The sequence below is a fragment of the Pan paniscus genome, chromosome 11, assembly GCF_029289425.2.
Source record: "Pan paniscus chromosome 11, NHGRI_mPanPan1-v2.0_pri, whole genome shotgun sequence".
NCBI classification, from domain to species: Eukaryota; Metazoa; Chordata; class Mammalia; order Primates; family Hominidae; genus Pan; species Pan paniscus.
The window spans coordinates 104232971-105091688 of record NC_073260.2 but is presented as its reverse complement, the minus strand read 5'-3'; the positions used below and the strand labels follow the sequence as shown (position 1 = coordinate 105091688).

Sequence of the window (858718 nt, the reverse complement as noted above, 5' to 3'; positions counted from 1 at the left end):
CTACTTTATAGGACTAATTGTTTGAATTGTATCTTTCTCTGTATGTTAAACCAGATTTAAAACTATTTTATAACCACAATATGTAATCAGAGCAATATAGTGTTTTCAGATATATACCTTGTTTTATACCTTATGTAGGTGTCCTACATAAGGGTGGCATGCCCACTGGCTGTGGTAAAATTTAATCCTCATTGCTTTGGGAGTGACTTAAGGCCTTTTGAAGTGGAGCTTTTGCACTTTATACTTTTTCTGTGAACTATGATAACTATATTTGATATTAAAGCTGTAAGTGGCATTTTCAGCAAATGAATATGTACATGTTTGTGTCTATTTCCAAAATGATTTCTGAACTATCTGCAGTGAAAATGTATCTGATGGATTGTAGAGCAAGGCACATTGCCTAAATTCATTTGTTAATGAATTGGGTACCATTGTTATTAAAAATGCGTAAAGTAATTGTTGTTCCTTGTTGGTTTCTTCTCAGAGCTGTGAAATTAACACATGAAAATATTTCCAGCATAAAATACCTAAGAACAGTTTATTTTTACTAAAACTTCTATAGTCATGTCATATAGATATAAATCTCAAATATAGGCCTGGTGCGGTGGCTCATGCCTGTAATCCCAGCACTTTGGGAGGGGAAGGTGGGTGGATCACCTGAGGTCAGGAGTTCGAGACCAACCTGGCCAAAATGGCGAAACCCCGTCTCTACTAAAAAAAATACAAAAATCAGCTGGGCATGGTAACTCGCACCTGTAGTCCCAGCTAGTCAGGAGGCTGAGGCAGGAGAATCACTTTCACCTGGGAGGCAGTGGTTGCAGGTTGCAGTGAGTCAAGATTGCACCAATGCCCTCCAGCCTGGGTGACAGAGCGAGACTCTGTCTCAAAAAAAAAAAAAAAAAAAAAAAAAAAACCAAAAATCTCAAATACAGAATACAGTTCATTTATGCTGGATTTCATCGAATCACTAGAAGGAAGATCATGTGACATTTTAAAATCATAAATTTAGCAGGAAAATTTTTACCTACTTCTTTTAATTTTCTGTGGCAGTTTTTTAAACTTAAAGGACTCACAGATCATCAGATTTAGAAGAATAGTCTGGGCACAGTGGCTCATGCCTGTAATCCTGGTACTTTGGGATGCTGAAGTCGGTGTATCGCTTGAGCTCAGGAGTTCAAAACCAGCCTGGGCAACATGGTAAAACCCTGTCTCTACCAAAATTACAAAAATTAGCCAGGTGTGGTGATACACACCTGTAGTCCCAGCTACGCAGGAGGCTGAGGTGGGAGGATTGCTTGAGCCTAGGAGGCAGAGGTTGCAGTGAGCGGAGATCGTGCGCTCCAGCCTGGGCCAAACAGTGAGACCATTTATCAAAAAGAAAAAAAAAAAAAAGAAAAACCGTAAGAGAAGAAAGACTGGATAAGCATTATCTGTATCATTACAGTGGGTTTTTAGACTTTTTTTTTTTTTTTTTCTGGCAGAGGTGAGGGGACAAGGAGTGGCCCCATAGTTCTTTGGCAATATAAAAGCTGTAGGAAAACGTCCATGTAGAGGTTGAGTATCTCTAATCCAAAAATAAAAAATCAGAAATTCTCCAAAACCTGAAACTTTTTGAGCACCTATATAACAATCAAAGGGAATATTCCTTGGAGCATTTTAGACTTCTGATTTTTGGATTAGGGATGCTGTATAATGCAAATATTCCAAAGTCTGATATCTGAAATCCAAGCATTTCTGGTTCCAGGCACTTTGGATAAGGGACATTCAATCAGTATATAATTTTCTGGGGGTTCAGACATCTCTAGTAGCCCATCCAGGTAAACAGCCTCTGCCCAACAGGAGACTAAGCAAGCACTCAAATCCTTTTGGTGCTGAAATTGGTTACTCAGTCTTCAGGACTGAACTTTTTTGAGGCTGTGGTCAGGGACAGTGGCTGAGGAAGTTGAGAGCTCTGCTTTTGGGGCACTGGCACGGGTGTGTGTGCCTCTCTCCCCGACAGTCTGGATTATTTGTTTCTTCTCTTGGGTGACCTCTTTTTCTGAGTCTGGCTGGGAGTTGATGCAGCCACCCCTGCTCCCTTTTCCAGATTGCCCTTTGAAGACCAGAGCTCAGGGGCTAGCCTCTCCCACTCTTTTCTTTAAAGGACTTTTCATTAAAAGACATTACATTGAAAGACTGTGTTAAAAGAACTATACTACAAAGGGCTGGAGTGGGCAGACCCAGGGTTCTGGCAAGTTACATCTTAGGGCTCCTCAGCAAACTGGGAACTTAGATATTTTTCCTTGCAGCCTCTTTCCTGGTTTACAGTTTCACAGTTCTTAAGATGGTGTTTGGGTTTGTCATACCATTCTGTCTACTTTTGTATAGTTGGATTTTTTCATAATAAGAACTTAAAAGATACGGTATTTGAGATTTTGTTCTCCACTGTCTCCAGAGCCGGTTCTCAGCCTCCTTTCCGGCCCCATTTTAAGAGGGCTGGCAGCCCCTCTCTCCCAGAACTTACCTTGTCTCAAGTGGCACTTCTGTCTCTAACTGTCTCCAGCCTGGCGACACCTAGTTTACCTGGGAAGTCTTCTCTTTGGGTGTTAACTCACAAAAAGGAAGAGATCACCCTCACCTGGGTTTTTATTTATTTTATGCTTCTCATTAAAACAAAACATTTGATTCAGCTGCTTTGGCAATTGAGAGCAGAGACCAAAGTGCTATTTTTAAGATGTAACAAATAACAGTAGTTTATTTTTTTATTCGGGCTAGTGATAGGAAAGTGGCTGAAGGTAAGGCCAGGAGCATGAAGTAATGGAAAACATACAGTGGCACTGATGATATTTGGGAGAGAGGGTTTCCTGTGAACAAAGAAAGCCATTAGCTACTGGGTGGGAGGGATGGAGACGCTGCTGGAGTAATACTGCCATCTTGTGGGTTTTTGAGGCATTGCTATGTGGCGCAAGCGAAGCCCTTCCCAGTTCCTAATCATCCCAGAGATCACCAATTGTCTCAAAACGCCAAGTTATGTAATCTCTTTCTGGGCCCAGGTATGTTTCCCTGGATTTTTCCAAGCATCTCTCTCCCTTCCTTTTCCTCTGCTCTCTTCCCTTAGAAATTCAGTTTTCACCCCCCACCCCGGGTGTTTTAGAGGTTGCCCAATATGATAAAGCAAATACTGTTGTTGGCTCTCGGTATTCGTGGTTCCAGGACCCCCCAACCCCTATACCAAAATCCCAGAGGCTCCAGTCTCATATATAAAATAGCATTGTATTTACATATTACCTATGCACGTCTTGTCGTGTGCTTTAAATCATCTCTGGATTACTTATAATACCTAATACAATGTATATGCTGTGTAAACAGTTGTTAAACAGCGTTGCTTTTTATTTGTATTATTATTTATTGTTGTGTTATGATTTTTTACTGTTTCTTTTTCCCTGAATATTTTCGATCCATGTTGAATAGGTGGATGTGGAACCTGAGATTACAAAGGTGCTGTATTTAAAACCAATTTAAGGTAGATGTGATTTAAAGGAAGTTTTGTGTTTTTGTTTGTTTATTAGATATGGGGTCTTGCTGTGTTGCCCAGGCTGGAATGTAGGGGCTATTTACAGGCTCCATAATGGCACACTACAGCATTGACATCCTGGCCTCAAGCGATCCTCCTGCCTCAGCCTCCTTATTAGCTGGGCCAAAAGGCACTAGCCACCGACCAGTCTGGAGGAAGTTTTTAATCCACTGGAGTGAAATTTAACTTTTGGGATTAATAGCTCAATTTACACAAGTCAAATGTCATTATAACTCAAATCTTTTTAAAGATGAATCTAATTTAAATCAACACTTAGCAAGTGTCTGTTTGGTATTACCTATTATGCTGCCTGCAGAGGGTTATAGGGATGGATGGAGCAGCTCAGATCTGGGGAGGGGAGAAGGCCACTGACTCTGCCAAATCCCCATAGTGGAGAGGAATCAACAGTGCTAGGGAGGCAGGAAGGAGAGAGTGGTGAGTTTTCACCAGGGAGGAGCGAGAATTCTAAGCTTTAACTGATAAACCATGAGCCACATATAATACGGAATTTCAGTCCAGTGAAATAATTGGTAGACTCCCTAGGAATATTATTGGTAGACTCCCTAGGAATTTTCTTACAAGCAAACCTTATTTGACAGCCCATCACATAAGTTATCTTTCACATAAATGGTCTCATTTACTCCTCTCAGCTATTTTGCGAGGCTGGCATTACCATTATTCCTGTTTTGGGTATGATTGGAAATGTATTTTGACCACTGCTATTGCAAGGATGTGAACCCAGGACTTTTGACTCTTAGGTTTAATTCTCTTTCCACAGAGGATTTATGGCAAATGAGTTAAAGGTTTTCATATAGGTGGGCACCAAATTGGAATTGTCAGTTTCAAAACTGTCCTATTAGTACAAATAATTGGGTAAAATACAGTTGGCCTTGCATATGCATGGGTTGTATATCTGTGAATTCAACCAGCCTTAGATAAAAAATAATTTAAAAATTCAGTGTTGAATATGTAGAAAGTATTTTTTTTACAGTTTTTAATTGTACCTTTATTCAACTTAGTTCATTAAAAATGTACTTGTTTTAAAGATCCTGCAAATAAAGTGACCACTCACTAATGTGGGCTATAGATCACCCCTCAGCATGTTATTTATTTTTTTAAAAAAGCAGTATTTCTTATAGGAATCTTACTGATCACACAGTAGTTACAATAATGTCAGATGTGATGTATACATTCTAAATGAGACAGGCTAGTTAAGAATTTACATAATGTAAAAATATACATATTAAAAGTTAGCCAAGTGGACAGATGCATGCAGTGGGGAGAGCAGGTGACAGGAACTGCTTTAATGATCAGTACAGGGCCCAGATGCAAGGAATCTGGGTTTCCCCTATTATAGTAAATAGCTTTCACTAATGTATACAGGAATTCCATACACATCTAAACACATGAGGGTAAGTTGTGACTTGCTACATGTACAGTCTAAAGTGGTGTAACTGTGATCTTCCTGTGATACTCCCAAGAAAACTAAATAGTGGACCCCATGCAGGTAGTGGGAAGCACTGGTCTTTTATCACAGGTTGAACCTGAGGAGGTTTAACTCCTGACATTAGTATTTGTAAAGAGTGTATGACTCCTTTTTCTATGTTTTCTCCACAACTGACATGCATTCAGTGTGGGGGAATTCTGATGGCTATTTGACCTATCAGTGATAACTGAACTACTATTAAAAATGTGGGAACCTTTTCAATAATATTGAGTTACACATTTAACATTAAAAAAAAACAAAAACAAAAACATGGATCATCCATAGCTTTAAGCCAGAAGGTAGAAGGGAGTGTGTCTGAATTTTAATACTTTTAGTTATACTATTCTGTGGTTTCTACCGCTGTTCTAAAGAATGACACTGGTACACTGCTTCTTTCCATACCAACACAGGCACTAGTTTGAACTCAGACAAAAGCTGAAACAGAAGAAGTGCCACTCTTTCTCCAGGGTCTTTTGAGAAACTGGATCAAAATTATAAATTACTCAAGTTTCCTTTTGAGTGGTATCTTTATGTGTGTAACTAGAGAACAAACCAAATAAGAAATGTCTACCCCTGCAAGAGTGTGGACTTTGGGTGTAGTTCTGTTAGGAGTCAGGAACCTCGAGCAGCAGTTTACAGTCAGGGCTGTTTTCTTACACACACCCCATTTACCCTGCGTTTGTGCCAACTATTACGGCAAATGCGTTTTGCAGGGATTATGCTTCACAGCTGAGGCCTACAGATCCTCTTAGGGAGATTTCTCTAGCTGAGTAGAAAACTTCTATCTGAAAAGGCGGTGGGTTCTGTGAACCTGAAGAGAAGACTCAAGGTCTCTCTGAAAGCCTTTAAATTACTGCTGGAATTGGAAGTTCCTATTAGTGAGAAAAGAGCATTAAAATAACTTGAAGGTCTATTTTATTGGCAACTTAGAATGCAAAGTATTTTATTTTTAAACTTTTAAAATTTGAAAACAAACTAGCCTATATTAAATAATATAGTTTCCAAAGCTGAACGTTCTCACTTGGAGCTCAGTTCTTCCGCTTGAAATACAAACACAACTTCTAACGCTCCCAGGTGGGAACACTACTGTTTGATGATCTATGATTAGATGAACTGATCGATCTCAGTTGGCAACATCCCTTTTTTCCCTTGGTAAGGGTTTAAAAAATTCTAGAATAGATGCATTTTTCTAGTTTTACACTGACAATTTCATCCCAAACGTCTCCTGGGAGGCATACACCATGTACAGGAATCCATTTTCATCCTTCTCACTCTCATACACCTCTGAGACTGGTGTGGAGACGCTCACCATGCTATGTCCGTTCACCACCAGGAGGAAGGCTTGATTAGCATTGAGCTGTAAGCGCCTTCTAATTATCTTGATGAGCTCACTCATGTTGACGTCTCGAACGTCAGGTACAAGGAACTTCGTTTTATCCAGGACAGGAAGCTGCTTCTCACCCTTGTATCGTTCTGTTATCACCGGGCTTCTGGCTGGATGCTGCTCTTGAATAAGTCGGACATCTACTCTTTGTTGGAAGGTGCGGCGCTGCTTGAAGGTCTTCTCCGCTGGCCTGGTGCGGGGATCCAGGCGGCGGCGGCGACGGCGCGAGGGTCCCCGCGGCTCCTGGGGGCGGCGCGGGCGGTAGAAGTATTTTTTCTTGTCATTCTGGAAGCAGTACAATGTAACAACTATTTACATAGCTTTTACATATAACTAATGTAGAGATGATTTAAAGTATAGGGGAGGGCTGGGAGCGGTGGCTGGCGCCTGTAATCTCAGCACTTTGGAAGGCTGAGGTGGGCGGATCACTTGAGGTCAAGAATTGGAGACCAGCTTGGCCAACATGGTGAAACCCCGTCTCTACTAAAAACACAAAAATTAGGCTGGCGTGGTGGTGCATGCCTGTACTTCCAGCTACTCGGGAGGCTGAGGCAGGATAATCGCTTGAACTCAGAAGGTGGAGGTTGCAATGAACCGAGATCGTGCCACTGCACTCCAGCCTGGGTGACAGAGCAAGGCTCTGTCTCAGAAAAAAAAAAAAAAAAAAAAAAAAGGCGGGGGGAGAATGTGTATAGGTTATATAGAAATACTGCATGATTTTATATCCTGGACTTGAGCATCCTCAGGTTTTTGTAAATGGCAGCTAGTAATCAAAACCATCTACTGCTTAACAGTCCTGGATGCTGGTACTGCCTGTGGCCATAGTGAGGAGTCACAAGCTATCTCTCTTTGCTCAGTGACAGGTCTGCAAGTCTCATTGTTTCCTGGTCATCTCTATTGGATGCCCATAGACAACTCACATTTGCCTTTACTTATACCTCTCTTAAATCTGGGCCTTGTCCACTTTCTCAGTGAGTGGTGTCACTTTACATTCAGTTGGCAGAGGCAGTCCCCACCTCCCTCAGTTGTCTATATCCAATCTATTTTGAGACAGGGTCTTGCTCTGTCACTTAGGCTGGGTGCAGTGGTGTAATCATAGTTCAAGGCAGCCTCCCTCTGCTGGGCTCAGGGGATCCCTCCTGCCTCAGCCTCCTGAGTCACTGAGACCACAGTCACGTGTCACCATGCCTGGCTAATTTTTAAATTTTGTCTCTTTATGTTGCCCAAGCTGGTCTCAAACTCCTTGGCTCAAGTGATCCTCCTGCCTTGGCCTCCCAAAGTGCTGGAATTATAGGTGTTAGCCACTGTGTCCAACCCATATCCAATCTATAAGTAAATAAATCCTGTTAATTCCACTTCTCCAATGTCTCAAATCCATCCATTTTTCCTTATCCTGGAGAAGGTGCCACCTTCTATTGCCCATCTGTCCTGCTGGAGCCACAGCTGTCTTTCTAGAGAGAAATCTGACAGTGTCCTTCCTGCTCAGGCCCCACCAGTTCCTTCCCATTGCTCTTAGAACAAAACAAACCTGATTGGAGACCCTGAGTGTGATCTGAAGTCTCCTCCACGATCTGGTCCCTGCCTTCCTTTCCAGTCTTTCTGGTTTTGAGCGTCTCCCCCTTGTCCCCTTCACTCGAGTCTCTCAGAGCTTTGTGTGTTCTTCCTGGTCTTTCACATGGCCTTTGGGCCTGTCTCCATGGCTGTGTAACAGATCACCTCAAAACTTAGTGGCTTGAAACATCAGAAATTTATTCTGTCACGGTTCAGGAGGCCAGAAGTCGAAAATCAAGGCGTGGGCGGGGTTGGCTCCTTTTGGAGGCTCTGAGCAAGAATCTGCTCCATGTCTCTCCTTCCACTGTCATGGGGCTTCTTCCTTGTGTCCCTGTGGCCTTGTGTCTAAGTTTCTCCTTTATCTTATAAAGACATCAGTCATTGAACTTAGGGCCCACCCTAATCCGGTATGACCTCATCTTAACTAATGACATCTGCAAAGACCCCATTGCCAAATAAGGTCACATACTGAGATTCTGGGTGAAGGTGAATTTTGGGCAAACGTTATTTGAACCACGCACTACACTGTCCTGTGCCAGGAATGTGGAATCCCCTCCCCACTTTTAGCTAAAACCGCCAGAATGGATTTAGCGTTGTGGAACCTCTAGACTCCTCCCGTGTGTGCACGCACCTTGCATGCACACATAGGTGCACACTGACAAGTGCTGGCACACACATGCCCAGGGCTTCCTCTTTCTCTCCCATGGTCCCTGGTGAAATTTCCTGTAATACCTTTTCATGCCCTCCCTCCGAGGCGGGGAGGGGTACCGCTACCTACAACCAGCTGTGGAAAATACCCCGAGAAGCAGTGAAGGGAGGCAGCACTAAGGAGGAGAGGGGTGTGGGCTGAGCTAGGAAAGAGGAGGTTTTAGGAAGCTGGCCTGGGGGTTCACTTGGAAGAAAACCTGTTCTCTTCCCAAATCTTAGGATGTCTGGTGGGATAAAGCCATCCAGTCTGGCCTCTCCCTACCCGCCCCGCCTGGCCACCTCATCTTTGTATTCCCAGAGAGAAACCCAGGGCCTGGGAGACTGAATCCAAGCATCAATTTATCAACCAATCAATCCGTAGAGCAGCGGTCTCCAACCTTTTTGACACCAGGGACCGGTTTCATGGAAGACACTTTTTTCCACAGACTGGAAAGGGCTGGGAGTGTGAGGTGGAGAATGGTTTCAGATGGTCCAAGCTCATTACATTTATTGTGCACTTTATTTCTATTATTATTACATTGTAACGTATAATGAAATAATTATTGTAAGAATAATAATAATTATTCCATTGTAATATATAATGAAATAATTACAACTCACCATAATGTAGAATCAGTGGGAGCCCTTAGCTTGTTTTCTTGCAACTAGGTGGTCCCATCTGGGTATGATGGGAGACAGTGACAGATCATCAGGCATTAGATTCTCATAAGGAACATGCAACCTAGATCCCTCCCATACGCAGTTTACAACAGGGTTCACACTCCTATGAGAATCGAATGCCACTGCTGATCTGACAGGAGGTGGAGCTCAGGCGGTCATGCTTGCCTTCGCCCCGGGGCTCACCTCCGTCTGTGCAGCCCGGTTCCTAAGAGGCCACAAAGGAGTACTGGTCTGCGGCCTGGGGTGTGGAGACCACTGCCTTAGAGCAAAAGAGTTTTGGGGTGTGGTGAGAATACCTTGCCCTGGTGAGGAAGGCTTCCTGGATTGGAATGCGGCGTCCAAACTGATACCTGACGGGCAGCGAGCACTAGGCCAGGGGAAAGGTCTCCAGGCTGCCAGACCGCTGGGCAGATGATGGCTCTTCTGTCCACGGCACCTGGTTGGATGTCAGGAGTACTGAGGAGTGTGCGTGTGAGCGTGTGAGTGTGTGTGTATTTTTGTGCAGAGCAAGCGTGAAGGAAGCCAGCAGGAGCCATACCCATGAGTTGAAAATATCAGAAAGGGGAGCTATGACCTGCAAGACACATTGTGATTGTGGTGTCTTGGCCATTGTCCATTGGGACCACAGGAAGGTCTGGGATGCACTTCTGCTTGGTCCTATGGCTGGCAGTTGGGAGATGCGGGCGTGGGGAGCGGAGCCCGGTGGGTGTAGTGTCTGGAGCGGGCTGGGAGCAGCTCGGCCTGGGTGTCCGAGGAGCGGGCGGGCGCTGCTCCGGGCGCCCACCAGGGGGCAGTGCTGCCGGGCGAGAGCGCGGTGGGCTGAAGGGCGCGGGGCTGCGGGGCGCGTGGCTGTGGGACTAGGGGCTGGCGGGCGCTGGGCGCAGGGCTGCGGCGGGGGCGGCCAGGGCGGCTTTTGCCTCCCACGCAGGCGGGAGAGAGTTCTTGCGAGCCTGCCTATACTCGCCGCCGGGGATGTTTCCAGGCGAGCGGACCGTGCTGACTCTGGGCCGCAGAAATGCGCCCCCAGAGGAAAGCTCTGCGCTTTGCGGGAGCTCTTTAAAGCCAAGGTTCCAGAGAATGGATTTACCCCAAAGCTGATAACGCTAACGCTTCTGCCACCCCAAGGCCGTGTTCATGCATATATCTATACGAGATTCCCTGAAAGTATGTATGTTTCGGGCCCACTGGGCTCTGCCTCTTGGTGACCCCACTCCAGGTTTCAGTTTGGTTGGCCCCTTGACGGTCTAGAACCCTAACCCCCAGATCCACCAGAGCTACTGAGAAACCGGGGCAAGCCTCCACAGAGACAAGCGACTTGGGGTATGTGTGGGTATATGGGTGTGGATGAGAGAGTGAGCGAGCGAAGGAGTTCAGCAGTATAGATGCCAGTAGCACCTACCCTTCCAGTGGTGACAACCTAAAGTGTCCCAAACATTGTCAAATGTCAGATATCTGGCGAGGAGAGCCGGGAGTTGTTCCTGGTTGAGAACCACTGATTTAGAGATTGTAGCTTTCCTTTTCCATTGCTGCTTATGGGTTAAGCCTCAAGTCTTTTCCAGAGGGGTTGTATTGTGACTTGTACAGGCTCTTCCCGGAGACTTCTACCCACCAAATTGAAAGGGTCACAGGCCGACTCCGGGGGTGAAGAGCCTGCGTTCAACCGAGGAAAGGGCCAGGGGCCTCCTTTCCTCCCGTGGCCTCGGCTGCAGCCTGCGAGCTGGGGAGAAAGTAGCTGCTGGCCTGGCCGGGGGTGCTGCGCTCTGCTCCCAGTTTCTCTCTTCCAACAGTTAGAACATGAAAGCTGGAAGAGATCCGAGAGGGTGTCTAGTTCAACACCTGCCCCTTCCCTTAAAGAAGTGTTTACGATGAGAACACTGACATTCAGAGCCCTGAAGCGTGTCTTCCAGGGCTACCTAGCTTTTATGAGGTAGAAGTAAGACCAGGCCCAGGTGTCCTGACTTCCAGCCTAGAGCTTTTACTGCTCCGTGGGCAGCCTCTCTGAGTCCCCTATTAAAATGCAGTCCCCCTGGAGGGCACACACCATAAACTAGATGAGTGGCTGCCTAATAAATGACCCTGAAACTTAGTGGCTTGAAACAAAAATAAATAGTCTCTCAGTTTCTCTGGGTCAGGAATTTGGGAGCAGCTTGGCTGGGCAGTTCTGCCTCAGAGTCTCTCATAACTTTCAGTGAGATGTTGGTCAGGGCTTTTGAGTATAGACTTTGGTCAAGAATCTTCTCTTGGCCGGGCACTATGGTTCACACCTGTAATCCCAGCACTTTGGGAGGCCATGGTAGGAGGATCACTTGAGGCCAGGAATTTGAGGCTAGCCTGGGCAACTTGGTGAGACCCTGTCTCTACAAAAAGTACAAAAATAAGCCGAGTGCGGTGGCATGTGCCTGTGGTCCCAGGTACTTGGAAGACTTGGGTGGGAGGATTGCTTGAGCCCAGGAGGCCAAGGCTGTAGTGAGCCATGATGGCACCACTGCAACTTCAGCTTGGGTGACAGAGTGAGACCCTGTCTCAAAACAAAACAAAACGAAAACCCACAAAAATCTTCTCTAAGCCTCAATTTTCTCATCTGTAAAATGGAGATAATAACAGAAGTTATTTCATAGGCTGTTATGAGGATTAAAAAAATAATTCTTTTGTGGCAGAGATTTTCAATTTCTTACTCTAATATCACTTCCTCTTTCTTCCTTTGAAATAGAAGCTCCAATATTTAGCTGGAAAGTTGGCTGCCTGGAATAAAAGTCTACATTTTTCATCTTTTTTTGTTTTCCAACCAGTTCTGTCTGAAGACATGTATAGAAGTGGTATATGGCACCTTTCAGGGAACTTTCTTTAAAAAACAGTATCTCCATTTGCTCCTTTTATTTGTTGCCCTCCTCTACTCTGCTTCCTGGAATGTGGATGTGATGGTTGGAGCTCTGGCTGCCAACTTGGAACACGAGGATGAGCATCACACCCCTGGGATGATGGAGTGATGGACTGGAAGGAGTTTGGGTTCCAGAAAGTTCTGTGGAATTGTCATACCAATCTTGCACTGCCTATGTGATAGAGAAATAAAATTAAAATTGTTTTTTTCGGCCGGACACAGTGTCTCATGCCTGTAATCCCAGCACTTTGGGAGGCCGAGGTGGGTGGATCACTGGAGGTCAGGAGTTCGAGGCCAGCCTGGCCAAAATGGCAAAACCCCATCTCTACTAAAAATACAAAAATATTAGCCGGGTGTAGTAACACACACCTTTAATCCCAGCTACTTCGGAGGCTGAGGCAGGAGAATCACTTGAACCCAGGAGGTGGAGGCTGCATTGAGCTGCACTCCAGCCTGGGAGACAGAGCAAGACACCATCTCAAAAAAAAAAAAAAAAAAAAAAAAAATTCCCCTCTTGTGTTTTAAAAAATTGCCCTCAAACATTCTGCTATCCAAGAGAAATAAACTTTTATCTTGGCCAAACAGGTATTTTGTGCTTTCTGGTTCATGCAACTGAACTGAACATCCTATATGCTTACAGTGTTAGCAAATGCCTGGTAGTCAGGAGGTGCTCAGTACCCTGGTAAGCATTTTGATTTCAAAGCTGGGGTCAAACCAGCCAACCAAATCTCATAACCTGGATGTGGGGAGAGTAAAGGGGACAGCCAGGACAGTGGAGAAAGAGCTCTGGGGTCAGGAGACCTGGGTCACAGTTGTAGCTCTCCTCTCTCCGCCTCAATTTAATTTTAATTTTATTTATTTATTTATTTTTGAGATAGAGTCACACTCTGTCACCCAGGTTGGAGTGCAGTGGTGCAATTATGACTCACTATAGCCTTAACCTCCCAGACTCAGGTGATATTCCAGCCTCAGCCTCCTGAGTAGCTGGGACTGTAGGCATAGGCTACCACACCCAGCAATTTTTAAAATTTTTTGTAAAAACAGGGTCTCATCGTGTTGTCCAGGTTGATCTCAAACTCCTGGGTTCAAGCCATCCTCCTGCCTTGGCCTCCCAAAGTGCTGGGATTACAGATGTAAGCCACCACGTCCAGCCTCCATTTTATTTTCTTTAATTGAAAGGGGCTAGAATAGCTCAGGAGTTTTCAAACTTTTTATGGCAGTAGGAATTGTTCTTCAAATGGAAACCAATATATAAAAAAGATTTAAGTAGAACTTTGGATCTATCTAATCCTTTTGGTTCCATCCCCCAGACTGCCTTGGGGTGATCCTCAAGGCTTTAAAAGGAGCATAATTTGAAAAACACAGAACAGACTGATTCTCCAAATTCTTTCCAGGAGCAACAGTCTATGACTTTAAGGGGCTGAGCTGAGCCGGAAAACATGGTCAGGTTTTCTAGAATGGCCATAATCTGGGGTAAGGGTGGTGTCAAGCTGCTTCGAGGTCCTGGGTTCCCATGAGGCCTCTGGCTCTAAGTGTGCTGACAAACCTGTGGCTTCATCTCACAGTGAAGAAAAGCACATTAATTCATAGTCAGGTGGCCTCAGGAGTCTTCCTTTTTGTAGTTCTAGGCTATATATCACATTGCATTAGCCAGAGGTCAGTAGACATCATCAAAAACAACAGGAACATGGGAAATTTCATTTTGCTGGTGCTACAGGATTGAAAATGTCAGCTCTCTCTGGCTACTTGGTGAAGGAATTATGCCACGGCTCAAGAGATGGGGATGAAAACCTTAGCTCATCATTTGAAAATTGTGCATTACAGACTTTGCTGTGAAATATAAGCATTGCTATAAAATGCAAACATCTTTGTCCCATTGTCATGGTCACTGTTCATCGTTGAGGTCAATAATAGTGTAATTACTGGGTTATGTGAGGACGGGATGAGGTAATACATGAACATTCAGTGATAGGTTATTGACTGTTTCTTCTTTAAATGCCAAGAGTTGGGTTCTGGTATTTTTCTTACTAAGTTGCAAGAACTTTTGGTAAGGAAGTGAGCCTTTTGAATATAGTATTTACTGCAAAATTTTCCCAGTTTCTTGTTTTTAAATTCTGGTTGTTATTATTATTGGTATTTAACACACAGATGTTGAAAGTTTTAAGTAGTCAAAACTGTTGACCTTTTCCTTAAGAACAGCAATTATCCGGGTGTGTGCCAGGTATCCAGGCATGAATGCCTCTGAAGTCCTTTTCAAGCATTGGCTTATTGAGTCCTCATAACAAGCCGAGGTAGGTACTACCACTGTGCCCATTTATGATCAAGGCAGTGGCCCTGGGTACATTCCCCACCTAGCACATCCCCCGATGCCACATGCCCATTGGTCACAGAGGCCGAAAGATACTAATATCCTTTAAGGAGAGGCAGCAAATGAACACACAAACGGGGACAGGTCTTGGGGCGAGGTGGGGACACAGAATCTCAGTGCTAGCCTCTGTAAAGTTTGAAACAGCCTTGCAGGGACTTCTGGTAAGCCAAACAGGGTGTGACATTCTGAGAACCACAGATAAGTTCTTTTACTTTCTTATACCCCATGGCCAGAAAAAACAGATAAGTTCTGAGGCCTACCTAGTGTGGAAGAAAAATAGGAAAGAAGTATTAACCAGAGCATTTCTTGATTCCAGACTCTCACTGCCTCAGCCTGGAGACCAGGATGGAACCCCCAAGTCCTTTCAAAGTCATCTGCAATGGAAACTCTCTTGCTTTTAGTTTTTCCCAGGACAGTCAGCCAACCAACCACTGGGTCTGGCAGGTTGTGCTGTGGAATAGAGACTGGAGCCCTGATTTGAGCTTGCAGAGGACTGGTCCTGCCATTTAACAGCTTTGTGAGTTTGGGCACATGAAATTGCTTTGTAAACTACAAAGGGCTGTGTGTAAAAGCCTAAGGTGCCATGAATATCAGACTGGTGACAAGTGACCACCTTCCTGATGTAGATACTGAGGAGCATTTTTTTTTCTTTTTTACCATGCTTTCATCTGCAGCATTGTTTGATGACTGCCCCAAACCCTCCAAGTCAAGCGAATACTTCTGAGCAGGCTGTAAAATCCATCATTGGGCCCCTTTTCTTCTTCCAAACCGTAGACCACCCACACTGAATACCTGCTTCCCTCTAGGCCTGGGCACTTCTGTTCCCTTTGCCCAGCATACCTTCATCCCTCCCCACATTTTCAACACTTGTACTTCTATTTTTCCCTTAGGACTTCATTCATGTATCACCTCCTCCAGGAAGCATTCCCTGATAACACCCTGGCCACATCCCTGGAGGCTGGTTTATATGCCCTTCCTCTGTTTCCATAGTGACTTCTATTTTCTACTTACCATGAGGCACATCACACTGTATCTGTCTTTACCACTGGATATGTCTTGTTTATTCTTCTATTTGCAACATTCTAGAATCCCTGAATATTTGACAACGTATGCTTTCCCTCTACCATATGGCATGAGTGAGAGCAGGGTTGGAACAATGGTGCGTGCCTGTACAGTGGTATGATTTAAGCTACTTGCTTGGCCTCTCTGTGTTTGCATAAATGGAAGATGAGACTAACGATAACTGAGACTTAATATGGTAGCTGTGAGGACTGTGAGAATCCACTGAGAACGGAGTGAACCGTGGTTGGTACAGAATAGTGGTAGGATTATGGAATTCAAAACGAGGCAGCTGTTGTTGTCATCAGTGTATGGCTGGCCTGGATCCATGATACTGATGTGACACCATTATTTATATTGTGGGTCAGATTCTTCCATTCTTGTGGGTAAGTTCCATGAGGGAAGGTCTTTGTTCTGCCTACAGCTGTATCTCTGTAGCTTAGAATAGTGCCTGGAACATAACGGGCACTTGGTAAATGCTGGTTGAATGAGTGAATGAATGAGGTACCAAGAGACCCCATGGGATGATTAATCTTGATGGCCAGTCCAGTGTCCCCTGGCGTCCAAGACGTCTTTTATGCCTTATAATCTGGCTAGTGTGTGTCTCCAAAGAGCCTTCATTTAGCCCAAACCAGAGGTTCCCAAACATTTTTACCAACTGTCTTCTTTATCATAAGTTTGAGGAAAAAGTTATTTCTCTTGAAGAGAAAGCAAGAAGGAAGAGAACGCCCTGTTTTAACCTCCAGTGCCAAACGCAGCCTGAAACACACACACCCACACAGCTCCTGTTTTTGGGAGAGAGGCATGGTAAAGTGGCATCTGGAAAAAACCCCAGTTCAAGCCAAATTTGTGTCAATCCCTTCTCTGTCAGCCTGTGCTTCCAAGCACAGTATACCAAGATGACAGTTCCACCCAGCTTTCTGCTTTTTCTTCTTTCCAAAGAGAACTTTGATTAAAAAAAATCTTAAGATGCCTGGAAAGAAATTTCTAGCCTACAGACCAGCATTGTCCATGATAACTTTCTGTGATGACGAAAATGCTCTATAATGTAATGTGTGCTGCCACTAGTTACTTGCGGCTGTTGAGCACTTGAAATGTGGCTGGTGTGCCTGAAGAGCTGAGTTTTCAATGTAATTTTAATTAATTTAATTTAGATAGCCACATATGATTAATGGCTACGGAGCTGGTTGGACGGGACAGTGATGTGTGGCTGAGAGGAGAGGGCTGCAAAGGGGGCCTCAGATAGGGGTCTGACCCTGGAAGTCTTCTCCTGGCTCTTTCTGGGGGACTGGAATCAAGAAAAGCCCAAGAGCCTCTCAGTGCTTTTTAACATAGGTGCCCCTTGATCAGCTTAGAATAAGAAATAAGGTCACATTCCTTTTAATGTTCAAACCACATGACTTACGATAAGGGCATCATGAGCCCTGATCATGCCTCACTCTCTTCTCTCACCCAGGGGGATCTCCCTCCTGGAAAATCTCACACACTCCCTCCCTGGGGGCTTCCTTGGTCCTGGGGGGGCAGTGTCATTACTCTCATCACCAGGAGAGAAAATCAGGAATTCTGGTTCTCGGCTGCTACTGCCACCTTGGTCACTAGGTGTCACCAGTGGTCCTGCAGCCCACCAAAAGGAAGGCGGCCACACCAGTTGGCAGGTCTGGGGACAAACCTGAAGGCTGCGGTGGAGGGAGAAGTTGGCTTCCTGAGGGGGTGAAACTGAGACTCACAACCGTACTAGAGGCACCAGATCAAGTGTCGTGGTGTGGGGGAACGTGGGCGATAGGGTTCTGGGACATTTGCCGTGTGACTGTGACCCGTGTGACCCGTTTTGGTCGTCTAAGGGAATAGTTTCTGCCTACATCCTGCTGAAAGAAGTGGCTTTTGGAATGCCTGCCCTCTTTCTCGATGGACCCCAGCAGGCAGCCCCCTTATGAAAGGGAATTGTTTGATGTCAGTGCTCATCCCAGAGCCTGAGTGCTTAATATTCCCCGTGGTCACCCACTTTTGAGGGAAAGTGGCTTCAAAGCAGGAGTGGTGACAGACCTGGGTCCTGGTCCCCGCACTGCTGCCCACTTCTGGTGTGACTCAACCTTCCATTCCCACCCCCAACTCCCGCCCAGCACCTGTACCAGAGACAAAATAAGACCTGCTACACATTTTTGTAACTTTTTGCTCTTGACACTAAAATAAGATTTTACTTTCCTGACAGCTCAGAGTACAGTAGGGGCTTAAATACTTGCTAGCTGACTGAATACTAGTTGGAGGGTTATTAATGTAGGTAGGGGAGAACTGCACTTTCTTTCCAAGTGAGATTCAATAATACGTATCTCGCCCCCAACTTCCTGGAGTCAAAAAGAGTATGGTTTCATTATAGCCTGGCCTCCAATCAGCTATGTAATTGGGTATGTCACTTAATCCTTCTGAGCCTCAGTCTCCTCATATACAAAATTAGGGTGAAATCTAACTTTCAGATGGGGTGATGGTTAGTTTTTTGTGTCAAATTGGCTGGATGATGGGGTTTCCAGATATTTGGTCAAACATTATTCTGATGTTTCTGTGAGGTAAGAGCATTTCTGGATGAGATTAAGGTTTAAATTAGTTAATATATATATTTTTTGAGTTGGAGTTTCACTGTTTTTGCCCAGGCTGGAGTGCAATGGCATGATCTCGGCTCACTGCAATCTCCGCCTCCCAGGTTCCAGCGATTCTCATCCTCCTGAGTAGCTGGGATTATAGGCGCCTGCCATCATGCCCAGCCAATTTTTGTATTTTTAATAGAGACAGGGTTTCACCATGTTGGCCAGGCTGGTCTTGAACTCCTGACCTCAGGTGATCCACCTGCCTCAGCCTCCCAAAGTGCTGGGGATACAGGGGTTAGCCACTGTGCCTGGCCATGGATTTTTTTTTTTTTTTTGAGACAGGGTCTCAATCTATTGCCCAGGCTAGAGTGCAATATGGTGATCATAGCTTGCTGCAGCCTTGAACTCCTGGGCTCAAGCAATCCTCCCACCTCAGCCTCCCAAGCAGTGGAGATTACAGGTGCATGCCACCATGCCTGGCTAACTTTTTTATTTTGTTTTTTTTTTAGAGTTGGGGTCTTGCTATGTTGCCCAGGCTGGTCTTGAGCTCCTGACCCCAAGTGATCCTCCTGCCTCGACCTCCCAAAGTGCTGGGATTACAGGTGTGGGCTACCATGCCCAAACTGGTAGACTTTAAGTAAAGTAGGCTCCCCTCCATAACGCGGGTAGGTCTCATCCAATCAGTGGAAGGCCAAAATAGAACAAAAGAAACTTTCTCCTACTTCTCTAGCAGATGGCTTCAGACTACATCTGCAACATCACCTCTTCCTGGTTCTACAGCAGATGGCCTTCAGGCTCAAACTGCAGTATCAGAGACTGGCTGGGTCTCCAGTCTACTGGCCTTGACTGGAACTGCAGCATAGACTCTTCTGGGTCTCTAGGCTGCCAGCCCACTCCACAGATTTTGGACTTGCCCATTCTCCATAATTGTGTGAGCCAATTCTTTCTAATAAATCTAATCTATTCTTTTCTTTTTTCTTTTCTTTTCTTTCCTCCCTCCCTCCCTTCCTTCCTTCCTTTCTCCCTTCCTCCCTTCCCTTCCTGTCTGTTTTGCTCTTGTTGCCCAGGCTGGAGTGCAATGGCATGATCTCAGTTCACTGCAACCTCTGCCTCCTGGGTTCAAGTGATTCTCCTGCCTCAGCCTCCTGAGTAGCTGGGATTACAGGTGCTCACCACCATGCCCAGCCATTTTTTTGTATTTTTAGTAGAGACAGGGCTTCACCATGTTTGTCAGGCTGGTCTTGAACTCCTGACCTCAGGTGATCCACCTGCCTTGGCCTCCCAAAGTGCTGGGATGACAGGCATGAGCCACCGTGCCCGGCCAGTAAATCTCTTTCTATATAGTCTCACGTTCTTTTGGTTCTGTTTCTCTGGAAAACCCTAATGCCGATGGCTATGGGGATTAACTAAAATTACGGTGTAAAAGCATCTGGTACAGTATCCAACCAGTACCAAAGTATCTAGTAGATGCCCAATAAGAGCTACTTTGCAACCCAGCTTCCCAGTTCTCTTGGTCAGTTATTAAATAGATTCCTCAGGACAGGAAGAATACTTCCCCTAGACCTGGAAATCCGTCGGCTAGTCTGCCAATGTTTGTCACTTTCAGTGGACCGCCGGGCTCTGTCACATTTTGTGATGCAAACATTTCCCAGGGTGCCTCTCTCCCTCACCTGGCTCTAGTCTCCTAGGCCTCAGAACAAGAAGGCATGTGCCTTTCTTTGTTCCCTGTTCACTAATTGCTTCTGGGTGGGTAAGAGTGGGAAGAAGAAGATAATTCCCTCCTCCTCCTCCTTATCAATAGTCTCCATTAAGCCACACATATATGTGGTATCTGAAAGGTGAGGGGGTGGGTTCATTATGCTTCTTCAGACACATAAGACCTCTTTTCAACTGAGTGCTTCTTACCAATTGATGGCAATCAGTAGAATTATTTTTAGCATATCTGAAACCTTTCTTTCTCCTAGTACACTTTTTTTTTTTTTTTTTTTTTTAACAGAAATGCATTGTCTTGAAGTTCTGGAGGACAGAAGTTCAAGATCAAGGTGTCAGCAGGCTTGGTTCCTTCTGAGGGCTGTGAGGAAGAATCTGTTCTATGCCTCCCTCCTGACATCAGGTGGTTTCCTGGCAATCATTGGTGTTCCTTGGGCTGTAGAAACATTACCCTGATCTCTGCCTTTATTTTCATATGATGTTCTTCTTGGGTGCATATCTGTATCCAAATTTCCCCCTTTTGTAAGGACACCAGTCATATTGGATTAGGGGTTCATCCTATTGTGGTATGACCACAGGTTAACTAATTACATCTGTAATGATCCTATTTCCAAATAAAGTCACATTCTGAAGTACAGTGGGTTAGGACGTAGCATATAAGTTGTAAGGAACCCAATGCAACCCCTAACAGGTGCTATTTTAGAATTCTCTTCAAGGGGTTAGTTCTTGAATCTTTCTTACATAATCCTAGTTATCTTCAGTATCTTTATTGTTATTAGGTAAAACAATGGGTTCCAGGCTCATCTTGCACATTTCTGTTCCAGGCTCTTCTTGCCCAGACCTGGACTCAGCCATTCCTCCAAGAAGCCCTGCTTGTGTTTATTTATTTATTTTTATAGTTTGGTGAGAAATTGTATTTCAAGACCATAATCTGGGCTCTAGGGCTGCTCACTGCTACCAGGTTGGCTCTTGTTTCTAGCTCTTTTCAGTGGACAGGTTTGAAAGTCATGTGAGGGGCTAAGAGTTTCTTTCTGTAAATGGTTCTTAATATACAAAGTTCGTTAGCCCTTGCTGACCTTAAAAGTTTCCCAGAATTGGCGGGGCATGATGGCTGATGCCTGTAATCCCAGCACTTTGGGAGGCTGAGACGAGTGGATCACCTGAGGTCAGGAGGTCGAGACTAGGCTGGCCAACATGGCGAAACACCCTCTCTACTAAAAATCCAAAAAATTAGCCAGGTATGGTGGTGGGTGCCTGTAATCCCAGCTACTTAGGAGGCTGAAGCAGGAGGATCACTTGAATCTGGGAAGGGGAGGTTGCAGTGAGCTGAGATTGCACCACTGTACTCCAGCCTGAGTGACAGAGCGAGACCCTGTCTAAAAAGTAAAAAATAAAAATAAATAAAAAATTAAAAAAAGTTTCCCAGAATTGTTCTCCGCAGGAGAGGGTGTCAGCTTTGCTGTCTGAGCCAAACTCTGGTTGAGTTGACGATGTTCTACTGACCTAAATCCTCCCATTGAAGCTTTCATTACAAATAGCACAATTTCTTCACCCCTGCTCCCCATGGCCGCATGGCTGCCACACAGGGCTCAAGTAGAGGCTGTCTCCCATTTCCAGGGGGTGAAGTTGTCTCTGGTGACAGCTCGAATGCCCCCGAGTCTGTTTATCACCTGTTCATGTACCCCTGGCCCACTATGTGCTGCCTACTCTGGCCCTGCCACGCTGTTCCCCCTCCCCTTCAGTGCTCCCCCAGCTCCTCTCCAGTTCCCACAGCCTGCAAGAGCCACAGTCCATCTCAGTCTTCTTGGATTACTTAGGCCTTCGTGTGTCTCGGTTCCCAAATCTGTGAAATGGAAGGAATCGTACCCACCTCATCAAGCTGGAAACTTAAATGAGTAACTACCGAGTATAAGGCTTAGCCCAGCCAGCCCTCATCAATTTGAGCTTTTATTTTTTATTTTATTTTATTTTATTTTATTTTTTGAGGTAGAGTCTTGCTCTGCCACCCAGGCTGGAGTGCAGTGGCATGATCTCAGCTCACTGCAACTTCTGCCTCCCGGGTTCCAGCGATTCTCCTGCCTCAGCCTCCCAAGTAGCTGGGGTTGTAGGTGTGTGCCACCACGGCCAGGTAATTTTTTATTATTAGTAGAGATGGGGTTTTACCATGTTGGCTAGGCTGGTCTCGATCTCCTGACCTCAGGTGATCCACCAGCTTCAGCCTCCCGAAGTGCTGGGATTACAGGCATGAGCCACTGCAACTGTAATTATATGCGTGAGCCACCGTGCCTGGCCTGAGTTTTTATTTTCAGTCTAGCCCAATAGTGCTCCATTCTAGCTGCATATTAGAAATACCTGGGGAGGTTTTCAAAGAAAACAGTGATGCTTAGTCCCTACCCTAGGAGATTCTGACTGAATTGGCCGGGCACTTCTTCCTTCATTCCCAAGTGACAGTGGTGCAAGGCGGTCGTGAGCGTGAGCACTCCCCTCAATGTTTGGGAGTGGTGAAGGGTGGTTAGGGTTTACCCCAGAATATTAGACATCTCTTTTCCCCACTATGGGAATTCCTCACAGTCCATCTTTCCCCTTAGGTAAGACCCTTCTCCCCGCTTTCCTTTGTTCTTGTTCCAAGGTCTGTTGGCCACTCTCAGTTGGCAGACAAATTACTATCACGTTCTCATTCAGAGATAGTTTATTTGCCTGCAATGTTTTCCTTCCCCACCATTTCCAGGGCATCTCCACCTTTCATACAGAAAATGGCCCATCGAAGTATTTTCCTAAACTAAAGAGAAGTCTTCTTCTTGTCTCTGATGATTTTTTTTTTTTTTTTTGAGATGGAGTCTCACTCTTGTTGCCCAGGCTGGAGTGCAATGACAGGATCTTGGCTCACCATAACCTCTGCCTCCTGGGTTCAAGCGATTCTCCTGCCTCAGCCTCCTGAGTAGCTGGGATTACAGGCATGTGCCACCACGCCCGGCTAATTTTGTATTTTTAGTAGAGATGGGGTTTCTCCATGTTGGTCAGGCTGGTCTCAAACTCCTGACCTCAGGTGATCCGCCCGCCTCGGCCTCCCAAAGTGCTGGGATTACAAGCATGAGCCACCGTGCCCGGCCTCTGAAGATGTTTTATGACAATAACCACAGTCCTTTTTTTGTATGCTTTTAATTTTAGAAATTAACGTAATTTATATAGGTGCAGACAATTCACAATTACAAAGATATCAAACCAACCTAAGTGCCCATCAACTGAGGAGTGGATAAAGAAAATGTGGTATATATATACCATGGGATACTACTCAGCCATTAAAAGAACAATATAATGTCTTTTGCAGCAACTTGAATGGAGCTGGAAGCCATTACTCTAAGTGAAATAACTCAGGAATGGAAAAACCAAATACCATATGTTCTCACTTACAAGGGGGAGCTAAGCTATGTGGACACAAGGGCAAACAGAGTGTTATATTGGACACTGGAGACTCAGGGGAAGGAACCGGGAGAGGGCTGTGGGTTAAAAAGTACATACTGGGTACAATGTACACTACTCGGGTGAGGAGTGCTGAAGTCTCAGGTTTCAGTGCACCAGTCACTTGAGGAGTGTACGTTGTACCCAACATGTAGATGAATTCTATACAATTCATCATGTAACAAAAAACCATTAGTACCCTGGTACTCCTAAAGTATAGAAAAAAAGGATTAAATAAATAAATAAATGGGTGCAGAGTTATAAACCATATGAATGTACCTTAATTTTAAAATTTCCTTTTGCTGAACATTTAACGTTTCTAATTTTTTGATATTAGAATTACTGTAATAATGAACACCTCTATGTACACATTTGTGTTCACATATCTGATTTTTTTCCAGTGTGTTGAATCATGGAAGTTAACTTTCTGGATTAAAGATTATGTGTATTGTTACGGCTTTTGAAATATATTGTTGCCAAATTGCCCTCCAGAAAAGTTGTACTGATTTACAGTTTTATCCTCTGTCATGGTATATCTTTCTTTGTGTATTTTTTCAACATTTTGCACATTTTTACAAGTTGTAAAATATATCACACATACAAAAGTTTATGTGACATATACATACATTTTAAAAGACTAAACAAAAATAAAAAACCACCATGTTCTCATATCTCAGCTGTAATGAACTAAAACATTACCAATATCTTTGAACCTGTCCAAGGGGTGACTGCCTCCTTCTGGTTTGTCCAGAACTGTCCTGGTTTTAGCACTGAACGTCGCAGGTCCTAGTTAACCATTTAGTCTCAGCCTGGACAGCTGATCACTGTACCCCTATGTGCTTCTCTCCAAATCTACCTCCTCCCTCCTCCAAGGGTATCCTGTATGGACCTCTAAATAATGTACTCTGAGGTTTTTCCTACATAAATGGAATCACATGATATGTTCCTTTTGTGAGTTGCTTCCAGCCAGCATTGTTTTTGAGCTTCATCCTATTGATATCTATAGCCGCAGTTCATATAGTTTTTCTGCTGACTGCCATCCATTTGATGAATACATCACCGTTTCTCCATCTTCTGTCAATAAACATTGCAGCTTTTGTTGCTGTGAGCTGCACAGCTCTGAACAGTCTTATCTGTCTCCTGGAGCAAAGGTCCAAGAGTTTCTCTAGGTTATTTTCCTAAGTGTTAAATTGCTAGAGGACTTACATAACCTCATCAGAAGTGCCAAATTGTTTTCTAAAGAAGTTGTGCCTATTTCCATCCACTAGCAGTGCATGAAAATAACTGTTTTCCACACCCTCATGAAGCAGCATCTGACTTTGAAACTTTAGCCATTGTGGTTGCTATGAAATGGTATTTCGTTGTGGGTTTAATTTACATCTTACTGATTACCAGAGAGATTGAACCTCTTTTCAGAGGTCGATTGGCAATTTCTGTTTCCTCTTCTGTGAAAGGCCTGCCTGCATTGTTTGCTCATTTTTCTATTGGGCCAGTTGTCTTTTTCTTACAGATTTGTGGGCCCACTATTTTTTGTTTTTATCAAGGTAAAATCAGGTTAAATTGGCTTTCAGAATCAGTCTGAAGGGATGAAAATTCAAAGGACTACATCTATTTAAGGGATGGACATATCAAAAGACAGAATGAACATGCTTGTTACACAGTCCCTTCTGCCTTCTTTATCTGCAGATGGCTAATATTTTATGCTTTAAGAAATAAAACCAACTAACATTATCTTCTGCTCCAGTGGTTCTCAGCAGCATCCACATCATCTGTAAACTCATTAAAATGAAAATTACTTGGCCCCACCAACAGCCTACTGAATTGGGAACTCTGAAAAGAAGACCCTGCAATCTGCTTCAACATCCCTGCAGTGATTTGGATGCATGCCAAGTTTGGGAGCCACTGTTCTACACTGTCTCCTTGTCCCACCTGGTGGATGGAGAACTGACCATGACCTACCATTCTACAGGTCATCATCACCCTTCCACCTACAAATAGACATTAGAAAGTGTTTTTTAAGAAAAGGACAGATATTTGGGGCCCCAAGAATGGGATTTTTGGTGGCCCAGCTCAGATTGCAGGGTATTCAGTTTATGGACTACTTATCCTGTCAACATTCTAATGTCAAAACTTGGACCTAACCAGACCATTCTCTCTGCCCGAAGGAGGCATTAAAAAGAAAAAGGCGAAAAGATGGGACGTCCTGCCTGCGTGGGGAGATGTTTTCAGGGATGGTGTCCATGTTGTTTTCTTCGGGTCTGTGGGTTGAGATAATTTCTCTGCTTTTGGTCCAGGAGAGCGTTCCTTGTCATCTCCCACTCTGGCGAGGCTGGGGCAGCTTCCTCTGAGGCTGTTCCCCAGTCAGGCACCACTGAGCCGGTGCCAGTAATGAGCAGTGACCAGAAGTCTGCTATTTGCTCCAGGGCCTGTGTCTTCAGCACTTAGGTTGCCCTTCTCTGGATTCCTTCTCTTTGAAACCACCCAGGATAGCTGCATCTCAGGTGACTCTCATGGCTCACTGAGGGGCGGAGTCAGCCACAATCTTTATTTTGTTTTATTATTATTTTTTTGAGACAAGATCTTGCTCTGTCACTCAGGCTAGAGTGCAGTGGTTTGATCATGGTTCACGTAGCCTTGAACTCCTGGGCTCAAGCAATCCTCCTGCCTTAGCCTCCCCAGTAGCTGGGACTATAGGAGTGTGCCACCACACCAGGCCAATTGTTTTTATGTTTTTACATTTTTTGGTAGAGACAGGGTCTCACACTGTCACCCAGGCTGGAGTGCAGTGGCATAATCAAACCTCACTGCAGCTTCAAACTCCTGGGCTCAAGCCATCCTCCCACCTCAGCCTCCCAACTGGCTGGGACTACAGTTACATAGCACCATGCCTGGCTATTTTTTTTTTTTTTTTTTTTTTTTTTTTTTTAGAGACGAGCATCTCGCAATGTTGCCCACGCTGGTCTTGAACTCCTGCCCTCAAGTGATCCTCCTGCTTTACCCTCCCAAAGGTCTGGAATTACAGGTATGAGCCACTGCACCCAGCCCACACTGTATTTTAAAGAGCCTTGATTGTGCCTGGTTAGCATCACTTCTAATACAGCTACATGAGTCTGTCTGGCTGCCAAGCTGAGAAACTCCTTGGATTTGCAGGAAAGTAACTTCAAGCATGCTGGCTGATGGGGAGGTCTTCCTCATCTGTGCACACGGAGGTGGGGTGGAGGGAATGAGTGGTGCTTACGGAGATGTGAAAGTCAGGAACTGTTTTGACACCTACTCTCAGCACTTTCTGGAGTCTCTTTTGAAACTTAAAATGACCCCTTTCTCTTAACTGTTTCCCGCACACACAGCAGCTCTCAACCTCAGCAGCCTTTCGTGTACCTCCCCCATGTCTCCAACTAGTTGGACCAGGAATTTACCCTGACCCAAGTTAGGCCTCTCGGCAACCCTGCCCCAGGAGTCTGGACTGAGGCAGCTGGCCTGGGTCAGCGTGGCAGCCTGCGTCAGTGGCCGTGTTTCTTGTCCTGGGGACTGGAGCAGTGGAGGGTATGTGGGATCTGTAGAGTGAGAAAAAACGAACAGCTGTTGGAGGAGCAGGGAGTCTTGACAACTTTCCAGCTCCTTCCTGAAGTCCAGCTCTATAATTATATTTTGGGTCCTGTGTGGAGAGATACTCCTGCACCATTTTAATACATTTCTGAAGATGCTAGATCAAACTGTATTCTGTTACTTAAAACCAAAAGAGGCCTAATGCACACAGGAGTAATCTCTAAGAAAAACTGTTGGGTAGAGTTAGATCTTATGAAGCGCTGCAACTGCAAAGCGGCTTCCCCACCACACCCCCTTTCTCCCCTGGAGGCTGCATCCACTGTGCTGAGTGGCCACGCCGTTTAATGCTGTGCCCATCAGCAGAGGGACCCAGCTACCACTTGATTTAGTAATGCATTTCCTTTCCTTACCACAGTAGCCCAACACATTTGAGGAAAAAGAATCATGAAAATTTTGTCTTTTCCACTCCCCCGACCCCCCGCCTTTGAAATCACCACCACAGCTGCTAACAGAAGCGTCTTTATGTAGAACGTGTTTTGCCCTTTTGGAGAAGACAAAGAATTATTAAAAGAGCAGACAGCTGCTTGTACTGGCAGGAGAATGAGAAGAGCTTGTCAGCACTCACTCTTCCACCCTTCCTCAGCTGAATCACCACCGTCTTCCTCTTTACCTCATTTTGCTCTCTCTTTGCCTGGTCCAGGAGCATAGAGGCCATCACCCTACCCTTTTGCCTCCAGCTCTGGGAAAACAGAACAGTCTAATCCCTCTTTCTCTGGTTAAACCTGCGTAAGTCTCAACTCTAATACTTTAAGCAAGTCTGACAGTTGATAAACTTCAGCTTGACTCATAATCATCCTGTCAATCTCTCTCTTTCACAAACATACAGATCACTCAATGTTCCAAGATTCATGTAAAAAGAAGTCTTTTGTTTTAATCACTGAGAACTTCCGGAGAAAAGAAGAAAGGTGAGTGTGAAAGTTTCTGGTTATTTTCCTGTATCTCTGGGAAAATCCATGGCAGCTTTGTATGCTGAATTTGCTAGTTACTAAATTGTGTGATTTTTTTTTTTTGAGACAGGGTCTTGCTTTGTCACCCAGGCTGGAGTGCAATGGTACGATCGCGGCTCACGGCAGCCTCAACCTCTCAAGCTCAAGTGATCCTCCTGCCTCAGCCTCCCAAAGTGCTGGGATTATAGGCATGAGCCACCACACCCAGCCTGAAGTATGTGATCTTGGGCAAGTTATTTAATATTTTTTAAGATTCCCTTTCTTCACTTGCAAACTGGGATAAAGAAAATGTCTATCTCATGGGAATGTTGTGAAGATTAAATGAGATAGGACAATGGGTCTCAAACTTGGTTGTACATTAGAATCACCATAGGAGTCTCGAAAGTCCAACTGCCAGGGAGCACCCAGACCAGTTAAAGCAAAATTTCTGGGTGTGGGAGCCAGCCATTAATATTTTTAAAATCTCTGTAGACCGTTCCAATGTTCAGCTATATATGAGAGACAGTGAGATGATACTAATAATAAGCACTCAATGAGTAATTGCAGCTTTTATTAATATAATTAAAAATCGAGTGAGAGTCTCCCAAATTTAATAGACTGCTGAAATTGAGGGCTTACAGGGACCCAGATTCATTTCTTCTTAAATTCATCTATCCAACAATGACTGAGCATTTACTATGTGCTAGGATCTGTGCCAGATTCCCCCTCTCCAGTTGATAGTAAAAATATCATATTGCCTTCAAGATGAAATTCAGGTTCTTTAGGATGACCTGTCCTCCCCATCCCTTCACACCCTATTGGCTGTCAGTGCTATGGCCCACATGCTGGTAAGTTCCAGCCGCTCTAAACTATAGTGTCATTTCAGGCCCTCCTGTCCCTGTGCCTGTCCTCATGCTCTTCCCTGTGTGTAAGATGTCCTTCCAACACATCTCCCCTGCTTTTCCACCTGGCCTCTCTCATAGGATAGAATTCCTGATATGGAACCTGAAGAAAAGATGGGTGCCACTATGATTTGAATGTATCCCCCAAGTTTCATGTGTTGGAAACTTAATTTCCAAAGTCATATGTCAATGGCATTTGGAGATGGGGCGTTTGGGGGGTAATTAGGGTTACAGAAGGTCATCAGGGTGGGACTCCCATGATGGGACTGTTGGCTTTATAAGAAGATGAAGAGAGACCTGAGCTGGCACGTTCTTGCCCTCTCGCCATGTGATGGCCTCTGCCACATTATAATGCAGTAAGAAGGCCTTCACCAGATGCAGCCCCTTGACCTTGGACTTCCCAGCCTCCAGAACTGTAAGAAATACATTTATTTTCTTTATAAATTACCCAGTCTGTGGTATTTTATTCTAGCAACAGAAAATGAACTAAGACAGATGCCCAGCACTGCCTGGCATTCTCCACCCATCCTCTCAGATGAATGAGCTGGCCACTGTCCTATCAGTCTCAAGATTCTTTGAGCATCCTGCAGTGGATGCATGATTAGTTCTCAGGGTCTTCTTTCTGTAGAAGGGCTGGGCAACTCTCTCTTTCTGTTTTCTGTCAGGCCTCACTCTGGTGGAAGACTGCTCATGCTCAGGCAGGCTTCCTTTCCTTTATCTTGCTTACCAGGCTCTAGTGTTCCAGGATCCTGTGGAGCTATTCCCCAGGGCCCCTCAAAGGGAGAGAACCCTTCCTCTTGAACCATTCACAGGAGCAGGGCAGCTCAGAGCCATTACTTGGAACAGCCGGAGAAGCTGGAGGCTGGATCTCCTGTGGCCACCGCATGAAATCCCATGAGGTTGGCAGCCTTGGGGGAATAACATGACTTTATGACCATGGATAATCCCTGAAGACTGTTCTGCTATCTCCAGAGGAGAAAGACCTCCAACAGCTCTGCACTGCAGCCACCTAATGGGTGAGGGGCTGTGATGGCTGCCACAGCTGTGGCAAATTCTGCTGAAGTAAAGACTTCCATTAGGAATCTTCTCACCGCTTCCTGGCTTTGAGCTGACCTCCAGAGTGGCCCTGCTGAGAAAGTTCTAGTCCTTTCTCTCCATCTCCAGCTCTGTCAGGAGGTGCCCCCAGTGTATAGATTTGCATGTCCTCTTACTGAACATTCAGAGCTCTTTCTGTAGGGGCTGGCTAGGAAGACCTTACTCAGTGTTCCCAGTAGACACCCACAATTCCACCCACCTGTAATTCTGGCACTTCCAACCCCAGGCCTGTGCCACTGGGTGAAGTCATCAACTTTTCAGGCAGGCACAGGATGATGCCTTCCTTCTGGCTTGGTGAGGGCATCCATCCTTCAAGATTCATATTCTATCATTGGCATTGGGGAAGGGGAAAGGAACTACTATTTGAATTGTTACATGTTATCTCACTTAAACTTTTGAAAAAAAATGTAGTGGATAATTAGCCCTGTCTTTCAAAAAAGGAAAGAGATGCTTCCCAAGATGACATGGTTGGAAGACCAGTTAGATCTTGCTGTGTTACAAACAATCCCCAAATTAGTGGCTTAAAACAACAAGCAGTTATTTAGCTCACAGTTTTAGAGCTTGTCTGGCTGTCAGCTGGATTGTTAGGAGTAGGGCACAACTGGCCCCATGATTGCTCTCATGCTCCTACAGGCTAGCCTGGGCTTGTTCACATGGCAGATTGGTAGGATTCCAAGAGGAAGAGTGGGCAGGTGCAAGGCCTCCTGATGCCTAGGCTTGGAACTGGCACTGCACCACGTCTACCATAATCTGTTGGCCAAAGCAAGTCATGAGGCCTGCCCAGATGCAAGGGAAGGTGAAATAGACTCCACCACTAGATGGAAAGACCTGCAAAGTCATATTGCAAAGGGGAGCACAGAGAGATAGGGGTGATAATTGGGTCTACTTTTGCAATCAACCACAGTTGTTAAGTGGCAGAAGTAGGATTTTATTTTTCAATGATGAAAATAGCATATACACATGAGAAAAATTCAAATGGTATATAAAAGGGAAAATGAGGATGAGAAAGTCTCATTTTTACTCTTGGGATAGGAAAACACATTCTAAGTCCTACTCTCCACATGTAAACACCATTAAGGGTTTTGTGTGTATTTTGATACAATTATTTTGTACATATACATAAATGGGGGTCCAATATATCCACGATGCTATAGCTTACTATTTTCACTTAACAATATAGCTAAGAGCTCTTTCCATAGCAGCACAAACAGAATTACTGCATTCCTTTAAATATCTATATAGCAGCCGACTGAATAAAGGTACCATGTTTTATGTAACTACTTTCCCTTCTGGTGGACACATAGGTTGTTTCCAGTTTTTGTTGTGACAAACAATGCCAGAGTGAACAACCTCTAATATTCTCTGTATACTTGTAGATTAGATTACTAGAAGTGGAATTTCTAGGTCCAACATCATATTCAATCCTTGATCTGATCCGTTCTCAGAGCATAAGCTCTTTCCAAGAGGGGTCTCTGGTTAACAAGTGTTTGTCTAGCTTTTTCTTCTTATTTATTTATTTTTTTTCAGACAGAGTCTTGCTCTTGTCACCCAGGCTGGAGTGCAGTGGCACGATCTCAGCTCACTGCAACCTCCGCCTCCTGGGTTCAAGTGATTCTACTGCCTCAGCACCCCAAGTAGCTGGGATTACAGGTGTCTGCCACCACACCTGGCTAATTTTTTAATTTTTAGTAGAGATGGGGTTTCACCATGTTGGCCAGGCTGATCTTGAACTCCTGACCTCAGGTGATCCACCCGCCTCGGCCTCCCAAAGTGCTGGGATTATAGGTGTGAGCCACCGTGCCCGGCCAAAAAAAATTTTTTTTTCGAGATGGCTATGTTTCCCAGGCTAGTCTTGAACTTCCAAGATCAAGCGATCCTCCTGCCTCAGCCTCCCAAGTAGCTGATATTACAGATGCAAGCCACTGTGCCTGTCTCCTGGAAGCTACGTTAGAAAATTCAACATAGCCATGGACCACTGTGCCTATATGCACACATGTGACACATGCATATGATCTCTCCAGACCTCTTCCTTCTTGGGCAGGTTTGGGAGTCTAGAGCCATGCATTATTAAACCCTTCCAAGAAGATCCAGATTAGTTGTCTTTTCTACTTCTTGCTTTACGAATATTTTTTTGAGATACGTACTACTTTATTACGGGCCAATGAGAAAAGAATCCTAGTAACAAATATTAACATACAGATGATGGGTTGCATCCAAGTGAAGCCCTAACGTATAAATGAGCAAGGATTTCATAAGCTGTGCAAATAGATATAAGCATAGGAGAATTAAATGAATCATCACACAGCAAATAATAGTATAGGCCTATTGTCACATTGAGGAGTTCTATTACATGAATTCCATCTTTGTACACAGCAACTTTAACAGTTCATGAACATTAAGTACAGTAGCAAATATGCAGTGAAGAAATTTCTTAAAACTGTATTTTTTTTTTTTTTTTGTCCAGGCGTGTAGCTCATGCCTGTAATCCCAGCATTTTGGGAGGCCTAGGCGGAAGGATTCCTTGAGCCCAGGAGTTTCAGACCAGCCTGGGCAACATAGGGAGACCCCATCTCTATAAAAAAAGAATTAGCCAGGCTTGGTCGTGCATGCCTGTGGTTCCAGCTACTTGGTGGGCTGAGGTGGGAGAATCGGTTGAGTCTGAGACGTCAGCTGCAATGAGCCATGATCATGCCACTGCACTCCAGCCTAGGTGACAGAATGAGACCCTGTCTCAGAAACAACAACAAAAACATATTTTTAAATCTTTAATATTATTTTTGCAGTTCTTCATGGATCTGATGCCTACATGCTATCTGCCTGGGTGCCACTGGAGCTCTGAATTTTACATACCAGGTTATGTATGGACTTAGCTCTATTATGAACAGCAGGTTGGTGAAATCAGAATCTGGAGGTGGCATGCAAGCACACCTAGATACCTCACTCTGTTTCTCACAGCCCTCACTTATGTCCCTGAGTAGATGAAGCCAATAATTCTGCAGAAGGGAACAAACAGCAGGAGGCCCATTTCTGTGATATGAGGATCCTGCACTTAGGGTTGTTCAGCGGATAGGTTACAAGGGTAGAGTTCCAGATAATGCAGTTTCATAAAAGTAATTACTTAATGGTTTGAGTTCTTTAGAGAAGTATAGGCATGTGCCTCAGACTTCAAAGCAGGAAGTACCCAGTCTCCCATCTGTTTCTTAATAACGCAGATACTGCTGTTGTGAAAAAGGCAGAGTTCTGGAATATTCCCACTGTTATAGCTCAAGGAAGAATGTATTTTCCTATGGTACACTGAGGAAGGATGAACTCAAAGGCTAATCATTGACTAGTCACATTAAAGTGTTCATTTCTTCTTAGTGCCCCTTTCAGACAGAAGTGCCTTGGATGAAAGTTAAGAGACCTGGGGCCTGATTCTTCAGCCCGAGCCAGTGAGCAGGACACAGCGAAGCACTTGTGCCCTCATCAGAAGAGTTTCATGCTGAATGAGCTCCGAGGAGTGCTAGAGGAATTGCCCTGTGATTGCCCACCAGCTTCCCCTTGTTCTGGAATCTGAGAGGAGGCAAGATAAGCCTCCCTGTAAAATCCTCACACCTGCTTAGAGTCTGCCCCATGCTGGCTATGCTGCCACTTTCCCCATCTTTCCCCCACACTAGACAACATTAATCCATGATGATAGCTATTCCAGCAGAGCCAGAATCTGGTTTCAGAGTCTTTTTCAAGATAGCTCTGTAGGCAGCCACTTTGGATCATCCAGTCAGCATGAGAGAGGAGACTTGTTTGCAGTCCTGCTTCTGAGTGAATTTGTCTAAAAGCAATTCTAAAATCAATGTCCAGAGAATAGGGTTAAGAGGACATTGGGGAGGGGAAGGGCAGAGTCAGGGCTACTGGAGAACATAGCTATTACTTAGGTGGGGCTGCCCCATGGCAGCCCAGGTATAATATGCCAGCCTTCAGATAGGCCTGGTGATCTCTTCCCATTGTATTTCCCCACTGTGTGTGTGTGTGTGTGTGTGTGTGTGTGTGTGTGTGTGTGTGACTGTGTATCCAAGACCCAAGATAACTGGCTGGAGCTGTGGGTTCAGTCTGCAACCATGGAGCAATAGGGATTCCCCTGATGGAGATCAAACTGATGTCCTTGATTGCCCTAGTGTGGTTTTCAACCGGCTAAGCTAGCTTGTGACCAGCAGAGAAAAATAAGGGCTCATTGTTCAAAGTGTGGTCCATGGCCAGCTTGTTGGCCTCCCTTGGGAATGTGTTAGAAATGCAGAATTTCAAGCCTCATTCCAGAGCTACTGAAACAGTGATTTACAGGCCAGGTGCGGTGGCTCACACCTGTAATTCCAGCACTTTGGGAGGCTGAGGTAGGAGGATTGCTTGAGGGCAGGAATATGAGACCAGCCTGGGAAACATTTCAAGATCCCATCTCTTAAAAAAAATAGCCAGGCATGGTGGTTGATATGGTTAGGCTTTATGTCCCCACCTAAATCTCATCTTGAATTATAATCCCCATAATCCCCACATGTCAAGGGAGAGAGCAGGTGGAGGTAATTGAATCATGGAGGCAGTTTCCCCCATGCTGTTCTCGTGCTAGTGAGTGAGTGCTCACAAGATCTGATGGTTTTATAAGGGGCTCTTCCCCCTTTGCTTGGCGTTTCTCCTTCCTGCCACGTTGTGAAGGTGGGTGCTTTGCTTTCCTTTTTGCCTTCCACCATGATTGTAAGTTTCCTGAGGCCTTCCCAGCCACGCTGAACTGTGAGTCAATTAAACCTCTTTCCTTTATAAATTACTCAGTCTTGGGCAGTTCTTCATAGCGGTATGAAAACGGACTAATACAGTGGTGCATGTCTGTAGTCTTAGCTGCTGGGGAAGCTGAGGTGGGAGGATTGCTTGAGCCTAAGAGATTGAGGCTGCAGTGAGCTCTGATTGCACTGCTGTACTCCAACCTGGGTGACGGAGCGAGATCCTGTCTCTTAAAAAAGAGATTCAAAATTTAAATCATTTTAACAAACCATGCAGGTGATTAATATGCACATGAAAGTTTGAGAAGTACTGGCTTAGAAAAGTCACCATGTAGCACAGTAACTTCAAACTGATTAGTATTTTAAGGGTCTACTATGTGCCCAGAAATGTGCTGGACTTTGGTAGATACGAATGAAGTATGTGACAGGTTCTGTCTCTGAAAGTAGCTTGGTGAGTGTAAAGGCACCATGCAGAGCACAGACTGGAAAGAGAACCCTGTTTTTGTGCTGATTTTTATTTTCCTTTTTCCTCTGCTGTTAATTATTTTATCCTTATAGTGATGACAAAAAAATTCCTTTAATTCTTATGTTGCCCTGCATTGCATAGGCCCTAATACCCAACTTTCAGAATTTCTCCCAATTCTCTTGGTGGCTTTGGAGGCTTGTCTCAGTCCTTTCACTCCTCATCCTCACCATCTGTTTCTCCACCACCTTTCTGCGGGCCCCAGGTTTGGACCAAGGCCTTGCTTTTGCAGAGCACACTGATAGGGCATTTTTCCACCTCAGCTATTGCTGATTTGCTTATTCTATTGAAAACGGCTCAGAATCTTAGGCAATTCATAAGGCTTGGAGTGGAATTGCAGAGTGGAACTTGCTTACTGATAAGAAGAGACAGTCTTATTCAATAGATCCTTAATTGGCGGGGCGGGGGTCCTTCACCTGTTCTGAGATCTGTTAAACAGCTCCTTGGGCTGGGTTTCCCGTCTATGAGCGTGCTGAATGGCCGAGACACAGATGCCAACTACGTTCACTAGATGACATACACTATTATCTGTTTTCTCCATCTTTGGCAGGTTTGCCACTCTGGACTACCATCTCGGGAGACTGCACTGCACTGCCCAGCACCAAGTAATGCAAGATCAGTTATTCCTACTACGTTCATTGCTGTGGGTCAGTTTCAATGGTGTAACTGTCTGATATGTCCTCTCAACATACAGAACAGCGATTAGGAGAAGCAAGACAGGGTGTCTCTAAAGTCTGTCAAGTGGGTAAAAGATGGGCTGCTGAAGTGGGTTCCATTTGCCTTCTCTGTCCTCTTTCAGACCATTAGCTGGTGGTATGGGGCACCTCACACTGCCATCCCTGGCTTCTGCCAGCTGCCAACATTCGGGAAGGCAGGATTCTTTAAATCTGAGTCTGTGGATTAATTGCATTTTCTTAGACACTGTTAAGAATCTGTCAGCATTTCCATTAAGAAAAGATTAATAAGATGACAAATTGCTAGCTCTATCAATGCTCTTGTGTGTTTTTTTCCCCCTGAGGATTGTTTTGGGTGAAGATTTCCACTCTTGTGGCATTGTTACACAAAACTATATGATCCTCCACTCTGCAATAGAATAGTCACTAACCCCATGTGACTACTTTAAAGTAATTTAAAATAAATGAAAGATTTAGTTTCTCAGTTACACCACATCTGCAACCTTCCTTTATTCCTTTCTTCTCCTTTGTGTGTGCTTTTTTTTTTTTTTTTGAGACAGGATCTTGCTCTGTCACTCAGGCTGGAGTACAGTGCATAGCTCAGTGCAGCTTCAAACTCCTATGCTCAGGTGATCCTCCTGCCTCAGCCTCCTGAGTAATGGGGACTACAGGAAGGCACCACCATACCTGGTGAATTTAAACTTTCTTTTCTTTTTTTTTTTTTTTTTTAGACAGGGTCTCACTCTCACTCTGTCAATCAGTCTGGAGTGCAGTGTTGTGATTTCGGCTCACTATAACCTCCGTCTCCCAGGCTCAAGTGATCCTCCCACCTCAGCCTCTCTAGTAGTTGGGACTGTGGGCATGCACCACCATGCCCAGCTAATGTATTTTTTTTTTTTTTTTTTTTTTTTTGGTATCTTGTAGAGATAGGTTTTCACCATGTTGCCCAGGCTGGTCTTGGATAACTGAGCTCAAGAGATCCGCCCATCTTGGCCTCCAAAAGTGCTGGGATTATAAGCATGAGACACCACACCTGGCCAATTTTTGTTTGTTTGTTTGTTTGTTTCAAGTTTTCACCATGTTGCCCAGGCTGGTCTCAAATCCCTGGCCTCAAGCAATTCTCTCACCTCAGTCTCCCAAACTGTTGGAATTACAGGTGTGAGCCACAGCACCTGGTCACCTGCAACATTTCAAGTGTTCAATAGTCAAGAGTGGCTAGTGGCTACAGACAAAGGACATTTCTATCACAGTTCTTTTAGACAGTGCTAAGAGTGGCCCAGTAGAATTTAGAAGAAAGACATGGTCTTCTTTGTCACATGGGCCTTAGTCCTAATCTCATTTCTTCTAAGTAGTGAGATGACTTTGGGCAAGTCATTTGACTTCCCTAAGGGCTCAGTTCCTGCGTCTGTTAATGGGGTACTTCTACTTGCATAACAGGGTCCTTCTGAGAGTTCTGGCATCAGTGCTCAATTGGCAATGACCTCCTTTGTCCTGCACCTCCTGCCAAACAACCTATTTCTCTTAATCCCTAGATCACCTGTATTACTAGGAGCTCATTTTGAGCTTGAAGGTCTGGCCAGGAGCAGAGGGAATCACCTTTCCCTCAATGGTAGAAAGGGGAATTTGTGATATCCTGAGATTCTAAGATTGTGACACCTGCCCAGGCAGGGAGGGGATAGGCTTTGCTTCTTCTGCACATCTTGCCTTTATCTCAACTCATTTCTTCTCTCAGTCACTGCCTGAAATGAATGAGTGTGTTGAAATGAGTAATATTTGGAGTTTCAAATGAATAATTGTTACTTAAATCATTAGTCCTCACATTTTAGTGGACATCAGAATCACCTGCAGGGCTTGTCAAAGCACGGATTTCTGGGCTCCACCCCCAGAGTTGCAGGGTCTGCAGGTCTGATGTGGGGCCTGGGAATTTGTGTATGCATTCCCAGGTGCTGCTACTCCTGGTGGCGGTCTGCAGTGTACCTGAGTCATGGAAGCTGGAGCATTTTTATAAGCAAAGATTAAATTGTATCTTTGCTTTACACAGGGGATACCCAGCACGTTCTTGAGGGCATGAGAATTCCTTATAACATTGTTATAATTGTGATTTCATTGTCAAAATAGAAAAGATTCACCCCGATTGTGGATTATAGATTATCTTTTTTTCCTTCATTTTTTTTTTTCTTTTTACAAACCCTCGTATCAAGAAGTGCTGACTTACAACAGAGGACGGCGAGGGAGCTGCTCTGCTACATACAAAATTCCCAGCCAGAAGCAGGTGGTCTACCAGTGATTTACCACCAGGTTCCCCACAAAACTGGCAGTGCATGAATGGCATAGATGACGGTCTCCAAGCCAACTGCAGCATGTAGATTTCAGTGCCTGCTTTTGCATTTGTATGTACAATCACATTATTACCAAGCAATTTCCAGAACTGGCAACATTTGACTTTTGACCTAGTGTTTCTCAAATTGTCTCTTCCCTTTCTTGTGATACCATGGCTGTAGCTGGACCCCTGGGCCTTCCCTATTCCTGCTCCTGTTTTGTTACTCCCAGGCTACTTGATGGGAAAGTGAGACATTTCATTTTCAGGGCATTTTTGGTGGGTGAGCGTCGTAATCTACGATTTTGCCTGTAGAGGGCAGCAGCACCAAGAACTTCTGGCTGCATTTTCAGTGTCAAGCGTCAGCCTGGTATCTCTCTGTTCCTTCCATCCCTCTTCTCACCTTGCCCTTTTTTTCTGGAAGTCACATCTAAAAAAGATATTTGCAAAGTATCCCGGTTGCCTCGGCAACTGGTGCTCAGGAAGGCGGCCTGGGGTGTAGCAGCGGTGTTGGCTGGACGCCCACCTGCTTTCAGCGTGGCTGAGGGGACTGCCCCCACCCCACAGCCTGGCCACCTGGCAATGCCCAGTGACTGTGGGAGGTGGCTGTCTGGGAAGCCTGTTCTCGCTGCCGACTTCTGGGGCTTTGCTCGCACATATCCTCTTTTGCTTTCTTGTCCCCAAAATGCCTCTTCCCAGAAAGAATCTGAGTCAGTCTCTCGTCATTAGATTAGTTCCTGCCAAACTACGACAGATGTCAAAGCAGCTGATAGGAAGATTATGATTCTCCCTTTCCCAACCCCAACAGAAAAAGCGGAGTAAAGAACCCGAGCGGAGAAGGTTGTCAGGCAAAGTTCCGATGAGGAGGGAAGATGGTTCTATTTTGGCAGCTCAGTAACCATATTCCCATTCCCTCTGCCCCATTCAACATGGAGATGCAGGAAGGAGTCCCCCTTAACTCCCTGTCTGAACAGCCCAGGATCTTTGGATTTAATGTTGCCTTAAAACAAGAACAGTTTCCTTTCTTTCAATAGACACCCCTTGACTTGGCCCACATGCTTGTGGATGTAATGGATTTTCTGAGGAGGATTTTTCCTGGTCTAGTGCTGTCTTTCCTGCATGAACTCACTCATACTCTCTCAGTTGCACACACGGGTTTCAATTTATCTTCTTTCTGTCAGACAGCACCTGTTCTGTCACAAGTGAGTGATAACTCCTGACAATTTCTTCTCCTGAGGCTCACAGGGAAGGAAGTTCTCTGAACCTCCTGGTTGAGGAGCCACTCTGCAGTGGTCTCAGGAGTTCATTTGGTTTGGAACCCTCCTAGTGTAATCCTACTCTTGTCCCGGAGTGAACCCTTTCTCCTTAAGGAGATGGCACAAGATCTTAGACACATCTTAGATCCAAGAGCCTAGACAAAATGGCTCAGTTCAGAAAAGACTCAAGTCATCAGGATGGTAAAGTGGGCTCAGGAAGTCCTGCAGCCACCTGGGCATCCTTTGTGGGGAAGAAGTCAGCAGTGGCCCCAGGAAAAAAAACTAGATCAAATCCAGGGGGTCAGGGCAGAAGTGGCCTGGCCTTGTGTTGTGCCAAACCCCTATTAACCTCAATAGGGAAGGCACTAGGTTCAGGAGGCTGAAGAAGAGACTCAGAGCCAGCAAAGGAGACATGGTGTTTTTTTTGGAGACGGAGTCTTTCTCTGTCACCCAGGCTGGAGTGCAGTGGTGTGGTCTTGGCTCACTGCAACCTCCGCCTCCTGGGTTCAAGCGATTCTCCTGCCTCAGTCTCCCAAGTAGCTGGGATTACAGGCACGTGCCACCGCACCCAGCTAATTTTTGTATTTTTAGTAGAGACAGGGTTTTACCATGCTGGCCAGGCTGGTCTTGAACTCCTGACCTCTGGTGATCCCTCCTGCCTTGGCCTCTCAAAGTACTGAGATTACAGGCATAAGCCACCACGCCCGGCCAATGTGGGGTTTTATTAGGGGCTCACATACAGGGGAGAGAGTCCAGTGGTGGTGTGCTGGACAAGATAGCCACCTTACAAACAGTCCAGTGGCAGCAGGCTGGGCAGGAAAACCGTAACTGCTTGCAAACAGTGTGCAGTTTAAGTAGCATTTTTCACCTAACACCCTCCCCTTAATGACCTCCACCTGGCAACCTTTGTTTAGCCCAAAACTCAGGGCCTCAATCCCTTGTATGGCCCGCGTTCCATGGGATGGGTGGGGGGCTCGGATGTTCATCATTGGTAAGGTATGAATCTCCAGGTTGGCCATGCCGGATTCCTTAGCTTGAAACACACATTCAGATGTGTCTGCCATACAGGGTCATTCTCAGGGTCTGCTTACGTTATTGCTATCAGGTGTGTTTACCCTCCATGCAGCATGTATCATGCAGCCTGTATCAGCCACAAGTGTCCAGGTGGGAGAGCAACTGGTGGGGGCGCTGTGGCAGCGGGCAGGAGGGAGGGAGGCTGACTGGTGTTGGAATGCCTGTGCCTCTCTGTTGACTGCCTTTTCCCTCCTGGGTTCTACTTCTCTGGTCTCTCACCCCAGGCATCCCCTAAGTCTTTCTTTCCCATCAGAACTTTCCTCCTTTCACACTGAGGTGCAAATGGTTGATAACAGTTGAGAGTGACAGTTCCTGAGAGCTTTCTCTGTACTACCGTTTTAAGATAATTGTTTATAATAGAAAATGTCAATCATGTAGAAACAGAATAGCATAATCGACTCCTGAGTAGCCATCATCCAGCCTCAACGATTAACTTACAGCCCACCTGGTTTCTTCCATATACCTAGATTACTTGGAAGCAAATCCAAGCCATTTCTTTTCAGTATGTGCAGAAGGCTCTCTTAAGTCCCAATGTGACCATGCCACAAGCTGGTGAATGACATGTGGTGGCAGGATAGGGTCCATGCTACTCCCTGGATTAGAACAGGTCCTTTGCCATCTGGTGCTGACGTCTCTCCACTTCCCAGGAGTCCCTACATTTTCAGCTATGCTCAATGTTGTTCTCCCAAACATCACATTTAAAAAATCCACCACTTAGAACTCCTGACCTCAGGTAATCCACCTGCCTCAGCCTCCCAAAATGCTGGGATTACAGGTGTGAGCCACCGTGCTTGGCCTGGTCTTGCCCTTACTTTCAATGGCAAAAACAGCAATTACTTTTGCATCAAGCTAACACTATTTTGTCTTCCTCTGTGGACAGTGAAGTGGTTGAGAACAGGGACTGAGACTTATGTTCCCTGATGCCACAGTGTTAAGCCCTGTATCTGGCACATCACAGGTGTTGAATCCCTGTTGTTGAATGCATGAATGAACACAGGGCATTCTGCACGATCACTTGGAGAAACTCGACATGAACTCCTTGTGCCAGTTACAATTTCCAGAGAGATCAGGGTGTTAGGCTAAATGGGATTCTTAATATTTTTTTCCATCCAACACTGCTGTGGGTTATGGACCACTCCCTGAGTGGAGGGCTGTCTATGGCTCTCACATGGGAGAACACACTGGAGGGGTTGGAGAGGGCAACTGGAGGTGGTGGGGGCTGGGTTTCACACAAGTAGTTTGAAAAAGCCTCCTATTGTTCCAGGTGCCCTTCAGGTACAGCCTGTTGGTTGAGAATCATTGAGCTGGAGAGATAAGGGGCTAGGGCAAAATTCTAGGCAATAGTCCAGAGATGGACAGGGAATTTGAGGATGCTGCGCACAGACACAGTCTTCCTTCCATCTCTCAAGCTCTTTTGAAGACCATCCCTGAATTAGACCAATGAGAATGAATGGCACTATTTTCCTCACAAAAAACGTGTTCTTTTTCTTCCCGCATGAAGTCTAGTGGAACTGATACTGAGATTGATTACACATTTGAGTGAGCTCCTGGGAAGAAACAGGGAAGTTAGAATGTTTACAACTTTCCCTGCCCTGATTCATTTCAAGGACATGGGTCATTAGCCTCTGCCAGCAGACAGAGATAGGTGTATAAATTCCGACCATTTTGTGATCAAATGTGGGCATAACGTTTTTTGATCCTTGAGGTGATTGTTATTATTTACTGGAAATTCCGTTATTAAATTCCAGCAGCAAAAGTCTTTCTCTTCTTTTCTCATAGTTCTCACTAATTAAAACCTGCTATTAGTCATGGTCTGGCTAGAACTTAACTACTGACCTAACCTAAGCCTTTTAAACAAAAAGCTTTTTATCACAGTTCTTCGGATACTCTGGCTTGTGAGTGGCAAATCCTCAACCCTGATACCCATGTGCATCACGGCTCGCTGTGAAAACACCCTTGTTAACATGTAAAACACCTCCAATGCATTTTGACTATTGCAGCAAAGACCATTCGCAAAATGAAAAAAACAGACCCTAATGTCCAGTTCTGTTGCTTCATAGTGTGACCTCAGAAAAGTAAAATGGCCTATTTAGTTCTCATTATCCTCACTGACAGGAGAGACTAGAACATGGCAGTTAGGTTTTCCTTTGCATGCCAATGTGACAGGCTGGTAGCAGTTTCTTGGAATGTTCTGCTGAGAAAGGATAGTGGGAAGTGGTGCTGTGTTTCATTGCTGATGGGATCCCATGGGTAAGGGATCATGAGTGGCAAGATTTACCAAGTGTTTATCAATTCCAGGTTTGCAATATCTTAGGCCTGTCCCTGTAGAGAGATACAGAGTGTGGTTAATGTTCTAGTTGGCCCTAAAGGCAAAATTGACCAGGCAGTAGTTCAGTATTTCAGTATGTTTTTTGTAGGTATAGATCACCACAGCCTCCAAAAGATGTGGGAATTCCAAGGTCTTTGGTGCACTTCAGAATTTTTAATGTCCTGGATGACCCTGCCTCTTAGACTGAAATACAGTCCTCCTTGGTATGTGCTTATTAACCAGGCCAGGCTATTAGATCCCCAGGTCACCTGGTATATTGCTGGATTAAGGTAGGTGGGGTGACCAAGACCAGTGGCATCCCAGGAAGCAATGGGTTTTCTGATGGATGTAGTATTATTAGAGTACTAAGACAATTAGGATATGTGTAATCTTTAAGCTTAGAAAGTATTCAGATAACCCAACAAAGAACTCATGTTAGAGGTTTTCTGAATCTTAGAGAGGTTATATAACTGTTCAAAGTCACATGAGGTGGGGAGGAGGGAGCTAACATATTTTAAGAACCTGTTATAAGCCAGGCACTTTATGGAGTTATAACTCAATCTTTCCAACAGCCCTGTGGGGGTAGTAATATAGTAATAGTATTACATAGGCAAGAAACTGGTGATTCAGAGTCATGGAATAACTTTCACATTGTTGCATAAGGAGAGACACAGAAAGTCAGTCTTCCCAACAGTCTGGATTCTCATCATAGTACACTTTGTGTCAAGACTTCTGTATATTTCCTAACTTCCCAGTTCATGAGAACCCCAGTAACTTGATATTTCTGACAACCAGGAAGTGTTACTAAAAAAGACCCATTCATGATAAAGATGTTTGTAAGCCAACTGTCAGTATAAATAATTGCTATGGGAATTTTGAAGATATTAAAATTGGAAAGGGTTTTTAAGCCATTTAGAAGTATTTTTTTATATTCAAGTAATTGACAAGCTAATCAAAACTTCTTTATTAACATCAGGTTTCCCAAGTACTTCTGTAGGTCACTTATTGCTCACCAACTTCAAGAAATATTTAAAAGCCATAAATAAGAGTTATGCTTTCTTTTAAAAGGCTAAGGACTATACAAGAGGTTAGTTTGGCTACCTAGACAAAGTAAAAATAAGGAAGAGTGGACTTGGTGCTTCCAAGTGAGTTGAGGATGATAGAAAACAATTAGACCTGCTCAATTTGCATTTCAGTTTGTCTCTCTGTCCAGAGAAGGGTTTGTGTCCTGAAGAAGATAAAACCAACATCAGTAACAGGGAACAAAGCCATTTGGGAAATAAGATGATAAAACTATATGGAAACAACTTAAGTGGTTGTAAGTCTCAAGACCTTGGGCAATGACCCGGAAGGGTTGTGAGACGAGAACTTTGTGTGTGAGAGCTCCAGACACCTGCGTGTTAACCCTCAGCGTACAGAGGAAAACAAAGACGAGCAAAACAACCACAGTCTTCAAGATGGAGAAAAACATTTCACGTGTATACTGAAGACCAGCTGGCTTGATGTTGGTTGAGGCCAAAATCTAGAGAACGTTATTAAAACAGGCTCCTTTTTTTAAAATTATACTTCAAGTTCTAGGGTACATGTGCAGAATGTGCAGGTTTTTTGCGTAAGTATATATGTGCCATGGTGGTTTGCTGCACCCATCAACCTGACATCTACATTAGGTATTTGTCCTAATACTATCCCTCCCCTAGCCCCCCACCCCTCCGACAGGCCCCAGTGTGTGATGTCTCCTCCCTGTGTCCATGTGTTCTCATTGTTCAACTCCCATTTATGAGAACATGTGGTGCTTTGTTTTCTGTTCCTGTGACAATTTGCTGAGAATGATGGTTTCCAGCTTCATCCATGTCCCTGCAAAGGACATGAACTCATACTTTTTTATGGCTGCATAGTATTCCATGGTATATATGTGCCACATTTTCTTAATCCAGTCTATTGTTGGTGGACATTTGGGTTGGGTCCAAGTCTTTGCTATTGTAAACAGTGCCACAATAAACAGATCTGTGCGTGTGTCTTTATAGTACAATGATTCATAATCCTTGGGTATATATCCAGTAATGGGATTGCTGGGTCAAATAGTATTTCTAGTTCTAGATCCTTGAGGAATTGCCATACTGTCTTCCACAATGGTTGAACTAATTTACACTCCCACCAACAGTGTAAAAGTGTTCCTCTTTCTCCACATCCTCTCCAGCATCTGTTGTTTCCTGACTTTTTAATGATTGCCATTCTAACTGGCGTGAGATTGTATCTCATTGTGGTTTTGATTTGCATTTCTGTAATGACCAGTGATGATGAGCTTTTTTCCCCCATATGTTTGTTGGCTGCATAAATGTCTTCTTTTGAGAAGTGTCTGTTCATATCCTTCACCCACTTTTTGATGGGGTGTTTTTTTTCTTGTAAATTTAAGTTCTTTGAAGATTCTGGATATTAGCCCTTTGTCAGATGGATAGATTGCAAAAATTTTCTCCCATTCTGTAGGTTGCCCGTTCACTCTGATGGTAGTTTCTTTTGCTGTGCAGAAGCTCTTGAGTTTAATTAGATCTCATTTGTCAATTTTGGCTTTTGTTGCCATTGCCTTTGATGTTTCAGTCATGAATTCTTTGCCCATGCCTGTGTCCTGAATGGTATTGCCTAGGTTTCCTTCTAGGATTTTTATGGTTTTAGGTCTTATGTTTAAGTCTTTAATCCATCTTGAGTTAATTTTTGTATAAGGTGTAAGGAAGGGATCCAGTTTCAGTTTTCTGCTTATGGCTAGCCAGTTTTCCCAACACCATTTATTAGATAGGGAATTGTTTCCCCATTTCTTGTTTTTGTCAGGTTTGTCAAAGATCAGATGGTTGTAGATGTGTGGTATTATTTCTGAGGCCTCTGTTCTGTTCCATTGGTCTATATATCTATTTTGGTACCAGTACCCTGCTGTTTTGGTTACTGTAGTCTTGTAGTATAGTTTGAAGTCAGGTAGCATAATGCCTCCAGCTTTGTTCTTTTTGCTTAGGATTGTCTTAGCTATGAGGGCTCTTTTTTGGTTGCATATGAAGTTTAAGGTACTTTTTCCAATTCTGTGAAGAAAGTCAGTGGTAGCTTGATGGGGATAGCATTGAATCTATAAATTACTCTGGAGAGTATAGCCATTTTTAGGATATTGATTCTTCCTATCCATTAGCATGGAATGTTTTTCCATTTATTTGTGTCCTCTCTTATTTCTTTGAGCACTGGTTTGTAGTTCTCCTTGAAGAGGTCCTTCACTTCCCTTGTAAGTTGTATTCCTAGGTATTTTATTCTCTTTGTTGCAATTGTGAATGGGATTTCACTCATGATTTGGCTATTTGTCTGTTATTGGTGTATATGAATGCTTGTGATTTTTGCACATTGATTTTGTATCCTGAGACTTTGCTGAAGTTGCTTATCAGCTTAAGGAGATTTTGGGCTGAGATGATGGGGTTTTCTAAATATACAATAATGTCATCTGCAAATGAGACAATTTGACTTCCTCTTTTCCTAGTTGAATACCCTTTATTTTTTTCTGTTGCCTGATTGCCCTGGCCAGAACTTCCAATATTATGTGAATAGAAGTGGTGAGAGAGGGCATCCTTGTCTTGTGCCAGTTTTCAAAGGGAATGCTTCCAGTTTTTGCCCATTCAGTATGATATTGGCTGTGGGTTTGTCATAAATACCTTTTAAGATATGTTCCATCAATACCTAGTTTGAGAGTTTTTAGCATGAAGACGTGTTGAATTTTGTTGAAGGCCTTTTCTGCATCTATTGAGATAATCATGTCATTTTTGTCATTGGTTCTGTTTATGTGATGGATTACATTTATTGATTTGTATATGTTGAACTAGCCTTGTATCCCAGGTATGAAGCCCACTTGATCATGGTGGATAAGCTTTTTGATGTGCTGATGGATTCGTTTTGCCGGTATTTTTTTGAGGGTTTTTGCGTCAATGTTCATCAGGGATATTGGCCTGAAATTTTCTTTTTTTGTTGTGTCTCTGCCAGGTTTTGGTATCAGGATGATGCTGGCCTGATAAAATGAGTTAGGGAGGATTCCCTCTTTTTCTATTGATTGGAATAGTTTCAGAAGGAATGGTACCAGCTCCTCTTTGTACCTCTGGTAGGATTAGGCTGTGAATCCATCTGCTCCTGGACTTTTTTTGGTTGGTAGGCTATTAATTATTGCCTCAATTTCAGAGCCTGTTATTGGTCTATTCAGGGATTTAACTTCTTTTTGATTTAGACTTGGGAGGGTGTATGTGTCCAGGAACTTATCAATTTCTTCTAGATTTTCTAGTTTATTTGCATAGAGGTGTTCATAGTATTCTCTGATGGTAGTTTGTATTTCTGTGGGATCAGTGGTGATCTCACCTTTATCATTTTTTTATTGCATCTATTTGATTCTTCTCTCTTTTCTTTGTCTGGCTAGTGTCTATCTAGTCTGTTGATCTTTTCAAAAAACCAGCTATTGGATTCATTGATTTTTTTTTTTTGAAGCATTTTTCATGTCTCTATCTCCTTTAGTTCTTCTCTGATCTTAGTTATTTCTTGTCTTCTGCTAGCTTTTGAATTTGTTTGCTCTTGCTTCTCTGGTTCTTTTAATTTTGATGTTAGGGTGTCGATTTTAGATCTTTCCTGCTTTCTCTTGTGGGTATTTAGTGCTATAAATTTCCCTCCATACACTGCTTTAAATGTGTCCTAGAGATTCTGGTACGTTGTATCTTTGTTCTCATAGGTTTCAAAGAATATCCATTTCTGCCTTCATTTTGTTATTTACCCAGTAGTCATTCAGGAGCAAGTTGTTCAGTTTCCAGGTAGTTGTGCAGTTTTGAGTGAGTTTCTCTTAATCCTGAGTTCTAATTTGATTGCACTGTGGTCTGAGAGACTGTTTGTTAAGATTTCTGTTCTTTTGCATTTACTGAGGAGTGTTTTACTTCCAATTATGTGGTCAATTTTAGAATAAGTGCAATGTGGTACTGAGAAGAATGTATATGCTTTTGATTTGGGGTGGAGAGTTCTGTAGATGTTTATTAGGTCTGCTTGGTCCAGAGCTGAGTTCAAGTCCTGGATATCCTTGTTAATTTTCTCTCTCGTTAATCTGTCTAATATCGACTCCCACTATTATTGTGTGGGTGTTTAAGTCTCTTTGTAGGTCTCTAAGAACTTGCTTGATGAACCTGGCTGCTCCTTGCTGGGTAAATATATATTTAGGATAGTTAGCTCTTCTTGTTGCATTGATCCCTTTACTATTATGTAATTCCCTTCTTTGTCTCTTTTGATGTTTGTTGGTTTAAAGTCTGTTTTATCAGAGACTAGGATTGCAACCCCTCCTCTGTTTTTGCTTTCCATTTGCTTGGTAAGTATTCCTCCATCCTTTTATTTTGAGCCTATGTGTGTCTTTGCACATGAGATGGCTCTCCTGAATGCAGCACACTACTGAGTCTTGACCTTTTATCCACTTGCCAGTCTGTGTCTTTTAATTGGGGCATTTAGCAGGTTTACATTTAAAGTTAATATTTTTATGTGTGAATTTGATCCTGCTATTAGGCTAGCTGGTTATTTTGCCTGTTAGTTGATGCAGTTTCTTTATAGTGTTGATGGTCTTTACAATTTGGTATGTTTTTGCAGTGGCTGGTTCCAGTTGTTCGTTTCCATGTTTAGTGCTTCCTTCAGGAGCTCTTGTAAGGCAGGCCTCGTGGTGACAAAATCTCTCAGCATTTGCTTGTCTGTAAAGGATTTTCTTTCTCCTTCACTTATGAAACTTAGTTTGCCTGGATATGAAATTCTGGGTTGAAAATTTTCTTTAAGAATGTTAAATATTAGCCACTCTTCTGCCTTGTAGGGTTTCTGCAGAGAGATCCGCTGTTAGTCTGATTGGCCTCCCTTTGTGGGTAACCTGACCTTTCTCTCTGGCTGCCCTTAACATTTTTTTTCTTCATTTCAACCTTGGTGAATCTGATGATTATGTATCTTGGGGTTGCTCTTCTCAGAGTGTCTTATTTCCCGAATTTGAATGTTGGCCAATCTTGCTAGGTTGGGGAAGTTGTCTTGGATAATATCCTGAAGAGTGTTTTCCAACTTGGTTCCATTCTCTCTGTCACTTTCAGGTACACCAATCAGAGGTAGATTTGGTCTTTTCACATAGTCCCATATTTCTTGGAGTCTTTGTTTGTTTCTTTTCACTCTTTTTTCTCTAACCTTGTCTTCTCACTTTATTTCATTGAGTTGATCTTCAATGTCTGATATGCTTTCTTCCACTTGAACAATTCGGCTTTTGTTACTACTGTATGCTTCATGAAGTTCTTGTGCTGTGTTTTTCAGCTCCAGGTCATTTATGTTCTTCTCTAAACTGGTTATTCTAGTTAGCAATTCGTCTAACCTTTTTTTAAGGTTCTTAGCTTCCTTGCGTTGAGTTAGAATATGCTCCTTTAGCTCGGAGGAGTTTGTTATTACCCACCTTCTGAAGCTTACTTCTGTCAGTTCATCAAACTAATTCTCCATCCGGTTTTGTTCCTTTGCTGGTGAGGAGTTGTGATCCTTTGGAGGAGAAGAGGCATTCTGGTTTTTGGAATTTTCAGCTTTTTGCACTGGTTTATTCCCATCTTCATGGATTTATCTACCTTTGGTCTTTGTAGTTGGTGACCTTCAGATGGGGTTCTGAGTGGACGTCCTTTTTGTTGATGTTGATACTATTCCCCTCTGTTGGTTAGTTTTCTTCCTAACAGTCAGGCCACTCTGCTGCAGGTCTGCTGGAGTTTGCTGGAGGTCCACTCCAGACGCTGTTTGCCTGGGTATCACTAGTGGAGGGTGCAGAACAGCAAAGATTGCTGCCTGTTCCTTCCTCTGGAAGTTTCCTCCCAGAGTGTCACCCACCAAATGCCAGCCAGAGTTCTCCTGTATGAGATGTCTGTCAGCCCCTACTGGGAAGAGTCTCCCAGTCAGGATACATGGGGGTCAGGGACCTGCTTGAGAGGCATTCTATCCCTTATCAGAGCTTGAATGCTGTGCTGGGAGGTCTGCTGCTCTCTTCAGAGCTGCCAGGCAGGGATGTTTAAGTCTGCTGAAGCTGTGCCTACAACCACCCCTTTCCATAGGTGCTCTGTCCCAGAGAAGTGGGGGTTTTATCTATAAGTCCCTGACTGGGGCTGCTGTCTTTTCTTCAGAGATGTCCTGCCCAGGGAAGAGGGAATCTAGAGAGGCAGTCTGGGCACAGGAGCCTTGCTGAGCTGTGGTGGGCTCTGCCCAGTTTGAAGTTCCCTGTGGCTTTGTTTACACTATGAGGATAAAACCACCTACTTGAGCCTCAGCAATGGTGGATGCCCCTCCCCACACCAAGCTCAAGTGTCCCAGGTCGAGCTCAGACTGCTGTGTTGGCCGTGAGAATTTCAGGCCAGTGGATCTTAGCTTGCTGGGCTTTGTGGGGGTGGGACCTGCTGAGCCAGACCACTTGATTCCCTGGCTTCAGCCCCCTTTCCAGTGGAGGGAATGGTTCTGTCTCTCTGGTGTTCCAGGTGCCATTTGCCACTGGGGTATGATAAGAAAACTTCTGTGGCTAGCTCGGTGTCTGCTCAAATGGCCGCCCAGTTTTGTGCTGGAAACCCAGGGCCCTGGTGGTGTAGGCGCTTGTGGGAATCTCCTGGTCTGTGGGTTGCAAAGACTGTGCGAAAAGTGCAGTATCTGGGCCGGAGTGCATAGTACAGTCCCTAATGGCTTCCCTTGGCTAGGAGAGGGAGTTCGCTGACCCTTTGTGCTTCCCAGGTGAGGCGATGCCCTACCCTGCTTCAGCTAGTCCTCCTTGGGTTGTACCCACTGTCCAACCAGTCCCAGTGTGATGAACTGGGCATCTCAGTTGGAAATGCAGAAATCACCCACCTTCTGTGTTGATCGTGCTGGGAGCTGCAGACCGGAGCTGTTCCTTTTCCAAAACAGGCTCTTAATTATCAGAACAAGAAGCGTTGATCACCCCAGCAGGCTTTGGGTTTTCCAAGAACACAGGCCAGAATTATCTCATACTCTTTTCTAGTACATTATACTTTGGTAATTATGTCTGGATTCTAGCAGTGAGAGTCTTAAAATAGCAAACACTTTAAAAATTATTATGGGCCAGATTTTATCCAAGCATCTTATATTATCTCATTTAATTATGTCATCCACATTTGAGGTAGATACTATTATTTTCATTTCATAGATGAGGAAATCAAGGCCCTGAGATTAAGACATCCTATGTAGGGCCCATATGTCATGTCCTGAGGTAATTCAGTATGAAGGGCCCATGTGTCATGTCCTGGGGTCGATTCTCCAAATGATAAGTAATGGTATTGTGACTCGGCATCAGTTATTGTATCCTGCCCGAGATGGTAAATCTGCCCGTTAGTTGGGTGACTTTTCAAAGCTTGGGAAAATGTTATAGAAATACAGAGATAATGAGGTAAATCAAATTTGTAGTATTAATACTTTGGTATGGTTTAGGAAGATGTTTTATGATCATTTGGATATTTTGTGTATATTTTAAGGGGTTAAGGAATCCAGCATATTGGATAATCTGATTGCAATTTGAAATGTGTAATTTTTATTAGACTCATGATACTAATTTTAAAGATGTCATAGATTTTTATTATGTTTGTAAATGGTATTGAAATGTTTATTATAACCCAGTTTACTAAATTTGGTTTCATTTATTACATTAATTGCTTAGAAATTGATTAAGTGCATAGAAAATTTTGTTTTCTAGGATTCTGTCAGGCTTTTGGAGTGCTTGAGAAAATCAGGTCTGTTAAATGTGTAAAATTTAAAATGCCTGAGGGAATTTAATTAACTAAATTTATAAATTGGATTATTTAAAATTTAATCTTTTATACTTAGTTAACTGAGGTAATCAAAGAAAAAGACACCATGAATTCTTATTTATTTATTTTTTAAGATGGAGTCTCACTCTGTTGCCCAGGCTGGAGTACAGTGGGACAATCTCAGCTCACTGCAACTGCCTCCCGGGTTCAAATGATTCTCCTGCCTCAGCCTCCAGTAGCTGGGACTACAGGTGCCCACCATGACACCCGGCTAGTTTTTGAATTTTTAGTAGAGATGGGGTTTCACCATGTTGGCCAGGCTGGTCTCCAACTCCTGAACTCAAGTAATTCCCCCGCCTCAGCCTCCCAAAGTGCTGGGATTACAGGCATGAGCCACCGTGCCCGGCCTGAATTCTTATTTTCATATTAAATATTAGATTTATAACAAGACTTTTAAGTTGAACTTCAAGGCTTAGGCAACACTAGTCCTTTGAATTTACACTTTCAATATATTTAATTGATTAAAATTCAATTTCTTTGGAGTAGTCCCTTGAGTGTACAATGTTCCCACAGATATTTAAAAGCTCAAATGATATTAGTAAGCACTCAATAAGTGGTAGTTACAGATGGTCCCTCACTCCTGATGATTCATTTATCTTAATGATTTTTGACTTTACAATGGTTCAGAAGCAACGCACTTTCAGTAGAACATCAATAAATTATATGAGATCTTCCACACTTTAGTATAAAATAGGTTTTGTGTTAGATGATTTTGCTCAACTGTAGGCTAGTGTAGGTGTTCTGAGCAACTTTAATGTAGACTAGGCTAAACTGTAATGTTCAGCAGATTAGGTGTGTTAAATGCATTTTTGACTTAATATTTGAACTTATAGGCTTATTAGGATGTACCTCATCATAAATTGAGGAGCATCTATATAATTAACAGTAACTCTTGTTTTCCCTGTTGTCCCCTTGAATCTCTGCAATTAAACTTCCATGACCACGTATGTATTTCTTGTGACCCTGAGGGTCCTGATTAGTCACAAGTAAGAATTACTCCAAACAAAACAATACTACTTTGAGTCAATAATTTTATTACTATTATTTTTCACACTGAGGAGACTTAGTTACATAAAGTGATATTCTATGAATTGATTATCAGAAGTAGAAGCACAAAGGTATGGACAGTGAAACAAGAAGAAACACCCTTTATCAGAATGAAGTCCATGTGACAGAAGTACATACTTCAGACAGCCTATGTACAAATAAATAGAGCTTCCTGTCTATGTACAGACATATTCACAGAGAATAAACTGACATAGTATCACCATGTATCTCATCATCCAGTGAAAATTACACATAATAAACACAACACATACAAAATGACAGAAGTAATTTGGAAGTGCATCCACTGGATTTTTGTAGGGGTGAGGATAGGGGTTACAATGCTCCTTTAAAACGGAGGCGAACAAAGGAAGCATGAGACCACATCTATCCTAAAAAAGATCCTTTACAAAAATGGCATTCTGATATTTTTAACATAACCTGTCTAAAAGACAGTTTATATGTTATAGAGCAAATGTCTATGTTGGCGTCAACGCTGACAACATTTTCTTTGTTTTAACCGTATCTGAAGAACAAAAGTATAATTTCTCTTGCTTTTAGTGCTAGCAGCAACTTCACTGAATCAGGAAGGTAGCTTTTGCTATTCTTAGTTTTGATGGCTTTTTAAGTATGTGGATTGCTTGAAGGTGGAAGCTGTTGCTTCCGGAGTTTTTTGACTTGAGCAGAAGAAATATCAAGGCTAGATGCAGGGCATATATGTGTACTTTGTGTTCAGGGTTCAATAGCGCAATTCAGTAACTGAGGCTCCCTCTTCCGAATAGAGTCTCAGCCCTTTGGAGAAACTCTTCAGACCACAAAACAGCCTCTAACAGAGGAATATCACTGGCCCTTGGTTCAGATACCCTTTCTTTAGGGCAATTTGGCCACTTAAGCATAAAATTGGTGGGGTTGTCCAGTTTAGTACCCATGTTTACTCTATATAGACAATTTAGGTACCCAGTTCTGGTGGATTTCTAGACTATTAAGTGCTTTTTAGTAATTACTTTTACTCAAATTACATAAAAGGGCTGGGTATGGTGGCTCATTCCTTTAATCCCAGCACTTTGGGAGGCCAAAGCAGGAGGATCTCTTGAGCCCAGGAGTTTGAGACCAGCCTGGGTAACATAGTGAGACTCCGTCTCTTAACAACAACAACAAAATTAGCCAGGCATGGTGGCATGTGCCTGAGGTCCCAGCTACTCAAGAGGCTGAAGTGGGAGGATCGCTTGACTCCAGGTGTTTGAGGCTACACTGAGCTATGATTGCACCACTGCACTCTAGCCTGGGTGACAGAGCAAGACCCTGTCTGTTAAAAAAAAATTATATAAAAATTTGTGATGAAGTTGAAACATTAAAGTTTTTAGTTGTGGGGACATCTTTATATATGTGTGTGTAAACAGTGTACCATAGTAGGTTAGAAATTGTGTATTTTAGCAGAGAGGAGGAAAATAACCACCAAAGCATTATGAAATCTGCTGCTTTACATGTCCTCCCAAGGAAGGTTAGTAATTTAGGCATAAGGAATTATTGATAAATTGTATACCTCTATTTGCCATTTTTATAAGGGAACTTCTTAGAACCATCCTATATTTATATAAAAGCTCAAACACATCCTACATTTCCCAGGTATATGTTTGCTAATTATCTATTTCATTCTCCATATGGGTGAACTTTGCTTTATATAACAAAATGGATTCCTGAAAAAAATCTACAATTTCAAAATAATTTCCATGTAGTATTAGAACTTGCTAAAGAAACTGTAATAAGCTATTTTGAAAACGAAGACTGCTTTTGTGAAATGAATAATTTCTTTGATTTTCAAACAGTTTTATTAAAGCACACATCTAAAATTTATAAGTAGATTAGGATTGCCTAGAACAATAATTGTAGTTAATAAAAAATAGAACAGATAAACTCCAATTTACAATAAACAATACAAAACAGGAATGACTCATAGACTGCTTATTGATTGACTATATTCAGAAGCCCTGAATATATGTATTATTGGTATTTTATGGCTTTAATTAAGACAGTTGTCTCTTATGAAGTACTATAAAGTGCAATATTAAAAAATTAAAAAACCCAAAAGGCATCCATTGTCCTTCAGTTTTATTCTGATAAGAATTGGGGATTTGTTTAATTAAATGGCAAGAAGTTATCTACCCTTAATTTATGCATGTAATTTCATCCTTAAAATAATTTTATTCAGGATTTCAGACTTTTTTTACTTTTCTGTTTTTTATGACATGATTTTAAAAATTAGTATTTTCTTTTGGTTAGCTGAGTATTTTGGAGAACTGTTAGTCTCCAAGGCCTTAGTTACTTACGGATCCATTATGAAGGAATATGCAACCCAATATGTAAGAATGCAGAAACAAATTCCCATCCTTTTGGTGAACCCTAGCCCATGAGATCAATCAGTAGCTTTACAAATCCTATCCAACCTACCACATGAAAGGATGTAAACACACTGCAGTACTGGTTAATAAGTGGAGATCCAACCATTTATCCCAGTTTCATATTTAAAATAAAAATATTGATTCCTCTTGATAAATTAGTGGGTAAGTACAGGCCCAGAGTTTTGGAGTAATCTAAAGTGGTGTCTCCCCAATTTTGAGTTCTTTGTGAGTCTGAGATTATGACCTAATGACCTTAAAAGCAGTTTGTGACCTTGACTTCACCAGAGCTTCATGGTCATGCTGCACCCAGTATAGTTCAACACTGTTCAGACAGTGATTATCATTAGTCATAAGGTTCCATCATTTAAGAACAATATAAAGAATTTAAAAAGGCTTAGTAGAGAGGAACTATAAAAATTATTAAGAGAGTTAAAGACTCAAATAAAAATCTAAAGATAATTTTAATTGAAAATAGGTAAAGAGTCACATAGCGGTAACTTCCAACTATGGGGCAAAGAGTGAAGAGTGCCCAGATGCAGTTACTTTTTGCCAAAAAAAAAAAAAAAAAAAAAAAAAAAAAAAAAAAAAAAGTTATTAAGTGGAGGGGTTTGGGTTAACTTGGAGGGAGGCTTTTCTTGATGCTGATGGTTGTTAATCATTGAGCTGGGTCACACCAGCATCTATGCTGGGATCTCCCCTGTAAGAGGACTGTCCTTTGGATTAGAGTGATAGGCTAGACAAACCCTCTTAATGGAATTAAATCTTTGGTGGAAGCCTATGCAAACTCCATGGCATTCTTTCAGACTTAGATATTTGTCTGTTTTTAAAGATTTTATTAGGTTTTCCAGTCTGTCAATGAATGATCTGGTAGAAGTGCTTTGGCTTAGATAATATGGTGCTCTACACAGTCCCTCACTGTTTGTACACTAATTTGAAAATAGTTGCCTAGCCTGTCGTAATTGCAGGGTCATTTTTGCCTCTCAAATGCTGCCTGACTTGTGGATTTGCTTGTCCTTTGTAGCTGCTTCTTACTCTTTCTTAAGAAATCTGTCCCTAGCCATATTAAGGGCCTCTGTGGAGTTTGGGTGGTTCTGAGCAAGGCTGGTGCCCCGTGTGTGAGGAAGGCATGCAAAATGCCAGTGTGTACATTAGCTGGGGGGAGTCAGTGTGGAAAACAGATTCCTTCCAGAGCAAACATGAGTGTGCCTGTGATTTCTACAGACGACTACATGCTCCGGGTGATTACATGCCACAACCTGCGCAGGTCCAAAGCTCCTGGTGAAAAAGGAATATTGCCATGGTGTAATCATAAGTAATAGAGTTGAGCTGGCTGTGAGTAGTTCCCTTATTGCTTGTTTGCTATATATTTAAAAAATATGAAGCTCTGAGATTAAAAATGAAACACAAAGACAGAGGCAGAGGCAGAGTCAGGGAGCTAACAGTAAATAGAAGGTGGAACAGGGCAGGGTTACTTTTCTTTCCCAAGGTCTTCCTGAGAAGATTATTTTTTAAAAAAATCTAAAACTGTATATGGGCTCTTGTAATTGGCTAAACATAGCCTGATATTTGTCACTGTTTTAAACTACATAGGGATATATTTCCACGTGACACTTGTTTTCTTGGAATCCTAGGAAATTAATATCTCCTTTCTTCCCCTTCCTTATTATTCTATTTTTTCTCCTACCCCTCTCTTAATGACAAGGCCTTACCTAATAATTGAAGACAATATTGTTGAGAGAGGTATAGGGGTTGAGGAGGTATCTTTTAAAAATATTAAGCCGGATCGTTAAGGAATATGTGGCTTAGCAAGAGTGAGCACTGACTTCTATGCATGCTTTCAGGAGACAGTAGTTTTCTCCAGAAATGACCCTGAGAACAGCTTCACTTTTTCTTCTGGAACACAGCTGCCACCTATAATAGGGCCACCTACTTACCAGAAAAACAGTCTGTCCAGGTGCAAGGAAGCATAGCATCCACATAATCTTGCGTGTGTGTGGGGGTGTGGGTGTGTGTTTGGTAGATGTGGGGAGGAAAGCACACTGCCATGTTCTGAAATGCTTGCCATCAGACCCATGTTAGATAGTCCAACGCAGTAATTTCTGCAGAGCATTTAATGCAACTTCCATCTTCTTCAGCTCTATCTGGCCAGCCACTCTACCAGGTGTCTTTTCTTTGGTCAACTTTTTGTTAAGGTGGTCTGGGGGTGGGCTCCCTTTGTAGCTCATCTCTTCTCTCACTGTTCCAGAGGCCTTTAAAAGCTATGTGCAGTGGTGGGGAGTTTGCCGACTCTCTCCCTGCCCAGGAATGGATGTACATTAACATTGTCAAATGTCTAATCAGCGAGGCAGCTGTGTTTTGCTGAAAGGGCTCCAAACCACCTGATTCATGTCTTCCCTATAAAATAAATTATGATGGCCCTTGTCAGGTGACACCTGTTAGAAGCCTTACAAAGCATTTTTCCTGAATATAAAACAGTCTCCGCCTCTTTTTATAATCTTCTGGGCAAGGCTTTAGGACATTCTGCTGCATCTGCTGAGGGTATAAACAACCCTATCCCTTAGTCCCTGCATATATCATTGCTCTGTCACTGCCTGACTCAGTTTAGGTCCTGGGAAGCTGCATAAACACCATCTGATCTTCAGCTTCAGTTCATCAGGATCTGGTCAGGTGCAGAGGGCAGCTGGAGATGGCATGGGCATTCTCAGATGCAATTTAGGAGTTTCTATTTGGGAATTGTCAGTTTGAGCCAAGCTGCTCTGCTGCCTTGGAAGTATGGGGGAGGGTAGGCGGTGACAGCAAGCAAGACCTGCTTGGTTTGCTGTGAATAAATGAAATCATTTGCGTGCAACTCATTTATTTTAGATTGATTAGTACAATGTTGGCTCTTGAATTGTTGATATCTTTTATACCCTGCTCCAGAGAAGCAAAGAGAGTATCTGCAGTCTAAATTTTTGCTTTGTATTTTCTGTTGTGTATTCTTTGCCTCTATATCAGCATTAGGGATATGGCTGACCGATTTCCTTAAGGCTATAAATTGATATTCTTAGGGTGGGAAAATATGGGTACATACGTGTATATTTGTAAATATATGTGCATGGAACAAACAACCTTATGAAATCAGGAAGAAATGTTCCCTTTGGTTTGTGTGCATGACTTTCCTTTTCCTTGACTTTGGCAAACTTGATGCTCCCTGCTTTAGAATCCTGAATGTGATAGGGTCAGAGGGTGATGACGTAAGTCATATTATATGTGTACATATAGATCTGGTATAAAGATATATATATATGTATATATTTATATATGTATATACACAGGCATGCAGGAAAGGAGTTAGAGATGACCTGTTTTGGAAACCATGGTGTGTGGAAAGTTCTTATGCCAATGATTTGAATGGTTTAAAGACCCATTGTTGAACTCTGTACACATCTCTCTGAATTTACCCTGGCTCAACACATAACCACTTACAGACACAGAAATGAAGGGAAAGCAAGGGCAGGCTGTGGAATCACTTGTGTCCCATCCAGTGAGGGAGCAGTGCTGTTGTAGGTCAGGCTCAGTGCACATGACTGATGTGGGAACGGGGCTTGGAAATTTTGTCTTCTCAAATGCAACTTCACAGGAAAGACCACAACACTTCCTGTGAAGTGGAGCTCCAAGACAAGCAAAGGGCACCATAGCTGCTTGGATCAGCCTTCACTGTAAGCTGGGAATAAATGGGAGGGAGTGAGGAGGCAGAGGGAGGATCAGGAATAAGAAGAGGGCGGCATCAGGTCTCCTTCAACTTCTGTTTTACATGGTCTGTTTGCAGTTGAGTCAGTCACCTATTTAAACCTTATTTCAAACAACACACCAGTCAATAATATAAAATTCACACAATAACCAACTTGGTTGCCCTTCAAGAAATACACAGGGAAAAAACAACTAGAGTTTTTAAACGTAAAGTTCACTTCCTCATTCTTTCACTCTCTAAGGAAGCAGGACAAATTCTTGCCCCAGTACAAAGTCCTGACCTTGATGAATGAGATTCATTCCCATTAGGTGGCAGGTTCCACTCAGCGCCTGTATTGGATGGTGTTTCAATGTCTTGGAAGGCATTGTCCCACATCTGAAGACCCCAATCTGCCGAGTTGGAGAGACTTGAAAGCCAGCCTCCGACTGGCAGCCATCTTGATTTCTTGTTTTCCCAGGGGGCCTCGGGTTTGAAGTGCTTTTTACTTCTGGGTGAAGAGGAATGATGGGCATTTCCTGTTATTGCCATGCTTTGTGGGGTGAGCTGAGGTTTTCTGGAAGGAATACTGAGCTTGATCTGGGGCTGTCAGGTTACCTTTCCTCTTATTCTGCTGTGAGTTCTGCATCCTGTCCTCTTATGTTAAGAGGTATGTGCTCACCACAAAATCATAGCAGGCGTCAATGACAGAATAGATGGGAGATAGGAACACATATGGTGAAATTTCCCATATGCCATATGTACCAACTTAGACGTAGGATGGGTACAGAATAATGAACCGTCCTTCATTCAATTTTTCAACTGATTTTAAGGAAAGCATGACTTGGAGAAAAGAAAAGTGCTCTACATAGTTTTCCATTGATTCAGTTTGCCTATTTTTTCCCCCTTGCTGGCTTTATTTTCTACTGACATAGATCTGAGAAAACACACTAGGTGTCATACAGAACTTGGGGGCGTGGAATATTTTAATTTCATGCATTCAATGTAATGTTGAGCAAAATCAAGAAATCAAATTGTTGGAGTGAATAGCTTGAAACCAGTATAAGGAAGCTGTCAAATACCGTGTACTCTAAAACTTAGACAGAATCCCAGATAAGGTCTTGATGGAAGAAGAGACATAGATGTTACAAGAACTTTAACCAAAGCCTGGTCCTGGTACCATTCGACCTGGCACTCAGAAACCTTCCTGGGGTGCACTGAGTGTGCAAATGCCTTTCCAAGCATCTCTAAGTTGCCTCAACCCAAGCAGTGCTGATCAGAGTTAAGTTAGTGCTATTGGGAATAATGATTTCTTCAGACACTAAAGCCCTTTATGACTACACTGGAAAACGTTTTAAAGAACTATGCCCTTACATCCCATTAGGTGGCAAGGCCCACTAAGCACCTTTACTGGATGACTTCTTATTACACATCTAGGCTCTCTTGGCAGCCCTTAGCATCAAAATATATCTACATGACAATCACAGCTAAACTTACCCCTCTTCTTTTGATGATAATGGGACATGCGCTGGAAAAATACAGGTTCAGTTTATATAGTCTTGCTGTCCTAGAAAAAGCACTAATTTGGTTTGTAGTCATATTTTCTACTTGCATGCTGGGACAATATAAGAACAAAACAAAACAACCCAACCCTGGTTACCTCCCCACTTCCCCAAACCAAGCCACCCAGCCTGGGTTTTTACCTCTTTCTGTCCTAAGTACCCTGAGTTTCTTGGTCAGGGTACTCTGGTGGAGGTGGGCAGATAGTCTCTCTGTTTGGCTTGTAGGAATGTTTTGGAAGGCTCAACTCAGGGCCCCTACAGACCTTCTCCACTAAGCCCTCCTCCCTGCAAGCTATTTCCCTAAACCATCTACCTTACTAGGCAGGATCACAGCAAGTCCAAGGTAGGCTGAAGGTCACAGCAATGCTACCTTTGTCTTGTTGGTTCCATTAGTTCACCTCTTGTACTTAAGAGGTAAAGCCCAGACTGCAAGTTGATGCCCCTCTTCAAATAAGTACTATAAATATACTAGAGCTATCCCTGAAAAGATGCATTTGTACTTTTATATATATCTGATTTTATATATATATATAATTTTTCTTTGTTTGTGTTTATTTACAGGTATGTACTAATCTATAGGTATGCAAGGAGAGGTATAGTACAGGAACAGGCAGGATTTGTGTGTTCATGTGCGTATATTTATAATATGGGTATTTATAGATATATATAGCCTGTGTCCTTGTTTGCATCGACTGTACCTCCGACCAGCGAGGTGTACTTGTCAGTGGTGAATAGGGAGAAGCCCTATATTGACGGTTCTCTTTGTCTTTTACATGAAGTCATTTCAGTAGGCAGGGTGGAAGCAGCCTGTGAAGTGAATGGGCCCAGTGTGAATCGATCTCTCCTCAAATTCACCAAGGAGGGACACTTGGCACCCAGGGCTGTGTGCCAGCTGCCTCTTCTCAAGAGGTCAAGGAGCCCAGAGCCCAGAGTGTGGAGGGACCATTCATGCTGCTGGTGCAAGATATGGCTTTTCCTGCTAGATGGAGACAGGGCATGTAAGAATTCTGTCTTCTAGGAGAACGCTCACCACCAGGAACACAAAGTAGAGGCCAAACATGATGAAGCCCAGGATTTTGTTCATTCGCCACTTGCAGAGGGCGATAGAGAGGATGACGAAGAGCAGCATGATGAAGAGAAGGACGATGGCACAGAAAAGGCCATTGCTGCTGACAGCCACTGGCTGGAATCTGTGAATGACGGTGTACAGGAGCCAGGGCAGTGGGAGCCTGTGCAGAAGTGAAGCAGGGCAGAGGGGAGTGGGAAGACAAGGGAGTAGTCAGACACATTGAAGAAGGCCAATATAACCTATTATTACCTTCTCAGGAACTCTAAACTGAAAAGGGTGTCTTGTTAGGTTCACTATGACTCGGGCATGGTTGGCCCAGGAAACCACTTTATAAGGAAATAAGACTTTAAAAACCTTTATGTCCTGACTGAATTCAGAACAGGGAGAACAGTTAGACAACATCAAAGACATGACTGCTGTGGGTGATTTCTACATTTGCGAATTTGATTGGAAATTATTTTGTTTCCTTCCTAGTTGAGATTAAAATGTTGCTTTCAGTCCTAAAGGTGAATTCCAGGATTTGCACAGGGTGAAGGGAGCAGGCAGGTGCAAAAAAGGCATAGAAATGAGTGGTGAAAATGAGGAAAAAGTTAAAAAATGGAGACAAAGAATAGCAATGACTTAATAGTCTAAAGGCAAGTGAAATTAAATGATGGTGGTTGGGGGCCACGATACAATATCACAGGCTGAAGTTTATTCTGGGAAAGATGTTGACAATTGTTTGATGAAAAATTGGTCTTTCTGAAAGATTTAAGGAAGGCAGTATCTTACATTTGTGATGTGTGTGTTTTTCTTAAAAAAAACTTTATTATATATTTTTATACCCGTTTTCTCCCTTTTCATTCACCTTTTAAAATATGAGGATCTCTTGTGTTTCCTATCCAGAGTGGTGATCCTGAAAGACCTCAGGAGAGCTAGTTTCCACTACACCACAAGCATTGACTAGAACTCTGGGAAAGGAAGATGGTTGGAAGTGCAAGGCTCAGGGAACATGGGCATTTCCAAGTGGCTGGTGATAGGCATCTGGCTCTACCCATCAGCCTAATGACAGCATGGTGGCTAAGGAGATACCTGCTTGGCTAGCTGAGCTTTCTGAATGACAAAAGCTAAGGGAGGTTCAGTTTTGGCCTAGACTCAGGGTGTGGGAAGAGGAGGTACTCTTTTGAAACATTACATTCTTCAAAGGAAGAGAGAAATGATGAGGGTGAAAGGGGCAGTGAGTTTACTCATCTGCCTCCTGTGCTGGAGAGACGGCATTGGAAGGCAGAGCCCGTGCATTGTGGATCTTTGAAATTCCAGGCCTGGCACATGCAGCCCCTAACTGGGTGCATATGTTAACCTGGGCCAAGCTGAAGTGATTGATGTGACTGCCTTGTGGGGATCAATACCGGCACTTTGCCCAGTAGAGTCTGGCCAGGAGGTGCTTCTTTCTGTGAACTTGTTGGGGAGGGGTTCCAAGCTTGGGAACAAGGGGTAATTCCAGTTCTTAGCAGGAGGGGGCAGCCTTGGCATCCTGGGGTCAGCAATGAAAAGTCAGAAAATGGAAGGGGAGGGCCTGAGAGTGGGGGTGATGCCAAACTGAGAGCCATTGACAGGGACTTGGCCTGGGAAACTCTTTTCCCATCCCTTGTGAAGAAAGACCAAAACCCATTTTATTCTTATTAAAACACACACACACACACACACACACACACACACACTCTCACACTTCTAGTGAAGTTGAGTTTAATAGCACTATAAATGGCTTGCAAAAACCTTTCGGGGGAAAATGACACTTTTCATGCCTTTTGGTCTATTAATTCTATTGTCAAGAATTAAGTATAAAAATAACTGAAAATGCAGATTAAACTTTACTCAGAAAATGATCATTTCAGTGTTATTTTGAATAATAAAAAGCTGAGTATCTCTAATAATCTCTAATAACAGGGAACTAGTTAAATAGTAAATAAGTAAATGTAATGTTATATAGCTGTTTAAAAATCACAAGCTTAGAATGCTACAGGAAAATAGCCATAATATAATTCTAAGCTAAAAATGAAAGATGCATACATACACACAAATAGCAATGTAATTTCAATCATGTGAAATACACAAGAATTTCAAAATGTTGGTGAGTTATTGATCTTTAAGCTTTATTTTTCTTTTCTTTATTTTTCTTTTCTTTTCTTTTTTTTTTTTGAGATGGAGTCTTGCTCTGTCGCCCAGGCTGGAGTGCAGTGGCGTGATCTTGGTTCACTGTAACCTCCACCTCCTGGGTTCAAGCGATTCTCCTGCCTCAGCTTCCCGAGTAGCTGGGACTGCAGGCGCACGCCACCATTCCTAGATAATTTTTGTATTTTCAGTAGAGACAGGTTTGCACCATCTGGGCCAGGATGGTCTCAATCTCTTGACCTTGTGATCTGCCCGCCTCAGCCTCCCAAAGTGCTGGGATTACAGGTGTGAGCCACTGCACCCTGGAGCCTTATTTTTATTTTCTAAATCTGTGAGTATATGTTAATTTTAGAAGCATAAAGAAAATGCTGGCAAAGCTATGAAGAAACTTTCACACTTAATATATTGCAATGACATCACTCAGTATATTGTCAAAAATGTTGTCAGCTGGTATAAATTCTTGGAAAAGAACTTTTTGGAAAAGAAATGTACAAGACATGTCAATACCCATTAAGATGTTCAAAATATTTAGTTCATTAATACTGCTTAAAGGAATTTATCCTAACAAATAATTAAAAGAGGAGGTTTATCTGCATAAAGATGTTGATCAAAACTCCCATAGCAGAAAATTTTTAATAATCCTATAAATGATAATGAAAAAGCCAATGAAAAACAAGAGGGAATATTTGAAGCCACAAAATGTTATGAGCTATGAGGAGTCTTAGAAAAATGGTTATGATTTACTAATTTATTCATAGATGCCTCTCTATGCCAGGCATAGATTGCTTTAAAATGGAAAAATAAAAGCCTTCCAAGTAGATAAAACTGAATATTTTACTAAGAAAACTTTGTGAAATATATGGAAGAGAACATACAACAAAGAAGTGTTGTTTCCGAGTAATAGGATTAGGAGTGATTTTTTTCTTTAAACTTCCTTGTGTGTGTGTGTGTGTGTGTGTGTATGTATACAACTTTAAGAATAATGAACAAAAAGCATTTTGTAATTCTTCATAATATACTATAGAGCATTACTATTATTTTTTACAAGAGATTGACCAAGAACTCTACCAGGAATATTTGGACCATGGAACTGAGAAACACTGTTTATAGTAGGTACAACTTCCTTTAAAACATACACCTTTTAAGGCATTCATTCATCCATCCATCCATCCCACAAACACTTGTCAAACAACTACCAGTGATAGCAATGTAGTAAGCTCTGATGAGTTCCTGCTCTTGGGATGCACAGTCTAGCAGGCAGATATACCAGGACAAGAGTAAGATGTACAGACAGTTTTTAGGGGCAAGAGCCTCCAAGTCAGGCCCAGGGGAATCAGAGAAATCAGGATTTAAGTTGTCACTAAAAGGGTAAGTCAGAGTTTGCCAGTCAGACAAGCATGGAGAGCTCTTCAGTGGGGGCTCACGTGTAGTTCAGACAGTGAATACTCACAGCAGAGTTTTATGCACAGAGAGTGCTACAATTGATAGCACAGACTCTTTGTTCAAATCCTAGCTACCTCATTTACTAGTGTGAACTCTGGGCCCTTCAGTATTTTTATCTGAATAATAGGGGTGATAATACATACTTCATAGGATTATTGTGTGGCTTAATTATTGTGTGGCTTAAATGGAGAAAAATGTACACACAGTGCACATGGTAGACACTGTATGAAAAACAATACGGTCATGGAAAGGTGGAAGACAGAACAATATTTAAGATATTCAGTGAGAAAGTAGGTGTTTTTAGTGAGGTTCCAAACTCAAGTGTTAGGAGCCCAGTACTCCTGGGAACATAAGGATAATGTCTTATATCTTATTCTCTCAGGGTACTGATGTTAAGTTTATTTGTCACACTATTTTTACTTTTGACAAGTTAAATAAAATGGTGGAGATCACAGCACCTCTCCCCAGTCTGATTCACTTTAGTGATTATTCATACTGAGAGCTCATGTTTGCTTCATTATAAGAACAGATCTCACCTTCTGGCTTTCAAAAAACCTAGAATATCTTCACCAGTACAGATAAACAAATGGCAATGCCAAGACTGTCAGTATTTTCCAAGGAAGGAAACAGGATATGTATGGTAGGCCTATGTTTTTCCCAATCTGCCTTAAAATCCAAATCTCACCTTAGGCTGGTGGGGACTTTAATTAAAATTAGAATGTGAACATTCTTATCATGAAGCTATCACGGTATCTCAGTTCCACTTGAATGTTGTTATATAAGTGAAATTCTAAAGTATTTCCTAAAATACCCATTCTGTATGTAGGTATGTGCTTCTGCTTGTCTAGGGATGACTTATTTTTCATTAAGTTCTCTGAAATGAGAAAAGGAGAAATAGAATTGGGGAAACGGAATGGTATTCTCAATCTTTACTCTGTATTGGTATTGGTTAGTCTTAGGTTCAGAGATCCTGGTCATGTCTTTCCAGCTTCTAAGAAGACAAAGACACTGGTGGAGCTGGTGCACACCTTTGTAGAACTATCTCTACTCACCCTACAGTGATGTCAAAAATGTTGCTTCCAACAGAGCTGGACACAGCCATGTCCCCTAACCCCTTCCGGGCCACTATGACACTGGTGATAAGATCAGGGATGGAGGTCCCAGCAGCCAAGATGGTCAGGCCCATAATCTCTTCACTGATGCCAATTGTCTCTCCAACCTAAATGTCAGGACAGGAATAAACATCTCAGTGTTTGAAGTTACAAAATCATAAAAACCACAAAAATTTCAATGCGACCTCCTTTTAATGCATTTCTATACTGTGCTATGCAAAGCGCTGAGATGATAAAGATGAATAAGCCACAGTCATTGCTAATAGAGTTTATGCTTTTAGGATATTCAGACCCAAGGCATCAGGAATGTTCACATGAAAATTAAACAGATAATCTCAAAAAAGAGCTCTAGAGGGCTAAAGTGTAGCCTTTATATGGTGCTTTCTAAGATTGAGTCAGGGAAGCTGCAGGATTAGAGGTAGAAAGGCCAATTGGCCATGGAATCCAGGGGGCAGCACCTGGCAGTGGCACCAAGTCCTGTGGAAGATTTGCCCTTCAACTTACTACCAAAACCAAGGACTGACACCCAGGGTCTCCATTTTCCTTTAGCATCTCCTAGTGTCTATAACCTATTCTGAAACACTTCAAGATGCTATAATTTCCACTGGAATCTCGATTCTGGGTGTTTTGGGTTTTGGTAACACATAGCAAAGCAACTGTGGAGAAGCAAAATCGAGAAAATCAGAGGACATGGATCCAAGATCTGGCTCTGGTATGTGTTAATTTCTTGACATTTTGCTTACTGTACCAATTGTACGTCATTGATCCTCACTTTCTCATACATAAACTGGGGATAATAATACCTACCTTACCAGGTACTTGTGAGGACTAAATGATAATTTGTGACAGACTCTTTGTGAATAGTACATTATTATTGAAAAGCAAGGGGAGGGTGGCTATTACTTTTTTTCTTTTTTTTTGGTCTTTTTCTTTGCCTTTTAAGACTGATGAGTTCTATTTCGGAAGGTTGGTCTAGCCTCAGGTGGAAGCTCCTCCATTCTCTTGAGCAATTTGTTTGTCTTCTTGGGACTTTTTAGAAAAACTCACTTATTTTCTTTAGAGATGGGTTCTTGCTCTGTTGCCCAGGCTAGAGTGCAGTGGCACAGCCACAGCTCACTGCGGCCTCAACCTCCTGGGCTCAAGCGATCTTCCAACCTTAGCCTTCAGAGTAGCTGGGACCACAGGTGAGCACTGCCACACCTGGCTAGTTTTTTTTAGAGATGGTTCTTACCATGTTGCCCAGGCTGGTCTTGAACTCTTGGCCTCGAGATCCTCCTGCCTTGGCCTCCCAAAGTTCTCGGATTACAGGTGTGAGCCACTGTGCCTGGCCTCTTGGGACTTTTAAAACCTATTCATGTTTTGCTGGACTTGGTGAAGTGTGGCTCTGAAAACCTTCAAGATAATGCTTTCCATCTGGTTTCCAACAGGTTACCTGATGATGTCCAGCATTTTTTGAAAAAATTTAAAGGGCCAAAATAGCATATAAGAATAAAGCCTTTTAGGGAATAGAATACACTCATTTCTAAATCCTTTTTAAAAAATTCTTATTTTTATAAGAAATAGTATGATTCCTACTAGCTTAAAAGCATATTTTTGTTTTGATGGTCATGCCTGCTCCAGAGCCTGGTGAGCTGAACTAGCTTACCCTGTCCTCATGGGACACAGAATCACTGCTCCCCATTAGTAAGTTCCATGTATGCAGGATCCTCACCTTGGTCACCACGATCTCCCTAGTTGACAGAACATACATAGCCTGGTACATGGCAGGCTCTTAATACTGATTTGCTGAGTAAGCAAATCAATCTGCATACCTAGGTGATTTCACTAGTATGTTTTTCTGCTGATTCTCCTAGAAAAAGTTCAATAAGACTTTTGCACAGGAGTGCCCTATTTGAGCAAAATATTCTCAAATTGTCAGTTTTTTGTTAGATTTGGAGTGAAGCATTGCCAAAGACTGAGAAGATGCTGACTAAACAACTGTTACTGTCGGCAAGTTCCAATCTATTTAAAACATTCTTAATAATTAAATTCTTGGAGGGAATTCTAAAGTAGTGACTGAAAAATTATTTGCCGGGCACAATGCCATGCACGGTAGTTCCAGCTACTCGGGGGTTGAGGCACGAGGATCACTTGAGCCTGGACATTCGAGACCAGACTGGGCAATATAGCAAGACCTTGTCCCCGAAATAAAAACAAAATAATTTGTATTTGGAGTTTGAATGCTACTATATACAGGAAAACATAGGAATTGAAGAGGAGAAAAATGGTGGTGTGGTTAAGAGCACTGGCTTGGGAGATGACAGTGCTGGGTACAAATCCTAGCTTGCCACTCCTAGTGCAAGTTAGACAACTTCCCTGAGTCTCAGTTTTTCCCATCTGTAAAATGAGGATAATATCCACTCAGAATTGTTGATGACTATATGTGAGATGCAAATCATACAGCACAGTGTCAGGTATAAAGCAAATGTTAAATAAAAATCTAGTTTTTTTTTTAACTTAATATGGTTTTTTTTGAGACGGAGTCTCGTTCTGTTGCCCAGGCTGGAGTGCAGTGGTGTGATCTCGGCTCACTGTAACATTTGCTTCCTGGGTTCAAGTGATTCTCCTGCCTCAGCCTCCCAAGTAGCTGGGATTACAGGCATCTGCCACCATGCCTGGCTAATTTTTGCATTTTTAGTAGAGATGGGGTTTCACCACGTTGGCCAGGCTGGTCTCGAACTCCTGACCTCAGGTAATCTGCCTGCCTTGGCCTCCCAAAGTGCTGGGATTGCAGGGGTGAGCCACGGCACCCAGCCAAAAAACCAGATTTTATAACTCAGACATTACTCCTTTCCCTCTCCAATTTATTAGACTGTCAGGTGTCTGGCAGCAGGAACAGAAGTGGGCTTACTGGGGCCAATTCACATCATGGAAAACTTCATGAGAATTTTCATTAGACATCAAACCCCTGGTGAATCTGTGTGGCTCTAGAAAGCCTTTTGTGGAAGAAGAACTAGTCTTCATAAGCTTGTTTTGAGTACATTTCACTCAAGTTAACTTTTGTCAAATCAGTAAAGATGATGGGCACATGGACGGGACAGTACTCTGAAAAATCAGGGAGCATCAGAGAGGCTTAGAGCTTTTAATAGAAAGAACATCAGCAGTCTTTTGGGGGAAATTCCTTCATTTTCAAAAAAAAAAAAAAAAGCAAATTAGGCCACTCAGAGGAGGCCAAACTCCATGCTGCTCCCAATATTTCGTGATGCAGTTCTGTGCCTTGGTTTAAGGAGGATCTGAAAGAATGCTATAGTGGCTAAATGAGACACAAGGTCTTAGTTGACTCTTAAAATTAATTTCTAATATTAGATGCAGGATTGACTTTAACTACAGGTTGTCATCACCCATTAAATTTATTAAAGTGCAAAAACAATAAGCAACAAGAACAACAAAAACAAAAGATAAAGGCAAAAAAAAAAAAAAAAAGCCAAGGGCAAATTATGTTAAAGCATTGTAGGTGAAGGGCATTTATTTTTTGCCAAACAGTAGCCAAATTATCGAGTAGCATTTATGATAAAAGTGTTGATAACAAAAGAGTTGAACACTATATAACTGCTATGGATTTGTTCAGCTGTCTGGGTGTTTTTAAAGAAGTATTTGTATAGGAGAAAAGAGAAACTTCTCTTCCATCATTGAAAAGTAAGGCTTCCATTTATGGCTTTCATTCGTCTTGGCTTTTTAAAATTATTATTGTTTCAGCCATTGAATTTGTGTTCCTTTTCTTTGAAAGAATGGAAAGAAAACAAGACTGGAATTAAGGTAATCATTAAAAAGAAAAAGATGGAACCCTGCATGATGTTTTATAAAACGGCAAAAAAGAAATATCTGGGAAACAACATATCCCAGCAAGTTAGAAAAACACCATTTTTTCTTTATTAGTACATGAAGAAATAGAAGATGATTATTAAGAAAAACTATTATATGTTATAAATGGCAAACAGTCCTTTCAGCCTGGATATCTGGAGGCTGAAAACCAGCCCACCTTCTGCTGTGATTTCTGCCAGGTGTTGGTAGCAAATGTCTCTCAATGAGTGTATAAAATAATGACTCCAAGGCACAGAGAACTTGCTTAGGAAGCCAATGATTTTTTGGAAATATCCAGGAAGAGTAATCTGAAGTCAAATGTCAGTAAAATAACTGTGATATGAATAATATAAAATATCATGTAGAAATAAGACAGTGTATCAGCCAACATTCTCTGTGGATTTTGCTAGTAACATGTATTCTTTTAAAAACCAAGGTATGCTTTACACAGGGTAAAACTCATTCACCTTTTTAAAAAGTGTACAGTTCTGCAAGTTTTTTTTTTCCTATTTCTTTACTTTTTTTTTTTTTTTTTTTTAAAGACAGGGTCTTACTCTGCCACCCATGCTGGAGTGCAGTGGTGTGATCTTGGCTCATTGCAGCCTTCACCTCCCAGGATCAAATGATCCTCCCCCCTCAACCTCCCGAGTAGCTGGGACTACAGGCGTGTGCTACCATGGCCAGCTAATTTTTTGTATTTTTGTAAAGACAGGGTTTTGCCATGTTGCCCAGGCTGATCTCGAACTCCTGGGGTCAAGGGATCTGCCTGCCTCAGCATCCCAAAGTGCTGGGACTACAGGCATGACCCACTGCAACCAGCCTGCAAGTTTTTACAAATGTATGCAGCCATGTTTCTCCACATCCTTATCAACACATGCTACTGTTTTTTTTTTTTATAGCCAACCTAGTGGTTGTGAAGTGATATCTTGTGATTAGTTTCAAACAAGTTTATTGAGATGTAATTTACATACCATAAAATTTAGCCATTTTAAAGTGTATAATTCAATGGTTTTTAATGTATTCAGAGTTGTGCAGCCTTCATAATTTAGGTTTTGAACTTATTCATCATCCCCAGAAGAAACCCATACCCACTGGCAGTCACTCCCCATTTTCCCCCAACCTCCCCAATCCTAGGCAACTATTAATATTAACCTATTCTATGTCTCTATAGATTTGCCTGTTCTGTATACTTCATATAAATGAAATCATATGATATGTGTCCTTTTGTGACTGGCTTTTTTCACTTAGCATAATATTTTCGAATTTCACTCATGTTGTAGCATGTATTGGTACTTCATTTCTTTGTACTGTGTAATATTCCATTGTATGGATATACCATATTTTGCTTATCCATTCATCAGTTGATGGACATTTGGGTTGTTTTCACTTTTTGGTAATTATGAATAATGCTACTTTGAACATTTGTTTACAAGTGTTTGTGGACGTATGTTTTCATTTCTCTTAAGTCTATTCCTAGGAGTGGAATTGCTAGATCATATGGTAACTCTATGTTTAATGTTTCGTGGAACTGCCGAACTATTTCCCAAAGTGGCTGCACTGTTTTACATTCCTATCAGCAGTATGTAAGGATTCTAATTTCTGTACATCCTCATCAACACTTGTTAGGTTCTGTCTTTTTGATTATACCCATCCTAGTGGGTGTAAAGTAGTATCTTGTTATGGTTTTGATTTACACTTCTTTAATTAATAATGATGTTGAGCATATTTTCTTGTGCTTTTTAGCCATCTGCGTATTTTCTTTGGTGAAATATCTGTTCAGATCTTTAAAATTAGGATACTTGAAGATGCTTGCCTTCCTATTATGGACCTTTAAGCTTGTATCTTGGATACAAGTGCTTTATCAGATATATATGATTTGCAAATATTTTCTTCCAGCCTGTGGTTTTCCTTTTTAATGGTGTTTCCTGAAGAGCAAAAGTTTTAATTTTGATGAAATCTAATTAATCAATTTTCTTGCTTTCATGGATCATGCTTTGGTATTGTATCAAAGAACTCTTTGCCTGGCTTATGGTCATACAGATTTTTTTTCTGTCCTCTAGAAGTTTGACAGCTTTACAAACTCTTACATTTAAAACTATGATGTGCTTTCAGTTAAATTTTATGTAAAGTATGAGGTAAGGATCTAAGTTTATTTATTTTGGCATATGGAAATCCAATTATTCCAGCATCATTTGTTGAAAAGTCTATTCACATGTTCTCAGTATATATTTCCTTATTTCAAATTGCTATATCTTATTTATGTTGCCAAGTATAATAATTTTAGGATTATATTAAAGGATACAAGTGGGAAGTTTGGAATTTATGTAGTTTATAATAGAGATTAAAAGTATGATTTTTGGAGTTGCAGAGTCCTGGGTTAAAATCTCAGTTCTACCTATGTGATTTTGGGTAATCTTACCAGCTTTAAGCTTAACTTCTTTATCTGTAAACTGTGGATAATAATAGTACCTGCTTCATAGGCTTTGAACCTATGTATAGGGTTACTGTTAAGATTATAAAGACAAAGGGATGTGAATTGTCGGGTGTGTAGGACATACTCAATTATCAATAGTTACCACTATTATCTTTGAAAATGTGAAACCCTTGAATCTTACTCTTCATTCATGTTTTTCAGTAATGATTACTGAGAGTGTATTCTTGTGATGGGCATTGTGACTCATATTGAGTTAAAAATAATAACAATACATCATCATTTATGTAAAGTGAAGCTCAAGGAAGAGGCTATTTTGTCGCCAGATGCTTTCCTAGAGCCAGTTTTAAACTGCTGGTGAGAACGTGAGGTGAGTGGCTGCTCAAGATAAAGTCAGTACTACTGAACCAGGCAAAATCTTGACATTGCTCTCAGGTCTGGGTTGTCCTGGTGTCTGTCAGGCTGCAGAGGCAAGAAGTAGTTAGACTTGCCTGCCTCCACATGGCTGTCCAGAGGCTATGCTGATTTAATTCCATGCTACAGCCAGAAGACTAGGGAAAGTTAAGTGGATAAATTCCTCTAGTCCTGGAATGCTAACTCGTCTGTGTCACACCCAATACTGTTGTGGCAGTTGCAGAAAGCAAACACAATGATTAAACACTTGACAATCAGGACTGGAGAAAAACCAGGCAGATGCATGTCACTGTCAAAATCTTACCTGGTGCGCCCACCAGACCATCAAGTAAGAGAATACTGCAATCCAGGTAATGGAGCCAAAGAACGTGATGGGAAAAAACTTCCTCGATGACTGAAAGACAACCAGGAAGCGTTGAGAATATCAGTGTTATCCATTGAGACTGATCTGGAAATCCAAAGCTAAAGCCACCATTGTAGCAATTTCTCTAGCATTTCCTGCATCTTAGTAGGATTGGCAATCAAAAGGCCCTACTCACTCCTGATCAAGCTGGGACAGTAAGATTCTCCCTTGGAGACGTGAAATTGATAGGAACTGAGTGATCACAGTGCTGGCTCCTGAGATGGAAATCTTGAAGAGAATGTCCGTTAGTTCCTGCTATTAGATGTTTAGATTCCCTCTGCTCTCTTGCCCTTTCTAAGGCCTGGTTTTTTGGCCTTTCCTTCAATATTAACACCATATTCTCCCTCCTCCTTTTTCTTTCTTTTGCTCCAGAGTTTGTCAGAATCAGTTTCTATTGCTGGCAAACCATGAAGCCTAACAATCCATATGCCAGGAAACCTATGGGATTAATTCCATTGAATAAGAAATGGGAAGGATCAGCAGGTTTAAAAATAGATGGACTCATCTTACAGTACCACAAATTATCAAGAAAGTCACACAGAAAAAGCCACCACCACAACTTTTATAGATTCTGGATGATGGCCATTCTCCAGGACACTGGAACCACACATGGACCAGAGTAGACAGAGGCAGAAGCGCCCAATTGTACTGATTTCCACTGAGATGGCAGATCAGACATTGCTCTCAAGAATGTTTTCTCTCCTGTTCACCACCCCAAAATATATTACGTTCAATTCTGCTTCTAGAAGTAGACTTTATGCTATCTCAGGCATAAAGAGTGAGCATTTTTAAAGTTTCCTAGAAATAGCCAAAAAATCAGACACTTGAAATGCAGTGTTTCTTACCCAGTCCCACTACAGAGAAACCTAGGCTTGCACTGTAGTGGTGTTCTTTTGATGTCCTTTGTTGAAAAATTGGGGTCCTTTAAAAACACACTCAGACAGCACAATGCTGTCAGAGAGCCTCTTGCCTATTATTGCCAAACACTTTATTTGAAAGCTTTCCACATTGAGAAACAATCCCACTTTTTGCTTTGATAATGCCATCCAATTTTATCTAGAGAAATGAATTTTAGAGTTGACTTGTATGAAAGTAATCTCAATTGTCCGAAAGGCTGACCTTGGGCAGTCACATAGAACACGTTCTGTCATGGCTTTTGAGAGCTCCATTAAGAGGAAAAGATAAACTCATACATGGTAATCTTTTGAATATCAATAATGATGAACACAGTCTCTATTGCTCCAAACCAGGCTTATGTTTTCTTTACTAATTTCAAGTTTTCAATATATATTTCTTATGATCATTTGCATGGTTCTGTTAAATTTTACCCCATACATTTCTTTAAATGATTGCTGTTTTGTGGGGCCGTTTGTTAGCTTGGATGGCTGGAAGACCAAGCAGGTTTGATTAAATTGGGGGAGGGCATCAGGCCACAGTGAGTAGCCAAAACCTTACCCTCAAATGCTTTTCCCTGCCCCCTTTCTTTCTTAGAAGAAAAATATTTTGGACAAGGACTCAGACCCCTCCTAGGGACCTAAGCGCTTTAATGGGTAATAGGGAAAAAAAAAAAAGGTAATCATTTTTTTAAAGTGGAGTTGGAGACCTTCGTTTTTTGTTGTTGTTGTTGTTGTTTTTTAAGATGGAGTCTCACTCGGTCACCCAGGCTGGAGTGCAGTGGCATGATCTTGGCTCACTGCAACCTCTGCCTCCTGGGTCAAGCAATTCTCCTGCCTCAGCCTCCTGAGTAGCTGGAATTACAGGCACCTGCCACCACACCCCACTAATTTTTTTGTATTTTTTAGTAGAGGCAGGGTTTCACCATGTTGGCCAGGCTGGTTTCAAAATCCTGACCTCAGATGATCTGCCTGCTTCAGCCTCCCAAAGTGCTAGGATTACAGGTGTAAGCCACCGCACCCAGCCATTAGATCTTCACTTATAAAAGCAGCTTTTTTTTTTTTTTTAAAGCTAGGAAATCAGCCGGATTCTGGAGACCGAATTCCCTGAGCCAGTGCTAAGAGATGAAGTTTTCCAAGGCATTTAGCTTATTAAAGTTCCCATCCTTTTCATCTGGTCACAGTCACTGTTTCAGGATCCTATGTGCAATGAGGGTTTCATCTTCCATGGCTGTGCTCTGTTACAGGAAAGAGAAGAACCCTCTTGCCACGTGGGGTCACGTGTGTGATTAGAGCCCCAACCAATGCTTGATTCTGGGCAATGTATGAGGACAATGAAAAGCTTTCTACATGCTTTAAGGTGTGGCATAAGTACTAGATGTCCTAGGAGAGTCATTTCATAGATTGCTCGTTTTCCCGGTTAGCTCATTTACTAAATGGATAATTATTATTTTAACTTTGTACCTCTGCCTGTTTATTCTTTGAGATAACTTCACAAGTTAGAATCAAATCATTTGAACATATTTCTCATCTGAAAAATATCATAACTGAGCTACAGAAAATTCCTAGCCAAAAGGTATAAAGCAAGGTATCAGAAAAGGAATTAAAGGAACTAAATTCAAATCAACATACTAGGGAAAACCTCTCTAAATCAATATTTGATGCTCATGATTCTTAATCAAGAAGCCAATTAGTAATTAATGGGCATCGAACCATACCTAATGTTGCATTAGGGGCTCAATGAAGAAGGCTAAAAATAAATTTTCTTTGTGAATTTTCAGTCTTCATCATAAGCTAGAGGTAGATAAAGTCTGAGAACTTACTCTGTACCCAGATCCTGAACTAGAGATAAAATTCAAACTAGGTCAGCCTGACTGTACCACACGTGCTCCCAATATCTAGATTATACTGACTCTTTCCTAAAGAAAAACAGGGCCAATAATGCTCAAAATATACCCCACCATATACATAATGATCATGATCATGATCATCATACCAGGCTCTGCTCTGAATGTCAGAAAATTAAAAAAAGCATCAGGGAAGTAGAAACTAGCATTCCAGCTGTATGGCCATCTGCCTCGCCCAACCTCCCATGTTGTTCCTGCTTTGGAAGTATCAACGTTTCATTCATCAGCAGTTGGGCTAAGTGTTTCCTAACTGTTGAACTACTTTACCATTTCCATTTTCACAACCCAGGTAATCACTTCTTTCATTTTTCTTGGACCATTCCCCTTACTTGGACAGCATGGTCTCATTCCAGACATCTCTGCCCAGTAGCAACTGTACAGTCATTTAGTTACCAGTGTCACTGGAAGGAAGAAAATAGCTCTTGGAGCCAAGGTCTAACATGACAATTTATGGTTATAGTAATGGCGGTTCATCCTGCCATCTGCTGGGATGGACCTCATACTAATTAGCAAATAAGCAAATTGCATCCATGTGCTGGCCATTTTGTTCCCATGTTGTGGTTTACTTACATAATTGACAGTGGATGCTCTCATTAGAAGCTTTTGGTACATCAGAGTGATATCGGCTTGGCTTGGAAAAAGATGCTGGACATTAGCTGGTTGTACAAATTAGCTATATCCTTACTGATTTAAATTCAACAAATATTCACTCAGCATCTACTCTGTGTAAGGTTCTGGGACATATATTTAACGAAGACCCCCCCACCCCCCAAATCCTACTAAAGATTTAAAGTGTGGTCTCTGGATTAATATGACTGGTATTGAAATCTCTGCTCACAAATTACCAGCAATGTGACCTGAGACAAATTATTTAATCTCTTTAAGCTTAGGTTTCTTCATCTGTAAAATGGGAGAAATAACATCTAGTTGTCTTGAGGACTTCATGTACATAAAATGTCTAGCAAAGTACCTCGCACATAAGTGCTCAGATAATTATATTTGTTATTAGACAATATAGTCATGCCCTTGTATTCATGAGGGTTCCACCACCCCTGAGGATACCAAAATCTGCAGATGCCCAAATCCATAATATGAAATGGTGGAGTATTTACATAGAACCTTTGTGAATCATCCCATATACTTTATTTATTTATTTGTTTGTTTGACAGAGTTTTGCTGTTGTTGCCCAGGCTGGAGTGCAATGGTGCAATCTTGGCTCACCATAACCTCCACCTTGTGGGTTCAAGCGTTTCTCCTACCTCAGCCTCCTGCGGTAGGGTTTACAGGCATGGGATTACAGGGATGTGCCACCATGCCCGGCTAATTTTTTGTATTTTTAGTAGAGACAGGGTTTCTCTATGTTGGTCAGGCTGGCCTCGAACTCCCAACCTCAGATGATCCTCCCGCCTCGGCTTCCCAAAGTGCTGGGACTACAGGTGTGAGATACCTCACCTGACTCCCATATACTTTAAATCAGCTCTAAATTATTTGAGGCCGAATAGAATGTAAATGCTATGTAAACAGTTGTTAAATTGTATTGTTTTTATCTGTATTTTTTACTGTTGTATTAAAATTTTTTTCCTGAATATTTTCAATCTGTGATTGTTTGAATGCAGAGCCTGCAGATATGAAGAGCCAACTGTATTCTCATTTTAGTTTTTAAGAGATAAAGAAACTGATAATTGGGGAAGTGAACATGACTGTGAAGACCTGGCCCAGAGTCTTGGCTTTGCGTCTTTCTAGCTGGGTGTGCTTGAATAAGTCACCAAACTTCTGTGGGTCTCAATTACTTTATCCTTGTTAGACCTTGCTTGGCACATAGTAGACACTGAATAGATACTTGATGAATCAATGAATAATAGAAATTGCAAACATCTAGCTGGGTTCTCAGGTTCCTTCCTAGTTCTAATGGGTCACGTTTTCATATCTCATTAGATGCATTCTTGTCTTGCAGGAGTATCTATCTTAGTCATGAGAGAAGATAACTTTTTTGGTCCTTAGTTTATTTTCAATTTTCATCAAAGACTTGGTCCTCATTGAAGTTTACATTTTAGTTCTTTTACTTTGGAAACAAAGCCATTAATAAAACTGTAAGTGTAAAGCCCATATTATGTGAGCTGAAATTATGCATGGTTCAACAAACACTGTCATACAATTGGCATATAAATGAAGCAGAAATAAAAGCTAGTGGGAGTACTATATACTCTGAAACTATAAGTATACATGAAAAAATCATGTTTTCCTTGTAATTACTGTCAAGGTTTGGTATGTTCATCTTCTTGGGCAATCAAAATCTACAGAAGACACAGAGCTGCCAGGCCCTAAGGAGGGGCAAATATGTATTAGTTAATTTTTCCCCTCTCTTTCCTCTCCGTATGTATTTTCTCAAGAGGTCCTTGTGGAAGCACATCAGTTCTATGGTGGACTGCAAAAATGGGCACAATACTTTGCTGCTCCTCTCATCAAGAGGTGAGGTCTATTTTTCCACTCTTCAAATCTGGGCTGGCCTTATGACTTGCTTTGACCAATAGAATGTATTGGAAGTGACAGTGTGCAAATTTCAAACTAGATCTCAAGAGGGCTTTGTAGCTTTCATACTTGCTGCTCTCGGCACTTTGCCATTATGTGACTAAGTCCAGGCTAGCCTGCTTTGAGATAAGAGAGTATGTGGAGCAGAGACAAGCTGTTCCAGCTGCAATAGCCCTGTACCAACCAGCTGCCAGCCATTAACTGAGCACCACTAAGACCAGCAGCTGAACTGTCCAGCTGAGCACAACCCAAATTGCCAATTCACAGAATTATGGGCTAAAAAATGTCTTGTATTAAGCCACTAGGTTGGGGTGGTATGTTACAAAGCAAAAGATAACTGATACAAGGTCAAATCTAACAAAAATCTTCTAACTAAGCATGATCACTTACTGGATTTATGTCAACTGGCATGGTTTCTTTCATTTGGCATATTGTATATGCAGAATACACCCATATGTCTTCCAAACCAATATGCTTTGTGAATAAACTGGGACCGTCCTGGGTAAACTGGGATGTAGGATCACTTTAAATGTGCAGTAGCTTTTTGATGGTTATCTCATGCTTTCCTTAATCACAGAATGTCATGGCTGGCAGGGAATCTAGAAACCTTCTGACCGTTTATTCACAGAGGGGAAAAAATTGGGTCCAGAGTTGAGAAGTGCTTTTCCTAATGTTGTACAGCTAATCAGCTGTTGGGGGAAAACCCATCACAGTCAATGTGGTAGAATGAAAATGATCTGGAGTCAGGGGACTTGGGTTCAAATCCAGCTTCTCTCACTAATATAGCTGTAAAGTCTTGCTCTGTGGTTATATGTGGCCATGCCTGGTTTCCTTTACTAGACTTACTTAGAGTGCCTTAACAATATAAATTGTACATTTTTTGTCTTTATATCTCTTTTTTTAAATACACTTTAAGTTCTTGGGTACATGTGCAGAATGTGCAGCTTTGTTACTTAGGTATACATGTGCCATGGTGGTTTGCTGCACCCATCAACCTGTCACCTACATTAGATATTTGTCCTAATGTTCTCCCTCCCCTAGCCCCCCACCCCTTGACAGGCTCCAGTGTGTGATGATCCCCTCCCCGGGTCCATGTTATCTCATTGTTCAACTCCCACTTATGAGTGAAAAAAATGCGGCGTTTAGTTTTCTGTTCTTGTGTTAGTTTGCTGACAATGATAGTTTCCAGCTTCATCCATGTCCCTGCAAAGGACATGAACTCATCCTTTTTTTTGGCTGCATAATACTCCATGGTGTATATGTGGCACATTTTCTTTATCCAGTCTATCACTGATGGACATTTGGGTTGGTTCCAAGTCTTTGCTATTGTGAATAATGCCGCAGTAAACATATGTGTACATGTGTCTTTATAGTAGAATGATTTATAATCCTTTGGGTATATACCCAGTAATGAGATTGCTGGGTCAAACGGTATTTCTAATTCTAGATCCTTGAGGAATTGCCACACTGTCTTCCACAATGGTTGAACGAACTTACACCCCCACCAACAGCGTAAAAGTGTTCCTGTTTCACCACATCCTCTCCAGCACCTGTTGTTTCCTGACTTTTTAATGATCACCATTCTAACTAGTATGAGATGGTATCTCATTGTGGTTTTGATTTGCATTTCTCTAATGACCAGTGATGATGAGCTTTTTTTTCATGTTTGCTGGCTGCATAAATGTCGTCTTTTGAGAAGTGTGTCTGTTCATATCCTTTGCCCACTTTTTGATGGGGTTGTTTTTTTCTTGTAAATTTAAGTTCTTTGAAGATTCTGGATATTAGCCCTTTGTCAGATGGATAGATTGCAAAATTTTTCTCCCATTCTGTAGGTTGCCTATTCACTCTAATGGTAGTTCCTTTTGCTGTGCAGAAGCTCTTTAGTTTAATGAGATCCCAGTTGCCAATTTTGGCTTTTGTTGCCATTGCTTTTGGTGTTTTAGACATGAAGTCTTTCCTAATGCCTATGTCCAGAATGGTATTGCCTAGGTTTTCTTCTAGGATTTTTATGGTTTTAGGTCTTACAGTGGAGTCTTTAATCCATCTTGAGTTAATTTTTGTGTAAGGTGTAAGGAAAGGGTCCAGTTTAAGTTTTCTGCATATGACTAGCCAATTTTCCCAGCACCATTGATTACATAGGGAATCCTTTCCCCATTTCTTGTTTTTGTCAGGTTTGTCAAATATTAGATGATTGTAGATGTGTGCTGTTATTTCTGAGGCGTCTGTTCTGTTCCATTGGTCTATATACCTGTTTTGGTACCAGTACCATGCTGTTTTGGTTACGGTAGCCTAGTTTGAAGTCAGGTAGTGTGATGCCTCCGGCTTTGTTCTTTGCTTAGGATTGCCTTGGCTATGCAGGCTCTTTTTTGGTTCCATATGAACTTTAAAGCAGTTTTTCCAATTCTGTGAAGAAAGTCAGTGGTAGCTTGATGGGGACAGCATTGAACCTATAAATTACTTTGGACAGTATGGCCATTTTCATGATATTGATTCTTCCTATCCATGAGCAGGCATGTTTTTCCATTTATTTGTGTCCTCTCTTATTTCCTTGAGCAGTGGTTTGCAGTTCTCCTTGAAGAGGTCCTTCACATCCCTTGTAAGTTTTATTCCTAGGCATTTTATTCTCTTTGTAGCAGTTGTGAATGAGAGTTCACTCATGATTTGGCTCTCTGTTTGTCTTTTATTGGTGTATATGAATGCTTGTGATTTTTTGCACATTGATATTGTATCCTGAGGTGCTGAAGTTGCTTATCAGCTTAAGGAGATTTTGGGCTGGGACAATAGAGTTTTCTAAATATACAATCATGTCATCTGCAAACAGAGACAATTTGACTTCCTCTTTTCCTAATTGAACACCCTTTGTTTCTTTCTCTTGCCTGATTGCCCTGGCCAGAACTTCCAATACTATATTGAATAGGAGTGATGAGAGAGGGCATCCTTGTCTTGTGCCAGTTTTCAAAGGGAATGCTTCCAGTTTTTGCCCATTCAGTACGCTATTGGCTATGGGTTTGCCATAAACAGCTCTTATTGAGATACGTTCAATCAATGCCTAGTTTATTGAGAATTTTTTAGGATGAAGGGTGTTGAATTTTTGTTGAAGGACTTTTCTGCATCTGTTGAAATAATCACGTGCTTTTTGTCATTGGTTCTGTGTATGTGACGGATTACATTTATTGATTTGCATATGTAGAACCAGCCTTGCATCCCAGGGATGAAGCCACCTTGATGGTGGTGCATAAGCTTTTTGATGTGCTGCTGGATTTGGTTTGCCAGTATTTTATTGGGGATTTTCGCATCGATGTTCATCAGGGATACTGGCCTGAAATTTTCTTTTTTTGTTGTGTCTCTGGCAGGTTTTGGTATCAGGATGATGCTGGCCTTGTAAAATGAGTTAGGGAGGATCCCCTCTTTTTCTATTGTTTGAAACAGTTTCAGAAGGAATGGTACCAGCTCCTCTTTGTACCTCTGGTAGAATTTGGCTGTGAATTCATCTGGTTCTGGACTTTGGTAGGCTATTAATTACTGCCTCAATTTCAGAAGTTGTTATTGGTCTATTCAGGGATTCAACTTCTTCCTGGTTTAGTCTTGGGAGGGTGTATGTGTCCAGGAATTTATCCATTTCTTCTAGATTTTCTAGTTTATTTGCATAGAGGTGTTTATAGTATTCTCTGATGGTAGTTTGTATTTCTGTGGGATCAGTGGTGATATCCCCTTTATCATTTTTTATTGCATCCATTTGATTCTTCTCTCTTTTCTTTATTAGTCTGGCTAGCAGTCTATCCATTTTTTGATCTTTTCAAGAAACCAGCTCCTGGATTCATTGATTTTTTTTTTTTGAAGGGTTTTTCATGTCTCTATCTCCTTCAGTTCTGCTCTGATCTTAGTTATTTCTTGTCTTCTGCTATCTTTTGAATTTGTTTGCTCTTGCTTCTCTAGTTCTTTTAATTTTGATGTTAGGGTGTCGATTTTAGATCTTTTCTGCTTTCTCTTGTGGGCATTTAGTGCTATAAATTTCCCTCTACACAGTGCTTTAAATGTGTCCCAGAGATTGTACGTTGTGTTGTTAGTTCTCATTGGTTTCAAAGAACATCTTTGTTTCTGCCTTCATTTCGTTTTTTACCCAGTAGTCATTCAGGAGCATGTTGTTCAATTTCCATGTAGTTGTGCAGTTTTGAGTGAGTTTCTTAATCCTGAGTTCTAATTTGATTGCACTGTGGTCTGAGAGACTGTTTGTTATGATTTCCATTCTTTTGCATTTGCTGAGGAGTGTTTTACTTCCAATTATGTGGTCCATTTTAGAATAAGTGCGATGAGGTGATGAGAATAATGTATATTCTTCTGATTTGGGGTAGAGAGTTCTGTAGATGTTTATTAGGTCTGCTTGGTCCAGAGCTGAGTTCAAGTCCTGGATATCCTTGCTAATTTTCTGTCTCATTGATCTGTCTAATATTGACAGTGGGGTATTAAATCTCCCACTATTATTGTGCGGGAGTGTAAGTCTCTTTGTGGATCTCTAAGAACTTGCCTTATGAACTTGGATGCTCTGGAATGGGGTGCATATATATTTAGGATAGTTGGCTCTTCTTGTTGCATTGATCCCTTTACCATTATGTAATGGCCTTCTTTCTCTTTTGATCTTTGTTGGTTTAAAGTCTGTTTTGTCAGAGACTAGGATTGCAACCCCTGCTTTTTTTTTTTTTTTTTTCCTGCTTTCCATTTGCTTGGTAAATCTTCCTCCATCCCTTTATTTTAAGCCTATGTTTGTCTTTGCATGTGAGGTGGGTCTCCTGAATACAGCACACTGATGGGTCTTGACGCTTATCCAATTTGCCAGTCTGTGTCTTTTAATTAGGGAATTTATCACATTTACATTTAAGGTTAATATTGTTATGTGTGAATTTGATTCTGTCATTATGATGCTAACTGGTTATTTTGCCTGTTAGTTGATGTTGTTTCTTTATAGTGTTGATGGTCTTTACAATTTGGTATGTTTTTACAGTGGCTGGTTCCAGTTGTTCCTCTCCATGTTTAGTGTTTCCTTCAGGAGCTCTTGTAAGGCAGGCCTGGTGGTGACAAAATCTCTCGGCATTTGCTTGTCTGTAAAGGAGTTTATTTCTCCTTCACTTATGAAACTGAGTTTGCCTGGATATGAAATTCTGGGTTGAGAATTCTTTTAAGAATGTTGAATATTGGCCCCCACTCTCTTCTAGCTTGTAAGGTTTCTGCAGAGAGATCTGCTGTTGGTCTGATGGGCTTCCCTTTGTGGGTAACCTGACCTTTCTCTCTGGCTGCCCTTAACAATTTTTCCATCATTTCAACTTTGGTGAATCTGATGATTATGTGTCTTGGGGTTGCTCTTCTCAAGGAGTATCTTTGTGGTGTTCTCTGTATTTCCTGAATTTGAATGTTGGCCTGTCTTGCTAGGTTGGGGAACTTCTCCTGGATGATATCCCGAAGAGTGTTTTCCAACTTGGTTCCATTCTCTCCATCACTTTCAGGTACACCAATCAGAGGTAGATTTGATCTTTTCACATAGTCCCATATTTCTTGGAGGCTTTGTTTGATCCCTTTCATCCTTTTTTCTCTAATCTTGTCTTCTCACTTCATTTCATTAAGTTGATCTTCACTTGCTGATACCCTTTCTTCTGCTTGATTGATTCAGCTATTTATAGTTGTGTATGCTTCACAGAATTCTCATGCTGTGTTTTTCAGCTCCATCAGGTCATTTATGTTCTTCTCGAAACTGGTTATTCCAGTTAGCAATTCGCGTAACCTTTTTTCAAGGTTCTTAGCTTCCTTGCATTGGGTTAGAACATGCTCCTTTAGCTCAGAGGAGTTTGTTATTACCCACTTTCTGAAGCTTACTTCTGTCGAGTCATCAAACTCATTCTCCATCCATTTTTGTTCCATTGCTGGTGAGGAGTTGTCATCCTTGAGAAGAGGTGTTCAGGTTTTTGGAATTTTCAGCCTTTTTGCGCGGGTTTCTCCCCATCTTAGTGAATTTATCTACCTTCGGTCTTTGTAGTCAGTGACCTTCGGATGGGGTCTCTGAGTAGATGTCCTATTCCTATTTTTTAGTTTTTTTTCTGTTTTTTTTTGTGACAGAGTCTCATTCTGTCGCTTACGCTGGAGTGCAGTGGTGCAATCATGGCTCACTGCAAGCTCCACCTCCTGGGTTCATGCCATTCTCCTGCCTCAGCCTCCCAAGTAGCTGGGACTACAGGCACCCACCACCATGCCTGGCTAATTTTTTGTGTTTTTACTAGAGACGGGTTTCACTGTGTTAGCCAGGATGGTCTCAATCTCCTGACCTTGTGATCTGCCCTCCTCGGCCTCCCAGAGTGCTGGGATTACAGGCGTGAGCCACTGCGCCTGGCCTAGTTTTCCTTCTAACAGGACCCTGTGCTGCAGGTCTGTTGGAGTTTGCTGGAGGTCCACTCCAGACCCTGTTTGCCTGGGTATCACCAGAGGAGGCTGCAGAACAGCAAAGACTGCTGTGTGTTCTTTCCTCTGGAACCTTTGTCTCATACGGGCACCTACCAGATGCCAGCCAGAGCTCTCCTGTATGAGGTAGGTCTGTTGGCCCCTACTGGGAGGTGTCTCCCAGTCAGTATACATGGGTGTCAGGGACCCACTTGAGGAGGCAGTCTGATCCTTAGCAGAGCTTGAATGTTGTGCTCTCTTCAGAGCCAGTAGGCAGGGACGTTTAAGTCTGCTGAAGCTGCACCTACAACCGCCCCTTCTGCCAGATGCTCTGTCCCAGGGAGATGGGGGTTTTATCTATATGTTTGGGGGTACTGCCTTTTTTTTTCAGTGATGCCCTTGCCAGACAGGAGGAATCTATAGAAGCAGTCTGGCCACAGAGGCCTTGCTGAGCTGCAGTGGGCTCCACCCAGTTTGAACTTCCCGGTGGCTTTGTTTACACTGTCAGGGTAAAACTGCCTACTTAAGCCTCAGCACTGGTTGACACCCCTTCCCCCACCAAGCTTGAGCATCCCAGGTTGACCTCAGACTGTTGTGCTGGCAGCAAGAACTTCAAGTTGTGGATCTTAGCTTGCTGGACTCCGTGGGGGTTGGACCCACCAAGCCAGACCACTTGGCTCCCTGCCTTCGGCCCCCTTTCCAGGGAAGTGAATGGTTCTGTCTCACTGGTGTTCTGGCACCACTGAGGTATGGGAAAAAAAAAAACAACAAAACTCCTGCAGCTAGCTCAGTGTCTGCCCGAATGGCTACCCAGTTTTGTGCTTGAAACCCAGGACACTGGTGACATAGGCACTGGAGGGAATCTTCTGGTCTGTGGGTTGCAAAGACTGTGGGAAAAGCACAGTGTCTGGGCCAGAGTGCACTGTTCCTCATGGCACAGTCCCTCACAGCTTCCCTTGGGTAGGGGAGAGAATTTCCTGACCCCTTGCACTTCCTGGGTGAGGTGACACCCCACACCCCACCTTAGCTGGAAATGTGGAAAAATCACCTGCCTTCTGTGGCGATCTCGCTGGGAGCTGCATACTGGAGCTGTTCCTATTTGGCCATCTTGCCAGCAATCCTGTCTTTATGTCTCTTAAGCACTGGCCAAGGCCCAGTGTTTGGCACATAATAGGTGCTCAATAAATATTTGTGAAGGAAGTTGAAAAAAACCAAAGTGTTCTTCATAAGAGTCTTATTTCTGCTTGGAATAGCACAGAGTACTCAGAACAACAAAAGAAATCCAGTCCATTCCAGGGCTAGCACTTGGGGGAGCAATGAAGTAAAGCCCTGCTGGCTACCCTGCCCATTCTGCAGGTGCTGGCTCTCAGAGGGGGACTGCACAGGGAGCAGTGGACTGGGGACAGCTCTGTTTTCTTGCTGTGTGCCTCCCCGGATTGTGGCATCAGCCAGAGCAGTTGTCATGACCCAGGTAACGACTGCCTTGATTGATTTTTGTTGGTTTTCCAAAAGTTACCAGTTAGGAAGTTGGGAGCTTTTGATCTTCCCTAACAGGTTCTTTGACGTTTCAACTAGGATTACCAAGAGGATAAACACTTTGCCAGCCCTTTCTCTGAGAGTTCCTCCCAATTCTGAGAGTCAAGGGCCTTGACTTACTGGCATCTTCCTCCCATTCCTGCACATCTTCCTGAGTGCCTCAATGGTTGTATGCAAACATCCTCTCATCAACCAATCTGCCCCCATCTTCTGGGGGCCACACCACATGAGGCCCCTTTTGGGAATTTAGAAAACTGTATCTGTCTCCCTGATTTTCCTCCCTAGGGCCACACAAAAGCATTGGACTAAACAGCAGAGCAAGAGAGAGAGAGAGAGACAGAGAGAGGAGAGACAATGCAAGCATATCTTAGAAATGTCAGTGTGGTGTGAGCCAAGAAAAATCAAACACATTCAGCTATTTGGTTGTGGGTTTTCAGGAAGCCAGGCCTTTGCGTAGTGCAGATGCTGTAAAATGGTATCTTGAATAAAGAAACTTAAATATTGCTTTAAGTGAGCCACACCTGTGTCATGCATCCTTTACCAGGAAACCTATACTGTAGGGAGTCCGTACAAGAAGTCCTTTCTTGTTGTCTACTTGACAAGACATGGCTCTCCACTAGGCTGCATTATTTAAGGGCCAAGGTAATGGGATGGGGCTTTTCTTCTGTCTTTTTCAAATGAAGGAGCTCTTGAAGACTTATGATAAATTATGCTGGAAGCTATCAAAATATTCTATTCCAAGTGCTTTTAGAAATGATTTTTTTTTAATGATTTTTTTTCCCTACTTTCTGGCATCACTAAATATGAAGCAAAGCTCAAGCCATGTGGTTACATAGACCTGGGTCTGGATCTCTCAGCCCTACCTTCTAGGAAATGACCAGGTATAAATTAGTTAACTTCTCTGTGCCTAAGTTTCTTTCTACTTATGCCAACAATATACATATTCCTACCCTAGATGTTTCCTGAAATTACATAATATAGTTTACTGTGGGCCAATAACTCAAGGCCTTGGGCTCTCAGGGTTGGGAAGGACTTTTAGAATAAAGGCTGGCAAAATGTTCATCCTCTTGCCAATCTGAGTTGAAAGATCAAGAAGGTATTAGACAAGATCAAAGTCTCCTGATTGGCAACTGCGGCAAACCAACAGGAATCAATCAAGGCAGTTGGTTATGACGACTGCCCTGGCTGATGCACATAACAAGAAAATGGAGCTGTCCACAATGCTCTCCTCCCTGTGCAGTCCCCCTTTGAGAGTCAGCCCCTGCAGCATGGCCAGGGTAGCCACTGGGGCTTCTCTCATTGCTCCCCTCAAGGGCCAGCCCTGGGATGGACTGTATTTCCGAGTATACCGTGTGCTGTTCCAAACAGAAATGAGACTCTCACGAGGAACATTTAGTGCAGAATCTGATGCATATTAGGTATACAGTTTTGTTGAATGAGTTTGTGTGTGTGATACTATACTAAGAAGTAGAGCTGTTTCTCCTCCTCTCTCATTAGTTCTTTCACCTCTGGGGCAATGGCCCAAGAACTCACTTCAACAACAGTGGGTGGGTGTATTCTCTTGATTTGGTCTATACTCAGGTTGTACTTTGCTGATGTTGTTGCGTTCGGAGCACCCAGTATGTGATAATGGTAGATAATAAAATCGATTAAAGTAATGATAGTAAACATAGTCGATTAAAGTAATGATAGTCACAAGAATTTTCAAGAAAATGAGTAATCTTCCTGCTTCAGACCTTCAGTTGCCCTTCTTACCTTCTCAGAGACAAACGCTGTGGTGGTTTTAAAACATGGTTGCAAATTCTTTGACACTCTTCCCAACAGGAGAGTGATATGCTATATGACACTGACGTATTCTAGGTAAACTTTTTGTTTCCTCCCCCTTTAATCAAGACACACTTACGACTGCTTTGGTCAATAGGGCATAGCAGAAGTGAATCTATGTAACTTCTGGGACTGAATCATCACAGACCATGCAGTTTCTGCCTTCTGTCACTGCAACATTCACTCTTGGAGTCCTGACTGACCTCTTATGTAAAACATTTCACTATCCTGAGGCCACCATGCTGTGAGGAAGCCCAAGTCACATGAAGAGGCCATGTTTAGGCATTCTAGTAGACAGTTCCAGCTGAGCCTAGCCTTTGAATCATTTCTGCCCAGGTGCCAGAAATGGCAAAGAAGCCTCCAGATGATGGTAGCCCCAAGATGGAGATACACATAACCCTTCAAGTCTTCCTACTTCAGGCCACAGACATAATGGAGCAGAGACAAGCCATCCACAATGTGCCCTATTCAAATTCCTGATCGACAGGATCCAAGAAAAGACTAAAATGATGGTTGTTTCACACCACTAAGTTTTGGGGTAGTTTGTTATGCAGATTTGATAACCAGAACAATCAGTGTGATTGTGTGTCTGCTCAGAGAAATTTGTATATTCTTAATGTCACTTTCTCTTTTTCCTTAAACTTAAAAATTTTTTTGTTACGTAATAATTGTACCTATTTATGGGGTATATGTGAGATTTTGATACAAGTGTACTTCCTTTTTCCTTTTAACACAAACTGAAGCAGACTATGCACCCTGTTATGTACCATACGTTTTACAAGGGAACTATTTTTAAAATGCTTTACTTACAGGTTTGCGAACGTCAGGTAAGGTAATCCAGAGAGGAAACACTATGGGCAAAACAATCAGAAATGTGACTTGCTTGCGGGTTTCAGAAGGCCAGGCAAGGCTGAGAGGCTGGTCCTCCTCCTCATCAGCAGTCTGTGGTAGAAAAAGAGGTAAAATTAAACAAACAAAAAAATTAAATGTACACAGGCACAACAGCAGGAGCACAGAACAAAGGGGAAGCTCCATGTCTTATCAGTTTTCTGGACTCGTTCCAGTAGCTTCATATGTGTGATTTTGAGGTTTGTAAGATAAACCTCATTTGTCACAGTCTGAGTCCTAGGAACAAATAATACATTGTCCAGCCATGAGCACTTAAGAATTTTCTTTTCTCTCCTTGAACGCTCTTCAGTTTCTCATGTTCATCAACTGATTATTCAACTGGAGTGGGCTACAACTACAATTCACGAGCTTCTTATAACAAACTATATCTGTGGAGGAAAAGACTTGATGACCACCATCTCCTCATCTTTCCTTTTCCTTGAAGACAGAGTCACAAGCTTCAGGCTCCTTGGGAAGGAGAGCACTGATAAAAAAATATTTCTTTTTCTCTTTTTTTTGGAACATTGATTTTCATCAGGCAAATGAAAGTAACCACAGAAACAATTCAGTAATACTACTAAGAGAGATTAACTTCCCACTGGCCTTGGAATAGCTAAGTGCATCGATTTTTGTGTAGTTGTGAGTTTTTTTCTTTCATTGATATTTTACGTATTTATGGGGTACATGTACTTTTTACATGCATTGAGTGTGTAATGATCAAGTCAGGGTATTTGGGGCCTCCATCACCTTGAGTGTTTATCATTTCTATGTGTGTTAACATTCCAAGCCCTCTCTTCTAGCTTTGGAATATATAGCGTGTTGTTGCTAGCTATGGTCACCCTAGTCTCCTAAGGAACATTAGAACTGATTTCTTCTATCTAACTGTAAGTTTGTACCCATTGACCGACCTCTCTTCATTTCTCCCTGTCACCCCCACACCCTTCTCAGGTTGTGAGTTGGTCACCTGCTTAACCACAGCTAAATTCTAAACCATTGTACTTGCAGCCAAAGACAACTTATGCAAACATATGTCTCATTCCTCAGAAACAGAAAATAGAAGTCAAGCAAGACAGTGAACCTGCACAGGGTGTCGGAGCCAGGGAACAAACTTCAGAGTCTCTGACTTTGGCAGCCAATGGCCAGCGTTTTATTTGTCAGCCACTGAAATCAGTAGCTTCTGAAGTCAGGGCTAGAAGAGATGGAGGGAGGGTCTGGGCCCAGCAGGGGGTGACCATTAGCCTGTCAGCTGAGCCCTCAATACTTCCAAAACAGCACTGTAGACATCATCAATCACTCCCTTCCCTGCTTGTTTGAAAATGAAAGTGCAGCAGTGGACCACGCATCAGATCTAAAAATATCAACAGGAACTTTTCCACTGATGCTTCCTTTTGAGACCATATAAATAACTTTAGAAAGATCCTACCCCTGGGGCTCTTGCTTCCAGCACCACACACTTTTCAAACAGTAACAGCGCCCCCCCTCCGGCACCTGTGTCCCTACAGAGGTGGCATGAGGGGCAGGCTCAGGTCAGCTGGCCTTAAGGAGAGGTCAGGGCTGGGTGAGAGGCCGGGCTCGCAGCAATGCTATGTCTTGTTTATTTATCTGGCAAACCTGAGGTACTGCAGAAAGTACGTATAGTGGTTTATACAATCTCTTCAACTCTCTCTAGGAGTTACAATTTGAGATAATAATTTAAAAAAGGGATGTGAAGCCATATTGAAAAGGGTTAGTAACAACAGGTTCTTCTGCTTTGGGTATATGTCCTTGGCAGTGGGTAAAAGAATTTGTAAACAGCAAATATGGTGCAATTAAAGGGATTAGGTATAATAATAAGGCAGCATCAGGAAGTTGGCATAGTTTATTTTGGTCCCCTGGATCCTTTTTAAATATACACCTCACACTCCCTATTTCTTTCTATGCAATTCACATATTATTCCATCCATTGCTTTCTTTCTTCCATCCTGAGGGCTCCCATCTTTGGTGGAAGCTTGGTGTGCTGGCTCTGGTCCCTCTTCTATGCTACCTCCGTCTCTTCCTTGTGGATATAGCAGGTGTAGAGAATATCATTCCCTATTGGGCTCACCAGCCTCCCAAGGTGTCAGCTAGCTACGTGAATAATCTTTGTGTCATGGGGCCAATGTGGATTAAGGAGACAGGTATATTTTCCTGTCTGTTCCCTCCCAGATACGATCCTTCTTGTTTAACCCAAATGAATGACTTTCCCCTTACCTCCTGGCAGATGCCCCAGAAATAGGCATGGGAGCCTTGGGGTATTGCGTCATTCTTAATAAATACCCCATCTCACATGAGACATGATTTTTTTTTCTAGCAGCGGGTCAGTCAGCTTCCCTGAAGACCCATCAAGCTGATGAGTTCATTAAGGCTCCTCCCCATTCTGGGATTGATGCCTCCCCCTAGCTCTGTTCATCACTACCATCCACAATCTAGCAACTTTTCTCTCGACTTCAAGCTAACCTTTTTCTGATAAAACACAAAAGCAACTCTTTATGAGTCATATCATTTTAATGACACCAACAGATGGTGACATTTCATCAATAACCCTTCTGCTTATAACCTACGGATTAGCTCCTTTCTCCATCTGCCAAAGTCACCAGGCAGGCATTGCCACTAGCAAATAGCAGAAAATAATAATTGTCTGTTTAGGTGTATAAGCTCTAAACACACTACTGTCCAATGCAAACAATTAACTATATTGAACAGCTTCCAAAGCTGCATTGGAGGTAGCTGTTGCTAGGGCAGAAATGGACTAGGAGAAGAGACTATGTCTCAGGCTGTGCCAACAGGGCTCTCCATGGAAACTTCACAGCCTCCTGGGGGCCAAGTCCTGCTACAGGGAAGTAGAGGAACCTAGAATCCTGGGGTGGATTTGAGAGGTACCCCAGGAGCAAGGCTGTTGGCATACATTAGGTGAAATTATCTTTGCCAAGTAAAGTCTCACTCTGGCTCAATGGGAGGCAGTTTGCAAGCTGGTTAGAGAAGTGGAAGAAAAAAATACTGTTCCAAGTTTGAGGCTTATTTTGTCTTTGTTCAAACTGGATGCTCCAGGGGAGAGGCCACTGAGGTTAGGGCAGTGATTTTCCAACTTTTCCTAGAGTTGTGGTATGCTGGCTTTGACCTTGTGACAACTCACCCTTACCTCCTAAAATTTCTGCAGAGTGTCCATAGAAAACAAAACAAAGCAAAATGGTCCAGAAAGGATTCAAATGGCTTTTGATATGAGGGCTTAAAATAGTTAGATATCTGCTGGGGTCTCTGTAGAAGCCTTAGAATTGTGTAAAGCTTTAGGGCCTTGTAATCTTTGATATGAAAAATCTGACACAAAAACATATGACTTTAAGTTCCCACATGGTGGGTGGTGGTGTGTTGGTTGTCAGAACTTAAAAGAGTCAGTGCAGCATGCTGGGCAGAGTAGGTGGTAGAGAATCAGGAATCCTGAGTTCCAGTGTCTGCTCAGGCTGTGATTCCTTGGGCAGTTACCACCAATACCTGCAAGCAGTCACTAAGCACCTACAGGTGCAAAGCACTGCATTTAATTCTAGGACTCCTGCTTTCGAGGAGTCTTGGATTTAAAAGGTGAGACAGAACAGAAGATTCCAAAGAATTACTGCAGTATTTATCCAGTTACAGGGCTGCTGGCAGGTTAACGTCGCAAGAGACTACTGCTTGTCTTCCCGTATCTATTCTGCCTATTATGGACTGAATTGTGTTCCCCCCAATCATGCCCCTTCCTTCTCCCCCACCCAAATTCATATGTTGAAGCTGCAACCCCCACCAGTGCCTCAGAATGTGACTTATTTGGAGATAGGATCTTCAAAGAGGTAATTAATTTAAAACAAGGCCACAAGTGTGGGTCCTAATCAAATCTACCTGGTGTCCTTATAGGAGAAGATTAGGACACCTAGAGAGACACTAGGGGTTCCTTTGCACAGAAGAAAGGCCACATGAAGATGGGGACACAGCAAGAAGGCAGCAGCGGCAAGCAAAGGAGAGAGGCCTCTGAGGAAACTAGCCCTGCCAAACACCTGCTGCTTGGACTTCTAGCGTCCAGAACTGTGGTAAAGTAGCTTTCAACAAAAAGTGATACAAATAAAAAGCAATACAGTGTAACAACTATTTACATAGCATTTACATTGCATTAGGCATTCTAAGCAATCTAGAGATGATTTAAAGGATATGGGAGGATATATATTTGTTATATGCAAATTCTACCCCATTTTATATCAGGGACTTGAGCATCCATGGAATTTGGTATCCTTGGGGATCTTGGAACCAGTCCCCCACGGATAGCAAGGGATGACAGTACTGCCTTTATGCTTTAACAAATAGAAATCTTGCTTTTACCTAGGCTTGGAATAAAGACTCTGGTTTTCAGCCTTCTCGGCAAGGTGTGGCAATGTGATCAAGTTCTGGCCAAAGGATGTATTGGAAGTGTCCTTCATACAACTTCCTGGATCTATCTTTAAAGGGTGCGGATGTACCCTTCCTCCTTCCTTCCTCTTTCTTGCTGGCTGGAGGGGACATTTTGCCACAGCAGAAGATAATCTTGGGCCATGGGGTGGAGGAACAATATATGAGGCTCTGAGTTTCTGACACCCATCAAGGGCCATTCGTGCCCTGGACTGCCTATACTGACTTGAGAGATAATCAGAAACTGATGACTGATTGCAATGCTTCCGGGACAAAGGCACCCACATGCTGTGACTTCATTTGCTGAGCAGCCTGGGATCGCTCTATGAATTACATAGGAAGCAGGAATCTGGTCTCTCTATAAGATATCTTATTAATGCAGGTCAGGGGGCCACTTGTTAACACTAGACTAAGTGTCAAAATGCAGGACTTAACACTGGTTTTCTTGCTGTTTATAGGAAATTCTGCCCAAGTCATGGACCCACTTCACATCACAATATGTTCTTTCTCACAGGGATAATCAAAAGAGCACTCTTAAAAAAAATTTATCTTATTCAAGCCATTGTTATTTTGGGTTTTTAGTTCTTTACAGTGCAAGTTTATCCTAACTGATCTAGTGTTCTCTTTATGAGGACTCAAGGGAGAAACAGCTCTCAAATCTCAGCACTAAGAAAAGTCAGACCTCTTCTGAGAAACTGAAAAATCTTAGAAATACTATGAGTCATGTAATCGATAAGATTCTTTCTTTGTTTTGTTCACTGGGGAGTTCAGAGCCAAATTTGTAACCTGTACCCAACAATGACAGTGGTGGATCTGTGCTCACCATGTTGCGGTCTTACTACTGTCATTTCTCATCCTGGGCTGTATTTTCTCAAAACCATTCATTTTATCCTTTTTCCTCAGATGTATTTTTGTAAGTAGCCTCGAATCTTGTGAAAAAAGGTGAGGCAGGCATAAATAATAAAAGTAACATTCTTTAGTGGTGTAATAGAAATTTTAGTGTAACTTTATCAGGTTGAAAAGACTTGAGAGCTGGGCTTGGTGGCTCACACCTGTAATCCCAGCACTTTGGGAGGCCAAGGCGGGTGGATCACTTGAGGTCAGGAGTTTGAGACCAGCTTGGCCAACATGGTGAAACCCCATCACTACTAAAAATACAAAAATTAGCTAGGTGTGATGACAGGTGCCTGTAATCCCAGCTACTCAGGAGGCTGAGGCAGGAGAATCACTTGAACCCGGGAGGCAGAGGTTGCAGTGAACTGAGATCTTGCCACTGCACTCTAGCCTGGCAACACAGACTCCATCTTGGGGAAAAAAAAGACTCGAGAAAGAGAATATAAATGTTATTCTAAGTGACAACTGGTAACAAATTGATAACTGCCTTCTAGGACTCTTATCAACACCGAACGTTGAAATCTGGAGGCTCGGCCGTCAGAACTCTTACACAGCACAGAAGAGGAGTTTCACGGGTCAGTCAGCATCTACTGGAAGGGTAAAATCAGCTTGCCTTTATTTTTATCTGGTAAATGGGAGGTACAGCAGTAGCTGCTCCAGATGCTCATAGCATCATGATAATCCATTTAGCTTCTTTGCATGTACATCTTACACTTTTTCCATTTGAATTTGGTACAGAAGTTTGCCCCCAAATAAACATCAGGTCTTCGGTGGAGAGGCCTGAGTTGGATTCACCAGTTCAGAGGTTGCCTCAGAAGCCAGAAAAATATTTCTTGGAGGCAACCCAGTTTCTTATTTTTTGTCTGTGAAGGGCACTGAGCAAGATTCCAGAGTGAAGGTGAGCCCACTTTAACACAATCTCTCCTATCAGAGAATTAAAGTGAAAACCCAGGAGGCATCTGAAAATAGGCCTAATTCAAGTTCAGTTTTATTGACTGGTAATAACATCTCATCACCAGTTCACAAGGAGCAATCTCGGAGGATCACCCAGGTTTGCCTAAATCCCAGTTGAGGCTTGATTCAGGCTGGGAGTGAAGCTCTTACATCTCTCTCCCGGCTCACTTCAACACTTAGGAGTGCCACCTCTTATCATTGGGAAGCCCGTTCAGTGTGGCATGATGCTGGGTCAAAATAGAATGTCAGCACTTACGTATTTTACATAAAAACATAATTCATTGACTTTAAAAACACTAGTGCCTCTCACTGCCTTCTAGGACCCACCAGACCTTAAACACTATGTTATTGCAAGGCAGAGCTCATTTGTCTCCTGGGATGTTTTAATGTGGGTTACCTTCCTGTACAAGAACTTCTTACTCAATTAATCATATGGACAATAATAGATCACAACAGACAAGCTGCAATCATAGATGTCTGCAGTCATTTAGGAGCTTTAGGCCCCAAGAAAAGGAGCTCCAGAATTTCAGAGTAGGAAAGGTCCTGTCCTTGAGACCAGCCCCCTCATTTGATGGGTAGGGAACCTGAGATGGAGTGACCTGCTGAACAAAAGTGACAGTGCCAGGCCAACCCTGAGTAACCCCTAAGTCCCAGCTTAAGGATCTTCCCCTATTCCACACTCCCCCCTTTCCTCAGTTCTAAAAATAGATATGAATGGGCTTTACATCCAGTTATACCAGGATTCTCAGCTTTGTTTTGTAATAAATTAAACCCATTAAAATAAAAGCTAGGTATAGCAAACATGAAGTGTAGGAGTTCAGTCAGGGTGGTGGGAACAATTGTAAGAGGAAATTACAGGAAAGAGAAGCAAACCTTCTTGGAAGGCCTGCGGGTGTTTTACAAAGCTTTGGGGAAGAATGAGCCAAAGGCGGTGGTTCTTATCCTGGGGCAGAGGGCGAGAAGTAGGTACAAAATAATACAAGGGAGTTTATCTGAATAGCTTGTTTACTCATGTCTCCAGAAACGTGACCTTTAATCATCCATGTGTAATTACCCTGTAGTGGTGTTGACTCAAAGCCTTTGTCATTAAATCTGTGCTGAATAAATGCTGGCAGGGCCAGCTAGTCAAGGCATGCAGCTGCCACAGCTCTGAGTGGCCCAGCCCCCTAGCTGCTCTTTCACTGAATATTGGTGTCTGAGTATGTTATTCATCCATCGTGCAGCCTGGGTCTGTGGGTCAGACCCCAGTAATGAAACATTTAATTGACTTTTTTTTTTTTATATATTTTCTTGAGCCTGAAACTAATTTCTAATGGTCTAAATGGCTCACATTTCTTTCTTACTTTTTTTTTTTTTTTTTTTTTGAGACAGGGTCTCACTCTGTCACCTAGACTAGAGTGCTAGAATGCAGTGGCATGATCTCAGCTCACTGTAGCCTCCATCTCCCTGGGCTCAAGCAATCCTCCCACTTTAGCCTCCCAAGTAGCTGAAACTACACATATGCACCACCATGGCTAATTTTTGTTTATTTTTTGTAGAGACAAGATTTCACTTAGTTGCCCAGGCTGACTCAAGTGATCCTCCTGCCTTGGCCTCCCAAAGTGTTGGGATTATGGGTGTGAGCTACTGTTCCAGGCCTTACATTTCTTTAAAAAGCTGATAAGAAACATCTGAATGTTGTATTCTTTTCCTTTTCTCAGAGTCATATAACATCCATGGCAGCATTGAAAGTGAAATGAAGGGCAGACCTGGGGGTGTGTGGAGAGTAGGGGCCACTGAGATGCCCTCTTCTCTCCTTTAGCTCACTGAGTAACATCTCCAAGTTCCTAGGTGCAAATTTAAAAATGAAGTGCAGGTGCTAAGTCACCAATGAACATCAGGACCTCAAATATAAGTTAGGAAGAAAGACTTGTCTTTTAGCATCTCTACCCAAGAAAAAGGTATAGAGATTTAGCTCAGTCTGATGTAGGGAGGAGGTGGCAACCAAGTGCACTATGGCCAAAGTGAGGGCTTGTGATTTTATGTGCACTTCATTGCTGATGTCACCCCTGATTCCCATAACTGTGGATAATCTTGGTCTGGCTACTTCTAAAATGGATATCTGGGGGACACTGCAGAAGATGGATTAAGCCCTTTATAACAATAAACTTTCCTGGGGCTAACTTTAGCAAGAACTGAAATAGGAGATAATTTTCAGACTTCAACATTCAGTGTTCAAAGGCCAACAGAGCCCCATGAGAAGAATATGCACAACAAAAACAGCATCATCTTTAAACAAGGAACTATCTGCTTCTCTTCCTACCTCCCTCCTCTTTCATTATTGGAGCATTGAAAATACTCTCTCTGACAAAGGTGGCATGTTTTATTTTTCCAATTAGGTTTCCTTGGAAACTGGTAAAAAGGTGTGTGCCTATATAGTGAGTGTGTGGGAGGCTCCTAGGAGAAGACATCTTGAGAGTGTCTTACCTAATTGCAGGGATGGTTGGAGAAGGGATCGAGAGACAAAGACCCACTTTTCATATGGTTTTCTACTAAATAGGAAGTCAAGCCCAAGGCTGTCTTAAATATCCATTCTTTTACAACATGGTTGTTATAAAATTAACTAGGATAATCCAGGAAGGCACTTACAAGAGTATTTGGCACATAGTGAACACTCAAACATTCAAACAAATGTTACTTATTTAAAGTAAATATTTAGAAAAATAATTTCTTCAAAGACATGTAGGAGAAAAAAAGCTTGACTAGGTGAATTATAACATTTCCAGCAATACGATTCTATAATTATTTGATTTGAAGGTGGAAAATGCAAAAATTTTGTACCTCCATCTATCCACTTATCCAATATTTATCAAGCATTCATTGACTTTAGTGATATCAATAATTTCTTATTCTCTCAGGCAATATGAATAAATAGAAAGCCTTTGTAAATAAGATGAAAGGGAAAATTTCACAGCACTAAGGAGAAAATACGATTTTATTCCAGTAGGCAAGCTTTAAGTAGACTTTCTATCAGAAACAAAGCTTCTAAGCAGGTGGCAAGACTCATAATATTGTGACATCTTAATTCTGTGTTTTGTGTAGAGCTGAAAACAATGGTAGAGTTGGAACTCTTGAAGGTAAAATTACCAAAAATGCATAGTCACACTTTGAAACAGGGAAATGCTCTGAAATCAACAACTATTTGCCAAATGAAAGGTGCCTCCCCAGAAACATTCCATAGAACACTCTCCATTTTGTAAGTTTAAATCACACTACACATTTCACAAAGGAAATACCTATAAACTCCCACCCAAAACAGTGGCTGGCTCAGAAATATAGTAAGTTATTCTCACCTCCATTGTTTCCTAAACATATTGCCTAATTAGTGGGATCAGCATACTAATGGCCTTCCTTATGTCAATGGACTACAAAAATAGAACATTATACTTGAAATTGAAATATGGGAGACTGACCCATAAAATTATTCACTACTGGGTTGTGGATCATTTTGGTCTCACCGACCCAAACACCTGACCTCACAATCTCTGAGTGACACATGGAAAATGAACTTTTGAGACCCTGAAACTGTAGTTTAGGACTTGCCAAACAAGGTGTGCTGTGAGTCACTTCCAAAGCAAACCCCGAGTTCAGGGATGGCTTTCCTAAGGGCTCTAAGGCTGAGGATAAGGCATCATTTGCTTTTCTTCTTTGAAAAGGTGTGAAAACAGGGAGAGTCTGGAAGAAGAAAAACTGTTAGACCATATGATAGAAACCAGAGAGCTGTATTCAGAAAAGTTCAGTTACTCAACTCTGATGTCAGTCCCTACTGACTGTTATAGACTGAAAGTTTATGAGCCACCCCCCGCCTCCCCAATTCATATGCCCAAACTCTACTCTCTACACTCCTCTGTATTCAGAGATGAGGCCTCTAATGAAGTGATTAAGGTTAAATGAGGTAATAAGGGTGGGGCCCTGATCCAATAGGATCATAAGATATACTAGAAGGCTCGTGCTCTCTCTCTGTCTCTATGTCCCCCTCTTTCCCCTCAGGGTGCACATGCACCAAGGGAAAGCCACGTGAAGACATAATGAGACAGCAGCCATCTGCAAACCAAAACGGAAGCCCTTACCAGAGACTGAATCTGCCAGAACCTTGATCTTGGACTTCCAACCCCTAGATCTGTGGCAAAATAAACTGTTGTTTAAGCCACCAAGTCTCTGGTATTTTTTTTCTGGCAGCCCCAGTAGGCTAACACAATGCCCATAAGGATGTTTATATTTTTCAAAGGTCTCATTTTTGAATAGATCTTTTTGCTTTGAAATAAATCATTGTGTTCACTTAGTTTATTTTTAAATTGTCCCTTTTTTCCACTCATTCTTTATTGAGCCATAGAAAGATCTCTTTGTTCTTTTAATTTCTCAATGTCTTTGCATTTGTGTGTGTGTGTGTGTGTGTGTGTGTATATATCTATATCTATATCTATATATATATATAATGAGACAGAGTCTTACTCTGTCACCCAGGTGGGAGTGCAGTGGCATGATCTTGGCTCACTGCAACCTCTGCCTCCCAGGTTTGAGGAATTCTCTTTCCTCAGCCTCCCGAGTAGCTGGGATTACAGGTGCCAGCCACCACACCTGGCTAATTTTTTTTTTTTTGTATTTTTAGTAGAGGTGGGTTTTCACCATGTTGGCCAGGCTGGTCTTGAACTCTTGACCTCAAGTGATCCACCCACCTTGGCTTCCCAAAGTGCTGGGATTACAGGCGTGAGCCACCACACCTGGCCTGTATTTGTATTTTTTAACCAACTAATTCTCTCTACTCTGTTCTTATCCTCTACTTTCCTATCACTTATCTCTTATCCATAAGATAAGTGAAAAAGAGGTAAGTTTACGTGTTTCTTTTTGGAAGGCAATGCCATCTGAAACATTTGTCTTGCCTTCTGTGTGAACATCCTAAACCAACAGAGCTAACAGTTAAGTGGAAAGCAGACTTTTTTTTTTTATTTTTTGAGATGGAGTCTTGCTCTGTTGCCCAGGCTGCAATGCAGTGGTGTGATCTCGGCTCACTGCAACCTCCGCCTCCTGGGTTCAAGGGATTTTCCTGCCTCAGCCTCCCGAGGAGCTGGGACTACAGGTGCGTGCCACCACACCTGGCTAATTTTTTGTATTTTTAGTAGAGATGGGATTTCACCCATCCAGGATGGTCTTGACCTCCTGACCTTGTGATCCACCTGCCTCGGCCTCCCAAAGTGCTGGGATTACAGGCGTGAGCCACTGCTCCTGGCCGAAAACAGACTTCTTAAAAATGATAAATCATTGCTTGCCTGGTGGTAGAAAATAGTATACTCCCTTTATAATACCATCATATGGTTTGTTTTATATATAGATGGAAAAAAATCAAGAATTTGGCACCCTAAACACAACATGAGAAGGTTTCACTCAGTAATGGCCTCCTGAAAACAACTTAATCTTCTTGGACAAGACTCTGAACTGACATCAAGGTTTCAAAATATTTTGCTGTGAGTGATGAAGCTGTCTGGACCTAACTTTTCCGAGAGGCCAAGAAACCATTCTGTAATCCTGCAAAATGGTTTCTGAAGAGTCTGGTGAAATGCAACTGTTTTCCCTCACTTTGCATTTTGCTCCAACGATTCTGAGGTGCAACTTATGGACGAGACTGATTTCTTTCTATATTGCTGTAGTAAATTGGTTTTTGTTGTTTTCATGGGCTTTGTAAATCTTGCTGATAAAATCCATAAGTGATTTGCTAACATAAAAGCTAACTGGAGAAACATAAAAAATAATTCAAAAATCATTTCATCTTATCAACTGGATTAAAATTAAAATTATTAGAAATACTAATGATAGTATTTCTTTCCAGAGTGGTAATGGATTTTTTTCCTTTTTATTAATAGCCCTTAATGTATCTTATGGGAGCAATTAATAGACATTCTTCAAACTCCTTCAGAAAGCCCAATGACAAGTGGCATTTTTAATAGCGAGATTCTCAGCGAATATATAATTCTTTGTCAATATTGAAATTAAGGCAGAAACTCTAGAGTCTGATCTGTATCTACTTCATCTTTTAAATGTGTTGAAAGGCCTCTGAGTGCATCTTAAGCAGTTGGTAAATATTTTTCAGGTCATCACATACAGGAACTGGACCCCAGTTTTTCCTAAAAAAATATGTAGGTACAGATGACAGAAAAAAAATCGCCTTCAGAAAATGGAACCCATGTGCCAAGGCCTGGTCAGTAAAAAATTTCCTAATTTTTGCTTGTTTTATAATTTGTCTTAGGTTTTCTCTGACACTAGTGGATTTCTTTTTTAAGGCAGTCATAGTTCTAATACTGTTCGGGCCTTGAAAAATCCAATCTAGGCTGGATTATGGTGGCTCACACTTGTAGTCCCAGCACTTTTGGAGCTCTGGGTAGAAGGATAGCTTGAGGCCAGGAGTTTGAGACCAGCCTGGGAAACACAGCAAGAACTATTTCTACAAAAGATTTTAAAAAATTAACTGGGCATGGTGGTTTGCACCTGTAGTCCTAGGTACTTGTGAAGCTGAGGTGGGAGGATCACTCAAGCCCAGAAGTTGGAGGCTGCAGTGAGCCATGACTGCACCACTGTACTCCAGCCTGGGTGATGGTGCAAGACCCCAACTCTAAAAAAATAAAAATAAACAGTCTGATGAAAAGTCTTTTGATATTCTTATTTCTTTCACTATTCAGCTTTGGCATCTCTCCCCCAGCACTGCTCTTGTGTTCTAGTGGTGTCAGATATAAATACACACACACCGCTTTTCACCAATGCCTATACTTCTTGGGTGGCAGAACCTCTTATTATACTTCACTGATGTTCCAGGAGATTGAAAAACCAGGGAAATGCAATTCTTGCCTATTTTTAAAGTTTGAAAATGTTGGACCTGACTGTTACCCCTTAATTATTTAGAAAGGCGACTTTCTCTTTGGAGGTTCCCAAACCCTGTATTAAACCTCACCACTGCTAAGAACTTAAATGTTTGCTTACTAAGGATAATATTTTAGGAAGAAAGACATCATATGAATTCAGGTACCGTATGCTTGGATAATCTTAGAAATCCCTATCAGAGCTAACATTTTTTGACCAACATTTATTACGAAATCTTCCAAAGAGGGTCTAAAATCATAGCTGCAACTTTAAACAACAATGACGATGCCAATCTGTAACAAAACTTCTGATTTTTATAATGACCTTCCTCCCTCCCTCCCTTACTTCCTTTTCCAACAATCTGTAACAAAACTGTTGGTTTTTATAATGACCCTTCCTTCCTTCCTTCCTTCCTTCCTTCCTTCCTTCCTTCCTTCCTCCCTCCCTCCCTCCCTCCCTTTCGATGGGGTCTCCTTTGTCACCTAGGCTGGAGTGCACTAGGGTGATCATGGCTCATTGCAGCCTCTGCCTCCTGGGCTCAAGTGATCCTCCCACCTCAGACTCCAAAGTAGCTAGAACCACAGGTGCACGCCACCATGCCCTGCTAATTTTTTGTATTTTTGGTAGAGAGTGTTTTGTGATGTTGCCCAGGCTAGTCTCAAACTCCTGAGCTCAAGTGATCCACCTGCCTCGGCCTCCCAAAACTGGGATTGATTACAGGTGTGAGCCACCATGCCTGGCCATGACATGTTTTTTAAAATCAAGCTCAGAGAACTAAATTTAATAGTAGGAAGATACTTTTGAGCATTTCTCTTTTTAAAAAGAGAAATTAAAAAACCACAGTCACTTCCATCATGTTTCCCCTACTCATTCTTCACTTAGTGACATAAAACTCAAACATTTTTATCAGCACCATGAGGCTTTATAAAAGCAGATCTTAAAAACTCCACTGAGTTTAGGTAAAGATAACAGTATGGAGAAATAAGTCAGAGCTGAATTCCTAAGAAGAGAAAGAGCTTAATATGGCAAGGTAATATTTGAATTGTAAAGTAAGAATAAAATCACTTGCATTTTACACATTCTCTATCTTCAGTCATCTGTTATCTACCTATCTATCTCTGTATCTATCTGTCTATCAATCAATCACATTCCTAGGAATGTCATTTTCTTATATAAATCTGTTTGCCCACAGGTGCATTTGGGAAGCTCTTAGCCAAAGCAGGGACAATTCTGATTTCCCTAAGGACAGAAGGAAATCTTAGAAGTGAAATGAAATAAAAACTGCAACACATAAAAAGCTGTCTCATGCTACATGAAAATGTAGGACACAGTTTTTAAAAGTTGAATTTTTAGATTTTAGAATCTAAGGAATTTGCAAGTCTCTCCCCCTTCTACCCTCATTGTGAGCATATTTAAATGGTTTTGATGTGTCACAGCAGCAGGGATTATGATGCAGCAGGCCCGCAGTTTTGCAGTGTATGTGGGCCAAGTGCAAATCACCCATCTAGACTGGCAAAATTGAAATGTAAGAAAATGCTGGGTTCTGGGTGGGAGAGCATATTGCCTTGAATTGTCTTTCAAACCTGGCTAAATTCTCAACATCACTGGAAGCATTCCCTTTGAAAACTGGCACAAGACAGGGATGCCCTCTCTCACCACTCCTATTCAACACAGTGCTGGAAGTTCTGGCCAGGGCAATCAGGCAGGAGAAAGAAATAAAGGTATTCAATTAGGAAAAGAGGAAGTCAAATTGTCCCTGTTTGCAGATGACATGATGATTGTATATTTAGAAAACCCCATTGTCTCACCCCAAAATCTCCTTAAGCTGATAAGCAACTTCAGCAAAGTCTCAGGATACAAAATCAATGTGCAAAAATCACAAGCATTCTTATACACCAATAACAGACAAACAGAGAGCCAAATCATGAGTGAACTCCCATTCACAATTGCTTCAAAGAGAATAAAATACCTAGGAATCCAACTTACAAGGGATAAGAAGGACCTCGGCAAGGAGAACTACAAACCACTGCTCAATGAAATAAAAGAGGATACAAACAAATGGAAGAACATTCCATGCTCATGGATAGGAAGAATCAATATTGTGAAAATGGCCATACTGCCCAAGGTAATTTATAGATTCAATGCCATCCCCATCAAGCTACCAATGAATGACTTTTTTCACAGAATTGGAAAAAACTAAAGTTCATATGGAACCAAAAAAGAGCCCACATTGCCAAGATAATCCTAAGCCAAAAGAACAAAGCTGGAGGCATCATGCTACCTGACTTCAAACTATACTACAAGGCTACAGTAACCAAAACAGCATGGTACTGGTACCAAAACAGAAATATAGACCAATGGAACAGAACAGAGCCCTCACTAATAATACCACACATCTATAACCATCTGATCTTTGACAAACATGACAAAAACAAGAAACGGGGAAAGGATTCTCTATTTAATAAATGGTGCTGGGAAAACTGGCTAGCTATATGTAGAAAGCTGAAACTGGATCCCTTCCTTACACATTATACAAAAATTAATTCAAGATGGATTAAAGACTTACATGTTAGACCTAAAACCATAAAAACCCTGGAAGAAAACCTAGGCAATACCATTCAGGACATAGGCATGGGGAAGGACTTCATGTCTAAAACACCAAAAGCAATGGCAACAGAAGTCAAAATTGACAAATGGAATCGAATTAAACTAAGGAGCTTCTGCACAGCAAAAGAAACTACCATCAGAGTGAACAGGCAACCTACAGAATGGGAGAAAATGTTTGCAATCTACTCATCTGACAAAGGGCTAATATCCAGAATCTACAATGAACTCAAACAAATTTACAAGAAAAAAACAACCCCATCAAAAAGTGGGCGAAGGATATGAACAGACACTTCTCAAAAGAAGACATTTATGCAGCCAAAAGACACATGAAAAAATGCTCATCATCACTGGCCATCAGAGAAATGCAAATCAAAACCACAGTGAGATACCATCTCACACCAGTTAGAATGGCAATCATTAAAAAGTCAGGAAACAACAGGTGCTGGAGAGGATGTGGAGAAATAGGAACACTTTTACACTGTTGGTGGGGGTGTAAACTAGTTCAACCATTGTGGAAGACAGTGTGGCGATTCCTCAAGGATCTAGAACTAGAAATACCATTTGACCCAGCCATCCCATTACTGGATATATGCCCAAAGGATTATAAATCATGCTGCTACAAAGACACATGCACACGTATGTTTATTGTGGCACTATTCACAATAGCAAAGACTTGAAACCAACCCAAATGTCCACCAACAATAGACTGGATTAAGAAAATGTGGCACATATACACCATGGAATACTATGCAGCCATAAAAAATGATGAGTTCATGTCCTTTGTAGGGACACGGATGAAGCTGGAAACCATCATTCTCAGCAAACTATTGCAAGAACAAAAAACCAAACACAGCATGTTCTCACTCATAGGTGGAAATTGAACAATGAGAACACTTGGACACAGGAACGGGAACATCACACACCGGGGCCTGTTGTGGGGTAGGGGAGGGGGGATGGAAAGCATTAGGAGATATATCTAATGTAAATGGCGAGTTAATGGGTGCAGCACACCAACATGGCACATGTATACATATGTAATAAACCTGCACGTTGTGCACATGTACCCTAGAACTTAAAGTATAATAAAAAAAAAATATATAAAAGAACTTAAAGTATAATAAAAAAAATAAACCTAGAAAAGAATCTGGAAAAAAAAAAGAAAATCTGCTTTTTGGAAACAAAAACCAAACACTTTGCCATCATACTAAAAAACGAGAAGTAAAAGTAAGGAATATTGGCCGGGCGCGGTGGCTCACGCCTGTAATCCCAGCACTTCGGGAGGCCGAGGTGGGTGGATCACCAGGTCAGGAGATCAAGACCTTCCTGGCTAACACAATGAAACCCTGTCTCTACTAAAAATACAAAAAATTAGCCGGGTGTGGTGGCGGGCGCCTGTAGTCCCAGCTACTTGGGAGGCTGAGGCAGGAGAATGGCGTGAACCCGGGAGGCGGAGCTTGCAGTGAGCCGAGATAGTGCCACTGCACTCCAGCCTGCGGACAGAGCAAGACTCCATCTCAAAAAAAAAAAAAAAAAAAAAAGTAAGGAATATGTTCTTATAATTTTATCTTTCCTTTTTAACACAGCAACTACAAACGTCATAATGTGATTAATTTATATACCATAAACCATACTAAGTAAATGCTAGTAAATTTTTAAAATAACCAAAAAAAAAAAAAAATTTGAGAAGGTTGATAAATTCTCAGTGGCATCCCAGATCAGATTTCTCAGTGTTGGAATCAACAACATTGGATCAGCAGTTATTGGGAAAAGCTAGTGATCGCTCAGCCATTTAAAAAGTCATATTATTTCTTGGTTCCACAGAATATACAAATGAAGCAAAAACTTCATTCCTCTGTGAGAGAGTATTTTAAAAATGCTCTCTATTGCCACGGTAAAGACTGTATGGCAGAAACCTCTCGGAGATGAGGTGACAATGTGAAATTAGTTCACTTGTAAATAGGGTTTTTAAAACAGCAGGTTAATTACACAAGGCAGGCTAAACTCTCAGGAGAATAACAGTGTGGTGTATGGGGCTCATAATTTCTGCTAATAAAGTCAGGATGCGCACCTCACTCTTCATGGAACTTGCTAAAAATACAACTCAAAAGGAAATAAAACTAACAAAATGAAAAGCCATTGAACCATGTCCATGAAACTGTGCTTCAGGTGGCCTGATCATCCCGCGTTCACATTTTCCTACTGACTCTGGAGGCCCAGCCCTAATTCACCCCATCACCCAGACTTTCCAGCCTGGAAACCTCAGCATCATCTGCAGCTTCCTTTTCTTGTTCACTTTCTATGACCAAGTCAATACCAAATCTTCCCAATTCTGGCTCAGAAAGGACTCTCAAATCCAGCCTTGCCATTCATACTGCAGCTCATACATGGTCTACCAATAGACGCCTTGCCGTCTGGGCTATTCAATAGCCATTAAAAATGTTACTAAGTACTGCTAATAATAGCATACACCTATGCAGTGCTTATAATGTGCAAAGAACGGTTCTAAGAGCATTTATCCTCACAACAGTGCTATGAGATAGAAACCATTATTATCCCTGTTTCACAGAGAGGGAAAATGGATAACAGGTTAAGTCACTTTTCCAGGGTCACACAGCTGGTAAGCAGCAGAGCTAGGATTTGAATTCAGGTGGTCCATCCTCAGAGTCTGTGTTATAGTGACCAAAGCACATTGCTCCTGTATTCATTTAACCCATTATTATTTTTAGTGTTGCATTTTTTTTGGAAAAGGTAATGCAATTGCCTGGTTCAACATTCAAAAGTTATAGAAGGGTGCATATTAAAAAGCTTCCTTTCCATCCCAGTTTCCTACCGCCCCGGCCCCTGTTCTGGAAGTAAGTAGCATGACTAGTTATTTGACAGCATTCCAAGCAAATGCTTATATGCTATTTCCCTTCTCCCCCTTTTTTCAGTGTACAAATATACTGGATACAATTTGGCATGTTGCCTTTTTCACTAAACAACATGTATTGGAGGTCATTCCATAGCAGTACATGAAGAGCTTCTCATTCCTTTTTTTTCCCTTTCTTTCTGTTTTTTAAGACAGATGGTTGAAACTAAGGATGGGCAAACTTTTTCTGTAAAGGGCCAGATAGTAAATATTTTAGGCTTTGAGGTCCATATGGTCTCTGTCACATATGCTGCTATTGCTTCCTGTTTAAAAAAAGCTTTAGAAATGTAAAAACCCATTCTTGTCTCATGGGTCGTACAGAAACAGGCTGCAGGCCAGATTTGGCCCGTGGACCACAGTGTGCCAATCCTGGAACCACAGGTTCTTACCTCACCTCCCTTTGTCTAGTAATTTTCTATTCTGATCCCTCTTGACCATTCTAAGAGAATTGTCTTTCTATAAAACAAATCTGACACTGCCACTGCTCCCTCTAAATCTTCTGCAGCTTCCCACTCCCAAGAGGAGGGTGAAGTCCAGACTGGTTGGCAGTGCGCACAATGTCCTTCATGATCCACATACTTCTCCTCCCCTCCACGTCTATCACACCAGTACGTGTCATCATCAGCTGTTTCCCTCAAGGCCTGCAACAACCTCTTTGCCCCACTATTGCCATAAACCCTCCTTCCCTCAAATGCAACCTCTAAGACACCGTGGCGCCAGGGATCTTTTACAAGTGCAAATCACATCTGCTAACTTCCAATGGCTTCTTGCTGCCCCAGACAGAAGTCAGCTACCCTATCATGATCTACAAGACCTACCAGCTCTGCTTGGCCCTCCTCTCTGACTTCATTGCTACCATGCTTCCTCCTTCCACTCCTCTCTCTCCAGCCATACTGATTTTTCTGTTTCTGAAACAAGCTAAGTTTATTTCTGCCTTTGTGGGTGCTGTTCCTTTGGCTGGCTCCTTCTTGAACTTCAGTCTCAGTTCAAATGCCATTTCCTTGGAGGCCTTCCCTCATCTCCCAACTCACAGGAGCCTCTCCATTTTCCTTCCATCCTATCACACTGCTTTGTTTTGTTCATGGCCTTTGGGGCCATGTATAATCACGTTGGGTTGTGTTTACATTCTCTGCTTTGCTAGAACACATGGGCATCTCCAGTGCCCAGTACATTGTCTGACACATATTAGGTAAACAATCAAAATTTTCTGATTAGATAAACAATGGAAGAAATTTGAGCCAACTTACCTTTTCTAGTGGATATCTCCTGACTCCTCACCTTGTATTTTAGGCTCCAGTTCTATCATCTTTCTCTCCAATCACTAAACATGACTTTCCCTCTTAAGGTTTTACACCTTTGCACATGTTGTCATTTTGGTTATTTCTTTATTCTTTGAGGGACAAACTCCTACTCACCCATCAACACCCAGCTTGAATGTTGCCTCTTCTATGGAGTTTTTACATCTCCTCTGTTTAGGACCAACTTCTTCCTTTGGCAGGCTCTCAGAGCACTTTGTATAGACCTCTAAGATCATACCAGGTCATAATTATTTACCTAACACAAACGTTCACTGATTATTTATACCCTGAATACTCCCCAAATATTAGATACATAAAACCATTTCACTTTACATACAATGAGCTCTTTCAAGGAAAGGACACCTCGAATGGTGTTTTAATGATAAATATGAATACATAATATCAATATCTAGCATCTAACTCTGTAATAAGGGCTTTATGTACATTATTTCATTTAACCCTTATGATAGCTGCAATGAAGCAAGTACTGTTGCTACCTGCACTTCACAGATGAGGCAACTAAATTAAAGCTCAGGGAAGCTAGGTAACTTGACCCTGGTGGATCCAGAATTCACTACCAGGCTGTCCTACAGTGGGCCATGGTGACCTACAGGCCCAGGTCACCTGATTGCTCCTGAGGTCCAGGTCATCTGATTGCAAGTGAAGACCTGATTGCTCTTGAACTCTGAGCCTAGCAGGGTGGTGCACAAATCTGTCCTGTTCCCCTTTGTGGAGACCTAGGGCCACAGCTCTGCTCAGAGAGGGGTCATCTGGGACTCTTTTGCTCCCCTGCAGCAAGGTCCTCCCTTGCAGGGGCACAGATGTCCCTCTGTCAGCCAGATGGAGAGGCATGGGGATGAGGCTGCCCTCTGCACACCTATGACTGTGCCATCCCCAAGGGCAGCCAGATGTCCTTGGGGCCTGCCTCCTGCTGCCACACGCTGCTTATCCATGTGGACATAAGCTGCTCTGCCAGCTCACTCTTGAGCTAATGCAAAGGGACCACAGGGCTCTGGGCAGGAAGGTAAGGAGCATAGAAGGCAGAGGAGACAAGGGCAGAAGGAGTGGCAGGCTCCTTATTCTTTCTGTTAAATGAAGAAACTTTCCTTAGGAAAGAAATATGTAATTTCTATCAGAGAATAAGGGTAACAGGCAACAATTAGCATTTTTTTTTTCTTAAGAAGTGGCTGCTAGGTTATATTGACTGTAGTCTGGTTTCTATTTGCAGGCACTGTATCACTTTTCAGCTCATTGGGGGAAGTTCTGTCTAGAGAGTGCTTTCAAACTTTAGGGTAGTGCTACTCCAAGTATGGTCCTTGGACCAGCAGCATCAGCATCACTGGGGAGCTCATTAGAACTGCAGACTCTAGGCCTCATGGCAGACCTGACAAATTCAGAATCTGAATTTTAATATGACCTCCCCAGAGAATTTGTAAGTACATTAAAGTTTGAGAAACAGTAAGCTAGGTAAAATGCAAGTTTTAAAATGCCTAATTAACATGCAAGTTTGGGGCTCCAGGTCTTAGAAATTCTGATTCGCCTGATCAGGATGAGATCCAGAAATCTAACAAGCACCAAAGGTGGTTCTGCCTACATTTTGAGCAACTGTGTTCTAGAGAGAGTGGTGGAAATTGTACAGTTGGATGGTCCTGAGATGAAATCTCAGCTCTACCATCTACAAACTAGGTAACCCCAATTAACTACTTCATCTCACTGAGCTTCAGTTTCCTCAACTATAAAATGGAGCTACTATCCGGGCGCAGTGGCTCACGCCTATAATCCCAGCACTTTGGGAGGCCAAGGCGAGTGGATCACCTGAGGTCAGAAGTTCGAGACCAGCCTGATCAACTGAAACCCCATCTCTACTAAAAATGCAAAAAAAAAAAATTAGCCGGGTGTGGTGGTGCGAGCTACTCAGGAGGCTGAGGCAGGAGAATTGCTTGAACCCAGGAGGTGGAGGTTGCAGTGAGCTGAGATTGAGTCACTGCACTCCAGGCTGGGTGACAGAGTGAGAGTCCGTCTCAAAAAAAAAAAAAAAAAAAAAAAAAAGGAGCTACTAATGCCTACACCTTCAGCTGTGAGGTTAAAGGTGATAACATATGTTGATATGGTTTGGCTCTGTGTCCCCACCCAAATCTCATCTCAAATTGTAATCCCCATATGTTGCGGGGAGGAGCCTGGTGGGAGGTGATTGAATCTGGGGGGCAGATTTCCCCTTTGCTATTCTCGTGATACTGAGTGGGTTCTCATGAGATCTGGCTGCTTGAAAGTGTATGGCACATCTCCATTCCCTCTTTTTCTTTCCTGCTCTGCCATGGTAAGACATGCTTGCTTCCCCTTCACCTTCTGCCATGATTATAAGTTTCCTGAGGCCTCTCAGTCATGCTTCCTGTTGAGCCTGTGGAACTATAAGTCAATTAAACCTCTTTTCTTCATAAGTTCTCTATAGCAGTGTGAAAATGGACTAATACATATGTAAAATGCCTAGTACCGAAGCTGTGGCAAATAGTAGGTGTTTGATAAATGTTAGGTTTTACAACTACTAGACTGAAAAGTTCAAGTGGTTGTGCCATTGAATAATGGGTTGGGCCAGAGAGTGTTAATTTCAACCACAGGGACAGAGAAAGCCAAAGGGGGCTCACTGAGTCTGATGGCTGTGGTTTCTCTATTACTTAACACTGACCTTAAAGACACAGAGAAAGGATTAAACTGCAGCAGGTATCAAGCTTTATCATACATTAAAAATCACCTTGGATGCTAATTAAAAATGCTAATTCCGATGTGCTGCTTCCCAGTGATCCTGTTTCACCACACCTGGTATACGGCCCAGGGATCTACGTTTTCGTCCCCAGGAGATACTGATGCATGAGTCCTTCAACCTCACCTGGAGAAACAGTGGCTTAGAGAATATTCATAAATGTAGAGGCTGCTGCATGTGGGACCCTGGGGTGGCACTAGGAAATACACACAAGGATGTATAAGGCCCTACCTGATTCCTGCCCAGCTGAGAGCTGGGGCTTCCAAGGAGAATATAGGGTCTGTGCCGCCACGCTAGGATATCAATTAAGAACAACAGCCCAGTAGAGCAATGGAGAAAAGCCATACCTGGGCTTCTGCACCTTCAATGTTGTGGGAGAGATTTCCATTTTGTACAGGTTCTGAAGCATCACTGGATGGTGTCATTTCAACATCTGTGCTGGTGCTGTTTGGAAGCTCAATTTTTTCTGTGATATAATTTAAACACACACACACAGAGAGAGAGAGAGAGAGGGAGAAAGCAAATGGAATCAATGGGGGTAAAGAGCAATATTGAAAAGAGCTTCCTAAAATGTTGGGCTAAAGCAGAGGATAGTGGTGTCCCAGGGGCGATAAGGCCCAGGGCTGATATTGAGCCAAGCGGGAAAGGATTTTTACCGTTCTTCCCCATGTCTTTCAGCATACGGCCTGCCCCCTTAATAGCGCCCTGGCTTCCTGCTCTGGCATGACACTTTACCTTGGGTGCCCTATCAGCTCCCATGATATGCCTTTCTTGAGCCTAGGCAAATTTACCAACTAGCTACTCAGGAAACATGAACATAGACATTTCAAAACCAAAACCACACGCAATCTACATACTATTGTTTACACCCTGGACTGTACCCTTCAGATATTTTCTTACAGTAATATCTTTTCTTTGATACTGTACTCTGGAAAGGATATTAGCTAGGGCTTCAGGGTCCTAGACTTTACCCTGCTTTGATCAGGCTGCTGTCTTAGGCTAGTTCCCTTCTTCCTCTGGGACTTGGGAATCTTATCTGTGAAATAAGAGAGTTCGACAGGTTGACCTCCAAGGGACATTATGTTTAGCTGTAATTCAGGCTCTGTGAGTGGAAACTCTTCCAGTGCCTAGGTGGCCATGGGCAGGGCAGCCTGGTGAATACAACTTAGCACACTCCACACCTGAGCATCCTATTGCAGGCAAGGCAAGGGGGAGCTCGACAAGTAATAGAGGCCAAAGGCTGTGTCATTCCTGAATCAGAGAGAACATTTAGCTAGAGTAAAGCCAGAGGGTCAGCAAGTGCAGATTTGACACTTGAAAAGTGACTCTAGGGTAATGGTTAAGCACTGGGGGTCTGTAACACTGGGAATCAGACAGGCCTGGCTTCATATTCTGGATCTGCAACTTGTGCTGTTTCACCCTTTGCAAGTGACTCAACCTCTCTGAAATTCAGCTTCTTCATCTGTAAAACTGGGGTGATGGTAACAATACTACTACTACTATTACTGTTGCTACTACTACCACTAACAACAACAATATGATCAAAGAGTATTTCTGTAAAGATTAAATAAGAAAATGCATATAAAACACTTAGCATAGTGCCTTGTACAGAGCAACCAAGAAGCATAAACTATTTGGATCCTTATTATAGTGCCTGCCTTTCACTAGAAGAATTTTTTTTTTTGTCATGACAAAGAGGAGTATCTCCAGGTGATCAGTGTTCCAGCACCACTGAGGTCTGCTGAACTTCATTGCGAGGGAAATTAAAAGGTTCCTATTGAAAGCACACACTCTGGCTGTTTTGGGTCAAATCATGGATTTTGGGATGCAATGAGGCTGTAGTATGCTGTCAGGGTTGCTGGGGGTATCAGAATGCTCATCATTATCAGATCCGAGCAGTATCAGCTGCTCATCAAACATAAGAATGTGCTTTTTTTTTCCTAGCAACTTCAGAGGGACTAGACATTTCCATCACTGGTGCTTAAGAAAATAATTTGAGAGTTACATAAAAATTGTGGAGTTTGAAGCAGCCAAATTTTGGAAATCATAGGGAAATATTTATGTTTATTTATGTATTTAGTTGTGGAATATAGACACATGAATAGATTTAAATATGGAAAACCATAGAAACTCAAATTTACTTTATCTTTCCAAGTTTTTAGTAGTGACAGCGATACGTATGTGATGTGCTGCATGTGGCTATGCCAGTTTATCTTAGTATGCTTGATTCAGTTATTTAAATAAAAAATCATGAAGAACCTTGGGTGAATAAAACTCTGTTTGGAGAATTCTATTGGCTGATGTGATAAAACCTTAGGATTTGCCTGCAATGGTCAAATTGACCCTAGCAACACAAAATACTGGGTAAAAGGGGAGTTAACATGTCCAAGAACAGAGATGAACAGATGAGCAGAGACTGCCTGCCAGGCATAATATCTAACCTGTGTGTGCACATCTTAGCTTATAAAGTGCTTTTACACAGCAGGCTGAAGGTTCATAATAAAAGAAAATATGAAAATAAATCTTGGACTTACTTTGAAAAGCATTAGCTAGTTACAAAGTCATTCAGAGACCCAATAACATTTTCTAGTTCAAAGTCATTGAGAGCCCCAATAACATTAGAAGAATCCTTGGCATTAAGTGTCCTACCTCCTTAAAAAAGATTAAATCCAAGTCTAAGGTTGCCCAGTCATTAGGAGGAGGAGGACTGGGACTGAGCCCAGGACTCTAATTCTTTTACTCCAAGCTACCTCATTCTATAAAAGACAAGTCAACATGTGAAGCAGAAAAAATAGCTTGTGTAGTTGAATCTAAACATCACAAACAAAACTCAACCTATGCGGTAGACTTTCATGGTGTAGCTTTACATTTTTATAGTACAAAACCAAAATATGCTTATTCTGAAAAACTTTATAGAAGCATAAAGTAGCAGAAAAAATATATATAACTCATAATCCCAGCTTTAGGAAGTAACTATTGTTAACATTTTAGCTGACTTCTTTCCAGTTTTTCTTTTTGTATCTAATTGCATCTTAACTGTTTCTCAGCCAAAAATTTTCCCTGAGGTAGAAGTTGGGATAACAGGAAAGGCAGAAACTCTTCTACGGAGTGTCAGTATTTTGAGAGCAATGCTGTTGAATTTTGTCTGCAGATAATTTTAGTTACTTGGGTAATAGCTTCGTTTATAGCATAGATCCAGATCAGGTTAAATTTAGTTTGAATTTAGAATAAGAGAGCTATATTATAGTTACAGACAAGAGAGAAGGAACATCATGTTCCATTTTAAAATAAGATGCCTGAATGTCACAATCTTGTCATACAGGAGCTCTGCAAAAGTCAGTGAAAAGAGACCTGGGGGCTGTTACTGCTGAATTCTTAAAAACGAGAGGCAGCATCATCTCAAAAGGACTCTGTCACTCAGTTCAGGAGTGACCAAGTGTGTGCCATAAGCAATATCACAGGTATAAAAATCTGGTTACCAGTCAAGACTTACAGAAAGGGGACTCTCACCTTTGATTAAACATTAAATGACATTGTGTACGTGTGCGTGTATGCGTGTGCATGTATCCTGTTTATGTGGAATCCCTGAAATACAGTGATTTTCTATTCTTGAATGGAGATGACTAGTTAAGAGATGGTTTTACTTCAGGTTCCTCAGAGAATAAATTTACTCTTCTTGGACTTCTAGAGTTACTGGTGACATACTGTGTCCATGCATACCCTGTACACACTAGGGCAAGAGGGACTCATTTCCTGTTGCACAGGGAAGGGCTGTGCTGCAGCGGTGTGTGTCTGCACTGAGTCAGGGGTGCCCACACTGGTCCTGACTCTCTGCTCCCCTCGCTTCCCCCAGGAAAGGTATGGGGTGGATGTTTCCCTGCACTCACCCACGTAGTTGGCAGCCCCATTCTGCCGCTCGTTCTCATCCACATGACATTTCTTCTTGGCGATCTTGTGGAGAATTGAAGCCTTTTCTCTGAACCTCCCTGAAGCAAAAGAAAGTGGCAGGAAGGAGACACAATGAGAAAGAAGAGAGTCTCAGGGCCAAGCAGGCATGTGGCCTCCTCAGTCACGCTGCACTAATAGCATGACCACTCCATTCTGTCCAACCCCAATGCACCAGGACCTTCCTGAAGGGTACTTTCTTGCCTTTGTAGATTTTACAGCCCGATTCTCTATTTGAGAATCTCTTCCCTCCCTTCCCAGTTGCTCACAAAATTAACAAAAGCACCAAGCAACACTAAAGCTTCCCTACTGCTGAGATCCAAAACAGGTCTAGAGAAACAGAGCTGCTCTGGAGGCATGGCCATTTCTCTGAAATTAAATGCTCATTCCAGACCAGATTTTGACAATGGGCTGGGAAGGAAAGCCAAGCCCAGGGGTCCTTTGATTTGACTTCCATTTTCAAACATTTACACTTTGAGTATCCCTAACTGAAAAAACCAAAATCTGAAATCTGAAACACTTCTGGTCCCAAGCGTTTCAGATAGGGGATACTCAACCTGTCTTATAATTAACATTGCTGTTTCTAAACGAGTAAGGAACATGCATCACAGCTTTCCAAATTAGCTGAGTCAGCTGCAATTAAGGCATCAAGAAGGCAACTGATTCCATTTGTGGATTTAGAGCAAGGAAGGATCAACTGAGTGCAGCAAGTAATGCTGGTGATGAGATGCTTTGGGAATGGTGCTGGACATGCATATTTATAGCAGCACAATTCACAGTTGCAAAGTGGTGGAACTAACCCAAATGGCCATCAATCAACGAGTGGATAAAGAAACTGTTATATATATATTATATATAGTTATATATATATAATATATATATAAAAATATTCCAACATATATATATGATGGAATACTATGCAGCCATAAAAAGGAATGAATTAACAGCATTTGCAGTGATCTGAATGAGATTGGAGACTATTATTCTAAGTGATGTAACTCAGGAATGGAAAATCAAACATCGTGTGTTCTCACTGATACGTGGGAGCTAAGCTATGAGGATGCAAAGGCATAAGAATAATACAATAGACTTTGGGGACTTGGGGGGAAGAGTGGGAGGGGGACGAGGGATAAAGGACTACAAATATGGTGCAGTGTACATATGGTTGATGGGTACACCAAAATCTCACAAATCACCACTAAAGAAATTACTCATGTAACCAAATACCACCTGTACCCCAATAACTTATGGAAACATAAAAAAAGTTACTAGAAAAATGCCATTCTCAAAGTAATCATTTTAAACAGCTGTAACACAAGTGCGATGTTTCATTTCTTCTTTATTATTGACATAATAAGTAAATGCATGCAATAAGCCAAAAAAAAAAAAAAAAAAAAAAAGCAAGCAAAAGTGCAGAGATTAGGGAAACAGCACATTCCTCTTCTTTTTATCCTTTATTTTCTTCCTTGGGAACATTCAAGGTATAAAAAAATTCTCATTTTAAACTGATTATTGCCTAGATTCAGATATAATGAGTATCTCAAAACACCACAACCTCTACAGTTTTCCCACGATGTATTTTTTTTCCGGCTGTGTTCTCTAGCAGCATATTAACAGGGGATCTCATTCTACTTTTTTATTTAGAACCAAACCAAACAAATATGTTTCTCCTGGAGAGCTTCTTTTCCTAGGATAAAGCATGGCAGATTGGCACCCACTGCCCACCTCCATGGTTTGGAATCATGGCGTGTGGTCATAGTGATGACTTGTGTGACTGGCTGGGAGTGACAGCACCTGTAAACTAGAGTCAGATCAATGGACTCCAATGGTGAAAATGACATGAGCTGTGACCCTTTCTGCTCACGGCTCCATTAGTCACAAGCCTGGTCTCTTTGCCACAACAAAGGCAATCTCTAGGCCATAAGTACCTTAGTCTAGGCAATGAATGTGCACCACTGAGTACACTCTCAAAAGAAGTAGGAAAGAAAATATTTCATGCAGAAAAGGAGGTTGGTGTGTGGCTTGGGCTTCCTAAGGAGTGAGAAAGAAGGATGAGGTGATAGGCACGACTCCATCCATGAGGAATGTTGAAGGTCAGCATTAGATTCACCACCCTGGAAGGTAGCTTGAATTTGGTTGTTTCTATTTAATTTCCAAGGGAAACTCTGGGAAGAAAAAGGGAAAAGAAATCCTGGAGACTAGGAAAAGGAGGTGGTAAAGAAGAACAAGAAAAGAAAGAAAAAAGAGAGAAAAAGAAATGCAAGGATGGAGGAGGCAGGCAGGGGCTATGATTGCCTGAAGGTTTTCCAGGCTGTGTGGATGCAAGATACTTTCCTGGCTGCCAAACCTAGTCTTATTTGAGGACTAGATAAACTGATAATAAGAGTGAGCTTGAGTACTCTGCAGTCCTCAGCCTAAAGAGGAGTTACTTTTTGCAGAAGACAACTCCAAAAGTCCCAAATCATCTGGTTTTCCACCCAGAAGAGGAAAAAAGGAGGTTCTGAAACTTTATTGGAGATGATGCTTCTTCTAATAAAACCATCCCATCATGGTCTCAGGGTTATTGTTTGAACTCAGAACATCCTGCCACTCTAAGAAATATAGATGATCAATATTTGCTATTGGAAAATTATCTGTAAGATAATAATAAAGCAGGAAAGCATTCAGAAGCGGCAACAAATAGGTCTGTGGAAATAAAACCTAAAATAACTCAACTCAAATAATGTCCTAAAATCATGAATCATGACACAGAAAATATTGGATAGAAACAAGCTAATGACATATCACTTGTGGTTACAAGAATCTTTTCAGAGTTTAGGTGTGTGCCAGAGAGAAATGATAATAAAAGGGACCCAAAAGCCTGGAAGGGGAGCCATGCCCTCTGCCAGGAAGCATCTTTCAGAATAGTGTTGGCCACTGGCACTCATGGGCTGGTTTTCCCCAAATCTCCAAGGAAAATCTAGGAGAACAGGGTAGGAGATAACCCTAGAATTGGAATTTTATAGGTTCTCAAATATCTTACAGGCCAGTGAGACTGCATGTTACTCTTTTCCCACTGCAGCAGCACCTCAGGTTTTCTGTGCTATTGAACAGTAAGAGGGATTAGCGTTATTTGTGTCCTCTTGCTGCCTTAGGGGCAGCAAGCCAAAGCAGCAAGGCTGCTTGGGAGCTGTCTTCTCCACAGACCTCTTCAACTTCTGCAACTCAACCTCCCTCCTAGATGATTCTTTGTCGCAACTCATATGACCTGGCAGCCATTCCACATCCTAAGTGCTGACAATGGCTGCTCCATAGGCTAGAAGGATTTTCCGTTAAAGATTAGTTTCTAGAAAGGCTGCAGTTGAGGGCCCACCTTCAGAATGTGGCACACATGTGTAATCCTTCAGGGTGGTGGGGCAGAGCCTGACAAACCAGATTCGCTGATTCCAGCCCACTGGATACGCCTGAGATCATCACAGGGCACCTTCTGAGAAATGCTGTGAGGATGAGGCTAACAGGATATATGTGAGCATGAAGGACCTGGGGCAGAAGCCAGCAGAGAACCTGTGATTTTTGAAGTGATCCTCTCTGCCTTGGGGTAGGAAGACATGGCATTTTCAGGATCTGTTCATTCCCAAGTCACAAACTGTGAAGAACAGCAAACAAGGTGTGTGTGTCGGGACAGCACAATTTCATGCTTAAATGGAGGTTAAATGGATGTGATTGAGAGGTAGGTAGATCTGAGTTCAAGCCCTAGCTCTCTCACTGTCTCTGCTGGGTGATTTGTGGTGAGTTTCTAAATATTTCTGTGCTTTAGTTTTCCCATCTGTTAAGTAGGGATTCTAGTGGTATTGGCTGATCTGTTAAGTAGGGATTCCAGTGGTATTGGTAGAGTTACTACTGACATACGATGTCCATACATGTCCTGTACTCACTTGGGGAAGAGGGGCTCATTTTCTGCCTGTCATCCAGGGAAGGGCTGAGCTGCAGGGGTCTTCTGTGAGAAAATATGTGTAAAGGGCTTATCACATTGTGTGGCATTGAAAGAACTCTGTAAGTAAGAGGAAAAAGAGAATCAAACAGAATCTAAGGGTGATGTAGTCCTGAGTTGCTGTAGGAGAATTGTTGCCATCCTCTCTTCTCTCAATCCACACAGGCCGAGCTGGAGAATCAGCCACATTCAGACCCAGGAGTTTAAGCATACAGGGCCTTGTTGGACTGGTGTTCAAGTTTCAGTGAATCCCCCAAAACTTGATTAGAAAAAGGATCATTTTAGATCTTTCTGCAATTGAGAAGGTCAAGGTGATAGAGCTGGCTTTCTGGGCTTAAAAGTTGATACCTCTGCAATCTTAAAATGGGGACATGATGATCAGCTTTCCCTCATCACCTGCAGGGCCAAAATTCAGACCAAGGGACTACTGCTGCAGCAAAATGGATTTGCTCAAAAGAACCTCATGAAGCACCAGGTTCTTAACCCCTCTCCACCTCAGGCCCAGAATAAGTAAGATGGAGCTAAGAAGAGCATCCAGCTAAAACAGACCTTGGAAGGTCCAATGGGTTAATACCCATTGCATGTTTCAATGGCCTCTGATAAACAGCAAGTGCTTAGGAACTGCTATTCAGAAAGGGTTGCTATTATTATGGAAGTAGATGACAGGAAATTCTTCTCCTAAATTACTGAAAAGAAGATTGATATTTAAAATAGAATTGATGCCTAGCACCTGCAGGTGCAGACCTTGGTGGTAAAGGGATTGCTCAGATATTTCAGGCACAGATTCCAAATTGCCATAAAGGGTGGCATAGAGGAACGAATCTAAGAAATGATTGTGTAACACTGTGCCTGCCAAAAAAGAATTATGATATTTTTGAGTACTTTTCAAGGTGAGAGAAGGAGTTATTTTTAACATGTTTCAAGGCAACTTTAAAAAACATACTCTCTTGTGGTCTAAACCCTTAAAGTGTTGTACTTTTACATAGCTACAGATATTTGTATAGTTAAAAATCTCAGAAATAGCAAACTGCTCAAATCGTGAGGCACCTACGTCAAAACCTAGTATATAATTTTAATATAGTTTAGCTTGGTCTGAAATTTGCAAAAGAGTACCAGCTGAGTGTCCTCAGAGGAGTGTATGTTGAGGGGGTGGTAGGGAAGTGCGGAAGTAAAAGATCCAAGCATAAGAGCCGAATGTGAATTTCGAAAAACAACCAGCAATCAAAATCCTTGACCAGATCATTCTGACATAAAACAGAAGCTTCATGCTGCATGGAAAAACAACGTTTGGAGGGTCTGTTCACTCAAAGGAAATGAATTTTGTTTCTCTTCTGCTGTTAATTAAAACAGCCCCTTGGAAATTCCCTCCCTCCCATCTTTCCCACCAAGTCTATAATAGGCAGGGTTACTGGGGTGGTGATCAGATTAACTTCCAGCTGCTACAGAACATTCTAAGCATCTGCAACACAGAAACAACGATGGGACAAAAGAGAGAAAAAGATTCAAAGAGAGTGGCCACACACACCTCGGTGAACAGACCATGGCTTGGGAGAAGAAAGGAAAAAATAACACAGGAGGAAAAACTAGAAATCAGCCTTTTAAAATCTATTTTTGTGTTTTCGGTTCTGCCTTTCTTGTCTCTTTCTTTGAAGTTTATGGCTTGGCAGGTAGCTTAAAAAGCAAAAGTGTGTCTGAACTTTCCTCCCATTTATTCCTTTCCTTTTTTTTCTGGAAGCAGAGACTTAAGTTAGGCAGAGACTTAAGTTAAGCCTTCATCACTCTCAGAAGGCTTGCAACAGAACTGGTGTGGCATCGTGAAGTTATCCTGGGCTCCCCTGTTTCTCTCACACCCCACATGCCATCTACCAGCAAATCTGGTGTCTCTATTTAAAAAATTTTTCAGAATCTGACCACTTCTTCCTTCCACCCCTTTCCCACTCCCCACTCCGCACGCCCACCCAACCAGCACCAAGTCACACAGGAATAATTCTGCTGGTCTGAGTCTCCCCCTTCTACCCTTCCCTCTCCGCCCCAGCCAGTCTCATCCCAGCATCTTTAGTGATCAGTAAAACAGAACATGGCACTTACTTCTCTGCAAAATCCTGCAGTGGGTCCCTAGGTCAAAGTGAAAGCCAAAGTCTTACTGATTCTGTCCAGTGAAACTCATCCTGACTGCCCTGATCTTGTACGCTACCCCTCTCCTCTCTCACTGCTCCAGCCACGCTGGTCTCTTTGCTGTTTCTTGAAAACGCTGTGCACAATCTCACCTCTGTGCCATGGCATTGTCTGGCCGCTCTACCTGGAGTATTCTTCCCCAAGAGGTCCACAGAGCTTGTTCAAATGTCACCTCATTGAGGCTTGTCTGAGCAGCCTATTGAAATCTATAGCTTCTCTCTCCAGCATTTCTTATCCCAGGTTTATTTTCTCTAAAGTAGTTATCACCGTCTAATATACTATATCATTATGACTATAGATTATTTGGTGCTTTCCACTGGCAGCAGACAAGCTTCAAAAGGGCAAGGTTTTTCACTGGTTTTGTTCACTGGTATATCTCCAGTATCAGATTGGGTGCAACAAATCCTTGTGTTCATGGTTTCTAGGCAAGTAGATGAGGTTATGACTCTGTGATGTGCTTCCTGTACGCCAATGACCCTCCAAGCCCACGGCCCCAGTGGAACTGAGTGTCTACCTATGGGGCCCCAGGAACTTTCTAGAGGTAAGTAGGAGAAAAATGGGGTGTACCAGGTGTTTATACTCCAGTGGTGGAAGGCAGGGGAGACACATCAGTTGTCCCCCTCTGCACATCTCCAAGGTCAATAAGGTGCATGTGCAAAGGAGCCCTTTCCACAGGACAGAAGGTTAGGTGAACATCATAAAGATCAGGGCAGGGAAAGCTGGGCCTTGGCTCCTCATTTTTTTTATTAAGCTGCCCCTCATTCATCAAGGCCTAACTCAATGTCCAACCTGAAGGTTTCTCTGCACACACCCCTCTTTTCGAAGTGGAAACCCAACATTCTCATGGCACTTTGTACATGTTACAGTCCTTATTCCAGCTTGCTGCCCACATGCCTGCTTTCCCCAGCAGAGAGCAGTCTTCTCTGGGAAAGGGATCTTCCCTCTGCCATCTTTAGTATCCCTCGACAAGTGTCCTATAATCATGCCTCACCCATCACAGGCCTACACTGTCTTATAGTGAAGCTCTCGCTATGATCAGCTCCTCTGGGAAGTCAAGCTTCCTTTCAAGTTAGTACAAGTCACAAACTAACACACAGCAAATAGTTTAAAAAAACAAAACAAAACAAAAAAACAAAACAAAACAAACAAACAAAAAACAAAAAACTGTGCTATGTACTGGGCTGTATTTGGTGAATAAGACAGATCTGGCTGGTTCCCTTGTAGAGTCCCTAGCCTGAAGTGAGGAAGAGACTTCAGATTTGTGCTCTGATGGATGGTGGAGGCCTTCTTACGAGGGTATGGAGGCCCAGAGAATAATAGTGAAAGTTCCTCCACACGAGATGCCACTTAGCAACTAGAAGAAACAAATCCTCTTTTATTCTACCAACTATCTTACTGGAACAGTTAATTTACCTAATACAGGCAGGCTTAATTTTTATTCTTAAAAGCAAAATTTTTTTATTATTATTATAAGTTTTAGGGTACATGTGCACATTGTGCAGGTTAGTTACATATGTATACATGTGCCATGAAAATTTTAAAGAAATTTTTATTTCTTAAAAATAATAATTTCATCTTAAACAAAACCACCAAAAACAGAATTTTATTTATTCCCAAATCTGTTTTTGAAGTACAACCTCTAAATTATTTTTTTCTAATTTTTGTGAAGCAAGATGCAAACTACTTATTACAGGGCTACACTGATATTAGTAAAAATTAAATTACTCTGTAATAAAGTATTTTGTAAAGTGTCTTTAGTAAATATTTTGTTAATGAACCACATAATAGAGATGATTAACAACATTTAATTATATTAGATTTACAGACACAATCATAGGAGTAGTTTCTGTAATTAATGAGAATATATACATAATTATACCTCAAGTGGTGACCAAACCCATTATACAATGAAATGAGGCAGCGGAATTTCCTTATTAAGAACTTTTTCTCCCCATTTATGTCTGCTTAGCATAAAAAAAGACTTTTTTTCCTCATTTCCTCTACACTTATTAATTGGAATTCTGAAAGTAACACCTGTCTTGTCTCTCTTACTTAGTATTCAATTATTTATTTACATAGTATAAATGTGTGCATATTTCTTTTATTCTGTGGGCCCATTATTTATTCAGTTAATTAAATTGTTCCAGTCTTGACCACTGGGATATTTTTCAGATTGGCTTCTGTGTTCAGTCAACAAGCTTCATCCTTTTCAAAGCATTTCTTTATTTTCTGGCATCACAAGATGTTTCAATATCATTTTGTATGTTTCCTGGTTCAGCACTTGGAAGTAATCAGTTCTCCAGAAGCACTGACTCCTTTTATTGGAAAATGGTATTTAGAAACCAAGATCTGAGAACTATGTGTGCTTATGGCTACTAAGATGTCATTGCTCCTAGCCTTTCTTAGTGGACAGAGCTAAGAAAGATATGCATGTATACTGAATCAGGCATATCTACATCTACATTTATCTCTGTAGCTATAGCTGTCTTTATCTGTTTATGACTTTTGGACTTTAATTGTAATAGAAGTAACTAACATGTTTTTCTAGCAGCTTTGCCCTCCAGTTCCATTTAAACATTTGCTTCATTTGAGAGCCATCCTGATGCGAAGGGTAAATGACAAATCCAATGCTGTCTTTTCATATGGTTACCCACGTGTGCCCATTCAGGCTTTCTTTAATAATGTTCTATAAGAATGACCTTTGTGGCCACCCATAAAGGATGGATCAGCCCAAATGTGAATTTGTTCTACCATCTTTCCTAGCAGGGTCACCTTATCGTTAGAAATATGAACGTGCTTTTGTAATTGGTCTCCCAGTTTTCAATTGCATCTCCTGCATCCTCCTGATTTACTCTTCACAAGGCTTGGAATTCTCCACACTTCTTATCTGTCTTATTTCTTTTTAAGAAACGTAAGGAATTTGTCTTATTCCTTTTCAAGACTCTGCTTTAGGCATCTCATCCTTTTGGAAGCCTTCCCTGAGTCCCTCTCCCCCATCATAGCACCTGATACCTATCCTATCACGGCACTTGTCATAGAGCCTCAAAAGAGTTTCACTGATGCTCTCCCCAACTAGCCTGTGGGGCTGTTAAGGATAAGGATGCTGTTCTCCATCTGTGCCCTCAATGCTCACTGCCTAGGCTGGTCCTCACAAGTGTTTGTGAGTATAGCAACATTAACACAAACAACAAAGAATATGACATTAGGGGCTGTGGGTGTGAGAAAGTGCTCAGATTTTTCGCTATATGAAATGATATTCTGTGCTTACCTTCCTTTTTAGGGGTACAGAAAGAAGAAAAGCCTAGAAACACATTGCGGGAAACCTGCCAGACTTTCTGCTTGATTAATGCTGTGGTTAAGTTTCCAAAGACTAATAGTGTTTATAATTAATGTTTATTTTAATACCCCCTCCATTTTTTTTTATAAAAAGATAATCTAATTGAGTTCAGATGTAATTGGCATTTTACAAACCAAAAAAACTCCCAGCAGGTATCAGACTGCAGAATATGATGTTTCAGGAAAAGGGCCAACTTACTGATCGTGGCCGTTTCTGACAGTGCTTGAGAACTGATGTTCTTTATCATTTTAGATCACCTGCTTCATTGTTTTAGGAACTTGATCTTTTGAACATTTCAGTCTCATATATACAGATACAAATGGCTCACACAAAGAAATTCTCAGAGGTTTGCCTTATTCTCAGATTTGGATTTCTGAGCCAGGTAGAGACTGCTAGACAGAAGCTTTAAATGTCTTCTTTTGTTCCCATCCCTGGAACTCTGGATGTCTAAGAGATAAACGAATGAAGAATCACTTTACTAAAAAGGCAGGCCACATATCCTAAGACCTGCCAGCATTTAACCCAACTACCTCCTAATGGACATAAAAATTCTCTTCAGAGTTATTTTGTCAAAGCCCATATTTTGGGTATGTGTCTCTGCAAGTGGGTTGTGACATTATTCATTTGGGGGGAGTTTTGATCTGATTTACTGTATCTGGAAAATAGTAGGTGCTCAAGAAATAGTGTTGAAAGATTATGATGACCTATATATAAAAAACAGAATCAAACAAAATAATTCTTTCTTTTGAGGAACCTATATATTACCCAATCATTTATTTTATTGTAAAGTGGAAGATTTTATATTTGGCTAACATGTATTCAGTAGTTGCCCCTATTTTGTGAACTTATAGCATGTATTGTCCCCTGGGTTTCATATGTCTATGAATTTTCACTTAATCTGAGTTCTTAGTTTATATTTTAACTTTAGTCCTCAACTTTACATTGTAATCTGGTACCTGTAAATCTCATTTGAAACGTGGGTTAGCAGCAGAAGCACTGGCACATGCTGAGAGTCCTTAACTAAAGGCTTAGAGGCCCATGACTAAAATGAGATGATTTGGTTTACTTCAGATCTAATCAAAAGAGAAACTTACCATGCCTAATTGAACATGCCAGCCTCCAAGTATAACAAATTCCCACTTCCCACCTTTTTTTTTAAAGAGCTTCATGGTTGAGGGGAATCATATTATTAATTTATAATAACAGATTCAAGTTTGACTGACGAAGGCAACTTAAATCTTCATCTCTAGAGATGTCAGTAACACACAAAAAGCATCATCCACAATTTGCCTTCTGCTGCCATTTAACACCTTCTACATATGCAATGTGACAAAATCTGCCTTTCTTTGCCAAGTCCAATCTTTCTGCTTTTACTGCTGACAGTTTAGATCATGAAAATAAGATGCAATGAAGTTTGAAAAGCTGGATGTATTCTAATTAGAAGAATTCCTTGGTCCTGGTTTTCACGAAGACTGTGGCTTTACCCACATAGCTGGTTTGGTCTTTCTAACAGACCTGATGCTGGTTGCTAGCTGGTTAGCCTGGTTATGCACACAGACTAGCCTGCTGTCTTCCTGAGATCCAGCCCCAGGGAGATGCTTATAAGAATACATCTCTGAAGCAGTAATGTGGCTAATACTGGTTCAATACAGTTTTTTTTCTTTTTTCTTTTTTTTTTTTCCAGATAAGGCCCAGCCTTACAGAGAACATCTATTCAAGTGCCCAGAAAAATCCTCTGGTTATGAAAGTTTGAACTGTGTGAGTTAAGCCATAAACTTGGGATGAATGAAAGATAGCACGATATTGGAAATGGTGTCTGTGCACAGTAGGGGCTCTCTGCTTTGATAACTGCAAGGTAGAAAGTCAACTTGCAGTGTGCTTCTCAGACTTTCTGTAGGGATAGCAATGATCTTGAGGTATGAAGGGCACACACTGCAGTGGAAATTGGAGATTCTGTGTAGGAAATCGGCCTTGTCATTTAATTTAGAGAGGTCAAATACCTCTACCATAACTGCACTCTGTATTTAACTCAACTCTGGTAAAAACTCAGGTTTCTAAAACAAGTAAATTAGAAGGTAGTTATATTACAAAGGCTTATGTGCTTTGTAATGAAGCCAATCTGAGTCTCTCTTCAAAGGACTTATTTAAATTTGCCATCTGAGGCCCCGCGTGGTGGCTCATGCCTGTAATCCTAGCACATTGGGAGGGTGAGTCAGGTGGATCACTGGAGGTCAGGGATTCAAGACGAGCCTGGTCAACACGGTGAAACCCCGTCTCTACTAAAAATACAAAAATTAGCCAAGCATGGTGGCGCCTGCCTGTAATCCCAGCTACCTGGGAGGCTGAGGCAGGAGAATCGCTGGAACCTGGGAGGCGGAGGTGGCAGTAAGCCAAGACTGCGCTACTGCACTCCAGCCTGGGTGACAGAGTGAGACTCTGTCTCCAAAAAAAAATTTGCTGTCTGAGGCTCTGCAATTCATTGTTAGTGTGAGCATAAATTGGTGCAATTGTTTTGGAGGGCAATTTGACAAATATCTTTCAAATTTTGAAATGTGTATACTCTTTGATCTGGCATTTCTATCTTCAGAAATTTATTTTATATGTATATGTCTTCTACTCAGTAGAATTTGCTCAATGGCCAAAGAGGATACTCATGTAGCATTGTTGTAATAACTAAATAAATCAACAAGAAATGAAAATATCCTAAATGTTCAACAGGGTACTGATTGAACCAACCGTGGAACAGCCATGCAGTGAAATACTAAGCAGTTGTTAAAATGAACGAAGAAAGTCTAAATGTGCTGATGTGGAAAGATCTCCAAGACGCAATTAATAACAAAAGCCAGGGTAGAAAAGAAACTGATAAAAGTGGTCATCTCTAGGGAATGGATGGAATCTGGGGTAGGAAAGAGATTCACTCTTATTGTCTTTCCTTATGTAGTGTTTGCTTTTTTACTTATGTGTGCATGTAATGTTTATATAACAAAAAATAGTTAAAATTAATCCATGATTTAAGATTTCTACTGTGGTAAACGTTTGGATTTGTAACCAAAAGGGAATATATATTTTTTCATCATTTTAAAGGTCTGTTTCACCTATGTAATACACATTAGGAACTATCTAATGTACTATTTGCTATATTTAACCATATTAATAAAGACTTTGGATATGAACTAGATCAAATAATATACAAGCCTTTTATTTCAGATGCTGTGACCTAGGAACCTACCTACCATAGTCTTGGTGGCAGCTTACTCAAAATGCAAGATCAAGTTTTCATAGGGTTTAAGTAGACTGCAGATCAATGTCTATCATTACACTTGATACAGAATCTTGAGCATTGCAAAAGAAGGGGCATCAAAGCATCCATTATCTGAACACTCTTTGGGTGGAGGCTTCCCTGGCTTCTCTAGACAAAGAGACTCACTCCCTTCTGAGGCAGGCCATTCCATCTTTGGATATGTCTGTAGGAGAGGCCTTCCTATGCTGGGCTGAACTCTCTTTCTCTGAATTGAGGAAGGCTGATGTGCTTTCCTGACCAGCTAGACTTAAGAGGGTCCCCAAAACTCCCCTCTCCTGGAAAGACAGACCCTACTTTACCATGGCAAACTGCCCATGGGACCAATTTGAAGAAAGAGGCTGTGGTAACAACTTCTAAAACATTTTCAAATTGTTTCCTAACTACATGCTACATCCTCGTTCACTTTAGCAGAGCTTCCACGTCATTCATCAACTTCCAGACCCTCATATCCAGATGGCCCTGAACGTCCCCAATCTGACTCAATCTCCCACTCCTGCCAACAGTAAATCTCCTAGATCCTTCACCTTTTTTTTCTGAAAATTCTCTTTGTCTTCTTGCTCCTACTGAAACTTGACTATTTCCTGAAGGCCCCTTTTCTCCTGCAGCCCTTGAAAAGTGGCAGCTGCCTGCTCCTCCAAACACCCTGCTCTCCATCCTGCCCTTCCTTATTACTTCTAGCCCACTTTTCCTCCCTCCTTGGGAGTACAAACCAATAACCACCCCTTCTACCCAAGCTGACTTCCTGGTCTCCCTCCATTCATTCCTGAAGATCGTAGAACCTAGCTTATTATTTTCCTCTCTGTCCTTACTTCTGTTCCCATCTGTGATGACTTTTCTTAGGTGAGCCCTGCAACACCTGGCTCCTTACCTTAGTGCCTTCACCTACTCACTCCCAGCTCCTTTTGTCCTCATTCACCCACTCCTGTGGTAAGCCTACACCTCATCACTAGCAATAACTGCACCACTTCCAAAACCCCAATTTGATATTAAGTTTTTGGCAAGTCAAAAAACCCCCAATTTGAAGCATCCCACTTTCTGTCCACCACTCACTTTTCTCTTTCTACTACAAGAAAGTAGTAGACATTCTTTGATGTTACTGGTCAATTCATTGATGCGGTCACCTTTTCACTGCCCTCCTTTAACGTGTTCTTCACTCGGCTCCAGAGACACCATTCTATCCTAGTTTTCTTCCCACCTTTGCTGGGCCTCCCCTTTTTTCCCAGACTCTAGACTTTGGAGTCCCCAGGGCTCAATTCTTGGCCTTCTCTTCTCTATCAATTAGCTAGGTATTATAGTCCAGTTCTGTAGCATTTAAATAACACGTATATTTTATGACCCCCAAATTTACATCTACAGCTCTGCCTGACCTCTATCCCATGCTCCATACTCCTACACCCACCACTTTCTCAACATCTCCATTTGGATGTCTCATAGGCATCTTAAATTTAACATGAGTGCTCAAGCTCCCTCTTATAGCTTGCTCTATTCTCAGTCTTCTCCACCAACACACAGTTATATGAAAGTGAGATGTCCCTGTTGAGAAGAGACTGCAAGTTGCCTATCCAATATCTATTCCATTTTCATTTCCTAATGACATAATGCCTAAATTATTGGGGACAGCAATTCATGCAGTTTAACAAACTACATTTCCAAATTGCCTTGAAACTAGGTAGTCATGTGACTGAGTTTTGAGCAAATTTTACTGAGAGGGTCTTCAGGGAAAGCTCCTTAAAAAGAAGACAAAATATCTAGAGAAAATCACTTTGACCCTTCCTCCTTCCAAGAATACAGACGTGATGGCCAGAGCTCAAGAGCCGCCATCTTGGACCATGAGGTGCCCTTGAGGTTACAAATCATATACTAGGGTGGTGGAGCAGAAGGATGGAAGGAGCCTGGGTCTTGAATTATTGTGGAGCTGCTAGAGCTGCCATGTCTTGTCTGCTACTCGAATTCTTACACTTGAGAGAAAAATAAACTTCCATCTTATTTAAGTCACTGTTAATTTGGATTTTCTGCTATATATAGCTAAAGCTATTTTGCCTGATGTATCAGTGTGTATGACACAATCTCATCCTTTCATGCAAGGATTACAATGTCCTATGAAGGTCACAGATAACAAGAAGGACTTATTTTAAAGTAACATTATTTAGTTGATATATCCTGGGCAATGAAAAACATTGCTGAATGGTATTCCAAAACTTAATTTCTCTTTGAAAATAATTAGACTATTTCACTGCAACTAAGAACATCAAATGATTGGCTAGACAATGTGACCTTAAGATACTTTTGTTTCTTTGAAATAATGGGGGTTTTCAAAACAGCCACATGCCTAATTTAGGACCCCATGATTCATGTAAGACATTATTAGTTTTTCAGCTTGGTAAAGGGGCAGTTGGTTGCCATGAAACAGTAAGCTTAATTTAATTATGGAAAAGGTCTTTATAATTTTTTTGCCCTTGATATCACAACTTTTCTACCATTTTCTCCCTTATACAAATGAACAAGGATTGACTTTTTAAATAGTGGTGAAATTATTTTTCTGGAAATGTCTTTGGTTAAATGGCAGAGAGTTTAGGACAATATAATGGAGACAGCTTTCCCCACATATTGCTTCACTGCAAGATATTAGTTGGGATATCTACCTACCTACCTACCTACCCACCTACCTACCTACCTACCTATCTACCTATCTACCTACATGTCTCTGTGAAACATTTACCTTTGAAGAGCAAAAATTACTAATTCTATATACTGCCATTGGTGGAAAGGTCTTTTCTCCTTTTAATCCATCTGTCCCATCACATAAACTTGCCTACTTTTGAACTAGCATTCTATATTATTATTCAGAATAATTTTAGGAAAAGAGCCACGTTCAATTTATTGAGAATTTTCTAGAGTAAGAATGGTATGAAATTTGGGTATCTGCAGATGAGAAATAAGCTATGCATTATTAACTTTAAAAGTTGGAGATTGCTCTTCCAAAAATATGCAGTATCACTGTATGAGAAGATAAGGTGACTGCTGCCTGTGTAGGGGTAGCTGAAGTTACCAAAAGACATTTTTGTCCCTAGAAACATCTTATTACAGGGGCAAAGTCCCTGGGAGGAGTAAAGCTCACTAATTTATCATGTCTAGCAAAATGTCTCATTCAGAGAAGGTGCTCAGTTATTATTAAGTGAATGTGTTAGTACAGGTGGCAGGTAAGACAGGTTGTCATCTTGGGACACATGAACATGGCAGTGGAGACATCGCCTGCCAGGCACAGTGCTGTGAGCTTTATGAATTCTGCCTGCCCTCACTTCCCAAGATAAGAAAGATGCCTTCCACTGGGCTGTTCCAGCACCTAGGGTCTACTCATCTCATGCCTGTGTCTCCCACAAGGTCATGAGTTCTTTAGGAGAACTGTGTTTAATCTCCTCCGCTCTGCCCCCAATCCAGCACCTGGTACATACTGGCTATTGATGAACAAATTCATGAAAGGATGAATAAAAAAGTAGATAAAATTTGGATTGGCTTGGGGTGGGGAGAGGAGGTTGGGTGTGGCCTTGGGAGCTGCTCCAGTGAGGTTCTAGAGCACCTTAGGGCTGAGGGAGACAGGGGAGGGGGAAAGGGCTCGGAGGGCAAGGAGAAACTTTTCAAACGTCATGATTTTGTCTTGCGTGTGAGAGTAAGTATATTGTTTTATTAAAATAACCTTTTCATGGCACAGTGTTCATGTAGAAAGAAATGCTTTCTTCAATAGCTCATTGTCGTCCACACCACGATGCCCTCATTCTTAGTCTATGGTATCCATCAAGCATTTCTTCCCACTCCCTATGCTGTAGCCAATTCCATCTGCCCCTGTTCCACTCCCCATCTTGTACAACAAGCTGCAGTGGAACCCAAAGGGCGGGGCTTTGGGGGGACACAGTGCTGAGTTCAGGGTCTGCATCACCACTTATCACCTCTGAGTCCCAGAACAAGTTAGTCTGCTTCTCTGAGTCTTAGTTTCCTCATCTAATAAAATAACTCTTTGAGCCTTGGTTTTCTCCTCTTCAATAAAATATACTTTTATGATCATTATGATAGATGATATAGAATATGTATAAGCCCACAGCACTGCACCCAGCAGTGGGAGACACCCAGTGAACGTTGGTGTGCATCTATCCCTTCATCCTTTTCTTAGCCTAGTAGTTCACCCTTCTTTCCTGATTTACCTCATATTTACTAATTCTTTAGGGCCCAGTTTAAAGATCACCTTCTCCACAAAATCTCCTCCCACACCTCACCCGCCCAACTTCCATGGAAAGCAATCTTTCCTCCCCTGTAGCCTGTCATCTTCTGAACACCTGTGGTACTTACCACTTTCTTCCTGGTGTCTCAGTGATTGCCGTGTGTTATTTTTTCCCCCCAGTCTGTAAATTCCATGGGGTCAAATTGCCCACCCTTTACTCTTATTTCCCCAAAGCACCTAGCAGAATAATTTGTACACAATAGGTGCTTAAAAATAATAAGCTGAATATATGTAGCACAATTCTCTATATTTAGAAATCATCTTTCAATTCTTTTTTGGATACAGGGTGGTATATATAATGCATCTTTCCATTTGGTCCACTTAGGGAAAAAACAAAACAAAACCAACCAACCAACCAACCAAACAAACAAAAAAATGACCCAGGCTTCATTGCAAGTCACTGACCTCACACAACATCCAGAGAATTCCCTGGAAACAGTTATAAATAAGGACTTGTCACATGGGCAATCACAACAAAGCCCTGCTCAAAAGCTAGTCACAATTCTAAAATTGTGCAAATGCTTAACTGGAAGGGGTATTTCTCAAAGGCTAGCTAGCTAGTCCACAGTTATTGCCCCAAACATCTTTGTCTTTATTATACTTCCTTAAATTGTACAACATGAAAGTGACATAAATCACATATATTATTCTTATTTTCCAGTGGGAGGGGAGAGGCCCTTGAGAGTTTGAAGAGGCCATGCCTGGCTTCTACCAGATCTGAGGTTACTGAGCTGGCTTTGAGCCTTTTAGATGGAGTACCAGAATTAGGTTTAAGCCAGACTTGGCTTGTCATGGAGGTACCTGTCAAAGGATGCAACTTTACGTGGCTGGATGGACAGCTGCTATTCCAAAATATTCTTTTTCTAGTACTTGAGAGGGATTGCTATGTATTTAGAAAATTTAAAAATCTTTCAGAGGTTCCTGTTCTAGGTGAAGGATTAACTTCAACCAGCGTTTCCACAAAGGTTCCATATCAGAAAGTCTGGGAAACACTGTCTACTCCATCCCTCTTTACAATTTATTATATGCTGCAGTACACAGCAGCATAATGAAAACTCTGAGAAGTCACGTGATAAAGAGACCTATTAAACTTAACTCAGAAGCTCTCCCACTTATTTATGGAATCAGCCTTGCCTTTTTGCTTTTTCTTTTTTTCCTTGTTGTTGAAAAATTCTTAGTGACATCCTATGAAACCAGCATTTCACTTTTAAAATGCTGCCTTTGCAGTTATTACCCATCACTGTAATGGGGATAAATTTTCAGCTAAGAATGGGACACAAAGGGATATGCATGAGGGGATGGGAAAATCAAGAGAAGGATAAAGTATGTTGAGGGTGACCCAGGGAGGGCCCCCAAACACAATTTGACAGTTTTGCTCAGGGCCAGCCATGGTTCTCATTTCATACATGATTTTGACTGTGTTTTCCTGCTTCCAAAGCCCGGTTGTTATCAAGTGATAGAATCAGATTGGAAGTAGAATTTGCATCTTCTTCTTATCTTAAATTGTCTGGTGTAGGGAGGAAAGAAAGGGAATACTTGGACAACATTTGCTCAGATGAATGTGAGAAGAGGAAGGAGAGGAGAAGGGGATGGCAGGGAAACAAAGGTACGTAGGAGGTAGGACATTAATGATAGAAGGTAATGGACAGGATGGAGGAAAGAGAGAAAGTAAAGGGCTTGACAGGTCAGGCGGATGCTAACAAACTCCTCCTCCTAAGCCAAGAATAAAATAATAACCGGGACAGGAGCCTTCCTTAAATGTACAAATAGCTCCGTCTATCCCCTCAGTAGCAGGTACTTATTCCTACATGTAGGGTTCTGCCACTGGACCTCTTGCTGCCCATGGGTCTGCATTTCCCCAAGCTGTTGGTAGGGCCCAGTGTGAGATCCTAGGAGTGGTCTGCTGCTTTAGAAAATATCGTGGTGGTTAATTTAAAGCACAGGGCTAGCAAAAGAGAAGGGCCCAGGTGTTGTGCAAAAGCCAGAGTGGAAGGGGCTGGGAAGGGGCTTCCTCTTGCCCAGGGTTGTCAGATGTTTCACTTCTTGCATGCAAAGCAACTAGGAGATCTTTGGCAAGCTAAGGCCGCTTAGAATATTAGAAGCTGAAAGCAAGATATGCAACACATTTGGGAGTTTCTCTCTCATGCTGAAGAATAAGATGAACTGATTCCTCTATGAGGGTACCTTTCAATTTCTTGTCAGTATCCATGTAAAAGTCATGTAAAAACCTTAAATGTTTTTCATAACTTACAAATATTATATATTATTAAAAAGTCGCAGCATGTATGGGATGAAATAGGGGTTAAGGCAATAGGACAGCTCCCTTTCCAAGAATTCAAAATCTTTACATTGCTGTTCCATGGCAAACCTACATCAGAAAAGAGATTCTTCCTGGGACAAGGCTATGTTCTGGGACAGTGCCTGGAATTCATTAATAAATACATCTTATATAAATCTCTACTCAGAGAAAATGGTTAAAATGATATGCCTATCCTCATGGAGTGGGAACCCTCATGTAGACAATGCTACTGGCTGGAATGGTGGACCCAGCCTCTCAGAGTAATGCTCCTATCTGAAACAACAGGGACTGCAGGGAGACAGGGCATGAGCCTACAGTCCTCCACATCAGAATCAGGTGTCTAGCTGGTTCTGGGTATACAAGTTACTTCAGATCTTTCATTCCTTTGCATAAATCAGAAAACCACCAGAACATACATCCCCCTCTGAAATAAAGGACATATTAGAAAATTATTGGATGAATGTTTCTATATGTTTTGTGAGCATGTGGGGGAAAGTACTGGCGCAGTGGGTATTTGTGTTTACATTACTGACACCATTTCTCTGAGTGTGTTACATAATTATGATGGTTTGAATTGTCTGAATGGAATAACATGATTACCCATGGTATTGCACGTCTCCAATTCCAAATAAACACAATGGCAAAAACTAGACAAAAATGCAGAAAGAATAGTAAGTCACACAATGTCACTGAAGTCATGCAGAGAGGAAAAAAAAGAATAAAAAATGGGCAAGCAACAGACACCATAAATGTAAAAAAGCCAATGCATACAATTCTAAAATCATTCTTACCTTCTTCAGTCATTGTGTCATAATATTTTAGTTTTCCATATGATCCAAGTTCTACAACATCACAGTAAAAGACACAAAGATAAGGAACGAGCTATAATGCAAGAACTTTGTTTTTACACATTTTTAATTAATCAGATTCAGAGTTATACTGTCAAATTTTGCAATCGTAACTATATGGAGATGTGCAAACATGGGCCATGTGGCAGACAGCTTTCACGGCCCATTTTCAGAAATCACTTTAAATATATTATGCTACCGGGGGTAGAGTGTGCCCTGCATTACAGAATAGGGCACAGTTATCTTAACATCCAATGAAACAGAGTATTTGGCAAAGATAACTTCACCCCAGGTCTATTGTAACCCTGTAATTTTTATAGAGGTGACACTCCGAGAGAAAGGGACTGAACAAGGACAACGTCCAGGCTCATGGAAGCTTGCAGACACTGTGATTCCTTGCCACAGAACAGCAGTTCAAGAAGTTTATTTCACAGCTTTTCTCCAACAGAACCATTTCCTAGAGAAAAAGGAAGGCTACCTAGGAAAATCTAACATGAAAAACCACGTTCTAAACTTCCCTTTCTCTTCTTATATTTTAGACAGACAAGACAGAGTGCTCTGGGAGGAAAAAGGAGGCATCTTCCCAGGGAAGACCACCAGCTCAGATAAGTGACAGGGCAGCCACAGCTCCAGGACTAAGGCATTGGTGGCTGCTGTGTAAACAGCAGGAGGCAGGGCAAGGACCATCAGCTCCCCCTCTGTGTACAGATCATCAATGGACTCCCCCTATAATGGAAACCCCTGGCAGAATGTGAGCTGTTTTGAGTGAGCTGTTTTGAGTGAGCTGGTGGGAGTGGCAGCTGCAGTTGAGGGGAGAGAAGGAGTGGGATACACCATTTCTGTTTTCTTCAGTTTTAAAATAGCAACTTTTATCCTTGTTTGTCTGAAAATTCTAGATTGTTTTAAGCAATTTTGTGAGCAGGTTAAAAATATATTTTCTGGTCATAACACCACTCTCCCAATAAACTTCAAGACATTAATTAGACTCAAGAGATAGTTCTGTAGGATTCTGCAGAATGCTCCCATGGCCCATTAACTGGGCCAGCTGCTGGGAATCCTCATATGAATAAACTTAAAATTGATGGGTTTTGTGTGCAAGATGAAGGATCTAGCTTAAAATGCAATAATAAATATTCGTGTATTTCATATTTGTATGATACATCATTTACACATTTTTTCATGTGCCTAGATTTCTATCTAAAATTGTTTTAATACGCCAGCACAAAATTATATCTTGGGGAGAAAAATCACATGTTTATGTTTCTACTAAGAGCTGCCTATTCTGGCTACATTACAAAAGATGCAGGTGCTTCAAAAAGAAATTGAATTTTGTATAAATAGAAAGAAAAATTTTTTCATGACTTCTGGGGATTGCCATCAGTGAAAAAAATATATACATACGTGTATATATATGTATATATATATTCTGGTATTTTAAGAACAGTATTATATATTTGACATTGCACAACTTCAGAATTCTTAAATGACCTAAATACCTTCATAAATATAAAACACATAAATATAAAACATATGTTCATAGTGGCTTCACACATAATATATGTGTTTGCATGTGTGAGTAATCTTGGAGTAGATTAACAAATCACATCAGCCAACTAACTGTTTTGTGACCTCTCTTCCTTTCCTGAGGTAAGCAGTGGAATAAGCAGCTGGCATTCTCTACCATTTGCTCAGCAAACAGAATATGAGTGGCTCTGTGTTTGCAAAGTTGGATGTAAACTATATTCTACACAGTGACAATACACCATTGCATTTTTATGGATCCATTTTTGTAGACGCAAACCTCTGTATGCACACACTTATTTTCACATATCAATCCCAACTGTCAAATATCTGCTTGTGGCAGATGATATTACTCCTCACCTCATCTCTTGCAGAATCAGGTATAAATAAATACATTCATATTGTTTAATTATCATTTTATTTGTACATAGTTGGAATTGGAACTGTTCATATCGGACAAAGCTCACACATTCTCGACAACGTGGCAATGTCTAGATCGCTTCTTAGCTGCTTCCTTGGATATGATGAATGAGACCGAAGAACAAGAACTAGGCAGAACATAACAAAAATGAGGCTAATGATGGTGGAAGAGAAGGAAGAAGAGTAGTGAAAAGCTGAATAACAGCAGGTGTTGTGGCAACTCAAGGCGCACTGAGGAAGCAGTGGAAGGGAATGGTATCTGCCCAAACAAAGAGAACCATGTTTACAGTTTACTGAAGAAAAGTCAGAAAAGAATGGAGATGGAAACCAGCCTGCTAGAATACGGTCTTTAGCACTAACAGCAACAGGATGGTGAGATGGTGAACTCAGCAGCAGCATCCTAAGGAGGATTGGGCAGCATCTCCAGGAGCCACAAGGCCCTCCTCCCTGAAGCAGGGACTCAGGAGGTGCAGAAAGAGAAATGACATGCGACTAGGACAAAAAGCATGCATGCATAAACCAGAGCTCATCATGCACTTGGCTGGGGTCCTACAGCCCATGATGCCTCCTGGAACGTACCCTTGCCCACTGTCTATTGACAGCCTGTGGCAAGACCTAGTCTTGCTGAGAGGACCCGGGAGGCACTCACCGGCATAGGAATGTGGCTTGCAACCAGCACACTCTCCATAATGAATAACTAAGGCACTTTGAACATAATTGGATTAGGATTCAAACTGGGGCTAATCCAAGGTTAGTTTTTTTGGGGATAGGAGGAAAGAAGTAAGGGAGTTCAAGAGTCTATTAGTTAACATTATCTAGCACTGTTCGCTGTATCAGTGAAGCAAGAGGCAGCTAGGATTGGAAGAGCCATACATCACCTGTGAATGTCATTCTGGGTACCACCTGGTGCCTCTTCTCTATAACATTTCTCTAAGAAGCCACACAGATGGAGAAGAAATTCCAGAACCCTGTGGTCGGTGTTTGAGATGAGCCTGTAATCCGATTGTAAATGCTGCCCATTACGAGAATCACACTTGCTTTCATGCCACCGTGGTGGAGCCCACGTTACTGAGATGTGATGATCCCATGACCAATTTTCTCCCTTATGTATATTACTACCCCTCTAATTCTGTATCACACTAGCCAAAAGAGTGACTTTTTGTTTTGTTTTAAACTTTACTTTGGGGAGGAATGAAAGTTGCCCATTAGATGTAACAACTCCCAATTGTCTCACAGGGACAGATCTCGATTATGGAAAATATGGTGAAAGTCCTGAAAGGTAGGTTACAATCACAGAGGGAGATCTGAATATAATTATGTAGGAATTATCATCCTCGAACAGTGAACAATAATGTGTGGTCATTACTGTGGATCATGCAGATGGTTCATAATGAAATGCCCAACCAAGTCCCCAGATTCTGCAACTTCTTATAAATTTGCCACTTCATTTTCAGCCTTGCTTCTCTGTGGTGTTGCTTAGCAATATCAGTGGTTACTGATTTCTGTCTTGTGAGGAGCTGACTCAGGCCATATTTCACCTTATTTTACATGCTCTGGATGATCAAGCAAGAAAAATGGGACCTAGATGTGCTTTTCTGCTGTTGTCCTTTTGAGGTGGGCTGGGGAGGGGGAGAGCGTAGGATAGAATATGCAGGTTTCTGAAAAGGATTTTTAAAGAAAAACAATAAGCAACCTAGACAAGAAAATCAACCCAAAACAATCTGCCTTTTATGAGTATTGTTTTGAGAAGTGAAGCCAGCTGGACTTCCTGGGTCTAGTGGGGACTTGGAGAACTTTTCTGTCTAGCAAGAGGATTGTAAAACGCACCAATCAGCACTCTGTAGCTCCATTGTAAAACGCACCAATCAGCACTCTGTAGCTAGCAAGGGGATTGTAAAACACACCAATCAGTGCTCTGTAGCCAGCAACGAGACTGTAAAATGCACCAATCAGTGCTCTGTAAAATTGCACCAATCAGTGCTCTGTAAAATTGCACCAATCAGTACTCTGTAAAATGCACCAATTAGTGCTCTGTAAAACACACCAATCAGTAGGGTCCTAAAAGTAGCCAGTTGCAGGGAGGATTGAAAAAAGGGCATTCTGATAGGGCAGAAATCGAACATGGGTGGGGACAAATAAGGGAATAAAAGCTGACCACCCCAGCCAGCAGCAGCAACCCACTTGGGTCCCCTTCCTTGCTGTGGAAGCTTTGTTCTTTTGCTTTTCACAATAAATCTTGCTGCTGCTCATTATTTGGGTCCATGCCATCTTTAAGAGCTATAACACTCACCACGAAGGTCCACGGCTCCATTCTGGAAGTCAGAGAGACCACGAACCCACCGGAAAGAACCAACTCTGGATACATTTTTACTGTGTAATTAAAAATCTCAATAACAATCTTAAGATAATTTTAAACACTGACACTGTTAGAATTTTTTTTTTCCTTTTTCACAAAGTCCAGGAGATAAGTGATGATATAGCATGAGGGTTGCATATATAGTTTGGAGCCTTACAGACCTTGACTTGACAACTGGGTCTGCCACTTGCTAGCCATGAGACCTTGGGCAAGTTACCTAATGTCTTTGAGACTTAGTTCTCACACTTATGCAAATGAGAAAAATACTAGTTGTATTCTAGAATTGTGGTGAGAATTACAGGTGCTTAACCTGTAACTGACAGATAATATTCACTAAATATACGGTAGGTATTATTATGACTTTAGTGCATCAGTTGGTTTTCCTTCAAATTAGGAAGCTCCCATACATAGTACTCTTCTGATCTTCAAAAATCAGAGTGAACTTTGGTATCAAGAGACCTTATCGTTATAATGCAGAACAAGGAGATCTTGTAGCACAGTGGAAATTTTGGAGTCAACAGATATGGTTTCTAATCCAGACTTTGCTTTTTATTACCAGTGTGACTTTGTAGTAAGATAGCCTTTCACAACCTTAGTTTCCTCATCTGTAAAATGGGGCTCATTCTAGTACGTCCCTCAATATGTTGTTGTAAGGAGCTTTGTGCTATGCCTGGAACATTGGAAGTGCTCAAGCTCATACATATAGAACCCATCATTCTATGATTGGGCCAAAATCTAGTAAGTGATGAGTTGTCCAGACTAAGATAATATGTCACAAGTGACCATCCAGGATTTGAACCTTGTTCTAACATCCTTTTCACAAGTTTATATTGGAGAAGCAGCAGGTAAAATGAGAATGACAAAAATAATGACCAATGATGTCATGCCAAAGGAAGTCTATGAATGTCATTTATATTCTTTTGTATAATCTAACATCAGGTACATTGAGACCTGATGTCAGTTACACTGGTATTATTTAAAGAATGTACAACTCAGAGAAAGAAATAACATAAAGACATTAGGTTTTGGTTTTTGAAAGGGAAGCTCAAAAGGGACTTCAGCTGTTCAGGAAAGTGGTATTGTCCAGTGGTTAAAAGAGTGTGTTCTGGGGTCCAACAATCCTGGGTTTGAACCCAGCTCCATCAGTTTCTACCTGTGTGGTCTTGGGTAAATCATTTAGCTACTCTAAACTTCAATGTCCTTATCTGTAATATGGTTATAATAAAAGTTCTTATCTTATAGGATTGATGTGGAAAATAAATAAGTTAATCTGTATAAAATGCTTAGCCCAGTGTCTGGCAGGCACATGGTAAATATTCAATAAATATTAGTTATTCCTGTTGTCACTATTATTGCCTCCCCATGCATCAATTCAGAGTTCGAGCTGAATATTCAACATTTTCTCTGGTCCCCTTTTCAGCTGTAGTTTGAAGGGAAAAAATAATATTAAAGATAGTGAAAAAATATGATTTGAATAGCAAAGAACATAGAATATCTGAAACCATCCATGCAACAGTTGGAATTCATTTCTAATTTCAGAAAATCTGTTTGAGCTCTTCTAATAGAGTATTTCTAAAATGTGTTCTTAATTTTTTGTGGGGGTAGGTGGATGGGGGGTTAGGAAACTAACATTTTCATTAATGACATCTATCATCTTGGGTACATTTTTGCTTGTCTATAAATTGAAAGATTACATTTACAAAATCAAGCAAAAGGTACTTTCTCATTAAATCCTATCAATTCTGGGCTGGGGGTTACAAACACATTTATTACCCACTCTTAGAAGTGGCAAAATATTCCATTATCTTCCTCTGCTTTTTTTAAAAAGGATTTATGAAGTGCTGTGTACAGATAGGCCTGTTGGTTTCTTTCATAGAAACAGGAGCTTGGTTATATTACATGTGACTAAGACCCACAGGGTGAGGGGAGGGAGGGGGGCACTAAGGTGATGCTGATGCTTCTGTAAGCCACACTCACAATCCAACCAGTCACAAAGTCTAATTCCACCCCTAAATATCTTCAATTCTGTCTTTTCTGCTCCATTTCCACTGCCCTGGCCTTAGTCTGAGGCTTTGCCTAGACTACTGCAATGGTCTTATTTGCAATCTTCTTCCCTAATCTTTCTTACCACCTGTCTACCCCCAGCACCTTTCACCTATCTTTCTCATCATTATCAAGGTAATCATTTCTAAACACAAAGTGAAAATATAACACCTCTCAATCCTGCACATACTGTGATTTTGCGTTGGAATTTTACTACGTCTCCTAATTTACTGAATCTTTCAGAACCCCGTTGAGGTTCCCTCCTCCATGCAGCATTCCTGAATGCCCCCATCTCTAACGTTAAGTCACTTTCCTCCTGTGTGTCTGTTCCAACTATACACTTTTGTTGTTGTGCTCATCTTATCAAATGTACCTTAACCTACTTGTTTTCTGCCCTTTAAGGCAAAGAGTCATTGTACGCATTTTGTTAATTTCAGCACCCAGCAGAGTAAAGGGGCACTCCGTATGCGTTCAACAAATGCTGCTAAGTTGAATTAAATATCTATTTAAAGTGCTCTGTTAATCTCCCTCACCTTTATTACCTTTGGTACTGACACCTATGATTCTTCCCATTTTAGTGTTCTAATTCCACAGCTTCAACTATTCTGGCTTATAGTGTCTCTATGGGGAGGAAGCCCCATGGGGTGGTCTTGACTCTTGGAATCCCCTTCATTGCTTCAGTGAAGTAGGAGGACTTACATCATGCAGAAGAGCCATCAGGAGAGTCCTCAGCACACAAAAGACAAAACAGCAGCACTGTCTTTAGAAAATGGCAATGGAAAATACCAGCGCACAGAATAGATGCTGCATGCTGGCTAGAGAACAACTTGGATATACTCCTGGATCCCATCTTGTGGCCTGGCTGGATTCAGTGGTTTTTGCTAGGCAAAGAGAATCAGTGCTAATTTATATCCAGCTATTGGGTCAGCAAAGCCGAGCTTCTACCCTCTGGTGCCTGAAAGCATCCAATAATATTAGAAAAATATCCAAGGGAGGAGAGGAAAACCGGTAAAATGAAAAACAAACAAACAACAACAAAAAAAACTCCAGCCATCCAAGAAGGGAAAAAGGCAAGAGATAAGAGAAATATGAGAGGGCAAGGGAATTTGAGAACACAATGAAATTAAGGGAAAAAGGACTGGAAGACATAAAATTAATGCCACTGATGTGACAGTAATTCAAGGTAAAAATCCTCCTTACAATGACATATTCTACACTATTGTCTGGCATGTTATTTTCCTGAATACTTGGTTCTTTACCACAATAGAAACAATCACTCCAAATTATGAATAATTTACAGGAATAAATTTAAAGTAGAATGTTCATACAATCCTTTAAATTCCATCTGTTGTAAGTATAAATCCATGTACCATTACTCCTATTAAATACTAGACTGTATAAGTGGGATTACATAAGTCAGTTTAAAATCCAGGATGCAAAGAAAGGGTGGAAGATTAAGATATCTTTCCCAAATAGTTATGCATCTTAGATTAAATAGCAAATGCCTGCCAGTAAACCAGAGATTTGGTTACGCAGGAGGAGCTAGGGCATGCCATTATCTTTTGACCCCCAAGTGACACCCAAAGGGTGGCCTAAGAATGTTTCACCAGAATTAAAAAATTAATAGAGAGAATAAATGCTCCTGTAGATTTTTTATCAATATATTGGAAAGATACATTTTTTAGTCTGCTGAACACCTATGGACCCCAGGTAGAATTTTTTTCAAGTCTGCTCAATAGCTATGAACCCAAATGAAATCTGGCCTTTTGGAAGGAAATGAGTTAAGTATCATGTGACATGATTTCCTTCTCATTGTACAAAGGACAGGAGAACTCTGTAAATACAGAGACTAAAATTATACAGCTTTGGGATAACTTTTGCTCAATGAGAAGCTGATGAATAGAAAATCGGTTCCCATGTTATCTTATAGATAGGTATACCAGGACCTGAAGATATGGCACATGGTAAATAGGCTTCTTTTTCAGGAAAGAAAATATAGAAAAGATAATTCGAGGTCTTATGATTGAACCACTGAAAGCTGTCTAAAATTTTGACGGCTGCAAGAAAAAACGAACAACTGACAGCAACTTATTTGGCAAATGCCTACAGAGAACTAATGATGTGGCAAGCACTGTTCTATGTGCCCTACAAATAGCATTCCATTGAATACAGTTAACAGCCCACGACAGATACCATTATCTTTCCTATTTTACAAAGGAGGAAGCTGAGTTACAGAGAAGTTAAGTAACTTGCCCAGGGGCACACAGCTAGTAAGAGGCAGAACTGGGGTTCAAACCAAGGTGGCTGGCTCCTCATTGTGTCTGCTCAGTAACTAATTCTGCTACTCCTCCCAAGAATCTGATGGGAAGAGGTCACCGTGCACACCCCAAGCAGGGTAGAGAGGGTTTTTCTAAATGGGCACATTGTGTGATGTCACCTTTGAACTCCTAGAATCAGGTCTTCATGGTGTAATCCTCACTAGCATTGACAAGATGGGGTTTAGCTCTCAGGTCAAGAAAATAGTTGTAACCTATTCCAGATAGGAAACCTTGCATGACCTGCTGCATCACCTATGGAAATGTGTTGCATGAAAAAAAAATCAATAACTGGATGAAAGGTTTTTTTTCAGAAATGGCAGAGGAGAATTTTCATCATAAATAATTTTCTAAAATGAGATTGATTTACTATGGAATTTAACTCCTGCCAATACTGGTTGTTATGGTCTCAGGGCCTTAGAGTAAAAAGCAAAGCTACATTCACTATTGGTGTTTTGGGCTTAAGTGCTGCCATCTGGGAGGTCAAAGAGAAGTAGCCACATAGGTTACTGCAACTGCATATCTAAAGGTCAGGTTCAACAACAGCACTTAAACTGGCATTCAGGGAGTTAACTAGTCTGGGGCAAGCACTGGCTAAAGTTCCCCCAGAGTCTTGTCTACAGTGGGGGCCTCTAAAGGAGAACATTCCCAATGGGGTTACCACTCATATGTCAGCTTGCAATGGAAATATGTTTCGTGAATGAATATATGAGAACACACACACACACGCACACACACACACTAAACAAGTCTGATATAGACCTGTAAACTATATAAGCAACAATGCTGCTTGACTCTTTACAAATGTGTATGTGCACGTGTGTATAACATAGCCTCCTTTGAGCCCGGGGACAACCTGTGAAGGACCGTTTGTTGTGGGTGAGAGAATTCTTTTCAATGGCTGAAGTAAAGAGGCAAGATTTGGTGGATCTGATAATGTGAGGTCAGGAGAGAAATGGATCCTGACAGCCAGTTGAGGATTGAGTTTACAATATGATCAGCATGTACACATGAGTGTTGTGGCCAGTGCAAATCCCAGATGGAAGAGTCAACTAGAAAATGTGTTCCCTAGTGTCAGAGAAAGTCATCTCATCACAGAATGCAAGTCATTCAACCTCATCCCGTGAAGTGAGGCCCTGCTACTTATTAAACACTCAGAGGTGTCTTTAGTGTAAATGCCTTTCATTTGGGAGAAAACACCTCTGGATGCTCTCATATCACAGATGATGTTTATATAACAATACACATTTCGAATAGGAAGTCTTTGGTAAATGAAAGTGCTTCTTCACCTTCAGTGACTGCCCCCATCCTTTGGTCCCCCAAGTAATTGCATCTGTGACAGCTGCTTTTTATCTCTGGGAACTCTGAGCCCTCCCTTCTGAAGGAGTTCCCTTCTGAGCATAAGTTCCAGAGGAGAAAGATGAAGCTCTAATTTTATGGATACTTCATTGTCCTTTTCCTTCTTCATGATATCTTTGAGCTCAAATGCCATCAAAATCATTTTTCTTTGGGCAGGGTGCAGTGGCTCACAGCTGTAATCCCAGCACATTGGGAGGAGGCCAAGGCAGGTGGATAACCTGAGGTCAGGAGTTCGAGACCAGCCTGGCCAACATGGCGAAACCCGTCTCTACTAAAAATACAAAAATTAGCCAGACATAGTGTTGCATGCCTGTAATCATAGCTACTTGAGAGGCTGAGGCAGGAGACTCGCTTGAACCTGGGAGATGGAGGTGGCAGTGAGCCAAGATCGTGCCACTGCATTCCAGCCTAGGTGATAGAGTGAGACTCTGTCTCAAAAAAAAAAAAAAAAAAAATCAACTTTTTGGCCACATACCTTGTGGCCTTCGCTTCAAAGCCAACCTTTTCATTGGAGAAAGAAAGAGAGAGGGAACTTTTCTCATACTCAAAAGCAGTTTATTTCAGTGAGACAATTCACATTCCCTTATGGCTCAAATAACATTAATTTATAATGTGTACAACACAAAGAGAGATTCAGTTTCAACCATGTTTCAAATTCAAATATGAGAATAATGCTCTACTATTCCCTAAAGAGAGGAGCTATTTAACTTGTCCTGTGTTTGCTCTATGAGAGGCATTAATGGCCTGTCCTCCTCTATCCAGGAATTGATACTACTGTCATATTAGTAGACCACGGCCAGTAGATTGGATTTTATTTTTCTCCAGTGAAGATTTTCACTCATTTGCCTATTCATTTACCAGGCGGAGGCTGCACGCAAACATCTTGGTAATATAAGCTGATCTAAAATTTAAGATAGAAAGATTACAAAACTGCTTTTGAGAGACACCTTCTCCACTTTTTGGATAAAAGGGGGCATGAAATGACTTTCTCTTGGGACCAAACAAAAATTTATGAAAGCTCATTTTGAAGCTTTTTTTTTTTTTTAAATAGAAGCTAAGAGAAATAAGCTCTGGTATTTGGTCAGACAAAAAGCAAACCCAGCAAGCAAGTGACAGTTTAATCTTAGTGTCAGCTTCAAGTTAACATTAAGTGTCTGTGTTAAAGACTTGGAAAGCCTTTACAGAACAGACAGATGTGTGAGCATGTGTGGCCATAGATAGAGTCCTGTGTGAGTGAAGTCTCCAGGCTCAGAAGTCAGACTTAGGAGCTGGGTGACTATGAGCAAGTCATGCCACCCCTTGGAACCGCAGTTTTCTCAGAGGTAAAACATGCATATGACTTCCCATAGCCACTGCTGAGAGAATTACATGAGATGACTTTCGGGTGTGTGGCACAGAGTGGGTACTACAAAAGTTCCACTTTCTTGTTTTCCTTCTCTACCATCTCTGAGGCCCTTAGTTTCCTGCACTGAAATCTCTCTCTCTCTCTCTCTCTCTCACACACACACACACACACACACACACACACACACATGCATAGACACTTGCACATCCCTAGCACCCCTCGACAGGAGAGACTGCTAGAGCGTTAGTTCAGTGGGCAAGGAGCTACATGCCTGCTCATCTCAAAGGAACCACGTTTTGGTTGGGACAATACATAGTTTGGGGTTTCCCTGAGCCAGCTGGTTCCTCTGCTCATCCAGGCTCCTTACCTCCTTCAAGAACCTGCTTTCAAAGCTCACTTTCTCCAGGAACACTTCCCTGAAGGCCCTTCCTCAGGGTTCACACAATGATATGGATTTCCTGAGGGTCTGGCAAGCCTTGCTTGCCTGCAGCCAGTGCTCACTGTGTCCAGCGCCGTGCCTGCTGTACATCCACCAGGGCGCTTGCCATGCCAGGAGGCCACTTACATGAATGTGCGCTCTCACTGCTTCAGGAATGAGGGCCATGTCCCTTCAGTTGGGGATTCAAATGCTCCAGGAAGCCCCTCTCCTGCCCCGCTTGGTGCCTCACCAAGAGCAGTTAGTGAATCTGGCCAGGGCAGTGGTGCTTATACCCTATGGCAGTGTGCCCCTCCAGGGCCACCTCAGAGGAGACCCCGGTGGCCTCTGATCCAGCCTCTTCACCAGCCTCCTGAATACTTCAGCCAGAACATCTAAAAGCTCCTCTTGATGATGCTTTTTTGTACTTCTTTGTTGAAAGTGTTGGACACTAGGACTGGGATTGAGTTGCATTTAGAGTTTAATTTGGAGAGAACTGACATCTTTATAACAGCATTTATTTAGATCTTTTATGTTCTTCAGAAATGATGATTGTGATGATTTTTGCCATAAGGTTCTTAAATATTTCTTTTGGGTTAATCTTTGGTATTTTATGGTTTTGTTGCATTTGTGAGTGGGGTCTTCATTGCTTTCATGTTTAAATAATCCTTTAGTTCACCAGTCCCCAGCGTTTTTGACACCAGGGATTGGCTTTTGTGGAAGACAATTTTTCCATGGGTGGGTGTGGGGTGAGTGGTGGGGATGGTTTCAGGATGAAACTGTTCCACTTCAGATCATCAGGCATTAGATTCTCATAAGGAGCCGCAACCTAGATCCTCACATGCACAGTTCACCATAGAGTTCACGCTCCTATGAGAACTGAATGCCTCCTCTGATCTGACAGGAGGTGGAGCTCAGGCGGTCATGCTCACCCACTGGCTGCTCACCTCCTGCTGTGTGGCCCAGTTCCTAATGGACCATGAACTGGTACCAGTGCATGGCCTGGGGGTTGGGGACCCCTGCTTTAGTTCGATTACAGGTGCATTAGGTGAGAATTATTCCTACTTCTATGTTTCTTAAGGTGTCTAGTGCACAAGTTTATTAAATATTGGTATTAGTAATACAACTGTTGTTACAATGAAAAAATGTAAATGAAAATTTGAATCTACACAAGGAAGGAGAAATTACTATAATTGTAGGAGAGTGTACAAGAGCCCACAGAAAATAAGTAAGAACCTTCATTTTTTTTGCAATTTCCATCTCAAACTCAACACCAAATTGAGGTGGATGTTATTTTACAGGTGTTTGATTTTGTAAAAGGAATGAATGGTTAAAACAATAAACATCTTAGCCTCTTGTTGCGATGATAATTCTCTGAACATATAAAATTAGGCCTGGGGAATGTAATAAAGGAAAGAACAGTGTATTAAAGAGAAGAAAATGAAAGGAAACGAGAGAAGAACAAAGCATTTGGATGGAAGAGAGGAACAAGGAGATGGAAGAACTCATCAGGAAGGTGTGAGGCAGACAGCGAACATTTCCCATTGCAGCAGTGACTCCAGGACTAGAGAGAGATATATTCCATTATGCAGCAAATACTGACCAAGCACCTACATAATAACATCATTGCTGTGCTGGTACTATACAATGGTGGCCAAACCAGATCTGATCACTCTTCATAGCTGCAAAAGAACCATCAAGTAAATAGAACTTTGTTGGTCACTACAACAGAGCCCTTTGACAGGGCATGGATTAAGAAAATCTACATGGCTAGAGACATATAGTTCCCTAGCAGAAAAATTATAAAGGCAAGTACTCATTCAATTCATTTAGCAAATATGTACTGGGGCCCACTTGTGCCAGACACTAGGGATAGAGCCAAGCCTGTCCTGAGTCCTGCTCTGTTGGAGGTATAAGGGTAGAGACAGGCAGCATACAACAAATACATACGTTCATGGGGACAAGTGTTAAGGAGAATGCAGAGCAGGGAGAGGGAGAGTGAGAACTCGGATTCACTTTCATTGTTTTGCTTCTGATATTTTCAAAAGGTTGATTGAGTAAGGCCTCTGATCAGGTGACATGTGAAGGTTGACTTGAAGGAGGGGAGACCAGGAGCCAACTGGATATCTAGAAAAAGGGGGAACATGTGTAAGGGCCCTGAGGCAGGAGTGTGCTTGGGATTTGGAAGGAGCTGCTAGGCAGTCAGAGAAGCAGAACAAGGGAAATGACATGTGAGAGAAAAGAGAGAAGGGTAGAGAAATGAGGAGACAGGAAGGAGGGGAGAGGAGGGGGCAAAGCAGGGGAGGAAGGGAGGAAGGTGAGAGACGGGCAGAGAGAGATGAGGGAGGGGAAGGAGGGGAAACGAGGGCAGAGAAGAGGGAAGGAGGGGTGAGAGAAGAGAAGAGAGGATAGGAGGAAGAGAGGAGGCGGGAGGGGAAAGGCGGAGGGAGGTAGAGTGGGAAGTCGCAGGGGGTCTGGGGCCGCTGTACGCTCTAGGGCTTTTGCTCTTGGTGAGATGGTTTTGAGCAGAGGTGGGGTGTGATCTGACTTACATTTTAGGGGATCCAGGATTCTTCTATGGACAAGTTTGGGGCATGCCTTTTCTGGGGAAAGATTCAGGGCCACTGTGAAATAAATTGGACTCATGGGTCAGCAGACAGCCCTTCAAAAAGAGGGAAAAGGGGAACTTCCATCTCTTCCCTATAAATTGAGAACTCAAGAAGACTGGACAAAGGTTACTAGGGATGGGAAGAAGAAGGTGAACACATTTGACTCTAACTGGGCTCTACTATGGAGTTACATAATGTGGTCCTGGGAAAATAGATTTCCCCAAATCGATCTCATCTGAGAAGCATGACACTTGTGAGGAACTGCTGATGAGAGGTGGGGGGAACAGAGAGTATTAAGCAGCAGGGCTGGCTCTGACAACCTGCATTAAAAAGCTGACTCTACTATCCTAGGACTGTGGCTTCAGGCAGGTAAGAAAACCACTTGGGGTCTCAGTTTCTTCATCTATAAAATGAGGATAACAGATTCTCTCTCATGGGCTTGCTGAGAGAATTGAGTGAGATAATGTTTGCAAAGCACAGTACCTGGTACCTAGTAAGTGCTCAAATGTGAAAACCAAACACTATTATTATCACTATTACTCTCTGGAGCAAGCAAGATTCTATACTGAGGTCCTTTTCTGTCCATTTCTTAATAACATTTAGCATTTAACTGGCACTTATTCTCTGCCAGGCCTTGTTGTAAGTGCTTTTCATATATTAGCTCACATACTCTTCATTTGTTTTAGTTTCCTTTTTTTCTAATTTAGAGACAGAGGTCTTGCTATGTTGCCCAGGCTGCTCTTGTACTCCTAAGCTCAAGTAATCGTTCTGCCTTAGCCTCCAGAGTAGCTGGGATTACAGGTGTGTGCCAACATGCCCAGTGTATATTAGCTCGCATACTATTAAAACAACCCTGTGAGGTAGGTATTATTACTCTCTTTCTACAAATGAGGAGGTTGAGGCACAGAGAGGGTAAACAAATCATCCAAGGTCACACAGCTAGTGAAGGACAGAGCTGGGACTGGAACCCATGGGGGTCTAGTTTCAGTCAATCCTCACTCTTATTAAATGCTGTACTAGACTACCTCTCTGCTCATTCACTGCTCATAGTTCTTTATCAAAGACAGGAAACAAGCTGGGTATGGTGGCTTGCACCTGTAGTCCCACCTACTCAGGAGGCTGAGGTGGGAGGATCACTTGAGCCCAGGATTTCAAGTCTAGCCTGGGCAACATACCAAGACCCTGTTTCTAAAAACAAACAAAAACAACTGATAAAAAACAATTTTCATCTTGAATCATGTACGGGATCTTCTGTGTTTGGTCTCCTACTACTCAGCAGATGGAGAGAATGGCTTTGGAACCAGATCAATGTCGGTAGAGATATAACATCCATCTGGGCAGGTCACCAAGCTGCTCTGGGCCTTGGTATTTATCCATGAAGTGGGGATGATGAGATATATAAGAGACAAGTGTTCAATAAGTGGAAGCTACAATTGCCAATAGTGATAATGCTACACTTTGTTCAGTAAAAATACTACCATATAGTAGATCCTCACTTTTTAACAACTTTGTTATCTCTTTGTTCAAGGTGGTAATTTTCACCCCTGAATTTCTACTAGTCATTTGCCTTGTGGTGACTGTGATTGATCACCAGAAAAGACTGTGGTATTCCTTTCTCTGAAGTCTTTGGGAGAAGATATATGCCTATATGCCTGCCAAACACGACCTGCCAGTTCCTGTCTAGAGATGGCAGCCTGGGCTGCAGAAGCTTTAGAAGCAGTTCAAGACCACACATTTTACAATTTTCACTTCTTTGAACTGAAACCATCAAGGCACAGGATGAGGAGGACATGAAGGTGGAGAGAGGAAGATATCACCATTTTTTCTCTATGCTCCTCTTTCCCCAAAAAGGTCAATCCTAAACATCTTTATCCCCAGCATTCTATTTTCTTCTCCTTGTCCCAAACCAGAGGAAGAGAGAGCTTTTAAAAAACCCTCTCTGGCAAAAGAGGTTCTTTAAGTCTTCCTAAGTAGAAGTGGTAGCAGTAGTAGTAGTAATAATAATATCAATAATAATAATAATAATAAAATCCATCCCTGGTCCAGGGATAGGTCAGAGCTCTTGTGATTTAAGCTGGTGTCTACACCAGGAGAACAAGGAATGCTGGGTTGGACATGGGGTTACACAAGGAGGCAGAGTAGCAGAAAAGAACTACAAACACAGACTGTGAGTCAGGCAGATACAGGTTCAAATTCTGGCTCTGCCATTTACTTCTTGTGTCACCTTGCCTTAGTGGGGCATAGAGCCATAGCCTCTTTACATGTCAGTGTCCTCTGAATGATGGAGTAGGGCTCATGGAAGGATTAAATGAGATGGTTTATATAAAGCACTCAGCATAGTGCCTGGCCTACAGAAAGTACTCTGCAAATGTTGGTTGGTGCTATCATTTTGAGACAAATGATAGGAGAAGATACTTCTCACTGCAAAAGTGCAACATCCAGCATCCTTGTTTTAGGTTCATGAAGATGTACCCCTGAGCAAATATAAAGGCTTGTTTAGAGAAAATGTTAAAATCAATATAGGACACTGAATTTATTAGAAAGATCAATTCAGATAGCCATCCTGTGATCTCAAAGACCAATAATTCTAGTTCCCCAAGGTTTTCTTATAAAAGAAAGAAAATATTTATTCCAACCATTCATCTGCCTTAAGCAGATTCCATCTTTTCATGAACAATGTCCTGTTCAGAGTTTTGTGTCCCTGAAAAGGCACTGTTCAGCTATGTTTGAACTAAACCTTCACCTAGTCAGGCCAACTTTGTCCCCCCTACATAATGTGGTCCATCCAGAGCACACCAAGGAACAATGAACAGTGGAACCAATAAACAATGTATGTCACTGAAACAGACTGGATCAGATCCAAGGTGGTTTCACCATGTTCTTTGGTATTCCTCCCTTTGAGAAGTGAAGTCTAATTTTGTCCCCATGAGTCTGGGCTGGACTTAGTGCCTGCCTGACTGATTGAATGCAGTACAACTGACATCCTGGGATTTCCCAGGCTAGGTCATATAAAGCCTTGCAGCTTCTGCTTGGTCTTCCTGGAAGGTTTGCTCTTGGAACCCTTAACTACCATATAAAACATGTTAGTCTATCCACATGGAAAGGTCCTGAGACCACAGGGGGAATCAGGGGACCCAGTTGAGCCCAGCTTTCCACTGTGCCTTCCTTTGTAGGTGTTAAGCTTGAGTAAGGTCCTTTCAGACCTTCTAACCTACCCATCTACCAGCTAAATACCATCAAATGACCTCCAATGATGCCACATGGAACAGAAAACTCACCCAGGTAATCCCTGCTCAAATTTTGAATCCACAAAATTATGAGTAATAAGATGGTGGCAGTTATAAGCCACTAAGTCTTGGGGTGCTTTGTTGCACATCAACAGATAATAAAACGCAAACATTGCTGGACTCTTGTGACTCAGGCTCAGAGCCGGAACCAACCACTAATGAAGGCTTTTGGCAAGGGCTCATTCACTGGATTTTGGAAGACAACAACACCTGAGTGGCACAGATGAGACAAAGGGGAATGTGTTTCTGTAGGCCATCTGTCCTAGATGCTGCTTTCAAATGAATTTGAATAGTTCCCTTTTGAACATACACCAAATGTCAGTAGTGCCAATGCACTACCCAGCCAGGTGAACACCAGTGACATGAACGAACTGTTCTTTAGTGCTACAAGGAAGCTACTGACTGCAGCGTTCATGCCATCAACTTGGTGATGTAACTAGCATGCTCTTTGTTGTTAGAAGGTGACAGTTTGGCACAAGGACATGTGAATTCAAGTGATTAGATGCAAACTAAGAGAGATGACTATTTCTGAGAGCTGTGGGTTAATTTTTTGGCTGTTCTCGGAATGGAAAATGTTTGTGAATTTTGGGGGAAAAATACCAGAGCAATCTGTTTTCTTGGCCGCCTGCTATGGAGCAATTTTAAAGCATTGAAGTGCTTTCCGTATTTTCTAATCACTCAAGTCCAGAGCTGATTATGGCTCTCAGCATCTCTCAGATTCACACCACTGTAGCCTCCCACATCTTTCAGGGAGAGGTTTCACCTTGAAAGCAGGTGCCCGGATTCAGGAGGCACATCTTGCTACAGCAGGAATACAGTTTAATTGTAGCACAGCTCCACAAGGGCCAGGCGTTTTGGAAAATCACTGATGGCCCAACTCTGAGACAACCTAGATTCACTTTCCCTTATCTCACAAAAACAAAACATAACCTCTTCTCCAAACAGAAAAAACAAAAACAAGCCCTACCAGAAACTGAATTCTTCCAAACAAAAACCAGGAACATTTAGATTATTGAGACCTGTGGGCAAGGACATGACCACATTCACAGGCGTGCACACACACACACACACAGTTGCATATGATTAAACATCTCTAGAAGGAGCTTCATGAAACTGGAAACTGTGGTTTCCTCTGTGGAGAATTGGGGAACTGGAGAAAATTAGAGGGTTGATGAAGGAAGAAGACATTTTTTTTCACCTTAATCTTTGGAATATTTTGAAGTTTTAAAAATCATATATTGTGTTACTTTTCAAAATAATGAAGTAGAATAATTCCAAACCTGCATATGGCAATTAAGATGTGCTAGGCTGTGTATTTAACGCTTTGTGTATATTCACATTTTAATCCTTACAATAACCCTATGATGCAGACATCATTATGTATTTTCCTGATTTTACAGATGAGGAAACTGAGATACGGAAAGATTAGGTGACTTGTCCGAGGTCACACAGCTAGTAAATGCAGAACTGGGATCTGGACCCAGAGTCTGGTTCGGGAGTCTGTCCTTTTAATTGCTACATAATACTGCCTTGCCCAAAATAAACATACTCAGGCCCTTTATCATACTTGAGTTGGAGTAGATAAAATTGTTCCTTTCTTCTCTCGCATGGTCAATATCAGGTCAATATCATGACTTTGAACAAGTTGCCTAATCTTCCTGAGACTTCGTCGCTAGTATGTACCAGGTATTCTTCTAGGCTTTGTGGATAACTAGTGAATAAAACAGAGTCCCTGGTCTCAAGAAACTTCCTGTATCCTGGCAGAAACAGGCAATAAATAAACAATCACAGAAACCATGATATAAGCAGTAAAGAAAAATTAAAGGTTCATTGGCAGATGAGGATTGGGAACCCTGATTTATGCTGAATGGTCAGGAAGTATTTACACAGAGTGCTGAAAAATGGGCAGGAGTAAAGCAGGGAAAAATGGAAGGGGGTGGGGGAAAGGAAAATATTATAGTGGAGAGAACAGCCTATGGAAAAACCTGGGGCAGGGAAGGGGTGTTTGTCTGAAGACAGAAAGGTCTGTGTGACTAAAACAGAGTGAAATTGAGTTTGGAGCAAGAGGCAGATCATGTAGACCAGCGGTCCCCAAGCTTTTTTGCACCAGACACTGGGTCTTGGGGAAGACAATTTTTCCATGGCCAGGTCAAGGAGGATGATTTGGGGATGAAACTGTTCCACCTCGGATCATCAGGCATTAAATTCGAATAAGGAGCACACAACCTAGATCTCTCTCATGCACAGTTCACAATAGGGTTCGGCCCCCTATGAGAATCTAATGCAAATGCTGATTTGAGAGGAGGTGGAGCTCAGGCGGTAATGCCTGCTGTCCTCCTGCTGGTACCAGTCCGTGGTCTGGGGGTTGGGGACCCCTGTCATAGACCATGATTTGGCTCACGTCCCACCCTCCAACTGCCATCTAACATGTTTGAATTGTGCATCCTATCAGCAAAATTTTTAAATGTATATAAATAGGTATCTATATTCATATCTATATCTATATTCCTATTATATATAGATACAAATACTAAAACATGAACAGAAACATTTTCAAAAATAGAAGCTAAGAAGAATGACAACGTAAATGATGAAGGTGCTGATATTTTCTCCTTGCTTCCCAAAGGATCATCTTGCATATCTCCTGATCTACCTCATCTTCACCCCAGGACTACAGCTCTAATCCAGAAAGCAGTATGGCCTGTTTTAAGTGAGATTCAAAGAAACAGAACCATGAGAACTCTCCTGACTTTGAGGGGGGCTCCTTTTGCACAAACTACTAGTTGTGCAAGGATTTCACAATTTTCCTAAGAGCCCTGGGAAGCCACTGAATGTTATAAGTAGAAATGACATAACCTGATTTACTTTTTAAGAAGATTACTTGGGCTGCTGCATGGAACATATGTCTAGGCAGTGGCAATGGAAGAACTGAAAGACCAGCTAGGAAGCTACTGCAGGAATGCAGGAATGCAGGCAAGCGATGGAGATGGTTTGGAATAAAGTGCTGCAGGAGGGAGAGCAGTAGATACATTTGAGATCCATGTTGGTGGTGCTATATTTTGTGAAAGGAGAATAATAATGTTAGCTATGAAGCATTATTGTGAAGCATAAGTTTACAGAGGTGAAAATGCTTTGTCAACTGTAAGGTGCCAAAGATAACTATTAATATTACTATAGATGATGAAACCAAATACTAGAGAGACCCTAACTTGCCCAAAGTCACACAACTGCTTAGTAGTTGGGAGGAAGGAGTTAAAGCAGTTGGCCTGCAATCTCTTTACTCCCTTCTCTGGGGGTATATCCCGGGGGAAAGAAAAGAAGGCTCATGACCAGGTCTAACATCCTTGTCAAATGGACCTCCGTGTAGATAGAGTAATGATATTTAGGATGTCCCTGGCTAAGAATTACCTCTAGTAAACAGATCCCAGGACCTGTGGAGGAAGGCTTCTTGGAGAATATCACATCAGCTATACACCTCTCTGTGGTATAACAGGAAGATGATTTGTGATTGAAATGCCCCATGCTCTGCAAGGAGAGGCGACCCTGTGTTCCTTACCTATTATTCTGAGTGAGGTGCATGTCCAGTGAAGGAAGATAGGTCCTTGGGAGCCACTCTTGGGTCACAGATTTTTCTTTACCTCATATGAACTTCTCGATTGCTTATATTCTTGAAATTATTTAGCAAAACCTTATATTGGGTAAGATCTCTGATTCATACAACATGATTCGACAATCAGATCCCCTGGCTTCATTCAGTGGCACGTATCTATTTCCTAGGCTGTATTAGCTCCTGTGTAACATTGAGCCCAATTATAAAGTCCAAGGATGAAGGGATAACATACTTGGTTATATTTGAACCCCTTACTAGTGACAAAACTAATATTTATTTGACACATCCGATATCTATCAACTTGAAAATAATTTTGGGGAATATTTATGCAGCTGAAGAAACACAATGTATTTGGCCTCATTGTGACTGAGTAATACTGGAAGTACACAATAATGGGTTGTTTGTGATGGTTCATGTGATTACACTGGGAAGTGAGCCAGGCTTTTTGGGTCTCCAATGACAGCTCCTAAGCAGTTCTCGAAGACAGGGCTTTTTAGATGCATAGATGCTCACCTCCCACCCTCCAATTGCCAAAGAATCAGTACACTCTCAACGTTCTGCCATGAACATCACTCCCCAAACCACTCATGGACCTCCTAAATCACAGAGTTCTTTTTCTCTCTTTTTTAAGGTGCACAATTTATCTTCACACACAATTTTGTTTTGAAACTTAGAAATGATGACAAAAGAGAACTGTTACTTCAGCTGGAAGGGAGGGAAACCTTTTTGTCCTCTCTGCTTCATAACAAACTATATTTATGCTGGAGGCATCAAAAGATAGAATCAGCACACGGACCTCACATCCTACTCCTGGTACAAAAAACACTGATGGTGAACTGAGCTGTTGCAGATAAAGCACGTCAAAGGGCCAGGGCTGCTTCTGGCGGAAGCTAAACAAGAGGAGGCTGGCAGGCGTGCATGATGACAGCACAAACATGTTTTATGCAGAGAAGCCTTTTGACATCCTTTTCCCCCCAAACAAGTTCCCAAACCAAAGCTTGATGTTTACCTTCGGCGAGTGGGTCAAGGGTGTGTATCATGAGTTGGAAGATGCTATTCCTCATGAGACTGTTGTGGAGGGAGGCAGAGCTTCCACCTCGCTGGAGACGCGGCTTAGCCTGAGCAGAGAAACCAAAGAGGTGGTTAGTCTCAGCAATGAAAGACAAGTGCATTATAGACAAGATCCTCACCTAGTCTGGTGGCCACTCATTTCTGTCGCATGATCACACAGTATTGAGCCAAAGATTTTCAAAGCACATTTCAAAGCCCCTGAGGGAATGGCTCTCTCACATTCTTTCCTACTAAATGAATGCATTGCTTCCCTTTTTAAAAAGAGCTTTGTAAATGCCAGACAATGTGTTATATGCTTCACATCCCTTCATTTATCTTATTTGCAAAATGAACCCTATGAACTAGATGCTATTATTTACTCTTGTTAGATAGATGAGGACATTTCATCTCAGACAAGTGAAATGAGGTGTCCAAGTCACACTGACAAGAAGTGGAGGCTGGAGGAATGGATCCCAGGTCTGCTTTTCTCAATGACTATTCTCTAAACCAGTGGGTGGTCTCTAACATTTTTGAAGTATGCATCCTATCAGTAAAATGTTTAAATGTATATAAATAGGCATCTATGCCCATATCTGCATAGATACACATACTAAAATACGAACATATAAAAACACTTTCAAAAATAGAAGTTAAGAAGAATAACACAGTAAATGACGAAGTGCTAATATTTTCTCCTTGCTTCCCAGAGTCTTGCACATCTCCTGGGCTACCTCATCTCTACCCTGGGACTACAGCTCTAATCCAGAAAGCAGCATAGCCTGTGTTAAGTGAGATTCAAGGAGCAGAAGCTCTTATCATGAAACCATGAGAACTCTCCCGACTTTGAGGGGGGCTCCTTTTGCACAAACTACTAGTTGTGATCCGTTGGCCAAATAAAAGGAACTGGTACGTGAGAAGGAAGAATGAGTATCTAGAGATAAGGTTACTGACAAACTCTTTTTCTTCTATCTTCAAAAGCAAACAACCTAAAAACTCCCAAACCCTCTGTATTTTGATGGGTTTTTATCCTGAATAGGAACTGCTGTCTCCCCGTGGTTGATTTTGTGTTGATCATCACAAGAGAAGACTCTCTGAGGCAGCCAAGCTTTATAGACAGACAGATTTAAGGAGTTGAAAGGTATCGTAATGTAAGGGAATTAATTTCTTATTGAACTTTCAGTGTAAAAGTTTGACAGGTAAATTTTCTGGGGCAGGTAAAAATAAAATACTATTCTCCACTATGTCTTTCAAACTTCTGCATAACAGGGTTTTCCAAAATATTCCATCATACTCCAGACCCACAAGGGGGCTTCCCCAAAAATGTCCCATAAGAGACCCCATGATCAAATACATATTTGATATATATTGGAAAGTGCTATATCCTAGACCAACTCACGTCAGGGTTTCAAACTACACATTAGACCACTAAGTCTAACACTAAAGAAATCTGTTTAACTTGATTAACTTGGGCAGTGTTTCCAAACGATTATCCATAGGATCTTATTTTGTAAAACACTTGTTAACAATCATGGTCCACACATTTGGAGACAAACATGAAACCCGTAGAAAGTATGAGTAAAATCTCACTATGAGATACCCGAAGAAATCCGGCTCTCTTAGTGTGATTTATTATAATATTCTATTGGAAATCACACTGCCAATTCAATAGGGTTGGAAAAGAATCAGTGGGGATTACTGGTGCCTCAATGGTGAACCAGATTATGGCTCCTTAATAGAAGAGATTGAGTCTGTATCCGTGTTCTGGTACTGGATCAGGTGTATTCTATGGGCTCTCAATGAATGTTATGTCTTTGCCCTGAGCATTACAGGAGGAAGGACAGGGTCATATGTATCTTTATTACTAACTCTTTTGGCCTTGAAAGTCTTAAACATTTTTTAATGCATTGTATTATTAGTTATAGAGGATTCAGATGATTAAGGTTCAAAACATTTTAGGAGCAAACTTAGGAGACCTGAATAAAATGGAAATGTAATCACTGTTTGATGGCTGAACACAAAAATTCTGAAGGTTGTTTCTTTACGATGCTGCAAAATCTGAAATGTGATGTGTTAATTAAATAGGAACTCGAAAACGTGTTTATCAATAATAACTCGTCATAACTATTATGGTCCTTATTCTGCGAAACTGGAAGAACTCTGGTGTGGAGATCTTCATTTGAAAAAGGTTACATCTAGAGAAGTACTGAAAGCATTCTTTTGTGTACTATATATACATTAAGTATATAGGTCTCATGTAGCATTTCTTTCTTTTGATGAGACCAAAAGAAATTTCCAATCAAAGTATGTGCATGCAGATACACAAAGAAAACAAATATTGAGCATTAGATCCCACACTACCCCCAAATATTAGTTCAACATCCCTTGGAATGCAATTTGGAAATATCTCACTCTTCCAGCTTCCACAAAAGTTCATACCAAATGGAAGAGAAAATTCAAACTTTTGAAACCTAGTCCCAGAAGGCATGTGTCCATGAATGCCAGAATTCAGTCATCACTAATTGTAGCACGGAGTAGAAGTACACATCAGGGGTTAGATTATTTAAGAATTCCAAGGGAGAGAGTAATGTGTTGAGCACACAAACCCGTCTCACTCCCACCCCTGCCCCACACTCTCCGCAGGCACACAAACAGGTACAGACAAAGCCACTGCTTCCTACCGGTAGAGTCGGTTCATCCTTGTCCCTGGCTGCAGATGGCTGCATAAGAGAAAAAGGCAAAGACAAAAGACAAAGAAATAAATAAATGAAGAATCACATATGGCATTTACATTTAATAACAAGCATCAGTATAGGGGAAGATTTCGTTCTTTCTGCTCCTGGGATGAGTTAAGCCAAAACAGGGGACTAAGGATGTATATTTTTAGCCAAAATATAATGGTTTATTTAGGTACATGATTCATTCTCCTGAAAGGTCAAAGTTGAATGGCCAACCCGAATGTCCAGCAATACAGAGCAGTTAAGTCAACTGTGGCCCAGCCATGCAGTGGAATACTATGTGATCATTAAAATGAATGAGGTAATTCACATGTTCTGACATAGAAAATATCTATTGATAACTGAAAAAATTAAACATTTATAAATATTTGTTTCATTTCATAAAGGAAAATAATTAATATTTTAGTGCATATAAAGAAAAAAATTCTGAAAGAATGATACCAAACTGTTATTAGTGGTTGTTACTGGGGGATGGGATTGCAAAGAAACGTCATTTTCTATATGTTTTGGGGGGAGTCAGCATTCATTGCTCCATGTATTATGAATAAAATAAAGCTCACAGAAGTTAGGCCACTGAATTAAAGACTAGGATCATCCCATATGGAAATCAGATAACCCATCTTTCCTTCTGTTCCCATCACCTCAAGTTTTCTATTCTAAAAAGAGAAGTCTCTGTCCAGTTGAGAAATGTGGATTAGAACACAAGGGCACATAAAGGCCTGGTAATCTGCTGGAAGCGAATGCAACTCAGACAAGGGGGCAGTGGAATTCTACCCACATGACCCACCTGGACAGCTTTTACTTCCTCAACTCAATGGGAACTCTCCTTCTTCGCCAGAACCGGGGACCACCCTGGGATCTTTCCAACGAGATACAGGTGCCTGGTGAATAGTTCCTCATACTTAGACAGCACTTTCGTCACTTCACCTCAACTACAGGTGCAGACAGCAAGAACAAACTGGAACCCTTCCCCTGTCTGGCCTTCTGGTCCTCCCCATTAGGGTCTAAACAGACGTCTGTCTTCAGGAATAATCACATACTTGGAGGAGAGTAGCCAGATGCAGAACAGTTTTAAAACCTTCATGTGCTCTAGGATTTCTGTTTTAGGGTCTACCACACCTACCATGTAAAAATATTAAGATGTCCCCACATCCCATCTAAAATATTCAATTACCTAAAATATACACTTTTGTGTAAAAAAAAATAGAAGGGATTCTTATAATTTTGAATTTCAAATTATTTGCTATGTGCCAATCATTTAAGTTAGGATTAGCATGCTCAAAATCTTGCAAAGTGAAAAAATCAAATCTACAATTTGTTTTCACATGTAATGGATTTTTAAGAAGGTGAAATTCAACACTTAATGAGGTTGATGTTAAATATTTTGTGGACATTCAATTAGACATTTAATGATTTTGATTTTTGTAGACACCTTTTTGGATTCTGGAGTCAATACCAATGTGTTTTTTCCCCCTTCTGGTTCCAAGCATTTTTATAGGCTCTTGAAGAACTTGCAAGTCTCAGACATAGACAGAAGGGTTCTGCGTTGGTGGTAATTTCTGAGCACAGCCTGTGGGCATCACTAAATTCGCCTTAACCCTTGGGTTGGGGGCTCTCTCTCAATGACTTCTCTAAAAACGCTAATAGGGAAATATCCTGATGCCCTAGTTCCCAAGAGCCTGCTTGCGGAACTGGAGTGGACAGGAAACTGTCCTTTGATTTCCCACTTTCCTCTGAACGGCACTGTATGATCCTGCTTCTCTCTGGCAGGTCCTCTCCTTTTCTTTCCTTCCACATCAGACAGCTCAACAAATGGCCTCACAGTCTACAGAGCAATCCCCTAGGGAAATTTTCCAGGGCAGCAAGCTCAGCCTTTAGACATACATTGAGATTAACCGTCAGAGCACGCCTGGTCAGTTAACAAATTTACACCTTGTGGCTAAATGGGAGACCAATAATTATGAGCTGGAATTGATACCACAGTGTTAACACAGAACATGAAGGAACAGGATGAAAGCGGGGAGAGAAAAAGGTGGGCTTTATAAGGGCAGAAACGTCACCAGCTGAGAGTTTGAATTTTAAAAAATATATCTAAATACATGATTTAAGGAAGGAAAAAAAAATCCAAACCTGTCTTTTGGTCTGAAAAGAAGAAAAAAATATCTACTCTATCGACTTCCTTTTTCTCTCACAGCAAGGAGGATCATAAAACATAATAAGTGGAAGGAAAATGCCTGTACATAGATTCTTCAGAGAAAAAACTGAGTGCAGAGACAGGCCTGAAATTCTCTATAAAATATCCCACTGTTGACATCATTCGTTTTCTTTCAAGTGTAATCTGCAGACATGAATATACATCAGGGTATAATATGTAAATTTAGGTATACACACAAATGGCAGCGGAGGCCATTAAAACACCCCTCTACTTTCCTTTTATGTAGCCCTGTTGCAAAAGAGATAAGAAGTGTGACACATGATGGTAATTGCCCATTTCCAGGGGTTCACCCACATCTACTGATAATTCGAAGTTCACCTGACTTAGCCTTGCTCTAATTGCATCCTGAAGCAGCCTCACAGTCCTGACAATATGCAGCTGATTACGTTACAAATTCAATTTTAAAGGGGTTTAATTACACAGGAAGTAACTAGTGAAGGTGACAAAGAAATGATTTTAATGTGTATAGCCAGTGGGTTTTGGGTTGGCCTAGTGTTGTGAATTTATTTTCAAGGCCATTAAATACATGGCAAGTTTATTCTAACCCATGGGATATTACAGAAGACAACTTCTTCAAAAGAAGACCAACATGACTCTAAGGATTAATCTTGGCATTCTTATGATGCATTTTGCTTTTTAACGCCCTTAATTTTAAACACACCAAAATACCACTCATTTGGGCTGTATTAATATGAAAGCCCAATTCCTGGTGGTCAGCATGCTATGGATTGGCTTAACAAATTCCTATAAATAAATAAATAAATAAATTTAATGAATACATTTATAAATAAATTTCCTATAGCTGTAGAAAAAGTCTGTTAAGCCAATCTATAGTACACACACAGCAATTCTTTGAGGATTGTTTAAAAGAATTCATAAACTACATCCTGAAGGTCTCAGATCAGGGCTTTGGTGTGCCAACGCAGACTCCCCTCACCATTTATGACAGCAAGACTTTGGCAGGCCATTGTCTACTTATGAGAAAATATTCTGTAATTCAAACCTTTATTCAATTAAACTGGCCCCCTTCTCAATGACTCAAATTAGTCATATGGTGATTGCACTTAAATTGAGCAACTGGAAGATGACTTTAATCTCTATTGTCCTTCCTGGTGGAAATCCCATTTCCTTTTTTTTCTTTTCTTTTTTTTTTTGAGATGGGGTTTCACTCTTGTCACCCAGGTTGGAGTGCAATGGCATGATCTCAGCTCACTGCAACCTCTGCCTCTCAGGTTCAAGCAATTCTCCTGCCTCAGCCTCCCGAGTAGCTGGGATTACAGGTGCCCGCCACCATGCCCAGCTAATTTTTGTATTCTTAGTAGAGACAGGGTTTTGCTATGTTGGCCAGGCTGGTCTCGGACTCCTGACCTCAGGTTATCCACCCACCTCAGCCTCCCAAAGTGCTGGGATTACAACTGTGAGCCACCGCGCCCTGCTGGAAATCCCATTTCTTTATAGGAATTTTGCTACTTATTTGATAGGTGTTTTGAAATTGTCCATTTATGCTTCCATCCCAGATAATAAAATGCATAGCCCATTTGGATAGCATTTTGATGCTATAAATCAGTCCCAAGTCCTTAAATCTTCTTTCTTCCTTTGATCCTTGAAAGCGAGAAATGATTTTGCTGACTATAAAGTGTAGTTTTGATGGATCTTTGTATATAGCCTTTCACCACATACAGGCCCCTAGTCCCACCTCACACACATAAAAAATTAGGCCAATACTGCAGTCCAGCTGCCTCAGGGCCACTCAGTAAGAGGATACTAACATGTTCATGGTTCACTCTGGTAATTATCTACTTACAAATCACATAATCAAATGGGTCACCATGAAGACTTCATAGGACAAAAGACAAGTGTGTAACTAAGGGATTTTTTTTTGGTCAATGACGTGGCATCAGATATAGAAGAACAATAAACAGTTCGTTGCTAAAGCTAAGTAACAGCTATAAACTTCCACCACTTTAATTTTCCACCAAGTCCTGCAAAATGGACCTAAAATGCATTATGCCAAGGACCTGGAAGCATTATAAAGTCTATAGAAATAAACATATTATTTTGTGAAAAATATAATCTGAAACAAATATGCCCATGATTAGAATATTAATCCAATATTCCAATGGACACGAATTTTAATGTCTTAGAATTCAGGAAGATTCGGTGAGGAATGATTTGAATGACTGATTTTCATTTAAAAAATTAACATGAAAGTATAAAATGATGTTTCCTTTTTCTTTCAATACACTACTGTAATAAATAAAAACATTCAAAATGTCTCTCCTTGTTAAAGATGAATAAACCTCAAAGCCTATTGGGAAGACTAGATACAAGGTGCAAAGTCCTCAAATCCGAAATATAAAAGGAAAAACACCCTACTACCTCTTAGTCAGATGGAAACTCATCTCTTTCTCCCTCCTTTTACTTTGTCTTAACATAGTCCCTAAAACATTAAGGGAGGGGAGATTAAATAAATTCCTAGAGAAAGAAATAAAAATTTATATTCAAATTACTTTGACTGGTTGCTGGTAATTATCTGACAATCATGGCCCTTCTGCAAAGAAGGAATCTCAGAGAACAATGAAGTGCTGAAGATGACAGCCCAGGGTGCAGGAGTACCCACTTTACAATCCGGTTTAAAGAAATACACTGGGATGGACAGAAGGGGTAGAAATGATCAAGTAAAAAGTGTGGTAATGAAAGCTCACATTTTGGAAGCAAAGCCTTTTGATGATTTGTTTGGATAATCTTCATGGTCATGAAATATTTGAGATAGTAGAAAAAATTTTTGAGAAGAATAGATATCTTCGCCAATATGGAAGGAGTAGAAGAGAAATTGTTTAGAGACAGTTAAAGAACAATTTGGAATATGGAATACTCAGTAAGGCAAGGGGGCCAGGGTGACTTCATTAAGCAGAATCTAAATGACAAGTTAAATCTACACAATTGTAATCAGAGTCTCCAAAATTTCTTGATCATATACCATTATCAGATAGAGCCTTGCTCTGTTGTTGCCCAGGCTGGAGTGCAGTGGTGCGACCATAGCTCCCTGCAACCTCAAACTCCTGGGCTCAAGCAATCCTCTTGCTTCAACCTCCCAAGTAGTTGGGTCTGTAAGAAAGCACTATGATGCCCAGATAATTACGAAAAAAAAATTCTTTTATAGAGGCCAGGGTCTTGCTATATTGCCCAGACTGGTCTCGAACTCCTAGTTTCAAGTGATCCTCCCACCTGAGCCTCCCAAAGTGCTGAGATTTTAGGTGTGAGCCACTGTTCCCAGCCTATCTACTTATGTATCTATGTGCTACTGGCAACCATTGTAAAAACACGGACTAATTTCTTCCCTCTTTTAAAAAAGATAACAAATAGTAGTCTTAATATTTTTTTCTGGCATTCCAAATAATTATCTTGTGCACTCCACTGGAACATTAGCACAAACTTTTAGAAATGAATTCTTTCAATGCCTCTCACAGAATTGATAAGCTATATGGAATGTATTAATATCTTTTACCCAACTCCTTCAGTTAGCCTCCCTAATACTGGAAGTTGTAAGATCCTTGAGGACAGGATTCACCTCTTTGCCTTCCATGGTCCTTAACTGTGGCTACTTAAAATGCAATTAAGAGGCCTGGGTGAGTGAGAGCACCCTGGCAGAACAGAACTGTGTGCTTCTGGGTCAGTTACCAGAGCTCCTCAGCTGCTTGTGTCACTGGCTAAATTAACAGTAATGGTGATTATTTAAGTCTACCTATTAATGTCTACCTATTAAATCAATTAAAGATTAATTAATCTTTCTTATTAAGTATGTACATAGAAGACAGTAATCCTCATCTTACAAATGGAGAAAGAGAGGCAAGAAGGGCCTCAGGCTATTTCTGTACTTAGGATACTAAGCACCAGTGTTAATTCACTTAATTTAGGAATTAACAACCCGACTACCCCTGCTATCTCTTGCCTTCCCCTGAAAAATCCAGATGTTCCTAATTTACTTTGTTGTACCATTTCAGCAATTCTCACAATTGCTAATGAATAATTTTGATATGCCAATCAAACACAATCTGCTAGTGGTGTTCTGGTATTAGTCACACGAATTTCCTTTGACTAGTAAAGAATGCAATATGCAATCATCTATTAAGTCCTGGTTGCCTTACTTCCTTTAAGGAACGGGTCTAAGACAGGAAGTATCCAACCTTTTGGCTTCCCTGAGCCACACTGGAAGAAGAACTATCTTAGGCCACACATAAAATACGCTAACACTAATGACAGCTGATGAACTAAAACAAACAAACAACTCATAATGTTTTAAGAAAGTTTAAGAATTTGTGTTGGGCTACATTCAAAGCTGTCCTGGGCCGCTTGTGCCCTGCGAGGTGCGGGTTGGGCAAGCTTGGAGGATGTGATTTTTTAAAAAGGTCTAACAAATGCTGGTGTGCAACAAACTACAGAATACTTTGTAGCAAATGAGGCAGATTTCAGTAATAATGTGTGCCAAGTGTTATATATATAATATCTCATCGAATCCTCACAATAATAGGTATTATAAACATATACTCCCCCTTTCAACACATGAGGACCCTGAAGCTGATGGAGTTGGACAATTTTTCCAAGGCCACATAGCCAGCAAGTGGCAGAGCTCAGATACGAACTCAGACAGTTGGGCTCCAGAGCCTTCCTAAGTGCTGGGGAAATGAGAAAGTGGCATTTTCCTTGCAGTGACCTGTGAGGAGGCTGCAGACAATACAACTTCAAATATAGTAAAAAATAGTTCACATACATTAAGAACTGTTATGAGCTCTGACTTCCAATGGAGTTGAGAAAATAGTGGCAAGTGATTGTTGTGAATTTAGAATGAAAGCTTTGATTTGTGTTTATTTTGTACAAAAAGCTAGTATTTGGGAGTAGAGAAAGTTACAGAGGCTATTTTGTCTCTTCCAGCATCATTATTTAGACTCACTTACTATTGTCATGATTTACTATTATTATTTCTGTCTCTTGAAGGTCATAGAGGCACTTTTTATGCCTTCAGAGCGGCATAGATTTAAGTAAAACTGCAAATGAGTTGCTCCATATATCAAGTTGACTTGTATTAAGGAGTTGATAGCTCAGCAGTAGGTGGGAAAAAAGGGGCCCCCTGGTGGTCCCAGTTATCACTGCGGTCATGAGACATTCTATATTTAGTTTATTTGGAAGTTCGGGTGGGCTCAGTCTTTGATTTATTTCTGACACTTCAAGGACTAGTGCTATTTCTTTGTTTCAGGGAAAGAACAAGCTCAAAAAATGAAAATAGTCACTCTTGGTGTTTAAAGCTTCAGTGGGAGAGTGTGAATGGCAAGTTTTGAATAAAGAAAATTCATTCATTTAACAGTAATTATTTGATAATATTTATCACACACTTATATATGGCCAAGGAGTCTTCTAGGTTCCTGGGATTTAGGTGTGGCCCAAACTGGCAAAAATATCTGTCCTTATGGAACCTGCATTTCAGAATAAATATGTTACATCATTAAATTAACTAGATAGAAAGGGTAGGTAGTCATTATTAGATCACTTAAAATTAAGTGTTACATTTAAGAATATACTTAAGAGGATTACCTGTGGCCTAATCATTACTTTTGTAGTCACATTTTTTCACACATTTATTAATTCTAGATTTAGCATCTCTTCTTGTTTGGAGAGAAGCTGGCAAAGACTATAAAAGTATAAAGAACAAGCTTGTGCCTATAAAATTATAAACAACACATACATTAATAGTAGAATTCATTGAGCAAAGGGCATTAGATATTTAAAATGCATTTTAAAACCGATATAATTGAAGATATAATTTAATTTTTGATAATATTAACGGTAACAAAATTTTTTTGCCAATCTTTTATTTTAAAAAAGATGAAATTTTTTAAAAAATAAGAAACTTTGAACCTCAAAGAGAACAAAACCCCACAATTTGAATGTAATATAGTGATTTTTATACATATAACTTTTCATATTTATAGTCTTCTAGCTACAAACAATGCAGCCTCATTAATATAGCAGATTAATTCTTCACCACGTTTTAACTTCTGATCTCAGAAATATCAACGGTACCATATCAGTACCTGATTCCAAAAGGACCCTGGCACAATTTCCATATAGGCAGAAAAATATAGATGCCAGATTTGCTGAATTTAGTTTTGGAATTTCCAGGAAGCAAAAACATCATATAAACCCAATTTAAATATTTAATAATATAAATGCAAATCTAAGTAAACTTGGGGAAAAATAAAGGGCACAAATATCAAGCATACAACACTTTCTGTTGAAAATGCACTGATAATGAGAACCAGGCTCACTCCTTGATCTGTTCTTCTTTCCCAAGAGAGGCCAAGAGGAAGCTAAACTCATTCATGTCACGAAGATGAGTTATAAAAGTGGGACGCAGCAAGTTCGTTTCAAGCACTGCCTGGCTACTTCCACATTCCATTTCCACTGTGTGTCCCCTCCTCCCCACTTCCTCCCTAGTTCATTCTTTTGTATTATTTGTCTCATCTCTCTCTTTTTCACTATTGAGCACCCTTCTGAGGGCAGAGACCATGTCTATTTCATTTGATATTATTCCACAGTACCTAGCATAGTGGTGCTCAATGCTCAGTAAATGCATGTTTAATAATAAATAAGTTAAATCAGATCCTATATATTTTTAATGAGCCCATATGCTCATCCATAATGAGGCTGAAGGTAAATAGCTTCTTCTTGGTCCAACACTGAATTGTGTCACTTTCCTCCTGGCATTTGATACTGCGAGTGACCCACTGCTTCTTGAATCAGTCTCCTCCCAGGTATCTGGCATGTGTGCTCTGACTAGGTCACTACTTCCTCATTCCTGTGGAAATGCAACAATATCAAACCTCCCTTCTTTGAACTCCTGTGTTAAAGACATCATTTCACAACGCTCCCGACTGCTTGTGTTTGCCATTTTGCCTGCTTTGTTGGACTTGTAAGCTTCTTGAGTGAGGGGGTCTTACATATTACACATCTTTATACTTCCAATTTTGCCCACTAGTGTGCTGCCACCCCACGGATGCTCTGCAAACATAGAAGTTTTGATTGCTGGCTATAAGCGGTGAGACTAGAGCTTTGAAAGGAAGGAGGATTCTCAAACATGCAGGAAACTCACCATGAGGCACAAAAGAATTGAGGTGACTGGGTCCAGTGTTGGGGCCTACAGTATGGTCAGCAGAAACTATTTGACTAATACAGAGTGGCATCATTAAAAAATTCTCTGGCTTCATCCCTGGGACCCTGTGCCCAGACACTGCTGTACGGGTCCTTTAACCTGAGAGAGCCAGTCTTTCTTTTGGTGGTCCAATTGGACCTGTACTACTAATGGCTGACGTGAGTGCAGTAGGGGTCCTCTGTTTTGGCTGGTGAAAGGGTTGAATGGAATAGGCCCACCATGCAGTGAAGTGGAGAACATGGCAGTAAGAAACCATTCCACTGGGTGTTGACCATGATACACCTGGCCATCCTGGAAAACAGAGTAGATGGTAAGGACTAGGAGTCCCATTAGTGGGGCTTGACATGAGGACAGTTACCTTCTCAATTGTCCCTGGGGCTGATGCAGTTTAGGGGAGAGTGAGTCAAATTAAGATTCAAACTTATCCTCAACATCTCAGCTCACTCCCTGCACCCCATCTGCCATCCTTTGCTGTCATAGGGAGTCCAGGCAAACTGTCATTTTATCTATGCCTACCTGGGATGTTACCATGTTATTCCCTCTTGCTCCATTTGCCAAATATCCTCCTTCACGGCATTTAAAAAATCACCCATTCATTCTTCATCACATGTTTAATGAGCATCTTATATGTGCTACATTTTTCTAGGTGCAGGGATAAAACAGTGACCAAAATAGCCCAAATCCTTGCTTTCACGGAGTGTATATTCTAGCCTAAATCTCACTTCCAAGACACATTCTTCCAATTAAGTGGCAACAGCAGCAGTTAATATATAAAATCCTTGCTGACCTTTATCGAGCACTAACTACAGTTGAAATACTGGGCTAAATGCTCATTCATAATCTTAGGTGGCAGGTATTATTAGGAAACATTTTTAATAACTTTTTATTTGGAAATAATTATAGATTCACAAGTAGTTGCAAAAAAATGTATAGGGTGGTCCCATGCACCCTTTACCCAACCTCCTCCAATGATAACATCTTGCACAACTATAGTACATCATTAAAACTAGGAAGTTGGCATTGGTACAATCTATGGAACTCATTCAGATTTCACCAGTTATATGTGCACCTATTTGTGTTGGTGCATAGTGTGTATGTAGTTCTATGCAGTTTAATTATATGTGTAGCTTCATGTAACCACCACTGCAATCAAGATAATTAACTATAACATCATCACAAGACTCCCTTGTGCTATCCCTTTATGTCTACACCCATTCCCACACCTGCCTGCTAATCCCTGGCAACCACTATTCTGTTATCAATTTCTACAATTTCATAAATGTTATATAAATGGAATAATGTCATATGTATACTTTTCAGGTTTGCTTTTTCCATTTAGGATAATTTCCTTAGGGTCTAAGTTATTGTATGTATCAACAATTTGTTCCTTTTTATTTAGTAATATTTCATGGTATGGATATACCACAGTTTAATGATCTGCATGTTGAAAGGCATTTGGATAGTTTACCATTTTGGGCTACTGTCACGAAAGCTGCTATGAACATTCATGTATGAGTTTCTGTGTCACTATGTTTCATTTATCTGGGATATATGCCCAAGAGTACAATTGCTGGATCATACAATAAGACCATGCTTTTGTTTTAAAAAACTGCCAAACTATTTTCCAGAGTGCTGTACCATTTTACATTCTTACCAGCAATGTGTGAGTGATGAAGTGTTTCTGCTTTCTAGTAGCAATTGATATTATCACCATTTTGAAATTTTATTCTTTCTAAAGGTGCCGTGATATCTCATTGTGGTATCATAGTTGTTTATTTTCATTTTTATTTTTGTAAAGACAGTGTCTCACTATGTTGCCCAGGCTGGTCTTGTACTCCTGGGCTCAAGTAATGCTCCCACCTGGGCCTCCCAAATCGCTGGGGTTACAGGCGATCAACTTTATTGCAGTATTAGCATGAATTTCTGTAATGGCTTATGATGTTGAACATCTTTTCGTGTGCTTATTTGCCATTTGTGTATCTCTTCAGTGAAATGTTTGTGCATATATTTTGCCATTTTCTAATTGGATTGTTTGTTTCCTTAATGTTATGTTTTATGGGTTCCTTGTATATTCTAGATACAAGTCCTTTGTTAGACATGTGGTCTGCAAATATTTTCCCCCTCTCTTTAGTGTGTACTTTCATTCTCTAAAAAATGGTTTCTGACAGAATAAAAGTTTTTAATTTTGATGAGGTTGAATTTTATCAAATTTTCCTTTTATGGATCAGTTTTAGGTAGCAAGTCTAAGAATTCCTTGCCTGGTGTTGGGAGCTGAATATTTTCTAGTTTTTTCCTAGATGTTTTATAATTTTATATCATGGTCCATTTTTTGCCTATGGCTTTTCCATTGCTATTATGCCCTATATTTATTTATCTGTACCTCAATGGATGCAAATATACCCATTTTAAAGATTGGGGTAAAAGGCTGAGTGAGGTTAACTAACTTGCCCACAGCAATACAGGTAGTATGGAAGGTACTGGGATTGAAATGCAGGCAATCTAACTTGAAACTGCAGCCTCTTTTTTTTTTTTTTTTTTTTTTTTTGAGACAGAGTTTTGCTCTTGTTGCCCAGGCTGGAGTGCAATGGTGCGATTTCAGCTCAATGCAACCTCCACCTCCCAGTTTCAAGCAATTCTCCTGCCTCAGCCTCCTGAGTAGCTGGGAATACAGGCATGCGCCACCATGCCCGGCTAATTTTGTATTTTTAGTAGAGATGGGGTTTCTCCATGTTGGTCAGGCTGGTCTCAAACTCCCGACCTCAGGTGATCCGCCCACCTCGGCCTCCCAAAGTGCTGGGATTATAGGCCTGAACCACTGCGCCCGGCCAAAACCACAGCCTCTTAATGACTTTACTTGCCTGCTCTAAGGCATATCTCTTTGCATTCCCCAAGTAAACATAAAACACACTGATTTCACCCTCTATGTGGGACAGAACAAAATGTATTCAGAAAGCAGAAGTCATCTAATCTTTATAGAACTTTTTAGGGAAACCTGGAGCTTTAATCATTATCATTGCTTTGAACAAAAAGTACATAATTTAAAAAATAAGTGATTATTTTCAATGTCATGCATCCCTCTAATCTTATTAAGACAAGAGTTATCTAATCTTATAAAGCATAAAATAAAAAAATAGAGACGAAATTGAGATCTACCATTAAGTAAGGTTACCACTCAATTTTTGCTGATGAAGTAGTAATGGATTGATGATGCTGGAGATTCACCCTTAAAATAAAAATTCTGGTTCCAGACAGTAGCTGTGGTTTCCTAGGACATATCTTATCTGTTATCTGTCAATAGAACAACGGAAATTGTGCACTACAGAAAACAGATGTAGCATCACATTCACAGAGATGGAAAAGATGTGCTCTGGAAGTCCTCACTGCGTTACTGTCAAATGAAGCCAGGAGGTACTGATATTATATATTACAGTCAGCACCAACTTCTTGGCCAAATGTTCAGCACTATTTTCATTGATGGAATTAAAAATCTGTTCTAGAATTGGGGGAAAAATGACATGAGAAATATCCCATCAAAAAGCTTTTTTTCCTAATTACTATTGGCTCTGAAATTTTGGCTTTAGCCATTAGAAACTTCTCAAGATGGTTCTGGTGGGCATTTTGTTTTGTAGCAGGTCCCATAGTACAAGCTTATTGCCCAGAGAGGATCTTAAATGCTGTTAATAATCATACAATACTGCATAATATTATCACCAGAAGTTTACTACTTACTAAATTATAGGAGCATTGGATATCTTTGGAAAGGATTTAATTAAATTACAACAAAAAATATCCTGGACCTATGGGAAAATGACACTTGCCAATGAAAGAAAACCCAGTCCCAAAGTGAAAGACCGTGCTTATATTGACATTTCTCTCAAAATAATGAGATTTCATTCTCCAAGTTCTTACAATAAAAAATTTCAAACATAGGAAAAGCTCAGAATAGCCAGAGTTCCACCATTAGATTCATTTTTAACATTTTCTATGTTGGCTTTATCAATATGTCTATATTAATAATTCTTTATGAGTAATTTTAAAGTAAACTGCAGATGCCACGACATCTTTGCCTTTAAACGTTTCATATGTTTATCTTCTCAGGATATGGACAGTCTTCTATATAGTCATAACAACCACATGTGTACATTTTGTATGTATGCAGTAGGTGACTTGTTGCCTTAGCAGGTTAACGTCTACTACTGGTGTTTATTTTTTGACATGGTTAATTTTCTTGGTGTTTACACTTTCGTCCCCATGGTTAGTTATTAAATATATGTAATACAAAGTATCTGTTTTATTTGTTAAGATCTCCTTCCTTCCCTACTTTGCAACCAACCCCTGAGGGCAAATCAACAAAAATCATTTAGCTCATTAAAAACAAAGTTGCTCTAGACAAAAGTACCCATTTGCTGACTGCTGTTTGGTATTGGCTTATTGGTAGACAATACTAACCACACAGACATTTATAAATACAAATACTATTTAGTGCTAGGTGTCCTTTTCTTTTCTTCTCTTCTTCTCTTCTTTTCTTTTCTTTCTTTCTTTCTTTCTTTCTTTCTTTCTTTCTCTCTCTCTCTCTCTTTCTTTCTTCTTCTCTTCTCTTTTCTTTTCTTTTTTGGAGAGGGCATCTCACTCTGTTACCCAGGCTGCAGTGCAGTGGTGTGATCTCGGCTCACTACAACCTCTGCCTCCTGAGTTCAAGCGATTATTCTCCTACCTCAGCCTCCTGAGTAGCTGGGATTACAGGCACCCACCAACTTGCCCAGCTAATTTTCGTATTTTTAGTAAAGACAAGGTTTCACCATGTTGGCCAGGCTGGTCTCGAACTCCTGACTTCAAGTGATCCAACTGCCTCACCTCCCAAAATGCTGAGATTACAGGTGTGAGCCACCACGCCTGGCCAGTACTAGGGTTTTTAATTTGGAAACTATAGTCTGAATTTAGGTGGGGGGACAGTTTGTGAAATTTCTGACACCGTCAAGTTTTGTGTGTATACAAACTTTTAGGAGGCAGGGGGAAGAGTGTCCATAACTTCCATCGGAGTCTTAAAAGTGTCCACGATCCTAAAAAGGTTAAGAATAATTGATTTAAGGCTTTCAAAATACCCTTTGGAAGCTGGAAAATACTATTTGGAATAATTATTTGGAATGTTATTTGGAAAAACTATTTGGAGTATCTTCCAGCATCCAAAGGGTATGTATCTTGAAAGCCTAAATAATATCCAAATAATACTAATAGCATTAGTATCAAATGCTAACTGACGGAAAGGAGGAATTCCAAAAGGACCCGTCTAGCCCATCCAATTGACAGCCTGGTGCCACTGAAATGGGTTCTGGCACAGGCAAAGGACAGAGCAGAAGGCAGCACAGAGCATTTTACTCACACTGACAAGTTCTCAATTAGTTCAACCTCTTCAGGAAAAAGATCTGAATGTCACTGCAGATGGTCCAACTCTATTCAGTGGGCAGAGACTGGGCAGGGTGCCGGAGGTCTGCCCTGGGCATCAGGCACCAATGATGCCCAACTGTGTTTGTTCTAACTGTTGCCCGACTGTGTTTTTTCTAACTGTTGCCCGACTGTGTTTGTTCTAACTATTGCCCCTCTGTAGGCTTTGGTAGTCTTGAGGGTGGTTTACATCTGTGATTGCATTCACCTTGAAAAAACACACAAGGGGGAAGCAGAAAAACCCAAAACAAATATGAAAAAGTCTCCTTTTTACCTGACTGGTCATTTTGGAAATGGGTGCACTTCCTTGTAAGTACCAAAGGAAATAAAGGCATGGAGAAGTAGTACCAGGCACAGTGCGTGGTGTTTTTAAGTAGTTGTTCCCTGGTTTTAGAATGATCAGTATCTCCTTAGCATCTTTGTTTCACAGCTGGAAGGAAGTGAAGCTCAAAGTGATGGAGCAACCGGATGGTGTAAAGACAGCGTTTACTCAGTGAGCAGGTCTGAGATTAGAACCTGTGTTGGTAAAATGCCATTTCCCATCACACCTTGTTGTTTTATAAATATGCGGTGGGAGAGGACAGGTGTGGAATACACAAATGCAAAAGAACAATCAACCAGTGAAGTCCACCTGTATTGGGGGGTAGTTTGCTTCCTGTGCTTTATTTTGTGCTAGCTTCTGTTGAAAAATGTACAGTGAGAGAGAAATCAATAGCACTTAGCATTCAAATTACTTGATTTACATGCATTATTCATTTAATATTTATAGCTCCATAAGCATTCTCAATCCATTTTACTGCTGGAGAAAGAGAGGCTCAGTAAGAAGAGTAAATAGCCCAAGGCCTCAGATGCAATACCTTGTAAAGTTGGGGGCCATACCCAGGGCTGTCTGGCTCTCATCCCTGCAGGCTTGAGGTTATAGGTCAGGTGAGATTGGAGAATTGTTAGCCTCTGGGTTACACAGACTTTCAGACCATTGGAGAGCACTGAGTTGGAGAAAAAGGTTATTTTCCTCCATTTGAGCCCTATTATAGTCAATGCACACATTCTTGACTAGTTTTACAGGAAATCAAATTTTAGTAAGTTGAATTTACCTTTATTGCCAATGGATATTCATTTGGCAGATGATTATAATACTTTCTTTTTACCTGCTCTCTCTATTGAATACAAAATCCACAACTAAGCATTTAAACATCCTGGGGAAGCTAAGGGAATTTCTATTTGTTTATTTTCTTGGTAATGGAACAGTTATTTCCCAATGAGTTAGACTGTGACATTTTTATTTCTAATATTAAATATTAAAAATAGAGTATAATTCAAAAGGGTAAAGCTATGGGATGACACTCAGAATAAGGGGAAATATTTTAAAGAGTCCTGACTCTACCAATGACTAGTTCTGTGGCCCTCACTAGTTACTGGAGGACTCTAAGCCTCAGTACCTACACATATTAAAATGTGGATGACAGCTATCTCAGAGGGTTGTTTAATCATCAGATTAAATAAGATGACATACGTAAAATTCCTGGATCCCTACAGGCACTCAATAAACAGATATAAGAAAATAAAATAAGAATCTCCAACTGGAGCAATTAGCTATCTAAACTTGGAGATGGCAGGTAGCCAGGTCAGAATTTCTACCTTTGAACAAATCCTGAATTGCTCTGAAGCTTAGGCCAAGAATTTCAGTTTATTTCAGTTTCACATAAATATGAAGAACAGAGCAAGTCAATCATTATCATCCCAGATGGGAACATAATCTGCTTCAATTTCTCCATGGTCTTATCAAATGATCGCTATTCTGCATTTGCAAGTGGTTTTTTTCCCCCAACACAAAAATTCTCTCCCACAGATCTTCATTCCCTTTCCTCCTCCATAATAACCTTGTTAAAAAGCACCACTTTATTATAGGTAATTGAGTGGATTTTCTAACTTTATTAGTTAATTGTGGTAGTTTGCAAAATGGCTGCAATTCTTCTCTTCCCTATAATGAAGTCCTTTTGCAATGGTGACTTTTCAGGTCCCTCTATCAGTAGGTGAAGTTTGTTTTCCTTCCCCTTGTTTTGGATTAATCTTGTGACGCTTTGGGCAACAGAATATGGTGGAAGTTCTCAGCTTAGTCCTCAAGAAGCCTTGCATGCCCGCAGATGGTCCTTATACCTCTGCCCAGCTGCCATTTGAACAAGCCTGGGGTGCCCAGCCAGCTGCCCCCCACCATGCCAGCCATCATCTGGTCAGAGGACAGAACTTACAACTAAACAGGGAGACAGATATTTTGGGGCTGTGTATGTGCATGGGACACGCCCAGGTGTTTTTCTCACCGATAATCTTGTATGGACATATGGGTCATATTGGTAATATCTGGATAACCTATTTCCATCTGTAATGATGACAGCATTTTGCCTTAGCAATTCTCAAGTCTCACATAGGGAAACTGAGACAGACACATCTCCTCTAATATAAAAGCTTGGCTAAGATGAGAGCCAATAGTTTATAAGCTCTGCTGAATTCATTTATTCACAATGTTATAGTCACAGAGGAAGCAAACCAACCTTTAAAACATAAGGCATAGTAGAGGGAGGAAAGACTAAGAGAAAGAAAACAGTTTTTTGCTAACTTGGAAAACCTACAAATATTTATTCTGTTAATCAAGCCCCAAACCATATGCCCTCTTAAAAATATGTTTGTGAATGGATTTCTAAGATCCTTCATGCTTCAGCATAGTAACTTGAGTTTATTAGATGAATGAAGAAATTAAAACTGCCTGGTTCTTTCAGTTGATAACCTAATAAATAAGGAAAATCTTTTTTCTCTGTTGAAATCACAAAATAAAATTATGATCATAACATATTTAAGCAGTCAAAAAGCATGATGTCTTATACAATTTTAATCTGCCTGGAACCTTTCCATGAAAGCATCATCAGTTTTATCTAAAAATGGCTCTCCTGCTGTTATTAAACCATGTGCCTTGCTGAGTACTCACTGCATAAAGAAGAGCAGATTCATTTGGAAAATAAGTTGAATCTTTATCTTTTCAGATATTAAAGTTGGGTGCCTTTCTCTCTGTACTGCTATAAAAAACACCTTCATATTACTTGGGTTTATTTTAAGTTGTTTAAACAATTTTGAAAGCATAAACTAATATTTATGTTTTCTGACCATAAAAGCTACACAAGTTGACTGGAAAGTATAGGCGTTGATACGGGGTTGGCAGAGCCAGGACAAGGATGAGATGAATGCCTCACTTTGTCTCCTGGACAAAATTTAAGGCAGTACCAAAAAACTCAGTATTATAGATAAATAACATAATGCAATATTTCAAAAAATAAATATTAGTGCAAAATAAAATCTACAATGAACAAAATGTCAAGATTTTAAGTAAAGACAGCTCTTACCTTGCACTTGAATCTTTCCTACTCATCTTACCCTAATCCTGGCCCTGGTTTCAATAAAACTTTATTTACAAGAATAAGCAGCTGGTTCATGAGCTGTAGTTTGCTAATTTGTTTCTTTAAATATTGCATTAAAATATTTATTTTGATGACCAAGATTTTGGGTACCCCCTTAAATTTTGTGCCTGAGTGCCAACCTCACCTTACCCTAATTCCAGCCCTGGGTGTTATCTTCTATTCTAAGTTCAAATGGTAAGCTAATGAAAGTTTTAAAGCAAATGACTGATAGGATTTGATTTAAGTTATACAAGTGGGCTTTGGTTGCTGTGTAGTTTGGCGGGAGATCAAAAGTGGGGACTGGGAGAATAGTTAGGAGGCTGATGCGTCAGTCTAGTGATTTTGCTCTGGTCCAGACCAAGTCACCAAAGACCATTCAGATGTAAAGATGGTGGCCACTTCCCTGTCTGCATATCTACGTGACATCTCAGCATTTGCCTTACTCCTGTTGATTCTCTCATGGTTGTCCCTCTACTTTACTGACTTCTCAGTCTTGGGAACTCTGCCCTCTTGTGTTCTCACACAATCCCTTGGCCTTAAATTCCATCAACAGAATCTCTAGTTCTGAATTTGTCTCCTCCAAACATGCATATCCAATTCCAATTGCCAACTCACCATTTCTATTGAATGTCTAGTGGGCGTAATAAACTTAACAAAACCAAAGTTCACTTTCAAAGATGTCTTTCTCTCTGTGCTGTTTGGATTAGTTCAATCACAAATTTAGATATTACAAAACATCTTCACATTTCTTGTTTATTTTAGGTTACTTAAACATTTTTTTTTTTTTTGAGATGGAGTCTCACTCAGTCGCCCAGGCTGGAGTACAGTGGTGTGATCTTGGCTCACTGCAACCTCCACCTCCTGGGTTCAAGTGATTCTCCTGCCTCAGTCTCCCAAGTAGCTGGGACCACAGGTGCGTGCCACCGTGCCCAGCTAATTTTTGTAGTTTTAGCAAAGACAGGGTTAAACATTTTTGAATACTTAACATATACGTGTTTAGGCTATAAAAGCAACACGTTTACTGGAAATTATGTCTATTCCCGAACCTGTTACTCTTCCAGCTATCTTCCAGTAGAGAATGGCACTACCATTCTATTCAGCTGTTCAAGCCAAAAAATTACTGCTTATTTCTTTTCTTCTCCTTTTCTCCCACATCCAATCCACCAGCAAATCCTGTCAATTTTGCCAAAATGTGCCTTCATTTTTTTAAATAAAATCAGCATCAACCTCAGTAGGCCTACTAAGGGTATAGCTTCCACACATTAGGGTAGAGTCTGACTCAGTGGAAGGAGCAGTCGTTGGGAGGGAGGGGAAGTGTGTGTGAGTAGGAGTGTTAAATTCCCAGGTCAGGGTATAGGGAGAGACTGGCTTGGCTTTGGGGAGGTGAAAGCTGCAGGGTGGAGAGAGCTGGAATATGCCTGGGCCTCTCCAGGTGGGACAGAGACTAGGAGATGTCCCAGCTTTTACGCTTACACACACATTCTCTCTCATCCTACCAGCTGGGTCTGCACAGCTGGACCTGGGACCAGAGGAGGAAATACTCCAGCAGATCTTAGTAGGTACAGCTAGTTAGTATTAGAGGGAGCAGAGTGATCTCAGTGAAGATGTGCCCAGTCATCAGTCTGGCAGGGGCCAGAGCAGACAGGGTTGGTGACAAAGCTCAGCTGGAGCTCAGCATGTATGAGTTTAGCATCCATGGCCTACACAGGGCTGACACCAGCTGGCAGTGTACAAAAATCACAGGGTCAATTTTCCAAGCTAAGCGTATACTGTATACTCCTCTGAGAACCAAGTTCACTAATGCAGAGGCCACTTAACGAGTAGTTATGCCTACAGGTCCTGCTTACATTGACCAAATAGAGTTTGTTTCATTGTTTGCTTTGTTGTTTAATTTGGCTTTGAGAATGGTTTATATGAGACAGTATTCTTTTTTTTTTTTTTTTTTTTTGAGACGGATCCTCGCTCTTTCGCCCAGTCTGGACTGCAGTGGCACTATCTCGGCTCACTGCAAGCTCCGCCTCCCGGGTTCAAGCCATTCTTCTGCCTCAGCCTCCCGAGTAGCTGGGACTACAGGCACCCGCCACTGTGCCCGGCTAATTTTTTGTATTTTTAGTAGAGACAGGGTTTCACCGTGTTAGCCAAGATGGTCTCGATCTCCTGACCTCGTGATCTGCCCGCCTTGGCTTCCCAAAGTGCTGGGATTACAGGCGTGAGCCACCGTGCCTGGCCAGTATTCTTTTTTTTTTTTTTTTTTAAACATATCTGAATGAATTCATCAATCATCTGCCTTATAAAAAATCAGTGGATTTATTCAGTGATAAAAACCAGTAAATTTTAATTTAGTAACTACTGATTTTGAATGCTTTTTGCATATCAAATGTAAGTTGTCATGACCCTGTTAATATGAATATTTTATCTAAATGTTACCCATTTAAAAATTATAAATATTTGTCTTACTCATACCTGCATTTTACTAAACTCATTATCTATAGTATAAAAATATTATGTATAATCTCTCTTTCCCACTGAACTATCTGCAGAGATCAAAGGACCCATTATTCAGGCCAGATGTTTTCATGTTTTTTTAAATTAATCTTGTTTGTATAAAGTATATTTAGCTTATTTTTTGACAAGTCCCTGATATTCCAGACTTAATGGGTACCACCACTAAATCTGAGATGGAAATTTACCTAAAATGGCAGCAAATTGAGCATAGATCCTTTGGGGTATATTTCTCTGTATGCAGGGTGTTTGCTATTGATGGGCCAGCAAGTGAGCCTAATCCAGACGTGTCAGATGATGGAGAAGGGCTTATTACCATAGACACTGTGTCCAGGATAACAGCCCCGAACTCTCTTCCATCCTTTGGAGTAGGCAGACTTGTCATGTCTGAGCTTTCTCTCTGTAACATATATTTACTCAAAATAACTATGAACATCTGTGTATGCCTCTCCAGTCTGCAAAGAACTTGTAATATATCTCTATTAACATGTTGCTTAGGACAGCAGTTGTCAACTTTAAATTTTTTTCTGCAAAACATGAGGGTGACATTGACATGTGTGACACTTGTGCATCGATGTACCCATCATGTGATGTGTTTAATCCACAGATTCAATAGAATTTTATATCTTTGCTTCCTTCCTACTTGAGGAAGCTTGTTGGAACTCAATTGAGTGGGACTGAAGGTATTGAGAGATCACTTTGAAACTTCTCTTATTTGTAAAAGTAAGTTGATGAAATTGGGCACTTGAGTCATTGTGAATAATAAACTGCATCTGACACATTTCACAACTAAAGACATTCCTGTTCACCTCAACATCTCAGTTGTGAACTTATAGCTTAGTGAGTAATAGCATCTCCCATTGAAAGGAAAAGATTTACATGTTGAGAATAAAGTGCAGTGTTAGAAATGCCAATAAAAGTAATGGCATGTGTGGTGGTAGGGAGAGGTGATGCCAGAATTGCTGATTTCTGCTCTCTTCTGGAAGCCAATAAATAAAGTTATTAGGACAGTCCAATTCATGTGAATGCAGGTAGAAGACTGGCTTCTGAGGGATGAGAACATCCAGCCTAAGTAGATATGTTTGTAATTTTTGAAGGTAACATTTATTGTTTACTAGTGCCTGGCAGGGTCTTTGTATTTTTACATAGATTGAATCATTATAGTAAACCTATGAGATCAGTTTTGTTTTCATCCCTATGTTACAGATGGGAAAAATGAGGGAAGTGAGAAAGGGCAATATTCAATCACTTGCCCAGTGCGTATGATTGTAAGTGAACAAGCTGAGATTTGAACTCAGGCAGTCTAGATTCAAGGTCTGTGCTCTAATTTATCGTGCTGCCCTCTATCTCCAATTCTAGCCTGTTTAAATTTAAATTACAGTCCTCACTGTTTTCCTCACTTGACCTTGGCTTATGTATATTTTCTCTATATTTTTATGTAAGCAATATGCTTGAAACAACAAGTTCATGTTTTTTTTTAAAAACATGACATTTTTCATGTTTTGCCTAATGAATACTTGTAAATATCAGAAAATAAATTCTTTATATAAAATATTTGTTATTATTAATGCTACTTTTTGCATTAAAAATTTTCTAGGTGAATGACTATATTAGTATTCTCATTCTGCGATTTCTGAAATCTAAAAGTGCATTTACTGGAATAGGGTCTTTTTCATGCATTAAGCATAAATTGGAATTTTCAGGCTAAATTTGAACAGGCATGAAACTATACAAGGAGAATCAGAAATATACAGTGCTTAAAGGTGAGAAAAAAACACTCTGTTCTTTCTATTTTGTATAGCTTTTTTTAGATGCTCCTCATGTCCACTGGTGAAAAGAATGGTTTAAGTATTCAAGCTCCACACTGCAAAGGTATGGACAGAGGGACAAGTTACTAAGGACATAAAAAATGCTTGGACATTGTAATACACCAGCTCCTAGAGATTACCTTAGCTCCAGTATGAATACAATCTATATTCGCATTCATTTGTAAAGACCAAGCTATCTGGAATTTCTGCCATTTTAGGAATATCTTGTATTGGTGGTTGATGATTGTAAAATTATTATCATCATTTTAGACTTAAAATTTATTTGCTCTGCATATAGTATGCTGCATAGTTACAACTAATATTCGGGGCTATGATTTTGCATATTTTAGTTTGTGAGTTTATGGCTGTAAGAGAAAAACAGGGACATATTTCATATGTTGTAGTAAATTCTTCACACAAACATGATGTGGTTTTTAAACATTGTGGCAAAAAAAATGTGTTTTAAAAACATAGTGGCAATGAAGGGTGTGGAAGAGATGGGGCTTAGGATAGGGGTGGGATGGGTGAGCACTTTCCAGGTGAGTTCCGGTGACAGTTCTCAGGCCAAGTACAGAGCGGCATGGGGGTGGGGACAGTGGAGGACATCCCAGCGGCCCAAGCACCCCATGGCTCTGGATACACCCCACACCGTAATCTTGGGCTTCTTATATTGATTCTGCAAGAAAGAAGACTTTGCACTGATGTTTGACTATGAATCACAACTACAAACTTTTCTAGTCTGCAAACAATTTCTAAAGCAGTTATTCTTGTCCAGTCCTCTATTTTTAAAGAAGAAGAAAAGGATCCCTAGAGAAGTGACTTTGAAATGCACACGGCACTGGACCTGGGTCAGATGATTCAATCAGTGTCTTGTTTCTGCGTCTTCCTACCTGTGTAATCTTGGGAAAGGCATTGGCCTTTCTGGCTACAGCTTCTCCACTGATAGCTTTGTGATCATCCTTTCTATGGATGCTAGGAAGATTAAATGGGACGACGCACATCAAATCACCATGGAAATGATGTACAGCTGTACAATTACTGCTTCAAAGCAACTTACTCTAGGCACACAGCTAATCAGAATGCAAGGAATTCTGGCCTCTTTGTGTAACTAATAGTCATATCAGTATGTTCTGGTGCCTATAAATCTTCTTAGATGCTTCTTTTCCTCACAAACTAAAATATAAGCCATTTCAGTTTCTTGCTTGTTTGTAGACTCCCCTCGAAGAAAATCTGAAGAGAAATTGTGCTTTTACCCAACAGATCATTTCCGTTCCCTGAAATTGCCCTTGCCACAAATTATCACAAAAACTGGTATCCTCCTCAGCAGCATGCAGGGGGCTGTCACTTCAGGGCTGACACACTTTCTCTCCTTCAGAGAGAAATTTCTCTAAAGCTCTGAATGCTGAATTCAAAATATCAGTGGTGTCAGGCCAGGTTTGCCTTTTAAAGAAAGGTCATTGCTGTAAGGGACAGATCTGTGTGCAGGCCTCAAATTGGGTGGGAATAGATTGACAGACATACTGATTCACCAGAAAGATTTTGATGGATAATAACAACCTTTCCTCTTTCAAGGGTGTGCTTAAGCAGATAGGAATAAGATATAAACAGAGTCTCCCTATTCTCTCTCTCTCCCTCTTCCCACAATATTATTTCCTTGGCATGTTTAGAGTGAAAATAAGTTTTTGTGGCTTTTACAGCCTTAAAAATATGGCTGCAACCAATTTTCCCAGGTATGTATTTCCCACTGCAATTCCTTCCCTCATCCCAGAACACATATATGTACACATGCACATACACTCACACACATGGAGGGAAAGGAATTATCAATTCTTTAGTTACATTACTTAACTGGAATACTATCTGTGGCCCATTCCCCTGTAGAAGTCTGCCAAATTTCCATCCATTCTTTAACTCTCACCATTTTCATGAATCATTCCAAGATTTTCCCAGATAAAATTAATTTCCTTTCTCTCTCTCCACACACACACACACACACACACACACACACACACACACACACACACAGAGTCTCCCTGTACTGTAGGAGGGTTCATAGCCTGCTTTGATTATCAATGTATTTTTATTTCTGTTTCCCTACTAGGTTGTGAACTCTTCCTTGACAAGGAGTCTCAGACATCTATGTATCCCCCATAGAAACTAAGCATTTATTAAAGGTGTTCACAGAAATATTTAGCTGTTACAACTCTTCAAAGCCACCCCTTTTTTTTAAATCTCAGAGAACTTAGAGATGGTCTGTATTAGGGTTTCCTATGTCTTCTTCACTGGAAATTTTGGACAAAGAGGACAAGACTACAAACAGGTCTCTAAAACTGAAGAAGTAAGAAGCACTGGGAAAGATGAGAAACATGTGGACATCCATGGCTATGTTTTCATGTGGCAGGTGTCCCTGACACAAGGTATAGCAGCAAGCATTGCCCAGAACATGGCTACTGGCTTAGCAATGCCATGGAGGGGATGCAGAAATGGGACATTAATGGCAATTTAAGGGCAGGACAACATGTACGTATACAGATACAAGAGAAGAACATTTCTGGATTTAGATGAAAGGGGAAAACAAACAAGATGTATTACCAGTAGGAAAGGATGAGTACCAAGTTAATCCATTAGATACCATTTATATTTCAATTGTTAATGCCAATCCCTTAAGTGAACATAGGTTCTCACCTCTATATAAATCATTAACTTCTATTAGTAGATGAAAAAATACTAGATTTCACAAGCAGCACAAAGAGAAGGCCTGCAATAAACAAGGTTATAGGGTATCTCGCTTGAGTTGGACAATATCTATTTTATAGTGAATATTCCAATAACGATTGTGAATCCTGAGTTTGAACTTCCTTCCTCTTCCTATTGGTGGTAGTGACAGGGAACATGTATGGAAGGCAAGAAAGAAAGATAAAAGATAAGATGAAGAGCCAACTAGCCAAGCCAAGACAGCCTTATTCACTAGTTCTCATAAATAAAAATGGTGCTAACATTAACTAAAGTGGCATAAACTATAGTAGGCAGTGGGCAATCATTAGTTTACGCAATAGACTAACAACTCATTAAGGTAGATATTATTATCTTCATTAGCCACATGGGGAATAGAGGTGCAGCAAGGTTAAACAACATGTTCTAAGGCCGTCCAATTAATCAGTGGTACTGCCACATCTGTCTGATTCTAATAAAAAAGGGAAATCTGCCAAATAGGAATAATACAGTTCAAAAAGTCAGATTAAATGAATTCAGATAGGTAGCAGGAGATTCAGTGAGGAAACTGAATTAAAAAACCCCTAAATCCCCTGAAATCTAAGCACCCAAAGGAGTTGGATGGCACTTATGGAGATACTTTTAAAACACAAGAGAAAAAGTTGAGGTAAGAAAAAGAATCAGTTTGGCTAAAACTAGAACCTACACCAACATAATAGAAAGCTAGGTAACAAGGCAACTAAACCAGGTCACTTAAGCAGAAGTGAAGAAAATAAAATTCACCTGTAGAAAGAAAGCCCAGAATAGAAGACTATTTTTAAATGGGAATTAGTTGGAATAGGATAAGCATTATTTAATTCTACTGGGCAGGAGGAACCGAGGTAAACACTGATTTACTGACAAGGAGGAACATCTAATTAAAGAGGACACTTTTAAGATTAAGAGGTTAGGGTTGGTTATTGGGTTTTATGTTTTTAAAACATTCTATAAAAGGGTCAATCTGTATTCAGTTTCACAGACTGAATCTGTATGCAGTTTCACACAGACCACCCACGTGTGTTGGCAGATCCAGAAAGCTAGAATAGGGAAGGAAATGACTCAAAGTTATTTAATAAAGCTGATTTCACTCAAACTGTCTTGGCCTAAAGATATTTATTCCAAAATGAGAGGGCTTAGTGAATTTTGTCATGGTTGATTAAAAACCAAAAAAAAAAAAAAAAAAACCCAGTAATTCTTTGGAAAACATGGGTGATGGGAAAAGTGGACATCATCTAGAAAAGTTCCAAGGTCAAGGATCAGTCAGACCAATTTAAAAACTAAAAGCAAATCAGTGTCAGATATTAGCCAACTTGTAAAAACAGCAAGTGTTCAGAGGTTTGGAACTATAGCTAAATAGCTTTGATAATCAGGGTATACAAAACTTTGTACCCTTGAGATGATGGAGTAGGCTCTTTGAATTTACTTTCATGATAATTGACGGGAAGTATTCAACTTTTTTTTTCCAGATAATATATGTTGATCTGTAGCTTGAATCGTTACACACAAAAATATGTTGGGTATTACAAAATTGAAAGAAAGATCGAAAATACTAGTGCACTTTTAAAAAGAAAGCACTAATGTTATACCATACTGCTTTTTAAGGCACTAGAACCATATGTTCATGATAGGGGTGGGGGTAGGGGGTTGGTGAGAATACTATGTTTAGACCTCAATGTGGATTTTCTTTCAGCATTTGAAAATCACTGCCAAAAATATGGTCTAGTATACACTGACATTTGGAGAGAGTACAACTGGATCAAAGGCTTCCTCAAACATAGGTTTCATTTGGTCACCAGTACTAGCATGTTCAAGCTTCTCTTTACAATCAAACATTTCTTAGGTCCACTTATTCCCAATGGCGTGTGGTTCAATGGTTCAACAAGGAAATATGGACAGTGGAAAGAAATAAGATTTAACTACTGGCACAGAAAGAACTTGTCCAATTAGCACAGTTTGCCAGGTGGTTATCTTGGATCTAACTCCAAGAATGACAGAATATAGGAGCTATCCCTCCAAATTAGGTCTGAATTCAGAGCAGTATGAATTTGTAGTAATCATCCAGTTGCTAGCTATTCTATTCAGCATGTCATGCTCACAGGCAAGTCTCATGGCCAAGGAGCAAAAGCTCTAAAAGCAGACCGCGGGGTTGAATTCTAACTCTGGCGGGGTACAACTGGTGACATAACATACAAGGTTTAGAGCAAACTGCTCTAAACCTTGATCCTCATAGGGAAAAAGGAATATGGGGTTTTACCTCGTAGGCTATTTTGAAGATGAAAGGAGATCATTCATATAGAGGGTCTTGGCACGTGGTAAATGCTCAATAAATGTAAGCTTTTATTGGCAGATTCTTTGGCAACAGACTCGAAAGCTGAAAATGTAAGAAACCAAAGATGTAATACTTCCAGAAGACAAAAGCATAATGGTACTAATTGGGTCTCAGGAGTCTATGTTGGCAGTAAAGGGGATGGATGCTGAAATCATCCTGTCCACTGGGTAAGAGAAACAGAGCCCAAAATGGATTTCTGCAGGTACCCAGCATGGGGACATTTAAGTGGGGATCACACAAAGACAAAGAAGAACAACCCAGTGAGTGACCATAGCTACCATTTTGCTGGGCCACTGGCCCATCATGTGCTTAGCCTGCAGTTGTGAACCAGCCCTGATAATCTCCCAGGCCCATCAGCCTCCCATCCCAGAGAAACAGCTTGGGTGTGATGATTAGGGAGCAGCCTGTGGCTATGAAAGGGAGCTAGAGCAAAGCTAACTGGCCAAATGGGAATTGAAGCTGTGACCTTGGCCTCATTAAAACAGTCAGCAATGTTCTTGAGTGGATCAATTTTTCACAGACAGCCAGGCCATCTGCAGAGAAAACAAAACATGGCACGCGGACACACACACACAAATAAAAATACAGAAACAAACAGCAACTAGGATTCACAACTGAAATAAAAATTAATTCACAGGCATTGTAAACATCAGCTTCTAGTGTGTGTGTGTGTGTGTGTGTGTGTGTGTGTGTGTGTGTTTGTGTGTGTATGCCAGCATCAAATAGCTGTCTATAAAGTCACTTCTGTTGGCAGGGTTGAAATGCTTCTGAAGTGGAGAAGTATGTCTTTAGCTTACATTTGAAGAGATCTCATAGTTAAGTGGTCAACTTGTATTGATAAGACATCTATATTCCTCACAGATAAATAATGTGCCACCTTATAAAATCTGAAAACTGAAAAATTAGTACCTTTTCAGAAACAAGCTCAGATGCAGACCTAATAGTATTAGGTAGCACAGATCTGAAGCCCCGATTACCTCATCTGCAGTTATCCTATGGTATGAAAGAAGCCCTCTAAGTAAAGCTACAACACCCTAAGTGGAAAGCACGTCAGCATTAATCACATCTAATTATAAAGATGCAAATACTTATAATAGTACTTATTAGGTACTACTCATTGTTTTAAGCATGTTACATATATTGCCTACTTCAATTCTCATAATAACCCAATGGTGAAGGTGATGTTATCATTCCTATTTTGTGTACAAATAAATGAAACAGAGAGAAATTAGACAACTCGCCCTAGGTCATATGGTGAATAGAATGAGGATTGAGACTCAGGCAGTCTAACTTTGAACCCATGTTCTTAACAGCACTTCACACTGTAGCCAGTGAGGCCTCCTGGGAAAAACATGACATTAGACAGCAAGGAAATATGGTTTGCTGCTAGGGAACCCCCCACCCCCGCCATCATCAATTTCTTTCTCTCTTTTCCCCGTTTTCTCCCTATAGTGTTAGTCTATGGGAAGCAAACTTTCACTACTTTTTAAAATTAGGTCAAAAGGCAAAACAAAAACATACCGCTGCCAGAAACCCTAGAGATAATATAACCAATGCCTTTATTTTGCGGATGAGGAGGTTTAGGGTCAAGCTAAGATTAGGATTGAGGGCCCTAAAAATTATTGGGATCATCAAACCCATGACAGTGCCTGCATTAGCAGCATCTACCTGCTCCTGATTCTTACAGGTTTCTCTATGACATGCGCCGCAGGCTTCAGCAGCTGCGCTCTTACAACTCAGTTTTCATTCCTAGTTTCATTCATCGACCACATGGGTTTCCTCCCCTGCAAATCTTGGTTCTTCTCTTCCATTTGGGCAGTCCTCTGTGAGTGAATTATTTCACAAGTAAATTGCTCGATTACAGGAGATACTCACACTACTTTGTTCCATAAAATTATACTAAGTGTTCTGCATAGAGAGGAATTTCAAATCTTTTTGAATCTTTATTGCTAAAGCTAATTGGTAGTACCTTATATTTAATCTGCATGTGATTAGAAGTTACTGACTACTATACTCTCACGTTTCATCAGTTTTCGAGGTAGGGTACTTCCTCTAGCTCCTGGCTTTTTGTTTGGTGAAGATAACATTTTAGAATTTGATATTACCATGGCAGGCTGAATACTGGTCTCCAAAGATGTCTGTGTCCTGTCCTAACCCCAGAAACCTGTGAATATGTTTGTTTATATGGCAAAAGGGACTTTGCAGATGTGATTAAGTTAAGGATCTTGAGATGGGGAAATTATTCTGGATTATCTGGTGGGGCCCAATGTAATCACAAGGGTCCTCATAAGAGGGAGGCAATGGAGTTAGAGAAAAAGGAGGTGTGACCATGAAACCAGAGGCTGGAGTGATGCACTTTGAAGACGGGGGAATGGGACGCACACCAAGGAATGCAGCTCAATCTCACTAGAAGATTGAAGAGGCAAAGAGACAAATAAATTCTCCTCTGCAGCTTCCAGAAACACACCCCAACCAACATCTTGATTTTAGGCTTCTGACACCCAGAATTTTAACATAATCAATATGTGTTGTTTTAAGCCACAAATTTGGTTGTAATTTATATTGGTAATAATAGGAATTTAATACAATCACCCTTGTTCAGATTCTCGTGCCTATTCAAAATTAGCATCCACGATATCAGCTTTTCCTCTTTGTAGTTTATCTCACCAGATTCAATGATCATTCATCCATTCAGTTCATTTAACCAATATTCGTGGAGCCCCTGCTATGTGCCAGGCACTGTGATTATGTGAGCAGAACGATGAGACAAACCTTCTCTTCCATCCTGTTTCAACCTTCTCTTCCATCCTGTTTCAATATCTGCCAAGGAAAAGGCAACCCTTCCCATAGGGCATCTTACTTGGCTTTGGTTTACCCACAGTGTTCCAACTTCAGACCTGAAAATGACTTATCATAAACTTGGCTCACCTCGGGCTGCCTCACTGCTCACCCCCCAAACTTGGACATGTACAACTAAGTTGTAAGCCTGTTTCCCTTGAGGACAGAGGCCTTTTACACTCAGGGCCAGTCTCAGATAACAAAGTACACAAGACTTGTCTTTGAAATCTTTCTCAACAGCATGGCCAGAAGTGTGTTCACACTCTCCTGTGTGCTGTAGCTCACTGACGTTCTGTTAGGACACTTAATCACGTGCCATCATTGACTATGATCACAGTAGTAAGACTGTCTTTTCCCTTCACAATCCTCTTGAGATTGGGGACTCATTCATATATGTGTCTTCTTTGGTGCCTGACTCATGATAGGTGCTCAAGAAGTGTGCTGAATGGATGCAACTATAAGCTAGTGCTCATCATGGATAAATATCCCTGTGTGTGAATGCATATCCTCATGATTTACCATTGCTGATCTTCATTCCAGTAGCTTTCTTCCCAGGTGAAAAGTTGATCTACTGAAGTTACCCAAATAGCTATGCTGACAAGCTTGATATAAAATATCAAATATCAGTAGAATCTTGAGCTTGGAGTTGAGTTTAGACTTTTATTCCAAGTCCTGACTTTAACGTTGTCATTCATCTATCATCTTTGTATACTTGGGCCCTGGCACAATGCCTGGCATATAGTAGTTGTACATGGTATGTTTGTGGAATAAACATTCCAATGTGACAGCTGATGCTTGAAATGCTGAAATCTCCCTTATACCCTGTATCCAGTCTCACCTGCTGGCCCTCAAAGTTGCAGCCTCAGAGCCAAGGTGTTTTGTGAGTGATTCTACATCTATGCCACACTATGTGTCTGACTTTTAAAAACTGCCTTATTAAGGCAAAATTTACATACGAGTCACTCATGTTTAGTGCACAATTTGATGAGTTCTGGCAAATGTCAAGGTCGTGTAACCACCACCACCACACTCACGATACAGAACATTTCCATCACTTCAAAGAAGTTTCTCCATGGCCCTTTGTAATCCCCAACCCATGACCCCAAGCAACCATTGATCCACTTTTGGTTATTACAGTGTTGCCTTTTCAAGACTTTCATATAGGATGGAAATCATACAGAATGTAGTGGAATCATATAGAATGTAGCCTTTGATATCCCGCTCTTCCACATGTTTCTGAGATGCATTTGTCCTGCTGCTTAAATAAGCATGAGTTTGTACTCTGTCTTGCCTGGACCTTTGGCTTCAGTGTGATCCTGATATTTGGCCTGGCTGCCTTGCCCTTCAGCACCTGTGTCCTCCCAGGAAGCTAAGGGTTCCTAAATCACGGCCTTTTCTCCTGTATGAGAGACCATGACCTTAGACCACCAGGAGAACATGGTTTTTTCCTCAATTGGTTAGTGGCACCACTTCTCTGCCCATTCGATTGCTCCATTGTGGAATCTGGAGGTTCTCCTCCATCTTCCCTCTCCCTTAGATATATTATCCATAAATTTCATTCTAGGTAAAGGAATGGGGCATGACAAATGATGGTATAACATGTTGTTCTAACATTTGTCCAGCAGGTCTGGGAATCTTGCATAATTCTTTGTGACCTCCTTGAGAGTAGCTGTCCTTTTTTTTCATTTACCTATGTATACCCTTTGAATCTGCCCCCAGTGTCTCCAACCCAGCTTATAATCCTAGTTCCATGATTGCAATGATGTCCAACTGCTTTGCTCAGTCCAGAGTTATTCCCTTTGGCCATTTAAATGCCTGGCACAGACTCTCCGTACTCACACGGCAATGCAAGCATCAGTGTTCACTGTGGAGACAAACAAAAGGGACCTAATAAACCATGTCTGCAACATGCATGTGAGTGATCATGCCCTCATTTTCTCAGGCCCAAGCTCAAAAAAGCCACTTTCCTTACAAATATTCATTGCATACAGCCTGTAACCTACTTATCACCTGTGACTCATATTAGTTTCTTGTAGACAGATAATGTAGACAAAACAAAACAATTTTTAGGTAATGCCAAAATAGTCCATTCACCTTGAAATTATAATTCTAGGCCTTACACTGTGTAACACTGTCTCAAATTCAGAAGTATGGAAAAATAAGTATCTATCACCACAGAGGGGAAAATTCTTCACAAAGCCCATCCACCTGTTGTTTTGGTAGTATGTGAGAAGTGAGCTCATGATTGAACATTCTTTGTAACCCGAGGTTTTTGGTGGCATTTCATCCAGCCTAAATAGCCTTGGACAGAAAACTAGAAGGTAACAAAACTACCACAAGCTGATCCATTTGCATTCTAAAGACGTAGACGTTGATAGGAAGGCAGGTAGATGACTTTCACACCATCTTCACAAGAGCAAAAAATATGTTCAAAAATGAGAGGCTAAATTAAGAAAGGTTAAATTATGCCTAATGGTCTCTATTTCCTAAGCAGGGAAGGGTGTAATGAGGACTCTTTGGAAAGTCTTCCATTAGAAATGGCACTTGAAGTGAACAGGTTTCAGTTATCTGTAAAATGTACTTATTTATAATTCTTATTCTGTGACAAGGCTGGATAAATAAGGTATCAGTGCACTAATTGGTGAAAAATTTTATTCACTACAGATTTACGGAGTTGTCTAGTGATGTGAATTCAGTCATATAAACTTCCTCTAAGAAACCACAAGAAGGCTGGTGGATAATGGGTTTCAACTCCCCTGCCACTTACAACTGGTGGGTGGAGGTTGCCTGAGTGCTGTGCTGAGAGCAATTTTGAGTTCTTATCTGGCTGGACTCAGTGGCAGAGGCTGCTGAGATTGACTGGTGATGTCTTCCACAGGTATGGGAGAAGGGCACCGTGGCTTGACAATCTCATGTTTAACATTCCAATCTAAAGGTGCCATACTTGATACTGAAAAATGATCACAGGTAGTCATTTGTTCTAACTGTCCCTGCAGAGCCTAAATCACTGTCTCCCGGTTGGATTTCTAAAGCCTCGTCTGCAATTATGACAAGTGGGCCCTTTCAGAATTATTTGTGCAAGACCTCAGACTGTCAGATTCAATACTGTGAACCAGAATGTGTTTCTCTCTAAACCAGGGAATGGATCATTTCCATAGAGAGAGCTTTTATTGAAGTCAAATTGCTATGTAAGACACTGCAATGAACAGAATAAAAAGTCTTTGTGGTTGTCAAGGCTACAACCAATATAAAAAAATGAAAATGGAAATACTAAAAACTAATACCTGGGAAATGTGGAGTGCTATGTGTGGTTAATTCTGTTAAAGTTAGATCAGTCTGACGTTATCCTCTATTTGCAGCTACTACAACCTATGTGACTCATTTTGGCCTTCAGAACTCTAGTATTATTTTCTCTTGTGTTTGGCCAGTCTAAAACCCTTTATTCTAATGTCTCACTTTCCATCCCAAGTCTCTCTTTATTCATTCAACTCTCTTATTATTTCTCGATCCCAAATACTCTCATGGAAATCCTTCTCCTCAAGTATTTACTTTCTTTAGTCTCTTTTCCAGATTCTCACTTCTCCTATTTGGAAAATTCCTATGTTTTTATCCCCCACCTTCAGAACACCACAGACAAGACTCATGCTGCTTCTGTGTTCTTTGTTCTTATCTCTCTGCATTTCCCTCCCAGTTCCTCCTCTTTTGAAATCTGATGTGGAGACATGGTTTCCCTTCACCTCCTTCTCTTTACTCTTCTCCTTCCTTGCAACTGTGGTAGTTGAAATGCGTCAGTTTCTCTTTTGCCTCCTGCTTCCCATCCCCAGCTTCTGTGTTCCGCATCCACCGTTACCTCTCACCTGCCAGGTGGAGCTGAACCCCTTCCATTGTGTCTGCCATCCCTACCCTCCCACCTCCTCAGGGATTCACTAGGGTGACACTCCCTCTGGTCCTTCAGAAGCTCCTGGGTACCTGCCTTCTGTCTGACGACAGTTTGTTGGCTGGTGGTTTTGGGTTTCTTCCCTCTGCAGTGGCTGAATTACTGCCCCCATCTCTGGCTTCTAAGAATTGCCTCTCAACTCCAGACTATAATCTCAACTCAATCTTAGAAGAACCTTTAAACAACTACTGAAGAAGAGTCCGTTTACATTCAGAACATGACAGATGCCCGGCTATGACCTGGAGAGTGGTGCACCTGTCGTGTATTGAGTGCTATGCTTTAGGTGGAAACTCAACCTGGCACTCCATCGTCCACCATTATTGTTTTAAGTCTTATTTCCTCTATGATCCTGTTTGTTGTCTTATTCCTTCTCCCACAATCTCATTTATACCCTCAGATCTACTCACAGTTCTCTGTGTATTCTTTTTTTCATGTTTTTATTTCTTATTCATTTTACCTTAACTTTTGGGATACATATGCAGAACGTGCAGGTTTGTTACATACATATGTGCCATGGTGGTTTGCTGCACCCATCAACCTGTCATCTAGGTTTTAAGCCCCGCATGCATTAGGTATTTGTCCTAATGCGTTCCCTCCCCTCGTTCCCACCCTCCCTGTGTATTCTTTGAACAGTTATACTTGTTTTGACTTTGCTTAGGCTGTTGATTTCCCTTATCCCTAATCTCCATAACCCCAAATCCTGCTTTTTCAAGGCTCAGCTCAAACACTACTCTTTCCACAAAATCCTCTCAGATGTCACACTGCAGAACCCTCAGTCTTTTACTTTCTTTCTTTCTTTTTTTGAAACAGCGTCTTGTGGTGTCATCCAGGCCTGGAGTGCAGTGGCACAATCCCAGCCCACTGCAGACTTGGACTCCTGGACAGAAGCAATTCTCCCACTTTAGCCTCCTGAGTAGCTAGGACTACAGGCATGCACCACCACACCCAGCTAATTAAAAAAAAAATTCTGTAGAGATGAGGTCTCACTATGTTGCCCAGGCTGGAGAACTTCTTATGAGTCTTAAAATGTCCCTGATTCCTGCTTGTAGTGAGAGTTATCTGTGTCCTGCTAGACTGTGAGGTCCCAAGGCCACAAACCATAGCATCCCCCAAACAATGTACATCAGGCACTGGATTGCTCCTACCTCCATTATGGAAATTACCTCAGCCTTTGCCCAAGCTGCCCTCTGGCCAGTAGAGGTCACAAGTATTAAATAACTTTCACTTGGGTTGATGACTCAAAATATCAGAACACATTGCTGGGAAAAATGTCTATTTATGTATTTGTATCCATTCACAAAGGTGATATCTCTACCCCTCACATTTACCATGTTGATAAGGTGGTGGTGGGGAAGCTGGCTCATGTGAAGATGATCAGAACCATAATAAAACAATAGCTAACATTTATTATTACTATGTCCTGAGCACCAAGTTAAAAAGCCTATGAGGCAGGCACTACTATTATCCCCAGTTTACAGCCAGGAAAACTGACACTCGGATAAGTTAACAGGTTAGGTTAATTGTTCTCTGTTTGCCCCTCCATATCCAATCTTCACTCTCTTCACTCTGCTGTATGCTCCAGGAGGCCAACATTTAGGTGTTGAATCAATGATCTCCTGCCCTGGGGCTTCCTATTGGACTCAATCAATGGGAGATACCAGTGGGAGACCCAGGAGACCAGAGGTTGGGAGGAGAGAGAGCTCGGAATACCGATTTTCTTAGCTCCCTTCTGTCTAGATGTAAAAGGCCAAGGGCTGGTTTCTCTCCCCAAGGCCACTGTCCAGCAGCCCGTTTCTACAGCCACAGGTATCAGAGGGTTCCAGTTTCCCTCTCACCCTTGAACCTTCACGCAACGAACGTACACAAGTGCTTTGTAGACCCTTGCTGGTTTCCTGGAACTCTACTGTTTACAAGTTGAATTGTGTCCTCTCAAAAAAGCTATGTTGAAATCCTAACCCCCAGTACTTTAGGATGCAATCTTATTTGGAAACAGGATTGTCGCAGATGTAATTAGTTAAGATAAGGGGTAGGGAGGTCCTAGTCCAATATGAGTCGAGTCCTTAGAAGAAGATGGTGGTGGAAGACAGAGAGACACACAGAGGGAATGAAGGCAGAGATTCCAATTATGCAGCTGTAAGCCACGGAATGCCCAAGATTCCTGGTGACCACCAGAAGCTAAGAAGAGGTGAGGAAGGATTGATTCCCTTACAGGTTTCAGAGGTAGCATCACCCTTCCAGCACCTTGATTTCAGGCTTCTAGGCTTCAGAACTGTAAGAAAATAAATTTCTGTTTTAAGCCGTTCAGTTTGTGGTACTTTGTTATGGCAGCCCTAAGGAACAAATACATTTACTTATATCTTTGGAAATAGTCCTTTCATTAAATTCTCTTCAATTATTTTTTTGAGTGTGCTGCATGTTTTCTGCTGGGTCCCTAACCTTCCTAAGGTGAAAAGGCTAGGAATTGAATTCAGGGCTGTGAAGGTAAAACTCAAATGCTTATCCTTTATAATAATACTAATAACAATCATGGGTAAAACTTACATAGTGCTTATATTAACTCCCTTAGTGCCATTTAACCTGATGACTAGGGCTGCAGACTGTATTTTTAACACTGATGACATGCCTGATTTTCAGACCAGGTGGGTCTGTGTTAACCGGCAGAGCTGTGATGAAAAGTGAGCTCTTAAGTGAGCTGATTTCCTGAAGAGGCACAGACACACTTGGAATGGTACAAGTGAAATCCAGGGCCCACAGGGGTCAGGATTTTAAATATGCTTGAGAGTTTCTCATGAATACCATCAGAAGAGCAGCTGGGCAAGAGCTCAGGTGCTGACCTCTATTACCATCAAAGCCTAAAACTACTGGACAGTACCCTCATTTTTAAGGTGAACAGGGAGAGACTTGCGAGGGGACCAAGGCTTTTTTGAATACAAATAGACTGGCCACTTGACAAGCTGGAATTCTTCCAGATGCAAAAGAAAGGGAAAGCAAACGGATGAAAGATGCGGGTCTGAACGTTTTCCTCTGCTGCACAGGATTTCTCTGCCTGTTGTCCCTTCCGGACCAGCTCAGTGCCTGTGTCTCTACATATCCCAGTTCCCGCCCTAGGGAAGCAGGTGGAGGAAGCTGCTGTCTGAGTAATGACTGCTCTAACATTTCTTTTAAGGATGACACTATTTTTAGAAGTGACTCATTCATATAAGCAGGTATGGGTGAAAGGGCGGGAGGCTCTAAGTGACAACTTAACTCTTATGTCTCAGTGCATTTATATTTATTCTTGTACTTTAATCCTTCTTTTAACGGGCACCACAGGTCAGTTGTGATTCAGGGCACCAATGAAAACAGACATTTCTCTGGAAATAATTTAAAGTGTTTTCCATCCAGATACTTCAGAAGGGAGAAAGTTCTCAAAATACAGGAAGGAGGGCAAGAAAGGGAAAATTGGGAAGGACTGCTGTCATTTTGAGGAGGGGGACAGGTGAGGGAGCAGCTAAGTAGAGAGAAGGACTGAGGAAATTCTACTTCAGATGTCTCCTGCTTTCCTATGCGGTAACAGGGAAAGCACTGTATTAGTAACTGGATGATTTAGAAGCCTTGGAGTGAAAGCAAATCATTCTGAAAAGGCTGCTTCCTGATTCGGAGACTCCATTTTTCCTCTTATGAAAGGAAAGTGTATTCTAGAACTTTTAGCACAACCAACACCCCCAGCTTTCAAACTTTGGACACTGGGCAAAGCACTTTATAGGTTATCTTATTTAACCCTCATGAAACTTTTATGAGACAGGTAGTGTTATGACCCCATTTTACAGACAAGGAAGCTGAGGCTTGGAGAGGTTTTGTAATTTTTTTAAGGCAACATACTAATAAATGGCTCATAACTCATGTCTGTCTGAGCTCGGACATCCAGTAATTCTGGCCCAGTGGGGTATGGCTAGTACACCAGAGCCTGCCAGCTAGTGTTGCTGCTACAAGAGCTAGTGTTTGAAATACTTACAGGCCTTGCATATAGGATTTATTGCTTTTTGCTCTTGTGAGAAACTTCACCTGTGTGAGTCTATGGGCTTGCTGGTTAAGAGAAACATGGTAAAAAATCTTGCCATTACCAGCACTTAGGCTTAAATAACCTTTTTTTTTGGTGATTCTTCCTCATTCAATACAAGTTAATTCACCCATGACTTATCTATTTTCATATTAATATATTTTTGCATATTTGTTATTTAACCGACACCTCTAATGACCAGTCCTTAACCACATTGTTGTTGTAGAGTATGAATCCCTAAATATCATTGACATCTCTGCATAAACTACTAGATAAAGTCCCCAGCATCATATCCATGCAGGGTCTTGCTTTATCATCTTTTGGATGGTTAAAGAAATGTCAGAATTTATTGTAAAATCATCACGTCCAGGGATATCCTTCTTCTAAGTATTTTAAAAGCAAGAATGAAAAATACGATGTTGGACCAATTCAGCTCAATATTTCTTGCTGCAGAATATCAATGTGGAGCATATCTTCCTTGAACACATTTACATTTACAGTTCCAAGAAGTCATTGGGTTAAGGAAGTCCAAATAAAGGGTGTGACAGGAATAATCAATCCTCTCATTTTTTTCAAAACTTTAATCATGGTTAGCATTTTAGTTTTCTCAAAGGCAGCCCTTGACAAAAAACCATCAAAAATGAAAGATTAGGGATCCCCCTGTTGTAATTTTCCATCGTTGCTGCCAATAATGGGCAAGTCTGTCTACTGACCCTTAGGAAGCCTATCAACCTATGTGAGTGTAGATTCCTGAAAATATGTTGTTTTATCAAAACACATCTGAGAGCTTTTCACCTGCTCCATCCAGACCACCTAAACAGACCTTGCACATTCCACCATATTCTCTTTCTTCTGGCAAATCCTTCACCTTTATGTGCACCTGAGCCTTACTCATTCTTTACAGTAGTGTTCAAGCTCCATGTCCTTCTCTGCTATTCCTGGCCAAGATCTTTTGATCTCTAGACAACTGCTGTCCAATAGAAATAAAATGTGAACTGCACATATCATTGTGAAAATTCTAGTAACCACATTATAAAAGTAATAAGAAACAGGTAAAATTAATTTTAAAGACATATTTAACATAATCGAATATAGCCACATTATTATTGTTTCAACATGTAATCAGTAGAAAAATTAGAAATGAGATATGAGATATTTACTTTTTTCAATATCAGCTTTCTGAAAACCAGACTGTATGTTAATACAACACATTTCAATTCAGACTAGACACATTTCAAGGGCTGAGTAGCCATGTGTATTGGATAGCGCAACACTGGACCGCATGTTCTGAGGAGGACAGGGTAGTTCCTGGCGCACAAGTGGACTCAAATACTTGTTGCTTTCAGCTCTTACTCCTACTCACATTTATCTCTGTTCTGTCAGTTTGAAATGATCACCATGCCCGGTGTTAGTTACCCTCCAAGGCACGCACACATCTCCTCAACTAATTTACAAGCCCTTGGACAGAGACGAAGGAGTGTGCTTTAATTTTCCGCAGAGTACACTGAGATGCTTGTAGTCCCTAAACCTGGAGTTCCATTGCAGGCCTCCTCATCTTGGTGCATGTTGTTACCTCTGCCTGGAATGTTCTTTCCCCTTCTCTTTTGAAAAGTAACACCTGTTTTCAAAAAGCACCCTGTCCCCTACCACCTCTCAATTTGATTTAATGCCCATTTTCTGAATATCTTTTATCAAAATTTATGTTATATACTCACAACTGCTCCTTGGTTTCATTCACTGCCCCATGAGCTGTTTTGTGTGTGCACGTGTGTGTATGTGTTATGTGTATATTCCATGTCTAACTGGTTTTAGATCACTAATACCAAATACTGTCCCTATAAAATGAATGCAGGAATGCTACATAGCATATGCTAAACAAAACGTCAGTTGATCTTTATAACTGTGAAAGAAAATAGGTTTCTGAGCTAAGATACGCTCTGCATTTATCACCTGCAAAATAGGTAAATGGCTAACTGCCCAACATACTGGCTCATTTCCTGGAATAGGAAAGGAAAAGACAGAACTTTAATTCTCCTGACACCCTGCAAGTGAGGTGCTGCTACCCACATTTTACAGATGAGGAAAAAGAGGCTCAGAGAGGTCAGGAGACTTGCTCAAGGCTGCACAGCTAGTGAGTGCCATGAGAGGAATAAGAGTCCATGTCTGTGTGTCCCTGAAGCTGATCTTTGTGCTGAGGTCCCAGTTCCCACAAAGTTCTAGAGCAGAAGCCTTCCAATAGCTTCAAATAAACCCTAGCTCAGGGGTAGTCTCTATACAGATCATGGGAGAGAGCACAATGCATAGCCACAGGTCTTTTCTGTTGCAGTCCCCCCACCAGCAGAGCCTGCCCCCTTCCGCAATCTGTCAAATGTGAACGGTAGTGACAGAAGATGCCTCCTGACTTGTCAACAGAATAGGCTCCTGGGGACCTGGGAATGGATCAGAACAGCAGTAAAGGCCCTGGGTCCACGTCCTGCAGGGGGTCAGGCTGTCAGAGAGCAGGGGTCAACTCCAGCTTTTGAGTGTGAGAAACTGCTTTACTGTGCCCTCCTGTTTCTGCAATGATGCTTTCTCCCTCATTAAGTGCGTCTGCCACTCTCTGTAATGGAGTCTGCCCAAACATTGCCTAATAGCACTGATTAAACTAAGCATGCATATGCCTGGCACCATGGTTGCTGCTATCACAGGAATCCCAGGGCTGCTGAGACCAACCGCAAGACACTGAAGCTGCTAGTAACAAGCCTGATGGCAGCAGGGCACCAGGGTGCAGATCTGAATTTGCAAAGAGGAATTGATTTCCCTTCCAATATCCCGTCTCTCCTTCTAATAAGCAGGTGGATGGACGAAAGCAAAAGAGATGGCAAGGCTGCTCTTAGCTGCACCTGCCATCCTGAGCACTGTGCTGCCTCGCCTTGAAATGGTCATGACCGTGTAGGGAACATGGATGGGTTTCCTCAATCAGTTTCTCTGCCAGCTTAGTCTGAAGTCACATCACGCATGGATTAACACCCTTGGATAAACCTAAAATCTGAGTTTGGATTTTGGTTTGTTTTGTGATAGTCTGTATATCCTGCTATAAAGACACTCAGCATGTAGGAGTCAGAATCAAAACATAAATTAGGAAGATTAGTTTTCTTTGTTTCACAACGGCTTTGATGCAGGGTTTCTTTAAATGGTAAGTTTCATTGGTGCATTTAGAATAGAAGTTAGCTTACAAATAAATTTTTAAAGAAAAAAGTCTGGCTGTAAAGCGGCTGCCATTTACAGCATGGTATCTGTGAGGCAGGCGCTGTGAGGAACACATGACACACATGAAGTCTGATGTTCACAGTAACCCTGAAAATTGGATATTAGCACTCCTGTTGTATAAATGAGAAATCCAAGGTTTGAAAGTGCAAAGTTATCAGGCAAATCTGGTGAAGCAGGTTGAATTGTGTCTCCCCAAAAGATATGTTGAAGTCCTAATCCACAGTACCTGTGAATATGACCTTATTTGGCACAGAGTCTTTGAAGATGTAATGAAGTTGAGATGAGGTCATACTGGATCTGGGTGGGCCTAAATCCAATGACTGGTGTCCTTATAAGGAGAGTGAGAAGAGAGATTTGACACAGAGGACAGACACACAGAGATGAAGGCCATATGATGATAGAGGCAGAGATTGGGGGTGATACAGCTGCAAGCCAAGGAATGCCATGGATTGCCAGCAACTCCCAGAAGCTAGGAAGAGGCAAGGAAGGGTCCCTAGAGCCTTCAGAGTGAGCATGGCTCTGCCAATACCTTGATGTCAGACTTCTAGCCTTCGGGAGTATGACAGAATAAATTTCTGTGGTTCTAAACTGCCCGTTTGTGGTAGTTTGTTTCAGCAGCCCTAGAAAACAAATACGCCTTGTAACACCAGGTTTGCTGATTCTAAGGATACCTCCTCTTCCTCATAGAATTTCAAGGCTGCCTGCTGTGTGGCTGTTGATACTGCAGGCCCTCACTCTTACCAGTAAGATCTGCCTGCTCTTGAGGAAAGCCGGTGAGAAGCAGTAGACAGGGGAATGACACCATCTATCTGAGGTGAGTTTTGCAAGGCATGGCCCTGGATAAAGGGGAATGCATGGGAGATTGTTTAGAAGTGTTGCTATTGTCCAAGGAAAAAGTAGGCGGTTTACGCTCACTGGTGGCAGTGGAGATGAGAAGAAACTGATGACTTTGAGAGGTGCTGAGAAGGCAGAACTGAAGACTGTTAGCACTTCAGATGTGGGGGCGAGAGTGAGGGGCTGGCAGCTGGGATGCTCAGGTTTCTGGCCTGGGTAACTGGGTGGGTGTTTATGCCATCGTGAGAAAGGAAGTTTATCATGATTGATCTAAACCTAATAGACTTCAATTGAAATGCATTGGTGGTAGAATTCTCTATGGAAACAGGCTTTAGAATCAGGCAAAAGTAGATATGTATTGCCTGTAATGCAACACACTAGCTAAGAGACGTCGGGTGAATCATTTAACCCCACAGGTTTCAGTTTCCTTATTTGTTGTTGTTGTTTGAGACAGGGTTTTGCTCTGTCACCCAGGCTGGAGTACAGTGGCATGGTCATGGCTCACTGCAGCCTGACCTCCTGAGCTCAAGCGATCTGCCCACCTCAGCCCTCAAGTAGCTGGTACGCGCCACCATGCCTGGTTAATTTGTGTGTGTGTGTATGCGTATGTACACAGTGCATTCACATATATATATATGTAGAGACAGGGTTTTTCCATGTTGCCCAGACTCCATGTGGTCCTGAACTCCTTGGCTGAAGCACCTCACCCACCTCAGCCTTCCAAAGTGCTGGGATTACAGGGGTATGCCACTGCACCCGGCCCGTGTTCTCATTCATTAGAAGTGAAGGTAATGATATGAGTTAGTATATGTAAAGAGCATATGGTATGCAAATAATCAGAGGTTAGCTTTTATAAAATATTTTATAAGTCATATGATGCTCTCCTCTGGAGCATTTCAATGATACATCTTACTCATTTTTATTATTGGCCAGGCACAGTGGCTCACATCTGTAATCCCAGCACTTTGAGAGGCCAAGGCAAGAGGATCGCTTGAGCCCAGGAGTTGAGATCAGCGTGGGCAACATGGGGAGACCTCATCTCCACAAAAAAATACAAAAATTAGCCAGGCATGGTGGCATGCACTTGTAGTACCAGCTACTCAAGAGGCTGAGGTGGAAGGATCACCTGAGCCTGGGAGGTTGAGGCTGCACTGAGTTGTGATTGCACCACTGCACTCCAGCCTGGGAAACAAAGTGAGACACTGTTTTAAAAAAATCATTATTTTAAAATAAAGTAGAGAGGATCTTGTTTTTATTTCCTCAATTGAATGTGGGAGAAGTGTAGGGAAACTGTGGAATATAGACACTAAGGATCAGTGCAAGCTCCCTTTAATATCTCAAGAAAATAAAAATAATTTTCTAGTTCTGTCTGTTTGTGCAACTATAAGGTATTTTTAGTGCAGAGTTTAAAAAATTTTAACTAAAAAGACAGTGTAAGTGAATGAAAGCCCAGCAGTGTAGAGAGTATATATTTCTTTATTCCAATAACTCATGGGAACAGCATGTACCGGTAACAAAATAGCACTTTCTCTTGACTAGCAGCTTTTTTTTCCCCTGTCTAAAGGGCTACTAAAACCATTATGTTTTTTTCAATGCAGGACATCTTGTCCTTTCCCTGAGGTTATAGTACTTGGTGCCTTTCATGATTTCAGATGGTAAACTGCTCCCTAAGTGGGACTCTGTTCTTTGTCTAAGACATTTTATCTTTTCTAAAGCACAGTGTTCCCACCATGACAAGTGCTATTTATGTGTACATTATCAGAGCTACACAAACAATAATTCTTACTTTTCTTGAAATATTTAAAACAAAACACTCAGTACAAATTAATAAAGATCAGGTACTTTTAATATTTGTATAACTGGGATCTGTTCTTTCGGCTAAGATACTCATAAATCTAGATGCCATTATTAAAAAGAAGTAACTCGATTTTCTTGACATTTAAAAACACAACCTCAATGATTTATCACATAAAAAGAGAAAATAAAACCTTGAGTTAAGGATCATAACGAAAGAAAGAAGTTGCTAAAATAATGACAGAGAGCTTGCCAAAGCCATGCCTTCTGCAACCTGGTTATTTCCCCTTGTATTTTCTTCAGGTGTCTCAAAATAAAAAGTATTCGAAACTGAATGCACTGTGATTTATCCTTTCTACCTTCCCACCCAGGTCCATCCTTTCTCCCACATTTCCTACCTTGGTTAATGATTCCATTGCCCAACCAGAGGCCTGATATTGTCCTGAACACTTTCATTCTTATTGCCCAGGTCTGACTGGTCATTGCATCCTGGTAGTTCTACCTCCCAATTACTGCTTCAGCTCCTTCCTTCTTTCCACCCCTATGTTTGCTCCCTGGACCAAGTGTTCTTGAACTTCCATAATAGCCCCTTAGAGGTCTTCTAGCCTCTAGTCTTGGAGCTCTCCCATTCATTCTCTACTTCAGTCCATGGGAGCTTTCTAAATTGCCCCATTCTTCCCCAGTGAAGCACTGGCCCCAAGACCTACAGACTGGAGGGTCAGCTCCCTGGAATGGCATGAGAAGCCCATCAGAATGATCTCTTCCTCCTGTGAAGCCTTATATTTAAGTACTCCTTGCCCCAGCCTGCACTTGGTATTCCAGCTGTTCCATGCTGTCTGCAGCCTATCAACAATACCGTGCTGCTCCTCTGCCTGGAAATGTTTTTCTCTGTCTTGTCACCCTAGAAAATTATTCTTAAACCCGCTGCTAGTTCTGATAGTTCTTCCTCTAGCAAGACTTCTGGGACTTTTCCTTCTCATCCACTGCCATCTCAGCAGCCCTTTTGTATCTTGACCTGCTTTCTATTCCTGTACATTTCTTACTGTATTTTTAATGTTTTAATTCCCACGTCTATCTCCTTGGCCACATTGGAAGCTCCTTGGATGTGGAGACTCTTTCTAAGTCATTGTTGCCTCCTCAGGCCCTAGTGTGGACACTCCAGATACCCAACAACTTTTGAAGTAAATTATGATCTCAGTTGTTCATTGCCAACAGTCTGTTACTCCTTATCTTCCACTACTCTACATCCCCCCAGTATATTTTATTTTGCAATCCCACCAGGCTTTTCTTATCTTTGTCTTATAGATGAGAACACTGAGGCTCAGAGCATGGAAGTCATTCCCAATATCACACTGCTAGTAAGCAACAGAGTCAGGATTCAACCCCAGAGCTGGGTGAAATTGCACAGCCCAGATGCTCCAGTGCTCCTCCCTGCTGCCTTCACAGAATATAAGCAGTAGATTGGGACCAATTTCCTCAAATCGCAAAACATTTCCGTACCTGCATGCCTATGCTCAATCTTTGTTCTCCTCTACCTGTAGAATTCCTACTTCCCCTTTAAGTTCTAGTTCAAATGCTGTTGACTGTTTGAAATACACATTTTTCTTTTTTGAGACAGGGTCTCCCTCTGCAGTGGCGCCATCCATCATTGCTCACTGCAGCCCTCAAACTCCCAGGCTCAAAGTATTCGCCTGCCTCTGACATTTTCTGTTTCTGTCAGCTTGAAATAATAGTTTCCTCTCCTGTGCATCCTACGATATCTTCACACACAGATACACAACCCTGAACCTTCTCTTTCATGGCCTCCACCATATTCTAGCTCATATGATAGTTATTCCTGCAAGAATTTCTTCTTTGTTAAACTGAAGTGCCTTTGGTGCAGAGATCAGGTCTTTTTCATTTTTCTGTGACCATAGCCCCTAATATAGTGTTATGTATATAAAAGTACATAGTACTATTCAGTACATAGTACTGAATGAATAAGTGAATGAGTGCTATATTTCATCAGCCTGTCTCTGTTGGAGAACAGAAGGTTTTATAAATATTCTTGCTCCCTCGGCACTTGGCCTGGTAATTTGAAGATAAGATCTGATCAGGTATTTGGCTAAATTGTATTTATATCTTATACGGTATAGTTATTCTTCATAGCTTGAAAGAAGAAGAGAATAAGAGGGAAAAGCATATGTAATTTGGGTCTTCAGGTCTGAGTCCTTGAACTCCAAAACCAGGAGAAGAAAAAGAGAAAGAGAGGCTCACCCTTGCTCTGGAGACTGTTCTCAACCAGGAGTGGAACACAGCTCCCTTGTGGTGCAGGAGGAAATGTGCGAGTGGGTTGGGTGGGGAGTGGTGGTGGGTTATGGGGAGAAGTGCTGGCATTCACATAAGTGGTCAGAACGCAGCAATACTAACGGCCCTAAAATGCACTGGGTAGTCTCACAAAACAGAGAACCGTGCTGTCCAAAATGCCAACAATGCAGATATTAGCTTTTTAAAATTGCTACCACGATAAATAACCACAAACTTAGAGACTTAAACAACACAAACTTATTACTTTAAACTCCTGTAGGTCAGAATCTTACATGGATCTCACTGAGCTAAAAGCAAAGTCTCTGCAGGGCTGATACTTGCCTTCAGGCTCTGGGGGAAAATCCATTTCCTTGCCTTTCCCAGCTTCTAGGGGTTACCCACATTTCTTGGCCTGTGGCCTCTGTCCTCTATCTTCAAAACCAGCAACAACAAGTTGAGACCTTTTTCCACAGAATCACTCCACTCTCCTCTTCTGCCTTAAGGACCCTTGTGATGATTAGACCCATCTGGATAATACAGGGTGCTCTGCCCATCTCAAGGTCAGCTGATTAGCAACCTTAATTTTATCTGCAATCTTAATTCCCTTTGCTATGTAACATAAAATATTCACAGGTTCCAATGATGAGGATGTGGACATCTTTCGGGGCCATCATTCTGTCTACCACAGTGCCCCCACATTGGAGAACATCCCACAATTATTGGTCCTTGGTGATTATCTTCTGTGTTAGATGGGTCTGCCTCAAGACAGGCATTCAGAGAATAGCCTGCATTTAGAGAGCTCTGAAATATATACCCCAGTAAAATCCTCAGCACTCTGTGAAATATCATTCCGTCTCACAAGTCCACAGCCTCCACACCCCTTCCCATCTCTTGTGGCACCAATGGAAGCCATCAGGAACATCAGATCTCAGTCTTGAGACCCCTTTTCAATTGTAGCTGTAGGTGGTAAGTACAAGTAAGAATGAGGGTCATGGGGAGACATGTTATCTCATCTAGCCTGGGTTATTCCTTATTAAGTTTTTTGACATCCTAGTTCCCAGTGCTGATATTGACAAAAGCTTCCAAATATAACTATAGAACAAAATATTTAAAGCTATTTATTATTAATGTAATCTTACAAAAATCAACTCTACAAAAACCACATAGTCTATCAACCTGGGAAGTGAAAAGAACTCATAATTTCCTATGCATGATTTTGTTCCTCAAATAATAATAACTATGATGGCTACCATTACAAAGTGCCAGGGATTTTATGCCTTGTTTTATTTATTCCTTATGACAATCCTATTTCGTTGCTATTATTATTCCCATTTTACAGATGGGGGAATTTAGGTACAGAGAGATTACATTATTTGTCCAAGAGCATATAGCAAATAAATGTAGTCAGAATTTGATCCTAGCTCTACCAGCCTCTAGAACATTCCCAGGCCCATAAATACAGGTTAGGATGAAGAGGCAGACATGGCCCAAACTCTTGTATGTCTCAGGGTAAGGATAATTGTTCCATGTGCCCCATAAGTTGCTGTCACTGCCTAGGTTACCAGGTGGTAGAGGAAGGCCTGCTTTATCTGTGCTCAATGAACCTTATGGCTTTCTAAGGAACATTTCTGATATCCCTGATAACAACTGTTAATCCAGCCACCAGTGCCAAGACCTCAAACTAATTAGCCTAAAAAGTCAGATTAGAATGGGGTTAATTCTGTGATCATTTACTATTTACAAGGAGGATTGATAATAAAGAGAAACTTAGATCTTTGTTTCAAAGAGCTTTCCTAAACAGCAGCATTTACTAATTACAGTGCTCAATAATTATTTGTTGAATACATCAATAAGTAGGGATAGCATTTAAAAATTAGATATATTAAAAAGCTTGGAAGGCTATAACCTCTTACATTAACAACAATCATCTCCGAGTGATAAAATAATAGGTAGTTTTTGTTTTCTTTTTTTATTTAAATAGGTTTTGGGGGGTGCAAGTGGTGTTTTGTTACATAAATAAGTTCTTTATATGGGATTTCTGTGATTTTGGTGCAGCCATCACCTGAGCAGTGTACAGTGTACTCAATGTGTAGTCTTGTAACCTTCATCCCCTCCTACACTTTCCCCCAAATCCCCAAAGTCCATTGTATCATTCTTATGCCTTTGCATCCTCATAGCTTAGCTCCCACTTATGAGTGAGAACATATGATGTTTGGTTTTCCATTCCTCAGTAACTTCACTTAGAATAATAGTCTTCAGTCCCATCCAGGTTGCTGCGAATGCCATTAATTCATTCCTTTTTATGGCTGAAGTCCTCACAGTTTAGCTCCCAAAATTAATGGACACAAATCAGTAGTTCTGCTATACACCAACAGTGACCAAGCTGAGAATCAAATCAAGAACTCAACTGCTTTTACAATAGCTGCAAAATAAATAAATAAATAAATAAACAAACAAACCTTAGGAATATACCTAACCAAGGAGGTGAAAGACCTCTGCAAGGAAAACTATGAAACACTGCTGAAGGAAATCATAGATGACACAAACAAATGGAAACACATCCCATGCTCATGGATGGGTAGAATCAATATTGTGAAAATGACCATGTTGCCAAAAGCAATCTACAAATTCAACGCAATTTCCATCCAAATACCACCATCATTCTTCACATATGATGTTTAGTCTTCCATTCCTGAGTTACTTCACTTAGAATAATAGTCTCCAATTCCATCCAGGTTGCTGCAAATGCCATTATTTCATTCCTTTTTATTGCTGAGTAGTATTCCATGGTGTGTGTGTGTGTGTGTGTGTGTGTATATATATATCATATATATACGACATGTGTACATATATCATATATATGTGTGTATATATATGTGTGTATATAAATCATATATATGATACATATATCACGATTTCTTTATTCATTTGTTGATTGATGGGCATTTGGGCTGGTTCCACATTTTTGCAATTGCAAATTGTGCTGCTATAAACATATATGTGGAAGTATCTCTCTTGTATGATGTCTTCTTTTCCTCTGGGTAGATACCCAGGAGTGAGACTGCTGTATTAAATGGTAGTTCTACTTTTAGTTCTCTAAGAAATCTTCACACTGTTTTCCATAGTGGTTGTACTAGTTTACATTTCCACTAGCAGTTTAAAAGAAGTAACTCAGGAATGGAAAACCAAACATCATATGTGAAGAATGATGGTGGTATTTGGATGGAAATCGCGTTTTGAATTTGTAGATTGCTTTTGGCAGCATGGTCATTTTCACAATATTGATTCTACTCATCCATGAGCATGGGACGCGTTTATTTGTTTGTGTCATCTATGATTTCTTTCAGCAGTGTTTCACAGTTTTCCTTGTAGAAGTCTTTTACCTCCTTGGTTAGGTATATTCCTCAGTATTTAATTATTATTATTTTTTGCAGCTATTGCAAAAGGGGTTGAGTTCTTGATTTGATTCTCAGCTTGGTCACTGTTGGTGTATAGCAGAACTACTGATTTGTGTACTTTAATTTTGTGTCCTGAGACTCTGCTGAATTCATTTATCAGTTCTAGGAGCTTGTTGGAGGAGTCTTGAGGGTTTTCTAGGTATATGATCATATCATTGGCAAACAGCAACAGTTCGAATTCCTCTTTACCAATTTGGATACCCTTTATTTCTTTCTCTTATCTGATTGCTCTGGCTAGGGCTTCCAGCACTATGTTGAATAGAAGTAGTTAGAGTGGGCATCCTTGTCTTGTTCTGATTCTTAGCAGGAATGCTTTCAACTTTTCCTCTTTCAGTATTAGGTTGGCTGTGGGTTTGTCATAGATGGCTTTTATTATCTTAAGATATGTCCCTTCTATGCCGATTTTGCTGAGGGTTTTAATCATAAATAAATGCTGGATTTTGTCAAATGCTTTTCCTGCATCTATTGAGATGAACATATGATTTTTGTTTTTAACTCTGTTATGTGGTGTGTCACATTTATTGACTTGCAGATGTTAAACCATCCCTGCATCCCTGGTATGAAACCCAATTGATTATGGTGGATTATTTTTTTGCTATGCTTTTGGGTTTGGTTAGCTAGTATTTTGTTAAGGATTTTTGCATCTATATTCATCAGGGATATTGGTCTGTAATTTTCTTTTTTTTGTTACGTCCCTTCCTGGCTTTGGTATTAGGGTGATACCGGCTTCACAGAATGATTTAGGAAGAATTCCCTCTTTCTCTATCTTGTGGAATAGTGTCAATAGGATTGGTACCAGTTCTTTGAATGTCTGATAGAATTGATGTCTACTGATGTCTTTGAATGTCTGATAGAATTCAGCTGTGAATCCTGGACTTTTTTTATTGGCAATTTCAAAATTACCATTTCAATCTCACTGTTTGTTATTGGTCTGGTTCAGAGTTTCTATTTCTTCCTGGTTTAATCTAGGAGGGTTGTATATTTCCAGGAATTTATCTATCTCCTCTAGGTTTTCTAGTTTATGCATGTAGAGGTATTCCTAGTAGCCTTGAATAATCTTTTGTCTTTCTGCGGTATCCGTTGTAATAGTTCCTGTTTTGTTTCTAATTGAGCTTATTTGGGTCTTCTCTCTTCTTTGTTAATCTTGCTAATGGTCTATCAATTTTATTTATCTTTTCAAAGAATCAGATTTTAGTTTCATTTATCTTTTGTATTTTCTTTGTTTCAATTTTATTTAGTTCTGCTCTGATTTCTGTTATTCCTTTTCTTCTGCAGGGTCTGGGTTTGGCTTGCTCTTGTTTCTCTAGTTCCTTTAGGTGTGAACTTACATTGTCTATTTGTGCGTTCAGACTTTTTGATGTAGGCATTTAAGGCTGTGAATTTTCCTTTTAGCACTGTCTTTGCTGTATCCCAGAGGTTTTGATAGGTTGTGTCACTATTATCATTCAGTTCAAAGAATTTTTTAATATCCATCTTGATTTCATTGTTGACCCAATGATCATTCAGGAGCAAGTTATTTAATCTCCATGTATTTGCATGGTTGTGAGGGCTGCTTTTGGAGTTGATTTCCAATTTTATTCCACTGTTGTCTGAGACAGTACTTGATAAAATTTCAACTTTCTTAAATTTATTGAGACTTGTTTTATGGCCTATCATATGGTCTATCTTGGAGAACGTTCCATGTGCTGGTCAATAGAATGTATATTCTGCAGTTGTTGGGTAGAATGTTCCGTAAATATCTGTTAAGTGCATTTGTTCCAGGGTATAGTTTAAATCCATTGTTTCTTTGTTGACCTTTTGCCTTGAAGACCTGTCTAGTTCTGTCAGAGGGGTATTGAAGTCCTCCAATATTAATTGTGTTGCCATGTATCTCATTTCTTAGGTCTAGTAGTAACAGCTTTATAAATTTGGAAACTCCAGTGTTAGGTGCATATATACTTAGAATTGTGATATTTTCCTGTTGGACAAGACCTTTTATCATTATATAATGTCCCTCTTTGTTTTTTTTTTAACTGCTATTGCTTCAAAGTTTGTTTTGTCCTGTATAAGAATAGCTACTCCTGTTTGCTTTTGGTGTCCATTTGTATGGAATATCTTCCACCGCTTTACTTTAAGTTTATGGTGAGTTCTTGTGTGTATATGTGTGTGTGTGTGTGTGTGTGTGTGTGTGTGTGTGAAACACAGTCTTGCTCTGTCCTTCAGGCTGGAGTGCAGTGGCACGATATCAGTTCACTGCAACCTCTGCCTCCCAGGTTCAAGTGATTCTCCTGCCTCACCCTCCAGAATAGCTGGGATTACAGGTGTGCATCACCATGCCCAGCTAATTTTTTGTGTTTTTAGTACAGATGGAGTTTCGCTATGTTGGTCAGGCTGGTCTTGAACTTCTGACCTCAAGTGATCCACCTGCTTTGGCCTCCCAAAATGCTGGGATTACAGGTATGAGCCACTGTGCCCAGACGTGAGTTCTTATGTGTTAGGTGAGTTTCCTGAAAACAGCAGATACTTGGCTGGGGAATTCTTATCCATTCTGCCATTCTGTATCTTTTAAGTGGAGTATTTAGGCTATTTATACTCAATGCTAGTATTGAGATGTGAGGTACTATTCTATTCATGTTATTTGATGCCTGAATATCTTGTTATTTATTTGTTTATTTATTGTATTTTTGTTTTAGAGGTTCTGTGAGATTTATGCTTTAAGGAGGTTCTATTTTGGTGTATTTCAAGGATTTGTTTCAAGATTTAGAGCTCCTTTCAGTAGTTCTTATAGTGCTGGCTTGGTAGTGGTGAGCTCTCTCAGCATTTGTCTGAAAAAAGACTGCAACTTTCCTTCACTTATGAAGCTTAGTTTCTCTAGATACAAAATTCTTGGCTGATAATTGTTCTAAGAAGGCTGAAGATAGGGCCCTGATCTCTTCTAGATTGTAGGGTTTCTGCTGAGAAATCTGTTGCTAATCTGATAGGTTTTCTTTTATAGGTTACCTGGTGCTTTCACCTCACAGCTCTTAAGATTCTTTCTTAAGTTTTGACTTTAGATAACTTGATGACAATGTGCCTAGGTGATCTTTTTGTGATAAAATTTCCCAGGTGTTCTTTGAGCTTCTTGTATTTAGATGTCTAAATCTCTAGCAAGGCCAGGGAAGTTTTCCTTGATTATCCCCTCAAATATGTTTTCCAAACTTTTAGATTTCTCTTCTCCTTCAGGAACACCAATTATTCCTAGGTTTGGTTAACATAATCCCAAACTTCTTGGAGGCTTTGTTCATTTTTTAAAAAAATTCTTTTTTGTCTTTGTTGAATTGGCTTAATTTGAAAACGTTGTCTTTGAGTTCTGAAGTTCTTAGTTTGTTCGACTCTATTACTGAGACTTTCCAGTGCATTTTGCATTTCTCTAAGTGTGTCCTTCCTTTCCAGAAGTTATGATTTTTAATGCTATTTCACTGAAGATTTTTCCCTTCCTATCTTGTATCTTTTTCAAAATTTCATTGAGTTGGACTTTATCTTTCTCTGCTGCCTCTTTGATTAACTTAATGATTGACCTTCTGAATTCTTTTTCTGGCAATTTAGGGATTTCTTCTTGGTTTGCATCCACTGCTGGTGAGCTAGTGTGATCTTTTGGGAGTGTTAAAGAACCTTGTTTTGTCATATTACCAGGGTTGTTTTTCTGGTTCCTTCTCATTTGAGTACACTATGTCAGAGGGAAGATCTGGGGCTCAAGGGCTGCTGTTCAGATTCTTTTGTCCCACAGGGTGCTCCCTTGATGTAGTGCTCTCTCCCTTCCCTTAGGGATGGGGCTTCCTGAGAGCTGAACTGCAGTGATTATTATTTCTCTAGCCACCCAGTGGAGCTACTGGGCTCTGGGCTGGTACTGGGGGTGTCTGCAAAGAGTCCTGTGATGTGAACTGTCTTCAGGTCTCAGCTTTAGATACCAGCACCTGCTCCAGTGGAGGTGGCAGGGGAGTGAAATGGACTCTGTGAGGGTCCTTAGTTGTAGTTTTGTTTATTGCACTAGTTTTGTGTTGGTTGGCCTCTTGCCAGGAGGTGGCAATTTCAAGACAGTGTCAGCTGCCGTAGTATAGGGAGGATCAGGTGGTGGGCAGGGCCCTAGAGCTGCCAAGAGATTGTGTCCTTTGTCTTCAGCTACCAGGGCAGGCAGAGAAAGACCATCAGGTGTGAGCATGGTTAGGTGTGTCTGAGCTCAGACTCTCTTTGGGTGCGGCTTGCTGTGGCTGTTGCAGAGGATGAGGGTATGGATCTCAGGCTAATGGAGTTATTTTCCCAGAAGGATTATGGCTGCCTCTGCTGTGTCATGAAGGTCGCCAGGGAAGTGGGGGAAAGCCGGCAGTTACAGGCCTCACCCAGCTCCTACACAATCCCAAAGACCAGTCTCGCTCCTACCGTGCCCCCACAAAAGCACCAAGTTTATTTTCAGCCAGCCGGCGAGCAGGGCTGGAAACCTACCCCAGGCTGAGAAAGCAAACAGGGTTTTCAGGTTTTGTGCCTCCCCGCCTGCTGTGGCTTCATGCTGTGTCTGCACTCCCTATTCACCCCCTCCCCTGACTTCTGTCCAGGAAACTTCATGTTTGGTCAAAATTGTTACAAAGTTCAGCTGGAAGTTTCCTTCTTCCTGTGGTCTTTTCCAGTTCCTCTGGCAGCCCTCCCCAAGAGTACTTTACTTTGTCTTACTCTCTGAGACAAACTAAGAAATGGCTTCCCTGGGGACCAAGAGCCCATAGGGCTCTTCCCACTGCTTCTTCTACCCCTGTATTTTGCTCAGCTCTCTAAAATTGTCTCAGCTCCAAGTAAGGTCAAATACTTCTCTTGTGATCTGGACCTTCAGGTTCCCCAGTGACGGTGTGTGTTCAGGGGTGGACGATCCCCCTTTCACACTTTCACACTTCAGGCACTCACAGTTTTTTGGCTGTCTACCGGGGCCTGCAGGAGCAATCTGCTTCCTTCAAAAGGTCTGTAGATTCTCTTGGCTTTCCTGGTATGTTCCTGCAGTAGTTCTTGGAGCACAAGTTCACAATGTGAGTCTCCACAAGCTGCTCTGTCCATCTGAGTGGGAGGTGCAATTTAGTCCTGCCTATTATCTGCCATTTTCCTCCCCATGCCGTTGCCAGAATCTTAACAGATAGACCTGGAAATCTGAAGAGCTGGGCTCTGTCCTGGCACTGCGGCAGCTGACTGTGTGCCTTTGTTTCCTTGTTTATCTAGATCTTCTATTTTTTTTCCCACAATGGAGGCACTTTTTTTCCACATGTGTATCTTATATGGTAGGAGAAGTTCTTAAAAAGAGTTTTTCATTAAAAATTAGGTAAGTAAGATAAAGACTAGGGGAAGCAAATAAATAAATAAACCCTTGATTAGTGGAGATGTTTACTATCTGGCAATCCCATTCCAGTTAAAATGTCACATCAAAAACGGATAAAATTTTGTCCACTATTGAGTTGCATATTAGGAAGGATAGATTTGGCTTTGGAAAGAAACTATTTTATTATTTAATAGTTAATTTCTTAACCTAAGAGAATTCTTTGTTAACATTTTTAACAATAAAAAAGTTTTTCATCAATGAGATACCATTTCACACCAGTCAGAATGGCTATTAATAAAAAGTTAAAAAATAACAGACACTGGTGAGGTTATGGGGAAAAATGAACACTTAAGCACTGTTGGTGGGAGTGTAAATTAGTTCAACCACTGTAGAAAATACTGTGGTGATTCCTCAAAGACCTAAAGACAGAAACATCATTCAATCTAGCAATCCCATTACTGGGTGTATACCCAAAGCAATATAAATCTTCTATTCTAAAGACACATGCACATGTATGTTCACTGCAGCACTATTCACAATAGCAAAGACATGGAATCAACCTAAATACCCACCTATGGTAGACTGGATAAAGAAAATGTAGTACGTATACACAATAGAATACTCTGCAGTCATAAAAAAGAATGAGATCTTGTCCTTTGCAGGGACATGGATGGAGCTAGAGGCCATTAGCCTCAGCAAACACAGGGACAGAAAACCAAATACCACATGTTCTCACTTATAAGTAGGAAACTAAATGATGAGAACACACGGACACAGGGAGGGGAACAACACACAATGGGGTCTATCAGAGGGTGGAGGGCAGAAGGAGGTAGAGTATTAGGAAAAATAACTAATAGGTACTAGGTTTAATACCTGGGTGATGAAATAATCTGCAAAACAAACCCCCATGACACAAGGTTTCCTGTATAACAAACGTGCATGTGTACCCCTGACCTTAAAAGTTAAAAAGTTTTTCATTAGAAAATTCAAATTAAACTGAATAAAACCTTCAATTCTCATGAATTTTGGCAATTTAAAATCAAATAAACATTCTGCATCATATTTTAAAAACTACACAAATACATTTATATATCTAAATATTGTATACAATATACAAAGTGGTATACATTACACATAACACACATTCTATATTATGTGATATCTATTATATATTACAGATTTGTATATAGTATAAATATCATTCTATATAAACATATACATTTATTGTATACTATATTAATATAAGCAAATACATATACAAACATATATAAGCAAACATAAGCATATAAAATATAAACACACACACACAAGCACACAAAACAATGACCAATGACAGAGCCAGGTTCCAGGCATCAGACGCCATGGAAGGAACAGAGGGCTTCAACCAGACAATCCTGGTCTTAAATCTTATCTCTGTCGCAGTAGCTTTGCAGATCTAGCTTAAGCAGATGACTCAACCCCTTTGAGTCTCTTTCCTCATCCCATCACTCAGGCTAATAACTGACTCCCAGGACTGTTATAAAGATTAAATGAGAAGATGTGGGTGGCAAGCCTAGCGCAGAGCAGGTGCTTAATAACGGAAGCCCTCCATGGCTGCTTTCCTTTGTTATTCTGACCCTAAATTCTGTGTTCTTTCCACCACACCACCCAACACGCTAGTTTGTGTAGCACACAGAACCTTATCCTACATCTATATCTGGTAAGAAGCTTTGCACCTCATTCTGCAGCTGCCTAACCTGCAGGAAGTTGCATCTCACTGGCATGCATCTGTAGACTTCAAGACTTTAAAACCTCCTTACCAACCTGGGCAAACCCATGAAATGATTAAAACAACCAAATAAAGCACTAGCCTTTTGATTTCTCTTTAACTTAGTGGTCTAGTGTAACCCTTTATTTTTCTATTTAAAAAACATTGCAGGTTCTATTTCTTGTCTTCGTTTCTTGAATTTTACTGTTCATCCAAAGAAAATCAGAAGCATTTACCATAGCATGTTGAGAAGACATCTGAAGATCTCCCTATAATTAATAAATACAGAGCCTTTGCCTTTTCAACTAATAGAAATTAGGTGAATCTGCTAAATAGTTCATACATGCTGGCATTTTTAGTTATGTTAAGATTTCACTCAAAGCTCCTCTACAAAATGTCTGGAATGAAGAGACTGCCTATCTGAGAGACAATAATGGGTTTCTTCTAAATAACTTCTCATTGTTCACAGAATTGATAAAAATCAACTATTAAATGATGCTGCAAATTTATAATCCTTCCTACCAACCAGAGAAACACCCTACCATAACATGCTAGGTGGGATAAAAAAAATCAATTGTGTAAAATGTGGAGTTGTGAATAGGAGGTTAATGAAAAATAATATATTTCAGTCAGTCTGTGCTGTCCCAAAAGACACGCAAGTGAAGAAAGTAAAACTTATACAACTGACTGAATGCCGAGCTGATGGAGTTGCAAATGATGACCGGATGTTCAGGTTCTAATCCTGCCCTGATACCCTCAAGATGAGAACATCGACTTTTCCATTGAGAAAAGGGACCTGGCAGGGGATTGAGGCAGTCACCCACCCTGTTATCCGAGTTTGCATTATTATAGGCCAGCTTGTGGCAGGTTTTTACAAGTTACAGTTTACAGAATACTTACCTATACATATCAAAGGGCAATAGTGTCTTTAGGTTTATTACATTATCAATATTGGTTATCTCTAAGGATGCATAAAGGTTTATTTCTATTACTGCCTTGCTCTTCTGCACCTTAGTTTCCTACCTATAAAATAGGGATAAAACACACCTTCCTTATAGGTTGTTGGAGGCCTGAATGAGATATTTGCCATGTGTCTTACACAGTACTGGGGATGCTGGACAATCATAATAAATCATGATGGTTAAGTTTCTGTGTCAACTTGATTGGGCTAAGGGATGCCCAGATAGCTGGTAAAACATTTCTGGGTGTGTCTGTAAAAGGGTTTCTGGAAAGGATTAGCATTTGACTCAGTAGACTGAGAAAAGATCACCCCCACCAATGTCGGGGGGCATCATGCAATCCATTGAGGGCCCAAATGGAATAAAAAGGTAGAGGAAGCGCAAATTTGCTCTTTCTGCTTAAACTGAGACATTTGTCTTCTCCTGCCATTGGTCACTGATGCTCCTGGTTCTTGGGCCTTCAGATCTGGAATGAATCACACCACTGACTTTCTTCGTTCTCCATCTTGCAGATGGCAAAACTGGGATCTCTCAGCTTCCACAATCACAATAGCTAATTTCCATAACAAATCTCCTCACATATACTGTGTGTGTGTGTATGTGTGTGTGTGTGTGTGTCTGTGTCTATGTGTGTATGTATTCTATTGGTTCTGTTTCTCTGGAGAACCCTAACCACATAAATGGTTGCCATTCTTATTACCACAGAAAGGAACCTTAACTGGTCATTGCAAATGCATCTAACATAAAGTAATTAGCTATTATGGGCTCTTCCAACTAAACATGAATTTGGCAGCACATACTAAGTACTTACTGTGTGCCAGACAATATTATTCCAGCACTGGGGCTACAAAGAGTTCACAGTCTACAGGGAAAGACACATACTGAGAAGTACTGAAAGTAGGCCGAGGTCCCTGTGTGTAGTGGAACCAATAGGAGAAGCATCCAACCCTAACAGAAGAGGTGTCCCTTCAGCTGAGTTCTGAAGGGTGATAGCTGTGGAGGAGAACTGGGCACTTCAGGTAGAACTCACAGTCTACGCAAAGGCATGGATGCAGAAAGTATCAGGGCACACAGAGAGAAGAGTGTGGCTCAGATGACCACAGCCAGGCAAACCCACTGCCCAAAGGCTGAGGTCAGGGATGAAAATGAAGGAAGCAGACCACAGGGAGGTTTGGGTCTGCCACAGCTCCTTCTCTACTGTTGACAAGGTTCAGCTGAAAATCCGAGTTTCTTTGTACAACTTTCGCTCGTTAAAATGGCTGTTAACAATAATGCTTTAACGCCACTTTCTTAAACATTATGAGAAATGCAGATAGTTCTATAACATATATATATATATATATATATATATTCATAGCTAACTTTATGAAAGTATATATTTCATTTTGGGGTCCCTTACCTCTACAGTCTTTCCCATGACTCAGATTTACTTATTTTAAGGCAAAGATTCATGGCTTCCAAACATTTGAAAACTCAATTTCACAATGTTGAGAAGTTCACAACTAGTGACAGTTATTTCTTTCTAATCAAGAAATGATCAGACGTTTATGCTGACTTTAAACTCAAAATATATACCAGGGTTGTGTGTGTGTGTGTGTGTGTGTGTGTGTGTGTGTGTGTCACAATGCACTCAGAATCTGACCACTTCTGGAGGCCTCTACTATTACCACCTGCCCGATAAGTGCAATAGCCTCTGACTTATTGGTCTCCCTGCCCTGTCTGCCTTCATCCCAGCTTGTTCTCAACACAGCTGCCAGAGTGACCCTGCACAAAATGTTGTCAGAATATATTTCTCCTCCACTGAAAGCTTTCCAAATGGCCCCCTATCTCAGAGCAGAAGTCAATGCCCTTATAGAGAGACTCCAGATCTACAACTACCTGCTTCCAATCTTACCTCTCTGACCTCATCTGCCTTGCTTATGTCTCTCCAGCTGGAGAGAAAGGTATCCATTATTCTCTCTGCAATGCTGTTTACACTAGCTATCTACATAGATCTCTTTTATCTCCCTCCCTTCCTTCAAGTCTTTGCTCAAATATCACCTTTCTCAGGAAGGCTTTCTCCGGTCCACCTTATTTAAAATTGCAACCTCTCTGCACCGCAGAACTCCCTATCTCTCTTCTCTCCTTCATGCTTTTCCATAGCCCTTCTCATCTACTAACATCCTATCTCATTTACTTATTTTGTTTATACTATGGCTCCCTCTTCCAGAATGTAATCTCCACAAGGGCAGGGAACATTGTCTCTTTTGTTCCCTGCTGTAATCCCTAGCCTAACCCAGTTGAGGTGTGGGGGCAGTGCAGAAAGCAAACCACCCACGGTCCTGTGGAGGAACTGGGTCTCCCTGGGATTTCCATGTCTCCATCTTCTTTGTCCCTGGTTCATACTGCTCAGCTAAAAAAGGTTTTGGAGGAAAAACATTCTTTATGCAGCACAATCCATAAAAATAAAGCAGTGGGCAATAATAGAGCCCACTAATAGAACATTAGCAGGCTTGGCTGTCATCTTTGTTCTTAGTTAACATGAGCATTTCAGAGACATATTGAGGATCTATAGATTAATGAGTGGCAAAATCATTTGCTTTCATTCTCTAGAGACTCATTCAGTTAACCTTTATCTAAGAAGCAGTATATTATATTCGCAGAATATTTGAGAGAGGTGTAACAAACACTAGTTTGCAGAAACAACTCCTTCATGTAACAGAAATAGGAACTGATTGATGGGTTCTGCCAGGGTGATTGATCGTCCTTTCTTCTGTCCAAATTTGCTAGCTTGATTTTACGTTGACATTTCTTATGCAGTTCTCTCTGCCATGGGTTAATGGGAACTGGGACCTAGAAAGCCTCTGAAACTCATTATCTTGCATCATGGATGTGCTTTATGTGAACATTTTTTCCAGAGCTAAGATTCTAATTATAACAATGCTCACCTGCAGTGATGAACATCCAGAAATGTTCCCTGGGCCAGGAGCAAGAGTCTCAATGTCTAAGGCAGCACATGTGAAATGACACTGAATGTTCGTTTTGGTGCTGATAGTAGATGGTTGCATACAGAATTACAATAACTGAGAACACAACCTGGGCCCTTCTGTAAGCCCAACAGGGAGAAACATTACCTTAAATTAAATTGCTAATGGATAGTAGCAGGAATAAAGATGCCAGCAATAGCAACCCTCACCTTTAGAGCTCTTTTCCCCTTCTGTAAATTTTAACTAAAATAGTAAAGGGGAAAAACTTCAACACCAAACCACAGAAGTGGAACATCTCAATCTCTGTGGCCATGGTATGCAGAAAACCCTGAGGAAAGGCCTGTTTCCATGGCAAAGTATAACCACTACATTATATAGTGTGACACAGCAATAATACAGGGAGCAGGAGAAACACAGCGTTAAGTAGAGGTGACCTCTAAATACACAAACGTACTGTAAGAAATATCCATAAGAAATATCATGGCATCTTTAATTTGGGATTAAACAGATGTATTTAGTTGATATTAAAATACATTCATCATGAAAACTAATTTGTCTTTATTCTAAGCAAGTGATGGAAGAGGTGGAAAATTTTTGAAGGTAGGCGCAAAGGGAAACCCCAGAAAAGTCATGACTTACATCCATTTTCCATTCTTTTTACTTCATGTATTGATTAGCTGTACTGTCTCAGAGTGAGATGGATTAAAAAACAAAACAAAACTGAAAGCAGCTGTTTCAAAAAAGGTTTAGAGTAAAAAAATACACATTATGAGTGCAGTAAAGCTAGGGACCCACCATGAAAATTCAGCTTCACAAATTTCATTCCTAGCATAATGCTGATGCAAAATTTCAGTGCAGGGCATTTGCCAAAGGGAGAGGAGGGAAAGGTTTACTATGAAATCCTTTGAAAGGACAGTACATTAACTACTGAACACTTACTGTATGCTAGACGCTGTAAGTGCGGCGAGGTAAAACTCTGAAAGCAAATCCCCCACAGGCAAGATGCAGTTTAGTGGGACAGAAGGATGAACCTGAACAATTACAAAACTGAGAGCAGGAAATACAGGTCTTTGCTCCTAGAGTGCTACTGAAGCAAAGGGAAAGGAACTATTGCTTCAGCATAGGTTTCTGGGAGATTACATGGATGTTGAGCGGTATCTTGAAAGATGGAGGAGCTCATTGTCTTTCTGGAAATGGAAGAGTCCAGAAAAGGTGATGGGCATTTGGTCTGACCACACCTAGCCATTGTGATCAGGTGATCTTCATTTCACATTCAGTGTCCTGCCTGGAAATTGTGCTCTGAACTTTTTTTTTTTTTTCAGTTTCCAAGAAACATAAATTTATTTTTTCATGAAATGTGTGTTCAACCAAACCTCACTAACACAACAATATTTAGTTCATTTTCCCACTTATTTTAAATGGAGGCTTTCAACCAGAGCTTCTGAATTAGCAAGGACCGCTATACCACGTGATGAAAATCTAGCTAAGCATAAGCAGAACTGAAATTTTATATAGCTAGAACAGCTTTCTTGTGCTGAGATGGGAGCATTTAAAAACATTATTTTTTTGAGGCGGGGAGGAAACACTTAAAAAAGCTGTTGGTGATTTCATGGTTACCAGTGCTGGGCCCAGGGGCTCCACACCTCTTTTTGTTTCTCTTACTTCCTGGCAGTTCCTCCCTGTGTCTGGTTTTTCACCATCTCCCCTCCTGGGGAGTAGCCCTTGGAACACTATGGTTACAAGCAAAAGAAACTTCCTGCTTAATTTGGAAAAGGTAATTTATTGTAAGGAATGGAGAACTCACTGGATTGAAAGAAAATCAAGAATTGGGTTTAAAAACAGTAGACACAGGGTGCTCTAGGGGGCCAGGCAGCAGGAACTCATGGGCAATCTTTTCAGGATGCCCCTGCAGGGCCAATAAGCTCCAACACTTTTTTACTGTTTTGTGACATTTCATTCAAATTTCTGAGGCCTGGGAAAGAGACAGACAGTCCTCCTTGGACCATGTGGTTTGTTCTAAAAGAGGCAAGAATCCCTTCCCCCAGTGGAAATCAGGCTGCTGCACTGAAGGACATCCTCTTTCCTCTTCAAGGAAGTTCTTCTTCTAGAACTAGGGTAACATCCTTAGAGCAAACTTCCATTCAGGACTCTTGATGATGCTCTTTTTGATCAACATGATCAAAACCAGTTTCTGTGATGATCAAAGAGAGATGGAGTGCTTTTCCTGAAGCATTCAGGACATGTGGCTGGGGAGAGCAGTACCTTAAAGACCCACACTACAAGTGAGCATAACAGCACCAAATAACTAAGGAAGGGGAAACCCCAGTCTATCTGACAGGCAAAGGTGACCCTTGAACATTTTAAGGGTTTCAGGGTAGTGAGTTTCATCTAGACTTGTTGATATCTGGAATTTGGGTCTTTCATTATGAAAGACAAATGGTGAAGAAAGTAGGTATATAAGAAACCTGGAAAACTCAACCCAGAAGATGACAAGATGGCAGCATTGCAGAGGTGAGTTCAAATCTGGTTCTTGGTTGGGTTAACAAATTCACTATGTTTTGAGGACAAGGATGCCTACTCTTACCACTCCTGTTCAACATGGTACTAATATTCCTAGCCAGAGCAAGCAGGCAAGAGAAAGAAATAAAAGGCATCCAAATAGGAAGACAGGAACTCAAACTATCTTTGTTTGCAGATGATATAATTCTACACCTGGAAAACAACACCCTCTCTCCAAAAGTTCCTATATCTGATAAATAACTCCAGCAAAGTTTCAGGATAAAAATTAATGTACAAAAATCACTAGCATTTCTGTATAAGTACTGCATGCTAACTGACTGCACCACTGGAGCATGCTAAAAATCACCAGCATTTCTAAACACCAACAATGTCTAAGCTGAGAGCCAAATCAACAACACAATCCCATTCATAATAGCCACAAAGGAAGAAAATACCTAGGAATACAGCTAACGAGAGAGGTGAAAAATCTCTACAATGAGAATTATAAAACATTGCTCAAAGAAATCATAGATGACACAAACAAATGGAAAAACATTCTATGCTCATTGATTGGAAGAATCAATATTGTTGAAATGGCCATACTGCCCAAAGCAATTTACAGATTTAATGCTATTCCTATCAAATTACCAATGACATTCTTCACAGAATTAGAAAAAGCTATCTTAAAAATTATATGGAACCAAAAAAGAGCTCGAATAGCCAAGGCAATCCTAAGTAAAAAGAACAAAGCTGGAGGCATCATGTTATCTAACTTCAAACTATACTACAAGGCTACAGTAACCAAAACAGAATGGTACTGATACAAAAACAAATATACCTATGGACACATAGACCTATGGAACACAATAGAGAACCCAGAAATAAAGCCACCCCCAAACCATCTGATATTCAACAAAGTCAACAAAAAACAAGCAATGGGGGAAAAGACTCCCTATTCAAAAAATGGTGCTTGGATAACTGGCTAGCCATATGCAGAAGATTGAAACTGCGTCCCTTCCTTACTCCATATACAAAAATCAACTAAAGATGAATTAAAGACAAATGTAAAACCAAAAACTATAAAAACTCTGGAAGATAATCTAGGAAATACTGTCTGGACATTGGACTTGGCAAAGATTTCATGATGAAGATGCCAAAAACAAATGCAACAAAAACAAAAATTGACAAATTGGACCTAATTAAACTAAAGAGTTTCTGCACAGCAAAACACAATGTCAACAGAGTAAACAGACAACCTACATAATGGGAAAAATATTCACAAACTAAGCATTCAACAAAGGTATAATATCCAGAATCTATAAGGAACTTAAATTAACAAGCAAAAAACAACCCCATTAAAAAGTGGGCAAAGGACATGAACAGACACTTTTCAAAAGAAGACATACACATGGCCAAGAAGCATATTAAAAAAATGCTCAACATCATTAATCATTAAAGAAATGCAAATCAAAACCACAGTGGGATACCATCTCAAGCCAGTCATAATGGCTATTATAAAAAGTAAAAAAGTAACATGCTGGTGAGGTTGCAGAGAGAAGGGAATGCTTAGACACTGTTGGTGGAAATGTTAATTAGTTCAGCCATTGTGGAAAGCAGTGAAGTGATTTTTGAAAGAACTTAAAACAGAAGTAACATTTGACCCAGCAATTCCAATACTGGCTATATACCTAAAGTAATATAAATCATTCTACCATAAAGACACATGTACATTGATATGGTTTACCTGTGTCCCCACCCAAATCTCATCTTGAGTTGTAGTTTCCATAACCTCCACGTCTCGTGGGAGGGAGCCTATGGGAGGTGATTTAATCATGGGGCGGTTACCTTCATGCTGTTCTCATGATAGTGAGTTCTCACAAGATCTAATGGTTTTATAAGGGGCTTTCCCCACTTTGCTCAGCACTTCTCCTTCCTGCTGTCATGTAAAGAAGGATATGTTTGCTTCCTCTTCCACCATGATTATAAGTTTTCCAAGGCCTCCCCAGCCATGCTGAACTGTGAGTCAATTAAACCTCTTTTCTTTATAAATTACCCAGCCTTGGGTATGTCTTTATTGGCAGCATGAGCATGAACTAATACACATGTGTATGTTCATTGCAACACTATTCACAACAGCAAAGACATGGAATAAACCTAAATGCCCTTCAACAGTAGGCTGGCTAAAGAAAATGTGATACATGTACACCATGGAATACTATGCAGCCATAAAAAAGAATGAGATAATGTCCTTTGCAGCAACATATATGGAGCTGGAGACCATAATCCTATGTGAACACGGGAACAGAAAACCAAATACCACATGTTCTCACATATAAGTTCAAGCTAAACATTCAGTACACATAGACACAAAGAAGGGAACAATAAACACGAGGGCCTACTTAAGGGTGGAGAATGAGAGGAGGGTGAGGATCAAAAAGCTACCTATTGGGTACTATGCTTATTACCTGGGTGACAACATAATCTGTACACCAAACCCCTGTGACACACAATTTATGTATCTAACAAATCTGCACATGTTCCCCTGAACCTAAAATAAAAATTAAAAAACAAAACAGAACAAGTTCACTGTGTTTGGGGTATGTAATGTATAAAATGGCATGTTACTCACCCCTTGTGTACATAGTCCTCAAGTTACTTAAAGTTTATGAGCCATTATGAAACTCTGTAGGAATTCATGTGATAGACTCGAAGGTGAAATCAATTAGGGAGCAAACAGACAAATTCCTTTGTCCATTTGGGTGGTCCCACATATCAGGCCATAGCTATGACGGAAAATGTTTCCTGACTTCCTCACACCGTTCACATTCCTCATTCTGAAACATTGTACCAATGTGTTCCACGCCATGTTTCTCAACTTCTTCTTGAGCTTCCAACTTTGGGATCATAGGACCACTTTCCTGTTTGGGGTTTTACCTTTACACTTGACTTTGGTACTTACTTGCTCTCGGGCTTTGACCTTTGCATTCCTCCTTGAGTCCAAATCAGATTCCTACCAGTTACTACTTTCAGCTGTCTTGATTAGCACCCCAAGTCATTAGGATTGGATTTGGACCCTATAATTTGAGTGACAAATGCTCCAATCAGGTGCTGTGACCCCTCAGGATCCAGGCAATGACAAAGGTGCTTGCGTTACTTAAATGTTAATTCAGACAAGGCAGTTCAGTGGGGAGTCATCCCTTTGCCCCATGTGTGTCTTCTAGTGTTTATGCATAAACACTCTGTACTTTCCAATAATTTATCTCTCTTCTTTTACCATTTCATTAAACTGCCAGGCAATATTTTTGTATGCTTTCGAAAAGCTCTGTGAAGGCTCCTCTCAGTGATGGGTGAAATGATTTCTAAAAATAACCTGCAAATCAATTTGTTCAGCTTGTAGCTTGTATAAATCTTGAAGTAAGGTGCTATTAAATGTGCAAAATAAAATATTTTAGTTTAGAATATGTTACTAATACCCTGTGAAAAGAGCCCTGGATTTAGAAAACAGGACTTGATAATCCTGGCTTTATGGATTACTGATTGTGTGGCTTTAGGCACATCATATAACTTCTCCAGAGCCTCAGTTTCTTTGATTGCAAAATGAGAGAATAACATCTCCCTCATTGTATTGTGGCAAAGTACAATGAGAAAACATGAAAATGGTGCCGATAGAAAGCTGGGTATCATTTGGTAGACTTACTACACATTTGTTAATCTTTGTTTGAACACAAAACCTAAAAGTGATTCCAAGTGGTCACTGGGGTATACGGAAAAGCTGTAGGAAAGTTTACTTTTTTAAAAGAGTTGCATAGAAGAAAAACAAATAAACAAACAAAGAAAAAGAAAAAAGCTGCATTTCAGTTAAGTTGATTAGAAAGAAAATTTCCTTAGAATGAGTTTTGTTTTTATCTTCATTTTAAAGACGCAAAGCAGAATGTGTTGCTGGTGAATAGCTTTCATTTAGGAAATGCACTAGGAGTGCATTTGCAGAAATTTTTGAATATTATTTTACTGATATAAGTTTCTTATGTGGCCCCAACATACATGTCTTTCCCTAAGCCAGAGGAATGCCTCTTATTTTGCATGTCCCTGGATGTCATGCTCAGAGATACCAGAATTTAAATTCTTTTAGTCTGTTACTTGAATAAATACATTCTCATAGTGTTAAGCTCAAATTGTTATTGAGTACATAATATATATTACCTCAGTCCAAATTTTACCCAAACATGAAACTTTAGATTCTATGAAACAGATTAATATACATTTATCAAAACTCTAAATTTATAATGAAAGTCCCTTTGCTGAGAGAAAAACCAGCATATTAAGCATTGCTTTAATCCCCAGCTATTTTCCTAGTTGTTTTACTTTTATTATTTCATCACATTTTCAATATGACAAATATCATCATTGCCATTTTACAGATAAGGTAACTGAGGCTGAGTGAAGTGAATTAAGTGGCCTAAGTTGTAAATGGTACAGCTTTCTTGGCTCCTTAGCCAGTGAGCTTCTCCACGGAGAAGTGTAGTGGTTACACCAGGACTCCCGAAGAAGGAAAAAAAGAGCAAATAAATCAGCCATTTATTCTACATTTCTGCTGTTTTGAGCTTTTCTCAAAAGGCCATATTCTTAGTTAACTCAATTTAGTCTCAATAAGATTGATACAGCTCCTATGATTTGATATTCTGACTAGTAAGGGGAGCTGCTGAAAGCATTTTGGATATTAAGGAATTATTGGGCACTTCTTTCAACATGTCTGAATAATGCTCAGAATATTCATTTTCCTACAGAGTACGGGAGTGTGATAGATGACGTCATGTTTATTACAGTTTGCAGGGAATAAATGCCACAGGCCCATTGACATGATGGGGAAAGGGCTTGTCAGTGTGGCACATCTAATAAAATCTTCATCATAAACAATGGCTTCCACTTCTGGCCATGTCCAATGTGTAAGGCCCTCACCTGGATCTGATATTTTCTCCTGCCCAGCACCTACCTCTCCTCTTTTTAAAATAGCATCTCAAGTGTCTTAGAGGCTCTCTCTGTTTGGGTTAATTTTAAGTGATACATAAAATTGACTGGGCCAAGGGATGCCCAGATAGCTGGTTAAACATTACTTCTGCGTGTGTCTGTAAGGGTGTTTCTGCAAGAGATTAGCAATGAATTGGCAGGCTGAGTAAAGCAGATAGCCCTCTCCAATGTGGGTATGCATCATCCAACCTACTGAGTGCCTGAACACAATAAAAAGGCAGAGGACAGAGCTGGAACCTTGATCTTCTACTGCCCTCAGTGCTCCAATTCTTAGGCTTTTCGAATTTCCAGACAGACACCAGCTTTTCTGGGTCTACAGCTTGTAGATGCCAGATCACGTGATTTCTCAGACTCCATAATTGTGTGAGCAATAACCTAATATCTTTTAGTAAATCTCTCTCTTTCTCTCTGTAGCTTTATACATGTAGCTTTATACAAACACACACACACACACGCATGCATACACACACACACTTCTCCTATTGGTTCTATTTCTCTGGAGAGCTCTGACTAATACACCCTTTCTCCTACTGTGGGTCCATTTGATTTAGTAGGGGATGGATCCCACCCTCGGCTTCATGAGGATGCCTGATTCAGGCTCATTCAGTAAGTATGCCCCACCTCTGGGCTGTAGGGCTTGCAGGGACTGGTAAGAGGCTGGGCACTTGACTCAAACTGGTGAAATGCTGAGATTGTTGGAGGAAGCACTGGAAACAGGAGTTGTCTTTCCTCTGGGGATGGTAAGCTGATGAGATGTAAGCTAAGATCTACTGGTGGCTTTCTTGTTTACTGTACAAGGAACCTGCCTGAGAATAGAACTAACTGACAGAAAAGCAGAGTTGAATGCAAAAGACACACAGAAAGAGGTAAAGGCCAAATGGTACTGCTTGAGGCCTCCTTAGATCTAGCCATTCTGAAGCTACTGGACAATTCAGTTTCATAAACTACTGTGGCTTTTCTCTTTTTTCCTTTTTGCATAAATGAACACAAGTGATTCCGTAGGCTTTTATATATTCAGTCTGGTTCCAAATCCTTTTCCTCTATAATTCACTAGATTACACCTGATGCTGAATAATGAATGTGCATAGTACACAGTGGATTTCGATAGAATGGAAAAGTGGATCAACTGGAGTAGTACAGCCACCACTAAGGGAGGTGTATTTTGTGTGTGTGTGTGTGTGTGTGTGTGTGTGTGTGTGTGTGTGTGTGTGTGTGACACAGAGAGAGACAGAGAGAGAATGTGTATTGGCAAAAGAAAAAGACAGTGTCACATTCAAACAACAGGTTCGTATGACAATTAGTTAAATAATGAAAACCTTTGAAGCTGCCCAAGATAATTTCAGGCCCCAGACGTCCAGCACAAGGTGTTCCACTCAATTTTAGTCCACTGGCAACACTGAAACATCCTCCTTTGAAGGTGTGAACAAGAAAGGATGAGAAGAGCCCTCACAAATATAGGATGCACCTGCATGTAAGGGAAACTTTGGAAGGGTCTTTAACTACCTCAAACAAAAAAGGAAGTTCAATAGACAAAGGCCTCCAAGGATTGAACAATGCACAGTGTAGCCACATGCCAGCCCCCTGATACTCACACTAGCGGGGCTCCCACAGGACAGGGCCAGGCTGTGAAATCTCCCATGGGCAGAAAAAAGATGTGAAGAGAAGAGGCTATCAGAAAATGAAGAAAAGGATCATAGGGAATCAATCTTTGGAAAAGCAGGGCTCAAGGTGACTGAAGACCACAGTGATGGTTGTGTTCATTTGCCCTCAGTCATCCATGCACTACCATCACAGTTTTGCCATAGCTGGGTTCTATCTCTGCGATTATTAACCTAGTACTTTAAGAGTACTTTAAAGGACTCACTTTTCTTTCACTTCCTCGTTGCTTCTAAGCAATAACTTTTGAGAAATGGGTTTATTTCTCTGGTTAAAAGTATAGAACCAGTTATATACTTTCCTAGTATATGTTAAAATAAGCATATAATCATTAAAAATGTACCACCTAAAATCTTTTCAAATGTCACAGTACTGGATTCCACTCATTGGGCAACATTAGTATATAGGACAAGGACTGGAGTTCAAGTCAAGACAAGGATGAGGATAAAAGTTGCTTCCCTTGAGATGCTGATATTGTCCAGGGATATCAGTTTCATCACTGCTTTCCTGAAAGCTCTACCCCTCCCCTCTGCTTAGGGCACTCCAATGCCTTTATACTACAAGGGAAGATTGTTTGCAAGCAAACACTGGAATTATAAAAATGAGTAAAACGGTCAAATGTGGATCTTTTAACAAGAGGTAAGTACATTATTGTTACCTCCTGTCTTCAGAAAGGGCTAAAGAATGACCAAGGAGTTCACTGCATTAACCTATCTGTAAAAGCAGTAGATACCAAATGTCATACTTATGTCATAGATGAATGGCAATTATGTATGCATAACTAAAAGTATAATTTAAAAAATTCTCTCAAGGCTTATCAGGAAACCACATTAAGCAGAACAAGTCATCTATCTTTAAAAGCCATGAACTATCTTGTCAAGTCACAAAACAGTTGCCACTTGAACTCTGGGAACAGACTTTCAAAGACAGATTCCTACAGGTTTTTTTCCATTAGAATTTTACAGACACTAATAATGACCTCACTAGATTTTCTTTTGATTCATGCTAGAAAAAATAGACTGTAATTTAGATATTGTTTGAAGACAGACTGTAATACCATATGACAAAATTGAAGCTACCTTATTAAAGTTTTTTTTATTCTTTAAATTTCATGTTTAGCTTCACTGTGGATAAAATATGCCAGCAGTAAAACATGAAACACGGCCTTCTCTTTGAATTGCAAAGAAAAGATGCTTTATCTATTTTGTGACTTCAGGTGAAGTAATGGTTTCTCATCCTTCCAATAATCACTCTTTATCCACTCAGCCTGCTTTATTTTTCTTCCTAGCACTTGTCACTATGCATCACATTCTTATTTGCTGTGTTTATTGTCTCCTTCCTCCACCAAATGTAAGCTCTATGAGGGCAGGGACTTTATATTAGTCATGTAGTCTCCCAGCACCTAGCAAAATGCTCAGTACATAGGAAGTGCTCGATAAAAATTTGTTAGACGAATGAATGTTGATTAATGACCAAACGTTTACAATTAGCAAATTGTCTCATTTTTCAAGCTTTACTCATCAGCTTCAGATCCAAAAAATACATACTTGTTAGCCATTTGACCTTAGGCAAGTCACTTAACCACATAACTTCTAACACGTTGTGTTTCTGTCTATAAAATGGGGACATTATTGACTGATAGGGCATTTGTGAGCATAAAATGAGGTAACATCCATGAAAGTGTTGGTTTGTCTATCTTTTATTTATTTACTTATTTATTTTTATTATTATTATTCTTTAAGTTCTAGGGTACATGTGCACAATGTGCAGGTTTGTTACATATGTATACATGTGCCATGTTGGTGTGCATATACCCAAAGGATTATAAATCATGCTGCTATAAAGTCACACGCACACGTATGTTTATTGTGGCACTATTCACAATAGCAAAGACTTGGAACCAACCCAAATATCCATCAATGGTTTGTCTATCTTTGTAACCAGGTCTCTGATCATTCATTTGTCTATATATGAATGCAGCCTGTTGGCAAAGGATTTGGTCCATGGTAGGTGCACCATGACTGTTTACCAGTTTATTAATTTTTAATTTTAATTTTGCTGCAGGAAGTAATGATTTCCTTTTCAGTTGTTGATGGCCCTGTCTAAAACCAAGGACAAGAAATCACTAGATGAAAGCATTGCCTTTATATACCTAAACTCTTACTCTTTATATATCTTCAATATAAAGAGATTTAAAAATGGTGTTTTTTCCAATCAAGTACATTTAGAGGACAAAAATAAGAAAAGGACATCGACAAGACTGATAAGCACTAAAGTCATCCTCCCTGTCCCTCCTAAAAGGTCAGTTTCATTTTGTTTTTAAGATGCTTCTCATGTACAGAAGACAGTGTTGGGAAAAGATGAGTTTGATTTTTATAAAGGTGATTCCCGAGGCACTCTTTATTTATTTATTTATTTATTTATTTATTTATTTATTTATTTAAAATAACTTCTTCCCTTTCTTCTTTCCTTTCTTTTTCTTTCTTTTTACCTGTCTTTGTTCATTAACTAGAATTAAATTAAGTTTTTGGTTATTTTCCACAAGCAAGATAAATATCTAAAAAACAGATAGGTTGGGGGAGGAAAAATGGTCAATAGAAACTTTCTTAGAAGATGAAAATGTATGTTAAATCCTCTTCAAATTATAATTTTCAAATTCTCACCGCTAAGACAAAATTAATTAGTTCAACTAAAACAGAGTTGCCAATTAAAACATGGTTAACTAGGATTCTCTAAAAAAAAAAAAAAAATCCCAAATCTTACACTGTTCATTCTAAATAAACATGCTTTTAAAGATTAGGAAAATAATTACCTATTTGCACAGGAAAATAATAAATGATGAAATCTCAACAGATAGGGTAAAGATATCATAATATTATCTTAGCAATTGGCTCAATCACTTCCCACTCAGTTTAAACGCTTCAATAAAAGGTATTTTATACAAGGAAAGTCCTAAATCAACGTTATTACAGATTACATTTATGTAAGTATTTGTTCTCTCACTAATGGAAGATTTCCTCTCTAATATTTTTTCTAAACAATTTGTTAACCGGAGAAGAGGAAAACAAAATATTTTTTTCTAATATTCTATCGAGGACTTATAATTTATTTTACTTTTATTCTCTGATAAAGAAAAGGCTACAGGGAAACTAGCAGGCGAAAGACTTTCTAAATGTAAATGCTGCCCAAAGAAAAAAAGAACTGTGATTAGATTATTACGCATAATATGCATCAAGGGTTAAAATTCATATACGGAGAAATGCATGTCAATTGCACATATTTTAAAATTCACTTTAGGAATTTATCATAAAGAGTTCAGATATGCACAAAGATAAACTTCAAAGGATAATCATGGCAATATTAGTTACAGAGGTAAAAGAATACAAATCCTTGTTTCCCACAGCATGCAGGCAAGTGAGACTACCCTATGGAGACAGGAGGCTGAGCATCTGCAGAATTTAAACTAGGAGGCTTGGACTCAGGGATACCAAACACAGCCAAGGGCAAGCATGGCATACAGAGTGAAAATGGAGGAACTGTGCAAATTGCTGTACTAGGCCCCTCATCAAGTTGATTTCCCTGTTTTTTTCTTTTTCCTCCGGCAAAGATGGGAGCTGGGGAGAAGCAAATGAACCCAGAGAGAAGGCCGTTGGGGATTTAAATTTGGGGCAAATAAAAAGGCCGGCCAGCCATATATTTATCCTAGAGCAGCAGTTCTAACTGGAATGGGGCGGGGGTGGGCTTCCCCAGGGGATAGAGACATTTTTGATTTCCATAACTGGAGGGGCATGGTGCTACTGGCATCTAGTGGGTAGAGGCTAGGGAAGCTGCTAAACATCCTATAATGCACAGAGCAACAAAACAGCCCTCACAACAATGAATTAACCAGCCCCAAATGTCAGGAGTGCCACTGTTAAGAAACCCTGTAATAGAGTGAAGCCCACAGTTCACACCTGTCCCACGCCTCCATTACTCACACAGGACTTCCAAAGGCTCTTTTGGGCTTTACCCTTAAATACGATTGGCTTGCCTTTTACCAGACACTTGAGGAAAGCTCTCACAATGAAAGTCAAGACAAAAACCCACAAACATCAACCAAACAACTGAATAAGAAAAAAAGTATTGGAGAAAACAGAAACCATTAAAAATCTTAAGAAGAAAAACTGTAATTGATACAACCCACTCTGAAATACAATTTGGCAATATCTAGCAAACTTGAAGCTAAACCCACCTGAAACCCAGCAATTCTGCTTGTAGGGATTTGTCTCAGAGAAATTCTTGTACATGTCACTAGGAGACATGCACAGATTATTCATAGCAGCATTGCTTGTTAGTAGCAAAAAAACAAAAAACAAAAAACCTAGAAAAAATCTAATCATTCACCGAAAGAGAATGGATAGATTGATTATAGACTATTCATATAATTGAATGCCAAAATCACTTAAAATGAATGACTTAGAGCTAAGTATCTCAATACAGATATACTTCATAAATATAATGTTGACTTAAGGAAAGCAAATTACAGGGGACCACATTCATTAAGATACTATACAAAGTTAACAAGCTTTGAATAAATACATGCAACAACTTTACTATATCTACTTTAAGGCAGGGGTCCCCAGCCCCTGGGCTGTGGACCAGTACCAGTCTGTGGCCTGTTAAGAACCAGGCTGCACAGCAGGAGGTGGGCAACGGGTGAGTGAGCATTACTGCCTGAGCTTTGTCTCCTGTCAGATCAGTGGTGGCATTAGAATCTCACAGGAGCAGGAACCCTATTGTGAACTGCGCATGTGAGGGATCTAGGTTGTGTATTCCTTATGAGAATCTAATGCCTGATGATCTGAGGTGGAACAGTTTCATAGCAAAACCATCCTCCCCACACCCCTAAGCCCCAACCTCTCTCTGTGGAAAAACTGTCTTCCACGAAACTGGTCCCTGGTGCCAAAAAGGTTGGGACCATTGCTTTAAGGATTCATACTCGTCTACCAAATCTATAAGGCAATACATTTTAGCTATCCTCAAGATGGGAAAAACAGGGAAATCAACTTGATGAGGGGCCTAGTACAGCCATTTGCACAGCTCCTCCATTTTCACTCTGTACGCCATGCTTGTCCTTGGCTGTGTTTGGTATCCCTGAGTCTGGGAGGTTGGCAGGAAGGAAAGTAACTGGGATGTGTATTCAGAGAACTTTGAGTATGTGATGTTTTATTTCTTAAGCTGCATTTTGGGTCTACTGGTGTTTGCTATATTATTCTATATCTTTTGTATGTTTTAAATTACATTAAATAAAACCTATTTTTAATATCATCAGAAAGATAAAAGAAAATATTTCATCCAGGAAAAAGTAATGTCTCATTCATGAAGCAGGAATTTATTTCCACAAACACAGTAGTTCTAAGAAAATCTAATGTGTAGTAAAGCTATTACATGCTTTAAAATATAAAATTAAAATGTATAGGCTTTCTTTAAAACATTTGTAATTTAATTTCAAATATATAATTTAAATTTAACCGTAATGGCATCATTTTAGAATTGAGCTTTTCTTTTCTAATAACAAGGTATATAAGGTAACTTTGTCATGTACCTGGTTTGAAAATGTTATAATAGATCCCAATACGTCACATGCCATGTCGAGCTATTTTCTTTTAAGTGTTCTTAATACTAAGCATTGGGGTAAATTTTTAATTGCTAAAAAGTGTAACTGATTATATTTGAAATATTTAGCAGTTATGATCCACAATAACAATTCTAGGAAATTAAAAAAATAACATGTTAGTCAATGTTTTAATTAATATATTAAGAACCTACACAAGTGATTGCATCAGTGGCTATTGAAATTGAAATAACGACTTCTGAAATTATTTTAAAAATATCTTTTTCTAAGAACATATGGACACATGGTGGGGAACAACACACACTGGGGCCTGCCGGGGGTGCAGCGGGAGGGAGAGCATCAGGAAGAATAGCTAGTGGATGCTGGACTTAATATTCAGGGGATGGGTTGATCTGTGCAGCAAATCACCATGGCACAAGCTTACCTACGAAACAAACCTGCACATTCGGCATATGTACCCCAGAATTTAAAATAAAAGTTGAAGAGAAAAAAATCTTTTCCTTGGCACTATTTTGTTCTAACCAGAGAACTAATTTAGGAATTGAGAAAAGCATAAAAAGTATCTGTTCTTTTTAATTGCATAAATAAGTGATACAAAAAAAGTTCTGAGTGAGTTCTATAAGTAAATATTTTAATTTCCTTACACTGGCTTAGCTAAAATTATCATTTTGTCATTTTAGAAATATTGTATTATTATACCAAGTAGTGAAACATTTAAAAATATACATTTAGCAGGTTAAAATAATCATGTTCATCTTTTAAAGAAAAAGATCCTCAAAGAAGACACAATTCATACTTTCCATTTTTCATTGACATCATTAAGTACTCATTTAAATTAGTTTTGGAAACTGAAATAACTTTACATTTTTTTGATATGGTGGCAAAGTTCACCTGAAAAAACAATTTCTAATTTAATCATTCCTTCATACATGGTATGTTCCCTCTAAAAGTGACAACTCTATACTTCTAATATATGTAAATATATATTAAGATCATGGCCAATAACAAAACAAAACAAAAATGAACAAAAATGTTTTAATATGGAAACATTTTTATGAAATTAAATTTCCCTGGCTAGTTATTGAAATTTATCTTATTTAAATGATTTAAGTTTATTCTAGCAAGTGCTTCTAAGGTGGAGATGCTAATATAGGTTGAGCATCCCTAATCTGAAAACCCAAAATCTGAAATGCTTCACACCTGACCTCATGTGACAGTTCTCAGTCAAATTGCAGCGAAAACTTTGTTTTATACAAAAAATTAACAAAAATATTGTATAAAATCACCTTCAGACTATGTGTATATGAAACATAAATAAACTTGATGTTGAGACTTGGGGTCTAATCCCCAAGACCTATCATTATATATGTATATGTAGATATTTCAAAGTCCAAACAAAAAAATCTGCAATCCAAAACACTTCTGGTTCCAAGCATTTTGGATAAGGGACAGTCAATCTGTATAGCTGTGTCTACAAAAATAAAATGGTAACCAAGAAGACCTCTAAAATTAGATTTGTAAAATCTCCTTCAGCTCTAATATTTCATTTACTCATCCCTTCATCTTTAATGACTTCAGTCATTCATTTGTTGACTCCTTTTAGAGACTTCCTTTGTGCCATGCAGTGTGCACTCTGGGGATATAAAGAGAAACAAAAGAAATTTGCTTTAGCTATAGTACATCAGTATGAAAGGTGGGAAGGGATCACAAATCCAAATATCAAATACACACAGAATTCACTCTCTGTATTGCAGAAGGAAAGGAATCCTGCCTAGGTGACATGGACCCACCCATAGAGACCTTTTGTATGGGAATTGTACCACTGCTCTAGCACTTTGCTCACAAAGTATGGCATATCACACTTCCATTCCTTTATAGTGGAAGACATGGAGGCACAGAGAGGTGAGAGAACTTGTCGAAAGTCACAGAGCAAGTTAGAAGGCCAAAATCAGAATATACGGTCTATTGTAATATTTTCAACAAATGTATTGAGAACTTCGCAAGTGTCTGGCTTAGAACCAGGAATGGGGACTACAAAGATGAATAAGATGGAATTCCTGCCTAGAGGTGCTTATGTTCTGGTGCTGGCAGTTCCCAGACTCGGGGGTTCTGGCAATTACTGTAACAGCTGACAGCCGATTGTCTTGGTATCTACTGCTGGGTCTCTGAGTACTGTGTTAGCATATGAACAAACGTGGAACTGCATGGGGACAAGAACGGCTGGCAAAGTAAACATGGGGAAACATATTCAGTGTGGCTGTAATCTGTAAAATGCAAATTCAAAGAATTTGTTTCTACCTATCCATCTTGCAAAAGTCTTAAAAACACTCAAAATGGAGAAATTGGCCCTCTCATCCACTGCTGTTGGAAATAAAAATTTTGTGTTTAGATACCAAAGTTGCAGCATTATGTACAAGCTTATAACCAGGAACAATTATGTTCAACAGTAAGTGAATAATGTTTCACTAAATTACGGTTACATTCATGCAATATTATGATACATGAGGCAGTTTCTTAACATTACTTAATGACCTAGGAAAATATTCATCATCCAATGTTAATTAGAAAACCAGCATATTAAACTATATATGACATGCATTTTCTAAAAATACTTTTCTAAAAATACAGTATGGATGCATATCTGTATCATAAACACTGGAAAGAAATGTATCAAATTAATACTTGTGATTATTTCTGGGGGATGGTATTACAGATGATTTTTATTTTTCTCCTTTGTATGTTTTCCAAATTTTCTGCAAGGAGATTCCATTATTTAATAATTTAGAAAAAATAAAAGTAAGTCTTAAATTTTTTTTTCTGACTAGATGATTCTCTGAAATAAACTAACTGCTCCTGACTGGTTTCAGGACACCAATGACTCAGCCCCTTCTGGTTAGGACACACGGGTGCACTAGAGAGGTCCTGAGACCTGAGCTCCATGACCCAGATTTGTTTTGCTGCTTACTGGCTGTGTCTTTCTGGGCAAAAGAGTCCCGAGCCTCTGTAATTGTATTTGTAAAATGTGGCAATTGATGTCTGCCTCACAGATGAAGTTTAAAGACAGTATAAGAAAAATGCTTTGAAAAGTACTATATAAATACAAGCTATGTCTCACCTGAGACATAGATAAGACAGAGTACACACTCAAATCCCAAATGACCAACTTCTTGGTTTTATGACATCACTTAAATGACAGAACCTCTTTGAGCCTTAGCCTCACAATTTGTCAAGTAGAGATATTACTGGCTTCTTCAGAAGGTGGATGTGAACTAAACACCTTTTGCAGGACTCAGTAAATGTTAGCTTTCTTCCTTTCTTAGGCTTTGTCTTTCCCCACTCCACTCTTACTCTGAAACAAGGATTTAAAAAAATGCTCTGGCATCAGCACTTTCTATTCTAATTTTAAAGCATATTATTTACTTTGATTTTTTTGATATGTTAAAAATGTATGGATTCTTTTTCCTTTCTCCACCCTTTTACGGTTTGGACAAATAGCAAACACAAAGTAAGCAGAACTTGGGAAAATCAATGTGAGGACTGTGGACAAATTTTATGGGGTCATTTGAGCCTGAAGTTTTCCTCAGAAAGCTCTGAAACTCTAAGCACTTTCCTTTAGGGCAGGCAGAGTAGGAAGGGTAAGAACGTCCTTGCTTTGGTAGGCTGAAATTATTTCAGCAATTAGATCTCCCTAGATTCTGGATTTATCTAAATATACCTGTGACATTCTGTAAATGTGCAGAACTCAGAATTTCTCAGGCCTGGTTTCTGTAGTGTCAACTGACAACCACATGCCTTAAAATTTTGTTTCCTTTAATTAACCTTCTCCATTTTCAAATCAATTTTCTCACTTCCTCATGGTGTTACTGCTATTCTAAGGAATGCAGACCTAAGGGATCAACATTTCAAGACTCCAAAGGTTCGTATGCCAAGCCTGGAACTTCGTACACAAATAGATATCCAAGAATACTCGCTGTTCATTCTGTACACCCAAACTTAAAAATTCAAGAGCTAAGATTAAAGTATCAGAGGATTGAGTCCTAATTTACTATTTGAAATCTGGTCTACCTTGTATAAGAATCTTTTCTTGTGGGAATGTTGAAGATTTTTGAGAAAGAGAACAACCCACTGAAGGTCCTCCCTGTTTAGGGAAGATTAACCTGTTAGGTGCTAGTAGATTGATTGAAGGGGATGATCTGCATGTACCATGACTATGAAGACAGATTAAAAAGGAAGAGGCAGATAAAAGACATATTGTAGCGGAATCCGCTAGTGCCCAGTCCATTTTTCCAGAGTCTTAGCACTTCACTGTGTTCTGGCTGATTTCTAACTGCCAGCGTCTACCCACCTTTAGTTGAGTGCTAAGGAATTCATACCCCCATGCCAAGCAGCATTCAGTCAATGACCGGTAGGAGTTGATACATAAACAGTCCAGCTACCCTGCACTTTGGGTGGAAGAACTCTGAGCTGTGTTGTATTAGTTTCCTACTGTTGCTGTAAAAAAATTACCAAAAACTAAAGAGGCCTAAGGAAACATGAATTTATTACTGAACAGTTCTGGAGGCCGTAAGTTTGAAATAGATCTTATTGGGCTAAAATAAAGATGCAGGTTTGAAGATAGTACACTATTGCTTTGAAGGATGCTGACCAATCTTCTGGTACAAGTAGACCCAAGCTGTGGCCAGCTTATTCTTTGAAGGAGCCTTCTTGAACTCCTCTTCTCTTTATAATCAAAACCAAGACAGGAGAATGTGCTGGTGAAAATTCCTCCACACTATGCTGAAATCAATCATATCAGGCCTCATCTTAATCCCACTTAATTTAACTTAATCCTGCCATTTGATTTAATCCATCTAATTTAATCCCACTTTGGCACAATCCGAATCTAGAATACTTGAGTCAAATCATCTAATACTCCAAGACTAGCAGTAGCCTACCCTGGATGGAAAACGATAACAAAGTTACAAGGTACATAGAGTCAGAATCTCTTGTTTTTCATTCTGGCTATAAAAAAACCACATGATCTTAGACTAATCACTTAATCTCTCTCTGACCGATTTCATTTCTTCATGTAAAGACAGAATTAATAAAACTCCTTTTTTGAGAGATTTCAGAGTTAAATGGAAAACTGTGAACTTGCTTTGAGTTCTAATACAATAGCACTAATCATGATGATTTGAAGGACAGTAAACCTTTTGTTTTTCCCATGAATGCAGGTTTTAGTCAAATGCCAGCATTCTCTGTACACTTGGTGCTCCTAAAATGTTTATTGTTTTTCATAATGAAGAATAATGTCTTATGCAAAGCAATCTATTCACAAACCTTCTCCCAGTTGGAACTGATATATGTTGAGCCATCTCAGTTATTCTGATAAAGCCCCTCACTACATTTGTATCTAACTTCATCACAAACAAATTATCTCGATACACTTTGGGGTTCTGCAAGATTTAACAACAGATGGTGACTTGTCGCATAACAGAAAACTTGACTTTTTGCTCTATTTTAAATTACATTTGAGTATTTTTTATTGAGAATCTATTAAATCTAGGGCTCCCAGAACTAGTCTTCCAGTAGCTTACATAATAATAGCTACAATAACAACTGATGTCTGCATCTTGCATTATAGTTGGCAGTGGCTTCCTATAGTTAGATGTTGCCCAAACTTCAGTCATTTTTATAACATCAGCATGATATTTTGCCATATTTTCTTAATTTACGTGGTACTAACTACCAAGTGTTTTATCTTGAGTTACCTTTTAATATTTAAATGTTTATTTAAAAAGTGAACTTCATATCACTACCATACCTAGAAAACAAATATTGCTTGCCATAAATAGAAAATAAATAAATTCATTGATTTAGCCATTCCATAAAGTATACATATAGCAAAACATCATGTTGTGCACCATAAATATATACATTTATATTTGCAAATAAAAAATAATAATTTTTAAAAAGAAAGTAAATAAATGCAATGCAATGAAAACAAAACAATATTGTTCAGTTCCTGCCTATACTGTTGTTGGGTAAAAGTTCCTGAGCTTGAGATACATTCTTTTGTGTTTGTGTGTGTAAGTGTGTGTACTAGAGAGAAAAAGAGAGAGAGATACTCGCATATCTTATATCAAATGTAGAGACAAGCTCTACATTGAGACTTTTGGTGAATTATTTACATTTTTGGAAATGACATGATGGATTAGAATCTTAGTAAGCAGTGCAGATACTGTATCCATTTTACAGATGATAAAGCTAGGGCTCAGAGAGATTACATGACTTATTCCTTCAATACTCAGTAAATGGCAGAGCTGGGCTTCAAACACGAGCCCTTTCATTACAAATCCTGTGCTTTCTCTATTGCACTCAAACCTTCTTGGAGTGAGAGGGGTTGCAGAGGGCTTAGATGAAGCACACTGAAGATCCATTTCCTCTGTCATTTACAATCCAGTCAAGGAGATGAGAGGGACCAAAGTCATATATTTAAGTTGTATCAAGAGAAAGTAGAAAAGTATGTTTTGAGATAATTGGCCCAAAGAATAATGGTGAAAATATTTAGCAAGTGAGCCCACTGTAAGTTGGACTATTAGGGAAGACTTTCTGGAAGAAGCAAGATTAAAACTCTTGTGTTGAAGGGTGGATAAAATTAGATGAATTGAAGATAGAGGTGAAACCATTTCAAGTGATAACAGTGCTTTGATCAGAATAATAAAAAATATCAAAGCTCTGTCTTGGTTCACTGCAGATAGGGGAAAATGCACATATATGACAGGAAGTACTATGGCTACATTTTATAGTCTTATGTGCTATGAAGTATGTAATCATAGCACATAAGAATGAATCAATATTTTGTAATCCTTAAAAATAAATTATTTCCCTCAAAATATGTATGATTCAGCAAACTATCTATAGGACTTTTTCTCCTAAGGAAATAATGATGGATATATGCTAATATTTGTAAGAATGTGTCTCATCCTAGCAGGGCAATTGGAAATAACTCCAGTGTTTGATCATATGGGGCTTAGTTACATAAAATTAACTGCATCAATACTGGGGACCCTGTGCAATCTCCAAAAAAGATTTCAACCTTTGCTACTAAAATGTAGTCTGTGGACTAATATTTTCACCTATACCTGGAACTTGTTAAGATTCAGTTTCTGATGCAGTAGGTCTGGGGGAGCGCCTGAGATTTTGCATTTCCAACAAGTTCTCCAGTGATTCGCACATGCATTAACATTTGAGAAGCAGAGGCGCATGATTAATGACATGGAAAGATATTTGCAATTAAATGAAATAGGCTGATTTCATAATTAGTTCCATATGATACTATATTGGTAAATTTTAAAAAATATGCATACATTCACACATAAGAGAAGGAAATAGGGAAAGAGAGAGAGTGTGTGTGTGTGTATGTGCACGACAGACAGATGGGAAGAATATATATTAAAATACCAACAGTGGTGGAATTACTGGAAATTATTAAAATTTTTTTCCTGTGTTTGTGTATTTGCATCTATTATGAACATGCCTCTTCCAAAATATAAATAATAAAACTATATTTTCAATTCCTTTTCTGTTTTCAGAATTTTACTGAGTTCTTTCTGGAAAAATAAACAGGAACCAAGAGGCTGAACTGGAAGAAAACAACTCACAGGGATTTAATCAATGTAACAAGAAACTGTCAGAAGAGAGAAAGACTTAAAAGATAAGAATTTTCCACTAAGTGTGAAGGAGGTCTGTGCAACCTTCATGTCCCTAGTGCTCTTGGAATTTATTTTAAAAACCAAACTTTTTTTTTTTTTTTTTTTAAAGTAAGGCTATAAAGCTCCAGGAGCATAGACACTTTCAAAACTGCCAACTGGGAAAGTACTTTCAGGATGAAACAGATTGGTTTCCCTTAACAAGTATTTCTAGTGGTATTACTCTGAGTTCTGGTTGGGAATATTCCAGCAATGTCACTTAGAAGTTGAAAGAGGACCCAGCTGCTTTGTCAGAATGATTCTTTGCCTGCCTTCTCCCTTGGAAAATTTACCTTAATCTTTATTCATTTCTGTGACTTGTCCCCATTTGGGTGATCCCTTTGTTCTCAGCATATGATGGTAAGAAAAGGATTCAGATTCCAGCTTCACTATTTCTTTGCTGCTGGGATATTTAGGCAATGGAAGTAAGTTAAGATGATTAAATGACATAATGCAAATAATGATTAAATGACATAATGCAAATAAGACATTTATTATAAAGGAAATACTTAAAAAGTTGACTGATTGGGAACTGGCATTGTGGCGTGACTATGAGGATTCTCTGGGGAAAGATTAACTGGTCCCAAACAGAACTGAAGAAGAAGCTGTTCAACCACCTGTGGGTATTGAACTGGGAGTGGCATCTGAGGCACTGGGTGGTTGGGGCTGTGATAGACCAGGGGCTGATCATGCAGCACCACCTCAAGAAGTGGGCATCCAGTGCATGTACCAACATTACTCTGTCCAGGAAGAAGCACAGAAAACTTCTCCAGCAGATCCAGCTTGCCCAGAAAGAGAAGGCAGCCATGGAAGTGGAAGCCCCCCAAAACTAGCCAGGACTAGTGAGCCACAGCACAGAAGGCAAAAGAGGACAAAAGCCCCCTACGATGTAGAAATGAAGGACCTTTGAACATCTTTATTTCTGCCTTCATTTCGTTATGTACACAGTAATCATTCAGGAGCAGGTTGTTCAGTTTCCATGTAGTTGAGCGGTTTTAAGTGAGTTTCTTAATCCTGAGTTCTAGTTTGATTGCCCTGTGGTCTGAGAGACAGTTTGTTATAATTTCTGCTCTTTTACATTTGCTGAGGAGAGCTTTACTTCCAACTATGTGGTCAATTTTGGAATAGGTGTGGTGTGGTACTGAAAAAAATGTATATTCTGTTGATTTGGGGTGGAGAGTTCTGTAGATGTCTATTAGGTCAGCTTGGTGCAGAGCTGAGTTCAATTCCTGGGTATCCTTGTTAACTTTCTGTCTCGTTGATCTGTCTAATGTTGACAATGGGGTGTTAAAGTCTCCCATTATTATTGTATGGGAGTCCAAGTCTCTTTGTAGGACACTAAGGACTTGCTTTCTGAATCTGGGTGCTCCTGTATTGGGTGCATATATATTTAGGATAGTTAGCTCTTCTTGTTGAATTGATCCCTTTACCATTCTGTAATGGCCTTCTGTCTCTTTTGATCTTTGTTGGTTTAAAGTCTGTTTTATCAGAGACTAGGATTGCAAACCCTGCCTTTTTTTGTTTTCCATTTGCTTGGTACATCTTCCTCCATCCCTTTATTTTGAGCCTATGTGTGTCTCTGCATGTGAGATGGGTTTCCTGAATACAGCACACTGATGGGTCTTGACTCTTTATCCAATTTGCCAAGGAGAACAAAGACACAACATACCAGAACCTCTGGGACACATTCAAAGCAGTGTGTAGAGGGAAATTTATAGCACTAAATGCCCACAGGAGAAAGCAGGACAGATCCAAAATTGACACCCTAACATCACAATTAAAAGAACTAGAAAAGCAAGAGCAAACACATTCAAAAGCTAGCGGAAGGCAAGAAATAACTAAAATCAGAGCAGAACTGAAGGAAATAGAGACACAAAAAATCCTTCAAAAAATTAATGAATCCAGGAGCTGCTTTTTTGAAAGGATCAACAAAATTGATAGACTGCTAGCAAGACTAATAAAGAAGAAAAGAGAGAAGAATCAAATAGACGCAATAAAAAATGACAAAGGGGATATCACCACCGATCCCACAGAAATACAAACTACCATCAGAGAATACTACAAACACCTCTCCGCAAATAAACTAGAAAATCTAGGAGAAACGGATAAATTCCTCGACACATACACCCTCCCAAGACTAAACCAGGAAGAAGTTGAATCTCTGAATAGACCAATAACAGGCTCTGAAATTGTGGCAATAATCAATAGCTTACGAACCAAAAAAAGTCCAGGACCAGATGGATTCACAGCCGAATTCGACCAGAGGTACAAGGAGGAGCTGGTACCATTCCTTCTGAAACTATTCCAATCAATAGAAAAAGAGGGAATCCTCCCTAATTCATTTTATGAGGCCAGCATCATCCTGATACCAAAGCCTGGCAGAGACACAACCAAAAAAGAGAATTTTAGAAAAGTATCCTTGACGAACATTGATGCAAAAATCCTCAATAAAATACTGGCAAACCAAATCCAGCAGCACATCAAAAAGCTTATCCACCATGATCAAGTGGGCTTCATCCCTGGGATGCAAGACTGCTTCAACATACGAAAATCAATAAATGTAATCCAGCATATAAACAGAACCAAAGACAAAAACCACATGATTATCTCAATAGATGCAGAAAAGGCCTTTGACAAAATTCAACAACCTTCATGCTTAAAACTCTCAATAAATTAGGTATTGATGGGATGTATCTCAAAATAATAAGAGCTATCTATGACAAACCCACAGCCAATATCACACTGAATGGGCAAAAACTGGAAGCATTCCCTTTGAAAACTGGCACAAGACAGGGATGCCCTCTCGCACCACTCCTATTCAACATGCTGTTGAAAGTTCTGGCCAGGGTAATTAGGCAGGAGAAGGAAATAAAGGGTATTCAATTAGGAAAAGAGGAAGTCAAATTATCCCTGTTTGCAGATGACATGATTGTGTATCTATAAAACCCCATCGTCTCAGCCCTAAATCTCCTTAAGCTGATAAGCAAATTCAGCAAAGTCACAGGATACAAAATTGATGTGCAAAAATCACAAGCATTCTTATATACCAATAACAGACAAACAAAGAGCCAAATCATGAGTGAACTCCCATTCACAATTGCTTCAAAGAGAATAAAATACCTAGGAATCCAACTTATAGGGGACGTGAAGGACCTCTTCAAGGAGAAATACAAACCACTGCTCAATGAAATAAAAGAGGATACAAACAAATGGAAGAACATTCCATGCTCATGGGTAGGAAGAATCAATATCGTGAAAATGGCCATACTGCCCAAGGTAATTTATAGATTCAATGCCATCCCCATCAAGCTACCAATGACTTTCTTCACAGAATTGGAAAAAACTACTTTAAAGTTCATATGGAACCAAAAAAAGAGCCCACATCACCAAGTCAACCCCAAGTCAAAAGAACAAAGCCAGAGGCATCACGCTACCTGACTTCAAACTATACTGCAACGCTACAGTAACCAAAACAGCATGGTACTGGTACCAAAACAGAGATATAGATTAATGGAACAGAACAGAGCCCTTAGAAATAATGCTGCATATCTACAACCATCTGATTTTTGACAAACCTGACAAAAACAAGCAATGGGGAAAGGATTCCCTATTTAATAAATGGTGCTGGGAAAACTGGCTAGCCATATGGAGAAAGCTGAAACTGGATCCCTTCCTTACATCTTATACAAAAATTAATTAAAGATGGATAAAAGACTTACATGTTAGACCTAAAACCATAAAAACCCTAGAAGAAAACCTAGGCAATACCATTCAGGACATAGGCATGGGCAAGGACTGCATGTCTAAAACACCAAAAGCAATGGCAACAAAAGCCAAAATTGACAAATGGGATCTCATTAAACTAAAGAGCTTCTGCACAGCAAAAGAAACTACCATCAGAGTGAATGGCAACCTACAAAATGGGAGAAAATTTTCGCAACCTACTCATCTGACAAAGGGCTAATATCCAGAATCTACAATGAACTCAAACAAATTTACAAGAAAAAAACAAACAACCCATCAAAAAGGGGGCTAAGGATATGAACAGACACTTCTCAAAAGAAGACATTTACGCAGGCAAAAAACACATGAAAAAATGCTCATCATCACTGGCCATCAGAGAAATGCAAATCAAAATCACAATGAGATACCATCTCACACAAGTTAGAATGGCGATCATTAAAAAGTCAGGAAACAACAGGTGCTGGGAGGATGTGGAGAAATAGGAACACTTTTACACTGTTGGTGGGATTGTAAACTAGTTCAACTACTGTGGAAGTCAGTGTGGCGATTCCTGGGGGATCTAGAACTAGAAATACCATTTGACCCAGCCATCCCATTACTGGGTATATACCCAAAGGATTATAAATCATGCTGCTATAAAGACACATGCACATGTATGTTTATCGTGGCACTATTCACAATAGCAAAGACGTGGAACCAACCCAAATGTCCAACAACGATAGACTGGATTAAGAAAATGTGGCACATATACACCATGGAATACTATGGAGCCATAAAAAATGAAGAGTTCATGTCCTTTGTAGGGACATGGATGAAACTGGAAACCATCATTCTCAGCAAACTATTGCAAGGACAAAAAACCAAACACCACATGTTCTCACTCATAGGTGGGAATCGAACAATGAGAACACATGGACACAGGAAGGGGAACATCACACTCTGGGGACTGTTGTGGTGTCGGGGGAGGGGGGAGGGATAGCATTAGGAGATATACCTAATGTAAATGACGAGTTAATGGGTGCAGCACACCATCATGGCACATGTATACATATGTAACAAACCTGCACATTATGCACATGTACCCTAAAACTTAAAGTATAATAATAATAAAATAAAATAAAAAAAGAAATGAAGGACCTTGAAGATGAGAGCTAAACCTCTTCCTCTAGAAGATTCTCAACTGGATCCAGAAGGACTCAGTGGTTGTTTCAGAGGACTTTGGCAAAAGCAGTGCCCCTTTTCACTCACCAGATTTCCTCCTCCCTAATCCTCCTGTGGAAGGATGCCTTTGGGAGGGAAGAGGGTACAGAAGAAAGATTGGAGAGGGGCCTCTTTACAAGTCAACTCCATTTGTAATAAAGCTCTAGCACTCCGAAAAAAATTTTTTGACTGATTAATTCATCATTCAACAACTGTGTACCATGTGACCATCATCTGCCCCTATGGGTAGAGGATGCAAATTATCCCAGACATGTTTCCTTACCTCAAGATGCTTTCAGGTAAGGGGACATAACCAAGGAAAACACAATTACCCTGCAGTGTCACAAGTGCCATGACAAGGAGAGGGCCCGGTATCACAGGGGCAAATAAGAGGAGTACTAGCCCTATCAGGGGGGTGGTGGTGGTAAAGAAGTCTTCCTTACTGAAGTGACATCTACATTGAGATATGACGGACCAGTAGGTCTCGGCCAGGAATAGCTGAGAAGTTCCAGACAGTGGGAATAACACATTTACAGGTTCAAATATGAGAAAGAACACAAATGTTCAGGTGCTCAACAAACTAAAAGTGCTAGGATATGAGTCTGGGGAGGAAGGTGGGGCAGTAGAAAGAAGGAAAATGATATGAGGGATCTGTAGAGCCTGGTCATGAATGGGCCTTGTCAGCCATGCGGAGGAAGTTTCACTTCATCCAAAAGGCTGTGGGAAAGATCAGGGTCAAATGTGGTCTCATGGGGGTTTTAGGCAGATCGCTCTGGCCACAGGTCGAGAAAGACTAGAGACAAGCCAGGAGGACTGCAAATCAGCCAGCTAGGAGGGTGCTGCAGGAACACAGGGACAAATGATCCTACCCTCAAGCCAGTGAAATGGATGACTATACATGAAATGAGATTGGTGATTAACTGGAAGTTGGGAGATGATGGAACAGACTCAGAGAATGTACTTAATAAATGCCTATTTTCTTTTCTTCTCCATAGAGATCTATTGGCCACTTCAGGCCAAGGAAAGATTAACCCAGTAGTAGCAGAAAAAATATTTTCTAGAAGCAAAATAACTGTGTGCTTAGCAGTTCTGTAAGTAAGGTCTGGGAATTCTTGAGGGTCACTGCATTTCTATTTGAGGGGTCTCTGAGGTCAAAACTATTTTCATAACAATTCTAAGATGCTGTTTGCCTTTTTTGCTTTTCTTCTTTCACAAACATGCAGTGGATTCTTCCAGAGGCTACATGATGTGTGATAATGCAAGTGCTCTGACGGCTAAAGTTGTATGTGCTTGGATTTTCTTGAGCTTTGAATTTGTCCCAGTTTTAATTTCAAATATAGTAAATACAGAAAGATACAGTCCTCATAACAAAAGCTCTTTGGGGTCCTCAATAATTCTTAAGAGTGTAAAAGAAACCTGAAGCCACAAAATTTGACAACCTATGCCATAAACATTTAAAGAACATTTTAAAGGCATCCACCAAAAGCTTAAAAAAATTATGAGTGAGGATAAACTCTACTGATTGAGGAGCCTAATTCTTATCTTAGTTTTGTTGTCCTTTCAAATCTGAGCCATTGCTGGCTTAATATAAAGATAATGCCTAGGATTTCATTTCTAGAAGAACACATCCAACTAACGAAATCAAAGCACATGCCATACAATGCACTAAGTAGAAATATGAAATCCATGTCCGCAATTCTGAATATACTTTGTTCTTTAAACTTATTTTTAAAGTTGGAAAACAGAGTCACTGAGTAATACTCATATCTTAGAACAAAATCTCTGTTGTGTAGGCAGAAAAGCAAAATAGAAGCGATAGTGTGGGCAAGTGGAAAATAACACAGTGAGGAGAAATGATACAAACTAGACTCAGAACCAGAGCTCTAAATGCAAGTTGCCAACCCAAAAGGACTTCAGGATCCCCTATGAACCATTATTTCAAAAAACAAGGGCAGTTGACTAGCCAATCAAGCATAAATCTGGTAGTCATCCACACATCATTTGGAGAGGCCTGGAGACAATGGAGGATAGTTTTCTGTGCCCCTGAACAATACCAAAGTGGCTGCCCTTCCAAGATGTCAGTAGGTGTCTCAGCACAAAAAGTCTGGGGAAGGTCAGGATAAGAGCAATACAGAAAATGGCTCCAGAGACTGAGGTCAGTCAGTTCCACGTTTAGGACGAGGATTCCATATGGCTATTAGGAATGTGATGTGGCTAGTACACTGGAGGAACTGAATGCTTAATTTTATTTCATTTTCCCTAATATAAATTCAAAGAGCCATGAGTCTAGTAATGACCACACTCGAGAACTCTATTCCAGAACTTTAGTGAAATGATCTTTGCAACCTGTGGAGAGCCAACTATAAGATCTCCCATCACGGTGCAAGATGGGTTTGAATGTACTTTTCAGGTAAACACATATGTGAAATCCTTGTCTCCCACCAAAACCCATTCAGCTTCCTAGGACATCTGCCAGCAAAGCCAGCTAGTTCTCCTTGGGGAGTTTGGAATAGGATCTTAGTAAAGAGGGAAGCAGAGCAGACAAATGAGAGGCAGGAGTCTTGCCTGTTACCCTATGTGACCTGGCCCTGAGCTATCTTCCAAATTCTTTTCCTGATCTGTAGCTGCTTGTCACTGTGCTCCAGCGACACACACCCTCTAGTTCTTCCTAGAATATACCAAGCAAGTTCCCATCTCATGGCCTGTTGTGTTTATTTACTTTCTTCTTATCCTGGAATGCTCTTTCTCTGGATCACGGTTTCTTAACTTCAGTGCTAGTGACATTTTAAGCTGGATAATTCTTTGCTACAGGGACCTGCCCTCTGCAGCATAGGGTGTTTAGCAGCATCCTTGTTCTCTATCCACCAGATGCCAGTACCATACTTACCCCAGTTGTGACAATTAAAAACTTCTCCAGACACCAAATGTCCCTGGAGAGGCAAAGTCACCCTGGTTGAGAATCACTGCCCTAGATATCTGCATGATTCACTTTCTCACTTAATTTAGTTCTGTACTCAGATGTCACCTCCAGGGAATCTTTTTCAAAACCCTACACCTCTCTGTCCCCTTCCTCTGTTTTATTTTTCTTCCCAGTATTTATCACTAGCTAACATCATATCAGATACTTCTTTGTTTCTTGTTTCTTTGCCTGCTTTATTTACTGCTGTATCGTAGCACCTAGTATCTAGTTGATTGGTAGATACTTTATAAATATTTATTGAATGAATGAAGGAAGGAAGTACCTGTGCCATTTGTAAAGTCAAAAGAGAGACAGGAAGTTTGCATTCTGGGAGAATGGACACATGTCACAAGCAGAAAAGCTTTAAGTCAATTTAGCTATTAAAATCTGTATTGGTTGTTATATAACAATGATAAGGCTTTAGCACATTTTCTAATAATGGGCATACTTTTACTGACCTCTAAAATTATGCTTTGAACGCGAAAATAAATTATAATTTTAAATGTATTTGTCAACCACTTTTATGAATAGTATGCAATTTTGAGACCTAAAATTGCGGTCATTTCATATCATCAAGAATCTATGTTCTTACCTGATTTTAACATTGATGTCTATTTGCCTTTGAGCAAAAGACATTTTGATAATGAGAAGAAGTCCTGATGAAAGGCCTGCATTTTCCTTCATAGTTATAAATTGAAAATGTGTTTCCAAGAGGTTTTTATTAGCATTACTGCATGTAAGCCTATCAATTCAGTAACTCCAGCCCTAGGAAATTTAATCATGTGCTGAAGTTCTTACTTACTGGTAAGATTGAGATTTTTTTTCCCCCGATGATTTGTTATAATCTTTCTGAATTCCTCAAGAATACTAGATGAATTTATAAGATGCTGACTTTCTTCTGGAAGAACTGTAAATATTCAAAAGAAATTACAAGCACCAAGTAAATTGCACATTTTGGAGACTAAGCGAAGAATATCACCAAACTGTTGGTAGATGGTCAGAGTATTCTCCTACAACCTGGATCTAGCCAATTATTAAATGAAGTTCCATAATACCTCAGTTCCTAAAAATCTCCAGGGACTAAGAACTTCTGAATATATTAACTAGAATTATTAAAAGTTAAGTAAATCTACTTTCACATTTTCAAGGTTTTTACTGATGAAAGTCTTTCTACAACAACACACACTGCTATCCTTTTTAATAATAGAAAATCTGGAACTCTGCGTGTGTGTGTGACCTATGGCCACCCTTTTGTGAAGCTGTGCATATGCACAAACAAGGGTGGGTGCAAGTCTCAGAATTAGGACCCCAAAGGTGGCCCTACAAGTTGATTCCTCTTCCAGATGGGGTGCAGCACTCGCAGAACCATAAAGGCAGCATCCCAAGCCTGCCTTGTAAAAAAACTGACTGCTGAATCAAAAACCAAGAGCAGCCCTTCCCTTTCAGGGTTATCTTGATTCTTTAAAATAAAACAAAATAAAATAAATCACCATCTTTACTTCTGTTTCTAGAGTCTCGTCAACTTTTCAGTAGTCCTCTAAACCTTGTTTGTGATTTGTACAGTCAGCCATTTTGGCAACCCACATCACTTACCTTTTCCCTTCACTATTTGAATGGAGGAGAAGCATTCCTTATGAGTCATTTGAGTATTAAAAAATTTTTTTTGTGTATATCTATTTAAGATATACAACATGATGTTATGAAATACATATATAGAGTAAAATGGTCATTACAGTGAAACAAATTAAGATATCTATCATGTCACAGTTATCCATTTTTCCCCTCTGTGGCAAGAGCAGCTACAATCTACTCATTTAGCAAGTATCCTGAATACAGTATGCTATTATTAACTATAGTCTTTATGTTGTACATTAGATCTTTAGACATGTTTGCCCTACATATCTGCTACTTTGTAGAGTAGAGGATTAACAGTGGTTCTCAGGGGTGGGGTGGAGAGGAAGCAAATGGAGAGATGTAAGTCAAATGATACAAAGTAATCCAAGAATTTATGTGAGAAGAAGTGGGAAAAGTCTATTTCTAAGGTGCCTCAACCTTTCCCCCTAACTCCATCCTTACCACCACCACCACCAAACACTGTAATAATAATAATAATCAGGAAATTAACACTTCTAGACACCTGATGCCAGACTACATTGTTTTTGAAGTATTTCCCAATGTCAAGCTTTGAACAGAATTATAGATACCTACAAAATACATTCTCATGAACAAGTTTGAGTGTTTTGTATAGTATTTGCAAGGAATATCAGAGTCCTCTTGTATTTTCTTTTATAATATTTTGCTTTCTGAAAAATATCTCAGTTGATACATTGACAGGCAGAAAGATGATCAAAGATATTAACCCTGCCCCTTCAAGATTAGAGTCATAATTGCCTAGCTGGAGAGAGACCGAGTATCCTCAAGTAGGACTCAGGTTTGAAATAATATTTCCCTGAAGGTACAAAAAAATGATGGAACCCCTCGGGAAGTATTCCACATCCATCTGTGTATTAGCTTGTTCTTTGGAATCAACATTATGGCTCCTCAGATACCTCTGTGCTAAGGATTTTTTCTGAAAGTCGAAAGTTTTATTTTTCTACAAGACCACTCCCTGTAGGCACAGTCAACCTGTCCTCATTGTGTTTGAACCCAGGTACAGTCCACAAATAAGCTGGCAAATGTGACCAAGGCACACCATTACATGCTCCTCAGAGGGCTGGAGGGTACTTATAAATGCATTCTCTTGAAGAAAGAAGCAATTGGCAATTTTTATACAGCTGCATTATATGTTGATTATGTACAAAGCCTAAAACCAGGCAAAGTACCTAGCAGAAAATACCCATGCATTATTCAACTAATACAAATCTGTTGTTTTTCTAATTTGCTCTTCCAAACATGTCTTTTCAAGTTGTTTTGAGTTGCAGTTGTTTTGAAGTGGGGGAGAAGAAAAGTATTCTCTCTTTTCAGGGACAAAAACTCAAATAAAAGAGGTACCCCCATTCAGCTAATCATAGCAGCTTTAACAATATATGGGCAAAATATACAACTTACAAAATTAGAGGCTTTATGAAGAGCCTCCCTTTATAACCAAGTTATTTTAGAACAGAGAAAGATAAATAATCTACTTATCAGGCTAGGTTTTCCAGGCTTTCCCATTCCAAGTCACTCTATGTTTTCTTTCCTTCTTTTTCTATTTCTCCCTTTTGCCTTTCCTAATCCATATCGCAAGATACCATGTGCAACACGCTCACCCCTATTTAACTGCACCTGTTCACAGTATTCTACAGTCAAAAGCTCTACTTTTGCAGCAACTTTTTATTGATGAATGCATTTTATCCTGATTACATGACAATGATGATGGCTTATTCATTATTTCATTCAGCATACTTATTGTGGGCTTACTATGTGCCAGGAAATGTGTGGGTCCCAATGATAGATAGAACAGGGTTCCTAGCTTCATGGAGCTCCTATTCACTGGTTAACTACATGTATGAAGGCTTTCAGTAAATTTTGTTTGCAGTGACATTCTCCTGTGATCCCAGGGGAGATCTGATTTATCCTCACATCAAATATGACTCTCCTGAACAACACGGTGGTGTTCTTTTAGGGCTGATGTCTTATATTTGCCTTTAGGCCAATCATATCTTGAGAGACTGCTGAGACCTAGAATAGCTTTTTGATAAGCCCCTTTGCCTACCTCCCCTATCTGACCCTTTCTTTCTTACAGGCTCTTGGTGTTTACAGTTTATAGCCACTATCATCACCCCCATCCCCATAGTCTCTTTTCCTTTCCTATTCTTCTGTTGTTTGCCACATGTTTTCTGCTTTTTTTATCTTTCTTTTGTCTTGGCCATATCTGAATGCTTTCAGTCTGGTCCATCAATGGCACTACTATAATCTCTGAGTTTCCAGGTCTTCTTAGTTACTATTGTTATTTTTGTATGCTCAAAGGCTGGGTAAAATATTCTTTACAACACACATTCATTGGTTCCACCACTGCTCCTTTCTCCCCCATCAAACATAGTTCAGTGCTATTCCAGATGTTTGAAGCTGTTTGTGATCTGATATCTGAGTTCTGGATAATGAACTACTGCAGCTCGCTTTGCCAGAGACAGTGAGAGTTCTTCTCGACATATGAGGTGGACTCACAATATTTGATAGGATGTAGAGGCAGAATTAGAAGGTAACAGTTAATGACTAGCATCCTGGAAAACAGGCCAAAGGGCTCCAAGTTTTGCAGTGTATTTCTATGCAAACTTGAGCATATTGTGCTGGTTCACTGATTCTCAAGTTTTCAGAAAAGAAAATGGGAATGTTAGATCACCAAGAGAGATACACTAAGGTTCCACAGGAAGAAGATGCCTCACAAGTAGCCCAGTACACTCCAGTTTATTTTGAAATGGTGATGGAATAAAATGGTTAGGTAAGTTTAGTTCTTTGATTAACTGAGAATTACCATATGCACTATAGATGAATTTCTAATTTTTAAATAATCAGGATAAAATGCATTTATCAATAAAAAGTTGCTGCCAAAGTGGTTGCCTCAGAGGTCACTAAGAACATAACAACCAAAAAATCCTATTGATTTGTCTTTTTAAAAGAGTTATAGAAAAATGGAAGTCTATACAAAGCCATCTACATTCTAATGTTAAACTACTCAACAATAAAGTTACATAGCATCCTGTTCACTTGTTCTGGGCCTAATCTATTGCTTGAGATTCTAAATTTTGTAGCTGACTTTTAAATTGTTTTCTTAGTTGTTTTGTACACCTTCTCCTCTTTTTGCTATGACTAAAATCATCTGAAGCCTCTTGCAGTGATTATACTGGAGTAGGCTTTTCCATTAAAGGGTCATCAAATAATTAGTTCTTCAGTGACCCCACTAAATGAAAATTCCACTAAAAACTTTAGTTACAAGAAGAAAATCCTACATGTGTTAAGATCTAATCAGATTGGGATGTCTAAAGACAAAAATAATGGCTAGATGATTTAAAACTTTTTTTTTTTTTTTAAGACGGAGTCTCGCTCTGTCGCCCAGGCTGGAGTGCAGTGGCGCGATCTCAGCTCACTGCAACCTCCACCTCCCAGGTTCAAGCGATTCTCCTGCCTCAGCCTCCTGACTAGCTGGGATTACAGGCACATGCTGCCACACCCAGCTAATTTTTGTATTTTTAGTAGAGATGGGATTTCTCCCTGTTGGTAAGGCTGGTGTCGAACTGCTGACCTTGTGATCTGCCTGCCATGGCCTCCCAAAGTGCTGGGATTACAGGCTTAAGCTACCATGCCTGGCTGATTTAACACTTTTTTTTTTTTTTTTTTTTTTAGACAGGGTCTGGCTCTGTCACCAAGGCTGGAGTGCAGTGGTGCAATCTCAGCTCACTGTAACCTCTGCCTCCCAGGCTCCAGCCATTGTCCCACCTCAGCCTCCTGAGTAGCTGAGACTACAGGTGTGCACCACCATGCCTGGCTATTTTTTTTTTTTTTTGTAATTTTTGTAGAGACAGGGTTTCACCATGTTGCCCAGGCTGGTCTCGAAATCCTGAGCTCAAGCAATTGGCCCGCCTTGGCCTCACATAGTGTGGAGATTACAGGCATGAGCCACTGCGCCCAGCCAATTTAACACTCTTATAGCATCACATGTTACTTTGACTGACACCTGTGGTTCTTACTGGCAGCCAGGCTTATGGTCACTGCATCAGGGACACTGAATGACTAGACCTCGACATGAATCTCATACATGTTCAAATGCTTACATAAAGTTTCCTGTGGGAAGGCTTTCTTTTAGTTCATTGAAAGATGACCCATTTTCAGTCCTCTTCAACTTCTGGAACTTTAAAGTGTGGTGTCAACTTATTTCCCTCATGACTCTCTCTGAATTTATGCTGGTTTCTTGCCTTTTGAGATTTTAGAGCTGGTCTGTGAAAGTGGGACACATTTCCCTTGACACATTTCAAACTATTTGAGAAAGAAGAATCCATGTGCAATAAGCTGTCACACTGAATATTAGAAGAAAGCAGTCAAGTCCTTTGTAAAAGGAGTCTCAGTCACCTCTCTTCTACCTCTACTTCATATAATACCACAAATTGCAAGGCTCCTGAGGAATCTTCCTTCTGGTATAAACTGCTAAAACTTTATTGCTTGAAGAAGTTTTCTGGGGCATAGCTTGCTAGCCTGGTGCTCATAGTCACAAGACATTCTTTTCCTTGGTTACTAGCATTGAGCTTTGGGTAGGGGCATCTCATTATTCCTCCGGGGACTTATTACAACACTCTTGTCACCAAATTAGTAGATAAGAAAGTGTGGCTAAGATGTTAAAACCTTGAAGATAATTTGCTACCTGGTTGTAATTTCTTTAGCACTATTATTCTTGTTCTTGTCTGACCTGGACTACTCCACATCATGTTTTGCTTTATCTGAGTTCTTTACAACACTCTCAGAGAGGAGTTCTGCCTTTAACCATATTGCTTCCTAGACTTTTGTTGTACAGAGTGAGAGCTGAGGCTGAGAAATGAGAGGAACTGGACTGCTTGAGAGTTTGCACTTAAAACCTCCATTAACGATAGAGGAGAAAGGGCCCAGAAAGTTGAGATGCAGAGCAGAGAAAGAAAGAACTAGCCTGGGTTGCACTTAGGAATTTATGGAAAGTTTCATTTTTAAAATTAAGGTCAAATCTTGAGTACTTACAAGAATATCAGCAAGTTCACTGATGAAATAAAAGGAATTTCAAACTAGACAAACTTCATATAACTACCTAGATGTCTGAGAAGGTTTTTATCTCATGTTTTTATTTATCCTTTTGAATCATGCTCTCTTTGGGTTTCCATTAGTTGCACATAATAGAATTGATCACACCTAGAAACTGTGTTCATCAATGCACACACAAAATATATACATACATTGTTATGTGATTGCAAGCAAACCACAGTAGCTTTCATGGTCTCAGTCTTCAACTGAGGTAACTCTGAAGTCCTTCCAAATCCCACTGAAACTCTATGATATGATTCACATAATGAAATTTCTACAGAGGCTGGGAAGTGACATAAATGAATGAACTAGGCTGGAGATAAACCGGAAAGGCTATGTTGCTAGTACTATTAGGTTGGTGCACAAGTAATCGTGGTTTTCACCATTAAAAGTAAGTACCAACCTAATATGACCAAGAAATGTAGGTAACCCTTTCTTTGCTATATTGCCTTTATTCTATTAAAAATTTAAATTTGTAATTTATTATTATTTTTAATTTCAACGTGTACCTCCACTATCTAAAATAAAAGTTGAAAATATTACATCTTAAGAACTCCTGGGTGTGCCCCACAAAACCCAACCACACTGATCTGGGGCTTTGGGGACATCACTTTGACTTATTCTTAGAATCTACAATAGTTTACCAGACACTGTGAAAGAGCTGCAGAAGATGGTACACAAACTGTTCAACAATGGCGTGAAGAAGAAAGTGCTGAGACACCATGGTCTGAAAATTCAAGGTGGAATTTCACAGTGAACACACGGATTATGAGCCCTGAATGAATTCCTAACTGGTCCCTGAGCGTTGTTAAACTGTGGAACTGCTAGAAGAAAGCTGCAGCTGTCCATGGTGCTTATGAATTTTCCTCAATGCTGGAGTCTTGGAGTCTGTCGTATGGAAATACTTTACACTGAACATATTGTACATTAACAATTACAATGACAACCCCCCCCCAAAAAAAATCACCTTGATGTGGCTCAAGAGGATTCAATGTATTTCTGACTCATCTCAATAACAAACACTTAAATAGAAACTCATATTCTTGATTTTCTTTTTGTAGTTCTAAAACAATTTGTGTATCTGTGGAATGGTGTGTGTGTGTGTGTGTGTGTGTGTGTGTGTGTGTTGTATCTCTAAAAGCTTCTACCAGCATCACATATTTCCTTGATGTTAATATTTTCATGATTTGATTGTCTACATTCCCAAAGTATAGTGCTTGACACAAGTGACTGTTTAGGTACCAGCAATTCTGCTGTGGAGTGTGTACAGGAATATCAGTTTCTGATCCTTCTTCCCATAAGTTTAACTCCATGGTAACAATTATCCTTTATAAATTTAAGAAAAATCACTGTTGTTCAAAGTAATGGGATTTAAAATTCCTCAGAATAAACTAAAAAGAAAGAAAGAAGTTGAAAAATCACATCTAATCCCCAAAATTTCCAACTCTGAAAATCCCGCTTTAAAAATACAACTCACCTGGTTTATTTTAAAATGAAACATCAATTCTGTATACTCATAGAGACCCAGAGAAAAATGATTTCAGCTGGATTTCAGTTACAGTAACCCTTTCCATCATAAATATTCTAAAATGCTGACCCTCTGTTGATACTAGCTAGAGGAATTTTTGTGTGTATTTGAAATTACTTATTATTTTGGAGCTAGTGCTTTAATTTGACTGGTGCACCAACAACAAAAGAAGAGAAGACAGAAATATGTGTTCCAATATAACTAAACATTAAAGTCTTCTTTCCTTTTTCACAATGAAGTTTTAAAAGCTTTAACCATGAGATGATAAATCTGATAAAATCAGGGTAATTAATAAAGAAATTAAATAATAAATGAAAAGAAATCTTAAAAGCATTAAAATAGGAGGCTCTTTAAAGTGTCATTTAATCCCCATCATTTCAGGTGCTTTATGTGTCTTCATCACATCATTCCTATGACTTTCTAATGAAACAGTTCTACTGTCCTCCTAAATTAATCATTCCAACACGTAACAGCCTTCATTTTGAGAATAGTTTCATCCTATTTAATCTTTGCCATATAAACTTTATTTCCTTTTTGAGCCTTTATGTTTGTGTATTGATAAAGAAAACAGTCATTATTCTTCACATAACTGAAAAGTCACTAAATTAGTGAGGTTCATTGCTTTTTTTCAGATAAACAGATCTCATATTTTCAAACTCTCTTTGTCTGTCTTTTACTCTCCATCTTCTAATATAAGGTTATTTTGCATAATACTTTTCCAAATTCCTCATACCCCATTGGTTAGGCAATCCCTCCTGAGAGGGGAAAGCATCCTAGAGACTACCTGTCAGATGCTATTATAGTTTTTGTACATGTTACTTCCATGGTCTTGCTCAAATCCAAATGGAAATTAAAGAGAAGAGTATTTAAGTAGTTCTATGTATAGTGGGAAGTGGGTGCTAATAGATTTCCTTAGGTGAAAAAACCTGGATTTCAGAATGCTGAAACAGAGGAAATCAGATACCATCTTCAAGAGTGTTCTTTTGGAAAGTTTATGGGATTATCAATTCTCTTGAAGTAATAAAAATATAACTCTTCATAGCTGTTAACTGAGCTGAACTGAGAATGCTAGGTTCAACATATATTTTGGTATCACTTTAAAATAAAAATATTAAGACTTCCTATATAATAACAAATAAAAATCCTGTCTCCTTTGGCACTATTACATCTTTGACAGAAAAGCTGAAAATAGTTGATTAATATTTGGTTTGTAGTTCTGATGGTATACCTAAAAAGTGCAGGATAATTCAAGATAATCTTTAAAGGAATCATGGGGTATTTATCGAAAAGAACCAGTTAATAATGTTACAAAATGCCCATTAGGCACAGGCATGTGAATTAGGTTCTCTGGGAAGTTAAGAAATAGGATATTAAAAAAAAACACCAGGATATTCAATCCCTATCTTCAAGTTACTAACTCTTAACTTGAAGAGCCTATGCAACAGAAATTCCAGTGTCAGCATCATATGACAAAACAAAAAAGAAGATGACCCCCAAACAATCTTAGCACATATGTATTGTTGACTTTGGCTGGGAAGGACAGGCAGAAGGAGAAATGTCAAAGAGTTTCTAGAGCATTTGGAGGTGCTAGACTCAGGTAAAGCTCGTATGGAAAGATAGATTTTGACTGATGTTGTGAAAGGCTATTTTCTTGTCCTAATAGAATATGGAAGGTCACCTCTGAAAGTAATGAAATTCTTTCTGCACTGCAATAAGATTGTTCAATTTTTAATTCAAGGAAAATCCCAAAGCAAACGGCACATAAAATATTGGGGCTTGGGGGTGGTAGTGATAAAATTATCATCAAAATTTAAAGACCTGTCAATCTAAGCATGCGCATGGATCCATTTTAAAATAAATTATATTGTTTTTAAATGACAGATGCCATTTTTATCATGCACATCCCTGCAATTTAATTTACAATAAATCTCCAAATAGCTTAAGACAATTATTTTAGGTAGTGCTTTATCTATCAGTCATGTCATTTGCTTTCTTATTCTATTTTTGTTGCATAGATGTGAAGGAGTTTTAATGTATTTCATATTTCTGCTAACAATAAAGAAAAATAAGATGCACCAAAAAAGAATGAGCCCACAGAACATCTGGTACTCTCCCTCATTTAAAAAAATATTTAATACAGGTGTTTCTATTCCAACCATTCTATCATATTCCATTTAATTTACAGTCAAGGTTCCCCACCAAACCGTCTTAAGCCATAAGCTGTGTCTTTCATCATCTCATAATGACTTTAACATAGACTCTGTGAAATAAGCAATTTTTGCCATATGACTTTAGGATCGAGTATAACACTAGAAGGGACTCCAAGAAATATCGGGGCTATTACCTTGTGTCCCAGTATAGTGGAATCAGATATGGACATGTTATTTACTGTCTTATTCATAGAATTCTTCTTGAAATCTAATTTCAGGAGAATTTCTAGTAATAATTAATAATAGAAGTCCAGGGCCAGAAGCAAAGAGAGAAAAAAAATTATAGCAAAATTTGCAACTCAAAAAGTTTTTTTCTACATCATGCTTCAGGACAGCAGTTAACAAAAAAAGCTTAATTGGACAAACATTTTTTGAGAGTCTACTAGATACTGAGTGCTGTATAAGGTATGTCTCTGTTGATGTGAGCATTTTGCCATACTATTTTTTATTAAAATTTACATTTGTTGGAATGCATTTAACTATTTATATGCATTTAACTATTTATATGCCTTTAATTTATAACCTAACTCATGATATAATCTGATTTGTGGTACACTCATAATAATGTCAACACCATTATAATTTTTGCCATAATCTCATAATTTAATTTCCTATATAGTGATATCAATACTGACACATTTGTTCCACCTGGGACAGAATGTTAATGCTTTTGGAGAAGAATTTAAGAGCAAGTCCTTCTGGAAGACTTCTTTTTTGGATAATTCAGAACTACAAAGTTTGGTGGATACAGAATCATGATTAATCTCACACTTGGTTAAGTGCATAGCTGATGTTGCTCAACCAGACTTAATAAGGAATGCTAAGAAGAGAATGATGCTTCTACACAGCAGCATGTGATAACAGCTGTTTTCCAAACATGACACAATAAGAGCAAGTCATTATCTTTGAGAAAGGTGATGCCTTCAAAGATTTAAATTCAATAAATATTTGAAAGACAACTTTGCACAATTTTGATTTGTAAAAGATTAACTGGGGAAATGTCTAAACAACTTGACATGCCTTTTGCCTTTTTTGGAGTGTGGGTAGAGGTTGGGAGGAGACCCTGCTAAAAGCTAACATTATTAATACAAGGTCTGATATTTTACTTCCTTTTCAGTAAAATAATGCCAAGTGTCTTTATGACATTTGTAAATGGAGAACATTCAGCTTATGCCCAATCTAATTACCTCCAGATGCTTTTAATTCCAATATACCCACATTATGAAGTTCAGGAAAAATTCATTCTTAGTTTAAAAAGGGAAATAAAAAATATTTAAAATCTTTCAATTTCTGGTTTATGCACAAATTTTGACATATTTAGAAATTCAAACCTCCTTGAAACCAATAAGGTGTATTTCAAACACAAACACCAGTTAGATTAGATACCATTAAAGGGAGACTAATAAGCAAACTACAGTTAAATCCAAAATCCTATACAACCTCAAGCGCCAGTCAAATCTCACCTCTTCCTTGTAGCCTCCCCAACACTCCTTGCCAGAGGAGCTCACGTGCTTCAAAACCTTTCCAGCGCTGGTCTGCACCATCCAAAACCTCTGTCTTATACTGTAGTTATATTTATTCAGTACTGTACATGCCAGTGGGGTAATTTTGTACCCCTAGAGGCATTTTGCAATGTCTTGGGACATATTTGATTGTCCCAACTGGAGAGTGCGTGTGCTACCAGCATCTAGAAGGTGGAGACCAGAGATACCGCTAAAGATCCACAGTGCTCAGGTAATTCCCCCACAACAAAGAAATGGTGCTCGGGCTGAGAAACCCTGATTATATCCTGCACACTGTACATCTGGTAAGTGGTTAATTTTATATTGCACGTTATAATTACATATAACTCAATCAGTTGTTTTCTCAGTAGCTAAAAGAGTGAATGCCAATCCAAATGTGCCTCCTCCAGAATAAGTAAGTAGTTTAGGTAAGAATTTGGCTCAACATTTTATTTTTATTCTATTTTGGCTTAGGATGAAATGCATACAAACTCTGTTGAATGTTTTGATAAAAACTTTCAGAGTTGGAGGTAAACTGTCTTCATAATAAGCTATTTTCCTAGGGCTTCATTATATACACCACAGCATTTTTTTACAGCATTTTATTTTATATGCACATTTATTTTTGCCACTTTAAAGGAAATATGTGCAAGAATATAATGAGATGGTATATGAATAAAGATTGCAGTATTAAAAATACATATAAAGGCCACCATGACTGCAATTTTTCATGAGTGAGAATTTGGTGAGAATAGTTTACATGCTCTCCTCAATGTTTCTAAAGACACAACACTGAATGGAAGTAATATGGACCCACAGATCAGCACTCAATGATGTAGCATACCTTAGAACAGCTTTTTCCTTACTCCCAGGATACACAGCTGCTGCCCATATTCCCCTCCGGGGTACAGTTATGTCAGACTTGAAAGAAAAACCCAATTCCTGCTCTGCCCTGGTCCTTTTATATCCAGACGTATAGAGCATTGGGGAAAAAAAGTATGCTTTCAGTATACAGGCTTCTTATTAACAAGGAATCTTTATAAACACTGTGACCTCCTGATTCCTGAAGCAAACTCAGCTCTAGCGAGGCCACATCCTCACTAAAGAATGAAAGCGGAGTCAAGGCCTATGAGCCCTGATCAAGATTTCTGCCTGCAGCTTTATAGTTCCTCAAAAACCAGTCTCCCTGGAGTCACCTCTTTGCGCACAAACATTTCACACAGAACACTGCGTAGGATTACACTTTCTCTCAATAGGTAGTCGTCTTGCTGCAGTAATAACATTCTAATTGCCTGGAAAGGAATATAACTTCAAGAGTATATGCAACCAAAAGGTAAAAGTAAAAGACAAAATCAGGTTCTATAAACTCTAGTTCTATATTTTCGTGTGTGCGAATGCGTATAAGCTTGTGTTATTCTCATTTATGTTGATTTTGTTTGTTCATCTTGTTTTATTTTAATAAGAAAGCAAATAAAATTGCAGTGTGGTTCCAAAGAGCAATCAGAAAGCACAGCACTCCCTGCACAACAGGAAAAGGAACAGAAGAGAAAGTTGTGATTGGCTCCTGGAGACCTCAGCAACCTTCTCCAAACCGAACAGAGTATAAAATGTGATTTTGCTCTCTTCATAATGATTATCAAATTCCTGTTGGCTAATACAATTATTTGGCACTAAATATCCTCTACTTGTCATGCATATGACTCACTTAAAATCATTACAGGATGGCATTATTCACATATGGTTAACATAGCTAAATTCATTTGCAGTTTACCAACTGTTCTATAGAATATTTTTGCACCCTGTAGAAATGATCTATCCCAAGGCATATTCAACGTAATATATACAGCCTTTCTTTTCTTTTACACCAATGGAGGATTTTAGGCTGGCTTTAAAGGTCTAATGAATGCTCCTGGGTACATTTTGTTTTTTCCTTCATGTCAGAAAGATGGTATTTTATTTATCCCTAGGTAGTACATGTTAGATCATCATACTGTCAGAGACCTCTGTGAAGTCAATCCCAGATTTATTGCTTGTTCCCATTTCCTTCAAGCACCTACAACATTTGGGCTGAAACTTCATCATGATTAAAGAAGCAAAGATTGTATCACCTTATTTATCAGGAAAGAAAAGAAAGCAATTCTGTGTCTGTGGGCTCTACCATTCCTAGGTTCTTCTTATCAAGCAAATCTGCTGGCATTTAATGCTATGGCCTCAGTTTAAGTTGACATACATATTAGACATTTTTATGTGGATAAAACCAAAGAAGAGGGGGATCTGTATACAGTGATATTTTGATCATCACCCATGAAACAAAAAAAGAATATTTTAGATATAATCCAAATTTTTGAAAAGTGGCCTTAAATAACTTACATCACATTAAGCCTGTGATCATTTTGCATTAGAGTTTTAATTCTCCCCACTATCTTCCCTAACTCACTTTTCCCTATAGCATTTTGCACCTTCCTACACACTACATCATTTAGTTATTTATTTTGTACTGTCTTCCCTCCCCTACAAGAAGGGAAGCTCCAAGCAGGCAGGGATTTGGGCCAGTTTTGTTCCCTGCAGGAGCTCAGACACGTAGAACAATGACTAGCATGTGGCAGACACTTGTACCTGTTTGTTGGATGAATGAATATGACATCTTCCACTCTTTCTCCAATTATTTTTTAGGCATTCAAGTAATTTTGCTATAAATCCTTTTCCAGAAGAAAGAACTTTTTAAAATTAATTTATCCTAAGTGTGGAAAAGAAGACTCTGAAAAAATATCCTATAGTAATTTACCTTACATCCCTCTCAGCAAAGGTCTGATCAGTTTTACATTTATTTAAAAACATGGTTATTTACTTTTAGAAATCAGAAATTACAAATCGAGATCATTCCTATCTCTTTCTCAGAGGGGAAAGGGGCTACTTCCAGTCTTTGTGGTATATCCCTAAAAGTTCATAAAAGTGAAAGAAAGCAGGTTAACCCTGAGGACCTAAACAGCTCTGGGAGGTCAGTGTTATCAGTCCTTTTCAAATGAAACGGCTGAGGCTCACAGGCTTCCACTGCTTGCCAGGTAAGGAAGTGGGGACTGGGAGTGGGATTAGGTGTGTCGGCTGTGGAGGCCATGACCTTTCTGATCCGTAGTCAGACACATTATCCATGGCACAACTGGCCTTTACCCAAGGCTGTGCCCTTTCTAAGAGCGGCAGTTCCACTCCAGGACCAAGGCGTACAGTTCCTCTATCTCTTGGGTATTTAAGGTTTTCAGAAAGGCAGATGGTCTCACTTGAGTTGCTTCGTATGATTGGCATTTTTAATGAATTAGTGACAGAAAAAAAAAAAAAACTTGACTCACTCCCAGCTGGATAACTTCACAAATGCCAAGCTGAAAAGAATGATATCTCATAAATTCAGGCAAATGGGCATTAAGGGGACTAAGCTGGCTGTTCTTTTAATATACCGAGTATTAGTATTTTCCAGGGCTTCAGGTCGGTAATGTAGTTTCAGCTCAGGAGACTACACCTTTCATTAAAACTCTTTTATTCTTTCTGCTTTGCTATAATGAAAAAATCTTAACCTGTCACACCTGTAGTGATTATAGAAGGGTCTCGACTCTGGTGGGGAGAGAAGCTCAGAACAGGCATGTATAATTTTCAAAGACCACATAACTGCTTCAAAAAAAATGACAGCTGTCACCAACATTTTACATCCAAAAACAAGTTTAATTGTTCAGACTGGTGTTTTAGAAAGCTCCAGTTATTGGAAGGCTCCTCAATTTTTGTATAGCCAGAGACTCAAATAACTCTAGGCTAGAAGGTTTTATTTACTGATGAGAGAGGGCATATTCAATATCAGAAAATTGTCATTTTTATTTGTTTGCATTGAGGCTGAGACTAAAAAGCCAAGCAGCACACCAAAAGGAGAAAATTTACTGTATGCAAATTAAAAACTAAAATAATTGCCTGCCATGAAAAGAAAAGTGAAGCACAGGAGCCTCAGGTAGGCCATATTTGACTTACTCATCTTTAGAACAATCTTAATGCCCATCGTTTCACCTTCCACACAGTAAATAGTAAATGTCCGGTGCATGAATAAGAATAAGAGGAACTGAACAGACATTTCTCAAAATAAGATATACTAATGGCTAGCAAATATATGAAAAAATGCTCCACATCACTGATCAGGGAAACGCAGATCAAAACCACAAGGAAGTATCATTTCACCCCAGTTAGGATGGCTATTATCAAAAAGACAAAAAATAACAAATGCTGGTAGGGACTCTTATACACTGTTAGTGGGAATGTTAACCAGTACAGCCACTGTGGAAAATAGTATGGAGGTTCCTCCAAAAACTACAAATAGGACCACCGTATGATCCAGCAATCCCACTATTGGGCATTTATCCAAAGGAAAGGAAAGAAGTGTATTGAAGAGATATCTGCACTCCATATTTATTGCAGCACTATTCACAACAATGAAGATATGCACTAAACCTAGGTGTCCAATAACAGGTGAATGGATAAAGAAAATGTGTTTTACATACAAAATGGAATACTATTCAGCCATAAAAAGAATGGAATCCTGTCATTCACAGCAATGTGGATGGAACTTGAGGATAAGTGAAATAAGCCAGGAGCAGAAAGTTAAACAGCACATGTTCTCACGCATATGTAGAAGCTAAGAAAAAAAGGGGGTGATCTCATAGAAGTAAAAAGAAGAAAAGAGGATACAAGAGGCTGGATAGGGAAGGAGGAAGGGAGGGCTAGAGAGAGATTTATTAAAGGATATAAAATTACAGCTAGAGACCTGGAATAAGTTCTAGTGCTCTATCTCAACTACAGAATGCCTGTAGTTAAAAATATGTTAGATAGTTTCAAGTAGCTAGAAGAAGGATATTAGACATTACCAACACAAAAAAATAATACATGTTTCAGATGATGGATATGCTAATTACCCTGATCTGATTACTATACATTATTATATGGATCTAAACATCACTATGTACCCTATGAATATGTACCATTATCATTTGTCAATTGAAAACGTAAAATTAAAAAAAATAGAAAAGTACTGCCATTTAAATGAATGAATGCCAGCTCACTTTACACAAGGCTGCAGGGTACCCATAGCAGCACAGTTGTCTCCCTCACTTCCTTCAGGCCTCTGAAGAAGTGTCACCAAAGAGAAGGTACAGAATGCAGTGAGAACCATGACAATATTTCATTGCCTTTAATGTAGAATGAGTCTTTGGAAAATATTTGAATGTGAAAATTTATCTTGAAGGTAACTTGGCAATATGTATCAAGATCCGTAATGTGCAGGCTTTTGATATAGTAATTGCATTTATCCTACAGATAAATTACACAGTTATATTTGTAGGATAAATAATTATATAAATATATGATAATTATTTAATGTATATATTTATCTGTCCGTGTATATAGAGGTAGAATTACAAAGATGTTCAATGCTATATTTTTATGATTACAGAAAACAACCTAAATTGCCCACCAGTAGGCGAATAGTTAAATGACTTCACAATCTTAAGAATGCTAGGCCATTATTTCACAAAATGAGGTAAGTTTATGCATAGCAACATGAAAACATATCTAACTTATATATTAAATTTAAAAAGCTAGTTGTAGAATTTTATATCTAGTTTAAGAGTCATTGTTTTATTGTTTAGAATACACACATATGTATATTGACAATGGTTTTCATTCCTTTATTGCCTGAATTGCTAAAATATGAATATATTACTTTTGCATTAAAAATTTAAACATGCTTAAAATATTTTTCGATGCATATATTTTCTAAGCATAAATGACTACATTTAAAGTCACATTTAATAGTGTTTAAATCATCACTCCTACTCCTTTCTACACTTAAATCCTATAACTCTTAGGTTTTTTTTTTTTTACCTTTGATAATAAAACTTTTTGACAATGGAAAAAAACATATTCATGTTTCAAGCACCTGACCTACTTAAAACTGTCACACTTTTCAGTTCATTTTGCTTTATAGTCCATTTGTTCAAATGCTAAGTGATAATTGATTTGTCTTGAGTTCATCTTTCAAAATAAGCCAGCATAAAACAAACTAGTATAGAACATAAGGCAGCTGATAAATCAAGTTTAGCAATTCTTCTCATTTATATATTGTCTCGATATCAAGCCCCAAATAAACTTTAGAAGGTGGTCTAGCTGTTGGAAAAAATATGAATTTCAGAATTATGATTTATGTTTGAATCCTGTCTCTGTCATAAGCTACTAGTATAACTTATCTTCTCTGAGCTTCAGTTTCTCCATCTGTAAAATACATTTCTTGTGAGGATTATATATAATGCTATGGACTGAATGTTTGTGTACCAACCCCACCCACATTCAAATGTTGAAGCTCTAACCCCCAATGTAACTGTATTTGAAGATAGTATAAAGAAGTAATTAAAGTTAAATACAATCATAAGGGTGGGGCTTTGATCTAATATTTGTGTCCCTATAAAAAGAGACACTTAAGAACACTTGTTTCTCTCTCTCTCTCTCTGTGTGTGTGTGTGTGTGTGTGCATGTGTGCACGTGCACACAGACTATACAAGAAAACAGCAAGAAGTTGATCATCTATTGAGCTAGAAGAAACCAAATCAGTGGATACCTTGATCTTGCACTTACAGCCTCCAGTACTGTGAGAAATAGATATCTGCCGTTTAAGCCACCCAGTCTGTGGTATTTTGTTATAGCAGCCCAAGCTGACTAATATATGTAGCATAGGTAAAACATCAAATATAATACAAGTACAGGGTTGACACCAAATAAATGGTGACTGCAGGCTGCCCACACTTTGCGCAGCAACCTGTTAGCAGGACCTGACACATACTGGAACTGTGTTCTCACTTTGCCTGGCAGCGTAACCTATACATTGTGAGCCAGTTTGTCCAACCACTTGAGCAAATATTATCTCTTTGGTCTGTGAAATGAGTATGACAATATCTACCAGGGTTGTGAGGATTTGAAAACATGGAGGAGAAGCACTGAGATTGGGTTGGCACATGGCAGGTGCTCAAAAATGATACCTATTGCTGTGTTTTTTATGGATGTCCAATATAAGACCTTAAAGAACTCCTTGTTTTATTAAAAAAAATCTCTTCCTGGTGAACTTTTAGACAGAACTGCAAAAGGGCAGGTGCAGATATTTGTCCAGCTATGGTCAGCCCAGCCCCTGACCCCTAGTGGGCACATTACGTCTGCTGCCAAAACTTTCCAACTGGTTTAGCCCCCCTGGCTGGCATTTAAGAGGCAGAGGTTGTGGGATTAATTTCCACAGTCTGATTAGCTTTCAGAGAAAACTCTGACTTGTAGCTTGGAATGTCATAGTGGCCTGAGACCACCTCTTGAAAAAATACTAGCAATACTGGCTATTAAAGAGCATGAGAACCCCAACCCATGCAACTCCATCAGGGCTGGCAGTCTTTCTTATTTTTTTAAATTAATTAATTTATTTTTGATTGACAAATAATTGTGTATATTTATGGGGCACAGTGTGATGCTGTGATCTATGCATAAATTGTAGAAAGAGTCAATCAAGCTAAGGAACATATGCAATGTCTTAATGAGGCTTTGGCAACGTCAGTCATACATTAGTATATAATCCTAACATCGCAATCTGAGAGCTACCTCTCCCCCGTGTCTGTGCTGGTTCTCCCTCTGCAGCCACTTTGCCAATCACATTTCAAATGCAGAACCCAGGCCTGCCTGTCTGAGGGCAGACCATGAAACAGAGACACTGGCTGCCAGGGTCACTTTTGATTGCAGGGCCAGCTGCCCTCCCATCTGCCTGTCAGGCTGGAGAAAAGGCTGAGAATTGAAAATGTGAAAATAATGCAGCCCCAGTGTAAAAAAAAATCCAGATTTTTCAATTGCCATTCTGCGAGTAGAACCTAGGAATTAACCTGTGGCCTTTTTGTTTTATTGTTTCATAAATGAGTAATAGCTAGAGGGAGGTATCCCTTAGACCATTTCAGGCGCAATTGCTACAGAGAAGAAAATGATACTATGAAGTCACATAAGGATGACACATTTTAGAAGCCTTAAGATGTGACTTTTTTTTTTTTTAAACACGCTGGGCATGTGAGCTACTTTCTGGATGGTATCTTGGTCCAAGTTTCCAGAACTACTGCCCTTTGGTGCCTGAGTCTCAATGATGGGGAGAACAGGGCACTATAAATTCAGAGGCTCTGGATTTAGAATTTTCTTTGAACAATTTGGTATACCTGTTATTTGTGAATGCATTTCACATCATTTGTATATTGTCAGAACATTACTGACCTAAGGGTATCAGAATCAAAGCTCTTGATTTTCTTCAGCCCAGAATGCCTCACCAGCAAGATGATCTTCTTTCCCTTCTCTTACAATATCCCCTTCAGTCATCCAGCCCATTGCCTCCTCACACCTTTAAGTGAAACCAGGTCTGATTTCCAATGACAATCTGTGAAGGAAGCCTACAGAGAACACAGCTTGCTGCACCCAGCATGAAGACTAGCACAGCGCTCACACCTCGCTCAGCACCCAGGATTTGCACAGGTGTTCAGGAAGCACTGAATGAATGAAAAATCATGAATAGAGGAAATCTGCCCACTTAGTTATTTCTGGAGTGATCCTGGTATCCCTTCCAAGTTTTCTTGTTATAAAAATAATCTTACTTGTGGTTTGCAGAAGTTCTCCAATGTCCTCTGGACCCCTGATTTTCTCATTCTTAAGACTCAATGGTTGTCTCTGTTGGGCACCTCTGACCTACGTTTGTGGTTTAACATATATCTATTGAGTGCCTTCTCTGGGCCAAACCTTTGTGAACAAGGTAGAAGACTCCTGTACTTTTGAAGCTTATATTCTAATGCTAGAGATGGGCAAAAACAAATAAATACTCTTATTTCAGGTAATAAGTCCAGGAAGAAAAACAAAACAGAATAAGGGAATGGAAAAGAAAGGGATGGGGTGAGGTTACTTTAATTATGATGATAGAGGCAAGTCTCTCTGAGGAAGTAACATTTAAGCAGAGACTAAATAGAACAGTTTCAGCCATGCAGGGATGTAGTTAGAATTAAAATATGTGTAGCTGGTTTTCCCAGCACCATTTATTAAATAGGGAATCCTTTCCCCATTGCTTGATTTTCTCAGGTTTGTCAAAGATCAGATAGTTGTAGATATGTGGCATTACTTCTGAGGGCTCTGTTCTGTTCCATTGGTCTGTATGTCTGTTTTGGTACCAGTACCATGCTGTTTTGGTTACTGTAGCCTTGTAGTATAGTTTGAAGTCAGGTAGCGTGATGCCTCCAGCTTTGTTCTTTTGGCTTAGGATTGACTTGGCGATGCAGGCTCTTTTTTGGTTCCATATGAACTTTAAAGTAGTTTTTTCCAATTCTGTGAAGAAAGTCATTGGCAGCTTGATGGGGATGGCACTGAATCTATAAATTACCTTGAGCAGTATGGCCATTTTCACGATATTGATTCTTCCTACCCATGAGCATGGAATGTTCTTCCCTTTGTTTGTATCCTCTTTTATTTCAATGAGCAGTGGTTTGTAGTTCTCCTTGAAGAGGTCCTTCACATCCCTTGTAAGTTGGATTCCTAGGTATTTTATTCTCTTTGAAGCAATTGTGAATGGGAGTTCACTCATGATTTGGCTGTTTGTCTGTTATTGGTGTATAAGAATGCTTGTGATTTTTGCACATTGATTTTGTATCCCGAGACTTTGCTGAAGTTGCCTATCAGCTTAAGAAGATTTTGGGCTGAGACGATGGGGTTTTCTAGCCGTATGTAGAAAGCTGAAACTGGATCCCTTCCTTACACCTTATACAAAAATTAATTCAAGATGGATTAAAGACTTAAATGTTACACCTAAAACCATAAAATCCCTAGAAGAAAACCTAGGCAATACCATTCAGGACATAGGCATGGGCAAGGACTTCATGTCTAAAACACCAAAAGCAATGGCAACAAAAGCCAAAATTGACAAATGGGATCTAATTAAACTAAAGAGCTTCTGCACAGCAAAAGAAACTACCATCAGAGTGAACAGGCAACCTACAGAATGGGAGAAAATTTTTGCAATCTACTCATCTGACAAAGGGCTAATATCCAGAATCTACAATGAACTCAAACAAATTTACAAGAAAAAAACAACCCCATCAACAAGTGGGCAAAGTATATGAACAGACACTTCTCAAAAGAAGACATTTATGCAGCCAACAGACACATGAAAAGATGCTCATCATCACTGGCCATCAGAGAAATGCAAATCAAAACCACAATGAGATATCATCTCACACCAGTTAGAATGGCAATCATTAAAAAGTCAGGAAACAACAGGTACTGGAGAGGATGTGGAGAAATAGGAACACTTTTACACTGTTGGTGGGACTGTAAACTGGTTCAACCATTGTGGAAGTCAGTGTGGCGATTCATCAGGGATGTAGAACTAGAAATACCATTTGACCCAGCCATCCCATTACTGGGTATATACCCAAAGGATTATAAATCATGCTGCTGTAAAGACACATGCACATGTATGTTTATTGCGGCACTATTCACGATAGCAAAGACTTGGAGCCAACCCAAATGTCCAACAATGATAAGACTGGATTAAGAAAATGTGGCACATATACACCATGGAATACTATGCAGCCATAAAAAATGATGAGTTCATGTCCTTTGTAAGGACATGGATGAAGCTGGAAACCATCATTCTCAGCAAACTATTGCAAGGACATAAAACCAAACACCGCATGTTCTCATTCATAGGTGGGAATTGAACAATGAGAACACATGGACACAGGAAGGGGAACATCACACACTGGGGTCTGTTGTGGGGTGGGGAGAAGGGGGAGGATAGCATTAGGAGATATACCTAATGTAAATGACAAGTTAATGGGTGCAGCACAGCAACATGGCACATGTATACATATGTAACAAACCTGTACGTTGTGCACATGTACCCTAAAACTTAAAGTATAAAAAAAAAAGGATTAAAATATGTGATAACAGTAACGCAAACAGTGGGAGAGATTTAAGTGAAATTAAAATATTCTGAGATTCTTAGTACATGCTGTCTGGAAAGTGGTAAAAGTACTCATTTATATTGGGCTTTTGTAAGTTAAGCATGCATTATATGTTCTCTACAATTTTACTAAAAGAATAATAAAATAGGGACGGGAAACAAAATATAATAATAATACTTGATTAATCCAAAGAGTAGCAAAAAAAGGAGAGAAAAATAATATAGTCTCAGTAAGAGAAAACAGATGATGGATTTAAACCCCAAATATACCCAAAATTACATCAAATGCAAACTGATGAAATCTAATTAAATGATTATAAACAAAACAGTGCAATCAATACCCAATCACCTGCAGCTTATAAGAGATACATTTTGAATATAAGAGCATGAAAATGTTGCAAGGATAGAAAATTGTAGATAAACATTAACCAAAAGAAGTCTGGTTTAGCAATACTGAAATTAGACAAAGTAGACTTTAAAGCCATAAGAATTTCTAGAAATCAAGACCAGGCCAGGCATGATGCATCACGCCTGTAACGCCAGCACTTTGAGAGGCTGAAGTGGGAAGATCACTTGAGGCCAGGAGTTCAAGACTAGCCTGGGCAACATAGTGAGACCCTCGTCTCTAAAAATAAAAGTAAAAATAAAAATAAAACTAGCCAAGTGTGGTGGTGTGCACCTGCAATCTTAGCTACTCAGCAGGCTGAGGCAGGAGGATCCCTTGAGACCAGGAGTTTAAAATTATAGTAAGCTATGATCATGCCACTGTACTTCAGCCTGGGTGAACGAGTAAGATCCTGTCTTAAAAGAAATAATCTTATACCATGCAAGAGTTAACCCATCATGATGATGTAATAATTCTCAATTTATAATGTCTAATAACATAGCTTCAAAAAAGACAAAGCAAAAATTAACTGAACTAAATGGGAAACAGACAAATCTGCAAATATAGTGGGAAATTTTAATATACTTCTGCTAGAAATTGATAGAGCAAGCAAAAGAAATCAGTATTGAACAAATAATATTTGAAGAACATGATGGACAAGGACATCTGCTACCTTTTCCTCTTTGCAGCACTGCACTGAGAACTTTGCCAGACACATCTAGGCCCATTTGCGGGGACAGGGGCATGAAGACAGATAGAGGTCCACATTCTACATATCTGACTGTGTTAATTTAATAAATTTAAGAAGCTAAGAAAACTGTCAAAATATATTTTGTTCTCCTTCCTTGACAAATATATCTTCATGGTAACAAAATAAAATTATGATTATTGTTTATATATGACTGAAAATTAGCAAAATGTCAAAGATTCTTATATTTAATTATTATGAAACATGCATGGGTGTTCTGTTGATGGCCATGTGTGAATGATGGTGTCATAAAACAAAGGCATGAATAACCCACCACTATTACATATTTATTTTATAAAGTATTTCCCATGCCTTTATTTTAGCAAATTTATCTTGTTACAATAAGATATCCATATAATCGGTACACTAGTAACAGTAATGATTTAAAAGGTTAAAAAATAAAATGCAATTGCATTCAAAGTGTATACATTTTGATATATTTTTATAAAAAATAAACATCCAGAATATCAAAAAATTATTTTTTTCAGGTTTAAAAATGCTGTTTTTCTAAAATATTCAAGATTATACGTTAAAATTAAAGGCAAGATGCAAATAAATTACTGAGTTTCAAAATTTTAAATCAATATTAAGAAAATATGACATTTAAAATTTGGTTTTACAAAATTTAATGAATTTTATTAAATATTTTTATAAAAATGAAACTTTTTCAATTCTAACATGGAATGTCCTTCTATATGCTGATGAAAAGAATCACCATGAAGCTTCACAAATGTTAGGTCTGGAAGTAAATATATGAAAATTTAAGAATAACATAAATTGTTTCATACTGCAAAATATTGCTCAGATGGCATACACAATTACTCAAAAAATGTTGCTAATTTATGAATAACTTGCTGATCTTCAAAATTAAAAATCAGAATGCAAGATAAGTGAGGAAAAAAAGCTCAGACCTACTGGGAATCAATACTATACTTCATTATGCAAGGAATGTATGTAGTCATGCTATCTAGGAGGATAAATTTGTCAAGTTAATTTGTCTTTTACCTTAGTGCTTCTGTCACTACAGTCTTCTTTCATGGAAAAGCAGTGTTTGTCCCCACTATCAACATAAGCACAACTTATAAACTTTCATGGAATCTGGATGTTGTTATATTTTGTTTCAAAACTGTAGGGCAAGAGATACGGAGAAATGTTTTTCTGGAGTGGGGGCTGGATGATGTTAGGGTAAAAGTGGACATTTAGGGTAACAGATCCCAAGAGAGAGAGAACGCATGCATTCTTTAATAAATGTATTGTGGTCAGTGGGTGGATTTGTGATATGCTGGTCTAAAAGTGGTATCAGTTTTAACCAAAACAATCAAGCAAAAAAGAAAAAGAAATGAAAGGATTAGAAAGGCAGAAATAAAGCTGTCATAATATTCAGAAAATATGGCTGTATATATAGAAAAGTATCAGCATTATTTTCAAATAAACTATTTGAATTAATAACTAAATTCTATAGAATTTCATCATGTGAATATACCACAATTTATTTATTCATTCTACCATTGATGTACAATTAGGTTGTTTCCAACTCTTGGCTATTACAAGCAAATTTTCAGTAAATCAATTATATTTCCACATACAAGCCAAAAACAGAAAATGAAAAAATTAAAAAATATTTTATTTAAAATAACATAAAAATCATATATCTAGCCAGGCGTGGTGGCTCATGCCTGTGATCCCAGCACTTTGGGAGGCTGAGGCGGGCAGATCAAGAGGTCAGGAGTTCCAGACCAGCCTGACCAATATGGTGAAATCCCAGCTCTACTAATAATACAAAAATTAGCCAGGCATGGTGGTGCGCACCGGTAGTCCCAGCTACTCATGAGGCTGAGGCAGAAGAATCACTTGAACCAAGAAGGTGGAGGGTGCAGTGAGCCGAGATCGTGCCACTGCACTCCATCCGGGGTGACAGAGTGAGACTCTGTTCCCCCCCCAAAAAAATCATTTATCTAGGAATAAATCTAATCAAAAATGTGCATGACTGCTACAAAAAACTACATTATTTACAGAAAACAAAGAAGTCTAAATCAATGGAAAGATACAAAATGCTTATGAACAGAGATTCTATATTGTAAATCAGTCATTTCTACTCATTAAATTATAGGTGAATGCAATTCTACTCAAAATTCTATCAGGTAATTTGAAAGTTGACAAGCTAATTTAAAATTTATTTGAAAATTTAAAAGGCCAAAAAGAATCAAGAAAGTTCTGAAGAAGAACAGAACTCAGTAATGTATACCATCAGATATCTCAATCTTTATTACAATTAAAATAAGATGGTATTAGCAGAAGGACATACAAACAGAGAAACCAGAAACAAACTCATACTTATACCATCACCTGATTTATGACAAAGGTGAAACTGCAGTGCAGTGAGGAAATAATAATCTTTTCAATAAAAAAGTAGATCACTTGGATATTGATATGTGGGAAAAAAAGAATTTGACCCCTATCTTACGTCATAAACAAAGGTCAATTGTAGGTGGATTATAAAGCTAAATGTAAAAGGTTAATAATTTTAAAAAAGCTTCTATAACACAGGTGAGTATCTTTATGACATTGGGGTAGACAAAAATTTCTTAAACAAGACTAAATAAGCATTAACTATACAGAAAAAGTCTGATAAATTGGACTACGTTAAAACTAAGAACTTTATATTAACAAAGTCACCATTAAGAGAAAGAAAAGGCAAGTTAGACTGGGAGAAGATATCTGCAGTGTTTATGTCCAATATAATACCTATATCCAGAATATATAAAGAACTCCTACAAATCAATTACAGAATATATTCAAAGAGCCAACAATTAAGCATCAGAAAATGTGCTCATCAAGGGCAGGCAACTCAAAGTGACAATGGGGTACCATGACACGCTGACCAGACTGGTCAAAATGCAAAATACAGACAATGCCAAGTGATGGCAAGGATATAGAGCAATTCGAACTGGTGAAGGTAAAATAGTACAACCACTTTGAAAAATTCTTAGGCAGTATTTAATAAAGTTGAATATATACGTATCCTAAGACCCAGCAATTCCATTCATGGTATGTACCCAACAGAAATGCATACAAGTGTGTACCAAAAGACATGTATAACAATGTTCATAGCAGCATTATTTGTAATAGTCAAGAGCTGGAAATAAGCCAATTGTACATCAATGGTAGAATGGATGAATGAATTGTAGTGTATTCTTACAATGAAATACTATAGAGCAATAAAAATAAAACTATGGCTATATGCAACAACATGAATAAATCTTACCAACAACGTTAGATAAATGAAGCCAAACCCCAAAATGCACATATTCTATGAATCCACATATGCAAAGTTCACAATAGGTGACAGTGGCTACTCCTTCGGGAAGCAGTGAGGAAACAACTAAGAGAGTACTACAGAGGGGGCTCTGGGTGTCTGTAATTTCTATTTCCCAATCCAGGTGGGGTTTACATGAACATGTTACTTTGTGAAAATTCATTGAGCTGTAACTAAACATCTGGAATTATTTATGAAAGAAATTATATATAACTCAATGGGAAGCTGGGAGGATAGGGAGGAGGTATGGGGGGCTAAAGAAAACATGAGTGGCCAAATGCTTACAATTGTTATTGTTGGGTTACGGATACCTGGGTGTTTGTTTCACTATTCTTTCCATTTTGTGTATATTTGAAATTTTCCATTATAAAAAGGACCAAAAAAAAAAAAAAAAAAAAAAGAGAGAGAGAAAACTATTCACAGAGACCCACAACAGCCTCATCATAGTTTTTACTGGCTTCTCTCACTGAACCATTGAATCACAGTTTTATTGGCTTTATTTGAAGGTAAACATACACTGTGGAAATGGAATGTCATTTGAGGGCAAGCATTAAGATGTTGCTATCCTCTGTATGTCCTTCCTGGCACCTAGAATGCTGTCTCACCCTTCCTGGGCACTTAGAGGTTTGGTTTCTGCTGCTGCCATCAGCTAATCTTGCCTGAAAAATTGTGTGCTATTGATTCAGCTCTTGCCTCTTGACTCCAAACCCACTCTTCTATTTTCAGGCTTTGTGACACTTGAGAGGATATTTTGCAAACCATGCTCCTGATTTGCCAGTTGGCTTTCCGGTTCTGCCAAAAACGGGAGCTAGAGGGAAGTGGGAAGCCTGTAGGAAAAACAAGGAAGAGGTTTGCTTCTTCCTTTTTACTTCCTGTGCACTTCCTGTTTCCTGATTTTTTGGGATTCGTCCCAGAGGTTGCATTGCCTTCTCTTCACAGCAGGTGAATTCAATGGCGCAGTTTTTCCAACACTCACATAACAGCCTCAACACTCTCTGCTCCAAGTACCAGCTGAGCAGCTCCCTCCTCAAGTTCCCATGTTTTAATAATTCTAGCCTTTTCTCTTTGACCCTCCAGGCCTAGGAGTGGCAGCTGCTTCCTGCAGTTCTACCTCCCTGGGACCTGAAAGTTCTTTTACACTTTAGATAATTAACAACTTTCTACCTAGTTAACAATTCATGTTAAGCATGCTCTGTTGAAGATGTGAGTTCTGCCTCCAGAATGGGTCTTGACTGACACAACCTCCAAGAGTTATATACTCTGTCCTTGCTGCCTGTGTGATGACATACAATTTGTTGATTATTTTCTCTTATTGAGCATACATTTGTGTAAAAAATCAACAGCTTTTGCTTCTTATCCCCACCCCAGGTAAGCAGAACAGCAATTTCAATTATTTGAAAATTCAGCTATCTCAATTTATATTTTAAAATATGACTATTGAAAATTAAATAATTGAGTTTTGCTTTAATAATAATGTAGTTAGTATAGTATGCAATGGGACAATTTTTGACAAAGTATATCTGAGCATAAGCCACACATCTCTCACAGGTTCAAACTATTTCTCTTAAAGCTCTCCATTGTGAATGAAACTGATACAGCAATATTTGAAATTCAGAGGCCAAAAAGCCAAATTCTATCTCAGAAGCAATTGCCATAAAAGTGTTGATGTCATAAGCATATGAAAGCCACAAGGTAGCTGCTTAATTGAAAAGCAGATGAGAGGAAAGCTGCATTTTACATGAATAAATACTGCCAAAAACAAAGAGCACCCTGTTAAGAATTTAGGCAAAATGTGCTGTGGAAAGATGGACAGGTATTATCCCAAGGAAATAATACAGTAAATGACAATGAATTCACCTGGATTAGACTATTTCATATTAGCAGTCTGTTCTCAGTTGCCCATCCTTTCAGAAGGTGTGAAGACCAGAAATAAGACTCTCAATAGTAGATACAGAAGTTATCTTCTTAAACTGATAGATAATGCCCTAAGTTAGGAACTTCAGGAGAGAAAAGCCTATGTTTAAATTTTCCTGAGATCATGAGGTTCACATTCAATGAATCCCCCATACCTGTTCTTAAATTTTTTTTTAAGTATAGGAAGGTTGGAACCTTTCCTTAGTTTAAGTGTATAATAAGTGGCAAAAGAGGGATTAGACCCTGGTCTTCCGATTCAGGGCCTGGCCCTCCTTTCATGAAGGTTCTCTAGTTAGCATTAGAACATGCCTTCTTCAGGAACAAGGCCAACTAAAAAGCAACCTGTGAAAGAAATCAATGAACTATCCCCTACCTCCACATACATACACCTGTCCTCAGGAATGTCTCTCACAGGACATCTGGATCAACTGGACTCTAATGGGCCACAAACATACCTCTAATGTTGAGAAATTGTCACTACCTTTGGAATGGCTGAATGCTTCATGGAACCATCTTGTTTTGTTTGGAAGGAAACAATGGAGACTATTTACCAGCAGATAGAGATCCCAGAGGGAAATGGGAATTTCCAATTAAAAGTAGAGGATCCTTATGTTACTGTTTCAATGATGGGCTTAGGAAAATTTAAGTGTCTCTGATATTTCCCTAAGTATGAAAAAACTGTTATTTTGAAAAATGGAGGAATTGTGTGCTTAACAACTATCTTACAAGACAACAGCATGTAAAAATTAAAAAGTAAAAATTGGTTCCACTGTCTGCATCACATCAGCATTAAAAGACTGAGCTAAGAAAGTAGTTACGGCTGAGTTGGACAACTACAGCTGAGGTTATGTCATAGGGTTAGTCAGTTTATCACTTCTATTCATAGTGAACTTGATCATACACTGATGTGTAATCCACCTTATAAATTATAGAGAATTTTAATTAGCTGCTTTTTAAGGAAACAGTATTTGAAATACAGGTAGCACCAATTTTCTGCAATTCTTAAAGCAAAGATAAGTTACTGTACTATAAGCTTAAATTTGAAGAATGAATGTTCTTTCAGTGGCATTTCTGAAACTTTGCTATTGACCTAGGTTAGGGGACAGAATGGGTGTGCTGTCGGGGCTGGGCAGAGGAGCGTAGCCCAGAGCAGTTACTGCGCAGTACAATTTATTTGAAGCTGGCGTTATATTCAAAAAGAGAGAAAGATTTTGCATTCTATAATATGTTCTTGTTCACATAACATAAAATATTCTGAATTACTTGCTAAGTAAATTATTTAACTGCTGCCCTCCTTTAAAATATCTACCAATAAAATTAAGCTCAGGTCCTAGGGTTCTGTTTATCCTGAGGCACACTACTGCCTCTCCCAATTCAAAAAGCATGGACATTTAGACACAATTCTTGGCACTATAGATACTCTACAGAAGGATGGATCAACAGTATAAATGGACGGGTACCTGGTTTTGGTGGGGGTGCAGGTAAGGAGGATACTTTCTCACTTTATTAGCCCATGTATAAACTGTGGGGTTATGTTTATTTGATTGCTTAGTGGCTTAAAATGAAAAATAGCTTTGTGCCCTTAAGAGACCAAAACCCAGTCCTGATCATCAGCGCCACCACTCATGCTGCACAACATTGTTAGAGGGGACCCCCCACAGTATACCTCATCTCAAATGGGCTGGCAGAGATGCTCTGTGATGTTACAATACATCAATGACACCAAACTTTCTCTTATTTTCCCTAGGACCTATGCCCTCCTCTCTTAGGTTCAGAAGAGGGTCTTGTCCATATTACTGAGAGGATAAAGATCATCATCTTTAATTCCAAATACTGCTTCCTTGACTTCTGTGTTTTCTATTTTCTCCCTCACCATATCTAGGGATGGATGTTCCCATTTCTTCTTCAAGCCACCTCTCGCACTGTGCCCTTGATCCCATCTCCTTCTTCCTCTTTCTGGTCCTTGCTCATGTTATGATCACAACACTCCAGCATCTTCAGTTCTTCTCTATCCTCACACTGGGAGTTTGTATGTTTACCTTGTTAGATTTTGTGGTTGCAGACTCCTATGCTCGTAGAGGACTGGTGAGTCATCCAAAGAAGGGAAGGACCAGACAGGGGTTGTTTAACCCAAAGCATATGCCCCAAGGAAAGGGGACAGCCGCTACTTGGCTCCAACTGAAGTTGTCACATGGAAAGGAAGACCCCAAGTTGTATGATTTTCCAAAAGTAGATGGGAATCTGGATTTACATATGAAATCTGCTAAGTTTTAAATGTTGACTACAATTTTAAAAATTGAACACTGTGGCTTGTTTCACTGTGGATGAAACAAATACTTCATTAGCCCCAACTATAAGTTTCACCCATCCATCTAAACATTCATTTTACTCTGCTTCCCATTCAAATACCTTGTTACTTCACTCATAAACTTCCCAAACATCTAAGCCTGTAACTATTGGCTTCTTTTCCACATCCATGGTTCTCTCCTTATCCAATTTCAATATGTTTCCCACTCTTCTGAAAGTGTATTCTTGAAGGTCACTAGGAAGTTTCTAACTAGTTGATATGGTTTGGACATTGGTCATCCAAATCTCCTGTTGAAATGTGACCTAGCCTGTTGGAGGGGATCCTAGTGGGAGGAGCTGGATCACAGGGACAGATCCCTTATGAATGGCTTAGTGCCATCCCTTTGGTATTGAGTGAGTTCTTGCACTGAGTTCATGTGAGATCTGGTCATTTAAGATTGTGGCACCTGCTCCACCCCTCTTGCTCTGATGCACCTGCTCCCTTAGCCTTCTGCCATGGTTGAAAGATTCCTGAGGCCCTTCCCAGAAGCAGATGACGGTGCCATACTTCTTGTACAGCTTGCAGAACTGTGAGCCAATTAAACCTCTTCTCTTTGTAAATTACCCAGCCTCGGGTATTCCTTCATGCAATGCAAATAGACTAACACAGCACTGAATACTCTGGAATACTTGTGTGTATGTACATACCTCCATACATCCTTAAAACAATAGTTTCAAGGAGTGATTCCAAGAGAAGTAATATCAGCATTGTCTGGGGACCTGCTAGAACTGCAGAATTTCATGCCCCTTCCAAGACCTAATAAATCAGAAACTCTGGGGGTAGATTCAGCAATCTATGCGTTGATAAGCATCCAAGGCGATTGTGATGGCTGCAAGTTTCAGAACCACTGCCTTAAAATATACCTACCTGTGAGTGTACCTGTTGCCAGAGAGCAATTAGTCTATCCCTCTGAATTTTGCCCCACAGCTTCAATCCCTTTTCTACATGCTGGGAAAGACCTGCATTGATATAACACTTTTTATTAAATGTTTTTTCATATTTTATTACCTAACTCCTGTAAATAAGAACCTTACACAATAGGCAAAGCAAGTCAAAAAAGTTTATTATGCCCATCTAACCATCATATAAATGTGAAAGCAGCAATAAGAGATTAAGTGACTTTCTTAAAATTATAGTTAGGAAAGTGTCAGAGTTAATATCAATCTAGTTTCCTGACATATCATAGCCCTTTCTTTCTGTGTTTTAGAAATACTATTTTTTCTACTTGTAAGAGTCTAATACATTAGTTGAAGACATGCTGGAAAATACAGAAAAGACTACAGAAGAAAGTAAAAAATCATCCAGAATTCTACCACTGACATCATGCATTTCCCTCCAATCTGTTTTTTTTTTTCTTTTTTTTTTTTTAAATGCACAAGTGCATGTGAGTGCAGATGCAATCCTCTTTCAATTAAAGGACACAACACTGTCAGGAGGTAAGCGGCGCTCTTGTTCTCAGTGCCTATGACAACTTTCCGATGGGACCATAAATAAGAAATTTAAATAATTATTTTATTTATCTTTTGTTCATCAGAGCTCTACGTAATTCCAAAAGCAGATGCAAAATCTAAGTGAAATGAAATCAGCATTGCTGACTTTTATTATAGCCATGACATACAGGAAAAATTGCTAATTCCTTATGAAAATATTCAATATCTCTATGCTCTTAGGGGTGCCTGAGGCAACTCCTAGTGCAGATAGCATGTGGAGTCTCATGGTGACTAACCGTAATTGAATTCAATAAAAAACTCCATTATCATAATAGTCTAGGGTGTCAATAAAATTGATACTTCTATAATAGGAAAAAATATAAAATATACCCAAGGGCATACAATGGGAAGCTTTGAATTATTATTTATTGACCCAGAGAATTATTTTTCCCTGATTCTGGCATTATTCTGAAATCCAGTATTTCTGTCCTCACTTGTTTATCTCCCTTTAAAAAGCTAAGGTCAAAAAGTCTAAAGAAAATTCATGGGCAGGCCAAACTAAGTGCTATTTCTGACAAATAACATTTATTTGGTGCACTCGTAGGTGCTTATTTTTAGCCACACTTGTTTATCTTGTTGATTTATGAGACAGCTAGCAAGAACCTTTGCAAAAGTGTTTTGAGTTCCTTTTGGGGGTTCTTATAGGAGTCCCTAACCTGCTAGATCTGTATTTCAGAATGTAATTCCAACAATGAAATCAACAATTTTATTTCAGAGCAATACAAAGGAAAAAAGCCAACTAACAAGAACAATCCCAGTTGTTGAGTGTCTACTGTGGGCCAGTACTATGCTGGTACTCTCCAAATCATTAGAGTATAACCTCTTTTTAAAATTACAAAATATTTTAAACACTCAAAATGGCATACAGAATGATATAATAACCAACAATCAATCTACTACCTGATTTATTCAAATTTTAATATTTTTAATATTCACACTTACTTGAAAGAAGTAAAATACTCCAGATACATGTCAAGCCCTCTTTGTTCCCTCTTCATTCCACTTCTCTCTCTCCCTTTCCTCACCATCCTGAGTTTGATATTTATCATTCCCATGTACTTTTTATGCCTATACTTTCTCTCTCTCCCATTATATACATATACAGGTATGTGTACGTGTTTAAAACATTTCTATAAAAGGTTTCATAAAATACGCACACAATTTGCTTGTTTTTGCTGTGTTACATTATGCAAGTCCTTATACATATACTTAATCTCTTTAGGCCTCAATCTCTTCATCTGTAAAAGAGGGATAATAATCCTACCTAGAAGAGGACTAACTAATACTGATAAAGTGCTCAGCACAGTGGCTAGCATTAATCAGCATTTAATAGAAGTTAGTCATACACATATTATTATCTGACATACCACTTTGCCTTTCAAGAGATTAGCCAAAGGAAATTCTTCTTGTCTTACCTGGAAATTAACTGTTACTATGAGTGTCTTCTCTAACTCATATATTTCTACCTGCTCCATGTGACACAGGACAGATCAAATGCAAATGTATCACCATAGACTGCTGGAACACACTTGTGATGGCACAGACATGTACACACACACACCACACACACGAAGGCTAACCATGTGACAGGAACTGACTGGAGCTGCTCTGGGTCAATCCATTTCACCCATACATATCAGTGAGGTGTTTTGATTATTTTCATTTTATATATGAGGAAACTGAGGCACAAAGAGGTTAATAAACTGCCAGAGATCACAAAGTTAGCAAATACTATCATGACAAGATGCTCTATGCAAGCAGTCCTGCTCCTGAGTGTATGCTAAGGGCTGACACTCAGTTGCCTCTTGACTCTTAGCCTATACAGATTTTCCCATTTGCTGGTTCTGCAAAATTCGTAAGTTCACTAAAGAGATATGTAATAGTGAATATCATGTGTGTTCCCAGGTTATTTATTGAATTATTTACCAAAAGCAAATATCCAAAGCCATTTGTTCTGGACAGGGGCTCACACTCAGCTCAGCTAAAGCAGATATAAAGATACTATGCAGGAGAGTAGATCTGTGATTTCAGTTGCCTGAGTACTCCTATTAATACAAGAAAAAATTCCCATTCCACTCATGCAAGCCAGCAGGCACATTTTCCTCTTTACCATGAGACTTGTTTCTTTATACTCAACAAGATGACAAAACATTAATCCCTTCCCCCTGAAAAGTATAACACAAGACGTTTTAGACTGGCCTCCATTGATGTAGTGGGGTAAGTGGTGGAAGAAATTGTTGAGTCACCATTGTGAGCACGTTTAATTAAAGATCTGTGAGTCACAGCTGGGCAGTAAGATTGTGCAGAATGAATGCCTGCACAATCTTAGGTGGGTTAATGTTAAAATTATGATCTTTGTGGTTTAACCTGATAATAAATTTCCAGCAATATTGGTCAGTCCCTTCATCTAGGCAGCCTAGGCCCAGATGTTTTTATTGTTCCTTTTTTGATTTGTTTGTTTGTTTGTTGGTTGGTTGATTGGTTTTAACAACACAGCTAAAGACATCCTCCCGGCTTCCTGATAGCACTGGCCTCACCAGAAGTGATAAAGCATTCCTAGAAACGGAAGGAAGGATGAATCACAAAGTACAGTTCAGCCACAGAGGAGGGTGATAAGCAACCCTTCTTTGTTTCAAATGGAGACAGCTCAGGAGGAAGTTGGTTTGTGTTAAATTAGAAACAACAAGAGCCTCCTCCTCTCTGGAACAGGTTGCTGTACCAGATTGTGTAAGCTCCTTCTCTCTAGAGACCTTGAAGTACAGGATAAGACACATTTGATAAGCACAACCAACTTCCAAAGTTATTTCCAGATGCCATCATAAGCCCCTGAGGTTCTCATGAATCAGCAAAATTGCTTTGGGCATTCTAGATACCGACCCAAGTTACCTCTCTTTTTTGCTCTCAGCTCAGGTTGCTTAGGTGAGAAAGGTTAAAATAGACAACAAAAAGATACACAATCCATATCTCTTGAATCCTCAGCAAAACACAGGCATTCAATTCTTTTTAAATGAGATAAAAGAACAGCATACATTTCATTTATTTTGGCTTGTCTTCCTGTTAGAATACTATTAAACCAACCAGAATCTTTTTTGACCATATTTTTATATTTGGTTGGATGTCCATTTTTTAAAAAGGTATTTGTGTGTATGTTCAAAGGATAAAACAAAGACCACCAGAGATTAAAAAGAAAACGACACAAAACTGAGTTTATTGCCTGTGGGATAAGGGAGAACCAGAGCTCAGCCACATCATCCAAGAAATGAGTTTAGCTGGTCTCTTCCTATGCTAAAGACAAAAGGGACTGCTTATTTCTTACTAGAAGAGATTCTAGGCATTAAAAGAAATGTTCAACGTAGATTAAATTTAGGGGTAGCCATATTTAGCAAATAAAAATTCAAGATGCTCAGCTAAATTTGCATTGCAGATAAACAATGAATCATTTTTAGTATGTCCCAAATATTGCATGGGATAAACTTACGCTAAAAAATGACTCCTTGTATAATGAAAAACAAAACTTACCTAGCATCTCATATTTTATCTGGCAACTCGAATTAGTGGGACTCAGTGGGGTTTGGGGTCATGCAGCAGCAGCTAGTCCATATGCTCACAACTGGGACTTGCTAACATTTTCCTTTAACAGTGTAAAGTAAATGTCACACTGCAGTGCATTCTGCTAAAGGGACCATAAACCAAATTCTCCCACCTGGGATCACCCGTTGTGATCAAGTCCAGTGGAATATACCAAATTGGAGAGCAAAGCACATGCCTGCTAGACCCTCCAGGAACTCAAGCCAAGGTCAGAGGAACTGCAGTTGCCCATGCTTCCCAGACCAGGAGAATCAGTTGCTGGACACTGCCGGAGTACACTAGTGTCAGAAGGTGGTTCAAAGAAGTCTTTGAAGACAACTTCAGTTTTTAGCTTGTAAAGCTGACTGGAGGATAATGTTTTAACTGAGGTCCAGAATACAGGAAGATTCACTGGGAATACCAGAAAGGCCCAGGGGCCACTGCAATCTCTTTCTGTCCTCCCCAGTTGCCTAATGAACACTTCTATTTAAGCATCCTCTGCTTGGATATCCTACAGTTCTTAAACTCAACATGCTCAACACTCAATTCACCCTCTTCCTCTCCAAACCCATTTGTCCTCCCATAATTCCCAACTCAACTACAGATAGCATGCGAAGACTCTAACAGCCCCAGGCTAGAAGTCTCCAAGTCATCTCCAGATGCCACTGCCCCCTCATACTGCAACTAATCAAATGCCAATTCCTTTTGATATTATGTCTCCTTTAGTTCAAGTCATCATTGTCTCTGATCTCAACAACAGCAAAAGGGTCTGAACTGAGCTCTGCCCCCGTCCAGCCATTTTCCCTTTTGGTGTACTCATTTCAACGATATCTTTATAAAATGCAATTTTGAGAATGTTTCTCTATTTCTAAAGTACCTCAGCAGCTTTTCATGCCTAGAGGATAAAACCCAAATGCCTCCGGGGAGACACAAAGGTCCTTCAAGGTCTGGCTTTGGTCTGTTTCCAGCTTCTCGACCATCACTTTCCCCCAACAACAGATGGTGCCAAGCTACCGGCCAGGTTTCTGCCATCTGATGCTCTTCCACATCAAGATGACTTTGCACAGACAGTTCCTGTACCTGGAATGTCCTCTGCCTACTCTGCTTTTGTCTGGCAAACTCACTGAAGACCCTGCTCTAGTGTTAGACCGGCTTCTGGTAAGCCGGCTTCCTTCTTGACTGAAGATTTAGCTGCACCCCCTAGTTTGTATACCCATAGCATTCTGTGCCCGCCTTCACTATGGGGCTTACAGTTTTATGCTGAGTGTATTCGGTAACATGTTTGTCTTCCTCGTAGGATTATGAACCTGGGGGAGGGAATATGCCTTATTTGCTTTGAACCCCTATGACTTCACTCAGCGCTGACGGTAATAATTATAGCAGTAAAAGTTATTGTAGCCAACACTATGTGCTGGACATTTTTCTGGGGGCTCTTTATCCATCTTAACTTGTTAATCCTCACAACAACCCTAGGAGGCCAGAGCTACTATCATGTCCATATGACAGAGAAAGAAAGCAAGGCAAAGATGTGAAAGGCGGCCAAAGTACTATATAGTTAGTAAACTGGTGGTTTCCAAATCAGCTACAAAGTAGAAGCACCTGAGAATATTTTTTCAAAATTTAAAAGTCTTGAGTGGGTTCCAGCCCACTGGAGAACCACTGAAGCTGAATTTTTGGTGGGCTGGGACCTGGAGGATCCTATTAAACTTTCCCAGGTGATTTTACTGTGCAGCCAGCCTTGAGAACCACTGATCTCAAGTTCCTAAGAAACTTCAGCCAATGCTGGGGGGAAAGGAGAGAAACCAAATCATTTTTTGGGGTAAAAAGGGATGCAGACATGGGGAGTAGAGAGTTCCATAGCTCTGCAGCCATGGCCCCAAGTGTCCCACCAACCATGAGCAGAGTACCAGGCTCACCTGATATGCCAATCTGCCCTTCCTGAACATTACGGATAGGACCATGGCTCTTTCTTTAGCAAATATATGTCTGGAGGATCAGACGTAGGAAGGGTGGTGGAGCTGGCTCCTTTCTAACTTGGCAGTGCACCTTACCAAGAGATAGAAGAAGACTTGGCTGAATTAGGCATTTCTGAGCACAGGCATTATAATTCTGCCTAATCTTCAAAGACAGAATGAACTTGTCCTGCTCCTTTCTATGTACCAGCTGCTTCTCTGCAAAGAAATCATTCATTCCTTCCCTCAAATTAGAATGTACAATGTGGTAGCCACTTTCCACGTAGTCAAAAGGTTGTCAAACGGCAGAATTAGACCTTAAAATGTTCATTTGATGAGTGCTTGTGACATGTTTGCTTATGTGTCATCAGTGCTAGATGCTTTCCAGGGAAGAAATAAGAACGGAAACTAGAGAGAAGAGGTGCAGAAAGAATGAGGACTTGATCCAGGATGGAGCTAGGAAGAACAGGGATTTTTCTTGGTAGATAGAAATATACAGTAACTCACCCTAGGAAAGGGTGAGTTACTGCAGATTTCATCAGCAGTAGTCAAACATGGGGCAACAATGTGGGCTTATGAGGTGATGGACAGATCAATTCCGACTCGAACACCAAGGGGTTATGGCAGAATCCGAATGAGAAAAAAATGAAGATTCCCTATGACTGGAGAAAAGAGGCTGTATCTTCAAGGGTTAAGTCTGTCAAAGCGATCATCATGGCAGATAAGGATGCCATTTAACACAGACCATGCAGTCACGCAATCCTGGGGAGCTGGACCCTGGCCCAGCCCCTTGGGAGCGCCATCACGCTTGGAAAACTCCTTAAACTCACCGAGCCTCAGTTTCCTCCTATATAAATAGACTTAATAAAAAACCTACCTCATATGGTTGTGGGGATGAAGAAATAAAGAATCTGCATTAACAATAACAGCTAACACTGAGAGAAAGAGAGAGAGAGAGAGAGGGAGAATGAATCTATGTGTACTCAATTCATTATAACCTCACAACAATCTTAGACACTAGGTACTATTCCCATGCCCATACTACAGATGAGGAAACTCAGGAACAGAGAAATTGAGTGACTTCCCCAAAGTGGTATAGATAATAAGTGGCCAAGCCAGATTCTGACCCAAGGCAATCTAGCACCACCTGCAATACTAGGCTCCTACTGCAATACTATGCTCAAAATTCTCTATATGGATTAGCAGACAAAATGAGGACAAATAGCAGATGCAAGAAAAATGCAAGGGCCAGAATCTCTAAGGATTTCAAAGGAGGTCCCTGATCCCTCAGGTGCCAGGAGTAAGATTTAGACCTAGATCCACATTTTATCATATTCCGTCCTTTTCTTTGCATACTCTAGCTGGATGGGCCTTGAATGAGGACACAAAAGGCACCGTTTGAAGTCTCCAGACCACTGCTGGCTCCTCCAACTCAGCAGGGAGGGAGGACAGGAGCCTGCAGCAGAATCATTTCTCATTTAACCACCTCTCTCAACCAGTGCTCCACCAGGCAGCGCATCTGATTTCTCAGATTCCTCAGTCCCAGCATTTGTGAAACTGGATTTTATCTGTGTTGACAATCAATAAAGCTTTTAAGAATAGAGATAGCTCTTGTTCTGGAGAGTTCTAAGTGCTGGTGAGCAGATCTAAGAATGCAGAAAAATATTAATGACCCTCAACTATTAACATTCCCAAATAGTTTGTTCATTTTCATACAGTTGGGTGCTTATTAGTCAGACTGGCACAAAACTAATCTTTATTTTTAAACCACCATCTTCCTTTAGTGTTGCATTCATTTCTATTTTTTAAGAAATGAATTAAATTTCATTACTGTGAGCAGTAGTATCTGAATCTCCAAGTTTCATGTACCCTTAGGCACTTCCTTGCTTTAATATTTTCTCATTTTTTCCACCAAGCACACTGTTTGCCTACTTGGCCACCTCTTTAGAATAAGTTATATTCCTTTAAAACTACCATCCCACCAAAGGTATGTACTAGTGAGAAAAGCAAGCCAAGGACCAGATGGGCATCCTGTGTCATCTGGATATGTATCGGACAGGGAGAGCACAGCAGTTCCTTCAGATTTCTCTCTGTCACATAAAGTGGCAGGGGATGAGACCCACAAGCACTTTCTGGCTCCAAAAATTGGCATCTGGCAGCATCTCCTTCCACCTGCATCAAACTCCAAGCTTCTTTTAGAGAACCAAGCAGTATTTTTAGCAGCAAAGGTATGAAAATGACTGATTAAATTACATATTTGAACATGGATACAAAAAAGCACACTTAAAAAGAATTTTAAAAACTCCTATCCTTTCCACAACATTAACAATTTAAACTACACTATGAAGGTAAAAAAGCTTACTACTCAGCTTTCACCAAGGTAAGCCACTGAATGAATTCCTCAGAGATTCTGTCAAAGGAGCCGCATCCTCAGTGGCAGGGTAGAAGAAAGGATCCGCCTGCAGCCACAGGCCCTGCCCCACTCATTGCCTCCCCAGGACTACACTCCACTCTTCTAAGAGCCAGTCTTTTCCTGAAGCCACCCGTCTATCCTCCTTCCCCAAAGCATGAAGAGCGTAGGACTTGGAGCATGACAATCTCATGACAGCCTGGCCAGCCCTATTTCTCACTGTGTGAACTTAAGCACTTCAACTGAACCTTTGAGCCTTGAATTCTTCAATGACAGGGGGACTGGTGCCCAGTGTCTATTCCACTTTCCTTCTAGCATGCCTTCCTGATCTGCAGAGGCTTGGAAATCTGACAGTACAGATGCCCTTGCAGCTGGGTGCAGGGTTTATTTAGGTTCAGCCAATCAGACACTCTCAAGCTGGATTTAGAAGGTGAAAGTCAGGTTAGAGGCTGTGTTTCTGCTCTTTCTCCTGGAAATCATGGGAGGATTTTTTTTTTTTTTTTAAATGACCTGTGGTGTTTTGTAACTAGGATCCTAAGCACTGAATGGCAGGGCCCTGGTGGTGGTATGTGCCAAAATGCAACTCCAAGCTTCTTTTAGAGAACCAAAACTGTGCCAAAATGCACAGTTCCAGTGGCAGCATCCCGATTCCTCTCCTTCTCGACAGGCAGAAGCAGCTCTCTTCAGGCAGACCAGTTTTACAGTGAGGTCCGAGACATAGCACACTGAGACCTAGCCTGCTCCACAGGCCTTTCAATGATTTTGTAAGCATCCAATTCCTACATTAAAACCTGATCTCTCTTTAAAATAATAAGATGGTTTCTATTTTCTGCAACCGAGCCTAGACTGATATACCTCTCTAACCTTCTGAGCAGGTGTAAAGACTGAAAGATGAAAGGCAGGCAACAGAGCACAGCAGTTAAGAACATAAGCTCTGAGCTCAGATGGCCTGGGCTTAAATCCTGGTCCCGTCTCTAGCTTGATTTGCAACCAGGGGCAAGTTCCTTAATCTCCAGTTTTTACATGATGGGGATATTACAGGATTACATAAGATAATACATGTAGAATCCTTGCCAAGTACTTGGTCCCTAGTAGGAATTCAATACATGTTAGTTTTTACTTGTCCTAAGTTCTCATAGGACCCTCTGTACACTTCTATTATTGCAGTTATCCCATTGATCAATTCTCTGTGAGCACAAACCCAGAGGACTGTTTATCACATATAAGTAAAAAGTAGAGCAGCCCAAATTCTAATCCACGTGACTTGGGAGCAACCTTGAAGAACTGAAAAAAATAATTGAAACTTATTAAGTGAAAACATAATTGTATCTACCGTACTGTGTTACGGAAATAGTGTGAAACAGGTGGCTGGGTGTGGAAGTATGACAAAGAGGGGAAATTACAGCAAGAGTTGGCCAGGCCTGTCCAATGGTGCTGAAGGATAGAGGAAATCTTGGCTGGGCAAATGCTCCATTTTCCTCAGTAAGGTCATCCCTGCTGTGGGTCAGAGTCTATCAAGCTATTTTAGCAAAGCAACACTTCTTAAGTCCACTACGATGCCATAATCTGGCTCCTTAGTTTGTTATCTGTAGAGAGCCAATGTGCTAGTCAGAACAGTCAACTTGACAGTTTAATTCCTAATCGTAAATAGATTGTGAACTGGTTATTATAATTTTACTCACCTACAGTCAGATACGGCACTGATTTTAGCTTTCCATTTGGTTTTAGCGATGTAGCTCTCATTGTATTACAATGGGCTGTAATAGGATTTGTATTAATATATAGCAGTCATAATGAGCTTGGTTCACATAAGTCCACCTAGGAGAGACAATCCCTTTGCAGTGAGCTATCATGATCAGGTTTATGATTCCACTGGGCTGAGGGCCAGGTTCCTGACCATGGCAAATTCACCAAGTTACCTGCTACCTGCTAACTGCTTCGAGTGCCCTGTGTGTCCAGCAATAACCTTCAAATTTGAGCACTGAAACTGTATACAATGATCTGCTTTCATGTCTGTGAAATGACCATTCCTAAATCAGATTTTACCTCCAAATACCCAGCCAGGCACATACATAGTTGATATATAATAAATATTTGATGAATGAATCCATAAACAAATGGATGTGCCCTTCTGCAGAGGAGTTTTAAAAAAACTATAGAAATGGCAAGAAAGAAAATAAATCCAAAGGGACTCTGAGAAGAAGAGAATCATAGGCTTAAATATTTTGTGGTGATTCTTTGCAAATATTCAAAGCTTAGCTATTGATATTCTAACATTTTTGGACAGCTTTTTATATAATGCTGTTATCATGAGTGTATTAATTTTCTATTGCTGCTCTAACACATTACCACAAAATTTGATGCTGACAACAAATTTACGTATTATCCTACAGTTTCTGTTGTCAGAAGTCCAGGCCCAGCATGGCCCAGCTGGGTTCTCTGCTTGGGCAGTCATGTTATTATGTGACAATTAATTCACCTTTGAGAAGCACTACTGATTATCCTAAAGTTCCAGATTATTCTGGAGCTAAAAACCAGATTTTGTCTGGCTCCATTTCAGACCAGGCTCTTTGAAAGAAACCTTGACTTAAGTCTGTTCACTTCAATCGGAAAAAGATGATGTTTCTCTAGTCTTTCTCTAGCAAATGCTCAAGTTTAGGGAAGTGTTTTAGGGAGAGAAAACGTGACATCAGAAATGTATAAAACTAGAGCTTGATATTCACACTTCTTTTACTGAAGCTTTTTTTTTTTTTTTTTTTTTTAGAGACATGGTCTGACTCTGTTGCCCAGGCTGCAGTAAGTGGCACCATCATTACTCACTGTAGCCTCAAACTCCTGGGCTCAGGCAATCTTCCTGACTCAGCCTCCAAAAGCATTAGGGTTACAGGTGGGAGGCATTGTGGCCAGCCTGAAACTTTTTAAAAACAGAAATGCCTTCCTCAAAATTCTGGAGTCAATTCATTCAATTTACCAACTCACAATTGAAACAACTGACTAATCAGATGATAACAGGTTGTAAATTCCTTGAAGGCAAGACTGCGTTTCATTTGTCTCTGTACCCCGAGAACTGAGCGTGGGGATTGTTGTGTATTTAACATACTTTATGTTTAATAAATATGAGACCTTTGGATGAAACTAAACATGGCAGCAAAATACATGGCTGTATAAAAACACTTGTCAGTAGCTGAAAAATTTCACTGATTCATAAAGTTAGTTGCAAAGAAGAAAAAAAACTGTAAAGCAGTTTCTTTTGTTTCTTCTTTTCTTTCTCCTCCTCCTCCTTTGTCTTGTTTTAAATTATGTTCACCTAAAATTCTAGAAGGCTATTTTTTTCTTTGTTAGCAAATAGATGCAAAGCAGAAATAGTCCACTGATAATTAAAAATTAGCTTGAGGTAAGGGCCAGGCCCATAACTGAAATAAAGAAACATCTAAAATACCCCAATAAGCCAGTGGAATTTCCCAGTCTTTTAAAGTCACATAAAACCCAGTAGAGATCTTGAAAAAGATAAAGACATACTACTATCATTTATTTGTCTTCACCAAAATTCACGTTGAAATTTGATCTTCAGTGTGTGCTGAGGATGTTGGGAGGTGGGGTCTAGTGGGAGGTGTTTGGGTCATGGGGGATGGATCCCTTATGAATGGCTTAGTACTATACTCTTGGTAGTGAGTTCTCCCTCTGGCAAGACTGTATTATTACTCTTGAGAATAGATTAGTTCCCTCTAGAGTGGGTTGTTACAAAGCCAGAATGCTCCTTGGGTTTCTCCCTGCACATGTCCACTTCCCCTTTTACCTTCTTTTTCATGTTAGAACCCTGTATGAAAGCCCTCCCCAGAAGCCAGGGCCATGACCTTGAACTTCCCAGCCTGTAGAACCATGAGCTAAATAAACTTTTTTTCTTTATAAATTATCTAGTCTCAGGTATTATGTTATAGCAACACAAAACAGCCTAAGATACATACCAACAGAGAAAGTGAAGAGATTTGATCACTGCGTCTATGCTAGAATAATTTTTATATAAAACAGGAAAAACTTGTTTATAGAACATTAAAGAAAATAACCTACCTACCAATAGACATGGAGTCCTGTGTCTCCTGTGACCTACCAATAGACATGGAGTCCAGGCTTTTTGCCTGAACTAAGTCTGTGAAGAAGATAGACACAGGGAGTATCCATCAACCCCAGTTTCCCATCCCATCACTCTTTGTTTGTCCACATGAATAGGACCTCAGCCCTTCTCTGGAGCAGGAAAGGAGGAACAACCATAAATAACCTGTTTGTGGGATCAGAAAGTTTTCTAATTAGGACTATTCTACACGAATTCTGAACTTTCCTTATTTATTTTCAGTAGGTCTTTACTTAAACAAACAAAAAAGAACCCCTAAGAATTAGAATATAACATTATTTGGAAAACTCTCCTTGCTATAAAGGAACAAGAGATCATGGTTTCCTTCTTTTGAAAGAACCATAGGAGTAGTGTATATTTGAAAGGTTTTTCAACGGGATTGGCTTTTGTAAGTGTGAGGGTCCAAGACGAAAGAAGAAACTTATCAGGATTGGTTTGTTTTTAATGAAGGTAATTCCTTTTAAATAATGCTATATTCAGTAAGAAAGAAATCAAGACAGTCATTTCACTTCCTGCTTATCACTGCTGTCAGTAATTCCTGCTAATCAGAAAGTTGGAGCTAGAACACATTCTCTTGTTCTACTAAGGTAAAGTCGTCTGTTCTCCTTGATTCAATAGCTTACCCCATACTGCAATGCACCTTCCTTGTGTTTCTGGGATAGACTGCAAAAAGTGCTTGCCTAACTCTTTTGTGTCAAGATTGCACAGCAATCAGCATGCAGCCTATTGATTTATGTGAAGACACTCATCTTGCCAAGCAAAGAGAAATAAAGTACAATTAGCTTACTTTGTGATCCTGCTGTTTACAAAGAAGATCAAACAAAAGACACCTACAAACAGCCACTTAGATCTGGAATACAAAGCACGATGCTTCTATTTAGTTCCTGATTCTTACCATGTCTGCCATATGGTAGCAAGTTGGCATAACCTAAATACCAGAGAATCTTGTTTTGAATTTCTACAACCATATCTGGGTTTCTCAGTATTGGTGTCCAGCCCATCAACAGATGGTGCCCAGCATTTTACCCATTAAACACCATGATCTCCATAACCATTTAATAATGAGATTGGACCAGATAAGATCAAGGAATAGATTAATATTCTGCACAGATTCTGCCAGCTTTTCAACTGCAAAGTGAATTTATGGATTGAATCCTCTGAAATTATCCCATAAAAGCAGAACAATATTCTTTAGTCAGTTCACAAAACAGTGTTTGGAGGAAAATGGCAGCATTGCAGCCATATGGACACTTGCACTTGAATGATAAAATTTGACAATGTAAAAACAGATTACTTAAAATTAATTGCTGTATCTCTTTAAGTAAAGAATACTCTAGTTGACTTTGGTTTTGACATCAGTCATTTACTCAATAATTATTTACTGGGTATCTATTATTTGCCAGGCACTCTTTTAGGCATTAGGGATTCATGTGTGAATAAAACAGATTTCTGCCTGAATGAAACTTACAGTTCACTGACTTCTTTCTATGTTTCCACCATAAACCATATACTGGCATAACTAGGGCTCCTGAGAAAGTGAGTGAACCACCCTTGAGGCCCATCAAACTCCATATAAACACCCTGCTATATCCTTTTGTGAAAAAATAATGTGGCCTTTAAAAATAGGATAGATTAATGTTTATCATCCTGCTTCCTGGCTTCTCAAGCAGTACAGATTTTGGTAATTCAATCTGAGCCACATAACTTTATTTTGTTGAATGTTGGTGTGATCCACAGATGATTTTCAATATTCACCAAGGAATTTTTCAATCAAATTTTGGAAATCTGTTGCCTCCTATTTTATTGAGAAAATAGAAACAAAAAGACAGCTTCTCCAAGTCCCACCAAGACATTCATCCATTACCTGTAGCTGGGCAATCACTCGGCTCCCTCCTTACTATTAAAATGTGGGCACTTGTCAGGGCCTTTCCATTTGTGTGCAGGATCCCCTGCCCATTCCCCATCCATTCAAGGACAACGCACCAGTAATTCTCCCTCTCTTGAATTATCAAATCTTTCCTCTGCTGTGTAATTCCCATTACCACACAAATGTACTATAAATTTTCTTACTTTTATATTTTTTATTATACTTTAAATTCTGGGATACATGTGCAGAACGTGCAGGTTTGTTACATAGGTATACATGTGGCATGGTGGTTTGCTGCACCCATCAACCTGTCATCTACATTAGGTATTTCTCCTAATGCTATCCCTCCCCTTGTCCCTGACCCCCCGACAGGCTCCTGTGTGATGTTCCCCTCCCTATGCCCACATGTTCTCATTGTTCAACTCCCACTTATGAATGAGAACATGTGGTGTTTGGTTTTCTGTTCTGGTGTTAGTTTGCTGAAAATGATGGTTTCCAGCTTCATCTATGTCCCTGCAAAGGACATTAAGTCATTCTTTTTTATGGCTGCATAGTATTCCATGGTGTATATGTGCCACCTTTTTTTAAATCCAGCCTAACATTGATGGGCATTTGGGTTGGTTCCAAATGTTTGCTCTATCACAAGGACAGAAAACCAAACACCACATGTTCTCACTCATAGGTGGAAATTGAACAATGAGAACACTTGGACACAGGGTGGGGAACATCACACACCAGGGCCTGTTGCCGGGTGGGGGGAGGGTGGAGGGTTAGCATTAGGAGATACACCTCATGTAAAAGACAAGTTAAGGAGTGCATCACACCAACATGGCACATGTATACGTATGTAACAAATCTGCATGTTGTGCACAGGTACCTTTAACTTAAAGTATAATAAAAAATAAATTAAATTTAAAAAAAGTTTGCTATTGTGAATAGTGCTGCAGTAAACATGTGTGCATGTGTCTTTATAGTAGAATGATTTATAATCCTTGGGGTATGTACCCAGTAATTAGATTGCTGGGTCAAATGGTATTTCTGGTTCTAGATCCTTGAGGAATCACCAGACTATCTTCTACAATGGTTGAACTAATTTACACTCCCACCAACAGTGTAAAAACGTTCCTATTTCTCAACATCCTCTCTAGCATCTGTTGTTTCCTGACTTTTTAATGATCACCATTCTAAGTGGCGTGAGATGGCATCTCATTGTAGTTTTGATTTGCATTTCTGTAATGACCAGTGATGATGAGCTTTTTTTCATATGTTTGTTGGTTGCATAAATCTCATTTTTTAATTTTTAATTTAATTTTATTTTATTATTATACTTTAAGTTTTAGGGTACATGTGCACAATGTGCAGGTTTGTTACATATGTATACATGTGCCATGTTGGTGTGCTGCACCCATTAACTCCTCATTTAGCATTACGTATATCTCCTAATGCTGTCCCTCCCCCCTTCCTCCCATGCCACAACAGTCCCGTGTGTGATGCTCCCCTTCCTATGTCCACGTGTTCTCATTGTTCAATTCCCACCTATGAGTGAAAACATGCAGTGTTTCGTTTTTTGTCCTTGCGATAGTTTGCTGAGAATGATGGTTTCCAGCTTCATCCACGTCCCTACAAAGGACATGAACTCATCATTTTTTATGGCTGCATAGTATTCCATGGTGTATATGTGCCACATTTTCTTAATCCAGTCTATCATTGTTGGACATTTGGGTTGGTTCCACGTCTTTGCTGTTGTGAATAGTGCCGCAATAAACATACGTGTGCATGTGTCTTTATAGCAGCATGATTCATAATCCTTTGGGTATATACCCAGTAATGGGATGGCTGGGTCAAATGGTATTTCTAGTTCTAGATCCCTGAGGAATCGACACACTGACTTCCACAATGGTTGAACTAGTTTACAGTCCCACCAAGAGTGCAAAAGTGTTTGAGAAGTGTCTGTTCATATCCTTTGCCCACTTTTTGATGGGGTTGTTTTTTTCTTGTAAATTTGTTTAAGTTCCTTGTAGATTCTGGATATTAGCCCTTTGTCAGATTAATAGATGGCAAACATTTTCTCCCATTTTATAGGTTGCCTGTTCACACTGATGATAGTTTCTTTTGCTCTGCAGAAGCTCTTTAGGTTAATTAGATCCCATTTGTCTATTTTAGCTTTTGTTGCCATTACTTTTGGTGTTTTAGTCATGAAGTCTTTGCCCATGCCTATGTCCTGAATGGTATTGCCTAGGTTTTCTTCTAGGGTTTTTATGGTTTTAGGTCTTACATTTAAGTTAATTCATCTTGAGTTAATTTTTGTATAAAGTGTAAGGAAGGAGTCCAGTTTCAGCTTTCTGCATATGGCTAGCCAGTTTTCCCAACACCATTTATTAAATAGGGAATTCTTCCCCCATTGCTTGTTTTTGTCACATTTGTCAAAGATCAGATGGTTGTAGATGTGTGGTGTTATTTCTGAGGCCTCTATTCTGTTCCATTGGTCTATATATCTGTTTTGGTACCAGTACCAAGCTGTTTTGGTTACTGTGGCCTTGTAGTATAGTTTGAAGTCAGGTAGCTTGATGCCTCCAGCTTTGTTCTTTTTGCTTAGGATTGTCTTGGCGATATGGGCTTTTTTTTTTTTTTTTTGGTTCCATATGAAATTTAAAGTTGTTTTTTCTAATTCTGTGAAGAAAGTCAATGGTAGCTTGATGGGAATAGCATTGAATCTATAAATTACTTTGGGCAGTATGGCTGTTTTCATGATATCAATTCTTCCTATCCATGAGCACGGAATGTTTTTCCCATTTGTTTGAGTCCTCTCTTATTTCCTTGAGCAGTGGTTTATAGTTCTCCTTGAGGTGGTCCTTCACATCCCTTGTAAGTTGTATTCCTAGGTATTTTATTCTCTTTGTAGCAACTGTGAATGGGAGTTTGCTCATGATTTGGCTGTTTGTCTATTATTGGTGTATAGGAATGCTTCTGATTTTTGCATATTGATTTTGTATCCTGAGACTTTGCTGAAGTTGTTTATCAGCTTAAGGAGTTTTTGAGCTGAGACAATGGGGTTTTCTAAATATACAATCGTGTCATCTGCAAACAGAGATAATTTGACTTTCTCTTTTCCTATTTGAATACCCTTTGTTTCTTTCTCTTGCCTAATTGCCCTGGCCAGAACTTCCAATACTATGTTGAATAGGAGTGGTGAGAGAGGGCATCGTTGTCTTGTGCCAGTTTTCAAAGGGAATGCTTCCAGCTTTTGTCCATTCAGTATGATATTGGCTGTGAGTTTGTCATAAATAGCTCTTATTATTTTGAGATATGTTCCATGAATACCTTGTTTATGGAGTGAAGCATGAAGGGGTGTTGAATTTTATCAAAGGCCTTTTCTGCATCTGTTGAGATAATCATGTAGTTTTGTCACTGGTTCTGTTTATGTGATGGATTATGTTTATTGATTTGCATATGTTGAACCAGTCTTGCATCCCAGGGATGAAGCTGACTTGATCATGGTGGATAAGCTTTTTAATGTGCTGCTGGATTCGGTTTGCCAGCATTTTATTGAGGATTTTCACATTGATGTTCATCAGGGATACTGGCCTGAAATTTTCTTTTTTTGTTGTGTCTCTGCCAGGTTTTGGTATCAGGATGATGCTGGCCTCATAAAACGAGTTAGGGAGGACTTTCTCTTTTTCTATTGTTTGGAATAGTTTCAGAAGGAATGATACCAGCTCCTCTTTGTACCTCTGGTAGAATTTGGCTGTGAATCCATCTGGTCCCGGGCTTTTTTTGGTTGGCAGACTATTAATTATTGCCTCAATTTCAGAACTTGTTATTGGTCTACTCAGGGATTCGACTTCTTCCTGGTTTAGTCTTGGGAGGATATATGTGTCCAGGAATTTATCCATGTCTTCTAGATTTTCTATTTTATTTGCATAGAGGTGTTTATAGTATTCTTGGATGGTAGTTTGTATTTCTGTGGGATCAGTGGTGATCTCTCCTTTATCTTTTTTTTTTTTTTTTTTTTTTGAGACGGAGTCTCGCTCTGTCGCCCAGGCTGGAGTGCAGTGGCGCGATCTCGGCTCACTGCAAGCTCCACCTCCCGGGTTGACGCCATTCTCCTGCCTCAGCCTCCCGAGTAGCTGGGACTACAGGCGCCCGCTACCACACCCGGCTAATTTTTTGTATTTTTAGTAGAGACGGGGTTTCACCGTGTTAGCCAGGATGGTCTCGATCTCCTGACCTCGTGATCCGCCTGCCTCGGCCTCCCAAAGTGCTGGGATTACAGGCGTGAGCCACCGCGCCCAGCCTCCTTTATCATTTTTTATTGTGTCTATTTGATTCTTCTCTCTTTTCTTCTTTATTAGTCTGGCTAGCAGTCTATCTATTTTGTTAATCTTTTCAAAAAACCAGCTCCTGGATTCACTGATTTTTTTGAAGGTTTTTTTCTGTCTTTATCTTCTTCAGTTCTGCTCTGATCTTACTTCTACTGGCTTTTGAATTTGTTTACTCTTGCTTCTCTAGTTCTTTTAACTGTGATGTTAGAGTGTCAATTTTGGATCTTTCCCACTTTCTCCTGTGGGCATTTAGTGCTGTAAATTTCCCTCTAAACACTGCATTAGCTGTGTCCCAGAGATTCTGGTACATTGTGTCTTTGTTCTCATTGGTTTCAAAGAACTTATTTATTTCTGCCTTAATTTTGTTATTTACGCAGTAGTCATTCAGGAGCAAGTTATTCAATTTCCATGTAATTGTGTGGTTTTGAGTGAGTTTCTTTATCCTGAGTTCTATTTTGATTGCATTGTAGTCAGAGAGACTGTTATGATTTCCATTCTTTAGCATTTGCTGTGGAGTGTTTTACTTCCAATTATGTGGTTGATTTTAGAATAAGTGCTATGTGGTGCAGAGAAGAATGTGTATTCTGTTGATCTGGGGTGGAGAGTTCTGTAGATGTCTATTAGGTCCTCTTGGTCCATAGCTGAGATCAAGTCCTGAATATCTCTGTTAATTTTTTGTCTCATTGATCTCATATTCACAGTGGGGTGTTAAAGTCTCCCACTATTACTGTGTGGGAGTCTAAATCTCTTTGTATGTCTCTAATAACTTGCTTTATGAATCTGGGTGCTCCTGTGTTGGGTGCATATATATTTAGGACAGTTAGCTTTTCTTGTTGCATTGATCCCTTTACCATTATGTAATGACCTTCTTTGTCTTTTCTGATATTTGTTTGCATAAAGTCTGTTTTATCAGAGACTAGGATTGCAACTCCTGCTTTTTTTTTTTGCTTTGCATTTGCTTAGTAAATCTTCCTGCATCCCTTTATTTTGAGCCTATGTACGTATTTGCACATTAGATGGGTCTCCTGAATACAGAACACCAATGGGTCTTGACTCTTTATCCAATTTGCCAGTCTGTGAGTTTTAATTGGGGAATTTAGCCCGTTTACATTTAAGGTTAATATTGTTATGTGTGAATCTGATCCTGCCATTATGATGCTAACTGGTTATTTTGCCCATTAGTTGATGCAGTTTCTTCATAGTGCCGATGGTCTTTACATTTTGGTTTGTTTTTGCAGTGGCTGGTACCTGATTTTCCTTTCCATATTTACTGCTTCCTTCAGGAGCTCCTGTAAGGCAGGCCTGGTGGTGACAAAATCCCTCAGCGTTTGCTTGTCTGTAAAGGATTTTATTTCTCCTTCATGTATGAGGCTTAGTTTGGCTGGATATGAAATTCTGGGTTGAAAATTCTTTTCTTTAAGAATGTTGAATATTGGCCCCCACTGTCTTCTAGCTTGTAGGGTTTCTGCAGACAGAACTGCTGTTAGTCTGATGGCTTCCCTTTGTGGGGAAACCAACCTTTCTCTCTGGCTGACCTTAACATTTTTTCCTTCATTTCAATTTTGGTGAATCTGACATTTATGTGTTTTGGGGTTGCTCTTCTCGAGGAGTATCTTTGTGGTGTTCTCAGTATTTCCTGAATTTGAATGTTGGCCTGCCTTGCTAGGTTGGGGAAGTTCTCCTGGATAATATCCTGAAGTGTGTTTTCCAATTGGTTCCAATCTCCATGTCACTTTCCGGTATACCAATCAAATGTAGGTTTGTTTTTTTCACATAGTCCCATATTTCTTGGAGGCTTTGTTCATTCCTTTTCATTCTTTTTTCTCTAATCTTGTCTTCATGCTTTATTTCATTAAGTTGATCTTCAATCTCTGATATCCTTTCTTCCACTTGACCAGTTCGGCTATTGATACTTGAGTATGCTTCACAAAGTTCTTGTGCTGTGTTTTTCAGCTCAGTCAGGTCATTTATGTTCTTCTCTAAAGTGGTTATTCTAGTTAGTAATTCCTCTAACCTTTTATCAAGGTTCTTAGCTTCCTTGCATTGGGTTAGAATATGTTCCTTTAGCCTGGAGGAGTTTGTTATTACCCACTTTCTGAAGCTTACTTCTGTCAATTCGTCAAACTCATTCTCTGTCCAGTTTTTTCCCTTGCTGGTGAGGAGTTGTGATCCTTTGGAGGAGAAGAGGCATTCTGGGTTTTGGAATTTTTAGCCTACTTGCTCTGTTTTTTCCTCATGTTCAGGGATTTATCTACCTTTGGTCTTTGCTGTTGGTGACCTTCAGATGGAGTTTTTGCATGGTCATCCTTTTTATTGATGTTGATGCTATTGCTTTCTGTTTGTTAGTTTTCCTCCTAACAGACAGGCCCCTCTTCTGTAGATCTGCTGGAGTTTGCTGGGGATCCAATCCAGAACCTGTTTGCCTGCACCAGCAGAGGCTGCAGAACAGCAAAGATTGCTGCCTGCTCCTTCTGGAAGCTTCATCCCAGAGGGGCACCTGCCAGATGCCAGCCAGAGTTCTCCTGTATGAGTTGTCTGTTGACCCCTGCTGGGAGCTGTCTCCCCTTCAGAAGGCATGAGGGTCAGCGACCCACTTGAGGAGGCAGTCTGTCCCTTAGCAGAGCTCGAGTGCTGTGCTGGGAGATCTGCTGCTCTCTTCAGAGACGGCAGGCAGGGACGTTTAAGTCTGCTGAAGCTACGCCCACAGCCACTCCTTCCCCCAGGTGCTCTGCCCCAGGGAGATGGGAGTTTTATCTATAAGCCCCTGACTGAGGCTGCTACCTTTCTTTCAGTGATGCCCTGCCCAGAGAGGAGTAATATAGAGAGGCAGTCTGGCTACAGTGACTTTGCAGTGCTGTGGTGGGCTCCACCCAGTTAGAACTTCTCAGTGACTTTGTTTCCACTGTGAGGGAAAAAACGCCTACTGAAGCCTTAGTCATGGCAGGCACCCCTCCCCCGATCAAGCTCAAGTGTTCCAGGTCGACTTCAGACTGCTGTGCTGGTCGCGAGAATTTCAAGCCAGTGGATCTTAGCTTGCTGGGTTCCATGGGTGTGGGATCTGCTTAGCTAGACCGCTTGGCTCCCTGGCTTCAGCCCCCTTTTCAGGGGCATGAACGGTTTTGTCTCACTGGCATTCCAGGCACTACTGGGTTAAAAACAAAAAACAAAAAACAAAAAACTTCTGCAGCTAGCTCAGTGTCTGCCCAAATGGCCGTACAATTTTGTGCTTGAAACCCAGGGCCCTTGTGGTATAGGCAACTGAGGGAATCTCCTGGTCTGTGGGTTGTGAAGACCATGGGGAAAGGGTCGTATCTGGGCCAGATAGCACTGTTCCTCACAGCACAGTCCCTCATGGCTTCCTTTGGGTAGGGGAGGGAGTTCCCCAACCCCTTGTGCTTCCCAGGTAAGGCAATGCCCCACCCTGCTTCTGCTTACCCTCTGTGGGCTGCATGCACTGTCTAACCAGTCCCAGTGAGGTGAACTGGGTACCTCAGTTGGAAATACAGAAATCACCTGCCTTCTGTGTTGGTCTTGCTGGGAACTGCAGACCAGAGCTGTTTTTATTCAGCCAACTTGACCAGGAACTTATCTGTAAAATCTCTTACTTTTAAAAAGAAAAATCACTTGATCTCTGTTTTAGTTCATCTTTTGTTGGTTATAAAAGAATACTTGAAACTGGGTGATTTATAAAGGGAAAGAAGGAGGCTGCAAAGTCCAAGGTCTAGAGGCTGCACCTGCTAAGAGTCTTCTTGTTGGTGGGGACTGTCTGCAGAGTCCTGAGGCAGCATGGGGCATCGCATGGTGAACGGGCTAAGTGTGCTAGCTCAGGTCTTTCTTCTTCTTCTTATGAAGCCATCAGTTCCATTCCCACAATAACCCATTAATCCATTAATCCATGGGTAAATTAATTGATTAATGAAGACAGGGCCCTCAAGACCCAATCACCTCTTAAAGGCCCCACCTCTCAATACTGCCACATTGGCAATTAAGTTTCAACATGAGTTTTGGAGGAGACAAACATTTAAACCATAGCAACTCTATATTTTTCTTCCAGCTTCCATCCCCATTTGTTCATCCTCCCTTACAAATACCTCTAATTCACATTCTCTCACTTCTTGAACCCACTTGGCCAGGTTTTCACCCAAGCACTCCAAAGCTTCTCTTACCAAGTCGCCAATGACCTCTTCATTGCTAACCCCAATGTTCAATTCTCTGACCTCATCCTACTTGGTCACCAGTTTCTTTTCTTTGATATAGTAGCCTCCCCTTATCAGAGGAGGATATGTCCCAAGACCCCCAGTGGATGCATGAAACCTCAAATGGTACTGAACCCTCTCTATATTTTGTTTCTTAAATTTGATAACTGAGATGGCTACTAAGTGACTAATGGGTGGGTAGCATCTACAGTGTGGATACCCTAGACAATGGGATTATTCACATTCTGGGTGGGACAGAGAGCGACAGCACAAAATTTCATCATGCCACTTGGAATGGCAGCACTCAACTTAAACTCATGAATTGTTTATTTCAGGAATTTTCCATTTAACATTTTCAGACTGTGGTTGACTGTGGTTGACTGTGGGTAACTGAAACTGTGGAAAAGGAGGGACTACTATGCTTTCTTCATCTGGCTTCCCATTCTCCAGTCTTCTTCCTTCCTCAGTAGCTGCACCTCCCAGGCTCCCTTGCTGGTTTCTCCTTGTTTTCCTCATGCTTCAATGCTATGAATCCCAGGACTTAGGTCTTTGAGTTCTTCCCTGCTACACTCATTCCTGGGTGATTTTATTCCATCCCATGGCTTTACACATTATCTACACTCTCATGTCTGAACTTGTATTTCTAGTCTGAATTCCAGACTCATACCCAACTTCCTACTCAGCATCTCCATTTCAATGTTCAAGTTAACCATCTTAAACCCAAAATTGAACTCCTCTCTTTTCTACTTGAAACCCACTCCTCCTGAAGTCTTCCCCTTTTCCATTAAGTGCAATTCCATTCTTCTAGTTACACAGGACAAAAAATCTCAGTGTCACCCTCGATTTCTCTCTTTTTATCCTTCCCTCACCAAACCCATCAGCAAATGTCGTTAGCTCTACCTTCAAGATACGTCCAGCATTTGATCACTTCTCACTGCCTCTGCTGCCACCACCTGGGCCAGGCCACCACTGTTACCCACCTGATTCATGGCACCAGTGCCTGAACATGTGGGTCACTCTGCTCACACACTTGACCCTACAGCCTGTCTCAACACTTCCACTGTCTCTAACATGAGTCACAGTGAACATGAGTCAGACTTTGTCAGTATTTCTTTGGGTATTATCAACATTAATTACTATATTACTTTCATGCCCGCAGACACCATGAGGTAAAGTGTTGTGTTTTGACCCTACACTTACTGACCCCAGACAAATATATTTTTCTATGTTCTTATGGTTCTTCCGATGCTTACTGCCACTGACTGTGTTACCAATGTAATCAGCAGGGCTGCATCCTACGCTGTGCATTTGTGCACTACCCAGAGATGCATGGCTGAGTGGGGATCAGAGCCCATGTTCCACACTCCAAGCCATGAGTCCTGGTGGACACTGCATCTGTCCACCCGGAAAAGATGGCACCTTTCTTTTTGCACAAAATGCCTTTTGCTTAACACGTTCTACACCTACAGGTCTGTCTACACTTGTGTCTGTGGGGGGTTGCCTGTTCTATTTGGTCTGCTCAGTGCAGGGAGCCTTTTAAAATCTGCTTAAAGGCACTAAATAGGTCAGTAGCAGGCACTGTGCACACTGTGCACTTACTTTAGTTACTTTAGGTAACTTACTTACCTAAATAAAGTAAGTTAGGTTTCCAGGCTTATAAAGAAATTAGAAGAAGCAAATGCAGTCTATATTGTCCCATGTAGACTGCATTCGCTGCTTCTAATTTCTTTATGAGCCAGGAAACCTAACTTGCCTGATTTCTGTATATGACCAAAGTAAGCAGACTTTAATGCAGAGTCTCAAAAAGTTGCTGTATGACTAAGTGCCTGGAATTTAGAGCATTGATCTTCTGGCATCTATTTGGCTGTTCAAAAGTTCTCTTGGTTTTGGATCTTGGTTCTGTTCTGGACATCTAAGTAAGATACTTCTGGATTAACGGAAGTTTATGGGATTAAAATCATACCCAAATATAGTTTGCCAGAAAGTGCTTTATTAATCTCTCAAGATTAATAATATATGCATTTTTTTCAGGATAGTCACATTAGAGCAATCCTTTCTATAAAGACTATTTGAACTTTACACTAAATATGTGCTTGAAATCATTTTAATCTACTTGTCACAGTCTCTTCACGTCTGCAGTTTTGTTCTAGCATGGGCTCAGATAGTGATCCATTCCTATTACCTTACTAACTATCATACTATCCTACAAGACAAGAGAAAGGTCATCTGCTCCCACTTCCTGATGGAGAAAATTGGAAACAGATAAATGCATAGGTAACTTGTAAAATATTGGAGCATGTAGTGAGACAGTAGCACATAAAATATTTTGAGATAGGTTTATAGAAACTAAAACTTAACATTGATCATTTGGTGAGTCAGTAAGATCCTCAGAAAGATATTTATTTCCCAGGACTGATGAGGTTAAAGATAGAGAAGAGCAACTCATAGCACATTACAAATACTTAATATTTTTTTAAGATGGTAAAAAACAGCTCTTTAAATTTCTGTAACCCAACTCTTAGACTTCAATAATTTCATTAAGAGGCCCCTTGCTGATAATATTTTTTAAACAAGCTATTCAACTCCAGAAGATTCATCCTGTGATCCACATTTGCAAGAAACTGGACTGAGATGGTGGTACGGTATTCTAAGCAATGTTTTATTAAAAATAAATAACCAAAAGCAAGTATTGGGGCTGCCGAGAGAAGGAAGCATCATTCAGTAGTGGCATGTGGTAGAGATGCCAATCCAAGGTGATTATGCAATGAGCATAACTGCCAATAACACTTACTTGGGGCTTGTCTCCCAGTGAAACGGACATAGAGTTGGATTAATTTTTAGCCCAGTTTATGATTCTGCACCAGTGAGGCATGTGGTGTTATTTCCCAGGGCATTTAAATTCTTCCTCCTAAAGCACAACACTATCTTGTCCTGTTCTATTTATTTTCCTCAAGTGTGTGTGACTTGCAGAGCATTAACACGCCAAAACATATGTTTCCTAAGCCTGTTCTCCCATCTCACCTTCACTTAGACTTTCAAGGTCAGAGCTATTTGTGGCTATCCACTTAATTGGACTTAAAATAAAAGGCAGCAGAAAATAGTAGATTTGTAATGGCCCTTCATAGTAAGCATCAAAAGAGCAGCCTGGCTGCTCATCTGAATGCTATTTAAATAAATCTGCCTCTTATTATAAGTCAGGGCCACAAAACTCCATCCACCATGCCACCAGTTACTGTGTAGCTGACACAAGCTAGAAACGAGAGCGAGGATGTTTCCTGAGCGCCTTGGAAACCACTGGAGCTTTGAACCAATTGTGCATTTTTGTATAAAGCATGATCATGTGGTTAAGTTCTCTTTGCCCTCGGAATGTGCACATTAATCAGCTTTGTGCAATTACTGTCCATGCTAGACAAGGACAGAGTAGATCATTACTGCTATTGTTATTTTTTACCGTATATATGGAGCTTCATACAATTACAAAGTGCTGTTCAAGATGGATGCAAATGTTCCTAGGGCATGGAATGGGAGGAGTTACATATATTGGGGGATAGAAGGTGGATGGGCAAGTTTGGTCCATAACCAAGATGTATAAAGCTAAGGGCCCAGTACAGACAGCAAAACAGGCAAAGTTCACATCTTGGAGCAAAGGCCTGTGGCCTAACTGCTTTGCTGGTAGGGCTTCTGGGCAAGAAGTAGGGAAGATTTTTTGACGAGAAAGTCTTTTAGATAAGGCAGAGAAGAATCAGGAGCAGGCAAAGAAGGATGATGCAGCAACCAGATGACAGGCATCCTGGGTCCAATGTTCAAGTAGCTTTGCATTCCCAGGTTCTCTATAATCAGGAAGTCCTGGGCCCCAAACAACCCCTGAATCCTCCTCCAGTTCTTAGCTTCAGGGGAACAATCTTTTCCAAGGACGAGCTCAAAGGAAGAAACAGCTTTAGGGTTGATCCAAGGGTCTCAAATCACTCTAGATAAAAATGTGCTTAGAAAACAATATAGAACAGCTTGGTAGGGGTTCCCAGGCTAGGAGCTGCTGTATCTATGGAGCACATTTCTTAAAAGCTCACAGAATGGAGGAAAATATTTGCAAATCATATATCTGATAAGGGGCTTGTAACCAGAATAGATAAGGAACTCTGAAACTCAATAATAAGGCAAATAGCCCAATTTAAAAATGGACAAAGGACATGAGTAGACACTTCTCCAAAGAAGCTATACAAATGGCCAATAAGCCCAACGTTATCATTTATCAGGAAAATGCAAATCAAAATCATGAGGTATCACTTTACAATCACAAAGATGGGTATAATAAAAAAGATAATAACAAATGTCGGCAAAGATGTGGAGAAATCGGAACTCTCATCCACACAGGAAAGCAAAATGGTCCAGGGACTTTGGAAAAGAGTTGGCAGTTCCTCAAAATATTAAACATAGAGAACACATGACCCAGCAATTCTACTCATAAGCATATGCCAAAGAGAACTAAAAACATGTATTCACACAAACACTTGTAAGTAAATGTTCACTTCAGCATTATTCCTAATACCCAAAATGTGAAAACAATCTAAATTCATTCACCAACTGATGAATAAATAAAATGTGGTGTACCTATATAGTGCAATATTATTTGGACATAAAAAGGTTACAACATGGACGAACCTTAAAAACATTACGCTAAATGAAAGCAGCCAGTGCAAAAAGCCACATATTATATAAATTCATTTATGTGAAATGTCCAGAATAGGCAAATCTATACTGACAAAGTAGATTAGTGGCTACTGGGGGCTGGGCAGAGGGAGGAATTGGGAGAGACTATCAGTGTGTACAGGGTTTCTTTTTGGTGATTAAAATGTTCTAAAATTAGATAGTGATGATGGTTGTGTGACTCTGAATGTATATGCTAAAAAACACTGAATTATACAACTAGGGTGAATTCTATGGTAAATGAATTACATCTCAGAAAAGCTGTTATTAAAAAGTCAATAGAGAAACATTATACAAGGCTAGAAGGCAAAGAGAACTATTTTGGGCCACAGCTGGAATAAACTGGCTTTTAGAATTGAAATGCCTTACCTACCCTGATGCCCACACTTGCAACCTGAGGGGACAGGAGGGTTTCTAATGATTCCTCTTTCATAAGTAGGAAATTAGTCATTTGCTGCTTGAGTTTAATACATAAAACCCTACATTTTATGACTGATTCAGGCTCAGACTTTTTATCATGAACACTCATCATCACCATTATCAACTTCTTGAAGCATTAAGCGCCCTTTGGCCTTCTACCTATGACACCAAGCTAGGCACCAAATACTGCAAATGGGACCAGTTAGTTACTGAGTCAAGGGGAGTGATTCAATCCAAGACAGAAAACACAGATGCTGGCAAACCAACATCAGTCACAGGTATGACTAGATAGGTGCATGAATAGCTAAGATTAAATATTGATGATACACACAAGAGTGAACACATTTATAGGGTGGCAAGAAGAGGGCTCAAGAGAATTTCATGGTTGAGCAAGGTTTAGTTTCAGAGATAGGGAACTATTTCTCTCTTAATCCTCTGCAAGAATAAAAGGAAAGCAAGGTCAAGTCCAAACACTGAGGATTTGACTATTAGTTAGGGATTGGTTGGGGAACTGCAGATTCATATGGCTGCAAGGGAGACATCAAGAGAGAGGTCTAGGAAATGAAACCTAGGAAGTAGGCAAGGCCCTGAAATGGCAATAGGAAAACACTCTGCAGGGAAAGATAGGACTGAAGAAGAGTAGGCTTGTAGCACAGAGAAGGGACTCAGAGCAAAAGAGACCAGGAGAAGTGTATCTTTGGTGGGTTGGGGAGGAGGAGGGCAGAAACTGGATTCTGCTAAACACTTTTCCTGTTTAATCTCATCAAAAATTCATACCCTCCCTATAAGGAAAATTCTACTACTTTAAAAATTTATGGATAAGTAAACACAAGCCCAGAGAGGTTAAGTAATGTATCCAAGATCACACAGCTAGGAAGGTCTATCCAAAATAATCTCTGTCCTAGGCCTAAATAATAATTTCATTGTGTTAACCTTTAGCCATCATCGGCCATCTCGGAAAACTAACAGGTTCCTGGAATACACCAATATTCAATGTCTATTACGGGCCTGAAATAAGTGGTTCAGTATATATTTGGTTGCTATCAGGTGGTACGGAAAAAGAAAACCACCTCAGCCTATGTAAGTTGCTAGAACAACAGATGACAGTTTATAAGTGGGAAAAACGGTGCTTCAGGTTTTAGCTGAAGGTGGAACCTGTATTTCTACCTACACCCTGCTTGTCTGACTCAGTGTCCATCAAGCAGTAAAAGAGAAAGTTACTTACAGAGAAGCAGAAACTCATCTGGCCCTTTCCAAGAAGGTCCTGTAGATGGGTAAAGAAGCCCTCATTACTCCTCCAAAGGAAGCGATCCTCTTTAATTGGGTTTCTTAATTGGAAAGGCACTCTGAAGGAAATAAGTTCAGCGATTCATGACCTAACTATCTCTTCTGTTGGCCAACCCATAAGTACAAGCAAGTATACTTGTTTCTTTCCCATTAACAGAGAAACACAGAGTTATCAGAGCTGGCAGTATCTTGGAGATAAACTAGTCCTTTCATTTACAAAGAGAAGACGCTTGGGGCAAAGCGCCTGGCCCAGGGTTACGCAGCCAGTGTCTGGGATGAAAGGGACTTCTTTCCAGGCTTAGTCCTGCTGATGCAAAATTGTGACTGCACCCTTTAAAACTGTGAACACTACATTAAATATGGCCTGGTGCCCAGATCCTTTCCAAACCCACCAGTTTTTACCCATACAAGAACCATGTCTGCATCATTTGGTTTACAAATCCAATCCTTCATAAAAAGAAAACCCACCTAATCTAAATGCAGCTTCTTGTCTAGATTCTGCTTTTCTCTGATTTCATAACCTCTCTGCTTCACCCACATTTCTTTTCCACCTGATGACAAGCTCACTGGGAACCAAGAATGACTGGAGGCTCAGCAAGCATATCATGCTGTGATCTATGTCTTTTTTACTCTGCAATCGTTCTATCTCAGACCAAGAGAGCAATACATGGTTTGGTGAGTGTTGGCCTCAGGATTCTGCAGAAATCTGCATTGGTCAGAGTTAGCCAAATGGACATAGATGGTGTGTGTGCTTGGAGAGGAAGCATTGATGATGTGTGGATCTAGGTCTAAATGGCTGAAAGAGTCCCAGTCATGAAGATTAGCATGGATTTATATGTATTTAATGGTCCTTTTAGATCATGGCTCTGAAATGCTAAATAAATTAATTACTAAAAGGAAAAGCTGAGGGTAAGAAGCAAGGCCACCACCAGGCCAAAAGACACCTTTGCGGAATTAAGAAAAGGCACCCCTTCCTCTAGGCAGCCACAGTCCCACATCAGTGCATTCCGCTCATTCAGTAGAGTGATGTCTAGCTTCCTTCTCCTATTCTTCACCTTGATCAAACAGATGCCCTTGTAGAGTACACAACTAGTACAGCGTTGCAGGGCAGCCCTGCTGAAAGAAAGAAAGAAGGAGAAAAAAACATTCTTAACATAACTAAGGCCACAGCCCTTTGGTGGTCCATGAAATTATTTTAGAAAGTTGACACCAGTAATTTTAATAGAATGAAAAATTTACAAAATATAAAAGTCCCTTATGCTTAGATTTTATCTTTATATGGATATGTAAATATGCACATATGTATGTGTGCATGCATGTGCACACACATATTGGGTTGAGAGTAAAATATATTTACATGGGGCATGGTCAAAAACATTTGAAAGTCACTGATTTGACAGCTCACAATGTGAAAAGTGAATCTAATTTGGAGTCCTGCTTCATCTGTATTTTTAAGTGCCCAGGGAGAAGCACTCAGGTACAAGAGAACCAGCTTGCAGTTTGAAATCAGACAGGCTCAAGTTCAAATGCCGTTTAAATATCACTAAATTTGAACCTTAGGCCATCATTTATGTTTCCCAATCCTCAGATTCCTGATCTGCAGATGGAGGTGATAATATTTATTTCAGAGTGTTGATGTAGTAAGTACCTGGTATTAAGCACTGCCTACTTTTCAAATCCCTCTCTTCTCTTGACTTTGGAGAGACCTATAGAGACCAGCAGTCCAGGGACACACATGCAGCTGCCCAGGATAGTTTTCCTTGTCAGAAGCCACAAATGCTGAGGCGGTCTAGCGTCCTACAGTAAACCTTAAACGACTTTTCCCCATGCACGTTGTTCTTCCATCTGTCTGGAAGAGCTACCTCCCACAGCCCGCTTAAGCTAAAATTATTGCTTGGTCAAGTCAATTAAATCATTTGAGAGAAACTACTACATGTAAGTCAGTTAAGAAAAAGAGTTGGGTGATATGGGCATGGCTAGACTCTGGTCTTCTGTTTAGGGTGAATGTATTAGATTGCTGCTTTGGCCTGGTTAGAATATTCCACGTTGTAAATATTACAGCTCCTAAGGATAGAAATGACCAGCTAAAAATCTGTTAGGTCACTGAGGGTGAATCTCCCACATTCCAGATGTGGCAATAGGGTTCCTTGGAGGTACAGAATCCCCCTTAGGTTAAATGGCCAAGGAGCACATCCCAGTCCCTGAAAACTTCATTTCCCAAATCTTCGGTCATGAGGACTCCTCTTCAGAATAATTCTCCCATTAAAACGAAAACAAAAACAAAACCTGCAAAAACTTCCTGGCTCCATTTAGGTGTGGAAATGGGGAGAGAGAGGAGAGCTAAAGTTAGTGATTCTCAGCATATATTTGTAAGAGATCTTTGTGTGAGTCATCACAGCTAGCTTTAAAATTGACACAAAGGACACAGGAAACTGGCAATCTATAAAAGAAAAATGTCATTCTTCATAAACATATGTTTCAAAGCCCAGACTCCCAAATAAAGCAATGCACATTTAAAACAATTAATTAAAATGCTACGTTTCATCTATGAAATTGGAAAACATTAAAAATTATAATATTCAACACTACTAAGTATGTAGCAATGTGGCAGAAACTTTAAAAAGCTGATAAGCCTTGACCCAGAAATTCTGCTTCTACGAAATCAGAAATTCATGTGTAAAGCTATTTGTTGTAGTATTTTTTATAATGTTAAATATTGCAATAAATGGCAACATGAAAATGGCTTTCTATATTATGATAATACTAAACATTAAATAGCATTTTAGGAAAACATTTAATGATGGGGAAAAGGCTCCATAATAGGCCAAAAATTTGTAAAAACCTTAAAATTGTATATATTCAAATGGTAAATATAAAATTTTGTATGTCCAATATGTTCCTATTTAAATACATAGGTGTGTATATATATGTCTATGTACATATGCATGTGTATATGTATGTGTATATGAGAAGTTCAGAAGAATGCTATATGCAAAAATGTGCATAGTCATCTTTGGATGGTGCAATGAGAGAATATAAACTGTTCAAAATTTTCTTTTTTATATTTTGATGTGTTTTTAATACTCGTACAATGAATACATAATTTTGGTATCTGATAAATATATTATTTAAAAGGCAAACCTAAAATTTAAAGTGGCCTCATATAACTTCATGTTAGAATTGCTCCTCAGATTTGAATGACTAAAACTTGCTGTTTCTAGGATTTATTATTTTGATGAGAAACTTTACTATGATGGTCAGGCTGTATTAAACATTGAGAGAATGCCATTAAAATTTCATAACAGTGTCACTTGTTGTATGCATTATCTTTTGAGAAATCTACAGTCTGAAATTTCTGGCAATAGAATAACAAACCCTTCTTAATATATTACTCCCTAAAATGTTGGAATATTACACTTTAAATATATTTTTCAAATATCTAACTATTTTATTTAGTGAGGAATAAGGGATTCTTAGAACCTAGAACACTGACCAAATACAAGTCCAGAAATGTCTGTATTGCTTTGCCTTCAAGGTATTTGCCATTCCTTAGCAGCCTAAAGACTAGGTTTTTAGAAGTACAAACATGAGGCCTGATAGCGGGAAGGGAGTTCAGAGAACTTCTCTATCTGTAAGCTGAGACTCCTGAAGGGTTGACACTTTCAGTAAGCAAATAAGAAAAAAAAAAATCTACCTCGCAAAGGGAGATGGTAGGATGTGTCTATTTGAGTCTTGCTTTTTAGTGCTGCTGAAAGTTGAAGATGGGGAAGAAAGATGAATCTCCCTTAAGAATTTTTAAGCACAGGCTCGCTCATATGGGTTTGCAGTCTGAATTTACACTACCTGGGTAGTAAAAAAGTCAAACATGTAGCTTAGAATGGCCCCAGTTGGTAGTACTCCCAGACCTTTGACAGGAGAGCAATCCTCTCTGGAGGAATGTACTTAAAACCCAGGCCTCAATGGAGTTCCACAGGTAAAGTCCCAAGAAATATATGCTCAAAGTTTAAAAAAATTTCATGGTTAAGAATCAATAAAACAACAAAACTAGACCCACAAAGATATTGCCACAAAATTTATCAACAATGAAATATAAAATAAATATACTTAACATGTTTAGAGGAATAAAAGAGGCATTAAAAGTATGATGAAATTAGAAACAATGAAAAGCTACCTAACAGATTTGAAAAAGAGCCACATAAGACTTGTAGAAATGAATAATATAACTAAAATTAGAAAGTCAATAGATGAGCTTTAGAGCAGATTAGACTAAATTAAAGAGAAAATGAGACGCTAGAAGGTAGATATAAAGAAATGACAAGAATGAGGGTCACAGATAGAAAACCACGAACAGTGAAAACACGTGGAAGGTAAGATAGTACAAGATACGTCTAACTGGAATTCTAGAAGGCAGACTATAGGAAGATTGGGGTAGAGGCAAAATTGTTGGGAGGCACTAATACTCCAAATCAGGAAGCCTAATGAGTCACAAATAGAGGATACCTAAATGAGAAAATCACACCTGACATATCTTAAGGAAAATGCCAAACACTCAAAGCAAAAACCTTAAAAGTAGTAAAGGAAAAAAGATAAATTTCTTATAAAGGAGCAATGTTTACATGGATGGTAGTCTTTCAACAGCAAAAACGGAATTGAGAGACAGTGGAATATTATTATCGAAGTTGGACGAGAAAATAATTTTCTACTCACTACTTTTGTCCTATATTTCAAGAACAAAAGTGAAATACAACTCTAAGTAAATAAAAATCAGGTGTTTACTATTAACAGATTAAGAAACATCATGAATGTACATCAGGAGTAGAGGGAAAAAACTGTAGATAAAAGGTTTGGTATACAAGAAGGAATGAGGAGGGGAAAAACCAGTACATATGTGGATAAATCTAAAAATATTGATGGTAAAATGACAATGTCTAATTTATGAGGCTTAAAAAATGAAAGTTATACCTCAATAAAGCTGTTTACAAAACATCAAGGTAGGCGGGCGCGGTGGCTTACGCCTGTAATCCGAGCATTTTGGGAGGCCGAGGTGGGAGGATCATGAGGTCAGGAGATGGAGACCACCCTGGCTAACATGGTGAAACCCCGTCTTTAGTAAAAAAAAAGTACAGAAAAATTAGCTGGATGTCGTGGCGGGCGCCTGTAGTGCCCCTACTTGGGAGGCTGAGGCAGGAGAATGACGTGAACCCGGGAGGTGGAGCTTGCAAGTGAGCCGAGATCGCGCCACTGCACTCCAGCCACGGCGACAGAGCTAGACTCCGTCTCAAAACAAAAATCAAAAACCAAAAACAAACAAACGAACAAAAAACACATCAAGGTAGAGCTTAAATTCTAGACTTCGAATTATATACAATGGGTGAAGTGGTGACTGAGTAATTTTCTAAGGTACTTAGGTTGTTTAGCTGGAGCGTAAACATCTTAATTAACTTTATAGTATGTTAAGTTAAATACACAGGTTAAAATTTCTTTTTCTTTTTCTTTTTTTTTTTTTTGAGATGGAGTCTCACTCTGTCGCCCAGGCTGCAGTGCAGTGGCACGATCTTGGCTCACTGCAATCTCTGAAGCCCGGGTTCAAGCAATTCTTCTGCCTCAGCCTCCTGAGTAGCTGGGATTACAGGCGCCTGCCACTGCGCCCAGCTAATTTTTGTATCTTTAGTAGAGACGGGGTTTCACCATCTTGGCCAGGCTGGTTTTGAACTCCTGACCTTGTGATCCACCTGCCTCGGCCTCCCAAAGTGCTGGGATTACAGGTGTGAGCCACCGCGCCCGGCCACACAGGTTAAAATTTCTAAGGCAAGCATCAAGATAATAGAAATAGAGTGTAGGCTCACGCCTGTAATCCCAGCACTTGGGAGCTGAGGCAGGTGGATCACGAGGTCAGGAGATTGACACCACGGTGAAACCCCGTCTCTTCTAAAAATACAAAAAATTAGCCGGGCGCGGTGGCGGGCACCTGTAGTCTCGGCTACTCAGGAGGCTGAGGCAGGAGAATGGCGTGAACCCGGGAGACGGAGCCTGCAGTGAGCCGAGATCGCGCCACTGCACTCCAGCCTGGGCGACAAAGCGAGACTCCGTCTCAAAAAAAAAAAAAAAAAAAGAGTGTATACATTCCAAACTATTAAAGGGAAAAAGAGAGTTAGAAAAAAAATTCAAAAAAAGGCAAGAAAAAATTCTAAAAAGAAACAGAAAGGCCAAAATAAATAGAAAGTATACAATAACATGATGAAAAAGAATCCAAACGTTACAGTAATCATAGTCAATATAAACAAAGTAAACTTTCCGGTTAAAAGATAATGCTTGTGAAACTGAATTAAATAAAGTGCATGCATATTCTGGTTACTAGAGACTTACCTAAAACAAAAGAAGGTTGAAAATAAAAGGATGGAAAAACTAAACTTGCCAAAACCACACTCTGGATGCACTTGTGTCCCCAGTAGCCAGAGAATAGCTTAACATACGATCCCATTCTTTGCTAAAGTTAAGATACAAATTATCTAGTTCTAACAAAAAAGAGGGGAAGGGGACAAAAGGAGGGAAGAGGAGAGGAAAAGAAGGACAAAGAGAGGAATAGATGAAGTAGGGGAAGGTGGAAGGGAGAGATATGGTGACTCCAGTTCTCTAGGATTCACAAAGTTTAGGTCATCTGTTGCCAGGGGAAACCAGAATAGCAAGGGAAATGGCCAAGGGCAATTTGAACTGTGTGTATCAAAATCCACTTCTGGGTCTCTCAAAATGCCTAGTTCACTCTCTGAATCACAAGCAGTAACTGACGGGTTTACTTTTAGGATAAGTAGAGGGAAACAAAATAAGGAAAATATCACCATGCTGTATCCCTAGATAAACACACTACTTTCACAGTCAGTTAAGAATTTTAATGCCTAAGTTTTTTTCTTTTAAGAAAGACAGAGAATTAGTTTCCAAATCTATCAAGTAATACATCTTTTTATTTAATATAAGGACCATCTTACCTACTTTGAAGTTTGTATATTAATTTTACTAATTAATAAATTCTGTGTTTTAAGCAAAGTTGAGGCAACACATGTATACTTCTACAATTATTTATGGTTTAGTACTTTACAAGAACTACTTCACTTTATGAAGAATATTTATAATAATTTTGTTTTAATCCTGATTTTCCAAAGAACATTAATCACAATTTGAATTGCTAAAACCCTTTACAGCTTTTCAGAAACACACAAACTGAATAAAGCAAAGCACACCTAAATTACTAAGTAGTCTGGCCCTCCAACTATCCAGCTTTAAGCATCTTTATTTAGATTGTGCCCTTCATTAGAACCAGGCCAACTTGCTGTCAGATTACAGTGCCAAGTCTAAGACGAAGTTAAATACCATGGACAGCTGCTTTCTAGGCCAATGACAGCCTAGCACCATAACAGATCAACGGCCCCCAGCAGCCAGGGTAGGAGCATAGCAAAATGAGCCGAATGATCTGAAACTTAACTGCTTCACATCCTGCAGGATTCAAACTTATTCCTAACCAGCTATACAGACATTTTAAGAAGAGAGCCCCAAACATCTATAAATAAAAATACCCCAAAAGCAAAAGTCTCTGCTTAGAATGGATATTGCTAAGTCCCAGCCAATGAGCTACTCACTTTAAGCAAAATTCCAAATAATAAAATTTCAGGACGAAATAAAGACATTTTGAAGTTTCCTTGGAGTTAATGTTTGACCCATTTATATTCACTGTATGTGAACTAGAGCTTATGAATATTATAATACAGCAAATATTATATAACCCTAAGGGGTATGACGGACTGCTTAACTCAAGGATTCACTGGAGCAAGTTCAGTCTTCAAGGAATGTTTTATAACTCTTGAATCTAAAATAATTTATTCCAACTCATTTTTCACTTAAGAATGAAACATAAAAGGAAGGCATTAACACTCATTGAAAACAACCCACATTTTCCAAGGATCATGCTAGATGCTTAACATTCATTTCTTCATTTAATAATTTTACCAATCTTATGAAGTAGGTATCATTATTCTCATTTTCCAATTAGGAAACTGAGGCTCAGAGAGTTAAAATGACTTCTCTGAAATCACTGGGCTTATTACACAACCAGGCTAAAAACACTTTCCTTTTTGAGTTAAAGCCCCAGGGTCTCTTCACTATGTCATGATGGTATATAACTTTTTAAAAAGGGTAGTAGCATCACTAAAAGAAATAACAATAATAAAAATAAGAACCACACACAAGGTAGAGAAATTTAAATGAGATGAGAAACTGTTGCTTTAACTATGAAAAATAATGCCAGTTCACGTTTTTCCATGCTTCACAGTTACCCTATGATGTACATCATCAACAATGGAACCAAATTAAGATTTTCTATTTGTCTATGAAGCAAGTAGTTTCAAGGATATTCACTGCCTAGAGCCCAGCAGAGTTGACTTTTTTGCAAGAACCATTTGATGATTTGTATAAGAATATCTAAAATGTGATTCCTCTAACTTCCCAAACTCCTATGTCCCATAATTTTGCAAACAGGACAATGAAGTGACTTTGCATGAAAACATGCTTAGTATTTTGCTTCCTAAATTCTTGTACAGCACATTCCTCTCTAGGAAGACTCCACTGAAGGCCGCATTTGGCTTAAAGTCTTTTTTTCCTAGATGTTTTGGTGATGTCAGAAGCATTAATTTCTGTAAGAAAGGTAAGCTACACAGTCAGAATTCAACTCTGCAGCCAGGTGACTAGATGACCACACTCCAGGATTCATCCCCATTTCGGGATGAATCAAATTACATTAAAATCACATTCAGAGATGTGATAATGTTCAGTGCCTGGGGGGCAAACCTCCCTAAGTTTCTGCAATCAGGCATATGATAAAGGCTGTAATTACAGAAAAAATTCCAGCAATAATTCAAAAGTGAAATTGGCAAGTGATATTTCCTAAAGGAAATCACACATCCTTATGCACGTTCCACTTAAAAACGTGTGACTGTGCTCTGGCATTTTTTTGAGAAGTACAAAATAAGACATAGCTTTGTTTAGAAAAAAATCTCTACTTCCATTAGTTAACCAATGTCAAAAGAAACATTAACGACTAACTGGAATAAATTAAAGCTATTTGGTGCTAAATAGAAAACAATACAATGAACACATTTTGGGGGGAAATCAGAAACAGAAATAGTTATGAATATAACCTGCTTTCTTTTTTAATCAAGTAAATCTAGAATTCCCAAATTTTAGAACACACAATATTAAGTATAGCACAAAATTATGGATGCAAATAACAAGGGTTAAGGGATGACAACCTGAATTTCTGACCTTAAAATAATCATAAAAATGACATAACAGTCACCTAATTGAGTAGGTAAAGATCATTCCAGGGCTACTTTAATGAATGGTTTATAATTGACTAAATACAGTCTATAAACCTATATTTGGAAAGCTATTTCTAAAACGCATGAAAGCATCTTCCACTCCACTAAACCATCTTCCACCCCACTAAAATCAGAATACAAAATCCTTCCGCAATCCTACATACACCATTGGATTGCTCTGCAGATTCATTTTTCATAAATGTTGCCAATATAACATTCAGCCAAGTCTCTAAGTTAATGAAGTTCCACTAGGGTGTAAGAAAACAAGAAAGTACTGAGTTCTCAAAGAGACTTTTCAGCATTGATGCACCCAAGAAATTTATAAGACATCGAATCATTTCCTTGCCTCTAAAAAATAAGCATTTCCTTGACAATCGTTCAGTACTTTAATTGGAATAAACACAAGACTATCAATGTAAACCACCCAAACGGACTCGAGGAGAGCACTTGAGGGATCACCTTTTTGGCTGCTAAGTTAGAGTAGGGGAGAACTTCCAATGATGGTCCTATTTTATGCCCTGAAGGAGATGTACTCAGTTGTCACATCTGAATGGTTGTTTGCCGTATATTTTGCTAAATGATTTTTTGGTTTTACTATAGTTTCTAACAAACAAGCATACGAGAGAAATGTTAGAAAATATGTAGTACAAGTAGAAATATTACTAGTGTTTTATCCTGCACTTTGCTTCCATTTCATGGCTGCAATGAAAAGGATGGTCATCAAACTTGGCTATAAAAGAATTATGCAAATTTAACTATATTAATATCATTTTTCTTTTCTTTTTGAACAAAATCTTTCACCCCCTGCTCAAATATCTGTTTTTTGCATATATGAGAATTTTCCCAGATGCTGGCATGAAAAGTCTATGTAGGTATTTTGGCTTTCTGTTTAAAATCACATTCAGAGATGACATTCCACTGCTAGGATATAAATCAGAACTCCACTACAATACCACATACGATTGTATTGATGCCATTTGTCCACTATTTAAAAAAATAATTTACGTGTTTGCAGGAATTACTTCTAAGCTCTTTACCAATCTGCTTTCCACTCACCTAAGTGGTAGGATGGCCACGATTGTTATTAAAACTCCCTCAAATTCTACTCGAAAAATAGTTGAAGTCATGTTTATTATGGTGTGCAAAGTGGGTCATTGTGATGCAGAGGCAGATGGCAGGGCTGGCCAATGATTCTCTTTACAATGGATGCTGATCAGTTCCTGGTCAAGTGACCTAAGACATGATTGTGTCAATCAAGAAAAACAGCCATGACAACAATAATGACAAGCCCTGCTGGGCTAGGCTGCTGACTGGAAGGTACAGCTATGGTGACACAAACTTTCTTCCTCAGACATCTCTAAAGAGATGGTTCTTTCTTGGTAATTGCCATGTGTTCATTTAAAAAGAAAAGGCCTTGCAACTTTCTAGGCACATACACACTTTCCTATGAAAATTAAATTGTTCACAAAATCATTATGCCCACTTTCAGAAAATAAGAGACAAATAACTGCTGAATCGGCTTTGGGAGGCTTATGTAACCTATATTTACAAGTGTTTTACTCTGAAGCAAGTAGCTGAGGAACTTAGTAAACATCTGCAAGAATACCCCAAAATTATTTTTTCCACTGCTATGTTAGTCTAGCTATCACAGAACTGCAGAATCAATCTGCTATCCACAAGAGCCCCAAACACCATCACATCAAAAGAATTGCAGATCTCAAAAACATAATAATTCAGAACCGTAGTCAAGAAAAGCATTAAATAAAAATCCACCACCACCAACCTTTGCTTGGGCTTCTGGTGCTGTCACCTTGACGACCTTATTGCGGTTTATCATTTGCTTCACCCATTTTTCTACTTGGACGTTGAATTTCATGAAAACCACATAGCAAAAATAAGCTGTTAAGAGAAGCAAGCTTTCCCACCACATGATGACATTATCCAGGAAAAATATGATCAGCATGATCAAGTCAACAATGTAGAAAGACACATCTCGAAAGAGCGGCCACCATGTCAGGTTTAAGATTTCTCTAGAAAACAGAGCACACATGCCAATAACAAAGAGGATGTTGAATACTGCTGAACCTACAATTGTGCCTATGCCAACGTTGCTGTGAGCGATAAATACCCCTATGAGAGATGTGAAAAGTTCTGGGGCTGACCCTCCTGCAGCCATGAAGGTGGCTCCAGCCACATCATCAGAGATGCCCAGTTTTTCAGTGATGACAGTCAAAGAAGGAACAAAGAACTCATCACAGACAATGGCTAAGGCTATGAACATGTAGATCATTCCAATGACATGCAGAATGATCGCACCTTTTCTTCTCTCCTCAAGGGAAAAGATGTCTTTCGGGTAGTCTCCTTGGGCGTGATCTGTACTATTCTCAGACTCGCCTTCCTTAGAAAGAGGTGGCTGTGGAGTATAATCCAGAATCTTGTCATTTAAATCTAAGAGAGTTCTCTGATGGTAACCCTGTGCTACCCTAGGGCCACTTACAACACTGGCCTCTCCTGTGCTCTGTGTATCTGTCTCAGAAAAGGCACTGATTGAAAATGAGACAGTGCTAATGGCTACCAGACCCATGAAAAGGCCTAAGACTCGAATTAACTTCAGTTTTTTCTTGACATTATAATGTCTTCTGCAGCCAGACAGTGACTCATCCAAACACCATTTCTCTAGGGAAGTGATGGTGGTGCTTTGTTGCAGATCCATCCTGGGTCTTCTGGTGGATATGGTGATCTTCCAACTTTAGACTCAACCAGATGGTTCTTTCATACTTTTCCTTACTTTATAGTTAACGATGCTGGTGGGGCACTTTCACAATCAGGGATTCTTATGCTTCACAGGAAACTTTCATCATTTATGCTTAAATAAAAATAAAAACGAGAATAAGTAAATCATAAAATCACGTCTTTTTAATAAAGATCTTTGCAGATATGATAAAGTCCTGTCCTGCAGCTGTGCGATCTTGGGTAAGTTACTTAACTTCTCTGTGCCTCAGTTTCCTCATTTAAAATGGGGACAATTACAGTACCTACCACCCAGGATTGTTTTCAAGATGAGTAAAAACATATGTAGCACTTAGTATGGGATGTGGCACTTATGAAGATGTACAAACCCAAATAAATACTTTGGTAAATCCAATGTTAGGTGCAGAGAAGGCAGATGTAAGAATAAAAATTTTACAGGTGAAAATCTATCAGATTATCTCACCTTAAATCATGTAATAACCTTCCAGTGCTATAAAGGTACCTAGACTTCTTTCAGAACTGTCTAGGTACTTGGCAACTAACAATTATTCATTGTTTTCTTTTGGTCCAATTACATAATTCTCAGTTGTAGGCAACTTTTTCTGATTTAACCTATCATTTGGAAAGTGAGTGTTTCTTTAATTTAGTGATCTTTTTTCTGCACACATAATGATATCAGATCTTATTTTTCATAAAAAGTCTCTCCTTTATCAGATGCGGGAAAGTAGTCCTTTACAAATTTAAGTTTACCAAAAAAATTCTGGTGACATGCACAAGCTGCCTTCCCTAAACATCTAGACATTGTTTTCAGCTAAATATTTTTTTTTAAAAAACAACCTTTAGTCATATTTAAAATAGGCAGCTTAGTAAGTCAAACAACTCCCAATGCAGTGAAATAACAAGTAGGCTATTTCGAGAGACCACATGTGTATTTCATAAACAATACGCAAGTTGTAGCAATACCTCTGTCCACAAAATCTGCCCAAAATAGCCCCACCACTGACTTTAAATAGGTTAGATATCCAAAGCAGAGTTTTCTTTCGCTATCCCACGGAGGAGATGGATAAAATAGCCAGACTTGACAGCTGATATTCTGAAGAGTTCTCTTTTTAGTTTTTCTTTAAAAAGACTATTCTTTTCCATATCAACGATTTCATTTTGGAGGCAGTCGCTGAGATAATCTCAGGTGTAAAATAAGCTAATTAAACACACGCCACTTAAATACTGAGATTAGCTGGAGCTCAGGTTTTCAGAGCAAAGCAAGAGCACAAATCAACCCCGCTGAGTTGCTGCTACTCCTGAGATAACCCGACCCCATCACGGAGATTCCCAGCTGGCTGCGAACGTCAACGCTTAGCAGGAACGATTAAGCGATTCACAGCACTCAGGGGATTGTGTAAATGCCCGGTCCGGGCGACCAGCAGGGGCAGATTCAACTCCCCGGGCGCAAAGTCATCTCCAGCCCGATCCTCGCTCCCCCTGAAAACCCACCGCTGGTCTCCCCGGGAGCTGCCTCCGTAGGAGAATGTTCGCCCCCCGCCGCGCCCCAGCTTTGCCTTGCGTGGTCCCAAACTTTCCCTGGTGGATTAATAGGAAAATAAATCTAAAGGACAGACGCCCCACCTGTGAGCTTGGAGCTGGGTTGCATTTGGTGAGGCGCTTGGCCCGCATCCCCCTGAGTCGTTTGTAGGTGGCTGGGGAATGGAAGCGCCCCTCTGCGCGTCTCCCCCGACGGCAGGCCCTGCCCCACGCCCCCCATCCCAAGCCAAAAGCAAGGGTAGGAGAGGCGGGGGCTCCAAATCCACGCCCCGGAGCACAGAGAGTTGGCTAACTCCTAGCGGGGCCTGGGGCGCCCACATCCACGGCAGAGCCACCTGTGAGCCTGCAGAGCAGCAACGGGATGCGCGCAACCGGGATGCGGGGACGACCACCACAGCGGCTACAGCGGCAGGCGGGGCGCAGCCGCCCGCACTTACCAGGATAAGATGGGAGGACGCGCACACGGCGGGGCCCCCGAGCGCGGCCCGCCGCTCCAGTCCGCCGGCCCTCCGCCTACCCGCTCTGAGGCCCGGGCTCTGGCTCGCACTGGCTGCCGCTCTCGCCAGCCGGGCTGGGTTCGGGAGGAGACTGAGCCGCTGTGAGCCCGGCGCTCCGAGTCTGGCGCTGCCCGGCCCCCGCCGGCCCCTCCCTCTGGGCTGTGCGCTGTGCGCTGGGAGCGGGGCCGCAGCGCGCTCAGCTCCCGAGTCCTTTGCTCCACGCCTCCTGGGCGCAGAGGCGACGCTGGCAGCCGTCTCTTAGGAGATTTCTCCGCAGTGTGGACGGGGGTCAGGATTTGCAGGCGAGCAAGGGCGGAGAGGAGAAATCGTACAAGTCGGTGACGCGCCTAATTCACAAAGCCTGAAAGTGCTGTCAACTTTGGGGTCATCTTATGCTGGGCACCGCCTCTCCAATTATCTGCAAAAAGTGATAGCAGTCGCGCTTTTCTTTAGGAGGCGATATGATGTGTAATGGTGGAAAAGACGTTCAGTGAAAAGGCACGGAGGCCTGCAGGACAGGCTGTTGGGGTCCAGGGTTTCTTGAGTGTTGGATTTGGATGCTTGGGACACTGCAGGGGCTTCAGTCTTGCAGGGTGACCTTTCATTTCATGGGTGATGAAAGTGAGACCCAAAACCCCGTGTCATTTTGAATCACTGACAGGCTTCGGCTTTTGGCCTCGAGATTTCCAGCCCAGTGCTCCTTCCTGTCCTATCTGGAAAGCAAGATCCCCTTGACCACAAGAAATAGAATCAGGCTTGTTGGGGATGAGAGACTAGAATCTGGGCCAAAGAATGGAAGACGGTGGTAAGACAAATTGGTAGTGAGGGAACCCCTTTTACCCAACCCTGTGACCACCAGCAAAGCTGCCAAGAGGTACCCAACTCGTGAAGCTCTGAAAGCTTTTCGCACATTTTCCCCTCTCCTTACCCTCCATCCTTCTGTTCTCTCCCCTATCCAAGAGGGTTTCTTCATGCCCTCCTTACGATGGGGGTAATGGGTATATCCTGAGAGCTCATGACCTCTGACTTAGAGTACAGCTCTGTAGTCAGACCTCTGTGCCCACTCATCAATAAGTAAAGGGAAGCCTAGGGAACTTAGAAATATTTTTCTTCCCCCCACCCCCCAATCAAAGCCAGGCATTCAAGACTCAACTTTTTTTTTTTTCTTTCTCCTTTCGAGACTGAATCTTGCTATGTTGCCCAAGCTTGTCTTGAATTCCTGGGCTCTAGCCATCCTCCAGCCTCAGACTCCCAAGTGCTTGCAGACTATAGGTGCCTGACTGAATTTTTTTATCTTTAACTTTTAATTTAGAAAATTTCAAACATATACAAATGTAAGAAAGTATTATAATGAATCTCCATGGGGCCATAACCAGCTTGAACAATTATGAACTCATGGACAGTCATATTTCATCTATAACCCTTTTTCCTATGTCATCATTTTGAAGCAAATCCCAGAGCATCATATCATTTTATCTGTAAATATTTTCAGAAAGCAAGAAAACTATCAACTACCACTAGGGTTGTGTCAAGAAGGGGACAATTCAAATAGGCTGTCACTGACCAAAGACGGGCTAATTTGAGCATCAAAAAAAAAAAAAAAGATAATCGCAATTGTTTAAAACACATCAAACATGATTATATCTATTAATTGATAATATTTTAAAAACAACTGAACAGATTGATTGCTTGATGGTTCAGAGGGAACCAGCTCATAATTTTCAAAACTGTTTTAGGAAAAGGAAAACAATTGTGCATTTATTTTGCCTTTTCTATATAAATTGGACCTCTGGGTAACCAATTAGGCTTTATTTTTACCCTGCCTTTGTCTACTTTCCTAGTTTAACAATCCTATTCTTCCCTGAGGCAATAGGTGCCTCTGGCTACATGGGGTGCGGAGGGGAATATCACAATGTCTAGAAGAGTTTTTCTTATGTTATCTTCTAGAATTTTTATGGTTCCAGGTTTTTCCCCTACAGCTCAGAGATGACCCTGAGTCTTGATTCGGTGAGAAGAGGAATGAGATCCAGATGAAGACCTCATGAGTCCATAGATTGTATTGGCTGGGATTTGCACTTGGTTGCACATAATAAAAATTCATTCTTGGCGATTAAACCAAACAAGAATTTATTTTTCTCATGGTAAAAAGAAGTCTGAAAGCAGACTGCCCAGGGTTTATAAAATAGCTTCAAGATGCTATCTGGGAACCCAGATCCTTTGATCTGTCTTTCTTAATGTATGGCTTTATCCTCATGGCTACAAAATGGTTTATTCTTTTGCATTACATCTGTGTTCCAGGCAGGAAGAAGGGAAAGAGTGAAGGGTGAAAGGCAGAAGGCCTCCTTGCTAGGCTTTGTCTTTTTATTTAGGAAGGGATTCTGTCAATGCTTCACTTACATTTCACTGATCACGACTTGGTCACAAGACATAGCTGCAAGGGAGTGTAAACAGTATTTCAACTGAGCACATAGTCATCTTTTAGAAAATCAGGGCTCTCTTAGTAAGGGAGAAGGGGGAAATAAATGTTGTGGGAGTGACTACTCCCACACAGTTCCAAAGCATCTCAATGAGATCCATATTCCACTCAAGATTTGACAGTTGACCAAGAACTTGGCAATTAATTGCCACAACAGTTGAGAAGGCTACAACTTCCATCCTGGTAGTAATGGAGAAAAGCAGGGCCTGTCATTTGTCCAAGTCACACTATGTGGAAGCAGAGGAATTGAATAACAACTGTAGGTCTCCCAGATCCATAGACCTTATTGCCTAGTCATAAAGAAAGGGTAGCTTCAGGAGAAAATTTACTACCATCAAATGAGTTATTAAACAGTAGCATTTGCTAAGAGACTCAAGTAGATTAATCAATGGGTCTCTTTTTAGAAATTATTAAGGAGCTACTTCTTTATATTTGTAGATACTTGTGTAAGTATAAACATTAGTTGGCATCATATTTACCCTTCTATTAGCTGTAAGATTGGTTTTAACATATAGTTTATAGGAGTCATTGGTATTACCAATTAAGAACAATGGGCTCTTTTTGTTTTGAAGAGGAGGCTTTCAAAATTCAGTAATGAATTTTAAAAATCACTAGGTCATACCTAAGCTAATAAAGGATTTTTAATGTAAAACTGCCAAAGGGGTGCTAGTTAATAGTTTTGCTAAGCACCCAGATAATTTTCACATAGTTATCTAGGCTGGCATGATTTAAAATAGGTTAGGAATATCCCCTTGCCCCATCTGAAATAACATCCCCGGGGGGCCACAGTGTCTACAATTCCACCATTAGAAATTCATTGCTTTGGCTTTATATTTTATAATTTCAGGAATTTTTAAAGAAGCAAGTAGCTCTGGAGTCATAGTAATGATTAGCAATTTTTTATTGTTTTTGACTTGACATTCAGTCTCAAGGGAAAAAAATTCTAGTAAACTGTCATGAGCAGAAGGTGAAAGAGATGGTTGAGGGCCAGGTGTGGGTGTGGTGGCTCACGCCTTTAATCTCAGCACTTTAGGAGGCGGAGGTGGATCACCTGAGGTCAGGAGTTTGAGACCAACCTGGCCAACATGGTGAAACCCTGTCTCTACTAAAAATACAAAAAAAAAAAAAAAAATGCTGGGTGTGGTGGCAGGTGCCTGTAATCCCAGCTACTTGGGAGGTTGAGGTAGGAGAATCACTTGAACCTGGGAGGCGGAGGGTGCAGTGAGCCGAGACGGCGCCATTGTACTCCAGCCTGGGAAACAAGAACAAAACTCATCTCAATCTCATGAGTTTTATCACTATTATTATCCACAGATGAAGCAACTGAGGCTCAATGAGGTTAAATAGCTTGCCCAATATCAAACAGCTCCATTTGAATCCAATAATGTCTCCAAAGCCCGAGTTCTACTATTCCTCATAGTATATGATAGTCCCTGCCTAACTAAGAGTTAGTTGCATTTTTCCTGTTGAGATTATATACTTAGAACCTATAGATTTCTTCTACCAACAGCCCGTCAACAATCAAGGATAGTTGTCTACTTCCTAAGAGGATCTGCTTTGCTTATTTAAAAAAAATCACAGATATAAATATCAGAATATCCTGATGTTCTTTAAGAAATGTTCTCCTCAGGCCTCTCAACCTGGACTGATTTTGTTTGCCTTTGCATTTGGCTCATTTTTTGTCTGGTGGCTTTCCTTTTCAGTGCAATGAGAACCATAAAAGCAGAAAAAAATTTCTGTGGGATTGAGGGATGAAAGTGCAGGCTTCTTTGCTTTTGACGGAGATTTCTGCAACAGCACTTAAGGCCAACCCCTACATGATTGCTCCTTCTTCTTTTCTTATTCACTTACGAGGTAAGAAGTGATGAATGCTTATTATTTTTACATTAGGAACAGGAATTTTTCTGGCCTTAAATGCCCAGGAAGCCCTGAAATTAAGCTTCTCTTTGCAATACCAGCTCAGCTTCATTGCACCTGAGCACCAAGACAGGTTATAGTTATTATCCTAAGTGAATTAATGCAGGAACAGAAAACCAATACCACATGTTCTCACTTATAAGTGGGAACTAAAAATCAGGTACACATGGACACAAAGAAGGGAACAATAAACATGGAGGCCTACTTGAGGGGGAAGGGTGGGAGAAGGGTGAGGATTGCTGATTACCTGGGTGACAAAATTATCTGTACATCAAACCCCTGTGACATGCAATTACCAGTGTAACAAACCTGCATGTTTACCTCTGGAACCTACAAATAAAAGTTGGAAAGTTAAAAAACAAAGCCACAGTGTGAGTTCTCCAAGGGCAGAAGTGTGGTCTGTCCATTTCATCGAGAGACTTGGAGTCTCAACCCTTGGCTACTATTCCTACCAATGCCAGCAGGGACTTCCTGAGAGTCCCCCAGGGTGCTTCCTTGTCTCTCAGAGCCACACCAGTAAGGAAATAAGGATAAATAATACTGGTAAAGGAGGCATGCTGGAGAAGAGGGTACAAAGGCAGGACAGCCCACTTGGAAAGCAAGCAAGGAGCATTGCTCTTTATGACTCAAAAAAAAAAAAAAATTGTGCTCCTGCTGCCTTCTTTCTTAAGCTAGACTCTACCTATTTCTAGTTCAGAATCTCAACATAAAATAAAGCTTAACATACTGGGAAAGAGGAGCCATGTGCCTTGAGCCTCAAACATAGGACAAGCCAGAAGGAAGGTGCTGCTGTGTCTATGGTTTCTGAATACTGATCTAAAATACTTGTTTTATTCAATTCATAAAATTGAAAGGAATGTCACTATTTTCCCAGCTCGGTTGTGGAGAGGGGTCTCAAGTTGTTCAGCTGGAACAAAGCTTCCTCCATCTCCTCCATACAGTATGTACATATGTGGTGGGTGTAGTGGGCTGGGGGGTATCCCTCAGCATCCTGACACTGTGTGAGCAGGCACCCCCCACCACCCCCACCCCCGGCCCAATGCCAGGATTCAGGTAATAAGCCTGTTTGGGGTTCATGCCCACCATTCTCCAAATTGGCCTTTCTTATTAACAACACTGACAGTTCCTCTCCACTTGCCTCTCTTTTTGCTCATCTCTCAATTTGTTTGAAGCCAAGATAGGAAGACACGTGACATATATTGAACCTCTCAAATACTCCAAATTTATATTGAAAAACTGTAAATCTTTCTCCCTGAAACTTCTGCTTTCTGGTCTCTAGAAAGAACCATATTCAAAGGTTTCAGCTGTTTTGTTTTTTAAAGTTTTTTTTTCCAGGTACTTAGGACCATCTTTCAAAGTAATGGGGTCACTTTCCTGTCTGTTGATTTTTCTGATTTTGATGTTACCTGCTAAATTCTTATCAGGGAAGAGGTGGACTTCTTCCTCTCACAATATTCTCCCCCCTCCCTCTCTGAAGCCTCCATCTCACCATATTCCCTCTTCCATTCTTCCCATATAGTTATATTACCACTTGGAATACATTAATAGCCACCATTTACATCCTATAATTATGTAACTATGCGGCACTATTCACAATAGCAAAGACTTGGAACCAACCCAAATGTCCAACAACGATAGACTGGATTAAGCAAATGTGGCACATATACACCATGGAATAATATACAGCCATAAAAAATGATGAGTTCATGTCCTTTGTAGGGACATGGATGAAGCTGGAAACCATCATTCTCAGCAAACTATCGTAAGGACAAAAAACCAAACACTGCATGTTGTCACTCATAGGTGGGAATTGAACAATGAGAACACATGGACACAGGAAGGGGAACATCACACACCAGGGCCTGTTGTGGGGTGGGGGGAGGGGGTAGGGATAGAATTAGGAGATATACCTAATGTTAAATGACGAGTTAATGGGTGCAGCACACCAACGTGGCACATGTATACATATGTAACTAACCAGCATGTTGTGCACATGTACCCTAGAACTTAAAGTATTAAAAAAAAAAAAAAATCAGTTGAGCTGCATAGTATACTAATTCACCCCAAACTCTCTGATATAACTGTTCATTTCCCCTCACTGTTTTCAAACATGTCAGTTGAACTTCCTGTTTCTTGTTTCTTCCTTGGCAGCCCATGCCCAAGTTTTACATCTCCCACATGGTACTCATTCTAGGAATTTTCTGTTTCTCTTCTTTGTGTTAAAAACCCTGTGTCCTGAAGCCTCTTTCTTGTTTACTCCTTTGCTTTTTGCAGCACAGCCTCCAGTATCTTCCCCAGAATGGGGCACAGGAGGAAAATGTTTGAATCCTTGTGTGTTTTTGATGTCTTTATCCCACTCCCATACTCTATTTTCAAAGTATGGCTTTGTGAAAATCTAGGTTAGAAATCATCTTCCTTCCATATTTTTAAGGCAATCCTTTCTTCACTGTATTTGACATTTCATTATTTCTGTAGAGAAGTCTGCTGTCATTTGAATTCCTGGTCCTTTTTGATGGAATCTATTTTTTCTTTTGAGAAGATCTTTAAGTCTTTTTACTTGCAGTGTTCTATATCTTGATGATAATGTACCTTGGAGTGGATCTTTTCTCATTCATTATTCTCTGCCTAGAAACTCATAAATATCTGGGAAATTTGTTTTGTGTATATTTAAAAAATTTTTCTTCTCTCCATTTCTCTTTCCTTTTTGGAATCTCTATTATTTTGATATTTACCTTCCTTGCCTAGTCCTCTAATTAAGGCTTTATCTTTTCTCCATTTTCTATTCATCAACTTTGTCATTTAACCCTTCTCTTGGTAAAAAGTCCTCACATTTTTAACTTTTGAGAAGTTCTATCTTATTCTTTGCATATTTCTATTACAGTTTCCCATTTTTATTTCATAGGTCTAGTAGCTTATGTCTCTGAGATAATGTAAGTTTCATGAGGTATAAACTTTATTTGGTTTGTTCATTACTTTATGTTGAATGCCTAGAACAATGAGTGCCTACTGTAGTAGGTGTTCGATAAGTATCTTTGAATTAATGAGACTATTTACTGTAGCTTATTGTGTATTTTCTTCTGCTCCCTGAAGTTTCTGTTTCCCACAAGTTCCTTTTTACTATATTTGTTCTGGCCTGGTTTTCATATCACAGGCCTTTCTAAAATATCTGGTGATCTTTGGTGTCTGTTAATAATTACGAATCAGGCATTAAAATGCTAATGAAAGCTCTTGCTTGGATGCGACCTGCCAAGTAGAGGTCTTTACTGTAGAGTAATCAAGTGAGGATGCAACCATTTCACTGCCAGAAACACATGTCAGTATCTGTGCATAATTTCTCTTAGGCTGATCAGTTTCCCCAGGGCAGGTTCTCTAAGCTCTTCTCTGAAGTATTTGTGTTTGGCTGCCAGCAGTATGAGAGCTGAGCTTAAAAAGAGGCTAGGGGACTTTATTATTCACTTTATAGATTTTAAGGTAGCTTACCCTTATCTTCAGCTTTGCCTGATGTCCTAGAACAACTCTGGCTTAGCTTCTACAGAGAATCAACCTCCCCCTTTTTGCCAGCGTGGGAAGGGGCAGTCTCCTGGCCATAAAGGATGGGGAACGGTGTTTGCAGATATAATTGCACCTTTAAGATTTTCAGTCAAGCTTCTTATTTTCAGCCCCTTCTTGTGCCTCTGCTCTATTGGTTTTCTATTGTAGGCTGTAACAAATTACCACAACCTTTGTGTTTCCAAATAACATACATTTATTATCTTACAGTTCTTTAGGTCAGAGGTCTTGTATGGGCGAGTTCTTTCCTGGAGACTGTATCATGTTTATATAGAATTGGATCTTATTTTTTAATCTGAGATTAAATTTCACTTAATAAACTAGTTTATTCATTTTAGTTGCTTGAAGTATGTTTTATCTAAATTTGTCATCTCATATGATATTTATGTTTTTAATGTTTCATCATTTTCTTTCATTTGTTCTTTTATATAATAAATTACACTTGTATTTGCTGATTTGTCAATGTTAGTAGTATTGATTTGTTGCTAAAAACAAGGCCATTTATGAACTTAACATTCTTTCTTAAAATTCCTTTCCCAACTGTATAGAACAAAATAATTCCTACAGCCATAGTTAGCCTTAGTCCTTTACTGACTAAGTTGCATACTCCATCTGCTTCTTCCAAAATATGATTCTCTTACTTGTACAATTTTTATATTAATTCATACCTTGGTTAGCTTAATTGGTTGATTTAATTACCAAGTCATTTTTACAAAGAGGGCCTATGAGTGAGATCTTTAATGTTGATAAATCTTTCCATTGCTTTTATATATGAACAATAAGTTTGATCAAATCCTTTATAACACACACACACACACCCGGAAATTGCAGATACTGTTCCACTGACTCTGTCACCTGGTTTGCTAATGTAGAGAAACATGTATCCATAATTTTTTCACTTGCTTTATCTGCTCATATGCATGAAGTATTCTTATCTTTGAAGTTCTGTAACACAAATGGCAAGTCTCAGTGAAGATCTATAGCTATAGCTATTTATACCTCTCTCTACTTTTTCTCAAATAAGGTATGCCCTTTCTCTTTGAAACTTTACTTTATTTCTGGTTAAAAAATGTGACTTTTTTCTGTTTCTAGTTGTATCATCTTCTTCGGGAATAATTACAATTATGCACATATCCCCTTTCCATCCTCTGTAGAATCTCCTCCCTCATTTTCATCTTCTTGTTGTATTTCATTTCATTTTATTTCATGGGATTTTCAAAGAAAGCTACACTATTCTACTAACTCTTTTTAAAAATAGGTTTTATTCTCCTTCTTGCTGTTGCTAATGGTAGTTTTATTTCTACTGTTTCTATTTGTTTTCTTATATTCAATTTCTTTTTTCAACTCTTCTAACTCATGCTTTTTTCCCCTACTATCTCATTTCTCCAGTTTTATCTTTCATTCATTCTCTTAGCTTTTTTAATTTTATCTACTTAGAAAAAGCCCTTGTCACTTTTATTTCTGAGAGAAAATACTTTGCTGAAGTATTTGCCTGATAGACTTTTTCTGTTTCCTAAATTAATTCTTCTTCTGTATATTATTTATCTGCCTTCTGCATGTGATGTTTCTTTCAACTCCTGCCACGTTCTGTGTTTATCTATTTGGTAGAATCCATATTGTGTCCTTTACTCACTCATCTTTTACTGTGGTAAGTCCTCTACATGCCTGCAGTTAGCTCATGAAGTTGGAGAGGAATGGGAGGTAAGCAATGAAGTGGAGTCATTTGAAATACCTGTCAGCTTAAAATCAGCTTAAAACCACAGATAACATAAAACCTATAGATCCTCTGCATGAGCCAGATCTTGCCTTAACTTTTAGCCTCCTCTAACTGCAGTGAGAAAGCACATCTAGATGAGCTCACAGCATGGCTCGTAATGAAGGCTAATAGATTGCAGATGTTTTGTGTTTAATAATTTGGTGTTTATTTCTATTCAGTCCACTTTGGTCACCACTATAAATATGCTTAATACTCTCCCCTCTCTCCATCATACTCTGTTTTTTTAATTGGTATATTCGTTTCTTTGGGCTGCCTCAACAAATGACCACAATCTTGGTGACATCGAACAACAGAAATTTATTCCCTCACAGTTCTGGAGGCTAGGAATCTGAAATCAAGCATGGTTAAGGCTCCAGGGGAGAATCCTTCATTGTCTCTTTCTAGCTTCGGCAGCTCCCAGAAATTCTTGGCATTCCTGGATTTGTGGCTGCATCATTGCAGTCTCTGCCATCTTCTTCATATGGCTTTCTTTTCTGTGTATCTATCTCTCTCTATTCTCTTCTTATAAAGACACCAGTCATTGGATTTAGAGCCCACTCTAAATCTAGGATGATTTCTAAATTTGGAGTAGATCATGTTCTGAGGTTTCAGGTGGACATGAATGTGGAAGGCATTTTTCAACCCACTACTTGTGGAATAGAAGTCCAGGTCTGAGAAAATAATATGTTGTGCCCACATTCTGGCCCCTGTAGCCTTGCCAATCCATGATGAGAAAGTGAGGCCCCAAGGTATAGCCTTTCCTACTCTATTAGTCTATATCTTCACTTTTTGTTGTTGCAAGCAAGAAATTAGATTTCTCTTGCCTTATCACTTATTTTGAGGGAATATTATTGAGCTCTGGAACTTTATTACTTTTTAAAAAATTCTTTCAATTTGTCCAAATATCATTGTACTTTGCAAAAATTCTTTCTCACTGTTAGTTACAAATAGAGCCATTTCTTGGGTTAATTGTGTATGGAATTTTCTTCACTGTATGATTTTGTCTTATTGTTGATTTGGAGGCACTTTTATGAGGTGAGTGGGAAAAACATGTATTATACAGTACTACTACATTTACTGAAAGACTACCTTTTTTTTTCAAAAGGCTGCCTAATATTTTATCTCACATATGAATCATAATTTATTTAGCAATTCCCCTATTACCCTATTGTTGTTTTCCAGTTATAAATAATGATGTAATGGACATAATTATGCACATATCTCAGTGTGGAAAGATTCTCTTGTTTCCTTTGGAGTATGTTTCTTGCTACTGGGAACTATCTGGGAATTAATCTGTGTCTCTCTTTCATGAGTGGGATGGAGAGGATGAGTCTTCTCTGCTGATGTTCTCCCATAGATCACTCCACTTCTCTCAATAACCAGTGGTGAGTCTACCTTATATGTAATCCACAGGGAGGGCCAATGGGCCTCCAGCCTCATCTTGGCTAAAGTCCATAGCAAAAGTATTGTTACCAGGGGGTCCTTGCTCCCAGAGCTCCCAAGATGGTGGCCGGCTGCTTCCAAAATGGGGGTGGGCCACTTCCAAGATGGTGGCAAGCCTCGTGTTCTCTGACCTGGGGTTCTTGTCCTCAGGGATTCCAAGGAATGGAATCTTGGGCCATGCGGTGAGTGTTTTAGCTCTATTAGAAGCCCTGGGTCACGGAAGAGAACTGTGGAACCCAGTGACTAGTGTTCAGCTCGATTAGGATGAACCCAGGCACATAGCTGTGCAGGAACAATGGCAAGCCTTTAGCCCGACTGGGAGTGGCAGTGGGTGCCTCGCTGGTTCAGGAGCACAGCAGACACCCTGCTGGATCCCGAGGGATGGAAGTCAGCGGCAGGTCTGCAATGGCAGCAAACAGCAGTGGTGGACGGTGAGCAAAAGCTCAGCTCGAGCCATAACAAACACGGACCAGAAGAGTGTAGTTGCAAGATTTAATAGAGTGAAAACAGAGCTCCCATACAAAGGGAGGGGACCCAAAGAGGGTAGCCGTTGCCAGCTCACATTCCTGGGTTTATATCCTGATCATTGTCCCTCCCACTGTGCTCTCAGGCAATAGATGATTGGCTATTTCTTTACCTTCTGTTTTTGCCTAATTAGCATTTTAGTGAGCTCTCTTTACTATCTGACTGGTCAGGTGTGAGCTAAGTTGCAAGCCCTGTGTTTAAAGGTGGAAGTGGTCACCTTCCCAGCTAGGCTTAGGGATTTTTAGTCCGCCTAGGAAATCCAGCTAGTGCTGTCTCTCAGTATTAGGAAATAATCACTGTTTTTTTTCTTAAATACTTCAGGTTTTATTAGTTTTCTATAAACCAAGAACATATCAGACTGCAATAGAGGTCGTCCTTTATTAAAGATAATTCTCTTGCCCCTATAAGGAGAGGCCCATGTAGATCTAGAGCTGATAGTGGACAGGTTGTTTGCTAAAATATTGAAATACTTCTATACCACTTGGCACGTTATGTCATAGTAACATGATAAGCAGCTAAGTTGATTTATAATATAAACTTTAGAGTAAATTTATTAGGTGAAGTGAAATATTGTAGGATGTCTCAACAACCCCTGATATATGGGCCACCTGTCACAACATCTAAGAAATATTTGTAGCTCTATGACTGGTTGGCCAATGTCTAGTAAACAATGCAGATACATTGTGTATTCTTTATAAAACTCTGTATTTTGGGAGAAGCACCAGTTTATCTTCATCATGGAATTATAGTTCCTATTGCATCTGAATAGTTTGGTTTTTATTTGTCTTTCATAGCTACTGTGTTGTAAATCTTGTGTAAGTGTATATTATATTGTTTTAAAAATAAGGTCTTACAATATACTGAATACAAATACCCAGGATGAAGGAACAACGAAGTCTGGATATGTTTCTCAACATTTGTGTTAAATACAATGAATAAGAATTGTTTGGATCTGTGGTAACATGGAGAAGAAATGATATCACGATTATATTATTAAAAGGTAGAAATGTGAAATGCTTAAATATTTTATCTGATTAGGAATAATGATCTATTAAATCTCTTGGTTTAAACAAAGGAGACACAATCATTTATTAAAAACCATCAAGAATGGGCAAAATAATAAAAATGTTTAAAAGTTTTAAAAATCAAATTCTTGAAAAAGTAAATGAAATTGCGCGGAAGTCCAGAAAAATAATGGTCAGTTTTAGGCACGAATATTTAATAAAACGTCAGAAAAATAATAATGTTAATATGGACATGCTATGGTCTGAATGTGTGTGTCCCTCAAAACATATATATTGAAATGTAATTCCCAATGCAATAGTATTAAGAGATTGGGCCTTTAGGGGGTGATCAGGTCATGAGGATGGAGCCCTCATGAATGGGATTAGTGCTTTTATAAAATAAGTCCTGGGGAGCTTCTTTGCCTCTTCCACCATGTGAGGATGCAGAAAGAAGTTGCCACATGAAGCAGAGAGTGAGCCCTCACAAGACACTGAATCTGTTGACACCTTGATCTTGGACTTCTCAGACTCTAGAACTGTATGAAAAAAATTTCTATTCTTTATAAGCTACCCTGTTTATGGTATTTTTGTTATAGCAGCTTGAATGGACTGAGACAGGACACATTGTGATATATATGTGTAGTTCTGGCTTGTTAAGAAGATATGTACTGAAATGAGAATGCTTCTTTTGGAAAACATAAGACAGTAAAATTTTAATTATTATTGACAAAGCTTCATCTGCTCTATATAAACAAACATTTTCTTTAAATGAAAAATTCAATACTTTGAAGAGAGAGTTGAAAATTGCTCTTTTGTTTTTTAGTCTTGGGATGCTGACATATAAAAGATCTATAAAAGTATTTTGTTGATGGTGCTTGAGAAAAATTGATTTCAATGAAATATATTGACATAAAAACCTTACTGGACTTTACATAGTTGTACCATTGTAATGTTAGGGAGAAAGTCTGGAGTTTTAACTATAATTTTTTAAAAATCTGGATATTTTAATTTGGCACTGTTTAAGTAACCATATTCAATCGCTTATGATTAATGCCATAAAAATATAAAATAAATGTTTTCTCAGTAACTTTATATTTACTACTTTTCATCAAATAAACATCAGAGAGAATTACCCAATAATTCAGAAGAGATGAGAAATGAGATAATAAAAATTAGAGAAATATTTGCACCTCAGTTGTCAGCTTATGGTGCTAGAGTTGAAAAGCAGTTTGGAGATTATGCTATTGTTAGAAATTGTGAAAGGGCATAGTTAAATTATTTGAGAAACTAAAAAGAATTTGGAGCATTGGGGTTTCTAGTAATAAAATAACTTAATTGAGATATAATTCATATCCCATTAAATTCATCTTTTAAAAATATACATTTCTCTTGTTTTTAATGACGAAAAAATGGCCTTTAGTGAGGAAGAAATTTTATTTAGTGAAGAAGAAATGATATTGACAATAAACTAATCTGGTACATCTTCCTATGTTGTGGAAAAATAGTGAAGCATGAGTCCTCTAACATCGTTATTTTCAGTATTGTTTTGGCTATTCAGGGTCTCTTGCATTTACACATGAATTATAGAGCCAGCTTGTTAAAGTGGATAGCCTGTGAGAGAGTCAGCTGGGATTCTGATAGAAATTGTATTGAACTGGTAGATCAATTTGGAGAGAATTGCCATTTTAATATTAAGCCTTTCCATCCACAAACATGGAAATTACTTGTATTTATTTAGCTCCTCTTTAATTTCTTTCAAAAATGTTTTTTACCTCTTGAAAAAATTTTTAAATGAATATATACTATTTGTACATATTTATGGGGGTACTCTTTGTTAAATTTAATCTTAACTAATTTATTATTTTCAAAGTTATAAATGGAATTGCTTTCCTAATTTCAGTTTTCAATTTTCCATTGCTAGTATATAGAAATATAATTGACGTTTGTATATTATATCCTACAAACTTGCTGAACCTGTTTATTCATTCTAATAGCTTTTGGGGGAGTCCTTAGGATTTCCTATGTTCAAGATCCTGTCATTTGCAAATAGAGAGTTTAATTCTTCCTTTGTAATGAAGATGCTTTATTTTCATTTTCTAATTGCACTGGTTAGAACCTCAAGTACAACATTGAATCAAAGTGGTAAGAGCTGTCTTATTCCTGATCTCAGGGGGAAGGCATTCAATCTTCCACCATTAAGTATAGTGCTGGCTGTGCATATTTCATAGATGGTCTCATCAGGCTGAGGAAGCTCCCTTCTATTCTTAGTTTGTTGAGTGTTTTAATTTTTAATCATAAAATCATGTTAGATTTTATAAAATGCTTCTTCTGTATCAAAATGATCATGTAGCATTTCTCCTTTATTCTACTAATGTGGCATATTACATTAATTGACTTTCAGATGGTCGGAGATTTGATTTTAATAAATGATATTCTAACAGAAATGTCAGCACTTCCTTTAACTTTACAAGAAAGAAATGTTTTAATTATTAAAGCTGACATAATTTGACAAACCAGCATAGTGATTGAACACAGAATACTAACATATTATTCTTGACACTAGTCAGCACAACATGATATGTGGTATAATGGTGTCAATAATGGAATAATTTTACATAAGTACCCACGTACATTTCATGGAAAATATTGACACATTTTGACTTTGTCACTCATCATATTGACTTACCCTCTTTAGCTGTACATTTTGTAAGGATGCTTATGTTTTACATTGAGGTAGTTAGTATAATTGAACATGACAATACCATAAACAGACATTTCTTGTGCCATTTTTCTAGAGACTACTATCCAAGGCAACATAAATCCATTAATCAATACCTTAATGTTTGATTGTTTATCTAACAATAAATCTACCCAACAATGCTATTACGCAGAGCAACATTACTTCACCTTATTAAAAAATGCATTTTAGGAGATTCACTCAAAATGAACATACATATGGTTGATTCTGTTGGACTATGCTCTGTCAGGGCAAGTACGTTGTCAATGTGATGGCCCCAAACCTTTGAATAGTGCCTGACACATAGAAGGCTCTTAATAAACATTTGTTGCCTGAGTGAATGAATTCAATCCCTTGCTGTGAGCAGTCAAACATAGTGGGCGATCAAAACAAGAAATAAAAATTAGGTTACCCTGATTGGTTCTTTTTGAACCTATGCCTTCAAAGGCATCTAGGGAGTCAGGCTATGAGCTTGATACTTTTTTTTTTTTTTTCCACTGTTAGATTCTGGTTTTGTGTGGCCTAAACCTCAAACACTTTCATGGGTCTTTATTTAAAAAAAAAAAAAAAGCAAACTTACTTATAGGGCATTTATAGGGTTGGGCAAGTGTGGGTCCCTGAGGCTTAAGCTTTATTATCTTCAGAGTGAAATGTCACTATAGATTCATGCTTGTTGAATGAATGAATAAAGTCTGTTTTTCCTCCTAAAAATTAAAGCAAAACTTTTGTATTACCTCATTTTACTTTGACTTTGGCTCTTAAATTAGATAAAATTAGAATAGGCATAATATTAATCAAGTATTAGGATAACTCAGACTAAAAAGAGTTAATTTTATTTTAAAAATATAATTGTCTAGAAAAACTTTAGCAACAAGTGAAATCCTGAAATTTAAAGCTATATGGGGTAGAGTGGCATCAGCTAGGTGTGAAGACTGGGTAAACAGTGGAGTGCACCCGCAGATCAGGCATCGGGGGCTTAGCTTCTAGCCATTAACTAAATGTGTGATCTTGAGTATATCTTACAGAAATTCAGAAAATATGATTAGTTGTAGAGTTTATTTGAGTACAAAGCTTGAGGACATGCACTTGGGAAGCACAGATTTCAAAGAATGGAAATCAGTGCTTTGAAATATAAAGGTTTGGGGTCATTTATATAGACAGGTTTAGGGAAGCTTAAGAAAACATCACCATCTTTCTATATAAGGTTTACTGTGTGGTTACAATGAGTTTAGGATAGAATTGGTTGAGATAGTCTTTTTCTTTCAGTAAAGGTATATTTAACATTCCACAGTAAAGATATAACATTCATGAGATCTTCTGAGCTATCTGATCTAAGTTAGACAGAACAATATAGGAGAGAGTTAATCTATTAATATAACAAAGGTCAGTGATTAGAAGGGGAGAAGGTCTAGTCTCTGGTTTCTTCTAGTCATTTAAGAACAATGAGAAAGAGAGTTAATCCATAATCTAAGAAGCAGAAGTTGCAACTATGTGCCATGCGACTCACATCACAGTCACAGCTCTCTCACGACTTAAAGTGTTTTGGGGATTCTAACAACTTTTAGATTTTATTTATTTTCACAAGTAGGTCCCTCCTTTCTTTGCAGCTTCAGTTTTCTCACCTGCAAAATAAAGACTCCGTACTAGACAAACTGAGACTCCATCTGCTTTGAATTTTGATGCCTGTTTCTAAATAGATGGATTTGAAAACTCATTTCTGTAATCACAAAATCACATGTCAAAACAGACACTGAAAGAGAAAACATAGGGAGAAATGCTAATTTTACACTACATCTTATAGCTCATTTGAGATTTTCCTTTATGTTAAAAAAGAAATGAAAAGTGGACTTCATTTGAATTCTGTCCTTTTTTGGAAACAATCCTGCTGATCTGACTCTTGAACTTCATAACCCAAGTGGAGTTATTTATAATGCCAGTACTTTAAGTTAGTAAAGTGGTGCATCTTTATGGTAACAAGGAACAAAAGGAAGGTGATAGATTTGAAATTTATGTAAGAACTTGGCTTTTGCCATTTATCTGAACACGACATCATCTTCTAGCCTTTTCTGTTAGTACAGGAAGTTGTTTCCTAATTTGGTTATTCAATGTGATATTTTATTTTGCTTTCCTCACATCCTTTAGGGAGAACTGATATGTTAGAAGAAAAAGTACAACAATGGATTCTGTTAGAACAAATAAATGAGAAAGAAATTAGGTATATTTGGGAGAAAGGATAAAATGAATGGCTCAAGTAGGCTTGTAGCTGCAACCAAATCAAAATATAAAAGGGTTACTATGACTACAAAGGCAGTATATTTGAATAAAAATGGATATGAAAGTCTCTTTCACATGCTAATCGAAATTGGAGGAAGTCTGTCATTTCAAACTGCAGACAGTCTTTCTCCACCTCTTCTTCTACATTATGGCTTTTGGATTGAATCTGCTTTAAACGAAACTATTGCCCTGTGAAACTGAAAAGCACTTGGAGTTCCCTTGTGTAAGGGCTAGTTTACACCAGTTCTAGCACTGTGACTCTGATTCTTCATTTGTTCAGGGTCAGAGCCTCAGAACCCAGCCCACTCGTTTTTTGTTTGTTTGTTTGTTTTCTGACGAAGAAAAAGCACAATGATCCACCTGAAACATCTTATCTTTAAGGTATAAGTCATCCCTTCTAAATGGTTATTCCTTTCAGTTAATTCAGAGAAGACTTATAGAGCAAATTCTAAATGCAAGGCACTGTGGGGAAAGACAATTGTGGGGAAAGATAGATAATTTGGATTCTGCTCCCCGAGGACTCCCTACAGATGGGGAGTTACTGAGTAATCTTTTTGGGTTCTTTCTGGATCTTGCTTCAGGCACCTAAGAAATAGCCACTGTTCCTTGTAGTTAAATATAGATTGTGCTGGAAGGTGCCCGAAATAAAACCAGTATGGTAGTGTCAGCATTACCAGATGACACAGATGTACTTGAATTAACTGCAGTATTCTTTCTCATCTCTGATAAATTTTAAAAACATACATGGATTCTGCTTTTAAAAGGCATGTGAGTAATGAATTGGAACTTACTTTATGTCCCATGAAAGAAATGGGTGACATTTACATAGAGTATTTGACTGTAGAATTCTTTGCCCTGAGAACAACAGTTAACAAGTTTAAGAACAAGAGTTTTCTGATTCAGTGTGGGAAATTGTGAGAAAAATGCTCACCCGTCCAAACCCAAAGAATGGACTCAGAAGCACAAAGAACAGCAAAAAGTGAGACTTTTAATAGCGGTTTTGCAAGATCCGATGGATGTCTGGTAGGCAGGCACATCCAGGGCAGCTACAACAGGTAATTTATCGTCTAGCACACAAGTCCCTCCCCCAGTTCCTCATTGGTTGACCACTATGGGGTTACAGTCTTTCAGGACATCGCCTAAGTTTCATTATCCCCCTTATAAGGTTATACCCCTGTTCCATTCCCTGCTTAAGTTTTGATTTCCCAGTAATGAAACTTTCTTCCCTTTTATGGGCTGACCCCTCCTCTACATTCTGTTTGCTTATTATGACCTTCTAGGATCATGAGCCATGTGATTTGTTACATCCGCAGGCTGGCTGCCAGTGTTTAGATTTACCATGCCTTACAAATGGACCATTTAAAATGTTTTCTTACAGAAATGAACATTTCAAGATTATTTAATGCCTAGATCATAATAAAGACTTACTGAGGATGGGCCCCAATCTCCAAAGATTGCAGCATCTGAATCTTATTTCTGGTCCAGTCATAACCTCTGGTTACATATTTGCAAATAAATGAGTTAATGAGTATACCTTTGGCTTTTTTGTTTTTCTGTTGTTAACTTTTTAATTATGTACATGTATAACTTTAATTTTTTTTATACGTCCACAGGAGTCATCTGGGTGATGGAATGATAGGATAGTTTTGGTTTTCTTTCTAATATCTATATATTTTTTAAAATCCATCAACAGTGGACTTAGAAAAAGCAAAACGAAACAACAAAATCTGTTGGATTTTTAAAAAAATTACATAGGTACAGATTAAATGCTCTGAGATGCAACAGAGTAAAAATAAAGACGTTAACATGTTAAGGATTTACAAAACTAACGTACCTGGTGGAAGATTATTTTCTCAGTATACCAAATGATACAGGAGTTAAGAAGAAATTACGTAGGCAGATAGTGAGGGTATGGAAGCCCTCCGTAAGGATTTTTTTAATGAAAAGCAGCCCCAAATCATTTTCCTTTCTAACAACAGCAGCCTATAAAATCGAGCTGCAGACATAGATGCCTGCAGTTGTGCCAATCATGTTCAAGATGGCGGCTCTGTCTTCCCTTCTCTTTGTCAGCCACGTGTACAGTAAGGAGCAGACAGGATGGCAGGAGCCAAGGGGAAAGTTCATTTTCATAATAAGATTAGGGTGGGGCAGCCAGCCTTCCCCTGCACTATGTAAACGTCATAGCTGATCGAACCGATCTGTGAGCCCTATGTAAATCGGACACCACCTCCTCAAACCTGACTATAACTTCCGTTGCATCAGCCACCTGCTGGTCTTTCCTCTCGGAAGTTCCCTCTCTCTATAGAGAGAGCTGTTTTACTTTCTCTTTTCTTTTACCTATTAAACCTCCACTCCTAAACTACTCGTGTGTGTCCGTGTCCTAAATTTTCCTGGTGCCAGACAACAAACCCCGGGTATATACCCCAGACAACGCAGCCACTTCACAATGAAGAGTCTGTAGAATATTTCAGTTTGGGAAACTCCGATCTAGCTCTTGGGGCATAGAGGCCACACTGCTGGCTAGAACCATAGCAAGGAGCAAAGAGAAATTTAACTCAGAGAGTAAGTGGTATACTGAAGTCTAAAAGTGGGGAGAGGTGGTTCCAGGGATTAGTGAGGGTAGCTGGGACATCCCCAGCTCCCCGAGGAGCACCTGTGCTCATGCCAGGCACAGTCTCAGGAGAACAGATACCCCAGCCACTGGAAGTTTGGACATCCACAGCAGAGGGTCCTCAGTGCATGAGAGTGAGCTGCCAGGTGGAGCAGGTAAGGTTAATATTTGCAGGTATTTTATCTGTTAATAAAAAGTGTCTGTTTTTAGAGACTAGTCTTTTTAAAAGAAAAACCTGTGTAAATAGGAAATAACACAAGGTACTGTGATTAAGCCAAACAGTTCGAGACAAAATAGGAACTGTATCAAGAACATGAAGAACTGATCGGCTCTAATGGTCACTGGAGGAAATTGGTTCCCACAGTCCATCGGTGTTACACACTTCCATAACTATGTAAAAAGAGGGTACATCTATGTGTTCCAAGATGCTAACTTACTTTAATGTCTGAAGGAGGAAAGCTGATTCAGTTAATGCGTCTACTAAAGTAGCCAGTTATAAGGAAAACCATAATAAAATCCATAGCTCTTTTGTATACAACCGGTAACTTGTTAGAAAACAAAATGGACAATGACAGTTTATCATAATAATTTTAAAAACTATGTAATAACCAATATTGAGGATAATCTTAAAAAAATGTGTGAGGTCCAAAGAAAGAAATGTACAAAATTTGTAGCATAGTTGACTAGAAAAATAGGTATATAAAATATTAATCACATTTTTATTCTTTAAAATTTTAAAATAAAACATACTGGGAACGTTTCTAACGGAAATTTTTGAAAATAAAAATTCTTCTTATTCTCCCCACAAGCTCTTTCACTCCGCAGTGAACAATCTGCTATGTATCTTTCAAATAAGTTACGGACTGAATGCTCATTTGCCCCACAAAATTCATATGTTGAAATTGATGTTATTGAGGATGGGGATTTGGGAGGTAATTAGGACATGAGGGAGAACCCTCATGAATGAGATGAGTGCCTTTATAAGAAGAGGCTGAAGAGCTAGCTCCCTCTCTTTCTGCCATACAATGAGAAACTGACAGTCTGCAACCTAGAAGGGGACCCTCAACAGAGCCCAAACATACTGGCACACTGATCTCAGACTTCCAGCCCCTAGATTGTGAGAAATAAATTCTGCTGTTTAGAAGCTACCCAGTCTATGGTACTTTGTTATAGCACACCAAACTAAAACAAAATATTTGGAGTATTTATTTCAGTTATATTACTGAACTTAAATTTGCAATGGGTTCATTTACATATAATGTAATTACAGTTATATTTGATTTGATATATCAACTTGCTATTTGACTTACCTATTTTTCTATCTTTTTCTTTCTTTTCCTGCTTTCTTTGGAATTAATCAAATAATTTTTATTATTCCATTTACCTCAGCCTTCCAAAGTGTTGGGATTACAGGCATCAGCCACTGTGCCTAGCCTCTATTAACTTTTATTTTTACATTTATTTTTTACCATTTTTTCAGAGGTTAATTTCAGCATGCATCCTCAATTAATTTTAGTCAAATATGGATTATCTTTTACCACTTTTCTGATAACATTAAAACTTTAGATACTTTTAACTTAATTATCTCTGTGCTTTTATATTTTATTTCTATACATATTTTAAACCTTGCAAGACATTATTATTATCATTGCTTTGTATACTCAATATTTCATTTTTAAAATCTTTTTCATTGCTTTTCTTTACTGCCTGCATTTCTGTGTTTCAATCTGGAATACTTTTCTTTCTGGCTGAAAAACTTTCTTTGGTATTTCTCTTAGTGCAGGTTTGCTGATAAAAATTCTGTTTTGTTTATTTGAAAACATCTTTATTTTGCTTTCATTTTTGAAGAATAATTTCACTGGATATACAGTTTTAGACTAAATGTAATTTTCTTTAATTTCTTTCAATACACCATCTCATTATTGTCTGGCTTTCAGAAGTTCTGGTGAGAAATTACTTTCCATTTAATTGTTGTTATTGTTGTTGTATTTGAAGATAACATACTGTTTTTTCTTAGCTGCTCTGTGGAATGATTTCTATTTTTTCAAATCACTTTTGGAAATTCTTCAATCCTTCAAAATTTCTTCAATTTTCCCCCATATTCTTTTTTCTCTTCTTTTGGGAATCCAATTAAATTTATGTTAAACTTTTTATTATGTGTATTGTACATTCTTCTAAATTTTATATCCTGTTTTCTCTTAGTGCATCACTCTAGGTATTTCCCAGCAATCTATCTTCTACTTCACTAATGCTCTCTATTGCTATCTCTAATCTCTTGTTAAACCCATGATTTGAATTCTTACTTTCAGGTATTATGTTTTTTAGTCCTAGAACTTCCATTTGATTCTTTTTATGAATTCTAATTATATAATACATTTCTTTATCTTTTTGTCTGTTTTCTCTAACATATTAATCTTGCCATTTAAAAATCTTTGATAACTCCAATGTAAGAACCACCTGTAGTTCTATATCTGTTGTCTAATTTTTCTCTTAATTTTGTGGCATATGGTACTGTCTTTTGGAGTGTATAATAAATTTGACTGAATGCCAAATATTGTTTATTACTAGATAGCCTCCAGATAATTTTATCTCCTTCCAGAAAGTATTCACCATTTTTTTTGACAGAAAAAATTGGGTCTGATAATCTTATTCTGTTTAGCCACTTTAGTTTCAGTAAGTGTCTGCCTACTTCCGTTATTCTTTGCTCCTAAGGTGTATCCCTCCAGGGCTTTCAACGAAGAGCCTGATGTATTTTCTGGGCACCTGAAACGTCCTGAGTTCTAATCCTTGCCTCTTAGCTGAAAACTCTGTTCTGTTTTCCAGAGGCTTTCTACTTAGCTCCTTAGTCTCCTGCTCAGTTTAGTTTCAGAATTTGGTAAATGGTTAAAAGAGGAACCAGCCACATGTCAGGCTTAGTTCTCTGCCCCTGCCTTCCTCAGAGTTTTTGGCCCAGGATATTTCTAATTTTGATTTTCCAGTCCCATGACACAATCAAAATCTCTACTGGTTTCCCAGTTAGCAGCCCTCTGTTTGTGCAAAGCCTGGAATCTCAACCACCTCTTGCCCTGGCTCAGAATGGGCAAATACCCTCAGAGAGAAGCAGTTGCAAATGATCAGCTCAACTCACTTCTCCATCATCTTCCTCTTTTTTTTTTTTTTTTTTTTTTTTTTTTTGAGATGCAGTCTCACTCTGTCACCCAGGCTGGAATGCAGTGGCACGATCTCGGCTCACTGCAATCTCCACCTCCTGGGTTCAAGTGATTCTTGTGCCTCCCTGAGTAGCTGGGACTACAGGCGCACACCACCATGTCTGGCTAATTTTTGTGTTCTTTGGTAGAGAAGGGGTTTTGCCTTGTTGGCCAGGCTGGTCTCAAACTCCTGGCCTCAAATGATCCACTCACCTGAGCCTTCCAAAGTGCTGGGATTACAGGTATGAACCACCACATCCAGCCCATCTTCCTCTTTTCAAAATTTAATCCCTGTTGTGATCTGAATGTTTGCATCCCCTCAAAATTCATATGTTGAAACCAAATCATCAAAGTGATGATATTTGGAGGTGGGTGCCTTTGGGATGTGATTAGGTCAGGAAGGTGCAGACCCCATGAATGGGATTAGTGCCCTTATAAAGAGACCATAAAGAGCTAGCTAGTCCTTTCCACCATGTGAGGACATAGGGAGAATGCACCATTTCTATAAACCTGGAAATGGGCCCTCATCAGACAGTAAATCTCAGGCACCTTGATCTTGGACTTCCCAACCTCCAGAAGTGAGAAATAAATTTCTATTGTTTATTAGCTACCCAAGGTCATAGTACTTTGCTATAGGGGCCCAAATGAATTATGGCATTTCCTATAGTTCTAGTGGCTTTAGTAGCCCCTTAATGGCTTTAAACATATTTGTTGTTTGTTTTATATTTTTGTTTAGCTTTTCTAATGGTTCTTATTGGGAATATTGGTCTGCTGTAAGTTATTCATCATACCCACTGATATCTCATTGTCCAGACTCTATAATATGGTCGTATCTCACACTGAGAAAGATAATTATTTTTTATTTTGAATGACAATATGCCAAATAAAAATCAAGATTCTGTCCTCAGGAAAGAATGGGGAGCCTGGATGTTGGGGTAAGCAACTAGCACTCTGTTCCAAAGTGAGAGGTGGAAGCCAGTTATAGTCTCGTGGAAGGATAGGGAGTGGTTTTCACATATACTGGGGAAATGAGTTGCCAGAATCCACCTCTGACTTACGAGAGCTCATAAAACAATAATAACTTGGTTAACATTTGTTATCAAAATCATCCAACTCTCTATGTTCAGATCCATGCTTACCAAACAACCTTGAGGTAGTAATTGAGCTTTCCTTAGAGACTTGGAGAGAATGTGCTAATCCTCAGAAATGAATCTTCCAGTTCATTTGGCAGTTATATTTCTAAAGGTAAATAATCAAAACCAGTGTCTAGGGCCATAATCTGCATGATGAACCAGTCTTTTTTGGCTCACTTTGCCCTGGATAAAATGACAAAGTATAGTTTCTTGACCTACTAGAGCTTGATTGCTGCTGTGATTCTCTTATGAAAGTATTGTCAGCATTTAGACATTAGGAATCTCTTGCTAAATTTAGCAGCAGGTTCCTGTCTATGAAGTAAAAAATGAATCCTGTTTAGAAAAGAATCTTGAAAATGATGTCTCAGTTTCTAGCAGAAAGGTAAAAAATTTTATAAGAGTGATGAACACTGAAAAGATAATGTCTGAAAACAGTTTTCTCCTTATGTTAGGTTTGGAAATGTGGTCTTGAAATTTGGTGAAAATACAACTCACAGAGAATTCTAAAAGACTATCCCTCAGACTGATTGGTCTGCAATTTGGGATTTATGAAAAATGTTTGCTCTTTTTAAAGATAGAGGAGAATTATAGATTTTGGCTAATCAGAGAGAACTTCCCTATTAAGTTAATCACTACAAACCCTGGGCCCTAAGACACAGATGAGATTTAAATTCTGAGAGTAAGAGCTCTCTTGGTACCCAATTCAATTTTATGGGAATAATCAGATGATTAAGAGAAAAAAGTAGTGACTCAAGAGGTCCTTGGGATTCTCCTGCAAATTCTGAACAAGGCACTTAATTTTTCAAATTCTCATTTCTTCCTTTTCCAATCTGTTATGGAAGATAAAATCTGGCCTCTGAGGATACATTGCTTGTACTAATGAAATAATAACTGGAAAGATTTTGTGTTCATTGGATGGGTTCTGGGACAATTTCCCCAAAACCTGTTCCTTCCTAATTGTCAGCTCACTTAAAATTCAGCACTTTATTACTGTTTTTGCATCATTTTGAGTGCTCATATCCTTTTTTTCCTTTTAAAACCCCTTTTAAATATTTTTAGACACTAATCCATTTAGTTCTTAATCTTATAGGCTCAGATGTATGCCATGGAACCTATCCCTAGAAAAATGCGTTATGCACAAAACCACAAACTTTTGCCTGCAGTTTCAAAAGAGTCACCGGCTCTTAAATTAAAGGAGATATAACACATTTTAAATTCTTTCATATATATGGTTGTTGAGTTTTGAACACTTTGTTAACAGTTAGGCTCTTTTGTATCCCTAAGGATATATTCCTACTTCTGAATATTTTACTTTTCACCATTTCAAGTTCATAACATCACACTGGATTAGAAAACAAAGAAATATGTACAATAATTGTAGCCCATGTAATGGGTAATGGAGTATAAGTATTAATAATTCCAATAAATTCCATGTTGGGACAGGTGTGATTATCCATGTATTTTTTGCCCTTTTTTTTTTTTTTTTTTTTTTTTTTACCTTAATCAGAATGTGTTATTTCCTGATTGCTTTGATGGCTTTTCCCAGGCTTACCTGGTTTGTGACAACCGGCTGCTAAAATCAACAATCATGCTGATTTCTTTTAGTTTTTCACGAGTGTGCTTTCTTACTAGGAGTATTCTGTGCATGCTTTTCCTTCTGTCTTTCTTTCCTTCTTTGCATAGTTAAATCCTCCTCAGCCTCACCTAGTTGGCGAGTGGCTTTCCTCCACATGGTTATTCAGGGACTCAGGCTCTTTCTGTTTTGTTACTCCACTATCCCCTAGGATCTTAGAGTCCTCTACTTCAACCAGGGGAAAGAAAGATAAAGAAAGCATTCATTTATAATATCCTTGACCCAGAAGTGACACGCATTACCTCCAAACACATTCTGATGGTAAGAGCTACTCACATGGCTCTATCCAAGGTGCAAAGGTGTTTGAGAAATGGGACTCCTGAATGACGAGCCACTTCCTAGGGTCATCTCAACACCGTGGAAGGGGACACATTAATTTTTGGTGATAGCTACCTGTATTACGCCATGCTTGCATTGCTATAAGGAAACACCCAAGACTGGGTAATTTATAAGAAAAGAGATTTAATTGGCTCATAGTTCTGCAGGCTATATAGGAAGCATAGCACTGGCATCTGCTTCTTGTGAAGCCTCAGGAAGCTTACAATCATGGCAGAAGATGAAGGGGAGCAGGCATCTCACATGGCAGGAGCAGGAGCAAGAGAGGGCAAGGGAGGTGCCACATACTTTTAAACAACCAGATCTCGTGAGAACTCACTCACTATGGCAAGAACACCACCAAGAGGATGGCACTAAACCATTCATGAGAAACTCACTCCCATGATCCAATCACCTCCTACAAGGCCCTACCTCCAATACTGGGGATTACAATTCAACATGAAATTTGGGTGAGGACAAACCTACAAACTATATCACTACCTATCTCTGCCACTCCATGATGTACCACAGCATGTAGCATAGTAGCACTTAATAAGTATTCATAGAATGCATGAATGAAAAAGGAATGAATGCAATTGTTTGAAGTAGTTTGTGATTCGTATTATAACAATTTCACATCTGGTATACAGAATTTGGAGAAGCAGTAGCTTTATTAGGTTGTAGATGCCCAATTTACATACTATCAAAATAATCATCTGGAAGACACTGTGAGTTCTCGGTTTCATATATCAAAATGCACCAGGAGGGGCAACTTCACTCTTAAATCTCTGCTTCAGTCTGCCAGCTTGGATCATTCCACACATTTATCAAAAGAAATGGAAGAAGCAACTATAGGGAGTTATGCCTGAGACTCCTGCTTGAATTTTATCCTGCCCATTTCATACTGTATCATGAGTTAATTGCCCAAAAGAGGCAAAAGATAGTATAACATCAGAACAGAAAAAGAACCAATCAAAAGTGGGTGGAATTTGGGTTAACTGATCATTGAGCAAACCAACCTGTTCCCATTGGATGACTTTATGTATCTATATGCAATATATAAATTATATATTAAATTTTATGTGTATTCACTTAACATTTTATGTATATTCATTTTTTATATATTCATGTATATTAATTTTATAATGGCCATATGAAGTATTAGAGATATGGAATTAGGCATATATAGAACACATCAGGAAACTTTTTGCCTCTTCTACATTATAGCTAAGATTTGATTATAAAATATAGAGTTTGATTACGTGACAAGTGAAATTCTGCTTGCACCAAATCCCTAAATGTTAGCCTTATAATGTATCTTTTTATTTATTTATTTTTTAAGAGACAAATTCTTGCTCTGTTGCTCAGGCTGGAGTGCAGTGGTACAACCATAGCTCACTGCAGCCTCTCACTCCTGAGTTCAAGGGATCCTCCTGCCTCAGCCTGCTGAGTGAGTAGCTAGGACTACAGGTACACCCTACTACATCCAGCTAATTTTAAAATCTTTTATAGAGATGGAGTCTATGTTACCCAGGCTGGTCTTGAACTCTTGGCCTCAAGACATCCTCCCACCTCAAGTAATCCTCCCACTTTAGCCTCCCAAAGTGCTGGCTTTACAGGCATGAGCCACCACACTAGCCTATAACGTATCTTTAAATATGTACCTTTACTGAGGAGTTAATCTGATAAGATTAACAAGGACTACGAGATTTATTTATCTTCAATCTTTGGTGCAATACCTGGTGCATTTTAGAGTCTCCGGCCTTGTTTTCCACATTCTTGTAACATTCCTCCAGTTCATCCAGCTCTGTTTTTCACAAAGTCTCTAACTCCTACCTGCTACAAGGTGCTTCATGTTCTCACCAGTCTTCATTTGTGTGGCTAGCTAGGAGAGCCAGAGAAGCAGAGAATCTGTAAGCTGGAAAGGACTTCAACTTCAATGGGATAAATCTGCTCTTTGATCTGATGAATGAATTCAAAATAAAGAGTTAAGGACTTCACAGACTCTCACTGTTTGCTGACGATATGATTGTTTACCCTGAAAACCCTAAAGACTCCTCCAGAAAGCTCCTAGAATTGATAAAAGAATTCAGCAAAGTTTCTGGATACAAGATTAATGTACACAAATCAGTAGCTCTTCTATATACCAACAGCGACTAAGCAGAGAATCAAATCAATAACTCAACCCCTTTTATAGTAGTTGCAAAAAAATACTTAGAAATATACCTAACCAAGGAGTCGAAAGACCTCTACAAGGAAAACTACAAAACACTGCTGAAGGAAATCATAGATGACACAAACAAATGGAAACACATCCCATGCTCATGGACAGATGGAATCAACATTGTGAAAATGACCATACTGCCAAAAACAATCTACAAATTCAACACAGTCCCCATCAAAATACCACCATCATTCTTCACAGAATTAGAAAAAACAATTCTGAAATTCATATGGGAACAAAAAAGAACCTGCATAGCCAAAGCAAGACTAAGCAAAAAGAACAAATCTGGAGGCATCACACTACTTGATTTCAAACTATAGTATAAGGCCATAGTCACCAAAACAGCATGGTACTGGTATCAAAATAGGCACATAGACCAGTGGAATAGAACAGAGAATCCAGAAATAAACCCAGATACTTACAGCCAACTGATCTTTGACAAAGCAAACACAGACATAAAGTGGGGGAAAAGACACCCTTTTCAACAAATGGTGCTGGGATAATTGGCTAGCCACATGTAGGAGAATGAAACTAGATCCTCATCTCTCACCTTATACAAAAACCAACGCAAGATGGATTAAAGACTTAAACCTAAGACCTAAAACTATAAAAATTCTAGAAGATAACATTGGAAAAACCCTCCTAGACATTGGCTTAGGCAAGGATTTCATGACCAAGAACCCCAAAGCAAATGCAATAAAAGCAAAGATAATAGCTGGGACCTAATTAAACTAAAGAGCTTTTACACGGCAAAGGGAACAGTCAGTAGAGTAAACAGACAGCCCACAGAGTGGGACAAAATCTTCACAATCTATACATCTGACAAAGGACTAATACCAGAATCTATGACGAACTCAATCAGTAAGATCAAAATCAGTAAGAAAAAAACAATCCCATCAAAAAGTGGGCTAAGGACATGAATAGACAATTCTCAAAAGAAGATATACAAATGGCCAATAAACATATGAAAAAATTCTCAACATCACTAATGATCGGGGAACTGCAAATCAAAACCACAATGTGATACCACCTTACTCCTGCAAGAATGGCCATAATAAAAAAACCAACAGTAGATGTTGACATGGATGCAGTGAATAGGGAACATATCTACACTGCTCGTGGGAATGTAAACTAGTGCAGCCACTATGGAAAACAGTGTGGAGATTCCTCAAAGAACTAAAAGTAGAACTACCATTTGATCCAGCAATCCCACTGCTGGATATCTACCCAGAGGAAAAGAAGTCATTATTTGGAAAAGATACTTGCACACACATGTTTATAGCAGCACAATTCACAATTGTAAAATCGTGGAACCAACCCAAATGCCCATCAATCAATGAGTAGATAAAGAAACTGCAATATATATATATATATATATATATATATATATATATATATATACACACACACAATGGAATACTACACAGCCATAAAAAGGAGTGAATTAACAGCATTTGCAGTGACTTGGATGAGATTGGAGACTATTATTCTAAGTGAAGTAACTCAGGAATGGAAAACCAAATATCATATGTTCTCACTGATATGTGAAAGCTAAGCTGTGAGGACGCAAAGGCGTAAGAATGATACAGTGGACTTTGGGGGTTTGGGGGGAAGAGTGGGAGGGGGCAAGGGAGAAAGGACTACAAATATGGTGTAGTGTATACTGCTCAGGTGATGGGTGCACTAAAATCTCACAAATTACCACTAAAGAACTTACTCATGTAACCAAATACCACTTGTTTCCCAAAAACCTATGGAAATAAAAAGTTTTAAAAAATAAAAAATAAATAAATAAATAAAAATAAAGAGTTAGGGACTTCAGAAGTGATTTGTAATAGAAAAACTTTAATTAAAAAAATTACCAGGGTGATACATCTGACACAAGGTAATGGATTAATGGTAAAAGTAACTAAGGATTCTGTGTGTGTGTGTGTGTGTGTGTGTGTGTATTTGTGTGTATGTACATGTGTCTATGTGTCCGTGGGTGTGTACAGGGGATTACATTGCTGAGTAAAGTTTATGTGATCAGAAGAAGGCCTGGACCCTTCAAATCATGCTGGACTAGATTACCTTTGCTTACAAATCTACATGTTCTCAGCATATTGCCATCAAAGAGCTTAGCTGTAGCATTTATGTTTTCTGCAATATCAAGGAAGCAGACACATTTTAGACCCCAGCATCATATTTGCATAAAGGAGTTCTCCACTGAATAACCAAATTTTTTTCTAAGATGTTGTATTTTTGAAAAAATACTTTTATTTCAAAACCTCTGAATGGCTTTGGCTTGCTTTTGAAATAAAATGGTAACTTTTTTTAGTGGATAGTTTCTGAAGGATTGTTATGTAGGAGAGCTTTACATATAGGTGTGAAAACAGCCAATTTAACTGCCTACACTTCTGTATCCCCCAGAGTCATGCCTATTTGTACTGCACTGTGAGGATTCAGAAACAGAGAGAAAAAGCTGGTGCTAAATCTGAGGGGTAAAAATGGAATTGATTCCCAAAATGAAATTTGATCACATAGAATTTGTAATCTAGGTTCTGCATCTAGAATACAGAAATAAATGCACAGTGTCTTCATTTTGTTTAATTAACATATTAGTGATGATAGTACCTATTGCTGTGCATCTTATAGATTGTAAACGGATTTATTTTTTGACTTTCCACCTGGATTTGGAAGTACTCAAAAGAATCTATTAAGAATGTGATATCCCTGTGATCTTGAAAGATACAAATGAGAACAGGACTGGCTGAAAAACACTCAGAATGCTCTGTTTGATAACTGGGAGTAGAACTTCTGAAGTCTAATGATCCAGGCCAAGATTTAAATCTTAACTTTTTGTCAGCCTTCAGTGTTTTTAATCTAAGGAATAATTATCTTCCTGTATTTCTATTTCTTAGATCAGAATTTTTAAATGCCAACCTCATTAATTTTCTAATAAGATTTAAGTTGAAACAATGTACAATATTGTATATCCTAACTTTCTTACAAGGGGCAGGAAGCAAGGTTATGTGCATGGCCACGTGTTTGTAGATACATGTGTTGAAATAGGAAGTATCCTAGTATGTATTTAGATAAGAAAAACTTACATACTAGTGTTGACTTTGAAATTATAACATGTATACCTACATATTCTTTGTGTTTATTTTGAAGTTTTGAAAATATACAGGACTGTTAATAAAAAAAGAATGTGGTATCAATTTTATGAAAGCCCTCACCTGAGGATGCTGGGGACTTGATATAGTGTGCAAGACATTTAATGGTATGAGGCATCATCTATAGCAGTGGTTCCCAACATTTTAAAATACAAGGTACATTTTGAAACTAAGAAAAGCATCACCAGCTATTGTGTGCTGGAAGTTGTACTTTTTGCATCTATTGATTGAAGAATAACCTAGTGATAATGCCTATTCTTAGTAATGCTTTAAGTTGTATTTACATGTTATTAATAATGATAGAATCAGCATGTTTTTGTAGAAGTACAAGAACTATGTATGAGGGGAATGTTATCCATGCCAATCAGGCTTGGCCTGCATTTTAAACTTGTAGACCCTTTAACGGCTTGTCACCTATGGACCAGACAGTGCTGGCTTAGACTAAAAATATATAATTGATGATAGGAATCTTTTGAGTTGTTATGAAAATTATTTCTTGACAAAGTCCTGAGAGCTTTAAGTAAAACATTTCTTTCAGGGCCTGTGACTGATGCTGGTCTTATTCTCCCTACTGATGTCTCATCTTTTCTTGATGCAAAATCTGACCTAATCCCATGTGAATCTAAAGGTTTATCTTTGCTGGAATTATACTCTTCACCATGAAGTTGCAATTAGATTGGTGTTCTGTTGCACCAAAAAACTGGCTAGGGAAAATATCAGGCCTGATTAATTAACTAGGTAATGTGCTGAACTACAGCCCACTTTGCAATGTCTCTGAGACGATGTGATTGCATAGGCTAATGGAAAATAAGTTTATGGGCTCAGAATTTAAAAATAAGACTACTGTTTACAAGGACTTCATCATAGAATGTAAGGGAGTGCTCACTAGTCAGAGGAAAGGTATCATCATATCCTAGTTCCTTAACACATTAAAATGATAAGCTTACTTCCATTCATGCAAAACCACAGGCCCCTTCTCCAAAAAGCTGGAGAAGAGAGGCCTCCAGAGACTTGGATAAAGGCAGCCTCCTTCCTTCCTCTTCTCCTTCTCAGGAGTCAGAGCTGCACAGCTATCTAAAACTCACCCTTCCCACTCCTCCATCTTCCCCTCTTTAACAGGAATTTCCCCAGTAAAATCTTTTCCAATTCTAGTCCCTTCCGGGCATCTGCTTCTCCAAAGACCAGATCTGCCATACCACTTATTAGCTTGGTTGAGCTACTTAATCCTTGTAAGTATGGGCTATCTTAGCAGAACACAGGTAAGATAATAGTATTTAGATCCCCCTGTATCTTTTTTATTTTTACATAATTTCAGATTTACAGAAAAGTTGCAAGAATAGTGCAAAGAATTTATGAATACCCTCACCCAGGTTCCCTGTATTAACATTGTGTGTGTGTGTGTGTGTGTGTGTGTATTCACAAACACATAATTTTGAACCCTTTAAGAAAAAGTTATAGGCGTGATATTCCTTTACTTCTAAATATTTCAGCTTGTGTTTTCTAAAAGTAAAGAATTTTCTTACTTAATAATAATCACAGTATAATGCTTAATCAAAAATTAACATCAAGCTGGGCATGGTGGTGCATGCCTGTAATCCCAGCTACTCAGGAGGCTGAGGCAGGAAAATCGTTTGGACCAGGGAGTTGAAGGTTGCAGTGAGCTGAGATCGCACCACTGCACTCCAGCCTGGCAATAGAGCAAGACTCAGTCTCAAAAAACAAAACAAAACAAAACAAAACACATCAGACGAGATCAGGAGTGTTGAGAGTGGTATGCTGAGCCCATATAGCCAACACAGTCCTAAGCAAAACGAACAAAGCTAGAGGCATCTTGCTTCCTGACTTCAAACTATGCTACAAGGCTACAGTAACCAAAAGAGCATGGTACTGGTACCAAAACAGATGTATAGACCAATGGAACAGAACAGAGGCCTCAGAAATAACACCACACATCTACAACCATCTGATCTTTGACAAATGTGACAAAAACAAGCAATGGGGAAATGATTCCCTATTTAATAAATGGTGCTGGGAAACTGGCTAGCCATATGCAGAAAACGGAAACTGGACCCCTGCCTTACACCTTAAATAAAAATTAACTCAAGATGGATTACAGACTTAAATGTAAAATCTAAAACCATAAAAACCCTAGAAGAAAACCTAGACAGTAATATTCAGGACATAGGCACGGACAAGGACTTCATGTCTAAAACACCAAAAGCAATGGCAACAAAAGCCAAAATTGACAAATGGTGATCTAATTAAACTAAAGAGCTTCTGCAGAGCAAAAGAAACTATCATCAGAGTGAACAGGCAACCTACAGAATGGGAGAAAATTGTTGCAATCTATCCATCTGACAAAGGGCTAATATCCAGAATCTACAAGGAACTCAAACAAATTTACAAGAAAAAAAAACCCCATCAAAAAGTGGGTGAAGGATATGAACAAACACTTCTCAAAAGAAGACATTTATGCAGCCAACAAACATATGAAAAAAAGCTCATCATCACTGGTTATTAGAGAAATGCAAATCAAAACCACAATGAGATACCATCTCATGTCAGTTAGAATGGCAATCATTAAAAAGTCAGGAAACAACAGATGCTGGCAAGGCTGTGGAGAAATAGGAATGCTTTTACACTGTTGGTGGGAGTGTAAATTAGTTCAACCATTGTGGAAGACAGTGTGGCGATTCCTCAAGGATCTGGAACTAGAAATACCATTTGACCCAGCAATCCTATTACTGGGTATATACCCAAAGGTTTATAAATCATTCTGTTATAAAGACACATGTACGTGTATATTTATTGTGGCACTGTTCACAATAGCAAAGATTTGGAATCAACCCAAATGCCCATCAATGATAGACTGGATAAGGAAAATGTGGCACATATACACCATAGAACACTATGCAGCCATAAAAAAGGATGAGTTCATGTCCTTTGCAGGGACATGGATGAAGCTGGAACCATCATTTTCAGCAAACTAACACAGGAACAGAAAACCAAACACTGCATGTTCTCACTCATAAGTGGGAGTTGAACAATGAGAACACATGGACACAGGGAGGGGAACATCACACACCAGGCCTATCAGGGGGTGGGGACAAGGGGAAGTGAAGCATTAGGACAAATACCTAATGGCTGTGAGGCTTAAAACCTAGATGATGGATTGATAGGTGCAGCAGAACACCATGGCACATGTATACCTATGTAACATACCTGCATGTTCTGCACATGTACCCCAGAACTTAAAGTAAAATTTCAGAAAAAGTTAACATCAATTCATTTCTATTATCTAATAGCCATTGTTTTACCCATTGTCTCAATTATATCTTTTATAGCAATAGAAAGTCCAAGATCAGGCTCTAGAGTTTCCCTTTTATTTTGCCTGGAGTAATTCTATAAATAATTTAGTAAGTGCTCACTAAGTGCCAGGTGGGCACTGACAAGACTAAGGTGGGGAACAATGGGTCCCATTGAATGAGGAGCTTATATCTACTCTGGGGAAGTAGACACCTGACAACTAGTTTATGATTTAGGCTGTAGTGTGGTATGTGTGGAGATTCAATGGGGACTCATTCAATATGGGATATAGGGTCTAACTGAGCTTATATCTACTCTGGGGAAGTAGACACCTGATAACTAGTTTATGATTTAGGCTATAGTGTGATATGTGTGGAAATTCAATGGGGACTCATTCACTGTGGGATGTAGGGTCTAACTTCAGCATAGAAGGTAGAAATAGCCCAGTTGCAGTCTTACGTCCTGCCCCACAACAAATTCAGAGCAGCCAGATTGTGTCTCTTGCACTAGAACAGATTTTTTTTTTTTTTCAGTTAAGCAGCTGACGAAGTAATTATTTTGCTTGTAGGGATCATGTTGTCTAAAAAATAATATTTTTAAATACCAAAATCAATTTTATCTTGGTAAGAGGCTCACTCAGTAAGAGGCACATGGGAAAACTGAAACCCTTAAAAGTGATTCAGGCAGGTCCAATGACTCAAGATCTCTCTAGGCACATGCCTATTGCCCATTGAGGTGTGAATTACCTCCATGGGTTAAATTGTTGATGTAGTTTCCGTTAAATATAGAATATGACTCTGAATGACTATTCTCCTTGCTCAGAGGATGGAAAATGATTAAAACAAAATGCCTGCTCTGAATGCAATTAAACCAGGGAAAATAAGACCAGAACAAAAATGATCATAACGCAAAATATGACAGAAGTAGTTTCAGAAGAATGATGCATTGCAAAAAAAAAAAAAAAAGGCTCAGCAAAGACTTCATGGAAGAAGTGGCATTTAACATGTTCATTAAAAGAAGAAGAGATGTTTTCTGGATACAGTAGGGGAGTTACCTTCTGTTATGGTATTAGCATAGGTTAAGAAATAGAGACAGGAAAGCACTAGAGTGAATGGGATATCCAAGTGTAGGCAAGAGGGAGGAGTCCCATTCAGCAAGATCTTCTGGGACTTGAGGTATTTGTGAGAGAATAGAGAAAGGCAAGATTGTCTTACTTGATTCGTGCTGCCACAAAAAAATACTCAAGACTGGGTAATTTATAAACAACAGAAATTTATTTCTCACAGTTCTGGAGGCTAAAAAGTCCAAGATCAAGATGCTGGCACACCTGGTGGCTGGTGAGGGCCGTCTCTGCCTGCAAGTTGGCCCCTTGAAAACTACTTCTTCTGGAGGGGACAAACACTGTGTCCTCACATGAAGAAAGGATCCGAAGGAGTGAACTCATCCCCTCAAGCCTTTTAATAAGGCATTAATCTCATCCATAAGGGTAGAGCCCTCATGGGCCAATTACTTTCTAGAAGGTCCACATCTCAGTACTGTTGCATTAGGGATTTAGTTTCAACGTGATTTTTGGAGGGAATGCAAACACTCAAACCATAGCAAGGATGGAGAGAGATTCAGGGCAGATTGTGAAGCACCTTGGAATGTGGTCTCCAGTGAATCTCCTCCTGGTTCCATGTGTGAGTCCTGGGAGCAGTTTGTTTCCCTCCTAACTGTATCTTCTCCTTTTCCTGTGCTCCCTGCTTTTCTTGCTCTTTTCTCTTGATATATAGAGACCTTTTCAACAGAGTTCTTTGCCAGGTAGGACAGACTTTCCTACACTCTTGCTTCCCACACACTCAGCTCTAACCCACTTTGTTAAAATACAGAGACAAACTTTTTCATGTTTCTAAGTTGTCACAAAACCACCAGCATGAGGGACACTAACACACACATAAGGCTGAGAGGAGTCATGTGGGTCATGTGAGGAATAGGCCGTGCATCAGCTTTGGTCTGTCGTCTCCCAACAATGCATCTTGATGAGATAAGTATATGAAGCTCTGATTAGGTTCAATATTTTAGTCAAATGAGCTGTTTACCTCCACTCCCCAATGTGTCAGTGTAGACGCAAGATGACTTGGATGAATATGTTAGAAACTTTGAGTTTGCAGGGGTGCTTTCTTCCTGAGAATGGCAAATTAGGGCTGCTCTGAAAAGTTACCCTAGTTTTGTTTTCTTGTTAGGAACATTCAAATGAGCATGAAGAAAGAGCAAATACTTACCAGTGGTAATTTAAAAATGTATATATATATATAAAAAATTAGCTTTATTGCCATATTTCCTTGATTCTAAGATGTACATTTTCATATATTTTTACATTTCTGGAATGGGAGTAAGGCTACATGCATGTTTAATGTGGCATCTCTGTGTTTTCCTTCTGTTCTACCTCCCTCCCTCATTCTGCAAATCAAACAAACAAGTCAAAGCTCTCATTAAATTGCTGTCTTACAATCAAGGGAATAAGATGATATTTTCTAGTTCCTCACTCCTGTCCCCCAGAGACACCTTTTCTGCTTATTAGCTGGGTGAGAAGAAATCATCTACTTTAAAATGTCCTACTGAGGGTTAAGCATCCTTCCCAAGAGGATGCTACTAACTCTGGAATCACCCATATATAAGACATGTCTAGACTATTTCCATCAGCTGAGGCCCTTTCTTCTCCTGCAAATTGAGATTCATCTGAGTAATTCTCACATGTGCATGTCCTCTGCCATCCAACTGTCCTCCTCAGAGTCTTCATGACAGAAAGCAGCGAGGGATTAATTTTTAACAACCCAGCCTGGTTTTATGACGGTCAACATTATTATTTTTTAATGTACAAATAATCCTATGATGATTCCATTACAAGTAGAAGTGCAGGCACTTTGGTAGATTGGTATATTTATCCTTAACAAAACTAAATATGGATACAAAAATACAGTGAATGAAATCTGGTATTGAATAAGATCTAGTATTCAGTAGCACAACAGAGTGACCATCGTTTGCAATAATTTATTGTTTATTTTAAGATAACTAAAAGAATGGAATTGAAATGTTCCTAACACAAAGAAATGGTACATGATTAAGGTGATGGAAATCCCAATTATTCTGATTTGATGGTTACACATTGTGTGCCTGTATCAAAACATCACATGCACCCCATAAATAATAACTATTTATTACCCATACAACTATTATTTACCCATAATAATTCAAAATAAAAAATTAAGAATAAATAAACCAAAAGAACCTGAATATGAATTAAATATTTTTAAAAACAGGAAATGAGTTTCTGTTCTCAGTACTCTGTGAGTAAATTCATTAATGAGAGGGGCTCATATCTAGGTTCACATTGGGACTGGGCAAATCATATCCTGTTCCTGCCCTTACTCTCCCCACCCCCAACGACCTCGAGTTTCAAAACTGGATAAAATCTGGTGGCAGTGCACAGATTGGACAGCTGCAAGGAATTATAAAAAGTGAACAGGTGTCACAAAATAACACATTGCTTGAGGGGGTGGGTAAGTGGAGGGGAGGAGATGTTGGCAAGTCATTCAGCATCAGCTGCTTTGCTGAAGTTGTGTGTGGGATTAGCAGAGGGGAGGGTCTGCTTGCTGCTCAGGCCCAGAGAAGCCTTGGCTCCATCCCAACATCCTATTTGCAATCTAGGTGGGGCTATTTTAACAAGTTCAGCAAATCTCCCTCCAGATCCCTAATGGACACCCTGCAGCCCTCTCCTCTACTGCCTACTAATTCCCAGACTGACTGGCTTCCAGTCTCATACTTTTACCCACCTTTCCTTTTCATCTTTAACCCTTTGCTCGAACTCCTTTTGGTCTCTACACAAGAAATCTAACTTTCCTTATCAAATTCCCATCATGGACACAATACCTTCTTCATGTACCTGAAACTCAGGGGATATGAGGGTTTGCATAGCTCTTGTTTCTCTGTGTCACTTTTCTTGCTACCTCTGCCCTCTCTGTCAAGACTCTTTCTATGAAGTCCATAGGGTGCACTTGCAATGGCCATATGAAGGGGCACAGAGAACAGTTTGGAACACCGTGTGGTTGATATAGCTTCCCCCATTCAGAGGTGATAAGACCTAAGAGCACATTGGGTGGTTGAGAAGACTAAATGATTTGCTATTGAAGAGCATCTGACAGAGGACCTGGCATGTTGCAAGCACTCAATGAATGATTTGAAAGGCATTGACATGGTTTGGCCAATGCCTTTTAAGTAGAGAATGGAACCTAAAAAGCTCTTTAATTTTTCCCACCTTACTGCAGCTGTTAGAAAGCTCAGGAAATTTCTTTCTTTTTTCCCCTTAAAAAAAAACTATAAGCTGGGCATGGTGACTTGTGCCTGTAATATCAGCTATTCAGGAGGCTGTGGTGGGATGATCACTTGAGCCCAAGAGTTAGAGGCTGCAGTGAGCTATGATTGTACCACTGTTCCAGGCTGGATGACAGAATGAGACATTGCCTCTAAAATATAGATATATACTTAAAGTTTTATATATATATGTGTGTGTGTGTGTATGTATATATATACACATATATACATATATGTATATATACATATACATATCTATATATACATATATGTATATATACATATACATATCTATATATACATATATGTATATATACATATACATATCTATATATACATATATGTATATATATACATATACATATCTATATACATACACACACACACATATATATAACTTTTTTAAACTTCAATTCTTCTGGTGTAATTATTCATTTCCTTCCTTTCTCTTTTTATTAAAGTTTGAGATTTTATTTTATTTGGATTCTCCAGTTTCAATCTTTCTTTCTTTCTTTTTTGATATAAGAGGAAGAGTAAATAAATACAACCTGAAACAATATCAGCCTACTTGGCTCCCTTGGCCACCCAAGGGCAAGGGCAGATGGGTGATGAGGGAGCCAGTCCACGGTGGATGAGTTTTTCTTGTAGTTTTCCAGCAGAGTTCCCAGTTATCTCTCCAGGGCTGCCATGCAGGCCTTGAGGCCACTTTGAGTAGAGCCCACTGACGTCACCTATCTGAGATACTGGGTTTTATGGCTAAAAGAAATTGCTAGACACTTCGTTTTGTTTCACATATGTCAGGATATCCTTGCCCCAGGGAAAGTAAGTTCTTTCCAAAAACTCCTCAGGAATCTGGGGCCTTTTTAATCATATTTTTTACATTAACACATTTGATATATTTATTTGCCATGAGGCATTATGTCAGATTTTGACATGCATTAATTTGTTATCTCACCATACCACTGTGAGATAAGAATTAGTAGTAGCTACATTTTACAAATCAGGAAGCTGACTCTTAGAAAGGTTATATAACTTATCCCAAATGACACAGCTACGAGTTGGACCAACAATCATTCACTCAAAACCTCAATCCACAATAACACTGGTATATTTCAGGGTAGAATGAAATTGACTGAATCTTCCAGGAGTCTTCCATTCTATGAAACAGCAAGGCCACAAAAAGTTCATCTGAGCGGCTCTGCAGTGTGGCAGATCATCTAGACCCAGCAGACTCCAGACTCCTGCCTTTCCCTAACTGGACATTGCCGGGACTCTGAAGATTTCAGCATTGATGCATGAGCCAAAGAGCCAAGCAGAGGACACTGAATGAATGGCGTATGCCTGACTGTCTTAGTCTGTTAGTCCTGCTATAACAAAATACCTAAGACTGGGTAATTTATAAGCAATAGAAATATATTTCTCACAGTTCTGGGGGCTGGAAAGTTCCAGACCAAGGCATCAGCAGGGTTGATACCTATTTGGTGAAGGGTATTCTCTGCTTCCAAGAGGGTGCATTGTTGCGATATCCTCCAGAGGGGAGGAGCACTGTGTCCTCACTTGGTGGAAGGAAAGGAAAGGAAAGGCAAAAGAATGCCTCCTTTAACCTTGAACCCTTTTATAAGGGTACTAATCCCATTCATGGGGGTTCTGCCCTCATGACTTAATCATCTCCCAGAGGCCACATCTCTTGATACTATTGCATTGGGGATTAAGTTTCAACATGAGTTTTAGAGGGGACATCATCATTCCAAGCATAGCACTGACTGTAAGAAATTCTGGTCACTAGCTAGATTAAGTACCTTATGCGTTGTAGTCTGGCTGCCAGGGGAGAGTGCCCATTCAAGACCTTCTTGTGTTTTTCATCTCCTGAAAGTCTGTATGAAAATAAAGTCCACTGTTTTTTATAGCTCTTTTAAAATTCATCCACCACTCTCACTCTTTAACTATCCTTTCCACATGAAATACCTCCTTCCTGCTGGCAGATAAAATAAGGCCACTTATAAGCCATATTGAAACTTGAAGAAAAAAATAAGCATGCATTTTTAAAGCATGTCCCTAAATAAATTTGAAATCAAATCAGTTCAAACAACTGTAGTGCTACAAATATCATTAGATTCTCGATGACACTGCTTCATAGGTTTTTTATTTCCCCAACAGAATTTTTAAAATGATTTCTAATTAGGAAGACAACATTGTCTTTAAAATTATTCAGTGATTCAGAGACAAAGAATACAAAAGGACAAAGACTTCTGGTAGTGAGAAAAAAATCTCAAGCCTTCACCATGCCAAATATTTATTTTCCTTCTGAAACAATGTTATTGCTTTCCAAATAAAGAAACCATTTAGAGCCAAGATATGCCATTCAAATCATAATTGCATTTCCTTGCTAAACTTAGAATAGAAGAATGTATTCAATAAAAATATTAGTAACTCTAGAAGTAAACATTTTGCTCATGATACATATCAAATTAAAAATACTCTAGCATAATGAAAAAGATAGCATTGCTGATCCAGCATTAGTTGGACAATGTTTTTTGTCTGTTTGTTTTGTTGTTTGTTATGAAGTCTGTAGTAGTGCAATAGATTTAGATCACATCTTTGCCTGTCTGTACTCTCTCACCCAGGCATTTCCAGAGCCATGAAATGCCAAGGCATGGTCAGAGAGGCCAGTTTCAGAATAGTCAGAATCTAATTGCCTCAGAAAGAGAAGAAATCCCAGATTTTGGTCTGGTGAGCAGAGCATTCCAACTGTAACCCAAACACCAGTACCATTTAGAAGTTAAAGAAACCCACAATATATGTCTTCAAAGTAATTTGGCTGATTTTAAATGACTAACTACTTCAAGTTGTATCAGTGAATGTTATAGTTCTATATACAAACCTACTTAATTAACCTTGTTGTAAGCCAGATATGAGTCATTTAAACAAGTGATTAGTAACAGATTCTATCAAAATGATCAACCAAGTCATGTTGTGTAGACTAGAAATTTCAAAAGTAAGGTCAGGGATGAAAACAAGAGATGGGGAAATGATTCCCTATTTAATAAATAGTGCTGGGAGAACTGGCTAGCCATATGTAGAAAGCTGAAACTGGATCCCTTCCTTACACCTTATACAAAAATTAATTCAAGATGGATTAAAGACTTAAATGTTACACCTAAAATCATAAAAACCCTAGAAGAAAACCTAGGCAATACCATTCAGGTCATCGGCATGGGCGAGGACTTCATGTCTAAAACACCAAAAGCAATGGCAACCAAAGCCAAAATTGACAAATGGGATCTAATTAAACTAAAGAGCTTCTGCACAGAAAAGAAACTACCATCAGAGTGAACAGGCAACCTACAGAATGGGAGAAAATTTTTGCAATCTACTCATCTGACAAAGGGCTAATATCCAGAATCTACAATGAACTCAAACAAATTTACAAGAAAAAAACAAACAACCCCGTCAAAAAGTGAGCAAAGGATATGAACAGAAACTTCCCAAAAGAAGACATTTATGCAGCCAAAAGACACATGAAAAAATGCTCATCATCACTGGCCATCAGAAAAATGCAAATCAAAACCACAATGAGATACCATCTCACACCAGTTAGAATGGCGATCATTAAAAAGTTAGGAAACGACATTGGGAGCCAAGATGGCCGTATAGGAACAGCTCCAGTCTACAGCTCCCAGCACGAGCGATGCAGAAAATGGGTGATTTCTGCATTTCCAACTGAGGTACCGGGTTCATCTCACTAGGGAGTGCCGGACACTGGGTGCAGGACAGTGGGTGCAGTGCACTGTGTGTGAGCCAAAGCAGGGTGAGGCATCACCTCACACGGGACGTGCAAGGGGTCAGGGAATTCCCTTTCCTAGTAAAAGAAAGGGGTGACAGACGGCACTTGGAAAATTGGGTCACTCCCACCCTAATACTGTGCTTTTCCAACAGGCTTAACAAACAGCACACCAGGAGATTATATCCCGCACCTGGCTTGGAGGGTCCTACACCCATGGAGCCTCGCTCATTGCTAGCACAGCAGTCTGAGATCAAACTGCAAGGTGGCAGCGAGGCTGGGGGAGGGGCGCCCGCCATTGTGCAGGCTTGAGGAGGTAAACAAAGCAGCGGGGAAGCTTGAACTGGGTGGAGCCCACCACAGCTCAAGGAGGCCTGTCTGCCTCTGTAGGCTCCACCTCTGGGGGCACAGCACAGACAAACAAAAGACAGCAATAACCTCTGCAGACTTAAATGTCCCTGTGTGACAGCTTTGAAGAGAGTAGTGGTTCTCCCAGCATGCAGCTTGAGATCTGAGAATAGGCAGACTGCCTCCTCAAGTTGGTCCCTGACCCCCGAGTAGCCTAACTGGGGGGCACCCCCCACTAGGGGCGGACTGACACCTCACATGGCTGGGTACTCCTCTGAGACAAAACTTCCAGAGGAACAATCAGGCAGCAGCATTTGCGGTTCACCAGTATCCACTGTTCTGCAGCCACTGCTGCTGATACCCAGGCAAACAGGGTCTGGAGTGGACCGCCAGTAAACTCCAACAGACCTGCAGCTGAGGGTCCTGACTATTAGAAGGAAAACTAAAAAACAGAAAGGGCCTCCACCCCAAAAACCCATCTGTACGTCACCATCATCAAAGACCAAAGGCAGATAAAACCACAAAGATGGGGAAAAAACAGAGCAGAAAAACTGGAAACTCTAAAAATCAGAGCGCCTCTCCTCCTCCAAAGGAACGCAGCTCCTCAGTGCAATGGAACAAAGCTGGATGGAGAATGACTTTGATGAGCTGAGAGAAGAAGGCTTCAGAAGATCAAACTACTCTGAGCTAAAGGAGGAAGTTCGAACCAATGGCAAAGAAGTTAAAAACTTTGAAAAAAAATTGGACGAATGGATAACTAGAATAACCAACGCAGAGAAGTCCTTAAAGGACCTGATGGAGCTGAAAACCATGGCATGAGAACTACGTGACGAATGCACAAGCCTCAGTAACCGATGTGATCAACTGGAAGACAGGGTATCAGCGATGGAAGATGAAATGAATGAAATGAAGTGTGAAGAGAAGTTTAGAGAAAAAAGAATAAAAAGAAATGAACAAAGCCTCCAAGAAATATGGGACTATGTGAAAAGACCAAATCTATGTCTGATTGGTGTACCTGAAAGTGATGGGGAGAATGGAACCAAGCTGGAAAACACTCTGCAGGATATTATCCAGGAGAACTTCCCCAGTCTAGTAAGGCAGGCCAACATTCACATTCAGGAAATACAGAGAACGCCACAAAGATACTCCTCGAGAAGAGCAACTCCAAGACACATAATCGTCAGATTCACCAAAGTTGAAATGAAGGAAAAAATGTTAAGGGCAGCCAGAGAGAAAGGTCAGGTTACCCACAAACGGAAGCCCATCAGACTAACAGCGGATCTCTCGGCAGAAACTCTACAAGCCAGAAGAGAGTGGGGACCAATATTCAACATTCTTAAAGAAAAGAATTTTCAACCCAGAATTTCATATCCAGCCAAACTAAGCTTCATAAGTGAAGGAGAAATAAAATACTTTACAGACAAGCAAATGCTGAGAGATTTTGTCACCACCAGGCCTGCCCTAAAAGAGCTCCGGAAGGAAGCACTAAACATGGAAAGGAACAACCAGTACCAGCCACTGCAAAAACATGCCAAATTGTAAAGACCATCAAGGCTAGGAAGAAACTGCATCAACTAAGGAGCAAAATAACCAGCTAACATCATAATAACAGGATCAAATTCACACATAACAATACTAACCTTAAATGTAAATGGGCTAAATGCTCCAATTAAAAGGAAGAGACTGGCAAATTGGATAAAGAGTCAAGACACATCAGTGTGCTGTATTCAGGAAACCCATCACACATGCAGAGACACACATAGGCTCAAAATAAAGGGATGGAGGAATATCTACCAAGCAAATGGAAAACAAAAAAAGGCAGGGGTTCCCATCCTAGTCTTGGATAAAACAGACTTTAAACCAACAAAGATCAAAAGAGACAAAGAAGGCCATTACATAATGGTAAAGGGATCAATTCAACAAGAAGACCTAACTATCCTAAATATATATGCATCCAATACAGGAGCACCTAGATTCATAAAGCAAGTCCTTACTGACCTACAAAGAGACTTAGACTCCCACACGATAATAATGGGAGACTTTAATACCCCACTGTCAACATGAGACAGATCAACGAGACAGAAAGTTAACAAGGATATCCAATGATTCAACTCAGCTCTGCAACAAGCAGACCTAATAGACATCTACAGAACTCTCTACCCCAAATCAAGAGAATATACATTCTTTTCAGCACCACACTACACCTACTCCAAAATTGACCACATAGTTGGAAGTAAAGCACTCCTCAGCAAATGTGAAAGAACAGAAATTACAACAAACTGTCTCTTAGACAACAGTGCAATCAAACTAGAACTCAGGATTAAGAAACTCATTCAAAAACACTCAACTACATGGAAACTGAACAACCTGCTCCTGAATGACTACTGGGTACATAACAAAATGAAGGCAGAAATAAAGAAGTTCTTTGAAACCAGCGAGAACAAAGACACAACATACCAGAATCTCTGGGACACATTCAAAGCAGTGTGTAGAGGGAAATTTATAGCACTAAATGCCCACAAGAGAAAGCAGGAAAGATCTAAAATTGACACCCTAACATCACAATTAAAAGAACTAGAGAAGCAAGAGCAAACACATTCAAAAGCTAGCAGAAGGCAAGAAATAACTAAGATCAGAGCAGAACTGAAGGAAATAAGAGATATAAAAAACCCTTCAAAAAATCAATGAATCCAGGAGCTGGTTTTTTGAATAGATCAACAAAACTGATAGACCACTAGCAAGACTAATAAAGAAGAAAAGAGAGAAGAATTAAACAGACGCAATAAAAAATGACAAAGGGGATATCACCACCGATCCCACAGAAATACAAAAGACCATCAGAGAATACTACAAACACCTCTACGCAAATGAACTAGAAAATCTAGAAGAAATGGATAAATTCCTCAACACATACACCCTCCCAAGACTAAGCCAGGAAGAAGTTGAATCTCTGAATAGACCAATAACAGGCTCTGAAATTGAGGCAATAATTAATAGCTTACCAACCAAAAAAAGTCCAGGACCAGACAGATTCACAGCCGAATTCTACCAGAGGTACAAGGAGGAGCTGGTACCATTCCTTCTGAAACTATTCCAATCAACAGAAAAAGAGGGAATCCCCCCTAACTCATTTTATGAGGCCAGCATCATCCTGATACCAAAGCCTGGCAGAGACACAACCAAAAAAGAGAATTTTAGACCAAAATCCTTGATGAACATTGATGCAAAAATCCTCAATAAAATACTGGCAAACAGAATCCAGCAACACATCAAAAGGCTTATCCACCATGATCAAGTGGGCTTCATCCATGGGATGCAAGCCTGGTTCAACATATGAAAATCAATAAATGTAATTCAGCATATAAACAGAACCAAAGACAAAAACCACATGATTATCTCAATAGATGCAGAAAAGGCCTTGACAAAATTCAACAACCCTTCATGCTAAAAGCTCTCAAAAAATTAGGTACTGATGGGACGTATCTCAAAATAATAAGAGCTATCTATGACAAACCCACAGCCAATATCATACTGAATGGACATAAACTGGAAGCGTTCCCTTTGAAAACTGGCACAAGACAGGGATGCCTTCCCTCACCACTCCTATTCAACATAGTGTTGGAAGTTCTGGCCAGGGCAATCAGGCAGGAGAAGGAAATAAAGGGTATTCAATTAGGAAAAGAGGAAGTCAAATTGTCCCTGTTTGCAGATGACATGATTGTATATCTAGAAAACCCCATCGTCTCAGCCAAAAATCTCCTTAAGCTGATAAGCAACTTCAGCAAAGTCTCAGGATACAAAATCAATGTGCAAAAATCACAAGCATTCTTATACACCAATAACAGACAAACAGAGAGCCAAATCATGAGTGAACTCCCATTCACAATTGCTTCAAAGAGAATAAAATACCTAGGAATCCAACTTACAAGGGACGTGAAGGACCTCTTCAAGGAGAACTACAAACCACTGCTCAATGAAATAAAAGAGGTTACAAACAAATGGAAGAACATTCCATACTCATGGGTAGGAAGAATCAATATCGTGAAAATGGCCATACTGCCCAAGGTAATTTATAGATTCAATGCCATCCCCATCAAGCTACCAGTGACTTTCTTCACAGAATTGGAAAAAACTACTTTAAAGTTCATATGGAACCAAAAAAGAGCCCGCATCGCCAAGTCAATCCTAAGCCAAAAGAACAAAGCTGGAGGCATCACGCTACCTGACTTCAAACTATACTACAAGGCTGCAGTAACCAAAACAGCATGGAACTGGTACCAAAACAGAGATATAGACCAATGGAACAGAGCAGAGCCTTCAGAAATAATGCCACATATCTACAACTATCTGATCTTTGACAAACCTGACAAAAACAAGAAATGGGGAAAGGATTCCCTATTTAATAAATGGTTCTGGGAAAACTGGCTAGCCATATGGAGAAAGCTGAAACTGGATCCCTTCCTTACACCTTATACAAAAATTAATTCAAGATGGATTAAAGACTTAAATGTTACACCTAAAACCATAAAAACCCTAGAAGAAAACCTAGGCATTACCATTCAGGACATACGCATGGGCAAGGAGTTCATGTCTAAAACACCAAAAGCAATGGCAACAAAAGCCAAAATTGACAAATGGGATCTAATTCAACTAAAGAGCTTCTGCACAGCCAAAGAAACTACCATCAGAGTGAACAGGCAACCTACAGAATGGGAGAAAATTTTTGCAATCTGCTCATCTGACAAAGGGCTAATATCCAGAATCTAGAATGAACTCAAACAAATTTACAAGAAAAAAACAAACAACACCATCAAAAAGGGGGCGAAGTATATGAACAGACACTTCTCAAAAGAAGACATTTATGCAGCCAAAAAACACATGAAAAAATGTTCATCATCACTGGCCATCAGAGAAATGCAAATCAAAACCACAATGAGGTACCATCTCACACCAGTTAGAATGGCGATCATTAAAAAGTCAGGAAACAACAGGTGCTGGAGAGGATGTGGAGAAATAGGAACACTTTTACACTGTTGGTGTGACTGTAAACTAGTTTAACCATTGTGGAAGTCAGTGTGTCCATTTCCTTGTTGCTATTTCTGTTTCAGCAACATGCTCAGAGATAGGGATGATTCCTATTAGGTGTAATGGCAAAGTGCTTCTTCCATTCTTGCTGTACCCAGGGAATGCTGTTAGGTACTGTAGTCTGGATTATATTTTTCTTTTTTTTCCTGTTATTTCTCTATATAGAACCACCTGACACATTCTTTTGTGTAGTGGATTGATAATATAATTCATGTAGCAAATATATTCTAAAAACAGAGGAACAATAATTACAATCGTTTGAAGTAAAGGTCAAAATCTGGATTCATTTGAAACTGACGGAGGAAGATCATGAAATTTTGGGACTTTTTACAGTTAATGAAAGTGTTTCCTTCAGGCTCCAAAACACAGCTGAACTGTAGCAATAATTTCAAGAAATTATAGTAGTAATGAGCTGCATAATAATTTTTAGGTCAATGACAGACCACATAAATGAGAGTAGTCCCATAAGATTATAATGGAGCTGAAAAATTCACCTAGTGATGTCATAGCCATTGTGTTAATTGCCTACAGTATTAATTACAGTAGCATATACTGTACAGGTTTGTAACCCAGAAGCAATAGGCTATACCATATACCCTAGGTTTGTGGTAAGCTATATCATCCAGGTTTATGTGAGTACACTCTGTGTTGTTTGAACAATGATGAAATCACCTAAGGATGCATTTCTAAGAATGTATACCCATCATTAAGTGATGCATGACTGTGTATCATTTTCAGAATGGCAAAATAGAACTCAAAACATAACAAAATCATGGGAACTTAAAGGAGAATTGAATTTGTGACTCCAAGACCCTGCATAGATGGTTAATTGTAGTCATTCATAACTCATTTTTAACAGTATTCCTGTAGATAGACTTTCTTTAAAAGTAATGGAGGTAAACACTACTATTTCCCTAGGTAGCCTCTTTCAACAATTTACAATCCTTATAACTGCGACTCTTTCTAGAATTAAACCAGCACCCAGGCTTGAACAGCAGTAGTCATAATGAGAAATAACAGGATTAGAAAACCCACACTAAAAATGGAAAGAGGAACTACAGGCCTCTTAATTCCAAATGTTTGAGGAGAGACTTAATACTTCCCAATTTCCCTATTCAGCTATACAGGAGCTTTTCCTGGGCCCTTAGCTAATCTCTTTCATGACTTGATTTCTGGGGAATGACCTTGAATTTTTCTTCTGGTTTAATGAACAGATATTCATCAAATTGGGATTACAGATTGTTTTGTAACTTTATATTTATTTTGCATTTAAATTGTTATCCAGTTTTTCATTGAGGTAAAATTTACATAGGATGAAATGTATTTATTTTAAGTGTGTCATTCAATGAGTTTTGACAAGCGCATATTTCTGTGTGACCTCCACCCCAATCAAGCATACAACATTTCTATCACCCTAGAAGGTACCCTTGAGCTCCCTTCCCCTCTCTCTGATTTTTATCATCTTATGTTAGTTTTACCAGTTACAGAACTTTATAGAAAGGGAGTCATACAGCATTTACCTTTAAACTGGCTTCTTTTGCTCAACATTTTTTTAAAGAATTATCCATGTTGCTGTGTGTATCAGGAGTTAATTCCTTTTTATTGATGAGTAATTTTCCATTGTACATAAGGGAATATATATCAATTTTCCTGTTGATGAACAGCTGGATGGTTTATAGTTTTTTTTTTTTAATGAACCATAGACTTTTCAATCACCATTGGCTTAAATGAGCACAAAGAACATTTAAGTTTTCTACAACCACTCAATAAACACGTATTTATTAAGAGCTTACTCTGAGCCAGGCATTATTTTAAATGCTGAGGATGCAAAAATGAACAAAAAAGCATCTCTGTTTTTGTGGAGATTGTTTTCTGGAGAAGAGACTAAAAATAAGTAAGACAGATATAACATTATATGTCGATAAGTGTTATGGAGTAAAATAAGGCAGAGAAGGGGAATAGGGAGTGTGAGGTGTCCAGGGATGCCATCACTAAGGGGATGGCATTTGGGCAAAGACCTGAAGGAGATGAGGGGCAAGTCATCTGGATATCTGGGAAAGAAGCATCCTTGGTAAAAGAAGAGCAAGGTGAAACCCTTCAGGCAGACACATACCTGGTCTTTTCAATGTGCATAGGTGAAGTGCCCCTCAAAGGGATTGGTAGATGATGGGTTAGGGGAGGGCATAATGTGCTAGGTAGGATGACATGCCAGTTATCAATTTATTACCTCTCAGCTCTTAATTCAACTTTTTGGCCTGTTCTTTGAAATTGGATCTGTGCCCTTTAAATAGTTTTTCCTTGCCAGGTCACACTGAAGCTTTGTCAAGTGAGGACACTGAATAGGATTGGAATATTGGTAACAAGGAAGTGTGGGGAAGAGGTATATGGCTGGATCTCTCTGAATGGACACAGATTGCAGATATTTGTACCCAATATCAATGCTCATCAACAGGCATCCATTGCAGAGGAGACTCTTAATAATCAGGGGGACATAATTATTCATTCTGTGGATATCAGTAACACCAGCCACCCTTGTGCTTATTGGGCCCATGAATAAGGTGTCTATGGTGGCAGGGATGGAGGCTAAGCATGGGCTTAACAGCATGAACTTCTCCTTATGAAGAATTATCTGTCTAATATTACTGTTGAGTATCCAATCTGCCAAGAGCAGATACCAAGATGGAATCCTGGATATGCCACCATTCCCTGTGGGAACTGACCAGTCAGCTGGTGACAGGTTGATTACATTAGACATCTTCTATTATGGAAGTGGCAGAGATTCATCTTCCTAGGAAGCATATATATTCTAAATAAGAATTTACATTTCCTGCTCATAATGCTTCTGTCAGCACCACATCCAAGGACCCTCAGAATGCCCTATCCATCATCATGGATTTCTGTTCAGTATTGAGTCTGATCAATAAACTAATTGTCTACAAAAGAAATGCAGCACTGGGATCATAACTGTTGAATGAACTGGTCTTACTACATACTCCATGATCCAGAAGCAGCTAGCTTAACTGAAAGGTAGAATGGCTTACTGAAGACTCAGTTATGATGTAGTTAGGAGACAACACTTGAAAAGAATGGGCTCTATTATACAGGAAATAATTTATGCTTTGAATCAGAGGTTATTATATGTTGCTGTCCCCATGGCCAGAATACATGGGTCCAGAAATCAAGGTATGAAAGTAGGAATGGCTACTCTCACAATTCCAAGTAATATCTCACTCACAGAAATTCTGCTTCTTATCCTGGCAACTTTGAGCTATACTGGTTTAGAGACCTTAGTCTCCAAGGGGGGGATGTTCCCACCAATGAACACAATGGTTCCACTAAACTGAAATATGAAACTACAACTTAGAAATTTTGAGTGCTTTATGCTACTGAACCAATAGCTGTATTGTATATATTGTGCTTTTATCTATTCTACACAGTCCTTCTATCTGACAGTCCCCCTCTAAAATTTCTGATATCTCTCCTTTCTTCAAACACAGCTCAGATCACTAAGCTTCCACTAAGCTCCCAAGTTCCTGGGGATCTCTCCCTTCTATAATAAATGATTTTATACTTTATAATGTTTTTCCTAATGTTGGATTATCACTTAATTATTATGTTTTCAATGTTTAGATTTTATATCCCCCAGCTGATTGTAGGGTCATTTGAAGCAAGAACTGTGTCTTTGTACTTCTGTATATATCCCGTGGTGGTGTTTCTCAAGTGCTGGTGCCAGTCCATGAACAATGCTGTCATCTGTTTAGGGCAAAAGGGAAAAAATAAAGATATGTAGCCAGGTTTTTTTTAAAAAAGCTAATATGTTCTAGTTAGAAGAGTGTCCTTTGTCTTGAAATTGTGCCCTTCATACTTTAAAAAAAATAATTTTGGGCCAGGCGCGGTGGCTTGTGCCTTGTAATCCCAGCACTTTGGGAGGCCAAGGTGGGTGGATCACCCGAGGTCAGGAGTTCGAGACCAGCCTGGCCAACATGGTGAAATCATGTCTCTACTAAAAATACATACACACACACAAAGTAGCCAGGCGTGGTGGTGCACGCCTGTAACCCTAGCTACTCAGGAGGCTGAGGCCGGAGAATCGCTTCAACCTGGGTGGCGGAGGTTGCAGTGAGCCGAGATTTTGCCATTGTGCTGCAGCCTGGGCAACAAGAGTGAAACTCCATATAGAAAAATAATAATTTCAACTTTTATTTTAGATTCAGGGGGTCCATGTGCATATTTGTTGTGTGGGTATGTTGTGTGATGCTGAGGTTTGGCATGTGATTAATTCCATCACCCAGGTAGTAAGCACAGGGCCCAATATTTGCTTTTTCAACCCTTGTCTCCCATCCATCCCTCCCTATTCTATTAGTCCCCAGTATTTATTGTTGCCATCTTTATGTCCATGAGTCAATGTTTAGCTCTCACTTACAAGTGAGAGCATGTGATATTTGGTATTCTGTTCCTGCATTAATTTGCTTAGGATAATGGCCTCCAGCTGCATTCATGTTGCTGCAAAGGACATGATTTCATTCTATTTTATGGCTGTGAAGAATTCCATGGTGTATATGTATGACATTTTCTTTGTCCAATCCACTGTTGGTGGGCATCTAGGTTGAATCCATGTCTTTGCTATTGTGACTAGTTCTGCAGTGAACGTACGAGTGCATGTGTCTTTTTGGTAGAACAATTTATTGTCTTTTGGATATATACCCAGTAATGGGATTGCTGGGTCAAATGGTAGCTGTTTTTAGTTCTTTGAGAAATCTCCAAACTGTTTTCCACAGGGGCTTAATTAATTTACATTGCCACCAACAGTGTATAAATGTTCCCTTTTCTCCATAGCCTTGCCAGCATCTGTTGTTTTGTGACTTTTTAACGATAGCCATTCTGATTGGAGTGAGATGGTATCTCATTTGATTTGCCTTTCTCTAGTGATTAATGATGTTGAACATTTTTTTCATATGTTTGTTGGCTGCTTGGATGTCTTCTTTTGAGCAGTGTCTGTTCATGTCTTTTGCCTGCTTTTTAATGGGGTTGTTTTCTGCTTATTGAATTGTTCAAGTTCCTTATAGATTTGGGATATTAAACCTTTGTCAGATGCATAGTTTGCAGATATTTTTTCATTCTATAGGCTGTCTGTTTACTCATATGATAGTTTCTTTTGCTGTGCAGAAGCTCTTTAGTTTAATTAGGTTCCATTTGTCAATTTTTTTTTTTGTTGCAATTGCTTTTGGGGATTTAGTCATAAATTCTTTCCCAAGGCCAATGTCTGGAATGGTGTTTCTTAGGTTTTCTTCTGGGATTCTTATACTTTGACGTCTTACATTTAAATATTTAATCCATCTTGAGTTAATTTTTTTATATGGTGAAAGGCAGGGGTCAAGTTTCATTCTTCTGCGTAAGGCTAACCAGCTATTCCAGCACCATTTATTAAATAGAGTCATTTCCCTATTGCTTATTTTTGTTGACTTTGTTGAAGATCAGATGGCTGTAGGTGCACAGCTTTATTTCTGGGTTCTCTTTTCTGTTCCATTGGTCTATATGTCTGTTTTTGTACCAGTACCATGCTATTTTGGTTTCTGTAGCCTTAGTATAGTTTGAAGTTGGGTAATGTAATGCCTCTGGCTTTTTTTTTTTTTTTTCCTGAGGATTGCCTTGGCTATTCAGGCTCTTTTTTGGTTCCATATAAATTTTAGAATAGTGTTTTTTAATTCTGTGAAAAATGACATTGATATTTTGATAGGAATAGCATTGAATCTGTAGATTGCTTTGGGCAGTATGACCATCTTAACAATATTGATTCTTCCAATCCACGAGCATGGAACGTTTTTCCATGTTTTTGTCATCTATGATTTGTTTCAGCAGTCTTTTAAAATTCTCCTTGTAAAGATCTTTCACCTCCTTGGATAGATGCATTCCTAGGTATTTAATTTATTTTTGTGGCTATTATACATTGGATTGTATTCTTGATTTGGCTGTCAGCTTAAAAGTTATTGGTGTGTGGAAATGCTACTGATTTTTCTACATTAATTTTGTATCCTGACACTTTACCGAAGTTATTTATCAGTTCCAGGAGCCTTTCGGCAGAGTCTTTAGGGTTCTTTAGGTATAGAATCATGTAATCAGTGAAGAGAGATAGTTTGATTTCTTCTTTTCCTATTTGTATCCCTTTTTGCAGTCTACTGATTTTATTTATGCTTTCAAAGAGCCAACATTTGTTTCTTTGACTCTATTTATGGATTTGGGGGACTTGATTTCATTCAGCTCTGCTCTGACTTTGGTTATTTCTTTTCTTCTGCTAGGTTTGGGTTATGTTCTTATTTCTCTAGTTCCTTTAGGTGTGATGTCAGAACATTATTTTGGGATTTATTTAACTTTTTGAAGTAGATGTTTAGTGCTATAAGCTTTCCTCTTAACACTGCTTTTGTTGCATTCCAGAGATTTTGGTATGTTGTTTCTCTGGTTTCATTTATTTCGTATAATTTTTTATTTCTGCCTTAATTTTGCTGTTTATCCAAAAGTCATTCAGGAGCAAGTTGTTTAATTTCCATGTAACTGTGTGTTTTTAAGAGATCTTCTTGGTGTTCATTTCTATTTTTATTCCACTGTGGCCTGAGAATATGTTTGGTATGACTTCATTTTTTTTTCTGAGTTTATTGAGACCTGCTTTATGGCTGAGCATGTGGTCGATCTTGGAATATATTCTGGGTGCAGATGAGAAGAATGTATATTTTGTGTTTGATAGGTGGAGTATTCTGTAGATGTCTATTAGGTCCAATTGGTCAAGTGTCAAATTTAATTTCAGAATTTCTTTGTTAGTTTTCTGCCTTGATAATTTTTCTAACATTTTCAGCGGGGTGTTGAAGTCACCCACTATTATTGTGTGGCTGTCAAAATCTTTTTGTAGGTTTAGAAGTACTTATTTTATGAACCCGAGTATGCCAATGTTGGGTGCGCATATATTTGGATAGTTAAGTCTTCTTGTTAAATATAATCCTTTATTATTATGTAATGCCTTTCTTTATCCTTTTTTACTATTGCTGGTTTAAAGTCTGCTTTAACTGATACAATAATAAGGACACTTGTTCTTTTCGTTTTCCATTTGCAAGATAGACTTTCCTCCAAATCTTTACCCTGATCCTATGGGTGTAATTACATGTGAGGTGGGTCTCTTGAAGACAGCAGATGAATGGGTCTTATTTTTTAAATCTAACTTGACACTCTCTGCCTTTTAAGTGGGTTGTTTAGACCATTTACATTCAAAGTTAATATCGATATGTGAGGTTTTGATCCTATTACAAAGTTGTTAGCTGGTTGTTTCGTGTGGTTGCTTTATAGGGTATGTGGGCTATGTATTTAAGTGTGTTCAGCAATTTTTATTTATATTAAGTGTTGGAACAGAAATGCAGATCTGGGGCTGGGCACAGTAGCTCATGTCTGTAATCCCAGCACTTTGGGAGGCTGAGGCAGGAGGATTGCTCGAGCCCAGTAGTTCAGTAACAGCATGAGAAACATAGTGAGACCCCATCTCTGCAAAAATAAAAAAATGAGGCATGGTGGTGCATGCCTGTGGTCCCAGCTACTTGGGAGGCTGAGGTGGGAGGATCACTTGAACTTGGAATGTCGAGGCTGCAGTAAGCTGTGATCGTGCCATTGCTCTCCAGCCTGGGTGACAGAGCAAAATCCAGTCTCTTAAAAAAAATGCAGATCTGGCTTAGGTTCTGTTCATATAATTTTTAGGTAAAAACAGCTTCTCTAATTATTTGACATTATGTAATTATTATATGGGACTATTTATAGAGCGAAGTGTCTAATGCTATATAAATGCAAGTAAATATGTGGCATAAAAAGATAATCATTCAGAAGGTAACAAAGAGTATAAATTTCTGCATTTTTAATAAAACTTCTGTTTATTTGTTAATTTAATATTGCCCATTATTTAAATAGCCCTGAGGGAAGTTTCTCTTGAAATTTTATGTTGGGAAAAAAATTTATGTGTTCCAAAGAATAAATTGCATTATTTATCAGATAATGCAAACCATATAATTATAATGTTTCTCTTTTAGCCTTGGCTGCCAAGAAGTTCAGTGCTCAACAAAACTCTCAATTGCATTACCTATCTTCTTATTGGTTGCTGATATAAATCTCTTCCCCTCTCCTGGGTTATTATTCTCTTTTAAATTTTAAAGAATAGTGCTTACATATATGGGTTTTTAAGGTAATTTGTCTCAATTACTTATGGAAAGTAGGAAAAATAAAAATAATAAATGCATTACCAATAAGTAGAACTCCACACTGGAGAGAACACTGGGAGCTTACACAGAAGGCAAGCATAATATATATTTTGCTACCCCCATTGGAGGTAGTTTACCATCCTAATCCTTGTGATTTTGACTATTTTCATTTTTTCTTCAGACCAGTAAACATTGACCCAATTTGTACTTGTTTACCATCCTAATCCTTGTGATTTTGACTATTTTCATTTCTTTCTTCAGACCAGTAAACATTGACCCAATTTTCTCAGAACAAATAGACGGTGAGTTCATGGGACCCACAGTCATTGTTGGGTCATTTTATGTTTGGATAGACAAAGCTCTCAGCCTCGGATGGCTGCAGAGGTTCATCCCAGCTTTGAATCTTATTGTCAAGGGACTTCTCTTTTTCAACAGGAAGCTACTGTTCAAATTTGACAACCATCAGCAACTACCTTGTTACCACAATTCTTGTATGAGATCAGACTGTGTCATAATTTCTTGCCTTATTATTTTAACTATTCTGAACAAGTGGATTTTTCTGAATTTAAACATGTTAACTAGACAACACTAAACTTGTATAGCAGAGGGGTTTATTTTGTTTTTAGCTTTTACCAACCAAAAATAAGCATTGATTTCTGTTTTGTTTTGTTTTTTAATTTTTACCAACCAAGAGGAAGCACTGATAGAGGAAGAGGTTTAAATTGTAGATTTGCTGAAAATATTACGCTAAACATTGGGTGAGAAAATGAGTGGGTTCAAATTTTGGCTCTGTTATCTTTTAGCTGTGTTATTACCTGTACAAATTATTTATGTTCCTCTTGCTTCTGTTTCTTCATTTATAAAATTTATTATTGGTGTGGAGAATAAATGACATATATAGCAGTGTACGTAACATATTGCATATAAATGATATGTATAGTATATGTAAAGTATTGTGTGTAAATGATATATGGTATTGTATGTAAAGCACTTAGGATGGTCCTAGGCAAGAGTTAGCTATTATTAATATTTTAGAATTATAGAAATGTAATTATATATAATAAGCATTACAAGTGAATAATTTAAAAATTTGCTTCCTAAATATAAGTTAAATGTAATTTCACATAAAGGGTAGTAGGTGAGATAAAAAATGTAAAGACCTTCTAACCACAAAAGATTGTTCTTCATTATTTAAATGGTTTCACACTTCCTTGTGGTCAATGGAATTATATCCACTCATTTTTGTGTCACCTACTTGACCTGGGCATTTATTAAATAGAAGATGTTCAATAAATGTTGACCTGAAATAATCTGAATTCTAACCAGCTGCTATTCAAAGGCTACATTTATTGAGAGCCAAGGATGCCCCAGGCACTGGGGATACAAAGATAAATAAAACAGGGATTCTGCATTCAAGGGAAGCACACCCTAGAGTGGGAGGCAGACATGTAAAGAAACAACTGCATCCCCAGGGAAGTGGCGCAAGCGAGAAATGTGTAGAGGGCTGGGGGCAATGAGTGGGCAGAGACCCTGGGGAAGGGTGGCTGTCAGAGGAGGTTTTCCCAGTAGTGTGCCATTGCATCTTTACCTTCCCTCTGCTCTGTGTTTGGGGATTAGATAAAGTCAGTGAATGAGGCAAGAAAAAAACAAGCACATATAGGGCCAAATTACTCTTGAGAAAACTCTTAATTGCTCACTAAGAATACATAGAATAAATCCTATGAAGATACACGTCTGTACACATGTGAAATGTCTCTGATAATGTAAAGCATATAAGTAATATTTTACAGTATTTTAATTGTTAAAATTATTATTTTTCTGAGACACTATTGTTCAACTCAATTTAAAAGTGTAAATGATGAGCTTCTCCTGAAAATAGAAGATAGGGCCTATGTTTTAACAATATTGGCTAATGAAAGACATTGTACTACTATTACATTTATGACTCTAGTTTGTGAATGTTTCAATAGAGAAATAAAGCACACTGGGGAAAGAAAAGACATATCTAATTTTAAAAATGAAATGCATTATTGTAAAATAGTTATGAATGTGAGTGAAAATAAAATTTACTCACCAATGTGTAGGCTATAGCCTAGAAATGCGTCTATTTTTTATGCTGTAGACTTTCTGTCATGTGTCCAAGTAAACGTCTCTGTCCTTCTAAGTCTGGAATGTTATGACTCTGAGAAGACATAAATATAGCTGGCACCAACCTAAAATGCAAAGACCAAAACACTGAGATAATATTTTATCAAAAATCAAGGATATTTAAAGTGAATGTCTCTGTAATGAATTTAGATATAGAAAGTTCTTTAATGGTCGTTGTGAAATAAAAAGTAAAAAGAACTGATACATGTGAATAACATTTGAAAGGCAGTTACCACATTTCCAGCAGGCTATTTTTCCAGAAAAGGGGCCAGAAATCTAAATCATAAGAATAAAAACTGCTTTTTTTTTTTGTAGGATGAATGTTATACAGGGCTATGTTTCTGAGTAAAAGCCTGATGCTCAGTTCTTTATAAGAATGCTCTCCTGAAATTATATAAATGCCTGTACACTTATAAAGACCTTAAAATAATTAAAAATAAATTAAGCAGTCATCATAATAGTTAATAGTTTTAAATTACATTTAATATGATAAAGTAGCATACAGTATTATTCAATGCTCTCATCTTTATAATTTATAGGTTATACTGCAATAAATGTAAAGTTCAAAGAATTTTTCTAACTTATATTTTGAACATTTTCAAATGCAAGGAAAAGTTCAGGAGTAGAACATTTGAATTGTGTAGTCACCATCTAGATAACAAACTTTTTAAATGTGAAAAGCATATATATATGAGCAATGCTATCTCCTCATAAATATGCATACCTTTTATTTATAGCTTTATTGAGGTATAATTTACATATCATAAAATTTACCCTTTTAAAGTGTACAATTCAATGATTCTTGGCCATTCATAAAGTTGCTCAGTCATCATCAAAATCCAGTTTTAGCACATATCCATTATCCCCCAAAATTTTCTTGAGCAATTTTCAATCTTCCCTCCCATCCCAGCCTTAGGCAACTATGGATCTGTGCTTTGTTTTTATAAATTTGCATGATCTGGATATTTCATATAAATGGAATCATACAATTTGTAGTGTTTTGTATCTTGCTTCTTCCATTTAATGTAATATTAAGTTTTATCTATTAAAAACATAGCATGTGTCAATATTTCATTTATTATTGCTGAATAGTTTTCCATTATGTGGATATGTCACCTTATGTTTATCTAGTCACCAGCTGATGGATATTTAGATTGTTTCCAGTTTTTGGCTATTATGAACATTCCTGTACAAGTACTCATGTGGGCATATATATATATATATACATATATATATATATATATATATATTTTTTTTTTTTGAGATGGAGTCTCTTGTTGCTCAGGCTGGAGTGCAATGGCGTGATCTCGGCTCACCGCAATCTCTGTCTCCTGGGTTCAAGTAATTCTGCTGTGTCAGCCTCCCGAGTAGTTGGGATTGTAGGAGCCCACCACCATGCCAGGCTAGTTTTTGTATTTTTTAGTAGAGATGGGGTTTCACGATGTTGGCTAGATTGGTCCTGAACTCCTGACCTCAGGTAATCCACCTGCCTCGGCCTTCTAAAGTGCTGGGATTACAGGTGTGAGCTACTGCACCTGGCCCAGCATATATATGTATTTTAAATTTGAAGTTCCAAGGTACATGTGCAGGATGTGCAGGTTTATTACATAGGTAAATGTGTGCCATGGTGATTTGTTGCACCTGTCAACCCATCACCTAGGTATTACTAGTTATTTGTCCTGATGCTCTCCCATCCCCCACACACTGCTGACAGGCCCCAGTGTGTGTTGCTTCCCTCCCTGTGTCCCTGTGTTCTCATTGTTCAGCTCCCGCTTATAAGTGAGAACCTGTGGTGCTTGGTTTTCTGTTCCTGCATTAGTTTGCTGAGGATAATGGCTTCCACCTCCATCCATGTCCCTGCAAACGACATGATCTCATTGCTTTTTATGGCTGCATAGTATTCCGTGGTGTACATGTACCACATTTTTAAAAAATCCAGTTAATCCTTGATGGGCTTTTAGGTTGATTCCATGTCTTTGCTATTGTGAATAGTGTTGCAATGAACATACAAGTGCATGTATCTTTATAATAGAATTATTTATATTCCTTTGGGTATATACCCAGTAATGGAATTGCTGGGTCAAATGATATTTCTGGTTCTAAATCTTTGAGGAATCATCACAGTGTCTTCCACAGTGGTTGAACTAACTGACATTCCCACCAATGCTATAAAAGTGTTCCTGTTTCTCTGCAGCCTCACCAGCATCTGTGGTTTCTTGACTTTTTAATAATCACCATTCTGGCTGGCATAAGATGGTATCTCATTGTGGTTTTGATTTGCATTTCTCTAATGACCAGTGATGTTGACCTTTTTTTCATATGTTTCTTGCCACATAAATGTCTTCTTTTGAGAAGTGTCTATTCATGTTCTTTGCCCACTTTTTAATGGTGTTTTCTCTTTCTTGTAAATTTGTTTAAGTTCCTTGTAGATTCTGGATATCAGACCTCTGTCAGATGAATAGATTACAAAAATTTTCTCCCATTCTGTAGGTTCACTCTGATGATAGTTTCTTTTGCTGTGTAGAAACTCTTTAGTTTAATTAGATCCCATTTGTCAGTTTTTACTTTCATTGCAATTGCTTTGGACATTTTTGTCATGAAATCTTTGTCCATGCCTATTTCCTGAATGGCATTGCCTAGATTTTCTTCTAGGGTTTTTATACTTTTGGGTTTTATATTTATGTCTTTAATCCATCTTGAGTTATTTTTTACATAAGGTATAAGGAAGGGGTCCACTTTCAATTTTCTGCATACAGCTAGCCAGCTCTCCCAGAACCATTTATTAAATAGGAAATCCTTTCCCCATTGCTTGCTTTTGTCAGGTTTGTCGAATATCAGATGATTGTAGATGTGTGGTCTTATTTCTGAGTTTTCTATTCTATTCCATTGGTCTACATGTCTGTTTTTGTATCAGAACCATGCTGTTTTGGTTACTGTAGCCTGGTAGTACAGTGAGGTGAAGTAAAATGATGTCTCCAGCTTTGTTATTTTTGCTTAAGATTGTCTTGGCTATATGAGCTCTTTTTTGGTTCCATATGAATTTTAAAATAGTTTTTTTCTAATTCTGTGAAGAATGTCAATGGTACTTTAATGGAAATAGCATTTAATCTATAAATTTGGGCAGTACGGTCATTTTCATGATCTTGATTCTTCCTATCCATGAGCATGGAGCGTTTTTCCATGTGTTTGTGTCCTCTCTTATTTCCTTGAGCAATGGTTTGTAGTTCTCCTTGAAGAGGTCCTTCACTTCCCTTGTTAGATGTATTGCTGGGCATTTTATTCTCTTTGTAGCAATTGTGAATAAAAATTCATTAATAATTTGGCCCTCTACTTATCTGTTGTTGGTGTATAGGAATGCTTGTGATTTTTGGTTTTATATCTGAGAACTTGCTGAAGTTGTTTATCAGCTTAAGAAGCTTTTGGGCTGAGATGATGGGGTTTTCTAGATATAGGTCATGTCATCTGCAAACAGACTATTTGACTTTCTCTCTTCTTATTTGAATACCCTTTATTTCTTTCTCTTGCCTGATTGCCCTGGCCAGAACTTCCAATTCTATGTTGAATAGGAGTGGTGAGACAGAACGTTCTTATCTTGTGCTGGTTTTCAAGGGGAATGCTTCTAGCTTTTGCTCTTTCAGTATTACACTGGCTGTGGTTTTGTCAAAAATGGCTTTTATTCTTTTGAGGTATGTTCCTTCAATACCTAATTTATTGAGAGCTTTTAACATGAAGGGATGTTGAATTTTATCGAAGGACCTTTCTGCATCTATTGAGATAATCATGTGGATTTTGTCTTTAGTTATGTTTATGTGAAAAATTACATTTGTTTATTTGCATATGTTGAACCAGCCTTGCATCCCAGGAATGAAGCCAACTTGATCATGGTGGATAAGCTTTTTTTATGTGCTGGTGGATTTGATTTGCCAGTATTTTATAGAAGATTTTTGCACCGATGTTCATCAGGGGTATTGGCCTGAAGTGTTCTTTGTTGTACCTCTGCCAGGTTTTGGTATAGGATGATGCTGGCCTCATAAAATGAGTTACGGAGGAGTCTCTCCTTTTCAATTGTTTGGAATAGTTTCAGAGGAAATGGTATCAGCTCCTCTTTGTACTTCTTATAGAATTCAGCTGTAAATCCTTCTGGTCCTGGGCTTTTTCTTGTTGGTAGGCTATGTATTACTGCCTCAATTTCAGAACTCATTGGTTTATTCAGGCATTCAGCTTCTTTCTGTTTCAGTCTTGGGAGGGTGTATGTGTCCAGGAATTTATCCACTTCTATATTTTCTAGTTTATGTGCATAGAGGTGTTTATAGTATTCTCTGATGGTTGCTTGTATTTCTGTGGGGTCAGTGGTGATATCCTTATCATTTATTATTGTGTTGATTTGATTCTTCTCTCTTTTCTTTATTAGTTTAGCTAGCAGTCTATCTGTTTGATTAATTTTTTCAAAAAACAGGTTCCTGGATTTGTTGATTTTTTTGAAGGGTTTTTCATGTCTCTATCTCCTTCAGTTCTTCTCTGAGCTTAGTTATTTCTTGTCTTCCTCTAGCTTTAGAGTTTGTTAGTTCTTGGTTCTCTAGTTGTGATGTTAGGATGTCAATTTGAGATCTTTCTGGCTTTTTTTACATGAGCATTTGGTGCTATAAATTTTCATCTTAACACTGCTTTAGCTATGTCTCAGAGATTCTGGTACATTGTCTCTTTGCTCTCATTAGTTTCAAAGAACTTCTTGATTTCTGCCTTAATTTCACTATTTACCCAGGAGTCATTCAGGAGCAGATTGTTCAATTTCCATGTAGTTGTGTGGTTTTAAGTGAGTTTCTTAATCTTGAGTTCTAATTTTATTGTGCTGTGGTCAGAGAGACTGTTTGTTATGATTTTAGTTCTTTTGCATTTGCTGAGGAATGTTTTACTTCCAATTATGTGATCAATTTTAGAGTAAGTGCCATGTGGTGCTGAGAAAAATATATATTCTGTCATTTTTGAGTGGAGAGTTCTGTAGATGTCTATCAGGTCCACTTGATCCAGAGCTGAGCTCAAGTCCTGAATATCTTTGTTAATTTTTTGTCTTAATGATCTGTCTAATATTGACAGTGGGGTGTTAAAGTCTCCCACTATTATTGTGTGTGAGTCTGAGTCTCTTTGCAGGTCTCTAAGAACTTGTTTTATGAATCTGAGTGCTCCTGTATTGGTGTATATATATTTAGGATAATAAGCTCTTCTTGTTGAATTGAACCCTTTACCATTATGTAATGCCCTCCTTTGTCTTTTTTGATCTTTGTTGGTTTAAAGTCTGTTTTGTCAGAAACTAAGATCGTGGCCTCTGCTTTTTTCTGCTTTCCATTTGCTTGGCAAATTTCCCTCTATCTCTTTATTTTGAGCCTATGGGTGTCTTTGCACATAAGATGGGTCTCTTGAATACAGCGCACTGATGGGTCTTGACTCTTTATCCAGCTTGCCATTCTTTATCTTTTAATTGGGGAATTTAGCCCACTTATATTTAAGGTTAATATTTTTATGTGTGAATTTGATCCTGTCATCATAATGCTAGCTGGTTATTTTGCAGACTTGTTAATGTAGTTGCTTCATAGTGTCATTGGTCTGTGTACTTCAGTGTGTTTTGTGGTGGTTGATAATGGTTTTTCCTTTCCATATTTAGTGCTTCCTTCAGGAGCTCTTGCAAGGCAGGCCTGGTTATGACAAATTCCCTCAGCATTTGCTTGTCTGAAAAGGATTTTATTTCTCCTTCGCTTATGAAGCTTAGTTTGGCCAGATATGAAATTCTGGGTTGGAAATTCTTTTCTTCAAGAATGTTGAACGTTGGTCCCCAATCTCTTCTGGCTTGTAGGGTTTCTGCTGAGAGGTCTGCTGTTAGTCTGATGGGCTTCCTTTTGTAGGTGTCCTGCCTTTCTCTCTGGCTGCCCTTAACACTTTTTCCTTCATTTCAACCGTGGAGAATCTGATAATGTGTCTTGGGGTTGATCTTCTCATGGAGTATTTTACCGGGGTTCTCTGGAATTCCTGAATTTGAATGTTAGCCTGTCTTGCTGGGTTGGGGAAGTTCTCCTGGATAATATCTTGAAGTATGTTTTTAAACTTGGTTCCATTCTCCCTGTCTTTTTCAGGTACCCTGATCAGTCATAGGTTTGGTCTTTTTACATAATCTCATAGTTCTTGGAGGTTTTGTTTGTTCCTTTTCATTTTTTTTTCTCTAGTCTTGTTTGCCTGTTTTATTTCAGAAAGATAGTCAAGCTCTGAGATTCTTTCCTCTGTTTGGTCTATTTGGCTATCAATACTTGTGGTTGCATTGTGAAGTTCTTGTGTTGTGTTTTTCAGCTCCATCAGGTCATTTATGTTCCTCTCTAAACTGGTTATTCTGGTTGACAGCTCTTGTAATGTTTTATCGTGGTTCTTAGCTTCTTTGCATTGGGTTAAAACATATTCCTTTAGCTCAGTGAATTTCATTATTACCCACCTTCTGAAGCCTACTTCTGTCAGTTCATGCATCTTAACCTCAGCCCAGTTCTGTGCCTTTGTTGGAGAGGAGTTACAATCATTTGGAGAAGAAGAGGCACTCTGGCTTTTTCAGTTTTTAGCAATTTTGTGTTGATTTTTTTTCTCATCTTCATGAGCTTATCTACCTTTGAACTTTGAGGCTGCTGACCTTTGGATGGGGTTTTTGTGGGGTCCTTTTTGTTTATGTTGTTGTTGTTGCTGTTTATCTGTTTTTATTTTAACAGGTAAGACCCTCTTCCATAGGGTTTCTGTGGTTTTCTGAGGATCCACTCCAGACCCTATTCATCTGGGTCCCTCTTGCACTGGGAGGTGTCACCAGTGGAGGCTGCAGAATAGCAAAGATGACTGCTTGTTCCTTCTTCTGGGAGCTCTGTCCCAGAGGGGCACTGACCTGATGCTGGTGGAAATGCTCCTGTATAAGGTGTCTGGCAGTGCCTGTTGGAGGGTCCCACCCAGTCATAAGGCACTGGATCCAGGATCTGCTTAACAAAGCACTCTGGCTGTCCCATGGTGGATCAGTTGCGCTGCACTGCACTGGGGAGAAATCCCCCTCATCTGGACAAATCCCCCTTATCTGGACTGCTTGGCCTCTTCAGAGCCAGCAGGCAGGAAAGACTAAGTCCACTGAGCCACAGAGACCACCACCGCCATGTGGGCATATTTAAACATTTCTTTCAGGGTTGGGGAGTAAAATTGCTGGGTTGTATTTTAACTTTATTGTTAAACATGGATTTATTATCTTACAGTTGTGGAAGTAAAAAGTTGAAAAATCAATCTCACTGGGCTAATGTTAAGGTGGTGGCAGAACTAGTTTCTTCTGGAGGCTCTCAGGAGAGAATCTATTTCTCCGTCTAGAAGATGAAGCTGAAAATCTTCTAGAGTTTACTTATATTCCTTGGTTTGTGTCCACTTCTTTGCATCATTCCCAACTTTGGCTTCCATTATTACATCTCCTATTACTGACTTTGACCCTCCTAACTTTCTCTTCTAAGGACCCTGTGGTTACAGTGGGCCTAGCTAGGTAATCTAGGACAATCATCTTCCCATCCCCAAATCCTCAATTACATCTACAAAGTTATTTTTATCACGTTAAGTAACAAATCTCCAGGTTCTGCAGATTAGATATGAACATCTTTTGAGGGCCATTATTCAGTCTATCACAACAATATTCAGTCTTCCAATTCATAAACATAGGTTGCATTTGTATGTATTTAAATCTTCTTTAATTTTTCTCAGCAATATTTTTTAGTTTACAGATACAAATTATGCACATATTTGTTAAATGTATTCATAATTATTTTACTCTTTTTGAAGCTATTATAAATGGAAATGATTTATTAATTTAATTTTCAGATTGTTGCTAGTGTATGGAAATGCAATTGGGTTTTAAATATTGATTCTGTATCCTGAAACCTTGCTAAACTAACATTACTTCAGTAGGTTTTTTTTTTTTTTGGTGTGCAGATTTATCAGAATTTAGGATTTTCTAATTACAGACAGACTCATATCATCTGTGGATAAAGAGAGTACTATTTCGTCCTTTGCAGTCTGGGTACTGTTGCTATATTTTTCCTCATTTCACTACTTAGAACCTCCAGTATAACATTAAAATGGCCATACTGCTCAAAGGAATTTGCATATTCAATGCTATTCCTATCAAACTACTAATGACATTCTTCTGAGAATTAGAAAAAAATCTGTTTTAAAATTCATGCAGAACCAAAAAAGAGCCTGAATAGCCAAGGCAATCCTAAGCCAAAGGAACAAAGCTGGAGATATCATGTTACCTCACTTCCAACTATACTACAAGGCTACAATAATCAAAACAGCATGGTACTGATACAAAAACAGACACGTAGAACAATGGAACAGAATGGAGAGCCCAGAAATAATGCCACACACCCACAGCCATCTAATCTTTGACAAAGTAGACAAAAGCAAGCAGCGAGGAAAGGACTACATATTCAATAAATGGTGCTGGAATAATTGGCTAGCCATATGAAAGATATTGGAATTGGACTCCTTTCTTACACCATACACAAAAATTAACTCAAGAAAGATTAAAGACCTAAAAATAAAACTTAAAGCTCTAAAAACTCTGGAAGAAACCTAGGAAATACCATTGTAGACATAGGAATGGGCAAGATTTCATGACAAAGATGCCAAAAGCAATTGCAACAAAAACAAAATTGGCAAATGGAACCTAATTAAAGAGCTTCTTTACAGCAAAATAAACTGTCAACTGAATAAACAGACAACCTACAGAATGGGAGAAAATATCTTCAAAGTATGCATCTGATAAAGGTCTAATATCTCGAAGATTCATTTAAGGAACTTAAATGAATTTATAAGCAAAAATCAAACAGCCCCATTAAAGAGCAGGCAAAGGACATGAACAGATAATTTTCAAAGAAGACATACATGTGGCCAGGAAACCTATGAAAAATGGTCAACAGGACTAATTTTTAGTGAAATGCAAATCAAAACCACAATGAGAGACCAACTCACTAGTCAAAATCGGTATTATTAAAAAGTCAAAAAGTAGCAGATGCTGGCAAGATTGTGGAGAAAAAGGAATGCTTATGCACTGCTGGTGGGAATTAAAATTAGTTCAGCAATTGTGGATATCAGTGTGGCAATTCCTTAAAGAAATTAAAACAGAACTTCCATTTAACCCAGAAATTTCATTATTGGGTATATACACAAAGGAATATAAATCATTCTACCATAAAGACACATGCATACATGTTCATTGCAGCACTAGTCATAATAATAAAGACATGAAATCAACCTAGATGCCCACCAATGGTAGACTGGATAAAGAAAATGTGGTACATATATGCCATGGAATACTATGCAGCCATATAAAAGAATGAGATCATATTCTTTGCAGAAACATGGATGGAACTGGAGGCCATTATCTTAAGCAAAATAACACAGGAACAGAAAAATAAATACTGAATGTTCTCACTTTTAAGTAGGACCTAACAATGAGGACACATGGACACAAAGAGGGGAACAATAGACACTGGGGATTACTTGAGGGTGGATGATGGGAAAAGGGAGAAGATTAAAAAAACTACCTATTGAGCACTATGCTTATTACCTGGGGGACAAAATAATCTGTACATCAAACCCCCAAGACACGCAGTTTACCTATGCAACAAACGTGCCCGTGTATCCCTGAACCTAAAATAAATGTTAAAAATAAAAGATGAGGGGTAGAACAAGATGATAAAATAGAAGGCTCTGCCAATTCCCCTTGTCCCCTGCAAGCACACCAAATAAACAACTATCTACACGCACAATAAATCACCTTGTAAGAACCAAAAATCAGGTGAGCACTCACAATACCTGGTTTTAATTTCATATTACCAAAAGAGACACTGAAGAGGTACAAAAAACAGTCTGAAATCAAGGACATCACCCATTTCTCATCCCCTTGCAGTGGCAGCATGGTGAGGAGGGCATTTCTGTGCTCTGGGGAGTTTGAGAGCCAGCAACTGTAAGACATTAAACTTAGTGCTGCCCTTGTTATAGCAGGAAGCAAAACCAGACCAAACTCAGCTGATGCCCACATAAGGAGGGTGCATTTAAACCAGCACTAGCCAGAGAGGAATTGCTCATCCCAGCATCAGAACTTAAGTTCCTACAAGCCTTGACACCATGGGCTAAAGTGCTCTGGGTTATCAAATAAACTTAAAACATAGTCTAGGCCACAAAGACTACAACTCCTAGGCAGTCCTAGGACTGAACTGAGCCCAGAGACAATGGACTGGGGGAGCATGTGACCTACTGAGACACCAGCCAGGGTGGCTAAGGGAGTACTGACATCATCCCTCCCCTAACCCTAAGTTGCACAGCTCATGGCTCAAAAAGAGACCCCTTCCTTTGCTTGAGGAGAGGAGATGAAAGAGTGGGGAGGACTTTATTTTACATCTTGGATACCAGTTCAGCCACAGCAGGATAAGGCACCAGTCACAGTCATGAGACCCCCTTTCCAGGCCCTATCTCCCAGACATTTATAGACACACCCTAGACCAGAAGGGAACCTGCTGCCTTGAAGGCAAGAACCCAGTCCTGGCAGGATTAATCACCTAATTGAAGAGCTCTTGGCCTCTGACTAACCAGCAGTGATACTTAAGTACTATGTTGAGGGCCTTGGTAAGACACTGAGACTTGATGGGTTCAGGTGAGACTCAGCACATTCCCAGCTGTGTTGGCTATGGGTCAAGACTCTTTCTGCTTGAGAAAAGTGGAGGGGAAAGTAAATAAAACTTTATCTTGCACCTTAAGAACCAGCTCAGCTACAGGGCGATAGAACATCAAGTAGCCATTAGAGTTCCTGATTCCAGGACTTGGCTCTTACATGGAATTTTTGGACCTGCCCTGGGCCAGAGGGGAGCACAATCCCCGATGGGTGAGTCCTAGGCCAGGAGGCATTCATGACAAGCTAACTGAAGAGCCCTTGGGCCTTAAGAGAACATTGGCAGTTGTCTGGCAATATTCACCGTGGGCCCGAGGTGGCAGTGGCCTGAAGGTGAGACTTTTCTGCCTTTGGAAAGGGGAGAGAAGAGTGGGAAGAACCATGTCTTGTGGTTTGAGTGCCATCTCAGATGCAGTACAATAGAGTACCAGGTGGACTTCTAAGGTTTTTGACTCTAGCCTGGATGGCACCTCTGGACCCACCCAGGGCCTAGAGGAACTTGATGCCCTGAAGGGAAGGAGATAGGCCTGGCTGGCTTTGCCACCTCCTGATTATAGAGCCCCAGGGCTTTTAGCATACATAAGTGGTAGCCAGGGAGTGATTACAGCAGGGCTTGGGTAAGACCCAGTGCTGTGTTGGCTTTATGTGTGATCCAGTACACTCCTAGGGATGGTGGCTACAGGGGGTGCTTGTGTCACTCCACCCTCAGCTCCAGGTGGCTCAGAGCAGAAAAAGAGATTCCATTTGTTTGGGAAAAAGTAAGAGAAGAAAACAAAAGTCTCTGCCTGGTAATCCAAAGAATTCTTCCAGATCTTGTCTAAGACCATCAAGGCAGTACCTCTACAAGTCTGCAAGAACCACAGCACTACTGGGCTTGGGGTCCACCCTAAATCAGATACAGCTTACATCATAATGCCCAAGTCTTTTCAAATATCTAGAAAGCCTTCCCGAGAAGGATGGGCACAAAAAACCTAGACTGTAAAGACTACAATAAATACCTAACACTTTAATCCCCAGACACAGATGAACATCTACAAAGATGATCCAGGAAAACATGACCTCATTAGATGAACTAAATAATGCACCATGGATCAATCCCAGAGAAACAGAGATATGTCACCTTTCAGACAGATAACTCAAAATAGCTTTCTTGAGGAAACTCAAAGAAATTCAAGATAACACAGAGAAGGGATTCAGAATTCTATCAGATACACTTAACAAAGAAATTGAAATAATTAAAAGGAATCAAACAGAAATTCTGGAGTTGAAAAATGCAATTGGCATACTGAAGAATGCATCAGAGTCTTTTAATAGCAGAATTAAGCAGAAGAAAGAACTAGTGAACTTGTTGAAGACAGGCTATTTAAAAACACAGAGTCAGAGGAAACAAAAGAAAAAAAGAATAAAAACCAATGAAGCATGCCTACAGGATCTAGAGAATAGCTTCAAAAGGGCAAATTGAAGAGTTATTGGCCTTTGAGAGGAGGTAGAGAAAGAGACAAGGGTAGAAAGTTTATTCAAAGGGATAATAACAGAACTTCTCAAATCCAGAGAAAGATATCAGTATCCAAGTACAGGAAGGCAATAGAACACCAAGCAGATTTATCCCAAAGAAGACAATCTCAAGGCATTTAATAATCAAACTCCCAAAGGTCAAGGGTAAAGGATTCTAAAAACAACAAATGAAAATAAACAAATAACAAACAATGGAGTTCCAATATGTCTGGCAGCAGACTATTCAGTGGAAACCTTATAGGCTAGGAGAGAGTGGTATGACATATTTAAAATACTCAAAGAAAAGAACTTTTACCCTAGAATAGTATATCTGGAGAAATGACCCTTCAAAAATGGAGAAATAAAGACTTTCCCAGGCAAACAAAAGCTGAGGGATTTCATCAACACTAGACCTGTCCTACAAGAATGCTAAAACAGTACTTCAATCAGAAAGGAAAGGATGTTAGTGAGCAATAAGAAATCACCTGAAGGTACAAATCTCACTGGTAATCGTTAAGTACACAGAAAAACACAGAGTGTTATAACACTGCAACTGTGGTGTATAAACTACTCTTAAGTAGAAAGATGAAATGATGAACCAATAAAAATAATAACAACAACTTGTCAAGACATAGTACAATAAGAAGGTATAAACAGTAACAACAAAAAAATTAAAATGTGGAAGGGATGAAGTTTTGGGGTACAGTCTTCATTAGTTTTTTTGCTTGTTTGTTTGTGCAAACAGTGTTAAGTTGTTATCAGCTTAAAATAATGGGCTATCAGATAGTATTTGCAAGCCTCATGGTAACCTCAAACCAAAAAACATGCAATGGGTACCCAAAAAATAAAAAGCAAGAAATTAAATCATATCTCCAGAGAAAATCACCTCCACTGAAAGGAATATAGGAAGGAAACAAAGAAAGAAGGAAGAGAAGGCCACAAATCAACCAGAAAATAAATAACAATATGACAGGAGTAAGTCTTTACTACAAGAAACACACTTCACCTATAAAGACACACACTGACTGAAAATAAGGGGATGGAAAATGATATTCCATGCCATTGGAAGCCAAAAAAGAGCAGGAGTTGCTGTACTTATGCAAAATAGATTTCAAGACAAAAACTATAAGAGAGACAAGGTCACTATAGAATGGTAAAGGGGTCAATTCAGCAAGAATATTTAACAATTTTAAATATATATGCACCCAACACTGGAGCACCCAGATACATAAAATAAATATTATCACAGCTAAAGAAAGAGCTAGACCCCAATACGACAATAGCTGAAGACTTCAATACCCCACTTTCAGCATTGACAGATCTTCCAGACAGAAAATCAGCAAAGAAACATTAAACTTAATCTGTACTGTAGACCAAATGGATCTAATAGTTATTTACAGAACATTTTATCCAAGAACTGCAGGATGGATCATTCTCAGAGGGAGACCATATGTTAGGTCACAAATCAAGTCTCAAAACACTCACAAAATTGAAATCATATCAAGCATCCTCTGACCATAATGGAATAAAACTAGAAATCAGTAACCAGAGGAATTTTGGAAACTATACAAATACATGGAAATTAAATATTCTTCTGAATGACCAATGGGTAAATTAAAAAATTAAGAAGGAAATTGAATTTTTTTTAAACAAATGCTAACAGAAACACAACTTACCAAAATCTATGGAATATAGCAAAAGCGGAGCCATAAGGGAAGTTTATAGCTATAATTGCCTACATCAAAAAAGAAAAACTTCAAATAAACAACCTGATGGTGTATCTTAAAGAACTAGAAAAGGAAACCCAAAATTAGTAGAATAAAAGAAATAATAAAGCTCAGAGCAGAAATAATCGAAACAGAAATGAAGAAAATATAAAAGATCAACGAAACAAAAAGTTGTTTTTTTGAAAAGTTAAACAAAATTGACAGACTTTAGCCAGACTAACAAAAAAAGAGAGAAGATTCAAACAAATAAAACCAGAGATGAAAAAGACATTAAAACTGATACGACAGAAATTCAAAGGCTCATTAGTGGCTACTATGAGCAACTATATGCCAATAAACTGGAAAATCTAGAAAAAATGGACAAATTCCTGGACACATACAACTTACCAAGATTGAACCATGAAGAAATCCAAAACCTGAACAGACCAATAACAAGCAATGAGATTGAAGCCATGATAAAAAGTCTTCCAATAAAGAAAAGCCTGACTCAATGGTTTTACTGCTGAATTCTACCAATATTTAAAGAACTAATACCAATCCTAAAACTATTCCAAAAAACAGAGGAGGCAGAGGGAATACTTCAAACTCATTCTACAAGACCAATGTTACCCTGATACCCAAACAAGACAAAGAACCAGAAAAAAAAACAACAACAAAAAACAAAAAACAAACACTACAAGTCAATGTACCTGACGAATATTGATGCAAACACTCTCAATAGAATATTAGAAAAACAAATTCAAATTAAAAAGGTCATTTATCATGACCAAGTAGAATTTATCCCTGCAAAGCAAGGATGGTTCAACATATGCAAATCAATTAATGTGATACATGATATCAACAGAATGAAGGACAAAAACCATATGTTCATTTGATGAAAAGGCATTTGGTAAAATTCAACATCACTTCATGATAAAATCTCTCAAAAAACTGGGTATAGAAGGAACATACCTCAGCATAATAAAAGCTACATATGACAGATGAACAGCTAGTATCATATTGAATGGGGATAAACTGAAAGCCTTTCCTGTAAGATCTAGAACATGACAAGGATGCCCACTTTCATCATTGTTATTCAATATAGTACTGGAAGTCCTAGCTAGAGTGATCAGATAAGAGAAAGATATAAAGGATATCCAAATTGGAAAGGAAAACATCAAATTATCCTTGTTTGCAGATGATGTGATCTTATATTTGGAATAACCTAAAGACTCCACCACAAAATGCCTAGAATTGATAAATTTAATAAAGTTGCAGGATACAAAAATCAACATACAAAGGTCAGTAGTATGTCTATATGCCAACTGAACAAAGTGAAAAAGAAAATTTAAAAAGGTAGTCCCATTTACAGTAGCGACAAATGAATTAAATACGTAGGAATCAACTTAACCGAATGAATGAAAAATCTCTATAATGAAAACTATAAATCACTGAGGAAAAAAATTGAAGAGGACACCAGAAAATGGAAAGGTATTCCATGTTCATGCATTGGAACAATCACTATTTTTAAAATGTCCATACTATCCAAAGTAATCTACAGATACAATGCAATTTCTATAAAAATACCAATAACATTCTTCACAGAAATAGAAAAAGCAACCCTAAAAATCAATCCCAAATTTATATGGAACCACAAAAGACCCAGAATCGCCAAAGCTGTCCTAAGCAAAAAAGAAAAAACTGTAGGAATCCCAGTACTTGACTTCAAATTATGCTACAAAGATATGGTAATCAAAACAGCATTGTACTGGCATAAAAACAGACACACAATGGAACAGAATAGAGAACCCAGAAACAAATCTGCATACCTACAGTGAACTCCTTTTTCACAAAGGTGCCAAGAACATACACTGGGGAAAAGATAGTCTCTTGAATAAATGGTGCTGGGAAAACTGGATATCCATATACAGAAGAATAAAACAAGACCCCTATATCTTGCCATATACAAAAATCAAATAAAAATGGTTTAGACTTAAATCTAAGACCACAAACTGTGAAACTAGTACAGGGAAACATTGGGGAAATTCTCTAGGACTTCAGTCTGGGCAAACATTTTTTGAATAATACCCGATAAGCACAGGCAACCAAAGCAAAAATGAACTTATGGGATCATAGCAAGTTAAAAGCTTCTGCAAAGCAAAGGAAACAATAAACAAATTGAAGAGACAACCCACAGAATGGGAGACAATATTTGCAAACTAGCCATCTGACAAGGGAATAACGAGAATATGTCAGGAGTGCAAACAACTCTATTGGGGGGAAAAATCTAATAATCCAATTTAAAAATGGGCAAAAGATTAGAATGGACCTTTCTCAAAAGAATACAAACACATGGCAAACAGACATATGAAAAGGTGCTCAACATCAGTAAAAATCAGAGAAATGAAAATCAAAACTACAATGAGATGTCATCTCACCCAAGTTAAAATGGCTTATAGCCAAAAGACAGGCAATAACAAATCCTGGCAAGGATGTGGAGAAAAGGGAACCCTCATACACTGTTGGTGCGAATGTAAATTAGTACAGCCACTTTGGAGAACAGTTTGGAGATTCCTCAAAAAACTAAAAATAGAACTAGCACAAAATCCAGCAATACCACTGCTGAGTATATATCCCAAAGAAAGGAAATCAATATATTGAAGCTATATTTGCACTCCCATGTTTGTTGTAGCACTCTTCACCATAGTAAAGATTTGGAAAAAACCTAAGGGTCCATCAACAGATGACTGGATAAAGAGAATGTGGTATTTGTACACAATGGAGTATTATTCAGCCATAAAATATAGCGAGATTCAGTCATTTGCAACAACATGGATGAAAGTGGAGATCATTATGTTAGGTGAAATAAGCCAGGCACAAAAAGACAAACATCACGTTTTCACTTTTTTTTTTTTTTTTTTTTTGAGACGGAGTCTCGCTCTATCACCCAGGCTGGAGTGCAGTGGCGTGATCTTGGCTTACTGCAAGCTCTGCCTCCCAGGTTCATGCCATTCTCCAGCCTCAGCCTCCTAAGTAGCTGGGACTACAGGCGCCCGCCACCACGCCTGGCTAATTTTTGTATTTTTAGTAGAGACGGGGTCACTTGTTATTTGTAGTGTCTAAAAATCAAAACAATTGAACCCATGGATATAGAGAGTAGAAGGCTGATTATCAGAGGCTGGGAAGGGTACTGGGGGGGTTGGATGGGAGGTGGGGATGGTTAGTGGGTTAAAAAAATGAATAAATGAGTAAGTCCTAGTATTTGATAACACAACAGGGTGACCATGGTCAATAATAATAATTTAATTGTACATTTAAAAATAACTAAGAGTATAATTGGATTGTTTGTAACACAAAGGAAAAATTCTTGAGGGGATCTATAATATTCCATCTTTCATTATGTGACTATTATGCATTGCATGACTGTATCAAAAAAATCTCATATGCCCCATAAATATATACACCTGCTGTGTACCCATAAAAATTAAAAATTAGGAAAAAAGAAGTGGCAAGAGCTGGTATTCCATCATTTTTTCTTTAAGTAGCTTATAGAATTCATCAGTGAAACAATCTGAGCCTGGGATTTACTTTGTGGGAACATTTCAAAATTATGAATTCAATTTACTTAGTTGTTAGAGGATTATTCAGAATTCCCATTGCTTTTTGAATCGATTTCAGTAATTTGTGTCTTTCTAGGAATTTGTTCCTCTTATTTAAGTTGTCTAATTTGTTAGCATATAATTGTCATAATATTCCTTTTTAGTTTTTTTTTTCTCTTTCTAAGATTGCTAGTGCTGTCTCCTCTTTCATTCCTGATTTTGGTAATTTGGTCCTTCCTCTTATCTTGGTCAGACTACCTCAGTGTTTGTCAATGTTATTAATCATAAAAACAACTTTTAGGCCGGGCGCAGTGGCTTACGCCTGTAATCCCAGTACTTTGGGAGGACAAGGCAGGCAGATAACGAGGTCAAAAGATCCAGACCATCCTGGCTAACATGGTGAAACCCCGTCTCTACTAAAAATACAAAAATTAGCTGGGCGTGGTGTTGCACGCCTGTAGTCCCAGCTACTCCGGAGGCTGAGGCATGTGAATCGGTCGAACCCCGGGAGGCGGAGGTTGCAGTGAGCCAAGATTGCCCCACTGCACTCCAGCCTGGGCAACAGAGCAAGACTCTGTCTCAGAAGAACAAAAACAAAACAAACAAAAAAAAACTTTTGGTTTTGTTTTGTCTTTTGATTTTCTACTTCATTTATTTTTGTTCTATTACTTATCCTTTACTTCTGCTTGTTTTGGGTTTATTGTGCTCTTTATTTTACATTTTTAGGTTGAAACTTAAATTGTTGATTTGAGATCTTTCTTCCTTCTGACATAGGTGCTTAAAACAGTAACTTCTCTCTGATAGTTGCATTCACTAATTATACATTATAGTAAGCATTATGCAACCCATAAATTTTGAAAAAAATTGTTTTCATTAATTCAATGTATTTTTGAATTTTTTTCCTGTGATTTATTCTTTGATCTATTAGAGGCTTATTGTTTATTTTCAAATATTCTATTGTGAATCTAATTTAATTTCAACCAAGATTTGTGAACATACTTTTTATGATTTTGATATTTGTAAATGTATTGAGATTTGTTTTGTGGCCTAGCATATGGTTTCATATGGTTTATCCTGGAAAATCATCTTTGTGTGCTTGGAAAGAATTTGCCTTCTGCAGTCACAGGATGGAATATTCTATAAATGTTAGTTAGGTCAATTTGATTAATGATGTTGTGCAAGTCTTTTATGTCCTTGTTAAATTTCTGTCTAGCTGTTCTTTCCATTTTTGAGAATGGGATATTATTTTTGTCTATTTCTCTTTTCAGTTCTGCTCATTTTTTTAGTTAACGTATTTTGAATCTTTGTTGTTAGTCGTGTATATATTTATAATTGCTATATCTTCCTAGTCGTATTCATGCTGGGTTCATTATGAAATGACCCTGTTTGTCTCTAGCAATTGTTCTTTTTCTGAAGTCTGTATTTTCTTATACTAATTTAGCAACTCTAGCTCTCTTTTGGTTACTCTTTGTATGGTATATCATTTTCCATTGTTTTACTTTTAACCTATTTGCTTTTTTTAATGAAATATGTGTCACTTTCATTCAAAGTTGAATTTTCTTTTTAAAAAATCTAGTCTGATACTCTCTGCTTTTTGAGTGGGTGTTTAGTTCATGCACAATTAATGTAGTTATTTACGTGGGATTTTTTGTTGTTGTGGAGACATGGTCTCACTCTGTCACCCAGGCTGGAGTGCAGTGGCAGGAACACGGCTCACTGCAGCCTTGACCACCTGGGCTCAAGTGATCCTCTGGCCTCAGCCTCCCAAGTAGCTGGGACCAAAGGCATGTACCAACATTCCTGGCTAATTTTTTATTATTAGTGGAGATGAGGTCTCCCTTTGTTACCTAGGCTGATCTCAAACTCCTAGGCTCAAGCAGTTCTCCTGCCTCGGACTCCCAAGGTGCTAGGATTACAGGCTTGAGCTACTGCACCCAGTCTATTTATGGGACTTATGTCTGCTATTTGGCCTTGTCTTGTTTCATATCTTTTGGCCTCCACTATTTTTGACAATAATTCACCTCTTACTCATATTCTTGTTCTCTTGTACTTGAGCATTCGTTTTTCTCTTGCTCCTTTCAAGATTTTTTCTTTGTCCTTCAGTAGTCTGACTATGACTACAATAGTTTTTTGTCCTTCTGCTTTCCCTTCACTAACTTTTACGGGTTGCATAAATGTTTTTGGTGTAACATTTTAATTCCTTTGTTGATTTTTAAAAATTATAATTTCAAAGTTAATTTTTTAGTGGTTTCTGTACATAATACAATGTGTATCTTAATTTATCATAATCTATTTCAGAATGATACTGAGTCCTGATAATTAAAAAAGCTGTGTCCTTTTCCTCCCTCTTCCTTTGTGCTATCCTTGTCATATGTATGACAACTCTATATGTCATAAATCCAACAACAGTATAATTATTATAAAGTCATGTCTTCTTAAAAAGTTAAAAGAAAAATATCTTTGTGGATCTTTTGTATTTTCCCACATATTTATCATATTTAGTGCTTTTCATTTGTTTGTGTGCATTCAAGCTACTGTCTGGTGTCACTTCCTTTCAATCTGAAGGACTTCCTTTAATATTTATGTAAAGTAAGTCTCCTAGCAAGGAACTTGCTTAGTCTTTCTTCATCTAGGGATTTCTACACTTCATCCTTACTCTAGAAGGAGATAATTTTAAAAAATGAAATATAATCACATAATAACACTCTGTCTTGTAAAATTTACAATTCAGTCTTTTTTTAGTTTATTCATACTGTTCTGCGGCCACCACCCCTATCTAGTTTTAGAACATTTCACCATCTCACAAAAGAAACCCCGTACCCATTAGTAGTTATTCCTCATTTTTCCCTCCCCTTAGTTTCTGGAAGCTACCAGTCCACTTTCTTTCTCTGTGGATTTGCCTATTCTAGACATTTCATACAAATGGAATCATAGCCTTCTATAACTAGCTTCTTTTACTTAGCATAATGTTTTCAATGCTCATCCATGTTATAGCATGTAACCACAGTATTCCATTCTTTTGATGGCTGAACAATATTCTATTGTACAGATATACCACATCTTGTTTATTGATTCATTTGGGTTATTTCTACTTTTTAGCTATTATGAATAATGCTGCTATGAACATTTATGTACAAGTTTTTGTAGGGTTATATGTTTTCATTTCTCTTGGGTATATACTTAGGAGTAGTATTACTGAGTCATATGGTAATCCTGTGTTTAATCTTTTAGAGAACTGTCACACTGTTTTCCACAGTGGCTGTACCATTTTACTATCCCACTAGCAGTGTGTGTGGATTCTAGTTTCTAAACATTCTCACCAGTATTTGTTATTTTCCGTTTTGTGACTATAGCCATCCTATTAGGTATAAAGTTGTGTCTTGTAGTTTTCATTTATATTTACATCATGGATAATAATGTCGAGCATATTTTCCTGTATTTATTGGCCATTTGTATATCTACTTTGGAGAAATGTCTATTCAGATCCTTTGCCTATTTTTAAATTGGGTTATTTTTTCTTTTTATTGTTGAGTTGCAAGAGTTATTTATGTATTCTGGATACAAGTCCTTTATCACCTTAGATGATTTCCAAATATTTTTTCCCATTCTCTGGGTTGTCTTTTGACTTTCTTGATAACGTTCTTTGATGTACAAAACTTTTAATTTTAGTTTCTTTTTTTTCTGTTGTTTGTGCTTTTGCTGTCATATCTAAGAAACTAATCCAAGGTCAGAAAGACACCTGTGTTTTTTCCAAAGAGTTTTATAGTTTTGGCTTTTGAATGATAGTTTTGCTGAATATAAAATTTTTGGTTGGGAGTTCTTTTCTTTCCATTCTTTGAACATGTAATTCCACTGCCTTCTGACCTCCATTATTTCTGACAATAAGTTATCCATTATTCATATTGTTGTTGACTGAACATAATTCATTTTTTCTTGCTGCTTTCAAGATTTTTTCGTCTTTCAGTAATTTGACTATAAATTGTTTAGATGTGAATTCCTCTTATGTTGATGGTACTTTGGGTTTGTTTAGCTTTATCCAATTTGAAGAACAGAAAGATTGATGTTTTTCCACTGGTAGTTTTTTCTTTCTGTTCTTCAAATGGGATACATTCTATTGATATACCTTTAAATTCACTGTATCTTTCTGCTGCTATCTCAAATCTGCATTTGAATCCCCTCTGGTGAATTTGCCATTTCAGTTAATAATGTGTTTTTCAATTTCATAATATCCATTTTATTCATATTTGTATATGTGTGTGTGCATGTGTGTAGATACTATATATTGCATGAAACAATATACAAGATTAGTTGTTAATTGAACAAAGGCTAAAACTATGTATAGAAGATGTTTTACTTTGTGTAAAAATATGGTATTTTTATTATTATTTATCTATACTTGTATTTTCATAGAATGTTTTTGGAATAACAATAGTTTTTCTGGAAGGGGCAAGAGAATTTGGGATATTATCTGGAGAAAGTTACATTCTATTGTAAGCTCATTTTTACTGGTTATTTTTTAAAAACATATGCAAAATTTTCTTATTTGGTGGTAAAAACTACTTACAGTTAAAGAACATATTTAACAAACTTGCAATTTTTAAGATTTTTTTTCTGTGGTCTTCTTTGGTTTGGTCCTAGTACATAGTCCTGTGGTTGTTATATATCAGGATTCTCTTGGTGCATGGACCAATTAATTTTAGTAACTAGATGGGGCCCAAAGCTGGCATTTGACCAGGTGCACTAGGAGTCAGGTCCAATTGTGGAACCTGGTGGCTAGGATGGTATGGTCAAAAAGGATGCTAGAGAGCTCCAATATGTAGTAACAGGAAGGCAGGCAGTAACTATGGGAAATATAGGAACATGCATTGTTTACAGATTCAGGCAGTTACTCAGCTTTGGAGACTCCTGAGATCTCATTCCATAGACTGCTATCCAGGGAGGGGACTCAAAGCCTTGGAAGGAGATGGAGTTCTCAGTATTATGGTGATTATGCCTAATTCCTCACTTCAAATCATTCCGAAGGATAAAGGAGGAGTTCTCACTCTCACTAGGCAGGTGCCAGCACACAGATACACATTTCTAGTGATTGAGGTTGTTGTACCAGTGTATGCATGTGTTACCTTCTTTTCTATTTCCTGCTGTCTGTCTCAGGTCGTTTTCCTCACCTCTCCTCTCATTTTCTATCCTTCACTGTACCCACCTTGTCTCATACGGCTCTGAGAGGAGGTTGCTGATGTGTTTTTGTTTGTGATAACTCCCTGCTAAGGCCTTGATCCAGAACTCTGTGCTCCAATTCAGTTTTAACAGATGTAGACATTTGGGCAGTAGGGCCTAGTACAAGTAGTATAATATTAACCTGCTTCTTATATCTAATAATCCTTGTTGTATATGGCAGCTCTGTTGGAAACTTCAAGTGGAAGGGATGATTGACAATGCAGGATTTTGGCAGTCCTGGGTCTTCTTGTAAAAATATTCCCTTATACCATAGCAATTTCATAGCAAGTCTTAACAGGGGTCAGAGAAGAATCAAGTTTCCAGAGCCCCGGTAATAAAGTCAGTCCTGTAGTGCTGGAGATTAGCTCCTTAAATCCCTCACATCTAAATTCAAGATTGTTAAGAGATCTGAACTGGTTAAAGATGTTGGTTAATGGTTAGGTAAGAAGAAGAAGAATGATTCAGGACATTACAGAAATAAGCATAATCACTAAAAATCAAGTTGTTTGTCCCTCTGTGTTTGAACTCAGAAAGTCTGAAGAAGCAGTATGACTTTAGTGGGAAAGGATTATGAAATCAGGTTTGAATTTCTGCCATGCATTAAATAGTTGAATCCAAGTAAGGTGTCCCTTCCTCCCTTCCTCCCTCCCTCCCTTCCTTCCTTCGTCTTCCTCCTCTTTCTCTTTCTTCTTTTTCTTTCTTTTCTCTCCTTCTTTCTTTCTTCTTTTCTTTTCCTTTCTTTCCTTCCTTCTTTCTTTCTTTTTCTTTCTCTCTCTCCTTCCTTCTTTCTTTCTTTCTTTGTTTTTCTTTCTCTCTCTCCTTTCTTTCTTTCTCTTTCTTTCTTTTCTCTCTCTCTGTCTTTCTCTCCTTTCCTTTCCTTCCCTTTTCCTTTCCTTTCTCTTTCCTTTTTCTTTCCTTCTTTCTCTAGAGACAGGGTCTCATATTCAGAAGAGAAGCTTCACCTCCTAAAAGGAGGGATTAGATTCTACTATGTGTGAATTTTAGAGACAAAACTCAGTTTTATTATGAGAATTGGGAGCCTACCCATAGTAATGGTGGGGAAGGGGGATAAAGTATATTACACAGCTCTGAAGCTACAAAATGGTCTGACTGAACTCCATGTACTTGCCGAATGCCCCAAATCACCAAATCATCACGTCTCAATAGCCATCAAAATCCCAGTTTCTAAAAACAACACTTATTGGCTGCTTTAATGATAATTTGTGCAACTTGCTTCTCTAGATCAGCAATTCTTAAAAATTTTGAAGCCATAAATCCCTTTAAACAATGGCTGAAAACTACAGATTTCAATTTAAGGTAAAAATTCTGTAAACTCGTACATATGATATTGTTCTTTTTCTTTTCTTTTCTTTTCTTTTTTTTTTTTTTTTTGAGACAGAGTCTGGCTCTGTTGCCCAGGCTGGAGTGCAGTGGCATGATCTTGGCTCACTGCAACCTCTTTCTCCCAGGTTTAAGCAATTCTCTTGCCTCAGCCTCCTGAGTAGCTGGGATTACAGGCGTCAGCCACCACACCCAGCTAATTTTTGTTTTTTTAGTAGAAACGGGGTTTCGCCATGTTGGCCAGGCATATTTTTCAATCAATATAATTCATTGCTCTGGAAATTTATTTCCTCCACAAATACGGAATAGAGAAGTGTTGCCCAGAAAAGATAATATCTCCCATTCTTATTTTTCATCTAAATATAATTGAATACTTGCTAGAAAAGTCCAAAAATTCAAACAAAATTAAAAGTAGAATTTGATTCTGAAGGTTTATGGCAAGATAAGGAGGTTGTTGTTGGCCTGTACAGGAAATTGGAAATTGTATAATGATCTTGAATATGCAAATATGCATGCCTTTGACCCAAATACTTTTCAAATTTTCATGTCAATGTCTGAAAATGTTTAGAAAGGTCTGTGGCATCCACATCTCTCTTTGCCAGACAAGGACAGGCTTATTTCTAGATACTTGAGTTCCCTCAAGATTCTTCAGGTTGAATTTACACTACATCATTTCATTTGTCCTGATCTCTGAGGTCAGCTTTGTCTGCGTCTGAGTTATTGATGATATCTTAGCAATGGAATGAAGTCTTCTTTATCTGCATTTCCAAATTGTAAGCAAATAATTTGAGCAGAGGTATTGTTCTTCAATTTTTGTCTTTAAATTTCTGCCTACAATGAAACCTCTAAGGCTTTATTTATTCTCCTCAATTTACAGAAGCACTTCTAGCTTCAGAGAGTTAGCTTAGTTAATTTTGTTTTCTATGTCTAACTTTATCTTCCAGAATTACAAAAAAAAAAAAAAAAACTCAGCCAAAAGTTTTTGCCTTATTTATTTGTTTTTAACTAGCATTCATATGGTGACTTGATGCCTTCAATGGAAAGTTTACTCTTGCCTATGGGCAAAAGTATTACTGAGAAAACCAAATCATAAATGGATACCTTTGTGTCAGATTATACTGAACAAGCTTTCCTTTTCTCTCTCAAAGAACTGAAATTTCCTCCTGATGCTTCAATCAACTCTTTCAAGACTTGTCTTAAAAAATACCGGTGTACTTCTGCTTAGTAGATAACATTTTAATTTTGCTCTCATTTCTTCATAAAGTCATTTGAAAATGAGGTGGATGAAGCCCTGACTCTGATGAAATTGAGGACTTACTTTTAAGTAGATAATGACAAAACTTAGTTCAAGTTGGTTGGCAGAGTCTCTAACTGAAAAGCATACCGATGAGGACAGCAATGAGTCATTATGACATACGGAGCCTCTTTGTTCATCAAAGCATCAACCCAGATGTGTTACCAAGTCCTGCAAGGGCTCCATCTGTGAGCGGAATATCAAGATTATCCTTATGGGGAGGTTTTCTTGGCAAAGAAACTTGTCACCATTTTGAAGACAGTGAGGGCCTTTGAGATTTCAAAATAGGGCTCAAGAAAGAGGAATTCTTTTATGAAGTACAGGCCTGCACCCAGCAGCTGAAAATCAGTTGTGAACTACAGTGAGAAATATAGTGGTTGCATCCAGTTGCATATTGAAAGGAATGATGAACAGCTGCCAATTCTTCTACGAATGTGCTTAAAATATGAGAAGAATCTGGGGCTAGATCATGTCACTTGAATGACACACTGCTTCAGATTCCTTTCTCTGTTTCAAGTCATACATTCACTCAATCATTTCCAACGCACATGGATTAACCAAGGCTTCTCCAGTTGTGCATGGTAATGTGATAAGCAACCTTATCCAATACTTCAAAACAAAGTTTAATGTTTGGGAAAAATGCAAGATTTAGTAGAATACCAACACTTTCTCCAAAAATATCCTCTATCTAATATACTTGCAGCATGTCAAGTCTTCCTTTAGTATTGTTAGGGCCAACAGATTTGATTATTAAAGCCAAATCAAAGAGCATATTAATATTATGCTTCTTGAATATTTTTCAATTTAAACCAGACAACACCTAAACATAGAAAGATTTCTGTAATTGTGAATGTGGTTCAGTGGCCACAAGGGCATGTTCAATAGGTAATAATAAGACATCATTACATGAATTAAAATCCTGAGGATATACAACAGTATCCCATGCCATCTCACATTTACTTAGAATGAGATAATATCTCAACATATGGATTGACATTAAAATGTATGTTTATTGAAGGCGTGTGTGTGTGTGTGTGTGTGTGTGTGTACATGTGTGCCAATTGTGGTAATTCATAGAATTCTTGGAAACCATATATAAGGGGCTATGTGAAGACCCTCTGGCTGAATTCTTTACAGTCTTCTTCTGGTTAAGTCAGATCAGCAGTGTTCTTAACCCATTTTAAATTGGCTTTCCATAGAACTGCTTTTACTGAATGATGATGTCTCCAATTTATAGTGAAGATCATTGTAAGAAATAGTTTTATAAAGCTTGTTGCTATGTTAACTAATAGATATTATGAAAGATGTTTTTATTACATTACACAGCTTTCTCTGTCTCGCTCTCTGTCTCTCTCATAGCCATGGGAAAAGTTAATTTTTGTCTTATGGGACACCTTGAAACACAAAGTGAGTCATGTTTCCTTCCAGAAGGGTTGCTAGAAGATTTAGAACCATATTTGTGGTTCACCAAAAATATTGAGTCAATATTTTTGAAATCTTGATCTAAGTAAGTTCAAGCTGCTATTTTAAAGCTGCCAGCTGTTTTCTGCTTCATTTTTGAGAAGGACTATTTTCTTCATTAGGAGAAATATTTTCATTTGTCTTTTGCAAAGGTAAAGTCAAAAATTTTATTTCAGAATGGAAAACTTTGGACAATATGGGAGCTAAATTTCTCTCTATATTAATATGAACCTTTGCCTTTCTTTAGGGGACTCATGTCTGTGCAGATTATTATGCTGTTGTCTGAAAGAAGGGCCTGAGACTGAGGGTGAGGGAAAAGTGATGTTCTTCCCTTTTTATTGGGCCCCAGTGAGGGCTGGGTTTCTTGACTTCCAAAAGGGAGGGAAATCAGAGGAAGAACAATTCTTCTGTGGGAAGCAAGCTGGAGACTGCCATTAGACTGAGTTTGAGGAAAAGGAGAGACAGGCTGGGAAGAGAGAGACTATGGAGGTCCATAGTTTGTATATGAAAATGGTCAGTGCCTGTAGAATCTGTAGGCTAAACTGTGGAGTTTGGCTCCATAGTTTAGCCTACAGATTCTAGAGGCACTGACCATTTTCATAACCAATTTAAAATTTTCCTTTTCTTTGTGGCAACTTCTTTGTGATAGTTCCCTTACTTTTAGTAAAGTCATACACATTCCAGAAACCGACCTCAAGTGTGGAATTCCCTAATGTTTGGAGTGAAGGAGTATGGGAATGTAGTGGCAGTCAGGACAAAGCTGGATCTGAGATGGCCAGAAGTGACTTGCCCAAAGTAAGACAGCAAGCTGAGGAGGGAAGTAGCCCCCAAGATAGAACTGTGGCAGATGGAAGCTTTCTGCAGAGCTCCAGAAACACTCAGAGACAGGAACCTGGAGGAAGACTGGATTGCCTGTGGTCACCTGGAATGGATATTTGGATTCTTGCTTTGGATATTAAAGGGAACAGTGAAACACAAGGGCTGAAGTAACTGGGACTTCTAGGTTACAAGAGTGTACAACTTTGTGGCGTACACTTAATTTACACCTTCGACCCTGGTTCCATCTTATTTTCTCATCCTTATTTTTTCATTACTTATTCTTATAAATTTATGTATGTGCTTATTTAATTTTTTAAAGATGTGAGTCTATGAGGCTTGGGGGTAACACCAGAAAGGGAAGATATTTTTGGCCAGAACTCATGGCCACAAAGGCAGCAGACCTGTTACCACCCTGTGCTGAGGCATTTTGGGCTCGATAGATCCAGAGTGCTCCAGTCAAGGGACAACAACACCTACTGCTCTTACTTTTTTTTTGGAATGAGCACAAAAATGCTCTTATCAGCAAGAAGACTTCTTATTGCCAAGCTGCCAGAATTTAGGCGGCTGCAGTTTGCAGCAATCCTGGGAAAACAGCTCCATAACACCTGGAGACTTTGAGGCCAATAGGAAATTGAAGCCCTTGCTGCTAGGGGAAGGATTGGATGCAGGTTTCCTAGTAGGAGTAGGAGTGGGGCCAGTTCCATTGGGTAATCCAGGATGAGCACTTGGATTTTTAAAAAATTAATCCTGCTTATTACTCCATAACATCTTTAGAAATTATCTTAAGAAAGCAGAATATAAATAATTAAAAACAAAATAAGAAATAGCATAATGATCATGACAATCTCTTACATGGTTTAGATTCGTGTCCCCACCCAAATTTCATGTAGAATTGTAATTCCCACTGTTGGAGGTGGGGCCTGGTGGGAGGTGATTGGATCGTGGGGGTGGATTTCCCCCTTTGGTGCTGATAGAGTTCTTACCAGATCTGGTTGTTAAAAGTGTGTGGCACCTCCTCCTATCTCTCTCTTTCTCTTGCCCTGGCCATGTAAGACCTGCTTGTTTCCCCTTTGCCTTCTGCCATGATTGTAAGTTTCCTGAGGCCTCCCCAGCCATGCTTCCTGTACAGCCTGTGGAACTGGAAGTCAATTAAATCTCTTTTCTTTATAAATTACCCAGTTTCAGGTATTTCTCTATAGCAGTGCAAGAAGAAACTAATATAATCTCCTTCCCCTTCTCCCCCAGAAAACCCCCAATTATGCCACACATAGAATATTGTCTTCAAAATAATTCTCTCTAGAGCATGAAGACAACACTCCATTATTCAAAACATGTTGGCCTTCTCTTTGGAGACCACCTTCAAAACCATTTACCATCACAGGAAAAAAACTCCATCATTACCTTGTTGCAATTAGACATTCTGTCTCAGTCTGCTAATCTTTATTCCTCCTTGTCTTTTTTTCTGTTGAATGCATCCCCTCCCACCTCTGTCCCTTCCTCATCTTTTACACAAGCAGTAGTAATATCCCCAGAGAGGTCATGCTGAGGCTGCTACTTGCAAAGAGCTAGAGATGCTGAAACACAGGGCTGTGAGGCCAGACAGGCTGGGAGTCAAGGAAGCAATTTGCAGCAACCCCGAGAGGAGACTGATGGTGGTAAGTTAATTTGTATGCAATCTGCAAAGAGCTATTTTATAGCTGAGTGCTGTACGGGTGAATCATGGTAGGTTGGGATTGCTGTGGCAAGTCAAATTGCTTTGAATTTAGGAAAATCTATATAGAGCATCATATAAATGCCTGGTGTAGTCATTATTACCTATTTATTTTAAAGGAAACAGCAAGTTATTTTGGGTTACAATGGAACCTTGTTATAAAGACTTGAATGTTAAAATGTTCTTGGTTTTATATATCTGAATAGTAATTTTTTCATTTGCCTCATAGTAGTAATAGCAGTATCAGAAAATATTCTCCCCAAGCCAAAAATGCAACAACTGAAAAACATGGAAGAAAAAGCCAGTAGGGGGCACGCTGATTAGAACTAAATGCTCTTGAGTCAACTCTATCACTGTTCCCTCCTCCCCCTAAGAAGTAAGAGTTATTTCAAATATGAATTCAAAAGTCAGCATTTGGAATTTTTATTTTCTTGTTTGCTTAGAGGATATAAGTATTTGCAAAGTAGAATGAGTGAATTTTATAATAAAATTAGCAAGTAAATAATGTCTTTTATAATTACCTTGATCCCCTCATTTTTAAATATAAAAATGCCCTTTCTACAGTCCCTCTTAAACCTGGTTCTTAACATTTTCCTTGACTATCAAAAAAAGATATTCTGAAAGGTAGACTAAAACATGAAGAAGTAAAAAAATAACAAAATAAAATGACCTATAAGAGGAGTTCCTAGAGTCAAAATCTACTTATGTTTTGATTTATTTTTTCCACTGTTTTCCTGTGTATTTCCCTATGACTATTTAAAAGTGTAAGGCAGTATTATAATACAATTACTTTTTTAAAAGAGAATTTATGGCAATGTTGTGATGGCATGAGAGGTAGCATGATATGTGTTCTTCTTAGCCTGGACACAGCATTCCAATGCTTCCAAGAGTAAACTTACATTAACACATGGAGAACCAGGGAAGTAACTCGAGACTGGTTGGCATGCAACTTTTCATCATATAACTTTCAAAGTTATCATCTTGTTGGGCTGGTGTACATCACCACACACGGAGCATCCTTAGTGGATGAAGGGATTTAACCTTTCTTATGTCCACTTTTACATAATTACCATTGGCTTGGACTCTGACCCTTGGGCCAATATGTCATGGCCATGGAAGTGGGGCTGCTTTTTCTTAGCACATAGTACAGTCTCAGCATATGTGGAATTTAGGTTATAAAGTCAATGTGAAAATCTAGGTGAGAGAAGTTTATGTGACTTAGGATAGTAGCTACAGAACAGGTGAAAAAAGCAGTTGGATTCTTGGTATACTTAGAAGCCAAGCTAACATTATTTGCTAATGGGATGAGTGTGGGAAATGAAAGAAAGAGAGAAGTCAGGGATGGCTTGAGCAACTGGCATAGACAGGGGCCATTTACTGAAAGAGGCTATAGGAGGAAGAGTTTGGGGGGATTGGATATGTTAAGTTTGAAATTCATCTTAACGATCAAACCAAAGATTTTCATGTACAAATCTTGACTTCAAAGGAGTCGCAGGATGTAGAGGTATAATTTGGGGGTCATCAAGGAGGTGTGCTGTGTAGTGCTTAAAAGCACCTACTCTGGAGCCAGATTGCTTAGGTTCCAGTCTTGGCTCTTTTCTCTACTAGCTGTGACCCTGGGCAAATGATTTAACTTCTCTATGCCTCCCTTTTCCTTCTGAGTTGAGGATCATAATAGAAACAATCTTAGTGCTATTGTGAAGGATGATTAGTATATGTCATATACTTAGAACTAGGCACAAAGTAGGCATATCAACCATTTGTCCTATTATTATCACATAAGTATAGTTGATATTTAAAGCCATTATACTCAATGAGATCACTTGAGTCTAGCAGGAAACAGAGTTCAAAGACTGAGACCCGAGATCCTCCAATATTTAGATTGTAGGAGGAGGGGAAGAGACTAGAAGAGACTTAAGAGTGAATAGGATAAGAAGAAAGAGCAAATAGTGTCCCCAGAAGTCAACTGAAAATATCTAGAAGAAAGCAGAGATAAAAGTCTCATGTGCTGTTGACAGGTTAAATAAGATGAAGCCTGAGAACCATCTACTGACTTAGGCTACATAGAGATTTTAGGGGACCTTTGCAAGAGCTATTCTGATGGGAAAGTACGGCACAAAAAAAGACATAATATGTAAAGGATAGTGTTACTTGTATCTTTATACACTAGAATTCTGATTATTTTGGTAAGGAACCCCCACTATGACAGCGCCTTAGAGATTGAGACTGTCTGAGGGCACAGCAAATTCACAACCCTTATCTCACGTTAACTTAGGGGTACACACTTATTTAGTGGAATGTTAGGCAACATTGCCAGTACTCTTTTAGTAGTTATTTTTCTCATTTTATTTTTTGCTGTAGACAGAGTCAAATTTGCACATGTCAAATCATGTAATACCACTGTCTTATTACAAGCTAAGTCAACATTAGACATAAACAACTGCTAAGGGTGGTTTCCTCAAAATGGAATTTGGGAAGTGGTTGGCAAATTTGGTTTCATGGACTCAGGAGTATATTTGTCCCATCCCCTGCTTTCTTCATATAGTATTAAATAGTGAGCATTTCTGCATGTTATTAATTTTTTTCACAAATGTCATTTTTAATAACTTTAATAATTCAACCTATGCCTATTCCATAATTCATTTAACTATTCTTTTGCACATTGATGGTGTTTATAATTTTTAATTGTTTCAAACACCACCATATTAATCTGTCATACATTAATCTTTGCCATTCTCTCTATTTCCTTGGGGTAGAGGGTAGTTCTCAAAAATGGGATTAAAGCATGAATATTTTAAAGGCTGCTGTTAAATAGCTTTCTACAAATATTATACCAATACAAGATATGCCAACAGAGATAAAGTGCCCACCTCACCACACCCTGGCCAATACTGAACATGCATTTTCAAGTTGTGACAGTTTTTCTCCATGAATAAAGGTATCATACTGGTGTTTTAATTTTCAGTCCAAAGGTTAGCATCTTTATTTGCTTATTAAGCATTGTATTTTTTTCCTTCTGAAATTTTTATATTCCAGTTCTTTACCCTTTTTTGGTTTTCATTACTATGGTTCTATGTCATCTTGATATGTGTGGATCTCTTCCTTGTGACTGATAGCTCATAAAACTACTTTTCCCTCCACCCCCCCGCCCACTTTCCTTAGTTCCCTGAAAAGCAATAGGCACAAGAAATGGCATGGAAATCACAGTCCTGACTTTAGGCAAATGCTCAGTGCTGCCACTGTCAGCTTTAACTTTCTGGGGATTTGGTCCCTCTGCAAAAGCTTCCTGAGGATCTACAGGTTAAAAAAAAAAAAAAAATAGAAAATAGGTTTCCACCACCCAGTCATTTACTGGGCAAACACTTTCTAAAGATATATAAAACTCACCCCACAGGTTAGAGAATTTAGCTCAATGATTCAAATAAAAGCAAGCAGCAAGCAACATTTAAAAATGTCATCTTTTAATATCTCCTAAACTGAGCTGTGCCCTGCTGGGTGAAAAGGCTACTCCACCAAGCAGCCGATGCAGGATTCCTTTTAGAGCTCTCAGTGCCTAGCAATATGCAGGAAGACTGATGAAAATAATTGCACTGTAAGAGAATCTGACTAAACATTTTTTTAGCAGAAATCCCAAATACGGCATAATTTTATGGACGATAGCCTTCATGCTGTGTGTTAGATCTCTATTTATTATAAATATTTGATTAAACATTTGTGACTTAGAATATCAAATGATTAAAAATTAACTAATACAAGAGTTATAGCAACCAGGATTTTGTCTACTGCCTTAAGAACTGCTAGAACATTAATTAGGAATATCATGTTTGCACCAGGCAAATGTCTCTATTTCTTAGATATTGCGATGTGCCAATCTAAACCATTTTATCTGTCCCAATGGTGACTCATTGAAAAGATGATAAACTTCTAGTATCATAATTGGTATGTCTAGACTGAAATTACATACAGGTGCAATAAATGCTTTCCTAAATTGTGTACAAATCAGAGTCCTACAAATTTAATAGAGATAAGAAATTTGTATTGTAAGCAATTAAAATAAAAACTAGACTGTAGCATTTTGTAGGGCAAATAATTATTTCATAAGTAAAGAATCTATACCTAATTTATCTGCAAACCATGTGCACTTGCCCAAGTCATTTACCATTTTGGGGGCTCAGTCTCCTCATCTGTAAAATGATGTTTCTGTACATTGTTTTTTTTTTTGAGATGGAGTCTTGCTCTCTCGCCCAGGCTGAAGTGCAGTGGTGCTATCTCGGCTCACTGCAAGCTCCGCCTCCTGGGTTCACGCCATTCTCCTGCCTCAGCCTCCTGAGTAGCTGGGACTACAGGTGCCTGCCACCATGCATGGCTAATTTTTTGTATTTTTAGTAGAGACAGGGTTTCACTGTGTTAGCCAGGATGGTCTTGATCTCCTGACCTCGTGATCCGCCCACCTTGGCCTCCCAACTCTACACCGTTTTAGATGTATCTCTAAGGCTCCTCCGACTCTATCACTGTTCTAATATGTACCATATAGAGACAGAAATTGGCCTTATTAAAGATCTACCCTGTAAAAGGTGCTACTTATTCTGGAAAAAGTCATCTCAGGTCTCAGTCTTTGACCCTTATCTCCTGCTAGACTGAAGTGATCTCATTGAGTACAATGGCTTTAAATATCAACTATACTCATGTGATAATAATAGGACGAATGGTTGATATGCCTACTTTTTGTGCCTCATTCTAAATATATGACATATACTAATTATCCCTCACAACAGGGTCAATGCATCCAGTCTAGAAATTCATCTATAATGATCTTTTTACTTAGGATTTTATAACAATGTGTATTAGTTTATAATAGCTAAACCAAAACTATACAATTAATTTTTAAGAAATTCAGCGTTTATGAGCCCTATTCCTAAAGAAGTTTGTATCTTCCATCACATCCTACAAAATGCCTGCTAATTAATACTGCTGCTTGATGATTATTGGATGACAGCGTCTCATTCTGTGTACACTATCCTGGTTCTATATCTCGGTTTTGTGTTTTCACTCTTCTGAACACTGTTGTATAGTTGAAAAAGGAAACTATGAGCAAGTTCTCCTACTCTACACATTTTTAAATTTGAAAGTTTTTCATTGTGAAATCTGTATTAGCCAGACACTTAGTTTCAAGTGAATAAAGTGCAACTCTTATGCTTACGTATATACGTATATATATTCCTAAAATATATTCTTATATATAAACATATGGTTCCTGGCTTACAATGGTTCTATTTATGATTTTTTCAAATTTATAATGATGCAAAAGTGATATGCATTTAGTAAAAACCATGTTTTGAGTATCTATACAACCATTGTTTTCACTTTCAGTACAGTATTCAATAAATTACATGAGATGTTCAACACTTTAGTATAAAATAGGCTTTGTGTTAGATGATTTTGCCCAACTGTAGGCTAATGTAAGTACCCTGAGCATGTTTAAGGTAGGTTAGACTAAGCTATGATGTTCAGTGGGTTAGGGGTATTAAACACATTTTTGACTTAGGATTTTTTCAACTTACGATGGATTTATTGGGATATAACCACATGGTAAGTTGAGGAGCATGTGTATTCTTACAGAGTGGACAAGGTTGGATGGGACTGGCCATACAGGAGGACTGGAATTTTTTCAGGATGCTGTCTCTCAATTCCCATTCCTTCTGCATGTCAGCTTTATCCTTGTGAGTGTCTCCATATGGCAGTGTATGTGGCCATCAGTGTCTCTGGGGACATATCCGTATAGATCTTGGCAAGAAAAGAAAAAAGTTCCTCAAGAAGAACTCTCATTGGACCCGTTTAACTGCCATGCCCTTCCTGACCCATCACTGTGGCCAGATGCATGCTAACGTGTTTAGGTGGGGAGGCACTTCCATTATAGTAAGGAAGAACAGTTCTTCAAAGGAAGGGGAGCTATGCTATTACTGGAAGAAGGTAGGCAGGGGCCTGGGTAGAGAGAAACACTAGATGTTCACATGGAATCATGGTTGTTTCAGGTGGATGATGATGCTTTAATGTATAGAGAACTTACAACTTATAAAACATGTTCACATACAATGTCTGTTGGTCCTCACAGAAACTCTATGAAAGTTCGTTCTTATCCTCTCCCCATTTTATAGATGAGGAAACAAGCTCAGAGTTGTGCAGCTTGCATGTGGTGTAGTGGTAACTAAGCACTTAATTATGATTGAGGATAATTTTTTAAGACTTCTATTTTAGGTTCAGGGGTACATGTACAGGGTTTGTTATATAGGTAAACTGTGTGTCATGGGGGTTTGGTGTACAGATAATTTCATCACCCAGGTAGCATACTACCCGATAGGTATTATTTCTGTGCCTCTCCCTCCTCCCACCCTGTACTCTCAATTAGGCCCCAGTATGTATTATTCCCCTCTATCTACCCATGTGTTCTCATTGTTTCGGTTCCATTTATAAGTGAGATCATGTGGTACTTGGTTTTCTGCTCCTGTGTCACTTTGCTCAAGATGATGTCCTGCAGCCCATCCATGTTGCCGTAAAGGACACGATCTCATTCTTTTTTATGACTGCATAGTATTCTATGGTGTATTTGTACCACATTCTCTTCAGCCAGTCTACCATTGTTGGGCGTTTAGGTTGATTCCATGTCTTTACTATTGTGAATAGTGCTGCGAGGAACATATGTGTGCATGTGTCATTATGGTAAAATGATTTATATTCCTTTTGGTATAGACCTAATCATACGATTGCTGGGTCGATTGGTAATTCTGTTTTAAATTATTTGAGAAGTCGCCACACTGCTTTTCACAATGGCTGAACTAATTTACGCTCCCACCAGCAGTGTATAAGCATTCTCTTTTCTCTACAACCTCTCCAGCATCTATGATTTTTTGACTTTTTAATCATAGCCTTTCTGACTAGTGTGAGATGGTATTTCACTGTGGTTTTGATTTGCATTTCTCTAATGATTGAGCATTTTTTTATAGGCTTATTGGCTGTGGGTATGTCTTCTTTTGAAAAGTGTCTGTTCCACTTCTCAAAAGAAGACATTTATATGGCAAACAAACATATGAAAAAAAGCTCAACATCGCTGATCATCAGAGAAATGCAAATCAAAACCACAACGAGATACCATCTCATGCCAGCTAGAATGGCAATTATTAAAAAGTCAAGAAACAACAGATGCTGGTAAGGTTGTGGAGAAATAGGAACGCTTTTACACCATTGGTGGGAATGTAAATTAGTTCATTGTGGAAGACAGTGTGGTGATTCCTTAAAGATTTAGAACCAGAAATACCATTTGACCCAACAATCCCATTACTGGGTATATACCCAAAGGAATATAAATCATTCTATTATAAAGATGCATGCACATGTATGTTCATTGCAGCACTATTCACAATAGTAAAGACAGGGAATCAACCAAAATGCCAATCAATGATAGACTAGATGAATAAAATGTGGTACATATACACCATGGAATACTATGCAGCCATAAAAAGGAATGAGACCATGTCCTTTGCAGGGACATGGATAGAGCTGGCAGCCATTATACTCAGCAAACTAACGCAGGAACAGAAAACAAAACACCACATGTTCTCACTTATAAGTGGGAGCTGAATGACGAGAACACATGGACACAGGGAGGGAAACAACACACACTAGGGCCTGTAAGGGGGCAGGGGAAGGGAGAGCATCGGGAAAAATAGCTGATGCGTGCTGCGCTTAATACCTAGGTGATGAGTTGATAGGTGCAGCAAATCACTATGGCACACGTTTATCTATATAACAAACCTGCACATTCTGCACATGTACCCTGGAACTTAAAATTTTTTAAAAGTGTCTGTTCATGTCCTTTCCCCACTTTTTAATGGGGTTGCCTTTTGCTTGTAAATTTGCTTAAGTTCCTTGTAGATTCTGGATATTAGACCTTTGTTGGATGCATAATTTGCAGATATTTTCTCCCATTCTGTAGGTGTTCTGTTCACTCTGTTGATAGTGTCTTTTGCTGTACAGATGAATGGGCAATTCTCAAAAGAAGATATGCAAATGGCCAACAAACATATGAAAAAATGCTCAACATCACTAATGATCATGGAAATGCAAATCAAAACAACAATGCAATACCACTTTACTCCTGCAAGAATGGCTGTAATCAAAAAATCAAAAAATAATAGATGTTGGTATGGATGCAGTGAAAAGGGTACACTTCTAACACTGCTGTTGGAATGTAAACTAGTGCCACCACTATGGAAAACAGTGTGGAGATTCCTTAAAGAACTAAAAGTGGAACTACCATGTGATCCAGCAATCCCATTGCTGGGTATCTACCCAGAGGAAAAAAAGTCATTATACGAAAAAGATACTTATATATGGAACCAGCCCAAATGCCCATCAACAAATGAGTGGATAAAGAAATTATATATATATGATGGTACACCACTCAGCCATAAAAGGGAATGAATTAATGACTTTCACAACAACCTAGATGGAACTGGAGACTATTAAGTGAAGTAACTCAGGAATGGAAAACCAAACATTGCATGTTCTCACTCATAAGTGGGAGCTAAGGTATGAGGATGCAAATGGACTTTGGGGAGTTAGGGGAAAGTGGAATGAGGGACAAAAGCCTACAAATTGGGTTCAGTGTCTACTTCTCGTTGATGGGTACACCAAAATCTCACAAATAACCACTAAAGAACTTATCCATGTAACCAAATAGCACCTGTTTCCCCAAAACCTATGGAAATAATTGGTTTTTAAAAAGTATCCTTTCCAACCTTTTAGTGGGCTGTTCACGTAGTCACCCTGTAGACAAACAACATGCCTCCATTATGTTTTAATTTTTCTGGAAAATGTTTATATAATAGAATGATGTTTCTTTTAAGTCCATTCCTAAGTAGGTGCAAATGACTTGAATGATCTTCTCATAACTTTCCTTTCATTCCATTTTCCAAAATTTGCCCTTATTTCTTCTGCCTTTCTCTAATTTTCTGACCCTTTTGTTCATTGATAAAACCTAAAGTGATGAAGAGTATGCACCTAGCAACCCATTTTTTCTTCTCTTTTATTTATAATAAAACCCCCAACCTCATGTGTAATGTGACTTCCCTATTTAGAGTGATTAAATCTTAGTGGCACATTATTATCTGTGGGCTTTTAACTTCTGATTCTGCAGTGTTTCATTAAATATGCCATTTATTTGTAGGCCTAAGGGTATTCTGGAAGAGTAGAAATGCAAAGGACCTAATTCCGAGAAATTATGGTACTGATCTTGGTTTTACCACTTTCTAATGTATGATCCTAGGGGTGTCAGGGAAGCTGAACCACTCTAGGTGATAAAGTACAGAATCTGCTGCCTCAGTGTCTAGTCGTGGCCTGAAGTTGCTATAGATCAACTGAGAAGGCAGTTGGGAAGAAATGCCAAATGCCCTTTCACGTGAAGGGTAGAATGGGACAGGAAAACAAGGACAACTGGAACCCATGAGGACAATCTGGAATCCACAAGCACAAATTGGAACCTGGTCTGTTTCTCCCTGAATCTAACCCTGTGACACAGGTATCCTGACAACCTGGTAGCCTTCTCCTGGAGAATCTGGTGGAGCCACACACACCCCTGGCTCATGGGTCAGAGAAACTAGAGGAGGAGAGCCCTGGCCCCATACCATCAGTGTGAGCTAGCACAGCAGAGACACTGAATAAGCAGGTGCCTGGCACCCTGCATCAACCTTCAGAGCACCTTGGCTGCTGCTTCTCTTCTACCACCCAATCTCTGCACAAAGTTCTCCTGGGAACATCCCCAACCTGGATTTACACTGGGAAGGATATTCTGGGACTTGTAGCTTCAGCTTAGCTAAACAAACATGGTATAAAGCCAGTACACTGGGTGTGTCTATAATCCACCTGAACTCCATTTCCTCATCTGTAGTGCAAGTTTATTATAGGGGAAAAAGCATCCTTAGCATTTGGTTGGTGTTCCACAAATTGTAATTATTATTATTATTATATAGATGTAGCATACTCAGATTGACTTTCTTGATACTCATCACCTGAAAGGAAATACAAATTTAATCCTTAGTAGTTCCAAAACAGTCCATAGGCCTCCATTCATGCTTAGCAATCACCAAAACTTCCTCCTGAGAACACTTCTTCCCCTATTGTCTTTTCAGGGGTGAGGGATGGGGTCCCCATTGCTGCTTCCAAACCATTTTTCCTCGTTCCTCCTTCAACCCAGGATTCTTAAATTATGCCATTAACATTTTATCCCTTCTTGTTTCTATCTCTACCAACTTGCCACTCACACCGAATCATGAATCGATGGCCCTGGCATCTGTCTTACTGTCAGTTTTACCACGGTGGCTGTCAAAATCCTGGATGACTTCCACACCTATGTCAATGATTCATTCTACACTTTTAGTTTTTTCCTTTGCTCCACGTGGACCATTTACAGTTAGGGTTGTACTGTAGATGTTACTTCATCAATACCGGTTTTGAAATATCTATTTAAAGCATTGTTCTTTCTACCGACTATCTCTTATCTTCCTTTCTCAGTTATTCTGGTATTCCACCAAGCCTCATCAAATTGCATTTCTAATATTTTGATCCATACTTCTCTTTGCACACAGTTCATATCTTCACTTACCTTCTTACTTACTTAGTTTAGAGTTTATGGACCGCCAATATAACCTCTCCATTACAGACCCCAGTAAGTTGCACACCCGTCTCTTTCTCTATCATAATCGCCTTAAAAAATCCCAACCCAGTTTAAACCTAAATATCTGTTTACTCAATGCTGGCACCCAAGACAAATGCTGGAGAAAGAGTCAATAAGAGGGAAGCCACAGTCTTCTCATAACCTAATTTCAGAAGTGACATTGTATTGCTTATGCCATATTCTATTAGAAACAAGTCAATAGATGTAGTAAATGATGAAGGGAAGGAAATTGCACAAGGGCATGAGTACTAGGAAGGCAGGACCATTGGAGGCTATTTTAGAGGATGCCTACCATATCCAAGTTGCCAGTGATCCAAATCTCACCAATGTCAATGGGCAATTTTCTGCCCTCATCCTACTTGACTTCTCAATGTCATTTGATACAATTAATTACTTCCTTATTAAAATACAAGGTCTCTGGTTTTGTGTGTCAGCATATTTATTGGTTGGGTTTTTCTCACTGATGACTTCTTCTCCTTTACTGACCTCTAAATATTGAAATGTCTGAAGTCTCTTTCCTTGGTCCTCTTATCTTGATACCTACATTCTTGTGTGATCTCATTCCATCACACAGCTTTTTTAAAAATTAATTTACTGTTTTGATACAGGAGTCTCACTATGTTGCCAGGCTGGTCTTGAATTCCTGGACTCAAGCAATCCTCCCGCCTCAGCCTCCCAAGTAGCTGGGACTACAGGCACGCACCATCCCATAGCTTTTAATAGTATCTGTATTCTGACAAATCTCACATCTGTGGCTCCTCCAGTACCTTTCTCATTAGCTACAGAATCATCCATCCAATTGCTCACTCGACATTTTTTTCCACTTGGATGTCTGATAAGCATCTCAAACTTTGCTTATAGGAAAAAAGGACAATTGATTTCTCCCAAGCTTACCTTCTTCTCTGATCATCTCCTACCCTAATATCCCCCACTTGTTAAGTAAAACACCTTTGATTTCTCTTCTTTGCACGTACAATGCATCCAGTCCCTCTACAAGTCCTTTATTCTCTCCTTCCAAAATATGTGCTGAATCTTACCTGGTTGGCCCATCTCCATTACTGTAGCTGTCACCTGGACTACTAAAGTGGCCTCCTGTCTCTTCTGTTCTTCAGTCTTGTCCTGTTCACACCAGCCTCTGCAGAGGGAGCCACAGAAAATATTTTAGAGCATAGGTCAGAGCATGTCACTGTCCTGGTTAAAACCCTTCAAAGTCTTCCTATTGTAATGAGAATTAAATCTAGAATCTTCCTTCACTCTCTAATATAAAACAGATATATTAGTCTGTTTTGTGTTGCTATACAAGAAACTCTGAGACTGGGTAATTTATAAAGAAAGAGGTTTATGTGGCTCACAGTTCTGCATGGCACCAGCATCTGCTTCTGGTTAGAGCTTTAGGAAGCTTCCACTTGTGGTAGACGGTGAAGGGGGAGCAAGCATGTCACATTGTGAGAGAGGGAGGAAGAGGAGGCAGAGATGCAATGCTCTTTTAAATTACCAGCTCTCTGGGCTTGGCATAGTGACTCATGCCTGTAATCCCAGTGACTTGAGAGACTGAGGTGGGAAGATCGCTTGAGACCAAGAGTCCAAGGCTGCAGTGAGCTATGATCATGCCACTGCACTCCATCCTGGGTGACAGAGCGAGATCCTGTCTCTAAAAAAACCAATACAAATTAAAAATAAACAATCAGCTCTTGAGAGAGCTGAACTAAGAGAGCAAGAACTCACTCATTACCTTAGGATGGCACTAAGCCATGCATGAGAGATCAGCCCTCAAGACCCAAACACCTCCCATTAGGCCTCACCTCCAATATTGGGGATCAAATTTTAATATGAGATTAGGAGGGACAAACATCCAAACTATATAACCAGATAATAAATAAGCTGCCTTTTCCAAACTCATTTCTACATCTTCAACTCAGCTCACCTCTTCAGATTCAGTTCCCTCCCTTCCGTTTTTCTCTTCGTTTGTCACTCTATGCCAACATGGGCCTTCTTTTTGTCCCTCCCTTATGACTAACTAGTTCTACTTCAGGGTCTTTGCACTTGCTTTTTCTTCTGTTTAGAATGTTTTTCCCTATAATCTTTGAAGAGCTGCCTCTTTCTCATAGTTCACATTCTACTAAACAACCTGCTTTCTCAGTTACCTTCCCTGACCATCCCATGTAAAGTAGTGTCTGTCCCTTGCTCTCATCCCAAGGCTGTTCCTATCACATCCTATTTTTTTATTTTTATATAATATTTATCACTACACAAAATTACTTTATTTTAGTGTTTTGTGTCTGTTTTATCCCTCTCTCCCACCAGAAAATGAGCTTCTAGAGTTTGGTTCTTTGTCTCTCTTGTTCTTCACAATATTCTTCGTGCCTAGAGCAAAGCCCGATGCCTCAAAAGTGCTCTATAAATGTTTGCTGACTGCCTGCCTGATTCAACCAACAAATGTAATTGAATATCCACTGTCCACACATCCTCAAAACAGACCCTTAACTTTTACTGTTAAGAGTGACCTAAGGACTAGAGAAATCCACCTAAGTGATTACCAAGGGGCTAATATCCAGTTCGTTTCTAATGTTCATTATTATCCACTTAATTCACTGGATCAACTGTTGTTTCTTTTTCATGCCTAGAAAAATTTTTGGTTTGTTTTTGTATTTACGCGTGGAGGAACTGAAGCTTGGAGAACAAGAGTGAATTTTGGCCCAAGGTCACACAGATGGTAAGTGGCACATCAGGGGTTAGAACCCAGTCTGGCTGTCAATAAAACTGTACCCACCCAGGTGCTTCTCCAAGGGCTGAAAATCTGCCTCAGTTGTCTAACAGGCTGCCCAAGTCCCCTTAGATCATGAGAGGGACAAGTGACCAGGCAAAACAAGGGGGAGGTTTTGTTTCCTCTAGAGGGGAAGAAAACATGTAGCCCCTATCTAGAGAAAAATCCTCTCCATGGTTTCCCCAAACACATTCCACCAAAGAGAAATTCCTCTTTAATAATGTTCCCATTTTGCTCCCATTTTGGTCCAGCATGTAAGAAAGTCTCTATGAATGGTATTTTGAGTGGCGGGCAGAGAAGCAAGTAGGGCAGGGAGTATTATCTTAGGGTAGGATAACTTGAAAGTTATGAGATTGCTTTTACTATCATATTAGCTTCCCTGCCCATCATCAGAGTCAATTCTGCTAGCCTTGCTCTCTAGCAAGGAGCCTCTCCATCCCCCATCAATCCATGCATTTCTTTCCCAAGGCTGAACCATATCTGGAAAACAGCCATGTTCCATATAGTTCCTGGGAAGGCTAGGCCTCAACACCACACATCTTGGATCAGATCAGTACCTCCCTATTGGTGCAACTGTTGGGGAATAGGAGTTTTTATTCTATTAAAGTTTTGGAGACACTCATGGAGCAGGAATTTTGAATAGGCAGAAAACATTATTATAATAGTAGCTACTGTTAATACTACTGGATATCTGGCATTATTCCAGGTGAATTAAATGTATTTATTCTTATAGTTCAGTCCTTTCAACAATTATAAAAATATATGTTATTGTCCTCATTTTTATATAGGAGGAAACTGAGTCTCAGAGGGTTTAAGGTTGTATTTGCTGAAGGTGTCATTGTTGGTATTAGTTAGAATTAGCTTTGACTGCAAGTGACAGGAACGCAAGATTGGCTAAAACAAAATGTGAGTTGTATTTTCCTCTCTCACGCCACACAGGGTTGGGATCAGGCTTCCTAATTGTCAAACTGCACCTCATGTTTCTCTGCCATCCGCCACACAGGGGTTCTATCTGATGGTCCAAGATGGCTGCAGTGGGTCACCACCTACTCTCTAGTAGGAGGAAACAAAGGGAGAAGAGAATTTCCACTTCTCTTAAGGACACTTCTTGGAAGTGACAAACACTACTTCTACTTGCAACCATTGATCCGAGCTATATCTCAAAGACTTGCCCAGCTGCAAGAGAGACTGATAAACATAATCTATTCTGGGTGGCTACGTGTCCAGCTAAATTCAGGATTTATGTTTTTGAGGAAGAAGGGGAAAAGGGATGTTGAAAGACAATTAGCAGTCTGGCACAGAAGGGATGTGGACTCAGGGCTATGTGGTCCAGAGACTAGAACCTTTCCGTCATCTCACACTGCTTCTTGAGCACCTTGGCAGCCAAGGAGAGGAGGCAGAGTGCCAAAGATAGTTTTTCTGTGTGTCCTGAGGTGGCCTGAGGGCCTCTGAAAGTCAGCCTCTGAGACACATGCTATAGGCTATCTTAGATATTTCCTCGATTTTTTGCTCCCCCAGCATTTTGAATACGTTTATATATTCATCCATATGTTATCATTGTTTATTTTCAGTTTTCCTGAATCAAACATTGGCTAATTGGTAACGTTCATTACATGAATGACTGAATTGATGAAACGGCCAATTTTGTTCTTTTTTTTTTATCTCTAGCATAATGTCTAGCATTTTACAGGTATTCAACAAATATATGTTTATTGAATGGATGCCTGGAGAGCCAACAACTTTCCTAATTCAATTTTTTTTTCTAATTTTGAGTAAGCACAGCCTACTTTCTCAGCATATCCTTTTCTCTTCCAGGATGGGAGAAGAGAGAAAACAGAAAAGACAATAGAAAAAGAAAAAATGGGACAAGGTATATTTATTATACAATTTCTCTCATCCCTTACTTTCTTCTCTCCATTTATTTTTGATACCACAATCATGAATTTTTCTATCCAAATGGACTTCCATAATACTCTTTGAGGAATGGCCTAAGAATGCTACCTTCAAGCAGCCTGATGACCACCGAACTTAGAAATATTTGGAGAAGTTGCAACAAATTTTATTTGGTGAAAGCTTACATGATTTCTCTTTGTGACATTTTCTTCCCCGACAACCTAAATGAAATTGTATATTTCAAAGCTTTCAAGACAAAAGAAAAGTTTGAAAATCCCTTGCAAGTTAGTACTGGTAAATTCATAGTTATTTTAACTCTATAAAGAAGTAAACATCATCACATTCCTCATGAAAAACTCCAGCAAGAGCCACTGGCACGGTTTGAATATAAACAACCAGCACTAAATGACTTCATCAAGCTACAATCCCTGTGCTCAGCGATTTAGAGGAAATCAGCAGCTTAACCAAGGTTTATTTTGTTTTTTTTTTTCTTTTGCTGAGCAATTGGGGGCCAAAAATAAAACACTATTACATCAAACTGCAGACAAATAAAAATCTGAATACATTTGCTGTCTTCTCAGGGCCTTTCTGAACCTAATGCACACCGGAGAGCCCAAAGCTGTCAAGATGTTTCTTGCCATTAGGCACTGGGGGATATTGTCCAATAAGTCCTGCTGGCATTGTCAGTTCTGAGGGTAAAGTAGGGGAAAGTTCAGAAGGATGTAAATATTTTCTAATAGATGAAAATGATATCTAACACATTCCCCTGCCCTTTTCTTTCTTTCTTTCCTTTTTTTTTTTTTTTTTTTTTTTACAAACAGTAAGAAACACTTTATTATAACTTTACAATATATAAATAGCTTGGGTCAAATCTGTGCTTTCTGGCAGCCGGGCACCAAGTCTGCTCCCCTGCAGGCTCCTGCCTTCCTTCACATTGCACTGTTCATTGGGTGGCTCTGGCCTGGGGCCTGGTGGTCGAGGCTGGAGTCAAGGCGCTGGGCGGCCCAGTCCCACCCTCCATCTCCTCATGCGGTGGCCTGTGCCTGTCATCTGCTTGGGTTGCAGCTGGTGTGGAAGGACCGCTCCTCAGGGGTCAGGCCAGCAAAGAAGGGGTGCAGCAGGGCCTCGGCCAGTGTGATGCGCTGGGCAGGGTCAAATTCTAACATCCTCCTCATCAGGTCAAACAGCTGCACGTGCTCCAGGGAGTCTTGGAGCATGTAACTCTGCTCAGGGACACAAGGTGCCTCAGTGTGACGGCAGGGTCGTGGGAAGCCACAGCAGGTCCCCTTGCCTCTGGGACGCCTTGCTAGACTGGATCGAGGAGGCAGTGATGCCTCCTTGGAGGACTCTACTTCCGCCCTCCTGGACAATGAGCAGCTCCTTTCCTTTCATGCCTGTTTAACGTTTTGCTCGGAAGGCAAGATGAATTATCTGCATTAATTAGCAAGTTGAAAAACTTCTGGATTGCCAAGTGTGTTCCTGTGGGTGGTGGGAAACATGTAAATATGATGTACAGCAATCTGTTGAAAAGAGCCAATGTTTTTTACTTTGTGAGTACATATGAAATGTGAAACAGCTTAGTAAGGTATGTGGCACTGGTCTTTCCAGTTAAACAGATGAACATTTGTCTAACAACACTGGTGTACAGTGCTTGAGCTTTGAAATGCCAATTTGCTCAAGACACTAGGCATTGTTAAAACAACACTCTTTGGGAGACAAGTTAAATCATTATCATCTCCAGCATACATAACAGTTATTGAACACTAAACTAATTATTTCATTTAATTTTCACAGCAACCCTTGGAGGAAAGTACAACTGGTATCATCACCATCTAACAGACAACAAAAATGGAGCATTGGAGCAGTTAGGTAATTTGGCCCCAAACCACAAAGATACTAAATGGTAGAGTCAGGATTTGAACCAGGTCAGTCTGACTCTCAGAGCCAATATCCTTCACAGCATTATGGTGAAGACTTTGTCCATCTTCTTAACTGGATGGCATTACAGGAGTTACTTAGCTTTGCTGTGCCTCTATTTCTTTGTCTATAAAAGGGGAACAACATTAATTTTATATCATTGATTTGTGAGGATTAAATTATATACTGAATATAAAACATTCAGTAAAATGTCTTGTTATGCATGTCATGCTATGATTATTCTTTTAAAGTGTCTAATTCGAGAGTTGGGAAAAATCTAATTACCATCCACTTTTCTCATTTGGCGAGTAGGAGTTGGACTGAGTAAATGAAATTTATTGCCAACAGAGCTCACATTCATGGACCTACACTGATAGAACTTGGAGGAGTCCACATCAAGCCTTCTTCATAGTAATTGATGAAGAAATTGGGGTCCAAAGAGCCAAGTCGTCATTGGGACTGTAGACTGGGAAACCGGGCCTTGGTAGAACTCTTCAAAGTTGCTGATGTGCCTTTCCGTGTGAGTACAATGAACTCTTATCTACCTTTTTGCTTTCATTTTCTTGCTGGAATGTGTCCTTTGTAAACAGTGACCCTATATTGTTATCAGTCAAGTACATGTTAGTTCAACATTTTTTTTTTCATATTTATAAATGTGAAAAATAAAATTTTTATCTTCCCAAAACTTAAAAATCCCTTCCCTATGAAAGTTTACTTTTCTTTTTGACATGTATTAAAAGAAGCACAGCATACATAGAATCCTTTAAAAGCCAATTTGAGGAAGCAAACCCAGAGCAATCACAATTATAGATGTATATGTCAATATATTTAAATATTATTTAAAACAGTGTATTTTGTAAAGATATGTATTTTTACCTTGAAAGTCCATATAAAACAACAGTTCCAAGTTAGGATGGGCAACAAACATGTGTGCTCATTATATTTGATTTTTTAAAGTTTATTATTAAATAGAAAGGCTCTGATATTTGGGTCTATTATGTTCACAACACTTTAAATCATTCTCATTTTATCATCAATAACCCCATGAGGTAGGTATTATGATCTTCATTTTAAAATGAGGTAACTGAAGATGTTTGGTAATTTACTGAACATCCTATAGCTACAAGGGGCAAAAGGGCAAAACTGAGACTAAAATCCAAATCTTTATGATACCCAAAGCTCAAGATTTTTCCATTGTTCTAGGCTGCTTTGAACAGAATTATGCACTACAGTTTATTTTTACCACACGTGTTATTTCTCATCCCACTTTTCATTTTGCTGATTGTATCAGCCACAGTCCGGTCAGGGAAAGAGAATTACACATCTTGGAAATCATGACTACAGCAGAGGAATTGGATTTTATACAATTGTGGAAGAGTTGAGAAGTAAAGGCCTGGCTGGAGGAGGGAATCAGAGGGTCATAGAATAGTCTGTAGCCACCTTCCCTGAAGCACTAGTGCCTGGAGTGAATCAGAGATGGTGAGGGGATCTGAGAAGCCTAGCATGTCTAGCTGCCCCCTGGGATTGCAAAGAAGCAGCTTGTGGAAGGGTCTGTGGATGCTGGCACCTTGTGGAAGCTGCTGCCCCCACAGCTCCACAGCCAGGTATGTGTATCATGCTTAATAGGACAAAGGCCAAACTCAACCACTGGACAAAGAAGACTCCTCATGATCTCTTTTCTGTTGATTTTGCCTGCTTCATTCCATACCACTACCTTACCACATTTTTCTTCAGCAGTGCAAACTGTACTCATCTTACAGGTTTTGTGCGAGAATCCAATGAGATAAAGGATAGGCTTGGCGCGGTGGCTCATGCCTGTAATTCCAGCACTTTGGGAGGCCAAGGCGGGTGGAAAACGAGGTCAGGAGATTGAGACCATCCTGGCTAACATGGTGAAACTCTGTCTCTACTAAAAATACAAAAAATTAGCTGGGCGTGGTGGTGGGCACCTGTAGTCCCAGCTACTTGGGAGGCTAAGGCAGGAGAATGGCGTGAACCCAGGAGGTGGAGCTTGCCGTGAGCTGAGATCGTGCCACTGCACTCCAGCCTGAATGACAGAGCAAGACTCCATCTCAAAAAAAAAAAAAAAAAAAAAAAAGAATAGGACAATGTCTAGGACAATGCTGGGCACAAAACAGGTGACCAATTATTACTCAACTTCTAAGTTATAAACAAGAGAATCTACTTCAGCTGGTTGAAGCATATGATAAGTTTATTCCAGGTTATTAGGTGGCTCAGAGGAGGCCAAATCAGCTTGGTGAGCATATGAACAGAAACAATATCCAAACTATACTATGGGTCTGTCGTAGCAGCAAGCCTGCTGCAGCTACTGCTAGGCACAGACACCACAACAGGCACTGCTAATGCTGGTCCCTGACTCCAGAGTTGCCACCACTGTCATTCCCAGAAACCAGAGTCCTCTGTATCAGCCTCACATGAAAATAAGGTTCATGCTGCTGTGTTCTCACCCTGCTGTCTTCTAAGTCAAAGTCTCATGTATGTGTCTGACTGGTAAAGCCTAAGTCACACACCTATGCTCTTGCTGCAAGGGAGACTGGGAAAGTAAGAGAGAAAGGGGAAATTGCCCCCTTGGAAACTTGTCAAAGACTGATTCTCTGCAGGCTGCCTTTTAGAAAATGAGCTGCTCCTTTGCAACTGGATGGAAACTGGCTATAGCACAGGATTAAGGCACTCAATTCTGGCCAACATGAGTCTTGGATCCCAGGAGAAGGGATGGTACTTCCTGAGTCTTGAATGCTGATTGAGGTGCTGGGGCTCAAGCCAAAGTCTTGCTATGTTATACAACTATAATAGCAAGCCTTGGTCCTCAGCTTCTTCCTTATACCAGGAGAAGGCCAGTTACCCTCACATCATGAAAGCTTAGGGCAGTGATAATAGAGATGTTTATAAGATATAACAATGTCCCAAAGAGAGCCAATGTTCTACCATGTTGTATTAGTTCATTCTCATGCTGCTAATAAAGAAATATCCAAGACTGGGTAATTTATAAAGAAAGAGGTTTAATTGACTCGCAGTTCAGCATGGCTGGGGAGGCCTTAGGAAACTTACAATCATGGCAGAAGAGAAAGTAAATATGTCCTTCTTCACATCATGGCAGCAAGGAGAATAAGCAAAAGGGGGAAAAGCCCCTTATAAAACCATCAGAATTCACTCATTATCACAAGAACAGCATTAAGGTAACTGCCCCCATGATTCGATTACCTCCCACCAGGTCACTCTCACAACACATGGGGATTATGGGAACTATTAATCATCTTAATACAATTCAAGATGAGATGTGTGTGGGGACACAGCCAAACCATATCACATGTTATATGACTATTATACCCTGAACCTTCACTAGTTGAGGGGAGGGGCCATTGCTAATCACATAGTGCATAAAAGTACCACGGCCCAAGGTTGCAGTCTGTCTCTAGGAGTCTGCTGTCTGGCCCTGTTAAGCCTCTGTGCTCTGCCCTAGAATGCAATGGATTACAGGGCCCTGCACAACTGCTACTGCTTCTATCTTTATGAGCTCTATTTATTTATTCATTTAGCCAGTTCTGGTGTGTGTGATAAATGGCATTTTCACTTTTTACCCAAGAACAAGTAACTGGCTTCCACCTTTGGGATGTGAATCTTTCACTGTGGAAAATTACCCAAATATAGGAAAGATAGTAAAAAAAATACTGGGTTATCACAAAGCCTGACAGATATCTACTACTGCAAATAAATGTTAATTTATAATTAATTTCCCCTCCCTCTTCCCTACTCGCCTATTCTTGGTGGACTCCATTATCTTGGGGAGTTGATTTTGGCATTAGGCAGGCCTGAGTCCCAGTTCTTCTTCTACTAAAACCATCAGGCCTTGGGAAATTAACATTATCTCTTATGAGTCTCAGTTGCTCATTTGTGAAATAAGGCGTACTAGTAAGACTTATTTTAAAGGATAATTGTTATAATTAAATGAAATAAAGTATGCAAATAACTTACTACTATGTCAAGCACTTAAGAAACACCTAAGAAATGTAAGCAATTCTTACAGGAAGACTTCAAGGAAAGTAGTTCTACCATGATCTTTATTGTTTAGGGCTTGTCTGGTGATAGTCTACTCTATTCTCTTACTAACACTCACCCTAAAACCCAGTTCCACTGACAATTTTGGGAAATATGCTCTTCATCAATGGAAAAGTGAGGAGGAGAGAAAGGAATGGAAAAACACATAAGGCTCGTGGAAGTTCACGCCTATATATCACAGGTAGACAACAAACTCAATTTAAATCACAAAAGTGCAAAGCAGCATAGTGCAGAGCAAAAGTTGGCCTTGCGGTCACAATCCAATGCTGAATTTCAGCATTCTTTTTTCCTAGCTATGGGACCTTGACACTGGCACTTGAGACCCACTAATTTATTCATTTAGCCAGTCATGCAGGCAACAAACATTATTGATCACCTGTCATGTGCCAGATGTGAACTGGTGTGAATTATACAGAGAATTTTGTAAGGGAGACAGGCATGGTGGCAAATACTCATAATTCACTATGAAAGATGTGATAATAGAGATGTTTACAAGATATAATGATGGCACAAAGGGAGTTTAAGACTTCCTGGGTGTAGGGGAGGACTCAGGGGATGCTGTACACAGTAGGCAGCATTGCAACTGGGTTTCAAATACTGTTAACTAAAAAAATCATGAGATCTATAAATCTGGAGAAGAGACTTTATTTCTTATAAGGGTTACAGCCTGTAAATATGGTTCTCCTGCAGGCTGGGAAGTATAGCCTTTGGCAAAGACCAGAAGACAGATACTTCAAAGGAGGTCAAAGGAGGAGGGGTTGGGGCAGGAGCTTTATGATGAAATGGGTTTGGCTAATTATACATATTCAGCAGGTTACAAGAGGAACTATAAATATTCATGAAAGTGGTCCTAAAGCATGTGTATTCACTACACACACATGTAACATACGACCCATGTTCATTTTGTTGGTGGAGACTTAATATTGTAGTATCTACAATTAGGCACTAGATGTCAAAGGCTGAAGCTGGGACATGAAGATAACCAAGTGTGCAGACTCTATAAAACTGGCCAGAACTAGTCTGTGGTTGGTGTTCTTCTTAACAGGAGAAAGCTACTGAGATAAGTCTCTTATCTAGCCAAAGCTGTAGTTATGGCTTGTGGAACAGGTGGGGTGGGAGGGGGGACTGAGGTGGTGTTGGTCAGTTAGTCAGTAGGCAATGGTGGCAGTGAATTGAATGTGACTGAGCTGCAATTGTTTGAACATTGCTTACCTTGAGGCCCCGTGCTTGCTGGGCTGCCACAGAACAAGAAAAACCTTGTGGAAGTTAGAGCATAGTTCATTCTTTAAGGGTAGGGTGCAGGACTTAAGTAACCCTTGCCTGGCACAGCCTTAGGCCCTGTTTATAATTTGGTATTTTATTGTCACAAAGAGTCTGTTCCGGCTACTTTAACATTAATGCTGGTTGGTTGTGTCTAAACTGCAAAAAGGGAAGGGGTATAATGAGACGTGTCTAACCTCCTGTCCTGTCATGGCCAGGAATTCAGTTTTTAAGGCTTCCCTGGGTTCCCTCTGGCCAAGATGGTATGATGGTGTCCATTCAGTCAGTTGGGAGGCTTGGGATTTTATTTTTAGTTTACAAGACTGAGTAAGAATTTTCAAGGCAGGCAAACGGAAAAAGGACATTTTAGACAAGGAGAAAAGCCTTATGCCTACACCTTACAACAGATTAATCCTGCCCTGACAGAAATCAAAGGGCCTAGATAATCAGTAATCAGATTTTTTTTAATGGGTAAAGCTTTTAACAGCAGAAAACTCCTTATCCTCCTCCTCATCATGATCATCATAAACATCAATAACCGAAGCACCAGTAAGCAGTTAAGTTTAGGTCCACAGGATTAGCCCAGGCAGAGTGAGTGTTCTTTGTATTTAACAAAGGCTCATCCTGGAAGAGGATATTGAGTCATTTGCCTAAGTCTCTGGAATTTTCACACTTTTACTGCCAGTATCACATATCAATGAATATTATTCTGGAGACATCCAGAAAGAGCCATATTTTCAGAGTGAGAAGGCAGGAATAAGAGGTAATCACTATATTACAATTACATTAGAAAGGAAGAAATTGGTTACATGAACTATCATTTCTGAGATATAGTGTGAGTATGGTTACAGATATAACATATTTGACATAGTAAACCAATGTAGTTTTATTTCCTCCCTAAATCACGTTCCCTTGCAGTCTTTCAACTTCATGGCTAAGCTGTGAGGCTCATTACTCTAGGCGAAGTGAGGACAGATCCTACCTAGGAAAAAGAGTCACTGAGTATCAAAGTCTATAATAAGTCTTAAAAATCAGGCTTTTTTTTTTAATAAGCAGGTTTTTCAATTTCTTTAACTCCCATTATCAGATCGAGTGCCAGACCTTGTGAGACTCAATTATTCTGAGAGAGGGTCTTGGTTAGCTCGTAACAAAATACCACAGACTGGGTGGTTTTAGCAACAAACATTTATTTCTCCCAGTTGTAAAGGCTGGAAGTCTGAGATCAGGATGCCAGCCTCGTTGGGTTGTTGGTGAAGGCCCTCCTCCTAGTTCACAGACAGCTGCTTTCTCATTATAACCTCACATGGCAGAGAGAAACAGAGAGAGAGAGAGTGAGTGAGCTCTGGTCCCTTTTCCTCTTCTTATAAGGACACCAATCCCATCATGCGTGCTTCACATTCATCTAGATCTAATTATCTCCCAAAGGCTTACCTCCAAATACCACCACATTGGGGATTAAGGCTTTGGAATATTAATTCTGGGAAAACACAAACATGCAGTCCATAGTAGGGAGGCATAACTCAGGATATGGCAGAAAGGAAACAAAAGCCCATCCCTTCTCACTCAGGTAGGCTGCAGCAAGAAAAGAGACAGAGGTAGAGCTAGCATGAAGCACTTTATGATCCTCAGTTTTCCCTTCTTAAAGATTCCCTCTGATATGAAATCTCAGAAATATCCACAGAGCCATGAGAAAATGATGGGCATTAGAGATGGATGGAGTAAGCGTTAAGTCTGAAGGAGTCCTACACGAGACCTCTTTAAGATGGTCCAGTATATGGCAAAAAAGTGGTGGAAGGGAGCTTTAGAGGTCAGTATGAGGCTTCACTCTATGCTCCTATGCCTTGCTTAACATTCAGGTAACCCAGGTATTCTCCCATGTCCTTGTGAGTAGGTGCACAGAATGCCAGACCTATATAGAATCAAAAAGCCTCTCGTGCACAAAGATTTTGTAACTAAGGGAAGGTGGCTGAGACCATGGATGTTAGCAGTAAGGGCCAGTACATCACCTCAGCAGGTCTAATGGGACAAGTCATACCTCAGTGGTCAGCAGCCTAGAAGCTAAACAGCTCGGACATGTAGCAAAGACCTGCCAGGACCTGTATCCTCACTCCTTGAAGTATGTGCAAGGACCAGCAGCATCAGCATCACTGGATCTTGTTAGATATGAAGAATCTTGGGCACCATCCTGGAACTACTGAATCAGAATCTGCACTCTGACAAGATGAACATTTAATTCATGTCACATTTAAGTTTCAGAAGCAGTGATCTAGAAGAGATTGTATGGATCCAAGGCCTCTGCCTCTCTCCTCTAACCCATCATGAGATTATACACCAAAATCACCCTCTGTAGCCATGTGCTCTCTTAGAGAGAAGCAAAAGAGGGGAGAAAATGTGAAGACCAAGAATTATACAGAGACTCAGTTTTCTAACGACATCTGAATTTTTGAATTGGACCAAGTTTACTAGATTGGACAAAAACTGGTCCCTAGAGATTAATCAGAGGTGGAAAGTGAAACTACATTTTCTTTGCCCATTTGAAAATAGTAGGGTTAGACTATAAGGCCTGCCGTAAAATGATCGTTGCATTTGGGGGGAAAATAGAGACTACTTTCCTGGTTTTTGATGTTTTCATTACTCATGATTCTTCTCAGTCAGGTAAAAATGAATGCGGCATACATTGTATGGTTTCTCATTTGCTGTTTCATATTCCTCACCTATTTTATAGTCTCTTGGGCATTTACATTTTTTGACTCATTTCTTACTGAATGGATCCACACTTCTTTTTGCACAGTAGGAGACGCAGCTTAAAGCTGAGCTTTTTTGCTTTTTTCTGCCCTGGGATTTAGGCAAGTCTGGACATATCTACACAGCTGGTAGAGGAGGCTGGCAGGACTCTATTTACTTAAAGGAATAAAGACCCATTTAGTAAAGAATTAATCTTAAAGGAAGAGAGTGGAGGTAAAGGAAAAAGGAAAGGGATCACTGGGTCTCAAAGTATAATATATAGCAAGTCTTCAAAATTAGATTTTTTGTTGTTGTTGTAAAGGAGTTTCTAAGATTCTTTTACTCTCAATTAATAGATAAAGTACCAGGATTCTTAGGACTTATTGATGCTTAGAGAGGTATCATTCAGGATCTGACAGGGAGGAAACAAAAAGCCCAGCCCTTCCGGCTCAGTTGGTTCATGGACAATGAAAAAGAGTGGGGTCTCACTCAGACTGTCTCTTACTTCATCAAGGAAATGAGGGCCCATTAGGCATAACCTCCTTCAGCTCCCCGGTATTGTCCCTGTAAATAGCTATATTAATATTCATCCAGAGCAACTTTTCTCTTGTCTCAGAGGATGCAATGTTGTACATTTTGTCAAGTATTTCCCTTAACTCCATCGCTTCCCACCTCTTTTTTTTTTTTTCTTTTGAGACAGAGTTTTGCTTTTGTTGCCTAGGCTGGAGTGCAATGGTGTGATCTAGGCTCAACACAACCTCTGCTTCCTAGGTTCAAGCAACTCTCCTGCTTCAGCCTCCCGAGTAGCTGGGGTTAGATTACATGCATGCACTACCACACCCGGCTAATTTTGTATTTTTAGTACAGACAGGGTTTCTCCATGTTGGTCAGGCTGCTCACGAACTCCCGACCTCCGCCTCCCAAAGTGCTGGGATTACAGGTGTGAGCCACCGAGCCCAGCCCCCTTCCCATCTCTTTAGGGACCTCCTTTTTTCAGAGAGAAAAATCTTTTCCTCTGTCCTCTTAGGTTTAGTCCCTGAGGATCTGCAAATTAAACTAACAAAACACAGATTAACAGGAGGAAAGAACATAATTTGTATTAACACTTATGTGCACAAGAGGTCACAGAAAAGAAGTGAAACTCAAGAGAATTTAACATCCCACTGTCAACATTAGACAGATCAATGAGACAGAAAGTTAACAACAATATCCAGGAATTGAACTCAGCTCTGCACCAAGCGGACCTAATAGACATCTACAGAACTCTCCACCCCAAGTCAACAGAATATACATTCTTTTCAGCACCACACCACACCTATTCCAAAATTGACCACATACTTGAAAGTAAAGCACTCCTCAGCAAATGTAAAATAACAGAAATTATAACAAACTGTCTCTCAGACCACAGTGCAATCAAACTAGAACTCAGGATTAAGAAACTCACTCAAAAACGCTCAACTACGTGGAAACTGAACAACCTGCTCCTGAATGACTACTGGGTACATAACTAAATGAAGGCAGAAATAAAGATGTTCTTTGAAACCAACGAGAACAAAGACACAACATACCAGAATCTCTGGGACACATTCAAAGCAGTGTGTAGAGGGAAATTTGTAGCACTAAATGCCCACAAGAGAAAGCAGGAAAGATCTAAAATTGACACCCTAACATCACAATTAAAAGAACCAGAGAAGCAAGAGCAAACAAATTCAAAAGCTAGCAGAAGGCAAGAAATAACTAAGATCAGAGCAGAACTGAAGGAAATAGAGACACAAAAAACCCTTCGAAAAGTCAATGAATCCAGGAGCTGGTTTTTTGAAAAGATCAACAAAATTGATAGACCGCTGGCAAGACTAATAAAGAAGAAAAGAGAGAAGAATCAAATAGACGCAATAAAAAATGATAAAAGGGATATCACCACCGATCCCACAGAAATACAAACTACCATCAGAGAATACTATAAACACATCTATGCAAATAAACTAGAAAATCTAGAAGAAATGGATAAATTCCTCAACATATACCCTCCCAAGACTAAGCCAGGAAGAAGTTGAATCTCTGAATAGACCAATAACAGGCTCTGAAATTGAGGCAATAATTAATAGCTTACCAACCAAAAGAAGTCCAGGACCAGAGGAATTCACAGCCAAATTCTACCAGAGGTACAAGGAGGAGCTGGTACCATTCCTTCTGAAACTATTCCAATCAACAGAAAAAGAGGGAATCCTCCTTAACTCATTTTATGAGGCCAGCATCATCCTGATACCAAAGCCTGGCAGAGACACAACCAAAAAAGAGAATTTTAGACCAATATCCCTCATGAACATCGATGCAAAAATCCTCAATAAAATACTGGCAAACTGAATCCAGCAACACATCAAAAAGCTTATCCATCGTGATCAAGTGGGCTTCATCCCTGGGATGCAAGTCTGGTTCAACATATGAAAGTCAATAAACGTAATCCAGCATATAAACAGAACCAACGACAAAAACCATATGATTATCTCAATAGATGTAGAAAAGGCCTTTGACAAAATTCAGCAACGCTTCATGCTAAAAACACTCAATAAATTAGGTATCGATGGGACGTATCTCAAAATAAGAGCTATCTATGACAAACCCACAGCCAATGTCATACTGAATGGGTAAAAACTGGAGGCATTCCCTTTGAAAACTGGCACAAGACAGGGATGCCCTCTCTCACCACTCCTATTCAACATAGTGTTGGAAGTTCTAGCCAGGGCAATCAGGCAGGAGAAGGAAATAAAGGTTATTCAAGTAGGAAAAGAGGAAGTCAAATTGTCCCTGTTTGCAGATGACATGATTGTATATCTAGAAAACCCCATCGTCTCAGCCCAAAATCTACTTAAGCTGATAGGCAACTTCAGCAAAGTCTCAGGATACAAAATCAACGTGCAAAAATCACAAGCATTCGTATACACCAATAACAGACAAACAGAGAGCCAAATCATGAGTGAACTCTCATTCACAATTGCTTCAAAGAGAATAAAATACCTAGGAACGCAACTTACAAGGGATTTGAAGGACCTCTTCAAGGAAAACTACAAACCACTGCTCAATGAAATAAAAGAGGATACAAACAAATGGAAGAACATTCCATGCTCATGGGTAGGAAGAATCAATATCGTGAAAATGGCCATACTGCCCAAGGTAATTTATAGATTCAATGCCATCCCCATCAAGCTACCAATGACTTTCTTCACAGAATTGGAAAAAACTACTTTAAAGTTCATATGGGACCAAAAAAGTGCCCACATCACCAAGTCAATCCTAAGCCAAAAGAACAAAGCTGGAGGTATCACGTTACCTGACTTCAAACTGTACTACAAGGCTACAGTCACCAAAACAGCATGGTACTGGTACCAAAACAGAGATATAGACCAATGGAGCAGAAAAGAGCCCTCAGAAACAATGCTACATATCTACCACCATCTGATCTTTGACAAACCTGACAAAAACAAGCAATGGGGAAAGGATTCCCTATTTAATAAATGCTGCTGGGAAAACTGGCTAGCCATATGTAGAAAGCTGAAACTGGATCCCTTCCTTACACCTTATACAAAAATTAATTCTAGATGGATTAAAGACTTAAATGTTAGACCTAAAACCATAAAAACCCTAGAAGAAAACCTAGGCAATACCATTCAGGACATAGGCATGGGCAAGGACTTCATGTCTAAAACACCAAAAGCAATGGCAACAAAAGCCAAAATTGACAAATGGGATCTCATTAAACTAAAGAGCTTCTGCACAGCAAAAGAAACCACCATCAGAGTGAACAGACAACCTGCAGAATGGGAGAAAATTTTTGCAATCTACTCATCTGACAAAGGGCTAATATCCAGAATCTACAATGAACTCAAACAAATTTACAAGAAAAAAACAACCCCATCAAAAAGTGGGCAAAGGATATGAACAGACACTTCTCAAAAGAAGACATTTATGCAGCCAAAAAACACATGAAAAAATGCTTATCATCACTGGCCATCAGAGAAATGCAAACCAAGACCACACTGAGATACCATCTCACACCAGTTAGAATGGGGATCATTAAAAAGTCAGGAAACAACAGGTGCTGGAGAGGATGTGGACAAATAGGAACACTTTTACACTGTTGGTGGGACTGTAAACTAGTTCAACCATTGTGGAAGTCAGTGTGGCAATTCCTCAGGGATCTAGAACTAGAAATACCATGTGACCCAGCCATCCCATTACTTGGTATATACGCAAAGGATTATAAATCATGCTGCTATAAAGACACATGCACACATATGTTTAATGCGGCACTATTCACAATAGCAAAGACTTGGAACCAACCCAAATGTCCAACAACGATAGACTGGATTAAGAAAATGTGGCACATATATACCATGGAATACTATGCAGCCATAAAAAATGATGAGTTCATGTCCTTTGTAGGGGCACGGATGAAGCTGGAAACCATCATTCTCAGCCAACTATCACAAGGACAAAAAACCAAACACCGCATGTTCTCACTCATAGGTGGGAATTGAACAATGGAACACATGGACACAGGAAGGGGAACATCACACACAGGTGCCTATTGTGGGGGAGGGGGAGGGGAGAGGGATAGCATTAGGAGATATACCTAATGTAAATGATGAGTTAATGGGTGCAGCACACCAACATGGCACATGTATACATATGTAACAAACCTGCACATTGTGCACATGTACCCTAAAACTTCAAGTATAAAAAAAAAAAGAAGTGGTTAGACTTTAGGTTTATATACAATTTTAACAAGGGAAAAAGGTTTTGGGGTTTAAGGGACTATAAATTATGGAGAAATGACTAGGAATATATGAGGGAACTAATGAAAGAGGAATATTTTAGAAAGGTCTGTTTATGCAAACTCATCTCTATGTTGACTTTCTTTCTCTGGTGATTAGAGTCACTCTTTTCTTGGTGGCAGGGAGGGCATCTTCACAAAGGTAAATTTATGCCCTGATTTTAAGCACATGATACGAAGACAGAAAACCCTTCCTGCATCTGTTGATTTTCAATTGCTTTCAGCTCAAAAAAATGCCAGAGTGGTGTATATTGGGGTGGCATGTTCTAATACCCCTCACTATACAGAGCACAACCTCCCTTTGTTATGGCTTTATTCCTCCCACACTTGCTTCTTTCTCTCTTCCTGCAAACATGTTCAAATTTTTCTCATGTCAATGATCCTTCCACTGGCCCTTCCATATTCACTCAAAATAATATTTATTGAGTGCTTACCAAGGGCAAGCATTGTTCTAGATGCTAAGAGTATTGTGAGCAAATAATGCAGATGTAATCTCTGTCTTCCTGAAATGTATAGTCTAGCGTCACCATCCTCTCTAGCTACCATCCAATCTTATTTCCTCTTCATCTGAACCTCAGAGTAATCCATGCTGCCTGATCTTCCTCCTGTGATCTCTTCTTAAATTAGTGCCATCCTATCATCGAAGCCAAAAACCTAGGAGCTCATCCTAGTTTCATCCTGCTCCTTACCCTTCCTATCACCAAATCCAGCTGATATGATCTAAAAATTTTCACAATGATTCCCCTTCTCTCCATCTCTACTGCCTTGTTTCTATACTGGCCTTAATCATCTTTTGTTCATCAGTGGTTATTATAACTGGCCTTCCTGCCTCTAGTTTTAGCTCCATTAAATCCACCTTCCAGACAGAGGCTATAGAGTTCACCCTTATGCTTATAACCCCTCAAAAACATTCTCAATTTCCTATAGGATAAAGTGCAAGCTCCTCAGTGGAGCCTCATATTTTTGTCACTGCCTTCATCTCCAGCCTCACTAACTCCCTGTACTCTCTCTACTTGCAGGTCTCCACATATAGCATGCTTGGTATGTGTATGTACTTAACCTTGTAACTGCCTGGAACAACTTTTCTCAGGCCTTCTTGCCCACTGTCACCTCGCTATATCTACCTTCAGATGTTCCTAGATTTATTTTTCAAAGCTCTGCTTTTAGTTACATATAGTACTCTGAAAAGCCTTCCCAGAGAATCCTTCCTGGAGGGAAGAATTGTTGTTCTTCCTCTATGCGTCCATAGTAGCTTTTACGTTATTTTATAGCTCTCTGTTCTATCTTTCTCACTAGGCAGTGAGGTCCTTTTTTTTTTTCTTTTCTTTTCTTTTCTTTTTTATTTTATTATTATTATACTTTAAGTTTTAGGGTACATGTGCACAATGTGCAGGTTAGTTACATATGTATACATGTGCCATGCTGGTGTGCTGCACCCATTAACTTGTCATTTAGCATTAGGTGTATCTCCTAAAGCTATCCCTCCCCCCTCCTCCCACCCCACAACAGTCCCCAGAGTGTGATGTTCCCTTTCCTGTGTCCATGTGTTCTCATTGTTCAATTCCCACCTATGAGTGAGAACATGCGGTGTTTAGTTTTTTGTCCTTGCGATAGTTTACTGAGAATGATGATTTCCAATTTCATCCATGTCCCTACAAAGGACATGAACTCATCGTTTTTTATGGCTGCATAGTATTCCATGGTGTCTATGTGCCACATTTTCTTAATCCAGTCTATCATTGTTGGACATTTGGGTTGGTTCCAAGTCTTTGCTATTGTGAATAGTGCCGCAATAAACATACGTGTGCATGTGTCTTTATAGCAGCATGATTTATAGTCCTTTGGGTATATACCCAGTAATGGGATGCCTGGGTCAAATGGTATTTCTAGTTCTAGATCCCTGAGGAATTGCCACACTGTGGAAGTCAGTGAGGTCCTTTAAAAAAGTGATTGGCAGATGGTTGGTGCTGAACTGTTGTGGAATCAGGCATCAGATAAGCCTTGATCTGAGCCTTGATCTTCTTCCATGATTGAGTGAGATTCCCTGAGCTACTGATATGGCGTCCAGTCTCAACTGTGGTTTTATCCTAAGGTGTCACTGAATATCCAGCTTCTCTTCCTAGCAATGAGACATTAATGGCTCTATCTTAGCTTTCCACTCAGCCTGTCCTATGGTAGGAACTCCACTTGACCTGTGGTTATGGGAGACACATCTATGATGCACCATCGCTATCACTTGCCTAGATCTTATCCCAGCACACTGGGTTCTCTTTCCATTTAGACTAAAATCAGACATTTAAGGGTGAACTTGGGGGTTAAACAAACATATGTGGATACCTTTGAGAAACAGACCATCAGCATTACATGCCATTGAGCCTTTTAGTGTCTGAGACCTAAGGTTTTATTTGTTTACTCACCCAATCATTTTATATAAATGTATATTTATATTTTAAGCTTTCTTTTAAAGCCACTGCATAGCTTCACTATGACCAGATAATGAGGATTCTTGACAATGGGGTGTCATGGAGGTATTCAAACCCCCAGGGTGGGGACCGAGGCTAGCAGTTAGATGTTAGGCAAACTCTTCTGCTGAGACACATGCTTCCCCTACACAAACACAGATACAAATGTCAGAGCTGGAAAGGAGACCTTAGGGATCATCCTGGTGAGCTATCATTTTAGAGATGCAGATACTGAGCCTATTAAAATTTTAAGTCAGTGCCTTCAGATGTTATCCCATGGATAGTGATGGGTAGCATTTGAATGTCCTGGAAAAATGGTTACAAATAGTGTATGAATTCCCTGTTCCTATCCCATTGGCAGGGATTTAACTCAGGTATAGGTTGGAAATCATCGGTTTCAGTAATTTGTCAAGTTATTGGCTCACAGTCAGGATTAGAACATGGGTTCTCTGCTCTCTACAGTACAACAGATGGCCTTCCTCCATCTATCTAACCATAAACAATTCTATCTTTTTTCTACTGAATGTACGTGGGACCCTCACTCAGTCACACATTTCTTGCTATTCCTCCCAGATTTGTCCTATTCACAAATTGGATAAATAAATCATCTTAGTTTTCACATCGTTTATAAAATGTTCACAAAGACAAAACAACACTGGAACCTCTCAGCTCACGTTAGAACCTCCAGTGGTGGATACTATCCCATCAAGCTGCATCCCTTTGGGATTCTTCATTTGCCTAATTGATAATTTTTCCTTTTGAACTCAATCCAACCCTTATTTCTCTATTTTGTCCCAAAATGATGTTATGAAAGATGTCAAATGCCTAGTTGACATACAGAAACATTATATCCAACTTTTCCCTCAGCTTACAGGCTTGTGAAACTATCAACAAATCATTTGTAAGAATTTAAATGAACCTGATCTCCACTTATTAATATTCTCTTCTTCTTCAAAGCCTGTGACTCAGGTCTCCTGGTTTTCTTTGTATCTCTCTGACAATTACCTCTCTAATTCATTGGCTATTTCTCTATTTTTCTTAGCCCAGTTTCTATCACTTCTACATTCTCACATCATTTTACATACTCTTCCCAGGTCGTCTCATCTAAATTGAAGAATTCAACCACTATCTATTTGCTAATGACTCCAAGATCTATGACCAGTTTTTCCAAAATATAGGCCCCATATTCTCATCTACACCTGAATGTTTGGCTACAGGCTTATACCAGAGATACCAGTCATTTTTTTGTTTGCCAACATTCCCTTTTTAGAGAAGTGCCCACATCCCATAAAGAGTAGTCACATAAATCACTCTGACTTCATCCCTCAGGCCATAGCTGACTTGGCCAGAGTGGATATCTCATCCAAGCTAGTCCAGTCAGATTCCCTTGTGTGGGAATCAATCACCTCCATCTGTAAGGTGATATAGGGCTTGGAATTGTGTCCTGAGGATAAATAAGCAGAGAAAGCCAGTATACAGGGAGAATCCAGAGATTAGGGCAGACATGCAAAGGGAAGCAAAGCAAAGGACATCGTGATTTCAGAAAGATAGAGATGGAGTAGGTGGCTGCCTGAGAATTTTCCAGTGCCAGCAAGCCTATGCTTTATTGCTTTCATTGTATTTCATGAGATTAACCATCCTTTTTCAAATACAATTTGAAAACCTACTTTATGCCAGGAACTTTGCTAGGTATAAGAGAAATTTTGTTGAGTAAGGAAACCATGGTCTATGACTCCACAAATCTACATTTGAATGCCTTCTCACAGTAAATTCTTGTTTCCTTGCATTTACTTGAGTGTGTTTCTTGCATTCCATCAACCCATACTTAATTCTTTTTTTTCTTTTTTTTAAATTTTTGTTTTCCTGGGTAAGCACTTAATTCTTACTGTATCCCAAACCAACCTCGTCTTCCTCACTATGCCAGCTCCTTCTCCAAAAAACCTACAATCTTGATCAGCGGTGGGATGCCCAATCTTGATTAACTGGGTAGTATGCCCAGTTTTCAAAACCAGAAACCTCACAGTTACCCTTTGTTCCTCCTCTGCTTCACTACATATCTAGTCCGTTACCAAATACTTTGGGTTCTACCTCAAAATGCGCTTCCTTTCAGATCTTACTTTTTGTCCTTACTTTTATCTTGTCCAGGGTTAGATTCTTGACACCTGCCACTTGGGTGTTTCAACCACCTCCTGTCAGATCTAACTGTTGAATATCTCCCTGCACAGCTCATCCTCCATGATGTCATCAGACCTCTTCCTAGGATCCATACTGGATCTTGACACATGCCTCCTAAACATGTCCACTGGCTTTCCATTATCACAAAAATAAAACCCAGACACCTTATACAAAAGACCCTACTTGATCTGGTCCAAATTCCTCTCAATTGCTCTCTCCCACAGCTTGTATTCCAGTGATTTCCAGTCACTAAACATGTAGCATTTTCTGAGTTTGCGCATTTTTAATAATATACATTTCCTTCTGTCTAAAAAGGCTATCCTCAGGTCTTGGCCTGGCAAAGTCATCTTTTAAGACCAGCTCAAATATCATCTATTCTGAGCCAGGCAGAGGACATGTTCTCTTAAGGCATTCTGTTCACCCCTCTGGCATAATCTAGCCGAGAGTGACAAGAGATTACAATAATAATCCCTTATGACCTTGCCTTGCTGTTAACAAAGTTATCTCGTTTGAACCATATAATGACTCAGATGAGGCACGAAGGCATCCCATTTCATAGATGAGAAAATGGGCTCAAGACAACAAATATCCTCCCCAGAGTCATGTGGACAGGATGAGATCCAGATTTTGTAGCCAGAATCTGGCCACATAAAAGATCTGAGCTGAGGTGCTTCAGGAGTTCTGCACACATTTGATTTGTATTTTATTTTAAAACATGTATTTTAATAATTTAAATAATGATTGATATAAAATTCACCATTTTAGCCATTTTAAAGTGTGTAATCTAATAGTTTTTAGTATATTCACAATGTCGTACAACTGTTACCATTAAGTAACTCCAGAATATTCCCATCACTCCCAAAAGAAACCCTATACCTCCCAATCCCATCCTCTACCTGTCCTTGGCAACTACTTTTGTCACTGTGAATTTACCTATTTTGGATATTTCACATGAATGAAGTTATATAATATGTGACCCTTTTTTGTCTGGCTTCTTTCCTTAGCATAATGTTTTCAAGGCTCATATATGGTGTAGCATGTATCAGCGCTTCGTTCTTTTTTATTGCCTAATAATATTTCATCGCATGGATATACCACATTTTGTTTATCCATTCATCAATTGATAGACATTTGGGTTGTTTCCACTTTTTGGCTCTTGTGAATAATATTCCTATGAACATTCCTGTACAAGCTTTTGTGTGAACATATATTTTCAATTCTCTTGGGCATATACCTAGGTATAGAATTGTAGGGTCATACGGCAAATCTTTAACTTTTGAGGGATTGCCAAACTTTTTCCAGAGCGCTGCACCATTTAATAATATATTCCCACCAGCAATATATTAAAGGTTCCAATTTATCCATATCCTTACCAACAGTTGTTATTTTCTTGGCTTATTATGATGATGATGATAGTAGTTCTAGTAGGTATGAAGTAGCATCTCATTGTGGTTTCTTATTTGCCTTTTTCTAATTCCTAATGAGCATGTGTTCACATACTTATCAGCCATTTGCATATCTTCTTTGGAGAACTATCTATTCACATTCTTTGTCCATCTTTTAATTGGGTTATTTACCTTATTCTTGAGTTTTGTGAGGTTCTTTATATATTCTGGTCATATATGATACATTATTTCCACAAATTTTCTTATATTCTCTGGGTTATCTTTTCCCTTTTTTGATAGTTTCCTTTTATACATAAAAGGTTTTAATTTTAAGTCCAATTATTTATTTATTGTGCTTTTGATGTCATATTTTAAAAACTGTTGCCTAACCAAAGGTCACAAAGCTATATCACAGCTATATTTTCTTCTAAGAGTTTTACAGGTTTAGCACTTATATTTTGGTAAGCCTTAGATCCGTTAGAGATAATTTCTATGAATGGTGTGAGGTAGAGGTCCAAATCACTCTTTGCATGTGAATGTTCAGGTAACCTGGGATCATATATTGAAAAGACTATTCTTTCCTCATTTAGTGGTCTTGGAATCCTTGCAAAATATTCATTGACCATACATGTATGGTTTATTTCTGAACACTCAACTCTATTCCATTGGTATATATGTCTATACTTATGCCAGTACCATGTCGTTTTGATTACTACAGCTGTGTAGGAAGTTTTGAAACTGAGAAGTGCGAGTCCTCCAACTTTGTTCTTATTTACTTCAATAATTTAAAAGCATGTGTACATCTTCTTCTAAAAATTTTTTTAAAGTCCTATGTGCTTATTTTACACAACTTAAAAATTTACCTAAGAATTTAAGATAAAAATGAAGAGAGAAGCTTCACCAGATATTGTCAACTCACTGTCAACATTTTGAAGCATTTCCTTCCACTTTTACAAATGTGTCTGTATGTACATCTAAGTAAATAAATAATACACATTTTCATATTTATGGAAACTGAAATGCATAGTTTTATATCTGCTTTTTTCCACTTAGCATTATATTGGGAGCAATTTTCCAGATTATTAAATATTCCTGGAAAATGTCATTTTTACAGCTGCATTCTATTATATGGATGTATAATAGTCACTTCTCTAGAGCTGGACACGTAGGCTATTTCTAGTGTTTTCCTGGCATAAATGTTGATGTAATAAACTTGCTTATATGTCTTTTTGTGCATGTTTAATACCCTTCTTAGGATAGATGCTATAAGTAGAATCACTGGGTCAAAAATTTTAAGAATTTTAAGAATCTTGATTTTTATGGTTAAATTCTGTACCATTCCTAATGAGTTATATGAATTCCAAGTTCTTTATGTATAGGTGCAAATAACTTACCTGTTTTACGTGTAGCAAATTTTCTTCTCATTTTTTGTGCCTACATTTAATTTTGGTAATTAAATATTTTGACTTATGGAAGCTTCAGATTTTCCTTGAAATTATATCTTCTAAGTTTTTATTCTTATTTTAATTTTGTATTTTCTTTAACTGCTTTTAGATTGGAATGTCCTTATTCACAAAGGGACCACAGACATTTATCTCCCTCTACTTTCAGGTTTTGTTTTGTTTTGATCTCACATAGCCATCTGAAATTTATTTTAATGTTATTTCTTTAGGAAATATCTAATTTGATTCTTTCCTGAATTTTTAGCCATATTATTTTATTTGTTATGGTCTTAAAATTTATATTTGGTAGAACTGATCTTGAGTTTTCTTTTTGTGTGTTTTTTTTTTTTTTTTGGCATTTAGTCTGCACTTTTGCCTCCAGATAAATTTTATTAGCTCATTGTCAAATTTTTGAAAAATCTCACTGAGATTTGGATTGAGATGACATTAGACCTCTAAATTAATATGACATCTTTACAGTATTCATTTACCCATCCAGGAACATCATCAATCTCTCTATTTTTATGAATCACAGCCAGGTCTTGTGATTTTTTTTCATATGGATCATGCATATAAGCTTATCCCTCGGGTTTTCTGTGTGTCTTGTTAAAATCATGAATAGAAACCTTTTGTTGTTTTTGTTGCTTTTCTACTTAAAACGTATTCTAACAAATATTTAACAAATGTTTCAATTTGTATTTTTGTCTCATATCTATATCTTGATAGTTTTTCAGTAGATGCTTCGGAGTTTTAAGATTATGTGATATTATTTGCTTATAGTTATTATGTTGTCTCTTCATTTCCAGTAACTACAAATGTCGCTTTTCTTTTTCAAATATTAGTAGAATATTTAGAACTTTAACAACAGTATTATATAACAGTGTGGACAAAGGGAATACTTATTTTGTTCCTTTGGTAATGGCAATGCCTGTAGTGCTTGTTTTGCTATTAAGAGAATAACTACCTATTGGCTTAAGATAAATATTCTTCCTTGTATTAAGGAAGCATCCTTCTATTCCTGGTTTACTAAATTGTTTTTTAAATACAAAATTTGAGTTGAACTTTATTACAATCTTGTCATTATCCTTCGAAATAATCATATTTTTCTTCTTCTAACAACTGACATTATGTGTGTGTGTGTATACATACACATATATGTATTTCCTAATATAAACCATCTTTACATTCCTGGGAACTATTTTATTTGGTTGTAGTATAGCGTTTATTTAAGTTGGTGCTCAATTTTATTTGCTAGTATTTAGCACTTCTCATCGTTATATTATGAAAGACTGGCCTGGCATTTTTGTTGTTGTTTTGTGCTATTTGTGTCATCTTTTAATATTGTGGCTATTCTGCCTTTACCAAAAAAAAAAAAAAAAAAAAGGGAAAGTATTCTGTTGTCTTCTATGCTTTAAGAATGTGTGTGGTTTTTAGATTCATTCCGTGCAGGTTCCCCATCTTGCTCCCTAGCTCACATCCTCCACTCTCCTTTCCACATCTCTGATTTCCACCACTTCTCCCTCATGTCACTGTGTTGGAGCATGGAAGCTCTAAAGGTGAGATGCAGGCTGAGGTTGTCTGTCTGCTGCCACTGAAGAGTCTTGCGTGTGTTTCCCCAGACTCCAGGAGTGTATGCCATAAAAGGGTCCCAGTGAGAGTCATCTTAAAGGTATTCACCAAGAGAATCATATGAATCCAAGACCCACCCACATGTGGTCCAAGAAAAGCCCAAAGCCTGGGAGGCAGAGAGTCCACATGACCAGCCAGATGCTGCCTTGTCTGCCTCAGAGGAACTGCCCTTACCATGTCTAACAGGACGAACTTCTAGGAAACCACCAAACGCCTATAAAAAAGGGGGCCGACCACTGTGCAACCACCACATAGAAGGTACTGCTGCCAGATTACAATGTTCTGGGCAAGAAAGATAATTTGGGTCACAAGGTTTCTTCCTCTCTTCCCCAGGATCTGAAGATAGGAGGTGAGAAAATTTAAATTAAATGAAGGTTGGAGTTTTGATATCACACTGAATGGGATTTTAATTATTTAACAATTTCAGGAGAACTTTTATTACCAGAAAGTACCTAGAAAGCTATGGAACCTATCTGAGCTTGCTTCGGGGAAATGACTTCCGAGGAGAGTTAGAAGAGGTTGTGGTGGGAAAGAATAGTGCTGGCTGTGGCTTGCTCCCGGGGGGTTCAGCTTAGTAAGCAAACAGGCCCAGAGATGCACTTAGAGAACAATCACCACGGGTGATTCCATGCCTTCTTTCACACACAGTTATTTTTAGAATATTCGACTTTATTGTGCTTTCGGAGGTGATGGCAATGTACCAGTTAACCTCAATCTTGGACATTGTGATGTGCTTTTATTGCTACAGTCTCTAATTGAAATAAAATGGAAGAACAAGGAAAGCATTTAAAGAGAGCAAGAAAAATAGCTCACATGGGCTTTTGGCAAAAGAAAAAATATCTAGATACCAACATATACTTAGGACAAATTAAAAATACAATTACACATCAAAACATACAGTTTGTGGAAAAAACCTCTTTTTTTTCCAAAAAAGTCTGTATTAGTTTATTCTCACAGTGCTATGAAGAAATACCTGAGACTGGGTAATTTATAAAGAAAAGAGGTTTAATTGACTCACAGTTCTGCAGGGCTGGGGAGGCCTCAGGAAACCTTATAATCATGGCAGAAGGGGAAGCAAATATGTCCTTCTTCACATGATGGCAGCAGGGAGAAGTGCAGGGCAAAGGGGGGCGGAAAGCCCCTTATAAAACCATCATATCTCATGAAAACTCACTAGAACAGCATGCAGGTAACCGCCCCCATGATTCAATTACCTCCCACCGGGTCCCTGCCGTGACATGTTGGGATTATGGGAACTACAATTCAAGATGAGATGTGGGTGGGGACACAGCCAAACTATATCAGAGCCCAATATATTCAATATATTGGAAAAATTATAATGGAATGGAATGGAATGTGACACTTTTTACTTTGACCTGAGTATTTTCAATATCCTATTTATTTGTGTTATTACCTTTTAGATCAGAATCTAAAAATAATTTGGGGTCCTTGATATAGTCATGCAACATTTGATATATTTCCTTTTTTTGAAGTTTCTGCTAAGAAAATTTATCAAATTGATTCATTTAAGTGCAGGGGCATAGAAATAAATGATCTCCTCCATTACCCAGAATTGTTTAAAATCATTTGGTAGATTCTCAATATTTCTTGCAGATTGACTTTGTTTATTTGTTTGTTTTTGGTCAATGCAGTATGGCAGAATGAAACGGAGTTAGTTTTAGGACAATTTTCATAGTTGCCAATGATTAATTCATCAGTCGTGATTTTTCAAACTATTAAATACAAAGTCCATGTCTTAGACTGAGTCCCCCAGATGTAGACCCTGAGACAAGGATTTGAGTTTAAGCAGTTTATTAGGGAGGAGATCCCAGGAAGTACTGCCATGGAAGTGAGGAAGTGAAATGGGAGGGAAGCAAACCAGCATTGGGTACGCTGAGGGCCAACGTACCACTGTGGGCTACCTGCTGGGAACCTCTGGGAGCCTGAAAGGAGCCCACCTGCAGTGAGCTGGTATTTATCTGCCATCTCCCTGGGCATTGGTTGAGAGCTGTTAGGGCAGGGTTGAGTGTTAACTCTCTACACTTCCCACTAGCCTGTGTGTGACACATATCTACAACTAGAGAGTCCTGGGCAGTAAGGGACGACACAACAGTGAGTTCTAGGAATGAATGACCTATACAACCTACATGATGTGTATCGATCGGGAGCCGGATGTGAGAGACAGAAGACTGAGTGTAAAAAGCCAACCTGGGTTCAAACCAGATCTGCTCCTGTTTGTATGTGACCCTGAGCAAGTTATTTAATCTCTTGGCACTCAGTTCCCTCATCTATAAAATAAAGATAATCATATTACCTACCCTCATAGGGTTGGTGTGAGGATTGAGTCGATATAAGTAACAAGTTTAGAATAATGTTGACTCATGCCATATACTATTTATTCATAATTATTATGGGGAGGGGTGTTCCAAAGTAAATCATCAACCTGCCACCAACAGTGCACCTGTGGTAAACGGTTACCATTTACCTGTCTTCTCCACACCTTTATTTGATAAAATTTCATTTAATGACCTTTCTATAGTTTTACTATCTTCACTAAGAATTTAGAACTTACATGGCTGGGCATGGTGGCTCACGCCTGAAATCCCAGCACTTTGGGAGGCCGAGGTGGGCGGATCATGAGGTCAGGAGATCGAGACCATCCTGGCTAGCATGGTAAAACCCCGTCTCTACTAAAAATACAAAAAATTAGCCAGGCATCGTGGCGGGCGCCTGTAGTCCCAGCTACTCGGGAGGGACAGAATGGCGTGAACCCGGGAGGTGGAGCTTGCAGTGAGCCCAGATTGCACCACTGCACTGTCTCCAGCCTGGGCGACAGAGCGAGACTCCGTGTAAAAAAAAAAAAAAAAAAAAAAAAAAAAAAAATTTAGAACTTACCATGCCATGTGCAATATGCAATATTGAATAATCTCACTTTAATTGAAAAATAAACCTCATTTTTCATGCATACAGAGAAAAATATATTCATCATCATTTTGGGGGATCATTTAAATCCCTCACCCGAACGTATTTCGGTAAAGTTTAGCTGAGGGGGTCTTATATTTGCCTAGAGAGAACACAATGTCTAACCATGCATTTCCTCAGGGAACTCTATGGTACAAGGCCTCTTTTCACCTTGTAAAAAGAGACTCCAAGCCCTGCTGGCAATTCACAATACAAAAAGCATATCTTATTGATATGAAAGTTGAATTTAATGTGATAGGAGCAAATCACTTTTCAAAGTGGCCAAGAGAGGGGGAAAGGATTAAGAAGTCTCTATTGATGTAAGACAAATTAAAAGCAAAAATATAAGAAATGACGCTCCTTCCCAAGAATCCTATGAGTGGGTTTTTGTGGTCTTAAAATGTACCTTGATTCATCTACTTCTGTTCATGCATGTTTGCATGTACGTCCTTCTCCAAGCAGCTAGAGAAAATAAAGTTGGATGCATCAGCCTGTTCCCATTGTTTCAGGAGCAACCATCCAGTCTTTTAGATTCTAAAAGCCTAAAGATTCTGAAAGTGGAAAATTTATTGTTTCACTCAAAAATTCCATAAGCCATCTTCCTAAATATGAACTAGCTTCAGGGAATTCTATTTTTTCTGATAGTTTGTCAGTAAGTATTTGAGTCCATGATTTTCAGGGGAGCCAAGAGATCTCATACCAAATTGCAGGGAATTCCTATGATGTTTTTTAAAAGCAGCCATTTAGTGTTCTTCTCTGATTTGGAGACATGCAATAAAATCTTTTTATGCACCCTATTTATTTTCCTAGACATTTAGATTTTTTCATGCCCAGCATGCTCAATAATTCAAGCAGAGTTGAAAATGGCCAGGTTTTACCCTCCATGGGATTATCCTTGGGGACTGAGGGTTTAAAAGAATGACAGCTATGAAAAATCCCAGGCCTCCTCCCAGCTGTGCACATTGAACTGTCTCTACTGAAAGTAGTAACCTCTGCCTGCTTCACAGGAGGGATTGGCGAGCATCCTAACAGTCACTGTAAATCACAGCCCATCACACAGCTAACTCTAGAGCAATGGGGCCACCTAGACTCCAAATATGGAAGTGCTGAAAGGAAAAAAATCCCTTCTGGGATTCATTCCTAGAGGCTCCTTGAGATCTGGATATTGAGAGGGTAAAAGAGGAGCTTGTACATGTCTGAGTCTCAGGTGATCAGAGACAACTTGAATGCATGAGGATTTTTCTCCATAAAACACATTAGATATTAACTTTTAAATATTTATAAATATTTACATGAAATATCTTAAATATTAAAAATTATATTTTTATGAGTGTGTTGGCCTAAAGATGAATATATTCCTGTTATATATTAAATATTATATATTTATATATAAAAAACATTTAATTTAACCTACCAGTTTTTTAAAAAAATGTTAAAAGAAATAAAGACATTTAGACATTTTTCTGGGACCTTAAAAGTATTGTGGGCCCTCCACACTGTGCCTAGTAGATAAATCGGCATGGCTGGCACACACTAGGGAGGTCAGGGATTTATAAGGCCTAGAAGCCTTCCATCCTTTAGACTCTTAGAATGTTCTGAAAGATGTCCAAGGACACCCAAGGACTTACCATACTTTCCTGCATTTCACGAATTTCTTTCATATTTTAATGTTTCCTTTAATGCATCACATAATAGATGACACGTTTAACATTGAGGTGGTGGGACTCTGTTCCTTTAAAGTCTTCATTGAATTGATAATACTTTTAAAATATACAGTATCTTAGAATGGAGGAGGCATGGTATCCAGCCATGATGAGGAAAAGCAGCCACCCCTGCGCCCTGGGACCTTTCCTGACCTGGCTCTTTCCACTCCCTACCTACCCAGCCACACATCAAGAAGCAGTCCTTTGTCATTTATTAGCCCACCTTGGAAGCCACATTGCCGCAGTTCTGCTGTGCTCTTGGTTGAAGCAGTCACAAGCCCACCCCATTCATGGAGGAATGACAAATTCACATTGTTGAAGAACATATGAAATGGGGATATAGTTGTTGTCACCTTTGGAAAATGTGATCTGCCAAACATCCCCCAACAAAGACAAATAAATAGATAGTTGGATCATTTCTTTCTTTTTACTTTTTTTCTGTTTTGAGACAGAGTTGTTCTTGTTGCCCAGGCTGGAGTGCGATGGCACAATCTTGGCTCATTGCAACCTCCGCCTCCCAGGTTCAAGTGATTCTCCTGCCTCAGCCTCCCGAGTAGCTGGGATTACAGGTGTGCACCACCATGTCTGGCTAATTTTTGTATTTTTAGTAGAGACAGGGTTTCACCAGGCTGGTCTCGAACTCCTTACTTCAGGTGGTACACTTGCCTCGGCCTCCCAAAGTGCTGAGATTACAGAGAGTTGGATCATTTCTAAAGGGAAGTGGGTAGCAAGGGTGATGAACAAACAGAAATTACACTGTGTTCACTCCGTTATGCCACCGTCATGCCTGTGAGGAAGCAGAGCAGCTGGCTGTACAATTTCTTTAAGGAACATGGATATATACCCAGTTGGTTCAGGCAATGGGTGTTACTATCAAACTGTTTGCAGAGGAGTAAGGAAAACAAAAATGAGAGTAGCCAGGATGTCCTTCTCAGTCAGCTGAGATGTGACAGCTTGTTTAGGGTGGTTGTGCAATTTAAGATGTGTCATCCCCAGCCTCAGATATCAGTGTTTCTCTTTGCTAGAGCTCTACCATTATGGCTGCTTTTGGGGGAGTCCACCACCCCATTTCTCCTGCAGTTACCAGTTACCTTATTCCCTGCTTTCCCCCTTTTCTTGACTTATACCCCTTGTGGCTTCTAGAATGTCATCTTGGTCAGGTTTCCATTACTGATCTAGTCAGCTGTGTCCATCAGTGGGATCAGTGCTTCCAGATATCTACCCAGCAGAAGCCACTGAGGGTGTGGCTCCTCCTCAAGAGCCAATAAGGACCCCTTGAGGGTGTGACTCCTCCTTAAGAGCAAATAAGGATCCCATGTCTTATGGCTCAAAATAAATACCTTTCATTGCCTGCAGATGTTAATTTCCTAAGGTTAGGCCCAGGGTGAATAAAGGAGGAGAAAAGAAGACTGAATCTCTGAGGGTAAAACACAGGACAAAGTGAAATAACTTCTTCACCAAAGTAACCACCAAACTGCCTAGCATCTTCCTGCTCTCCTATCTCTGGGAGAGTCTATTGTTTGCCCCATAATTACTATCCTTCAGCTCAGTTGGCTCTTAATCATGCCTTTGAATGCAGCACAGACAGAATGAACCCAGCTTTTCTGACTGTTCTAGGCTCAGTACTCTTGAAAGTCAGGCTTCAAGTAGAGTCAATTCTAAGGGGTCTTTGGCCCCAGAGCAGTCAATGCATCAAAGTGGAATTTTCTATAGCACGCTTGGACCCTTGGCATCCAGCACCAAAGTAAAACACAGCTTGCCTTACATAAGGGAGCCTACATTATCATTCCCAGAATAACTAGTGACCCCACAGACCTGCACAGATGTGCTGTAGAACAAACAAACATCAGACCTTCTCTATAAGGACAGGTCTAGGCTGCACCTTTATCTATATCCAGTCAAAGATATATAGATTTATAGTGACCCAGAAAAGAATGCAGAGGAACCTGGAGAAAGCACCCTGCTGCTTAGGTCTACAAATTTTGTTCATCTCATATATATAGGCACAGACAAAAAGGAATGTTGACAGGCTGTATTTACTTGATCTTTTTGTCATCTCTTAGAATCTAATACATGTGAAAATTTTGGCATAGGCAAGCACAATTACTTGTGGTAGACATATATATTTCTGAAGCTGTAACTCCTTGTGTATATATGTTTTATTGTTTACACATTAGTTCTTGCTGCCAAAAAGCTCTACATTTTATAATTCAATCAGCCAACACCTGTACCAAGATTTGATCACTGGGAACTTCAAATATTTCGTATTTGAGAATGGGGAAAGAAAATCTGCAGAGAAAAAAATTGGCCAGAACCTGCGTCATGTATTTTTCACAGGAAAGCTAATTCTTAGAGGAGGATAAAAACCTGAGGTTCCCTGACTAGGGAGTGGAGTCTAGACAAGGGATCTGATGTGACAGGGTTCCTTCTCTATCCTCTTCAAAATGTAAGGAATGTTTGGCTTCTGGATTGTGTCAGAAAATAGAAGTAACAAATAGTCTTTATTCATAAAAAACTGGCTTTTCCTGACAGAGATTTTAATCGTGTGCTACACACGTGAATCCTTTTTAAAGAAATTGCTAGGGGCTGGGGAATTTCCAAGCCAACCTCCATTAACCTGCAGATTGAGCAAGACACACATCTGTTCTTTAATTGCACAGTATTTCGAATCAAAACAAACAAGCCCTTCCACAGAAAAGGGCCTGTTTTCCTGGTGATGGTTTTGGCTCGAGTTACCCTTTGTGTTGAGTATGTCTACTCTTCAGGCCATAAGGTAGCGATCTCACCAACACCCCCGTGTCACGATTCCCCTTAGTAGTCTGTGCTGCAGTCACTAAGCATGACCACTAGATGGCGAGAGAGGACTGAGTTGAAGTTATGGCGGCGGCTCCTTTCTCCCTGCAGGGTGGGAGGAACGCCTTGTCTCTTTTTCTTCCTGCCCCTTTGTTTGACTTCACCATTCTCTGTTTCCCTTTCTCTCCGCTGTAATTACGTGACTCACCTTTCATTCAGTACCTCCCTTCAAGGAAAGCCCTGTCTCCTGTCCTTGGGCTGGGATCACACAGAGCTCTTGGGATGACCCTGGCTCTCCCGCGCCAGCCGCTCTGCTGCCAAGTGCAAGCATTCGCTCCCAGATGCTTCGCCCAGTTCTTTGCAAATGTCATCCAATCAGTGTCCAGGTGTTCACGGCTCATCACTGGCTTACTGCTCTGGTCTACATAGCTTGGGACATTGCTGTTTATGCAGGTATTAAAAAAAAAAAAAGAAAAACAAAAGAAAGAAAGAACGGCAGCATCACAGAATGTGAATCAGAATATTAGTCTGTGGTACTGGGAGAGAAAAAGAAGATTCCCCAGAGAGGATGAAGACCAAACAGACTGCAGACCTGCCATCTCTCTACACTGCACTTGGATTGGCCATTGGCTGTATGCACCCGGGAAAAAAATTCAGAGGACCATGCTGTTGTGATAGCTGACCTAAAGAAGACATTCTGGAGAGCACATGAGTTTGATTTTTACAAATGACTTAATAATCTGGGGGACCAAGCCAGGGCTGCAGAGGCTGGAAGAGCCCCCGCCAGCGGTGAGCAGAGGAGGAGGAAACTCAGAGTCAGGGGTGGTAGGGGAACGGGGTTTCCCAGGCCTCTTTTCACAGCAATTAGAGGTCTGTGTTCTCCTTGAGGCAGGGGCGTAACTCCCACAAGTGTTAATGAGATTTAAAGAAGAGAAGGGGAGACTCCAGAGCTGCATTTCCAGTCGGGGCTTCCACAGCAGCAGAAGAGGACAGAGTTCTGCTGCTTCCAGCCGGACCTGGCAGAGTCATGGAAGCCTGGACCTTAGCATGTTGCCTTCATCAGCAATTCCACACTCCAGCCGGCATCGTGTGAAGAGTCCCCAACCTGGGGTCGCCTAGCCCCTTCTACGAACCTTGTGAAGAGAAGCTGCCTGTGCCTTGGGCTAGAAAGTTCTCTCACAGTCTATCCAGTGCTTAAGCTCGCCTGCCTAGGTTTACATCCCAGCTCTGCTGAGTTTCCAGCTAAGCCTAGTTTCCTCCTCCAAAAAATGGAGATAATAAATGGCACCTACTTCACTTGCGGATCTAATGAAAGTCAAGAGCTTAGCACAATGTTTGACCACATAAAGTACCTCTGAGTGATGATGATGATGAATTTGGGCCTAGAATTGACATCTTAGTCATATGAGGCAGAACCTAGTTCTAAGGCAACACACCTCAGTGCCATGATAGAAACATTTCATGATGAAAACCTAAGCAGTTGTGCAATGAAAATCCCTGTCATTTACAACAATTCCCCCACCCCCCACGTACTTGGGATAAATTAGAACCAGGATGGGCCAAGTTTCTCGTCTCGCCTCCTCTTTTCCTCAGTGGCAACCGTGTGATTTATGGCTCTGACGGGAGAGCCAACCAAACTCAGTTGTTTCAGCTGACTGTCCCCGTGAGTTTTCAGGTTGATGTGAAATCCAATGGGGTGTGAACTGAAACCCAAGATCTCCTGAAAGCCCCATGCACTAAGCTCAGTATGGGACCAAACCAAACCAAACCAAACCAAAGCTCCCTCCCTCTTGCCTGGCACTCCTGGAGCTCACAAAAAGCCTGCCACTTGTGAGCCTGTGTGCCTGGAAGGGTCTGCTGCACCTGGCTGGGGGCCCTGGGCCATTGTTTTCCTGGCAGCAGCAAGGAGGCAGGTCCTCTGCTCACTCCTGGAGCTGGCCCCATACCAGCGACCTCAGAAACCAGGCAGGCTTTTGTCCTGGGGTCTCCTAGGGGTTGGTTACACAGAGAGAGTGAGGCTTTGTTGGAAGACTCTCAGAGGCCTGGCCAGGTTTTCCTCTCACAGCCAAGAAGCAGGTTCTAGTTCTTTCCAAACCCTTGATACCTTCTAAACTGAAAAGCGGCTGCCCACTCAGAATTTGGGCTAGGGCATGGAGATGCTAAAAATCTTATCTTTTAAGAGGGAATTGTTACTGTCTCTCTGAAAAGACTGCAGGGTTTCTAGGAGATTCTGAAATGATGTATACAGCTAGAGTCTAAAAAGGTGGAAGGAGAGGTTTCCGGGTAGGGGGTTAAAAGTGTAAGCTCTGGAGGCAGGCAGACCTGGGAGCAAGTCCCAGCTCATACTCTTCATAGCTGAGTGACCTTGAGAAAGTCACTCAATCCCTCTGAGGTTCTCTTTGTTCTTTTGCTCCCTGCTTACTCTTCATCTTACCCTGTCTAGCCCAACGTTTTTGGTAGTTCATGTTCCAGTCAGAAGAAAAGACCAGTGAGAACTGGGATTTATAATAATTACAATCATCAAAATGAACTGAGTACAGTGCTCAGCAATTTATATCAATTTCATGTAATCCTGAGAACCCTTTTATAAGGTAGGCATTGCACTGATTCACATTTTACCAGTGAGGAAATAGAAGTTTAGGAAGGTTGCCAAAAACTTAGAATGACCTTTCTAAAATATGTCTGGTTCTATTAGTCTTTGGTTTAAAATCTTACCATGGATTTATCTTCAGGATAAAATAAAATTCTTTAACACAGAAAAAAAGGACCCTTCCGTGCTGTGAGCCTTCAGGATTCAGTGGTTAACCAGTATCATCTTTCTAACTTCCTGACCTGCAAGTCTCCCTCTGACCACACTGAGCTTTCACCCTTCCCTAGCTGACTGAGGTGTTCTTGCACCTCCAAGAATCTGCACACAATCTTTTCTTCTTCCTTCGTATCCTTCTGGATCTGGCTAACTCTGACTATCCTTCAAGACATGGTTGGGTATCCCTTTGTCTGGAGAATAACCTGTGTGCCCCCAAAGATGGGGATAAACACCATTTCTAGATGATCTGGTAGTTTCTGAGTCTGCTTCTAACAAGGTTAACTCCAAATTACTCAGCCCAAGACTGAAGGGAACTCCTTTCACTGCCTTTACCCTGGACTCTCGCCCGTGCAGCTCTCTGGCAGCAGGAAGTCCAAGATGCCCATGGACTCTTAGCAAGCCATTCACAGTCTTCATTTAGGGAATTTTAGTAGAGTCTGCTGAATTTGTCTTAAATAGGCTGACGACAATGATTTTTTAAAATGTATACAATCATGCACTGCATAACAACTTTTCAGTCCACAGATCAAATATATGATGGTGATCCCAGGACCTGAAAATATCCTATTGCCTGGTGACATTATAGCCATCAGCATGTGGTAGAGCAACACATTACTCACTTGTTTGCCAGTTGTAAAAAGGAATAGCACATACAATTACATACAGTACCTAATACTTGATAATAATAAATGACTATGTTACTGGTTTGTGTATTTACTGTACTACATTTTTCACAGTTATTTTAGGGTGTACTCCTATTTATTAAAAAAAATGTTAACTATAAAAAGCCTCAGGCAGGTTCTTCAGGAGGTGTTCCAGAAGAAGGCATTGTTATCATAGGAGGTGACAGCTCCACGCGTGTTATTTTCCCTGAAGAACTTCCAGTGGGACAAAATGTAGAGGTGGAAGACAATTATATTGATGCTCCTGACCCTGTGTAGGCTAATGTGCATGTTTCTGTCTTGGTTTCTAACAAAAAAGTCTAAAAAGCGAAAAATATTAAAAATTTTAAAAATAAAAAAGGCTATAGAATAATGATATAAAAATATTTTCGTATAGCTATACGATATATGTTTGTTTTAAGCTCAGTGTTATTACAAAAAGTCAAAATTTTAAAAATTACAGCGTTTATAAAGTAAAAAACTTTATAGTAACAAAGGTTAATTTATTATTGAAGAAAAATTGTTTATAAATTTAGTGTAGCCTAATTTTACAGTGTTTATAAAGTCTACAGTAGTATACAGTAATGTCCTAGATCTTCACATTTACTTATCCCTCACTCACCACCTCACCCAAAGCAACTTCCAGTCCTGCAAGCTCCATTAATGCCCCATACAGGTATACCATTTAAAAAATCTTCTATAGCATATATTTGCTCTAGCATTTTCACATTGAGATGTATTTAAATACACAAATATTTATTATTGTGTTACAATTGCCTGTAGTATTGAGAATAGTAACATGGTGTACAGATCTGTAGCCTAGCAGCAATAGGTTATACCATACAGCCTAGGTGTGTAGGTGGCTACACCATCTAAGTTCGTGTAACACAATGACAGAACCACCTAACCATGCATTTCTCAGAATGTGTCCCCATCATGAGGTGACCCATGATTGTACATCATATACTGCCCCTAGAGTCTTCTCAGTGGCCATCTGGCTCAGAAGTTTTCAACGTTTCTTAGGACAAGGACTGCTTTCGAATTTGTGGGAAGCAATGGATGCTGTTGGGGAGGGGGCTGCACATACAGACATATTTACTAAAGGTATTATAATTTCAGGAAGGTTCACAGATCCCCTGCAGACCACTCAGGAATTCTGTTAAGAATCCCTGATGAAGTCCAACTTTCTCATTTGTAGCTAGGAAACAGGGTGCCAGAGACTTGCTGTAATTGTCCACATTCAGATAGCTAGAGAGTGGTCAAGCTGGGATTTATATCCAAGTGTTCTGGTTCTTTTAGCCTGTGTTTATTTTAAAGATTAATAATGGGGGAAACTATTAATTTTACTGCATCCCACAATTGGTCAAGCATAGATTACTAATCCTTTGTACTTCCATATAGGATTGGCATTAGCAGAATTCATTGACACTAGCAATGACCAATAGTGATTGAAACCTTCAAGAAAAGACATTAAATAATCATGATTACCATAGAATGTTACTTAAAAGGGTAGGAAGCAAAACCTCATTAAACAAAAATTAAAAACACTTAAGAATGACAATATCAATAGCTAAAATCAACACCAACAGATACAAGACCATCCTTCCAGCCAAGTAAGACAATCAAAAGGTGTGGAAGGTCAGGTTGCAGTCCTGATCAGTCAGGCATTCAAACTGGGCCGATAATTATCAAAGTGGAAGTTCACAGAAAGAGTTATTATAATTGAGGAAGTAAAAAATCATGTAACTTCCACATTCAATACTATAATTTAAAAATAGATTTTTTTCACAATAACCATATACAAAATAATGTATTTAACACATAAAACCAACAAGAGAAAACCCACAATTCTTTCTGATCACACAAAAATCTATTTAGAATGTTAAAATTATTATTTTTTTCTCTATGCCTTTGTTGTTCTACTTAAAGTATACAAACATCATACTGACATAGATTACTTATTCACTTACCAAAAAGGAGATGTAGACAATAGAACATCTAAATTGACTGAAAAATCTACCAAGGCTTTTATATTTAAATCACAGGCAAAATGGTACATGTTATCTTCAAATTAGGGTGACTAAACATTTTGGTTTGCCCAGGACTGTCCCATATTTGGCATGGGAAGTCCCATGTCCAGAACACCCCTCAGTTCCAGGCCAAACAAGACAGCTGGTCACCCTACCTCAAACAACAGCACAAACAACCAGAATAATTATGTTCTTTAAACTCTCACCTTATATACAATTTATAAATAATAACAATGAATTCATTGAATAAAGAAATAAAATATTGAGTTGGCTATTTTACATTATAGACTGAACTGGGTTTTTAATTTAATTTAATTTATTATTATAATTATTTTTAGTTTTGAGTCTTACTTTTTCCTCCCATGTAGAAAGAGAATTAGTTTTGTTAATTTAAAAAATCATCCATTATGTATCAGCCATCATGGTCAACAGCTGAAATTTCTCATGTATTCGCACACCACAATACGGTCCCATTAAACATGAGCGTATTGAAACAAACAAATACTAGAATAAATTCATTCAGTAAAACTCTAAAAAATAGTACCGAACCATAGGAGAAAAAGGAAACCATTTAAATAGTCAAAGTTGTAAGAAAAATATTTTTGTTCTGAAATGGTCTTGGTTTCTTTTTCTTAGGTAAGAGTGTGTTGGGTAGAGATGAAAGCTTGGGAAGGATCGTTAAAATTCCGGTAGATATTTTTTAACTGCCACTAATTCACTGCCGAATAATGTTATACAAATTATGTAGCACAATGTTGTCTTACGTGGAGCTTCTTCAATATCATAGTGAAATTTAGCTGGTAGCAATATTATGAGCCTGAATTAATAATTTTAGGGGTCTGCTAATGAAGCAGCTGTAGCCAAAACAACCAAGGTGGGGAAATATCTATTAAAATGACATCTTGCATTCCTTTATGGTTTATGGAAGTTTTCAATGTATGCTATGATTATTTCCATTTTATTGTATGGGTGACTCACGGTTATGAGAATTTACCTAAGTTCACTTCGTGGGTATGTGGAAGAAGAGGGCTAGAACTCAGAACTTCTGACTTCTAGTCTGGTGCTGTCTTTAGTTTTCAACTCTTGCCACTGTGTTTCAGACTTTGCAGGCCACTGTGAGTCTGACACCTACAATACCCTCTCTTTGAAAAAATATACATGTGCATAGGTCCTTTCCTATCAGTTATAAGGCCTGGGACAAGCGTACAAAGGGAGAGCCATACACCTTATGCCACAGGTTTTTCCTCATCTCACCCCGTCCTACTCTGTCCATAATACTCTCAGATTCCCCCGTCATCACTGGTTTCACCCTTTTAAGCCCTTCAAAGGAACCTAAGGCTGGAAGGCCAAGTTCAAATATAGAATTCTTGGACTCCTTGGAATTTTTCTCTGCAAAGTGGTGGCCTTCTCATCCTTGGCCTTCCCAGCCCTGGGGCAGGAGGTGGGGGCTGCGGAGAGGATGGACTTGGGGAAGAGGCTTGAGCTCTTTAGGTAGAAAATTCCCAGGTTCTAGGAGCAGAACCATGGGCCAAAAAAGGAGGAAGCAGGCTTATAGTGGGCACTTTGCTTGGACCTCTGGAACATCATGTCCTGTAGAGAGGGGCACAGCCAGAGTAAGGCATGCTAAGGTACCCCTCTTGCCTGATCTAAAAGCAACGGTACTTGCACACATACTCAAACAATTCTATATACAACTTCTGGGATTCACAGGTGTCCTGTAGCTCTTCCATAGATCACAAGTTAAGAACTTCTGATATCATCACTTAAGAATAGCAGTAAATCCCACTTGTATTGCTCTTAATAAAGTATAAAATGCTTTCACACTCAAAAGCTCATAATCTCATTTATTTGATTCTTAGTTCCATTCATTCATTCATTCATTCACCCATTCAATTCATTCATCTACTTGTCAAAGAACGCGCCGGGGGTGGGCTATCAACTGTACAGGTAAAAACAGATCCTTTCAAAAGATTCCACAGTTACCACAGGACCCAGCAATACTACTCCTACATACATATTAAAAAGAAATAAAACACATGTCTGTTTAAACACTTGTACATGCATCTTCGTAGCAGCATTACTTATAATAGCCAAAAAGTAGAAACAACCCAAATGTTCATCAACTGATGAATGGATAATCGAAATGTGGTATATCCATACAATGCAATATTGTTTCACAATACAAAGGAATAAAGTCCTGGTGCATGCGACCATGGGAATAACCTGAAAACTTTATCCTAAGTGAAAGATGCCAGGCACAAAAGCCACATGTAGTATGATTCCATTTATGTGAGATTCCCCAAACAGGCAAATCCATAGAGGCAGAAAGTAGATTAATGGTATGCTAGGGGTATGCAGGAAAGGAATAATGGGGGCGTGACTGCTAATGAGCAGAGGGCTTTCTTTTTTGGGGTGATGAAAATGTTCTGGACTTAGCTGTGATGGCTACTCAACCTCCTAAGTATACTGAAAACCACTGAATAGTAAGTACACTTTAAAAGGGCGAATTTTATAGTATCTGAATTATACCTTAATTTTAAAACAGATTTTCAGAACAAACTAAAACAGATCTTGTTCTTGCTTTTATGACGCCTACAGCCTGGCTCTCTGCGAGGTCTCTGCACTTATTAGGTCAGTTTCCAAGACGGGTTGGCCGGGCCTCAAAGCAGGCCCATCATTTTATCCGTCCCCTTCCCAACAGGCCAGTGAAGGATTTGGCAGGAAGGAAACAGGTGGCTTCATGTCTCAGCGTCGGTTTTCCAAAGCGGCCTCCCTGGGCCGAGACACACGCCCTGCACCGGTGTGAGAGTGTATCCCGGACCCCCGCGCACCCCCGGGCTTCCGCGCACCACAAGGCCCCCAAGCAAATCCTGGCCCCCACTGCAGCTCCCAGGTCCCCGCGCACCCCCGTTCCGGCCCCCGTGCACCGTGGGCGCCCATGGCGGGGCTCCGGAGCCTCCTGCGCTGCCTGCCAGGCAGCGTGCACAGCAGAGGCCAAACAGGCAGCCGGCACCTCCTGCCTCATTTAAGTGGTAATTTCCTTTGGGGGTTTCATTCAAGTGCAGCCCTGGGAAAATCGCGGCGAAGAGCTTTCCGAGAGGAAACGTTCCCTACGCTTCCCGGAGAGTTGTAAAGCTCGGGAACTTTCTCTTTTGCTGGACGCCAACCTCTACAGAGTAATTAACGAACCGAGCGGGGCGTGGCGGGGAGGGCAAGCGTGGCGAGTCCGTTTCTGTCTTCTCCTCCAGGGAAAGGAGGAGCTGTGAGTGGTGGAAGAGAAAGATTTTAAACTGGAGTTTTGGAGGCGGGAGAGCTGGCAGGGGTCTCATGGCCTTGAGATATGGGCGTCTTGGCGCCTCTGGAACTTTGTTTTCCTCGTGGGAAAGGAGGAATCGATTTCTTTCTGTGGGGACCCACTACCACTTATTTTTATTTTTTTTATTTATTTATTTTATTTTATTTTATTTTTTGGTGCTGTTGTTGGTTCTCCCTTTAGTCACGGGGCAGGATGGGTGGAAAATATTTCTCAATATTGTGCCTGCGTTTGCATCACTTGGGTTGCTTGTGAAAAATAGATCCCCCAGCTTCCAGCCTGACCTACTATATTGGAAATCGGGATTGGGGGGTGGGGTGTGTGTGTTAAAGACAGGGGGGTTCTAGCATAAAAATGTATATTTTTTAACAACTTTGCTGGATGATTGTTAAGCATACTAAAGTTTAAGAGCCTCTGGTAGCCACAAAGTCCTTGCTGCTGAAGAGGATCTGAAAGAACCGAAACCAAACAACAAAACAAACAAACAAACAAACAAAACAAAAAAAAACCCAGCACTTAAGAGCAGCAGGGTTGGAAGGGACTGGGTAGATAATATAAACTAATGTCTTGTTTGAGAAAAATAAACAAAACAAAGCTGCCACCTGATTCCTCATTCAATCACCACCCTACTCATTCACCTGTCCTGGGGTGCAAGCTGAGTGGCTGCCTGATTAGCAGCCCTTGTGTGTGTCCTCAGGAGGAGGCTTCTTGTCTGTCCAAAGCGTGGCTGGTGCTGAATGGCATAGGAGGGTAGGTTCCTTGGCTGCCACTGACGTTGCCTTTACCAGAGCTGTCAGGAATGCTCTTCTGCCAGGTCCCCCACGTGTCTGATGTGTGTCCTAGTGTGAGGAACTCACAGGGAGGGGAACCACCAAGTTAAAACATGGTGAGGTGTTCACTGAGATAGACCTGTAAACCTCATCCCACTGACTAAAGTCAACCCAATCCATTACCCTGAGCCCTTGAAGCAACCTCCACATGAGAAGCAACAGGAGACGAGGAGAAAAAGCTTCTCTACAGGAAAGAAGGAAGATTTAATAAGTGCCTTAAAATATTTAGGAAGGACAAATTTTGAAACTTAAGGCTTTAATCACAAAGAGTTTTGAAAGAAATTCACTTGAGTATGAGGGTACATGTCTGCAACTTGTTCAAGCATCAGCTTAAGCTCAAATGTTAAATTTAACCATAAATGAGGCTGCCACCATAATAAACCTTAGAGCCCACCGTGATACCAGAGGCCTGCTTAGCCTGTATTACCATCCTTTATATTTTCCGGGACTCCTTAACTATTTACTTTCGTATTCATCATGAAGACTTGCTGACCTTATTCTTCTTGAATTTGTGTTGTTAGTTATCTTCGATTTATTACTATTATTATTATTTGAGACACAGTCTCCTTCTGTTCCCAGGCTGGAGTAGGGTGACATGATCAGGGCTCACTGCAGCCTTGACCTCCCAGGCTCAAGCCATCCTCCTTCTTCAGCCTCCAGAGTAGCTGTGACTACAAGTGTACACCACCATGCCTGGCTAATTTTTGTATTTTTTGTAGAAACGAGGATTCATCATGTTGCCCAGGCTGTTCTCAAACTCGCGTGCTCAAGCGAGCCACCTGCCTCAGCCTCCCAAAGTGCTAGGATTACAGGCACTCAGCCTCTTCACTTTGTAAAATGAGACAGCTTACAATAGTACAAACAATTAGAAAGCTGGAGTGGGAGCCTCTGATTAACAGGTTTATATATTATTTAAAGTTGCAATGGTATGAACTGTAGAAGAACTAAAAGTAATAATGCAAATATAAAACATTTGGAGGTGATGGAGGAAACTTAGATTAAATGAGCTAAATCCTCCCCTTTTCATATTAAGGTGTCTAGAGATATTATCTCAAGATGATAAATGGGGAAAAAGAGGTTAAGCCTCTTTTCTAGATTTATGGAGGTAACTGCTAAAAGAACCAAAAACAAACAGTTAAAAGAGGTTGAATCTGGGGAGTGGGATGGGGTGGAGGCAGAGAGGTAGAGGCTGCTGCTTTTCAGACCTTAAATTCTTCTGTCCTCACTCATATGTTCCCACACATATGTATTACTTTAGTGGATTTTTTTTAAGCAAAAACCAAAAAGTCAGGAGAAAGGAAAATATGGTAGGAACATAAAATTGAATCAAGAATTAGGCCTAAAAACACATACCGCATTGATTCACACATTTGCTGCAGCTGGGCCACACATTTGGCTCTGAGCTGTGCCAGAGCAATTATAGAGGGACCCCTGGTCAGTCCATGTATAATATCCACAAGATGAAAACAGACCAACTGGGAGAATTTTGGCTGCTCCTTGCTATTAAAATATCAGAATGAAATTTCTTCCAGGGGTCTTCCTAAAGAAGGCATGGAGAGATGATTAACATCCTCAATAATGTCTTTGAAATGTACAGAATAATGGTTTTCACGTTTTGTTTTTTCCCTTAGAATTCTCAACCCAGATTGCTGGTGTCACACTCAAGTGCAACTTAGATAAATAATTCCATGAGAACTCAGCTCCTTGCTTGATCTAGGGATAGATTTTGGAATATCTTGAAAGATACATGCAGTTTTGTACTAACAGAATTGTTACTTTTAACTTTAAAAATTTAAAATAGAATTTCTCTCAACTGAGCTATTGAAAATTATCAGCTGAAAATGAATTTAAAACTATACTTTCTAATGAACACCCGGATTACAGCTAATCAATGTTGTCTGTTGAAATAGATCTATGTATCCTAATAACTGAGACAGATATTTTGTTTATGATATTTGTGTCTATGCAAACGAAGTGCTATTATGAACACAACTATATTTTCATATACACATTTCCTGTGCTTCTCTCTGGATAGCAAAGCTGTGTTCTAATGCTGTCTTCAGGATGTATATGGTTGGGGACAGCCTTATAGGTGAAATGTTGTATTTCTGGTACTTCAGCAATTAGATAATATTGCACAGAAAGTCAAATATAATTTTTACACTAACAATTGTGGTTTGCTTATTACAAAAGCAATAAGTTTATTAAAAATGAAAATACATGAAAAGAAGAAAATAGAACAGTATAGAAACAGTACAGAATAGAAATAACAATATTGCATTTATTAATAGCATTAACTATGAGTCTTTTCTATACTGTATAGATTAAAAATGAAATAATATTTTATAGTACTCTTATAGACTGTGATTTCCTTTAATACCAGTGTCTGTCTTCCCATACCATTAGATATTCTTGCAGAAAATCTTTTTAAAAGTCTGTATAACCCATCATTTTGGTGTATATTTAGGTTATCTAGCCAGTTGCCCACTGTTGGACGTTCATTTCAAAAAACATGATATAGAAACTCAATATTAAAGGTTGAATTGATAGGTTCTTTAATATACTATTTCCCAAAAGAAAAATCTGAGAAAACTGAAAGATATTCTAAACTGGATAGACATTTTTTACAGCCCCATTTAACTTACATGGACAATAGTTTTAACTACCATTTGTCTTCCCAATACTGTGACACTTCCTTTCAGTTTGAAAGAGAAATTTCATGGTGATTAATAGAGGTATGGTTTATTAAAATGTTTAAATTAAAAAGTTGACTCTGGACTCTGAAATAGTCTCCTTCTGCTTCACATTTTTAATGTTATTAGTTAGGTAAGACACTAACACTCACCTAGACCTATAAGTCTCCAGGTCTCTTTTCCTATTTTAACACTTCAATGACTAGGAAATACGACTTCCTCTGTTGTTAACCCTCTAGTGATTCTTTAATTGCTCCATGGATCCTTGGTGTTTTGTAAACTGAGATGACTGAGATGTTTTATTGTTACAATTTAATAATGTATATAATTTCCAAGTTTCCAGAAAAAAAGTTGCTAGATAGAATTTTCTCATTTTAACATTTTTCTCCGCACATTTTACTTAAAACTTTGGCATCCGCTACAGCTTGTCTTTTTGAGACTATGTACAAAACAAAACAAACAAACAAAAAACAAAGAAATCAACAAAACCCAAAACTAAAAATATCTTACAAATAGGCAATAAACAAATGGTAATGGAGAATGGAAAAACTCATAAGGTATCTGTTGTTTAGTCCCACTAACTTTATTTTCATGTCCGTGACTATTATGGCAGATCACACAGATAAATATGTAGGTGATATCTGTCTTCTTCTAGTAGTCTTGTTTCTGGATTCTAGTTTACATAACAGAATGGAGGATATAAGCATATCCTGGTGTTCTGGAATGAGTATAGTGCCACCTAGCTGTTTGGCCCTCTAAACCTGAGAACAAAGCAGTTAGGTTTTGAGAAATGTGTCCTTAGGTGATTTCATCATTGTGTGAACATCATGGAGTATACTTATACAAACCTAGATGGTATAGCTACTTACACACCTAGGCTATATGGTATATAGCCTATTGCTCCTAGGCTACAAATCTGTACAGCATGCTACTGTAGGAATACTGTAGGCAATTGTAACACAATGATAAGTATTTGTGATTCTAAACATATTTAAACATAGAAAAGGTACAGTAGAAATATGGCAGAGAAGATTAAAAAATGGCACAGCTGTACAGGGCGCTTACCATGCCTGGAGCTTGCAGGACTGGAAGGTGCTCTGGGTGAGTCAGTGAGTGAGTAGTGAGTGAATGTGAAGGCCTAGGACATTACTGTAAACAATGGTAGACTTTATAAATACTGTCAACTTAGGCTACACTAAATTTGTAAAAAATAAAGTAATTGCACTATGATATTTCCACAGCTATACTATCACTAGGGGATGGGAATTTTTCAGCTTCGTTATAATCTTAGGGGCCCACTGTCCTACGAGTGGTCTGTTGTTGACCAAAATGTCATCATGCAGCACGTGACTATAATGCTGTAGGTAGAAATAAACTGCCAGCCCCTAGTGAATTACGGCTATGCTAAAATCATGACTTCTGCCAAATCCCTTCTCCAGAAATCCCTGGCACACTCAGATAAAATGCTCCAACTCACACAGTGTGTTTTGCAGTAGCACATGCTTCCAACAGTTTTTCTCCACCCCAGGCTTTAACAATAGCACTTCAACTGATTGAACACTTCTCTGTTCCAGCTATCTCACTTCTCACGACACCCTTGGGGGTTTGAGGGGATGCTCCCATTCCCATCGCATCCATGGGGAAGTGAAAGTGCAGAGTAAAAAACTCATCAAAGGCTGCAAAGCTGTAAGTGCCGCTTCTTGCATTGTTTTCCTTTAGGGTTTTTCTCTGGGACACTCCCAGCTCCTGTCTGAACACAGTAGTTAAGAGGCATCTGGTAGCTCTTGAATATGGGATTGTGGAACTAATAATCCAAACAGGGGAACAGAAGAGGCTTTTGCCGACTGTTCCATATAAGCCTTGCCACATGACTTTTGTATAGAATAGTCAGGGGGTACTTTTATAAACAAGGCTAGGTGAACATTTGAAGCCTTACTGTACTTCATACATTGGCCTAGAGGTGGGCTCCCTTCCTAGCACCTATTTACTCTGTGACCATAGGTAAACTGTATGTTCTTGTTGAGTGCCAACTTCCTCATGTAGAATTTTAGGGGTTGGACTAGATGAGTGCTCATGTCTCTCCCAAATTCAACCTTTTCTGACACTGTAACCCTCACCCCTACCCCCAACCCCAAAAGGCTTGTGGAATCTGTGTTTTCCTACTGTGCTTTCCACACGTGTCTCTGTGGGCTTACTATGTCAGCGAGTCTATAGATTCAGCTCTGAGGATTGCTGACAAAGGGCCATTTGTTGCACTCACACTCAAGGTGAGAAATTACGAAAAGGTGATTTTATATGGGATGGGCTTCTGGCCTACAATGCCTGCTCCCAAGGGTGCCCTCTCAATGCACAGTTCAAAGCACTGCTGAATGCACATGCTGATTTCAGTGTGGCTTTTTGTAAAGCCAAACGCCACTGACAACAAAATGGGAAAGGCTCTCTCATTTTTATTGTGTTCCTGGCCATTCCAAGAGTCATTTCCTTTCCTTTCAGGGAGATAAAGAGACATATATTATGTGGGCAGAAGATGCTGTGTTCTGGTCAATAACGCAGGCCACAGAGGTCAATGGCTTTAAGCCAAGCCTGGCTGAAAGCTGCCATAAATTTTCAAAGGTTGGGGGAGGAAGATTTAGAGACTGATGTACACTGGCTGTGAGGAGGAAAGACACTGGGCATAAATGGCCCTCTAAAAAGGAACAGAGTATCAGTCCCATAAAATTCTACAACAGTCTATATGGGGTCCCTGGAATGGGGAGAATTTTGCCCACCCAAGTTTTACTATGGAGTAGAGACAAATAAAAAAAGATCTGAAAATAAATCTCCAAGGCCAACATCCCTTGAGACTGAAACTTAAAGCCTTCTTCTCTGATTTTCCAATTCATCAGCATGTGTAGTGTTGATGAGCTGACTCCAAGCTTGATGGCACAGCCCTTTATGGGGTTCCATTTTGTCTGGTCTTAACTTGTTTCTCTGTCTTTCTCAAAGCCTACTTTAGTAATTGTGTCAATATAAAAACATCACATATTCAAACTCCACCTCCACCCACTACCAAAAAGCACCTGCTTTTGAAAGCCACCAGATTTATTTACCAGTTTTTGTAGAGGACTGGGAGTGTGTGTGTGTGTGTGTGTGTGAGAGAGAGAGAGAGAGAGAGAAAGAGAGAGTTGTAGAAACGAGGGTGGCTTCACCTCTTCTAAACACATGTGGGCTAAAATGCCCATCAATGTAGTATTTGTAATTCCACATTTACTAGAAGCACATGACAAATAACTTTTTAATAAAATTACTAGAGATATTGTAAATAACACGATATTGGATTATTAGATGAATATGTCTGCCAGACCGTTCTGTTTCCATTCCATTAAATGCATGATAAACACAAGAAAATACTATAAGGAATCAATACTAGGAAGTTTAATCCCACAAGGGATACTTTGTGGCCTGTGTATGTGCATGTATACATATGCATATTTATGTATACAATAAGGATTTCCCTCAAAAGATAAAATATGAAAATGTAGGGATTTTAAACAATGAATAATTACTTTAGGGACTTAAAAAATCTTACATTATGTTTTATTTACTACTCTTGACTCTTCACTTTGGTTGGCATTTTGCAAGCCTTCACATAGCCCTGAATAATTTTCCAAGCCTTATGCATATTTTATCTCATTTTGTCAACCCTCTGAGAAACTGAAACTCAGTAAGAGTAAATATCTTGTTTAGTAATTTTCAACAGCAGAGCTGGGGAAGAAATAATTCTAAACCCTGAGAATGCATTTATAAGTGACTGCATCCATGCTAAACACGTTGTGAACATTAACTTATGATTCTCCCAATAAGTCTCAAAGATTCAAGTACTAAAGATTCAAGTACTATTATCATTGCCATTTTACAGATGAGGAAACTGAAGTTCAGAGAGGGTGAATAACTTGTCCAAGGTCACATGGAGAGTCAGTGTCTGATTCAGGACTTATGTCCAGGTGATATCCAGGTCACATTTCCTCTAGGATGAATTTGAAAGGAAACTTCATTTCAAGTCGCAATCCAGGTGGTGGGTACATTTATACTAACTGCAGAAGAATATGGGAATTTCTTAGGGAAAGAAAAAGACAGCTTAACATGGTGAAACAGTGCATTGCGTTCTTAATTTAACCTAGCGAACACAATTGCCATCTCAGATGAGTATTTAGCAGCAAGAAGATATTTATAATCAGATCTTCAAAAGTATCCTAAGGCCACCATTTATGTCTACGTGGCACTGTGCCCAGGAAGATGTCATGTGCCTCACAAAGTCCCTACTTACTCTAGAAGAATTTAGTGTAAGAGAAAGTAAAGCACATTTTGCTGCCATAATGAAGGCAGGGAAGTCGTGGATGTTTATTGTGTAGCCTACAGGCGCCGATGAGCCAACAAAGACTTGAAGTTGTAAACAAAATTCACTGTCTCCTCCACTGGTTAGATCCAAAGAATGACCCCGAATGAACATTCTAGAGAAACCTAGAAATCTCTATCAGGGAGTGAAGTGATTAGAGCAAGAAATAGATCCTTTCAGAAGCTGAAGAAATTATTGTTGATCTGCATGAGGGTCTTAGAATATTAAAAAATAAGTGCTTAAATGCAATATTAACAATTTTGGTATATTTTAAATGATGACATTTACCTGATAATGCTTTTAATGCATACCTCTAAGTGCAGTGCCCTACAAATGTGCTACTCAGAGAATAATTACAGGACATATAAAAATATTAATTTATAGTATTCCATTGGGGGAATACTCCATTAATGGGACACTCATTTAAAGTTGAATGATGAATGACTTTTTTCACTGTATTAAAAAGAACAATTAAACCTGGGCTTTCATGTACTCACCCCTAATTACTTTCTACCCTGGAATAATTTTATTCCACTATTCTACTATTCTAGCTATCTTTCATAACCTGCTCCCTGGAGGGAAGTTGGAAGAGGAAGAACTATTTATTTTCATTATATTTCTTAGGTCCCTTTTCATTAGTTCTCTTTTTACTATAATTCAAGGCTTTTTTTTTTTATTGTTTTACAGTATATATACTGCTTTTGAGCCCTGCAACTGCCCAAAATGCACTATTAGTTGCTAGCAAGAATCATACTAAAAGGAAACTCAAGAATGCATTTGTGTCTCTTCTCTAAAATAATTAGGAGAGCACTTTGAAGCTAATGTTCTGCTAATCTATCTGTATTTCTGACCCAAGACACAGAATGGTATTATTTTCAACATTCTAAGTTTCATCAGTGTCTCAAATAAGAAAGATGCTACCTTTTATTTTTAAAAAGTTAAAGCTATTTAGCCTTTTCTCTTCACTAATACTTGAAAGCTACTCCAACTTATCTCTTCATTCATTCATCAAAAATGTGGTTAATATTCTACTCAATGTAAGACACTGAGTTAGAAGTTGGGAATAGAAAAATGATTTTTAAAATATCCCTGCTCTCAAGGAGCATAATTTGAACATATTTTTCTACCAATTTAAACATTAGATGATTCAAAGGAGGGATATAAGCAAATTAATGCAAGAACAGAAAACCAAATACTGTATGTTCTCACTTATAAGTGGAAGCTAAACATTGGGTAATCATGGACATAAAGACGGCAACAACAGATGCTGAGGACTACTAGGCAGGGGAGGGAGGGGAGGAATGGTTGAAAAACTAACGTTTGGGTACAATGCTCAGCACCTAGGTCCAACTCAACTTTAGAAAGCAAAGGTAAGTGAAAAGACCTTCTTTAAGTAATCAAAGCAGCTGAAATTTTTCCAGCAAAAAGTCTTAGTAGAAACAGTCTCAAAAATGGCAAAATCAAAGTTTAAAAGCCACTTACAATGCCAGCAAATGATTCAGAAGAATTCTGAGAGGTAGTATCAATTTATAGCCCAAACCTCAACATCATGCAATATACCCAGGTAACAAACCTGCACATATACCCCCTGAATCTAAAATAAAAGTAGTAGTAAAAAAAATAAAAAAAGGAAGGATGCAGGATGTGAAAAGAAATGAATTTGACTTATCAAAACAAGTACAACTAAGAAATAATGGTTTAATATAGGTTTGAAAGAAATTTTAGTTAATAATAGGATCCTCTTCTCATTGTCAGGAAGGTATTTCAAGATGTAAACGCCATTTTCCACCAGTCTTACCCCTTTGCAACATCCCATATGGGACAGTGCCTTTCTGAAGCTTCAGTATCCCTTTGTTCCTATTAAACCATGAGGCATGATGTTCATTCCAGTATAATGCGCATGCAGGTGCCAAGAGGCTGGAGGTGATTGGAACTTAGAAGCCTTTTGTCACTTAGATTTGCCTTCGTTAATCTGTTCATGATGTGTGTTTGTGTGAGACTGTATTTATTTGATAGTTACAGGAAAAAAAGGACCATTCTAAATTGCTGGACTTAAAAGAGTCAGATTTCTATTTGAAGAAAAAGGTGCCTAACTTCTGTTTGATTCACCCTGTATGTATCTTATCAGTAATCTCTCTCTAATCTGGATGAACTGGTCTCCACACATCTCTTTTGTGCATACAGAGTGGTCTTGATCAGTCACATCATACACATCTCATCTGCTTTTCTTTGAATTAAAGAATCCGGACAGCAAAATCAGAACACTAGCATGGTCACCACAGCATTGAGGTGTCATATACGATCATAAAAGACATTAAAATCCAGACTCGGCTGGGACAATTTTATTTGTGATTTTCCTGAATCAGGGACAAGATGCCTTTGTTTTATAAAGAAAATATGAGCAGGACCAGGCTCTTCTAGCACAAAAGCAGGTGGAGGAATATACACTCCCTCCTTAGCAGGGAAGGGGAGGGGAAAAGGAAGGAGGGAGGGAGGGGAGAGAGAGAACATAAAAGACTGAGCAGGGAAGGGCACAGCACGCCTGTGGAAATGGACTCCTTTCGTGTAAGAACAATTACCCAGTTCCTGCAGCTGTTCACTAGACTTAATGCCCCAATGCATTTTGCATTTATCTTTCTTTTCCCCTTTTCCATGTTCATTAATTTCCACAGTTGAAACCAGAAGTGAAAAGGGGTAATTCTCCCTTTGCTATTCAGGGTAGACCACAGCAATTACCTTTGCTTGTGGCATGCTTAGTAAATGCCAGACACTAAGTACCTTACCTATATCATCACATGGAATCCTCACGATACTCCTTTGAATTAAGAGTGACCACCCCTAATTTACAGATGAAGAATTGGAGACTCAAGGATCTCACAGCAAGAGGCAGAGCCAAGATCTCCCCAAAGCCCAAACTTTGAGTTCCCAATTCTCAACTAGCTGCTGATAATTAAAATGGAGGTTTCTTCCCATTACAGTGTGAATAAACTGGTTTTATCCATATATCCCTCAGGGACTTGGGCACCAAGGAAACTCTATCTTTTCCAAAGGAGGCTGCCAAGTTCCTATTCCACATCAGCTGTAGCTTTAGAAGTAGCCTGGCAGTTTAGGGATTGTCTGTGGTCTGGGAATCATCTCAAATAGAGAAGAATGTCACCCAAGGTCCCAATCAGTTTCAAAAGTAAAACTGCTAGGACTTTTAGAAATGTTCAAGTTTATTGTGGTCAATGGCAAAAACTGGTAAAATTTCTTTGCTCGCTACCCCCTGCCCCTTCTTAACCCTCGTTGAATGGTTCATAATTGGCCATGAGCAAAGTCGGCCATCCCTATCACTAAGTCCATCCCCCAGCTCACCCCCAAGGACTGCTGGTAAGTAAAACTCTTCAATAGTTAAGTGGAGCCCTAATTAATGAGTCTGATTCCTGCCTGACATGGGCACGTTTTTAACCTGGTAAACTCATTAAACCTCTGGTCTTCATTTAGCCATGGGTGACCAGAGTATCATAATTTCAACTAAGTGTGCTCAGTGATTTAATGGGCCTTGAGTTTCCCACATTCCCATAGTGTCCCATCTGAGGAGCTCAATCAGTATCGTTAGAAGTTTATTTAGTGCAAGGAGAGATCTCTGATCTGTCCTGAATTCAACTGAAGGCTTTAAAGACGAATGAAAGCAAACCGCTGGCTCCACAATTTCAAACGACCCATTTTGCCTTAACCGTAAATCAGCTAAGGAGTCTGAAATGCAGACAGTTTCCAGACAGACCAGGTCATCTCCTGAGTTAATGAGACAACCCGTGCTCAAGCACAGTGCCTGCCTTTACCAGCAGATGCCAGCGCTTCCTCTTCTCAGATAAGAAAGGGCCCAGGGATTTGGTCCCTACTCCACACATTGAGATTTTTAAAATAAAGGCAGATTAAAAGAAAGAAAACAACACACACACAAAACACAAAGATTGTTCTCTATCTGCTTTCATTCTCAGTTTCTGCCGTTAATCACATCAAAGAGAATTCTCAGAAAGAGCTGTTTTCTCATTGTTGTTACTGCTATGTTTGTGTGAATGTGTGGATGTCTAATAAATAGCTTTCTTCTAATGTAAAAAAATTTCAAAACTCAAACAAGCCAGGGCTAGTTTGGTTTCTAGGTTGTCATAAAACCCCTGTCAATAGCAAGCTCCCAGTAAGTGTTTTATAACAGTGACAGCTTTGCAAATACTGTAACATATGTAACTTGGACTGGGTCAATACATGGCAGGGAAATCAGACTGTGAGATGGTCGAGCTGTTCATTTTGGCTGTCTTTACAATCAATCAGCCAGACCAACTGAGCCTGCAGTGATACTCACTGATTATTGAGAAAGCTAAAACAAATGGATTGGCTGTGCTGTCTGCCAAGGCCCATTCAATAGCTACAACCTCTGTCTGGATACAGACAGGTGCCATCTTTTGAAAGCCAAAATTATTAGAAACAACTCTCAGGTTTATCCAAAAGTAGGCTGCACTGTGGCTGCCGGAAGGAAGGAAGGAAGGAAAGAAGGAAGGAAGGAAGGAAGAAGAAAGAAGGAAGGAAGGAAGGAAGAAGAAAGAAGGGAAGGAAGGAAGGAGGAAGAAAGGAAGGAAAGAAAGAAGGAAGGAAGGGAAAGAAAGAAAGGCAGGAAGGCAGGAAGGAAGGAAAGAAAAAAAAGAAAAGAAATTAGTTCGGCCGGGTGTGGTGGCTCACACCTGTAACCGCAGCACTTTGGGAGGCCGAGGTGGGCACATCATGAGGTCAAGAGATTGAGACCATCCTGGCTAACACGGTGAAACCCTGTCTCTACTAAAAATATAAAAGAATTAGCCGGGCATGGTGGCGGGCACCTGTAGTCTCAGCTACTCAGGAGGCTGAGGCAGGAGAATGGCGTGAACCTGGGAGGCAGAGCTTGCAGTGAGCTGAGATCGTGCCACTGCACTCCAGCTTGAGGGTCAGAGCGAGACTCTGTCTCAAAAAAAAAAAAAAAAAGAAAGGAAAGAAAGAAAGAAATTAGTTCAATGTATTTCAATACACTTTGTTGGATAGATTTTACAGAGCAACCCATTGGAGAAAGCCAAAGTTTATAGGCTTTGGTGCCAGGCCACAGCAATAATAATTTCTGTCTCACCCTAATTGCCTCTTTGTTTCTTCTTTGGTTATCTTTTGCTTTTGTGCTTAATTCAAAAGCTTGTAACAGAGCAATCATCTCAAACATATTTCCCAGCTGTCAAGATAAAATTCTTAAAAAGAAATCCAAGTTCCAGAAGTGGAATGTGGGACTCTTAAGCCCTTTCTTATAACCTGCACAAGTGACTGGATGTATTAAACTACCACAGTTCCTTGCAATATTCTTTACTTCCAGCCAACTCATCTGTGACTGCTGGAAGGATAAGTGTATTGTGTGAGTTGCCTAATCCAAATGTCTCTGAGTTGCTAGGTTTAGGCCAAGACGTTCCAATAAAAATGAAGGCAGGCTCCCAGTCTTTGCCTAAAGCTGATTCAAATCACATCTACTTAGAATGAATTATCTTCACAATATTTTCTTTGGGGACTTCTCTGGTTGTAATAAAGATAACAAACAAAAGCTGCTTATCAACATTTCCAGTTAGAGAAAAACGAAAATTTTAAGTAAAATAAATATATGTGAGAACAGTATTTCCAACTTCATTGAATTTCTTTAAGGATCTGGTAGAGATTGAAGAAGAGATTGACTGTTAAGAAAAACAGAGCTAACAAAAGGTGGGGTCTCAGAGATTTAAAATGTTTATTGTTTATTCATCCTAAACTACTAACTCTCTTTGGGGTATGCAAAAATTGACTCCCCACCTTCCATTTATTTATTTATTTAATTTTATTTTTGAGACGGAGTCTTACTCTGTTGCCTAGGCTGGAGTGCAGTGGTGCCATCTCAGCTCACTGCAACCTCTGCCCCCTGAGTTCAAGTGATTCTCCTGCCTCAGCCTCCTGAGAAGCTGGGATTACATGCACCTGCCACCATGCCTGGCTAATTTTTATATTTTTAGTAGAGACGCGGTTTCACCATGTTGGCCAGGATGGTCTTGAACTCCCGATCTCAGGTGATCCGCACACCTCGGCCTCCCAAAGTGCTGGGATTACAGGCATGAGCCACTGCGCCTGGCCCCCACCTTCCATTTAATCCAGTCTTTGGAGGAATCAAATTAAGGGGATGACAGTGGTGAAACAGTTTTTCCTAGATATGAAGGAACTCATGTGCAGGCCAGCAAAAGAAGATAGAGGGAAATGTATGTAATCATACTAACAAGAAATACATAACAAAATGTGATGAAATAGTCAAAGGCTTTCAAGCCTACTGTGTTGGAGACTGGTAGTTGCCTCACCAATCTATATTCTTCCATTTGAAAAAAAATCACTTAAGCAATAGAATCTCCTGAGTTTTACCTGAGTGGCTGTCCAGTGGAGACTGCATTTCCCAGCCTTCCTTGCAGCTAGGTGTGATCTCATGACTAAGTTTGGCTAGTGAGTAGTGTACAGAAGGGACATGTTCTCAAAAGGAAGCTGCTTGCTCTTCACTTTCTCTTTTCCCCTTCCCAAGGACTGGAACATAGACATGGTGGTGGTTCATTACTGACCATGTGGATTAGAACAACACCTAGTTGATGGTGAAAAGAAAGAAGACACTTGGATCATGGATCACCTTGTGGAATGACACTATCCCACAACCCTGGACTGCCTACCAGTTTGCATGTTTATGAAAGAGGTGGTTTCACGGAGTGCCTTGCTAATCGAGTGTGGTGTTTAGACCAGCAGCAGCACCCGGTAACTTATTAGAAATGCAGAATCCCAGACCCATCCACTGAATTGTATAATTCGCATTTAAAAAACATCTCCTGACAATTCATATACACATTGGAAGTTGACGAGCATGGGTATAGTGGTTAAAAGGATAGATTCTGGTGCCAGAGCCTGGGTTCAAATCCAAATCTGTGACTTAATTAGTTGTGTCTCTTTGGGCAAATTATTAAAATTCTGTGTGGCTCAGGTTTCTTTTCTGTAAATTAAGGATATTAATAATATCTTCCTTATAGGGTTGTTGTAAGAATTATATCAGGTAATATAAGTAAATATATAAAGCTATCAGTTGGTATAAAGCTATAGAAGAGTTTGCTATTATTTTTATTACAAAAAAACTTCTATCTTGTTTAAGCTATTTGGTCTCTGATAAAGCTGTCAGACTTATAGATTTATTATAAAATCTGTCCAGGGCCAGCAAGGTTTTTGCATAATAGAGAGACTTTGTAACCACAGGAAATCTGCAAACTAACATTTTAATAAATCCATCCACTGTTAAAATAATAGGTCTGGGTGAAGATTTGGAGAAGGGTAGAAATTGTGTCAAGTCTTATAACAACCATGTATCTTGGCACTTTCAGGATAACCTTTACAGTAACACGTATTCATATTCGATGAACATTTATTAAGCATATACTTATGTGTCAGGCATTTTCCTAGGTACTTGGGATGTATCAGTAAAGAAAACTGACAAAAATCACCCCCCTCATGAAGTTCATATTCTACTGCAAGTGTGGGAAGTGGTCTGGAGATGGGGAGTATCCATCAAGTTTAGATTTCATTATCAGGTTGTGGCTCAGACTATGTTTCCTAATGACTAGCTTGGAAAATTTAAATATCATAACAAAAGGAAGTGAAAAATAGATTGAAAGATCCCGGAGCCTATGATATTGTGGTTACTATAAAATCTGTCCAGGGCCAGAAAGGTTTTTGCAAAATGGAGAGACTTTGTGACCACAGAGAATTTAATCTGTATTCCAAAGCAAGTCAGAAGCACATCTGACATCAAAGTTTCTACCAACTGTAGAGCTGGGATGTTCTCCAGTTAAGTTCTCTGGATGATCTTACACATTGCTGAAGAGCAGGTAAGGGGCTCCTCCATCAGGCCTTTGATGAGTTCCCGCCAGGAAGTATCACTTCATCATTAAGAGGTTTGGCCATAATGGGAACTTACTTCATAGAACTTTTGGGGAAGTGTCCAAATCTTCCACCAATTTCTTTAAGATTGTATTGTTGTTTTTCTTAAGTTGTGTGTGTGTGTGTGTGTGTTTTAACATATTCTGGATATTTTTTTCAAACCTGTGACTTAGCTTCTCATTTTCTTAACAAAGTCTTTAGAAGAGGAAAAGTTTTTTATTTTTACAAAGTCCAACTTACCAATTGTTTCTTTTATGGCTTAGTGTTCGTATGTATATATGTTCTAAGAAATATTTGCTTAACCTAATGTCACAAAGGATATTTTCCCCCCTTTTTCTCTAGAATATTTACAGTTTTAGTTCTTATATTTAGGTCTATGGCACATTTTGAATTAATTTTTGTGTAATGTTTGAGGTAAGGTCAAGATTTATTTTTTTTTCTATATAGATATCCAGTGTCTGGTGCAGTTTGTTAAAAGACACTATCGTTTTTCCATTGAATTGCCTTGATACCTTTGTCAACCATCAATTGGCCATAAAAACATTTATGTCTGAAGTCTATTCTGTTCCACTGATTTTTATATTTATACTTAAAACAATATCACAGAATCTTGATTATTGTGGCTTTGTAAATCAAGAAATTAGGTAGTATAAATCCTCCAAACTTAGTCTTTCACAAAATTGTCATGATTATTCTCATTCCTTTACCATTTGATATAAATTTTAGAATTTTCTCATCAATTTCATCTCTTACAACCTCACAAGGATTTTAATTGGGGTTACAATGAATCTATGGATCAATTTAAGGAGAACTGACATTTTTAAAATGTTGAGTTTTCTAATCCATGAGCATGATTTATCTCCATTTATGTAGGTATTTAATTTCCTTTGGCAATGTTTTGTAGTTAAGTGTGCAAGTCTTGCAGAATTTTGTTAAGTTTATTCCCAAGTATTTTATTTTTGATGCTATTATAAATGGAGTTGCTTTTAAATCTTAATTTCTAAATTATTTATTGATGGTATATAGAAACAATTGATTTTTGTATATTGATGTTGTATCCTGTATCCTTACCCAATTCATTTGTTTTCAGTAGCTTTAGATTCCTTAAGCATTCTCTTCATACATAAATATGTTGTCTGCAAATAAAACAGTTTTACATTTTCTTTTCCAATATGCAAGGCTTTTATTTATTTCTCTTGCCTTATTGCACTGGTTATGACCTATAGTTCAAGTTTTGAGAGTGGATATCCTTCAATTTTTCTAGATCTTAGATATAAAGCATTGAGGCATTCACCACTGTGTATATTAGCTGTAGTTTTTTGTCACTATTGTCCGTCTGGTTTTATCTTGAAAGTGCCCTTAATCAGACTAGTAAATTCCATTTCATTCCCGATTTCCTCAGAGTTTTTATCATACCTGAGATATAACTTTGCCTAATGGCTTTTTTATCTCTAACAAGATAATCACATATTTTTGTTTCTTTCTTGTGACATATTATCTCATATACATTGTTGGGTTTCGTTGGCTAATATTTGCCAAGCATTTTTTTTTTTTTTTTTTTGCCAGTGTTCATGAGGTGCAATCGTCTGTAGTTTTCTTGTGTTTCTTTGTCTATATTCAGTACAAGGGTAATACTGGCTTTATAATATTAGTTGGGAAGTATTTTCTACACCTCTGTTTTCTGAAAGAATTTGTATAAGATTAGTATTAGTTCTTCCTTAAATGTTTGGTAAACTTTTACTCATGAAGCCATCTGGGTCTGGATTTTTAAAAATATATGTTTGATAAGGTTTATAATTACAAATTTATTTTTTAAAGTAGTATAAGGCTATTAACACTCTCTATTTCTTCTTGGGTCAGTTTTTGAAAGTTTTATTTTTCAAATACTGGATCAAATACTTGGATCATTTCATCCAAGTTGCCAATTTATTATTCATAACATTGCCTTATTATCCCTTTAATGTTATTTAGCATCTGTATCTTGTCCCCTCTTTCATTCTTGACATTGGTAATTTGTGTCTTCCCTGTTCTTTTAGATTGGTATGACTATAAGCTTAACAATTTCATTGATTTTTCCCAAAGAATATTTTTTCTGTTGTTTGTCCATTCTCTATTGTATTGATATTCCTTCTCCTGCACAGCTCTAAGTTAGTAAGTGAGAATTGATCTTAGAAGAACATGAAAACATACGGGAAACAAAACAGGGAAAAATATTAAACAACTACAGTTTTCAATGTGTTCATCTAGATACCATGGCAGATCTGAGAAACACACATGTAGTTCTCTGTGCTTAAGGATATTATTATCTAGTACTCTGCCTCTCAAACGTTTTCATAAAGTTATACCAAATGGCAGGAAAGATTGAATAAGTACTTTTCATGACATAGGGCAGATATTCTCAGACGTTTTTATGTTCATGGAAAACCTAGTGTCTCAGTTTTCTCAAGGCACCTCAGATCAAAAGAAACCTACGAAATTCCATTTATTAAGTAGATAGGTCCAAAATCATTTAATTTTTATTTCCTAATAACAAGTAGCCATTAAATAACAATACAAATATTTATATTCAATTCTTAAATAACCACAATTACTTATTAATGGGATATACACCTGTTAGGCACTGAACAACTTTTAAAACTTTGGACTCACATACTGCCTATTTGTTTTACATTTATTTTCATGCATTAGTTGCTTTTTTTCATGGCAACTGCTAAAAACCCAGCTTATCAAAGATATGATGTTATCAAAAGAAATGTAGTATAATCTAATATTGAAAATATTATCCTGAGCTAGTAGTTTTCACATTGTCCTATTGATATTGAATATCTCTACTTTTTCCTAAAAAAAATAAAGTATCCCATGATGCCCCATTAGTTCACCGTAGTTCCCTGAGGTGCCTCAGCACAGTTTGGGAACTATGGGTCTAGGGTAAAAAAGAAGAAAGCTCCTGAGATCCAAATTTCCTTGAAAGTTTAAATATGTTAAATCTTTAAGATTCATCTAAAGTTTTTCCTCTATTAAATGATACATTTGTATTTAAACATGATTTTACACTTTATAAATTTCCCTATATTTATTTTATGGATCCTTGTATTCCCTGAGATATCATAGCAGAGTCCTGGGGATACCTCTACTGCAACTTGAGAGAGAAGGATCTACCTATGGAAATAAGATAATGTATGCAGATGAGAGGTTAACCAAAAACCCAAGGCAACTCAAGTACTAACGCTGGATAAGGAGGAAGTAAGACAATGTAACCAAGTAATTTACAGTCTTAACCAGGATCTTTCTGAGACTGAAAGGGAGTGGTACCAATAGTAATTGGGAAAATAGACATAAACATAGGCTATCCCAGATAAACAGGGAGGCATGTTTCCCCAGGAAAGATTGGAAATCATTGATTTTGCAAATATAGTGGGACTATGCATGTATTAGCCAATAAAACATCTTCCACCAGATTTTTTTTTTTTAAATCTAGAGAGTCCATATTATATCCACCTCTAGTTCTAAGAATACTGAAACATTTCCCTCAAGATTGCAACCCCTTCTCTAGGGAAAATAGCATAACCAGGTCTTATTTTTCACACAATGCCTAACTCTGAGGAACATCTTTCAGTGAGGAAGCCTTCCCTACATTCTTCTGAGAGGTGCAGTGTTGTCGCCTCTTTACTGGAGAAGTTATCCTCTTCTGCCCACACCTATAAGAAGAGAATCTGGAACCAGTAACAACCAATAATCCTGTGGGTTAACAATTACCATTTAAATCAGCAAACTGACATCTAAGGAACTTAAAATTATGTATGTAGATGGTAATGCCATCTTTTCTTTTACAGGAAAAAGAGGAGGCTGCCATTTTTTTTTTAGTTTTTTAACTATATACTCAATTCTAATTCTGGTAAAAATTATTTTATTTCTCTACATTTTTGATTTAGCCACTTTAATCAATTCTAAGATACAAATATCTTTATATTATGCTCTTTCTGAAATTAGGATGTGTCCCACAATTAATGATATATCATAGTTTAATTGGATTAGGTAATTGTTTTCTGTGTGGTGGCACATAACATAATGATGTATCTTTATAAGTAATGGGGTCTTAGATTTAAAGAGATAAAGTTATTATTCCATAAGAGAAAGGTGATACCAGTCATGTTGGAGTGATGTAAAGATTCAACAAAAAAATTTTGTTTACAGGTAGTAAATATGGTAGAGTGAATAAAAAACTAGGATATGAGTAGAAATTCTCAGGTTTTTTTTTCTGTTTTCCTTTTTTATTGAGATGTTAGTAAGGGTTTTTGTTGCCAAAACAAGTGAGAGATACAAGCATAAAAGAAGACACAGATAAGTTGTCTTGATAATTTTAGACTCTAAGATCTCTCTATGGAAAGGTCAGCTACTTTTGTAGACAAGATACTATCCAAAATAAAAACAACAGGTATTTGAGGCAGTGTTCAAGACAATGACTGAATACATATGTAATATGTAAAAATAAAAATGTAGATTCCTATTTTCTTTCCTCAATAAGCTATGTGAGCATATAAAGGATGGGTCTGCTTTTGGGGAAAAATGCTTTTCTATAGAAAAATTGTAATTTCCTCCATCCTCTCCCAAAAAAGGTTTTAAGCCCTGAGATGAGCAAGGAAATCAATCAGGATAACACTAGTTTCACATGAACCTCAAGACTATAACTATAGTTACTATCTTCTTTTCTTAAAAAAAACTTTAGCTTCCTTTTATCTGTACCAAACCAGTACACTAAATTTTCTCCCTTACAAAATTTTCAACCAAGTTGGAATTAAATTAATGTCACTGTAAAATACAAGAAAGAATAGGTAAGCCCAGTGTTTGCTCTGTGTAATGCATAAAACAGAAGCATTTCTCCAACAGCACTAGCCCTAGAGGTACCACATTAAGAACTGGCTGCAGGACAAAGTGATCCCTTAGGTCTACTAACAAGGCAGGGAGAGGAGAGTCCAGTTTCAGCAAAGATGAGGATTCCCTGCTACGCTCTACGTTTAGCTTTTAGTTGTAGCCAGATCTCAAACAGATCCTAGGTCCCCCTAACTGACAAGGCCAGAACATAGTACCTTCACAGGGTCAAGAGGGCCAAAGTCGTCTAAACTAGTCAGTGAACATCTCTGCTCCATAATTTGTTAATGCTCACAATGATAGCACTACAGACATCAAGAAGCCTGGGTTTTGGAACAACTTACACATTTGTTATAGCAAAATATTTGTGTCCCCCTGACATTCCTGTGTTGAAACCTAATCACCAGTGTAATGGTACTTAGCAGCGGTGGCTTTTTGGTTGTGATTAGGTCATTGTATTAGTCTGTTTTCACGCTGATAAAGACATATCCGAGACTGGGAAGAAAAAGAGGTTTAATGGACTTACAATTCCACGTGACTGGGGAGGCCTCACAATTGTGATGGAAGGCAAGGAGGAGCAAGTGACATCTTACTGTATGGCAGCAGGCAAGAGAGAGAGCTTGTGAAGGGAAACTCCCATTTTTAAAACCATCAGATCTCATCAGACTTATTCACGATCATGAGAACAGCATGGGAAAGACCCGCCTCCATGATTCAATTACCTCCCACCAGATTCCTCCCATGACACATGGAAATTGTAGGAATTACAATTAGAGATGAGATTTGGGTGGAGACACAGCCAAACCATATCAGTCATGAAGGCATAGCCCTCATGAATGGGATTGGTGCTCTTATAAAATAGACCTCTCTCGTATCTTTTGTCATGTGAGGACACAGCAAAAAGACAGCTGTCTATACACCAGGAAGTAGGCCCTCACCAGACACTGCATCTGTGGAGGCTTGGTCTTGGACTTCCCAGCCTCCGGACTGTGAGAAATAAATTTCTGATGTTTATAAGCCATCCAGTCTACGGTATTTTGTTGTAACAGCCTGAACTGATTAAGACAACATCATTTACCTAATAAGCAGTGATAAACATTCTTGTCTAGAGTAAATGATACGAAATATAGTACATTACTGCTGAGGTTATTTAGTCTGACTTTAAATTAAAGCAGTACAAATGACTTCTTCCATACAATAAAGACAAACTTTGTACTCATGCTTCTCAAAGCCAGTTGTGTCTCTAGATCTAGCCTCAGTTTAACAATTTTTTAAAAAAATACCTTTCCTAGGTCAGTGCTAAGATGAAAAAGGAGTAGCGAGCAAAACACTCTCTATCCAGAATCCCTGTAATAGAGCTCTAGAATCCAGCAGGTATAAGCACATTCAAGTTTGAGATTGTGGTCTGTGGCAATCGTTTCTATCCTTCTATCTCTAGAATGTTCATCTTGGGTGGCTTGAAGGTTGCTGGATTCACAGCCATTCAGTTGGCCTGGATATAACCTGAGCATAGGTCAGTTCCACTGGAAAGGGCCACTGTGCTCCTTTGTAGCCCAGGTGACAAAGCCTCCTGAAGCAGACTCCTGAGGTGGGGGTGGAAGTATGGGAGTCTTTGTTCAAAACTGCTCCATTTATCTGATGAGTCTGTCTTTATCCCCATTTCTGAAACTGGACTTTGCTGGAATTTGGACCAGATAAGGCTGTAGAAGAACCAGAAGTGAACCAGTCTCGGTTTCCGCTTAGGGAAAGAGTCGGGGTGCTGCTTGGAGTGGACAGGGTCATTCAAGCGGCCTCTCTTTCTTCGTTATTTTTCCCCTGTGGAGTTTTGGTTTGTGGAATGCTTCTGTCACTCAAAGGTTCTTGATATCCTTGGTGGGAGGAACTTTGTGGGGTGTGTAGCCAGCATCACTCGGCCTTGTTTGTTGCTCAAAATACTGAATGCTGTCCTGTGTGTTTTGTAATAATTCATGATGACAATGGTAGCTCTATCCTTCACCACCAGGATCTCGTCCATACTGTCAGTGGCCATAGGATCATGGTAGGGGGGATACACAGTCCTCTCTTATTCCACCAAGGTACTGAAATAACTTGTTTCCAGGGAATGCTGCTCATGGCTAGGGAAGAGGAATCAATGTGTAGGGTCTTTGAGGGCATCCTCATAGCCTGGCAGTTACAGACTCGTGGGGAGGGATATCTTGCCTAGGGAACCCCTAGGCTTAAGAGCGGGCTCTCCTCGTTGTCTTGAAGCCACTGAAAAACTAGGATCCAGGTGATTTAGAGCTGAGTCCCTGCCACCACAGTGAAATGATGTGACAATTATGCTGACAGATACTAACGAGGAACACCACCCAGCTGTTGCAAATTAGCAAGGCTTCCCTGGTAAAGTCTACCCAGACGTCTGTTTCTTTGCCACCATGGGGATTACTGCAACCCAAGCTCCACAGTACAGACAGAGGCTTTATGGTGCAGTCAGGACCCAAGCCACGGTGTGCAAGGCACTATACTGTACTCCAGGCAGGTCTGAACCTCGGGTGCAGATCGGTGAGCACGGGCTGTGCAAGTCTAGGATTCCAGTGTTAACTTTCCTCTTTACTAGCTAAGTGACATTGAACAAGACACAATCTCTCTGAGGCTGTTTCTTTGTCTGAAAAATGATGATCAAATACCTGCTCTGTCTATTTCATGGGGTTCTTGGAACATCAAATAGTCTTTGTTCTCATTGGTTTTATGAATCATGGAGGCATGATATAAACGTGAAATAAAAGACAAGGCATGTAAAAATACTGTGTGAGATTTAAAGGGGCACACAAATGCAAAAATTACTGTTTGTGACTTTTTAATAAATACAAGGTAAAATATCATTTTTATATTCAATTAAATCCAACCATCATTTTTGAGGCCCTGCTTTAATACATGATTCTTTGGGATGTAGTGTTAAATTATCCACATGCACCCTAAGTCTGAACAATTTTTGTGTAGCAAGACCCCCATCCCCTGCCAAAAAAAGCAAAGCTATAGCAACCAGTGTTCTGGTGTTCTATGGCCTTTTTTCCCTAAGATCCACACTTTGCTTTTTGCTAACCCATCTCTCACTGTAAATGTGTACAGGAACAAAATGTGAGTACCGTAGATTAAGGCTAGAGATAATTGGCAGAACATAGGAGAAGAATCAGTGATGAGGGAGAAGGTGGGAGAGAAAAAGAGGGACCTGGGAATTGGAAAGAAGAAAAGACAATGTACAAATAAAATCAATCCTCCCAATTGTGGCATGCAGAGTGAAAGAACTAAGCTACAAACATGGATTCAATCAGATTCAATCAATCAGATGCCAGATGGACACGGCTTTAAAAAATGAGGCTATTATCACTGAAGTTCATTTGACAGAGCTTACGTGTAAGAGTCAAGCGATGATCACTCTTGTCTACAGTCATAAAATAAGATGCCACGGTGATTTATCACTTTACTCTTCTAATATAACCCAACCTTTAGGAGTGTCTATAAATTTGGTTCCTACCTTTTGAAAACTCTTACTGTATCACTGTAAATTAGCCCATTCCTTGGCACATACTAGGCATTTGATAAGTGTCTGGTGAATAAATGAACTGAAAGAATGCAGACCTAGTTATGTTATTTTATCTTTTCATGGTGTTGAAGGATTCAAAACTAGAAAATAACACTCCCCCTTTCACCCTCTTATTTCCTCAAACACAAGACTCTTATTTAAGATTCCTCTAGTCTATGCAGATAACTTAACAATTGCTGGTACTCACTGAATGATTACTGTGCTGGGTAGTGTGTTAAGAAGTTTACACGATCTCATTCAATCCTTGCAACAACAAGTGAGCATGTGATTATCCCACTTTAAAAATGGAGAAAGTAAAATTCAGGGAAGTTACCCTTAGAAAGGGAAAAAGTTTATACACCTAGTAAGTTGGGATAAGGGTAACCAATTGGATATGCTTTTCTTTAATAATTATATTTTCATAGAAAAGGCTCAAGGAAGCACACAAAGAATTACAACTACCCTTTTCTAAATTGCAAAGGCCTGCAGAAAGTGTGTCCGTTGAGGATAAGCTATTGGCAGTGACCTTGAGGACAGAAGGAGTGGCTAGAGCAGGAGCATTTCATTGTTTTTTGATGCCAACCAAAGTAAGAAATGCATTTTATATCCTAACACACACATACACACACACACTCACACATAACCACACATACGTATGTACATAACTGAAATAAAACTTTTACTGAGCAATGCTTACTGCCACTATGTGTGACGCATAATAATATTTTCCATTCTGTTCCCTTCCATTTACTTTTCTTTCCTTCTCTTCCCTTCCATTCTATTCTATTTTATTTCTTTAAATGCTGGTTGGGACCCACTTATAATTGACTTCACTGTGCATTCGTGGGTAATGAGCTGCAGTTTGGAAACCAATGAGGTGGAAGGCAATAAAAGTAGTAGGAGGAACATGGAATTTTGATTCACTTGTGAGACTGGAAACTTGGGCTGCTATTGTGTGGGCTAAAGCAAATAATAATTTCTTTGAACTTCAGTTTCTCACCCATAAAATGGGGATAATAATACATACCTCAAAGGGATGCTGAGAAGAGTGAGCGACAAACATACACACCTACTCTAGTACTTAGTGTGTCCCACAGATGTATGGTGACAGCAGTGTAATGAGGTGGTTAGGAATGCAGAATGCTGGGCCCTGTCACAAACTAGCTGTGTGATCTTAGGCAAATCACATAATTTCCAAGCTTTGGTTTACTCCTGTGTAAAAAATGAGGAAATAGTAGTATTTACTTCACAGGGTTGTCGTGAGCATTAAGTGTGATAACATATGTAAAGCTCTCAGCACAATGCCTGGTGTGTAGTAAGTGCTCAATAAATTATTGGCTATATCATCTATTCAACAAATATATCTATTATTATTGTCCAACTACTTAGAGCTACTCTGGAATGCCCTTGACTGGGTGACAATACATATTTTGATGGGACAAATTCAGGATTAGAGGTGTGTGTGTGTGTGTGTGTGTGTGTGTGTGTGTGTGAGAGAGAGAGAGAGAGAGAGAAGAAAGGAGAAAGAGAGAGAGAAGAAAGGAGAAAGAAGAAAGGAGAGACAGAAGAAAGGAGAGAGAGAGAGAGAAATAATACATGTGTAACAAACCTGCACGTTGTGCACATGTACCCTAAAACTTAAAGTATAATAATAATAAAAAAAATCAGAATTGCTCTATTTTACTCATTGGTATCTTCAAGAGGCCAAATCAAACTTGGCTGCAGCAAAGGAAATTATTTTTAGTAAAGAAAGGTTAGATCCAAAATTGGATTCCCTCTCTTTGTTTTTGACAGTATTTCCACAAAACCCAATCTTTGGAATGGGGTTAAAAGCCTTTTTTTTTTTTTTTTTCCAATAAGTAGACTTAACAAAAAAATGAATAAAGGAAAGAACTCTACATATTAAGTAGTGGAAAGTAAGTTTCATCCTTTGGAGGTTAGCTAAAGAACTCTATGGCATGGCCCCACACTCCCTAAAGCCTTCCTTCTTGCCACCTGTGCCAGGTAACCTCTAAGATGCCCCCAATACTTCCTGGTATTCATGCTCTGTGTAATACTATCTTCCTGTCAAGTGTGGATTGGACTAAGTAACTCATTTCTAACTAATAGGATAAAGTGGAAATGACAGTGTATGACTTAGAGACTATGTCATAAGAGGTAATATGGCTTCGCCTCTCTCTTCTGGAGCTTACTCTGAGGGAAGGTAGCCGCCATGTTGTGAGCAGCGCCATGGGAAGCCCATGTGATGAAAAACTAAAGCCTCCCACCAACAGTCAGGGAAGTGAACTTGGAAACTGATCCTCCAGCCTCTTCAAAAGAATGTAGTCCGAGCCAACAGATACCCTGAACCAGAACCACCCAGATAAACCACTCCTAGATTCTTGACTCTCAGAAACTATGAGATAATATATGTTGTTTTAAGCTGCTATGTTTGGGGATAATTGTTATACAGTAATAGATAGCTAATATATCACCCTTGAATCTTGCTTCCCACACCATCTGTGTTAGGTCAGTCAGTTAATGATTCATTTATTCTCTCATTCTTTCCATGAACTTCTATGGACTGCTCATTATGTGTTGGGCAGTGTGACTGTCTTCAAATCCTCACTTTAAGGAGTTGCTCTGTTCTGTTCCATTGATCTATATCTCTGTTTTTGTAGCAGTACCATGCTGTTTTTGTTACTGCAGCCTTGTAGTATAGTTTGAAGTCAGGTAGCATGATGCCTCCAGCTTTGTTCTTTTAGCTGAGGATTGACTTGGCGATGCAGGCTCTTTTTGGTTCCATATGAACTTTAAAGTAGTTTTTTCCAATTCTGTAAAGAAAGTCATTGGTAGCCTGATGGGGATGGCATTGAATCTATAAATTACCTTGGGCAGTATGGCCATTTTCACGATATTGATTCTTCCTACCCATGAGCATGGAATGTTCTTCCATTTGTTTGTATCCTCTTTTATTTCATTGAGCAGTGGTTTGTAGTTCTCCTTGAAGAGGTCCTTCATGTCCCTTGTAAGTTGGATTCCTAAGTATTTTATTCTCTTTGAAGCAATTGTGAATGGGAGTTCACTCATGATTTGGCTCTCTGTCTGTTATTGGTGTATAAGAATGTTTGTGATTTTTGTACATTGATTTTGAACCTGAGACTTTGCTGCAGTTGCTTATCAGCTTAAGGAGATTTTGGGCTGAGACTATGGCGTTTTCTAGATATGCAATCATGTTGTCTGCAAATAGGGACAATTTGACTTCCTCTTTTCCTAATTAAATACCCTTTATTTCCTTCTCCTGCCTAATTGCCCTGGCCAGAACTTCCAATACTATGTTGAATAGGAGTGGTGAGAGAGGGCATCCCTGTCTTGTGCCAGTTTTCAAAGGGAATGCTTCCAGTTTTTGCCCATTCAGTATGATATTGTCTGTGGGTTTGTCATAGATAGCTCTTATTATTTTGAGATACGTCCCACCAATATCTAAGCCCTCAGAAATAACGCCGCATATCTACGACTATCTGATCTTTGACAAACCTGACAAAAACAAGAAATGGGGAAAGGATTCCCTATTTAATAAATGGTGCTGGGAAAACTGGCTAGCCATATGGAGAAAGCTGAAACTGGATTCCTTCCATACACCTTATACAAAAATTAATTCTAGATGGATTAAAGACTTACATGTTAGACCTAAAACCATAAAAACCCTAGAAGAAAACCTAGGCAATACCATTCAGGACATAGGCATGGGCAAGGACTTCATGTCTAAAACACCAAAAGCAATGGCAACAAAAGCCAAAATTGACAAATGGGATCTCATTAAACTAAAGAGCTTCTGCACAGCAAAAGAAACTACCATCAGAGTGAACAGGCAATCTACAAAATGGGAGAAAATTTTCACAACCTACTCATCTGACAAAGGGCTAATATCCAGAATCTACAATGAACTCAAACAAATTTACAAGAAAAAAACAAACAACCCCATCAAAAAGTGGGCGAAGGATATGAACGGACACTTCTCAAAAGAAGACATTTATGCAGCCAAAAGACACATGAAAAAATGCTTGTCATCACTGGCCATCAGAGAAATGCAAATCAAAACCACAGTGAGATACCATCTCACACCAGTCAGAATGGCGATCATTAAAAAGTCAGGAAACAACAGGTGCTGGGAGGATGTGGAGAAATAGGAAGACTTTTACACTGTTGGTGGGACTGTAAACTAGTTCAACCATTGTGGAAGTCAGTGTGGTGATTCCTCGGGGATCTAGAACTAGAAATACCATTTGACCCAGCCATCCCATTACTGGGTATATACCCAAAGGACTATAAATCATGCTGCTATAAAGACACATGCACACGTATGTTTATAGCGGCACTATTCATAATAGAAAAGACTTGGAACCAATCCAAATGTCCAACAATGATAGACTGGATTAAGAAAATGTGGCACATAGACACCATGGAATACTATGCAGCCATAAAAAATGATGAGTTCATGTCCTTTGTAGGGACATGGATGAAATTGGAAATCATCATTCTCAGTAAACTATCGCAAGGACAAAAAACCAAACACCACATGTTCTCATTCATAGATGGGAATTGAACAATGAGACCACATGGACACAGGAAGGGGAACATCACACTCTGGGGACTGTTGTGGGGTGGGGGGAGGGGGGAGAGATAGCATTAGGAGATATACCTAATGCTAAATGACAAGTTAATGGGTGCAGCACACCAGCATGGCACATGTATACATATGTAACTAACCTGCACATTGTGCACGTGTACCCTAAAACTTAAAGTATAATAATAATAATAATAAAAGGAGTTGCAGTCTAGTGGTGGATATACAGTGGACAGACTATTACTGTTTAAAATGCTAGGTGCATACTAAGTGTCACTATGTGGTTTTGATAGAGGGCCTTCGGGACTCAGAGGAGGAACAAGGACTTCCTGCCTGGGCAAATGAAAGGATACAGAGAGGAGATGGCACTGGACCTAAGCCTTGATACCAAGGTATGATGGCTTTGCCATATGTCCACTTGGTTGGACTGAACTGCCTTCCCCAGAATTCCCTTTCTTCTATGTTTCTAGGTTGGGTGGGGCACAAGGGAGATTCCCACCCAAGGAGAAGGGAAGCAGTGGCCATTTCTTAGTGCACAGGTGTGTGGGGCTGCTAACTCACTTTGTTGGCGTGAAGCAGCAGCTGGCCTGCCATTGCTCTACCTTCCCCTGTGGTCTTCTGTAGCATGTCTGACTTCCAGGTCAAGTGTGTGTTTAGCTCTGGGATAAAGGGCTTCAGCTTCTGAAGGATACTCTCATCAGTAAGGTGAGAAGCAACGAGACGGGACACGGTCCTTTTTTGCTTGAGGTGCTAGCCTACTCCTGATTTTCTCTTCCTGTCTTCCCCATGGAGTTCAAGCTCCAGTCACATGTAGAGACAACAGCCTTATGGAGACTGCGTAACCAGCTCCCACGATCGTGTAGATCGTGTAAGCCAGTTCCCTGTGACACACAGGTGGAAATGACAAGAAAGAGCATTGGAGGCAGAGGGAATAACAGGAACACAGGAGTGGAAGAGAAAAGGTAGAAGTAATACCATAACCACTTGTATAACACCAGTAGTGACCAATCAGAATGAATCATTACCCCAGCACTGACCAATCAGAATGAAGGCAGACCGCAGCACTGGCCAATCAGAACAAATGCTTGCCACAGTGCTGAAGCAGGGTCCTGGATGGCCCGGCTGTGTCCCTTTTAGCTACTGAATTATAAGGTCTTACTGAGGAGAAGTCTGAGTGGGTCTTGTGGTGGTTAAAAGTATGGGAGTGGGGATCAGAGAAGCAACTATTTGCCAACTAGTACAGAAATGTTTTAATATTTCAACAACTTGCACTATCATACTGATGCATTCCAGCTAAATAGAAGCTCTGAGAAAATATGCGTGGTGTGTGTGATGCGTAGCAAGTTGTTTAATGTTGCTGGCTCGTGGTATGGCTGTAGTTTTAACCACCCGGTGACTCAATTCAGTGAAATTGATTTAACCTGTTTTGTCTTAAGTGGCCATAGTCAAAATAGCTATGAAAACAATTCCATGGCAAAATGCTATTTTATACCAATCACAGATGACCAAGACCCTATGCTTTCACTGAATGAGGGATCAGAAAGCAGGAATTTTAGCCAGTGTTCTGCTACTGTCACATTGTGACCTGGGAAAGTCATTTACCACGACCCAACCTGCAACCAGAAGGAATGGCCTTACTTGGGCTTTCCTCTGTGTAATTTTCTTGAGACTGGAATGATCCTCCATTCCTTAAAACTATGAGTAAAGACATATTTCACCCAAGAAACCTGCCCTACATCTCATTGGCTCGGCATGAAATTTTTAGCTTGTGGTAATTATTTTACATGAATTGATATTTTATTCCCTGTTCTCTTTAGGTAGCATCACAGGTGTGCAGCTTATTCCTCCTTTTGATTGGCTTGATCTCTCAACAGATGCATAATTTACTGGACATCCCTTTTATACTCTGTAATGTCCCCTGCTACCTAGAGCTCCGCATACAGCAGGTGCTTAATAAATACTTAAGCGTCCATATAGCATTTTGGTAAATGTTCCAGTTCCAAATAAAAATCAAACAGGATATTTTTGTGTATTTAAGGGTTTTGGATTGTGTCTAGCGTGGTATTTTCTCTACTTCCCTTCCAGTGGCATGAATAATTAATAATAGAGTTGGAACTCCGTGTGTGCATGCCCATAATAGTATTTGTGTGCATATAATAATGGTGTAAAACTTAACTCATTTTGCTTCAAATAAAAAGCCATTCCTGTTTAACAATTAGCGGCTATGAACACAAAGATCATTTTAGCATCTTAGAGCCAATAATTTCTTGTAGATAAGCTAAAGCTACCAAAAATTAATATTTATCATTAAGAAGAAATTCAAATCTTAAACAGAGAAAAATAATACAATCAACTCTAGACACTTAAATATTCTTGTCCTTGGAGAGTTAGGGCAGTTGGGCTTAATCTGCCACATTCTCACTAATAAAAATGTCACTATTGAACTCCCTGTTCTTTTGGAAAATGAGAAATACAAATTGAACATTCTATAGGGAAAAATCAATACAGGAAAGTGTTGGACTATGGTTTTAAAATAAGCTTCTAAACCCAAACAAAAAGTAGATATACAATTAACAGAGTAGTGGAATGCGAATGCAATTGCTGAGAGTATGAAATTTTGAATATGAACTCTTTCCTCTCAAGCAAATGAATTAGTAGAAGAAATTACTAAGAAAAAGCTGAATAGAGATGACTACAAAGAAATAAAAATTTTAAGCCTTTTGATATTACTGTGAGACCAATTTTTCTTCTTAAGCCTGGAAGAATTTCTGAAAAATTCTAAGGTAGGTGTTTGATCTTTTCTGCTTGACTTATTTTTTCTACTTAGCACATACACATTTATTTGAATTTGAAAATGTTTACTGCACCCATGTGTAAAAATTAACATATATATTTACCATGACCTTGTGATGTATACAAGGCAGAATGGAATGAGAATATTTCTTCTCCAGTCTATTTCTCTGGAATAAATCATAAATTGTTCCATTGTTATTAAACCATTTTTCAATAGTTCAGCTCCCAGCATTAGCATCAATAAATTCCTCTTCTAAATATAGAAAGCAAGTCACTATTTTCTTTAACTTTCATAACCTCATCCATTCCTTCAACTAGTTTTTCACTTACACATACTTGTACACATACTTGTATGTGTAAGTGAACAAACTGGTTTTTAATTCTTAGCAAACTGCTCATTCCCCAACAGATGAAGTGTCTCTTAATCTATGCCAGTGCTCTTTAGTCAGAATTGGTCTTCTGAGTCTATATTTTGCCCCCTATCACTTTGCTTTCATAAAGAGCATCACAGAAGCTTATTCATTAGCATTCAGAGTCAGTCTCTAATGTAGGGGTAGCTCTGATGCAATTTACATTTAGTTCTTTCCATGCTTCCAGTTCTTTACATCAAGCCCTCCTGTTAGCTCTGAGGATAAGTGAGCCAATTGGAAAAGGTTTTGAGCCCTTAGCAAATCTCATCATAAGATATATCCAAACACTGTAATCTGAATGCAATCTTCATTAAGAATTTCCACCACCTGCTTGCTGAAGCCACAGCACAGCTCCACTCATAATCACCATGCAGGGGGCAGCATTAGTTAATGTCATTAGACAAATGTTGCCATCTCCTTGTGCATGTTCATTAGCACCAGGTGGGAAAATACAGGCATGGAAATTTTGGGTTGATTCAGGCTTGGACATTATTTATTCAGCTAACTTTCTGAGCATCCTTGAAAAACCAAAAAGGTTGGATTTGAGATAACTTTTTTAAAAACATACTTCAGGGGCAGTGTCAGTGTTCAACTTCACTAATGAAAGTAGAGGGTTACTTTCCCAGAGGTATGGCATTGGGTAAGTTGATTACTCTCTTGGTTTCCCCATCTATAAAATAGGGAGGATAATTTTATCTACCTTATAGGGTTTGTATTCAGATTAAATGAGCTGATACAAATAAAGCACTTTGAACAGAGCCTGGTTTGTTTTCATCATCATAATCTTCATCATCATCTTTGTTATGCTAACTCTGCTTTCCATTGTTCATCTGAGCACACCAGGGAGCCCACAGGGACCCACATGGGCCACTGAGAGTAATTTGACTCTGAAACACAGCAGCTTTTGTTTTCTTTTCTTTTTTAACCTACATCCTTGGAGCACTTACTAAGTGCCAGTCACTATGCTAAACTGTTTGCAAACATTTTCTCATGCAAACCTCACAACAAGGCTAACAAGATAGATACAAAACTGTATTACAATTTCCATTTTATAGATGAGGAAATTGGAATTTGGAGAAGTTAATTTGCTTATAGAAATAAGGTCCACAGACTCTAAGAAGTGGATAGACTTATATTTCATATTAACTTTGTTTTAGGTGTTATATTGACCTCAAGACCAATTATGAAACAAATATTTAGAGCCGGAAAGCCTTTCCCATTCATGTAGTGCACATGTAGGAGTTAAGACTTAGAGAAGTTAAGGACTTCACCCAAGGTCACACAGCCAGCTGTGACTAGCTGGGATCAGAACATTTACAGAGGTCCTTGGCCCTCTAATGCTCTGCTTTTTCTCTATATATTATTTTACGTCATTAACAGATTTCTCCAAATGTGAAAATATTCAAACTGTGCATTCATCTCAAGGCATGAGTTTCTGCAGCAAGGAAATCATTTATATAAATGGAAAATTAATTGAAGGGAGAAAAGAAATACTTGGGATAGGTTTTTGAAATTTAAACACAATTGCTTAAGTAACATCTTAAAAGATGGCATTAAAGTCATACCCCAGAAGCCACAAATATGATAATAAAAGGTTTACAGTGCCTGTTTTACCAGACATTCTTCAATCCCATTTTCTTTCCAGTGTTTATAACTAGCACGGAACTGAGGCAATTAAGAACAGCTTTCTTTCAGCTTCTCTAAGGCTTCTTGTGTTTTAAACCTGAATTCCTGAGGCCAGGGAGGAAAAGGGAATTCCCTAACCTCTGCGTCCGCCACCTCCTTTGCCACACACACACACACACACACACACACACACACAATTCTTCCTCCCAGAATGAAGAATTTCCTTCATTCTTTTCCTTTTTCATCTCTTCTGTCTCACAGCCTCCACTCCCTCCCACAAAACCTAAACTTCAGAACTTGGCTCAGTGACATTCCCTCAAGATCAAAGTTAAATGATAATTTCCATAAAAACCAAAGTCATTTCAGTCTCACTGTCTCTCTGAAAGTCTGAGTCTCATGCCAATAAAGCACAAAAAAATTCCACACTCCCTTTCTCTTCAATATGAAAGTCCATGCTCCGTCTTCCTTTCTTCTGGTGTCTCTTTACTCCTCACACATTACTGCTTTTCTGCAGAGATGTCCACAGTAAGTTCCACCTTCTAATTTAAGATTTAGCTACTTTCAGTGCCTCTTTTTCTCTCCTGGATAGGCAATGCCTGTGAGGATTGAGGCTACAGTAGTAAGAAAAGAACCAAGAAGCAAGGCGGTAGAAAGTTGGAAGACAGAGAGAGGGAGCAGTGATGAAGAGGGGATTGTAGGAAATTCACATAATTATTTCAAATATTAAAGATCATAGAGCTTGTAAGTGACTTAGTTAAAATACTAACTCAAGGCTTTTTGACCTGAGTCAAACAAAATCCAATTGTTGAGAATATCATAACAAAAGGGATGAAGGCTGGTCCCAATAGGAGTTATGAGCTATCCTAGGGATTGCAACATAAAGTGTCTGTGCAAGAGTGTGAGTCAGTGACATAAATACGGGGAAGAGTGGGAGAGACTACAGGACATCATGATACCACCTTTACATATTTCTGTGGCCTTGCTTCACACATCTTCAGAAGGAATCCTCTACCTGACCTTATTCAGCACAAATAATGGGCCGAGAGCAACAGCAAGCAAGCTGGAGTCTGGACAAGGCCCCTTCCCTTCTCACTGCCCCATCACCCCTCCACGCATAACCACAGATATGACCAGGTAGCTCCTTTATTGCAAGGTGAATGAGGAGGTTCTGATTTTCCCCTGAAAGTAGAAGGGAACCCTTTCTGAAATCACTGATATTTTTCAGGAATCCTTCCACAAAGTCACTAATTGGAGAGTTAACTGATAGCAGGGGGAGTACATATTTCCCTTTGTCTAAGATGTCACCAAGTTTTATGTAAATTAAAATAATTGTCTCCCTCAAGAAATGGAAATAGTAATACTCCATTTAGTTGGGAAGTAACTTCAGAAAGAGAAAATACAGGTGTGTGAGTGTTTTTTCTTTTTCTTATTTGAAAGGAAAATATCAAATTCCTAACACAGAAAATCTCCCTGAGAGTCTGCCTCCAGTAGGAAAGCTCATTTTGCATTCTGCAAGTTTTATGAGAAAAGCATTAAGCTCTAATAAGCAGCAATTTTAGTATTATTCCTTGGATGTTAAGTTCATTTGTTGAGAATACAGTAATACCATGGGATGAAGACTGGTCCCCATAGAAGTTATAAACTATCTTAGGAATTATGACATGAAATGTTCATATATCAATTATAAAAAATGAATCTATTTTCTGTTGCTCCATTTTCATTTAGTAGGAGAAAAAAAGTATTCTACAGAGTCTGTTTAAACAAACAGAAAAATGAAATCCTAGAGTATATATTCAATAACACCTTGGCTTGATAGACAGCCCTGACTTGGAAATATGAATCAACAAGTGGTTTTTCTGATATGATTGGACAGAAATATAAGATAATGGAAGGTAGAACTAACATTTCATGATCATACTCCTATGTCCATTGTCACCTAACTTTGTAGTGCTATCCCACTCCTATTCTGGGCTCAGCCTTATGACCTGGGTTGGTCAATGGGATACTAACAAATGTGGTGCAAACAGAGATCTGAAAAGCACTTATGGGTTTCCACTTGTTCTTGTCCTCTACCATAGCCATAAGCATGTATTTACATTATCCTTCTGCTCACACAGAGTAGAGCAAAAGTCACCTCAGTCATCCTAGCTGAAACTATCCTAGGTCAGTCAACAACCAGCCAATCCCTGCACAAGACAAAAAGAATGTCTTAGCTGACCCAAGATCAGCAAAATCTCCTAGCATGCCTTCCAGATGCATGAGTAAAGAATGTTTATTGTTGTGTCATTTGTGGTGGTCTGTTATACAGCATGATTATAGTACTAGATAACTAATACAAAACCTACAGTGATGAAATGGTTTCTGGATATCAAAACATATTGTATATTGTGTTACATGTTATATGAAAGCTACAGTAGGGATATGTGTTAAGACAGACTGGTAGGCCTGTATGGCCAAGCCACTTCCAGGCAGGGGAAGAATTCTCACTTAAAAGAGATTATTCCTGGTACCAACCACTCAGGGAAAAGCAGTGTCTCTCCAAGTAGAAATTGAATCTGACAGTATGGACCATTGTCAATTGGATGATATGGCAGGGTCTCTCCTGGGCAGGAGCATTTGTCTAGCAGGATGTTTCTCTGAGAGGCCATTCAGAATGACTTCTGCTGTGTGGGGACTGACCAGGAGCTGAGCAGTGAAGGACCCAGGAGGTTCCATGTGATGACTTTGGTAATGATGATGATGATGATGACGATGGCTGACACCAACTGAGCAGGTTGCTTATTATGTCCCAGGTAATATACTCAGCCCTTGATGTATGTCAACTCATTTAATCTTCATAACAACCCTATAAGGCAGGCATTTTCTTTCCCTCATTTTACACTTCAGGAAACTGAAACCCAGAGCTAGAATATTAAGTGACCTTTGTCCTTTGACTAAGGACAAAATAACAATTAACAAGTAGAGCTAGATGGCCACAAATCTGGCTCAAGAACTCTATTCTAAAGAGCTTAGGGAACCAAACAACAAACAAGTTGAGTAAGGACGAGGACTTTATACTTTGTTAGCTGGGTTGCTGATGGTCCTAGTACTATGTTTCTGACACTGCATGGTCAGGAATTTTTCACCACTATGAGGCCAGTATCTTGGTGACAGTAGGAAGGGAATAGAAAGAGAGAGAGAGCTACGGTGGCAATGAGAGTGAGAGAGAGAGAAAGAAGGAAGAAAATCTTGATGAGAAGGTAAAGTTGGGGCATGAAGTCAAATGCCGTTAGTCAGGGGGCTTTACTTTGTTCCCAGTTTTCCCAGGAGACTGTCTACAGGTGCTAATTCCTTAGAGGTTCTGGGTTTAATTTTATTGAAGAGGTGGTACTTCCTTATGTTTTGTATGTGCCAGGCAGTTTTGTAAGCTTTTCACATACATTATGCATTGAATTCTAACTACAACCTTTCAAAGAAGAAAGGGACTTTTATCCTTAAAGATCAGTGCTATTCGAAGTGTGATTCCTGGATGTGTGGCAGGCTGTGAACTCTTTCTTTCCAGTCCACAGCGAGATGATACAGAAATTAAAAGTGGCTGTTTAGAAGCTTTTAGAGAGAAATTTTCTGCTTGTTGAATCTAATAATCTTAAAAAATGAGTGCATATCTTATATGTCTACATTTTCTATTTAATTTTCCTGGTAATTCATATATTTTACAAAAGTATTTTTCCTCAAATGGATTGGAAATTTAAGAAATATAATTTGGGAAGTACTATTCTATACCATGGAATTGAGGCTCAGAGAAACTGAGCAACCTTGCCAAAGTTTCTGTCATTACGAGAAGAGCAGCAGGACTCAAACTCAAGTCTTAATCTAATGCCCATCACATCATTTATTTTTATTGAAATTAATGTCCAACTTGACTCTACCTGCCCACACTTGCCTGTTTAAATAACGATGTTAAGCTCATCTTTTGGGGTGTGGGAAGAGGATGATGGGATCTTTCAACTGGTGATCAGCCAGGCCATCACAAAGTGTAGAAATAGGACTTTAAAAACCAAAGGGAAGCCAGGTGCAGTGGTGTGCGACTGTAGTCCCATCTACTCGGGAGCCTGAGGTGGGAGGATTGCCTGAACCCAGGCGTTTGAGGCCAGCCTGGGCAACACAATGAGAACCCCATTTCTAAAAACAAACAAAAACAAAATCAAAATGATGCTACCAGTGTTCTTGTGTAGCAGACACTGCAATGTGCAATGCCATGGCATTTATCCGGGACATGATTTATGCAGCATGACTTGGAAACAACAGTGAAACCTTTTCTCTTGCTCCTTCTGCAACTCCCTAAGGGAGAAAAATAGGAAACACATAAAATTCTCATTTAAGAAAAATTATTTAACAGACCCTACATCCAGTGAAGCAGTTCATTTTGTGGTTGGAAATTCAAAGGAATTTTCTTCTATCATCTGTTAAAATAAAATCATGCTGTGATTACAGCAAGGAGTAGTAGATAGACGTGGGCACTGGAGCAAGACACACTTAGATTTGGGTCCTGCCTTTACCATTTTCTTGCTATGTAATCTCGGCATCATGCTAATATTTCTGAATTTTGTCCTCATTTGTAAAATGTGAATAATCCATACCTCACAGGATTTGGGGATAATTTAATAAAGGTAACTCACATCAATTACTTTCATCAAATACAAAGTAGAAGGATAATTATACCAGATATCTCCAAACCAGATACATTTTACCCGCTTGTTTAAGATTCTTTCAAATGCTGTGGCTCTACAATTTCAAAATAATTAACTAAAAGGTTGTTTAAAATTGTTTAGTTATTTAGATAGTAGGTTTTTTTGAAGTACGGGATAAAATAAGGTTATTGGACTCAATTTTAAAAATTGACTAGCTAAATGTTTGCATGTTTTGTTTCCCTATAGAAAAAGTGTAATAAGTTAGGATGATATTCTGGTTTATCATATACTGAAACTTGTTTCATTAAATTTGTGATCTATTCACATTTATAGATTATTGATAATCTTATCTCATAAGGATGTTGGAGAGTCATAAGAGGAAGTCAAATTAGATTATGTAATAAATGGTTTCCGGTATATGATAAGCACTGAATAAATGTAGTTCCCCCTTATTCTACTTTACTTATAGGTGCTATAATTTCTAGGACAATGTCACTCTATAGAATTTAATTATATACAATTACTACTATTGTAGATTCCTACATTAAGACTTAACAGAATGAAATAATTTCTACTTGGAAGGTAGAAGTACAGTGATTTAACACTGCTATGAATTTGTCCTGAAACCCTATAGTGAAATTTCTCCAAATGAACAATAATAAAATATCTATGATAGACAATTTTTAAGGTCTGTACTCCAAGTAGTTTCTAAAGTGGCAGGGAGCCTTTGGCATTTCCTCAGTAATTGGTCCCTAAATTGTGTCAACAAGTGCTTATGTACTCTTTACAGTTTTGCCTGCTTTTGCCTTTAACCATTTCAATATTCTTTCCTAAGCAAAGCATAACCTATGCTTTAGAACATTAATTGATTTTTCCTTGCAACATCCTAGGGGGTCTGAAGACCAAAGCCTCTTTGAAGAGCTCATTTTAGGCAACATTGGAAACAATTTCAGAACGCCATATAGGATTAGTTAGAAAACCACTTGGAAACATTTGGTAACTTTAGTTCTACCATCATGCTGTCACTTAGGTTGAATCTACAGATTTTTGGATCCTTCTAGAGCATACGTATTAACCAGCTCACAGAGTTATTTAAGCACTAAATGAAATTAGGTCCGTAAAAGTACTTTCCAAACTATCAACAATATGCAAAGGCTGCAAAATGGTCAGATATTATTTCGTAGGATGCTTTTGCTTCCTCACAGTCCCGTCAGGGTTACAAGATGGCTGCCATGGCCAAATGTCACAAACTCATATGGCAGTGTCCTAAGCAGGAAGGATGGGAGGAAGGCTCCTTTTTATCAGGTAGGAAAATCTTTCCCAGAAGCCCCAACCCCAGCAGGTTTCCCATAAGTTTTTGTTGTCTAAAACTGGGTCACATGGTCATCCCTAAGGGAGGGTAATGGAATAACCAATCTCAGCCAAGTGGAAACGGGATCACCATGGTTAGTTTAGGCCAAAAGAACACAAAATGGTCTGATTTAAAGGTCTGTGATATTTAGGCTCCAGGTCTAAGAGCCTAGCTTAGCTTTTTTGGGCTCCCTTACTTCCTGTTCCATATAAATAATTTCATTTTAACACTCCCTAGACATACTGACTATATATTCTGATTTCCCCTCTTAAATATACTTATTTCCCCAAAGAAACTATGGCAATCTCAAAAAAATCCTCCAGTGTGCCTGAACTCTGCTACATGAATTCTTCCATGTTCATCCCTATACTTCTTGTCCATCTCGTGCAACATGGAATTGAAGGGAAATAATGAGATTTGGAATCAGATGGACCTGTGTCTGAGTTGTGGCTACATTGCGTCTTAGTTTGGTTAAGTCGTGGAACTTCTTTGCACTTCTATTTCCTCATCTGCAAAAGGAAGACAAAAATATTCAACTTACAGGGTTTAGTACAAGGATAGAAAGTGCCAGGCATATAGCAGGCATCCAAAACAGATGATTCATTTATGTTTATCTTTATTATTATGACACATATCCATTTCTGTGATTGCTCTATCTCTAAATCTGGTTCCAACTTTTCATTTGACTCATTTGGGTTGGAGACTTTTTTTTTCCCCATGTTCTGCTTTTGTTTTGTTTTGTGGCTTATCCTGGCTTTAACCCTGTATAGGTGGCCCTCCATATCTGTGGGCCTGCATCCTCAGATTCAACCAACTTCAGATTGAAAATATTTAGAAAAAAATAACAATATGACCATAAACATATGTGTTTTTTTTTTGGTTTTTTTTGTTTTTTTTTTTTTTGAGAGAGTATCTTGTTCTATCACCCAAATTGGAATGCACTGGTGTGAACATGACCTCCTGGGCTCAAGCGATCCTCCCGAGCAGCTGGAACCACAGGCCCGTGGCACCACACCCAGCTAATTTTTAAATTTTTAACTTTTTGCGGTAACAGAGTCTTGCCATGTTGCCCAGGCTGGTCTTGAACTTTTGGCCTCAAGCCATCTTCCTGCCTCAGCCTCCCAAAGTCCTGGGATTACAGGCATGAGCCACTAAGCCCAGTGCAAGTTAAAAAAAAATACAGTAAAACAATTATTGTTATAGCTTTCATATTGTATTAGGTATTGATATGGTTCGTCTCTGTATCCCCACCCAAATCTCATCTCGAATTGTAATCCCCATGTGTTGGAGGAGGGGCCTGGTGGGAGGTGATTGAATCATGGGGGCAGACATGCCCCTTGCTATTCTTATGATAGTGAATGAGTTCTCATGAGATCTGGTTGTTAGAAATTTTCTGAGTGTAGCACTTCCTGCTTCACTCTCTCTCTTCTGCTCCACTATGGTAGGACATGCTTACTTCCCCTCCACCTTCTACTATGACTGTAAATTTCCTGAGGCCTCCCAGTCATGTTTCCTGTCAAGACTGCAGAACTATGAGTCAACCAAACCTCTTTTCTTCATAAATTACCTAGACTTAGGTAGTTCTTTATAGCAGTGTGAAAACAGACTAATAATTATAAGTAATCTAGAAATGACTTATAGAGAAGGATATATGTACATTATATGCAAATAGTCCACCATTTTGTATAAGAAATTTGAGTGTCTACAGATTTTGGTATCTGCAGGGGTCCTGGAACAAATTCCCTGTGGATATCAAGGGACAACTGTACTCTTTCAGGACATGCTCATTGGTTCCAGTATTCTGCTATTTGTCTGTTGATTTCAATACAACTCTGAATGAAAGATGCTCAGATCCCTGAGTCCTAGTCTGGAAGATATAGCAACAATAAATGTTTGTGAAAATGAAAAAAGAAAATAAACATAGTGAACATATTTTAAAAAGTGTAATAAAGATCAGCAAAGTCCAACTACAGTCACAACAAAGGCTGGCCATGTCAGGAAAAAATATATGCAATATGTATTTTTTACACATAAAATACGTTTTTGTGACATCTTTGAACGTAGATTCAAACAAAACATTTCTATATTTGTGTGTGTGTGTGTGTGTGTGTGTGTGTAAGAGAGAGAGAAAGAGAGAATTATAAATTGCATCAGGCAAAATGGAAATTGGTGAATCTGGATAAAGGGTACATGTTAGCTCCTTGTACTGCTTTAGCAGCTATGTTGTACGTTTGAAATTACATAAAAATAAAAAGCGCTTAAAATGCACAGACATTTCAATGAAATACTCACAACTGAAGTGCGTATTGAATATATTAGAGTGGGTGGCTTGGGATGGTGGGAGTTGAGATAGAGATAAAGGAGAAAAATAATGAAATAAAACCAGAGTGGGGTCTTGAGATAGCTGATTGATGATGGTCGTGGAGCATGAGCTAGAGAGAATGATGGCCTTTTCTCTCTGCAGCAAGGTCAGAAGGGGATGATGAAGAGATAGGTACAAGTTCCTTGTATAGAGAATAGTCTGGACACTCTTCTGAAATATTAACTTGGGCGTGACTTGCTGAATCTTTCCCTTTCCCATGCGTGTCAGGCAGGTAGCTGGACTCTTGATATTTCCTGCTTCAGGGATTTTCATAGGGCAGAAAGCAGGAACAATTTGAAGGCAATTGTATCTCCTGTCTTTTGTAAAAGCCTAAACCAAATGATCTTCAGCTGAGGGGTGCATTTGAAGGTATTTAGAAAGAAGAGGGAGAGACTTCACCTAGAATAAAAAGGTCAGAGAAGGAAGGAGAAATCTAGGGCAGGTGGGCTCTGGACACAGAGCTCCCAGCCCCACCAAATAGTCGTATGCCCTAATTGGACCAGAAAAGACCATGTTTCTGGGACAATGGGTATCTTAAAGATAGTCAGGGTGGACAGATAAGTGATGGCTAGGGTTTTCTCCCTGATGTTCTGTGGCTGGGTAAGACACTTTCAGAGCCCTGAGGGGAGTCTTGGTAACTTACATTTCCTGCCGGGATAAATAGATGGGTGTTCAGACTTAGATTTAATTTGATTGCAGAGAACAAGAGATTTTCTATACTCTTGAATTTGTCAACTAAAAGTCCAACCTGCCTCAAACATGTGGTTCTATTTACAAAATAGCCATTTACAAAGCTGGTTTACAACCATATAACTGTTTGTAATACTCTGTATAATATTATGTTATCACCTGCATCATATGATCATTCGATACCATCTTTAGCAAAAGGACAGAGGGGCCACTTTTATCAGTTCCTCAAGAAGAGAGGCTTGGAAATGATAAATTCTTATGAACTATTGTTCAAAAATAACCCCTGGTTATCTTTAGCCTGCTCCAAATGCCCTTCCCTCGCCCCGCTTTTTTTTTTTAAAGAATGTGTCACTCCAGTAGATAGAGGAAATGTGAACCTAGTATAACTTCTACAGTCTTTAGAAAGCCCAGGGTAGGGGACAGGCAACAGAACAGGTAAAGGAATGGTGTTCAAGCAACTGACCAATGTCATGATTCCTAAGAAAAATTCAAGGAAAGAAAAGGGTATTTTTTTTTTCTTCAGAGTATTTAACAATTTTAGAAATATCAATTGACTCCCAACTTTCTTTACACAAACAAAAACTGAAGGAGGCAGATATCCATATCTAATTCTTAGGGGTAAGGCAGTGAAGAAAAAAGAAATTAATTCTATAAATTGGCAGAATTGAGGTGATTGAAGAGAAAACTTATATTCTTGCTAAATGAGCAGCTGGGTGGGAGGACAAGAAAGGAACAAAGCTAGAAAGGGTAGATGGAGGCAGAAAGGGGCAGATAAAGAGCTCTACTGAACAAAAAAGGCACATTTCTCTGCATGTTTAGGAAAAATGCCTATATCCTGGTGGAAGAAGACTTAAAGAAAAATCTGGTTTATAAAGTGTCAACAAAGGTTCAGACATGCTCGATGTGCTTGTGTTGGCATGTGTGTGCTCCGTCTTTTTTAAGTGGTAAATTAGATCTTTGTCTACAGGTAGGTGTGTGAAGAGCAGAGGAATAAAATAACGAGCCCAGTGAATGCAAGTAATGAAAACATCTCTTTCTGGCAGCTTTTCAGCGTTTTGAGCTTGAACCTGACATGACAGCCTGTCCTGGCTTACCTGGGATTGCTTAGAATAGTGCTTCTTAAACTTTCATGTGCATATACATCACTTGGAGTGATTAAAAATGCAGGTTCTGGTTCAGTGTGTCTGAGGTGGTGCCTGAGTTTCTTCATTTCCACTAATTTCCAGGTGATGCCAATGCCACTCCTCCTCAGACCACATTTTGAATAGCAAGGGACTGGAACACATCATCACAGGTTCATATATATATTCAGAGATGCACAGTATGTACATACACACATGGATTTGGATACAGTTATGGGTGCACAAAGTCATTTGTTCATTTGTTTAGACAAATTTTGAGTGTATTGTTTTAGGGTAGGTACTGTACACATATAGACATACACGCTTTTTAGGAGTGATCTTTGCAAATGGATTTTAAAAGCACAAACGATTTCTTTGCTTCCCCAAGGCATTCCATCATTCTCTAACATCGATCTCTACAAATGGCCTTGCTCTCTTACTCTTAGTTACTAGCTGACTTTAGGATGGGCAGCTGCTGTCTGACATTATTTATGTATGGGAGATGATCCCAATATCCTAAGGTAATCCTCTTCATTGCCTGATATTCTTAAAATTGCCATAAGACATAGAGATGAAAGCATGGGTATTGGAATCAGGAGGCCTGGGTTTAAATCTTGACTTTGTCACTCACAACGCAACTTTAACCTCCATGAGCTCCAGTTTCTGCATTTGCAATATGGTGATAATAAAGTTTCCCTCATGGGAATGGCTACTCACCAAATTCAACAAATATCTATTGTAGGTTGATTGCCTGCAAAGGACACAGAAATAGAGTTGATTCAATTTCTCAACTGAAGGAACTCACTGCCTAGCAGAGAAAACAAAGACAGAAGACGCATGTAAAGGAAATAGCACGAAGAAATGGCTAACTTACTTTGTGATGGGACTAAAGGCTTCCTGGAGGAAGTGACAGCTCAGTTGGGCTTTGAAGGATGGGAAGAGTTATATGGTGGAAAAGGAGAGAATTGAGTGATACTTTTCAAATTTAATCTGCATCTAAATCACTGAAATTGCAGATTCTGACTCAGCACCTGAGGTGGGGCATGTGATTCTGCATTTCTAACAAGCTCCAGTTAACGCTGATAGTGTTGGTCTCTGGATCCACACTTGAAGAAGCAAGCGGGGCATTTTAGGTTAAAGAAATACCAGCACAAAGGTGACAGTGAAAAGCCACATGGTAGGTTTGAAGAACAGCAGCAGCTCAAAATGGTTGCACCATCAAGTGCAGGGAAGGAAGTGACACTGGAAAGCTGGTAGAGTTAGAGCAAGTGAGAATTACATGAAAAGACAAAAGTAAGTCTTTCTGGCACATAGTGGACACTCAGAAATGGCTTATTTCCATCACCCATTTTACTCAAATTCCCACCAATTAGAAAGGAATAGAGAGAATGTTTAATATGAGACGGTAAGATATTTGATTTCTCACTTTCATTTGAGGCCTGAGTCTACTTAATTCATGAAAATTAAGTAGATAAAAAGACATCTAGATGGTCATCTTACCTGCCTCAGAGAAAGAAGGTGATTCCCAGGCTCAAACAGGATTAAGCAGAAACCACTTCACAGAGCCAAATATCCCATCAGGACAAAATTGTTGAGAGTTAAATGGGATAACATGTACACTCCTAGCATGTCATAAGTGCTTAACTAGTTTCTCCTACTTTGAGTGAAGGAAGCCTCTGTATATTACGACTTCAATCCATGGGACAGATAACTTGTATTCCCATCCCAAAATACTACTCCTAATCACTTCACATTATGAAAGTTTTATTAAGACTTTTATCTCCCCAAGAGGGTAACACTTGTTACTCTCAATCTCCCCTTTATAATGAATGCACCTTGAAGCAATAAAAAGATGCTGATGGAGTATGGAGATAGGACAAACCAATAAGAAAGATGTAAAACTTACAAATAAAGAATTTCTTATTTCTTCAGATTGTTTCACAATGCTAAGATACCTTTAAAAGCTTTAGAAAAATATGATGAGTCTTCCCCAAACAACTTCACATATATGTAGCTCACTGGCCCTGATTACATTAATTCATCATTCATTCTTTCAAAGAACATTTCATTGAGCACTTAGTATGTGTCAAGCATTGTTCTAGTCACTGAAATACTAAGCAGAACAAAATAGAATCTCTGACTCCAAGGTTCTACTAATAATATTGCAGGAACTCTCTATAGTATTTAATTTATTTTGTAAAAGAAACAAACAGACCTAAGCAAACACGGCAAAGCATAACAATGGTCAATTCTGTGTGTTGGTATGTGGAATATTTGCTCTAGCATTTTTGGTATTTTTTTTTTTGGAATCTCTCAAAACAGTAATTGTATTTTAAAAAATCCCCTGTATCAGTGAAGTATTTATACAATAAAGCTGCATAACAAACAATTCCCACATGCAATCATAGGTAGTTGATCTAGGCTTGGCTTTAAGGGATGACTCTGTTTCAAGCTGTGTCACTGGCTACACTTGGCTTCTCACTAAATTTGGCTTGGGTCTGCCCTATGTGTGTTTGTTCTGGTGCCCAGGCTGAAAGGACAGCAGTTACCCACGGGAAGTTCTTTACAAGGCAGTATGGCAATCCAACTGAACAGAACATTTTAAGTCTCTGCTTGCACGGTGTCTATTAATATACATTTGCCTACAACAATTCACTTATGTGATCAAGCCCAATGTCATGGGGAAGGAAAGTATACTCTCCCTACCCACTATGAGATTAACCAGTCAGATGGTCAAGCCCAACATCAGTGGAGGAGGGAGAACAGAAGGAGTAAGCGTGTCTTTAAAATGTCTATTATGCTCTCCAAACCAGTGGAAAAACCTGAGCTAAATATCTGAGAAGATTGCAATGAGTGAATAATGCAAAGGTGTGTTACTCTGGCTAGGGGGAGGAGAAGTGTCTGGGAAGACTTCATGGAGGAGGTGATACTTGAGGAAATGTTTTCCAGATATACAAGATGGGCAATGGGTTTCACGTAAAAGAAACAGAGTGTACAATGACACAGAGGCCCAAAAGAGCTTGATTCATACTGGAAACCAAAAGCAATTCCTTATGAATGGAAGTGTAAGTGTGTGCAAGGTGTGCATGTTTGTTGGCGGAGGAGAAATGAGGAGGTTGGTGGGTTTCTAAAACAGAGCAGAATAACCCATAAAGGCAAGCACAGTCAGTTCACAAAAGGCCTTGAACCTCATAAACAGGAGTTTAAATTTTATCCAGCAAAGACTTGGGGACAATTAAAAGATTTATAGCAGCAATGTGACTTGAGATGATTGATATTTTGGAAAAGCACTATGGCTATAAAAGGAAGAATAGACTGGAGGGCGATGAGTCAGGAAAGAAGAAAATTAGTTAAGATGTGATTAGACTGGCTTCACTGGCGAATTCTACCAGACATTTAAGGAAGAATTAATACCAATCATTCTCAAATGCGTCTGAAAAATAGAAGAGGAAACACTTCCTAACTTATTCTATGAGGCTGTATTACCCTAATACCAAAAGCCAGACAAAGACAATAAAAGAAGAAACCAATATCCCTTATGATTATAGAAGTGAAAATCCTGAACAAAATACAGACAGAAGAAATCTAAGAACGTGTAAAAGGCTTATATACTATGACAAAGTGAAATTTATTCCAGGAATGCAACAATCATCCAACATAAGAAAATCAACCAATTTAATACACCACATTAATAGAATAAGAGAATAAAACTCCATGATGTGGAAAAAAGATTTGACAAAATCCAACATTCTTTCATGAAAAAACACTCAGAAAACTGGAAATAGAAGAGAACTTCTTCAACATGATAAAGGACACTTATGAACAGCCACTGTTATCATCATACTCAATGGTGAAATATCAAAAGCTTGCCCCCTAAGATTAGGAACAAGACAAGGATGCCCACTTTTAGCATTGCTATTCAACATTGTACTGGAAGTTCTAGCCAGACAATTATGAAGAAAAATGAAATAAAAGACATCCAAACTGGAATGAAAGACATAAAACTATCTCTATTCACAGATGACATGTTCCTATTTATAGAAAATCCCAAAGGATTCACATACAGACACACAAAACCCCAATCCTACTAGAGCTACTAGACTTCAGCTAAGTTGCAGGATAAAATAACAACTAAAAAAAAATCAGCTGTGGCCGGGCACGGTGGCTCACACCTGTAATCCCAGCACTTTGGGAGGCCAAGGTGGGCGGATCATGAGGTCAAGAGATCGAGACCATCCTGGCCAACATGGTGAAACCCCGTCTCTACTAAAAATACAAAAATTACCCGGGCATGGTGGCATTCACCTGTAGTCCCAGCTGCTCGGGAGGCTGAGGCAGGAGAATTGCTTGAACCCAGGATGTGGAGGTTGTAAGTGAGCCAAGATCGCACCACTGTACTCCAGCCTGGCGACAGATTGAGACTCCATCTCAAAAGAAAAGAAAAAAAGTTTTATTTTTTTATCCATTGGAAATGATCAATCTGAAAAAGAAATTAAGAAAATAATTGCATTTACAATTGCATGCAATTGAATATAAACACCTAGAAATGAATCTAGAATATAAAAATGAATATAACACTAGAATTTTAAATCTAAGGAGTGAAAGACTTGTACACTGAAAACAACAAAACATTGCTGAAATAAATTAAAGAACAACATAAATGGAAAGACATTCCATGTTCATGAACTGGAAGATAATACAGATAGTCCCCAACTTACAATGTTTAGACTTATTGTTTTTTGACTTTATGATGGTGTGAAAGTTATACGCATTCAGTATGCTCCTCAACTTACAATGGGGTTATGTCCAGAGAAATCTGTAATAAGTTGAAAATATCATAAGTCAAAAATGTACTTCTGACTTACAACATTTTCAGGTTATGATGGGTTTATGAGAATGTAACCCTGTTGTAAGTTGCAGAGCATCTGTATTGCTAAGATGGAATACTACCCAAAGCAATCTACAAATTCAATACAATCTCTATCAAAATTCCAATGACTTTTTTTTTTCAGAAACAGAAAAGTTCATTCTCAAATTCACAGAGAATTGCAAGGGGCTCTAAATAGCTAGATTAATATTGAAAAAGAAGAATATTGGAGGACTCACACTTCCTGATTTCAAAGCTACAGTAATTAAAACAGCATGGTACTGGCATAAAAAGAACACACAGACCAGTGAAATAGAATTGGAAAGTCCAAAAATAAACCCAGGCCAGGGACGGTGGCTCACACCTGTAATTGCAGCACTTTGGGAGGCCAAGGTGTGTGGATCATCTGAGGTCAGGAGTTCAAGACCAGCCTGGCCAACATGGTGAAACCCCAGCTCTACTAAAAATATAAAATTAACCAGATGTGTTGGTACATGCCTGTAATCCCAGCTGCTCAGTAGGCTGAGGCAGGAGAATCTCTGGAACCCGGGAGGCAGAAGTTGCAGTGAGCTGAGATCATGCCACTACATGCCAGCCTGGGCAATGGAGTGAGGCTCTGTCTCAACAAATAAATAAATAAACCCAAATATTTATAGCCAATTGATTTTTTGATAAGGGTGCCAACATCATTCAATAGCAAAAGAACAGTCTTTTTAACAAATGGGCCTGGGACAACTGGATATCTACAGGCAAAATAGTAAAGTTGGACCCCTACCTCACACCCTCTGAAATATTTAAGGGGCAAGGCAAGAGGAGTATATGGGAACTTGTAATTTCTGTGAAATTTTTCTGTAAAACTAAAACTGCTCTAAAAAATAAGTATAATTTTAAAAATAAGACATCAACACGGTGAAACCCCATCTCTACTAAAAATACAAAAAAAAAAGACATCAATGCACACCACTAGGATAGTTCAAATTTTAAAAAGACTGACAATAACAAATATTGAGGATTTAGAGCATCTAAAAATCTTGTACATAAACAACTAAACCTGATGGGAAGTGAAAATATATGCTCACTTTGGAAAACAGTTTGGCAGTTTTTTAAAAAAGTTAAACATATATTTACCATATGATTCAGCAATTCCACTCTTGGGAATTTGTACAAGAGAAATAAAGACATATGTCCATAAAAAGGCCTATTATGAAATGTACATAGCAACTTCATTCACAAAAGCCAAACATTAGAAACAAAAGTCCATTGACAAGGGATTGGATAAACAAATTATTGTATAAACTTACAATGGAAATACTATTCGGAAATAAAAAGAAATGAATTACTGATACATACGACTTATATGAATCTCAAAAGTATTACAAATGAAACAGCCAGACACAAACACTATGTACTATATTATTTCATTTATATGAAATGCTAGAAAAAACAAAGCCATATTGACTTAAAGCAAATTAATTCTTGCCAGGGACCAGGGTCAGAGAGGTTACTGACTATTATAAAAGGCAAGGGAATGTTTAATGAGTAGTGAAAATATTCTAAATTATGGTTGTGGTGGTGGCTAAATGATTGTTATGCATTTGTCAAAATGTGTCAAATCTTACACAAAATTTGGTAAATGTTATTATATATGAAGTATACTTTAATAAAGATGATTTACAAAAGCATTATTAAAAAGTAAAAAGTGAACCAATGACTTAAACACAAGAGCTAAAACTATAAAACTCTTGGGAAAATAGGGGTAAATCTTCATAGCCTTGGATTTGGCAACAGGTTGTTGAATTTAACACCAAAAGCATGAGCAACACAAGAAAAAATTTAATAAATTGGATTTCATCAAAATTAAAAACTTTTTTGCATCAAATAATATTATTAAGAAAGTGAAAAGACAACTTATAGGATGGGAGAAAATATTTGTAAATCATATATCTGATAAGGGTCTAGTATCCAGAATATATAAAGAACCATTATAATTCAACAGTAACAACAAGAACAACAAAACTCAATTTAAAAATAGGCAAAGGACTTAAATAGAAATTTCCTCCCAAAAGATATACAAATGACCAATAAGCACATGAAAAGATGCTCAACATCATTAAGGGAATACAAGTAAAAACTACAGAGGGATACCACTTCACACCCACTAGGCTAGCTATAATCAAAAACTAGAAAATAAGTGTAGGTGAAAATGTGGAGAAATTGGAACCCTTGTACATTGCTGGTGGGAATAATGTACAAACCAATAATATATTGTTTGGTTGCTGTACAAAACTGGACGTTCCTCAAAAAGTTAAGTATAGGATGACCATAGGACCTAGCAATTCCATCTCTAGGTATGTAATCCTAAAAGAACTGCAAGCAAGTACTTAGCAAATACATGTACACTCATGTTAATAACAGCATTATTCACAACAACCAAAAGATGGAAAAAACCCAAATGTCCATCAGCAGATAAATGGATAAACAAATTGTGGTATATATATCCAATGTAATATTATTCAGCCACAAAAAGCAATGAGGTACTGATGTATGTTACAGTATGAAGGAGCCTAGAAAACACTACGTTATATGAAAGAAGCAAGACATGAAAGATTACATATTGTATGATTCCATTTATACAAATTATCTTGTAAATCTATAGAGACAGAAAGCAGATTGGTAGTTGCCCGAGGCTGGGGGAGGGGGAAACAGGAAGTAACTACTTAATGGGTATAGATTTACTTTTGGGGTGATAATGTGTTGGAATTAGATAGAGGTGGTGGTTGCACAATATTGTGATTGTACTAAATGCCATTGAAATGTTCAGTTTAAAATGGTTAATATTATGTCAATTTCAACTCAGTTAAGAAATAAAAAGGATACTGTTGGTGCTGATGAAAAATAATGAGCTTGAACTCAAGCAGAGGCCATGACAAAGGAGGAAAAGAAGCAGAACAGGAGAATGGTAATAGACAGTGGAGGGTGGAAGGGGGAGTAAAGGATGATGCTGAAACTCTTCGTGTGGAAGAGCTGATGCTCTGTTGATATAGATTGGAATGTGGAAGGAAGATGGGGTTTGGAGTGTGGGGGACAACGAGTTTAGTTGGGTCATGAGGGTTGGAGGTACCTGTGGAGGTGTGCGGGTAGAGAGGTCTCACTGTCGGGTGGACCTCTTTGCCACTGGAATATAATGGGAGAGAAGAGCTATAGGATACCTTGGCAGACAGACCTTATTAGTAAAATTCCCTTCTGAATAAAAATATTGATAAAACAAGAAATCACTAAATTCCTACCTTCCTATTACTGTGACACAAGTCCTTTTAGTAAATTAATTTTTGCCATTTTAAGTGATTAGTGAGGATTGAGGATTATATAATATTAAGGATTCATCTAGGAACATATAGCAAATCTATTCCAGAGCCAAAATCTGTCCAATGCTCACACTTTCACCATTCCTGCTTAAATGCCCCACTTACCAGGTTCCACTTCACCACTGACGGCAGCATTTGGCTGCTTGGTCTCCTGAGGAAATGTATCCATTTTCCAAAAAGTCTCCAATTCCAGATAATTAGCTGGAACAGGTATATTGGTATCTTAAAGCCAGAATGAAGTCATTGCTCTGAGCAAACTGTTAGCCTGATAATCCTGCATCACACATCAGTATTCTCTGTTTCTTTTGGCCACTTTTATTGCCTGTTTTCATCCAGTTACCACCCTTCCCCAAAGAAAACTGAAGCCACCAATCCTTACATAGAGGAAACATTTCCTTCGCTGTAGGAGCACTGAACCAGCGACACCCATCTCTAAATTGTTACCACTCCTCATCTTGTGTTCGTGCCCTATAAGCTTAAAGCTTGGAATTTATTAGAAATGTCAATTGCATTGAAAACAAAAACACTTTTGTAAAAGTATGCTAAAGGCATTCAAGAATTGAGGAAGAAATTATGACTGCTGTGGAAATAGTTCCTTATTCACATCTGGAAAACATTTGCTAGGAGCACAAGGAGGGATGGATGAACTGCAGGTATGCATAGGAATTTAGGGTTTTTTTCCTTTTTTCTTAAACTGCCTTCTCTCCTACCACCCCTTTGGCTCCTCCTTAGTCTTCCCAGACAAGCTACCTTGCAAATCTGCCCTTGCAAAAAGTTCTCCCATTCCAATTTAATTCCCTCTCCTCTTTTGTAGATGATTTTGAGCCACACAGCCCCAGATGGTCAGTCTGGGAACAGACACAGGCTTTTTCAAAGAGACAATACTGATTCCCTCTAGACCCACAATGACCTCTTTCTTCTAGCTCTTCTTACTCCAGTTCACAAGGCTTTTAATCCCCACTGAACACAACACTTCAATATGGGTCAGAGGATGGGCCACAACTCAAAATCAACTGTTCCAATCCAGGAAGTTTCGACTGGCACAATCAGCGTTCCATTAAGCAGGGTCTGGTGCCATTGTTTTTTACAAGGCTCTCACCAGCTGGCCTTGCTATGCTTGGCTAAGAATTAGACAAGGGAGGGAGGATCTGGCTTGAATAGGAAGAGAGACAAGGCTGGCTTTTAAAGGTGACACCCTAAGGACAAGCTTGAAGGGACAGGGAATAGGCAATGTCTCTCACAGAGGTGGTTCTGCTTTTGTGGAAGTACCAAGGCAGGCAGGAGAGAAACACGTTGACACACGCATATCAGGCTCTGAAACAAAACCAAGATCAGAAGAACACTGAATCCACTCATTCCAAATCACACACTCCCCTTTCACTCCAGATCTAAGGAAAACCTCCTAGGAGGACATAAAACATAAACATTTTGGTTAAAACTTTAATTTTCACCATAGGCTTGTGCCACGCAAAGATGCTCACAGACATTAGATTTTCTTTTGGGAAGCTAACTTTCTTAAGTGTGTGAAGTGTCATTTATCCAGCAGAAGAGAAATAAAAGATGTCCTACTTACAAATTCTGTGGTTTGCTGGCATACCAACATTGTAAAAATGTAAACAATGCTACATGAAAAATTTTATAAAAATATATTTTAATCATAGATGTTAATAATAAATATGTATTTACATTATTCCATGTGTGTTTGGTAAGTAGAGTTCATTAACCATAATAACTTTATATAAGGAGAGAATATTATAAATGGTTTTGATCATGAGCTCCAGAATCATTAGAACTCTGTCACTCACTAAGTACCTTGGAAGAGTCTCTTAGTCTCTATAAGCTTCATTTTTCTCATTTTTAAAATGAGAGGGAGGTGATAATACTACAATGAGAATGAGTCACTCTTAACATAAAAAATACTTAACATAATGCTGACACATCATAAGCACTTACTAAAAAACATGAGTGCGCTATTATTACTAATTTTTGATGATCATCATAAAGAATGTCAGTTATGACACCTAGTCCAGTCAGTCCTTTCAGATAAGAGTTTGTTAAAGTGGATGTGAATTCCATAGTGTTCTTAGGCTATGCTTTATACTAAGTGATCTGTCACTATTCCTGGTCCTCCCTGTTTCTTAGTCTTTGCTTCTTACCATGGTATCTTATAGTTCTTCCCTTGCTGCTTTTAATCTGATCCCTCTGTCAACTAAGAAGAACTTTCCCTCTCTCCCTTCTCTCGCAAAGGAACCTAGACAACTACATGGGTCAAGTCAGTAGATTTACATTTCCACCCAATTCCAAATAAGCATGCTAACCCTTCAAGATGTTCTTGTACAGAAAAGTGCATGGGCTTTGTAACGATAAGTTCTTTCAAGCTGCATAATGGTCTCTTGGAGTGAGGACATTTCCACTATAGAAGCAGATAATAGCACTATGCAGAGAGGGAATGGACAGCACAAAATCATAGAGACAGGTAAGTGCCTAGAATGTCAGAGAAAAGTTAGAATTTCCTGTGGCTAAAACATAGGTGGCTGGGAAAAGGCTGTGAAATGATGAGACTGGTGAGCTAGGGCTCAGTTCTTTAGAGTCATGTATAAGACTAAAAGAATGACTAAAATTATACACATTTTCAATATTTTAGGTATTGTGTTAAGTGTTCTGCCTGCATTATCTCATTTAATCATCACCATAATCCTGTAAAATTTGTAACATAATTATGCCCATTTTATAGATGAGGAAACTGGGGCTTAGGAGGATTAAATCAGTGTCTTAGGGCCTATACAAAACTATAGTAGTCTCCCCCTTATCCATGGTTTTGCTTTCCACGGTTTAGGTTACCCATGGTCACCTATGGTCAGAAGATATCAAATGAGGCTGGGCACGGTGGCTCATACCTCTAATCCCTGCACTTTGGGAGGCCAAGGTGGGTGGATCACGAGGTCAGGAGATTGAGACCATCCTGGCCAACATGGTGAAACCCCGTCTCTACTAAAATACAAAAAAATTAGCCGGGCATGGTGGCGGGCACCTGTAGTCCCACCTACTTGGGAGGCTGAGGCAGGGGAATCACTTGAACCTGGGAGGCAGAGGTTGCAGTGAGAAGAGATCACACCACTGCACTCCAGCCTGGCGACAGAGCAAGACTCCACCTAAAAAAACAAAAAAAACAAAAAAAAAGGAAAAGAAAAAGAAAATATCAAATGAAAAATTCCATAAACAATTCATATACCTTAAATTGCATGTCATTCTGAGTAGCATAATGAAATCTTATGCTGGCCCTCTCCATCCATCCTGCCCAGGACATAAGTCATCACTTTATCCAGTGGATCCACGTTGAATATGCTACCTGCTTATTGTTACCTAGTAGCTCTCTTGGTTATCAAAAAAAAAAAAAATAGTATCAATAGGGTTCAGTGCTGTATTAGGGTTCTCTAGAGGGACAGGACTAATAGGATATATATATATATATATATGTATTATATATACTATATGTGTATGTATATGTATGTATTATATATGTGTGTGTATACATATATACATACACACACACATATATACACACATACATACATACATACATATATGAAAAGGAGTTTATTAAGGAGTATTGACTCACAGGATCACAAGGTGAAGTCCCACAATAGGCCATCTGCAAGCTGAGGAGCAAGGAAGCCAGTCCAAGACCCAAAACCTCAAAAGTAAGGAAGCCGACACTGCAGCCTTCAGTCTGTGGCTGAAGGCCCAAGAGCCCCTAGCAAGCCACTGGTGTGAGTCCAAGAGTCCAAAAGCTGAAGAACTTGGAGTCTGATGTTCGAGGGCAGGAAGCATCCAGCATGGGAGAAAGACGAAGGCCAGAAGACTCAGCCAGTCTAGTCCTTCCATGTTCCTCTGCCTGCTTTTATCCTAGCTGCTGATTAGATGGTGCCTACCCAGATTGAAGGTGGGTCTGCCTCTCCCAGTCCACTGATTCAAATGTTAATCTCCTTTGGCAACACCTCACAGACACACCTGGGAACAATACTTTGCATCCTTCAATCCAATCAAGTTGACAATATTAACCATCACAAATACTATCCATGGTTTCAGGAATTCTCTGGGTGCCTTGAAACATATCTACCATACATAAGGCAGGACTACTGTATTTGGTTCCAAATGCTATGCTTATAACTACCATCCTGTACTGTCCTAAGAATTAGTCTGTGGTAATAATTTTCACTCATTGTATGGGCAATGGGGAGACAGGAGAGGTTTTAAGTGAAAAAGCAATATGATGAGATTTATTTTTCGGAAAATAAGTCAGTGGTTGATTATAGAGGAGAGAAACTGAAAGCAGGGAGAACAGTCCAGACATTCAAAATAGACATGAGCAAGACTTAAACTGAGTCTTGACAGTGGAGATGGAGAGGAGGGCAGAGACCCTAGAGACATTTCCCAGGTAAAAGCAACAGGACTTGGGGACTGGATGGATGAGGGAAAAGGAGAAGTAAAGTAAGTCACCCAAGTTTTTAGACTGCTGAATGAGTGAATGGTATGCTTCAACCATCTATGTTGGGGCAGCATGTCTTATTCTGTCCTCTAGGAAATAGAAATATTAATGTTATCACTTAAAAAGGGGCATGTTATCATACATGATTGGATTAAACAGCATTGTTTAATACAGGACTTGTCAACATCTTTAAAAGCTTTGTGTATTGAGAATCTCCAAGAGAACAACTCTGTATATACCGGGGGGATGTCCAATAGGCTTGGTCATATAGGTCTGAGGCTCAAGAGGAATACCTAGAGGTAGAGGGTTGGGGCTTATTTTCTTCAGCAGCAGATCTTTGATGACAGCATTTCTGTATTTTCCACCATGTCTGCTTGCTTGCTACGTGTTGCTTATTGAAGATATTTTTACAATTCTAAAACTGATGGCTATGCATCATGAGTTGAAAACGCAATGTGGATGACAACTAAAATATATCTACCTCTGGGTGAAACCAAATCATTTTATATACAAACAATTTACCATTCCATTCAAATTGGCTAGTCTTTGGAACCACTGAAATAAACTGTTCATTAACTGATTAAAAACATCTGAGATAAGATTTGATTAATTATTTTATGTGCTTCTGCAAGAATCTGGGGAATCTTGGACTTCACTGGAGCATAGGTTCAGATTAAATTCATCTCAGTTGACTGGGTACTTACTCATCTCATAGGAAAAAATCACTCATGCCACTGTTTGTAGCATCACATCAGTCCTCTGCACATTGGCAGAAATATGCTCCCAGCTGCACAAGTATGTGGTTTCTCTGATCATACAGTAAATGTACTTGTGACCTTAAATAACCCACAAGGGTGTGAATGTCAGAGCTGGGAATCCCTTCCTGGGAACCGCAGGACAATCTGTCGACCTATCATTTTTCATCAGTGTGGGGTAGATTAACTCTTGCTATCAAAGTCCTACCAAAACATCTAGTGCCACCATGGCTCAGTCAGTGGTAGCCAACAAACTGATGTCAGCCTTATTTTTTTCATTCTTATTCTACTCAAACCTTAACCCATAGAGAGAAGTGCTCTGTACGCTTTATAGATATTAACCTTCAACCCCATAAGGTAGCATCATAATTGACCCTATTTAGTAAATGAGGGAGATGAGGTACAGAAAGATGAATGCAGTTGCCCAAGATCACAGAGCCTCACATGGCAGAATGATTCTTTCCATCCACAGGGCATCTGGAAATGGATCATATTATAATACTTCCAGCAGAATTTCCCGAGCTTCGTTCACATACTGCATATCCACATGCTAGCTTTAATAGTATTTATTTACTGTATTTAAAAAATCAATACACTTTAAAAACTTTAGCTTTTGTCCAAAGAATAGAATATATAAACTCACAGAATTGATGTGGCAGTTAAATCTTTCCTCTAAACCACAAGAAAATGAGCTCATGGCTATTTAAAATTTTTGTCTTTCCTAAAATTTATTTTATAACCATCTATGGATGCTCACTTTTCCTCTGAGCAGCTTACACCATAAACTAGAAAGTTATTCATTCCGAACATTAAATATGTGCAGTCATTCAACACGGTTAACATTTATAGAGTACCTGCTACTATGTTCAGGGCAGCGTGCCACATTAATTCTTCATTCCACATCTCCTCCTCCATGAAGCTAAACCTGATAAGCAGAGCCCACACAGAGTTCTACCCCATCTTGGTCTGAGAGTGTGCAGGAGATAATTGAGCATTTCGTGGTCCTGTTCTATTCCCTAACTATGTCTTCTCTCCCAGGAAAATGTTAGTCCCTCGAGAATATTACCATTAAATCTCCCATTACCACTAGTAACAGAGCCTTGAACTTCATGCTAGTGATTGAAAACACAATCATTAATGCCCATGGTGAAAAAAGTCAGATCTAAAAACAGGAAGAGAAGGAGAAACACCCAGTTATTGAGACCCCACTATTGCTGAGCATCCTTCCATCATTATCTTACTCGTTTGTAATTAATCTTCACAGCAGCCGTGTGTACTAGGAAACTGAGGTAAAGATAGACCAAGTAGATTGCAGAAGTTCACATAGCTGGCAGGTGGCAGAGCTGGGATTAGAATGGTGATCTGCCTGGCTCCAGGTGAGCTGCTGTTTCCATTGCAACAGGCTGCTGCACCTGCTTCTAGTGGAAAAGAACACATTAAAGGGAGTGATGACAATCTCCTTCATCAGGGAAAGACACTGCAAAGTCTCATTATCTCAGCTGTCCTCTGCTGCCAATTGCTAAATTTTAAGGCAATAACAAACTGTGACCATTGGCAAAAAAATAAAAAAACTATGGAAAGACAGCCTTAGCATGAATAACCAGGGTAATTACCCATGCACACAATAAATTCTGTGGGCAAGAGTCTTGACCAAGCTCTCACCCTCCTTTCTGAGTCATACAAATTCCTGACTAGAACATTGCCAATTGGTTTATGTCCCAATGTGTTGGGCACCTGTGGGTCTAGCAGCTGCAATGTTTTTCACGTTTGCTCATTCACAGTAGTTTAACAAGTCATGCCCAAGAGGAATTGAGGACCAGGCTCTTGACTCTGTTGAAGCATCACTTACCACTCTCAGATTGAGAGCCAGGAGTTGGCATGCTATGAGGGAATGCCCAAGTTGGCAAGCAGAGTGGCTTCCCAAGGACCTCTGAGGGCCTCTGCATATGTGAGGATTGGACATGGGCTGCCATCTACTTCCCTGAAGATAGTGTGGCTTCATGCACCGGTCCTCAACAACTCTCTACAGCACCCTGAGCTCCTTCCTTTAGTCTGCCCTAGAACCAGCTTATGCTATTGAAGCCTTTGCACACTCTGCAGAGACATACTTCACTGAGAAGTCTCTTCCAATGTACCAATATACAGAGTGAGGGGGTGGGATCTGAGAAGTCTGTTTTCCAGAGAATGGAGATATCACTAATTAAAAATGACTAAAACAACACCCTTTACCTTAAAATGTCATGGACATTGAATTTCAGTAGGAGGAAATGCCATGGTGATTTAATTCGGCGGATGGTGAGGGGATTTAACCCCTGTGGTAGTTAATATCTCAGGCCTTTTTTTTTTTTCTCCATAGAAGGATAATTATTTCCCTTAAGTAGGAATATGATAGGGATTGAGGATTGAAATCTGGTACCTAAACTTGCAACAAATATTGGCTCCTTTTTTCCTCTTTCTTCTTTCACACGTACCTTTTAGACTTAAAAATCATATCTCAACTTAAAAATTAAAATATTAATCAATTCAACATTAAACTTTTCCCTCATGACTTCTATTTTAGAAATATGTTCATCCTTCAGTCTCTTTTATAACACACATGCCACAGAGGTAAAGAGAGCATGGAGGTTATGTGTGGGTGCCTTAGAATGTCCTGGCTCTGGGGAAGGAAAGAAAAACAGAAAGAGCTGAACTTTATTCCCAGAGTACACTCATCCTATGAGCCACAGGACTTAGGCTGCGATGGGGCCATGTGAGAATACCTGAGGACCAGGGTCTTTTTCATAAGAACACTAGATATTTTGAGCCAACTCCCTCCTACTAGCAAGGAGAGGTTAAGAATGATCATAACTAATGTTCAGTTAGGTACCAGACATTCTTTGAAGCATTTAACACATTTAAACTCTTTGACCTTCTTTACAGAATTATTATTCTGCTATAATCTTCACTGTAGACATGAGGAATTTGAGGCACAGAGCAGTTAGCTAGTTAGTTCAAGATCATCCAGTTGATAAGTGAGGGAGCCCATATGCAAATCTAGGCAGTGCACCCCAGCATCTAGCCCTCAATCACTCACCATTTCCTGATGTTCAACAGATGGGGCAGGCATCATGTGCTTAGTCAAGGCAGCCTGGCCTAGGCCCCTCTCCTCTTTAGAGATGAACACGCATACACACTGCTGAGCTAACTTCTTAGAGGCTATCTGGGGAGAAAGGTAGACTGGATTCTTTGGGTAAAGTAAAGGGAAGGTTGGAAGAGAACCACTACTTTCAACCTTTTTAGGAAGATGCATGCTTCAAGACAGGTGTTTCAGAGACATAGAGCTAGAAGAGTAAAATTAGCAAAGATGCTTGTAACTGTGCATGCATGAACTATGTAAGGAGCATGGGGTGTCAGATAGGGTAAAGTTGGGAAAGAAATATGGTGCTGTGAAGAAAAGGCTGGCTTCAGATTTCAGAGAATTTTCTTTGCATCAAAGAGTTTGATTTTACTGTTCAGGGTAATGCTTCACCAACTTTTCTATTCTGTTTTAGGAGAGTGATTGAATATTTTCATAAGTCCTGGGGCATGGTCAGAAGCCAGTGACTCCTGTGAAATTCCTCTGAAATACCATATTTAGTCTCAAATATTTGAGTCGATTATGTGTTCCACTCCGTAACATATTTATATTTGTTAATATATGAATACATCACATTCATCACTCTTGGCGTTAAAGAAGATCCATCAATGCCAGGTGCGGTGGCTTATGCCTATAATCCCACACTTTGGGAGGCTGAGGTGTGTGGATCACCTGAGGTCAGGAGTTCAAGACCAGCCTGGCCAACATGGTGAAATCCTGTCTCTACTAAACAAATACAAAACTAAGCCAGGCATGCTGGCAGGTGCCTGGAATCCCAGCTACTCAGGAGGTTGAGGGAGGAGAATCGCTTGAACCTGGGAGGTGGAGGTTGCAGTGAGCCGAGATGGTGCCACTGCACCACTCCAGCCTGGGTGACAAGAGTGAGACTCCGTCTCAAAAAAAAAAAAAAAAAAAAAAAAAAAAAAAGGAGATCCATCATGATTATCCTATGCCTTCACACCCTCCATAACGAGTAACACCTTACCCCAAGTGGTACGTTTCCATGGTTTGAGAATTGTAGCTCTAGTTATAAGGAGCCATTAGAAGGTATTAAACTAAGTAGCAACATTATTAGATTTGAATTTTAGAAAGCTCTCAGTGGTAAAAGCATGGAGAATGAAGTAAAGGAGAACAAGACAAAAGAGAGGGAGACAACGAGCTGGGAGACTGTCCATTATTGCAGGCAAAAGATGGTGAAAAAAAAAGGCAAAAAAAGCAAACAATTTGCCGAGCTCTTCAACTAGGCATGCTTCTTGAGAATAATCACGAGAGAGAGCACAGAGCATTTTCCTCAAGACAAGAAGATTTAGAACTTAGTCATCACAATTTTACTGTTTCTTCTTAATAATTTTTGGAATCTGGTCTTGGTGCTAGATTTGCAATAATCAGACTAGGTGTGAGTTTAGGGAACCAGCAAAGCAGGGGCACAGAAAGAAAGAGAAAGAGAGAAATTAGAATAAAGATAATTCCAGTACCCATTTAAGCTTTATGTCACCTCAAAAAGTAAGTTTACTTTACAGTTTGATACAACTTTGATTTTGACTTTCATATGGAAGTGGACGTACCATATTAGTTTAGGCCATGATACCTTTTACATTCTTAAGCTATTCCTTTGAGTGAGGAACTGAGGTCCCCATTTGTGAGCCCAAGAAGATCAGAGGAGGTGGTCAGGATCATTCAGCACACTCTCAGCAAGTGTCAGACTCACCCAACAACAGAAAGGGAAACCCCAGTCACAGATCCACTATTATAGACGGGGAGAGGTAAACAGAGAGAATTTACTGAGTGGTTAGAAATGATTCCACTGATGAAAAAACAGGCATACAACAGAAGCTAGGAGTGAGCAAGAGAAACTCCAGTCTTCAGAATTACACACAGATTCAGCTCTGTTGAGATCCTACTTGATGACATGGTTGGACTCAGGCAACACATTTTATTTGCCAATGAAACTGTATTTGGATAAATAGTTAATTTGCCTGTGTCCCTCACTGCAAAAGAGAAGCTCTTATTTCCTTCTCAGTTTGAATCAGAATTTTATCAATAGAAGATTCAGCATTAATTTTCTCTGGCTCTTTCCAATAGGCCCTCCTAGTTACTATCTCTTAGTTCATATCTGGCATCCTTATATTTTTGGGAAAAAAGCCAATACTATTAAGGATAAGCCATACAATAATAAAAATTATATTAATAATAATGCATCTCTCACTTTAGCACTTACTCTGTGCCGGAAGCTGTGGTAAGTAATTTACATTCATTGTCTCAATTGGTCTTCACAATGAAACAACAAAATCTGTAATTATCATTTTCTCCATTTTAGAGATGGGAGATTGAGATTTAGAGATGGCAGGGCTAGGATTCAAACCCTGGCAGATGAACTCTGAGTGTGCCCCTCTTCAGAAATGGGTCTTCCATTCAGACCCATTCAGGGGTTAACTCAGCCTGAACTCGCCCACACATACCCTGTTTTCAGCTCAACTTCCTTCTGGCAGCAGTACTTCCTGAAGCCTGTCAATGATTCACTTCCGGGTCACCTCTACCCTCTGTGAGCCTTGTGAGACATTTTAAATGCCAGAGCCACATTCATTCATTGTAGCTCCAGCATTTCTTTTCCTAGGGACATGCTATTTTCATTAGGATTAAAACAGCCCCCAGCAATAAATATTAAAAACCTGCCCAGTGAAAAGAGCAGCTTCCTCAGAAGCTTATGAGGATTAGAATTTTTAAGCAGGCCCCGCTTCCTATGACCACCCCTCTTCTCCATCCCTTTGTGTGCTCCCACATGGGTGTGCTTTCAGCATCAATCAGATTTGCTGTTTTGCTCAAATCCGTTCATACTAATTGTCTGCCCATATTGCTGTGTGCTCTGGACAGAATGGTCTGGGAGAAATAGAAACTCACTCCTTCTCCCACCCCTGGGGGGATTCAGATTTTGTGTGCTTGATCTTTGTTGGTGGCAAGATAAAAATGCTTGCTATACATAGCAGCTTTCCTCCTTCATGTTCAACGGCAGCCCTGATGATGGGGGACCTCAGCCATCCTATTTGTTCTAAAGCCACCCACAGAAGACTCAGACCAGCAGAAGCCAGAAATAAGCTAGCTGGGGCTGCAAGTCTCTTTGTGTGTGGTGATATAGCAGAGAGACTTGGGAAAGTCAATTATTTTCAGTATGAGTTTTGGTTCCACTGCTTCATGGTGTAAGATGGGGATCCCCAATTTGTTCATCTGTAAAATGAAGATGCTAATGCCTACCCACTGGGGCTATTGGGAGAATTAAAGACCTATATAAAGTGTTTAGTGCAAGACTTGGAGCAGGGAGCCACGGCTTTGCCTGTCACTCCTTCCCCTCTCTGGCTGGAAGCCTGAGTAGTAGGTGAGGCATTTATTATCCATGTTCATTAACATCCCCGAAGACTTGTGGTTCCTGTATTGAAAACCACATTGAGTGTTCCCAGTTAATTGGGTGTCCTTGGGCCTGAGTTTCTCTACACAAATATATGAGCTTGGGATTTTTAAAAAGTATACAGTAATTATATTCTTGGACAAATGGTACATTTTCTAGAAAAGCACAGAGAATTCTTTCAGCACTCAGGGCTAGGTAGGAATTGCTTGATGTATGGGTAGCAACTCATAGTAACTAATGATTTACAATAAATACTCCAACAAAGAAAAGTCTGAGTAAACTCTATATTTCATCCTCATGCCAATGAGCTACAAAAGGTTTGCATTTTAAATCAACTGGTGGTTGTACCCCAGAAGGATGTGGTCTAAATAGATTTGTGTGACAGGGTAATTACTCATCACGGAAAGGATCCCAGCTGTCATCATGGTTTCTCACTAAGCAGTCAGTGAGTAAGCAGTTATGGAATTACAGGGCTGACCTCCTGTGTCCTGCCTTACAGTCATCCTGAGCCAGAGTCACAGAGTTTCATCAGGGGGACCCAGGAGGCACAAAGCAGTCAACACCCATGGCTGAGAATCAAAGTCTAGAAGGGGCCTGTTTTCAACCTCTTCATCCGGGTCACTGGTGGCAATTTTGCCAAGTGACTAAAGAGCTAGACTAGGAGTTCCCCAGTTCAGGGTCTTAATGGCCTGAATGTTCAAGACAGTGTGGAGAGGTTCAGCGACTGCAGTCTTTGGGGTTACACAGACCTGTGCCGGAGCCTCAGTCTTTGGGGTTACACAGACCTGTACTGCTGCTCACTTTGTGATCGATCTGCAACTAAAAAACCACATTTCTCTGATTTACTATTTTTCTAGCTGTAAAATGGAGGTAACAATTCCTACTTTAAAAGATTTTAAACTAGTATGTATGGAAATGGTTGGCACTTAATGAACATTATTATTTCACCTTTTGAAGTACCATTAGGTGCCAGGAACTGTGCTAAGCATATTACATGGACTTTGCTCATAACAGCTCCCTATTTTATGGATAAGGAATTGGAGGAATCTTGCCCAAGTAGCTAGTATGCAGCTAGTTAGTAGCAGAGACAGAATTTGACCTAGGCAGGTTGGATCCAGACTGCCCTATAATCATCAGAGGGTGAAAACATACCTTCAACTGGAGTTTCAGAGACTTTTGTGCCAGTTCTTGATAAACACTGTATAGGTATAAACTCTATCTTCAAAAAGTTTATCCAGTCTCATTGGAGGACAAGGGAGAAACATCAGAACACAAATGGCCCTGAGAATAGACCACCTGGCAACAAACAATAACTGCTGTGGGAGCTCAGTGAAGATCAGGAACTCACGACACATGGATCTCTTCTCCCGCAGTCTCCATATCTGCCACATTTTTTTGCACTGGAGTTTCTTATGTGTCAGTGTTATATAATTTTAAGGCTCTGATTTTGAACTAAAGAATGGACCCCAGTTTTGCCTTAAGCATAAAGACAGGAAATATACATGCCCTAGAGACTAAGTTAACAGTAAAATGTGAGACTGTTCCTCCTCTATACACAAAGAAAACTTTCATGGGAAAAACAGGATCACTGTTGAGACAGAAAAGTTATGTATGAGAGGGTGTGGAGGACGGAAGGAGGCAGGAAGCATAACTTGGAATTATTGCTTTTTAAGCTTAGAAGGGTCATCTGACCCTAATGGATAGTAAGATGAATATTATCTTGGTATCCAAGAGCAAAGATCACGTTTTGAGGCCCTTTCTCTCCCCATCCATTGCTCTAACGGGCCCACCCTCACTTTAAAAATAAACAATCAAATGCAAAGGTGGCAGTTGCATTTTGTGGGCCACAAAGGAGAAAGTTAAAGCCTGGAGGATCAGCACTTCGTTTCTGATGGCAGAGCCTGCATTGTCCCTGCTGCACCAGACATCCTGTCCTCTTAGATCCAGCAATGAGTGGGCTGAGGATAGGAGGGAGTGTGCACCCACCTTCCTGCAAAGCTGCAGGTTTACCTGCGGAGAGTGCTCTGCATGCCTCACAACGCACCCTCTCACCCTCCTGGCACTCTGTTTTGGCTCAGGTCTGCATGGAGAGAAGGGAACTGTCCTGCGGAAGAAATCTGGAAGGGGGTTAAGCCTAGCAGGAAGGGGAAGAAGCCAAGGCAACCAATTAATTTTCCTTTGCTGCTTAAATCATTCTCGCCCAATCTGCTGAGCTGAGAATAAGCATAACTGTCCCCAAGGTGTCAAGGCCCTGCCTTTTTTGGGTAAATCACATGGGAATCAAAAATAGAACCACTGTGAAAAAAGGCATCTCAGTCCACCCTCCACTGGCAATGGCTGAGTTTGGTGGATATTCATCTCTATTCCATGTCATCCGCCAACTTTGAGGCCTGCTTGCCACATCACCAAAGAGGTTGCTAAGCATCTTCCTACCGAGTCTTTAAGATTTGTTACATGGATTTGGGCATTATACAGACATGTCTTTTATTTAGGATGCCTCTGGTTAAAGGTTGCCTCTCCCAAAGAAAAAAAGCTTCACAAAGCAACACCTACTTCGATCCAGCACTAAAATATTTAGTAGAGTGCTATCTCCCAAAATGTGTTTCTTGAAACATCAGTTCTGTGATATATTCCCAGAAAAATGTACTTCATGAAAAATATGTAAGTCCACATAAGAATACTAAAGGTAAGAATACTGTTTATGTGAGTTTAATACAGCATTTCTAAAATTTATTTATTGATAGAATTCTTTTGATTTTCAAAAGTTTGAGGCAGTCCTCAGGGCTGAGGACTAAAGCCCTGCTTTAGTGGAACATACTTAGGTAAATGCTGATGAATCCACAAGGATTGTTTTAGTACCACCACCTCTGGTGCAGAGACAAGCATTCTGCTTGTCACCACAAGATTTCAACATCGGAAGAGTAATAGTAATACCAATAGCACTACCATTTCACCCCAACTCTGTGTCTACGTAGGCTGTTCAGCCAGCACTGATGTACCAGTAGTTGAAAGGTGTCTCTGAGCAATGCACAAAAGGCTGCCATGTTAGAAAAATGATTAGCACTTTATTCTACCAAAAGGCTTACTGCAAGCTACAAACCTTTTTTTTTTTTTTCAGTAACAATTATTAGTTTGGTACCCTTTTGAAAAGATAATAGCATAACACCAGGAAAATCTACTCAGGGTATAATCAGGCATAAGCACAAAAGGAGTGTCACTGCACTTACTGTTAAAACAAACTCAGGTACCCTTATTAGACCCATTTTGTAGATGAGTAAACTGAAGATAACATACTTCAGTGTCCCACTGCTGGTACATCACAGAGTTAGGACTTGAACTCAGGCAATCATAGTTGAGAGCTCACTCTCTTAACCACAGATGGGACAGGTAAATGATGGAAACTCCAGACTGGTGCACTCACAGTGACTGTCACCAAGGAGGTCACAGAAGTTTCTGGTTTGTCTTCTTCCATATATAGAACAGCCAAACACTTCTGGATTTTTCCTCCCTCCTTGCCCACTGCCCATGTCTGGTGGTTTCAGGAGGGCACAACAGCAGGGCTGGCTGTATTGCACATAACAGGGTTTTTCTTAGCTGTAGCCTCCACACACATCCTCCACCTACCTGTAGGGCTGACTCTACGGATGTACAACCAATACATTCACAAATGGCCCCGTGTTTAGATGGCTCTGTGCTTGGTTTAATGGTCTGTTGTCAGCATCCTGAAATTCTTAATAACTTTTGAAAAGGGGGCCTGTACTAGGCCCCATAAATGAGAAATCTGGTTCTGCCTGCCTATTTGGCATTCATTTTGTTTGTTGAATTAGATATGGTGGTAAGGGAAGGATTTTGTGTAACAAATCTATATGAGAGGATTCCCCCAAAATGTATAAAGAATGGTCACTGCAGATAATATATGGCAACTAACCAAACACTTGAACACATAACACACTTATCATACAAAACTATGCCCATGACCACAGGCAAAATGATGCTTGTAAGACTCTAATCCAGCAATTAGCCACATAGCCACATATCCACAAGTCAGCCAAAATCCACTCTTGTTTTCTCTGTGGATATGGTGAGCATGCTATTGTCAGAGAGAAATGCACCACTGTAGGAGAAACTACTTCGTCTTATGAGATTTGATTTAGAAATTTCAAGCTATCAAAATGTTCCTACATTTTGGTACAGTAGTCCTACTTTGGGGAATTTAGACTCAGGAAATCCTTTTTTTTAAAGTATGAACCCTCGTATTCCTTGAGGTATTAGTAAGAAGACAAGAGAAAACCCCCCAAATGTTCAAAAACGGGGTATGGTTAAATAAATTATAGATTCCACTTGATAGAATGAATGTCAGGGGTTGGCATTTAAAGGGCCAGGCAGTAAATACGTTATGCTTGTGGGTCATAGGGTTTCTGTCACAACTACTAGCTCTGCTGTTAATAGCATGAAAGCAGCCATGGGCAATACAAAAATGAATGGATGTAGCTGTATTCCAATAAAACTTTATTTATAAAAACAGGTAGTGGACCAGATTTGACTGGCAAGAAGTAGCTTGCCAATGCTTAGTATTATCATTTAAATGATGATTATGAAGACTGCCTGAATGTGGGATGTTTAATGAAAAAAAAAACAGGATAAAAACTTGTGTGACCATAATGATTACAACTGCATATATGTATATGTCTATGTGTATAGAAAAATCTGGGGAAAAAACCTTACATATATGTAATTAGTTGGGCTAGAGTGCTAGGATTCTGGGTAATTTTCTTTTCTTTGCCCTGAGAGAGATTTTCTCAACCTTGATATTCTTTCACATACAGAATACTGACTATGTATAAAAAAGGTATAGACACAGACCCCTTCTAATGAGTACCAGCTAACAAGCACCTAATAGATGATAAGGGAGCATGGGCTGCACTCATGCAATCGCCATTTGCTTCATAACTTTTGCTTCCCAAATATTTAGCCTCCTACCTTTGGAGGTTTCCTTCCATTGGTCTAACACCAGACATGGGCAGGACATTTTTGTTGACCGGTGTTCAGCTGGGCCTATGACCACTCTGTTGGTCAGGCTTTTCCAGGGAAGCTGGGCATAAAACAGCAGCTGAGCACCTGCAGTGGGAAGAGTGGGGAAAGAGAAGTGACATTGTGACACTCTTTAAGAGGAAAAAGTATAGTCCTAACTATCTTATCATGAATCCATACAGTTAATAACAGAATGTAGGCTGCCATAAATTTGTGTATGAGACTACTTGCCTAAAGACTCTCATTTTGTTTTATTGAACAATGGGATGATCTCTATTAGTGGATTTCACCATATACAGATGTAGTAAAAGTCATTAATATATTTAAATTTGTTGAGCTGGAGTTTTACAAGGGATTTTTTCCTTGAGGAAATTGATTTGGTTTTGTATATGTGTTCATGGCAATATGATATATCTTGTCTCATTAAATTCAAAGAATGAAGGATTATAACAAAACAAAGTAGGCACTGCTTTTATGAAGCATGCCCAACAATGTGCTGTGAAGATGATGATTTTTTTTTTTCTTCCTTTGGGATTTCATAATTGAACCTGAGTTGATGTAAAGAGGAGATTTCTGAATGAGGAAAACTTGAAAACAATATCACTTTTTTTGAAAAAAAAGAAGCATCTGTTTTCTTTATCCTTGAAGTATCTGACACTAAATAAGAGATTTTCTCTTTATTGCTCCAGTCTATTGGTTATCACAATGAAATAATTTCCTAAACCATACCTTTGTTACTGGTTGTCAGCGAAATAGTTATGCTATGTCCAAATATGGGCATTAAAACTTAACATCAAATTCATAGAAAGGAGGGTGTCTAGAGAAAAGTGTCTTTAATTGTAATCTACATGCACCTGATAATCACCTCAAAAATTAATTAATAATTACCATTCACTTTATCCATAATTAATCACAAAGTCAAGCAAATTGGAAAGCCCTCTTTCATTTGAACAAATTGTTGGACTTGGGAAATTATCCCATAGCAAGACTGGGGCAAAGATGACTAACCTCCTGGCAATCCTAAAAGTGTTTAAGGAATCAAAATAATTAAAAAAACAAATTTTGAGGGCTTACTCTGTGTCTAATATTGTGCTGAGGACTTTACATATGTTAGCTTGTTTAATCTTCACAGTGGCCTAAGGAATAGACGCTGATATTGTACCCATTTTACAGATGAGGAAATACACAATAAAATTAAGTATCTTGCTTAAGATCACAAAGTTACTACATTGCTGAGCAAAGACTTGAACTCAAGTTTCTGAGACTCTAAAATTTCATTTTTTACCTAGTTCATTATACTGCCAAACCAAAGGGAAGGTTCTAAAGGATGAGGTGGGGTGGGGTGGGAGAAGGTATTTCTTAAGTGCATCAAGGGAGGGTTCTCCCAGGAAGTTCTATTAGATGTAAATGGAGAAAAATAATTTTACATTGTTTGCAGAACATGAAATTATGCTGAAACCAAAGGCCAGTGATTTAACCAGGTGCTAAAGAGAGCATGGAAATGGGAAAATCATGAATAGTCAAAAATAATCAAGAACTCCGAGATCCCATTCCCTACTCCATTAAAAAAAAAAAAGACAGAAAAGAAACAAGTTTATTTGTCATATGAAAATAACCCAAAGTGAGGGTAGGGCATAGGGTCAGCTGATAGCCAGCATATCAGTACCTCCTTTTAGGAAATTTGTATATATATTCTGTCATACCACATATATATGCTTATGTACACACAAACATAGTCACATATTAAAATACCCAATTTATCTGGCTTAATAAGAAACTACATGATATACATAGTAGAATACAATATATACACATAGTATGTTAATTAATCAAGAATATATTTTATATATACCTACTTTTCATATTTATATATTAATATGTAATTAAATTTAAAAATTAAGCAAATAAAAATGTATTCTAAATTTATCTACTTTCTATATTTCCATATTCATGTTATTAAATACTAATTTAATATGCAATTAAATGTATATTAATTGCTCAGAGTATTCATCAGAAACATGAAGGGTAGTGGGTGAGGGGAGGGGGGATGGTTAATGGGTACAAAATATAACTAGATAGAATGAATAAGATCTAGTATTTGATAGCACAACAAGATGACTACAGTCAAAAATAATTTATTGTACATTTTTAAATAACTAAGAGTATAATTGGATGTTTGTAACACAGAAAAGGATAAATGCTTGAGGGGATGAATAGCCATTTACCTGGCTGTGATTATTAAGCATTGCATGCCTGTATCAAAATATCTCATATACCCCATAAATATATAAAACTACTATGTACCCACAAAAATTAAAAAATGAAAATAAAAATATTCTGTTCAAAATTCATGACTTTAGACCTCATCAAGGCCTAGGGAATTCTCTGTCTCTCCATTACATGACACCAGACTACCATGCTCTTTGAAATCTAAAGTCTGAAATTTTAGGGGCAGTCTATATAGCATCAAGAAAAATCGTGTATGCCTTGGTACTACAAAGATCTGGAATTGACTCCCAACTGTGTGTTCCTGTGTAAGTTGCTTAAGTTTTGCAAGCCTAACTTTTTTTATTTATAAAATGGGTACACAGTGCTTGCCTTCATAAAAGCATTACTGTTAGTATAAAAGAAAATACATATCAAGGACCTATAATAAAAGTGAGTGCTCAGTAAGTAGAAATTATTTTTACTACATCACTGTTTGTGTAAACATCCTTGCTTTCTACTGTGGGTGTCGCTTTCTCTAGTAAAATCCCAACTCTTAATTAGCTGACTGTATCCTGCTAAGGACTGGTAAATCAGATGACAGCTGATAAAGTTTACTAGAATTATGCCCACAGTAAGAATAAATGGGCTCTGAGCAAATAAAAAACAGTTTTCACAAGATCAATTTTGACTGTTGAAAATCAGACTCCCTGCTGCAGTGCTCTGTTCTAGAATCTTGAAAAGAGATGTAATAGGTTTCATCTTCTGTGCCAACAGTGATCTCTTGGAAGTGGCTGCTGGTAATGCTGGGTTGAAAAGGATTCTGCACCTGAGTCCTACTTTAGGGTGAAAAGGTGCATTGATTAACTGGTAGTGTCTGCCTTGGCAAGGGAAGGGGGTGGGGTATTTTGTGTGACATATGCGCCCCATGTTTTCTAAGTCTAATCTAGGTTCTTAGGCTCTCCAAATCAGTTACCTTTATATAAATGGTGTATATATGTGTGAATATATATGTATATAAATTCATATACATAAATCCATATAGGTGTTTATAAATCCATTTATGAGTATATAAAGTAACTACTTTATTGAAAAATCTGAATGCAATGGAGATTTCAACATGAAACTATTTTATGTTTCACTAATCACTCTTCTCAACAGTTACATCAGAAGTCCCTTTGGGCATATTCCATTAGTTTCTGTTAAATTTAGTTATTTAAAATAGAATTAGTTCAGCACAGTTTTAAAGTCTAATCCCAAAACTATTATAAATCTCCTGTCCTCTTCTGCAGCACAAGCTTGATGTGTATTTTAAGAGACTTGCACAGGTGAGGGCAAGTGGGCTTCTCTTTTAATTCTTCTTACTCCTCTCTCTTTTTTTTTTTTTTTTGACAGAGCCTCACTCTGTTGCCCAGGCTGGAGTGAAGTGGCATGATCTCGGTTCACTGCAATACCCACCTCCTGGGTTCAAGCGATTCTCCTGCCTCAGTCCCCCGAGTAGCTGGGACTACAGGTGCGCACCACCATGCCCAGGTAATTTTTCTATTTTTAATGAGACGGGGTTTTGCCACATTGGCCAGGCTGGTCTTGAACTCCTGACCTCAAGTGATCCACCCACCTCAGCCTCCCAAAGTGCTGAGATTACAGGCTTAAGCCACTGCGCCTGGCCCCTCTTCCCTCTCTTAAGCCTGACTCTGGGCTATGTCCTCTCCCCACCCCTATCCACTTGTGGGTCTCTGTATCCTTTAGGAAGAGGAGCTGGGAGGGGAACAAGGGAGAGGATGAGGTGTCTCGCTGGCTGTCTACAGAGGTGTCTTTGGACTCACTCTGTCTTGGCCTGGCTCTGTCTGCCACCAGCCAACTCATCCACAATCCCAGGCTAGACTAAATAATAAAGGTGTTTCACCACCAAAGAACACCTGCAAAAGCCAGGAGAGGTGGCCTTCTCCTCAAATAAGCAAGCATCAGTGTAAGAATACAAACAATATGAAAAATTAGGGAATTATTGCGCCACCAAAAGAAACTAATAAAGCTCTGCTAATGGATGCAGAAGAAATGAAGATCTATAAAATGGCTGACAAATAATTCAGAATAATCCTCTTGAAGAAGTTCAGGGAACCATAAAAAAATATGGATACAAAATTAAGTAAAATTTGGAAAACAATTCATGAACAAAATGAGAAGTTAGACACTACATCAATAAAAAAATAAATTATAGAGATAAATACAAAAACTGAACTGAAAAATTGAATAGACATTTTCTTTTTTTTAATTATACTTTAAGTTCTAGGGTACATGTGCACAACATGCAGGTTTGTTACATATGTATACATGTGCCATGTTGGTGTGCTGCACCCATTAGCTCGTCATTTACATTAGGTATATCTCCTAACGCTATCCCTCCCCCCTCCCCCCACCCTATGACAAGCCCTGGTGTGTGATGTTCCCCTTCCTGTGCCCAAGTGTTCTCATTGTTCAATTCCCACCTATGAGTGAGAACATGTGGTGTTTGGTTTTTTGTCCTTGTGATAGTTTGCTGAGAATGATGGTTTCCAGCTTCATCCATGTCCCTACAAAGGACATGAACTCATCATTTTTTATGGCTGCATGGTATTCCATAGTGTATATGTGCCACATTTTCTTAATCCAGTCTATCATTGTTGGACATTTGGGTTGGTTCCAGGTCTTTGCTATTTTGAATAGTGCCACAATAAACATACGTGTGCATGTGTCTTTATAGCAGCATGATTTATAATCCTTTGGGTATATATCCAGTAATGGGATGGCTGGGTCAAATGGTATTTCTAGTTCTAGATCCTTGAGAAATTGCCACACTGTCTTCCACAATGGTTGGACTAGTTTACAGTCCCACCAACAGTGTAAAAGTGTTCCCATTTCTCCACATCCTCTCCAGCATCTGTTGTTTCCTGATTTTTTAATGATCACCATTCTAACTGGTGTGAGATGGTATCTCACTGTGGTTTTGATTTGCATTTCTCTGATGGCCAGTGATGATGAGCATTTTTTCATGTGTCTTTTGGCTGCATAAATGTCTTCTTTTGAGAAGTGTCTCAAAAGACATTTTCAACAGCAGACTTGATCTAGGAGAAGAAAAGATGAGGGTATTCGAACACAGGACACTTGAAATTATCCCTTAGAAAGAGAAAGATAAAGAAGAATGAAAAAGAACAAATAAGCGTACAGGAATTATGGGACACCATCAAGCAAACTAACATTTGTGTTATAGGAATTCCTGAAGGAGAGAGAAAAGGGCCTAGAAAGCATATTTAAGGAAATAATGGCTGAAAATTTCCCAATTTGAGGAAAGATAATAACATTTAGGTACAGGAAGCTCAGAGGTCACCAATCAAATTTAACCTAAAAAGAATTTTACCAAGACACATCATAAACAAATTACTGAAAAATCAAAGAAAAAGAATATCAAAAACAGCAAGAGAATTTAAGAACACATCAAAAGAATTATTTACTATGATCAAGAGGGATTTATCCCTGGAATTCAAAGATGGCTCAACATATGCAAACCAGCAAATGTGATATACCATATTAACAAAATGAAGGATAAAAATCATATGATCACCTCAATAGGTGCATAAAAACTGACAAAAGTCAACACCTTCTCATGATAAAAACTTTTAACAGATTAGGTATAGAGGGAATTTACTCAACATAAACAATAAAAGCCATATGTGACAAACCTATGGCTAACATCATTCTCAGTGGTGAAAAGTTGAAAGGTTTTCCTCTAAGATTAGGGACAAGGCAGAGATACCCACTGTATTAGTCCATTTTCATGCTGCTGATAAAGACATACCCGAGACTGGGCAATTTACAAAAGAAAGAGGTTTACTGGATTTACAGTTCCAGGTGGCTGGGGAGGCCTCACAATCAAGGCAGAAGGTGAAAGATACATCTCACGTGGCAGCAGACAAGAGACAAGAGCTTGTGCAGGGAAACTCCCCTTTTTAAACCATCAGATCTCGTGAGTCTTATTCACCATCATGAGAACAGCGCAGGAAAGACCTGCCCCTATGATTCAATTACCTCCCACTGGGTCCCTCCCGCAACATGTGGGAATTCAAAATGAAATGTGGGTGGGGACGCAGTCAAACCATATCATCCACTCTCACCACTTCTTTTCAACATAGTACAGAAAGTCCTAGCCAGAGGAATTAAACAAGAGAAACAATAAAAGGCAACATCATAGAAAAGAAAGAAGTAAAATTGTCTCTATTGGATGATGACATGATCTTATATATAAAAGATCCAAAGATCCCCCCATAAAACTATTGGAAACAAATTCAGTAAACAAATTCAGTAAAGTTGTAGGATACAAAATCAAGAGCATTTTTACATACCAATAATGAACTACTCAAAAAGGAAAGAAACAATAAATCATACATTTATTCTTTATACTTCATTTCCATTTACGATAGCAACAAAAAATTAAATACTTAGGTGTAAATTTAACCAAAGTGGTAAAAGACTTGTATGTTGAAAACTATAATCACTGATGACAGAACCTGAAAAAAAAAAACCACAAATAAATGGATAGATAGCCCATACTCACGGATTAGAAAAATTATTATTGTGAATATGTTCATACTATCCAAAGTGGTCTATAAGTTTAATATAATTTCCATTAAAATTCCAATGCCATTTTTCACAGAAATGGAAAAAACAATTCTAAATCCATTTGAAACCGCAAAAGACTCTGAATAGCCAAAACAGTGTTAAGCAAAAAGAACAAAGCTGAAGGCATTACACTCTCAGATTTCAAACATATTATAATGTGATTGTAATGAAGCCTGCATGGTAGTGGCATAAAAGCAGGCACATCTACCAATGAAACAGGACTTAAAAAAAAATAAGATAAAAACCCAGGCAATTATAGTCAACTAATTTTTGACAAAAAGTTTCCAAGGACACAAAATGGAGAAAGGATGGTCTCTTCAATAAATAGTGTTGGAAAAACCAAATACATACATTCATCAGAGTAAAATTAGAGCCTTATAGTCTACACTATACACAAAAATCAACTTAAGATAGATTAAAAACTTAAATATAGGACCTGAAGCTATGAAACTACTGGAAGAAAACATGAGGGAAATGCTTCATGACATTGGTCTGGGCAATGATATTTTGATAAGACTTCAAAAGCACAGGCAACAACGCAGAAATTGACAAACGAGATGGCATCAAACTAAAAAGCTTTTGCACAGTAAAGGAAACAATTAACAAAATGAACAGACAACTCACAGAACGGAAGAAAATAGTTGAATACCATAAGAAAACAGTTGAATACCATGTGTCTGACAAAAGGTTAATATCCAAAATATATAAGGAAATCAAACAACTGTGTAGTAAGAAAATAACCTGATTGAAAAATGGGCAAAGGAGCAGAATAGAAAATTTTCAAAAGAAAACATTCAAATGGCCAATAGGTAGATGAAAAAATGCTCAGTATCGCTAATCATAAGGGAATTGCAAATTAAAACCACAAGAAAATATCACCTCAAATCTGTTCAAATGGTGTTTATCAAAAAGATAAAAGATGGCTGGGCACAGTGGTTCATGCCTGTTATCCTAGCACTTTGGGAGGCAGAGGTGGGAGAATCACTTGAGCTCAGGAGTTGAGACCAGCCTCAGTAACAAAGTGAGACTCTGTCTCTATAAAAAATTTAAAAATTAGCAGGGTGTGGTGGTGCATGCCTATAGTCTCAGCTACTCAGAAGGCTGAAGCCAGAAGATCTCTAGATTCTGGGAGGTCAAGGCTGCAGTGAGCTATGATCATGCCACTGCATGCCAGCCTGGGTGACAGAGCAAGACCCTGTCTCAGCAGGGGAAAAAAAGAAAGATAACAAGTGTTGGAGTAGATGCAGAGAAAAGGGAATTCTTACGTGCTGTTGGTGGGAATTTAAGTACAGCCATTGTGAAAAGCAGTGTAGATAGTCCTCAAAAGCTAAAAATAGAACTACTGTATGACCCAGTAACCCCACTTCTGGGTATATACCCAGAGGAAATGAGATCAGTATGTTGAAGGGATGTCTGCACTCCCACGATTACTGCAGCATTATTCACGACAGTCCAAGATATGGAACAGATGAATGGATAAAGAAAAATGTGAGATAGATAGATAGATATATATATATATATATATACACACACACACACAATGGAATACTATTTAGCCTTAAAAAGAGGAAAAACTCTGTCACTTGCAACACCATGGATTAATTTGGCAAATATTATGGTAAGTGAAATAAGCAAGGCACAAAAGGACAAGTACTGCATGATCTCACTTGTATGTGGAATCTGATAAAGTTGAATTTATAGAAGTAGAGAGGAGAATAATGGTTACCAGAGGCTGGGGAGAGAGGCTGTAGAGAGGGAGGAAAAGTTGTTGTCCAAAGGGTACAAAGTTTCAGATAGACAGAAGGAATAGCTTTTGAGATCTACTGCGCAGTAGAGTGATTATAGTCAATAGCTATGTATTATATATTTCAAAATAACAGAGACTATTTCGAATGTCTCACCATAAGAAATGATACGTAAGTATGGTGATAGAAATGTTAATTAGTTTGATTTAATCATGCTACATTGTATACGTTTACCAAAAACATCACACTGTATCATATAAATGTATAGAATTATAGTTTGTCAATCAAAATATTGATAATATGTTTTAAAAAGAAATAAAAAAAAGAAATAAAAAGAATATGTAGTTGGGGTAGGGAGATTCTTGTCTCCCACTTTCACTGGGGAACCCTCAATCTCTAAATGATTCTCTTGTGTCCCATCTTCATGTATATAATACAGCTGTTGCTTCTACATATCTGGTGCTGGGCCTAACCTCAGCAGGTCAGAGCATCAGAAAGGAAAGATGTACATAAAGTGGAAGAGAGCACGGTTGAGCTGGAACCTGCATCAGCCTCACACTTCTGAATCTCCAGCTTCAAAGATGGGTAGCCTTGTAGATGCAGGTGCACTGTGTCAAGATGCTAAACATACATCTGACCCAGGAGTTAATTGAAGGAGGAAATATGATGAGAGTTAGAAGAGCTGTGAGCTGGATTGTTGAGTTATGTAAAATCAACTCAACATGCTTGAGCTGCTACAGCCTCTGACCTTCTGAGAGTAAATATGTCTGCTGCTTCACTTCCGCTTTCCAATTCTCATGCAAATGTCACTGTGGCCAACCCCATCCCTGACCATACAGAGAAGAAAATTCTGGAAAACACAGTTCTAACTTAGCTAGGTTGACTTAGTACAAAAATACTACAAGGCCTGACTTCTAACTCCAGTGATTCCCTCGTTCCCCACCCACTTTCTGTCTTCTCATACAGATTCAAAGGAGATAGGAAATGGGTGGTGGATAATGATAGCAGAGCTAACCTCTCAATAGTTCTGGATGGCATCTAGCCCAGTTATTAAGGATCTTTTTTAAATGTGGGCTTCTTGATTCTTCCTGTTCTCAGCTTTGGACTCAAGTCACCAATTCCAAGGCAATAGGAAATGTCCCACTTAACATCCCATTACATAAGACTGCATGTAAATGAATCTATTGAAAGAGAAGGGATCAGTACTAGATTATCCACGTACAGCTTTAGCTATTTAAGCATTTCCTTCTATTATTGCATGAACATGTTCACAAGCGTAATAACAAATTCTAAAGTGTACATCACAATTTTACTAATTCAGATCTATACCACAGATTGGAAAATATAGGCCAGTGCTTTTTGAACTATAAGAGGAATGTATAAATTGATACCAAGTAGATCATTGTTATCTTAGCTATATAATACTTCCCCTTCCAAAGAAACATATTTCTATGGGACCAAAATATTATTTTTTTAGCTTGATTGTACTGTATTATTACAGAACTCAGAGTCCTTTCATGAGATATTATTACTAGGAAAAACGTGAAAATGTAATAGATACTTTATTGATTTATACAAACAATACCAATTCTAAGGCTTCGATTAGGAAGACATCTACTCAGGATATAAATGTGGATGTATAATAAACTTATTTAAAAGTTTGTGAGGTCAAATTAACTGCATTGGTAAAATGTTCTATATTGACTCTTAAGTGATTTCCTGAGTATGTTTTGCTTATGATTTATGTTCCATTCACCCATATCCATTCACTACCAAAAAGGATTTGAGGTGACTGATTTTCTAGATTTAACCTAATTCTATGCATAATTCAAGATAAATAAACTGTGAACTATGTATGATTTATTTTACTCTTCAACTAAAGCTGTGTAAATATTTTCTCTGAGCACTGAATGTTTCTAAATCATGGAGAATATATTTAAATTCAGCGACTGATTTGTTGATAGCAAGTATAATGAAAACCTACAACTACACACACACACACAAACACATACACACAAATGTAGAAAAAGATAGGGGAGGATACACTCCCAGCTGTGAAAAGCAGTTCTCTGAAGAGGAGAGTGAAACCACAGAAGGCAGGAAGGAGGGGCATACTTGGGTATCAGGAGAGATAAAAGAGGGCTTCCACTTGTAATTTTTACAATGAATATAAACTGTATGAATATGCATTTAAGGAAACAAACACTATTTTAATTAAAAGATAACATAAGTTTTAATTTAAAAGGGCATAGTTGCTAAATAAAAATAAATTAATCCTACTTTTTATTTTAATTTATTTTAATTTTTTTGAGACAGAGTCTCACTCTGTGGTCCAGGCTGGAGTGCAGTGGCATGATCTTGGCTCACTGCAACCTCTGTCTCTTGACTTCAAGCAATTTGTGTGCCTCAGCCTCCTGAGTAGCTGGGATTACAGGTGTGCACTACCACTCCTAGCTAACTTTTGTATTTTTAGTAGAGACAGGGTTTCACCACGTTGCCCAGGCTGGTCTTGAACTCCTGGCCTCAAGTGATCCACCTGCCTCAGCCTCCCAAAGTGCTGGGATTGCAGGTGTGAGCCACCACGCCTGGCCCCAAAATAAATTATTCTAAACATAACACTGTATGCATATTAATAATGATTCTAAATTTTTCTATTTTTTGGCACAAAAATATCTTTATCATATATTATTAAGTTTAACAAAACAAGCACATTAGAAAGTATGTTTAGAGTGTGTATTAGTCAGGGTTCTCTAAAGGGACAGAACTAATAGGATAGATGTATATATGAAAGGGTGTTTATTAGGAGAATTGACTCATATGATCACAAGATGAAGTCCTGCAACAGGTAACCTGCAAGCTGAGGAGCAAGTAAGCCAGTGCGAGCCCCAAAACCTCAAAAGTAGGAAAACCAACAATGCAGCCTTCAGTCTGTGGCCAAATGCCCAAGAGCCCCTGGTAAATCACTGGTGTATGTCCAAGTGCTGATTGGACACTGCTGATGTTTGAAGGCAGGAAGCATCCAGCATGGGAGAAAGATGGAGGCCAGAAGACTCAGCAACTCTGCTCTTTCCATGACTGATTTCATGTTGGCAGCTGATTAGATGGTGCCCACCCAGATTTCCAGGTTGAGGGTGGGTCTGCCTCTCCCAATCCACTGACTCAAATGTTAATCTCCTTTGGCAACACCCTCACAGACATATCCAGGAACAATACTTTGCATCCTTTTCTTTTTTTACATGGAGTCTCGCTGTGTCACCCAGGCTGGAGTGCAGTGGCACGATCTCGGCTCACTGCAAACTCCACCTCCCGGGTTCATGCCATTCTCCTGCCTCAGCCTCCCAAGTAGCTGGGACTACAGGCGCCCGCCACCAGGCCCAGCTAATTTTTTTGTATTTTTAGTAGAGATGGAGTTTCACCATGTTAGCCAGGATGATCTTGATCTCCTGACCTTGTGATCTGCCGGCCTCGGCCTCCTAAAGTGCTGGGATTACAGGCATGAGCCACTGCGCCCGGCCTACTTTGCATCCTTAAATTCAATCAAGTTGACACTCAATATTAACCATCACAGAGTGATTGCAATTTTATAAAAATGTTATCTATCTCAATCTTTCTTCCTCTATCTGTCTATCAAGAGTGTATGTGTCTGTTTTTGCATGTGTGTAGAGGAATTGCCACGAGGATAATCTATACACTAAAACATTACAGTGATCATCTCTAGGTGGAGATTACAGGTGATCTTTCTCCACCTCCCATGCTGTTGCTTCTTCTCCTTCTCCTCCTCCACCTCTTCATTTTCCTTTTCCTCCATTTTCTCCTTCTTCTTCATGCTCACTTGTCTATATTTTCCTACCTTAAATATGTGTTACTTTTATAGCTTAAAAATTATAAACATAAAAAGTAAATTTCAGATAACAGTAACCATAATCATAATAGGGTTTTGAGAACCCACTACACACCAGGCACTATGTAAATTCAGTCAGTTCTTACCATCCCCTGATTGAGGTAGGTATTATTATTACTGTTTTATACGTGAAAAAAAAACCCATATCTTAAAAAGTAGGGTGGTATACCTATAATCCCAACACTTTGGGAGGCCAAGACTGGAGGATTGCTTGAGGTGAGGAGTTAAAGACAAGGCTGGGCAACATGGCGAAACCCTGTGTCTACAAAACATGCAAAAATTAGCCAGGCATGGTGGTGTGCACCTGTCAGCTCCTCAGGAGGCTGAGGTAGGAGGAGCATTTGAGCCCCAGAAACAGAAGTTGAGTGAGCTGAGATTATGCCACAACACTCCTAGCCTGGAACACAGAGGGAGACTCTGTCAAAGAAAGAAACAGAGAAAGAGAGAAAGAAAGAAAGAAAGAAAGAGAGAGAGAAAGACAGACAGAAAGAAAGAAAGAAAGGAAAAGAAAGAAGCAAAAGAAAGAAAGAAAGAAAGACAGACAGACAGACAGACAGACAGAAAGAAAGAAAGAAAGAAAGAAAGAAAGAAAGAAAGAAAGAAAGTGAGTGACTTGTTCAAGTTCATACAGCTAGAAAGATAAATGTTAGGTATAAGGAAAGGGTCCAGTTTCAGTTTTCTGCATATGGTTTGCCAGTTTTCCCAGCCCCATTTATTAAATAGGGAATCCTTTCCCCATTGCTTGTTTTTGTCAGGTTTGTCAAAGATTAGATGGTTGTAGATGTGTGGCGTTATTTCTGAGGCCTCTGTTCTGTCCCATTGGACTATATATCTGTTTTGGTACCATACAAAAACTAACTCAAGGTGGATAAAAGATTTAAATGTAAGGCCTAAAACCATAAAAACTCTAGAAGAAAACCTAGGCAATACTATTCAGGACATAGGCATGGGCAAAGACTTCACAACTAAAACACCAAAAGAAATGGCAACAAAAGCCAAAATTGACAAATGGGATCTAATTAAACTCAAGAGCTTCTGCACAGCAAAAGAAACTATCATCAGAGTGAACAGACAACCTACAGAATGGGAGAAAATTGTTGCAATCTATCCATCTGACAAAGGACTAATATCCAGAATCTACAATGAACTCAAACAAATTTACCAGAAAAAAAAAAAAAAAACCACCAAAAAGTGGGTAAAGCATAAGAACAGACACTTCTAAAGAGAAGACATTTATGCGGCCAACAAACATATGAAAAGAGGCTCATCATCACTGGTTATTAGAGAAATGCAAATCAAAACCACAATGAGATACCATCTCACACCAGTTAGAATGGCAATCATTAAAAAGTCAGGAAACAACAGATACTGGAGAGGATGTGGACCAATAGGAATGCTCTTACACTGTTGGTGGGAGTGGAAACTAGTTCAACCATTGTGGAAGACAGTGTGGCTATTCCTCAAGGATCTAGAACCAGAAATACCATTTGACCCAGCCATCCAATTACTGGGTATATACCCAAGAGATTATAAATCATTCTACTATAAAGACACATGCACAAATATGTTTATTGCAGCACTGTTCACAATAGCAAAGACTTGGAACCAACCCAAATGTCCATCAATGATAGACTGGATAAAGAAAATGTGGCACATATACACCATGGAATATTATGCAGCCCTAAAAAAGGATGAGTTCATGTCCTTTACAAGGACATGGATGAAGCTGGAAACTATCATTCTCAGCAAACTAACTGACGCAAGAACAGAAAACCAAACACTGCATGTTCTTACTCATAAGTGGGAGTGGAACAATGAGAACACATGGACACAGGGAGGGGAACATCACACACTGGGGCCTGTCAGCAGGTGGGGGGCTAGGGGAGGGATAGCATTTGGAGAAATACCTATTGTAGATGATGGGTTGATGGGTGTAGCAAACCACCATGGCAATTGTATACCTTTGTAACAAACATGCGTGTTCTGCACATGTATCCCAGAACTTAAAGTATAATAAATAAATAAACATAAAAAAGAAAGATAAATTTAAATCTATTGGCTTTCAAAGCTCAGGCTCTTTCCTCTACATCACTAAGTAGAGCCACCAACACTTTTACCTTTACTCCTTGAAATTTAGGAAAGTCAAAGGAAAACTTGGAAATCAAAGGTTTCATTATATTCAACATCATTTAAATAAGGATATATGAAAGAGTTCCCATGTGGCTCTTTTCTACTGGTCTTTATGTTTCATTTGTCCAATTGGAGAATTACGAATCAGAAGTTTACCCATCATATACACTCATATGCTTTTGAGATCACATACTGTATACATAGACATAATATATAAATGCACATGTATATTCATATAAATTATACATGTGTACACACATATCCAAATATAAAGATTAGTAAATGAAAAATTAACATCTTCACATTAAGTAACTGTTTTTGTACAAATAATAGAATAATTTTTATTTTTTAAAGTTACAAAAGGCAAGGAAGGTAAAACTGGAAGGTGAGTGTGGATACATGCATGTTAGCGTGTAGTATGTGTACAATCCATTTGTTCTTAAAAGGAGTGAGTTGTGCTAATTTTTCCTTCTTTATATATTAAGGTTTTTATGAAGAATTGTGGGACAGATTTATATATATATATTTATATATACACACATACATGTATATAATCATACATACATGTATATAATCTAAGGCAGCTGTTCCAATTGCTATTAATATTGGATTATTAATAATAATCCAAATAGATCCACAAAAGCCACAGCACCGGGAGAACGAGTTCTGGATTTTCTTGCCTTGGAATACTTTCCATGGGAAAAAGCCCATTAGGTCAAACAGATGAGGCAACGTAGGTTCAAGCAGAATCATCATGGCAGTACCAAAGACGTTTTCAAGCACACAGGTTCAGTATAATCTCCTCTATGGACAATTCTGCCCATTTGCCTTGTGCTGTCTTCCTTTGTCTGCTTTCCAACTCCCCCCCCCCGCCCCCAAACTTCAGCTCAGATTTCTCTCTATGTGTTGGGCTACACCTAATAATCATTTACTTATTTTACATCTAGTATTTTCAGTATATTATTAGCAGGAGAAGCCACTGGTCCCCAAGCAGCCGTCATCACCTCCTCCTACACCTTGCAGGTGCTGGACAGAGCAGCCCATGCCCAGCTCTTCAGTTTCTGCTGACTCTGCCTCAGTTGGTTAAACTCCTGCCATGATCCAGAATCACCTTATTCTAGTGAATACCCGAATGTTAACACCCGAATGTTAACAGTCTACACTCTTGCCTTACCTGTTTCTCCCAATGCCTCCCCTAAAATCCTGATTTAATTTACTCTATGTCTACTGCCTAAACCAGATACATTTTTCCTTCTTCAATGTTAACTACATTTAAGGTATCTTTTCTTATCAAAACCATCCAACACTCTAACTACTGCTTATGTCTTTCTGAAATGTCTTCTCTCTCCCTCTGGGTCTAAAATGAAATGCATCTTGTATCTTTTACATTTTCTTCTCTATACCACTCACGAAATCTGTTTCCACCATATACCACAAACAGGTAATTTATGAATGATAAAAATACCAAAAACTTATTCAATCCTTATCATATAATAGGTGTTTTAAAGCCAATTCATACATATTTATTTAAACCATATAACAATCCTTGGGGGGTAAGTACATTACTAACCAAAGTTGATAAATTGAAGGACTAAGGCACAGAACAATTACGCAACTTGCCCAAGCTTTTCATCCAGCAAGTAGTAGAGGCAGGATTTAAGCCAAGTCAATGAGTGTCACAGGCCATGTGCTCAGTAAGTGTACCCCCTCCCTGTTGCAATTCCTGTTGCTGAAGTCCATGCAGTGTTGTCCCTTGTCCACATGCTTATTGTCTCACCCACAATGGAATCATGATGACTAAGTTATATGACTAAAGAAAAGATCTCTGCTGCTTCTCTCTCACCAATTCCATTCTGGGTCCTTAGTGCAAGAACATGAGGGCAAAGAATATTGGTTGACTGTTATTAAAAAGAAGAACAGTCAAACAAACAACTGAATCCTTTGCTATTATCCTGCCTTGAATGGCATATGTTCCCTGGAACAACCATCTATTTGCTAATAAAAAATATCGCATTACAGATCTGATAAAAAAGCATGTATTGGAATATCTGCTATGTGGGAGGCATTATTCTATGCATGTTCACCACATTAATGTATTTGACTAAAGAAGATGAGCAGAGAGAGGTATGGCCATGAAGAAGGTGGGGATCTGGAGCCAATAGCAGACATAATATGGAAAAGGAATTAAATTTAAGTGGGAATAAATGCTTCAGTTACTAACATAAGAGAAAATGACACTGTGCATCTATTGCCATTTAGACACTGAGCAATCTGAAAAATTGGCCCACTCAGTCATAAAAAGCCACGACAGACTGACTCTGAAATCATATCCAACATATATTTTCATAATAGAGTGAGTGAGTACATGGAAATAAAATGTATGGTCCCAAGGTTTGAAATTATTCATTTGACCTGGTGTTACAGTGTTACAACAGAATGTAGTTAATAAGATCAATACACAGAGGATGGGCTTCCCATGCTTGATTTTAAAGAATATTTCATGTAAACTTCTCTGTATTTCCATGGAAACACAAAGGGAACTCCATAGTGCAGTGAGCAGGAGGTAATAGAGAAAAGAGAGAGAATTAGCAGGCTTGGTTACTGTTAATAATTACCTGGGTAGCAATTATTGCTTTTGGAAAGTGCACAATCTTTGTAGCTGTCACTCATCGGTGACCTCAGATTTCACTTAGTCTGGAAGCCAAAGGATTTAGTTCATTTCATTTGCATTCAGAAAGCCCCCCCACCTATAACCACCAATCCCAAGATATGTCAAAGTACCTTTTCTCAGATCTTGCTTAGAAAGAGCACTCATATGTGGGAGAAAAGGCACAATCTGTTTAGCCTTAAGGTACCAACTTTTTCATTTACCCAGCTCTTGGCTCCTAGTGATTTTGTTCAGAATTAGAGAAGAGTTAGCCAAATGCCCAGAGAAGCAGCTGTTCCTCTAAAACAAACTGGAAAGGAAAACAATCACTCCTCCTGCCCCCTACTAGAAGAAGGCAAATGGTTCCAAAACTGATGGTTTTAAGGATTGTCTACCACTCTACTTAGGAATATGTTTTCCAAAGAATTAAGGCCCTGTGGACATCCTAGAGTGAGGAACCTCTGTGCTATAAAGGAACATGGTGCTCAGGCATAAGAAAGAGTGAAAAGAAGATAGAGCTGGTTAATCTAGCCTTTAATTAGCTGCATTTCCACGGAAACGCTTTCCCATTTTCCCAGTTGTCTCTGTAAATCAATTTAGAGCTGCTTTGCTTAGGCTCCAGGCAGACAGAGTGGAATCACAGTCCTTCAAAGAGGTGTGAGTTTTTCTCATTTATCATCCTGGGGTGCTTGCTTCAAAGCCTAGTTGGAGGACTACTTAAAGGAAAACAAATCTAAACAAAACAGAACTGTGCCGTCTGGATTTGGTTGAAAATCTTGGGAATGTGCGGCAGAAAATTCCAAGCACAGACCTGGAAAGTGATTTGCAAGAGACCTCACAAAGGGCTTAGAAAAAATAAACAATCAGTGAACTCACATCCACAAACATACACACACACATAGGCAGGGGGACTGGAATAGAAATGTGAACTTTATTGGAAACCACATTTGGCACAGGAATTGGCCTTCCTGGCTTTGGCCTTCAGCAAGTAGGTTACTACCGAATTTTTGACAAGGCTTCCAAGCTTGACAGCCTTTCTACATTAATTGGTTCGCACTCAGCCCTGTAAATATTTAAGCTATCTGTGGCATTGGGAATGTGATAAGATTATGTGATTAGTTATGTGATTAGGATTAGTAGGTTCTCTGATAAGAAAGACTTAAAGTTTACAAATTTAGAAAGACTATGAAAATACGTGTGTGTGTGTTCACTTGTGTGTGTGTGTCCAGCTTTAAAGAAGATCAGGTCACACGTCACTGATTTTAGTTACTACAAAGTCGGGGTGAGGTGGGGTGGGGAGAATCTTTTAAGGCCATAGAAGAGGACTAGTCCCAAAGCATGAAGCATCTGAGCCTAAAGAGATTTTGGACTAGGATTTTCAAGTGTTTTTCAGTTTGTGGACATCTGTTGACTTACTGAGAAACACCTGAGGGGCAAAGAAAACCATTGTAATTCAGCCATCTGGTCATCTTCTTGTTCAAGCATCTGTCTTCTGTACCCTCTTCCCTAGACCACCAGGCCAGTGGTGTTCAAAGCTTTTTGATCTCAGCCTATTGTAAGAAATATATTTTACAATGCAACCCAGGATATTCACAATACTTCCATAGATATTATGGAAATAAATGTTCACGAACAATACTTAACCAAAGTTCACTTTGCTATTTTCTAGTCTATTCTATTCTATTTTCTTTAATGCTTGTCATGACTCACTAAATTAATTTTATGTCTCACTAATGAATTGTGTCCTGCTGTTTGAAAACACTACGCTAGAATGTATTAACCTTAGGGACAAGTAGTCTAATCACTCTGTATCTCAGCTCCTAACACTTGGTCACTCAGTAAGTATTTACTGAATAAATGAGTGGTAAATCAATAAATGAATAAGTTGAAGCTAATATTCTATATTCAGTATACAAAACAAGAATATTGACTAGCCTAGAAGTAATATTTAAGCTACAAATTAATCAGGAAAAATATAAAATAAAAAGTAAATATCACCCTTCAGGTGGTGGTTTTAGGTATTTGGGTGAACATTATTACCTGCTCCCTGGTAGTAATAATAATAATAGTTATGACCATAAGAATGATGATTGCCCACACTTATTAATCAGTTACCACGTACCAGCTATCTCTGTGCTAGGAGAGAAGCTATGAAGATGAATGCCACTAATTCCAGTTCTTAAAAAGGTTCTGCTATAGAACTCTTCCAAGTCATCTCCCAATGACCTGGAACGACCAAGTGACCTGGAATTTGAATTCCAGGTGAGATCGTAATCTTTGGCTGGTATAGAAAAGTGGAAATGACATCTATAAGAGAGGTGGAGATGAGAGTGACAACACCTGCTTGCCAACAGTTTTTATAGACATCTGCTCAGTGAACAGAGGAGTAGGGAGAGAGAAGAGAGGTAGAAGATGCATCACTGCTATTAAAGAATTGTTCAGGACAACTTCTCTTGCCCCTAATAAAAGACACTGTGCCATCCTGTGGAAACATCACCATGATAGTAAGGAATATTATGATATTGATTAAAAGCTTGTTCTCTAGTCAGAAGAACTTGTTTCAAATCCTAATCTGCTACTTCCTAACTAGGTGGCATTGGTCAAATTGCATATATTTTTCTTTACCTCAGCAATAGGATGGGGATTCTTTAAGATCTATTCTATCAGGCTGTTTTAAGACAGAGGTTAAAAATGCAACTGTCTACAGGGGCCTGATTATAATTAAATGAATTAAGATGGTAAAAAAAATAGGGAATGGTGCTGATTGTAGAAAACTGGATAGCACAGGCCCCATTTAAAGTCATTCAAATTTATCTTTTGAAAACACAGTTCCAGCCTACAGGCCAGATTTGTCTGCATGCCATCAGTCTGCAATTAAATAAGACAATGATCATAAAATGCTTCCCACAGTGCCTAGCACATAGTAAGCACTCTATAAATTGGAGCTATTATTAGCTATTATTTTATCACATTTAAAAAATCCCTAGGACCATTTGCAGATTCTCTTTAAGAGAGGAAATAAATGGCCTCAGAATTACTCCATTGCATGCCCCAGTTAATGGCATCATTAAAAATAAACAGGCCTTGAAGAACACACAATAGGGACAGGACAGCCTCTTCAATAAATGATGTTGGTAAAACTGGATGTCCACATGCAGAATAATGAAATTAGACTTATCTTATTCTTAACATATTAAAAAAATCTCAAAATGAATGAAAGACTTAAATGTAAGATCTGAAACTATGAAACTACTAGAAGAAAACATAGGGGAAAAGCTCCGTGACATTGGTCTGGGCAATGACTTTTTGGATAAGACCTAAAAGCACAGGCAACAAAAGCAAAAAATAGACAAATGGGATTATGTCAACCTAAAAAGCTTCTGCACAGCAAACAAACAATCAACAGAGGACACAATTTGCAGAATGACAGAAAATATTTGCAAACTATCCATCTGACAAAGGGTTGATGTCCCAGATATATAAGGAATTCAAACAACTATACAGTAGAAAAAAATAAGTTAAAAACATGCAAAATATCTGAATACAAATTTCTCAAAAGAAGACATACATATGGCCAACATGTATATTAAAAAAGTGCTCAAACATCACTAATCATCAGAGAAATGCAAATCAAAACCACAATGAGCTATTATCTCATCCCAGTTACAATGACTATTATCAAAAGGACAAAGATAGCATGGAGAAAAGAGAACCCTTGTACACTCTTGGTGGGAATGTAAATTAGTACAGCTGTTATGGAAAACAGTAGGGAAGTTTCCCCAATATTAAAAACAGAACTACCATATGATCCAGCAATCCCACTACTATGTATATATTTAAAGGAAATGCAATCACTATGTCAAAAAGATATCTACATTCCCATGTTTACTGCAGCATTATTCACAATAGCCAAAATATGAAATCAATCTTAGTGTCAATCAACAGATGAATGGATAAAGAAAATGTGGTCTATATACACAATGAAATACTATTTAACCACAAAAAGGAATGAAATCCTGCTGTTTGTGACAATATTGATGAACGTAGAGGACATTACGTTAAGTAAAATAAGCCAAATCCAGAAAGATAAATACTGCATGATCTCCCTCATGTGAAATCTAAAAAAGTTGATCTCATAGAAGTAGAGAGCAGAATGGTGGTTATTAGAGGCTGAGGTTTTTGAAGGGAAGGAGGGATGGGGAGGTGTTTGTCAAGGGATATATGAATTCAGTTAGACAGGAGGGATAAATTTTAAGATCTATTTCATAGCAAAGTGACTACAGATAATGACAATATATGGTATTCTTGAAAATATGCTCTCACCACAGAAATGATAACTATGTGAGGTAATATATTTGTTGATTGCTTTGATATAACCACTACTCAATGTATATATACTTCAAAACATAATGCTTTACATGATAAAAACATACAATGTCAATTTTTTTTTAAATGGACTTTAGGCCAATTCAGTGATACAATAAGTAAAGAAGCCTGCAGTTGGTTGTCGTTAAATAAGAGAATGTGAATGATCTCATGTTTAGGAAACCAGAACCATCCATGGTGTGCAGGGAAGCTGTGCAGGGGAGACCCCTGGAATACATTTTGGACTCTGATACCATTGTAATGATGAGTAGCAAAGCAGTTGCTTAAGGAAGCAAAAAAGAAGGGATTCCTGCCAGCTGGTATTCAATTCTACCTGCCCATCCCTTCCAAGGTAACATCACAGAAGGCTTTGGGGTTTGACAGACTTTGGGGTACAGCCCTCATTTCCCCCACCTGCAACACACAAGGGGATTTTACCAGTCTAAGCTTTGCTTGTCTCCTCTGTTACATTAAGGATGGTAATGCATTAGCACTGATGGTTCAGCCAGCACTCTGCTGCATAAGAGGGGTTCAATACTTTTAACCTTCCTTCCTCCTCATTTCCTGTGAATAGTTTTACATTGTTCAGGCTATTTATTTTTTGCTCGAACACCTCCTCAATTTCCATCTGTCTAAAAATGGGGGCAGGAAAGTGCCCAAAGTCTCATTAGTCCTGCCTGCTCTCACCCTGCCACTCCCTTCCCTAATTGACATCCATGGGTTCCAAAGGACCCAAATGGCTCCCCACCCTGCCCTCACTTCTTCCGCCTTCCACAGAAACGTGCCATTCTGCTCGGGCTTCTGCCCCCGCCTTGCAGAGCCCATCAGGCTTACTAGAAAGCTCCCCAAAGGGCAATAAAAATTTTTGTCAATCTCAGGCCCACCTGCGGCATCTCTTGAGTACACATCCCCCTGTCTGTCCTCCTCCTTTGATTCCGGGCTTTGTAAATCTTTTACCACATGTTGTCAAAAGCCTGGCAGATCCCCCAAATCCTTCCCTGATAACACTCATTCTCTTTAAACAACCTGGCAGTACTTCTAAGTGAGAAAAAGCCCTAAAATAAAATACACCGTGTTTAGTCTCTAAGGTCATTTCCTGGCTTTGTCCGGCCGTTTCTGTTTCCTCTAACTAATCACCAAGCGACAGTCCTGGATTTATTGTGGAGGCTACTTGAAAGTTTGGGTGAACCTCTCAAGCCAGACTACACACACCCTCCATCACCCTTCCTCCCACTTCCCAGCAATTTCTCACTCACTGTGATTTAGTGTAGGGGCTTGAGGTGCAACTGTGACCGCAGCTACATCTTCGTCACCAAAGCTATTTGGAAGGCAAAGGGGCCAAACCAGCATGGTCTACACAGCTGAGCACTGTGGTTATGATAGAGCTCATGAGTCCATGCCTGGCTGGGGGATAGCAGCCTTCCACGTCCCAGGCAGTAAGTGGCAGGAGAGCTGTGTGTCACCCTTGGCATGCTCATCATTAATTTCCAACTTTCAGTAGGTGCTCTTTAATAATGACACCTCATATTTTAAAAGGATTTTCATGGGCAAGGTGAATTGCTTTACTTCATTTACTATCACAACAACCATGTGAGGTAAGAACTCTTCATAAAGAATTTTTAGCGACACCACAGTTCCAACCTCAGTCCATCTGACTGCAGCATCCATGCTCTTATGGATCTCTGTTGGGCTGTGATATTCTCACCCAATAGTACTGATCCAAAGGTTGGATACTGCCTGATCTCAAGGGAAAACAATCATAGTCAAACACACCTACACTTGTGAAATGTCAGGCAGTTTTTGAGATACTACATAGATTATTGCATTTAACCTTCACAACAACCCAAGAAGTGGTTATGTTTATGAGTTCCATTTTACAAAGGTGGAAATGGGATTCCATGTTAGAAGCAGCATTTGAACTCAGGCAATATGAGCTTTAACCCTGATACTAGCTAGAGTTCCTGGGATATGGGTGAGAGTGTGTGTGTGTGTGTGTGTGTGTGTGTATGCATGTATGTGTGTGTGGTGGAGGAACCAGGTGAAACAAGCAGTTATATTATGGTGTGACAAGCCCCATGTTAGTGTTGCACAAAGGGTGCTGTGGCAGCATAGAAAATGGGCCTGTACTAAACTTGAGGGTTTTTTGAAATGGCATCACAAAATAGGTGACATTGGAGGTGAACTTTGATGGAGTAGAAAAGTTTACCGCATTAGAATGTTTAACAGGAGCTCTCTGGAGAGCACCTTTTAGACCTAGGGAGCAGCATATGCAAAGGCATACAGCACCACAGGCAGGACTGAGCCCTGCACTGGTTCCCCAGGACTGGAGGGAGGAGGCAGGGCATTGAGTGACTTGGCAATGGAGCAGAGGCCAGATGTGAAGATCCTTTTAAATTGTTCTATCACATTTGAAATTATTTCTGAAAGTTATGGGGAACCTTGAAGGGTTTCAGGAGAGCAGTTCTGTGATCACCTGGGTGTTTTAGATAAATCGCTACCTAAAGGGTATACTGAAGGGGAAGTCATATCTGAGGTCTGGAGAGAGCTGCTATGGTACAACCATGCAGAAAGGCAGTGTGAGAGTGCAATTGCACCACACAGAAAGGCTCCAAGTGCCATACTATGAGGAAGAAGGGGACTGACTGGCTGCACCAATATGGTGAGCCAGTCATCTGGTCACTCATCACATTTCCTGTACGCCTATGATCTTCCGGGACTATACTCACAACTTTCTGGACAAACGCCACCCTTTCTGGCTCCATGTCTTTCTCCACAACTGCAACATCACTTACAGACTTCTTAGTACGTGCCAGGTGCTGTTGTAAGAGTTCTGTAAATACTACCTCATTTAATTTGCTTATATAAGGCAGTTATGAAGTGAGTATAACCATAATCACAGTTTTACAGATAAGAAAACTATTAGTAACTATTTAGTGAAATGAGCCCTCTTAGGAAACTACCAGGAGAATGGAGAGAGATGAGGAAGTTGCAAATGTAGTATCCCTTAATATGTCATTCTATGTAGCTAAGTGATGACTCCACCCAATGCTCACCCCCACCCTACTCTCACCTCACATGGTCACTGGCACTTCCTACTGGAGGAAAGAAACCCTTTTGGTGAGGAAAAGATTTGCTAGACTGCTTCTTTATTCCTTGGCCCGTCCAAAGACATCATGTATGCTGTGATAATGCCACTCTGCTTTCAATATTTAGAATATATAGAGAGATATGGATATAGATATGTATACACACACATATATATTCACATACACACATATATGTATACACACACATATATATTCACATACACACATATATGTATACATACATATATATTCACATACACACATATATGTATACACACATATATATTCACATACACACATATATATGTATACACACACATATATATTCACATACACATACATATATGTGTAGGTGAAGAGAATTGCTTTACTTTGCACATACACACATACCCTGTGTGTGTGCGTTATTTCTCTACTTATAAAATGTGTGTGTGCGCATATATACATACACATATATAAAATATATTTCTCTTTTAAAGTGTGTGTGTGCCCATATATATGTACACACACTTTATATATATATATAATTTTTTTCTCTACTTATAAAGTGTGTGTGTGCATATGCGCACACACACACTTTAAAAGTAGAGAAAAATCTCATGGTGCATTGAAATGCTAAGAATTAAATTTTTATAAATTAAAGAGTAAGCCACCAATGAATGGATTATAAATAAGTTTAAATTTAGTGGACCATAATTGTGAGAGAAGGATGTACTTTTTAAAAAAAATCAAAAGATCACTAGGAATAACACCAATGTCTATCACACAGTTATGTGAGGGTTCACTGAGATGAGCTGTACAAGGTGCCACTACAAAACTTGTTACAGAACACAGCCTCCATATACATCATTCCATTCCCAGGTCCCCAGGGATAGAACTCCAGGCTGCTGGTCAGCCCCAGTCCTGACTCTAGGATTTTGGCACTTGTATCCAGACAACCTAGGACTCAGCTACAAGTCACCTCTGTTGCTGTAGGGGCGGTGGTGGGCTGGTAAATGTTTAACAACAGCACGAGAGAAAGAAAGAAAGAAACAGCCCAGATTTGTAGTGTGCACCAATTCTAATTGTGTAAATACTCCCATAATCACCGATATCAAGATATCAATATGATATCAGAGAACCTAGAGTTGAGAGGGACACAATCCAGATCTTATGAGTCAGTGTCTGCGTTTCAAGCTCGTGACTGCCCCAAGGGACTCTGACTATGCGTCTAGTCTGATGGGCTCCTATGTATTTCCTAAGGCCTGATTTATACCTTGAACAGCCTTCTATCTTATCAGGTTCTTCAGTTTTTGTTACCCTGGACCATTTTAACTGATTAAAGCTTTGGGTGGGAATTGAGGCCAGGAAATGCTCTTGTCTCTTTCAAATGGGAGATACTTCAATCTAAATTCCTTAATTCTCTCTGTTACAATGATTGCACGTCTTTTCACTGTTTAATTAACAGAGGAGAACTCTCTTGTATATTTGACCCACAGCAATTAAGCCACCAGCAAAGTTTGCAGGGAAAAGAAGGATGATGATTTAATTAGAGGTTAAATAATGAATTATTAATTATTGAATTGAATTAGTATTCATTAATTAGTTTGTAAAGTGCAATAATTACATCTTCTGTGTTTTAGTATGGGACTGTGTTTTATAATTATCTGCTAAATCAATTATGTAGCCATTAGCATTTTGCCTAAGGGTCGGGTTACCATTGTTTTTTGTTCTCTGCAGACTGTAGATGACAGAGAAGTACGGTAACTATGTTCCTTCACATAAATTGTATCCTGTTTACAGTAAAATCTTAGACAACTTAGGTCATTGAGTGCTCAGTTTTGCAGTTAATGTGGACAAGGAGATGAACAATTCTGCATTATTTATCGTAGAAAGCATTTTGCCCTTAGAGTTTCTTGCCATGAATGAGGTGGTGGCGGGACCTGGTTCTAGTAAGGAACAGGAAGGACCCAACCCAGGGAGGAGTGGGGTAAAGGTGAAGCAGGGTAGGGACAGGAGCAGGGATAGAAAAACACAGTGTATTGCAAGCTGACTTAACTATTCCTCATTCCCAGTGGCTGACCGAAAACTAGAAAATGGCAAGACGTAACTCCGATTTCCTTTTTTACAGCTGGTATGCTTTGCCTTTTGGGGTCAAAAATACCTTGGTGAATCAGATATTCAACACTGCACAAAAAGTTGAATATAATTTTAGAGTTCATGCGTCCCCTGAAGTTCATTCATGAACTCACAGATTTAGATTTTCGGGGTTTAGAAATCTGCATCTTAAATAAGCAGTTAAAGGAGGTTTTATGTGTCTGAGAAACATGACTGTGTGGCTTTCTAGGTTAAAAATCCCTCATACCTGGTGTTTTCAAAAAGACCTTGAGCAGCATAGTAATAGTGAAAGAATAACAGCATTAGATTCAGACAGACCTGGGACCAAATTCAAGCTTCTGTACTTAATTACTGAGCACGTCATTTAATTGTTCTAAGCCTCAATTCCTCCACCACAAATAAGTGGAGACTTGCAATGAAATACTTGATATGGTACCTAATAGGGATGTAATACCTAATATGCAGGACTGCTAGGAGAAATAAATGAAAAAATGAATTGGAAAATACTGGTCTTAAGAAATGTTTGTGACTCCCTTTTAATTTTTAGTAGACAGGTGGAGGGTAGAGAGTTGATAGAAATAATTTGTGACAATGGACAGGATTCTTATTACAGAGTGTGGAGAACTGAGTAATTGCTAAAGAAATGCATTATAATTTACTAAATCAAGGTTATGATGATATGCCCAGACAGCAGTATCTGATAATACATTAGCATGCTAAAAGAAACTCCCACCAGTGCCGTGACGGTTTAAGATTCCACAGCAACTCACAGAAGTTACCCTATGTGGTCTAAAAAGGGGAGGAACCCTTACTTGTGAGAATTCCCTGCCCCTTTCCTAGAAAACTCATGAATAATCCACCCTTTTTTAGCATATGATCAGGAAATAACCATTAAAAATAGCCTACCAGCAGCCCTTAGGGCTGTTCTGCCTAGGGAATAGCCACCCTTTTACTCCTTTAATAAACTTGTTTTCACTTTACTCTGTTGGCTCACTCTTGAATTCTTTCCTGCAAGAAGCCAAGAACTCATGTGGCCTCCTAGGCTGAACCTCAAAATTACCACATTAGCACTGTAGATATTTTTCCAAACTGGACTGTAACAGTGAGGACAAAGTTGACCAAAGAGAGAAAGTTAAAGATATGGAGGAAATTTTGCCAAAGATCTAAAAAGGATTGAAAATGCCTCAAAAGCACTGTCAGCTCTCACTGGCTATCCTTCCTGCTTGATTATCTACACGACCCCTTCCTTACAAAATAGTTTCAACCTGGATAAAATATTCTTTTTATTATAGAAATATTCTTCAGGTTTTATAGCAGAAGTTGATGTAAAAGCATAAGATTTGCTCTATGCAAATTGTCTTTGTAGAAATAAAAGATGCCTAAATTGATTTGGAACACCTCTCTGTGGTACTGCATTACTTTTGCCTTCATTTCATTCTTTCAGATATTTTACAAATGGATTCAGCTGCTGGGGAAAATGTACTTATTTTAAACACTCTGGCCTTTTAAGTTTTTTTTTTTTTTTTTTGAGACGGAGTCTCTCTCTGTCGCCCAGGCTGGAATGCAGTGGCGCGATCTCTGCTCACTGCAAGCTCCGCTCCCCCAACCCCGGGTTCACTCCATTCTGCTGCCTCAGCCTCCCGAGGAGCTGGGATTACAGTGGCTCGCCACTATGCCCCGCTAATTTTTTTTGTATTTTTAGTAGAGACGGGGTTTCACCATGTTAGCCAGGATGGTCTCGATCTCCTGAACTCGTGATCCGCCCGCCTTGGCCTCCCAAAGTGCTGGGATTACAGGCGTGAGCCACCGCGCCCGGCCTGCCTTTTAAGATTTAAGAACCAGTAGATACTGTTTAAAATGGAACTAGCACTGATTCCACAATTGTCGGTGAATGTTCAATAGGAAAAAAAGATTCCATTTTAAGGGAGCTTATATTACAAAATTACATTGGTGAACGTGCATGTTTGAAATTCATACTCCATTTCCTCTATAGGAATGTCACAAATGGTAAATTGTGACACTTCCCAGGTTTTCCCAAGAAAAAAATATAGTTAAAATGTGCTGTATAATTAAATGAAAAATATATATATACTAGAAAAAAGTACCATATTATTATACTTACAGAAATTGAGAAAAAAATAAGAGCAATGAATGTGGTAGAATTTTGAAGACTAGGGCTGAGTCCTAGTTCTAATTTTTACTGACATTAGGAAAACCATTTAAGGTCTCTGAACATCCACAACAGTTAGGTATGAAAACTCTTGATTTTATACCCGGAATGAAATAAGTTCTAAATAAGTTTGGTAAGTTAAGTGTGATGATTAAATAAGACAATACTTGTAAAGCACTATAGTGTCCATTATATAGGAAATGCTCAATAAATATTAGCTATCATTACCAGGATTAATCATTTTGAATTGTTGGAAACTTAATTAAGATGTATAAGTTTGCCAAGAATATGCCAGTTCCTGAAAAAAGTGGAGACTTGCAATGAAAAATGAAGCTGCAGAAGATTTTGAAACAGGCTGTGCATGGTGGCTCACACCTATAATCCCAGCATTTTGGGAGGCCAAGAAAGGAGGATTGCTTGAGCCCAGGAGTTCAACACCAATCTGGGCAACATAGTGAGACCTCATCTCTACAAAAAATAAAAAAGTTAGCTGGGTGTGGTGGTGCACATGTGTAGTCCCAGCTATTCGGGAGGCTGAGGCTGAAGTGGGAGGATCACTTGAGCTCAGGACGTCCAGGCTGCAGTGAGCCAGGATAGCGCTGCACTCCAACCTGGGTGACAGAGTGAGAACCTGTCTCAATAAATAAATAAATAAATTGAAATGGACATCTCTCTGAACCTTTGAAAGGTTTAAAAGTTGATGGTGCTAGGTTTTCTTCTCATCCAATTTCATGTCAAAACCACTGCCTTGCTGTTCCCTAGAAAGAAAGTTATCAATAGCAGAACAGTTATTCTTTGCCTGAAATGGCTAGGGGTATAATTTGGCTCAGATAGGAGTCCTAAGGAAGAATAAAAGGCAAGAGAAAGAGAGAATGAATGTGATTTATAAGATAATTGGAAAGGAAGAGAGAAAAAGAGAAAGGATATGGGGAGAGAATGAAATGTCTAAGAATTGAGTGATTCTCTCTGAGCAGAAGTTTTGAAAAGAAACCGAAGTAGATTCAAAGAGCTCTCCATACTACCTCCCAAGTGGCAATAACATTTTAGTTTTATTTGTTAATTCAGATTTTATTTTTATTATATATTTACAAATTTTAGTTGTATATATTTATGAGGCACAAAGTGATGCTATGATTTTTTAATATAATGTAGAATAATTAAATCAAGCTAATTAACCTATCCGTTACCTCAAATATTTGACACTTGTTGTAATGGGAACATTTGAGATTTATTCTCTTAGCAATATTGAAATGTACAGTACTCAGTTATTAGCTATAATTACCACATTGTGCAATAGAACTTAGAAAAAAAATCAAACTTATTCCTCTCGTCTAATTGAAGCTCCGTACCCTCTGATTATTATCTTCCCATTCCCCCCACTACCCAGTCTTCGGTAACTACCATTCTGTTCTCTGCTTCTATCAGTTCAATTGTTTTAGATTCCACATGTAAGTGAGAACATGCAGTATCTGACTTTCTGCGTCTGTCTTATTACACTTAGCAAAACATCCTCCAGTTTCATGCATGTTGTCACAAATGACAAAATTTCTTCCTTTTTAAAGGCTGAATAGAATTCCATTGTGTATATACAGTCATCTTTCAGTATCCCTGGGGGATCAGTTATAGGATGCCAGAGGATACCACAATGCAGGATGCTTGATTCCCTTATATTAAATGGTGTAGTATTTGCATATAACCTATGCACATACATATATATATGTGTATATATATATGTGTGTGTATATACATATGTATATATGTGTGTGTGTGCATATATATATATATATGTATGTATGTATGTATGTATGTATATACATGGAGTTTTGCTCTTGTTGCCCAGGCTGGAGTGCAATGGCGTGATCTCAGCTCACTGCAACCTCTGCCACCCAGGTTCAAGTGATTCTCCTGCCTCAGCCTCCCAAGTAGCTAGGATTACAGGTGCCCATCACCACATCCAGCTAATTTTTTTGTACTTTTAGTAGAAATGGAGTTTCCCCATGTTGGCCAGGCTGGTCTTGAACTCCTGACCCCAGGTTACCCGCCCACCTCGGCCTCCCAAAGTGCTGGGATTACAGGCTTGAGCCGCTGCACCTGGCCTATATTTTAAATCATCTCTAGATTACTTACATGCCCAACACAATGTAAAGACTATGTAAATATTGTTTGCACTTTATGGTTTAGCGAATAATGACAAGAGAGAAAAGTCTGTACATGTACAGACTCAACCATCCACTTTTTTTGCCTGAATGTTTTCGATTTGAAGTTGGTTGATTCCACAGATGCAGAACTCACAGATACTGAGGGCTGACTGTATATGACATTTGCTCTATTTATCTGTTGATGCACAATTAGGTTGATTGTATAACTCAGCTATTGTGAAGAGTGCTGCAATATATATGGGTGTACAGATATCTCCTTCACATTAATCCATAGGGTAAATACTCAGAAGTGAGATTACTGAATTGACAGTAACATTTTGGTGTGGTTCTAGGGCAAGGTTAAGTGAGTCAAATGTAAAACATGGTCCCATATAGACTATTTACAAGTCGGGCGCTTATGATTTGGGCAATGTCTAACACAGTGGTTCTCAACTATGGGGCATTTTTGCCTCCCAGGGAATATTTGGTAATGTCTGGAGACACTTTGGATTGTCTTGACTTTATGACTCGGAAAAAGGAAAAGACAAGGGATGGGTTGTGTAAATGGCCTCTAGTAGGTGGGGGCCAGGGATGCTGCAAAACATTCTACAAGGAAGAGCCCAGCTCTTCAACTAAGGGCCAGCCCCAAATGTCAAAAATGCCGAGGTTTAAAAATCCTGACCAAATGCAATATCAAAAAATTATTTTTAGGATGATTACAATATTATCACTTCAAAAGTCTTGATCAAAAACCATCAGAATTGGGAGGGTTTGGAGAAAATGAGCTTATTCTCCATTATCTGACAGTATAAATGTTGGATGTTTCAGGTTTTCAGCTCTTTGGCGTCATCTTAATTCCAAAGTATGGCAGACTGTTTTAAAATTGAATCTCCCAAAAATATTCCCATATAATTAGAGGCACTGACTCCAGAGTTAAGTTTCTTGCACTTGAATTCCACCTCTGCCATTTCCCAGCTGTGTAAGCTTGAACAAGTTAACCTCTAAGCTTCAATTTCTTTGTCTGTTAAGTGAAGATAATAAGACAGCCCTCACAAGAGATGAGAGATGAATGAGCTAACTAATAATAATAGCTATTGCCCTTGTCATTGTTTCAACTGTTTCCTCTCAGGTGACAGGGGTCTTTGGCCCAATACCCCAGTAAGGACCTTGATTACCTCCTAGGCTGGAATTATATATCCAGTGTTAGAGGTGGAAGGCCTAAGCCTGGAAGCCTGACTCAATGCAGTGCTCTCTGCAGGTCACCCTACGAATAAAAACTCAACACACTGCAGAAATGCTGAGTGTGAGGCACTTTTATTTGCAGTGCTTTCTCTTCTCCCATCCTCTCCCTTTCTACGATATTTTTTTTCAGCAGAGTCAGTAAAAGAACCAAAAAAAAAAAAAAAAAAAGGCTTTTCTTGCAAGATAAAATCAGGAATTAAACTAAAACTCACAGTCTCCTCATTTGCATTTTAAAAGTACTAGTTTCACAAATAATAAGCAAAAATAGATTGTTACAGATTGTTAGATTGCAGGCCTGATATTACAGTGGCACAGATAATAGAAGGAGTAAAACCACATGGAGGCACAGAATAATTTCTGCTGCTAAGGAGGCAGGAAAGATAAGTCGAGAAAGGTCTTAGAAAAAGAAAATCAAACTGAATTTATTTTTTAAGTTTCATAAAATTTTTTTAAAAGCAGGCTTAAAATGTGTTTTTTAAGTAAGAAAATGGACGCGTCTTAAATAGAAATGGAAATTCAACATAATATAAAATGTCACAGAAGTAATGGACTAAGAGAGAACAGATGTTAAAACTTAAATTAAAAAGGTGTGGGTGAAGGAGAAAAAGAAAGCAAGAGGAAAATATAGACAGAAGGGGGAAAGGAGGCGGCATGGTGTGGTGGAAAGACGCTAAGCCAGACGGGCTGGCCCTGAGTTTTAGCCCTGGTGTGTCTCTTCTGTGACCTTGACAAAATCTCAAACTTCTTTGTGCCTCAAATGACCCAAAGGGACTACCTGTGTTCTGCTATGTCTAGAGCCACCCTGGGCCTGTCCTGGTGTACTGCAGGGGAGTGGGGCAGATGAAGACGACCTGGAAGCTGGAATTGGGGATGCCAACTGGGATGCGGCAGCTGGCAGCAAGGCTGAGGGAAAGGTTGGGAGGGAAACCCAGTCCAGGGCAGGAGGAAATTTCTGGAAGGTGCAAGAACAATGGTGGACATTAGGGAGCAGAAGCTGTGATAACAATGTTATTCCCATGGGTGACCCAACTATATTGGGAAGAATTTAGGAGCAGGTGAGACAAGTAGGAAGGCAGGAGGTTGGCATTGTGGAAAACAGCAGCAAGTCCCCAGTTCCTGGGCTTAGGTTTGGGGACATGTTTCCACTCCCCAGGGGTGGCTCACTGTCAGGGCAACTTGGAGCCCACTGCTGGAAACTTGGAGGTACTGGGCACAGGGGAAGAAAATGGGGATTCAGTTGTAAGAATTGGAGAATGAGGTAGGAACCAAGTCACAGAAACAAGGATAAAAAGTCTCTCCCATATCAGGAAAGAGGCAGAGCTGGAACTGTAGGGAAGAGATAGCAAGGACCAAGGATACCAGATATGAGGATGCTGAGAAAGTTCTCTGTAGCTTTAATATTCCTTCATTTATTCATCCATTCACTCAGCTTAGGCAGAGGTCAAATGATGGGTTCTAAATGGTCAAGTCTCATCTTTTCCGTTTCCCAGCTCTGTGTCATTGGGTGAGTAACTAAACACTTCTAACTTTTGATTATAAAATAAGGTTGAAATTATTTCATAAATTGATTGTTGTGAAGTATGTAAACATGTACATGGCACAGTTCCAAGAACAAGGTATGTGCTCAACAAATTGAAGCTATCATGATTCATTCATTCAACATGTAACCAACACTTACCATCTTGAATCTAAGTCAAGAGAGATGGAATGATTTTTTGTTGTTGTTAGTGTTTAAAGATTTTGGTGCTATTAAAAATCTTGGTGCTATATTTTGTTGTAATAAATAGAACAAAAACAGGTATATGGGAGAAGTTTGAGAGACATTTTGCTCTAAGGAATGTGAAAAGCAGCCAGAGAAACTCATGCTAATGCTAATATGGTTCAGAATGATTCCAGCTTTAGGGTGGGAAGGAGGGCTGGTTAAGACGGAATAATGAATCAAATGGTGGTTATGCTGTTGCTAGGACTTCTGAGCTTACAGCAAGATGCCAGAGGGCCTTGCTGGCTCTATCCCAATATGCGTCACCCAGTTCTTTTCAACCCCCACCAAATGACCAAGGCAAAAATGCCTTCAAGTGCAGGAATCTGAGTTTCCATTGGCTCTACTTTTCCAAGATCCACTTCTAGACTTATTCTTTGTGGCTACATGGAAATATATGAATTAAGTTCTGAGGTTCTAAGTGGTTGCAGAACTAGCTGGAATTGCCCACAGTCATTCATCAGTGAAGATGCATCATGGCTATTTACAATTATTTTTCCTTCTGGAAAGCTGACCCAGGGAAGGGAAAGGACAGCACAGACCCAGAGCCTATACAAGCTGCTTTCCACATGTATTTTGTAGTTTTAATCCTCACAACAAGCCTAAGAGTTGAGCCGTTTGTCTACCTGTGGCAGACAAGGGTTAGAAGCTTAATAATTTTCTATGGGTCACACAACCTATATGAAGGGGAGACAGGACCTGTGCACAGATCTGTTTAATTCCTAACGTAATGCTTTTATTCTCTCCTAAAAAGGGCAGCTCTGCTAATTACAGGCTCTGAATTTTTTTTAGGACATCTACTTTCTTTTTAAGAAGCAATGTCTAAAAATAAAGCAGGTTAACCTGTGTGCTTGCATATGAGAATGAGAGAGAGAGAGAGAGTGCGTGCGTGCGCGCGCGTGCGCGCACAAGCATGCATGAGAAGAAGAGAGAGATAGGGAAGTATTTCTTCTTTCATGTACAAAGCAGCAGCCCCTCCTCTGTCTTTTTCATTCCAGTGTAATCTATGCACATGCAAAATAATTACTTCTTCCTGTAGGAAGTGTCAGTCCTCCAAGCAAAGAAGAAAAGGCTACAGCATATGTTACCGACACATGTTTTTGCTAGTCTTGTCTCTGTTCCGCCTGCTGTGGCAATCAGCTTTTGCAAATACTGTCACTTACCAAATACAAAAAGCATGTGCATGCCCAGCCAATGGCCTGGGATAAACACAGCCAGGCTTTCTGACTTGGAACATCCACCCAGGACAGGGGTTTTGTTTCAAAAGAACAAAACCAGCCTTGTATCATCAAAATCAGTGGTGGGGAGGGAGAGAGGGCAGTTACGATAGAGGAAAGACATGGACCCAACCCAACAAACTGCTTCAGGGTCTGCCTCATACATATGAAGGAAAATTGATAGTATTTGATAGGAGGTCTGCTCAATTCAGCCAAAGGAAAGATGGGCAGGGCTCAAAAACACTGCTGGAGAAGTGGGGATCTGGCCAAATGGCTAAGTAGCCAGTTGGGGGTCTAAGAAGCACATGCACAGAAGGGCTTTGAGCTCTGCCTCTTGGCAGGATGCCCACCCATCAAGTTCTTCCAGAGTGGGGAGTTGGCAATGCGCACTCCTAATCCCAGAAGCACTTGACAGGTAGGCTTGCTGCCGAGAGCCCCCCTTTCTGTCCCCTCAGGTGCCAGACTCTGCACTGTGGCCGCAGCAGCTACAAGCGCTACCATGAGACAAAGGAGAAGAGTCTGGCACCTGTGGTGGGGAGCCTGTCATCTTGTGGTGGGACATTTGCCTGGTACTTCCTGGCCTGGCAAATGTGCCAATGAGGGGAGCACTGTCCCTGGTGGGCAGACTGTGGCAGGAATTGGCTGGGGTCAAGAGGGCACAGCTCTGGAGATCTCCAACCTGCCGTGAGTCCAGCATTTTCCAGAAGGCAGCCTCTAAGTATATTTAAATAATAAGCAGGAAGAAATGGTGGACATTTGTGGTGTCTAGGGAAAGGAAAAGAACAACTTCACTTAAAGATACAGTCACAAGAGAGAAATCTGAACTGAGTGTACACCCCTGAGGAACTCTGGAATATCTGAGAAAGCATCAAGGATTTCATTTGCATAAGGACATCTGAGCCTTCTGGAAGAAATGTTATAGAGGACTTTTAGAGCTGACAGCTAGATTCTGCAATCCTAGATCTAAGATTTCTGAAGTAAGAATGAAAACCAAAGTTATCTAACCCTAGGGGACTGAGTCATGGGAGAAAGCACCCACCAAGGTAGGGGTGAGAGGACATGGCCTTCCTTCTGGGTCCTAGGCCTTATTGCTAAGGGACATGTTCATTTATCCTTCCAATATTCTCCTTTTCAGTAGCAGAGAATGCAGGAGTACCTCCTTTTATTGCGCTTTGCGTTACTGCACTTTGCATGTAGTGTGTTTTTTACAAATTGAAGGTTTGTGGCAACAATATCTATGTGCCATTTTTCCAACAGCATGTGCTCACTTCATGTCTCTGTGTCATGTTTTGATAATTCTTGCAATATTTCAAACTTTTTCATTATTATTTTATCTGTTGTGGTGATCTGTGACCAGTAATCTTTGATGTCACTATTTTAATTGCTTTGAGGCACCACAAGCCATGCCCACGTAAGATGGAAAACTTAATTGATAAATGTTATGTGTATTTTAATGGCTCCAATGACTAGCTTTTCCCCATTTCTCTCCTTCTCCTTGGGTCTCCCTATTTCCTAGACACAATATGGAAATTGGACCAATTAATAACCCTACAATGGCCTGTAGGTGTTCAGGTGAAAGAAAGAGTCACACATCTTTCACTTTAAATCAAAAGCCACAAATGATTAAGCTTAGTGAGGAAGGCATGTCGAAAGCTGAGACACGCCAAAACCTAGGGCTATTGCACCAGTTAGCAAAGGTATAAATGTAAAGGAAATGTTCTTGAAGGAAATTAAAAGTGCTACTCCAGTGAGCAAAAGAACGAAAAGAAAGTGAAACAAACTTATTACCTATATGGAGATATACAAAGAGATGAATGTTGTTTTCTTGCCTGCTAACACAACACCCATTCTGCAGCCCATGTGTCAAGCAGTAATTTTGACTTTCAAGTCTCATTATTTAGAAAGTACATTTTGTAAGGTGATAGCTGCCATAGATAGTGATTCCCTCTGATGGATCTGGACAAAGTATATTGAAAAGCTTCTGGAAAGGATTCACTATTCTGGATGCCATTAATGGCATTTGTGATTCATGTCAGGAGATCAAAACATCAACATTAATGGGAGTTTGGAAGAAGCTGATTCCAGCCCTCATAGATGACCTTGAGAGGTTTAAGACTTCAGTGAGAAAGTCACTGCAGATGTGGTGGGAATAGTAAGAGAACTTGAATTAGAAGTGAAACCTGAAGATGGCACCGAATGGCCACAATCTCATGACAAAACTTGAACAGATAAGGAATTGCTTCTTATGGAGGAGCAAAGAAAGTAGTTTATTGAGATGCAATATGCTTCTGATGAAGTTGCTGTGTTGAAATGATGAAGAGGATTTAGAATAAACTTAGTTGATAAAGCAGTGGCAGGGTTTTGAGAGGAATGACCGATTTTGAAAGAATTTCTACTGTGGGTAAAATGCTATCAAACAGTATCACATGCTACAGAAAAAAATCTTTCATAAAAGGAAAAATCAATCAATGCAGCAAATTTCATTGTTGTCTCATTTTAAGAAATTGCCAGAGCCATCCCAACCATCAGCAACCACTACCCTGGTCAGCAGCCATCAACGTCAAGACAAGACCCTCTACCAGCAAAAGATTATAACTCACTGAAGGTTTAGATGATCACTAGCACTTTTTTTTTAGCAGTAAAGTATTTTTTATTGTGTATATTTTGAAACACAATGCAAACTTTTTATACATAATGGTATTCCACACTTAATAGATTATAGTGTAAACGTAACTTTTATATGCACGACGAAACCAAAAAATGTTGGTGACTTGCTTTATTGTGATGGTCTGGAACCTGAACCTGAAATATCTCTGAGGTATTCCTGTATACGCTAAGCCTTAAAGCCTAAAGGTCTGCAATCACAAAAGACAGAACCTACCATTTCTGCTCTGAAAAGAGCAGTATTTGCGAGCACAGGATCCCCGAACTACCATGAACGCATGGGGAGGGCAGGGAGGATGTTTAGTTTCACTTAACATTGGGAGGCAGGGTTGTGCTCATGGCTGTGGAGTTACCGCTCATTCCATTCCTTTTGCTGGGTCAAGGAAACCAGGATATCTAGGTGGAAGATTCTGGACTTGGGTCCTCACTGGGTCCTTGGGACAATGCATATTTTATCTCATCTAATCAATTGGGGATAAAAATTATACAGTGACCCAGAAGATCATAAAAGAAAACTGATGTGGAGCTATAAAGCTCCAAAGAAATGCAAATAGTTATTTTCTGCTACAGTGTTAGAATTCTGATTATCCTATTTTTTTGTTTGTTTCTTTGTATATAGGCCCTAATGCTACCATGCACACAGTATCACTAAGTCATTAAGCTTCCATAATACTCAGTGAAGCAAAAATTACCCCCGACCACTCATACTTGGTTGTTTTTAGAGTGACTCAGCACAGGGTGAGCACATGACTTACACAGGTTACATCTTCAAGTGTTATGATTTATCTGGTATGTGGCTGTCAACAATACTGGGGACCATTTGAGAGCAGGAACCATCTTTTCTATTGCTGCCTGACTAGCTTCTAGCACAGTGTCTGGTATAAAGTTAGTGCTCAGTATATTTTTGTTGAATTAAATAAAATGTATCAATTTAGGTGCTTCAAACATTTCTATACATGGATCGTATAGATATACTATGCATTTGGCAAAAATTTATTGAGAACTTACTATATGCTAGACCCTGTGCCAGGCACTGTGTATACGATGTAAAAAGGATGCTTGCAGCCTAGTGGGGAAGACAGACCTCACCAAATGATCACACTAATAAACACAGAATTGCAAAAGAAGCACAGATTTCTCAGAGAGCATGTACAAAGCAGCTGATCTACTAGGTGGGGAGGTTCCCTAAGGAAATGATACTTCAGCTACGACTTGAAAAAAGAGTAAGAATTAATATGGTTAAGTAGAACACAAAAAAGGAACACATTATTATTATTATTATCATTATCATTATTATTTTTCAAGACAGAGTCTCGCACTGTCGCCCGGGCTGGAGTGCGGTGGCACAATCTTGGCTTACTGCAACCTCTGCCTCCCAGGTTCAAGTGACTCTCCTGCCTCAGCCTCCTGAGTAGCTAGGATTACAGGCGCCCGCCACCACGCCAGGCTAATTTTTTGTATTTTTAGTAGAGGCGGGGTTTCACTATGTTGGCCAGGCTGCTCTTGAATTCCTGACCTCGTGATCTGCCTGCCTCGGCCTCCCAAAGAGCTGGAATTACAGGGGTGAGCCACTGCACTGGGCCACATGTTATTAATACTATGTGCCACACACTGTTCTGCTGGCCGTCCGTGCATGCTTATATCATTCTCACAATGATCCTGTTTGGAACTACTATGAGTGTGCCTAATCATACGGTGAGAAAATCAAGGTGTGAGCGGTCAAGTATCTTGCCCAAGAGCCAGTGAGTGATGGGTTTGAACCTGGTAGGCTGCTTCTAGAGCCACGCTCCCCACATATGGAGAGAACAACTAGTGCAAAGGACCTGTGCCTTAGCAGGCAACAAAGAACAGGTCTACTCACCCCCAGGCTGGCCAGGCTCCTAGCTGCTCTCATATCAAAAGTCCCAACACTGACAGCTCTCCTTTCAGAAGAAGAATTCTGGTGAGTGTGGTGTCCTCATCTTGTTTCATCTGTAAGTTATCTTTCATGGTGCTAACACACACATGCTTGTGGAAGCCAAGGCACTGAGGCTGAATGGCCCAAAATAAAGACTAGTGCCCGCTGTGTGGGGTGGCCAGCAAATATCTCAACACAGAGGCTTGTCAGCATCCATCTTCATACCGTCTAATTGCTTCTGAAGTAAGTAAGGAAAGAAAAAGAAAGGGACAGGCAGACAGGCAGACCCAGAAGGTTTCTCTGTTGCATCTGGTGACTGTAACTCACAGAGTAAGGAAGCACTTAGGCAGACAATGCCCAACCTTCCTTCAGATTGGCAATGCCAAGGGCTTTTTTATGGGCCCTTAAAATTGGTTATCAAAGGAAATGCAAATTGAGTTCATCTTTGTCTTGAAGCCATATGTCCTCTGGGATAAAAACAACATTTTTTTCTATTGAGAATGCTATCCGGGATTTACTTGGTTACTACAGCTTGACTGTGCACAATGTGTTCGGGGGGCAGTAAAAGGAGAAAGTGAACACTCAGAGTTCAAGTGAACCTCTATAGTCTTCAGAATGAGAGAAAAACAGTTTGCAAGCTAAGAAGCAGAGATGGAAAGGAAACCGACTCTGTGGTGGGACACTGCCCACTTTTTCACAGTGGCCCTTACTCATCTCCCTTTATCCCCAGAGAATCTCATTAGCTATTTGATATTACTTATTGCCTTTCAATTTTTTAAGCAAAGTTTTTCTCTCCTCTTAAAACTGTTTTCTTCCTAGTGACCCTCCAGGTACTGCTTCTTTCTATCTACTTACTAATAAGATCCAGGATTCTTTTTTTTTTCCCTTTTCTAAATTCTTCTTTCCAGTGTCCAGATGGAACAACCAGGAAGACCACTTAGGGATCCCTTATTTTTACGGGACTACTATTCCTTTCCCTAATTATATAACTATCTAGCTCTTTGCACTAGAGTTTGGGAAGGAGCCGGGTTCAGCAATAGCCTATCAGGACCAGAGACTCAGAACAGCATCTGTCCAGCCTGAGGTTACAACAGGTTACAACAGGTGATGTTGACATGAAGGCCCAAGGGAACTGGCAACAGGACCTAGCATTTGAGAACACCAGCTTTGGAGTCAAGTTGCCTGGACCTAAATTCTAGTTCTGCCACTTTCTAGCTATGCAGACTGTTTGCTCAATCTTTCTAAACTTCAGTTACTAATAATAAAAAAGGGAGGGTTATAGGGTCTACTGCATAACATTCAATAAGATAATACTTATAAAGCATTTAGCACCATACCTGACAAAGGTCAGAGTCAGGTTAAATGTCAGCTATTTTCATTATTAAGATAAGGGGATGAAAAGCAGTATCTTAGTCAGTTTGGGGTGCTATAACAAAATACCAAAGACTGGGTGGCTTCTGTACAAAAGAAACTTATTTCTTATGTTTCTGAAGGCTGGAAAGTCCAAGATCTGCAATGCAAGATGGCCCTCCATGAGGAAGTGGGCCCTCACCAGACACTGAATCTTCACTGTGTCTGGTGAGAGCCCACTACCTCATGGAGGGCCGCCTTCTCATTGTAAATGTACATAGAGGAAATGGGGAGCTAGCCCTCTGGGGTCTCTTCAATAAAGAAACTAATCCCAACCACGAGGGCCCTTCCCTCATGACCTGATCACTTCTCCAAAGCCCCACCTCCTAATACCATCACCTTGGGGGTTAGGATTTTAACATGAGTTTTGGGGAGACACAAACATTCAGACCATAGCAGGATGAAGGTTAAAGTAGGTAGGTTTGTTTGTAATAGATAAATAATAGTTAGTAGTAGATAGATAATAGTAGTCATAGGCAGATAAAGTAGATAGGTTAGTAGTTAGGTTAAAGTTAATATGGGAAGCCAGTAGAAGCAGGGTCAGGATCACATGGCATATACACATATCCTATCCTATCTTGATTCTTTACAGCAGGGAAAACCCAGGATTGGGATGCAAGACAGCAGATTATTAATAACAGCTACCACTTATTGAGCATTACTACATGCCAGGAACAATGCTAAGTGTTTTAAATAACTTGTTTAAATACAGTCCCCTTAGTACTATGAGTGTCACTGTTACAACTCTGTAATGCTTAGCACACTGCCTAGCACATAGTAGGCATTTAGTAAATAGTTGTTGACATTAAAACATTTTGCAGCACTCCTAGTTTATCCCTTTTCAATATACATAATTTGCTTGATAAGTCAAATGAGAAGGCAATATTATTGGCACTTGACCTTTAACCACCTGAAGCACAGTAGAACATATGTATGTGATCAAATCTATTACTAGGATATTTCTACATTGGCAAAAACACTTTTCTACATTGGTCTAGACTGAAAGAAATCAGCCCAAGCCAATGATGTGTCAAATGGGATATTATTGAGAAAAATTGCTTCATGTTTTACAGGCTCACAAAGCTAGACTGAAAAATATTCTTCTTGGCAAATGTATAACAAAGTAATTAAAGGAGTCAACATTCAAAACAGGGAAGTGAAAATCTGAAACCGGCACTGAGACAAATAAAATAAAAGTATACCTTCAGCTGGGTGGGGAAATACCAATTCATTCAGCAGTCCTAAGAGGGAAAAATGGAATTCCATCAAGTAATTCCTCTTAGTACATTAAAAAAAATCTCAATATTTCCAGTGTGAAAAGATTTTATAAGTAGCAAAATCAAAGTTTAAAAAAAGTTTAAAAATCTTCCCAGAAAAATTTAGATCCAGGCCTTTCCCCACCCCCATCCTATTTTTAACTATTAGTATTTTTTTTCTTCTTTCCGCTTTTTTTCCTTTTTATTTATTTATGTATTTTTAATTTATTTTTATTTTTTATTATTATTGTACTTTAAGTTTTAGGATACATGTGCACAACGTGCAGGTTTGTTACATATGTATGCATGTGCCATGTTGGTGTGCTGCACCCATCAACTCGTTTTATCAGCAATCCAAAGTGTTGGGTGACTTTAGAGGACAAGTATCATTAAAGAGCAACTATATATGGAAAGGGCTTCCCTTGGCTTATCTAGCAACAGACAGGATATTAAGATGGGCAGCAAACTCTATTTTCTCTCAGAGAATGAGGAAGTAGCCCAAACAGGAAGGGGATTCTTTTCTATTTTGTAATGGTTATTGTACCAGAACCATCACATCAATCCATCAATGACTCTATGTTTGAACACCTATGAAAATGTCCATATAATTCATAGTGTAACACTCCACTGAGTGAGCGCATTAAGTTATTGCGTGACTCCAATGAACTTTTTTTTTCTTGGAGTATCTAGCTAGCTAAACTAAATAGTTTACTAAATAGTATACTAAACTAAATAGTTTAGTTATCATTTTTGGATGTGCATAGGAAGCCACAGTCACTATAGTAGGTGACACCCTACTTTAATTCACCTCTAAATACGAACACTGAGACACTCACACACAACTAATCACTCACATTGTTTCAGTCATGGTCAAACTAGAAAAAGCTACACTAAGTATTTACAAAAGAAAACATTTAATCCAGGTGACTGGTAACAAAGATGATATATATGTTAAGTATTAAGTTAAATATGTTAAGTATTAAGATAAAATAAAAATTTTATCTTAAGTATGATAAAATACTTAAGAAATCACATAGAAGGGACATAGAGGAAACCAAAAAGTTTAGCAACATCAGGAAGCTGTTGTCACCCATAAACTACAGGGATTAAGGTAAGTTTTGGCAGCAATCACTGGGTAGAAGCTAGAAACGCACTGCATCTGTTACAGAGGAAGTTAGCACAATGGAACAGACACGGCCACTCAGGAAGATGTGCCCACATACGGAGAAAAAAGGGGAAAACAACCTAGTTCTTCCTCCCCTCTGCCCATAATCTTGCTGGTGTGCCACATTGGTTAAACCTAGCAAGAAACTAGGACACAGGGAAATACAGCTTTCAGGTGTTAGTCACCCTATGGACTGGAGCAGAGCAGGAAAATGGTATGAAATATATCTGTTATCAACAAGCCAAGAACTGCTCCCCACCGCCCCACCAAACATACACACAGAGATAACTTGGTTTCAACATCAGAATTGTCACTCTCTGAATTTGAAGCTAACTGAATCAGTGTAAAATAAATGAAACCAACCAGCCTGGCCAACATGGTGAAACCCCGTCTCTACAAAAAAAAAAAAAAAATTTAGCCGGTCATGGTGGTGCATGCTTGTAATCCTAACTACTTGGGAGGCTGAAGCATGAGAATCGCTTGAACCTGGGAGGTGGAGGTTGCAGTGAGCCTAGATCGCACCACTGCACTCCAGCCTGGATGACAGAGGAAGACTGTGCCTCAAATAAATAAATAAAGCCATCCATTAGCAAGACAATTTAACTTTCCAAGTCTACTTGACTCTAAGAATCTATGATGTCTTTCAATATGGTGAAGGTTAGAAAACACAGAGGAATAGAGACCTCATGCTTATTATATGTTAGAATCAGTGTTTAATGCTTTTTGAACATCGTATTTTTATCCTCACATCAACTCCATAAGTTTATTACAGGGTTCAAGGTTATAAAGATGTATCAACTCTATTTGATAGGTGAAGAAACTCAATGACGTGAATACATTACCCAGCATAGTACAATAAGCAAATATTGGAGTCTGGTTTTACATAATGTTGGGTCTGACTTAAAATTTTCACTAACAACACAATCAGTGATGCAACTAATATAAAGCTGTAGCCTAATCAATTGCTTTGTGTTTTACTGTCTGTTGTAATGATGTCACGATTGGAAAAAGGCGAAGAACAACTTGAACTAAAAAATAATTAAAGGGTGATGATGACTTCCAAATTAACAGAAGAAAACTAGAAAAAAGGTTAAATAATCAAAATAAGGGAATAAAAGAAAAAATACGTAAAAGAAGAAACGTTAGAAGGTACATAGTGAGATGGTAGATCTAAGCCCAAATATATCACTAATTATATTAAGTGAACTAAACGTACCAGCTAAAAGACAAAGATTGTCAGACTAGATAAAAACACAAGATTCAACAATATTTTGTTAACAAGTAACACAATGAAAACAGGATATCATTTAAATATAAAAGAGTAGGAAAAGATATACCATGCTAACACTAATCAAAATAACAATATTAATATCAAGCAAAAAGTTTACTGAAAACAAAGAGGGTCACTTCATAATTATAATGCTTTAAATCATAGTAAAGATTTATTCAGACTAACTTTTGGTAGACCTAACATAAAATCTTTAGAATATATAAAGGAAAATTGACAGAAGTAAAGAAGAAACAGATAATAATCATGAAACTGGGACATTTTATATATCTCAGTATTTGATAGAACAGACAAAAAAAATCAGCATGGATAGACAAGATGTCAACAACATGATTAGCAAACTTGATATCATGGACATACAGAGAACAGTACTGCCAACAACTGCAATATGAGTATATTCTAGTCAAGCATACATTGAAATTTACTAAAAATTACCACATAGTGAGCCATAAATTAAGACAAAGGCATTCTCTATCTTTGTTACTGTGTTTCTGTGATGTTTTTTCTTTCTTTTTCTTTTTCTTTTTTTTTTTTTTTGGTGCTTGCTCCCAGCCCAACCTTCCATTTGCCTGTCTTGGTCTGTGTATATCATTTCAAAGATTTTCTGAAATGTATGGTGCTCCTTGGTGAGCTGTTAATTTTTAGGACTCGAACACTAGTGAGCTGGTTTCAAGCTCCAAGCATAGGAGGCAGGGCTTTCATTGTTCACAAGGACCCCTAACGTCACTGTCAATGGTCTTTTCTCTGGGCTGGTTTAGTCTTACTGAGAAGAATCCTTTAATCCCCCGTTTTCTCATATGTAAACTCTGGATAATAATTGTTTCTAGCTCGCAGGACAGTGTAAGCATTAATGAGATAATCCATATCAAGTGCTTAAAATAGTTCCCGGAACATTGAAACATTCAATATGTATTAGCTATTATTATTCAGAACATTCAACTACCCTCATGGTTTCAATATTGCTGATTAGATATGTTGATTATGCCCAAATTTATATATTTAATTGCTTCCTTAACATTTCCACTTGGATATAGCTCAGCCATCTCAAACTTAACCACTCTTCTCTCATCTCAGTAAACAGCATTGTCATGTTTGCACTTGCTGAAACCAGAATCCCAACTCCCCTTCTATGAGTTCATGGCCTTTCTCCCCCAACTAAGATGGAAGCTACTAGGTGGCAAAGACATTCTCTGTCATCTTCTCCTTAGGCGTTATGATCAGTGTGTCTCTGCACTGGCTGTAACTGAACCAGTGTATAAAATACAATGAGGCACTGAAATAAGGAACAATTGCACCAAATTAACACTGTAGTTGTAAAACTGTATTCTTTGAAGGTTCAATTTGTTTCTAACTCCTTGATCTTCTTCTGTTCCCATTTTTTCCATGGGTTTTCTTTTTCTTGCTTCAACCCATCTTCAGTTATTTTCAGATAGAGCCTCATTCTCTCCTCCATTTGGATTTTGCTTCATTTCATTTTATTTCCATTTCCTCATGAAATTGTTGGAGAGGACTCTACCTATTCTCCAATTGTCATGCCCTGACTGCTGTTTCCTGGGATCCTGGGCATCATAAGATATCCTTGGATTCTTCACAGCAGACTGTCAAATTTGGAAATGTAGACTCTTATTCAGATATTTGTGTTTTTTCTTTCAGACTGCACTGTTAGGCCTTTAGGACTTGATGTTGTTTATTCTTAGAGACTTCCTGGGGCATCAAAAACAGCTTAAAATAATTACTATGTGCGCACTGGCATATATGACATCCAATCGCCCTATGTTAAACTGAATTTCAATGAGTTTTCTGTAAATGAATCAGAAACATATGGATTTCATCCTCTCTATCTCCACTTTTTTAAAAGCAGGAACTCAGTATTTGGGTTTCATTGAATATAAAATATTTGAAACTGACTGAGATATGACAAATCAGGGAAGAGAGGCTTTCCTAATTTGATAGCCATCTTGTCTCTAATATTCTAGTTAGTAATGATGTGTTTGTTGATTTCTCGTCAACTTCACTTTCCTCTGCTTGCTTCTAAGTTTTCCTTCGTTATTCTAAATCCCTATTTATCCTTCTGCTTCATCCAGCCATCCTATAAATAATTATCTGTTGACCACTACTCTGCCTTTCCTGTGCTACCTCCCTGGAGGGCTATATAACCAGAGATTTCCAACACATTGGGAAAGTGCCACAATAGAGGGGCATAAAACAAGCTTTGAGGAGAGGGTAACTTTTTATCCATTTTGCATTTTCCTCCCTTTTGTTTGCCTTTCTTTTCATTCTCTTCACAAAGATGCTCTCTGTTTTAATTTATTTCCTTGCTCTGATCTTCATTTCTAGTCTTTTTTCTCCTTGCTACCATGAATGTTTGTGTCTTCCCCCAACCCTGAAAATTCATATGTTGAAACCAAAATCCCAATGTGATGGTATTTGGAGGTGGAGTCTTTGGGGATGATTAGGTCATGAGGGTGGAACCCTGATGAATGAGATTATGACCTTATAAAACAGACCCCAGAGTCCTCCCTTACTCCTTCCATTATGGAGTTTTACAGCAAAAAGATGTCTGTTTATGAACCAGGAGGCAGGCCTTCACCAAATAACAAATCTGCCAGGGCCTAGATCTTGGACTTTCCAGCCTCTAGAAATATGAGAAATAAATTTCTGTCGCTTAGAAGCCACCCCGTGTATGGTATTTTGTAATGGCTGCCCAAACATACCAAGACACTCCTGCGTTTTCTACAGCCACATTAGCTGCTTTCCAATTCCCCATTGTATCAATGTTTAGGTCCACCTGGCACTGCATGTGCATGAGCAGCTTAGTGCTTTCCTCTACTTCACTTTTATCCATTGTCCTGAATGGAATCCCCAGAGTCTGAGCCTTTTGCTGCTCTTAGTCTGTGTCAGTTTGATAGGGGTCTTTATTTAATTTTAATTTTAATTTCAATAGTCTTGGGGGAACAGGTGGTGTTTAGTTGCATGGAAAAGTTCTTTAATGGTGATTTCTGGTTTTCTTTTCTTTTTTCTTTTTCTTTTTTTTTTTTTTGAGATGGAGTCTCACTCTGTCATCCAGGCTGGAATGCAGTGGTGTGATCTTGGCTCACTGCAACCTCTGCCTCCTGGGTTCAAGTGATTCTCCTGTCTCAGCCTCCCAAGTAGCTGGGATTGCAGGCACCCGCCACCACACCTAGCTAATTTTTGTATGTTTAGTAGGACAGGGTTTCACCATGTTGGCCAGGCTGGTCTCAAACTCCCGACCTCAGGTGATCCACCTGCCTTGGTCTCCCAAAGTGCTGGAATTACAGGCGTGAGCCACTGCACCTGGTCGTTTAGTGGTGATTTCTGAGATTTTGGTGCACCCATCGCCCAAGCAGCATACACTGGTACCCAAAGTGTAGTTTTTTATACCTCACCCCCCTCCCATGCTTCCCTCCTGAGTTTTCAAAGTCCATTATATAATTCTTATGCCTTTGCATTCTCATGGCTTAGATCCCTCAGTTTAGAAGAGGTCTTGAGAGAGCAAAGCCACCTCCTAATAGGGTAAAGCTGTGTGAATGCATTGAAATCTCCAATTGCACTGCACAAAATATGTGGCCAAGACTAATACAACTCTAACATGGTGAGGAATTAGTATGAAGTGTTAAATTATGTAAGTAAATAGATACCCAGTAGATAGAACAGTCAGCCACTCTGATTAATGTTGTCTCCTCCACCTTCATAATTGCATTAAATTAGTAGTGATGCTTTCAATCATAAAAAACAAGTGAAGACATAATCCTTCAAATAGTTTTCCTTTAACTACTTTGGTGAATTAGTGTCATTCTGTTTACCTGTACCACATTTTGAAGCATTCTGCTAAAGACAATATAATTCTATCAGTAGTGAATATGACAAGCAAAAAAAGGAGATATTTGAGGGGCAGGAATGTATAGTTATGAGCATTCAGACAGGCTCGAGTGCTCATAAAGCTCCCTTCCATCCACCTACACATCCCCTTGCTGCGTCAAGACTTTTGCCATCCCAGAATGAACCAGTTAAATAAATAGCTACAGATCTAGTGCTCTCATGGGAGCACAAAAAAAGTCTTTACTTCTGCAAAATTTTTCATTAGGTAATTCACAAAATTAAAATTTAGGCAAAATTGAAGAAAAATACATGATATAAGGGAGAAATTATGTTTTATTTTAAACATTTTATCTAGTAATCATAAATATAGTGCTTAACTACTTGACAGGCACTGTCCAAATCATCTTATAAATATTAAGTAAGTATAATTTTCATGACAGCTGTTTAGTAGGGGGTGTAAATTTCATAACAACTCTTCAGTAGCTATTATCTGTAACTTTTAGATGAGAAAACTGAGCCACAGTAAGATTAAGTGATTTGCACATGGTCACACATTTTTAAGGGGTAGAATCAGGATTTGAACTTAGACATACCAGGCCAGGCGCGGTGGTTCATGCCTATAATCCTAGCACTTTGGGAGGCCAAGAACGGAGGATTGCCTGAGCTCAGGAGTTCAAGACCACCCTGGGCAACATGGTGAAACACCATCTCTACTAAAAATACAAATATTAGCCAGGTGTGATGGTGGGAGCCTGTAATCCCAGCTACTCAGGGAGGTTGAGGCAGGAGAATCGCTTGAACCCAGGATGCGGAGGATGCAGTGAGCCAAGACGGCACCACTGCACTCCAGCCTGGGTGACAGAGTGAGACTCTGTCTCCAAAATATAAAAAATGAAATAAAAAAATAAATAGACATACCAGCTCCAAAGCTCATGTTCTTACCGCTCCACTATACAGCTATGCTATGATAGAAATAGAAGATGTGTGGAGTATTTAAAAATTTAGAAATTGAAGTTTACCTACAAATTCTAATAAGAACCTAACATGTTCTAAAGACATCTGCCTCAAAAAGATCATATGTAAAATGGTAATAGTACCTATCACATGAGAAGTTGTGGGATTTAAATAAGCTTATATATTTAGCAAGGAGCCTGGCATTTGCTGATAGTATCCATTGTTCCCAAGAAACAAAAGGCAAATTGAGCACTGCGTGTGTGTACATGTATATATTCATGAATAAATTGGTGGATGGCTGTATAGAAGACTATTATAAATAAGAAAATCTATAAATGACTATATTTTTCAGATTCAAAGGGAGTGAAAACAAACTCCCCTATTGAGGTGAGGAAATCAAAGTCACATTGTTAGACAAGGATGTGGGATGGGAGATATCGTGACCATCTGCAAAATACAATCTACCACAAAAGGTTCTATTTCTAATCCTGTGAATGACCAACAAATGTTTGGATTAATAATCTGAAGTTCTTACAGTGTTGATCATCTTGAGTACACAGCTTTTCTTAATGAATTAATTACATAATAAGCACTAGAATTTTATTTTAGCTCCTCAGTATCAAAAAGTTTTCCTAACCTGTGTGAATTCCCTGTTGAATAACTCTCAGTGGAAATCAGATTCTAACCTTTCACTATTGCATCTGCTGGCAACCAAAGCAAGGGCATATGACCTGATCTCTGCCACTTCAACCCCCTTTTGGTCTCTGAAGCTTGATTGCATGGCATCAAGACCAATAGATAGGCAGATGTGGCCACAGGGCTGCAATCCAGCAATGTAATGTGAGGGAAAGTGATATATGCATCTCCATGCTCTTGAATGACACTAAAGAACAAAGGAGTTATATTTTTCTTTTGCCCCTCCTTTCACAAAATAAAAATTTTAAAAACCCCTCTCTTTACACCATTGCATTCTCTCAATCATTTTAAATTGTTTGGAGAGAGATATTTTCCTTAACTCTTCTTGGGTAATACTGGGAGAAATTCTGTCTCCCTAAAGCATTAATTTTATTTCAAACCCAGAGTGGAAAGTACAGACATAATTTTTTAAATCCCAAGTAATTTTTTGTTCACTTGATTGAACCCCAAGTGGGTATATGTGTGTGTGTGCATGTGCACATGCACACATCACCTATATATTCACAAATATTGGGCCAGAAGATTCATATTCTCAGTGAAATTCTCTCTGAACTACTCATGCTATCCCTATAACTATCATTTTTTTAAAAAAAGCTAAATTTGAGTGTGTGATGCTCATTATGTTATTAAATAATTCTTTCTAAATATTAGTAACCCATTCCCTAATCTTTTGATGTACCTGGCCAAGTATTTTGTTTTACTGATGTAAACTACGCACTTCTGACCTATCAATAAAGGAGCTTGTGTCTTCAACTCCTTTCTCCTGCAGTAGGGGTAGATTTATCATATTTACCTAGTCCTTCCTAACCAGACACCAGTTATTTGTGAGATGGCTGGTCAGAGTTGGAGCTGTGGCTAAAAAATGGAGAGAAAACTCCACTTGCTTACATGGAGATAAATAGAAACAAAATGTTCACATTTGTCCCATCAGCCTCATGAGCTATGGGATATTTGAAACCTATCAAGCCGTTGGATGGAGTACTTGTTCTCACCAAATACATTCATTCTTAATAATGAAAATTTACATATGTGCAATCTATTATTACTATTCAAGATGCAGAGGTTCCTCTTCTACTTGTAAGTAATAGTAATCCATCTCATTTGTTTAGTACGTTACACTTTTCAAAGCACATTCTAGTAACTTAAAACTGTGTGAGGTAGATATTATCTTCATTTTACAGGTGAGAAAACTGAGGCTCATAGAGAATATTTGACTTTTACAAGGTCAAGTTGTAAGTATCAGAACCATGATATGAAACTACATCATCTGACTGCAGTTCAGTAGGCTATCAAAACTATTCCCATGTTATTTTCCATTGGATTTTGTGGTCATCCTTCAGAAGCCCTTTCTTTGGTAAACAAACAAACAAACAAACAAAAAACTTTAAAATAAAGCCTAACAAAGGAGTGTCAACATTTAACATTGAACTCACTGGTCAGAAACTTCCTGGCTCACAACTAGAGATTTCTAAATGATGGAAAGAGGGCAGTTAACATGTTGTGATGTTCTTTCTTTCAGCCATAACTTTTCTTGTAGGTTTATAGTTATGGTTTGGCTGTGGAGTACAAAACCATAAAACTTAATTGAATAGAAGTCAGATCAAGGTCATTCAAGCTAGACATAATGTAAGTCACACAAATAAAGATGAACAAACAAATTTTTTAAAATTCATGACAAAGACCCCAGTGGAAAACATAACCCTAATTTATAAAATCTCCCCACTGTGAAGCATATTTTGTGTGACACACAGAGGAATAAACCCATAACTATTACTATTGGGAATGAAAACTATATCATAAAACTTATATCCGGAGGCTCAAAGTATGCTTCTGATACAAACCCATGCCCTTCATACACACACACACACACACACACACAGACACACACACACACAGACACACACACACAAATATTTGGGAAAGACTCAGATTTTTTCTACATTGGAGCATAAGTAACAATGACTCCCCCATGTAAAACCTCTTGCCAAGACGCATTAAATACAACAAATATATCAAATACAGGCTGCATGTAGAGACTCACGTCTGTAATCTTAGCACTTTGGAAGATCACTTGACCCAGGAGTTCAAGGCTGCAGTGAACTACGATTGAGTCACTATACTCTCTTCTGGGCGACAGGGTGAAACCCTGTCTCTAACAAAACACATACACATGCATACATGCATACGTATGTATGTACAGTTTTCCACCCTGATTTCCATTGTCTTGTAAGTTGAGTCCCCCTTTTATTCTGATAGAATAACATCCATCATTCAGTTTTGGAATGCTTCAAAATGCTATTTTGATACTGTGTTTTGCCCCCATGCTGTTGTAGTTGCACACTCTTCTCCCTATTTCTGAGTTAATCCTGTCCTACTGTGCAGTTAGTGAGTGCATTGACTGTAGATAAGTATTTAAGGCAAGACTATATAGTTAATATGAGAGGCTGAATAATGGCATCCTAAAGATGTCCACTTCCTAATCCCTGGAATTTGTAAATATCTTCCCTTAAAAGGTAAAAAGGGACTTTACAGATGTGATTAAGAATTCCAAGACGAGAAGATTATCCTGGATTATCCAGCTTGGCGAGTGTATTCACAAGGGTCCTCATAAGAGGGAAACAAGAGAACATTTAGAGAGAAGATCAGCAAGGATAAAGATAACTTGAATAATAGTATAAACCAGCTAGACTTAATAGACATACATAGAAAACTCCATTTAACAACAGCAGAATGTACATTCTTCTCATGTCTATATGGAATATTTTCCAGGATGGACCATATACTAAACCATAAAACAAGTCTCCATAGATTTTAAAAGATTGAAATCTTACAAAATATCTTTTCCAACCATAATGGAATAAAACAATTAGAAATCAATAACATAAGGAAAACTGGAAAATCCACAAATATGTAGAAATTAAACAACATACTCTTTAAATTGGGCAGAAAATAAATCACAAGGCAATTAGAAAATACTTTGAGATGAATGAAAATGAAAACATAGCATACCAAAACTTAGGAGATGCAGTAAACATAGTGCTCAGAGTTAAATTTATAACAAGCTGTAAATGCCTATATTAAAAAGAAGAAAGATCTCTTGCAAATTGAGAACCCTATTTTACACCTTAAAGAACTAGAAGAAGTTCAAACTAAAACCAAAGCTAGCAGAGGGAAGAAAAGAATGAAAATTAGAGCAGAGATAAGTGAAATGGAGACTAGAAAAACAATAGAGAAAATCAACAAAATCAAAAGTTGGTTGTTTGAAAAGATTAACAAGTTTGCCACACGATTAGGTAAGTTCACTAAGAAAAAAGGGAGAGAAGATGCAAATCACTAAAAGCAGAAATAAAGATGGAGACATGATTACTGACCTTACAGAAATAAAAAGGACTATAAGAGAACACTATGAACAACTGTAAATGAACAAGTTGGATAACCTAGATGAAATGGACAAATTCCTGAAAACATACAAATGATTAAAATTTGCTCTTGAAGAAATACAAAATCAGAACAGACTTATGACAAGTACAGAAACTGAATTAGTAAAAAAAAAAATCCACTTAACAAAAAAGAGCTCAGGACCAGATGGCTTTGCTGGTGAATTTTACCAAACATTTAAAGAAGAAAAACATCAATCCTTTTCAAACTCTCCCAAAAAATAGAAGAGAAGGGAACATTTTCTAACCCATTCCAAAAAGCCAGCTTTATTCCTGATACCAAAGTCAGACAGAGATATCACAGGAAAACTATAGTTCAATATTCCTCATAAACATAGATGCAAAAATCCTTAAAATATTAGCAAACCAAATTCAGAAACATATAAAAAGGATTATTATTAAGACCAAGTGGGATTTGCCCTAGGAATGTAAGATTGTCTTAATATATGAAAGTCAATTACTTTTATACACCGTTGTAAAGTAGTAAAAGACAAAACCCAAATGGCCATCTAGTAGAGGCAGAAAAAACATTCAACAAAACCCAACACTGATTCATGATGAAAATCTCTCAACAAACCAGGAATAGAAGGGAACTTTTCCAACTTGTTAAAGGGTGTCCATGAAAAATTTTTGGCTAACATACTTAATTGTGAAAGAAAACTGTGCCCCTAAGAAATTAAATACAACCAGATTAGAAAGAGAGAAGTAAAACTATATTTGTAGGTGATATGTAGAAATTCTTAGGGAACACACACACACAATGTGGAGCTACTATAACGATTTTAGTAAGGTCACAAGTTGCAAGATCAACATGCAAAACTTAATTGTATTTCTATAAACTTATAGCAAATAACCAGAAAGTAAATTAAAAAAAATTATTTCATTTACAAAAATGAAACAGAGTAAGATACTTAACTGTAAATTTAACAAAAGAAACTCAGGATTTGTATACTGAAAACCACAAAGCATTGCTAAAAGTAATTTAAAAATACATCCATAAATGGAAAGACATTCCATGTTTATGGATTATAAAACTCAAGGATTATAAAAATTGACAAGATAATTTTAATATTTAAATGGCAACGCAAAAGACCTAAAATAAAGCAATTTTGAAGAAAAACAAAGTATACTTACTATAAAGCTACAGTATCAAGACAGTGTGGTATTCATATAAAGATAGACCTATATGGATCAGTGGAACAGAAGTCTAGAAATATGTCTTATGTTTATGGTCAACTGATTTTTTTTTTTTGAGACAGTCTCACTCTGTTGCCCAGGCTGGAATGCAGTGGTGCACGATCTTGGCTCACCACAACCTCCGCCTCCTTGGTTCAAGTGATTGTCCTGCCTCAGCCTCCCAAGTAGCTGGAATTACAGGCATGTGCCACCATGCCCAGCTAATTTTTGTATTTTTTAGTAGAGATGGGGTTTCACCATTTTGGCCAGGCTGGTCTTGAGCTCCTGACCTCAAATGATCCACCTGCCTCAGCCTCCCAAAGTGCTAGGATTACAGGCATGAGCCACTGCACTCAGCCAGTCAGTTGATTTTTAACAAAAGTGCCAAGACAATTCAATGAGAAAAGGATAGTCTTTTCAATAGATGGTTGTGCTAGCACCACATACAAACTTTAATTCAAAATGGATCATCAATCTCAATGCAAGAATTAAAAGTATAAAACATCTGGAAGAAAATACAGGAGAAGATTTGAATGGCCTTTGGTTAGTCAAGGAGTTCTTAGGTTAAAACCAAAGCACAAGCCATTAAAAAAAAAATACCTGGTAAACTGGACTTTATAAAAATTAAGAGTGCTTCAGAAGACACCATTAAGGAAATGAAAGGGCAACCCACGGAGTGGATGAAAATATTTGCAATTCATATATCTGATAAAAGCCTTGTATCTAGGCTGAGCATGCTGGCTCACACCTGTAATCCCAGTGCTTTGGGAGGCTAAGGCAGGAGGATTGCTTGAGGCCAGGAGTTCAACACCAGCCTGGGAAACACAGCATCTCTCCAAAAAGAAAAAGAAAATACCCAGGCGTGGTGGCACATGCCTGTAGTCTTAGCTAATATGGGGGCTGAAGTGGGAGGATCACTTGAGCCCAAAAGTCCAAGGTAGCAGTGAGCTATGATTGTGCCACTGCACCTTAGCCTGCATGACAGAGAAAGACCTTCTCAAAACAATAAATAAAAATAAAAGACTCAGTAACCAAAACAGCATGGTACTGGTACCAAAACAGAGATATAGATCAATGGAACAGAACGGAGCCCTCAGAAATAATGCCACATATCTACAACTATCTGATCTTTGACAAACCTGAGAAAAACAAGCAACGGGGAAAGGATTCCCTATTTAATAAATGGTGCTGGGAAAACTGGCTAGCCATATGGAGAAAGCTGAAACTGGATCCCTTCCTTACACCTTATACAAAAATCAGTTCAAGATGGATTAAAGACTTAAACGTTAGACCTAAAACCATAAAAACCCTAGAAGAAAACCTAGGCATTACCATTCAGGACATAGGCATGGGCAAGGACTTCTTGTCTAAAACACCAAAAGCAATGGCAACAAAAGCCAAAATTGACAAATGGGATCTCATTAAACTAAAGAGCTTCTGCACAGCAAAAGAAACTACCATCAGAGTGAACAGGCAACCTACAAAATGGGAGAAAATTTTCACAACCTACTCATCTGACAAAGGGCTAATATCCAGAATCTACAATGAACTCAAACAAATTTACAAGAAAAAAACAAACAACCCCATCAACAAGTGGGTGAAGGAAATGAACAGACACTTCTCAAAAGAAGACATTTATGCAGCCAAAAAACACATGAAAAAATGCTCACCATCACTGGCCATCAGAGAAATGCAAATCAAAACCACAATGAGATACCATCTCACACCAGTTAGAATGGCAATCATTAAAATTTCAGGAAACAACAGGTGCTGGAGAGGATGTGGAGAAATAGGAACACTTTTACACTGTTGGTGGGATTGTAAACTAGTTCAGCCATTGTGGAAGTCAGTGTGGCGATTCCTCAGGGATCTAGAACTAGAAATACCATTTGACACAGCCATCCCATTACTGGGTATATACCCAAAGGACTATAAATCATGCTGCTATAAAGACACATGCACACGTATGTTTATTGTGGCACTATTCACAATAGCAAAGACTTGGAACCAACCCAAATGTCCAACAATGATAGACTGGATTAAGAAAATGTGGCACATATACACCATGGAATACTATGCAGCCATCAAAAATGATGAGTTCATGTCCTTTGTAGGGACATGGATGAAACTGGAAATCATCATTCTCAGTAAACTATCGCAAGAACAAAAAACCAAACACCGCATATTCTCACTCATAGGTGGGAATTGAACAATGAGAACACATGGACACAGGAAGGGGAACATCACACTCTGGGGACTGTTGTGGGGTGGGGGGAGGGGGGAGGGATGGCATTGGGAGATATACCTAATGTGAGATGACGAGTTAGTGGGTGCAGCGCACCAGCATGGCACATGTATACATATGTAACTAACCTGCACATTGTGCACATGTACCCTAAAACTTAAAGCATAATAATAAAAAAATAAAAATAAATAAAAGACTTGTATCTGGAATATATAAATAACTCATAAAGCTCAATAGTAGAAACACAACCCAATTAGAAAATGAGCAAAATAACATGTGAATGGCTAACAAGCACATTTAAAAGTGCTTGACATCATTAGTTATTAAGGAAACTAAAACTACAGGGAGTTACCAATGCATATCAACTAAAATGGTATGTGAAAAAATGGTATCCTTATCAATTACTTGTGGAAATGTAAAATGGTACATCCACTACCCAAAACAGCTTAGCAGTTTCTTAAAAAGTTACACGTAAACTTACCAAATAACCCAGCCATTCTACTCTTAAGAATCTACCTGAGAAATAAAAACATATGCATAAAGATTTGAACATAAGTATTCATAGCAGCATTACCATAATAGCCCCAAACTAGAAATAACCCAAGTGTCTAACAATCTGATAAATGAATAAATGTGGTATATCCATATAGTGGAATATTTGTCAGCAATTGAAAGGAATGCAAACACTGATACATGTTAAAATATGGATGGACCTCAAAAATATGGTAAATGAAAAAAAAAGTGAGATCCACAAGGATACATACTGTATGATTCCATTTATAGGAAATGCACAAAAATGCATATTTATAAAGACAGAGAGTAGATCAATGGTTGCTGGGGCTGGGAGTGTGTGAGTGGGTATTCATTGCAAACAGATTTGTGAGGAACTCAGGGAAAAGTTCTAAAATGGAAATGTTCTAAAATCAGATTGTGCTTGGGGTTTGCACATCTTTATAAATTTACTTAAAATTATTGAATTATAATTTACGGTAAATAAATTATTGCCCAACAAAGCTGTACATTTTTTATTTAAATTTTTAAGGGAAAAAAAAGCCAAGAAAAAAATTTAGATAAGGTTGTTATTTACACAGGCTACTGTGCTTACTTTTATTGTAGCACTTAATTATACTCTTCAAATCAGCTATTTCTCTGACTTTCCCACTGGAAATGTAAACAGGATCACAACGGATGGATTTGATAATTATCCTTTACTGCATTAGGTATTTAGATGGGGGCTACCTTTCTTGGCCAACTGACATCTCAAGCACCCAGTGCTGAAGCTGAAAGCAGAAATCAGGAAGAGCCAGGAGATTAAAGAGAATAAAAGGCATACAATATGCATATGAATCCATGAAGACATGTTTCATGGAACTGGTCAATGCATCCAAAGAGCCCAGTGTGAGAATCCCACTGGAATGACAGATGATGTGCCTGCCAGTCACCCTGGGGCAGGGAAGTGATACCAGCCTAGAGGAGAAGAGGAGGGACAGGCAGGTGAAAGTGAGTAGTGAGAACAAAATGTGAGCAAACAACCTTCATTACTGGCAATCCGTGTGATTCCAAAACTGGTATCCAACCGATGAGCTGCTGGAGACATGTGTTTGTATTCTCAAACCCCAAACGTTTGTTTCATGGTCCTAAAACAATGAATCCTACAGCTCACTATCACATTTCATAGCTCTGGGGAAAACCAGAAAAGGACAGATTGGTCAAGGGTTCAAAGAGGAAATGTCTTCTGCCAAACCGAGTGGCCCCACTTCCTCTCTGCGTAAGAGTGGGGTCTGAGATAGACCCTGCTTCCAGCAGTCTCCCAGACAAGACAAAGGGTCTCACTTGTGAATCAAAGTTCACTGCAACAGCACAACAGGCTGGGACAGGTTCCCATCTCATCCAGACTTTCCCCATAAAAGGCAGAGGACAGAGTAAAAATGCCAGTCCCAATATCCTGTAAATGCCTGTGGATTTTGATGTGGACTGGACAGAGGAATGGAGAGAGAAAGGGGAGGTGACCCTCACAGGAAGCTAACGTTTCTCAAGGGCCCACATGACAAGCACCATTAGGTACTTTTATTTAATACTTCCAGCAACACTGTGACATGGGCATTGTTATAACCTACATTGTTATACCTACAAGAAACTGGGGTTCAAAAATCTTTTTTGCCTGTAAAATAGCTAATATTATACATTATACCTATACACAGGTAAGAATCTAAGGCTTAAAATCTTAAGTGACCAGTGTTACACATTTGGTAAGTAGCAGATATGGGATTTAAATTCAGGTCCATATGAACCCTGAACCCCTGTTCCTTTTTATTACATATGCCACACTGTCCAATCATGTTTAAATAGTTTAAAAACATGTTCAGCCTTTTAGCTTAGGCTTTCTGATTTCTTGTTTCTGGATGATAATAAGCCAGCCAAAAGTCCTCCCGGGAATTCTTTTCTCCCCAAGGGCTGGAAGGATAAAAACACACCACTGTGCCCTTGAAGCTTCACTAACAATCACAACTATAAAGGCTGGAGTCAATGCTGAGAGGATATTATTAACAAATGGCTTTAGAAAACCTTCAGAGGGTTTGCAGCCACCCACATCATTTGTAAAATCTTAGGGAAGAAACCTGATCCAGTAAATGACTGGGAATAAAACAAACCCTAGTATCAGAAATATAAAGGGAGGAGGATCATTGCCTTTAGACAATTTGCTTTATTGTGAACAATAAAAATGTTCCAGTTGATTCAACAAAAAATAATAAAAAACAAGGCTATTTTTAAAAAGGCATTTATAGCACTGCGGTTTCATTTCCTTTGCCTTTAGATCTTCAGGCTCTCATTCTGAGCAGCAGATGCTGTCATATAAGGAAGACCACCTGCTTTCCAGGGCATCTCTGCAACAAATAGCTTTGAGGGAGAGAGAAGAAAGATCACAGGATGAAAAGGAAAGAATTAGAAAGGGGGGAAACGGGAAATTAAGAAGTTGGCTTAATGCACATCTTCTGAATTATTCAACTGCTAAAAAGCCGACAGATTTCTTTTGACACTTGACTGTCTCACTCTGTGTCTATATCCATATTCCGCTTTTTAAGGACCTACTTTAAGAGAATTCTGTCCATCTGCACAGCCCAGCTTTATGACATATTTATCTTTCTTTGCAAAATGGAAGCATAAAAAATTTATGGAACATGGGTATTAATTAAATGGTATTTTAGTTCAGGGAAGTTGCCCAGCTTAAAAAGGACTACTGGGAGTGAATCCTTTGTAAAGAAATATAGTTTTGGAAATAAAAATAGCCCACACTCACTCACTACCTCCCCTCAGCAAAATGACTTAAGCAGTGTTTCTGAGTCCCCAGGTTTCTAAAAGCTTGTTAAACTCTTATTTAAAGCAACAGGTAATGACTTGTTTCTGTTGAAGTGACCTCAAAGGCTAATTGTTTGGAGTGATCTAGGTCCCCACATGCAAGGAAAAGAAGACATTAAGGAAATCATTCACATAATTCCAACCCATTTAACACACTCACCTGAAACATATCAATAATAAAAGTGATAACAGGAAAATGTTTACAGTTTTGAAGTCTCAGGAAACAATTTGTTCTAGATGGTATTTTTTATATATCAAAGGTTTCTTTTTATTAAACAGATGTTATTTTAGATTTTAACAGGTTTTAAAATCTTTGTCAAATATATTATTCATTTCTTTGCCTTCTTAAACAGTGTTTACTTAGTTATAATGCATTCCATTAAACTTCCAAAAAAGGGTTTCAGAGAACTATTACATGATATTTTAAACATAATTTGAACTCTTCATGATGTCCCAGGATGCTTGCATCAAACACTAGTGACAGGATGGGGCTAAAATAAAGTAAGGCCCTTAGGACAATAAGAAGACTTGGTCTTCATATTCTGTGGTGACCATATCCTCCTGTGTTATTTTAATTCTATGTCTGATTTTTAAATTTTTTTCAACTTTTATTTTAGATACAGGGTGTACATGTGCAGGTTTCTTACATGGGTATGCTCCCAGGTAAGGAGCACAGTACCCAATAGGTAGGTTTTCTACTCACACTCTCTCTCCTTCTCCCATCTAGTAGTCCACAGTATCTATTGTTCCCATGTTTGTGTCCAGGTGTACTCAGTGTTTAGCTCCCACTTGTAAGTGAGAACATGCAGTATTTTGTTTTCTGTTCCTGCATTAATTCAGTCAGGTTTATGGCCTCCAGCTTTATCCATGCTGCTGCAAAGGACGTCATTACATTCTTTTTTATGGCTGCATAGAACTCCACAGTGTATATGTACCATATTTTCTTTATCCAATCCACCACTGATGGGCACCTAGGTTGATTCCATGTCTTTGCTATTGTGAATAGTGTGGCAATGAATATATGAGCATATGTGTCTGTTTGGTGTAACTATCTATTTTCCTTTGGGTATATACCCAGTAATGGGATTTCTGGGTCAAATGGTGGCTCTAAATTCTTTGAGAAATTTTCAAACTGCTTTCCACAGTGGCTGAACTAATTTACATTCCCACCAACAGTGCATAAGCATTCCTTTTTCTTTGCAACCTCACCAACATATGTTATTTTTTGACTCTTTTTTTTTTTTTTTTTTTTTTTTTGGAGACGGAGTCTCGCTCTGTCACCCAGGCTGGAGTGCAGTGGTGCAATCTTGGCTCACTGCAGCCTCCGCCTCCTGGGTTCAAGCAATTATCTGCCTCCATCTCCTGAGTAGCTGGGATTACAGGCACCCAACACCACGCCTGGCTAATTTTTTGTATTTTTAGTAGAGACGGGGTTTCACCATCTTGGCCAGGCTGATTGTGAACTCCTGACCTCGTAATCCACCTGCCTTGGCCTCCCAAAGTGCCGGGATTACAGGTGTGAGCCACCGCACCTAGCCTTCTTGACTTTTTAATAATAGCCATTCTGACTACAATTTTCACCCAATTATTGTACCTCTTTGAACCTCTTGGCTCTAAATCTGCCTTGTTGGGTTCACAGATCCTAACATATTATGATTGCTACCCAATCCTAATCAAGCCTCCACACTGAAAACCCTGCCTTAAACAAAACTCTAAAACTCTTGCCTCCTGAACAACTGGTAACATTCAAGCTAAGTCTCTCAATAAATGCTTTGGGGATACTTATATTGCCATAAATTAGAAATAAAGTGATTCAGTGGTATTCCCTGGGAGTTGCTCTTGCTTGGGGGTGCTGGATGATGTCTCCGTGGAAGTGTCATGACCCTAAAATACAGGGGATTTGTTTCAACTGTCTGCCCAAATTAGGGCTGAAAGGAGGTAGCAATGGCCATGCTCTTTCTCATACTAATATGGACAAGTTTTGAAAATGAACTGATCCTGCTGTCAGCCTGTTCATCTTCTCACGGCCCTACTCATTTTTCTGGTTTCAATTTTTCATGTTTATTCTGATGACTCCTAGTTCTTTATTTCCAGTTCACAGCTTTCACTGATGCATCAAACCTACAAATATAACAGCTGATTACACATCTCCATTGGATATCCCAAGAGTGCAAGAAACTCAAAATGTTCCAAACTATACTCATCCTCTTTTCACCTCCCAAAACTACTCTTGTTTTTCCTACTCCAGCAATGATCCCAACATACGTTTACTTTGATAAGCCTCTTATCCTTGACTTTTTCTTCTCCCTTATCCAAGCAACCACCAAAATGTTTGATTGAAAACATTACATTAAAATTATGTAAATTCAACTCTACACACTTTGCTGAACTTAGTAAGGGATGCTTTCATATGCACAGAATTACATCGTTTTATTAGCTTTTAAGAAATTTTTATCAAATGTAAATTTTCGCCTCCTATATTGATTTAAATTTTCCATAAAGTACTGCTTTAGTATCAATTGGTCTTTCAGTAATCTTCCCATGACAGCACTTATAAAATAATACCATATATAATTGGCTATTTAAAAAATATTTTTATTATAAACTATAAACATGCAAACAGAAAGTGTATAAACTTATATGTACAGTTTAACAAATTGTCCTAAAGCAAATACTTGTATAATTACAATGCAGGTCAACAAACAGAACATTGCTGGCACCCCAAAACCATCCAGGCATCCTTTAAAGATCACAATTCTCTTTCCCTCCGAAGGTAGCCACTATCCTGATATCTATGGAAATAATTAGTTTCTTTTATTTTCAGCACCTATGTATACATCCTTAAGTAATACAGTTCAGTTGCCTTATGATCTTCTTTTTACATTGTATAGAAATGGCACTATGCTGTTCGCATTATTTTGTTCCTGCTTTTTACTCAACATTATATTTGTAAGATTCATCCATATTATTTTATGTAACCAAAGTTTTCTTATAAATGACTGTTTACTTATCTGTCTCCTCAGTGGACTCTCAGTATCTATCATGTCCCTTCTATTCACCACTGTATTTCCACCACTTCCTAGTATGTGTTCAGAAAATATTTGTTGTAAAAACCAAAACCATCTGTATCTACACAACTTACTGTCTACATTAACATGACCTTATTATGCCACCGTCTTCATCAGTATGACTTTATTATTCCAGGAAAATCTTTGACTTTTTTTATTATTTATTATTTATTTCAGAAACTTCCTTTAAAAGCCCTTTAAATGAACATTAAATTGTCCAACTCTTTAATCAATGGCATCAAACAATTGAAACAACTTCTCATTCTCCGAGATTCTTTGAACCTCTTGGCTCTAAATCTGCCTTGCTGGGTGCACAATTCCTAACTTATTATGATTGTTACCCAATCCTAATCAAGCCTCCACACTGAAAAACCTGCCTTAAACAGGACTCTAAAACTCAATAAATGTCTCGATTTTGCTCTCTGTCTTCTGAGATGCACTAAGATTCTGTCAAGGTAGTGGCTGGCAATTGTACAAGTATTTGCTTTATCACCATTTATTACTCTTATCATTGTAAAAATAAGCTCAGCTTTGTCTCATAAACAGGTTGTTTCGATTATATTTTCAGGGAGCCATCATTGTTCATATGACTGAGTTTGTAAATGAACCAAAGAAACCGCAGGCAGCATATTCAGGTTAGAAAGGCGGTGTGCTTTGGCACAGCACAGCATTCCTGCTAACTGCTAAAGCATCTAGGACTTTGCACAGAATAACAGCAGAGGCAAAGTCTTCATGAAAATCAGTTTATAAAGGCATGCTACTTAAAGATTGTACTTTATGCAAGATCATTAGGATAACCTAAGAATAGACCCTCAGAACAAGGTAGGATTAATGCTCAAAAACCCTCTAAGGATTTACAAATAGACCTTCAGAACAAGATTGATTAGCCCAAACCTTATGCTTTCTAAGAAAAGGTAGAGAGAATACTCCCAGGGTGTCTGTACAAATATTTGTCATGGCCAGTGATATGGTTTGGATCTATGTTCCTGCCCAAATCTCATGTCAAATTGTAATACCCAGTGTTGGAGGTGGGGCCTGGTGGGAGGTGATTGGGTTATAGAGGTGGTTTATTATAGTTTAACACCATCCTCCTTGATGCTGTTGTTGTGATAGTGGGTTCTTGTGAGATGTTATTTAAAAGTGTGTAACACCTCCCCATTCTCTCTCTTCTTCCTCTTTGGCCATGTGAAGTATCTCACTCCCTCCTTGCCTTCCACCATGATTGGAAGCTTCCTGAGGCCACTCTAGAAGCAGAAGCTGCTATGCTTCCTGCACAGCCTTCAGAACTGTGGGCCAGTTAAGCTTCTTTTCTTTATAAATTACCCAGTCTCAGGTAGTTTTTTTTATAACAGTGTGGGATAGAATAATGGAGCCAGCAAGTCTGCCAAAGCCTTGAGCAGAAAGAACTGAGATATTGGAGTTCCATTCATTAGAAGAGGTAGGGGATTCAGGGTTTCCATTCATTTCCATCATTACTACCATGAACAATGCCTTACTCTTCTCTCAAAGAATTGTCTCATGATCAAAACAACAGTGCAATGGTGAGACTTTGAGCTCGGCATGGAGGAAATGTATTTTGCATGTGCAATGGATGTGACTCTTTGAAGACTTGAGGGTGACTGTGGTAGGATGAATAATGCCCCCCAACATGTGTCCATGTTCTAATCCTCAGAATTTATAAATGTTACATTATATGGTGTTTCAGGAAAAACTCTCTCAAACCATGTTTTTCCTCTGCTTATACCACCAGAACAATTATCAACACAGAAGACGACTAGAGGGGAAAACTGGGTGGTCTTGTGGAACCAAGCCCCCAACCTGTGGAATCCAACACTATCTCTGGATAGACAGTTTCAGAACTGAACTGTGGACACGCAGCTGGTGTCTACTGCAGTCGCAAATCTGGGCCTCCAGAACTTCTGACCAGTAGTCTTCAAGTTGGGGTTCCTACAACCTCCTCTTTGGGTTTAATTTGCTGGAGCGGCTCACAGAACTCAAGGAAACACTTACTTTGGCTGACTGATTTATCATGAAGGATATTTAAAAGCATACAAATAAACAAGGAGATGAAGAGATACAGACGGCAAGGTCTGGAAGGGTCCCAAGCACAGGAACTTCTGTCCTTGTGGACTTAGGGTGTGCCACCCTCCTGGCAGGTGGATGAGTTGTTCTTTACCTTTCTGCCAGCCTCCACGTGCTAAGCTCTCTGGAAGCTTCCCAAACCCTGTCCTTTAAGCCTTTCATGGAGACTTCATAGGTTATCTATGATTGAAGCATGGATAATGGTGTCAAAATGTGATTGGACAAGAAGTGTATGATGTAAACCCAGCAACGCCTATCTGTTTAGATCCTTCTTGGTCTCTCTGTGCAACATTCCTTCCTCCAGAGTATGGGGCAGGACCCTCTGTGCAATGAGGGTCTTATGACCCACAAGCAGATTAGAGTCTTGCCTTGAGTGGGTGAAAGGAGGACAAGAGAAGGTCAGAAAGATTTTGTTTCCTGAAGCCTGCTTCTGAGGCCTAAAGTACCCGAGGATTATAATAAAAGACTGTAACTCCCTGTTATGGGAGTTCTTATCTAGGAACTATGGACAAAACCATATATATGTATATGGTTATATAGCGATCTATATAATATATTGTGATCTGTATATAATATATAATCATAATATCACATATCAAAAGAGACTTTGCAGATATGATTAAGTCAGATATCTTGAGATGGGAAGATTATCCTAGATTATCTAGTTGGCATGATGTAATCGCAATGATCTTTTTAAGAGAGATGCAGGAGGAGTCAGAGTCAGAGGAGAGGGTAATGTAATGATATAAGTAGAGAGTAGAGTCTCACCCTTTGAAGACAGAGAAAGGAGCCATAAGCCAAGGAATACAAGAAGCTGAAGAAGGCAAGGAAACAGATTCTCCCCTCACAGCATTCAGAAGGAAGCAGACCTGCTAATACATTAACCTTAACCCACTGAATCTGATTTTGGACTTCAGACCTCCAGAACTGTAAGAGAATAAACATGTTTTGTTTTAAGCCACTAAGTTTGTGCTGATTTGTTATAGAGGTTACAGGAAAGTAACACAGAGACATCACACACAGCCCCACTCACTAGATTAAGATACATTATACACAGCCCCACTAACTAGATTAAGATACAATTTTTCTATGGTTGTATTACAAATGATCACAAATGCTATGACTGAAAACAATACATATTTATTATCTCAGTTTTTGTAGGTCAGGAATTCAGGCACAATTTAGCAGGGTCTGCTGTTCAGGTCTCATCAAGCTGTGATCAAGCTGTTGTCTGGGGCTGGAGTATCATCTGTGGCTTAGGATTCTCTTTTAAGCCATAGTTATTAGCAGATTGCATCTTCTTCAAGCTGTAGAAGTTATGGTGTTTTGGGGAGAGCGTCTCTGGCTTCTTTATCTTTGACCTCTAGATGCTCTGTTTAAAGGGCTCATCTGATTAAGTCAGACCCACTCAGAATAATATCTCTTTTAATTAATTCAAAAGTCAACTGGTTTGGGACCATAATTTCATCTTCAAAATCTTTTCACCTTTGCCGTGTAACATAACCTAATCACAGATATCCCATTCTATTCATAGATCCCACCAACACTTAAGGGGAGGGAATTATACTGGGTGTGTACATCAGGGGGTGGAAATATAGGGGACCATATCTTAGAGTTTTGCCTAAGTTTTGACATTTTGCCTAAAATGTCATTTATTATATGTAATGTACCATTTTAATGTTTTCAGAGATATTAATATGTGTATATTTAACTTCCACAGGTCTCGTTAAAACTCATTCACCATTTCCATTTTTTCCATAAAGTCTTAGGATCTTAAACTAAAATTCTCATCCTTCTAGAGTTTGCAGAAAATCTAATGGAGAAAATTATTTTTCTATATGCATATATGTATACATTGTGTATGTATATGTGCATAATACTAATACAAACTTCATATATGTGTGTATATTTGTGTGTGTATATGTGCGTGTATATATATATATATATACACACACATACATATATCCTTGTGGGGAGATATATATATATATATATATATGTATGTATATATACACACACATATCCTTGTGGAGAAAATTATTGTTCTGAAGATTAGGAATCTTAGAGAAAAACAAGTTGAGAAACTGAGCTACCCAGAATTATGAAAAAAGCAAGACAGTAGAAGCCTGGCATCAAAATCCAGGTCTCAAGAATTCTCATTTGAAGCTCTACCCACTGGTCCATCATATTATCAGTATTTGCTTCTCAGAAAACACATTATAACCTCTGTATTAGAATTCTGATTTATATGCCATTAATGCCAATAATTTCCAGCAGGAGACTGTGGTATGAGTCCTCACAAATGATAGTGTTTTTCCTTCACACCTCCAGGGAAGCTTTCATTTTCTAACATTATCAATTAAGCACTAATACTCTGTTCTCATTGCTTTGTGTGTGTGCCTAAGAAATTGACATGGCATCATTGCTCAATGCACACATACTGTTTATAAGGCTCACATCCTTGCCACTTAACCATGGAGTCCAACAATTTATTATCTGTTTCATTTAGGACAATTAATGGTATTGCTGGCAACCATTTTGCAGCTATAATTTGGCAGTTCTTATTAGGTCATGCCCAGTAGCCTCATGGAAATAATAGGAAGAGAAGAAGGCAGGAAGGAAGGAAGGAAAGAAGGAAGGAAGGAAGGAAGGAAGGGAGGGAGGGAGGGAGGGAGGGAGGGACGGACGGGAAGGGGGTGAGGGGGAGGGGAACAGCTTTTATTTTGTAGTTGCTTTATTCAGGTCTCTTTCTGGTAGAAGACACAGGTCAATATAGATCAAGCTGCTATTTAATATGCTGCCCCTATAGTGCTGGCAAGGATCTAGTAAGATTAGAATATTAAAATATTTTCTAACATTCTAAATTATAAATAATGCTTCCATTTTTCTATTATCATTTGCCTTCTCTTGGAAATCAGGTTTCCTACTGCAACAGACAAAACTCTAGGATATGAGCTACAGGGGCTATGGCTTGTAGTCCTAACTCTGCCTCTAATATGTTATGTGATTTTTGACAAGTTTCTCTGAACCTTGGTTTCTGCATGTAAGAAATAATGGAAATGTATAAGCTCCATTCAGCTCTAAAATTCTGATTTTCTGTTGAACTAAATCCAAATGAAATTCAGTATCTTTTTTATGTAATATTTTTTCATGTCACTACTTTGGCCTTACTACTTTTATTGCTTTTTAACAGCCTGGAAATAACTCATATTAACTGTTAACAGCAAAGTAGAAATGAAATTGGGAACAGGAATAATGATAAAACTGTCAGCCAGTGAGCAATTAGTATGTGCCTAACACCATGTTGAGTGCTTTACATATTTTATCTAATCCTTGGGACAACTCTCTGATAGGATTATTACCTCCATTTTACAGATGAGAAAATGGAGGCTTAGAATAACTGGATAACCTTGCAAAGTCATATTCCTAAGCTAGTTAGCAGCAAAGTTCAAATGTGAATCTGTGTCACTGGACTCCAAAGACTGTAATTTTAAGCATTAGGCTTTTACATCACCCCTAACTTGTGGATGGCCAATCAAGCCCAACATTGTTAGACTGTAGGGTGACCCAAAGGGGCAATGTGGACTGCAATTCACACCTCACACTTCCCTCCTTCACCCTTTTTATAGGCTATGAGTAGGAGATCAGATGGCTTGTAGGTGTGGGTTCACTCCCTTCTGCTTTTAAATTTTACACTCCCCAGGGTCTCTGTTTGTTAGCATTCTTCCATGGCTTGCTTGAACAATCAGGGGGGATACACTTGCACTACTTCATCCCCAAATATTCCCCTTTACTAGTAAACACTGCTGGAAAAAAATTGCCTACTTTCTACCACCACCCGCCACCCATTTTAAGAGAAATTGTTGTAAAATTAATACAGTCATCCCTCGGCATCCATGAGGAATTGGTTCCAGGACCTGTCTCAAATAGCAAAATTCATGGATACTCAAGTCCCTGATATAAAATGGTGTCGTATTTGCATATAACCTATGTACATCCTCCTGTATACTTTAAATCATCTCTAGATTACTTATAATAGCTAACACAATGCAAATGCCATGTAAATAGTTGTTACACTCTATTGTTTAGGGAATAATAACAAGAAAAAAGTCTGCATGCTTTCAGTACAGATGCAATCATTCTTTTTTTTTCTGAACATTTTTGAGCTGCATTTGGTGGGATTCACAGATGCGGAACCTATGGATACAGAGGGCCGGCTACATGACACATAAAAATTCAAGACTGAGCAAAAGAGTCAAAGCAAAAAGTTCCCTAGAATTTCACAGTTAGATGAGCATTAGAAATCATTTTTAGTTCCTAGATGATAAAAAACTAGAGAGAGCTACCTAGTTTATAAAAGTCACCCATCTACTCAATGTGATAGGAATGAGATTGGCACCCAGTTTCTTGACTCTCCTGGTGTGATGCTTTTCCTACTGCCAGGAAGTTCTGATTACAGAAGACAGACACATGAAGGGAGAACCCCTGTGACAATGGAGGCAGGGATGGAAGGAGGCCAATTGCAACTGCCAGCCAAGGGATGCCAAGGAGCACCAATAAACATCAGAAGCTGGGAAGAGGCAAGAAAGACTCCCCTTCGGGATTCAGAAAGAGTATGGTCTTGTGACACCTTGATGTAAGCCTCCAGAACAGTGAGAAAATAAATGTTGAACCAACTGCTTTGTGACACTTTGTTGTGGGAGCCCTAGGAAATGAATACAGAGAGCTAAAGGGAAGAGCAAGTTCCTGGGCTGGGGGATAGGGAGCCACAAAGGGGCAGGTGGAGAAAAGTACCAAAAAAAAGTAGTTAGATTGTTTCCGTATCTTGACTATTGTGAATATTGCTGCAATGCACATGGGGACACAGGCACATTGATAAGAAAATGTGATATATATATACATATCATATGTATATATATATCATATATATACCACATTTATATATATTTGTATATATAATATAATGAAATATTATTCAGCCTTAAAAAGGGGGTTCTACCATTTGCCACAACATGAATGGACATGGAAGGCCTTCAGCTAATGAAATAAACCAGACACAGAAAAAAAAATTGCATGATCTCACTTATATGTGAAATCTTTTTAAAAAAAGGTTCAAATAGAGAATAAAAAAGTGGTAATCAGGGGCAGAGAGTGTGGTGAGGAATAAATGGGGAGATGTAGGTCAGAGGATACAAAGTAGCAGATATGTAGGGTGAAGGAGTCTAGAGATCTAATATAGAACACGCAGACTACTTAATAAATTGTATTGTGTTAGGGATTTTTGTTAAATAGATTTCAGCTGCTCTTGCCAAAAAACAAAAAGTAACTATGTGAGATGATAGCTATGTTAATCTGCTTCATTATAGTAACTATGTTACTATCTACATGTATCATATATAACATTCCTTCATAAACCTCAAATATACATAATACAATTTATTTCTTAAATAAAAAAAATGTTTTAAAATAAAGTAGCTAGAATTCCAGAGGCACTTGTGTTCTACCTCACAGTCGGCGCTCTACAGTGTGGGGCCCCTTCTTTAGTCCCAAGAGAAGACCAGCTTTCAGATGAGCACCTGCTGCTACTGGCTGCCCCCAGCTTTCTGGGGAGCTATTAGATGGGGAGAAGCTCAGAAGTGCCTCTAGGGTCTCATACTAAACTTGACCAGAATTAATACCAAGGAGTTAATCATTCTTTGCACCTTAAGAATTTAGAAGAAGAAACCACTATTTACTTGAGAAAGCTCCCAAGAGCATGTGATAGTTGCAAGCTTGACAACTCTGATTCCCAAGTCATCCCTGGTAATCCTTTCTGGTTTTTTGATTGTTTATTTCTTCTCAGATAACCCGCAATAGTGAAAAAAAATAGGGTGACTTTTCTACCCATTTTATCTGTAAAACATCCCTTCCCAAGTGACAGGAAAATATATCATAGATGCAAACTAAATTAGAACTATATTAGAACTAGAGGTTAGGCTCCACTAAAGAGAATATGTAGGGAATGTGCAGATGCTGGTGAGGAGGGGCACAGGGTGGGCACAGGGCTGGCACAGCTCTGGGATGGGGTTGGGGGATACTTTCTGGTACTGGTTTACACTTGGTCTTTCAGTAGCACTTGAGAAAAAAATGCTTGATTAACCTATAGGCTGCCCCTTTTTCTTGGAAGAGCACCAACGCAGAGAATTCCCTGAGAGGCTTCAGTGCCAGACTGTGCACTCCATAGTTGCTGTAGGAAGTGGGAGCAACTCTGAGCAGAACCTCCTCATCAGCTTGTTTCTGTTGCTATTAAAGGACTGCCCAATTCTTCCAGCCTCCCCACTTCCCCACCCCCACTCCCCAACCCCCAACCAGAGCAGGTGCCAGAGAAGTTAACTAGAATGGCGGCATCAGCTGAGACTGCCCTACCCACTTCAGAGCCTGATTCAGTGGTCAGCATAGGTTTCTGGGGCTTTTGACCATCTCCCCACTGGCTGAAGTGAACTGTGAGCAGTACAAGAACAAGATGGTCATGTTTATCTTGTCTCCCTTCCACCCTTCCACAAACCAGAAATAGGCTTCAATAACTGTAGCTGTGTGAAAGCCACAACAATCCCATCCAGGCAGGCCATGACTGTGGAGAAGCTGCTTCCAGAACCATTCCACCCACCTCCATCTCCCTTCTGGCTACTCCTTCAGCTCTAAGCTGGGCAACCATCCTCTTTCTTATGCCTTCCAGTTTAGCTCTGACCTTTCAGAGCCGCCTCTCCAGGTTGCCATAACCTAAAGAATCTTTCCTCCAAAAGAATGCCTCCCTATCCCAATCCTCATCAAAAAGCATTCCCTATGGCAGCCCTCAATCAATACTTAGGAAGAAAAAGGGACATAGATAAATAGAAATGAAGAATTGTATGTGCTTTCTAATAAGCTTTGTATAATTATACTTCCTGGAATATTCATGTCTTAAAACACTAGTAACTTTTTGTAGTGGATTGAATGGTGACCTCTAAAAGAAATGTTCGTATGCTAACCCCTAGAACATGTGAATGTGACCTACTTAGAAAAAGAGTCTTTGCAGATATAATTAAGAACCTTGAGATAAGATCATCCTGATTATCCAGGTGGGCCCTAAATCCAATGATAATTGTCCTTACAGCAGCCAGAAGAAGGGAAAACACAGACACAGCAGCAGAGGTTGGAGTTATGCAGCCACCAGAAGCTGGAAGAGGCAAGGGGGGATGAGAGCCCTGCTAATACTTTGGTTTTGGACTTCCAGCCTTCAGAACTCTGAGAAAATAAAGTTATGTTGCTTTAAGCCACAAAATTTCTGGTAATTTGTTATGACACCCCTAGGAAAACATACTCTTGTTAAAGTTGCACAGCCATGCAACTACCTCTCTGAATGTAAACATACACAGTTTTTTGCGTTACTTTTCTTGCAATTTTCTGTGCAAATATAAACATACATATGCTTTGCTTTTCCTTTTATTTAATGCAAATGAAATACTATTTTGTTTTCCCACTTATTTTTTCCATTTAATATGTCATGGACATACTGCACATTGGCCACAAACATATTAACTCCTCCCTGTAACAGGACATTTAGTTTGTTTCTGTTATTTTGCAATTTTGAATAACGGAACAATGACAGCAGTATACATACATCTTCATGTACTTGGCAAGCACAGTATGTCTGTGGGATAAATTCTCAAAAATGGAACCTGTAGCAACTGTGAATGGGAGTTCACTCATGATTTGGCTCTCTGTTTGTCTGTTAGTGGTGTATAAGAATGCTTGTGATTTTTGCACATTGATTTTGTATCCTGAGACTTAGCTGAAGTTGCCTATCAGCTTAAGGAGATTTTGGGCTGAGACGATGGGGTTTTCTAGATATACAATCATGTCATCTGCAAGCAGGGACAAAGAGAATAAAATACCTAGGAATACAACTTACAAGGGACATGAAGGACCTCTTCAAGGAGAATTACAAACCACTGCTCAATGAAATAAAAGAGGATACAAACAAATGGAAGAACATTCCATGCTCATGGGTAGGAAGAATCAATATTGTGAAAATGGCCATACTGCCCAAGGTAATTTATAGATTCAATGCCATCCCCATCAAGCTACCAATGACTTTCTTCACAGAATTGGAAAAAACTACTTTAAAATTCATATGGAAAGAAAAATAAGCCTGCATTGCCAAGTCAATCCTAAGCCAAAAGAACAAAGCTGGAGGCATCATGCTACCTGACTTCAAACTATACTACAAGGCTAAAGTAACCAAAACAGCATGGTAGTGGTACCAAAACAGAGATATAGACCAATGGAACAGAACAGAGTGCTCAGAAATAATGCCGCATATCTGCAACTATCTGATCTTTGACAAACCTGACAAAAAGAAGAAATAGGGAAAGGATTCCTTATTTAATAAATGGTGCTGGGAAAACTGGCTAGCCATATGTGGAAAGCTGAAACTGGATCCCTTCCTTACACCTTATACAAAAATTAATTCAAGATGGATGAAAGACTTACATGTTAGACCTAAAACCATAAAAAACCTAGAAGAAAACCTAGGCAATACCATTCAGGACATAGGCATGGGCAAGGACTTCATGTCTAAAGCACCAAAAGCAATGGCAACAAAAGCCAAAATTGACAAATGGGATCTCATTAAACTAAAGAGCTTCTGCACAGCAAAAGAAACTACCATCAGAGTGAACAGGCAACCTACAAAATGGGAGAAAATTTTCACAACCTACTCATCTGACAAAGGGCTAATATCCAGAATCTACAATGAACTCAAACAAATTTACAAGAAAAAAACAAACAACCCCATCAAAAAGTCGGCGAAGTATATGAACAGACACTTCTCAAAAGAAGACATTTATGCAGCCAAAAGACACATGAAAAAATGCTCACCATCACTGGCCATCAGAGAAATGCAAATCAAAACCACAATGAGATAACATCTCACACCAGTTAGAACGGCGATCATTAAAAAGTCAGGAAACCACAGGTGCTGCAGAGGATATGGAGAAATAGGAACACTTTTACAATGTTGGTGGGACTGTAAACTAGTTCAACCATTGTGGAAGTCAGTGTGGCGATTCCTCAGGGATCTAGAACTGGAAATACCATTGGACCCAGCCATCCCATTACTGGGTATATACCCAAAGGATTATAAATCATGCTGCTATAAAGACACATGCACATGTATGTTTATTGCGGCACTATTCACAATAGCAAAGACTTGCAACCAACCCAAATGTCCAACAATGATAGAGTGGATTAAGAAAATGTGGCACATATACACGATGGAATACTATGCTGCCATAAAAAATGATGAGTTCATGTCCTTTGTAGGGACATGGATGAAGCTGGAAACCATCATTCTCAGCAAACTATCACAAAGACAAAAAACCAAACACCGCATGTTCTCACTCATAGGTGTGAATTGAACAATGAGAACACTTGGGCACAGGAAGGGGAAAATCAGACACTGGGGCCTGTTGAGGGGTGGGGGGAGGGGGGAGGGACAGCATTAGGAGATATACCTAAGGTTAAATGATGAGTTAATGGGTGCAGCACACCAGCATGGCACATGTATACATATGTAACAAACCTGCACATTGTGCACATGTACCCTAAAACTTCAAGTATAATAATAATAATAATAATAATAAAAGAAATGGAACCTGTAGGTCAAAGGGCATGTGTTACCTAATTCTCTTCCAAATGAATTGTTCCCAGTGTCACTGTCACAGGGTTTGAGAGGACCTCAACAGATGACAGCCACAATTTTAATCATTACTGGCCTATATTTTTCATATTCCTCAGATATCATTGGGTGGGGATGGAAAGAGAAATTTCTATGCCTGAATTTATAACCTAAACCCAACATAAATATTCTAATTAATGTTATTTCCCTAACCTAAGGGAAAATTTCCTCCTCAGATGGATTGTATTGTAGCTTTGTTCCCTCAGCCCTGATATGTACTACTGGGTTAATTCCAGCCATCCCTCATCACCTTTCAGGGGATTCTCACTCTAACCTGAAAAATATTTTGACTTTTGAAACCCTGGCTTGATGAGGTGAGTGAATTTCATGTGCTCCATCAATCTTATGCCAAATAAATTTGTCCATAGCATGAGGTAGCTTAAGTCTCTGTTCCAGTTGACTCAGATTTTATTTGGTGATTACTTGACATTAATTGACAACATTCCAGGAATTAAGAATACAAACTTGATACCCTCAACCAGAGTGCTTGTCTGAGCAGGCTACGGTATTTTTTTGGGATAACTCACCCTTATTAACCCCAATTTTGTATGCCTGTGCATTGTCTCAGTTGTGTGGGAGATCCAGGTCCTTATCTTCTTTGGCTAATTCCTCTTCAGGAAAATCACATGGAGAAAGTGTTTTGGAAGGATCCACATGACCCTCTTCTCCAAGTTTATTCAATGTCTATTTGCAGAGTTCTGTCAGTGATATTCAAGGTAGCGGATTTGCTGTTCTCCAAATCCACTATTCTCATCGCATCCTTGCCAGGAGCATGGTGGCCTGTGATCCCACCAGCCTCCCATGCTCTGAGGTGGTTTTCTCTCTGCATGGCTGCTCTGAGGCACCATCACCAGCTGGCTGCCTGTCAGCAGCATGAGATGTAAATGTTCTTGTGCCTCCAGCCCTCCTTTACCACTTCTTGACATTTTGCTGTAATCTGGAAAGGAAAGTGGAAGATGCTCTGTGCTTCCCACCTCTATTCCCCATGGTGGGGGAGCAAGAGAGGCAGAGATTGTAGCTTGGAATTGATTTCAAATTATTTCTAAAAACAAGAATTTTATATTATGTGCAATTTACCACAGGAAAAACAAAAACAAACAACAACAAAAATTAAGACCTGGAAGCACTCCATTATCTTCCTTTCAAAAAAGCTACCCAAATAAAGCATTTTTAATATAAACAGTGTCTCTCTCCTCTCTGAATTATTCTGTGTCTCAATAGAGAAACACACAGGCAATGTGCCTTTCCTTGGCATGAATGCCCTGATTTCCAGGGTGCTGATAAACCATTCAGTGTCATACTACAGTGCCGGGGACATTAAGCATATCTCCTTGTATGTCTCACTCAGGCAGCACATGATTCAGTGAGGAATTCAGAGCTTCCAAAACTTTTGTTTCAACCTCAACTTCCACTGTACCTTATGTGATTGGAGTACGTATACTCAGGGGAGAGACATGATGAACAAAAGTGCATTGCTAATACCTTTCATTCTTTTTAGCCTCTCAGCCTAGCTACTTGCTCTTTGGGGCTTCAGGGAGGACTGCCTGCATCTCCAGTTCCACCTTCCCAGCAGTTGCGCTGCACCTTACAACTGACCAAATGAGCAAATGGAAACAAAACAGTGGACACCATGCTTTTCATGTCATAGACCAGGTCTGAACAGGGACCTGAAAAAAGGTGGAAATAAGTGAGAGGTGAGGCAGAACGCCACAAACTGGCTGGGGGTCAAAGTTGGAAGCAAAAATAACCATGGTGAAGGATTTCAATCCCAACAATGTGGCCTCATTACCGTGCTTCTCACATGCTGTACTAGAGATGCATTAGCAGCGAATTGCCATTCAGTCAAGTCTGCCAGTGTCTGGAAATCATTTTAAATACCATTTAGTAGCATTTAGATTATTTTATGATAACACAGTACCCATTAAAAGGATTATTAAGCTCATATTTGCAGTGGCCAGAGAAAAAAATAAAACATCTCTTCGCAAGATGACTCCCACCATTGCCCCCTCAGCAATTATTCATTTAGGAGCCTCTCTGCCTACATTAGAGCCTGATATAAATTGGCATATGCTAATGCAGGGCTCTACTGTGGGTTTCTCCTTTAGGAGTTCAGGCTCTTATTACCTACCAATTGATGCACAGGATCCCAGACCCCGTTTCCTCTAGTTTGATGTCGCTGTTACACTGTTAGCTCTGAGCCAAAGTAATTTCTTTTCCTTTCCATATACCTATTGCTCCTTTGGTAATGGGTTTCCAGAGCAATATTGCAAATAATAACCCAATGGTCAGAGCTTGCTTGCTTGCCTCCAAAAATAATACCTCATTAGGCAGCAGATCTTGGCTTTTCACTGTGGAGCAGGAGATTTACAAAAAGCATCATTTCTCACGGCCCACAGAAGCCTGTAACTCACTTAAAGAAGATAGTGTTGCCAAGTTAAACCTGGTGAGCTTCTCAGCAGGTACCTGAAAGCTGAATAACTAACATTTTAATTACACAATCATGTTGTTAAAACAAATTTTCAAGTAGCATACTTCAAGTGTAGTGGTGTGCTACAGTTGATTTGTCCTGGCTAGGGAGAGCCAATGGTGTACATCTCTTCCCCACTCCAGGTTCAACGACCTGATGTGAGCTTGGGAGGCTGAAATTGGCCATAACAATTGGGAAACACTACAAATCAGAATTCCCCTCCTTTCTTCCTTTCTTCCTTCCTTCCTCTCCTTCCTTCCTCTCCTTTCCTTTCCTTTCCTTCCCTCCCTCCCTCTCCCACCCCTCTCCCACCCCTCTCCTTTTTTCTTTCACAGAACTTATTATTAAACATTCACCATATCCCACCACCTCAGTGGACTCTCCAGAGTGAGACAGTTCCCCAGACACCACTGGGTAACAAGACCTCATTCACTGCTGGAGGCTGACCATGAAAGTAGTCTGGCTGTTCCCTGGGTAGCACCAACTCTGACCCCAGGCTCATTATTTCTATGCAACTCATTCAGTTCAGTTTCTACACCTTCAGCTTCTCACATATTCCCCTAGATCACAACCAAGGGGCTTTAACAATGAAAGTACCATGAGCCTGATTATGCTCAGTTTTGAAAAAGAAAAAAAATTCTTCTTTTCAGGAATCTAGTTATGAAAGATATTAAGAGGTTGTGTGTACAGTTGAGGGTTTTGAGAGCTACAGGAGATTGGGAAAGGATTGCTTCTGTTATTACATCTGTAGTTTTTCTGCAAAAGACAGGGCAAGTCTCAAGGTCTGTTCTGTTTGTTTTGCTTTGAGACAGGGTCTCACTCTGTCACCTAGCCTGGAGTGCAGTGACATGATCACAGCTCACTGCAGCCTCAACCTCCTGGGCTCAAACAGTCCTCCCACCTCAGCCTCCAGAGTAGCTGGGACTACAGGAGAGCACCACTATGCCCAGCTAATTTTTAAAAATATTTTTGTAGACACAGTAACTCCCTATGTTGCCCAAGCTGGTCTCAAACTCCTGGGTTCAAGCAATCCTCCTGCCTCAGCCTCCCAAAATGCTGGGATTACAGGCATGAGCCACTGCAGCTGGCCTCAAGGTCTGTTTTGAATTATTTTAGCTTAAGGCTTTAATTATTAATGAATAAAAATTTCATTATGCAAACTCTTATCAGCACTTACATTCTAATATGAAGGATAAAGGTTTTGATGGGGGATGTAAGATCTAGAGGAAAGAGAGTCAAGAGAATGATGCTTCCAAATAGAAATGTTCTCAATTCTTCATTATTTCTAGGACTAGCCTAGACTATAATAGCGTTGTTTGACTAACATTTTAATTACATAAGCACGCTGTTCAAAATATTTAAGTAGCATGAAGAGTACAAAATGGAAAGTAAATTTTCTTTCTACTCATTCAGTTCACCATCTCACTGTTACAGCTAGTAAATGGCAAAATTTTATTGTATTAATATATGTTTCCAATTTACAATAGTGTATTTGAATGCTAACTATGCTATTGTATTTGATTATTAAATATTCAGTATGAGCCCATAATAGTTTCCAAAATTTTTTCAAATATGCTTTTGCTCAGACATACAGACATCAAACAATGCTCATTAGTATTAAAAACCTGACTTGTTCACTACATTAATTTTTTTTAAACCTGTGTTTTTACTGCTTTCCCTTTGAAATTTTTTTTCCCTCCAATTTAACCTGAATATAGTCGAGCAAATGCATGGAAAGTGAGAGTCCAGAGTTGATTTAACTTCTATTGGCAGGATTTTCTGCCCAGAAAGATCCATGCTCCCTGCAAATTGCACACTGCTTATCTCCCATGTCCTCCTTCATCAGAGCTCACTGGATGCATAAAACCAGATGACACTGTTGCTCCTCCCTCTCAGAGAAACTCTTTGTTAGAGTCAAGTCCATCAAAAATCTCCTAATATGTTCATAATGGCAGCCTTTGAACATCTCCTCTCCAGCAACACCAAGGACCCAGATTTGGTCCTTGATATTGCTGTTGTTCTGTATATTGTTGGTGTTCTCAAATAGCCCATCCTCCCCATTCTCCACTGTTTCATTTATTGGACCACATGGCCCATATTTCCAGTGCACCTTCTCAGGGCTGCTCACCCCCGTCTCCTGGGACCCTGAGGCTCGAGATTCATTGCATAGCACAGGACTCACCTTGAGCCCCCAGCCTCCAAACCCTAATGTGTTTGTGTTTGCCTATTATGGATTTCTGACTAAGGAGCAAAGGGTAGAATCCTGATCTTGTTATAGTGGCCTTTGCTGTGTCACTTCCTTAACCACTGGCCTCTGACAGTTCCCTTGTCAAGAGAAGTGGATGTGCCCAACCGAGTTTTTTGATAAACACTACTCTGGCTGTGGGGTCTCCCCTCACAGGTTTTGTTTTTATCGTCACAGTCTGAGTCTTGTCTCAGCCTCATGTATCTATTTCTAGGTCACTAACCTTTGCTCCTCTGTTGCCTCTTTTTGGTGTGCCTCTTAGTTTCTTGTACCACTTAGTTCCCAAAGCCTAGGAAATACTAAGCTATTTGAGAAAATTATTATGCTTTTCTTTTTGTTCCTGCCCGTGAGAACCTTCTCCCAGAGCATCTGGAGCAGCTGAAGAAGACACTCACTGGTGTTGCAGTTATATGCATGAGCCTTGTCTTGAGCCACACTTACAAGAGGTTATTTGAGTTTTTGACACACAGGCCCCTACACATATTCCCATCTATGCTCTTCCCTAGAATGATGTTGCAAGGAAATGACCACCTTCCTAAATAGAATACAACTCAGATACTTCAAAGGTGGCTGTGAAGATTATATTTTCCATGTGGAAATGGCAGCTGGACCATATATACCTGGCTCTTGCCTGAATTCTGTGCAGAGCTTTATCCTTTCTCCCCGCTCTTCCCCTCATGCTAGTCTGAGGATTGGAAGTTAGAGACAGACATTAGTTCATTCTGGTCCCAAATGTGGACATTAACTAATTAATTCATTAATAAATATTTATTGAGCACCTACTATATGCCAGACATTGTTCTAAACCCTGATGATACTGGGGAAGATTCTTGATCCTCTTCAGCTTTTCTATAGTACAGCTAAAACAAGAATGGAATGTTTACATAAGAATAGATATTAACAATAGGAACGTAAACAGAAGCCAAGAAATCTAAATGATATGGTTTTCAAGATACACTTGATCTCTGGGGCTCATATATCAGGCCTCATGTGAAATCTCAGCCTCAAAATTAGACTCACCACTCAAGAAATAATTTGTGTAAATCTGCTCTCAAAGTATAGATCCAACTGCTCAAATCTCAAAGAGAGATAATATTTCCTCTCTCTACCATGAAAGCCTGTCTTGTTCCACAGGAGGCAAAAATTATATAAAATTAACATCTATTATTTGGATGTTCTAGAGCTGGCCTTTCTTTTTTCCTACTTGATTTTAGCAAGATCAAAACAGATGTGTTGGAGGCTGACCAAGATGGCTGACTAGAAGCAGCTAGTGTGCACTGCTCTCATGGAGAGAAACGGAAGGAGTGAGTAAGTACAACACCTTCAACTGAAACATCCAGGTACATGCACTGGGATTCATCAAGAAAACAACCCAACCCACAGAGAATGGAGAAAAGCAAGGCAGGACGACCACCTTCCTGGGAGCAACATGGATCTAGAGGAGCCTCCCCTACCCAGGGAAGCGGTGAGTGAGTGAGCGATCCAGGGACCCATGCTTCTCCCACAGGTCTTTGCAACCCCAGGTCAGGAGATCCCCTCGTGAATCCACTCCACCAGGACCTTCAGTCTGACATGTAGAGATATGTAGAGTCTTGGAAGAGAGGCCTCTTAGGTTCACATGGAACCACAGGAGCTTTAGATACCTGGGCTTCCCAGGAAAAGCGGCTGCAACTCCAGCAAATCAGGAGGTTAGACCCCCATACATACTCCTAGGAAAGGGGCTGAATCCAGGGGCTGAGCAGCCACAGGCGGTAGGCCGCACTTCCATGGCATCTCACAGGATAAGATCCACTGGCTTAGAACTCTGGCCAGCCACAGGTAGCAGCTTTACCTCCGCCTGAGATGGAGCTCCCAGAGGGAGGGGCAGGCTGCCATCTTTGCTGTTTTGCAGCCTTAGCCGTTATTGCCTTTGGGCTCTAGAGAATCAGAGGCAACTAGGGACTGGAGCAGTCCTCCGACACAGTGCAGCAGCTCTAGGAAGACGTGGCCAGACTATTTTTTTATGTGGGTCCCAGATCCTATTTCTCTTCACTGGGAAGAATTTCCCGGCCTAGGTCTACAACCATCCCCACCAGGGTTTTCCAGTCAGCAGCAGTTCCAAACCTCCTGGGACTGTGTTCCCAAAGGGGAGAATGGGCCACCATCTTCGCTGTTTTGCATCCTTAGCTGTTGTTGCCTTTGGGCTTTGGAGAGTCCACAGTGACTGGAGGTTGGAGCAGACCCCCCATAGCAATAAAGCTACTCTACAAAAAAAGGGGGCAGACTGATTTTTTTATGCAGGTCTCTGATCCCATTCCTCCTCGTTGGGCAGGACCTCTGCATCAGGGTCCCCAGCCTCCCCCACTGGTGTGTTTGGGCCAGCAACAAGTCTGTAATTCCCTGGAACAGAGCTCCCAGAGGGAGAGGCAGGCTACCATCTTTGCTGTTTCACAGCCTTCACTGTTGATACCTTCAGGTACTGGAAAATCCAAGGTGACTAGGGACTGGAATAGACTCCCACCATATTGCAACGCCCTAAAGAAAAGTGGTCAGACTATTATGTGGGTCCCTGATCCCATAGCTTCTCACTGGGTGGGTTCCCCCAGCCTGGGTCTCCAGCCATCCCCTGCTGGGGCTATTGAGCTAGTAGCAGCTCTGCAACTCCCTGGGATAGAGCTCCCAGTGGGAGGGGTGTGTTGTCCTCTTTGCTGTTTCACAGCCCTTGCCCTTGCTGTCTCCAGGCTCTGGTGAGTCTGCAGGGACCAGAGACTGGTCTGGACCCCCAGCACAGAACACCCACCTCATGGAAAAGTTACCAGATTGTTCTCCATACAGGTCCTGGTCCCGGTTCCGGTCCACACTTCTCACTGGGGAGGGCTATCCAACCTGGGACTCCAGCACAACCACTCTGCCTCTGTCTGATCACCACAGAGGCAGACCAGCATTTCTCCAAGGAGGAAATCTTAGAGTCAAACCACAACCCCTGTGCCACTGCAATTGCAGTGCTACTGCCCTAACAGCTCTCAGCCTGGGGAAAGGATAAAAGGCACTACCCAGGCACCTCCAGCACACCATAGCCACCATACAAAGAGGAGTCCAGCCCCTCTTCCCTGGGAACCCCCACTCCCACTCTTCACCAGGCAGGGCCCCTAGCTCATGACCACAGAACAGTCACCCCACCCAGAGTGAACATGCCCATTAGTAGTGTCCCAGAGTTTCCCTGGGGAGAGGCTCCCAAAGGCATCTGACAGCCCCCCCGCCACCCCCTGCCCACCACTGCCACAGTAGCAGTTCTATCCCTGCTACCTTTGGCCTGAGGGATACACCTATGCTTACAGCACCCCACATTCACCAGAACTTACAGCACACCACAGCATACCACAGAACACCACAGCACAGAGAGACCAGTTTCTCCTCCTAGTGAGCCCTTGACCCCCTGCTCCCCAACAAGCGCAACCCCAAGCTCACACTGGTAGTGCAGCTACCCCTCTCCACTGGCTGAATACTCCCAGTAACTGCAGCTCCGTGTTTCTAAGACAGGGCCCAAGGAGGAACCAAAAGCCCCTCTGCCCCTTTCTCTGTGTTGGTGCTACCCAGCTATCTTCAGACTAAAAAAGGAGCAAAGGCCCTAAGTGCCTTATCCACACCTCCAACAAGCAGGAGCTGACCCAAGGAGAGGAAGCCACTCTGTCTCCCATGGCTCCTACCCACACTCCTGCTCATTATTACCAGGAAGGGAACCCCTGGCTTAGGCCCACAGCACAGAGCCCCCATCCAGGGCTGATTGTACTGAGTGATTGCTGACCTGAATCTCTCTGGGGTGGAGCCCCCAGGAGACAAGAAAAAACCCTTGGCCACAACCACTTCTAAGGTTCCTTTCTTTGCTGCTTCCAAGTTGGGGAGGGCACATAAGCCCTGAGATCACCCCAGAGCTGTCGTGGGTAGCCTGGGAGTGCCAAGTTGCGATCTACAGCCAGCACTCAAGTGGGAGAGGAGCCCACGCTTTCAGAGCATTGAGAGGGAGCACGATTGCAATTGGTGAAGAAATATAGGGGTATAGGGGAGCCCCACGCCTGAGCAAGAGTCTACCAACCGACCACTATAGCTAAGCGTCACCTACTGGATCACACCGTCAAACCAAAAGATTCAACAGCAAAATTACCTAACACCCCCACCCCCAACCCCCGCCATGAAACCAAAGACAAGGGAGCTACAAAGACCCTGCACAAATCCTTGGCCCTGTGAAAACATCAAGAAAAGAAGCCTACTGACTATAGTCAATCTATATTGCAGTTAAAGGAACACCCACATATAGAGATGAGAAAGAACTAACACAAGAACTCCAGCAACTCAAATGGCAAGAGCGTCTGATGTCCTCCAAACAACTGTACAAGTTCTCCAAAAAAGGTTTTTAACCAGGCTGTGTTGACTGAAATGACAGAAACAGAATTCAGAATATGGATAGGAATGAAGATCATCGAGATTCAGGAGAACAGCAAAACCCAATCCAAGGAAACAGAATCACAATAAATGATACAGGAGCTGACAGACAAAATAGACAGTATAAAACAGAACCTAACTGATCTGATAGAGATGAAAAACACACCACAAGAATTTCACAATACAATAGCAAATATTAATAGCAGGATAGACCAAGCTGAGGAAACAATCTGAGAAATTGAAGACTGGCTCTCTGAAATGACAGAAAAAAAAAAGAAAAAGAAAAAAAAAGAATAAGAAAGAATGAACAAAACCTCCGAGAAATATGGGATTACATAAAGAGGTCAAATCTATGAATCATTGGCATTGCTGAAAGGGATGATAAGAAAGCAAACAACTTGGAAAACATATTCTGAATGTCATTCATGAAAATTTCCCCAACCCCACTGGAGAGGCCAACAGTCAAATTCAGGAAATACAGGGAACCCCTTGCAAGATTCTATATAAGAAGATCATCCTCAAGTCATATAATCAGATTTTCCAAGGCCAAAATGAAAGAATATTAAAGGCAGCTAGAGAGAAAGGCCAAGTCACCTATAAAGGAAACCCCATCAGGCTACCAGACCACCTCTCAGCAGAAACCCTACAAGCCAGAAGAGACTGGGGACCTATATTCAAAATTCTTGAAGGAAAAAAAAAATCTTCAACCAAGAATTTTATATCTACTAAACTAAGCTTCCTCAGTGAAGGAGAAATAAGATCCTTTCAGACAAGGATAAGCAAATGTTGAGGGAGTTTGTTACCACCTGGCCTGCCTTATAAGAGATCTTGAAAAGAGCTCTAAATATGGAAAAGAAGGACCATTACTAGCCAGTACAAAAACACATGTAAGTTCACAGACCAGTGACATTATAAAGCAACCACACAATGAAGCCAGCATAATAAACAGCAAAGACATGGAATCAACCTAAATGACCATCAATGGCAGATTGGATAAAGAAAATATGGTACATATATACCATGGAATACTGTGCAGCCATTAGAAATAACAAGGTCATGTCCTTTGCAGGAACATGGATGGAGCTGGAGGACATTATCCTTAGCAAACTAACATGGGAACAGAAAACCGAATACCACCTGTTCTCATTTATAAGTAGGAGCTAAATGATGAGAACACATGGACACAAAGAGGGGAACAACAGACACTGGGGCCTACTTGAGAGTGAACAGTGGGAGGAGGGAGAAGATCAGAAAAAAATAACTATTGGTTACTAGGCTTAGTACCTGGTGATGAAATAATCTGTACAACAAACCCCCATGAGTTTACCTGTGTAACAAACCTGCACATATGCCTCTGAACCTAAAATAAAAGTTTAAAGAAAAAGATGTGTTAATTGATCATTTCTATTCTTTTTCTTTCAACTTGTATTCGTATGCTAGCTTTTATTTTAATATGTAATATAAGCTTGTCCAAACTGTGGTTCATGGGCTGCTTGAAGCCCAGGGTGGCTTTGAATGCAGCCCAACACAAATTCATAAACTTTCTTAAAACCTTATGGGATTTATGCATAGACTTTTTTATATTTTTTTAAGCTCATCAGCTATCATTAGTGTTAGTGTATTAGTGTTAGGGAAGCCAAAAGATTGGACACCTCTGCTACAATATATTTGGTTCATAAAGGTTTTAGACAATAGTTCCTTCCTTTTGCTTTTCTTATTCTGATTAAAAATATTGACAAAAATTGTTTATATTCAACGTGTACAATGTGATGATTTGATATATGGATACATTGTATGCTTATTACCAAAGTCATGTTAATTAACACATTCATCACCACCCATAGTTACCATTTGTGTGTGCAGGGCAGGGGGATGAGGACACAAAATTTGCTGTCTCATCAAATTTCTAGTAAACAATGCAGTGTTATTAATCATGGTCAGAATGCTATACATTAGATCCCCAGAACTTATTCATCTTAAAACTGAAAGTTGAACTCATAGAAGAAGAAAGTAGAATGATGGTTGCCAGGGACTGGGTGGTAAGGTGAATAAGGTGATATATGGCAAATAGTTTCTTTTTTATAGAATGAAATCATGGCCAACATAAATAACTGTCTTAGTTCTGTTTAATGATTTCTTATGTGAATTGTATTTATATAATATTTTGATTCTTACTTTATATTTTCAGGGTTTTTTTGTTTTGTTTTTTGTTTTTTTTAGACTGAGTTTCGCTCTCGTTGCCCAGACTGGAGCGCAGTGGCGCAATCTCGACTCACCACCACCTCCACCTCCCGGGTTCAAAAGATTCTCCTGTCTCAGCCTTCCTGAGTATCTGGGATTACAGGCATGTACCACCACACCTGGCTAATTTTGTATTTTTAGTACAGACGGGGTTTCTCCATGTCAGTCAGGCTGGTCTCGAACTCCTGACCTCAGATGATCCACCTGCCTCGGCCTCCCAAAGTGCTGGGATTATAGGCGTGAGCCACCACGCCCGGCCTATTTTCAGGTTTTTGAATACATTTAGTCTCCTTTTCTTTTTATCTTTTTTGAGTTACTCTTTTTTGTCTGTCTCTTTAAAATAGTATATACATGAGTTTGGAATTTGATTCTCATGAAATATTTGTCTTTTAATAGAGAAATACATTTACCAAAAATATGTAAGACTTCTTGGGTCATAAACTTTATCTCTCAAAATTTCTATTGCTCCATTATATTGTCACATTTATTATTATAGAGGTAACATGTTTTATTCCTTTGTAGAAAACTGTTGTTTTTCTGTTTGGATGCTTACAGAACAATGGTTCTAAAAGTGTGGTCCCTTGGGGATTGTTAATGGGTACAAAAAAGTAGTTAGAAAGAATAAGACCTAGTATTGCTAGCACAATAGGGTGACAATGGTGAGAAATAATTTAATTGTAAATTTTAAAATCATTAAAAGTGTATATGATTGTAACACAAAAGATAAATGCTTGAGTTGATGGATACCCGATTTACTCTGAAGTGATTATCATGCATTACCTGTTTGTATCTCATGTAGCCCATAAATATATACACCTACTATGTACTCACAGAAATTTGAAATTAAAATAAATTAAAAATTTAAAAATAAAAAAATAATGTGGTCCCTGAGAGTTTTCACGGAGTCTATGAGGCCAAACCATTTTCATAATACTAAGAGGTTATTTTCTTTTAAGGTGTTGATATTTGGACTGATAGTCCGAAGCAATGATGCCTTAACAAGAATCAAGACAGTGACATTAAATTATACTATATGTCATTATATATTCTATTTGACAAATGGGAAATACTCATAACGCACTTCTGCATCACATCACAGAAGAATGACTGTCTTGAGGAAAATCACATGGGCAACTGTTTGAGTTGCAAGCTAAACTAACCACATTTTTCTGGAAAACCCTTTTTTACTTGAAAGAACAACTAACAGATAAACTATGCTAAATTAAACAATTATTTGTCAGATGTTTTCTTTAAATGAACTAAATGAGCCTGTCACTACAACAAAAGGAACTGCGAGTATTTGTGGTCAATGATAAAATTTAAGCTCCCACGTGAAAAACAGAATTTTGGAAAACTATTAACCACCATGGTGAGCTTGTAAGCTTTTGAATAGTTAGACTTTTCTAATGAAGTTTGCAATGATATTAACAAGCGTGATTTTAAAAATTTGTGAAAATAGTATAGCAAAAAAGAAAAATCCCCGGTTACTGATGTACTAGATTTGTGTATGTCTTTTGAACAGTTCTAGTTTCACCTTACACAGAATAATCAGGAAAAGTGTAAAAATTCAAAAGTGAAATAAAAATTTTATCAGTTAAAAAAAAATTTGTATAACTAAATGTGTCAATATTTGGAAGATCTTAATTATTCAGGGAAACAATGTATTTCCAAATGACCAATGTATGATGTTAAAATATATAGGTAAAGATCTATTTGAAATGGTAAACCAGTGGATTTTACTGCAACTAAGTATGAAAAGTTATTTAATATTTCAGTTTTCATATTCTAATCAACCTTTCAAAGTTACCACTTTTCAAGTTTGGGTGTAGTAGTTTTAAAATATTAATAATTATCTGAAAAAGCTATCAAAAAGCTACCTTTACAACTACATATTTGTGTGATGACAGATTTTTAAATATACTTTAACCAAAAAATATTAAAACAAATTAAATGTAGTAGATATGACTTCCTGTTTTCCAAGCCAAACATTGAAGACATTTGCAAACTGGAAAAAAATCCAATTTTTGTTTTGGTTTGGAATAGTTTTTTCATTAAGGTATCCTATCTATGTTAACATGTAATGGACTTATTACTCAAATGAACACATATTTTCCTTAAATTCTCAAATTTAATTTCTAATATGGTAAACATGATAACCTATGTAAACAAAAGTTATTTGGAGCCTGTGATGGTTAATTTTATCCGTCAACTTGATTGGGCCACAGGGTGCCTAGATATTTGGTCAAACATTATTCTGGGTGTTTCTGTAAGTGTGTTTTGGGATGAGATTAATATTTAAATAAGTAAACTGAGTAAAGCAGATTGCCTTTTCTATTGTGGATGGGCCTCATCCTATCAGTTGAGCCTGAATAGAACTAAAAATCTGAACTTTCTCCATGTGAGAGAAAATTCCCCCTGACTGCTGGGACATTGGCTTTTTTTTCTGCTTTCAGATTCAAAGTGAAACATTGGCTCTTCTTGGTTGACCAGCTCACTGACTCACTCTGCAGACCTTAGGACATACCCACTTCCACAATTGTGTGAGCCAATTCCTTATTTTTATGTATCTATCTATGATATCTATATTAGTTCGTTTTCATGCTGTTAATAAAGATACCCAAGACTGGGTAATTTATTTAAAAAAAAGTTTTAATGGACTCACATTTCCATGTGGCTGGGGAGGCCTCACAAGCATGGTGGAAGGCGAAAGGCATGTCTTACATGGCAGCAGACAAAAGAGAATTGAGAATCGAGCAAAAGGGGAAACCCCTTATAAAATCATCAGCTCTTGTGAGACTTATTCACTATCACGAGAACAGTATGGGGGAAACCACCTCCATGATTCAATTATTTCCCACTGGGTCCCTTCCACAACATGTGGAATTATGGGAGCTACAATTCAAGATGAGATGTAGGTGGGAACACAGCCAAACCATATCTGTATCCATCCATTTATCCATCCATCCATCCATCCATCCATCCATCCATCCATCCATCCATCCATCCAACCGTCCGTCCATCCGTCCGTCCATCCTATTGATTCCTGTATGGAGAACCCTAAAACAGAATCCTTAGTAATTTTTAAGAGTATAATAGCATTGTGAGACCAAAAAGTTTGAAAACTGTTGTTATAGAGTATGCAACCTTGTATCATAGTATTACCAGGTATCACACAAAGTGAGTCTCTTTTTATTTACTTTAACTCAATGAGCCACCTTAATCTATAACTCATTCTTTCTCTCAGGAATATCTTCTTATAAGTATCACTGATTATTGATTTAGTCTCCTATAGGGACACCAATTGTCCACATGTTATTGACTCTCCATTCCCTGTTCTCCATGTCAGTTATCTTTCCTGTCATTGGTTTTTTCTTTTTACTTTTCTGTATGTTTCAATTCTGTTATACTAATCTTTCTTTATTTTACACATCTCTCATTGCAATTATTTCTATTGCCTTTTTATCTTGGCATTTTATCTCTGAATCTCTTTCTGTTTCATAAAGGCAATGGGTTCTACTTCTCTATTGCTCATTCCAAATAATTTCCTGGTTGTTTCTTCCGGATTTTACAAGAAAACATTATTTTAGAAAGATACTTTTCTTCTCAGTTTTTTCTTACATTGGAGTTTTATTTCTTTGGCTTGGATTGAATATTATTCTTTTTTTTAATGTTTCTCTTTGTTAATCCTTTAGTTGGGAAATTCTTTACAAATTTTTTTGTTATTGTTCTGTTGTTTTGTTTCGTTTTGTTTTCAGAAAGCACTGTGGTTTGGTGAGGTAATTTTGGCTCTGTCACTGCCTCTTGTGTGGTGATTCCTCTTTTTCCCAAATCTACACTTGCAAGGCAGAATGACATGCAATGAGTTCTAATCCAATTCCCAATGACTTTCACCTAGTTCAAACTTACTAAAGAAGTAACTTCTCTTTTCCCTACAACCTGATTTTCAGCCACTGTAAATCAATATAATACATGATAAACAATTCTTGGCTTACACCTATAATAAATATTCCTCCAATGTCCACCCTACACCCTATACTTGGGGATTACAGCTATGAGAATTAGCTCTGCCATCACCATGATTCCCTACCTGCCTCTTGCCCGGTTCATTTTGTTGGCCTCTATCTCTGTAGATATAATAGAATGATTGGGAGCAAAGCTGATGGACAGAGTACTCCAATTGCCCCATAATTCATCATACCTTGAGGTGAATTCTGAGTAACTTGTTTTTAATACCCTTCAACCTGCTTTATATTATAGTCTGCAAAGATGCACCACCAGACAATGGCATTGAGTTATCTAACAAATTTAGTCTTCAGTATTGATATGAGTCTTTCTCTTACTTCTATATCTTTAAAAATATTGTAGTTGGATGTTGGGAGTCAATGTAATGAAGACTAATAGACACTAATAGTCACTTTGAGATCTCTGGTGATATTAAACCAGTCTCTAAGTTATTATAACTCTGAACCCTATGACATGAGTTCTACTGAGAATACAAATCAAACTTCTTACAGGTTGGACTGGGTATCTGATTCTCCCTTTAAGGTCACTAAGACAGTCCCAATGTGGTTGCTGACCAAGTATAATAATGTCGAGATTGGATCAAGGGTTTCAGAATCTTAAATAATTTTTTTTTTTTTTTTTTTTTTTTTGAGACGGAGTCTTGTTCTGTCACCCAGGCTGGAGTGCAGTGGCGCGATCTCGGCTCACTGCAAGCTCCGCCTCCCGGGTTTACGCCATTCTCCTGCCTCAGACTCCCGAGTAGCTGGGACTACAGGCGCTCGACACCACGCCGGGCTAATTTTTTTGTATTTTTAGTAGAGATGGGGTTTCACCATGTTAGCCAGTATGGTCTCGATCTCCTGACCTCGTGATTCACCCGCCTCGGCCTCCCAAAGTGCTGGGATTACAGGCGTGAGCCACCGCGCCTGGCCCGAATCTTAAATAATCTTAAGAAGATGGTACCAGGTATAAAGTATATATAAAGTATAAAAGCTGGGGGAAAAGACTCAAGGGTCAAAGTAGAGAAGGTTACTTAGCTATTAGGTTCTGAAAATAATCAAAGGAACAGATATGACTAATAACTGACTAATAACACTCAAGGTCATTCATTTAACAACATTTATTCATAAATATTCATTGATATCAGACTATATTACTAGTGCTCAAGCCAAGGAAATGTAGAACTCAAACAGGAATCCATAATAAGATGAGTGGGGAGGTCTAGAACTTTTGTTAGAAATAAGGCTATGATGCCCAAACTCTTTTCAGGTGCTGGGTTTTTTGATTTCAAAGAAATAGAATCAAGATAGATACTAAGAAATACTTCTATGGCATTATATACTTCTTATCTTTCCATTTGATCTCCTTTCATTACCCTCTAGGCCCAAACCAAAGGAGCCATGTTGTCCTTTTGACCAAAGAGGAAACTGGCCTTATGCTCCAAACATAAGAAACTCAGCATTAGGCCTAAGAGACCTAAAGGCCTTTGGTCAGCTTCCCAAAGATACTAACTGGCCACTTGCCCTTTGTCCCTGAAGTGGAAGGAAACATTCAGACCCATCATATCCCTTTAACAAGCATGCCAGGTTATAAGCCTGTATGCAAGTGATTTCTGGAGAATCCATGTTTCACTTGTGACTGTCTCTTTGTAAAACACAGGACGAAGGGAAAGATATGGTTAAATCCAAGTCAAGCTCCTTTAGGGAAAAATCTCTCACAGTTTCTTTACTGGTACAATGAGTAACTCTGGTCTAGTATTTTCAGAGGTGTTCCTAGCTCATTCTCTTAGCTGTTCTGCCACTGATTTTAGACCCTGCTCTCCTTTCAAAGTATTGATTTAGGATATACACAACTTACTGAAAAGAAAGCCAGCAAAGGAATAAAAGCTTTAAAACACATCATTATGCAGATGGTAATGTATTTGCTGCCTCCACTGCCAAAAGAACAAAAAGATAAAGGTACATGTAGCAGCAGACAAATTTAGGTTAGTCACCGGAGGAAACTAGACATTACCCATCAAAGCATGATAATAACATGGCATAGGTTTCCCAAGGGAGATTGTATAGCTTCTTTAGTAGGCTTTTGAAAGAAATGGTTGACAATGATATTTCCTGAAACATGTTAATATAGTTCTATCCAGAGATAGGAGAAAGTACTTGATAATGTCCCCTGCCTATCCTTGCCATTTGACGATTACAAATCATATAACTGTAATAACTCATTCATCTGGAAAAGGGCACTTACTTTTATTTCCTTCTTCTTTAGGCAACAAAACCATTACCTTTTCTGAACTGAAATCTGCTCACAGGTTGCTTTTTGTTACTGACTTTTCTCTTTGTTCACCAGACTGATGAAAATGTGTATATCCTATACGTTCTTATAGTTATAATGAAATCCCTGAGCTCTTCCTTCAAAAACAATTTTTAACAAAAAAAAAAGTAGGTTCCAGGAGGATAAAAGGAAGACAAACTGTTCTGTGCTTGTGTTAAAGGCCAGGCTCTAAACACTTCCCAAAAATCCTTTTCAGGCTCCTTCCAGGGGATGACCAAACATCAACCCTACATAAAACAATCAGAGATTCAAGCTGTAGTTTTTCCTGCCTCCAAAGTAGACTAACAAGACTTAACTGCACTTCCTAGGTACCTCAATTCTATAACTTGTTCCATTTTATTTTGTAGAAAATAGCTGCAATACATAAGGCCTTGGTAATGGTAGAATGTCAATAAGGATTTTTTTTTCTCCAGCCCCCTTCTACTGAAATATGCCCAAATCCCACCACTCATGGGAATTTCACAAGTCTCTTTTAATAACCACTCACCCATGAGCATTTCATGAAGACTTTTTGTGTCATGCTGACTATTTTTATTACTCTCTCTTATTATGAGGCTTATATACTTTTCTTCTCCTATTCATCTTTTTTTTTTCTTTTTTAGACAGGGTCTCATTCTGTCACCCAGGCTGGAGTGCAGTGGTGCAATCGACAGCCTCGTCCTCCTGGGCTCAGGTGATCCTCCCACCTCAGCTTCCCTGCCATAGCTGGGATGGCAGGCGCATGCCACTTGGCTAACTTTGTGTGTGTGTGTGTGTGTGTGTGTGTGTGTGTGTGTGTGTGTTTTGTAGAGACAGGGTTTTGCCATGTCGCCCAGGCTGGTCTTGGACTTCTGGGCTCAAGCCATACACCCACCTTGGCCTTCCAGAGTGCTGGCATTACAAGCATAAGTCCCTATGCCTGGCCTCCTACTCACCTTTTAGTTCTCAGCTTAAATATCTCTTTCTCAGGCAAGACTTCCCAGATGTTCCATATTAGGTTAGATACACTTACTACACAACTATATACATCTGAACCCAGGTGCATTTCTCTTGCACATTTCTCATCATGAGTGCAGATATTTGTACAAGGTCTGCTTCTCATTAGACATTAAGTTCATGAAGATGGAAGGCTTTCATCAAGTTCACTACTCTATTTCCAGTATCTAACACAGTGTCTGACACTTAGTGTTCAACAAATGCTTTAAATTATGTAATTCATTAATAAATTTTGAATATTCCAATGCTACTACTGATACTTAAGAAAGTTAAAAATATTTATTTTTACTACAACAGATTCAAGTTTTCAGTCTGAATATTTCATTTCACAGTATTTATTTAAATTCCTTCTACACTGATTATTTTCTCTTTTTAAGGATAGCTTCTGGTTTTTTGTTTTGTTTTTTCCATCCCCCTACTACCTGACCCCCTGGCCCTTTTATCTTGGAAAGAAGCAAATTTCTTACAGACATTTTCTTCCTACAGGTATTGTGGTCTCTCCAGAAGCAGACTTAGAAACAAGTATAAATACACAGTGGTAACTTGTGCAAGTAGGCAAGGCTAACCTTCCTTGAAACTATGGTCTCATTTCCAGAATTTTGCGGAAACCCTGCCTTCACCCCCACATCTTTCTGGTGATGATAATTCCATTAGCAAGTGGGGTGCTGAATTTCACAATCAGAAATGTGGTTTTAAATATAAATCCTAGAAAGATAAATTGTAATTTTATTTAAATTTCATTTAAGGTCTCAATGACTTCTCATCTGCTTTTCTGTAAATATGTCTGAAGGTCGGCAACGACGCCCTGGGCAGGCAGAGCCAAGGCAGATGCTGGAGGAATAGAAGTGCCCCTGCATCAACATTTTGCTGAGAGTTGGACTTACTATTCAAGTGTAACCCTCAGAGCCTTTGTTCAGTACCTTGCTGTAGTGCAATAACATGAGAAGCTGCCGTGAAAAAGTGCTGGTACTTTCTATATAGTGTCTATTAGTGGAAACTGTTTGCCTTGGGGCAGATCTTTGTTTTCAGAAGACTTATTAAAACAGCCTCCTTAGTTAAGAAATATTAATATATAGACATTAATTGTTCTTGTAGAATAGTATGAGAGAACTTCTGTGGCTTCCTAAAGGCTGCCCCACCCATACCTCTTGGAAGACTAAACTCAGACATCTCTGGGGTGGGCAAATTTACAAACCAAGGAGGCCAAGGAGTTTCCTGGGAGGAAAAGGAATGGAGACCTGACGTTTCCCTTTGGGAAAGTAAGGACATTATAACTGCTGATGACTTGAAATGGTATCAACTCATGTCTGAAAAAAATGTTTTTTTTAAGGAAAAGAAAAAAGAAAGATACCAAGAACTGCCACTGAGGAACTTACCTTAAGGGAAGGGAGGGTACCAGTATAAAGAAGTGATCCCAATGGAAACTGTGCCCTTACCATTGAAAGCCTGCCTAAAGATTCACAAACACTGGAGCCTAGGCCTACAGTGACATGGGACAAACACGTCTGAGCTTAACAGTGGAGACAAAGATCTCTTTTTTCTCTTTCAGTGTTCCTAGGAGCCTCCTTTATACTGAAGGACAGGGACAGTATCATTCTGTGCAAGCTCTTGTGTTTACAATGAAACACCCTGTGGGAGCCACAAAAACAACATGATCAAACCTTGGGTACTCACCCATGGCCAGATCAGAGTCCCTAGTTCTCCCTATTTCTATAAAGAGTTGGAGCCTAAACCTATATTCTGTGGATTGAGTAAGCCCATGGAGAACTAAGGTTTCTGGGGTAAAAAGTGTCCTAAGAGAGAGACTAGATTTTCTACTAATCTAGGCAGAGATATGAGTAAAGAAAATGTGGCACATATACACCACAGAATACTATGCAGCCATAAAAAAAAAGTATGAGATCATGTCCTTTGCAGGGACATGGATGAAGCTGGAAACCATCATTCTCAGCAAATTAACACAGGAACAAAAAACCACACACTGCATGTTCCCACTCCTAAGTGGGAGTTGAACATTGAGAACACATAGACACAGGGAGGTGAACATCACACATTGGGGCCTGTGAGGGGGTGGGGGGGGAAGGGGACACACAGCATAAGGAGAAATACCTAATGTAGATGACGGGTTGATGGGTGCAGCAAACCACCATGGTACATGTAAACCTTTGAAACAAAACTGCACATTCTGCACATGTATCCCAGAACTTAAAGTATAATAATACTTTTTAAAATGCACTGCAAAAAAAAAGAGAGTTCAAAAAAAAAAAAAGAAAATATAAATAAGACTGGCAGCGAAGATGGCCGAATAGGAACAGCTCCGGTCTACAGCTCCCAGCGTGAGCAACACAGAAGACGGCTGATTTCTGCATTTCCATCTCAGGTACCAAGTTCATCTCACTAGGGAGTGCCAGACAGTGGGCGCAGGACAGTGGGTGCAGTGCACCATGCGTGAGCAGAAGCAGGGCGAGGCATTGCCTCACTCTGGAAGCTCAAGGGATCAGGGAGTTCCCTTTTCTAGTCAAAGAAAGGGGTGAGAGACGGCACCTGGAAAACTGGGTCACTCTCACCCTAATACTGCGCTTTTCCGATGGGCTTAAAAAACGGTGCACCAGGAGATTATATCCCACGCATGGCTTGGAGTGTCCTACACCCATGGAGTCTCGCTGATTGCTAGCAAAGCAGTCTGAGATCAAACTGCAAGGTGGCAGCCAGGGTGAGGGAGGGGCGCCCACCATTGCCCAGGCTTGCTTAGGTAAACAAAGCAGCTGGGAAGCTCAAACTGGGTGGAGCCCACCACAGCTCAAGGAGGCCTGCCTGCCTCTGTAGGCTCCACCTCTGGGGGCAGGGCACAGACAAACAAAAAGACAGCAGTAACCTCTGCAGACTTAAAAGTCCCTGTCTGACAGCTTTGAAGAGAGCATGGTTCTCCCAGCATGCAGCTGGAGATCTGAGAACAGGCAGACTGCCTCCTCAAGTGGATCCCTGACCACTGACCCCCGAGCAGCCTAACTGGAAGGCACCCCCCAGCAGGGGCAGACTGACACCTCACATGGCCAGGTACTCCTCTCAGACAAAACTTCCAGAGGAACGAGCAGACAACGGCATTCGTGGTTTATGAAAATCCACTGTTCTGCAGCCACCACTGCTGATTCCCAGGCAAACAGGGTCTGGAGTGGACCTCTAGCAAACTCCAACAGACCTGCAGCTGAGGGTCCTGTCTGTTAGAAGGAAAACTAACAAACAGAAAGGACATCCACACAAAAAACCCACCTGTATATCACCATCATCAAAGACCAAAAGTAGATAAAACCACAAAGATGGGGAAAAAACAGAACAGAAAAACTGGAAACTCTAAAAAGCAGAGCGCCTCTCCTCCTCCAAAGGAACACAGTTCCTCACCAGCAACAGAACACAGCTGGATGGAGAATGACTTTGACGAGTTGAGAGAAGAAGGCTTCAGACGATCAAACTACTCCGAGCTACAGGAGGACATTCAAACCAAAGGCAAAGAAGTTAAAAACTTTGAAAAAAATTTAGATGAATGTATAACTAGAATAACCAATACAGAGAAGTGCTTAAAGGAGCTGATGGAGCTGAAAGCCAAGGCTCAAGAACTACATGAAGAATGCAGAAGCCTCAGGAGCCGATGCGATCAACTGGAAGAAAGGGTATCAGTGATGGAAGATGAAATGAATGAAATGAAGTGAGAAGGGAAGTTTAGAGAAAAAATAATAAAAAGAAATGAACAAAGCCTCCAAGAAATATGGGACTATGTGAAAAGACCAAATCTACATCTGATTGGTGTACCTGAAAGTGATGGGGAGAATGGAACCAAGTTGGAAAACACTCTGCTAGATATTATCCAGGAGACCTTTCCCAATCTAGCAAGGCAGGCCAACATTCACATTCAGGAAATACAGAGAATGCCACAAAGATACTCCTCAAGAAGAGCAACTCCAAGACACATAATTGTCAGATTCACCAAAGTTGAAATGAAGGAAAAAATGTTAAGGGCAGTCAGAGAGAAAGGTCGGGTTACCCACAAAGGGAAGCCCATCAGACTAACAGTGGATGTCTCAGCAGAAACTCTACAAGCCAGAAGAGAGTGGGGGCCAATATTCAGCATTCTTAAAGAAAAGAACTTTCAACCCAGAATTTCATATCCAGCCAAACTAAGCTTCATAAGTGAAGGAGAAATAAAATCCTTTACAGACAAGCAAATGCTGAGAGATTTTGTCACCACCAGGCCTGCCCTAAAAGAGCTCCTGAAGGAAGCACTAAACATGGAAAGGAACAACCAGTACCAGCCACTGCAAAATCATGCCAAATTGTAAAGACCATCAAGGCTAGGAAGAAACTGCATCAACTAACGAGCAAAATAACCAGCTAACATCATAATGACAGGATCAAATTCACACATAACAATATTAACTTTAAATGTAAATGGACTAAATGCTCCAATTAAAAGACACACTGGCAAACTGGATAAAGAGTCAAGACCCACCAGTGTGCTGTATTCAGGAAACCTATCTCATGTGCAGAGACACACATAGGCTCAAAATAAAAGAACGGAGGAAGATCTACCAAGCAAATGGAAAACAAAAAAAGGTAGGGGTTGCAATCCTATTCTCTGATAAAACAGACTTTAAACCAACAAAGATCGAAAGAGACAAAGAAGGCCATTACATAATGGTGAAGGGATCAATTCCACAAGAAGAGCTGACTATCCTAAATATATATGCACCCAATACAGGAGCACCCAGATTCATAAAGCAAGTCCTGAGTTACCTACAAAGAGACTTAGACTCCCACACAATAATAATGGGAGACTTTAACACCCCACTATCAACATTAGACAGATCAACGAGACAGAAAGTTAACAAGGATACCCAGGAATTGAACTCAGCTCTGCACCAAGCAGACCTACTAGACATCTACAGAACTCCCCACCCCAAATCAACAGAATATACATTCTTTTTAGCACCACACCACACCTATTCCAAAACTGACCACATAGTTGGAAGTAAAGCTCTTCTCAGCAAATGTAAAAGAACAGAAATTATAACAAACTGTCTCTCAGACCACAGTGCAATCAAACTAGAACTCAGGATTAAGAAACTCATTCAAAACTGCTCAACTACATGGAAACTGAACAACCTGCTCCTGAATGGCTACTGGGTACATAATGAAATGAAGGCAGAAATAAAGATGTTCTTTGAAACCAACGAGAACAAAAACACAACATACCAGAATCTCTGGGACACATTCAAAGCAGTGTGTAGAGGGAAATTTACAGCACTAAATGCCCACAAGAGAAAGCAGGAAAGATCCAAAATTGACACCCTAACATCACAATTAAAAGAACTAAAAAGCAAGAGCAAACACATTCAAAAGCTAGCAGAAGGCAAGAAATAACTAAAATCAGAGCAGAACTGAAGGAAATAGAGACACAAAAAACCCTTCAAAAAATTAATGAATCCAGGAGCTGGTTTTTTGAAAGGATCAACAAAATTGATAGACCTCTAGCAAGACTAATAAAGAAGAAAGGAGAGAAGAATCAAATAGATGCAATAAAAAATGATAAAGGGAATATCACCACTGATCCCACAGAAATACAAACTACCATCAGAGAATACTACAAACACCTCTACGCAAATGAACTAGAAAATCTAGAAGAAATGGATAAATTCCTTGACACATACACCCTCCCAAGACTAAACCAGGAAGAAGTTGAATCTCTGAATAGACCAATAACAGGATCTGAAATTGTGGCAATAATCAATAGCTTACCAACCGAAAAGAGTCCAGGACCAGATGGATTCACAGCCGAATTCTACCAGAGGTACAAAGAGGAGCCGGTACCATTCCTTCTGAAACTATTCCAATCAATAGAAAAAGAGGGAATACTCCCTAACTCATTTGATGAGGCCAGCATCATCCTGATACCAAAGCCGGGCAGAGACACAACCAAAAAAGAGAATTTTAGACCAATATCCTTGATGAACATTGATGCAAAAATCCTCAATAAAATACTGGCAAACCGAATCCAGCAGGACATCAAAAAGCTTATCCACCATGATCAAGTGGGCTTCATCCCTGGGATGCAAGGCTGGTTCAATATATGCAAATCAATAAATGTAATCCAGCATGTAAACAGAACCAAAGACAAAAACCACATGATTATCTCAATAGATGCAGAACAGGCCTTTGACAAAATTCAACAACCCTTCATGCTAAAAACCCTCAATAAATTAGGTATTGATGGGACATATCTCAAAATAATAAGAGCTATCTATGACAAACCCACAGCCAATACCATACTGAATGGACAAAAACTGGAAGCATTCCCTTTGAAAACTGGCACAAGACAGGGATGCCCTCTCTCACCACTCCTATTCAACATAGTGTTGGAAGTTCTGGCCAGGGCAATTAGGCAGGAGAAGGAAATAAATGTTATTCAAGTAGGAAAAGAGGAAGTCAAATTGTCCCTGTTTGCAGACGACATGATTGTATATCTAGAAAACCCCATTGTCTCAGCCCAAAATCTCCTTAAGCTGATAAGCAACTTCAGCAAAGTCTCAGGATACAAAATCAATGTACAAAAATCACAAGGATTCTTATACACCAATAACAGACAAACAGAGAGCCATGAGTGAATTGCCATTCACAATTGCTTCAAAGAGAATAAAATACCTAGGAATCCAACTTACAAGGGATGTGAAGGACCTCTTCAAGGAGAACTACAAACCACTGCTCAGTGAAATAAAAGAGGATACAAACAAATGGAAGAACATTCCATGCTCATGGGTAGGAAGAATCAATATCGTGAAAATGGCCATACTGCCCAAGGTAATTTATAGATTCAATGCCATCCCCATCAAGCTACCAATGACTTTCTTCACAGAATTGGAAAAAACTACTTTAAAGTTCATATGGAACCAAAAAAGAGCCCACATTGCCAAGTCAATCCTAAGCCAAAAGAACAAAGCTGGAGGCATCATGCTACCTGACTTCAAACTATACTACAAGGCTACAGTCACCAAAACAGCATGGTACTGGTACCAAAACAGAGATATAGATCAATGGAACAGAACAGAGCCCTCAGAAATAATGCCACATATCTACAACTATCTGATCTTTGACAAACCTGAGAAAAAGAAGCAATGGGGAAAGGATTCCCTATTTAATAAATGGTGCTGGGAAAACTGGCTAGCCATATGGAGAAAGCTGAAACTGGATCCCTTCCTTACACCTTATACAAAAATTAATTCAAGATGGATTAAAGACTTACATGTTAGACCTAAAACCATAAAAACCCTAGAAGAAAACCTAGGCATTACCATTCAGGACATAGGCATGGGCAAGGACTTCATGTCTAAAACACCAAAAGCAATGGCAACAAAAGCCAAAATTGACAAATGGGATCTAATTAACCTAAAGAGCTTCAGCACAGCAAAAGAAACTACCATCAGAGTGAACAGGCAACCTACAAAATGGGAGAAAATTTTCACAACCTACTCATCTGACAAAGGGCTAATATCCACAATCTACAATGAACTCAAACAAATTTACAAGAAAAAAACAAACAACCCCATCAAAAAGTGGGCGAAGGACATGAACAGACACTTTGCAAAAGAAGACATTTATGCAGCCAAAAAACACATGAAAAAATGCTCACCATCACTGGCCATCAGAGAAATGCAAATCAAAACCACAATGAGATACCATCTCACACCAGTTAGAATGGTGATCATTAAAATTTCAGGAAACAACAGGTGCTGGAGAGGATGTGGAGAAATAGGAACACTTTTACACTGTTGGTGGGATTGTAAACTAGTTCAACCATTGTGGAAGTCAGTGTGGCGATTCCTCAGGGATCTAAAACTAGAAATACCATTTGACCCAGCCATCCCATTACTGGGTATATACCCAAAGGACTATAAATCATGCTGCTATAAAGACACATGCACACGTATGTTTATTGCGGCACTATTCACAATAGCAAAGACTTGGAACCAACCCAAATGTCCAACAGTGATAGACTGGATTACGAAAACTTGGCACATATACACCATGGAATACTATGCAGCCATAAAAAAATGATGAGTTCATGTCCTTTGTAGGGACATGGATGAAGTTGGAAATCATCATTCTCAGTAAACTATCTCAAGAACGAAAAACCAAACACCGCATATTCTCACTCATAGGTGGGAATTGAACGATGAGAACACATGGACACAGGAAGGGGAACATCACACTTTGGGGACTGTTGTGGGGTTGGGGGAGGGGGGAGGGATAGCATTAGGAGATATACCTAATGCTAAATGACGAGTTAATGGGTGCAGCACACCAGCATGGCACATGTATACATATGTAACTAACCTGCACATTGTGCACATGTTCCCTAAAGCTTAAAGTATAATAATAATAAAATTAAGGAAAAAGAAAACATAAATGAAAATAATTTTTAAAATATATAGTCATGTGCCATGTAAAAACATTTTAGTCAACAATAGAGCACATATACTGACAGTAGTCATATAAGATGATAATGCATATTTTAACTGTACCTTTTCCATGTTTAGATGTGTTTAGATATGCAAATGCTTACCACTGTGTTACAACTGCCTTCAATATTCACTACAGTAACATGTTGTACAGACTTGTAGCCCAGGAGTGACAGAGTATTCCATACAGCCTAGGTGTGTAATAGGCTATACTGTCATCTAGGTTTGGGTACGTATACTCTCTGATGTTCGCAGACAATGACAAAAAAGTCCCACATTTCTCAAAATTTATCCTTAAGTGATATATGACTATGTATGTAACCTCAAATCTAATGCAGACTAGTGAACGAGATTATGCAGAAAAAAATTAACATAGCAAGCCTGAGACTGCTACCCTCAGAAAGACCTGCTTGCAAGCTAAGCCCCTGGCTGGCATCTAGGGACTTGAATTTCAGGAATGTTTCCATGACCCTAACTGACAAGAGTCGTTCATTGTGCCTAAACTGCAAATGGCTTATGCCGAATACTTGCTTCCCTTCTGCAAGTCTCAAGCTTTAGTATATGCTAAGTAGAGAGTGTGTATGTGACCAGCCCCCAGTAAAAATCCTGGGTGCTGAGTTCCTAATGAACATCCCTTGGGAGATGACAGTTCACATGTGTCATCACAACTTGTTTCTGGAGGAATTAAGTGTATCCTGCGTGAACACTGGGAAACTTTTGGAAACTTGCTCCTGGTTTCCTCTGGAGTTTGCCCATAGACCTATTCCCTCTATTGATTTTGCTTTGGATCCCTTCATGGTCATAAATCATGGCCATGAGTACAACTACATGCTGAGTCCTGAGAGTCCTCCTAGGTAGTTACCAAACCCAAGGGCATTGTCTAGAGGAACCCAACACACAAGGAGAGCACACAAATAATACCAATCAAATTTCTTTCAGTCATATGGGATGCCACTTTTTCAACTTGATTCTGGAATTTTAGCTGGATATTTCCATTAACATTTTTCTTTAAAGATTTCCTCATGTTTATGCAGTTATTGTCTTCTTTTTACACAAAGAAACTGTGTTCTTTTTTCTTACATATATACAGGGTTATGTTAATTTTTTATCATATTAAAGCTTTCTATTTCAACGTCAAGTAATCTGAACTGCAGGGATTTTAGAAGAAATCTAGTACTACTCACCCATTTCATGAAGAACCTGAGCCCACAGCGGAAGAAATTTAAGGCTTCAACTGGCTTTAGAAATGAGCCCTCTGGATATGTGGGGTTTTGTAAACCATTTAAACCCTAAACATAAGGTCACCATATTATAGAATTTTTAGTTGCTATATTAAAGCAAGAAAATAATTGACATGTAGTATATTTTATAGCAGGAAATTTTGCTTTTGCTCTGAAGTTGACCCAATTGTGTTAGGAATTCAAGAAAATCTGTTGATATGTGCTATCATCAGTCTAAAAGCTTCTGTAAATAATCAAATCAACGCCATAATAAAATCTCACCCAAAGTAGTCCAACTTCTTTCACTAAATGCACTTTTTTTTCACTCTTACACTAACTTAAGTGATTATAACAATCAAAGGCTGACTCTGTGTACTTTAATCATATTACAGTTTTACCAGTCTCCTCTTCCTTTTCTTGGTCTCCAAACTACAGGAAGGCAAGTCTTCTATGCCACCCAGAGTCAGTAAAAGTGTGGCTAAAAAGTACCTATTGTTCCTATGTCTTCTCTTTGGTGAATTGTCTTGACTCTTATTGATATTAGAATTAAATTTTAAATTATTTTAAGGGAAGGAAAAAAATGTTGATCCAATGAAAATTCATTTTGCATCCAATCATTTGAAAAATTATAGTTTCATAGTGATCTTTCCTTCCTCTGGTTTTGAACAAGATTTACGAAAAACACAATACTATATTTCACCAGTTCTAAGACTGAAATATGTTTTTATCAAATTTTAACATCTGTCAAATGAAGATCCATTTTACAATCAATGGCATGTCATAGGTTTAATTGGCAGCACTTTTTTTCTTGGTAGTATGTTTAAAAAATAGCATCTTATAAATATACTTGATCATAAGGTGAAATATGGTAGATATGTTTAAAGCACCTGTGAATTCAAGTAAAATGTGCTGCTGGATATCTTCCTGTCACCCTTCTAGCTTCACTTTCCCTTTTCCATCTTGCTAGTAGCCCTGGGAAGCTGACTTATGGTGGATGGCATCAACCTGGTTCCCTTGCCCTACTGCATTTGGTTGGATTTGGCAAATGGGAGGCACCGGTAGGAGTGGGAGAGCAGGAAGAGGGTGACAGAGACATATATTCCTGTCCCTCACCCATTAGCTTCTACAGGGTCATGGAGGTTAGCCAGATCTCCCTACTGAATGCCCAGGCTTTGCTGTCAATCCAGCTATCCCTCTCCAGGTGTTAACTGTTCTCTCTCCTTGCCTCTTGAGATCTAGGGTTAGTGCCCTCTCCAGGTGTTATTAGCCTAGAGGCACTGCACCGTCTCATTGCTTTTCTAAACAATGTCTGCATATTTATAAATAAGCCCTTTATTAATCTCTTCTCAAATTTCCAATTTGAATATGCCATCTGTTTCTACCAGGGCCCTAACTGATACAAAAGTGCTTTAATCCTTTCTTCTCATGGAGCAGCAGCATCTATATCAGCTGAGAGCTTGTTAGAAATGTAGACTCCTGGGCCCCTCCTAGACCTACTGAGACAGAGTCTGCATCTTAATAGGTTCCCCCAAAGGACTGGGATGGACATTAAAGTTTGAAAAGCACTGGTTTAACACATCAGTAGATGTAATAAAATCTAGCATCAGAATGTTAATGGCTTATTAAGAGACTATTATCTGGTCCCCATTGTCCACTGGGGGATGCTTCTCCAGCCCTTCTTTCATTATTTCAACCAAAAAGATTTAAAAAAAAAAATCTAAAATGAAAATGTTCTTGTTTGGAAAAGTTGAAGAATCTTGTGTAAAGATTTGTTGATTTTCATCTTCAAAATAATTTCATTTTAAAATCAGTGCACATTTGGAAGAAACAGAGGAAAACCACGCTTCCAGATATAGTTTTGAATAATAACTAGGTCCACCTATGCCAAACACCATTAAGAAAATGAAAAAAAGTAGAGCTAACTGGACAAAAATCTTTGTCATATTGCATAAAATTATTGGTAATTGGAGCCTCATTTGTTAGCACTAAGCTATTCATATTGATTTTTCTATCTCTGCAAACTGGAAGTTTGGGACACAGAATGAAGAAATAATTGTAAACAAGATCTCTCTGCCTGAAGAAAAAAAAAGAACATTTCGTCAAAGTAACAACACAATCCTCGATAATTTTCGACACTTGTCTGGCTGCAGAAAGCAAGGCCGAATCTGCAGGAGGCTTTAAAACCCTGTGAATTTGCTGGTCTGTTTAAAACACTTCACACATTATTCAAAGGAAAAATCAGATGTGCTATGTATGCAGATAGACTTAAAGCCTTCCTTCCAGGTTAAAGAAATTTATGGGAATGCAGTTTCAGTTATTCATCCTCTTTACCATATAAGATTACCTCACTTTGCACCAGGTGTTCTTGAAAATAATCTGAAACTTCCCCATATTAAAGGAAAAATGTTTGATTTATAGCTTGGGTTTAAACCTATCATGAGGCATTCCATTCTGAGTGATCTCATATACTCAAAGCAATAATAACCCCAGGGTGTCAGTGTACGGGAAGCCCTGCCTAGATGGACATTCTGTAGGGTCTGTGTCAGCCCTTTTTCTCCCTGCTCAGATTTGCTGGGGAGTGTGGTTCCTGGGGACCCGAGAGGTGGCTTGTCTGAAGGTGAATCACCTAATTTTTAGTGTGTCAATCTTGAACAGCCCCCATGACTTCTACCCTCACCAGCCACCCCCCACCTCCCCTGCCCCACCACCATCTTTCTTTTATCTAGTTGGTAGAGTACAAGAAAACAAAGTTAGGTCTCCCATCTCTGAACGTCAGACTAACAATCATGTGGTGAGAGACACACGGTTAGGGCTGGAAAAAACAAAGACACAAGTGAAGCAAGTAATTCTGGTTCTCAAGTGAAGCAAGTAATTCTGGGTTCAACTTGTGGCTCTGTTACATTAGCTGTTTGGCTAATGTGACATGCCTGGCAGCCACCCTACCATGAGCTCCATCCTCAGAGTTTTGGGGCATAGAACCCTCTTTTGCAATGCAGTATCTCCATGTCTTTTTGCTGATCTTTGGCCAAGTCATCTGGGGCTCTCCCCCAGGACTGGTCAAGAAATCACTCCAGGTCTTTCAAACCCCATAGTTCTAGGGAACCAGGCAGCATGGCATGGTGATGAAGAACAGACTCTATGCCCGCACTCCCTGGAGCCAAATCCTGGCTGCACCATTTACCAGCTGTGAAAAGTGACTTCAATTCTCTGTGCCTCCATTTCCTCAATGGAAACAGAATTATTACTGTTCACAGGATTGTTTGAGCATTAAATGATTAATAGTGAAAAGCACATAAAATAGTGCTTGGCAAGTAAAAGAGAGCTATTTATATTTGTTATGATGATGATGATTATGTTCATTAAAAGTAGATTGCCAGATAAATATCTTGACATGCTGAAACTTAGCTTCACTAGTTTTTAACTGAAATGTCCACTTTTTAAATTTTGGTTAATATTTCTATAATTATTCTATATTGATTATAAAAATTTGTAAAATATGGCATTATTAACATTTTGGTATATTTGCTTTCAAGTCATTTTTTTTCTCTGAACACGTTGTGAAATGCATACTTATGTGTATCCATTATATTAAACAGCATATATATACTCTTGCCTTTTGCCTATTTTCAATTATTCTTCATAAATTATAATGCTTTGATGAATGGTCTTCTATATACATTTTTACGCACTGACTTCCTCTTTCAATCAAGATGGAGTAACTGCATTCAGATTCACATTTCCACATAAAACAACTAAAGCAATCAGAAAAAAATATAAAACAATAGTTTCAGCCACTGAACAACAGGCAGCTTGGGATAGCAATCCCTGAGAGAGGGGAAACAAATGAGGTGAACCCTATGATTGCCCCCACTTTTTGCCTGGAAAGTGATTCCAGACCACGTCGTAGGAAAAGAGAATCCAGATGGCAGCCAGTGGTTTTCCTGGTTTGAAGAGACAGGCTTGGGAGTTCTGAGAGGCTGAGGTTGATTGAGTCTGCATGGCAGTGTTAGAGAAGAGAGAGCTGAACAGAAAGAGTGGTCCAAAGATCTGCGCAGGAACCCCCATTTCCACTCCCAAATAGCACGTTTGTGTGAGGAAACTATCTGAGGTCAAGGAAAGAACCACCGCAAAGGGGACAGATGAAATAATTCATGCAGCTCACACAGGGCCAGGAAGAGTCTATGTTCCCTCTACCATGTGGAAAAACCTTATGACACCTAGGGTATCAGGAAGAGTGCTTATCAGGTAATCACCTCAGTTGTGGAGCTAAACTAGTCCTGTGCTAAAGGCTGCTGCGGTCCCAGCTAGTAAAGCCTAAAGCAAGATGTGAAAGGACAAACTGTTTCCAAGGAACTTCATGACATTACTGCTAATATTTTCTTATAAATGAAATAAAGAAAATACCCAAGAATAATGCAGTACACCATCCCAAAAGTTCCAAGGAGAAATATTTGGAAGAAGAGAAGCCTATCTTGTCATGGAGGAGGGGATATTCTGGCCCAATAATGTTAATTAATTCATTTATTCATTCATTCATAAAAATAATGAGTATCTACCATGTGCTATGAATCTCCACGCATTTTAACACCAACCAGTGGGGTCACGCCCTTCTCCACATTCCATTCAGAGAGCTAGTGCTCAGTCACTATTTGAGGAACCAGGATATGGCCCAATTCCAAAACACCCTCTGGCCAGCCTCTCTGTAAGATGCTGTAGGGACAAAAGAAACTTTCCTTCTACCCCTGAAAGCTTGAGAATTTGATTCTATAAAACAAACTGACAAAAGACGGACTGACAGGGGAAAAGACATACAAATTTATTAAAATGCAAGTGCACAGAAGTCACACAAAGTATGAAACTCAAAGAAAGGCCAGAAGGTTGAAACTTAAATACCCTTTTCATAGAGGAGAGGAAAATGGGGGTTGTGGGAAATTTTAGAGGAAGAATCAATTAATTTTAGGGGAAATTAATGGGCCCAAAGAACATACAATAGCCTGGGACAAAGTTCCTCTGGGCTCTGGGGAAAGTGGCAGCAAGTTATGGGAAGGTGAGGGGCAGAATTGCACTGCAAACAAAGGTTATCTTATCATGCAGATAAAGTGTCTCAGGTAATGTCCCTCAGGAGAATAGATGAAATTCTGCCCAGATTGGTAAAGGGAGAACTTTAGTTTCTTCTTTGGTGATGAATCTTCCCTTGTTAATGGAGATTTCGGGCAGGAGATTGAAGGCAATTGTGTTTCTTTTGGAAGAACTACCCTCAGTCAGATACGGAAACGTCAAAGAGAATTCTTTCCTGTGCTTGTGGGGAGAAACAAGGGAAACTTAGAAAGACCCTGATTCTGAGGCAGTTTCCAAGGCACCTCCAATTTCCTTTAATTCAAAGTACCCAGCAAGCCAAATCATCACACTTTAGGGTATTGTTTTCTGAGCCCCAACAATGCCTGTACAATGAACAGAAAGAAGAGTATCCAATGAACACGTCAAACTTGATTTCTTAAGATATGATCAAATTGTGTTTCCTTTGAAGGCTTGATTTATGCTAAGCCAACAAAAGGATCTGCTGGTGAAGAACACCCTGTTATGAAACTCACTGACACACTGTGTCCAAGGCAGAATACATTGAGAGCTCTGCTTTTCTCCTGTTCCTGGATCACACACTCAATAAATGGACTATCCGTAGTGTGTTGGATTTCTCCCATCTTCTTCTTTCCAAAATTGGCTATTAGATGGTTTCAATTTGAGACAATTTTAAGCAATGATTGCATCAGACTAGAATCTAATTGGGGCAAAGTAATTTTTGGCAAAATCCCAAGGCAAGAGATTTTTTTATCTGAGAAAATTATATACTAAGGCTGCCAACTCACAATGGAAATCTTAAGCAGCATTAAACACAATTCTGCCATTGTCCATTTCTATTAACTGTATTTGGTGAGAAGCCACACAGGACAGGGCAGAAGTTACTGGGAATTATTCTGAAGTTGTCTCAAGACTAAAAAGTAAGATATGTGCCATTTGAAAGAAACTTAATAATAGACTCTAGTCCATTTTCCTAATTCAGGAGCCCAGCATGCACCATGAGTCTGTTCAAACAGCTCTCACACCAGAATGCCATTCTCATAGCTCTAAATGTATCCAGACCTTTGACACTTCACTTATTCAAAAGCTTTTGCTGTCTGCTTAGGTCCTTATGGATCTTCCTCTTCTCTGAATGCCTGCAGATCTTAGAACCCTTAAGCACTTTATGAGGTGTGGTTTCAAAGAAAGCATTCATTGTTCTCTGGGCGTTCTGATAGAGGGTGCCCAGAAAACAAGACCAGGTCCTATGTTTCTCTTGAATTCATCACATCATCCATCATAACAATGGATTCAGTTCCATTCAGAGGCTAACTTTGCTCTTCGTAGTTCTCCAATGGGCTTTCATAGCATCCTGTGCTTAATTCTTTCTCAGCACCTACCATACTTTGCCGTCTTTTCAATGCTTCTCTCTTTCAATTACTAAATGAGAGTTCCTTTAGGCCTGAGATCATGTCTAGGATGTATTAATATTCCCAGAACATACTGCAAAGTAAAAATTCAATGCATACTTATGGAATGTGTATAAATGAGAGAATGGATGCATAAAGAAATGAATTCTAGAAGCTCAGTAACTACTTATTGATCAGTTCATTGACTCTGAGGCAAGAGAGCAGAAGAAGAGTTGTTTCTGCGCTTAATGAAAGTTGAAGATAATAGGTAACTTAGATCATCCAATTGTAATAAAGGAGAGAAATGAGAAACAAAAGCAGCCACAGTCAGGTTAAGCCCTGTTAATAATCAAACATAAGATCAGTCTTGCAAGCATACTAGCTTTCATCTTTTGAACAATTGTATGATCTTTCTACTCAACCCCCAGGAAATATACCTCTACTACTTTGGAAGGAAATCCAGTCTCTCACCTTCATTTCATCTGGCAGGATTAGGCTAGTAATGTATTTTGGCAGTGACTGACAGCCCCACCGACTACGCCATCATCATGCCCAGCCAAAGATAACATCTCCTTCCCTTGTAAGCAGGTGTGGTCAGACAACTAGGTTCTGGCCAGTGGGGTATTAGCAGAAGGAAGGTATATGACTTCTCAAAAAATTCCTCAAAATAAAGAAGTATGTTCTTTTCTTCCTTTCTTCCCTGTCCCAGAAGTTGCAATGTGGAGGAGGACAGAGCAACAGCATGGAAGGAGACTGTATCTCTGATATCAGGCTACATACTAGCCTCTTACATGAAAGAGATAATTCTGTCATTTTTTTCATTTCATGGTCTTTTGTAACAGCAGCCTAGCTATGTCTTTACTATGACAACAAGAAACCAGCTGCCACGTTTGTATGTAATAAACCTGCTAAGAGAGTACTGGAGAAAAGATGAGGAAGAAAATTCACCTTTTTAAAGTGTCTAATGTAAATGCTTTTAAAAGTGCCTTGTAGACAATAGGCAGTATGCTAAATGACAATCTAAGAAAGTACTTATTATGTTTGTCACTTTAAAAGTGAGGAAACTGAAACTCAGAGAAGTCAACTAGCTTGTACAAGGTCATATACCTAGTAAACGGTGCCAGGTCTGTTTGATTCCAAGGTCCATACTATTTCCCCTTTACAATAGCAATAATAGTAATTGCTAACATTTACTAAGGGCTTATTATGTGTCAAAACTTATGCTGAGCATTATACATGAATTACCTCATTTAATTCTCCTGAAAGTCTTTGAAATCAGTATACTATTACACTAATTTTACAGATGAAGAAAGAGGGCATCAGAGTTGTTATTAATATTACAAAAAACTCCCAAGGTTATTAAGCTAGTAAGAGGCAGTGTCATACTTTAAGCAGAGTCTGACTGACTCTAGGGCTCAAGTCTTACCACCTTCAGCTTAACTATGAGCACATCTTTATATTAAATTATTACTCCATTATAGAAGGAATGTCTAGTGCCCAATCTGCCTTAGGATAAAGAGTAAGTCAACCTTCTGAACCCAAGAGTTTAATATGCATATTGTGGCTCATAGGCGACTTATCTACCCCTGTGTAGAGCTGGTGAGAATCGAAAGAAAAAAGAAACTTTCTCTTTAATTATTTATTGCACAAGAACTACACAATAAGACCCAACTGCCACTACCAGTATGTACCTTGCTGTTATCAGCTGTTAATTTACCAACCCAGATCAATCAGTCATTGCATAGAAGTTGAAGGAAATTCATTATACATTTCTGAACAATTTAAGTTTAATTCTGCTGAAATTCTACCAAGAAACTAGAAACATTATGAAAGATGAATAAAAAAAGACATAAATGAATAAAGCTTCCAGGGGCCCCTGACTGATGCTTGAGAGATAACCAACAAGTTTTGTTGGACACTGTGGATTCACTTCTTATATTTAAAAAACTACTGATGCTGTTCTTAAGTATTTTTTTATTTTTTATTTTACAGCCTAGGTTTTACCAACAAAACCTTAGGTATTTATATCTACAATTCAACCTGGTATTTATTTCTGAAAAATCAGTTAAAAGTAAAAAAGAGGAAAAGAAGCATATGAAAATGAAAATCATTTTCAAAAGTGACCTATGTAACTCTAATAACACAACCTGATAAAGACATTAGAAGATCAAAAATGATAGGCTAATATCTCTCATGAACATAGATGCTGTGGTAAACAAGTATAGGGTAGTCTTGCCTCCTTGTGTTCATGCCCTGATCTCTTCTCCCCTCCCTTGAGGGCAGATGGGTACTGTGACTTGCTTCTAACCAGTAAAATATGTCAAAGGTGGTGAGATGTCACTCTCATGATTTCATCACATTATTTAAGACTATGTCTTGCTAGGAGACTCACTCCAGAGAAATGTCTTAGCTGGCTTTGAAGAAGTGGCCATGTTGGGAGGTCCACATGGCAAAGAAGTGAGAGTGGTTTTAAAGAAATGAACGCAGCCTTCAGACAACAGCCAGCAAGAAGCTAAGGCCCTCAATTGTACAACTGTAAGATAATTATACTAATAACCTAATCAAGCTTGGAAGCAGATCCTTGCTTAGTTTAGCCTTCCAATGAGAATATAGCATGGCCAACACCTGGACTGTAGCCTTGTGAGACTCTAAGCCTAGGATCCAGTTAGACTATGGCCAGCTCTTGACTCACAGAAACTGTGAGGTAACCCATGTTGCTTTAAATCACTACTTTTTTTGTAATTTGTTATGCCGATTATAAAATTTGAGTAAAAATATATTCTCAACAAAATTTAGAAAATCAAATCCATCGATATATAAAACAGGAATTCCAAAAATGCAAAGTTGGTACAACATTCAAAAATCCATCAGTTGTTTTCCACATTGGTAGAAAAAAAGGAGGTAAAGTCATAATCATCTCAATACCTGCAGGAAAAAAACACTTGACAAAATTTAATACTTCCATGGTAAACACTCTTACCAAACCTGGAAAAGAAGAGAACTCTCTCAATCAGATAAAGAGCAACCATAAAAAGCCTACAGCTAATATCCTAATGAATAGTGTAAGGCTGAATGCTTTCCCCAAAGATGGGAAACAAGACAAGAATGCCTGAGCTCATCTTTTCTGTTCAGCATTGTACAAGAGTTCCCATACAGTGAAATAAGGAAATCAAAAAAGTAACAGTCATAAAGATTAGAAAGGAAGAAGTAAAACTGTGTTTATTCAGAGACAACAAAATTGTTTACATAGAAAATCCTAAGGAATTGTATTAACTTTATATTTCTTCTGTGACAATTTTGACAAACTTAGAGGATCGGAACAACACAAATTTATTGCCTTCCAGTTTTGTAGGTTAGAAGTGTGACACAAGTCTCACTGGGCTGAGATCAAGAGCATCGGCAGGGCTGTGTTTCAATCTGTTCCCTTGACTACTCCAGCTTCTAGAAACCACCCACATTTTCCTTCATTTGTTACCCTCTTTCTTGATTTTTAACACCAGCAACATTGTATCTCTCTGATCATTCTTCACACACAAGTATTTTTTCTCATCTGTGGCTTGCCTTTTAGTTTTCCACTATTTTGAAAAATAGATCTAAACTTTGATTGGGTAAATGTATCAGATTTGTACTTTATGGTTAGAAATTTCCTATGCCCTATTAAGAAGCTTTGCCTCTATTCATAACAGCAAAGACATGGAATCAACCAAGATGCCCATAAATGGTGGCCTGGATAAAGAAAATGTGGTACATGTACACCATGGCATGCTACATAACCATAAAAAAGAATGAGATCATGTCCTTTGCAGCAACATGGTTGGAGCTGGAGGCCATTATCCTAAGTGAATTAATGCAGAAACAGAAAATCAAATACCACTTGTTCTCATAAGTGAGAGCTAAACATTGAGTATACATGGACACAAAGAAGGGAAAAATAGACACTAGGGCCTACTTGAAGGTGGAAGTTGGGAGAAGGGTGAGGACTGAAAAACTATCTATTGAGCACTATGCTGATTACCTGGGTGACAGAATTATCTGTATATCAAACCCCATGTAACATTTACCCATGTAACAAATCTGCATATCTACCCTCTGAACCTAAAATAAAAGTTGGGGAAAAAAAAGTAAGGAAAAGCAGCAGCTTTGCCTAACCCAAGGTTGCATAGCTTCTGGAGATTTTATAGACTTATGATCACTTTCAGATTTATTTCAAATTAATGTTTTGTATGGTGACAGGGATCAAGGTTGGTTATCCAATTGACCCAGATGCATTTATGAAAAATAATATCTTCTTTCATTGAATTTCCTTGGCATCTTTATTGCAAATCAATTGATTGTATATATATATAGGCCTATTTGCAAACTATACTCTATTTCCTTTATTTTTTTGCCTATTCTTTAACCAATATACATGCTTTAATTACTGAACTTTTATAAGTTTTGAAATTAGGTACTATGGCTCCTCCCCAACTTTGTTGTTCTTTCTCAGTCTTTTTTTCAAAATTGTTTCAGGCATACTAGATCCCTTGTATTTAGAATCACCTCCTAATTTCTATAGAGAAGCCTATTGGGATTTCAACTGAAATTGAATTGCATTTATAGGTCAATTTGGAAATAAATGGCATGTTAGCAATATGAAGTCTTCCAATCCATGAACGTTGTATAGCTGTCATTTACCTAGGTCTTCTTTATTTTTCCTCAGAAATATAATGTGGTTTTCAGTGTAACAATCTTATAAATTTTTGTTAGATTTATTTGATGCTATTATAAATGAAATTTTTAAAAATACCACCTTGCAAATATTTGTCCAGGGGTTGGAAAACTTTTTTTAAAGGCCAAAAAGTTTATGGGAAGATCATGTGCATAATGTTATTTAACAAATAGATTAAAGTTATATTTGATTTCCCATCTGCCAACAAAATTTGGCTAAGAACCTACTATATGCAAAGCTGTAGTTACCCAGGAATACAAATTTGATCACATATAAATGCTCTAGAGGATTTCTGAAGAAACGTGTTATAAGTGCTTACCAGGAATGTCCATTTTTTCCAGCAAATTTATAACTCAGTGGTTCTCAATCCTCATTGCACATTAGAAAGACATGCAGTGTTTTAAGAAAACACCGATATCCAGACCCTACTCAAAGCCACTCCTAAGCAGAAATTTGAAACTTCTCTCTAAAAAAGTTATTCCAAAATATTATGGTCCTTAACACATACATCTTGGACATGGTGCTGTTATTTTTCCTTCTTAAAAAAATATCCAGACCCCTTTTAATTATATTACTTTCATCCCTATACATCTAGAGCTTTACACATAGCATGCATTATACATAACTTCAAGGAATGAATGGAAGATTGCTTGCTAACAAAAACAAAAGGAAAAGAGAAATCTGCTAATGCAGCATTCCAAGACATCTCCTGCGAATGTGTTCATTGGACTGAGGGCATTTCACTGAGATGAGCTGGGGCCACCAACAAGACTGGATACATAATTTGCTGGGTTAAGTACAAAATGAAAATAAGGGTCTCTTGTTCACAAGTTACAAGAATTTCAAGACAGTGTTAGTAGAGCATTTAACCAAGCATGGAAACGTTCTAGGCATAAGGCCCTGTGCAAATGCACTGATTAGTTGTCTATTAAGCCCGCCCTTGTTTTGAGGACCAGAGTGCTCCCTATTCATCCGATAGTTCTGCACACTTGCTGACAATCAGGCATACAAGGGAAAGCAGTTGATTGCATTTCGATCCCAATGTGATGAATTTGTGTTGTTTGTTCATTTAAAACATTACCTTTTAGGCAGGGCATGGTGGCTCACGCCTGTAATCCCAGCACTTTGGGAGGCTGAGGTGGGCAGATCACTTGACGTCAGGAGTTTGAGAACAGCCTGGCCAACACGGTGAAACCCTGTCTCTACTAAAAATACAAAAAATTAGCTGGGTGTGGTGGTGGGCACCTGTAATCCCAGCTACTTGAAGCTGAGGCAGGAGAATTGCTTGAACCCAGGAAGCAGAGATTGCAGTGAGTTGAGATTGCACCACTGCACTCCAGCCTGGGTGACAGAGCTAGACTCTGTCTTGAAAAAACAAACAACAAACAACAACAAAAAAAACTCTACTTCTTAATTTTTGACTTATCCCCTCTTTTGACGCCTAGAGAAATCATTTGAAATTAAATCATCCTGTCTTCTTGCCCTTGTTTTGGATAAGCGCACATATTTTTAGTGTTGCAATTTTTCTTTTTTGACCAATTTCCATAAAACTTGAAAATCTAAAATGAGGACTTAAATCTCAGTTCAATTTTTACTGAGAGCCAGTCAATAAACGTCAATCCTGGAGATTTCAGCTCTTGTCTTAAAGACCAGCAACATCTACTGATCACCCACTAGATGCTTTGTTTTCGACTCATTCTATTCAGGATGCTATAACTAGACTAGATGGCTTATAATAGACTAGATGGCTTATAAATAACAGGAATTTATTTTTCACAGTTCTAGAGGCTAGGAGGTTCAAGATCAAGGCAGATTCAGTATCTAGTGAAGACCTCCTGTCTGGTCATAGATGGTACCTTCTAGCTGTGTCCTCACATAATGGAAACTATAAGCTAGCTCTGTGGGGTCCCTTTTATAAGGCAAAATCCCAATTATGAAAGCTTTACCTTCATGATATAATTACCTCCCAAAGGCCCCACTGCCTAATACTATCACCTTGAAGGTTAGGATTTCAACACATAATTTTTGGAGGGCATCAACATTCAGATCATAGTTTATTAATTTTTCTCCTCATAACAAAATGATGAAGGAAGAAATATTTTATCTACTTTTCAAATGACAAAGTGAAGATTCAGAAAGTTTAAATAACTTGTCCAAGTAGGAGGTACAGAACAGTAATCAAGATTATAAACTCAAAATCAGGCAGATCTAGCTTCAAATCTTATATTTGTACTTATATGAATGAGACTTTGAAAAAATACTGAACTTTTATCAATTACATTTTCTATAACTGTACAATAGAAAAAATAATGTCTGCCTCATAGGATTGTCATGTGGACTGAGCTAATATAAGCAAAGTGCCTAGAAAAATAAGATAAACAATTAACAGTGGTAATTATCATTAACGTCACACATCTAGTAAGTAACAATGCTTTAATTATTTCTCCTTCTCTAAAAATGGCATTGGTAAATTTTCCACTCTCTTGTTTTAGATAATTTCTGGATTAAAGAAAAATAGTAAGCATCAACTATCTTCAAGTTGAGCTTGAGGCTAGAACAAAAAACTATTACTGCAAATATTGAAGAAAATGCAAAGTATAGTGCTCACTAGCATTTTGAAAATACTATACCTAACTGTTCAAAACCTTGGCTTTTTCCCTATTCCTGATTATTAGGCTTAAAATACTAGGAATATCTTTATCTCATAGAATAGCATGAAAAGTTGTTTTGTGAATGCACTGAAATGAGTTAACAGCCTTTCCAATACTTTCTATTCATCCTTGATACAATGGTGGACACCTGGCATATGTAACTCCTTTTATAATTTCCTTCTCAATACATCTCCTGAGCATAACTATACGATTCCTCCCAATATATCCTGTCTTGGCAAACTGCCATGTATGTAATAGACAGGAGGATATGGTGTTTGATTATAGTAGGAAAGGGAGAAGGGCTTCACACTAGAATATTTTCAAGGTTCCCAAAAGCTTAAAAAAAAAAAAAAATCTGATTCTGTACCATAAACCTGTAGAGAAAATAGGCAAACATGTTATTTTTAAAAAAAAGAAGAAGAAAAAAGTTTTGGTATCTTTTTCATTACAAAAGCTTGCTCATTATAAAAATTTTGAATACAGGGAAATTTAATGAAACAAATTCAAGTTTCCACCGTCAAAGCCAACTGCATTTTGATGACTTTTCTTCAGATGCCATGTTGCTGCTCAGTTTCTGCCGACATCTTTCTGTCCCCTTTCTTCTTTCCTTTGTTACGTACCTAGTGCCTTCATGCTAACTTTCATTCATTCCCTCACCTACCCACTTCTCATGTGTTATGAACCAGTGTGGAAATCTGGTGTCCTATGCACTAGACTTTTCATAATCCTCTCACTCCATAAAAGTTTAATGTGCCCACAGTTCCCTCTCTTAGGTCTGTGGCCCTCTGCCTAAACTAATCTGGCAACACATCTGCTTATAGTCAGTAAGTATAATCAACAGAGGCTTTATTACTTTCAGAAGAGAAAACAGAGGGTAAGAATATTGGTTAGCCCAAGGGAAGATTCATTTATTGAAGATAAGACCATCAAATGCATAAAACAAACATATGCTGAACACAGCTGGAAGTAGCACCTTGTTATGGTAGAAAGAGCATGGACAAACAATAGGTCTAGATTCAAATCCAGATGCTCACTAACAGGCAACTACCTTAACTTCTCTGAGCCTCAGTGAAGTGGTAAAGCCAACTGCATAATCTTGCCATGAGGCTTTAATGAATAACAAGTACAAAATGCCCAGTTCATGAGAGTTCCTTTAAAAAGATTAGTACAAGGTGCTGTGAGATTTTTTTTTAAATGAATCAGATATGATTGTGTCCTCATGGAACTTACTATCTAGGAGAATAAATAATACATACATAAAAGTAATCATAATACTCAATTTTTAGAACTCTTATTATGACCTGGATATATGTATTCATTTTACAGATGAGGAAACTAAGGCTCAGAGAAGGAAAGTGACTTGACTAAGGTCACAAAAGTAGGAAATTGCAAAATTAGAATTTGAACCTTTATCTGCTCAACTGCACCTTGCATTAATATAACATAGGCACTTATTTTTAAACCTTTAAAAGTCTTATAGTCAGTAAATATACTCAACACAGGTACAGATTTAAAACTTCCTATACATATAAGACTATAAGACACCTATGCAGATTTTATAGTACAGGGTCAGGGGAAGGTGATGCCAGTACTCCCTTAGCTGCCCCAGCTGGTGTCTCAGTAGGTCATGTGTCCCCTCAGTCCACTGGGCCCAGTTCAGCACTAGGGACTCACCTATGAGTTGCAGTCCTTGTGGCCTAAACTATCTCTCAAAGTTTATTTGGGGCTCCAGAGCACTCTAGCCCATGGTGGTGAGGGTTGTGGAAACTCAAGTTCTGACTGTGGAAATTGGCAATTCCCCTCTGGCTAGGGCTGGTTTAAAAGCTCCCTCCATGGGTGTGTGTAAGCTGAGTTTGGTTTGGTTTTCCTTTCTGCTCTAGCAGGACAGTACTGAGTTCAATTACTCACAATTGCTGTGCTCTCCCTCTTTCCAGCATACAGAATTGCTCTCCACACCACTCTGCAGCTGCCAGAGGATCTGGGAGGGGAGGGCTGGTGCTGGCTAGTCAAGACTGTTTTTCCTGCCACTTCAGGGCATTATTCAGTGATATGAAGTCAAAACCAGGTACTGTGAGTGCTCACCTGATTTTTGGTTCTTACAAACGTGTTTTTTTTGTGTGTATAGATAGTTGTCAAATTGGTATCCTTGCAGGAGAGATGATCGGTGGAGTTTTCTATTCTACAATCTTGCTCTGCCCCAAAGTCCTCTGCCTGCATTTTTAATTTTTGCCAAGCTAGTATGTGTGAAAACATATCTTTCTTTGGTTTCAATTTGAAATATCTTGAGTAGTTTAAGCATTTATTTACATATTTATGAAAGTGTTCATAGTTCTTCTATGAAAACCTGATCATGCCTTTTACTCATTTTTCTACTAGGTTATTCAATGACTTACTGACTTTTAGATTTTTTTTTTCTAGATATTATACTTCTGTCAGTTAATTGCCCTTAAGCTTCCTACTTCCACTAGTTTATCCACGGCAATCAATCAGCAAGGTTAATTTTCTGTGGAAACATCACCATACATGCCTACATAATCATCCATAAATTCTTTTTAGAATTCAGCACATTAAATTTTAAAAATACATTTGAATACAATTGACACAATTGAACATATTTTTCTTTCATCCTTACCCCAAAGTTAGGGAAAGTGCCGGAAATGAGTGAGGCTTTAAGGATCAAAAGTTTTCAACAAAATCTTAGAAGAGGAATTTTGCTCATCCACCACTGATCTTTGTGTTTTCAGTTTGACAGTATAATTAAACACACATATATTTTATGTTCATGCATATCCTTAATTCCCTTAATTATACCAGTCCTGAATTGTAGGCAGGAACAGAATGTGTGGAGGAGAGGGGGAGAATGTAGTGCCAGAGGCAGGGAATTTTATTGGTGTTGCCTCTGTCTATAGGGTATATCATATTTTTAGGAAGAGGAGAAAAAATACATTCTGAACTGGTTTCAGTTACTTACATAACAGAGGGAATAGCCATGCCTAGAACAGCTTTCATGGATTTGTCAATTGACATAAATTAAAACCAGATCAAACTTCATTTCATCTCTTTTTTTCTATAGATTTTTCTTGCCTTCTCCCCCTTTTCTTTACCCCACCCTAACCCCTCTTCTCTTCATGTCTTTAAAAATATTTTTGCTTTGTCCACATTTTCTGTTGTATCCAGACACATTTTCCCAATGCTCTGGTTCCCTTTCTGCCTGAGGGAATGTTTCCTCTCTCCTTCATTCCTTCATTCTAATCCTCTCAATTATCTAAGCCTCTGCCCAGAATCCCCAGCAAACATTCTGAAAGAGGGAGGGGGCTTCATCTTGCTGATTGATTTTAATATTTTTTTGAAACCAGGAAACTTTAGTTTAACCTTTTCTTTTATGAAAACATCATTTTTATATTAAGGCAATTACTTACATGTTTTAGTTATTTTAACAACAATGGAGAGAATTCTTTAACTTCAGAAAAACTTCTAAGCACAAAAGCTTACCCAGCTCAGGAGGTGCAAAAATGGAAAAAATAAAGGATACTGTCTTCAATAAGACCTGGGTTTAAACCCCAGTTTCATCTCTTTCCAGGGATGGGACCTCTCTGTGAGTCTGTTTCCTTCTCTGTAAAACATTTAATGTGCAGGTATATTGCAGAGATTTTCAAGGAGATAACTTGAGGAAAGACTTAAGTCATTGTTCCAGTTAGGGTTCTAACTTAAGATCAAGGACACTTATGAGAAGGATAAGAGACAGACGGGAAGGTTAGGGAACAGTCATGGCAAGAAGCGCTAACCATGGTGCTCTGGAGGGCACGGAAGCAGCAACTAGACCAATGTCAGGCAGTAGGCATGAATAAATTACTAGCATTTTTAGTCTTGTGGCAGTTTCTTAACTAGAGGAGAGATGGTCACTCTATTAACACCCAATTTTTTTTCCCAATCAAATAGCTGATTTTCCAAAGAAAATGAAGAATTTTTTTTTAAGGGAAAGTGGGTGCAACACAGCCCAAAATCAACCAATGCCTACTACGTAGTAGCATTTCTACTATGTAGGAATGCCAATTCCATTCCTTAAGCCTTTTGGTTTTGCTTCATGTTCCTGGGCTTTAAAATGAAATCGTGTAATTTCAGATTGATTTCAGGGGTCCAAGGTCAGCTGCTTAAGTCTTTATGGTGAAAGAAAGGGTAGGAAAGGCAGATGGTTTGTGTGTTTTAGAAATAAATACATACTATAGTCCACCTAATTTTTCTTCTCTTCTCTGTCCATCATTTAATTTTTAGGATTCTGAATGGACTGGTGAGGGAAGAGATATCATCTTCAAATGTTGCCAGATGAGAGACACAGGCCCTGAGAGAAACATTAATCTAATATTTATTGTTGGATCTTATGTCTTAAAAGATGTTAAGATTCATGTAAATAGAGACTGTATATAAATCCTATTACTGTTACTGCTAATAATAATGCTAATAGCATCTAAGTAGATTTTGATCTCAAAACTAGAGTAATTATAATTTTAACTATTGGGCTGCATTACTCTAATGTGTTAAAACCATATTAATCAGAACAACATTCAAAAGAGAGCCCAGAATTTTCAAAGGTCTTTTTCCCCAGGATCTCAGAATATTTGTAGTGTGAAGTTAAGATTTTTTGCAGAATTAAGAATCCAGAAACAAATCCTACATTTACAGTCAACTGACTTTCAACAAAGGTACTAAGACCGCTCAATGGGGAAAGAATAATCTCTTCAATAAATGGTGCTTGGACAATCAGACATTTACATGCAAAAGAATGAAGTTTGACCCTTACCTCATACCACATACAAATTTAATTCAAAAATTAAGTGAAAAAGACATAAAACTCTTTGAAGAAAATATAGGGGTATATCTTCATGACTTTGGATTTAGCAAAGGACTCGTACATATGATGCCAAGAGCATGAGCAACAAAATTAAAAATATATAAAATGTACTTCAAAAGTAAAAACTTCTGTGCATCGATGGATACTATAAAGAAAATGAAAGACAAGTCACAGGATGGAGAAAATATTTTCCAATAATATCTCTCATAAGAGCCTAATATCTAGAATATATAAAGAACTCATAACTCAACAGCAAAAAAAACCAATCAATCCACTTTTGAAATGGGCAAAGGACATGAGTAGACATTTCTTCTGAGAGAAATGGCCATACAAGTGGTCAGCAAGCTCATGAAAATATGCTCAATATCATTAGTTATTAGGGAAGTGCAAATCAAAACTATAAATGAGACACTTCACACCCATGAGAATGGCTATAATTTTAAAAACACAGAAAAGTGAGTTGGTGAAGACAATATGGAGAAATTAGAATCCTCAAACATTGCTGGTGGAAATGTAAAATGGTGCAGCTGCTGCTGAAAACTGTTTGATACATTAAACATAGAATTACCATAGGACCCAGCAATTCCACCAGTAATTTACACGAAGAATTAAAAACAGAAGTTCAAACAAAAACTTGTACACGAATATTCACATAGCACTATTTACAATAGCCAAAAGATGGAAACAACCTAAATGACCACCAGCTGATGAACAGATAAACAAAATATGGTATATCCATATAATTGAATATTATTCACTCATAAAAAGGAATGAAGCACTGATACATGCTACAACATGGATGAACCTTGAAAAGATGCTAAGCAAAAGAAGCCAGGCAAAAAAAGACCACAAGTTTTGTGAATTGATTTATATGAAATATCCAAAATAGGCAAATCCATGGAGACAGGAAGTAGATTAATGACTGCCAAGGATTAGAGATGGGGAGGAGAATAAGAGACACTGCTTGAAGAGTGAAAGGCTTCCTTTGGTATTCAGGAAAATGTTCAGGAACTATGTAGAGGAAATGCTTGCACAGCATTGGGAATGTGCTAAATGTAACTAATGCTAAATTTTATATTATGTATAATTTACTACACACACACACACACACACACACACACACACACACACACAGAGGTTAAGATTTCCTAGAAGGTAGTTTTGGCCTGCAATTCTATTTCTTCTGATCTGAAGCTGCTATTTAGAGAGTCTTTCCCTTTGAATCTAAAACTTAATCCTCAACCACACACCTTTGTCATCTTTATGGCAACCCAGTTCTCCTGTGTATAATTATAAGACTAGCTAATAATTGTATGCCAGGAACATTTTATTTCTTAAATATGTGCATAACTCCAAGTATGTGGTGACCATTGTCTTAGACACTGAAGATACCACAGCGAATAAGACATAAATATCTACTCTCAAGAAAGTTAGCTCATTGAAAAGAGACAAGAAATAAATGAACGAAATAGGTAATTTCACAAGCTCTCGGTGTTATGAAAAAAATAAAATAGATGGCACGATGGAAAATAATAGGGAGAGAGAGGGATCTAGTTCAGCCTGGGTGGTCAAGGAAGGCCTCTCTGAGGTGACATGTGAGCTGAGATCTTGCATTCAGAAGGATCTCAGGGGAAGAGTCTTCCAGGCAAAGAACACCACACAAGCAAGAACCTAAGGCAGGAAAGGCTTTGGGTTGTTCAAAAAAGGCTAGATTAGCTGAAGCAGAATTAGGAAGGGTAGAGAATTTGTTGATTTAATGGGAAATGTAGGAAATGGGAAATGAATCAGAGCCTGTAAGGCCTGTAAGTTTATGAGGGAAGCCATTGCAGAGTTTTAAGCAAGGGAAAACATGATCTGATTATTATTTGAAAAACAGCACCACTCTGGCTGCTAAGTGAAGAATGTGTTGTAGGATGCAGAGCAGGAGACCAGTTAGAAGACTGTTGTGTTAGATTGCAGTTGCAAGGCAATGGTGGCCAGAGCTGTGTGGGAATGGTGAAGGTGGAAAAAATCATCCAAGACTCCTTACCCTTTCATGGCCCACTCCTGCTTTTTGGACATCACATAGGATACCCTGCCCAGACCCAGCCTCAGTAACCTGTCCCAGCATGACTTTCCTGCCCTTATCTCCTGCATGGGGGCTGGAGGGACAGCATTCACAAACCACAATGACGAAAATAATGAAGAACATTAGCCTGAGATTTCTTCTATTTTCAAGAATGTGGGCTCTGTAACAAATACCCAGATCCAGAAACTTCCTGTTTATAAAAGGGGGTCTAGCAGTTCAAAGCAGGGCTTGCTTTTCAAGGAAGCAATATGCGCCCTGTGCACACAAGGAGAGCAAAGACTCTTAGCCCTGTGGGAGGAGATCTCCAAAGGCCACAATATCATCTCCCCTCACAGTAGATTATTAATCCCATTGTCAATGTAAGCCCAGACAGGGCGCCCAGATTCCAGGCCCATCTGTGTTTCCCACTGTTCATGCTTGAGGACTAGCATGATGACTGGACAAGAGGCAGATGAAGTGGACACAGAATCCAAAATAGACAAATAATTTGAATGCAGGGATAAGCACACCTGTCAAGATATACCTTGGAAAACAAAACTCCTTCACACTTCAAATTCCTCAGGAAAGGCCCAAGGTCTTAAAGGAAGATGCCCCACACAGATTTCCTGTTTAAAGGAAAATATAGCTTTGTTGTAGCAAAAGTCAAAGGCCTAAGAAGTAAGATTCAGGAGCTTTCTTGTGATGAGGGAAAGCTGTGAGCCATAGGAGGCTTTTGAGTATTCTTATTCCTGTGGGTTAATAAATTGGAAAAGAAGAAAAGCTGAAAGCTGGAGAGCTGCTATAGATGACTGCAAAAGGTTCAGGGATGTGCTGGGCATATCAAACACAAGGGTCCCTCTAAATTTTCTTAATTTATAAGCAGATGACAAGGCAGCATATGCAGGCCATTGAGCAAAAGCAGCAATAATCTAAAAGGAATGAACACACAGGTTTAGTGTCATAAGAGAATAAAATTTATGGCCAGGTTAATCTGATGTATGTAGCTAATGGGGTGCATAATTGTGACTGTGCTTTGGGAATAATTAGGCATAAATGGTAAACAGTTTATGTAATTAAGTGTAATTGTTGTGCTACATAACTGAACACATTTTAGCTTTTTCTTTTCTCACTTTAAGTTTTCTAGTATCCATACTATTAATACTGTAAATGTGGCTATTTTTTTCTGATACTAACACTGAATTAGCATCCTCATGAGGCAAACCCAAACCAGTTAGCATTTGAATTTTCACAGTCTGTCCCTTCTACCTACTCCTGTCTTTAGATCTCCCTGTCTTCCAAGGACGGTCCTCCTTGGTTAGAACAGTTATTTGGGCTTCACCGCGCAGAAGCAGAAAGGGGAAAAGAAAAATCAGCACACCCATTGGAACCGAGAATTAGAGAAAAGTTTGCTGCAAGAGTTGCTGATGTGCTACATGAAAGAGTTAGATGATAGAGACAAAAGGAATTCCTTTAAATGTGTTACTGTGATCCACTATTGCATCAAGAAATGCAAGTAAAACCTTCAGGTTATTTTGAAATTTCTGTGGCTTGCTGGATTTTTGCTTTTTGAGTTTTTGGGGTTTTTTGGGGCCATGATACAGTTCAGAGACTAGACTACATGGGTCACATTATAAGTGTTTTAACCATTATCTCAAACACTGATAAAAATATCTTTTAAAGACCTCAAATCTCACTCCCCAATGGCGTGGATTCCACTTTCACTAATTCTCATGCTAGATCTCAGGACCCTGGACTACCCAATTCCACTCTGCCAGTCTGTCTGTCAATTTTTCACACCTGTGCAAAGTTTCATACACAGAAAGGATTATTTAAAGCTATTTGGTTAATCATAACTGCTAAAATTATAAATGCTAAAACTTAGGTTTTCTTATGTTTTTAGGTTCAATTTATAAATTTTGTTATTCTATTTTTTAAAATCTCAAAAAATAAAGCTTTTACTTTTAGTTTATAGTATGTTTAACTACAAATGTAGCAGGTTAGATCTTACTAAGTGGTATAACCTATTTAAAAATTAAATTAATTAAAATATCAGAAACATTTTGTGATGGTGTTTTGATTTGTCAGTGTGGCTAGGCTGCAGTCCCCCAGTTAATGAACCAAATTTCAATCTCAATGCAGCTATGAAGAGATTTGAATCCTTTTTCTGTTCACTTTAACTAAGGGAGAGATTATTCTGGGTGAGCCTGACTTAATCAGTTGGAAAGCCTAAAAAGTAGGGCAGAGGATGTTCCCTTCTAATGGCCTGCCTTACAGACCTCAGACTTGCTTAGCTCTTGCTTTCCAAAAGCCAATTCCTTGTAATAAATCATACATGCATGCATGCGCATGTGTATATACACACACACACACACACACATCTCCTACTGGATCTGCTTCTCAGATTAAGCTCTTGACTGATACACATTTACACATTTCAAATTTGGTATAACTGATTCTTTCACAAACATAAAATATCTGACAGGGCAAACTTACAAACAATATAAGCAAAATTTTTATAAATCTAATAGGATACATTTTAAACGTTAAAAAATCAGTTTTTCTTAAATATGCAACACTGCTTATAAAACTATATTCTCACTTTCAAATTAAACACAAATAATAATTAAGCATCGCAAATTACAATCACAAAGCTAATATGCAGTTTCTCTAAATTGTCAATTTTTCTCGATATTTCAAATGTCTAAAATAACAAACAAGAAAGATTAAGATAATTATTCTAATCTATCTTCTGAAAACACAAAAGTTTCATTTACTTCATTATTTCTCTATTTATTGGTATACATTGCCAAAGTTACTCAACATCCCTTACCCAACTCTTAAAAGCCATAAAACTGAATTTGAATCAGGGTAAGTGGTTTAATTCAGGAAAATAAAACAAACAACTGAACAGTAAGCTCAGCCTGCCTAAGACATAGTGAAGAGATTTTATTTCACAAGTGGGTCAGAAAAAGTTTTAAAAGACAAATACCTATGAGAAGTATGTGAATATGAATTCAGTTTAACTTAATAAGGTGAATTCTATTTGAATCTTTCCTGTTTTGACAGAGGGGAAACTTCCAAATAGCTGGAGGTGGCTGAGTTGAAAAGAAGGAGGTGTTAGTGAAAGAAAACAGGAGCAGACCATGGAGGACAAAGTTTAGGGAACTAACCCAACGATGTACACATAGATTCACAGCTTCATGAAAACTATGATATCGATGACAGCTGAAGCTGTGGATATGCACAGCCAGAAAGATACTCAAGAAAGCTTCCTATAGAAAAATTGGCAAAGCTTGCTGAGGCCACCTGAAAGGTCTACCATGATTTGAGAAGCAATGCTTCAGGTGGATGAACTGATTCTAAATACTGCCTATTACAAAGATAGATATATATCAAAGAAGAAATACATATAACAAAGTTAAGGATTTTTGTTGTTGTCATTTGTTTTAAACTTCTCAAGGAGGGTTTCCCTTAAAAAACAAAAACAACAATAACAAAAGAAATCTACTTCCAATGAGAAGGGAGGAAAGGAGACCTGGAGTCACAGAGGCCAGGGCAACTGGAGTCTGAAGGCCTCACAGCAACTTCCAGCAGAGTTGAGGCCACTGGGAGTCCAAGAAAGGAAACCGAAAGAGCCTTCAGGTTAAAGAGTCTAGTACAATTTTGCATAGTTTTAGAATAGGGATTTAGAGATTGGTAGGAATGAGAGCAACTGAAGATGTAAGAAAATTGGAGGCAAGAGAAAGAGGAAAATTTTGAAAAGTGTTATTAGAGTCCCATTAGTTTTCTTTGAAAAATTCTAATAAAGGCTGGAACTATATTTTAATTACTTTTGCTTGCTGGACTGTGTGTCTAACTGCACCTGGGCCACTAAACAGTCTAGAATTTATTCAGATCACATATATTCAAGTGATTCGCTAAATTCTGCTATGCAGAAATGGAAAAGTATACTTTTTGTTGCTTGCCAAAGTACAAATATCAACTACTTCTCCAGCAAAGCAAATCTGCTTTCCAAAAAGTCATCTTTTTTTCTTATATTCAGGGACAAAAAAAATCTATCCACCTTTTGTAGGTTTATGTATTTCTCAGGCACCACATTATGTGAGTTTCAAAGAAAATGTATAGTGCTGGTGGCAGGGTACATTTATTCAAAAATTTATTAAGCAGACATCTTTTTAGAAGCCTCCATGTGCCCAGCATTGTGCTGGGTTCTGAGATCAAGGGATAAGACTCAAATCCTTCAAGAAATTTGCAGCCTGGTGGAGAAGACTGAATTGATTCTCCCAATCCTTTTGGAAACTGATTTAGCAACAATTATTTTAAAATCAGACAAATTTAAATTCTAACCCAATAAATCTATTCCGAGAAATTCGACCTGACAAAATGATTTTTATTTTTTAAATTTAATTTTTAATTACAATTTAAAATTTTAATTTTTAATTAACTCAGTAATTAAAAGCCAGATGTCAGTTCCAATCGTGTTTCTGCCACTTATTAGACTATTACTTAGCTTATCGTGGCGTAAGTAATTGCAGCGAGCACTTAGCTATCTGCAATATGAAGATAACGATTCTAGCACACGAGGTCATTGTAAGTATTAACCGCGATAACATACATAGAGTTTATCACTGTGCCTGAGTTGTGGAAGATGCTTAATAAACAATCATGTCTCCCCTTAAGTGATAACCACAGAGGGGTTACAACTACACAGAAATCTATAAACATGTGAATGAGGCTGAAAAATTATGTGCTCGAACTAGTTTTGCTTATGTTTTTTTTTTAATTTTAATTTCTGAGAATGCATTTCTGTGGCTGAAACTTCAAGCTCCAGGCTCCAAAATATATTCATATATTTCGTGGAGTTGGACAATGTGTTTTTCCTTTTCCAAAGACAAGACACATTTTGAAACATAATAAAGAAAGAGCAAGGCTTTTTCTTGATTTCCACTCAAAATTGGTGTTGGACATTCAGCAGCACGACTTAGCCACTCATTTACTAGCCACTCAACAAACATTTACTGAAGATCTACTATGTGCCAGATACTAGGCTGGTGGCTGGGCATTGGGAGTGAAATGACAACTCCTCTTTGCATTTGAGGGGTCTATTTCTGGTATTTACTGACAAATCTATTATTATAGAACAAGTAAACCCCACGACAGAAGCCTGGAAGAGAGGCATCTCAATGATGCTGGTTAGTTACAGAGTGCTTCCTGGAGAACATAGTGCTTAAATTGAGTTTTAAAGGAGGAGAAGCAGTAGCTAGATAAAGCTAGAAAACATATCTCATTCAGTATTGATGATAACTAAGTTTAAAAGTTAGGGAACAGAGTGAACAGTCAAGTTTTCAGCCTATCTGCCAAAATGAGTACTAAGAGGATTCAAGAAAGAGGGAAACTGAGACAAAGGAGCTGAGAAGGAACATGCCCAGAAGAAAGAAAAGTATATGCAAAGGCAAATAAACAGGATAAGTGACCAAGGGCAACCCAAAAAAATCATTCCACACTTAACACTTAGATTGTACTCTCTGGAATTGTTCTTCAGATTAATTTAAACCATTTTTCACATTTACCAATTTTTCTCACAAGAAAGGAAGCCTTAATGTTGAAATTGCCCCAACATATTTACCACTTTGCCCCCATACTGAGTGAAAGATAGCCAAGGGAATCATAAAGTTTGCAATAAATTGACCACAAATTATTTTTTCAAGAAACAGGTCTCACTTAGGATTAATGATAACTGATCACAGCTTCTAAGGAATACATAACAATAGCAGTGATTCAGAAAAGTAACAAAACAGAGCATCCCCTAAAACACTTATTTTCTCAGCTGTCTTAGTTTGGCAGAAGATGGACTTCCTCAGAGTGACCAACAGCACAGTATTTTTACCCAAAATGTGTCTAAACACGTTTTCTCTTAATACCACCTTTTTAACCTTCTAACAAGGACTCTACACCGCATTAAAAGCAAGCAGTGGAGATGGGCAAATTGAGTATGACTAGCAAAAAGGGTGTGTTTATGCTAATTAAGAGAGATAATGCTCTCTGATGTATCAACATTATATTAAATGGAGGCACATCTCACACAAGGTTGGCATCTGAAGTTTGGATATGAGGCACATAGTAAGTATGGTCGAAAGTACTGTTGAACATCCCACAAGCCACCCACAAAGAGTCACATACATGTTTTGTGTTGAAAACCCTGTTCATTGATGTGTGTGCAAATGAATAATGCATACAGTAATAAAAGTCTATAATAAGAGGCACCTATGCAAATGAAATTTAAGGCATTTTCATGGTATTTAAAAGATCACTTGCATAGTTGAATTTAAAAACTTTAATATATGATGTGTCTCCACTGCTCAATACTTAATGCCAGCGGAGGAGTCTAGGATTTTTACAGGTCTAAGGAATATATTCTGGCAGAGAGAGCACTGAAGTTGAAATTGGAAGAGCTAGGTTCAAGCTCTGCTACTATGACTTATTGAAAAAGAGGGCTTACATCTCATGTCACATCAAATCTTTATAGTTTTTGTCCAAAATGTTAAGATAGTCTTGGAAATACTTGTGTCTGTATTTTGGCATGTGATATGTTGACATTGTGAACTAGATATGAGAGTAAAAGAGCCCTAGGCCACTGGGCCAGGAACTCATGGCTTCTATTCCTTTCTATGCTTAATAATAAAAATCAATCCAGGACCTTTTTATTTACCTTGGGTATCTTTACTAGTTCTCTTACTACACTGCTCAATAAATGTTTAGGCTATTTTTAGAGCTACAAACAGTAACAATATTTTTAAACAGAGTCAAGGAGGTTTCCCCCAATAGCCTCACATACTGAATGAAAAACAGCCACAGGAATCATAATGTTTGCAATAAATTGACCACAAATTATTTTTCAGAAAACATATCTCACTCAATATTGATGATAACTAAGTTTAAAAGTTAGAGAACAGAGTGAATAGTCAAGTTTTAAGCCTATCTGCCAAAATGAGTACTAAGACGATCCAAGAAAGAGGGAAACTGAGACAAAGAAGCTGAGAAGGAACATTATTCCATTGTCCACAGCCCTGAGAGTTAAGGAAGTTATACATGTGGTCATTGCCCAGGTCCACTATCTTTGGAACCCATCAGAACTTAGAAAACCAAGATAACTTTTTTTTAATCCTAACCTCTATACACTCTAATGGAGACAGCCCTTTGGATATGAATAGCTAAATTTGATTTTTCAAAGATGGTTGGTAAAACTAGGCTTCATTTAGGATTTCCCAGGTATCTAGGGAATATTTTCCAAATAATGCAAGCTCAATAAAACTGCCAAATGTGCTTTGTCATTTGATTTTTTTCAGATATGAGTAATTTAATCCATATGTTGCTCATTCATAAAAATCTCTACAATGCAGTTTAAGATTTTTAAGAGCCATTTGTTTTCCCAGGAGGTCCTGGAGCTTACTTATTACTTTTCTAGAAACTAGTTTTTAAATCAAATTTCAATACAGGTGACTCTCTTTTCCTTATGAAATCTGGATCCTGAAATTTTAGGTTACGTTTGAAAACAGATTCCAAAATGTTTTGCCTATTATTTTATTTGCAGACTATTTGTTCTGAGGTCAATTTTTGTGGGCATTTACCTCAGCTTTGTATGGAACTTAAAATCTTAGGAGTAAGCGATTCCTCCTCTATCCCAGGATCTCATGGAAAGATTCTAAATCTCCTTGCTCATGTAGGAGCTGTATTTTCTCAGGGAACTAAGGTTTCATTTATAAAATACCTTTTTCAGGGTTCTTATTGTTCTATTTCGCTAGAAGGTTAACTCACCTCATGCAGACAGGAGGTGACATGTCTGTGTCGGAAAGAAGAATCCTCCCCAGTAGATGAGGCTGAAGCTCCAACCTCAAGAAGTCATTTCGCTCCCAGGCGAAGGCCTCATTGATGATGCCAATTCAAAGTCTCTGCCTTTCTATTTTCCTTATTTCAACTTCATCTTCAAAAAGATAAAATCTGCCTCAAAAACAGCTTAGAAATCTGTTCTCACCCCCACTCCTCCCCGCCTCATGGTCACCCTCCACTTTCTTTGGTCTGAAACCAATTGTGTAAATTAATTCACTTCTACATTGCTAATTGCTACGGAAGCTGTGAACTCAGAGGCTGCAAATACATCTTTGTGGGTTTTTTTTGCCATTTTGAAAGTACAGCTAGTCTTTTAACTGCCTTGGGGAAACAACTCTACTACCCAAATGGAAAAGGCCTCTGAGAACTGTCTATTATGTAGTGATTAAATGCAGGGCCTCTGGAGGCCGACTGCCTGCATTAAAATCCCAGGGCTACCACTTACTCCCTTTGAGTCCTCAGGCAAGTCGCTTTAGTCCCTCTGTGCCTCAGTTTCCACACCCATAAAATGGGGATGGCAGCAATATATACCTAAAAAGACTATTGTGAGCAACGAATGAAATTAAGAGTTAGAACAAGGCCTAGCATAGTGTAAAGCATTAAAAACATGGCAGCTTTACCGGGCTCTCTCCCCTTTGACTAGCTCCCTCCTGGGCCAGCACACACTGTACAGAGAATTCCAAAGCACTTGATTCAAGATATAGACACTTTATGTGTGCCTTTGCCTGCCATCTATTCATTTATTCCACAAATATCTATGAAGCTATGTGCAAGATGCTGTGCTGTGTGCTGGGGTATTATTTTGTTCCCATAAAAATATAGACCCAAGATTCACTTTTATCAAATGATAACAAAGGAAACAATGCAGGAACCAATGCTCTCCTCTGCCCCTATCTGCCTCCTGTCTGAATCCACACACTAAGACTGGAGAAACAAATTTGTCCCAAAGGGTTCTCACACACCAGAGAACCATTAAATTAAAAAGCACTGATGCTTCTGGGAGGAAAAGACTGAAGGCTGTCAGCACTTTGCATTAACAGCTTCTATCCAGCAGGCCCACGCCCCTGACCCAGCTAAGGAGCCCCTTTTGCATGGAAACAGCCCATGCTGCTGAATGAGACTATGCGGTGCGTTCCCTTCCAGGTGCCGGGGGACTGATGCGTGCTGCTCATTAGTGGTAAATGGTAGCTACATGTGGAAATCCCAGCACATTGAAAAGAGAATACAACCCTAAGGAACCATAAATCACTTGCATTGATTCTAAAACTGACTGAGATGCGGCGAGAGAGTTGTTTGTTCAGAATTTAATTTGATTCATCAGCCATTGGACAGGCCTTTATTTGCTGTTAAACTGCTACATTTCCAGCTACTGAAGCTGACTCAGGTGTTCCCGAGTTTTTGTCTTTTGTCGGGGAGGGAGGCAGATCTGTACACAGAGAAAGTGGAATGCATTTTTGTTCAAACCCTGCTTCTGCCAGCGTTGAAAGCACTCGAGTGAAAGGTAAATCACACTGATCAAGTGACATGGTAGATTTGGGTGCCTGCTGCAATTGGTGTGCCATAGCTGGGCACAGCTGCAAGTTGGTTGTGTTTGGCATCTTCTGATGGTAAACTTTCTATTCTCTTGTGAAGACTCAGGCAGACTGGAAAGTATAGACCATAGTATTTACAGCTATTGGATGCAGTTCTTAAGCAGGCAAAAAAGAAAAACAAGACCCCCTTATTTCTGGCTCTCAGTTAATCAGCCATCTGAAACCCTGACCTCAGAATTTCTCACCTCCTGTTCTGCACCCCCTGAATTTCCCTTCCGTATTAGCTGCTCACTGTACTAAACTTAGCCTGAGCCATCCCATGATAATGGTCCATCTCCAGGCTCTTGATGTTATCCACCCACAACCCCCCACTTCTCTCAAAAGGATCCTGGTTTGGACAATACATTATGATTACTGTATTTATAATGTGTGAGTCTGCTGCTAACTTGCAAATATGTCTCCATTGCCTTAGAAACAAAAGTCCTGCCTTTCCAAAATTGAAAAATTCCAAACTCTTTCCTCTACCGCTCACCTGCTTTCCCTCACCTCCAATTCAACCACCACTCAAATCAATCTCCTTGTCTCGCCTCCTGAAAAACTGAGGCTACTAACCATGAGCTCCTTTATCATCTCTCCTCTCCTCCTCAGAAGATTTCTGTATCATCACTTATATTTTATGGCTTTGGGAGCAGCAAAACCAGGGTTCAAATGCCTGATCCGCCCACCATGTAGTGGCTGTGTAAGCTTGGGCAAGTTTCCATGTCTACAAATTGAAAACCACCATTTCTATGCCACAGAACAGCTGGTATAATTAAGAATGAATACAGCACTTGATGGGGCTCACCTGGTAAGAGATAGAGGCAAGACAGCTGTCTTTCCTCTATCTCTTCCATGTCTTAGCAGCTTCCCCTGCCTACGCTCGCTGTCTTATTTCTCTCTACTCTGTGTAGGGACTTGATCCTGCAGTTAGCCCCCCTTACTCCAAGACCATTTGTGGTCCTCTCATTGTTGTGGTTTTACCCTTAAAATTTATCAAGCCCCTAATTCTCCTATCCCAAATAATCCCTCTTGAGCTACAACTCTCTTGGCTTGGTCTCATATTTCACTTCTGAAATGATTGTGAAGAGTCTTCTGCTACCAGCTGACGGTATGTCACAGCCTAACATCTCCTTAATTAACTGTAATCTGGCTGATATTCTGATCATTCTATAATACTTGAGAAAGCCCTGCCTCATGATCTAGTATATCACCACCACACACCCTTTCTAAGACATCTCTTTGATACTTGAATCATGATGTTGCCCTTTCTAGAAACGACGCTACTGCAGGGTAGCGTCCTTATGCTCACTCAAGCCCTTCCATCACCCCAACCTCTCTTTCTGCACCTAATATGCTATAAAGATAAGATTAAAATAATTTTAAAAGGCGGGCCACGGTGGCTCACGCCTGTAATCCCAGCATTTGAGAGGCCAAGGCAGGTGAATCACTTGAGCTCAGGAGTTCAAGACCAGCCTCGCCAACATGGCAAAACCCCATCTCTACTCAAAACACAAAAATTAGCTCAGTGTAGTGGCAGGTGCGTATAATCCCAGCTAATTGGGAGGCTGAGGCAGGAGAACTATTGGAACCTGGGAGGCAGAGGTTGCAGTGGGCCAAAATTACACCACTGCACTCCAGCCTGGATGACAGAATGAGACTCTACTGAAATAATAATAATTATTATTATTTAAAGAGTTCGATGATGAAATAGGTGTAGAAGACTTTGCTTACTATTTCCCTTTTTAGAGATTCTTACTGTATGTTAACAGATTAAAGGCTCTTCGAAGAGTTCTGCAGGAAAGAATACTTACCTGCTCAATAATTACTGATTGATTAGTAACACCCATGAAGTACTTACTTTTATTAATATTTGACTTTTTATTGTAAAAATGTCTCTTCAAGTTGTTCCTAAGCTACTAGCAAATAAAATTTGTTACATATTTTTTGTTTGCCTCCCAAAGCCTGTTTTCAGACATGGACATAGTATTAATATATATCCATTATAAACCAGACTGCAAGGTCACTTAAATATTTTTGTTTTTTAAAAAATTAATTTACACTACATTTGTCTGAAATGAACAGGAAAGAAATGAACGATAAAGTTTCTACGACACAACTATTTTCTTTGGCTCTCTCAAATGCCTCATTTCTCCATGTCTTTTTTTATTTTTATTTTTATTTTGTTTTTATTTTTTTGACATGCAGTCTCACTCTGCAGCCTGGGATGAAGTGCAGTGGCACAATCTCAGCTCACTGCAGCCTCCACCCCTGGGTTCAAGAGATTCTCCTGCCTCAGCCTCCCAAGGAGCTGGGATGACAGGCACCTGCCACCAAGCCCAGCTAATTTTTGTATTTTTTGTAGAGACGGGGTTTCACCGTGTTGGTCAGGCTGGTCTCAAACTCCTGACCTCAAGTTATCCACCCACCTTGGCTTCCCAAAGTGCTGGGATTACAGGCATGAACCACCGTGCCCGGCCTCTCCATGTCTTATACGACCTGAAGAAGGAAGGAGGTCATCTGCTGGAGCCAGGGGCCATGTTCGCTCCATTCAATGCATGATCACATGTAAGCTTTACAACCCTGTGAAACAGATATGACTATACACATTTTTACCAATTCTAAACTGAGGCTCAGAGTCACCCATCAATGAAATGACAGAGTCTGCATTCAAATTTAGGTCTGCTGATTCTAAAAATCTGTGATTTTTGCACAAAATGGCAGCCTTTACCAATAGTGAGGTGAGTGGAAGTGACATGCAAATGCAGCAGGTGGGAAAAGAGAGTGCCCAAGAAGAGAAAACTATTTGTCCAGTGGCTGGAATGATGAGCCTTTGCCAAGAGCATTGTGAGGCAGAGAAATTATAGCTACCAGCTGCCAACTCCCAATCTTGGGCCATAGAGAAAAGAGGAGAAAAAGATACAGAAGAAAAGGAAGACTGAACAAAGAAACAAAAAGTAATATGCTCAAATTGCCTCAGTTGCTGCAAAGCTATTTGCCCTAGGGAAGAAAATAGACTGTTTTTCCTGCCTTGACTTAGTGCTGATCACCTGGTATCATGAAAATTCGACCAGACTATGCCAGGCAGTTTGTCTACTGCAAAAGATAACGAGAGAAAAAACTGTAAGCTTCCATTGGAGCCACAGACTGTGTTTTATACTTTTCTCCCATGTCTGTTTCCGCTTCCTAACAATTAAATACATGAGTGTTTATTGAATGCCATTTGAATGAATGAATGAAAATAGGTTTATGTCAGAGAGCTATTTAAATTCCCTACCACTCCTTAATTAGTTACTGCAGCCACAAAACCTTTGAGAAACAAGGCAGGTATACATTTATAAGTAAAATTATTTCCAAATTGGTATTCTGAAAAGAAGAAATATATTAACATTGCTTGTGGGTGGTTTAGTACATCCATCATCAAAATGTCAATATTTATACACATATGACTCTAATATTTTGATGGTGCATTATCATAACATCTAGAATTCACTCAACACTGCCGTGCGTTCCTGACCTCTACAGCAAATCAAACTATATCTTGTTGATCTATGTTGAGTGCAAGCTCCACTGATGGAAATAATCTCTTCCTCTACAAGACAGGGGTAAGGCTTCCTATATGTTACATGGTAAGTAAAAATCCAGTACAATGGGAAGCAAATGGCTTGGTGGCCACTCTTCACTAGACAATAGGAAGATAAGGACAGAAATAAAAGAAGAAACCCTTTGTTCTTGGTGCTTTTCACAGAGGATTCTTGGACCCTCTGTGAAAACCCATCTCTCTGAGGCTTTTTCTGTGAAATCACTGGCAGATAGGAACTTTTCAGCTAGCACATGTCAAAGCTTCTGCCAGGAATGTAAACTGTACAATAATTTTTTTATGTCTTTAGACACCTAAAACAGAAACCTTAAACACCCAAGTGTCAAAATAAGACAGATAACCCAATAAATTTGCTAGAGCAGGGACAGGGAAAACAAACACAGCCTTCTGTTATACGGATGTCTGTTAACTCGCTCCGACCACTAGCCTGAAACCTTAGCCTGCCACACGTCTTTCCTGTCGGGCTGTTTATTTAGACTCCCGTAAAGCCTCTCGGCACCCATTTTTAATTTTCAGCTTGCTTCTTGTCAGCTTTCTGAAAACATAGCAAGATCCACTGTTTAACAAAAACACACACAAATCAGAGGAGGAGGAGATGGATGGCAGAGGGTAGTGGGTGCAGGCATCCCCCAGTGCACTGTGGGGGGACCACATTCCTGGTCCCATTTGTTTGTAACGGAGGGCAAGGGTTGTCAATCGGGGTCATTCAATCTTGCATGCTTGGATTTAACTATACGGCTGTCCTCATAAGAAAGGTTTGCCTCGTTCGGTGCTATATTCTGCATTCATTCATAAAACACTCTGTAAATGCTCTTTGGAAATGTTAGTTAAAAAAAAAAAAAGAAAACTTCAGTGGTGCTAGTTCATTTCATTCTGATAGTTTTCTATTCTTGATTAGATGGCTTGAAGAGGCCTCAAGCAATAATCCTGTCCTTCCAAAGAAGGATAATAGACTTTTGAGTTTAAAGATGATCATCAGATATGTTATTTTCCTTAAATGCACCTGATAATCCACCGAGCAGCAACTACTTATCAAGTAATTGTTACAGGCAAAGTGCTGTAGTTACACCTGAGTAGAGAAAACATATTTTGTGAACCAAAAATTGGAATTCAGGATTTCATATGGAATAACTGTGGCAGATTCCAACTCAAGAGGCAGTCAGGGAGATGCAGTATAGGAGCCCCCAATACTGGAATTTATAGGCATTTTGATAACTTCAGCAGGGGCAATATTAAAGACTATTTAAAAGCGGGCTCCTTGCTCTGTGAAAGCAAGCCTTATGGTCTGCAAAAGTAAGGGTTATAGTGGGGGATATAACATGGGGGATATAACATTTTTTCATCTCTTCACTGTCTCTCCACTTTTACCCCCATGCATTTGGAAGCAATCTCTCAGTTTCCTAGAAGCCCATAGGATCAATTTATACTTTTTTAGTAGTCATCGATCTCAACAGTGAATAGTAATTTATTCTCGATTATAGTGATTTTCCTAAGAATGTAAGATTTTCAGGAACTGGTGGGCAAAGAAAGAAAAGAAAGGAATTCTTTTTTTAAAAAAAAAGTAAATTGCTCCTATGATTCCATCACATGTATGTGTGTGTGTGTGTGTGTGTGTGCACGTGTGCACACACACACATATATACAGGAAGAGGCAAAAGTCCCAGGTCACATCCAACATATACAATCCTACCCCTTCCTCAGGGATAACCACTGTTAACATATAAAAGCACTATTTTCCTGGATTTATTCTGTGCTTAAATTTGATATACAAGCACATATATGTATATGTGTATATGCATATATGTATACATCATATACAAATAGCCATACATACATGTATTTCTTTTTCACAAAGATGGGATTCTGCTATATATATAGATATAAAATTTGTTTTTATAATACAATTTGGTTTTATATTATCATTTTATTTTGTATATCTTGTCAAGTCAGTACATATTTTTCTATGCAGTCTTGCTAATGGTTGCATAGTATGGCATTAAATAATTATAATATCTTTTATTTACCCAGTCCCCCAACTGATGAACACATAGCTCATTGCCAATCTGGGGTATTACAAAAAGGCTGCAATTAACATTCTTGTGAATATATTTTTTCACTGATTTGTGTTACTATTTCTATAATGTAGAGTCCCAGAAATAGTGATCCAGAGAACTGGGACTTGCCTGAGTTATTAATACATCAAAAGAAAGAATGTAAGGTGGAGGGGCAAGGGATCATCAGCATCAGAAGCAGAGAGAGTCTGGAAGGCAAATGTTGGTAGGGTCTGTCTGAGTCGTGTTGAGAGAAAAGGAAGTCTGAGTCTCTGACATCAGGTGTCTTAGTTCCACCGGCAAAGTATCTCTCTGAGGGGAGCAAGTGCCACCATCTCTCTTAGGTGAGAATTTTAATTTTAGGTGATAATTAGATAATTTATTATTGCCTAATTCCTGTAACTTATTCTGATCCTGATTCTATGCTCACTAGGCAACATTATGAATACAATATGGTTTCCCCAAAGATCTAACTTGAGAAAGTTGAGTATAGGGGAAAATGTAGGCAGTAAACTCTCTGCCAGTCTGTGTAATGGGTTTCTGTAAATCCTCCGTGAGATATGGATCCTCTCAGTATAGTGGTAAAATTGGTTTTTAAACCTACAGGATAGCCACCCTGTGGGGCCTGCTGAAAGACACCCTGTCATCAATATGATCAACACCTCACCTCCATTCTGTATTTTCAATTCCAAATGCAGGTAACCCGTAAGCTTCTAGAAGGCAAGAGACATCCCTGATCTGGGTTTGTCATCCCCACAGCTGGGGGACAGTTGCAGAGTCGGCATCCATTGCCAAGTCAATTTCTCAATGTTCTTCACAATTCTCACCTCCACTCCCACTGCGACTCCACTAGTCAGGCTCTCATCTACAACATCAGTACTGCCCTCAGCTGACTCCACCGTCTCCACTCTTGCTCTCCTTGATAGCATGTGATGATAGTGTCCTATTATTTAAAGAATAACCTACAACCCCCTGTGAGCTGGCCCTAAGACCCAAGGTCTGGATCCATCATACCTTTGCAGTCCAATATCTTACTACACCTCTTCTCCCATCTCTGGGCCTCTGCTTATATTTTCCCTTCCATTCCCAATGACCTCTTCTTGAGAAATCCAAAATAGATTTGTAAAATAGAATACATAAATGTTTTGCTGAAGAGCAGGGGCTTCTGTCGTCAAGCAAAGGTTAATCTGGCTGGGTGACATGGGGAGGGACGGGGAGAGTTGTGGACTCACCAGTCAGGAGGACCTATCTGCCCCTACCCGACCCCATCCCCAGCTCTCCTTTTGAGTTATGGTGCCCACCAAAGAATAAGGTTCAAAGCTTGCATTGTTGCAAATCCATATTAATACTTTAATAGGCAGGAAAACTAGAAATTGTTAATGAATATAAAATGTTTATTATATAGAAATAAATTTTTGTTATTAAATATTGTTCTAATGTAAGGCAATTCAAGATCTGGACATTTTTCCCAGGAAGATGCTTATTTTACTATAATACATGGAACATTCAATGCTTTCCAAGTTTCAAGGATAAATTCTTGTCAAAAAGTTGTCCTGGTTTACTGTTTACCTTGCTGCTAAAGAACAGAGAAATGCCTGATCACGAACTCACCACAAATGAAGTACTGACTTGGGTTTGGATACCTTTCCTGGCATTCAGTATTGCCCGGAGAAAGGTTACAAAAAGATCCAGGGCAGCTCTCTCCTTTGAATCGGGGGCCCAGTCCTCTGAGATTTGAGATTGCCTCACCTCCAAAGTTAGGATCCCCAGGTCTGCTAGACATGTAAAAACGGTAAAAATTTCACAGGGGAATGAAAACCATGTGGTAATGTGTGAATATTGTATAATACCGTTTTGAGACAAAAATAAATGGGCAACATAATTATGCCTTGATTGGTTTTTCATGTCAAGGTCTTGATGTCTGAAAATTTCTGTTTCATATCTTATTTTAAAAGAAATAAAAATTGGGCCAAAGCTAGAGAAAAGAGCTATTCCTGAGTTTGGCAAGTGCCCAATGTAGATATGCCGTAAATTCTTGATCAAACAGACCCCAACTCATAGGCTTCAACCCTTAACCTGACTTTTTTTCAGTATTCCACTTTCAGAAGATATGTTTATTACAAGAAAAGAAGATCACATTGAGGATTCCCTTCTGAAATAAACTCACAAATTTCAGAGGATGGCCCGTGGTATCAACTCTACCTATCTTGGGAAGACAGCATCACAAAGGGGTGCAACTAACCAGGGGCAAAGAGAACTAGACCTAATCTCTTCCAAGGCTTGACTTCCTCATCCAAGTCAGTTAGTCTTTTTGAGTTTCAGTTTTCTTATTCATGAAATGTGGATAATAACACTTGCCTTCTCAGTCTCAGAGGAGGACTGGGAAAATTAAATGAGGTAATATATAGGAGAATGCTTTACCTCCACAATGCATTATTGTCATTGACATCACTTTCTATAATCAGTCTAAAGAATCTCCTGTGTTCTAGAGTCAGATGGGTACTATATGGGCAAGACAACTGTATATCCTAGCTTTTCCTGGGTGACCTGGATTTCAACAGTTCTGCCTGACTGTCCAGATAAGTATACTCTTCAAAGTGTGCATTTTTACATAGATTTGAAAGGGGAAAGGGTAGCCACTTAATTTTTAATGAGATATGTAAATATATATCATATAATTAGAAATCTACACACAATATTTTAATAATAATCACCTCCCTCTGAATGACATAGAATGGTCAATGATTAAAAAGTCTTTTATAAAATAAAACTAAGTGCAAAAAGAAAAAGGACGCAACATGAAACTATCTCAGGAAAGGAAAGGAACAATGAGCTATCAGAGGTGTCTGTTTCCAAGTAGGTAAAACTTACCCTTTGAAATTAGATAAAACGCCTCTGTACCTTTGACTATGGGCATGAAGTCAAAGGAGGCATTCCTCCAATCAGAGCTGGATGTGAGTTATGACTACTTTAAAAGAAAATGCCTTTCAAGGGAAGTCTTTGGCAGCTGTGTAGCTGGATTAGAAAGGAGTTAATTTAAGTGCGCAAATAAATGGAATCTATATACATGGGGATTAGAGAATGTCATTCTTGACATTTCAAAAGAATGGATTTTGACCTCAGTTGGAATATGCATGTGATGTGCCTCTCATTCCATCCCTAGCATTACTAACTGGTGTATTATTATTTCAACACTAAACAAAGAGAAATAGCACTTGTCCCTGGACCAACATGTTAGTTTAGAAGTCCCAGTCTCAACACAAGGAATATTTTGACAGTGGATGGAGCACATACCCCTTGAAAACCCCACATGGCATAGCTGGTAAGTCACCCAGAAAGCCAATTCTACTTAAATGCTTATGAAACATCTAAGGAGAAATTCAAAACATTTTTTAAAAATCACAGTTGTAAGTGAAATACTTCCAGCAGCAATAAGCTGGGAAAGTAGATGGCAAAACTCGGGGGGGTTTTCTTCAACTTGGAGAGCCAATCTTTCCTTCCTTTTTAATGAATGTATGAATGGATGTATTTTAACAGGAGGCAATGAGGGCTTATGTTTGTATCCAGGTTGATTATGAAACATTGAGCAGATTTGTATAACAAATCCACAAGGAGGTGAAAAGTCCTGGTGAGAAACTCATCTAGTCCAGCTTCCAACTGCAATATCCAATTCAGGCAAACTCCTGGTAACTCTAATGACTTTCCTCTCTAATCTCAGTCCAATTTGGCTGTTGGGATTCAGTTCTCATCACTCTTCCATCTATGGCTCAGGCACAACCACTGTAATAATGCACACCAACAATGAGGAGACTTTTTGTTTTTGTTTTGAATACATTAACCTGAATTTGATAAAGTTAGCAAATAGTAACTTCCATAGGGATGATTTTTTTTCAGGCAGCCATATTGAAATGATCCTAATTTTCCTTAGGGTCATGTCTAAGATCAGAGATTGGCAAACTTTTTCTGTAATGGGCTCAATGATAAATATTTAACTCTACAGACTATAAAGTTTCCATTGTGGCTTCTCAATTTTGCTACTACATCATGCAATCAGTTACAGGTAATATATAAACAAGTTAGAATGGCTGTGTTCTAATAAAATATTTTATGGACATATATTTGAATTTTATATAATTTTCATGTGTCAACAATATTACTTTCCTTTTGACTTTTTCCAACTATTTAAAAATGTAAAAAACACTCTTAGCTAGCAGACCATACAAAAATAGGCAGCAGGCCACATTTGGCCCATGGGCCAAAGTTTGCTGACCCATGTCTGAGAAACTCAGTAGGAAAAAATTGCCAAGGGACACTTTCAGGAGTCACTACAGAGGAGGTTAGCTATGGATACAGTCCCTTCCTCAAAGGTTAAAGGCCAGTCACGGGTGATAGTCATTAGTGCTGTCCACTGAATATTCTCTGTTCTTTCCCTAGGAACATGGTAGCATTGTCACTTCCCACACCCTTACAGTCACTGTGGCATGTGACTATAGGAGATGTGAATGGAAATGACATGTATTCCTCCCAGGTGAAAAATTAAAGAGTAAAGACATGATTTATCATATTCCCTTCTCTAGGTTATAGTACTTATGAATGGGCGAAGTACCCACAACTGACCTGCAGGTCATATAGCTTGAACAAGAAATAAGATTCTGTTGTGTTAAACCACTGAAATTTTGGGGTGATTTGTTCACAGGTTAGCCCAGCGTGTACTAAATGCAACTGGATTATTACAGACTATGGTCAGAGGATGCCTGTGGTTCCTTAAAATGAAATATTTATTCTTACATCAGCAAGAGACAGCCACTTGGCCAACTGAAAATAGGTTACCACATATATCATGGATTTATTGTTCTTCAATCTGTGACCTATCAAGAAAACTATATATAGTAGATAATTTGTAATGCTACTATTCAATGCATTAAATGCATTGAATAGGTTATAAGACAGGTAGTCTCATATTCTGCAGATGGAAAAGTAAACAGCTGGTATCTTTCTAGAAAGCTAATTTCCTATGCCCACCAAGGTCTTTTATAATTTTTCAAACTCTTTGACTACAAACTCTATTTCTAGGAATCTAGCCTAAAAATATAGTCAAGAATCCAGGCAAATATTTGTGAATAATGATATTCATTCTTGTCAAAATATCAAAAAATCCCTGGAAATAATTATATTCAGCTTTATGAGAAATAGTAAAAATTATGGCATATTCATATAATGAAAAAGTTATACAACTATTTAAAATTAAGTTTATAAAGAAATTTAATAATGAAAAATAAATTAAATATAGTATGATTTTTACCTATATTTACATGTAATATATAGAGAAAGAGACAAAGAGAAGAACTGGAATAAAACACACTGAAACATAAACAAATGGTTATTTTATTCCATTGACATTTTTATATTTTCCAAATTTTCTACAGGGAATATGTATTACTCTTACAGTCAAATAAAGCAATAAAAGTCATCCCAAACCAGCCAGCTTTAGACTTATCTCCTCAGAGCACCCCAAGTCTGTTTCTGCTTTCCATAAGCTATGAAATGCTCAAGAATCCTCTGTAGTGAAGAAACTCCCCACTTTCTAACATTTTTACTTAGAACCCCTAATTAAGTTATCAGCATAAAACCACCCCAAGAAAATGACTCATAGAAGTCCACATCAAAAAGAATGGGCCTTCCCCTCTTCCCAATGTTGGCATATATCAATTCAAAGCTTATTACTATTTAAATTACTTTATTATCATAATTCCTGTGAATGACTTGCTTTGGGAGGATTTTATAGATCTTTTAACCTACCCTTTCAGCCTTACCATCCCCACTATAATGCCGACTTCCATAACAACAGCAAATAATCTCAGTGGCTTCACACAATCAATCTTGTTCCCTTCACAGTCTGTTCAGGTATATGGTGCATGGCCTTCTGTTCCATGGTTACAGTATCTTGGCTTTTCTTTTATGGGACCACCATCTGTAAGGGCTTCCTCAGAGGGCTTTGCTAGATCCTCTGCATTCAGCTAGCCAAACAAGCCAGGCAAGAAAGTTAGGAGAAAAGGCATGCATCACTCTACCTTCATTCCATTTGCCAGAGAACAGTCACATGACCCCACTTAACCACAAGTGGGACTGAGGAATGTGGTCTTTCTGTATGTTCATAAATGGGAGGCAAGGGTGGGGAACGTCACCAGTCTCTGCCTTACCCACTATAGATAACTAAGAGTAGCTCTCAGCTCTCAATACTACATATTCTGGTTCACTTTCATCTTTTGCTAAAGGAACTCTCCCACTCAGTTAATCTTTCCCCTACTAGATTCCCCAAATTGGTTTTGAATCTCACCTCCAATAAGTTGTTTTAAATGCCCCAATCAAAAGAACTCATTCCTTTCTTTATGGACCTGTTGCATGAATTTCTATTATAACTATTCTCGGAGTCTGGGGCTTATATTAGTGGAAATTGTATGTTTTTCCTTCATCAAAGGTAAGCGACTGAACCAGGTATTATTCTTCACCATCTCCCATGGTATCCAGCCTTGGGTTTTCACATGCTAAGCACTCAGCAAATATTAATTCCCTTCCATTGCTTTTCCATCAACATTTGTGAAAGCTAACAGAACAAAAATACACCAGCCTAGTGTTTCACATAAATGCTGCCGGTTTTAGCTCTCCTTCTTAACAAATATTATATGAAGAGCATTTATAAGAAGGTCCAGAAGAATCATCCAAGAAGCATATGAGCTTTAAAACCTCTTTGGGGATTGATTTAAGAACCAAAGGATCTAGCATAAGGTTTCGTATTCCTCTGATAATCCTACGTATTTTGCAGACTTTAAAACTCTCTGTGGACTTTTCCTTTTCCTGGAAAATCCAAGTTCTTTAGTAAATCAACTTTTCAGCCCAGTGGGTATAAAAACAGACTGTGTAGTAAATGTGCTTTAGCTTTGCTGAGTTTGCAGGCAAATGGAAAGAAAAGCAAAGAAATAAAGTAAAAGTGAGACGTGTGAACTTTCCCCATCCATCTTAATGGAGTGCTAACCTTCTTGCCTCAAGGTGACTGTTTGAATTCTAGAACTATTAAACAACAAGCTGAAATCCAAACAATCAGTCTGGGAGTGAAATTGCCTTGAAAAAGGACAGCTGTGTCCAGTTTTGACTAGGATGCAGGCTTAAGAAACAAGTACACCCCAAATAAACTGATTTTGGCTGTCCTCTGTCAGCTTTAGACTCTGTAACCTCTCCTCCTTGCTCTGCCCTGAAATGTTCACTCCTTTTGAAAGCTGGATTGGGTGTAAAATGGGGCCTTGCTTTTAGGGATGGCATCTGAGAATGGGCACATTAAGTGAAAGGCACTATCTTTTGTCAAAGAGTGCCTCAAAACTCTTAGAATTTGGAGTGTTAGTGATTGTTGATTTTCACCATTTGGAGTAATTTGTACAGTGCCTAGTACTAGGGGTTGTACAGAGGAGAAAGGCAGAAAGAGGCTAGAGACCGACAAACAGAGCTTAAGTTAAAACATTTAAAAGCAACACATGCTTATATAGAAAATTTAGAAACCTCAGACAAAAAGAAATAATCAAAAATTACCCAAGTCCCTATATTCCAAAACAAAGCTGTTAACATTTTGATGTTTTGCTCTGTAACAATTTTTCTCTGCAAAGGGTTCAGAAGGAATTTTTGTTCTTCGGTTTGAAGCTATTGACCAGACCAGAACTGAGACTGTAGGAGAAACTGAATCCAAAAAGAGCAAACTCTAGGCCTAATTTCCAAAGCATCCTTCTTGATACTATCTTCATTTATAAAATAAAAGGACTGGAAACAAACAACTCCCTGCTGGGTCTGATGTTTGGTAATTGGGTAAAAGCATAAGAGAAAAAAGAACACCTGCTTTGAAGTCAAGTCAGACATGGACTTCATTTCCAACTTTAGGACTTACCACGTGTTTCACCTCAGGCAAATTCTTTAATTTCTCTGACCTAGGTACCTCATCTTTAAAATACAAATAATAATATGACTTCATAATTACAGTATTTTGAAAATGAAGGGACATCATCTTGAAGATAATAAACAATCAAATTTATAATTATTGTTCAATGATTACTATGGGCTCAGGAGGAGTTTTAGGGAGGCTTTCCTAATATGACACTTCTTCAGTTTCTCCTATAGTCTCAGTTCTGTCTGGTCAATAGCTTCAAACAAACGAACACAAATTCCTACTGAAACCTATGCAGAAAAAAGTATTGCAGGGCAAAACACCAAAATGTTAACTGCATTGTTTTGGAATATAGGGACTTGAGTAATTTTTGTTTATTTCTGTCTGCAGTTTCCAAATTTTCTATATAAGCATGTGTTGCTTTTAAATGTTTTAATAAATATTTTTGCTGGAAAAAAGAGTAAATATTCAACAGATACTGTGTGATGAGTAGGCTAATTATTAAGCAGCTCTTTGCAGATTGCTATTGCATAAATTGTGCAACTGTATACCCCAGATTTCATGGGAAAGTTCTAAATATGGATATTTTGTTCCATTGGTTCAACTTAGTCTAGTGTATATGGTTACTGTATACTGTTACTCTAGTTGTTTGATTTAGTCTGATGTATATGATTACTCTATAAATGAGATACAATAGCAAATTAGGGAAAACATACGTTATTCCACCTATCTAGTGGAATCATGAAAAAGACCTGTGTGTATACTAAAATAATAATAAAATCAAACTATGTGATGCCTGAGCAGAAAGCAAGCACAAATTGTAAGGTGACAAATGGGGAAGTCACACTGGGTACTGACAGCCTGGTGTGTTTAGACAGAGAACTCTTCTGGATTCAATGGAGCACTTCATGTTGATTGGTGGGACAGATGAAAAAGGAGGAGAGAATCTGGGGAAGGTTAAAATGCAAACTAGAAATGGCTAAACGGTTTTCACTAGATGTGAAAGAAATGCAGTGGAGATGGGATTTTAACAGGGTTTTGGAATTACAATAATTATAAAGAAATCCATGGGTCTTAGGCTTCCAAAAACGAAACGTGTGACTCTATAGGTATCAGTCAGGTAACATTACGTAAGGTGTGGTTATAACCATGTCAGATTCTTTGCCAACTCAGTGTTTTCTAAGGTTAAAAAAAAAAAAATTGGATACCCACTTAATAAAATGTATTGGGCTCCATGTAACAGAATATAAGATTAAAACTGACTTGAAAAATTGAAGCCCAGAGGTACAGTGATCTCCAGGTTGATGCACTAACTCAACAACCTCAGGGATCCAGACTTTCCAGATGTGTTTCCCCCTGCCATCCTCTGTGTGTCATGGCCCTCTGCATAACCCAAGATGGCTGTAGCCATTCGAAGCATCATATGCTCATACAACCCTGGTGGGAATGGGGCAGTTAAGGCCAGAGGGGCAAGGAAATTCTCCTCAAGCATCTCGCTATCAGGGAAAAAGAGATTTCCTGTAAGTTCCTTCAACAAATTTCTTCACTGATATTCCCAATATCAATGGTCATCATTGGGTCAAATGGCCATCCCCATCAAGGAAAGTAGGAAGGCAAGGGCTGTGTTTTCACTTTCCAACACAGGCTGTGGTCTCTGCCCACCTGGAAAAAAAAAAAAAAAACTAGGGTGGCAATTAGCTGTTATGTAGAGAATTAACAAGGAGCATCGTGAGTGTTATATTTCAAACAAATTAAAATGCATGCCTTCTTAGCCAACAGCGCTTAAAATAAAAGTACCTGTATTCCTCATACCACCTGTCCACCATCACCTTTACCCTTGCCTACACTCACGTATACACATAGAGAAAGCAAGGACTCCTAATATTGGACTGACTTTATTTTTTCTCTTTACTCTTCCCTTGGCTGAATTTATAGAACAAGATCATCTTACAATTACAGAAGAGATCATTTATTTTTTGCCTCTTAGGTATTTGTGGATTTTTCTGTTTGTTTCAGATGTAACTAAAGGAATTATAACAACAAAAAACAGAAGCCAAGAATATGTGGTTTTTGTGAATGTTTATGTTTTCCTGCAAAAATTGAAAGAAATATTTAATAAACATTTTAAAAATCATACAATAAATGATAACTATTGTATGTCCTTAGGCATGGAAAGAAAATTAAGCAAAATAGGAGTTACACAGATATAAAGGGCATAATTGAAGCAGCTTCTATTAACTCTTTCAGATGCCATCAACATAATTTTAAAAACCAAAGGTGAATACGTATTCATCATAGTTTAATTTTAAGTAAATAAAAATTGTTTCTGAATAGTATTTGAAATCAAAATTCACCTATCCTGAATGACTTCAAAGTAATTAAAAAGTAAAACTAAAAATGGATGACAAATTACTATCTGCTTTGTTTGGCTTTTCAATAAAAACTAAATGCAACACAAAATAATGACAGTAATTTAAAATTGTCATGCATTATAATAATTTATTTGTAATTAGAGTACTTCATCTTTTATAAAAGCCTATTACTCTACCTGTGTAGTGTATCCATCTGCACAAGTTTTTCTGAATTCCCTCAGGTAATTAGTTTCATGAAATATTGCTGGATGGCATATTCTCCCTCACCACTACTCCTGAGATTTTATAAAATACAAGCACTCTTACCACAGTGTTATGTTGAGAAATGTAATTAACAGAAAATATTGTATGATATTCATGTCAAACATTACTTGGGCAAAATACATACAGACTCTAAGTATTCCTAGATGACCTAATTAGGCAAAACAAATTTATCTCACAAATCTTGACACTATATTCCTTCTCTGGAGCAGATATTCAAGGCCTTGGGAAGCATTTGATTCCGGGTTTAACCTCCCAGCTGCCCAAGACCTTATACCATATCACACAGTGAATCTATGAAATGACCCAGAATAATTCCTTTCAGCTCCATTTCAGTAAAGTCCTCATCTCTCTAGTCTATTGGCCAGCCCCACCTTCCTGCTGGATCCTATTTGCAACATCTTTATTACTTGCCATTTTGGAAGTCACAAACTGTCTCAGATCTTTTATTCATCAACTCTTCACCCAAGGCACATATGTTGCTAAACTCTCTCCAGTAATTCAGAAAAGGGGAAACTTAATTTCCTTTTGTTAAACAGTGGCATCCTACTGTTGTCTTTGCCTTTCCTGTTTATACTGAATCCTAAACAAGCTTTTTCATCTACCAAATGTTCCACCAATGTCTAGAGTTTATCTGTGTATTAGAGTCTTGCACCCTTGCACTGTTCTCGTGCACTAAGTATAAAACAGCTATTTCCATTTAAAGGTAATTATTGCTGCAGTACTGCAACACATCAATTAACATTTTTCCAAGTCAATAGTACAAAGATCCAAGACAAAGGTAAAGGAAGGAGATCCTTCTGTTCACCAGACTCAAGTTGTAATTGGTTTTCCAATTAAGAGTGGTTATCATGAGAAATTATTGGTTCTAAGACTAGAACGTTTACTAAAGCCACAATAACTTTGAGCCAAAGCAATAAGACAAGGCAAAAACCATTTAAAAAAAGCAATTTATTATAATTTGTATATTAATTCATTTGTTGCACATCTAGTAAGTACTCACAACTTTGAAAAGTAAGTGGGGAAGACACAGAAGAAACACAAAACACAGTAAATTTGTTAAACCATAGGAGTGTTTTCTATTAAGGATAATTATGGCCACATGAATCAATCTCCCTACAAACTGGAGGATCAATAAGAGGGAATAAATAAACCACACATGACCCACACATTTAGCATCACCTGAAAAAAAAGCCACGAATTTCAAATTACCCACAAGAAATAACACTAACTGTAAAATTTCTACAGAGCTCCATTGGCACTATATTCTCAGAGAGTGGAATGAAAGACTCTGTCTTTGACAGACTTCATGAAAAACAGGGGAAGAGAACAGAACACATGGGTGAAACAGAAAAAGAAAACCACCCTCGGAAAGATAAAATTCAACATTAATTGCTAAAATACTGAGCACATATCTGGGACTTCATATTTCACAACTACACTTATAGGAAAGGGACTTTAAAGTGAGAGATACTGGAGGTTGCAACCAGTAACTCTCAAATACAGACAAATACAGAAAAACTGTACTTTCTGTTTCCACAAGAAACCTTGTTTCTGGTGGAGAATCAGACAAATACAGAAAATACAGTATTGGAGATGTGGCAGTGAAGAGAAAAAGAGAAATAAAAAGGAAAAATATGAAATTATTAATCCTACAGAAATTAGAGAAATAAAATATACTCACCCCTCTCCGTTTCCATCACCATTAGCATCATCTATTAGAGAAACTGTGCTTCGTGATACCAAGAAAGAGGGCACCCTTAAAACTAGAAATCCTGTCCACAAAATATCTATGAATCAAATCTAAAAAAGCAACCCAGTGCTATGCAAAGATCCTATAAGAAGAAAGTAAGCAAACAAAAACATGAGTTTCAGTTGAAAGTTCTCTCCCAATAAACCATACAGCAGAAGAAAACCATAACTAAACTCCAAAATAAATTAATATTCTTAAGCAACCATTTAGAGAAGTATCTTTTAATACATAGAATCAAAAATTTAAAAACTAAAAAATGGATATGGAAAGAAACAGGAAGAAATGCAATAAGAATGGCCGAACTCAGGAAAAAAAATGAATAAAAAGACAAAACCATCTCATAAATGAAGGATGAATTATAAGTTGCACAAGGAAGAATAGATTAAAATCAAAATTTAATAAGAGGTTACACAGGTCTGAATGTTTGTGTCCCTCCAATATTCACGCATTACAGTGTAACCTCCAAGTTTATGGTATGAAGAAGTGGAGGCTTTAGTAGGTGATTAGGTCAGGAGGGGTCCACCCCCATGATTCAGATTAGTGCTTTTATAAAAGGGCCTCAGCAAGCCTTTTTGCCCCTTCTACCCCTTATGCCATGTGAGGACACAAAGAAGGTGCCATTTATGAAGAACAGGGCCGTCATCAGACATCAAACTTGCAACTTCCCAGGATCTTGATCCTAGACTTCCCATCCAGAACAATGAGAAATACAATTCTGTTGTCTATAATTAATTACTCAGTCTATGGTATTTTATATTAGCAGCCTAAAAAGAATAAGACAGACATATTGAAAAAAGGTAGGGAAATAACTGAAAGAATAAAAAATGAGAAAAGAAGGAAGTAAAAGTGGTCAGAGAGAAAACAAGGCAAAGAAGGCTTGGTGCACTTATAATGGGAGTCTCTGAGAAAGGAAAAACAAAATTATGGAGCAGCTGTGCATATTTAAACTATAACTCAATAAAACTTTCCAAAAATAAAAGGATCCTGAATCTATGTTGAAAGGGCCCATTATATATCTGGGAAAACTGAATTAGAAATATTCTAATCAAGTCCTAGACTATCCTAGTAAAACTACTGTTTTAAAGACAAAGAAAAAATATCCTCAGAGATCTTCAGACAAAATGATCAAATTATCTGAGAGGGCAAAAATATTAGGCTTACTTACATTCGAGTTCTCAATAGCAACATAAAACAAAATATGGCCACTGAGAGATTGAATTTTCAAGAAATTTAAGGAAAGGAAGCACAAGTCAAGATTTATAGCAAGGCAAGCTTCACTTCAAGAATCGACTATATAAAAAAATCTTCAACGTGCAGTAATATGTGGAATATCATACACACGAGCCATTCCTGAAGAGTCTACTAGAGCAATATTTCTCAACTTTTTTCCCCCATTACTGCCCCTCTTAGGAGGCTTTTCAGACCTGCCTACACACACATCCCATCATGATGAAATTTTAATACCTTGCATATACAGTATCTCTTTATATGCTATGGTCTTTTGAAAGACTACACACCATTGTAACATCTAAGAATTTTTTACCCTTGGCCCCAGAAACCAAATTTCACCCCATGGATATATTACAGAATGAACATCTTTTAACCAATATATAAGTAGAAATTTATGGAGATGGACTGATGGAGCATATAACAGATTTGATTGCGGTAAATGATAGGGGTATGGGAGGAAGAGTAGTATGTGTGACAAAGCAGAAAGAATGTTCTTCCCCAAAAGTGAGAAAATGAGGAAGGAGAGAGAAAGGGAAAAGTCAAATAAGATGATTTATCCTTGTATAGGGAATAGGTAGATGTCAGCAAATAACATTTATTTAATATCAGCAGATCAGATAATAAAAGATTAAGTAAAAATGGTGACTAAAGACAATAAAAAGCACAACTAGATATAATGGTAACCACAAATGTAACAAAAATACAGGTAGTATTTGGTATTTTGTATTTGATAAATACCAAAATAAAGTTTAAAATATACAAAGAAGACATGCCATCTGAAGAAATAAGCACAGTAGATATAGCATAATATGCACAGAAATTATAACAATATGACAATTGATACAGAAATATCAGTAATAATAAGTGTGGATAGGCTTACCTTGCTTATTAAAAGAAAATATTTTCAAATGGGTTTTTAAAGCAAAATATAGCTCTATGCTGAATATAAGACTCACACCTAAAACAGTAATTCATAAAGGGCAAAAATAAAGAAGTGGCCAATGACTTACTAGATAATGGAAATCATAAGAAAGCTGAGGTTGCAATCTTAATATCAGATAACATAAAATTCAGACCAAAATGCATTTTTAAAGGAAGCAGAAAATACTTTATAGTGATAAAAGCTGCAATTGTCAATGAACATTTAACAGTTATAAATACCTGTGTCCCAAATGACACTGTAAACACCTATGTAAAGAATAATTACTCATACCTCAAGGAGAAACATAGAAAAACACATTAATAACCGAAGACTTTAACATACTACTCTCATACTGACCTGTCTTAGGTCAAGTGGACAAAAAATAAGTAAGGTTATAAAAACTCTAAAAAACATGATAGATATCATAAATGTATGTCAAGCATTACACACTTAGAATAGAAAATATATCTTCTTCTCAAGTACATATGCGGCATTCACAAAAATTGATATGGTAGTTTATAAAGTATCAATATGTTTTATATTGTACAAATATGAACACCAGTTAATTTTTTAACTATCAATTATTAATAAATCAAAAATACCATTTCATGTAAAAAATTATAAAATATTCTGTTAAACAACTTGTGAGTGAAAGGAAAAATCAGAAATTACAGAATTTCTGAAAAATAATGATGATAAAAACCTACATATTAGAATCTATGGGATACATTTAAATAACAGGTAAGAGGAAAAGTGATAACCTTAAACATCTTGAATAATACAAATGAAATGTTTTAAAAATAATTATAATTTCTAACTCAAAAGCCTAAAACAGAAAAAAAAGCCAAAAGAAAACACAAAAAAGATCAGAGCAGAAAATAAAGCATAAAGCAGAAAAACTGTAGATTAAGTTAATATATCAAAATACTAGTTCCTTAAAACAGAAGTCAATAAAATAAAAAAACTACCAAATAATTTAATTTAAAAAATGAGAAAACATAAATGTAGAAAATGACATGACTTGGAGGAATTACCTCTTGATACGGATAAAACTTCTTTAAAAAATTATGAAATACTGTTATATACACTTCTATACAATTAAATTTGAAAACTTAGATGGAATGCATAAATTCTTATGAAAATAAGCTTTGACAAAACTGACATTAAAAGAGATAAGAGGCTTTAAATGACAAATTTCTAGAGAAGATACCAAAATTATCAATGAGCTATCTCATCAAAATCACCAGGCTCAGGTGCTTTCATAGAGGAATTCTAATAGATCTTTAAAGATGAGATAATCCCAAAGCTATACAAATTGTTTTAGAGCACAGAAAATTAATTAAAAAATCTTTCTGAAGTAAGTGTAACATTGATACAGGAACCTGATTTTTAAAAATAGCACAAAAAAGAAAGTTACAGGCCAATATCACTGATGAATATTGATGAAAAATCCTAAATAATATATCAGCCAACAGATTCTAATACCTCATTAAGAAAATATAATCAAGTGAGGTTTATCTAAGGGATGAAAGGATGGTTCAATATGAGAAACTATATTAATATAATTCCCTATAATAAGTCTAAAAGACTTATTAGCTCCTTAAATCCTGAAAAAGTTTTTGACAAATTTGACACCCATTCCTAATAAAATCTCTCCAGAAAATAAGAATGATGCATATTTCTTCAGTTTGGATATTTAATTTGATTTCTTTGACATGAAAACATGAAGATACACACACACACACACACACACAAACATCATACCACACACATATCTATGTATCTACATATATATCTTACTTAATGAGGATATGCTACATTCCCAATGGGAGTTGGGAAAAAGCTAGAAAACCTACTATATTCACTACTGTTTAATATTTTACTGGAAATACTAGCTAATGTGATTACATACAACAAAATAATTAGATGCATAAGAATTGAAAGACAAATAAAAGTCTGTCTATATGCAGATGGATAACAGTATAAATGGTAAACTCTGGAGAATCAATGATAAAACAAATAATCCGACAAGATAGCAAGATATAAAATTAACCTATAAAATTCAGTAACTCAAACTTGGCATTGTGATGTGAACCTGTAGTCTCAGGTATTCCAGGGGCTGAGGCAGGAGTACTGCTTGAGCCAGAAGTTTGAGGCCAGTTTCATAGCTATGTTATTATGCAACATAGCAAGACGCCTCTTAAAAGAAAAACAAAATAGGCTTCATCTACACAAACATAGTTAGAAGATATAATTCAAAAGAGAAAACTTCATTTATATTAGCAACAAAAATAAAATGCCTAGGCATATATTTACCAAAAAAAGTTCTAAACTTGTATGAAGCAAATCATAAAATACTCTTGAAACACATACACCCTCCCAAGACTAAACCAGGAAGAAGTTGAATTTCTGAATAGACCAATAACAGGCTCTGAAATTGTGGCAATAATCAATAGCTTACCAACAAAAAAGAGTCCAGGACCAGATGGATTCACAGCTGAATTCTACCAGAGGTACAAGGAGGAACTGGTACCATTCCTTCTGAAACTATTCCAATCAATAGAAAAAGAGGGAATCCTCCCTAACTCATTTTATGAGGCCAGCATCATCCTGATACCAAAGCCGGGCAGAGACACAACCAAAAAAGAGAATTTTAGACCAATATCCTTGATGAACATTGATGCAAAAATCCTCAATAAAATACTGGCAAACCGAATCCAGCAGCACATCAAAAAGCTTATCCACCATGATCAAGTGGGCTTCATCCCTGGGATGCAAGACTGGTTCAATATACGCAAATCAATAAATGTAATCCAGCATATAATCAGAACCAAAGACAAAAACCACATGATTATCTCAATAGATGCAGAAAAGGCCTTTGATAAAATTTAACAACTCTTCATAATAAAAACTCTCAATAAATTAGGTATTGATGGGACGTATCTCAAAATAATAAGAGCTATCTATGACAAACCCACAGCCAATATCATACTGAATGGGCAAAAACTGGAAGCATTCCCTTTGAACTGGCACAAGACAGGGATGCCCTCTCTCACCACTCCTATTCAACATAGTGTTGGAAGTTCTGGCCAGGGCAATTAGGCAGGAGAAGGAAATAAAGGGTATTCAGTTAGGAAAAGAGGAAGTCAAATTGTCCCTGTTTGCAGATGACATGATTGTATATCTAGAAAACCCCATTGTCTCAGCCCAAAATCTCCTTAACCTGATAAGCAACTTCAGCAAAGTCTCAGGATACAAAATCAATGTGCAAAAATCACCAGCATTCTTATATAACAATAACAGACAAACAGAGAGCCAAATCATGAGTGAACTCCCATTCACAATTGCTTCAAAGAGAATTAAATACCTAGGAATCCAACTTACAAGGGACATGAAGGACCTCTTCAAGTAGAACTACAAACCACTGCTCAATGAAATAAAAGAGGATACAAACAAATGGAAGAACATTCCATGCTCATGGGTAGGAAGAATCAATATCGTGAAAGTGGTCATACTGCCCAAGGTAATTTACAGATTCAATGCCATCCCCATCAAGCTACCAATGACTTTCTTCACAGAATTGGAAAAAACTACTTTAAAGTTCATATGGAACCAAAAAAGAGCCTGCATCACCAAGTCAATCCTAAGCCAAAAGAACAAAGCTGGAGGCAACACGCTACCTGACTTCAAACTGTACTACAAGGCTACAGTCACCAAAACAGCATGGTACTGGTACCAAAACAGAGATATAGACCAATGGAACAGAACAGAGCCCACAGAAATAATGCCGCATATCTACAACTATCTGATCTTTGACAAACCTGAGAAAAACAAGCAATGGGGAAAGGATTCCCTATTTAATAAATGGTGCTGGGAAAACTGGCTAGCCATATGTAGAAAGCTGAAACTGGATCCCTTCCTTACACCTTATACAAAAATTAATTCAAGATGGATTACAGACTTAAACGTTAGACCTAAAACCATAAAAACCCTAGAAGAAAACCTAGGCATTACCATTCAGGACATAGGCATGGGCAAGGACTTCGTGTCTAAAATACCAAAAGCAATGGCAACAAAAGCCAAAATTGACAAATGGGATCTCATTAAACTAAAGAGCTTCTGCACAGCAAAAGAAACTACCATCAGAGTGAACAGGCAACCTACAAAATGGGAGAAAATTTTCGTAACCTACTCATCTGACAAAGGGCTAATATCCAGAATCTACAATGAACTCAAACAAATTTACAAGAAAAAAACAAACAACCCCATCGAAAAGTGGGTGAAGGACATGAACAGACACTTCTCAAAAGAAGACATTTATGCAGCCAAAAAAACACATGAAAAAATGCTCACCATCACTGGCCATCAGAGAAATGCAAATCAAAACCACAATGAGATACCATCTCACACCAGTCAGAATGGCAATCATTAAAAAGTCAGGAAACAACAGGTGCTGGAGAGGATGTGGAGAAATAGGAACACTTTTACACTGTTGGTGGGACTATAAACTAGTTCAACCATTGTGGAAGTCAGTGTGGTGATTCCTCGGGGATCTAGAACTAGAAATACCATTTGACCCAGCCATCCCATTACTGGGTATATACCCAAAGGACTATAAATCATGCTGCTATAAAGACACATGCACACGTATGTTTATTGTGGCACTATTCACAATAGCAAAGACTTGGAAGCAACCCAAATGTCCAACAATGATAGACTGGATTAAGAAAATGTGGCACATATACACCATGGAATACTATGCAGCCATAAAAAATGATGAGTTCATGTCCTTTGTAGGGACATGGATGAAATTGGAAATCATCATTCTCAGTAAACTATCGCAAGAACAAAAAACCAAACACCGCATATTCTCACTCATAGGTGGGAAGTGAACAATGAGAACACATGGACACGGGAAGGGGAACATCACGCTCTGGGGACTGTTGTGGGGTGGGGGAGGGGGGAGGGATAGCTTTAGGAGATATACCTAATGCTAAATGATGAGTTAATGGGTGCAGCACACCAGCATGGCACATGTATACATATGTAACTAACCTGCACATTGTGCACATGTACCCTAAAACTTAAAGTATAATAATAATTAAAAAAAGAAAGATATGAAAATAACACGGAAAAGCCTACTACCTTATTCTTCATAAGAATATCTCAACATCATCAGGATGTCAGTTCTCTTTGAACTAATTTATAAATTCAATTCAACCCCAATAAAAATCCTACAAATTTTTTTTTCCTGCAAACTAGACAAGTTGATTCTGAAGTTCATTTGGAAAAATAAACATGTAAAATAGCTAGGAAAAAAACTGAAAAGGAAGAGCTATGGGTTGAGCGATGAGCCCTACCAAATATTTAAAAGTACTAAAATGCCTCTATAATTAAAGGTGTGGTAATGGCACATGACTAGAAAGATCAATGAAATAGAACAGAAACAGAGCACTCTAATGTGGATATTTAGTATGTAATAAAGTGGTATCTCAAATGACTGAGGCAAACAGAGAAATAAATGATGTTAAGACATTTGGTTAGACATTTGAAAAAAGAAAAAAATACAACCATTGCCCCCACCACACACAAGAATAAACTCTAAATGTATCAGGGATCAATGTTTTTTTAAAAATTAAGTTGTGTAAGTACTATAACAAAACCTAATTAATGTGTCTATAACTTGGGTAAAGGAAAAAGGCTTTCTAAATGTGATTCAAAATCCAAGTGTGAGAATGAAAAGATTGATAAATTTGATCACATAAAAGTAAAAGGTTTTTGTATAAAAAATAAACACACCAGAAACAAAAACAAATGACAAATTGGTAGCAACATTTGCAATATATATCACAGAAAAAGAACTATTATCCCACATGTATAAAGAGCTTTTTTAAATTGGGCAAGGGGGATGGAAACATGAGACATCCTATAGGAAAATGGAAAAAAGACATGAGCAAAAAATTCACCAAAAACATGTAAAAATGACTTTAAACATATAAAAAAATTAAACTACATTTATTATAAGATTGACACAATTCAAATGACATAAATATGATTTATCACCCATCAGATTGGCAAAAATTCAAAAGTTGACTATAATCTGTTGGCAAAGCTCTGGGAAAACAAGCACACTCACATTGCTGGAAGGACCGCAAAATGATACAGCTTCTATAAAGGGGAATTTAGCAATATCCAACAAAATTACTATGTAGCAATCCCAACTCTATAAATCTATCTTGAAATTAAACTTTTAACAGTATGAAAATAAATATGCATATGATTATTCATTACAGCATTACTTGCAATGGCAAAACATTGGAAACTATCTAAGTGTCCAAAAATAGGAGGACCAAATATTTACGCATGTTCATATTCAGGTGGGTCTTAGGAGGTTGATTGAACAAACTAAAGCATATCAACAACATCTGTTATGCAACTGTAAAACATAAGGAGAAGATCTCTATAAATTGATAAAAATTATTTCCAGGATACCCTATTAGGTGAAAAAATAACAATGTACAGGAGTATATATGGTATGTTTCCTCTTATGTAAGAAAGAAAATGCAGACATCTGCTTATTTTTGCAAAAAGAAACACAGTAAGTTTAAGCCAGAAAATAGTACAATTGGTTACTTACAGAAGGTATGAAAGAACAGGGATAAAAGGAATAGTAGAGGGAGGATACTTCTCTGGATATACTTTTATGTATGGTTTTGACTTTTGAAATGTGTTAATGTCCTTCATATTAAAAAGGTAAAATTAAATCAGTAAGGATGGCAGTAGAAAAAGAAAAAACCCTAACACCAAATGCAAACAGAAACGTATAAACTCAACTGAATTTATTTTATGTTACCCGGGCTAGAACGCAGTGACACGATCATAGCTCACCGCAGCCTAACTGCCTGGGCTCAACCTATCCTTTCACCTCAGCCTCCTGAGTAGCTGGGAATACAGGCGCACACCACCACACCCAGCTCTTTTTTTATTTTTGTAGAGGCTGGTTTTGAACTCCTAGGCCCAAGCAATCTATAAACATCAGCCTCCCAAAGTGTTAATACTACAGGTGTGAGCCACTGCACCCTGCAATCCTACTGTATTTCAAATGAATGTTGTAACCACACTGAATGGGAAAAATAAAAGGATACATTTAATTAACTTTTGAACAAAAGACTTTGACTGTATACATTCTCAATCCAGGGGAAAAAAGAATGGCAAGCAAATCTTGAACTCTTTCATACATTTGTTTTAATAATGGTATGTCTGTGTAGCGATTCTGAAAAAAAATTTTGTGTCTTTTAGGTTTGAGAAAATAAGTAAATGTGTTTGTGTTGTTGGAAGCTGAAGTTCTTACTGTGGAGAAAGGAACATACAAATATGGAATGGGGGAAGGCAAGAAAGAATCCTGTGGTTTCAGCTGAAATTGGCAGCAGTTCAAATCTGTGATTTTACAAATAGATAGATAGATATAGGTAGGCAGATAAAGGCCTAGAAGCAATGACACACCAGTAGCAATGAGCACACCTAGCACCCAAATCTTGGTTTCTAAATACCGTTCCCCAGTAAAGGATCAGTGTTCCTTGGACAAATGATTGATTCCACTGCTAAAGCAGGCAAGGTATAAGGTGAGACTAGAACATCTTGTTGTGCCAATAAGTATGTGTAAGAAATGTTTCAATCATTAGTAAAACAACAGAGGTGAATTATAATACAAGATACTGGGTCTCACCTTTTCACGCAGGCTGGAGTGCAGTGGCATGATCATAGCTTACTGCAGTCTCAAACTTTTGGCCTCAAGCAATCCTCCCACCTCAACTTCCCAGGTATCTGGGATTACAGCCATGAGCCACCATGCCCAGCCCTATTTTTTTTTTTTTTTTTATCTGACTGCTGGCAGTTTTTAGGCTTTACCTCTCCCTCTTGCTGTTGTGTTGTACCTGTCAATAGCTGGAAAGAAAGCCTTGGCACTCTTTCCTTGTTTGACACTGATCGGGGTTTCAAACCACTGAAGTCCCATAGGATCATTATGCATGCAAACTACTCTCAAATGGTACAGAAAAAATGTATTCAAATATATGTATATGATGTGTGCATATATCTATCTACATATCTACCAATCTATACTTATGTATATCTATCTGACCTAGATAGATAGTTATAGAGGATTGAAAGAGAAAGATTACACAAATGTGGCAAAATGACTAAAAACTAGTCAATCTGATAAAGAGTATAATTGGACATCTCTGTATTATTCTTTCAGCTGTTCTCTAAGCTTAAATTTATTTCAAAATAAAAAGCTTAAAAAAGTATGGGATATGACACCAAGATAACAGGTAACAAAATAAAAAATAGATAAATACAACTTCATCAAATTATCAGTTTATCAAGATAGCGAAAAGATAACCTACAGAATGAAAGAAAATATTTAAAAATCATGTATCTGCTAATTAATATCTAGAATATATAAAGAACTCATTCAACTCAACAAAAAAGGAAGTAATCCAATTCAAAATGGGCAAAGGACTTGAAAAGATATTTTTCAAAAAAAGATACATAAATAGCCAACAAGCACATGAAAAGATGCTTAATATCATTCGTTATTAGGGAAATACAAATAAAACTGCATTGAGATAACACTTTACATCTACTGGGATGGCTAAACTAAAGAAGAAAATGTAAAATAACAAGTGTTGACAAGAATGTAGAGGAATTGAAGCCCTTGTGTATTGCTGGTGGGAATGTAAAATGATGCAGCCACTGTGGAGAACAATTTGGCAATTCCTCAAAAAGTTATAGAACTACCACATGACCCGGCAGTTTCACTCTCAGGTGTGTATCTCAAAACAATTGAAACCAGGGATTCAAACAGGAATTTTTTCACCAATGTTCATACCAGTACTATTCACAGTAGCCAAAGATGTAAACAACCCAATGTCCATCAATAGATGAATGCATAAACCAAGTGTGGTATATACACACAATGAAAAATTACTCAGTCATTAAAAGAAATGACATATTGATACATATTGCACAATAGGTGGGCATTGAAAATATAGTATAAGTGAAATCAGCCAGACAAAGAAGGACCCACTGTAAGATCACACTTACATGAAGTGACTAGAATAGGCAAATTCATAGATAGAGAAAGTAGAATTAGAGATAATCAGGGGCTGAGAAGGAAGTTAGTGTTTAATGAGTACAGAGTTTATGCTGGGATCATGAAAAAGTTTGGAGTACAGATTTAAGAGGATCATGACAGACAGGAGTAAGTGCTAGATTGCAGCTCCCACTCAGATGGACAGAGCAGCATGTGGAGCCTTGTATCATGAACTTTTGCTCCAGGACTACTGCAGGAATAAATCAGGAAAGTGAAGAGAACTCACAGATTCTCTGAAGGAAGTGGATTGCTCCTGCAGGACCCAGGAGACACCTCAAATACTAGCAGGTGTGGAATCCAGGGCTGAGAGATCTGCAGACAGTTCACATCACAGAACTTTGTGCAGACAACCCCCAGTGTTAGCCTGAAGCCTGGTAGACCTGCTGGGTGATTGGATCCAGAAGAGAGATAACAATCACTATAGCTTGGCTCCCAGGAAGCCACATCCCTAGGAAAATGGGGAGAGTACTACATCAAGGGAACACCCCATGAAACAAAAGAATCTGAACAACAGCCTTGAGCCCTAAACCTTCCCTGACATAGCCTATCCAATTGAGAAGAAACCAGAAAACCGACTCTGGTAATATGACAAAACAAGGTTCTTTGACACCCCCCCAAAAAATCACACTAGATCACCAGCAATGATTCCAAACCAAGAATAAATCCCTGATTTACCTGAAAAAGAATTCAGAAGATCAGTTATTAAGCAAAACAAGGAGGCACTAGAGAAAGGCAAAGCCAGTTTAAAGAAATCAAAAAAGTGATACAAGAAGTGAAGGGATAAATATACAATGAAATAGACAGCATAAGCAAAAACAATCAAAACTTCAGGAAACAATTGGCACACTTATAGAAATGCAAAATACTCTGGAAAATCTCAGCAATAGAATTGAACAGGCAGAAGAAAGAACTTCAGAGCTCAAAGACAAGATTTTCGAATTAACCCAATCCAACAAAGCCAAAAAAAAAAAGAATAAGAAGACATGAACAAAGCCTCCAAGAAGTCTGGGATTATGTTAAACAACAATACCTAAGTGTTTGATATAAAAATACTTCTAGGCATAAATGCTTAGTGCCACAAAGTGAAACCAGCACTCAGGCAAAAGTTGTCTCAGCAAGGCAATTTACTTCTGCAGAAGGGTACCACTCACATCAATTAAGATTGCAAGAGCACAGACAGCAAAGGAGACCAGGGGTTTTTTATCTCCTTAACACAATCCCTACCTCTGTGTCCCTCCCCCAAGGGCTGGGGTCAGACGCACAATCTGAGCTGAGCCGATTGGCTACTTGAAAATATTTTTCTAAATATGAAAGGCAAGGGGGACATGGGGTACAGTGGCAAAGCTTGTGAGATGTTCAGTTTTGGGGGAAAAATGGGTGCAGGTAACCAAGGGAACAGATGTGAATTATTGATTAGAGCTGATGGGAAGGGGGTAGGCTGTTTTACAGTAACTAGGGGCAAGGAGAAACAGGAAAGTTGAGTTTGAGAACAAAGGACAAGGAAGTTAGCAGACTAAATCTTTGAAGAGAAACTCAGAGAAATTCATTGTATCTCTCATAAGAATAATCAGTGTTCCTGAGGAAGAAGAAAAATCTAAAAGTTTATAAAACATATTTGGTGGAAGAATAGAGGAAAACTTCCCTGGCCTTGCTAGAGACCTAGTCATCCAAATACAAGAAGCTCAAAGAACACCCAGGAAATTCATGCACAAAAAGGTTACTGCCTAGGCACATTGTCATCGGGTTATCTAAAATTAAGAAGAGGAAAAGAATCTTAAGAGCTGTGAGACAAAAGCACCAGGTAACCTATAAAGGAAAACCTATCAGATTAACAGCAGATTTTTCAGCAGAAACCCTACAAACTAGAAGGGATTGGGGCCCTATCTTCAGCCTCCTTAAAGGAAACAATTATCAGCCAAGAATTTTGTGTCCAGCAAAACTAAGCCTCATAAATGAAGGAAAGATATACTTTTTTTCAGACAAACAAATGCTGAGAGAATTTGCCACTACCAAGCCAGCACTACAAGAACTGCTAAAAGGAGCTCCAAATCTTGAAACAAATCCTGGTAACACATCAAAACAGAAGCTCTTTAAGCATAAATCTCACAGGACCTATAAAAAATACAATTAAAAAAAACAAGGTATACAGGCAACAAATAGCATGATGAATAGAATAGTACCTCACATATAAATACTAAAGTTGAATGTAAATGGCCTAAATGCTCCACTTAAAAGGTACAGAATTGCAGAATGGATAAGAATTCACCAACCATCTGTCTACTACCTTCAAGAGACTCACCAAACACATAAGGACTCACATAAACTTAAGGCAAAGGGGTGGAAAAAGACATTCCATGCAAATGAACACCAAAAGCAAATGGGAGTAGCTATTCTTATATCAGATAAAACAAACTTTAAAGCAACAGCAGTTTAAAAAGACAAAGAAGGACATTATATAATGATAAAAGGCCTTATCCAACAGGAAACTATCAAAATCCTAACTATATAAGCACCTAACACTAGAGCTCCCAAATTTATAAAACAATTACTACTAGACCTAAGAAATGAGATAGCAACACAATGAAAGTGGGGGACTTCAATGCTCCACTGACAGCACTAGACAAGTCATCAAGACAGAAAGTCAACAAAGAAAAAATGGATTTAAACTATACCCTGGAATGAATGGACTTAACAAATATCTACAGAACATTCTACCCAACAACCACAGAATATACCTTCTATTCATCAATGCATGGAACTTCCTCCAAGATAGACCATATGATAGGCCACAATACAAGCCTCAATAAATTTAAGAAAATTGAAATTATATCAAGCACTCTCTCAGACCACAGTGGAATAAACTTGGAAATGAACTCCAAAAGGAGCCTTCAAAACCATGCAAATACATGGAAATTAAATAATCTGCTCCTGAATGATCACTGGGTCAACAATGAAATCAAAACAGAAATTAAAAAATTCTTCAAACTGGACAATGATAGTGACAAAACCTCTGGGATATAGCAAAGGCAGTGCTAAGAGGAAAGTTCATAGCCCTAAATGCCTACATCAAAAAGTCTGAAAGAGCACAGACAATCTTAGGTCACACCAGGAACTAGAGAAACAAGAACAAACCAAACGCAAATCCAGCAGAAGAAAGGAAATAACCAGTATCAGAGCCGAATTTAATGAAATTGAAACAAACAAAAACAATACAAAAGACAAATAAAACAAAAAGCTAGTTCTTTGAAAAGATAGATAAAATTGATAGAACATTAGCAAGAGTAACCAAGAAAAGAAGAGAGAAATCCAAATAAGCTCAATTAGAAATGAAACTGGAGATATTACAACTGACACCACAGAAATACAAAAGATCATTCAAGGCTACTATGAACATCTTTATGCACATAAACTCGAAAACCTAGAGGAGATGGATAAATTTCTGGAAAGATACAACCCTCCTAGCTTAAATCAGGAAGAATTAGATACCCTGAACAGCCCAATAACAAGCAGTGAGTTTAACATGAAATAAAAAAATTACCAGCAAAAAAGAGTCCAGGACCAGATGGACTCACAGATGAATTCTACCAGACATTCGAAGAAGAATTGGTACCAATCCTATTGACACTATTTCACAAGATAGACAAAGAGGGAATCCTTCCTAAATCATTCTATGAAGCCTGTATCACTTTAATACCAAAACCAGGAAAGACATAACTACAGACCAATATCTTAATGAACATATATACAAAAATCCTTAACAAAATACTAGCTAACTAAATCCAACAACGTATCAAAAGATAATCCACCACGATCAAGTGGGTTTCATACCAGGGTTGCAGAGATGGTTTAACATAAACAAGTCAATAAATGTGATGCACCACATAAAAAGAATTAAAAGCAAAAATCACATGATCATCTCAACAGATGCAGAAAAAACATTTGACAAAATCCAGCAACCCTTTATGATTAAAACTCTCAGTAAAATTGGCATACAAGGAACATACCTCAATTTAATAAAAGCCACCTGTGACAAACCCACAACCAACATAATACTGAACGGGGAAAAGCTGAAGGCATTCCCTCTGAGAACTGGAACAAGACAAAGATGCCCACTCTCACCACTTCTCTTCAACATAGTACTGGAAGTCCTAGCCAGAGCAATCAGACAAGAGAAAGAAATCAAGGGCATCCAAATTAGCAAAGATGAAGTCAAACTGTCACTGTTTGTTGATGATATGATTATATACCTAGAAAACCCTAAAGACTCCTCCAAAAAGCTCCTGGAACTGATAAAGAATTTAGTAAAGTTTCCAGATACAAAATTAATGTACACAAATCAGTAGTTCTCGTATACACCAACAGTGACCAAGCTGAGAATCAAATTAAGAACTCAACCCCTTTTATAGTAGCTGCAAAAATAAAAAATAAAAAATAAAAAATTAAAACCTTAGGAATATACCTAACCATGGAGGTAAAAGACTTCTACAAGGAAAACTACAAAACACTGCTGAAATAAATCATAGAATACACAAACAAATGGAAACATGTCCCATGCTCGTACATAGGTAGAATCAACACAGCGAAAATGAACATACTGTCAAAAGCAATCTATAAGTTCAATGCAATTCCCGTCAAAATACCACTATCATTCTTCACAGAACTAGAGAGAAACAATTCTAAAATTCATATGGAACCAAAAAAGAACCCACAAAGCCCAAGTAAGAATAAGCAAAAAGAACAAATCTGGAGGCATCACATTATGTAATTTCAAACTATACTAGAAAACCATAGTCACCAAAACAGCATGTTACTGGTATAAAAGTAGGCACATAGACCAATGTAACAGAATAGAGAACTCAGAAATAAACCGAAATACTTATAGCCAGCTCATCTTTGACAAAGCAACCAAATACATCAAGTGAGGAAAGGACATCCTATTCAACAAATGACGCTGGATAATTGGCAAGCCACATGTAGGAAAATGAAACTAGACCCTCATCTCTCACCTTATACAAAAATCAACTCAAGATGGATTAAGGACTTAAATCTAAGACCTAAAATTATAAAAATTCCAGAAGATAACGTCGGAAAAACCCTTCTAGACATTGGCTTAGGCAAGGATTTCATGACCAAGAACCGAAAAGCAAAAGCAATTAAAACAAAAAAAAGATAAATAGCTGGGACTTAATTAAACTAAAGAGCTTTTGCACAACAAAAGGAACAGTCAACCGAGTAAACAGACAACCCACAGAGTGGAAGAAAAACTTCACAATCTATACATCTGACAAAGGACTAATATCCAGAATCTACAGCAAACTTGAACAAATTAGCAAGAAAAAAAAACAATCCCATCAAAAAGTGGGCTAAGGACATGAATAGACATTTCCCAAAAGAAGATACACAAATGGCCAAAAAACATATGAAAAAAATGCTCAACATCACTAATGATCCAGGAAATACAAATGAAAACCACAACGCAATACCGCCTTATTCCTGCAAGAATGGCCATAAACAAAAATTTAAAAATAATAGATGTTGGTGTGGATGCTGTGAACAGGGAACACTTCTACATTGCTTGTGGGAGTGTAAACTAGTACAACCACTATGGAAAACAGTGTGGCAATTCCTTAAAGAACTAAAGGTAGAACTACTATTTGGTCCAGCAATCCCACTACTGGGTATCCACCTAGAGGAAAAGAAGTCATTGTAGGAAAAAGATACTTGCACACACATGCTTATAGCAGCACAATTCACAATTGCAAAAATGTGTAATCAAACCCAAATGCCCATCAACCAGTGAGTGGATAAAGAAGCTGATATATATATATTAGTTTCTGAAATATATATATATATATATAAATATATATATATATATATAAATATATATATATATATATAAATATATATATATATATATATATATATATATATGATGGACTACTACTCAGCCATAAAAAGGAATGAATTAATGGCATTTGCAGCAACCTGGATGATATTGGAGACTATTATTCTAAGTGAAGTAATTCAGGAATGGAAAATCAAACATTGTATATTCTCACGCGTAAGTGGGAGCTAAGCTATGAGGATGTGAAGACATAAGAATGACACATTGGATTTTGGGGACTCAGGGGGAAACGTGGGAAGGGGGTAGGGATAAAAAACTACAAATTGGGTGCAGTGTACACTGCTCAGATGATGTGTGCACCAAAATCTCACCAATCACCACTAAAGAACTCATTCATGTAATCAAACACCACCTATTCTCCAATAACCTGTGGGAAAAAAGAATTTAAGAAAAGAAAAAGTTTGAGGTATAGATAATGGTGATAGTTATACAACACAATGAATTACTTAATGCTACTGAATTATACACTTAAAAATAGTTAAAATGATAAATATTATGCTATGTATATTTTAGCATAGTTTTTAAAAAATCAAAAAAGAAATATATGTGGGAAAATTATTATATTACTTTAAATACAATGCAAGATACACTAAAAACCATCAAAGTGCTCTCTGTGGCTTGAATACAAAGAACCTGTCACACACTTTCTATAAAGCACACAAACAAATATTAAAACCTTAATATTTTAGGAGAAAGAAGACTCTTAGTTTTGAAATAATGATAGAATTTACAGTGTGATATTACTCTTTAGTGATAATCTAAGTAAACTGTAAGTTCCTTTAGATTGAAAATCATCAATTCACTTACCTTTGTATTCCAAGATCTGTTATTAGATAAATAACTGTATGATGGAAGGATGGAGGGATGAATTAACTAGACTGAAGGTTTAAGAAGCTTTGTGGGTTAGAGAAATACTAAGGTCTGAAAAAGCCAGAGAAGAGATCATGGAGAGGGTGTGAGCTGAGCTAGGAAGGACGTGGAGGATTTGGAAGGGCAAAAAGATAAAGTGAGGACCCGCTGAGAGAGAAATAGAGAGGCACTGACCAGTCTCATGCTTCCATGAAACCGTAACAACACTTGGGCTTTTTCGTTCGTTCTTACCTTAGAGGCACATGCTAAAAGCTAGGTTTTTCAGGTTTTCGGTCATGGTTCTAGGCTACGGTTCCATGAAGCTCAGATTTGTTAGGTGATCTTGAGGCTTAAAAATGAAATAGTGAGTGTTTTCTTCTATTTGCCCCAATTGAGCCATTTCTGAGTATAATATCTTCTGATTTAGTTCATTTTACTGGAAAAGGTCAAATGATTTATGATTTATAAAATTATAGCTGCGATTTCAGTTAGATGAATCAGATAGTAAATCATAACCACAGAAAAAGAATCAACAGCCTTGTAGATCAATCAGAGAATATTCTACCTGAAATTTCCAGTATAAAAAGAGAAGTCAACAAAGGTTTTGGAGAGTAATAAAAAACCTTTTTCAGAAATGTAGTCATTAAAATAACTTCCTATAATCACCCCCACCAGAAATAAACTCTGAAAGGGACTGGAAACAGCAATGGCTGGAAACACAGTGTACTATCTTGCCGATGAGAAGTGCCAACCATAGACACTGATGAAGATGCATAAGTTTTATTTCCAGGAATTCAGCCAGGGATATAAATGAGGAAGTCAGACATTGGTGACTATGGGTCTTAGGTCTACTTTGCTTATAAACATTGACTTTCACGTCTATTTTTCCCTTGCTAGTTTGAGAAAATATAAATGTATTGAAATGTAAAGATACTAAATACAAAAAGCAAGTTGAAAAATCTGCAAATAAGCCTATTAAATATATGCTTATGAATAAAAGCTTTAGAATTCTGAGAAATATGCACCAAACTTCTAACAGTTATCTAAAGTGTGAGGTGGGTGGGGAGGATGGAGAAGTGTGGAAAACTTCCTTACTATCTATTGTTCCTTATATGTTTTAATAGTAGCAATATTTATTAACACAGTTTTTACTATGCACTCTTCTTAGTCTTTGATTCACAGAAATGTCTATTTTAAATTATTAGCATGGTTATTTTGACCATAGGTCTCCATAGCAAATATTAGATTAGCTGACATTTATTTTTACTCATTTCTGTGAAGTTTTTTACTTTTACTTATTATCATTATTCTTGATATAGGCCATTTGTTAAATATCTGTGTGTCAATTTAAGTTCATATTTGTAATATGACTTTTTATTTAAACTTTCAAAAGTAAGAAAAAGGCCTTACCAGGCCAGATTTCCTGATTTCTGATTTTAAAAATGTTAATCCAAACCTGTTATTACCGTATTTACTTCGCCTTTTTTCCTGCCCCAACCTCTCTAGAAAGAAATATCCTTTTCCTTCCTCTAAATTATTTCTCCCCAGCAGTTACTTTGTCTTCTTTGTTGCAGCAGAAAAATACCTACTCTACAGGCTGAGGTCAGAGACACCAAAAGAGTACAAATGACCCTTTTTCTGAGCAGCAGGAATTTAGGTAGAGGTGTTGACCCCGTTAGATGATCTGATCAAGTCTTGAGAGGAAGTGAGTGGTATGTTTGGAACATATAGAGTCAGATGCAAGATTGGGGAACCAAAGTGTATCCTGGAGTAGCTATAAGTCCTTAACTGATCCTTTAGGCTATGGGTGAGCAAGAAATTAAATAAACAGATTCTAAAATATAAGTAGATTAAATAGATTCTAAAATATAAAGAAAACAAGCAAGACAAGAAAACTAGTATCTATTGAGAGTTGACTATACCACATACAGTATACTATTATACTATTTACACTATTATGTCAATTTTCACAATGACTTTGAAAGCAAGAAATAAGCATCTCTCTTTTGAAGATCAGGAAAACTGAGTCACTGAGAAATTACAGAGATTGCCGAGGGGACATGCTCAGTAAGTGGAGAGCCAAGATTTGAACCCCTATCTATCTGCCTCCTTACTTTTTTATACTATACAATAATACCTTAATTCAGTCAATATTCAACCTCACCATTCTAAGTAAATGACTGTATCACTTACAGCATCTGCTATTAACTATAGAGTCTGAATTGATAAGGTTCAGTTTGTTCCTTTAATATAAGTGTAAATATTTTCAGCCTTACAGGTACAGGTAAAAAGGTTAATGATCTGAACTGTTCAGAGTGAAACCATCTTCACAGTACTTCTTACAAACAAAATCACATTGGCTTTCCTAATCCAATTTCAGCAAGAGAAAATGTTTCTTAAAAGACAGTAAGTCATGGTAAGGTCCTATAACCTATCAGCTGTTACTGTCCTTTGCACCTCCTGTCCTCGGGTGCTAGACTGCTGTCTGCCTCCCCAGTGCAGTGTGCAAAGGGCTTTATTATTACCAGCTGAGAGCCAAGGCAGCTGAAGGGTACACTGTCACTACAGTTTGCTCCCCCACATGTCAACATATTCTGAAAGCTACTGACATCTGATTTTAACTCCTTGCTGCCTTCTGTTCCTCTGACTTTGACAGATTTTAATGAGACAAATGCTAGCTGTGGGTTTCCTTTTTCCACCTTCCCCTACCTCACCCCTCAGGAACTCACTTTTCTGCTGCCATCCTTTGTGAAACGGCAAACTAAATATGAAAAACTGCTGATAAGGAGGAACAGACTTATGCCCAGAGGATAAACTTAACAGAGCTCACCTAGCCTGGCTGGCATTGACCCCTGCCTCTACATTTTTAGTACATGTCTCATAAAAGAGAAACTGCCTGTGCTTCTAGGATTCTTTTATATAAGTGCCAGGAGATGTGTCAAGTACAACTTGCTTCTCCAGCATATTGATACATTTAGAGTTTTTAAAGAAAACTCAAGTGAGTCAGCAGGTATACTCTCAAGCCACATACCTAGGAGGATGCTCAGAATAACTACCCTTTACTGAGCACCATACTACTATGACTCCATAAGACCAGCTTGGGCTCAGAAAGACCTGTGTCCAAAATCACACTTCAATCACTTGGGGAATCTTCTTCAAAGAGTTTGAAAAATTCCCTTGCATATGGCAGACCTCCAGCTAGGTAAAGAGAATTACTGTGACCCCCTCTATCCCCTCATTTCCCACCAGGTTTTCTAATATCTCAATTTAGAAACTGAAGGTTGGGGGCAGCTGGAAGAGAAGACCGTAGAAATCTTGAGTAAGTGGAAGACGACTCTTGGGGCCCAAGGCGACTGTGCCTTGCTTGTCTGGAAAACAACCACTCAGGCATATTGCCCTTCAGTACAGAACCATGGGATGTCTTCAGGGCAAGGGTTCTGAGGTAGTGCACACCATACCCTATAGCTTGACCAAAGCACGCTAGAGAATGAGAAGTCCCACATGCCCCAATCAGAGAAAAAAAGGAATGAAATGTCCTGGTGTACGGACAGGTGGTCCAGAACATGAGATCATCATGACTGACGGCGGTGATAAAATATTCAAACATCAGCAGTTGCTGGTCCATGCCCAAAGGCCAGATGGGACCCATTTCATCACCAGCAGAGACTGGACAAGGACACAGAAGCTAGGGAGCCCTCCTCCTGGAACCACGATGTTGTTTTTGAAAGCTTCCCTCTGTGCACAGATGTCTTCCCAAAGAAAGGAAGAAGGAAAGGGAAGGGGAAGAAGTCTTCACAGACAGTGCTTTATCCCAAAGTGAATAGATTGAGACTGAGATAATAACATTTAAATTGACTAGAAAAAAATCAGCATAACAAAATGGAGTAGAATAGACTATATGCTCTAGGACAGACTGACGGTTAAGTGCAAAACTAAATTCAAATATAGAAAAAGAAAACAGTTACATTTTGAATTGCAGAGTGTGCTAGTATTACCTGATAAACATATTGCTTCTATTTCTCTCTAAATATTGCTAAAAATTATTGAACAGAACTGCACAAAAGGGAGTTTGGCATACTCATGACCAAAAATTTTTCCTACGATGACATTAAACCACAAATCAATATCCACTGGTTATATTGGTTCAACCAGCAACCAACACAGTATATTTACAGTCACCCATTGTGCTCCAGATGTCCCATGAGGACATCAGTAAAGATTTTGGCCATTGCCTGGCTAAAATCAACATACACAAAATCCAGATAGAGTGTGGTATAAGAAACAAGTGTAGGTTGTGGAGTTAGAAAATCTCTCTTTAAATTCCACAATTTACTAGGAAGATTGTAAAAATTTACTTAACTCCCCTATGATTTCTTTTTTTAAAAGTTTTCTTGTTTGTAAAGTGAGGGACAAATTCACTAATAACACCTGATTCAAGACTTGCTATTATGATCAGCTGAGGTTACATATTTTATAAATATTAATCACCATATAGATATTGGTTATTATCTCTTAATAAACGGATGTCTTATTTAAATCTCATTATTTTAAGAAAGAAATGGTGTGTTTGTTACCCGTCTTTGTAATAAACTCATGTTGACTTCCAGTGATCTCCATTTAATTTTTCAAGTACTTATAAACCATCCATTTTTAAAAATTCATCCAAAAATTTTTCCAAGGGAAGTTTCAGAAATCCTTTGTCTTTCCTACTACTTTTGAAAATAAGGACTTTTTGGCATGTCTCCAGTTCTTAATAATTCCATGGAGATTATTGGCATGGCTGAATGATCACATTTAGAATTATTTTAAGTTTCCAGATACATTAATAATTAGAGCCTAAAGACTTGGGCATAAGTTTCGCTATCTGGTTCACTCCTCAACTAACCTGTGCTTTTCCTACATCAAGGGAAACACACAAACCTCCAAGCCATGTAGGTTTGCTCCTCTTCAGTTTAAAGATAATATTCCTTAACACAGAAGAGAAGACAAATGGAAAGTTAAGAGCTTTGCTTTCTCTTAATTTTCTTGTAATAGCATAGCTTGCCACTAAAAGTGAGCTGTTTCTTCCCCATTTCTCTTGCTTGCCCTGAACTAAGCTTACAGTGGGCTCTGTCCTTTCTGACCCTGACACCTTCTTGAGAGCAGGGCTCCTCTTTGGCAGCTCTCTTTGGTCATGAGCCCCTCCTGCCACCTTCAGCACATGTTCATGTCAAAAAGAAATTGTCTTCAGAGACAGTCCATGCAGAAAAATTCTTGGCATTTGAGAGAAAACTCCAGGTACCAAATTGGAGCCCAGATTGTTAGGGATACTGACTAATAGCTTTGTAGTTAACTAGTCTCAAGTTCAAATCCTAGTTCTTACAATCTACAGCCGTACATCCTTGGGAAATAAAAATCTCTCTCTAAGCCTTAGTTTTCTCATCTGAAAAAAAAAAAAAGAAAAAATAATGCCTATATCATCAAATCATATAGGACTAAATGTGATGATGTATTTTAAAGTCCACCAGCACTGTCATCCTGCTCTGGCGGAAACATAAAGAAGCGTGGTAGATGACTTCAAACTATACTACAGGGTTACAGTCACCAAAACGGCATGGTACTGGTACCAAAACAGGGATATAGACCAATGGAACAGAACAGAGGCCTCAGAAAGAACACCACACATCTACAACCATCTGATCTTTGACAAACCTGACAAAAACAAGAAATGGGGAAAGGATTGCCTATTTAATAAATGGTGCTGGGAAAATTGGCTACCGTGTGTAGAAAGCTGACACTGGATCCCTTCCTTACACCTTATACAAAAATTGACTCAAGATGGATTAAAGACTTAAATGTAAGACCTAAAACCATAAAAATGCAAGAAGAAAACCTAGGCAACACCATTCAGGACATAGGCATGGGCAAAGACTTCATGACTAAAACACCAAAAGCAATGGCAACAAAAGCCAAAATTGACAAATGGGATCTAATTCAATTAAAGAGCTTCTGCACAGCAAAAGAAATTATCAGCAGAATGAATTGGCAACCTATAGAATGGGAGAAAAATTTTGCAATCTATCCATCTGACAAAGGGCTAATATCCAGAATCTACAATGAACTCAAACAAATTTACAAGAAAAAACCCCATTGAAAAGTGGGCAAAGGATATGAACAGACACTTATCAAAAGAAGACATTTATGTAGCCAACAGACATGAAAAAATGCTCATCATCACTGGTTATTACAGAAATGCAAATCAAAACCACAATGAGATACTATCTCACACCAGTCAGAATGGCAATCATTAAAAAGTCAGGAAACAACAGATGATGGAGAGGATGTGGTTAAATAGGAACGCTTTTACACTGTTGGTGGGAATGTAAATTAGTTCAACCATTGTGGAAAACAGTGACTCCTCAAGTGATTCCTCAAGGATCTAGAACTAGAAATACCATTTGACCCAGCCATCCCATTACTGGGTATATACCCAGAGGATTATAAATCATGCTACTATAAAGACACATGCACACCTATGTTTATTGTGGTACTATTCACAATAGCAAAGACTTGGAACCAACCTAAATGTCCATCAATGATAGACTGGATAAAGAAAATGTGGCACATATACACCATGGAATACTATGCAGCCATAAAAAATGATGAATTCATGTCCTTTGCAGGAACATGGATGAAGCTGGAAACCATCATTCTCAGCAAACTATCACAAGGACAGGAAACCAAACACTGCATGTTATCACCCATAAGTAGGAGTTGAACAATGAGAACACATGGACACAGGGAGGGGAACATCACACACCAGGGCCTGTCAGGGGCGGGGGTGCTGGCAGAGGGATAGCATTAGGAGAAATACCTAATGCAAATGACGAGTTGATGGGTGCAGCAAACCAACAGGCACATGTATACCTACGTAACAAACCTACACGTTGTGCATATGTACCCCAGAATTTAAAGTATGATAAAAAAAGAAGCATGGTAGAAAAGAAATGAATTCACATTCATGTATAAGTATAAAGGCAGAAAATAAAACTTCATGATAAGAACCAAAATGGTAACCATAGGTATACATTGGGCCACAATCTTTTTACTTGTCTGAATGTTCTAAGATTCCTTTAAGAGGCAACTATTCCTTTTAAAGTTGATTTGTAAAAAGAGTTTAATAGTTCAGTCCTCTCTGCAAAAAGATAAGGCAGGATTTTTTTTAACTCTCATGTTTTAAAAAGTCTCTTAGAAGAAACACTCCCTGGGGAGACCACAGTTTTGAACTGAACCTAAAATCTAGATCTACCTTAGTGGCTCGTACCTGGACTTGGGAAAAGGAATTCTATCTTCACGGGAGCATTTACTGAGCTCTGATTGTGTAATCATCCCAAAGATAGGTGTGGGGAGAACTAAGTATAATAGCTGCTTCCTGACCTCAGGGAGTGTTTGGCACAGCTGGAAAGAGAAGATTAACCATAATATAAGTAAGTGCCCTATTTTGTATTATGGATCATAAATATAAGAAAGAAGATCACAGAAGTTGTGATGACTGCAGAGTGAAGCAGGATGTCCTCAAAACTGCTTTCTACAGAAACACAGCCATGTTCCTTTGGAGAGTTGCTTACTGGCAACTAAACTATATTGCTTACTTGCATGTTGGAGGCTCTGAGAAGACAGCAGAAAAGGAACCTGCTTAACTTTGAATAACAATTATTTCCTAAACATACTTGACAACAGAAGCTCCTTTTTAGGGAATGCTTTTAGCAACTTGTAGAGTTGCCCAACCTCAGAGCTAATGCTAGCAAGAACAGATTCATGCAGGATATGCACTTGCTCTGGGCCTTGAAGAATGGGTAACTTTTAGATGAGCAGAGGATGGAAGAGGCTTCAGAGGATGGAATCATTTGGGGGATGAAAGCATAGACTCAAGACATATCTATGGTCAGGACTGATCTTGAGAGCTAGAGGTAGGCCTAGAGGGAGAGAGGGAAAGGGTCAAGTAGCCCCAGATTATAAGGTTCAGAAGAGTGTAGATCAATGGTTTTCAAAATGCAAACCTTGTATCACCTGCATCAGAATTTCACTGGTGCTAGTTAAAAAGTACTCAGCCCCATCAAACTCAAAAGCTTCTACATGGTGAAGAAAACAATCAACAGAGTGATTGAGAGAAATACAATTACAGAATGGGAGAAAATATTTGCAAACCATACATATGATAAGGGGTTAATACGCAAAATGTGTAAGGAACTCAAACTACTCAATGGTAAGAAAACAAATAACCCAATTTAAAAATGGGCAAAGAACCTGAATAGACAGTTCTCAAAAGGAGACATACAAATGCCCAACAGGTTCATGAAAAAATGCTCAGCCACATTAATTATCACGGAAATGGAAATTAAAACTACAATGAGATATTACCTCATACCTGTTTGAATGCCTATTGTCAAAAAAAGCAAAAGATAGGCTGGGTGCAGAGGCTCACGCCTGTTAATCCCAGCACTTTTGGAGGCTGAGGCGGGCAGACCACGAGATCAAGAGAAACGAGACCATCCTGGCCAACATGGTGAAACCCTGTCTCTACTAAAATTACAAAAATTAGCCGGTGTGCTGGTGGGCCCCTGTAATCCCAGCTACTCAGGAGGCTGAGGCAGGAGAATCACTTGAACTCAGGAGGTGGAGGTCTCAGTGAGCTGAGATCACGCCACTGCACTCCAGCCTGGCAACAGAGCGAGACTCCATCTCAAACAAACGAACAAAAACAACAACAACAAAACAAAACAAAAAACACAAAAGATAACAAGTGCTGGTGAGGTTGTGAAGGAAAGGAAGCCCTTGCATAGGCTGATGGGAATGTAAACTAGTACAACCATATGGAGAACAGTATGGAGGTTCCTCAAAAAATCAAAAATAGAACTACCATATGTGATCCAGCAATCTCACTGCTTGAGTATATATCCAAAGGAAATGAAATCAGTATGTCAAACAGATAACTACACTCTCATGTTCACTGCAGTGTTATTCATGATAGTTAAGACATGGAATCAACCTAGTGTCCATCACAGATGAATGGATTAAAAAAATGTGGCATATATACACATAAAATACTATTCAACCTAAGGAAATCTTGTCATTTGCAACAACATGGATATATCTGGAGGACATTATGCTAAGTGAAATAAGTCAGGCATGGAAAAACAAATACTCCATGATCTCACTTACATATGAAATCTAAAAAAGCTGAACTTATGCAAGCAGAGTAGAATGGTGGTTATCTGTGTTGAGCAGGGAGGGATGTTGGGGAGATGTTGGTCAAAGGATACAAAATTGTATTTAGAGAGGAGGAATAAGTTCAAGAGATCTATTATGCAACATGATGACTATAGTTAACCGTGTATCGTATTCTTAAAAATTACTAAGTGTTCTCACCACACAAAAAGTATGGGAGGTAATGCATATGTTAATTAGCTTGATTAGGACATTCCACAATGCATCCATATTTCAAAACATCATATTGTACACAATAAATATATACAATATTATTTGTTAATATAAATAAATTTTAAAAAAAGAAAAAACAGGCCAGGCATCGCGGCTCATGCCTGTAATCCCAGCACTTTGGGAGGCCGAGGTGGGCGGATCAAGAGGTCAGGAGATCTAGATCATCCTGGCTAACACGGTGAAACCCCGTCTCTACTAAAAATACAAAAAATTAGCTGGGCGTGGTTGTGGGCGCCTGTAGTCCCAGCTATTCGGGAGGCTGAGGCAGGAGAATGGCGTGAACCCGGGAAGCAGAGCTTGCAGTGAGCCGAGGTTGCGCCACTGCACTCCAGCCTGGGAGACAGAGAGAGACTCCATCTCAAAAAAAAAAAAGAAAAGAAAAGAAAAGAAAAAACATTACTCAGCCCCCAACCTCAGATCTACTGAAGGTGGTCCTGATAATTTGCATTTTAAAATAGCCCCCAAGGTGACTCAGGCACTCTAAAGTTTGTAGAGACTGGAAGCCAGGTAGGGAAGGGGGTAAAAAGCTAGATTTGATTGCAAAATGAAGCTTAATTGGAAAAGCAGACACCCCCACACTCAGGCATTTATTTATCTGAGATGTACTGAACTCCAGCTGTATGCCAGTCCCTCTCCAAGGTCTCAGTTTGCTTTGCTTTTGTGATTGGAAGAAAACTGGTTCCTGGCCTCTTGGGGCTTACACCAAGTGGTCAATTAAACTACATGTATTGTTTAGGAGCCTTGGAGTTCTGTCTTGGGTGCCATGATGAGGCTTCCTTAGCTCACTTTCTGAGGAGGGGGCCGGCCTTAAGAATAATGAGTCCACTGTGAGCACATAGCATAGTAGGGGGGACTCTTTAGGAGCTCCAATGGCCCCTGACCATTTGACCAGTCTTGAAAATTTGATGTCCACCTTGTTTCTGAGGCTCATCTCTACCTAGTGCCATATTCAAATAAGTAGATTTTTGCCCCAGTCGATTTCCCTGTGCCTCTATCCTGTTTAACCTGCTTATCTCTGAACACTTATCTCTGTAGTGTCTCTTCTGACCATTCTGACTGAGATATTCTAACCGGGGCCCTACTTACTGGCTGGCTTACCTCCCTGGTACGGACTCTCTCTTCACCATCTGTCTTCCTGGAGCCACATGGATGGCTACTCCCAGATTCTCAACCACTTTGCCTGGACCACCTCCCTACTCCAACACATTGAACTCATCCTTTGCCAGCTACCTACCTGAACTACAACCTACTTTTGCTGTTGATTCAGGTGATTTTGTAGAGTCAGCTTTATGGTTAAGCATTCCCAAGTTCAAATCCTAATTTTTACAATCTCCAACCGCACCTCCTTGGAAAATGAAAATATATCTTTAAGCCTTGGTTTTCTCATCCGAAAAAAAAAGAGGAAAAATAATGCCTATCTCCTCAAATTATATAGGATTAAATGTTATGATATATTTTAAAGTCCTAGTACAAAGCCTGGCACAGAGTAAGTATTTAATCAACGAGAGACATTCTTATTCATCTTGGGCATCTTTACCCTCCAGATTATAATTTTCCTTTAGCAATTACATCCATGCCTGTTTCTACAACTTCATTCTGACCTTTGGGCAGGGGTGTGGGTGGGAGTGGAGCATGGGGATCAAGTTCTGAGTCTTGTCCCTATGCACACTCTCCAAAAATGGCATCTCTATGAAGATTTTTTAAAGTAATATGCTGACTAGACTAGAAAAGGCATTTTGAGGGAAAGCTAGGCCTGGAGACAGTGCTCCCTGTCTCATGAGCCAGCAGAGCTGGTCCTATTCTCCCCCATCCCCATCCCATCCCATCCATGCACCCAGGCTTATTTCCAGTGGTGTCAGAACCTGGCTTGGCCCCTAGCACCACTCTATAATGGAACAGATCTTGGCTGACCTCAAATATGGCATTGTTTTGATATGCCCATAGGTTCTACATAAGACCTACTTTTTAAAAACAAAGTTTTTTTTTATCATTCACTTAATTACCCAGTAATTTGCCAATCAAAACTTGGTGGACATTTTTCAGAACAGATAGTAAAAGAGAGAATTCTCTGCCTTTATTTTCTCCTTTTCCTGACCCCCCATTGCTTACTCAACCAAGTCCAAACTTCTGAGCCTGGAGTACAAAGTCCTGAATGATCACACTCACTTTGCCTACCTCAACAGCCTCATCTCATGCCCTTCCTCTATTCTTCAGCTCTCAGCTGCAGTCATGCTTCAATTCTTGCAGTTCTAGAACTTCCTCTCTCCAAATCTCTTTGTTCATGCTGCTCTGTCTCCCTGCCTACTTTCTCTCCAGTTCTTTACCTGGAAAACTTTCAATCAAAGTTGAAGACTCTGTCCAGGGGTCACTTCCTCTAGGAGTCATTCCCTCTCCTTCTCCCATTCTTAGCTAGGTGCATTCCTTTGCACCCACGACATCTGAGCATCTTGTGGCAATGCACTTCTCAGACCACACCATAATTAATCATCTGTTTATGGTCAGTCTCCCCTAGACCCTTGCTACTCAAAGTGTTAGAAATGCAGAATCTCTATGCCCACCTCAGACCCACTGAATCAAAATTTTAATTTTATCAGGATCCCACATGATTCCTCCGCTCATGAAAATGTGGAAAGTCTGCTTTAACAGTTAGACTGTGCAGATCCTCAGGAGGTGGGACTGTCTTTCATCTCTGAAGCCCCAACAATAGCACAGTACTTGGCACATCATAGGGCTGAATTTGGCACCATGCCTGTGTCCTGATCCCCACCTGGCCTCTTGGATTGGTTTTCTATCCCTGTCAGAAGAGGATTAGAGTCAGAAGCTCTTTTCAAGGGAGGCCTTGTAGAATTTCTGCTACAAACAGTGTCCATGCGACAAGGTGCATCCCCAAATTAGAGAAAACTCTCCACTTCTCTTCCAGGGATCCAGTGCTGCTGGACAGTGGACCCCTGGTTTCTTTGGAGTTCCCATCTTGGGTGCCATCATGAGGTTTCCTTAGCTCACTTTCTGAGGAGTGGGCCAGCCTTAACAATAGGGAGTCTGCTGTGAACGAATGGGGTGGGTCAGGGGCACCCATTAGGAACTCCAAGTAACACCTTAGGGATCATTGCAGGAGCCTAAGGTCCTGCATGAGCAAATGAGAGCAAGAGTAGTGTGGTAGGCAGAATAATGGCTCCCCAGCTACATCCACATTCTAATTCTCAAAATCTGTGAGTGTTACTTTACATTTATGTATATGGTGAAAAGGACTTGAAAATTTTATTAAGGATTTTGAAATGGGGAGAATAGCCTGAAATGATCTTGGTGGGCTTGATGTAGTCACAATGGTCCTTACAAGAGGGAGGCAGAAGGGTCAGAGTCAGGTGAGTTGGGGAAATGACAACAGAAGCAGGAGCTAGGATGATGGGAGAAGAAGCCACGAGCTAAGGAATGAAGATGGCCTCTAGAAACTGGAAAAAGCAAGGAAACAGACGCTCCCTAGAGCTGCCTAAAGGAACGAGTCCTGCTGGCACATGGATTGTAGCCCAGTAAAACTGATGGTAGGCTTCCAGCCTCCAGAAATGTAACAGGAAAAATGTGTGCTGTTTTAAGCTACCAAATTTGTAGTAATTTGTTACAGCAGCATTGGGAAATTAATACAAGTAGGAAATCTGAGTTATTCATATTAATGTGAGTTCCTTTGTTTACACAAGCTGTTATAATATCTGGGTTACCCAAGCTAAACTCCCACAGTTCTAGACTGCCAGAAATTAGGGTGGCTTTTTTTTTTTTTCCAGTTTATTGGCTCTTAGAGAGTTCCAGGAAAAAACACGCTTCCTTGGGGATGTTGGTTGGGAAAAGCAAGAAGTTGGTTCGATCTCAATTTTCAAAAGATCCAGTGTTTTTTAAGCAGATTTACTACTCCACACAAGAATGCTCTCCCAAAGGCATTTCTAGCCTAAAACCCCAAGTAATTCTTAAGAGCCAGAGTTTCCAGAGAACAACAACGAAGTCGTCATCCTGTGTTGATAAATCAACTGCTGGGAGCTCTGGAGGCTTGGTGGGGAAAGCCAGTCATCATAACTGGGTAGTGAAAGTCCCTGGGGCCATCAATGCCGAAAACCAGTAGCTTCTATTAATAAATCAATACCTTCCCATAAGAACTTTATTTTTTTGTTATTGTTGGTTTATGGAAGAAATCTTAAAGAAAGAAAGTGTGGGGAGTGGGCAATGTCAGATCTGTCTAGACCATGAAATCCACCTGACATTATGATTCTTAAGGACCATTTGAGCTATCCCCTTTGAAAGATCTCATTAAAAGTGGAGCTCTCAACAGCTTTGAATTTCACATGGCATGAGCCTCCCTTTGGAGAGCTAACAATGGTCTAGATGCCAGAGAATCCCAAATGCTGAGCAGTTTCCTTGGTGTCCACAGCTAAAGCTACTTTCTCAAGGTCTCTGCAAATCGCATTACTTTAGCTACGGATTTCTGATTATGATCCCCCTGGAAGAGGTTTCTCCTAAGTTTCCAGCCCTAGAAACAAGTGGCAGTGACTGCACAATTCTGCCTCTGAAAGGGAATGCTCATCTTACCTGCCTGGAGCAGCATTCTCAGTCTAAGGGTGCTGGGAGGGGAGGGGAGATGGGCTATTCATTCAGACTCTAAGACAGCCAGAGTGGGACTGATCCAAGCATCCAGGAGGAATGACAGCTTAATTCCCGGCACCCCACTGGGAAGCCATGGCAGGGGTTAATTAATTTCCTCTCCAGCGGTTCCCTGGGAGAGTTTGCATTGGTTCATAGCTGTGTGAACCCACAACACTCCCTGCATGAAGCCTGGGAAAAGAGGCGAAATGAGCTTGTATGTGGTTGCTCTGCTGGTATCTTTGTTTCTCCATTTCTGGAGATAAGTCAGGTAACTCATTGACTATGCTTGGAAGGGACTATGCCAGGGCAGTCTTCAGGGAAACTGCAAAATAGCCTAGGTTTTCCTCTGGCTTGTCAAGACAATCCTTTTAGGGCCCATCCTCCTACCTCTCTCAGATCTTTGCCCTACCAAATTAATAAAGGTGAAACTTCAGATAATAATTAAAAAATTTTAATCATCTATTATGTTTTTCAATAAACATATAAATGTCTAACCTATGCCAGAAGCTGGTAAGAAGTGATGTAATAAGGGAAGTAACATTTACTAAGCATCTAATATACATCATATATTGTGCTCATTTATACTCATAACTCTCTGGAGAATATAGTCCTACTAGCCCCATTGTTTAGAGAAAAGTGAGGCTCAGAAAGGTTAAATAATTTCTCCCAGCATCATACAACTAGTAAGTTATGGATAAATCAAGAATTTGAACCTGGTCTGTTGGACTCCAAACCTGTGCTTTTTCTGTATTAGTCATGAGCTTGAAATCTGGAATTAAAAAATAAAAAATAAAAAAATCCCTAGATTTAAATTCTGGCTTTGCTGCTTAGCAATTGTATGACTTTGGGAAAATTATGTAAATTCTCTGAGTGTTTTCATCTTTAAAAAGGGATGACAAAAAATGGTACCTACTTCACAGGATTAATGAAGATGAGATAATGTTTATACATTGTTTAGTACAGTACTTGGTACATAATAAGTTCTCCAAAAGTGTTAACTGTACACAAATATTTTTCCATGCTCTTCTCAAGGAGCTTACTCTCTAACAGCAATTTCCACACTAACATTCCTCCCGTCTCTAAAACTTCAATATTTGTGAATTGACTTTGAAAGATTGTTTCCCCTGCAGCAAATATCTCAGATAAAGTGCTCTTTGAGTCACTTAGGGTCATAAAATTGGCCTAATCAAGGTGTAATCACCAAGTTTTCCGGACCTTTTTTTTTTTTTGCAGGACAGACAAGACCTTTGGATCTCTTACTTCCACTCATAAAAACATCTATTACTGCTTTTAGCTTATAAAATATCATTGATGATCTCCTTAGTAAGAATGTAGTTCATATACTTACTGTTTCTGCGGACATAAAAATATCTCAAAGGGTTTTGCACAATCACATGCAACTTCAAGATCCTGATACACTTTTTTCTATAAATAAGTTCATAAATGGTGCCTTCCCGTGCCAGCATGATTTATGGGACCATAATCCTCACCAGGGATAAGTACACTATAGGAGGTGAGTGCCTAAGACCAGAAGTGAGGTGTAACTGCACAGCTAGTCCAGAGAGCATTCCCACAGTATCTGGAGAAACTAAGAGAGTTTATTCCCTATGGCTAGGTAATTACATTCTCTGGCATATATCTAAAAAAAAATATCATATGGATCCACCCAGGGCCACCTAAGAGAATGTTCAGTGTGGACTCATTGTGGCAGTAGAGAATTCAGGGCAAACTAGATATCCATTAAGAGGGGAACAGAAGAGTAAAATGTGGTGGTAAGTGCCCTCTAAGGGATGCTATGCAGTGGGTAGATGAAATGAATTTGATTTAATTTTAGTTGTGTGGATAGATCATAAAAGAAATCTGAAGTGAAAAAAAGAGTGAGGTTTCCAGCACAAAACCAACTATACTTGAGGCAGCATGTCTTATTTTAGGAGGGTACACACATGTTTATGAACAGTTCAAACATATTAGAGGATCCTGGCATTGACCCATGAGGATAAGATGCTGTGCACAGAGGGATAACACGAACTCAACTTTCTGCAGCTTAGCTCCAACCAAACCAAAGCAAATAAGGGAGAGGTGCAGATCAATTGCAATAGGCATGTGGAGGAAAGTGTGAATATCCTAATTTTAGAAGATCAAACAAATTTTCATGGAAGTGTTGGAATTCTAGCTGCTAGAAGAGCAGGATTAGGTGGTTGAAGATGGGAAAGGTCTATGAAGTCAGAGGTAACTGCTTAAGCAAAGACTCTAAAAGAAGCCAGAAGTTAATCAGGAAAGGATGCAATGAGCATGGTAGACAGAGATTGGGATGAAGTAGGTGAGAAGGCCAAGAAGATGGACAAAGGCTGGGGCTGGGGAGGCCTGGAAAGTTGCACTAAAGACTATTTTGTAGGCAAGGGGCAGCCAGTGAATGTTTTAAATTGGGAAGATATATATATTTAAGAAAGATATTCTGAGAGCTGAGTTAAAGGTGGATGGGGAGAGAGATGACTACAGTCAGATACATCTTGTAGAGGAGGAATCATTAACATCAGAATCACATGGAGACTTGTTAGAAATGCAGATTCCTAGAGCCTAATTCAGTCCATTGTATCAGAAGGGATCCAGATAGAGCCCTGGAATCTATATTTTTAAACCAGCCTCCAGGTGGCACTTAGTTCAATTGGGATTAAGAACTATGTCATTATTAACCTCAGCTGCATATTATTATAGAATCAGTTGGGAAGACTGTTAAATTCCTGATACCGGGGCTGCTCATCAGACAAACTGCATTGAAATCTCTGGGCCTGGGGCCTGGGCATCAGCATTTTTTTGAAGCTCCTTGAGTAATTCCAACATGCAGCCAAGGTTGAGAGCCACTGCACTGCAAAGAGCCTTTCTTAGAAAACTCAAGAGCCAGCAAGACTTCCCCTCATTCTATCTTCATTTAATCTCCAGCTAATTTGATTCTCTACTTAATTAGATCAAAGCCTCAGGGTCTAAATCACTTATATTAAAAATATAAATTACCCAATCTTTTATTTGAAGAACCCCCCAGCACACAGTATACTGCTTTTCCATCCCTAGTCTTGGGCAATTGACATTGATTATCATAAAAGGGCTAAAGTCAGAATTAAATAAAAGTAGCAAGATCCCTGTTCTAGTTTCTTCTGGTGAAAAGAAACAATAACAGGTGGTAGAACAGTCCACATGCCTTGATATTGAGTATACCTTGAAATCATCTACATTCAAAATATTGGATGCATATATCAATTAAGGTGACAGGAATGGGTTTGAAATAAAGTACAAACTGGATTTGTAACCCTGAGTAGCATTAAGGCCCATAAATTATGCCTTGAAATTTTATTATTTATTAGTCAGTGAACAGACTTCTGTTTTAAAATGGTACCTGGCTAGAGTCTCCTGGGGTATTCTCCCAGCTTCCCTTTAAAATTTCTAAGAAGAAGAAGAAAAGCAAGAAAACTTGAAAGCTCACACCACCCAAAAGAAAGATTATCAACCCAGTACCAGAATCTGGGAAGACTTTCCCTTAAATAGAAATTATATATAATTTACTTTTAATATATGTAATGTATTTTAACACCCAACTGACATCCCCTAATGAAATGTAGTTGATCTTTTAATACATAAGCAAATGTCTATCAATATAGATTCTAAAATTAATACTGGATGCTGAAACTGATAAAAAGGATAGTTTAAAGATGATAAATATTTAGGATGTTGATTTTTAAAATATATAACCCAATAGAGAGACATACAAAAAATAACTGAATAATTAGAGACACTAAGTTCTTAAACAGAATATTCTGTGTATCTACTGAAAGTTATTTGTAAATTCAATGACTTATCTACAGAAGTCCCAAGAGGGTTTTTGTTTTGTTTTGTTTTTAAATATGGCAAAATGATCCTATCGGTTGAAAGAATAATCAAAGGGGCAATGCCAAGAAAATACTGACAAGGAAGACTTTCCCTATCAGACTTTGAGATTTATCAAAGAATTATAGTAATCAAATAGAAGTAGCACAGGAATAGAATCAATGGAATAGGATAGAGTGTGTGTAAATATGAAAATTTAACACATGGTTAAATGAGGTATTTCAAATTATCAGAGAAAGATTGAGCTGGGTTTTTTTTGGGAAAACAAAAGTAAGCACTCCTTCCATCTTTCCACTAAGTAGAACTCTGGACAAATCAAGGATTTAGATGCTCAAACATGATAAAATGTCTTTTAAGCATGTCATGAAAACCAGAAATCAAAGAATAAAGACCAATAAATCTGATTACCTATAAGTCTTAGACTTCTGTATGGAAGAAAGAAGAGAAAATACTGCCATAAACCAATATCTCTGGGCATCAGGTAAGGCACTATTCTTTAGAGACTCAAATCCATTTGACTGAAACCCGATTCCAGATCCTTTAGGTACTCTTCATCCCATCTCCAAGATTACTGTACACATTCAGAGGCTCACATGCTCATGGCCATTCCTCACCTTTCTCAAAAAATCCTTGTTCTAAATTAATTTATAGCTTGGTTACTTTTCTTTGATTTTCCTAAAATCTCATTCAAAATATTTATTTAACAGAGTTTATTGAAGGTTTAGAATGTGAAAAGAAATGCCAGCAATATCAAATTGAATATCAGGTAGCTTTATCCTAAGAACTCCTTTGTATAGCCCATTTGGAATATATTATTAACAATATTTTTCTGCAGGCTTTAGTTTCTTGCCATGTTGTCTATCCCTGTCTCTCACAGTATTTTTTTTCACATCCTCTCATTTCTCTACTTTTTCTAACTCTCCACATTTCTATTTGATTATTAAATGCAGAAAAATAGAGAACACCTGGATCAAGTAAAACAGCACCATTGACATTTTAGGAAACACACACAGACAGACATACACACGCATGCACACACACACTACATCTTTTCCCATCACAACCACTACTCCACTGCTAGAAATAAATAATATTCTAAGATTGCTAGTAACTACATTCGTGTTTTTCTTTATAGTTTTATTACCTAGGTATACATCCGTAAACCATGTAAGTTAGTTTCTTTTTGAACTTTTTATTGATGGAATATTGGATATGTTCTTTTTGTCTCAGTTTTCTTCCCCAGCTCATGTTGATAAGATTTGTCCATGCTGGAACATGTAATTTTAATGTATTCATGTTCGCAGCTGTATAGTTTTCATATTACAATTATTCATCTATTTTACTGTTGATGGCTATTTGCATTGTTTCCAGTTAGGGGAAATTATAAACAATGCTTCAATGTATATGACTGTATATATACCTTAATATAATAACTATTATTTATACACACATTTTTCTGTGTCCCTACACTAGGCATTTATAGTCCAATCAGTGATTTAGGAGAATTTCTGATATTCCACATCTTCAAAAACATTTCGCATCAGCAAACATCTAAGTGTGTTTTTACTGATGTTTTAATTTATATTTATCTGATTACTCATTAGATTTTAGGAAATTTTCGTGTATTTATTGGCCATTTGGATTTCTTCTTTTGTGAAGTGTCTGTCTAAATCTTTTGTCTGTTTTTTAAATTGGTTGTCTGCCTTTTTCTCTCAATTTGTAAGTTATTCATATATATACTCAATACTAATCCTTTATCAATTATATGTATTGCAAAAATCTCCTACTTTTCTCTTATTAGTGTGTCTTCCATTTAATGTTTTCCAGCCTGCCTATGAGTTTGGCTAGCCCTTTGCTTCACAGTTTCCTGATGAACTGCTCCCTCACTCTTTATCATCTAAGTGACTCCTCAAGATATTCTCTGAAGCAAAATTAATTTCCCACTTAAAATAGTCTCATGGCATACATTATAATAACAAAAAAACCTTACCCATTATACAAGATTAAAAGACAAAAAAAAATTTTTTAACTTAGTTCATATGATTGCTACTGTCCATGGTATACAAAAAAAGGTTATATAAAACCATAAGAAAAAGTCAGAGACAACTTAAAAATGGGCAAAAAACATGAACAGGCAAATAATAAAAGAAGAAATACCAAAGGTCAATAAACATACAATATCTGTTTAATAGCATTAAGCAAATATAATATAAATATAATTTGATATAAACGTTCATCTATGACAAAGCTTGACCAAACTCTATACTTATGATAGTGTGAAAAACAAGGGCTACCATGAACAGTTAATGGAAGTAATGCATTTGAACTTGCTGGAACACTATTTGACAATATGTATAAAAAATCAATGTAATCTTTGAATCTGAAATCCATCTTTTTACAGTTTACCTTAGGGAGATACCTGCCTAGCTGTGAAAAGAAATAAGTAGAAGGCTTTCACTGCAGCATTATTAATAGTAATGAAGTGAAGTGAAATGCCCAGCAGCCCCCAAGGCTGGTGACTGTCTCCACAGGACTGCACTTGCATTTTCTAACTAGTGAGTTTCAAAATAATGCCACATAGGCTGGATATTTTGCTTGCCCAACATATGTAATTGATTTTTTTAAATGTGAATTTATTGCCTTTATTTAAAAATCAGTGGATTCCACTTTAAAATCTGGATTTAGGACTTCTCCAGAAAAATCAGATTCAGTGGCTCTGAGCCATTTATATTTTCTCATAATAACAATCAGCTAGAATTAAATATAAACTCCCCTACAGTTTGCCATTTTCTTATGTCAGGCCTAGCTAATACACCACTTGAGTTTATAGTGCATAGGATAATAATTCATTACATTCTGCCAAGGAGGCCTGCAAAGGATTTGCATTTTCCCGCCTTTTAAAATAACTTTATTTTCCTAATTATAAAAGTAAATCAAGCTCACTGTGGAAAAGTTGAAAACATGAAAATGCATAAAAAAACAAATAATAGTAACATCATCCCCTCCTAAAAACAACACTTGTGGAATTGGTATATATATTCTTTCAATTCCTTTGTCCATGCATATATGCCTTGTATAAAGTAGAAATCATGCTTATATTCTGGTATTTTCTAGCATTATATAAACAAGGCATTGCATAATTTTCATTTTTAATGACTACATAACATTCCATTATATGGATGTAACATAATTTACACAGCCCTTCTTCTAATGTTGAACATTGGATTAGGTTGTCTCTGTTTTATGTGATGGGGGGATTGTTTTTGTTTTATTGCAGTAAATAGTAAATAATACTGGAATGAAGATCTCATACTATAGTTTAGAATTTCTATATTACTTGGATAAGAGATTTCTAGAAATGAAATTTCAGAATGAAAGTATATGAGCATTTTTAAGTTCCTTTATATAGAGAGGATTGCCAAATTGTTTTCTAAACTTAGTTGGATCAATGTATATTCTCACAATAGGAAAAGAGTCCCCTTCCTAAATGTATATGTTTTCCCATAGACATAAATAGTTTAGGGCCATTTTCACCATTGTAGTTTCTAAAGCCCATTTAATTCTGCTAATTGGGATGATGTATTTTCTCTCTCTCTCTTCTTTTTTTTTTTTTTTTTTTTTTTTTTTTGAGACTGGGTCTCACTCTGTTACCCAGGCTAGAATGTAGTGGCACAATCACAGCACACTGCAGCCTTGACCTCCCAGGCTAAGGTGATACTCCCAGCTCACCCTCCCGAGTAGCTGACACTACAGGCATGCACCACCATGCCCAGCTAATTTTTGTATTTTTTATAGAGACAGGGTTTTACCGTGTTGGCCAAGCTGGTCTTGAACTCCTGGCCTCAAGTGATCTGCCCACCTTGGCCTCCAAAAGTTCTGGGATTACAGGCATGAGCCGAGCCAGGCCATAATAGGGGTGATTTTTCATATCGACAATAACATTACCTTTGTCAGTGAGGACATAAACAAACAAAAAGCCAGATCATCAAACAAACACAAGCAGGATTGGTTCAAAGAGACCAATATCATTTCTCAGGTTAGACCAACAGTCACTCATGAATGTAAAGGTGAAAAATGAAAAGGTACCTGAAACACTAACCCTGACATCACTGTCCCTGCAAATCCTTATTGCACAAAGACGAGAGGGCTATCTCCCAAGAAAAAGATGCTGAAGATTTCCCTTCCCCTTGGCTGCATCAAACAGAGTAAAAGGTGGTTACAAAACACCCCACTTGTAAAGGCGGTCATTTCCAGATGTTGTAGCCCCAGGTACCAAGGCTCCACACCAGATGTGATCCCCAGGGATTGAGGGGGTGAGAGAGCTTGGAGCACACAGCTGCAGATGATGAGGTCATCAGCACAATTTGGGGAAAGGATGAGTTCACTCGGGAAAGGGGGAAAAAAGCATGTCACTTTTCTTTTTTCTTGTTTGAAGTCACTAAGCTTCAGGGTTCAGGAGTGAATTGTTGCTCTGACTTTATTCTTTGGAGGCGGGTGGCTGCCTGCCAGAGGCAGCTGCACACAGGTCATTTGCATTGCATGCAGTCTCTGGTTTTAGAGGGAAGCTCTTCCTTTCCTTAGATCATCTGCTTCTTTAGAGTCAGAGCCACTGCCTCACACAGACTGTATTCGCCCTTTAATCTTTTCCCTACCCCTCCCTTTCCCTGACTTACTCCGTGCAGTTTAACAAGCTTCCCAGACAGGTCCAGCAGGCTCATCCCAATAGCTTTGAAAGCCAGCTGGCGGACAAAGGAGGAATTATTTCATATACTCATGGCTGGGTGGGTGTTGGGGAGAGGCAATTTGTGGAACACATGGGGTCCCCTCGCATCTCTCTCTCACTCTCTCTCTCTCCCCACCCTCACCCCCTTCTCTCTCCCCAAGCCATCCACCCCGAGGTGCCAATACCTAGATACTTAGTAGCCTGGGTTTCGGCTGGGTCTGACCTTCTGAAGCACAGTTAAGATTGCTAAACTTCCAACTGGCTCTGGCAAACCTGGTTGTGCCATGAGAAATCAGTTTCTCAGAAAGAGGAGCAAATTCTCTTTTGTGTATGGGCACATTCTTGGAGTTTCACCAAGGTGATGCCGAGGCTAAAAGGGGTGTGGATCAGGCTGTCCAATGTGGGGAAACTTGCTTTTAGTTAAATGAGGCACCTCTTTTTTTTGGATGGTGCAGGAAAAATAGAAAAGAAACAGAAGGTAGACTAGGTAGCGGACAAGGATGTATGGACCTTTTTCTGCAGAGAAAAAGTTGTTTCTAACCAGCCTATTGCTTATTAACTAACAAGAATGTTTCAGGTGTCATTTTATTTTATTTTTTTTCTCTCTCCAGTTAGCGATGATTTCAGCCATTACTTTAGAAATGATACCAAATGGAGAGCAAGTGGTCCATTTCAACTTCATCTGTGAAACTCAGGCTGGATAGAGTCCAGTCTGAGTCTAGAAACCAATAAAAAGAACAATTAGAGAGGTGTATTAGTCACTGTTGAGCACCTATGTGCTGAGACAGGCACTGTATATTACTAAACCCAAAGATGTTCTTCCCATCCTCAGAGAGCCTAGCAATCAATAAAGCAGAGAGCGGCTTAATAATATCAGATGGACTTTGCTTCTTAACCATTGGCATCTGGGGGGTGTCCTAATTCTTATTACTAATGTTGCTATGAGGCATCTTGAGAGTGTTTTAAATTTTTAATCATTTTAGAGTGGGAGAATCTCTATCAACTAGAATTCAAATAGCAGGATTTTCAATATTTTTCAATTCACTTTGAGAATAAAGAAAAAAGGAGAAAAAAGTAACAATAGGTTTTTTAAAATAATGTTTCAAGAGCTATCACAATCTCCCAAGCATTCTGATATTCTGATAGCTGGGTTTCTTTCTTTTTTTTTTTTTTTTTTTTTTTTTTTGCTGACAGAATCTTGCTCTGTTGCCCAAGCTGGAGTGCAATGGCGTGATCTCAGCTCACTGCAACCTCTGCCTCCCAGGTTCAAGTGATTCACGTGCCTCAGCCTCCTGAGGAGCTGGGATTACAGGCACCCACCATTATGCCTGGCTAATTTTTTTTTTTTTTTTGTATTTTTATAGAGACAGGGTTTCACGATGTTGGCCAGGCTGGTCTTGAACTCCTGACCTCAGGTGATCCGCCCACCTTGGCCTCCCAAAGTGCTGGGACTACAGGCGTGAGCCACCGCGACCAGCTGATATCTGGTTTTCATAATGAATATAGTCAGATCCTTCAAATAAGAAACAAAAATACTTTTCCTTACCAACCATTTATACTAGACACCGGTTAACACTGACACATACCTTATTGTGTTTAATCTTCATAATAACCTTAAAAATATAGATATTATCTCCATTCCACAGAGTAGCCTCTGGCTCCACACATTTCAAATCTGGTTTCTCCTCCACTGCCCACATATTTCCAGTGCCAAACACTGCGGGAGACTTTCATGTGGAGATATTGGGAGTCAACTTCTGGCTCTGCCTCTTTCTGTGTACCTTGCCAGGTGGGTCAGCACACTGAGCTGTAGGCATGGACCAAGAAACCATTCCTATACTGATGGCCAGCAGTAAAGTAACTGCATATGGATGAGACTTTGATTCTCACAAATTTATCCCGCTAAACCCACACTAAATGTATCTCTAACTCAACTGCCTTGGATCACTCCAACCCCGTGTAACGGAAAGGGAAATCGAACAGAGGGAAAGTAGAAATAGAGAAAGCAGTCAACTCATTGGGCTTAAAACACCTTACTTTTATAAATTTTGCAACAAAAATACAAACATGGGGACACATTGCTAGCATCCTTCTTGGGGGTCTCAAAAGAGGCCTAGAAGCTTCAGCTTTATTAGCTTCATGGTAAATTGGCCTCTGCCCAGGGACGCTGCCATTGTCCAAAGCATTTGGCATTGACTTCAGAGCTTACTTCATGCATGTCTGAATAGCCTCATTGGTAGCTGTAAGGGTTGATTGGATTTTTGGAAGCAACCAAAGTCTTTTGGACTGTAGTGTTATGGTTCAGGTAATTGGTCAAGCTGTGGAGTCCTATTTGGAGGTCACATGTGTGGTAGTTTTGTTCTGTAGCTCATTATATTTGAGAACAGTTCTCTAAAACAGGGGTTTTACCCTGCAAATCACAAAATACAGCCCAGGATTATTCCAAGGTCCTTTAACAAAGAAGTGGCAGAGTCCAGTTTGCATCTCCCAGTACCCAAAGTCCAGACTGTAACTCAGCCAGTTGTCTGTCTCCTTCAAGTACACAGAGTGGGACACAGAGCTGGAATGTCTCTTGGCTGCATGCTCCAGACACTGGGGATTTGCTTATCCTCACAGCTAATAGCTATCATGAGCTCTGTCTTTGGGAAAGGGTTTTGTTTTGCCCCAAACTTCATCCCATGGCTTTAATCCCACTGCATTTGTCATCTTCAGCCTCACTGAATACAGAGAAAGGGAGGCTTCAACCAGCTTGCCAGGGAGGTAAATAGGTTTAAACTTCACCACAGATGGCCTCATCTCACGGTGCCAGATTTTTATCAACAACTGGTGTGGCTACTGACATGGCAAAAAACCATAGCTAGACCTGGCTCCTGTCCACTTCTGTGATAACAGAGACCAAGAGGGGATAGAAGAGACAGTAACAGCTCGACAATTTGAGATAGAGAAGGGAAAAGAAAGAAAGTGAGAGACTGAGGAAGAAAAGAGAGCTCTCATGTTACAAACTGGGAGAAGTGACTTAATAGAATAGGTATAGAAATGAAAGCATATTGAATTTGTCTGATTTACTTATTTAATGCCTGCCTCATTCCACAAAGAGTCCTTTTATTTTTATTTTTAATTAGCCCTTTTATTTTTAATTAGGGTTTTATCAAGATGGAAACAGTTTTTTAAAAATTCTCTGCTTTGAGTTTAGAGAGAGGAGAAAAGTAACATTTTTAAATTGTTCATTATTTTGAAATTTCATTCTGTCTCCCTGTGCAGTCAGCTGCCACTTTCCCACCATTTTCAACTTCTTTTCCTCAAAAACGTGGCAATTAGGGTGAGTATGTATTTGTCATTGCTGTACAGCCACACAGCAGCAGTTGACTGGAATAGTAAGAAAAATAGAGAGGGAATCACAGAAAAAAAGAAAGAAAAAAGGAAAAACATTACTTGGCCTGTAATCTTTGGGAAGTCGCCAGAATCTTTTTCTAGCCAGCCAATCCCATTTCATGGTGTGTGTGTATGTGTGTGTGTGTGTGTGTTCACACTCTAAACCTGGGTAAGCATGGAACACTCAGATGCCCACAAATTGCTGAGATATATGAAGCAGAAGAAGTGCTACTAGCGGCGGTCATGGTCCAAGTGATTATCAAAGCCCTCCTCTCCTGATCAGGTTTTGTGCAAAACACGCCAGAGAAAGAAAGGAAGGACTGAGGACTGCTTGTTTGGCATTTCTTTGTAGTCGGGGCCTTTTCTTCCCCTGAGGTGATTGTTGTTGTTAACCGAAGTTGTGTGAAACTCCTTCTGTGCAAAAACTGGAGCTTCCTCTTTGAAGCCAGAGTGTCTTTGTTCTTCACCTAACTTGGTGCCATTTTCGACAGGCGCATTTGTGTTGAAGTCTGGTTAATGCCTGCCACCCAGAATTCAGTGAGGCTGTTTGCCAGGTGTGAAAAAGCAGTTATGGCGGGGCCTGAGGGGATAGTTGTGGGTTTCAGGGAGTGGAGAGATGGGCAGGAGTTGCCTACAAATAGAAAGACAAAAGAAGACACTGTAAAAGTTGGCTTTGATTGGTGGCTTAGAGCTCACAGTTCTCCTTTGGGATTTAAATGCTCCAGAAAAGAATGTTCTGGGACTTGGAAGAAGAGGGGAGAAAGGCAAGTCGGATATATTGCTGGATTACAGAAAAAGAAAAGGAGAGAAGGGTAGAAGTTTACAAAATGTAATTATAATAAAACCTCTTAAACCCTGGCTTTGAAACCAGGAATGGGCTTAGTAGGTATTAACATAGAAAGCAGTAATTTCCAGAGTTTCCCCAAAACACTTAATTTTACTTTTTGAAGTTTATATTCAAAATTTTAATTTAGCAAACACTCAAATGTGTTAAATACTAAATTTTTAATGCATTGGAGTAAAGTAGATTTCCATCCCACCAGAGTTAGATTTCAAGGTTGGCAAATATTGCTTATTAGGAAAATTGGCTTGAATATCCTTAAATCCCCCATTAATTAACACACATCCCTGAATAATAATTCTTATCCACACTAAAGTTGGAGAACCACCGACTAAAAGGAAAAAAAAAAGACTGGGTTAGCATGTCATGATTTTCTTTAATAGCTTAGTTACCAAATCTAAGCTGTGAACAGGGCAAGAGTGGAAATCTCCAGCGTTTCTGCTTGGCAGTGGTTTTACTCCCCTCCCTTTCAGCATGAAGCTCCTATTACCTTAATACACACCATGATCTTTTTGTTGTGGTGGCAATTAAACTAGATAATGCAGTTCTTCTTATGGCAGGGAGTTGCCCTGAAAGTTAGCATGTGAATTTGCTCTTAATTCAGCTCCACGGTATACCAAAACATTAACTTGTTGGCTCAGCCCTACCATTAATTAGCAGGTGAACTCAGGCAAGCAGCTTAAGCTCTCAGGACTTGCACGTATCAGAGGACTAGATGACTTCTAAATTCTCTCCCTTACTAACAGTCCATGCTACTAATTCAAAACCTCTTCTTGGCCAGTTGCAGCGGCTCACACCTATAATCCTAGCACTTCGAGAGGCCAAGGCCAAAGGGTCGCTTGGGTCCAAGAGTTCAAGACCAGCCTGGGAAACATAGTGAGAGCCTGTCTCTTAAAAAAAAAAAGAAGAAGAAGAAAGAAGAAAGAAGCAGCAGCAGCAGCAGAAGAAGAAATTAGCTGGGTGTGGTGACATAAACTGGAAGAAAAAATACATCCCAACCCAAACTCTGTGGCAGCGGTACCTTTATTGTTCATGCTTGCTGGGTTCGCCTATGGTATATGCATATCAGCAGACCCATAATGTTGCATCCCTTCAAACAAATATTCTTTGAGTATTTATTCAACACGTATTTAGGGTAGATGGGTGAAACTCTTTTCCTAGTAACAAAAACTGTTTTCAGAAACAGAGTCACATTACTCTCCTTAACTGAATTATACTCAATATATTAATACAAAAGAAAATTCAACGAAATATATTAAAAACACATTCAGAGTTTAAAGATAAATGACTAAATATGTTAAATTCAGATGTAATGAACTCCTAAAAGCCAAAAATTATTGCTTATATATTTTGAACTATAAATGGGTAAAGTCATTGAATTGCATTAACTAGAGAAACACATATATAGTAACTGAGAAATAATAAAACCTTGCACAGTTGAATTGCTGAATGCCTGCTGGAAGAAAAGTCAGTAAAAGAATTCACAGCATTGCCACCTTCAAAGTAACTATATTGAATTAAAAATTTAGCTGGAAAAAGAGACTGCGTTGCCACGTCTTCTGCATAATTTTACTTTTGCCTTATAAACAGAAGAACCTACAAGCATGGCTATTTTGCTTGCATTTGTCCAGTATCAGAACCAACTAATCATCAAAGAAGATTATTTTTTATGTGAATGCTTGACAACACACACAAGTGGTGCTAAAATATGCAAAGTGTTGAATATTTCCTTAATCTATTGACTTATCCTGGACCAACTTTGCTGACATCGTACTGGTGTTGCAAAAGCAATGGGAGGTAAAGCTGCTGGCACCTTGGCATAAATCATGGCAGTAGCACCAAACCATGCCAGTAGTTACTGTATTCTGCATCACTACATACTTACAATGAAACAAATAAAAGCAAAAATTTGTTTCACTTAAGAATACACTTAATAATGCAATAAAAAGTATAACTTTTTTTTTTTTTGAGACAGAGTCTCATTCTGTCACCCAGGCTGGAATGCAGTGGCACAATCTTGGCTTACTGCAAGCTCCGTCTCCCAGGTTCACGCCATTCTCCTGCCTCAGCCTCCCGAGTAGCCTGGACTACAGGCACGCACCACCACACTCGGCTAATTTTTTTTCTATTTTTAGTAGAGACGGGGTTTCACCATGTTAGCCAGAATGGTCTCGATCTCCTAACCTCATGATCCACCTCCCTCGGCTCCCAAAGTGCTGGGATTGCAGGCGTGAGCCACTGCACCCAGCCAAAAGTACAATTTTTTTTAAACACGACCCTTCAGTTGAATTGCTGAATGCCTGCAGGATGAAAAGTCAGTAAAAGAATTCACAGCATTGCCACGTTCAAAATAACTTGTTGAATTCTTAATAAACACACTTTTTAAAAAACTGTATGAGAAAATGGGGAGTACACGCAAAGCATTTCTCCCTATTGAAGCATGATGGGTTTTTTTTCCTGGATGTCTTGAAGAAAAGTATCTGCATGATTGAATTGCAAGCTGAACTACTCAATCTTTTCATGGAATGCCATCTTTTATGTGAAAGAATGACTTACATAAAAACTAAGGTTAGGCCGGGCGCAATGGTTTACACCTGTAATCTCAGCACTTTGGGAGGCCGAGGCAGGCGGATTACAAGGTCAGGAGATCGAGACCATCCTGGTTAATACAGTGAAACACTGTCTCTACTAAAAATACAAAAAAAAATTAACCAGTCGTGGTGGCGGGCTCCTGTAGTCCTAGCTACTCAGGAGGCTGAGGCAGGAGATTGGTGTGAACCCAGGAGGCAGAGCTTGCAGTGAGCCAAGATCACACCACTGCACTCCAGGTTGGGTAACAGAGTGAGACTCCATCTAAAAAAACAAACAAACAAACAAACAAACAAAAAAACACCTCAAGTTATTCAGATTTAGGTATTTAGCAGATATTTTCTGGAAGATGACCGAAGTGAGACTGACATGTTAAAGAAAACAACTGACACTATTTGCTATCAGTTATGAAAGTTAAACTTTCAAGCACAAGCTAGAATTTTGGAAAACTCATCACCATGACCACGACAGCTTCTCAGTGCTTAAAGCCTCTTCTGATGAAGTTGACAATGATATTAATGAATTATCTGATTTTTATTGTTATTATATTTATACTGTATTTATATCATGATTTCATGTTTTATAATGAAATGCATCTGTGGTTCACTCGGTGAACCAATGTTTTCCAAATGACTAATACCTAATGTTACAAAATCATGTCTGGTTAATAAATCCATTCAGAGTATAAGATAGACCAATAAATTTTTATGTGACAGAGTATAAAAAGTTTATTGATTGGTTTTAGATTCCCCATTACAACTAACTTGTAAGAAACTACCACTTGTCAAGTTTTGGCATCATGTCAAAGAATACACACAATTATCTGAAAAGTCTATATTAAAATAATCTCCCCATTTTAACTACATAACTGTGTCAGGCTGGATTTTCTACATGTAGTTAAATCAAAAGAGCATATTACAGGAGAGTGAATGCATAAGCAGATATGAGAATTCAACACCTATTAAGCCAGACGTAGAGACTTGCGAAAATGTAAAACAATGGCACTATTCTCATGAATTTTTTGTGAAAGAAAAATAACGGTAAGATGCAGTAATTTTCCCAAAAAAAGTTACGTTAATACATAATTGGTTTATTATTATTATATTATTATTATTTTGAGATGGTGTCTCGCTCTGTCGCCCAGGCTGGAGTGCCGTGGCACAATCTCGGCTCACTGCAACCTCCGCGTCCCAGGTTCAAGTGATTTTCCTGCCTCAGACTCCTGAGTAGCTGGGATTACAGGCTTGCACCCAGCTAATTTTTGTATTTTTAGTAGAGACGGGGTTTCACCATGTTGGTCATGCTGGTCTCGAACTCCTGCCTCATGATCTGCTCGCCTCAGCCTCCCAAAGTGCTGGGATTACAGGCGTGAGCCACTTCGCCTGGCCGCTTTATTACTTTTAATTAATAAATCTTTTTTAAATTTCTGTTTTAAGTTCTAACATAACAAAAACTGATGATATATAACCCTCATTAAAAAAAAAACTAAGTTGGGGGGGCGGTTACGGATCTTCATAATATTCCAATGAATAAAGAAGTCCTAAGGCCAAAGTATTTGAGAACTGTTGACTTATGCCATTATGCCATTATACTTACTCCATATTTACCCCCCTCACATGATTAAACTCCTTGAGGGTAAACAGTGAATTTTCATTGAACCTGTAACCATCCTCAGTACCTAGTATTTAGTAAATACTGAGTAACATTCACTGAAGCAATAAATAGGAATGAATGAATGAATCTTTCAACTTTAATATCTGAAATTTTCTTTCATTCTACAATGCAGACTTTAGTATCTGAAATTTTCTTGCATTCTGAAACAGCCAAGAAAAATTCCAGCAATTACAATGACCAGGTTGTAGAGAAAAACATAAAGGAAAGAGCACAATTCTTTCACATGCCTTTTAAGCTTATCTATGGCTTACCCTTGTAGCCTCACGACCACTACTCCTTGCCTCATGCCTCATGATTCAGCAGCATCAGACTGCTACTAAATCACACTCTTGATCTTTGTCCTTAGTACTCAGAGTTCATTCACTCACACACTCTATACAGGTCTAATTCTGAACCTTTAAGATTCAAATTAGGCTAAGAAATGAGGCAACTCTATTCACTGTCTCCTGTAATACTCTATCCATATCTTTTTCATTGCACTGCAACAATTTGTCTATAATTATCTTTCTATATCTGTCTTCCTTTCTAGACTGTCTCACACCTTATTGTATCCTTAGTACTATGCATAGAGTCTGACACTTAATGGGTGCTTTAAATGTTAGACTGAACTGAAATGCTTTATATCCATGATGCTAAATCTGAGGTATAAGTCACCCAGGGCCATTCAACTTCATTCACTTTCATTCAACACTTACATGTGTCAGCCACTACAATGGGCATTGGGGATTACAGATATTTACGTCAGTGAGCTTATGGTCCAGTGGGGGAGAGGGGGATCTATAAATGGCAGAAAATAATAAACAAGCTACATGCACAAGTTTCTACAGAGTTTGTGTTTTTTTTTTACTTTAATAATTGAAGAGGAGAAGCACATTCCTTCAATATTTACAACACCTATGTCTAGCAAGACACTTATTCAAGACACAAACAGAACCTCTGCCTTCAATGGACTTAAAGACTTGTAAAGGAGACAGGCATTAAACAAATATCACACAAGTAAGTATATAAGTATAAATAGTCAGCAAGATTGGGAAGGAAAAATAGTGATACATCATTATCAGGGAAGGAAAAGGGATCAGAAATGGTGCCCCTTAGGAAATGTGTGCAGGCGGGTAGGCCACAGGGAAAATGCTGAGACAAGCATTCCAAGCAGGTTAATGTGGCTGGGGTAGAAGTCTTCACAGGAAAGCAGGCATTTGCCAGCTTTACCAGGCTTGAAAACTGGAGAGAGCAAGGGCTAGAGGAATGGGAGAGGGGCTCGCATAGCACGGCGAAGGCTGAAGCAGCCCAGAGCTAAGCTTAAGTGCTTCATTTTCCTCTTCTGATATGCAGAACCATGATTCCGGGTGGTCTGTATTCATTGCACATAAGCCTCTAAAGATAAATGGAGACTGTTTCCTCAAGTAACTACTGCTAAGAGAAAAGTTTTCTTCAGATGTATTTCTCCATCAGCGCTTTTCCCATAGGGCACCTAAAACCTTGATTTATCATAAATGTTTCACCCAGCATACACATACAGTAATACAAATGTGGCATATTTAAACGCACCCCTCAGAGAAATTTGCTGGCAGTGCTCATGACCCATAAATAAAGGAAAAAATAGCCCAGCTATGGTTGTTTCCAGAACGAGTAGATAGACCCCCATCTAGGCTACTGCCCAGAAGCTGAAACATAACTCAAGAGAGTCATGACCGTGTTACGGGAAAACCCGTTCTGGAGCTGGGACCTGCTCCTCCTTAATGGCTGGCTCCAGAAACAGGAGGAATATTAACAAAGCTCTGTAGATTTCTTCAGCTGGTTTGTTGGACATGGGGAGCGAGGAAGTGGATCTGGCCAGTCAGCAACGTGGGTCTAGTTGAGTGACTAAGGTGCAGTGCCTCAGTTCAAACTACGGCTCAACTGCTTACTAGCTCTGTGATCCCAGTTAACTTATTTACCCTGTCACTCATATGCCCTTTCTGTAAAATGGAGACATAAGTAGTATCTGTTTCATAGACTGCTGTGAGCATTAAATGTGATGATGTAACTCAAGGCTTAGCAAAGCATTCATTAAATGTCACCTATTACTATTATGATTGCTCACACCAGTCAATCAGCCAAGAGCATTTCCAGGTTTCAATCAGTCAGGCTTCAAGACCAGCTTAACTGACTGTTTTATTCCCATATGTAACTACTTGTTTAGCATGTTAAGGACACAGTTTCTGTAATGAATCACCCTGTTTTTAGTCTTCTTGCAGATAACATTCATTTTATGAAATTCTAGCCAAACAGCCATGGAAGAAAACTACTTGGTTTTTTATTTCCCTTCCTTATTGCTCATAACCTCTGTGTCCTGTAAAAATATTCTAAGAAAGCCCTCTCTATTAAAATCTGAAACACAGTGCTAAATAAGCTCTCTTCCCCGAATTTGCCAACTGCTTCCTTTACTACTCTGAACAGACACTGCAGTTTTGAGAATAGCAGTTCTCTCATCCTGTCACTCACCAACACCCCCAGACTGGGGGCTCTTAAATCCCCATTCAGACCTGAGAGCTTTCACAAGTCCTCATTTAACATCCAGCAACGCCTTGAAACCAAACGCCAGCCACACTCACCCTAACACTGGGTAAAGCATGAAGTAATCACAGACTTTGATATTTTTCCGACCACAAACCCCCTCAAAGTCAAATGTGTCCATGAAAGAAAAGTGGCTCTTTCTTACCTAATCCACAGTGGAACAGGAATCAATAGAAACCACATCAAGATTATGCTTGGTAAAAAATAAGAAAGACTTTCAAAAGTATACATTTGGTTTAAGCACGCCTGAAATATGAAATAACTAGAATAACACCATCCTTCTTGACCTTGATCATGAGGCCTTTCATAGGAATCTCTCAATACCTCAAGTGAAAGAAAGTAGTTAGAACCTTGAAACACTTTTTAAAACCTGCAGACAGCTTAATTGAAGGGGTCTTGTGAAGAGTTCATTGTCAGGGGTTTCTAGCAAGTGTTATTTCTTCCTGAATTCCACGAACCAAGTTCTCTGAAGTTTACATTCACACAGGATGAACAAGCCCACTGTGGTGGGCTTTAAAAGGGATAAAGGACCTGATGTGGTTTTCTTTGGGGGACAGGTTTAACACCCGCACCTACACACCCAGACCCAGCACCTGGCAGGATGGCAGAGAAGCAGATGGCCTCCCACAGTTACAGCTTAAACTAACATCATATACATTTAAAGCAAGTGCTGGTAACCAGAAAAGTAATTTCTGACAGTAAGCAAATGGCTCTTAAATAATAAAATAAAATCTGTCAGGTGGTAGAAAGCAGTGACAAAAGACAAACATTTGGATAAATAGCATTTAAAGAGAGAAGAAAAGATGGACAAAATCATCATGCAGAAGGCAGAAGGTTTTGTTTTTGTTTTTGTTTTTTTTTTGAGACAGATCTCGCTCTGTCCCCCAGGCTGGAGTGCAGTGGCGCGATCTCGGCTCACTGCAAGCTCCGCCTCCCGGGTTCACGCCCTTCTCCTGCCTCAGCCTCCCGAGTAGCGGGGACTACAGGCGCCCGCCACGACGCCCGGGTAATTTTTTGTATTTTTAGTAGAGATGGGGTTTCACCGTGGTCTCGATCTCCTGACCTCGTGATCCGCCCGCCTCAGCCTCCCAAAGTGCTGGGATTACAGGTGTGAGCCACCGCGCCCGGCCACAGAAGGTTCTTGTGCACTTGAACGGTGCCAAGGGATGGGGCTTGTAAGCAAGGAGAGGGGAGAGGAAGAGAAATTTGACATGTGATTATCATCACAATCACACTGCTGTTGCTGCCCGCTTCAGGTCTACCTTAGTCTGAACAGTCAATATAAACCTTTTGGATCTAGACTGTGTTCTGGAATAGGCAGAACTTTAGGTTTTAGAAGGACAAGACTGCCTTTGGCATTAGAAAGAAGAGGAAAAAAAGATCTTTTTATTATTGCCATTAAACATACATCAGATAAACAGCTGCTGGAGCTAATGGCAAAAAAAAAAAAAAGAGACAAAGTTTGAATAAGCATTTGCTATCCTGATTGGTGTTAGCACTAGTCTTTCCTATCTTCTGGAAAATATCTGTTTCTTTTTGTAATTATAAAAATAATACATGTTGGCCAGGCGCGGTGGCTCATGCCTGTAATCCTGGCACTTTGAGAGGCCAAGGCAGGTGAATCACCTGAGGTCAGGAGTTCAAGACCAGCCTCATCAACATGAAGAAAAGCCATCTCTACTAAAAATACAAAATTAGCTGGGCATGGTGGCACATGCCTGTAATCCCAGCTACTAGGGCAGCTGAGGCAGGAGAATTGCTTGAACCCAGGAGGCAGAGGTTGCCGTGAGCTGAGATCACACCATCGCACTCCAGCCTGGGCAAGAAGAGCGAGACTCCATCTCAAAAAATAATAATAACAATAATAATACATGTTAATTGCAAAACTTAGAGACTTGGAGTATTGAAATCAGCTAGACATGTATGTAAATCTATAGTAATTGTAATAAATATGGTTGCAAAAACAAAAACTGTCAAACATTATTCTTAAAAGATTAGAAATAAGGTGTAAAATAATAATTTTAGCAACAATAACAAGAATCTAGAACTAAACCCCCAATTTATATTTTCAAAAATTGTTAACGAGGAAAGGGAACATAAAAAATTATAAGGCTATTAAACTGTTTGTCTTAAGTAAGGAGTCTCAAAAGATTTGTGTTTGTGTTTGTTTTTTACTTTAATAATTAAAGAGGTATTGGTCAAAGAACAATTTTTTACTTAAAAAGAAATAAAATTAAGACAGAAAATGAACTTTCTAGAGCACTACAGAAGATAAAATCCAATAAATTATAGTTTATATGTGTGCGGGAGGGACTGGAAATAACAAGGAAACCTAAAGAAAATAATTAATATATCAGAAATAAAATCAAATATCGATAAATGGGTTGAACTTCCCTATTACAAAAGAATTCAAAATAAATTTTAAACATTCAGTGATTGTCTATGACAAGTGATAAAAAGACACAAAAATATTAAATGCATCTTCCCAAAATAGACATCAAAATATTAACATCAGTAAAAAGGAAAATTCAAGACAATAAGCACAAGACAAAAAGTATAATTTCACAATAAGTGGTTCAATTTATAACAAAGATGTGAGTTAAGAAATTTTATATACCAAAAACTACCTGCTTCCAAATATACAGAGGAAAAAAAAATTTTTAATCTGAGATGAAAGTGACAGAAATAAAATAGGATTGGGGCCAGGCGTGATGGCTCGTGCCTGTAATCCCAGCACTTTGGGAAGCCAAAGCGGACAGATCACTTGAGGTCAGGAGTTTGAGACCAGCCTGGCCAACATGGTAAAACCCCATCTCTACTAAAAATACAAAAATTAGCAGGGCGTGGTGGCACTCACCTGTAATCCCAGCTACTCGGGAGGCATATGTCCATCTATACTATGTATATATATGATAGAATTGGTAAATAAACCAGAACCCTCTCTGTTTTAGAAAGATCAGTAATGCCAGGGATAAATAAGGAAATAAGAGAGCTGAAAGATAACAATAAGTATGCGTGATTTACTAATTATCTATAGATGTATCTCTGAAACATTGTAGCCTATGTATAATATTTTTGGTTCCCATGAAACAATAACAAGTATGTATATAAAATTTGTGTAAATACACATATTTATAAAAATATATATGTATACCGAAATACAAATGTTTTCAAAAAACAGAAATTTTATCAATCTCATTGACCATACCGTTTAAAAAATTAATATCCTCAGCAATTCAGTGCAGGAACAGAAAACCAAATACCACATGTTCTCACTTATAAGTGGGAGTTGAAAATGTGAACACATAGACACAGGGACGGGAACAACACATGCTGGGGCCTGACGGAGGGTGTGTGTGGGTGGGGAGGGATAGCATCAGGAAAAATAGCTAATGCATACTGGGCTTAATATGTAGGTGATGGGTTGATAAGTGCAGCAAATCACCATGGCACACATTTACCTATGTAGCAAACCCTTACATCCTGTACTTGTATCCCAGAACTGAAAATAAAATAAAGTCAAAAGAAAATAAATTCCACCCATTTGGAAGTTTTAAAACACTCCTTTAAGCAACTTTTCATTTAACGGAAAAGTAAAAACTGGATTTATACATTATTTAGAAAGTAAATAACTATCACAACCTATAGGATGAAGTCAAATTACATCAGATAAAAATTTATATTCTTAAATGTTTTCATTATTAAGCAAGAAAAACAAAATATAATAAACATTAAGTTTAAGAAGCCAGAAAAGAAACAAAAATTTTTAAGAAAAACTGATACAAGGGATTAATGAGGATAACATAAAAGATTTACAAGCCTAAAAGGTAAAATCAATAAAAATGTATATTCACACATAAAATAATACTTTTGAAAGTTATTAGAATTTACCAACCTTCTCTGCTTAATCTGAAAAAGAAAATAAATATTTGGAAGAGAAGATATAGATAAACACAGCAATGGAGCTTTTTAAATTGAATAATACTCTGTACAATTTTGTGTTAATATAATAATAAAGTGAACAATATTCTCAAAAAAATAGATATTACCACAATTTGCTCAGGAACTTAAAAACTTATGTAAACTAATAACTAGAAAATAATTGGGAAAAGTTGCCAAAAATGGTAATAATATTTGTAGTGCCTATTATGTGTTCTGCTTTATACTAGGTGCTTTATCTATTATCCCTGACATACAACACTGTAAGATAGGTATTATGATCTATATCATTGTATCTCCATTTCACCCTGTGTTTCCCTTATTACATGCTCATGTAAGCGGCATCATGCAGTATTTGTTTTTCTGTGACTGACTTATTTCGCTTTTCATAATGTCTTCAAGGTCCATCCATATTGTCGTGAGTGGCAGAATTTTCTTTTTTAAGAGTTAAAAATATTTCCTTGTAGGTATATACCACAATTTATTAATTTATCTGTCAGTGAACATTTAAGGTGTTTCCACATCTTGACTACTATGAATAGTGCTTCAATGAACATAGTCAAATTCATAGAATCAAAGAGTGGCATCATGAGGCGATAGGAAGGTGGGGAGCTACTATTCAGTAGGCATAAAGTTTCAGTCTAGCAAAATGAATAAGCTGTGAAGATCTGCTGTACTACATTGCACCTATAGTCAACAATGTTTTGTGCACTTAAAATTTGTTGGCCAGGCACAGTGGCTCACATCTGTAGTCCCAGCACTTTGGGAGGCCAAGGCAGGCGGATCACAAGGTCAGTAGATCAAGACCATCCTGGCTAACACAGTGAAACCCCATCTCTGCTAAACAATAGAAAAAAAATTAGCTGGGCGTTGTGGTGGGCCCCTGTAGTCCCAGCTACTCGGGAGGCTGAAGCAGGAGAATGGCGTGAACCCAGGAGGCACAGCTTGCAGTGAGCCGAGATCATGCCACTGCACTCCAGCCTGGGCAACAGAGTGAGACTCTGTCTCAAAAAAATAAAAAATAAAAATAAAAAAATTGTTAAAAGGGTAAATCTCATGTTAAGTATTCTTATCACAACAAAATGATAATAAGTTTGTTACATTCTGCTGTTATCATTTGTCTTCCCTACTAAATTCCAAGCACTACAAGTACAGGGACTGTGTTCACCATAAGCATCCTCATATTCCTAGAACTGACATTCACATAAAGCATCTCACATAAATGTAACTCAATAAACAACTGATTGAAGGAATGAGAACACTGGGAGTAACCATAGTATAATATAACATAGAAAAATTACCGTACAGTCTCACTTATGTATATAGATACAAAAATCCTATCTAATGCAAATATCCCTGTACATCTAATCCTACCTAATGCATATATCTGTACATTCATTCAGGCTGCTATAACAAAATGCCATAGACTAGATGGCCTATAAACAACAAAAATTTATTTTTCACTGTTCTCAAGGCTGGGAAGTCCAAGATCAAGGCGTTGGCAGATGTAGTGTCTGGTGAGAGTCAGTTGCCTGGTTCATAGATGGTGCCTTCTCACTGTGTCCTCACATGGTGGAAGGGGATAGCTAGCTCTCTTGGGTCTCTTTTATAAGGACCCTACTCCCAATCATGAAAGCTCTGTCTGCCTCACCAAATCACACGCCAAAGGTCTCACATTCAAATACCATCACCTTGGAGGTTAGAATTTCAACGTATGAATTTTGTGGGGGACAAAAACATTCAGACCATAGTACTAAGAAACCTCATATTATCGAGAACTATGTTATAAAACAATTCTTTCAATGGGTAGAATGAGAAGACTCACAAGAACAAAGTTACCTTCCTGAAAAAAAAGTTTAATAATTTTTAATAGAAAAAAAAAGTCTAGCTATAGCAAACAAATACCCTGAACAAATGTAGCATTTGATTATGGTACGTGCTCAAGTAAAGCCTTTTCCTGTGTCTTCCAGCACTGTCACTAGCCCAGGACTTCTTATATACACTTACCAATGTTATCGCCTTTGCCAGACCATTTTTCCTTTTTTCTTGTACTATTTCTATCAGTAAGCTGATGACTTCAGCCGTCACCCTTGTAGTACAAGGCCATGGCTTTTGTCTGCCAGCACCTCCTCTGACCCTTTTTGGTAACAGATCCACCCCTGAAGTAGAGAACCCATGATGCAGGCTGGGCCTGTGAGATTACTCCTGGCTCCAGCCACTATGTTTGGTCCAAGGAGTGAGCACTAAGTGAAAATAAGTGAGTCCACCACCCAGAGAGAAAGCATGCAAGCGTCTCATGCTAGTTCCCAATCCTGAGGTCTTATTGTACAGCCATTAATTCAAGTCTGTGATGTTCCCAATAGCCTCTCAATAAATCCTTTTACTGTTGTTCAAATCAGCCTGGGTCTCCTTCTGTTACTTACAGCAGGGGAAACCCATTAATTAATAGATCTACTATTTTGTGATAAATCATAAAGCCATTCAAACCAAATAAGAGGGTTTTTTCTCCTTCTCTATTTCCCTTGCAATGTTAGTTCCTGATATCAGTGGTGCCTTGGGCTGTCAGTCTAATGCAAAATATGTTTCCTAAATAATGCACCAAGTTGTATCCCATTTGCCTCAGGAAAATGTGTGCTGCATTAGAGAAATACCAGCACTAGATGAAAAGGATGACCTGTCAGAGATTAAACTTAATTTTGGTTAATTTCTCTGTCTCCTCTTCCGAATGACAGTGAGAGGACATACATATTCTCCCTTGGAAAATGAATTTCTTCTAAAGCAGAAAATGGTTGGAGGGAGCTAGGAAATAGGCATATTTAAGATACTTGTGTTATACAAATCTAGGACCCCATTAGGTAATAAAGCTCTTACTGTCTTTATCAGAGAGGAGATAATTGTTAGATGTTTCTGTTAAAGTGTCAAAATAAAAAGGAGTATGATAGGTGATCTGGGGGCTTTCAAAAGACAATTCTGGTCTCAATCATGGGTTCTGACCCTCTTTTATTATCACTCCTGGGGCAGTGATGATATCCAGTGTCTCATTTGTGGTAGGTTAAATGGACAGATACTATCACTCTGTTCTTTGTTAGTATCAATGAACAGAAAGCTATCTCAATTTTTGAACAAATGTTTCTCAATGAATGTTTTTAAGCATTACATGTCTCATTTGTTGTAAAAAATATTTCTGGGAAAAATATACAAATATTTCAGTGTGCCTTAGTTGAGATTAATAGTTAGTAGTCACGATTGGTTGTTTCCATCTTTTTCCCAAGGCAGAGAGAGAAAAAATATAATTAAATGTGTCTTAAACTTATGGAGGGTTCAGGCATATAAGGGGAATTTGGAGAAGGTTTGTCCCAAAACACTCTTAAAAGCTGGTTAGAACTGAATCAAATGTATACATTTGCTCACCAAAAGTCAAGAAGAAAAATGTTCATGATACCCCCAAACAGAAACAATGCAATGCCCATCACCAATAGAATGAATAAATGGATTGTGGTATAGTCACACAGTGGAATACCATACAACAATAAGAATGAAAAATCTGTACCTACACTCAACATATGTCATACTCATAAATATAATGTGGAGTAAAAGAAGCCAGACATAGAAATTGCCAGCTGTATGATTCCATATATATAAAATTTAAAACCAGGCAAAACTGATCTATGCTGTTAGGATTCAGCTTAGCAGTTACCTTTGCAGGGGATGAGTAGTGATCAGAAAGAGTTTACAAGGAGGGTAGTGACACTTCTGGTGTCCAGGTGATGTTCATCATCTTAATGCAGGTACTGGCTACACTGATGTGTTCCCTTTGTATAATTGATCAGTCTGGAAACCTATCATTTGTGCTCTTCTCTGCATGTATGCAGCACTTTATTATAAGTTTTTTTAATTGACAGGAGGAATAATGAAGAACAAGCTGGTGCTGTGAGAAGGTTAGTCTTCCTAAAAAAGGTTGGGGGTCCCAACCTTTCTTATTTTATGGCACACACAGGCCATGATAAAATTTGAACACATCGGGGGGTAAACAAAGAGGTTGGTTAAAGCCTGAAACTGCACTAGAGACTCCATTTGTCATAACAGCGCTACCCAAGTCTCTCACTACACTACTGCTTTCCAGATTGCTTTTTCCTGGAGAATATCTGTTTCAAATTATTGTCCCCATGTGTTTTGGCTTCCTTTACTTCAATTTGAGTCACATCTGGCTATCTCCTGCCTATATTCCTGATCCCAGTTTGCTTTTGTATTGCTTTTCTATCTTCACTGGAGCTTTCAACACCTTTCACTTTTGCATCCTCCAAGCATTTCATTAAACCAGTTATATGCATTTTCCAATGAACTCAAAGAAAACAGTCAACTAGTCATTAGAAACCCCAGATTCATTTCTGGCTTTAAGCAAGTTATTTGCCTTCTTTGGGTATGATCTGTGGATTGGGGTAACCATTTTCTTAGCTTCCACAGAGGAGTGCCTGCAGAAAGGTAAAGACATACACATATGTTGAGCCTTGAGCTTCCAAAAGGTATAAAAGAGGAAATTCATTCTGAACTAGGACGGCACTTCAGGCTACCATCATCAGAACTTAGATCTCGAGATTCATCCACTTATTTGCTCCTGTTGGTTGTTACATCAAAATATTCATGGGTTCTGTCCCTCACATTTGTCTATCCAGTCATTTGAGTCTTTGATTTGACCTCTGTAAAAGAACTCTTGCTATGTTACTGGTCTATAATTAGACTTTTCTGTTCTAGCCTACAATCCTTTGGATTTCTAGTGCTCCATCCAACCAGTCTGGCTTCATAAAACACTTTCACCACCACCACAACCCACACACACGTGTGTGTGCTTGTGTCGGGATGTGTGTCCTTGTGTTGGGAGCACTAAAACCCACCCTGGAAGAGTCTCTACTCTATATCTAGAATGTTCTTAAGTGAGGGGTTTCTAAACTTGAATTTTATGAATGAGAAATTTATAACAGGGTAATTGTTGTAAGATTGTTCCTTGGAGTGCTAATGTCCTGTGAAGTTCTAGTTCTGATGTTGAATATGGTAGTCATTTATTCAAGTTCATACAGGACTGAGCCAAAGAAAGGTGCCCATATCTTTTAATGCCTAGTTATGTTAGTTTTCTCTGCTATGTAACAAATCACCACAAATTTAGCAGCTTCAATCACACATGTATTTATTATCTCAGTTTCTATAGGTCAGAAGACCAGACCAAGCTTAACTGGATTCTCCACTACCGAGTCTCATCAGCCTGCAATCCAGGTGTCTGCGAGGAATGCAGTCTCATTAGAGGCTCAGAGTCATTGGGAACCCAAGCAGAATGATTTTGTGTATGCAGCAATCCTATTGATGAAGTGCTGAGGGCTTAATTCACTTTAACAAAATCAGGGAGTCAGAGGATTGAGAAAGGACAAGAATTAGGGAAATATATGATCTCTGTCATTGTATGTGAGGGTGAGAGAAATAGGAAAGGAAGTAAATGTACAATCCCCTATTTTTGAGTTACTCAATGGAGTTGGGTGGCCCTCAGTCTTCCCATTAGTGGATGGTTTCAGAGAGAGACACTGTTAACACATGTGGCAGAGGCTGTGGAGAAGGCTGTGTATACTTGCTAGTGAGATGAGCTGAGGGAGGACTCACTCCTACCAGCAGGCAGATGCTGACAGTATAACACAGGCTTCCATTGAGATGTGGGAAGTGCACTAGAAGTCTGCAGCACAGAGATCTGTTCCCAATGCCAGTGCTGGAGTTGGACACTGACTTTAGAAGAAAGCAAAGAGTGAGACCTTCTGAGTAAATCACTTAGGGCTGAATTGTACTTCTACAGCCACTTTGGTATTGCTTCCTCAAGACTAGGCCAATCTTGGAGATTATAATAAAATGTCCTCGGTTGAATGGACCCATTCTGTGCCAAGTTTCTCCTAACTGGCAGGTTGCGCTTATGTTAAGCTATTCTTAATAGTGCCTTCGTTGGTAGATTATTAAACTTTAGGTGAATCAACAGTAGCTCTTCCTCAGGAAGATCAATGACCGTTGGCACAGGATAATTAACTCAGAACACTTGTATTTCCTGTTCTGCATCTGTGTGGACTTTGGACGGTAGCACATTTGGCAGGGCACATGAAGAAATATTGAGAGTCCAAGACTGAAAATTTACTAGACTTGCTCTTGGGTCCAGCTGTACCACAATTAGCCCTGTGATATTTGTTTGTCAATAAACAATTTCATAATTTCTTTCCATCTCAACTGTAAAATTAGTATTCATATTAAGAGTGATTAAGTGCTCTTCATATATCCAGCACTATACTATACACAATTCGAGCTTTGGAGAGTCTATCCTACCTACCATACAGGGTTGAAAATATCTAATGAGGTGGCTTCTATGCTTTGAGAAAGTGTAACATGCTATATAAGTGTAATTTATTATTCCTTTTACTGAAGAAATAGTTCAGTATTATTTACTAAAGAATAATTCCTTTTACATGCTGATTCCTATAGTTAATTTTTTTTTCTCCTCACAACATGATGGCTTCCAAGTATTTCTCACTGATTTACCATCCCAAGGAAATGTCTGGTTGTTTAGGTCAATGACTGCAAGCTATAACATTGTCACATAGAGAAATGGAAGTCATTCTTTCCTTCTTTGTCATTCTATCTTCCCAGACTCTGACTACTTTCGACCCTCATTAAAAGGGCTTGGTGGAAAAGTAATACCTTTGTTTCATCACCACCTCGGATGCACCCCCGTGCTGACTCCAAACAGCTCATGTTCACTAAAATTGAGCTTTCCTCTTATTCTCACATATTCAATCAGAGCTCCATATGGGTAAGCAGGAGATCCCAGATGGCCTGACCACTTCCTGGATCAGAAAGCTTCTCAGTATATAAAATAGAAATCTCTTTGATGATCCATGTATTTGTCAGGATTTGTTACACAACACATGTCCCAGGGAAGTCTCCTGTGATTTCCAGCACCTCTATTATAAACCCAGAAAGGCAGTTGGTTGGTTTGTTTGTTTATTTAGCTTTCACTTGGGCAGTTGGTTGCAGAGTTTCCTATTTCTTTTTCTTCTGCATGTCTCATCTCCTAACTTAGAACGCTGTCACGATGGCCTTACTTTTAAAAACACGTGAATGCTAAGATCCAGGATGGAGTGCTGATTCTCTACAGTTCTTCTTTGAGATATATTTCTCATCATTTTTTAGAGTTCCCCAACCCTCACCTACCTAAATGAAAAATATCAAGTCTAAAGAACTTTCACCTCTAAAGGAAATGACCAATACTCAATTAACCTAAGCAAAATTTATTCTTCTTTCTTAAAACATATGTATTCCTTTACCAAAAATGTGCTGAATTCTTACTATGTGTGACACTGTTCTAGGTGCTTAGCCTACAGAGTTTACAAAATAGGCAAAAAATTCTGATTCTTCTAAGCATTCTTATCCTTATCACCAGAGCTTATAGAGTGGTGAGGAAGAGAGACAGTGAACATAATCAGAAGCAGAATCAGAAGAAGAAGAAAACATTTTTTAAAGATATCATGCTAATTGCGATAAGTGCCATGGAGAAGATAAGAGTGACAGGGAGTGTCAGGGTGGGGGGTGCAATTTGAAATTGTAAACACTAATAATAGACTGTGGGAGACAAGTGTAGAAGCAGAAAGCTAATCGTGGCTTAGGATACAGTGACAGCAGTAAGAGTGATGAGAAGTGGCCATTTTCTGGGCTTATTTTTAAGTTAAAACCAACAGAACTGTTGGTAAGTTGAATTTGAGAAAAAGAAAAGAAAGTTACCATGAAAGAAACTAATTTAGGTGAAAAAAAATAAAACAAACAAACAAGACTTGTTTTGAATGATGAGGACAGAGGAGTTGTCAGATGTTAAGAGGAGAAGGTATGACATAATAAGTTAATGGTGAAAAGGGAAGGAGAAAAGAAAGATTTAAAACCATACTAAATGGTAGTTATCTAAAATTGAAAAAATGTAAGTTCTCAGATTGGAAGTGCATCCTCAAGTCTTGAACAAAATATATAAAAATAAATCCACAACTAGATACACTGTAACAAACCGGCAGAACATCAAAGAAAATGGAAGATGTTTAACGCTCTCAGAGAGCAGACTTTTCCTTAACTACAGTCGGTGCCAAAAATAACAGAATAATATCTTCAGTGCTGACAGGAAGTAACTGTCAACCTGCAATTTCATGTCCAGTCTTTCAACTGTATTGACAAAATAAAGGTATTTTCTACCCAGCAAAGACTTTGAGTATTTATTGCCCACAGACATTCAGGAAGGAAATTATTAAGATTTACCTCAATTAGAAGAAAAGTGAACCCAGAAAAAAGAAATGAAACAGTGAGAACAGAAAATGAATAAAAATAATTAAGTATTTTGAATTTTTGAAGATACAACAAAAGCTCTAAACAAAAAGCTGGAAGTGGGGGCATTGCTCATTGGTAGTAAAAGTAGGCTAAGATCTTGTTATATCTGGCAAGAAAATATAAATATTAAATAACGAAATAATGGTAGAAAATATATGGTTAAATATTTTGTTAAACATGTAAGAGTGACAACTAAAATAATAGGAAAATAATCTAGCTTATGAAACAGGAGGAAGGAGAAAAGAATGTAGAAACTGTATTGGTGTACCAGAAGAAAGGGAGTCAAAAAAAAATAAGCAAGAATAAAGAAGACCAATAGAAAACCTAAAATGAAAGGATAGAAATAAACTCAAATATAGCAGAAAACAATCAACGTAAGTATTTAAGCTTACCTAATAAAAAGCAAAGTTTAGTATTGACAGTGTTTTGTAGGCAATTAAAACTAGATTTTGTTTTGGTATCCCATCTGGTAATTTCTGTTTTAGAGAATAAAAGACAAGGCAAATATCCAACTAATTTTATATCAATGTTTGTATCACATTGATTCAAAACTAGACAAACTGTTAAAAGAAAAGGATATATTTACAAACAGACGCAAAATCTTAAATAAAGTACTAGCAAATGATCTGGCAGAGTGTAAAAACCAAACGAGGTTTATCTCAGGAATATAAGAATAGTTCAATAGAAGAAAATCTATGCCATACCCCTTAAGTACAGATTAAAGGAGATTAGTATATAATTATTTTAGTAGATGCAAAAAATGATGAAATGTGATATTTATCAAGATTTTTTAAAAATCACTGCCAACTAGAATTATAAATGATAAAGGAACTTCCTTAACACCGTAAAACTACAGCAAGCATTATCTTAATAAAGCATTTCACCTGCTGTGACAGCTTCACTTTAATACGGTAATGAAGTCCTAACTTATTAAATAAGAGAAAAAAAAACAGCATTAAACTTGGAAAGGCACAAGCAAACCTCTACTTATTTGTAGATGATATGATTATCTAGGAAATAAAAAAGAGTCTATACAAAGTTAAAATCAAAAAGAAAGTTTAAGGTTTATACAAAAATCAGTAGTGTTCCTACTGATTGTGGATTAGCAATAACCACATGGAAACGTAATAGACAAAAAAAGATGCCACTCTAAACATCAATAAAATGTAAAAGACACCTGGGGTAAATCTAAGAAAAGATATACTATAACTTTATGGAAGAAGCTTAAAAACAGCATTGAAGTACATAGAAAAACACCTTAATAAATGAACATAAATACCACATTCATTGATGGAAAGATCCAATATCATAAAGATATCATCTTTTCAAATTGATATATAAATTCATTTTCAGTAAAAGCCGGGCTCACACCTCTAATCTCAACACTTTGGGAGGCCAAGGTGGGAGGATCAATTGAGGCCAGTAGTTCAAGACCATCCTGGTCAACACAGCAACAACAACAGAAAAATCCCAACTGAAATTTCCATGTAATTTAAAAAGCTGATCCTAAAATGTTTGTGGAAGAAAACTGAGAAGAAGATCTTGAAGAACAAAATGAATAGTTTGGTGCTATCAAATATAATTTATCATAAAGCTTAGCAATAAAAGAGTATGCTATTGGTGCAGGTGAATAGACAAATAGATCAATGGACTAGGATACAAAGACCTAAAAACAGGCCAGTGTACATGGGAAAAATGGATATATAGTGGATGTGGCTTACAAATTGGTAAGGATAAGACAGATGATTATTTAATAAATGGTGCTAGAATAATTAGTTATTTAGGTGGAAAACAAAACAAAATTATGTACCTGTATTAGTCTGTTTTCACACTGCTATAAAGAGCTACCTGAGACAGTAATTTATAAAGAAAAGAAGCTTAATGGATTTACAGTTCTGCATGGCTGAGGAGGCCTCAGGAAACTTACAATCATGGTGGAAGGCGAAAGGGAAGCAAGTACCTTCTTCATGTGGAAACAGGAGAGAAAAAGTGAGAGAGTGAGGAGTGAACTGACAAACACTTTAAACCATCAGATCTCATGAGAACTCGCTCACTATAACAAAAACAGCATGAGGAAACTGCCCTCATGATCCAATCACCTCCAACCAGGTCCCTCCCTTGACACATGGGGATTACAATTCAAGATGAGATTTGGGTGGGGACACAGAGCCAAACAATACCTTTTCTATACCAAGAAAACCTCAGAGATGAGTAAAGCTCTAAATATGACAAACAAAAATTTAAAATGTTTAGAAGAAAATAAGGTAGAATGTCTTTACGTCTTCAAGCTAGATAAGGATTTCTTATCTAGTTGCGAAAAGGAAATCTCACTGAGCCACAAACACGATGAGTTGCCCAATTTGAATACTATCAGAGAAATTCAATTTACAACAGTAATAACACATCCAATCATAACCATAAGTTTGGCAAAAATTAAAGCCTGAAAACACTGACAAGTATTGAGATGGAAGTCATAAAACCAGAACTCTCATACAATACTGGCAGAAAAAATAGATTGATTAAACTGCTTTAGGAGCCATTTGGTTATATCTGCTATTGTAGAAGTTCATAGTCTAGCAAGTTGCCTTCAAGGTAAATCCTAGAATAGTGTTTTTAAAACTGCAGGTTAACAGATAATGCAATCAATTTAGGGGGAAAGGGAGAAGAGAAGAGGGGAGGGGAGGAAAAGGCAGAGAAGAAGAGGGAGGGAGGGATGGAGGGAGGGAAGAGAAAAAATACCAGAATGCATCACCAGTTGGAAGGTGTAGTCCATGCTGTTGGTGCCCTGCCCAGATCATTTTCGTGGGGCTAATGGATTCACCCCTAACTGCTGTATTAGCTGCTAACTGCTCACAGCTGCCCTCATTTCCACAGCTTGCTCTTGGCTGATGGGAGCTACTTCAACTAGAAATGTCTGGGAGCTTGCACTCTTCTCTTGACCCCACCAAGCAGCCAATGACTACAAATAAGAGGTATGAAAGTCGGGGGCCCCCTCCTCCACAATTTCCTGAGGGATCAAGCTGAGGCAAGACCTCAGAGGAAACCACATCTTTGCTTAGCTCTTTCCTCTATTCTGTCCTGCTCCTCTTTCTTCCTTACAGGTTTTCCCTAGCACAAGAAAGTCTGTCTCAGGCTTTGCTGCTAGGGAACCTGACCTAAGAAAGAAGGGTACATATTTTTAAGTGCTTGTGTATGTATATTGAGTTATAATGTAAAATGTATTTTTAGAAGTTTGAATGCTTCTGCTCTAGGGAGAATCTTTCAAACTTACACAAGGAAGCATGTATAACAATGCACATTGTTGTGGCAAAAATTCGGAAACAGTCTAAATGTCTATCAGTAGGAGCATGGATAGATGGGTATGGAAAGAATAAATCCTACTCTCATAACTACTTATGGGGAGGAGGAAGGGAATGAAAGTCAAAGGGGATATGCAGGAATTTTCACTTGTATCTAAAATATTGTCTTTATAATTTTTCTAAGAAATGTGAAAAAATTCGACTTTATTAAAGCTCGGAAGTGAGTGGGTACATTAATGTTATGATATCTTCTATACTATATCCATATATGTATATAATTTCATTTAAAGAAAGCAAGATGTGAGAGCTCTAAATCCTCACTCAAACCCATTCTGCTTATCTCCCTGATGCACTTCTGTGGAATACACATATATGAGGAAGTCATTTGTTTCCTCCTTTTTGATAATAAAAAATATGTAAGTTGTATTTCCTTTCATTGATCTTTATTCCAAAGATAGTCATGGAAGAACTATGTTAGATGTTAATAATAATAAACCATATGGGTCTTTATGGTTAGCTTGTGCTCTCAATGGCCATGGGTCTGAGGATATTGTTTCCCAGCATTTGTTCCTCTTGTTTACTCTCCCAAATCCTTTAGAAAGTGAGAAACCTAGTATGTACATACATAGGAAGGAGAGAAGAAGGGAGGAGAGAGAGAGGGAAGAATGAACAAAAGGAAAGTGAAAGTGAGGGAAGAAAGAAACGGGATCATACAGTTTGTCAATGAAAACCCTGAAACTGTGGAGATGGTTGTTCCTTTCAGTTCCTAAGGATGAATCAGAATCAACCACATTGGAGAAAGTTCCAGCAGCCAATTATATTCTAGTTGTGGGTTGTTTCTTTTTTTCTATTTGTTTTATGAATATGCAAGGAAATTGAGGAAAAGATAGTCTTCTTCCATCTCCCATTGCAGCTCCACACACCATAGTTCCATAAGAAAAGGCTTCCCATTTTTCTGTCAAAAGCATCCAAAAACCATGTATTTTCTTCCAGCTCATTTTGGCTTAAGGTGAAGCATATGGGAAATTTGCAGATCAAGTCCATCAGCCAGACATCAGTCTGTAATGATTTGTGGCCATGTACATATAAAGAGACCATAGTTGTCCATTAACTGCATACATATGGCATCTGGGAATGTAAACTCACAGCCTTTACCTTCAAAACCACATGCTACCCGGGGAGGTAAAACCGTGGTTCACAACATGTGGGTTGTGACCCTGAGTAGTCTGCCAACATTAGGCAGGTGGGCGGCCAGAGATGAATTGTGTGCCTACTGCAATTTCCTTTCTTTGGGGCTCCCTTGGGTGTATGTGTGCACATATTCTCTTGGCTATAATATAGACCTGACATGGAGCTGGAGCAATACCTGATGAAGACCTGAAACAATACACATTCATATTCCTGTCTCATCAACTAGTGGGCACATTCTTCCATCTGTCTTTATTTTAAATACATTACAGATATATGTTTACATATTGCATGGGCCTCTGCAACTTTTGTAATCTCTATCAATCATGAGTGTGTATTACAACCCCTACGGGGAAACCTGACTGTTTGCAAACAGAGATACATCCAGCCAGTGAAGTAGGCTCTGACTATCATTAGGGAAATAATTTAGGACTAAAGTATTTGTCCTGATTTGTGCTAACAGGGAGGAGCCTAACGGTAAGAACATACTTGAATAGCTGTCTTCCTTGTCCGTCCCAAATCCTTTCTAAGGGATTAATTGCATTGATCATTCTCTAAATCCAAACACTGGTGGTAACTTTATCTCAGTGTTAGTAACAAATCCCTTTTAGACTGTTTATGCTCTCGTTGGTTCTGAATGGCCTTGAAAGGTTGCCTTTTTGAAAACGGTCAGATTTTCCTATCTGCCATGACACACAGGGTCAATTGTTTTAAAATATGAATATGATATGTTGACTCTGCTGCTGGAGTCAATGAAATATTTTAACTATGGTTTGCCAATGAAAATCTTTGATTTGTTTATGGTTTCTTTGGTATGTGATGGTGTGTAACCTCACTTTTCTTCAGAGCCATGATCCTGTACTAACTTGGCAAGTGGTCCATACTTACTTGCATCATCTTTGTGGTGTTTTAATACCCAGTTGGCCTCAAGAATATTTAATGATAGCTCAACCATGTGAGTTGAAGGTCTCATGGAGAACTAAAAGCATAATCATACACATTTCTAAAGAAAAGGCTTACACATTTTCTGAAGAAAAGGCTCACACATTTCTAAAAAAAAAAAAAAAAGGCTAAGCAGAATGAAGATGACTGGAGCTGTGAGGCAACTACATTTCTGTAATGTACTATTAATATAACAAAAATAGTGTCTCTTCTGCCCTTCTATGCCCTGCTATCAGCGTGGCCTTGGGGTATTTCAGAACAGTCTAGGCAGCCAACTATGTTCAATAGCCACCTGAGCTCAGGCTTAAAGACTGAATCTCTAATGTTATTGCCTAAAGTTTTCCCATGTCTATTGGGATAATTGCCACCAACAAGGTCACACACACACATCTCCCAACAACTACCAGTAATATTCAGAGACTAGGTAGTCTGAAATACATATTTTTTTCCCAAAGGAAATGTAGTCACAGAAATTCTGCTCTATCCACAATAAAAAAAACCTGTTTCAGTTTAGCTTCTTGGAGGCCAAGTCTGGACTCTCTTCCCTCCAGAATAGAATCTTCATTTTCTCTTTGCAAAATCAAAGGCCCATTGAGGTCATTCTTCCATTAAAAACAGGTTCTATTTTTCCGCAAATCCTCACCCCTTATAAAACAAACACTAGAATGTCAGAAACTGAAAAAATCCTTCACTTGCATATTCCCAGTTTACTAAATTTCAAATATTATGTTTATAGAGCTTTTTTGTCACAGGATTTGAGAATGGAATTTGGAAATGCTTTGACCTAAATTTCCTCTTAGTAGAAGAGACTCTAGACAGTGGTTTCCAAGAATCAGGGCTCAAGGTCAAAGTCCTTGAACTTCCTTTTCTTCTCCTTTTCAAAACACAAGCTCTGTTCCAGCTCTCACTCAAAAGTACAGAGCACTCTGAGTTGGGGGTCACAGACTGTCAGCTCCCAGTTGCACTCACATACACACCCAGAGAAGGAACATTGATGATGGAGCATGAATTCTCAAGTAAGAGAGTTGGCACCCCAAGCTGTCTTTTAAAAAAGAATCCAAGCGGAACAAACATGAAGATGGAAAATGGGGAGGTGAAGTTGACTCCAAGTGGAAGGGAGTAGACTGGCTTGCATTGGACTAAGTTTCTTCAGAAGTTCTCTGCTATTGCCCTAAGAGAGAAGAAGGGTGAACGCCCCATTGTCTCTGATCCAGGAAGAGGTCAAGTCCTAGAAGAAAAGCAAAGATTGTGATGACCCTTAGGAGGGTATAACCAGTGTGGCACCCAGTCTCCAGCCTGTGCCTTCCTACTCCATGTGTAGCTCAAAGCATGTGGAAAAGGAAGGAGAGAGAAAAGCAGAAGAGGCCGGAGCTCCCAGCTGAGGAAGGAGAGCTAAGGCTGTTCACTCTGTAGAAGGGGCACAGACACTGGTAAATGGAGGGTGAAGCATGGTGGTGGCTGGAGGATGCAGATTCTTCTAGGAGTCCTAACGGCCACCAAGAAGGGTCAATCATCCCTGGCAATAAAGGCCTCTGGGGGAGGAAAGGGACTTAGTGATGCTGCAGAGGCTGGGAGCTGGGTGTGAGGTGTGACATAACTGTGTTATTTCTCTTTTGCTGCCTTGTAACCCCCAGAGTGCTGATTCCTGAGGGGAGTACATGCAATCCATTTTCTAATTCCACTTGTTTTTTCCATTCATCACAGCTCATCACATTCCTACAGCCTGATGGAGAGCTCATTTCCTCCTGAGAAGCAGTGTAGCTCAGTGAAGACAGGTTATGGAGTCTGATGCCCAAGGTTCAAATCCAGGCTCTGTTACTTAATAACAGTGTGACCTTGATCAAGTGCTTTGACCTGTCGTGCTCTGGTGTTCTTCTCTATATAAGGAAAGTATGGTATGAATATCTACCTCATCGGTTTTTGAAGAAGGAGTGAATAGGCTAATATATATAAAGAACTTACAACAGTGCCTGGTCTGTGTTAAACACCCAGTAGACAGTGAGTACAAGCTTTTACTTGTTAAAATTAGAGACTCTTGAGTAAAAAGAGCCTCATAAAAGACTATTTCATTTATACAACAGAGTGACAATGTGCCAGACACTAAGCAAGGGCCTGGGGATACAAAAAGTAACATTACTCAGTCCATACATTTGTCAACGTTTCCTTTAAGCTTCCCAGTCTCGGGTCCCTTATCACAGGCTCTCATTATACTATTACTTTTGCATCAAAGCATTTATCACAGTATATTCATTTATATTTTGTATGATTATTTTTCTATTTCTTTTTTTTAATTTTATTATTATTATACTTTAAGTTTTAGGGTACCTGTGCACAACGTGCAGGTTTGTTACATACGTGTACATGTGCCATGTTGGTGTGCTGCACCCATTAACTCGTCATTTAGCATTAGGTATATCTCCTAATGCCATCCCTCTCCCCTCCCCCAACCCCACAACAGTCCCTGGTGTGTGATGTTCCCCTTTCTGTGTCCATGTGTTCTCATTGTACAATTCGCACCTATGAGTGAGAACATGTGGTGTCTGGTTTTTTGTCCTTGCGATAGTTTGCTGGGAATGATGGTTTCCAGTTTCATCCATGTCCCTACAAAGGACATGAACTCATCCTTTTTTATGGCTGCATAGTATTCCATGGTGTATATGTGCCACATTTTCTTAATCCAGTCTATTGTTGTTGGACATTTAGGCTAGTTCCAAGTCTTTCCTATGGTGAATAGTGCCGCTATAAACATACGTGTGCATGTGTCTTTATAGCACCATGTTTTCTAATCCTTTGGGTATATACCCAGTAATGGGATGGCTGGGTCAAATGGTATTTCTAGTTCTAGATCCCTGAGGAATCGCCACACTGTCTTCCACAATGGTTGAACTAGTTTACAGTCCCACCAACAGTGTAAAAGTGTTCCTATTTCTCCACATCCTCTCCAGCACCTGTTGTTTCCTGACTTTTTAATGATTGCCATTCTGACTGGTGTGAGATGGTATCTCATTGTGGTTTTGATTTGCATTTCTCTGGTGGCCAGTGATGATGAGCATTTTTTCATGTGTCTTTTGGCTGCATAAATGTCTTCTTTTGAGTAGTGTCTGTTCATATCCTTCACCCAATTTTGATGGGGTTGTTTGTTTTTTTCTTGTAAATTTGTTTGAGTTCATTGTAGATTCTGGATATTAGCCCTTTGTCAGATGAGTAGATTGCAAAAATTTTCTCTCATTCTGTAGGTTCCCTGTTCACTCTGATGGTAGTTTCTTTTGCTGTGCAGAAGCTCTTTAGTTTAATTAGATCCCATTTGCCAATTTTGGCTTTTGTTGCCATTGCTTTTGGTGTTTTAGACATGAAGTCCTTGCCCATGCCTATGTCCTGAATGGTAATGCCTAGGTTTTCTTCTAGGGTTTTTATGGTTTTAGGTCTAACATGTAAGTCTTTTATCCATCTTGAATTAATTTTTGTATAAGGTGTAAGGAAGGGATCCAGTCTCAGCTTTCTCCGTATGGCTAGCCAGTTTTCCCAGCACCATTTATTAAATAGGGAATCCTTTCCCCATTGCTTGTTTTTGTCAGGTTTGTCAAAGATCAGATAGTTGTAGATATGCGGCATTATTTCTGAGGGCTCTGTTCTGTTCCATTGGTCTATATCTCTGTTTTGGTACCAGTATCATGTTGTTTTGGTTACTGTAGCCTTGTAGTATAGTTTGAAGTCAGGTAGCATGATGCCTCCAGCTTTGTTCTTTTGGCTTAGGATTGACTTGGCGATGCGGGCTCTTTTTTGGTCCCATATGAACTTTAAGGTAGTTTTTTCCACTTCTGTGAAGAAAGTCATTGGTAGCTTGATGGGGATGGCATTCAATCTATAAATTACCTTGGGCAGTATGGCCATTTTCACGATATTGATTCTTCCTACCCATGAGCATGGAATGTTCTTCCATTTGTTTGTATCCTCTTTTATTTCATTGAGCAGTGGTTTGTAGTTCTCCTTGAAGAGGTCCTTCACATCCCTTGTAAGTTGGATTCCTAGGTATTTTATTCTCTTTGAAGCAATTGTGAATGGGAGTTTACTCATGATTTGGCTGTCTGTTATTGGTATATAAGAATGCTTGTGATTTTTGCACATTGATTTTGTATCCTGAGACTTTGCTGAAGTTGCTTATCAGCTTGAGGAGATTTTGGACCGAGACGATGGGGTTTTCTAGATATAAAATCATGTCATCTGCAAACAGGGACAATTTGACTTCCTCTTTTCCTAATTGAATACCCTTTATTTCTTTCTCCTGCCTGATTGCCCTGGCCAGAACTTCCAAAACTATGTTGAATAGGAGTGGTGAGAGAGGGCATCCCTGTCTTGTGCCAGTTTTCAAAGGGAATGCTTCCAGTTTTTGCCCATTCAGTATGATATTGGCTGTGGGTTTGTCTTAGATAGCTCTTATTATTTTGAGATACGTCCCATCAATACCTAATTTATTGAGATTTTTTAGCATGAAGCATTGTTGAATTTTGTCCAGGGCCTTTTCTGCATCTATTGAGATAATCACATGGGTTTTGTCTTTGTTTCTGTTTATATGCTGGATTACATTTATTGATTTGCGTATGTTGAACCAGCCTTGCATCCCAGGGATAAAGCCCACTTGATCATGGTGGATAAACTTGTTGATGTGCTGCTGGATTTGGTTTGCCAGTATTTTATTGAGGATTTTTGCATCAATGTTCATCAAGGATATTGGTCTAAAATTCTCTTTTTTGGTTGTGTCTCTGCCAGGCTTTGGTATCAGGATGATGCTGGCCTCATAAAATGAGTTAGGGAGGATTCCCTCTTTTTCTATTGATTGGAATAGTTTCAGAAGGAATGGTACCAGCTCCTCTTTGTACCTCTGGTAGAATTCGGCTGTGAATCCATCTGGTCCTGGAGTTTTTTTGGTTGGTAAGCTATTGATTATTGCCTCAATTTCAGATCCTGTTATTGGTCTATTCAGAAATTCAACTTCTTCCTGGTTTAGTCTTGGGAGGATGTATGTGTCGAGGAATTTATCCATTTCTTCTAGATTTTCTAGTTCATTTGCGTAGAGGTGTTTGTAGTATTCTCTGATGGTAGTTTGTATTTCTGTGGGATCGGTGGTGATATCCCCTTTATCATTTTTTATTGCGTCTATTTGATTCTTCTCTCTTTTCTTCTTTATTAGTCTTGCTAGTGGTCTATCAATTTTGTTGATCATTTCAAAAAACCAGCTCCTGGATTCATTGATTTTTTGAAGGGTTTTTTGTGTCTCTATTTCCTTCAGTTCTGTTCTGATCTTAGTTATTTCTTGCCTTCTGCTAGCTTTTGAATGTGTTTACTCTTGCTTTTCTAGTTCTTTTAATTGTGATGTTAGGGTGTCAATTTTAGATCTTTCCTGCTTTCTCTTGTGGGCATTTAGTGCTATAAATTTCCCTCTACACACTGCTTTGAATGTGTCCCAGAGATTCTGGTATGTGGTGTCTTTGTTCTTGTTGGTTTCAAAGAACATCTTTATTTCTGCCTTCACTTCATTATTTACCCAGTAGTCATTCAGGAGCAGGTTGTTCAGTTTCCATGTAGTTGAGTGGTTTTGAGTGAGTTTCTTAATCCTGAGTTCTAGTTTGATTGCACTGTGGTCTGAGAGACAGTTTGTTATAATTTCTGTTCTTTTACATTTGCTGAGGAGTGCTTTACTTCCAACTATGTGGTCAATTTTGTAGTAGGTGTGTTGTGGTGCTAAAAAGAATGTATATTCTGTTGATTTGGGGTGGAGAGTTCTGTAGATGTCTATTAGGTCTGCTTGGTGCAGAGCTGAGTTCAATTCCTGGGTATCCTTGTTAACTTTCTGTCTCGTTGATCTGTCTAATGTTGACAGTGGGGTGTTAAAGTCTCCCATTATTATTGTGTGGGAGTCTAAGTCTCTTTGTAGGTCACTCAGGACTTGCTTTATGAATCTGGGTTCTCCTGTATTGGGTGCAGATATATTTAGGATAGTTAACTCTTCTTGTTGAATTGATCCCTTCACCATTATGTAATGGCCTTCTTTGTCTCTTTTGATCTTTCTTGGTTTAAAGTCTGTTTTATCAGAGACTAGGATTGCAACCCCTGCCTTTTTTTGTTTTCCATTGGCTTGGTAGATCTTCCTCCATCCCTTTATTTTGAGCCTATGTGTGTCTCTGCACGTGAGATGGGTTTCCTGAATACAGTACACTGACGGGTCTTGACTCTTTATCCAATTTGCCAGTCTGTGTCTTTTAATTGGAGCATTTAGTCCCTTGACATTTAAAGTTAATATTGTTATGTGTGAATTTGATCCTGTCATTATGATGTTAGCTGGTGATTTTGCTCATTAGTTGATGCAGTTTCTTCTTAGCCTTGAAGGTCTTTACAATTTGGCATGTTTTTGCAGTGGCTGGTACTGGTTGTCCCTTTCCATGTTTAATGCTTCCTTCAGGAGCTCTTTTAGGGCAGGCCTGGTGGTGACAAAATCTCTCAGCATTTGCTTGTCTGTAAAGGATTTTATTTCTCCTTCACTTATGAAGCTTAGTTTGGCTGGATATGAAATTCTGGGTTGAAAATTCTTTTCTTTAAAAATGTTGAATATTGGTCCCCACTCTCTTCTGGCTTGGAGTGTTTCTGCCAAGAGATCAGCTGTTAGTCTGATGGGCTTCCCTTTGCGGCTAACCTGACCTTTCTCTCTGGCTGCCCTTAACATTTTTCTTTCATTTCAACTTTGGTGAATCTGACAATTATGTGTCTTAGAGTTGCTCTTCTCGAGGAGTATCTTTGTGGTGTTCTCTGTATTTCCTGAATTTGAATGTTGGCCTGCCTTGCTAGATTGGGGAAGTTCTCCTGGATAATATCCTGCAGAGTGTTTTCCAACTTGGCTCCATTCTCCTCGTCACTTTCAGATACACCAATCAGACGTAGATTTGGTCTTTTCACATAGTCCCATATTTCTTGGAGGCTTTGTTCATTTCTTTTTATTCTTTTTTCTCTAACCTTCTCTTCACACTTCATTTCATTCATTTCATCTTCCATTGCTGATACCCTTTCTTCCAGTTGATCGCATCAGCTACTGAGGCTTCTGCATTCATCACATAGCTCTCATGCCTTGGTTTTCAGCTCCATCAGGTCCTTTGAGGACTTCTCTGCATTGGTTATTCTAGTTATCCATTCATCTAATTTGTTTTCAAAGCTTTTAACTTCTTTGCCATTGGTTTGAATTTCCTCTTGTAGCTCAGAGTAGTTTGATCGTCTGAAGCCTTCTTCTCTCAACTCGTCAAAGTCCTTCTCTATCCAGCTTTGTTCCGTTGCTGGTGGGGAGCTGTGTTCCTTTGGAGGAGGAGAGGCGCTCTGATTTTTAGAGTGTCCAGTTTTTCTGCTCTGTTTTTTTCCCATCTTTGTGGTTTTGTGTACCTTTGGTCTTTGATGATGGTGACATACAGATGGGTTTTTAGTGTGGATGTCCTTTCTGTTTGTTAGTTTTCCTTCTAACAGACAGGACCCTCAGCTGCAGGTCTGTTGGAGTTTGCCAGAGATCCACTCCAGACCCTGTTCGCCTGGGTATCAGCAGCAGTGGCTGCAGAACAGCGGATTTTGGTGAAACGCAAATGCTGCTGCCTGATCGTTCCTCTGGAAGTTTTGTCTCAGAGGAGTACCTGGCTGTGTGAGGTGTCAGTCCACCCCTACTGGGGGTTGCCTCTAAGTTAGGCTACTCGGGGGTCAGGGACCCACTTGAGGAGGCAGTCTGCCCGTTCTCAGATCTCCAGCTGCGTGCTGGGAGAACCATGCTCTCTTCAAAGCTGTCAGACAGGGACAGACAGGGACATTTAAGTCTGCAGAGGTTACTGCTGTCTTTTTGTTTGTCTGTGCCCTGCCCCCAGAGGTGGAGCCTACAGAGGCAGGCAGGCCTCCTTGTGCTGTGGTGGGCTCCACCCAGTTCTAACTTCCCGCCGCTTTGTTTCCCTAATCAAACAGCTAACTCGGCAATGGCAGGTGCCCCTCCCCCAGCCTCGCTGCCACCTTGCAGTTTGATCTCAGACTGCTGTGCTAGCAATGAGCGAGACTCCGTGGGCGTAGGACCCTCTGAGCCATGCGTGGGATATAATCTCCTGGTGTGCCGGTTTTTAATCCCATTGGAAAAGTGCAGTATTGGGGTGGGAGTGACCCGATTTTCTAGGTGCCCTCTGTCACCCCTTTCTTTGACTAGGAAAGGAAATTCCCTGACCCCTTGTGCTTCCCGGGTGAGGCAATGCCTTGCCCTGCTTTGGCTCGCACACAGTGTACTGCACCCACTGTCCTGCGCCTACTGTCTGGCACTCCCCAGTGAGATGAACCCAGTACCTCAGTTGGAAATGCAGAAATCACCCATCTTCTGCGTTGCTCACGCTGGGAGCTGTAGACCGGAGCTGTTCCCATTTGGCCATCTTGGCTCCAGGCTATTTCTTTCTTTTTTAAAATTAATGTTTGTCTTGAGCCTCACTGTAAGCTTTCCAAGGACAGGAACTGGGATCCATATACTGTTGTACTCCCATTATGCAACCTAACATACCATAGTAGAAGCTCAATTGATGTTTGTTGAATGAATAAATAATCCAAGAGAAATAACTAGATATCACTTTATAGAAGGTTTCATTAGAACCCAGCACAGCAAATGAGATAGGTGGTGAATTTTTAATAAAGTATCTATCAGCAGCAGTCAAGATCTGCTTTCTTAGGGTAACATGTGTCTCTGTGCTAAATAAATCATTTCTCCAAAAGAGAACATGGAATCCCTGGTACTTTGTCCTTAGTTTGTTTTCTCATCTGAGATAGGAAAGCATGGCACCCTGACCAGGCAAGCAAGCAGTCCTTAATTTTAAATATTCAAGACAGATACATACAATATTATCTGAGTGGGGGAAAGGTGAATCTAAAATAAATGTCTTTCATTATACAGAAACAGCTGTTTATTGATTTCCAAGAATCGTTGTGTGAGTGTTGGTTTGAAAGGGAGGAGGCCATCATGAAAGTAAGCATTCCATTTGTATTGGCTAGAAGCGGTGTATCAAAATTTTTCAAAGATAAATTTTCCTCTGTACTTGATTCTCTGTCAAAGGGATGTCTATTTATCTTGTCCATGTTACTGTCATGTTTGAGAGACATAATGAGCAGGTTGGATCTAAACCAATCAAGTCCAAGCTTTAGGACCAGCAAATTCTGAATTTACAGTTGTGTACTCAGAAACCCCTGAATAATTGAACTAAAAAAGACACTAGTATCCTGAATAATTAAACACCTTCTGTTGCATAAAATCAGCCTTCCCCAGCCCTGAAAAGTAGAATTGTTTTCACCTGCAGTGGGTGGAACTGTTTGCATAGTGGACTACAGCAGCAAGCTTGTCAGGGCACTTGTACCAGACATGGGGGTGATTATGCTATCTGAAAGGAGTACATGAGAAGAGCTTGAATTTAGGAATAAAGAGACCCAGGATCCATTATAAGACTTGGGCAAGTTACTTAATCTCTCCGAACTTTAGATACCTGAACTGTATGTAAAACAGAGCTTTACATGGAATAATATTTGTGAGAAAACTATCCCCATGCTTAACACATAGTAGCACATAGTAAGTCTCAATACCAGCTGCTTCTATTGTCAAAGAGAAAGAGATATGGTATGAAAATGCTTTGAGTTTCCTTGCCTTCTGGCTTTTTTTTTTTTTTTTTTTTTTTTGTCATGGAGTTGATTCGAACCAGCTGTGAACTGGAAGAGGGTGTTAGGTATTTCAATTTGCCCATGAATGGGTTAGGAAAGGGTTACCCTGTCTAGTGGTAACCATCCCGGAAGCTTAGCAGTAGAGACTAGGCTAAGCATTTCAGGAGAGGTGAGAGAGAACTTGATCCCTTCTGGCCCATGAACTGATGTGTCTCCCTCTCCCCTACTGTTATTCACATGTCTCTGGGGCCTGGTGGGTAGGTGAGGCACTGTCCTTTTCAAGAAGGCAGGGAAAGAGAGGTGGAGGAGAGAGAGCAGAGCAGCCACCCTACCTGGGCAGAAGATGCTATGAGATATGTAAATATTCTCTTAATTCACCTATTTGTTTTTCCATCTTCAAAGGAGCCTGCCTAGATGAGAACTTAATCCCATGGGTTGTAACTCAGGACTGTGAGGATACACACAAAGGGAACCCAAGGAAGCTGGCCCTAAGGCTAAGTGCTGAGTGTTGGAGGAAATATATAAATGAACTTGGAACCTCATGAAAGCTCAAGACTCTTCTCTCAATTTCAGTCTCATTCCCAAGCATCATGCTGTGGGATTTGACTCAGGGTGTTTCCCTTGTTAAAAGTCAAGAGTAAGAAGTAGGGGGTGAAGGCAAACTGGCTTGGGGCCAAACTAAGCAGCTTCCTTTTTAACTTGGATGTATTAATGGGAGTAGAACTTTTTTGAACTCTAAGATTGGCACTCAGGTTCCTTTCTTTCACAGATTGTAGCAGGGTTTTAAATGACTAGGAACTGAAATGACTATGAGGTTGGTCATTTCAGGGGGGTTTTGAGGCCCTAAGGCTAGAGAAGTACTGCATTTAGGGTGAGCAAAGGGAAGGAAAATTCCAGGAAGAGGGCTTCTAAGAAGAGGTTACCTAGAGTACAAATGGACATCGATTGATCAATGTGACCATAATATTTCACCAGCCCCTTCTGCACCTGGGAAGGTCTCTCATAACCAGTTACAGAGTCTCTGCCCCTGAAAGGCTACTGCATCAATAGATTCTCTGCCACACACAGATGAATTGAGGCACAGTTTCAGGAGTCTTAACTTCATAAGAAGAGGCTTTCTCTTTCCTCCTCTCCTCCCTCAGATCCACTCTCCTCCTGGAAGAAAGCATTTCTCATTCTGTTTTAAATTACAGTAATGAAGATGTGATATGAAATAATACAATGTAGGTACCTTTACCAATGAAACCACGTGTCTTCAGAATCTATCAACACCTGCACAGACACCCATCCAGTACTAACCTGGTGTTAACACTGAAGTTTTCTTACACTCACCATATTAGGACCCAAAAGAAATTACTCCCATAGACTTATATGAAAGTTTTAATCTGAATGAGTTCTGAAGTCAAATAATTAAGCACCTACTGTGTGCAATAAAATAAGCACAATACAAATTACCAGTTCAATTCAGCAGGTGTTTGTTGAGGGTCCACTAGGGAAGCATGTAGCATAATGATGGCTCTGAGGTCATCGCTTATGTCTCCATCTGTACCTCACCATCCACTAGTTGTGTGACTTTTTGAAGGTGATTTTAATCCCTCTATGCCTAGACCTCTCAGCATACAGACTATGAGAGTATTACTTAATTGGGCTGTTGTGAGAATTAATTATCAAGCCTTCATCATAGTGCCTGGCACAAAATAGTTGTTTAATAAATAGGTCAAAGGATGCAAGGATGATTACATGATCTCTGTCCTCAAGAAGCTTACAGCCTTGAGAGAAAATAAAGATAAATTGCCATCTGTCCTAGGAGAGGGGTGTGCCACAGTGCTAAAGGGACCATAAGCCAGTAATCCCAGCCTAAGGCTGAGTAGAGAGGAGTGGGAGGAGGTTGGGGGTGCAAGCCAAACCTGGGAAGATTATCAACCCGGAGTTAGCCAAGCTGAAGGAGCAGGAGGAGCAGAGATGCAAGACAGTATTACAGCTTCTAAAAAACATGGCTGCAACATCAATCGCCACCTTGTTTCACTTCCACCAATGCCTATTCCTCTCTAAAGCAAATCTAGCTGCCATCACTTTTAAAGTTCACCTTTTCATTCTCCTCTAGAATCTTCTCGAAATTCTAATGACCTGCCAGCCTCATTCACCGAAAGCATCTCCTGTTTTGAGCATCCTCTCCACCATGTCCATCCTATGGACTAACGCGCCAGCAGGTGCTGGCCCAATACTCTGGCAGCCGCTGGCCAAGCCACAGGAGATTTAACATTCTTTTTCCTGCCCCCCACAGTCCCCAACATTAACTTGACTAAAACACTTCTTTGCCTCAGTCTACCAGTCCATAAAATAAAAGCATGCATTCTGACCATTTAGGTAGAAGGAGACTTGTAAATTACAAAGGCTTGTGGAGTCCTGAGAAATAGGGCTAAAGAAACACTCGCCACTTACAATACCTAACTAAAGAGGAAAGACTTCCTACTCGATGCATTACTGGGTTAGTGGGTTGATTTTATCACATCCAAGGTTGAATGCTTCCTATCAATCAACTGCAAACGAGGAAATCCAGAGCTTTGGCTCCAGTAATGTGCTTCATATGTTCAGAATTGTCCTCCAAATCAGCAACTGACTGTAGTGGTCCAATGGGAGAAGACAGCTGTTCCCAAGTCAGGGCCCCAGCTTTCAAGACTGTGAGTGCAGGGAAGGGCAAGGAGCCATGAGGACACTCCTGAAAATTCCAACTTAAGGTGGATGTGTCGGATTTTATCTTCTCTCACCAGCTCTGACTCCAGGATGCAACACCTGACATGAGAAAGAGCCTCCTCCTAAATAGCTGCGGTTAAAACCTCCTAATGCTAATTAAAAATGGAGAGCTTAGCTAAAGTGGAAGGAAACATTGCTCCATTAATGGCTTTGTCATTTGCTAAAACCTTATTTCTTTGCTGCCTTCAATTTGGTTAATTAATCTTTCACTGTTGATCTAGTGCTGTCAGCTAGGCAATATATGCAAACCACATCTCTAACTCCAGCCTGTTCTTCAGCCTTTGAAAAACTGGGGGGATGGGTGGTGGTTAAATAACCAATCTACAAGCCACTTGCAAAACGAAAAGTTTCATTTCCCGTGCATAAGGTGCAAAGACCTTTCTTCAATAACCCAGCAGTGTTTTATTTCTCAGCTGGTGGAATTTCAAATTAGTAGAAACTTCCGTGGTTTCTTACAGACCTCCTTGGTTACAGACGAAAGGACTCCACACCCACCCCCCATATTGTGGGTGTTTTTACTACTCCTTTTATTGCTAAGCTCGCACTTACATTCTTTTTACTTTCTTTTTGCACAATTTTTAAAAAATTATAAATTAGCACCTTCATTCCCTTCATGGTTGGCATCTGCTGTATTTCAAGTGAGAATGCATAAAATCCTCTTCTCATGAGACTATCATAATCAGAAAAACACATAAGCAGAATGCTGACATACCAGCTCCTTCATTCTGCTTTTGTGATTCTATTTATGAAATATTTGATACATGCAATGAGGTGTTATTTATAAAAATTTGCAGCATACTAAACAGTATATAATACTGTTTGTGGATACATATATACATGAATAGTAAAAATATTAAAGCATGTTAGAAAATTATAAGCATCATCCTCAGTATTTGAGGGTATCTTCAATCTGAGATCATTTTACTAGCCAGATTGTAACACGCTTACACATACAGACACACACACTTACATGTACACACACATTTGCTCTCAATTTTGTTATATATATGAACAAAGCATTCTAGAGTTTTATTACCAGCCTAGACAATGTCTTAGAAGACTTTTAATTTTTCCTTTAAAATAAAAGGAAAGCAGAGCAAATGAGATGTGGTCAATGGGGGTGATGCCATATGACCTCACTTTTTGGGGGTGTTTGACTGCCTTCCAGTAGCTTGCCTCCTGGGTCCATTTTTGAGGCAGGTTCTGGCTTGGCTCCAGGCCAGCGTGACAATCAAGGCCTGAGAAGTCTCTTTTTTCTGAGATAATTTCTCAGGTTTCTTTGTTTTATTGGTGGATAGAAGGAGGGACCTCGAGAGGAAGGGAGTGGGGAGGAGGGGGATCAGGCGGAGATTTCTAAACTCAAACAGGAAGTCCGGCTGTTGTCCCAGCCTGTGAAACTGTGCTGGCTTCAGCAGGGCAGCCCATGCAGGATGGCTTAAAGTTAATCCATGGAGTCTGGGCCACTTTGGACTAATTCCTTTGAGAGTCTCCAAGCCTCCAAGGAGCATCTCTGACTCTGGCAGACCATCCAAGGTAGTTTTGAAGAAAAATAAACTCAGGTAAAAAAGAAAAGAAAATATAAACTATCCGGTTAAAACGTGTGCCTTTAAACAGCTATGGGCCAGACACTAAAATGAGTTTACAAGATCCCAAGGAGACAATTAAGGAAAGTGAGAACAAGTGAAAAATAAGATACTCATTTCAGCATTGTAAAGAGCAGGAAGGAGGGAATATTATCAGAAAGACAGCCTTTAAGCCAGCACTGAGGGATAAAAGAGACCAGATGGCCCTCACCCCCAGGCCAGGCAGAGGACCCGCCCAGCCCCTACACACTGCGCCCTGTGAAATGCATGCGTGCAGCCCTCAGATCTGTCAGATTTATGCTTGCCTTTGCACCACTCCAAGAGGCGCACCAGTGCCGAACGTCTTTGAAATTCTGTTGGATTCCAAGTGAAAAATCGTTCTGCCTTCAAAGCTAAATGGAAGTTTGGTAGATGCATGTGCTTTTCCCTTAGGTTCAAAAGAGAAATTACTCTCCTCACCATCTTTATGCATTCATAGTTTCCTTTTTCAAGCAAAAAGGGACATTATGATGGGGAAGCATCCTGTAAAAGCAGAAGGTATTATACAATAACAGTACTGCTTCTTTATAGAAGCAAATTTTTCTACATTTTCTTTAAAACAGAAATGTAGTTTGCTTTCATCCAATGCAGTATGTTTACTTCTCTTATTTTAAAAAAAAAAATCTGTGGTTTTGATACAGTGTCAGCATCATTATTTGCTCACATCTCATTTTAAACATTTTGCAAATGTCTGAAATAATGTACATAAACCTTTCAATGAGTTAGTGCTAGATGCAGAAAGTACAGGAAATTGTCACATCCTAAGTCATGTATTCCTGTGGAGGTTTTTTAGCGGACATGAGAATATGTTATAATGGGAAAAATTTTAAAAAATTATTGAACTGTGATTATGCATTAGGTAGGCCCTAGTGACACAGAAAATAGACAAAGATCTTACAATCCATGGTTCCTGCCCTCAAGGAGTTGATATCTAGTGGGAGGAGGGAAGAAGGTGGAGAGGGCAAGTAAACAAATACCTGTGATTAATACCAAGTGACAGGTGCCATAACTGAGTTAAGTATCAAGTTTCACGGGTTACCAACAAAGGAGCAGTTATTTCCACAGAACTGTGACTGTATCAAGGAAACCTACACCTAGATGGTATTGGTGAGACAAGACAGGTGAGAGGATCACAGAGAGAGGCAAGAAAGCCAAAGAGAGGTGGAAGTCTATGATGTTTTCTGGAAGCCGTAAGGAGTCCAGTATGGGTAGAGCATGGCGACTGGGAGTGGCAACGAATGGCTAATGATGGAATGGAAGTGTGGGTTTGGAGTCAGAAGCAGTTCATCAAAGGCTTAGATTGCTGTACTAAGGAAGGTGGACCCCCAAGCCATGGTGAGGAGAATAAGCAGAGCTAAGAAAGAACACCTTGGTCTTCAGATGTTGTGTTAAAAGGACAAGGGAATTGAGATTTTTGGACTATGGAAGTATTAGGATGAACAAAATGCAGGGAGAGATGAAGTCACATTGGATCTGGAGAGAAAAAGTAGATGGTAAACTCAACAACAAAGTTTAACTTAGTCAGAAGAGCACTTGGCTAAAATAGGAGATAATAGTAGCTAACTTTTACTGTGTGCTGTTATATCCAGATCCATGCTAATCCTTATTGAACCTTCAAGACTACCCTATAAATTAGGTACTATTATTATAGTTGTTTTACAGGTGAGGAAAATGAGGCAAAGAGAAATTTAGTGAATAGCCTAAGGTCACCAATTAGTATAAGGGGTAGCCAGGATTTGAACACAGGCTGTCCAACCTCCCCAAAACTCTCTATGTATACTGCTCACAGAGAAGGAAACATGCTCTGTAAGGAAAAGAAATAAGATCCTGTGTACATAAACTTTCAGGTTGCTGCAGGATATCAAGGTAGAGATTTCTAATAAATAGCTAAGAATATAGGTCTGGCACTCAGAGAAAGATGCACTCATTCAACAAATATTATTTCCTGAGCACTTATTTTGTACCTGATGCTGTATCAGAGCTGGAGTTATAGCATCATCTAAATATTAATATTTATGGAGCACTAACATGTGAAACATATGTACATGAAATTTTGGTAAAGCAAAAATTTCCATCACACAGCTGAACACATACTCTTTAACTCAGAGATAGCTCCTTCTGCAAAACAAATAATTCATCCCTTAAGCACCTGTTTTTGCAATTTCAGAATTACCCATATTGGATTTTCTTAAAGCAAAGCACCCTATAAACATGCAAACATTCGGTCAGGAGGAAAAAGTTCATTTTAATTTTATGAACCACTCAGCACGTGTGTTGGGCTTAGGAAATAATAAAATAAATATATCTCAGTCATTTGTGTTGATAGAATTCAATGAGAAGACTACAGTAATGACAAGTTACTCACAGGTCAACAGAATGCAGATCTCCCTCAAGAAAAGAGGGAAAAAATTCAATCACAAAGTTCAAGATCATGGGAAGGAAGGGAGAAGCCCCTGACATTTGGCCTGCCCTGGTCTGTGGGCCTTGGAATCCTTCAGCAACTGCAGTTGTACTGTCTGCCTGTATAGCCAGGCACATGTGTAGCCAGGCCCAGATGTAGCCTGACAGGAGCACCCATGAGGGTTCCTTCCATCTACACTAGTCCCAACTGAAGCTGCCACCACCACCCTATCTCCACTGCCAACACCAATGCAGCTACTGAGTGAGATTTGTTCTACCTTAACTATGCAGAGGAGATAGCACCAGGATCCCTATTTATTTCTGTGCTACATGACCATTATACAGTGTGTTGCATTATTTTGAAGTGAGACTCCTTTCACAGAAAAATAACATGTGAGACCACTTATATCTTGAGCTTAGATAGCACCTTCTGCTAAGTGCCTCTGCTTACTTTCAGATATTTTCTCATGAAATCTTCACAGGTTTCTATATTGGAAATATTTTTCAGCAGTGGCATAAAAGTCAGGGCATTTCTATGAATATATGCCCTAACTGAGGGCATTTCCTGACATCTCCACCCACTGAAGAACCAACAGATTATTTTCTTTTCAAGCAAATCCCATGGTGGTGTCATCCTTACGTAAGCATCAGCAGGCCCTCACCAAGAACTCCAAGCACATACGGTCCAGCCTTGCCTCTCCCACTGCTGTGGTCTGAATGTGCATGTCCTCTCAAAATTCATATGTTGAAATCCTCACCCCTAAGGTGATGGCATTAGGAGGTAGGGCCTTTGGGAGGTGATAAATTATGAGGGTGGAGCCCCAATGGATGAGACTAGTGCCCTTATAATAGAGAGTTGAGAACGACTCCTTACTGCTTCCAACATGTAAGATTAAAGTGAGAAGTCAATTGTCTACCAGGAAGCAGGCCCTCTCCAGACACCCAATCTGCCAGTGCCTTGATCTTAGACTTCTCTGTCTCCAAAACTGAGAAATAAATTTCTATTGTTGGTTAGCCAAAAGCCTATAGCATGGTGTTATGACAGCCCAAACAGAGTAAAATACTTTGATAATTTTCACGATCAACTGTTTTCCAGAGTTGGAGCCTTTTCAGGCGACCATCACAAAGAACCAACAGGCCACATAGCATAACAGTTTAAGAGCATGAGTTTGAATTCAAACTTATTTACCGTGCAAACTTAGGAAAGGATTCTAACCTCTATGAGTCTTAGTTTCTTTAATTGTGAATTGGGAATAATAATAATACCTCCTGCTATGCTTATGAGAATTGAGTTATTACATACAAAGGGCTTAGAGCATATGGAATGCCCTCAATAAATATTCTTGATTATATCCACCTGTCTGTCCACACATGTATAAAGCAAAGAGCATGAAAGTGGATGTCAGAAAATCCAGATTCCAGTGCCAGTTCTCCTGCTAAATAACTGTGTGTTCTTGTTAAACTCAATGCCTCCGAGATACAGTTTCTGATTCCTGAGTTGGAATGGATTATTCCAAACAGCTGACTTTTTGGGAGGCAGCTGCAGCTGGCACTGATAGTGAATGCAAGGAACCCTTATGGGAGCTCCCACCAGATCTCCAACATGGATTTTATACATCAAGAATCTTTGTGCCTTGGCTCAAGGCCCTAACAGGTACTAAAGAAAGATTTCAAAAATAGAGCACATCTTATTTGGTTCGGGCTGCTATCACAAATATGCCATAAGCTGAGTTGCTTAAGCAACAGAAATTTCTCACAGTTCTGGAGGTTGGGAATTCCAAAATCAAGGCGCCAACAGATCTAGTTTATGGTGAAGGCCCTTTTCATGGTTTTTAGATGCCCATCTTCCTGCTGTGTCCTCACATGGAAGAGAGCAGATAAAAAGGGGCAGGCTCTCTTGTGTCTCTTTTATAAGGGCACTAATCCCATTAACGAGGGCTCCACCCTCATGACCTGATTACCCACCAAAGGCTCCACCTCTGAATACCATCACATTGGGGATTTAGACTTCACCAGATGAATTTGGGGGGCCACATTCAGTCTACACCGAGCATTTCTCCAACGCTGCCTCACAAATAGAATTCTAAGGATTCATTTTTCATCTTATCAGGAACAGAGTAACTATCCAACTGCAAATCCTGGCAATGTACAACTATATTGTTAGCATTTACTTCTCTGGGGCACCCACATGGCAGACCTCCTACAGGGCACTTAAGGACAATAAGAGAGTCTCTAAATAGTTGTTTCCTCCAGAGATATATTCATGGTTCTTCCCGGTCCTGGTCTCCCTTTCTCCCCCTGGAAGTTGCTGAATGTAGACCACAGCCTGCACAGGCCAGGGAGCCCAGTGGACACAGCAGAGGCTCAGGCTGGCCAAACTTATTCTCAAGACAAAGACGATGAAGTAAAGCAGATTCTGGAATCAGCCTGCCTGCCTGCCTATGGTCACACAAGCTGTGTGACTTTGGGTAAGTTGATTAATCTCTCTGGGCTTCAATTTTTCATGGGATAAAAACATGGATGATAAAGTATATAACTAACCTGGTTGCCTCAAAGAGCAATTGAGATAGTTCATGTTGACCTTTAGTACAATGCCTGGCATATTGTGAGTGCTCAATAAAAGTTAGCTGTGATTATAATTATCACAGCTCTGCCATTGTATAACTGTGAACCATGGACAGTTTACTTAATTTCCTGAGCCTCAGTTTTCTCATCTGTCATCTGGGGACAATAATACTTAACTGTGGGTTTGTCATAAGGATTAAATGAGATAGTCCATCTGGGCCCAGCGCAGTGGCTCATGCCTATAATCACAGCACTTTGGGAGACCAAGGCGGGTGGATCACCTGGGCCAGGAGTTCAAGACCAGCCTGGTCAACATGATGAAACTCCATCTCTATTAAAAACACAAAAAAGTAGCTGACGTGGTGGCGGGATCCTATAGTCCCAGCTACTTGGGAGACTGAGGCAGGAGGATTGCTTGAACCCAGGAGGCAGAGGCTACAGTGAGCTAAGATTGCACCATTGCACTCCAGCCTGGGCAGCAGAGTGAAACTCTGTCTCAAAAAAAAAAAAAAAAAAAAAGAGACAGTCTGAAATGTCATGTAGCACTGAGTAATAATATCTGCTATTATTAAAATTATGACTATTATTATTTATAATTGGAAGTGAGGAAGGAGTGGTCACAGCAGCTGAGCTGACTCCCAACACTGACCTCTTGCACCCAGAAAATAAGCCTTACACATAGACTCATCTGTATAGATTCTCCTCCTGGTTTCATAGTCAAATAAAAGAAAATATGTACAATTTCCAAAGTAACTCAGAATCTAAAACAGAAAATTTACATTTATAAATTGTCTTGGGGAGGAACTAATTTTCAATTTTTGCTAAATAATGAGCAGAGAAGGATTTTAAACCAAGTCAATACATGAGAACAACAATAGCAAGACTTGTTATGATTATCCCAGTCTTTCTATGCATAGCATCATACTTAATTCCCATAGCAGCTCTGTAATGTAGATAGGGAAAGGATCACTAAGCCCACTTAGCAGGTGAGGAAACTTGAGACTAGAATAATAAATCATCCTGCTCATCCTAGGCTATGGTAGAACCAGAATTAGAACTCAGGTGGCCTGGCCCACTGTTTCTCCGAAATCATTCTGGAAGTCCTACAGGTCTTCTCCTCAAAATGTTTAGTGGGTGACCTTTAGACTGCAGATGACAATGAGCCCCTATCTGGTGTTCATGACAGACATCACCAATCAACAGCTCTTTCCTAATGAGCCCCGGAGTCTTCTTTAACAGATCCCTTCAGGAGCCATAACCACTTGATCATATCTGGCAAGTGAAATGAAATCTCTCTGTTGTTCAGGCACTAGACCTTAAAGAATGAAAACTCAAATCTTTATAGCAGGGTCCAGGCTGGTCATGGATATAAATAAAAGAGTGGGAATGTCAGTACCCATGCACGCCTCATATGAGTGTGCTGAACAAAAGAGCCTATGTCATGGATTAAGGAACAGCCAATTCACCTCCAGCTAACGTTTTACTATGCTGAAGTGAAAGCTCAACACTGTTATATCTTAATTTAAAAAAAAGAAAGAGAAATCTAAAATCTACATGGTATCCAAAATTTCCCAATTATTTAAAACTATATAGCCTAAACAGAATGACTATATGGGTCACATACACCATCAGTTTGCAACCTTAACTATAAACCAAGTCTAGTGATCCTTCCCATTCTCTGAATTCTGAGCATCCATGTAAGCTTGACAGCCTGATTCCTGGAAGCGCACTTCTCACCTCGATTAATCAGATCACTGAGATGCATTTAGATGAGCTACTCAAAATATGCAAGGCGCCAGCTGGCTCCAGCGTTCGCTTCCTCCAGACAGAGGGGTCAGATTTAGTCTCTGCTGGACTCAGCCCATAGAGAAGAAGGCAGTGAAAAAGGAAAAGCACATCTTCCTTTATATGACAAGGAAAGCCAGCAAAAGACACAACCAACCTTTGGGAAAATCTTGAAGCCTACATTTATCTCTGAGAATTTTCCCTCTACTTCTCTACTACTTTCTCCTCCCAAGCCTCTCATACTCTTAGGTATTTCCTCTCAGCAAGGTCCCCCAGGTTTGTCCCCACCCACCCTTATCCCCTTCTTAGTATCCTTTATAGAAGCAGAATGAGTCTAGCAAATTCCTTCATGAGCTTTCTCATCCTCTTTGCAAACATTTCAAACGAGTAAACTCAGATTAAAGCTATGCTAACACCAAGGAAAAAAATGACCAAAATAATAGTCATAACTTTCTCTAAGTAGGGAGGCTATGTACAATTTGCATTTTCTTCATTAAACTTTTCCATGTTTGCTCAATCTACTGACATTAACAATCATCACTTTTTAATAGGGAGGACGGGAGCTATTTTTTCACAAAGAGAAAGCGTTAATAAGATAAAGTAAGTATCAGGAATTACGTAATAAACTGGTCAAGTTACATGGTATATCAGTTAAGATACCTTTGGCTGCAGCAATTTTTAAAAATCTTCTCCAATTGATTCAAACAAAAAAATATTTATTTGAAACCAGAGATTTAGAAGTAAACCTCTCCTAAGATGGTTCCAGGGATGGGTGATTCAACAGCTCAATGATTCTCCATGATCCCTCTGTCACCCACAACATATCAGTTGTATGAGTCAGCTTCCCTCATGGACTCAAGATGCTGCTGCAGTTCCAGGTATTATAGCCATGCTCCACAATGTCCAGAGGTAGAATGGGATTGGCCTGCCTCTGTATCCTTACTGAAACACGACATCTTTCCCAGAAGCTTAAGCCAGACTTTGCCACATGCTTCACTGGCCAGGACTTGGGTCACCTGCCAATTCCTAGACCAATCACTGTCAAAGGGAATGGGATCTCCATGAATAACACGACAGAATTATTTCAGTTGGAACAGATGTTGGGAAGCCAGCCACAAAGACTACAAGACAATGTGTTCACATTATGAATGAAAGTAGACTGCTATGGACAATGAGAAGATCATTATAAAGCTCATTTTGAAGGGCTTGGAGTCCACAAATATTCCATCCAAAGGGTATGTCTGGAAAGGCATATGAGTTTTATTCCTAATATTGCCTTAGATTTATGTAGCAATTAATAGTTTGTATTGTACTTTCCGACAAACTTCCCCAATGATATTTCATGTATTCGGGGAGACACTGTAATTATTATCCCATTTCACAGAAAAGGAACCAGCTGAGCACTGTGTCTGGTGTCTCATGGCTAGCAAGAGATAGAGGTGGGACAGGATGCCATGCTTTTTGACACTTAGTTCACCAGTCTTTCTACTACACCACGTGACTTTCACTATGAAAATGCTCAACAGGGATAGAGCACTTGTTTCCAAAGTACACACACACCATGATCTCACTTGATTCCCAAAACAACATTATGAAACATTAGGCAAGGTGGAGTTGTCTTCATTTACAGATAGGGATATTGAGGTTCAAGCAGGCTGATGTTAAGAAACTCAGGTTTGGATGAATTGAACTGGTTTTATTTGTTTTGCTTTTTACTACCAATTGGCAGTTGTTGTTGTTGTCTTTTCCCCTTGCTCCTTCTCAACACCTGATCCTAAATCAGCAAGCATGTCTCCAAAAACATGGGATCCCCACTCCAAATTTTCACACTCTAGGACCCCTTCTGGTACCAGACTCTATTCCTGTCTGTTATGCCTAACTAAGTAGCTGGTGCTTCCCTACAAGCTCCTGACATCGCCCCTTTCATTGTTGCCTCAGGCTTCTCTGACCTTCCAATGGGATCATTAGTTAATCTCATCAACTAATTTGCTAAAGAAAGACTCCAGGCTCTTCCTTTCTAGGGAAGAATAGCAATGGCGTGTTAGAAACAAGGCACCCACTTTTGTTGCCTATCCCAAGGCAATTACCCCTGTAGTGGGAATTTTAGGACAGGCTAGAGGGAAGTCTTGACTGTTAGATAGTTAGGAGCCTGGTCTCTTAACTATTCTAAAGCAGAGCAAAGAAAATGTTATAATGCAGTAGAAAGAGCACTGACCTGGGAGAAGACATGCCTGCTATATGATCTTAGTATCTAAGCTCCCATTTACAAAATATGAATATTAGCTCCAGCCCAGCTCACTTTCCAGAGTTTTTATAAGACTTTATCAAAGCATTCATGAATGCACTTTGAGCTCAACAGATGTGTAGTTACTTTATTAAACAGTTGAATCTAGGTGAGTGCATACCTTGTAATTTGGCATTACTTCAAGAATAATTGTTTGTACCATCTTACTTCCAAGTGTAACAGGTAGATAAAAGGAGAGAGACCAAATCTCACTATTGTTTATCCAAGGCCAATGATCCAGGGCAGGGTTCTCAACCTTGGCTCCGCACTGGGATCATCTTGAGATTTTTATGAAATGTGATGTCCAGACCCTACTCTGAACCAGTTAATTCAGAATCTAATCTCTGGGGAAGTGGGGCCCAGGCATCAGTACTTTTTATTAGCTCTCCAGGTGATTCTCTGTGCAGCCAGGGTTGTGAACTGCTGCACATGAGTGATCCAGTAGCAGAGAGATTAACTGGATTCTTTTTCTTTCACTCATGCAACCACACTTGGAGGACAGAGTGACACAGTCAGTTCACAGGGGGTCAGAGCATCCTTGGTTCTCTTTCTTGGCACTGGGTCAGGTGTATGTCATGACCCGTTCTGGGCACTGCAATTACTTCTTAGAACCACTGGATGCTTCATACCAAATGCTTTACAAATGTGACTTGGGGTTGGTAAAGGAGGACCAATGAGGGAGAATGGTATGGAAGAGAGGGAATATGAGGTTGAAATAAAGAGATAAAAGCAAAGAGAGTGACAAAGACAGGCAGGGGGTGGGGTGCAGAGAAGCAGAAGCAGAAAATAAAACTGCTGATAGTAGCTTTCAGAATTCAGACCTGCTTTCAAACCATATGGCAGAGATATTAGCTTGCCTGTAATTACTACAACATTCTCAATTGCAGAATGACTTTCATTAAAACCCATGGATTGAGGCACTTGGAATTTGTGAATAATTCTTACTTTGAGCTCTGGCTCTATTATGCCTCTGTTTGGAGTTGATGTTTCTTAGGGAGGGTGAGACGCCACTTGTTCATCAAGCTGCTATTTTAGAAATAATGCCATCAAAATCAATTTAATGAGCATTTGTTTAGCACCCACTGTGTGCCAGGCACTGTGCTAGGAGCTGGGTACTGGGAATAGATATCCCTTGGCTACATCCATTCAACAAATGTGTTCAATAGCAACACATGCCAGGCACTGTGTGCGGTGATGCAGGGGCAGGATATCCCTAGCAGACTGATAAGAATACAGGCAATTACTTGTGGTAGAGTCACTGTATATAACAAGTTGTACCTCTATTAATCTGCTTCAGGTGGTGAAGGGAGGAGAAGGGTAACTGCATTCATCTTTGACCAGGAGGGCACCTAGACTAAGTCCATAGTGACCACCACTTAGTGGCCCATGAAAAAGGCAGAGGTGACAACTTCTAGTTTCATGACACAATCAGATTCCAAGCAGGTTCCTGGATGGGGGCTGTATTAGTCCATTCTCACAATTCTAATAAAGAAATACCCAAGACTGGATGATTTATAAAGAAAAAGAGGTTTAATTGACTCACAATTACACATGGCTGGGGAGGCCTCACAGTCTTGGCGGAATGTGAAGGAGGAGCAAAGATACATCTTACATGGCAGCAGGCAAGAGGCATGTGTGTGGAAACTCCCCTTTATAAAACCGTGAGATCTCCTGAAACATATTCACCATCATGAGAACAGCACAGGAAAAATCCACCCCCATGATTCAATTACCTCCTACAAGGTCCTTCCCATTACACATGGAGATTATTACAATTCAAGGTGAGATTTGGGTTGGGAACACAGAGCCAAACCATATCATGAGTTGTTATTCTACCTCTCTGGAATGAAATGTGACCAAAGTTCAGGGTTTAGCATGTCTAATATCTACGCCATCATCCTTAATCACTTACCACTTAGCTGAGAGATGACAAATGGTTTCATTTTACACATTATCTTTGATGCACTGGTAATGACTGCCTAGAGTACTGCTAATAAGATTTCTGGGCTCAGTGAGATAAAAAGTTTTGCCATGGGGTGGCATTAAACAGTGTAGTTTCCAGCCCTGATTTTGCCCAATCTCCTTTGTTCTAGTGCTGTATTGTTCCACAATAAGCTACCCTCAAGTTAGCGGCTTAAAACACCAGTTCTTAGTTTTCCTTGTGAATCTGCAGTTTGGGAAGAACTCACACAGGACATAGCTCATATCTGTATACATGGCATCATCTGGAGCAGCTCATCTGAGGCAGGAGGATCCACTTCCAAGTTGACTCACTCACATTGTCTGAGAGCTCAGGTGTAGCTGTCAGCGAGGGCCTCAGTTCCTTTCCACGTGAGTCTATCTAAGAGGCTGCTTGGACTTCCTCACAGTATGGAGAGTGGAAACTAAGAAACAGCAAGTGGAAGTTGCTTAGATCTTTAGAGTTGGTCCTAGAAAATGGCCCGACATCACTTTTGTCATATTCTACTGATCAATGCAGTCATAGAACACATTCAGGTTAAAAGGAATAGAAAGTGTGTCAAAGAATTCATGGTCATACTTAATCTGCCACATCATTCTTCCATTTTGTGAAGCAAGTTGAGCCCAGCTCCGATTGTTTATTGTCTTAGTCCATTTGTGCTGCTATGGCAGAATACTACAGACCGGGTAACTGATAATGAACAGGAATTTATCTGCTCACAGTTCTGGAGGCTGGAAAACCCAAGATCAAGGGTCTGGCATCTGGTGAGGCCATTCTTTATATATAATCCCATGGTAGAAGGGCAGAAAGTGAGAGAGAGCAAGAGGATTCTGAACTCATCCTTTCATATCAAACCCATTCCTGTGATAACAGTATTAATTATTTCACTGCCCTCATGGCCTGATCATCTCTCATTAGGCCCCACCTCCCAACACTGTTGCCTTGGGGATTAAGCTTCCAAAGCATGCCTTTGGGGAGACACGTTTAAACCATAGTATTTGCTAGGGTAGTTCATAATGAAAAGCATAAGGGAAGCTCAAGACTAATGGCTTGAAAATAAAATGGTGTAGAATGTGAGACCTCTAGTTGCAACCAGCTCTGCTCTGATGTGTCCTTCCTGCTAAGCCTCTGCTCTTCTGGGAATACTCAAGAACTCCAAAGGCTACACAATGAAGGCAGACAGTCCTGCCAAGACTTTGCCAATCATTTCAGGAAGTAGAGTGTCTGGGCCTGCACTTCACAATTTTTTTTTCCTCTCTCAGTTACCAACTGGGGCTTGCACTTTCTATGTTGTGTTTCCTGCCCTACTGCTACCTCTTGGGTAACTGTCCCAAGGGTTCTTTTCTTCACCTTTCTAATCCTTACATGCTCTGCCATCAAGCATTATAAATGCTGTGGGATTCCTAATCCAACTGTGCAGTTCTTAGGTTCAGGGGAGAGGTTGGGATCAGATTTTCTAGAGCCGTGCATTCAGTGAGGGCTTTCTGATACCCTGGAGATGATTCATCTACCAAACCTAGACAGTAGAAGCAACCTCTGGAGGTAATGAATTGCAAGCAAACTTGTAGTTCTTTTTACTCTTTTTATTTGCTCCTGCCATGCCCATTGAGCATGAAATAGTCCCCAAGGGTAGAAAGAAAGGAAACCAAAAAGAAAAAAACAATAATAAAACTCCAGCATGTATACACACACACACACACACACACACACACACACTTGCCTAAAGTGAATGAGCATGCAGAGCCAGTATTATTCTCTTTGCACAATTAAAAGATTCTTGTATTTGCCTTTGGTTACTGAAAGCTTAATCATTTCAGAGAATCAGAGACTTCAGCACTTTCAGCTCGTGTAAATGAGAGGCACTATCAATCTGTTTTTAAATTGGTTGTGGGTCTTCTGAGGTCTACTATTTCAGCTTATACCCAATGCCAAAGTCCCTTGTTCAGCAGTATACACAGCCAGACTGGTTTGATCCCAATTGCAATTAGTGATAAATACATCATAAGATTAAAAAATATTTTTTAAGGCTTAGAGATTTAGGAACAAACACACTCCAAAAAACAAGAGAAACACTCAATCTCTAGAAACATCAAGGTCCTGAGTTAAAATCTACCTCTTTATAGTTTTCAGTCAAATTGTAAGGCCTGGTGCACTTTCTTTTTCTATAGTTGACTTAATTCTGTATCTGTGGTCCCAATCCTTCTGATCATACCAGATTCATTAGTACTGCAGAAAGGAAAAGGCACTGGTGTTAGGACTGGTGTTAGGATTAAGCTCCTGCCTTAAACTAGTGGCGTGTCATTGGGCCTCTGGAAAGAAGCATGTTTATAAGTACAGAAAGAGAGGTGATTTTAAACCAGACTGAGTAGAGTTTGAATCCCAGATCTGCCGGTTATTGACTTTTATTAACTAGGCCAGTTTCCTTAACATCTCTAAATTTCTTTCTTCCTCATCTGTAAAATGAGAGCAAAAGTACCCAATTTATCAGTTTGTTATGACAACTAAATAAAATAATATATGGAAATGACCTGGCACATAGCAAACCCTCAATAAATAATGGTTCCCATCCCCTGAGCCTCTGGTTTTTCTAAAACGAGTGGGCTCACTGGCTTGACATCACCATACAGAAACAGTGTTTTCCATGACACTGGCATGGTCCCTTAGCTCATGGGGTCTGTGTGTAAATAGCTAAGAAAAGGGGGCTGTCTAAAAATATCCTTAAGACCTAACTAGGAAGAGCAAGGTGAGTGCTGAGAATAAATCAATAGTGTCCTTACCTTAAAACCTTTTTGCATTATAGATTTCCTCTCCCTAAACTCCTCTCCCAACCCCCTACACACACCCCATGTGGTAGGGAGAATAATGACCCAAAGATGTCCAAGTCCTAACATCCGGAACGGTGATATGTTACATCACATGGGAAAAGAGTCTTTGCCAATATGATTAAATTAATATGTGTGATTATCAATTTTGGCTGTTAACTTGACCAGATTAAGGGATACCCAGATAGCTGGTAAAGCATTAATTATTCTCAATGCTTCAGTAAGCACTGAGCCCATCCCTCCTCTGTTGAAAGAGAAACACAGGTGGTTTGGCATTTGATTAGAATGATTGGGCTGCCCCAGGTTTATCTTTGAGGGTGTTTTCAGAGGAGACTGGCATGTGGGTCAGCAGACTGAGTGAGGAAGATCCACCCTCAACGTGGGTGGGTGCCATCCAACAACTGGGGGTCTGGATGGAACAAAACGCTATAAGAAGGGCAAGTTCCTGCTGTCTCTTCTGGAATCAGGACACTCTTCTCCTGTCCTCAGACGTCAGCACTCTAAATTCTCTGACTTTGGGCTCTGGGACTCACACCAGCAGCCCATGGGCCTTTCAGCCTTTGGCCTCTGACTAATAATTTCACCATGAAGCCACGCTATTGGCTTTTCTGGTTCGCCAGCTTGCAGATGGTCTGTCACGGGTGTTCTCAGCCTCCATTATCTTGTAAGCCAATTCCCTAATGAATCTCCTCTCATTTATCTATCTATCTATCTATCTTATCTATCTACTTTATCTATCTATCTATCTATCTAATGTCTATCCATCCATCCATCCATCCATCCATCCATCCATCCATCCATCCATCCATGCTACAGATTGTGTCTCTCTGGAAAGCCCTAACTAAAACATTAAGTTAAAGGCTCTGAGAAGGGGAGAGTATGCTGGATTATCTGGGTGGTTAAAGGGACTATTAAACATGGAAGAGGGAGACAGAAGGAGAGAGTCAGAGGGAAATGAAACCTGGGAAGAATAGTAAGAGAGATGCAACATTGCTGGCTTCCAAGATGGAGGAAGGAACCATAAGCCAAGGAATGTGAATTGTTTCCAAGAATTGGAAAAGACATGAAAACAGATTCTCCCCTAGAGCCTCCAGGAAAAATTGACGCCCTGCTGATACCTTGATTTTAGCCCAGTGAGACCCATTTTAGATTTCTGACTTCCAGAAGTGTAAGATTAAAAGATTATGTTATTTTAAGCCACACAATTTGTGGTAATTTGTTGCATCAGCAATAGAAAATTAATGCACATAGATATTACTATAACCATTTTGATAAAATCACATCACCCCAGCCCTAGAGAAAATTCTTTTTAATCATACTGCTATGTGGGAGGATTAAATTTTATTAAGCAAAAAAAATTAGTTTGTTTTTAATATATTTATCACACTCGCCCTACCCTGCCCAGCCAAGATAGGAGATGAGCAGTGGTTGAAGAAAACCCCTTGGAAGCTCCTCAAAGAATGAATGAGTTATATGCCTACTGTTTGGGACAGAGTCAGAGACATCAACTGAAACTTAATGATCTCAAGTCTCTGGAGAGAGACTTGAGATCCAAATAGTCCCCAGTAATCATCTCAAGTCTTAATCATCTCAAGCCTCTGGAGAGAGACTTCAGATTCAAACAGTCCCCAATAGCTATGATTTGAATGTTTGGCCCCTCCAAAACTTGTGTTAAAATTTAATTGCCATTGTAACAGTATTAAGAGGTAAGACCTAGCAGGGCACAGTGGCTCATGCCTATAACCCTAGCACTTTGGGAGACCAAGGTGGGAGGATTGCTTGAGCCCAGGAGTTTGAGACCAGCCTGAGCAACATGGCAAAGCCCCATTTCTACCAAAAATATGAAAATTAGCTGGGTGGCATACATCCGTAGTCCCAGCTACCCAGGAGGCTGAGGTTGGAGGTCACCTGAGCCTCAGAGGTTGAGGCTGCAGTGAGCCGTGATTGTGCCACTGCACTCCAGCCTGTGTGACAGAGTGAGACCCTGTCTCAAAAAACAAACAAATAAATAAATAAAAGGTGAGGCCTTTAAGAGGCAATTAGACCACGAGGGCTCCAACTTCATTAGTGGGCTTAGTGCCATTTTAAAAGGGCTGGTTTGGCCCTTCTTGCCCGCTCTTGCCCTTCTACTTCCTGCTATGGAATAATGCAGCAAGAAATCCATTGCCAAATACTGGCATCTCAATCTTGGACTTCAAAGACTCTAGAACTTGGAGCCAATAAATTTCTGTTTATTATGAATTACCCAGTCTCAGGTATTCTGATACAGCAGCGACAGTGGACTAAGAAGCCAGTCATCCAAAAGAAAACTACTAATTAAGAAAGTTAATGGGAAATAATAACTTTTTAAAGTGAGGTGTAGAGAACCTTTTGTAACACTAGGGATCTTGGCTTCTGGGTAGCTAAATACAATTAGATATCAATTTTCAATTTCATTTTATAGAAATCCATATGACATAGGTCAGGATTAAAACACTGTCTTAGTTCATTTTGTTCTGCTATAACAGAATACCACAGACTTCGTAATTTCCTTTTTTCCATCTCCATTGCTTTTATTTTTTTACTTTTATTATTTCAATAGGTTTGTGGAGAACAGGTGGTGTTTGGCTACATTAATAAGTTCTTTAGCAGTGATTGCTGAGCTTTTGGTGCACCTATCACCGGAAGAGTGTACAAGTGTACACTGTACCCAATGTGTAGTCCTTTATTCCTCACCACCCCTCACCCTTTCCTCCGAGTCCCCAAAGTCCAATGTATCATTCTTTTTTTTTTTTTTTTTTTTTTAAAGACGGAGTCTCACTCTGTTGCCCAGGCTGGAGTGCAGTGGCGTAATCTCAGCTCACTGCAACCTCCGCCTCCCGGGTTCAAGCGATTCTCCTGCCTCAGCCTCTCGAGTACCTGGGACTACAGGCACCTGCCACCACACCCGGCTAATTTTTGTATTTTTAGTAGAAACGGGGTTTCACCATATTGGCCAGGATGGTCTCGATCTCTTGACCTCGTGATCTGCCCGCCTCAGCCCGGGCAGTACAGTGCTGGGATTACAGGCACGAGCCACTGCACCCGGCCCAATGTATCATCCTTATGCCTTTGCATTCTCATAGCTTAGCAACCACATATGACTGAGAACATACAATGTCTGGTTTTCCATTCCTGAATTACTTCACCTAGAATAATTGACAGACTTCATAATTTTAAAAAAACGGAAATGTATTTAGCTCATGGTTGTGGAGGCTGGGAAGTCCAATATCAACAGGCTGACATCTAGTGAGGGCCTTCAGGCTGCATTATCCCATGGTAGAAGTGCAAAAGGGAGGATAGGCCAGCAAGCATGTGTAAAAAGAAGAGTGCCAGGGTCAGACTTGCTTTATAACAGCCCACTCTCTCCAAAACTAACCCACTCCTACAATAACAACACTCATCCATTCATGAGGGTGCCGCCCTCATGACCCAATCACCACCTGGTAGGCCCCACCACCCAACACTGCTGAATTGGGGATTAAGTTTCCAACACGTGAATTTTGGGGGATGCATTTAAACCACAGTACTATAATAATTGTATTTTCATTTTTCTATAAAGTTTACTATCTTCTACTGGTAAAGTAAAGCCTGGCCATTTTGAAAATTTGTAGAAAACACCAAATCTTTTTTTTTTTTTTTTTTTTTTTGAGACTGAGTCTCGCTCTGTCACTCAGACTGGAGTGCAGTGGCACGATCTCCGCTCACTGCAAGCTCTGCCTCCCAGATTCATGCCATTCTCCTGCCTCAGCCTCCCGAGTAGCTGGGACTACAGGCGCCCACCACCATGCCTGGCTAGTTTTTGTATTTTTAGTAGAGACAGCATTTCACCATGTTAGTCGGGATGGTCTTGATCTCCTGACCTCGTGATCCGCCTGCCTCGGCCTCCCAAAGTGCTGGGAATACAGGTGTGAGCCACCGCGCCTGGCTACCAAATCATTTTTTAAATAACTCCATAAACAAAAGACAACATTGCTAACATGTTACATTTTCTCTGTACAGATAGGAAAAGGCAGCCCCAAAAAGAGAAATAATGCTGTAATACTATTATTCTCTGACCAAGCTTGCTTCCAGCTTACTCAGGGTTTTACTTATAAGCAAATAAAACTGACATCACCAAAGGAGAAAGATTCCACTGGGGTTGAGCAAACATGGTTCGAATCTTTGTTTTGGCATGTCCTACCTATGTGACCCTGGCAAATGAGTTATTCCCAGCAGCCGAAGTTTCCTTGTCTCTAACATGAGAATAATCAGACCTATTCCAGGCTATACATGAGGACTGAAGACCAAGTGCCTAGCACAGTGCCCAATAAAGGAAAGTGGTCATTGTTGACTCACAAGTAATTTTTTCAGGAATTCTCTGGCAGAAATTTTTTCAGGATTTCTAGCAGCTTTGCTGGCCACTGGCACCTCAGAGCTAACCATAGCCCTGCTGCCTGCGTTAAAAGCACGTTTACCTCAGCACAGCCCAGAAATAACCTCTAATATCTACAACTGGAGAGGTGCTTATTTTCCATTTATGAAACCTTATCATGAGCATTATCTCATTTCATATTTGGGCACCAGCCTGTATAAAATGGAAACCATCAGCTGAATTTGTTTAGAATCTGCCATCTGGCTGCTTCCCCCTGGCTCCCTGAATGAACTCCTTCTGCTGGAATGTTCTCACCCATTCTCTTCCCACTCTCTGCCCCTCGTCACGCCCTCCTAGGTGTCTGCACTGAAGTTAGTACATTTTTCCACTGCCATGTGTGCCTTTCTATTCTGCAGGGTTGGTTTTGAATCTTTTTTTTCCTAACCTTGAGATCAGGAACCATGGCGTTTTATTCTTCCCAATGCTTGGCAGAGCGGCACTTGGTAAATGTCAGTTAATGTTCCCTGACAGAAGAAATAAATCAGGGTGGAATAAATAGGTAGACAAATGGAATAGGTAAATTCATGAATTGTCCTCAGTCCACTGGAGCCTGCACCTGTGCTATCACTGGGTGTTTCTTGTAGCCCAATACCTAACCCATTTCAAAACTCATGTGTACTTTTATGTTTCTTCACTACTGGTTTGTTCTGAGGTTAACCTGGAAGGATAGTCAGCAATAAAATTAACCAAGACCTGGATGGAGGAGACAGAGAGAGAAGAATCCTTTTCTTTTTGGTGGAGGTGGGGGTGAGACAGGATCTCACTCTGTTGCCCAGGCTGGCCTTCAGTGATGTGATTATGGCTACTGTAGCCTTCACCTCCTGGGTTCAAGCAAGCTGCTCACCTCAGCCTCCTGAGTAACTGGGACCACAGGTGTGCACCACACCTGGCTAATTTTTAAATTTTTTGTAGAGACTGGGTCTTACTATGTTTCCAGGGCTGGTCTCAAACTCCTGGAATCAAGCAATCCTCCCACCTCGGCCCCCCAAAAGCGTTAAGATTACAGGCAGGAACCACTGCATCCATCAGAGAAGGATTCTTCACATGCTTTCTAGTGAAAAATTAGGAAGCTAGCAAAATTCCATGGGCACCTTCACACTGTGCTTCATGTGAATAGCAGTCCTGAATCACCATGCCCTACGTGTTTACATGAATGATGCTCTTTGTAGTAGCCAGCACTACTAGCTAGCACTAACTTTACCCTATAGTATGTGTTCCTTTTGGAAGACTTGCAATGTTCCTTGGTGCCACTGGGACAAAGCCCACCCTGAACACTTCCATTGTTGCAGGAAGTAAACCTGCTTCCCCTCTCCCTTGTGCCCTCCTGGATATCCCACCCGACCCCCCACCCATTAAGGCTCTAACACAATGAAGGCTTTAAGTGAACATCATGTCTGGCTGGGCAGATGCAATCTCCTCTCTTGCTCAGAAGTTTGGATGGTTTCCTTTCTTGCTCTGCCCCTCTGAGCTGGCCCACGTATCTGGAATAATTAGCTCTTGACAAGAGAGACCCAATGCTTCTTCCTCCTGCCAATCTGACTTCTATTGTAGTCAGCCCTGAGGGCCCCCATCCCAAGCAACACAAAGCATTGCATGAGTCCAGAGATGCTCAGGTGTAACAAAGGCAGTTAGGAGCGAGGACACTAAAGGAACAACACCTCTGTTGAAATGTCAGTTCTGACACAACCTCTCTGCACTTCAGTTTCCACACCTATAAGGTTAGCATAAGTATCTACTTCACAGTTCCCTTGAGAGGAGGATTACATGAGTTCCTGCTTGTAAAGTACTTGGAACAAAGTAATCCCCTTTTCTCAGATAACTCAGTTCATCTCATCCACAGTGGGCAGGGCCACCAAAAAGCCAAAGGTCAGGACAGCTGCCCCTGCTTCATGTGTTGCAGCTGAATTTGCCCTTCTCCAAAGATTCTCCTTAAGAAAACATCAAGTCAAGAACTTCTGAAACAAATCTTTTCTTGGTGGAATGGTAGCATGACAAGAGGTGGAGCTGAAGTATCAAACACAATTGGCATTCAATTCTGTGTCCATCACTTACTAACTATGGAAATTTGGACAAAAGACAATCTCAGTTTTGGGTTCCTCCTCTGGAAAATGAGAGCAATCAATCATATCTAAATTATATAGTGACCTTGTGATATTTGAGATCATATGAAAAATAACCTGTGGTAAAATATAGGTGCTTAATATTTGTTTCTCTTTTTCCTGACCCTAAACTTTTTGTTTTATAGAAAACAGAGGCCTAAAGGAGTTAGGCAAGTTACTTAATCCCTGTAAAAAACAACATGCCTGTAAAACAGAGAAGGTGGTATTAATGCCTTCCGGAGGTCTATCAGTTCTAAAATGTGTAATCTCTGAGTTCAAGATGGCTCAGGAGTCACTGTTGGACTGTTGGAGAATCCTAAGCCACTCCGGCAATGAGCACAGAGGCCTATCTAGGATTCACCCGTGCTCCCAGCCCTGGTACATTTGAGTCTATTAGCATGGGTCTTTTACCACCTGAGGATACATCCAGGCCAGCTGGAGAAGCAGCCTCCTGCTAAATGGCTCTGCTCTTGCAGCAGGCTACAGCGGGAGATCCATATCAATGGCTGCCTGCCTGCACTTCTGGAGCCTTCCTCATCATGTGAGGATTAGAAAGGATGGACATCTATGGCTTCTGTCAGAGCAGCCGGCAGTGGGTGAACAGACACAGTCTACTGTGTGGATTCCTGGTAAAGGCAGGGTATCCATGGGCCTGGGTTGACTGTCATAAAAGGGAGCTGAAGAATAGTCGCCGAGATGTTGCGGGAAGTCAGGGACGCCAAACGGAGGGACCAGCTGAAGCCATGGCGGAAGAACATAAATTGTGAAGATTTCATGGACATTTATTAGATCCCCAAATTAATACTTTTATAATTTCTTACGCCTGTCTTTACTGTAATCTCTGAACATAAATTGTGAAGATTTCATGGACACTTATCACTTCCCCAATCAATACCCTTGTGATTTCCTAGGCCTGTCTTTACTTTAATCTCTTAATCCTGTCATTTTCATAAGCTGAGGAGGATGTATGTTACCTCAGGACCCTGTGATGATTGCGTTAACTGCACAAATTTTTTGTAGAGCATGTGTGTTTGAACAATATGAAATCTGGGCACCTTCAAAAAAGAACAGGGTAACAGCAATGTTCAGGGAACAAGAGAGATAACCTTAAACTCTGGCCACCAGTGAGCCAGGTGGAACAGAGCCATATTTCTCTTCTTTCAACAGCAAATGGGAGAAATATCGCTGAATTCTTTTTCTCAGCAAGGAACATTCCTTAGAAAGAGAATGAGTCCCTGAGGGTGGGCCTCTAAAATGGCCCCCTTGGGTGCGGCCGCCTTTTATGGTCGATCTGTAGGGATGAAAGAAGCCTCAGTCTCCCATAGCACTCCCAGGCTTATTAGGACCAGGAAATTCCCACCTAATAAATTTTTGGTCAGACCAGTTGTCTGCTCTCAAACCCTGTCTCCTGATAAGATGTTATCAATGACAATGCGTGCCCGAAACTTCATTAGCAATTTTAATTTCGCCCTGGTCCTGTGGTCCTGTGATCTCGCCCTGCCTCCATTTCCCTTATGATATTCTATTACCTTGTAAAGCATGTGATCTCTGTGACCCACACCCTATTTGTACACTCCCTCCCCTTTGAAAATCACTAATAAAAACTTGCTGGTTTTGTGGGTTGTGGGGCATCACGGAACCTACTGACATGTGATGTCTCCCCCGGACACCCAGGTTTAAAATTTCTCTCTTTTGTACTCTGTCCCTTTATTTCTCAAAACGGCTGATGCTTAGTGAAAATAGAAAAGAACCTACATGACTATCGGGGGCAGGTTCCCCAATACCCAGTCTCTGGGTGTTCCCTATAGCTCAAGACCTAACTCATTCTCCAGATAACTGCTCTTCTCATAGTTATAGTTCTTAGACCACGAAAAGCCCTTCGATAACTGCTTTTCAAGTTTCCACAAAGACCTCAGTAATTTTTTTTTTGGCACATCTGCTAAGCACCTAATAAATGTTTCTTTCCAGGAAAATTCAGGGACACACAAAATTATAAACAATGGCATCCCAAAACTTGCTGAAATATCAGACCTACATTTCACAACTTTATTTTTCTGAAAATGAGTCTAGGTTCTACATAAGCAAGTTTGAAAATCTCTGTATCCTTGGAGATTTACGGTGCACTTTATCAAAGTGGAGACACTGAGCAGTACTGTAATTAAAAGGAATTGATGCCAGGTGCAGTGGCTCATGCCTGTAATTCCAATACTTTGGGAGGCTGAGGCAGGAGGATCACTTGAGGCCAGAAGTTTGAGACCCACCTGGGCAACAGAATGAGACCCCATCTCCACAAAACTAAATTAAAATAATCAGCTAGGCATAGTGGAACACATCTGTAGTCCTAGCTACTTGGGTAGCTGAGGCAGGAACATTGCTTCAGCCCAGGTGTTTGAGGCCAGCCTAGATGACAGAGCAAGACCATCTCTTAAGAAATGAAAAAAAAAAAAAAAGCTGGTTTGGTTTAACTGACAAAACAAAAATTATCATAAAACAGAATACTTTTGAAACAAATTTCTGTGAAGATACAAGTGTTCTTCAGACCCAATTTGGAAAATGCCAACCTATAATATTTTAAGTGGAGATTAAATTAAATGGCTTCTTTAATCACAAAGATATTTACATCATATAGCAAATCTAGTTTTCACAATAACCATCACCATCCCCACCCTCTAACCCCCACACCAACTCAAATTTGTCCAGGTCTCCTGGTAAGTTTGGAATAAGAATATGGCAATTGCTTACCCGGATCCCCCTGAAAACTCACCTTCAGGTCAGTGAGTTCAGAATGCTGGTGTTTCCTAGTGCTTCTCTGGCCAGGACCCCCGAGTGCCGCCACCACCCCACAGCTACACTGTCCTGTCAGGCTCTTTGGTGGTAGGAGAAAAATAACACTCTGAAAAAGGGGTTCCAGCCTTTAACAGAGCCTAGAATAGGCGCTCAGGGAAGACTCTAAGGGGAGGCATTGGATGCCTCACCTTTTCATGGGCTCTGATAACACTTTTTGAGTGCACATTCCCCAAGCCCAGCACTGTGTCTGCCACATAGTAGGTGATCAATAAATGAATAAATTGTACTTGGCATATTGCAGGACTACATTCCATTTAGAGAATGTTTGCTTCTCATTTATGAAGTTGCCAAGAGGAAACACAATTTTTTTTAATTTCATGTGTCAAGTATCTATAAAGGGCCTGGTTCATGGACCTAAGAAGAGTGGGTGAATGAGTCAACCGTGTAAGGAGTGAATGACTTTGAGCTTTCTCATTGGCCCTTCCTACTGGGTGCCAGGAAGTGAGAATAGGGCCCTCAACCCTCTCTCAATTACCTTTAACCTCCCCATCCCACTGGGTTTCCTGGCCCCTACTTTTCTTCCTCCACCATGATGTTTCATGCACTTCCTGCCCCATAGCCAGGTTATCTGCTATTTAGCTCCTTTGCCTTAAGGAGGGAATGGGAAATGACTAGCCTGAGGTGCAAGTGAACTACCTTAGCCACATTGGCTTGAGAAGATTAACACTTATGTGGGAAGCATGGCTTAGGATTCACTCCCTCTCACAGTACATTGAAAGCTGACAATAGGGAGGAGCAGAGGAGAGGGCGCTCCCTCACAGCCAATAGCCCCATGGTCTTCTTCCTCTACATCAGGCCTTATGCCCCACTGCTATGGTTTGAATGTCTCCTCTGAAAGTCATGTTGAAACTTAACTCCCAACATGGCAGTATTGGGAGATGGGGCCTTTAAGAGGTGATTGAGTCATGTGGGCTCTCTCCTTGTGAATGGACTAATTTACTTATGGATTAATGAATTAATGGGTTAATGGATTAACGGGTTATCATGGGAGTGGCACTGAAGGGTTTATAAGAAGAGGAAGAGAGATCTGAGCTAGCACACTCAGCTCCCTCACCATGTGCTGCTTTGCACCTCCTCAAAACTCTCAGAGTCTCCACCAGCAAGAAGGCCCTCATCAGATGCAGCCCCTCAGTCTTGGACTTTTCAGCCTCCATAACTGTGACAAATAAATTATATAGCCCAGTTTTAGGTATTCTGTTATAAGCAACAGAAAACAGACTAAGACATCTACTTCTTCAGGCTTGCCTCTCATGTAAAGGATTCAGGCATCCTTCCAGGGCCTATTTGAATATACTCAGTTCACATATTTTCCCATTTGTCCCAGACTCATTGCAGGCAGTCTCTGGCCCAAAATAAATGGTATGTGTGTGGAGGAACTATGAAAGAGAACTCTTAAGGGAGTACCATTCTGGGACATTCAGTTTTCCACATTCAGGGATATCATCTTCAACAGCCAGCTAACAAGAGTTGAACCCACTATGGACCCCTTTTGCAGCTAAGGATTTTTGTTATTGTTGCTAAGAATTATTTTTAGGTACAATTTGGCAGTTAAGGATGCAATATTTCCTGCTTTGACAATTTAAAAGTGACCTCAATGGATTTCTGGGGGTGGGGAGTTACTTGTTTTTTGCCTGAAGCATGAATTTTTATGCCCCACCTAAGTTGGTGTGCAGGAGGGAGTCTTAGCCGTGAAGGAGTCTAGACACTCAAAATCTCAAGTTTTGTGGCTCTACCTTAATATAAATGCATATGAATCTTTCCAGTACTCTGGAGGGCAGGTGTTTTTATCCCTGTTGTATAGGTAAGAAAAGGAGACGCATCCATGATGTTGGAAACTGGGGATATGGCTATCTCAGGAATATCCCTACTATACCATGGGTTTGAATCCAAATCCCCAGTGCCTCATTCCTCAGCTCTTCTCCTCCTCCCACCCATGACTCTCCTGAACTTCCTTTCATTTCTCTGTTCTCAGCAAGTAAAAGCTTCAAAGGCAGGTGGGGTACAGTAAGAAGGGGCACGAGTGAAAGGAGGAGTGTTCTGGGTATCTCTCTTCATTCCCAGCAGCTCCGTTTCATCTGCTTTTCATGTACCCCTGATAGCAGATGTCCTTTAATATCCAGATAAGAGCAAACCAAACCCCTATTCTACAACCAAGGAGAAGTACAACCTGCTCCCCCGACCCTCACCAAGATTTTTTTTCAATTCCTTAGAGGCTTACCTTCTGGTAGTCACCTCTATCTCATACTTTGTTTTTACTACATTTGTCAATCTGAGTCATATGGCTTCTTTGTTCCTTTTGTTTTTTATCTTCTTCTTGGCATTGACCCAAACAAAGGACTTGACCGCTTTCTTGTTGATACCTGGTCTTAGTCTGTTTTGTGTTGCTATAACAGAATACCTGAGCCTGAGTAATTTGTGAGAAAAGAGGTTTATTTAGCTCACAGTTCTGCAGGCTAGGAAGTCCAGGGGCATGGCCCTGCCTTCTGGCAAGATTTTTCATGCTGCATCATAACATGGTGGAGAATTTCAAAGGGGAAGCAGACGTGTGAAGAGGGAAGACTGGAGGGGCATCTTGGCTTTATAATGACCTACTCTAGCAGGAAATAATCCATTCCGGCAAAAAATAATCCAGTCTTGTCAGAGAGCGAGCTCATTCACAACCACCAGAAGGGCACCAACCTATTCATAAGGGATCCAACCCCATGACCCAAACAGCTTCCACTAGGCTTCACTTTCCCAACACTGCCACAATGGGGAATCAAATTTCAACATGCATTTTGGTGGGAATAAACAAACCATTGCACTGCCCTTCCATATCTCACACATAAAGGAGATGTCTAGGCTATATTTTTTACTGTAGAATTGGGAATAATGGTAAGGAGTTTCCTGTGTACCTCACAGGATGTAATTTAAGAGAATTAGTCATAACTATTCATGACAAGCCTTGTTACTCAGCCTCTCCATCCTTCTTCCTCCCTTCTCTTTGCAACCCATCCCCACCATCAAATTCAAGTTTATTACTTACAAAAAGCCTTTAGCTGTTTCTTGGTTGCCTTCTCCCTGAAGGTGATTTAGCAAGGTATTTCCCTAAAATAAAGTGCTTTCCCTAAGGAGCTCTGGTCTCTGCTAGAGAGATAAAGATCTTTCCCAGCCCAAAGGCATACCTACTCATTCATTCATTCAACAAATATTTATTGAGTGCCTGCTATGTGACAGACTCTGGGGATATAACAGTTAACAATGGGACAAAAACCCGTGTCATCATGGAGTTCACATTCTAGTGGAACTTTGCATAAACTTTATTTTAAAAACAAAAATGTTTTTACACAATAAAAATTTGAAAGCTAATGTCTTAGAATATTTTTCAGAAAGCATTTAGAATTCTACTATTCCTGCCTAGTCTTCTTAAATAAATGGGGAACAGAGGGAAGAACTTGCCTTTGTTCTTTGGAATCCAGTTTCCTTTTTTATCTCCCTCCTTTTTAAAAGGACCATTTTCTTCTCTGTTCCCCAGGTTGTGCTAGCCTCCTGTCTCTTGCTTAATCCTCCCTGAAATACACAAAGCAGCACCATCCCCTTCACTCTATCTTACTCTCGCTTTAAGGTTATTGTCTCCAAGGAGTCCTTCCCATAAAGGGCTCCCATAGAGCCCTTTCCCCACTCACCCACCTCAGCACCCTCTCCTCTCCCATCTAAATTAATTCTCTTGCCCTATTTCGAAGATGTTGTCTGTGCTGGCTGGATGTGCTGCTTTGTAGATCATTAAACTGTCCGCCATATAATTTACAGATCCCTTCAATGATGCATGTCTGACTGTAGATGTCACCAACAGATGTCTGGGGAGTTACATCCTACCCAGAATATGCTCTCCTGCAGTTTCAAGAGTAAGACTGTGTGTCTTTATTCATCCTCTGCTCCTGGGCTAGTGGGTTTTGCCAGATATATGCTGCTGCTGCTTTCTTTTATGGGATTTCCTTTTTTATTTTTTCTGCTTATACTCAACAGATCATCTCTGAGAAATCACTTTACAAATGACTGAGATTATCAGCACACAGAAGGCTCTCTCACTCACAGCACTGCTAGGTGCAATAGACAAATGATATCAGATGTGTTTCTGCAACTAATTTTATTCCTGAAGCATCTTAGGAAAGAAAAGCTCAAGCAAGAGACTGACACAGTTGTTGAATTTTTTTTAAAGCATCTACAAGCAACACACACTATCCAAATATTTTGTTATTTTATTTTACTTGGACTCCGTTTTGTTATTAAAGAAAGGTTTGAATGAGTTTGCAAAATGCATATAATATATAAGGAGGAGCAAAAAAGGATAAAGAAATTCAACTAAAAATAAAGAAAATTAGATTATCCATTTGTAAGGATATTGCAAAAATTTGTACTTAATCAGATTTGGTGCTGTGCCACCTAACGGCCAAAGCAAAGAGGAAAACATGATCAGCTTGAGATGCTGCCCATATGGAGGGTGAAAGGTTAAACTATTAGATCGCATTCACTTTTTCACAAGAACTTGGGGCTACTTCTCACATTTTGTGGTTGAGGGTCAGGAAGGATAATTATCCTGCAATGCTTCAGTCCTAAATAATTGGCCTGCCTGAAATGCCAATTATACACCTTTGAGAATGGCTGACTTGCATAATTCTTAGAGCCTAAAAGTTAAAAACTCAAGAATAAACCAGTAATTTGGGAGAAGCACCAGCACTAAAATTAGAAAATGAAGTCCTTTTTGAGACCGACTAAAAGGGACTCAGTAGTATAGCAAACATCAAGATGCTCTAACAGATGTCAGAGGAAGATTTCTGTGATCATTCCTACCATCATCCAGAGAGAACTGCTGTTTCAGAGTCTCATAGTTCGACCTGTCCCTTAATGTGGCAGTTCATCCTGACAAGTGTGTTTAGCTCAGGCTCCCTAATTTTTTATTCCAACTCCACAAATGTGAGCTGAGTACTAGGTAGTGTTCTAGACTCTACCCTGACACCCTGAAGGTTGGAAGATTAAACAAGACCCTATTCTTCTCTGAATGAGATGATTTTGTAATAAGGTCATCGTCTCCTCTAAAGCAAGTTGGAAAACTGAGAAACTAAAACTCCATATTCTGTAATATAACTCTCGTATAAACATACAAACCAGTCTTCAAGGTAAACCAATTGACTGATCAGGCAACTCAAAATAACAAAAAGAAGAAAAGCATAGCAGCCTAAAAGTAATGGTATCTCTTGTTCCAGTCAAGGTTCCTTTGGTTGCCAGCTCTACAAATCTACTCTGGCTCCCTACAGCAAAAAAGAGGTTTATTAGGAGATTATCAGAGGCCCACTGAGAATGCATGGGAGGCTGAAGCCAATAGGAACAGCACTAGGGGATTCCCGATGGAGCCCAGCGGTGATATCCTTAGGTGTTGCAAGTAAAGGTTAAAATCCCTCAGTGTGTTCTTTACTGGATCCTGATCCCAGGCTAGGATTCATTTGGCCAAGGCAAGCCTAGGTCACATGCCCACATCCTGGCTGCCAGGGTCTGGGAAGAAGAGGATGTACCATCAGTGACTTCCACAGTGTGAGGCAGACTATGTGTCTAACCAATACCACACCCAACAGAGGATGTGGACAGCCCAAAACCATGATGCTTGTCCCTGATGGAGCACAGGACACACTGCCCCCAAAATATGGCTTCTTGGAAATTGAGAAGACAGCGTAAGCAGAAAGGTCACCCTCAGACACTGCCCCACCTTTTTGTGTGAAAGCTAGCCATAAAAGAATTTTCTGACCTGCTTCCCCTGAAAGTAAGTTATAAAACCCTCATGCAACAGATATCCTGCCTTATTCCCAGAGAAAAGAAACAAAGACACAGAGATGCCAAGAAGAATCTTAACAAACAGCATCCAAAGTGATATGATTTGCCTCCATGTCCCCACCCAAATCTCATCTTGTAGCTCCCATTACTCCTACTTTTATGGGAGGAACCCTGTGGAAGATGATTGAATCATGGAGGCGAGTCTTTCCCATGCTGTTCTCATGATAGTGAATGGGTCTCATGAGATCTGGTGGTGTTAAAAACGAGAGTTTCTCTTCACAAGCTCTCTCTTTGCCTGCTGCCATCCACATAAGACGTGACTTGCTCCTCCTTGCCTTCCACCATGATTGTGAGGCCTCCCCAGCCACATGGAACTGTAAGTCCAATTAAAACCTCTTTCTTTTGTAAATTGCCCAGTCTCAGGTATGTCTTTATTAGCAGTGTGAAAATGGACTAATACACCAAGTTTCCCCAGTTTAATAGTAAACCTTATCCCCATCTGTTCAATCATATTTCTACACAACTATCCATTCTCCATCAAACCTAAGCATAAAAAGGACAGTTTTACCCATTTCTTTGGGTCTTCATTTCTGAAGGTTCTCATGTTAGATACAATTTAAATAAATCTGTTAGGCTTTTCTCTTGTTAATCTTTCTTTTGTAATATGGGTATCAGTCATGAGCCTTGTGATGGATGAGAGAAAGATATGACTTTTTCTCCCCTCATCCCCAATACCTACTGATGTATGTCTCCACTCATTCAATCAACAGATGTGTGCTAGACAGTGTTCTGAGCACTGAGGATATAAGAGGGAATAAGCCAAAGTTCCTTCTCTCCTGACACTTATATTCTAGTGTGTGGGTGGGTAGGAGGTAGACAACGAACAAATACATAGATAATGATGCCAGCTGTTGTGGCTTCAAGGACTACGGATATAGCCAAAACAGGGGAGGGGGACCAGGAGTGCTGGGGGCCTGCTCTTCTACATATAGTGATTGTGGAGGAGATCATGTGGTTATGTGGGGGAAGAGGTGAGGAGCCAAGATTATGAAAGGCATTTTAGCTCGCATGAAGGACTTTGACTCTAATTCTAAATAAGATAAGAATTCTTTAGAGAGTTTTGATCAAAAAAGTGTCCTGATCCAATTAATATTTTACTTGGGTAATTTTGGCTGCTGGATTGAGAATTAGCTTTTGAGGTGCAAGGGAAAAAGAGGAGGGACTATTGTCAAACTCAGGTCTCTCTCCCAACTGCGATACTACACTGTGGAGTCAGAGAGTTCACAGGTAAAGGGAACCCTGCAAAGGCTCTAGTCTAACACTATGAAGAAACTCAGAGATGTGAAGGAAACACTGCAGCTCTGGGAGGGCTAGGCCTCCTGCCTTGTGCCTGGGCTATCTTCACTGATTTACAACGATGACAGAAGAAGCTTTGTCCCTCTTTGTCCCCCAAGGATAGTGGACCATGGCTTCCTCATCCACCGAGATCTCTTGGGGATGAAGAAACTCTGCCCTTGTCAGACCCCTCTCTGCACTGTGGGATGAGCATGCCACGGTGCAGAAGCTTGGGTGGTGGTAATAGACATCAGTCACTGTGCCTCTCCCAGCCACTGTCTAGCCGGAAGAGGTGACCCTTAGTGGCCGCCTTTTGTGATGCATGACTTCCTCCCTCAATCCCCACCTCAGTCAGACCCTAGATGACAGGATTAGGGGTGGACTCCTGATTCAAGGCAATATACCTGAGGCCTGGCCAGGGAGCTATGATGATGCGACCCAGCAGGAAGAGATGAACACAGCCAGTAGGATTCCCCTTCTGGCATCTGAACTAAGACATAACAACAGCAAGAAGTTCTCAGCAGTGGGGCCTGAAGCTAAAAGTAAACATAGACATAGAGCTCAGTTAGGTTATGGCAAACAAGTGAGGAGAGAGAAGACCTGCAGAGAAAAGAAAAGAGGACTTGAAAATCATGGTACCAATGAAGGACACAGGAAATGGCTCACTCACACTAATGCCAGAGCACTTGCAAGAAAAATCACACACTCCTGCTCAAATTCCTAGAGTTACCTTGCCCTAAGGCCTGGTGGTTCTATTTTTTTGTGAAAATGTGTATAGATACAGTGGCATCTGCTCCTAAATGTTTAGGCTTTAGAAATATCTACCTCTGCTCAGCTAGTCTGGCTTTCATGCCACCAACAAGAAGATCACACCTAAGATAGTACCATACATTCCTCTTCTTAGACACCCACTCACCTCCCAGCTCTGATGAGGCCTTTTTCCTCATGTCTCTATATCCAGGGCAAGTTTGTAGACAATCTCATTTTACTCCAATGATATGTTGATTGAGATATAGCTATAGTGATCGACATCTTTGAAATTCTACATGTGTATTCGTCCAGTTTCATACGGCTATGAAGAAATACCCAAGACTGGGTAATTATAAAGAAAAAGAGGTTTAATGAACTCACAATTTGATGCAGCTGGGGAGGCCTCACAATCATGGTGGAAAGTGAAGGAGGAGCAAAGGCACATCTTACATGGTGGCAGGGAAGACAGCACGTGTGAGGGAACTCCCCTTTATAAAACTATCAGGTCTCGTAAGACTTACTCACTATCGTGAGAACAGCATGTGAAGAAAACCACCCCCATGATTCAATTACCTCCTACTGGGTCCCTCCCATGACACGTGGGGATTATGGGAGCTACAATTCAAGGTAAGATTTGGGTGAGGACACAGCCAAACCATATCATTCTGCCCCTGGCCCCTCCCAAATATCATGTCCTCACATTTCAAAATCAGTCACGCCTTCCCAACAGTCCCCCAAAGTCTTAACTCATTTCAGCCTTAACTCAAAATGTCCAAAGTCTCATATGAGACAAGGTAAGTCGCTTCTGCCTATAGCCTGTAAAATAAAAAGCAAGTTAATTTCTTCCTAGATACAATGGGGATACAGGCTTTGGGTAAATGCAGCCATTCCAAATGGGAGAAATTGGCCAAAACAAAGGGGCTACAGGCCCCATGCAAGTCCAAAATCCAGCTGGGCAGGCAAATTAAAGCTCCAAAATGATCTCCTTTGACTCCATGTCTCGCATCTTGGTCACACTGATGCAAGACTTGGGTTCCCATGGTCTTGGGCAGCTCTGCCCCTGTGGCTTTGCAGGGTACAGCCCCACTCCTGGCTGCTTTCATGGGCTGGCATTGAGTGTCTGTGGCTTTTCCAGGTACATGGTGAAAGCTGTCAGTGGATCTACCATTCTGGGGTCTGGATGATGGTGTCCCTCTTCTCACTGCTCCACTGGGGAGTGCCCTAGTGGGGATTCTGTGTAGGGGCTCCCCCTTCACATTTCCCTTCCACACTGCCCTAACAGATGTTCTCCATGAGGGCTCTGCCCCTGCAGCACACCTCTGCCTAGACATCCAGGCATTTCCATACATCCTCTGAAATCTAGGCGGAGGTTCCCAAACCTCAGTGCTTGACTTCTGTATACCTGTGGGCCCAACACCATGTGTAAGCCACCAAGGTTTGGGGCTTGCACCCTCTGAAGCAATGGCCTGAGCTGTATGTTGGCCCCTTTTAGCCACTGCTGGGACACAGGGCACCAAATCCCAAGACTGCACAAAGCAGCAAGACCTTGGACCTGGCCCATGAAACCATTTTTTCCTCCTAGGCCTCCTGGCTTGTGATGGGAAGGGCTGCCTTGAAGTTCACTGACATGCCCTAGACATGTTCCCCATTGTCTTGTCGATTAACATGTGGCTCCTCATTACCTTTGCAAATTTCTGCCGCCAGCTTGAATTTCTCCTCAGAAAATGGGGTTTTCCCATTAAAGCCCTAGAAGAAAACCTAGGCAATACCATTCAGGACATAGGCATGGACAAAGACTTCATGACTAAAACATCAAAAGCAATGGCAACAAAAGCCAAAATTGACAAATGGGATCTAATTAAACTAAAGAGCTTCTGCACAGCAAAAGAAACTACCATCAGAGTGAACAGGCAACCTACAGGATGGGAGAAAATTTTTACAATCTACCCATCTGACAAAGGGCTAATATCCAGAATCTACAAAGAACTTAAACAAATTTACAAGAAAAAATCAAACAACCCCATCAAAAAGTGGGCAAAGGATATGAACAGACACTTCTCAAAAGAAGACATTTAGGCAGCCACAAGACACATGAAAAAATGTTCATCATCACTGGCCATCAGAGAAATGCAAATCAAAACCACAATGAGATACCATCTCACACCAGTTAGAATGGTAATCATTAAAAAGTCAGGAAACAACAGGTGCTGGAGAGAATGTGGAGAAATAGGAACACTTTTACACTGTTGGTGGGACTGTGAACTAGTTCAGCCATTGTGGAAGACAGTGTGGCGATTCCTCAGGGATCTAGAACTAGAAATACCATTTGACCCAGCCATCCCATTACTGGTATATACCCAAAGGATTATAAAACATGCTGCTATGAAGACACATGCACACATATGTTTACTGCAGCACTGTTCACAATAGCAAAGACTTGGAACCAACCCAAATGTCCATCAATGATAGACTGGATTAAGAAAATATGGCACATATACACCATGCAATACTATGCAGTCATAAAAAAGGATGAGTTCATGTCCTTTGTAGGAACATGGATGAAGCTGGAAACCATCATTCTGAGCAAACTACCACAAAGACAGAAAACCAAACTCTCCATGTTCTCACTCATAGGTGGGAATTGAACAATGAGAACACTTGGACACAGGGTGGGGAACATCACACGCCAGGGCCTGTCGTGGGGTTGGGGGAGGGGGAGGGATAGCATCAGGAGATGTACCTAATGTAAATGACGAGTTAATGGGTGCAGCACACCAACATGGCACATGTATACATATGTAACAAACCTGCACACTGTGCACATGTACCCTAGAACTTAAAGTATAATAAAAAAATTAAAAATAAATAAAAAGAAAATGGGTTTTTCTTTTCTATCACATATCAGGCTGCAAAATTTTTGAACTCTTATGCTCTGCTTCCCTTTTAAATGTAAGTTCCAACTCCAGACCAAATCTTTGTGAATCAATAAAACTGAATGCTTTTATGAACAACCAAGACACATCTTGAATGCTTTGCTTCTTAGAAATTTCTTCTATCAGATACCCTAAATCATCTCTCAAGTTCAAAGTTCCACAGGTCTCTAGGGCAGGGTCAATATGCCACTAGTCTCTTTGCTAAAGCACAACAAGAGTCACTTTTGCTCCAGTTCTCAACACATTCCTCATCTCCATCTGAGACCACCTCAGCCTGGACTTTATTGTCCATATCACTATCAGCATTTTGGTCAAAGCCACTCAACAAGTCTCTAGGAAGTTCCAGACTTTCCCACATCATCCTGTCTTCTGAGCCCTCCAAGTCTTTAGGAAGTTTAGACTTTCTCACATTTTCCTATCTTCTTCTGAGCCCTCTAAACTGCTCCAACCTTTACCTGCCCAGTTCCAAACTCACTTTCACATTTTCACATATCTTTACAACAGTACCCAACTCTACTAGCACCAATTTATTGTATTAGTCCATTCTCACACTGCTAACAAAGACATACCCTAGACTGGGTTATTTATAAAGGAAAGAGGTTTAATTGACTCACAGTTCCACAAGGATTAGGAGGCCTCAGGACACTTACAATCATGGCAGAAGGGGAAGCAAACATGTCCTTCTTCATATGGCAGCAGGAAGGAGAAGAATGAGAGCAAAATGGGGAAAAGCTGCTTATAAAACCATCAGATCTCATGATACTTATTCACTATCATGAGAACAACATGAAAAAAAAACCTACCCCCATGATTTGATTTTCTCCAACTAGGTCCCTCCCATGACACATGGGGATTATGGGAACTACAATTTAAGATGAGATTTGGATGGGGACACAGCCAAATCATATAAGCATATATTGTTGATTTAAAACCGGCCAGACATGGTGGCTCATGCCTGTAATCCCAGCACTTTGGGAGGCTGAGGCAGGTGGATCACCTGAGGTCAGGAGTTCAAGACCAGCCTGTCCAACATGGTGAAACCCCATCTCTACTAAAAACACAAAAATTAGCTGGGCATGGTGGCGGATGCCTGTAATCCCAGCTACTCAGAAGGCTGAGGCAGGAGAATCACTTCAGCCCGGGAGGCGGAGGACGCAGAGAGCCGAGATCACGCCATTGCACTCCAGCCCGAGCAACAAGAGTGAAACTCTGTCTTAAAAAATAAACAAAAAATAAAAATAAAGGCTATTTTTTAAAAAGCTATGTTGATGATATTGCAAGTCCATCAACAATGTCTAACCAAGAGGTCTGGACAGCTCTTCTGCTGGACTAATAGTTTACTTGACTTGCAGAATTAAATGCCAAGGGATCATACATTCTTACTGTCTTGTGTAAAGCATAATTAGGAAGATAAGATTACATGTTAAGGGGTAGAAAAATTTTTCCTTGGGTTACTGAACTGATCATTTCACCTCCACCATTAAAACAAGTGTTCCTTCCGGTGGTTTGCAGGGCTGGTCATAAGCAGGTCTCCAGGTCTCAGGGACACACTCTCATTGTTATCGATGATGTAGATCTTCTAAGCTGAGTATTTATAAAATTTGTCAGTAAAACCACTGAGGATCAGGACTTTGAGATTCAGCTTACTGAATGGTCCCATCTTTAAAATTCTCACATAAGTGCCCCTGCCAAACAAATGAAGGATTCTAAGCAGCAGGGTCTGGCGGGAAAAATAGACTATTGCCTATGGCAGAGGCATTGTCTTAGTTTGGGTTCCTAAGAAGCAGAGTCTGAGATGGGGATTCTTGAAAAAGTAGTTTATTAGGGGAGTGGGCTTGGGAGAAACGGAGCAAAAAAGCTGAATGGGGCTCCGAAGAAAGTTAAACGAAGATGTGGCTCAGGTGGCTCCAGTGTGATCCCACAGGGAGCCCTGGAATACAAATTACACCACAGAGGGGGTCCTATCTTCAGGCAAGGTACCATTTTTTTGTACCCCTTGTTAGTCATTGGCCTTCAGAGGGAGATGAGGAGATGGGTATATAACCTCTAGATTGAAGCAGCTTCCATCCGACTAGAGGCAATTCTCTGCAGAAGAGGGTGCCATGAGCTATTAGCAGCCAATACAGCCCTAGATCACAGGGGGCACCAGCCTGGTAAGGGAGGTCTGGGCTGGGCACCTCAGAAGTTGCCCTGAATGACTGTTCAAGAATCAGTGGTGACCTTTGTTACTAAAGAGGAAAACATCTCTGGTACTGGAGCCACATCAGGTTTTGGGTTTATGGTTTCGTTTTTGTTTTCATTTATGAACTTGGGCCCCTGTACTAGGTCAAATTGTGGGCTACCGAAAGACACGTCCACATCCTAAACACCAGAGGCTATGAATGTAGCCTTATTGGTAAAAGGGTTTTGGAAGACATAATTAGGTGAAGGATCTCAAGATGAGATCACCCTGGATTATCTGATTGGGCCCTAAATCTAATGGCAAATGTCCTTATAAGAAACAGAAGACACAGATACAGAGGTGACAGCCATGTGAAGGTGCAGACCATGCAGCCAGAATCCAAGGGAGGCCTGGAGCCACCAGAAGCAGGAGGAGACAAGGGATAGAATTTTTCCCTAGAGCATCTGGAGGAACAAATGGTCTCTCTCTCTGTCACCCAGGCTGGAATGCAGTGGCACTATCTTGGCTCATTGCAGCCTCGACTTCCTGGGCTTAATGGATCCCCCAACCTCAGCCTCCCAAGTAGCTGGGACTACAGGCATGAGACACCATGCCTGGCTGATTTTTGCATTTCTTGTTGAGACAGGGTTTCACCATCTTGCAAAAGCAGTTCTCGAACTCCTGGGCTCAAGCGATCCTCCAGCCTCAGCCTCCCAAAGTGCTGGGAATACAGGCGTGAACCACCATGCCCAGCCCAAGCATGAAGTTTTTAATAAAATATAACTACAACAGCACTCTTTATCTTATTTATACTTTTTAAGGAAACTATAAACTTTTTATACTTTTTATTGAAGTATACACTTTTCACATATATTCAAATATGCACATATCATTAGGATAGAGCTTGATACATTTTCACAACTGAACACAATCATGTAACCAGCACCCAGATCCAAAACGGAACATTACCAGCACCTCAGAAACTTCCATGTACTCTTTTCTCGGTCACTACTCTCCCACAAGAAAAACCATGATGCTGATGTCTAATCACATAGGTTAACTTGGCATATCTTCAAACTTTATATAAAGGTAATCATACAGTATATATTCTTTTATGTGTGTCTTCTTTTGTGCCACATAGTGTTGGTCAGATTTATCCATAATGTTGCATGTAATGAACTGCTCAGCATCATTGTTGTATAGTATTTGATTTGGGGAATATCTCATAGTAGATCCATTCATTCTACTAATAATGGACATTTGGGTTGTCAATTTTTAGCTATTACAAATAGTGCTGCTATAAAAATTCTAGTTTATAGCTTTTGGCAAACATACATATAGAATAACCTGGGGAAAATTGATATCTCTACAGTACTAAATCTTCCAAAATATGAACAACGTACATTTATTTAAGTCTTTTTAAAATTTCTCTCAATATTGTTTTGTAGTCTTTGTTGAAGACTGGCACATTTTTCATTAGATTTATTCCTTAGTGTTTTATATTTTTGATGCTATTATAAATTGCACTGGGACTCTGTGGGATTTTAAGGAGATGGAACATTTTAATAGCCTGAGCTTTATTGCCTTTCTAGACAAGAATCCTAAAATTTTCTTTTATTAAAATGATAGGAGGAGAAAGATTATTTAAATATCCCAAACTATTAAAACTGACAAAAGGGAAAACAAATAAGACCAGAGGCTGCAATTAGCCAATTAGAGTGCCAACTACAAATTCCAGTTTTCACTTCCAACAGTATCTAATAGGCCCCAAGAAACCTTTTCCCAGAAAAGGATCCAAAAGAAATAAGTTGAAATTCCATGGTTTGTGTAAAAGAAAGAAACTCTTTTTTATTGATCTCTGGCCAGAGAGTGAGTACTTTTTCTAATTTCAAAAATTTGAAAGGGAGACAAAATCCAATATTTATACATATATATTATGTGTCAAGTGCATTTTACACAATTATCTATCATGACAAACCTACACACTGTTTGCATTTATTCAATTTTCTAGTTGAGGAATCTGAAATGCAAGAGATTAATGCCCCAAATCATACTCAATCAGTGACAGAAATGCAAATTCAGGCCTGACAGATGCCAGCAGCAACCCCGCACCCCCATCTTTAGAAGTAACACGAATTGGTATCTTTTCAACTATTAAAATTAAAGTCATGTTCATTACAGAAATTTTGAAAAATATAGAAAAGTATAAAGAAATGATTTTATAGATATACATTGATTTTTTACTCAGTATCACTTATAATATCCTCACGAGTTTATATACTCTTGAACATTATCATTCTAACATCTGCATACTTTTTCATCAGTTAATACACTGTAATATTTAAACCAAATACCTTTCATGTTGGACATTTAAAACTATTTCTATTTTTCATGTAATACGTGACTCTGCAATGAACCTTGCATCTGTATCATTGCAGCTTTGCACACACCTCTGATTATTTCTTTATGATAAATTCCTCCAAGTATTATCCTGAGTCAAAGGGATAGAAACATGTTAAGACTGTTAATACACATGGTCAAATCCTCCTCTTCCCTTCCCTCCCATCTCCCAGACAAATCACAGTTTCTTCCTATCTTTAGCAAGAGAGAGGGCCATCTGCTGTGTCTTTGTCTGTGCTGGATATTACCACTTAGAAAAATATTTCCCAATCGGATAGGTCGAAAAAATCATATTTTAATTTACACTTCTTTAAATACCAGTGGTTTTGAGCATCTAGTTATTGGCCATGTGTATTTGTCCATTTGGATGTTGGCGTTTCTCAACAAATGCTCTCTGGATCACTTGCATTAGAATGCTTATGTGCATAGGAAACAGGTCGATTCCTGATTCCCAGTTCAGACTACCTAAAGTGATCCCTGCATGGGGGTTGGAGGGAGGAAATCTGATTTTGTTAGCTCTGCTGGCAATTCGTATGGACTCTAGATTTTGATCATCACTGTCCTCCTCCAGTCGGGCCTCTGCAGATTCCAGACCTAGAAGCAGCAAACAAGTCTACATGTTAGCAGTGGAAGAGACTCGAATTACCCCGAGTTATGGCCGGAATATCCATACGGGTCAGTAGCAACTTCAGTCCTTGCCTCTTCAGAAGAAATAATTCAACTGAGGGGCATAAAGCAGAAAAAGAGACTGAAGCAAGTTCCAGAGCAAGAATGGAAGTCTATTTTAAAAGACGTTAGAACAGGAAAGAAAGGAAAATTCACTTGGAAGAGACCCAGTGGGCACCTGAAGGTCCAAGGGAGAAAAGAGAAAAAAAAAGGGGGGGGGGCCTTTAATCTTGATCCTACAACTTTATAGGCTCGCCTCTTTCCCACGAAAGGTGTAGGATTCCCACATGCGCAATGCTTTTCTTGCCCTCTGGAATTGAGCAGGCAGCGTGTTTAGGGAGTTATACGCATGCCCATCTGAGGCATTTTCCTTTTTCCGGTGGCGTGTGTTCCCGGAATGTCATACTTCACCATTTTGTCTCTTAACATGCGTGCCCAAGAAGCTGCTTTTCCCTGGGTTCTACATTCAATGAACATTTTTAATGTTAACAGGTGTGGACCATCAGTGGCTTGACTCTCCGTGGCTGCCGAATTATCATTTCTAGAGAGGCAATGCGATAATTGCCGAACTATCACCCGACATTTCTAGTGGGTGGGGGAGAGCCCCCTCCTGCCCCACTCATGCCTAACTACCTGTAACGTACACAGCCACGGACTTGATCCCTTTATAAGTCAAAATCACTGGTGATCCTCACATGAAGCTTTTGTTTGTCTATATAATTCAAATGTGTTTTCAGGTATTTTTTTTTTTAAAGAGATGGGGTTTCACTCTGTTGCCTAGACTGGAGTGCAGTGGTGTGATCATAGCTCACAGCAGGCTCGAACTCCTAGGCTCAAGCAATCCTCCAGCCTCAACCTCCCGAGTAGCTGGAACTACAGGCAGGCACAACCATGCGCAGCTCAGGTACATTATCTTAATAACTGCAGAGAAATCTCTGAGATGTCATAGTTCAACCCCTCATTTAGCCATGTCAATAAGCTTAAAACACATTTTTTTGTGTGGTATAGTCAAGCCAATGACTAAAGATTCAACATCTCTGCCCAGCAGGATTCTAACTACATAGCAAAAGAAGAGATTTTTTTAAAGAGAATAAAATTTTTATTTTGAAGAGTTTAAGAAATCCTGCAAGAGCTGTGAAACTAGTAGAGTTTCACAAGGAGAGAACCAAGCACAATAAAGCACCATTCAATCCTGGATTTCAAGGAGCCAGATGAAAAGCCTAGTAGGGTGGGGTCCTCAGCCTCTCCTATCTTATTTCCCTTCACTGATTAGGCCCTAGCAAATAGAAACAAAAGGATTGTTTTCCTGAGGACAGCATGTACATGTTTAAAGACATTCAGCTTCTGTAAATGCCTTACAGGGAATTTTAAGGACATAAAAGCTACAATGATATTGTTTGAGAAGCAGCTTTTTTCTTATGCCTTTGCAATTCAAGCAAGCCAAATATAATTCTGTTAGCAGTTTTTAAATGTTAAGTGTAAAGATTACCTAATATTTACTACCAGCAGGCCAAAATGATGCAAACAATAGGCCAGAGCTAGCAGGGTGGGCAGGAGGTGGCACGTCATATTCATGTGAGTAAACCTCTTCCCAAGGAGATAGGTAGAAGCATCCCTGTTACAGACTGAATCATGCTGCCCTCCAAATTCATGTTGAAGTCCTAACATCCAATGTGACTGCATGTGGAAATAGGGCCTTATATTAGTCTGAGTGCTCCAGAGAAACAGAACCAATAGGATGTATATATAATATGTTGAAAGAGGTTTATTATAAGGAGTTGGCTTGTGTGATTATGAAGGTTGGCAAGACACTGATATGCAGAGTGAATTGGCAAGCTGGAGACCAAGGAAGGCAATTTAATTCTAGTCCAAGGCTGAAGGCCTAGAACCAGGATGAACTGATGTTTCAGTATGAGTCTGAAAGCAGGAAAAAAGCTGATGTTTCAATTCCAAGGCATCAAGCAGGAAGAATGCTCTTCTACTTGAGGGAGGGACAGGCTTTTTGTTCTACTTAGGCCTTTAACTCATTGGATGAGGGCCACTGATATCAGAGAGGGCAAGCTGCTTTACTCCATCTACCAATTTAAATGTTAATCTCATCCAAAGTCACCTCACAAATGTACCCAGGATGTTTGACCAAATTTCTTGGTCCAGTCAAGTTGACATACAAAATTAACTATCACAAGAAAAGTAAGGTTCAAACATTACGATCATAAGGGTGGGGCCCTAATTCTATATGACTGGTGTCTATATAAGAAGGGGAGACTGGGACACACAGAGAGACACCAAGGAAGGACATGCACAGAGGAAAGGCCATTTGAGGACACAGCAAGCAAGTGGCCATCAGCAAGCCAAGGAGAGAGGCTCAGGAGAAACCAAACCTGCCAACACCTTGATCTTGGACTTCCAGCCTCCAGAACTGTGAGAAATAAATTTCTGTTGTTTAAGACACCCAGACTGTGGTATTTTGTTATGACAGCCTGAGCAGACTAACACAGTCCCCTTCCCAGGAAGGAAGAGAAAACAGCTTTCCTGTTGCAAAGCATCATATATGAAGAACTTATGCCTGCACTGAGCTATGCATTTTTCACCCGCTGCTCTCATTTATCCTTATGACACTGTCCAGAGGTGGGTGTGCATATCTTTGTATCAGTTAGAAATAGGTTTGGTTGCACATAATAGAAAATCCAAGCTACCATGGCTTGACCAAATGAAGGCTTATTTTTCTCATATTCAATAACTACAGAAGAAAGCAGACCAGGGCTATGAGGCAGCTCAGGGAGATGATGTGGCAGCTGTCACATCCAGGCTCCATCAAGCTTCTGCTGTTTAGCTATCCTTCATGCATGGCTTTTGTTCTTTGCTTATTTCCTTGTACTAACAAGAATATAACTCCATCTCTGGCATTCAGGTAGGAAGAATAGTAAGGATGATGAGCAAAAGGCACAGGACAACTCAGTTTCTCTTTTAAAAAAGGTTTTACAGAAAAGCAGAACTCCTGTTTACAGTTCATTAGATTGCTCTATGTTATGCTGCAAGGGGGGGCTGAGATCTGTCATTTTAGCAGAATAGAACTGAGGGAGAAGGAGAGAATGACTACTGGCAGGCAACAGCAGTGTTTGCCACCTTCCCCTTGCACGGATGAGTATGGATAAATTATACATGTCGGTTGCTATTTAAATCATGACACTTGGGGAAGGGGATGCTATTGATAATAATGCCAGGACAGCAGGCACAAAACAGGACTCTCCTGAACAAAGTGTTTGGATGCACTGCAGAGGAGGCCGAGAAAGGATAGTTAACTTGTCCAAGGACACATTGAGGATTCCAACCCTGCTAACTCTTACCCCAACACTCATCCTCCTTAACAATTGCACTAGAATGTTATGATTATAAGGATGTAGATGTAGATTATTTGCTTCAGAAACACTAAAGTGCTGGCTAAAAATACTGATTCCTTGACCCTACCCCGGGGCTTTGGATTCAGTGAGTCTAGAGTAGAGGCCCAGAGGTCTGCTTCCTAAATAAACATGCCAGGGTAAGTCTGATACAGTGAGCTGCATTCCAGGAAACATTGTTTTAAGACAACCAAACCTGTATAAATAAGCACAAATCCTCCACCATGCTTTAACTAGGAGAAAAATGACATTTATTCAACTTCTGTGACTCAGCGGTTTAAAAGGACAATGGGACATTTCTTGCAGGACCTGGTCCTCCTGATGAGGACTAGACATTACCTAGGGAATCTGGGAACCAGGCAAACATTCATCTCATTGGGGAGAGCAAAGGTGAACAGACCCATGGGAGGCTGCAGGAGGGTCATTGCAGCCCAATGGCCAGAGGTGTGTCTCTCCTCACTCCTGCCCAGGTAACTTTTATATGCTGAGCCTATCAACTCCCCTGGGGTGAGGTGGGGTGGGTTGCAGGAAACCAGCTCTATTCTGATAACCACAGAACAAAAGGGTTGGTAGCCTCTAGAAAAAATACCCAAATAAGAGAGAGCAAGTATAGACTTTTCACTCACACAACGAACAGTTTTTTAACACCTACTCTGTGTCAGATTCCTAGTGCTAGGGATATGTTGATGACAAAATACACAAAATACGTGCCTTCACAGAGCTTTCAGTTGAGCAATGAGGCAAATCCTACACTAAAGAACCTCACTGGTGAATGCATACTTAACACATTGCCTCTGTTGATCTGAAGGAAGCCTCCAGAGCTCCAAGCCCTTACAGAGTGCCAAAACCACATCTCCATCTCTTCCAGTTAATTCTTCAGTCTCAGTTCATACCATGCTCCCTTAGTCCAGGTCAAACTCCCTGATATTGGCTGATACTCAAATATCTGTTAAATGCACATATGAAGAAATAAATGCTCTAAGTCCATTTATTACAAAGTTTTCTCAATTTTTACACATATTGATTGCAAGGTATACAAACAATTTGATAACACTTTCTCTTTTTTTTGGTTGGGAGTGGGAAGGGAGGAGTTAGAAAAAAACACACACACACATTAAAATTTCCAGACCATAAGATGCATCTAAATTTTGTGAGTTTGAAAATACAGAGAGAAATGAGTTTTAGAAACAAGGAAAAGCAGTACTTAGTGACTTGCAACCATCATCTGCTCATCACCTGGGCAGGGGCAGGGGAGTATACATTAGTACATCAGTATTTTCTGCATCTGCCTGTAGGAACCTCAAGGCCAGGGAAGGTCAGACTTGGTGTAATGCAAGGGTTCATATGGCAGTTTGTATTTTCCAAAGCCTCTCATTCCTCATGTTCGTCTTATAAGGTGGCATCAACACTCCTCCTACCAAGAAGTAAAGTCTGTTCCCTCCTCTTGCATCTAGAGGATGAGTGCATGCCGGGGGCGGGGGAGGTGGGGTAGTGGTAGAGGAGGGAATGGGTAACTTCTCCAAACTATAGAATACAGTGGAAAGGGCCAGGTGCGGTGGCTCATGCCTGCAATCCCAACATCTTGGGAGGCTAAGGCAGGTGGATCACTTGAGGCCAGGAGTTTGAGACCAGCCTGGCCAATATGGCGAAACCCTATCTCTACTAAAAATACAAAAAATTAGCAAAGCATGGTGGCACATGCCTGTTTGGAAGGCTGATGCACAAGAATCACTTGAACCTGGAAGGTGGAGGTTGCAGTGAGCAGAGATTGTGCCACTGATGGAGTGAGACTCTGTCTCAAAAAAAAAAAAAAAAAAAAAAAAAAAAAAGAATGCAATGGAAGAGACACAATGCAACTTCCAAGGCTACGTTACCTCTCTGCCTAGCTCTGGCTGTCTCTTAGGATGCTCATCCTCAGTACAGTTCAGCTGCCATGCTGGCAGGAAGCACAGGCCACATGAAGAGGTCATTTGTAGGTGTTCCAGCTGACAGCATCAGAGAATGTCTCAACTGACAGCCGGCATCAACCACCAGACAAGTCCCTGAGTCAGAGCCTTCAGATAATTCCAGCCACTAGATTTCAGTGGCTGGAATTATCTTCTGCCACTGAAGATAATTCAGTCACCCCAGCTGACATTAAGTGATGCAGGCAACCTGTCCCTACAGAGCCCTGAGCAATTTGTAGATCTGTGAGCAAAACATAGGTCATCATTAGTTCAAGTCACTAAGTTTAGGGGGCAGTTTGTGATACACCCATAGTAACTGAAACAGCATGCAAATGCTTACTGCTTCTTTCTTAGCAATAACCACAGAAACATGGTAACAGTTAAGTTTTATGTCCTGCTTTAGAGTTTGCTTCTTGCACTCTTTCATTTCACCAATAAATTATTGTAATCACCTCCACTTCACATGCAAGGAAATTGAGACACAGAAAGACAAAGCAATTTGTCCACAGTCATACCTTCTTCTCCATGGGAACAAGACAAGGGTTAGTGGAGTTATTAAGAGGAATTAAAGGAGTGCAGTTTTGAATGCCGGCTCTTCCCCGTTTCTTGCTGCCTGCCTTCGGATAAGTCATTAACCTCTCTGAGTCTCAGTTCTCTCATTGTGAAATGCAGATGAAAATAGTACCACTTTGTGGAATTTTTATTCAATGTTTAACTACACAAGCAGCACTGAAGACAAAGTCAGGCCCAGAGTCAGGTGCTCTTTTGTCTTGTGTCTCCAGCAGCACGGGGCCTTTGACAGGGCTGGCACTCCATGAACATTTCCTGGATGAATGAACAAATGAATTGAACTCCCATCTACTGGGCCCCAAAATGCCTCCTCCTGTTATATCAGAATGCCACACTTAGGGCTTATAACTAGCAGGGTTGATTTTCCTTGGCAAATACTAAATGGAAACTGTGTAGTGGGTTGGCACAGAATGGAAAAATTGGAATTTTTTCCTACGCTTCTATGAATCTCCCATTCATAGAAGCATTCAAAAATTCAGAATTTAAACACACAGCCACACACACATTGTAGCATCACACAGTGCTCATAAATCAGGGCTGGGATGCGCACTCCTTAAGGACTATTGCCCCAACCTTGGCTGAGCTCTTGCCCTCTGAGCCAGAACAGTGGCTTACAGGTCTCTTCGCCCTGCACCCAACCCCAACACAAACCCACCACTTCCCCAGATCGGCAGAGTGGCACTAGCTATTCTCTGCTGAAAACAAGGAACAGAAATCAATTTCGTTCTAGCCATACTGAGTGCAGCAAGCAGGATAAGGCTGAACTCTGTCAAACAAACAATGTAGAAAACCCGATTTAATACTAAGATGGACCCAATTCTCTGACAGGCGTGTTAAATGTGATTAAAGCTGCACAGCATTCCCCGCATACCCATCTGCCGTGTTGAGGAGCCCACAGCTGTTCTGATTTCTGATGTACAGTTTCTTGTCAGTTGTTTCAAATGTATCTCATCTTGCCTGTAATCTGGGCTCTCCCTCCCTCACCCCTCTTCAGGCCAGCCTTGGCCAGCTTCTCTAAGCAGTTGCTGATATCCACATGCCTTTGGCCGCGGGTCTGTAGAGGCATGTGTGAGCTCTGGCTGGTGCAAAATGTGTGATCACAGAGAAAGCTTAGCGCTTTAGTGGCTGGAATGAGTCTCTTGGATCCTAAGCTGTTGTGACGCCACCACCTGCAGCTCCTGCAGGTTTTTGCTGCAGGGTGAGGGGAAAGAGCAGGGACAAATCGTTTTTGACGCTACAGAGAGCTGTTCCTGAGATGCCTACATGCTACCATGGAAATACAGTCTGAAAGCTGTGGAAGTCCAGTGCAGGCATACTTTGGGGTTGTGGAGAAAGGCAGAGGCAGAAATGGAAGTGGGGTTCTTCTGGGCAAGGGATGGAGTCCTCAGAGGCCATTGCAACCTTGTGGCCAGGAGGCACAGATAAGGTAGAGGACAGCTGATTTCAAGAGGACTGGACCACCTAGCATTGACCCATATGGCATCTTCATGAGAATTTTTTAAAAGTTGGAGCTATGGCCCTGCACCAAGGTACACAACCTGGCAAGCAGGGCATAGGCTGGATTTCAGCCCCACTCACCCTCTCGACCAGGGGTCCTTGTGCAATAAACAACATGTACAACCACACATATCAACAATGAACAGAGGAAGAGCTCCAAGGAGCATACGGAAGTCATGATGAGAAGTAGGGGGACAAAATAAGTGAAAAATGCCTGCCCTTAAGCAACTGAGAGCAAGCAAGGCTAGCAATATGGACGTGGAAAACACAGGAGAGCATAAGAGAAGGGCCAGGAGAGAAATAGAAAAACAGAGTGCCAAGGGATTCAAAGAGGAGAACATGCTTCTGGTTGGGGAAATCAAGAAAGGCTTGCAGAGAGAGATGGCATTTGAAATGAAAAGGAGAAAGGTACACAAAGACACTTCAAACGGAGAGGCATGAACAAAGAAATGGCAGAGGGGAGATCAGGGCCATGTAATGGGACAGTCCATAGTCCAGTTTGTCTGGAGCTTAAAGTGGATGCAAGAGATGACATCTCACATCTCCCTCGGGCTCCACACAAGAAGGATGCTATGGCAGACACCTTATAAATGGAGAATGAGGCTCTGACCCTGACTCCCTCTCCATGTGTCTCTGGCCAGCCCATCTTCACCCTTATGATGACCCCCCACCGCTTGTGCATTTGCTCATCGTGGCCTCCACTATGCCATCACCTTCTTGTTTTGTTTCCTGGACGTTGGAGCACTAAAATAATTTGGGAATATATTATAGAGGATCTTGAATGACAACTATGGAGGATCTTGAACGTAACAAAGATGTGGACTTTGTAGCAGATCTAGGGATCAAGAAGAGCCACTCGCCATTTTTGACATGATTCATGGTCAAAGCAACATGATCAGAATGCACCTAGGAAAATCACCCTGTGGAGGAAGGACTGGAGAGGAACAAGGCAGGATGCTATGCTCTGGGTGGGGAAAATGGAGGGAGTGAAGGGGGCAGGAAGGAAAAGCAGGGCCATTTCAAAAGCCAATATGCAGACTAGAAAGGGTGTCAGGTGGAAAATTGGATCAAATCATTGAATTGTCAGAATTAAGTCCTGCCAGCCTGCACTGGACTCCTGGATGCAAAGGCTGGTGTGTTGTGTTTCTACACACCCAACCGCAACACAGCAGAGGGTACTGACACGATGCTGGAGCCAGCCAATCAAAAAACGACTTGCTTGTGCAGGGGGAAACTGACTGCAGTACATCTGTCTCCCAGATAGTTGGTGTCTTCCTGGGGAATGATACAATGGGAATAGCAGAAATGAAGTCATCAGACTGGAATGTTATTACAGAATCAATTACTTTCATGGAAATCTTTATTCCACTAATAGTCTCGTTTTAAGTATAAGATTTTATCTGTTTAGAAAGAAATGTAGGAGAGGGAAAAAAGAAGGTGAAGAGAAGAGTAGGGAGAAAAGATGAGGTAAGTCACATATATGCCTTCTTAAGTCTCCAATTCACTTGAGAACTTAAAGTCATAATAAATAGTTCAGAAACACAAACATACTGATTCTCCCTTAGCTATCTGTATTGACGTGCTGGGGCTGCTGTAACAAAGTACCACAAACTGGGTGGCTTCAACAACAGAAATTTGTTGTCTTACGGTTCTGTTTTTTGTTTTGTTTTGTTTTGTTTTTGGGATAGTGTCTCATTCTGTCACTCAGGTTGGAGTGCAATGGCACAAAGAGCTCACTGCAACCTTGACCTCCTGGGCTCAAGTGATCCTTTTATTTCACTGGGCCACAGGCATGCACCACCACGCCCAGGTAATTCCTTTATTTTTTGTAGAGATGGGGTCTCCCCACCTTGCCCAGGCTAGTCTCAAACTCCTGGGCTCAAGCAATCCTCCTGCCTTGGCCTCCCAAATCCCAAAGGGATTATAGGCAGAGGCCACCACACCTGGCCCTGTCTCACAGTTATGGAGGCTGGAAGTTCAAAATCAAGGGATCAGCAGAGCCAGGCCTTCTCAGAAACCTGTAAGGGAAACCTTCCTTGCCTCTTCCTAGCTTCTGGTGGTTTGCTGGCAATCTTTGGCATTCCTTGGCTTGTCACTGCATAACATCAATCTCTGCCTTGATCTTCACATGGCATTTCCCCTGTGTGTCTCTCCTGACTGTTCTTATAAGGACATTAGTCATATTGGATTAGGGACCAGTCCTACTCTTGTATAAACTCTTCTTAAATAATTACATCGACACCAACTCTATTTCCAAATAATATCAACTTCTGAGACACTAGGGATTAGGACTTCAACGTATCTTTTTAAGGGGACACAACTCAACACCTAACACTCCCACATTTCCCTGTTCCTTCTCCCAGAAAGGTAGGGTTGGCTCCCAAAGAGGGCCTCATCTAAGAGATTCCTTCCCTGACCTCTCTCATCTCTTCACACCTAGGTTTCCACTCTAGGAATTTCTCAGGGAGGCAGAGTGGATTCGGTGTCATTGTAGGGAACCCCTATGACTGGTCCTTGGGATCAAATCCTAACTGCAAGATTGGCTGGCTGTGGCCAAAAAAGCCCAGGGGCTCATTTGGATCCTCCCCTACCTTGAGGTATTCCTAAGGAAGCACTGTTATTACCACCCTCACTCTGGTCAAAGGGGATGGCAGAGCCTTCTTGGCCTTCTGGCTCAAGTATGCACATACCCTTCACTGGGTGGGGTTTCCGCACAAATACACAAGTATTATCTTTGCTCATCTCCTATGATCTATGACACTCACTATGAAACTCCAGAGGTTGTCAAGAATACCATCCCTTCCCCAACCCTTCTATTTTCTGTTGTCAATTTGCTTTTCTACAAGGGGTCCTCCTAGAGATATTTGAAGACATTTATTTAGTACAGTGTCCACTCCCACCCCCTTAGTCCTTTCTTCAGCAGAGATCAGTCCATTTAACTTCACATAGTAAGCCAACCAAATCCTCAGGCTCCACACAAGAAGGATACTATGGCAGACACCCTGAGCATGGAGAATGAGGCCCTGACTCCCATTCCGTGCATCTCTGGCCAGCCCATCTTTACCCTGACAAGGACCCCCACTACTTGTACATTTGCTCATCATGACCTCCACTGCGCCATCTTTTCTCCTAGACCATCATCTTCTTGTTTTGTTTCCTGGACTTTGAAGCACCTGCTTCCCTCCTGGAATGGCACATCAGCAGCCTGCTACCCTAGGCACAGCCACACCCTGTAGAGCAGTACAGATCCCATACCTGTAGGCTGCACCCTGCTGGCCTAGTCTCCCATGGACCCTCTTTCCTGAATGCAGAGAAGCCATGAGAATGAGTCAGGCACAACCCAACCCTGCCACATTTCTCCACGTGACTTCTCATCATGGTGACAATGGTAATATTGGAATACCTCCCGTCCTAGGAAGGAATTATTTCAAAGGGGCTGATTGTTGCTTCCCAACTCCCCATGAGGCAAGCTCGTTAGCTTGCTCCACTCAACTAACCGGCCTGGGCAGAGCTGCTGCTGCATTCTAGGAAACGTGGCACTCTTGCTTGTCTCAGAAATAATTCAAACTCTTCCCTCAAAGCCCCAGTTCTTCAGTTCTGCTGACTCAATGCTTTCTTAAGATACATGTTGAAAATGACAACTCTGTATTGGAGAAAAACTTGAGTATAGGCCCTTCAGTTCTTTTAAAGACATCAGAAATCACTTAGTGATTTCCTTACAGAAGAAACCAGTACTAATTAAAAATGAAGTTGGTTTAATTCAATAAATATTTGCTGGCAAAATGGTATTTCAGGCACAAAAGACAAAAGAGAAATAAGGTACCATCCTCAACCTCACGAGTGCACGTTGGTGACAGAAGCACAGTACAAATGGCCACCCGACATTGGTATAACATCAAAGGTCATGTTCCTACAAGCCTGAGCTCTTCCTTTGCCAAACCTCAGGTCACATTTGTACCACTCTCCTCAGATACTGGCAAAACTCAAATTGTCATTTACTAAGCACACCCATTTTAGATCAGGTATAAATAAATAAATAAATAATAAGATAAAACCACAAAACATATCTGTATCTGTGCATATATATATATATATATATATATACACACATACATACACACACACACACACACAAACATACATAGTGTGTATTGCAACCTCAAGAGATACAGTCACAAATGCCACAATCCAGAATGTCAAAATCCCTAAAGATCAAAATCCCTAAAGTCTAAAATTCCTAACATCTAAAATCCCTAATCTCTAAAATCCCCAAAATCACAATCCTGAAAGATTAAAATACCAAATGTTGAAATCTTGAAAGCAGAATCCTAGGGGAGAGATTAGTATATTTTCAGTTGTACACAGAGATGCATCAAATTAGTTTCATCATCTTAGGCAAACTATTATCTTGTTAGTGTCTTTGTTTAGAAATTAAGTATAGTTTAAGGGTGCCAAGTGGACAAGGAGTGGATTTGTGGACTTAATTTTAAGTACTAACTTGACAGAATTAAGGAATACCTAGAAACCTGGTAAATCATTATTCTGGGTGTGTCTGTGAGGGTGTTTCCAGAGATTAGTGTGTGAGTGTGAATGAACTAGGCAGGAAGATGTGCCCTCAGTGTTGGCAGGCACTGTCTAATCAGCCAAAGGCCCTGAACAAACAGATACAGAAGGTGAACTGGTCTTCCACTGAAGCTGAAACAAATATTTCTTCTGCTGCTTTGGACATCAGAAATTCAGGCTGTGAGCTCTGGGACTTACACCAGTGGCACTCTGGGTCCTGAGGCTTTTGACCTTGGACAGAGAGTTACACCATCTGCTTTCTAGGTTCTAAGGCTTTTGAACTTGCACAGAGCCACACTGCCAGCATCCCAGGGTCTCCAGCTTACAGGTTGCCTATCATGGAACTTCTCAGCCTCCATAACTGCGTGAGACAATTCCCCAGTAAATCCCTTCTTATATATCTAAATCTATATCCTTTTGGTTCTATCTCTCTGGAGAACCCTGACTAATATAAATTTTGTATTGGGGAAATCAGATATTGTTCTTTCTTACTGCATTCCTTACAACATAATGGAAGAGATCTGTGAAAGTTGTTCCCTCTAATTTAATTATGTGAGGCTACTTAATGGTGAAAGATAAAAGTTTAAAACTAATTATTATTGGTGCTGCAAAAGCAGAAAATCACCTAATTGCAATAGCCAAGTAATATCCAGACTCTCAGATGGACGGCATATACTTACGAAATTTATAGACCACAAGTACTCGCCAAATAAAAGTGCAGCGAGTGTTTCCAAACTCATAGATGTGAAAACAAATGAAAAACACAAGAAATCTCCCCTGCCAAATTATTCTATTGTATACAACTTCTGCCCCTTCACACATAGTGCTAATTGGCTATGCTGTGAGTTTTATCTTTGCATCATTTCTAGTACTGGTGATATAAATTGCACAAAGACTTTGAGAGAGCTCTAATTCATTTTAGACATTTTTTATAAAAAATGGACACCAAGAAAGTGCTTTATTCACAATGTTGACTTTGTGTGTAAGCACTATGCATGTATGTAAAAAATGTTGAAACTTCCTCAGTAAATGAAGATGTAAAGAATTTATCTTTCACAACGCAGATGTACAAAAAGGACCTCTCTTTGCACATCTGCATTTCTGAAAGATATGATTTCTTGAAGTCCCAATTCTTCGGGTGACTGCATATGCAGTGGTGACCCATTGTGGTTTTTGTTTGCTCTCGTCAAAAGATTGAGGTTGCCCATCATGGTATTTCAGATGACCACAGTTATAAAGCTGGGTGTACAGAATTGCCAATCATAGTGGTATGCATTTATAAATTTCACTTTCTGACCTATTTCTTCATGTATATAGTTCATAACTGTTATGCTCTCATGACTGTTGTTAGTACACCTGACTGTTTATGCTTGCAAAAATATGTATGTTATTATTAACTAGTCTGTTCTGTAAAGCAGTCTATGAAGTATGCTGTCATTCTTTTATGCTTCTCAAATAAATCCCCCTTTTAAAATGTAAACAAATTTATTTTACAGAATTTTTATTTTTTCCAGAATTATATTTTGGGGATTTTGGACTAGGAATTTTGATCTTTTGGGGTTTCAACATTCAGGATTATGGTGTTTGGAATTGTGTCCTTTGCTATTATGACCTAAACCCACCAACAAGTGGCAGAGCAAGGATTCAAACCCAGGTCTGTCCCATTCCAAAGAACATCCTCATGACCAATGTGCCAGTCAGACTGTCCAGGTGCTACTGTGCTCCAGGAAAACCTGGAGGGAAGGTTACAGATTGAGCCTCAAAATCCAGGTTAGGACCCAAACCTGGATCAGCATCATCCATTTTACACATTAACCCTGATGAAGGAGAGAAACTAGACCTGAAGACCAAAGAAGCAGATTCCAGGGGTCAGGGTGAGGTGGCCAACAGGAAACGAGGCTGCAGTTTGAAGGCCAAGGGGATGGAAACCAGGGGAAGGTGGGATGGGAGGAAGGAATATAAACTGGCCCTGAAGAGGGGTTTGGCACGTGGACTGTAAATGAGGAAAGGGTCTCACTCTGATTAGTCACTGGCCAGATGGGTGGACCCACCTGCCTCAGGGACAGTGACAAGTCTGGGACAGACCCATGGCAATGGCAGCCCCCACCTAGGCAGCTGCCAGAAATCCTGTGCAGAGTCCAGCACTGCTGACTCTGTCCTGTGACAGCTCTCAGATGCAACACGGGTGGATCCGTGGGTGCTTCCTTGAGGAGGCTGAGCACAGTCCAAATAATGCACAGCAGACTTTGATGGCCCTCCCAACCAAACCTTTTTAGGTTACAGACAGTGCTGTGTTTATACTCCCAGGGACGGAACATCCTTTGCTCACAGCCCCACGCTCCACCCCCACCCACCATCTCCCCAACTTTGGCAAATGCCTAGACTCTGAGCAATCTGTGCAGACATGTTGTGAATCACTGTCAGTTCAAGTACACAATATTCCCTGACTTTAACCCTCCTTGGCTGGCTTGGCTTGCATGCTCCCACTCCAAGCACTGGTGGAGGCAAACTCCATAAGGAAGCAGCACCCCCAGGGCTGTGGAGCAGGGAGCAGGGAGCAACAGCAGGCAGGACAGCCACAGAACTAGGTGACTGATACCCATGAAGCTCAGACAGTGCCAGGCACAGTCCCAGAGACTTTACATTCCCACAGATCTGTGAGCAAGTGATTATTATGTCCATTGTGAGTGTGAGGAAATTGAGGTTCAGAAAGATTAATTTTCTTTTTTATTTTTTTGAGATGGAGTCTTACTCTTGCCACCCAGGCTGGAGTGCAGCGGAGCTATCTCGGCTCACTGTACCTCCACCTTCCAGGTTCAAGCGATTCTCCTGCCTTGGCCTCCCAAGTAGCCAGGATTACAGGCACACGCCACCATGCCCAGCTAATTTTTATATTTTTAGTAGAGATGGGGTTTCATCATGTTGGCCTGGCTGGTCTTGAACTCCTGACCTCAGGTGATCGGCCTGCCTCGGCCTCCCAAAGTGCTGGGATTACAGGCGTGAGCCACCGCACCCGGTCCAGAAAGACTAATTTTCATACACACTAAAGTGAGAGAGCTTAGATTTAAAACTAGATATGTTCTTCCTAATATACAATGTTCTATCTCAAATCATCATGTTTCCAATGATTTCTATTAGCAGCCATAATAGTAATAGCAGCAGCCTGTGGCCTAAACACTACACTAAGTGCTTTGTATGTACTAAGTCATTTAATCTTTCCAAACAGCACTGAGGAAGATACAACTACTATCTTCATTTTAGAAATGAGGATCTGAGGCAAGAGAGTTGAGCAGCAGGAGAGAGGTAAAAAAGTAGTGAGTTATCCCCTATGTTCTTCATTTCCTTTGCCCTTCTGCTTACTAGAGCCCACTCAGCTAGTTGGGGCAGACCAAGGCTCATATGACTCCAAGTTCTTAATAGCTCATCTACAGACCTGTGCTGAACAGGGAGGATCCTAGAGGACATGCGGCCATGGAGGGTCTGAGAGATGGTTTGGGGGTCGGGATGTATATACAACAGTCCCATAAAGTCATTCCCCAAATAAAGCAGAGAAGGACAATTTGAGGTCTTGAGATAAATAAGCAAGAATGGCTAGATGGGAAAGCTTGGAGGCTTCTGAAGATTCATAGAGAGGGAGCAGGAGCAGGCAGGGCAGGCCCATTAAAGGAATAATAAAAATTAGCCCTTTCGTGCACACAGCCCTGGGTCCCAGGTCACAAAGGATCTTCACAGATGTGAATACCTATTTTATTTAGGGATTCAAAGGTTCCATGTATGAGGCAACATAGCATGTGGGAAAGGAGCTTGGGGACATGAAGAAGGATAGAGTTCTCGAGCAGGTGGGAATACACTAAGGGTGGTCCCAAGAAGGGCTGTTCATGCCAAGAAGTGGATTGACAGGCTCTGGAATGAAGTGAATCCAGGAAGAAGCCAAAGCAGCATCAATCATTTCCTGCCATGCTTGTGATGCCCATCGAACATGATCACTCCCTTGAGGGGGCTCCAATGTCTCATTTGGGAGTGTCTCTACCCCAGTTTGTTACTTTGGCTATCATTAGCCAGGAAGGGGAGGTTCCTTATGAATCCACTGGACTGCTGATTCCTGAAGACCCAGAGTGATCCACGAAGGACTCAAGGACAATCCTCTGCCTATTCCTTACCCCCACTACTAGGACCAAATTCAGGTTTAACTTGCCTTCCCTGGTCACCTACTAGGCACTATGCTAAATGCAATTCTAATTTTGGAGACAAAGAAACTTGTTCAGGGAGAAACTTGCTCGATGTCACAGATATCCATAAGTGGCAGAGCCAGGATCCAAACTTGGACCTCTTATTCCAAGTGCATTGCTCTTTTCACTACATCATGCTGCCTTCTAGAAAAATCAGCTAACTCTGTGCTTCTAGACTCTACACAGTATTCAATAACTCTGATGACTTTGAATTCAGGAAATATCTATCAATTGGACCAGGATCTGCTTTTTAAGCTTATCTTTATTTCTAGTACTTCCTGAGAAAGAGTAAAGTATTCTGAAATATAGAAGATGGATAGGTAGAAAAATGCATACGTAAATACACAGATGATGGTTGGATAGATGGGCAGACAGACTTTTTAAAAATTTTTGTGGATACATAGTAGGTATATATGTATTTATGGGGTACATGAAGTGTTTTGATACAGGCATGCCATGTATGGTAATTACATCTTGGAAAATGGGGTATCTATCCCCTTGAGCATTTATCCTTTGTGTTACAAACAATCCAATTATATCTTTTAGTTATTGGACAGACTTTGAGTTTATTGGACAGACTTTAATTGAGCTCCTCCATCAAACTTTGTAACTTTGAAAAATAGTCACTTAGGTTTTGTTTGTTTGTTTTCTATAAAATGGCCTTGTCAAAGCCCTTCTCATGGAACTATTGTGAGAAACTACCTCTAACAGTGCCTGGTATACCCATAGACTCTTACTATTCTCCCCTTTGTGTTAAAATCATGCTTCAGAATTATGTCCAAATTCTGCAGCAAGGACCCAATTCAAATATTGTTTGAAACATCCAGAATGTCTGTTTTTGACATCAAGTTGGCCCATAGATTTGACAGCCTGGTACCCATAGAGTCCCCACCCAAGAACATTTCCTTCAAAACAAGCTCCTGTTACAGAAACAGCCCTGGTTTTAAATATACTCCCTTCTCTCATAAAAATGCCCCAGCCAGATACAGTCATTCTATTTAAAAGATTTAATTAATACCTTCACAGAGGTCTGGAACTTATTAAAGACTCTTGGGGACCATGTCTTAGGGGCAATGCTTTGTTCTAAGCAGCTCTATGTGTTACAGATAATATAAAGTGCTGGAATGTGCTTTCTATTAAAAGCAGGGACATTTGCCTGCCTGCTGTTGCAAACCCTTTTGTCATCATCGTGACACATTAAGGCATAATCCAAGTACAACATACACACACAAACAGTGTCAATCCATCCATTTAGTAAAAAGAGTCCCAGGAAAACCACAAGAAAGGTCTGGTGATCAGACGAGGGGATTAAAAACTGGAGGAGCTCTTCCTCTACCTCTTCTCCCACCTGAAGAGGCCACAAAGGCACATTGCTCCCCAAGCAAACAAGAGCAAAAACACAAAGGCACACACTTGGCTCTACCTCCAGTATCTTCTTGGCTTCTCAGCCTTTGGCAGGTGAAAGAAATATTGGTTAAAAGTCCTACCTTCCAAGCAAGTAAACATGCTCTTAGTCCCCCTTTGTCTCACAGGCTGAAGACTGGCAATTGCTTCACATCCATTGTTGTTTGGGGAGTACATTTTTTTTCTTATTATAAAAATGGTATAGGTTCAATCTTGAAAACCTTGGAAAAAATGTAAAAGAAAATAATTATTTTAACCATAACCCTACCACCTAGACATGACTTTGCTGCATTTCTCCCCTTCTATGTGTATAATTTCACAAAGCTGTCATTACCACACATTTACCCTTTTATTTCCAGCTTCTTTTCCCTTAAAGACATTGGGGGAAATGCTCAGGGTATCACAGTAACAGATGAAGACTTTAAAAGAAATTAAAGCCTTTTTTTTTTTTCAAGCAGTTTTAGGTTTACAGCAAAATTGAGAGGAAGGTACAGAGATTCCAATATACTCCATGCACCCCCACATGCAGAGCCTCCTCCATTATCAACATCCCCCACCAGCGTGGTACATTTGTTACAACTGTCAGCCAATGTTGACACATCATAATCACTCAAAGTCCATGGTTTACATTAGGGTTCACTCTTGGTGTTGTACATTCTGTGGGTCAGAACAAATGTATTAATGACAGGTATCCACTATTATAGTATCATTCAGAGTACTTTCACTGCCCTAAAACCCCTCTGTACTCTGCCTATTCACCTCTCCCTCCTCGCTAAACCCTGGCAACCATTGGTCTTTTTACTGTCTTCATAGTTTTGCCTTTTCCAGAATGTCACAGAGTTGGAATCATACACTATATAGACTTTACAACTGACTTCTTTCACTTAGTAATATGCATTTAAGTTTCCTCATGGCTTGACAGCTCATTTGCTTTTAACGCTGAATAATATTCCATTGCATGGACATACCACCGTTTATTTATCTATTCACCTATGGAAAGATATCCCGTTTCCAAGTTTTTGGCAATTCTGAATAAAGCTGCTATTAACATCTGTGTGTAGGTTTTTGTACAATTTTCAGCTCCTTTGGGTAGCTACCAAAGAGCTCAGTTCCTGGGCTGTATGGTAAGCATATTTTTAGTTTTGTAAGAAACTGGCAAACCGTCTTCCCAAATGGCCATACTGTTATATTTTGCACCCACACCAGCAATCAATGAGAGCTCCTGTTGCTTCCCATCCTTGTCAGCATTTAGTGTTGTCAGTGTTCTGGGTTTTGGTCATTCTAATAGGTATGTAATGGTATCTCATTGTTTTGATTTGCATTTCCCTAATGACAGATGATGTGGAACATCTTTTCATATGCTTATTTGCCATCTGTATATCTTATGTGGTGAGGTGTCTGTTGAGATCTTTGGCTTATTTTCTAATCAGGTTATTTTCATATTTTGGTGTTGAGTTTTTTTTATACTTTTCTTTTGGATAGCAGTCCTTTATCAGACTGCCTTTTGCAAATATTTTCTCCCAGTCTATGGCTTGTCTTCTCATTCTCTTGACTATGTCTTTCACAGAGCGGAAGTTTTTAATTTTAATGAAGTCTGGCTTATCAATTATTTCTTTCATGGATTGTGCCTTTGGTGGTGTTGTCATTTATTTTTAATTGCCAAGGATGATACCACTGTGGGGCTGAACCAACATTAATATAACCAATTATTTCCCATATGATCAACATTGAGGTTGAGATTTTCACTACTGTAAACAATGCAATGACAGCATATTGATAATTGTGCACTTTTTGGATTATTTCCTTTGGATAAATTCCTAAAAGAGAAATGGAGTCTCAATCTTGTTAGAGTATCTGATATATTTTGCTAAACTTCCATCCCCAAAAGTACCACTTTACCCTCTTACCTGCATGTGACAATATCCATCTTATCACACTTTTAAAAATATTTTTTACTAAGATACATAGATATATCTGTATTTTTTTCTTTAAAAAAAAGGAAAAATTCATCATAAGGCTGCTGCCCTTTTTCATGCATCACGGGAGTACAGTTACTATCCCTCTTCTTACCCTTCCATTTACATTAAAAAAGAATCCTGAGGGGAAACAGGGGCCTCCAAAGGGTACATCCCTCCTCCCACCTGAGTGAATTGGGAGGGAAAATTGAAGGTCTTTTACAAAATCCTAACATGGTTGAGAGCAAGGATTTAAACTTTGGCCCCTGTGCTTCAGCCAAGATCTTGTAAGAGTTTATTTATTTTTCTCTATTTTTCCCTTTGATAATCAACAAATTTAACGTATTCATTTTAAATCCCACATGTCTGTTCCCTTTCCCAGGAGCAGAATGAAGTAATCTAGTTCCCACGTTCTGACAGCATAGTTTAAGGGCCACAAAAGATGATAGCCCCCAGCCCATACAGCCAGGGATACTTCAAATAACTGGAGGTTTGCTAAAACAATCAAGCAAGAGACATTTGCACCAGAGCCTTGAAGATCGTCCAACCCTTAGCTGACCAATTATTACCTCCTTCAAGAGTAGAAGTCTTTCCTCCACCTGACTGTAGCCATATCTTGAAATTTAATTGAACTTTGCCACCAGAAGGGTTCATTTTATTTTTAATAGAGACACAGGCAATGCTTTTCTTAAGTAGGGACACCCTAGTGGCAAAACCTCACCGTGTTCCTAGTCTTTGCATCTTATCTGAAGCTAACATGCAGACAGGGCAGGGGGCTCTCAGCTCAGTGGGTGCTGTGCATCTTATGCTTTGGAGGTTTGGATGGGGCAAGACTTGGGAAGAAAGTACCTTCAGCCTTATGGTCCCTAAGTGACAGTGACCACATAAGGTGTATCCAAGTCCACTGAGAATCTCAGCTACATTTCATGACATAGCTATAAAACAGTTCCAAGTACGAATTCGTTAGTCTTGGGTTTTATGCTGAGTGACTCTGAAATATCTGATTAAAGAGTCTAGCTTCAGTTTCCACTCTGAAAACCTGGCTTGAATTTATTGCTGCCTCACACAGGATTGCCTCAAGCTGGGTCTCTCCACTTCAGTGGCAGGCAGGTTAACTACTTCACTGCTGGATGCTCTGTCCCTCACTGCCAACCCACCCCCAGCCCCCTTCCTAAACTCTCATCCCACAGCCCCAGGAGCAGATTCTGCAAAGGGCTTATAAAGCACAGAAGAAAACTGACCATCTGGCCTGAGTGATTTTTTTGAAGGGTAAAGAAGATATTTAGAAAGAGTCCATTGTAATAAACACATTTTCAAAATTGTTTTAAAGTGCTTAAAAATACAGAGATAGAGATAATTTTCTTTTTAAAAAAAAGGCTTTTAACAGCCAAATAATTCTCATTGGTATTTTATATAAAACACATGCGTAAGTTTGGAAAGTTTCAATCACACAGAAAGGTACAAAGTTAAAGGTATAAAAATAATGTAAAGCCTACTTTACCCATCAGAATAAACATAAAACCCAGTATATGCTTATTCTTATAGGTAAATTACTCTTGATTTAAATATGTACGTTTTGTTTGAATTATGCTGGGTCTCCAGGAACACAATCCTTATATAAAATGAGATAGCCCTGTACTATTTTCACTTTTCTATTTAATAGAGGAGGAAACCAAGCTAGAGAGAGAAAAAACAAGTAACTTGCCTAGAGTCTCAGGGATAATAAGCAGCAGAGCAAGGACATAGTCCTAGGTGGGATCCCAGAGACACGTATGAGCTCACCTGGGTCACGACAGTAACTGCCCAGCAACCCTACTGCCGGTCTCGGTGTCTACCAGCCCACAATGAGTCTTATGATCATACCATGCCTCTATCCAACTACTTAAATGACTCCCCACTTCATATACCCACACTGGAGAGTGGATTGGATATGGAAAACACCATTTAGCACAAAGTTATTTAAAGACATGCATGTTAAAGAAAGTGGATTTTACCAAATAGGATAATACCATTTTTTTTTTTTTTTTTGAGATGGAGCCTTGCTCTGTTGCCACGCTGGAGTGCAGTGGCACAATCTCGTCTCCCTGCATCTCTGCCTCGCAGGTTCAAGTGATTCTCCTGCCTCAGCCTCCTGAGTAGCTGGGATTACAGGTGTGTGCTACCACGCCTGGCTAATTTTTGTATTTTTAGTAGAGATGAGGTTTCACCATGTTGGTCAGGATGGTCTCGATCTCCTGACCTCATGATTGCCCCCCTCGGCCTCCCAAAGTGCTGGGATTACAGGCATGAGCCACCGTGCCCAGCCGATAATACCATTTTAATAGTTACAAAGGAGTCAGTGTAGATGACTACCTATCTGTTAAAGGCTTTATAATAGCAATTAACATCTTTAAAAGATTTAGGTCAGGAGGTAGCAATAATAGCTGTCATTTTTGTCTTAAACTCTTCAAAATGGGAGGGGAAGGGAGACTGATCTCTAAGTAAATAAAAATAGTTACCCATATTCAGTATCTAGAGTCTAGCAGAGACTATGCTAAGTATTTCACATACGTCAGCATATTTGAGCATATAACTCTGCGAAGTCAATAGCATTATCCCAATATATAGATAAGGACATTGAGGCTCCAAGATGTCAAGCAATTAACCAAGACCACCCAATGGCAAGACGCTGAATTGGTTTGCCAGGGTTGCCTTAACAAAGTACCATAGACTGGGCAGCTTAAACAACAGAAATGTATTTCTCACAGTCCCAGAGGCTGGAAGTCTTGGGTCAAGTTTTGGGCAGGGTTGGTTTCTTCAGAGGCCTCTCTCCTTGACTTATAGATGGCCATCTTCTCCCTCTGCCTTCACGTGGTCTTTTCTCTGTGTGTCTGTGTCCTTTTTTTAAGGATACCTGTCATTCTGGATTAGAGCCTACTCCAATGACTTCGGTTTAAATAACTAACCTCTTTAAAGACCCTGTCTCCAAACACAGTCACATTATTCTGAGGTACTAGGGGTTAAGACTTCAATGTATGAATTGGATAGGGACACAACTCAGCCCACAGCACTGGCTGAGCCAGGATTCTGACACAACTCTGTGATGTTGGAAGCTACCCCATGTTGCGTTGGAATTCAGAATGATTCTTTAACTCCTTTGGCCTGTTGCAATGAGATTTAGAAAATAACCACGAAATTGGCAACTTCTATTTACAATCACTATAGTTCTTTTAACGATAGTGAACAACAACAACAAAAAAAATGCAAGGCAAGGCCCAAAGCAAAGCAATTGATTTGTCTCTACCACAGGCAAATGTAAGATGCTGAGCCTTTATATAGCTGTCTTGCTTAATTTTTTCCCAAAAGGTTCCACAAATAGAGAAAGACCCAAAGGCTTCTGCAAACCTGTGGCTGAGATTTACCTGCACATTCTTGCCTGGGGCTAATATCCACCTCCATCTCCTGCCTGAGGACCCTCTGGTGGGATTACCAGCCCAGAGCCAGGGAGGTGGCACATCCACTAATTGGGCAGGGCCGTGTTGGGTGTCTTTGTGTCATCCCATGAATAATATCACAGCTACACCCCTTTACAGTCCTTAATGTTATTTTCTTTTTTTGTTTGTTTTTATTTTGAGACGGAGTCTCACTCTGTCACCCAGGCTGGAGTGCAGTGGCGTGATCTTGGTCCACTGCAACCTCTGCCTCCTGGGTTCAAGCGATTCTTCCACCTCAGCCTCCCAAGTAGCTGGGATTACAGGTGTATGCCACTTCACCTGGCTAATTTTTTGTATTTTTAGTAGAGACGGGGTTTCACCATGTTGGCTAGGCTGGTCTCAAACTCCTGACCTCAAGTGATCCTCCCACCTCAGCCTCCCAAAGTGCTGGGATTACAGATCTTCATGTTATTTTCTTAGACTGACTCATCTTCATATCACCCTCACAACTTCTACCATATCTGCATTCACCCTGTAATTTTACCTACTATGTTTTAAATCATCTTATGTTTTGTTTACATCGATCTTTAAAGGGAAGGTTTATATAATTATCTTAAATGGAAAATCTATATCATTTGTCACAGATAGAAAGTAACCATAAAAAAGTACACACACAAAAAAAATTATTATTAAATTCTAGCTAGGTACAGCTGTTTGCCACCTCTTTCTCTGCTTTTAAAAAAGGGAGATTGGGACATGTAAATGAAGTGTTTGAGATATAGTAGTCCTGAAGTGAGACTTTCTTACAAATTAATCAGAAGCTGAAACAAACTTGAAGAGAGAATAACTTCTTCACTCTGTGATTCGTATTCCCTAATGCTGGGACTTTGTCCTCCTGAAAACCAATTCCACCCACATTTGGGAAAGGCTGCTTTCTACTTTTCAAAGCACTTTAACAACAACCCTCTAATATAAGCAGAGCAGACATTTTACACTTATCCTCTAAATGAGAAAATTCCAGCAAATTGTAGGCATTGTGAGAAACTCCTAAACTCCAAGCAAGCTTCTCATTTGGCGTTTAGAGTTAGACAACTATACTTGGGGTCCAGGAATGAGGGGTCGGCAGGAAATACTTACTGCTTAAAGAGATGACTTTCTATAGTTGGCTCGGCCCCTTTGTTGGTCTTCAGCCAAGTGCTACACAACTGGAAACCAAATCTAGGCTCAGAGACACATGCTAGACCCAAGTTTCCGGGACTCAGTCCCTGACCAGCTTGCAGAAGGTGCTGGGATAACATCCGCTTCTCCCAGGGAAGGAGGGACCGCGGCTCTCTTTGCTCAGCTGCAGCAATTGATTTGACTACAAGATTTACCAGGTCCCTCTCATCCTGCCTTTGTTCTGCAAATAGCTGATGCAGTTCTCAAATCAAAGGAACCTCTAAGCCCTGGCTCTTAAAGCGTGGCCACCAGCAGTACCTGGGAGCTTGTGAGAAATGCACAATCTCAGCACCCCACCCCACACCACAACACGCCCCCTGCCCCACAACAGATTAACTGCACCCTTGAATCCAAATCTCCAGGTTAACAAAGTCTCCAGGTGATTTGCAATGCACATTAAAGTTCAAGAAGCACTACTTTAAAAAAATTGTGATCAGGTGGTCATCCTGGACTGCAAGCCGTGGATCCTTCAGCTGTGTGGTCCTTATGCTCAGAGTTGGGAGCTACCACTGTAAATGTTGCAACCACTTGGAACACCGTTCTAATCCAGGGTCCCCTAATTACCAGCTGTGGGAACTAGGGCAGATCACTCAGCCCTTTGGGTCCTCTGTCAGTGCATCTGTAAAACAAGGAGAGCAAACTCCTTCTCCCAGAAGTATCTGGAGTAGCCCTTGAGAACGTCTATAGAGCACTGCATGCAGTGCCTGGCACACGGTGAGCGGCACAAGGTGCTCAGTCAACAAACATGCATTGATGATCTATAATGCCCGGACTCCGGGGCTACAGCACTGAAAAGATGGACAAGGTTGGTTGGAAAGAAATAAAGAATGAGGAATTTCAGTAGTGATAAGGATCCTGAAGAAAATAAATCATGCAAGCGAGTAACAGGAGTGGGAGTAGGTACCATTGGCAGAGTAGTCAGAGATGCTGGGTCTGAGGAAATGACATTCAAGCCAAGGCCCAAATCAGGGAAAGATGCAGCCACATGGAGATCTGGAGGCAGAACATTCTGGACAGAGGGTACACCAGGCAGAGGTGCAAAAGCCCTGATCTGGAACAAGCTTGCCAGAGAAGAGGACGAGAAAGAAAGGTCAGGATGGCTGGCATATAGGTATTATAAGACAAGGCTGCAGAGATAGGTGGCTTCATTTCTATCACATCATAACTCACCATCAGCGCTACAATCATCCACATCCACCATTGGCTTTAGTCGGAAAGCCATTCATATTCTCCCCACGACAGACGGCAGAGAGATTTGGAGACCAAGACTGTGCCTTTGTGTCCCAGTGTCCAGCTTCACGGATGTTTACCTGCCTGAGTTCCTACTGACGAAGGAGGCACTTCAGACCCAACACCAAGTGCTTTGGAGAAAGAAGCAAATCTCTCCTCTGTAGGGAAGCCACGTGCTGTGGCTAGAGGGAATTGATGTCTCCCAGCTTGGGTGGATTTTCTGCTGATTTTACAAATAAGCCAGACGTGGCAAATCCTATGGGAAGCCAGCCCAAAGCAGCCAGCAAGATCAGATTTGGAGTCTTCATCAAAGGGTTAGGTGGTGCTAGCTATGAGCCAGACCTGGTGGCTCCAAAGTTGCCCTTAAATATATCAGCCAGAATTCAAGGAAGTTGTAGGCAGAGGGAAAACAGCTGGCTTGTCTCAGAGGTTTAAACCTCGTTTGCGGTATCACACCATGCTATGCATTCAAAATCACAGTTTACAAATAACTGAGGCTTGCTTCTCACTTGAGCCTAACAATCCTGGGAGGCAGGGTAAGTCTTACCATCCCTCTTTTGCAATGAGAATTCTAATGCTGTGAGAGGGGGTAGGTTGAGGTGGTAAAACCAAGACTTCAAAGCAGACTTTCTGGCCTTTGACCAGTGGCCTTTCCACTGGATCAGCCATTGCCATTAGCAATGTACCCATTTTCCCCACAATCTTCTCTTCAAGTACATCTTTGTTACCACCATCCCTGCCTATTGTCTGTCCCCTCCTATGACTACCATTGCTAACTTTGGGTAAACCTCTCCTTGCTATCTACATGTCATCCAAAAGCATAATCCACAATAATTCCCCTGATCAAAAGTCATCTGATTAGCACCTTAACTCCTCCTGCAAATTCAATGCCCCTCTACCATGTAACCCAACAAACTCACTTCCTGGGAATTTGGATGTGGATATCTTTGGAGGGCTGTTATTCTGCCTAACACATGCAGTCTGTCTCTGAGCAGCCATTTCTTGGCAAAAACTTTACACTATGTAAGATTAACTGCATCACTTATCAAGTCATCACTATCATCACCACCTTCATAGTCTCTAAACACTCAGCCAGGTGTTTCTAGTTTTGGGTTACTTAACCCTTAAGAATCTTTATTTCATTTTGTAAACTCTACATGCTCAATTCTTTTTTTTTTTTTTAAACCTCCTGCATTGGAAGGAAGGACTTCACAGTCCCACCCCTTTTCCGCTCCATAATGTTAAGACTTAGAGAAAGTTAAATTCCACTTTGGGTGGAGCCCAAACATGAAAGGTTCCATTCCAGAGGAAATATTTACTGAGAACATCTCTGCTAGAGGAAGAGAAGCCATTTCACAGTCTTAATTAGAACAAGCCTTCTTTGACAATCAACCTAGACAATGTTTATAGCTACACAGTCTCTGTACAGTGTGTCAGTATCTCACCTCCTCCCAAATGGGGCGAGAGGCCGTACAAATTCATTCAACTAGTTGCTTTACTAATTACATTACACATACCAGAGCTACCAAGGCTGGCTGAATCTAATTACATTAAATGCATCTACATGAAGATTTCCAATACACCCAGAAAAATGTTTTCAAGATTTCAAGCCTTGGAATAAAGGCTGTAATGAAGTCGGACCACATTATTCTGTTGGTCTGGGGTAATGTAAACACAAGGCAGGGCTCTGTGTATCTGATTCTTCCTGCTGTAAACTCTTGGAGGGGCCATATGGAACAGAGGATGCTTTCCACATTGGATGGATCCCTTCAGGTAATTCTTTGCTGAGAGTGCAAATATCTCTCAGCTGTTTGGGTGCCAAGGAAAAATTCAAGACTCTCACCTGCCCCCTTTCATTTCAGAAAACTTTACTGTGCACCGGGCCTTATCAGGAACTCTGGGAGATGATACACGGAAAACAAAGATGAATGAGACAAGCTCAGGGCAGTCCAGTGGATGAAGAATCCCAAGCAGCCTAATTATTCGGTACTATTTTAAAAGAATGTTCTTTAGCTATTTGTTAGATATTTATTTAGTGATGGTGGGAAGTAAATGATTTAATAATCATTGTATGCAGCAGTAAATTTACCTACTTTACCTCCATTGGTTGAAATAAAATGTTCAAACAACTTATGTTCATTTCTAGAGCTCTTGTTTTCTTCCCTGTTTTAAATTGTGGTTTGTTTTTAAATCAGACCACTTCTTGGACAGGAAATATATTAAAGAGTTTTGAGTTTAGGCAATAAAATAATTCAATAATTGCCAATAAACAACACTCTACCAGCCTTATGTGGTTTCAGAATTGTGACTGACTACCTGATTTTACAAATAAGCCAGCCATGCCAAATCCTATGGGAAGCAAGCCCAAAGCAGCCAGCACGATCAGATTTGGAGGCTTCATCAAAGGGTTAGGTGGTGCTAGGCCACAGTCCCCTGAGTGGTCTCAGGAGAGCGTGGCCGTTGGTTCACTGCAAATTGCATGAGCTTGTCACAAAAACTCTCAGCAATGTTCCTTGGACCCTGGAAAGAGGTGCTTTTCATTCCAGGGTGCTATCAACTACAGCAAAAGAAAAACTCCTTCCTGCTTTGCCCTTCATGTAAGGGATAATATCATGTAAATGAGTTAATTGGTACATATACATTATTATATACATATTATTTCATTTATTCAACAAATATTTATTATGTGCCCACTATGTACCAGGACTGTTCCAACTACTGAGCCTATTTCAAAGAACAAACTACATAATGTGCCTGTTTATGTAAAGTTTACATTTTAATTGAGTGTGGGGAAAAATAATAAACAACTAAACAAATCTATGGATTAATTTTAGATAATGATAGGTTCAAAGGAGGAAATCAAATAGGAAGATGTGATAAAGAATAAGAATGCTGGGTATTCAAGAGCTCAAGACATATGCCGTTTTCTGACCATGGGAGGGGGAGCTGATTTAGATTTTTATTTGTAATTGAGCTGAGATCTGATTGTTGAGAAAGAATGGCCCAGGCAAAGACTTGGGGGAAAAGTAGCCCAGGCAAAGGCAACAGCAAATGGAAAGGCCCACACAAATTTGTGGCGTCGAGGAACAGACAGAAGGCTGGCAGGGCTGCAGTGGAGCACCCAGGTAAATCATAAGGGAATGAAAGGGCAGAGAAGAGAGGCAGATTTTACAGGCTATGATAAGAAGATTACATTCTATTCTAAATGTAATGGAAAACCATTAAAAGGTTTAATAAAATGAGTGACATGATCTTATTTGCCCTTTTAAGAGATTCTGCCAGTTAGTATGTAGAGAATAGATTATTATGAGAAAAAGAATGGGAATTGGACGAATACTTGAAACATATCACAGGAATCTAAGCAAAAAATAAGGGTGGCTTAAATGATGATTACAACTGTGCAGTGGAGGTGGTGAGAAACAGTTGGAATCCAGATATGTTTTGGAGGTGGAGGCTACAGGACTTGCTGTGGTGTGGTGTAAGGTGTGGGAAAGAGTGGAGTCGAGAAGAACTCCAGGTCCATTAGCCAAGATGAGGAAAATGGGGGGTGGGAAGGCAGCAACAGATTTGGAAGCACAGGAAATCAAGAGTTCTGTTTTAGACATGATCCATGAGATGGTGTGGTCTGAATCTGTATGTATCAAGTTGGCGGCTAGATGTACTTGCTTAGTGGACAGGTCAAAGCAAGAGATATAAATTCGGATCACTTTCTTGTAGACAGTATTTAAAAGCCATGGGCCAAGAGAGTGTAGACAGAGATTAAGTTCACTGATATATTAGTATCCCTTTTAAGATCAATGCTTCTGGAAGCTGCTTGACTGGTCCACTTCTTATCAAGCTCTGAACACAGTGCCTGCTTTAAAGGAGCTCACAACCTAAGAAAAGACAGGCAGATGGCTAGAAAACAGTGTATTGTGTATTATATATAATGAAGGTATGGGCTGGGCATTGTGGGAAAACAGAGGAGAGGATGACTAATAGCTTGAGTCATGAGGAAGACAGCATACAGAAAATGGCATTAGACAGGGTCATGAAGGATAAGGACAGTTTTCCCACATAGCAGAAAGGAATTAACATGTGCAAAGGCATGGAAGGAGGCCATATTGGTGAGGTTCTGTGAAACAAAATATATATATATATCATATCCCAAAAACTAGGGCCATGCTTAATAGGAAGACATAGTAAACATTCTCATTAAAGTCAGCAACAAAACAAAGGACTTCCATATTCACTACTACCTTTTAACACTAGTCTAGTGATACATGCCAACACAATTAGGAAAGACAAGGAATTCACCAATTCAGAACTTGCCAGGAGGTCTAGTTATCAGTATTTGCAGACGATATGATCACATATTTATGGGGAATAATAAAAGAGTAGGAAAAAATATTAAAATGAGTAAGAAAACTTAAAAAGTCAGCTATATACAAAATTAGTGCCAAAAAGAAATCAACAGCCTCAAATATAAAAACAACAATCATTTGGAAAGTAGAACAGTTCCCATTTCCAACAGCAACCTAAAGGATAAAATAACTAGAAATCTAAGAAATGTGATTTCAATGAAAACACTGACAGAACTTTTTTCACTAAACAGATTTTAAATCGTATATGGTAAATATATAGCAATGAGAATATTTAGAAAAATTCTGAAAAAGAAAAGTAAGAAAGACAGACTGGATGTACCAGCTGGTATAACATAAAGCTAGAGTAATTAAAACATCATGGGCCTGATTTAAAAAATAAAATCCAGAAGCAGACTCCAAAACATATGAGAATGTAAAATATGACAGAGGTGGCATTTTGTATCGGTGAAAAACACATAGTTAAGCAAATGGTGTTGAGACAACTAGGTAGCCATTTAGGAAAAAAATAAAGCAGGATTACTAAATTTATCCATCAGACCAAAGTAAATTCCTGATGGGTGTAAGTCACTAGAAAAACACGGAAAAATATTTTATAATCTTAGAAATGGAAAGACCTAAGTATGAGAAAAAAAAATCCCAGGAACCATAAAGAATAAAATGTATGCAACTCTACAAAAATTAAAAATTGCCTACAAGAAACACACAAAATTAAGACAGACAATGACAACACACTTGGGATACCATTTGTAATACATGTAAGAAAGGACTCATTCTCTAAATATATATAGTCACCAAAAATCAATTAGAAAAAGACCAAAAACACAACAGGAAAATGGGCAAAGGACCTGGATGGACATGTCTTTCTCTGTGGCACACACTCCCCCGACACATACACAATCCAAAAGGATTTTAAACACTTAAAATGACATTTAAAAGAAAGCAAATAAACTACATTTCTTATATTGCAAATTATCAAATATCAAATCCTTGAATGGAGCACTATTGGGAGAGTAGAAACAGCTATTCACTTGAATTGTTGCTAGGCTTATAAATTGATTCAGCGCAGAGCAACTGAATACTCATATAAAAATGTATAGCACATGTATTTTTTTTTTTTTTTTTTTTTTTTTTTTTTTTTTTTTTTTTTTTGAGATGGAGTCTTTCTCTGTTCACCAAGCTGGAGTACAGTGAAGCGATCTCGGCTCACTGCAAGCTCCGCCTCCCGGGTTCACGCCATTCTCCTGCTTCAGCCTCTGGAGTAGCTGGGACTACAGGCGCCTGCCACCCATTCCCAGCTAATTTTTTATATTTTTAGTAGAGACGGGGTTTCACCGTGTTAACCAGGATGATCTCAATCTCCCGACCTCGTGATCCACCCGCCTGGGCCTTCCAAAGTGCTGGGATCACAGGTGTCAGCCACCGCGCCCAGCCCTAGCACATGCACTCTTTTACCCTGATATTCTACTTTGGAGAATTTATTCTATAGATATGTTGGCACATGTGCATAAAGTTGTAGCCACAAAGATATTCCTGCAGCATTGCTTATATTAGCAAAAGAGTGGAAGTAACCTCAGTTATCATCAATAAGGCAGTAGTTTCACAGATAATGACATTTCCTTACAATATTTCAGCAGAAGCCATTCAAAGATTTGCTCTCTGTGCTAACCACCACCAAGACACAGTGTTACAATTTTTATAATAAGGTGAAAAGTCATCTATCACTTCCAGAAAAACAAAAGGATACACACATTTATGCTTGTATATGTAAGAAACCAGCAACAGTGGTTGCCTTTAGGGGAGAAAGGATGTGGTTGAAACACAGAGATGTGAAGGAGACTTACATATACCTGAACCATGTACCTGCATCACCTGTTAAAAACCAACTACGTAGCAGAAAGTTGAAGATCATAGTCATTTTACATTGTGGCTTGAGATTAGGACGTGTGTTAATGGGGAAGATGCGGGGGCAGAGATGACAGTGAATAACAAAATCAATCTTGTGGAATTATGAGCATTAGAAAAATGTTCTTAACACTTAGCAACTGGCCTGTTGTAGGTGTCCAGTAAATGTTAGCTATTATTACCCACAGATTACATAACACGAACACACATCATTTAGTGAAGTGGGAGGTTTGATTTGCAGGTTTAACTAGGGTAGAGTGAATTCTCCCATTACTCTTTCTGTTGCACACCCAGATGGTAAGTTCTGGTGAAGGCCACCTGTGAGTCCCTGCGGGCCCTGACTGTGAGGTGAGAGCCAGGTGCTGGCCTAGAGCCACAATTCCTACCCCAGCCTCAGCCCAGAAGGCATCCAACCCAGAACACACCTTTTTTCTTGGGGAATGAACCCTACAATAACCTCTGCCCTTCATATTTTAAAATCTCCCTTTCCATAGGGGTGGGCTCCCAGCAACCATCCTGGTCCTGTGTGCTCCCTCCACCACCATAAACACAATTGATTGGATTAGGTGTGGACACCTGACTCAAGCTGATCCAATCAGATTTTCTTCTTTGGGCAATTTGGAACTTGAACTTGAACCAAGTCAGCCTCTATGCGGCTGGAAATATGAGACATAAATATGGGAGATGTGAATCAGAGCAGCAGCAGAAAAATCCAGTCCTCTAAAAGATAAAAGAGAAGAATGAGTCACAGAAGGCTTCCAGTTTCTGGCTCTAATCCCCTCCACAGGCACAGTTACATTAGTGCCTTTATATTTTGTGAGATGTTTCTGGGTTCTTAGAATTTATGCCCTTTTTCTTTTTTTTTTTTTTTTTTTTGTTTCTTTAAGCCAAGTTGACTGGTTTCTAGGTTGTCAGTTTTTTGTTTTGTTTTGTTTTGCAATTAAAACATCAAAACCTATACAGACACTGAAAACATGGTAAATCTCAACCTCCTATTGATTGTAACAGAAGAATAAAGGTGAGGACAAAGCAACTGCTATCAAGCTTGAGATCAGCTTCGATACCTCTCCCCAAAGCAAAGCCATGTGCAGGGGAGAGGATGTCTATTACATGTGGGTGACCAGAGTACTTAGGGCAGCACAAAGTGGTAGTGGAGAGGAGGGGAGGGAGAGCTGGATGTAAGAGGCTCCCCCAGATAATCTGCCATGGCTGTTGCATTCGTTTCTGCCTTCATCCATTTGGTGTTGCCATAATAGAATTCCTGAGACTGGGTAATTTATACAAGAAAGAGGTTTATTTAGTTCACAGTTCTGTTAGCGGGAAAGTCCGACAGCATGGCACTGACATCTGCTGAGCTCTGGCGAGGGCCATGGGCTGCTTCACTTTCAGTGGAAAAGCAGAAAGGCCAGTGGTCACACACAAAGAGGCAGGCAAGAGGGGCTGGGCTCACCTATAACAATCGCTCTCTCTGGAACTATTCCCTGCATAGTGAGAGAGGTGATAGCAGCATTACCCCAGGACCCAAATGCCTCCCTCTAGGCCTCTCCTCCCAACGCTGCCATCAGGGGAATCAAATGTCAACATGAATTTTGGTGGGGGCAACCCACATCGAAACCATGGCAGTTTTCTAGGACTGACATAACAAAATGCCACAAGGTAGATGGCTTAAAATATTAATAATAGAAATGTATTGTCTCACAGTTTTAGAGGCAAGAAGTCTGAAATCAGTGCCACACAGGACATGCTCTCTGAAACCCAAAGGGGAGGATCCTTCCTTGCCTTTACCTGGCTCCTTGTGGTGGCCATCGATTCTTGGCATTCCTTGGCTTGCAGCTGCATTGTGACAACTTTTGTCTGTGTCATCAAATGGGGATCTCCCTGTGTGTCTCTGTCTTCCCATGGGTGCTCTCCTGTGTCTAAATTTCCCCTTTCTTCTAAGGATTCCGTCATTGGATTAGGGCCCACCTTAATGACCTTATCTTAACTTGATTACATCTGCAAAGATCTAATTCCCAAAAAGGTCACACTCACAGGCACCAGGTGTTAGGACTTCAGTATTTTTTGGAGGACACAATTCAACTCACAGCAGTGGTCACAGGGAAGAGGAACTACTGCTACTCACTGCGACGCTTATCATTCATCCAGGAAAACAGAAATCATGCTGAGAGTTTAAAGCAGAGGGGATTTGGTGCAGAGAAGAGGTAACAGGTGATAGGCAGGCTGAGAAGCCAAAGAGGAAGCAGCGTACAACCCAGAGATTAGCAAGAGCAGAAAGCTGCTGCCATGCCTCAACTGCACAGACAAATTGAATGTCAGGGTTAGGCAAGACCTGGGGCCTGGGTCACCTACTAAATGGAAATGAGGGCCATGGCAGCTCTGTCAGGAGGAAATTGGAGCCAGGCAGGAGGAGAGAAAGAGGATAGAAATACCTGGGCTTCTTTCATCCTCCCACCCTCCAATCTCCTGCCAAGGCCTCCACAGGCCAGAGATCTGGCTGACACCGGAGATTGCAGGGATGGCCTCCTGACACACAGAGAGAGCAAGGATTGGGAGAGAATAGAGCTGAGGGCAAGCAGCCCAGGCCTGGCCTAATATCCACTGTGCATGAGTCTTTAAAGTCTCACAACAACTTAGGATGTGAGAATTACTGTTCTAATCTTAAAGAGATGCCGAGACTGTGAGAGTGTCAGTAGCTCACTCCAGAGCACCAGCTCTGAGCTCCATTCCATCTTGGGTCTGCACATGTGGTGGCTCTAGGGGCTGTGGCTTCTTCCCCTCCACATTTGTAGGTTCCATTCTGATTCCTTCTTGCCTCTATCTGTGCTGTCCCTAAATACACAGGCCCCATACAAACAAACCACATGAGGGAAAGCCCTCCTGTAAGGGACCCAGTGGACAAGGACAGACTCAACAACCACTGGGACACCATCGATATTTCCTCTCTTGCCCTTTGGGCTTTTGCTCAGATCTCAGGCCATGCCTGCTCCCTCTCTGACTGCCCCTCTCCCTCTGTGACCTGGCCCTGTAAACATCCTAACCCTGCTTCCCTGGCGAACTTCTTTTTCATCCTCGAGACCTTATGCTAGTCATCACGTTTTCCAGGAGGCCTTCTCTGGCCCCTCAGACCAGCCCACCATGTGCCCCTTGGCTGCAGACAATTCCTCTTTCATTATCCTCATGCGCTTTGTGATTTGGGGCCTGGTGGGACAGTCTGCTGAACCATTCATTCATGGGTGTTCTGTTGTTCCATTTCTTCATTTCTACCAGGTGCCTGGCTTTGCATTCCTTTGCTGCAGGGATTTTTCCAGAGAGAAAGTGGAAGCTGAAGGAAGACATTGTTCTTCATGTAAAACACCCAGTCCTTTGCAGGCAAAGCAAAGGGTGAGAGCCCTTCCTTCGATGACAGGAAGAGAGGAGAGAAATTCTCAAGGTGGATGGCGGTAGACAGATGCTGAGCTTAGCAGAGACCAGACTGAAATGTAACCAAGTGTTAGTGGAATACTTTTCCCCTCAATACATTTACTAAAAATTCAGCCTTTTAAACAATTTTTTTTTTTTGAGTTGGTGTCTTCCTCTGTCACCCAGACTGGAATGCAGGGACACAATCATGGCTCACTACAGCCTCAAACTCCTGGCCTCCAGAGATCCTCCCACCTTGGCCTCCCAACATGCTGGGCTTTTTAACAATTTTAAGTCATATGTTGACATGGCTGCTGTTAAGAATATGACAGATGACAGAGGAAAGAAATTGGACAATAAGTGCCCAGTCTCCTATTAGAAGTTGGACAAGAGTACCTACTCCCCTATCATCCAAGGGTGGCTCAGGCCCTATTCTGCAGACCACCCCCTCCCCTCCCTGGTTAGAGCCTGCCTGTGTCTCCGACAGAAGTGTGCCTAGGGAGCTGTGAATATTCCTCAGAGAGATGGCCAAGGCGTGCACCTGAGGATGCCAGGGCCTTGTCATGGACTTTCCAGTTCAGGTGGAGATTCATATACCCACAGGTCACACTGACACAGCAGAACACACTGAGCTGCCTCACATCTTGGCCTGCTTGCCCATCTGGAGACTGAGGTAAAATAGCGATGTTGGCAGCAGCTGTGATGGACCAGAAACCAGAGGCCCTTCCTGTGCTTTCAGAATCCTCGTGAAGGCCCTGGGCTTCTGGTGCAAAACTAGGAGTTGGAATTTCCTGCTGCCCTGGCAGGATGAGAGCTTACAGTCAGCTTTGACTTAAAGAAAACAAACAAAAGTGTGTATTTTTGCACATGAATTGTTGACTGAGGTTCATGCCCACACGATTTGTTTAACGTGTGACTTTTCCAAGTCCCTGACAGCCAAGACTGCCTGAACTCACGGCCCAGCGCCCCAACGCGTAGTAAGTGCTCAGTCAATATTTCCTGAGTCGAGTGAATGGGTAGTTTTGGAAGTCAAATCTTGGAAGAGCATTTCTCTGTTTCCTCCAGGCAGACCCTGCAGGCATCAGCTCCAGGAGGCATTCGTCCTGACGGTCCCCTAAACCCTGCTGACACATGAGCAGACACTGCACAACTGCACTGGCGGTTTCTGTCCAGGCAGGCACTCCCTCTGTGGTGAGAAATACCTCTGAAGTTGCCTAGCATCTTGGGGCTCCTTGCCCATCTTTAGAATTTTCAAGTGCCCCAAGCTATTGTGAATGTGTTCAATGTTTATATTCCAAGCAGCTTGAATCTACGCCTTGCAAAAATGCAAGTTGGAAAGTTAATTCATTCCTTTATGTCAAGGTAATTGCAATTTCACCCTAATCCTCTCTTGTCAAAGACATTTCTACAATGCAGGGAGTTATCTTTTACAAGAGACACTTCAAGGTGATTTAATAACAACACTTGCTATGAGTCACATTTTCCCTGTAGTCATCTACTCTTCAGCTTGGGAGAGCAGGGCTTCAAGTACAGAAGAGAGAAGGCATTTGGCTAGTCACATAACCCACTTACACACGCTCAACCAAATGTACACCTTCAAGAGAAAAAGAAAGCCCTAATGAGCACTTGTGGTAACTAAGGTGCTAAACGAGATCTTTCAAAGCAATGCTATTTTTGTTTGTTTGCTTTAGGGCAAGCTATATTCACTCAGTGCTTTGAAACTTAAGACACGTATGAATTTCATGACTGCGGACAAAGAGGAAATTTGATATGGAGATTAATTATTAATTCAACATTTACTGAGCCCCTACTATGAGCTGTGCTAGGGGCTTGGCTACGACAGCACACAGGCTTGCCTGCCAGCTGCCCTCGCCAAGCTAGTGGTCCAGCAGGACTGCAGATGTTAAACAAATAACAAAGGCCAAAGATGTCTCTTTCTCTCTCTGTCTGTGTCTCTTTTAAATGCAAAACTATAAATTTATTTTATATACTCCTTTTTACTTCATCTGCATGATAAAAGGAATACAGATGTATTTTTTCATGTAACCAAATTCCCATCCCACTGCACAGTAGGAAAAAGTCTACCCACTCCTCACAGTTTCTAGTTCTCCCCCCACAGTGGAGCTCATCAAAAGGCAGAGGACATTGGCTGGGACGTGACCAGGTTTCAGGCAATTTGGGAGTGAAAGGCCAGCAGGCAGCTTTATCTTGAAGACTGTTCAGCTCCACAGGGTGACAGATTCTCCCACCAACCATGTCTCTGTCAGCCTCAGCCCAAGAGAAAATTGAGCTGAATAAGAGAGGTCTCAGTGGAAATTATATTGGAAAGACTCACCATAATGGCTTCCTGAAAAAAATACATAAACAAAACACATTTTTCCATCCAAATTAAACAAGTAGGTCAAGAGGGCAACTTTGCCAAGTGCCACTTACTCCCACCTCCAGCTGGAATTTTCTGGGCATGCCAGCACTGGTGTTACTTGCCGTAGGCAGATTCTCTACCCATACTTACAAAAACCCACACCAGCTACTTCTGATGGAGTTCTTAGCGTGCCTCTTTCAACTGGATTTCTAAACAAGGAACAATGTAATTGGCAGGTAATAACAGGTTAACAGGATTGTCTTAACAGATACTGGTGCCTTTTCAGTTCAGACTTTCACCAGCCAAGAGGTTCTATACAAAAGATCCACACATCAGAGCCATGTGATGAGAGGCCAAAACACTGGAGAGCTGTAACCCTGAATGAAGGAGTCAGGTTTACATATTGATTCAAAAAAAAATTGCTACTCTTATCCCTGTGTGACATCATGCTTTGAATATGATCATTTAAGATGTTACTTGGAGTGCAGCTACCTTGAACCCTCGGTGAAATGAAATGGGATAGAAAAGAGTAAGATTGTTGGAGGCTTTAACTACTGTTCCACACTTTTGAAAGTTAGAAAAACAAAGAGCAACAGCAGCTGCCTCTGTGTTGGTAATCATATTTTCCACCAGCAACTGGCTCCCATTGGTTGGAGCCAATCCTTTGCTGTAACATAGGATCTAAGCTGCCAAGAGAAGGTCCTCATGTTCAGATAGAGCAATAGAGCGGAGCATTTGAAATGAGGAGCTTCACTCCAGTCCCCTGTGGGTCTGAGTGCCTGAGGCTCCCTGCAATGCGTGCACACCGTCATCATGCTGCTCCACAGAAAGAGATGGGAGCTGGATGAGTCCTTCCCTGATGACTTGTATGAGCTAATGATCCTACCGGAAATAGAAAAAAAAAAAAAAAAGAAAAGAAAAAACACTAGTCATGTGATTTCAAGAGAGTGACAAAAGCTTAAGCTGAGGTTGCCACAAAAGGTTGTGGGAAGGGGTGTGGTCTATAGGCATGGGTGCAGCCAGGGCTGAGAACGACTAGTTAGCTGAAAACAGCTGCTTTTCTTCACCAAAATATATGGGTGAATAATGCACCCTGTTTTCCAGGGGGATAATGCAAACAAGTGCTCTGTCAAGGTAATTTTTGTATTCCACAGGGATGGCGGGGCCATGTGGGGAACCACAGCTGTGGAGTGGGGATGTAGTATTGCTTAGAGCCAGGTGTGTGGGTCCCAAAGCAGATGTCAATGCTTAAAATTAATAGGAATGGGAGAGCCATGCCTAGATCTTTGCTCTGAGATATAGTCGTAGTACCCAAAAAAGAAGTTCCGGTAGTGGGAAAGGTAGATTTAGAGCTGGGCTGTTTGACGGGAAGGCAGGGAATGGCTTATGCACCAGCAGAAAGCCAGTTTCCACCTTGCATATCCAGTGAGGTTGCCACAGGGCCATGACCTTCATTCCTGGGGTGCCCTGCCCTCAGCTCATTGGGTGTCTGTGTGGCTAGAGTTTGGTTCTGTGTATGAGAAGCAACTTGAAGGGGGGAATGGACTTTAGCTCAATTCAACCAACATGACTGTATATTCACTGGGCATCAGGTACTGGGATTTCAAAAAACTGGACATTGATGTAGCACACTAATAATGGAGCCAAAATCTAAACCACTCTGGAAAATCCAGGGTGACCACTGCACTTAAGTGCCACAAATAGCTATTTTGCATAATCAAAGCTTTGAGTTTGAAGGCTTTGTTCATGCTTTTGCTGCTCACTCATGACCTTTCTCAGGAATTAGTGCTGCCATATGTTGGAGATTTACCTGTATTAGATTTTCACATGCATGAGACTCGATCCTTGGCTTCAACTCAGCAAATGTCTATCTCTCTAGGGCTTCCTATCCAAATCTTTCCAGTCTTTCAAATGCCTGTCTGGGAGAAGAACAATTTTGGACTTTCAAAACAGAAGCTAAGAAAGGCCTAGTGAGCCCCAGTGGTATGATCCCATCCTGTGCTCATTCGCATTCTACTCAGACTTTCTGCCATAGCAATCTGTTTGTTGTAACCCAACCACACTTCTAGCAAAAGGTAACATTTGGGGACCCTGCTCTAACAAATTTAGAGTAACCCAATTCCATGTTTTCTGCACTGAGCAACATGTACAACTATCACCTTGAAAATTATGCTGGATCTCAGTTACTGAGTCACATCTGTCCGAGATTAGTAGCCCCGAGGGCTGGGATGCTTAGTGCTAGTTTCATATTAGAATCATCTGAGAAGCCGGAAAAAGTGTTGGTACCTGGCACCCCACCACCAAAGATTCTAATTTAATTGTTCTTGGTTGGGACAATGTTTTCTTTTAGTCTTTGCTGGGCTTCATAATATTACTGCTAATCAGTTTTAGAGAGTGAGTGCTTATAACCAAACTCCCAGCCTGGTTTACTACAGCCCCTGTATTTCCTCCTTGATGCCATTTAGCAATGACCCATGGACTTTTGATGACTGGACATCTTTAGTTCTCTGGATGGAAATCTGAAGATGAAGGAGACCTTCTGTGCCAAATAGAAGCCTGAGATTTTTAGTGAAACTAACATATGTCATCTGGTCTTCGTGAAACGATTCTGAGGTTTCTAAGAATTTCCCACAACACTGAAGATTGGTGGCTTAGAGTTTATTGACCCCCAAAGAAAAGGGTATGTTTGACTGTGAGATACAGTTGTCCTTGCCATTTTCCAGATATTACCCACTGTCTTTGTACTGAATTACCTTAAAAGTATTGACTCATAGAAGCAACCCACATGGTTAAACCCAACTTTAATCCAAAAGTCTTGGTCATCAACAAGGTTTTCTCCAACTATAGAAAAATGTGCTCCCCAAATTTGCCACATTCTCATTCTCTCCATCTAACAAAAAAGAAACAAACTCTTCATTGTCTGGCCCACTTGGATCTTTTTATCTCAAATAATTTTTTAAAAAATGCTTATGTTGGCTTGGCTTGGTGACTCATGCCTGTAATCCCAGCACTTTGGGAGCCCAAGGCAGGAGGATCATTTGAGTCCAGGAGTTTGAGACCATCCCGGGGAACATGGCAAAACATTGTCTCTAAAAAAAAAAAAAAAAGCCAGGAATGGTGATGCATACCTACAGTATCACCTGAGCCTGGGAAGTTGAGGCTGCAGTGAGCCAAATCGCACCACTGTACTCTAGCCTGAGTGATAGAGTGAGACCATGTCTCAAAAAAATAAACAAACCACAACAAAAAATCCAAAAACCAGCTTATTTTGAGGGTTGGGGGAAATAAATGACGAAGGCTAGATTCATTTTGGACTCAATTCTAGCTCCTCAGGGAAGTTTGAATGTATGCCATTCTTGATATTTATATTTAATCCCGACTAGGAAAGAGGGAAGTCCAACATTGCTGGATTTTTCTCTCTCCATGCCATTTAGGAATATCTCAAGACTCTTTCCACTGGAGTTGAAAAACACCAGGTCCTAGTTCTGAGTTACTTCTGATACTGAGGTGTTCCTCCTAGGTTTTCAGTACATTTTGTTTACATCTCTACGTGTTTCATTGTCTTATTTTTGTTAGCTGGGTTTGTTTCCTGTCTGCCTCCCATGAGGTCCTTCAGGGCTGAGGCTGAATCTTTTCTCCTAAATGCATCCAATCTGAACCCAAAGTCGGTACTCAAATGTGTGACAATAAATGAACACACAAATGAATGATGTATCAACTCCCCCCAAAGCTAGCTGCAAGGAGCCTAGCTGTAGGACAAGAGGGAAAGGCCATGGTCACAAGGGAGTAACCATGCGCGGAGCCTGGACTACAGAGATTTATTGCTAAGGCTTATGTTTTGCCTCCATTTGCCCACTGTTGTTTTGTCAGTCAATATCTGTAGTTGTTGAATAACATTCATTTATACATTATTTAGTAGGTGTAATCAGTCAAAGTCCCCATGATCATGGCCCTGCTTTTAAAACTTGCCTCTTATCTGTAAACACATTTCCTGAGCTGCTCTATCTTTTCATCTTGTCTAGGTGATCTATAGCAATATCCCAGAACCTGCCTATTTTCTTTTTAATTCCCTGACGGATTATAAATAGCCTCTTCTAAACCTCCCCAAAGCTTTGACGGCAAATTCCTGCTTTCTAAATTACTATCCACCTCTTGCTCCGCACTCAGACCCCTTCAGGAGGCTGTC

General features: G+C 39.5%; 2 protein-coding genes, 2 long non-coding RNA genes and 1 pseudogene across 24 annotated transcripts; 3 read left to right on the top strand and 2 right to left on the bottom strand.

The window, feature by feature from the left end:
- Nucleotides 1–5844: 5844 nt before the first annotated feature.
- Nucleotides 5845–9878, bottom strand: LOC100994071 (microtubule-associated proteins 1A/1B light chain 3B). The gene is made up of 2 exons (XM_034929766.3): nt 9639–9878; nt 5845–6708 (listed from the first exon to the last, which is right to left on the bottom strand). Exons 1-2 carry the CDS (start codon nt 9876–9878, stop codon nt 6235–6237), a joined length of 714 nt encoding a protein of 237 aa, XP_034785657.1. The 3' UTR covers nt 5845–6234.
- A 15389-nt stretch (nt 9879–25267) lies between these two features.
- Nucleotides 25268–108640, top strand: LOC129393104 (uncharacterized). Of its 10 annotated transcripts, XR_008619755.3 has the most exons (9): nt 25268–27727; nt 27828–27906; nt 28019–28162; nt 32708–32777; nt 33285–35836; nt 93142–93314; nt 95055–95158; nt 95299–95458; nt 99544–108640. It is a non-coding gene; the product is annotated as an uncharacterized LOC129393104 (long non-coding RNA). The 10 variants fall into 10 exon arrangements; XR_008619754.3 differs by having other exon boundaries at nt 25270–27727; nt 95299–108640; XR_008619756.3 differs by lacking the exon at nt 95299–95458 and having other exon boundaries at nt 25271–27727; nt 95055–95135; nt 100883–108640.
- SLC24A2 (solute carrier family 24 member 2) lies at nt 52679–329035 on the bottom strand. 3 transcript variants are annotated; one of them, XM_024930150.4, is made up of 11 exons: nt 328897–329035; nt 325953–327035; nt 161130–161168; nt 158411–158519; nt 136065–136115; nt 115861–115959; nt 112321–112439; nt 89161–89292; nt 73140–73229; nt 66091–66257; nt 52679–61604 (listed from the first exon to the last, which is right to left on the bottom strand). In XM_024930150.4, the coding sequence occupies exons 2-11, from the start codon at nt 326880–326882 to the stop codon at nt 61355–61357; spliced, it is 1986 nt and encodes a 661-aa protein (XP_024785918.1). In that variant the 5' UTR covers nt 326883–327035; nt 328897–329035; the 3' UTR covers nt 52679–61354. The 3 variants fall into 3 exon arrangements, with proteins under 3 accessions (XP_024785918.1, XP_024785919.1, XP_024785920.1); XM_024930151.4 differs by lacking the exon at nt 328897–329035 and adding an exon at nt 328544–328885; XM_024930152.4 differs by lacking the exon at nt 136065–136115.
- On the top strand, nt 239801–249676 carry LOC129393103 (uncharacterized protein C11orf98-like; annotated as a pseudogene).
- A 114-nt stretch (nt 329036–329149) lies between the features above and the next one.
- LOC117981642 (uncharacterized) lies at nt 329150–608859 on the top strand. Of its 10 annotated transcripts, none has more exons than XR_010109165.1 (9): nt 329150–329290; nt 333136–333286; nt 430858–430946; nt 432813–432867; nt 434685–434759; nt 435156–435327; nt 502263–502361; nt 545615–545752; nt 607573–608859. It is a non-coding gene; the product is annotated as an uncharacterized LOC117981642 (long non-coding RNA). The 10 variants fall into 10 exon arrangements; XR_008619764.2 differs by lacking the exons at nt 329150–329290; nt 333136–333286; nt 502263–502361 and adding exons at nt 417312–417448; nt 425536–426090; nt 426827–427078; XR_008619761.1 differs by lacking the exon at nt 502263–502361.
- Nucleotides 608860–858718: the final 249859 nt, after the last annotated feature.

What these genes read in the sequence shown, in the direction of transcription:
- LOC100994071 (XM_034929766.3), bottom strand. Translation starts at nt 9,878, where the DNA reads ATGGCTCCTGCTGGCTTCCTTCACGCTTGCTCTGCACAAAAATACACA. An exon ending in GCCTTCCTCACCAGGGCAAG is followed by an intron (nt 6,709 to 9,638) that starts GTATTCTCACCA and finishes TACTGCTTCCAG; the next exon opens with AATGACAAGAAAAAATACTT.
- SLC24A2 (XM_024930150.4), bottom strand. Translation starts at nt 326,882, where the DNA reads ATGGATCTGCAACAAAGCACCACCATCACTTCCCTAGAGAAATGGTGT. An exon ending in CACCAGAAGCCCAAGCAAAG is followed by an intron (nt 161,169 to 325,952) that starts GTTGGTGGTGGT and finishes TCTCTTATGCAG; the next exon opens with CCATCTGCAGCCAGGGACAA. An exon ending in TGGGGCTGCCAACTACGTGG is followed by an intron (nt 112,440 to 115,860) that starts GTGAGTGCAGGG and finishes ATTATATCACAG; the next exon opens with AAAAAATTGAGCTTCCAAAC.